This window comes from Anser cygnoides, chromosome 4 (assembly GCF_040182565.1).
Source record: "Anser cygnoides isolate HZ-2024a breed goose chromosome 4, Taihu_goose_T2T_genome, whole genome shotgun sequence".
In the NCBI taxonomy this organism is placed as follows: Eukaryota; Metazoa; Chordata; class Aves; order Anseriformes; family Anatidae; genus Anser; species Anser cygnoides.
Window position 1 is genome coordinate 27,013,061 of NC_089876.1, and position 1,088,731 is coordinate 28,101,791.

The 1,088,731-nt window shown below is 39.5% G+C and overlaps 21 protein-coding genes, 5 long non-coding RNA genes and 1 other non-coding gene across 94 annotated transcripts; 14 read left to right on the forward strand and 13 right to left on the reverse strand.

Moving 5' to 3' along the window:
- The first annotated feature begins 644 nt into the window (after positions 1-644).
- GABRB1 (gamma-aminobutyric acid type A receptor subunit beta1) lies at positions 645-127,204 on the forward strand. Of its 4 annotated transcripts, XR_007166595.2 has the most exons (11): positions 645-1,735; positions 1,809-1,900; positions 2,003-2,070; positions 64,859-65,079; positions 95,463-95,545; positions 116,920-117,057; positions 117,159-117,311; positions 118,309-118,559; positions 118,722-119,772; positions 120,328-120,495; positions 120,608-123,146. XR_007166595.2 is itself a non-coding variant. In XM_048072898.2 (9 exons), the coding sequence occupies exons 1-9, from the start codon at positions 1,500-1,502 to the stop codon at positions 118,890-118,892; spliced, it is 1,413 nt and encodes a 470-aa protein (XP_047928855.1). In that variant the 5' UTR covers positions 645-1,499; the 3' UTR covers positions 118,893-123,146. The 4 variants fall into 4 exon arrangements, 2 of the variants coding, with proteins under 2 accessions (XP_047928855.1, XP_013028150.2); XR_007166594.2 differs by having other exon boundaries at positions 118,722-120,495; XM_048072898.2 differs by having other exon boundaries at positions 118,722-123,146.
- On the reverse strand, positions 82,708-87,265 carry LOC106030763 (uncharacterized). The gene is made up of 4 exons (XR_001203942.3): positions 86,850-87,265; positions 85,909-85,970; positions 84,558-84,715; positions 82,708-84,388 (listed from the first exon to the last, which is right to left on the reverse strand). It is a non-coding gene; the product is annotated as an uncharacterized lncRNA (long non-coding RNA).
- Positions 127,205-132,844: 5,640 nt separating the features above from the next.
- Positions 132,845-137,589, reverse strand: COMMD8 (COMM domain containing 8). The gene is made up of 5 exons (XM_013172697.3): positions 137,443-137,589; positions 136,819-136,974; positions 135,672-135,824; positions 133,942-134,097; positions 132,845-133,360 (listed from the first exon to the last, which is right to left on the reverse strand). The coding sequence occupies exons 1-5, from the start codon at positions 137,485-137,487 to the stop codon at positions 133,340-133,342; spliced, it is 531 nt and encodes a 176-aa protein (XP_013028151.1). The 5' UTR covers positions 137,488-137,589; the 3' UTR covers positions 132,845-133,339.
- A 12,317-nt stretch (positions 137,590-149,906) lies between these two features.
- ATP10D (ATPase phospholipid transporting 10D (putative)) lies at positions 149,907-195,264 on the forward strand. 5 transcript variants are annotated; one of them, XM_048072930.2, is made up of 24 exons: positions 149,907-150,056; positions 161,634-161,743; positions 162,876-163,180; positions 163,918-164,112; positions 167,760-167,964; positions 170,944-171,029; positions 172,132-172,238; positions 172,979-173,110; positions 174,096-174,223; positions 174,370-174,622; positions 177,175-177,410; positions 178,271-178,459; positions 180,471-181,089; positions 181,965-182,074; positions 182,968-183,094; positions 184,977-185,161; positions 186,844-187,153; positions 187,784-187,860; positions 188,388-188,513; positions 188,993-189,193; positions 190,705-190,785; positions 191,032-191,136; positions 191,992-192,179; positions 193,545-195,264. In XM_048072930.2, the coding sequence occupies exons 3-24, from the start codon at positions 162,912-162,914 to the stop codon at positions 194,014-194,016; spliced, it is 4,401 nt and encodes a 1,466-aa protein (XP_047928887.1). In that variant the 5' UTR covers positions 149,907-150,056; positions 161,634-161,743; positions 162,876-162,911; the 3' UTR covers positions 194,017-195,264. The 5 variants fall into 5 exon arrangements, with proteins under 5 accessions (XP_047928887.1, XP_066851936.1, XP_066851935.1 ...); XM_066995835.1 differs by having other exon boundaries at positions 181,968-182,074; XM_066995834.1 differs by lacking the exon at positions 161,634-161,743 and having other exon boundaries at positions 149,944-150,056.
- A 3,642-nt stretch (positions 195,265-198,906) lies between these two features.
- CORIN (corin, serine peptidase) lies at positions 198,907-332,976 on the reverse strand. 3 transcript variants are annotated; one of them, XM_048072932.2, is made up of 22 exons: positions 332,281-332,960; positions 315,795-315,939; positions 309,870-310,322; positions 292,677-292,887; positions 274,828-275,009; positions 262,832-262,945; positions 255,307-255,414; positions 250,382-250,492; positions 249,419-249,535; positions 246,123-246,221; positions 241,310-241,541; positions 235,874-236,019; positions 233,523-233,630; positions 229,390-229,503; positions 227,106-227,216; positions 225,567-225,696; positions 214,454-214,576; positions 209,866-209,915; positions 208,546-208,720; positions 204,252-204,523; positions 202,458-202,591; positions 198,907-201,907 (listed from the first exon to the last, which is right to left on the reverse strand). In XM_048072932.2, the coding sequence occupies exons 1-22, from the start codon at positions 332,560-332,562 to the stop codon at positions 201,725-201,727; spliced, it is 3,600 nt and encodes a 1,199-aa protein (XP_047928889.1). In that variant the 5' UTR covers positions 332,563-332,960; the 3' UTR covers positions 198,907-201,724. The 3 variants fall into 3 exon arrangements, 2 of the variants coding, with proteins under 2 accessions (XP_047928889.1, XP_047928890.1); XM_048072933.2 differs by lacking the exon at positions 246,123-246,221 and having other exon boundaries at positions 332,281-332,963; XR_007166609.2 differs by lacking the exons at positions 198,907-201,907; positions 202,458-202,591; positions 209,866-209,915 and having other exon boundaries at positions 204,334-204,523; positions 332,281-332,976.
- A 1,620-nt stretch (positions 332,977-334,596) lies between these two features.
- On the reverse strand, positions 334,597-378,029 carry NFXL1 (nuclear transcription factor, X-box binding like 1). The gene is made up of 22 exons (XM_048072935.2): positions 377,784-378,029; positions 377,050-377,220; positions 376,589-376,698; positions 375,708-375,841; positions 374,389-374,567; positions 374,067-374,228; positions 373,832-373,932; positions 372,563-372,677; positions 372,106-372,230; positions 371,072-371,194; positions 368,471-368,561; positions 365,266-365,386; positions 364,509-364,665; positions 363,679-363,770; positions 363,385-363,406; positions 358,235-358,375; positions 355,764-355,930; positions 354,843-354,912; positions 347,245-347,349; positions 345,088-345,174; positions 342,183-342,236; positions 334,597-337,776 (listed from the first exon to the last, which is right to left on the reverse strand). The coding sequence occupies exons 1-22, from the start codon at positions 377,941-377,943 to the stop codon at positions 337,603-337,605; spliced, it is 2,661 nt and encodes an 886-aa protein (XP_047928892.1). The 5' UTR covers positions 377,944-378,029; the 3' UTR covers positions 334,597-337,602.
- Positions 378,030-378,125: 96 nt separating this feature from the next.
- CNGA1 (cyclic nucleotide gated channel subunit alpha 1) lies at positions 378,126-386,150 on the reverse strand. The gene is made up of 7 exons (XM_048072940.2): positions 385,433-386,150; positions 385,046-385,117; positions 384,644-384,673; positions 384,434-384,535; positions 383,414-383,521; positions 383,173-383,279; positions 378,126-382,249 (listed from the first exon to the last, which is right to left on the reverse strand). The coding sequence occupies exons 1-7, from the start codon at positions 385,537-385,539 to the stop codon at positions 380,832-380,834; spliced, it is 1,944 nt and encodes a 647-aa protein (XP_047928897.1). The 5' UTR covers positions 385,540-386,150; the 3' UTR covers positions 378,126-380,831.
- An 8,653-nt stretch (positions 386,151-394,803) lies between these two features.
- Positions 394,804-403,649, forward strand: NIPAL1 (NIPA like domain containing 1). Its single transcript, XM_048072937.2, has 6 exons — positions 394,804-394,817; positions 398,212-398,479; positions 399,815-399,871; positions 400,440-400,530; positions 401,358-401,518; positions 402,522-403,649. The coding sequence occupies exons 2-6, from the start codon at positions 398,254-398,256 to the stop codon at positions 403,124-403,126; spliced, it is 1,140 nt and encodes a 379-aa protein (XP_047928894.1). The 5' UTR covers positions 394,804-394,817; positions 398,212-398,253; the 3' UTR covers positions 403,127-403,649.
- A 900-nt stretch (positions 403,650-404,549) lies between these two features.
- On the reverse strand, positions 404,550-430,136 carry TXK (TXK tyrosine kinase). 2 transcript variants are annotated; one of them, XR_001203946.3, is made up of 16 exons: positions 429,963-430,136; positions 423,826-423,880; positions 423,512-423,614; positions 422,481-422,686; positions 421,354-421,419; positions 420,540-420,594; positions 419,670-419,749; positions 418,239-418,366; positions 416,583-416,657; positions 415,487-415,658; positions 414,554-414,770; positions 413,938-414,002; positions 411,779-411,897; positions 411,159-411,316; positions 409,040-409,786; positions 404,550-406,374 (listed from the first exon to the last, which is right to left on the reverse strand). XR_001203946.3 is itself a non-coding variant. In XM_013172702.3 (15 exons), exons 1-15 carry the CDS (start codon positions 429,976-429,978, stop codon positions 409,718-409,720), a joined length of 1,584 nt encoding a protein of 527 aa, XP_013028156.2. In that variant the 5' UTR covers positions 429,979-430,136; the 3' UTR covers positions 406,616-409,717. The 2 variants fall into 2 exon arrangements, 1 of the variants encoding a protein (XP_013028156.2); XM_013172702.3 differs by lacking the exon at positions 404,550-406,374 and having other exon boundaries at positions 406,616-409,786.
- A 1,422-nt stretch (positions 430,137-431,558) lies between these two features.
- On the reverse strand, positions 431,559-481,505 carry TEC (tec protein tyrosine kinase). 6 transcript variants are annotated; one of them, XM_013172709.3, is made up of 19 exons: positions 480,980-481,505; positions 463,443-463,490; positions 463,174-463,357; positions 447,598-447,699; positions 446,476-446,557; positions 444,766-444,894; positions 443,223-443,263; positions 442,814-442,995; positions 441,826-441,891; positions 440,650-440,704; positions 440,404-440,483; positions 439,492-439,625; positions 437,855-437,929; positions 436,900-437,071; positions 436,514-436,730; positions 435,898-435,962; positions 435,034-435,152; positions 434,532-434,689; positions 431,559-432,796 (listed from the first exon to the last, which is right to left on the reverse strand). In XM_013172709.3, the coding sequence occupies exons 3-19, from the start codon at positions 463,309-463,311 to the stop codon at positions 432,719-432,721; spliced, it is 1,893 nt and encodes a 630-aa protein (XP_013028163.1). In that variant the 5' UTR covers positions 463,312-463,357; positions 463,443-463,490; positions 480,980-481,505; the 3' UTR covers positions 431,559-432,718. The 6 variants fall into 6 exon arrangements, with proteins under 6 accessions (XP_013028163.1, XP_013028164.1, XP_013028162.1 ...); XM_013172710.3 differs by lacking the exon at positions 480,980-481,505 and adding an exon at positions 474,153-475,104; XM_013172708.3 differs by lacking the exon at positions 463,443-463,490.
- Positions 481,506-499,954: 18,449 nt separating this feature from the next.
- On the forward strand, positions 499,955-535,940 carry SLAIN2 (SLAIN motif family member 2). Of its 3 annotated transcripts, XM_013172814.3 has the most exons (9): positions 499,957-500,514; positions 509,607-509,755; positions 516,517-516,681; positions 518,068-518,229; positions 519,460-519,819; positions 522,070-522,207; positions 526,976-527,053; positions 531,414-531,732; positions 533,237-535,940. In XM_013172814.3, the coding sequence occupies exons 1-9, from the start codon at positions 500,138-500,140 to the stop codon at positions 533,301-533,303; spliced, it is 1,815 nt and encodes a 604-aa protein (XP_013028268.3). In that variant the 5' UTR covers positions 499,957-500,137; the 3' UTR covers positions 533,304-535,940. The 3 variants fall into 3 exon arrangements, with proteins under 3 accessions (XP_047928848.2, XP_013028268.3, XP_047928847.2); XM_048072890.2 differs by lacking the exon at positions 526,976-527,053 and having other exon boundaries at positions 499,958-500,514; XM_048072891.2 differs by lacking the exons at positions 526,976-527,053; positions 531,414-531,732; positions 533,237-535,940 and adding an exon at positions 523,747-526,969 and having other exon boundaries at positions 499,955-500,514.
- Positions 535,941-546,247: 10,307 nt separating this feature from the next.
- Positions 546,248-548,525, forward strand: SLC10A4 (solute carrier family 10 member 4). The gene is made up of 3 exons (XM_048072892.2): positions 546,248-546,751; positions 546,911-547,121; positions 547,627-548,525. Exons 1-3 carry the CDS (start codon positions 546,399-546,401, stop codon positions 548,140-548,142), a joined length of 1,080 nt encoding a protein of 359 aa, XP_047928849.1. The 5' UTR covers positions 546,248-546,398; the 3' UTR covers positions 548,143-548,525.
- Positions 548,526-548,690: 165 nt separating this feature from the next.
- ZAR1 (zygote arrest 1) lies at positions 548,691-553,820 on the forward strand. The gene is made up of 4 exons (XM_048072845.2): positions 548,691-549,527; positions 549,605-549,697; positions 549,768-549,842; positions 549,915-553,820. The coding sequence occupies exons 1-4, from the start codon at positions 548,718-548,720 to the stop codon at positions 550,056-550,058; spliced, it is 1,122 nt and encodes a 373-aa protein (XP_047928802.1). The 5' UTR covers positions 548,691-548,717; the 3' UTR covers positions 550,059-553,820.
- Positions 553,821-554,047: 227 nt separating this feature from the next.
- Positions 554,048-730,890, reverse strand: FRYL (FRY like transcription coactivator). Of its 11 annotated transcripts, none has more exons than XM_066995839.1 (65): positions 730,757-730,890; positions 713,739-713,946; positions 694,655-695,048; positions 654,501-654,700; positions 647,585-647,638; positions 641,826-641,965; positions 641,261-641,357; positions 637,173-637,252; positions 636,635-636,715; positions 636,038-636,206; positions 635,285-635,377; positions 632,701-632,799; positions 631,353-631,454; positions 628,283-628,327; positions 625,265-625,368; positions 624,541-624,649; positions 622,066-622,152; positions 621,266-621,437; positions 620,468-620,600; positions 620,117-620,224; positions 618,057-618,294; positions 617,233-617,418; positions 617,057-617,143; positions 615,953-616,221; positions 615,365-615,560; positions 613,783-613,907; positions 612,324-612,381; positions 611,184-611,275; positions 610,724-610,896; positions 610,119-610,279; positions 609,464-609,574; positions 608,400-608,554; positions 608,056-608,155; positions 606,797-606,965; positions 605,301-605,560; positions 604,317-604,457; positions 602,631-602,799; positions 601,524-601,608; positions 599,697-599,809; positions 596,856-597,006; positions 596,383-596,486; positions 595,474-595,659; positions 593,647-593,851; positions 592,601-592,722; positions 591,928-592,118; positions 591,144-591,238; positions 589,871-590,478; positions 589,132-589,229; positions 587,925-588,095; positions 586,759-586,899; positions 584,428-584,625; positions 583,349-583,510; positions 582,960-583,034; positions 582,688-582,864; positions 579,892-580,095; positions 578,853-579,020; positions 574,113-574,366; positions 572,974-573,181; positions 570,856-571,005; positions 567,054-567,152; positions 562,566-562,634; positions 559,107-559,124; positions 558,087-558,197; positions 556,513-556,709; positions 554,048-556,139 (listed from the first exon to the last, which is right to left on the reverse strand). In XM_066995839.1, exons 3-65 carry the CDS (start codon positions 694,830-694,832, stop codon positions 555,881-555,883), a joined length of 9,360 nt encoding a protein of 3,119 aa, XP_066851940.1. In that variant the 5' UTR covers positions 694,833-695,048; positions 713,739-713,946; positions 730,757-730,890; the 3' UTR covers positions 554,048-555,880. The 11 variants fall into 11 exon arrangements, with proteins under 11 accessions (XP_066851940.1, XP_066851942.1, XP_047928953.2 ...); XM_066995841.1 differs by lacking the exon at positions 730,757-730,890 and adding an exon at positions 726,679-726,852 and having other exon boundaries at positions 591,928-592,115; XM_048072996.2 differs by lacking the exon at positions 730,757-730,890 and adding an exon at positions 726,679-726,852.
- A 9-nt stretch (positions 730,891-730,899) lies between these two features.
- OCIAD1 (OCIA domain containing 1) lies at positions 730,900-746,188 on the forward strand. The gene is made up of 8 exons (XM_066995861.1): positions 730,900-731,056; positions 731,574-731,658; positions 735,387-735,440; positions 735,920-735,967; positions 739,680-739,809; positions 741,412-741,620; positions 742,978-743,127; positions 745,739-746,188. Exons 1-8 carry the CDS (start codon positions 731,006-731,008, stop codon positions 745,774-745,776), a joined length of 765 nt encoding a protein of 254 aa, XP_066851962.1. The 5' UTR covers positions 730,900-731,005; the 3' UTR covers positions 745,777-746,188.
- On the reverse strand, positions 739,921-766,602 carry OCIAD2 (OCIA domain containing 2). 8 transcript variants are annotated; one of them, XM_066995862.1, is made up of 8 exons: positions 766,387-766,602; positions 765,278-765,415; positions 762,961-763,054; positions 762,056-762,109; positions 759,962-760,009; positions 759,151-759,247; positions 757,697-757,784; positions 739,921-739,939 (listed from the first exon to the last, which is right to left on the reverse strand). In XM_066995862.1, exons 2-7 carry the CDS (start codon positions 765,335-765,337, stop codon positions 757,703-757,705), a joined length of 435 nt encoding a protein of 144 aa, XP_066851963.1. In that variant the 5' UTR covers positions 765,338-765,415; positions 766,387-766,602; the 3' UTR covers positions 739,921-739,939; positions 757,697-757,702. The 8 variants fall into 8 exon arrangements, with proteins under 8 accessions (XP_066851963.1, XP_066851964.1, XP_013028189.1 ...); XM_066995863.1 differs by lacking the exon at positions 739,921-739,939 and adding an exon at positions 748,211-749,132; XM_013172735.3 differs by lacking the exon at positions 739,921-739,939 and adding an exon at positions 753,485-754,114.
- Positions 766,603-768,299: 1,697 nt separating this feature from the next.
- Positions 768,300-799,258, forward strand: CWH43 (cell wall biogenesis 43 C-terminal homolog). 4 transcript variants are annotated; one of them, XM_048049960.2, is made up of 17 exons: positions 768,300-768,447; positions 768,579-768,722; positions 774,287-774,478; positions 777,784-777,904; positions 778,034-778,188; positions 779,526-779,727; positions 780,924-781,012; positions 782,416-782,670; positions 785,848-785,973; positions 787,977-788,056; positions 789,309-789,414; positions 790,519-790,654; positions 791,627-791,776; positions 793,988-794,132; positions 794,776-794,837; positions 795,854-796,009; positions 797,484-799,258. In XM_048049960.2, exons 2-17 carry the CDS (start codon positions 768,716-768,718, stop codon positions 797,569-797,571), a joined length of 2,070 nt encoding a protein of 689 aa, XP_047905917.2. In that variant the 5' UTR covers positions 768,300-768,447; positions 768,579-768,715; the 3' UTR covers positions 797,572-799,258. The 4 variants fall into 4 exon arrangements, with proteins under 4 accessions (XP_047905917.2, XP_047905919.2, XP_047905918.2 ...); XM_048049962.2 differs by having other exon boundaries at positions 768,331-768,497; XM_048049961.2 differs by having other exon boundaries at positions 768,331-768,722.
- A 3,763-nt stretch (positions 799,259-803,021) lies between these two features.
- On the forward strand, positions 803,022-855,971 carry DCUN1D4 (defective in cullin neddylation 1 domain containing 4). 22 transcript variants are annotated; one of them, XM_048049981.2, is made up of 14 exons: positions 803,052-803,176; positions 809,691-809,803; positions 811,577-811,647; positions 811,968-812,152; positions 812,588-812,627; positions 818,662-818,691; positions 820,028-820,142; positions 829,161-829,252; positions 831,642-831,712; positions 832,681-832,772; positions 833,623-833,731; positions 837,726-837,830; positions 838,285-838,387; positions 838,498-855,971. In XM_048049981.2, exons 7-14 carry the CDS (start codon positions 820,072-820,074, stop codon positions 838,551-838,553), a joined length of 699 nt encoding a protein of 232 aa, XP_047905938.1. In that variant the 5' UTR covers positions 803,052-803,176; positions 809,691-809,803; positions 811,577-811,647; positions 811,968-812,152; positions 812,588-812,627; positions 818,662-818,691; positions 820,028-820,071; the 3' UTR covers positions 838,554-855,971. The 22 variants fall into 22 exon arrangements, with proteins under 22 accessions (XP_047905928.1, XP_047905926.1, XP_047905927.1 ...); XM_048049983.2 differs by lacking the exon at positions 818,662-818,691; XM_048049973.2 differs by lacking the exon at positions 811,968-812,152.
- LRRC66 (leucine rich repeat containing 66) lies at positions 845,749-853,929 on the reverse strand. The gene is made up of 4 exons (XM_013172747.3): positions 853,437-853,929; positions 850,950-851,119; positions 849,805-850,135; positions 845,749-849,023 (listed from the first exon to the last, which is right to left on the reverse strand). Exons 1-4 carry the CDS (start codon positions 853,927-853,929, stop codon positions 846,289-846,291), a joined length of 3,729 nt encoding a protein of 1,242 aa, XP_013028201.2. The 3' UTR covers positions 845,749-846,288.
- On the reverse strand, positions 854,356-863,629 carry SGCB (sarcoglycan beta). The gene is made up of 6 exons (XM_048049968.2): positions 863,473-863,629; positions 861,246-861,455; positions 860,129-860,314; positions 859,824-860,015; positions 858,514-858,645; positions 854,356-857,449 (listed from the first exon to the last, which is right to left on the reverse strand). Exons 1-6 carry the CDS (start codon positions 863,494-863,496, stop codon positions 857,246-857,248), a joined length of 948 nt encoding a protein of 315 aa, XP_047905925.1. The 5' UTR covers positions 863,497-863,629; the 3' UTR covers positions 854,356-857,245.
- Positions 863,630-863,858: 229 nt separating this feature from the next.
- On the forward strand, positions 863,859-883,598 carry SPATA18 (spermatogenesis associated 18). 6 transcript variants are annotated; one of them, XM_048049965.2, is made up of 12 exons: positions 865,081-865,500; positions 866,811-866,916; positions 867,024-867,139; positions 868,674-868,792; positions 872,484-872,618; positions 873,262-873,493; positions 874,439-874,597; positions 875,140-875,315; positions 877,243-877,366; positions 877,732-877,776; positions 878,009-878,054; positions 878,535-883,598. In XM_048049965.2, the coding sequence occupies exons 1-12, from the start codon at positions 865,345-865,347 to the stop codon at positions 878,540-878,542; spliced, it is 1,422 nt and encodes a 473-aa protein (XP_047905922.2). In that variant the 5' UTR covers positions 865,081-865,344; the 3' UTR covers positions 878,543-883,598. The 6 variants fall into 6 exon arrangements, with proteins under 6 accessions (XP_047905923.2, XP_047905924.2, XP_047905922.2 ...); XM_066995849.1 differs by having other exon boundaries at positions 865,091-865,500; positions 877,732-877,797; XM_048049966.2 differs by lacking the exons at positions 865,081-865,500; positions 878,535-883,598 and adding an exon at positions 863,859-864,476 and having other exon boundaries at positions 877,732-877,797; positions 878,009-878,071.
- A 4,877-nt stretch (positions 883,599-888,475) lies between these two features.
- LOC125180346 (uncharacterized) lies at positions 888,476-895,811 on the reverse strand. Its single transcript, XR_007158819.2, has 3 exons — positions 895,400-895,811; positions 890,879-890,989; positions 888,476-888,607 (listed from the first exon to the last, which is right to left on the reverse strand). It is a non-coding gene; the product is annotated as an uncharacterized lncRNA (long non-coding RNA).
- An 11,684-nt stretch (positions 895,812-907,495) lies between these two features.
- LOC106030783 (uncharacterized) lies at positions 907,496-918,975 on the forward strand. The gene is made up of 3 exons (XR_001203951.3): positions 907,496-907,593; positions 912,063-912,226; positions 915,927-918,975. It is a non-coding gene; the product is annotated as an uncharacterized lncRNA (long non-coding RNA).
- A 75,418-nt stretch (positions 918,976-994,393) lies between these two features.
- LOC136790671 (uncharacterized) lies at positions 994,394-1,002,504 on the forward strand. The gene is made up of 3 exons (XR_010831051.1): positions 994,394-994,725; positions 995,280-995,319; positions 1,000,732-1,002,504. It is a non-coding gene; the product is annotated as an uncharacterized lncRNA (long non-coding RNA).
- A 19,443-nt stretch (positions 1,002,505-1,021,947) lies between these two features.
- On the reverse strand, positions 1,021,948-1,057,617 carry USP46 (ubiquitin specific peptidase 46). Of its 3 annotated transcripts, none has more exons than XM_013172761.3 (10): positions 1,057,365-1,057,617; positions 1,057,121-1,057,278; positions 1,041,210-1,041,290; positions 1,040,131-1,040,344; positions 1,038,227-1,038,456; positions 1,034,539-1,034,615; positions 1,030,496-1,030,579; positions 1,030,013-1,030,210; positions 1,029,446-1,029,524; positions 1,021,948-1,028,461 (listed from the first exon to the last, which is right to left on the reverse strand). In XM_013172761.3, the coding sequence occupies exons 2-10, from the start codon at positions 1,057,265-1,057,267 to the stop codon at positions 1,028,360-1,028,362; spliced, it is 1,212 nt and encodes a 403-aa protein (XP_013028215.1). In that variant the 5' UTR covers positions 1,057,268-1,057,278; positions 1,057,365-1,057,617; the 3' UTR covers positions 1,021,948-1,028,359. The 3 variants fall into 3 exon arrangements, with proteins under 3 accessions (XP_013028215.1, XP_047905910.1, XP_047905911.1); XM_048049953.2 differs by lacking the exons at positions 1,057,121-1,057,278; positions 1,057,365-1,057,617 and adding exons at positions 1,050,875-1,050,996; positions 1,051,900-1,052,800; XM_048049954.2 differs by lacking the exons at positions 1,057,121-1,057,278; positions 1,057,365-1,057,617 and adding an exon at positions 1,051,900-1,052,796.
- A 109-nt stretch (positions 1,057,618-1,057,726) lies between these two features.
- Positions 1,057,727-1,064,906, forward strand: LOC106030785 (uncharacterized). Of its 3 annotated transcripts, none has more exons than XR_001203952.3 (5): positions 1,057,727-1,057,819; positions 1,058,120-1,058,278; positions 1,059,008-1,059,118; positions 1,059,526-1,059,631; positions 1,060,072-1,060,352. It is a non-coding gene; the product is annotated as an uncharacterized lncRNA (long non-coding RNA). The 3 variants fall into 3 exon arrangements; XR_001203953.3 differs by having other exon boundaries at positions 1,057,739-1,057,824; XR_010831052.1 differs by lacking the exon at positions 1,057,727-1,057,819 and adding an exon at positions 1,064,582-1,064,906 and having other exon boundaries at positions 1,057,831-1,058,278; positions 1,060,072-1,062,859.
- On the forward strand, positions 1,059,284-1,059,401 carry LOC125180347 (small nucleolar RNA SNORA26). The gene has a single exon (XR_007158820.1). It is a non-coding gene; the product is annotated as a small nucleolar RNA SNORA26 (small nucleolar RNA).
- Positions 1,064,907-1,088,731: the final 23,825 nt, after the last annotated feature.

Genomic DNA, 1,088,731 nt, shown 5'->3' on the forward strand with positions numbered 1-1,088,731 from the left:
ATAGAATAAACTCCTGTGCTCATGCCTTATGACAGATTTTGGAAAACCAAACAGAGCAGCAGTCTCCCTTTTATACAGGCATTTCTGACTTTCGCATGGCTTATGACAAAGTTAAAATTATTTTCAACAGATAGTGCAGCAAACCATCAAGAAGTAAAAAAGGATTCTCAAGTCCCATGGAAAATCCTCATTTAGTGCTTCAAAGGAGCCAGGTAACTTTGTTACGACTATGTTTGATGTAACTCTGCATAAAAAAGATACCTTTTTGTATGTGTCTTTGGGCAGATGTTTTTATTTATTTATTTATTTATTTATTGAAGTGCTATCTATTCCAGCAGCTCCAATTATTCTTGAACACTACTAAAATATGTTAATCCTGATTAGAAAATTTTAAACTCTTTCAAAACAGCAATGCCAAAGTACAAGTTGAGCTGGGAGATCATATTTTTCAGAAACTAAGGACTAAAAAAAGGAGGAAAAGAATGATATGTTCAGTGTAGAAGACCTGAAAGCCAACTGAAAATACTCATTACACCTGCAATAAGCCAAGAGTAAAATATGTATTTTCACAAACTTGTACTGTCATGGTTTTGAGAAGCAGCTGTGAGGGTAAAATGCTCCTGTGGCAGTCTTACAGGAAGCATGTTGTGCTCCTTCCCAAGTAACAAATTTTTATAGAACACTAGATTTTATTTCACAAACTCTGTATTTCAATATGCCTGCATTTTCCTAATATCGTTGCGCATTTCAACCACAAGAGCATCACCAATATCTGTCTTTCTGCAGAAGTAAGTCTGTGTGACAACGTAGGAGCCTCACAAACGTGGAATACATATTCCCAGGTCACTGAGCACAGGGCTGCCTAGTGCACAGATGAAAGGCGTAGAATTGGAAAGGGATAAATGTTATCTCTGCTGAGCTGCTGTGCAGGGAAATGGAACAGCACCAGCAAGGGCACTGAGTGCCCACTGGACGCCAGTTACCCTGTGTGTCATATCACTTGCCAGAAGCAAGGGTACACAAGGCCGTAGGTTCACAGCACCTTTTAAAAAACACAAGATCAATGACTTTGGCTGAAAAAGATCGCCGACACGTTGCAACCGACTTTATATGCCACCCTTAGTACTTCGGGGGGACCACTCCAATGACAGGTATCACGAAGCAAAGGGAGACAGATGTGTAACTACGACTCCAGCCCTCACAAATAGGTGAAGTACGCGCATCACCCTGCCATGTAATTCCCTTCGGATGCACTGACAGCCTTTCGTGTCACCTTTCGTGTCACCTTTCGTGTCACCTTAGCATCACAGTGAGCTCTCCACAGAACTGCCCCCCCCGCTCCCTCTCGCTGCGGCTGCCCACGCAGACCCCCGAGCCCACCTCCCCTTCCCCCGGGGGTGGGCGACCACGCGTGGCGGCCGCTCTGGGACCCCCGCCGGGCTCGCTCCTTCTCAGCGTGCATCCAGCCCCGCTCCGGCCCCGCCGTGCCGGCGGCCCCCATGACGGGCAGCGGGGCGGCCGGGGGCTCCGCGCATGCGTTGGGCCGGCGGGACGTGGTGCTCGGCTCCGCTCCGCTCCGCTCCGCTCCAACTTGCAGCCCGCGGCTCGGCCCCCGGCAAGGCGGCGGTGGCAGGGGAGCTGCTGGGGCCGGGATGAGGGCGGTGAGGCGAGGCGGCCCGCGGGCCCTGTGGCAGCCGCTGGTGCTGGTGCTGGCCGTGACGTGCGCGGCGCGCAGGTGAGCGGCGGAGGGGAGCGGGCGCAGGGGCCGCCGGCCGCCTCCCTTAACGCGGCTGTGCTCCTTCCCGCAGCGCCGACGAGCCCAGCAACATGTCCTACGTGAAGGAGACGGTGGACGGGCTGCTGCACGGCTACGACATCCGCCTCAGGCCCGACTTCGGAGGTGAGCCGCCCGCGCTCCCCGCGCCCCGGCCCCGCTGCCCGGGCTCCCCCCGCCTAACCCCGGCTCCCGCATCCCCTTCCCTCCCTTCTCCCTTCCCCGCAGGGCCGCCCGTCGGTGTGGGCATGCGGATAGAGATCGCCAGCATCGACGTCGTGTCCGAAGTCAACATGGTGAGTGAGCCAAGGGCGACCACTCGCCCCCCGGTCGGCACCTGCACCCACAGGGGGCTGTGCCCGAGGGAGAGGGAGAGCAAATCCTGCAAAGCAGCCGGGCACGTCGGGGGTACAAGGAAAAGTTATCTGTGCTCTTGGCACAGCGTTCGCATGTAGCGCTCCAGAAGCGCTCGCTGCCTTGCTCAGCATGCCTGCTACAGGTTTGAGGTTCTGGGTTTTGCTTGCGCTGTTTTGCTCTTTACAGTGTCAGCAGCTGTCATCGGAAACGTTGGGTTTGCCTTAGCTGTAGAGGCACATGACAGATTTGTGTGATTTTTTTTTTTTTAATGTCAAATGATTTAAAGTTAGACAACTCATATTGCAAGCTAAAGGCATTGAATAAAAGCGTCAAAAAGTAAAGAATGTGCAGCTTCTACAAAGCACTCATTCCTGTAGAAGAAAAAAGTATTGTAGATTAAATACTTGACGATGTACCCTATCCAACTATCAAAATTAGAAAAGTCCCCTAGCTACAGGTGGGAAACGTATGGCGTTTGATTTCAGTTCTGCTGCTGAAAGGAGCGCTGCTAGACATGCAGGCTCGAAGAAAAAAAAAATGTCTGTACACTGCTTGCCTCGTTTGACAGTCTTTTCCCAGAAGAAACTGAAAAATCAGGTACAACTTTGAACATTTTACAGAATCATGCTGGATTAGCATGCACCCCAGGCATTTTGCTCTCACTGTCTTTTCTTGTACTGGGTCTCATGAAACTCTAAGATGCGTTGTTTACATAGGGGAGTGCTTATTTGGCTAAAAGAAGCTTAAAACCTTGCATTTCCATGCTGATCAGTTTATTTCACTAAAAAAAAAAAAAAAAGATATTTGTCCATTCAAAGTAATTTACTTGTGTTTTTTTTCCCTTGTATATTACAGTTAATAGTTGTCACTCAAAACTGATGAAGAGAGTTTGTTTCCCTCTTCATATTTACTTTTTTCTGTTGTTTGCTGTACAAGCACAGTTCCTATTTGCATGTAACTGCTATATTTGTTAGGATTGCGCCTAGGAGAGTTGGGAGGAGAAGATATTTGTCACTTTGCATGTAGCATACCAGTCTTAAGTTTCAGCTCCTGGAGTTCCTGTTGCTGCTTTGTACTTTCAGGGAGGACACAATAGGGACTGTGCAGATGAGGCAGAGAAAGCAGAACATAGATCTTCTCTATATCAAAACAGTTAAAGAATAGATTATCTCCAAACTGTTTCTACCACCCTGTAGCAGGATCACTGCTTCTACAAAGCAATGTGCCCTGGAAAAGCCAAATACCACAAACATCATCACCAAAATACCTTCTCTGAAAGGTCCAGAATATATCTCACGAAGTTTCAACACCTGAAATCCTGTTAATTCAAAGGGGAGTGGATGTGACAGTTTCCAGTGGAAGTGCATTAATTGCATTGGATTAATTGCACTGGTATTAATTGCATTGGATTGCATTGTGGTTTGCATTGCATTGCATTGCATTGCATTGGCTTGCAGCACTTCTGCCTAGCTCTGACGGATCCAACATGCAACTTCCTGCACCCTTCCAGTTCTTGCACAGCCCGTGGTAAAGTGTAATTTGAACCTTCTAGTTTCTAATCAAGTGAATTTGCATGCTAGATGGATTTGGCAACTCACCACGTGCTGGGGGGGGGGGGGGGGCACTTGACTTAAGACTGGTCAAAAAAGTGACAAGGTGTTTTAATTTCCTAAAACGACGCATCTGCACAGTGGAATGAAGCAACCATTCCCAGGTATAGCCAAAAACTGGTACCTTAAGGTAAAATATGGGAGAAAAACAGTCCCCATTTGGAATCAGTCTAAAAGGGGTCACCCATATCACCTGTACTACATTCATACCATGTCTGCAGTGTTATTTGTCACAAGGTCTTTATTGTCTTGTCAGAGACCATTGTATAGTCTTTTTTTGGGCAATGTTCAGTAACCTCATCCATCATTGCAGAAATTAGGGGATTGCCATGTCAGCTTAAGAGTAACATTCCTGCCTAGTGACATAATGCCTTATTCTAGTATTTTTTTTTTCTGAGAAAAAGAGCTTTGAAGGGTTGCAGCAACCTGTGAATCTTTTAGCTTTTCATCTTTCCTTTTAAACTCGTGTCTTGTAGATTTTTTTTTCTCTCCTTAGTAAGAGGAGTAAGAGGTACCATTCTATTCAGTCAGTCTCACCTAGGAGGAGTGGAGGCAGTTCTCTCATCCCTTGGCTCTCCTCAGGAATGTGAAACCTTATTTCCAGAATGGCAGAAGCAGCTATTCCAAATCTTGGTACCCACTGGTGAGGTTAAACTTTCTATTTCAGTTTCAGTGCTGAAATAAGAGTAAAGTTCTTTTTGGTTGGTTGGTTGGTTGGTTGGTTGGTTTTGTTTTTTTATATCTCTGTACTCCTTCAGTGTGTTAGATGAGAATTTGTCCCGGCTGTAGGCTGTCCACCAAGTTAACAGGCAGATTTGTATGTCTGAGTAAATTCAGTCATCAGGGAAAAAAGTTGAAATATAAACAACGGAACAATTGTGAATTCTGTGAAAACCATCCGTAATAACTGTCTGCTCAAGCAGCTTGTTTAGTTGTCATGGCTTCTTCAAATATGCTAGGTTATTATGAATATGCTCAATTAATTAGTAAAAACTCACAAAGCCTTGAAGTCAACCATTCTTGCAATTTCCCCTAAGTACTCAGGCTTCATCTGTTCAGCTCTTTAAACTGCATTGTTTTATAACTGTTTGGTAGTTCAACAATACTGTATTGAGCTGCCATAGCAACTTCTACAGAAAGATTAATTGAAGCAGTCATTCTCATGACACCTATGTTTGGCATCGGATACGTTGTCGTATATTGATTTTTGCAGGTAATAAGCTGAAGAGCTTGTCATACATTGAACAAGCAGAAGAAGTAGAATGTAAACGTTGTAATGACTGTTGCCCTGTTCTAATCATACCTTCTTCCTAATACACCATAAGTTTTAATCTGTTTCCATCAGATTTTCACATCCTTGCTACAGTAATTGGAATTTACAAAGCATTCACTTCCAAAGGTACAAGGTGACTCTTCTGCTTTGTCTCAATTAATGACTGTTCAGCTAATTTTCATCCATGACAGAGTTTCTTTAGAAGTATATGAGGCATTTACATGAATATAAAGAGTTCATTAAGAACCATGCTATGACTAAATCTATTAAGTTTCTGTGACGTGAATTGTCTGCTTTACCATGATACCTTTACCTGATTAACAGAAGGTGCTGATTGTACATCAAGAATGAACATGGGTAGTATGATTCATGGTAGTTCCGTCAAGCTTCAGCAAGCAAGCATATGACATATTGCTATATCTACAAGGAAACAGTTGCAAAGTAACTGGGCTCCTAAAAAAAAAAGTGCACATGCAATACATGACAATCTTCTCTCTAATATGTTTTTCCTACTGAGCAGGTAGTCAAACCTTTATAATAGAGAAAAAGTAGCTGTTACGTGCTGTAAAGCTTTGAAAGCCAGTGCACACATTAAAGACCCTTTTATAGAGCAGTTGAGAGACACAAAAAATAAGCCCATTGGTTCATTTTGGGGAACTCTGTTCCTGAAGTGCCATACTGATTTTACACTGATGATGCAGATTTCGTTTATGTGATACCAGATTGCAGGTTTTATGTCCCAGCAAGAAAGAAGGAAAGAAAGTTTCATTGTTCTTTGGCAGGAGAGGTATAATCCTTTAGTTTCTCCACAACCAAAGTCTGTTTTACTGTTTTTCTCCCAAACAAGTCACAGATCTTGCAGAGAAGTAGGATCTCGTCTTTGCTCACGGTTCAGAAATCACTATCTTCTTCCCAGGGTTTCTCCTTAAGTCTACCTCTTATGCTGTCAACATACCAACCTGTTGGAAAACATTCTTGGCCCAGAAAGAATTTAGTTAGCTTAAACCACTCATATTTGCACCCTTTGGGAAAATAATAAATAAATAAGCCAACTATGTAGATTTTTTTTAATCCATTTCATGCTATACCTCCCTTTTGTATTCTGTCCCTTTATCTTTTCACTGTTATGATTATACATAAAAAACTAGACCTAGAAATAGACATTATCTTCTGGTGCATTTTTGACACCTTGGCTTATGCTCAATGATAAAGTCACGCAGTTGTGGCACAGAGTAGACCCCTGTGTCATGTATGATCCCTCACGTTGTCGTGACTGCATGACTGTGGTGGGTTTGGAGGACGAAGCATCTCCCACAGCACTAACACTCCGCAGCCCATATAATCAGACATTATTTTCTACCACACTTACTTCACTTTTCCTGGAAGCAATGTAATGCTTTTCTTTTTTCCTGCAGCCTTTATCATTGCTCCCAGGCCTACTACTGAAACACTAGCTTACATTAGAAATGAAATCCAAGAGAAGTTCACCCTCCAACATACCAGGAGGTTATAGATACGGTACCTTGGAGGCTTATAAACAGTTCACTGTCTGAAGGACTTTTTTCGTAGTTGTTTTGCATCACACGTTGCCACCATAGCAGCAAATGCATTATGGCACATTTACAACAAAATGCACAACAGCTCCCAGAAAGATATTCATTAATGTCCAGCACAACCATTTATACAGTGGACAATTTTCAAGGTAATTCCATCTTTTCATTTTTCACTGTATATTCTCAGACACAATTATGTATATCACCATGTTACCATATTGTAGTAAATCCTCAGTATTATTTTGTTGAGGATAAATTAATGTTTTGTATTAGTAAAGAGAGAAATCAAGGCATTCGAGTGAAATACACAGTAGCTTTGTGCCCCAGTTTCAGCCCTCCCAGGGCTGTTGGTCCCAGGCAGTGCTGGGGTTTAAAGCCTCAAGCTGGGTAAGGTTTAGAACCACTAGAAGTTTACCCATTACTCCTGGCCAGCCAGCACTCATGCATTAGATCCCAGCTTTAGTAACAATAGAGAGACTTACGTGTATGGGTGCAGGCTATCTTAAGGCACTTTTTGCAGGTTAAGCTGTGTTTATAGACTTTGCCAGAGTTTCACACATCATCTTGTCCGTCAGTTGATTGGCTGGGTTAAGTGTCTGAGAAAGCAGCGTGTTGGCTATTGTGAATGTCAGTATGGGAATTCAGCTCTCTTGTGGAGAGTTTAGGACCCAAATTAGCATCAAGAACCCCGTTTCCATAGCTCTTTGCATCACAGCAGCCAAGTCTCCTTTATTTGAATCTTAAGTCTGGTACCTGGAGAACTAGAAAGTCAAATTCCTTCAGCTCAGCCCATAAGGCAACAGAAGTGATCAGGGTAGTCACAATGACAGTAAATACAGTTCCTCAGTCTAAATACGTTTGCCTGAAGATTCATATAGAGATTAAACTGATTTTGAAAAATGGCATAGAACTCAACAATTCTTAATGAAAATTAGCCTAGCTGTAGTGCAGAAGAAGGGAGAAGTACTTTTCTGTTATATAGCAACCCTCTTGAAAAGCATGAAGGACATGCAGAGGACTTGAAATGAATATTAATAGAAACATTCAGCAACTGATTTTATTTTTTCCTGCAAATGAAGAAAAACTAATCAAGTAATAATACATAAAGGTCAGATCATTTCATCACTGTCTGTTCTGAGCAGGAGTAATTATATTAACAGTGAAACATGGAATGAATGTAGAAATAGGCAGCTTGAGGTTAAGTGGCTGGGTCATGTTATTGGATGTTTTGCTGGGTTATTTTTCATTTGAATGCAGGAATAAGTGGTCCTTCAACAAAATTAACAAGTAGACAGAACGGGTAAAGTGATAACTTAAATGTTGTTTCATATGACCCAGAAAAGATAAATCTTCATTTTTTTTGAAAATCAAACTCAACTGAGACCAGCTTCAAGCAAGTATTCCAAGTTCTCTTTTTAGCCTGATGGTCATAATACTTCACAAGTTCCCTTATTTCAAGGTTTAAACAAACAAGCTATTAATGCCCTTCATAGAAAAGAAGTGATTCTTTTATTATTAGATGGGCAACTCTCCCATCTCCCTCAATTGTTTCTCTCTCTGGCCACCGTAGGTGGCTTACCCTTACTTCCTAGCATTTCTCAAGGGCTGATAAACTCAGTTCTGACCCATGTACATCATCTTTTAGCCCTGATTTTACACTTTATGCCACAAGGCATCCTGACACACCTGTAGTCCAGCCAGATGATATAACTCATGTGGAGCCTGCATTTGTGAAGACAAAAGATAAGATGGTCACACTTCCCATTTGTTTAAAACATATTTCAAGAATACAGCCATACAACACAATTTTTTAACATTTTTTGGTAAGCAGCTTCTTTCCTTCTTGTTTCTCCTGAGCCTGGAGTAAAAAATAAGATAAAATAAAATAAATAAAATAAAATAAAATAAAATAAAATAAAATAAAATAAAATAAAATAAAATAAAATAAAATAAAATAAAATAAACAATAAGTCTGAAATACAGTGCTATTACTGTGATGAACTGTCAGAAATACCTGGAAAGGAAAGGACCACATGATTTCTTAATCATTCCCCCAAACACTTCTGCCAGGTTTGTTTCCTGAAATCTACAGTTAATCCTATCACAATGGGACCTGCAATGAGACGTGACTTCCAGTTATGTGGATGAAAAAATCCAGGGTTTTGCCAAGCATGCCCTGTTTTGTGCATCTGCATCAATGTGCCTGTGCTGTGACCACTGAAAACTTCCAGACTGGGGGTCTGTTAGCCTGTACAAACCCCACAGTTCAGTAGCACAAACATTTTGAGAACGTTCAGGGTCCCAAATGATTCTTTAGTAACAGAATGGTCAACAATTCACACAAAGGACCCATTCCCCAAAATTATCCTTTTCCCAAAAAGAGAAAAATACCTCCATAAAATTCAGAGTTTTTCCAGGAATGTGAAAAATGTTTTTTTTTGTGTGGGTGGGTGTGGTTGTGTAGGCAGGTAGGTAGGACGGGGCAGGGGGCTTAATTAAAACTTTGTATTTGTATTTTCCCCATTTTCATTGCCTTTTTATTTCTGAATCTGGAAAGGTGAGAATATCAGAAACTCCCACAGTGAACATTTGTCTTCATAAGGAGATTTAAGGGACGCTTTTCAAATGGCTGCAAAACTTAGTGATTTTTTTTTTATTGGCTTTACTTCGTACTTTATGCCTGAAGAGTTTTTTGTAATTCTTCTAGGCTGTTTTCATAAATTCTCTTCCAACTGCAGTTCAGGAAAGACCTGGAGTTAAAGCCGTGCACCCAGAAGAAGGAACAGTCACACCACCAATTCTCCCTGAGCTGTGAAAAGATCTTCACCCTCAGGTAGCACCGAAAAGACTTGCTCCTTTTCTCAGGATGCCAAGTAGTCTGAGACAACAGCTGAAACTGTTAAATCAAACCCAGGGATTTCCATCATTCAGCAGCATCCCCAGCTGCTGTGTTTTATGGGGTGCTGTATTCCAAACAGCAGCAGCTGCTGAGAAGAGTTCTCTGCGATGTCTTATTCCCCATATCTGCATAACCTGTATTTTAAAACATCAATGAAGCCTGAGAAACTGACTATAAGGGCTTCTCTCAGGTGGTGAAAGAGTCCAAGATGACTTCCAGAAAGATTTTATACTTTAATGCTCTTTAAGACTCCTTGTTTTCTTCAAGAAAAAGAATTCTGAATCTGAAGGTATGCACCTTTGTGCTTGTAGAATTCCTCTTCCCTCACATGAAATACTGCCTGTAACACTGGCAGTGCTCCAGAAAGTGTATTAAAATGAAATTACTTCTACCCCAAAGGCAAGACTGCTGCAAATATGTTCAGAAGGAAATCTGTAGTAGTAGTCTGAATAATCTAGCGGAATAACACCAGATAATGCAGTTTGTTTCAACCTTTCGCTAAGCACTAGCTCTGTATTAAGATTTACATGGGCTGGAGAAGGTAGATTTGATTTTTTTGTGTATCAAGCTTGACAATGTCCTTTCAAGAGTAAAAGGCTGGTTTTGGCCAAAGCAGTGTTACACTGATTTGCTCCATCCTCTGCTGGGGCGAATCCTTGATTGCTTGTGTTATGTCGTGAACAGGGAAAAGGTAGTCTAAAAGACACAAAGGCAGCTTCTAGAAAGTTGTATTATCACACAGACATCCACCTCATAGCAAGAGTGAGTTGTAAGGTTTTAAATACTGTAGATTGCATAGTTTCAAAGCAAAGATTAATGGTTTCAGACTGCCAAACTTAATTAAAGGTTGGAATAAATGTTCTCCATTAAGATTCATCAATCCATTTGGCTGAGATTGAAGAATTTCACTCGTGTCTTTTTAAATTGTCTATAGAAAAAAATGAAGAGATAGCAAAGTTAAAACTGCTGAAACAGATACATGGTGTCTAAATATTGTTCAGGATCTTAATCATATTAAAAGAGGAGTGCAGTTAATTCCCCATCATAATTTTATGCTGAAGAACCTCTTAATTGCAGCTGAAGTAAAATGAGTACCAGTCAGCTGCAGGTAGATGCATTCATGCTTGTGTGTCTCAGGAGCTTTTGGGCAGCACCAGTCCCCACAAGCACTGAGGACTCTAGTCCCATCCAAGGGGACCAGATGCTGGTAGCCCCACTGGTTTTAAGGAGTATGCTCATGGATGAAATGTCTCACACCAGTAAAATTAAGCGCACGTTAGTTTTACGAGCTCAACAGTTTGTTCAGCAGTTTGTAGGAGCAATCCAGCTCTCCAGTTTACAGCATTTTTAAACCTTTGTTTCACTGCAATTTTCTGTGTAATTACTCTTCAGCATGAGCAAATAACCAAGCCTGGAATGATACCCCTTCCCCTGTGTTCTTCCATGCTGATTTATCCTTTCTTTGACCAATTTGTTTGTAAACGATTCACTCTGAATACCAATGCACTGGTCAAGGAGAGGACATAGGTGAGCTTCAAAGACTTCATAAATGTATTGCACTTCACAGGCAGTGTGCAGCTTTGTCACCGGCTTCCTGTGAAGGCAACAAAACATGGGATTAGCAGCCACCTGTAAATTACAGATATATTTTATCCACTGTGCCAGGTCTGACTAGAAAAAAAATGAGTAAGCTGCAAAACATCAATAAAATGCTGGGAATCAAATCTGCAATGACAGACTTCACAGGTTGTTAAATGCTGTGTGGATTCCTGCACTAATAGGAAGCAAATATAGTGTCATTGTGGTATCAATTGAAAATGAATCCTGCATAGAAATCTTTTTAGTTCTCGCTGTCAAGAGAAATGGCTTTGTTTTCCAGAAGCTCCTGAGTAGCATGTGTTACTGAGATCTCAAGGAATAACACATTCTTTCCTTTTAGTTATTCCTAGCAGAAATTCAGAGTAAGCACAAAGCAGATGGTTACAATGACCAGCATAATTCAGAAAACACAATGTAAATGCAAACAGCAAAATAGAAACCATTTCGCTCAAAGCAATTTTCCCAGCTCTTCTCACCAATACAACAATGGTCTGTGAGAGAGAGAGTTGCTCTCAGAGGAAATTTTTGCACTAGATCAAATTATCAGTTCATTGAGCCAATTTCAAATATGAAACTAAAATTTTTGCTTCATGCTGGAGTGTATCATCCTGATGGGATGTCTGTGTATTTTATCATGCCAATTCTGAAAACATATCATAACACAAATCTTCCACTATTTCCCTCCCAGAACCCAGTAATCCTCATAAAAATTATAAATTTTACACTGTTCTACCCTTTAGATAGCACCAGGGAAATACCACTGCCAGAGACATAATAGGGTAATGTGGTCCATGTCCAACCACTGCCCTTCTGTGAGTTTGATCTATCATATAATCAGAGATTCATTAAGGTTGGAAAAGACCTCCAAGATCATCTAGTCCAGCCATCCCCCTGACTGCTCAATCTCTCGCTGGAACAGGGATCCTTTGTAAGTGATACTGTTGTAGCTCCTAGGAGAGGGACTGCTAGGAGGAGACAGCAGTTCTGGGATGCACAGTATGAGTCGAGATTTCTCAAGAATAACATGATCCTGCACCACCATGGGCAGTGTTGGTCTTTGGACATTTTGCAGTGTGACATGGGTACAGCATTGTTACACTTCCCACTATGAAACACTGCTTATGTTTTTTTGTCTTTTTTTTTGTTTGTTTGTTTGTTTTGTACCTTCACAGTTACAGTAAGCATTCCAGGTTGTCAAATAATAGATGCTAAATAGGTTGTAAGTTATTTGTAAAGTGATTAATATTAATTCTTCTACTCATCAGCTACCTGAGAGCAGTAACAGGAATTGCAGCACTAGCAAAGAGCAGTAGAGCAGCCAGTAATGTCCTTGGTGTTAGGTGCTCATTTTTCACATCTGCAGAAGCCAAGAAGCCATAAGCAATTAAATGACAGGACAGCTCCAGAACTACCTCCTCTCAGAAGGTAACATGGGACAAGGGGCCACCTAGGAATGACCTAGGAATGCTTCTCATTGAGTTGTCCAATATAAAAATTCTTTTTTTTTTCCTCAAAACAGTGAGAGAAGGAAAGAGAAAATAGATACGTATTTTTTATCTGTTCACGAGTCACTTTTTCTGTTTAGGTAATCTTTCTGCTTATAGCTATGCTCCTTCCAGAGCAGGACAGCTATCAAGCTACTATCTTATTGGAAACAAATATATTTTTGAAGATTAGATATTAATCTGCAGATGATTCAGACATGTATTGTTCAGGCAAGCCTATTACATGTGTTTAGTACAGGACCTGGTGGCTTCAATGCCTTTTACGCAGCTTGTGTTCTGAAATCCAGGCAACCCTGGCACTCCAGATCACATAGAACCATTGCAAGACTTGCTGCTGACAACCTGTTGGTCCAGGGAACAATGTCAGCACCTGATCTGCAGGAGATGACTGCTGGCTCAGCAGGGACCCCACTGATCTCATGGCAGCTCAGCTGTTATGACAGATGGACAGTTCTTTTCATGGTTATTTAAAACAGGAATATCATGGTTTAGGTTAGTTTGTATAGGACTATATAGAGCCTCTTTCCTAAACGAATACAATGCACTCAGACATTTTATATAAATTTGTCGTTTGCTGTGTTCCCAAGGATGTTTGTGGGACTAAAAGGGAGTTTGGACTAAAGCAGGCAGCTCTGCCTTCCTCAGTTGTTGTTTGGTTGTTATGTTTTTGTTTTTTTTCTCATCCAAATGATTACAGAGATGGAGAGTTCATCACAATATTGTGGATAGGGATTAAAAAAATACAGAGCTATGTACATAACTGAAAGCATTATGAATCCACAAAACTTAGAAGGATGCATAATTTTGCCCTTATGTCCAAGCAAATGGCAAGTCAGTATTTCATATGCATTCCAGTTACAGAAGTGATCACCGTAACACTTCGCAACATTCAAGAACTCTGAAAAAGAACAAGACAAACTATTGGCAATAGCAAATCAATGTCAATTTGGAATTAATACATTTTGATTGAAATATTTTAATTCTAGTATTTAGCTATATCCATGTGCTCTTGGATCATCTTTTATAGACAGTCCGTAGAAGAAAAAATGATATATTTGAAACCTAGGTAGGGAAAAAGGGATTCTCGTTTATTAGCCATTCTTCCATTGAATATCAATTCTGAAGGACTATTCTGGAGTACATACAGTATAAAAGTACCCAGGCTACATGGTCCTTGGGTTAGTTTCCACTGAAATCCATGAGGATACATCAGTGATCAATCAAGCCAGTCTTACTCAGGCTGGTGATACTTTCCTGCAGTAATTGCATTTTCTTGCAAAACACCTAGCATTCATAAACTCAGAGCAAACTGAACTGTCCTGAACATAGGCATCAAGGAAAACTTTTCAAAATGCTGAACATCTATGCTAAAGCTGCTGAGAAGATCTAAATAGCAAACTGCAAACAAATGAAAATGAGGAAGTGAGAAAAAGCAAGAACCCTTTATAATCCTATGAATATATTCTCTGTCATTTCAGAGTCTTGTCTTGCAGAGAGCTTGGTTTTCCGTGCAGCTTTTTTACAACTTCCCCGCTGCTACATCCATCCATCCTAACCTAACATTTGAATGTTGGTGTAAGAAGTTATTCTGACAGTAATCTAAGATCTCAGTCTCCCTGGTCTGCATTGAGCCAGCTCCAGTGAAAATAAAATGAATGTGAACAGCTCACCATGCATCTTGGACCTTGTTGGAGCAAGTCCAGAGAAGGCCCATGAGGATGATCACATCGAGGCTAGAACACATCTTCTGTGAAGAGAGGCTGAGAGACCTGGGGTTGTTCAGCCTGAAGAAGAGAAGGCTGCAGGGAGGCCTTATAATGGCCTCCTGGTGCCTAAAGGGAGCCTACAGGAAAGCTGGGGAGGGCCTCGTGGTCAGGAGTGTACTGATAGAACAAGGGGTAATGGTTTTAAACTAAAAGAGGGCAGATTTAGATTATATATAAGGAAGAAATTCTTTACCCAGAGGGTGGTGAGGCACTGGCACAGGTTGCCCAGAGAAGCTGTGGATGCCCCATCCCTGGAGGTGTTCAAGGTCAGGTTGGATGGCACTTTGGGAAACCTGATCATTATTTGCAAGGGGGGTTGGAACTAGATGATCTTTAAGGCCCCTTCCAACACAAACCATCCTATGATTCTATGATTCTTTTATTATTCACACCCACAACTACATTATCAGCATGATGTAAGCTTTAAAAGTCACAAGTGAGAATCTCTTCCATTCTCTGTATAGATGTGTGATTTTTTATTTTATTTATATATTCGTCTTTAAATAAATAAATTAGGATAAGTCTACCATTTGGGGAATTATGTGGATGTTAATTCTTCTGTGTCCCAGCAAATGTGACTGTCATTGTAACAGCGGAGCAAAGCTGTCAGGGGAGGTCACAGTTCCGTAAGAAAAGGCAGTCAGTAATTCAGCTAGCTTGGGACAGGCACAGAGAGCATTTTGGATGGCAGTGCAGAAACCTTACATTTTGGTCTGTGTTCAGCAGGAGACCGGTGCCTACAGTGGTCAAATCTTGCATTATAGAAAAAAAGACAACTGGCTGAGGGGCGAGGTCCATGGTGGAACTATAGGGTCAATTTCTGTTCCTTACACAGATTTCAGACTGTGGACATAGCAATTCCTCTGGCCCTCAGTCCCTTCTCTGTTGTCATTCCTGCCTCACAGGGATATTATGAGAATTAAATCCATTGTATGAGCATTTATTTGGACAGTGGGCAAGCTTCTGCATACTCAGATGAAAAGAAAAGGCATACAGCCTGTAGCTAAAAAAGAACATATCCCCTGTGACCAGTGATTTCAACAGAGCATCATGGCTTATGACCCAGCTGGTCTGTTCCTGCATCTCTAGAACAGTATTCTTGCGGTACTGACAGGAATTTATTTCTTACTTACCTAGTGAGAAATCCCAAGACAGCACAAGATGTTGCATGGTAATTACATTTTCCTCAGTGGGATTACTGAATGACATATTGTGATATATCAAGAGGCAACTGTGAATTTAACTTGAGTCAGCACAGTAGACTCTACCCGGTACAGTATGTTTCCAGATGAACATAGTGTGAGTGCAAGAATAAAGGGAAGTTACTGAATACCTCACAGCACCGTGCATCCTCTGTCAGCATTAGCTTTCAAAACATGCCTGGGTCTGGGCTGCCTTGGGAACACTTTGTGTATTCATTATTTGTTTAGCTTACATATTCACTTTAAGTACATATTGTTTGCAGAATGGATTCACAGGAGAAGGTAATAACAATACTAATTTGTAAGAAGAATCAGGCATATCAAAGCACAAAACTTACTGTTTCTTTTTATTTACTCTTTGATGCCACTAACTGCTTGTTTCTTAAGTAAGTAACGGGCATGGCTATTCTGTAAGTAGGCTATTTAATTTCATTAAATTTCAGTTTGCCCAGTTTTTGGGTTGTGACAACAATATGTAACAGCAGAGAATATATAACAGCAGAGGGCTCTGCTGATCATTAAAGAGGCTGGCAAATTTTCATATGTATCCCTGAAGGTCTTAATGCCTTTTGCAAGAAATTGCAAGGGTGGCATTTGGGGAGGAAGATGCAATACTGCAAAAAGGTGGATACTGAGCATTAGTTCCTGGATAGATAAACAGTTCACGTACTTTGGTCCCAAAATATTGCTATTGATGTGCTGTAATGAGATCTGAGCATGGCAGTGCTGAATATCTTCAGTTGGTATCAGTCTTCTTACCAGGGAGGTAATGCAGGTTGCTTAAAGTGCCAGGGAGGAAAGTTTTCCTCCCTCCTCCTCTAAATAACTTGGTTGAAAGATCTTCTGTCTCTCCATTAATGCTATAATACAGTCTATGCAGATATTTCCCCTGTCTCAGGAAGATAAGGTTAGTCAGTTTGAAGACCTAGAGAAAGAGCTTTTTTCTTGCTTTATAATCTGTTACTCCTTTAATTGAAAAGAAGGAACGCTTTTTCCCCCAATAGTCCTTAACCTCATGATTCAAGCATTACCAGAGCAGTTGCACAAAGTAATTTAGAGTTCCCTGAAAGCTGTATGGATTTTAAATGTGGTTTGGCAGATAAAAGAGCTCCTCAGACTCATTCTCTTGACCATGTCTACTATACAGAGCAGTCAAAGGCAAGAGAAGGTAATACGGCTGGTGCTATGACTGGTGTGTGCCAACTGAAAATTTTCAGGTACTTGGCAAGAAATCCAAGAAACTGAGTAAACTGGCATTGTAGCTGCTAAGTATAGTGAAGTAACGAGTATAGTGAGTAATGAGACTTAAGCAAGGACAATGTGCTCAGATCCATGACAAAAACTGCTACATTTGTTAAGAGGAAAGGGTAGAAATCATAGTAAAATAAAAAAGTTTTCTTACCTAGTCCATCCACTGTGTGAGTATGATACTGCCCTACACTGGGTATTTTCTGTGCTTATTTAGTGTGAAAGACTCCAGGAAGTAAAATGGGATCATTGCTGTGCAGTCCTTCCATATCTCAGTCAGGGGATTCCTCTTGTCTCTGGGACATTGTTTCTTTCACTTCATGGCTTTATATCACATTTCCCAGTACCTGCTCCTTTCAGATAAGGGTAAGTCATTTTGTGTCCTTTGTTTTGCATCCTGTAATTCTTCTAAAATAAGTCACTTCTCACAAATTTTTCTCATGTGATATGCTTGAGCTCAGTGGCCATTTTAGTTAATTTTAAAGTTAATGAAACAGCTTGTCACGTTGCGTACACAGCCTGTGTAAGGATCTGCTGTGTGCAGACTGGAAATGCATGGTTGGCTTCTTTGCTGCTCCCTAGGTTTATTTTCACACAGGTCATAGAGAAGAGTTAACAACTCGTGAGTAATGTCATTCTTTATGTGAGTAGTCCAATTTGGAGTTACGGTTTTCACTACACATTGATGTTGGATCAGAAGCCCTTCTCACCAACACCGGTATAAACCCTGCTGGTTTTTAATACCATGAATTATATTTTATTAATTCTGTTATCTTTCCTATTTTTTTAAGTCTAAGCAATCTTAGCTAAATATACCAGCATCCTTAGCTACAATGTCTAGTTTAATACATGACATCCTGCATTCACTCAGCCTTCTGGTTGTGCCATCCCAGTTTGGTCCATGTCAAGTTAGCTTTCTCATAGAGGTCATTTGCAGAAATATTGGTACATCCCATCCATCCCAGGGATACACAGCACCTTGGAAGGTTGTGTCATGAATAGCAGTTGAACAACACTGAGCTAAGTGATTTACACTAAAATCTTCTGTGCAAAGAGCTAAGAACAGGGTCAAGATGCTTTATCACACAAGATGCTTCCCGGGCATAAATTACTTATGTTTCCAGGTACTGTGGCTGAGGCGAGATACGAAACAATGTCTGTGAGATAAGGCTGGAGATAAAATGCTTTGACCGCTCAGTCTGGGTTTTATTACAGACATGAAACAAATGAATTCATGGAGAGGCAGTATATTTTGTATAGCATGGCTGCTAGTAGATAGGCAACTTCTGTATTGCTTTCCACATCAGTGCCACAAATGAATTTGTATGTAAGCCTGAGTGAAAATATGTTACAAGAAGATAAGTAAACACACATTTTCAAATGTCAGCAATCCAGTTCATTTTCTCATGGTTGGGTTTTCTGTTGAGTAGGCAGCAGTAGGCAGCCACAAAGTGATATATGTATTTTTCATAGTCAATATCTTTTGTTCTGATGCATGAGGTATGCAGGCTGAGGGCTCACCAGGTGTCCAATTCATTTCCATGGAGGTAAGCAAACCGAACACCTGCATGGCAGATGAGAAGGGGGACTTCTGGCAGAGAGCAGGAAGATATCCAGCTGGATTTTAGTTATGGGCTTGCTAAAATTGGCCTGTGCTTTGAGAGACACTTTGGATGAAATTTGATAGTTTTTATCTAGTTCCAGGGAGAAAATTATGACATTTTGAAATGGCACCGAAAGCAGAGAAAGCAAATGGTGAATGAATCTTCAGCCCAGACAGCAAGGCATAGCATAGACCCAGATTGACAACAGTGCTTTAGAAAGAAGAAAAAGAAAAAAGAAAAAAAAAAGCAATCTTCTCTCCAGAATGTCTGGGTTTTATGAGGGTGGAAGGTATGTTTTTCCAAAGTGCATTATAAGCATCAAACAAGAGTATTTTTCTCACTTTAACATGGGATGATCTGATACCTTGATAGCAGATATGGGCAATTTCTCAGTTTCTTTGTAGTCTTGATATACCCAGACAGTCTTATTGACAATTGTATTCAGAGTCAACAATAAAAAAGAAACACAATCAATGAAATATATTTCAGAAATGATCTACAGAAAACATATGTAGATAATATGCTAGTAAGTACTTAGAGCTTTCCAGAGTTGAAGGCAAATACCAGACAGCATATTGTATACAGTCTATCATAGTACAATCAAATTTTTAAAAATGAACTACATTTTTCATTAAAGTGAAAGATGGTTCCTGAGAAAATAAATCTCAGAAGATGTAACATTAAAAAATAAAATTAAAAAAAATTGCTTTTTCGTCGGTTTCTGTTAGCAGATGAAATCTCTACTATTTGCACATCTCTAAGCACAGTACAATCAAAACAGGAATATAAAATCACAGAGTCATAGCATCATTAATGTTGGAAAAGACCTCCAAGATCATTTGGTCCAACCATTCTCCTACCACCGATATTACCCACTAGACCATATCCCTAAGTACCAGGTCAAACCTTTCCTTAAACACCCCCAGGGGCAGTGACGCCACCACCTCCCTGGGCAACCCGTCTCAATGCCTGACTGCTCGTTCTGAGGAGAAATGTCTCCTCATTTCCTCATTTCTTGTACTGAGGGACCCAAAACTGAACATGGTACTCGATGTGCAGCCTCACCAGAGCAGAGTACAGGAGGACAATCACCTCCCTGGTCCTGCTGGCTACAAATAGAGAATCAACTTCTGTTAAGTTAGTTTCCTTTCACCAATTTAAGTTGTTTTTACTTTATGAAAAGCTTTATTGTCTTACGTTTAACCAAACGGGAAAGGATTGCTAAGAAAATTTCCCTTCAAAAGAGAACTCTCCCGACTGCTGTCCCATGGCTCCTATATCTTACCCCCATCCCTTGCTGCATCAGCAAATCACACAGGGAAAAAAAAAAAAAGAAAACCTGGTGTTTCAAAGTGCTGAGGTGTTCAGCTCAAGAACTGCATAAGTAGGAGTTTGGGAAGGAGGATTTGGACAGAGTTATGATGGAGAAAACACTACCCTGAAAAATGCTTCATAAATTGCTTAATTTGTTTAGTGATCAGGATTAACCTTAACATAAAGGCCAGCAAAATGGTTAGGGACTTGTTGTCATTGGAGAATGGAATGGAATAAGCTAAAGCATGACTTTACTCTCTTTTGCTGTATAGGTTCAGCAAAAGGGAAATGCACAGACATCTTCCCAAAGTTGAAAATGAGCCTTGTAGTGCTCCACCATGATTATGAACAGAAGGTTCTAGCTCTGGAACAGAAACATATTCATATTTCTTCTTGGTCTTGAAAGTGTTTTGTGGATAGACAGTGTCAACTTGTTTTTAAAACCAGGCAGTACCAACAACTGAGCAAGATATTAAGCAGAGTGGTATGAAATTCACTGTTTGCATAGGGTTCCATGGTAAAAAACAATGAATTAACAACTGCAGGCTAAATCATAAAAAAAACATAAGGCAGTGCAGAAATCCTGCATGTTTTGTAAGCCACTCCTTCTGTGTTGGTGGCAACCATTGTTTCTTTAGCATGGCACTGTGTGTTTGAAATGGGTGTTACTTGTTCCCCATCATACGGGATCCTCTGGTTAATTCTCCAGTTAGCATTTCCTACTGACAAATTGCCCCAAACACACAAATCTATCCCCTGCCTCCCACAATAGCTACTTGCAGCTGTTAGAATACAAGAGTTGATCAACAGCAGGAGAACTGTGAGTGTATTGCACAAAGCTCCCCAAGCAACACAACCTTTGGAAAAAAAGGTCTTTGGAAAAAAAAAAAATCACTCCCAGAAGAGATAAGAATGACTGGCTTGACTGGCTACAGTTACTTAAACATTTGGAAAAAGCTTAGACAATGTGATGAGTCAGGCAGAGAAATGATAGGCAATAATAAGGAACTGCACAGGATAGCGATCAAGGACATCGTATGTAATGTTGCTGGAGATTTTATAAAAGTGAGTATTAGTCTTTCTGAACAAGGATTAGAAAGGAAAGCTGTTTTTTAGCTGAGATTCTTGCTAGCCTTATTCAATTGGTAAATCAGCTGTAGAGTTGCAATTATGTTTTATCCAGCTATAGTATTTTCCTTTGCAGAAGATTTGACCTTTCCAACATTACCAGTTATGACAACATGAAACAGATTTATTATTATCAATTCACTATGAGATTTTATGGTATCTCTGATTTGATTTTAAAAGCAGAGTTATCTAAGTGAACCTCACCACATAAGAGGTAGACTCACACAATAGTTTATTGCTCTATATGATGTATTTCGGCCCCTGTGTTCTTCTCTTTTTTTCAGGTGTATATGATTTGCTTCCAATGTTTCCAGGTCATAGCAGAGTCTCTTAATACTCACAATCCAAGTTACTAATCACCTGAAAATTAGTTTTTCTTCAAATAGTTGGGGAAAAAAACACAATTGGTTAAGAGGATTATTTTATGAAGAAAAATGCTTACACGGATGCATTTTTCCATGCAAATTTTCTTCTGTCCTGTTGATTATAATGCTAAGAGAATCAAATTAACAACATTTACTGAACTTACACACATTAGTAAAAATATATATAATTGTTGTGGAGCCTCCACATCTCTAAACGTTGTCTTTCCTGTAAGTTTTGGGTATCTGTAAACCAATTACAGAACAGCAAATAGAAAACAGGCTTTTTGTTTTACTGAGTCTGTCTGGTATGTTCATCAAATCAGTGCCATCATTTGCTTATCTATGGCAGACTGCAGAAAGAAGCTTTTTTGATTTTCTTTTCTATTCACTATTAATTCTGGAACGAGAACAACTGGAAGCCATAATAAAGTCAATATTCTTCCTGCATTAAACAAAGGGAAGGCTGGCCAATGTAGACAGAGAATGGCAAAATCTGTCGGTACAGCACTTAGTCACAGTTTTGTCTTACATTTATGTTTTGTTGGTCATTTTCCCTAGCACGTGCTCTGTGTGTATGTAGACTATTATTTGGTTGGTTCAGAATAACAGAAAATACAGAAGGCAGCATAGTGATGAAGACTAGAGGGAAGGGCATAAAAAAGATTTAGAATTGCTTATCATTTGTGTAATCTTGGATCATTCTGGAAGCACCGAGCTTCTCTCTGTACTTTGCTGTACATTTTTTCCCCTCCCCTTTACCTTGTTCTTGATCAAAAAGTGGAGAAAGGTATAAACTCCTTTTTGATCAGCTTACCGAAAGCTGTTTCTCCATTACAGCAGTTTTGGAAGGTTAGTTGTAAGGAAACCAAAGGAACATTTAACTCTTCGGTTGTCCTCTAAACAAATAAATTCTGCTCTAACTTCAATCCTTCAGGGGTGTTCCTTTAGTGGTGGCTGTCAATGTGAAGTATTAGACAAGCAAACAGAGCTCAGCAAGGAAAATGAGATAAATAAGTAAACAACTGGTAACCAGCCTATGGGATGCATATTTTTAATATGGCAAGATTCTATTCTCCATAAAATAAAGCTTGTTTTCCACCAGCCTGTTAAAAGAGCCAACTGCCAGGTTCTCCACATGCATTGTGGACTCTGGATGGTTCACCTGTGACTGAAAGGTTCTCCTTTACAGTCTAGGATATTGTCTGTCAGTATTCATTCCAAAGTGCAGCCATCATGTTGAACATTCACTTTGTGTTTAAATCTGAGGAAATTGCTAGGTGTACACAAACCTGGGCAAAGAGCATGCAGCGTATTTTTAAATATCTGTGCATATCTTCTGATAACCTGTAATTCATGTACATCAAAGGTTCTGTTCTACATTGGAGCCATCAGCATCTTTGTTACCTTTAATAACCCAAGTTGTCGTTATTAAAAGATGGAGAAGGTCTTCTTCAGCAGTTAAACTTCATTTGTTAAAAAGTGTCAGGGAATGAAAAACATTGTCCTGCCTGCTCTTTTCAGTATGGCTATTTCAAGATCATTTAAAATTTAGGACAAACGGGTGAAGAATTAAAGCCACTGTGTTTCCTTAAGCAGTTCAGAGTCACAAGGTTTTAGCTTTTGTCACTCATAGTGTTTGGACTCTGACCCAGACAGAGGGCAGGAACAGCAAAGACCGGTTCCAAAACAGAAGGAACTGTAATCCCATTCCCGGTCCCATTCCAGTGGGAACAACCTCAGCAGCACTTAATTCTTCCACATACGTTAACAATACCTCCATTTATACCAGTGGGTTATACCAACAACAGGGTAATTGGTATCAGGCTTAAGAACTATTGTGACAAAATGCTAGCTTCTGTAGCATTTTGAAGGCTCGCATAGTGCTCAAGCTAAAAGATTGTGATGATGCTATTTTTATCAATAAAGCTAATAAATCCTGGGAAATGCTGAATAAACTGTGCACTTGATAAGCTTGAGACGTGGTTTTTCTTTTATTGAAAAGAAATTTCTAAAGAAGCTATAGAACAGGATTGGTACTTTAATATTCATAGCCCACTTAAGCTGGCATAAATTAATATATTTGTATAATTACAATTTATAATCTGTTTGCCCAATAAAATGTGATTTCAGGCAAACATAAAGCTTGGAAGTGTCTTGTGTTGAGAAGGATTTTTAAAATCACATTAACCAATCAGCTGCTTCTTTGAAAACCAATAAAAACGTCAAACAAACGTTAAGACTTTCTGACAAAGAAAAAAAAAAAAACAACACTGCCTTGAATAATGAGAAAAGCAGGAAAAAAAAAGAAATGATTACAGGCTGAGAATTTATGTTCCAAATTTTATTTGGATGGTTGTTGTATTGTAAACTCCTTGAATTCATTATGTTCACACTGCCAAGAATTACTCTCATGTAGTAGATGGGAATTGCTCTAATCTATTACTGTTGGCTGCCAACAGTAATTCTATTAATTCAAAGAGCTAATGACATTTACTAGTATTGCCATGCTGTTTATTACATCTTTGAAAATAGATGGGATACTCAGTGGTGTGTCATTCTAAACAGACTAAATTTAGAGCCTAATCCTCCACTCTTTACACTCTATTTAGTGAGACTGACTCTGAATTAACAGTGCTTTGTGTCTGATTTGCAACGGTGCAGTTGAGTAGGTGAATGGCACCCACACTCCTGAATTACGTGCTCTGCACCATACACAGAGAGCATGAAGTGTGCAAGACTATGGCTCATCCAGTGATGGAGTCTGAGCTAATTATCAAGACTCACCCATCTAGGCTTATGTTTTCACATCATGCAGGATAATAAAAAGATAGGGGTTTGACTTTGGAAGCCAAACAGCCACATAATGCATCGCTATCTCCAAAATAAGTCCGGTCTCAGCACAGCCGATAACTTGGGTTTAGCATCCCGATATATAGCTGCACCATTTCTGTTTCAGAACAGACGCAGGTCAGAAGCAGTTCAGGTTGTCTGTACCAAGACCTGTGGCAAAACACACACATGCACCAGATGAAACCATGAGGTCAGCTCAGTAAGGAGAGATCAGCCCAACATGGCCAAATAGAAGTTGCCTTCAGAATTCTGAATGCTCAGGGTGTAGGCATCCAAGCCAGACATTTTTCACAGAAAATGAAGGTGCAGTAGTTTTTCTTCTGCTCAGCTGGCTGCAGGCTTGAGCAGTCATGCAAAATGTGATGGATGCTCATTTGGCTGCTGTAGAGTAACAGATTTCACTCCTCCCTGAGGAATGCTGTAACAAAATTATCCTGGTGCAGGGCTAAGTTGCTCCGATAGGAGCTGTTGCATATTTTTGAGTAAAAAAAAAACACAAGGGGAAAAGTATCTGAGGTCCAGCCCTACCCCAGTAGATATCTAATGTTAAATGAATACTAATTGCAGACAGAAATGCTTGACTGTGAAACTCTAGGGGGAATTACTCTTTCCCCAGGAGTTCAGCAAAAATCCAGCAAAGTTACAAAATAAGAATGTATGAAAACTCACAAGTAGAAAGTTATTTCTTCCCCTTAGTGAAGCACAAAGACTGAGCTGAGGCTTCTTCCCTCACCCAGAAATCTGTGCAAGAACCTATATTACTGATTTTTCAGCACATAGTATTTACATAGCCACATTTTCAGCAGAGGTAAGAATAACGAAGCTAAATAATAAAGATTGTTTTTAAAGATAATAATATGTTGTGCCTCAGGGATCTCTACAGTGAATTTGTAAAAACTCCTTGGGAAAATATAAGAAGCCTTCTTAGAAGATTGTCTGGACAGATGAAATCGCTCTGTACCAAACATGCACAGACTTTTTTTTTTCAGATGTCAAATGTCATAACATGAAGTCCCTTCTCAAACAAGGGTGCTAAAATCTTAACAGCAAAGCAGCAATAGCCTCAAGACTTGTAAACAGGAATGTGTCTGGAAATAACTAATTTTGTTGCCTTCCTCCAGTCTTGTAGTAGATTCATCAAAATACAAAGCATTTGTAACGTTAACCAAAGTAAGTCTCCATGGGCTGGCTGTAATGGGAATTACAGGCTGGAGCACATGCAGTATCTTGGTCCTTCATGGCTGCTTGTGCTATAAAAGGGTGGAAATAATAGCAATGATCAGATCAGGGTTCATTAATGACTGCGTCACCATGTGATCCCCATCTGCTGGTGTAATATATGAGAGGGTAGTGATTATCCCCTCCTCACTTACAGCTCCCAAACAGTACAGGTTAAAACAGAGTTTTGAAGGCTTCATTGATGGTGAAGCTAGTTCTAGGCACAACCGAAATAAGCAGTTATCTAAGCTATCAGTGTTAAATACAACAAACTCATAGATACAGATGAGCACCAGAGGGAAATGTGGTAGGTCTCATGGCATTGCCCCCAGCTCTCTTACAAGTTCAGGCTGTCTCTGCAGAGCAGCTCGTTCAAGTGTCCTCACCTCGCACATCTCTGAACACAAGTGCTTCTTGCAACAGTCACACACCTGCCCCCATACTTTGCTTGCCTGCACTGATGGCACTGAAGGAAAAGGCAGCACTGGCAAGACCAGCCTTTGTGGGCAGAATGGTGGGACAGAAAGGCAGTTGGCCATGGTCTCACCTTCCTCCAGACAACAGGACACAGGAGCACATGAGCTCAGTATTGGTAGGAGAAGCAGCAGCTGTAGGTACAACTGAGGTCACAAGCAGAGACAAGCATCAGGACAGGGGGTTATTCAGCCTTTACTCCCAGTCCACAAGTATAGATGGTACCTGCCAGAGCCGCTCTCCTGAGGCTATGAAACTGAATTTTACCAAAATAAGTATATTCATCCTCAAGGCAGTAATTTTTAATTCTGTTTGCACTCACCTGAAGCCTGCAGCCAACTCAATATCTGGGGACAGATACAAAAGTGCAGTGCATCTCCCCTACACTTTTCACAGATCTTGACACGTTGTGCTTCACTAAAAGGAGAATCTCTTTGCTACTGTTGAACATGTCCTCCAGATGTGACTTCACTATGCTGAATCTGTAAGGACCAAGGAGCTGTTCCATATCAAACACACTTAAATTTCCTATGCTTAAATTCCCTTCTATGCTTAAATCTCCCTAAAACCACCCTCTGACTCCAAAGATCTTCTCACTTACTGTTTTTCACTGATGAAAGTGTCGGCCCTGCAGGAACAAGCAGCACGTACAAATACTTTCAAACCCAGCCTGGAAGAATCACTTCAGTCTCCCAAAGGGAAAGCTGGAAGAGGACTGAGAGCCACAGCTGATCCTGCCATCTGCAGTCCCAGGAAAGCAGCATCTCCCTGCAGGGGTAGGCTCAGTTTCAGAAAGAAAATTTGCTGCAACTCTTACCAGTTTAAAAATTAGTTTTATATAATCTTTTTTTCATTTTTCTCCTACCTGAAAAAAATCCTTTCAGATATTGAAATGAAATGATGAAGGCCCAGGATGTATAAACTGAACTACTACGCAGGCAGAGATGTCTGCTGTGAGCCTTGCTTAAGTTCTTCCAAGATGGAAATTCCCAGGCCAAAGCACAGCCATCGATGTGTTAGGAATCTGGTCCATATCAGTCATCTAAGCTCATTTATAGAAGAAGATCTATTAATTCATCCACATTCTGAGGTGCCAAGAAAGTTGTGATGAAAGGTTCTTCTGCTGTACATGCACAAATGAAATAAGGGTTCACATAAAGTGTGATTCGGTGAGATAATGAGCAAGGGGAAGAAAATAAAAATCAAGGAAAAATAAAAAGTTTCACTAAGCCAGGGCAATTGAATCAGCCTCAAGTGTTGCATGACATTTTTACCCTCTCCGATTTAAAGCCATATCACTGGCTGTAGCAAAGACTGTATTTGGAGATCCTCTCCAGTTCCATTTTAATCATCTGGAAATGGCAGTACAGAAACACTGATGTGCATTTAAACACCTACCCACACATAGAGTGGCTCCAGTTACATAAGAGTGTAAAGCAATTAATGCCTCTTGGAAAAAAAATAGCACTACGTGTTGTAGCTATTTCATACCCTCCTTGTGCACATCAGTAAAGCACCTCTAAATCCATCTTTCTTGTAGAGTTTAAAACATGTTCATTCAAATATAATTAAAATAGCATGAACTTTAACTAGTTACTTTTAGAACATAGGTGGTAAAAAGAGGATGAATCTGTGAATGACCTTCAAGGGGTTTTTCCTCATCTGTGCTAATGCTAATGATGTGAAGTGCTTGTGCTATGCACATAAAAGCCCATGCAACACTTATTAGTGTTACTAAAATGAGCACCAAACGAATTGCTACCAGTGTGATCATTTTCAATAGGCAAAGTCCATTACAGCATTATGGAGCCTACTTCAGATTTCGGTGAACTGTGTTTACCAAAACATGCATGTAGGGAAAAGTAGGAGAGCAGAACAATTCATAAACACTGCCTCCAAACTCCCCTGCCCTAATCCCATTTTAAATGTCATCATTCATTATTAGCATGTTTATTACCTGTCTCCTGTTTACATGCATCCTTCTTACATCCCCATACCAGCATGCCCAGCCAGACCCATCGATTCCTGTGGATGGGAAAAGTTTCATGCCATGGCCTCAAGTCCCCTTGGCCCCATCACTGCCTCCAGGTGATGAACGAGGCCACTGCACGGATGCTCCCTGTCCGCACACTTGATTTCTCAAGCATGGAAACACAGAGTCAAGGAGAGATAGAAAGAATCCAACTCACTTCAGATGTTGTCATGCTTAATTTGTATACTTCATTTGTGCAATTAAATCATATAAGTGTTAGGTCTTAGGGGCACCTGATGCTGTCAGACTTGCAATGCTGAGCTAAAAGGAGGTTATACTGTTCTGTGTGCACTTTGAATTAAAATTACCTTCAGCTAAAGAAAACTTCATCATTCAAAACTTTGTGGATGTTTTCCACGGTTAGAAGAAGGAATTTGAGAAAATAAAGGTGTTTATGTTGGTGGTGGGGAACCTCAAAAACTCAGCTCTGATAATAGAGGCTGAACTGTATTATGGAGATCACAGTGTGTGCATTCTGGAGACTACTTTAGATGTTATTGTAACCACTTAATACTGGGATGCTAAGGATGAATAGATATTTGGGTAATTATAAAATAATTTTCCTGCCTCTCAATAAGTGCTATCCTAATGAGATAATCCAATGATACATATTGGCATAATCTCAGAGAATACACCTAGATGGACCTTAAGAAGATCCCACAGTCCATTCCTTAGGCATGGTGTGTTGCAGCATAGTACCTGTACCACTCCTGAAATACATTTTTCTAATATGTACCTAGAAACTGCCAGTGACTGGTTTCCCTGTAACATCCTGAAGCAACTGATGCAAAATTTGTCAGATAAGAAAGTTTTCCCCTTATTAACTGAAGTCTGGTTTGTTGCATTTTAAGCCCATCATGTCTTGACTCAGCCACTGAAGTCGGCAGCAGCTTTTCATGTATTTGAAGACTGATACCATGTCCCCTCTATGTCTATTCTTCACTATGTTAAACACGAGATGTTACAGTTTCTCTTTCTGTTTACACATCCCACTACAGCATATGCCTTTTTTCTTTCTTCAACAGCTTGACATTGGCCCATTATTCATCTTGTGAGCCACTGTAAATGCCCCAGATCTTTTTCTTTAGAACCGTTAGCTATTTCCTGTTCTGTATTTGCACATTCAATATTCCTCCCCCAGCATTGTCCCTCCCTCTCCTATTCTGCATAGGAAGACCTTGCTGCAAATAGGTGCAAAGTAGCAGCATTGCCTTGCCTTAGTTCTGATGTCTGCAAAATCCCAACAGTTACTAGGCAAGGAGGATGATGCAATGATAGTTAATCATCCTGCTCATAATTGCCTCATCATTCTATAAAGCTTTCACCTTGTTTTTGCTGCTTTCATCTACTGTCTCATCTTACGGACATGAGTCAGCTGTCTAAACATAGGCATCTACCACCTTTTACACTCCCTGAAGTACCCAAGGCAGCTGCCTAGGACTGGCAGATGTGAAGCAGCACCTACATGGTTCAGGAGCAACACCTGGAGACCAGGCAGGACACACAGCAGTGCCCAAACTGTCCATAACACCCATGTTCAGGCTTCTAAATCCCATCCCTTTGTATGCTACTGCAGCGTGCACATCAAAATGTGCAAAAAGGAAAATATACAAAGATTGGAATTTCCAAATTCCATTGGAATCAATAGGGAACTTGTGTTATCTCAAAAGAAATGCGATTAGTGGGCAAAAAATTAGAAAGAAGGGAAAAGCTGAAGCTTTAAATCTTGCTGAATATCTGTAGTGCAGTAACATTCAAAATCTCTGTCCAGGATCAAATCCTGTGTCCAAGAACTGCATAGGGATATAGTTTGCACTTGGTCAGAGTTGAGAGTATCTCTATTTATGCATTTCAGATTTTAATACCGAGCCAGACTAAGTGTTATTGATCTCAAGGAGACAAAACTATAGCTCATAATCACTTTTTACAACAAAAGGTGAAGAGCAACTCATAGAAACTGGGATCAATCTGTACAAGAAAAAAGGGGGAAAGTTGAGTATCAGTTCTCATGGAAGCTTCTCCATCTCCAAACCTAGCCAGGTTGGTAACTTGGGAAAAGAGCTAATCCACAGCCCTTGCATTGCTGTGCAGCAGGTAGGGCAAGAACAACAGGGGCTGTTGTGATTTGATACCTGTCAGGCATGCTACTGCTTGGGAAATATATTTTGCAATACTATCTGATGCAAGATTTTAAGAGCAGCTTTGGCATATATGTGACCGCAGTGACAGGATGAATTTATAAAAGTCAGCCATGAAGTTGCTAGGTAACAGTGTCCTGTCCTCACATCCACTGATCACTGATGACTTGTTCTCTTAATATCCTTGCTCAAAATTTTTGTGTGAACAGATTTTTAAATAAAAACAAATCTGAATTTATCTATTTTACAGAATTTGTTCTTTGCCAACTTTCTAATAGTCTGTCTAATCCTTCACTCTCACACCAAATGCAGCTCTTTGTATTTCTGGGAAATCACAGCCTCTTCCTCAATCCCCACTCTGAAAGAGCAATATGGAAATTTTACAGCAGAGAGCTCATCCCTCTCCGTGACTTCATTAACACAAATGACACACAGTATTGCATTCAATGTATAAATTCAGTCTGGAGTCAGCTTCTAATCAAAATAAGCAGTAAGGCAGCAGATACAAGAGAACGACTGTGAAGTTTATGGACCACCTGAGGAAAGACTCACCCTGCAACAGGACTCTCAGAAGACCTGAAACAGCCTAGGGCAAAAAGATGGTAGCACCAAAACAAATCCAACTAGAAGCAAGTTTTCCACAGCCCATCATAAATAATAAAAATACCTGCTGCAAACATAACATCACTGGGATTTTTATGATTGACTGTGACAGCCAAGGAGCTCTGACACCAACAATGGCTTATCTTGGGCTTTGTCTTTTCCAAGTGTGTTAACATGGCTTACCCATTCCCTTGCTTTCACTATACATTTCACTATGTCATTTTGCACTTTCTGTTGTTTTTGAGGATACAGTAAGTGGTACGTTATAGATCGCTGTCATCCCAAGTTAGAATTTCAAGGCTAAAATGTCATCCTCTGAGGAGAGAGCTGGTACAGCAGCTCCCAGGGTCCTTGTGTCCAAAATGAACACGAAGTCTCAGAAGGAAAGGCTCAGCTGTCCCATCTGCTCAGTGATGCTTTATTCCCCAGCAGGGTAGGCAAAAGCCATGGAAACCTGGCCACAGAAGCCAAAGAAAAAGAAGTAGTCTCACCTTACTATGTAGAGGCAGTGATGCAGAGAGCTGCTACAGGTTATGCGTCTTCAGTAAGGCCCATTACAAAGGGAAACCAAACTGTAACTCAGAAATATTTAGTCATCCCAGGTGTCAGTGTCCTGCTTCTGGCAGTTTTGATCAGTTCCAGCAAGGAGAAAAATTATTAGCTTAACAAATTCTGTGCATCCAGAATTCAAGTATTCCTGAAATATATCTTTCTCTAAGTAATCATCATCATCATTTTCTTCCGTTTTTGTTTTTTTTTTATTATTATTATTTTTCAGCATATTGCCTTAAGCATTCTTTGTAGTTTCTAGGTAATGGCTCCATGTTAAAGGCTCATTAAAAGCAAATGAGATTCCAAGGTCACCTTATACCCTTTGCAAGAAGTGCCACAATTCAAGTGCATCTGAAATGTCCCGCACTGATGTTAGAGAGGCTCTTACCAGGTATCCCAGAGACTTGCTTTTCATCAAGGTGAAAGCTTCTCTGTTAGCTGCCATGACTTTTGGTTCAGTTTGTACAGTAAGCCCTTTGCCAAAGCACTCGTCCCCACAAGACCCACTGCCGCTGCGCCTCTTAAGGCAGAACATCACAGCTTTGCCAGAATCATCCTGCTCTGGTAATTCATCACATCCCACTGCAGATGATGTTTTCTCTATGGGAGTCTGGCTTATTAAAGTTTTTTACAGAGGTACCTAAGTAGTGAAGTAAAAGGCAGTGGCATGTCTGACCACAGCTAAACCAAGATATTTCCTTGATTTGTCTTTTTAATTTTAACTTATCTCAGGCATGCCTTGCTCTGGATTCAGGGACTGACTGCCCCCTTTTCCCCCTGGCATTTTCCCTTTTCAGTGTATTTCCTTCCAGCATATTTCCCAACACACACAGACCTTCAGAAACACACACCTTGCCACTGGGTCTTTGTATTTCTTCAAAATACACCTGAGCTTTCAGCTTACCACAACAGCAGGTGTACCTAGCTTCGATGTCACGTTGTTTTAGCCAGTAGCACCCAGTCATAGTCTTTCAGGACGTAATGTGCTGTTCCTTTATTGCATTATTGTTCACCTAGCGACATCTATGAACCTGCATAGGCACATTTCCCCTTTCCAGTGCCGAACGCTTTGAGTGCCTAAGTCAGCTATCAGCTAGGCATTTGCAGACCAACCATACCTTTTCCTCCTGGAGCAAATGCAGTAGTTCTTAAAAGCTGTTGTACAGCTTAGAATTTTCTTGTCCTCTGGGTGTGTGGGTATCTGTTCCTTCTAAGCTACAAAGACTATGGTTGTAGCTGAAAAAATACTCTTCACAGATTTTTACCTGAAGCTTTTTTCAGAGGTGACATTAGAGACAAAGGGAAGAGTTCAAAGAAAGCAGGCGCTCTCTTACATCCTATTATCCATCACAGCTCTGGTTCTCACTGCTGACACTGTGCTTTTTTTCATTTTTATATTACACGGTCTCTCATCTGCTGCCACTCTTGGGTCAGGTTTGACAGTGCACTATTTGAGATGCCAGCCTTGAAATAACCTGTGCGTAACCAGATTTCATTTAACACTGTTGCAGGCCATACTCTGCAACTCCCCATTTCTCTTTTGAGAAAGATTTTACAGACACTTCAAATCCGAAAATAAAAACCCTAAATTTCCCACTATTGACTAAATGTTGTATATTAAAGTCTTCTTCAGTGACCACTACTGGCTTCTCTAGACTTTCCTCATGATAACACAACAGGTGATTCAGGACCATCCTTTTGATATATGTTACCTGATTCAGCACTGGATTTATTCTTCCTTGTACTAATTTCAATGTCAGACTACTCAGTAGTGTTCTTCATTACCACAGATCATTACCCATTAACCTTGCTAGAAAGCACCACAAAACCAACAGTGAAGAATATAAATCATCGACCTTGCGTATTACCATAATCCACGCAATTCAAGTTTTACTGAAAAAAGTTCCATTCATCTGATTATTTCTGAACTGGTTTGAAATACGTGTAATGTATATAATCTCAGAGTAAATAGAAATTCTAATTAAGCTGCCTTCAGTGAGGACCGTATTTAGTTCGTATTGTGTGTGGAGCTGTTTGACTCTACATCAAATCCACTTCAGAATGAATCATTTAAAGGCTTCCTAGACACATACGTGGAGGCTCATTTTTAACAGCCCGGGTTATACGGCATAAAAACACAGCTAGCATCATTTTCAGTAGACATCAATACCAGAAAGAAAAGGACTGCAGATCACCAGCCAGTGTATCTGAAACACAGAAATGATACATACAGGTCAAAGCAAAGATTCTGGATCTCCAGGAGCTCTTTCGGCTTCTTAAGCTTACCACATGGCCAGTGTACCCCTCCGGCAAATGTTTCTGCCACTACACTTTTGAGCTAGAGTCTTCATAAAGTACAAAATCTCAAAGGGCAGGGGACACAACTAATGTCAATGTCATATCCCAATAAATTTCACAGAGACGTTAAAAACCAAACCAAAACAAAACAAAAACTTGTAAATACAGTTTCAAAATTTTTCAGTTCTTTCCGAAGAATACATGCTTGGAAACTTCCGTTGCTTATGACAGACACCTCTTAATGCTGTATTGTTGGCTCAAAGTCCCCAGAGCAGGTCATGTTCTTGTCATCTCACTCACCAGCATTTCTCACTTCCCAGCTCACTGTGATATGAAGGAAAAAGGTATATGTACTGTTGCAGTTCGTGAGATGTTTCTTCTTTACTCCGTCTCTTTTTAAAGCTGGTTGTTAGTTCACACGTTAACACTAATTGCAGCAGCAGAGGCATCAGATGTGGAAAGCCAGTTCTCTGCAATAACAAAGTCCCAAAACATTTAGAGCTATATAAGGTAATAAGGCAGAAAGCAGCTAATGCAGCATGCAGTGTGGTAGCAGAATGTGTGAAGCATTACAGCTTAGATAAACCCATTCAAACCTAATTCACCTGTCGCATGATCTCAATAAACAGTTCCATCAGTGCATGAACAGGTATTGATGAAGGTGATTACGCAAGTAGAAAGGCCAAATCCTCCTCAGCAGACGCAGTGTCTGCACAAACGTCCAGACTTTAACACACTTAAGAACTGCAGACTTTTAATAGATGATACACTGATAAAATCACAGAATGGTTGAGGGTGTGGTCCAACACTCCTTCTCAGGCAGGGCCACCCAGAACATACCCAGGACCATGCCCAGACAGCTGTTGAAGATCTCCAAGGAGATATCCAAGGAGACCCCACCACCTTTCTGGGTAACCTGTTCTCCATCTTCATCACATGCACAGCATTTCCAGATGTTCAGAAGGAACCTCCTGTGTTCCGGTTTGTGTCCAGTGCCTCTTGTCCTGTCACTGGGCACCACTGAAAAGAACCTGGCTCTGTCCTCTTTGCAATAGGAGAGGTGCTCCAGTCCCTTTGTCATTTTCACGGCCCTTCACTGGACTCTCTCCAGTATGTCCCTGTCTCTCTGGTACGGAGAAGCTCAGAACTGGACACAGTGCTCCAGGTGTGACTTCATCAGGGCTGTGCAGAAAGGAAGGATCACTTCCCTCAACCTGCTGGCAACACGCCTCCTCATGCAGCCTAGGATATTATCTGACCATCTTTGCAGCAAGGGCACATTTCAGGCCTATGTTCAACTTGGTGTCCACCAGGCTCTCAGGTTTTTTTATGCAAATCTGCTTTCCAGCCAGGAAGCTCCCAGCATGTACTGGTGCCTGGGGTTGTTCCTCTTCAAGTGCAATTCCCTTCATTCAACTTCAGAAGGTTCCTGTCAGCCCATTTCTCCAGTCTTCACAGGTCCCTCTTCATGTCAGCACGACCCTCTGGCATATCAGCCACTCGTTCCAGTTTTGTGTCATCAGCAAACTTGCTGAGGGTACACTGTGCCCCATCATCCAGATCATTAATGGAGATGCTGAAGGGGATTGGACCCCATTATTGACCTGGGGTACCTTGCTAGTTACTGGCCTCCAACTAGATCTCGTGCATCTGATCTCTGGGCCAGCTATTCAGCCAGTTTTGAGTGCACCACACCGTTCACCCAGCCCATACATCAACAGCTTCTCTATAAGGATCTTTTGGAAGACTGTCAAAGGCCTTACTGAAGTCAAGGTAGACAATATCCTCTGCTTTCACCTCACATTTATTTCCTGTGTTTCTGGTTCCTCCTATGCCAGTTTGAGAGCAAAACACAGCGTATCCCCCTCAGCTATAGTGCAGCTGCAACAGAGCCCACATAAATGATGTAGTAGTCACTTGGGGGGCCTACCTGACTATAATTTTCCAACATCCTTGTCTAAATTTTCCACTAGTTGTAGCCCAATGTGGTACCTATGCATTAGCAGAATTCCCTCCACCTTGTTCTTGTTGGCTTGTAAAACCATGAGCATCCTGGCTTTTTCAGACCTTTTCCAGCACTTCCTCATTCTATAGGGGAATTCATCAATTTAAACCAAAGGGCGTCACTACGAGGTTTCAAAACCTTCTGTTTTTTATATATATATATTATACATATACACACTATATACATATACACACTATATATATGTGTGTGTGCGTGTATGTATGTATAAATATATATATATAATTGCTTCTCAAGGTCTCTCTTGACGTATAACACTCCCTGGAGCTACCCTACAGTGGAGAGCTAGCATTTGGTTAAGAAATTTGCAATTCTTTGATGCAAATCAGAAGGAAGTTATATATGTATGCACATACACACACACACTAATTTTCTACTGTAGGGTAGCCGCAGGGAGTGTTTTAAGTAATAGATGATAATTGAGTTGAGATTAGCTGCTATATCAAAACTACTTTAAAGGATGAGAAGGCAGTTTCCTTACTAAGCAATTCAAAAATCACTTGGGATTGCAAGTCTACCAAAAATTCAAGCAAAAGATATGCAAAACCCCTATGTGCTTCAGAGAAGCCACATGCCAACTCTTCTCCAGGCAATTACAAGCAAGACTTTGTCTTGGTTTTGAAGCAAAAAAAAGTCTCAGAGAAGATACTGACAACAAAGATGTTGTTTCTAGTACCACGAGCTGTAGCTTTCATAAGGATTCAGATGGTATGCCTTGGCAGATGGTAGAGTAATAGGATGCTTTCAGTATTTGGGTTCTAGTCCCTCATTTCCAGGCTGAGGACATTGTACTGTTTGCAGTCTTACTTTGTCTCCAATTTCCAGAAGTTTACACATTCTGGAAAATTAACAACAAAGGAAATATTCTACACATTTAATTTTTCATTTCCATTCCTTTCTGCTTCTCAAATTGCTGCTGCAAAGAAAACTAAAAGCACCTTCAAGAGACATACCCCTTCTCCTCATCTATAGCTATTTGGACATTTCATTTCTTACACCAATTACTGAGTGACATTTTATATATTGCAGTATAATAACTATAGTTCTTTAAAGAGCACAATTAATTAAGCCTCAGAACAGCTCTTTGAAATAGTCAAGATTTATTATATTACAGGTGAGTGAACTGAGACATAGAGAAGTTAGGATCAAGAAGAAACATGAGCAATACTTAGTATGAGGTCACCACAATCATTCTTGCACTGATACTGTCATTTTCAACTCTTTGCTTCTAATGGCTTATTAATTTGCAAGAAGACATTCAAGGTTTTCTGTTAATTTAGCAAGGGGACATGTTTTAAGTTGTTAGTTAAAATGCCTATTTTTTTTTCCATTCAGAGTTTAGCATATAGCTTGAAGGTCTGCATCTTCAGCAACTGAAGACGTCAGGCACAGATGACTTAGGAAGGTCATTCAGGAACCAAAAAATAATGAATTTTGGAATTCATATGCATCGGAAATGCATGTGATGGAGGATAATAAATCTATCAGATTTATCAGCCTTACCTGTCACCTGTACAGTTAATCTGATTATTCTCATGACATATTTTAGCAGCAATAAATCTATAATAGGTCTAGCCAGACTATGTCTTGCAAAACAAGCCACTGAAAGCATGAAAAGAATCATTATATTATAAATAAGTAAAGTAGGAGGGGGAAAAAGTCTAGTATGTCTTAACAGGACATATAAACTAGGGCATTAAAGCACGGCATGGTGGATGAAGATGCCAATGCACCTTTAAAAATAAAAATAAATAAAAAAATAACATTTTAGGGCTAGAATGATTTTTATTTCACAAGAAATGGGATTTTTATTTGCAACAACAGTACGATGTTGGAAGCATGAAAACAAGCATAGATTTTAATGAAGGTTAACCTCTGGATTTTTAACCTCCTTTAACCATAGAGCCTTTAAAAAAAAAAAAAAATACATTCTGCAGCTCATCTCGTGAGACCAGGACCACTCTCCCCATCTGACTCATCAACTGGTTGCTCTGGTGTTGCTTTGCTACTGTCTGTCAAACTGTCTCCAGATGAACCATTTGACAGCTCATTTTATAAGGGTTAAAAGGCACACTGAGGTTTTGTTTTTGACAGCATATAGCCTGGAAACAAATACTTGCTTATGCCAGTGCCTCCAGTTTGTCTTAAACAGTCAACTCAGGCAAAAAGTAGGAAAGCCTCAACAGCAGAAAAATATCAAAAAGGATTTTGGTAGAAGTGCTCGCTATTTTGCACTAAAAATATATGAACTAACCAATAAAGGAAGAGATTAAGAAGTACAGTAAGAATTAAGCCATTACACTCAAAACAAGGAATAAATATTTTCAACATGTCACATTGACAGTAGGTACAACACATTACTGTCCAAGAAATGACTTGGCCCCATGAGCAACAGCAGCAAACAGTGGTCACCTAGTTTGACCTCTCTCTGAACTAGTCCTCTCAGGTACAATATACTTCAGGGCACTCTATCTGAACCTGATAGGAAGACTCAGAGTTTTTCATGTTCTTAAATATAAGAGAAAGTAATAAAAACTTTCAGAATATTGTAGGATCAGTGTAAAGACACTCAAGTAGATTACCAAAACAAAGACATTTCATGTAAATATAACCAATAGCCTGCCATCCACTGAGTAATTCAAGAATTTCCCTTCAGCTGCTTAAGCAATTGAGAGCCAAAAGGTACCAACATTTTCATTAGCGAGTGTCCAGAATTCTAGCAATGCATGTGGGTGAACTGCCTCACTGGTTGTTTCATGCCTGTGTCCTTTAGAGGTCTCATACACAAGCCCCCATCATTTGAAATCTCATGTGGTGTCTGTCACACTGAACCTCTCTGACAGCTTGAAAGCAGGAAATTGAATCAAGCCTTTTATATATGAAACTGCCATCAGCAGGTGTGCATATGCTTGCATACAAGCCAAAGTTCTGTATACATCCTCAAAAATAGTAAGCAGGTTTCTCCAGAAACAGGCTCTAACATCTGGCCAACAGGTAAGGTAGAACAATTAGACAATTTGACTTCAAGACTACCTCAATACAGCAGTGGGGAGGCAGCTACTAGATCCATGGTTCCTCTTGTTTTTAAGAGGTTAATATAACTCCAAGTCATTCTAACAGGTTCAGAAAGAGTGCCCTGAAGTTCAGAGGGAGGTCCAGCAGCAGAGTCCCACCTACAAACAGGACTCCAGGACTCCAACATCATTACCCACCCAGCTAGGCTCGCAAATGTTGGAGAAGCCATCACCAACAGCTTGACTCAAATGACATTTGACACAAGTCCCTGCTGTGTGTGTGCAGCTCAGTGTTGCCAGCTGCCTACTGGCAGCTCTCTGAGCACCTGGACAAGCACATTGGGGATGGACAGTGTGATTACATCTGAGACTTCCAACAAATCTGAATGCATAGAAAAGTGTAGAAATAAAAAGGCGTCTCTACAATGCTGCACAAGGTTTCTATCCTTGTTTCCATATTCTTTTTAGTCAAGTCTTGAAATAGGTGTCCTGATTGTTTTATTTAGCAGTGCTAGAACCCACAAATGATCTCCTTGGGACTGTCTCAGCATCTGCCATAAATCCAGATCTTGTGTCCAAGTGCAAGTCCTGGGTGTAATTGTAGAATACATGTAAATGGTCCAGTGAGTTCAAGCAAAAATAGTTGGTACCATGGCAAAAATCTAAAAATCTACATGAAGATCCACAGTGTGCTGAAGAAGAGAGACTTAAAAAAAACAAATTTATATCAGGTCATTTTTCAGGGATTGTTTTTCTACTTTCCCTTTCCAAACCATGGAAGCCTTAGAGAGTTTATCCCAGAAGAGGCTGTTGGTCATATACCAGATTCCTGATGTAATTGCCCATAGAGTTTTGTTCAGAAAACTATCCTTTGGAGAAAGCAAGAGTAATCCGAGTACAACCAGGCCAACAATCTGAAATAAAATGCCCCAGTCATATGCTAAATAAAGGATTAGTGACATTATATTACTTGGCTATTCTGCAGAGTGTTAATTCATTTGTGTGCCAGTTTTTTTCATTTCCATTTTTTTTTCCCATGTGCTTGCCACAATGTTTATGAGTCCATTCCAGAGATGTTTATCACAGGGATTTGACTGAAATCTCCATAGACAGCTTTTTCACAGAGCAGAGTTCAGTTACAAAGCAGTTGTTTTAACATCTGCCATCACTCAGCAGGGCAGATGACCTATTTACACAAGGCTTTTGTAAAAGTCTTACAATGCCACACCATCCTTTAGACTTTGTCATCTGGTTCAATAGATGTCCTTTTCTAAACTCCTACTTTTTCTGTGCTTGTTCCTTCAAGGGATGAGGTTCAGCCTTTCACTGAAGCTAAGAGGAGTTTGGGCAGCACAGGGAGTACTTCACTTGGGAGAAATCTGCACTAAACCAGTTAACACCCATTGGGACCTCACTAGGGGATACTTGACAAGTCTAGCTTTCCTTCTGACAAACATGTTGGTAAAGAATAATTTACTAGTAGGTGAAGTGCAGTTGTGCTAAAACAAATTTCTGATGCATTTATACTTAGTTTCTCACGAACGACCAGATTGTGCCTGTCACTACTACAGACCTGTGGAAGGTGAGAAGGCACAAAATGTCTTTCCAGTTCTCCCAAGTGATGGGACCACCTGCACATTAACAGCTATTCCTGTCAGTTCTCCTGGAGTTGTCTCTCTCCACAGAGAGACAATAAGCTTTCTCCTTCCATAGTAAACCTTAGACCAGAACCAACATGTAGAGCTCATTTGCTAAGTCTCATATAGATGCAATAGAAGTGATGTTCTCACAGTAACAGCCAGGGCTTTTACTTACTTGTCTGAGATGTGGCAGTTACTTATGGACATGCTTCATCTCTTCATCTCTTTTCTGCTTCAGGCCTACTTCCTCCATATACACAGATAGAGGATTTTAGTCAGTCTTTTTATGGTCTGCCTATGGTGGACAAGTGATCAAGGAAAATTGGTCTTTTTTTTGGTGGGTTGGTGAAAATATACAAAGACAAGAACAAAAGAAAACACAGAATTCATGCAGGGTAGCCAAAGAAGCAGTTTGTCTTACAAATATCAGAGGCTGATATTAATTAAATGCAAACTAATGATAGTAAAGAAAGCTGATATATATTGAACTCAAAAGAACAGTTCACCATGGTAAGCTGTGTTACACTATTAGACTTCAAGATATTTTTTTTAGAATGTGGTAATCAGTAATAACACAAGATGTTTTTAATGCATTAAACTACTAGAAAAAATGTGTATTCCTGTCCAAGCCTGAGAGAGCATTTCTAGTCCTGCACCACCCCAGCACTTGTTAGGATCAAACAAAGTGAAGGAGCAATTCCCATGGCACTTCTGCGGCTACCAGACAGCCAACCAGCAAGTCCCTGAGGGAGCACACCAAGAACTTGTTACAAACCCAGCAAGACCAGCAGGGAGAAACACTGGACAGAACTAGATATCTGAGGCATGTATTTATTAATTGCATCCAGGTGGAAGTGACAGAAGAGGAAGAATAAACGTGGCAGATGCAGAAGTAGCAGAAGCACAGGGGTGTTTTGTTTTATTTTAATAATAACAGTAATAATAGTACATTGTTAGTTAAGAAAAAGTCCAGCCAGAAGGCAAAAGACAATTTTACCTTCAAAGGCATTTGTGGGTTGTCAAAAAGTGAAACCCAAACAAAAAGCACTGAAACATTACAAAGCAAACATGTGATTGGAACTCCCCAAATGTCATATGAGGGCCTAAAAAACATGAAAGCAATGACTCACTCACACCAGGAGACCACAAAGCCACTCAGTTCAAATAATCTGCTTCCATTATTTATGGCATTCGTCACATATAGATATGTTTGCCTATTCTCTCCTGGTCAAAACATACAAAAATACTCAAGACATCACATACACGCACACACACACACCCCTCCAAGCGTGAAGTCACTGTTTTCAACACATCTAAGAAGGGACACTTTGTAGCGTGCTAGAAGACTAGCAAAGTAAGCTCGGGTCATGTCCCTGACCTTTCACAATGCAACCCTTCCTATCGGGTGCTCTCCAACACATTGCAGATGTGCCAGTGTACTCACTGTCATCAGCAGAGCAGCACAGACCTGCCTGATGGACGTGGCCACCCTGTTGCCCACCCCACTTTCTAGTCCATGAATGGTCTTTGCCACATGCTCTTGCTGCAAGGAGATCATCCCGGCTCAGCAGCTCAGCATTTCTCCAGCTCATCTGGGCTTGCTCCAAAGTGAAACTAATGGATGCAGTAAAGGAAGGCCACTGTCCATTCCATTAGATCTTCCAGTGGGGATGACTGGTAGACCAGGAGCAGGGAGAGTACAGCAAGGCAGGCCTGCTCCAATGTGCTGATTGAGCCAGTAACAATCGATCACAAGGCAGCAACATTTCAGTTCCTTGCCCATTAGACCTCCAGACATCTGTACACATTCCTTCCCTTTCACCTAGAGGTCCACTGTGAGCCAGGGCTCTGGCTGTGGACTCCTTTATATGTATCCACAGTGCTGTTTCCCATTAAGAAGGTGCTGGAATTAAATTAGGAGGACAGAAGAAACAGGAAGAAGAGCTAACTGTTTGAGCATCACATAAATTTGGCTTAAAGAAAAACTGATGGAAATATAAATATTTTCTCCTTTCATACTCAAGAGAAGTTACAGTAATTCACTAAAGCTAACACTGCCTGGAGAACATGTTGGATCCAGTGAAGGAAAGCCTGTTAGGAATATATAATTGGAACCTCATTCTCTTAATTTTTGTAGGCTGTTGCAGTCCCTTTTGCAAGGGGAAAAGGACTGCTAAGGGCACCCTTTCCCTGCAGCATCTTTCAACTTATGTGAAAAGAAGCTCTTACAATGAAACTACGTTTTAAAGCATACATCTTTAGGCTGAGGGCTTTAGACTTTTCTTAAGGCTGTTGGGGTGGGAGGAAGGAAAGTGCTAGCTAGAATGAAATGAAAAACTTAGACTTCTGAATGAGTATTTGTCAATGAAAATTCACTCATAGGGTAGAAATAAACCCAAGTTTTAAAAATCTCACCCTATTTAGTTGACTGCAAATCTAATCTAATAAATATCTATTTTCATAGTTTTAACTCCTGAAATTTAACATGAGGAACATATCATAATGTTTATTAAAAATAAACAAAACGATATGTTCAAGTAAACAACACACTTTAAAGGTCCGGCCATATGTCAACGATGGGACAGAGCAATCCCTTGGCAACATACTCCAGAAATTTTCAAGATCAGTGAAGCTTTTTTTCAGGGAAATATTAGCCCACTAAAGGCAATGAATTGGCCTTTATGCTCTGTGAAAAGAAATAAAATGAATCCATAAGGAACATTAAACAAAAAAACTTGACCCATGACTTTTCTGTAGTGTTACTTCTTCCTTCATCTTTGAAGACAACAACTTTTTGAGTCTGTTATAAAACTAATAGTATAAATGAACTTGTCATTCATACTGGTCATTTCTATAGTCAGTAGACAGAGTCTATAATGAAAACATTTTTATATTAACATGGCCAAAGGCTGAAAATGAAAGAATAAGACCATATTCCTATAAGAGAGAGACTATTCCTATAAAGGAGGATTTTTTTAATTTTAAAAATTTGAAGAGAAAAAGGAATTCAGAAGAAATATAGTTCTTAGGATTTAAAGTAAAAATAAATTAGCTTAGTAATAATACTACTACTCATTGCAGAAATATCTGTGGCAAGTAGTTTTTTAATCCATTGAGAAAATGTTGAGAATTCTCTTTTTCTTCATGTGTGATGCACTTTTAAACAGGAGCATTTTAAATATTTAAGGCATGCTTTAGGATGAAATACCGCACCTTTGGAGAACTGATTGTGGTCTCGGGGAGTAAAACACTTCTTCTACCCAAAGCAATGTCTCTCTGAACACTGTCTTTGGAAACACATTCCCATGATGGAAGGTAATTTGAAATTTTCCTTGCAGGATAATGTCAGATACTTCTAGTCTGTTCAGAACTGAACTTCATTACATAAAAGTTATTATGAAGAAAACAAAAACCACTTACATGGTACACAGTAAGTAAATAACAAAAAATGAAATAATACCAGAAATTCAGGCAAACTGCTTCAAAATGTATGTTATCAGAATAGTCAAAACAGTATGTACTCATCTCTAATTTACCAGAAATACAGAAAAACAGACATCAAGAGCATACCTCTGAATTTAATATTGCTTTCCTATTCCCTTTAAAGGTCCTTGTCAAGCATAAGTCTGTGCTTACATAACATGCAATTTCTTATGAACAGAATATTCAGCCTCTTTAACTTTGCATAATTTATACATACAAATTATAACTTTCCTTGGTGTGATCATTATCCAGTAATGCTTGTTAACTAGTGAAATGGACTACTTATATTAATGAGAGTATCTGAACTTTACGGTAGGCCATTTAATTCTGCTTCAGTTACAAAGCAGAGTTGTGAAAATTCTCAGAACTAAGTGTATATAAACAGGGAAAAAAAAAAAAAGAGAAATAGAAGGGCAGAAAGAAGACTCACAACAATGATCAAATGGTTAGCATACATAATCACAGGATTTACATTCAGATTCTCCAACAATATCCCGAAAGCCTACCTACTCATCTTTCCCAGTAAACGTTTTGGAAATTACCTCCTCTCTGTAGGACAAAAAGTACATGCTGCCACATGCAGTGGAAAGTAACAGCTAAAGGAAGGATTATAGGTTGCCTTAACTAAAGCATTGATCCAGTCTGGCATCAAAAGCCAAATTTAGATTTCAGCATCTGTGAAATGTAAGAGTTGTCTTTATTAGATCAGGGAGGTTGCCTGCACATGACACTACCAGCCATTGTAAATTAATGCGTTTGTCAGAAATGGACATCGATTTCCAAAGGCAGTCACCACCTGTCCTTACTAATTTCTCTTTGGAAAACTGGTTTGCTGCTTTTTTTTTTTCTTATGAAACTCTGTAAATCCCATGTTAAGTTTCTTACAATAATAATTTTATGGTTTTGCTGTTGGCTCCATGACATGTCTTTTCACTATATTTCAAGTATTTACAAGCTTTCAGAGTAGATAAGCTACAACCCTCTAGCCCAGTTTGGTTGGGCATGTCAAGTTTGCAAATATAAGCAGTTACTCTCTCACCAGAAATCATAGTTCCTTTTAGGAAAGGGATCCATATCCCATTGACTCTAAATTTGGTTAAGGAAGGAAGAAAAAGTTTGCTCAGTGCTTATATTTGAGTGGCAGCAGACACAAATTTTATTTTAAATAAAGGCTGAATACTCTTCCTGACGAGAGTGTAATTGAAAAGTTATTAAAGGTACCTGAGACAAATAATGTCAAAGTTTAGTAGATCAAATTATGAGTTCACATGAACATCCCTGAAGTGTATATTAGGACTTGTGAAGTTCTAAAAGAGCAATCAAAATTTTAAACTAACAATCTGTAAAAATCAGGAGTCTCAGAAATAGTTCCTGCAGGACACTAACACTTTTCTAAATTTACAATAAACCGTATGGTGTTTCTCCTTTATTTTATTCTCTCAGATTTTCCCAAGACTGAAATTAAATCTTCCCTTTTCTCCGCAATTGCATCTTCCTTTTTTCCCCCCAACATCTCCAATGATAATTTTATTTCTGATTCCATTTGATTTTTTCTCTCTTTTTCCCCTTTCAGATGTTTTATCACCTTAACCAGCAATCTCTTCTGTAGCATTTGTTTTCAATCTAGTTGTAGCAGCTCTGTAAGGCTATGCAAAAGCCAGGCTGCCTATTTACCTAACAAAAGCATTTTTTTTTCAGGCAAAATGAAGATGCAGAATGCACTGCATCCAGAATTTGTACAGACTCCACATTGATTCCTTCTGTGACTTTACAGGAGGACAGACAAAGAGAACCAGGAACACCCTGGCTTGGATAGGAAGTATCTAATTGGTCATAGCCACACAAAACAGCCACATTTTAACAGTAAAAGCTGATAATAAAAGAATATTTCCAAATAGATGAGAGAGCAATGCAAATACTATCTTAGTCCCTACAGCTTGTTATGTTCCAGCATCATAACAGGGTGCTTTCTATTATTGAAGCATGTCTTCTTTATTAAAGAAATATATTATACCTTGGACAATGAAAAGAAAGGGAAATGAGCTGGTATTCTGAAATCAAATGTCAGATCTTCCCCTCCTCTAAGTTTGCGGGTTATAAAAAGCTTAGCTGGAAGCCAATTCTTATATCAGGATATACACCAAAACATTCTTATAGACTTAATACTTGAACTACACACATTTCTATGGTAGATACCTTAACATCAAATACAGTGGCCAGAAAGAAATATTAGTGGAAATAACAGCTAATGATACTTCTGAATATACTCTAGATTACATCTGCATTGCTAAGCAAGCAGCTACAGAACTTGATTCCCAAAATGTTTTTGCTTAAAGGATTATAGTAAAGGACACTTTTCCTTGGTTTTCTTCACACTTGAAAATAGAAGAAAACCTAAAACAAATACAATACACCTGACTTAACTGTTACCTAAAGTGACTCAAAGCTTTCACTGTTATTTCTTTATCTTTACTAATGTGAATTTAATCACAGTAAAGTGTTCTGGATTAATTCTTCATGAGCTCTATTTCTGTCATTCTTCTGCTGAGACATGACAGCATTTCATGGTTAAAAAAAAATTAATCCTCATTATTATCTGCTGACACACTTTAATTAAAGAAAAAATAGAAGTACACACATGCTATAACTAGAACATTACAGGGTAAAATAACGTAGGAGATTCTCTCAGAAAAATACCTTATGTGAATTAAATTATTTTCTGGGTTACCTTCACATATGTGACAGAGAAACGGTTCCCACCTCATGGTGGTTTAAAACCACTGACCCAACACATGTCAGTGAGAAATTTCCCTTCACTGTAGGTGAAGAAATTACAAAATGTCCTTTGATCTACTTGAATTTTCTGGTCTACATATTCAAAATTAAGCATTACAACCCAAATTTCAAATAAAAAATCAGTGGAACAAAAGACAGTTTAGAGATAATTACAAGACACTTGAGACTTTTAACCATAGTTGTCTTACATAGTCACATATAATTCTACTTTAACATCAATTAAATGCTAAGAAATTTCCTGTTCAAAAAGGAATGGTAAAAAAAAAAATGTGTGAATATATAAGAAGAAATTCAAAAATTCAATATCACGTGCTACTTTTAATAAGGAGCTTCTAACAAAATTTTCAGTTCAGTACATAAGTATTACCTTTTTGTATTTAAAACTTATGCATATCACAGGAACAGGATTAAAGACAAAGGACATAAGTTACAATACGTGAGAAATTCTGACTGAACATAAGGATGAAGGGCAGCGAAACACCAAGACAGGTAGCCCAGAGAGGTTCTGGAGCTTCCATCCTTGGAAATACTCAAAACTCAACTTGTCAAGGCCCTAGGAAACCTGATGTAATTTGACATGCTGTCAGCTGGAGGTGGTTCTGCGGAGGTTTCCTCCAACCTGTGTCATTCTGTGATTTACATATGAACTTGTAGGTATAGTTTATAAAGAAACTGAACACCCACATGCTTTGAAATGTTCAGATGGAACTTTGGGAAGGTCTTTCAGAACAGAAGATTTTAAAAAAGAAAAGTTCATGAATTCTCATATTTTCTGCCATCTTTCAACCACTGTAGCATAAAAATTACTCCACATCAACAGTCTGATGTATTGATTTTTTAAATGATATTTTCCATTACATATTCATCTATACTTAATTAATGATAAATTGTTAGGTGGGGAGTTTCTTTTAAAAAAGAAAAGTGAGGTGCCATTTGCTCAAAAATATTTAAGGGGGATTTTCATTTTAGCAAGAAAACTGAAGTTTTTAGTTTTGGGTGATTTAAAACTAATAGAAGTGAAAGGTTTGTAAAAAGGGACTCCACACTTGAAATATTATTCAAGGAAGTGATTTCCTGAGCTGTCTTCTGATCCCTTCTGATCAGTTTTCTGATCTCTGAGGAGCCAGCCTTCACCTGATCCTTCACCCTCATGCCCCAGTACTTCAGATTCCACATCCTCTCCATGTTGAGCCATATCGTTCCCCAGAAAAAAACATCATGAAGGTTTGGATGGTTGATGATGACAATTCCAACAAAACATCTACAGACTACCCTACTGTTCACCCCCTATCAAAGGGGGATATTTTCATCAGGCAATTTAAACCAAAATTGTCTCTTCCTGTCTGCAGGGAGCAGCACAGCCTAACCTCACAGCTTGTAGGCATTGCTGGAGTTGCCACGAATATCTTTGAAGCTGGAGGAGGGATGAGTTACTGTCCTACCTGAAGAACACGTCAGGAAACAGCCCACAGCTTTAGGAGCGGCAGATCCAGCATTCCCAGCTACTGTTTCAATGCTGACAGTAAAACAGAGTATTTGTCAGAAGTTAATATTTAACAGTTAGTTCTCATCAGCGTGTAAAGCAAAGGCATAGCACTGAAAGTCAGAGCAGGTAGCCCAGTCAGTGTTGACCTGTGAAAGAGCTCTATCCACTGCACACAACTCTCTTCTCCTGGCTTCCTAAACTCACGTCAACCTGAGCAGCCAGAGCTGGAACTGGCATTCAGAACCCTACTTCTTTACTCACCTGACCTTCTCTGCAACTGCCCCAGCTTGAATTAATTTCCTTGATGATATATTGGGTGACACCCAGTATTCCCAGCCCTGCTTGCTCATGGACAGCAGGGTTAGCACCTCCCTGACTCATCTGCAATACATCACAGCAGGATCATATTTCACCTATTACATCTGCAAAAGGGTGGCGTATTAGACTGATAAATATCCAGCTCCTTTCTTCTTTTCTTTGTCCCATTCCCCAGTGAAGTCTCAGCTGGTAAAATAAATCCTTGTCGTTACTCTCCTAGTCCATGACCTTGTCCTTTTGAGTATTGAATATAATCCTGCTTCTATTACCCCAACATTCAGGATAATCATTGTGATATTCTTATACTCCATGATATTGACAGTGGCTCTCAGGTAAATACCAATTGAAAATCTGATTGACACATTTTGATTTTTTTGTTCCAAGTCATTAAAGACAAAATAAAAATTGGTCTCAAATCTGATCCTTGAAGATTTCCAGATGTATTCTCCCTTGGCATGTTTCTTCGATGTTCAGCACACACTACTGGGCCATCCCCTTTTTCCAATATCCTAACCATTCCACAGTTCTTGTAGAAGAACTTTAGTACAAGAACTTTGTTCTTGTGACTCCCATCTTCCCCAATTTAGCTTGCACAATCTCAAGTGATTCACTGACCACCACATAGTTGATATCCACCACATTTCTTTTATCTAGACAATCAGTTATCAGAGAAAAATATGAAGTGACATGATCTACGCTCCCTGTCCAGATTCCCTTGTATGCCTGAGCCACAACTAGGAGCCATCTGCCAAGCGCAAAAGCATTATTTGTTCATATACTCACATTAGTCTTGGCCTTGAGCAGAGCCCCCCATACTGCTGTGGCAGAGCTCAGGCATCTACTTCCCCCCAGGCAGATCCTCTTTCAGTGAGGACACTGGGTGGTTGAAATGAGGCACAAGATTAAGTGAATTACTGACCATGGCAGAACCAGTGCAAATCAACATACATCTCCTGCAGTGATTCAGCAGGTTAAAACAACTGAAGATCAAGCAGAGATCTGCATGTTGATTTCAGTTCTGTGACAAACTTAATCTCACATCTAACTTTGCACACAGAAGTTGTCCTGTTGAAGTCAGCTTGCACACTTGCTGTCACACAGCGGCTGGGCAACTCAACACATCTCTGTGATTCTGATCCTTGGCCTCTCTGCTATGGTTTTTAGTTGTGCTTGGCTTACAGGTGGATACCCCCCTACTGCAGAGAACTGTAGTAGGTCGGCAATATCCCCCCCACCCCCCAGAAGCAATTGGATTGAAATTAGGTACTAGTCAGGATGAGAGACCTTGATATAGCAAATGCCAGCCAACTTGGCCATGAAAGTCATCTGCTGTAGCTTGCAGAAACTTCCATGCTTCATAATGTTCATAGTTCTCATAATGCCTAAAAGTGCCTCCCAGTGATGTCTTGGCAATATTTGCAGCTGGAAAGGAATTGGCTTTCAATCATTTTTTGGCAGACAGCGTTGACACAGACTGCTAACCAGAGTGGTGACTAAGTCTGACTGAAAGATGTCTGACTGAAAAAAGAAACCAACGTGCTTTGAACTGTGTTTTAAACTTGTGTGTATTCTTTCACTTCTTATGTAAGCAATCCATCTATAATAGCAAATCACTGTCTTGCAAGGAAAAGGTTGCAATGGAATTGTCTAAAACCAACAGTGTCTGTTTTAACACTTGCAAACACAATCCCAAATGCCTGGGAGTGTCTCAAATACATATTTTGTTAAAAGCAGTCAGGCTTAAATCTTGGGCTCATCACTAGAACTGGGTGGTGTAACCATAGTGATTTTCCTTCAGTTGCTAGACTTTGGCTTGCCCTGAAACAGGGAAGGAAAAGGTCTGGGGAGAGATTTAGACAATTCAAGCAATATTGAACTGACACAGACTGCTGAACCTACATTGATATTGCAGAGGAACAAGGATATTTATGACAAAAAATCTTTGCATACAGAACTTGAGGCAGTAAGGAATACAGTTAAAAACTGACCAAGATTAAATAATTGGAATGGTTCCTGGAAATACAAAAAAAAAAAGAGAGAGAGAGAGAAATAGAAGGCATTGTTCCCACACAGAACACTAGGAACACTAATCGTAGTGACCTTTCCCACTATGGGAAAGCTTTTCCAAAATACCAGGATGGTGATATAGGACAGAATATCAAAAACAAAAAACAAACAAACAAAAAAAAAGTGCTGGGTGGGAATTAAGCTTACTGAGCTGCTCCCTGAGACAAGACATAAGTCAGAAGTGTTATCTATGTCTCAAAACTGCAGCAGCTGTCATTGAAGCTGGCAATTTCCAACATTTCTCTAAGCCTATAGAATTTCATTTTACTACAGCCAAAGCCAACTTATTCTCCCATCCAGCCCCCTACACATTCTAAGTAAGATTATATATGTTAAATTAACTGTCACAGTTCTTGCAGAAGCTACAGAGCTCTTCCTCATCTGATGCTATTTCACTGCTTGATGCACAGACATTTGTTTGCCTGTTTTAACATGTCTGCAATCCAGGAGAGATCCATGAGTTAACATTCATACAGCTGTCTTAGAACAACAGGGCTGTTGTGCTACCCAAGACAGGAGGTCCTCTATAGTCCTGTCTCCAGTAATGACCAGCATCAGATACTATGTGAAAAGATACAAGAACCCTCCCCATAGCTTTATGGGTCAGAATGAAAATAACAGGGAAGTTATTGTACCCTAAACCATGCTAATTTATATTCCTCTCAAGACTTTTTCATGACACATTTTCCTCAGCCTGTTTTTAAGACTGCAAATTAGGTGTCAGATTCACTTCTATCATTAAAAATAGCAAACTGAAAAGCATACCAGGAAAGTCATTGATTTCACCCATCTTAAATTATGAGGAAGTAGGGGGGAAGATTTCTCCCTGAAAGCAGTAGTGAGTGCTTGAATGAGACCTGCTGCTGGCTTTGTGCTCTAGAGCTCAGAGTGGTGGGGTTGGAGGCAGGACTGTCCTTTTCTAGTGGTAATTCAGATTGTTAGAGCAAGCTCATCCAAGTCCCAGAGTCACTACCTGATTTTCTATCCTGCCCCAAAGAAATTGCATGCGGCAAGTTTACTGTAGGACATTTTGGAAAGCCAATCTAGTAAAAGGAATGAAATACTAGGATGAGAGTTAGCAAAGAGAGGCAGAATTGTCCCTAGCTGTTTCCTAAACACCATTGTCCACTCCATTTATTAGCTCTACAGTTACTGTTTGTAAAGAGTCAATCTCCAGGAAACAGATGTTCATATTAACCTGAGATACCTAGAGATATTGTAATCAGCTGAAAGCAAGCAAGAAAACATACTATTTAGTAGTTTGGTAAATTTATTACTGTACTCTAACAGGTACCAAAGCCATTTGTGCTATAAATAAATGACAAACTAACCATCTACCCAGAACAAAAAAAAAAAAAATCCATCTGGAAAGTCCTGCAACTACTGTGTTTATCTCTAAGCCTTTCAGCAAACACTGATGTAAATCCATTAATTCTCTAATCAAGCTTTATGTGATCTTGTAAGGCAAATAACAGGTGATATATATGGAAAAGGTTCACTCCACTAAGGCTATATCTGACGGCACCAGTAGCCTTAACAGAAGCCATTTGCCATGTTCCTTCATAGCTTTTGTTACTGCATGGCATGGTGCTGTGTCCTACTTTGTGATGGAGCATTAGTCACCTAGCCACCTGTAAGTGCCTTATCTCCATCTAGAAGTCACCAGGCAGAGCCATTTTATTCCAGAGAAGAATTAGAAATTGGAGACTTGCCTCCAGAACCACAAAGAAGAATCTCCCCATCGTCTCCATCACTGCTCATGTCATGAACAGCATCATGATTTGGTCACCAACTCAGCCATGCAGCAAAATTGACAAAGAGCTGGTTTCCTGTCCTAGCTTCAGTTTCTTACTACCATCTCCTCCTTGCCACAAGTCAGCTTTACAGGCGCAAAAGAAGAGCTACAGCTCTCCCATATTTTGCTTCTCTGCCAGTACGCTTTGCTGCCATTGCTTTTCCATTTATGTCCACAAATACCTCATTTATCTTCAGAAAAGTCAAGCCTTCTGAACCTCCACTTTTCATATGCCTCTGACTCCAATGCCTTTGATCAGCTCTGTAATAACTTAAGCAAGTCCTACCAAAAGCAGCTGTTGGGAGAACATTACATTTTAGCTTTAAACAACAGTGGCACAGACCTACTCTTCACATAGCTTGGCCAGCTGCATGAAGAACATTTCTGGCTGAATACAAGTGGGTTTTAACAGAAAACATGTCTTTCTACTCAGTGGAGGCATTAAGGAAAAGAAACAGAAAAATAGTCATATTTGTAGAAGAAGGAATAAAAACATAGGCACAATTTGAAGTGCTTGTTTCACTCCTGAAAGCACACTGAATTTCCATTCCTCTATGGGATGGAAATTGTCTAATTTGCAAAGCAGTGAAAACTTACCAGGAGCAAGCAGCTGTTTGCTTGTTTTTAAATGAAAGAAATTCATGAGGGCTTTTAGCTGACATGGTTAAGGCACTGCAATGACTCCAGAATTAAAAACCCCAGAAGTAAACATTGCCTGGCCAACAAACTATGGATTTAGGAACCCTCAGTACTCATCAGACTCTCTGGCATGTATCATGTCAATCACAATAAATTAAGGACACACCAAATCTGCATCTTGTGTGTCAGTGATCAACACATATGAGTCACCATGAGATGTTTTAACTTAACCATTCATACCGTGACACAGCTGTCCATAAAAAACACTAAACGAAGTAAAGCTGAGTGCAAAAACACTGCTATATGTACTGCTGCTGCCATGTCAGGATGGACCAAGAAAACTAACATTTCAGTAGAATAATAATAATTATTATTATTATAGCAATAATAATATCTCTCAGAAAAGTTTCCAGTCTGCCCTTTTCAAAAATCACCATGCAGGACAAGCTTCAGAGCAGAGCCTCAACATTCAGCAACCATCTCTAGCAAGTAAGGAAAAGCTGAAGGGCCTGCCTGCCTTTCCTTTGGCAAACAGTTCAGATATTAATTTTTCTTTAACTTAATTTATCTTTTTAAGTACACACAAGACTTTTTTCTGCTGATAACGAAGAAACAAATGCCAGATAATACTGACCAGTTTAATAAACAAACGTAACCAATGCAAGTTAGCAGATAGGTCACCAGATGCCAAGTCGCAGACTTTGGGTGCCACAGTCATTCAGCAAGTGTCAGCACAGCCCTGGCAGCAGATCTGAGCTTCTTCCATCACTCTGGCCTGGACACTGTAGAAGGGCATTACAGAGCTAACACAACTAGCCTCTTCCGTAGCTCCAAGCATGGCCCCAAACTGCTGACTTGTCCTGGTTACTCCTGGTCTCCTATGACTAACAATCAAAAACTTCAGTGACATTTGCCTTCAGCTGAGAACAATAAGCGTGCTCTACAAACTTTCACAAGTCCCTATATTTTCCTTGCCTCTTTTTTGAGGCTTTAAAACTGCTCTAGGCTGTAGCTTCACAGCCACTCTGAGCTGCTTTGCCTTCTCCCTTCACTGCAAGCTGTCTTTTCCTGCATTATCATTAGTATTTGGGTAGCCCTCATGGTGGTAGGATCAAGGAACTTATTTACATTTAAAAAAAAATAGTATTGACAACGTTCATTTTTAAACTGGAACAATTTTCCCTGCTTCCTAACTAGCTATTACAATGTGTGCTGACCCACAAGAAAGGATGAGAATAGTGGTCATCTCGGACTTCAGTGAAGTGAAACCCTTCTGAGGCTTCATTCTCAGAGAGAGATTTTTCACCTTAAGCTGATTAAGGTGGTTCTTTAATTAAAGAAAATTGATTTTTGGTTTTGCTTTATCTTTAATCTTGTTTGCAAGACAACACTTTCCTAGGGTTTTGGTATATTGGTGCCAACTTTCTGCATGAAGCTACTCAGTTTTCCAAATAATTACCTTTCCTATGTTTTCCCTAGTTACTTATTTTTCAGAAAAGAGACACTGTGCTTCCGTATCCTAGTCAGTACTCAGGGGTACTCACATGCCTTCAAACTGACTGATGAGTTATTATTGGTCTTGCTTGTTTTTCTCTCTCCTGAAATGCCTACACATACTATAAAATGTTTTGAAAAGTGGATTCCTATGAAGCTGGCAATGACACTGGATTTGTAGGGTTTTAATCAGATTAATCACATTAAATTGGCCAACTCAATTAGTTATCCAATTGGTTATGCTATTAGTAAGATAAAAATAAAACAAGGTCCTTTATTAACACTCTAAAAATATCCTGGATTCTGTTCTGAGGATTTAGTGTCAATGATGCATGCATCTAAAGGCAAACTGAGTCCCTGCAAAAGCCAAAAGCAAGTTTTCCACAAAAAATTTGCATCAGTATTATAAACTCATCAACTACGATGTTAGATCATCATGTAAGCAGCTTAATATTTAAATTATGCAGCTCATGAGAAATCACAGGGGGAAGAATTTTTCTCAAGCTGCCTTTTGTAGAAACATCCTGGATGCGAGCCTTCGCAGCACGCTTGGTTTGCAGTGACCACAAGATGACAGATTCAGGATTTGGTGGACAGCTGGAAAAGTGAGCAACAGAGTTAAAACCCTGGACTTCAGGACAGTAAAATTTGGCTTGTATGGGTAATCACTAGGTAAAATTCCCCAGCAAGCTGTCATAAAGTGGAAAGGATTTTTAAAGAGAAAAAAATTCTGAAATCCAGAAACAATCCATCCTGTCATGCATGAAGACCAGGAATTTCAGCAGAAGGCCTATTTGTCTAAGACAGATGCTTCTTGATGTACTGTAACACAGAAGGGAGCATACAAGAGATGAAAGCAAGGCAACAAAACTGGCAAGAAAAGCAACAATAAAGTTTTTGTGGATGAACAGCAAGGAGGGGCAGTTTTGCTTTATGTGAGAGAGCAGCTGGAATGCATGTAGTTTTGCCTTGGGATGGATCAGACATCAGTCAAGAGTTTGTGAAACAAGATTAATGGGCAGACACACATGGGTGGTGTTGTAGTTAGTATCTGCTATAGACCTCCTGATCAGAAGGATGATGATAAGGTCTTCTTCCAAGAGCTGGAAGAAGCTTTGTGTTCACAGGCCCTGGTCCTCATGAAGGACTTTAACCACCCTGATACCTGCTAAAATGATAATACTGCAGGGCTTAGGTGCTCCACGAAATTTCTTAAATTCATTGACAACAGCTTTCTGGCACTAGTAATTAAGAAGCCAACAAGGGAAGGTGCTCTGCTGGACCTGATAGTTACAAACAAGGGAGAACTGGTCCAAGACATGGAAGTCAGAGGCAGTCTTAGCTTTAGGGACCATGAGATGGTGGAGTTCAGGATCCCAAGATGAGGTAACAGGACAAAAACCAGGACCCAGACCTGGATTTCAGGCGACAGACTTCAACCTCTTTAAAGATCTGCTTGGAAGAATCCCATAGGATATGGCTCTGGAGTAAAGAGTGGTCTGGGAGAGCTGGCTGATATCCAAGGATCAGCTTCTCCAAGTTCAAGAAAGATCCATCCTGACGAGCAGAAACTAAAGAAAAAGCAGCAGGAGATCAGCATGGATGATCATTTCTAATGAATTCAGACATAAAAGGAAAAGTACTAGAGGTAGAAGCAAGGGCAGGTGACCCAAGAGAAGCACAGAGTTGCTGTTCTGTCTTGCAGGCATAGGGTTGGAAAAGTCAAGGCTGACCTGGAGTTGAATCTAGCAAGGGATGTGAATGGTAACAAAAGACAGTTCTGCAAGTACATAAATAGAAAAAGAAAGATCAGGGAAAATGTGGGCACACTGTTCTCTTGTGGGGTCATGTTCTCTTCAACTTTCTGTCCAGTGCTAATAAAATTAGCAGGCAATGTGTTATGGCTTACACAGTAGTGTATAAGATAAAATTCAGCAAACAACTTCCATCTGCTCCCAGGCTAACAATCAGCTCAGCTTTGCCTGCAGCACTGTTCACTGACACCATGAGGAATTCTGAGCTCTTATTGCTGTGCCATCCTCCATAGACCTGCAGTACACTTCCTAATGGGCTCATAGTTCACGCCTGCTGAGCTAACTGGAAATTACAAGAAAAACATCAAGTGCTTCGGAAACAACTGTTGTCATCAAAAAGGGCTCCTTTCCAATTCTCTTTCTTATTGGTACCAAGGGAAGTGGTGTTTGTTTAATTCTCCACTTTTCTGCAATGTTTTCACTTTACTGAAACTTTAACATGCTGCATCTTTCCAGCAACATTTTCTTAGTTTTATTCCTCATATCACACATCAAGTGGTAGACCCTAAGAGCTGATCTGTGCCCACCTCCTTAAGAGTCATCCTTCCAGTCACCTTCCAGTCACAGTCTAAGGAGCCACCTTCAAGTAGTTCAATGCTAGAACCTCAGGTACTGTTTCCTACCAAATGCCCATCTTCACTCCTGTGTATTCATGCTTTCAGCCCAAGCTGGCTGAAATATGAAATACGTTGCAACATAAATTAAAGCTTGAAATTCCTTTACCTTGGAGTGCTTGCTCTGCAGAGAGGATGAAGACAGCACTACTTGGGCAAAATGTCACAGTCCTCAAATATCACTCCACTGTTCCCTTTCATACCTGCATATGAACACACACAAGGTTCTTCACCCAGAGGGTGGTCAGGCACTGGGACAGGCTCCCCAGGGAAGTGGTCATGACACAGAACCTGATGGAGTTCAAGAAGCATTTGGACAATCCTCTCAGACATATGGTATGATTTTGGGGTGCTCCTGTGTGGAGCCAGGAGTTGGACTTGCTGATCCTTGTGAGACCCTTCCAGCTCGGGATATTCTATGATTCTGTGATCTCTTTTCTTCCCATACAACAAGCAGCATGTTCAGGCCTCCCAGGCTAGCAAAGCTCAAATAAGAGAGCAAAAGCAGAGGGCAATTAAATGGGAAACCAATCCCAAGTACAGAAGTACTAACTTCTTCTCCACATAACACAGAGTAGAAAAGAGAAGATTTTAAGAGGGGGATTTTAGCCTCCTCTAAGTTAAATAATGGCAGATCAATGAAGCACAACTATCATAACAGCCCATTTAAATCTCAGAAGCAGTAATAAATACATTCATCAAAACACTGAAAAAAAATGCAACAAAATAGATGGTCTTCTTTCAAGAACTGAGAGATATTTTGCCTTTTGCTTTCCTTTTTTCAGTAATGATCGAAGACATTGGACATGATTCTAATCCCATTGTACTTAAGGGGACTTCTGCCATTGACTGAAAAGAGTAATATTGGATCCCAATACAGTAATGATAAGTACATTCATTTACAACATGCTACACTTATAATGAGTCTAATCTTGTTCCTGGCTGTGCTTTGAACAATAAAGGAAATCATCATTACAGCTATGCGGACTCCTGCCAGATCTCTGCTGCTTTCTGTAAGAAACAACTGTGATGCTACATACTTAATTTAATTGTGAGGTTATAGATGCCAACAAGGTTTATGAGACACTTCTCTGGAGAATTACCAGTACTTCTGAAAAAGTGCAGGGCACTTCACTATCAACTAGAACTACCAAATAGATCAAACAAAATAACAATATCTTACACAACTTTTTATCCTACAGAAATCTTGCATCTTCAAGCGATTTGCAATTTTCTGACAGAAAATGTGATTTCTGCAAAAGTGAAGCTTGCTTTGAGAAAACTCTAATCCTGTTAAAAAATATATAAAATAGTTTATCTCAACAAAAGGTTTTTTTTTCCTATCATCCTGTAGACAGCGGAGCTTCCTGGCTTGTTTCCCTGACAGAAGTCTAGTTCACAAGAACCGTGTCCTGTGAAACAAGATAGCACATTGAATAATTTGAGTACATACTTCCAACCTCCTTCCCCCTCCTCCCACTACCTTAGGCTGAAGAGGGGAACGAGACAACATATGCTGCTTCAGTCTTCACTTACAAACAAAGCCAGAAGGAGCACTAACTTATGCCCTTAGAAAAAAAAAGGCAAATACAATCAATCACTACAACTCACCGACCTCCTTGCTCGGCTGGACTGCAGGCTTAATAGAAACATGTAGCTTCCCTGACATTTTTAGAGAACAGAATGAATAGAACATGAATTTTCTTCCTCCATAATTTGGGCAAAAATTTTTTGTACCCTGTATGCAATTAAACACAAAGTATGTATTGGTATTTACACACAATTTACATTCCTTTGCCTTAAAATAGCTCTTTTGAAGGTTAAGGGCATGAATCTTCCCTAGGTTTCCAAGATTCCAAGATGGACCAGAGGACAGTTGTTACTGAACAAACACTAACACCTTCGTCCGATGCCCTAGCATGCTTACAACATATGAATGAACATGCCTTTTCCAATTTGCAAGTACAGCAATTACCTTGTCTTAAACTCTACCTTTCCCTTCTCTGTATCCAGCAAACATGGAAGGTAATCTTCCCTAATTAATCACAGCTTGCAATCAGTGCAGGATTTACATACATTGGTATTCTATATTTATGGCCTTTTTTCAGTCAGTATTAGTGTCCTGATCATAACTCCACATTTAATTTTAAATTGTGATTTCAGTTATATTTGTCTTGATTAAGTTATACTGTATTTGGATTGCATTGCATCTCATTTTCTGTAGTGCTGCCAGATACTTGATTATTGGATGCTTCTCAAGGATATGATTTAAATTTAAGTTTGTTTGGGTGTACAGTATGTATTCCACCACTATCAATATACACTGTTATCCATTAAAAGTATGTAACATTGATGTGTTTCTCATATTTATTTTGCTGCACAGTGCCCTCATGCACAAACTCATCTAGAGTTCTAATCTTTGACATTGAATTGAGCTAGAACAGCTATGGATTCATAGAATATCCTTCCATTTACTATTTTCTGCTAAGAATTACATTCATAGTGTTAATTTTTTGCTGTTAAGACTTTTGGGATGTGTTTTGATATTCACTACTTAAACATATAAAACAGTAACAGAACTTAGACTGAGACAATCTTGGGAAGAGGGAAAACATTTTAGATCATACTGCTGAACACTGCAAGTTAAAAGATTCCTACTATTTTCCTCTTAAAACATGCATGCCTGCAGTCTGTTAAACACCAAAGTGTGTGCCAGTATAGCAGACATTTATACTGGTCTTTTATTCTACTGGAGTCTGTAAATTAGCAAATAAGCAGGGTGAGACCAGCGTGTCCCTCAGGAAGTTAGATTATAGCAAAGCAACATATTTCACATGTTCTGCTGTGCTGAACTAGTAAACCACACAGTGAAAATTACCAACAAGTGGAAATTACCTAGCCATTTTAATGCATCTCTACTGGTTTCAGAGAGATGCAGAGGTTTATCAGGAAAGAAAATATCCATTATTGCCCTTACATCATCTATACACATTACACAATGAAACTATTCAAATATATAGTGAACAAAATAATAGAAATAAAAAGGGAATTAGCATTGTATGACAGATCTCCACTATATTATTTACTGAAACTACAAATTGCTTTTTTTAACTTCAAGTACAAGAGGAATGAGTAGTCCATTCATTTTCTCTCATACAAGAAATTTATATTACCTAGGTGAAGAGTGAAGCTTGGTGCCAATGTTTATTTATGAGCCTGATTAAATTCAGATTAAGAAATAAATTTGTCAGTTAGAGGAAAATATGTTAGTTTCTCTTATTCACGTTTTCACAGAATCTTTCTCTTACCTGAGACTAACATGTAAGCATGTGTCTTAACCTATTACACCTCATTAAAATGCCTCACACAAGCCAAGCTAATGAGAAATGTCTCCTGTTTCTATCAGTATTATGTTATGGAAATTAGCTCAGCAACCCATCCACTTGAAGTCTACCAATTTTTAACTTTAAAATGAATTCAACAGTGAAAACAAGAAAAAACTTGTTTATTGAGATATTTCTAAATATGCTGAGCATCTTTAGAAAGAGGGGAGACAAAGTTTTGTTTTTTCCGACTGTTTTATTTCACTTTGGAGCTACAGGAAGGCTTCTTAACTTCCACTGCCCTACATGGAGCCATTTCAACCCCCCAAATTAACTCCTAGTTTAGTCCATACTTGACAGTCAGTTTTGGTGCAAAATTGACCTGAGCTCATAATCCTGTAGGTTTTGAATGAAGCTCAGCTGAAGTTTGGGAAGCTTTTCTTAATCTTCCAAAGCTGACAAAGGGTAATGTAAGATAGTGTTTCCAACTGGGTTACAGGGTAGCATATGGAAGTTACTCCATGTAATCCAACCAGAAAAGTAATTACACACTCCAAAGGACCCCATCTAGGTGATGCCTCCTGTCACTCATCACATCCTACATCTGAAAACAATTTAGCTAAAATCAAAATGTGTTTATCGATAATGCGTATGTGTACCCATATGACAGCTTGTGTTCTTGCTCTAAGTTTTAAACCCAAAAATGGAGATGCCAGAGGCATCCTGAAGTCCAGCAGGCATTCTCCTCTCACAGTTCATGTTACTGATACACAGATTGACTTACATACTACAGTATACATCCATACACACTTGCTCACACCTTTTCAGTTTCATTAAAAAAAAAAAAAAAAGAAATCTGCACAATTACTAAGTAAACAAAAAAATCATCTAATTTTAACACATCAGGCTTCATCGCATACAAAAAAAAATCACTATACATCAAAACAATGTTATCACTAGTGCTTAGACATTTACCACTAGGAAGAAGACTATACCATAGATAAATAGAGCAGCATTTCACAGAATCACAGAATGGTTTGGCTTGGAAGGGACTTTAAAGACCACCTCGTTCCGCCCTCCCTGCCATGGGCAAGGACACCTCCTACTAGGTCAGGTTGTCCTAGATCAGCTCCATCCAACCCGGACTTTTTGAGGAAATCATGGACAGCTCAATTATAGATACTGAAATATCATACATTTTCAGGAAAATTCTAGCTTTTTTTTCTTTTGTTATAATAAGTACAGTTATGCAGAAACATTCAATGTGTTTCTAAAAACTGATTTTTTAAAGCTAAATTATTCAAATGAACAGTTATCTGCAGAAGCAGATTCATTTCTTTCTTTCTTTTTATTTTTGCATTGGGCTCTTCTTTTTAAATTCAGGATTAGAAATCCCTAAATGCAAACATTAAACATAGTCTGATTTATTTTCACATCTAGACAGATGCTTGAGATCTTAGGAAGTTGTCATATAAACTTAAAAAATTCTGCAGCCAACCACCACTATAGATATGGAAGATTCAGATATTATTCATATACCCTAGAGCTTGAAACTACAGAATCCTGAACAAATTGTACAGGCTAGAAAGTGGTTAGTCATTAAATTCTCACCTCACATACACTACTGTAAAATATAACAAATTGTGGTAATAGAAAAAATCCCAAGGTGAAGCTAGCCATATGTTTTGCTGGTATTTCATTCCTCACTGATCAAATAGGAGAAAGGTAAGACTACATTCCATACAAATATATATATATTGCACTATTATAGTTCAGATATATTTTTTTCATCGAAATAACCATTACATAAAATTACGTTACCACTAACTTTAAACTTTTCTTTTTAAAATAAAAACTCACAATGAATAAGATTCTCACAAACACAATATACAACTTATTTTCTTCATTAAAATATTGAAGAGTAACTCTCTTGGGTTCTAGAGAATGGAAAGAAAATACAACTCTTTCTGAGTTAAGAAACATTGAAATTCCTTTAAGATAAAGCTCAGGTTTGCTCTTCCCACTAGCACTTGTTGGTATGCCACATATTTCTATAGTACAACACAGCTGTGGGTCACAGGCTTATTGTCTCTCCTGCAGTGTCACCAACAGTAGTATTCTGTGTAAAGCACAGCTGGATGAAATAAAATTTCTGAGACAGACTGTGATGCTAAAAATAGCAATTTATTTTCTACCACTAGCCATAGCCAAGAGACTTTTTTTTTTTTCCTGATCACATCCTTAAGATATCTTGTAGCCTATCTTGGCTATTTTTCTCTCTGATTGATTTTTGAGACCCATCACACACAGAAAATCCTCAATTTTTAGCCTTTTTCTCCAGGGTGACATGACAGTTTTACAAAAGCAGCTTTTAGACATGGTGAAAATATAAAGGAAAGCAGGAAGGGAAAAAAAGATAATTATGTGTAATTGGAATTTGTATTCCATCTGCACTGCAGACTGCATTGTCTCTGCTGAATTAGACAGAAGACGGAGGGTACCAAGCAAAGGGCTGAGCATTGAAAATTTAACTTGTATCAGACATTTATGAAAACTTTTCTATGTAAAATTGGTTGAAATAGGGCAGGATAGAAAAAAGATATAACATATGAAAACTGCACGAGAATATTAATTTTTTTTTTCTCATTCAGCTCACATCTGGTCTCTGTGTATCTCTAAAATGAAGGAAAGGCAAGGATTTAACTTCTCTTTAAGTGCTTGCTTCTAACCCAAAGCTATCCAAATTGTACATCACATTCTCAAAAATTTGCTTCCTCTGGGTTCATGTTTCTCCATGCTTTTTCCACCATTTAAATTACAAATCACATATTCAGCAGAGTGCAGTGCACAACTCAGCACATTACTCCTGTCACATAAACCTGTCAGTGCAACAGCCCCTTCAGCAACAGCTGGCAGGGCAGCATCAGCACATGCACTGTGCCTTCCTTCCTTACACTTAAATTTCAGGAAGAAACACAAAAGGCGACAAAAGGGTTTATGTTGTTCTTTTTTATTATCATTATTGCTGCTGTTATTGTTTTTAAACCATGCTGTTGTAGAAGTGGCAATGGATACAGTTATCCTTTCCCTCAGCAACCTTTGAAATAAAAAGTGAAATTGGGTGGTGACTTAAATTCGTACCACACTTGGCTAATGATTGGTAACTCATCAGCAGCTGAGAAGCCAAATAGTCCGCCCATCCAGATATTTCTGAAGCAGTGACAGTTACCCATGACAAAGGTTTTGACCTCTTTGATTCTCCAGCTGGAAGGTGGCTGTAGAGGCAAGGGTAGGTTGAAGCCTTTCCGCCTCAAGTTTCTACACATTGATCCAAGCATACATGGTCAGAGTCCAGCCAGAGACTCCTTCACAGATTAAATTAATCTGAGGCAAAGTTAGAAATAAACAGTTGCTCTGTCCCCAGGGAACTTTGTAGTTCTGTGCTTAATCAGTGTGCTGTGAAAAGGAAAAGTAGCTGTCCTGACCTCCTCCTACCTGCTCCTAGTTATGTGGTCAAGACTTACACCTTCTGCATACCACCTCTTGGCTCTGCCATGGGTAACTATCCACCTTGCAGGCCTGAAAAGGGCACATCTAGGAGATGCTTGAAAATTGATGCTCAGAACTGATGTAAATTACATAATGTATAAGTCTGCTGATCACCAAGTCATGGAATGTCCTCTACACAAGGAAACTACTGCAGGCCCAGGGCAAGCACTATTTTTATTAATATTAACTTATTTTATTAGTGATCAGCCTGTAGTTTATAGCTCTGCTAGATGCAACATTCCAGGCAGAAAGTCTTTTTGAAAGGTAACAACAGTGCTTTGATTTTCATGGTAGCAGCACATTCTTAAGAAGCCAGTGAAGATGAAGAGAAGAAATCACAGACAGCTTTTATGCTATTTCTTCCAAAATTACAGTACAGGCTAGGGTTTGTAAGGATGACAGAGGTGAGGCCTTCTCTCACATAAAAGAAAATCTTACCCAACATCTATAAAGTTACTGCTCTTTTATTGCTAAATGCGTGACAAAGTGACCTGCCACTTGAAAAAGGGGGTGGGAGAGAAGATAAGGAAGATAAAACCAGCAGTCCACATAGTGCTGTTCCAGACATTGTTTAAGAACTCCATCAGACATAAAGTATGTGGGCTTTTCCACATCAAAAAATTGAGTACCTTTAAAATGACTAAATGCACAAAGTGAAAGACTTGAGGGAGTAAGTCAGACCAGAAGTCTTTTACAACAGTTTCTTTCCTGACCATGTGCAAAGCTGAAGGACTTCATAAATGGTACTTCCCCTAAGCTACAGTGTAATAGTCAGGCAATGTTCATTTTCTATGCAGTAATGTTTGATTGCCAAGGCCAGAAAGCATCACATTCTCTGGGCTCAGGTGAGATGTGCCCAGCTACCAAAGGTCATTACACCTGGAAACTGCAGCACTCTCAGCGTGAGAAATTGTTCATTATACTTTCTACAGTCATTTTGGCTCTTTCTCAGACGCACTAGGGACTGCTGGCTTTCTGGATTGTGGGGGGAATCTTTCAGGATGAAGACAGCAAATATCAAAAGGTGTTTTCAATTGTGTTCAAGGCTATTTGACTGAGGTCAACAAAACCCTGTTTTTTTCATGTTAAAGAAAACCTATCAAAAGATGGCAAGCATGGTCTGTAGACCGGAGACCCTGTAGCCTATAGACTGAAGACCCAAACATACCATGCATTCCCTCTGGCACAAGAGGTTTTTTAAGCCCGTGGCCAGGAGTGTTGGGGTGGGTGTTCACTGCCACTGGGGAGTAGTGTGAAGTTCAACATCAACACAAAGAAGCCAAGACTTGTGGTCATGGTTATTGACGACATTGCAATGAACCTTAAACTTCCTAGTGCTTTTCTGGTATTCAGCTACTGAGCAGAAAGTTATTTAAAACTAAATTTATGTTAAGTTATTCAGTATGCAAAATACAAAAAGCCTTTCTCATTTATTCTGTAGGATTACACCCTTACCATGTACTTCCAGCAGTCCTGGAGGGATAAAAGGCTTTCTTATTCTGGAATACCTCTGAACCTAACACTGGACAACAGAGTGGCTGACCAGCTCTGGGTGCCTGACACATATTTCTTAAATGACAAGAAGTCATTTGTCCATGGGGTGACAGTGAAAAACCGAATGATTCGGCTCCATCCAGATGGGACAGTCCTTTACGGTCTACGGTATGTTGTGATTTTTTGGTTTTGGTTTTGCTTGTTGTTTGTTTGCTTGTTTTAGATCAGACATATGGCTAGTGGTTGGTAAGTGCAGGTGTTACCAATGCTCTCCTTTTTCTTGGTTTCTCACTGCGGCTTTAAAAGTCAGCAAATATACTATATACAGCATAAAAATACATCCAACTATTTTCCACAAGGCATCAAAATTACTTTTATTAGCTATAACTAAGGAAAGTAGTGTCTCTTTCAGCTCTTCTGAGCATGTTAGTACTGTTCTTACCTGATAATCAGCCATAACTTAGACAAACCCTTCCTTCTGAAATCTTTCAGGCAGTTCTTTAGAATGATATAAAATATAAAATTTGAGAGTCATCTGAAGAAATGCATCCAACATTTGGTAGGGAATAAAAAGAGTGAATTTTTAAATTTACATGAACTATTTAAGGATTACTGATGCTTGTGAATATAGATTTTCTTTAATCTGCCTTGGTTTATCATTGTCTCTTCACACCACCACTGCTACTTTATACAGTACCACCTATATTCACCCCTGTAGATAAAATATATACTAAGATCTGAACAGACATGATCTAATGATAATGTTCAAAATGTATAATTAAAACCAAACCAAGCTGTATCTTATGCTGCAGAGCTTGAGTAGGCTTTGCATAATTTTTAAAGTTAAGGTAGCTTTGCTGAGGGGTGGGTGGAAGGGGAAAACACATTGCTTGCTTGAAAAAACCTTTGATCACTGTTATCATTCAACACTGAAAATGCCTGGAGAGCATAAAGCCAAAACCATACTTCAGTTAATAAGGAAAAAAAATCACATAAAGCGTAAAACCTAGATGAAAATACCTTAAAATAATTCATAAAATAGGAGGCAAAAACGGGAGGGGGGCGGAGCAGGGGAGGAACTGCTGTTGCAATTCAAAATGAAAGTAATATTTTGGGAAAGATAACTTAGAGTTTACTGAAAATAAAAGTTTAAAGGGACGTGCTACCCTATAAAAGCACGACCTTCTATAAATATATCATTACCCATGCACTCAGAGAGAACTTTCCAACCCATCAACTCAAGCGTCACAAGAAACAAACAAAATATCATTTAAAAATTATTACTTTGGTTTATCATAATTTTTCTTTTGAACTCATTAGATTCAAAGGTCATGCATCACTTGCCACCAAGGCACTTTGATACAGCCAGATCTGTTCTGTTACAGAAAAATTGCTGCTTCGATTGTGAAAAGGAAAACAAGGAACCCATGAGGAAATATCTGATAGACTACAGACTGTCATAATGACCTGCTAAACAGAGCATGTAAAAAACACATCTTTCCCATTGCCTTCAGACTTCCTACCGTTCTTTTCAATCAAACTGAAAATCTATTTAGCAAAACCGTTATCATTAAAGGACTTCTTGGCCTGAGAATTTTTCAAAATACTTTTTGTTTGTTTGTTTGTTTAAGGCCAGGAAATAGGTTTCTTTCATTCCAGGGTGTGCATAGTGGCAAAAGTGTGTATTAGAGCTAAGTAGTCCCTCACAAGCAGTTGTGTACAATGTAAACTACACCTAGCAGTATGTGTTGTGCACATATTTCCATATATATGCTGCACATCTGATATCAATAACTGTCTTCTGCAGAAGACAGCAAAAGAAGCTGTAGCATCTGGTGAATCTGCTGCAAGTCCTCTTACAGGCCTCATCCACAAAGCATGAGCCTGGACAAGAAGCTGTGACACTGCTGAGCATAACAGTTCGTGCTCTTAGTCTCAGAGGTGCTCAGGCAAACCTCCAGTGCAACAGAAAAGATGGTATCCTTCACATAATGAGGCTCCTGGTTGGTGTGATTAAACAACCATTCGTATTGGGATGGTTAAGCATGAGCTCTGCAACTGATGCAGCTCTGCAGCTTAATACCCCATTCAATACCTCACTTATCTCAGTAGGGATAAAAAAAAAAAAAAAAAAAAAAAAAAACACCTCACTGACATCAAGGGCAATCTATATTCCACATACATTCCAGCACTGGGCAATTCTCTTCTACTCCCTCATCCCTGCCTTGTGCCATTAACATAAATGGCACAAGGGCAACCTAGGCCTCTCCTGGGCTTCTGCTTTTTCTCTCCTCACCTCAGAGAAGACAGCAAGGGCTCAGGAGAGCCAGGCATTGCCAGACGTGTCCCTGTCTCCACCAGCAGCCTCTTCACCTCTTTCTGCACACAGTTGGTGATGTTCAGCTGTTGGGTCTTATTTGCAGCTCAAGCTGCTGTGCCATAATTTCTCCAAGAACAAAACAGCTGTTTAGATGCATCTGGTGAGCAGTATTTGATCTGCAGTCTGCCAGTGAAAACACATGTAATGTCCCAATCCCACACGAACGATCTAATCGAAGACAAAGAGCAGAAGGAAGAATTAAGTTAAGAGACATTGAAGTGGGTTTCATACCACAGATGGCAATTACTGCGCTGAACATTTTGTGTCTATTAGAGGTCACTTTCCTTATGGTAATAAACATGCCTCTGTCAGCCTACAGATTACCCTTAGTTCATACAAGCAACAATTTCTTCATATACAAGATGACACACATGCCTCATAAGAGAGAAGACGTTGCAGAAAGTGTTCTGAGGTGAAATTAAACATCGCCTGTTCGAAAATTCAGCACAGCTCCAGTCTTAGCCTCGTGGGCAGAGAAGAAACTTTGCAGAGTCTTAGTTTGCACAGAGCTTCTACACAGTAGAGAGTGCAAAGAGCGTATCACCAAACCTCGTATCACCAAAGCCACGACCTGTGAGTTTCACTTCAGTTACTGACAATGGAGCATGGGCCTGGCATGGCTGGAACAAGGCAGACAGCACCACTTACGCTGCAGACTGGGATCTGAGCTCCCAGCAAATCACCAGTCCTCTCAGACAGGGCCTAAAACCATCCCTCATGGATGATTTAAATGCTTGCTCTCCCCCATGGCTCCTATTCCCCATGTACATGTTCTGTTTTTCAGTCCAGAGTTAAATGCTTCTTTTCAGGTTCAGATATGAAATTTTACTGGCTTCCTTAAACAGGAACTGGAACAATCACAACAGCTCTAAACAACCTGCTCTGCTTGCATCCACGTGCCCAGCAGTTTGGCAGTGATGCAATGTTCAGTCCCAACACAGCTGAGGAAAAATAAAGCAAGGTTAATCGTTTGGCTTTACAGATGAATAAACAAAGGAAATACATACTGAATACACTGGGCTGGTTTTATCTCATATAGCAAAATATTATCACTTTCATATGTCTCCATTATAGTACAAATTCTATGAGGAAACAAACAGCCCCTTTAGCTATTTTTTTCCAGTAACTTTCAGCTGCTATATCACAACAGATTGAAGAATGGTGCATGCATATCAACTTGCACAGACACTGAATACTCCTAAGCCTTCTGCCCCCTAAAACTGTGAATTACTGTTATGTGTCCTATTGCAAATTCTACTTGTGTTTATTATTCATGGTAGTGAATAATGTGCAGCATTACTTACCAAATAACTTTTTCATCCTATTGCCCAAGCAAGTAAACACACATAAACATATCTAACTCTATGTTAATATTTCCACTGAATTCCATTTCAAATATGCCAGGGAAGTTGAGTGCAGCTGTTAAGCATTATGTAGCTGATGTGTGTGACTTCAGGTTCTATCAAATACTCCTTCCAGCAGCTATTATTATTTCCTATGATGTATTGGCATAGAGAAGCTACCTGCTTCCTAAGGCAAATTCCCTTTGAGCCAACATGCAAATCTGCAGCATGGGGAGGGTTCTGTCTGAGACAGCTCTAGGCTGGTCCAGCACAGCCTGTAAAATAGGGGATTCTTCTCCCACTTCCTCCACTCCCCCACCCCTCCATTTTTAATAAGCTATCAGACCACATTAGCTGAAGCCTTTTTGGTGCTAGCAGTCCCTCTCACTACTTTTACTGCCCTTTCAGCTAAGATTACCTAGAAATCTCTCCCAAAGCTTTAGCTTCTCAAACAAGCATGTGATGCGGGTTTTTCTTTTGCTTGCCCTTTCTCTCCTTCTTTTGAGTATGATGCTAGAGATATAGCCTATCTTTAAAAGGAATTATTATTAATTTGTTGTACTGAACTCCAAACTCAAATTCTTATGTCATGATGTTATGAATGGAAGCTCTGATTTAAATCATCCTTTCCTAGTATTATTCGGCTATCTCTTAATTCTTCTCCACATTTCACTAGAAGAACAATGACATCTTATTTCTTCTGAGACATCTGTTCTGTTATCATGACATTGCCTCAAAATAAATGACAGCAGAATTTCATCTGGTGTGTTGAAAGCAACAATGGGCTGCATACCCTTCAAAAAATATTAGCTAAGAGGAGCAACATGCCTTCAATGATACCTTTACACAGATCTCCCTCCCTTCTGATGTTCAAACACAAACCCATCTGTCATCATTAAGAGTAGATCTTCATTCATTTCAAGGCAGAGGTACTGAGCATGCTTTGACAAGTAAAAGAAAGACTGGCTTACAGCACTGACAAATTTTGGTTTAGTGAGACCATGTTTTCATACTGCTGCAGCAACACTAGGCACCAGTTCCTGCAAAGGGGAAGGTGGATCTTTGCCTTCAAGGTAAGGACTTATTTCACCCTTTCTTACATGCAGAAGTTCTGCTATAACATAAATACTGTGGGACAGTCATTCATCTCCAACCAATTCACAAATGTGAATCAACACATGAAACATGGGATTTACTAGCCATTTACCCATGCAATATCCATGGAAGTCAATCTAACGAATCCTAAGGGTGGAATACAAGAAAAGCTGTATTTAAATGCAGAACACTGTTTTAAATTACAATCTTAGATTGTAAATTTGATTATAAACTTTCCTTCAGGACACTCTATTATGGCAATACATCTGAGAGTGTTACTAAAGAAATTTGCTAGCCAAATCTTTTAGTACAGTGAAATTTCACTGTTTTGTGTATTGTTTTTATGTTGTCATGATCTGGGGCTATGCAGTTCTGGTTTTCCTCCAAACACTCTCCTGGATTTGATTAAAGAGTCAGTTATCAGGTCCTTTTCAGGACTTGCCAACTTGCCATCATGGCAATAGACAGCCTGCTCATGCTGGTAATCAATCTATTGTCATCACCTGTGTTTCTGAACAGCTCCAGCCAAAAAAAAAAAAAAATGCACTCATTCAGAATGATACAAAGCAACGTAATCTAAAAAGCTACTTTTCATCTCACTCTACAGAAAACACAGAACAACTTACAAAGCATCTTTTTATCAAGAGATAGAATGGCTTTGGAAAAAATATGAGGTGCCTTTTGTTTCCATGTATCAATACCACAAGATTTAGCAGTAGGTATATTTAAAAAAAAAAAATACTGGAGTAAAGAATTTGGGACTTTCTTTATATTTTTGAAACCACAAGATTTTCAAAATTTTTACAAAAATAAATCAGCCAAACATTTGTCATTTCTTCTACCTCCAAAAATCATTGCTGGTTTCCCTTTCAAATTCTGAGTGTCAGCTTTCAGGATTCACAGGTAAATGACTATACTCCTACATTTACAGCTATTAGGAGAAGGTAAGTGTGCATTGCAGATGCCAGTTCAGGCTGCTGCAGGTCACACTAGACTCCCTTTACAGGAGTAAAGACGCCTGATGGGCAACCAGCACAGCTCATAATCACAGGAGATGCTAGCACAAGTGCACTGCTACGAGCATTTGTTGGCCTCAGAAGGAAAAAGGAGCCAAGGCTCGACACCACAACCACACTCCGCTGTCCTGGGGAAACCATACTCATGTCTGTATTCACAGAGGAAGCAGTCCTAAAGCAGAGAAAGATGCCTGACTAGTGGTAGAAAAATGCTATTTTTTCAGTTTGGGGCCTTTCACTCTTTTCTTCTAGCCCTTTCAAAAGGGTTGAGTCATGTGTTTGAAGGAACAAAGAGAATCTTCCCACACCAGTCATGGAGCTGTGCAGCTAAGGAAGGGAATTGCTGCATAGATCTAATATAGATTTAGTGTAATTAATTATATTCAGACACACACGCAAAAAAAAGAAATAGCAAGGATCTGCAACCTGGCTACTCCTAAGCTCACGACAAACAACCACTGCATTACTCTAGTCCAAATAAAAAGTACTTTTTGATTTTTTAATGGTTGTCTCTTCCCCAGACAGAGCATCCCCTGCATTGTTTAACCTGTCGGCCACGGGCAATGCTGCAGTAGCAGCACAAATCTCTAAGTCTCCACTGTGTGTATTGCATTTCAGAAACATTATTCAGATCCAGACAGACTTTCCTCCAGCTTAGATGTTGAAACCTGCATTTACGCTGCCCGTCAGCTCAGCTGCACCCTCCTGTCCTGGCACGAGTGCTTGTCCCCAAACCTGGCTCCTCCTGCTCTTGCAGGACTCTTCCCTGACCAAATCATTGCTTCTTACTACTCTACTTACTGTAAAAAGATTGGAAACAACATAGTGCTACTGGATGATAGGGATGATAAATCTGTGGGTGAGCAGCACATTTAGTCCATTCGTCACATGAAGCTCAATTCAGCCCGGCTTTATTTCTCTGGTATTTAGCTGGGCACAGGAGGGAAAATCTCCATAACACATTGCTCCATACCTGTCCCAGAAGGCCCTTCCCCACCCTGCAGCTGTTGGATTTGTAACCTTTATGCTATGTCTATAGATGGACTAACACCTATGAAATGCTATATGTACAAGGAAATGCAATCTCACTCCTGCTTTATTCACACATTTGTTATACATACTGTGGCTTGTCAATCAACACAGGTTTTTATAATTTAATATCATTTGATGAAGAATACCCATGACTGAGATCTCAGTAGTAATTTATAGCACATGGCCATAACTGAAGAAATTTAAGACAAAAGCAAGTGCACTCTTAAAACCACAATGGTGTTTTGAAAACGGTATTTTTGGTTTATACCTAGAAGCAGTTACAGGTTTTCTGTTTTACCTGCAGTAGTAAAGGTCTATATAAATCACACCCCATAAGTTTTATTTAGTGTCAAGCACAAAATGGAGCCTGATAAAATGAAGTAGTAAATTGCTAGTTAATACATAGGACAAATGGAAATGGAAGACTGAAACCTATAAGCTATTTTAAAAACCTACAAGAAATGGGAAAAAACCCTAGCGCCTTCTCAGGTGTAATTCAGAGAAAGCCTTGCTGTCTTCCATTAGCACAAATGTCCTCACAAACAACACAGGACAAGCCACCTCCACCCCAAAAAGAAGTGCTCCCCTTGCCACTGAGGGCACACGCATTGAATTCCCCCAGCTGGGTCTCCCCCCCATAGCCTTTATATACATACAGAGAAAGCGCAGCTCTGTGTGGAGCAGCTCTTAATGAACTCGGACTAAATTAGGAAGTAATACCCAATAATTGATTTCATAGAATCATAGAGCTTTTGGAGAATTTAACCTCCCATTTCAGCCAACTAATTCTTATTCTATTTATACTTTTTTTTGTTTGCTTGTTTGTTTTTTAATGTAAAAATAAATGAGGAAAATTGGTGAAACACTTCAGGTGGAATGAGTCCTATAGAGAGTATTTAAAGAAAAAAAAAAGTATTAGATATGGACTCAGCTGTAAATATGCAACCAGTAATTAAGTACATAAGCATTCTGGTGGACCCACAACAGGCTTCATGGGCTTGAATTTAAATACAAGCTTTAGATGCTGTAGTTGATCACAGCTTTCAAGCACAGCACTCCGCAGAACTGAATCACAGGAATTTTGTAGAGCAAAGCCCAGTAGGCCTTATTCAAAGACCTCTTAATTCAAGCATATTCTGGATCAAACTCAGATTATTGAAAATATTTGTCACCTATTTAATTATCTTAATATTGTTAAGATAATATTTAACTACATTAATACCATCCAAAGAATTAAAAAATAATAATAATCGGACAATACAAGAAGAGTAACAAATGTTTAATTTTAAAGCTGAAGGACAATGTAAAGTATATATTACATATTTTCAATGCAATATATCATCTCTTGCTTTCTTGGTATGAATTGGGTTTGGATTATTTTCTTCTCTCCTCTCTAATGAACTGTGTTCTGTTTATTAATTTGAACAAGACCTCCCTTCTCTCCTGTCAGAAGGGGAAACATCTTCTAATGCTTTGGAGTTATTACTCTGCCACTGTCAACACAATCTCCATCAAAATTCCATTTCTTAATATAATGGCCTTTAATATATAAATATATATTTAAAAAAAAGAAAAACTCCATTCAAATCATAGCTCACCCCTGCTGTGTAAAAATAATGCCTCAAACATGCTGAGATACAGAAATTATGTAAAAATAAATGTTGTGGCAGAGATTAAGACCAAAGTACCTTTGATGAAGAAGAATTTCAAATAAATTTATAAACACTCTAAGAATCCCTTCTATAGCACAAGCATAGGCAGTTTTTAAGGAGTATTTCATTCTTTACTTGTTTTTGCAGGGTGAGAGGCAGGGGAGATCATGAAAAATAATATCCACAAGGAACCTTCATATATTTACCATCACAGCTTTCTCCTTTCACAAACCATAAAAGTTCTTGCCTGATAACCTGTTAGTTGTACAGATAACACAAAACTGGCCAACCGAGAAGAAAACCTTTCGTCATGAGAAAGACATTTACTAAAAGCAAATCCATTTCCCTCTAACAATAATGAAATAAATTATAAATAAATAAATAAATAAAGTTGTACTTTGCTGCAGATTTCCAGTTTGCATACTATTAATTTCTAGCACATTGAGAAGAACAATTATCACTGAGGGAGAAAATTACAAGTTCTTAGCTGCTTAAAACCCAGCCTCACTCTCATTGGATTTATATTGATGTTGATCAGTGACATCAGTAATGAAACAGTGCAACCAAAATCAGAGAGGCTGGAAGACAGGAGGGAAATCCCTACCTTTTATATACAATAGAAGTACTAGGTGGGTAAATAAAAGCCATAGGGAGGCAGTGAATATTTACCAGAGAGACTTACCCTACACTGATGAACACACCTAGATGCACAAAAGGGAGAATTAAGGCACTCTAAGAGTAAAGAAATGTCCTGACATAAACCATCCAAAAGCTGCTGAAATGCTGCTTGGGTGCTGGGACAACTTTGGTAAAGGCACACAAGGTAAAAATGGAGAATGAATAAAACCTGCCAGTTTGTGGGGGCTGCTGTTTGTCAGAGACATCTCCTTTGCTAACAAGGCTCAGAGCAGCTCCATGCTGCACAAGACAGAAGATTGGCTTGGACCCTCTCAGGTGTTCAGGGATATCAGCATCAACAGCAACCCTGCCTTGAGTAATTCACTAAGGCAATCACAAACAGTGTTTTCAGTAATCTCAGCACAGATTAAGTGTTTTCTGAGAATAATGCTAAGATGTAAGCAACCGTGTGTATTAAAAGAAATGCTTTAAAGGTATTTTCTTCTTAACCCTCACTCCTCTACAAATCCCACTTAAAAGAAAAATTTAATTCTTCTCAAATATTGTTGACCTAATTTAGAAGTAGTGGCAAGAACAATTTACAGTCTAGAAAACAACTTTGTTTTCTACTGTTTTATATATATACACTTACATATATAAAGCACCTATCACCATGTTGATAAACACTCTTTGGAACCTCTCTGATGGCAGGGGCAAGAACTGGAGCTGGTCTGTTAGTACCTCATCACTTCTATTTCCAACCAATTAAAAACAAAAAAACAAGTAATAATAATAATAATAAAAAGCCACAGAATTTTGTTGCCAGCCTGGCTGGTGTTTAATATTGCTACTCCATCAGGGTAGGAGGGAGACTTATTGTGAATGGCAACAGTTTGCACTGTGAGTCCTTGAGGATAATAAAATATAAAACGGCAGATGAATTACTCTATAAAATACAAGAGTGCATTTCTCTATTTAGCACATTTGCTTTAGTAGCAACATTTGTGATCTCATAACTGCCAGGCCAAAACACCCTCATGTAATTTTCTAATAAAAAAAATAAAAAGAAGAGAGACAAAATGTGTGGAAACTAGAGGGTATAATTTATAAAGCCATTAACAAGGTGACATTACTAAGTAATGTAATGGCATTGATAATACAATCCCACCTTAAAACACAGGTCTGATGAGTTTTTCTTAGACTGAGAAACCAAGCCCTACAGACACGAGAATGTAGATACTACACATACATACTTAGGATGACATATTTTTTGGGATTATGAATGCAACCAAACATCATCTTTCAGGGAAGAATCTAGAAACATCAGAATCATTGGAGCTACCAGGAGCCTAAATCAAGAGTCAAAAGCACAGACAAATATAAAACAACTTAAAACTCACTCAGCAGTTGAACCTATGGTAAAGAGGTTTACTTAGGAGCAATCTACACAGCAATAACCACTTGGGACTCCAAGCTAACTGCAAACTATTTCTTGACCTCTGGGTAAATCATCATGGGGGAGTGGCTTTGTGGTACCAAGTATATTAAAAGCCTTTAGTATACATTACTACATTCAAATATATTTAATCAGGGGACCAGATCCTCTGCAAAACACAAGTCCATTCAAGATTTTGGGTGTGAGGAGGTTTTTTTTGCTTGTTTAGTTTTGTTTTTATAGAGAGCCCTAATTATTTGTATTTAGTTTTGCAAAATTGTGTATTTTGCACAGATGAGGTGTCCAATTTTTCATGTTCATGAAAAAATACCAAGGACCAGTTTTCCAAAAACGCATGAGCAGAAATAGGCTTAGCCCAACCAGATAGTGATACAGAGTATTTGTATCTTCCAAAAAGATACATATACTCTTTTACATGACCATCATTTTCATAAATCACACAGAAAAGTTTACAGTCTCTGAAGATAAGTTACTTGCAAAGGGTAAGCTGACATCTCCCATGCATCATGGCACAGACAGAAGAAATTGGTGAGTTTCAGAGCCCTTGGCACTTCTCAGGCCTGCCACTTTACCTATCTGATGATCTGATGCATGCTGTTGATGTCCCTTTCAGCACAGCCTCTCTAAAACAACCTCTGAGGGTATGGCAGGAGTTGGCAAATGAGGCATTTTTCGTAATCGTTAGGTAGACAGATTTGTAAACTATGTAAGACAGGGTGATCAAGTGGTTTTATTGGGAGCATAAATCATGAGATCCATGTTCTGCTTCCAGCCCCATTAGTAACATATTTGTGTAAATGAAAAGCAAGTCTCCTGTGGAAATCTGTAATTTTGGGATTTTATTAGGTGGTGTGGGGTGTTTTAAATTTGTCCTCAGGTTTTGATGATAAATTTTTCTACAGAAGAAAGACCATCCCTCTGTTTGTTTGTTGTTGTTGTTTTGTTGTTGTTGTTGTTGTTGTTGTTGTTTTTAGTAGAATGGGAGCTAATCTTTGTGAGTTTTTTAAAGGCCTAATAGTTCTTCAAGCAAATGCATCTATATGTCCCCCATGCTGTGATAATTAGCTTTAGTATGTTCTCACTGGTGATCAAGGGACAGAAAGAAACTCTTTACATGGATCTATTTTATTGGTAAGAATTTAATTAAAATAATATCTTCACCTATTTTCCATAATTTTCTTTCATCAGAAAACATCTTTGGAACATACCTTCAGAGTCCAACTAAAAATAAATAAATAAATATCTCAATTGCTATTCTGTAGCTAACAAACTACCTACAAGAGATATTTCAGTACCTTAAAAAATATTTCTGAATAAATACTTTTGAAAATTTTCTAGTCGGACTTTTGGCAAATGGGGCGAGAAATAAATTGTCAGACTATTTCCTAAGAATTATTTCATTGACCTCAGTTAGTACCATTTGAAATACTGTTAACTACTGGCCAACTTACACTACAAACTCTCCAAATATTGAGTCTCTCACTGAAAGAAATAAATGAAACAGTTATAAAATAGTTACAAAAAATAGCTGTAAAAAAAAAAAAAAAAAAGCTCTAAAATTAGCCTTTTTTAATAGGAGGGAGTGGGATTCAAGGATGGTGGATCATAGTTTTTTTATTTTTTAAATTATTTCTTCACTTGAGAGTGCTAACTCTATTCTTAGTACAATTAATCCTGCTTCTTCTTTATACAGAGTACACGTTTAATCCATTTGCAGAAAATTACTAAAATACAATCAAATTCCAAGATCTCTCGGAGATGTTAGGTGGTGTTAAACCTAAATTGGCACAAGACATCCATCAACCAGATTTTCAAAAGGGCTGAGGAAAAATTGTAGTTTTTCACTGTCTGCCTTTGAATCCAAGGAACAGCAAGTTCCACTGAAACACTGCATGATGAGCCAAAGGATTTTAGCAACCAAAACATTTCCTAAGTAAAATGCTTTTAAAAATATTAATGCTAAGTGATAATTTAACTCAGATTCTAGGAAGTTTAAAAATACACAGCTATCATCCAAATGTGGGCAACTTGTATGCATTAATGCCTCCTAAAGATTTCTCAGTGTTACCTGGGAGCCCCCTGCTGGGACTCTGCAGTTAGAAAACGAGCAAAGTTTTGTTTTGAAGGTGTGTCACAGATGTTTTGGTAATATTTAATTACTCTACATATGGTATATTATCATCCTTGGAGTCACTGAATGCTTAATTTCTCACAAGCAAATCACTAAATAGGAGAAAAATAAATAATTTTGTCCTGCATAGAAAATGTATTTTCTCAGTATTAGTTAAATAATTCAAATGTTTAAAAATAGTCCTAATTCTAGGAAAGGCGTGAAGATTCAGATGGATGGCCTGTGTGCTGAATATAAAGGATACAAACCTGCAGATGGTCTGTGGCTGTCACTATAGATGCCATAAACAGAACCATGTTTATTCAGTTTCATTAACAAAAATAAAAAATAAAAATTAGAAAAAAAATCTCTAAATAAAAACCTGAACCCAAAAAAAAAAAAAAAAAAGGAAAAACACTACAAGAACATTTTTAGGACTGCATAAGAAGAAAATGCCATAATATATCTTCATCTGTTTTGGAGGAGTAGTCTTTTTATCACACCATCTGATTTAACTACAAACACAAAACAGCTAAGTTTTCAGGGAAGTTTTCAGGTATGCAAACTCCTTTTTATGGACAAACAGAAGCAACAGGGCTAAGTACAGAAAATTGCTCTGAACTGACAGATTCACCAGTATTTTCTTTCCAAGCAAAACTCGTATAAAAGATTTCAACCCATAGTGCAGCCACTATCTCCTTGGTTCCAACAAGTACTGCTGGGCAGAGCACAGTGAATTTAAACTATGTGGGATTATAAACACCAGATTTTCCAGAAGTGTTTTACACTACAGCATTTCACTCTTCTCCTTATGAGCCGTACAGTCTCAAAGCTTAGTTTCTGGACTCATCTTTGAGGATCTTTTGTAGGTCTCCCTGTAAGCTGAAGATTGAGATCTCAGTTGTGGAGTGGTTGTTTCATTAGAAGTGTTTTTTTAACGGCAATGGGAATTTCTGTCTTTTATGAGCAATGAGCTGATGGCTGTTTGATATGTATATGAGCTTTCATTCACCAGTGATCTTTTATCCCATTTCTAATTCCTTTTTCCATTATTTTTCAATGACGAAATGTCAGGTTTATTTTTAAGATGTCATGAAAATATCAAAGCACATTCTTGAAATAATTCAAAGGCCTGCATGCACACAAGATTATAAGTAAAGCTGCCTGAACACAGCATAACACTGTCCATGAATTTCCACTTACATGGGGAATAACTCTATCTTCTGCCATATTCAGTCACCTGTATAAATCTTTTTTATCAGTATAAGTATTATTTGCCAAATTGAACAGCTACTAGCATGCTTAAAGAGACAGCTCTGGCCATGGCAAAAGGAGTTAAATGACAATAGAAAAAAACTTACCATAGTTATTCCCACCATTGCCGAGCAAACACTCGTTTTAATGCAATAAGTAAAAAATTAGATGTAAGTATTCCTCCCTCCAAAGGAGTCTTAAATTATACCCAGGAAGAATGTGTTAAACTAGTAGAATATTCAATATATAAAGTTTCAAATACAACATTTCCAAACCAGTTTTCAGATCCTCTTCTGGAAGGGTTCCCAGCTTCTTCCTTCAATACAAAAATAAGGTGTCCATTCAACCATTCTGTGAAACCACTGGGTAATGGGTTTAGAATTTGAGCACAGTGTAATAACTCCTTATAATGAACCATTTGCAGCCCATAAGAGAAGGCAAGAAGCAGCAAGAAACATTGAGCCTGTTCAACCAGAGAACTCATGATCTCTCAGATGATTCTGAAACAGGCGAAAAAAGAAGGGTGAGCTAAAGTGGGAGGAAAATTGTTCTCTATCAGTTACATATTCCATTTGCATCTTAGTCTTCTGGATGTATGAGAGGAATTTGTTTGCTTATTTCTGGCTTATACAAGGCATACAGCTCTTTGAGAAAACACAGTTCATGATACCACTGAGCAGCCATCAGAACTGTAGATTATTAGAGCACCTTTTCTTTAAGCTTAACTGAACACTGACTCTTAGCAATAACAGGTGATTCAGCTACTAAACAGAATGAGAATAATAGCAAAAGAATTATACAGGATGGAAAGCGGAAGGCTGAGAGTTTCAAAGCAATACGGCTTGGCATAATGTCTTTCATATTTTCCTACATTTTTATTAGTTATCTTTATGAAAGAAGGCCCATGTGATTTATTATGTCTTCCCTCATTAAAACATTTCGGAGAAGAACTGCTGAACCATGAAATTCAGAAGAAAATACAATACAGTAGGTGAGCAGCAGTGTCTCACTTTGTATTTCTCTCTTGTCCCAGAAGAACAAACAAGTGAAATCATCCAAATGCCTCTTGGGGCTTCAAGCAGCCAGGCAACACAGCCAGGTTATGACAAAACAACACAAATGGAGAGTTAAACATCACAAACCACCTGATTTTATCTGAAAATTCTGTTTAATGAGACAGATAACTTGAGTGGAAAATAATAATCTATTTGTACAAGCTTCAACCTTAAGTCGGTATTTTTACATTATGATAAAGAGCATCTTCATCATCTAAGCATTATCATCTGTCACAAACACAGAAGAAACAATCATGCATGCTATTTCCATCACATTTAGTTGGGTAGTTTTTGAAAGAGAAGTTTTACTGTACTTATTTGTTATATCATCGTCTTTATTGTTGGAATAACAAATAACCTATTGGAGGTAGAGGTCAATTTGGGCAAAGAAAAGGATCATAAAAGCCACAGCTGAATACTTGGGGGGGGGGGGGGGAGGGCGGCGGGGGGAAGAGAGATTTTTGCTTATTCTGTCTTCATGAGCAGCGTTATATGACTGTAGGTACAATATCTTTTCATAGAGTCTATCATAGTGTGCTCTTAAAGCTAAATATGAAAGAAACAAGCACAACAATAGATTTTGGCTGTGAAGAACTATATGTCAACTATTTGTAGAAAAAAAAATTCAGATGTGTAGCAAGGAAAGAATGAAAACCTAAGGAGTCTAAGCCTGCAGTATATTAAACTTAAGTTGAAGCAGGAGAAAAAAAGTTACAGGAAGGCCTGATACAGGTCAACAGCAGAGCCTGAGCCAGGAAACTCTCATGAACATCATCTGTCTTGATGTAAACAATTGTACTCATTCAGCTCCTGGCTTCATTTCGTGAAATGTGCTCATTTTGTTTCTTTCATCAAGGCTGTGACTCTCTGCCAGAAGAGCCAATAGCTAATACATACTCATATTCCTATAACATCCAGCTGGCACTATTGAAGTGCCAGTCTTTTAAAATGTTGTGTTTAAAAGTGTCTATACTGCATAGTGAAGCATGGAGTGGACAACCTGAACTTTAAGTACTCAGTGGAACCTCTTACTCTCCTACTTTAGCAAGTCCCATATTGCCATCTGTTAGGAAAAGGTTCTCTTTCAAAACAAGGAGAAATCACAATAGATAACTTGGATGACCAGGCAGTCTCAATATGAAACTACTAAAAGCAATGCGCATAGTTTGGAATAGGAAAAAAACAATACATTCACATAAAATAAGATTGTCCTAGATACCTTGGGGGGAACATTTATATGAGTATATTATCTATAAGACATAACACATTTGTTTATGTTATGAGTTATGTTTTTAGCTCCTGAAACAAAAGCGTTTATAATATGCCTGTGTTCTCTGTTTATGAGGGATATTTGGTTTCCAGAGCAGCAGTGATAGATTACGTGCTTTCAAGATGCTGCACAACTATTTGTCACTCTTCCGGATCCCTGTTGCAAGCAGCATTCAGTGAATATAAGAAACAGATTTTTTTTTATTATTATTATAACTGAAGTCTAAAAACAAATAAAACAGGACAAAGCTTCAACATTGAAGCAAGTCACTCTTCTACCCCAGTTCTGCAATAAAATATAAAGTTAAAAAATATATATATTTGTAAAATTGTAAAATAACTACCACTACTAAAGGACAAAAACAATAAAAACACCCCCACACACACACACAACACATTCAAATACATAATATCCACCCCTACCAATTAAAAGTTATCAGTATATTTACCCTGAAAAACCTCCTAACTGAAAACAATATCTCACTGGCACAAATCTGATTTTTTCAGCAATGTGAAAACTCAAGGGAAATTTGCGTATGACTCATCGGTGTTGGCAGTCAGGAGAAGCTAATGCTATAAGGAGGAGCTACACACTGTCTGGGGCTTGTTAACCTGCTCCATTTTACGGAAGTCCATCCAAAGAACTGGGTGAAAAGGACTAGCTCAAATAAAGCATGCACACAGAGGAGCTGCTCACATAAGTACACATATATTCTTCTAATCTACATTGGGCTTATTAAGATGGGCTCTCCTAGTCCACTCCAAGTTACCCATCACTATCTCTCTGCTAGAGATTACAGCTCTCTCATAGATGCTAACTGAGGTTGCTTTGGTGAACACTTCTTAACCTATTTCAGACACCATGAGCTAGTTACTGTCTTACCCAATTTAACTACAAGTCAGCAAAAAGAGATTCACAGAGGCTATTCAAGGTGTTTTCAATTTAGTAGCTCTGCTAGTAGATCAGAATGGATTTTAATTTCCGGGGAAGGGAGCTAAAAGTAATTAGAAAATATTAATCTCTTCATCTAATACTGCTGCAGCCAGGAAAGGACACATCTGCTTAAGAATGATAGAGAAGTTTTTTTCACCTAGCAAAAGAGATACCAATAGGAGGTATGCTTATTGTCCAGAAAGGGGGGAAACACACCGTAGGGAGAAGTGCTGTGTAAGCCAAAGGACAATACTATCCCAAAGACAAATGTGTAGAGAGCAGCCATAAATAAATTCAGGCTGGAAATTAGAAAGCTAGCCATCACAAAAACATGTTTCCTAAAAACCTCACTATGTGATAGTTTACCCTACTACTCCCAAGTATTTTGAGACACGTATTGGTCAGTTTATGAAAGAAATAGCATGAGGTGGTACTTGCAGTAGTAAGAACAGTGACCCAGACACCCTTTCCTTCCCCCTGTGTGACAAATCTTGTTTTTTAATTAAAATGGATGTCAGGGTACAATTCTTGTTCCTATGTTTGTTATACCTGACCTGACATAATTCATAAAGACAAATAAGGTGCAAGAAATACAAAAGAGCCATACCAAAATAACAGAAACACCCCACTGTCCTAAATTTATTTGAAAGTTATTGTTAATTTATGCTCATTCAAAGGGGTTATGAATTAATAAGCTGCTGTAGCTAGAAATTTATTTGATATAACACATGCCTTGCACTGATTCATTATCACAGAATAAGTCTTGGACCAAATACAATGAAAACATTCATTTCTTCTCTGCTTTGTTTTCCAATTAAGATCCATTGACAGGCCATAGTCATCGATCAGTTTTCCATATAAAAGTCACATCAGCTTTCCTCCCAGGTCAGGGGCCTGAAAGGAGACAATCTAATTTCTCTGTTCATGCTTTACACTGCCAGAAGGGTCAACATTTTTGTGAAAGCAAAGATCTCCTCATTAAGCTCCTAGTGAAAGATTTTCATTTTACTCTCAGTTCTCCGATGAAATTAGTCACTGCACACGGTAGATTAACTGCAGCTCATTTTCTTCAGATGCGCTTGAGTTTTCCTCTCAACATATGAATCAAGACATAATTATTCTGCCAGCTTTGCTGGCTGGAGTTATTAGTTTTCACATTCAACTACCTATCTGGTACAAATGGCGTGTGCTTACTATCTGTTCAGGATCACGGAGAGTAAGGATGGGAGAACTAGGGAAATCAGCGAATACTAGAGACCTGAGAAGAACTTTAGAAATTGATTACACTTAATATTAAAAATTATTTAAGTGGTTTGTAAAGGCTTGATAATTTAAGCACTGCTCTATAAATGGTAAAAGCATACCTTGATTAGGTCTTGCAGTCACTTACAAGCATAAAACAGCACAATGTCATATTGTAAAGAGCCATTTATTGCTGCTATTACAATCTCTCCTAGTTGATAAATGTTGGTAATAGGTAAGTTCTTTATAAAGTGTGGCCATAAAAGCTGATCACAGAGTCTAGTGGAAATGCTCTGCCTTTGCATCAGGGTTTCTCCTACTCTTTACCTTTCATCTTTTTTCTCCACGGGACCCCAATAAAAAATGCCACCCCCACTTTCTGTTGCACTCTCTTGGGTACAGGGACAAGTTTCAAACCATGTTGGACCACGATGTCCTAAAATCCTCACATCAAATTTCTTTGCACTTGAGTAGTTACTGTCTTCCTCTTCCTTCTGGGTTAAAAAGAAGCAGGGCTCATCAGTGTCAGGACAACCCATGTGCAATTTGCAAGTCATACATAATGGAGAGTCAGAGGACACCCTGCATTCAAAACCCTTCTGTGTCCTACTGGTGTTTGGCAAAATCAAGAATGGATTAAGCTTTTCTGCTATCAAAGAGGTTCTGTCCCACCCAAGAAAGCTTGTTATACCTCATTTCTCTTCGTTTAAAAAGACCAGTTGCCTCTGTCTCACTGTTGGAGTAATTTTAGTACTGAAGCTACTGTTCTGGCTAATTTTTCCAGTGTATAGGTAAAACTACAGCCACAGAAAAAGAAGCAGACTCCTCCATCCTTGAAAATCCAACAGGCCAGGCATCAGAAGAAAGCAAGAAATAATTTCGGTCCTTGTCTCTGCGCATTTCCTCGGCGCTTCTGCTTCAGAGTACAGGTTTCAGTTTGAGACGTGCTGCAGTGGTTGAAGTTGATCTGGAGTAGCTATGTGAGAAGTCATAGAGGTGTTCCTGAAGAGTTACAGGGTACCTATGGGGAAATAGCAACAGTCTCTTTTAGCCCCATTCATTCTTTCAAAACCCAGGAAGACCTCGCATGGTTACAAGGAGGCAAGATAGGAGTGGGTCAATTTGAAGCATGTCTGCTGCCAGAAACAATCCATTTTTTTTTTTACCAATCCAAACAATCCAATTTTTACCAGTCGTTTTGAGCAAGCAAGCTCTTAAGCCTTCCATTTGCAAACTAGTCTGGGTGTGAAAGATGTTGCCTGGATTCCTCTTCTATCAACACAAGGGGAAAACCTGAAAATGTCTTTCTTTCACACATATATATCTCGGTGTCTGGTTTGGTTTCATTCTGGAATAAACAGCAACAACAAAATTTAAAAACAACAAACAAACAAAAAATATCAAGATATCAATCAGCCATGACACCACTACTACCATCTAGCAGATCTCTGTTCTCTCCTGAACAGGCAGTTCAATCTGTGGACAATTCCTATGACCAGGAATTTCAGTAGTAACGCGACTCTTCTTGCATTTAGTCAAGTTTAGAAGGGTTATAGAGAGATACTGAAAAAGAGATTTAGAACCATTCTTTTTATTAAAACCATATTGAAAACCAGTTATCTAACTTTACTTTCCTCTTGGACCTTCCCTCATGCTAAGCACTTCCCATCTGTCTCTCTCTCTCCCTCTCTCTCCCTCTCTCCCTTTCTTTTTGGCTTGCAACATACTTGTGCTGTCAAACTGAACTACTTTTTGCAGTAAATTTCAGCTCCAATACTCAAGCACTTTTTATTGAAGTATCTTGTTTGCCCTGGTATAGTTATAGCTCTCTTGGGATTTATATTATGAAATATATTTTCATGGGTTTATAGCTGTGCAGTAAAAATTCTCACTGCACTGAAATTTGGCTTACAAGCATCAAAAAGACATTTTTGCTAATATTTAAAAAGTTACATTGTAACATTTTAATGACTTTTTATATTTCTAGATCTTTACAAGCAAGTAATTCATCTTCACTCTAAGCTATTTTCTATACACTCTGTGGAAGAGAAAAAGATCTTATATTACTTATTCAAAATGTATTTTGCTTAAGGTTTTTATTTTAGAAGCTTCTAACTCCACTCAGAGCAAAACGCTTTCTTACAGACCATTTCTTCCACCACTTTTATTCCCCTATTTCCTGCACTTTAGAGCTCTCCCTTCCTCACTGCCTCCTACTCTGGTCACTGCCCTGCAGCTCCAGGCTGTCCTCTTGGGGAAGGCAGGAGTCAGAAAGCTTATTTGTCCCCATTTTGGGTAATCTCATCTCATCCTTGCTTTGTGTTAGTACCGTACAACTGTTCCCTGAAGCATAGTTCTGGCAGAGAGAGAGAGAGGCTATTCAGCAAGGATTTATTTCTTTAAACAAAATAACCATGATTAATTTACTGACAATTGCTTTGAGTACTAAGGTAAATAAATCTCCAAAGCCAACTAAAGCCTGATATCCCATTTCCCAAAATATCTTGCTGTTTATAGCACCCAAGTCGAAGATTATCTAACCTCCGAGACGCTTCTACTTAGCACAGAAGAAGTCTTATTGAAGGACCTTGACAGTAGAAGTCCTATTGGAAAAAAAAAAAAAAACAGTTTGTAAAAGGCCAGAATGCATAAATAGTATAGCATAAGAAATCCTGAGTTTGTCCCAGGAATCAGATGCCTTGAAAAAGTAGAACCACCTCCTCATGTGGGTTATTGTATTATGTTAACCTTGTCATGTAGCAGGTCTAGTTCAGGGGCAAGTATGAGTTGAACTAGTGTTTATAATATACTTGGTTTCCTTCTACTGAATCTAAGACTTACAATCAAATCAACCTAACCAGAAAAAATAGTCTGCATGCATCAACTGTCCACGTGTTTAAAACAAAACAATTCTAAGTTTTTAAATCTATTTCAACACATCTGTATACAAAACAGAATTATGGACATCTGAGAAAAATTGGTGCCACTTAAAGACACCTGAGTACTTGATTACCTTTAGGATCCAAAATGTTAAAGACCCCCCCAAGTAAATTTATCTGACACATATGTTCAAATTAACAACATTCATTACTGTTACTTTCATTTAACAATAAAATACTGAAAGGTATGCCAGAAATTATTAACACATTTGAAATCACTACCTTGGACAATTTGGACAAGTGGTTCTTGAATCAGCAAAAAGAGAGAAATTCAGTGGTAACAGTCAGTGTAAGCTCAGGCTCATATCTGAGATGAACCATATTACCTCTCCACTTTCCTCTCCCACCTACAAACATTGCATTTCCAATGGTTAAAGATCAAGCTGCTTGCATGAGGCCAACCAGCTGTTAGCTAAAAACAAATTTTAAAGCATAACATAATCACAAAGTGCTGGATTTCAGTGGGAACCACAAGATAAATCTGAAGAGAACACAAGGCAGCCTGTGAAGGAGAGTAATGAATCCTTCCCATTTTGTTTTCACCTTGATGTCTGGCAAGCCATAGTCTCAGCCACCCACACACTTGTTACTAATGAGCAGCTCTTACTCTGTATTTACAGAGTTTGAATGACAAGCTGCCTTTAATAAGACCTATTTTTAAAGGAGAACAGTGCCTGAGACTGTAGGTTCATGAGCTTGGGAGGAGGAGGTCAGCAACAGGGCCAGAAAAAGAGGTGCTATTCTCCAGGACGTGTCCACTGTCTAGCCCCCACTCCCTGCAGCACACCTAGTCACTGAGACAAGCTGTGAACAGGACCAGGATATTCCTGTGGATTAAAAATGCAAATTTCCTGTGTAAAAGTGGATATTTGGCCCTGAATATCTCAGCTGTTCAGGTAACACTGCTGGCCCACAGACACCTCTGCCAGCAGAGTGGAGGAGCCAGCATGCAGCCCAGTGCTCAGGGCAGCAAAGGAGTTGGAATATCCAGGTCATCTGCTCATCACAGGCACTTCTTAGGCAGCACACAGCACTTTCCTATAGATTGCAGCACCATGACTGCAAGTCAATACAGCTGCAGGCCATTACAAAAAAAGCCATAAGCGTCAAAGTGCTTCAAGTCATTTCTGAACCTGGGATCCTTAAAGGAAGACCAGAAGTGAGCTTCTCCAGCAAACAGACCTTCACTATTAAATGAAAAGAAAATTAAAAAGAGGTCACAGAAAGGAAAGAAAATAGGAAAGAAAGTAGATACAATAGGTAAGAGGGAAAAAAATAAATAGTAGATGGATAACAGGTTTCAAATTCAGTCACCTCTGTCTAACAAAAGAGTATTTACACTTGAGTAGATGGTAACACAAAGTTAATGATTCTCATACTGTAGTCTTTAATAGTTTGCTCACCCTGAAATGGCTGGGATTGCCAGAGATAAAGACACAGCTTTGCTGCTCCTTTTCTTTGTAGCGTGCTTTGGTTATTTACACTTGCTCCGGCTTGGCACAAAATGCCTGAGACTCAGGATGACAGCATCACAGACTTGCTTACAAAGGCATAAATCAATCTACAATATGCAAGTCCAAGAGTGCTCCTTCTCAATTTTGTATGTCTTGCCACTTTGTGTAATACCTAAAGAATGAGTTATGAATTTTTTAAGATATTTTGTGATAGCATCCACATCTCATCTCTCAGTATACATGCTCTTGTCATTAAGGCTTTTTAAAGTATATGTTACTGTATACACTAAAGACGTTCAACACACTGCACCCACTTCTGCTTGCCTTACTCCACACAACCCACAATCTCCCCTGACAAAAGTTTAGGTCCCTTGAGTGACCACTCATATAATTAGGACTCTAAACATACATATATATATAAATACATACCTTTTCCAGAAAGCTGCATCACAGGATTTCCAAGTTTAAAAACCATTTTTACTTCTATGTGAGTTTTATTCCATTTTTTACATTTTATTTTTCAAAAAACAAAAATGATGGAGGAGAGGCAAAGCAAGCAAACTACTTACTGCTCAGGCATTCAGTAAAACCCAGCAGAAAACTCATACTCTGACACATTTTTCCTGGTCTCAACTTTGTAAAACTGTACCCAGTACAATAAAGATTGTTGAACCCTTCTCACACAGGACCCTGTTCTCAGCTTCTTACAGCTTTGAGATGAATATTCTCTGTATGCGTCTTCCTCAAGATGTTTCTTTTTATTATTTTTTTCATGTTTAAGCAACTTTGCTCTTTTCTGTGAACAAAGATTAAAAGGAGATGTATTCATAGAATCATAGAAAAATTAAGGTTGGAAAAGACTTTCAAGATCATTGGGTCCAACGATCTCCTTACCACCAATGTCACCCACTAAACCATGTCCCTACACACTGCGTCCAACCTTTCCTTGAACACCCTCAGGGATGGTGACTCGACCACCTCCCTGGGCAACCCGTCCCAATGCCTGACCACTCTTTCTGAGAAGAAATGTCTCCCAATTGTTTTAATTATTGAAGGGTAGTACTCTTTGTTCAATTCTTTAATTGTTGAAGAGTAGGGGCATGACATTTCCATTTTTCCACTCACCAGGGACGTCGCCCGAATGCCAAGACTTTTCAACTATGATGGAGAGAGGCTTGGCAACTACATCAGCCAGTTCCCTCAGGACCCTGGGATTCATGTCATCAGATCCCATAGACTTATACCTGTTTAGATTCATCAGGTGGTCTTGAACCTGCTCTTCACTTACAGTGGCTGGGACTTTGAACCCCCAGCCTCCATCTACAGGTTCAGGGAAATGAAGGACTTGGGAAGCCCGTCTACCAGTGTAGATGGAGGCAAAGAAGTTGCTGAGTACTTCAGCCTTCTCCATGTCTGTCGTCACCAATTACTCAGATTTAGAAACTCACTCCTAATAGAAGAAATTAGCCCCTATAATCGCTTACACACTACTATTTTCACTCCTCAGTCTATTTTCACAAATGTTAAAGGTGCACGGTGGCCCTCAGGGACTCCTCCTGTCACCCCAGAGCAGCAGCCCGAAGGAAGCTGGGTCCTCTCTTGTGTTCTTCCTCAAGGCTCTGTGCAGAAGGGATGGCACCTCTCGCACAAGGGCTGGGGGATGGGAAAGAAGTACTCACACAACCCCTGGGAATCAGCAACAGAGTTCTTTATTGCTGGGGCACCTCGCAGGTAAGCCTGCGGGATGTCCGTGGTGTTTGTTGGCTCCAAGCTTATGCTTGGGATGGAGCCTGAGCGTTGAGTAGGGAGCTCGCCGGGCACTCCTGAGATGCTGTTTGTGCTCTCTGATGGCAGAGAGTAAAGACATGCCTGGGTAGTCCCAGGTCTGATCTGGCCTAGGTGAATCCACTTCCATTGGTTCCTCTGCCTCTTCTGGTGGACCCAGCTCCATGGGCTCTACAGTGTTTGACAGAAGGACAAGCCAGTCCTTGCCTGGGACTGCCCAAATAGGATGCCTTCCATCAGGTATGTTTTTAGGCCAGGGTGCCGAACCAGGGAGTTGTCCATTTCCATACCTACGTCCCATGCCACTGTCCAGTTCACTTCCATGCATGGTTTCGACACTGCCATCTGTTTTACGGCCATGGCTGGGTCCCATGCTGTATTCTGGATGACAGGCACATGTCTGCTCCACACAGCTGTCCAACTGACGCTCCTGCTTTCACTCCATGCCACCATTGTACCACTGGGAAGGCCCAGGCCCCCTGTTGCTGTATGGCTGAGGGGGCGGCCTGTTCCCCACATCATTGCGGCACCAGTGGCACCGCTTATACGTGTCTGTGGGCTGGGCGCCAGAGGTCCCTCGGACACTGGTGTCTGTTGTGCCGCAGGCGCTACCCCTCTGCCCATGACACTTCTCCTTATCATTAGCTGCCTTCCTTCTTGGTGCTTCCTCGGACTGCATTGCTGTCCTCTCACACCAAGGAGGGCTGCCTCTCACTTCCCTGCCTCTGATCTTCCTCCTGCCGCACAAGCTGGCTGTCAGAGCACCTAGAAGCTCAGTGAGTGGTGGGGAGTTGCAGGGGTCCTGTTTTATAGGGCCCGGAGCAAAGGCGGGGCAGTGGTGGCCTCTGTGACCTCAGCAAGCCTCTGTGATGGAGTGGCCCACGCATGGTCAAAGGTGGCTGTGCTGGGAGTGGCCTGGAAGATGCCCTCATGTGGAGGAAGGAGGAGGGTTGGGGGTGCTGACGGTCCCTTTTCTGGGGCTGGCTTCCCCGGGCCATTTGGCTTGCCAGAGAGAAAGGCTTCCCCTCAGCCACAGGGACTGCCCTCCACCTCCCATCCTGTGCCCTGGGTTTATTTTTAACACTGGTTAAAAATAATAAATAAATAAATAAAAATAAAAAGCCAGATTATAATCATTCTGTAATCTAGAAAAATTGTTTTCTATATGGTCATGAACTCATCTCTAAAACTAAGTACATAAATCTTTTACTGTATCTGGCTCAAGAACCAAGAATCCAATTTTCTCTCAACTCCTAATGAGATCATTAAAGGCACTGGCCTGTCCTAATCTTACTAACACGTACAACTTCTTTTTTAATAGAATTTGATCAGACAGGCAATACACCGACCAACGAACATAGCTTTTGCAAGTGCATACTATATTATATAAAAGACATGAAACCAACCCATGGCTAATGTTCAAATGTACCTCCTGTAAGTGGGCTTCTCCCAGCACTAGAAGCTGGGCACGTTTGCGGGTTCAGAGCTGATATTTTCTCCCAGGGCCAAGCACTCAGCCACTGATCACTCAGGCTTTGCTTGGAAATTTACAGTGTTGGTAGGCATAACAACCTTGTACACAGCATGAACAGAGAAGAAAAAAATTGTATATCAAATGTATAGTTTTTCTTCCTTCGTCTACCCGTACAATATTTCTGCCTACAAGAAATGTTAAGCATAAACTTTCTTTGACATTCCTGAAAAATTAGGGCAATTACACCAGGGACATGTGACTGGATTCTGATGTCAAAAAGTTACTATGGGATTAAGTTCCCTGATATTACTGAAGGGAAATTAACACAGGTTTAATAGAAGCAATGTGTTACCTGGGACCTGAAAGTCTATTTCCAGCGTGTACTACAAGCCTCAGCTCTTCAATGGTTAAGAGAAGCATGGCTACTTTTTATTTGTTTTGACGATTTCAGTCTGCCTTTAAAGAAAAAAAATGAGTTCTTCCCAGTTCATATCCTCATGTACATTCATAATTTATACTCTGTTGACTGAGAGAAAAGGAACATTAAAGTTTGATACATTTTCTCCAACTGGGAAAAAACATTTCACAACATAATTCTCATTGTTTAGCACAGATCATCTCCACATTTACTTGCCCTTGCTGTATTAAATATTGCTTCTCTTCTTCAAGAACTGAGGAATACCTTTTTTGACAGCATTTTGATGAAATGTTCTAAGTACTGAAGCATAACTCCATTTTCTGCACTCATTCTGAACTTACTTTAACTGCTCACTGGTGTTTTAACCAAAAATGTTAAGCTTTAGCTTTTGTTCCTACAAGACCTACTGCCCTGCAGGGAAACCTCTGACAGTATTACACAAAGAAGTCTGTTTTGCAAATATTGGATAGCAATGCTTTTCTTTCACATAGTTTTATTTTGGGCCAAAATAACTTTATTATATAGTAAGAATATGGTATTCAGAGAATCACACAGAAATAAAAGCAAAGCAATGGATTAGATAATTTCAAAGGCCAAAAGTTTTTAAAAAAACGTTGTTTTCTTCTTCACAAATATGATGTACCTTGCCTGTTAGTGATTCAGACTTCATGTTTTCCCAGGATGTCTGAGTTTCACATGAGTGAAACTAAGTAACATGATATATGTCTACCTAACCATATCTTCTTTATTTAATCCCAGTTTATAATTTGTCTTCAAAAGAATCAAAAGAATGTAAGGAAAGTATGGTAAAAAACACTGTACAAACAGAATATGTTAGCCCCAACACTGAAAAAATACAGAACTTAAAACACAGTCAATAAACAGAAATACTGGAAAAATTGTATCCTGCTCTGAGATATAAATAACTGTTTCAAGTACTGGATTAGTCCTCCCCTTCCACTTTTACAGTGCCTCATCATATTCCACCATTTTCATAAAACACTTGTGCCCAGGGATTTTCAGGATTAAGCCCCCAGAATACAGATTTATTGTAGTTTTGTCCTATCTTCAAACTATTGCATTCCCCTTCCTGCCATTACACTTTTGTATTTTGCATTTGAATATCTTTATTTTTAAGTGCCTGGTGCATGTGCAAGCCATCAACTGCTGTCTCCACTGAGAGAGTACAAACAGTAACAGGTCTGCATTTTTTACTCTGCTTACAACAAAAGATCTGATTTTATTTTTTATCAACACAGCAATTACTGTGATTGCATATGGGTTTAATTTATCTCCTTAAACAAGTTTTACAGTTACCCAGAGCATAATATAATTAAAAATTTTATGCAGCTGAGATCTATCATGAGGGAGTAAGAAATGCTTGAAAGCTAGATTTATGAACTACAGGTAACGAATGTTGCTGGATCCTGGAGCACTCCTACTGCAATCACAAGTAGCTCTTGTCAAGGAAGCCAGAGATTCCCAATAAGGGTTAAGCAACTTCAGCTTTAGGAGACATCACATTGGGTTGGCAGGTTTCCCACTTTGGGGGGAGCTTCCAAAAACTACAACCTGCCTTTTCCAATCTACATAGGCACTAGGTTCAGGTTCTGATGAATCCCTGGACAGATGCCGTTCATCATCCCCTGTACCATGTCCAAAGCTGCAGGTCTACAAGTCAAGAGGGAAATCATGAGCTTTCAGCCTTCCCCAGCTTAACAAGGATCTCCAATTTTCCTTCCCACCTTGCATTGTGTGGCTTTCATCTCTGCAAACTTCAGCTAAAACCCTGTCACTCCCCTCTTCATTTAGAAACAACTGCTTGCTATGACATCAGAAAGCTAAGAGGTAGAAGAGCCATGAGATGGAAAGCTGCTCCCCACCACCACCTTTAGGGACCCTTTCCCCAGACAGACTGACCCATACACAGTGCACTGCCTTACAGGTGTTACAGGGAATGTGAAACAGACCTGAGGGAAACGGAGAGCATAGAGTGCTTCTGTTTAACCTTTTCATAGAGCATAAAGACAAGGAGTGATTTAACAAGAATGAAGGATGAGAAATTACTGAGACAGATTGGGCAAGTTTGGATTACTTTCTGCTGCAAGAAACCAGTACTAATAGTATATTATCTCTCTTCTGCATAATCCAAGTATTCACTTCCAGACTGCGCCTTCAATTAACAGTGAAGTGTCTTAGGGATACAGACATTTACTTTTGTTCTTGAATTATAGTAATCAGACAGACCAAGCCAACTCAAGAACTATGCACAGTGAGGAGACAATGCATTTGAACAAAGACTTACCAGAATTACATCGGAAAAAAAAATGTGGAGCATTTAAATATCAGTTATACTACAAATGTCTTATTTATTAGTGAACCATGTGTCAACAAAAAATCCTTGATGTTATTAAGAATAACAGATTGCTACTGCTTAAATAGCATATGTAGAATATTCAAAGCTGCAGAAGTCAGCAGTACAGACAGACTGGCCATTAAGAAATAGTTGGCCACTCTAACCCTGTGGTCTAGGAAGCACTATCTCAACTTCTACTTCTGTAAACACTTAAATAAATCTGGTTGAGGATAAATGAATCTGGAGAACTAAATTATCTTAAAGGCTGATTTATTTATCGGGAACAAAACATTGCCCTGCGAAACCTTCATTAAAAATCATTTAACTGTGACTAATGTTAGCATATAGATATGTATGATCTTAAGCCTTACTAAGTAGGAGTCTGACAAATCATTACTGCATGTCTTCTCAGTGTCTCTCAGTAAGACATATTTAGCACAACACTAAACTAAATGAGGTCCTACCTCTCTTGAAGTCTTCAACATTTTCTATGAAAAATGCAAAACCCATTAAGAAACATGCAAAGCAATTCAACGTGCAACACAAGACAAAAATCAACCTCACAGGAAAAGCAGAAATATGGTATTTTACACAGTATTAGGCAGTAGTTTCATGGACTGGTTTCTCTGTCACATCATTTCATAGACAGTGCAGGTAGATAGATGGATTTTGTGGATTTAGGAAATTTGAAATGTGTCAGAGTAAAGAAGCACGTGGCTTTTCTTTTTTGCTTTTATTTTTATCAGTTGTGTGACAGCACAAATTATCATTCCCATACAGCATGTAAACGTGCTTGACTTCCAGCACATCAAAAATAAAACCTCCAGATATGATCCTGTGGTATCAATTACCATGAAACAGGACCATATCTAAATCAAGAAAAAAGGCATTTCTTAGGTAGGAATTTTTAGAGAGAAGGAGAGAGAGGCCAATAAAATTCCAAACCAAGTTTGCCCATTTACAACTTCAGAAGTTTTATAAGAATGTAAGAACCCTTCTATCACACAAACACAAAAAAGACAACTGCAGATGCCAACTCACTTCTGTGAGTTTGAAAGCACTACTGCAAGTAACTTTCTTAATTAACCACAAGACAATGTTACATTTCATAAGTTTTTGATGTCATTCTGCCATTTTTATGAGGTGATGTTCAATTATTATAATGATAAACTGATTATGAAACCATAAAAATGATTCAGATATTACTAGTACTTCCACAGCATGAATGAAAACATGCATTAATATTAGACAAATTTTAAAACGCAGTAGATGACAAAAAATGAAAAAAGAGAGGTATGTAAATACTAGTTATATAAAAACATATGCAAACCAATTTGAAGATATTGAATTGAGAACATTAAAAATGAGATGTCCAAAGAGAAATCTCAAAAAATATTCAAGACACTACACTTTTGCCTGTAAATTTTTCAGTCAAAATCCTGCTCTATGATATTCAGCATATCCTTCTATGCTTCATACTGTAACCAGTATGTTGTGCTGTAGAACTTATTTATTCATGAGTTACAAGCCATTTTGTATGCCAACAATCCTTGTGCACCACCATTCAGTATTTAAACAAATAAGAAAAGCTGCTACAGAAAAATTTACCTTCTCAAACAAGTCAAATGTGGTTTCAAGTTTCCTGATTTTTTTCACCCTCCTCTTGCAGGATCACAACAACAGCTGCTTGCATGATGGATCTACGCAGATATCCTCTGGATGAACAAAATTGCACACTAGAAATTGAAAGTTGTAAGTTATTGGAGGGAGAGGGTTCGCTAAATAACATCAGTGGATTGAAAGGCAATCATGGGTTAAACAAAGCAGGTGTAAGTTGTTCAACTATTTTACATCCAGTGAGCCTGCACATTGAACACATCTTTCTATAGTGTACAAGCTAAAATATGCTTATTTCACAATATTTTGTTGATCCAAACTCGTACGATGTCTTTCAAAACCTCTTGCTGAGTTAAGGGGGAGAGTACTTCTTGATGAGCGGATCAGAGGACAGCAGCAGAGCACTGCCCATCTTCAATGCCTACTCACTCAGTGCTTCACCTCAGTGCAATCATCTCTAACATCAAGATTAACAACTGCCCCACATGGTGTTGGGAGGATCGATCAATTGCTCTAATCAAAATGCTTGGAGGTGATAAAAGGAAACAACTTAATCCTTCTGCACTGAGGTTAACAAGAGCCTTGCCATTGTCTTCCATGAGTGTAAGATCAAGCCATGCAGTTTCAAATTTTTATTAATATAGTCTTCAGATCTTTTATGAGGCCAGCCTCTAGAGAAAAGCTTATTCAGGTTTTTGAAAAGAATCTTTATTCTGTCTTAGGTCAAGCCAACTACTGACACCGAGGACAGAGCGGTCTGCCTAAGCAAAGTTATTAAGACTACATAAAGTAGGGTGCAATGCAAAACAATGCAACAGTTTTCTAAGAATTTTAGTTTGCCACATTACAACTGTTGCAAAATTACAGTTATAATTAACCAATCTTTTATTATAATAATACTTTTTTCTAAGGTATCAGATTTTAGAATATATTAACCGATTTCCTCACATTCAGTGTTTTGTTTTAGCTCACTAGAAGAGAAATAACAGTTTTAGCATTTAAATCTGTTTGATGGATATTTTGAACAACTAAATAAATAGAAACATGCTGATCTAGGATTAAGGATTCTTCCTTGCCTAACAAAATTATTTCCTGACATTTATATCATCAATAACAGCAATGTTTTTATTGTTCATAACACATCCCATTCAAAGATCTTAAAGTCTGGGAAGTACAGTATCCATTTGCAGAAATTCATGATATAAGCTTCTGTGTAACTGAAAAGAGGTTATATTCCCAAAAACTTCACAGTATGAATTTTCAGAGAGATTCCATTAGTCTTCAATCATTTAGATTTTGACAAATAAAAAGATTTCCATAGTGCCAAAACACTGGAATATTCAAGTATAAAATGCTTAATAGTATTGTAATACAACTATAAAATAAATTAGTCTAAGCCAAAGAAGAAAAAACCACTTTGAGACACAGAAAATATTGCTGGGAAATAATTTATTTGGAAGTGCAGCCCCCAAAATAAAACTACAGAATTTTTTTATCAGTTGAATATACATACATGTTATGTATCTCAACATATCTGTGAAGTGGCTATTGTCAGGCACTGAGAAAAGCATATACCTGGTCTAGAGCACTGATTAGGCAAGATGGGCTGTCAGCCTATTGTTTACACTTGTTAACAATTTTTAGTTGATAGCACCAGTAAGGTGTCTTATTTAAAGCATTTAAATGGGCATGTATCTGCAAAATTATTCTCCATACTCAAGTAATTTTTTTCTTTGTAAGTGGATAATCAATATCAGCCTTAATATAATCAGTAGAGCAGCAGCTTTTGATTTAGATTTTAAATTGTTTGGTAAGAAACTTGAAATGTTTCCCCAAGTGTTATTTCCTTTTGCTGTTTTTCCCAGCATATCATTTTATAGTGATTTTAGAAATTCTGTGCCAGGTTGAGAACAAATTTTTTATTCCACCAGCAAAAGATTACAATCAAGTAAACATTTCAAGTATGTTTAATGAAAATTATTTTTTTTCCAGAGAGAGCACTGTCTGAACAGAATCAGTTAACTTATTTCCATAGAAATTCAAAAAGAGCATCTATTATTTTTAAGACACTAGTGTTTTGGCTCTGCAGGCAGACATACCAGAAAGAGAAGCAGGGAGGCAATGTTGTCAAGGTTCCCATGAAGCACATCAGTAGCTGCAGTCACAAGTCACCACAGTTACATCTTCTCTGTTCTCCATTCAATATGAGCATGGAAATCTCTGGAAGAACATAGTGGTTGTGCACCGTAGTTAACCCCCCACAAGAGACAGTAGCAGAGCAAGCCGGGCAAGTTGATGAGCCTGTAGTGAATAAGACAAACATACATGAACCTTCCCTGTACTTCTGCTTTCAGTTAGCACTGTCCATATCCACATCGCTCTGAGTTTACTGAGGCACCGCAAACCCACAGACCTGTATATGACCATGTATACAGATATTTTCTCCTCTTCTCTGGGAAGCAGTCAGTAGTCAGACATTAACTTCCCTGTCCAGTGCTGCCCATCATCCTACTGTTCTCCCCACTTACTTTCTGCTGGAGCAAAACTCTGGCTGAACTTCATAATCCACCACATACAGAGCCGCTCATTAAGCTGCATGGTTGTCATGCTTGTCCTTGGGCTTGGCAGTTCACTACTGCCTTTTTTGGCACAGAACAATTTTGTCGATGTTGCTTGCTGCTGCTTGGCTCATCTTCCAGCTTAAATTTAACAGGACATGCAACGAATGCATTTGGAAAATGTCATTTCTTGATTTTCAAAATAAAGCGCATAACACTTCTCTTCAGTAGAGTTTCTAGCTGATCAGCAGAGGAAATTGATATATACGGTACCACAGACATCAAATTGGTGACTTTGTACTGAAGTCTCTTTCATATTGAATTCATACCGAATTCATACCTGAATTTATTTGCTGGAAGATAGTTGATTGGAAGTTTCCAGTCCAGTTGTGACTAAAGCTGATCAAAGTACATGATCATGTATCAGCCAACAGCCTAAATAACTGGAAAAGGCTGGCTCATACCTCTCCATTCACAAACTTTCACATAAATGAACTTCTGTAGGGACTCAGTGAGAATGGGCTTGATACTATCATTGAGACTTCATCAAAAATCAGCATTAGATCAAATAAACAATTAAAATGCTAGCACAGTCAGGGATGAGAAAATACCACGTCACTCATGTGGCCAGTCACACATCTCCAAAAGAAAATTGCTTTTCACACCTTTTGAACACTAGCTACAAATAATTCAAGCCTCCAAAAGTATATATGTTGATATGTTAATACTTGTTGAGCCAATTCAAAGAAATCAACAAAATCTTTATTCATAATTTGTCAGCAGGTCAAAATTAGTATAATGCATTACTTCTAATGAATATCTAGACCAGTTCTACTAACAAAAGAATGATTGCACAAAAGCAGAAGCATGCATAACTACTACTGAAATTTTCAGGTATTGTATATACCAGGAACCCTGGAATCTATGACAATTCACCATCAAAAATATGTCTTTCTAATGCACCCCCAACTTTTCTCCTATGCATCTCTAAAACACTTGAAAATTATTGATGATGTACTTGGAAGAAGAACATTCTGGACACATTTCTGAAGACCAGGCTGCCTCATTCTCAGGCTTTTAAGCAGTAGAAAAACAGTCATCCTGAGTACTCAGCACTTAGTAGTCCCCATTAATCTCCTTGAAAGTTACCAAGGGGCAGGATGGATGTGAATTAACAGGTAATAGCCATGACCACTGCCTCCCTGTTAGTGCCACACACACCAGAAATGTGACATTTTCTTCCATGACAGAACCAATTTGTGAGATTCCCATCTTCAGCCTCTCACTCCGGTTCCTGCATTCCACTTCAGCTATCCAGCTTTCTACTGTGCCACTATATAAATCTTTGCAGAGCTAGGATGAAAATAAAATTGTTAACATATTCTTGGTTAAATATATATATATATCTTTTTGAAGGAAAGTCTTATACATCTCAGGTTGGAGAGAGACAAGAATTAAAATAAGCTGTCCTTAAATAAAAGGACCAGGGAAGGCAGTGCTGTAATCACTAAGCTATCGTGGATCTGCCTGTGTAGGATTAAGGAGCATCTCTTACCAACAGACAGATACTGTGCACCATGTGCACTGTTGAACCATCTCCAAAGCACTGGAAAGTGGTTGTGGTCATCTTTATATTGTGTTTACACTGTTGATATGCTTAACCCACAAGGCACCATGTTCCAGAGCAGTGAGGAGGTGTCATCTATGTTGCAATTGCCACCAACTTTCTTCTGCTGCTACCTACAGTCTTTTTGGTTTCAGCAGGAATTTAATAAGAGTAACACTGACCTTTTTTAAATCCCAACTTTATTTCTTAACAACATTTTTTTCCTGAGTGCTGTCAGTAATCTTGCAAGCTTTGTGCATGCAGAAGGAAAACAATATATGAAACTAAACACATAGACTGCAAAAAGACCTGTATAGATGTGTAAATCTATGCAATACTGATAGCCCTAAACCTAGTAGCTGGCAACAGCATGTAATCTGATATGGAAGAAATAGGTCTGATCTTCAGCTGGTGAAAACTGGCATGGCTCCATTTTTGGCAATTAAAGCACTGTAAGTTGCACTAAATAAGAATCTTCTCTTTCTTATTAGTTGTCTGAAATTCTTGTTCCAATTGAATGATCCTTCCTCATCTCCACCCTTTAAATTATATCTGGTCAGGAGAGACTCTGTAAGTGAGCTCAGAAATGAAGAGAAATGTTTATAAGGAGAGTTCAGTGCCTGTAGAATATGCACACGACAATTAGGAAGTTAAGCAAAAAGTCAAAGGCAGAATATAAACTAAGTCAAAGATCTGTATGAGCTGGTAAATTATCTCTCCTACATTTAAAGAGAAGTAGTTGTTTAGCTGACCTCCACTGACCTGCAGGTGTAAATGTACAGCTTGCATGAAGGTGCATGCCTGCAGATGCAATCACAAGCAACACAACTCTGCAATAGAAACAGCAAGCAAAAGCCTGATAGATAAATAAACGCCAAGACACTTGACCATGCCCAAGATGGATTATGTGTTCCTCACATTATTGTTAAATATCCCTAAAAAATCCCTGAGCTTTATGAGCAGATCAGGACTGTTTCCTGTTCTTCTAGTCCCACACACTAGGAAAGTAGGGCTGCTACACTGTCCCCACTCCTTCCCACAGCTCTCCATCAAAATGAGAGCAGCAGGATTTCGTTCGTCCCAATAAGGTGGCAGGAAGTTGGCACCTGTGAGAGTCCTCTCCCTGTCCCAGTGTGCTTCCCCTCATCTAAACCAAGCAATCTGGAAATATATTTGGCCCTCCAAAAGTTCAGTGCTTCCCAGTGTGTTTATAGCACCTGTACAGCTCCAGCAATGACAGGGCACGCTAATATTGTTGCACACACCAACCGGCCCTCTTTTAAGTTTCCCTGTGTTTTCAGTGAGACTTACTCCTACTGTAGAAGCATGCTCCAGAGGAATCAGGCAGTCTCATAGATGAATTGCTCTTAAGTTACTCAAAGAATAGAACATATCTCGGTCAACGCACTGGAAGAGGCTTCCTAGAGAGGTGGTTGATGCCCCATGCCTGTCAGTGTTCAAGAGCATTTGGATAATGCCTTCATTTATATGCTTTAACTTTTGGTCAGCCCTTAAGAAGTCAGGTAGTTGGACTACATGAACTTTGAGGATCCCTTCCTACAGAACTATTCTATTCTATTCTATTCTATTCTATTCTATTCTATTCTATTCTATTCTATTCTGTTCTGTTCTGTTCTGTTCTATTCGTGAACTGAAAAGCAGAGTCATTGCATCTTTTAGGGATTTTGTGGGAGTCAGCCATAAACAATCCCTTGAAAATCTAAAGTGCTAAGAATTGGCCTTAATAATACTTACCAGTGAGTAGCATAAGGCACTGCCAAGAGCAGCAAAACAATGGTGCTACACAGGAATGGGAGAAGAGCGCCAAGAACCAGAACACTGCCCTGTATCTAACCTCTCCAGAAGATCAGCCAGAGCAGTGATAAGACATGCTTATATTGAGCCAGCAGATTATTTTCACTTAAAAAAAAATACATTTCCAGCCTTCCTGAAGCTATCTTACAGGATGGCAGAAGCTATTTCTGCACAGCTGACAACCAGATAGATGTATACATTTAGGAGGAGGAGAGCATTTTGGCTGCACATGATCCTTCACACAAATTTTCACTGCTTTGCTCAAGCACTTCGCCTTACTCCAAATTTTGTGGAGGCAGATGGGAAACCATATCAGAGGCTTTAAACCTGTTTCAGTGTGTAATATGGTGACGGCCACTGGAAATTAGTCTGTGCAAAAGCAAGAGATTTTATAACTGGAATTGCTTTGTCAGCAGAGCTGGGCTCTGTCACAATGCAGTTCTCATGGATTAACAGACCCTGGACAGAGGAGGCTTAATACTTGGTTGGAGGTTACCCAAGCTGCTTGGCACTCTCACAAGAGCTTTGACGGATGTCATCTTGACAGTTTAGGATGTTAAATCCCCCCACTGTTAGTTCTGCTTTACCAGGCAGCCTGTGGCAAGGGCCACTCCTGCACGTATCAAGCTGCTGCAGCTGTATCAGTCAGAGCTGGTCTGGCAGAGACTTTTGACTGTACACAGCCACCCCACTCTAGCATCCTTCATTACAATACAAGTGCTGACCTCACTGCACCACCTAGGATGGGATACTGTTATTACTCTAATACTCTGTCTCTTTGAAGTTGCAAGTATCACAGTCACGGCATGACCTTGTGGTCTAAGCCTGCATCTGGCTTTCACTCAGCAGGAAAAACGATATGCAGACAGCACCACTCTAACAATAAATCATATCCCATTTGGACCTGCCTTCCAGCATCTCCCAATCTCAAGTGAAGCTTGTTTCACTGTCACAGGAGAGAGAAAGCCAGGCTGTGCTCCAGCTTGGCAAAATTATTTACTTGCTGGCAATCTGCTATGTGTTTTACAAGAGGTCTGAGCAGATTAGCAAAACTCTCCCTTTGGCCTTAAAAATCTGTGTCTCTATGACAACAGTAATGCTGCAGCATGATTCAGGAATCTACATTGCAACACTGAACCATGCCTTGTCAGTAGCACTCTCCTAGTAACCACATCACTTGTGTGGGAGAAGTGAACAAGCCCAGAGAAGCCTGAAAAGACCAATTTGGGGGAAAGTGGGAGATTTATTTAGTCAGTTACAGAATAGAAAATGACAATTTCTTTTTGACTCCATTGTCTTTATGGCTGTCTTTGCTTCATATAAAAACAGACATAATACTAAATATACGTAATGCTTACATGAAAGAGCAACAAGCTCACAGTGGTATTGCAGTCAATCAATAAAATATTTCACTTGAACCTCTAGATGGTTTGTTGCAAGAAGAAACAACAACTGTGTTCATACCTAAACATTCATTATCACCTCTGTTGGCACAGAGAGGTCTGACAGGATGAGATTTGAACAGATTTATCACAGCTCCCTGCTTGAGACAAGACTGCATTGATCCAGATTATGATTGCATTTGAACTACCATGGATGTAAGAACCTACACCTCAAACAAAAAGGGCTATTTTTATTAGAGATGAAAAGCCTGTCTTAAATCCAAGCTTTCCCAGAGAGCTTTTCCTTTACCTGCCTGCAGGCAACATATATCTAGTAATATTTTCATGCCTGACAATAAAAATTCACTGATGAATATGAGTGTGCTGGTACCTGAAGCAGCAGGAGCTTTGAGATGGATCCACTGGTGCCTTCTCCCTAAAGTATCAGGGGAAAAAAAAAAAAAAAAAAGATCTGGTCTCACCCTGCTTCTTCTCACCAAGCATATCATATCACTTCCAGAGAAAGCATGATTTCCCCTTCCCAAGGGGCTCTGCTTGATCCAGGGGGCAGCAGCCAGGACAGAGCGGGTGCTCTCCTCCAGCCTGCCCAGCCTCATCTTTGTGCTGGTGAAAGTCAGTGGAAAACTATTTTTTTCCATGGATTCCTGGGATCTAACAGGTGCATTTAGGTTGCCATCATTTACTCTGCACCTTGCTCTCAGCCCTCATTCCTCAGGCACCCATGGGTGCTATGGAGGATTTGGTTGCTCAGAGTATGCTAAAAACAAGTCGCAAGTCTCCTTCTCAATTAACAACAAAGCTGGAAGGAAACTCATCTCTATGCCTTTTCCAAAATATTCAATCTTTCTGACATTTGTAATGAGGGCAACTCCCATTCCCCACAGAAACTTGGGTTCTGTCACATCCATAAATGAAGAGCTTCTCTCATTCACTCACTTGTCAGACTCCCCCTGCTCCTTCGTTAAGACGTGTCAGCCACAACCCTGTATCCCAGAATGTGCCACTTCCCATGGGCCCTGCCAGCCCTACAGAAAAAAAAAAAAAAAAAGGAAAAGAAAAGGAAAGGAAAAAAAATCTCATTTTCTCCTCTTTGACTGGTCTCTTTTTATTACAGCATAGAGCTGAGAATGAGAGCGGTCATCTGCTTCTGGCCAATTCCTTTAGCTGTTCTAAAATACCAAGCCATCCTAAAATTAAGTTCTAACAGAGTAATATGAGAGAGTGTACTATGGTGTACAAAGAGTGAGACATCTTTCCAGAAACTCAGGCCAATCAAACAGTGGCATCTTTTTGAGATTAAGTTTCTGAAGGCAAAAACCAGAAAAGTTCCTACCCACTTATCTTTCTGAGAACTGTCTCTAAAGTCACTTAGCCCATCAATATCACTGCAAATCTGACATCTTTAGAAACTGGAGCAAAGGCTATCATTGAGTTTTGTGTGCTAAAACTTAGTGAAAATTTGGTTTGTTTGGGTTTGTTAGTTTGGGGTTTTTGTTTGTTTGTTTTGCTTGTTTTATTACTTTTGGAAGAAATGTAATCTAAGTACAGAGGACTCATGGGACCACTTACCAAAAGAAAATAAACCATGTATGCAAGAGCAAGAGGAAATCTAAATTCAAAGATGCCATGCTGGAAGGTGGGAGCCAAGTCCCTCTGTCTGCCGTATATATTCAAAGCTCTGGGACCCTGCTCCTTCATCCAAGCACAAGCCCCTCTTCCCAAATGCTGCAGGAGAAACAGGAATGCCAAATTACACGTGAAGCACGATACTCTGAGATATGAGTGTCCACTAAAGAATAAAGCTTGATATATACTCAGGGTACAACACTGTTCCAGAGTAAGAAGAAAACAAAAAATCAATTGGATGAATCAAACCATTCACATCTTTCAGATTTTCTCAAATTATAATTAAATCTAGTGTGCATTTGAATTTAGATGCAAGTGCCACACAGAAGGATATGCCATTTCACAACCATTAGAAAATCATTGCCAGTAAGCACTGATATTTCCAAGTGTTCAGACTTCTATATTTACTTAGTCAGACCTGAAGTACAGTTTTAACAGACTTACCACCTCAGCTACATGCATGAACATGCTCTTCTTTCTGGTCGGTGCAGAGTACAATTATACAGAAACTTCACTTTTATGTCAAAGCTGGCTTAAGGAGCTGCCATTACTTTTTATCTCTTCATTTATTTGATACAAATGTTTGTGAAGCTCAACTAGATGCCTGAGTCAGTGACAACAATACAGATGAAAAATACTATCCACCCCCAATGGCAAAGTATTTATATGTACCTTGCACACACAAGCACATTATTGACTTTTCCTGTCAGTGAATTATCTGGGAACAAGTGCACTTACTAGCTGTCCCCCTACATCTTCTACCTTTGTCTAGCAGCAGCTCCCCAGCCCCTCTGAGTGGAAGTAGGTGCCAGCAACACCTTTCCCAAAGCCCACACAGATTGAGATACCTTTATTCTCTTCTGTCCCACCTCCTTTTACACCAAGAAAGGTGAGGAACTCATCTTAAAGACCTCATCTTAAAACCTCATCTTAAAAACAGCTCCCAAGAAAAGGAGCTCGAAGTCCTGGTGGCTGTTGCAGGACCATTCATAGCTGAAGTAGATATTCTTGTTACACCAGATCACCCTCTGCCTCATCAGACTGGAACTATTAGAGCTACTAATAAACTGAATTATTTATAGTGATGACAGGTATTGACATGTCAATTGCATGAATGGCTTTTCTGCACATGCTCAAGAGCAGCTCCCCATGTTTTGCTGAGACCTAAGGCCATAGGGAAAAATAGAAAAAAAGCAACAAGAAAGTGGAACAGTTAATAATTGATACAGAATTCAAATTGTCTCAATATAATCAGGATAACAGAAAACAGACCTAAGAGAGAGCTAAAAATGGTCAGCTGGTGCTTAGAAGTGGGTTTACAGCAGTTTCACAATGCATACAGCCTCAAGAAAGGCAGCACAAAGGTGTTAAATATGAAATATAAGAAAGGTGAAACAAAAGAAGGGAGTTACAATTGAACAAAATCTGGCCATTCATTAAATCTTTCAAACATTAATCTCCCCAGTTTTGATATGCGCATTTTAAAATTAAAATTGACATACTTAATTTTGAGACAACCTTCTGCAAGCAAAAATAGCGGGAGGATAGGTTCTGACTTGTTAATTTGGCACATGCTGCAGAAATCACTCTTGCAGATATTTGTAGGAGCAATCTTACCAAGTGGGCAATTCTGCCAGCCTCTCTCTGACTTAATCTGCCTGCTATAAGGGATACAAGGATTTTAGCATTTCATCCCATTCACAGCAGTAACCAGCATGCATGTGTGCCTCCATCAGTTAACATATAATCCATGGCTGCTTTTGTACTCCCATTGCTTTCTGCTCCATGACATGCACAAAATGCCACATTTCACAAGGGTTTTGTCATGGTTCAAATGGCATATTCAAGCAACTAGCTCCCACAAACCCTCGCAAAAGAACAGTTAAACATATTTTATCGCAGCATGCTCATAAAACAAGGAAGATAGTTTACAGGAAACATCTCTGCAAGAGTTTCAAGGAAGTCAGCATGCTCGTGCTGCTGGTATTGCCCACTGGGACAACAAATTGACCACTCCCTGGGGAAGAGCACATTTAGCAATTCAAAACACACCATAATCATCTCTAAAGACATTTAGATAACATGTCCTGAGTCCCTCTGTATATCCTTTGCAGGATACACATGCTGAGCTTGTATCACTGTCTGTTCACTGCTGAACAATCGTCCAGAGAGGCTCTGCACATACACAGCAATGTGTAGAAATACATTATCTCCTAACCTAGCTGAAATGCTGTCCTTCAAAGTTGCAGAGAATGCACTGGCAACAAAAAACGAGTGGCTTTAAAGATACAGCATGAGCACCCACAGCAACAAACACCAGTAGGGACAGAAAGCCCAGCAAGGGGAAGAGCTTGTAGAGCTGACCAAGTTGTTCCTGTTTTTATTTTTTATTTTTTCCAGACATTCTGAGAGGCAGATTCACAAATACCTTGTTGATATTGATACTGAACACAAATGGGATTTTGTATTGTTTATTCATGACATTTTAATTTTTTGTTGTTGTTTTTGTTGTTTTTGTTGGTTTTGTTTTTTTGTTTGTTTTGGCTCAGTTTCAGTCATTGCTTACCCTTCATAACTCAAGTCAGTCGCTAAGTCAAAATAATCCATTCTTCACAGTACACTAGTATTAAGCAATGGAGACTGCTCTGTTCACACACTTTGGAAAGATTTCTTTCCCTAGAGGGTTAGAAACTAGTCATTTCACTTTTACCATGCATCTGTACACTGCACGCAAATTTAGAAGTTACTCAGGTGCTGACAGTGTAGTTTAGATATCTTTCCCTTTTTATTTTCAAAAGGATGGATAGCTATACAGATCCATAGATTTTGGTAGCAAACACTTGGCACTCAGTACTTGCATGAGCGCATGAAATTAGCCAAGCTAGTCACCTAGCCAGAGTATCTGAAGCCCTCTTCGGTTGCACACAGCAGAAGGCAGAGTAAATTACAGCGAGTGTTCTGCACATTTCTGCCCCTTCTTAGCAGCCTCAGAGCCACTGATAGGACCAGGCTGTCCCCCAGTGACCAGAAAGAGCCAAGCTGGGCTCACTTTTCAAAAATAGGGGCTCATTTAGAGGAGGGGTGGATTTCTCAGGAAACAGCTGTGCTTGTACATGAGCCTATATTTCTGTAGTCAGAGAAGCAGCAAAAATAGTTTCCAAACCCGGTCATATCACATCTTTTGCAGAGCTGGCATATTGTGCTTTGAGATAACGCAGTTGTGCTAGGATATTACAGCCCTAAGTACGGTTCATGAATTTACTTGTCCTCTGCCAAGGTGTGAATTGCTGCATAAAATAAAACCCAGCACAAATTGGGAGATTCTGGTACTCATGGATTCACTTCATTTCGTGAGAATGAATTCTTGCCTCAAATGCATCTGAGTTTACAGATGTAATAAATCTTGAGAAATTCTCTGTTCAGTGCCAGTACAGTCTGTCTTGAGCTTCACCTATGGTTCCTTGACACTGCAATAACACAAATAAGCAAAACACAGTGCTTCAAGTCACTATGCTGAAAGACTGCTTACCCAACCTGGCAGAGCATGAGCACAAAGTAGTTAATTACTAATTGGGCTGTACATTCATGTACCAGACCTCCACTCGTCAGGAACCAAGTTGCAAAACTGAAAGCACAACTGAGTCCATCAGATAAAATTCTTAAAGATTCCTCTATTAGCTTTCTGCTACCACTTCTAACAGCTTTTGCTGATGCAGATTCATCTTCTGCATAAATGTCAAGTAACAAACATGGCATACAGAAGTAGACTGCACAAAGAAACATTGCTCATTATGAGCAAACCACTGTGTGGGGGAAGTTTCAAGAAGAAAACATTGTGCATTTCAGTTTTGTTTGAAGATTTCATTCATGGTTATATTAGTTTTCATTGAATTCATGTTTTCTGGTGACTGGCAGCCTTCGATTCATCCTTACAAATAGCAGCACTATGTTTTCCCAATCACAAATCCAATCTCCCTGGCCACACAGGGAGCATGTTTCTGTAACTCAGTCTTAAGAATATCTGTTAACACCGAAGTGCAAGGCTGTTTTGTACAATGAAAATCTGCCCATTAGCTTGTAGGTGGAAATGGAGCTAAGCAAAGATTCATTTCATATGAGGCACTGGATGCCAGGATCAGGTCTTCATAGCCATAGTGCTGATGGCCGGGGAAAACACAAAGGCTGCACAATTACTCTAAGTATAGATATGGGCTAATGAAGCAGCACCTAAAGGCTGTTGAATTGTTACCCAGCATCTCTATTCCCACTGGTGGGATGCAATTTTAGCTAATACCATCAATGACTGAGTTTTAACTCAGAATATTTGGCTGATCTCTTCAGCAATCTCTCTCTATTCTCATTCATTTGTATTCTGTAAGTGCCTCTGAACAGTAAATTACCTATGGAGAGCTCTTCCTGAGAAAACACACGGTTATTTAACATATTACCATTTCTAATCCAAACCACACAGAGCATGACAGCCTTATTTGAATTCACATTCAGGGTCAAAGCAACAAAACCTTTAATTCAATATTTCACACACTGTGGGCTGGAATTTGTATCAACAAGATTGAGCACACAAAAAATTACCCAGTGTCCTTTGATTACAAGACCTGGGATCATCCCTCTCTATGGAGAGCTTGCCCCTCCATCATCACCCCCTATTAGTCCACTAACGAGTATGTGCTGCACATCTGCCTCCACAAAAAAAGGCAGATACCAAGCAGATTTTGTACATAACCCACCTAAAAGAGTCTGCTTCTCTACTTAAAATAGTCAGGTGAAGCCACTCACCTCCTGTACTCTCCTCCTGAATCCAGCCTGCTTTTTGTCCCAGGGAACATACAGCTTGTTAGTTCTGATTATTGATCCAGGCTGTCCAGACATATCGGGCTAGTAAGACCTAACATTTCTCTATATAACCCTGTATTCTTTGGCTTACCTTTCTTTTTTATTTTTTTTATTTTTTTGAGGTGAAATGAATATAACATGTTGGTAAAGTATGCTATGTTTGTTCTGCATTTTGAGTCTCCCTACAAAATGAAGACGGATTGGTTTTGTATCATATTTAATCTATGGATGAAAAGTAGTATATGTTTTCTGTGTATTTTCTTAGCAGTAGCAGAATTTTGTTATTTTGTACTGTAATTTGCTATTTTTCTACCAATCATTGCTAGCACAAGTTCAATCTCTGCAACACAGACAGTCACAAAAATGCTGGTAACCTGCACTTTTTAGCCCTGCTGTGACCTGCAGTATGTGTTAAGGTGTTTGAAATGATGCAGATGTATTTCCGTGCTTTCATGGAGGTACATTTCCTCAGGAGAGGACGTCGTATGTGCTTCATAAGCAATGAGAGTAATTTTTGTAGAACAAAGACCAGAAATCAGTCTGAAGTTTCATTTTCTTTTTTCTTTTCTTTTTTTTTTTTTTTGTTACAGTTATAAATCTATTTAGCAAGAACACATCTAGATGTACTTTTCCTTAACTTTTGATTCTTTGTAGGATTTTCTTACTCCATACCTGACAATACAGATTTAGTATTTACCTATGGCTACAATGGTAAAGTAGATGCATGAAAAGTTTTAGAACAACTGTCAAATCAATCTACATTTCTTTTCATGGCCTTGAAACAACATCACAAAGAACAGCAGAGTGTTTTTCAGGCCAGGCTTTTTCCCCATTGAAGTATCAATTCAGTAATGTGCAACAGTTTTCCCAAGATATGCATGCAGAAAAAGTGTAATACATGCATAACACGTGTGCATTATATATTTTTTTCTTTAAAAAAATATTTAATTTTCAAAAGTCAAAATAGGTGGAATTTTTATTTGAAATGAATTTTATTTAGAAAAGTTCTTTTTTCATTCATCCTTAATTTTGGCTGAATGAAAATTTTCATGTAGCTCAATGTTACTTTAATTTTTTTCTACAGTTGTTCATGAAATGAAAATTCAGCATCTTACATAGTCAGAACACTGAACAAGACCACCAGGAAAACTTCATTCTCATAGTTTATCTAAAAAGCCCAAGCTCATTGGCCTAGTACTTGCCTCAGTATTTACCTCTCTGAAAAAATTAAGAAACTGAATTAAGTAGTTAAAATTTTAAAAAGGTTTTCACTACCACATCCAGGGGGGAAAAAATATTGCACAGAAATATAAGGTGTACTTGCATGAACCATGCTGGCAAAAGTAAAAAACATGCAGTGTCTTGATTCATATACAGTCAGAGGCTCTGCTGCCTTCAGCAAGCACAGGTTTTGGCCTGACACAATGGAGAACAAAACAGATGGACCTGGACTTCAAATGGTTTCTTCACAGAGCACAACAGCTGTACCCAAATTTGGGAGAATCTGCCTGGCAACAAAACGGGAGCACTTAGAAGTAGATCTTAATTAGTCAAATGAAATAAGTGCTCAAGGGCAAGATGTGTTTACAATACGAGCAGACAAAACTATGTACCATGCAATATTGACTGAACTAAATTAATTGAATGCTAAGCAGCTGGACCTCTGTTGCTAATGTTTACATAATATGCTTATATATATTGTTGTTCTCTTTTTAACTTTGTCAAGCAACTTGTCAGAAAAAAACTTCCAGGATTATAGCTCAGACTGACATAGCTATGCATTGCATAGCAGCTCCAGACGAGAAAGAAAGGGCGGCAAAGTAAGGGATGAAAAGAGTGGTTTACATCAGACGAAATCTCCACACAAAATGAGCTCCTGACAACACTGAAAGCAGGTTACCTTCATCTGGTTAGCATGATGGAGTAGAAGCCTCTTGAGATAGCACAAAAGGGGAAGGACTGCAACACTTGGCTTCTTAGGGGAGGTCACATTGATGTCTCCTGTCCAGAGTCAGGAGCTCCCAGCTGGCACTGCCAGGATTGGAGTAGAACCAGTTTGTGGTGGCATTTTGCTGCTCCCAAATATGTCTTTTTTTCCTTCTCATCAAACCAGGGAGGGTTAAAGGGTAGAAGATAAAACAGACAGCAGTAAGGGAAAAAAAAAAAAAAAAAGATTAACCTCACCAAAAGCAGCCAGGAGCTTTGTTTCAACTTTTTGCAGATTGAGATGTAGCTGGTATCTTTTTTAAGTGTCCATTTCAGAGGAGAATAAGAAAGGAAGAAAGTGAAAGCTCAAAACAGATTCAGGAAAAAGGCATCTCAGAAAGAAAGCAAGGGAACAAGGCTGGGATTTCTGACATCTAACACTGTAAAGAAATATACTCTTTTTTCTGAGTACCACACTCACAGGGCTATTCTGGTACCAGCAGAAGTCCATCTGGATGGAGGGCAAGAGGAGTTCATCTCTGCATGCATAGCTTCCGCTCTTATTGATTGCTGTCTAGCCTTCAGACAAGAACATTAAGAATTAAGAAGTTTGCTGGTTTCAACCTCACAGCAGAATAGGACTCAGTCCAGGAAATGAGAAACATGGAAGCAGATAAACAAACAGATCATCAGCAGTTGTAACTGCCAGAGTCACTAAAGCTCCATTTCAAAAGACCGCATTTAAGAGCCACTAAAGCTAGATTATAAACTGAGAAACTGTCTAAAAGTGTGTAGAAACTAATGTATGAAGGCTATTCTTACCAGGGCTGATCTGTAAATAGCAGTTGGGCATCTGTGCAATTACACAAATACCCTGTCTGCACAAGTAGACACTGCTCAGTTGTTAACTAGTCTGGAGCACATATTGAATGCTAGCTTCATTTAAGAAGTTTGAAAAGCAATATCATTGCTGCTAGTTTTGAGACAAGTCATCAAAATGTCTCACATCCAAAGTCATATCTCTGGCACTGAAGTCAGAAATAATATCATTATATTTAATAACCTGACAGATTTTTATTTTGTGAATATATGATAGCTTCTAAACAAGCATAAACTTTTGACATCACATCACCTTCTGCAAAGAGTTCTGCAGTTTATCTGCATATTTCTCTTTAGTTCTTTCAAGCCAACCACTAGGCAATGCCATTTATTGCCTTCTTGATCTGGAAGTGTAAGAGATTGTGAATAATCACTTCCTATTCAAGTTCATCATGCTAATTTGTGATCTCATAGACTGTTGTCATAACAATCCTTCAGTCCCTTCATACATCAGGCTGACGAACCACGCCTGAGCCAGTTCTGCCTTCAATGGAAGCAAGTCTGTCCTTAATCATCCCAGTTGCCCTTCTTTGCAACCAATTTAGTACACCTATTATGGAGAAAGAAAACTGCATGTAATAGTCAAGATATAGCACAACATGGGTTGGAAAGCATATGAAAGTTTAAAGGATTTTGCTTATTTTTTCCTAATAATTCCTTGATTTGCTTGTTTATAGCCAATAAGAATTAAATTCTTACTAGTGAAAGGAAAAAAAAATAAAATAAAAATACCAGTATGCCTTATAAGAGGTACTTTTGCACACAAAAGCCATACTAGATAAAGCATGTTATTGTGTTTTTCTGATTGTGAACAGTATTATCTATATTTTAGACTCAGTAGGTCCTCTGACATCACTGGCATTATCCAGGAGACAAATAAACTGGTAAGGCATTTTTAGTACAAGTCTCACTACTCATATGACTCTTTCACAAACCTTCAAGAGGCTCTGAAATGTTTCCATTTATTGAGACTACAGTAATACCAAGAAGTCCTGCTGTGTTAGCCATTAAAGAGATATTAAGCAAAAACAAACACTTCCTCTCCCAAAGGACTTCCAACCTCGTATCAAGTCTCGATGGCAAATGAGATGTAAAAAGTTAAAGGGGCAAAACAAGATAACAAGGAAAAATAAACTGATACTAAAGGTGTTTGCAAAGTAAGGCAAGGTTATAATTCACTCCCTGAACTAGATTAGAATGCTGCAAGAGTGACTTTGTGCAGTAATAACATTTATTTTTTGCTTCTAATGGATAGGAAATGATGTCTCCAACTGGGATAGAACAGATTCCCCCATATGTTAGATTTATTTTTATTTGAGAAACCTTCTTAAATAACTGACAATTTGTTATACTGCAGCAATCGAACCAAGTATTCATTTGGGTCACTATTGCTTAGGCTAAATTCTGACTCATATCCCACATTACAATCTGCCATCTGCCTATAGAAAGTAAAAGGCTGCTTTCCTTCGGGTCAGCCTGTATTCCTCACTGAAAATAAAGAAAGAAATAAAGAAATAAGTCACTTATAGATGTAAACACCCACTCTAACACAGTGACAGGGAGCCATTTCAAGCAATTCTACCACTTTAATGTTAACTAGTGACATTGTATTCCAATCAGACGTTTGGCTCTATGGTGCCCCAGTCCCACATTGGGCTTCAGCTGAAACCATCAATTTACCACTGTACGGATCACCTCTGTGGTGTGCAGAAAAAATGTTTTATCATCATAAATACTGTCAGAGGAATGGTAACTATATGAAACAAGAAGAATGATGCTGTAAAACTACATTTAGCAATCACATCAAACTTCATGTCGTTAGGAAAGGGATGAGCCAATAGAAAAAGAGCTCCAGCTCCATGTCCTTAGACGAGGCTGAATGGTTTAGGGCACACAGACTGGAAATACTCTTTTAAAATGCCCTATTTAGACTCAGATCCCTAAGGAAGAGATCCTTTTGCTTGGTGTTCGGAGCTGCCTACCATGAAGAAGCAGATGGAAAAAAGGGGGCTCCATTTGTACATCTCTGTGGAGTGGGTCCTAGGAATAGAACCATGACTTTGTTTGTGAAGTTAATGTAATATGAATCTTTATTTATCCCAGAGGTATTTGAGGTGGCAAGAAAAAACGCAGTGGAAAATAAAGCAGTCTGGTGGTATTAACGTCTAATACACTGTTCATCTCTGCTATATAACATTTCTAAAGCATTTTTTTCTGTGAACAGCAAGATTTACACATAACTAGTTCTTGCCATGTTCGAATCCAATTAGACCTGTGGCGCTTCTGCCTAAGTATTTTCCCTTAAGCTTTCAGCTGCGGGTCCAGAAGCAAACAAAATGAAGTGTTGCCACACCAGGGACTGTATTACCATTCCTAGACATTATTTTCTTGGAAGCAGAAGCTTAATGTCTGGAGCTGAGCAATAAAATGCATTTTAATGGTTTTGAAGATGGGAAAGAATCTAGGGAGCAAACAAAGGCTTACACATATCAAATAAGCTTTATTAATAATAATAATAATAAATTCAAAAAAATCTTGGCAATCACGTAGTAATTGTGCGAGGGAGGGCGCGGGATCGAGGCAGCGCTGCGCGGTGCGTGGGCGCCCCCGCGTGGGAATCCGGCCCCCAAATCTTTGCAAGGACTGCCAAGGAAAACCTGAGTGTGCTGCCTGTTCAAAACCACAGGCAGTGTTCCTGCTCGATTACTCGTCTAAAAGCAGAGTTAAGAAACGTGAACGATCCTGGATAAAAACCATCATCAGCTCTTTCTCATTATCAGTATATCTCTGCACTGGCTGAGGGAGAGGCAGAATTGGGGCAAAATTGGAGGGAAGGGTGTGGAACAGGGAACAGCTGATGGCACAGGGCAGAAGAAGCAGGTTCATCACTTTCTTCCACACCCTGAAGCAGAAGCCCTGATTCTCACATCTAAGCCTTCCCCTGGTTCACTTCGCATCAAGCGCTTGTGAAACTTTTGGGTAGTGCTCACACCGGTCTTCTTTCTAGTACCAGCCCCTAAAGACAAAGTGATAACTGTGACTGCTACCTCACGTAGCAGATGTCCGTGTGGTACCAAGCCGACAGATAATCAATACACTTTCAGTATGAGATAATAGCTTACCTTTTCCTCTATTGTGCTGCATCTTTCTAAAAAGAGGGAAATATTCAATATACTTTTATAATACAGACTTGCAAGAAAAGGGAGTTAAAATTTCCCTGACTTTTTAAAAAGATTCATCAGTTTTCATTTCCTGCTTCTGCCCTTCAGTATTGCACCACACATGTGGCTCACGTTGGCCCTATGTCTGTGTGCCGTGCCTTTAAAGCAGTTACTGAAGCCCCACCACCAAGCAGCTGCCTCGACTTTTTTCAATGAGAAGCTCCTGGGCTTCTACCTGAAAGCAATGAAAACCAGCCACGCAGAGCACCCGGCGTGACACCCCTGAGATGGGTTATTTCAAATCAATTGGTATAAGTAATGGGAAGCACCGAAGTTTAAGCAAACAGCAATGATCCATATTACACAGGTTAGTACAGTTTCAGCAGCAATTCAGACAGTTAGCAAACCATGGCACAGTTCACAAATAAGATGTGAACACTTAACCTTGTTCAATCCGTCACTGTATGTTTGCATCAAAAGATATCCGTTCAATAACTGCAGAATTTCTAAGTGGTCTCTCAAGCCCAGTGGCATGCTTTGAGAGCTCCTCCAACTGCCCCCAGGGGACCTGCAGATCCATTTTGCATGTGGTCAGCCTTCCTGAGATGAGCCTATTACCAAGCACTATCATAGGAACAGACATCTCAAGTCTAATATCTCTAGCTAGAAAATTCATCAGCAGTGCATATAGATTTTAAAGTTCCTAGCTCTGCAGAGGCTTCTGATGCTGTGATTTGTTCAGTGGCAAAACCACTGTCCAGTTTTGAGTTCAAATGCATGTTTCTATTTGATCTGTGTTACATGATTTAAACCTGTGGTTTAACTCTCACGCCTGAAGGAAAAGTTTAAAATTGGATGAGCTCTTCTTTCTTTCAGTGGGCATCTGGAGAAAGTAGCAAAATGCAATAAACTGGAAGCAGCTTAAGCATTAGTTCAAAAATGACATCAATTGTGGGATTTTGAAATTCAACCACTTTTGAGCTTAATTAAAATGTATTTGAAAATGCTAACAATAATGTTTACATTCCCAATGGTAAAATGGCAGATTAATTTTTAATTACGTGAAAAATAATCAACGTCACTGTTAAAAGAAGGGAGAAGAAACACGCTGGTTTTAAAGTAGATAGGAAATTATTCTATGATAACAGATCAATAATGGTGTGGTCTAATTAAAATATAAAACACTATGAATAACAAAGGGGTAACTACAGCTCAGCCAGACGGTGTCAGATGGTAGTACAGGCTCCTGAATTATTCTGGAATCATCTTTGCCTCTGCTGGATCCAAACTCTGTGTTTTGTCACAGGCTGCACAGGAAATCAAAAGCAAAGCTGGACATGGAACCTGATTTTACTGTCAGAGCTCCTCCTAACCAGTTTAAAAGTTTCCCTAATGTTATCAGTCTATTAGTAAACTGAGCAACTCAAGCCTGAACTAAAAGCAGTATTATTAGAGCTAGCTAAAAATTGACCTTTAATCTTAAATTCTGTCCTTATTTTCTCTTTTCTCACTTTCTGCACTAAGAAGCTTCCTCTAGGCACAGAGAAGTGGAAGTGGCTTCTGTATAGCAGGAATTTCACACAACAGCATTCAAGAGCAGCTCCTTCCACTTTAACAGCAACTATTTAAGCTAATTTATGAAACAAAAAGAAAAATCAATAGCCAAACTGTGCCTCTGTTTCAGATGGATACACAACCGATGATATTGAATTTTATTGGAATGGAGGGGAGTCTGCGGTAACCGGAGTTAGTAACATTGAGCTCCCACAATTTTCTATTGTTGATTACAAGACGGTATCAAAGAGAGTGGAGTTTACAACAGGTAAGCACCAGCTAGTTAAAAAAGCTCCCCCCCCCAACCCCAGAGATATCAATGTCTAACTTATTTTAGGCATTAGTCATTGTATGGCTTCTTTCTTTCAGGAGCATATCCTCGGTTATCACTTAGCTTCCGGCTCAAGAGAAATATTGGCTACTTCATTTTGCAGACCTATATGCCTTCCACATTGATCACTATTCTGTCGTGGGTATCTTTTTGGATCAATTATGATGCCTCTGCAGCCAGAGTTGCTCTAGGTAACTTATTTTCAAAATCACCGCGATACATGGATGCTTCTTGCCTTTGAACAGAGTAGTGCCAATTCTGTGCAGCTGATTTCAGAAACATTAACTGTGGTCTGACGCCGTTCAGCGTAGGGTCTTCACTGTTGGGAAGGCAGGCAGATGTCACCTTGCCTATGTCTGATGTTTGGCTCTGCGGTTAGTTTGGGATCCTGACTGACTTTTTTCATTTTTATTTCTTTTTTTTTTTTTTCATTTCATTGATGTTAAAAAGAGTTGCCTTCAGCTGGATGTGTAGCTTGAATGAATACACAAGGTCCTATGGACAACAGTGGAAACCAGTTTACACCAAATAAGCCTATTTTACCCCCATGGTTGCTTATTTCCCATACCATGTTCTTTCCTACAATTTACCATAAGAACCAAGATCTTCTGCCACTGTTTGTGCTTTAAGGCAGATACCCTCTTCAAATTAGAATGTCAGACAGCCATTTTCTCCCACCTCTATTTTGACTCACCTCTCTGTAAATTCAACTCATTGTGCCTGTGCATAGTGTTATTATCTAGATACATTAATGGCCCGTGATTAGACCAGACTAAAAATAATTTCATCCAGCTAAAAACAAAAAGAAAAGAAGAAAAACAAACAAAAAACAGAAGTGAGATAGAAATGTTTTAATTCAGAGCACCCCTTTAACAGGAAAAGGTCTTTGGCACAAGAATATCACCTTCTTTTCACCAAAGACCATCATTTTATCACAAAACTTCCCTTTCAGGAGGGAAAGGGAAGGTTTTCAGTCAAAAGTTGGATACTTATTCTGGTTCCCCAGGACAATACAAGATACTCTATGGGTCAAGCAGGGCTACTGCTGTAAATAAATTGTTCCAGAAGTATTTAGGACCTGATCACATTATTAAGCTATCAGCATCAGAATTGCACAGTAGGTGAACAACGCCTTTACACTCATCTCTTCTTCACTATCTTTTTAGTCAATGTCCACCTCTCTTGCAGGAATCACAACCGTGCTGACGATGACCACCATCAGCACCCACCTCAGGGAGACCTTGCCAAAGATTCCCTATGTCAAAGCAATAGATATTTACCTGATGGGATGCTTTGTGTTTGTGTTTCTGGCCTTGCTGGAGTATGCCTTTGTAAACTATATATTCTTTGGGAAAGGACCCCAACGTCAAAAAAAGACAGCAGACAGGACAGGACATGCTGCAGGCGAGAGGAACAGACAGGAAACAACTAGAGTCCAGGTAAAATGTTCAAACTAACTTTTCAAACATTATTTCTGCTGTGACAATGTTGATGAATATGATGATCAAGAGAAATACTGTTCGAACACATGCATAAATCACTTAAGATTGTCTATAGAAAAAATATATTCTAAGGAGATTACAGTAACGTATTTTTTTCAGTCTTCAACTCAAAACAGAGTAGGAAACTACAGAACATGCAAACGGCTATTGAGAAGAAGCATTTATTTGCAGCACAGAAGAAAGAAAAGGGATACAAGGAAGTTAAACATTTACCATTTCAACTGTAAAGATGGACTTTTCTACAGAAGTTGGTACAGAATAAATATTTAATATAGAGTTTCCTTTTATACACAGAAACCTCACCAAAAATAGAAAGCAAAGACAGATTCTGTTGCTACAGTGAGTCTTGAATGAAACCCACACCACTGAATTCTCAGAAATTCTCAGTGGAAAATACATAGTAATGAGCCCAAAGAATTTTTGCTGCTCTCTTATTTTCTTACAATATATTCCATCCGAGTATCTGGATGGATCTTATCCAGGCTACCTCTTAAAATTCTGTTCTGCTGTGGCCTGAGGTGGTAACTTTTGGACAAAAATCTATTTCAGCTCTCCGTTCAGCTTGAAGAAAAAGACTAACATATAAAACTCTTAAAAGGTAAGCCATTAGCTTGATGGATGGTTGCAGTTTCACATACATGTCAGGAAGTGCATTTCCAAAACTGTGGTGTTTTATTAGTGCTAGAGTTGTGTGTCCAACTAGATGTCTTGTGTTCCAGCAGCCACACCCCTGCTGTTAGGCATCATGCTCTCAGTCCCAGTGAACTCATGAGCCCGTTAAAAGTCCTTACCTACATTTGCCTCCTGTGCCAATATGTAGGAGATGCTTTATTACAGTGAATGCACAATTTCAGCTCAGATTTGCAGCGATCTCTGAGGTCCCACAAAGTATTGTCCTCCACAAAGCAGAGGAGATATGGATTGTTGTCGCCATTTTGGATTGCTGTGTGTAGATACTGTCTGTCTGATTCTGCGGAAAATAAGGAAGGAAAAAAAAAATCCACACACTGGGACCAGCTACTTCCACAGCTTCTGGGCTAATCCAGCCTAAGTGAAAAAGCACAACAGGGGTTCATGATGAAGAGGAAAGCCTTGGCTACATAGGCCCCAGTGCACTCACCGAAGTCAGGATAAGAGAGTCAGAGTGCAGGTAAGCTCTTTTTCCTACACTTTTGGCTAGTTTGATTAAATATCAAAAAGACCTAGCTCATATAAAAGAGCTTTGTCTAAATGTTACGTTGGTGAAGATTACCCAAAGAACAATAAGCAGAATGGGATGGAATAGATTTATGAACACACTTGAGCTTTTCAGCTCACGACATATATACACGACATATATACACGTGAGCTTTTCAGCTCACGACATGAGCACGACATACATACACCAGCATTTTTCTGACAGCAAATGTAAAGAACACCTATTTTAAATGAGGATTTGTAAGTGTTCACACTTTAGGTTGAAATTACATTTTGATACTGAGAACTCTTAAATTCAGTAGAATGCTTTCTGTCTGTACAGTGCAGGTTTGTGATTTTAGATATATGTATACACAACATAGACACGCATATACATATAGATACAGCTGAACAGATATCAATGAAGTTAAGTTATCGCACTGGAGACACATCAATGTGTGACGTTGTGAGCACTCATTTTAGTCAGCGTGGAAATGATGATGTCCAACAGCAGTATTTCTGTCTTCAGCAGGCAGAATGCACATGATCAGAGCAGAGCAATGCAATAAGCTTGTGTGACCTCTAGTGAAGACAGCTCCCAGCCCTTCTTCATCATCTTTTCAGATATTTCATTGATATTATGATGGTTTATACTGGAGCAGGGAAAAGCTTTTTTGGAACTCAAAGAAGTACAGCTGTAAGTATGTGCAGCTACAGGAGATTTATTCCCTTTACAGGGAATCATGTAACCATACAGAGACCTATAACTAACAGGATGTATGTAACAGTGCTTCCTCTTTTTGTGCTAGGTGAAGATATTGCTTATTTCCATCTGACATACAGCCCTCCCAACTAAAAGAGTTTGACTTCCTTCACCAGCAAAGTGACCATGATATTAAAACAGAGAAGACCAGACTGAAACTGATACCATCCTACTGTTTCATCTGTAGCTGTTTTTTGCTCTACAGACTGAAGAAAGTGAAAATAACGCCTCTTCAGTTTCACAATTTATGCCTTTCTGTTTTTTTAATACACAAAAACAAAACAATGTAACAAAAAAGATTTCTATTTCTCTGAATAAAATGTAAAAAAATGCTTATATGTCCTTGTCCATTTGTCAAAGCAAGATGTCACTGAGGAAATCACCATAGTTATGTATTAATAGAACAAACAGTCCTTTAAGAAAATATTCAGGTGGTCCACATGTACAGCAGCTTCTGTTTCCCTAGACAATTCTAATGTGAATAATCATTACACTGACGTCTCTTAAGCATGAAAACAGATAGGATGCAATCATAATGCAAGTGGAGAAGAGGATGAACCATCAAGGAGCCAATAAATTACATCACAAGGCAGGTGACAAGTGGTCTCTTGCCCTCTAATTCTGCACAACTTCATACCTTCCTTCCAAATCTTCTGTGAACCTCAAAACATCCGTGATGGAGAGCCAGAGACCAGCCAGAGGATCCAAGGAAGGCATAATTTTCTGGCACTGTGGTAGTGGAAGGATAAAAAAGAAGGGAGCACACCACCACACAACTAGCTCAGCCTTCATGTAAATCCACACCTGAATAAGTTTATCCCTGTTGAGTATAACCTGTTTCTTTGAAGAGGAGATTGTGATACTTTTACTGCAGGTAAAAGAATATCTGTTAATCAAGAAATCCTGTTTTCATCGCAGAAATGGCCAGTTTACATAATAAAATTTAGGGCAGGATTCATCTCTTTCCTGGTCAGTAACTTTATCCTTGAGTCTCCAGCACAGCCTTTCTCCACCAGCTTTTTGCCAACAAATGCCACCATTGTGTTTCTAAACAATAGTCTGAGCATACTCAGCCACGCAGACCTAAGTCTGTGCTAAATCATCACAGACTGAGCATCACAGATACTTCATTTTCAAAAGGCAAAAATTACATGTTTTTTGATGCCCTTATGTTTTACAGGGAGAGAACTTGAGACTCCTTAATGCAGCACAGTCTAGAGGAAACAAGCAATGCCTTGCAAAATTTAAGTGTAAGATAAAAGATATGATCCATCTAAACTGAAAATGTTCCAGGATAGCAATATAACAAAGAACATTTCCATTAAGGAACATAAAGGCAGTATTTGAAAGAATAAATGGGTTATATCCAAGCAAGGAAAAACTACTCAGGGTTTGTTATGGCTCATCTCTCCTACCTAAGAGGAAGGCTGAAACGCTCCACTCCAAAGCCAGCAGCCAGCCAGTGGGCCAGAAAACTAGTAGACAGAGCCTGGGTTCAGCCCACCCCTGATCTTCTTCAGCTGCACAAGTTTTAAGAACATTTTGGAGTGAACTTCAATAAATTCTGAAAGGGATTTTTAAGACACAGAAACTATGAGTCCAACTATTATTTGACTATTAGCCCAACTTCTTGTTGCATAAGCAGAGAATTTGACCCAGGTACATCAGAAGGACTTTTATACTTCCCTGAGCTAATTTATTAGAGGTCAGTGTAAGGCCCTTTGCTCTTCAAAGCCTGCAATTCAAAGACTGAATTGTTTCATGATGTATATAAATCATCTCTCCTAAAATAATCTAAATAAAACTCATTTAAAAAAAAATAATAGGATAATTCATAATACTTAACTTAGGAACTCATATGCTGTTTGGCTTCTAACAAACTGCCAGGACGTATTAATTTGAGAAACATCCCTATGAATCAATTTAGATTGTAAGCACTTATGTAGTTGTCTTCACAAAAGAGAAGCCATAATAACTGCTTAATGATGCTTGCACTACTGTTATTACTATTACAACATTAAAGTAAATTAGTTTAAATATTAGATTATACAATCAAAGACAGCTCAAGGAGCTATTCAGTAAAACTGAAAAGAAAATGTTGACCCATCAAAACTTCTGGTATTCTTTTTTTTTTTTTTTTTTTTTAAATCTCATTTTACTTGGAGAGAAATCAAAGAATCATAGAATGGTTTGGGTTAGAATCTCCCACTAGATCAGGTTGTTCAAAGTCCCATCCAGCATGGCCTTGAACACCTCCAGGGATGGGGCATCCACAGCTTCTCTGGGCAACCTGTTCCAGTACCTCACCACCCTTATAATAAATTTCTTCCTTATATCTAAACTAAATCTACCCTCTTTAAGTTTAAAACCACTACTCCTTGTCCTGTGAACTACACTCCCTGACAAAGAGTCCCTCTCCAGCTTTCTTGTAGGCCTCTTTATGTACTGGAAGGCCACTATAAGACCCTTAATAAGGACACTATAAGGCCACTATTAATATGAGACCTTTACTTTTTCCACAGAAAACTTCATAATTTTCAGGCAATGATTAGTCCCATAGCTACAGCAGTCCTCTGTAGAGTAAGAAACCCTAGCTTAGATCTTCCTTCTGCACATATTAGAAGACTTGACCTAAAAAGTAGAACCTCAGTAGCCCATACCTCAAGTAACCATTGCAAACACCATGCTGGTCTGTGACCAGCTAGCCTCTCTAACCCAGAATATTTAAGCTTTTCCCACTAAAACAGAGGTGGAAACTGCGACATTCCCACCAAATGATCATTTCAGTATGTAAAGAATCAGTTGCTAAACCTCACTAAGTGAATTCTATGTCTGTGGTGACTCTATTACTCCTTGTAGAAGGCTTTTTTTTCCCACTGCTCTCCTGAGAGACTCCTATACAAACAGCCCCTTCACGTCTTTGTTTTCAGTTAGCAAATACTTAGTCTGGCAGAGTGTAAATGTGCCAGTCGTCATCACACATCCTTTTATCTCAGCAGCAATGGGAACAAACATCTTGCACGCTGCCAGGTGGAATGGAGGCTTTCACCGGCTTCCTGCTTTCCTCCACTGCAGGCCCTGGAGACTGGATTTTCCCTGTGTGCTCTACTTGGAAGTTTTCCTTGAATTTGCTTCAAACCTGATGTAGATTATTATACCAATTCCTCACTCTGCTATACATTTCTGAAGAGGTAAAGCCCAAAGTGTGAATAATGCATGGCATATCACTGCTGCTTCAATAGACAAGATATTGTCAATGGGTGATTTTTTTTTATCTTTTCCATGAAGGCTTACACAGATAGCCTTTGTACCAATTGTGGTATATTTGGGGCAGGCATAAGGCCACAGTATATGAAAAACAATTTTAATAGTAAGCCTCAAGGCAAAGTCTTAAAAGTTTCATATAAGAGGTCTGTTTCCTGGTGTGTATTTCCCTCATTTAAGATACAGTGGAAGTTTAAATATCTGGGAATTTGAAATATCTAGGAAATCTTTATGGGAAAGTCAGAAGTCATATTGGAAATACCAGAAACATCTTCTGAAAGAGGTTCTACTACAAACTGGTGGAAACCTAAAGGTAAGTGAAAAAGTAAACCCTCTGTAGTAATGCAGCCATTTGTGTGTGATCACACTCATACATGAAAAAAGACAATGATACCAAAATGTTTATGTTTGTGTATATATATATATATGTATATACCGGTTGCCTTTTCCAGTTCTTTACTCAAGTATTTTAAAACAGTGCCCTAACAGCACAAATAAGCATGTTTGAAATAACTGCTTCTGGTAACAATTTAAAAAAATGCAACTGCATTTAAAGTTTCCTTAAGTAAAACGGAATCACCTATTTGCAGATGAACAAGTTAATGGTATGCTGTGGGAAGCAGGGATTTCCATCTCTACAAGAGATTAATTCTCCAAAATTAATTATCACCACAAGATTTTTACAATAACTGATGAAATTTATTTGTACCTACACATTCTTCATATGATGAATGTCATCACAAAACTTTTTGAAACTAACCCACAGCACTAAAACTGTACAAAACTGTATAAAAATGACAGAGACAGGAATGTTTTATTTTCACCTTGAGTACAAGATTAGGGTGCCAGGTCACCAGGCATTAAACCTCAGGATTTCATAAAGATCATGATCTAAATGAAAGATAAAAGTAGAAGTGTTCCGTTATGGAGGATGTGATAACTGAGTTAAAAGGTCCCAGACCAAGAAGCTGGGTCAGGATGGAAGATATTTAGATGCTTAACAGCTGATTTCATACTAATGAGGAAAGCATATTCAGCATCTTTTCACTTCTGTCAATAAGATGCAACCATCCCTGCGGTACCAGGAGCAGCTCAACAGTAGAGCCAGAAGGTACCTGCCCATCTGGGATGCAGCTTGTGCTGGCTGAGGAACTTAGCTAATTCACATTCCTTCCTTGTCACAGGTTGATCCCCATGGAAACATGCTGCTTAGCCCACTCGACATAAGAAATGACTTCAGCAGCTCAGGCGTGTTCACGAGCCTCCGTGACACCCAAGCCACCACGTATACATACGACAGCACCAGCCTGCAGTACAGAAGAGCCACTTCCAGCAGAGACCTCTACAGCAGGAGTGCTCTGGACAGGCACAGGCTTCATAAGAAAGGACGCTTACGAAGAAGGGCATCCCAAATCAAAGTCAAGATCCCTGACTTGACTGATGTTAACTCCATAGATAAGTGGTCCAGGATGGTCTTTCCTATCACATTTATTCTTTTCAATGTTGTTTACTGGCTGTATTATGTACACTAGTTTATACAATACACTACCATTACCATACACTAACACATCTGGACTTGTTTGTTTTCCTTCTCAATGTTGTTAACTACAAAGGACTGCAGTAACTACGTTACATTTTCAAGGTAAAATACCCAGCCATTGACTACTTCTAGATTTAAACTTTCAAATCAAACAAACAACAACAACAAACAGACACCACATTCAGATCAGAATAATACAAAACTGCTCTTAGAGAGTGAGCCTGGACACATGGCTCCTGAGGTGTTGCTTCTGCCACTGTCAGAGCTCAGATTAGGCTAATAGCCACTGCATATTGCCAGACATAACCCCAGCCAAGGAGCTGCAGGCAAGATGTCAGCAAGGTGCATGCAGCTGAGGAGCAATCGGTCGGTCATCTCCTATCTGTATCAAGTCCCTTCCCCTTCCTTATTGTCAGCTTTTTCCTAATAGTGTTTATATTAATTTGCCTAACATAGCATTTTATTGAAACATAACTACTATAAGTTAAATTTTATTTTGTGTTGAAAGCGTTTCATACTTTTAGGAGAGTCAAGGTATACAAGTCAATATGGCCTATGTAAGTACCAAGACTATCAATCATCTACAGAAAGAAACACTGATCAGGACAGTAGGCAGCAGTACACACATGTAGGCATTAGTAGGGAATACAAATGTGCAGTCTGGAAAGCTTCTTAATCAGTTCCTCATTGACTGGTGTAAGGTCTACTGATGACCTTATCACCAGTTGACATTACAACTTTGCACTCAGAATGTAATAATAAAAGAAACATTATTGAATGTTAACATTTGTCACATCTCGCCAGAACTGAACCTTTTAACAGATCAGGACACACTGCCTCTTCCCTTTGCTTGTGCAGCAGGCCTCTACAGAAAGAGTCTAGAATGATAAATCACTAACCAAGAAAGGCAATATCTTTAATGCACTCATTACAAAATATGTGAGGCTGCAAAACGGGTATTTGGCATTGCTTATCTAGGGGGATCCTTGAGTCTATCAGTTTTGTTGTGAGCTCCAAAGTCCCAGCCTCATCCCAGGATCATTGGACATCAGATCCAATGTGAGATGATTCAGGATAATATTAATACAGTTAAATGAGGGTACAAGTCATATGACTGTGCCCTCTCTAAAATAATTCCAAATATTTTTTCAACATTTGCATTGCATCAGCAACCCTAAGTACTGCCCCACATCATCTGACTCAAACTGGGACAGTGTAATTAATTTTTTAGTTAAATTTTTAAAATGCTTAGACTGAGAATACTTTAATGACAACTAATAATAATACATTGATATCTTGAAAAAAATAATACATAAAATATAGGGAAGTGTCGCATGCTAAACAAGCTGAATGCTTCATAACTGCAAGAAATAGCCCCAGGAGAGCAACGGTAGTAAGACCATATTTGCTGTCCATTCAAAACACACACCCCAATACATGGTTTTGAATTTAACAAACTGGCATTAGAGTTTATAAGCACATTAGAGTTTATAAGACTAAGTCAATGAGCCAGTGAACTCGCGGGCCTCTAAACCCCTCAGGCTACCATCTCTCCTCAGATGCATTTTTGGAGAGGTTTTCTTTGTTTTCTGATGTTTGTTTGTGGTGGGTTTTTTTGTTTTCGTTTTTTTGTTTTTAATAGATTGGTACTCATTACACATCATGTTGCCATATTTTGGCTCAGCACTAACTATCTCAGTATTTAGGAGAATAATGGCTGTGACACCTTAGAGATCACTGCATACTTCTCTTTTACAACAGTAGTTTCTGTATGTGCTACAGAACACCAGAAAAGTCTCCTCTGATGGTCTAAAAAACCTTCACTGTAAGGTTGAACCTGGTTTCCTCTCAGCATTAAACAAAGCACCTAGTACAACCGCTACATAAAATCCACCAACAACTATAACTTCGCATACACATATACACGTACCCACCTGCTGCTGTCAGTTATAAAGGTACCCAACCTCAAAGGCAGTCTGCAACCCACTCTTAAAAAATAGCACCCGATTGTTACACTCAAGATCATCTAAATCTAAAGAGAAAATGGAAAACAAAAATAGCTTTCAGATGTTACCCCACTGCTGTTAACCTCTCTCCAGCTCAAGAATACAAGTTCAGTGGATTGGACACCCTCACCAGAGGAGAAAAAAAAAGACCACAAAGATAGAAGTAATAACTAAAATATAAAAGTATAACAGACTCAAGGCCAGTTTTGTGGTTATACCCAGAAATAAACTCAAAGAACGCAATACATTCTGCACACTTGTAATGTAAGGTGTGGAAGACAGCTGATAGTGACCCATGTTTTTGTACTAACTGATTTCCCAGAGATATTCTGAGAATAATTTAAATTACTGGGTCAGTAATTTAACCCAGCTATTCCAGCGGTGTGGAAACAGAGACATTACAATCCCTCCTTACTGCTACAGCCATGTGGATATTTAGGAAGAGCCAACATCCAACGCAATACTGAAACAAGAATTTAAGTAATAAAAAAGGATACTTTGCCTTCTGTTTTAAGATCGAAGGTCTGCTCTAATGGTCTTCAGCATATTTTCTTGTAGACTCCTAGCATCTAGATACACATAATTTCTAGCTTATATACCATCCAGCTAGTTCACACACAGGTGCTAGCACGTGGGCTAAAAGCAGTTACACATACAGTGCCAAGAAAAAAAAAAAAAAAGAAAAAAAAAAAGGATATGGAGCTGAGGAAAGGTCACTAACAAACCAGGAGCTGTGCAAATGCAATAATCCTTCAAAGTGGCATGTTCCAGAATAGCAGGGTCCAACCTAATGTATCGGGAATCCCTCAGTGCACAGCACAGACAGGAACCCCAGCCCCGATGCAGGTTTTGTACAGCATGCACCAAGTCCTGGCTGTGCTGAGGGCTGGAAGCCACCATCCTGAGTGAGGAAACAGCTGCCGGCTCTCAGCAGTAAGATTTGCAGCAGGGGCTAATAGCCACATCACACACATGGGCAAGCAATATCTTACCCCAGAGCCAGCATCTCCTGCCTCCTACTGAGCTCCTCTCAGCATATTTAACCACTAATTCTGGTAGGGAAAACAGAATTTGGTGTACAAGCTTGCGAGGCACATCTGATTTAAATAAAAACCTCTTTCTAGCCTTAAAAGAGAATTAAACCAAAACCGGGGAATAGGGTGCATAACCATAACTAGCACATTTTCTTTTTTCCAACTGCTTTTAGAAAAAAGAAAAAAAAAAAAAGCAGAACACTTCTCACTTGAGAGGAATAGCTTGGCAGCAAGGAAAAGGCAGTGGTTATTAGAGGCACAGGATGGAAAAGAGGAGCTATATATAGGGTACCCGTGTACTTTGCCATCTGGTGTTAGAAGTTAGTGAGTACAAAAGAAACACAGCCTCTTCCCATGAATAGGCTGGAGTCATCTGAGTGGCTTTAAGCAATAAAAGTGAATAACAGACACTTTAGTGCTAAGCTCCGTCACCGCTATATTTTGGGAGTTAGTTTGCATGCCCTCAGGAGCAGACTTCAAGCTCAGTGTAGATAAGTAGATTTCAGCTAAGTAGATTTCAGCTAGGCCCCCCTTACAATTTGTGCTGCTGTTTCATGCAATTCATGAATTTGAATAGATTTAAATAAACTTGTACTGGAAGTCCTTTTTAGATAGCTTTCCAAAGGATATGATCTTCTGTCCCTGCGTGTGTGCATGAGTGTGTGTCTACCTGGGAGTATGCCAATAATATTTGACTCCACTAGCAGTTTCAACCAAAAGGTAACAGAAGAGTAAGGATCTGTGAGGTATTATATTCTTACAAGTTTCACCTAAACAGGTAGCTGAGGAGAGGGCAAAGCTCCTGTTAAACCATCCCTCTTTTCTGGGAGAAAGGGAACTGTAGCCTTATTAGCCATCAGAGAATCCACTTGGCGCTGCAGTTCACTACCCAGATCCACAGAAAAAATGGGGTTAATTGGTTCTCGTAGTGTTAAAACTATTTTTTTCAGAGTTATAACAATCTGTTAATCTCACTCTAATCTTACTTCTCTTCAGCACTATCCCACTTGATTATGAATGAAATGGCCAAGGGCTAACCCAGTAGGTAGCCTCTCTGAAGCACATAGCTCTCTGAGAGCAGAGCTGATTAATCTGATGGCTCACATCTCTGAAACATCATTGGCTCTGTTTTGACCTCGTTAACAACACATCACCTGATGCTAGGAATCTTTCCGCCCAAATAGTCCTCCACCAAAGCAGTCCCTGTGAACCTGGAGTAGTTTCTAGTTAGAAAAGGCTCCAGCCCTTCCAGTGCCTTTTATTGCTGTTAAATGATTAATCTAAAGGTAAAAAACAGCCAGAGCTTCTCTATGTTATGACTCCCACTGGTGCTAGCACATATGGTGAGTACCTTTGAGTAAAATTCCCAGCTATAGACAGCATGAAGGGTTTAACACCCAGTATATTATCCTCCAGAAACCAGCCTAAAATACAATCTTCTGCTCTTGCAATGACCTCTCCACAGGCCGGCCTGGTCAGCCCTGGGCTGAGCTGTTTTGAAACCCACAGGCTTGTAAAAGTCCACAGGATGACTCTTTGTGAGATCTGTCAGCTTCTCCACATTTTGGCAGTGGTCTTTTTTTTTTGTCTGGAGAGGTCTTGAAGTAGGTATAAAGCACAAACTTGCAGAGGGAATGAAGTATACTGCCAAACGTAATTGAAGTAGATTCAAAGTAATAAAAAACGATAGACTAACGGTGCACTTATGGAAGCATGCTCTAGTAGCAGAAAAGGAAAAAGAATCACTTTTTTTTTCTAATACTTTATTATGTATATTAATTCACAATTCAAAGTGTTAGTAAAGTGTGTATACTTCAGAACAAGCTGTTACTGTTCCTTTCAAATAAAAGCATAATTTTGTCAGCATGTTTCTTATCAGAAAGGCTTCCTCCAGATCTCAGATACTTTTTATAGGCTAATTGAGGTCTGGATCTTCTAAAAATACATCATTTTGACATGCACAATTGCTTTGTTGCAAAAGCAGTTTTATTGTAGTAGTCACTTCCATGTTCACAGCTTGCTGGTCTGATCCATTTCTGATTTACTTCAGCGTGCCTGAAATGATTGATCAAGAAAACCATAATTTTTTTCTGAAATCAAAGAAAGGTTTCTGTCAAGTGGAGAGACGTGCAGTGAATGCCACTGGGGGGCAAGTAACGTTCTTTTTATAATTCACTTTTATACTTCGTATCAAGATATGCTGCATTTTCTGATTCAAACTACAGGTCTGTGTATGCAATGTGAATTTCCGTGGGTGCTTTTTACATGCTGAAATTAAAACTACATACACTGTGTGCATTAATTATAAGTACCTTTTTGTTAGGGCCTTTGGTTCAAAGAGCCTACTGTACAAAGTTTTGTTTCTAGTCTTAATTGCATGTTTAATAGGTCTGCATATGGTACCTGAAAAAACACAGAGGTTTTACCAAAAGATATTTATGACACATTTTTCTTTTTTTCCCCTTGAATGTAGTCTACATTTTTGAAGTGCCATTCTTCCATAAAGTCCTTAACACTGTGACTCTTACATGTGATGATCAACTAAGCTGGAATGGACCAAATTGTGACTTCACTCAGAATCCCACTGACTTCGAAGCAAATAGAGTAAGCTCTGAGAATCAAATCACACACCTGTCTAAGCAGTTACCAAATTAATGTGGACAGAATTAGGAATGAGTGAAGAGGAACGAGCTCAGTAAAGAGGAGTTACGCTTTTGTCACGCGAGAATAGAGCTGCACACTTTGCAGTAACCATGATTCTTTGTTGCCACAGGCAACTGCGGCACCCCAAAATGAGCTGCTCCCCAATGGGTACACACTGCACTAGAAGAGGTTTTGTCTTGAAGGAAGAATTTTTTTTACAGAGAGAACAATCAATCAGTGGAACAACCTCCCCAGGGATGTGGTAGAACCCCCATCACTGGAGGTTTTCAAGATGCAGCTAGATTGCGTGCTGGATAATCTCATCTAGGCTTCTTTTCCACATGAAAGGCTGGACCTGATGATCCGTTGAGCTCCCTTCCAACCTGGGCTGTTCTGTGATTCTAGGAGACAATGTGAATGTATGTCCATGAAACAGGGTTAAAAGGTGAGTACCCTCTGGGAACAACAGTTGCAAATTAGCGTGGTGGGATATGCAAACACTAAAGCCATTCAACTGACCATAACCACCTAACTAGAGCACAGGCCTGGAAACACACAGAAAAACAGCTAGGCAAAGACAAAATTAAGTTATTTCATGTTCATGGAGTCTCTTCAAACTCCTGCACCCCTGGTCTAATTCCTATACCTTCAAAAAGAATAGGATTGCTTTCCTGATTGCCCCTTAGTCACAGACTCACACGACTCCTCACAATCACAGCTCCTCTACTGCTTTTCGCTTCCAGTGTGGTGCCTGTGTTTTACTCTGCTCACAGCATACAATTTCTCCAGGGTCTAGGACGTGCACTGCAGTGCTTTGCATTACATGAAAACCTGAAGCATGGGAATGTAATGCCAACTTCTTCAACTAACCACCTGCTCCTTAGCCCAGAAGGGAGCATTGTTGGGCATACTTCATGTATAAACTCTCTTCTTTCTGCCTTGACCCCATAAACTCGTCTTAGATGTTTCCATTACACGTACATTCTTACTATTGTCTGCCTTTGCATTCCTACCTGCATTCATCAAAGTATATGTTGAAGCTGACAACAGCATAAGGGGTTTTGTGAAATCTCTAGCTTTTTGCATCAATTTGGCCTGGTGCAGTTTCCACAAAAGCTTTACTGTCACAACTGAAGACCTTTCTTGCTCCAAAAGTACCTACTTCTGAGAGCAGAGAGAACAAAACCATCTTCTGATAGATGGTGTGAAGCATCTTTTCTGTTTTGCCCATTTAATTTCAACCCACAGGAGGTCATTATGTTCTTTACACAGGTTAATTTGTTTCCCTGTAGAGACACAAGGTCAGGGTACACGTTATCTTCAAATGCTCTTCCGTCACCATATTGTAGCTCCTAGCTCTTGACTGTTCCACTGGTGTTCCTCTCTATCTTTAGCTATTCACACGTTAGTGCTGTTTGCTCACTGTCAAAAACATCATTTGTATGATTATATAAACAATACTCTTTCAATAAAACCCACCATTTATAAAAAAATAGCTCTTGCGCACTTATTGCTGTTATGTCATAACACAAACTATTTTGTCATTTAAAATAATTGTGAAACAATTCTGCACCCTTTCCTGTTCAGCGCCTCAGTAAAGGGCAGGACAAGTGTAAGATGATAGTAAAGATGAAACACCACCCTGTATCCTTAGTCCTGGCTGATCAGGAGGGTTGGACCAGACAACCTCCAGAGGTCCCTTCCAACCTCAACCATTCCCTGACTCCATACTGCTTTTTGTTGTAGTGCTGATTTTCTCTGAGCATGTAAAAATATGTCTGAGTTTAGCGACTAAATACATCAAGAAACAATTTATTGCAACAATACACACACAATCAACTATTTATTTACTATTTACAAGTATAAATACATCACTGATACAAATATGCTGTTGTGTTCTTCATTATCATGGCACTTAAGAAATGAACAACATACTATGCAATTAAGACTCCTTAGTTTTACTAGGCACCTGCAGAGTCACCCCCCAGAATTTAACTGAAACAAATATAGCACATTATAGCACAAAAGTTATACTTTTTCATATTTCTGTAAACCTTTAGTACTAAAAGCAACTGTACACTGAATTTTGTATTTTTGGTTTAACAGAAAAAGATTTTGTTAGTTTCATAAAAGACTTAATAGTGTATTTGGTCACATGTCATAACTGCCTTCTCAGTTCAGTATTTGACAGCATGAACAGCTTCTGACTGCAGAGAATGTTTCTTTTTTTTGCTTCCCCAAGTCAATTGGGAAGCCATTGCCAGCAGACGTTATCGATGATCTGAATTCTGTCATTTCATTTGCAAGACAACCTTCAAAAACAAGAAAAGGGATGAGATCAAAGTTGGATGAGACAAAAACTTAATCAGTCCAGGAAGTACACCTTTATGCTTTCTGTTACAGTCTATGTAACTGTAAAAATGTATCTTTTCCCTGGAAGATGTGCCATCCCTCTGCCAGCTCTCTTGTACAACCTCACAGTTACTACTTCCAGCCACTTTCTTTACCGCTTACCGCACACTAACCACTTCACAGTTCCCCAAAACCAAAAAAAGCAAAACGATGATTTTCAGGTCCACTGGGATTTCCTTTACATAAAGAAGAACAGGGGGCACCATTACTAGAATGAATTCCTCCTTGTCCTCACCTAGAAGTATGGACATGAGACATGACAACAAACCATAGCTCCCATACAGACTTTCAAACAGACATAGGGAACATGGAGACTACTGAAGTCTGTTCCGGAAGAACATTTGAGGGCTTTCATTTCAAGAGACCAGCACTTGTATCTGGACTAACACATTTATCCCACTGGGAACTTCGAAGTTATTCAGAGGTCTCACACCAGCAAATTCACAAGGACTCAGGAAGACAAGACATCAGTAAAAGCTACCTTATTAGCGGCTTCCAGTGCATTTATTAGGTTCTGCAGCTCTTCCTTATTCATTTCTATAGAAACTGGTTTAATTTCACCGTTTTCTCTCACATCCAAATCAAGATTGAGAAGTGGCATTTGCAGCATGGAGATCTTATCACTGGAAAGAGCAAGCTAGGAAGATTGATGAAAAAACAACAAAACGTAAGGTGGAGCCATTAAGTTTTTAGTCTTTCACAGCATCAGATCTTTACTTTATATTGAATGGGTGCTACCAGAACAAACATCCACATGACAAAACTAACTGCTCGCAATCCCTGCAGGCTTTTTTTTTTTGTCAAAATAATTTGTTAGAATTACTGGTTTGCTACATTTTTGTATTCTAGATGAAAATGAAAGATATATTTGATCATGGCTCTTTAAAAGTGAATTATGTAAATTCTGAAGTCACTTTATAATGTTGACTAGCATAATTATTTTTGAAGGGGGCAGTAGGGAGAAAGAGGGCAACCCTGTGCAGTTTTCAACTCTCTACAGCTGATCAAATATTGTTTATCAGATACCCTACTTGACTGATACTGATGAAGAAGATTATATACCAGTTGTGCTGGTGTCTTTTTTTGTTTACTATTATACCCACTCTGGTATAAGTAGGCCTTTTATAAGGTATTAAGTAGAGGATCAGTTAATAATACTGTTCATCAGCACTGTACAGAGCTGTTTTATTACTCAGCGCACAGAAGGTGTTACAACAAAGGACAGACAATCTCCTTGGTAGGATTCAATTAGAGCAAGTGGAAAAAAAAAAAACAAGTTCAAGGAAGGAAAAAAAGTTGTTTAAAGTAAAATTAATACAATAGTTTAGACATGTACCAGAAATGTATGTCATACAACAGGAAGAAAGTAAAAAAAAAACTTCCATGAGCAACAGTTAAAAGAAACCACAAGTGACTAAGAAGTTCACACGAGTCTGGTTTATATTTTTATATAAAATAAGTTAGCAAGGCAGATCAATGATTAATAACAGCTCATCTGAAGCACAATACGATGCACATTTGCTCTCACAAAATCTTGTCTTTGGTGGGCAATGTTCTTTAATTTCAAAAGCTGTTTGCTACACAAATTATTTAATGCTTGTCGAAATGGAAAACTATTTAACTACTCCCATGGACTAAGTAAACAACATTACTTATGTGGTTTACATTCTATGTCTTTGTCATAGTTGAATGTAAAGCAGCAGTGGCTTTGTAACCCCAAAGCACCATTCAATTTTACGTAGGGCAGTCGTCTTACTTACTATCACAACAAATCTAAAGATAAATGATTCCAAACTAAATACAGGAATCTAGAAGTTTGAAAAAAAATCAGGGAACCACATCCTACATCAGTGTACTACTCTTTATTTTAAATAAATATTTCTTCTTCCTTTGAGTAAAAATACTCTCTATTCAAGTCTCTAAATCATGACAGCACACAAAACTCTGAACACTTCCTAATAACACTTTAAACTCCTTTTAGGAGACAGAAAGAGAGAGAAACTTCAACATTAAAACACAGAATTTTACTTTCAGTTTATACAAGTGTCTGGTAAGTCTTTGGCTTGTTACCATGAATGTGGTTTTCTGTTACCTTTAAAAAAATGAGCCATGCCCCAGAATCAGCTGGCCCTACTAAGGAGATATAAAGTTACTTCTACATTGCAGGATGCTTCTTTTTATATTCAAGCAGCGTTAAAGAAAAACTCACACCTTTAATTGCCAGTCAAAATCCTGCAGCTGGGCACACGATATTGCATTTACTCTTTCTACCAGTGCATTCCTGATTTCTTCCTTTCTGCCTTTTAGACACTTTGTGATCGCTTCTTGATAGTTTTCATTTAACTCCTGTATCTGCTGAGCAGCCTACAAAAATCAAAACAAAAGTTATGACGGTTTAAATTACTAACTAAAGAAATAAGATGTTCCACCTGCAATAGTTGCATTTTTTTTTTTTTTTAGGTACCCAAGCTTTTATCTAGATGTTATACTATGCTCCACAGCCTCAGCCTTCTCCATGTCTGATAGACAATCAGTATTTATTACAGCAATGCAAAAAAAAAAAAACATATCAACAATAAAAACATCAACAATGTTCTTGTTTGGCAGTAATTCGCAGTTAATGCAAATGGTCATTTATAGTAAAAGAGACCAGAGAATGAAGCCCTTTAAATGCCATGCTAAACTCAAAACAAGAATCACATACACAATCAGCCAGGTTTAGCTCTGAGTTTCTGAACATCAGAGGGGAAACAAAATACATTAGCTCAGTAGGAACATACTGATGTACAGACTTCACAAGCTTCACAAGCATCCTTGTTAGATATAACTACTAGCAGGTAGTGAAAAGACTAGGAATGGGCAAAAACAATCAAGATTCCTGGTAACAGAAAAAGCTTTTGTAAAAGTTATACACATTGGAACACCCTTGAATGATAGTCCCCGTGCTGCATGGTCCATCCAGCCTAAGTATTTTCAGGATTTACATACCATTGCTATTTTACAACAAACAAGTGCATGAATTGTTTTATTCCCAATTAACAGTAATGACAGGTTGCATATTTTAAGGAAAACATAGATTTAATTTATAGTACTTATCAATTTAAGTAACTAAAACAGTATTTTATCAAGTATTATTCAGCACTGTTTAATAAAAATGCCATCCATTTTTTTCTTGTAAAAGACATCTCATTTTACCTCCAAACATTGCTTGCTTTCTACCTGTTTGAGGGTACTAAGATTTTGTCGGCTACTATTCAAATGCTACACTATAGATATATTTTAGGCCTAAAAAAACTAGAAGGCTAATCACTGCAGAACGATTTCTCAAAGTCAAATCCAGTCAGTGATGAGCCCTTACCTCTTCATCAGACATGTTCTTGCCAACCGCAGTTTTGAAATACCTCCTTGTTTCTCCCAAAACCTCCATCCACTCCGCCAAACTCCAAACGCCGCCATAGTCCTGGTACCGAGGGTATGCCCGGCCACATATGCCATCGACTATCTTATGAAGGAACTGGAACAAGGTGATACATAAAGACACGGAATTTTTAAAAATACGTTAAAAACACGTCGCTATCACTGTTAACCTACACCAAATTCATCAGGCAATGCAGTTATCCCCCCTCAGCCCCTGGGTAGAGTCTCGGGCTCCCCCAGAACCACAGTATCCCTCTGGCAGCCCCTCTCCGAGCACCAGGAGGAAGCAATGGCGCCGAGGCCGATGCCTCCCCAGCAGCCTCGGTTTCAGGCAGACCTCGGGCAGAAATGAGCAGGAGAAATCCCCGCTGCTCCGGGCTGAGGGAAGGGGAAAGAGCAAAGCACGCCCCAGCCTGGGCGCCCTCAGCGCCTCCCCATATTTTCGCTTTCGCTTTGGAGAGGCCCGCAGGGGTCAGAGCAGGAAGGCAACCCCACGGAGAGGCCCCCTAAGGGGACAGGGCCCCGCTGCCGGCCCCAAGCCCCCCAGAAAGCAGGCGCCCCCCACCTCCAGGGCCCGCCCCGGCGGCAGCTTCTCCAGCAGGCGCAGCATTTCCCGGCCCTTCCCTCGGCGGCCCGCAGCCCTCCCTCGCCCCGGCGGCGCGCATGAGCGCGGGGCAAAGGCCCCGCCTTTCTCCTCGAGAGGCCGCGGGTTCGAGTCCCGGCCCCGCTGCCAGGCCGAGCGCTTTCGATTGGCTGCCTCATGGGATCATTGAATCGTTAATGTTGGAAAAGACCTCCAAGTTTATCTGGTCCAGCCGTCCCTCAACCACCAGTATCAGCCATCAAACCACGTCCCTAAGCACCATGCCCAACCTTTCCTTAAACACCCCCAGGAAGGGCAGTGTGCGAGCAGGTACCGCACGAATACCCACCCTACTACCGCCCAGCCTAACCTGCACGGCCTTGAGGCAGCCTGCAAATACAGCCAGAACCTTCAAAATTTCACAGATTTTTATCTGCATCAACATTTCAGCTATTTTGAAGTTCTCCCTGTTTTGTAGCTTTGCTTTTCACCTTTTATCAGCCTAGCTTTTTAGCCAATCTCAGAGGAGTGAGGTCAAGGCTTCCAGCAGCGAACAAAAGGCTCAGACATTAAATGAAACTGAAGAAGTTAGGGGAAATACTAAGCACTAAAGCTCATGCTGCAAGTACAGTGTTTGCCAGGAACAGCTCGTTTCATGTCTCTGCTTTGCCAAACCAGGAGGAGAAAGCCAGCCAGACTGGGACGGGGCATATGGAAGAGGTTTTAACATTAGCAACAAGCTTTCCGCACCTTAAGTTGATTTGAACATGAACATGAATAAGCAGGAACCCCCCGATCACTTGTACAAGAAAAACAGTTCAAATTCAAGCTCCAGCAAAACACTGGGCACAGAAGCTGATGTACCTTTAGGCAGATCTTATGTCACTGAAATCACTTGGCTGATTCACAGGAATAAGATTATACAAGCGTAAGCATAAAACCAGGCCCTAAGAATGCAAAAAGAGCTACAAGTCTGTACTGGTGGATGCAAGGTCTGTGAAAAAAAAAAAAAAAAAAAAAAAAAAAAACAGGCTGGTTAAATCACTTTGCAGCACGTCTTCTGTGACCGCCAGTATGAGAGGAACAGAGTGGTGTGTGGGAGTTTGGGGGAAGAAACAGATGGGGAGGAAGCAATTGCATGTTTTGCTGACTGCAGACTTTCAGATGCACCCAATTCCTCTCAGAGATTGCAAATGCTAATAGATTTTTAATAAAGGCTTCTGGAAAATGTATTTAAATTTATTATGGAGAAATTACTTCATGCTGCTACCGAATTCAGGAAAAGTTGAAATTGCAAAGGAAAATTAATTTTATTTTAGATCATTTTGAATAATAACTTCCTTTTTTTCTCCCAGAATGTGCTTTGTTAGATGACTAGAAAGCTATCCAGTTTCTAACTGTACGATGTTGCACACTACGAACGAGAGCAGCAGGGGGAGCTTCTGCTTCAAAGAAGACAGAGCCAGAGACGACACAAGAGTAATGCAAAGGAAATCCAGATTTAGGGAGAAATAAGGGGGATAAGGAGAAAGGTAGTGAGCGTCCCACTCAATTGAATAGGACCAAACAAGAGATAAATGCAACAGATTTACATAACACTTGAAAGACAGGAATGTGTAAAAGAGGACAGGGAACCACACATCCTGACAAAATCTCAGTGAACACCTTTCAAAACAGGTTTTCATTTGTTTGTTTGATGGTTTTTCCAGGTCTTAGGAATAAAGAGTTTCACTTTTCATAGATGTATAGCTTTATTATTATTATTATTATTTTATTTGTTTTGTTTTTTTTTTTTTTTTTTTTGGATCCACTGGCATAGGAGGAGCAGAGTAGGACTGGGCAAGGAAATCAGAGCTGGGTTAGCTGAATGCATGTTTCTGAGCCCGTGTAAAATTACAAAGTAGTGCAGCAAACAAGACTGGCCTTGTCAGTTTGGAGTTTGTTTGGATTTGCATTATTTGGATCCACCATCAGGTCTTAGGCCTTGAAAATACCAACTTGTCATGGTTCTGTACCACAGCAGCAATAACCCACCCCACCCCTCTGAATCCAAGTTGTTGAGTAACCACAAAATCAGAGACAGGGAGGGAAACTTGTGGAAAGATAAGTAGGTAGACAAGAGACTCCAGGATGACTAGGAGCAGCTTCACAAGTGAGAAATGTGGAGAGAACTTTGAATTATAGTATCCACATTGCTACTGGCTCCTTGATGGTTTTGTTTGATTTTACAGATAACCCACAAGCTAAACTGCAGTAATTAAACCTATTTTTAAAATGAATTCTTTTGTTGCCCTTGTTTTTAAAACATTTGGAAATTATCTAATAATCAGAATCTCTTAATATTATAGAGTTAGATATTATAGCATAGAAGTAGTCTATATTGCTCTAAGCATATCCAGTTGGAGGGAGCATCTGAAGACCAGTATAACTCTGTCCCACAAGGAACTATTAAATTGGTATATTAGTAGAAATAGATGATTATGTATTTTACCAACACACAGGTACCCGTAATGCTTTTTTAGTGCAGAAGAAACATGAGGCTGCAGTTCAGCTGAGTTAAATTCATGTTGGCCTGGAAAAGGGAGGTCCTGCTATTCCCTTTACTCCAGCTCTGCTTCCTTTTCCTTTAGGGTGCTTGTGGCTGCAGGATGAAACTGCAACTGCAGAATATAGCTGATACAGCTGAAAATGAATTGTTATTTTTTTACTTCTGTATTTTTGTCACAAAGTTAGATTTCAGCCGGGTTGCAACAGAGCACTACTTCTAGCAGAAGAGAACTTTGTGGTTAGGACTGAGGGGGAAGACTAAACTAACCCTTCTGGCAGCCCACGATGAAATTGGTCCTGAAATGAATATCAATCAGTGAACCACCTTAACTATTAAACCAGAAATATAAAAAGCTTTTGTAGAAGCTTACTTATAAACATACACATTGTAATATGCTACAGCTAAATGGAATCAAAAATAATGTATCTTCATTTAATTTTTACACTCTGACCACCCATTCAAGCTTATAATAAGTGAGGCTGGATAAACAATTTGACACTGATGTGCAGAACATTCTTTATTAGCTATTGCTCTTCATAATCTATCATCTGCATCATTATCCTTATTCTTCAACAGCTGAAATGTCTGCAGGTTCACTGAATTTAGCATTCAGTCTTATTTAAGTTTACCCTGGAGGTGACTTAACACTCTTGAGATTATAGTCAAATCAGAGTTTCCTCTCTTGAATGAGAAATCAGTTTCTCAAATAATTTGACTTGTAAAATTTAAGCACACAAAGCCATGGCGAGTTTTGGTCCCCCAACTTCTGAAGCATAAGCTGTGGCACTATGGCACATTCATTGAGTATAGTACACCATACATAGTGGATATTGACTATGTCCATATTTCTATACTTGTCTCCATCTTCTCCAGATTTTTCCAACAAAGAAATATAATGAGTGACTTTCTTAATTATTGCTTTCACTTCTCACTCTCTGCAGCAGTTCTGTCCTTCTAACAGACAGCACTAAAGATCTAGCAATAGCTGTGAGGGATGTTCTTGTTGCTCAGAATCACCTTAGAGACACATAATTAATACACTGAACTCTGTACCACCTTTCAAGAAAAGAACATGCTAAGCACTTGCTACACTGCAAGATATTCAGAGAAGAACTGGTATTGCCAGAGACTCTCCAAGCATAGACTGGACTGAAGTACCAGTGGATAAAATCTTGCGGATATTATTCAAAATCACATCAGTTGTGTCATGAGATTTTCAAGTATCTGTACAGAATACATCTTGACAACTGCCTGGCTGAGTTAGTAGAAGGGTCAGGAGCAGGTTTCACACCCTGTACAAAGGGGAATAACTTTGACCAGAAGAGCAACCTGCTGTAGGCCAAGGAGCCTGTAGTTGGCTTGAGCCATATACCCACTGGAGTAACAGCTCTTAAGACAAACCAGAGTCAGTAACTGGGGCTTTATGCTTGCAAGTCCCACTTGTCAACATCAGTCCACAGATGGGCAGGCACAGACTTATTTTGGGACCTGGATATCTTGCCTTTCCTCCCCCATAACCACGATACTCTATTTTGCACAAGCTTCTTTGACAGTAGAAGGAGGAGTCTTTGCCCTACTCAGTTGCTATGAATATTCTAACTCTCTTCTGCAATTCAGGCCCCTTATTTCCTGTCTTGGGTTCAGGGAACATGCAGAAGAGTTTATTTTCATCTGATCTATTGCTACCATTTTATAAGGAAAAATCTATTGTTTCCATTTCTATTCTTCTACATTCCTGTTTTCATTTTTAAGAGTCCCAGGTGAACTGAAAACCAGGTACATGTCGGGACTGGAATTTTACTTGCCATGGTGCAGATTTAATGATTGCAATGGTTGGAATGCAAAAAGACAACAAAAAATTAATAGTCACTTTTAGGTCAGATGCATTAAAAACATAAGCCAAATCTTCGTCTCCTCCTTTAATCCTAACCCTAAAACTGGAATATTAATAATGAATGGTAATAAAGTGTTGGTGCTTTTCAAAATTATTTGGACATCAGAAAAGATAAAAGAAAATGCCCTAAAGGTAGATTATGATGACTCTTCGCCCTATATGTAAACAACAATTAGTAGACACTGGAATATGCTGCATAGCAAGTTGCACCAACATGTCATAATAGCAGTGGGGAGAAAGTACTCCTAAAATAATAAACGCACTACTAGGTACATCTCCCCTCATCCACACAGGAATTCATGGACAGTATTTATTATATGACTCTGATTTGAATGCCACTTTATATTTTATTTTTATCACATAATATTTTATGGTAGTGGAAACAGCAGGTGGTCAAATACTTATGCTGGCAAAGCTCTGTTTTTGCTGATGGAGGTTGTTTCAGCAAGGGCATAAAAAGAGAAGATAATTTTACCAGACTAAGTAGAAGCACAGTTTGCTGATATAACTACATCCATAGTGAGGGTGTTTTTGCCAGTACAGCACAACAGCGCTTTGTTGCCACTAACTCCCTTCCAGTGTAAATACAATCAACTTACTCCCAGGGCAAATGGCCTTGGGATTTACAAGACTTTCTCAGTCTTGTCAGTCTGTGTCCAGTTTGGCAGGACATCATGCTGGCCAGAAAGCCTGGACTTTCTTGGGGTCTATAGTTAGTATAAGGGGCAGCTTTCCACACGTACATACTACTTCTGTCCTTTCCTCTTCCATGGGAAATAAGAGTTATATAGACTTCACTAAAGACATTCCTAGGCTTCTATTAAAGAGTAAATCCTGTCTACCCATGCCTGTATCCAAGCTCAGGAAAACGGAGTCTGTTGGCGTACTCTAGATATATAAGTTTCTTTGAAGGATGTTTAACATCTGTTCCCATTGTTTATTTTTTTGTTTGTTTGTTTGACTCTTTGACTCTTTGGCTAATGCACTTAGCACAGAACTAGGATAAGGAAAAAATCCCAACTCTGTCGTATACTATTTCCTAGACACAGACAACCCACTTCATCTTCTTACATCTAAGTTTCCCCACCTGCAAAATTAAAACAGTAATGTCTGACTGTTCCTACAGGTGGTATAGGAATCCATTAAGTCTGTGGTTTTACATCATCGTGTTTATGAACTTTAATTAACATCTGATAAAAAACATCAGTTCCTCTGTATTTTGGAAAAGTATGACCATGGCAGCAAGCCAGGTCAATGTGTCCAAAATGGTGGAAATTCTTTTTTCTTGGGAAACGTGGTAATACAATATCAAACAGGGCAAATATAGTGCTCTTGAGGAATACAAGGAAATACATCACAGAGGAAAAGGAGGGCAGAAGAAATACATTGAAAGCGAAGCTACCTCTTGTCTAAATATGCATATATTAATAAGAAAAGTAGATTTGAGGAAGCAGCTCTAAGAGTCCTGGACAACTTCCTTACAGTTACCAGCTTTTCAAATCTTGCTAACTATTGCACTGTTGCTGCAGTTTTATGACCTGCATGACCTAGCATACCATGACAAATTCTGCTTTGAATTATATTACTGCAGTTCCCCTTTCTCTTCAGCATGAGAGTGAAAAGCCCAGCTGTTAGCTTCTGCTATCTCAGATCAGATACAAAAACAAGAGAGGCACTTTGCATACTACTTTGCAATGGCAAATGATTTTCTCATGGCTTAGTCATTGATAACTGCAAAAGTGTGAAGTATCTATGGCTCATGAACAAATTCAAGATAGTAGTATCTGATATAATATCTGTTACACCGGTTCCTGCAGGTGGTGTAGGAATCCATTAAGTTTATGGCTTTACTCCGCCATGCTTACTAACTTCAACTAACATGATAAAAACCATCAGTTCTTCTGTACTTTGTGAAAAATATAATCGTGGTAGGAATATGCATATAATTATAAATATATAAATATATTTATGGTGAGGTAATGAATCTCATTATGCAGGTGACAATAGCTTTGACTAGAATTTTATTCAAACCAGATTTGCAATGGTTTAATACTATTGCATTAGTAGAGATATTATTGATTTTCAGTGAGGCAGCTGAGAGTAGATTTGCTGTTATTTAGAATTACTCTGGAGCAAATTCTGGACTAGAGCTAACCACATAATTTCTCCTGCTGGACTATGCCCTGTGAAGATATGATCTACTCTTTCTTCTACAAGCCACTGTAAGGAATGAAGTAAGAAATTTTCCTCTCGTAGTTCAGAGAATATTCCTGAAACATTCTGATATATTCCTGAAATCCCAAGTGACTCAAAAGAGAAAATTTAGAATTACCTTAATTTTCCTCAAATAATTCCTCTATTTGTAGAAGGAAAATAAAGAGAAAATATAAATTGTTCACCAGAAGATGGTATGTTTTTTTTCCATATGTTAATTACAATGACTTATATGGGGCATAAAATCCTAGCAAAGAGCAGTTATTCAGATATTGTCACATATAGTACTAGTCAAAAGTAAACACTAGGCTTACTTCCAAGCTTGAACTTGACCTACAGATACTTGTGAAAGTATGTCTCTCTTCTCTTCACCAAGGCCATGACTTTTCATTAATTAATCTCAGATCTGCAATGCTCTGGTCTAGCTGGGCGGACCAGAAACAAGCATGTGATAACTTTTCGTCCAAGTTAGTTAAAGCCACACTTGTGCTTTATGTTGTTGTACTTGCTCTAGAAGATGAGGTAATCAGATAAAGAGTCTTGCTGGGTCAAAGTTCCCCTTTCAAAATTGTTTAACTACTTAAATCCCATAAAAATGAATTTGTATCAGTGTGGTGTCTTTTTTCAATGGCACTTTTGATTTGATGCTAGACTTCCTAAAATTAGATTAACCATCTCATGAAAAGCTAGCCTTGGGTTTTCCCTTGTGGAAAATACCCGAGAGAATCAAAGTCCAAAGTGGCACTTTCCTATATATCTGCTGGATTACAAATAATTTCAATTTGTCCAACAAATGGGTATAGTAGTTATGACATAAGTTACCATGTGAAAATAGTCAGTGAAGACCAAATTTTGTTTAGCAAGCCTGACCTGTCTGTTCAGCAGAAATGATGACTGAGAAAAACTGTTAAATGAGCAGAAGAAAATCTTGAGAAAAAATGTAACCTAGACAACTTTCCACAAGCACAGAAAAATAACATTTAGTAAGTAGCTCGTTTGATATCACTGACTCAGCTCGTTTTATGGTTTGATATACAGAAGATAGAGAATTAAGTTTATTTTGTGGACCAGATAAAATCAGCAAGTTAAATAACTTGCAGGAATATATATACAATGCAGCTTATATATACAATGAAAAGGAAGGCACCTAAGTACATTCAGATTGTGTATCAAAGGAGTTCTGATGCACAATAAACTTGTAGCAGTGTAAACAAGCTAATAACAAGTTTACAGCTGTAGATAAGATAAGGCTGAAGATTAGCCATGGGAAATTGCCACACCACAGTAAACAGAAAAAGAAGGGATAAAGGAATTTATCCAAGTGCATCAAAGCCATCTGTGTATAATTCCACTTAGCTGGTACTACTTTCCAACCATACACACCTTCCTATTATCCCAGAAGTAGTAACATTAGACGATGTGTTTCTCTTCTTAAGAGATATAGTTTTGTGTCTCTTTATTCATTCAATAGGCAGTATTAATTCCTTAACACTGGAATTCAGCAGGGTAGTGAACACATGCTCGTAGAATCCAATGAACTAGAGTTTCTTTATAGGTTACCAATTCATCTGTATTGTAGAAAGTAGCAATGCCAAGATAAGAAGCTGTAGGAAGATGATGAGATCTCATTTAAGATTTTTTTTCTGTTTGTCATGGTAATTCAGAGCGGCTTGAAAGTAAAAAAAATTTCCAGATTCCTTGCTAAATTCCAGTTGATAGTTAGTGATTTCCTGCAGAACAGGCAACAGAATGAAAATCTCTGAAACAATACTCTCAACATCTTAATCACTTTCAGATGGAAGTACATAACAAACCTATCAAGCCACAAGTAAGTGTTATATCAGCAATACTGCATCAATAATAACCGCTACTGGCTGCTAGTAACTGCCCCCCAAATGCCAGATTCTCGGCATTCTGCAATTGGCTGCAAACACTGGTATAAACCACAGGCAAAATGTGAGCACTGTACAAGTGAATAGTACAGTCATTTATTCCTTTAAAAGTTGTCTACACAAGCTACGTCATGGCACTTTATTTAATATTAATTAAGGTCTGCATAGAATTGTTAAACTGCATTACACCTTTGGGTGGACACTTTTATACAGAATTTAGTTAGCCTTCATTCAGTTTGATATAATTCATTCTTATCATGTTAACTTTAGCAAAACAAATGTAGATGGATAAACACCAGGAAGAAAAAGAAAAATTTAAACCATTAAAACAATGGTCACTGCTGCTATAAGACCAAATGGGTATGGGGTTTAGTTTAGAAGCTTGAAGATAATTCTTAACCCTCACAACAACCATATTCTGGACCAGTTTTCTCATACAGTAATAAGAACAAAACACCTAATTGTTTTTAAGATAAAGCTCAGCCAGCTTATGAACCAGATTACATGGTATGCCTGCAATGACAAGGGTATAGATTCAATGACCCAGAAGGTGACTTTCAGGGAAGTTCCCATGATAATATTTACATGCCTCCTCTACCTCACTAAAGATTTGCAAGGTGTACATATTATGCACAGAATATATCTTGCACTGTAAATATATATTCACAAAGGCAAATTTTACATCTTTAAAGCTGAGCATGCATGTTCTGAATCACTAGCAAATACTTTCACAATATGGTGTTTATTCTCCCTTGTTTCAATTCTTCATTTTTAAAATGAAAGTAGCAATACCTTCTTGTCTCGCAGGAAGCTATGAAAGAAAATTCATGAATATTTATAAAATGCTTACTCAAGTGATGAGCACAATCTCTCCATGAGGAGATCAATAAACCCATTCCGCTTTAGACACTGTACAGTAAATAAAGGTTATAGCCACACACAGACTAGAACAAAGACCAATACAGAACAGCTGTCTCATTCACTGTGCATCCATCATCCTGAGAACTGAATCAGGCTGAGCTCCCGTCAGGAAATGGATCTGAAGATCTTGTGTTAAGAGACTAACTACCCCAACACATCTGCATAAGAGGCAGCTGTACTTTGCACTGGCAAAACACAGGGTTTTAACACCATATCATTGATTAGGACTCTAAATGCATTATTTAGCCAATGATCTTGTAAACAATAATTCAATACAATTTACAATTTAAGTTTTCCGGTGAAATCTCTGCTACAGTTAAATTATTTGGGTTTACTGTAGAGCTAAGGAGAAGAAAGGTGATCAAATTATTGGGTGATAGTCAAGCCATTTTCTGGCTACAATTTATGAGTATGCTACCGTGTCTTCAAAGATATTTAAAGCAGATACGTCATAGTATGTCACCATTTATACTGTAAATACACACCAGATCTCTCAGGTACATCCATGGTCCTGACACTGACGCACCTTGTACTTGCTAAGCCAGTCCAGGAGCATCAACACTGCAGTAATAATAACCATCTATGTCTATAAAGCCAAATCCCCACTGGCACTGCTATTTACGTGGATTTGGCACTAGAATGTCTGGGGAATCATATCCAGGTTCTTAGTATTTCATTAACTGGAGGTGCTCCAGGAAATGCTTGATGGCATGCTGTGACAAATCTCCATCCTCCTTCCAGGTGTTCATGGGAAAGTTTTCAATCTGCCAACACATTTAGTTAGCACGGTTCCCATGACGCACATTCCTCTCTTTCATGTGTCCCTATCAGTGCCAATATGAGCACAGCTGGATGAGCTGTTCATGCTGATGCTTCCAGAGTTACTGCAGCCACAAACTGATAGAGGGTTTGAAGAATACAGAAGACCAAAGAGCTCTCCAGCTATGCTGGAGTCATCAATCACTCTCTTGTGCCCATAGTTTTTCCTTCCCATGTTCAGGAATTAATACGGAACACACCTGCATCCTGCACAGGAAAAATAGAGATATATCCATGTGGGAGACATTCAATGTCATTATCTCCACACACACAAAAGTTATCAGGGAGATTTCTGAATCAAGTATTATCTCTGGTGTTTGTCTTCTTTGTATATACTCTTCCATAGGCTATTTGGGAGAAGACAGTTTAATTACACCTTAGAGACGCTGGATGGTCACTTTGCATGCTTGGGTCCAATACCATTTGTACTACTGGACAGTAACACAAAAGGATAAAAGTGAAACCATGTACTTGTAACTCTAATAAACCCACACAGTCAGACCTACCTCTTGGAGCAGCTCATATACCCTACCTCTACAAGTCTAATTAAACTGCAAAGAGTGCAGCACTAAGGCAGCTGTGTTTCTTCTAGCAGTCAAGCTAGCTCATTCAAGGTTTGGCCAGGTATTCTTGCAGTACACTGATGTGCAGGCCTAGCTCGGGCAATTGTTATTGCCAGGCAAACAAGGGAAATAAACAGATGCTTTTTGTAGTCATAAGCTTACAGAATGGAATGACATGCATGAAAAAATATGAATGGGGAAATGTGGGACTCTGCGTATCAATTATTTACAACTCCAATGCGATTACAAGAGAGGTAGCTATTTTGTTAAAAGCTTTGTGATGTTCTCTTCTTTCTCAAACAACCGGAATGTTCCAATAAATCAGTACTTTAACCAATAAAACAACATTAAAACACTTGCTTTCTGGCAGGCCTACTATCATCTTGTAGCAGCTCCCTCTGCCTTCCTGTGTTGCATCCTCTTTCCTACAGCACCTAAGCCAACAAAGGTGGTGTATCCTGCCAGGGAAACAGAACATCTTATTTTTTCCTACCCAGAATAAAACTGCGTAATTTCAAGGCAGCAGTTATGGACTTAACTTCATGTAGATGTATTTTTATTCCTTCCCATATGCCAATATGTTTTGAAGTTCTTGCTTGCCATACAGGCAGTTCAAAGAACAGACTGCCAGGTGCCATTCACTGAAATATAATGTGAGGGTTTTTAGTGTGGGCTCAAAGGGACAGGAGATGCTAAAATGCAGATGAACACAGGAAAACCCTACCACAGACACAGAAAGGAGAGCCCAACCAGCAGCCACTGCTCAGCACAGCCCCTCTCCATTTTCTGGTTAGGACTTCATTGTTGATACTGGGCAAGCACTTGTAACTCCATTTCAGTAGGAACAAAAGAGTCTGCAAATAACTTTTTTTTTTTCTTCCATTTTCAGCAGAGGATGACCTTAGAATAGAAAACCTCTGACTTTTGTGTGATTTCTTGTGAGTTCTTTGTAAACAGCAGCCTTCAAGAGTACTCTCACAGGCCTTAAGTGCATAAGGGCTGGGTTGGGCTTCAGAAAGGTTATTGATGAAAAAGCTCGCTGAGGTTCCTGATACCAGTGATTTGTTTAAGATAATTAGGGCAGTTTCTCAATAGCCAGAGGCTTACTTCTTAGAAAATGAGGGAGAGTGTTTGCTAACCTCGATTAACCCAGTGGCTAGAAATCTCCACGTTTAGACCGGCCGAGCTGCCTTCAGTGCCAGGCTGTGCTGGCAAAAGATCAACAACATCAATTTCCAGGGCAAGCTTGTCCAAGCCCTGTCACAGCAGGGCTCCTGCCGTGGCCTCCACCGGCTGAGGCATCAGGTCAAGAAAAAGAAACAGTCCTTAAACCATAACAACCTTTTGGTTGCCAGCACTGAAGCCGAGTTGTTGAGGGCAGCTTGCTTATTTATTTATTTATTTATTTATTTATTTATTTCCACTTAGAGAACTCTGAGCACGGCCTGCTTGGAGCAGATAGGAGGAAAGCGAGCGAATTTAGTTCCAATTCGCAATTGCATTTTTAGAAGACGGAGGCGGTGAGGGGCGAATGGCGCTGAGGGGAGCCGGGCTCCCGGCGGAACCAGGCGGCGGAGGGGCGCGGCGCTAGGCGGGCTCGCCGGGGGAGGCTGCCGGGGGCCGGGCAGCACCGGCGGGGCGGGGCGGAGCGGAGCCGAGCGAGGCGGTGGAGCCCGAGCCGGAGGGAGAGTGGCAGGCGGCAAGGGGGTCGCGGCCATTACGCTGGGATGTGCGCGGGGACACGGGTAAGGCCGCCGGTGGGGCGGGGAGCCTGTGGCGGAGGAGGAGGAGGAGAAAGAGGAGGGCGCCAGTGCCGGGAGCTGGCGGGGGGGAAAGGCGTCGAGGCGTGCAGCAGGGGCTGCGTGTGGCCGAGGGAGAGCCGCAGCCTTGCCGAGGTGCCCGCCGCCCTGCCGGGGGGCAGCGTCCTCCCAGCCCCGCCGTGAGGCGCCGCGGCCCCCGGCGCAGCCTGCGCGGTGCCTTCCGAAGTTTTAGCGGGGAGGGGAAGATAAAGACCTGTCGGTTCTCGCCTCGGAATCGGATATGGGTCTGGTTTTTGTAACCCTGCCCTTCCGCAGTGAAGGTGATGTGCCGGTTTAAAGCAGGAGATCTGGGGAACGCCGAAATGCCCCACGCCAAACCTGATAGGGGCGACCGTCCCTTTAGTTACTGCCACTGAGCGTTAGGGCAGCTGCAGTGAGCAGTGGGGAAGGGTGTTCTTGTGTCTTGTGTGCTCTTATGTGTTCTTCTGTGTGTTTCCAGGGCCATAAGGCCACCCCTGTTCATGTTAATATCATCGACTGAACTTCACAGGAAGCAGATTAGGAAAAGACTAAACAAAACAACACAACCAAAGCATAGTTAAGACCTTGACTCCAGAACAATAGTTTGTTGGGGGGATATTTTAATAGTTCATGACAGCAACTGAAAGAAAGGGTGGAAGCTTTTACATAGTTTATGGGTTTATAGCAAGGTCTGGATAAGTCACACTGAAATCTCTGAAGCTTCAGGAAAGTACAGAGGGGTGCACGTGTGCACACAGTAAGCTACGCGCTTAGGCCACAGCAATAATTACTTGGCTTAGTAATGAGAAATTGTTCACGAGAATGTGAAAGAGAAATCAGAGTTCCTGGAAGGAAATTGTTTTTCTGCCAAAAGTATGGCTACTGAAGAAGAAAAATGTACTTTTAATATTCAAATTGCCATTATTTTCATACTGAAATAATACTTACATTCATGTCTCAGCAATGACCATACGATTGAGAAATCTCTTATTTAAAAGCATGTATCCTCACATCATCACTGTAAGATACCAGAGGTGTCATTATCCCTATTTTCATAAGTGATGGATTGCAGCAGAGAGGCACTAAATGATTTCTCCAAGATCAGAGTGGAATTTTATTCTCACAATACCTTTGCACATCCCCAAATCTGGTGCAACACCATTTTATATTATATTAAGCTGGATCTTTACAGTTTGTGGACAGATATTATTTACAGTAGCAAAAGCTGGCGCAGACTAGGATCACGTTCTTTTGTTAATTGCCACTGTTGTGGATGATTTGGATTTCAAAGGCAATATCCACAGCTGATATGTCTTTCTAATGAAAACTAGACCAAAATCAGAACTGAATGCCCTACATAAGTACTCAAAGACACTCTTAATCTGACATTTCTGTCCCGCCTCCCTGTGCCAACAGGAGTACTTTCACAGCTGTAGGCTGGATCAGGAAATACATCTAATTGTTTTGTTGTCTTTGGCTTAGCGAAAGGTCTTATGGATCAGTGTACTGAACCAGGTTCAGTAAGTACCAGATGCATTATGACAAAGCCAGGAGCAGGAGGTAGGAGAAGCAAGACCCACTACTTTCAGTGTCAGCTTTTAGATAGTTCAGCTAGTCACAGCATTGTATCTTCAGTGTCTTATGCCTTAGTCTCTTAAAAAATGTTGAAGTTACTAGGGCTATTCTTTGAGCATTCTTAACTTCCTACATTCATTTCCAGGCTACTATATCTTTTGTCTTCATTTTTAATATTAAAACCTTTAAAGATGCACAGTTGTAGTTGTATCATCCTGAATTGCTGGATAATACCTTTCCCTTTCAGGCCTGAAACATCCTGTCAAGAGGCACATTTTTTAGGGTTGCAGAAGATCTGTAGTGGTTCAAGTAGATTCACAGGTTATTCCTGTCAAAATATTCCCGAGCAGTAGACAGGTTTCATTGTTCTATGACAAATAACTGGTTGTATTCCTGATGTTGTAAAAGACTCAGCATTATCAAAAATTCACTTGAGTGTTGGAAAACTACGATCACAACTGTCTTGAATTCTGTTGAACAGTGTTGTGGCTGATGACCACCTGTATCACACCTAATTGCGGTTTCTATAATGGCTTTTATTATTCATGGAAACCCAGGAACTATCAATATATTCTGAAATCCTGTTTTAAATGTACATAAATACTGTCTTAATTTCTTTTGTCACATTAATGAAACAAAAATACATCTATATGTTCCAAGTACAGGGTTGATACGCAATTACTGCCTTGGACAACTAGCAATTGAATAGTGGCATGTAATATTAAGTAAAGTCTGCAAGATCTGAGCCTAATTTTAGATTTAAATAAAATAAACAGTACTGAGAGAGAGAAAAAAAAAAAGATGCACAAGTGGAGACCAGTAAAAAAGGCAATGATGGAATCCACAATACTCAATTAAGTAGAAGTGATGCAAAGGATTTCATGAAGCTGAAAAGAGGAACCAGACATCTGCTTAGTTCAATTCTGACCCTCAGTACTGCCTGTCTGAAGGGATCTGTCAGCAGTAGAATTGCCATCCTTTGGAAATATGCAGGTACATCACATCCATTGCAGCTGTTGTTTCAGCTTAAAAATTAGAAGGCTATATGTAAATTGTTTGTACGTAAGATATACTTTTGGTAGGTATGACTGCAGTATACTTAAAGTAGGTTTATTCTGGCTGGCTAAAAACCAACCAAGTTGTACTGGTACAGGCCTTGACATGAACTGTGCAAGTCTCCACAGTGCTTGAAGGTCTTCATGGAAATTTGTGCTTGTGTGGCTTTACTACTGTTAATATCTAGATAAAGTAGCTCAGGTTATGCTCACACCTATAGCATCCACACTTCTGTCTTCTGGTATTGTCTGAGAAGTCTGTTTAAAAACAGAAGATCTTTAAGATAAAAATAAAATCTAGTATCCACTGAAAGTGAGCTGTGGAGGATTTTTCAGATTTGAGTTGTCCTCTTTTTGTACCTGTATGTACAAAATTTTTGTACCTCCTTCCCCAGATCCTTCAAAAATCCCTAGAGGATTAAACTCTCTGGATGCCTTGTGAGAGATTGGAACTCTTAAGAAGCTGCTAACATAGATGTGTTAGAAAACCAGAAGAAAAGAACAAGTCACTAGCCGGAGATTTAACCTGCAATTTTGGGAACTCAAGTAAAAGTTTGTGCCGTAACAGGCACTTTGAGTATCAATTTAGAAAAGTAACTTCGGTCTTCTCTGCACAACAGTTTTCAGTTTTGGCTCTTTAAAGAAATTGACGTGGTTAAAAAACAGTGGTACTGCCCATATGGATCAATTCCCTTCAGAACCAGTTACTGTAATTTAGGGAGCCTACACTAAATATAAAAATCACATCCTTTTGCATCATATGAACACCAGTATAACTTTTGTAACGTGGCTCATACCTTAGTCTTACTGTGAAAGTAAGGGGAATTTCACACATATCAAAGCTGCTGCTGTGATTAAATGCTGCATGACCACAAGTTTAAGATTGCTTGTCAGAAAAGACAGTCACAAAGGAGTAAGACTTAACCTGGAAAGTTTTGCTTTGCAGTTCTGAGATACTTATATGACAGGTGAGAACAGGGCATAAAGCAGAACTTTGCTGATGAATGGAGAAGAGGGTGGAAAAGGTTTGCGCAAACCACAGCTCTCTGGCGGTCATTCAGGTTTATTGTGAAACTGATTGCCTGTAACAGAAGTACAGAATTTCATCTGAGTTTTAAACCTAAAATTGGGTAGTGTATGATTTATTTATGCCTGTAGGTGCAGAATCTAATTGGCATCCTAAGTAAGTTTACCCAGAGTGGAAGAGATTCCTGCTATATGTACTGCTCCCACACTGCAGCACATTAATCAGCAGTACTGCATGTATGCTTTGCTATTAAATTACCTTGCAATTGACTTTGTGTCAAGGCCTAGGCACTTCCTGGGATTCAGTGCATCCTGCTGATTGTTTTTTGGTTGTGAAGAGCTGCCGATGGCTAGCTTAACTTCTTCCCAAGCAAGAAATTTCCAAGGTAAGGCATTTCAAGGCTTGCAGGTTTTCTGTGTTCCTCCTGCAAGTCAGACTTTGTAGGTAAGATTGTATGGCAAAATACTGCCACGCTGTATCACTTCTCATAGAAACATCTGCCTTCCACTCTTAATCCAAGAACACTTTCTACTTTAAGAATATAACTGAGAATATGTGGCTGCAAATAGTCACGTATTTCTCTCAGAATTGAAGTCTTGATTCCTGCTGTTTTTTGGCACTTTGTCTCATAAATTGACAGTACAGATCTCTTACCAGATCTGTTTAGCATTCTAGGGTGTCTCTGCAGTTTATGAGCATGCAAAGACGTGTTAAAAACTTTTAAAATTGCATGTTACAGAGAAGGTAACAAACCGTAGGGGAAAAATATATATATATATATATTTTTTTTTTCAGATTAATCTTTAGGCCTTGGATCCTTTAAATTTCTCTGTGGTCTAGTAGCTTCTGAATTGTTGACGATTCAGATACTGTTCTGATTTTTAACAACAGTGTAGTTCTGGCAGTGTACTCTGGTCATAATGTAGTGAAACAAGTGCTACCGAACATGTGCAGTAACATTTTAAACGGGACTTGGTGTGGATCAGGGGTTGTCCACTCTTCCATAGCTTTGTGTAGTGGGAGCTCTGACTGGGTTATATTTATTCTTCTTCCCTGCTTCTTTAATCTCCTCTCATCACCCAGAACCTCAGACCTACAGAACATCCTGAAGTATTCAGGTAGGGAGCTAAGAAAAGTGTTGCTACAGAGATGTGTTGTCTGAATCCCTTTCTTTTTTGGTTCTGTACAAGTTTTTCTGGTCAGAAAATGCAATTTTATTGATTGCATTTCTGTTTGCCAAGGATTGATTGACTGGGAGCAGGCCCAGAGGACACAGAAGGCCTCGTGCATACTATGGCCAAAGGCTGTGCCTGAGCAGGAATAGGATGGAAACAAGCACAATATGCATGCATGTGCCAAAGGTCTGAGGAATATTCTCATGAAATATGTCATTTGCTGGGAGTATTTAACAAAGAATTTTCAGAAAGAAGAATGAGGGATAACTATTTGGAAAGCATAGCAAAAGAAGGATGTTGTCAGAAGGGAGGAAGTGGTCAAAAGAAGCTGGGGTAAATGGTAGGTTACTTTATGTGACATGGAAGCAAACAACCACAGCATAATAGTAAGGTGCAGTACCAGAGCACTCTGTCTATTGACTAAATTATCCATGCATGTTTGACTAATAGTCTCCAGAAAAGATTCTGCTATAGGAAAGGTCAGCGATTGCCAAAAGCTACACTGTAATGTAACTGGAACTGAGGGATTTTTAGTCTCAATTCCATCTCCCCACAGGAAAGCTAGGAGTGAAGGTTTGCAACCAGTTACAAATGTGATACTTTACAAAAGTGGAAGCTGAAAGAGTTTACAAGAGACAAAGAAAGGCAAGTGATGGGAAACGAAAGCAATTTCTTGGCACAGGATGTACATGCAAGAGAATGCTTATACTGAGCTTCGTGGTGAAAGGTCCTTCTTTCTTTTTATGGACCACTTAAGGTAGGGATTTTCACAGTGCTGCCACTAGCAGAGAGTTACTAAAGGTTTTTTTATTGTGATATGGGATGGCCAAGCATGAATAGTATATAGTGTTTATCTGCTTTGCGATGAAAATGACACTGCTGTGCCTTGCTTTTACAGAGATTTGACAACCAGCTCTTGCATGTTAACCATATATAGTCCTTCCAGCTTTTCACTAGGATATCTCAAAAGTGCTTTGTAATAAGAGGAAAGAGTCAGAGTACATGAGGGAAGAGAAGCAGAGAGAAAGCAAAGAACGTGTCCAGTGTCAGACAGTTCCCTTCCACGTTTCATCATTATCATGTGACATTAATGAGCTTGCTACAAAAGCTTGCCTTTCTGCACGTGAGATATACCTGGATTAACTCTACAACAGTGTTCCCATTTAGCAAGATCAAGTAATGTTCTCTTGAGTATACAGCATGAAGTTGAGAACAGAATCTACCTAGCATGACACTGTCCTCAAACTAAGAATTAGATCATTTGGGCTTCTTGTTTTTGAACACACAAAAATTGTTCTAGACTCCTTAAAAATAAACCTTTTATTTGTTTAAATAATTATAATACTGCTTCAGAGTTAAGTTCTGTCTCACATCAATCTACAAGTAACTTTTGTGGGTCTTTTGCAAGTGTTTAAATAAACATAAAGTTCTGTTTTGCTGCCTTAAATTTGGGTCAGGCTGGAGAACTCAAGAAGATGCTATGAAAAATTACAGGATGTGAGGGTCAAATAATGGTTTAAGAGAAGGGGGTTCTTAGTAAAATTGTTTAAAACAGCTTTTATTTGATGTTCAGCAACTTCATGAGTTTCAATATCTAACATGAAGCTGATGAAACTTTTTTTGACCTTATAGCTAACCATATAAAAGGTGCTCATTATTTTATGATTACAATTTAAAGAGGAAGAAGAAAAACATTCAAAATAGGAAAAAATGCAAAAGAGATTTCTGAAGTTTTAAATAAATCCTATTTTAAAATGGAAATGCGAATGATTTTTTTCAAAAATCATTTGCAAATACTAGCTTAGTTAAATCCCAGATGAATCAGAGGGTGTTGTGACAGGGTATGAGATCCCGATGCGTTTTTCCCAAGATGCTGCTTGGGAAAGGTCTGATTCACCTTTTTGACCACTGGAAATTTCTCATTGCCTTCTATACTGTTTCCAGTGTGGTGTTGTGGTGGTTTTGTTTGATTTATTGTCCATACAATCTCCTTCGAAGTTCTCTTTAAAAAGTTACAGTAAAATGCTGGAGGTACTGGCAGGAATATGCAGAATGTGCAGTGCATGCAGCTGAACCTCAGGTTTCTTGTTTCCTTTAAGCTCTGCCTTTCTGGAGGAGGGTGAGGAAGGGTGGGGCAGAGGTTTTGGAGCTGTGTCAGGAGTCAGGGATGCGTGTGCAGTGAGAGGTGACTGCTCTTCAGCGGCACTACGGGTGCAGCTTAAACCTTTGGCTCCAGATCCAGCGGTGAGGAATTCTGACCTAACTTGTTGTCATTTTAAAATGTCTTTCTTTTTTTTTTTGTCCCCTTCTTTTTTTTTTCTTTCTTTTTTTTTTTTTTTTTTTAAGCAAAGGTCACCAAGTATCGCATGCTACAAAAGGTAATAAATTATGAAAACCAAAAAGAGTTAGCTGCCTGTGCTTAAGAGGTTTTGAAATTTGTCAGGTTTCCTCTCTTTGTTTTCCTAACTCCAAACTCTCTTCCCATCTTTATTTAAGTGTGACTGATAACTTAATTCTTCAGCTTTTCAAGGTGCTTTTTGCCTATGTAATTTGCACCGAGTAAAAATGATCTGCAATGTAAAGACTTTGCCTTTCTATTAGTCCTGGGAATTTACTTTGACAAAGTGTCTATTTCTTGCTTCTAGTCACTGAAGTCACCAGTATGAGATGCTTGTTTTCATAAGAGCAAGTGTAAACATGATTTTTCTCTGCAAACATAACCTACTTCCAAACACCTGGCTCATATGGCATCCTGAAAAATTCTGTGTTGTTGTTTCCTTAGGTTTTCCGGGATATTTTACATTATAACAGTATGTAGAGATATGGCAGTTTACTGCTTTTGGGCAAATAATTACCATTTCAAGCAAAAGTATGTTTAATTGACACACCTTGCATGATTCATGCTAAAGATGGATGCTTGGGAGAGATTGGTAAACTTAACAAGACAAAGAAGAAATCATGTTGACACTCTCCCTGATAATCCAGCACATTGTTAATTCAATCAAACATTTCTTTAAAAAGGTCCCATATTGGTTACAGGGACCACAGGATTTAGCACTGAGGAAGAGGGAAAGTCTCTTTTCCCTTCTGTGGCCTGGGAGTATACACTGCAGAAGGGCCTTGGGTTATGGTAATTCATGTGGAAGCTGCTGGGGGATGCCGAGAGGAGATGCTGTGTAAACGTTTGTTTTTCTCTCATGGTTTCTCTTCTCCCTTCATATGCAGATCGTGGTTTCTAAAGGGAACCATGAGCTTCATGTATGTAGTAATAGTCCTCCAAGACATCACGATCGTGACCGTTGATAACTGTGCACATCTAATTACGAAAGGACAAAAATGTACCACCTTAATTTGATGAGAGGAATACCCGTTAGGAGAAAGCTTTCTAGTCCAAGGGTAGCAAAGCAGTGAAACAGGCTTTTTAGGAAGTTTGGAGAATCTTTTGGAGTGTGACTTTAGAGCAGGATTTGTTTTGTACAACCCTCCCCATCTAAATATTACGTGTCCAAACTAATCATGCAGATTCTGCAATAAATGAGAGAGAGGCACATGCCAGAAGGTACCACATATGCTCAAGCATCCCTTTTAGAGCTAGATGGAGATGTCTCCACCCTCTGGAGATTTGCTGTCCTCCCAGACTAATTACAGAGGGACTTGTCTTGTTAGCATTATACATGGCTAATGTTAAATGAGTTAAATCTTAGCCTATCCAGATATTTTGCTGCTTAAAATGTGCTAATAATAAATAAATAAATAAATAAATAAAACAGTCTTTGTATTCAAAGTAGTAGAAGAGAGTTCCAAGTCAGGCTAACAGTGACTGTTGTGAAAACAGAAGTCTTTTTTCAGGCAGCCGAGTGTCAACAGTGGTCTTCATCTTTTGTATCAGCTGGGGCACTGTTTCTGCCGAGTGATGAAAGCCCTGTGTTCCTGCTCCTGGCACTGCATTTCAAAACTGTACGCAGCTCTGTAATGCACAGCCAGTGCATTTCACTGTGACTTCCACAACTAGTTAGCACATTGTCCTCTGATTTGGCTTGCCAAGGGATTGGCTAAAACCAGGAAATATTACTTTGTTACCTTCATTTTTTTGTGATGAAATATTTGCTCCCTGTCCCCCATTCACTGTTTAGTGAGCCTTACTGAAGCAAAGAAAGGAAGGAGTCCCTCTTCTGGCAAACAGCAAAGGGAATCTGAGTTGTGAATCACTGCTTCTGTCACAGACTTTTTTTTTTTTTTTTTAGTTTCAGCTAAAGGCTAAAAAAATTTACATCTTTCTGCAATGGCATAAAAATTTCTTCAGTTACCAAGAATAAAACTGGCTAAGATGCTGGGATCATTAATCTTAGAAATAGTCAAAGATAATTTTGGTAACTAGCATTACACTGTACTATTTGGTCTTTGTGAAATGGTGGTGGTTTGATACATCAGTGGATAAGAATGTGTTACTGTTACATTGCAAGCAAATTTGGGTTATTTACATTTTTTCATCTATGGTAATCAGGAAGTTTTACACCTTCTCTGTCATCCATAAGCCTGCAACATATTTCAGTTAGTTTGTTACCTGCAAGTTACGGTTGGGCTTGAAATATTTGTCAGTCACACAGAAAGATTTATTATAGTGAAAAAGCTTATGGACAACTGCTCTCTTGAGGAGTAATTACTAGGAGTAATTACAATTTTGAAAGAACAAAGTCCCTCTTACAGGAAGGAGATAGGAATATTTTTTTCTCAGTAGTTGTACAATTGTTTGATTTCATAATTGTTGTGTTATTAACCCCTCCACATCTTCCCTTCCTTGTACATCTGAAAGAGTTAACTGGAAAAGAGAGTGAAGGGAATGAAAAAATGATGAACAGCGAAGCAAATGGCTTTTGTGGGTTTTGTCTTGCATAAAAAAATAAAACATTTTGAAAGACAATGGATCATGAAGCAAGGCAGTTAAGAAAAAGATACTTCAAAAGTCATATTTTCATAAACACCAAGTGTCTTGGTATTGCCCATTCAAGTAGCTTACTAAGATTATAAATGGCTTATATAAATGGTTGAAATAAGGAAACTTTAAATAACTGTTTTTTCCACACTAGATTGACTATAAAAATATCGCACCATATTTTTTCTAGCATGATAAGATTTTATACTTTTAGTAACAGTCAACAGTAAAAAATGGTATTTTCTCTATACTTTTAATTCTGAGAAATAGCTCAACAATCTTCTTCTCAATGAACACCTGTAAATCTGCTATTTTAAAAAGAATGGCTCATAAACTTTAGGTTGATTTCGTTAAAAGACAGTGGAGAGAGGAGAGTATGAGATGAAATATTTGGCAGAGTACACAAATCGAGAAATGGGACACACAACAGTAGTGTACCTTGACTACTACATATAATCTAATCTTGCTACCAGGTGAAAAATTTACTATGGCGATTTTTTGCTGTAATGCGTGCAGACAGTAGGATGCCAGATGGAAGGAAAGTAATCTTGCACCCTGACAATAGCCTGCACTGATATTCTGAGTTATAGTTTTAAACAAATTAAATGCAAGATGAGTTGTCCTACAGGAGAAACAGTGCAAGAAACATAGCAACTATTCACTGTAAACGTTTGTTAGAGATTGTAAAATGTTTTGAGCTTCTGTTAAAGTATACCTTGTGTTTCTAAAACCTTCTTTCTGAGTATCATGGGGTTTTATAAAATGAGTATTGCCTATACCTATGAACTTGGGCTTTCTTTAGGAAAGTAAAAACCCCTGGGTAGATTGCTAGAGCTTAGCTAAGGTGAATGGAGAAGCATTGGCCAAGAAGGCCAACGGCATCCTGGCCTGTATAAGAAGCAGTGTGGCCAGCAGGTCGAGGGAAGTGATTGTGCCCCTGTACTCGGCTCTGGTGAGGCCGCACCTCGAGTACTGTGTTCAGTTTTGGGCCCCTCGCTTCAGGAAGGACATGGACGTGCTCGAGCGAGTCCAGAGAAGGGCGACCAAGCTGGTGAGGGGTCTGGAGAACAAGTCTTACGAGGAGCGGCTGAGGGAGCTGGGCTTGTTCAGCCTGGAGAAGAGGAGCTCAGGGGCGACCTCATCGCTCTCTACAGTTACCTGAAAGGAGGCTGTAGAGAGGTGGGGGTTGGTCTATTCTCCCACGTGCCTAGTGACAGGACGAGGGGGAATGGGCTAAAGTTGCGACAGGGGAGTTTTAGGTTGGATGTTAGGAAGTACTTCTTTACCGAAAGGGTTATTAAGCATTGGAACAGGCTGCCCAGGGAGGTGGTGGAGTCACCATCCCTGGAGGTCTTTAAAAGACGTTTAGATGTAGAGCTTAGGCATACGGTTTAGTGGAGTACTTAGTGTTAGGTCGGAGGTTGGACTCGATGATCTTGAGGTCTCTTCCAACCTAGAGAAATCTGTGAATCTGTGAATCTGTGAATTGGCATGAAGTTTATTCATCCTCAGTCAGCTAGTAAGAATTGCCATAGCCTTTTCTAGTGCAATAGGAAGAGGGATTTTTGATCACAGAAGCTGCTTATGCCATTCACAGGCAATGCCTCACCTCGGGTTTGAGGTTGTTCCAGGTGCTTGTTGCTACAGTGCTGACTCAAGGGTTTAATAAATGCCATTAACTATCAGCAAGGACTGCAATTCCTGAGATAAGGATTCCTTTCAAATTGCTGTTCTGTGCAGAATTAGTAGCTTGTCTGCTTTTTCACTGTGTTACAGCACAAGAAACCGGTGGGCAGCCTGCTTCCATGAGGTGCCATTCTATGGCTGGCGCAGATGCAGAGCAACTGTGGTAGGAAATGAACCGAAAAAAAACAGGTATAAATCAGGTAAGTTAGGATAGATGGCATCTGAATGCTGTATAATATTTCACTGTTTTGGAAATGCAACCTGTGGTGGTCATGTTGCTTTAGGGAAATTTTATTGCTGTTAGGTAGTGCAGGCTTTAGCTGCAGAAAAATAATACAATAAAGCGCAAAATAGTTGTGTGTAAAGTACCATCCTTAAAATATAAGAGCCATATCCTTGAGACATCTAAGGGTAGATGGAAATTCCCTACTGTTGTACACTCATGAAAACATCTGCTGAAATGGAGAACTTAATAGAAACCTATAACTAGAGACTAGTTGTGGCAGATACTCTTTTAGCAAAGGGGATTTTTGAAGTTCATTTCTGTGAACAAATCTTACGTTAGGTACAGGAAGCAATACTACAGTCCCAGAACAGCTCTTATGTTGTATTGTCATTTTTGCTGTGGACTTTAGAGAACCAACAGGCTTTTAGATCTGTATAAGGCATTACGATGATACAGCATGCTGGCTACTGAGATTTGTAAAAAGAATTGTGTCGTTTGTTGCCTAAGTAGGGACTTCAGGAACATTGAAGAATGCATCGTATCATGCATAAAATCATCTTCTCTTGCAGTAAATGAGACATTTTATCCAGATCTAATTTTGTAGGCAAAATTACAAAGTATCACTTATTTTGTAATAGTCATTATACCGTCCTGCATAACATTCTAATTTGGATTTCTTAAGCTTCGGGTGACAGTTTGGTGTGTGCTTTACCACATACAAGTTCAGAAATTACTGTGAATCTAAACTGTTGCTATGTTCCTTTGGTATTGTAACATCACAAAATAATAGTGGTCTGCTGGAAAAAATAGGTCTGTAGATCAGTGGCAGAAAATTATTAGAGTCAGATTTGTTTTCTTTTATAAAACAATTACAGAAATATTATGTGTTGTAAATGGAAAAATCAAACTCTAGGATCCTGAAAGGGAGGATGAAATTTGGATAAATGCAGCCTTTGAAGCAGAGGGACCTGACATCATATAACCTCTTAATTCTTTTCCAAATCAGAATGTGGAAATGGTCCTTTTCTTAGGTTTAAACCATTAGTTAAAAAAGCCTTTACAGAATTATTACTTAACCTGCTGTATTTTAACTTGTTTCTAAATAGAGGACACTCCTTGGATTATAAAGCATTTCAGGAACAATGGCAGATCCCATCCGCTGGGCCAGATACCGTTGGCAGCGACTGATATCTACAGAAGGCAGAGAAGTTAGCAGCAGCAGCAACTCAAGTAGCAAGCGCTATCAATCATCAAAAACTGCCAGCAAACACAGGATAGTGATACCCTGTTTGGGACATTTTAAGGAAGAGTATGAAAAGGTATCAAAACTGTACATGAACAACAAAATACGGACTACTAAATATACTTTACTGAATTTTATACCACGGAATTTATTTGAACAATTTCACAGGTAAAGAACTGCTTTTATTTTGATTGTGGAAATTCTGCAGAAATTGAATCCTCTTATATAAATGTGTGTATTAATATATAGATGGGTATTTTAAAAGTTATTATTCTTTCCCAACCTGTCTATCACTTCTGAAAAGATCTGTGTTACTTGACCAAACATTCTTGAGTATCATCAGTCTTGGGCTAATTCTTTTCTGCATACCTTTTGCCATTTACACTCATTCTATTCTTTGGATTATTGAAATATTCTTTACTGTTGGAGCACTGACACCCAGTAATCTGAAGTAGGATTTTCAGCTTGTTTCCTGCAAATATATTTTATCTTCTTCCCTCTCATGCCTTTCTCTGTTGACATTGGTTTTTTTCTCCTCCTTGGAGGACGGCAAATTTGTAAAGTTATGCAGGGAGGTTGCAGGACAGCTTACTTCTAAAAATGTGTTGTATATGTGTTCACTAAAGCCTCACTAGAAGACACATACATGGAGGGCAGGGCTGGAAATACAGGAATAATATTGCTTTCTACACCTTCTTATCACATATATTAAGCAGCTGTCCAGCCAAATAATCTTTCGACTGGAAAGTGAAAACAGAGTTGTGGATACTTAGTTCTTAAATAGTACTTGGAGCAAAGAAATGATTAATTACTGCGAAGTTAAGTCTCTATACAGCACGGAGTGGGGGAGTAAGGATGACTGACTGCGAACACAGCTAACTCTTGTGTTTGCTCTTTGTTTTCAGAGTTGCCAATTTGTATTTCCTGTTTCTAGTTGTTCTAAACTGGGTTCCTCTGGTGGAAGCTTTCCAAAAAGAAATTACAATGCTACCTCTAGTAGTGGTTCTGACAATTATTGCAGTGAAGGATGGTCTGGAAGATTACTCAAAATACAAATTGGATAAACAGATAAACAACTTACTAACCAAAGTGTATAGCAGGTAAGAGACAACAGCCTTTCTGGTTTATTGTTACTAAACTGCTTATGAGTACATGTAAGAAAAAAAAAATTGATAGCTCTTCTGGTTTACTTTCTGGATGCTTAGAGAATCACGGAGTAACTTGGGTTGAAAGGGGTGTCTGGAGGTCATTTGTCAAGTCATATCCCCTCCTCAAAGCAGGTCTAATTAGGTGAAGTTGCTCAGGGAGTTGTCTAGTTGATTCTTGATCACCTGTTTTGGTAAATAGATATCAAATTAGTGTAAAATTTGCTGGAAAAAATACTCTGGATGTGGCCAGAGTGTTCATGCTTGACTTTGTATTGTTTTAACCAAGGTAGTTTGACTACTATTTTTAGTATCTTAAAAATTGCTGTAGGGATCACAGAAATTCAAGGGTTGCTAATTTGTCAATATATTGGTGAAGCTCACTAATGCTATCAGCATTATAATATTTTATTCAAATGCAATAACATTTCCTTAAAAAGAATAAGATCATTTTCAATTTGTGTGGATCACATAGTTTGATACAGATATTAGCAGCTCTTCCACAGTGCAGGACTTAAATATTACAGACTGTAGGTGCAGGTTAGGAGTGGAGTGTGCTCATGGTGAGAGGTCTGCTGTCAGGCATTTATAATGTGTGGACGATTAAAAAAAAAAAAAAAAAGAAGGAGGTGTCGGGAAAGTAGACAGGTCGTATTATAAATTAGCACTGGCAAAAAATTGATTTTAGTGCATATCAGTGGGGCCTACATTCCTCATGTTTCTTCTACACCTGTCATAAAAGGATATTGCAAGACTCACTCAAAGCCTGTAAAGTACAAAGATAAAGGAAGTGTAGTGGACTCTTCTTGCTCTGTGGTCATGGAGGGGAACCGAGTGCATGTGGAAACTCACTTGTTATCTGCTGTAGTAGCTGTCACAACCAACAGCATTGCAGAAGAAAACGGATTTGCAATTAGACATTTTAATGAGAAGGAGCTTGAAATCAAGTTTGGCACTACAGCACCTCTATGTTTGTGCTCTGACGTTAATGAATTTGTAAAAGACACGCCTTTTCCTAGTGAAGTCAAAGCACAAACGGAAAATAAACTTTTTAAAAATCTTAATCTGTTAGCTGGGTTTGCCAAGCCCTAGACTTTCTTTGCTGTAGGCATGACCTTAATTGGCCTATGGAGAAGGATTGCAGTCTAGTAATACATAACTATTAAATATATTGTTATATTACTGAGAAGATGGAATCTTTAGCTTTCTGGCATTTGCTATGTATTTTAAGAGCAAGCTCATAACCACAGAAAGCATCACAGAATGGTTTGGGTTGGAAGAGACCTCAAGGACCATGCATGGGCCCTCTTCTCAAGCCTGTGCACGTCCACCTCGATGGCATCCCTTCCCTCTGAAGTATCAGCTGCACCACTCAGCTTGGTGTCATCTGCAAACTTGCTGAGGGTGCACTCAGTCCCATGTCAATGTCACTAATGAAAATATTAAACAGTACTTGTCCTGATACACACCCCGGAGGTCTTCACACTGGTCTCCACGTGGACATTGAGTCATTGAAGAAACAACTTCATGTTCTGCAAACACAAATATTAACCTAAACCTCCTTGCTGCCTTTATGAGTTCTCAAATCCTTTCCATTGCATTTGGAGGGAGAGGTAAAAGAGTTCTGTTGCAGAGTGACCAGGGAATTCTGTGCCAGTTGGCGTTGTCCACTCTTTGGACTCACTTTGCCTTCTTAGCTGGGAAAAATGGCCTACACAAAAAATCGTGTTGATATAGTTTTCAATACAAGAGGGGTGCTTCCAAGCAGAAAAGGTTATTAGTTTTCAGTTCACTCAATCTACTGAATTGAAAGGTGTGTCAGCACCTTTGCAGATATAAGAAAGCAATAGCAGAGGGAACGTAAGACCAGACTCAGTTTGATCAAAGCTTAAGTCATAGCTTCAGTAACTATGAATCACATCCCATTCTACAAGTCTTCCTTCCTTTTTCCTCTTTACGTTTATTCTTAGATTGTTGGGGTTTTGTTTGTTTGTTTGTTTGTTGGGGTTTTGTTAATTTACTTTAGAAATCTTTCCTTTTTTTTTTTTTAATCTTTGTTTTCAAGGCGATGTATTGGTATGAAAAGTTAATTCCTGGAGTGTTTTTGAATCCGTCTGTCTTCTGATAGTCATGGCTGTAGCTTTAATTAAGTTTTACATGCTTTCCATTGTGCCAGTTTTCAATATGTGTAGAAAATTAGTGATGAGCATCTTGAGGAGAAGCAGATACTTGGCTTATGTTGGTTTAATTTTACATCGGCTTTTGTTGCTTCCTGGTTTTGCTTTGCTTGCACTTGGAAAACAATATGCCAACCTCCACCTTATCTTCACTAGAGATATTGTAATCAATACACTGGTTAATTGTGTGGACTTTGTGTCATCTCTTTGTAGATGAGCATTTTGAAAGGATACTGTCAGATAGTGCAGGTCTGAAAGGTATGGATGCAAAGCTTGACATAGGGAATATTTTCCTGATACTTTGTTGTTAGAAGTGTCAGAAGCATTTTGCATAGCTAGCACTTTGATTAAAGCTGGTAGATCAGTGCCAGCCTATACAAAATTGCCATATCACGCAGTTTGTTAGCTTATGTCTGCACATGGAAGCTAGGTGCACTTCCCAGCTCTCTGGTGTGACTCTGCTTCTCAGCTAGGTAGGTCAGAATGAGATTCAGGAAAGGAAGCACAACCTGAAAGACAGCCCTGGCACAGCCTGGACTATCCTCCAGTCTGGTTGACTGATAAACTGTGGAGAATACATGCTCCTCCGTTTAAACATAGCTCTAGGATAGTCTGTGCAAGGCAGAAAAGCCAGGCAACTACCAAGGGTAGTAGTACTTGGTACCAAAAATGTACTGCAGCTAGACATGTATGTACTGTGTTTGTAGTAGCAGCTGTATGTGTTTCATCCCCCTATTGCACTATCCTACTACTGTGTGCCTCCAGCTAGCTCCTTGTTGCTTGTTACCTCACATTCTATTCACCACTCTAAACCTGATTGCGTTTGCAATAAGCTGCTGTGATTACATAAAAGGAAAATTGTTCATTTCCTCTGAGGACAGAATAACAGATATAAATGGAAAGTTGAAGACAGCACAAACTTCTGTATGTCATGCCTGGATATTTCATAGTAATAAAGAATTTTGACTATGAATTCTGAGGGGCCTGAAGTCTTTCTGACTTCTCTGAGTGTGATAGGGTCTTCGTACCTTATGTTCAAAAATAATAGAAAATATCTTAAAAGCCTATAAATACAAATATTTATGTTCAGAATGTTAGTGAAGTGGTTGCTGAATATCCTTTGTTTACTGGTAGATGTTGGAGTAATGAAAATATAGGAAGCAAGTGGGCTTGAATTTTGAATAGAGCTAAAGTAATTCTGGGAGGGGGACTGGAATTAATTCCCAGCAAAACAGGGCTGGGACCTCAGAGCTGATTCTTTGTAATTATATTCACCTTGACCTGATAGACTATCTCGTTAGAGTTTTTAATGACTTGGAAGCATAATTTAATAATGAGAGTCATTTTCTAGTTACAATTTGTTTCTCTGAGCTTTCAGTTTGAGTTTATAAAAACAATTAATTAATATTTTTATATGCATTTCAGGAAAGAGAAGAAATACATAGATGAATGCTGGAAAAATGTCAGTGTTGGGGACTTCATCCGGCTTTCACGTAATGAAATAATTCCTGCTGACATGGTGCTGTTATATTCCAGTGACCTGGATGGGATCTGTTACATTGAAACTGCAAGCCTTGATGGAGAAACCAATCTAAAGCAGAGGCAGGTGGTGAGAGGATATTCAGAGCAGGTGATAATTGTGCATTTCTAGTGGCTTAAGCAAGTTGACGTGACAGACAGCCAACTAAAAAAAACCAGCCCTCTAGATTGTATAGTGCTCATCAATCCCCATCTGAAAACAAAATAAGCAGGTAACATAGTTTTAATTTGTTGGTTGAGTTATTTTGGAGCAAATATTTGTCTGCTCACTTATTCCAGAGAAAGAGGGCCCAATTTCAAGTGATGCAAGACAGTAAAAATAACTATTCAGGTAAATGTCAAGTAGTCATTTATGGTGTATATCATTTAATGGATGTGAAAATGGAACTTTTTGGAAGGGAGTTCTGTGCTACATAAAGACCTACAGAGAGGGACGGGTATATTCTTTTTTCACTGTATTTCCAAATGTATTTTTAGCTTCAATTCTAGTCTTTCAAGGATTTATAAAACCTTTGGAACTCTTCTAATTTTTCTGCTATAAGCCTACTGTGAACAGCATTGACTAGCTCATCTCTCCCTTTCAAGACTGAACATCACCAGCTCTTAGAGTTTCCACAGACCATGTAGTGATGAGAAATTAGTGGATATGTGTTTTTTTGCCTTTTTTTAAGTTTTGGCAATTTAGAATAGCATTATTTATTTATTTATTTTTCTGGAAATGCTTCAGTGACAACAGAAGGAAAGAAATTAGGAAGATAACTCAAGGGGCTTTGTAGGTAACAAGGCACAGAACAGTGTCTCCAACCATCTTGGCTTTCCTAGAGAAATACACAAAACAATTGAGGACCTGTTCCCTAAGGATAATGAGTTATTTAGTGAACAAACTGACATCGCTCTGCTGCATTCAATGCACTCAAATGTTGCTTCTTAATGCTTTAAGAAGGGATTAATCTCCTTTTTCCTCCACACCTTGTATGGTTAGGTGAACCATGCGCAGATTCACTAGGGTGAGGAAGCTAATCTGCTAAATCACTGTGAGCAGTGAGTGTTTCCTCTTATGTTGTAAGAGAGGTCACAAGACTTCACTGTTCAGTTCCTTCTTACATGTTCAATGACTGAATCCAGTCCTAGCTGTAGCATCTTCATAGCTAACGGAGAGGAAAGTGCTGTCCTTTTCTTCTAGGCAGCCTAAGAAGCCAAGTTGATAAAAGGACTTGCAAGTTCTCCTTTTCTACCTTAGTTATACACCACATTCCTATGCTGTATTGTAAAGCCATACAGTTTGTCAGGAGTACTTCACAGCCAAAGCAGCAAACCTGGCCTTGGGAAGCTGCCTCTCTCCTTTTTCCAGTGAGACAGTCTATTGCAGGGACATTCATTTAAAGCTACCTTACTCAGTTCTTGTCTTTATTGTCCCCTTTCTTTTTGATGCTGCTTTAGGGACCTTTATGCAAAATCCAAATAACATTTCTTCTGCCATAAAAAGGCTTCTCTTTTGTGCCAGGAAGCATAAGAAAGTATCTCATGAAATAAGGCACAACATTTTGTACTTGCACTGTGTGATGAAAAGAAGATTATAATGAAAAAATATAGACCATACTTTTCTTATAGTCTGGGAAGATTTGAGTGCCCATACCAATATGTCTCCTTTTGGGTGTAGTTTTAGTCACCTGTGTTTTATAGTGGCAGAGTGTAGGCATAAATCCAGTGCCATCTATAAGTTACACCCTGAGGTTCTAGGGTTGCTGTTTCATGGTATATTGCAAGAAGCTGCTACCAGCAGCTTCACTGGTTTTAAGAATTGTTTGACCAGATCAAATGGTTTAGTTACTGCCCCCCCCCCAAAAAAAAAAAAAAGTACTGTTGTAACATATTACAGAAATGTCATATTTCCTGTACAGATAAACATAAGAAAGATCAGTGAAGACAGAGAGATCTTTCATAGATAATAAAATTTACAGTGTCTCTAGGTATCTGTCTAAGGCTACGTTCATACTGATTTTCCTGACAGTGCAGGAAATCAATACAGCAAAATATAGCAAAATTTTTGAATCAAGACAACAAAGTATATGCTAACAATAATATGTCTTCTGAGTTTCAAATTCAACTTAAGAAGTCGGGTCTTTTTCTCACAGTTGTTATTGTCCCAATGTGAAATCACCCAGCTGTGGAAGTGGAGTCATCTCAGAGACCTGTAACAATGTAGAAGATGTTTTCAATTAAACCTGTGAATTATAGACTTTTCCTTGGAGTTTGGCACCTCAAAATTGGTCATTCTTTTTTTCTAAAGAGCAGAACCAATGAATTCCCAAAGAGTCAGTGGAAGGTACTCAGCTTGGAAACAACTCTGTTACACCAGAGGCTAGATTTCCATGTGTCCTGACTGTACTCATAGGCCATTAATTACAAGTGCAATTGCAGGTAATTTTGAAGACCTGGTCTTTTGGTTTTTCACTCATTTCTAGTCAGGTTTCATTCTTTATTAATAAGAAAATGTGTGTCACTTGGCCTTTCTCTTCATGGAAAAGCTTACCTGCTTTTCATTCACGACATAAGCTTCTACTGTTCCATAAAAGCCCTTTCTTCGGTAGTGGTAAGGTTTAATCATTGTTAAGAAGTTCTACCTGCTTTTTTTGTGTTAGTACAGGTAGCATCCTAGCCATGTTATCAGAATCAGCAGCTCTTTGGAAGCAATTCTTAGAAGGCAGTGCTTCTTTTTTCCTCATCATGAAAAAAAATGTGGAAATCTCTGCTTTTCAGATGTTCTTACTGCATTTTTTTGCTGCTTCCTCACTCTTCCACCCATTTCCTCCTCTCTGGTGTTCCTAAGATACCAGCCTCTCAGCTGATACTTGCCAGGGTTTGACATTTGCTAGAAAATCTTTCTGTGCTGCTTAAGTCTGATATACCTGGGTTGCAGATCATTCACATCATCAGCCACTTAAAATATAGAAACTAAATTGTTAGATGGTGATATCTGAACCTGTGAATTTTAAGTTACATCATATGTGATCTGAGTTCTCTTGTTTGTTTTTTTTTTTATTTTTTATTTTTTCTCCAATAACTATAGGTCTCTGAAATTGATCCAGAAAAATTTTCCAGTAGAATAGAATGTGAAAGTCCTAACAATGACCTCAGTCGCTTCCGAGGCTTTGTGTAAGTAGGCTTGGTGGCTCTTCAAACAAATTCATTTGCTTTGGTGCTCTCACTAATTTTCAGAAAACTTGGAATGTTTACTTTAAAAAAAAATGACAATATGCATAGAAGTCAGTTTGCACGACTACATTTCTGAGTGCAGCCCAGCAGGCACTGCTCCAGTAGGGCTTCCTGAAGAGCTGATTGTAAACTGGAAAGCACGACTAGTGCTTTCTATTTCATATTAAATATTGTCAACATCTTAGTTCAGGCTGTTTTGCAATTCTGTATTCCATATTTGAATTGTCTGTCCTAAGTTTGCTTTTAATGACATGTCATATCTGTACAGTATTCAGTCTAGACTGTGGCCTGACTGGCCAAGCTGCTTTGCTCAGGGTTGGAGATGAGAAGAACTGGCTTCCTCTCCTACTGTGATGTGTTTTGTGTAATCCCCAGTGATTTGATCAAATTCCTTTTGAGCAGTATTGCTATATGTCTCTTCTCAGATGTCTGTGATTTTGTGTAGACAGTAGGAAAACAATTCTATTTCATGGAATGGCTGATTTTCAGTTTTTGAGAGGTATAATGTCTACATTCTTCCCCACGGCAATGAAATGTTAGAAATATGAAAAGAAAAAGAGCTATATAAAAATCTTAGTCTGTGAGGAAAAACCTTGACAAAAAGTGGGCATGCCTGCATTGGAAATCTGCCACAGGGGTAAAAATGCTCACAGCACTTTTAAAATGGGATTTCAAATTTTGTTTGATTTTTTTTCTCATGTTGGTAATTCAAATAGAAGTCATTTGCTTTCAAACTTAAGTGTTTGTCCCAAGGTCATTTCAACAGTGTTGCCTACTTCCCATATGCTATCTGGCAAATGCCAGGCTTGTAAAAACATGGAAATTTTAATACAGTGCTTACATACCGAGATTTTCAAAGGTGTTCTGGATGCATGTTACCCACTTCTTTTGAAAGGTTCAATCAGAAGCGTCAGAATGGTAGTCAGTGAGTAGTCGATTCTCCAGGTGATCTGCTCCCTAATGCATTTTCAAAACCTGACTGATATTTACTGGAGTCCTACAGAGTAATGTGTTTTTTCTGTTTTGGTTTGTTTTTTTTCAGTGAACATTCAAACAAGGACAGAGTGGGCCTCAGCAAGGAGAACTTACTGCTCCGAGGATGCACAGTAAGAAACACAGAAGCTGTTGTAGGCATTGTGGTGTATGCAGGTTAGTGACCACCTTGGCTTTCACAGGTTGCATTGTAAACAAGATGGAATTGTGTACCTTAAGAAATAGTATCACACAAAGGCAAGGTAGCAGATTGAAAGCTTGAATCCAGCAGAAGGCAACTGTAGCTAGAAGCGTTTAAGACTTCATGTCTGAATTAAGTTTGTTTCTATTTTAAAAATGTGAAGGCTGATACATCTGATTATTCATGGGAGCATGTCCTCTGCAGCATGTCCTTGTCCTCAACTGTTAAGTGCAATGGCAAATCTGGGTTTTGAAATGAACATAGAGATACTTGCCTTTCTTAGAATTATTTTCTGGTCCAAAATTGAAGTTAATGCTGTTCTTTAATACTCCGTATCAAAGGGGAGATGTTTCATGACTAGACCCTGTGATTTACTCAGCTAGATAATTGCAATGCAGGTGCAGAATTTAGTAGAAAATGTTAGAAATAGTATAGAAAAATTCAAGAATAGGTTTGTTTCTCTAGGAAGAAAAATTATTGACAATATAAAAGGTAGCATAAGTGAGAAATTTTGGTTTAGCTTGTTCGGTTTTCTTTAGGACATAATTACTGTAGGATGGAATTACTGTAGGAGCAGTTAGTTGACTCATATTTATAACCTCTTTTCACGTATTAGTTAACAGAAACGTCCGGTTTCCCAGAGCTTTAGAAATATAAAGGGATTTTGGTTCTAATATCTGCTAATAGAGAATGTCAATGTTTGTTGTGGTTACAGGTCATGAAACCAAAGCCATGCTGAATAACAGTGGACCTCATTACAAGCGCAGTAAATTGGAAAGAAAAGTGAATTCTGATATTCTTTGGTGTGTTCTGCTTCTAATTTTAATGTGTTTAACTGGTGCAGTAGGTAAGTGAGAATCTGCAGAGTCCTGCTATTTACCACTCTCAGCCTACATTGCTAAGTGTTTTATTTTGGGGCTGCTTCATTTTAATGGCCCATTTCAGAAACTGCCTTCACCTATATCTAATTCTGTATCAGCTGGGGACGCTGCCAAGCTTTAGTTCATGTTGACATGTTTAATCTGGAATATGGTCAAGTGGTATGTTCCTTGTGCTAGGTCTGGAACCCATTTCTCCAATTTGTTTTCTTTTTTTGCTCATTAATTGCTCTGTAAAACTCATACTTTTTGTTAGGATTGCTCAGGTAAAATGAGATGCATGTACAATATTGCAGGGAGAGGCTGAGTTTGAGTAGTTACAAGGATTCATATTTTAGGTATTCATTAAACAGTGAGCTTGAGTGCTGACATTTGAACAGACTAAATTTTACGATAAATCAAAAAGGTGTTTAACAGATGTTTAAAAAAAATGCAGGCTACACTTAATAAACATGTCTGGCATCTCAAAATGTGTTAGCTGAAGCTGCTTTTACAGCTGAGGTTTGAGTTTCTTATCAAAAACTAAGCTCTCAATATATACTGGATCTCTTCTGGGTCAGTTTTTATCTCACAAAGCTATAATCTGGCCAGAGTGGCTTGATGACATGCTTTTCAGAGGTTAATTGAAACCTGAACAAGCGAAGATGAGACATTTAATAGTTAGAGGTTTTGTGTGTTTTTTTTTTTTTAAAAAAAAGAAAAAGTTTGTGACCTGTAGTTAGTATTCTCTTAGTTCTGAGATGTACTGTGTAGATGTGCTGTTGACACCAATGAAGTAAAGCTTTTTGTGTATTGACACTTAATTCATTTTAATGGGGTTCCTGTTGAGAAAAAAAATGAGGAGAGAAAATAGTAGTTTAGAAAGAACTGCAGAGTATAACAGCTAACACCATGACCCTGAACTGTGGTACAGTCTGCATAACTGATTCACTTTATCTTATTCTTGTTTTCAAGGCCATGGAATTTGGTTAAGTAGGTACTCGGAAATACCTTTTTTTAACATCCCTGGTCCAGATGGGAAATTGATTCCTCCAGCGTTAGCAGGGTTCAACATGTTCTGGACAATGATCATTTTATTACAGGTAACTTTGGTTGGCTTTGAGCCTGGGCCATAACCTGATCTCATTTATGTCCTTGAAGTAACTCCCTGGCTTTAGTAAAATTACGTCATGTTTTTAACTAGCCAAAGAAGTTGGTTTCATTTAATCCCCTTGTTTTGTTTTGGTAGGTCTTGATCCCAATTTCTCTCTATGTTTCAATTGAGATTGTCAAGTTGGGACAAATTTATTTAATACAGAACGACATTGATTTTTACCATGAGAAAACAGACTCTACAATTCAGTGTCGATCACTGAATATTGCTGAAGACCTTGGCCAGATTCAGTATATCTTCTCTGATAAGACTGGAACACTCACTGAAAATAAGATGGTTTTTCGGCGATGCAGCATTGCAGGACAGGAGTATTGCCATGAAGAAAATGGTAAGATATTAAACCCATGCTCATGACATGTCCTTTTTCTGTTCTCAGAGAAGCTAAAAGTTTTGACAAGGTCAGGTTTTTGTGAAATTTGTGTGGCGATATGCACTCACGAAGGTGTGAATTTAGACTGGTCCTACTTGCATCTTTCCCCATGGTTTGGATCATTTCTAAGAGGCTTGAAGGCATATATAAGGTGCTGCTTTGCATATAGTTAGATTTGAGCATATTTGATACCACAAAAACAAATACTCCTTACTTGATCTGGAGAAAATCATTCCTATGGCATTTTGGTTCTCTTCTTGCAGTATTCGGAAACAGACCACTAGAAAAGCGCCCGTCTAGACTTTTCTCTTTCTTTTAAACAAGAGTGCCAATGCTTGCCCAACATCCTCTTCAGTGCTATAGCAGTATACCACCTTTGTGTATTATATTTTAAAGCTCCAGTTTAACATGCTGTTTACTTTGAGGATACAGTAACCCAAGTCCATACATGCTGAAGTCGAAGCTTTAACAATAATATTAAGGTACAAGTCAAGCAGATGTGTGTGCATGTGCATGTTAAGGCTACAAAGGTAAGTACCTCTATCAAAAACAATGAATGTTGTATTCTCACTTAGATTTTTACAAACCTGTTTTAACCCAAAAGTCAAAAAGCAGTGTTACTGGATAGTTGCTGCCTCATTGTCTAATTAATATCCCTCAATATATGATTCATGGAAGCCTACTTTTGAAGCCTTCTGGGAGCCAGGAGAATATTCAAGTCCAGACACAGGAGAAAGTTATGGAGAGTTACATAAAGTATTTTATCCAATTACATGTTTTATTAACTAGGCAAAAACAGATTTTATTACCATTACTGTATGTAAGTACTAGTGACTGCAGACATTTGCTCTTTCACGGGTGGGTAATGCAAGTATTCTTTATGAGATCAAAGATGAAGTGCTGACAGGTGGGCACATGAATCGCAACTGTGTATTAACCTTTCCCCTGTGGTTTTGGTGGTTTTGCTGCCAGATGGAACTGCTCACTTTCTGCGAGCAAAAGGCACACCCTGCTGGCCACCGCAGTGAATCACTTCAGTCCTTCTTTTGTACATTGTCACAGGAACAGATGGTTACAAACCTTTTTAATAATTTCCTCATGGATTTTGAAAATTATGTGGTATGGTTGTCCTGATGCTTCTTCGGCTTTGCGTAATTATACTGGGAGGGATGACAAGAGCAAAGTGAGAAGAACTGTCCTTAAGTTTCAAATTGGTGAATGAATAACTTATATAAAAAGTATAATTTCAGAGTATTTCCTAAAGGAACAAAAAGCGCTTCAGAAAAGATAAATCAAAGACTAGTGAGAATGATTTAGCTGTGGCTGCTCTAGGTCTCGTTGTGCCATGGGAAATATGTCTACCAAAAACTTCCCAGAGAGTTCACTTCAGTTATCTTCCAAAAATACCAGCGTGTTTATAATTATGTTTGTAATTATTTCCTGATGTACCTTGGCTTTTACCTGGAAATGAAACATGTGCTTCCTCCTAACCAATCTAGAAATTATGTGCCCTGAAAATCATTTTAAAAAATGTTGGAGGTCCTGCATTTAGCTCTGATTTTACACTTGTTCGGTTGCACAAAGCTGCCATTTGTAAGGCTCCTTCTACATGCGATAAGAGTTGCACTACAAGACAGTGCAGTCTTTTGCATACAAATCACTTAGTCTGTAGAAATATTTCTGTATTTATATCTGTGTTGACCAGGATAAAGGGATGCACATGAGGGAAGCACGCAACAGCAATGATTACGATGTGGTATAATGCTCTGTATAAGTGCTCATATGCAGTGTTCTGTCCAAAGTAACACGTGCCTTTAGACCTTGGCAGCAGAATAGTGTGATAAGTGCCGCATTTGATACTTCAGACAGAAGTGCATAACTGGATGTGTGTTGTCCAAACCTGTCTGCACAGACATGTTGTTATCATTCTTTTTGAACTTTTTTTAACGTGTCTTCAGGACTCACAGTCATGGCCAATTCATTACTTTCTCAGGCATTCTATTCTAGCGTTTCACATCTCTAGCAGAGTTTTACTGCTATCTAATGTGACTTTGTCTTGCCACAATTTAGGCCCATTGTGTCTTTTATTGCTCACAGTATGCACAGAAAATAAGCTATTTCCTTTCTCTGTGCAATTGCACATTATGTACTTGAAAACTACTGTTTGGTTCCCATCAATGTTTCCTTCTGGAGGCTATGTAACTCCAGAGTACTCTGGTGTTTCCATGTAGCACATTTTATCTAAAACCATGACCACTCATGACTACACATGACCACTTCCTCTTCTGGATTCTCTCCCATAGACTGTCCCTCTTGATGTGCAGTGTCCCAAACAGCAAGTCAGTGTGATAGCTTATTATGGTTTGATTTTTAATAAATGGTGGATTATTCTTAGCTATGTACTAAAAGCCATATTTTAAAATCAAGTTTTATTCAAGGAGCCTCCAGACAGTGTTTTAGACAAATTTCTTTTTGCTCATGGAACAATAATTTTCTTTCTATTTCTGTAGCAAAGAGGTTGGAGTCCTATCAAGAGATGGATTCGGAAGATGAGGATTCAGCTGATGCACAATATGCTTCCTTGAACCATATGTCAAAAAGGAGGGGTCACAACTGCAGAGCTGTGAATGAATCTTTGAAGAAAAAGTCTTTGGATCAGTTATCTGGTAGTTACCCTGTGGCAGGAAGGGAAAATTCAGCAAGTGATGTTCCCCATGCAGGACATGTTGCTTTCAGCAGCCGCATTGTAAGTAAAAGTTGTTGGTTTTGATACTAAATTTCTGAAGAAAATCATGAAGGAACATCTTTTTACCTCCATTTGAACAGAGTGCTTGTCATGTAGGGGATCCTTTATCTTCCATCAAAATGAGAGCTCCAGTGATTGCTTGGCTGCAATCCCCTGTTTGCAGCTGACATTGCAGATGTTCACTGGGTTACAAAGACGTATGCTTTGATTCTTGCTGGTGTGATTCCATGATCACTCCAGCTAAAATGGCCAGTTTCATCTTCAGTAGCAGTTTGTTCTTTTGCCTTAAGAAATTTCAGGATTTTGTTTTGATTTTAATAAGAAAAATCCAGATCACCAATATTTATCGTATTGCACTTAGTGGAGATTACCAGGAGTAAAAACTCTGCTTCTTTGCCTGAAGGTGTTTGTTAAATAGCATTGGTCTTACTTAATCTCTGTTGAAGTGCCTGTGAAGCAGGTCTCTACTGATTATTGTCCAGGCCTGTCGTTACTATTTGAAACAAACTAGCACAAGGCAGTGAAGAGGTCAGAGTATTGCTTTATTTCTTAGCATAACTAACTCAGCGTCTGACAGGAATGGCTCTTTACTTAGGAAGTTGTATGAACATCTAAACTTTGTTTGTCTTTAACTGATTTTATCTCCAGAGACTGAGATTAATTTGAAAGCTTCTGCCATTGGTTTCTTGAATCAGCTGTCATTAGTGTCTGGGGAATGGGGAATGATTATTTTCTCCTGGTATAGCACTTTTTAAATAAGTCTAGAAAAAATTTACAACACTGAAGTTGTATGTGCAAGAATCAGTTGGGACTTCCAGGGTTTATATCCTGATTGACAGTTCTCTTTGTTTAATCAATAGGAAACGGATGTTGTACCAGACACACAACTGCTGGAGAAGTTCAGTCAGATTTCTTCTCATTCCTATCAACAATCAGAAGATGCCGTCAGCAAGTTATCTTTGGAGACAACGTACATCATTGACTTCTTTCTTGCTCTGGCAATCTGTAATACTGTTGTAGTTTCAGTCCCCAATCAGCCACGTCAGAAGGTAAGAAAGTACATTTGTCTATATGGGCATATTTATAAGTAAATGAGTTCCCTTTTGGTTGATTACAAAAGGAAAAAAACAATTAACTGGCATTTAAATGCTGGCAAGTTTCTTCCAATGCAGAAGAACTTTGGGTATTTTTTCTTCTGCATATAAATTGTAGAATCCTAGAATGGTTTGGGTTGGAAGAGACCTTAAAGACCATCCAGTTACAACCCCTGCCACAGGCAGGGACACCACCCACTAGATCAGGTTGTTCAAAGTCCCATCCAGCATGGCCGTGAACGCTTCCAGGGATGGGGCATCCACAGCTTCTCTGGGCAACCTGTTCCAGTGCCTCACCACCCTCTGAGTGAGTTACTTATATCCAATCTGAATCTACCCTCTTAATTCAAAACCACTACCCCTTGTCCTATGACTGCACTTCCTAATAAAGGGTTACTCCCCATCTTTCCTATAGGCCCCCGTTAGGTACTGGAAGGCTGGAATAAGGTCTCCTTAGAGCTGGGATTGTTCAGCCCAGGGAAAACTCCCTCAGCCCCTCTTCATATGAGAGGTGCTCCATCCCTCGCATCATCCTCGTGGCCCTCCTTTGGACTTGCTAAACTTGTTAAATGATACCAGTGTGGCTAGAGCACTTGCAGTGAAGGCTGAGGCAAAAAAAGTTGTTGAGTACCTCAGTCTTCTGATATATATAAATCATATAATGATATATATCTGTTGACTTTGTCTTTTGAAAAAAAAAAAATCTGTGGCATGTGCAGAACTAGATTTTGGTGTCCATTTAGGTAGTGAACCTACACTCATGGCTGGAGACTTTTCCAAAATGTACCCTGTGTAGAAAAAAGTACCACGTATGTATAAAGAAGCCTGGTATTCCCAGACAAGTCAGTATAGTAGGCAACCTACAGGTACATGTGTGGATGGGGCAGCTATTTGAAAAATACAGTACCCGATCTGCATTTAAGAGTGGTGTAGGAAGCTTTACAGGTGAGATTTTCATGTTTGTTTTTTTTTAAATACAATTTCTGGATGACTTGTTTGCAGGGGAAAAGATCTCCAAGTCAGTGGTAGCTGGACTGGGAGAAGCAATATGGCATAAGGTTTATGAGTTCGCAGTTACGGGATGAAGAAAACAAAGCTCAAGGGAACAGAAGTTTTCAGTGTTCCCTGGGGGAGAGGCGATGAAAGGATGTTCCTAGCCTCTGTCCCCATGATGCTGAATAGAGACACGCTACAACTTGCATGCAGCTGGGAGAGAATTGAAGCCAGAGTCTAAGTCTTTCATTTCTTGATTCATTTCAGTGGCAAAGGATAATGTGCTTCTCGGTGATAACTCATTCTTAACCCTTCAACAGTAATGAGAAATGAATGTCAGCCACGCACACTTTGTTCCTCATTTGTAAGCTATTAGCTGCCAAAGTGCTTTGCGTAACAGTAAACCCATTATTTTGTAACACTGATCGAGGGCAACTGACTTTTGTTTTAAATTCAGACACAGACACACACAAAAAGTATTGGTAAGGTACTGTATTTCAACATTATTTGCAGCTAACTACTGTGAGGAGTATGGAGTTGGTTTATTCTTCACAACTATCTTTCCAGTTCAGAACAAGAATTAAAGTGTTTAGTTCCATTTGCCATAACTTTAAAAAGTAATAATGTCATACTGACTGTTCCCTTACTTAAGCATTTCTAAAGAGAAGTATTACATGGAATCACACCTGGAATACATGCAGGTGTCAGATCTGAAGTATTTCTACGGTTCATGTGGTTTCAATAGGTGAAGCTCATACAGAACCTGTTTTCTGTACTTATATGGTAATATGTGTAATTGAGCTAGCCGTTTTTAATATAAGCAATCAAAATCATCCTAAATTTTAAATCACTATATTTGTTAAGAAACATACATACTTTGCTTACAAACTATGTATGTTTGTAAGAACTGTTCTTCTTTAATGAAATAACATATGAAGAGTTTAAGATCTATACTTTCTCTTTTCTGTTCCAGATGAGACACTCTTCACTGGGTAGGATGCCTATTAAATCCCTTGAGGAAATCAGGCAGATGTTCCAGCGGTTGTCAGTCCGGAGACTAAGTTCCTCCCCACTTCCAAGCATAAAAGAGTCATCATCTGAAAGCCCAAATAGCTTTGTGAGCAAACTGTCTATTTTCAAAATGAAACTGGCTTCACCTGCTTTGGATGGGGCTGCTCAAAGGGCTGCTGAGCCTCACAACCCTGACAGCCCAGAAAATCCCCAACTATCCGAAGAACTAGATATGGTGAATGTAGCTGCGGGCAGTGAACACCACAGTGCTGGGTCGTCTGTTAAAGGGTCATCTCCCTTATCCAAACTGTGTTATGAAGCTGAGAGTCCAGATGAAGCTGCCTTGGTTCATGCTGCTAGGGCTTATAAATGTGTTTTACAGTCTAGGACTCCTGATCAAGTAACTGTGGACTTCACAGGTCTGGGATCTTTAACATTTCAGCTTTTGCATATCCTGCCTTTTGACTCGGTGCGAAAAAGGATGTCAGTGGTGGTTCGGCACCCAGTCTCCAACAAAGTGGTGGTGTACACAAAAGGTGCAGACTCAGTCATGATGGATTTGTTGGGAACTGCATCTGAAGGTATTTGCAGAACTTTTAATACTTTGCTCACCTTTGTCATTCTTCAGAACAGTTGAACGGTCTTTAATTTCTAACTGAAGGTACTAAAGCAAAAGTATTATGTGTGTATGTAAGAAACATGTACCTACATATATTTAAGCTCATGAGCTGTTCCAAGGGATTTTTTAATGTTTGGAAAATAATAGAATTGAATCTTTAAATGTTCACAGTCTGCAGGAGGGAGTTTGGTTTCTATGTTCCATGGCTTATCTCAGTGAGGAAGAGGAATGTTCCCATTCCAAGAGCACATTTTAACTAACCCAATATTAGACATATAAGGTCTAGACAAAAAGCCTCTGCAGGCCATGGGGTGGAAAAAGAACCTCTAAAGTCTGTGTCATCTTATTAGGGGCATAATGTCATATCTGGAGCTATCCCTCCTTACTTTGACTTTCAAGGTAAACTTGGAATCTCACTTCTGCATGTCCAAAGTTAAATGAGTCAAATGCTTCTCTGAATAGTCCACTTGTTAATCATATTTTTTTTAAAAAAAAGCTTTTCCCTGGCTACCCTTTTATCTCCCTCCCACTACACCACTGAATACAAAGCTGCTTTGATGTCTGTGGCCCAGTTCATTTTAGAAAATCATTTTATTTTAGAAAAACATTTTGATATGCTAGTGTGTACAAAGACATATCAGTACCAGACTGGTTCCCCCCACTGCTTGTGCAAATAGGCACGCTGCCTGCTTACTAAAGATACAGTCACAGTACATCATAACAGTACATCATAACATTTTGATATTTTTAAAGCACATTTAGACCTTCAAAATTTTCTAGTAAATTTAGTTTAAGAATGTAAATTTAATTTGCTTTCTTTGCTTTTTTTTATAACAGTAGGCACTAAGAATTCAGAAATGGAACAAAAGAAGATTAAAGAGAGAACTCAGAAGCATTTGGATGACTATGCCAGAAGGGGACTGCGCACTCTTTGTATTGCTAAAAAGGTATTGACTTTTTTTATATGTGTTTGTAAGAATGTTTATTTACAGTCCATGGCCAACAGGAGCGGTGTCACCAATGGAGCAGATCTTACAACTTCTGAACAGATGCTCCCATTGCCACATTTCATTTTTCCTGAAATTCTTTCAGCAGGAATTTTTAAGTTGGCACAAATCAATTAGTTCAGTTAGGTTGGCTTAGCTGTTGTCAGTGTAAGATGTCAGATAGCTTAATATTCTAAAACTGGGGGTGTAAGGAGACCTGATTTTTTACAGGAGTCCTGAGTGGGTCTCCTCATATGAAACTTGCCCTGGTTGGAATTTTTTTTTCCAGACACAGAAAACAAATTAAGTCAAGCCTGTTTGGGTTTCACACAGTTTGTAGTGTTAAAAGATCTGGATGCAAAACCAAGCGATGTTTTGAGATTCCATTTTAAATTAAAGCTGCTCAGAAGTAAAAATCCATAGGAATTGAAAGAGCCAGGAAAACTCTTTACAAACGCTCATGCAAAGTGGAAGCACAGGCTGTGTAGCTGTACAGGCTGTGTATAGCTGTGCAGTGATTCTGTGGCTGTGTCAGTGAGGCAATTAAAGAACAGTGGAGAGTATACTGTGATCCTTGGCCTCCCTGCCTTCCATCTAAATGGAAATATATCAGGCAGCTCCAGGTGCCTGCAAGCTTCTGGTATGCAACCTGACCTGTGAAGCCTGGCAAAGTAATCTAACACTATGAACATCATCCTAAGTCTGTGGGCACCCTGGGGCACACACATACTGCACTGTCGGGCTGCCTAGCTAGGTTTAGTATGTGGACAGCAGAGATGGCTCTGAGGATATTTTGCAGGCACATTTGAAAATGAAATGTAGGTACATCCTGTGTGTTTTCTTTCCCTCTGTAGGTGATGAGCAATGAGGAATATACAGAGTGGTTAAATCATCATTTTCTAGCAGAAACCAGCATTGACAATAGGGAGGAGCTGCTGCTTGAATCCGCCATCAGGCTTGAGACCAAACTAACTTTGCTTGGTAGGTAGGAAATGCTGTAACTCACGGGAAACCCCTTATGATGGTTATAATCTGAACTTACCTGCAGAGAGCTATATGAACCTCAACTTGTGTAATACATAGCTTTCTACAGATTCTGAATTTATGGGCACTCCTGAATTTTCATAAATCTGGTAAGTTCGTTTGAGTTGCAAAACCCACTGAAGGCAGCTGGTGGTCTTCTGTTGTTTATAAAGGATAATGTTTTGCTGATTTTTTTTATTATTCTTTTTTTCTCTTGTGCTTACTAGACTCTCATCTAGGCACTCATAGAGTGTCATCATAACAAGCATGTGAAATGGTAGTAAAAAATCCCAGGCCTGCCAGGGTAAACACAGGGATCCCACTTCTGGGCATGTTTTCTATCATTGCATATCTATCATGCCCTAAATTTAAGATAGTGAAACTGTCTTCTGTTGGATTAAGAGATGGAATACCTCAGAATGGGAGTGTTAAGTGGATAGAGTGCCCAAGTTGAAACAACTACTTTTTTCTCTCTTCCCTTGACATTGACGTTGTCTGTCAGAGGAGCTTGCATCAAGTGAATTCCAGCATCTTCCTTCCTACCTCTTGTTTTGACTTCTGACTTGCATCAAAATAAAAGCAGAGTGCAGAGCAAGGAGCTGGAGATTTTCATTTCCCAGGTGGCCTGTGGGCATGAGCTCTATGCCCTTGTTGGCAGCTACCTATTGAAGAAATTGCTATAGCATCAGAAGTCTGCCTGACCTTTTGGCCCTTAGCCATCCAATATGACAGTCAGCACTTGATACACTAGTTGCTCACCAGAATCCTTCACTAGAAACACAGTTACAGGAGAAGCTTTGCTGAGAGTTTTTTTATTGTTTCTTTTCAGAATGAACCTAGCTGTAAGTGGCTGGAGTTTCTTTCTGAGAAACTCTCTTATCTTGAGTATGCCTCAAGCCAAACCATGTCTCCTGGTTATGATTTAGTACTGTTTGTACTGAAAACAATATCACTGTACTATACAATCAATATCACCTGTACCATGTCATAGGTATCGCTGAGATGGTTTTGCTTTATGCTTATGTCATGTTACATTATTGGTAACAGAACAGATTTTTTAAGCTCATTTTAGGGACACGGGTCTGCATGCCGTGCACAACAGAGAAGAGGATATCACTATTAAACATATTTTTGTCAGCAGTCTTTCTGTGACTGCTAAGACACAACACAGTACAGTTTTACGTATTATCAACTGCAAAACTGATCCAAGATTCCATTCTCCAGTTGTTTTTTTGTCTTCCTCTGCATCGTTTTTGGAGGGATGAGTTTGTCAGTTTGTTTTTGCCCTTAGACACACATCCATTTCCTGTACTAGGAGACATGTCTGGGAGAATATTTTGCAAAGAACAGCTATTCACCAAGCTTATAAAATCCCTGCCAGAGCCAGGAACCTGGGAGGAGAACCAAGGGACAGGCTATTTGTCCTCTTCGAAGTGGGGCTTAACATAGGAGGAATCAAGATCGTACGTGAAACAAAGTTTCATGTAGTCTGAAGCTGGAGGGAGTGGGAATAATGGTGTATATCTGTCAGGAGAAGCCTGGGAGTCTGCATCCCACAGCCACTGTGGGTTGAAACAACCATGAGAATGAGAAAGGTTGTATTAAGAGGGTCTTGTGAGGAGCTGGAGGCCACTGAGTATGCACAGAGGATATGTGTCAACAAGCTCGCATGTGATGGGCTTTGGGACAGAAAGGTGAGGAAGGGGAAGATTCCTAAGCATATCCCATTAGAGTCTGTCTGGGGTTATGGATACTCAAAGGGTCCATCTTGTTCTGTCCCTCTTGCAGTCTTGGTTCTGGAAATACATCAGCACTAATCCTTCTGTTTGTCTAAATTAAGGTGCCACTGGCATTGAAGATCGGCTGCAGGACGGTGTTCCAGACACAATACAGGCATTACGGAAAGCAGGAATAAAAATATGGATGCTGACGGGTGACAAGAGAGAAACAGCTGTCAACATTGCCTATGCTTGTAAACTGCTGGAGCCAGATGACAAAATCTTCACTCTCAAGTCACAAAGTAGAGTGTGTAGAAAATTGTACTTTTCTTCAATTTGCGGGGAGGGTGTTTGATTTTCTCTGCCAAAAAAAATGCAGTCAGATAATATTGCAGGACAAACAGAAAAATAATGTGTTCTCTGCTTTTCCATCTCACAAAAGATAGCATGATTTCTTGGAAGATGAAAATATTAGAAAATTGACAGTTTGTTTCCTTGTGGGTAAAAGATAAAATAATTTACATGATATCTGTATCCTTACATAGTCCATAAATGGCCATTAATTATTTTAATTGACTGCTTAATTTCTGTTTGTGTTAGGTGAGAGAGTGACGTGCTTCAAATTTTATTAGACATTTCAGGTGGATGTAAGGTTGCAGCATATTAGCAATATAAGAGTTACTGTAATGCATATTGTATTAAATTAGGTTTTGTGCTGCTTTGTCATACACTCCCTCAACCCTACTTAACTTGCATAAATGTACTAGGAATTGTCTCATTAAAATGCATTGCACACAGTTTTCAAAAAAAATAATATGCCAACAATTTTATTAGAGAAAAAGTCACCTTCTTTCCACAACCCAGTAGTTGAGCCATGTGATAAAGAGTGGTTAAAAATGCTGTTGTTTTGGGAGGCAAGTTTAATCCTACTTGCACCCTCTTTTGGATGGTTATAACTACCTGGTTTTCAAATCTTGATTTTTATCAATTTTGGATTTCTTAAGAGAGAAGTTACTAACCGTAACTGGTAAAGTGGACATGTGCTCACTGGTATGCCAACGGCTCAGAGCAGAGACATTAAATCTGAGAAAGCTCTAAGGAACTGGAAGATTTTTAAGACCTTCTGCTTTTCTTTTTTTCTTTACTTACATGTTTCTTTAGAAATTGAATTGGTATCTGTCATGGGGGATGGTGTGGCACATGGTTAACTGTGGGAAAATAAGTTGAAAAAGAAAGGAATTTAGTCCAATTATGTTTGATGAAAGCTCGTTTTCTTATTTCTGTTAATATTTTCTCCCTTCCATTTTTCCTATTGGGCAAAGAGGATCTTACTTAACAGTGCGAATTAGCTCCTCTTGCAGAAGTGCTCATCTTCCCTCTAACTGAGCTTTGAAATAAAAGACAGACAGGATTTGACACTGTTGCATTTCAAAGTAGGATAACCAGCAGACTTATGAATGTATTTTTGTATATAGTACATGCATTACATATATTTATATAAAAAATCTTTTGAGCATCTTATACTGACAAGGTAAAAAAAAAGTTTCACAAGGCCAGTTCAATAATTCATTGCAGCTCACGTATAATCTGATTTGAAATGCGCTTTTGGCTTTACGTGCCAGACAAAAGAAATGAAGAGAGCAAAAGTCTTACCCAAAGCTGTATTTATATAACAGAATCCTTAATGTTTGTTTGTTTGTTTGTTTCTGGTAGTCCTGGAACATTTTCTGATGTGTCTGGGTGTTTTCGCTTCTCCTAATACAATAACCAAACCCAAGCAAAGTTAAATCATGGTCTGTTTTATTAACAACAGACTGCATCCTTTGTGATTTTAAAGAGTTGTTCAGCTTCATGTCTGAATCCTTCTGTATTCAAATGAAATGCTACACAAGGACAGCAACTGACCTTTTCTCCATATGTGTTTTATAAATTGGAAAGGGAGACAGAATACAAACAGTGCTTAGTAAGTTGTCTTTCTCTTGTCTTTAGGATGTTTGTGCTTTGGTGATGAACAAAATTTTAGAAGGCATCCAGAAGAATACTTCTGCCAAAAAAACAAAAAGTCAGAAACTTGGGAATGTCTCTGCAAGTCCCACTACTCAAGCTCCGGCGTTCAGTGCAGGTCTGGTTATTGACGGAAAGACTTTAGAGCATGTCCTTCATGACAGCCTGCAGAATATTTTCTTGGATCTTACAGAAAAATGTCGAGCTGTAGTCTGCTGCCAAGCCACACCACTGCAGAAGAGTGTCCTGGTCAGACTGGTACGAAATAAGCTAAAGGCAATGACATTAGCTATAGGTGAGTCCCATGGTTTCTTTCTTTTCTCTGAAAAAAAGTAGAAGCCAGTTTCTTCTTTCCTTTATTTTCTTTAATATCTGTCACAAAATGTACTTACAAGGAAGATAATCCTTTGAATACTAGTTGTCTCTCACATAAGATGATGTTAGTCTTCTAAGCTAGAAAATTTAGTCCATAAACACACTCATGGTAATCCAAAGCAACAAGGACAGCAGCAGTCATGTACAGTGACATGTCGGAAGGGGAAAGTGAGACGATTTTCTCTGTTGTTCTTCATCACAACCCGCAAAATAATGAGGGAAAGAGATGACTGGGTGTGATTTAAAACACACATACTTTCTGTTCAAGCATACTGACTAAATTCTGACAAAAGGAGCACCTAATATACCTTTGGAGAATATCGCTCAGTTCAGTCAGGCCTCCCACATACTAATCCTGCTTTCCATAGGGTTTTTCGTAGGCTGCATTATTGGCTACAAAATTGTTTTTCTCTGAACTCTGTGGTGTTCTGATATATTTGCCTTTTCCTGCCACCTCCATGGCAATGTGGTAGCCAGCAAAGCTGCCTCTAGGTCGCATTCCAAGTGAGAGAGCTTAGTTTTGATTTCTCCCCTTTTCTTTTCTCTGTAGGTGATGGTGCCAATGATGTCAGTATGATCCAGGTGGCTGACACTGGCGTGGGAATCTTGGGCCAAGAAGGCATGCAGGTAGTGTATACAAAGACAGCTGCAAGTGACATCTGAATCCATTTTAAACCTGTTCAGCTTACTCTGGAGACCCAGCGGCTTCACAGCCCATTACTGTATCCAGGGGGGGCACAGTTTGCATCCTGAGCTCACAGCCATGCCTCTGCGCTCATCAGGAGCACACAGAAGCTGAGGCTGCAGGGGTTCAAACTCCAAACAGCAGAGCTTGCTATTTGAACTCCCCAGCATTCATTTCATGCCGTGAAACAAGCAGCCCAAGCATCAGTGATTTCTGTGAAGTTGTGTGGTAATAATAAAGACAGGCAGCCTCACACCTGCATATGTTGTGTTGGGCTGAGCTGTGTGTGTTAGTGTAAAACGTGGTACAGAGGGGTCAGATCTGAATGAGGCTAGGGCCATATGTATTATGTGTAACAAATCACAAAATAAGAGTTTCCAGTAGTACATCAATTGCTTGTTTGGCAGTACTTGAAGTTCATCTTTAACAGTTTGGATGTAACATATCTTTTTCTTCATTTGTATTGCAGGCTGTGATGGCAAGTGACTTTGCAATCTCTCAGTTTAGACACCTCAGGAAGCTGCTGCTTGTCCATGGTCACTGGTGTTATACCAGACTTACCAACATGGTGCTCTACTTCTTCTACAAGAATGTGGTATGTAGCTGTCCCAACCTAGGCAAATCAGTTTTCTTATTTGAAAGTGCTGCAGGGTCTAATGTAGCTTCATATTATTTTTAAGTTTCTATTGTGAATGAGTTCAAAGAGACACAAAGAGCATACGTCCAACAGTTCAGTTTCCCATTTACATCTGCAGAGACTAGACACTCCTATTCCTTGGACTGAGTTTTCCACTCAAAGCCACCGTCTAATTTGATTAAAATCTGGGTAGCAGGCATTACTTAATGTAGTGGCAGCATGAATATTTAAACAAGCCATGTATACAGTTTTTAAATGCAAAGATGTGTTTTAGCCAAATGTAATTTCAAGTGTGGGATTGGCAGGGGATCTATAGCAATTATACATAATTTTCCACAGATTACTGTGACCAGACCTATGATCTGCCTATTTTCCTCTTGTTTTTAAAACACTTGTCTCTATGGGTAACATTTGTCATCTCATCATTAACTTTTCAGGCCTACGTGAACCTCTTGTTCTGGTACCAGTTCTTCTGTGGGTTTTCAGGCACATCAATGACTGACTATTGGATCTTGATTCTTTTCAATCTCCTTTTTACATCGGTGCCACCCATCGTTTATGGTGTCTTGGACAAAGATGTGTCTGCAGAGATTCTCATGCAGATCCCGCAGCTGTATGTGATGAGCCAGAAATCTGTGGTAGGTTAAAGAATGTTTGGCCTGAAGCAATTTGAAATGATCAGCATTTGAGCCATTTCTTTCTTTCCTTCATGGTTTATGTCATGCAAACACGAAGTTTAAAACCACTTTCTTTTTTAGATCCAGACCTGTACAATGCATGCACAAACAAAAGCTGTTTTTTCTGCTCTGTGCTTTCTCAGTCACAGACTTTTGACTAAGTAAATGTTACAAGGCCTCAGGATTTAGCCCTTTATTTTGGTCTTCGGGATATATACAATGAGCTGAGCGGATGCTTTTGAGGCAACATAACCAAAATTGCTTCATTACACAGTTGTTTTCCTCTCTGTGCCTTTTTTCTTTTTTGTTTTTTCTTTTCTAAGGTTTTATCAGAGCTTTCTCTCTTTTGTCCAGCTCAGCATTGTCTTGCCCTGTGGTTGGAGTTGTTAAGCAGTATATCATTTCTTTTCTTGAATGAAAATAACAGTGAAATAGCTGCTTTGAATTAAGTGCAGTGCGAAAGAAAGAGAAATGCTTAAAAGATATTTGTCATAATATTGCACCATCATATCATAAGTGCACAGCTCTGTACAAGCTATAAAATGGACAGTAACTTGGATTCATCTTCAGTGATTTAAAGCACTTCCCTGACATGGGCAAATGAGAAGACTAGTTTTGCATGCCAAAGAGAAGGGCTGTGTGGCTTTTAATCTCTCTTTACTAACTGGAGAGGAAATCCTGTGTGACTAGACGGCTCCCATGTGTGCTTCAATGTAGTGCCTGAAGGAATGGTATATATCTGAGCCAGGACAAATAAAGCTATAGTTTCATAAGCAGTTGAGCTGTCACAACAGTTTGCGGCCACTGAGTGTGTGGGGTAGGCTCGTTCCTCCTCGTTTTCTCCCTTCTCTTCTTCCCTCTAACCATTTTCACCCATGTGGTTAAACTGCCCCCCTTGTGCCAGCTTTGTTGTTCATCAGATCCTTTGAGGAGTCAATTAAACTCGCTAAACGAACAAAGTTTTAGTGAGTTTACCAGCAGAAAAGCAAATTGCTTTCTCACCTTCTAGTAAGATTAGTTAGCTCACATTACAGTCTGGTAAGGACAGAGGAGTCAACCAGCAGAAACTAAGAGGCAGAAGCATATGTGCAAAAAAGAAGGAAGTGGATTTGGAAGGAAAGTGAGACTTGGCATCCAGTGATGGTAAGTTGCAAGGGTGTCCCCCTTGCAACACTGTCCGCTAGCTCTCTCCCTTCCTTATTACTCACTTAGGTTTGACTCTGGTAGGTCTGTTCTTGGAGAAACAGCTGTAAGATCAGAGTTCACAGATCTAGCTGCTGATTTAAATCCTAGCGGTTAGCTACATATGCCGAGTGAGCTCTTTATTCTTATTATGGAATAAAAGATGCTTCTTTGTTGGGAAACTGGAGTTATTCTGCAGATAATCTTTCTCCAAATCCAAATGAATTCTAAATAAAGCTGCAGCAATTTGTTCAGTTTGTTTCAGTGACATTCTGTTTTTTTTCTTACAGGCCTACTTGCCTTCAACTTTCTGGATAACCTTGCTGGACGCTTTTTACCAAAGTCTTGTTTGCTTTTTTGTGCCTTACTTTGTAAGTGCTGAATATGAAATACTCCTATATACTTTGACATATTAAAAACTCAGGCAAATTAGAGAAAACAATACCGTTTTTCATTGTACTTCATCATATATAAATTTGTACTAGCAGGATTGTCGTAGGAACTGAATTGAACTGTGTGCATGCAGATGTGTCCGGTATTTAAACTAATAATGCTGCTTTGCATATTAAGACTAGAGGTAAAGAATGTATTTAACTGACTGTCATCTTCCCTTACAGACTTACTATGGCTCAGACATAGACATTTTTTCTTTTGGAAATCCTATAAACACAGCAGCTCTCTTCATAATATTGTTGCACCTTCTCATAGAGTGCAAGTCTGTGGTGAGTGCTTGGAGCCAACAGAATTATTTGTATGACTAAAATTAACAAAATTTGGTCTCGGAATTATTTGTAGCTAGTAAAGGATCCTGCCTTACCAAGATTCAGTGGGTTTGGGATGTCAGTTTGGTTTTGCAAGTGGTAAAACCAACCAGTGATCTGCTTGAGCTTTCATAAGTTCCCAAAGCTTGCTTCAAGAATGCAATATCATCTGTTGATTTTGAATGCTTTAAACTGGTGGTCTGCTCTAGAGAAACATTATGTTATGAAAACAACACCTTTATTCATTTATTCAGAATATATGCATAGCATGAGTGTATCCGTGCTCTGAATAGGAAAAGATTACATAAATGGGTTTTATTTGGCATTGTGTGTCGGCAAGCTGACAGACCATTGACAGTGTTGTTTCCATAGTAACTATTATAGCCATCACTCCAATGAAGAACACTTAGTCAATGTCTCGAGCCAAATATATTAGGGGTAGTGGCATGGAAAGATCTGCCTCCATTGCTTGAGAAATCTTTCTGTGCTGCCAGTGAATAAGGTGGTCATATAAGGCAAACAGCATTATAAAGGCTTCCACAAATGCATCAAAAACTATGCTTTTAGTAGAATTAAAAAATCAAAATTAAACAGCTGGTTATCTATGAACTGTAGGAATAAGGTTCATTCCTTCCTGGTAGTGTTTTGTATGGAATTAGGAATACTGTCTGAACAGGTCTACCCTTTCTTACATTAATAACCTGTCCTTGGAGGAAGAGTGCATGTGTGCATGTTCACACATGCATGTGCGTACAGGAGTTATGGTTCTTTCTGTTGACAGCTTAAATCTGACTTCTTTTCTTTTCTGAATTGCAGACTTGGATACATGCAGTAGTTATAGTTGGCAGCATCCTATTTTACTTTGTCTTCACTCTGGCTTTTGGGGCAACCTGCAAAACCCATAACCCACCATCAAATCCATATTGGATCATGGAAAGGCACATGACAGACCCAGTATTTTACCTCGTCTGCCTCCTGACTACTTGTGTTGCTCTGCTGCCAAGGTATTTTTCTGTTTTATAATCACAGGTTCCTGTTGGTAACAAATTAATTTTCATTGAGTCTTTGGTACTATAAATCTCTGCTTAGAAGTCGTCTGTTCCCCCCAAAAAGCAAATAAAATTTTGTAATTCTACAAGAGAAATCATGCGAGGACAGCTTCTTAATGACAGGTAATCAAAGTAAACTTCATTAAATATAAACTATATAATGCTAGTAGCAAATGCTGTTCTAGGACCTTTTATAGAGCTGTAAACAGCCTAGGTAGGAGAAAGGTTTTGGGTTGCTGACTGCTTCCAATTTACAAGTATTCCATTTTGAACAGTGGCAATGTTTTTCATGATGAGTTAAATGCAAAGCATTCTCTGAATCACTTTCGCTCTCCCCATGCCAATACCCCAGAACATTTATAGCTGTTCTAGCTGATTCAAGCTCTTCCCAACTGATGGTTTGATAGACTTGTAACACAGAATGGCTGCTGTCACACATACATTTTTTTCTTGCTTATTTCCGCTGTAATCTTTTGTAAGATGCTGAAAAGCCTTCACTTGGAACTATGAAGCTAGAGGGTGTTCTACACCTTCTCACCTAAGACTAGGACTTTCACTGGAGTTTTTAAGGAGTAGGTTTCCTACAGAGAGATAGATGTTAAAGGCCTTGTTGAATCTGAAAACTCACTGCAAAAGTCTATGATTAAAACCTTAGCCCAACCTAAGCCACCAGGGAAGTTAGTTCCAATATTAATTAATCCTAGATTTTCTTTACAGAACATCACTTGTACTATACTGCTGGTACTGCATGTGATGCTTTATTTCTTTGGTCTTTGCCTTCTTGTTCTTTCTTGCTTCTGTTCAATTCTCTGGCTCCTGGAAAATTTTAGAAAGGTTTTAGAAAGGTGTTCTGACTACTGCCCCCAGCTTTCTAGGGCTGTATGAGTGCCATATTATTAATGTGAACCAGCAGTGATAAACGTCATCTCAGTTTGAAGCATGATTTTTTTCTAATGCCCCATCCCCAAAAGTGTTCGAGGCCAGGTTGGATGGGGCTTTGGGAAACCTGATGATTAGTTGCAGAGGGGTTGGAACTAGATGACCTTTAAGGTACCATCCAATCCAAACCATTCTATGGTTCTGTAAGTCTTTGCGCAGGACAAAAAAATGGAAGCATCAGCCTTTGAAAATGCTAGTTTTTCTGGTGCAGTTTCTGACCTGATAATTTATGTTCGCAAAATGGCACCAGCAAAAGCATGTTTTAGAGGCTGCAGCCGCCTCTAGGTTTACATGAATGGTGTTTGGTTTTCTTTAGTGATCCTGGAAACAGTTTTGAGTCTGCTTCTAAACAGCTTATTTGAAACTGTGTTTATTTTGTAGATATTTGCTGAGAGTTCTCCAAGGAACGTTGTTTCCGTCTCCGGTGATGAGAGCCAAGCACCTTGACAAACTGATCCCTGAGGAGCAGAGGGAAGCAATTAAGAGATGGAAAGATGATTGCGTTGTAAACTGTAGAATGGAGTTCCAGGTTACTTCTGGGTCTTCCAGCTCAGCCACAGGTGCTGTATCAGAGGAAGAAAGCATTGCCAGTGTTTTGCCAACTTCTAAAACACCTTTACAGTTCTGTTCAAGAGGGGGGTTAGTGGAGGAAGTCTCCTTATCAGACATTCAGGATGAGTCTGGGAACACAAACAGCCTGAGCTCTGAAAGGACTGTATTTCTGAATTTATCAAAGGAAACTAATTCAGACTCCTACGGAAGTAGTAACTGCTGTGCCAAAGTCTCTCAGCGTACTTCTGAAGAGGGCAAAAGTGCCATTTCTCTAGCAGGTTTGAACACAGAGCAGGTTTGAATTCTTTTGTGCGCACAAGCTGGTTTAATGTGATTTACAAAGTTGGAATGTGAACTATTGAAAATCCAAGAATAATAACTGCTGATGTATGCTACATTGCGGTTTTGTTTTCTTCAGCCAGGGAAGATGATGCACCCATTTGCTTAAAAGCTTTTGTGTTTATAAAGCTTTTCAGTAATTTATTAAGACATTAAGGCCTAAATGGCTGAATTTTGTTATTTTTTTATGTAGTAGACCGCATACTGTTTCTGTCTTTCATGCAACGTTGCATAATGCCTCTTGGTGTTATAGACAGGACTTTGTATGAATTACAGATCTGTGGGATCTAGTTCAGGTAAGATTCACTCTGTAATAAGCCACGCTGCTCCCTTGCATTGCTGTCTTAAAATTGTCATATTGCCTGGGATTCATGGCATGCTGAAGTATGCAGTAAGCAGAAAGCCTGGGATGCAGTGTTTTTAGTTGGTTTGTTGCAAGACTTCTCAGTGTTTGTACATAACAATTGTTTTAACCATTGTTGTCCTGCTCCTCCACCATCTATTGCTAAAACTGTCTCACTGCTGTCCAAACTCAACTTAAACCGTTAGGAAGGTATCCTGGATGAGACATATAGCTCCCATGTCTCCCTCACCTTCCTCTCCCACGGGAGGAGAAAATTCTTGTGCAGCTTTTTATTCTCCATGGTAGTTCATCCTCCTGCTACATCCTTTCTCTTTGTCTCCATGTTCCCTTTCATGTCATTCACACTGACTGGACTTTTTTTCCTCCTCACCCAACTTGTATGTTGGCTGCCTGAATTTTCTCTAGATTCTACCTCGTGCCTGCACTGGAAAATCGTCTGCAAGTGGCAATGGGTAGCTCCCATGTGTCTACAGGCACAGCAACTTGTAGCTGATGACATTTCTCTTCTTGACTCTCAGGTGTTTTTACATTCTTCCAGACTTTTATAATAAACAACAGTAAGTATCTACAAAGGCTGCTCAAAAGTATAGCCATTTGTGAGCCCCACATTTGAGCTCTGTTGCATAAATATCTTGGAGATGTCCTGTATCTGCCATTTCCCCACTGCTCTGCAAGCTGCACAAAAGCTAGCTGAGATGTGTGTGGCCTATTTCTGGAGTTCTGGCTGTCAAAAATATTGCCTCCTTTTTACTTCTCTGCCCAAAAATTTATATGGCCAATTTATGGAGGAATTTAGGAAATTGTTTGTATCCACTAGCACCTGTTGAAATAAACTATTTCCTCAAACTTTAGCAGTTAATGAATTATTATTACTGAGCCCATTTTTTGTTATGTTTCGTTCTAAAACTTTCAGCTTTCAAATTGCCAAGATTTGTCTGTTTATTTTTAGACACCATGTTTGGGGCAAGGGCTCTGCTTTTTAATTGAACCATGAGTTTTCCATGCCAATGATCAACATTACATATTCCACATCTTCTAAGATCTCTGAAAGAATTTAAACAAACGCTGTGAGGTCTAGGACAGCTGCTGCTATGTAGGGCAGATATTGAGGGCGTGCTAAGTTCATTCAAACACAGGTCACCACATGTTGCCAAAAGTTTGAAACGGTTCTGTTTTCAAAAGGTAGAATGTAATTCGTGCTGACTCCATCCTTACTGCTAGTGAGGAGAAAAATATCTTTTTGTTTAGCCTGTAGAGGAAGACCAGTGGAAGGAGCCAGTGAGACGGACGTTTTTGCAAATATTTTTTAAATTTGATTCAACATATGACAAAATAATTTTTGATAAATTCTAACATATGTTTAATGTGCACATTTGAAGTGAAAGCAAACGTTCAAATTCTGAGACAACATGTCCAGGCTAAGTTGTTTCGCAGTTATGATTTCTAGGTGTTTGCCTGTAGTATACTTGCTTGTTACCCTTGTGTTTTTTGCAGTTGGGGAACATCATTTACAGGACCAGATTTGGAAAGACTTGAGGAGAAGAGAGAGGGACATAGCAGCTGGGGTTGACTTGCCGGGGTGGACTCCAGGTGTCCTGACTGAAACATCTCAGCTTTCTCTGCAAACCATGGGAACCGTGAGGTATCCTAGAAGATGCAAAGCAGCCAGCAGGTAGTGCAGGGAGATGAGCTGGTATGAGGGCAGAATCACGCAGGGGCGGACTTGCTGGGACGTAATGAATGCCAGAGTGACCTGCTGTGCTCCAGCAGAGCTCCAGGGCAGGCTCAGCTCTACCCCTGTCATTCCTAGCACAGGTTCTCCTGTTGTAAACAGCTCCAGTGCTTTCCTGCCGTGGAAGTCAAATACTGGTGTTTCCAGTATCTCACCTGAATGTTTCTTCTGCACCTTAGATCTATTTCCTCTCTTCACTTGTGTGACAGAAAAGAGGTGGTTATCGTCTCATGACAATAACCAGTGATGCAAGACTGTTTCCACCATTTCATTCAGTCATTCTTTTCATCACTTTGGATTCTCTTGTTCTTTCTGTTGTAGTGCTAGCTGAGAGGATCTAGCGGAGAGCACGTTCTCTGAGCTATGATATCCTGACTTGCTCACTGTCAGCAAACTGACACTGAGTCCAAAAGGCAGATTTTGGCAGCTAAGTTTCAAGCGAGTTAGATATTTGAGAAGCAAAGAGTTAGATTTTAGCACCCAAAAGAATGGTGAAGTGTGGATTAGTGATGGAGAGGTTGTGCGGTTGTGTGCTTTTGAAGAATCACTAAAGGGACTAAGGTACGTTGCGCTCTCGTGGGTGAGCTCGGGGACTCTCTGTGGTGACTTACAGGCATTCTGGGCTCAGCTCTCTCCCCTTCCTGTCACTGTAGAAGGGAGCTGGGTGACAGCATTGGACTGAGCTGCACTCCTTGAGCTTAAAGCACAGCGATCCTTCTGTTGCCTCTGCTGCAGGAGCAGTGCCTATGAGGAAATTCAATAGGTGGGTGATCTTTAAGTCTCAGGAGTTCACGTGTATCATATAAAAGCTGTAAGTACTCAAGATCTTTCCAATTCTGACTGTAAGCTGTGGCAGCTAAATAAGTGCACCAAGAAGCACAAGTGGCCCTCTGCTGTTAGAACTAGGGCCGGCTTCGTGCCCTCCAGCTGCCTTCCTGTGCCTCTGGGACATTGAGTTGCTGTTGGTTGCCTTTTTACAAGCCCAGTCACCCCACTACTCAGTGCTTAGTTCTGGTGGGGCTTTCAAGATGTATTCACAAATTGGGTGGAGGATTATTTCATCAGTGTCTCAGAAGTTCTAGACCCTGTGGATCGCCTTGGAATTTCAGGTACTCTTAAAAATTTCCTCTCTACCGATGATACCACTGATGGTGAGTACTTTTATACCAGTCAAAGTGGTACAAAATAACACACACAGCATTTCATTTTTTTTATTGGTGTGTTGTTTCACTGATGGTGCACCTAGCTTAAAATTCTTCACTATAACCTAGGTTATATGCTTTCAGAGGACTTTGACAAGCCATACGAATGCTAAAAATACATTGTGTAAAATCTGATCTTTTGTTTTTTTCTTTCATTTGGTGGATACAAACAGCAGAAAAATGTAATGGCTGTCTGCTGTGATCACTTGCTATTTTTACTGAATGGGAGATGAGGGTAGTGAGTCTTTAATAAAAACTTTAAAATTTTAATTGGCCATATCTAAAGTGGTGCCAAATGAAGGGTGCAAGTGAAATGTTCTCGCCTTGCTTCTCAACAGTTGAATGTTTTTTTGTTGTTTTTTTTTTTGCACTGGAGACTTCACAATCCCCTGCTTGCTTCTGCAATCCTGCACTTAGGCACAACATGACCTGACTTTTCCATTTGGAAAACAAGCTTTTTAAGATCCTCTCACAGGTGTCTTGCAGATGTCATAAAGGAAAACACAGTGTCTAAAGTGTTGGTTGTCAGATTAAAAAAAAAAAAAAAAAGAAAACAACCTTCGGGCTCCCATCCCAACTTTGTAGCTACACTTAGAGCAGCTTTAACTCACAGGTTGGTGTGCAATATTTGATCCACAGAAAAACACTTTTTTCTTTTTTTTTTTTTTTTTTTTTAATTTCCCCAGCAGCAGCATGTGCACTAAGCATTTGCAGGTGGCAGTCAGCCCCAGCCTTTATTTAGCGAGTGTTTTTGCAGCCCAGCGAGCTCTGGCCTGTACATGGGGCACAGTTTGAGCTGAGAGGCTGACCCAGGTTTTTCCCTTAGCACCGCTGGCTGCAGCATGGGGCCACGGAGGAGCTAACACAGAGCACCCCTTGCTCCCGCCAGCCCTGGGTCTGCTGCTGGTCTGAGCAGTCCATGCTCTCTGCAGGAGTTAATGATCAAGTTCTGGAGGTGACTGTATTAAGAACGTTCCTGTAGCTGAATTTCAGTGTGGTTTTTGTATTACTAGTTTTTGTTTTATCCTGGTTATTTTACTCCCATCCTCATGGTTCTGCGTATCTTACTGCTGACTGCACTTAAAAGCCAAATTTTAACACTTTCATGTTTATGCATGCGAATATTTTTATTTCAGCATGTGCACATGTTGAAGTACAGCGTACTGGTTATAAGGAGATGATAGATATTTATTTAAACTAACTGTATTCCTAAGGAATGCCATAGAGCAAAATGTGTTCAGAGAAATCTGATTTTAGTGTTTTTCAGATTTTTCAGTCTTGAATAGTTGTTGGCAGTGGTGTTCTTAGTAATGTTCTATATACTGGAAGCACACATGAAGAAGAAGCCAGAAGTTGTACAGTGGTTGTAGTGCCAAAACCTCCCCAAATGCTATAATGCTTAAAAAACTAGATAAGGGTATGCAAACACCATTTCAAAGCTATATTTCGGCCTTATTGCTAAAGCTATAACTTTATCCTGAATCTCTTCACACCTCTGAATTGTCATTGAGTTGTTGGAAAAATTAAGACACATTTTGAACAGAGAAGTTACTTGGAAAATGATTGTAAATTTTTATTAGTACAGCTAGAGAGAAACACATCTGTTTGACAGTACAGTTTGATGTACAGCTGTGGTAGAAGTAAAACCAACAAATGTGTTACCTTGCAGTGCAGCTACACTTGTAAGAGACACAGCATAGTTGTGATCATAACCATTATGTCAGCACACGAGGAAAGGCTTGATACAGTGGAAGGAGGAATATAGTTGCCTATTTCATGTGCACACATAGAAAAAAGCAGTATAAAAATACATTTATAAAATTACAAATTTCCTCTTTACATGGAATGTTGTGGCAGATAGAGTTGTGGGGAAGGAAAAGACCCTGCTAAGACCCTGCTGCTCCCTCCTAAAGCCATTGGGCTGGGGTAATATTTTCTGAGTGATCCAGAACAGGACAGGGCTGGAGTGTGAGTTTAAGGAGGACTCTCTCTTGTTTCCTGGGAGGAGGGACTGCTTGGAAACTGGTGACCAAACCCAGTTAATTAAAATGCACTATTACTTTACGTGTTATCATTTGGCAGTGCCTGTCCTTGGCAGAATTCCAAGCAGCTAACCGCTTCACCTGGTGAAGGGCTGTCAGGCTGGGCTGCTCATTTCACAGAGCACATCCTGGCTTTTACCCATAGAAGGCAGACCTGGCTGAAATCTGTTGCAACAGATCCTGGCCCCAGAGAAAAGCTAAAGCAGGGGACCAAGAGCTGCCATTTACGTACCCTTGAAACAAGGGCATCAGTAACCTGCTCCATATGCAGCCAACCTGCACTGGAAAAACATGGCCGCAGCTGCTTTCTGTCTGGGGAAAGCATTTATATGTTACAGTAAAAGCAAAATCCTTAATAGAGAAAGAAAAGAAAAGTAATAACTAGGAAAGTTTTCTTTCTGAGCATGAAACAGTGATACCATAGTCATTTAAATTATTTCAGAACCCATAACATAAATACTGATTATTTTTTAATAATGCTCTACAGGGTGCTGTCTAGTATGTCTAACATTAGGCATGTTAAAGGAAAAGATATGGAAAAAAGAGGTAAAACTTTCACCAAAGCAATAGTCAGGTCTATGTAGGTTAGTTGTAATGTGATTAATAGTACCTGAAGGGTCCATTAGTTGGCTCTTCTGGTACGTGTTTCCACACACGGCAGTCCTGGTATTTATTGACAAGGCCCTGCCGTGCTGTCATGGGGACGTGCCAGAGGTAGCAGCGAGGGTAATTACGTGCCTCAGGCTGAGTTCACAGGGGACTAGGCACAGCACTGAAAACGCCCAGCTTTTAGACGCGTTGCTCCCCAGTGAAATTCATCCTGTAAGCCTCAGCTTCCTGACTCCTCCTACTCTGGCCTCCCAGAAAAAACATGAGATGTGCAGAGCATCACCTACAGCAGCCGTAAGAAACAGCTCCCCTCTAGCACCAGAAAGAGGTGCCAAGCTCCACTGTAGGTTTTTTTCCAGACTCCTGGAGTCGAGGCTTAGCCTCTTGCCTACTAGGCAGAGCCCTCTGCCATCAAGCACCCGAGTAGGGCTCTCTGAGCCTTTGCTGATGAAGCTATTGTACTTTGCTTACCATATTTCTAATTCTCGTTTGAGCAGAAGCTGGGATCCAAGTCTTTTTTCATTCAGATTTCTTCTTGCCTTTTTCTCTCTCCGGATTGTTTAATCTTGCTCAGCAAAATGAAACTTTCAGTGGAAGATACTAAGATACTAGAAGAGACCTATCCAAAAATACTCAGTTTCCCAATATTATTTCCCAGTATTTGCTCACACTGTATCTTTTTTACTTTAAAATCTACATTTTCTGCATCTCACCAGATGCTCAAACTAGCTTACTCTTGGGACAAAAACTGTTGCAGTGACATTGCTAACAGTATTGTTTTAGAGGGTTAGAGTGTCAATGCATGCTTTATAGACTGAACACACTATACCAAAAGGGGAAGAAAAGCCAAAGGGGCATAGGTTTGATAAATATGCTACTCCATGTAGTGCAGTCAAGACCCGGGTATTTCTGGGCACACTGAGACACGGAAGCTTCAGAAAATTAAGCAATAGAAACTTAAGTAGAATCCATCCAAAGAGGCTGAACAACAAAATTTTGGTCTCAGGTGCCTCAAGTAGTAGTTACAGGCCTTTTCGCCTACTGGTGCCACCCAACACCCTGCAGAGGTGCCCAAGCTGGCAGCGGGAACAGGAGCTGTGGAGTCAGGACAGTAAGTGCCGTGCCCGTGTCAGCCCCCCTGAGACAGGCGGTGTTGGCTCCGGCACACCAACAGCACAGGGCTGTGCCCCTTCAGAGACCTGCACTTGTACTGATGTGCCCTGGGCGAGGTGGACACACAAGCTCGGCAGTCTCTTCCACACCCTCCAGCCCGTGGTGTGGCCCTTGTGAATACGTATCCTGTCGGCAGCATCTGGCCGCACTGAGTTCATACCTCATGACAATGAGTGTGAACGCATGTGCTACTGAGTGAGTAGTATTAAAATAGGCTATTTAAAAAGTTTTGCTAGTCTGTGCTACTGCTAAGTTTGAATATCTGAAAGGCAGAAAGTGGCTCTTTCTTTTCTTTTAAGCCTTTTGCTGTGCTCAGAGTAGCACCACAAAAGTTAAAAGAAAAGTCAAAAAGGATTATTAATTCTACCCCAAAGTATATTCACCAGCAGAGGGTTGACCATTAACATACACTGCATATTCCATAGCTCCACAACAATAGAAGAGCCTGAAACTCCTTTTCACGGAGCTTCTGGACTGCAAAATCTTCAGTATTGAAGTGCTGTTTCCATTTTCCTTATGTCTGTCAGCACAATTCTTACCATCTGGAGTTAGTTTAGCAGAAAGGTGTGGATGTATATTTGTCTTTCAATCCACTCAATAAAATGTGACACGTTGCTGTAAACTCCTGGTCCCAAAACCTTGGAAAAGCAGACAGAGCCCCAAGATGTTAAACCAAACAAAGTCCAGCGCCCTGCAGGTTGCTCACATACAAGTGGTCCTCCGCTGTCACCCTGCAATATGAAAGAGAAAAAAAAAAGTCTATAGGGGCTACACATAGCCAGCAGTCATATGTTAAAGCTATGCCAGTTTCTAGGGTGATTTGCCTTTACTAACTTTAATCAGCTGTTAAGACTGGCTGCTCTGCTGAACTATGTATCAGCATTCAGTGTTACTGGTATTTATTCCCCATTATAACCATACAAAAATGTATCTGCGAATGGCTCATACTAATTTTAAGATGTTAGCCTAATAGTTAGCTAATACAGATAAACCTTAGACTGTTCAAGCAGTATTTCATTCCCACAAACTGAAGTTGATTTCAGATTCACAGAATCAGAGGCATTGAGGCTGGGACTCCTGGAAGTCATCTGGTCCAGCCTCCCTGCTCAAGCAGGGCCACCTACTGGTTACACTAGTAATAATGAAAGTTGGGTTAAAATGTGTAAATAGACTGTTGTCATTTTTGTAGTAGATGAAGTATGCTGTACCTAGTAAATGTCACAGAGCTTTGATTTCTAAAAGCCTTTCTAGCTGTGAGTTTCTCCTTAGAGAGAGGCTTACCATGCAGGAGTCCACAGTGCCAGACTCAAAGCCGGCACACAGCATCCTACTGGTGATGGTTTTCATGTCAAAGTAGGACTGGCATTGTTCTAAGGAAATGATGCGAACTTCTCCCTCCTGAAGCTTAAAAGGCACTGAAAAACAGAATTAAGCATTAAACTATATACCCATGGACACACAAATATTTATCTATGATGGATCTTTGAGATATGATAAATATTTCCATTAAGATAGATATTAAGTATTACTTTATATATATATATATATATATTAAATGTACGGAGAGAAGGTCTCCCCTCTAGCACAAAGCCCCGATGAAGGGAGGTGCTTTTTTGCACTGCTGCATTGCAGGACTCATGACTACTGCTCCTGAGCCAGGAGTATACATGCTGCTTTCTGGAGAAGGACCAAGCACATGGGAACTGGTGTCACGCTTCCACTTTATTGTGCATTTTCAGTGAGACTGAGGAGGCAGAGCACCTTTGTGTGGGGTGTAACAGGACTTTTAAGATGGGGGTGGTATTGGCTGGAAAACAGTAATGAGAGGTGGAGGAGAGAGTCAACTCATCACTCCATGGCAGGATCCTGGTGTCTCTCATGGTCAAGCCTGGTATACACACAAGCATTTTGAGTTACATTTGGTAAATTTGACCTAGTGTATCAGGGAATCAGATATCAAAGGTTACTGGAATTATTTTAGCATATCCAGGACTTCTTCCTACTGTGAACAGCTGACAGAGCTCAGATTCAAAGGAAACCTGTTAAACCTAGGGTATGAAGTACTAAATCCTGTGTAGCCAAGATGGTTTTTGCAGCTTCGTAACATAAAATCTTTAAAAGCAAAGTTGAAACCATATTAGAGAGCAAATAAACTTTTCCCACTTACCAGAGGTACAAAAGCATTGTGTTATTTTTTTTCCTGCATTTACCTAAAAGATAGTTTCAGATGGGTAGAGCTGATTGTAAATAACATATTCCTCACCAGTGTAATACTGTTTTTGCCAAATGTAAGACCAGGCCACTAGGGGTAGAGCAATACTTAAAGGAAAAATTCCTTCTCCAGTGTACAGAAAAACACCTTTCCCTAATAATTGCTATAAGAGAGAAGGGAGAAACACAATGGACAGAGCGTAACAGCGTTGGGGCCAGGATACTTTGCATATGATGCATGCAGGATCATTTTGGCAAAACAAACATTTTCATAATGTAAATGTTCTTGTAATGGGACCCAAGGATTTCAGTGGCAACAGAGCATGAAAAACAGAGCAACATTTCTGTTCAGAGAAACAAAAACAATTCTGATTATGCCCACATGGAACAAATCATGCCACAAGCCTAAAATGTGACACAGAGCATTGACTCAAGAAAATGTTCATTTGACCTTTATGCAATTGCTTTCTGTGCCTTCAGCTTTCAATGAACAGTGTTACTCCCTGGTAATGAGCCGATACAGTTCTTATCTAAGTACAGTCCTAAATACAACCTAAGTGACTACAATTATAACCAATTCAGGTCGTTTTCTTGATAGGAGTTTCTAGATGCTCTGCATTTTTTGAAAAAAAATCAAGCCACTTGTCTAAATATGGATTGAGGAACATAAATTTAGACTACTGATTTGAAAAACCTAGTCTAGTAACAGCTGGCTTTCCTCCATGAGTAGTTACAGTTCCTTAACATTTAATAAAGTCCAGCATTAGCATAAATGGATAAAGCATTGCAATGGGGTCACTTATTGGGTTAACCCAGTAGGTAGTTAATGTGGTTTTCCACGATTGCCAAAAGTATTCATCTTACTTTTGTTGCCCATGTGTCCCCAGCCTGTGATGTAGCAGTAGGTATCTGGCTGCACCAACTGTTCCTTGCTGGGCAGACAGACAGGTCTTACATAGCTTGTTTCATTGATATCTTCATCTAGTTCTACAATGCTGATATCATAGTCCACGACTGCTCTGTTGTAGCGCGGATGCAGGATAATCGTCTTCACTAGTCGGGTCTGCATGAAGCTTGAGGGATGATCAAGATTGCTTATCCCAAACACTACTTTCCAAACAGCTGCGTTTTCTCTCCTTTGTTAAAAAAATAAAAATAAAAAAAAAAATAAAAAAAAAGGAAAATGGGAAATTTCAATTGAGTTCTTTTTAGTTTAAATACCTGGGATTTTTTTCTCTGACTTTTTTGATATTCTATTTTACAAAATTTTTCATATACAAGTGCTATAAGAACACAAATACTTAGGCATCATTACTGGCAAAAAAAAAAAAGTCAATGCTTTCCATTCCCTTCCTGCTTGCTACTGAAATAATGCAAGCTCACAGCCTAAGATATGAAACTACCTGTTATTTGCCACATTAAATGCCAAAGGTTCTCAAAATCATCCCTTGGATCCTGCCCAAGTTCTTAGGTGCTCACTGGTGGGCATGTACCAGTTTGGGGTGACAGTATTGTTCAGTAGTATGCTGCTCACAGCAGTAATTCAAGCTGAAGTCCCAAAGGAGTCTTAAAGATACAATTCAATTATGAAAAATAAATCTATTTTATGATGGCACGTGAGAAGTCCCTTATTTATTAGGCATCCAGTCTGTGCTAAGCATACTCCCTATGCCTAAGATCAAAGGTTACTCTGACTGTTACACACAATTGTTTAAGACTCTGTTTGCAAATATCCGTGATCCAAAAAATAAAATAAAAGATGGATAGGCTATTAGTAGGAAAAATGAGGTCCATTAAGACACATTAGAAAACATTAGAGGTTTAGAGAATCTGGATTATAACTACTGGTAAGTCACGGGTTCCTAACTGGTCTGTGATTCCAAAAAAAAAAAAAAAAGTCTCTTTTTTTGGAATTGATGTAACTAAGTTCCCTCAAAGAGGCTGAGGCTTAGTCAGAGCAATCTGAATGAAAACATGCAGAATTTCAGCTTTCTCACAGCATTCAACAGAATTGTCATTCCTATAATTTGGAAAGAGATTCAGTTGCTAAATAAAGACTTTTTATCTAAGAGTTCCATGAGAATTCTGGTATTTCACACTACAATGGTCTTTCTACCATCATGACCGATTTGTGAGTTATTCTATGATGTTTCATGTCAAAGTGCTAGGAACACAACATCCTATTGTGTTTATGAGCATTGAAAAAGAGCATTGCTCAGAGCAATGAGAAGTCAGACAGAATGTGTTATCTTACTACAGTCAAGAAAAAAACTTTAATGTCTTGGATACTTTGGTGTAAAGCATTTCAAATTGATCTGGACAAAACTATACTAACAAAACCAGCAAAGGACTCTATGTTTAATGCAGCTCCTTTCCATTTGTAGCCTCTACAGATATTCATAGCTATTTGCATTAATATTGTCTGCTGCGTTACTGATGCATAGTCCTCATGTTTTCAATCCCAGACTTCACAAAATATTTTTTGTCTAATGCACCAGAGCACTTCAAAAGTTGTTTTAATTGCCATCTTATCTTTTTGGTTTGCTAAATTTTTAAATACTCTGTATTTAGAAAACTTTTCAGCATCAGGAATGATTTTGCTGTGTCTGTAGGAAACTATACTAAGAAAGAATTTAAAGATTTCAGGCCCCTGGGAACATACCCTCAATCTCATCAGAGAGGCAGAAGAGAAGAAATATTCTTCATATAACTCCTCAAGGAATTATTAAAGCAAATTATCGTAATACTTGAAAAACTTATTGCCTCAATTTTTTCTACTTTAGGGTATTTAGAATACAAATGCGAAAGAGACGTTTACACAGAATCAGAGAATCATCTAGGTTGGAAAAGGCCTTCAAGATCACCAAGTCCAACCATAAACTTGGCCTACAGAGTCCCATCAGTAAACCATGTCCCTTAGCACTGTGCCCACACCTCTCTTAAATACCTCCAGGGACGGGCACTCCACCACTGCCCTGGGCAGCCCGCTCCAATGCTTGACTGCCCTCTCCATGAAGAAATTCTTCCTGATATCCAATCTAAACCTCCCCTGGCACAACTTGAAGCCATTTCCCTGCATCCTATCACTTGTCACCAGATAAAAGAGACCAACTCCTTGTTGCAAGCTCCTCACTGCTCTCTACAGCTACCTGAAAGGTCTCCCCTCAGCCTCCTCTTTTCCAGTTCCCTCAGTCGCTCCTCATAACTCTTGTTTTCTAGTCCCTTCACCAGCTTTGTTGCTCTTCTCTGAACATGCTTGAGCAAGTCAATATCCTCGCAGTGATGGGCCCAAAACTGAGCACAACATTCAAGAGGAAGTCTCACCAGTGCATGTACAAGGGGACAATCCTTTCCCCAGTCCTGCTGGCCACACTATTGCTGATGCAGGCCAGGATGCCACAGGCCTTGCTGACCCCCTGGGCCCACTGCTGGCTCATCTCTGGCTGGCTGCTGACCAGTGCCCCCAGGTCCCTTTCGGCCTGCCAGCTTCCCAGCCACTCTTCCCCAAGCCCGTACCGCTGCATGGGATTGCTGTGACCCAAGTGCAGCACCTGGCACTGAGCCTCATTGAATGCCATGCAACTGGACGTGGCTCATCGATCCAGCCTATCCAGAGCCCTCTGCTTTCCTATCCTCAAGCAGATAATGCTCCCACCCAACACTGTGTCATCTGCAAACCTACTGATGGATGCACTTGATCCCCTCATCCAGATCATTGATAAAAATGCTAAACAAAACTGGCCCTAAAACTGAGCCCTGGGGAGCACCACTGATAATACTCCGAGATCACACAGCCCACCTTTTAATTGAGATCACCAGAAAAAGTTCTTCCAAAGGCAGAGGAATATGCCAGACCCTGTTTAGCTGCATATAAAAACAGACTGGAAAGAAGAGAAATTCCTTGCACTGGACCCAACATCTGATGAATGCAATATTCTTGTTTTATTATACAGGTTTAGCATTCTTAGTTTAGAAGGAAAGTTACCTAACTTACTCTTTTAACCTTCTGGTTATTACATTTATTCTTAGTTCTTGAACATCCTTAGGGCATGATAAAATTAGCAGTTCATGATACTGATTTTGATAGCCAAAACTGCGATTTCTCCTGTGTTATTGCCTCTGGCATTTCCATAAATAACCTCACAGATTGAGATACTCACACTATTGCCTATCTGACTTGTCTTCTGGCTTCAGACACAAAAGCCACAAACCACAACTTGCCCTTACCACAATTTATATCAAGAGCCGGGGAAATAAAAGAAAATAAATATCAGTCAAGAGAAACCAAGGTACATCATCTTTTCCCATCCTTACCACAGAATTTCTGCTGGCTTATTAAACAGAAGGAAAGGTGTTTAGCATAGTCCAAAAATTTCCAGTGAGCAAGTATCAGTTTTAAGCAGGATTAAGTACTGGTGACAACCGCCTAGCACAAAAGTACTTGCTAACTAGAGCAGAAAACACACATTTCAATTGCCTTTAGAAACATGATTAAACAACTCCCATACCAGAGAAAACAAATAAGGTAATGCACTTTCCTCTAAAGCCTGTGGTTCTTTAAAAAGAAATATTGGTTACCAAAAAGCTAACAATGACTAAGATAATTCCTATGCCACAAAAACCTCCTCTGCACTCCAGAGCATCCACCATGGGACCTCCTATACCATGAAACAGTCAGTAGTGGTTAATACTGACTGATTAATACTACTGATGGATTATTATAATTAAGCCATGGGGAGTTTATAAATCAGAAAAGAGAGTGAAATTCAGTATATCAATTGCAGTATCATTAAATATTCATGTTTTAATGGCCACAGCATTTTTCCAGACATTTCTGTGCTGGTGCCCAAAATTGTATATTGTACAAGAGCTATGGAATTCAGGTTTTGATCGTTTTTTTTGGTTTCCTGATGAATGTCGGAATACCTTTGTTTACCTTTCATCAGTAAAGACAGCAACAATAAAGCATGTCAGAACCTAACCTGATGCTGGTTTACACCATTTACTCTCTCTTATAGTCTCTAAAAGCTGCCCTCTGTAACTGATTTTTTCTGCAAAGGTCATCACCTGCTGCCAGTGTGTTTGGTAGTGGAGCTGGTAAACCTCAAGTTACATCTAATTTGTATACGAATAACAAAACTGTATGAGCTCCTCTCACCCTTCGAAGCAGTGCGCTACCGTCAAGACCCATCTCTTTGCAATCAGAACACAGCCACAGATGTGTCCACTCGGCTCACTCTGCAGAGAGCACTGCCATGGCCACCGGCCTGGGCGACTGGTCCTGCCGCCAAGGATCCTTTTGTTCATGCGCGCAGCTGGGCGACGGCCACAGTCTGGTGAGAAATAGATGCAGAAGGGAGTTACTCCTTACCACAGACACACAGCATGCAAGACCTGGAAGAAAACTGGGCACAGAAGACTATTAACAGAATCATGAAATTACACTGAACAATACAATAACTAAAGTCATCAATAACCACACATTAATATCAAACACATTGAGCCATTCTCGTTCTTCCTTTCCATCAAAGGATTTGCTCTCCTGAGATTAATTTTGACCTGCTTAGACTAAAACATCAACCAAGCTAAGCTTGGGAAGTTGACTTTCTTGAAGTAACAGTTACCTGGCTGCCCTTGGGAAGGCTTCCTGGTTTTATGTCATTGTCTTTCTGTCAGCTGCCAATGCATTTGGGCTATTTTGTACTATCCATAATGAAAGCGTCTGGAAAATCAGTCCAGCAATAATGAGCACTTGCTTAAGCAAGTAATTCTTACTGTGTTCACCCCAAAAACTTCAGAGGGCAAGGGGTTTTACGTGTTCTTAAAGCAACATATGTCAGAAGCAAACACCTTTAACAGACTCCTGTGAGGTGTTATTCTCTGGTAAGAGTAGTAAATATTTTGATTACTTTCCCAAATTTTCATGCTTTGTGATTAATTCTCCCCATGTCAAGCAAATTCATAAGGTATATGTTCTTCAGCAAAACTCTCCTTGTTTGTAGAACATGATTTTATTCAAGATGAAGAATTTCTGCTGTTTTTCAAATTACTTAAATCTGCACAATCTGCTGTGCCTGCAGATTTTTCTGTAGCTTTCTACTTTAGGTTCCCTTGAGATTCACAGCTAAACAGATCAAAGCTTCAACTTCCAGGTATGCAGCCTACTGACCCCTCTGGTGGAAAAGGATATTTTCAGCAGGAAGTTTTTTCAAATTAATTTTTGGAACCTGACTGATGACAAAATTCATTTTGTGAAAGCTGGACTGGGCTACTGCAATAGACAACCTCAGTGTCAAAAATAAGAAAAGCTGTTGAAATTGAACAGAGAAGGAAAAAAAAAATACAAAACTGGAGGTTGCAGAGGTCCAGTCAAATGTCAGAATGAATCCACACAAAGCATCTGCATTTTTTAAAGTATATTTAACATATCTTTATAAACAGCTTTGTCTATTTTTTCAGAAGTATGCACTTCCCTTACCTTCTTTAGTACAAAGGAGAGCCACTTTGCTTCTGCTTCGACATATCTGCCTAAATATTGAAACAAGAACATCATAAAAATCTCAACTAATTGATACAATTTTGGGTGATTTGGATATCAGCACAGGTATTGTATCCACTGTTTTGAATGAGCTGTTAAAAATTCCCCAAACTGTAAAAAGAAACACAAAGAGCTTCTCATGCCAGATGACTTCCAGCGTCTTTCTGGCAACAATTCAAAATATTAGTTCAGCTTTACAATGTGTTTCATGAGCAGGTGCTACATATTTTGCAGACGACCTTGCTCTCTGGGCACTGATCCAGCCCTGAGCTTGGCTGGGATGTACAGTCTGTCAAGTCTTAATTTATGGCACCTGAAAGCACAGAGATTGCTCTTCTCTGCATCCTTACTGCCGAAGGATGGGGTTTTCTTTGAAATATATTTGATGAAAATTTTTGCCCAAAAAGTTTTGGTATTTTGATGAAATCCCGGGAAGCAAGTATTAAGACAAAAAAAAAAAAAAAATCCTGTTGAAAATTTTCAGATGAGAGAGCAAGGAAGTGACTCTTTGTCAAAGGAGTGGAGATCCTTGCTAAAACTGAGAGCACTGTTGCTCAGCTCTCTGACTGCTTATTTCCATGACTTTTTAATTCATACCATATATGCATATGTGCTTTTTAGAGGTAGATCCAGAGCTGAATTAGACTGTATACATGGATTACGTATTCCCCAGGTTATTCTTTGAAGTAATTTCGGTAGGTGGGCTGTTGCTATAAAGTTGCAACTATTTAAAAAGAGACTAAATTTAATTTTAGGTCATATATAAATGTGGGCACAACATCTGAGTGCCAACCACCACATTATCACCAAAGTCTCAGGCCTTGATCAGTGATTTGACCAGGCCTCTGCTCCATTCACATGCTGTGCAGAACAGCCTACTTTCTGTTCTTCAGCCTGAAAACACAGAACATAAATTTCTGTGCCTGGAGATATATGACTAATTTCAGGAATGGTGCTGGGCTTTGCAAAATTTTTAGGGGTATTTACACTGCATAAAAATATACAGAATATAATTTAGACCAGCCACACTCATGAGAAGGAGGACTAAGGAGAATCTCCATCCTTTACTGGATGCGGGGGGAAACTTAGTTACAAAAGATGAGGAAAAGGCTGAGGTGCTTAATGCCGTCTTTGCCTCAGTCTTTACCGGAAGACTAGTTGTTATCTGGATACCCAGTTCCCTGAGCTGGTGGAAGGGGGTGGGGAACAGGATGTGGCCCTCACAATCCACGAGGAAATGGTTGGTGACCTGCTACAGCACTTACATTTACACAAGTTGATGGGGCCGGATGGGATCCACCCAAGGGTACTGTGAGAACCGGCGGAAGAGCTGACCAAGCTGCTTTCCATCATTTATCAGCAGTCCTGGCTATCAGGGGAGGTCCCAGTCAACTGGCGGCTAGCAAGTGACACCCATCTACAAGAAGGGCCGGAAGGTTGACCCAGGAAACTATAGGCCTGTTAGTTTGACCTCAGTGCCAGGGAAGCTCATGGAGCATGTTATCTTGAGTGTCATCACGCAACACTTGCAGGGCCACCAGGTGATCAGGCCCAGTCAGCATGGGTTTATGAAAGGCAGGTCCTGCTTGACTAACATGATCTCCTTCTATGACAAAGTGACACGCTGGGTGGATGAGGGAAAGGCTGTGGATGTGGTCTACCTTGACTTCGGTAAGGCTTTTGACACTGTTTCCCACTGCATTCTCCTCAAGAAACTGGCTGTTCTTGGCTTGGACTGGCGTACACTTCGTTGGGTTAGAAACTGGCTGGGTAGCCAGGCCCAAAGAGTTGTGGTGAACGGAGTCAAATCCAGTTGGAGGCCGGTCACTAGTGGCGTCCCCCAGGGCTCAGTACTGGGGCCAGTTCTCTTTAATATCTTTATTGATGATCTGGATGAGGGGGTCGAGTGCACACTCAGTTAAGTTTGCAGAAGACACCAAGTTAGGTGCGTGTGTCGATCTGCTCAAGGGCAGGAAGGCTCTGCAGGAGGATCTGGATAGGCTGGACTGATGGGCTGAGGCCAACTGTATGAGGTTCAACAAGGCCAAGTGCCGGGTCCTGCACCTGGGGCACAACAACCGCAAGCAGCGCTACAAGCTAGGAGATGAGTGGTTGGAAAGCTGCCTGGCAGAGAAGGACCTGGGAGTATTGGTTGATAGTTGGCTGAATATGAGCCAGCAGTGTGCTCGGGTGGCCAAGAAGGCCAACAGCATTCTGGCTCGCATAAGAAACAGTGTGGCCAGCAGGTCTAGGGAGGTGATTGTCCCCCTGTACTCGGCTCTGGTGAGGCCGCACCTCGAGTACTGTGTTCAGTTTTGGGCCCCTCGCTACAAGAAGGACATGGACGTGCTCGAGCGAGTCCAGAGAAGGGCAACAAGACTGGTGAGGGGTCTGGAGAATAAGTCTTACGAGGAGCGGCTGAGGGAGCTGGGATTGTTCAGACTGGAAAAGAGAAGGCTCAGGGCGACCTTATCACACTCCACAGGTACCTTAAAAGAGGCTGTAGCGAGGTGGTGGTTGGTCTATTCTCCCATGTGCCTGGTGACAGGACGAGGGGGAATGGGCTAAAGTTACGCCAGGGGAGGTTTAGGTTGGATATTAGGAAGAACTTCTTTACTGAAAGGGTTGTTAGGCATTGGAATAGGCTGCCCAGGGAAGTGGTTGAGTCACCATCCCTGGAGGTCTTTAAAAGACGTTTAGATGTAGAGCTTAGTGATATGGTTTAGTGGAGGACTTTTTAGTGTTAGGTCAGAGGCTGGACTAGGCGATCTTGGAGGTCTCTTCCAACCTAGGTGATTCTGTGATTCTGAGAATAAATTACTACCCCCCCCCCACACACTGAGTTTATCTGACGTGACCTCACTATGGGTGAGACTACATCTTTTGCTACTCTGTCTTGTAGCTCAGAGGCTCCAATACATCTCTTCTCACATATTTCCTAGCAGATCACTTTCAAATATGGCAAAGCATCTTGAAAGTCCTTTGTACCTTAGTGACCAAACAGAACATGGTTTTGGACCTGCCTCTGCATCTTTTCACAACCCAAGATGTTTATTCTTGATTTAATCTGGAGAAAAGCATTTAGATAGAATCACAGAATCATTAAGGTTCAAAAAGACCTCCAAGATTATCTGGTCCAACCATCCCCCTACCACCAAGGTCACCCACTAAACCATGTCCCTAAGCACCACGTCCAACCTTTCCTTGAACACCCCCAGGGATGGTGACTCCACCACCTCCCTGGGCAACCCATCCCTATGCCTGACTGCTCTTTCTGAGGAGAAATTTCTCCTAATTTCCAACCTGAACCTCCTCTGACACAACTTGAGGCAGTTCCCTCTTATCCTCACAGATAACCAGTGACAGATGAGGCCAACCCCCCAGCTCCCCACACCTTTCTTTCAGGTAGTTGTATAGAGCAATAAGGTCTCCCCTGAGCCTCCTCCAGACTGAACAACCCCAGTTCCCTCAGCCGCTCCTCACAGGACTTGTGTTCCAGGCCCTTCACCAGCTTCGTAGCCCTGCTCCAGGGCCTTGATGTCCTTCTTGTAGTGAGGGGCCCAAAACTGAACACAGTACTAGAGGTGCGGCCTCACCAGAGCAGAGTACAGGGGGATGATCACCTCCTTGCTCCTGCTGGCTACACTAGTCCTGATAAAGGCCAGGATGCTGTTGGCCTTCTTGGCTACCTGGGCACACTGCCGGCTCATGTCCAGCCGAGCATCAATCAACACCTCCAGATCCTTTTTCTCTGCACAGCTTTCCAGAACCTGGATACTGGATACTCTTAGGCTAGTGGAAAAATACAGTGAGAAAGGAAAATAAGTAAAAACAAAAGTATCAGGCTCCATCTTGTAATGTCCCTTTTTCTAGATGAAGAGATAAAAATGGATTTAAATGAATGGGGAACATACTACTGTGGAACAGAACCAGCACAGAACGGAACTGTTGGAAAGCAAGAGTATGCACTTGTAGACACAATCCTTTTAGTATTCTTCTGCTGAAGGAATCAGCCATTACGGAAAAGCTTTCCTGCAGACAACAATGGAAAAGAAGAAATCTAGGTGTATTCCTCAGATTTGCTTCTTCACACATATATTGTACCTCTGCCCTCTGCATTTAGCCAAGTCAGTCTTCTCTTGTGAAACATAAGAATGTTCCGTTGAAGAACAGTGTTATGAAATCTCCTTCTGGCCATTTGAAAGAGGAGTAGGGAAACAATGAATCTGTTTTTTGAAGATGGATTAGACGGCTCTCCTGTATTTTGTCATGAATGTTTACATTAATTGACTCTTTAGCCTTAAAAGTCACACTTCGAATGTTTCAACCACAACTGAGGCCTGGCTTCTTGTTACCAACTACATGTTTAGTAGAGCTAATTAAAAGAAATATACCACTGTATAAGGTCAGAGGAGCTGCTAAGTAAGCTTACTCTAAGAGGATATTTTTCTGCTGAAAAACCTGTGATCTCTCCAAACGTAGTGACTAGCCACAACAGCGAAATAAATCTAATTTACCTATCACTTACCCATTCACTAGAAGTGCGTGTAAAGTTGATGCATTCTTATTCTTCCAGTCTGGGTGCAGATTCAGCCACTTTTGGTGCTGTATTTCCTCATCTTCTAGTACAATTTCTGTTGTAGGTGGTCCTCTGAAACAAATAAAAGACTTTCATAGACTTTCCATTAAGTTCCTATGTTACAATTATGAAAGGAAGAGGCCCTAATACCTCCTGTTCACTACAAAAATAGAGAGTAGAATGTTATGTCAAAGCCACGTGTAACAGAATCATAGGGGAATGATATCACCCCAAGAAGCCAGGCCAGCTAATGTACTACTGTCATTCACATTGTATTTTCTGATAAAAACCAGAATCAGGAACAACAAGAGCTTTCTGGTGGAATTGACTGTAGAGCATACATTGAAATGTTTCTACATTTTTCTGACTCCATAAGTACAGCAAATAGATCTTCATTTGTGGAAGAGGAAAAAGTAAAAAATATTTCCTTGCATTCCTGTCTTTGGAAATCCATTCAGATATAACAGTAAAGAACAATCTGAGTCTTGTTAATAATACTTTGAACTATCTCTAAGTCCAAGGTGTTTGACTTTGTAAGCAGAACAAATTACAGGTGATGATGTCAAACCTCGCCTTCTGCAGCAAATTAACAAGAATATGAAAGCAAGTTAGAATGATTCCACCAGGAGATGTTTTCACACCTCCACTTTCTCAGTTTAGGTGTTGCCTGATAAACCACTGAAGAAACTGTTTTAGTAAATCTCAGCTGCAAAATGAAGAAAAAAAATTTTTCTTTTGAAATGGCTGTACAAGTCACACAGCTTTCTAGCACAGAAACAGCCACGATTAGCTATCAATCCTCGTCAATGAGAAGGGCTTCCAAGGGCTGCTCCCCTGAACACTGGTTATGGGCCAAATTCTAAGCACTGGTTTGTGGAAAAGAGAATGAGAGATGTTCAGAAAAACTGAAATGTCCTAAAAATCACCTCTGAACTCAAGTCTCTCATGACAGTACCTAGCAATGCCAGCCAGATAATTACTTTGTCTTAGAGTCTATCTTTTCTAGTATTACCTGTATTTGTTTTAAAATATTTACCAAAGAATGTTATCCTTTACCAGCTGATTACATAAATTAACAAATATTAAAGAATTAAGATTTATGATAAAGTTGTCAGTGCAACCACATGGAAATGTTTTCAACAGGACTGAAATAATTAACCAGGCTCTGAGATCCCACCCATGGGTCTTGCGTGTTACATGACTTATTTTTCAGAGCCTTCTCTGGGCATTATTAAGCAATCTCATTCCATGAGCTACTACCCAGAATGTGCAGCCAGATAGTAACAAGTATTTTTAAAGTCTGTACTTTTTCTCACTGAGAGAAAGCTATTTTTGCAGCAAACATCTTTTTCCATCATTGCCTGCTTATGGAAAACACATAAAGATCCCCCCCCCCTTCATTTCCAGCAGTTGCTTAATTCCCACTCTTTCTCCTGCCAGACATACACAAGCTTACTTTTCTCTTAAGATGACACGTACAGAGATATATTATATAGCTGTAAACAAGTGTCTGACCTATAAAATATGTAACTCAAAAGGTTCAAAAAAGTACAAATATCATTACCATCTGATGGATCCAAATCTATACCATCCCAACAACCACATTATTTTGTTGAAACCTACAGCTCATGATGCTGTAATCATTATTAAACAAACTCATTTCTAAACTAGGACAACAACCTACAAGATACTTAAGCCTGTATGAAATTTTATAATTATGAACATAACATGTTTTATTTCATAAAATTATGGCTATGCTTGTTTTTCCCTTGGTGGTCAGAGCCTTATGTAATACCCTCAAAACCAATATGCCCTAATTTATGTTTTCAGAATTCCTTCTAAAGTTTCTACCCTACCCCTCCTAGGGCTGTACCACAGAATTTCTTCTGTGGACATGCTCTAAAGAAAAGGGAAGATTCATTTTTCAGTGAACACTGCCACTTCATCTCATCGTGTATATTTTCTTCATAGGAATATTTTCTTTTACTGAGTTTCTTAGAGACTCCAACAATGTTTTTTAAGTTATTAATGAATGATTTAGAACAAAATAAGGATATAGCTGCTAATTACTCTAATACATCAAACTAAATTAGCTTTCTTTCCAAATTGAGGTTGAAATCAGCTGTCTTTCCAAATTTTTATTTTAATGGCTTTCTGAATTTGACCTAAATTGATTCAGTCTGCACAAAAATCATGTGTGTGGCCATATTTAATATCTCTCAAGTTTTCAGACAAGCCAAATAAGGAACCTTTTTCATAACATATTTTCAGAAAGCTCTTTCAATTCTTTGCAAAGTTTTCTCTTTTTTCCCCCTTTTGTTTACACATAACAGAATAGTTTGTTTTGTTTGTGGTTTTTTTTTCAGAAACTTGGTGTTGATTTTTCACTAATGCGTTTAATTATTACCTACATTGCAACAATAAGCAAAATTGAAACCATATTTTTGTGACTGAAAGCATATTTATGTAGAATTCAGTGTGAGGTTTGGGGGCCCCTCAGTTCAAGAGGGGTATTCAGAAACTGGAGAGGGCCCTGCGATGGCTTCCGAAGTGTCTAGGGGCCTGATGCACAAGGAGGTACTGAGGAAACTGGTCTTGCTTATTCTTGTGAGGATAAAGCTAAGAGCCCTTGGCACCTTACAACTACATGAAGAGGAGTTAAAGTGTGATGGGATCAAACTTTTCTCAGTAGTGCCACATAGTAAAACATGGGTAACAGCCTAGAGTGGCAGCTTTGGAGATTGATAGCAGATGAAAGGAAATACCTTTCCACCAGGAAGGCAGAGCAGCCCTGGAAAACACAGGCTGTGTCAGTCTCTCAAGGTTTTCAAGACTTGGCTAAACAGAGCAGTGACTAATCTGATCCAGTGTTGGTAATAGTCCTGCTTCGAGTGGTAGATGGACTAGGTGATCTCCAGATGTCTGTTACAATCGGGATTGTACAAACACAATGTAGTAGACAGTACCTATGCCGAACAGCTTGATCTCAAAAGAAGGTGAGAATTACTCACAAAGGTTTTTCCACACATTGGAGTACAACATTACAGCACGGTCACTGATATATCACTTAAATTAGGCTTTAGTGATATATGCAAACACAAGACATTCATATCATGGTAACAATAATGCAGACCTTTTAAGAAGTGATCTTTGGACCAGATCCTCCACCAAACTTTAAAAGACAAATTACAAATCCTACCTGAATCCGTGTAACTTTCTAAAATCTCATGGTGATATTGTGATGGAACCATTTGGGTACTGAAACACTTCACTAGGTTTTTGTTGTTGTTGTTTTTTGTTTGTTTGTTTTTGGTGGTGGTGGTGGTGTTTTGTTGTTGTTGTTGTTAAGACTGATGGTGTTCTAAGAATCCATTACTTTACAGACAACAAAATTTAACTGGCTGTCTCATACAGGTATTGAATATCTGTAGTAAATCTTTATATTCTAAAGAACTATAATAAGACTTCTAAACTTTCAACCACTCAGACCTAGCACTCAGTGAACACACTTTCGGTTGCCTGTAGTCTTAGTCTACAGACTTCTCCAAGGCCATATCAAAAACATTATAGTAAAATAAATTTACAGTAGACTCATTACAAACAGCAATATCTATGTGTGTTGGTTTTTTTTTCCCCTATAGATATGAACTGACTGATACACCAAGCTCTGTGGTAAAAGCTAGCACATTCACTCAGATTTTTGAGATCCTCTGCATTGTTTTCAACAACAAAATGGTATTAGGACCTCTGGAAAAAAAAATCCATAAGGCTTTCTTTCACTAAACAGTTAACCAAAGCAAAACTATCACAGAAAATTCAGCTGAAAGGAACCTTATGAGGCCATGTGATCCATTCCCCTACCCCAAAATAATATCAACTATATCTAAATTATCTCTGACAGATATTTGTTTACTATGCTTATAAAAATGTCTAATGATGGAGATTCCTCAACATTTCTAGGCAATGCATTCCAGGATTTACAGTTAGCAATTTTGTTCTAAATATTCCTACCTTTCATTTAAGCTTGTTACTTGTATCTTATTCCCCCCGGAATAGAGAACAGTTTATTCCTTGCTTTTTTGCAACAGCCTTGTACATATTTGAAGGCTCCCATGCCTCCTTCACCCTGATTGACCACAGAGTTTTCAGCCTTTCTTCACAGAGCATGATCTCTAGGTTTCTGGTCATTCCTGGTGACCTCATCTGGACTTTTCCCATCTAGTCCAAATCTCACACAAGCTGAACAGAACAGAGGGATTACACTGAGTGTTGTGCATAAACATTCCTGACTATATACATAAATACCATGTTTGCTTTTCCTATAGCAGTAAGGTATTGTTTCCTTACGCTCATCTTCTGAGCCACAATATTTCCTAGTCCCTTCTTTACAGTACTCTTGTCTTGCCAACCATTCTCCATCCTGTACTTATTCAATGTGTTCCTACACATACCGTCTTGATCTTACCATTAGCATGATTTCAGGCTATTTCTCCAGTCTGTCAACAAATTCTAATTTCAAATTCTAGTCCTGTCCTCCAAAATGCTTTCAGATCCCCCCAGCTTGATACCGAATGAGAAGTTAGTAAGCATCCTCTTACTCCATCATCTGACTGACCCATGACAACACTAACATCACAGACACACAGGGATGTGTCTAGCACAACACCATACGTCTTTAAAGTTTGACAATGAATTATCAATGGTCTCTTATTTCATCTTTGTCCATATCCCGTTACTTATTTCAAAAGTCATTTCACATAGCATGAAAGTTAAAAATACATCACTAAGTGAAATGATGTTATTGATAAATACAGGTTGTCTGTCATTAAGACCTTATATTATACTTCTGTAATCATTTGTTGATAATTGAAGCAAGCCAACTAGTTTCTAAATCTCCTCTTTTTTCATTTTTAATGAAAGATGGCACATTAAACAGTTTTCAGCCTTATAAAGCCATTCTTTACAACTTCTCAAAGCTACTGGCTACCATTTGACAACCCTAATGTAGATCTGCCATAATCACGTGTCTTAAATTCTCTTGAACATATTCCAGCAGACCCAGCTACTTTGACGAGCACTGTATATATAGCCTGTTCTTTTCTTACTTTAGCCCCAATTCTCAATGCTTTGCTATCATAGAAACATTTTAATATATTATATTGAGGTTATTTGTTTTATTTTGCCCTTTTAAATATATGTACATATATATTCCTGGGTTTTATGATTCCTTTTCTACATACTTACACTGTTCTTCTATACTGATATCTCGTAAGTCTGAACTACACCTCCACCATCTAGAATTCCTCTTTCAGGTCACTGTACAGCTTGTATCAGATAACTAAGTCTTGTTGCTTCAGAGAAGTTGTCTGCTAGATTAATAAAAGAGCAAATAATACTCCAAAATATACAATTACTTTAATCTAAGACAATGTCCATAAATGTTATTTGAATATGCAACTACAAAATTAGTCACTTATAAAATCAGAAAGTCGAGGCATTATAATTTGCAGCAAAACATCTACCCACGTGGGAAATTCTAACTTATATTTTACTAATTTTTCAAATTTCATTTTTAAAAGCCTAATTAAAGTTCCTTTAATACATTTAATGTCAAGCTATGGATTCCCTTACATGTATTTAAGAGAGGGATTTTTTTTTTTTAAAACTTAATTAGAAAACTAAGAGCCAGTTTGTCTTGTACATTATAAAGTTGCTTGCAGTGGGGAGAAGTAATGTTTAGGGTCATTTCATTACAAAAGTTATACAATAGAAATATTAAAGAAATAATAGGTTTCAAGGTATTCTAGCCTGCTAACTGCTGATCACTGTGGTCAACAGACAAAGGATATAGTATAGTTTATAGTGAAACACAAGGAATGTTGTGATTTGCATACTAAATTACAATTAAAAATAATTAAAAAAAAAGAAAAACAGAAAGCAGGGACTAATTTTAGGTTATGAAATTAATATTCTGTTCATAATTAAAAGCAACATAAATCAAGATACTTCTGCACAACAATAGTTTTAATACCTCATTTTCCCTACTTCATTATGCAAATTTATCTCATATACTAAAGTTTAGAATTAAGTATAATCCATAACTGGACTCCTTCTCTCTTCAAAGTAACAGTAACATTCTTCTGTTCAGCTTCTATTGTTTTTAGATGCATGTGACAACAGGCTTGAAAAAAGAAGCCTTGTGTTGTGCCAGAAGGTAATGAATAACATGTGTATAGGCACTAATATAAAACAAATTAGGCCTATTTCAGAGCTAGAACAGCATCTCTTTCCTGTCTGTACAGATTTAATATCTGTGTAGTTTTATACTCAGCAAATTTGACTTGAAAGCCCCAGGGAAAAAAAAAATGTTTATTATAATGCTATTTGCACAAGCTGGGACATAACATAGTTTGGAAAAAGTATTTGTGATTAACCATTAAAATAACAGCCTTTCTATGGTTGATAGTATCCACATATCTTTTTAATTTTTTTAGTCAGCACTAATAACAATTACCTTTTTACTTAAAGAAAAGTATCCAATCATGCAGACAACAAGTGTTATAAGAGGCAATTGACCATACGATTAATGGCTACTTGAAGCAATCATCACAATTTGCAAAGAATTATTAGTTTGAAATTTCTTCAAAAAAAAAGCCTTCGCCAAATAACTTTATATATTGTAAAATACATATGTATGCGACAGATGAGACATAAACTATCAGATATAAACTAATACATCTCTAATATGCTGCTTAAAGTCTATGTGTAACTGCATTTTAACTTTGTTCATCACTGCTCAAAATTATTAAAACAAAGTCTTCCATGTCAATTACACCTTGTAATGTTATTTTCAGTAAATCTTATTTGATAATTATTTGCTGCTGCTCTTAATAAAATAAATGTAATCTAAATAAATCTCTATATTTTTAAACCTCTAAAAATTTAAGAGAACACATTGCAGACAGGGACAATGTAAATATATTCAAGGTAGGTCAAGCACATTATATATTCTGTTGAGAGAACATTAATTTCAGATCAATTAGCATGTTCCAATACTTCACTCTCTGCATTTTATTTCCTAAATGTCATGTTTATTCTTGGAGAAAATAAAGTAGGTTAAATTCAGAAATTTGAATTTCTACTGTGGATAGGACATAAGCATACAGTTTTTGGTTTCTGTGATGGTTTTAAGCATATAAGACATTACATACACTCCACTTCCTTAATTTCTGATACAGAAATAATTAGCAAGTAATTAGAGAACACAGTAATTCATGTGAGGGAAAAAAAAAAAAAAAAAGCGTTATTGTTCCGGCAACTTTACTGCATATATATGAGCATATATTATTAGAGAATGTTGTACCAAAGAGAGAAAGTGAGAAAGCATTCAGAGGGAAAAAAGCCAGGCAGGAGCAAGAGATCATCATTCCCCTTCCATAAATACAAACAGTAGATGCTACAGCAGAGGAAAGAAGAAAAGGGAGCTACCTGTTTCAGTTGATCATCAGTGGTGCAGCCTCCAGGAAAAGGAGCAGTAGCAAGAGTAGGAGGTAGCAGAGCTTACTGCAGATTTGTATGAATGACTCACTTGGTAAACAGCTATGATTTTATGCTGATACAGCTATACTAGACCAGGCAGATCAGTTAAAATTCCCCTGTACTCTGCTGGGTACAGGCTGCTGAAGTTTATCATTATGACATTTGCTGTCATAATCATCCTAGTGCAAGAAAGAAAGAGACACTATTCCACTCAAATGCCATAAAGTAACCAAACAATTCCACTAACTTCTCATTTTGTCAATTTTTAGATCTGAACAGGCCATGTTGTTTATCATCACCATTTCATTAACAACAAAGCAGATTTCAGAATATGTGAAAATGGCTTTCTTCAACTAAACATCAAGACAAGTCTCTGAACACAACAATATTCTGAACAAGCACAGTATGCACATCTTCAGCAACACAGTCTCTGTAGCACACACCATGATATAGCTAATGTTGACCTGAGAAACTGATGGCAATTGTTGTTTTGTTCGCTGTGTTACCAGGAAAACCAATTGTCAGAGACATGCTCTACTGTACATAAATGTGGGACTCAGTCTCTGAACAAAATCATCTGTCCTGAGATGAACAGATTGTCTTATCAGGTGACCTAATAGTCCTCCTAGGCTGTAAGCTTTACAAAACCTAAGATTTGAACTCTACAAATACTTCCCCTTAGGCCATCAGCATTATAAACAAAAGTTCACTTTGCACATAACACTCATTTTGCACTAGAGGAAAACAAAAGAACTGTTAAGAATGTGCGTTGCATAACTTGAACAACAGTCACCATCAGTCCAAAGCCTTTCACGCAATGCTTGGAACTTGCACAGGTTTTTTTTGTGATGTTGCATCACTCATCACACAACACACTGCATGTGCTGTTCCGTGAAAAACTGGAAAAAACACAGCATCTGTTGAAATAGAATTGGCCAACAGCCAGGAAAATAGCTTGAGTTTTGTATGAGTCAGAACAGAATTACCTTTAATGTTGCTTCAGACTCAATGCTAATACCTCCCAAATAAACAAACATCTTGTTACTCTGTAAAATATGTTACAACTATCAGCTAAATTAATCTAACTTTAATTGCTGTCATTGAATTATCTTTATTTTTTTTCAGATTAATAATGGCTGAAGAATTTAAAATATCTACAAGCTGTTAGAAAGACATTACTTTCATATTTTAAACATTACAGCATTATATAGCAATCGAGATTTGTCATTTGGGAAAACACCAGACACAGCTATGAATAATATGTTGCAGAGTTACACAGAAAATAAAAATACCATATGATACCATTCATTGCAATTCCAGGTCTGAGTTATTAAGAAGACTCAACTTTGCACTGTTTTTCTCTAAGAATAAAAAGAGAACTATTAAATCAAAATCAAGTACAATCTTAAGTCATTATTAAAGAAATTTGCATAGCCACACAACTGGTGGCATAATATGGACAGATTTTTTATATTCATGTCTATAATTTGCTGAAATGAAATATTTCCTATTGGGAATAACTGAAGTAAAGCACTGCTTAAAATATGTTATCTTCATTTAAAAAAAAAATGGATAAAAAAGGAATTTTTTGATCTTTATTTGTACTCCATGGAACATGCACTCCAATTTACCTGTAACCTTAGTAGTGACTGGAAATAACTTATTAAATACACCAGTGGTATGAACATCACATTCAGCCTTTCTTGCCATCGCAAATCAAATAAATAATGCAGGAGATAATGGCAAACAGATGAAATCTATGGCATTAGGTCAGAATTTACAATGACATGAATTATTATTATTATTGTTAATGTAGTATTCAATCTTCTCCCTTCCCCACATAGAAAACGTTACCTTCTGGGACACATTCACTGAACCCCCATGCAATGTTAAAAGAAGAGTTAACTAACTATATTAACTCACTCCTTTATGAAATTAGTTTTGGCGTATGCATTACAACCCACAACTTGGAGAACAGCTAAGAAAATCAAGCTTTAGATGACTGACAAAATCAGGCCCTAAGAAAGGGAAAGACAAACACTAGTTTGGTTTTCTGAACTACTGGAAGGAAGAATTAAATATTGAATATTAAAGTCAGACTGAAGATGTAGACTTCAGATCTGAATTGAAAATTCCCACTGCACTTCACATAATCACCTATCACCAAATAGAATTTGCAGAAAAATTATTAGTCTTCCCCTTTTAGAAAATGGATCTGTAAGATTTAAGAAATATTTGTCCCTCATACATTTGTTAGAAGAGATAGGATTGACAATTACTTCTGTTAGCAAGCCTCACTGAAGAAGCAGAAAAATATGTTTCTACTAATGCTAATTTCAGCCTAGACAAACCCTGGAAAAAAGGAAGGGATCAGAGGTCTTGTGATAATTTAATGCCTTTTTCATTTTCCTAACAGCAAGCATTATAAGAAAATTAAGAATATTTTATATTAATGTTTGAGTCCAAGATATTAAGAAATAAAAAAAAATAAGTGATGTAAAGATCATCAGCTTATTTTTAGGTAACAAAGTAGTTTCAAAAGCAATTAACTATTTTTGAACGTAAAAAAGGAGCTTAAGCTTATTAGGAAGTTATATGAAGTTAAAGCATAAAGGTAACATCAGTATTATTTAGATATACTAAATCAGTTAGGGCAATACAGAATTACTGTGTGTTAGAATGGCAGACACCCTGTTCAGTGCAGGTGGTCTTGAATTCAGGGGCATCTGTTAGAAAAGGTGTTAGGCATCCATGCAGTGCAAGGTAATACAGAGTAGATTAAGTGCAGACACTGTAAAGGGTCTTTATCCTCCTTTCTTTTCTGAGAAACGTACAAACAACAAGATTGAATATCAATGTACATAGTGGTAAAAGGCAGATAGAAAAGAGATTTCTTATTCCAATTTGGTGATTAGACACTGGCAAAAATATCCTTCTATACCATCAGGCTTGTCTTTTCTTAGTAGAAGAGAGCTTTGGATGTCAAGCAGATGATAGTGTGCATGCAATAAGAAATATGCACATATTTTTTCCCCCAAGATCCACACAGAAAACACTAGCATTTCCAAATCTCTGTTCAGAGACACCTAAATTAAATATATCTGGTTGCCTATCTCACTGTATCTATTACAGAACCCAGAGAAATTTTCCTGTGTTTCATAAGACAAGTCTGCATTAATTCTTTAGGGAGATACAGAATAACACACTTCCAAACAATTCTGAGCCTCAGAAATAACTGCAAGTTCAAACATTGAGGGTTGGCAAGACATTATCTTTTCAACAAACTCTTTTAACAATCATGCAGCGCTTACGAAATGGTGAAAATGCCTAGTTTTCACCCAGCTTTTACTTCTGTAATATTTCATGACATGACAAAATTTCACTACTTCTTTTCCTTATATTAAGTATTTCCACACTAGGTCTACCATTGCGTGGGTCACAGGGATCAATGATCATTCACGTTTAACTCCATCACTCCCATTGTACTAAGAAATTCACCAGTGCTACAAACTACTGACCTTACCCTAAACCCATTTGATTGCAGGCCAGTTGACTCAAATTTTCTTGCCACTCATCAGCACAAACATGGTTATCAGCAGCTGACCTGTGAATGGTCAGAAACATCAAGGAATTCATGTTTTTAGACAGGGTAACTGTGAAGAAAAAGAAAAATAACTTTACTGTTATGTCACATTATTATTTTTATATATGAAACGCTGAAAATCCACAGCTACATTCTCCCAAGATGCTGGCACTTTTGCTGACTTTATATGCTCAATAGCTATGTGATTTAAAATCAAGGCAACATCACTTGACCTCAGTAATATGCATTGTTCATGATTAACAATATGGGGCTCTAATTCGAGAACTGAAAAACAGCTACTTTTTACAAAAAAAAAGATTATGACCATTGCTTCTCTCAATCTATGTTTAAAAGTGTGTGAACTGCTCTTATCACACATAAAAAGTGTCTCAAAATGGCCCAAAATGCACAAGTGGGAATTTACATCTCTTCCCTTTCTAGGATTCCTCAAAAGATTGAGGGGTTGTATGCCTTTTTCCCTCAATGCATGTGGTTTTAGACAAACTGTTCTACTGACTTTTGCCTGGAGAGTAATCTTAATACAGCCATTAAGCATTTCTGCTACATGCTGAAGATGTTTTTGCTTCCCTCCCCTTTTTCCCAAGAAATGTATTCATCTTAGATTAGGACTTTTCAAATATGCAACTCTAGAACATTTCTTCTTTCTTGCATAGGTTTTATTAAATTTTGTTGTATATTAATGCTAACGATAAATATTTTAAAATGCTTATACAATTTAGTTCAATATGAATACAAAATATATGTGCTTCTATAAGCCATGGCATACCTTCTCTCTATATTTAAAGTAACATATAAAGCATCTCAAAACTTAGTAATATAAACTACTGTCATGTACAGAAATAATTGTTAACTAAGTGAAATTTCAGAGTTACTAGTTTCCAATATACCTCTTTTCAGTTTTGTTGTTGTTGTTTTGTTTTGTTGAAATCCACCTTAATTTTTATGTCAAGAATAAGGCTTGGAGCGATCTACGCGTTAAAACATGAGGCCTACTCTCTACATGGTCAGCATAGGCAGGTTACATTATTCTACAGATCTCTAAACAAGGCAAAGGGACCTACAAGGACTACCTTCTCATAAGCTCTGAATCTGCACCACTGCATTCAGTGGAAATTTCACACTGAATTTTGTGAGTACAAAATCAGGGCTTAGAAGTTTTGTCCAAATTCTTATCTGTCCACAGCACTTTCCAGATTTTATAGGTCATTTAGAAGTTCTCTGCCTTGTCACTTCTCTTATATCTTTGCACTGCGACACCTAACACTGAGCCTTTCCTTTCTTTTTTGCCCACTTTCTTGCATGCTTCACCAACCTCAACCCAGTCTGTCTTGGTAACAGAGGAGAATTTCTCCACCACTGCAATTATATTCTAAATCAAATCACCATTGATTATTACCATTAATAATGCCGTCACCCAAACATCACTTCCAGTCAGAGTGCACCACAACAGAAACTTACCACAGTCCCATTCATCGGAGCTGTCACTGCAGTCTGCTTGTCCATCACACCAGAGCTCACGTGGCACACATTCATGGTTGGCACACTCAAGCTCATGCTCCCCACAGAACGCTGCAAAGAGGAAAAACACAGTTCACTCAGAAGGCGATGATCAGCATGAAATGCACATTGAGACCGGGAAAAAAAAAAAAAAAAAAAAAAAAAGTGAAGGAGGGAGAAGGTAGACACAGATCAGATTTACAGAGCAAGCGAGACAGATTTGTGACAAAACTCAGGATGGACCCCACTGATGCAGAAGGTGGTTGCCACCACACAGTTGCAGAGGGCATCACAACCCAAAGGGAAGGAAATGGCAAGATCTGTGCTGTATGTTCCAAATGATTTTTATTTACTTAATATCTTTTGTGGTCTTGTCTTATGAAAGTAGTCTAAGCCTCTCACAAGCTTTAAGTAAAAATGTGGTGTTCCTTGCTTCTTAGTGCCCCACATTTGTTTATTTCTTCATATTCTTTGAAAAAGTTACTTTACTGTAACACAAATATATTTCCTCTAATCCACAGCAACTCTGCATTTACTTTCAGATCCTACTTGCCATCTAAAATTGTGGGATTATTTTTAACCCCACCTGGGACATGAGATGTACATTCAGACATCCTCCAGTCCATGGCAGGTTTCCATCTGGCAGCATTGGACAGGGACTTCCTTTCTCCATCCAGTGCAGGAACCACAAGTACTTAGATCTTGAAGTGACTTTAAGCTTTCCTTCAAACACAGCAAATCCTCTCCCAAAAGACAGGTATTTAGCATTACAGCACCTTCCTCACTAACACACTTCTCTCCAACTTCTATGTAAACCTCATCACCAGGGAATTTTGAGCTGGAGGGAGGAGAGGAAGAAAGATGCATTCACCTGTGCCTACATCTGGCTTTTTGTATATTGCCACACAAATCAGGCATTTCTTTGCAACACTACTTCAAAAAATGTAATCCACAGTGAAAACCATATAGGTATAGTAGCCAACGTTGCTTACTGTGACATAAGTGATATTTTTGGCTCCAGCACAAAGCATGGAAAACCAGAAAGAGTTCTCTAACACTGCCTTCCAGAGACAGCATATTTCAAAACCTGGAAGCCCTCAGCTGAGGAAACCCTGCTACCATTTTGGGCTATTCAAGCCCTGACATGATAGCAGAGAAGAAATATAGCCTGATGATTATAGATTAGTTTAACTTTAGCTCTTGGAGAATCTTTTTCTCTGCCATGACCATAATGAGTGATAGCGAGCAAATCACTTGCTTTCTTTGTTTCCCAGATTGTGAGAACAGTATGTTAAAGACTGTGATGCACTATTTAACTAAGAAAATATATATGTGCTGTGCAGCTAAAGTCTCCCAGCTTTTCTGAGACAGCATGGCTTGTTCCTTTGGTCTACAGGGTTTCTCACTGTCTGGGTCTAAAAGCACCCAGAACTACAGAACTTACATCAACTTCCACATAAAAGCCAGGAAAAAAAAAAAAGTGGTGATGTGCTTTCTATAAGAGACAATTAGTTGTATATATCCTGGCTGGAAATGGTAGAGGTCTTTAAAACCTCCTTCCATTTTTTAGATGGCAGCACATAGACTGCTTAGAAGACAACTGGCATAATATTCACAGTGAACAGCAAATTAAGAAAAGTTCTGTGAGCTGCCTTTTCTCAAAGAAAAGCAGCCTCATATCCAGTGATGTATGCAGGCTGTCAATCATTTTGGCAAATATATTCATCTGCTCCACATAGCACATAAAATATGCTCACCATCCTATCTCTGCCAACAGAATTCCAGAGGCTCAGGAACAATTTTTTGTTTGCTTGTTTTTGTTTTCTGTAAAATTATATCTTACAATCCCAGCAACAGTGCTAAAATACTAGGATCACCAAGAGAAGTAAAATTTTGACTTTCAACCAACTTTACCAAGCATCTCTTCTTTCTTGTGTAGGCTGAATCTCAACTCAGTATGTTTTTCCCAGTTTCTGTCTTTGAGAAAACACTATCTGTTTTTCTCAAAAGAAGACAATTCAGCGTACCACTAATACAGTTATGAAAGTGAAGCTAACATTTCACAGCATGCACTCCTGGTTTCATGTGCTGAGTGGGAGCCTGCAAAGCAGCTGCTGTTCACAGGTATTCCAGCTCTTCTCACCCCAGTAGTCAGCTGTGTTTTGGAAACAGACAGGGCAGCTCCAGCAGATCCCAAAAATGTGATCAGCACTTTACAGGATTAACAAACCACATAAACCCTTACAGCAGTTCTTTTCATCCATCATGTCAGGGCAGTCTGGGAAACCATCACAGATCATCGTGTGTTTGATGCACAGCTTCTTCAAAGGACACTCCCAAAGACCCCTTTCTCCACAGCCTGGTGGCAGAGAATCACAGTTTTGAAATATTTGCATGCAACATAAAATCAACTGGTTTGTTCCTCCTTAATAATCTTGAAACATCCAAAATAGTTGCGCTATTAACTTTAAATTTACCATAAATAGTTAGTAATGAAGAAACGAAAGTAAGATTATCATTATCATGATAATTATCATTATCAGCATACTTGTTAAATGGGTATAAAATACATCACATTTCAATGCTTTTCAGAGAGTAATCCATATTGTGCTACACATGCTATAAATAATGATTTAGGCATTAGCTCAGTTTTCTCAAACCCCATAAACCACCACTCTTCAAATGCATTTACTATATATGTAATAAATGTAAATGCAAACATATACAAATTAAGTGGAAATGGAAAGGCATTTTTATTTGATACATAAACTTTTATAATCCTGAAGTCTGTGGCATGTCCTTTAAAAACATACTACATGAAATGGTGTAGAAATATGTACTTTTGGTAGTGCTGATACAGAAACTAATGCAGATCATAATGAAAGGTCGAGAGACGCTCTAAGTTTTGAGCATGAACACTTTTCTTGGTTCCATAATCTGTGACTAAACCAGTTTGAAAATGATAGAAAGCCCCTATAGATGTATAAATCTTCCAGAGTCGTTGTTATGCAGGGAACAAACAACATTATTGCCTCTTCAAAGTCCTGCAAACCAGCCTCACCAATTTCAAGAGGAATATTCATAAAACTGTGTGTCAAAGCGCTTTGACACTAAAATTCCTGTTTGTTAACTAGATGAAATTAAGAATGGCCTAACGTACCTTTTAGAAAAAAAAATGTTATCTCTTATTTCTTTACTTGCTTTTATCAACTAATAGAGCACGCTGCTGTGATACCAGTTTAAGAACAGAATACTCTGAGGTACTAATGTCAATGTCCTGCACATCTGACATTCAGATTTTAGAGGAAGCCATAAAAACTCCTAAATAAAACAGGTGGTTTGATTGCCTTGTTTGGCCTGTTCTGCAGCTTACAATACTAGCTTTCATTTTAATCCAAGCTCAAATTCAGGTGACAGCCCTGATGCCCACACACAAATAGTTTGGATCTCTGCTCACACAGCAGCACCTCTATTTTCTTGGATCTGGAACAGCAGCAGCACATATCAGCAGTTAGTAAGTGATAAATTGTTTCAAAGTGTTGTTTCAGAAGTGATTAGTTTACAAACATGAACCAGAGAATCACTACTAGCTCATATGATTACTGGAAAAATCTAATCAGGTTTAACTGTAACTGGATGTACGGAGTGCTTAATTTGTTTAGATTGAATAAACCATGTGAAAAAAACATTAAACCCACAGAGAAATAAACAGCCTTGAACCCACGAAACTAACTCCACATGATCAAAGAACTTTCTTGGGTATGGCCATTTTCCTGGTCTCCTTCTGGACAGTATTTTTGATAGCCATTAATGAAAAATTAATTGAAACCAAACAAAACCTTTACTCTAATAAAGAACAAAGAATGTCAGTGATGTTAGGAACTCGATATGAAAATAAAATAAAAAAGCTTTTAAAAAATCTCATTTATGAACCTTGCAATTTTTTAGCTGAAGTGTTTACAATTAATTAAATTCGTATTTGCTTTTTCCTTCATCACACATTACAGTGTTATATTGTGAAATGTTCCATTACTCTCCAAAATTCATCTTTGAGGGAAACATAGGCAAACACAGAGACAACTCCCTGGGAAAAATTAATTACGTAGTGAATTCAGTGTTCAAATATACTGTTTTGTTGGAAGAAGGCCATCTACCATTTAGAGTATACTTATTGCTCCTCCATATATTTGGATAACATGTATTTTTAATTTAATGATAATGAAATGGAAATGAAAATGGAGGTCAGAAAACTCATCCATATTTACCGCACTCTCATCTCAAAAGTATGTTTTGACATGACTTTTGACATAGGGATTCACATTATTAAGGCCACCACATTTTTCTCTCACAGAGACAGGGGTTGCTAAACACAGCTCTACTCTGCATGGCCAAAATATACCTTACTCCCTTTGTATGGTTCTGTCCCACATTTTTGGAAACAATGGCTTGGTTATCCAAACACTGTAGCTGGTCTCTGCCAGCCTCCTCCTCTCTGCACTGTGAAACCTAACAGAGCTTTGACTGTCATTTAAGATACTTCAATATTTTTAATTTGAATGTTTGCTGACTGTTATTTAATGGTATTTCAAAGGATAAAGCTAATAAAATGCAAGCTCGTCATTTACACATAGGAAGTTCAACAGGTTTTGATTTTGTCCTGCACACATGGAATACAAATGAGTCAGAAACTGTTACTTCTGGAGCTCTACAAGGACTGCCTGTTCTTCAGCAGCAGCATTACCCCTGGTCAATGTAATGTCACTCACAGCTGTAATTACCTAGCAGATACAGCTTTCCATATTTATAGAAGCTGATAAGAATTCTGCTGATTGCTCCTGACATTCTGTCTAGACTATAGGGACAGACAGAGATCTACTGGAAAAAATAATGTTATATTTTAGAGCAGTATTTCACATGTTAATGTCTAGGAGAATAAAATTATCCTAAAAGACACGTGGTAATTAGTGTTTTAAGGAGTTAAAACAGGTGGCAACAAAGAATGTTTGGTTGGGAGAATATTCAAGACAATTGATTCAAAGGTAAAAAGGTTATCAACTCTGAAAGAGTCACCTCGATCATCAGCTCTGCCCTTGTAATCCAAAATGACCTAGAATTAAACCCTATTTTTACAATTTTTTTTTTTTACCCTTCCTTTAGCAGGGGTGAGAGGGTGGAGGGTGAATGGAACAGAAGAGCAGACAGAATGCAATCTTGATTTGAAAACTCCCAGAGAATGAGAATACATCACTCCTTACTGATAAATAATGCCTTGATTACTCCAATCATTAAAACAACCTGTTCCTAAAGAAAAAGTAGAACTTTATAGAGATGACAAACTTGAATTTTAATCTAGCTTCAGCTTTCAGGTGTTAGATCTTATTGACAAGCTTGAATTTTAATCTAGCTTCACCTTTCAGCTGTTGGATCTTACTTTAATGTTTGTGCAGCAGAGTGGAAAATCTTTCATTGCTGCAGTTTTGTTGCCCCCTTAATTGCTTCCATCACCTTTTAACCTGCTCTCTGTTAAACAAAAGAGGTTGTACACTTTAGCCCTACGCTTCTAGAACATTCCAATCCTTTATTTGTATTCATGCATCGTCTCTAAATCCTTTATAATGATTTATAATTATTCCTTTTGCCTCTCGTGATAGTAGGACAACATGCAGAATTCCATGGAGCCCACACCCTAGTCACATAAGGAAACAGTACAAACTCCCTTCTCTTTCTCAGAATATTCCTGCCAGCACATACAAGGACATATACTGACCGAGAGATTTGTTGGTTATTCTCAAGCTCAAGACATCCCCTTAAGTTGAGAGTCAAGAGCTCCTCTACCATAAATTAGCTCTGAAATGTACTGGAGAATAAATTTTGTGGTTACCACTTTACACTTGTACCGATTGCTAGCGGTTGACCAGAATTCACTTCAGTAAGCACAAATCTTCTGTCAATATATCATAATAAGAATGTTACTGTGTATACATTTAAAACTACATCAACAAATTCAAGATTTAAACTGCCAGGCAGCCACATTCTAGCTCATTAGAACCTCCATCAATACCAAAAGAATTAAATCTGCAGCATTTCTAATCTTGATTACTAAATGAATACTCAAACATCCTGGAACACAGTTAGCAGAATCTCAATTATCAAATATCATAAATTGTATTGACATTAATCAAGAAGAATTCTTGCTAAAGTATTTTAACCGCCACTAGTCTTAAAAAAAAAAAAATCACTTCAATTACATTTTTCTGGCACAAAATGGAGCTTATTCCACAGGCTGTCATGCTATGGTTGAATTAACTGAAGAAAACCAACATATTTTTCTAATGCTTCAGCTACTCTTTGTTTGGAGAGTACCCTCCCTTTATTTACCACAGCTGTCTTCATCACTATCATCCTCACAGTCAGCCTGACCATCACATCTTCTGGATGCAAGGACACACCTCCCAGAACGGCATTTGAAGTGACTGGGTGAGCACTCTGCCGATGACAAGGAAAGAGAGAAACAAGACTCCATAAACTGAAAGGTTAATCGTCACATGAGCACTTACTTATTTATCACTGAGACAGGAATAGAAGCCTTTTGAAACACTAAATTGGAACTGTGTAGCAGATAGGACTGTTCTTAACAATTGCACTGTGAATGGGGTGGAACATTTTCCAGAGCTCTGCCTCACATGCTACCCTCTGTCATATTTTAAAACTATGACAGATTACCAACATACAACATTTAGACTGTGGATGTGCATTTTCTAGCAACCTTTTTCACTCCTGTGATGTTGCATGAAGCAGAAATAAATCATCATTTAAAAATAACATTATGAAAACAACAAAATTTACACTGTATACTGTCTTGGCCAGCAGTATTCAGCACTGATTGGAAGAGAAGTTAAACAATTCAGCACATAGATTAATTTGGAAAATCATTGATAGTTTGTAATCATTAATATTTTTGTTCTTAAGATTCTTAATATCTTTTGTTATACATGCTTATTCAGAAATATTTCTATAAGATTTTAAGTTTCCCAAGAGACTGATTCTAACCAGCAGTGTTAATTAGTAGAAATCTGCCATTGAATCAACATAACTTTTTAGTAGTAAGTGTGTCAAACCCAAAGACAATTCTGATTAGACCCCTTTATTAGTTACACTGTTTCTAAAAGAACACTAAAAACATCTCCTTTTTCATTCATTTTCCAGGATTATCTAGTTCAATGCTAAGATGAACAAAAAGCAATGAGTCAACCTAGTAGGCAGATTCTCTCTAGTTAAAGTGAAAATTTTTGAAATTCTATTTTTTTAATAAGTCAACAAAAATTAACTCTAGATAGCAATGGAATATACTAGTCCCGTATACTGTAGTATATTTAAAATATAAGCATTATATGTTAGGTTTCAAAGCCGAATGATCTAACAACACAGGGAGGAAGACTAAAAGACATTTTATACCACAGAAAATTAAATCACATTATCTTTCTTTATCTCACCTTGTTGTGTCAAGAATTTGCTTTTATGTTCCTACATACTCCTTTATAATAATGGTAATTCCTTTCCATTAGCCCTTCCCTGTAGAAGGAAATTATCTCATTGTCTCTCAGAGTCTCATGACAGAGGATCTCATTACTATGGTATTATACACCTTATTAAACTCTCAAAATTATATAAGTGCAAATGCACTTTGCTTGAAGAAATGGTACTTATTGCTACATATGCTTCAGCGCCTTCTCAGAATGCTTCACTACTCATTAGCAATTTATCTTCACTCAATGAACTACAGACCAATTAGCTTTCATCCATTGCTTTCTCTAAGAAAGATTAAAAGAAAGATTGTGGAAAGATTATCATCACCACACAGGTGACTGGGAGGAGAAGAATAAGAACTAAACATGATCAGTATATTGTGGGCAGTCTAGCACACACCATTTTAATATTTTCCCAGAAACTTTACTGGCATTTTTGGCAAGGGAAAAAAAAAAAAAAAAAGAAAAGACAGCAGAATCCTCAGACCTCACATTAGACGACCACTGGCAGAAGAAAAAGCTGCACAGCCACCTTCTTTATATATAACCAAAGAACACGTGAATCATTTAAGGCAATTCCATTCTTTTGTTCCACGTTGACACCCACAATGAGTAGGAGTATGGTTGAACTCAAGAAAATTAAATTTGTCAGTTGCTGCTGAAGCTGATTTGCACAGCTCTCTTAAAATACATAAATCGCCAAAAAAACAACAAAAAAGAACAAAAAATAGCTGGCAAAGACACTAACATTAAAATATTTTTCTCAGAGATGTTGTAGGGCTCAGCTTTTCTTCTTTTTTTAGTTTTTAAGATTGTCAGAAGTTTACCTCCTGTTAGAAAAGCATTATTATATAATCTAGATAGGTTTAAAAAAGTGGAGTAAAGGCACTAAACACAAGCAAGCAAGTTGTAGGTGTAATAATAGCAACAAATCTCAAACACTGACTTTCAAAGATTGAGGGTAATTGATCCTTTCTTCAAATAGATTTCTTTTTCTAGAAAAAAAAAATCCTCTTATCTGCAAATTGTGTCAAAATACTCTGCACTCTGATTTGGAATCATTCTCACAGTTACTTGACCAAAAAAGTCACCCTACGTGGCATATTACAATTTAAAACAAAACAAACAAACAAAACACAAACCAGTGTCTTTGGGAAAACAATTAATCTTTAATTTCCTGTTATGTGTATTTGCAGGAGTTACCTTCTACACCTTCATCTGGTGTTAGACAAGTTTGGTTGTCTGAGTTCTCATCTGGAAACTGAGTGCAGTCAGTGTCCTCCGGCCACTGCAGACCTACAATCCCAAGCACAGACTCACAGCGTTCCTTAGACTGTACACATAACGTCCTGAGGAGACAAAGTGGAGTTAAACAAAATATCTGAGTACAAGTCTTAGAAATTCCCAGGTTTTGAGAGCTAATAATCCTAGCCAAAGTTATAGATGGAAATCAAGGAAAAATCAGTTAATTGGATTATATAAAGATATATTGTTACAGTTGAAACATGAGTTTAAATTACAGTATACAAACTATAATCTGAATTATAATAGCCAAATATAACTACTTACACCTATCCTCTCCTCCATAAGGAGAGAAACACTAAGGAACACTAACTGTCCTCCCTCAGGAAGAAACAACAACAAAGCCAAATATATTTTGTACCAATAAAATTCTACCTCTTCTGATAATGCTACCTCAGAAACCACTGCACTACACACATCATTTGAAGAGCGGTGTAGTGCTGAAGAAAGCTTTGTCTCTGACATTTTAAGATCTATAAGAACAGGCAGTTTCTGACTATTTTGGCTGTATTTTAGACATTCACAGCGAATACAGTATAGAAACACTATAGGGCTGAGATACTCCTGGTCAGCCATTTCTGGAGATGTGGTTCCAGAAAGACAAAATATTTAAACCCACAAGCAAAAAAGTGAAGAACTCCCCTGTGATTTAAATAAAATTTAAAGTCTGGGGGAAATCAAAGCACAGATAAACTTAGTCTTGAAGTTACTGTCAGAGCAACAGAAGCTTCTATCACACCTAGAAAAAGGCATGAATATAGTCTTTCTTTTGAATACTTATTTTCTTACCACCAAAACACAGGACCTGCCACAAAAAAGTAGTTGAGCCCATCTATATTTGCTCAAGCCAAGTCTTATATTTGTGATATTTTGAACTCCCGTTTGTTTCCACTGCCTCTTTTTTTGAGAGTTTGATAGTATCACCATTAATGGTATCAGCTTAACCAGCTATGGTATCAGTTTCAAATGTCGCTTTTCATTTTTGTGGAATATTAACTATGCAATATAGGAATAAGATCCTCAACATCCTTTTTGTCTCTCCCCCCAAGCGGAAACATACAACATACTTGACATATTATTTGCATAAAATGTTCTTAAAAACTCTTAAGTTAGTAAGATTTCATATAGTTCCTTATCAGTCATTCTAATACATGTATATGTATTATTTTTGTTATATTTGGCCTGTAGTTCTCTCGACGTACTTTAAATCTATTGCTTCCTTGTTCAGCCACCATGAACACGATGAGCAATTTCTGTATTTCCTAAGGTAGCTCGCTTTTACCTATTTGAAGGTTATGGTGCCTCTCCATAGCCCTGTCTTATCTCTGTACTCAGAAAGTCATTCAGTTGTACCTTTTAGATCATATCTTCTAAAACTATAATCACTCACACTTTCTCCTACTGTTTCAAAGAAAGTTCTCCTTTGTTCTTTCATGTTAAAAATTATTCAACTGCTGGATCCTATCTATTTCTATTTTATTTTCAGTTTCCCTTGTGTTAATTTTAACTTGCCTTTTATCTAAATTGATTAAGTATTCCAGATCTTTCTTCTAGGAACAGAATATCCCTTCATGAAAGGAATTTTATTCCACTCATCATTTTCCTTAGATCTTTTGACCAATGCTGCACTACATTGTGATTGTTGTGTGTTTTATTTACCACATACTCTGCAGAGCAGAAAACATCAGTTTACTCGCAACTGAAGTGCAACTAAAGCACAATGTTCTTAGTCTGTTGATACTTTCTAAACACAGAGTACAGGATAAATTCTATTAGGATTTCCACCTGAAATGAGACACAGTGTACTAAAGGAAAGAGGTTGATATGAATGAATTGATATTGATCAACTATGTTACAGTTACATAACTGTGTGTCTTTCCTTTTAGATCCTCCTCAATATCAAAAATGTCGACTCACACTATTTTATAACTTAAAGTTTCTGAATGGCAGCATTTTTTATTTGTTGATTACAAAAACCAAAACCGACATTAATACGATTAATACATTTAAAAAAAAAATCAATTTTATTAGCTGAAACATCCAAGCCAATTCTGTCTTTCATGTGTTCTCTTTACATTCAAATCTCTGGTCAAAGATGACCCTTTCCAAAAGCTATTGCAAGCCATCCAGTTGTCAATCTGTGGTGAAAGAGTAATGCCTATCCAAGGGCACATAGAAGCCTATTGCAATACTATTAGGAAAAAATGACAATTGGAAGAGCAACTGGTAACTTTTTTGTCTTAAAATCTTTCTCACATTCCCATACTGAGTCTCACAGTTGAGATATTAGAATACTGAGGACATGGATAACAAGTTTGTATTTACTTCTTGGTCAAAACTCATCTCAGACAAACTGTGATGGCTGAGTTACTGTCTATGAATAAAACTAATTGTTTTAATTCTTGCTATCAATTAACAAGAGCACATACCACAAAGCAGAGAAATCACATGCTTCTCCGTAGGAGTAAAGAATAGAAGATTAAAAAAGAAACGTAGCATAGAATTGTGCAATTTTCTGCAAGTTAACTAAAAATATCTCTTTGTCCTCCATTCCATAATGTCCATAATGTGATGCCTAAATTGATGCTTAAGCATAAGGGGCATGAAATTTGACCAGGATAATTCTTCATGTATATCTGTCACTGTTTTGTAACAACAAAGTCAGCTGGAGACTTCTCAAATACACAGGTAGTGTAATTTCCATGTTATTAGAGGCTACCATGACAAGGAAAGCATTTACTGAAACATCTGATCCTCCCAAAATAAGGGAGGCTGATAGACCTATTAGAACGTCATGAGCCACAGTATTTCCAGATTCCGCAAGATGCTGAGCAGTTTCAAGTCATAGCAAAGATAGCTTGTCATTACAAGGATACAAGAATTTATGAGCTTATTCCACATGTTCTTCATCTGTGAAACTCCATAGTTTCAAAGGGAACCTAGGAAGCTTAGCTTCAAAGATTACTTCACCAGACCTGGACTAATACTACCAGTGCCTTCTAAGAGATGAAGAACACTGCTCAGAATTTGAAAACATGCTTGATAGATCAATTTAATAACAGCAAGTTCAGTTCTTTCGAAAAATCTCTTCATCTGTGCTCCTTACTTAGAATAAACTTGGAAGACCTTCATAGCTAATGAAAAGAAAGCACGACGGTCAAACTAATAACACAAAGACAATGAGAAGCTTTACAAAACAGGGACAGATGTTTTATACAGGGGAAGTAGAATTAAAATCATTGAATAACACCTCCTAGAATGAAAAGGACAGTGTGCCAGTATTGAAAAAATAATAGTAATCTAATACATCTCTGTAAGGAATATTTTTATAATGGATGTAGAATTATAACACAAATTTTCAATTCCTGGTTGGAAAGTGCATTTTCACTTCAAAAGCTTAGTGCAGAAAAACTGCATTAGCTGAGCTCCATTTCATATTTACAGAAAATACAAGTACATCCAGTTCAACTCAATTAACTACGGCTATCCTTGAACAAGAGGGCAGTTGTTTTGCAAAGGCAGCAGCAGAATCTCAGAATACAGTTTCTGTACTCAGAATATAACATTCTGCCTTCTAGGATCTTCAACCTCTAGTTAAGTAGATGTATATTTATATTGATATATTGAATATTTTTTTCTGCCCTACATTTACCAGTTACCTCAGAGTCTATTAGTATTATGAGTCTATTTGTTTTCATTTCTAAAATATTTTTATACTTTTACATTATTTGTGTCTGAAAGTATTCCTAAAACATAACTGTAAATCAAAATAATTATACTTCCTTATATTATTTTATTACTTCTTTTATACCACTGAGGAGCATGTAAAGTGCTACAGAACTCAGTAGGGCCTCTACAAGGTATCCTTTCCTCATAAAGTCACTCTCAACTCGTGACCTAACATAGGAGCAAAACATATAAACAGTTATAAAAGTAAAGCTTTGAATCCTAGAATTTAAAAATTTATGTTGTATATTCAATATGATCTAAACGTGATATTAGTCCTGAGTTGAACAGGAAGTGGGGACTTCCAGAGAGGGACTTCAGACTAAATTTTCTGTGGTTTCTATGTGTTCCTCTTCATGTTTCTGTTCAATTCCTTAAAGTTGAAGACTGTTCTTGTAGTTTAGCTGTATTGTGATACTTCCTAAAATTTGTTAGCTAGATATGTAACTAGCTGCTGAAGCCTACAAGTTATTTTTTGTCCCTTTACGTTAAAGAAAGACCATTTTTTTATATGTTATACTGCTTTCTTAAAAAGAATAATAATAAAAATATAGACTTGGTTTTCAAACAAGCAAACCCAAAACAGAGCTTGCACTCTAACTTCCCACTATCTTATATGTGATATTCTAACTTCCCTAGTACGTCCCTACGGGAGAATTAAGCAATATATTAATAAATTTCCTTGTGACTCAACTTCAGTTTGCACTAATAAGTATATCAGTGGACTAGGAAAAGTTATCTGTCAACCAATGCTACACGGTAGGTAACCTTAGAACATGTATTGCAATTTTCAATGCAGTTTTCTTTTAATGCAGTTTTCTTTCAGTGAAGTAGGGGTTAATTGCACAATACTTTCAGGGCAGGGCAGACCCAAGAAAAGAGAGAGGAACACAGCATGAGAAGGGTCTAGCTGGCAATAGCTCAAAGAGCTCTGCCTGCTAATCAGGTTTATTAGCTCTCCTAATGTTCCACGACAGCTGCTGCCAAAGCCACAATATTTACAGAATAGATCTCTTTTGAACAAACATGGGCATAACCATGGGCATAGAGGTATACGGTGATGTTAATTGATGAAGATGGTAGAAAAATTAAACTATTTTATGCTTTCTGCTTGTCAGATTACAATAAAGAATGATCTGGCAAAACTGCAACACATACTTTATGACACTCCTCTAATTTAGAAAGGTAATTATGCATCAAAACCTTAGATTTTGTTGGTATTATTTGGCTATGGCTTTGCATAGATAAATGATATATAAATGCAAAGAACTATTACAAAGGCTTATGTTCCAATTCAAATTAATTGATCCTATGTTTAAACACCCTTTATAGTGTTGCAATTCTAATCAAGCAAACAATGGAAAATGCTTCATATAAATACCCCATCTATGCATTTTGAAAATTAATAGAACTGTTGTTCCTCTCTTTGTTTTGAGAAACTAGACACACATAATAAATGGCATTTAACACTCTTGTAAAATATGATTCTCTACCTCTTGGTACGAAATTTCAAAACAAAATTTCTGGCATTTTCAGTGAAGGCAGAAAATTGAGAAAGATGAATATGATAGACAAAGTCAGTTAAGAATTAAATTAAGTATCATATAGTACCTGCAAGGTGGGATCCGCTGATTTGTATTGGGGTCACATTTTGGTACTAAGATTGTACAGGCAAAAAACATTAAGTACTTGTAGCAGTTGGTCTGAACCAAGGCTGGGAAGAGAGAAGACTCCCAGCTGACAGAGGCTTCCTTCTGAGTCCTGTGGCCCAGGTAGTTTGGGTAACTAGTGTAGTTGTAAGGCAAGTTCATACAGAGTTCCAGAGTAATTGGTTCACACTGACCTTTCACAAAAATAAATAAATAAATAAAATTTTAAAAATTATATTTTTCCCAAATCTGCAGTCAGAAATATTTTTCCATTTTCTATCACTATAGAAAACAATGTACAGAATTTATCTTCAATTTAGATTGAAATTCAATTTAGTACTGAGACTAATATGACATTTTATTTACTTCACATTTCTAAATGAAATTTAATTTTACTTACTTTTAATTTTGGATTATTTAATTTTACTTACTTTCAAGTATCCTTGAAAAAAAGTATACTATTCAAAAAGACATTTGTTATGAAAAGACTGTATATATTTGCCTACTCTGGAAGCAAATGAATCTTAACATGATTAATATTCTCCACCAGACAGCTGCTAATATCAGTTGCCAGCACAGTGTGTGATCCGATTAGCTGGGTCTTTGAGAGGAAGTTGAAAGAAGATCCAACAGTCAGTCGTTCAGCTGATCAGCAGAATTGGTCAGTATTTCTTGGACTGACATTCACTATTATAATCTCTTTCAGTATTTACCTCTCTAATGTGAGGAACATGATGTTCATTTTGGATACAGCTCTTCCCCTCTGCTGAATTCTTGCATATGTTTCTTTTTTTATGCCTCACATTTATAGTGGTTAAGGTGAATTCTAGAAAAAAAAATCTAGTAGGATAGGTCTTTATATGTTCTCAATATCATTACAATTTTCACACTGTGTTTAGAAAGCTTCTATCACATTATTTGCAAGTGTAATTATAGGTTTGAAAAGTACTACCTTGAATCTTACACCCAATCTCCCACATCACCAACCAGTGTAACAAACAGAACATATACTACAGGTGAACATCTGACTGAATTTAAGTACCCCAAATATTAATCTTTCTTTCTGATATCTATCCTTACGGTTCCAGAGATATTGCTGCTCCATGTATAGTATATATAAGCACAATTTAGTCAGTGGGAAACGAGGGATAGAATCCATTGCATGTTATCCTAACTAACCAAGATATGCCCATTTTTAATATCTCCATATTTTTATTATTGCCCTATCCTGCTCCACCTGCTATACAGGAATTAGTTCCAAACAGTAGCATCATAGATTATACAAGATATGAGGATGTATTGTCTACCCACAGAACTCTGAGACCTCCCAGCTACAGTTTAGACAGAATTTAGTGGGATATTTTGCTGAATCACAGAATGGTTGAGGTTGGAAGGGACCTCTGGAGGCCATCTGGGCCAAAACCCAGCTCAAGCAGGTCCACCTAAAACTGTTTTTGGCATGATCATGTCCAGGTGGCTTTTGAATATCTCCAAGGATGAAGATTGCACAACCTCCCTGCGAAGGGAGGGCAGCCTGTTCCAGTTACCCACACAGCCAGAAAGAGTTTCTTGATGTTCGGACAGAACTTCCTGTGTTTCATTTTGTGCCCATTGCCTCTTGTCCTGTCACTGGATACCACTGGAAAGAGTCTGGATCTGTTGTCTTTACGCACACACACACCTTCAGATATTTGTTCTGTTATCCTAAATATGTTCTAACTGCATTACAAAGCCAGCCTAAACTGATTAGAAATTATCACATATGGACAACATCCATTATATTCAACACGTATAACATGAGAAATGTGTCCTATGCCTAGCCAGGAATTTTCCAGCAAAAGACTTATCTGGGTCAGAAGATGCTGCTTTGTCAAAACTGAGATTTTCCATAGGAATTCTCATCTCTTACTGAAGATGAAGTAACTCTGGTCTTACAGCAAAAGTAACATGAAAAAAGTACTTCCAGATGTTGTACAAGAAAAATCTCTCCCAAATTCTCTTGCTATTCTATTTCGTATAAACAATTACATATTTACTGGACTGAAAAGGGAAAAAAGAGAGATGATCTAGCAGTCTAATTCAGATTACGCATTACTCTTGCTGAGAATTAAAGACTGCTGCTCACAACATGATGAGGACATATTTCCGCTAAATATATTTGATTTCTCCTTAACTAGTGTATGTGTCCCAGGATAAATTGCTTCCTTTTCACCACAAGGGGGACAATTTCTAGTGGGAGATAACATATCCATGAATTGCAAGACACAGAGGAGAAAATGACTGCAATAATTCAATGAAGATATCTGAGATTCCAAGCAAGAAAAATTAAATTATTAACCTTTTATTAAAAGTTTGTTTTAAAAAAAAAATGAAGTGGGTTGTTATTAGGTTTGTAGTATATGGATACCTCCCTTCCCATTTCATAACCCTTTCTAAATATCTGTTGAAGGAAAACAGGCAAGATAAATAAATAAATATATTTATCTCAATCACTTTGGAAGGTTCCATCTCACTTGGATAATTTGGTTAAGGATATGGATCAGAGTACAGACCAACACAAGTGATGTCGATAGTAGGCACTTGCTGCAGACCACCTTAGCAAAAACAAGAGGAGGTAGATGAACCCATCCTTAGGTAGCTGGAAGATGCTTCATGATATTGCAGTCCCTGGTGCTTGTGGGGAGTTTCAGCTATACCGATATCTGCTTGAAGGACAGTGGTTTCATCTTAAAGGAGGGCCTCCTCAGAACACAAGAGCCCATTCCAATGTGAAGCAAGTGGGGCAGAAAAAGCCAGCATAGCTGAACATCGATCTCCTGAAAGATATATATATATAAAAAAAAAAAAAAGCACAAAAAAGGCAATAAAGAATTGAAGAGGAATGGAGAGACATTTCCAAGGCATACAAGGATGGATTTTGGAGCTCAGCCAGAGCAACGAGACTACTGAGCAAGAAGAGCTCTCGTAAGTACACTGACAGCAAAAGGATAGGTAGGAAAAATATTGGTCTGCTGCTCAGTGGGGCAGGGGACCTAGTGACCAGGGCCATGGCTAAGGTACTCAATATCTTTTCTGTCTATGTTTTCACTGTCTGACCTCATTGGAAGGCTGCTTTTTATCATCTTAGAAAGGTCATGGAATCTCATTACTGAAAGAAGGCAAACATAATATCCACCTTTAACAATGGCAAGTAAAGGATCCACGGAACTACAGTCCCCTCAGGCTAACCTCAGTCTCCAGAAAGATTATGGAGCAAAACCCTTCCAGAAGACATCTACACATGAAGAAATAAAGGTGACTTGGAACAACCAGCATGGATTTCTAATGGGAAAATCATGCCTGATAATCCTGATTGCTGTCTACGACAAGATATATGACTGTGATTCCCTTTTATTCAGCACTGGAGAGAGCATACCTGGAGAATTGTGGTTTTTGGCTCCCTGATTCATAAAAAGAGATTGACATACTGGAATAAGGTCAGTGGAGGGCCACTGAGAAGGCTGGGGGACTTGAACATATGATATACAGGCAGAGGCTATGAAAATAGGGTTTGTTCAGCCATAAAAAGAGAAGGCTAAAGGGAGATCTCATTGCTGTTAACAATTACCTAATGGGATGGTGCAAAGAAGATGGAGCCAGACTATTAGAAGTACACAGGTGAGATGAGAGGTGAAAGACACAAGTTGGAACCTATCAAATTCCAGTTTAACGTAAGGAAAAGAGGTTTTTACCATGAGGGAGGCCTAATGCTCTAAAAAGTTGACCAGGAAGACTGTGGAATCTCTGTCTTTGGAGATGCTCAAAATTCAACAGCACATGTCCTGGGCAATATTATCTAGTTGGCACTGCTTTGATCAGGAGTTTTGACAAGTTGACCTCCACATGTCCATTCCAACCTAATCTACTCTAGGATTCTACCTAATGTAATACAGCAACATGGTAATATTATCCAAACAATCCAGTAGTACCAAACAAACCTTCCAGTAGGTATTGCTCAGGTCAACAAAGTAATTATAGGATATGTCTACCCATTCACATATAAGCAAAGGCAAGCTTGCTCTGCCCATGTGGTGAGGTATCTTGAACTGCTGACTCTATTAATATATCACCAAGTTTTAATTCATAAATCATTCTGAATACAGTTCTGCCCAAGTTTCAAAACCAAGTAAAATTGACTTCTCTTGAGTATCTGTTCATAGTGCTGCATTGCACACTCAGAAGTAAGTGCACAGTGGGTACAGTAGGTTTGCATAGAGTGGTATAGCACAGGACGTAGAAAGGAATATGATACACAGAATGGAAGATCCTGATCCCCTACAATACATATTGGTCAGAAGAATAACTAGTTTAGCCAGATTGAATATCAGAATTCTTCCCTGGGAAAAGGGATGAAACTTCTCCAGACCACTAAACACAGTGTCATGCTTTCTTGTATTTTTTAAAATAAATTATTAGCTTACACTTACACTTTGTTGTTTACTTTATGTAAACAGTGAACTTGATTTAATATTAACAAAAAGTGTAAATGTAAACATTCATTAAGAACATATCAAAAATTCACAGAAGGCAAAAATATCTCAATGTCAAATATTATCTCTTAGTACACCTATAATCGAGATTTACACATGATGCCTTGCCCTTTTAAACAGTTAACCATTATACATATGGCATTAAATAGTAAATGAAAGTATTACTTACTGCGTCCTACCCTGCATCTTCATTGCACTCTAAAACACCCTAGAAGAGTGACAGTATGAAGCATGTGACCTACTTACTGCAGTTTATCTGGCTGTTTCTCATTTCACAGAGAGAAGTTCCACAGGTATCAGGACAGGAAGTACATCTCTGGTCTCCCTCCTGACAGAGGGTTTGACCTGAGGAAAATAGAAATTTACTATTCTGATGTACCAGACTAATAAAAATGACTGTGGTGATGAGAAAACACAGAGAGACTCATAACAATTTGTTATTTCCTTTACATAATTGAATAAGTACCCTACAGCATTTCTAGTAAAGTAAAGTGTAAGGAAGAAAAGTGTGCAGAAATGTCCAGATGTCACTTCTTTGCCCCTCTGCTTAATATGAGAATTTATATTCCCAAACCCTGAAGAACTATGGATCTCTGAAAGCCGTCTACCATGATCTTGCCTGTGGCAGAGTATGAAAAGTCATGGAAATTGGATTTCAAAGGGAACAATAGGTCCTAGTTAAAAGAGAATATCCTCTGGGAATTATCCTCCAGTGCCATTCAGCTGATCTGCTTCTCATTTCATGATTGTTTTGGTGGACAATAAAAACTATCCTAAAGAACGTTTGTCAGAGCTGAAGCTTTATTGCCCATCTTTGGTTAGTGAAAAAACAAAAAACAACACACACGCACCTTCCCCAAACTGTATGATCTTGAAGATGGATGTTAGAATAACCAAAAACAGCACTTCATCAAAAAGTTTATGAACAAATTACCTGGATAGCTAGTTTCTTTGACAAACCTCTGGCCTTTTGTCTTTCTCATGGTGGTACTAACTTCCTTCCAAACAATTAAATTCTCTCTTTCACACGACTTTTGCAAAATTAGTAATTTAATTTATTATTCCTCTACACAGAGATAGTTTGTATTTTATCATCTCATCCTGTTTGAAATTATTTATTTTAAATTATTTGTTGAAATTATTTATTTTATTTTTAATATTTTATTTATTTTTATTGCAGTACTGTCCATGAACATTAATCAGTCAGTCATGACATCCTTATATTGGGCATACAAAAGATGCTGAAGAAACCAGGACCTTGTTCCAAAGAACTAATGAAGATGTAGCCATATTTTTCCTAATCATGTGTGTTTACTTCCCTTCATACATGGTATCTATTGAAGCAATGCAGATAATTTCTTTTGTTGCAGTATTTGACCAGCCTATTTTACAGGAGCTTTTGATTGCAAAATCAAACTGGAAAGGTAGGAACAACTTTTTGACTTCTAAAGCTATCACGAGTCTTCACATCAAAATTCTTTTTTCAATTTTGCTCCATCTCTTTCTTATCCTTCAGTGGAAGAGCTTCGCAACTCCTTAAAACTCCCTGTAGATTATTCTGATCCTAACATAGACAATACTGAACTTCTATAACCACACTCTACCCTGTCTCAGATCACTTTAGCCCTAACTTTGCTGCCTCTGCTAAGCATATTCAAATATTTTACCTTGCAGAGCAGAGAAGTCTTTGTACTTAGTGTACGTTCTATGACATTTTCTGTAGTTGTTGAAATCAGCTACACATATATACAAGAAATACAAAAGAAAGTTACAAGCTGGAATTCTGTCTTCCTTTTCAAGAACTATGCAAAGAACTAAAGAGGCATAACCAAAATGAAGTCCAAATTCTGTCTCCATATTCTCAGGTAATTTTGGAACAAACGGGATACAGTTGCTGAAAGGAGGATTTCTGCTTATGGAATATTGCAAAAATTAGAAAGGGGTTTTTGCATTTTGAGGAATGAATAATAGAAGACAAGCCAAATTTTTGTGTTAAAAAGTTTTGCAGTTTAATGCTAAGTGTTTTGCAGTTTAATGCTAACTGGAAAATTCCTTTAGTATATAGTGAGATCATGGTCAACATAATTATCACCCCTTCCTACTCCTCTGCATTTAGTATCCTTCAATTTGCATCTGTTCATTATATCCACCCCCCCCCCCAAAAAAAAAAAAAGTTTTTTAAAACTATTTCTTCAATATTCATAGAGACAAAAAGCAGTGAGAAACGCATTACTGATTTCTACCCCAGCTCATGCATCACAGTGCCAGTGAAATTCTCTTTTAGTAGGGATAAATAAATTTAAGAATCTTACATTGCATGAATTTAAAAAATGAAATGGCTGCTTCTAGAATGCTCTGAATAGTTTTTTACTTTGCAATTTATCTCATTCTCCTGCCTCATTTCTTTCACATTAAAAACGAACATTTCATTATCAGCCAAGAGAAACAGAGGATCATAGAATTCATAGAATAAAACTGTGGATGGGCCTCAGAAAGGAAGAAAAATTATTCCAAGCAGTTTGTGAGATTAGGTGGTCAGAAATAAAGACAAAACTTCGTCCTCAGTTTTTAGATTGTGACAGTCAGATCTGAAAGAAATTCCCTGAAAGACCTTGTTTCCAACAACTTCATTAATTGCAGAGAAGAATGATGGTAATTTATGTGTTTCAACTTCCTTTGGAATGCAGATGTTTAAACTGGAGTAAGAAGATCCAAAGAACTTTCCTAAGGAAAGGAGGCTTATGTAATCACACCATGTATGTATCTTTTGAATACATTGTCCTATAACCACTGTGTCTGACAGCACTAGAGTTTTCTAAATGAACTGATTTCCTTTATGTTTCTTAAAAATAGCAGTCATTATAGAAATACTTGAAAAATTCTCTCACTGAAAGGCTGTGATCTGAACCTGTCCTTCACCAGAAGCAAAAGAATTATATATGAAAAATACCTTTAAGTGTTGAAAACATGACAATCAAGTCTAGTTCAGGACAAACGTATTTGGAAAAACATGGTCTGGGGTTCAGGAAACCTCTTGGTTTCCTTTTTTTTTCCCCCCACACAATCCATCATAAGACAACTAGTAAGTAGCTGTGAAAACTTACGTCCTCACATGCTTTCTTTCAGTCACACTAAATAATCAGTTTACTTACAAAAACCTCTTTTCTGTGACTCACAAGTTCTTATGCAAACAGTATTCTCTTGAGAAAATTCCTCCTCAGATGACACCAATTCCTATAACAGCAGTCTCTAACCACTGTATACAATGTCAGTATGTATTTATTTATTTCAAGTAACAGCTCATCAGTCAGATAACCCAATGCTATGGTAAATATCACCTCCATTTCTCCAACTTTTTTTTAAGGACTAATAAAACTCACCTTACAATTTCCTTTGTGAATGCAAAGACCTGCCAGCCTTAGCAAGTGTTATTTGAAAAGCAAGGCAAGTCTATTTGACAAACAGTTTTAGCTAAAGGCACTTCAGAATAAAGCAGTCAATGGTAGGTTCTGTAAGAAGAGTAAAATGCAAAATTTTCTTACTTTCACTGCAGTTTTCTTCATCACTTCCATCTTTACAGTCATTATCTCCATCACACTGGAATGCACTAGGAATGCATTGTCCATTTTTGCACTCTACCAGACCCTGACTATGACAAGCTGGGGAAAAAATGATATCTTCATCAATGTTGGTTAATAAAGGTCTCAGTTATTTTTGAACATCATAATGAAGTTATTTTAGGAGAAGCTGATAACACTGCTTAGTACTGAAGGTCAGAAGACATTCTTCATTATATGTAAAATATGCATTCAATAGCCTACAGCTGTGCTGATCTTTAACTGCAAGGACTGAAACTATATATGTCAGGTATTAGTAGCAGGCTGAGATGAAGGTTCAGCTGTTTTCAAGGAAAAAAAAATGTTACACTCATATAAAAATTCTGTCACCTTTTCTTTGCCCACGTTTACATTCCCTTGTTTAGATTAGGTTCTTAGATTTCAGGGGGAATTGTAGGATAGCAGTTGCAAGATCAAGCACTAAAAGGCAGCAAGATACTAGAATCAAAGCTGCATGATAGATTTTGCAATTTCAACCATTATTCTAGTGTAGCTCTTGTGCAGGTATACATCATCGCTGTTGAAACAGAAGTCCAAACCCTAACAAGGTGTGATAAGTAGCATACAAACACATCAGAAAGCTGTCACAAACTCCAAATGCCTACAGTTTAAGAGGGTATATACATTCATTCATCACACTTTAACAGAAACACCACAATTAACAGAAAGCTAACAGACCAACGTTGGTACTTCTCAACAATGACAACAAACATTGAATTTGCTACAACCAGAAGGAACATCTGCTAATTGCAAACTTCTGAAATCAAATGAGCTTATGATTTTGCTTTACAAGCACTATGTATGTGTACTTCTTATCTTAAATTTCGGTTTTGATTCTTAAAGAAAGAAAAAAAAAGAAAAAAACATTTAGAGATTAAGAGAACTTACAGCAATTGATTTCATCTGATTTGTCTATACAGTCATGGTCACCATCACATACCCAATCAGCTGTTATACATCTCCCATCTCCACATTGATGGTGTGTCAATGGATTACAATCTAAATAAAATGTAAAAGTAAGTCCAAAAGAAGCACACAAACAAACAACACAGCTGGATAAAAAACTACCAAATGTATATTTTCTATTAATGATCAGTTCTGCTATGCCTATAAACTGATCATTCTTACTACTTAGCCATTATGCATTAGTAACTTACAATAAGCGTTTTTATATACCTACTGATTTTGGGAGCGGATAGTGGTTATACATGTTCTGAATTCTACTTAGTGATTTCTACTTAGATAGTGATGCATTTATTCTATCTCTCAGGTGCACAGTTGTTTCCATTTGCAAGTAAACAAGATTCTAAGATTTATCAAGTGGATTAAAACATCTTCTGGTTTCCCATCTCATGAGAAGATTTTCAGTTATCCAGTGTTTTCAGTTACCACCGAAGAAAATCATTCCTTACATTTATTTTTTTAACAAAAAAGGTAAAAAAAAAAAAAAAAAAAAGTTTTCAACTAACACTTGGCACTTAGTCAAAAACTGCTATGTTTTTGCATACACACAGAATTTTCCATAAGAATGATCTAAAAAGAAAGTATTCCAATCTTCTTGCTCCTTCTACACAAATGCTTCCACAAATAAAGAAAAGCATTCTACTGAGTAGGCTGTGTAAAGGAAATTCACATAGTTGAAAATGTTTGACAGGCTTAAGGGAGTAATAATTATCTAACTATACCTGCACTTTAGCTTTGGCGTAGGGTTTCTTAAAGGATTAGTAGTGGGAGGAGAAGGAGGGTGTGGGTTGATGATTTCTGACATTTCCATTTCTCTCCAATCCAATTCACAGCTATACTAAGTATGAAGCATAAAGCGTGGACCACACAGACAGTTAGGATCTCAAAAATGTTATAAAAATCTATCATAGGTCAAGAAGGAAATGCTCACAACATATATTACAAGCAGAAGTAACCGCCTCCACTCAGAACCTGGTGGAAGCTTAATAAACATGGTTAACATGGCTCTAACTGTACCAGTATATATATTTTACTAATGTCACCATGCTAGCCTTGATCACTAAATTTTTAATAAGCTTGGAGCATGAGCAGAGTAAGTTCGTGCGTGTCTGCAGTTTGCCATGGAGACATACTTAATGAATTGTTCACAAAGTGCCTGAATGGTAATATTTAAGGATAAAGGTAAACCCCATGCCTTGGCCATACACATAAAGTATTGTAAATTACAGTATGTTCATAAATTATACAAGTTCAAAATGTCTTGCAAATACAGATAAATTGGTAGGGAAAAAGATTTGTACCATGGTCCAGCATTAACTCCAGGAACAGCTGCTCTAGTCTGTGATTAATTCACTCCCCCCCACTCAGGGCCAAATCAGCTGGGTTCATTTATAGTCTTCTTCAGCCAGTTAAGCCAATTCTGTCTGACTTTACATCAAAATAGATAGGGAACATAGACCCAGTCCACTCTGCCAAATCTGCTCTGAAACTCTTTTATAGTCTGTACAAAATGTTAGATCTTTAATTTTGTATAGAAAATTTATCTCAACATAAGAATGCTAGGAGTCAGATTAAGCAAAGTCTTTCAGGAAAGCAAGTTTATGAAAGAAAACATAAAACAACTAACACCAACTGAAAGTAATGAAAAACCTTTGAGTATTTTTTATTTGGAGAAGAAACGTAAAAGAAATCTCTGAAAAAAAATATGTTCTGATTTTTAGTCTTGAAATTCTCTGTGTTTTTTCTGTAAAAAGCAAAAGAAAAAATATGAAAAATAATATTTTAACTTTTAAAAAATTATTTTAAAGTTAACAATTATTCTCAGCCACCATGCTAGGAGGAAAAGTTAGAAAAAAAATAAGGCTTTCAGAGTTTCCAAATATTTGCACAAGATGGTAATTCTTTTTTATGGCAAAACTTAATTTTTCTTCTATGAAAACAAATACAGGCAGGACAAAATATAGTAAGGCAGAATTTACAAAGTCAATTGAAAACAGAATTTGAAAGAAACAGAATTGAATCATCAAAACATGCAAGTTTTCAATGAAGCTAACGTAAAAACAATTCAGTTGTGAAACTGTTGGCATCACAAGTGTAATCCCTCTTATGATTTACTTTAGTCTCAGTCAAATTTGGTCAAGCTAGCAAAAAAGTAACCATAACATCTTGAATAAGTTCAAAAGAGATTTCAGGCCCTTCAGGGTCTTGAGTTGATTGGTTAAGGGATCAGGAGCACAGGTAGTATTTTCCTCTGTCCTTCCAGTTGCAGGGAACAATATGGAAGAAAGAGATCCAGCTTATCTATACATGGCTCCAAGGCCAGTGTCACTGGCAGAATTGGGTTGTTTTGTTTTGGTTTTTTTAATCACAGGATGGTATCCACAACACCAGGCCTGACAGTGCCTGCTGTGATACACTTTTCTCAAAGGGGTGCTACCAAGGTCCTTCAGTCTGCTCCACAATGTGCTGAGTACACTGGAGCACATTTGAAATGTTTCTACACTAGTGCGTACAGCATAAGGAATAAGCAAGAAGCTTTGGCTCAGTCCCAGAGCTGCAAAATCATTGGTGTAAGTGAGAACTGGTGGGAAGAGGCCTGTGACTGGTGTTCTGTGATGGACAGTCATGGGCTTTTCAGAAGGGCTAGGCAGGGCAGGCAAGGAATAGGGGTGGCACAGTATGTAATGGAGAGGCTTGATTGCACCAAAACTTTGACATTGGATATGGGAAGAGCAGAATTCAGGCTGCTTAAGGAACTATTTAGTGAGGTCTTCTGGTAATCTGCTTCTGAAGGTATTTCTGAAGGACCTTTTTGAAAAATTCATCAATGCTGATCACTTTTAAAGAGTCATCTCTTAAAAGCACAGAAGATAATTCCAAAGTTTCAGAAGTCAAGCAAGCAGGGCAGAAGGCTGCCTTGGCTGAGCAGGGATCTTCTTTTAGAATTTAGGCAGAAAAGGAAATGTATGCACAGCGGAAACAAGGCCAGGCAACAGGAGGACTACAGAGATGCTGTTCACCATTGTATAGAGATGCTGAACACCATTGGCTGTTTGCCATGATTACCATCTTAGGCAATACTGCTATTGCCATTGAGGGAATGGCTCAACTAGAGCTGAAGCTGGCCAGTAGGGGACAACAAAAAGGGCTTTTCAAGTATGTTAACAGCAAGAAGAGGATCAGAGGTATCATTGGTCTATTACTTGGTGAGGTCAGTCACTTCACAAACAGGGATGTAGACAAAGCAGAGACATTTAATACCTTCTTCACCTCTGTTTTCAACACTGATAATGGGCCCTGAGACTCCTGAGTTGGAGGACTTTGACTGGGGAAATGATAAACTCCCAGATGACTCTGAACTTGTGTGGGATTTGATGCTCCAGCTGAATGCACATAAATTGATGATGCCCACTGGGATTCATTCAAGGGTACTCAAAGAGCTGGCTGATGTTATCTGGAGACCTCTCAACTATTTTTCAATGGTCTTGGGAATCTGGAGAAGTCCTAGTCAACTGGAAGCTGCCAAACGCTATCTCAATTCTCAAGAAGGGTAAGTAAGAAGACACCAGTAATTACAGTAATTATAAAGTAATTATCTCACTTCAGTGCCTGGTAAAATTATGGACAAGATTGTTGTGGGAGTTATTGAAAAACACTTGAAAGACAATGCAGTCATTGGTCATAGCCAACATGGGTTCACGAGGGGAAAGTCCTGCTTAACTAACTTAATTCCCTTTAATGACAATGTTACCCACATAGTTGACCAAGGGAAGCCAGTTGTTGTAATCTTTTTGGATTGCAGCAAAGTTTTAGCGCTGTCTCTCACAGTATCCTTCTGGACAAAATGTCCAGCGTAACAGCTAGGCAAGTACATAATACAATGGATGAACAATTGGCTGACAGATTGGGCTCAAAGGGTTATAGTAAGTGGGGTGCATCTGTCTGGAAGCCAGTCACTAGTGGGGTCCCCCAGGGCTCAATTTTCAGACCAGTTCTTTTCAATGTTTTTATAAATGATCTGGACATAGGAACTGAATGGACACTAAGTAAGTTTGCAGATGGTACTAAATCAGGAGGAGCTGTTGACTCCCTTGAGGGTAGACAGAGAGATCTTGACAAATTATAGTGCTGGGCAATCACCAACTGTATGAAACTTAACAAGAGCAAATGCTGGATTCTGCACCTGGGAGAGGGTAATCCTGGCTATACATATTGGCTGGGGGGATGAGAGCCTGGAGAGCAGCCGGCGGAAAGGGATCTGGGGGTTTTGTTCGCTGGCAAGATGAAAATAAGTCAACAGTGTGCCCTGGCAGACAAAATGGCCAACTGTATATTGTGCATTAAGCACGGTATAGTTTATGGTTAAGGGATGTTCTGTTCTATTTAAGAAACCTGCATCAGGAGTTAACTAACTTGCTCATGATTTAATAATGGCATTGTAAGCAAGAGAGATACATCTAGAAGAAGTTATAATTGCACCTTTATCTTATGAATATTGGTTTAATAGATACAAAACACCATTAAACTTCTTGGTCAGGATGATGGTTGGACTTGGTGATCCTAAAGGTCATTTCCAACCTAAATGAAATTATTCTAAGAATGATTCTAAAGCAAATTACAAACCAGAATATTTCTTCAAAGTACCATTAGTTCCAAGGTTTGGATTAACCCAGAACTCTACATTTAAACCTTTCCAAATTGCATATAAAAAACTGTGAACTGTTTTTACTTTTCCCAAAGAGAGTAACATCAGGGTATACTACTCTTGTAGTAGTTTAAGGAAAATTATAACCGTCTTAGACAATAGTGCTATCTTAAAGACTTTAGAAAAGTGTAAAGCTTTTATTTACCACAGTTCTGTTCATCACTAAGGTCTCCACAGTCATCATATCCATCACATACAAAGGTATAATTGAGGCATTTTCCTGTGTTACAACGAAATACATCATCACTGCAGTCTGCAAAACAAATTTTTGTAAAACGTTAACATGACATTGGGCTGGTTTCTTATAAAATATGAACACTGGAATTTACTGACTTAAAGAACATTAGCTAGAGAAAGAAAAAATTTATAGGTCTGAAATAATATTCAGTGTGTACCAGTTTATTAGAATCTAACACAGAAGAAAAAGAAAAATCAAAAGCAATTTTTAGACATATTTTTTTTTTCTACTAATTGTTTTCTGTCTATATGATCAATACTAAGAGGTGGTTGAAATCTCTGTACCATAAAAAGTATGTTTGATTTCTCTTGCTCTCCTTTTATCTTCCACACACTAATAAATGCAAGTCAGTCATCTGGGAGAAATTTCTTGAGACAGTAAAGACAGCACTCAAAATTTATTCAGGCTGTGGAAGGAAATGAATAATGAAAGATATACTAAGGAATTGGAACATTTCATTCTGGTTACAGATTACTACTTGGTAAATAAGCAAGGAATTAGATGAGTTGTGAGAAAACAGAATGTCGTTTCAATCTTGCTGACCAAGATGTTCATGAGAAGATTTCAAGGCACAGATGATTTGATCCCAGGTTATGTAAATGGTAGAAACACAGAATGCCTTTTCCAGTAATAGACGTGTTGTTTGGAAAGACTAAGAAATTAAGAATGAGAACATGTTGTAAGATGGAAGGAAATCAGCGGCTGCATTGTTTCCAGAATGAAAAATATACCCAAAATCTCACCATGATCACATATTCAAGGCTAAAATACTGTTCAACTGTTTTGGAATTCAAGTTGAACAACCTTATGAAGAAAGACATTAATTCTCATTTATATGTCATCATCATATGGCTTGTGCACAAAAGTGACATGAATTATTTAAGATCTTATTTTTAAGTAAAGCTTTTCCTAGTCAAGTAAGAGACTTTGTTTACTCACGTTATCAGCCACATCCAGACATAGTACTGTGAGTCAAAGACTAGTGAGTCAGCCAGAATAACCCATTTTCATATAAATAATATTAATTTCTCTGATCTCAGTGATTATTTTTTTCCAGCTGCCTTTCATAATTGAAATATATTTTTCCAAACAAGTAAAAAATATGGTAAACAGTTCTAACTTCCTAACACTGGCTGAAGAGAAAGTGCCCTGGTTAACATACAGAACAAAATATTTAATTACTTTATACATACAAAGTTAATAAGGAAGGTTGTGGGTGTCATGGGGTAAATTACTGGGAGAGTCCTGAGCACCTGAGGTGGGTATTAGGTGGAGCTGAATCTTCTAACAGCAAAATCAAGATCCCCTGACCCTGCTTTTGAGCCTGCCTTTGATCTTACAGTGGTTTCAAAGGATTAACTGTTCCTGACACAGTTTTGAGCTTGGAAGATGGCCTGATGCCTTCTTATCAAGGTATTCTTAGCACTGACAACCCTAACCAGGTTTAGCCTTTCTTTCCATGGCTGAGGCCTGCAATAACACTCTGAAAAATATTTTCTGAAAATACCTAAAACGTGTAAATAATATCAGGTTCAGTAAAAAAAACATGGGACCTACTTTATAGTTAGGAAACTGGAGAGAAGAGAAACTAGAATTGGTTGTGCCTGGTCCCATGAGTAAAAACTTTTGATTACAAATACACAGTTGGAAAATGACTGGCCTGGTTTCACTGCCCTCCTATAGGCTTTTCCTTTGCCTCTATCTTTCCAAGGGAGAATCCTAAGCTATATAACAACTGGGTGGACAATCCCTCCTTCCCGTTGAAGCTATGCCACTGCAGCCAAGGAAGTTCTTTGTGTCCGTTTTTACTGGGACACCTAAATATTTTACAAGAGCTCTTTCCTGGACTGCACACGGAAATTGCTCAGAGAACAGGGACTTGAACCCAGGTTTCTCCCCTCAGCTGAGCTGCGCAAACACTAAGGAACAGAATCAAGCTACCACTTGTTTAGCTCTTGGCTTGAGACTCCTGCGTTCATGATTCCACGGTGATCCAGCTTTGAAAGAAATATGTGCTTCTAAGTATATTATACACCAGCAGGTGCAGCATTCTCCCAGAAGGTATGCAGTGGGGTTTCTAACCCTCCACATGAATGTAGGCCAAGTCTTCCATCTCTTAAGTGAGTGCTCTAACTGCTGTGTTTCTCGAGGCTTTTCCAAACTCAGCTCTAGAACATGAACAAAAGCATCACTTCAAGCCTTTCTGCCACAGAAGCATTTATGCTTTCTACTAGTTTCACATCATCTTAGAAAGTCCAAACATAATTTGAAGGACAATGTTTCAGGGGATGAAGCACAATACTATGGCTAGACCACGAGTTTTGTAGTCAATAGTTAGTTTAGCTTTAAAAGAATAAAAGGCATGAAACAGTAAATACCAAAAACCCCAAACTAAATCAAAATATGTATGTTCTAGTTTCACGTGAGAAGAATAATAGCATCTGAGAGTAAAAATCTAAACATTATTTGTTTTGAATATGAAACAGCATGAAGTACTCTGGCAACCTTTATCCTTATTGATCAATTCACAACTCTGACAGTTTCTGTCCTTCTATTCCTCCTCCTGCAAATGAAAAAAAAGCTGTTTTTTACTATGATGTTTCCTCTCATTAAATTCACTGTTTAATTTCCATTCATACCCCCATTCATGTTTACATTCATACCTCTGCAGCTGCAGCAGTGATACTTAAAACACAGAATCACAGAGTCATAGAATGGCTTGGGTTGGAAGGCATCTTAAAGACCATCCAGCTCCAGCCCCTGCCATAGGCATGGACACCTCCCACTAGACCAGGCTGTCCAAAGCCCCATCCAGCCTGGCCTTGAACACTGCCAGGGATGGGGCATCCACAGCTCCTCTGGGCAACCTGTTCCAGCACCTCACCACCCTCATAGTAAGATCATCTAGTCCAATCCCCCTGACGGAGCAGCAATACCTAGATCAGGTCACACAGGAGTGCATAAGAGTTCTCTCACTGTGAGTGAGAACTCTCAATGAGTTCTTCTCCCAGTCGGCCCTCATGTCTGGGATTGCACTAACCCAGGTGCAGCATCTTGCACTTCACCTTGTTGAACTTCATTAGATTCACGTGGACCCAATTTTCAAGCTTGTCCAGGTCCCTTTGGATGGCATCCCTTCCTTCTGTTGTATCAACTGCAACACTCAGCTTGGTGTCATCTGCAAACTTGCTGACTGCAGACTCGATCCTATTGTCTACGTCATTGATAAAGATATTGAATAGTACTGGTTCCAAGACAGACCCCTGAGGGACACCATTCATTAACAGCCTCCGCCTAGACACAGTTCCATTGACCACAACTCTCTGGGTGCAGCCATCCAGCCAATTCCTTATCCACCAAATGGTCCACCCTTTAAATCCATCTCTCGCCAATTTAGAGATCAGGATGTCACGTGGGACCATGTCGAAGACCTTATAGAAGTTCAGATAAGTGTCGTCAGTCGGTATTCCCTTGTCGACTGATGCAGTCACATGATAGAAGGCCATGAGACTGGTCAGGTGTGATTTGCCCTTGGTGAAGCCATACTGGCTATCCCAGATCATTTCCTTGTCTTGCATGTGCCTTAATGGCAACTCTCAGGCCCACACAGGGTGAAGAAAAAGAATACAGATTTCTTTTCAAGGAAATAAGATTCATTTTGAATAAGGGAATATGAATCATAGAACGTGCTAGGTTGGAGGGGGCCTTAAAGATCATCTAGTTTCAGAAAGTCTAACAGTCTTAACATACTTTTCCATTAAGGTATTGGCAATAATATATAGACAGCTACTTACTTCCATCAGAAAAAGAGCACTTTGTATTTGTAACAGGCTCAACTTGAACTTCGTTCATGATGGGACAAGCCATGATAAAACACAAATTTCTATTCCATACTCCACTAAACCCAAGTATATTTTGAAGCCTAGACAATCTTTTGCATTCAACAACCCTTAGATCTCTGTTCACACATACCCAGCTTTCAGCATTTCACTACTACATCATATAACCTCCTGAGGGATGGAGGGATGTAAGAGAGACTGTTGCATTTGCTATATTATGTGTCAGACTTACTCATTAAGATCTTTCTGAGAGTTCCAGGTTTCAGCGCTGATAATTTATGCATTTGTAGATCAGTGTTACAGCTTCTTTCCTATTCACTTTCCTACGTGATAGCTGGCTGACCTGAATTCTGATTCCTCAGCTGGTTCCTTCCATTGCACAAGGTCACAGAATAAATGGCATAAGCAACATGATGAAAGCCTAAGTATCAGATTTGGGATGCAGCTGTGTAAAAAGGTGACATTTCTAAGTCATAGTAAATGAAACTGTACTTTCGAAATGAGGGACTGATTCTGCTATAGCCTAACTATTGCTTGCATAATACTTATGACCCACCACAGAAAGGAAGAGAAAAATGCATATCAAGAGCCAGGAGTAGAAAAGTAATCAATTTATTGATGTGGAATCTTAAAAAGCAGAATCCAGCAAGAACTATTGATGTAATAAAGATGAAAACTAGAGGCTTGTACATTTCATAGTATATATAATTTTCAACATTAAGACTAAGGAGGCACAACTGTTAGATTCACCTCACACAACTTTATAGACATCTACATAATTTAGTTTCTAAAGCATACAGTCCAAAATATCTGCTTCAGATCAGATGAATCATACATTAGAAGTCTCTGTTTCTCCCAGCTGATTCTCCACATATAGTTTAGACATTTAGCTCAAAAGAAGTCTACTGCACAGGGAAGGATGAGTCCCTCACTAAAGCATGTATCTTCATAACTAGAAGCCAGAGACATCTCTTCAGATTGGTGCATCTAAAAAAAGTGTAAGAAGTCCTATATTTTGGGATTGCAGATTAGGGAAGCTTCAACAGGAACCTGCATGTTCCAGGGGGAATGCATCTGGTTACACTTGCATTTGTAACCAGATTTTTACGTGGAGATTATGATTCAAACATGACTGAGCAAAACCTTTAAGACCAAAGGTATTGAGGTGAATGGGCTTCATCTCTTGTCATGTGGTCCCAATAGAATGAACTGATCAGGGCACTAAAACCAAATATCAATGCACTTATCAGGTGCATTGGAGTTAGCCCTAAAGTAGCAAACAAGCAAACTGCTGTGCTGTTACTGCAGTTGTCTTCTCTTTAACAAAATTGTGGGAGGAAATGTAGAGATGGGTAACAGAAATATTAAGATCAGCATGAATTAACTATGAAACAAAATGTGTGTATGTGTGACAACATCAAAAGAAAGAGCAGAACAAGTGTTAAAGGAATGCTATTTGTTAATTGCTACAGAGCAGTGTAAATGTAATCTCATTTAAATGACCTGACAGCAAAAAGATAAAGAACAGCTTGACCTAAAGATAAGGAAACAAGATCAAGACCAACCCTGGAGAAATAAGGAAAGGGGGAAAAAAAAAAAAAAGTGAGTTTCAGGAATATTTTCCAAAAAGTGCTCACTCCCTAGGACTGTAAATGCTTGTCTGAAGGTTAACTTCTCTTTGCCAATCAAGAAGAAACCAAAATGACACTAAGAAGACACAAAAGCAAGTGTTTTTCATCCTCCTTATCAAACACAAGAGACCCTGGCCAGACCACCTGAATACACACGGGAGGTGAGAAAATTAAATCAATGAGAATGACTGCAAATGAATGACATACGTTTTGTTTAGGATAAATACTGCCTTTCTTAACAATAAGATCTCCTCACTAAGTTTTTCCACACTAATTTCCTTCAGAAATAATGATTAATTTGAATGGTTTGATTTTCAAACAAAGCATAAAGGTAAATCATTTATGATAGAAAAAGAAGCTTCCCAAGGGAAAAAGAGGACAGAGCAGAATTGGCTGAGGAAAAGAGTTCCTGAGTTGGCTGGACTCAAACTTGTATAAAGGACCCAACCTGAAGGCCACAGTAGGCAAAGGCAGTTTTGTTTGTAAATCCTTTTCATTTCTATTCTGCTTTATCATGTTTCTTTCAGTTTTCTGTTTTAAATAATTAATTATTATTCTTTACCTTCTAATAAAACTTGACCACTTGATTTTTAAAAGTCTCTTAATCTCATTTGTGAAGTAACTGTGAAAGACTCTCCTTACAGTTCTAATTGACTCAGGATCTCCTAACAATCATGTAAATTGTGAGGAGTCTCATGTGCTCTTCACAAGAGTAGTAGAAATAGTTGTACTTCTGGGTAATTTCTGCTCCTTATCAGTCAGCTGTTGCAAAAGTTTGTTTGCTAGAGCAAAGAGTCCAAATATTCTTCTCCATCTATATTCCCAACCCTTGTTGGTTACCTTCCTTATGCGGACAAAACAGCTCCTCAGCAATTAGTGGAGCAGAAATAAGCCTAGAACTGATCCATGTGCTTATACCCAGTTATCCTCTTCAGTACGTTTACTCTAAACCAAACCTGCTGATAGTTTCATAAGCTCCTTTTGCTCCATCCCCTAGAGTTAACAACAAATTTTTAAATAAATTTTATGTTAGATAAAACTTTCCTATAAAGCAAATAAAGTTTGGACATAATAACCAGGAATAAAACACTGCTGTGCACAAATCATAATTTTAGGGTTAGTATTGGCAATACAAATAACTAATACAAGGTAACAGTAATGTTGTCCTGAATGTCTTAATGGTGTATTTCCATACTTTAGTAAGTTTTGGTGAAAATGTTCCTCTAATTGTAGCGACTTCAGAATTTGAGAGGGGCATGGACTAAAGGAAAGACAATCTTTTACCAGGTAAACTTTCAGGCAAATAAATCCTGCTTCAGTGTTACTGTTTCTGCTGTGTAAATGCTGCTTATCTGACAAAAGTTTTTCTCCACCCCTACTCCCCAACTCTTACCAGGTGATCAAATAAAAGACATCCTCTACCTATAAACCCTGTGTCATTTTAAAGACAGACTTTCTTTTAAAAGTAGTCTTAACTCATGTCATTGATGCTTGTTTTTTCAAGGCATATAATGTTTTTATTCTTACATTACTAATTTCTTACTTTCCCATTTCTAATGGAACTTGGGACTGACAGGCAATTTTGAATTTTTTAGCTTACATTACAAACTACAAAATTAATGCCCAGGACTAGGGGCAACAATTTTCAGTTCATTAACAGAAGTGTTCTTTTTGGCATGTCACTGACCCATTTTTAAAAAGTTGCCCCAAAATATTTCCATGTGGCTCCTTTCAGAAATCTTAGCAGTTCTTAACTGCTAATGAAATCTGCTTCCAAGCATGAACTTTTATAGATTGAAATACAATCTGCAGCAAGAGTGAGCAAAGGTAAACAATGGCAACTGAGAAAGTCCAAATGTCAATATATGCAAATACTGTGCAAAGCTCTTATCCTGAAGCTTTTGGGCTTCCCTGAATGGATTCAGTGTTTTAAGAGAGCACTGCAGGATGTAAGAAACTTACTGCAATGGACCTCATCACTCCAGTCATCACAGTCATTGTAGCCATTACACTGCAGTTTCCCCGGGATGCAGATCCCACTGGCACACAAGAAACTCTCCTCTCCTCCACACAGTGCTGGAAAAGAGGAAAGGAAGAATATATATTAAACTTTAGATATATGTTAAAGAAATAAGCAGAAATGAAAGATATTTAGAAGATTGAGTCTTAATCGGTACACTTAAGCAACAAACCTCAAATTAATCAAATTCAAGCAAGTTCAAGCTGGCATTTTCATCTAACTTTTGTTATTTAAAAAAACAGGTATCTAGACTGAGTTAGTCAGTACGATTCAATCTATTTCTGTCTCTAAAACGCACCTCTTCAGATTAACTCTTTTAATACTGATCTTAGGATAGGATTAAACAAACTCTTTCCATTAAATAGATGCATTGGATGAAATATCCAACTACAGTTACAACAAATAGATCTTCCCAGCCTAGGCATTCAGGCACAAAGTTACTAAGACTTAACAATGTCATAGCACAGATGCTTTCTATAGGGAAGGATTCTTCAAATATCCTTATAATTCCCAGAATGCTAAAAGACCATCATCGGTGTTATTCAATATATGGGGAATTGAGATACTTAAAGAGTAGAAAAAGAACCACCCCAGAGCTTAGCATATCCACCGGGAGATGCCTTTGCAGAGCCGCAATGTTCAGAGACAGAAAACTCATAACACCTTCAGAATCAAGTCCTTCAAGGTTCTTAGAATATATAGACACAGATTACCAATAATTTGTCTATATCCTAGTCCTTGTAACAGAGACCAAAATTCCAAGCCTTTCCTTTAAAAAAACTTTATCTGAGAAAATTCCTATTAAGCACACATGTAGGGAAAGATATTAAGTGAAAATTACGTGATGATGCAAAATAAAGACGTCAAGTAAAAAAAAAAATATTCAGTATGGAATCTGTTTTCAAAAGCAACAGTTAGCAATAAGGCTACTCAACAAAGCTAAGCAAAATAGAAAGTTTTACGTTCAGTAAAAAAATCATCAGGAAAAAAAGAAGACAACTTTAGTTTAAGTATACATATCTGAAATGAGAAATAGCTTATGTATCCATGTGTAAAAACTTCAAGTTTAAACATGCAAATCACAGGAAAGTTCAAAATTCTACTCAGAGAAGTTCCACTGTAATTCATGCTAAGTACAACAAAAATCTGTGACTGTAGCTTTCAAACTTTACCACAAAGCAAATCACAAGTATGACAAACCAGCAGTTTCAGCAGCAGCAATTAGAGAATCTCTTCCTCTGTTAACGTCATTTTGCACCTAATCAAAACATAGCTCCGTATTTCCTATTTAAAAAAAAATATAAATTTGCATTTTTCCCTGGATTGCAGTTCTTATTTCCTCTCATTTTACACTCTGAACCTGAAGCTTGACAGAGTCTGGAAGATATATTTTTAATCTACATCTCAAAAGAAAAAAAAGAAGTCTTATTGAGTGTTTTTAGCATAATTTTTTTTTCCTCAAAAAATGTTTGCCTACAAGCATATTCATTCAGAATACACATTAAAATCAAATTAAGTAAAAATAATTGAATATCCAAGTACTTAATTTTTAGTAGCACAAGCTTTTATGGCCTCAGTTTAACAATGCAGTTAATGATAAAAGATAAAGCACAAAGGTAACACACTGCATATATTACAGAAGGCATTAATAAATCAATGACAATCATGATGTTTGTGTCAACACTTTACTTAGTGCTGCACTCAGTGGAATTCCTAATGTAGGTGTCGTACAGAACGTTTATCGTGAAAAGCAAAGTACTAACCACAATAACGTGCTCATTAAGCACATTCGTAGGCAAACAAAAACTAAGCTCAAGTGAAAGGTCAAGTGAAAGGTCAGTCCCCAAGCTCACACACTGCTAACACCCCATTTTAACTCCTCTTCCTGGAGCCAACATTTCATTTACAAAACGAGAGAAAGTTCTCTCTTCATAACAAGCTGTTATGAAGTAACTTAGAGCATTACTTTAATCTTATTTTATATATCTTCAGAAGATGCAAATATAAAAATGAAACAAAATGAAAAGCAAAATGATGCTGATGAAATCTGGGAATGTTTCACAAAGTATGCAGATACAATTTAAGGATATAAAAGATGAAAGGTAGAAAGAGATGAAAAACACAAAGTAGTAAATATTGACTCTCCATGATGACATCAATTTTTGTCTGCTTTTTTTAGTTTTTAAGCCATACTGTTTCATAGAATTTCAAGAATTCATTCTCTTGTGATGTTCCTTTTGATTTTAGTAAATGTATTTGCCTGAGTAATGGAACAGCTTGCCCAGAGAGGCTGTGGAGTCCCCCTCCTTGAAGATATTCAAAAGCCACCTCGACGTGGACCTGGGCAACCTGCTGTGGGAGGCCATGCTTGAGCATGGGGTTGGACCAGATGGCCTCCAGAGGCCCCTTCCAACCTCAACCATTCTGTGGTTCTGTACCAAAAAAAAAATATTTTTTTTTTCTTAAATTCTCAAGCATATGGCTTTTATTTAAAGATCTTATAGTGCTTTAGATTGGAGGATAGCAGGTGTTACACCATTTTCTTTTTTTTAGATGTGAAAAGCTGTAAGATTAGAGAAAACTCGTTAGCCTTGGTACTATGAAGCTTATGCTGCAGCAGTCTTATGAACTTATTTTTACACAAATGAATTGATATTCAAGATTACCGATAGGGATTGAAATGTATTTCCACTTTGGAAATAAAGCTCTCAGAGGAACACCACTGAATGCAAGAAAGCCACAAGAAAAACCTGAAAGATAAATCTCAATGGAAATAATAAATTTGTTGAGATAGAACAAATCATTTTAAAATTGTCATCAATGAATGACCCATTTTAGAAAACAGGTAGTCATGAAAAGACTATTACACCTGTTAAATCTGCCCTTGAGATTAAAGAAGGAGCCTTTAATGTGCATACAAAAAATAAAATCATTTCTGCTCATGATCAGCCTTTCTGTATAGCAATTTGATATTCTTCACACTTTGCTGAACCACAAGTTGCACAGTGGATGCTGCGATGTACCACTGAGCATTTGACATTCAGAATATGGTTTTCAAAAACGATGAAACAGTTCCAGCTTGCACTGACTGCAAGTGCCATTAATTATCCAGATTTCCAATTTTATTTGTGGATCCAGTATAACTGTCCTTTCTATTGCATTATGGCAATAGATACACATGCACACACACAGCACTTTAATTTTTACTCCTGACTTTTGGCAAAGAGGATTATTTTCTTTCAACATATTTGCATGTTTTTCTAAGCCTGAAATATTATTTAATCATCCCCAAGAAATGGGGCAATCTTCTGTCAACAGACACACACACCCTTGTACAAAAATGTGTTTGTAATAAAAACATATGTGAATACTTTCAAAATCTTTTCTATTACATTCCCAGGTACACTCTCCACCTGGGCAGCATATGATCTTGACTTTGCTATAAAAATATTATTTTCTAGTTGTGTAATGGAGCCATGCAGTGGAAGCTACACATGCAAGTGATTTTACAGAAAGTTTCTAATTTCACAGAAGTGTGTTCAAAGTACATTATAGACTTTAAAACAATTTTTTTCTACTTGTTTGTGCTATTTAACATTTATGTCTCTTAATCAGATGTAAGGTGGGGAAAAACCAACAGCACCATCCTTTTTTTTTTTTCTTTATAATGTGCTTTTCAGTAGGTTCCTCTCACTACTCACTGTGTGATTGGACGTGTTTCCTGACTTATACCTGAAGTGTTACAGGCTCACCTCTTTTCTTCCAGTTTTGGAAGGGTGTTACAAACTGCAAAATACATTAGACTTAACAGCAACATAATATTAGATAGTGTCCACATTTTTATTTTACAGGGGGAAAAAAGAGGCACTGAGAAATTATGGTCAAAATTATAAGAAATAATGAATAATAATTTCCATTTTCCAATCTAAGACATTTTCAGTGCGTTATTTTTTCTGTAAAGACTCATATTACATTCAGTTGTAACTTCAAGACCATACTTCAGTTGCAAATGAACCCCAGACATACACATTGCCTTACACATTGCGCTTTCCAGTCTCTACAACGAGTAAGCTCTATAGTGAGCCAGCATGAACTCTAATTCTCTGTAGACCAGCGTTTATCTCATAGACAATGACATCAGGTAAAAATAGAAGGTCAAATAATCAAAATATTGTAATTCATCATACAAGAAAGTTATTTTAGGTTGGAAAGGAAACTTTAACTGACTTGAAAATCTTATATTCTTCTAAATTGGGTTTTTATGCAATTTCCTGCATGTTCAAAAAAGAATACAGCATAGATAGATCAAAAGGAACTATTAGAGGAACCATCTTGATTTGCTTATTGATCTCTGCCATCAGTACGGGTCTTCATTTGTAGTAAGGTAGCAACAATAACAGGCTTCTATGTTGCATGTGAATGTGCCAGTATGGCTTGGGAGAACAAAGGTAAAAAACAGCAAGGATATTTATCTGACTGTTTTTCTTAGACATCAGAAGAACAAAGTCTGGAATCCACATTCACTTCTAGGTTTTTTTCATGTTCTTATAAACCATTCTGACTCTTTCTTCCTAATACCTCCCTACCCTGTTCTGCTTCTATCCATTCTGATTTCCATCACAATCTACCCCATTTCTTTAGAAGCATCTTAGCATGCTTTTTAATGTGAACATCATCTTTTTCGTATGTGAACATAAGAAAATTCATCTCACATATTGCAGTCTCCTAACTGACCATGACTGGATATGTTTGGTCCAGTCTGGGTAGAGCTCAGGTCAAGGAGAGCACACACACTGTGAACTGTAGCTCCAATGAAATTAATTTATGTTTTCTACTAAGCTTGTCCAAGAAGACATTTCCAGAAGGTTAACAACTTGATCATATCTCCAAATATCAGATTTTAATGGAAATGGTAAAAGCCTTGTCTTGTGTACCAAAACAAACACTTCTCCCGAAGAAGACACAATGTTAGATGAAAGGGACACAAAGAAAATGGAAGCAATCCTTGCTGACAGATAAACAATTTGCAGGTGCTTATTTCAGACCTTTGCCAGGAAGGTTTACAGTCTGGAAAAGTTTCCAAAAATACCTGACTAAACACCACTGGTGGCAAAAAAAAAAAAAAAAAAAATTACCTCCAGCTACTATAGTATCAAAAATGTCTCCAAGGTGCCAAGATCATTTATGTGCTCTACTTCTCAGCCAGATTATTGGAATGCCTTCTAGAAGATTATGCAGGCACATCCCTGGATAACTGCAGATAGCACAAACTGAAAAAAATATATTATCTGGTTGCATTTCAAGGCATAGTAATAGCTAAAGCATTGTATATCTGTGAAAATGTCCATGAAAAGTGCTATTTTTTTTTCAAAGTGAAGAAGAAACACCATTCACTGTTTAATGCTATGAAGAATGCTATCAAATAAAATAGTCTTAAAAATAATCAGTTAGTAGTACTTTTCATATAATGCAGAAATACGTTGTAACACCTTACAACAGGATACTGTGGATACTAAAATGAATGTAGATTCATGAAACAAAGGGACAAAACAATAGAATAAAAAATTATGGTGGGTCAAAAATTACAGAAATGTCCTTGAATTTCAAATAGATGGTAAATGCAGGAGGATTTTGAACAAGTATTGCCGCAGAGTCTTGCCCTGTTCTGTTTCTCTGTTGGCATATAATTTTAAAGCAGCTTTTGGAAACAGTATTACAAGCTAGATGGATTTCTGTTCTGATTCAAATACAGTCATTCACACAGTTACAATAACACAGTAGGACTCAGAGGAATCCATGTATTCTCTTGCCTGCAGATTTTCATCACCTGCTCTCTGTATTCTGTGTACCCTGAGGCACAGTGTCTGCGTCTTGTAGCTGTCAGCTATATAAAGTTTTGATGCTAGGATCACGATCACTGAGTTAGGAAAACTGGCAACTCCTTCCCCTTAAGAAACTGTTCATTTCTTTAATTCCCTATGATGCAAAACCCCATGGTGGAAGAACACAAGACCTTTCTCTTCCAATCAAGTGAAGTGGCCTAAAAAGGCCACATGAGAGACTCCATGCTGAAACTGAAGTAGGCAAAGAGTAGGAAAGTAGGCAGATGGTGCGGGAGGCACAATGGGAGAAAAAAATTAACTTGATGGACATAATAAAATAAAATGTTAAGTCAACAGACTCATTCTTTCTTTCAAAAGAATGAGTGCTTGGGAAAAAAGAGTTCCTTCAACTGTAAATGTTTCCACACATGGAACACCATCACAATTCTGAAAAAAATACTTTGCCTCAAAAAAAGGTCTCTCTATTGCTGGTCTTCCAGCTGGTCAGCGTCAATGTTACAGATACACATATCACCTCTGTCATCTTTTCACTGCATTAAGTGAATGCAAGGGCACAGAAGAAAGATAATGTCTTCCTGATTTTAAAAGTTTTTTCTCAAATCAGTTCTGTATTGGATAATTAGCCTCTCATTGCCTAAAAATAAAATAAAATAAAATAAAATAAAATAAAATAAAAAATAAAAAAAAATAAAAAGTAAAATAAAATAAAATCTGATTGTAACCAGATATTGCCTTGAGTCTCTATTAGCTGAGTCTCTGTCCAAAGCTGTTTCTCAAAGCAATTTCTCTAAATTCATATCAGGGTGAAGAGTCCTGAAAGATAAACAGGGCACAATAGGGAAAGAATAATTAAATAAAAAGTGTCAGAACAATTTTTATTGGCTTTTGATGCTTGGAACAAACAAAGCAAAGCAAGATTTGCATTAGTTCAGCATATTTGGTCAAGAAAATTGGCAGCTTTTTTGCGTACATTATATTCATTCTCTTAAGTATTTTCTGTATTGTTTTCACTGTAGCAGTTTATGCAGGACAAAGTAATGTATGAAGACAGCCACTACAAGAATGTTCGAACTGTTCAGCTAAGTTACTGCAAAACACAAAGGTAAACCTAGGTAAAAGCAGTGTTATAAACAAATTCTGCTGAAGTCTGTAGTTGTGGCATTAATAAATCTATTAACTATTTGTTTTTACAGCACCTTAAAATGGCATGCATAAGCAGTAAATTACTATTACTAATATTCTTAATGTGGTGCTCCAATTAAATGCTTCTTATCCAGATTAAAACAGGCTAAGAACTCCTGGGGTGTCATCTCTGAACAGCTGAAAAAGAGCTCACGCCAATTATTCATGCATTTAGCTCTTTCTTGCCATTGCAGGGCATTTATCAGCGTGTAGAATAATTAATTTCTATGTTTTTCCCAAGAAGGGAGATTATCTGGGATATCAGCAATGGCTTTCCCAATCACCAAATACTGTAACTTTTCTAACCAGAAAAACTTAATTAAAAGACCGCATCCAACTGAACAACTACTGCAATAACCAGTGTGTAAAAGTTCACAAAAATTTGTCTTAAAGAATGTAAAGGTTATATGAGTTATTTATAATTGCATGTGTTACTTATAATTTCATAGCATTCATTTTTTTATCATTTCTTTTCACAACTTTTTTATTATTATTTATCCTTTACTTTTTACAGATTTAAAGTTTAAATCTTAAGAGGAAGGGATATGCCTTTTTAGTATGTAGGGATTATTAGAATACCCAGAAACCATCACAGTATGTAAACTCACTTTCTTACATTGAACAAAAAGTAAAGAAACAAAAACAGCCAATGAAGACAAAAATATATATCTTAAAGAACTAACAAAAAGAAAGTCAATGTCCCCATTAAATCTGAGTCAAGGCTAAGACCAATAGTATTCACTCCAATAAGAATGAAACAGCGATTCAGGAGGATTTGCAATAAGAGGTGCATGAAGAAAATGTGCTTTCATATATTTAACTTTCACTACTTTACAGATTCATAGAATCACTAAGGTTGGAAAAGACCTCCAAGATCACCTGGTCCAACCACCCCCCTACCACCACTGTCACCCACTAAACCATGTCCCTAAGCACCACGCCCAACCTTTCCTTGAACACCCCCAGGGACGGTGACTCCACCACCTCCCTGGGCAACCCGTCCCAGTGCCTGACTGCTCTTTCTGAGAAGAAACGTCTCCTCATTTCCAACCTGAACCTCCCCTGGTGCAACTTGAGGCCATTCCCTCTAGTCCTATCACTAGTTACCTGTGAGAAGATGCCGACCCCCAGCTCCCCACACCTTCCTTTCAGGTAGAGCAATAAGGTCTCCCCTGAGCCTCCTCTTCTCCAGACTAAATAACCCCAGCTCCCTCAGCCAATCCTCACAGGACTTGTGTTCCAGGCCCTTCACCAGCTTCGTAGCCCTTCTCTGGACATGCTCCAGGGCCTCGATGTCCTTTTGGTGAGGGGCCCAAAACTGAACACAGTACTAGAGGTGCAGCCTCACCAGAGCAGAGTACAGGGGGACGATCACCTCCCTGGTCCTGCTGACTACACTACTCCTGACACAAGCCAGGATGCCGTTGGCCTTCTTGGCCACCTGGGCACACTGCTGGCTCGTGTTCAGGAACATTGCAAAATATATCTGTGGAGAGATAAAATCTCATAAGACAAAATTGTAACTTTGTTCTTGAAAAAAAATGCTATGAAAAAATATTTTCATAGTTTGGCACAACCTTTAGATATTTTAAAATATTTTTTAATTAGAAATGAGCTCTTGGCATTTTTTGTTACACACTTTTTTGTACCTTTCAGAACTAACAGTGTAAATAATATGCAACGGAACAATGCAGTGGAATTTATATTCTGTATTTAAATTTTAATGCACTATGTCTTTTATATAGCTTAGATAGTATTACTTATTCCAGTTCTCATAGCTATGGAGAGCAGTTCATGCCTCTTGGGCATCATTTTTTAACAGAATAACCAAAACAGACTTAACGCCTCTTCGATGTAATGCAGAAGTGAACATTGTCTGACAGTTCTGTACTGTTTCTTAGAAAAATTCACTGTATAAAGAGACAGAAACCTCACTGCTGCTTTTGAAAGAATTTTGGCATTTAGATTCATTAAAACATAATGTCAGGGCTTTTCTAGAGCTCCACGTTAGTATAAGTCTGCTCATTGTGTTCTTCTATTTCTCATTCAAGCTACTCTGCTTTTTTCTACACAGTTTTAACAGCACCAGCTGTGTTGGCTGGTCAAAGCACATAAAATAACACAAAAACACTGTAACAGTTAAAAGCAGGAAAAACAGAGCTGGAATATTTCTGTGATTAGTGATATGCATAGCAGCCCCCAGGAATGCTTCCGAGATTTTTTTGCCCCCAAGAACACATTATTGGAATAGTGAAGAATGAATGCCTGATGATGCTTCCCCATCATTGCCCCAGTACACATCAGAACTGTGGAACCAGTTCAACTATCTATCTTAAATCTCAAGAGCTGGATTCCTAGAACTTTAATTCTCATAGTAGCTGATTGTCAGCTACTGGGTATTCTTCTGTCATTTGTGTGAAATGATATCAACGTGACTGATGCAACCCTGTGTAGGTTACTGAACCTTTTTCTCTGCAATTCACTTCAAACACAGATGGTTTTACTATAAAGGTATTCAGTTCAAATTTTCCAATACATTCAGTACTTCTGTGGCCACATCAAGTATGTATTCTATAATAGTTCACTGCCTGGGAGAAACTACTTTTTTTTCAGTCAAATATGAATCACGTTAGAAACATTCTTTTATATGAAAGTTGTCAAAATATTCTCTATAGTTTATCATTCTATACGAAAGATATCATATCCAAGCATCGTGCAAATTAGTTCATGAATAAATTAAATAAAAAAGCCTTTTATTTTATACCACAGGACGTCAGAGCTGCCAATAAGCAGCCTGGGTCTCCAGTATGCCAGATAGGGCATTGAATTTCACAGCTGGCTTTAGATGTTTTCCTCTAGTGAGAAATAGCAAGCATCCACTGTGTACTTTTCTGTAATTTATACAGTTTACTGTCACAGACATATAAATTCTGACATAAAAAATATGGAAGAATAATCAGTCAGGCACTAGTCTAACATATTCTTTTCTAGCATTATGAAATACTAAATATATCACTATAGTCTGAAACTTGAAAGTTTCAGAAGTCAGCAATCTCTTCCAGCTTGATCTAAAAGCTCAATTACCTAGATTTATTGGGGCTTTTGAAAAGTTCAGCCATCTATAATTTGTCCAAATTTAAAAGGCATACTTTTATCATACCTTGTATTCAGTAGGTGTACCACATATGCATGAAACCCAGGTTTCTAACATCCTGCTTTTTCAGAATTATACCTCATTCTATGCTGAGAACTAGTGTAACCAATTACTGATATGCTAGTCATTTATTGAGTATTGCTAGCTACTCCCATTGCTCAGTGTACAACCAATTACCATCCTTATATATTTACTGTACAGCCTCTTCTATTACTTGTTATTGAGGATGACATGAAGACAAAATTATTATATTCCTAGCTTGTAGGATGTTCAACCTCTACAATATCAAAGGTATAACACCTATAGTTACAACATCCCTCTAAGCTAAAAGGACAGTTTTATTCCCAGTTCACAAAAAGGAAGCTGAGGCATGGAAAAAAAATGCTTCCTATTTGTAGAGGCCCATGAGACTTAGTTTTTCAGTATATTTAGCATATATTTATTTCATATCAAAACACTATTCCCAGTGGCTTTCACTACAGTATCTTGCCCAGAAGCCCATAGGAACCTATGGAGCAAGAGACTTGTGGATAGTGTTCAGTTTTTCCAGAAAGCACTCAGCTACCTTCAAGAAAACACTATCCTTCTTTATCTATTTTGTCACTGCAGCCATTACAAATGTTCCCACAGGCAAGGATACATATTGCACAACAGTCTCCTTTACTTCATTAACCCTCAAAACATGCCCTAACAGATGCAGAGAACTTCACTAGAAAAATGACTTGATCTAATTATTAAAGGCTATAGCGCTATGCATATTCAGAAAGTGCAGGGAGATATACGCCAGGCTATACAAATCTCAATTGCAGCATTAACTAACATTTGAAGATACACCATGTAGGTAACAAGTAACCTCACTGATTTTTTAAGCTCGTGTGTATAACCTTGCTTTTTTCAAAACAAAAATGAAAAGTAATTTTCATCACATCATTTCTTCCTGCCTGTTGTCACCCAAAAGTCATTAACAAAATTGAAACCTACTGATGGACAGTACAAGCTTCTGTCATATAGGCTCACATGATTATGAATATCAGCAGTAAAGTCTCAGATGCCAGCAAGAGCTTGAACTCCAGCAATGGGGCCAATAGGAAAAAAGAGTCAGGCTTGCTTCTGGCAGGTCTAATCTCACCTATATTGCATCTAGAGAACAGACCAGCAGCTCTGGGGAGAAGGAAATACCATGTATTTAGGTAGGCTTCCAGAGACTTTTATTCCCAAAAGTCTAAGAAGCCTCTAGTGGATGTATACGAACTCAACCTTTTGAAAAATTTAAATCTTGATCAGCTCTGGACTGAGAAAAACAATTTTACAGCAAGGACAAAGGAGAAACATTTGAAATTTTGCCATGTATTGAGTTCCTGCTCCAAATACCAAACCTATTACTACTAGAGCTCAGTAAAGAGAAAGTCAGAAGAACATTTTTAAAGGGTCTATTATTTTTCTCCTGCCTTCTTTCCCAGAAACAGCTCAGAATTTTTAATGCAAAAGAAAACAAAGAAAAAACCCTCAAATCAATACAAGTCTATAAAATAAAATAAAATAGAATAAAATAAAATAAAATAAAATAAATCAGCCTAAGCAGTTAAAGCATGACAAAACTATAACCTCCTGACAATCAGGCCTTATCACGGTAATGTGAGCTAACATAACAGAACCAGAAACAATAATTTCATCCCAGAGCTTATGCTACAGAGTTAAATAATACGTTATTAAATAGGAACTCTTGAACATGGTATAAAAGTTGAGAATGGAAACATACATTGCTTTCCGTTTTCTTGGTATGGTGAGAAGCATACCCTTGCAGTTGTGTCATTTTCAGTTTGGTTGTGAAATTGAGAGCACTTGAGGAATTCTGGCCAAGAAGCATTTACCATCCCCAGGACGGGTTCACACCCTTCTTTTGCTGCCTCGCAAAATGTCCTGCACGGCAAGAGGCCTCGACTGGAGAAAAGAGACAGAGAACGAAGATAAAAAGGATTATCACTCTTGCAGATAGCGAAAAATTTTATTTTTTTTTTAAGAAAAAAAAAAGTAGTTATTAGTACTTTTGAAAAATTTCACTTTCTACAGAGCTGCACGAAAAGGGTACCTAAAAACTATTCACTGAAGGTAACATCAGCTCTGGCTTTCAGGCTACATTTAAGCCTCTGTCAAGCTCAGAACAGTTTCTAAATCCAAACCTGCACAAGCTGAAGCTGATGTTTCAACAACAGTTTAAGCAATGTAACAGTGCGCTGACACAAGAGAAGAGGGATTGCTTCCTCATCCTCTTCTTCTTTCCCCAAATTGTGCAGACCTACCCACTCAGACTTCTGTCAACCACTTTCATGAGCTGATGAAAAATCACTAACTTGAAAAAAACTGCATATGTTTTTGATTGGGTAAGCTTTCTGGCAACTTAGGTGTGCTGAATCTGCTCACGGAGAGAACCAACAACTGCCAGATGTACTTTGTAGGAATCCTTAATGCAAAGCACCAAGCCACCCCATCTTTTGGCTTTTAGAGCTCTTCCCATCTTTCCCTTCAGCAGTCAAACATAGTGTCAGGAGCAGATAAAATGCAATAAATATTAACATGATTTGAGAATTGTATTTTTTTAAAAGGCAATGTAAAATAGTATTTTTAGAAGTATAACAAGTTTAAATGCAATATACTTGTCTATTCCTTATTCTGATATATATACCTGCTTATATAGTTTTTCTTTAGTCTTCCTCTACACATACAGAGGAAAAGTAATTAAAATAGATAGCTATGAGCTGTCTCCAGATCTACGTAAGTAGAGTCAATGAAGTCAGTAAAAACTGGCTAGGAATCTATTAATATGTTAACTGTACATCTGGACAAGTATAAAAACAGTAAAGTTGCCAGATTACAGCTGATACAATGCTAGCCAAGTTAGTCAATTTTTGAGCAGACAATAAATTACAAAGCAGCCTCAGCCAAGTTAGGTGATACATGGCAGACATAATTTACAATAGACTACTGCAGCATAATGCATACAGGAAGGAATATCTGAATGTCAACACATACAGTTCTCTGCTTTACTGCCAGCTACCACCTGAAAACCATTCTGGTGGAGAAGAAGAAAAGCTCTTGCACAACCAGTGTTAATCTTAGCTATAAAGAACTGTTCAATGCCTTTCGCAGCAGCAGTCAGCTCTATCTGTGCGAGCACATTATTACTGGTGTCAAACAGACTAACCTAAGCTGTTGCTGGAGCACAGTGGAGGCAAACCTCTCAGTAAGCAGGTGCAATTGCATCTGAAAGACCCATAACACAGCCCAAATGAGACACGTTGCCTGCCCATGCAAACACTTAATCTATATGACTGTTACTTATGGAACAACATGTAAGGCAAATACCCACTGGCTAGAAAGCGGAAGCACTAAAGTGGCTAGATGGTGGCACCAATAAATAAACCTGTTCACACTGAATAAATAACTAAACTCCAACTTGACAGTATCCTATAACCTCTAGAGAAAAAAATCATATTATAGACATCAACGAATTAGGAAGAAAAGAGGCCTAGACATATAGCAGGAAAAACAAGACCTCTGAGTGGACTTTGTTAGAAGACTATGTCAGCCTTCTGGCTGAGGTAACAGAAATAAGGTGTGTAAATGTCATAAAAGATCTCTCAATAATACCTAATGCCTTATCACTACGTTTTCTCAATGTGTGGATATCTCCCTAGGATTCACTTTAGTGCTCTTTGCATTTCTCAAAATATTCTAAAAAAAAGTTACCAGCGAAAGACTGGGAAGCTAATATACATTTATAATTTATGAATTAATGGTCAAGAGCAGAAATTGCCTAAAAATCGTAAGCAAAAAAAAAGAAAAAATCTCAGTCACATTTAAAACAGTTCAAATTTTCTCAGGCATAATTAGAGTTGGGACACATATTCCTGAGAATATAATGAAAAATGTAGCTCTGAATCTGAAGTACAAGTAAATTTTTTTTTTTTTTAAGCATTATTAGTCATTGCTGGTTTTATTTTATTAAAAAGCTACTATATAAATTGTAATTTTATATTTAACTTGAAATCAATGTTTTGTCATTCAGAAAACAAGAATAATGACTTCCTAACAAATCTGTTTAAAATGCGATTCACACATTGTTTTTATTCATTTTCTTATCCAATTTAGAAATATGGCTGCAAGAGTCTACTGACTTCACTGTCTGATTTCAGGGTCATCTGCTGATAGTATCAACAGCTCTGTAAATAAAAGATAATTAGACTGTTACTTGTACCTAAACAATTATACTTTTCCATCATAATCATGAGCTGCCACAACTGTTACCACAGCTGATTTTCTTATCACAACAAATTCTGGAGAGATTCCATACAGAAAGTGACGTAATTAAAGTGAATTTCATCTAAAAAAAAAAAAAATATTACGTTGCCCATGAAGGTTATTTGTCACCAAATTTTGAAAGGAAACAACACTGCTTCAAGTGGAAAATGTCAACTCTCGATGGAAGTAGCAACATTTACAGAGACCTACAATACGTTTAATTAAATACGCCTCCCTTACAAAACCAGCTGATACATTCAGAAATGCTTTACTCACACAAGTCCATGGGACCCAAGGGTACTCAGAGAACTGGCCAGTGCTCTTGCAAGGCCAGTCTTTGAAAGGTCATGGAAAACAAGGGAGGTTGCTCATGACTGGAAAACAGCAAGTGTTGCACCCATCTTCAAAAAAAAGGCCAAAAATATCAAGCTGGGTATCTTCAAGATGGTCAGCCTTAATTCAGTCCCTACAAAAATCATGGAACAAGTCCTCCTTGAACACACTTCTGGTCACAGCAAGATGACGATGACTGGGAAAAGTCAGCATAAATTTATCATGGGTAAACCACGGCTGACCAACCTGATTGTCTGTTATGATAAAATAACTAGATGTGTAGTACTGGAAGTGTCCCGTTCAACACATTTATCAAGGGCCTAGAGGTGGTGACCAAGTGCATTCTTGTAAAGTTTGCAGATGACACCAAAATGAGGAAAGTAATCAATATGCTTGATGGCAGAGCTGCCATTCAGAGGTACCTGGGCAGGCTGGAGGAATGGGCCAGCCGGAACATCATGAAATTCAACCAGGATGAGTGCAAATTCCTGCATTTGGGAAGAAAGAATTCACTATAATGATACAGGTTAGATACTGACTGGCTGGGGAGAAGCTCTGCTGGGGCCTTGGTAGAAAGCAAGCTGGGCATAAAGCCAGCAGTGCAGTGTTGCAGCAAAGAGGGCCAACAGGGCCCCAGTAGGTTGAGCAACCTCAAGCCCTGAGGACCTGTGGGGAGGCTGTGGAATCAAGTTCACAGTGGTGGATGATAGGGGCGTGAGAGGCAGGTGGCAAAAGTTGAAAAAAGAGATGTTCAGGAATTAAAACTATCTAGCCAATAACAATTCAGTATTCAGTATTCTTTTTTTTTTTTTTTTTGACATTTCAGAAATAAATACTCAAACACACATCCGCATGCATGCATACAGACACTTCAAATTATCATTTTTTCTTTCTTTAAGTAGATTATAGTAAGTTTAGTCATTAATGAAAGCTGCCATATTTGAAATAGTTTATTGCAAAAATATAAATGCATGAAACTGAATCCTCACCATATTCTTTATTGTAAGGATAAACATTTGCCTCAGAGTTTGAGAAGGAACAAAAGGCTGTTTCCAGAAATAAATCAATCTGCCACAGACTTGCAAACTGCATTTCATTCTGTGCCTTCACATCCAGGCCACATTTAGATTCCACATGCCTCATCTAATGTATCATACAATCATAGAATGGTTTGGGCTGGAAGGGACCTTAAAGATCATCTCATTCTAACCCATTAGATCAGGTTTTCCAGGGCCCCATCCAGTCTGGTCTTGAGCACTGCCAGGGATGGGGCATCCACAGTTTCTCAGGACAACCTGTTCCAGTGCCTCACCACATCCATCGGAAAGAATTTCTTCTTTATATCTAATTCAAATCTACCCTCTTTCAGTGTGAAGTCATTACCCCTTGTCCCATTACTATACTCCCTGATAAAGAGTCCTGTTTTCTCCTGTACACCTACGCTGATTAAATTTTCGACACAACTTGTTGCAGTTTATATCTAAATTACTGCAAAACCTTTTGGGCTTTTGCATGTACAATTTTGCTTCATTCATACCCATTCATAATGAAAAAGATCTTTCTCCAAGTATACCACTTAAATTGTATTCCTCTTTGTATCTGACTCGTGGTTCTACTTCCTCATCCCAAAAACGTTGCTAGAACTCCACATGTAGACATGAATAAGTGGCTTGAATTGAAAAGTCTTCAGTACCCAACAGTTTCCTTACTTACTCCAGTGTTTTATTTTACAGTAATAGAAAAAACACAGTACCATTAGCAACTGTGTGATATCATGGCAGCAAACCCTACAGGCAGGGAATAAAAAGCTGCCAGAGGTGCCTCACTACCCGTGCTAATGTGGAGAAATCAGTGAAAAGCAAAATACTCACTTGCATAAGTATTCTGACATCAGTGTGGTTGCTTTCCTCTGCTTAGTATCTAACAGGAGGAATGTTCTGCCATTGTTGTTGCTGAGTTTATTACATACAGTAGCTGGAACCACTGATTCGAAATAGATACCTTTAGAGATATATTCTCCAAATAACTTTAGATACATTTACACAATACTAGATGCTCTTTATAACTGAAATTATCAGATACAAGACAACAGCCTTTATGTCTAGAACTGTCTCTTTGCATCTCCCTTGTTGGCAGCTTACTTGTTGCCTGGAAAGACGCACATATATTCTAAAATAGTACTTTTCACCACCAGATTATTATGTGTTGAAAGGCACAGAATTCAGCACCAGAAAGCACGTAGTTGGTTGTGTACAAACCCAAGAACAAATGGTCCCTCTTGCTGACAGGAAGAGCTGCTGCTTATTAGTTCTGCACCTTGTACTGTCAAATTAAAGGTTTACTATCTGACCTGAAATGTTTCTTCAGATAAAGACATTCCAAAATACTCTTCTTTTTTTCACAGAATCTATTTCGATAAGGAGAGAAGGAAAGGGCACAGCAAGAGCATCACAGTAGCCATCCCTCTTGACTGGGGCTTGAGAAACTCCCTAAATGAAGGGCATTTGACAAGGCAAGTGACTGGAAACAGTCATTTAGGGCTTTGGACTTTGTTAGCTTTTCATTTTTAATTAATTAACTTCTTCAAAAAGTTTTATTAACAGAGTTACATTTGGGCAAAGGTATTAACTGGTTTAACTGAGGCTCCTTAACACACAAAACACCAGAAACAAACCCACTACTTCCTATGGAGGGTGTTTAAGCTCCAAAAGTATTTCTAAAAATCTGTAAGATGCCACATAACTAAAATGGAGTATCGATTTACCTATTTGCTGATGTTAGCCATTTAATTTATTCAGACTGATGCTTAGAGTTAACTTCTCACTTACTTTCTAAGAAAACACACAATACACTATAAAATTATATTACATTGAAAAGTAACATAAGCAGTGATTCTATCTCATTAGCTTTAAATTATTCCCACTGGTCCAATGGAGCATACATGATTACCTCACATTGTAATTGAAAGCAGTATGTTTTGCTGACTTGTTTTTTCAAGGAAATGATAGGAGGGTCATTAATTGAATTTAACAAGTCTGTGACTGAGATCTACTTGAGCTAACCACGGCTGAACAAATTTATGCTGTTGTTATGATTTGTACAAGTGTGACTGCCATTTAAAAAATAAAAATAAACAGCTCTTGAGGACTTTCAGATGAAGTTTTATACAAATGTGAACCATTCAGTTTGATCTCTGTATTCCCTAACCCACATCTAAATCATTAACTTCCTAAGCACCCCACTGTAGCTATAGCCTGATATATAGCCATCAGGTAATAGTAGTACAAGTATGTTAATTTCTGCAAATGTAACTATAGCAAAGTTCAATATATGGTTCATTGTTTTCGAAGGTGTTTCAACGTACTAATTATTCATTACAATTTAAATTTTACAAGTAATAGTTTAAAAAAATAAAATATAACTGTACATTTATATTTACCCATATAAACAGCAGTTTAAAAGTTTCTAAAAATGTTAGAGATGAGTAATCTGTTCAGTAGATTCATCTGCATATTAAATGATTTACATTTATATGAAAAAACACAAATATAATTTCACCTCACTTGCTTAGTTTAGGTAATCCTCCATCTGAACATTTACAGTGTAAATGTTTGGATATATACACAGAACAGCAATAATTTAGCAATTAATAGCCTTCTAAAAGACAACTGCATACTGATTTTAAGAAGCTAAGGAGAATTTATAGAATTTATAGGATTACCCAGCAATTACTGCAATATTTGGCCCAGTTTCAATATTCAGTCGTGTGTGCTCTATAAATTAAATATTTCTGGATAATGATCAAGTTTAGTATGGACATGTTGCTTAATCTACTGAAGGATGAAAAGATGATTAAAAATCTCCATCTTGATTAGTCTTTATTTACTGCTACTCAGCGACCAATTATGTTAAAAATAAACGGGCAGGTCTATGGCTCTCTTACCATAATTTATCTGGTGCCAGCAGCAGGCATGGAAGGAGGCAATGTATTAAGGCACAGTTCTGCTCTTTAGGATATTTATGGAATAGACTCTTGCTGAAGGTGCAGTTTGATGAAAGAACAGATGTGCGACATATTTTTAACTCTATGGGTATTTCCCCCACACTTAGAAGTTCATACCTCAAAAAAAAGGGCAATGCTGAGTTAGAGAAAAACAAGTAGAGAAATGGGGTAAAACTGATTCTTTCAGCAGCATTGCCAAATTATAGCAACTTGAAATCTAACATGTGGTCCAGAACATGTTCACCAGAGAGGCTGTGGAATCTCTGGAAATGGCCCTGAGCAATCTGATCTATCTTTAAAGTTGGCCCTGATCTAAATAGAGGTTGCAGAAGAGCTCCAGAGGGGCCATCCCACCTGCATGATCCCGTGACTAACTTGCCTGTGCTGTTCAGCCTGCAGGTAGCATGGTGCTTTACCACTGCAGGCTCCAGCAGAAGAACAATTACCTCTCATGGGAGAGGCAAAAATACAAAAAACTTAGTATGTCTCTTTAGCTGAACTCTCATTACTTTTTTTTTTTTTTTACTGCAGATAGTTTAAAAAGTATTTGTTAATAAGCTGAGCATTAAAAGAGATTAAGCATGAGCTGAAAAGCATATGAATTCTCAGAGAATCCTTTAAACACTGTTCAATCAAAAACCTTTTTGTTTATTAACTTCTACACAAATGGTGTACTCATACCTACTAGAGGGGTTATGGTAGAGATAAAATGTTCCCTCAGCTACATTTTTGTGGTTTTGAGTCCACATGCAAAAGTCTCATAGGAAACTACCAGTTTTAATTCTCCCACAATGTTTGTGAAAATGCAAGGTTTTACTGAAAGCTCACGTGTTACAGTTACTCCATTTTATTAAATGAAATAAATCTCGTTTTGTAAAAACAAAGTCTGTTTTTCTATAATAAATTGTCAAATAAATATTAAAAAGGCCATGTCCACTTTATGATTTGTTGTAAATCATAATTTCAATTACTTGAATGATCACCATTTATTTATCTGTAATAATATATTGTAAATAATTTCAATTATTTGAATGATCACCATTTATTTATCCGTAATAATATATTGTATACATAGGAGAAAGTAAGGAAGACCTGTGATCCCTAGTTAACAAACCAGCTTAGAGACCAGACACCACAGCTTATAATAGACAATACACACAGAAAATCGTTAGGCCAACCAGGCTGGAGGCAATCAATCAGTAAAATATGCACTCATAAAATAACCAGTCCCCCTGATTTCCTCTTCTGCCTCCTTCCCTTAACTCCCCTGGGCAGTGTTGTGAAATATGTTTTCAAAGGGACATTCCCATGCGCAGACTGTTCTGAAAAATATTTCTCTGCTTGATAAACTTTTAACTCTGTTCCATCCTTAATTCCTCCCAACACACTTTGACAGAAGATTATTTTGTGATTTGGGAAAGTTTTCATGGTCAGTACATTAGATCCATGGAGAGAGTGAAACACTGCAGACAGATTTGGTGGTGCCTGTTGTGGTAAAAGTTAGCCTCACACCCACTGAACCACCAATGTCATTTTGGTCAATGCAGGATGCCATTGTCTATCTCTAGATTACTTTTCTAGCTTTTAATTTTTAAATTAATTTCTTAAGTAATCACTTTCTGTACATTGAGTTGTCCTCTGCAAACTATACATATCAGTAGTTGTGTACAGCCACTGTGTATGGGCAGGGAAATGACAGTTCTCTGAATGGGTGAAAACATTCTCTCCAGCTTCTAATTTCTGACCAGCTTTCCCTATATTTTGTCCCTGATCTGTCCTTCCCCTACACTGCATCTGCCATCTACTGGCACATTACTGTAAAAGAGTTTGAGATGAGAGACTATTTCAGACCCTTTTTTGCAAGAGCCTGCAACCTGGCACCAGTGCCACCCCCAGCTACCAGGAGGGTCAATGCCACGGAGAGTCTTTCATGGGCCCTCCAACACTAGCTGAGCCATGGCCCTGATGGAAAAGCTTTCAGAGTTCTCTATCACTCTTTTGTCAACACAGAACACGTGAGCTACAATTTTTCAGACTTGTAAGTCCATATTTGGGGGTTAGTTTATATGCATATGTCTATAAACTTTATAACAACAATAAATTGCAGAGGTTACCCTAAAGTAAATAATTTTTCAATTTTACTTCCCTTATCTTCTTAGCCTGCAAGAGCCATGATACAGAGCCTACCACTTATGAGAGCAACCTCCCTGCCAAATTTCAAGTTCCACTACTCAAATACTTGAAGATACTAGAAATTCCTGGTGATTATAGAAATGCTTTAATAAGCAAACCACCTTTTCTTCCTGTTTGTGCCCAGGACAGATATTAGGCATAAAAAATTGTAACTGGTGCACTTTTTTTTTTAATTGTACACATCTGGGGTAATGGTCTTCTATGAAAACATGTCAATGAACTTTAAATATAGGCATTTTGACCAATCCCACATCATTACCTGTACTTTCCCTTGCACCCTTTGCAAGGACGAACTTCGTGTTTCTCACCTCTACACTGTCTCAGCCTTGGACGAAGTAACAATGGGTCCTAAGATGAGTACCACATGTTGACTTCAAGGTCTGAGTTCTGAGGGACGATGCCAATTGTAGTCTTCTCATTAGCATATTTTTTTGTCTGCCTTATATGAAACAATTACACAATACTAATGAAATAACTCATGAGGGACAGAATTATGAGTAATACAAGTTATATATATGCAACACTGATTTCAACTACATTATAACAGTTGTGACATTTCATTTCTTTATTTTAAAGTTTCTTCATGTGTTTCTTGGGAATATGGTCAATGTCAAGACGTGTGAGTATTCCTTTCTTTGAAGTCATGTGTAAACCAGCTGGTTCTCAACTCAATGTCTCATTTGTATCTCATGAAGAACATGTTCTGGTTGTGGGACAGTAAAAATAACATTTTTTTTCTTGATCAATTAGCTTTAATCAGAGCTGGAGTTGGGGCTTGAGGGTGTGTTTTCTTGTAATTCATGTTGTAACTCATTTCCCTGTGCAATGTCACTTTCTGAATCTGCATGTTGTAGATTTTCTTTTTTCATATACATCTGTTTATTACTTACTAAATTTTCTGTTTGAACTAAAAGTTGTTTCATTGTCCTTTTATGTAGAAAAATAATTCAGGTATGTTCAGCACAGTTAGTGCAACATGGTTTCAACCACGACTTTGTATTTGACATCTGTTATTGTACATAAATATTTCCATAAGTACACAGACACTGTTTAGTGCAATTTGACAGATATCTTAAACAGACAGTGTTGCTACTTTGAATCTCTCCCCTGTGCATTACACCTGCCAGCCATTTCACTTTCTTCTTGCTGTAAGTCAGTTCTATTTCACTTAGAATTAGTGCATAATCAGTTTGTGGATGGACTGGAGCTGAAACTGGTTACGTACATTGTGCAGGCAACACATTATTAAATGTTTCTCTTAATACATGGCATGTTGACTATCTGCCATTAGCAGCTCTATCCTCAACAGTTTATTTATGAAAGAATTAGACCATGCCATTACAATTGCTATAACTATTGGTGAAATTACAGCTATCAGAAGGCATATTGACTGCTACAAAGGGCCCAAGGGGAGGAAAAAGAAAAAAGAAAAAAAGTATGCAGTTGTTCTACTTGTCTGAGCTTTCTCAGGTAACACACCCTGTGTGTCCTTCAGATTTTCTGCTAAACAGTACGAGTTACATTAATTTACTTTGTAGAATGCTTTAAATCAGCAATGAAGGACACAAAATTGAATAACAGTGGCAGAGCACATTATCTGTGTGGGCAAGCATTCACAACTTTATAACACTCTTTCTTTCTAATTTTTGTTTTCATTATTTAACAGGATTTGACAATACATGTTCATTAGCTGGATCTCCAAGGTTGTGTGGTCACAATTGTGCTTACTTGAACCACAACTAGATTTTAAAACTGAGGGCTGGATTATAACTTGGTTATCTATTTACAGAAAGATTTTACAACAGTGTGTTTTCTTGTACTTAATCAGCCCATCAGGTTCCTGAGGGCTTAAAAACAAGATATGGCAACATTTAAAACAAAACGTGATTTCAAACATTCTGCTTAGAAAGCACTTCATCCACTGAAAACCACCTCTGATTTATGCATGATATGAAAGTTGAAGTTTATAGTCTTCTGTTTCAAGACTGATGAACAGAGTAGATGGATCTCGACAGAAAACCATTGCCAAAAATCTAGCTGGAATAATCTCTTTGAGTCACGTTAACTGCTTGGTCTAAATAGCCACCATCAAAAAGAAAGCATATAAAAAGGATGAAGCCATCCCCATGGTGTGTAAAGAGGCAGACTGCAAACTCAGGAAACGTCTGGTAGCTACTTTATAAACATCTGAAAACAGCCTCCACCGACATGCTTGGGTCATGGCATGAAAAATGGTGATAGAGCCAGGAGAAGAAAGTAAAAGGACAAAACTGTGGGGAGTAGGAGGAAATCATCCCACCTTCTTCCTGAGAGCACTGTTACTTTATCGTCACTAATGCTGTAGCTGAACTCTTTAAATCAGGTTGCAGCAATTCCAATGAAACCAGTGCAAATTTGATAGGGATTCTGACAGGGGATTCTAAATGTCCTTCCAGGAGGGTTTCTCAATACAGTTACTTCAAAAGTGACTGTGAAACTGCATCATCACAAGCAATGAAATTTAAATATTTCTTACAAGCTGTAGAATTGCAAAATTTTGCAACTATAATTTCACATCTCTGCACAAATACATTACAAAAAGCTAGTGTAGCAGCTATGTCACAGGTTACCTATCAGACTGCTTATCCAGAGCTCCTAACAGCTGCTATTTTGACTTGACATATTTATGTTTTTCTTACTAAAATTAGGTAGAATAAAATAAGACTGAAACGTGCCAGTGTAGGATTACCTATCAAAATGTAAACATATTCATACACAGTTCATACAAAACTGAACACATTATGGACTTTGAAAAACAGGTATTGACTTAAACGTATGCTGATAGTTTCCTACTCAAAATCTTAAAATAAAAATTCTCTTTAGCTACATGAACAAGTTCTACATGCATATGTTAACATTTGCTACTAAATACTCTAAAAGCATCAATCAATTCTAAGAAATGATTTTTATTTTTCTAATTATTTTTAAAATTCTAATTGTGCACTGCAATAAAAGAAAATCAAATAAAAATCAATTTCACTGTAAGCAGGAGGAACAAAGACCATGAATAAGCTTAGAGTGCAGTTCACAAGGGCAAGAGAAGGAAAATAGCCCCATCACTGATCATATTCATGTGTTACACAAAGCATGACAGAGATCCCTTGCTCTGTGAATTTTGATTCTTTTCCATATTCTAAAAGGACTTGAAAGAAATTTTCTTCATTTCGAATTTGTTTTAAACTGTTGTCAGCTTCTAATAAGAGACACCATGCATTTCTGAATTCGCTTTCTGGACCTAATATTGCATCCTAGCTTATGTCCATATTGAAAATGAAACATTCTACTTTGTCCCTTTTTACAAATTACAGAAAAGCAATGAAGACAATGAACACACACACACACACAAAAAAAATTAATAAAAGAAAAAAAAATTCCACTGAGCTATTTCCCACTATCCTTGCCTCTTCAAAGGATATTTTGCTTATTAACCTAATTTTCACTAGTAATTTCTGCACAACCCTAACATATCATGCAGCCCCCTTTGGCTTTCAATGACTCTAGCTGACTATTCTTATTGTACCATGGAGGTTACTGCACACCAAATAAATTTGTAGATACAGATACTGACATGACAAACTTCTTTTCAAGAGAGAGTCAGAAAATCAGAGAGAAACATTTTCTCTTCATTCTAAAGTAGAAAGCTGTATAATGAAGCTGAGAGAAAAAAATAATGCAGGACTACACGAGTGAAGTAGTTTTGCAGATTTTAATCAAGATAACAAGCAATGATCTCAGATGGACTCGTTCACCCCTAACTTAAGACCAGCCATTTCACAACTTTGTTTTCAAAGATGTCTGACATGAAAAAAAGCATCTAGTGTATAAACAGATGCAGGAATGAAAGGTGCACGAGAATTTTCCCTTGAGAGCCTATTACCCTGTTTAATTTGCTTTGCTCAAATACTATTTTCTTGGCAGAGCTTAAATTAAGTTTGACCTCCACAGATTTAACACTCTAGGGATCTGTCAATGGAAGGTATTTCCTCTGCTTTCTGGAAAACACAGAAAAATCCTCTACACAGAAGATTAGTGGAATTACTCCACTTTTTTGTTTCTGCTTTAGAAGACAGCATGACAATGAAGAGGTATTATAAGAATCCATAATCTTCAAATTTATTCCTAGCACTCCAAGTCTGAAATAAGCCGTGTATGTAGGTCTTCAGGATCTTACATAGCTTGCTGATTTTACCAAGCCTTTTTGATGAAGCATATGTATTCACATAATGCAAGCACTATTAGAAAGTATCATTCAAGGAGTGTTTGCATTATGCACTTACAGGCTGACCCACTATGAACTTCTCTATTAATTTTGAAACTTTAAATTTACAGGCATTTTGACTTTACAATTTCTTTCAAAAATCTGAAAACATTGCACTTTTTTTTCAGATTTTCTTTGTCTTCTTGAATGCAATATCTAAATTCTGCAGACCTTGCAGAATCCAACACAAATGAGTTGCTATAAAGAAATAAACAAGCACTGCATTGCAGTTACTGACCTTTTGCCCATTCCTAGTGTCTCCCAATGGTAAACTAAAACTCATTAGCTTAAATCCTTAATGATAACCAACATATCTGAGAAGATTTTTCTTACAACAAATGAAGTACCAGTGTTTGGAGGCAATAGGTTGCAGACTGCTACCCAACAGGACAAAGTTACTACACTGAAGTCATTAAGTAAGCACAGCAACAAATTTAAGATGTCAATTTTCACTATAGTCATCTTCTCTTAGAAATGCTGCTGGACAGTGTTAAGAAAGGTTTTGTACATCTGATTTTGAAGTCATGTTGGAAATATCTCCTCCATTCACCCAAGGAGAAGTTTCATAATCCCTTTAAATAAAGAGCTCTTTACTATCCAAATTATGAGCAAATAAAAGCTTTGTCTTAATTCACTTCAACTTCCCATGTATTTTCACACACAGATTTTAGTTGGACTTTCAAACTTCAACCTGGAAAGTAGCATTTTAAAGGTACTAGTATACGTTTTCTTAGAACAGTAGGGCTAACAATTACATCCAGTTGCTAGAATGAAATATAAGTTTTTATATAATTTCTTGACTGCCACACCTCATTTTTATTATAGTAAGATACAGAAGAATGATTTTTAAGAGCAACAGTATAGTGGCAGTATTCAGAAATTCCAGTACCTAACTACACTGGGTGTTACACAAACACTGAAGCTGCTCCCTGCCCAGAAACTTAATCTCCTTCAAGTGTTAATGAAAACAATGTTTACAAACACATGAAAGATAAATGTGGAACAGACATAAATTAAAACATCGAGCAAAGCTGTGTAATGACAGCACATTGGATGCCAAAGATCAGTGTTTGGAACTTCCCTTCTTGTTGCTTCTTGTAACACATTGTTGTAATTATTGCTCCCATGGCTGAAGCTGCCAACAGATTCTCTCAACAATACCTAAGAATAAACATCTGAGCATCACAGAAGTTTCATTTATTTTCTACTGTGTAGGCAGCATTTGTCACTTATGCTCTACATAAATTTGAAGCAATTGCACTAAGAAACAAGGAAGTATCAATAGATAATGTGATCAGGGACGTGCTGCCAGTGAGAATGAGACAGCAGGAATTCACTGGAGGAATTACAGACAACGTCAGTAACAACTCTTCTGCCTATTAGTGTATGTTTTGTGATACTATGTTAAAAGCAACCATATATCCAAAAAAGGCCTACAGCACAGGGACCTATCCCTATTCACTATCCTTGGGGTCTTTCCACTGTGGCTCTTCTGCTTCTCCAGATTCCTTGAATATTTTCTAATACTTGCCAAATGCCCCTGTTCAACAGGCCTGTCTCCTCTTTTTGTATTTGTGCTCAACACATACAAAGTGATTGTCCCTCATTATTCCAAGAGCCTTTCATACCAACAAAGGCCCTTCTCCAGAGTCACCCCAGAGTTGCTGACAGAATTCCCCAATTTCATCTACTTTTGACTCGTCTCATCAAGGTGAATTATCACTAGGGACTAGGAGAAGGTGTTAACTAACATCTTTATGCAGTTACTATATCTGTTTCACTTAAAGTTGCCTAGACTGAATTCACGTTCTGAAAATGTAATGCACTTATTTTGTCATCTCATCTTTTGGATCATACAGTAATAAATCCTAATGAACTTCAAAGTTTCTGACACGACTTATTTACTTCAAATATTCCCTGTTTATTCTGAGATAATAAAGTCTGTACAGCTTCCCAAATACAAATAGGAAACAAATTGAAATGAAATCAATTGAAATAAAATAAAACATATTCTGATTCCATAAATACTTTGTAAAGGCAAAATCTCTTGCTACAGGTTCATTGTTCACTGAGTATTGACATTAGGATGGCTCCACAAAACATTTAAATATTTATAAAAAGCGAACACAGAAACAAATCATAAGACAGGAACTACAGCCCTCAGGTTTCTGTATAAACAGATAATTCAAAACTGAATAAAAAACAATTGTACTTAAATTCAGTCGTGTTTTAAAAACTAAGATCAGTGGGCAGAAATATAGGAAGTCACATCCCAAATAAAGATATGACAACACTTCTTTAAATCATTATTCTTGGCTTTGAAAGACACTTATTTGCCTGGAATAGTTAGGTTCTACAAGAAAAACAGTAATCACTAAAACCAGCCAGTCAATGTCTAAAGGAAAAAAAAATGCAGAAGGTAAACTACAGCAGCTCAGGTTTAGTAAACTAGATTCTACAAACTAGCACTCTGTAAATCCACCCTTAAAGATCTTCCTGTGATTGCCACTCAGCCTACATTTTCAGTGTCACTTATGACACACTCCAGACAGTTATGATTACTTAAAGTGAAGTCAGATTTTAATGTAATCCTGCATCATTTTCACTCTCACATTGGATTTTCTTTCCTATCAGCCTGAAGCATCCAGAAGTTTCCAGACAAAAAGGTTTTAAAATAAGAATCAAAGGAGACATTGTGACCTCCAGAGTATGGGGGGGTGGAAATCCAGTCCCAGCTTTGACATTAAAAACAAATGGGAGAAAGTTGCTATTGTAGAAAACACATACACAAACACACACATAAAAAGAAAAACCCTGACTCTTGAATTTCAAAATATTTTGGTTGCTACCCAAAACCGGAGTAAAACTCTGAATGTTCCAAACTTCACTGTTAACTTTTTTTTCTTTTTAAATTAGCAAAGCAGTTGTCATAATGTAAGCCCTACAATAAAGGTATCTTCAGCAGAGAAATGGAAAAGGAAAGCTAAAACTTTTAGCCTTTCCCTACTCCATTTATTTGATTGAGTTATAAGCTTTGTACCCTTGACACACACCCTTCACCTTCAAAACGCTTGCGAAAGTCAAATTCCAAACAGGGCTGAATATGTGACAGAGAAATGGCTATTTCTGTTGTTTAACCTGTACATGTATCAATTTAGTACCTGAAGCCATTTTTCTGATTTGGCTTTATGATCTCCTACAATAGCAGTTAGCTTAGGCTGTATGTTAACTGAAACAATTGTATTATTGGATTACTGGGGTAGGAACTATAATTAATCCTGCAATGAGTTACAGAGGGTTAATAGAAAATATTTGTCAGTAGTCTGATATACATGGGCGTATTTGGATTAAACAGCTCAGCCAGTCTACTGGTCATTCTGATTGCACTCTTTCCCATGGTGCCTTACCTTCACCCAATCCTATCCATATAATCACCTATTCACCTTTTTTTTTCCTGGGTTAATCTTCTGTCAGTTTAGGGAGCTTAACTGACTGATCCAGGAATCATTCCATTGTGATGGAAATGGCAGGCGTATGTTGCCTGGACTGGGACTGTACCTATCAGTAGCAACTACATTACAAATCACCTTACCTCTTCTCATAAAACTGCTTTTTCACAAATACCCTATCCCTTCTAAACTGCACAGCGTTCAGCTTCTTGGTTCTTGTTGTGCTAACTGAATCACTTGCTCAAGTGCCATATTCTCTTCCACTGAATTTTACAGGTAATAAAATGAGGAGAAAGAACTTTCCTCTCACTCTTACCCCCTTCAGAAACAACAGAAAGATTGTTTAAATAATAATAATAATAATAATAATAATAATAATCTGTTTGCACTATATGTTGATTTTAGCACTGTTAAACTCATTGATGTTATTTCAAATCAAACTCAATGAAAAAAGTGCATGCACATGATAGTAATGCTGTGTAATTATGTAAATGTAGAAATCAAACTGGGAAGTTTAAAAAACATGTCTCTGAATACATCCTGCTAATCTCATACCATAACATGGATTTAAAAGATAAACTTTTCTTAGGGAAAATATCAAAACAAATTGAAATGACTGACTGTTGCCTTAAAAATCTGCTTTACCTGCTTGTTGAATTTTAATTTAACTGAGATCCACCACACTTTATGTCAATGTTTTAAATATCCAATGCATTTAAATTTTTATAAAGCATTCCATTTTGGACCATTCAGATTGGAGAGATAAGGTACAAGAATTCTGGTCCCCTTACTGAGAAAACAAACCTGACTATCCCAGTATCACAATTTCATTCTGTACACTGGCAATACTTTTTCTAAAAGAACTTTACTGCCATTGGCTTATCCTGGCAGAAGTGTTGTGAATAGCTTTGAGAGACAGCAGTTTTGTAATTAGAAGGACATAGGCTTAGTTGGGATCTGCCCTTGTCTGATTAGACAGAGAGTATTTTACCACAATTGGCTCTAGTCACTGACTGATTTTTGTTTCCAAATACCTGTCATCACCGTCACTGATGCATTCAGGAAGAGCAAGACTACAGCCAAACAGCATGATGTGTTGATAGCAGCTGAGACGACTGAGATAACTGAAGAACTTCAGGAACTTTTCCATTTCAATACTTTTGACAATGGAAAGAACTGAAGTTAGAGTGGTGTAGTTATATGGCAGCATTTGGCACTGGATGTTGGTGATATTTATGCAGGCACCTGTGAAATCAAAACAATATATTTAGAACAGAAGTATCACCATTTAACAGTTGCTTCAAAGTATATATTGAATTGAGTAGTCAGTACATATATAAGCAATGCCTGTACCTCATGGATAAGATGGCATTCCATAATGCTATCATAACACTGTCCAAAAATAATTATCTAAGAACAAAAGGAATCTGAAGAAGCTTGGTAGGTTAGCTTGGAAAAGCAACTAATCTCAGATATTTTTGTAATTCTCTAACCCTTTACAAAACTGTACCAGAAATAATACAAAAACATTTCTTTCTGATATTGGTTGGATAAACACACCATAAGAATAGCCTGAACACGGCCAAATTTGGATGAAACTAATTATGGAAGTTTTACAAAAAATTAAGTCCAGTTGGGTTTTAAAGCTGCTATTTTTGATGTTTCCACTAAGTTTCTCTTTTTGCTCTTCTGGTACCACACTACTTTGCAGCTTTCCTGCCAAAATCATCAACTTGCTTACCTGTTTTCCCATCATGATGCTTTTCCCTTCTCAGTCTTTCTTCTTTACCTTACTAGTGTAGAATTATCTTGTTTTACTGGTTGAACACCTACGCTGTCCTAAACTGTCATTGTCCCATTCTCGATCTACTATAGCAACCTTTCTCTGCTTGTGCCCTGTCATATGCAGTAGGCCACCTCAGCCATGCATGATCACCAGGCTAACTTACTACATGAAGTTCTTTTGAGTGAGTTTCACAAACCTACATCAGTTTCAGAATTTTCATCAAAAACAAACTAACAAACCTAATATTTATGACAGCTCCCTGATTTGATGAAGGCCTTTCTAGGCCATCTGGTCAGACTCTGGCATAATTTTTTTCAAACTCTGAGAGTATTCACCCTGTACAATAAGCAGGCACCTCAACCCATTCTCAAGACCAGACTCTGCCACTAATCCCATTGAAAAACATCGTGTTCATGCTAAATGACCATCCCAACTCTAGTTTTCTGAAGGAGGAAAACTCTTGAGAGCATCAAGCTTTAGTACTCCTGTTCTCTTTATTTGAGCAAACTGGGCACAGGCACCAACCAGGGTAGAATCTTTCCATCATCAGACAAATTGGGACTGACTTCTTCTAAGCATTGTCTGGGACATCTGCACCTCACTTCCGGTGTTGATAAAACTTGGGGATGTAAAGCACACAGGATGAAGCTCTAACAGCTCTGCAAGTCTGCCTCTTCCTCATCTTACAGTCTAGACAAAGTCTTCACTGTCCAAATGAACTTGTGGCAAATTCTGCTATCTACAGACTAATCTCTAGTACATCCTCACACAACAGTAGGGGAAGCAAAGCACAGTGAAGAAAAAAGTATTTAGAGCTTCTTCAAATTGCAATGTTTTTGATGAACAAAAAAGTTAGGTTTCAAATTTTATCAAGACTTGGCAAAAAACAATTGCTATTTTTCTGATGAATATACTCATGAAGTTTCTTCCTATGTCTTCTCCCGCTCTGGAAGTCTCAACAAAAACTGAGGAATTGAATTTTGCTCCACTGCAATAACAGCATGTCTCTCCCCTTATTCTTATCTAACTAAAATTATGTCCACAAATTCCCATTTTAAGATTTTCCCACCCTCAATACTGCCAACATCATCCCTTAGCACCAGTGTACACCCACTTTCTACAACAGTCTCTTCTCACTCCCACAGTCCAGCAAGTAATTGATCTGTTCATCCAGGAATCACATTTTTTCTATATAACTCATAGAATCACAGAACTGTTCATGTTGGAAAAGACCTCTAAGATCATCCAGTTCAACTTTTAACTTATCACTGCCAAGCCCACCATTAAACCATGTCACTAAGCTCTATATCTAGATGTCTTTTGAAAACCTCCAGCAATGGTGACTCAGCTATTTCCCTGGGCAGCCTGTTCCAATACTTCACAACCCTTTCAGTGAAGATTTTTTTCCTAATATTCAACCTAAACCTACCCTGATGCAACTTAAGGCCATTTCCCCTCATCTTATCACTTGGTGCTTGGGAGAAGAGACCAACCCTCACCTCACTATAGCCTCCTTTAAAGTACCTCTTTTAAACTTAGAGCCAGATTCTCCATTGACAATTAACAGTAAAAGCTGGAAGATCAAGAAAAAAGTGATGAGTTTCCAAATTAAGAGAACTTTCAAAACTGCAGAGTGCAGTTTTCAAATGTGACTGTATGAGTTGGTACCACATGACAATGATTTTCAGTGCTACTCCAGCTCTGAAGTTGTACAGGTATTTTGCAAAAATACCACCAGGATAATCATCAAAGCTGCATGTTAGGCTGTCAGATCAAAATCTGGAGATACATAAATAGCTTTCACAGATCTAGAGTAAAAAAGACGGAAAAAAAAAAAAAAGTGGAGGGAAGGGAAGGGAATTCACTTCAGAATCACAAACAGCTTCTTTTAAAAAGACACTAGAGATCCATCATTGCTTCAGGGACGACTCACTTTGTGACTTTTGCAACATATCTTGCTCTGCTATAAAAACTTAAAACCTCTCTCCATTTTTTTGCATTCTATTTAGAACTTTAACAAACTCATTGCCATTTACTAGTATTGTAAAGATTATTTTTCTGATAACATTTTTATTGCTTGGAAAAACTTAACATGAAAACAAAAATGTTCTGATTTAAAGATTAAAAATATTGAAGCGCTTACAGCAAGCATTCTCTAAACCGCTAACATCCTCAGAGTCATCTCTTGCCTACATTCTTTTGCTGAGGCTGGGACTATATTTTCAGTAACTGCTGTGGCAATACGAAAACATACTGATGCAAAATTCTGAGTCTTCTTCACCCACAAAAAATTCACACTAAAGTTATTTAAATAAATTAAATTATCCTAAACTAGGGGTAAGGGGAGCACATAGTGCTTACACAAGTGGAATTTCAACAGAATGATTCACAAAATCACCACCTATCTCCTGAGGTACAATGGCAAAATAGTCCCTGCCATGGTGTGTGTCACGAAGCTGACACTTTGGCTGAGATCATGTACACGGGCTACTGTGGATCTTTTAAAATTCACACAAACCTGACAGAGAAAAGCTAAAGTTCCTTTGAGCTGTCTGACCTTTTACGAGTGCTCTATGGCTGGATAACACAGCACTGAATTCAACATTCAAGAAAATGAAACTTTATAGTAATTATAGAAGACCTTTTAAAAATAAGAGAGATGGAAGAAGGGACTAAACCCAGGACCTGCCCTTGTAACACAATCATTCGTGTTCCATCTTCAGTTCCATGAATCTATCATTCCTGCCAAACATCACTTCAGTATTCGCCCAGGCATGCCTGTATCCTAGGATGCTCTCCTGGAAAGCAGGTGCCTGGCTTAAAACCTGGTCTTTTAAACAATGGTGCTCAGTCTACCTCTTCTACTTCTTACATCTTTCACCCAGTGTATAAACTGTAGTGCAACTGTAACTACATAAAGTCCATACCCTCCACAACTCTGAGTCAAAAAGTGTAATTTCAGGGCAACAGCAATTGTTTTATCACAGTGTCATCATATGCATCCCAGATTCTCACTGTAGTAGGAACAACACGTGCTACACTCTCAAGAACCTTCTCTGGCAAATTCAGGGAAGCCTTCTCAGACATTTAGTTCTGTGTACGACTAATTAGCTCAGGAGCAGCACCCCACTGGCTCACTTACACTGCACAGAGCTGCAGAGAACAGATGCCTCAGCCCTTGCCAAGGCAGCCACAGACCTCTAATCCAACAGCCAGCAGCCGCTGCCTTGCAGCTTTATAGGGGACCTTGCCGAATTTGCTAGTTTTCCCTCACGTACTGCACAGCTGCCTAAGCTGGTCACGCTTTGAGTAACTCACTATTTTACAGCAAGGTTATTTCCCCTAAACAGAGACCAAAAGAGAACTCAGTGATTTTCTATTCTGATCATTTGCATCAAACAAGTCCCTCCATTAACTATTGCATCAAGCCTGATAGCTTATGATAGGTAGAAGACATCTTTCAGACAGGCAAGCCTGCTGAGTGCCAGAATTGCTCAGTACGTTGGCAAACACTGGTGTAGGCACAACACTCTACAAAGCAAGGAATATTTTACATTAAAGGTCATTAAAAGTAGATGAAAGGCCATTTAAAATACAAACAAAAGGACAGCTTATTTAATGAGGAGTAGGTACTTAAATAAAAAGGTTAAACAGATAATGAAAAAATACATATTTTAGTATGAATAGCAGTATTCCTTTTCTAAATAAACTTGAAAATTTGAATAATTAAAAATCTTGCGCTGACAAACGGCCACAGAAATAAGAAAAGAATTTAGTAAACCTCAAAATGCATTAACTATCCTGCCAAATTGCTAAATTCTGCTCCATATGTACAGGCTAAGTGCATTCTATAAACAATACTTCTCTTCAGTGCCAGAATACTAATCACATACATGACTGGATCTGACTGATGGTAAAACATACTAACATGAAACATGTTCCCAACCAAGCAGGTAATTGACCAGAAAAGAAGAGAAATGCCAAAGAGGTGTCAGAAAGCCTCCACCTATTTGCTTACTTTCTCCAGTAAAGATTCGTTAATTACGGGGAATACAAGGTACATGAACCACTTTTGGCATTACCTAGGCAGGAAAAAAAAAAGAGCAGTGAATGGAAATAACAACATGTGAACAAGCTGTTGATCAGAGCAGCGTGGTTCCTAATTACATGGGTCATTTCTGACATTCATCTAAATTAAGAGTTTTCTGCTTATCACCAGCTATTGCCAAATGGACTGAACTGGTAACAAAAGGGCTTCCTTCTACAACAACCGCAATACAAGTCCATGGTTTCACATTCAGGACTGTTTAAACTAATTTAAACAACGTATTTTCTCTTTCCTTCTCCCCTCTTTGGATTGTTCGAGAACTGGACAGGAGAACTGAGCTGCCTGAAAATAACCACCTGCATTCTTTCCCAAAAAGCAATGTTTATGGCAGCCTCAAAGAAATGCCACTGGAACTGCGGCTTATGCCTGATTGATTGTTTTCCTTTTAGAGCACTCAGCCTTCCCTGTAGCAGTCAGGTTGTAGTTCCTCACTCATTTTTTTTGAGGCCATGCAGTGAACCAGCTCTGGGTTTTAGCAAAACTAGAATACAAAATTGTTCCTCTCCCTAGACTTCCTCCACTTTTTTTTTTTTTTTCTGACACGCAATGGAGAAAAATAACTAGCTCATTCAGATTAGATCATTGAGTTGAATAGCTTTTTGGCAGCAAAAACATTTTGTCTAGGACCAGAGAAGGGGTTAGTTACCATTGGGTAAGAGAGCCTGCTCACAGCCTCTGAAGGAGTGCATTTGCAGAATGTGCCATCATTGCCCAGCACCACAAAGCAGCTTGAAAGGGCTAGGAAAATTTGAATTGCACCATAAGAGTCAATTGCTGACTGATAAGAATTAAAGAACATTTTAACTTTAAAAATGGATGTATAAATTTTGTGCAACTCAGCATTCTGCATGCATCTATTTTCTAACTTGCAGTACAAAGGAAAACTGGAATCTCTCCTCCTGGCATCAGCAATTGTAAATGCAGCACAATTACAAATAATGCCTTCAGTTAAAGCTACTTTGAACTGGCCCAGATCTTGGCTATGGCGTTTCTTTAACTAGGATTGCCATAGCAGATCTGCAAAACAAACCTGTCTCAGGTACACAAACCGTAACAAGGTACATGAGAGTGCTTGAAGATGAAAGTAAGCAGCCTGATTCTTGTGTCCCAGGTCAAGCTTGCTGATACTTCCCTTAGAAAATAATCTTTTTAATCAGAGCAACTTTCACAGAACATCTTTAAGAAGCTTATGGAAAATGAGAGAGTGTTCAATGCAGCAGAAATCATCAGCTGCTTTGCTAAAGAACTTAGTTTAGTATACTTAAGTACCAAGTTCCACAGTTGCAGTCCACAAATTCATTGCCTCAGGGAGTGAATTCACCTCTGCTGAAACCAGGAAAAAATGGCAACACTCACCTAGCTCTTTCATACCAAAAGCTCTACTAACATAGAATGAAATCTCATCTTTAAGTGTCCTGAAAATCTCAAAGAATCCCATTAAAAAGAGCAAAACCAAACCAACCTCATCCATTCTAACTTAGAAACCTGTCTAACTTGCCTATAACAGCAATTTGTAGACTTCTTGATATTGGAATGACGCTCACCAAATCTTTTTTTTTTTCTGTCCCAAACTGCCATGTTCTTCCGACATTAAAAGAGTCTTGTGATTCTGCTTGATTTCACAATCTCATATTCGATATATGAAGCTACATAATGCTTTTTTTCCCTCCTCTGTCCTGTTGCTATTGCATATGCAGGCTGTCATGGACTTTTGCTGCAGGTGAAAGGAGCACAGCATCCCACCTAGAATCTGGACTTTTCAGCAGAACTTCTTTCCAAAATTCATTACTGTCTGCAAAAACGTTAATACCTCTTTTAATTCACTATGACATCTTGGTACATTTTTCATTTCAATTAAAACAGAAGACAGATTTTCTTAGCCTCCTTCCAGTTATGAATTTCTCTTGTACACTCCACTTGGGACTGAACATCTGATATTGTATTTCAGATGTTTTTCCCATAACTCAGGAAAAGTGCCCCAACAAGTGACTTTCTTCTGGCCCATTTCAGCAGATGCCAGGAACTATAATCTGTCCTTTGGAATCAGCCCAGCAGGGAAATCTACACATTGTTTTCTCCTTAGTACAAATATCAACAGTTTAAATCAACAATTTCATAACAGAAGCGTAGTCACTGCATTTTTTTCCCATTTTTTTCACATTAACATTGGTTTGAAAACATGATTTCCACAACTCACAGCAGTCTCCATTTCCTGACAGGAGGGAGAGCTTGGCTGCTGAGGGTGTACATCAGGTTTCTGTTGCAGTCTGAACACATTCTCAGACCCTTCCTCACATTTTTTCCACACTCATAGAAAAGTTGCGTATTTGTTCTCCTCCAGCACATGTTGTACATAATGGAAAACGCCAACTGATCCTAACAGAACAGCACATGTCCATATATAACACTAGTGAAGAAAACAAAAAGGATACACACGTTCTGGAGGGAATAACACCAGCATTTTTACTACTAGAAACAGCACTGTTGGCAAGGATGAATATGCCTGTTTTCCCCAGCTTTCTCAACATTAGGCATAGGTGGCAAGGTGTTGGCAATGGGGGGCTGCCAGGGGCTTCTGTGAGGAGTTGCCAGAGCTCCCCACACCAGACACAGTCAGATCCAGCCATCTCCAACAGCCCCACCACAGGGCATAGCTGGGCCCAGCAGCCAAGGTTGTGGCACTTCTGGGTAAACGTGTTTAAGAGAGGGCAAAAAGCTGCGCATGAGAGCAATTAAAAAAAAAAAAAAGTGAGAAATAATTCTGCAAACACCGAGGTCAGAGAAGAATGAGTGAGAGGAGGTGCTCCAGGCAGTGGAGCAGAGATTCCCTTGCAGCCCTTGGCAGAGACAACAGTGAAGCTGGAATTTCCCTGCAGTGCACAGTGGAGCAGATGCCCACACTGCAGCCCATGGGTGACTCCGTGCCAAAGCAGACAGATGAGCCCTGAAGGAATTGCAGCCCACGGAGGAGCTGCACTGGAGCAGGCTTCCCCTAAGGGACTGCAGCCCAGAGAGAACCCACACAGGAGCTGTTCTGGATGGCCAGACCCCCATGGGAGGGACCCCACGCTGGGGCTGGGTAGAGGCCTGAGGAGGAAGGTGCTGGTCAGGACTGACAGTAGCATCCGTTCACCACCCCTTTGTGAGGACAAAGAGGGCTCACATGAGAGTGAGTAAAGTTGAGCCTAGGAAGAAACGTGTTGGGAAGAGGGAAACAGGCTTTTGAACAGCAGATCCTAAATGGAAGTCAAACTCCAAGGCTAGCTGAAAACAATCGCTCTGCGCATAACTTAGCTCAGCTACTGACTTACACAATTTGAGAGGAATGAGTGACTGGACTCTTCAACAAGCCACCTCATTTTTGGAGCACCACTTTTTTCACCTGGATGCTTTCAGACACTGCCTTTCTTGTGCTGAGGCACATACTTGCTTCTTTAATCCTTTAGGCAGAAACAGCTGAGAGCAGGCAAGTTCATCAGCCAAAAGTGATGCTGAATACCTACCCCCATGAGGTCTGAGCTGGCCTATATTCTTGATATGGTATTTTGATTAGCTGTTTCCTAATGAACGCTTCCTAATTACAGGATTCCTTAGTGAAATTGGAGATGTATTTCAAATAACCTACCATTAAATAAGCAAAAGGTACAAAATTAAATTAATTTTAGGATTAGATCAATCATTACAGACTATTTTCCATGGCACATTAGGTTGGACTGCATTTTGCTGTTGTTTGGAGATATGCATTACTTTGCTATTATTAACAGGCTTTATTAAAAGGAATAAAGGGAAGGGGTGGCAAAAAAATGGTAGCTTCCACAGGACCAAGGCATCTAGACAATTCTTTTTTAACAAAGGCGTTTTCAATAAATGAAAACAAATGCTAGCTTGAATGACAACATGTAATTATGTGCCAATGCTGTTATGTTCAAAAAAAATCAGTGCTTTGTAAAAGACGTACAATGGTTGAGATATTCAACAGGCTCTGAATAGGACTGCATAGTAATAAGGTGTACTTGAGCTGTCCCAGTTGTCTCTGGTTAATTACCTCTCAAGAACAGACAGATTGCTCTTCTGATCTCTTTGGTAGGAGATTAGGATCCTTTTTTCCAACTATATCTCACAGTGGTAACTGATGTTCATCTCACTTTCAGACAAAACTAACGCAGCAAACCCTATGTAAGCCTCCTCCCTGTGAAATCTGTCTAGAAACTAGGACAGAACACAGCACCTCACTTGCTAAGCAAAACACTGCAAGTATGTGAAACCTATGCTTTGCAAACTGCAATTTCCTGCTTGGCAGTTTGCAGGTGGAACTTAAGATCCTGGTGTACTAAGGATCTGGCTTAGGAAGGACTAAACTTAACAGGCTAACAAAGGACTGATCAGTCTAACAGATTACTGTTGGTTTTCCCACAGCTGGAAAACAAATTTCTGTACAAAAGTTGTATGGAAAATTCCCACAGCTACACTTTGTAAAAGTATGTCTGCGATTGTTTCATTACAGCATAGGTAGCCGTTGTCTGTAAAAGACAATTTGCTTTAGACAGAAATACCGCAGCCTAGATCTTCTGAATTTGATTGCACATTTGGCAAAGTGAGTGTTGCAGAAAATGGTATATGACTTCCTGGGCCCTTTCTTTATTCTGAGGGGCTGCTACTCACTCTCTTGTCTGTATTGATGGAACTTTCTTTTGAGTATCACTTTTTAAAAATATTTAGTGACGGCCCAGTTCTGTTTCTACTATTAGAGCTCAAATGCTTCTGTTAACAGGTTAGTACAGCTGTCTACATCAATGGAGCTTTCCTTAAGGGTTCCAGTTCTATTTATATGGAAACAGAAGGAGGCTGACAAACCTTCACAGCCTGAAGAATTAGTGATCAAAAACAGCCTGTTTTTTGGTTTGGTTTGTTTTTTTGTGTGTAAAAGAAGGAGATTAATACACAGGTATCTAAGAGCTTAACATAACTATCATGAAGTTTCCCATAACTGCATACAGGTTCAGTTGCATTTAAACCTTATGAACATCATGCTTCCAAGTTGCTTGTGCAAACTGAGATTTTAACATACTTGTATTTCAGCTGCTCTTCCTAGGATGAAAAGACTCTTTCTTTTATATAATTCCACTAATAAATACAGATAGTTTCCCTCAATGCTGTGTCTTATAGCTCTTTGTTTACTTCTCTATGTTAGTTACACAGAGAGCAATGACAAGCTTCCCTATAAAAATTAGGGCAAATTATCTCAAATGTAGTCTGACAGGATGCTATGCTAAACTTCTTTCAGCCATGCAAAATGTGTTCCACTCCCTATGTGCAAATACATTTTTTAAACCTCGTAATCATAGAAATACCAGCTGGAAGAACCCTCTGGAGGTCTCTAGCCAACCTGCTTCTCTAAGTGAGATTGTCATCAGCACACTGGCAGCCACAGCTTTGCCTGGCTATGTCTTGGAACTGGCTTTGCCTGGCTATGTCTGTGGGTAAATGGGTTCCACTGGAACCCATCCAACACCCACCTGGTGAAAAAGTTTTTCCCAGTTTCTAGTCTGAACTTCTACTATTTTATTTCATCGGAGAGTATTAGGATTTTTAAATTGTCAGTTGCAATAAAGGGGAGGCAAACATATTTTGTGTACAGATTAGTAGCCAAATTATTTATTGGGCAATTTATCACTTTTTCAAATTCCCATCTTCATTACCTTTTCAAATCATGTTATTCATTATGTTATTCTTGGATTTCACATGATTGTGAAACATGACAGTGACTGTAAATCTCTTTCTGTTGTATCAGTGCTTTAACCTTCCGTTTGGACAGTAGCTTGGATCTTACCATTTTATATTAATGATTGCTCTATCTCCACATCTGGCTGCACCATAATGCAATCCATAATAGACCATGCAGAAACGTAAAGGAGATCAACTTTAATCAAAAAGAAAAGCACACATGGCTATCAGCTGTTAAGGTGTATCTTTTGAAACTAAGTGATCAACAATCACAATATAGAACCAACCATGCATCAACAACATCTTTTTTGCCAAAATAACCACATAATTGACTTTTAGAAAGGTTTTAGAGAAGCTTATAGGCCTATAAAGGAAGTCAGTGACTGTAATTCTCAGACAATTATCTTAAGATACACCTTGCGTTCATTGTTCCCATCCTTGGAAGTTTCATGCCAGGCTGGCATGAGACTCCTTGTTTAGCCTCTTGCTCAGTTGGACAACAAACTGCTTAAACTACAAGCAGTGATAAAGTATAAAAATCTGCAATGGATGCATAAAAGTGAAAAGTATAAAGCTGAAACTACTTCTGTTCTTTACATGTAAATGTTTTAAACATACACACATTGGACTACATACACACAGGTTGGACTAGATGATCTTGGAGGTCTCGTCCAACCTAGACGATTCTGTGATTCTGTGACATCAACTCTAAAAACACATGCATGTCATTTAAAGACTGGAACAAAGCTGACTTTGTCATTATTTCCAACAAGGGAATTTCCCACTTTAAAGTAAAGCATGTGCATGAGAGGTTGAAGAGTAAAGATACATAAGTAAGTGAAAATGGAATTGTAGGGTGGATGTGATAGTAATTCATAGTACTCATTACAGTGTTAATTCCAAAAGATATTTGAGATCTCTTTGAAACAGTGCTCTGTATAAGGTATCATCAGAGTGTATTTGGACAGACGATCATCTACAAACAAAATACTTGCAATAAGGAGCCATTAATTTATTGAGGGGAATTAAAGTCACAAGCTTAGCTGGAGGTAAATGTATGAAAGTATTAGCAACCTCATTAAAATTCTCACAAATGTATTTAAAGTTTCTGGCAAGCTTCCAGTTACCTGCAAGTGGCAATATACCAGGTGCTAAAAGCTTGTTAGTTTTTTCTTCCTTATGCACATAAATTGCAATGAAAAATCTATAGAAATTCTACATCAACAGTAATCTCATCTAAGAACCTTTTGGATTACACTGCCAGCTAATATATCTTGCAAACCAGAAACTTAATGGTTTGCTTGCCAAGCTATGCCCATACACCCATATGAAATAACAGTGGTGGAATAGGCAAACTGATGAAAACCAGGTTCTTGCTGTCAGATTTAGTGGAAATTCACCATGTGTTTGTCTTTTAAGTCACTAATTTTTCCAAGTTAACTGAAAATTTAGTTCTGAATTTTTGCTAGACAAGAAAACCTGAATGGTTCTAGTGATTATTTTGACAAGGGGAAAAATGTATTTTTTAATGAGGACCACAGTGGAAAAATTCTGAAGCCGCTTTTTTTCCACTTTGTTTCTTTAATTTTGAGAGAAAAACAGGTATAGGGGAGATAAAGAAACAAAAGCCACTGCCAGAAGATAAAACATCCTGAAGCAGGAACTCAAGCACCAACAAAATCAATAACTACCATATTAGTTTACTCATGCTTGAATTTGTATGAAAAAAAAAAAAAAAGAAAAAAGAAAATAAACACAGATGAGTTGACTGGCCTGGGACTTAGAAGACCACATTTTTTGTTCTTCTGTGCCAATTTGAAAGACCAAACCCATTTTTGCTTCAGGAGAAAAACATGTTTTAACAACATTTTGAATTTTTTTGTTGAGAACAATATCTCTAAATATCTACCATGGGTCTACTGCTACACTTTATCTACCATGGGTGTATTTCTGTTATTACATTTAATATAATTTGGTCTGCTCCAACCTACTTGAATAATTAAATATGAATTGAGATAGAAGACTTGGTGATTTATCAGATCACTGTTTGAGATACTAGGGATTGGGAAGATGGAAACCCGTGGTCTGACTTGGAAAGCAGTTACTGGATACCTTAGCTTCAGTAGGGAAAAAAAAAAAGAAAAAAAAAAACATCTTTGGAATGAGCAGCACAAGGCAGGGAGAGGCAGGGAATTGCTTGTTTCTGTGCCATATGTGACATATCCCTTCCAGTTATCCCCAAAGTGGTTCTCATATTGCTCTTTTCTACCAAACAGAAAGCTGGGCCAGCCTTGTTCTCTATAGATTTTAGTAGTGGCAGAACACCAAATACAGCAAAATAGAGCTGGGGAGAGAGAAAAATATTTATTTAGATGTAGTTAAAAGACAATAGAGAGGATTAGGAAGACCTCTAGGCAGAGCAGAGGGTTGCAAATAAATTGCTCAAAGATGTTCATGAAACTATATGAGGACCCTTGGGTCTTTTCATTCTAAGAGTATTTGTTATTTAGAAGAGTAGAAGATGCAAAGAAGAAAACATGAATTACATGCTTTTTCAAATGCTGTCCTCTGATACATCTGATACTGTGCCATGCTTTTGCAAAGGCACTTTCCCACTTTGGTCCTACAAGCAACCATTCAGGGCTTGTGTTTTTTATCATCCTCCTGTACACTTGGGCAAGTGCAGAGAGAAATTGAACAGGAACCAAATCCACATTCATCTGGGACACATGCCTTTTCCTAGCTTTCTCTCAAGTATATTCAGAATAAGCCAGGGCTGGAAAAACACATCCTTTATTTCTACCCACCTTGCTTTTACTCAGTTCTTTCCCTAACGAAAGGTCTAAAAGGCTGGTGCTCGCCCTTGACCCCCCAGTGCAGCCAGGAGTTGTGCAGCCAGTCTGCCCCTTGGGTGAAATGCTTCTGTCGACATCTTCTGCCAACTGCGCCGCCTCCCACCCATATTCTGGGCTACATCCCTCTCCTTCCTGTCCCCTCAGAGCAGAGGAAGCCTGGGGCTATCTTGTATGTCCCCAGGGTCCTGCTCTCCAGCCTCTGAGATGCCCACAGGCCACAGTTCCCACCAGTGGCAGCACCCTTTCACGGCAGCCAGGGGTGGCCAGAAAATAAGGTTGCAGCCAGGCCCTGGTCAGCGCCCTTCGCCCTTTGGGACAGCAGCATTGCACCCTCCACTCCCTCAGTGCCAGGGCCTGCCGGGGTGCCATGCCGGGCACAGGAAGGGGCGGTAGGAGATCACGCTTGGAGCACTTGGTCATATTACTTTGCATCTTAGGAGGTGGATGTTGTCACGGTTTTCCACTAAACGGGGGTGTGGGTGTGTGGCTAAGATTTGGGGAGGCGGGGGGGAAGGATATACATCTTCATAAGTAACAGTGACTGGAAGAAACAAAATTAGATACTAATACCTCTTGTCCCAGTGCATATTCCGTTAGTTATACGGGATGTTTTTCTAGGAAGAATGCCCTCTCTCCTTCTTCCTGTCTCCCCAAATCAGCAGTATTACAAAACAGGGAGTCTGCTTCATTTGAAATGAAAACATCCCTCTCAAGCTGATACACTTGAGATGTCTCCTGGTCAGTCGCCCAATGTACTACATAATTACAGCCTATTTTTGTTTCAAAGAGAAGAAAAGCACTGATAAAATTGTACTGATATTTATCTTGGAAAAACATCCTTTCTTTAAGATAATGACTATCTAGTATATGGTTCTTTTTCTGTTGTTCATTGATTGACAGATGAACAAAATATTATCGCATATACCTCAAATTCCATGAATACACACTGCTGAACCTGGTGGTTCACCTAAAACTCCCTTCCTGATGTTTTTGCTATCAGGAAACTCTCCAATGAACTATCCTAGTGACTTAAGACCATGGGCCATGCCTTCAAAACAACACTTTTAAATCTGAACTTACACAAGCTCAAATCAATCAACAGGAAAAATGTATTCCTTCACTTTCTTTCCAACAGAGAGGTAACACATGGGGGGCCACAAGAAAAACTGGAAGAATTTAGAGAAAATAAGGAACAACTGCAAGTGTAACAACTTCTGGCAACTTAAAGGCTCAGGACTCACTACAGGTCACTGGAATCTGCTACCATATAATGTTGAGGTGTCTCTGTATGTTAGCCTTATTTTGTTTGTCTTTTGGCATATTCTAATGGTCACAATTGGATCAAGACACAAAGCAAGAGAGATTTATTTTGATCTGCTAACGCCATTCCCACATAGTCAGTAAGTTTTACTTATCTCAAAAAATCCTTTGTACTCCAAAAGACTATTCCAGACTCACTATGCAAAAAATTATTTTATATCTGTGGTCCTGTTTTTCCCCATCTCCCTCTACAACAGAATACACAAGAACTCTTTTGGACATCAAATTAAGTTTTCTGTTACCTTAGAATTCTCTCCAGGAAGCAAAGCTTAGTGGGAAAGGAGAGATTAAAGAGACCAAGGAGAAGTGTAAAAAGAGAATTTGCAAAGGACAGTACAAGAGTGAGACAGTGAGAAGCCCTGTGTACTCATCACGATCTCCTGATTTCTAGTCCTCAATGCCTTGGACAAGTATGGGAATACATAGTTATTCTGAGTACAAATTCTTCTGGACCCCCCAAATATATATATATATATATATATACACACACACATATATATACACACAGTATTTTTATATATATATATATATATATACAGACTGAATGTATATATATGCATACTGAATTTATATTTATATATCTACACATGCACACACAGTTTTAAGGCAACTTCCACATAAATATAAATAAATAAAGCACATCTACACTGTAACTACCTAGTTAATAAGACTGCAATACAAAGACATCATCTTCCAGAAAAGAAAAAATTTGACCCCACAGCACATGTCAAAAAAGTTCAAGTGGAGAAAGACAGGCCCCATAGTTCTGCTTAACATTAACCAACAGCCTAATAACTTCAAGGTGTCTTTTACAATCATAATCATTGAAAACACTAAGAGTTGGAAATATCTGTAGCATAGCACGCTGTGCTTCTGAGCTGTTCCTCAGCACAGTGATAACTAGCCAAGTCACCACATAAGGTAAATAAATGAATCACTGAGGGAATGCAAGTGTGCATTTACATGCATTTGTTCTGAGTTTGGGGTGTGAGGAGAAAAAACAAGATATCAGCCAATTTAAGAAAATCATGTAGCAAACTGAACGTACAGAAAGCCTGGACCATTCAAATGGCTACAGAATCACTACAGTGCTGGAGACAGAAAGAATAAAATAAGAAAACATTGATTCACAATAAGTTATTATTTTTGAGGGCTAATTTGTGAATAAGAAAATAAGTTATCACTGAAATGGCCTCACAAGGAATCTCTTCCACGTCACAGGTTAAAAATAGATCAAAAATAAATTAAAAAAAAAAAATCAAAGGTTTTCCTCTTTCACTTCACTCCAGAAAGAACAAGAAAGAGCATAACAGAGTTCTTTCCTAACTTTTACCCGCTTATTTGATGTCAGGGTGGGGTGGAGGGAGGCAGGAATGAAGCAAGGGACAAACTCTTGAAGGCAGAATGCATTAGAAGAAAACAGCAGAGCAAAAAACTTGTGACGTACCATCAATTTGATCACTCACACCTGAATAATAGACTCATTAGGTAGGCAACTAATATCAGGTTTTAGTATTTAACTAAGCATGGAATCCAAGAGAGGAATGATACAGAGATTCTCCACAAAACAATGCATAATTCAATGGCTGAAGTGATAACCTCTCTCAGACACCATCTCTTCATTTCATAGAAATTTCAAATATACAATTAATAGAGTGTGCCACTTTCAGGTCACTGTCTACCTCTTTGCATGTATTTCAGTTCTCCCTATAACTCCAGGAATAAGTTTTGCTCCGTGCTCTCTTGAGATCAACAGCAGAAGAATGATATGTAGTTAAAGAGAAACAAATTCATTTTAATATGTCACCCTAGTGTTCCATGTGTTAGCAAAACAATACAAAGAAACCTTTCAATACCACTGACATGATGAATCAATAAAATTACCATGGCACTAATGAAATGCGCCTCCTTGTATAGTCAGACCAATGAGAACTGATCACAGTTAATCGTTATTGTTCTTTTTGACATTTTGATTACAGTCCTCAGAAATTGAATTTTATTGCTGCATGGAGAAACAACTTCAAATTAGAGAACAATTTATCCATTAACATAGAAAATGTTTTAACTGTAATTATATCCCCAGTTCAGGAAGGTACTTACCACATATATAATTTTAACGGAACATAGAATATTCAATCTACAAATTGAATACAGTCTGCAATAACTAATTTTCAGACTTGGTAAGCATGCATGATTTGAAGAATGTACTGTAAGCATTCATACCTGAAAGAACCTAGTGCATCTTCTTCAGTGGGGTCAATCAAATGTTCTGATAAGATACTGATTGCTTGCAACATGGAATGTGCAAGACAAAATAAATTATCAAAAAACAACTAATTCCTCAGAACTCATGGGAACTCATGAGGAAGCAGCCAGCAGTGTGTGCTGTACTTTTGAGTCATAATTACAAAACTAAAAAAAAATATAAACTTACTTTTTTTCTGATCCACTTTTTGTGGCACAGACGGATAGGTAGGGCTTAATACAGGCAGAGTGGTCATCCTCTCTGTGATGTTGAAGGATGCATCTATGGACCACGAAGTCTCTCCCTCTGCAGTGGCAAACAGCTGGGTGCTATATTCAGAGCCCTCTGCCGAAGCAGCGTCATTTGTAGGATCAGGATTGAGGACTGAGGCTTGAGATGTAGGGACAAACGAGTTTTCCTGGAAAGTCTCTCTAAATATATTTGAGTTTTTGTTCATTTGGCCAGTGTGGGATAAAGGTGTGGTGGTCCAGGCGGGAGTCCATGTGCTGAGATCTACTATGGGATTACTCGTGGAACTGTTTTCAACCATGTTTGGCAAAAGAATGTCAGATGTTTCAATGTCACCATTAACTGTGAGGACCTCACTCCCATTTGAATAAAAGCAAGTTTTTTCTAACACCCCTGGAAGAAAGGGAAAAAAAATATATAAAAAAGAATTATATTAGCTCATTGGTACAGTTGACTCTTGAGTACAAACAACACCCACTACCACCTCTACCAAACTTCATTTTCAGTTTGATTACTGCATTTACCAAAATGCCCAGTCTCATGACCACACTTAGCCAGCACCTTGGCTCTGCCAGCTCCAGGCACCACGCACAGCCTGCACCCACTCAGATATCCTGAGCCCCTACCTCCTGCTCTTACAGAATCCCTCTCCTCACCCCTTCATCCACTTTGCAGCTAGATTGAACCAGCTCACTCAGTGTGAAATTCAAGGACTGGACAGGAAGGAATCTTTATTAATCACAGCTGAAAAACTTACAATGCCAGAAGACCCTAATTCCAGTTACTGTCTGAAAAGATTTGGGGTTGGGAAGTTTAACATGTAAAAAGAAAAGGGAACCAGGAGAGTAGAAAAGGAAGAATTTTCCTTTTTTATTGAGTAACTTCTAACTGTGGCAACTGGAACTAGAAAGTTAAACTTGTAAGGGGTTCAATGAAACAGCTACCCTTTGAGGTTTACCATGTACTTGTTTATCCATACTGGGTTGTTTTGGCTTAATTGCCACTGACTGTGAGTAAAACTTGGTTTCTGACTTTCACTAGCAGAACCCAAGGGAACTTTATATCTATGCATGTGAAAGTTTCTGTTTCTCTACCAGCAAATGTGCATAATTCATTGGGATTTGAAGGAGTATGCTGTGGGTATTTTACAGAAGCATCAGAAAATCTCCCACCCACAAATTATTTCAGCAGCAATATCTCTTTCTTGAGTCCTCTGGTCAGGCCAAATGGGAAGACTGAACGTGCTTTGACTTCACAATGGGGACCAGCAGTAATATGATTTGCTAAAATCTTAGGAATTGTAACTAAGCATGCACAGAAATTGTGCTCACTCATATGTAGCTTTACTTGGATCCTGTGTTTCCAAATAGAGCTTTGAATCTCTGTGAGTGGGAAACCTACTTTGTTTCAAGTTTCAAACTTCAGTCATTTTTGCTGTAGCTTTCAAAAAGTTAAAATTAACTTCTCTTCCTCCCTTGGAAAAGTGTGTATTTTTTCCTTAACTCAAGAATAACCTTAACTCAAGAACTCAAGGGTGTTTTTTTTTTAATCTCATTCTCTGTCCTCCTCCCTCAGCTACTGTCTTCTCCTCCACTCAACATAAAAATAGAAAAAGCCTGAAAAATGTCAGTCCCAAAGAGCTGTGAATAATGATTGAAGTTAAAGTAAAAATGATTAGCTATTTATAAAACATTCAGCAGAATAGTAGGAAATACATTACAAGTCAGGTAAAAGCTTGAAAGAAGCTTAAACATTTTTTTTCTGTTGTTTAACACAGTGGACCAATAAATACTGTTAAGGAAAATATGCATGTTACCCACTGGATTCTATCCTATCCCCACTCAGCCTTATTTCATTCTCTTTCTGGAACTAGAATAATAGCTGTCGCTACCCATAATGTCATTTATTTCTTCCACTGAGATCCCCAGATGCCTGTTTGCTTCTTCAACCCATCTTTCCAACAATAACATTTTTGTTCTATTTTCAGTTCCCTAGTGATAACAACTCCCCTTCTCTTTCTTGACAGGGGGACCACATAATGAACCTCTTCCAGACAACAGACCTTCCCAATTGTATCTCAGCTGACAATGAGTATTATTAAATTTCTTTTAAGACCTTTTGCCTACAAAATAACCTTTACAGACAGCACGGGAAGAGAGGGGAAACAAGAAGTTGATATTACCAGTAGGGAGGCTTATGGAATCTGGGTACATGTAAATTTTGTGTTTCTGTTTTCTCAGATCTTTAAGTTTTACCTTAACTTTACAGGTTTCCAAACAAATATTTTAAGGCTGAAGAAGTTTGAAGAATCCAGCTTTTCCACCTTCTAGATGTGTGCTCCAGCCACTGTTTTACTATGTGTTGGCAGGCACCATTAGTATTAGGAAGCTTTAAAAGACTAAGTGTAGCAGTGTTCTTTTAAATAATGCTCTTAGGTAATATTAGGAGATGGCTCTAGGCTCTGTTCCAACCAGCTAGTTGCAGTTGCTTGGGCTCTGCTGCAGATGCTCTTGAGAGAGGTAGGCATAGCCCTCTGCTTGGTTTTCACTGCTGGCCAGCTCTAGATGACAACTCTGTTTCCAGATAGCATGTGATGTTTTTGGATCACCTTCCTGAGGCACTTTGTTCTCCCCCTTTCCTCCTATCCTCTCATCCTCCTAGTCTACAGAGTAGAGAATTCAGAAAATTAATTCCAGGGTATAGTCTCCACTCTCTTTCTGAGTTAGGCTTGTATTTTCATTGATTATAGTCCTTTTCCCCCTTAAATAATATTGTACATCTTCAATCTTAAATTTAATTTACTGGAGATTTTTTTGCAGCATTAAAAGTCCTGCAGGAACTATATAAATTTCAATACAGAGCTGGAGATATTAAATCATAGCCTAGATAGCTAATTAGTTGAGAAATAGCTGTAACCATTTTGGAATTGTGTTTTCAGCTACAGCTGGACGTGTCCAGATGACGGGAATATACAGCATGATGGCTCTCATTGTGCTTGGTACAAAACCAAGGAACTGGCTTAAGATTCATTTGGTTCAAAGCGATGCCTTGCCAAGAGTCTTACTGACCACTTTCCAGTTGCTCTTCACTATTGAGGAATTAATGTTTTATTTAAAGATCTGAAATGGACAGTTAAAAGATCTAAGGAATAGTCACACTGTTCAGGCTATTAAAGTGAGATTTTGGCAGTTTACACTGTGAGTGATTTCTAGTAGTTCACAGCAGGAAATCCCAAGAAGACCACATTTGTTTAAAAAGCTAACCAAACAGAGCAAAGCAGCCTACCAAAGCATGTGTAGTGGATTAGGCAGTTACACAGAGAATAGAATGATGGATCACTGCTGTAACTAGCCAGCACATACCCACTGAGATTTCTTCTGTAGGGTTTGCCCTATGAGTCTGTGCACTCTGAAGGCATTGGCACATCACTGATAATCAGAGACTCATAGAATCACAGAATGGTTTGGGTTGGTAGGGACCTTAAAGGCCATCTAGTCCAATCCCCTGCCATGGACAGGGACATCTTCCCCTAGACCAGGTTTCCCAAAGCCCCATCCAGCCTGGCCTTGAGCACTGCCAGGGAAGGGGCATCCACAGCTTCTCTGGACAACCTGTTACAGTGCATCACCACCCTCTGAGTGAAGAATTTCTTCCTTATATCTAATCAAAATCTACCCTCTCTTTCAGTTTAGAACTGTTACCCCTTGTCCTACCAGTACCTTGTAAAAGTCTCTCTCCACCTTTCTAAGCCCTCTTTCAGTATTCAAAGGCTGCAATAAGGTCTCCCTGGAGACTCTTTTTCTGGAAGCTGTCTATTTATGTTTTAATACTTGGAGCTCTCTATTTATGACTTAATCAGCAGTGAAACATACTAGAATGACAACCACAGAACTTAGCTCCTCCATTTGGTGATAAGATGATAATTTCCTATAGAGAGGGTAATTTGTGAGTCAGTCAGTACCATCAACTCATTTCTTACACTGTAAATCATCATACCAATATCAGAGTGTTAACAGCATTAATTTATTACTGATCTGAAGTGAATATGAAATACTTTTCTGGATATAATGTGTTCTCAATAAATAGAACAGAATACGTTATTTTACACACATTTTAAAGACGTCCATAGAATTTGTTCATTTAATTACTGACATCAAATGTATTTGTTTCTAGGCTATCAATGCACATAAAGCAGAAGCTGAAAACTGAAAGTGAAGAATAGTAAATTGTAATCATGAAAATTTAAGATATGCTTAAGGGAGCTTTGCCAGTTTTAGACATGAGTAATAACACCAAGTCTTATTCTTCACCCCACAGTAATTACATTGACCTAATAGAAGATAGTCCTGATTTTTGCTGTGTAAGTAGAATCAGAACAAGTCCCATTTCCCCAGAGGATTTCATACATTTTAATGAGTATTATGTCGACACATGCCTCAGAGGAGGAGAACGAGTAGATCTGACAAATACACCTGCTTTTTTATCTGCCTTCTCACCAAAGAATGAAAATCTAGGGCAGAGGATATGAAGGATACAAATGGAATGATAAACATAAGGAAAGTAAATTGAATGGCGTCATATTTCCTAATTGCTAGACTTACTAGTCTTAGTCCACTTCAGCCTGCTCTCAATTTAAAGATACATCCCAAGACTCAGTTGTCAATCATAGCATTCATTAGCTTTGTTATTTTGACTTGCCTAACCTAAGTTAAATGAAAAGAACAGGTCTACAACATATTATTGCAAATATTTTACAGACTGAATTGAGAAAATAGATTTAAGTTGTCTTGGTTTTGACAGAAGTGAAGGTGCTAATGAAACATGTTTGTTTCCTTCCTGTGCTTGCTAACTGTTTGGTTGTATGGTATGTAAGCTGGGGGTTTTAAAGGGAAATATAGATTTATATATATATATATATATCCATATATATATATAAAGATACACACACATTACCACAATTGTTAAAGATGTGCTCCTGAATTACTCAAGGAAGCACAACAAGAAAATATTTTCTTTACCAAAAACTGAAGTAAAAATGCCACATCCTCTCAGCACTGAAAGCAAAACAATTGTTTTTTTTACTTTATTTTTTCAAAAAAAAAAATATGTTTTAACCCAGCGTTACTGTCTTTCTCATGTTGTAGTTGAAGAGATTTAATGACGAGACATGTCAGCTTCTCTGTAGTGGCAACAAAAGGAAGGCTCTTAAAGTTTTGTTGGTAATAAATTACTAGCTCGTTAATTCTGTAACAGACACCGAGTTAACAGACTAAGCCATTGTAAATTCTAATATTTCTGCAACAAGTTTCCACAAAGCATACTTGGGGTTTTGCATTGATATAAATTTCGTACTTAGTAGAAAGAAACGTATTTTCCTTAGTTGAACGGTAATATTTTGTAGACTGTTCAGAAAGATTTGTGGATACTTATAACATTAACCTTCACCTGAAAATAAAAAACAGATTTACACATCAATGTGTGACATAAAGGTACAAATATTCTATTCCACTGACAGTTATCTAAATGTCTAACATAAATACATTTTATAGTTGTAAAATGACTGCCGAAAACCATCTACATGCTATCTATTCAAGGTAGTCAGGTCATCAAAAATCTACCTTCAGAAATTCAGAAAAAGAATTGTTACATAAATTTATTTGTTACATAAATATGTTTTCAATATATAAATCCAAATATCATATTTATTTCTCTGAAACAAACATTATTTCACTAGGCAGTTTAGATTGTTAGGTAGATGTGCTAAGATACATCTTTAATGTCCACATTAGCACTTGAAAAGGAGACTAAAATTGAGATAGAAATGCATTAATTGAAAACAGGCCTATTTACTCTGTTAGCACTCACCTACAAAGGTAAGCAGAATAACCAGCAGAAGGATAAGGGCACAGATGCATGGAATCAGTATTAGGAGCAAAAGTCGAAGGAACTTGGCAGAAGCCAGTTTTTGAGAGCAACCATCCCCCATGTTATCCTCATCTGCTCCTAAGACCTGAAAAACAAAAAAGCACAGTTTTATCATTCCAGTGTAAGTTAGTAACTCCTATGTTTTCAAGGGCAGTCCCACCCATTTCACAAAACAGCTAGATTATTTAAATGTATGCTACAAATTGTTTTAAATTCTTACCAAAAAGTCATATAATCTTCCTTTTTGGTGGACAGCCTAGTGCAATCATACCATTAATTTTAGTTCACCCAACATCCACAAACCTACAATTTCACTGAAATTTCTAAACTTTTTACCTGATGAACTAGAAGTTGGATAGGTATTGCATTTGAAAAAAAAAAAATGTAAAATACATAATACACTTCAGTAGTAAGGCTAAATACATCTTATTTTCTAATTAAAAATAATCATTTACCAATTATATAAAAAGCTCCATGTTCTTTTTTTTTTTTTTAAAGAAGGAGCCAAGGAATTATTATAACCTTTGTTTTAAGTGACAATAACAGTGACAAGGAGCATTCCACTTATTATTTACAATAATGTTCATTTTCGAGTACTTTACAAAGCTATAACTTATCACAGTATTCAGTGGTGTTTACAAGTAGTATTTTCTGTTCTACAAATGGAATACGGAATAATAAAGAAAAATGATTTTCTGACTTCAGTTGAGTTGTACAAACTTCTGCCAAAGGCTAAACAGGTATATATAATAAAATAATCAAAATATATACAGTAGTCTTGGGGAAAAAAAAAATTTAAAAACATAACTCTATTAAGGCTATGATTTCATATATTAGAAACATATCATATTCTTTAAATAAAAACAAAACAAAAACAAAATTCCAAATGTATATTTAATAGCAAAATTGAAACTGTCATTATGAAGTTAATAATGATAATTATTAATTAAATCTTTTTTTAATCAAAATTAACTAAAAATAATTAAGATTTTCCCTATAGTAAGGCAAAATAGAACAATTAACTCCGGACAAAGTCTTCCAAAATGATGACTCATGAGTTAAAGCCTACAAATAACAGTTTAGCCTCTTTGTCAGGAAAATCAATCACATTGAAGTTGATCGGGACAGGACACAAGAGTGTAAATGCATCCATTACGCTGACAGACTCTTTCTGAAGATCATCAAGAGATGGATGTCTATCACATTTATCAGTAGTCTTGTAAATGGCAGTCTCTGCATGTTAACCCTTTGATTGGTTCTGTTCTAAGTGTTTTTCTGTGAGGAACAGGTTACCAGAGTGACTAGCATGAATGAAAACTGGACTACTTCTTAAGGAACTAGACTAGATTTATTCCTGCCTAATCTCACTGCCTATTTTACTCCCTTGACTGTGAAAACTTGCACTGTTTAAAGACCAGGTAGCACTGAAAACAGGTATGGTGCCAGCATGGTGTGAGATATGAACGGTATCTCACTTCATAACCACTGTGCCTTCTATTGTGGTGATTCAGTCTCAACACTGTCCTACTACTGGGCTTGTCTAGTGAGCAGGATGTAAATTGATGGTCAGCTTAAAGATGGTAGCGTTCTCTGAACGTCTGAAACAGCCAGCTCAGGGTCGCTTTGTCTGCTCATAAGGTACAGCCTGGGTGAATTGGCAAGGTTTGTAATCAAATCATCACCATTTTCCACCATAAGCAAAATACAAAGAATGCTGAGAGAGCCAACTGCTTGTCTCAAGTGTTTTTTCTTCACTCCTTATTCAGAAGTGGCAAACGCTGCAATTCAAGATTTTGGGATATATCAGCTAAATTTCCACCTTTACTTGCAACTAACGCTTCAAATACCCAGGCACAAAAAAAAATAAAAAAATAAAAAAAATTGGGTGAGTTTTTGGGTGAGTTTCAGTTTCAGAAACCTAACTCCAAGTAACGGACAACCCTTACTTGACAACATGACATCTTGAAGTCCACACTTGCTTACATTTTAAAATATTAAACTCTTCGAAGTCTGCCTCAAGTTTTGCTTCTGGTCATGTTGGAGCATAGCATCTTAGCAGCCACCTTCACTGAATCCCATAACCTTGTTTTGCTCTGTCTATATTAGATCCCTTTGGGAGGTCTGAGTGCAGGTAGCATAGGAATAACACAGCTCTGTTATGAACACAGCTCTCCCAAAACACAGCTGCTGTAACTTCAACTTTCAACTGCTTTTGAAAGCATGGCCAAAAAAAAAAAAAATAGAAAATGACATTAAATTGCCTTTTCTGACAGTACAGTGGTTACAGTGCTCCCTCAGGAAATGGTGCTGTTGAGTTCAATCCCCTGTTCAGACCAAAAATTAATCTACAACTCAGTAGAGTACCACAAGCATCTGAACGTAGACTCCTCATGAATCAGAGCACACTATCCCTTCAAGTCATGATATTCTGTGAAAAAGAGTATGGTTCTGCTGCACCAGGTAAAGGGGAGCAGGACCATCACTACACAAACCAGTAAGCTTCTGAAATACCTTGCTTTTACATTCCTGTTTCTGTGAGGAATTTATTTTAAGTCTGTTGGCACTGTGAATAGTAGATACTTTAATCAGATGCTTATAATAAGGAAGGACCTCAAATATTTACCTTCTTATCAACACCTAAAAGTAACAAAAAATCCCAATCTTTGCATTGGCAACTTACTACCAAAGATTTAAAAGGAGTCTGTTGTATCCAAATTTGCTTTCAGTGACTGCTCAAGAAAAGAATGTTAGATTGGGAAAGACATCCTTCTCTAAACACCCTGAATTGCTTGTTTTGTATAACAGCAAAGTAAATATTTACAGGCAACTAAACAGCATGTCGTATTTTTCCCTTCTACAGAAAAAGATATCATGAAAAACACTAAACCTGTTTAAAATCATCATCAGTGACTCAGCAAGCATAGCCTTAATAAATGCTAATTTTCCATCACTTGAACATCTATATGAATTTTTTTTCCATCAATTTCTGTGGAGAATGTGAAAAAAAAAAATGTTAATGGCTCCTATGTCATCAATGAGAGTTTAATGAAAAGTCCTAGATATAAATATAAATACATTTTACCAACTTTTACATATTCCCTGATACTGTTTCTTTTCCTCTTGCCACCAAATATTACAATACAAAAAGAACACATGCACCACTTTAAGTGCTACAGTATGCCAATGGTGTCTGCAAAAGCTTCAGACATGCTTTGTCCTCCCAGTTCTTCCAGCCTAGCACTTTGTATCTTCCTGGTAGCACATTTTTAGATCAGTAAGAAGTAAGAAAAGAAGGGCGCACTTCTAATTTCATTAAAAAATTGAACCTTGCGATCCCAAGCAGAGAAAGACTTCAAAAGAGTAATGTCCCTAAGGGGCTATGAATCTAAAACCAGTCATAAATAACAGAACTGTCAGAGAAAAATGGGACTGTAGAAGGAAACATGCTTATTCATTTTGTGCTACATGCTTATTCATTTGGCCCACTTTAGGCCTCCAAGAAAAGAAACATCTCCCTCAACTCTCTCGGTAGTCTATATTCTGAGTCATTCTCTAAGTACACAAAACTGAAGTATTTTCTACATATATATTTTTATCTCTTTCCAAAAGAAGGGCAAGAAGACTTAGAAGCAGAATCCTTGAGGACAGACAATCCTAAATACTAGAGGTTTGGGCATAGAATAGATTTACCTGGACCAAAACATATCCTCAGTTCCTGAAGAATACTGGTACGAGTTCCCTTCCTGCCACTGATGTTAGAAAGCTTGATTCGAAAAAGCCTTTTTTTTCAGTTAAATGCTGTGTACACTGTAGGTAGAAAAGGTCAGTGTCTGGCTTTTGAGGCAACAAGTCATTTGCTTTTAATACAATCAGTTTTTGTATTAAACAGTCAGAATACTGGGTGCTTAAAAAGATAATTTCTTCTGACAGCCAAAACATTCTGTCTCTGGTGAAACACTATTAACTGCTACTTAATACCCAAATGCTGTTCTGGAAGTATTGATTTCAATAAAGGAAATACACCATGACGTAACTCTGAGGTAATTTCAGTTCAGATTTTTGAGAAAATCCTACTCTTATTTAGGACTGCTGTATCAGACTGCTCACACTTGATTTTCTGAATCCACAGAGGTAAAAAATAGATGGGGGAAAAAAAATACAGTCCTGTCTGACTGCAGAAAGACTAACAATTCATTGGACCAAAATTCACAGCTTGTCTTCTGCAAGTTGTGGGGGGAAAAGAAAAAAAAAAAACATCTTATGGGTGTCATTTCAATAACATGCCTGTGATATTAAGGCCCAGAAATAACAAATTACATTAAGATTTATGGATGAAAAGCCCGTGGTAGCATGCAATTTTCCTTTTAGACCCCAAAATTATCTAAGCTATTAGACTATAAAACAACCTTAGTCGTGGTGTAAGCATGTGACATATATATGTCCTGCTGTTCCTATCACAAACCTAACAAATGGTCTCCCTGTAAGGAAATATCACTAGGGCTAACAGGCTATGGTCAGTAAGTCTGATAGAGCATGCTGGGTCTCTACAAAGAAACATGGAAGACAACTGCTGGGTCCCAAACATCAAAATATCTTGAGCAAGCCATGCACCAAAGTACTATGCAGTATTTGTACTGGGAAGCAGTGGAAAGAAGACAAGAAAGGAGTACAACCATGACATGCAGAATGTCACTAGGGGACAGTAAACAGGTGGCCTTGTAAAAGTCACAGTGCCATTGGGGAATCCAGCCAAGCTGGATAGCACATAGTTTTCATAATCTAACATATTTTCCAAACATGATCTATCTGCAGTTCTTTACATGTCCTTGATATTGTTCCTATTCCAGTGCGCTGCTGGCACCTTTTGTGATTTTATCAACTGTCATGATACTTGTCTTAAAGCTCTAGATATGGGACTCACATGACTGTGTCCGCGATGACAGCTTTCCTTTCTATGCAAGGGAATATGGTTCCAATTCTCACTGTCACAGAGCAAAAACTGAACGTGTGAAGTGTCAGTGTTTAAATACATGATATCATATAAAAATAAATTTAAACTTACTCTTTCTTAGATCCTCTTTTGACCTATTCACAATATTCAAAAGCCTGGGAGTGAGTAACAGAAGCTGCAAGTATTCTACATTTCTGTATCAGTGCTGTCCTGTTCACACGAAAACCTGGGAGTCAACAATGCACTTGTGTTTGACAACTATTCCATCCAAAAAATGTAATGCCATGCTTTAATGGTCAATGTAACAACTAGAAAGTGTAAGATAAATCATCCAAAGGAAGAGGAAAAGTCACACACTAAAAACAGGAACGGGCAAAAAGTCACTGAGAACAAAAGTCACTGGTTTTGCATAATCTTCCATTGAAAACGTTAGAGGAATCAGAGTGCCAAGCTGAAATGGCCCAACTAAAGAATGGATCTTAAGGAAGCAACAGAAATTGGCTATTAAGCAACTTTGTCTGCAAACACAATACTCAGACTTGAGAGCACACCACTAATTTAAGAACAAAAGTGTCACAGTTATTCTAAAAGGAAATGGTGTGGTTTAGGGAAGAAAAAAAAAAGGAAACACACAAACAAAAAATCTTTTTCATACAGCAAGGCAGCAAACATCAGAAGCATGTTTTTGTCACATGAATTGTTATCTGCACAATGAATTGCATCAGGTTTTTTGGTAGTTCAAGTTCACTGCAATCCTGTAACTTCTCCCAGGAAATGCCATAGCCTCAGACAAATTACTGACATAATTCATTCAGAGTTCATTGAAATGATCAGGCCTCCTTTCCCATCCATGAAATAAAATACTCTGACTTACCCTTATGCTAACCACTGGAATATAAACATACTGAGTCATCACACCAATCTGAAAGACAGACTATTTAAGTAAAGGAGCTGTCATATAAAGCTGGGAACGTCCTTCCAAAAGAAATGTTTAGTTGATGCTAGATGCTATGTCCAGCTGGATTGTTTTGGCTGAAGCAAAAACCTGAAGCACCTTTAACCTCCCCAACTTACATTTTCACTTAAAGTTAGGAGAGATGATCGTGTGTCAGAGATGGATCTTACAGAAGACACAAGGTGTGAAGTAAGGTGATTGTTTGCACTTCAGACTACCACAGAGACCCACTGGTCACTTGTGCTGTTCAGGAGACCTTTGAAGCTGTTATTAACCCAGTATGAGACAGCACAATAAAAATCCAAACTGGGCATCACCAGACATCACTGATAAACAAAATTGATGTGGTATTTTTCTTTCATTTCTGGAGCACAACTTTGGGATTCTTTATTCCTGACATATACCTTCAGCAGTTTTTCAGCCACTGAGACAACTTTGGAATTAAGAAATCTGTGAGATGTGCATGAGAAGCTCAGAAAAGACAAGGTGACATTCCAGTATGTCTCACCCTGCTTGGTGACAACACAGATCTGGTGCTGCTCCACCTTCAGTTCAAGAAATATCCAGGGGTAAGTTTACAGAGACAAATCCAAACATAACAATGGTGCTCCAGTATCTGTGTGCTTGATACCCTGCACTGGTGTCCGCCAAGCTTCTCCTTTGTAGTATGCCTGCAGTGCAGTGCAAACAACGTGACTGAAGGCTCCTTAGACAAACCTACCCTTGCCTTGAACTGTGCAGTTCAGGCACTAACAGCTAACGGAGACAAAAACACAGAGATCCAGATCTGAGTTTTTATCCAGGCAAACTGATGACCACCATGCTGCCAGTGATGTCCAAGTTACTGTCTTACAGCGCATGCTCATTTTAAAAGAAAGCTAGCTCCTGGTACGCCATCTCTTTCACAACTCATTCTTCCCTTTCTGAAGGCTTTGATGGAGGTGGAAGTAAGCTGGTCACTCAGACATAAGCACTACAGCAGGAGAGCTGTAGCTCGGAGGAGTTTATTCCCATTTCATACATTTTCGGGGTGGGAAGGATCCTGTGTTTTATAGGGTCAGCGTAGTGGACTACAAAGGCACTTTAAAAAGCACCTGTTTGATACTGAAATAAATCTAAATAAATAATATAATAATTGGTCTCCCTGAGAAGATTTGATTTAGAAATCAGAAAAGTATTCACATGCAAAATACTGTCCTTGGTTCTTGATTACACATGATTACACATTCTCGTGGAAAGCAGAGGAGGTGGAAAAGAAAGGATTTTTTTTTGGATTCCATGGATTTTTTTTTTTTTGGATTAGCTTGATACCAATAACTGCCTTCTGCCTCGTTTAAAACAAGAATTAGACACACCATTTAGCCATCATATAAAGTCAGTATCAATCCTGCTTCAAGATATAAATTAGAGGAGAGAAAAAAGGGTATTTATCACTACCAGAGAACAGCAGTATCGCCTCTACAATAGTAATGCCTTTGAATCCCTTCATTTTTCAAAAGAAGTGCTGCTGAATAATGACTCCACTTTGTGGTACATATTTATATATTGCACATACTTACTATTGTTTATAAATTTCACTGATATAAACTTACAACTACAATGGATATTTCCCATGTTTACAATGGAATTGTTGAATTTTCAGGGATATTAAAATTAAGAAATAGCTGAGCTTACGGCAAACTACAGTTCCAAGCTCTCACTTCTTTATTAATAACAGCTGGTGGCAAAGATGTGTGATGTTGCTATGCCACACAACCAAAGCAAGATTCAGTAAACATATGGAGGATATCAAAGATTTCTAAAAACTAAAGCAGAAGACATTCATTTTAAGAACCAGAGTATGGTTAGCGTTATCTGGTATTTCTCAATACCAAAACATGAGTATCCATTCAGCCTACCTCAGCAGGCAGCAGCAAAATTAATCTTTAATTAATGCAGAATTTATGCTTTGGGATTTATTCATTTTCAAGTTCCTAGGGCTTGCAGAGATTACCCATGTGAAGGTTTAAACAATGGCATGTTGTTTTTCTGAACACACACAGAGACCACCTTAATGCCTTCCTGGATACCCACATGTTCACTGCATCATGTCTTGCTAAGCAAGTAGAGCAGCAATGGAAAGCCATAATCTTGCTGAAAATCATGATTCAATGGGCAGTGGAGAAGCTGACAATACTGCTTTCAGGTTCTTGTTTTGCTGAGAATTCAATAAGCAGGTGCACAAGAGCCATTAGCACCAGAAAGCAAAACTGGAAGCCAAGAGAAAAGAAAAGAAAAAAATCTTAATGGCCTAAATTGTGCCAATAAAAAGTTTCTGGGAAAAAAAAAATCAGGGTGTAGAGGGATACTGTTAGAGGAAAACCTTCTCCTGAAAGCAGTTTTCAAGCCTGGAAAACTAGAAAGGGGCAAAAAGAAACCCTGCCTGCCCTGTGGCTCACATTCAGTGATTAATCACTGCCTGCATTGAAAACCTACCAGACACACCATCCCGAAAAAGACAACTAGACCTCATTAGTGGACACGCCTCTTTTTTTTTTTTTTCTATTAATACCTGATCAGTAGGTTCAGACTTCTGAACCTGAAGGAGACCAGTATGTGATATATCTACCATGCCTGCTACTCATTATACAATTACTTAACCTACTTAAATCATAAGCTTTCAGTGATCTGATTTTAATTGGACACTAAGCTGGGACACAAGGTAGAGAGATGGCAGGAATTGTCTTCAAAGCATTTGTCTCCTTATGTTCCATGTATTTCTTATTCATTTTTTCTCTAAAATGTATAAGTTATTCTCACACTTTAAACTTCTGTTTTGAAGAAATTAAAATTTTAGATTTTAATAGGTAAAGTTAACTTTACACTACTGACTTTTTTCCAAATTGTGAATAGAAAGATATTGATTCTTGGACCAAGGATAAGAGCAGCAGCGTTAATCAAAGGAAGGACACAGTTTAGAGTCAAAGCAAAGCATCATCTGTTCATTGTAGCTAGATACTTATTTGTCCTCTTCCCAAAGATGAAAATGGAATCACACAATGTCTCAGAGGTCGATAATCTACTATGTATAAATGTAGAGGTGAGTCAGTCATTTTTCAATGGGATGCCACTTTGTTCAGTAACATGTTCATCTTTGAACATTTTGCTTCGTTGTGGGGAAAATACAGAAAGAGAAGGATGTTTTCTGAAATTACCATGGTATCTTGACAGAAATAACCAAAGAGATGACTAGAGATTAAAACTATTTGTTATTGTCTAAATTACAAAACAATAAACTGAAACTGAAAACTCAAGATTAAGTGGGTTAACAAGGCACTTACGTTGGTGTAAGCTCTGGGCTATGGCTTTCATATAGAATCAAATATAAAGGATTTATGGAACAAAAACTTCCATCTAAGTCACTGAATCAATAAATCTGGTGAATTATTTTGTCAAAAGAGAAACATTCTACTGTATTTATGGCTAGGACTATTCAGTTTAATGTCATCCCTAGAATACATACCATTTTTCCTCCCATTCGCATTTTCTTTGGAAATCTATAGGAGTCACATAATAGTCCTATCTATGATGAGGCAAAAGCAAATCAAAACCATCTGGGTTCCTAGCCTTTCCAGGCCGCTAGCAACACTATTCCATATACTCTTGCTTTGTAAGGAAAAGGAGAATTGTTAATAACTTCTAAGCACATTCAGCCATCATTTGACACTTCTTTTCCAGCCTTGTCTTCATTCAGTATGAATCACTTAAACTTAAACCTTTAAAATGGCTGAGCAGGAACACACCTATGCTTGAAAAAAGGCATTTACTACTGAATTCTTTTGTTACACAGTTGCCACAAAACAACTAGCAAGGAAAAAAAAAAAAAAAAGAAAGATAGCTACACACTCTACTGTTTCCAATACTCTTTCAGATATATTATCCATTCATACAGTATTCATACATGCACAGAACTAACATCTTCCGAACAGTAACCTGTATCTCAGCAGTGTCTGTCTCTTGGCACTGTGTGACACGAAGAATGCACAGGCTACTAAGGCAAGGTGGGCTCAGCTGCCCGTATTTCTTCCTGAAAATGGGAAAATGCTGCGGAAAGTCTGTCAACTGCTAGGATGTTCTGCACCTATAATCTCTACATCCTACTGGTTCTGGTTCTGTGACCACTCTAACAGAGAAGAAATAATCCACCCAGCAAAAAGGGTGGCACTGGAAGCAGGAGCAATGGACAACTGTCCATGTCACGCCATTGGACTAGGGAATTCCAGAGAAGATATCACTGTACTTTACACATACACACTGTGTGTTACATGAATACAGTGCTGCAGGTCTGAGAGACCTGGGATACAAAGCTCCTCAGTGGGCTTATTTCCGAGAGAATGCCCTGACTGTTTTCTGAAGCCTAAGGAGAAGAACAATGCAAGGAGCAAGTGATTCATCTTTTTACTGCTTAATTCAGAGGCAGAAAGGGAAAAAAAAATGAAAGTCTTGCTTCCTAGAAATGCTGCCTGAGTCTGAGATGCTTCCAAGTAACTTTCAGTACTATTGGAGTTACAGTAGGCTGGCTTGAAACTAGGAGCAATCTGAGCTGAAGAGCAATGCCAATCTGGGCAATTGCTACTACTATTAAATGACTGATAAGTTAAATCTCTTTGGTATCAAAAAGATTAGGACATTAGCTTTTAAAACCCTAGGTCCTATATATTGCAGAACCAAGTGTTGCAGCTTTGAGGAACAGAGGAAGGGAAAAACACGTTGACAATGACTGACCAGCCAGTCCCAAAGCACGAGCACCACCCACTGAGAATCAAGCTTGAACTCTCTCTTAGCTATGAAACACGAATTGGAATAAATGCAGTCTGATGCATTCCTGAAGAAAGATACTTGTATCTACCCTCACTTCCTTTCCTCTGAAGATTGGGCGAAGATGACTTAAATGTTCAATATAAAAAATTATTCTTTTCTGAGAAAAGGTGAGCCTTGAAATTCAGAAAGAGCAGTAGCTTGCAGGAGCACCTGCAATGATGCAACCTGACAGTCTTCTTTCCCACAAGTTTATAGGAGCTGTGCACCATTCTATGAGGAAAAGATTTGAAAATTTCCTCAATTTGTGTCTTCTCTTAAAAAAAATAAAAAATAAAAAGGCAATAAGCATATATTTAGAACATAGGCAAAAACTGGGATCCCACAGAATGCTTACTGTTGTGGGAAACATTTTATTTGTGAAGAGGGGCAGGGCTTGAATCATCAAAAGATAAACATCATCGCTCCAGTGTAGCTCTGGCAGTATCTGTTTTTCAGCCTCCTTTCATTACAGGACAACAAGCTGAAAACTACCTTATGCTGGCAACAACACTAACACTAATAAAGAGAAAATTATAAACTGCACGATACACAAAGCAGCAGATGCTGCAATGGTTCCACTGCAATGACACAGATGGTGAAAAGGAACTGATGGACAGCTGGATTCAGTTCATCCCTTCTTAATTTGAGGATCAAGGAAGATGGGCAGGGGAGGAGACATCCATGGAATAATGCTGCCACTGTGGTCAGCTTTGAGTGAACATACTTTCCCAAGCTGATGTTATAGATGAGGTGACCACCACCTCATCAAAAAGAGAGAAACAGCAGTGCGAATACCAAGGTCAGAGGAGGCTGAGGTGCTCCATGGCAGAGCAGATATTCCTGAAGGGCCTGCAGCCTGTGGAAGATGTGCTGGAGCTAAGGGAAAGAGTAGGAAGGAAGGAGCAGAGCAGCAGTGAGAAACCACTATGTTATGACCACAAACCTCCCATGCACTTCTTACAGCCTCACTGAATGGACTGAGTGAAACCTGCAGCAGTAACAAGGTGGGAAAGGAGTCTGGAGGGAAGGTGAGATGGGGAACAGAGGAGGAGAGGTGTTTTCTCTAAGTGTTTTAACGTTTGCATCTTTTTGTTTGTTCATTTCTGTTTCCCGGTATCTGAACCAGTAATTAAGTATTTATATAAACTGATAATAAATTAATTTCCACAAGTCTGTTTTGCCCATGATGGTAATTGGTGAGTGATCTCCCAGTCTTTATCTTGACCATGAGCTTTCTCACTCTTGTTCTTCCTCCTTTCTCCCCCTTCTCACTGGCTGATGGAGGCAGCAGGCAAGTGGCTTTTTGGGTGTCTGGCTGTGAGCCCAGGCCACCCCAGCACAATATCCCAAGGAGGCTGTGCTCCCATGGGCACTATAGGCCAGGAGATTGAAACACGGACACTCCAAAGCAGAAGGCACAGCAATGGTCAAATAACTCATCCTGGTATCTACTGCTGCTTTTATCCACCAAATATTCAGACTTTGCATGTAGAACTACCAGAAATAAAACCATATCAATTATATGCGTAAATAAATAATGACAAGCATCTCTTTAAATTACAGTGGCTTCAAAGCACAACTGAGGAGAATCTGTCCCTTCAGGGAAAGTCTTCTGCTCATGGTAGACATGAGCTGCAACCAAATGCAGTACTTCAGAGGCAGCGAGATTCTCGCCTCTTTCTGAAACAGCGAGTCCTTGCTTGATTGTTGTCTCATTACTATTTTTACATTTAGGATATTAAATCATTATCTCTATTTCTTTCACATTTGCTGATCAGAAAGACAAGCTGAAATTAAAAGCATCGCTGGGAAGGGAACTAGCTGTTCCACAACAGAATAGCAGAAATTAAATATGTTTCTCTCTGACAGTTAAAAAAGAGACAGAAAAAAAATAAAAATAATTAAAAAAATAAAAGAGATGAGGGTATTAAAGCAGGTGGGGAAAGTTCTCCGTGTCCCACAGGGCCGAGGCAGGGTGCCTGAGGGTCAGTGCGGCACTGGGAGTCACTGGGCCCCGGCGCTAGGACCTGCCGGCGGGGCTGTCCAGCTGCACTATTTTTATTTTGGTATTTTTTGCATTCAGACTTTCCACTGCAGGCGGCCCGGGTCAGGGGATCCACTCTGCCAGGGTAATCTGGCAGGTCAGCCCAGCAGGAGTTATTTATAGAGGGGCGGGGGACAGAGGGAAGGGATGCAATCGGAATCATCCCAGGGCTGCGAGCCAGGAGAGGCACGGCCAGGCGAGGGGAAACCCCGAGCACCGTGGTATGGTGTGGTGTGTCACCCAGCACTCTACATGGCCTGGTCCCAGCGCCCTACACAGCCTGGGACAAGGTCGCAGCCCAGGCCGGCCAAAGCACCAAGGGTGCAGAGAACCTAGGTAAGGCCCAGGTGTTCTTCCTTCCCCCTTCTCCCTGCTTTTCCTCAGGCAGCCCATGGGGAGGTGAGGACTCAGCTCACCCTTACTCATTCCCTCAGTTAGAGACACTGGCGAGTGGAGGAGGACTGCTGTGCCCTGGCATTCAGACCTGGACTCTGGGGAGTTCCAGGCAGAACTACATAGCCTCGCGTGACAAAAAAATGACCCTAACTAGGAATTAAAAATACGTAGGGAATGAGTGTAGTCAAGCTGGAGCCTGTCTGGACACAGCCTTTAGAGAAACTCCTGCTCCCCCCCACTTCTGTTCTGTGTGTGAAGACCTTTTTGAGGAAGATTTAAGCTTTCTGTGTCTTATTCTGACAACCAGTCACTTCACAAGGGGATATAATCAGCCTTTTTTCCATGGTGCTGGAGAATTGTACTTACACAGCCTGTCACTTATGAGGTCCATTTCTTTTTGGTAGGGGAAGAAACTGGAACAGAGTAGAAACATGAGTATTGCAAATTGCAATCAGACTGCCCCTGCCTTGTCCTGAAGGCAGTTAAAAATCAGGAGGTGGCCAGCTGTTACACTAGAAGGGCCTAGGCTGTATGCAAGTGCATGAGTAGGACTGCCCTGCTGCAAGGGGCCTGACACCCACCCCTGCCAAACCCCGGCTGACATTCAGAATCAAGGCGTTCCTCTGGCCCTGTAAACGTTTGCCAGCGATACCTGACACGCTGACAGGATTCAACTCTTCCCACACAATGTCACAGTGGTTGCCATCTTTTAGAGCCATTGTGTGTAAGTGCCTCACAGGTCATGTTGTTCAGCCTGAAAGCAGAAGATCTGATGTCTATGGTCTCCTGATTCTGGTCGGGGTCACAGCTCCATCCCTTAAGGAAGTGCCTCGGTGCCTGTATTGTGCCTGCTGTACTGGGATGGCCTGACCCTGCTGCAGCTGGGCCTCAGCGTGGCAACTCAGAGCCCCCCAGGCCACAGCCACACCGATGGCAGCACGGGCTTCTGCTTGGGTACAAAGGGCTTGTTTAGAGCTCAGCATTTGTTGGTTAGCCTGTCTGAGGGGTGGGGGGAGCAGGAGTTGCTGGGACTCCTTAGCAGGTCTAATGCCCCTCACATTACCTTGCCTATCCCTCCTTCTCTGCAAAGGCCCCTTCCCCAGCTGGTAAATGAGTTGTCAGGGTGTTTATCCACCTCAGCTCCTAAAAGCACCCCTCTCTTGGCCACGCAAATGAGAAGAAATTATGTGTCTGGCAATACGTGGACACAGTATAACGGCAGGACACTAATGTTCCTCAAGGGAGCAGGGTGCTAAGACCTAAACATCTATATCAGCTTAGCAAAAAAATAAAAAGCTCCTACATTCAAGTAAGTCTGCATTTTTAAATAATTACTGGCACAGTTTACAGTCCTGGCTTTCATTTGTATCTGCAGAAATCATATATAAGTAACAGCTAAACAATACAGATGTATTAAACTGCCCAGTATGCATTGCATGTTTTATAGAACGCCTCCAATTGTGACGCATTTGAAACTATTTTATGCTTTTGATTCACTACATGCTCAAGTTATCTACCACAGGCACACAGCAGAGTGCCAACAAAGACGTTTGGAGGGGAAGTAAATGCTTTCTTTAACACTTTATAGTTCCAGGCTCCAAAAGACTAAGGAAAACCATGTTTTGCCCTGATGGGCCGATCAGATACCAATAGAGCACAAGAAGATTCCTCTAATCTACAAGACTGAGCTGTGCAGCCTGGCTCACCACCCCATCATCAAGAGCTGGGGTGGTGAAGCCAACCAAGAGTTGGGGTAGTGAAGCCAACCTAGAGTTGGCTTCACTAAAAATGCGTGTGGAGTGAAGATGATGAGTGAGGCTGAAGGGCTCAGCTTCATCACTTCCCTCCAGGCAGGAGAGCCAGGCTGTGGGGGTACCCCCATTAATGGCTGCAGGGGAAGGGGAAAACAATCGCAAGCATTTTCTTTCTAAGTTTTGGACAGTGTTTGGGACTCTCCTGTCCACCAGAGGAGCATACACCTTCCTACAGAACTTACTTGTCTAGACATCCAGGCAATGCCACCAACTTTTCCAGCCACAAATTAAGCACAATGGGTCCATGACTCTTTGTAGCCTAAATAACTTTACAGGTGTTTAGGTGACCTCCCTGATATATTCCTTCAGTGGTGCCTATACCCCAAAAGTCACAGTACCTGAGAGGTGTACAACGGGACCTCGAACTAAGGCAAACGTTACAAAAAACAAACTAAGAATGACAATTGATTGTACATTAATGGTCCATCATTTAGGAACACGGGAAGGATGTAAGCAGCCATATGGAAAAATCCATTCCCATATTTTTACTGCTGAAAGTTAAGCCTTCCCGAGAGACCCCACGAGCGCATTAAAAGCTCTGGATACACGATTTCACGAGTTTCACCACCTCAGCCAGGCTGCTAATATATTTATTAAAAAAAAAAAAAAAAGTTAATTAATTAATCGTCTGCCACGAAATGCATTCAAGGACTCTGAATCAAGCGGAGAAACGCTACCGCTGAGCTCCACTGCCGCATGCAGAAACTTTTAAACACCGCTGCCGCACCGCCTGGGTCGCAGCGCAGCCGGCTCCGGAGCCGGGGGCGGACGGGGAGCGGGACCGAGCCCGTCCCGTCCCGTCCCGTCCCGGGGGGCACCAGCCGCCCCCCCCTTACCTCCGGCAGCACGACCCCCGCCGGGGCAGGCACCTGCTGGGGGGCAGGAGGACGGGAGGGCCGGCCGGTGCCGGCTCTCACGCAGCTCTCCGCGCACCCGTGGGTGGCGGCGGGCGGGTGTGTGTGTGCGTGTCGGGGGGGTGTCCTTACGGATGTGGATCCCAAACTTCGCTGCCGCAGATCCCAAACGGACCTGTTGCCGCCGGGCTGGGCGCTGCTCCTCCCGGCTCCGAGGGGACGAAGGGGAGCATCAGCGCCGCCGGCCTTTGCGAGAGGGCTCCGCTGAGGGGATGGCACGGAGCTGGCGACCCCGCCAGCCCCCAGCTCTCCTCTCGCACGGCCCCTGCACCCCTGCACCGGGGCGGGCAGCAGCAGGCTGTCACCTGTCGCCGGCTGTCCTGCGGGGCGGCACCGCCACCGGCACCGTGCCTGGCTCCCAGCGCTGCCCCTTCCCCTCGCTGCGGCACAGCGCTGCGCTGGCAGCGGGGCTCGCCCCTTCCCCGCTCTCCTCAGCGCCCCGAGCCCCCCGGCTTCCCCTCCTGCCCTCCCCCGGTCCCCGCGGAGGGGAGCGCCCCCGGGGGCTCGCCTTACCCGGCTGCCGGCGAGGACCTGCCGGTAGCGCTCCTCCTCCGCCGGCAGGGCAGGGAACTGTTGCATGGAGAGCATGCCGGGGCTCCTGCTGCTGCTGCTGCTGCTGCTGGGGCTTCTCCACTTTCTCCTGCCCCCTGCGCTTCCCTTCCTCAGCCGCACACAACACACACACACTTGCCGGGCTCGGGGTGGGGGGGCTCCGCATTTTGTCTGCTCGGCCCCCTGCCCCCTCCCGCCTCCTCCGCCCAATAATAACAAACCTCGGCGAGAAAGCCGCCGCATCCCCACCCCTTTCCCACACAAAGGCTCTATCCCTTGGGGACAAGCCGGGGGACAGCCCGCGGGGCACGCATCGCCCCTACGAGCCCTCCCCGGGGGGCTGTGGGCACGGTGTGTGCCCCCCCCGGCCCCACTCGGGACAACCTTCAGGTGGTGAGGGCAGCCCGAGCCGGGCCCTCAATAAACAAAAGGGACAAAATGTCCCTTCCCCAGCCCTCCCGTCCCAAAACGAGGAACCCGCAGCCCGCTCCTTCCCCCCGGGAGCTGCACCTGTACCGCTCATACACACACAGAGACACGCACTTCAAGGCAAACGCTTCCCCCTAGCTCTTCGCCAGCTTCTTTTCCAGCTGCCTACTGCTTTACCTTTGGATTTAGGTCACGTCACTTTGCATTCGTGTGTGAAGTTTAAAGGGGGCATTTCGTGCTTCTGGGGTGCCACCGTGCATAACTGACTGCTGCTCGTGATAATTCGGTCCTGCATTACCCAACCAAAGTCACCTCAGGAGGGAGTACAATGGGGTTTGGTTTGGCTTTGTGCTTCCCCTCCTCTTTTTAAACAATTGCACAAATAAAAGAAGTATGGAAGAAGACATAGAAGCGAGAGTATTTATACATTACGCAGCTTGGACATTGTGCAGAACACTTTGGGCTGTAATTCTGATTAAAAAAAAGGGGGGGAATCGAGCCATAATTCATAATTACAGCATTAGCCCTGTCAAAAATCACAATAAGAACAAATGAAGACTGAGAACTAAAAGGTGCAATCCATGGCCAGCTTGGTTTCGGACTGAGGCTGTGTTCTCCTCAGCAGTAACAACTTGCAAACCCTAACCCGACCTTTCCTCCTCATCCCATCCCCATTCCCTCAAGCTGGGGAGCAAGTCAAACAGCTGGTTTGTAGCCACAACATTCAGCCCATGCACAGCACCCAGAAAAAAGCCTGAACTGAGTTCAGTGGCTGTTGGTGGTTTTATGGAAATCATTGCCCAAAGAACAATTAGTTAGATTAAATAATACTTGGTTGAATTAAGCCACAGCTCCCCCAGCATATGGTCCCTACTGATACATTAGCCCTAGCAGAAATCTGTCTTCTGGTAGAACAGCCTATAAATATTTTAATGCAGAGTATAAATTTAGTTAATTCAGTTAACATGTTACCATTAGTGGAAAGAAGCAAGTATGCCTAACTATCTTATAGCTAATTTGACCTCATCTGTTTTTTCTCTATTTTTAATCTCGCATTTCCCTTCCTAGTAAATACAGACGGCTACAGTATCTTCATTTTACCCTTCTTTACAGTGATTGATTTAATTAGAAGGGCAGACACAAAAATAAACTCACGAAGCAAGAAAAGGGAGCGACTTAAATGTCCATACATGACAGCTGGGATGAAACCAACGCAGAAGAGGGATATCTGAAGCAAATGAAACCACAGCCAGGGCAATGCAGGGGCTGCCCACGCGAGCACACTCTGCCCTAAGCCCTGCACCAGAGCAGCCACCACACACCTCAAGCTTCTGCTGCCCGGCCCCAGCACGTCCTTCTGAGCAAACTGCAGCACAGACACATCCCGCTCAGAGCAGCTAAGATAGACTCTGGAGCCAGAACTACTGAGATGGCAAGTGCTCAGAGTTCAGTGCTTTAAAGGCACGCTCACACATGGAAGCTTTTATGAACAAATTTTGGTGTTATCTGCATAGTAACATTTCTCACTCTAGTAGTTACAGTCAGGACAAGCATCTAATAAATCAGCTGTATGTCCCTTTGTGAGGCCAAAAAATATCATCTGCTACATCCACTCCCATTCGTTTTATCTTAATCAGCTTCACCGACCCATTCTCACAATTATCAGAGTACCACCATGGAGGAACATGATTAAGTAATTTCAGCGTTCATCTGAGTAGTAAAACCTACCCCTGCCAAAGAGGGGAACAGAGAGCATGCCTAAAACTTCCATTTCAGCACATCAGCCATTACTACCCAGGAAAAGTTTGCTGCTTTATGATACTAGGCAGAAAGAAACAAATTTTCAAGTTGTTTTGGATGTGTTTATTGTATGACTTGTTTTTTACATTCAATGAACATACACAAGGGCCATGTTACTCTTACAGGGAACAAACCTGTCCAAGGAGTTTCCAATCCAAAATATTGACAACTTGTAAGCACCTTAATTCAGCAAAAAGATGAATGCTTACTAGAATGCATTCAGAATCAGGAAAAACCCTTGGAAGTTTTGTTATTTTTTCATTTTACATGCAACTAAATATTCTGAATGCACAGTATGCTCATCATCAGACTTGTCTCTATAATTTCCCTTCAACATCAGGTCAGATTATATCATTTATTCTAATGTATATTTATCAATACACTTTTTTGGTAAATTGTTAACATTCAAAATACCTGAAATATTCAAAATATTTCCTGTATCCTGAATAACAGATGATTTCATCCATACCTTTTTCTTCAAAGTTGTCATGCTTGCAACACGTGGAGCTCCAACCAAAAACAAAGGCAAAAAATGAACTGTAGAAATAATTTTTTTAAAAACAACAAATAGAAGCCAGTGATTTATTAAACCGCAGATTGCTTGAACCCCCACACTTTTTTTTTTAATGCCAAGAAACAAATATCTGGTTCAGCAGGCAGACCAACAGAGTGCAAATGACTCAGATGGTTGGATAAGATATCCAGAACTATTTTGAATAACATTTCAAAAATAGGTATGCCTCACATATGTGAGGTTCAGGAGAGATACACATCTTTTAAGAAAGAGAATATCCTTGCACGCACACTCACATGTATGAACGGAATGAATTTTAAGGAGTTGTATGCTTTATTATAATCAAGACAATCAATCAGAAGCAAGTCTTTTCCTTTCCAATATGTCACACAAACATTGCAAAATATTCGGAAAAGAACACAACTACTTGAAACATGCAACTCAAGTGCAGATCATTTTTAAAGCTCTGTAGAGAGATTTCTTCTCTTTGCCAGAGAGGCAGGAAGAAACTTTACATTGTACTTGTTTTAAAGAAATATCTTACAGTAAATAGAAAAATGCGTTATATTCACGTAAGATAAAAGCTGTTTCCACAATGGCCTCATTCACGTTGACCTAAATATTCCAACTACAAAGGTATCTTTTTGTATTTTTGGACAATAGATCACATTTTACTTCACCTGAATAAAAACCTCCTTTCTTTTTCTTTCAGTGGCACGAGAATTACAGGCCTAAGCTGTCCCATAATAGCATCACCTCACTTGGTTAAAGAAACAACACTTACAACGTGGAATTATCTCGCAGGTGTCATTATTTTAGAAGAGAGTTAAAGCAACAATACAGAAAATAGTTTATTCCTTACACAAGGAAACAAGAATTCAGTAGACGCACAACTGTGATTGCCTGCTGTAAATTCAGTTCTACAGCAATTTTAATTCTACAGCTTTACATACTAATAGCCTGACAGAATTAGTATACATTTTTTAAGTCAATAGAAAAAAAAATCTACCAAGTAGCACCAATTCATGCTAAATATTGCCAATTTTTCTTCATGTCTCTTATCCTTCACCAACTTAGGTGAAAAATTCAAAAGAAACCATTTCCCTCATTTTGTCAGTCTATGCAATCTGAAAGCTACTGTCTTTTGCAGCTTTTCTTTTTCTGCTGCTGAACCTTAATTACATTCAGATTTCAGCTCAGACTGGTACTGAGTCCTTTCACATGTGGGCCAAAACTAACTGAAAGAGCTTTCAAACAAACTGCAATCTTCTCTGCTACTTTACACAAATGGTCCCACTGCTTTTGCAATGTTTTTTAATAAGTTAAAAGTGCTGTGGGGGGAACATATCCCACAAACAGAACTCCACAAGCTGCCAGCTTTGTACCTCATCTTTTGAAGGATCTCGTAAACACTTTCCAGTTACCCAGGTTGCTCAAGTATCACTATGAGATTTCCAACACAGATTTAAAAATTCAGTTTTCTCCCCCTACACCTCAGATTTAACTTGCAGCCCCTCTGCTGAGATGATGTAGCTTCTCTTTTAACTTGAAGCCATGTAAACCTTGCAGTTCTACCAACCAATATTCTACAGCAAGGCATTCTATACTGTCAGTAATAAAATATTTAAATATTTTAAAGGTTAGCTAGATGGCTAGCCACCCAGATGGAAAACATAACTGTATTGTTACACTGTTTAACCACTTTACATTTTTGTACATCTATGCAAATGTTCAAATGTGATATTTATCTGTACAAATATTCCAGTGATGCTCTATGTTTAATTTCAATTTGCTTTTCTGCTCTTGGCTACAGAAGCAGGGGTAAGAACATATCTCCGTACCCTGAAAGTACTTCAAACACATGTTCAGGATATGCATCTGTCCACTGAATTAAGTTTTCAGTTGATTTGATTTTGAGGAGAACCAGGTATGGAAAAACAAACAAAGTCACTCAGTCTGCAAGGGGGCCCAATTTATTGTTTGTAATAGTTGACTTGAAAGACCATTCACATTTCCCTTCGCTAAACAAAGTTTTGACACGAGGCCACAAAATACTCAAACAAGTGATCCAAAGCTCCCCATTCGTTGTTACCATTAAAACTGGCATGAAGCACAGAAACTGTGTGATAGAACAGAAGGTCTAGCTTAAGAACGCTGATTTTTAACAAAACACTGAATTGATTTTATGGGAAACAAATATTCAAGAAAGCATTTTATACTAAGCTATTTTTAATATTGTGAAATGGAGACATGGAAAAGTAACTCAATATATTAATAGAACAGATGTTAATGGATCTCAGACAAATTACATCAGCACTTCAGTGTAGACTAAGATTTACTATTTCATTACTTTCAGTGTCTGAATTCAGTTTTGTGCTGCGAATGTAATGACACAAAAGGTGACATTTCTTCCCTCCTCTGCACTTTTCTTGGCAAATAGTATACATACATAATCTACGCATATTAGGTTCTGCTACACACAGACTAACGTTCTAGGAATAATAGCTACCTGACTGAGGTATATTAAATATTGAGTTGTTTCAGTCATTGTAGACCATGAGCCATGCAATCATCACAACAGCAACTCCGAACACTGGCAGCATAATGAGGTTTTTATATTTTTGCCATGATGACTGTTCAATTTCTACTTCATCCTTTCTCCGCTTATTCTTTCTTCGCCCTTTTAATCTGTTTTCAAAAGCTTCCAGTTCAGCCTAGATGAGAAAACCAAAAGTAGTTGGCATTGCGTCAGGATTAAAAACAAGGAAACGTGCAGATTTTAAATAACATTCCCCAAATCCATTTATAAAAATAACTAGCAGCCAATGAAGTTACACATCTCCTACAGACGAGATAGTAGCACCATATCCCATGGTAACAAAGCACTTTGCTTCCAAGTGTTACACCACTGTTTAGTTCCCTATAAAGCGTTGCAAAAATGCAACCAAATGAAGTTTCACATGAGATTTCTGTCTCAAGCTGAATATATTAAGCCAAGATGAGATTGCTATTTCCATAGCATTGGCTAAAAATACATTATTTCCCCATTACTGAAAAGCACTTGTAAGTATTTAAGCTATTAAAGTAACATATGTAAAAGCATAGGCCGAAATCTTAAAAGATCTCCCTCCTGTAATAAGGATCTACTCTGCTAAACCAAAGCATAAAAATATTATAATAGGCCTATAGCACCCTGCAAAATAAGACACATGCCTTTATGCCCAGGAAAGAAGCAAAGCAACTGGAAAAAAGAACAATGCCAAGCTTCTACCCAAAACAGCAGTTCCAGTGTCATTCCTGGAAAGGACCCAGCAGGACCCTCTGGTCCTTCTTCCTCCCCTCTTCAAGCTCTAGGAATACACTTCCTCTTAAAAGGATATCAACTCAAGGCAAAACTTTTTCGAGTATGAAGTTGAAAAACTGGAATTATACAATGCGGAACAAAGTTTAAGACTGGGACTGGACTCCAGTGAGGAGAAACAAGGACCACTGGAGCCATCTGGTTGCTAGGAAGACCACAAAAGAGGCTCTTTGGGAGAGCTGAGACAGACTAGAAACAGAAAAGCTCTGACAATTATCCAGATTTTTAGTAGAGTTGAAGGAGACATGAGGCAGAGATGCTAGATGCACTGAAAGAGAGAAGAGACATCAGAGAAGCAGAACACTGCAAGCCAGGACTGGCTGGGCAAAAGGTGCAAAGTTTAAGCAGAGGAAATGTGGACAGCAAACAGGCAAAGTCTGTCTATGAAACGAAATAAATCTACATGATGGCTACAGCCATGCTGCCAGGAAGAATGGAACCTAGACAATAAGATAGGTGCATTAAAGAAACAAGAATAGGTCTGTTTTGGGAAATGGGCAGAGAAGTACTCGAGTAAATATAATTTCCCTTTGGAGCTCAAGATTGTCTGGTCTTCCTCTACTGACAGCAAACATTTGTCAGAGCTTCACAAAGTGCATCTTACTTCCTTTCTTGTGACAGATACCACTATTAGCAGGAGGAAGGGACCCATTTTAATGCCTATTACTTTGTACCTAATAAAGGCAGAAACTGGCATTTCTCTGATGAGATGGGAGAAAAGTTCAGACAAAGTTCTACGGCCTGTTATTTGAAACGAGATTACTTGCAAGTAGCTAATCCTCCTTCAGAGAAGTGAAGCATTTTAATGAAACAGTTTTTCAAAATCCAAAATCTGGAGGCAAGTGCAGAGTTCTTAAGATTTATATATAATTTGGCAATATTTCATTTTGCACAGATGCTAAATAAAATTTTGGGCTTCTGCAGTTATTATGTATTTCTGATCATGAAGTGCTTCATGAATTACAGTAATCTGAACTAAAATACAGAGCTTGAACAATTATATAACAGGTATTGAATTGCTTTCCTAGTGATCTTTATAAAAACCCAGCTAAAAATAAATACACTATAAAAAACAAAACACAGAACGAACAAAGGTTCGTGGGTACAGAATGAGAAAGATGCAATCACTATCCTTGAAGCTACCTACAGATTTTATATAATTTTCATCGTTCCCAAAGTGTCACCTCAGTGATCTCTGAACAATAAAGTAATACTTGTGCCCAGCCTTCAGACTACCTTATTTTTTTCCAAACTGAACAAGCTCTAGCTTTTTATTTAGTGTGAACTTTTTTTTTGTGTGTACAGATGCATTAAAAGTAAAATGAAATGTATTTATTTGAGCTATATACTCAAACTAATTTGTTGACAGATACCATGCAGTTTAGTGTAGCTCAGGTGCTGCATTTTGCTCCTTCATGCATTAACCTTTACATTCTCCCTGCACTGAAAGGAGCAGCAGCCCCATGGGAAAATGTAGCTAAATGAATGCAAACAACAGGGACTATTGAGACAAAAGGAATATATCGTGAAGTTGCATTATTTTTAATTATTATTTTACATAGTGGGTTGGTTGACTTTTTTAACTTTTAAGGAGATGTTAAAACATTTTTCTTTAAGAAAAGAGGAGAAAAACTTTTATACAATTCATTACATCATAATTCAGGTTTGAGACCCCAACTTTCAGAACTGAAATGCTTGACTATTACAAATTAGCTCAAGAATTTATCCAAATCTTTTACATTGGAGTGGGACAGAGAGCTTGGTCTGAGTAGCTAAATAATCAAAGCACTGAGCTTTTTTCTACCTCTAGCAACTGTGAAAACTGACTTCAAGCAGTGCTTCTGAATTGGAAGCAGAAGGAAAGTTTGGCTGCTAGGGCCATGACGAGAAGACTATCCAAGCCACCTCCCCTTCCAGTAAGAAACAAGTGATTCCATCTGTAAGTGATATAAGCAGAAACTGCCTCCAAATATAGCAAACACCAAAATGGAAGTTTGCAGACTTACCAGAGCACTAATGAGTTTGTAGTATTAATCAAAAGAGGTCTCAAGAAGCTGTGACTAACAGATGAACTGGCTGTACAAAAAGGTGCTAATGAGATCAGGAAGATGATACAAGGTGCACACTTTTTTTCAGAAGGGAGTAAGAGCATTTATTCAGTATAATGTGACCCAGCATCCCATGACAGTGGTGTGCTCCAACATGCATCACCAGATGGTGGATTATGAGATCAAGTTGGAAAGGAATCAATGTTAGATAAAAGGCAGCAGTAGCTGGTATTACTTGTGTGCAGTTCTGAAGCCTATTTATTAGTTACTTTTGTCCTAGAATACTCTTTGCCATTGTGCTATACAGCTGGACATTATTAATTAACCTGTTAATAGGCTTGATTACATATAGGTGAAGTCTTCTATCCCTGAAGTCACAGTCCATCACAAAACACGTATGCAGAAGTGTTTGTCATATATGGTACTGCTGGACTGTAACTATTCAGTGAATGTACAAGACGAAAACAAATGGGGGAGTGACTGCAGGGAAACAATTCCTGCTGAACAATCAAGACAAAAATGATGTTGCACGCACTGCTGGTGGAGTAAGTCTGCTACACTAGAGGGACCTTAAGTTAAGTGTTTTTGACGCAAAAATCATTAGTGAATGGAAAGATGACTTCTGGAATGCATGAAAATGCAATCAGGACAATACAAGAACCAGCAACTTTGAATTTCTCGCCCAACAAATGTTCTCTGTAAAAGTCCATTTGTACATTTCAGTATTCAGCTTGCAGCTCTGTCATTTAAGGATTATCTCCACCTAAACAAAATGCTTCAAACATTTTGTATGCATGCTATAGTTCCAGAACAAAGCTCAGGAAGTAACATTTCCAAACCCAACTTAGAGAACAAAAGAATTAGATGAACTGTCTATGAGTTGTATGAAGGAACACGGGATCAACACTGTAGACAGTTGAGGCATGAATGTAACAATAAACACTACAAGACGATCACAAAGCAATGCCTGGTCCCCTGGACACTAGGCACATAACTGCATGCTTTTCCAGTATGGGAGGCAGAGAAACTCCTGTAAGAAAAACAAAAGTAGGCCTTGCTAGAGCATTGGTAAAGAGCCATAACACTTCAGTAATTCCTCTGGGCAATTAATCAAAGTATGCATCACTGAAGTTGTGACCCACAGAGAACCTCTACCCAGGAATGTCCTAATGAGATTGGGAGAATGGTACAAAATGATCGCTCCTGTGAGTAAGTCTTCCACACCCCCTTCAAGCAGAGGATGAGCTGCTGCTCTGTGATAAGAACGGAATGTGAAATCCAGGTGAAAACACAAGTAACACATAAAACTGTTTTGATAAACGAGTAAAAGGAGAGTCAGACACCACACACTGCTCTTAGAACATGACTTTATGTCAAATGCTCTGGCACAGGCATATACGCCTGTTGGAAGGAGTGCATTAAGGCTGTAGCCTCTAGATGATAAACCTGACCTGTCACCACTAACTGAGTTGAGAGTTAATTTCAGAAATAAGATTAGTATTAGAGTCTCCAGGTAGCTGGCACAGAAGCTTCTTGGATTACAACGATGACAACATACACTGACCAGCGATAGCAGTTGCAGTAAATACACCCTGCATCCTGCCAGACCTTAAAGGACAAAGACCAATTTAGGTTTCTTGATTCTCTCACGATGGGTACAGATGTACTAACAGTGCAAGGTTAGTAAAGGAGGAAGAAAAAAGGCTGATACCTGCTGTCTTCGTTTCTCTTCTTCAACAGCAGCTTTAGCTTCTGCCTCTTTTATCTGTTCAAACATACAAAGTGATAAGCAACTGTTAAAAAAGCAGCTAAACCTATTTTCTCATAATTACACTTTAGAGAACAGCTCTCAGGAAAAAGAAGCAAAACATCAATCAAGTGAGCTCTGAACTTATTCAGATTACAAAATATTCCAAGAAGAAGCTATATCAACTCACGTTTGAAAACCACAACACATATAATGGATGCTAGCAGGCTATAAAGTGAACTTCTAACTAACTCGACAAGCTCAACTGACAAATATAAAACCTGGGAAGAAAAAAAAAAAAGTTTATTCACAAACAGCCAGGAGAAATTCCCTAAGAAAGTCACTGTAAGTTTTCAGGAACTTAATCCTCAATTCAGTACACTGTACACATACAGATAATTCTTATATATAATTTCATTCCAAGTAGTTCAAACACTTCCTGACTAACAGAGCAGAAGGAAGCCTCTACATTTGTACTGAATGACATATATTGAATAATGCATACTCAAACTGCTTTAATGCCCTCGGTGCAACGCAAACTGTGAATGTAATTAAATGTGTTCCACCATCAGAAATTCATATAAAAAGAAATCTTGGACTTAAAATTGATATTTCTATATGAGTGTTTTGAACTGTTCAAGAAAGCAAATTAAACGCCACAAATTATGAGGAAAAAAATGGTACAGAAAACACATTAAAATACGAACACATGATGCACTTGACTCTTAGCTCCTGCATTCAGTTTTGGTCCTGCAATAACAAAAAGATGTGTAGTCTGAACACGTTTAAAGGACAACAGGATGGAGTACCTTCATCTAAAGACAACACACATAACAGATTCATCAGGTGAAAAGTAGGTGATTAACATATGCATACTAACAGTGACAATTGACCCAATGTGATTTGCAGATGGAATTTGTTCCAATCAATTTGCAATTCAAGAACTCCTGAAGGCTAAGCAGAAGGCACAGTAGCTCACGCTTTAGAACACTGTAGCTCAAAGAGTGCGTACTAAGGATAGGGTCAATGAAACAGTCATATTTGCAGGTTTTCAGACAATTTTATAGATTGTTAAACCACATATCAAATATTATTAAGAATTCCATTAAACTAGACTATGACAATCTCTCTACAAAAGCATATAAAAGATCTTTACAGCCATGTGTATCTGAAACAGGAGAGTTTGGTGTGGGGAAAAAATGCACAACTATGCTCCTGGTATTTCACTGCCATCTAATGGCAGAACATCAGCTCCAAAAGAAAAAAGTGACCCACAAAGTAGAATAAAGCAACAAAAGAGCTTCTTTTGTACTGGTGTGGTTATATTTGTGTAAGATACATAGGTAATGGGAAGATTATCCACTATAACCAGTGCAGGAAAAAAAAATCTAGAACTATTTCTTTAAAAAAATGTACAGTAAGAGATGCTTTGAATTCCTCAGAAGTGCGTATACTCAGTGTGTGCCATACATTAAGAGTTAATTTATTAAGAGTTAATACACTTCATTTTTGGAAACTGATGGTCGCTTTGCAATGGTGCAAACTACATTATTTTTGTAAACGTCTGCAATTTTAACAGTCTTGACACATGAAATAGTAATTGACATAATAAACTGATTTTGTCAAGTGCGTATCATAGGAGATCATTCTAGCATGTCATTTGCAAGTCCACTCAGGCTGCAAAAAGGTGCCTAGTAAGGATTTTAATCAAACTTCATATAAAAACCCAAAACAAAGAAATTCATATTCTTCTGTGAAGAAGGTACACCACACAATGCATCTGTGGCATTGCTTATAGTAGAAATTTGTACATTTGAAATTGAATTTGTTGCATTAGAACATTCCTCCTAGTAGGATGCAATAGCATGAGCAAGAAATAGGAAATAATATCCGCTAATGCAAGACAGCAGCTGACAGTGTGCTGCACCACACTGAAATGTGCTCCTGTGTTCTGGTTCATGTAGGGTTTTATAAATTCACCCAGCTTTAGTGCACTCCACGTCTTATGAACTCACTTCCACATTCTTACTGGAATGACTTGTTATTGCTGAGATTTCTAGAGTCTTAGCATTCAAGCTGCTTTCAAAGTTGTAGGATTTGGTCTATATGGTATGTTAGAATTTGCTTGTTAATCCCAAAATTCTGAGCAGAAGCAGACAGAAGTCAGTTTGACTTCTGACTTGCTCAACAGACTGAGTTTTTTTGATTGTATGTTTATCACATCTAATGCTTAGCTGATGAAGTCCAAGCAATTTATGCACCAATTCTTTATGTTTCCATAAAAGGCCAATAAAAGCAATGTCGATATTCTGTCCCTCTAAGTGAGATTATGCAGCAGTTTCTTTACTCCATAAAACAGAAGAACTGGAGAGTAGCCCTGCTTATAACAGGCTGAAAAGCATGCTGCAATTGCTGAAATCTCTCCATACTTCTAGTACAGGATAATAGTGTGTGACAAGATCACATACTTCATGAGTGCTCAATCTGACCAACTTTCAAATGGAAAAAGCAGGTCTAAATGTCCTGTGAAGTGGCTGGCCCTATCCTACAGCTCTGATCAGCAGCAGTGACGACTTGCACTTGATCTCAGCAGAACAGGAAAGCTCCAGTTCTAATAAAGTATGTTAAAAAAAAAAAAGTATTATTTTAACACAGGAGTTCACTGAGTTAATTAGCACTGTCTACAAGTAGTGCAATTCTCTCCACTAAGCCAAATTTAATAGTCTGAAAAGGTAGCTGCTATTAAACCACACATTGAATTACATTGTATCGCTTGCCGGTATTGTCTTGAAAAAATAATTCCGCATTCATTTTTTCCAACTTTCCTCAAAGCAATTAGGATAAATTAGAACTACAACGGATACATTACCTCAGATGCCTTCCGTTTCATTTCCTTGCATAATGCATCACATTCCAGTGAAACTTGGCCTTCTTGTATCTTGCTGCACTGTACTTCCTGTTAAGTATAAATTCAGTAGTTTATAACCCATTTCCCTATATAAAATTGGAATTATAATGTTCATTTTGTTATGAAAATAACTGTAAAACATTCTTATTTGTTAAAACTGTTGTTACACAGAGAATAAAGCTAATGAATAAATATCATTTGAACCTGCAACTTTGTACTGAAGTGTCCTTTTCTGTCTTCCTTAAACAGTTCAGTTTAATTTTTCCTCTCTTCTTTTTTTTTTCCTGCTTGTTTATTTAAGACAAAGTAATATAACCTTGTGAACTCTGGTATAAAGAGTTACCATTCAGAGTCTCAGTAACTTCATATGCATTCTCTTAACTGGCTGAGACTACAGGGCAAGGTCTGGTCATGGGAAGATCTCCCTCACTTCCTCCCCTTCCCCCTTCCTAATAGTGAAGACAAAAAAAAAAAAAAACACAGAAAGAAGACAGAACTGTTATTATCCGTATTACTAGCCTATGAAGGACTTTGCAGGAAAGCATGCTAACATAAAAGAAGCTATACTGGTTTTCATAATTTTGACGATAAGCAGAACAAGTTTTCGATTTTCATAATGCATACAAAAAATCCCCAGAAGTTTACTTATGTGATGTTAAACAAAAAAATAAGAATGCAACTTACGAATAAGACACTTTTTTAAACTTTTTTTAAGGGTATGGATACAGTTTGACAATATTTTTTTGAAACCTAACTATCCTTCAGACCAATTCAAGCATGTAAAAGAAAAAAACACTTGAAGAGATGGTTAAGAATACGGCCTGCTATAAGTTGTCAGGGTTACAAATTCAAGTGGTTTATATGTCCTTGTATTTCCACATGCACAGTGTCATGCCGCCACATTAATTTCAACACCAGAAGAGGAAGAAAAAAATCCTCCTGTTTTACACTCAAACCATGAACTCATACATCAGATATTGGTCATGCTGGTTCAATGACTCCTCTGATAAGAAATCAGCTAAGAAAGGCTGATATTGATCTCCAAAGCTTAGAAAATCCAATACTTAATTCTTGTAGCAAGCTCCAAGGACAGAAAAGTGGGACCAAGCACAAGTACAGGAAAAGGCTAGAACTAGCCCATTCAAAGCAAAGAACAGTTATTTTTAGGAGAGTGTTGGTGACAGGCCTGTCTTAATAGCAACGGGTGTTTTGAAAGGAAATTCAGGTGATGGCAGCAGAACAGAACCACTGAGGTTCCTCTGGTAAACCTGGATCATCTATTCACCATCAAGATAAGGTATATGTGGAGGGCAGCTTGGAATAAGTGTCCTATAAACAATTAACAGTAGCATATGTGGGCAGAAGACCAATATTTCTGTAGAGGAGAATTCAATTGTAATTATTAGATACTAAATTCTGTTTCTCCTCATCTTCAAGGTCACATGGAAGGCTGCAGATACTAAAGACTAAATACACAGGTATACTACTGTGTGTAGAAAAATAATTTAACCATGCTTAATTAAGTCATTTAGTTAAGTCACTAAGTCATTTTAGTTTTCATGAAGTCATTAGTATTTGCCAAGAGTTCACAACAGCCTCTGCTCTTCCCCTCATAACGCCATATAGCTATAATGAACTTGTTACATTGCTTTGCCCCTTACCTCTGTTAAAAGCTAAGGACACCGATGCCTCTATTTGCTTTTAGTGTTGCAGAGAACCATAAGTGATTACATCAGTTAGGGATTCATAACATCTGTGCTTGTTCCAACTTTTGTAATTATAAGCTTTCCTGATACCTTCAGGAAAATGTGCTTTTTCTTCTTAAATCACTCCAGATCATCTGACTGTTCTCTCAGTGGAGCTACAAAAATTCAAGCGTGCTTGAAGACAGAAGTATTATAAGTCTGGCAGCTAACATATTTTAGAGCTAACAGGATTTTATATTTTCCGTAGAATCTTTTGATTGTGCCACCCAGACCTTCAGCTGATGTGAACTGTTATAGCTCTACTTCAGTAACTGATACTATTCCAATCTGCACCAAAGACAATCCATCCACACAAACCTAGGAACATGCAAAGGAAATGCATCACTCTTAAAGCAGTAATGTAAAAATTTACCTTTTTCAGTCTCTTACAAGGACATCGGAGTTTAACCTTCTGGCTGCAGTTCAGAGGACAGCAACCTGAATGGCAAATCTCTTTACACCGGTGACCACAGGGCAACTACAAACAGGGGAAAAAAAATCCCCACACATTAAGTTACCGTAAAATTACAAGGAATCTATGAACTAGTTTTATTTCAGACACAGCTGCTAAACAGAAAACTCATTCAGCTTATCAGTTTTTTCCCCACTTGTGAAATAAGTTGACTTTTTTTCCCTTTGAAATAAGTTTTTTTTCCTGCTTGCTTGTTAATCGCAGTTTTTCAGCTTCTGTAGAATTATTTATCTTTTATTTGCACAGCTTGATCAAAAGACAATTTTTCTTTCAAATGATACACAAACAGTCCTCTCCACAGTAATTTATACAACTACCCTAGCTACCTGTATGTTGGGGAAATACAAGTAGATAAGGTAAGAAGAAACAAGAAAAAAAAACAAGAAACAAGAAAAAAATCAAGAAAATTGAAATTAAACATACTATAGCAAATTTTAGATCAGACAGAACCAACAGAAGAGAAAAATTAGAAGTCAAAATACTACAAGAAATTCTTGCAGATAAAACTTAGTTTTGAACTAAGCAGAAGTCAAATACAGTCATCAACATTCTTATGTCCAAATTAATTTCACAAAATCCTAAATTTCTGCATTTGGTAAATGATCCTGTTTTTGACATCTGATAAAGAAGTTTTTAAACTGCCATGGCAAATTTTAACACTTAGAATGAAAATATTATCACTCAAATATTAACACACAAAATATTATCACAAATTATATATAACATAATTTAAATATGCTACCTTTTAGGAATGTAACTGTTCCCGGCATTATATTAGATAAAAAAAAATGACAAGAGTTCAAATAATTTTTTTCACTTACTGTTAGGAACTTGACTGACCTTGCTCATACACACACCCCAAAAAAATCTTCACAACATTGATTTATCATTTTTAAATACATAACCCAATACTGTTGATAACTGAAGGTGACAGATGAAATATCCGTTTGGTTTATTTGTAAAGGTAGTTTTAAATCACAAAACTATTGAAAATTGTTAAAATTATTTTGGAGGGTGTTTATCAAAAGTGAAATTTCAACTGTTAACTGCCATCAAGGGATTAAGATACCCTTGAGTCACCGTCCCTGGAGGTCTTTAAAAGACGTTTAGATGTAGAGCTTAGAGATATGGTTTAGTGGAGGACTTGTTAGTGTTAGGTCAGAGGTTGGACTCGGTGATCTTGGTGGTCTCTTCCAACCTAGATGATTCTGTGATTCTGGAAACTTTAAAATACGTATTTTTCATTTATTAACAACTGAAAAGGTATACGTACTACCTCACATTATCCACAAGAATGAGAACACTACATAACACAATTACAAAATTACATTAGTAAATTTGGTCCTTAGAAGTACAGTGGGATTTAGTTAACCTCAAAACTAGAATCATGAAATCGCACCTAAAACAGAACATAAAATTTTCCATTTTAAAATTATGCAATAGGTGCACGTGTTTTCATGTCAAGTCACAAACTTGTTACGCTGATAGATATTTGGTGGTTTGGGCATTGTTTTTTCAGTTAGTCCCATCCCATTTCACACAGGACTAGAAGGAACCTCTAAGACATCAAGCCCAGTCCCCTACCACGGGCTGCCATCTCATACGGTCCCTGTGACCACACGATGCCTTACCATGAAAACAGTGGCATGGTGAGGGGAAACAATGGACACATGGCCTCACTTTAAGAGGCAAGAGCTTTTTTTTTTTAGCCAGCCTAAATCCATTAGTTCTCATCCTCATATTGAAACAATTCTCTACTGCCCTTTCATAAAAGGCTCTTTATTCCCTTCTTTGAATTTCAACCAGCTTAAATCAATGTTTCTTGAATACAGTAGGCAGAAGTACATGTAATATTCCAAATGACATCTCGGCAGGAAGGACTTTGTACAATGCCTTAATTGAAACTTATTCTTAATAGAATATCTTCCCCTTAACATCTTCAGCTCTCATTTGCTTTTCTTTCCAGCTAATTGTGCTGTGACAACAAGAATTTCTGCTGTCTCCCAAGAACTTATTATTAGCCTTGACATGCATGGTCTTACTGTGTTGTTTTTTTTTTCCTGTAGCTAACAACATGCTCCACATGCATGTTCTGCACATGTATTTCTTCAGTTGTCATGTACCAACAACACCCCACAAATTTTCATCTGAAAATCCCAACGTGTTTTCAGTTTTACTGAAAACAATGCAAGATCAGTCCTCAAGCCGGTCCTTGGGAAAATTTCCTTACTGCTAACGTCTCTTGCTCCAAATCCCCATTTAGGGATTTTTTGGTGTTGTTTATAGTTGGGGGGGAAGAGAAAGGTTGGTTTTATAAGAAAAAAACCTACAAGTTGTTTCCTTTAGTCCACCTTAATCCTCTTCTTTAAGTGAATCAGATATTCAGTATATGGCAATGCTTCTGTTGGAACATGATGTGGCAGATCTAATAATCTTCCCTTTCTCTGAAGGAAAAAAAATTGATCATCCTATCAAAGAAGGAACTTGATATTCTCTGGCACAATTTATCATCAGCAAATCTATCTTGCATTTTGCCTTATTTTGAAAAGATGAGGGAGAAGCTTGTCTTTAAGCCTTTCGTGCTCAGAGTTCCAGCCAGGAACAGAGTCTGCATAACAGTGACCACAAACCTTGCAAAATCAGGTTGCTACTGCACAATCTGAGCACATTAAGAGAATCAACCTCCTCCTGGCTCCCTACCCAAGAGCATCATGCACAGTAACAGCAACCCAGTCTCACCTGCAAGATGTCCCACACTGGCAAGAAAGATCTGTGGCTAGAACTACTACTTAAAGCTAACTCTTCCATAGGAATTAGGCACATTTGCAGTAATAATGTCAAAGCCCAAACAGTTTTAGAACTGACGTGTCAAAAATATCAAAACTGCAAATTCTGGGCAGCAGCCCTCACGTGAGCCTCCAGGTCCTACTGCAACAGAAATTTTTACGTTACATACCGCCAGAGCACAGCACAGAAGTATATTTAATCCAACCCTGACATCTGTATTTACCCATTTAGTGCATGGAACTACACTGTTCACACCCAGCAGGATACAGGGCAAGAATGAAGCTGGCAGTGTAAGTTGCTTCTTACTCCCTCCACTGCAAAACCAACATATAAAATCAAGAGGGGCAGTTAAAAGAGTGAGAAAACAACATTGTCCCCATGAGCTCAGAAAACAAAAGCAATTCTACCACTTCTGCTGGAAAAACAGTGCAGTGGGAAGGAAGAAAGTTTTTTGCTTGTTTTTGAGTATACATGCTAAGTTTCTAGGTGCTAAAATGTAAAGTGTGCCCCTTCAGATCTTTTTCATGGTAAACGTGTCTTCTTGTCAACAGCTAGTGAGCTAAAAGCTAAAATGAGCAGGCTGTATATTTGTCATGGCAAGCTCTTACAAAGAAAGCCATTTAATCCACAGCTCTGAACACAAACAAACAAAAATCTTATGAGTGTTTGCCACTTTGGCAATGCATTTAAATCACAACATGCCTGATGATGACAAAAACAGTCAACATTTATGGACATTTAACTGATTTCCACCAGCAGGTAATAAACACAACCTGTTAATGCACATACAAGGAAATCATCACTCTTGAGCAGCAAGAGTACAAAAGCTGAATTTATCACTTCCAACCCATGGGGCAAACTCTTCAGTTTAAAGCGTAGCTCTGCTTCCAGAGCTCTATGAAAAACTCCACTGCTTAAACCAGACATGGAGGAAAATCCCCTCATGATGGAAGCAAAGCTGTGCATCTTGCAAAATGAAGTTTTTGCAAGCCACAGATATTTTCAAGCTGTGTTTACAGAATATGATTAGCAATCTAGAAATAACATTTATTTCATTTATAGAAATATAGGATACTCATACTTTCAAAACTTAACACTTTGCCTCTGTAGCACTAACAGGTTAAAATAGATGTGTCACAATGTGGTCCCATGCTTCACATTAAGACAGTATCAGAGTGCACAGTAAAAGTACAAAATACTGTTATTTTATCAAGAAAATAATAATTACATAAAATAGAGGAAAATGCGTTAAACAGATTCACAAATATTAATATGAATATATAAACAATGAAAGCTGATAGACTGTTAAAACTTGAATTTAAGATTTGTCCCAAAACATCTGCTAACATGATCATAAGAACTTAATCACTACTGATTAAAAACAGTTAAATTTCCTTCAACAGGATATTTAGTTATTGCTACCAAACAAGGCAAAGAACTTTTTAATTAAAGCTTCCCATTTAACAGCTGTAGCAATATCAAAGACTTTGCTGCTCCCTAAAGCAGAAAGGAAATATGAGCTGTACTATATAATACTTTAGTCTTTATAGCATTATACTACCACAGCCAAAACAAAAGCATGAAACCTGGTGAGGCTTTTAAGTTCCTGTTGTATTTTTTCAAGGCACCAGACAATAACCGATTTTCATAATCCCTGAAAGTAGCATGCTACCTGTAATTCAAATATGGTAGTATACTGTCTAAAAAAATTTCCATTAACCAAGTAGACAAACATCTCAAAACTAAGACTTCAGCAGAATACTGAATGTTATTGAACCTAAACTGCATTTTGCTAAACTTGGTGGAGTTACAGTACGTGCTGATTTTTAACAAACAGCAGTTTCACCGAGTTCTTCTAGCTCAGTAAACCAAGGTCAGCTTCTGACACTGAAGAAGGAAATTCTCATAAAACCGTATCTACAATTTGAGTCTCTGAGGACAACACAAAAACATTTCCAATTTGGTTTTGAGCAGAAATATTTGATTGTGAACTTTAAAAGTTCTAAATTCTGTACTTTTCTCCACCTTATCTTTTAGCCAAGTTGCTTCTAAGTTCTTGTCATAAGGACTCTTCAACAAGCTTGAACTGTATTTGCAGGAGTAGGAGAAGAGGGATTGTGGCAAAGGGATATCTGTTAAGACTTCTCCTTCAAATGATATTTATAATATCACTGATAGCATTAAGAGAGGCTATTAGTACCATTTGTGTTATAAGACTGCCAGCTTTCCCAAAGTTCCTACCGATACGATATACTCATAACACAGATACAGTATTCCTAGCACTGTTCAATATCCACAAAAAGGGAACAAGTTTTTTAGACAACAGTTCAGGAGAACATGCAGTACTTCTGAAGTTATCAAAACAGGATCAGGAAAAGTAGGACGAAAAAAACAAACGATAAAACAAAGATACAAACTACCTGAAGCAGGACTGCACTAATACTTTTTTGTTTCAAGAAAACTAGAAATAGAGCTAGAGACACAGGAAGAGAAGAGTATGCATTTTTACATCATCAATTACACTAAAAGATTTTGCAGTTAGCAGAAGCTGCATAAATCCTTATTTTTAAGGCATCTATTGGAATAATTTTAAAAGTTAAACAAAAGCTTTATCCAACATCCTATTCTGTTGTTCCGAGCTTTCTGTCCAAATCCCACTGAAAACAGTTTAAAAAAAGGCATCTGTGGAACAGGGTAATTCTTAACTGCAAGATAGAATTCAGTACTGCCACTGGATGGATTTTAAACCACAGACTGTGTTTTGGGAATACATCCAGAAAAATCACAACAGCTACATTAATCAAAGTCAAAGATGAGATACAGAAAAAATCTTTGAAGAGAAGCTGAAGTACAGGAACACACAGTTCATGTTAAGAAATTATAAGTACTCTTGAAAATAAAGAGGAGGAAGTGTTGCAGCAAATAAAACCAAAGAAAGAGCAGGAAATGAAAGGACAAAATTAAGAAGTAAATGGACAATGAAATAATATCCTAAAGCGCTCCCCTGCCAGGAAGAGAACTTTCAGACATCCAGATGAGAAAATGGTGACAGGCACATTCATTTACTTGTGCAAGACAGACAAATAAGGAGGATGAACAGAAGAGAGAAGACATCACAAAGACATCTACAAGGGCAAAAAGCAGAAGATGTCAGTAGGCACAGAGCTCACACAGACTTTCTGTTGGGGTTTCATCGATGAGTTAACAATCTTGTCTGAAAAACAGAGGAACAGAGACTGTTGGGAAACAAGCAGGAATACTGTCAATTTTTGCATTTACTCAAAAACCAGAAGTGTATGGCAAGGATTCAAATTTGACGTCTTCAGCACTAGAAAATAATGCAACAAAAGAAGAGTTTTGAACCTACGTTTATTTGGTTGAGGCAGAATCCAGAAGATTAGGTAAAATGGTAAGTCTGAGACTAGAGGATGTCAAAGACAAACCAGCATAAAGGAGCTGAGTGGAATCAGTGGAGAATGAGCGGCTGAATCAAACTACTTCTGAGTGCCAGCTAAACATTGCTGGAGACAAAGACTTAGCTACACAGTAAAAGGCCAAAACAGAATAACAAAATAATAATAATTATGTGATTAAGTATTTTCAATACTTCAAAATATGTACGAGCATTTTCTTTATTGCAGGGAAGCAGAATTTCTCAGAAATCCTGAAGAGCTTAGCATTGAAGCACTTTCCAAAATATCCATGACTATTCATGTTTTTCCACTTTTTAGTTTTCTAATGGGGAACAGAGCGAAGAAAGGACTGTTACCATCACCACAACGAATGACAACTAAAGAACAAAGATACAACAAGTAATACATGGATTTCTGAAAACACACAAGCAGAACAGAGTCACAGTGCTGGGAGGGTCCAGGAAGAAGTCATTTGGCCTGTGCCTCATGTCTTACAGCAATAATATCCACAACTGGACTAATCCTGATACATGTCTAAGCTGCTACTGACAAAAATTCTGTAGCTTCTCCAACCAATTTTTCCTGTGCTCTACAAGCTTTACTTCTCAAAAAAGCAGTATTTAACAGGAACCTTCCTCACACTTACAGTCACTAACTCATAGCCTGTACATCACATACAAAGGATATTATTCTTCTCTTCTTTACAGCAACCCTTTATATAACCAAATACAGTAAAGAGATTAACTGGCTTGTCTTAAACTTCATACTGCTAAGCATTTCACTATCACAGCCAGGCATTAACAACTTCATCTCACTTGTCAATCCCACCCCTTCCTACCCTTCTTTTAACCCCTTCCCAGAATTGTTGCACAGACAGTGATTAACAGCCCTGCACAAGAAAAATCAAGTGCACAATTTTTTGTATTTGTCTTAACCAAACCACACCCCATTATTTTGGGGATATATATTTTCAATATCAGTTTTCAACCATGTTAAAGAACATACTCTTCCACATTCAACCTCATCTGTATGCTTAACCTTTCAAGCCATGAACAGAAAGTACTCACTAGTACTGCCCTGGAGATAGATCCCAAATCATTCAGTATAACTTTGACAGCAAGACATTAGTAACTGTCCTCCAGATACAGTTCACAAACCACCTGTGCATCTACCGTTTAGTGTATTTCTTTAGACTAAGATTCTTCAATTTGCTTAGCCTATGAAACTGTATCAAAAACCTTAAAAAAGTAAAATTCGCAAGTTCATCAAATCAAGTACTTCTTTGTTAATATGGCTTACCTCTTTTGGACACTGATTTTTGCAGGAAGTTAGAAGATCCTTTTCTTGTAAATCAGCAGACGTTAGTTTTCTATAAAGGAAAAGATGTATTTGGGGTCAATTCCAAAGTTTAAAAAAGAGGAGTCAATACAGTTAGTGACGTATTTTAAGTGTATCTCGTTGTAAAGAAAAGGTAATTTGTCCACATCCTGTGGGACTATATAAACTACACTACATCTCTATCAGACAAGAACACATAAACCAAGAGGATTTACAGTACTTTAAAGGGAACACACACACACAGAAAAAGGATACGAGTAGGATGAGTGTTTTCAGAGCAATATTCATACAGAGGAAAATGCTTAAATCTACAAGTCCACCTTATATTTAGTAAAGCCTATCTTCCCCTCTACCCACACACTTACAAATAATTAAAAAGAAGCACAAATTATTATTAATATGTTTTCCAATAAAAACAGATAGAGTGTGAAGGACTTTTTTTTTTTTTTTTTTTTTTTTTTTTTTTTTTACAAGTCCACATTTTTCTAAGTTTTAGCTGTAAGGATCTTTTATACTAGCTACATTAATTCTAATTCTTTTTACAGAATTCTTTATACGCTGTAAAAGACCCATATATAGATTAAACATTATGTAGATTACTATACATTTGCATAACTCAAAATATTGCTGAATTATAAAAGCATTATAAATCGGTTTTGCTCATGGGACTTTGTAAAAGTACAGTTATTTTTGCTATATTAGTACAGTAACACCAAATAAAAACACTGGCAAATTTTAAATATTAAAACAATGCATTATACAAAAATGAAAACCTTTAAAAGAAGTTTTATAACTTGGCATAGGGGTAGCTCCCATCCCCATACATGTCAAATGGTTTCCAATTAGTAGCATTCAAATGAAAAGCTCGATTCTGACACTTACAAGCATTCGATGTACAGAACTGACAGTTTGCAGTGACACTTTATTTTAAGCATCTGGAGACATGATGGGCAATCCCCAGGATGACAGGGTAAAACACAGCGGTGAGAACAGCCAGGTGGCCGTGGCTTGGTACACTCCTCTTCACACTGCAAACATTCTGGACCTGCCTAACAAAATAAAAACAAAGCACTAAAGAAAACGCCAACCATTTGTTTGTTAGACATCACTAACAAGCCTTTAGATAGAATAAAGTGTTGGGGTATTTTTGCCAAAAGAATTCAGCTATTCAGTTGGATATCCCTCAAGCAAAATATTAAAATGTGTTTTTATTAAAATGTGTTTTAAAAAGAAAAGCAGAAATGCCAGTGTTAGTAGGTCAAAAACAAAGTTCTATTTTGCCTCCTAGACATAAAAGAACCTCTCAGTATTAGTGCTTTGGAAAATTGTTGTTAAGTCTGTTAATACTCTATGGAAAACTCTCAGAAAAATAATTTCATATTCATACATCTCTTCCCACCCAACACAATATTTTAATGCTTTAGTCATGACACATGCAATACAGGGGCGTGGAAGTTTAAAAAGCAAACTAGGTCATTCCATTTCCATACATGTATGATAGCCTGTATAATCTTCTAAAAAGTATGAAATGAACATCAGCAAGGTAAATTAAGTTCCATTTCTATTCATATTCTTAACAACTTATCCACAACCCCAGTCTGCAAATACAGAAAAAAATCGCCATGATCTAACAACTGAACCTATCCAGCACACTCTTTAAGGCACATCACCACATTCAAATGCTCAGTCTCACAAAAGCCAGTCAAAGTAAAGCCAATTTACCCAAGAATGAGGCTACACAATGCTTCTCCAAAAGGACTAATTCCATGCCAGTGTTTCATTTTTTTGCTGTTCAATATAAGGGCATAAGGATTTAAGTTTTAATACAGCTTTCCCCCTATTTTCTTCTGCTTACATTTGAACAACTTTTGCGGAAGAATTTTAAAAACAAACCTTTGTACAAACATCATTTACAAAACACAGCCCCCCCCAGAATTAACACCTAGGAAAGATCACAGCAACTCAAAGCATTTTGAAAACTGTGACAAAATTTAACAAACAGTGAGTAAATGCAAACTGCTGGCCTTTCTACTATATTTTCTAACACAACAGGCAGAACAAATCTTAATTCCAGACAGAAAAATCATTACAGACACAGGCAAGAAATTTAATCAGCCATTTTCTGACTACATCTGCAATTTAGTTTATCACAACAACAGAACAAAAGCTCTAAAATGTCAAAACCAAATGGAGTTTACAAAAATGTAAACAAAATTGAACAATGATATCTACCCATACTTCCCAAGTACAAAGCATCCCTTTTTTTGAGAATGTATTGTTTCCTTCAAAATGGAGCCAGGCATAATCCTGATTAATACGCATTTCAATGGGTTTAACTGAAGGAGTAAGCACTCTCTTACAGTCATAGCTTGAGATATTTAAAGAGTTGTCACTCAGGATTTACTGATGTCACTCTGCTGCTGCAATTTACTGGTCCACAAGTTGCCCTAACAGCTCACACTCTTCATACAGAAGTTCTACAATCATTAATAAATTAATATAGTAACTGCAACATATACAGTTCATAGATGATGACACTTCTTCTAGGATTGGAACTCGCATGTAAATTATCCTATTTAAGTTAAAATATAATGGTAAACTAAAATATAACAGTTATGTTTTATATCCAATTGAATGCTTGCTTAGTGTTCTAAATGGCCAGAGACTATATTGCAATCTTTTTCTAAAGTAATGCTTTAAAATCTTATAAAGCTCTTTTGCTCCAAAGCATGACTCCCTCAAAGCACAAGCTACATGCTCTTGATTGTTCAAACCTAGTCACCTTTGCATTTTTCATTTTGTTTCATATTATTTTCAGCAACTCAGTCTCATGACAGTTTCTAGTAGACACTGATAAACATGAATGTATCACCCCAGTGATTTAAGTCTTTGCCTGTTCTTCAACATTTGCAGTGCTTACACATATATGCTAGCCTCCTCAACCCATCCATATATCACTCGTCTCAGTAGTTTCCCCAGTAGATTGCAAGTGCATTTGTTTAGAGGCATTATCAACGGGTTTCTCAACCCCAACCGTTCTGAAAACTGACTTTCGAAGAGAAACATCCATGTCACAAGAGGTTTTGACGACTACAAAGCAATATATTAGTATGTTAATATAAAACAAAAAGGTACACATTTATAAAACACATAACGCTGTCTCAGTTTTATTGTCTGAGCAGTACAGACTAGCTAAATGTCACAGCATCAGTGGGAACAGATCACATGCAAGCCTCCCAGCAGAATCTCAAATAGATCCTGTGCCTTCCAGCAGCATATTCTTTATTTTCCAATTAAAACTGAAGACAATATATAAAATACAATAAAACAAAAGCGAAAGAAAATCAGCCTACCTTCTTTCCATCTGCATTACCGTTGATTTTAGTAACATGGTGACATTCTTTCATGCAGGTGTGATTCTGACAACCGAGAAGCCGCCCACAAGATCTTTTACATGAGTAGGGACCTGCAGAGTGGCACGGTAAGGGACTCACCTGAAAGTGACAAACAAATAAGAGATATATACATATATAAATATATACAGGCAGACTGTGTGTATATAAATATTGCACGTGTACTGAGAGTTGAGTGTGCACATATATAGATAGATGCACACAAACACAGTATCATTACAGAGAAATTTTTGTTCTAACGTACCTTTTGCTAAAGAACAAAACCAGTGGAAAGTATTTGACTTTTTTTTTTTTTTTAAATACATAGAGACTTCAGGTCCCTATCCCTAAAATCACATTTGTTTTACAGTGATTACACCTGGTAGAAAAGCTTGCTTTATTAATTAAACAAGCTACCTAACTTTGACAACATATCTTCCTTTTTTTTCCTTCTTTTTCTTTAAACACTATTGCAGACTCAAATCATTTGGTGTTATTTAGTCCCCCTTTCTTAATTACACTTGTGCCTTCCATTAAAGGTTCCCAAACTGCTCTACAACTATTACAGAAGTTGGCTACAGCTTGTTTTCACTGGGTTAATTGTGTTATGGTCATCACAAACCCAAAACATTCTTACAATTCTACAAACAGAAAACAACCTGCAAGCCAGACATTTTAAAAAGCACAGTCACCATATCAAATATAACTCACAGAAGTGGAAAGGGGAAGAAGAAGATGCTCTATGACAGGCTCAGGGTTTTAATTTCTTACGAAGGATATATTCTTACATTCTTTTTTGAGGTTGACACTCCAGTTAACAGAGCTTTTTAGTACAATTCAGAGCATCGATTTAGGAGGTTTTAAATTCCAGTGGCACTGAAACGGAATGTAAGCTCCTAACTTTGTTAACTAGGTTACTTTCCTAAAGCTGAAGGGTATAAGTACTCTCCATATCAAAAAACAGTAGAGGAAACTCAGTGCTCCCATTTTCCTAACATTACATAATATTCACGAGAAAAAATAGTTTCTGTCATGCTGTCAAAAAATGATTTTTTTTGTTATGACCATTTCACAGAGGAAAAAGAGAAACTATTTCTGATGTTATTACACAACAGAGTAATCTGACGTAACTCGCTTTGACTCAACTAAGGCTGTGATTTTATGTTATGGCCTTAGCAGACTGAACAGCTTGGCCCTGCACCCCTTCTTTTTCTCTCTTTCAACTCTACAGTCCTACCACTCCTACCACTTACTTTGAACGAGCTCTACTACACATCTGTCTTCAGAGCAAGACAATTCACCTAAGAGAAGAAGAGGAATTCACACAAAAACAAGCTCCTTTTCTCTTGCTAGGCTTGCAAGTTGTTTGACTGCACAACCAGGAGAGCACTGGAACTGAAACAAGGTAGAAGATGGAACCACACAGGTTAGAGTGAGGAACGTCCTCCCTTCAGCAGTGTGTGTGTGTTGATCTCCCTCAATCAGAAAGCAAAAATAAACAAAGCAGGATTAGAGTCCACTTGCCCACAGAAGTGTTTTCTCAATCCCACCCGAAATAAAGTCCGCATTCCACACCCAGTCACTGCAAAACGCAATTCATTCACAAAACTTCTGAACTCTTCTCATCCTGACCCCAGAAACCGGGAACAGGAAGAGTCTGCTTGGCAGGCTGAACTTCAGACAAAAAAGCACGAGGCTATCGTGTCCAGCTTCTCTCACATCCCTGCACCAGAACTGAAGCTCATTATGCTGGCTAAAGCGCTAATACAGCTGTAGTGCATAGTCTGAACACCTGGCTCCTGCTCCCTCTGCAAACATCCCACAGCTCAGTCTCCGATGGCTTTTGCTTACGTTGATCATATGAGCAAAAGGCAGTGATAATCCTAATAAAAGAGCCTGAAGCAGCCAGAATAGTGCTATACCCAACAAACATATGCTGACTAGAAAAGCTTTTATCATTGCTACTATCCTGCCCCTTCCCTTCCTCCTCCCTCTCTCAGAGTCACAACTTCATTTCAGCAGCAATGTAAATAGTCTAAGGATGCTGGAAGGCAAAAGAATGAAAGAAAATGTATACTGGACATTGAGATCTGCCACTGCACACTTCTCTACCTTTTCTTGTGCCTCTATTTCCAGGACATTTTCCAAATGACTAAAAGCAACAGATGCATCAGCTGGAATATGAAAATAAAATCAAGTACAATAGGGCAGGAAGTTTTGAAAGTATCCATAAGCTATTTAGCCATAAAGATTAATCTCAACAAGTTTTACTAGAGGCAGAGTAATAGTCTTCCTCCTATAAATGAACCACAATATTAAAAATAAAAATAATCTTACAGAATAATACAACACAGCATTAGATTTCTACCAAAGAATGCCACCCCACTCTCCCCACACACAAAAACATGAATATAGACTTTTGTCTGCCTGAGAATGAGACTGATTTCACAGGATATTCTAACTACTCCTCACAAACAAAATCAGAACGTTTTCCTTCCTCTATAGCACTTAATGAAATTAAACAACTACAAAATAATTAAATACAGTAGATACGTAAATACCCTCTCCAGTTAAGACTTTTTTGTTCTCATTTACCTTCTACAGGCTTTAATTAATGCTTTTCCATAAAATCAGATTTTGAATATAGCCATTAGATCTCCAAATTTGATTTTAAAAGAGCACATGTATGCTACTGCTATGAACGGCCAAAGCTTACAGTGGTCCAAAAAATGTAAAATATCAAGTTTTCATTTTGGGGTGGCAGCAACTGTGATGACAGGTGATTTTCTGACCTACAATCTGAATCAGAATTGAGTACTGCTCAATTTCCAAATCTAATGAAGATCTACTAACTTTTCTAAATGTATGTAAAAACACTTGGAATTGACACAGTGAAATTATTTAAAGGGAAGCCGCACACCATAGGCACAAGAAATCTAATTTTAGGTTAAACATCATATTCCAGTGAACACAGATTTGATACAATTATATTTTCTGAAAAGTAGTTTTAAGCCTGTTGTCTCAAGCGATAAATCACTTGCTCTAAGGACACAGACTTGTAAGAAGTTGAACTAAATCAATCCCTTCAAATACTTTAAATTAAATGCCACCGAAATAAAACAAAAACGTTCAGCAATATTTAAAATCAAACATTTACACAAATTAAAATTATTGTCCAAGTGAAAATGTAAAGACAGCAAACATGTCTTTAATAGCGTACAGTTCCTAAACCCTTGCGTTCATTCGCTCTTCTAGTTGTTGTCTGCAGGCATCTTGGTAAAGCACAAGTCCTTGTAACTTGTTTCATTCCAGCTTCTTTCTTTTGTACCTCCCGCATTGTATCAGGTATAAAAACAGCCCAACATAAGTAATAATATAGTACAGCAATGAGATCCTCTTCAAAGCAAAACTTTGCTTGAGAAAATTGTTACCTGTGAAACTTAGATTTCCCAGTGAAAATCCCCTCAGGGGCTGGGAACTACTACAAGAGAGCATGTATTCAGAAATATACAAATGTTTTCTCTTGCTAACAAAAGTAAATTAGTTTAAAGGTGAGAGTACCTTAGGTACATAAAAATGTACCTAGACCACATGGTTAAACACCCCCTTCACACGCACATTAACAAACAAGACATTCTTTGCTTCTACCGCTATCAAAGTCTTAAAGATTAGGACACTTAATTCCACTCCAGAAGCTGCTTAAGTGCAGCAGGAAGGAAGCACTGCACCCTGTTGGCTCAGAGAAGGAAAGTTTAAACTAGCATCAGTAAACATAAATCCCTTAAGTACACGTTCCCTGAGATTCCTCCCTATTTTCTGTACTAACCTGTAACAAAAACATGACTCAAAGCCATTGACTGGCTCTCCTAAGACTAATACACAACAGAGAAGGGATTTCTTTAGTTATTCTGAAATAAGCAGTTACAAACGTGGTTACTGGAACCACCTTGTCTAAGAAGAGCTACACTGTCCTCTCTTATGGGGAGTTTACATCCATGCAAATCTGAATAGTGCCAAAACTGCTTACGTTAACTACAGCAAGTTACGTTGGGCCAATTGCACAGAGCTTATATTTTAAGTGTAAATTCATGAAAGATAGGTTTTATCAAACGTCACCGTAACACAAGAGATGTCATTGACCCAAAGTGAAATATTGTTCAAAGTTTTACTGTGGAAAACAAAACCAAAAATCAACTGTTCCAACAACAAACAAAAATGCACAGTTATTCTTTAGTCATTTTAAAACTCTAAAAGCACATTTTGATTTAGCTGCAGTGTTCAATGGAAGCTCAATGGAAGCTGTATTCACAGCCTGCTCAGATCAATAAATGCATTGCATGAATAGACTGCTGATGTATGAAGTTGTTAAACACAGTCGTGGATGTTGCTACCACATATTGGGTTGCCATTACAACAGATAGGAAAAGATTATTAAAGGTCAAAGGAAAAAAAAAAGGAGGTGGTATCTTTAAATATTTTTAAGTTCACTGTTTTCTAGAATTTTTCACTTGCTTAAAGTGAAACTAAATTTGTTATAGTTATGTTAGCTGCACTTTGATTTCTTAACTTTTAGAAGTGACTATAAATACTGATGCCCATTCAAGGTCAGTTAGATTTTCTTATAAACCAGAATAAATAATGACTTCATCTGAGATTGGAGAAGGCTGCACATCAAAAAGATGATCTTTTAGTCCACTAATTTTCCTGTACTACATTATGTTCCCTATCCTTTTAAACAAAGGACAGCAGTTGCTGGAAAACTGAGGAAAGTGTGGAACAGGGAGAGAAGAATAACTATAAAATGAAAGGGGGTGGGGGAATTTAATGAAGACAGACAAAAATCAATTTAAACAGTATCTGATCAGCTACGCAAGAATACACAAATAGCTTCATAAATCATAAGTTTAATTTCTAACCAAGAATTCTAAAAAAACATTTATGCATTCTTTAAAAACAGACTAAAATAACTCTGATATGTAAGCTTTTGTGATATTTCATTGGTTTTAAAATGTAAGAAAGCCAGGTAATATTTGTCTTCAATATTTTTTTTGCAGACTGAAAAAGGGAGATATACTTCATATTTCATTTAAAAAGCCAGTGTCCAGACTCACCTCATGCTGCCCGAGACACTCCCTGTAAAGGAGAAAAAAATGAAAGATTTCGAAAACGTGTATTTCTTTAAGTAAATAAAGGACTTAAAACAGTAATAGCGCTTTTCACAGGAAAATAAGGCAATTTATAAAAATAAGTGCAATTCAGGCTAGTGAAGGCATCACATGCAGCTAAAAAAGCATGTCCAATATGAGAATATTGTTCACAGAAGATTTTCATGTTCATCCCTACAAGAACACTAAAAAAAATAAACACTCTATTCCAAAACTTTGTTCTCTGTTTTTAATACTTACACTGGTACAGGAACCTGACAGGGTGGGCACGGTAATGCAGTTTGAATAAAGGCGGGTTCAGACGGCTGCTCCCAAGGACCTGCAGACTGATGCTGAGAGCAAAGTACACCACCAATTGAATACAAAACACAACTGGAACCATCTGCTTGACTTCAGATAAACATCATCTAAAGAGATCCCACTTGTAACAAATACACTTTCTAGTAATTTTTTTTTTTAAACTAATGGAAATCCTAACACCACCTCCCCAATCAGAATTTCAATTTCATCTTTAGCATGACTATACATAAGAAAAGGAAGGCCTGCAGCCCTACTGGTAAAATCAAACACAAACAAACAACCGAAAAAAACGCAAAATAATTCTAAGTATTTAACAGAGGTAGAAACATAAAAATATTTTTCTTAGTAAAAAAGTGAAATTATCATCATGAAATGCACATATGCATATTTAAAGATGTCAAGCAATTTCTCACTTCTAATTTTTGCACACTTTGATGATTTAGTAAATACCAAACTTCAGTTTTTGCTTCCATGTTAAAAGTAACCGCTTACATTTGAAATTAAACATTTGTAATAAAACTCTAGCCAGCAAAGATAGCTTATTTCTTGAACAACTGTATCTGATAAAAATTGCACAAGTATATATTACAAAATTAGATGGTAACAAAGGAACTAGAACCACTTAATTTCTCAGTTAAGCAGTATGCATACCTCTGTGCTCAATTATTTACTCTGATCTACAAAAACCTTCAACATAAGATTAAAGGTCAAATAACTGTTTGTTATTCTTCAGAACAAAAATAATACACTGTCTTTCAGTAGTTACTTACTAAGCCAGTTTGCTTCACAAGTGCCTCATCATGGCAGGAAACTGGGCACAAATGACCACACGCTAATGTTTTCTGGCAGGGCTGACGACACGGAGGACACCGACCGAAGTGACAGTAGTGTTTCTCCTGGGTAGGGTGGTGACATGTAGGTGGGCGACTAAAGTAAAATCCAAGAAGAAATCAATATGACAGCAAGAAATAATGAAGTTATAGTCACTAGACAATTATGCTTGAAATACACATATTGAGAAAAGCTTGTTTTTAAAAAGAAGTTTAATTACCACCTTCTTCAGTGATTAATATTACAGTGAAATTACATGAGATCTAAGAGAAATTAAAGTAAAAGCTGGGTTTGCATATTACAAACAGGTATTCCAATTCCAACTCTACTATGGGCTAAGCAATCTTGCTCCACCTCAGCAGAAAATACTCTACATTTTCGTTCTTCTAGTCAAGATTTCTAGGTAAGCAGTCTCGTGGAGGTACCAAGAAGGATGTGAAGAAGGGAGCAGGACTAAAGAGTTAGAAGTACTCAGTGGGGCAGAACTTCCCCATGACAGTAGCAAGCTGCTCATGAAACCACAGTAAAGAATTACAGTATGAAGGCTTATTACTAATCTGCACTGCATAGTCAAGCATCCAGAGAAGTGAGAAACAGCATCATTTCTGCTGTTTACACAGTTATATTTTACTACTTTCTTTAAAGACACCTTAAACTCCACTAAAGAACTAGAACACACTCACTGTCTATACTAACCTGCACAGCTGTTTGCATTTGGGAGGCTTGATGGTGCGCTCTCTGCCACAGGGCACTTTAATGACAGTTTTTCCACAATTGCATTTCACATCTACAGTCTCTGGACATGGATTACAACTACCTAAAATAAATACATTAACAACATGATCATCTGAATAAGCTACTGAGTACAAACAACGGTAACAAACGTAACTCTGAATATGCACATGGTATAAACACCCTATTCTGTTTGATCTAAATAACGAATGGTTGTTAATTTACTTCTGCTTAGTTTCAAATCCCTCTTGGGAAAGAGAATTTCAACATTCTAAAAGAACAGTAATAATAATGTTGATTATACTACAGCTGTTACCTGGTATCAAGTGTAAAATAATTCCACCCACCCATTTTAAAAAGAAGCCAGCATCATTATAGCCCAGCCATTTGGACAACACAACACTTAAACATTGCCATTTATGTTTCTCTCTTACATATGTATGAAGACATATCATCTTTCATCACTATATAAAAGATAAAAAGAGACATTGAAAAACTGATAAGATACTGTTTTGGACAATATTAAGAAATGTTCATCCTTTATATATAATTAATGCTTTTATGAAAAGATCCTCCTCCTTTATAAAGTTACTGTTAAACCAATATATTTATAAAAAACTAAAACTTTTTTCTTTTTTTTAATGTATAGCTCTCCCACACTATTTCTTCAAGTGCCAACTGTTAAGTTTTATTACTGAGTAATTACAGTACGGATATGCATCTTAAAAGAGAAGATGTGGGATTTTGGCTTACTAATCATGTTGCATTCTCAAATTTTAATGAAAGCAATTCTTTGAAATTATCATTGACAGCACAACTTTTTAAGCAATTCTGACTTGTTAACAGGATCTGAAAAGCAACACCTCAAAAAGCAGCCAGCGACAAAAAGCTGCTGAAGAGAAAAGGATGGAAGTATACAATATTTACACTGCAAAGTAGATTGATTTTAATATATTATCAGCACATATAAACAGGTACTTTTATAAAAGAAATTGGGAGTCTAAAGCTGTGCCACCTTGAGTGTTAAACATGTCTACAATTTACTTACAATACACTCACAGTGTGCACATTATTCTATTAAAGATGACAACTGCTTACATGTTGAACAAGATGGAAGGGCAGAGATCACGTATAACCTGAAGTTAGGGTCAGAGCACGCTGTTCTCAAATCGAGTGTTATAATGTACTACAGTAGGAAACAAAGCATTTCAATTCCCTGACCACACATTCTAAATTTCAGCAAGCATGATTAAACACTTAAAAGACACATAAAAGCAAATCACAAACAGAATAGATGAGGTTACTTTTAATCAGCAGCAATCTCTAACAATTGTGAGAACAGCTACTTTTTAAAGAATCTAATCTGGCAAGTTACTTCTGGAGGCATGCTATTTCCTTTAAAATCAGCAGTCACTAAGATCTGTCAGCTCACTGCAAAACTAGCCTGACCTGGCCTTAGATGCTGACAATAAAATAAGTAATCATAAGTTTTAGAACAAAGAGAAGTATTGGGGTGTAGGACGAAAAACGTGACTATATTTTTAAAAACAAGATCATCATCTTCATTAGACATATTTTTTAACATCCCGACAATAAGGTATCACAAATTGTAATAGGTTACAATTGTTTGGAGCACACAGAAGTTAGTCTTCTCTACATCTGATACTATAGTTATTTGATTCACTGGATGCAACTTCCAGCAAGATTTAACACTATTTATTAGTGTTAAAATATTTTAAAATATTTATTACTTCTTCATAATTTCTTCTAATAACTAAGTTTGTTATTAACAATCATTAATGTCACTTCTAGCCAAGTTGTAGGATACATCTAGGAACAAATGTAAGCCAACTACTGAATTTAAGTATAGCATATTAAGCAGCATTAGCTCATTTAAGTTTTCCAACCAGGATATTATTCTATGATTTAGTTACAATTTCTTCACCCAGACGGTGCTGAGGCACTGGCACAGGTTGCCCAGAGAAGCTGTGGATGCCCCATCCCTGGAGGTGTTCAGGGCCAGGCTGGATGGGGCTTTGGGCAACCTGGGCTGGTGGGAGGTGTCCCTGCACATAGCAGGGGGATTGGAATTACATGATCTTTAAGGTCCCTTCCAACCCAAACTATTCTATGGTTCTATGATTCTCCAGTTCAAACTAATGCAGAAAAACAGTGTCACCTAGTTTTCTTCTGACAATACAAATGAAAGTATTTCCAGGATTTAGAGGGGAAGGGCAGGGAGAGAAAAGGAAAGGAAGAGAAGGGACATGTAAAACATACCACTAGTTTGTAGTGACAGATTTAATAGAACGTTAACTGGGACAACTGCCATATTTACTTGTCCCTACTCTCTTAAGACTCACTGCCTCAAAAGCAAGATTGGCTGAACAAGCTATGAATTGTTTCCTGAGGTGCTGCAATTTATAGTTCAGAACGCTCGGGTAAATTACATAGACTCCACTCAGCTGCTATTTCAGCAGGGCAACAGGTTCCAGAAGGAAAATTGCTGAGAAAACAGCCCCTTCTCAGTCACTGCAATCTAATCCCCTACAAAATGAATGTCAAAACAATCAGACAGGATAAAAGCTACCAGGTAATTTTGGTCAATTTCAGGTTCTTTTTAACCAAGGTCACTGGATGGAGAGGTAAACCTTTTTTGTTATCTTCCATATCATCAGTAACAAGTTCTTATTTTCACATCTGTAAGATACCAATATATATTCAAGCTCCACCAACTTCTTTTTTAGCCCACTAATACCACACATTACATTCTAGGATTTTTTAAAGCCATCCAGACTCAACCAGCACAGTCATTTCTGTATGTAGTTGGATTTTGTTATGCGTATTCAGTGACCAGAATTATTTAGGGAAATGTCATACAATGCATTTTGAATTAAGCACTTGGAAAGGCCACAGAGTGTTTTCAGAAGATCACTGCTAAGTAAAATTAGCGGGCAAACACTCTGGCTATCATTATGTAAGCCCTCAGGCTCTAACCAGCACCAAATAACTTTCAAACACACTACCCCCACAAAAAGCCCACATGCAACAAAGGGAGAAAATTTGTTGAGCACTACGCAGTTATACAAGCACTATGTTTGGCAAAAATCCACACTATTTTGCTTATTGTTATTGCTTAGTGCTATGGGGATCCTTCACCTGTTCTTACCTCTGTGGCAGCCTGAAGGACATTTGTGGTTTCTGCAGCCTAAGGTCCGCCCGCAGACTTGATCACAAGGTGGACAGTTTCCAGAACAGCACTGTTGGAACAAAATACTCTATGTAACTGCAAACTTTGACATTTCTGGTAGAAATTCACCCTCTTCCACTATCTCCCCCCCTCCCAGTGCTTTGTAGAACTTTATTCATCCAATTTAGTGAAATTTTATCAAAGGCATGCCAGGAATAGAAATGAAGATATGTGTAAAGTTGTTTAAAAAAATCACTGTTTAAATAATTAGAAAACACACAACTGATCATCATTTCAATACATTAAACAGGCAGAGGGCTTCCAAAAAACTGAATATCATCTTAAAAGTTCAAATTCTTACCACATTTTAATCTGAAATCATTTCAGAAGATTACACATAAAATATCCATCCATCTGCCCTGTTACTCTGCATTTTTTTCCACTTTTATACTTACAGGGTCTGTGGCACATAAATGTTGCTAACTTTTTTTTTTTAAACGCTTAACCTGTGTAGCAAATGTCAGATAACTTTAGGATTAGTGATCTGTGCTCAGATCAAATATAAAGCAATAATGTGGAAGAAAACCCATTCCGTTCAGAACACGTCACAACAGACCGGTGGATCCCAGGTCAGAATGGAACCCCACATTTTCTATTAACTGGAGAGGTACCCTCCTTCCAAGCTAATATAAGAAAGCATGGCAATTAGGAAGAGAAACATGGATTTTTTTTAACACAAATTAAAGATGCCAAGTTTGCATTTACTTGTAAATTCACCGTCATAGTGACACTCAAAAATAAGAAAACTGTATTCTTCATGCCTCCATGGGAAAAAGTCCACCTTTCCTAATGGTTTAATTCACACACAGCAGGCAACTTTTGAATATACTTTAGAATTATATGGTGGCTAGAGCTGTGTTTCATATGTGGTTGGTTTCTGTGGTAAAACATGATGCACATATATTCAGATATGAAAATCCAAGGATACTCTGTATTGTAATATTTAGTGACCATCTCCTCAGAAGTACAGGAAAGGCCCAAAGAAAGCCCTAGTAAGTCAACCCAGATGCTGTATTAACTTCATTGAGGGACTTCTATATTAACTCAGTAGTTTGTTCTTGCTTGAAACCAACACAATTTCAAGATTACTCACTAAAATAGTTTCACTATTCCTTTGTCCACTCTATTTTGAAAACTGAATCAAAAAGTCAAAAATACCTAATTTCAAGCAAAAACTCCACTTTCAGCTACTTGGTTTACTAGTAAATTGCTTATTAAACTCTAGACACAACCTTTATGACTATGCTTGTTTTATTTGGTCTTGTGGATCTCAGACAGTGGCATTTATCCCTCTACTCCAGTTTAAGTATTTTATAAAATCAGGTTAAGTAACTCGTAGTTACACATGTAATTAAGTACACATCAAAAACCTACTAAACCTGGATCACAGAGTATAATTCAACATGATTCTCACCTCCTGTAACCAAAGAGAACAACTGTGAGACAGCATAAAAGATTTTTGTTCTTTCATGAAGTGAAATGAGGAAACATCCCAGTGAACTTCAATGTTACAAACTTGCAAGAATGTTGAAACGTGCATTGTGAAAATGATTTAATTAACCTTTCAGTTGGCTATCATACACCAAGCTCATACTGAAAGTAAAAATGTGTCCTGCCTAGAAAGCAGACATTTGAAACTTCAGCAGCCTGCAACACCTGCTAGCACCCTTTCCTTTTAATTTTCCTTGCTGAGGTGGGAGGACAGGGAGGGCAGGCAGGAGGCAGGAATGCTAGAGGCAGGGACATAACAAGACAGTCAAGAGATAAAAAAACACCTCTCCCAAAGCCTTCAATATCAATACCCTTGAAAAGATACTCAAAGTATTTCTAAATGGGAAAATACATGTTAGTAATAGTTGCTTTAGAATAGATATCTAAATCCATTTACACAAAAAAGGCAACATCCATATTTCAGATTTTTTCATTTCCTATATAACATGCAAAAATATTCATTTTTTTAAGTTAGAAAAAAACATAGAAATGTAGGATTAACATGCTTGGCCTTCATGAATCAACAAGCTGAAAAGCGAGGTCTGAGTCATCAGCCTCAAATGAGAACAAAAACTCTTCATTCCCAATTGTCAGACCACTGCTGTTTGCAGTGATGCATATTAGAGACAGGCGTGGACTGCTGCATTGACAAAAACCAGAATATGTCCCTTACAAAGCTATTGGAGAACCCCAGTTCTTCCTGCAAAGGAAAGATATGAATGGATTTAGCCACCCCAGAATGCGTAAGGCATTAGTAAATACGCAAGTAGCTGAAAGCAAAACTGTCTTCTGAAGCTGGGAAGTTGTCAAAATCCACTCCCAGCTTTCAAGGGAACTGTTGTTTTTTTTTGGTGATACGCTGTTCAGAGAACTCCGGTACACTGCAAACCAATTTGAATGACAAGGAAGAGAACTTCTTTCTATAATAACATGAGGTGGAACTACAAATTGGTTTTTTTTTTATTTTATTTGATATATATTTAATTATCTAAGCGAACCATTTGAGAAAGATCATGTCTGGACACTTACCTTTCTCCTACACTGGTGCTTTTGGCAATCACGAATTTTAGTACACTTTGTCTCACACAGATACGGCTTATGGCATGGCATGCGTTTAGTGTGCTTTCCACAGCGACACTGTTTTTCAACTTCCTGGGCAGCAAGGTAGGGGAAAAAAAACCAAGGTATTTTTAATACACACCACGTACACCCCTGCCCCCCCAAGGAAAGCAAAAAAAAATAAAAATAAATAAAAAATAAAGCAATAGAAGTAGTAAATAAAGTGTTCTACTACTAGCTGAAAAGCTAAGCTCATGGCAGAATAACTTCACAATGGCCTATCATAACAGATAGAGTATTACCTGCTCTAACAGCAGGTTACCTATCCATTCTGTAACTACTGGGGGACCTTGTGTCAGTACTGGAAACACTGTGCTTTAGACAGCACCTCGTGGCAAGGCTTTAGCCTTGGACTCACCAAGAGGAAAGACGCTTCAAGAGAATCACTTGAGTGTGTAGTGCAAGACATCAAGTGCAAGTGCAAAATTAATTCATACAAAAAGTACTTCTCCTGCACAGTAAATCCATCCATCACGTACACAGACAATTTAAGAAACAGGTGAGTGGGTTTACCTGACCTACATCCCAGCTATGTGCTCACTGTTTTCACCAAAAACTTTACAGCCAAGGGTGGTCCAGAAGAGACAACAACAACAAACAGAGCAACAGCATTATAGGCCAGACCACAAAAGCTACACAGATATATAGAACTGAGCAAAACATTATTTTCTTATTAACAAGAAAATAACATTATGTAACAGCATATTCTGTTCCACTAATGAAGAAATATAGTAAGACAGAACAACAAGAAAGCTAAAAGAGCTAAGGAAAATTAAGTGGTTTTTAGGGCATATTTAATTTAAAAAAAATTAAGCCTTCATCCCAGAAGAGCCATAGATTTTGTGACAGATAGGATTTCGTTTTCCTCAGAAAACCTGCAGTGTTCCAAACATGCAGTGTTTGAAAATCCTAACATAATGTGAACCTTCTACAGCTGGACTGACCTGTCTGCATATTTCACAGGGACCTCGATGACAGCGCTGCGAACATTTATGGATGCCACATTCTAGGACTTTGTCACAACTATCACCACAAGTGGGCACATCTTCTGTACACGGCAATGTAAACTCTAGATTAAAAGAGAGAGAAGTACAAGCAGACATACCGAAAAAAAATTTAGGAAACAATATATACTGTGATATACCAAATGCTAATTATCTCTCATTTTCTGGAATAATCTTCCCTAGAATTATTCACACAGACGATTAACCCCCTGCTACTAAATAAAGCTTTGAAAGCAAATTAAGCAAAAAAGGTTCGTTTTACCTTTCACAGTTCACTGTTTGTAAGAACTTTTTATGGACCCTGCGCTGCAGTAGTAACCAAAAACTACTGACAGACAAATGCTGGATGACATTTCTTTACTTTATTCGTAAAAAATAAATAAATAAATAAACTTACTTGATTTTCCACATGGACAGGACCTTTTCCCAGAACGAGGACAGTCTCCACAGGGACCAGCATGACAAACTTGTTCACAAGTGTGATTACCGCAAGGCAAAGCTTTCCCACACACCTGGAAAGCTCAGAGAAACCAAGTGAATGTAATGTAACAAAACGGCATGGTAAGACAAAGCAACACAAGACAAAAAAAAAAAATGAGATGGGAGATGTCTGGATGGAATTAAACTTTTTCTGAGCAATGAAGTTAATTGTAACAATATTTTTGTTTGCAAAACGGATGATCCCTGCAGTGATCCTGACTTGAAGACCACTGTACATCAAAGGGTTAGCAATTCACAAAACAGTTAGCCTGAGCAGGGGCCCTTTGCTGTGCTATACTGCACGTACAGCATGGCCTTCAGGCCTGTGTTGTGCTGCACATATCCCTTCGCCACAGGATAAACTTATCCAGCTTGCAGTAACAGAGGAGCCTGCAGACAGCTCCCACTCGGTGCCTGTGATTATGCCAGGTGCGTGTCCTTGCCTTTATCTGGAAACACAGCAAGAATTTCTCACGTGAACATCCTCTCTGGCATTAGAAATGATTAATCGAGTTGTTTTCTTGTAACAAAATCCTGTAACAGCTTGAAAGACCAAAACACAGTAACACTTGCTACAGACAGGGTCTGCACAGCAAGCTGCACATGGACTGGAGGCCCACTCAATGCCCGCAGCTTAGGGTTCCCACCATCTAAAGGTTCACAGTATCATTTACACTATTCTCTCGTTCTCTATAGCGTTAGCTCAAATAAACAGCATTTTAACTGATACTTTACAGAGTCTAGTGCCTTTCTTATTAGGATCACAGTTACCAGCACCTCCTGGTACAACCTCCATGTTACCTGTTAAATTTTGTCTATTATTTTTATTTTTCCCAGTATGTCAAACTATAGCCTCGGTCCCTAAGAATGAGCTGCAAATATATTTCAGAAAACAAATCACACAACTTTCACTCTGTCACCACTGCTAGAAGTAAACAAGCATGAAACTTGTTTATTAAGCTGTGATTTTATGTTTATGAAATTTCAACCTCGAGTACAAAAAACAACAAAAAAAAAGAATATAGAGGTCAAATTCACTGCTAGCTGAGAGCTAGCAAATTCCTGACAGTGTTATTTTAACTACTGTCAGAAATGAACTGGACTACCAAGCAGATTCATCCTCAGACACCACTGCCTACATAGATGCAACACATGCTAAAAAAAAAGGCATGATCATGCAACATACCTGATCACACTGCCACTGAGGACTTGCACAAAGCCTTTCTGCTGTCTGTCTTCCACAGATGCACCGTTGTTTACTGACACGCGGACAGGGCTGACAATTTCCTATATGAAATTGTGAAGTGACACTGAGAGTAGGAATTAGATTTATTTTCTTTTTTATATTCAACTTGGAAAGGAACAGTGTGTCTTAAGAATTAAAGCAACTACTCCTCTGAAGTTTACGAAGGCAGGTCTACCTGCGTGACAGGGATTCTCACAAGTGTGCTGTCCACACAGCAACAATCGTCCGCATGGCAGATGACACGACCATTCCTTTGCACTGCATCTTCGGGGCACTGGCTTAGCCTTCTTACAGTGACAGGTTGTTGTAACCATCTTTGGGCAAGGTGGACAGGGTCCTAAGCACAGAAAAAAGAATCATTAACAGCTCTTCAGCAAACTCAGCCTTAACTAAAATTTTTTATTCTGAGAATTTTAAACATAGCTATCCCATTTTAAGTAAAGTTGTGCAACAGCTACATAAATACAGGACACAATCAAGAGACGCAATGGATTTACCTGGATGACAAAGCAGCAAACATTTATGCCCACAAGGAGGTTTGAATTCCCTCTCACATATTTGACCACAGGAATGAGGTACCAGCCATGGGTCCAATGGTGGATTCTCTACTTTTCCACAGTAACAGTAATACCTACTGGGAGTTTCAGATCGTTTGTATTCAAACCTACATTTTGGACTACAAGAAAGGAAAAAGGGAGGGAAAAAGAAAAGCATTAGTAGCATTAGTTTTTATTATTTCAGTTTCCCAAGATTGTTACCAGGCTACTAATTAAGATTTTTACAACTGATCTATAATAACCAATAAAGGTCTTGCTATATGTCAGATTTTACAACACTAAAAAAAAAAAAATCATGTTACTACAATTCTAATGAATGTCTAAGGAATTGTCCTATTACTGCAGTATCTTTTTCTCTGAGAATATATGCAAAGACATTTGGTATAACAGGCATATATAATAATTTCTATGTTAAGTAATACCAAAGAAAGGTATGCAACAACGGCAGTCTCTTTAAAAAGAACCAATTAAAAGGAGAGAGAGAAAACAGGCTTTCACCAGTAGAGACTTCTAAACTACATAAGACAAGATTCGTCAATGTTATTAAAACAACGCATAACTAAAACTGTAACTAAAAAGTGGAAACTAAAATTGTTTCCAAAGCAAACCAGCTTGTCTGAGATCCCATGTTAATAGAGCTTTTGAATCCACCAGGCAGTTTCAACCAAATTTGACAGAGACTTGTACCTCGAAGACAGTACTACAACTACCCACAGAAAAGCAGGTGGGCAAATATGGTGCAAAAAACCTGCACGGAGAAACCTTGACTGGTCTTTCAGAGACAAACTTACTGAAAAAGCAAGATTCATTATTCACGCAGCGACAATGTCATGTAAAACTACAAGACTGGCTTTAATGTTTGAGTTACACAGAAATTTTGAAAAAATCAAATCTATAAATCATACTACTTTAACTTTTTTTTTAATTTCACATGCCACCAATGCCAATTTTTAAAATGACATAAATATGTAAAACCATTTAAAAATAATGAGAGGCTGACACACAACAGATTTACTTTTTCACAGGTTAAAGCAAATTTGATGCAGCAATATATTTTTAACATCACTGTGAAATATTACCAAATTATGTTAGCAAAAACTTGAAAAGAATTAAGAAAAGCTATGCAAAAGCAAACCTTCTAAACTGTGTGTGTGTGTGTGTGCGCCTGTCATTTACGTGTGCCAATCCTTTCTAAAGTAACTCCAGTTCACCCATTTCACAACAAAAGTATTTTTGTAAGTATACCATGAAGAGCTCACCATGGCCACGGATAATCTTTCTTCCCAAAATCATCATCTGTCAAAGGAGATGACACCAGGAAAAGGCTGTCCTTTGCCCACTTCTGGATACATACCAGGTGAAATATACAAAAGCATCCACAACAGCTCCAGACCTAAAGAGCAGATGTAAGTGCCATTTTTTTTTACATTAGCTTTTTTTTCCTGTTTCAATTGCTGAAAAATCTATACCATCTAGAAAAATACAAGCTTGCTATTTTCCCATTAAAAAAAAAAAAACAGGTTCCCAAAGACAAATTCTACCTATTGTTACTTCAGATTAATACAGACATTTTACTGCTACAGACTCATATCCACATTCCTTTCTTCCTGCTGCTATGGGAAGTTTTCATCAAAGCTTATGGAACCCAAAGTATTCATATAATCATAGAAATGCTGATTTAAACACACCAGTGCAATCTCCTGCCCAAAGTGTGATTACTGCCAACTTAGCAATTGTCTGACTTAGGGACCTGGAGGCCCTTTACAGATGGGGACTCCATAATCACCACAGGCAACCTGTCTGTGTGTCATACCTCGTCTACAATCTGTACCTCTCAAGCCTCAGATTGTGTCATTGCCCCCTTATTATACCTTCTGTCACCACATAAAAGACTGGCTTTAGCCATCTTCACAACTCCCAAGTAGACAGAGGATGCAATCATATCATTCCTTAGCCTCCTCCCTGCCAGACTAAACAACCCGAGCTCTCCCTCTGCCTCTCTCCCTGTCACATGCTCTAGGTCCCTAGACGTCTAGATAGGGAAAGTACTAAACATTTTCCCCTTTCAAGGTTCAGCAGTTACCTAAAAATGTTAATAGTTTGTTTTGTAACCTCTTAAAGACTGCAGTGAAATGCTTACAGCTTGGTTCCTTTTAACGGAAGCAATGCAGATCAGACATGTCATAGCTCCTGACTGAAATGCTTCGTTCACGTACTGTCTTGTACGTTCAAGTTCACTTGCATCTCCATCTTTAACAGAAAAAGATTTTTAAAGCAATCAGTAATCTTTGATCTGCTATTCTTTACATGCTGAGACTGTAAAATTATTTTTCTCTGAACTGAGGCCAGTCACATGTTACTACAAAACCGCATTATTAGAAGCGCTTAAGACAGTTTCACAACTATACCATTGATTCTGCTGACCAAGGCAAGAAGCACAACCAGCGTTTACTGCTCAGAACAAATATTTTCAATACAAGAAGTAAATCAGAACAAAGTACTTTCTCTCATATTATGGAAAAACTCTAGTATGTTACCAATAAAATAACCTTGGTTATGCTTTAGTACCCAAATAAAAGTCATTATATGAAAAAAGTTTACCGGTTTGATTAGTGTATATGGTAAATGTTTTTGCCAAAATCTTTCCTTGTTTTACTTCAGCATCTTCATCGTCATCTTCCGATGAGGAACTAAACTGGTCTTCAACCAGCTTTTTTGCTGCAGCCTGATTAGCTTTCTTAATTTCATCAAACTTCCTCTGCGAAGATAGTTCTATTTAAAAGAATAGATTAATGATGATTAATATTACGGCGGTTAATCACAACACCATGTTTGGTTCTACATGCTTTCAACCATTCTTTTCTTTAAAGAGTTTCCTTATTTTATGTTTTTAAGGGCACTATTTTGATACACTTCCAGTACCACACAAGAACATATCAACTGCATTTTCTTCTTCACTGGGCATGATCCATAAAGCCCACAACAGCTGTTATCATCGGTCAGTTACTTCTGACATCCAACCAAAAGTACTAAGTCCATTTATAAAGCTGCTTTACTAAAAGCATACTTAAAAAACATTAGTAGCACAACAATAACAAAAAAAAAAAGGCAAACACAACTGTTATGGCATAAGGCAAAAATAAACAAATAAAATCAGGCAGTTCTTCACAGTAGTAACTGTTACCATTTGCTACAGCTACCTTTCCCGGCATCTGGTATTTTTTTTAAATTAAGACTTCTGTTGTCCTCCCTCCCAACAAGTCTTTACTGCAGTAGCGGGCTCATCCCGTTTCTTCATCTGCCAACATCAGAAGTTACAGGGGGCACCCACTCACCGCCGGCCCCCTCGCCGCCGCTCGCCGCAGCCGGAGCGCAGGCACCGCCGCGGCCCTTGGGGGCCGGGGGCCTCGCAGCCGCCCCGCTGCGGCCGGAGAGCCCGTCCCCGGGCCTGGCGCGGCCCCGGCCGCGGCCGCCCTGCCGCCAGGCCGCCTCCATCGCTCTCCCCCCGCCGGCCGGGGCAGCGCGGGGCTCCCTCACGGCCGCCTCCCGTCCCGCCGCTGCCTCCTGCCTCGCCGGCCGGAAGCGGCGGTGGAGGCTGAGGCTGGGAGGCCGGGCTGCTCCCGCCTACAACTCCCAGCGCTCCCCGCGCAGCAGCGAGGCGGGGGGAGTCCGGACGGGGCGGAGGACTACAGCACCCAGCGTGCACCGCGGCGCGGCCCCGCTCGGGCAGCTGAGGGGGCGGGCGCCAGGCTGGTGCCTCGTGGCGCTTCCAGGGGGAAGGGGTGTGAAAACCAGGACGTTAGGGCAAACCCTCCTGAGGAGCTGAGGTGTGGAAGGGTGGCCTGCCCTAGCCAAGCCTGCTCCTTGTGAAGGTCCACAGGGAGCCTGTCCGACACTGTTGATAACCAGAAAGCTGCTCCCTAGTGCCCCACTTTCTTAGCTCTTTAGTGGTTGAATTTCTTCTTGGCTGTCACTCCGGCCACAGAAAATGGCTTCGGCTCTTCTGGCAGCCTCCTCTGTAGTGTGAGGCTGTGATACACATTTCATACGCTCTTTTTCAAAATACATGAGCTTCACAAATCAGCTTTTAAGCATATGTTGAAACTTAAGTTAATACCCAGAAGGTTTTACTGCACAGAAATACCTACTGAATAAACTCTATGCATCCAAAAACGTTCTGGCAAATATGTGCAAATTGAAATAAAATTTTAATTTGATTGACAGTTCCCTATAGCACTTATTTTGTCTTACTCTGCCAGGAGGAAACTCTACCTTTATTTATTTATTGTTTCAGCAAATACATATTCTTACAAGTTTAACAATACAGGATTTCACATAATAAAGAGCCTGAAAATACAAAGTAAAGTGCTGCAGGTCAGGTCAATCCTGTTTTTCTGTTTTATTTCAAATTTGTTTTAAATAAAAGAATTTTTATTCTCAAGAAAGTGGCAGTTAGTGACTACAACTCATGTCACAGACTGAAGGATAAATAGAAGAAAAAATGTGAACAGATCTCTGTATTTATTCATTAAAAGTCAGTATATTATAACAGAATTAACTCAGTAACATTTCTCTAATACAAAATCCTAAAAGGTGAAAAGTGCTTCTTAAGTGCCTAGGAAAATATGACACAGCCCTACAGGATGCTGCTGCCATACAGATTGCGAGTTATATTAAAGACCTGAATTGTAAGAATGCTGATTGCAAAGTCCAATGTACAAAATGCAGTAAATGCCAGCATAATTCTTGCTCTTTTACGTACTGATAGTTTTAATTAAATGCATACCCATTCGCTTCACCAGCACATTGTGCCATGTGCCATTCAAAGTGAATGAACAGCCATCCCATATGTACATTTATCCTTGTTGTTCCTTATATTCTATGCATTAATTACTTCATAACATTTAATCTGTGAAATCCGTTATATAACTCTCTCGTTGAGAAACTCATCAACATTATAAAAAAAAATCAGAAATGAATGCACTTTGCAAAAGACAAATTTTCCACACTTTCACAAAAGATCCAGTTCATAGTATCTCCATCTTGCTAGAGACAAAAATGGAAATATAGAGGTATTATCAAGTACCTGTAATTTTTACATACGTATTTTTTAAGACTGGGAATCCAATTGCCATCCAATTGGCCAAGATATCTAAATGCTCTAAATACAGAATTATGTATTCTCTCTGTGCACTCCCTTTCTTCACTCCCTGTCATCAAACTTATTCAGCATTAAATGGCTATGATCAAAATCTACTGAAAACACCTAGCCAAGTCTGAGATGACAACTAATATAACCAATTTTGCAAATGAAAAGAGACATAAATTAGGAAAAGAAAGAAAAAGAAAAAAAAAAAAGAAAATGCCTTTTAAACCAGTTGAAAACTTACCTGACTTGTGAAACAATAGATTTTACTATCTCTAGTAGTGATTAAGAACAGAAGAAAGAAAATCATTGTAAATGAAATACAAACACCCTATTTAGTCCCTGTATTCTTCCCCTAACAGTAGCTACAAAAGACGCTGTAGGGAGAGTTTGACCTCTTTCTGTCATCTCTTCCCTTGCACTCTGCCAGCATCCACAACTGTTATATTAGTCAAAAATTTTTAAGCACAGATCTTAAAGAAATGGTAGTCCATGCTCAGCAGCCATGTGATTACATGGAGCAGAACAGCCTTCAATATTATATATTCGTTATTATTGTGGAAAAGAACCACCAGATATCCTGCCATCCTTTTGTCTCATATTGATACATAAAAATGATCAAATTTCCTTCCCTCCGTGCTCCAGTCTTTACCTGTGATATCCCAAAAAAAGCACCATTATAAAACTGCCCACTAACATCTCAAGAAATCAGCTGACGTGGACCCAGTGAAGTCGTAATATTTTCCAACCTTCAATACTTGCATCTGCCTTGTAGATATACCTATTTTTTTATGTATTCTTCTGTATTTATCTTATGTTAATCAATAAATATTTAAATGTTTGTTTATACACAAATGTATTATCATGATTCATGCCTATATTTACTTCAAATAATTAATACAATTGTTACCAAACTTTTCCCTCCTTCCTTGCATAAATGGACATGAAGAAATTATTTTTAAATGGTCAGCAAAACCTTCCCTATTCATGCACAGATAGAATGCATTTGCTGTACAGTGGTATTGTGTAAAGAGGAAGGTGTTATGTTCCATCCCCATTCTTGTTTCTTCTTTTTCTTTCCTAAACCTGACGCATATGTGTTGCTTGTAGGGAATTAGTGACATTACTTCAACAAATCATTTTTCATAAGCAATAGTCAGGTCCTACAAGATTAGAAATGAATGTATTCAGCCCCATTCAAGATTGACCCTAAGTCTTACAGGCAACCTCTAGATTTTTATTCTGCTTTTGATGCTCCAGGTTTATCTGCAGATGGATCTAGTTCTTCCAAGTCTGCAAATTCTTGCTCTATAACTGGCTTCAATATTTTCTCGATTTGTGTAAGTCTTTTCTTCAGTTTCTGTTGTGCAGCATCGTACTCAGCCAACAACCTGGCAAACTTTGTTTGTAATCTGTCCATTGATCCTTCTATGTAAGCAACCTTCTCTTCCAGATCTTTAGGATCGCTTCCTAAATTTGCAAGTTCAATGTCCAGCAAACCATCTTTCATTAGGATTTGCTTGCCTTTTTCTTCTAGCATTGCCTTTGCATCTGGATACTCTGTTAAAGCCTCCATGAGATCATCTTTCGACAAACAGAACAAATCTGAGTATCCAATACTTCTAATATTGGCTGTTCTTCGATTGCCAGCTTTGCTACCTTTGATATTAAGAATGCTGATTTCTCCAAAATAGCTGCCGTCACTTAGGACCACAAATTGTGTAACTCCATCATCAGCAACTACTGCAAGTTTGCCTTCTTTGATAATGTACATTTCTCGTCCGATATCTCCTTTTCTGCAAATATAATCCCCAGGACTGTAAACTTGTGGCTGGAGTTTCAAAACTAGTTCAACCAGCAGACCAGCTTCACAGTCTGCAAAAATCCGAACCTTTTTTAGTGTTTCAAGGTGAACGTTGATTGCAATCTCTGCTCTTAGTTTGTCTGGCAGGTACTTCAAGACTTCCCTTTCATCCACAGCCTTTTTGTTTGTCCACAGATAGTCAAACCACTTTATAACCCTTTTTTCCATGTCTTTACTTACGTTCCGAAAGTGCATATACTGCTTGATAGCATCAATCTTTGCTTGAAACTCTGCCCTGGCAGCATTCATGTTGGAGATCATAGAACCGACGTTACCAACAATGGTAGCAAAAATCAATACTCCAACCAAGAAGTCAACAACCACAAAGAAATACTCAGAATCCCTTACAGGAGGGGGCGTTTCACCAATAGTAGTCAGGGTCAGTGTTGACCAGTAGAGACTATAGACGTACTTTCTAACCAGACGGGCAAATTCAGGATGGGAAGTGTTGGGGTAGACCCACGTGTCAGCCCCAAATCCAATAGCCTTTGAGATCGAGTAGTACACACAGGCATTCCAGTGAATAATAATCACGATGTACATGACAAGGTTAGAGATCCTGAAGATATTTGGGTAGTTTGTCCTTGTTTCTGTTCTCTGGAAGAATTCAAACATCCGAGCTACTCTGAGTAGTCGATTTATTCTTAGTTCTGGGTAATTCAGTCCTACTTTAAAGTATAACAGGTCAGTTGGTATGATTGACAGAAAATCTAATTTGAATTGTAAGGAACTCTTATATTTCTCTCTAAGCTTTTGTTCTTCTTTCACCAGAAGACCTTGCTCCAGGTAACCTAAAATCAAATTGTAAGTATTAAAAAATGTTTCAATTTCAACCATATTGTGTTTAATGTCAATCCAAATTTACTTTGAACAATATATTTGGTGCAAGTTCCAGATAGTACATAGGTTTTCATATTTTTTCAAGCAATTTCATACATCCAAGTATTCAACTTAGTGCCATGTGGTTCAACTCTAGCTAAACTATACAGCTTTGAAAATTATACATTTCTAACTCTGACTCTTGTCCCTCCACTGTTCCACTATCTGATGAACAACTAGAAATAAAATAAAATAAAATAAAATAAAATAAAATAAAATAAAATAAAATAAAATAAAATAAAATAAAATAAAATAAAATAAAATAAAATAAAATAAAATATGCTACAGAAAGGGTGGTTAATGAAGGGAAAGAGTTTGAGCATGGGACTTTCAATACTATATTGAAGGCATCTAGCTCTAGGTGTAGGATAAGCTTTTAAAAGAAATAGTTGCAGCTGAAGTTACTTGGGTGTCTTACTTGTTCAATGGTCTTGAAAATCAAGCAAACATCTGAGGCTTCTTAGATACAGAATCCAGATTTAGGTACTAATTTTTCCAAACTCCTGATCCTGACCTGGGCTCATTGTGTGTTTATTTTGTCTTGTTCATGCAGTTCCAGGCAGAACAGCTTGTATATAGCTTACCACATGCCTAGCTTACCTTGCAATCTTTATGTAATCCTGGAATAATACACTCAGGATTTTCTCTTGTTTTTACAGGTCACTGTAGTCTTTCTGTGACTATAAACTCAGAGATTTATTTTGATGGTTTTTTTTTTTTTCAAAATTGCACATAATTGAGAGTATCCAGCTAATAAGTATTGTTCTTCTGATTTTTTTTTAACAACCTGATAAAAATATATGAATAGGAATAATTAGTCAATAAGTATACTTACCTGTTCTTGTCCGTACAAACATGTCAGCAATATAGATGATGTCAGAAATATAATCAACAATAAACCATACCACTAAGTAGTCATTCTGAAGCTCATCAAAACAGGCTCTGAATAGGAATGGAAAAAGTAAGGTACCATGAAAAGAAAATGAAATACTTGCATGAAATCATTGGTGAATGAAGTAATTTTTCTATCAGGTATATTACATTTTGTCAGAAGTTTTATTAAAAGAGAACCTCACCTAGCAATAATCATCGTCCAGTTGTACATGACGGGCATTGTGATGCAAAACAACCAGTTGTAATACATATTTCCTGCTGGATCAATAATGAAAATATCTTTCTTCTTCCTGAGTGATAGGCAAGAAGAAAAGAGATTTAAGTAGAGTCTTAAAATACACATAACAAATTTTGAGGAACAAAGCATTCCAGAAATTATTATTGTAAAAAAAAAAAAAAAAGCTTCCTTGCTTGAATGCAAGCTGATTGTTGGATGTGACACGTGACATTGAGTTGCAAAGTGTAGGATCTAGATTTTGCTAAGAAAACTCAACTTAGCAGTCCCACTTTACTTTATAGGGGCACATGTGGTCTCAACCTTCTTTAATTAATTTGTTTTCTACCAAACTGTCTCGTCTGATAACTGATTTGATTGTCTCTCAAAAAATAAAACGGTTATGCAAATATGAATGCTTTAATAAGTGACACAAACCATGCCTTCCTCTATGTGTAATGTCTGTCTGAGCAACACCTAGCATAGTTTATCAGCATAGTTTACATACAGAAACCAAAGAACATGAAATCAAACAACACAAGTTACTACTTCACTATTTTAAGTTTCTCTTCATTGGACAGATAATTATGAATCTTCTAAGCATAACACAAAAGGTAAAGCAAGAGCTTTTAGATCACAGAAGAGTTTATTTGCTTGTAGGTGCCCTTATGTGCAGAAGAGCTTCTGTTAGTGGCTCATTTTTTGCTGCAGAGTACTATCCAAAATATATTGGATAATCAGAATCCACAGGAGATTTTTCTTGATTTATTTTTTTAGATCAATTCCATGCATGCATACATGTTCTTATTCTATTTTCTACATATAAAGATAAATCAGAACAACTCTACTCCAGGGAGAACAGCAGTCAGTAACTGATTCACTAGAGAATAAGCATCTTGTCTACATAATGTCCATGACTGGATTCAGTTTTACATCAAAAGTAATTTTATTACACTAAAGTATCAGGACATAAATGAAAAATACTTACTCTTCATTCTTTTCCTTCTTCTTGGACTTATCTTTATTTTTGTTTTTTTCCTTCTTTTCCTTGTTCTTCTGTGTTTCTCCATCCTTTTTATTTTCTGACTTGCTACGAAATAGATTTACATTTTCAGTTGTTACAGGCTAAGTTACAGCATATTTGGAAAAAAATTAAATGCCTTAGAGGTAGTATTAGTAGTAGTAGTTGTTGTCTTACCTCTTCTTTTCTTTTTTCTTTTTCTTCTCTCTATGGAAAAGGAAAATACAGTAGGCTCATGGGATGCAGTTATTTTTTCCACATTTATTTATTAGAATCATCTGAGTTCAGTAAGGATAACACATTATACTTTGCTGTTTGGCTTGAAAAACTGTTTTGCTTATTCACACAGAACTACTTTTCATTTCAATTAATAGATATACTAGCAACAGCTTTGGTGTTGGGAATGATCATCATATGTGATGTGTGTAAGTACAAATGTACGTGCAATCTCCTTTGGAGTTACTTGCATGACATAACCACTTATAAGGAAATGATTTGATGCAGATCGTTCCTTTACATTGCTGCTTAAGCAACTAGCATTGCAGTACTCTAATTTTATGAAATTGCAAAGGTACTTACTCATCTTTATTACTATTGTTGTTAATGTTGTAGTGTGCAAATGCACCAGGTAGATGTCGCTGCCTAGGGAACAGCAAAACAACACAGTTACACGATACCTGCTGAAATACAAAAAAAAATATTTCTTCTAAATTGTCACAGACTGTTTCTCACCCTTTTAATCAGGGGCTAAGTTATCTACATAAATGGAAAGGATTAAAATACCTTAAATATTTACAATAAACAATATATCACAATCTTATAAAATTAATTTATTAATAGAGGGTGAAGAAAATTAGATGAAGGCAAGTTATCTGTGCTTCCCATGCAAATTATTAAAGAAAATAAAAAAATACAAAGAGATGCATAATGATAAAATAGAATAGAATAAAACAAATCCGACATAACCTGTTTTCGCCTTTGTCCATCAGTCCAGGGTCCTCACTGGTGTCTTGCACTACCACACTGGGAATAATGGTATGGGAGTGATGGGTCTCAATCACTCCTACCTTCATGGTCAAATCTGTCTGAGCTTGGGTAAGAGAGGAAAACTAATTTCAGAAAAAATCATGACATTTCAAAACTAGCAGAACACATCTTTTTCCCACTGAAGTCCTTTACTTCCTTGCTTCCCCCAAAACCAACAACAGTATTCCCATGACATTCCCACCAGACAAGAAAGGGCACTGTGGGTGCTGCAGTGCGCTGAGTGACCAGGTAACTGCTGATGAAGAGAACACTCAACACATCTTCCTCTTAGAGAACGCATTAATTTAGGTCTTTCTCCTGATCACATACACTGGAAAAAAAAATAGGAAATTGTGTTCAAAGCCTCTGTCACTGTTTCCTTTGAACTAAAGGCTCAAAAGTTGCTTCATGGGGATGGACAAATAGATTCATGCACAGGTGACATCCTGAAAACCAGGCATGAGGAACGTTGTTTGGATGTCCAAAGAAATTTCAGTACGTCTGAGGGAGTTATGCTTTGATGAGAGAGAGCAGCAGTAACCACCGTAACCAGGAAGTTAGAGGCTCCTTTCATATAGAGAAGATAGGATACAAACACCTTAAATAGAAATGCTAGGGCCTGTTCATGTCTTTGTTCATCTCAATATTAAAAAAATAAATTGAAGATGTCGTAGTGCACATAACTAAGACAGTACATTCTTCAGTGCACAAACTTTTCAGCATTGGAGTAATTAACTTCTGCTCTGCCTTTCCACCACTATTCTTACAATTTTGTCAGTTATATCTCAATATCGATGAGACTGCCAACTGTTTGGGCATCAGTCGTGGGATAGAAGTGATCTGTTTTTGACAGGGCCTTTTAGCTAGGATTTAAAAATAGATGCTATCCACAATATCCTTGTCTATATGAAATTAGAGTATAGATTATCTGTTCCACTGGTGTATGAAGTCAAGTGCCATAGCATGAACCAGTCTTAAAGAAAGTACTTCTATCTGTAGTCAAGCACAATGCAAAGGAGAAGTAGGATGATGCAGCTGCAACATTACTGACAGATTTACCTGCCTTTCTTTATTAGTCAATGAAACTAAAAAATATTCTTATAAAAGAAATAGGAGAGGAAACCCATGCTTCCAGCAGTCATAAGACATGAATGGTACCTGGTACAAACAACAGTACAGCAACATTCATTATTCTACAAAACAGAAAGACGCACATAGAAGGTTAAGTTGTGTTCTTTCAAGAATAGTCCTAAATGTCATCCAGCATTGTTGTTCAGTCTTTAAATGCTTAATAGCAAGAATCACGTCTAAGATGTCACGTAAAAAGACATAGCAAATGTTAGGTTAGATTCACCATTGCACTAAAAGCTGTAATAGGGTTTTTCTCCAAGGATAAATTGTATTTGAATGTGTGGAGACCGAAAGTACACCGCGTTGAATTAAGCAGCTTTATATCTGCTTACAGGTGCTCTGAAAGCTCTGCTAAAGCTGGCACACAAAGTCCCACCCTGATTTGACCTATATCCTCCACAGGGCCACAGCGGAGACCACAGAGCTCACAAATAACGGTGTAAAATAAAGCTATGCCCAACCACTTCCAGTCACTCAGCACCAAACAAATACAAAAATACTCATCTCAAGACAAATCATGCCTCCATCAGCAAACTCTAAATCAGTCCACATTAGCACTCCTAGTACCAGCTTTTCTACATAGAAACTTGTTTTTCATGTTTATCTTCGCAAAAGAGGGGAAAAAAAAAAAAAAGAAAAGAAAAAAAAGGACTTTATGTTATCTAGACATACGGATTTGTCTACAAGTTAGAGGTTAAAGACAAAAAGAAGTGTGGTAAAATAGGACGTGTGGTAAAATAGGACATGTAGAAAAATCCACCCCCACCCAGAGTACTTAGCCTGGAGTTTGGGCAGAAATCTCTATCCTGTACATTCCCCTGTTCTTCAGATAAATAGTAATTTCTGAACATTTTTGCAAATAAAAAGATTCCTCTGGCTCCATTAGTATCTAATTGAAACAAAAGCACCGTGGGGTGCTTTGTATTCTGCCAAAGCACAGGACTTGCTGGGAAAGTGGAGCTGCCATTTGGGGCAGGACAGATTTCATCTTATCAAGGCACTGGAAGCACTAAGAGGGCATTAAGTATGCTGCCCCAGGTTGTCTCTCTTGTCATTCAGTCAGGATACATAGCACAAAAATATCTTCAAATTCCATTAGCAACAAAGCATGTTGCTTGGTGTTTTGAGATTCTTGAGTCTAAGACACAGAAATGATGATGCAGCATGTGGCCAATGCAAATTGTACGGACACAATAATTACTCCCATCCTGGGGACCGCAGTCACTGCGTTACAGCATTTGTGTGACAAAACCCTGGCACTATGAACAGCAGACATTTTCCTGTTAAACTCACTGGGCCCAGAATTTCCCTTAAAGCATTTCTGATCTGATTGCATTATGAGATTTTTCAAACAAATTATGTCAGACTATTTTCACTAAGTTGTATCACCACCATGTTTCCTCTTCTGTTGAAACACATTTTTTCTTAAACTGATATGTTGTCACAACTGGTCACACCGATTTTATGCCAGTAGTCTAATGCTCAATGTCACATTATGGTATTTAGATATTAAGTTTGAAAGGTAATACAAATAAATGCACGCTTTGCAAGTATTTTAGATTTTTATTGAATTGTGTTTACTGTATCATCACCAATAGTTTTCTTTTCCTATATTGGATTTTGAAATGTGACTACTACAGCAAACAACTAAGTTTTCAAACCTCGTCACCTAAAAATTGACTATATTAATTACCGTGCATCAAAATCTTCAGGGCTGCAAGAAAATGAAGTCAGTATTATCCTTCTACAGGACTGTAGTGAATGGAAGATTAGTTTCCATCTCTTCTGCTTTTTTATTTTGCCAATTTCTTACTTTCTTATTGGCCCACTATATTCACTTCTCTACTGATTATTTTCAGAGGAAAAAAAAATGTTTGTAGTAAGGATAACCCAGAACAGAATTTACCATAATGGAAGATCTACTTTCTTCATTACAAAATACAGCAAAAAATCATCAGTAACTTTGAAATATGCTGTCTATTTTAGCAAAATATCTCTTTTATAACATGCAAAAAGAGTCCTTAGTAGTTCTGCAGTAAGAGGTTTCATCGGTGTGCATGCTTACCTTGCTAATGTAGTCTGCTGCTTCTGATAGCAATTCCAGTCCTTTAAATGAGCCACGTTTCCTTACTACATAAGTGGAGCCACCGTGGAAACCTAAATATCATCAGCATTTCATACATAAATCCCTTATTGATCAATTTCTCAAACAGCCAGTCCCATGTGCAGTTCTCTGAATTATTCCCAGGGAAGGACATGGATATTAGAGGAGGATTTCCTTGACCTAGTGATGGATTTTGAGATTTAGAGAGAGATGAAAGTGACAGTGGCAGTCACTATTATCCCTCACCTGAGCAGAAGCTTACTAGCCGTTTCAACACGCACAAGAGCTCTGTCTTGAAACTAAAAAAAAATACTGCAAATGACTATATATTTAGTATCCCCTGATGTCCCATTTTCTTAATATTGCAGATACTTTATTACTGTAATAACAAGACTTCACTGGAATAGAGAAAGCACCATAAATATAAATTTCCTGTTTATTTTTATGAATTTTCCATACAATAAGATAATAAATATAATAATTATTAGTAATAATAAACAATAAAAGAATATATAAAAATGAAAAAAGAATAATTAAAAATCATTTTTAACTATTGAAAGTTCTTCATTAATCTAACAAAACTTTTATATTCCTATTGAATTCTTAAAAACATAATAACCAAAAGAAAACCACCACTAATTGTGCATATATACTTAGTGGAAAATGCCATGATGAGATCAAAAATGTCCTTGCAGTCCTCCTGTATTAGAAAGGTGCAGGAGTTCAGCTGCTGTGGCTACACAACCATGAAAGCCCACAGTATACTAGGAGCATCCTAGTGTACTTTGAAAGAGAAGATGTTGAGGTACTTGCATACCTCAGCTTTCTTGTTTCACTGCTGATTTCCATAGGAATGAGTAAAATTAAACTGGGAGCAGATGGAAAGCCCTACTCAGCACAAAATCCATGGGAGAAAATCTTTTATGCTGCAAAAGGAGTGAATGTTCAAATTTGAAGTGGGATCTTTATCTCAAGTTGCAACTGAGACATAGAGAGTACATTTTATTTAAGAAATAGAATACATACTTGAAACATAAAGTTTTAAAGGTTGGGTTTTTTTTAAGTTTTAAATAAAACACTACTAAACAACAAGGAAATACATAACATTATACCCGCTAGAACCCAGATATGGAAATCTACACTAAGGTATCCAACTTAGCAAATGGAATAAGGTGCAAATAATCTTATAAGTCCTAGCCACTGTATCACAGTTGTCTTTGAAGGGCTGAAATCCAATTCCTATCCTAAATCATAGACACTAAAGGAATCTCTGGAGGTCTGGTATGAATCAGGATCAGTTCTGCGTGTCATTCTCACAGGCTTCTGCCTGGTGTGCAGTCTGAAAGATCTCAGCATTTGACGCTGAGCAGCTGTTTTGTGAATATGTGGTGGCACCGAGTACCTGGGACATATGCCTTGACTGTGCATCTCACAAGCATCAAATTAATTGTGCCCTCTCTGTAGAAAAGATCAACACAACGCTCAACACAAAGGTCTCAAGTCTGCCCTCCTTTAAAAGTCATCTAGACATTTGTCATTGACTTCAGTGATAGCTAGATGAGTTTAGCGTCAACAGTTCTTCACAGAGATATTTTTCCTATCATTCCATGTTTCGGCAAGTGCCCTTGACTGATGGGAGGATGACCACACTATTGGATTATCGTTTTAGTAGGCCAACTTTAATCTATTTTTGTATCTTGCTTTGTCAGTGTATCTCTAATTCTTCTCAATCCTATTAAAACTATCTCTAGTTTCAAACGCCCATAACAAAAATACTCGATACATCATACATATGTATTTACTTATAAATAAGTAGGTTTTAAGGAACAGCATTGCCTTTCAGCTTACTGTGTTGTAGCTATGTGAACAGACGGGTGGTTGCATTGTGACCACAGTTTTGGCAGGCTTAATTTCTGCAAATACCATTCTGTCTTTTCTAGTGCTGATGCTATTTCAGCACACTTAATGTATGCAATGTCGGGAGTGCTGTAGATGAGAAAGCTCCAAGGCTTCTGGCTTATTTAATGCTGCTTTGCACAGACCTGTGGTATGGGGAATTCAGTGTCATGAAGCACAGCCAGCCCCAACGAGGCTTAGTGACTGAAAAACCACCAGTGCAATCAATTTCTCCACCAGTAGGTGGTACTGTATTTTTACTTTAGCGTTAAATGGGTGCTGGATGGAGGACGAAGAAGTAAGAAGTACTTTAAGACGTGTCGGTGTGTTAGATGCATATGTAGAGATGAGGTTGGAACCTGAAAGCACTGGACAAACTTCCAGCTTTCTGTGAACGTGAGGGCTGAGAGGTACCACACAGCATGCTAAAAGCCTATGTCAAAGCTTTTCACCAGTATCCTCCAGATCCAGATCCTAGTTTTTGCATGACTACTCTGAGGATGGATTAGGGCTTCTGAAATATCCAAGGGCTGAGGCTGGCCATGCCCAGCAGAGCTATTGGTGTGCCCTGAGCAGAATCTGTGATGAGGGTCTCCTTGTGCCACCCCAGCTGGGGTAGCAATAAAATGTCTCTACCCCAAACCTGGAACCTGCAAGGAAGAGAAGGGCTGTCCCTCTGGAAAAACAATCAAGCAAACAACCTAGAACTTCGTTCAACAATATCATCGGAGAATAGGTGACCCTACAGGAGTGCCAGTAGCTCTGAATGGGCAGTCAAGTTTTCTGTTTAGCAGAATTTTATTTCAAGCTAAAGTAACACTGGAAATCTGCGCTGATTACATGCAATAATGATGCTACAACATGGACAATGGTGATTCCATTGAGATTAATTCTCTTTATTTCAAATAAAATCATCAATATATGATATTGTCACTGATAAAAGTGGTAGGAAATGCACAGTAGTTAAAATAGGTTTCATATATATATAGCCTCAATTGTCCTTCATTCATTGTAGTATAATAGATCAGAAGACAATATCTGTGTATTTTTCAGACAACTTGTATAGGAGTGATCATTACACAGCAACTACAGCATTTTAATCGTATCGAACTGCCATCTAGAGACAGCGTTTCTTGTACCAGTTGAAGTTAGGTCCTTTATCTGTTGTTCCTATGGGTCCATACTTAATCACCAGTATTTGGGGCAGGCGGGGTTCCCATGGTCATTCCTCCATGGCCACATGCCAGGACAGGTAACACGGCTCTCTGCAGCTGCCGTATGTAGTGGAGCTCATGTTTGGACCCTGATGGGCGGCAGCAACTGCACACAGAGGACAGAAATGCAGAACAAGGAAGCTGAGCAATAATGACAGGACTTCAAAATGCCATAGGCAGCTTTCCTAATAAATACATACACAAATAAAAAGGAAAAAGGAAAAAAAAAAAAAAAGCACATAGAACTTGCTTCACAACTGCACCTTTACTAGCTACACAAACTTTGTTTAGTTAAACCATTCAGGGTGAGCACAGCAATAAGGTTTTATTATTAAGGCACAAAAATGAGGTTTCCAATGTCAATTTTATTTATAAATGTGAACTTATAAGATTGGTTTAGGGGGTTCCATTTTTATTGAAAACCAACAATTAAGATCAGTGCTTGCTTAACAGCCAGTTTCATTGCATTGTTCACTCATTGCATAAGTTACAGAATTTTAGTACAACTTTACTTTTGCATTTTACATAAATTTCATGGAAAACAGTATAAAACCCCAGCAAGGTATAGCAGGTTTTCATAACATTACCCTTACAGTTCTTTTGGAAAAATGCAATCTGACATAGAATTTGACTGCTTTGACTGTTAATACATACATATCTATTATTTCATACACCAAAAGGACTGATCTTTGCTTAGCAATAGCTGGCAGAGCTCCGCTGACAAAAGAGGAGTGGCACTGATTTATTTGAATTAGTTGAAGAGGCAGGCATTGCTCTAAATCAGTCACATGTGCCATTTCAAAGGCTAAACTAGCATCTTTTTCCTCTTCACGTCACATGTTAAGATTGTATATCAAGACTTTATTTTCTCACCCAGTTGACCTTTACATGTCATCCAAAGCAAAGATTAGTCCTTTTGGTGTATGAAATAATAGATACTCAACTACTTTCAAAGAACCTTGAGACAAGGCCAGGAAGAAAGAAAGTACATAAAATTAATTTATCAACAATGATATATTTGTCTCAAAGTTCTTTGAAAGTAGTTGAGTATGCAAAATACTATAAATCATCAATGAAAAATACACACATGAACCAACTCGCTTCTGTAATTACATCATAGATTGCAAGTCCATTGTCTTTGATTGTTAGCTAATTTTTTTACTTTTTTTTTCTCAGAAAAAGTTTCAGTGTCTTCACTATTTATTGCAGATTTAAAAACATGAAGCATGAGCTATATAAAGAAGTATATATATATATACTTCATATATTTCAAAGTATATATATATTTGTCAAGTAACAAGTGTATCTCAAATATTTTACTCCTTAATTAAAAATACTTTGATGTCCATCATCTGCTGAAATAGTTGGCCAATAGAGAAGCAAATCTGCAGAAGTGTTAACCGCATATTTTCTCAGCATTCATGTTCTGGGTACCACAAGGAACACCCCAGCCAGCAGGTGAGCAAGAGCTGCACCAGGGGAAGGGGTGGTCTGTGGCAGCTCGCCCATCTGCTGCCACACCAGGCCCGTGCAGATGCCACCACCACCCCTCTTCCCTGCAGATCTGCCAGCGGAGTTGCTTGCAAGCTCAACACTTAGCATGTTTCAGTCAAATTGCAGGAAGCTGGGGGAAATGGTATATTTTGACAGAAACAGAGGTGTGAACCCACGGAGTTGACACATCCGAGAGGGCACAGAGCAAAAATAGGAGCTGGGGGCAGAGTAATGGCCATTCACACACGTGGTTTTATCCTCCGGGCGTGCTTATGGTGTATGAGAAGATACAAGCCTGCTCTCAATTTTTCAGATTATGCTTTAAGATTTCAATATAACCGTTTCAACGAATATCTAAAATTATTGTTCCTTTGCAGTAGTAATCTGTGGTTTAGAAACCTTAAAGCTGAGAAGTCGAAATCTCTTGATGAGGCAGCCCACACGCGGTTCAGGCCACCTTCCACAGAGGTTCCTATAGTAGTAGTGACATCGTAAAGCGGATAGGTAATGAAATGCACCTGAAGAAATGCAATGCTCCTTTTCTTCTAACGTATGCAGGGCCGTTTATATTTTAAAAAAAATACAGAAATCAAAAATCGGACTAAGATCTCTCAGCCTAACCCCAGGACCGCACAGCCAAGGCAGGGAAATCTGAGTTGCTTTGCTGACACTGCAGCCGCGTTTCACCAGCCTGCTCCAGAGCCCATAAACTTCGCAGTATCAACAACCGCCGTCGTCGGCGTTGTGCTCCGAAGCCAGGCCGAGGGCAGCATGTCCCCGCACTGCTCTGGATACGTGTGCCTAATTCACAGCTGTTTGGCTCCACTTTGGGGATCTCTCTGCCTCCTGAAGGTCCTCAGACCACCCCAGGTAAGTTTGCTGGGCAACCCCTAGAAGAACTTCAGCCAGAAATCGCCTAAAAGCGTTTCACTGAAGAAAAAAAAAAAAAAAAAAGGGCTTCGACTTCTGCCTCGAAACTATTGATTGGGTAATAAAGATAATTGCTCCCCGGGACACCCCGAAGCCTGTCGGACCGGCGGGAGTCACCTCAGGGGAGGCGTCGCCGGGCTCTGCCCCGCTTCTGCGCACCGGGGGCGAGGGGACCCGAGGGGGGCTGAGGGGACTCGAGAGGGCACGGCCAGCCCCGGGCCGCTCCGCGGGGCCGCGCCTCGGGGTGAACGGGGAGGAACGGCACACACAGAACAACACGGAGCACGCCCAGCCGCTGGGCCGGGCCGGGCCGGGCCGGGCCGGGCCGGGCGGAGCCGCCAGAGGGGCAGCGGGTGGGAGCGCTGCGATGACGGCTGCCTGCGTAAGGGCTTCGCCCCGCCGTGACGTCACGCAGGTGCTCGGTGAGGGGTGTGACGTTGTGGGGGGGGGGGGGGGGGGGGGGGCCTCGTCCCCCTGCTGCGGGCAGCCTGAGCCGCCTGAAATAGCGGTGCGGGGCGCGGGAGGCGCTCCCTGGGGGGTCCCCCCGTGTGTTGCTGTGAGCGGGGTGTCCCTGGGGCTGGCTGGGGAGCTGCGGTTTGGATGGGGGGCGGCACACGGGTGGCCGGTGGTGCTCTCGGGTTCGGCTTCCCGGGGGGAAAATCCCTCGGGAGGGCAACGCGCTAGCTCCCCGCGGGGTGCTGACAGCCCCGGAGGGGCTCTGGGGACGGGTCCGTGGGGAGGGGAAACTGGCTTAGCTGATGACTTCCCTCCGTCGTCATTAGGCCGTTTACAATGGGTTGTAAAGTAGTAGTAATGCCCCGGCAGTCCCCTCCTCCTCAGAGCCATGGGGTGTCAGTAGTCTTTATACGCAAGTGGAGCAAACGGCACGTTTTTCAAAAGTAGAAAATGGTCAGTGAGATAAACAGAGGTCACCGCTGCTCAGAGGGGCTCTTCTCAAGTGGTAGGTGGGACGTAGTAAAGATCCAGTGCCTCTTTGTAAGGGTGAGAGCAAAGGTTGTGTTTCAGGTCGGAGAGGAACATCCCGTGACAGTCACTTACTGGCTTATGGGTGGCATGATTAAATTTTCATCATTGGGTGTCATAAAGTCTGCTGGGGAATGGAAAACTTACATTGAAAAATCAGTAATGTTGTATGGGAGGGACTAAGCCTGCTGTTCTTCTACAGCTGACCCCCAGTTCTCCGTTCACCACAAGAGTGAGGGGAGTGGTTATTTTCTTCACTGTAAAAACCCCGGTACAAACCTGCCTTTACAATCTCAGGTAGCTGAAAGACCATACTTCGATGAGTTTTTGTCTTGGTGCTTTCCTTTAATTAAAGGCAGGAGCTGTTGCTGCTTCACACACGAAGCCTGTAGTAGTAGCCCAGTAGTGTTACAACCTTTGCCGGGCCTGTTTAGCATCATTGTAAGAAGTTAAGCAATGCACTAAATGCTTTGTTCATTCTCTCTCTATTTTTTTATGCCAGTTGGTTTACTTCATAGCTTTTCCTTTGATCAAGCTACCTCTAAGAAACATAACTAAATCCATGTTACTTTGCTAAAATGCTGTCGTATTTGTGAGAGCTCTCTTTTCTTGGAGGATTTCTTGGAAAATCCATAGAGAGTGTATGAGGGCTGCTAGCCGTATATCCAGATTTTCTTGGATGTGCAGTTTTTTTTGCCAGGTGGCAGCTGAGAATTTCAAAACCTTCCTGGGATTTCTGGGCACCCAGCAGAAGAGGTGGCTCTGAGCACATTGCAGGGTGCTTAGGAAATCTTCGGTGACCTGGTTGTGTGCAGTGGACATGTGACATATCCAGGTCACGTTGGGTTTGCTCCGCGGGCAATGCAGACAACACATCTGTGAACATCTGCCTGGAAAATCCTGTCTGGCAAAATAGCAACCCTATTCCATCGTTAGGTGTTTGTTTTCTGATATTGAAGAAATTCAAACTGGAGGTAAAACTTTTGTTTCTATTGCTTAAATAGACCAGCTCACCCAGTCTGATAAAAGTTACGTGGTTTAAAATCATATGCTGCTACCATCCATTGTTCTGTGCCTTATATCAGATTTGCTTCATTCTTTTGTTATATATGTTCAGCTACAAGTGTCTGCCTCTTTTAAAGCACATTCAGTTCACTCTGTGACAAAACAAATTGAATACTTTTGGTCTTGAGGCTTCAAAATCCCACAGAAAATGGGGAAAAATCCATAAAAGGAGTGTTGAGAGCAGCAGTCATGGATGTACCCATCTTGTGGGATTGTCTTTATGAAATCTGGCTTAGCAATACAAAACAACTCCTGTTAGACAGAAACTTTCTTGGCAAACAAGGAAATGGGATTGCAGAGCCTGAAAATCAAACGGTAGCTTACTGCAGTGTGTTTGTGGCACACTGTGGTGCTGGACAACCGAGAGCAGGCATTCTTCCTTCCTTCGTTGTTTCTGGTGGTATCTCCCAGGGTTAGTGTCAGCGTTGTCAGCTGCAAATGAAAAGATGCTGGCAAACTTCATGCCATTTTTAATATTTATACTTTAAATATTCCTTCCTAAACAGTATTAGATGAGTTACCCATGGTTGCTTATTATTGATTGTGCAACGAAGTACTTCTGACACAACATTAATATTTCCATAGCTTAGGTCTGAACAGACACAGCAGTGTATCCTTTTCTACCAACTCTCCAAATGTTTTTTCAATTGGGGGAAAAAAAAGGTGTATTACTGATGGTGCCACTCAGCAGCATGAATCCTTCATGTGTCATTTAATTACAAGGGAGGCACAGAAAGCAAAATTGTTGCCTCCAATGCTTTATATGAATCACAATGGACTAAGCTTTTGTACTTCTGTATCAGCAGTTCTAGAATTTAACACATCTTAGCAATAAGACCTTTTTTTTCCTAAACGGAAAGCTATTTCAGCCTTATTGTATGATCCTCGCTGTTTGCGTGCTTCAGTAGTGAAAAGCTTAAACTTCTGCCTAAACTGCTGTATGCCCTCTTGCAGCATTGCTGTCTGTCCAGCGCTTCCCCATGCAAAATAACTCCTCTTTCTGTTCTTAGAAATGCAGTACCTCGTCTTCGTCTAAAAACAATAAACGTGCCTAGGCTAATTACAACAGCATCATTCCCACAGGCTCACGTTGGAGTGGTGCTGGTCAGGCTTGGCCGACTGAGCTTGCAAAGCTTCAGGCTCAGCCCAGGAGCTGTGTGCTTGGTGGCTGTACCTTGCAGGCTGCGGTCCTCCTCCAACTGCGGGTCAGTAAGGTTAGGTGAGAAGTTCTCCGAGCTGCAGCGAGGCCTCCACCAAAACATTTCACAAGTGGTTAAAGAAGATCTGGTTCACGCAATAGTTGACGAACATTTTTAGTACAACATACTAGTGGCCATATGCCACAAAGGTTTGCTTGCTATGTAGATTTTTTTTTCCTTCTGTTGTTTATTTGTCGTTCACAAATCTTAATTACAAACTTAAAAGCAAAAGCCTGAAATAACAGGAGGCTTATTCTGGTAGACAAAGTCTGAAATCATGGATTTAGCTATAGGTTTGTATTTTGGGGATGCGGTCTCTGTGCAACACAGAACACTTAATTTGTGAGGTTTCAGGTTAGCTTTTAAATATTTCAAGTTGATTTTTCCCTTTCAGATAATACTTAATTGCTGCATTCTTTGGTATTGCCGTAATTGCTTAACAGAGGCAATGTAGTGCAAAAATACATACAAAATAAGGTACGCACTGTGACTTGCAGGGTTGAGTGGTGACAGGGGCACCTGTCGGAACTGGGAACAGAACTGTGAGCATTGTGCAGATTTTGTGTTGGTGCTTCAGGAGTTATCTGCGGGGTCAGAAAAGAGGAGTACTTAGGGAAGATGCAGAAAGGAGCGAGGTGGGGGCTCTCTTGGAGCTGTGCCCGGCTGGTAAATCACTTGTTCTGCTTTCTTTCCCCCTCCCAGGTGCTGTTGTGCTCTCTGCCCTTGCCGTGACTCCTGCCCAGCATGGGGCCAGACCACCAAAGGGCCGAATCCTGCCCTTCTCCCCTCGCCTGTATGGATGGGATTTCCAACAACACAAGCCTGAGCCTTTCCACGCCTGCTGGACTCAAGTACCGGCTCTACCTCGGCCTGGCTTTGGCAGTAGGTTCCAGCATCTTCATTGGCTCCAGTTTCATCCTGAAGAAGAAGGGCCTCTTGAAACTGGCTGCCAAAGGAGTCCCCAGAGCTGGTAAGCAGCACTCCTGTTGGACTTGGTTTAATAGTTTAATTACACCTAATTCTTGCACTGACAATTTTAGGAACCTATCCTTGCAAGAGAGGGGGGTTAGTTGATATGCTGCGTGTGAATTACATCAACCCAGCTAGTTGTCTAAGGAAAGCAGGAATAAGCCAAGTTTCACTTAATTTCTAATCTGTTCAGAGGGTACAAACCAGTAAAGTCGACTTTATGACTTAGGATGCCTTTTTGTCCTTTCCAAAAGGGAAAAGCACAAAAGCCTCTCTTACAGCTCCGCAAAGCTGAGGTTCAATTCACAGCCTGCGCAATTAAAACTGCCAGTGTTTAACACTGCTGAACTTCAGCAGTGGTCACACATCCCCTCTTGGCTGCTGACAGAAATCCAGCATTATTTCTCTGCCTGCGTCTGCAGGGACTGAGTAGTCAGAAATCTTTGGGCTTTGGGGCTGACAGTGGCTATTAAAGCCAGTAATCTGGTAATAATCTCCTCCCTGCCAGCAGTTAGATACCAAATGAAGTTCTCCCTTTGTCTTGTCCTTCATAAAGCCTTCCTCTATTTTTTTTCCTTCATATTTCTTCCTTCTTTGAGCTGGAAAGGCTTGAGATGGTCACTAGATTTAGTTCCTTTTTAAAAACAAAAAGTGCAATGAGCTTTAGAAAAAGTTCTCAACACAAAAGGTTCTGCAGGTAGCTAATCTTCCGTTGATGGCAGCAGATGCAGAGTTTAAAAAAAACTATGGAGAGCTTTTAAGAACCCTCAGACTAATCTGATAGTTCTGTTTGTATGGTATTTAAATGTACAGCATTCACAGTTTTTCTTTTGTTGCATTTATTGCAAAATCTACTATTCCAGAGAACTTGAGTATTTGAAAAAATTGTTACTGAATATACAATTTACTTGTATTTTGTGCAAGAAAAATATCATGCATGCAGTGACATTTTTAATTTCTCTGAATTTAAATTATAAGCGGAGTCAAAAATGCGGTTGTGTATGAATATTTTGGATCTGACCTGGGAAGGCACCTCAAAGTGTTTCTTAAGCTCATCGCTATTCTTCACAGACATTTTATGTTTTCTTGGAACTTTTCCCCCATGTGTATTCAGTCAAATATTTCTCACAAGTACAAGTCGTGAAGAAGTAGAGTGATTGATTAAAAAATATCGGTCAACATCGAGCAAAATATTCTTCACATCACATCCAGATAGCTTGCTGTTTCAGTACTTTATAAGACTTGATCCAAACATGTGGCTGCAGGGTTGTTGTTGTTGTTGTAATAAGCTGATTTCTTTCTTCTAAGATGAGATTTTTTTTTTCCCTGCTTCCAGGACAGGGTGGACATTCTTATTTGAAGGAAGGGCTTTGGTGGGCTGGGCTACTATCAAGTAAGTCACCTCTTCTTTCAACTGCAAATAAATGCTATATAAAGCTGATTGTAAAGACACTTCTTTTAACTGAGGAGAGTGAAAAATTAGGGAATTAATTTCTTAAAAAGAATCTTCTTTATGACAGAAGCCATTCTAAAATCCCATCTCAAATAGTTCTTCTGCTCTTTGGGGCTCTTTGCAGAATTAAAGCCTTTTTTTCTGTAACTGGTCAAAAGCAAGGGGTTTGAACCTATCCAGCTTCGTGGCGTTGTCACTGCTCGTTCCAGGAAGGTGCAGTCAGTGCAGAATTGTTCTGTAAACGCCTGCCTTTGGCTTTGTCATGCTTTTTGGATGGTCATACTGGAGCATACAGTCCTTAGAGGACACATGTAACTTTCTTCAGTCCTCATTTCCATTATGTCCAGAAGAGGTTATACAGATAATTTTGAAATCAGAATTTGCATATTTTGTGTGGAAAAAATATTTTGTTTTATATTAGCTGTCAGATCTATCATAAAAAGTACTTACTGTAGCATTATTTCTGTTCCTTCTCCCCCATCTGATCCAAATGTTCTTTCTTCTACAGTGGGATTAGGAGAAGCTGCAAACTTTGCTGCCTATGCCTTTGCTCCTGCAACCTTAGTTACCCCTTTGGGTGCACTGAGTGTTCTCATAAGGTTAGTACAAATTGGAAGCAAACCAATCATTGACCATCTGATTTAAAAAAAAAAAAAATCTTTGGCTAAAAGCAGAGAACTTTAATAAGAAAACTGAAGGGCAAATACAGACACCCCCCCCCCCCCAAAAAAAGTACTTTTTGTTCCTTAATGGAAAGATCCCTTGCTTACTTAGAACTGAATTTCCTGCGTAGAGGGAATCAAGTGTTGCTTCAAAGACTAATACATGCTTTCCCAACAACCTTCCACATATTCTAGAAGGTATTTCTTAACAGCATATACCTCGCATACTGTTGATGCACAGTGGCTGTAATTTATGTCTTCCTAGAGAAATCAAGCTTTCATAAAAAGTCATATCCTGTTCTTCACATATGACAAAACTTTAAAAGAAAATACAGCATTCCTTAAAATATTTTCAAAAACAACTTTTGTTACAGGAGAAAAACTTCATATTAAGATACACTTAGTTTACATTTTGAGTTTCCTTTTAGTGTTGTTTTGTCTTGCTGAAGGCCTTCTGGAAAGAAAGCCAAGAAAACTTTAGCTTTTTTAATATCCACTGTTAAAATTCATGTTTGTTTTTTTTTAAGTATGAATGCCCTTCAAACGCTCATTATTTCCAATGTATGAAGAAATAAATAATTTCCCAGTACTGAAGCAAATACATGAATACGACTATCACAGAAGCAGAAAATGCATGGATTAAACTTTCAACAAACCTTCTGGGAAACAGCTTATTAGCAAAATTGAATTACAGTATTTTAAATCTAAAGCTCTTATTTTTAAGCTGGTGGAGCTGAACCTTCTATTTCTGTTTTGCCAAACAGTGCTATATTGTCATCCCATTTTTTAAATGAGAGGCTGAATATTCATGGCAAGCTGGGCTGTGTACTGAGCATTTTGGGGTCCACGGTCATGGTTATTCATGCCCCTGAGGAGGAGGAGGTCACCTCACTGGATGAGATGGAAATAAAGCTGCAAGATCCAGGTCTGTAGGCTTAACCTGCCATGTTTCATGGCAGGCATTTACATGGCAAACTGTGTGTTGGTGAGTGAGTGAATTAGGATCTGTGATGGGAAGGTCCTGGCTACAGAGCTGTACTGGGCTGACTGTACTAGGAGCCCAGAATCCCTCAATATCAGTATGTGCGCTGAGGGCTTCTGCACACACCATAACATATTTCCCAAGGATGCAGGTTTAAGAGCAATACATCTTACACAGCTTCTTGCAAACTATTTGGCTAAGAAATGATGTACTGCTTCTTCCTGCCTTCCAGCCCTTTGAGGAGTTCAAAGGCTCTAACTGAAGTTATCTACACTTTAAATAGATCACAGCTTTTGGTTAGTTTCACCTTCAACCAGTTCCTAAGTTATTCCATTTGAATTGCTGTCCAATTCTAAGTCTTAATTACTGCTTGCTTTAAGCAGACACATGTTCATATTAATTCAAATGATGGTAGCCCTAGGGTATGTTTCAAGGAGAATGTGTTTGAGAAATGGAAGAATTTCACATGGAGAAGTGTAGCATAGGACAAAAATAAGCTAAATTCAAGGTAGCTCATACATTCAAAAATTCAGCTAGGGTGATCTCTTGGAACCTTTTGTTAAATATTTTTTTATTATAACCATGTGTGCATGCACCATTTCCTCAAAGACTCTACTTACTGTTTTAAGGAGATGAGAGACAGTCTTTAAGCTGATGGGGGGCGGGGAGGGGAACACTTTCTTTTGTCTGGAGATTGGAGAGAGTGTCACAGAGTATTTTTTTTTTTATGATTTTCTGGTGAATCCATTTAAATAGTCTAGTAAACATAGTTGGCATAAACATTTTAAATACAAAGCATGTATTTTAGATTTATTTCAATGAAATTCTTCAGTGGATGCAATTGCAATGAACTTGTGCTACAGTTCTTAAAGTGTTAGAGAAATTGAATAACTTTTAGCATGTACTTGAATACAGCCTGATATTTCATCTTTCTTCTGTCCTACAGTGTTTGTTGCCTTTGCTGTTCTCCTGACAGCTGTTGCCCTCACACTGATTTTTATTGTGGCTCCAAGGAGAGGTCAGACAAATATACTGATCTATGTTTTAATTTGCTCATTCATTGGTGCCTTCTCTGTCTCATCTGTCAAAGGCCTGGGCATTGCCATTAAGGAAATGCTGGAACGGAAGCCGGTTTATCGACGTCCCTTGGTTTATGTTTTGGTGGGAATCCTTGTGCTCTCAGTCAGCACTCAGATCAACTATCTCAACAAAGCATTGGACGTGTTTAATACGTCTCTAGTGACACCTGTTTATTACGTGTGTTTCACCACGACGGTGGTGGTGTGCTCCATCATCCTGTTCAAGGAGTGGAGCAGTATGGACCTGGATAATATCATCGGGACCCTTAGTGGATTCTGCACTATAATCATCGGCATTTTTCTACTACATGCTTTCAAAAGTACTGATATCACCTGGAGTCAGTTGATGTCCACCATTGCAAAAGAACCATCAGTGCCACGCCACGAATATGAAACCTCTCATACTTTACTGGAGAGCTTGGAAGACCCAGCTGTGGTTTTTGAGGAGGACAACATTTTATTTAGTCAATGAAATCTTAAGTGATGGTTCCTCGTTCCAGTATCACAGATTGCAGACTCAGCCCACCTGTGTCTACCAGAACATTCATCTTTGCTGCAATCCTCTGGAAAAATGTCTGTAAAGGGAGTTAAATGTGGGGACACGATTCTCTGTGTGTGCCAGCTGTTGGTAGTGACGAATGAAAATGTTCAATAATTAACATGACGGTCAGAAACACGGTGGTTATTAGGTGTCAAGCAATGAATACGTTTGTCCATTTTTATGTGGTATCTGCTGTTGGAGAATTTTAGCGAGAAAGAATGATCTTCGTGTTTACAAAATGCAACCTTCCCATCTTGATTAAAGATAATACCCTTGCTAAAGTAACAAGCACTCTTATTATGTTAGTAGCAGCTTTTGACCACCTACCAATGAATCTTGAATAGACAAAAAAAAGAAAAAAGGAAATGTGGTTCTTGGTAACCAGCCTCCCTCAGAGGCCATGTATAAAAAGCAAAGTTTTAGCTTTTCTACCTTAAGACTCCTGAATAGATTCCTAATCGTGAATGTGCATGTACTTCTTATTTCAAAACTATGACCAAGATGCATTTTAAGAAAAATCAAGCTCATGACAGCCATTAAAACAGTTGCTGTTGGCTTAAAAAATTACATAAGATGAAAGAATAAATTATTCAAAGGCAGCAAACCAGAACGGACAGTTAAGAGTTTCCACACTGTTTTATACTATTTTGAGGATTAAGACGGGTATTAACATATTTCCATTTTTTTCCTAATACATAATTTTGCTAATTTCCTATTCATCAGAACCCAGTTAAGCTTTTTAAAAGATTGTCTCATTTTCCAGAAAGGTTTGGTTTCCAGAAAGGTTGGTTTATTAAAGATGTTGTTTAAGAGTAAAATAGTCATGTTATTCTATGTTCAGTTATAAAGGCAAAATCTGTTTTCCAATCAGTGTGGTGTTTCTAAAAATACTAGATAAAGGGAGGTCTGTAAAGAATGCATGAGAAACATCAAAACATTGAAGTGTTGTCTTTTTATTCTTCTCTAAAGATGAGTATTCATCTCTACTGTATGTTTTAGCTATTAATCTTCCGTAGGCCTTAAAGCAGTACAGATACTGATCTTCATCTTCCTCAGTTGTGGTCACTGATCTTTATCATCTCATTAAAAGCAGTTTGTACAGCCCACGTTTTACTCATTACAGTCCCCTTTCTTGGCACTTTGTGAGCAAGAATGCAGCTTCAGCAAGCAGATGTGTGGGACACAAGGAACTCAATGGAAATGTAGTATTTCCATGTCTTGGGTTTTTCAGAACCCTTGCCAGGGGATGCTAGCAGTTGAGCAAGAAAGCTGGATTCATTGAAAATGAATTTTAATCAGCTGAGATTTATATGCCAAGCAGAACCTCTTCATAAGGCAGGCTGTCTATTCTTTAACATTCAAAGAGTGGAGTAAAAGTTGACACTGTGTGTGGAAAATGGATTGTTCTGCAGACAGAAAGCAACCATTTTGTTCTTAGAGGTAAATAGTGAGCTGCTTATATTTCACGTTTGTGTTGTGTAAAGTTCAATCTTGATGTGAAAGTCATGTACTTCCCTTTTGAAAGATGTTCATGAAACATCTGACTTGTTAAAGACTTTTCCTTTATTTTAACGAGGATTTAGAAGCTATCAAAACCTGAAAAGTAGCACCAGGGATATTAGCTTGAAGTTATTTCTAAACTGCAAGCACCTTTTTTTTCACTTGTATAGGTTTGTAGTTGGCGTATGTACAGGAATAAGTAGAAATTGTATCAATCATCTGCACCTTATTTCCAAATCCTTGTTTAGAAGAAGCAAAAACTGTGTATTTCCTTACGGGACCTGCATGTTTACTTTTATGTATAAATAACATCATAACATCTAGAAAAATGTCATTTTTTTACCATGTCAGAAAAATCAAGTTAATGCTTATTGTCACGGTGTACAAGAGCTCTATAATGTTACAGAGTAAAGTATTGATTATCTTTTGTATAAAGACATTTGCCATGAGGTATTATTTTTGAAAATAATCATAGTAAATTTGAGAGGTTTAATTTTTTAATGAAATGACACTAATAATTTTCTTGTACTAAATTGCTTGTCAATTATATACTGAATGATCTGTATTTTGTAAATATGGGAAAAAATAATGAGCACGTTCATATTTCTGATCAGCAATTAAATGCTATCTGGTAGATCCAAAGCAAATAGTCTTGGTTTTAATAGCTGGTCCTACGCACACCTGTGGGTTCTGGATGAAGGAGGTCTGGCTGATAACCTTGCAGTTCATGTGGATCTGGCCTGGTCATGACCTTCTTTTAGTAGCTTTGACTTTTTTTTTCATAGGAAAGAAAATTTTGTACTCCCCTAGAAAAGTCAATTGTGAAACTACCAGATACGCAACGTTAGCTAAAAAGCCTGCAATGTTCTGATGGAGCTGGAGGGAAGAGTATGGGGAGACTAAGAGGTTTTGGCTTCTCTTACAGAATGACCCACTTTGTCTAGATGTATTATTTTTGCCCTGGTATTCTGCAGAAAGCATGAGCAAGGAGCATTTAATCCTGGGGATTAGATTAACAGCCAGGAAGCATGAATTTTGAGGGACAGAATTAGTGGGCAAGTAAAATGCTTTCCCTTCTAAACTAGGGAAGATAAAAACAAAGCTGATTGTTACAGAGCTCTTTGTCATGTTCAAGGGAGAGTATTTCAGTGAATTTTCAGTTTTTCCAGGCAGCAAAATGAAGGATTTTATTTAAATTGCTTTTTATTTAAATTGCTTCAAAGCGTTTTGGAAAGTAGATGGAATGGTTAAGAACTAGAACAAAGAAAACCTCAGAGGCAATACATCACTAACCAAATTATGGCTTTTAAATGCTGATACAAAACAATCTTGGCAGCTACTCGTTACTACCATACATGTCAGGACATACATGTCAGGACAAATGGGCAATTAAATTCATTACATAGCTGTGCTGATTAGGTGTAGGTAAGGCAAGAAGACTTGCATAGGTTAAATAATCTGCAGGGAATTCAGAAGGAAACACGTTGTTAGTTCCTATAGAAACCTGCCTTCCCAGCCACACTTAACACAGCCATGCCACAGAGAGGTTTCTTCCCCAAGGGTGCTCATCCACAACTGAAACCTCTTTTCTCATTGTGGTTGCATCCTGGAGCTATATTGTGAATTCTATTGTGAATTATATACTCGTGGCAAACAACATCCTCTTGCTATTCAAATTCCTGCAAAACAAAACCAGCAAGACTGTTAGGTTTTTAAAGTGGCAATTTTTAAACTGGAGGAGGGGGCCGGGTAGAAGCCAGGCTGGCTGATACATGAGGAGTGATATATCTTTATATATATATATCTTCATATACGTTACCGTTTTGTGAAACATTCATTATTTAAAGTTGGACAGGGGGTGGAGAGGTACAAAACAAATGGCACTGGAGAGAAACTTGCCCAGACTTGTGCACACAAGTGATTGATCTGTATTACTTGCCAGGAGCACTTTTGAAGAAGGAAGTCATTTCATGTTCTGGAAATACATTCCAGTTTGTCAACAAGTCAGCTTTAGATAGAAAGATACACATCAGAGGTGGCTGCTGCACAGAAGGTGGGATTACTGCCTTTCCCCCTCTCCCCCTGCATGTTACCAACTGGCTGCAAATCTGTTTTCTGATGTTTGAAGAGGAAATATCAGCTGAATTTTCACCATTGGTAAGTACTCTTACAGTCTTTAGCCAGAAATCCTCTGTACAGGGGTGTCACTGTGCCTCCTTCCAACCTTTACCGTTCTTTTCACAGAATCACAGAACCATTCAGGTTTTAAAAAGATCTTTAAGATCGTCACATCCGACCATCACCTAACACTACAAGTCCACTACTAAACCATGCCCCTAACCACCACATCCACATGTCTCTTAAATACCTCCAGGGATAGGGACTCCACTGCTTCCCTGGGCAGCCTATTCCAATGCTTGGCCACACTCTCCGTGAAGAAATTCCTCCTGATATCAATGCAAAACCTCTCTGGCACGCCTTGAGGTTGTTTCCCCGAGTCCTATCACTTGTCACCAGATAAAAGAGACCAACACCCTCCTCAATTCAAGCTCCTTTCAGGTAGTTGTAGAGAGCAATGAGGTCTCCCCTCAGCCCCCTTTTCTTCAGGCTGAACCACCCCAACCTACTCCTTAGATGTCTTATTTTCTGTCTCTCTTTTGCAAACACCCAAATGTTTATTCAAAAAAACACAGCCAGCAGACCAATATGCCTCTCTACTATCAGTGACATGGGTGGCACTCACTTTCTGCCCACATAACTTCTTTCCTTTTTGCCTGTTTGAACATGGCTGGAGCTGGAGCTATGCTCAGGGCCACCCCAAGGCCTGAGGTGGCCTGCTTGGTCTTTATTTATGGGTGTAGCTGTTCAAGTAAGCAAACAAGCTGTACACACCTGACCTTCGTCCTGCTAGGCCGTTCTTGCTGCTGATTAAGCACTGATTCCACTGACTGAAGCGTGTTACAGTGCTTTTTAATTTATTTACCGTAAGCTTCATGATATCAGCTGTTACATTTATCCATGTCAGAGTGCTAACAACAGTCTACTGATAATTTGCCCAGCCTCCAGACAGGCTATATTCTGAAGCTGAAGGCCTGGTAGGCAAGCATTTTTTTCCCATTGTGTTAGACCACCATGTTTCAAAGACGGATGCATGCTCACCACGGGACAACCCAGCAAAACAAGCACGAGCAGGGTGCTTTGTGTACATAAACTCTCTTTTTATTGCAGGGTACTGTAGCGTATTACATATTAACTTGCAGTAATAAATGTAGTAAAACCAGTTTTACAAGAGCTTTTATAAAGGATTCCTCATATATTATTCAAAGTCCCCATGCACATTTATATTGCAGATACAGGTTGAATTTTTTGTAGAGCATCATCTGCTGAAAAGCTTTGTACTTTGGCAACACACAGACTAGAGGCGAGCTCAATGCACAGTACTATAGTGTGTAGGTTTGTGTGTATAGCTCTGATATGGAGTTGAACGCCCATAAATAAGCAAATTATAAAAGTAAACAGTGCTATCAGTTGGTGGCAATTCTTTTAGCAATTAAACAAAAGGATATCGTGTCACTTGAAGGAGAAACGCCTTAAGGTACTGTGTGAAGGTACTCCCAGATGTTGACGCAGTAGGGTTAAGAAGTCCTTTTCCCAAGGGATGATAACTATCAAAATACTATTGCAGTAAAGGGGAGTTATTAATGCCAGGACTGAATTTGACCCAGAGATGCCATCATCTTCTCGAAATTCAATACTTGGGATGATCAGTGTACTTCATTTTATTGTTAGTTTTTTGTTTTTTTAATTTGTGAATGAAAAAACTAAGTTGTTCAGATATCAATCGTTCTTCATCTACTGGGTTTTAAGTATTTTATCTATGAAGTGCTATAAAAAGAAATATATTTACCTATAAATAATTCACAATGCAATCACATTTAAAAAAAATTTGTTTTATGTAAAACAATCAGATCACTGCAAATAATCTCCTACTTCACTTGCATTTTCTTTTCTGTAATACATTTGTATTGACCAAAATTAAGAGTTAAAATTAGAATAATAACATTACAAGTAGGGTTACAGACATTGTGCGTGTGAGGTCTCACAGAATTTGTTTGAGCCAGACTAATTCAAAGCACTTCTTTTTACAGCCAGATTCCAGCTTTAACTTGTCTATTAACCATTCTGGACACTTAGAGGGGAGCAGTAAGGAGGTGTGGGCATTCAAGTATGCAGCAGCAAGCCAGGAATGGGAGACAACAATAAAATTCAGGGAGAGGTTTGAATAAAACAGTCCTTACTTGTTCTCCTTGTTTTACACAGAATTAGCAGAGAAGGTGCCTTTACCTGTGAGCAGGATTAGAGTTCTTCAGGGATGCTCAGTCCTTCCAGCTATTCAGATGTCACTTGGAAGGCACTGAAGGATGACTGCTCCCTCTACATGCCTTGATCCCTTGATCCCGTGATCGTGCAGTACCTGAGCAATCACCTGGGTGCTGCTCCAGCAGTTGTGTTTCCTCTGAAACCCTGCTCCATTTCTTCAGTGCTTTGCAGTATAAAAGGTGTTGCCTTTAGATATGACCTCTCTGGCACTTTATCAAAGTCTCTTCCATCATTTTTGGTGCCGCTAATCAGTATTGCCCAGTGCATGAACTATATTAAGTAACAAACCATTTCTTAGTAATATTATTACGGGAATTAGTGTAGCTCTGACAAAAAGAATAAAAAAGGCTTGCATGGCAAGTAAGCTTGGTTACTTCTTTTCAGACAGGAGATTTTTCTCCCTAATCAAGAAAACAAAGGCTTGAGAGCCCCAAACCAGTCTCCTCAGATATCTTTCTCAAATGAGCAGAAGTTACACCAAGCCCAAACAGCTGCTTCACTATGTAAGATGCTGCTACTACAATTTAAGTAGAGACAGCTGTAAAAGGCTGATGTTTTCTGTGTCAAATACATTGACAGGCTTAATGCTGATTTTCCAGTAAATACACCTGTATTTAGGTGTAATTTAGGATAATTTACTGATTATCCCATTTCTGTTATATCTGTGAGTGTCTCTACTAATTCTTCAAAAGAAGGACGTCCTTCAGGTTTCTGAGAAAAAAAAAAAGCAGAGGATAAATCTAAATTAGCAGATTGATCAATTACAGTATCCAGCTTCAGAAGATGGCTATAGGTACATACAGGCTACTCCTTAAATATTAAATTGTATTTTATTAATACAGGATGAAGAAAAGATCAAGTTTATCACTTGAGAAAATAAATAGATAAATAAATAAATTGTGTTCTGCATGTCAGTGTGCCAGAAGTTAATAGAATGCTTCCTAAAACTGCAGCAGCATGTGCACAGACACTTTTTTGTTTTTTCTTTCTTTCTTTTTTGTTTGTTTGTTTGTTTCCTTTTAGCCAGAAGCCGTATGTGGATTTATTCTCTGCAGTGGTTCACCTCTCAGGAAACCCTGATGCTCAGGTTTATTTCCTGGGCTTTAGAAAAAAAGCATGTTCACTGTAGTATCATTTAATAAATTGCATCTCAGTGTGGAACAACAAACTCCTGGCTGACATCAGGAAAAGAGGGGGCTTCTTCCTCATCCTCCCTCTGCTGGCAGGCATCCCAATGGATGTTTGCAGTGAGCAACCATGCTATGTGCAGTTTAGGTTTCAGTCTCTTGAACTTACTTACTTAGGGGCTAAACAAATTATACAGCTTTAAAAGATGGGCAAGAGAGGAGAGGTAGGATAAAGGAGGCAATGGTAGCAACGAGATCCCCCAACTGCTCTTAGTGTATGCCTGCATATTTACTGGAAATCATTACACACAAAGTTCTTCTGAAAGTACTTTTTATGTAAAATTAAAGATTCATTTCCTATAGACACTGCAGGAGGGACCTCAAGGGATTACTCAGGTGGAGAAGTTGATTAAATCCATGTTTTGACACCAATATAGAAATAAATAGTTGCTGGAGAAATGGATAAAGAACATGAATGCAAGCACAGTACCAGAGTGGAGAGGGTGAAAGGGAGGTGCTGGAGCACTGTACAGACATACTGATGTACATCTGGAAAATGGGAAGGAAAATCCGCATGTAGTGGGCATACTCATTTTGTATATGAAAGTGTTAAGGTTATCATTCAGAGGGAAGCTAGAGAGCTGTGCATGACAGAGGTGTGAAAAAGGTATTACACTTGGTGCAGTAGAGAAGTGAGACTATAGTCAAATATTCAAAACTAGGGATGGTGTAGACCTATCATATAGATTATGTGCTTCGTATTTATTGGATGCAACAGTCAAAAGAAACAGAGGCTTGTAAACTTAGGCACGACTTGTGAAAAGCATAGTGATAAATACTGAGCATGCCACAAAGTAAAGGTTTTATTGCCCCAGTGGTTGAGGATTGCCTTCAGATACACATTAGCAATGGAGAATAGAGTAATGTAATATCACAAGAAAGCAAGAGCAACAAACCTCATGCCAGCAGCTGTACATGACTTTGTACACGGTATGCGATGCCAAATGTGGTCGATAAAGTCGGTTTCCCTCAGAAATCTCACAGACAACTTCACAATTTGATTTACTTTCAAAAGGCATTTTGCCCTCTGTGAAGACTTCCCACATCAGCACACCTGGATGTGAACCAAAATATTTAGGACAAAACAAGACCCACAAACCCACAAGCTATTTAACAATGTGAGAAGCCCCAAAATCACTCTTCCTTTTCCATGTATTGATTAATGCATGAAAAACATGGACAGCTTGAGCTGAATGAATAGAGGAAAACAAAAAAAAAATTTCAACTGATGCGATTCTTCTCCCATTTAAGTCAGCTAAGATGGTGGTCCATGAAAATGAGATGAATAAGCATTTGGTTAATGGAGACTTCCCAAGAACACACATATCCGTCAAAATTCAATTTTTAGATTAAAAATCTATTAAAAATCATACTCTTTCAAAAATATAGACAAGATTTGAAAACTAAGATAGACTAAAGACTAAGATAGGCAGCATCAATAAAAAGTTGTAGTTTTCTCAATCACATCAGTAGTTTTAAGGAAACAATACGTTGCACATTAATCTAATCCACTCACCAAATGACCATACATCGGATTTGCTGCTGTACTTTTTGAAATGAAAGACTTCAGGAGATGACCACTTGACTGGAAACTTGGCACCTGAAGAGCTGATATATTCATCATCAATGACATACCTAAAGAATATCAGCAAATGCCATGTATTTTAATGAGACTTAAAGCGCAAGCAGCTCTAGCAGCATTTCCACAGGTGGTTTATAATTCCATAAAAATACGGTCTCAATTTATAAGCAAGGAAATTTTATCACTAATATAATAAAAAATGCAAACAGACACCCACACTATGCAGTTTAAAAGATTTCTATTTAAAAGAGTGACTTGATTGTGAGAAGTATGTCAGAGTAAATTGTTTTAATACCATCTGTGAGACTCACAGGATAGTTGTAGTTAGACCCCAGGTAAGAAAAAGAGCAACAATAAATAACTGTTGTCTCTTTTTAAAAGCAAACTTTTCAAACATTTATCACACCTGAAAGCTACTGGCAAAAAGTTACACTTATTTACACAGCTGGAGCTGCTGGACTCTGCTACCCATCTTCACAGATGAAATTTCTGGCACACTGTTATTACAGAAGAAGCACAGAAAGTTTTCGTCACATACAAAGAAACAACCAGGTGCACTGAAGTATAATTTTGCCCAAGTTTATGGGAGCTGTGTTAAGACCTCTCAGATAAGAGGAGTTTTTGTGCCTAATACAGGCATTTAGAGGGCAACATTTGAAAAGGCTGATCCCAACATCTATACAAACTCTGTGCATGTTCTTCCCATATTTACTTTCATGAGCAGATGACAGAGACACACTACCCAACACTTGTCACAGAAGGTATAATGCATAGGCACTTCTTAAAGCACCTTTCAAAGGAGGTCACATTGAGAGAAATTGCCTGTTTGCCTCACTTTATTATTTTTGGAGCAGGAACAGAAAGATTAGAGGTTATTTGGATAACGAATGCACAAAATAAGAGCACAAAACCAGTCAGTTTGGTGAGCTATGAATAATTAGAGGGTGTTCCCATCATCTCTCCATGGTCTCCCCGGGAAAATGCCTGTCTAAAGCCATGCCATTGGTCTCCTCTTTTTGTTAACGGGAAGCCATTCAGGTCTATTACTCTCATGTTGGACCCTGACAGCCCCATGGTCTCTTACTGCGTTTTACAAGGCACTTGGATGAGTCCAGACCTATGAGCCTAATTTTACCTTTTTGGCAATCAATGAAACTAGCAGGCACTGCCATGGCATAGGACAGCCTTTTAAAAAACAAGTATGTAGTTATGAACTGCTGGGATGTTGTAATCCTTAGGTTAGAAATAGGAGGTAAAATTTAACAGAAAAGTGGGCAGCACAGCTGTGCTGATCTAATGACTTCAGCCATAAGGTGGCCATCACCACCACCTCCTGCTCAGAGCCACACACTGCCTTTCAAGATCCCCACATCCAAGGTAAGCCTATTCAATCCAAAATCAGCCAGTAAGACAAAGAAGTAAAGGACTTTGTGCTGGGCTTGCAAGGGGTGATGGGGCAAGATGGAAGGAGTGAGACCAATTGTTTGGCTAGCCACTGGTCATTCACTCAGCTCAGCTGTAAAATATAGTGCACCCTTCCATGGAAGTCCAGGAGGGCAGAGCTACATTTCTCTGACCTGTGGTAGTCAAAGTGCATTTTGCTCTTTCTTCATGTTTGGCTGGTCCTCTCATTAAGCAGAAAAACCACTTCCCTGCTAGAGAAGCACACATCACGCTTCCTGCCCGTGCATCCTCCCTGCCTCCTGCCTCACCTACTGAAGTCTCTAAAGGTCAGTACCAAGACCTACACCTCTTCCTGCAGGCTTTCTGTCCTCCTGGGCACTCAGAAAATTCGGGGTACTTGCTTCTTTGAGCCTCTGGCAGTCCTGTGCCTGCTGCTGCTCTGTCCATAAGCTACTCCTGACATTTACTAGACACTTGGTTCACCTGTCTTAAAGTCACTGATGAGAAGAGAACAATGTGACATCCCATTTATGGTACAAGAGTTAAACAGCAGTGTTATCACTTCAATCAAAATTCAGAAATTGAGCACAGTGGGATTCCCCAAATCAGCTAAGGAAGCAGTGAAGTTAGCCCAAGTCCTCATTACCATTGACTGAGAACAGGGCACCCACTAAACTTGTACTTCCTACCTTGCCATGCCGAAGTCGGATACTTTAACAATGTGCTCAGCATTGACTAAACAGTTTCTTGCAGCCTGGGGAAAATGAGAGAAACATATCTGAAATCTGGGCTAAAAAAAAACTTTTAAGAAAAATACAACAGATTAATTGTTTTAGCTCGTATGGTTTATATTCTAAAAGGAGATGAGTGTCTTGCTCAAAACATAAGAAAAAGTAAAGTTCTGTCTCCAGGTAGGTGAATGCCTTTCACTGCTGTGTAATTACACATACATAGCATATACTAGCCTGAATGCCTGCAATATTTTCATGTATGGTAAAAGAAATTTTAAGATGCAGAGTCTAGTTATCCAAGCAGATATATTCCTGAATGCTAGGCATTTGGGCACTCACTACCAATTTTTAAAAGTGTTTTTATGACCTCTTTGTTCCCTGTGTATGAGAGGTAGGGCAGACAAGCCACCCATATATCCCAGCATCGAGGTAAGGCAGCAGGGAGCAGAAGAAATGTGGATGGAGAAAGATTCTGTTGAAGTCTTACAGGACACATTAGTGTCCCACAGAATTCAGTGGCATGTTCTATATCGTCAATATTTACCAAGGATCTCAGAAAACCTATTGTACTTACTAAATCACGGTGAATGAACCTATTTCTTTCCAGATACTCCATCCCTTCACACACATCCTGGCATATGCTCAGCAGCAGGTCTCTGCTGAGCTTCCCCCGTCTCTGCCGCAGGTAGTTGAGCAGGCAGCCGTTCTCCATGAACTCAGTCACTACATAGAGAGGCTTGTGGCGTGTGCACACTCCGTAAAGCTGGACCAGCTTCGGGTGGGAGAGTTTCCTGTTCAGGATGGTATTTCAGTCAGGTGATCGTCTGCTCTTGGCAGATGACTAGACTTTTCATTCTCATGATGATACTGAAAAACACTTTCAGTACTTGCTAAACATCCTTCAGTTCAGCTGGCCTTGGAGTTGTCCCACTACCTAACACATTTCTGCATTTTCCTCCAAAAAGTTCTGCAAGATCATCATAGTCCCTCCAATACATAGTGGACAAATGCAACCTTGATATGGATAATATGAAATGGAGAGGTCTAACTATGTTTGGTTTTCAGGCAGGGACACAAGCTGCTGCAAGCGTTCTCCTCAGCTTCCACCTCCTTCTATGGCCATGCCAAGAGCAGGTCTGGATACTTCTGTAATTTGCAAAATTAGCAGAAATGGCAATACAGTTTCTTAGAAGCTTTACTTAGGCATGAACTCTGCCTGTACTCCCAGAAGCACTGAACTATGGATGAAAGAACAGCTGTAGGAGCAACTACCAGCACATTTACCACCTGCTAACCTCCACTGTGCAAAGCAGCACACACTCTAAAGTAAGACTCTGGTGATGGGCGTAGCAAGCACCTGCTTAGGCCATTACATCAACCTTGCTGTCCTGCACATCCACTATTCCCATCACAGTGGCTTTGGTTGCTTGTTGTAAATGGAATTAGGTTATATTTTTTTCTTGGTCGTCTTCATGTCAACTATCAGATAGAATACTTTTGTACTTACATCATCACTTTGGCCTCCTCAATGAAATCGTCCTCAGACATTGCACCTTCATTGATTGTTTTGATGGCAACTTTGATGGTTGCTTTCCATTTACCCAGCTGAACGACTCCAAACTGCCCACGCCCAAGCTCCTTCATAAACGTCAGTTCTGATGGTTTTAATTCCCACTCCTCTATAAAAGCAATCTGATGTTACAGTAGTCTAGGAGACACGCCTTGCTATTTGCAGGTAATGCATGCAGCGAAACTTCACAACCCTTCATCAGCGTTAGCATGGGTTTTAAATATCTGGAATTTTCCACACATATGTGTTTAGACGTGAATGTTATTTTGCAGCTTGTAGGATGCGACTGCTGTGCAAATTGCTTAATGCTGGAATGCGTGAGGCTTAAAGATAAGGCAAGGTTTGGACTACCTCTGAGAACTTTTTTAGTGTTATCATATGTGACGTTTTTAACTCTAAACCAGTTCCGGGGGATAGTATAGCTACAGAAATAGTTACTGGCTGCTTCCATTGCATTAACCAAAATAGTTCTGCCCTCCAGAAATATTAAGCCTTGATATTGATGGAAACATTCACAGTAAATATATATGCTTTTGGACATTCCTTTATATATATACATATATATATGTTTATATGTACATATCTACCAGCTAATATTAGCTTCCTGATCTATGTACACAGCACTGGTATTTACTGCTTGTTTCCTAGCAATGTGTAAGATTTCATTCATTTCATTTCCCTATAAATAATATTAATTTCAATTTCATTGACATTTAAATAAATAAAATACCCTTTGAAAATCTATTAAGTGTATATCTAGGTCTGCTTACAATAGTCCAGATAGCTCTGAAATGCACTAGTGGTTGTAAAAGAAGCCCTACACTGATTAAATTGCAGGAATTGAGTCACGTCTCATTTAGTTCTGATACCTTATGAGGAAATGCGTGTCTGATTCTCGTGATTATGAAGCTGTTTATGTGTTAACTTACGACTGGGAAATTTCACTGACACAATTATTAGCTGCATGAATGTGATCTCAATTCTTGCCTAGACAGAAACCTAAATCTCCACTGAAACAAGATAAAAAATTTACCGTAACTAAATCCAGCTGTTGCTGGTGAAGAACATCCAATTGATCCAACTGGATGTCGGAGACGAGTGATAAGACCTGCAGGAAACAAAGTACCAATATTCTGTTGGCCAATTGCACCATTTTAAAGTATGCTACATCATACCTTTTCTCAAAAAATATAAAAAATAAAAAAATAATTGATATAGATACCTTATTTCTTGAAGTTACTTTTTCTTACAACTTCTCACTATAGTGAAGAAATAGAAGAGGACACTACCTTCTTCCAGCCTGCCTAATAAGCTACTGTTTCAGAAGACAAATACTCTTTTCAAAATTCTAAGTAATTGCTTTTGTTTGTTTGTTTGTTTGTTTGTTTACGTTTTATTACTAGATCTATGACAATACCATCTTGGGATACCAGCTGAGATCTAGCCAGTGCTTGTACAAACATACATAATCAGACAATTTCTACCTTGAAGAAATGATACTCAAAATTATTGTTTAATTAAGTAAATTATGTGCCTATTAATATGTTGCACTCCTGTGCAAATGCACTGTTACTCTACTTCAAACTTCAGACCACTACGAAAGTATCTATATTTTAATACAACCAGAAGTGACACTCTTGCTTGCTTGTACAGTGTTAGTGATCCTAAGTAATACTACATGAGCTCTACAATACTACATCACCAACCTAAACAGTCTCTTAAGTACGGTTTCTCAGGATTCTTTCCCACTGCAAGAAATATTTTTGTGTCTGACATTCCTTTTTCTCTCAATTTATTAGCCAACGGTACCAGTGAGCACATCCCTTTCTACTTTCCTACTTTTCAACCTGAAGAGTGTGTCTTTGCTTTTTTCCTTGGTGAGGGCGTCCTCACTAAGGACGCCCTGAATGCATTCGCTCATTCTTCCCGATGCTACTTTCAGATTCTTTTCTGTTTCATGGATTTTCTACCATCCCTTTCCCTCAGGAGAAAGGCTCTGTCCATTCCCGTCTCTTCCTGCCTCACTAGTGTGAGGGGCTCTTTGCATTTTCCTATCTCCAGCCATTCAGGGTTAAAAATGTTTTATACCATATTAAAATGATAGGCAGAACCAAGATGAAGGGCAATTTTTAATGCTAGAAATTATAAATGGCTGCTATGAACCAACAACTAAAGGTGGCTGACACTGGTAAGATGCAAGCTAGTGTTGGAGAATCCTTGTGCTCCCCATTTCTGCCTTTTCTTTGGAGGGGGTGTGCATATGTGCCAAAATCAATAAAAAGCTGCCTGCTGATGCATAGAATAGCTCCTGTTTTTCTTAAATTCTATACATGCAAGTCACTGGGTTATAGGCAAGGAAAGAATTATGATCACACTTCATGCAAGTCTCATTCAGCCAAATACGAACCAGCAGAATACAGAGTAGGTAAGTACATAATGCTTCTAGCTTTGTAAAATTAATTTCGTTCAAGTATATGAGTTCAGTAGACTCATTCCTCCCCTGACATATGCACATTGCAGCTACAACTTCAGCAGAAAGGATCACGGCATACTTGAATTTGTTAGCAACAGAAAAACTTCTGTCTCTTTTCATAAGGAAATGACTAGTGGAAGAGTCGCTTCCAATCTTTCAAAGTCCTGACGAGCTTCAAAGCATCAGCAGTAATACCTTGACAGTTATATCCATTACCTGCAGCATTGTGTCGATGATATTGGATGAGTTCAGGAACAGATGAGAAGAGATATTTTTCTGCTACATAATATTGTTCCAGGTGGTTTTTCTTAATTTGATAATGCCGAATGTCTCCACTGTGACTTCTGAAATCAACAACAGATTATGATTTTCAGCAAAAATGATTGATACTATAAACCTAATTAAATTTTACTTGAAAAGCATGCACACAAAAAATCTGAAAACTTGGGATACAGTTCCCTAATTAAAATGACTGCACATAGTTGGGATACTGTTTCAGGGAATAAAAAAAAATGGCTTCTTGAGTAGGTCTCTTTCCCAGCTTTGGGAGATAGCATTGTCCTGTTTTTGGCTGGGATAGAGTTAATTTTCTTCCTAGTAGCTGATGTGGTGAAGTGTTTGGACTTAGGATGAGAACAGCTGACCCAAAGGGACCAGAGGTATGTCCCACACCATATGGCCTCATGCTGAACAATAAAACTGGGGGGGTTGGCCGGGGGAGAGGCTGCCAGTGCTCAGGCACAGGCTGGGCATTGGTCCATGGGTGGTGAGCAGCTGCATTGTGCATCTCTTGTTTTGTGTATTCTTTTATCAGCACTATCATTTCTATTATTATTTTCCCTTCATCTTCTGTCCCATTAAACTGTCTTTATCTCAACCCACAATTCTTTTACCCTTCCGTTTTGGTGGGTGGTAGGAGGGAGTGAACGGATGGCTGTGTGGGGCTTAGCTGCCTGTTGTGTTAAACCACAAGGTGTGTTGTGTGTTTTAGTGTACAAGTGTTTATCCCTGTATCATTGCATCCATAAGAAGCAGCTGTAGCATGGAACAGATGTAGGACGGCTGAGGGATAGCCGTAGGGGACTGCTACAGATGTGAGGGGAAAGCGAGCCCAATAACAGTCCTCCAGCTGAAAGAGCAAGACTGTACAGTGAGGAGATTTTAGGAGAAAAATGGGAGATATTTTGGGACCACCGAGGAGCCTTGGAGTAATTTACGCTGAGCAGAGCCTGCTGAGAAGAAAAGCAGTTTGATGCGGTGGCCAAAGGCTGTGGTAGCATGGAGGGGCAGCCACAGCACTTGACATAAAAATTGCCAAGATGGGAATGTGAGGTCTTACTGCCTGTGTTATGTGGGTGGGATGAGCAGCCTTCACAGCAGATTATTTGAACGTTTCTATGAGTGCATATCTTAGCAAGGCATTGGCACCCTGCCCCCCAAGACCTACTGCCCACCACCAGCACTTCGGCATACAGGGGGGTATTACCTCAGAGAGCTGCAATTCGCTGCAGTGCCCTCTGAACAGCCCCCCAGTGTTTCACTGCTGCTGTGCACCACATACCCAGCCTGCCCACCTATCCCGAGTAGCTACAGGGAAGCTCTTCCTTCACACTTTGAGTCAAACCGTAACCATTCGGAGCAACTCACCCTTTAGACCGTGAATACACCGACAGTGTAAGGAGTCCCTGTTGGCTTGAATCTCTGACAACAAATGCACCTTCTTTGGACTGAAAATAAATCCAGGTAGAGTTATTTTCTGCCTTTGAGCTTGAATAAAAGTCCTTTGAAATAGGACTTGCAGCTGATCACCAAATTCTGTGGAATACCTATGACTACCAGGGAGGGTGATAAAGCAGTGGTGAACAGGAATTGACAGCCAGCTACATAGCAGAGCAAAATCAACCGAGCGAAAACACCAAATGTCAGACCATTTCTTGGAGCTAAATATTTTAGGTGGATTATACTCTTCAGTGTAAAGTAGTGAAAATTCTTTTATTTATTAAATATATATATACGCAAATCACCAGAAAAAAAATATGTTGTAAAACAGTTCTGAGATATTCTTCTCTGGTTTGTCTTGCCCAAGCCCTGTGTTAGTCTTTGAGCTTAATGAATTTAACTGAGATAGATATTTTCATAACTGATGGATGGATTGCTGGCTCTGTACATAAGGAAAACACAGGAGTTTTGTTAAGCTCTGCCACCTTACTAACTTACTTACTATGTGGATTTCAGTCATCAGTGTTTCATACCACAGAGAAGTACAGTAAACTCCGTGTAACTCGATTTATCCAGTATGGAAAATCTACACGGAATTTGCTGGGACTACTACTTAAAATTTTGGGAAGTCAGGACAGTCTGCACTGTACATTCTCCCCATAAAGCCATCTCTTTGTTTTAAATCACCTGCTCTTACTGCATGCCGAGCAGATTTGGATTTGACTGTTGAAACGCTCCTGATGCCGCTACTGATAAATCTTTGCAGATATCGTTAATTCTATGTATAAGCGAAGTTACCTTCTGTTGCAAAAGCAGTTCTGCCTGGCTTCTGTTGATGTTTTTGCAGTACCACCTGCAACAACAAGACAAGTTTTCCTTTAACTTCAGCCAGTAAAATATGTTTGCTCTGCTTCACAGAAGGCAAGGTTTAGTCTTAATCGTTGAACGGTTTCCTGTCAAAAAACCTGAACAGAACTATTGTTGTATATCAAGCGTCTCTTAATATGGAATTACTTCATTAGACCACTGTACATACGACAACTACTTTCCCCATTGACTGATTCACTGTGATTAAGCATGAGGTCACACAAAAGAAAAAAACAGGAAGCAGTTACGCCAGACCGTGATGAAATTTACAGTCAGGCTTACTGCTTCAGCCCTCACTTCACTAGAGTTTTGCTGAATTTTACTCTTCTCTCCAGGAAACCAGACTGACTTGATTATAACTAACTTCCAGTCAATTAACTATACATTCACAACAGGAAGAGATCAGAATATAGACATATTATGTAGTGAGCCTACAGAAATAGGAAACATCTGGATTCTGTCTTTATGGTTTATGCTGTTGAAGTCGTTGGTGTCTGTAACTCCCTATTATATACTCCAAGTAGATAAATCAAAATCAAAATGGTTAATTCATTCTAAGAGTAAAGTTCTGTAAAAAAAAAAAAAAAAAAGAAAAGAAAAAGAAAAAGAAAAAAAAGAGAGAGAGAGAGCTTTCAATAAAGAAAACACCTGTTCATGTCTAGTAAAGACTGAAGGGTCAAGCACTGAAATGTATCACACCATTTTTAGAAAAGAAAGCACAATCATCATTTTCAAGGGTACTTACTCGTATGTTTCTAAATTACTTTTCTTGTTCTCGGTAACATAGTTGCTGGGAATTAGGCCTTCATTCCTGAAAAAACACATTGAGGATATTGTTATAGTAAGATGTAAAATATTAACAGCATTAAGGTAAGCATCTTACTTTTATTGAATGACAAAAGTTATTTATATTATTGGCTATATCTTTAGATACTGAATCCCAATGTGGGAATTGAATAAAAGTCTTAAGTCCATTCATCCCAGGCAAAATCTTTCTGCCCCACAACTTTGGAGGGGAACTGAAATGAGAAAGTCAGCTGGGATAGGTACTTACAGAGTGCTAAGAACAGCATATTAAGGAAAATTTTCAGGTTAAATCAAAGCAAAATTTAGAAATTCTTCCAAACCAGAAGCCACTTGCTTTATTTCTAGCCTTCTAACTGTACCTTTAATATGAAGAAATATAAAATGTGTGCTTGCATGTATATACAAAATAATAATCCAGTGGAATCTCACTGGAAATCTGAGTTGAGAAAAAGTATTTAAAGGAGGGTTCTGAATGAAAAAGAGAGAGTTTTATATAACCTGTAACAACTCCTAACATCAGATTACAGGATACACTGAAGAAAATGTGAAGGAGAAAGGGGAACAACATAAAACAAACATAAATGTGGAAACATCACTAAATGAAGTTATCTAGCTCTGTAACATGTCCAAGAAATTTGGATGAGGGGTTTTGTTTCAGGCAAGTGTCTTACCATTACCTGTGGTCTTTATGAGGTGTTAACACACAACATTGTAAAGCACTTAAAACACATAAAGTTGGATTTTCGCATGGCTCAAGACCCCAGTGGTTCATATGGTCCTCAGATGTCCTTATGTTGCTCAGGAACTTACTAAGTCTAGGACTTAATTCTACATTCCCACTAGACAGGAGATGCCATACCAATTCTTGGAGTACCAGACACTGCCCAAACTCTTCCCCATTAATCCATGCCCCTTGTATATATCTGGACACTTTCAAACCTCCCCTAAAGTTCATGTATCTTGTTCTATCTGCCTACAGGGTTGTAGGATAACCCCACAAGGGTTGTTTTAGGTTCTTCTTTCTGTGTAGGAAGAGAGAATGAAATTAGATGCCCACTCTCTTACCCATGCTGGTCTCTTGCCTTCCACCAGTGGGGATCGTACTGTTCAAGGATAATGTATTCTTCTGACTTCTTGAGTGTTAAATCAGATGGTCCTCTAGCAAAAAAGTCATATAGTGCAATAACTTTGACATTTTTTGTGTAGTCTTCCAAGGCCTCAGCAGGTAGAGGAGGTAACGGCTTGTTCTTCACACGCAATTGCCTCTTACGCTAGTGGAAAAAAGGTATCTTTCATAGTTAGTCTTTTTTCCCTACTACTTCTTGTTTAATTCCCCTACTGCTATAGCATCTCAATAACTGAAAGGAACTAATCATGGTCATTACCTCCCATTGTAAAGCACCATCACCATGTCATTTGTAAAACAGTGAGACTCACATCTGAGTAGTTGGTATCAAAGCCAAAATTACACTGGAAAGTAAAGTAAATAGACAAGCCATCTTCCTAGTCTCCCTCCCCACTCTTTGGGTGACTTCTACATGATATGAATGCTGGGACAACTCAGTGCAAATTAGTAGAGCAGCATTGCAAACAGTGGAGTTACTCTGTCTGGCAATTTGGCCATTTATCTGAAGAATTAGTATGGAGAGTGCTGCAGACATTCTCAGCAAGTGAGCAGGAACAGTCTTTTTCTTATGCATCAGGCTAGATTTTAGCTTTGCACTCAGTTATGCTTTGAAAATTCAGATTCATTCAATTTAGATCTAGCAAAACAAAGGTGAACTTTTCACATGCAGCTGAGCAAGGTGAGATTGCATCTGCCCAACAGACCCACCCTTCCCACCTCCATCACCCAAACCCTAAAGTTGGAGAAGAAATCGCCCTTGTCCATGCCAGCGAGCTTGGGAAACCGCAGTGTGACCCTGGATTTCCATCAGCATGAATCTTTGCATACCTTTACTTTATAATTTTAATGCAACAAAGCAACCTACATGCTCAAGAGTTGGTTACACCTCTGCTTGTTTTGGTACTGAGTCACTGGATGGCACGTGTGCCATCCAGTTAATTTGTGTTAAACCTGACAAAATGTTACTTACCCTGCACTTCCAAGTAGATGCATAGGAAACCTCTGGTTGTGAGGCTGAGTACTGGGTCACCAGGCCAGTATCAGGGTCCAGGTTCATTTTTGTTCTCATTGCTCTAATATTGAAGAACATTAAGCATTTTTGTGAATATGTCATATTGAAAATATGGATATATAAGCCCTCATTCGTATTAGGGATGTGTAGGGTAAAGTTTCTGTAAACTTTTGTGTAATTAACAGTTCTACTGAAAATAGACTTTTAAAAGTCTATTATGTATAGACATTTCAATCATCCTAATTGCTGAAAAGCAGAAGAATTTCACATACCTTTTTTGCACTGTGCAGCAGCAGCAGCAGCAGAAAACAGACTGGATGGTGTGATCTGTGAACAAGAACATTTTCCATATTTGTAGTGGTCCTGTTTGCTTGTTTACAGAATTAAGGACTACTTAGCTCTATTATTAGTTCTGTCTTGCTGTGAGGTATATGGCAAACCATTAAGACTAAATTTGCATGAAGCAAATAGAGCAGAGCTTTCTTCCCATCCCAGCTATATGTGTCTACTGTCTCCCTTACAATGTCTCTTAATTATGAGGCCGTATTATGTATTAAATCTGCTCACTAAATCAGAAAAAAAAAAAAAAGGCATCATCAACCAGATCAGTCCTAATCTAACTGATCACATTGCCCCATGCAAGCTCTAACCAGTGCAATGAAAGGGATGGGAACATTGTCAGTAACAAGAGGCAGAGAAATGTCCACTTTCAGCAATGACAGAATTTTTAGATCATTTGAGCCAAATACAAAACCACATCTGCATGACAAGCTTTTTCTTATTCTGAGATTCACTAAAGGAGACAAAATACATTCAGTTCTTTGAATTAATACTGACCTTCTTGGTTCTGTTCCAGCCATTAATATAATTAGCCAAGGTTTAAAATGTTATCAAAATAGGCACTTTAAACTTATGTGCCAAGTAGTTGATAATCCAGAGATAAATACAGTAGACACAACACAACATAATATACATCATATATTTTCAGAAAAGTTAATATAGTGTATCTTGTATGAGCAGCAGGTATATTTTCAGCTGATTTTAAATAGATTAGAAGGCACTAAGAAGATTTTAAACTGGTAAATAAATGGTTAACATCTGCTCTGTTCCACTTCCATGCAGGCTCTGCTATAGAGGCCATACTATAAGAAGAGGCCTTAGAAGTTTTTTGAAGTAAGGTTCCTGAGGTCTCTGTATTTTGTTGCTTTATTTTGTTAGCAGTTGTACTTGATGATCTTGAAGGTCTTTTCCAATCATTCATTCACATGATGATCATTCACATGATGTTCCCTTGTACAGTCCCACCATGTCGTCATGTTTTTCTTTCATAGTATTTTTGGTTTGTTAATCCTAATGACCTAATATAGCTTGGAATAAATAAGATGTTTCTTCTGGTGTTCTATAAGAATTTTTGCCAATGCCTTTTACCAATGCTTCAGCAAAGTGTGCCAAGAGTGTAAATCCTACCACTCAAAGCATTAAGTAACCTTACTGCATGATGAAATGTCATTATTTTCTCTGTAAAGGTACATAATTTAGCACATCTTGCACTAAAAGAAGAAGAGAATATCAGAAGTCAAAAAGATAAGAGGGAAATCAGTTCTTAGTTGGAAGAAGAGACCTATCTCATGTGTTTTGGTTAGCGTATTTATCATGAAAGTCGTGGGGCAATTTCCCTTAGACTGTTGCATCCTGTGAAGAACCCATCGTGTGGGAAGCAGGCAGACTTACATTAATCATAAGACACTATCGACTGTTTGATAAAAGTTTCCACTGACGGCTATGCAAAACAGACCAATTACAAATACCCAAGCCAGCTGACACCAACAATTTTCTTTAAAGAAACCAGGCAAAACATTTGAGCAATGTAATTTATTTGCTGCACGGTTTTACAGTGTATTAAACTGTCCCTCAGCTGCTTAATACTATAGTTGCTTAATTTTGCCTGAATACAGTCTCTAGCATTGTTGTGTAATACTTAATGTCTTAAGTGAGAACAAGCTTGGAATGAGCAATCCCTCTCAAAAAGTCAGCTGGGAAATGTTATTAACATTGTTTTAAAATAATGTTCTCTACTCCTGAAAAAAAAAAAAATCAAAAAAAAATCTGGAGTGTCAGGGTGTTGAGGAGTGTCTGTAAAGCAGTATGAATGAGTGCCTTGGAAGCATATTACATGATAGCGTGGTCTTGCAAGTACTGGGGTCTTTGGAGGGATCTATTACAATTTCATTCAAAAAAGGGGTGTTTAAACTTCACTACAAATAATTACATGCTACTTACCAAACTTTCCCAAATATCTCGAGACAGAATTGTGTTTGTCCCCTGACCTAGGCTGTCTTAGGTTCCCATTTTTTTTTTTATAATCAATTTTATGTTTCACAAAACACTGAACAACACGGGTGAAAAAATTCCTGGATCTCTTTTACTTCAGCCAGTGCCATGAAGTTTAATTAATGCTTGTACAGTATTTCATGACGTACAAAAAGAAATAGGACATTTGAAAGCTTGTCTATTTCTTTTGATTGCTTCTGGTCTAATTAAATATATCATTCCTCATTAGATGACTTGCTGTCCTTATAGAACAATTACCAGAAATATTTAGAAGAAGCACTGCAGAGTTTCAATATAACTTGAGAACAATGTTCTAACAAGATTTAAGGATTTGTCCTTTACGATGAAAGCAAGGAGTTCAGGCTGATGTTATGCACGTGTAAGCCTGTCTCGCTTTTCCCTGAGAGTCTAGAGATTTGAATAAACTTCTGGAGCAAGCTCAGGAATTCTTTTTGCCTTCAGCAAATTTCAGACTTGCTCTGTTGAGGGATGCTTTTCATGTTTGACTCCCCTTTACTATGCTAAAAGCAACTAGCAATACACAAATGTATGTGATGTTTTATAAAAGCACCCCAAGCATATGATATTAAGTATTCAATCTCTTGTCTGGTTCATAAAATCACAGGAAAGGCATAGGTTAAAGCTGTCATTACAATGCTTCCTGGGACACATGCTTTATTTGGTGAGTGATTTTTTATGGCTAGAGTGTCTAACCAGTTAAAGATGACAAAACACGACCAAGGCTATAGGTTAGGGCTCAGGTTAGACCAAGGCTGTGGGCCCAACAAGCCCATTCTGCACTGAGTTTCTGGGTCCTGAGGAGCAGCACGGTTCTACAAAGTTCCTGTCTCCCACCTCTCCCTACTGGGGTATTTTAACGATCAAATCAAGGCCTATCAATCCAGCAGATATTTACTATCTTAAAGGGTGAACATTTCCAGCTCTGAAAACACACCAGCCTTCAAATATCCGTTCCCTGCAAACTCCCTTCTGAAATTCTTCTGCACATACATTACTCCTATAGCACTTGTAAAATGAATTCAGTAGAAATTAATGAAAGCATGAATTAATGCAGCGTAAGCTATTAATTTTTGTTTAGAAATTTCTGAGTTCTGTGAGGAAATATCGTCAGGGATTGCTGACAGACAGCGGCCTGGAGCTCTATGGAACTGAACCACGGGTCTTCAGAGTAGGCCCTGCTTTAGTTAAACTGAAGTCAGACTGGAAATTTTGACCTGGTGGATTGGAATTTCAGCATCTCAAACAAAGATCAGTGCATTAATTTTTGCATTGAATATCCTCTCTGGTCATTGGTAAGCTTCTTGCACTTGCACAACACTTTCTCTCCTCTTGATTAAAATCATATTATTTCAGTTCATAACTCACTGCCATTGAACCTATGATGTTATTTGGTTGTGTTTGGGTTTTTTTTGGTTTGTCTGTGTTGTGTTTTTTGCTTTTTTGTTTTATTGTTTGACAGACTTGGCCAACACTGCAAACGGTGAAAGCTTTGAGACACTGAATAATTTGATTAAACTGGCTTACATCTTGATCTTCTGTGAGCAACACAGGAAGATCTCTACGTGTAGGGCTGCCTCCAGGTGCCGCCGCGATGCTCACTGCAGTGCTACAGGAAGTCTGCATTTCCTGCCTGAAGCTTCTCGGGGTTGCACACACCCTCCTGTAACTGAGGCTCTTCCTTCCTTTATTTCTCTTCTTCTAATCAAAAGCCGTAGGTCAAAATTATAAAAAATACTAAAACACCACCCACCCCTGCATTTTCAGGCAAAAAAATTGCTAACTTTTCCAACACAAATAAGAAATTGAAAGTAGATTCCTAGAAGTTAGAGTTTTCAATGCTGCTTCTTGTTTTCCTTTCTGCTATTCCCTAACTCAAACCACAGGACTCAATGGAATAATTCTGATTTCCTTCAATTTTCAATCAAGGACCTTTTCTTAAGCAAAACACTCTGCATTTGTCAAATATTGTTAGAGTCACATACGTACTAGTAGGCCTTGATCCCCTGGTCACTCTGACGTGTTCATCATTTAAAAATTAAGCGGTGGTGGTATCAGTGAGAGCTGTACTTCAGCAAGAAGAAAATCACATTTTGCATTGCATTTTGGATCCCATTTTTTGAAGAGAACAGCAAGACCAGTAAGATCTATAAGAGATATTGGCTAACGGAAGAAAATATTCAATAATTTTTAACAGCAAATTTTTTAAGTCTGTTAAAATAAATCAGTTATGGACCCACCGCTGTTATCAGGTCCTGCTTCCCTGTTTCCTACATAACCAAACATTTTCCCAAAAATTCCAGAGAAACTGGTCAAATCTTGCTTCTTTTAAATCCACTGAAGGAAGATTTCTCCAGCACCTGCAGCCCCACTAGACCTTTCAGCCCACATTTCCTGAGTTATGTCAAAACATAAGCTACCAGAACATATTTGGCTTTGATCATCAGGAAGCATAACTCATCATGAATCAATTAAAGTGGGTAACTTAAAACCTACGTTTAAATCAAACAAGACGAGAATTTATGCTGTTGAATCTCCTTCTTTAATGAACCTTCTTTAACTGCATGGAGAATTTTCTGTCTCTGATTTATGATGGAAGTTTGCAATCTCAAAGTTCAGCCATTCTGCAAATAATCCAACATGGGAACAAAAACCTATTCCATTTCATTGCTTGTGTCTTTTTCTTTACTGAAATGGCTAGATTAGGAGGAAAACGCTTGTTTTTAAGAGTGTCATATTATCTTTTTGATGACAGAATAACAAGTGTGAATCCCTATGCTAGTACAGAGCTATGACAACCTATAGGATGATGTCCAAAATTAGACATTTTAGCATGCACAGTTTGAAAAGAGAAAAGATACCGTGGCAAGGAAAGCATGTGGAAGAAGTGGAAATCCTAGGAAAGTGGTTTTCAAGCTGGCCTTACAAATATCGAACTTAAAATTTTGCAGCTGATATTTTTATAACCAACTTAGAGGCCTGAAAAAAAATTCTGCCTGTGCACAATTGAGCAGATGGGATGCTAGAGGAAGAAGAAAAAGATTCGGCTGTAGTGAGGTGAAACAGCTGTTTGCTTGAAAAGCTGAAATATAGTCCCAACAAAACCAAAAAGGCACAGTGAAAACATAGAAGTCCTTCGCAATGGCCCGTTGCCGCCAGTAGGTGTTCAACATCCAAAAAAAAACAGAAAGAATGCTTCAGGTTGATAAAATTATCTGTGTGGCCAATTCATATGCAATTTTCCTCCTATCTTCAGTTATGCCTCACTAATTTGTAGTCTTGGGGAAATAGTATTAAAGGACTTGATGAAAGCAACAGGTTAGAGATGAGTTTTTATCTTTTGCATTTTATAATTTTATTATTTCATAAGCTTTTTGGCTTGAGCTTGTTTTTCTGATTCACTGTTTCTCAAAGCACTAGTAATTTTGAAATCGCTGCAGTCCCTTTCTAGCATGTGCATTTTTGTAGCATGTTCTGTACAGAACTCTCATGCTCGCAGCAGGGGTAGCTTAACTCTATACGATACTACACTGAGAAAAAAATCAAATCAGCTTCACCCATCAAAACAAAATTTTTACCGTAACACACATTATGCCTCCTGATCAGGTATGTTTGCACCTTATCTAGTAGAAAGCAACAGTACCGTTTGCTGCTAAAAATACTTCAGAAGACAAGTTTTCAGCTTTTCACTTGTGTAAGTTTAGGCTTTCTGTATTTTCCCAAGTTAATTCTGCACTGGAGGAGAGACAGCTCTAGTCCTACCAAACTTTTTATTCATGTCTATCCTGTAGATAGTTTTAAGGACAGCAAGTGTGAATATCTCCGTACCTGTCTGAAAAAGTAGATGTTTTGCTGAACCCATCATATACTGGATTCATATTTATGTAGTAATTTTGAAAGTAAGTCAAAACAAGGAATTCAAATACAGATCACCTAAGCAGCACAAGAGGAAGCTGTTTGGTATTTTTATGGCAATATTTAAATAGCTTATTTGCTAAGTATACAGCTACTGCACAAAACAATACTTCCAAGATAAAAATATGTGGGCCAATTTACTTACAGGTAGAAAGAATCATATCTGGTTGTCTGCTTATATTCAAATGAAATGCAAACCTTTCTTCATCAGCTGCGCCAGTAAAACACCCCTGTCTGAGTGTCTAGCTCTGCTCTGAAGCCTGGTAAAACACAAATACAGTTTGACCCCGCCTACTTTCCTAAAAAAAAAAAAAAGAGTAGGTACTAATCTGGTAAGTAAAAAAAAAAAAGTGAAAAAAAATCTGTCTGCTTTCTAGAATCAAATACATACTTTACAGAAAAAATATTGAACTATAATCAGTAGGGTTAAGTACTGCTTAAAAACGAAAAAAAATGCAACGTATACCTCAGAATTGGGTTAATTTCAGATAAATTTTTGATCCTGACATTTGAAAAAAATCAGTTTTAGTAAGAGGGTGAAGGTATGTTGTTTTAGGATAGCTGAGCTAATCCAGAAGAAATGATGGCATGATATTTTTCCTAATGTCTTCAAAGACAAGTTAAGTAACCAAGACAGCTGCCTCCAAATCTATTCTGATTCATCCCAAAATTAACCATCTAAGGCTAGATTCAACTGAAAAATTAAGTAATCTAGAAACAAGGTGCCTCATAGTTCCCGATATCCCAAGTAAGCATCAAACCCAATGGGGGATATGCAGAAATTACCCTTGGGTAGCATGAAGAGGCAGGTGAAGGGCAGGATCCAAAGTGGCATCCAAAGCACCCACCCTCATTGAGGAAACTCCTGCCAAAAGTCAGTACATTTAGGGTATGTTTTATCATATATATTAACGTATAATTATTGTAGAATAAAGAAACAGCCCTAAGGTTTACTGGAAACTATTAATCTCCTGATTTTCCCATGCTTCATGTATGTTTTCTGGGAAACATTGCTTATTCCTGTAAAATTCCTCATTACATACTGTTGGAAGCGTTGGCAATGCCATACTTTGCAGTGTCTCCACCAAGGAACTGGGATTCAAAAAAGCAGCTAGAGAAGGAAAGATGAGCTTGGCTTACCTTAGATCTTTCATATTCTTTTTTTCTACTACAGGTAGAAAATGCAAATATTTTTCCCTTCAACAGTACATGCTGTTGGTATTCATTTCGTAGTGGTTTGGACTCAACTCTTTGACAGGTCTGTTTGTATAGCAGAGATAATCTCACGAGACTTCATCATTAAGAAACAGGAAATAACAATTTAAACCTTTTCTGACACCCTGAAACTGTTCTATGGAATACCATAGGAAAAGGAAAGTATTTCTGCAGACAAGAGACTTCCTCCTATTGAACATAAAGGCTTAGACAAAGCAGTGAGGGGAATCTAAGACCCTCCAAAACTGACTACAGAAATGCTAAAATGCAGCAATGGTGGAATCTATTTAGGTAACTATACTTACCTTTAATAACTTTATTTGAAATAAACTTCACTATAGTCCTCTTTGCATGGAAACTTTTTTTTTTTGGGGGGGGGGGGGGGGGGGGCGGGGCAGGACAGACTTTAACAAGGTTGCAGAAACTTCTGCCTCTAGCAGAAGGGAAAGGGCACATAGCTATTAAAGTGAGTTCAGCCTTTTCTGCATTAAACATTTGATCACAGCCAAATTCAATTAAATATATATTGATACTACAATATATAATATTTAATAGAGAGTGTGTACACACAGATACGTATATACATGGGCTATCATAATGGCATATTCACATGGACAATGTGATCACACGAACAATAAGTTTGGCTTACAATGCACTGTCCTGACAGTAAATTAATGGCAACGCATTACACATTGTTCCAAACCACAGTTAACATTCATTTTATTTACATACACATGTAGTATGACATTATCTGTTAAAAACATAAAGGTTAGATCCCTGTACGTATATATGACAGACAAAGACAAGCCCTTCTTTAACACACCTGAGAGTGTATTCTCCCTCATTTACAAACCCATGTACTCAGTTGTATGTAAGACAAGGTAGGACAAATTTGTTTGAAAATTTCAAGAGAAAAACACACAGTTTATATAAATAAACGCATGGAATTTATATATTTACAATACATACAGCAGATAAATTATTTTATAATTAATCCAAAACAAGGTACTATAGTACACTGACAGCCAGTTGTGCTGAATATTGGACTGATTTTTCATGAATAATGACTAACCTTGCAAGATCTCCAGTGGACCAAACAGCCTAGAATGGCTTGGGGCATATCATGGCTCAGTCCTGAAGCAAATCTTCTTCGGAGTGTTACACTGAACTGAAACTGCTGTTAACAACCTACCATGTGCAAATGAAAGAGGCGCATTTTGTGTTGTAGGTGCATCATAAAACACCCATCAACTGAGAAAAAAAATGTTTCTGGAGAATCTCTAGAAACGTTTGAATGTCAGTAAATAGCCATTTAAAGATACCTTCAATTTTTAAGCATGCAAATCACTACTACTACTACTACTGCCTGTGTAAAGAGAAACTCAGAAACATGGACTGTACATACGTGAATCCAACCCAGTAAATGCAAATTAAGCTCCTGGGCTTTGGCCATATCCTCTTTCTTTCTCCATAAACAGCACACTTTTTTGGCTACGCAGTGCTGAGTTTTCAGTGGAAATACTGCCAGTATTGCTGAAGATATGAAGTGAATCAAATGTTATGGGTTCCCCACGCTGTTTAGCAGCATCCAGCAGCCTACAGGACCAAGCCTTTAAAAAGAAATGGCGAAGCCACATCTCTCGAAAGTGATTTCTTCTCTATACTTGTGCTGATGTTGTCTTTTTTTCAGAAAGCATCTTCATTTTCTGCAATGTCAACGATTATGTGGAGCAAGTCTTCAAAAGTTGGGCGTCCCTCTGGTTTCTAAAAACAAAAGTATGCATAGCTGTGATCAGAAAGCAAAAAAGTTGTGCTGATTTTGGTAAATTCTTTGTCTCAACATCATTCCATCTCAATGAATTTACTATTTCATTAAACGTGATGTGAAAAAGATATTTCCCTGTGTAAGTTTTGGATGCATCACAATTTCAGTGTCACCTTTTCTTCCATGTTTTGGAAAACAGTAATATGTGTTGTTGGACTACACCCTTTGTATAATTCATTATTTTGCATAATGCTATATTTTTTTATTTCTGTCTCCCTATCCTCCCAAATAAATGATTCCAATCTTTCTTTAGGCAACTTGTTCATGCTCCTAAGCATTCTGAGTGTGATTCTCTGAAATTTCTTCCACATTTTTTGGACTGAGAAATGAGACTGCATCATAGACTTAAGCAACAGTATCCTTCTTTTACTCTATTTGCCTTCCATACGGTTCCCTGTATGTCATAACATCCTCTTTGTTTCATTCGATTACATCAATACACTGAGGCAGTTTCTTTGCTGACCTTACTGACACAGTTAATTTAACATCTTTTCAATGCCTGGATAACTTGTACCTTTCCTCCATTTATCAGCCTAAATAAATTTGTGCATTTTGAAGACTCAGTATTCACACACTTTTCAAATCATTATTAAATTTATTAAGCAAGGACAAAGGTACCTACAGTTAATCCCATTTTATGACAAAGACATTGCCATTATTCATGTCCTGTTTGTGATTCGTGAAGATTCTCTCTTTCCAACACTATGATTGCTTAGTTTTTGCTGTTAAAAACCCCTCATGAGATCAATACATTTTTAATCAATTCACTGATGGTCATATAAATTCTATAAACACACACTGATTCGCAGAGAGTGTTAACAACTTACTGTTATTTTTCAGGTGATTTCTTAGTCCATTTTAATGATCATTTCAAGCAGGTTACCAAGTACAAGCAAAATTTAATGGTCTACAGTTTCCTAGCTCCTGTGACAAGCCTTTCTGGATTGTAGACACATTTATTATTTCGCAGCCCTCCAGGGCACTGTTGTTTTTAATGTATGTTTTTGCTTCATAAACCAACTGCTTCGTACGTTTTAGATATCCACCAGTCAGTTTCATGACTAATTACTTTTTGTTCCTGCACCTTCTCCTTCAAGACAAGTGTCAGACGGTATGTCATCTTTATTACAGGAAAAGACCAGTCTTTCCCCAGCACCCTCTGTGGCAAAGGCTAAGTAGAAATCAATCATTTAGCTCTTTCCATTCTTCGTTTCCCTGATTGCTCTCTCAAAATTAGAGGCAATTAATTAAACCCATCTAATCTTTCATACACTTTCTACATTAATACTATAAAATCTGCTTTATGTTAAGTTAGTTGGTACTTAAAGTATTTAATTTAGATTTCATCTCAGTTGTATCAAAATTATATTTGACGACTCTTATATACCCCACTTTCCCCTCCCTCCTTCTCACCTAAGGCATGTATTAGTGACTGAACTAAACTCATTCTCCCACTGACCTGAGTACAGGACAATTCTCTCTATGTCACTCAGCTGGCTCTTTTGATACAGCAAATGTACAAGATTTCCATCATCTGTCTACCAACATTCATGTCTGGTCTACATCTCCTCTCAGATGCTGCAATACAGATTAATTGCTGTTGCTGGACTGACCCTTTTTTTTTTTTTTTTAATTCAAAGGGAAAAACATCCCCCCACACCAAAAAATGCATACCTCCTGCCAGCACATCATCATGACTTCATACACCTGCTTACAGGCCAGTTTGGGCCGATATAAACGATGTCCTTGGCTAACCATAGTTACCACTTCATAGTTGGAGCTTTTTTCAAAGGGCATTTTTCCTTCCGTAAACACTTCCCACATTAAAACACCTAAAAAATGAAAATAAACATTAAGAAAATAAGCAAATAAGTTTTTTAAATGAATATTTATTTTAAGCTCTAGGCTCAGTCTTTCTGAAAAAAATAGCTTAAGATCCATATTCTATAAGCAGGGTTCACCTGTGTCATTAGTGAAAAAACTTTATTCTAGTAGCATGGATTTTAATAAATAACAGCACTAATAACCTCTGTGGAACTTTATGCAAACATAAAACCGTGGTAAGCAGTTTCGCTAAACTTCTTCTTAGATGTCTGAATACTTCCAAATAACTGGAGCTTAACTGCTATTGACAAAATGTAAAAATAGTGCTTTGTTTCAATGATGAACGTCTTACCGAATGACCAGACATCTGACTTGCTGCTGAATCGGCTATAATTAAAAACTTCCGGGGGGCACCATTTCACAGGAAATTTAGCCCCCGAGGAGCTTGTGTATTGATCATCAAGGACATACCTAAAAAAGAAAAGCATTAAATCTCTCCGTTGGCCTCCAAGCCTACAAATCATAAATTTAGATTTGGAGTTGAATTTCAGAAGCTCATATTGCCACCTAATGGCCATGACTTAGTAACACATGATAAAACCAGTTTCTTCAGACCAGTACTAAGGTTTCAGTCAAAGCAGTTTGATTTTCTGTTTACCTTGGAGTCTTGTAATTATTAGCTATACAATAAAAGTCTAGGCCACATGCAAGTCAAATTTTTCTGGGTTACCAGAAAAATTATGCAAAATCATCCATTTGTTGCTCTATTTCTCACTGGTCAGTCTGGATTCAGATATCAAGAGACATGCAAGCTGTGTAGCACACAATGGTGGCAACAGCCAAGAAAAGTATGGCCAAACCCTGCCACATATTAGGGTTTTTTGGGTTGGTTGGTTGGTGGGTTTTTTTGTTTGTTTGTTTGTTTTTTCTTTTAAACAGTCAGACCACAGAGTTTGTTCACAGACAGGCCTCGCAGGATAAGGGCACGCTTGATTCTCTAGAGAACACAGTTTTGCTTTTCCACGGTTGAAAAGATAAAGGAAAGAGACACATCACTACAGAATAATAATATTGAAAGGCATTGGAGAAATGAAGCAAAGGATGTTCCTTAGAGAGATCAAAAAAGATCATTTTTTTCCTGTAACTGCTCGATGTGTTTTCTCTTTCAGACAAGAACAAGGGCTAGATGAATTCTCCAAAATCACCACAACTATACCTTGTCATTCCAAAATCAGACACTTTGACCACTCCTGAATCATTCACCAAGCAGTTCCTGGCAGCCTGCAAAGGGAATGGTTAGATTTGGTTTAAAACTTCCAGTCTATCTCAGATGAATTACAACAATATAATGAGGACTTTGCCCTCATTGCTTAGCAAGTTCACTGATTCACCAAGCTCAGTGGTGCATTCTCATTATGGTCCAGAATAAAAGGTACACATGCATTTGCTCCTGATAGTGTTGTTTTGACAGCTAAACCATTTTGTAAAAAAAAATCACCAAGAAAAATTATGATCTCAAGGGATTCATGAGCAGTAAAAATGGCACCAATACAGAATAAAGATACACTTATTTCAGTGGAAACAGCTATCAACCTTTTATAAACATTTCAGAGCAATTTTATTCCCTTTTCTCAGGAGAGAGAAACCTCTCATCTTTTGTGGTACATTGCAGCTTTAGAGATTTGGTTAGAACCTGAAGAGCCAACTTAAACTACTTACAACCTTTTGTGAGAATAAAAGCTGTTATTTACAAGCAGGCTGTTTCAAAAAGGAATAGATAAAGCCAGCAATAAAAAATTTAAGGAAGAGTTTATTGCATAACGGGATGTTACCAGGTCTCTGTGGATAAAGCTGTTTCTCTCCAGGTACTCCATTCCCTCACATACATCTTGGCACATTGTGAGAAGGACGTCTTTACTCAAAACTCCACGTTTTTGTCTCAGGTAATTCAGAAGGCATCCATGCTCCATGAACTCTGTCACGATGTAAATAGGTCTCTGCTGTGTGCACACACCATACAGCTGAACTAATTTAGGATGTGTTAGTTTCCTGAAAAGGTTGAAATCATGTAATTATTACTTCCTCCACCCTGCGCTAGCTCTTTACCCCACAAAACTCCAAAATACCACAATGCCTGAAGTGTTTTATCTATAATAAGTAATGCCATCAGAGGCCCAGAACTGGCAATAATAGTGCCAAGCACTGCACATAAACTCACATCATCACTTTGGCTTCTTCAATGAAGTCTTCTTCATACATCGCACCTTCCCGAATTGCTTTGATGGCCACTTTGTACTGTGCCCTCCATTTCCCAAGGCGCACTACTCCAAATAGACCGCTCCCCAGTTCTCTCATGAAAGTCAGCTCCGAGGGATTAATTTCCCATTTCTCTGCAAAACAACAACAAAAAAGTGAGAGCCCCTAGCCCCTTACTGTTATATTAGCAAACATGTTGAACTGGTAGGTGACAGAGAGGAGGAAGAGAAACCGTAGGTTACTAGCAAATTAGGGAATTTAGGGAGAAAACTTCTTATCTTGAAAATGTAGCAGTTCTGTATGTCACAAGAAAAAAGGAAATTTTTTTATCTAGACACAACTTTTAACCAGCTGCTGACCAACACAGAAGGCAAAAAACAAAATTTCCTGAAGCCAATAAATATATACTGATGTTATCAGACTTGATTCAAGAAACTGTCATCATACAAAGTTCTGTCAATACATAGAGGCTGTTGGGTTCCCTTGTGTGCTTTTCTTAAAAACGGACCACTCAAAATGTTAAATAAAAGAACAAAAGCAACACTTCTGCAGAGATCAAAGGGTCAAGGCTGAGTAAGAAGTCTGAAGGTTTATGAAGTAGGCACAGCTCTTTAATCAGGAAGAGCCCAAAGCGTCCACAAAAAAGTAGAGGAAGATGCTAAATTGCCCTGGAGCATCAGCAGCAGGTTCTGTTTCTACTCATGGCGTTCCTTGGCACCACATGCCTGCCACCAGCTCTGATGTCTTTCTACGGCAATTCTGTCTACAAGGACCTCAAATATACAACTTGGACCTATGTAAGTTAGCATCACAGTACAAAATAAGGTATTTTCAAAATATTTAGAAAATATTGTGGCAGCTTATACATATAAAATCATCAGAAAAGGTATGTATAGATCAATATAACACGCAGTTACCATAGCTGAATCCTGCAGTTGTTGGTGCCGTTGTCTTCTTTGGGGTCACTGGGTAGCGCAGCCTCGTAACAAGACCTGAAATTCAAAGTTAAATGAAGAGATACAGCTTACTTCTGAAACAATGCCAAACAGCAACTCAGCTGCTTGTTCACTGCAGAGTGCAACACTAGCTAACAATAAACTTATATACAGTTTTGACTATATTTGCTGCTCTTGCATTGTTTTGACTATTCAAAGCAGCTTCAAGGTACACAAGAGAACTCACTGCATCTAACTTCTTGCATCATCTTTACTGGTGAGAGACGGATATAGATATATGTATACGTATTTGTGCTTTACTGTTATGCAAGCACCAATGAAGGCTGACCAGAGACCACCCCTTTCATAAAGATCAGAAAGACCGTCTAAAAGGTTTTACAGAAAGTTAATGTGAGTTTCACTTTCACATTTATTTTGTACAGTGTTTTATATGCAAAGAAAAAATGCTGCGTGCTTGCTGAATATTCTGCTAAAATCTTTTCAGAACTTGATGCAACAAAAGGAAAAAAGAATGAAGCAATTAAAAATAGTTAGTAAAATCAATTATAACAAATGAAAAGCAGGGTTGGATTTTGGAGCATATTTTTCAGAAAAGCATTTTCCAGAATATCATCAGGAAATGCTTGGTCATCTGAATTTGACATAAACATCTGGAAAATACAGCTCACTAGAGAAATAAATGAACAGACTGGACTTGCAAAAAACATACTACATTAGCATCTGTGCCTTCAGCCAGATTCCTAAACTCTCCCCATCCTTTCATACAGCAGGTAGACACCAGCACCAGCTGTCAGCTGTAGATCTAAGTGTCCAACCTTTACAAAGATATATTTTCAGGCACTCCCTGAAAAAAATATTGCTGTTCTCTTCATATGTTTTCTGTATGGGGGTTACATCATTTTAAGTCGTGGTGACCCACAGGTAAGCACCTAGAGAGTACTCTGGAGAAGTACCATCCCTGCCCATCTGCTGTGGGTTATAGGCCACTGTTAGAGACATGACATGGAGCTAAATTAATGTTCGTTTCCTGAAAACAATAAAGCCGTTCTTCTATTTCACTGTGGATCAGAGCGCACTGAACTGTCAAAGACTGTCAAAAACTAATTTTGCCACACCTTTACCTCAGCTTGTTCTGTACTTGTGTCTCAGCCAGGAAAAAGGATCTAGCTCACTGTACAGCAAGCAAATAGGAATGGCGAATAAGTAATGTATACAGTGTTAAAGAAAGTACTGATAGAAAGAAAACACCATCTGTCCTCCTAAAGCTAGAGGCTGACCTCTGCTGCTGGCGTCCATCCACTAGACTGGGCTAATAATAGGAATAGCATGTGTGTGTGTATAAATAAATAAATTATATTTAAAATATATGTTATATATGTGTAATATATAAATGTATATACATATATGAATATGTATATATATTTACATAAAACCTTTCAAATGATTGCCTATCTTGAAGAAATGTGAAAATGCAGTCTCACGGTTTCCCGAAGGAAGAAGTATCTATAAAAACCTAAAAGTCTTCATTCGAATGCTAAACACCTCACGCTCCCTTCCAAATCAACCCACAGTGACAGGAAAAAATGTAATCCATCTACCTGCTGCATTATGTTTGTGATACTCAATTATTTCTGGAATGGAGTTAAAGAGATGTTTTTCTGCGAGGTAGTACTGCTTCGGTGATGTCACTGTTTCTTTTATATGGTAGTGTCTTATTCCTGATGAGCCTTCTCTGGAAAAAAAAAAAGAAACAATATAATAATACAGTGTCATTTGTTGTGAACTTTGTAAGAGAAACATATTGACCAGAAAAAGAAGGCTAGTTTTTCCTAAACAGGAGACAACATACAGAACACACTAAGCAACTTTCAGACCTGAAGATCTGCACAAATGCTGAATGGACGTACTTGATCTCTCTGTATCTCCTCACACCATGCCTGGTGGTCCTATGCTACTGATACTATGTCAGGAGAGGAAAGCTGAGACTTTGAGAAAGAGACATGAGAAAACATGAGCAGGGACAATGGTAGGGGGTCCCTTTGCACATCACCACAGCCCCAGGGTGGGCACCAATTCAGCCAGCATGGGTGCCCAACGTTACATGCTTCAGAAACATCTTGAATACCAAAGACTGAGCACTCATTGCTTGGGATGTTCACCTCAGTACTACGACCAAGTTGAAGATTAACGCATATGAGTTAATTTTCAGCCTGGTTTGTTCCCCAACCCAACTCCCCACTTGAACGCATTGTTTGGGATGAAGGAAAAGTCAGAATGGTATGGGACAGTCTCTTTCTTTCAGTGGCAGTTCAGATTTTCACTGGATTAAAGCCAATGTAGCCTAAACGTGGAGTTGAGAAGCTAATTTTGGTCACCTGTGTTTTCTAACATAATGGCCCTTTTTTCTTTGTTGAGGTCTCTCCTGGCCTCCCCTCCAGCCCAGGGGTTTGAATATGCATGCAAATCAATTCAAACAAGGCAGGGTGTGCAGGGTAGCTGCAGAAACTTACCCTCCAAATTTTGTATAAAGGGAAACTGTATACAGGCCAGGCTGACTTGAGTCTCTCACCACAAAACCACCTTCTTTATCCTAAAATGCAAGCACATTGACAGCTTTATACCACAAGCAATTTTAAGCTGAGTGTCCTTCCTACTTGTTCTGTGATTTGCATGTGCCAAAATTAAGCGTTGGCTTAAACAGGAGAGGCTACTTTAAGCGAACACCACGGTTCGTACTGCAAGGCTGCCATACTCACCTCGTTTCTGAGGAGCTGCTCCGCCTTGCTCCGGTTGAGGTTCCTGCTGTACCACCTGCAATGCAACATCAGCACCTATTACATAGTAGTGTTTACCCACAAAAACGCCTTGAAATTTGAATTTGATCCAGTGAGATCTCACAGAAACCAATAAATTTCAGGAAATTGGACTAATTTTTGAGCAAAACCACTTCTAAAACACAGAGGCATGCTGATGGCGGTGATGACTCTGCATGGCAGCCTGAGAGCAGACCAGCAGCCTCAAGGCAGCCTTCAAGCAGCTGTCTACACGCTGTCCCAGTCACCTGCTGAGATGACTGCCAGCTTTCATTGAATTTCATTCAGTAACTTCACAATCACATGGTTATGATTTTCCATGGAGGACTGACGTACCAAAGAACAGGTCAAAAGTGAATTAAATGTGGCTGCTCCATATCCTTGTGCTTGGTGAAGAAGCCAAATAATCACTGGTGTTTCTACCTGTTGCAGTGAATAGTAACAACAACAAAAACCACACAGCTAGCAAATGGTGTGGTGTATTATTTTGAGCCATGCTGCCACAATGGTAGAAGAGCAGGGAAGTGGCACAGAAGCCTCTACTCAATTTCTGCTGTAGTGGTTTTGCACAGATGATCTGGAGCAATCCTCTGTGCAGTGACCCTGAGCCATGTCACCAAGGTGGTAAGGCACAAAGTAGCTGGACCAGATACGGCAGCCCAGTTCCTTCCTTCCCTTTCTGCCCCTTTCATGACACAGCCCAGAGCAGTGCAGGGCTTTAATGAGAGCCTCAAAGGTGAGAAACAACAAAGAACACATTTAAAATGGATAAATTTCCTTTAATATCTCTCTCTGTCTGTCAAAGAATTAAGAGGGTTTTGAAGTTTGTTTATTTTTTTGCTTTTAATAGTAATATCCTAAAAACTGCATGCCTGATGGCCATCTCACTGACTTGACTCTACTTTATACATGACAACAAAAATCGCTGAGGAGACTCAGAACAAATAAATGCATATTTCAAATATTTAAGTTTAATCTCTGAGATCAATGATATATGTGTTTACTTCAATGTTTACAATAATAAACAGTTGTTTTCAAAACTTCAAAAATGCATAGTAAGTCTTAAAGCATAGCTTTTATTTTATGGTCTTCCACATTTTAATTCAAATATTCACTTACTCATATTGATCCAGGTTGTTGGACTTCTTTCCTGTAACATAGTTGCTTGGGATATATCCTTCATGGCTAAAAGAATATATAATAAGTAATCTGAATAAAAAGATGTAGAATTGCATGCCTAGAAGACACTGCTTCATTCTGCTAATTACCAGAGGTCGGTAATGACTAGCAGTCATCTATTTATTACTGAGCCACCCACTTTACTACTCATACAGAAATTAATGTTTCACATCAACATTTCCACATCAGCTTTCACTGCAGCTAAAAAATCTGCACAGTCAGCAGAAGTGTTCAAGAAAAGCAGCAGAAGTGGGGAAAACAAGTGACCCTTTGCTTCTCCATCACTTCTGTGCTCAGAGGTTGCAGTTGGTTGCTATAAATGTACTTGGAGACTGCCACAGCAGCCCTGCTGTACCTAATAGCTGACAATTACCCTTAAGTTTGCAACATTGACCTGGTAAATATTGAAGTTTGGTAACTTCCATCCTGAAAACCATAGGGTAAAATTTTAATCCAAGGAATGTAAAGTTAGGACATCGCAGTCATTAAGGTATCTCACTGCAACTCTCTCTCAGCTCATTCAAAGATTACCCCTAATGATACAGTTGTAAAACAAAACAATGATCATTCAAGCCTGGAAGTCAGAGCCTGCTGATCTGAATGTTAATCACGTTGCTCCCTAATGAGCTATTCCCCAGGAAAACAGGAGGACTGGACCAGTCAAGTTAGGTTTTGCCTGACAGTAAATGTCATCATAAATGCTTTCAGTTCTGCAACAGTCTTTGCACTCAAACTCCACAATCTATTGAGAACCACACTTTTTTGATTGAATTCTATGTGGGAACAAAGATATGGATGAGATTTCAGGATTTAGGTCATAAGTGGGGTCTAATACAGTTATTTGTTAATACATAATCAATATAAACTACTAGAACCTGAAAACAGCCTTATTAACGTTAGATTGAAAAATAATAAACTCAATGCTTACCCATATTTGTCTCTTGCCCTCCACCAGTGAATGTCATTCTTCTCAATTACTGTATATTCTTCACCTTTGTCTAATCTTAAATCATGACGTTCTGTAGGCTGGAAGTCATACATTGCCACCACTATCTCCTCCTCTTCACTGTCATTTTCCTCAGCTGGAGGAACAGGCGGTGGTGGCCTTCGCTGAAAATGATACAAAATGATCATCATTCCACTTTGCTCCATGATTCCACTCCACCCAGTCCCTGCTATTACACCACTGCAAAACAGCCGAGCTTCCCAGAGGCAAAAGCTGAGCTAGTTCTGCGTTGCCCCAGGAAGGAGCTGCAGTGGCTAGGCTGACCGCAGCACTGCAGCCCTAATGATGTTTGCTTTCCAGCACCCTCTTCATCAGCAGCACAGACACCTACCGTATTTTTTTCTGGCATTGGAGAAGGGAGTGTCACTACACCTACAAACAGAGCACAGAAAAAGATTCATGTTTAATTATAAATTTAAAAACTGGATAAAAGTTTTAAACTTCAGATAGGCTTTAACATCTTAATTAGTCTTCAGAATAGCATAGTAAGTCAGGAAGCAAAACCAGCTCCAAGTGAGAAAACATTGGTTAAGTGTTCCGTGACAACACATTAAATTGGCCAGCAGGCAACATTCACAGCAGTATTTGGCGATATCTGTGTCGCACCACAGCATGCCACACAGACAGCTCCAAGCCAGCCCACAGGCAGGGATGCCTCATGGAGTTCCTACAAGAGACTCCAGGAGTTCAAAACCATGTCCTGCTCCTTAATGAGGAAAAAAAAATTAAGTAAAAATGGAATATAGAAAGGAAGCAGTGTTCTTCTCACCATGATAATCTAAAAGTCTGTTCCTACTAATATTGATTCTTATAAAAAAAAATATGTAATGTTTCCCCTGATTCTTGTTTTGCCAAATAAGGCATAAAAGTTGTATTTTTGTATAAAATTGTGTAAAGTTGTATAAAAAAAAGTACTTTTTAAATTACTTCTCAGGTCCAAAATTATTTTTTCTCCTGTGCTGCTTTTTTCCACTTCAAAGGTTGAACTATCATCTTGCAGAATAAGGTCAACCATAAGCCACCGTTTTTCTTCTTTTAATGTAATGAAATACATAATTTCCCACCTTTTAAGGCCCTAATGTAGGAAATTGTCCAGGCACTGTTAATTTCACTAGAAGGTAAGCATTGTTGCAATTACTTTTATTACTAAGGAGTTTCCCTTGAATCAAGGATAGATCATTACTGTATTGTCACACAGGACAATACTGCAGTGAGGGTCACACTTCCCCATCTTTGCATGCTACAGCATACACTGCAGAACAAGTACAGGCTATGGTTTGCATGCTGGAAGAGTCATACGCATACGGAAGTCACGGTTCATCCAGGTTCAGCATATGGACATTTACAAACTTTTAAGAAAATTGAGCCACATGTCTGTAAATGCATTAAGCCTAGCTACATTCTTGTACCTTTTTCACACTGGTGTAATAACACCGATTCCAGCAGGGTTATTATTCCTTTACATGGATACACAGAAGTTATTTATTCAAACTGGAGAGCTGGGAAAGATCAGATGAATCTTCTTCACCACGAGGTTTTAACCTCAGTCTGAGGTAAACAGTTGGTCAAATAGGTTTCAGATGGGAAATACAAGCCAAGTGGAAAATAAATTCAGCAACCTCAATGATTCCTTTCAGCTGTCTCCAAACACTTTTTGGAAGGACAATTCACTGACTTCTACACTTTTTAAAAAATGTTTGGACATGAAAAATATTTTTGTTTTCTCTAGACACAGTATCTACTATTAACTGTGCGCCATATTATTTCCCTGATACCTACAGCATTCAAATGTGAGGAGTGAATCACATAACAATAACAACAACAAAACACAAAAATATGCCAAGATATTTTCATACGAAAAGTTATGTACTTACTGTTTTCAAAAAGATTATATCTTTCACAGCCAGGTGCTAATTTTTCTGTCTGTCTGCAGCACTGATAAATTCCCTCTGTCCAGAATTTAGGATGATATTTTACCATTATATTGCTGTTGTTTTTTATTCCTACAGGAAACAGAGAGCAAAGATTAAAAAAAAAAAAAGCAAGACTTCTGACTTTCTTAATAAATATTACAGTGTCTTTGACATGAATCGTAATCTTTACTTGCTGTCCTTGCTACAACACTGCTTCTCTTAAGGACCTTCTTACAAGTTTACACGGAGGTCATACAGTGAAGGCAGGTGATACTTTTAGGGTAATACATGACTTTATTCCAGAAGGGTGTGCTGTACTCCCCGCCCAAAGCAGCCACCACAGCAGGGCAGTGTTTGGTGCCTCTGTGAAGGCAGACAGACCCAGGCGCCCACCTGCACCCTGCAATGCAGTCGGGCGGCTGTGAAGGCCATGTGGGCTCTGGCCGCCTCTTTTCTTTTTGTTTCCACTGCAAGTGACTCCATTTCCTCTGTGATTAGTGTTCTTGAGGAAAAGTTAGCTGACATTTATCACTATTTCACAGCACAACGCCTGTGTTTGGTTTAGCAGGCTCCCCATCCCCACCCTGTGAGGCTGCTGAGTTTCGGAAGTCATTTCCGACCCAGCCCAGCCCAGGAATTATGTCTGATGACTTTGAAGAGCACCTGCAATTAATGTGAATGTTTGATGACAGCAGAAAGCATTAAGAGGCTCTTGAAAAAATGATCTTCACTCAGTATGATATCAATAATCAGAATTACATTTCAGGGGAGATGCCTCCTGTCATTTTACATCAGTGGAAGACCATCACCAGGCCCATAACACTGGCTAGCTGCATTCAGACAAAACTTCTGAGTGATGCCACTGACTAGTTTGGATACGTTTTTTGATGATTTACATGTTGTACAAAAGCATAGATTCAAACTCTTGTTGCAGTTAGACTAGACAAATTGAATGAAATCAGCCAGGGTGCTTGATATGCCCAGTATCCATTTTCACATGCTGTGTATGCAAATGATGATCTGGCCCAGTAAAAATAAAAGTCAGTTGATACGTGCAATAGAAGTTGCACCATTTTATTTTTCTAGCTTGTGGTGGGTTGACACCTCTCAGTAGCTAAGCACCCAACCCACACAGTGGCATGAGGGAAAATAATAGAAAGAGGAAAAGTGAGAAAACTTGTGGGCTGTGACGGTTTAAAGAGAGGCTAAAGAAAAGAAAAAAGAAAAAAAAAAGTGATGCAAAGGAAATAATACACCATCTCCCACCAGCAGACCAATGCCCAGCCAGCCTGTGAGCAATGACCAGCTTGGAAACCAGCCCCCCCCCCCACTCCCTCCTTCCCCTACTCCAGAGTTTATTGCTGAGCATGGCTGTATATGGCATGGAAGATCCCTTGGGGCAATTCAGGTCCCCTGCCCCAGCTGTGTCCCCACCCAGCCCCTTGCCCACCCCTGCCTTGTCACTGTGGGGGCACCGTGAGCTAAAGGCAAAGCCTCCAGGCTGCACAAGCACCCTCAGCAATCACTAAAACACTGGTGTGTTTTCAGCGCTCTTGTAGCCACAAATCCAAAACACAACACTGAGTTACCTCCATCTCGCTAGACCCAGCACACAGCTCTAGTAAAGTTATCTAAATGTGTCAGATACTAAGTGTAAGTGATTTCCTTTACCTTCTTTCAGATTCCTCACCCACTGATCCCGGCTTTGTGGACTTGGTGCAAAAATATAAAGTGTATTAGCATCATATACAACCTGCAGGGAAAAAAGAAATAAAATATTAAAATAAATAAATAAATAAAGCCATTCACATAGTAATGCTCTTTTATTTATTCCTTAGCAAAAAGAGTAAGCAGAACAAGGGAAAAGACTGTTACATTTGGCAAAATGAGTGTCCTCAGCCACATGAGGAGCATGAGACAAAAAGCAGAAACAAGGGGAAGTTTTTTAGGGTTTGCTATTTATACATGGTGCTGTCAGTAGAACAGGAAGGATTCTGTAATGGTATATTATCCTATTATTCCTTTAGATGTTTGCTTCATGCTTTGCTTTGTCCATTCTTCACTGTGTGTTTTTCTAAAAACAGTATCTCATAACTGTTAAGGCTATTTTATAATCAGGCATCCATTGTTCCCAGCCATTTCATAATGCTTTGTGATTCTGTACTACTCTGGGTCAATTCTTGCCTTTTCTTCACTGCCTGTATGGGCGGAAAACAAGTATTGTCCTGGTAGAAAGGAGACAGATCCCCATTTCCATCAGTGAAATTCACACTCACACCAAAAATTTCTTCCATCATAAGCAGAACCTGACATTTAAACATTTCTTTTTCCTTCTAAGTACTTTGTTTTCTGTGTTTACTTCCATTAAGTTCACAATGGAAGAAAAAGCAACAAGGTTTATCTTGATTTTCTTATTCCTATATGAATTAATGGTAATTGCAAACACACTACTTATATAAAGTGTGTGCAAGAATGAAGACAGGGAAAAATAGGCTGCCAACTAACCTGTTTTGGAGGACAAAGCAGTTTCCAGTCAACACCATGGCAGAGAGGGTGGGGAAAAGAAAAAGACCAATTGTTTTTGGCAAAGCTCCCACGAGCAGGGACTTTAGGTGGAGCAGAGTTTTGGGGGATGGTTTTCCATCCCTGACCCTAAGCCCCCTCCAACACAGCCCCAGAGAACTGAGAATGGGCTCGGTGTTTAAAAGTGTCAGTAATTTCAAGCAAGTTACATCAAATGGCCTGGTGCTATTGAAAGGAGCACTGTATTTTACATAAACCAAAGGAACATACCTGAAATGGGTATTTATTTTGACAGGGAATAATACCATCATTTTTTACAACTTCTACACATTTAATCCTTGAAATATCCACAGATCCTTTTCTGTACTTTTTCTGTAAGATAAAAGCAAAAAACATTAAATAAAATACAACTGATGACTGCATTCATCTACAGGCACTCATCTAATTATCTCTTTTTTTCCTTTCTCAGCAGGGATTTATTGCTTACTTTTCCACTTACAACAGCAGTGTTGCTTTAACTGCAGAATTCAGTTGAATGAGAGGGCATGAAGACCTACACTGGCGAAAAGTGCACAGACTAGAGTGTAATTGCTTAGTAAAAAGCACCACCTTTTTTAATACAGTTTCCAATCAGTTGTAACCATAGTCTACTCTTCATTACAAAAAAAAAAAAAAAAAACCTGACTACAGATAAAGGACAGCTTGCTTATATCAAGTTATGACTAAAAATGGTGAGTGAAATAGGTGCCAATGCATCATCTAGCCTGCTCTTGTGTTCTGTTGCCGGAGTGCTGACCAGCTGCTGCCCCAAGTTAAAATGCACAGAAATACAGTGTGGTTCAGCTGTCCCGAGAGGGAAGCTCTGTGGAAGAGCAGCCTGAAGCTGGAGGTAGCTTGTACTGTGCTTCAGTCTATATGTAAAAGCAATAGGCAGTAACAGTGAAGACCACACACATGCAGACCTTTTTATGGTGCCTGTTTCTGAAGAAGTTGATTTATCCCCCTTTCGTTTAACTGAAGCAGAAAAGGTTAAGAATGAAAGCACAGCATGGAAATTTTCAGCACACTGTGCTGCGTGGCAAAGGGAAACATGTGAATGATGCTGCTTTTAATCAGAGTAAAAAGCCGGTCAATCTATGGACACTGTAAGGGCCACTTCTCACTTTGGGGAAAACCAGGTCTCTTATAAGGGAGGAAGTTTCTACCGGAATCTGGAACAACAACAAAAATGGCAGCAGCTCATGGCAGGTTCAGTATAAACCCACATCAAAATTTGTGAATGGCAAAGCACATCTAACACGTGCAGACCAGCTTGCAGCTTATGAAAGATGAACACTGTTCAGGCAATGTGGAAATAATTAGTAATTAGTGGATTATTGGAGATACTCTGCTCCCTACTCAGCTCTCTTCCTCTCTCCTGAGGACAGAAATTTCAGCCCAAACAGCAGAAGTCTGGCACAATAATAAACAACTGAAAAGAGTCTCATAAACAGAAGAGCAGAGCACCTTCAAGCACAGCCATCACAATTCCACCACCCTAGCAGCACAACAGTTACCACACAGGGAAAACAGAGAAGTCTCACCAAAATTTAGAACATTTAGAATTTTAGTATTTTGTCTCCTATGCATATTGTTATGAAGAAAAGAGGCAGATAAAACGTGCATGAAAAATTCAGGCGCGTCACAGTCAGCGTCAGGAAGAATGACAGGAACCGAGTTCAGATAAAGCTGTAACTGTTATGTAACACCACAAAATTAAAAAGGCAAAAAAGAAGTCCCAACAAGGGGTTTCTAAAATTGCAACAACAACAAAGATGAATTAGACATTCTGATGAGTCAATAATAAAAAAAAAATCAAACACTGCTATCATGCTATCAAAGCTATCATGTTATGCTGACAAATAATTTGCACCGACTATGCAACCTTGGATTTTTGATCAAAAATTTGTTTCAAGCTTTCTGCTTATTTTATGGTATCCCCTTACTTGAACTTTGACTGCCTGAAGCACAGAATTCAATACTCCACATAATGGTACTGAAGATACCTTTCCAGATCTTCTCTCTGCACGACATACAAAGAAGAAGAAAAGCCTGCCACTTCTGTAATGGATCTACCCAGCTTTCTGGGTCCTGTGGGGTACTCATGTATTGCTTGGATTCCACCTAGTAGTTAACTGAGGCTGGGGGACGGAAAGAGATGATTTGCATTTTTGTCCCTATCTGGAATCACAGACATTTCTTTGAGGAACAGGCTTTATGACTTTAAGCCTCTCCTCCATGACTCCCAGATTTTCATGCCAATTCTGGCATTCAGTGAGTGCTCCAAAGGAGCATATGTGTGCTAAGACAACAAAGAACACGAATACAAGAAGATAATCAACCAACATTTTGTAAAAAAAATTAAAAAAAAATAAAATAAAAATAAAATAAAATAAAAATAAAATAAAATAAAAATAAAATAAAATAAAAATAAAATAAAATAAAAATAAAATAAAATAAAATAAAAATAAAAAAATAAAAACAAAAAAAAAATAAAGCTAACCTCCTAATACTCAGCACATCATTCTAGTATTCATGTTTCCTAAGTCGTCCCTTTGTATACTTGCACGATTTAAGGTGGCTCAGTTTACATCACCATGAGACACTAAATTAAACCAATTCAAATTTGACCCACCTTACAACCCAATCCAGCAAATAAAGCCTAATGACATCAGATTCTTTTATTTTTGCATATTTTAAAGATTAAAAACCTTCTATATGTGAAATTAAAGACGAATGTACTGCTCCAGACGTGTTTCAGATTGCAGCAGAAGCAACAGTTATTAATGGCCGCAGCTTTCAAATTGCCAGGTTTGCAGCTGTGTTTTAGCTCAACATTTCTCACTATTAAACCATGGGACACAGGAGCAGGAAGGAACGGCTGAAGAAAAATGATAAATAGAGCACTGCAATTCCTCTGCCTGCCCTACTTAAACAATTTCTTTTTATAATGGGACTTCTTGCACACCATCACTGTGTTGCATTTATTGTGCGTGCCTAATGCCTTGCTCTAGAGTGAGGCGTAGAGCAGACACAAAATGCGGGACCAAGCAGAGCTCACACCCTGACCTAGTGTAGAGCTGCAGGCACGAGCCAGCATTGAGAAAGCCACTCACAATCACTCTTTCCAGTGAGTGACCTCTGTTACAAAGGGACAGGGTCAGTCCAGGGGCTAATTATGCAATGTCAAACCATAGTGGGAAGAGGGGCATTTTTCACAGATGTTTTTGGATGAAGATGGCCAACGTAGTAGAAAGCGGTTGGATTCCCTGTAGAAGAAGTAGCAGTGTTTCACCAGTATGCTCACGCATGCTCTCTGGACACAAGCATTCACGGAGGATTTGGAAACCAAATGGCCAGTGAACCCGTGGCACCTATCAAAGTGGGTCCACCTCAGGAACATCCCTCTAGAGGGAGGCCTGCTGAAGGAAAAACAGTTATAAAGGTATATAATAAACGTATATAATACCTTTATATACCTGTAAGTAATAAAGGTATACATAGTATATCCCAAGAAGGATAAGGAACAGATAAAAACGTGCTTCACAGTCACACTAAAGGGTGTTGGTTTTTTTTTTAACTGTTATCTGCTTGCTGAAAATAACAAAAGGGAAGTGATTGTACAGAAACTACTATACAAAGCTTTCCAAAATGCAAAATGGCATATGTACTTCATACTTGACTGTGCTTCAGAAGCTTGATTTACAGTTTCAGAAGCCCTGTTCCTTGCTCACAAGGAGGATGACCAGTCTAGCCAACGTCTTGTTTCCATGCAAAGCAAAAATATGAGCTATTCCTATTGTTTGATATGTAAGGTAGTAACACCAAGAAGTTACAACAGTAGAACTACATTGTCAGATGTGGAACAAGTATATGGTTACAAAATTCCAACCAACAAGAAATAATCTCAGAATAGAGGAAGACAAGAAATATCCATTAGATAAGTACACAGCCAGCTCATCTTCTACACACTTGGAACTCCTCTGCTGAATATAGTAGCTTTACAACTTCCTGAGAAGCCCGTGTTCCCACTGCCAGAGAAAATGGTTCTTCAGTGCATTTCCTCTTTGTTTATGAAGATATCGTGATGTTTACCTTCAGGAGAGTGGGGTTGGGGGGTTAAACACTACAAAGGATGTTTTGTTTGGAAAAAAATATATATATCAATGAAAACATGCAGAAGTCAGCCCGGCTGCCAAGAGATAGCTGCACTCTGGCTCACCCACGGCGTCACTCTTTCTCTTGTTCTTCACACTATTGCTCTCTCCCATGCTTATTCCCACGCAGGAAACCCCGAGGTCATCAGCACATGACCCAGGGAACTGGTGTTCCCCAAAACATCCAAAGTCTCCACATTACTTACATCTCCTTTTACGGAGCTGCTCAGCCATTTCACAAGACGTCAGCAAAGCCTGCCTATCCCAGCAGCAACCGCAGACAACTTCTCTCACAGAATATGCTCCAAAGTCAAACGTAGGGTGCTTGCATATTTTTTTCTGTTATTAATTATTTTATTTTAAATATCCTTGTCACTTAGCAATAAGCATTGGATATGGCTGCAGTCCCCTCCTAAGAGGCATTTTCAACCAAGTAATGTCACTACTGTTCATGCAAATATAGTTATACTGTAGCTAGCTGTTAGATGGCCACATTTTTATTCCCTTATTTTTCCAGTGTGTCAGATATGTTGAAATACACCCTCATTCCTTTTAAGTCTTTTTTTTTTTCTTTTAAATGATTATTCCAGGAAAAGCAAGTATCAAGTATTTCTGTTCACCTTTCTGTGACGGCTCGAACTGCGACACAAGGTGAGAGGTGCTGATTATTCTGACGTGACCTGACCTGAGCCAAGATCTGATTCTTGGGAAGAATTTCAAGAGAGAAAAAAAATGCAAACTAAGTGAGAAGGAGAAAATCTCAAATCCTGTACTGCAAAATATGAAACTGAGAAACCTTTATCATAGACTGGCTGCGTAATTTACTCTTCTGCGTAGCGGATGCCAGCCACCAGTACTGCAGAAACCAAAAAAAAAAAAAAAAGAAATTCTTTGTAGTAGCACTGATGCAACTTCCTAGCCATTACTACAATGTATTACCTGAAATTTACTCTTTTCCCACAATTGAGCACCAGTCAGCCAAATATACGCAATTACAGTTCTGTTGAATTGCTGCTAATAAGGCAGCGATGTAAATAAGCGTAAAGGAAGCAAATAAACCAGCCAGGTCTCCATCCACATCAGGCCCTAAATTATCTACAGTCTTTTGGTTGTCTAAACAACTAGCACGTAGCTTCAAGGTTCTTTCAGACAAATCTTCCCTTGTTTCCTGTGAAGTCCTCACAGAGCTCTGAGCCTGGCCAGCCCAGCTGTAGCACTTCTGCCCCCTTTTCTCCCCTCTCAGACCACAGGGCCACCTCTCTGCCCATCAGGTGAGTGACACCTTTCCTTCAGCCATCCCTCTAGCAGCCCTAGAGTTGTCTGAACATGAGGCATGGACAACTTGAGCCGAGAAGGGAGGGGAGCCCAAGCCCAGAGGCATCACAGGTGGGTGATCAGAGCCCCAGGACAGGATGTGAGGCTCTGGTCACCTACCTGAGGCTCCAACTGCTTCACCTGGTCTTTCAAGCTTTTCAAAACACCATTTTTGCATTTGTTTTGCATCAAATTTACAAGGGATTTATACAGATTTATCTGATACTGCCACCTGAAAATGTTATATGGCGCTGCCAAAACAAGTACTGAGCAGAATGGAAACACAGGATTATCTGCTGCTTCTCTGCTCTCCATGAGGCTTGTTATCCGCCGGCAGAAAGAAACTTGGATTAGTCTGAGATTTTTTCGGTTCTTGTCAAATCTTTGCTGTCTGGTGTGCCATTTTGTTTTCATCCAGGTATTTTCAGGAAGCCAGTTTGCTGTAGCGCTTCTCTGGTAATTGAAATTATCTTCAGAGCTGGCAGTTTCTCAGCTTCTCTACAGTATTTTAAATCTAAACCTTCCCTAGCCTTCCAGAATCTTATTTATTTTCCAAGTCTTCCTTCACAGCACCTTTAAGATTCACCTGCTAGGTGTAATCATAAGGTAAATGTTCTCATTAACACCTTCTCAGTGATTCAGTAGCCACAACCTACGCTTTTTAACTTCAGCTTCGTCTAATGTGAGTTCCATCTCACAAACTGCCACATTCTTCTAGAAAGATAATTATTTCAGATCCTCATTTTATATCGGTCTTCTGGTTTGGTAGATATTACAGAGAACACGGAATCATTATTACACCATAACTAAATTATTTCACAACTTGAGTTTCTTTATGACTTGCTCTTTTCAAGTATACATTCCCATGCACCTGTTATGCTGCCTTCATTCATGTGAATAGCTTTAAATTATTTATTTGATTTAAACAGCTTTTGGTCACACCTGTTTAAAATTTCCCCATCTGTGCCTACTGCTGTCTTTCATGCTTTTAGCCAGTATGTGACATCTTCTGAATCATCATCAGTACAGCAGTTCTGCTTATTAACATATAGTTATTTAAATACAAAGTTGTGTGTATATATATACTATATATATATATAGTGTGTATATATATATATATATATTTCCCTGAGGGGGGGGATGGGGGGGTGAACAACCAAAAAAGACCAGGAGGGATGGAGCTTCATGGTTCTCAATGCCAACAGCTACTGCCTTCCAGTAGACTTCTATCCAGACCCTCTCTGTGACATTTCTCTTCTCAAACTCTCCTAGGTGCTTTCCCGATGACTCCTTGTTGCTCCTCACACAAGATTTCTCTGGGGCCTCTGCTGCAGAACACAGCCTTCTCTTTTATTCACCTTGAAAGCTCAAAATGCTGACCGGCTTTATGAGCAGCTGTATTTTGAACAATTAATTCCTACTGTTTGATCTACCTCATCTCCTAAAATAAAGCTGATTCCTTACTGCATTTGCTCTGAGCAGTTGGTAGCTACAGTCATAGTTCAACCCTCCTCTTCCCCAGGATACCATACAACAGTGGTAGAGGTAACTAATCAGTGGTAAAGCTGTTTTTGGCTATCATACTGTCTCATCAATGCTTCACACTATGTCTCTACTCACTTCTTAGCACACCTTAAGCTTTGATAAGCAGCTCCTCAGAAGGACTGGGTTTTTGCTAGAAGTGTTCAGTGCTGTTCTGATGGACTAGCAGCTATCACAAAATAATTAAATCAATATAAATATCAATATGTACATGGCTTATATAATTTTTACATCTCTGAATATACTTGAAGCAAGGCTCAGCTCTTTCTCGTCAGACTTAGATATCTATCACACAATCCCAGTACTCTAGCTGAGCAAACAGGAGTAACAACACAGGTACTGCTACATCAGCAAAGCTATCTGTAAGTTTGCTTGTCAAACTCTAACCTCAAGAGTATCCATTCATCTGTCACATTACCACGTTACTTACTGATTTTCTGTCTTGATTTCTGTCAAAGTCAGTGCAAAGAAAAGAAGTTAAAATAAACTACCTTCCTAATGATGCTAATATGTGGAAGCAATGGTTGTAGTCATTACAAAGAAATTAGACAGGGGGTGGCTACTCATATCCTTAGTATATAAATACAGATCCAGCAAAGAAGTTTGAAAAAAAAAAAAACTATATCATTAGATTAGGATCATTAGAGATGCAAACACATTCTCCACACAGATGGATGTAACAGGCATCATTTTAGGTGGGATAACTTGCAAATACATCACTGTACCCGCTCAGCAATATAATTCATGCTGCAAACCACTGCTACAAGCTACCCTACTTCATTAGTTATTATACATTATACATATTTGATATAGATATAAATATGTGTATGTGTGTTTAAACCATCACCTATCCTGACTGCACTTTAAAAAATGATTTATTCTTTTTCTGATAATGCTGGAAAAAAGTGTGTTTAATTGCATTAAAAATGCAATTTTTATTTCAGTAAGAGCTGAACTGATCTAAAGCCACCGCCTCTTTTAGAGAAAGTTGTGAAAGCACGTCCCCAGCAAGTACAGCTAGGGATTTCTATGTGATTCATGCAGAAAGTGTATATCCACCTCTGGTGCTTTCAGGAGAAAACAGCAGCCAACCCACAGTCCTCCTCCAGGTCTAGCGATAGAGTTACTTTGCAAACTTGCATGTATTTTAGGAAACCTCTATCATTATCACCTATGATTAGGAATAAAGAAGCTCTGCCAATCCACTCATTTCAGTAGCTATTTATCATACATTAGCAAATGAGTAATCCGTGAGGTCATTAGAAGCCTTTTAATAATGAACTTTGCTTTCATTTATACAAGGAATTAAATCACCTATGCATTGACTAAAGACACCATAAAAATCAGGGTAATTAAAGAAGTGAAAAAGAACAAAGGACAAGCACCATAGGAATAAGCAACAGTAGAATGGATACCCATTAATCTTCTATTTGAAAACTGTAAGAAAAGTGATTAGTATAGGCTTTTGGAACTCTGTATTGTTGTTATGCTCCAAAGGAAGTATTTGCACAAGATTAGTGTTGCAACGCAGCCCCACAATTTTACCCTGAAACCTGCAGGGTTAGAGTGGCCCCCAGAGCTTTTAAAGTTATTTTTCCTTCCTTAAAATATCACCACGGTCATTTCGGTAGCTTCTGTCTCCACTCTATTCAAATTACAGGAGCTGAATAAAACTTGTGCAGAAGAACTTTTTTTCCCTAGAAGAGACTTTCAAAATTAGGAACCCTCAAGAACATTTAGGTCTTTTACTCGGCTTTGTTCATTTAAATCCCATTTGTTTTCATTTTTTGTAACAGTCCTGCTGTTTATCCAGGACTGTTTTCACACTGGTCTGACCCTGATGGCAAATACCACTGCTGTCCATGAAGATGAGCGCACTCTGCACCTCCCAAGATCAGCTCATCAGAAAGCCATCTTCTACTTGGCTCCATAGAAGCATCCTTCGAAGTAATACTGAGCCTTTTCCCTCTGGGGCTTTTACTTGTCTGCTCTGTGGTAGCAGATTTCTTCAATACCAGCAGACAGGCAAGCACAGTGTCTACCCCCAGTACCCTCTGTACGCAGGTCTGTGCAGCCCCCCAGAGCTAGCACGCACATCTCAGCCCAAACTCTCCCCTTTTGTCCTCCCTTCAGCGCTGCAGCTTTTGAAAACACAGAAGTTGATACAAACCTTCTACGCTGCAAACTCTAATCCAAACAGCAAATGTGAGTAAGCACCAAAGATGTTAAGGTTTAAAGGCATTTCACATGCCTCAGCCCATGCTCACAAAGCTTTGTACTCAAGGTCAGTGCAAGTTGGCGTAGGCTGGAAAGGTTAATGAGAGCACGCCGCGTGGTGTGTGGGAGGAGAGCGACTAAACCCGATCAGCACCCTGCCAAGCTGAGGAGGATCACCACAAAGGAACCCGAGAGGGGAAAAAAAAAACCACCGCAGCGCAAGGGAGCACTCAACTGCTCCCATCGGTACGAAGATCCTGACAGTCAGCACATTGTTACCGACTGATGAAGTTATGACTGGATCCGTGTCAACTTCTTGGAACTTTTTGGAAGCACTGCCCTTGTGAGAAACGTCGGTAGGAAACTTTTCAAACCAGCAAGCTAGCAGGACATCCCCCTTGCGCAAAGCAGCTCCTTTCAACTGCTCTAGTGGCGAGAAGTACTTCAACACCTACGCCTATCTTGTCTTCATCTCAAAGAATTTCCTTTAACTAAAAAAATGCTTTTTATAGCAAAAAATCTCAGTTCCAGTGGCACTTTTAGTTTCAGCGAGCTGCTCCATCAGCATGATCTAACTAAAACTTGTGTGAAATATGTGCTACCTGCTATCAGGACCATTCTGCTACACAGAAAGATGCTGACTCCAGTTAGGGCCCCTGGACTTCCCTAACACCTCCCAGGCACATCTTCTGGCTGTGTACTGAGAAAGAATTCACAGGAGTACAACCTACTGCCAGACAAGCAGAAGCAGGACAAGCCACGAGCACTTGGTGGACCATTCTGGTGGACACAGTCGCTTGGGTGCTATCTCTGTGTCTGTCCTGTTGGCTAATTCAAGAGGAGTAAAAGATGCCGCTCAGGAAGCAGCTAATACACCCTGTGAAGCAGAATAACTGGCACTTTGCACCGTCCGCTGGTGGACGCCAGCCACCAGGGACACTGGCAGAGCTGTAAAGTGAGTATTCTTTTCCATTAATTGCACAGCTCATATTTACAGAAGCATTTCCTATTGCAGTGATAAGGTAGACTCCTAGATAAACACCAAGGCTGCTTTTTCCAGAGTCAGCTGGAAGCGTGAATGTATGGCACCTCTGAAAATAAACTGCAGAGCATTTTAAGTTGAATACACAAAACAGGAGGCCACTTGACAGAAAATGGCCAAATGTACCTACCACATGGGGTTATTTCCAGAAATGTTTCCTTAGATTTCAGATTTGTACTCCCCTGGAGATGAAATGAGAAATTTGGGAAACATCATACTAAAAACTTAAGCTAATTTTTTTTGCTGATGAAAAATACAAAAACCATTCTGGATGAGTTTGCTTTTAACTGTCATTAAATATTTTATTTTCAGACATGCAGGTTTATTTCAAAATTTCTTATACTTTGCTTATTAATTTCATACAAATTAATATTTTATTTCTTCAAAGAAAATAGTTAAGAAAAGTTATTAGAAACATACCTGAAGTAGTATTCTGAGCTTTCACATCATGCAGAATCAGAAAGAGATTATCTAATAAAATATTTTACCCTCAAAGTATCAGGCTTATCCTTGTTTCCTCACCAGCACGCCAGACACCAGATCATCTGGAGAAGTTACACTGCACTCAATGAATCCTGCAGTCATTGGTAAGCACAGCACAGGAATCCTCAAGAAGCACAGACCAGCTTGTGCAAAAAAGCCTCCTACCTCCCACTTCCAAACCAATGTCACTACTACTGTCTGCATAAATCTATTTAAAGCTGTCTTGGAAAGTCTACAACACATAATTGAGAACACTGTACATAGTGTAAATCTTACTGACTATAGGATAAACGGTTTTATAGTACACCTCCATACTCATGAAAGGAAGATATTCCACTTCTTCCCTATTTTACACAGTCATGATCAGCACTCTCTGCTTGGAGGCCAATTCAGTTATTTCTTGTTGTGATGAATTTTTGTCTTCACTACAAATGGAATCCATCACATTCAGATCTCATTAGCCACTTTTGCAACACTAAGGGAAAAAAGACAGAAAATCTCCACTGGCAGCTGATAAACCCTTACAGGCTTCATGAAACTTATTAACACAGCAATTTCTATCCTTGTCATTGCTGTTAGCAAAATTCCATACTGCAGTAGTAGTGTTTCTCCAACATTTACAGTTAACAGCTTCACAGAATTTATGCCAGAAACCCAAAATCAGATGCCATCTCCAGCTTAAACAAAATATTCCTCTTTTCTGACAACATATTAAAAATTCTTCTCTGTGACACTTGGGGCAACTCAGTTCTTCAAGTATCTTTATTTTTAAGCTTTCTAATGTCCATCTTCTTAACCAACCTTAAGGTCATGCATGTATATATATTTTAAAGCAAAAAGCATAATGCCCAGAAGAAGTTAAGTCATAAAAGCCAAGGACCTATTAGCTTCCTATGCAAAATAAGTTTCCCATGGCATTACTCAAAATTATAGAGCATTGCACAGATGACCTAAAACAAGGTTGTCCTTCCTCTGGTTTCTGTGCTTTGAAATCCAGCTGCTTTAATGATTCTGTAGCTACACTTCATTGCTAGCTCACACACTGCCTCCATGACCTACGTTCCAGCACTATTTCTAAGTGCAGAAGCAGCACCTCCTCTTCCCATGACAGTAGTGCAGCTCCAGCTTCAATGTAGGCACGTTGCACCACCGTGCAAACATGACAGGGTGCCTGAGCTGCTTCAAAGCACATGTGTAAAAAAAATAATAATAATAAAAAAAACTAAATAGGTTATGGGCAAGTTTAAACAAGATTTTACCCTGCTAGCAGCCGTGCTTATAAGATAATTGCTTATTGCTCCAAGTAGGCATACGGCACTCTGCCAGACATAAGACAGAAAAAGTAGAGAACAGTGCTTATATAATGGGCAGTTTCTGGTCAAAGAGCAAGTGAACTCCCACCACTGTCTGCAAAGAACGGAATCAATGAGATCTCCCAGAAGTATTTATAAGAACAGTGTTTTCTATGGTTGACTGCTTTTTGTTGTCATAAATGTTTCACTTCTGTCACCAGACATACCAAGTCTCTTCTTCTGTTGCCCTGTTTACAATCCCAACTTGCCCCACACTTTGAGAACTGAATAATCTGGTTAAAAAGATTTGATTTAATCTTGTTCAGAAAAAAGAAAAAGAAAAAGAAAAAGAAAAAGAAAAAGAAAAAGAAAGAAGAAGAAGAAGAAGAAGAAGAAGAAGAAGAAGAAGAAGAAGAAGAAGAAGAAGAAGAAAAAGAAAAAGAAAAAGAAAAAGAAAAAGAAAAAGAAAAAGAAAAAGAAAAAGAAAAAGAAAAAGAAAAAGAAAAAGAAAAAGAAAAAGAAAAAGAAAAAGAAAAAGAAAAAGAAAAAGAAAAAGAAAAAGAAAAAGAAAAAGAAAAAGAAAAAGAAAAAGAAAAAGAAAAAGAAAAAGAAAAAGAAAAAGAAAAAGAAAAAGAAAAAGAAAAAGAAAAAGAAAAAGAAAAAGAAAAAGAAAAAGAAAAAGAAAAAGAAAAAGAAAAAGAAAAAGAAAAAGAAAAAGAAAAAGAAAAAGAAAAAGAAAAAGAAAAAGAAAAAGAAAAAGAAAAAGAAAAAGAAAAAGAAAAAGAAAAAGAAAAAGAAAAAGAAAAAGAAAAAGAAAAAGAAAGATTATTCACATGAACACAAACCTTGGGTTCTTCCTGAACTCTCTCTGCCAAATTCCAGTAGAAGACAAAATTGAAAAAACAAGAAAGACTTCAGCTTGGCCAATGACCACAGTGGGAATCAAATCCTTGCCTAAAGGAGCAAAGCTCAGCCACCCTGAGCTCCTACTAAAGCCGTGGGATCCTTTTGGCTTTGGGTTTCCACGCTTATCTTACCAATCTGAACTTCGAATACTACCAGCCCTGAAATGAAACCAGTCTGTACCTATCGTTTCTCTGTCATATCTTTAAATTCAAGCAGTAAATCACATTTCATTTCAGCAGCAAACATCCAGCTATTCAGAGGAACTGGAATTACTTTCACCTCCAATGTTTTTTTTTTATCTTTTACATGAATAACTTCAGCCAGAATATACATCTGTCTTACTGTTAATACAGATTTACAACTTGGCTTTAAAAAAAATAATAAAACCCCCAACCTTTTTCCATTTAAGTTGCTCAGTGACACAAAGGAATAACTACCACTGTGTGGCAGAGATCTTAGTCACACAAGTTTTTCTCAAATAGAGCCCAAGTACCGCTGACTTTAAACAATGTGTGCCCCTCTAAGAGCTCATTATTTTCAGACAGTACTCTTCGTAAAATAAAACACTGATTATTGTTTAAAAGAATCTAAAATAGGAAGAACAGTGAAAATAAATGGTTTTGAGGCACAGGTTGTAAAGCTGTATGTTACGGCTGAGCCAGTTTAACAACTTGTTGATGTCAACAGTTGGAGCTTTCTGTCCTCCTCCACGACCTGGCACTGCCCCTGGCACTTGTTGGATCCTGCACTGAGCTAATTCAGCTTGTCAACACAGCACAGCTCTCATCCAGCAAAAATAAAAACAGATCAAGTATCTTTCTGCTGATTAGCAAATTTATTCAGAGCAGTGCAGAGCCCAAGAAATGCCCGGACCAATTTAAGCAGGTTGAGAGCTGCTGCAAGGCAAGGACAAGAAGAAGATGGACCTGCCTCTTTCAGCATCTGGGCTGTGTGGGTGTAATGTATAGTTTCACTCCAACAGTCCTGGTCTCGGGCTGGAACCTTTTAAGATACTGCCTCCACAGCTGAGGACACTATGAGCTGTCCCGCTCCAGCTCACTGCCAATAAAACCAGCACTTTAACCCCCTCTCACACAGATCCACCACTGAGTCTCCTGGAAGGGTATCTTAGCTGAAGGGTATTAACCTGCAGGGGAAAGGCGATACAGAGTTGGAAAAGGTAACTTCGTGAAGGATGACAACTAGACCTGCAAAACCTGTTAGTTACATTTCTCTTTGGACTGAAGGTAAGCTGACACACAGAAGCCTGCAGGACATGTTTCAGAGGGCATCTGAGCCCTCATCTCTTTTTTTTTCCTTCTTTTTTTGCCCGTCAAATAAATATATAGAGAAAATTAGTTGCATTGTAAAGTCAGTACATATTTTAATGCAGCAGTCAGTGAAAAATACATAAATTTGTATCTCATTTTTCATCTTTGACTGTGCCCAAACTATATGCAGAAAATGGCAGCTATAATAGTCGTCTGTGGAGCACAGCAACTGAACTCAATTCTGCCGCAAGCAGAATTGAGAAACAGGAAAACAGGGTTAGCAAGGGTTGGCAAAGAAACGGGGTTAGCAAAGGTTGGCAAAGAAACAGGGCTAGCAAGCCTTAGCTCTTCTGTACGCCCTTCTTTCATCGGAAGTAAGATATCTGACACAAGAGGTTGCAGAGCCATCTCCACTACTTTTTTCCATTGAACGGCTTTCTAGTGTGTAGCAAGTGACCTTCTAGCTATCACAGCCATTTTAATTGCCTTCCACATTGTGACAAATCTGGAAGGTAGGCTCTGTTAAGTGGGAAATGCAGCCCCTCACCACTAACGGCACAATGAGGCACTTCAGAAGCAGATGACCTTAATGAATTTGAGTCTGGAGCTCATTTGAAAAATTCTGGTCTGAGAATTTGCCTAATTTACACTCGTGACTTTTATATAACTGAATTTACGTAGAATTTACATAGCGATAGGCTGCTCCTGCTGCCAAAGATAAATCGTTTCCAGCTTCAGTTCATAGGATGCATGGTCTACCTTAATGAAGCCCATCCAGTGAGCTTGGTCTGTAATGCACTGCTCCTACCAAATGCTCTTGCTCCTGTTTGAATTCAGAAGCCAGTTACTCCCCAGAAGTAAGCCCACATTCTCACTGCCATGTGTAATATGGGGCTGGCCAGCCTAAATTGTAAGGGGGAAGGAAAAAAAAAATTAAGCCCCATTCCCTAGCAAAGTCAGCAAGCCTATTTGAAAAATTTTCCCAAAACTCATGTAAAAGACATTTAAATATGGACGGGAGCCACAGAGCAGCAACACCAAAGTTACAATAAACTCTTTAGTGAGGATAGACCCTACCTGAGATACTACGTGAGAACCTACAGAAAGACTAAAAGGCATCCCATTAAAAAGGGGAACATGTAAACTTCTTGCTGAAGCCTTTCTAACATGGTATCCAAGAGGCTGGATTCAGAAAGAACGATGCTAAAAACAGTCAGTAATTAATTGTTAACAGTCAGTAATGCCAGCAGTAAAATTCCAAGGCCCTTCAGTTGGAAATGCCCAGAAATAAAACTAGAGAAGTTGAGACAGAAAGAAATCAGTTCTTGATGATCAGCTGTAAAAACTGCTTTACCTTACTCTTGTCATCCTGGTTAGGAACTAGTTTATGCTAACTACCAGATGTATTATTTACATCTCTATAAACCTTCATTATAAAAAGAGAAAAGAGAAAGTAGTTCACAATTGTTGCCACCCACCCCATCCATCCCTGACAGTATGATATCTTGTAAGAAAAAAAGCTATTAGAATACAAAAGCACAAAGAAACAAAGACAGTCTATTGTATAAATCCGTATCTCCTACCTCCGCTCGACCTTCATAATACGTTAACATAGACTTTGTAAGTACAAAAAGCCTCTCTTTGTAGTTTAAGGGAGAAGTCCTCTTCTTCTGCTGCGACCTTTTAATCAAGATCTCTTGTAGAATAGTAGTCATATTCATTTCAGCCACTTGTCACCTCTTGTTTCTAGCCATTGAATATCAGTTCCTGTGAAGATGAGAGAAACAAATTACTGTATCTTTGAAAGATCACGGATCTGTAGATTTCTGTAGTGAAAAGAGCTTCTACTCACAAATGAAACTAACTGAAAACACAGAAAGCTGGAGCTCATCTGAAGCACCTGGAAGGTCACAAAAGTTAATGATTAGACAAGAAAGTTCAGTCATTGCTCAACTGAGAGCTGCACAGACATATTCCCAGGAGGCAACAAGCCGGTAGGGACGAAATAAAGGGCGCTGCAGCGCCCTTTGTTTGTCACAGAAAATACAGGTGAGAAGTCTAAAGCATGCAACATAGTCTAAAACATATTCTTCACCACAGTGCCAAACAGACTCCTAATATGTATCAAAACCTAAACCATTGAAAGGGAACATCTTGTGAAAAAATCTCCACAAAACTTGGCTCTGAAGGCCCAGGAACTCAGCGCCATCCTTCCCATTCCACCACCAGGTGCTGCCTGTGCCAGCCACCGTCCATATGTGGGACATCTTGGAGCAACAAGATTTTAATTAAGGCCCATGCATATATAAGTACCTTTTGGGAAAAAAAATAAAAAATAAAAAAAGTTTGCTCTATAAAATTAAACATGGATCAGTAAAAGCCATTTTGAAAATTCATACCAGTTACATCAATGAACATTTCAAACAGTGGTTTAGATCTCCATTTGGGAAGGGAGAATTAAGGAAGGCCATTTCTCTGAAATTGCTGAACACATGCCCTCCATCTTCTATTTAGAAAGACTTCAGGTTGACTACCAAAAATCTAAATCATTTATATTCGGCAGTTCTGATCGGTTGGTGAAGTCGAACTGCTTTAACGTTTTACACCGTGACTGATAGCCGCAGGATGGCCTCAGGCATGCAAAGGCACCCACTGCTACTTCCTTTGCAAGCCCCGCTCCAGCACCCTGCCAGATAGAAAGTGGAAGGCAATTTCTCCCTCGTCTGCTCACCCCTGCCCACCATGCCAGCCTGTGAGGTGTTGGCAGGAGTGCTACTGCCATGTGGTGAAGAAGACGAGGGAGCAGGTTCGCCTGATCCACCAGAGCACCAAGGGCAGGGACCTGGCACCCTGGCACCTCTCCACTGCGGCTCAGGCCAAAGCAGCACGGCTGCAGGGCGAAGCCACGGCTTGAGGAAGGAACAGCAGCAAATGCTGAAGCACCAGCGACCACAAATATCTCCCAAGTGTGGGCGAGGAGAGGACGGGGGCTGAACGCAAACCCAAGCCCTAGCTAAATACTGCACATCTCCATGCCAGCAAGAAAATCCCTCTGACCTATAAAAAAGCTTTTCTTAGCTCTCACAAGGATTAGTTTATGCATGTATTTACTACTTACACTACTTCAAAATTCACCACATACACATTTTTCTCTGGGGGTGACACAACTCTGATATGAACGACATAGTACATTTCACAGCATCATACAGAGAAGCTTGAAAAACCACAAGCCTCCTCACAATATCACCTTACAGGAGTAAAGTTTAAATAAAGTTAAATGTAAACACATTCACTTTAGTGCCTCTCCTTTTGCTTTGTTCCCAAACCTTTCATTATTTGTTGTGACAATACACGAAGTGACACCCTTTGCCTTCCAGTCTAACCCTGCCACCACGTTTTACTTGGCCAGTTAATCTCTCATATCCATACTCCCACCATTTCTCACAGTTGGATATATTTGTTCACTGCTTTAAAACATCCCTTCTTTTCAAGACATATCTCTGCATAAGGTGAAGAATTCGTCTGTGGTTTGCATGGAAATGCAAAGTACGAAGAGGTTAGGATGCATAAATAAAAGATTATGATGGAATTATTATGAACAATCTCTTTTTGCTTTTTTTCTTCCTCTGACGCATGTATACACATACATTTTGTTGGTCATCTGTCACTTCGTGTTCTTGTGAGGAAGACTGACTTTTGAATTAGTAATCGTCTTTAATGATTCACACTGCCAAATTCTGTTTTATTGCCCTTTCAAAAATAAATTGACAATCATAAAGGTAATTGCAGAAGGAAGGATACTACCATGAACCAAAAATACAAACACTGTTCAAAGAATTAAAAGTCAGTATTAACTTTCAGACCAGCATAAAGCTTGCCAAACTACAAGGGTTCCCATTATAGGCTCTCCCACTCAAAACCACCGCCGTGTTCTCTATAGTACAACTTATTCTGTTGGCACTTACGAAAAATATAATTGCCTTAGAAATTGTGCTCTCAGAAGTCTGCCCTAGAGACCACAAGAAAGATTCAAAATTAACTATGATTTCAGATCTCAGTACTGATAATGCTAAAATATTTCATTTCCCTGCCAGCCCTCTTTGGTCAAATTAAGAATACAAAGAAACAAAAAAAAATCCTTTTGACAGAATGCTTTAAAAAATAAAAAATAGTCAGTCAATGTCTGCACCTGGTTGCTACAAGTATTTATCTACACTGACTTACCACTGCTATAGAGATCTCTGCAGATTAGGACAAGTTCTCCAGGTCAGAAAATCAGCCTTTGACTCTATATCTGGTCACAGAAATCTGCTTTTTCAAGCTAACGGCTCTAGGCACATTTCTGTTTCCTTAAATAAGGCTCAGGACAACTGAACTCTCACCGATAACTCTGAAAGCTCCTTTCCAAACTCCTTTGAGAAGAACCTTTAACGATCACTACTACCGCTTATAAAACCTATTCATCACTTCCTTTTCTTCAGCACAGTTTTAGAACTTTTCTGCACTTTTCTCCCCAAATATTCCATTGTTCCCAAACCATTCCTCACTCCATGAAACTACGGCACGACACATTCTTATCTTGTTCCAAACAGCTGTGGGAGTTTCATGCTGCCACCCATCTAAAATTTTCACAACGCCTCCTGCCAAGGACTTGCCCAGTTCCCTGCCGACCTTAGGTACACGACAACAAATACAATCGAATTTGCAGAGGTGCTGAGTACCCATAATCGTGACTGAAATCAGGAAGAGTTACAGACGCTTAACCTTTTGTAGGTAAAATGAAACAAACAAAAAACACACTCAGCCTTAGGCATCAAAAGTCTGCATCAGCTTGCGCAGATCGATCTTCACATTATAAAGTATTTGCCTTTAAGGCCAGGAAGTCACCACACACTTTCCTCAGAACAAATAATAATAATAATAAACTGTTAAGATAAATCTGTTAAGTCCATGTTGGTCAAGGTCTACAAAGTAATTTTTTTCCTTGTAGACAGAATTGCTTATGCATGCCACCTTTCCCATGTTTCTCTAGGGAAACTGAAGCATCAAATGATTAGGTAACCTGAGGAGTTGCAACACCGCTCCTGGAGTTGGGAACTGCTGGTTCCCACTCCCACCTCTTGGATTGTATTTGTTTATTGAAGCAATTAGCCACTGCAAGCCCATCAGTAAGCACATGCAACATTCAAACAGTTGTATAAATGGATGAAAGTCCCAGTGGAAGCTCTAGTTAGGAGGGAAGGAGTGCATCCCAATCTAGCTGGAGCTTCTCCAAACCCAAGGTGTTAAGTAATTGCTGCTTTTCATGGCAAGGCATTCTGAAAACATACTTATCACACCAGTCGTAAAACAAACATCTAGAGAAAACATTTGTCTGCATCTGAAAAAAGAAAATAAAACCAAGCTGGAGCTCTGTTTTCTAGGTTTCCACCCCTCCTTAGTGATGGTTGTAGCATTTACCTGCTTGGTAGTTTGGGTTTTCCTGTGGGAAGTCTTAATCCTAAACTGTAACACTAGTCTTATAAGCTGAAATACTAGTCTTAATACTAGCCTTAATACTAAGCTTAATACATCGCTGCCAACCACAACAGCGAACCTCTCTAACAAACGGGCATCCTCCACTTTCTGTCTTGGGTTTCATGCATCCTGCACAAATGTTCTTTTCAGGTTTGGGGTCCATCAGTCCAAACTGGCAGTAATTCGAGGTCTCTGTATTTAACATTGAAAACATATCACCTAGTCTACTACATTAATTAACATAATGCAACATTCATTCATTGAGTTATTAACAAAAAATGTCAAAATATCAAAATTTTAAGTACACAGGTGGCACATTGTAATTCTGACGCAAATCTGTTACTCTTCATGAATAGTTCTGGGGTATTTCTTTTTGTTTTGTTTGTTTATTAATTAACTCAATTCACTGATCAAGTTCATAATGTACCCCTGAAAACAGCTGCAGTGGCATAAGTGGCAAATAAGCAGCACACAGCAGTTCTGGGTAGAGAGCAGAAACAGTGCAGAAGGAAGAAGAAAAGGAGAACTCCTTACCCTGGTTTTTCTGCTGAAGCTGATGTTGCTTTACCATGAAACGACAAACTGAGTTTCATGTGAATAGTTACTTACATGAGTATTCAGCACGGGCTTATTTGAATAATTACTACTGGATGTACGCAAGGATTGCAAGATCTGCCCTTGCGTTTCAAATGGCACGGAAGTCTTTTGCACCATTTACGATGTTGCAGATTCCAGAAAATAAAAGACAACCGAATGAAAGGGAACTGTTATTAACCCCTTTTCAAACTGCAAATTTCACAGAAGTATGAATACAGAAAAAAATATACTTTAGCATAACCTGTTATAGTTTTAAAATTGGAATGGAAGTGAAAAATACTGTAATGATATCTGAAATATATCATATGCCAGAAAAAGGAGAAGTCAAAAATACCTGGATTTGGTTTTTTTCTCTCTTCTTTTGACAGCAGACTCTCAGAAACCACTTCTATTGTATGTAAACTATTTTTTTAACTGACAGAAATGCAATTTTGGGGGGCTGTTTTCAAACAAATTTGAAAAAATTACACCCAAATGTTTGAAAAACCTACCTCTCTGCTTGAAAGACAAAGTACCAACGGGCTAGTTTTTTATATAAACAGACTTTGTGAAAATAAATTTCATATTTGCATGCACTGTGCTTAGTTAAAGAAGTAAGCGGGCTAAGGGGTACCCAACTCATTGACTCAAGATTTTCCAAGATAAGCATGTGATGTTACAAAATACCCTTTGTTCACCTGAAAGCTACTCACGTACACATATAGGAGAATTTCATTGTAACCTATGCAGGTTTTACAAAACTCCTCAGAAACAGGGTCACAACATTTCACAGACTAAAAGCATTTGTTTCCTTTTAGCATTATAACTTGGGTAGCTGGGTATGTAAGTGAAGAAAACAATGCTGAAAAAGTCCCTCTTGGATAGGGAACACTGGCACCGAGGTGGCTTATCACCCCAAACTGGAGAGCCAAATCACTGGTCGCTGCTCAGCTATCACCAAAGAGAACTAATCCAAAGCGCACAGAACAGCCTAGGAAAATCAAAGGTAAGAGGAGCAAAAGAGCTTATTTCTCCTTATAAAGATGAGTTCAGCTTTAGGAGAAGGACATGTACCAAGCCATTTGCAAATTCAGCTGCTGCTCTTGATCGTGGTCCCCTGTAAGCAGTACACTCCAAGCACTAGGTTATCCTCTCACTGCTTTATCATGCACCTTCTTTCTTTAATTCCCTCATTAATAAATAATTTAGGAAAGGAACTTGTGCTTTATGAAACAAAAAATACATTGCCATCCATGATGTAGAAAATGCTTTTTTTTTTTTTTAATTTAAATTACCTGCTACTACCTTTGAGTTAGCAACACTATAGTACACCAGATGAAGAAGGATGGACTGATCAATTTTCACTACACTCATCAACTTCTTGAATTTTTACTCATTCCTCTACAGCTAACTATTTATAGCTTTTCCTGTTTCTTCTACATAAAAGCCCTGCAACACCTATAAATTTGCACTATCATACCTTCAGTTTATTCAGACCAAAACCTCTTCAACATCTATAAAGTTCTTTGCTGGAAGAAAATAAAACTGAAATTTAGTCTGGGATGGAGGAAAATGGGGAAAAAAAATTTTGAAACATCTGTTAAAGCAGCCAGTTATTATGAGTTTGTCTTGTGATTTCAAAGACTAGAAATAGCTTCATTTCTGAAGAAAAGCAAAACCCACTGCCCAAGGCTTTCAAATCTCTTTGAATATGAACTTCCTCCCCCACCTTATTTATTGTGTGCCAAGCGGTGATGGTAAGGCTGCAAGATCTGCAAGCCTGTGTTATTAACACTCTTTCAATGCTTGCAAAAAGGTTTTGCTGCTTTTCACCATCAGCTATATCGATTAAAGTTTAACCTCTACCATCATCCTACCCCTTATCGTCACACAGAGTAACAACAACATGGAGTGAAAATGTGAAGGTTTATGTGACTAGGGGAAAAGGCTCTTTATATGTATACACATTTATAGAGGGTCGTTGTAAATCATCATATTCACGGAAAATTCATTTAAAATGTATGCAAAGCCAATCTGATTTTTTTAGGCTCGAGATCATTCTGTTACCACATATGTAACATGGCTTTGCATCACCTTCTGCTCATTAGCATATATAGCACTTAAAGGTTGCTATTATTTTCATAAATAATGTTGCTATTAGCATTCAGTACTATTGTTAAATTTTATTCCAGCACCTTATCTTTGCTGTAGACTATGACAAGCTTTTGAGGCAAAGCTCCACAACTGAACAGTGCCTCCCACAGAAGAATCCCACTCTCAGGTCTTCTGCAGGCAGAACTGGCCTTTTCTACTGAGAATCTGTGGTTTTGGGCTCACCAGGAGCCATATGCAGCCTGACACAGACTAAAACAACCTGTTTGTCAGCAGGGTTTATTAACTCAGGCTCAGCCATAGCTCCTGCCTTCGCCCAGCTTCCAGGTAAGTGCTATGCGTATTTGGGTGCCTTAGCGCACAGGAGGACCAAACTTTTACAAGACAGACTTAAACCCACTTGGGCCTTCTGACCAAACCTCCTGCAGCAGCCAGAAAAAATCAGATGTGAGAAAATTAGTAATATTTTAATTGTCACATGATTGCCTCGGCCATTTCACTGCATCGCCAGCACTTCACAATGGTGCCGCGAGCAGCGGGACTGCAGCCGGCCAGAGGAGGCAGAGGCTCCAGAGATTTGTGTGGCACAAAGGTCTGCTAAGGAGTATTAGCTCAGCTTCCTTGCACAAATATAACTGGCCCTCAGCTGACAGATGTAAGAGGAAATGGAAAAGCATGAACAGAAGGGGCAGGTCAGGGTCGGAACTGGGAGGAGGTATGTGGTATGCTGGTCCTGCCTGCGTGGGCTTTTTTTGCTTTGCATCCTTCAAAAAGAAGCAGTTCTCTTTGTTCTGGCAAGCATATTTAAAGCAAGGTTAGAGAGGAAGATGGAAGAACTACCCCCAAACCTGCGTGGCACTGACTTGGAGGAGCAGAAGCTGACAGAGAGCAGAGTACTTACTTCACTTGTAACAGACTGGCTACTCCGCCATCCTCCTCTGGCCCTGCTGCCCTGGGCAGACGTTTTGCAAAGCAGAACCGCTGCCTCAGCCTTTCTCCTAAAAGCCCCTTCTGATAAGGAGGGAGGAGGAACAGTAACACCCACTTACTAAAAACACAGGCAAGATGAGATTGGCAAGGCAAATGGGTGATGCTTGTGGAAAAGCTTTTCTTCCTTCTACAGGAAACTGGAGATTATGAGTGATGAAAAAATAAATGTTCTGCTAAATCAGAGGCTGAACCCAATTCTGTGCAGGAATCCTAAGGCTCACCATTAAGTAATAGGTCAATTGCTATTGTACACTAAACTGCAGATTTAAGAAAAGCACACCAAATCCATGGGAGAAGAGGAGAGAAGGAGAGAAGGAGAGAAGGAGAGAAGGAGAGAAGGAGAGAAGGAGAGAAAGTCAGTGCCTGAGGCTGTCCTTTTTAATTGTAGTAAAGGAGTAATTTTAATTCAGCTTCTTCATAATTTGAATTTGATCTTCTTAACGTTACACAATCTCAGGTGATTAAGAGATATATCACAGCACAAATAAACTCAATTTATGTCAGTATTCAAGGCACACATTTGACATTGTCTAACAGATACTGTAACACATACAAATTGTGACTTGTTTCACATACAGGGATTGTCTAATACTTCCTAAGTTTTGCAAACACCATAAGATGAACTTCAACTAAACAACTGCTTGCTCTCTGACTCTGAAGTTAATTCTCTCTGCCCTCCCACCATACACACCAAGTGACTGGTACCAATCTAACTTTCACTATCTTGAATACGATCACAGTCTTGTTTTGCACCCTTTTACTTAAAGTGGAGAAAGGAAGAACTAAGCCACATATTAACCGTCTGGCACCATCTCTTCTCTGGCCCCAAGCCCATTCATTCTGGAGCTAGAAACAATCTCCTACAATAATATGTCAACACACAAAAATCAGCACCCAGCCTTCTAGATCATTACCCACGGCCATCTTAAAAGCTACCAGAAAAACTCAGTCAGTAGCTGAAGGTGAATATTTCTGGCTTGGACATGCTTTTTCAGCAATAAGCCAACCTGAAATACTTCTAAGAGGCTGCCTGCTCTCTGCACCGAAGGACTACCACGGCAAAGTGCCACTGGTACATTTACACGGCACAGCTGAAGCCACAGAAATCTTGGCTTGGCTCTTGGCAGCAGCAAAGCAGTACCAGCACTACCCTGCACTTGTACTGGTTCTCTGGAATTACTCATCCAGGTGCAGATTATGCTGCACCTGCTTCTGATCCTAGCCAGGCTGTTGCCAGCTTCTCTGACCTGTGCTCCTTTGACAAAACACAGGTGAGCCCAAGAATGAACATCTGGAGTCACTCATTCCACGGCTGATGTATAGTTTTCAAAGAATGCCATGAACTAGATTGGTTGGAAATTTGATAAAGGTTTCATGAACTAAAAACATATTTTGCATGTCTCAAGAAGAATACGTAGAAGTGGTCTGCAGGGACATCCCACAAGAAGTGGAAGCTGGCATCGATTATTGCTTCACCTCAACCACTCTTTCCCAGGGTACCCTTAAATGATCTCATACCTTCCCTTACATACGTAGAAGCATGGTACGTCATGAAGCAGCTAGAATTTCTTCAAACGCCAGCAGGAAATCCAGTGACACACAGGTTATGAAATCCATCTTCAAAGGCCAGCTTTAGTTAGTTTGTAGTTAGCTTTACGAAAGCTCCGGCTACCCAGTCCACGGGAGCCACGCTAGACCCAGGCATAATGATCTGACTGAAGTCAAAAAGCTTGCAGCTCATCCTCACAATGTGCCAGCCAGCGGCACAATAACTGAAATAAGTTATTTGGAGATGTTCCTCAAAATTAAGGGTTATCTTTCATCGAATCAACAGCGTTTGGTTTTAATTCGCACCGCAAACATCAACTCGTTCTTGCAGTTTTACTGCTAGGGAAGCAAGCTACCTACCTAGCAACTGGCTCCTTTCTGCACTTGTTTTATTCACAAGAAATGTAAAGGAACTTTCTACTTCCTCAGAGATACCAAAATTGATAGCAGGCCATAACTCCTGTATGTTTGTCTGCTAAGATTATTTCTAGCATTCCAATCACCAGATTTTCTTTAGTCGGATGAAACTGTCCCACCAGAATCCAGATACAAATCCCTTTATAACCTCTGCAAGATATTTTTTCTTTCCCCCATGCAGTTACATGGAAACCACATTCCTTCCCAATGGATGACAACTCTTAGTACGTGCAACATAAAAGCCAGCTGACTGCTTTAGCATCTGCAGTGACAGCTATACAGGCATGCTTGAGCCTTACCTTATGGGAAAAGGAGCCCAGAGCCATCCGTAATACACTGGCTACATCCCAGCTAAGCACCACACGACCACAGAAGCAAGCACATGGCTGGGAAGAGCTGCAAGGAGGTTCTGAGGTCTGGCAAAAACTACAAACAAGTAGTTGGCTTTCAGGGAATTTGGGGGAATTTTAAGCATATGGCTTGCAGAAGAGAAAGCTACCAGGATAAGCACCGGGCTGGAGAGGAATGATGGCAGCTGCGTTGTTCATGTCTCATATCAAAGCAAATTAGCTCAGGACCAGATGAGAAGGCCTTGAACCAGCTCCAGGGGTGCGGTGTTCCTTCCCTCTGGGTTGTGGAAGACCACAATCTACTCTCCATATTGCTAAAATCGTGGTCTTTAAATCATTTATCAAGTAGCCACCCTTCTAAGTCACACGTGTAGACTAAAGGGGAGACAAGTTCAGGTCTTCTCCGTAACAAGAGTTGTGAACAACCGTGCTGTAGGCACAAATTCGACCATTCTCTCTCCAAAATTAAAAGAAGTTTAATAAATTCTTATCTTCTTTTTAGTTGACCCTTCAGTTGCTTTTGCCAAATGCTCTATGAAGAACACCTTCACAGCAAGCCGGAAGGCTGAAATCAGTGCATTTCATGGACCAGTCAGGTTATCAGAGGCAAGAGTCAAAGATGTTTGTGAGCAAGAGATAGCACAGCTCCTGCTTGCACTGTACACCAGGAGCCATTCCGGTGTTCGTACACCAGCATTACACTTTTAGCAAAATTAAGCATGAAAAAGGCACACTTGAGGTACATATATATCCTGCTTTGTGGTAAGACACTAGCTATTAATGACAGAAATTTGCATAACACACCTTTTTCATTATAATGACTGTTGAATTTAAAAAAGTATATACCAGAAACTATGTTTAAACACATTCATTAATGGGGCCATCAATATGAAAAATACACACATATTAATAATCGGTTTTAAATAGAGACAGAAACAAGCACCCACTGGAGCATGCGGAAGCTGCAACGGTGAGAAATAGTTCAATAATAAGCAGGGGAAATTCAGCTGAAGGCAAAACTGTGAAGTTAACTCAGATGATAAACTTCTGACCTTAACTCATGTGTTGCAGTCCAGGTTGACAAACGTGTACATTTCTCCTGACACTCTATTATCTTGAGGCAGTACTGTAACGTCACTTGACAACTGTTGCTTTTTTGCACCTATTTAGTGACTAGCCCCGAACCTTCTCTCATACAGACAGAGCTGATAGATCTACAGTTACCGGTCACAACTGTCTTCAGTGCACCAGGAAAAACCCAAGCCAACAAGCGAGGGGCAGGAAATATTGCAAGTTCCGGTGTCTCAAGTTTCCCCTGCATCTTTTTCATCAGGATACGGCCTCTCTGCTATATGAAACAAACACAAGAGTTTGGATTGGAAATGAGTGACTTGTCTGCAGTTCAGCTGAGATGCTGTACTACCATTCGCACATCTGGCAATTCACAGCTTCTCAAACTGTGCAATTGTTGCTCCACTTATCAAAACAGTGGTGTTGGCAAGGTCCACATTCTTATCTTCTGATTCCAGCCTCTCTCACCCTCTTATGTTGGATGGGTTACAAGGAAAATTTCACATAACTGAAACTCAGATGAAACTCAACACAAAATTCCCTCACCCTCATTTTACTGAAATAGGACAACACAGCTCTTGGTGCTCAAATTACCACTTGATTGCACTCAGAATTGTAGTAATAATGCTGCCAGACAGAACTTCACATTGTCATGCTTTGTGTTCAGCTGGCATGCGACTCGAAGGACTATATTTACAGCAGCTTTCATTTTCTTTAGTAAGTTAGCAAAGTCTTTCAGTTTCTGCTTTGCTCTGTACTTGAACTAGGTGTATGTTAGGATACGGATTAAAAAATAAAAAGCAAATACAAAAAGACCTCTCTAAGTAGAATCCACACTGCCAGGTACTTTCTGAACAGGTAACTGGAAGAGCAAGACCTATTTTCCTGAAGTTTTTGAGGCAGATCCCAAAGAGTTCTACCCTGAACTTATCTGCAGGGTTGTTAAATGGTTTAACTTCTACTTGCATTTCAGCCTTTTACTAACGAAGTCTTCGCATAGAAGACTGAAAATCCAGGATGCAACCTTGAAGAATTCCTTCTTCACATACAACACAAGCAACACCAAAGGACTTCAGTTTTCACAAATATAAGTATTGATTCAGGGAAATAATTTCTCACTGCATCTGAAAATCAACACAACTGAGGCAGTGCTGTCATCTTGTGTTTTCTCCTTCTCCAAAACCCTCACGAGGTGGTGAACATCTCTAGCAAAGAGGCTCCTTAACTCCACTCGCCTTGATATCAGCTCTCGGATGTCGGGGTGTTTCAGACCCTGGGAGCTAAACGGGGGGCAAGAGCACTCATCAGGTGTAACAAGACATTTAACATCTTAAGGAACTGTATTCAGCTTTAATTCTCTTTAAGACATTATGTGATACCATCATTAACGCATGATAGCATCGTACTCCATCTAATCCACCCTGACGACTTACGGCAATGCATGAGAACACTACAGAAAGGGCATCACCAGCAGTAGGGCTGCCACCACCCAGTCCCACTGAGGGCAAGATTACAAGGGGTGAAGGCAAGATGCCGCAAATGTAAGACAACACAGTCCCTTATGGCTAGCTCTCAGTTTTTCAAAGGGAGTGCCTGCTTCGTGCTGACTTTCAGGGTTATTTCCAATTCAAGAGATCCAGAGAAATAACTGAATGAAGCTGAGGCAATTGTGCTGCTTGCCCACTACTTTAGTTTTTAATCATAGCACACGGCCACACAACCGAACGCTACCCCGTGACACATTATGTGTAAGGCAGTTGAACAGAAAGTTGCAGGGGCAGTTTGGAAGCCAGGACTCCAAACACCTGAGTGCTAGACTTCTGCATGCTGAAAAACATTCTTTTTATTATCTTCGCTGGATGCAGTGTAGGCAGCCCTTTTACTTCCAAGAGATCCCAAAGTACATTTAAGATTACCAGTTTTAAAGGACCTGCCATGGGACAGTGAGCAGCCCATTCAGCTCAGCTCCGTTTACACATTCAGAGGCCATCCCCCCGAATCGGGTCCCGCAGCCCAACACAGGACAGATCCTCTCACTCCTTCCCCCACCATGGTACCAGGGATGGCCACGGTTTGGTTTGCAGCTTCAGCTGGAAGAGGTGCTCATAATCATGGGGAGGGGGTGACAAAAGCCAGCCCTCACACAACTCTTCCTTCCCCAAGGATGTGGAGCTTGAGCCTGTGATACAGGACGTCCTGCAATTCACAAGGCAAGCAGTAACCCTAGACATGACGAATTTGAAGCACTGCCGTTATCTCACCTCCACTTTAGCATAGAGAAGCTGACAAAAAGACGTTCACACAGGGCCGTCTAGGAGAGAGAGTCACGGGAGCTGCTTTCAGCTAAAAACAAGGGGCAGTTATCATGTGTATCTGACGGTGGGTTATGTGGCTGTCTTGTGGGGGAAAGAAAAAGTCTTCTTTTGCTCAACAAGCACCCGTGGCCAGGGGCAGGTCCCAGCCTAACAGGGCAGGGGCCAGCAGGCCCTCTGGCGGTGCAGGGCGCCCGTGCCCTGCCCAGACCGTGGTGCAGGATGAGCGCCGCTCGCTGCAGCACGCAGGCAGTTTTTTCTGCCCTATATTCAGGTGCAACCAAGGCGCAGATCTAACGTCTTCTTATGATTTAATCAGATCACAGCTCTTAAAAGGCACGGGGCTGAGCAAAACCCCTCCTGACAGGAAACCCTCCTGTGACCTACTTGAGCACGCAGGCAGTTGTACCTGACGTGTGGCTCAGTGGTACCCAAACACCCACCGATAAGGGAAACTGAACAAGAAGAAGTGGGAGTGCCAAGAAAACGCTCAGCCCAGGCTCCACACACCCCCAGCATGCTGCAATCTCCTCTTTTTCCCTTTTTTTTTTTCCTGTGGTTGTTTAACTTTGCACGGGGTTTTCACCCGAAGAACTGGGACAGCACGCCCCAGCTGGCAGCCTGCTGCTTGCCCTGGGAAGGGGGGCTCTCCCCGGCAGCCACAGCAACTCGTCCCTCTGTGGCACGCTCCCGAAAACCAGCTCACCTGCCCGTGGTACCAAGGCTGGACCATGCTGAGCCAGGCGCAGGCTTTGCCGAGCCTCCCAGAACACAGGCCAGAGGCATCTTCTCAGCATGGTGGTTTTCCTTCTGCTAAATATTCGTGTGTTGTTGAAAGGGAAGACTTCTGTCAGGCAACGTCATTCTTGCTAAGACAGGTGAATGCTGCCTGTGATGGGCTGAGCTATTCCTAGGAGGCTGCTGCTACTCTTTCAGAGATCTCATGATCCCATTTGAACACAGCAGACACTTTACTCTGCTTGCAAGAAACTGACATCTCCATCTTACTTCCAAGTTTAGGAAACGATAAAAACCTGCTTTCCACCCCTCCCAAAGCACCTCTTACGATGAGGCCCTTCTCCCCACACCTGTACGAGAAGCCTATTTGTGTTTCAAAGTTTTATCTCCCATGGATATCTCACATTTTCCTGCCTCTGCATCCTGACTCTGAATCACGGCCCATGCAGCGGAGCGGAGGCAGGGGATGACTGAGAATTGCCAGAGCTGTAATTGCCACGGGGCAGTGCTCAATCACACGCCTCTGCTCCCCAGTTCCTCTTCTGCCCCATCAGACAGAAAGGGCATGTGTGTCCACCCAGATGTCGGCTTCCCTCGCCTACACACCACTTTCTTTGCTAATGCATTTTCCTTTAGAAAATAGCCAGAGAAAATGACCAGAGTGAGGAGAGCTGGGAGTTGCTCTGAGGGCCAGCACAGTAAACCGTGGATTTGCCTTTAGAAACAGCAGCCTCTATCAGCAAAAATACATTTCTTGAGATCTAATCATTTGTTCAAACAAATTTGAGATGGCAATTGCAATCTCACTGTTTTTGGAGAGCTGTGTCCAGTTCTATCAGTGGCATACTTCATGCTGAATTAAATCCTGGCCTTGAGCATTAAGGCAAATTGGGAAGACCCCTCTGCAGTGAGCACACTGCAACCTGTGCAGCAAGGGTCCCTCCCTTGCATTTCACGTGACGGAGGAAGCCACGGGCACCACCAGGCCAGTTAAGAACACTGCTCCCTGACTTCCATGGTGCAACGACTGACTGACTGCTGCTGTCACTTGGTGCACAATTACCACTGCCTTGGCTAAAAATATACACACCTGCCTAATAATGAAAATATCTGTAGCACAAATGAAAAGCGTATGATAGATGTCCTTTAGAAGCACGTATATTCTTTGAAATATACAAAAAAAAAGCCACCTCAGGCCTTCTTCTCCAAGCCAACCATTAGTCCTCTTCATCCAAGTACTGCTTTCCATATCTTTTGATTTTAATACCAATATTTTCTTATCCTGTTTCTGCAGAGGACCCATGTTAGACTGCTACAACTGATTCTTTGGCATACGCAAACTTGTCTTTTTTTAAAGCACAGCTCCAACTTCAGCAGTGAAAAAGTAATAGGTTACTGAAAAAAAGTCAAAACAAACAAAAGTAGCAAAACATCTTAGAGGTCAATGGTTAATAGAGGCTAAAGACATTTTTTCCATGATCTTTGCGCTGACAGTCAGAAGCACAGAATTCCATTGTCTAATAAACAGAAAACATTTTGCAAATTTGGGATATAAACATTTGTATAAAAAGTACACCATTCTGCACCTTATCTTGTGTATTCAGTTTATAAGCTAACACAACACAGAGGGAACTAATCTGCAACAGGTTTCATCTACATTTGGTGGAGGGGGAGACTTCTGGTGCTTCCAAGCAATTCTGTGAAATTAACCACTTCCCCGTTATTTTAACCTTAATTACAGGATACCACACCATCACGGCACTTCTGAATACAATGTTATTTCAGGGCAAGATAAAATAATATACAGCTGACATTGTTTTATCGGCTCTATTTTATTTTTCTCCATTTTCAGCCATTGTAGGCAGTCAGCCAGGTTACTGGATCCATCACAATGCCAAATTCACAGGACTGAGCACACGACTAAGGATTAAAATGTAACATAACTCAGGACATAATTCTAGCTGCTTCACAATCCATGGATTTAGAAGATTAAACTCTACATTAACATCCAAGAGGGAAAAAAAAAAAAAAAGGTATTCCTCTTGTTAGTTTTGAAGGGCTAATAAAATCAGGGGTTTGGCTGATAAAAACTTGAGTTACTTCACAAAGAAGGCCTAAGCAGCAGTGTGTTCTACCTCCGGACTCCAAATCTTTGTCTTTGATTTTCATACCTGTGAGATTACTGAGTTTTTTAAAAGAGAGGGAGAGAGAGAGAGAGAGAGAGAGAAAGGAGGGAGTATCCAGGTGCCAAATATAACCACATTGCTCTGTTTTCCGTGGTTGCAGCCGGCAAACTCCCATGGAGATCAGTTGGTTCAAAACACTCAAAGTATTCATTTAGGAATTTAGCAAAGCATGTAAAGCACCCCTTCATTCAGGAATAAATGCAGAGACAACCATCATTATCTCACCAGGAGCTTTAATGTCTTACAAGATAAATTTTGCAACAAAAACCTGGAGAAATATGAAGACTACGAGAGAAGAGTCCGACAGCAAACAGGCTCTCTCCCCCTGCAAACCACAGTCGTCAGAGGGCTACGAGAAGCAGCGGCAGAGCTCTGAACGAGGGGGACAGCAGGCCACCGAGCGCTCCCTGCCACGCGTCCCAGGAGACCACTCGGCCCGAGAAGGAAGAGCTTTGTGGGAGCTGCCATGAGGACAAACCCTCTGGGGAAGACGAAGCCCAAAGGGGAGCCGCTGTGGGGACGGAGCTGGGAGGACAGCCCAGGGAGGGAAGGCGGCACGGCCCTCAGCTGGCGTGCTGAGGAGAAAGGGGAGCATGTGCCCCCTCGCCTGGGGTACTCGCCAAAGGGTAGCTGGGGGTCTCTTTGCACGAGCCCTGCCCTCAGAGGGCCCAAAATAGCCTCGATACTTACATACCAGCCATAAGCAGCAACTCATTTTTCAGTCAGTGGGGAGTTCGGAGAGAAATTAAACAGCAACGCCTCACCCTGGAGTCACACCGTACCGAGGGTACGGCACATCTGCAGCCTTTAGTCCAGACTGAACACGAATGGCCAAGAAGCAAGCGGTCCCAAGACACGTCTATATCCGCGTTTCTGCTGCGGTCAGTTTTTACATCTTTAAGAAACACTCTTGCTTACTCGCCTGCGCATCGCAGATTAGCGTTAGTTACCACGAGACCTATCCGTCAGTCCAAGCAGCGAGCTGGTGGCCACGGCTGCACGAAAAGCTCAGCTGGCGGCTCCAGCCATTACCAGCTCCGACCTACACCAGCCCGGACGGGACGCCCGGGGAGAAGCACACAAATCCTGTCACCCACCGCACCAGCAGTGCCCGAGCAGCAGCCCAAGACAGCGCATCCACCGCAGGGAGGGAGAAGCAGGCGGCGGGACGGAGGGCACGGCGAACTGCTGGGATGTCTGAACTCACACGCCGAGCTAGCCCTGCCTTCAGCCAAGCCCTCTCAGCGAAGCACAGCAGCTACACGGATGCGTTGAAAAACCCGCAGCAAGGAAACAACGACAAAAAAAAAAAAGTCACGAAACAAGGAAACAGCGAAATCCGAAAGGATTCCGCAGCCCGGACGGCGCTGCCTCGTACCCCACGAACGCCACCCATTAAGAGCAAAGGTGGAAAGCGCAGCTTGTGCCACAGCCTCCCCTTGGCAGCTTCCCCTCGGGAACCGCAGCCCCTGCACGGCGGCAGCTCCGGGGGCACCCCCCGAGCCCCCCCAAAGCCACCACGGCCTCTCGGCTGGGGGGAGAGGGACGGGGGCAGCCCCTGCCCTGCCTTACCTGGGTCTCCCGAGCTCCGCCACCGCGGAAGGGGCCTCGGCGCCGGCGGCGCGGAGGGAGGCGGAAGGAGGCAGGCACGGCACCGCACTGCCCCGCTCCGGCCCGGGCGGCCGCCCCGGCGCCTCCTCCAGGCGGCGGCCGAGGGAGCCGAGGGGAGGCCCCGGCCGCCCCCTCCTCGTCCCGGTGCAGGTGCCGGGAGTCCAGCGGCTCAAGGGGTCTCGTCTGGAGGCCAGGCGGCTTCTCGAGGCCAGCGGGGGTCCCCGCCGAAGCGCAGCCCCCGCCGAAGCGCAGCCCCCGGGGTGTGTGAGGAGGTGGCACCCGGGTGCTGTGCCTCGCCTTCTCTTGCCCCAGCCCTTGCCTGTGGAAGCTGTCAGCCTGCTAAGTCCCACTAACAAAAGAAAAAAAAAAGTGTTAAAGTTCAGTCAGAATGCATCTCTGTTGTTTTCCAGTGGCAGCCCAGAGGAAAGCGAGCAGGGCCTATGCTGCTCAGGAGCAGAGGGCTTTGTTGTGACTAGTGCGTAATGGCTGGATCAACACAGATGTCTTTCTGTTCAGTTCAGAGGAAATGACTTACAGAGCCTTTGTTTTCACTTGGGGGATTTCCTCTAAATTACATGTTTGGCGCTGTGGCCATGCCCGTCACACTGCCTCGGAGCCCAGGGAGTTGTGGGGCTCCATCCCTAGCGCGGGGCGTCCCTGGTATAAAACACCTGCGGCCACCTCACGGGGACCAGTCCCTCCAGCCCGCTCTCACCACCCTCCCTCCACTCCATCCCCACACAATTGTGGTAGCATGCACTCAGGTGCCCATGCAGACCTCCCTACCCGCTGCCACTGATGCCGTCGGTTTTGCAAAATGGGCAACTTCTGCTTCATTTTTCAAGCAACAGCAAAATCAGCTTCTGGCGTTGCCTGCTGCTGTGGCAGGAGGAAAGGGCAAGACCAAACAATTGTTTAAGGAGGAACTTGGAATAGCTTCACCACATAAGGTGCCATTTTTGAGCTCCAGAAGGAAGTATCATCTAGCAGAGAGCGGTTATGATCATGCGACACCAACAGCAGATTTACATCAGCCCTGAGACTCCATCCCAGCAGCAGCAAAGGGACAGGAGAGCACACCTCTGTGGTCCAAAGCATGTGCCTACTGCCATGTGGGAGCTTCTACCACAATGGCAAAGACTTTAGGAGGGCGGTGGGATCAAGGCAACTACAAGGTGACTCTGCTTCTGGGGATGGGCACACATTTCTGCAGGACTGAAGAGGGTTGCTTGTTGTCTGAACACAGGTTAGGCAGAGAGCTCTGTAAAGGCTGGGTGGCAAAGATGAGGATGTGCTGAGCAGCATTCAGGAAACTCTCTGTCGAGTACACACTGAGCACATGCATTGAGGAAAGGCTATGGAGCTTGGGAAAAAGCATTGTCCGCCATTCTGTATGGCTTCTTATGGCTTGGTGAGAAGGGCAGCACCATACACTTGGATTTCTGCTGCACAGTTTTGGTTTCTTGTGGCCTGTATGCCTTTGCTATAGTTAAATAGAGCAACTGGTGTGATTTCATTTTGAGACATATGCCAACCCTTGCGCAGTGCCAGGGCTTGCAGAATTACAGTGGGGAGGCCTTTGCATCTTGCCAGAAGTGTTTTGTTTTCCTTCCATACTTCATAAATATCTAAAAGCGTCCATAGCCAGGGCCACTAATGTGTCCTGATAGGCAGGTGACCTATTCTCCGTTATCTCTGTTATCACCAGTGACAGGACCCGTGGGAATGGTGTTAAGCTGAGGCAGGGGAAGTTTAGGCTGGACATCAGGAAGAGGTTCTTCACTGAAAGGGTGGTCGCACACTGGAACAGGCTCCCCAGGGAAGTAGTCACTGCACCACGCCTGTCTGAATTTAAGAAGAGATTGGACTGTGCACTTAGTCACATGGTCTAAACTTTTGGGCAGACCTGTGCAGTACCAGGAGTTGGACTTGATGATCCGTATGGGTCCCTTCCAACTCAGGATATTCTATGATTCTATGATTCTATATAATATTTAAAGCATAAAGATACTTTTCAAATAACAAGCTTCTTTTACACGTCTATATAAATTTTACAGATGGGAGGGGGCTGAGCTTTCCACCCAGGGGAATGTTTCGGCTTTAGGATTTAAAAAAAAAAAAATGCAGAAAAAGCAGCAAGTTGTAACCAGAAATGATTTCATTTCCCTAAAATTTCACATGCTGAAATGCTATGCAAACAGTGCAGTAGTGGGGGAATGAGAAAAGGAGGGGATATTTCAGGGTTTTAGCTTTGGTTCTACTCCCAGAAGAGCTCAGTGTTGCTTGCTGTTTCCATCTTTTTCTCTTTTGCCTCTTAGAAGTTCAGGAATCCTTTGGGCTGGGATGGTGTAGCATCCATCCCATCTCTGGGCTGCAGGGATCGGAGCACGTGCTGTCTGAGCCTTTTCTTTAGTAAGCCTCTGGGGACTCAGTGAAATTAAATGGCATAGTGATCTTGCTGTGTTTTGGATTAAGGGCACTTGGCATCCAGAGTGGTTGATTTTTGCTCTACTGCAAAGGAGGAACAGTGGTGAAGGGTTAGTCTGGCAAATCGCCCCTCTCTAGGAGAAAGTCTCCCCTTCAGAAAGGATGGAGGCTTATGAAATTTCAGGACAAGAGAAAAATTACAGTCGTCGTTCACTGTCTGATTTCCATATCAGCAAGTGTGCTGGTTTTTTCTGCCTGCTCTTTCTCCAAAGCTTCTTCTCCTTTTTGAGAGATTTTGGAGGTGATATTTCCATTACATCACTGAAAGTAACTCTAAAGAGCAGCGGGAAATACAGACATATCATAAAATATTTTTTCTTGCAGTCAATATTGTTGTCACATGAATTTGTGGCCTGGCATATAAGGATGTCTTAAAGGTCGATGGAGAGATCAGCAAAATAGCTGAAAACCACAGGGAACATGTCTGAATAAGCCTTGGTTAGGAGAAGAGAAACCAGAAGGCAGGATAGCCATGGGCACTCTGGACAACCAGTTTGCAAGGTGGGCTATGGTTTGCTGGCAGACAGTTTGAGCATGTATGGGGAAGATTTTAACTGGGGGCTGGGGAGCAGGACTCGGAAACACAACAAGTTTACACCAGCTAAAGATGTCTTCCTTCAAAATGGCCACTAAAAATATATTCAAGAAGGGAATTCAGCTGGGAAGGGAAGGGGAGAATAAATATGTGAATAGACTTTAACAGAGAAGATAACTTTCACAGCTAGTAATGCTGAAGTTAACTAGCTTGCAGCTAACTCAGGTATGTTGAAAGGAATTTAAATCTTTATTAATCTTACCTACCTTCACACATTTATGTCTTCACATGAAATTATCATCTAGACTCCTCCTAATGAAACAATTCAGGACTTTTAGAGCCCAGATCATCTGACTTGTTTATTCTGGGATGAGGTGAATTGCCCATGGGCAGGTTTCTCCCTCTCTCAGTTGATCACTAAAGGCATGACTAGATATTTAGTGCATTTTCACTGTAAACTTTTGAAGCTAGGGAAGATTAATTTATTGTTAACATGCCTTCCATGTTAAGCCTACCTATAGAGTTCTTTACTGCAACCCACTGTAGTAATATCTTCTACAACTTTCTGCTGGGAAACCAGTAACAAAGTTCCCCAAGAATTTCCACACTGGCTCAGACCAAGAGTCTATAATAGTGACTAGCACTGGACACCTAAAACCAAGATGTAGTTAGGTCCTAGGATAAGGAGTTGTAGCTCTAGGTAAAGTCTCTCATGAGTTCTCTCTAGCTCTGAAACTTTAGTTTTAACTTCCTTGCAAAATATTTTCAGTTTAGTTTTGGCTATTAAAACTCTGGATATTCTTGTTATCCATGTATCAAACTTCCTTTTTAATCTTGCTACTTGCTGATGCCCATGGCAACATACTCTGCGATCTAATTGTGCACTTTACCAATGCTATTTCCCTTCCAGCCTTTTACGTCGTTTTGTTTCTATTCGATCCTCTCTGTGAAACAGAGAAAAATATTTTGTTCTTCTACCTAGCCAAGTTAGGGGAAAAAATATCAAGTATGGTTCAATCCAGGCACAATGTGTATCAAGGGAACAATAAACCAAGGGTTTCTGCTACACCGTGAGACAGAGCCTGTGCTTTGTCCCAGCCCTTGCTAATAGGACACATGTCAGGGCTCCATGGGGGCCAGGGAGCCCTGTTCATCTCCCTGGGAGCCATGGGGGATGCCCAGGGGGACAGCAGGACAGGACCTCACAGCCGGGGCCTGTCCCACCACCCTAGCCAGGGAGCAAGCCAGGTTTGAGGTCAGCCAGGTTCGACCAGATCATCAGATTCTGAAAGAAGAGGAAAATAGACAGTGAGCTCCCAAATTCTTTTTCCCTTTCTCCCTGAATAACCATTTGTGCTAGAGTTTCAAAGTCAAAAATGAAATGAAGACCTCTGTAATTTTACTTCAGTAGCCTTCAAGCATCATGATGCAATATTTCATTACACAATCACAATGTTTACTCCACTTCTCTGCTTCTTTCTCGACTCCTCTGCTTCCTTATTCAGGATGAATAAAGTTTACAAAACAACCAATTCTTCAGTCTTTTCCAGTATCTGTCTCACAGACAGCCCTATGCTTTCATTTTTTGGTGTATTTTCTGAAGCTTACTCTGAGGAAACATTTGATATATTCATGGGATTTTCTGTGGCATCCATCACTACAAATGAGTGGAATGGACTACCTCCAGCCTTCAAGAGAGATGGTACAAATTGGGTATGGTAAGGGTCTGCAAAACCTTGAATGGGATGGAGAAGGTGAATAGGAATCTGCTGTTTACTGTCTCTTCTGATTCGAGAGCTAGAAGTTCTCCAGTGAAGCCAGAGCTGGACTGAAACCAAACAAAAGGAGACGGTTCATCAGGCAGCAATCAGAAGATGTGTGGAGCTCTTTGCTTCACAAAGGATGATATGGACAGAGTAAATCGAATGGGTTTCAAGAGAGACTGGGCAGGCACTTGGAAGAGAAATCTATTGAGAATCCCTAGACAGATGCAATACCTCAGATCCAGGAAACATTCTGAGACTGAACCTTGAGGAATACTTGTATGTGGTACCATATCGGCTTGCCCTGTTCTTGCTTTTCCCTGGTCATCCGTCTGTGGTCAGCACTGGAGGCAGGATGCTGGGCTGGGTGGATCATATGCTTGACAGATACAAATGAATGTATTTTTTTACAACAGTCCTGTAAGTTATTGCAACATTTATTGCCTGTCCTACAAGTCATCATAGTAGCTCACCAAGATCATACTAGCACTTTCCCCACCATCAACTGATCTGCACCTCGCACAGCCCAGGACCTACTTCTCAATCTCCCATAAAGGGCAGTCAATCTTCTTTGTTCCCCTGAAGATTTTATTGCTGTAATAAGTCAAAGTTCATGAGAAGCAGGGATTGAGATAGAGACAGTTGGATCATCCACTGAGGTCCCTACTCAGCTGAGACATTTAAGAGCCCCTGCATGTCTTTGAAGGGACAGATTACCCCAGTATAGGGCTAGGTTATAACTATAATTGTGCAATCCCATCATAGTCTGAGGACTCCAGCAGTCATGATCTGGGCACACCAGCACCAAATATGCCGGACATCTGCATAATGGCTATGTGTTTAGGAAATCTCCTGCCTAGCTCTAAGGACAACCAAACTACTTACTGCTGCTGAGTGTTGTTTTTACCTGCTTTACTTGAAACGCCTAAATAATCCCTATGGCTCTGCTTCTTCTTTGCAAACAGCGTATTTCCTCTACTGCTATAACAACAGGCAGTATTCTGGCCACAGTGGCTAGACCACAAAGACATTCTCTGCCCTCTTTTATTAAGATGCGTTAGGATGATCTGGGGAAAAATATATACATATATATATATCTTCTGGATTCATTACTAACAGGTAGTAGAGAGAAGAGTTGCTTTCAGGCTCAGATCTGGGTATCCTTCCTTTACAGACTCAAAACCCAGGTTCTCCAGCACATCATGGAGTCGACAGCAATGATGGTGGATATACTGGATTCCTCTGCGTGACAGCCCTGTGAGCTTTCTTCTGAGAACAGACCACACATTTAAAATACAGAACTAACTACTTTCTCAAGGCTCTTCTGCACTGTAAAATTCAAGCAAGAACTTTTATAGAAAGATTGCTGGCTGGAGGAAGCCCTAAAAGACAAGTTTCACGTAACTGCTTTCTGGGGACAACATGCTCCGCTGAAAAACTGAAAAAAAAAGTCTGAAGAAGAGAAAATACTAATAAGCCTGACCATCCCTTTTTACTGGGGTAGGCACACGGGGTATCATCGTTCTTTGCAGTGGCCAGATCAGGTTCAACACAGGTCTGCCCCAGGCCATGGAAGAACAGTCTCCTCTCCCACTACTGTTTCTGTCCTCTGGAGTCCCTCTGAATCTTTGTAGATTAGGGTCTCTCTGTTTCATAGCCCATGACAGATAATTCAGAGGAAAAGATGATGTAAACACAGTTCATGTTCTGGGGCAAATGTTAAGGGCTCTGAGAAACAAGGAACATTCCTATAGGACTAAATGGACATCCATAGGACAATAAATGAAAATGTGAGCCCAGTCTATGGGATATTTACTCATTTGCTAGTTAATTGTCCATTTTCACATTCTGTAGCAAAGGATACAGTCCAAAAAAGACAAAAAGAAATAATTAAAAGAAAGGCAGCAATTATCCATATGCACCACTTGTCTTTTCTCTTCCTGACATTCCTTGCTGCTGCCCTTGATCGCTGTCTTCTCCGAGAAGGTCCCTCTAAAAACTTTTCTTTCTGGACTAGGCCGCCAGCTTCTCTGAGTGGGAGGTCCCAGCTGGCACTGCCAGATGCAAGGGTGGCCATGGCCTACCATGACAGCACCTCTCATCAGACCAGCTGGGATTAACCTTCCTGCAGATTCCAGATCTTTGTTACCATGAGGGCTTTTTATCCTATCAGCATTAACCAGTTGATGTCAGATTTTCCTTTGGCATGCTGAGTTATGCCACCTGAGATTCTGTGATGTTTATATCCACAGCTTAGCCAGGAGTGATAAAGTGATGAAGGCTAATCCCATGTAGAAAAAGAAAATGAGGAAATATATGATCAAACACTTAGGTGATAATCATATACTAGAAGAAAAATTGACAAGACTCTGTAAGGAACATTAATACAATTATTGATTTAAGGATCAAATAGTAAAAGAAATATACATCAGGCTGAGTTAGCATTCAAAAACACATGCATACACCTCTCTCTAAACCTACTGTATCGATGCATTTGAGTGTTAAGCCGGATCCATAAATTTGCAGAAGGCTTTGCTAAACTTCTTTAATTTGTGGTAGATCTGCTTGACCACAACAATTTCTTTGATCGTATAACCCTCACACTCTCTTTCCCATTCCTCTCTGTGGCTGTGTAGCACTGCAGTGTTACTTGTCATAACCCAGGTAGTCAATTATTAAAAACAAGTCCCTAACTTCAGTGCAGCACAGCCTGATTGAGGGATGTCTTGATGTGCTAATGTAATAAAATAACAGGAAGCAAAGTGGTGTATATAAAATGGTGAAAAACTTAAAGCGTCTTATTTATTTGCACAATTCACCCTGACACCGGGTCAGCACGACAGCACTGGAGAGCATATGAAAGTTTTTTGCTGGTACTGAAACAAAGAATAACTACCTAAAAAGGTAAGGATGTGGATGAGGGTGTCAGATTGCTCCACTCTGGTGGTTTTCAACTTGTGATCCCTGGGCCTCTAGATACTTGAGCAAGTACTTCTCAGGGGACCACAGGAGCTAACCGAGAAGGGCCACCTCTCTTAGGCCAGTCTGAAGAAACCATGAGGATCCTGAAATCAAAACCACCTGAAAACCACCACCCTGCACCAGCACATCTCTACACATGTCTTGGACCAGTCTGCAGCATGCAGCTACCAGCAGCTGTGGCTAAGTGACACTGCGGGGCAGTCTGAAACATTTTGACAGCACCGTGTGTGGTTTGGAAGCCACATGTGTGGCTGCTAAGGAAACGGCTTGCCGACGGCTCTCTTCAAGGATTCAAAAGCAGGTTTAGACTTCAGATACAGGTGGCAGGGCAAGAATTTAAGCACCAGATGTAGGTGTTACACTGAACAGATGCGGAGCTCAGCAAAACTGGAATTTCATGGCTGACTTCAGTGGAATTACACCAAATTTATAGCAAAAATATTGAGATTTTGTTTCAGGATGTGGTCTGTTTAGCTATACTACTGTAAAGTAGGTGGTCAATGTGTAATTTTAGTTTGTACGTAAAGTTTCATGTGAGACTCTGCATAGGCTTAGAACACAGAGCAAAAATGCTAAAATTAATATAACTTTTCTTCTCTGGGAGACAAGAACATTTCTCCATTTACAAGAGGTTTTACCATTGTGATATACAGCAATGTTACACTGTTTTAATTGGAAGAAGTAGCTGAACCACTTTGATTAAAAGGCTATCAAGCCAAAATCCTAACCCCCAGGATTAGATTCTGATGGTGGCTACATTATTTAGATACATTCCCAGGGAAATTGTTCTGAATTTACACATAGGTCAGACTATGCTTTGTTTATAGAGCTTTAGTGTATTTGGGTTTCCCTGACACAATATCAAACCAGAGAAGAAAATATATCACAGATCTGGTTGACTGTGTAAATCCACTTACAAGAATGCCAGCAGTAGTATGACAGCAGTCTTCACTCCAAGCATTTTGCCACCTGACCTTGATTTATGCCCTCGTCAGGCCAGTTTGTGGCACCCCAGTAATGACAATTCAGAGTAAATCCAGTGTAATAATTACTTATCTCAATTTATGCTACAGTGACCTTGATGGCATCCTGGAATCATCCTAAAAATATTTTTTTCCAATCTTCATTGACAGCAATTAATGGTACATATTTTCAAAAGACTTTAAACAAATGGCTTCAGCTTCATTACTAAGCAATTAGTAACTTCAAGTTGAAGTGTTTTATTAACTGATGTTCACTTTTAAAGTAATATTTACCAACTACATCTGCTACTTAATTGTTCCAAAAATCTCTTAAAATTGAGGTACAGGGGTAGCTAGGGAGATTTGGATGATAAAACGAGGGTATAATTGGTTTTCCACTGCACAATTAAAGCCTGCTATTTTGCAACCTCCTCTAATTCATGTCTAAGTCTGATCTTGTTCTGTATGTGAACTCCAGCTTTCTAACTTTTTTTTTTTTCAGATCCAGCATGGTTGATTACCATGGTGCTTAAGAGATGTGTGTGTACTTGTATATGCATGTACAGATGGAGAGATTCACACACACAAACATACGTACGCGCATACACAATTTGTTACACACCTATTGAAAGCCACATTGAAACAATACAATTTGTCCCATCACTTCTAACTGCAGAAATACGACAACTGAACAATAGACAATGATCCTATTCTTTTCCCAAGTTAGTATGTCGTGTGCTTTATTGGATTCTGTCGTAAACTCTGTATTTTTGGAGAACTGTTTGTCTACCACTGCTTAGATGCTTAACTCTTAGGAAAATCAATTGTGATGAGCATTAAAAGCATTTTGTAAAGCGTAATCAAACTCTCTGGAAAAAAAAAAAACATTTTTCTCAATCATTTCTTGCCAAAATTCTTATGAGAAAGGAAGAAGACTGTAGGTCCCTTGCCTTCACGTGTTTCTTTGTTCTAACACACAGGCATGTCACTGGTGATGGATGCCTGCACCACGACTACGCATGGGCTGACCCATGACTATCTAGCCTCACATTTGGCTTGTAAACAATAGTAGGAACTGAGCCCATAGAAAATATCTCACTCTCGCCGGGCTGCAGCATTGTTTGAGCTGGGAAATCGACACAAACTGCTACATTCTTGGTTAAAAATAAGAGGCCTTTGATTTTCTCTCTACTCTGAACTTTCCACCGAAGGTTGACTTTAGTCGTTTCGGCACATCTTTTGAGGTCTGAATATAGTTCAACTCCTCTGTAGAGCTTTCTGTATTGAAAAAAACGTACAGCACTGGAACAGGCTCAGACCTGTTAATAAAGGAAGTGCAAAATGTGCCTTATCACATCAGATCCTAGCATCCTACTGTGCCCTAACGGAGGGGCTTGGTGTTGGTGGAGGGAAGGCAGAGAGCTACCACTGCTGCCTCAGCCCCAGGCAGCTTTTCCTCCTCCTGGAGGAGGCCTATCCTTGGTTCATATTTAGCTCTGGAGCACCACCGACTACAGTCATAGCCCACACCTGGGCTGAATCTGTCCCATCTATTCTTTTCATTTTGCAGCCTCTACAAATCCCTCACAATGAGTGATTCAGCCTTTCCACCAAGCAATAAAGGCATTTAAAAGTCTGCAGCTCACTGGCACATATAAAAGATTGTTTCAAGCTGCAAATGATAATATCAGTCACATTGCACATGTACAAAATATGATACTGCAAGGTGCTGATCATGTATTGTTTGTACTGCAAATGTTCAGTCTCTGTAGAATTGCAACTTGAATATGGACAAAGCTGGAAAGATGATTCAAATCTGAAATCCTTCCCAGACCTATGAACACCACTCCTGCTATCAGAGCCACCCCACAGGAACAAGCCACTAACAAGGGTGGCAAACTCTGGATGGAAGGCAGCTTTTTGCCTCCACTACCTTCAGTAATGAACAAGTCTAGATTATCCGGCAGTGATGAGTCTGTTATCAGTTTAGATGTAGTGGTAGCTAGTTAAACTCATTTGCTCCTGAGGAAGTATCCTTTGACTTGCACAGTTCTTCCTCCCAGGTGTTTGCCCTCATTTGTAGAGAGCAATCATATATTCTCAGAAACCACATCTAGCTCAGTTGAACAGGACTCTCTCAGCTTATACTTACAGTCTCGGTGTTTTCTTGATCATTTTAAGGTACACTTTTCTGAGCTTCTCCCAGTATGTACTAATCTTTATTCACTGTGACAGCGTTGTTCTGGGTACTCCAAAAAAGGTCTCAGCTTATACAGCTGCATAATATTACCCTTTAACCTACTTGAAACACAGCACCAGTAGATCTTCAGATGTGTTCTCACTTTTCATGATGATGTTGGAGTAGTGGTCTATAGATATCCTGTAATGGACAATTGACTAAAACAGCCAGCTCTTCATCATTTGTCAGCAGCTGAAGGACCTGCATTTACTGAAGAAAATCCTGCTGGTCTCTACTTTAGACTTTTTAGTCTACTTTAGTCCACCTTAGACTTTTTAGTCTACTTTAGTCTACTTTAGACTTTTGTTAACTGAGCCCTTGGTTTATGGATGTTCAGTCCTCCTGTGCATTAAAGACACCTTCTCTGTGTAACCAGCGTATTTCATTAATAGCTTCTATCCTTTTTGACACAATCGTTAACAAAAAAAAATGCAGTCAGTCTCTAATCCACTCCAGAGTCACGCAAGTCATCTTTCTGAATTCTCCTGTAAGTACAATTGCTGTTGTTGTTCTTCAGCTAGTTTCTTCCCTCTGTTTTTCCTGTATCATCACACTGACTTCCCACATGCCACCATGTCAGTCACTTCACTGAAATCCATACAGATTTCCTTTATTGCAGTTCCCTTTTCTGAAAAATCACATAATCTAGCAAAGAAAATACCATGTTGACACAATCTTTGATAACTATTTCTTCCACTTCTGTATGCTTTCATGTCTTTATTTCATTCATGAAATGTCAAATCTAACAGTAATACACTTTTGTAGATTAGTTTTTTCTTAAAAAAATTACTTCATTTTGTAATTTTTAATCCTATAGTATTTCCATCTGTTTTAGTAAATGCACTAAAACTCATACTATGTTTTATTTTATCTCAGTCATGGGCCTCCTCGAGAACTGAGCTCTTTGCTCTTTGCTTTCACCTCACATATGACAATCTGTTTCCACGCCCATTCTCATTAATTGTCTTGGGTTTGCCTCTGTGTACTATGTCGTTACCATTCCTGAAGCTGAGGCAAATACTTAGTTTGGAGCAGTGCCTAGATTGTCTTTAATCACAACCATGTCTACAGTATATAAGACATTCACTTCTTTTTTTCTTTTTTCTTTCTTTTTTTTTTTTTTTTAATTTATATGGCCAGGGTACCTTTTATTATTTGCTTAAATTTCCTTTGCAGCCTCTAACTATGCTTGACTTTTGCTATTTTCACCTTTCCCATAAGCTTCTGCCTGTGAAGACTTTATTTTATTTTATTTTTAAATGCTCGTAAGCTCTCTCTTTGCACATTAAATTAATGGTTTCTCAGTTTGTTGTGAATATAGTTATTCCCTACAGTTTTTCCCTTTGGAATGCATATTTAAGATAATTTCTGCAGCACTGACTTGAGGAACTGCAGCTGCCTTCTACAGTTACCTGACTGAACGATTTTGGCAAAATATATGCTTGTACTTCAGCTGAGTAGCACCAATAGGTTCAAATTAACATTCCAGCTACTTATTATATTCAGCAGAGCTTGGCTTCTCACTGAACAGTACTACTAGGTGTACTAGGAACAAATCAAGACCTTAGGAAACAAAAGTCAATGATTGCCCTGACCAGAGATTTTAAAGTCTAAGTGGAATAATTAAAGAAACAGAGCAAATACAAAGCAGGCAGATGGATAAAGAAACAGATTTTTTTTATTATTTTTATTTTTTATTTTTATGTCTAATAGTTTTTAAAGTGCCTGTGAAGTGGAGACACGGGAAGAGAAGATTATTTGTACTGTGTAATTTGGAGGATCACCTTGCTGTTGCAGCCAATACGTCATTACTGAAAATAAAAGATCCCAGCTATCCAGTCTGCTTGCTTAACATTGTGGCAAGACTGGGAGGGAAGCAAATAACTCTTCACTGTCTCTGCAGGTTTTGAGCAATGTCTTCCCAGTTCGCCTCTCATTCACAAGCCAGATAATCTCCCTAGAATGGGAAATCTAATGGTGGCTCTTGTGGGCTTCTGCAAGAAGGTAGGCGCTTAATTAGACACTGAGACACATGCTCAGGGATACAAGTGGATTTGAAGTTTCTCTGGTTCCCTGCAGGGCTTTTCCTTTTGCTTACACCAGCTGAAAGCAGCTGCAGGGGCTTGCTCGGCTCCTCCTAGGGGCTAGCCAGTTTGGGAGGGTAGTGGGAGGCCACAGAGGGAACGGCATTAGAACAACCAGCAACGTGAGCAGGAATGTTTTGCTCGATCCTATGCATTACATATATATATAGTTTTACCACAGGGGTAAAATCAGCCTTCATTTGACATCATAGAAAAAATATCAATGCCTAAGAATAGAGAAGAAAAGAACCACGGCACTGTGATGAACAATTCTGATGTCAAAGGGAAGATCAGTAAGGGCTGGGAGAAGTTACACTGGCAGATTTACTCTTTTTTTTTTCGGTTTGGTTTGCTTTTTGGTATTTTTTTAGGACATTCTCCAAACACAAGGAATGAGCAGAGGTTCCTTTCCAAGTGCCTCCAAAGCCAACACAGAGGCCAGAGCCGACAGGTCCATGGCACCCAGTGCTCCACAGCCATCCCCCAAACCCCGCAGCCGCCCCCCAAACCCCACAGACATCCCCCAAACCCCACAGCCATCCCCCAAACCCCGCAGCCATCCCCCAAACCCCACAGACATCCCCCAAACCCCACAGACATCCCCCAAACCCCGCAGCCATCCCCCAAACCCCACAGACATCCCCCAAACCCCGCAGCCATCCCCCAAACCCCACAGACATCCCCCAAACCCCGCAGCCGCCCCCCAAACCCCACAGACATCCCCCAAACCCCGCAGCCATCCCCCAAACCCCGCAGCCGCCCCCCAAACCCCACAGACATCCCCCAAACCCCACAGCCATCCCCCAAACCCCGCAGCCATCCCCCAAACCCCACAGCTGCCCCCCAAACTCCGCGGGTGCGACTCGGGCCCAGCGGGCTGACGCTAGGTGGCGACGGCCGCCTGCCGTATGGTGCCAAACGGCCCCGCGGTGCCTCCAAACAGGAGGGAAAAAAAGGGCAAAGGTGGAAGTTTATTTATCTTGTGGGTTTTAATAATGCAGCCGAAGGCCACTTGTCAAGTAACGTATTGTCGTTTTCTCTCCAGGCTCAAGTACAGGAGTATTATCCCCGGCTTTACTGCTAATTCGGTTTGCATATAACTCCCTGAAAGGAAGCTGTGGGGAGCTGGGGGTCGGCCTCTTCTCACAGATAACTAGTGATAGGACTAGAGGGGATGGCCTCAAGTTGCACCAGGGGAGGTTTAGGTTGGAAATGAGGAGACATTTCTTCTCAGAAAGAGCAGTCAGGCACTGGGATGGGTTGCCCAGGGAGGTGGTGGAGTCACCGTCCCCGGGGGTGTTCAAGGAGAGGTTGGACGTGGTGCTTGGGGACATGGTTTGGTGGGTGACATTGGTGGTAGGGGGATGGTTTGACCAGACGGTCTTGGAGGTCTTTTCCAACCTTAATGATTCTATGATTCCCACTATTGCAACTACATTTAAAACTGGTCGTACTTCTTTCTTGGCCGTAAACCTTAACTATTTTTGTCAGTATTAGCACATTGCCTTCAGTCTCATTAAACACAAATCAGAAATGTATCAGTTAAGAATAAATGTAATTTAATTGCCAGGTTAGGTCTACGCTATGCTCTATCTGTATTCCCTCTGTCCCCTCTCAGTCACAAATTTTCATGAAAATGTCAACAAGAAGATATTTAAAGCATACCAGCTTTTTTCAGTATGTGTGTAAATGCAGCATTTCAAACTTCCCACTTGTCTGAAAATTGTTCACTTTTCAATTATTTTGCATTCTGAAGAAGACTTGCCTCTTCTTCATGCTAACAAAAAAGTGCCTAGGGAAAACTGTTTTCAGAATCTCCTGAGCGCAATGAAATATTTTTCCTTACAGAGCTGGCTTGTTAATAAAGGCGTGTCAGGAGAGTTCTCAGTAAATTTTAGAAACTTTTTGGAATGGTTTAACAGACGATTGCTTCATATGGGTGGAGTCATAAAAGGCTTCTCTTGATGATAATCAAGTGCATGAAACTGGTGTCATCTGTAAACGAATATAAATCACGGATCTTCTTGACAACACAAAATCCTTTCCCAGTGTTCTGAGTCACCTCAGTCTCATCACAGCATTTTAAGTACGCTGAGCTCAGCGGGTTTCTGAAGAGCAATTATTTCCAAGTGATGGATAAACATGAAATACTGGTAACTATCTCCACGACAAAAATGAATTTACATTTGTTAATGAACAGTACATGCAGATATGCAAAAAAATCAAGGAGCAGAAGACCTTAAATCTGTGGAAGGTACTCGGATACCGTGATGATGGACCGAGGGTGAACAGTCAGATGTTACTTGGGGTGTCTGCAGTGATATGAAAGATTTATTACAATGCTCAACTGTGATGACAACCTGTGAAAAGGGTCATCAGCCTAAATTAATTATACAAATTATAAGGATTGAACCATGTATTTATTCATACATTTTCTAGCCACATGGCATGCCATGAATTCTAGTCTCATTAGAAATCTGTTTGTGCAGTATCCTAGACTTGCTCTTCTTCCAGATCTGGAGCATAAAAGCATGTTTAAACATGGTTGTGGTCAAACTGCTAACATCTTCTTTCCTGTGCAGATAAAAAAAAAAAAAAAACTGTTAATTAATGCCAAAGAGATATACTTTCTATTTGATGATAACCAAGATAAATGTATTTCAATAGCAGAACTCAAATGGGATTTTACCTGCCCTTCGGACAGGCTTATAACTTAGTAAGAAGACCAGCATATCGAAGGCAGGTCCTTTTTCACACAGGGTAGCATCAGTAGTAAATAGAGCAGGTCATCTGCCTTTAAAAAGATTTGTAAAGGCTTTTAAAATATATTTTGCCCACAGGTGTTGTTGAAATGTTTAGTGCTGTTCACAGATTCTAAAACACAGTTATTGAAGATGTGTTCAAAAGCCCTGACTGTATTTCTGTATTTCCAGCTAACCTAAGTCTAACCCAATGCACTAAATATGTTTTCACACCACTGACAAGGCCAGATACACTCAGAGACATCTTTCATAAATAATTAAAGTTACAATGTAGGTTCTTTCAGTAGAATTTTGAAACTAATTCTGAAAAGGACATACACTTATTCCACTGTGTATGCAATATTTGTGCATACTAGCTATTGTAATGACAAATGATTCTTTCTATTTTGCCAAACTTTAGATAAACACTGCCTAACAAGAACATGTGTGGGCCTGTTGAACACCTCCTATGAAAAGTCTGGCAGGCAACAATCTTCCTCAGGAGACTAAACAAAGCTGCTTGAAAAGCCATCTAGTTTTCCATATAGAAGTTAAATATTTGCTATAAATGTTAACTTCCCGCTGTGCACCTGTCCATCTTCATGTATTCTTCCCTCTGAGGGATCTTTTGTTATTTCAGGTGACAACTGAAATAAAGGTTTCAAAGTCAGAATCTAACAAAGATACAGAAGCAGCAACACAGCAAATTACAGCTGTAAAAAATACAGAGTTGTCCATGCTAGAGAGCTAAAAGGGCATCAAAGCAGGGCTCCTTGATGGCCTTTTTCTCAGGAACCACTTGCCAGCTGCATGCTGAATTATTTGTGTGACGTGGGCACTTTGCCCAGGCATCTTTTCCTTTGGAGGGAGTGCTCCTCAGTTCTTCTCACCGTGTGAGTGAAGAACCTGCCCTGAGACAGAAAAGAGAAGCACGCACACAGATAGAGACCATTGTCCTTACGCTTTGCTGTTATCCATTTCAATATTACAGATCCCTGATAGTGTTATCTGTTCACTGAGGGGCTTTCAGAGTCCCTGAGACTCTGCAGAAATGCTGCTTTCCCCTTCCCTCTCTCTGCACAAAGAAGACAGCATAGACACAAACTGCAGCTGCTCAGAAGAAAAAAAAAAAAAAGAAAAGAAAAGAAAAAAAATGTCTGCAACAGGTCTAATTTCACTTGCAGAGGAATTTCTCTTGCCCTTCTGACAGTGGAAACATTTCATTTTTGTGGCATTCGTATCAATTAAAGCTATTTCTGTATAAATAGACAGGGGTCTCTGCTTGGGTGTGGTCTCACATCTGGCCAGCGCAAGCTTGAAATTCGTAGAGTGAGCTGCTTATGGAAGCCCATTATTGGCCTGATATTTAATGGGAGGCTTCTGGTCCAAGCCTTCTTTCCCCTGAGCTCCCAAAATGTGAGAAGGGCACCCTATGCATGAGAGTGAATGAGAAAACAAGATTATGGTCCTTGCTCTTCAAGTCCAGACTATGGTGCCTATTAACCAGTGACTCCCCTTGTTCATCTCAATTGCCTTTATGCTTTGGAAAAATAGCAGATGATTCAGCAGTATTCAAACTTTTTTTTTCTCACTTTCCTCCCCACTGCCCACACATCTTTGCAGCGTGTATCTTGTCAGGAGAAATAACTGCGAGCGCTGCTGGCAGCAAAGCAACGGTGTCAGCAGGGGACAGAAATTTGGGGTAGGGAACCGCGGGGACAGACAGACCACAAAAGGGACTGGGGAAAGACAGGAGGAAGACTGAAGCAGAGGACAGGCAGGATGTCGGCAGCCCTCAGAGCGCTCCTGGAGCTGTGGCATTACATCGCATTGTGATGACCGATGCCCTGTGATGACAAAATCACAACAAACAGCTGCAGTTTGACTCAGCACCCCCAGGAGCCCAGGGCTCTCTCTGGTCCCAGTTCTTCTCCGCGCTGTATGCCTCATTCCTCCAGCACAGCCCTTCTTCAGGCCTCACTCACTTTGTTCCCCTCCTGTCCCCAGCCATCAGCCCCATCCTGATCCCAGTAGCTGCAGGACAGAGAGGACCAAACTTTCCTACTCTCTTATAAAAGCATGATTTATGCAGGTGGCCAACATCTGGTCTGAGGATAGTTAAAGAATAAGGAAGCTACACTGTATGATCATTGTATAAATACTCTGAGTTAAAATAAACTTCTCAATATAAGTTAAGACTGCTTTTACACCCACCAACCATTGAACTGTCAGCAGTGTCACCAGAAGTGTCACAGAGCCACCAAATGTCCTGATTATTAAAAACTTTATTGCTTTTCTTGCCGTTTGGAGGACTGCAAGTTCTGTTAATAAAATTAACTGTTCTGATGGAACATATCTGGATTTCATTAAGGCACTTGGTACCAAGTGATACAGAGAATGAACTGGATTTACAAACTTGTTTACAGAGCAATCTCCAATTAATTGGAGAGCAATTAATGGTTATTAACATAGCATCGATGAGCAAAGTGATGATACCTAGCAGAGTCCCAAAGGCCTTGGGACTTACTTGTTTTATGGGCCAAAACTGTTTTAATACTTTTATACTTTTGACAATTAGGCAGACCTGTAGTAGTTTTCTTCTGACAAAAAGTTTGCTTTGCCAGCAAATAACGAAAGCTGATTTCCCTGATAGTAACTTTATTAACTGCTTTATTAACTTTAGAAACTGCTTTATTAAAATATCCCAGCCGAGAAGTACTTTGATGCAGTTAAACACCAGGTGATACTCGTTCAGGTGAAACTATTACATAAATAGTATTTATGGATTAAAGGCCTGGATTCTGGAAGAGTCTGACTGTGACGGCAGATAACTACCTCAGCACACCTCTCAAACAAGGGTGTGCAGAAAGAGGTAAGAATTTTTAACTGGGGAGCGCTGCATAAAGCAGCAAAGCGACCCCATCCTGCTCTCCACACGCCAACCTGCTGCACTTATACCTAGCAGCCCACACCCCCAAATCTTCGGGGCGCTAGGGCGAGGCCCTCCCCGCAGCGAGCAGCACGCCCCCATCCCCTCACCCCAACCGCCGCACCCCCAACTGAGGGCGAAGCGAGCTCGGCCGGGCGGGCGGCGGCGCTTTCCGTCTGAGCGCCCTGACGTCACGCGGCGGGGCGGCCCGGAGGGAGGCGACAAGATGGCGGCGGCGGCGGCCGGACGCGAGCCCTCCGCCCTCTCCGCCGCCGCCCGCCGGCGCCGCTGAGGAGGAGGCGGCAGCGCCCGCCCCGCTCCGCCCTCCTCGCCTCCCTCAGCCGCGGGCCGCCCGGCCATGTAGACGGGGCGGAGGAGCCCCCTCCCCTCAGCCGCCATGGAGGACGCGGTCCCGGGCGTGAACGCGGACGCGGAGGTGCGGAAGCTGCAGGAGCTGGTGAAGAAGCTGGAGAAGCAGAACGAGCAGCTCCGCAGCCGCCACGCCGCCCTGCCCGCCGGCCCCGCCAGCCCCAAGCGGCCCCCGGCCGGCAGCGGGGCCTCGCCGGGGTCCCCCCTCCTCGCCTCCACCGCCGCCTCCTCCCCGCCGGCCGACGGCCGCTGCCTCAGCCCCGGCCCCGGCCCCAGGGCCGCGGGGCGGCGGCCGCCCCCCGAGGAGCCCGGCGGGGAAGGCGACGGCCTGCTGGACGACGCGGCGCTGCTGCGGCCCGACGAGCTGGAGCGCCTGGCCGGCTGCGAGGAGGACGAGACCGGCTGGTGAGGAAGGCGGCTCCGGGGGGCCCCGGCTCCAGGCTTTGTGCGGGGAGGCGGCCTCGCCCTGCGGGGCTTGGCGAAGGGCTCGTGGCTCTGAGGGTCCGGGGGCTGCACATGGCGGTACTCCTCCTCGCCGAGGCCCCGCAGCTTTTGTTTGTTGGGCCGCGGGGGGGGTATGCCGAGAGCCGGCTCCGCTCGGGCCGCGGAGGCGGTGGGATGGGGCGGCACAGCTTGGGAAGGCGGGGAGGTGTTGAGGGACCTGTGGAAGGATTTTTGGGGTGGCGCAGGGTGAGCCACGGTGCTGTGCTACTTCCTGAAACGCATCAGGCAGGTTGAAAGCCGGGATTTCTTCTCGCTATAAAGGCAGCAAACGTGACGTGCTCCTTCATCTCAGAAATGTGTTGGCTTGCATGGTTTCACTTATTGCTAGCTTTATAACACCACAGTTTACTTTAGGCAATCCCTCTTTTTTTTTTTTTTTTTAAATGGACTGCTTACCCTGCTGCTCCAGCGGAAACACCAGCGGGTGTTTGCTCACCTTCTCTTTGTGACAGTTTGATGAGCTTCTACTGTGAATCAAGAAGGTTTCCTTTCTCTTAACGTCATGCTGTTCTCCAGCTGTCTTTCTGAAGTTTCCCATGACACTAGTTGAGGAGCAACATAAGAGCTCTGGGAGAAGCAGTGGGGAGGAGCATGGTGTCAACAGGGAAATGCAGGGCAAATGTGTACTGCGAAGAAAAGAGTAACAAAAGCAGTCCGACTTGGCTCAGAGATGGTTATAAAGTTCAGCTGCAAAGGTCTTTTTCTAGAACTAACACCCTTACAAACAGACTTTTGTTAAAAAAAAGAAAATCAGAGTAATTAACGCTATTAAAAACACTTAAATGATTTCATGCGTGGGCAGTGTTTCGTTGCTCAGGGAGAATACAGTGTGTATATTTCCTCAGATAAGTTATTAAGCTATTAGCCTGACATCTAGCCTGATCCACTAGAGAAGTATGAGAGCATAAATTTATTCTGATCCAACACAAGCCTACTAAAATAAAACAAGGCATCATCTTCCAGATGACGAGTCCGTGCAGAACAGCTACTCTTATTTCCCAACTTATGCCTTGTAATCTACTGGTTTATAGCACGTTAGGGAAATAAAATATTCTGAATTTGTACGGTAAGTTTGGAGCAGGATGGAAAAATTTGTGAGTGTCATGTTTTCTAGTGACAATAGCTGTTATTATTTTTATTCTAATCCTAAATCGTGGGAACCATAATACATCTCTTCAGTGAAAGTTAATGTCACAACAGCATACGGTGACAGTGATGACATAAATGCAGTGTGGCTTTGTTTACGCAGCTCTGGGCGCTCGTGGGCAGGCGGCAGAGTTCACTCAGCACCGCGCTTGCTGGTGTCAGGTGTTTGGCACTTACGCTGCCTGTTATTGTGGCTTCAGTTGTGTTTCTATGCAAATTCCAGTCCTCAAAAGACAACAGAACTGAAGTGCAGTTTGCTGCAAGTCTTTGCTCCTTTCCTAATATTATAGTGACTATAACACTAAAGTTCTGTGTTAGATGTAGGACAGTGACTGAGAGATAAAAGAACTTGAAATGAGTAGTTTTAAACATTTACTTGTTGTAGCACATGTCAAGAAATATCAATATGTAATTAAAAAAAAACCTTTGTCCTTTCATGCTGTAATTTACTATGCACTTAATGATAGATGTGGTTTGGTTAGATTGAAAAGTTGGCAAGTGAATTTTTTTTTCCAAATTATTTATTTTAAGTGGAAATCAAACTCCTGCAATTTCTGAAGACCATTTAATTCAACTGTTGAGGCACTAAGTAGTCTTAAGACATTTTTTTCTTATGAAGGTAGGATGACTTTATCTTCACAGAGTCATAGAATGGCTTGGGTTGGAAGGGACCTCAAAAGATCTTCTAGTTCCACCCCCCTCTGCCATAGGCAGGAACGCCAATTTAAAAAAAATCAAACCAGATCTTTGTGCATTTGGTAAACAGAGGTTATTGCTCTAAATGAAGCTGGAAATTTTGAGAGCACTAGTGGATCAGCCAAAAAGAAACAACTCTGAAAATAGGAGGGATGATGTAAGTGGATTTCTCTTAGACTTTTGTAAAGATCCTACTCTTAAGGCCTTGCTTACGCAAGGCCACTCAACAAGCAGTTGAATCAACTGTGAAAAGAGTGAATGTACTCAACTAAAATTAATCCTTGTGTGAACTCTTCGTGATTCAAGTGGATTTGGATCACTCCTGCTTATCCCAAAATCCCATTTGAACTGTAGGATTATACCTCTGTAGAGGTACAATCCACTTACCAATTGAGGAAACCTCAGATGGAAACAAACTAAATTTAAATCACAGCTTGAGCATTAAAAGTTGGTTCAGCTGTTGATTCGTCTGCACAGAGAAGCCTAGATTTGTCTTGGCTGCTGACTTCAGGAGGATGTTGCTGTGGGAGATCATAGATGATGAAGGGTACTGGTTCTCTCAGCTTTGTGTAATGTGGGCATTTTTTCAGTCTGTGTATTCACAGACCTCATTATGAAGCGGTCTGTGGCCTCATTGTGGCAGAAGAAATACCTTTCTTCACTGCTAAAACTGTGTTATTTTACATGTAATGCTCACACTAGATTAGTGCTTCCAAATCCGAGTTAAGGGGCTCAGACTTTATTCCTAATATGGTCCTGACGTTGCAAATAGCCCCATGCACACATGCCCAGTGTACTGAACTTTACCTAGTCCTGCCGAGAGTTTGTTTTAGGCTTACTAATGACTTTATCAAGAAGTTAACACTAACTTTGGCGATGCATTTGTATAAGTGTGCCTGTTTAGCTGTTCTTGAGCCAGTCTGGATTGATTTTTTTTTTTTTTTTCAGATTTCAGTGTGATCAGGTCTTTCTGTAAACCGATTAAAAAGACAGGAGGGCAGGAAGGGGGACCGGAGTGGAGAAGTCTTCAGAGAGGCAGGAGGCAGTACACAGCTGCCTGGCGTGCTGGCGTGACGAGGTTGGGCGTGAGCATGTAGTGCACTGGAGATGACTCGCTAACAGTACGCAGGGTGGCCTGCTGTGCTGCTGCTTAAAAGTGAGCTGTCTCCAGTTTATTGCAGGATAAGTGTGCACACGTGGACAATTACCGTAGCGTAGTTAACGTACCGTGGATCCACGCTGTAACTGGCTTTGGGGTAACTTGTTGCACAGTCACTTTCAGAGAAACTTTCTTTTAAAAGGGAGAGCAAAACCTGTGGTGATTTTTTTTTTTTTCCCAAACTTGTATGCAGCGTGTGCATAGCAGAGTGTAGAGGTTGCTGTGTATCTGCTTTACATGTGCTGCCCAGCAAACTTCGGAGCAGTTGCATCCTCTTTGAATGATGCTGCTATAAAAGCCAGCCTGTGCTGACCGGTGTTTTCATGTCACGTTTCACTTCAGTTTCAAGCCTCCCTGGTAGGGCAGGAGTAGCCCATGGCTGGCCGACTTTATTTCTAGACAGAAGGCATTTGCTGGATGTTTAAAGTTAAATTACTGGAATTTGTTGTTCACGTTAATATTTCAAATTAATATTTTCAGTGTTTCTGAAGGCCTTATATTGGTTGGGTAGCCTGTTTAAAATAGAAAGCAAGTACTCTTACTATTCCATGCGCTGTCATTCAGCAGCTATTTCTGTAAAAGCGATACCTATTTTTAATAGTTTACACTTCTGTTCTTGTCATCCGTTCCAATTAGCTGGCTATGTTGCTGTTTTGAGAGAGGATAAAAATACAATTCTCATCTGTAATGATTCGCAGTGATCGTCTTTCATCTCATTGCTTAATGTTCAGTGAGCACTGGCTTTATGTTTTGGGACTCTAAAGTATGCCATGGTAAACTAGCAAAATGTTGGGTGTTTTAGGCTAGAGCTGCACCTGGGTGACATCCCGCTGCTGGAAATGCATTGCAGAATTTCCTGTTGGGCTGCTAAAACTGCTCTGTGTCAATGTGGCTTGGGCCTCTTGGAAACCGAACGGGTTCGGATCAATTCCAGCCTGGTGATTTAAGTAAAAGAGAAAGCAATGCTTTTCATTTTCTGGCAGACTAAGTATGAATCTGATTTGAAGTCTGTGGTGTTTTTTTTTTTTAACCAAATTCAGATAAAGGCTCCTCAAGCTAGGAACACAACGTGACAAGAAGCATGTGAGATGAGTAAGGATTACAGAAATTATCAGCTAATTAAGTGTAACAACTGGTAACATCAAAGACTAATGTCCTTGAGATATCCATTTTGTTGTGAAATAGATGTTTGAGGACTGCTGAAAGAATCCCAAGGAATAATGTCTTTCCATTTCTGACTTTGTGTGATATTTATGGCTTTTAAATACGGTTGATATTTGTATATCATGAAAGCTTTGGTACAGATTTCCTTTATTGTCTTAAAAATATTGCTAAAATGTGCCTCATAATCATGTCTTGTTTAGGCATGGTCCGCATTTCTGCCTTCTTATAGGTGTTGGTAGAGCTCTTGAGCCTAGTAATTAAACAGGCTTATTTTGGAACATGTTTAACAGGACACGAAACTTCTCAACTTCTTTCCCTGTAAGTAACAACAATACCATATTAGAGTATGCGTGCTCTAACAAATTCCTTGTGAAAACCTTCCCAAAGTCTGTACAGAGTTTGTGTGACAGTTCCAGGAAAGCTGCATCATGGTGTTACAGGAGTCTTCCAAGCTCTTGAAGGCCTCGTCCTTTTTTTACAGTATCTCTCTCAGACAGTAACATATTCCTTTGAGATGAGGAAATGAACAAGGGCTATAATTTCCAGAAACTAACTGGTCTTTAATTGTTGTGGTAGTTTTGCTCCCAGGTGTGCTTTGCAAGCCCTGAAACTTTCCACTTCTACTTGAAAATAACACCATGTAGTTAGAAGTGCAATTATAATAGGAGGATTTAATGAGACCTGTCCGATTAGAAAGTCCAGATTCTTTAACTCTCTACTGGTATAAAGGCTGTCAAAGCATTTTTGTAGTATTCATCTTGTTTTTGAGAGACATCCAGTACTTGACAGGGGTGCAGGAGGAGGCAAAAGGAAGTCTGTGGGCCAAGTATGTTCAGGGATGCTAAATAGTGTTTTTCTTCTTTAAAACCAGAGGGTCTCTTCAGTTTTTTACCTGTAGCTGTTTATTCAAAATTCACCTTAAAATTTATCTCAAAGTGCTCCAAATAGTATCTCCAAGAGTTTTAGTTTCATCTAAAAGTTTAGGTTGATACTGTTGTGTCCAAAACTGGATTTCCAAGTTTCCAAGGCTGTCCTATATTCCTGTCTGTTGCTTTATTTACTTTTAGTAGCTTTACCTTGTGTTTTTTCCCCTCTCTTCTAGGGGAGTGTCTTACTGATCTGTCCTTAGATATCCATTTTTCCTTTGGGTCTTCTCTTCAAGTTGCTTTCTTCATCCCACTTTTGTCTGTGATGTGTTTTGTCCGCTGATGTTTCCTTGTCTCTATCATATGTGACTTTTTGCTTAAAGCTAATGTGACCAAAATAAACAAGCTTTAACTCCAGGTCCTTCAGCTTGCCGTCTTCCATCTAATCTGATCTGCGATTTCACATTCATCTGCGTGTTTTTCTCCTGCACTCGAGCAGCAGAAGGGTTTTGGTTCAGAAAGACTCCTCCTTTCTTCCTGGTTAGAAGCTTGGCTTCTGGCTTCGTGCCTGTGGCAACTAGCTGCTTGTATTGTAACGCAGTACGATGGAAGGTGCTCATCAGGTGAGGTAATGATTATGGAACTAATCCGTTCCTGTCTCAGTGTCCTGTCCTCTTTCTTCAGAGCTTCTTCCAGCTCAGCTGTGTCCCAGTGCAGCATGCTGTGGCTTGCCGTGTTAGGCTGGCATTATCATACGAGCGTGTAGTGACAGTTGTCTTTCTGCAAAAGCTTTTCCATTTTTGTGCTGTGTCTTCCTAAGATTAATCTGTAGAGTCCCTGACTACTTAAAATTTCAGATGGGTGCTGCTGTGACATAGTGACTAGTGTTACTGCTGAAGGAAGGAAATGGTACAGTGTGCAGCACAGTCGTAGTGCCTGGGCTTCTTAATACCTTTTCAAATCAGGTGAAAGCCCCTGAGCTTCTTTCTGTGTACTGTTTTCTTTTACTTGGTCTTGTGGCACTAAACTCTGGTCGTGTCCCTACTCTCTTGTGGATCACAGTGCAATTTTTCTGGTGTACTAACATTTGAAATATGGGTGGTAACCGTAAGCTGTCAGCTTCCTCAATCGCTTTCCATTTCCTGTTTTTAGAAGGTGATTTAGTGGTGTTTAAAGATGTATGAAGCTACTGATGATCTTCAGCCTTAGAGTTGCCGTGCTGCCAATCAGCAGTCATGGTGCTGTTGAACACATGAACAGGTACAAATGGGAACAAGTCTTTTCTGGGAAGCTCTTCAGCTAGAGGGGGCCTGCAGCCTTTGAGTCAAGCGGTAGTTTGACAGAGATGATTGGTTAGCTTTATGAGGGAATTTCTACATGCTTATTTTAATTCTGCAGTATCCTTTCTGTTCTTTTTTCCTTTCTGCTATTGGGAACAGAGAGTAGAAGCGTGACTCCAGTCCTTCTCCTTGCCCTTGATCTTAATTGTCTTGATTAAAATTAGGCAAAGTGAGTAGAACTGTGTCAGTTTCAAAACTTAAGATTGGCTGTTCTTTCTCAGATGCAGAATAACGATTGCTGCTTTGTAATAATGAGAATTGATAATTGCACAATGTAAAAGAAACAGTCTTGAAAGAGTCATTGTGTTACTGCATTGATGCACACGTGCTTATCATGAGGTAGTGGGGTAGCATGAAATATTCTCAAGTTCTGCCTTTCTTGATCTGTAGGGTGAAACAAAAATGTTCAAAGGCAAAAAGCGACTGGCTGGAAAGAGGTGGGAGAGTCTGCAGTATGTGTTTGGTCTGAAGGGGAGTGGGAAAGTAGGAGCTGTGTAAGCCCGAATTGTTTCAGTAGATAAACTATTTGTGAAACAAATGCAACAGCTGCAAATTGCAGAAAATAATGTGGTGGAGTTTAAAATATCAGGTGCCATTTTGATCAGTCTTGTAGGTTCGTTCAGGATAACCGTTGTGTGCATCTTTAAAAAGGGGATGCGTATTTTAATTTCTTGCCCGTTGCACTGGGTATTACTGTAAACACTTCAAATGTGCCTGGAACTTCTCAAACACAGCATGGCATGCCAGCTATCCAGGGAGCCGGGAGTCCTCTCCGCACAGCACACGAGTTGGCTTTGTTGCCTTTGACGCTTCCCTGTACTGTGTAACCCTGTCTTAGGACAGACAAGAGTGCAGGAAAGACAGTAAAAGTACATACAAAGCTTTAGAGAGCTAGTAAGTGTTAAATGTTGTCTTTAACTGCATGTAGATCACTGCATAAAGTACAGCAATTTGTGTAATTGTTGCCATAGGACTGTGAAAATCAAGAAGCTCCTGTCCTTTCCAGGGATATTTGATATAAATATGTGACGGGCTCCTAGCTTTCCTTATGGGCAGTGCTTACAAGGATCTATACAAAATCGGTGGTACCCTCCGCCCAGTGTCATGCAGGGCATTAAGCTGCATGGGCAGCATTTGTTTTGTTTTTTTGTTTGCGTTGTTACAAGCTGCTTTGGTTTCATGTGAAAACCTGATAAGTAGTCATAATCCTCCGTTCTGCATTTGCAGACGTAGCCTTTTAGTTGTGGTGTTTGGGGGAAGAATGTATTAGAGTATGCTCTGGACAAAGTGATCGGTGTTTTGGGTAAGATGTTCCTGGTGATTTTTAAATATGCTTTTTGGGAAGCTCTTGTAAGAAGCAACCTTAATAACAGTAATTAAAAATAAAATCCTTTCAAGCTGTTTATAAAAACAAACCAAGAACTACAGAAGAAGGGTCAGTTAATAATCTCTTAATAGACCAGTGGAGAATAACGTCTGTGTTGCTGCTGTCATTGGCATAAAGGGAACAGGAAGTTTTGTGTAGAAGCATGCTGACTAGGCTGTCAAATGCTCCTAAGCCACAGTGTGAAGCATACAACCATATTCACTTGGGATACGAAGTCTGTCATTGGATACTCCTAGAAGAAACGCTCATTTAACCATTTCTGCACATGCAAAAGCTCTAGGTAGAGCTGCAGATCTTGCAGATCACTGTTGTCTTTTGCTGAAGCAAATGTCCAAGTTTGCTTTTAGTCCAAAGATAAGGCTTAAATATCTGTCTTGTGAGTGTCTGATTGGATTTGACTTTGCCTTTAAATTGTTTGTTGAGGGAGGGTGAGTTTTCAGCTACATGTTTAGAGGCTTTCAAATGGAGTATTTATTTCTTCCATCGTGGAATGCTGAAGTTAAAATAGATGAATGGGGCTGCAGATGGGCAAAGGCCTCAGCATGTCCTCCAGAACAATATGGTCTCATTGTTTCCCTTTACTCTCCTACATGCATTATCTGTTGTTCCTTGTTTTTAATGCTTGACTGTCCACCCCTTAGGACAAAGATAGTCTCTTTGTTCTGTGTTCAAATGAAAATTAAAGAATCAGGTGCTACGGTACAAGTTATAAGTAGAAAGAAAATGCGTATCATTCGAGGATACTGAAATAGGAGATGTCCTGTGTACTTCAGCACTGTTGCTTGGCTGTTAAGGTGCTTGTCACTTGCCAACATCTTTGCATTTAGGAAAACTACGGTTGCATACTGGGTAGTGCTTCATTTCCTTCTTTAAGGTGAATATTACTTAAATCAATAAGATCAATCCTCAGTTGTGTGTTTAAGCGACAGAGTGAAATTGTCCATATATCTGTGTTTGAAAAGGAAAGATGTTTGTTTCTGGCATATCAATCAGTTTTTCACAGAGTAGCAATGTAGGCATCAGCTCTTGACAGAAGTCTTTGGATAGCCATGTGTTATTAGTATTACTGTGTATCCAAAATCGTTAATTTTAAACTAAAGCTTGTGCTTTCATTATATTTTGGGATTGTACTGTAGGTAGAGTACAAGAATGGAAATAGCATACTGTGCAGTATTTTCTTACATGCCCTTTTTAATGCCCATTTGGTCTTCATAATTTTTATTTCTTCTTTTCAGGCTATATACGTCCCCAAAGAAGAGACTGACTCCAGTGCAAAAATCTGTTAGTCCGTTAGTTTGGTGCAGGCAGGTGTTGGATTACCCAAGTCCTGACATTGAAAGTGCTAAAAAGTCACTGATCCACAGGCTGGAACAGACGATGTCAGGTGAGTTCCTTCATACTAACTCCACTGGGCTGTGCATATTTGTTCTGAAGATAGTTTAGAGGGATCAGCATCAGCCAATAATAGCTGTGAGAGGAAAGGATGAGACGCAGCAGTTACTTCTGTCTAAAGTTGTCGTGGTCTGCAAACAGTAATCCATTCTCCTGATTTTCTGCACTGACTAAAATGAAAGGAAGCATTAGCCAGGAGTCAGGATTACAGAGTTACTTCACCTGCGTAGTAAAAATGTGTTTCTTTCTGAAAACTTTTGGCCGATGTCCTTACCTTGGAGATCTTGCTTTAAAGTAGAAGGCTTGTATTAAACTAGCATAATTGTTGTGCGATGTCAGTACGTTACCACAGAGATTAGTTTTTTGCTAGATGAGCTGCTTTATTCCATCTAAGAAAATTGAGGCTGAATTTCTTGAATACTTTGGGGGAGGTAATATTGATTCATTTTCTTCCCATCCCAAGTAATTTAAGATGATGTCACCATTATATGAAGAAATTCAGAGTTTGATTCTTTCTTGACACAGCATAGTTGGTTATATTTGAATCTGGGAAAGGACTGAGTGCCTGGCCCTTGAGGAAGAAAGCCTACTGTCTTCATCCTTTCATTCTCAGCCTTTCTGATGTCAAATTAGCAGCAAAATGCTGAAGGTCTGATTAGGATTTTCTGTTCATCTGATTTCTTTGTTAATTTTCTTGATAACTTACCAGCAATGCTTTTCCCAGTGAATGTTCTACATTTGTTTTAACCTCTCAGTCTTTTCCAAAAATTGCTTTATTTTAGCTTTTGTTTGAGCCTATTTTTACTGGAGAAAAAAAAAAAAACGTTATGCTGAGATATTCCTTTCTGTCTTACTATGAATATCTATTCTTGCCCCATATGTCCATCTTCTTTTTGGTGTTATGCGACAACATTTTTTTTTAATTATCTGCAGGAATTAACAGAATGATTGGACTTGGGCTTAGAATATCTGAAAACTTAGTTCCAGAAGTGTTCCCAACCACCCTTCATATAGTTATACATGAACTTTGCTGAGTTTGACTGGAACTTTTTTCCCCCTCTTTGGATTCTTCTCTGGAGCAATTCAGTCTTTATTCTGATTTGTACAAAGATTGTTCTTAATAAAACTTGAAAACATTGCTGGTAGATAACATGAAAATCCAGTTCTCATTTTTGTAAAACTAGTGAGTAAAATGGTGAAAGCGCCTTCAATATGAGTCACCTTTTTTCTTTCTGTATTTCTTGTGCTTTGTGTAAGCAGCCTTGACAAATGTCTATTAAAAGTTTTCCTGAACAGTTAACAAGCTTCCTACAGGTATAGACTGAAATTCTAAACAATGAAAAGTGCCCAGGGCATGGGGATTTATGAAAAATTATGCAAATTTGGGAGCCTGAAGAATTTATGGTGTGACTTAACTAAGTATTTAGGACCATATAGTAGTTAGGTTAAACATGAATAATTTTGTCCTTTTTTCAGAGGTGAGTATAAATATTCCAGAAGTACCACAAATTCTGTAACCCCTAGAATATCTTTAAAAGTTCACTCACGGTAGAAGCAGAGTGGCAGGACACTACCATATGAAATGGACAGACTTAAAAGTTTGGTCGTTCAAACCGAGTCTAGGCAACTTCGCTTTTTTTCCATATCCTTGAGAATCTGCTTCTGGCAGGGACACTTGCAAGAATACAGCAGATCGCCTATAGTACTAATTAAGGAAAAATATTACTGGTAGAAGAGACGGGCCGTAATACTGCTAGTTGGAGAAGATTGCATGGAAAAGTGAACTTGTTACAGAAAAAATTGTTCTTCAGAACAGCCAGACCACTTGCAGCAGTAGGGTAGCAGGAAGCTCCGCTGGAAAAGACAAGTAGTGCCTCCTTGTGTGATTCTACAGCAGGATTTCCAGAATATGCTGGGCTTTGTATTTCACGTCGCATTTGTCCCTTGTGGACCCGTCACTTAACTGAAACAGTAGCTAGTAATAGGTTAAGAAATTTCAGTTCCAGTTTCCATTGATAATGCTTTTCATACTACTGTTACTTTCTCTCCTGAATCCTTGTAGATGTTTCTTTTGCCTTGATGATTTTAGCTTTGTCAGCTCCTATTATATCTTTGTAATGTAATCTTTTTGCTGTTTCTCAGTCTCAAATGTGCTCTTGTATTCCAACTTTTCTTTGTTCTTACAATCTTTTTCCGTTGTGTGGTGATAAAAGAAGGGAAGAGGGGCTTTCAGCTCCATGATCCTGTGAGCAGTTACTGAGAACTCAGGATGCACAATGCCTTTTTGCTCCTGAGTTCAAGTTTACAGTTGCAGAGAGTCCTGTGACTGGTGTTGGAAGAGTGTCCAGACTAGAGTGAACCTTAAGGCATATTCTGGTGCAAAGACTTCTCGTAGCCATGCCTCAAGTCCCTGGTCAAAAGTGCAGGAGTACATTTCATGTTGGCTGGAAACCAGCATTTCCACCACATGGTGATCTAAAATGGTGTTGGGTTTTACAAGTAAGCACATGAAGAAAGCAACTGTAGGAGCACAGAAATACTACACCCAGGAGGAAGAACTTTTGGAAGAGATGCCACAAGACACAGTTGTATAGAACTAGAAAAGAGTAACTTTGGCCATGTTGCAATTTTTCCCGAGACAACAGTAATTTTTTTATTTAAATACTTGAAATCAAATGCATGATCACTACAGCCTGTAGAACTGTGCGTCTGTGTGTGTAGAAACTTAAATGTTTTCCATGCTGAGTGTTTGATTTTTTTTTTTAGTTAAGCACCGAGCTTGTTCAAAACCAACTATTATTTACCTAACCTTGGTCTCAGTGATGGAATTCCCTAATGATTGTTTTGAATTACCAGAGTGACTACTAGAATAAATTTGTCACTTAATCATAACAAACACGTTTCAGATCTCTGTCATTTGGAAAAGTTGGTCTTGATTCATAAAGTAGGTCTTCTGAACTTACCTAAGCATCAGTTTTCTGCACACAAATTTTTTTGTTCCTCTCTTCCAGAGCGAAAGAGAGATTCAAGATCAATTTAACCAGCTGTTGACTGAAATAAACTAGGTGCTGCATGCTGTTTGTGAATGTTATGAAAGAAAATATGCAATAATGTAAAAACGCTGATCATGTGGTGTTTTGAAGGCTAATGTGTAATCTTTTCTAACATAATGTTTCATTTAATATAAAATCACTTTCATGTTAAAATTGATCTTAGTAATGTTGTCTGACAATCCTAAGCAAGACCATATTTTGAGCTGTAAAACTACTGCCTTCCTAAATTAGAGAAATCCCTGTTGGAATTCTGTACCAGAAAAATGGTTTGGATAGAGCTCTTTTTTTTTTTTCCTGGGGAAAAACATAGTGCTGAGGGAGGTAGAAGTCTGTACTTGCCTAGGATGAAAAATGCTGTACCACAAAAATTTCATGGTGTACCAGGGAGTACTTTTCTATATGTAATGGAAGAATGCTTTCTTTCATCTGAAGAAATCTGCATGTGATAAATATTTTGTCATTGTGGATATGTATAAAGAGCCTGTTTTAAAGGTTAAGCAGTAATTCAATTGTTTCCAAATTTGTTTAACATTTTGAAAGTCTGTTTAGTAAATACAAAATAAAGAACTGTTGTGCATATTTATATTTTAGGGTTTTTTAAACCATCCTTTTCAGCAAGAGATGGGAAATTATTCTTCATGGTGTGAGAACAAAGATTCAATTGGAATAGGTACTTTGGGGTTCCTACATGAATGCTAAAAGCACTTGCTGTCAGAGGAGTTCTCATCAGAGTCAAACAGAATACAGCCTGCTTGTAATTACCTGCCCTTTTAATTGAGCTTTGTAATAAAACCAGGTTTCCTTTCTGATATTCTCAAAATAAACTGGAGGTACCTTAAGAATACTGGCTAAAATTCATTGGATTCCGTAATTCATGAAATTAGCACATTCCCTGTAAGACTTAGAGTGAAAGATCTAAAAAGTAGAATATAAAACTTCCATCTGTTTTTTTGCACTCTAAAAATAATACTAATATTTACTGGTTTAAATACCAGAGAGGCTCTTTACAGAAGGTGCAGTTTAAGGAATCTGCTGTAAAATCAACTTCAATTTCTGCCTTTTCTGCCTCTGCTGCCTTCTGCTATCCACGGCTTATATTGAACAGCTGAGGAGGTGGTGACCATGCACAGAGTGGAGCGGGAGGAGATGCTGAAGCAGACTTTGCCTCTGAAGGCAGCGTTTCATGCAGCTGTAGTCTATTTGGCTTTTTATAATGTCCAAATAAATAAAGATCTTACACCAAATAAAATTTTTTAATAAACAAATAAATGTCAAGATGTCTGACATAGCAGAATGGAATACATTTGTTTTAAATATGCTGCTATCAGTAGCCTAGTTGTTACTGCACTAGTTGAAACCCTTTTTCAGTTACAGAAATGTCACACTTTTCTTTGGAAGGGCTCAATTTCTGATTTATTTTTTTTTCCCCTAGAACCTGCCTGAGTGTATTGCCACACATCTGCGAGGCCTCTTGTCATTTTATAGTATATATGCATAGTTTCAAAATTCTTACGAAGTTTAGGTTCTATGAGCTAGGTGAGCTACAACTTAATCTAATCTAGATTTATACATCGTAAAATTTTGATCTCTAGCTTTCAGTTCAGTATTTTGTGACGTACTTGCTTCTTTGTTCAAGTACAATTCAGTTATCAGCTTGGCATAAAATTCTTACAGCACTGAAGAAACTGACTTTACCAAAACTGACCAAATTTCCTTTGGTTCCCACTTCCCCCACTGAAGTTCCATTTTCTGTCATGTTAAAATAAAAACTAACTTTCTGAGCAAAACACTCATTTAAGTGGCTATACAAATCATACACTGTAACCTGGCGACTATGGAAACAGAGATCATCATGGATTTTTTTTCCAAGTAGTTAAAATTCATCTGAAAACACTTTAGCACTGATATTTAAGATCAGTAGTAGAGGAAAGTATTCCATTTTAGCTCTTACGTTGCATATAGGGTTTATGTTCATGGATAGAAAAATCCCAAAGCATTAGAACTGGATAGAAGGGAATAATGCTACAGTCTGTTTGAAAGAGCCATTAAGTACTCTATTTTGATAAGAGATTTTTGATATTTACCACACCTGATGCAAAACTGTAGAAGCTGTGATTATGACTTCTGCCTCAACGAATGTCATGTCAAGGTAGCCAACTTTTTGGCATACTTTTAAGAACTTCACTTGGCTGAAGTGTTAAATAGTCGATAAAAACAACCAAAATAAAAAGTGGATCTTACAAGAAGCGTTAGTGTGGATTGTTGCGTTTGAAGCAGTGGCTGTTTGGTCTAACCTGGTAAAAGATGTGGCAACACAGAGATGTGTGATCCTCCTGTACTTGAAAAATACTTTGTGAACTGAACAAGTGATACTCTCCTGATTGATTCCTTTAGTTACATTCTTCAATAAACTGAAGAATAGTAGACAAGAATAACCACCGTGTGGCTTGTATTGTCCTGGTGACTTTCAGAGAAACCTTTTGAAGTGGTAGATTCAAACAGCACTTACAGATCTTACTGCAACACTAATTTGACCATGTTTTCTGCTTTAGAGTGCCCAGCAGGTTCCTGGTATCCAGAGATACAAACGCATTCGCTATGCTTAACCTTTTTTTTTTTTTAATCCTTTTGGTACTTGCTTTGGGGAAGTTCATAGGTGGTATTGCTGGTTCTGTGGCACCAGTCTTGGGGTTGCTGTTGAAATACTGTGTGGTCTGGACAGGTCTCTGAATTCTGGAGAACTAGACATGAACTACCAGCATTCCCATATAGTTTATGTACAACTTAATTGTTCTTTCACCCTAAAAGACCACTGCAGGAGATACTCTCTGAATGCTGGCTGGTTTAGTTTTGTCTATATATATTAATACTCTCCCAGAGAGTAGCTACAGTTCTTGTACAAAGGCTGGGATGAAACCTAGGGAGAATGAGAGCAAGATTGTTTGGGTTGACTGATACTTAAAAACAGTAAAAATCAAAGGTAACTGCCTCAGAAGTTTCATTTTATTATTTGGCTTTATATGTGGAAATCATATTTGGATGGCTGCAGTGATGCAGTAGGCTCCTTAGCAGTAGCCAAGAGCAGTCTGTCAGTATTTTTATAAGCTAAGGACTTCTTTTTCTTCAGTGGGCACTTGCTGTTCTTGTAGCATCATTTTTTTCATTTTCCAAGGTAGACTGGTACACAGGGTTGCATCAAATATTTATTCAGACTGTAATCAAGGCAGATGTGTTTTGTATACTCTCACATCCAGGGATGCCTCTTTATCACTAAATACAAAGTGGATGTTTTTTGTAGCCCTTGATACTTGATGGTGTGCGCTGGTTTGCATGTAATTGCATAGGCTGTACACTAAGATAGCTTAGCTTAGTCTTTTGAGTCACTTCCCTCCTCCTTCCCTAGGCTGAGAATGTTGAACGGAAGAGAGCATGTGTAGCAATTCTAGATTTGATTTCTACTAGGAAAGTATTTGAAAAGACAAATAAATAAATTACAATATAAAAAAAAAAGACAAAAAGAAAAGACAATACAGTTGTACTTAGGAGACTCAGAAATCAGTTGGAAAAACTCCCTGATGACAGAAGTGCACTGCTTGGATTGTATAGCAATTAAATCATGCTGAAGATATCACGTAGTATTATACTAATGTTTTGATGGTTCCCTTCTTACAATTTGTCACTTTCTTCCTCTTTTATACAGCTTTGAAGAGACAGAATTTGTACAGTACCCCTTTCAGTGCGGTCAGTTACGCAAGCTCCTATAGCCCAAATACTAGTAGCCCCTACAGCAGTGGTTTCAACTCTCCCTCCTCAACACCAGTGAAATCTGCTTTAGTAAAACAGTTCATACCTCCTGGCACCTCAGGTAAGTGCGTGTGTGTCTGTGCGGAGGGGAGGTCCCTTCCTTTCAAAAATATGCGCTCAAATATATTGCATTTGCACAGAACTTTTGGAAGACACCAAAAACCTGTCAGTTTTCTGTAGGAAGTTTGCATCATGCAGTATTTAAACCTTTTAGGAAAGGCATTTTTGTGGACCTTTTGGTATGAGATATGTTTTAAATGTTTGGATGCGTATTAGCAATAGGCCAAAACTCTTGCTGTTGCTTCTGTGGAGTCCCAGCACACTTTTGAGGAGCTTCTAGAATTGGCCCTGCAGATGAGGGAGATATAAGTTGCATAGTACACGTTTAAATGTCGCATGTTTGTGGTTGTAGTCTCTGCGATTGTGGTATTACTTACTCACTAAAATATTTGGTATGCAATGTATCCATCAGTACCTCTGAGATGTGAACAATGTAATCTAAGAAAGAAGCATATATTTCAGTTAAAGACCTTCCTTGAAGCTTCGCAGGCATCACAATAAACAGTAGCTTCTGGCAATGTTTTCTGCCTTTATTCTGCACTATAGGCTCTTTCTTTGCAGTAGAAAAATCGATGCCTGGAACATATCTCTACAGTAAAGTCAGGATATTGGCTTATATTTACTTTAAGTCACGTTACTTTGCAGGGAAAACAAAAAAACATTACATTAACAGTCCCGCTACTCGTAGCTCACTGTGGACTTAAAAAGAGAAGCCTGCACTACAATATACTCAGCAGCATCATTACCCGAGTTTTATTTTAATCTGTGTAGCTCGGGTCTGCATTTTGTGCTGTGTTTGCCTTCACGACAGAGAGAGAATGTAACCGGAAATGGGTTGTCAATCAGAAGGCAGCAAATGGGAAAGAGTTTTTCCAGTATGTTACAGTTTAGCAAAGGTGTGTGCTTATAACAAGTAGTATTTTTGGATAAACTATATTTTAAGCATTCAAAACAATCAATATTCATTGGGTCAGCAATTCCTCACTGTTCAAGAAAGATATACAAATAGTCAAACTTACGTCTTACGCTGTAGTGTGCAGAGACAAGACTTAGAGCATAAATGAAACATGTATGCAGTTGCTCTTTCTGCAAAAGCTGTACAAAAACTCCACAGCAGTTAAAAAACTTGGTACAGATGGACCAGATTATATGTCATTAATTTCTTCTGTCATCATTACAATGATTTTATATAAAATTACTCATTCTGTCTGTGTAAATTATATTTTCAGCCTAGATTTGCAGTCAAGTATTTCAAACGGTCTGTTAGCCTCAATGTGTTAGTCATAATCTGTTCTCAGGTTGTCGGTTCTTTTAACAGGATATGCAGCTTGCTTTTTTTTTGCCTTTTTTTTTTAAATAAATCTGTTACTCTATTTCCTTTCTATAGGTCACCTTAAAAGCTCAGCAGATAGGAATCCTCCACTAAGTCCACAGTCCTCTTTGGACAGTGAATTAAGTGCATCAGAGATGGATGAGGACTCTATTGGATCTAATTACAAGCTAAATGATGTTACAGATGTGCAAATTTTAGCACGAATGCAGGAAGAAAGTAAGTGTTTTGCATCCTGAAAACCAAGTGGGGCGTTTGATATATTTTTTTTAATTGAATAACTGCAGTAGGACTTACTTAGCAGGAATGAGAAAGAGATTAAGACTCTACTAGGGATGTACAAATGTGGTTCTCCTGAGAAGGCTGGCTAAAGAATTCTGTCTCCAGGTTAAGCAAAGGAAGTTTCTGTGCAGAAATGTTCTTTAGAAACTGCGGACAAAATAAAGACTGGAGAGAGTATGAATTGAATTTGTAGCGTATAGTATAGGGTAAAAGAATGGTTGTTAGACTACTGTCACCATTCTCCTCAGGAGATAAGTCTTCCCGATGTAATCCAATGTTGTTGACATCAGTCCTTACTCTGTGATTTAAATCGCCAAAATGTCAATATGGCTAGACATATACAGAGGCGTTTTTCACAATTCTTTTTTTTTTTTTTAAGGTTCACTTGAGCCTTTGTCTGTTGTCTCGGTTTCTCTGAAACTGTAGAAAGTGATAGTAATTTTGGTTGTCTAACTCAGTGGTCTCCGAACATTTTTATTGCACACCCCTATCAGTAAAATTCTTGAGCACTCCCCATGTATATGTATTAATTTATAAATTATATACACGTACAGTAGTATATTATGTACATTACAAAATGTAGACAAAAATATACATTAAAAAGGATGAGATAAAGATGATGCAAACACTAATTAAAATATTATTTTATTTATTAATGTTACAAAAAATGATTTTTTTCCTTTACTACAGTGGATTGTTTTCTGTACCCCTGAGTTGTGTGCACACAACTTTGGAGGCCACTGGTTAACTGAACTCTGTTTTCTCGAGGGGCAGCTTGTCATGTAGCTGCTTTGTTACATTTCCTAATGCATTGCAAGAAGCCTGTCATTGCAGTTGTTCTAGGACGTTACCTGATACCAAAATTAAGATGTGTCCTGCGTTGTGAGTTTCCAGCCCGGGAGAGGAGATGAACAAGTAGACAGTAAACTATACTGATGGTTGCTGTAGTAGGAAAGGGGATGAGCTCACCTACTTATTTCAAGAGATTATAGGCTATTAGATAACTTTATTCGATGCTAATCTGGAATCAATTTTGTGTCTCAAATAAAAAGAGGGAAGATGGGCTGAATGTAAGTTTGAACTCTGGGCAGATATCTGTATGTGCTGTCTCTAGTCTGAACCATTTGTGGGCAGACAAAAAGTAAACAATGTTCTCATTGTTGCCAGGCCTCCGGCAAGAGTATGCAGCAACTGCTTCTCGGCGTAGTTCTGGTTCTTCTTGCAATTCTACGAGGCGAGGCACACTCAGTGATCAGGAGCTTGATGCACAGAGTTTAGAAGATGAGGAAGATGGCATGCATCACGCAGTGCACCCTGCTGTTAACAGGTTCTCACCATCACCTCGTAGCTCTCCCTGGCCGTCACCAAAACAATCTCCAAGGAATTCACCTCGTTCCCGATCGCCTGCTCGAAGTATAGAGTACAGTAGAGTGTCACCCCAGCCTATGATTAGCCGTTTACAGCAACCTCGTCTTTCACTTCAAGGCCATCCTACAGATTTGCAGACTAGTAATGTCAAAAGTGAAGGTAATAAGTTGTGTCTCAAATTCATTACACAATTAGTTAAAGTACTTGTGTAGTTCCTGTAAAGGATTTTGGTCAGTGTAAAGAGTTAAGACTATATGCCTGCATAATACCCTGGTTTAATCTCAGAGTTGTTTAAGAAAAAGCATAGCAAGCAAAGCTTAAATTTTTGCTGGGTAACTCTTAATAGTCAGATGAGTTGATAGGCTTCTATTTATTTTAGATGTTATCCAGTCACTGAGTGTAATCAAGCTTTGTGGTGACTGAATTCTCTCTGTGGCAGGAAAGTGCACTAAAATAAAGCAGAACACAAGGGAAATGATCATTCACCGGGAGGGTTAGGCCTTGCAGATGACGGAATAAAACGCAGAGAGAATAACTGCAAAGATAAGGGTAATGTTGCAATTTGCACATGCCTTTAGCCTGTGATATAGCTGAATGCTTTCTTCTGACAGTGTAGGACTGTGAGCATTTTGAGCATGAACATGGTCTTAAAAATAGTAGTACTGTCTTTGTTAGATATTTTAAATATTTCAAAGCTGTGCAAACTGCCACATAATAAAAATAAAACTTGCAGGAAACGTGACACAATTAGACTATATCTAACCTTAATCTATCTAATCGTTTTCCTATTTTAAGAGATGTGATTATCTGGCAAATAAAATCTTCAGAAATAATATTAATTGAGGTATTAAGAATACACCTTATTTATTCCTCTTTAAGGTAAGCTGGATATAGAGTGTCTGACGTAGAGATGATGTAGAAATGTATTTTTAAACAGTTTATTTTCTATTTTTTCTCCACTGATACAGCAGAGATCTATGCCACTTACAGAATTCCACTGACAAGAAATTTTAAATTTTTAATTAGGAAATTAAGTGTGCTAGGCTAGAGCTTTTGGGGAAGATGATCCCGCAGATTTAATTAGCTGTTTAAGAATATCTTTGGAAGGGCTAACAGAAATCTCATCTAGTAATAGTAGTTTGAGAAAATTTTAGGTATAAAGGAAATCAATCAACGCAAAAGTTAGTAAACTGTGTTGTAGCTTAGTTGAGAATTCCTTCCCTGTTCTTTTCTAGGGCCTCATGAAAGTCTAAATGCATGCTAGATGAGCTACAACAAAAATATTCCATTAGAGGCAAGGTACCAAAAACTGGCGTCCCACTATCAGAGGGATGAAAATAGAGCGTGATCATGTGTTTCTGAAACACTTCCAAGGAACCCTCGTGGAATGTTTTTGTGCTGTTGGATGTTGCTTGGATATTCAGAGTTGATACACCAGCAACCTAAAAAAAAGTTGAGATTTTTTTTCCTGCTGTAGACTGGTTAGAGGGAGATTTAGATGTTCAAGATGCACCAACTGCAGTGCAAACCAGTGCAAACTTTTAAGTGAAGAAAGTACGCTTGTAAGAATACTCAGCCTATGAAGATGCTTATTTGTGTTTTCATCTTCAGTGCTTGTGCATGGTTAGAGTACTTCTTCCCCACATCCCCCTTCATCATCAGGTTGGCCATCCATCATGCCTTGTCATCTGCACTCCTCTGTCCTGAAGTGTCATCAACCCAGCTCTGCATGGGTTGGACGTACGCAGAATGTCATTAGACTTGGGAGAAATTTAATGGCATCTTTGTGTATTTTGTGACAAATGGTACCAATTGTAGAAGATCCTTAAAGAATCAGTACTAGCTGAACAGATAGTCAAATGAGATGTGAAAGAAGAAGCGTAACGTTTCTTTAATTTTGAATGTTGTGTGTTGACAGTTTCTTTCCAAGTGCGTGTCGGTTATTTGTTGTATAATATGCTATTGTGAGGCTGGGTAGTCCAAAATGTTGACTGAAAAATTACGGTATGTTTTTAATCTTCAGGCAAGCATTGTATATTATAACTTTATTGATGAAGACTTTGGGAACTATGCCAAACTGCAAGTTAGGTTTCTCTGTTGAATTGCTGTAATAGTAGAACAAAACCCAGGGAATTATAATGTAGACATGCTTCAATTTCAGAACATGCCATGACTGACTTTTTTCACCACAAGTGAGAACTGTTCATTCTTCCTTTTTTATATAAATGTTTTGTATATGATGCATCTAAAGAACTATAATGTAACAAAATATGCATTTAAATTGCTGTGTAGTTTATATACGTAACTGTTCGTGTCACTTAGATTTTTGGTTTCAGCTATTGGTTAAGAGCTTGGACTTTGTCCAGCATTTGACTACATATAGTGATATCGTTGTGTTGTTTCATACAGAAAAACTAAGGCGTAGTCTTCCAAACCTGTCCAGGACATCTAATATCCAAGCTGAGTCTGTGAAAAACAGCAGAAGTGACTCAAACTTCCAAGTGCCAAATGGAGGAATACCTCGCATTCAACCTCAAGCCTCAGCCAGTAAGTACTTTTGTGGCATTTCAGCATATATGTTAGAATCGAGTGGTGGTACTGAGATGTTTTCCAGTGTCATGGCACAGAGAAACACTGCTTGCCACACTGGCAATGCTAATTTTGATTTTAATCACATTTGTCTGGAAATTTCTTTTTTTGGTAAAAGAAATCAGGTATTGAATATATTCAAGGGATGTTTGGTCTCTAATTAAAGTATCATTTGTACTGTCCTAAAAGCATATACAAAAGCACTATAAAGAGTGTAAACATAGTAGTGTTAGACATTTCAGAAACCATTTATTTTCTGAGATTAACAGAAGGTATAATGCCTTATACTGTTGAGTTTTATTTTCAGACCACAAAAATGTATCAGGCTACCAAAATACTTATCTCAGTTGGGTTTTGCTATTTTTAACTAGTGAAACCTGATCTGAAATCATTCGTGCAATTTTAACTCTCATTTGCAGTTTTTCTTCTTCTGTTCTGTCACCTGACAATTCTGTGTTCAGATGCAGATTTTATTTTTTTCAAGTGGCAGTGTTTCTCGGTAAAGGTTTGGGTGAACCTGCATCCTGTGAAACAAATTAGCCCAGTGCTGGGTTAGTGCCTGCTAGTTTGTCTAAAAGTGAACTGCTGATATGAGAATGCTGCTAATCTCTCAAGTCTCCTAACAACGATGACCTTAAAGAAGCCAAAGCAAATGAAACTTAAATATTCAGTGCTTCTTTATATGTCAATATTGACAGTTCCTGTTGTTTAAATGTTTCCTGACCATTTTATTTTAAAACAAGTTTCAAAATGAATAAGACTGTGTGACATTTTCAAAGGAAGAACAGGTTATGAATATCATTATTTGTAGAGCTTTGAACTACAGAAGTTCATCAGTAATCTAAATATTTGGAAAGTAATGTAAGATAATATCTGTGAATGAAACTAATTTTATTTTTACCCGTTGAACAGTAAGTGCATACTGGTGTACCAATTGGCCTTTTTAACTAGTCCTTTCAAAACAGTGGGCAAATACAACCAAATACAGTTAAGTACAGAATAAGGAATACAGATCTTGCCAAAGACTACAAAATTTCTATCTTCATAGTGACTCTGACTGGATGTAAGGGTTGTGTGTCCCAAGTGTGTGATACTGTAGGCAAATCTGCACAGGTTGTATTTGGTGTTTTAAAACTGAGCGAACTTGAAAGGGGAAAGCAAAGAGGGCAGCTTAGCTGGTCAGAAAGCTATTTCCGAAATTAAAAGTATATTCACAGTGAAACTTTATGGAAAGATCAGACAGCAAAAGTCTCGATATTCAGTATTAATTGAGTTACTGCATTGCAGGAGTATGACTTATGTTTATACATATATAATTTTTTTTCCAACTGCTGGATGGATTGAGAATCATGGAGACTATTAGGTAAATTTGTTTGCTTTTTATGGGAATCTTTCCCCAGATATGAACCACTCTAGGCCAACTTACATTTCAGTGTAAGTTAAGTATAATTAACAAAGCGCAGATTTCTAGCTTTTACAGTTTCCCTGCTCTTACAGATGTTTGTCAGAGTCTTGCTATTGACAATCGTAAAACGGTTTGTGTATGAAGTCAATGAGTAAGTATCTTTGCTTAGCCTGGATTAAAAAAAAATTCCTCAAAACTGTACATTGTATTAAAAAAATACAGAATTGTGTCTTTTTTCCTGTATACTTTTTGTTTTATTGGTTTTATATTTTGTCACCTTGCACAAAGCACTGTTAAATTGCAGCAAATTTTTGTTTTCCCTTGGCAATGACTTCCGGGTCTTGGGATTCAAAGCTTCTTCATACCTGCTAGTTTTGCATGAGCTTACCTTTGCAAGGATGCTGGCTTGCCACCTGAGGTCACTACTTTTCTCTTTGTCAAAGATCTGCTGTTCATAATTTACTTGCACATTTGCTGTGGCTGCAATACTGAACTTGCTATGGTTGCTGGCATTCAAAAATGAGTTAGGAATCCAGTAAGTTTCTGTACAGACAATTCCTGTTACGGTTACATAGGCAAATTGTACGTGGCTGATTAAAGAGTAGAGGAAAGATACTTATAGTACATACAATTGTAAAAGGTGAAGACATTTGGTATTACAAGTTTTAGCTGTAATTTAGTGAAAAATCCAAATTTTCTTTGAAAAGGGATTGACTGAGTGAATTCCATATTAGTTTATAACTATTAGAATCTTCCTTTACATCTGGTTCACCGTGCTGTTATGCAGAAAGGATTTCTGAATATGAAAGGTGATAAATATTTTTCACCTTAAAACACTGGAAGGTATGGTAATACTTACATTCTCCAAGGAACAGGTATCTTTTAGACTTTAATGTGTTACAGATTGGAGAAGTCTCTACGTTCAGGTACTACACCACATAGATTGTGCAAAGCTATCGAACTTCAAAGGTGGCTTCCACATAGGAGCTACGTGCTTTGTTGTGGATGGTGTGTGGCACGATACTTCTGTATTTAACTAGCATTTATTAACACAGGGATGTGAAATCCTAAAGCAGAATTAAATATAATGCTTTTTCAAAGAGTTAAGCTGTAGATTGTACAAATTATTGGTAAAGTCACTGTAATCTGCTTGCCAAGGTCCAGCTGCTTGGCATATTCAGAATAAAAGAAGAAAGTGATTGTTCTAAGGAAACCAAGTATTCCGGTTCAGTTAATCAGAAAAAAGCATAACTACGTATATTCAGCTTGCACCGTTCGTGACAGGTAATATAATAGCATACAGAGCAGTTCAAGAGCAGCAAATAGTGTGGATGAACATGCACTCCATGCTTACCTCAAACTGCATGTTTCCGCAGCCTTACTCAAATTGCCCTGCCTGAAGTTCTTTTTGGTGGTGTAGTGCTCATAATTGCTTAGCTGTTGAGGGCTTTCTTGGCGTCTCCATTCAGAAGGAAGGAATTTTATATATATATTTTAAATTCTTTCCATATCATCCCGCATCTCTGACTTGCAAGGAGTGTAAATAATGATGGGGGAAGGAACTTAGTGCCATATACTGTAGCATATTTAAATCCAATTGAATGACTTAAGGAGAAACTAAATTCAAGATCATAAATATTGAAGGAAGAAGCTGTTCTTGATTTTGTGTGGTGAACAAAAAAAAATTTTCAGTAAAAAATGGTGTTATGGAGTACTTGTGCACAGAAAGACTCTGGCCAGTGGTAAGCTTCACTAAATTCCTTTAAGAAAACAAGTCTAGGAAGTGTCATTTTTAAACATCTTACTGCCTTTAATTGGCTGCTTATGGGTAAGCCTTAAAAAAAAAAGTTTATGACAAGACCATGTGCCAGAAGTTGAATGAGAACTGGATACTGCTTCTTGCTTTGTTGCATTTAGATTCTAGTTAGTGGAATGATTTTTTTTTCTTAATAGCCACAGGCAGCATTTTATCATGTTTATAGACACGTTTATTCCTTTTTGCTGTTTGTTGAAAACGACAGGTTTTAGTTAGTTATTAAGATCAACATGAATAGACCACTTAGATTTTCAGAATGAAAGTAAAACACACGATGAAATTCTTTTATAGCTCACAAAATATTGCAAATTTGCAATACTGACTGAAGGATAGGAAAGGTGGTGGCAATTATATACTATCAAGTTTAGAAAAGAAGGATTAATTAATATTATTAGGATTCTGTTTGTTCCTTCTGCCTTCTTTATAGCATTCACCAGTTGGTGATGGGAATACTGAGCTTCCTTGCTCAGGGTTAGGCTCTTCGTGCACAGCTGTTCCCCCATCTTTCTTCCCTCCCACTGTGGAAATAAGCCTCATTAGTGTAATCAGCTAAAAACAAAACAAAACAACAAAAAAAAACCACTGTACACTGAGGTGAGCAGAGGTGATTTTTTCATACATTATGATTTTAACAAGCCTTTGTGTAGGCACAGCTTTATTTCATTGACTGCTTTCCTTCTTCCCTCCTTAAATGTGCTGCAGTGAAAATATGCTGAATCGATGCGTTCCTTCTGGCAATAGATAGTTCTCTCTTTGCCAAGATTCTGCGGCTCGTGGAACATTGGCTTCTCTCTTGGTAACTGGTAGGTAGTGAGGATGTTTCAAGGCAGTATTGGACCTTGAGCATTACTAGAAAAAAGACAGGACATAGCAGCAATTAAAACATTTTGGCACACTGTCCACATGTTGGCAGCTGCTGATTCTCAGTTTTATGTCTTTGAGTTCTCTTGTGTAGCATTAGATAAAAAAAATGGCAGACATCTCTCCAAATGGCTTATGTTTGCTATAGCTTTCTGATATGATCATGTTCATAATAAGATGTGTTTTTGTATAGTGTGAGATGTTTTTGGAAAACTACTTTAAAATGAAAAGTTTAATCTTGCTAGATCAAGTATGACACTTTATTTCATCTTTTTTAATCTAATCTTGCACTCATATTGCTGTAGCATGTTTGCTAGGTGGCTTGTCCTCCCTTTGGTGTAATTTTTTTATTTTTTTTAAATTTTTTTTGGCCTTTCTGGGCTTTTTGCCCTGCAAGAAGCTTTACTCTTACAGAATCTGCGCATTTCGCACTGCAAAATTTCTGACACGCTCCTCTGTAACTCTTTGCCATTAAGAGCAAGCACCATTTAAAAACAAAGCATCACTTCCAGTGTCATAACAGCTTTTTGAGTGTTTTACTCACTCTGTTCCTTGATGCTTCACAAGCGGATGCCATTTTGAAATTCCCAGTAAATTTAGTTTTCTTATCTTAGACAAATATAACACTTCTTGTCTTTCAACAGCTCTGCAAAGGCAGAAAAATTTGCCTCGTGCTGCCTTCAAAACCAAACAGTTTCTTCAAACTCCATCTACAAAAGGAGGTAATTAACTTACAGCCTCTTATCAAGCTCCAGCAGATCTCAGATAACTGTTCACCTGCATTGAATCGCACACATTCTAGATTAATAGTTGCTGTTGCATGTTAAGATTAACTAGTGGATCTTGCTGTATCAAAGTATCTAACTTTTTGGTCTAAACATTAAAAATATGTCCCTGGATCATGTAGGGAAAGAAAAAGCTCTGGGGATAAAATCCAAGGATTGGTGACTTCTAGCTTTAATCAGTAAATCTGGATTAGAAAAATAGACTTCTGAGTCCATATTCACAGGGCTACGTTCGGATTTTTTTTTGTTGTTGTTGTTGTAACATAAAGTTGTAAAAAAAAAACTTGTAAAAAATCTGTTTTGATTCTCAAACAATATTCAGGCAAATGAAAATATCCTTCTTTACTTTGCACTGGAAACAAATGCTAGCAACTTCATCCTTGAGCATATAATGTTGAGTTTTGTGCCCCTGTGCACATGTGCTTGTGCTTTCTCTTTTCCTCTCAAAACTGGATGATTATCCCCAACATATAATAATTTAGTATTTTTCTCTCAAGGAATTGGAGTCTATTGTATATAATATCCCAGTTTGCTAATGGCTGAAGTTGACTTATTTTTGAGAAGAGTACACGATCCAGTTAGACAAGTTTTAACTGATTTGTAATTAATGCTGGCAGCATCGTATGTGACAATCCCTCAATTTCACTGCCAAGATAAAAGCAAGTTCATGGGTTTGGTTTCAAGTGTAGTTGGTCCTGTTGCCTATTACAAGCTTAGATGATTTCATTTTAAAAATATTTCATTTGGGACCAATTCATTTTATATATATATATGTTAGAATCTCTTAAAAATAGTGAGAATCCTTCATGCACATACTGAAGGTGGATAATAAAAAACCTTTCAGTGCTTTAACAATGCTAACTTCTTCAAGTCAACTTCATTCCATGCAGAAAGTTTTATTGCCCTGTCTTCCCCTGAAATAACAAAGTATAATGACTTTGAAACAGATTCACCTAGCTAATAGGAGGTCTCTAACGGTCTTCGTGACATTTCTTACCAAACGCAGAAAATTTGTCTCAGTGTTCTGCTTTGGCATATGACCATCATCTCTGTTCCTTTGCAAATCTTTTTGCGCTGTCTTTCCAGTTGGCCATGCCTTTGCCGTCAGCTGGTTATCTTGAGCACTTACAATGTTGATGGCCTAGTCTGGAGCTGTTGAAATGTATATAAATTTACTTGTCTTTGAGTTTATACTGTTTCCAAGAATTTATTATACCTTAAAGAGGGAGGAACAGAACCCATTCCACTGTCAGTTACGTTCCAGTTTGTCATGAGTCACTGAAAATTAGGACTCAACATGGCCTTTTCAGCTATTTGCTATTTTATAGTCCTTGATACGTTGATTTTCGTGTTTCTCATCTAACCAGGAGATTCTTGGGATTGTGGAAGCATTATTCAGAAATGAAACAACTTTCAAAAGACTAGATTACTATGAGCAATAATTTTGTTACCAGTCTGAATCATTTCATAGCAATGGTTACTATTAAACAACTGCACCTGAATTGATTCTGGTTTCAAGTTGTGGTGCAATCCAGATGATTGTAGGCTTACAGAATCCGACTTTGTCAGGTGGGGATCACTTGCTCCCTGCCCGCAGTCAAGGACGGAATCGCAAGAGGGTGGGAAGTCTAACTGTTGTGACTGCACAGTGCCGCTGAGTTTTTATTATTGCCACAGGTTTTATTGTAGCTGGTTCTAGTTAGTTGCTTAGTTTCTAAGGGGATGGAGTTGTATAGTGTTGTTAAACACTACCCTTGCATGTTTTTATTAAACATCTACCAGTTCAATACTGCAGATGGCTATACAACATCAAATGGATTTGACTAAGGCAGTACCTCACTCTTTTTAATCCTCTCTTACAAATAGGCCAAATCATGTTTTATTAAATATCCAAAACTGCTCCAAGAAAAAAAGATTTCACATGCAGAGCAAAATTATTAGGCGGTTTGCCAATGATTGCATCATGTAGACTGCTTTGGAGATCACTGCACATTGGAAGACAATTAATTCCTTTATGTAAAAGGATGAATACAGCTCTCAGCAATGCCTGCAATGCTTGTGCTGACAGGAAGCATCTTATGAGCTGACAGCTCAAGTTGGAAGCATGGTAAAATATGGTCAACACTGGGCAACAACAGAACTAATTTGCTGATACTTGCTTTCACTGGAAAAGTGACAAACTTTCTTCAGTTTCAGGTTTTCATTACTTGTATTTCGTACCTTAAACCTATTCCCCATGGTGAAGGTTAGTGCCTGAACTCTCATTAGCAGGCCCAAAAGCTGAATTCAGTTTTTACAGGCTGGCATTGTTCAGCAGGTCAGTTGCTAGCATGGTGCTGTATTTGTGTTCCAGCAAGTATGGTGAGGAGAAAATTAGTGGTAAAAGCTCCCTATGTTTAGACTGTTGAATCACTTGGAAATTGCAGATTTGATTACACACACCAGCGTTACAGGCAATTTCACATTTACAGCAAAATTTCTAATATGTCATCTGTCCTAGTCCTTGGAGTACTTTGCCACCGTTCTTGTCCGGTCATTCTGATGTTAGCGCTTTCCGTAATCCATCATCTGGCTTTACACCAAGGTTTTTGTTTTAAGGGTTTTCATTTATTCTCCTTGCTACTTACCAATTGTCATGTACTGTTGACATCTCTAGCACCGTTTTTGTCAGCTTTTCCCATGTGCGGCTCCATGCTGTGTTTGATTTTGCTGTCAGTGGAAAGGCCCTCTTGGATAATCCAGTAAGGAATCGAATCCAATTCACATCTATAATGAGGCACATACTAATCTTCCCGGACATCCCCTAACAGGGATAGTGTCAAAATACAACCTGAAAATACTGCTTCCTCTGTACCCCATTTAGGATTTGTGTTCTTGACACTAGTCACTAGTCTCTTTTTCTCTTACTCCTCTTGTTCTTAGATCTGTCTTGTAAAATGATGGTAAATGCTACGTGAACGACCATCTTCTTTATGTACAACATCTGTCAAAGAGGAAATCAGCTTTGTCTCTGTGTAAAGAAGTTTATTTCATAGAAGAAAAAACAGTACATGCGAGGTCACTTAATGTAGATGTGGTTTTGTTTTCTTTTCTTGATTGATTTGATTGTCCAGCTCTTACTGAATCCCACCAAAACCCTAATCAGCTTGAAAAGCTGGTGAAAATCCATTAAGAAGATGCATTAGTATTATAGTAGATTCAAGTATTCTGTTTATTGATAATTTTTGCATATTTTGAAAATATTTTGGATACTCATAAAGAACTGTGCTGAAGATTTGGCGCTACCAAAGGACTTGAATATTCTCTTAGTCAGTATTTTGCTGTGAAGATCAATTGTCATTCATTGCCAGCTGTCTATTAAAATTCATAAGTAATTCCTGTGTATGTAATAAATAAGAACTCTTGCTATTGATGGAGTGAAATAGATATGTTGTACAAAAATAAAATGTCAGTGGCATACGTTTGTGTGTGCACCTTGGATGAAGGGCTTGCACAGACAGTATGCTGTCTAGTAGGTCTAACCCTATAAATGGGTTTTTACTGGCTTATTAACCTTTCCAAGGAAGGACTTGGTAAAGACGTGCGTTTTACATACTAACTCAGACACAAAGTATTTGAATTCAGCTATTAGTTATACTGATAATTCAGATAATGTTTATAAGAAGAGGAAGGCTCTAAGTTGTCACAGTTGTCTGATACAAGTTTCGTAGCTGCATCTTAGTCTCTTTGATTTGGGGAGTTGGCTGACCTTTTTTTTCCACCTTTGGACAGTAAATCTTGAACTTGACCATATCATGAGGTGAATCCCAATGCAGTGGACCTGGTCAAGAAGAAGAGCATAAAAGAAACTTTAAGATGCCCTACTCTCTGAGCTTCATCGTTGCAATTGATGAAGCAGAAATATACATAAAAATGTCACATTAGAATCCTGTATTCTTGAATGTGTTGTTTTAGGGAAGGAAATTAAGTACACGTTTCTGAAGCAGCTAAATTTCTTGTTAACAAATAAGTTCACCTCTGTTTCTTTTGACTCGATGGTTATAATGGTTAGAGCCTTAGCATTACTTACAAATCCAGATAAATATTCATAGGAGGTAAATGGAGCGTTAGAATTATAATATCAAAAACACATGACAAAGAGGACATCTGAATTCCTGTTTCTCATTGCTGCTTGATTGGCTGTACTCCATTACACATTCCATGTTGTTTGAATTTTCACATAAAATCATTTCCTGTTTTTAATTTCAGCTATACGGTAAGTTAAGCTTGAAAGTAACTTCTGTATTTTATTTTCCAGTACCTTCTTCAAGTAAATTCCGCTCCCCTGCAGCACCATCTCCCCTAGCTCTCCGACAACCAGTGAAAGCATTTAGTAACCATGGACCCAGTTCTGTTGCTTCTCCAGAAGCCACACAGCTGACGCACAGCAGTTCTTCACCAGGGCCTCTTGGGGCTCAGAGTTCAGGCTTGCCAAGCCCTGCCAGCAGTATTAACAGCACTACTCTTACCAGACCGGCAGGGACAGCAGGGATGAGGAGTGGTTTACCCAGACCCAGTGCCCCTTCTACGGGGGGCATCCCAGTGCCTCGTAGCAAACTTGCACAGCCTGTTCGCAGGTGAGTATGTGAAAGGCAGTCTTGATGTGAAGTTTTCATATTGTACTTTGTACACTGTGTATGTCTGCTGGTCCTTCCTGCGGTTCTTACTTGGGTGTCAAGGTCTTTAGAAATGATGGAAATGGAGACCTCCATGTGGACCATTTGCATGTGTTTCCAAAATAGAGTTGAAGCAAAACTGAGAGAAAAAGACTCTTGAATTAGAATGTAAAGATGAAGGAGTGAAGCTGAAATGAATAACAAAAGATACCAAACTAAGTAAATAAGTGTCGTAGTCTGGACTGAGAAGGCAATAAGCAATTGTTCTTGCGGTAAAAAAATTAGCAAAATGTAGCTGGCAAGTGAAAATCCATTTGTACCACTGAGTGGCACATCCTGAAGTCAGAATTGTTGAAGTTCTTGTAGTCCATTTGTCAAGCAATGACACCACAGTAGAACAGTTTCTCTCCTTGGGCAGCTAGAAACTTTGGGAAGGAAGACATGTTAAGGACAGAGGGGGCGTTCATAGTATATTCTAAACTTACCGTAAATATCAGTGCAGTTAAGCCACAGGACAAAAGAGAGTTTCCACCTCAAACATAACCTCTGTGCTAGCACCCTGCAGTAGAAGTTGCTTAATGGCAGAGTTCTGGAAAGCAACCACAGGAGAAACTACTTATTAGCTGGAAAGTCTACACGGACAGTTTGTCTTCAGGAGAATAAAAGGTAGTGGTGCACTTAGAATGGCTCTTAATGCCACGCTAGTGTGCATTGTCACTGAAGGTGTCAAGTGGAAGCCATACGATGTAAGGAAGCAGTCATCCATGAGGAATGTTGAGAATCCCCTTAAACAGAAAGGATAAACACTTGGTCTCCAGTATTATAGAAAAGATGAGACATCCATAAATGGCAAAGTGGGGGAATTTTGTTCTGCAGTAAGTGCTGGGCAGGGGAGCAACAAGTGACTCTCACAATATTGACTGTTTTGCACTCTTGTCAGCAGTGTGAAACTTCATGTAATAAACAGCAGTTGTTTTTTGACAGGAAATTTGTAACGTGCAAAGCGTGGTTGTCCAAATCGCAACTGGTCTGAGAAGTGTTTCACTTATTACACAGCTATTGTTTTGGAAAGTTTAGGTATACAGCATACCGTATCTATACACGATACAGTGATGAAGTATCTATGAACTTCAAAATTTTGATGTAAGCAAAATGTAATGCTATGAATTCTGAAAGAGGATTTCCCTGTTTATACATCATGGAAAAAAATGTCTATTTTTAAATGGCAGGAAATCAATCAGTAAAGTTTTCTGTCTTGTTATGCATGTGTTTATCTGATGTGGTAATTGTCAAGACATAATACATAAACTGAAAATGCTTTGGGGTTTATGTTAAGTAAACTATTGCAGAGAAGCAAATGAACAAAGTGTATATTTTATTTACAAAATGTTTAAGATCTTATGTATTATAGATGGAGACTTCAGCAGTTATGTATGAAACTAAAAGATATCTCGTTTTATTTTAGATCATTACCCACTCCTAAAACCTATGGTAACATGAAAGACGAAAGTTGGAAAGATGGCTGCTATTGAACTGCAAAGTGTAATGCAAAGTTCCAGTGCTCATGGATGCTTCCTCACCAGACTAACAGACAGCTCGATTATACAGACTGTTCAGATGTGACTTTTGGGATTTGTAAAAATTCCAGACCTCTCTGTCTCTAATTAGCACAAACTGGCAGAGATTATAAAGCAGCACTTTAATGACATCTAACATCAGATGTTTGGTGATCATACAATCACTTTCACATTAAATTGCTCTCAGTTCTGTTGTTGGTTTTTTTTTTTTTTTTTTTGCTTGCTTGCTAAAAATATATCAATTTGAGCATTTATGACAGTGGGCAATGTCTGGGCAAAAACCTAACGAATGCCAAAGAAATGCCTATCTTGAAAAACAGCAAGTATAACAGTCAACTTAGATTGTCCAAAACTTCATTTTCGACTGTTTTAAATCAGCAAAATGATTGGTAAATATGTACTATTAAAACAAGACCACATTAATCAGAGTGGGTGTTCTGATTGCAGACTGCTACAGTGCTAACAAAACATGCTTTTCACAATTGTTTGAGATTCTCGTTGGGGAAAGTGGTACGTACATCCTTCAGAAAGAATCAGAAGTTACTCTGGAGGCTTAGGTAGAACAGTAAATAGTAGCCATGGCTTTTATTAACATTGAAGGTTTGAATGTAGCAGACGTACACAAACGCAATAGTATAGATTGCATCTTTCCGATGTTGATTTATCAGCTTTACATGCTCTTATATGTTTGATTGCCAAAAGGGCTTCGTATCAGTTGTACAATCTTTCTAACCTTAAAGTTTCTGGCTCAGGAAAGATGGCCTTTGCTATTGTAGCCACATTTTTAACACATGGCACGCTATTTGGGGAAAACTTTTTTTTATAGCAGGTTTCCTTGAAAAGGAAAGAGGAAGTAGTAATGTTAATTTGTTCTAATACCATACCACTATGCTTGCAGCCTGGAACACAACTGTAAATGCTGGTAGTTATGGAGAAGGAAACACAACTATGCACTTGTAACATACAAATTTTAAGGTAATGAGTTGACTCTTGATGCCAAATGATATTCATTTAGGTGATGTTCCATGGTATGAGGGAGTTTTCTGTATCCTATTTTTTTACTTTCATCCATTTCTTAAATTGGTTTATTTTAAATTGTAAATATTTTTACAGAAGATATTGCCCATGTAAGTGTGTTTAAATATGTACTTTGCCTTACATATGTGTATCTTACATTACTGGTAACAGAGTATGAAACCTGCTATGTCTGTTTACAAGCTATTAAATTCCTCCGGTGGCTCTGACTTATTCTAACATTCACGTTTTGCTCAAAGCAACTCATTCATATAATTACCATTTGAACCATTGTTTTCTCTTCCGGAAGACATCATGCAAACATTTGTAACAAAAGTTGTATTGGGTGGGACTAGTTAAATGGAAGGGATTTTGCTTGAAGCTTTTTCAGTATTTTGGATGTACAGTTGATGAAGTAACGGAATGTGAATGGTATCCTTTGTGCAATGACTGACGAACACTAAAAGTTGGATTGGACGGTAGGTAGCCTTCAGCCCCGTTAGTATCTGAGGTTGGAACTGCAGGTGTATTTTGACTCCCACCACTAAGAGGATAACTAACCCTGAAATTCTGGCACTTGAATTTTAGGCTAGCGTTAGCATATTCCTGGATGAAAAGCCATGCAATACTACTTGAGTTGGAAGAAGCCAAATAGGAAGGAGTGAAGACTGATTTGCAGCTCTAATTACTCCAGCAGCTGTAGGCAAGTTTTGGATTGATGAGCGACTTCACACTCCAGACCAAAATCTGTGCTGAGACTTTGAAGTCGGGGTATCAAATATACTGTAATTCAGTAAGATCTCAGCAGAAGTAAAGAAACTACCTTGCACCAGTAGACCACTCCTAGGCACTTATCTAGCCTCGTGTCACTTGGCGGCGCAGGTAATGGACGTTAGTCAGTATCATGTAACTAGTAAGCAGAAGGGATCAAATGCGCCTATTCCCATAAAAGTCTGAATTCTAACATTTCAGCTTTTCATAAAGCAATGCTGCAGTCTTCACTGACAAAAAAAATTAATTTTAATTAGTGGATTTTATTAAACGCTTAATAGACTTTTAAATTTTGAGATTCAGTTCAGATGACAATATTGGGGTTTTACCATGGCTGCATCAAACTGTTGTAATACGTTTCCTTAAGTTAAGTAATTCATCACTTGGGTAAGTTCAGCTTCAGTTCTGTAAGCATTCTTTTCTCTGCCGTTCTACTCCCCCTGGAATACAGCTAACGACTTCCTGAAAACACAGACTGTCTGTTCACTAGAAAGCCTTTGTGCATTACCAGTTTATTGATATCAGGAAATCATGGGGTTCTGTGTTTAGAGATTACTGCAGAAGTGTGGAAATATGGATTTGATAAACTAGTGCCTATGATTTACTTAACTTATGTTTGATATAGTAGTAAGGGTTTTATGAATGTGGATTACTTTGTGTGCCAACAGCTCGGAATTGTTGTATGTATGTAGGCAGAAAGACTTGTTCTGCTTCCAAAGTTATTTAATTTTTTTTTTGTGTTTGAATGTTTTTGTAAGTGTTAAAAAGTGTAAAAATATATATATAAAATATTCTTACCACAAAATACTTCCTGGGTCATTATTTTTTACAACAAACTGTTCATAAAATCTTTTACATATTTAAAGGGTACTGTTTTTACAGATCTGGGCTTTTTTTATTGGTTAGTCTGCTTTTCAAGCACTGTACTCATTTTTTCAATACTTACCAACATTAGCTACTGCCCCCTGCAATTCATGAAGAGAGTATAATGCTGTATTTGCACATCTGTGATTTCATGGGTAGATTGAAGTACTTGCATTGTGCACAGAGGCCTCTGCTCTGGAAGGACACCACATAATTCAAGTAACATGAAAAACTATATTCTGAATTTTCACGCCAGTGATTTATTTGTGTAAATGTCTAAGTATAGAGCAGTGCTGGCCAACAACTCTTCTTAACTTCAAGATGTTTGCTTTGTGTTTGGTGACTTTGTGTAATCTGCATTTTGCCACAAAGCAACGTAAGCAATAGTTTGCATGTTCTGCTGCACATTGAGTCATCAATTACTGCCTTTGTATTGAAGGTAGTTCATTGCTCATCTCTTCTACCACTGCAGTAGGTTAGAAGTCTTTGAACTTCACAGTTCAGAAATACCGTGAGTAAGGTGACTGGAATAACTGATCTACAGGCTTTCCACAGACTTTTAAAATGCAGGTCATTACAGGGGAGATGCTATATAACAAATCTAGCAATAGCACAGCTGTCAGGTTTGGTAAACCTGTTTCCCTAGTATGAATGCCACCTCTTTGTCATGAGGCATCAGTATGGTTAAGCTCGCTTTACTTCTAGGTTGGGTGTGTGTAATGGTAAATCTGTTTAACAGAATTCAGTGAGGGTCACTGTTAATTGTTTATCCCAGTGTAGTCCACTATTTTGTATATTATTATTTGTTACTTATTAATTAGAACAAGTGTGAGATGAGATTTCTTTAAATAAAAAAAAAAAAGCTGTATTTGGCCATTCTCTAGTACGAGACTGACACCTGCAGGTAGCCCGTCTGTAGTCTCATTCCAGGAAGATGAGGCTGGGATGAGCACCCTGGAGCATACGCGTTTTACATAGACCTTCAGCATAGCAAAGATGCTTTCTCCTCAGAGAGTCTTCTGTTAATTCCTGAACTGAAAGGAGCAAAGATTCCTTCGGGCTCACTTTCCCTAGAACTGTTTTACAATGGTATTTTCAGCCCTGGTATGTCATACAATTATGCTGTGCATCACTGTCCTCCACATTAGATGATCAGCTCAGCTGTGACTACGTTAAGCAGTAGCAGGACACAAAACTCAATGGAGTGATTGAACCAAGCTCCAGATCTCAGCAGGGTTAAAGGCACAGGTGGCTCAAATGGTTCCCTAACAGCAAAGTGATTTATCAGCATAGTGCGTCATCCACACCTGCTACAAACAGTGAATTACAGAATACATCCAGGTGTATTTAATGCTTTTCCTCAGGCACTGCACCTTGGCCACGGACAGACAGGCTGCGGGGCTAGACGAGGTGTCCCCTGGTGTAATATCTGCTACATAATCTTTGTTCTGCAAGCAGAGCTCTGTTTGCTTGAATGAAGATTACTGGCAGGACAGGCATAGCTTGTGACAAATCCTCTTCATGTTCCTCCTTCAGAAATGAAACTGAAGCAAGTGCTGCCATTTGGAGTCTCCTCTCTGGGACAAAGTGGGTGAGGACATCAGGCAAGCCCTCTGCTCTTCAGTCCCTGCCTTAGCCTCTAATTTCTCGGCTCTGTGGTTGTCCGTTTATCTTTACTCACCCAACCACAGAGCCTACAGCAAGGTTATGTTGTTTCTGTCCATCCACTCCAGGGCTAATGCAGACATAAAACCACCATTACCACTGCTTCAGCTGACTTGAATAAGGAGAATTTTGTCCTGATTCCCCTCCGTTTCAAGAAGTGCCTGGACGTCAGCGGCAGCAGTGTGGCATCACTGCTGTCACCTGGCCTCAGCATCACAAAAATCATTATGGCACAAGACTAGGATACAGGACACTCCTTCAGTTCCCTGCTCTGCCACAATTTCTGATCCCGCTGCCCTTATGTACCTGGGGTCAGCCCTTCATCAATGCCACTTGTGCCTGTGTGCCCGGAGAGGGGGCAGGTGCTCTGCTATTTGGAGAAAAGGGTCAGCGATTCGTGTCGTACCTTGTCTATGGCAGCGGGGTAAGTAACGAATGGAAATTTGGCCAACCGCAGTTTATAATACCAAATGTCACAGAGCAGATAATGTCTACTGTAAATGTCAGGGTCGGCAGAATTTTTTCTTCCTAGGGGGAGGTGGAAAAAAATCAACAAAGACTTAGTTAATGTATTTATGCTGCCATTCACACAGGCTTAGGTGAACTGAGCTTGGATGGTATTGCCCAGGCTGCGTTCAGGTACACGAGCATCCTGAGGAACATAACGATGTGCATATGGCAGAGCCCCCAAGCCTAGCTCGGTCCTCTCATCCAGGAGCAGAGCAGCTTTGGTACAGCATAGTTCTCTGCTCAGGTCTGGCAAATTCAGCCTACAAATTCTCCTGAACAGAAAGCAGGGGTTTAAGGGTTATCTGGTGGTCTTACCTCTACAGTTTATCTCTACGTGAAACTTTGCACTCCAGGATAAATAGCAAGCATATTGCATGGCGTAAGAGCTTGAACAGATTAGCAAGCAAGAGCCCAAGGCACTGAGATGGAGGCTGATGTGCAAGGGCTTGCAGCTCGCCAGCCATCACGCCTCATGCACCACTGGCAGCAGGAGAAATAGAAGATGCCTCTTCCAAACCACCTTACAACCTGCTGGTCAGGGCTTGCTGCACCACAGCAGCACCTCCCGACTTCTAACCCTCATTTTTCCTTACCTCAACAGAGATGCCACTTCAGATCGGTGCTCCTAAATCTGGGCTGAATACCTCAATGGTATAGTTACAGTATTACAAAGTCGTTCTCATTTTTGGTCTCAGAACCCGTGGCCTGTATGGGCATTGTGCTTGTCTCAGCCCAGTTCTAACACTCCAATCCCATTCTTCTGTGCTGGTGCCCCCACCAAGCTAGGTTTTTTTAATAGCAGGTTGTTTTTATCAGCACGTTCCCACTTCCTGCATCCTCCTAATTACAAAGATAATTAAATAGCATTAATTACCAAAGCGAATTGCTGAAATCTACCAGTAACCTCATCTCAAAAGTCAAAACCCAGATGGATTACATTTATAGACCATTTATGCACTCTGCTTTTAGCCATCCTATTTTTCTGTCTTTCATGCTTTTTAACTCATAAATATTGCTTGATTGGTTTGTTTGGTTTTGCTTTTGTTTTCTCAGTCCTCTCCAAACACTAGAGGGTGTCCTTGCTTTTGCTGCAGCTTTCTCTCCAAAGTTAGGTATGGTTGGGTTTCAACTCACTGCATTACCCTCAACTTAGGCAAAACTCTTCTTGGAGTCCTATGTAAATTTAAGTGCTGCATTTATCCCAGGAGCACTCCAGTCTGAGGGAAGATAAAGCAGCACAGAGCTGGGCAGGAAAACCACCCCACTCATACAGGTGTCTGACTTCATCTGAAATAGGAAAGAGAAATTTCAGAGTCTCTCCTGCACTTCACCCTTTGTTCTTAGAGCTGCCAGATGTTGTGACTGACCACTTCACTGCCATTCCTGGTAGTTCAGTCTTGTAGAGTAGTCTTTATGATTTAGGGCAAGGACTGCTCCTTTGTTTTGTTTTCCATACATGTCACAGAGTCTGAAATAGCCCTGCTAGACTTTACTCAGTGCCAAGGTAGACCTAAACCTCCTCCACGGCCAGCGCCGTGCTCCTGTGCCAAGTTCCACCAACACAGCTTGGCGTTGATGGCTCACAGAGGAGGAGGATGAGGCTCAGGTACCTGGAGACCAGGAGGCCACCACATCCCACCATGCCACCCCAGGGCAAAACCTGCACCTCCTGCCGTGGAGATGTCCCCGGCCTTTTCTGGGAGACCTCTGCAGCCTCCCCAGGCCAGCTGGTCCCAGGCTTCAGTACCTTTGCTTTTTGCTTACCCTGTCCATATCTCACCTGAATCTGCCTTACAGCAGCTTAAACGCATTGCAGCTCTGTGCTCTTGTCAGGTTATTTTCCAAAGCTACTTCAATTTATTCCTGCTCTCTAATCGCTCATACCCCAAAGCAGCTGAACGTAACCCCTAGGCTGGACATTTTTGGCTGATGTTAGAGATGGCAGAAACACTTAAGAATATTACATTTCCTGAGACAAATTAAACTACTCACAAATTCACCGCAGATTTGATTAATTCTTTAGCTGGAAAGATATATATATATATATTCAGCTTTATATATATGTCAAATTAAAAAAAAAGTGCAATTACATCTCATTTAAAAGTTGGCACATCTTAGAAACAGCACAGAAACACAAAGGTTAATGAAAGCTTTCAGTAGATTGAATCTTTGGATAGCTTTGATTTTACTATAAAACTGTTTGGTTTTTAATTTAGCCTGTCCTAGAAATGAATTTTTGCTAATTTTGGCTGCAGACAAAGAATACCCCTTTGTGCAGTAGCTGACAACGGGCAGTGTTGGTGTGTCTGTCTGCACCCCTGGTGAGGCCGTGGGCATGGGCTGGCAGTCAGGGATCTGCAGGGTGGCTGCCCATGAGGGGAGTCGTCCCGGGGGCTGCATGGACTGGAGACCTGCAGTGGCTCCAGGTGACACTTCTGGCATTGCTACATCCAAGCCAGCAGCTAAACACAGCATACCAGTGACAACGCTGCCAACCTGCAGCCGAAACACAGAAGTCAGCCTGCAGCATGGCATGATATCCAACACCCACCCATGCAGTCCTACACCCTCTTCCTCCTCTGGACTCGCCTCGCTTCCATTTGTGAAGCTTGGATTTACTTGTGCTCTTCCCCATGACCATAGAAAAGGCTATTTGCTCTTACTAGCAATCTTCTCCACCTACAAGTAGTTAAAGACCATGGCAAAGTCATCCAGCAGCCCCACCTTGGATACAGAGCGCCAACCTTTTGCTGTAGGGCCCATTTTCCAAATTCAACCAACTTTTTTTTAGCATTTTAAACATTTCAATTTATCCAAATTATTTTTGAAGCTGAGACCCCAGAAGAAAGCCACCACTTCCAGCTAGTCGTAGAGTCAGCACCTCAGGCAGGAAGAAATACCACTCCATGCTTCATACACTGCATTCTGCTCATGCACCCCAAAAAGGAAGTCAAACATTTCATTGACTAAGACAAAAGTCATCTTCCTGGCAAATCAACAGGGCTACAAAGTCCAGAGTACATCTTCCTTACCTGCAGCAACATGGCAGTCCTACTAATACCATAGATTCAACATCAAGAATATTCTTTAGGTTATTAAAACACATTCCTACTTCATCACAGTTTTAAAAAGAGTCCATACACCCAATGTGTCAAGCCTATTTTCACGGGATTCATATACAACATTATCTAGGACAGGTATTACAAGATTACCATCATGTTTGAGATTTATTTCTTCCCATTTATCCGAGATTTCTTTGTAGATAGATTGAGATTTAATTTAGGTAACAGCATACCTGTTCTGAAGTCTGTGTTGGATCAGCCCTGCAGATGTTCATTTTTATTATTCTGTAAAAATTTGCCAGTGGAACAAGCAGCATTTTTAGTCTATGTTTATAAAGCTTGTCACACAACACTGTCTCAGCCCAGATCTAGGAGCCTTACATGCAGCAATACAAGTGAAAACAGAGGGCAAAGATTTCTTTGTGTAACGTGAGATAGGTTATCAATACTGTTAACTCCTATCTTTCCCACGGGGGCTCACCATTGACATCCCTTTTAATATGGAGAAAGCTTTGGCAGGAGAGGGACATAATTTCTCTTTGGGGTGTCTTTCTTCAATTAGATTAATACTCCATAAAGCAAACGATGCTGTAGGTATTATTAAATTTATTTCTGTATTTTTTGACATTTAAACTGTTCTGTAGGACAATACAGACTTGGTGTCATTTACTCTGATCTGGCGTTTTGTTTTTTTTTTCAAAAAAAAAATAGATTTTTCAGGCACAAGACTACATTTGTGTGCTCTACCTCATTTGATTTATGCCCCTAACACTGGTTAGGTTCCTGCATATGAAATTAAGAGGGGGGCTGCAAGCTTCAATGGGTAATGGAAGCCTATAAACCCGCTTGGGCCTGGGCCAGTGACTGTACGCACATCCCCACCCACCACCATTTATCACTTCTTGCACATCCTGCTATCAGTGTGCCGCATCCATCTCATTCTTCTCAACGAGTGCCTGTAGCACGTCGAGTTCGTGTTTCAACCCCCCCCAACTCGACTCCTGCCTGTGGCTGATGTGGGGAGGTGGATGCCCCAAGCCCTCGGACAACAGAGCGTGCCCACGCTCCCCCTTGGTCTGCCTGGGGGAGCCCCACAAAACCAGAGCTGTGGCACGGGGCACCGCTTGGTCTTTAAGGCCGAATCCTGCGTCTTTTGAGGCAGCCTCATCTTGCCTGGCTGGACAGGATGCTAATTCTGGCTCTTCTGGACTGAGCTGTGCATTAGTCATCAGGTCATTTATTTTATTATGCTTTTTCATCATGATCCTGATAATACTCCGACTCAAGAAAAAGATCACAAACAGCAACAGAAGGGAGCAGTGCCTGAGGCAGAATGGTTTCCTATTTGAACTCAGGTAAAGGTATCTCACATGCAACATTTAGTTGCTAACAAAAACTCGCCAAGGCAACATCTGAATGTCCGCTACCAATAACTGCTTTCCAGTTGCAGGCATACAGCTGCCTCAACAAATGTCCATCAACAATCAGTTTACGGGATTAGTCCTCCATGAAAATGGGCCAGAAGCCTGTTTATAATGGGACGGCTGGCAAAAGATCTCTTCATCTCGTTTCTGAGAGGCAGATCACGTAGCTCTAAACACTTAGTCCTGATGTGAATTATTGGAACATCGCAACCTGAGTTCTGATGTACTTCATTTGGTGATTAATGGTCTTGAGGCTCCTTAAAAATAAACATGGGGGAACACCAAGTATAACAGTACGGTTTTATTACAATAATAATTTCTGCCCTGGACTGCTAACACAGAAACAATCTGCGGGTCTGAGCTTTAGTGAAAGGATCCATACCCAGTCAAGCAGACAAGTGAGACACAAAGAAGATGGTGTAGCCAAATATCGAAGCTTGTGCTAATGCGTTCAAGCTGTGCCCAGATTTTTCCCTTCCATGACACCTTGACTTAATAATATCTCAGACGTTAAGAATGTCAGAGTATTCCTCTCATGGGAGGAACAGAGTGGAGACTACCAGTGGGACTGAGACACTGGCACAAGTTGCCCAGAGAAGCTGTGGATGCCCCATCCCTGGAGGTGCTCAAGGCCAGGCTGGATGGGGCTTTGGGCAACCTGGTCTGGTGGGAAGCGTCCCTGCCCATGGCAGGGGGCTGGAACTGGGTGATCTTTAAGGTTGCTTCCAACCCAAACCATTCCGTGATTCTGTGATTCTGTGATTTGAAACAGGAGTCAGAAGGAGAAGGGGACAGGACTACCACAAATAGGGAGGTCATATGAAGAGAAAAATGCTCTGGTGGGCACAAGGAGACAACACGGGTGCTGCCCCCAGGGCCCCAGGAAAGCTGTGAGGCCAGGCAGCGTCACAAAACAGGCATAGGATGAACTGAAGAGGAGAGGCTCTAGAGCAGAAAAGGCACTCGCATGGGCCAGGGCGAGTGCCACTGGTGAGGCCTGCAGCAGCCTGCACGCTGCCGTCCTCCTGCCGCCGCCTCCCCGCCATGGCGACGGCTCCTGTGAAGGAGGGTGGGAAGGGACAGGCACCCAAATTCCTCCACCCCAAAATGCAAGCCCTGCTGTTGGGTTAAGGAAACCAGGTCTGTCATAGCTGTTCCGCCCTAGGGGCAGTGTGTGTCAGAGAGGGCCCTGCTTCATCCCAGCACCAGCCAACGCAGCCTTTACAGCACAAAAATAACCATGGAAGTACCATCAAAATCAGCAGTGTCTCCACATAAACAAACCCTGATTCCTAATTCTCCAAAGCCACAAAAAAATAACCGCAATGGATCTATGTTATAAACATCAATAGGAGCATGTGTTTTGTGGAGCTGGCCTACCTGTAGGCTGTAGGTTTCCCTCCTGGTCAGCACGCCGCACACCGCCAGGCCCTGTCTCTTCCGGCCATGCCAGGGAGAGGATGGGCACTATTTCTATCCACAGCACGACTGAGCAGCACGTAAAGTAGGAACAGCACTGTACGTCCCCTGGGAAGCACCAACGACTCCTGCTAGGCCTTGCCCGAACATCGGGGTCACAACAGGGCCATGTCCCAGCCTCTTCGGTGGCCTCACCGCCGACGGGCATTGCCACCGCAGTGACTGCCTTGCAGGGACCTCACGGCGTGCCCGCGATCACTGCAGCTTCGCAATCACCTGGGGCTAAGCCAGGCACTTTTTGTGGAAGCAAATGATTTGAGTGACATCCACACACGTCATGCTGGAGCACTCGCTGGCTGAATGAACAGCAAGGCAGCTTTGGTCATTCCTTACAGTACAGTCAGCGTTGGGTTAAAGCATGCCTGTTCTCCTTCAGAAATCAAGCCTCTTCTGTGAATAATGTAAGGCAATATTATCCTTAAAAGTTACAAGCTGCAACACACATGTATGTCAGTGACTGCTTTTCTTCCCTCCTCTTGCTCTCACTATCTCTTATCCGCTCACGCAATTTTCAACAGACAGAATAATGAGGAATAATTTGAGAATGATATACGATGGGTTTTATATGCCAGGTCTTTTTATACGCTAATAGTCGATCTGGTACTTCCTGTAACACCAGGGCAGCTAGCGCGTTTTCTCCCGCTCTCCACAAAAGAAAACAGAGAAGTAATTACCCATTGATTTAGGTACGCTGCGGCGTGCACTACGCGCGAGCCGGCTGCCTCGCAGCCAGATGCTGCAGAACGACTTAATACCACTCCAGGCTCCAGACTGTACCGTAACGATGACATATCATGAAAGCCCGCAGCGAATTACAGAGACAATAACCATGCTCAGCGCCAGACATAACATTTCTTCACTCCACGCTCCCAATGTGAAAATACGCGAGGTGCCATCCAGGGTGCCGGGACCCACGGGGCTGACAATCAGTGAGGCACATCAGCTGGGTTCCTGGGGCCTGGTGACCTCCTCCTGCCACCATGACATGTCGCATGTTGTGACATAAAACTATCTTCCTGTGAACAGAGCTGCTCCGGCGGGCAGCCCGGGGAGTGCTGCTGGCAGATAACATGGGAGGGCGGGTTTGGGCCCTTCACACCTGCTGGATCAGCTGCCGCCTTTGTACCCCATGCAGCCAGCACAGCTTCGGGTCGCATGCCGTGATCCTCTGCTCCAGCAGCAGGGAAATGGCGTGGGCACTATGGCACGGGGACGGTGCGATACGCAACTGAACTACATGCGGTGGAGCCAAATGTTGGCTATGTGAAGGACGAGATAAGAACAGTAGTGGTAACACTTCACAAAGCACGCTTCATACACCACAAACACTTTTGGACCTGAAAACTAAGTCCAAAGGCTGCTGTTGGCTCTGAAAGCCGCCCTGACCCTGTGCTCCCCTCAGCTAGCAGCACGGAGCCCGAAATATGAATGAACTGAAGCAGGCTGGATCCTATTTGGCTGTTTGGCTCCAATGACTCATCTTCCTTGTGCTCTCCTTAAGCTAATGACAAGGAAACAAACACGGACGGAACAATATTAAACTGGCATCGTTTTGGCAAATTTGCCATTCCCTGTGGTTTTGTCCTTAGGCACGTCTTGCCAGCCAGTCGCACCCAGGAGTGGTAATGTGGCAGCGTGGCTGTGACCCCTCTACATTGCTGGGGCAAAGAAGAAAAGACGGTGCCAGGGTGCAGTGTAAGAGTCAGGGATGCACAGCCTGTGGGGGGGAGGCTCCTGCACACCGGCCTCCAGCCTCGCTTCCCATGCTGCTGCTGCAATGTTTTTGCTTTTGAAGGACTGAGGAAGGCACAATTATTAAATTAGGGTATGAGGCTGTAGAAACACGTCCACTTTAGGCACGATTTTATACCCGCCTGCACTGTACCCCCTCTCAGATCGCTTTGGGGTGCCAGGGTCCGGCCACTCGCCCCTCCCCAACCCCCCTGGGATCCCGCCTGCGTACAGCAGCCTCTTCTGGGGGGGGTCAGGGGGGTGCTGCGGAGCCCCCCCAGCCGCGGCCCCTCCGCGCTGCGGGGCCGGGGGGCGGTGCTGGCCGCGGGGCGCTGCCGTCGGGGCCGCGCCGAGAGACGCCGCCCCCGCCGGGGGGGGCCCGGCCCGGCCCCCCGTGGGCACGGCGACACCGGCGGCAGGCGGCGGGCAGCAGAGCCGAGCCGAGCCGAGCCGAGGCGGGATGCGGGCTCCGGCCGCCGCCCCGCTCTGAGCGCCCCCTCTGCTCCCCCCCGGGGCTCGTCGGGGCGCCCATGGCCGGCTCGGAGCAGCCCCCGGCGGCGGCCGGGGCCGACGGGGCGCTCGGGGACCGCTCCCTGAGCCAGGGCTTGAGCGTGCTGGTGGGGCTGGCGCTGTGCGTGACCATGCTGGGGCTGGGCTGCGCCGTGGAGCTGGGGCAGCTGGGCCAGCAGCTGCGGCGGCCCGTGGGGGTGCTGCTGGCGCTGCTGGGGCAGTTCGTGGCCATGCCGCTGCTGGCCTTCCTCCTCGCCCTCCTCTTCGCCCTGGACGAGGTGGCGGCCGTGGCCGTGCTGCTGTGCGGCTGCTGCCCCGGGGGAAACCTCTCCAACCTCATGTCGGTGCTCGTCGACGGGGACATGAACCTCAGGTAGGCGTCGGGGCACGGTACAGCACGGCACGGCTCGGCTGGTCTGCCGAGCCCCCTGCCCCGTCTTGAAATACCCCGGGGGGGGGGAGGGGGGAGGGAGGTGATCCGGCGGTGATCCGCGGTGATCCGGCGGTGATCCGGCGTCTCTTTCGCTCGCAGTATTATCATGACCGCCTCGTCCACGCTGCTGGCCCTGTTCCTGATGCCCCTGTGCCTCTGGGTGTACAGCCGCCACTGGATCAACACGACGCTGGTGCAGCTGCTGCCCCTGGGGGCGGTGAGCCTGACGCTGGGCAGCACCCTGCTGCCCATCGGCCTGGGGGTGCTCGTCCGCTACCGGCACCCCCGCGCCGCCGACCTGCTGGTTAAGGTAGGGACGGCTCCGACGGGGTGGCCCGGGGGGGAGGCTGCCCGGGGGGGCACCCCGGGGACGGGGAGGCACCCCGGGGGGGGGCTGTGGTGGAAGGTAGTGGTGGAGGTGAGAGGGAAAGCCAGGGGAAGGGCAGGGGGTGCAGGCTCAGCTCCCGAGGAGAGGCTGCCCCCTGTCCCCGCTGCACCCGGGGCTGGGGAACCCCACCGCAGGCACAGCCACGCTTCCCCAGACCATGAGGGCAAAATGGCCTTGCGGTGAAAGGAACGGGCAGCACAAGCCCACTGCTCTGATTTTGCATCAAATCACCCTGAAGGAAAATGGTCAGGGGCAATTTCAGCCCCTTCCCTTCCTGGGATAAGAGCAAAGACCTCCAAACTCCTGGGCAAGGAGCAAACAGAAACAGCAGCACAGCCACCCTCTGCAATTCACTCTCTGTCAAGCCTCTAGTTGCTTTTAAACTAATAACCCCTGTGTCATTTGTCAATGTCTGTGTCTGTGCCAGATCTCCCTGTGGTCCCTCTTGGTGACTCTGGTGATCCTGTTCATCCTGACGGGGACCATGCTGGGACCAGACCTGATGGCACACATTCCTGCATCCGTCTACGCCATCGCGGTGCTGATGCCTCTGGCGGGGTACGCCTTGGGATACGGCTTAGCCACCATCTTTAAAATGCCCCCGCACTGCAGGAGAACGGTCTCGTTGGAAACAGGGTGCCAAAACGTCCAGCTCTGCACGGCCATCCTAAAACTCACCTTCCCCCCGCAGCTCATAGGGAGCATGTACATGTTTCCCTTGCTGTACGCGCTGTTTCAGTCGGCAGAAGCGGGACTCTTTGTGCTGGCGTACAAGATGTACGGGAGAGACAGCTACAAACAAGAGGCGCTCGGCGAAGAGGAAGACACGGATATTTCCTACAAGAAGCTGAAAGAAGAGGAGGTGGCTGACACCTCGTACGGCACGGTGACCGCGGAGGAGCACGGCTCGGTTCCAGTGGAGACGATGCAGACCGCGCTTTAGGCACGACACCGCGGTGACGCCTGGGGCTGGGCCCACCGCTGTTCCAGCTGCTCCCATCGTATGAGGTGATGTGTGTGTGTGTGTTGCCATTGTGTTTCCTCAAACGTGTATAAAAATTACGAAAAAATGAAGAAAAAAAAAGGAAAAAGTACCATTGCGACGCATCCCGATGACCGTACGTCTTCGTGCAAGGAGGCCCCCGTCCACCCGAGCGCAGCAGGAGCGGTGCGAGGAAGGAGCCCGGCGTTTCGGAGGAGTCGACGCGACGCAGCAGCAGGGCGGGCGGGTGGGCGAAGCACCTTGCACGCGTGTACCCCCGTGCCTCCCCCCGCTGTAACACCGCCGCGCTCCTTGTCCCCCCCGCAAATACACGGCCGAGCTGAGCCAAACGTGGTCCCCGCTGCTTCATCCCGCGGGGGGCTCGGGCAGGGAGGGCTGCACGGCCCCGGGACCCCTCCGGGAGGGCCGGGGCCGGGAGGAGGCGGCGGGGCGGGCGCCGTCGGGGGCGGGGGGGGGGGGCCGTGCCCCGCCCCGGGGGTATTTAAGGCCCCCAGGGCAGCGGTGTGCCCGGCGCGATGTCGGAGGAGGCGATGGAGAGCTACCTGTACGCCGCCTACCCGCCGTACTCGTACCGCTACCCGCAGCCCAAGGGCAAGGCGGGGGCTGCGGGCGGCTGGCGGCCCAGGGGGGGCGGCTACTTCTCGGCCTACGGGGAGGCGGCGGCGGCGGCGGCCGAGTACTTCGACAACTACCAGCGGGCGCAGCTGAAGGCCATCCTGTCGCAGGTGAACCCCAACCTGACGCCGCGGCTCCGCAAGGCCAACACCAAGGAGGTGGGCGTCCAGGTGAACCCGCGGCAGGACGCCTCGGTGCAGTGCTCCCTGGGGCCCCGCACGCTGCTGCGCCGCCGGGCCGGCCCCGCCGCCAGGCTCCGCGAAGCGGACCCGGAGCAGGACCTGGAGCAGGATGCGGAGCGGTACGCGGAGCAGGAGCAGGGCAGCCCCGCCACCACCAGCACCCGCGCCGTGCGCTTCCCCCGCACCATCGCCGTGTACTCGCCCATGGCGTCCCGCAGGCTCACCGCCTTCCTCGAGGAGCCCGAGCAGGAGCCCCCGGCCGTCGGGGAGGAGGCGGCCGAGAAGCAGCAGCGGGAGGCGGAGGCGGCCGCCGTGCGGGCCAGCTGGGAGAAGCCCCCCGAGGGCGAGGCCAAGGCCGAGGCCGAGCCGCTGGGGCAGCGCCCGGCCGCCGCCCCGGGGCCGGAGGGGAGCCGGGAGAAGGAGGAGGAGAAGGAGAAGGAGCAGAAGGAGCAGGAGGCGCGGGCGGAGCCGCCGGCAGCCCCCCAGAAGCGGGAGGCGGCCCCGGGCAAGACCCGGCTGCGCTTCCAGGTGAGGGGCGGCGGGGCGGGGAGCGGGGCGGAGCGGGTCCGGGACGGCCCCCCCCCGATAACTGCTGTCCCCGGCAGTTCCTGGAGCAGAAGTACGGCTACTACCACTGCAAGGACTGCAACATCCGCTGGGAGAGCGCCTACGTCTGGTGCGTGCAGGGCACCAACAAGGTAAGTTCGGCCCAGGGCCCCCCATCGCCCCGCAGCCGCCCCCCACGCTGACCCCGTGCCTGCCCCGCAGGTCTATTTCCGTCAGTTCTGCCGGACCTGCCAGAAGTCCTACAACCCGTACCGCGTGGAGGACATCACCTGCCAGGTAAGGGGCGTCCCCCCGCCTCGCCCCGACGCGCTCGGGGTCACAGCCACCGACCGCTGCCTCGCCCCGCAGAGCTGCAAGCAGACGAGGTGCACCTGCCCCGTGAAGCTGCGCCACGTGGACCCCAAGAGGCCCCACCGCCAGGACCTCTGCGGGAGGTGCAAGGGGAAACGCCTCTCCTGCGACAGCACCTTCAGCTTCAAGTACATTATCTGAGGGGATGGGGGTTTGCGTTGGTTTCGGGACTCTTCTACAAGACTGCAAGTAGAGCAGAGGTTTTTTGTTGTTGCTGTTACTGTTTGAAGGTACTTAGCGAGGTGTAGCTGGGAAAGCATGTGATTAAAAGTATTGCAAAGCACTCTCAGGTGATCGGGTGGGTTTGTGCCCAGCTCAGAGGGTTGCAACTTCCATAACTTGCATCAGGAAAGAGCCTACAACTAATGTTTTGCAAACTAGTGATGGTTTTGGCATCACTGTCTTGATGGTAGCACCTTGTAGAATGTCAGATGGGAAAGGATGTTACTCCTCCTGCACTTGAAGTTCAACCATTTGAACATCAAAACAACACTTACAGTAGGCAGTAGAGCATCACTCATGAACAAAATGCCCAGTTGTATTCACTTACTGGGCACACTGGTACTCCATGTAGTAAGTCTCCTGCACTTGCTGTTCGTCTCCAGATAATGATTGAGAGAAGTGCTCTGTGAGAGCTAGGCTGGTTCTGCTGGCACAGCTAGTTTGTGCCTGGTTCAGCTGGTGGTCTTGTGTTGTAGACTAGCGCCAAAAATGCTTGTGGTGGTCCTGATGCATCTTCAGGGACAGCTTTCACAAAGCCCTGGGGAAGGGAGTCAATGGTGTTACAGACTTCTGGTAAATAGATTACACATCTTTACTTCCACGGGGTTATCAGGAGAAGTGACCCTTCACAGGCTCAAAAGTTTGGCACTGCATCTGCCTGGCTTCCTTCTGTACCTGCAGATGACACACAAAGAAAGAGCTGTGCACTTGGTGGCTTACACTTAGTAGATCTAGAGGTGGTTTTGCTGCCTTCCATCAGGAAAGGACCAAACCCCTGCACCCTGCTGGGACTGGGCTTGGAGCTGGGAGCTCTTGGTATAGTGAAGGCAGAACCAGCAGTGTCCAAAGCCTGTTTTTGCTGTCAAGGGCAGTGGCCTCAGCAGGGAGGCAGCAGCGTTACAAGCTGACTGGCACCAGAGAACTGCCACCTGAACAGACTCATGAATTGGTTAAAAACCTACACCCTCTGCCTCATAGCTAAGGAGCTGGGTAAACTGATGGAACATGTACTTTCCTGAGAATGCTAATAAAGCTGTTAACTTCGAAATTAAGCATTATGCTGGCCTAAGCCTCTTGGAGAACTCTTTAAGGTAACTTCTCTTGGGAAAGACTGAATTCTCCAACAAACAGACCTGTGTCTGCACCTGGCTTGCGTGATCCCCCCCCTAGCTAAAGAGAAAAGTGGGGAAGCAGCCTGTTAACAGCTGCAGTAGCTGCTTCTCTTAAGGAAACTTGTATGGCAGGGTAGGCACATGTTGTCTTGTGCACCCAGGAGTGTCCATTTAGAGGGACAGGGTTAATTCTGTAGCTCATCTGGAACAGAACTCCTCTTGCTGTCAATTCCTGCTTTATTTTAACATGTCCCTTGAACTTACTGCAGTAGTTTCTCATAGTTCTGGCATTCAAATGTTTTGCAGTAAGGTATAATGAATCACCGCTGATTTATTGCATTGTAATCTTATTCTTGCTTCACTACTTGCTACAGCAGCCTAACGCATTCTGGGAATGAGTAGCAGACCCACCAACCCCAGAGCAGGAGCTGTTTCACCTCATGCTTCCCCTTGAAGCACTTTCCCCACTATCGCAAAGGAATTATCCTTGCTTTACCAGCTCACTGGAAGACTTTAGGTTCCGTCCTTGCCATGTTCAGCTTGGAAAGTAGATGGTTGCCTTAATCCTGCCTGCAGCTCCAGTACTGGATGCAGAGGCAGGTCTGCGCTCTGCAGCCACCTACCCACAGGCTACCTCATCTCCCAGTAGTAATGGTGATCTGGGCTGCTTTTCTTTTTTTTGGTCTTTCCCTGAGCATATTTCCCTCAAGGGATGTTCATGTATTTTCCTGTTTGCCTCCACTCTAAGAGCTGCAGTTTTTCCTGATGAAGTGTGTGAGACTGACTGTTACGAGTGTTCACTGTGGTAATGACTTTGAGAAATCGTTTTGTGCCGTGTCAGTACGAAATGTTATGGCAGCTAACAGAAATAGGAGCAGTTGAGCACTTCCTACTCGTACAGATATCCTCACAAGCGTTGCTTTGAGGTTACTTGCTGTGAACAGGCCGACTCCTCTGATTATCAGTAACAGCCCGGAGTGGAGCTGAGCATGCCTCAGAATGGCAGTCTCTAGCAGCAGTTGCTGCTGTTTGAAGGTGTATAGCTGGAGGAGGAGCAGGTGCAGCTGGTCAGAGCTGCAGGTGAGCTTTAGCAGTGTTCAAGCAGCTGGCTGAGGGCTGGCCCGGCCTTCACCTGTTGTGAGGTCTTGGGCCTTGGAGGAGGGGGAGTGCAGTGGGCAGGGATATTAAACAAGCTTTCCTTCATGCCGTGGCATTCCTTAATGCAGCAGTAGCTCTGACTGCCATTCCTCTTACATAAATATATTCAGTGCTTTTACTTGATGCCACAGTAACAATTCCGTACCCTATTCTGCTTTACTGCTCTATCATGTCCTTGACAGCAGATGCTGTGTTATGGGCACTGGTTCCTAGATTCAGCAGAAAGAAGGAAAGCTGATTGTGACCTTCGTGATTATGCAAAGCAGGAAGGAACAGAGTTGTCAGTTCTTCAAAGATATCTTGAACTTGCCCTGTATGGCTTCTTCATGAAGAGTCTTTGCAGACATTAGCTCTATCAGTGCTGTATTCAGCACGTATTACAGATGTCTGACATCTTGCTTGGTTTTAGACAGCCTTTACTATTGAGAGGCCTAGCACATACCTTGCTTGGGGTGGAGTGGCTGGGAAGCTGTGCAGAGGGAAGGATCTGGGGGTGTCGGTTAATGCTTGGCTGAACATGAGCTGGCAGTGTGCCCAGGTGGCCAAGAAGGCCAGTAGCATCCTGGCTTGTCAGGCATAGTGTAGCCAGCAGGACTGGGGGGTGATCATCCCCCTGTACTCTGCTCTGGTGAGGCTGCACCTCGAGTACTGTGTTCAGTTCTGGGCCCCTCACTACAAGAAGGACATCAAGGCCCTGGAGTGTGCCCAGAGAAGGGCTACAATGCTGGTGAAGGGCCTGGAGCACAAGTCCTGTGAGGAGCGGCTGAGGGAGCTGGGGTTGTTTAGTCTGGAGAAGAGGAGGCTCAGGGGAGCCCTTATTGCAAGGAAGATGTGGGGAGCTGGGGTCGGCCTCTTCTCACAGATAACTAGTGATAGGACTAGAGGGAATGGCCTCAAGTTGTGCATGGGGAGGTTTAGGTTGGAAATTAGGAGACATTTCTTCTCAGAAAGAGTAGTCAGGCATTGGGACGGGTTGCCCAGGGAGGTGGTGGTCACCGTCCCTGGGGGTGTTCAAGGAAAGGTTGGGTGTGGTGCTTAGGGATGTGGTTTGGTGGGTGATAGTGGTGGTAGGGGGTGGTTGGACCAGGTGATCTTGGAGGTCTTTTCCACCCTTAGTGATTCTGTGATACCTGGCACCAGGCAATGCAGGGTCACAGCTTATGTCCTAGTCAAGAGTGAGTAATTTTGGAGAAGTGGCAACCAGCAAGAACAGCGCTCAACCTGGCTTAATGCTTTCCTGATGAAGAGGCTTGTGAGCAGCTAATAGCAAAGGACAGGACTCTGTACAGAACAAGCTGTGCAGTGGAAGTTTGGAAATAGTTCTTAAACTTCTGTGAAAGAAGGAATATCCAGATGATAAGGTACCATGATTTCTGTTCCACAGGGCAGGTCCCATTTCTACTAGCCATTATAAACCAAGGAAGATGTATAAGGAATTACATATAGAAATTCAGGCTTAAGTTGCCTTACAAAACCTAATGTCCTCAGAAGATGTCTAGGAAAATGCTATTGCATTGACAGGACATGAGGAAAAAGATGAGTTTGGGGCTCCCAGTCCTCCGTAGTCAGTGTTTAGGTAAGTACTTAAGCACTCCTAAAAGTATGGTATGTACTTCTAGCTTGTAAAAATACACAAGATGATAGATACAATGTCTTTTATTTTTACAAAAAAAAGCTGGTAAAAGATGATGTAAATAAAAGTGTAATGCACCACTAAATAAAACTACTTATCCCCCTGTAAATACTTATTTAATAATTAAGAACACCATCTACAGTACCACAAAACCATCAAAATAATTCAATTTTATCAGGGTCGGGGAAAAAAAATACAGTGATTATGGATGTGCCTTGACCAGTTACAGAGCTTGTTAGGATAACAACTACTGTCAGCAGTCCAACAGCGTGCACAGTGCCTTCAATTAATGTGTTTCAGCATAATTACATTTCTAGTGGGGTCCAATTCCCCCAAAAAGGCAGAGCTAAGAATTTCAATTCTACATTCTAAACTCTGGAATTAGAGCCCATTAAAAAAATCACAGTGGGTAAGAGATGTATATAAAAATACTGGGTGTTCCTTTCAAATCACAGGAATTGTGGGACTACATTCTTTATTTTTTTGTTTTATTTTTATTTTTTTTTACAAAATGCTATTGGTTTCAACAGAATCCAGTTTGTTTTATGCTACAGACTTTGACACTGAACTATGAGTATATTGCCTGTTTGCATGGTTTGGTAGTCAGTCTTTTTTTCTATATAGTCCCAATTCCTTAGGCTTCAGTTGAGTCATGAAGATGCATGTATGTGCATTCAAACTCTTTGAACCCTGCAGACTGCTCAGACTGCAAGTCATGTATGTGACTACCAACAGGGAGAATTTCTTCCCCTTCCCCTCATAGCTTTATACACCTACTGTCTTAACAGTGCATTGCACAAATTTACAAGAAAAATACTGTTTTTGCACTATACAGTTTCTAGAATATGTACAGAATAAAATAAGTTAACTTCTAATGAGAATTGCTGATGGGCAGCATATATCTTTAATATACATTTTAAAGTCTCTGCAGGCAGCTACTTTTTGGTTAGTTGTTATCAATATTTGTAACATAAGCACTGATCAGAGAACTGAGCAGCATTCCAATAAAGTTAACAGATATATTATTTCTTTTAGAAACACTGGGAACTCCCAGTTTAAAATATTATTAAATGTCCTAACATTTACACACTATGAGGATTAGATCTAATAAAATAAAATTTCTTCAAAAATAATCTTGCAGCTCTTTTAAGCATGCTCTGAGACCTTATTTAACAATCATCCATACCTTCAAAAAACAACTGTCACATAGCCATACATTCCAACTCACACACATCATTTCCTTGTTACAGACAACAAATGCAAATAAAACATTGAGAAGTCAACGGTTTTTGCAGTCAGAAGTCATCCTACTCATGTTTGACCGCACATTCTTCATGACATTGCAAAGTGTCTCAATAGGTATTAGTTGATGATTATATTTACTGCTGCTGGAAAGCCAGGAAGCATTGCAGGTCTTCAGCCAAAATAAACCAGCCTTGATTTTAGCCTCATCCCACCTGCGGCATTGGTTCAACCTTTAGAGGCTGTTACTGCAAACACCATTTATAGTTCTGTTACAACAGAAAATAATGCATAGGTATGCATTACATTTAAGCCCTTTTCCTTTCATGTAGTTTTTATACATATATTTAATTAAAAAAAAATACTACTGCCACACAGCTACCGCATAGAAAGAGCAGTCAAGTAAGATGTTAACTTCAATTTTTAGATTTTTACTTCTGATGAAACAATTTCTTCCTGTGATGAAACTGTCATTTTTCAGGATTGCTGGAAGGTAACTTATTTTTTTCATTCTTTCTTCTTTTTTTTTAAATGAAAGGTGCTCGATAATAGTTCGAAGTGTCCTCAATATCAGTTCTTTTCTAAATGACAGCTGTTCAGAATCCAGTGCTCACAAGGTTTACTCCTGGTTTGATTTTCCCTAGAAGCCGATAGGATTGCACCATGCGTAGAGACTCTCGAATTTCTAGATTAAGTTCCATCAGCTTTGAGCTGGCCTCTGACATATCTTGGTTGGAGCCTACTACTGCAAAGCTACCGGTTTGACCAAGTGTCTGATGACGGAAATATATGTGCAACAGTGTTTGGATTGGGTCATCTTCAGAACTGCCAAAGATGTCATGGGGCCAAATGGATCTGTGAACACACAATTTGTATTTAAACATTAAAAAATGAAGTATTTAAATATTTAAGAGTTCTTAAAACAGACATCTGAACAGAAGACATTAAAACACAAGAGGAACGTTTCTTCTGTAGAGTCCTAGTAGTTAACAGTATCGTTTTTCTCAAAGACAAATTCTGAAGAACGAATATTACTAGAATTGCCTTTTTAAAATCTCAAAATGTATATGAAGAAGTAATGAACAGTCATGAATCAACTGTTCTTGTCCTTTCAGTAAGAACATCTAGGAAGAGCTGAAAAAAATTGGAATAGTGCCCATCCCTATCTTTAAATTAAAAAGGTCCATTAGCAAAATCAGGCCAGAAAGCAAAATCCTTACGCATTTACCTGAAAGCCTTGACCTGTGCTACAGCTGACGCAAACTCCTTGCTTCTCAGGGTTTCAATGAGAGAGTGAATTGCTGTTTCTGTGCTAGCTTGGGAAGCCTCTGCAATTTCAATTTCTTCGATGCCACTGTCAGATGCAGACTCAGCCTCTTTCAGACAGGTCTCCAGGACAGCAAGTTCTTCAGACATGTTTATGACCTAAAACAAATGCAAGAGTGAGCTTTTCTAGTTCAATTACATTTTTAGCCAAATTAACTTTCAGCAGATCAGAAACGTATGTTTTTCCTCCGTGTTGCAATCCTAAATGAGATGCAGAAGAAGTAAATCCAAATATTTGCTTCAGTTGTTTAAGAATACAGCTAGTTTAACGACCCACGTATTTATGCCAGGTATTCATGCTTTCCTTGATGAAGTTTCCATCTTTGTCCTTTTAAAATTTGTTTAAAAAAATACATTTTTCTCCTCACATCACTTAATGACGATTAAATTGACATGAAGAATTAAACACTTTGGAAAGTACAACAGAAATTGTGTTATTACAAGGACGACCTAAACATGGAGGAAAAATCTGGAAGACTAGTAGCCCAGCAGAGTAACTGTAATGCAGCCAATGTATATAATAGTATCTTTGGCTTTAGTTCCAATGTATGAGTAAAAGACAAGGGCATACTCAGAATATGATTTACAGCTGACTTGGAAACTCAGGCAAGAAATGGAAGTGAGGTGATGCTGACCTTCCATAACATTCTCCACACAAAATGAACTGACTTATTTGCAGCCTCTACAAGAATCTGGAGATCTAAGTGAAGAACATGCATATTTTTTTTTCCTAATGTACTCCTAAACCAAAGACTTCCAGCCCTATTTTTTGTTTTCCTCCCTACTACATCAAGCAAGACATTTTTTTTTAAAATGCTACCTCTTTATTGCATTACAGTTCCAGGGCAGAATGTGAAAAGACATTAACAGCAGCATAACTCAGTCAGATTAACCTGATTATCGTCACATATGTACCACGTGTGCACAGCTGAATGACGCATTTCACTTCTAAAGTTAGTACACCTAAAAATCAAGCCCAAGACGTCCAGGATGCATTACTAAGTACATGTAGGTTGGGGGACTAAGGTTGCAGTGAAACTGAATGGTGGCTGATGCGATGCACTTATGCAATCAGTTGGTAGTAAGTTACTGTGTTTGTAACAGGAACCACTGGGGTGACGGAAAGGGGCTTCATCACAGATTCAATCTGTTGATTGAATTTGATGTACCTTGATTGCAGCTTGATTAGAATACACCAGGAGTGCTAGTGAAATATTTAAAGTCCTGGACTCCCTGCATTCCCGTCTATTTAAGAGCTTTCAGGTTGTACAAAAATCAACACAGATAATTGAACGTCTCAGAAAATTCTTGCAGGTTCTACTTAAATCTTTTGTTAATGGCTTATAAAACAGCTGGTACCCTCCTTCAGTTCACCCTAAAAAGATGTCCTGCTGATGAACACATTACCAAAGTATTTTAAATGGTTTGGCTTTGAAATGTCAACAATAAGTAGCTAAATGGCGTGATTTGCCTTACCTCTGCTTCTTTTTTGATTGTGTTTACTTGGCTGATAAGTTTGCAGTAGGCTTGGAACAGAAGCAGCAACTGGAAATGCAATTTATATAGCCTCCGACACAACTCCAGCTCCTACAAATGTAAACAACGTTATTATATTCAGGAAGTGCAAAACACCTGCAATCCAATACAAGAAGCAATAAATGACGACTTCAGTATAGAATGTGCAAAATTAAAAGTAGTTATTTGGTTACTGAAGAAAATGCCAAGAAGATTTGCAAGCTAATGTAGCAAGAAGCTAATGAAAAGCAGATGAAAGCTTCATCCAGTTCTAGATTTATAGGTAGCCTCTCTCGCACAGGTTAAAAGTTTACTTTTTAATAAGTAGTCACATTTCCAAAAAGGAACAAAAAAAATGATTCAAGAGGCACTTTAAAATGTCATGTTCCAAGACAGAATATCATACATCCCTTACTTCTATTGTTGAATTTTTACTGCTATAAATTCAAGAATATCCAAAAGAAGTACTTGTCATCTCTAAGTATGCAATCTTTCATAACCACTACTAAGATATGTAAGCATAGTCTATAACCTGGTCTTTAGCTTACACCTGCCTGATGGAATAAGAGGGAAATATTTCCATTCTTGGATGTAAGAATAATGTTTCCTTTGTGAAACATAGCTGTTTCTGTTTTAGAAAATACAATGATATATTTTAAGGAAACAAAACAGCACAGTCTTGCTTCCATTTTTACGCATCTAAAACTAGTGGAGGTTCAGACTGTTAATACTGCTTTACATACAGACATAAAAGCTAATTCTAATGGAATAACCATCTCTAAGGTTCTACTAACTACAGGATCCTATTATCTACAAAGAACCAACAGTTCAATGCGTTAGGTTATGCAAAATTGAAGCACACAGCATTTTTGTAATAGTCTATGACAAGACATCACTATGTCACAAATGGACGAGACAGATGGAGACCAGTTGGTTGACTGGCATGGTTAAGTATTTGATAAATCAAGAACCATCACTTACTGCTAGAATTTCCATTTGCTAAGCAAGAAGATGAGCAGGTCACAAAAACACAAAGGAAGAAAAAAGATCAAGAATTAGTGTAGGAAATCATTTTAATTAGGGTAAAAGATGTCCCAGGCAAAATGGAGGATGAAATACAAGTAACACGCTCCAAATATACCCTTAACAAAAAAAAAATAACAGACTGAAGTGAAATTACTAAGCACTTGCTCCTGTAACTAACAATAGATTAACACTGGCTTTGTTGTCCTACAACAGGAGTAACATACTTCACCTTACAACCCTTCCTGAGTCTTTACATAGTGTATAATCTTAAACGTATAAAAATTAAGAAATCAAAAGCAAGAATATTTAGGTCTGGATATCTGTCTTGTTACTTGTTCTGTAGCACTATAGTTTAAGCTTAGATAACGCTTTTTAAAATTTGAGATGCAATGTTAATTTGAATTCTGAACTTTTTTTTCTTGTTTTTAAGATTTTAGATTAGAAAATTCTTCATTTTGCTAAACTTTATCCTCAACACCTCATTGTGACAGTTTTGTGGCTTAATTGCACTTGGTTTTACAAGCAATTTCAGAAAAATGTTTGGGAAAGAGAGACAGGGAGAGAAAACATCAGAAAACATATTCCTCAGGCTAGGGACAGGAAATTAACTTCTGTGCTTTGTACCGCACTAAGCATATTGATGGCATTTATGCCATGTACAATGGTCACACGTGTATGAAGATTCAACTAATAACTGATTCCAACAGGCAGAAGCAGATAAGCTTTATTAAGCACATAACTATACACTACATGTATAATAATTTATAGTGTACTTAATAAACTATAAACGTGTATTTTTGTTCTGTATTCTGTGCTATCATACACATAGTGCAATTATAAAAGCAAAAACTTCTGAGGCACTGAACACTGCAAAGAGATACGATCTTGAACTGCCGAAGTCGACAAGGATTTTATTATTTATTCCAATGGAGCACAGAGAGTCAGACTTTGAGGAATGACAGGGTCCATTTGTTTAATAATTAGTCATTAAGTCCCAGTGTTCTTCAAGCCAAGTCTCAATACTGCTGTAAGCCATAAATAAGCCTCCCCCAATCACACTGACAATTATTCTAAAAATTCAAGAGAGATTTTTCCTTAGGAATAGCATTATGCTGCTTCAGTGACTTTCACATAATACTTGACCAGTTGTCAAATAATCTGATTTTTCTACCTGCCAGTCCTGTAAGAACAGTGTAGCCTGAGTCCAGATGCATTCTTTCAGGCTTCCATGTACGTACTAATAGCAAAAATTCTATAATTAGGTTTACTTGCAAGACTGCTGGTAATACATGAGCCAGAACAGAGTTCACCTCGCTATTCTTAGCTGTATTTACCACAGTGGTAAAAATTAGGAATAAAACCTTATGTTGTTAGTGAATGAAAAATATGTGTTGAATGAAGCAGCCCTGCAGCCCTTTTTTTTCTGAGCCAGACAACATTTAAATTTTTTTAGCATTAACTGGTTGACTGGATAGACTTAGCAGCCCCACGCTCCATTTACAAACACTTTTGAAACAATGCGCTTACACTTGGTAACTTCTCTATCTCCATGAAGGCACTGTAAAATTGTTGTGTATAAATTTATTACTAAAGGAGTATATGTTTATGAAGCAGAATAACAGGACTCAGCTTCCTCAATGGATACTATAAGTTAAAATGGTTTTAAATGAACCTGCAGTGCAAGGAGCACATAAAGAAAAAATTGCCAGCGTGCCTTGTAGGCTAGGACTGAAACAAAACAAAACAAAACAACCAAAGAACAAATCCAAAACAGAACAAAACAAAACCAAAAAACCAACAAAGCAGGTCCCCACAAATAATCAGTAAGAACTGGTCACACAGCACCTTTTCTGAGGCTGTCTTTAAACACGGCCGAATTGGGGAGGAACGAATAAAACTTCCTCACTGACTGCTGCATTCTTTCTGTACGAGCTAAATGACAGCCTGCGTGTGGCTTTCCCTCCCTTTCTTGTTTTGTCTCACTATATAGTGGGAATAGTAATATTTAACTTCATGGCAATGTTGTAACAGTTTATAACAGAGCCAATATAAGCAATTCTGAACTGAAATACATATAACTGAACACACAGACTGAAACACATAAATGTTGTTTTTTAAATCAAAATATAGAACATGTACTGTTTTGTAATACTGAGCGTTGTTACATATTTCTAAACATGTGCCAGCCAGTATATGAAGACGTAAAACAAGTGTAAAATATACCAAATATGATTTTTGCAAAGCAAAAGCCCTTGCAAGTGGTAGCTAGCTTGGGAGTAATTATTTTGCCTTATTACTCATGCTTAGCTACATAAAACATTTTAAAAACACGTAATTTTGATGTGATATAACAATCATCACTACACTATCACACATTTAATTACTCTAAAAATGCAAATAATTTTGTTTATATAAATATATATGAGACTAAATGAAAACTGTATGAAAGAAGCAGTTCACGTATACAGTGGAAATTTCTGTTGCTGAACACCACATTTTCAGCAGCAGAAATGTAACTGACTGTATCAATGAGTAAGCTTGACTGAACAGAAGGAGTAAAATTTTTCCTTCCTTAGCCTGAAGTTGGGATTTTTGTCAAGGTGTCGTTGTGAAAATGTGAGCTAGCCTGCTATCTGCAATTCTACTTTCTTACATGTTTCACTGTTCTTATTACAGGCCTCTAAATGGCAGATTCCTTGTACATACTAATGGCAGGTTTTGGATCTGCCTTTTTTTTTAATTTACATTGTCAACATTATGCAGCTATTGTTTAAAGAAAAAAGTCCTGGTCCATTTGGGGAAAAGCTGCCACTTACTATAGCAATTAGTAATGTTAAACATAGATGATGTCATGCAAATACATACAAAATACCAAGCTAATAGTAACAGGTCACTTCACCTGCTAGACGACAAAATGTTGTGTTGACAAAAATGTTTCATGAAATTTTTGCGATCCTGCTACTTCATTCCTTGTTCCTTTCCACCCAAACAACAGCTCCAGAAAGGTCATACATATTTATATAGTACTAATTATATTAAATTCAGTAGAGGTTTTTGGCTAGACAATTTATCTGAGCTTGTAAGCAGAAAGCTAATCTTTTTTCTTCTAGAAACAGCTGCATAAAAGTGGACTTGCTGGTACAGAGATGGTATCTAGTCTGCTTATCTACTCAGTGTTATTAAGCCTAGAACTGAAGACTGGTCGCCAGCTTTTATTAAAAAGAGCCCATTTTATTAGACCACTACTTCAGAAGAACCTGAGTTTCCAAAAGATAGTATGATAACTGAAATGAAAAGCTTTTCATACAATTTTAATCTCTCTGAAAATGTTGGGGGTTTTGTGCAACAGATATAAGTATGTTTTAAAATCTCATATCCACAGACTCACAAATGAGATAAATGAGATGCACCTACCTGGGCATCCGTGTTAGTGCCATGAATACCATCATCAGTACCAAATGTTCTTTTGCAGTCATCTAGCCACTGCAAAAAAACAAACAAAAAGATTAAATGTCTTCTGAAATAAAACAAACAGAAGACTGTGGTAAAACTGCTTCAGACACTTCAGTAAGTCTTGGATATTCTCAGACTATGTAAGAAATTGTGATATGAAAACAATTGTTCACCAATGTTGTTTCCACTATTGATTTCCACCCTGATGTATCACGTTGCAGTTTTTGTTGCATCCTTTCTGTTGCAAATTTCATGCACCTTCATTATCCCAGATGGGGATAGCACACTTCAATATAATTTGTGATTAAATTTGAGTATTGTTATACGGAAACATGGAGAAGGGGGGCAGAAAAATGGCATTCATTAAGTGAGTTCCTATTTTCTCTTTACTTGCTGCACAAGGTTTGCACCAACATGACTTCCCGGTGTTTAAAATATACCACTGATTCAAATTACGGAGTAAGAGTAAGCCTGTTGTATTTCTTTGGACTATTTTAGCAACAGCAGGAAATACAGTTCTGTTGTGTAACTAGAAGCAAGTGCAGGTTTACTAGATGGAATGAAAAAAGCAAATCCTTCAGTGGGAGTTTAGCATTGCCTCTGGTTTACACAAGCCAGGGAGATGAAGCATTCTCACATTACACAATGCGAACACACAGATTTCACCCTCTTCCGTAAGTACACGGCTGTATTCACCTCCAATTCCTATAGTGCACAACAAGTATTATTAATTTCAGTGGATAATCTCTTCTTCTAGCTTTGAACAACCACAGAAATTTAAAAGTGTTAATATAAAGCATCTGCGGGATCAGATATGTTCTTCTTGGACAATGTGACCTTGTCATCTCATCTACAGACTGCTCAGCATATTCTTCTGTACAGTGAAAACAGCAGCAAGCATGAGGTAATTTGGGCATTAGTGAAATAGTAACACGTCATGTCGAGATAAAGTGCAGATTATCTTCTGAAATGAAGAACGGGCTCTATACATCCAAGAAAGAATAATTCAGAATACCATGTGCTTTCTATCATAAGTCTCACAGGAAATCTTAGTGACCTTTTTCTAACCTCTGTCTGATGCAAGAAAAAGAAAAATGTGATTTACCATCTGCTCAATTTAATAAAGGTTACTTAGTGAATTAACCAGGCCTGTGTGCTTATCAAGACGAGAAATGGAATTCTCTAAACACTGTGGTGTCAGCTTCAATTAGTGACATGGATACCGACGTACACAGCAGACCTCATTTTTCTTTTTATCTGACAGCATTCATCGGTAATAATGGAATAGGTTTGCACTGGAACAACTGCAACAAAAACAGGGAAGCTAGTAGTTGCTTTCACACCCTGCCCTTTTAAGATTTTTTAAAATCTTAATACCAGACTCAGTAAAGGCTATGCCTAGAATTTTATGATACATAACCTTGTATTTTCTACTTATCTGATTCAGTATCTTGGTCCCTAATATACAAGTCAAAAGCAGCTTCCCTGCCAGGGAACAGAATAGCCACCAGAAAGGTGACAAAATTCATTTGTTATTATTTTTGCAAAGAATGTACGTTCAGCACTGCAGAAAGACCTACGCTTTCTGTTTAGGAGCAAAAATAGATTGTGTGACAAAATAATCTTCTTTATATGCTTGCTTTACACCAATCTGTTTTTCCTCAGGTATCTCCTACAAAGGTGTAGGGTGAAAAATATAAGATAGCGAAGTTTGTGATTCCTCTTGGTCATAGCATAGGTTGGTCTGCCAGATTACCCCTAAGGCAGACATCCCCCCAAATCCTGTATTACAGATATGTTTCTTATCTCAGTGCAGAGATAAGAGTTTCAAGCGACTGCAGCCCAAGCCTCTTACTGTTTTGAATTTGATTCACGTGAATGGGAATGCCAATACTGTACACGGCACTGATAGTGACAAACAGTGTCTATTATGGCAATTTTTAAGTAACAATTTTTCATTAAGGTTAATGTAAAGATTTTTCCAGTGGTCAATTCTAGAGGATACTAGATGTGAATTTTATTTATTTAAATGTTTGTTAATTTGTATTTACCTGATTAGACAATGTCCCAGCCAATTTAGTATGATCATTTTCTGCATGTTTCTAAGAAAAAAATGAGGATCTGCAACAAACTCATTATGTATTTTGCCTTAATACTTTCAGATTGAACAGGATGTGTGTCACAATTGGTTGAAATTACAAGAAAAAAATATGACTTGAGAATGTCTCTTTCTATCATTCCCTATATTCTGTTCAATCGGATAGAGTAAGAAAACAAGGGAAGCATCTGAGAATTAGCTCTGGAGGACACTCAGTCTATAATATTATATAATACACACAAAAATTGAGGATTAAACACTAAAGAAATAAATCCTCCTCCATGGTACTTCTTCTTTCTATTTGTGAATGATTAAAGAAAAATAAAAACTGGCAAAATGCTCTCAGCTATTTCACAACTCCTTTGATCCAGAGAAACCTTTTTCCTGCTCCAGTCATTCACAAATACTGTGGCAGAAGACAAGCTGACTACAGAAACATTACGAGACACCCTTCTGACAGTTTCACTACAGAAAATAAAACATTCTTTCACTATGACATAATGACAGAGGCCACCAAACTGATATCCAAAGTAAAATAAAATGTAAACAAGCTCATAATATCCAGCACGGATTTATATCTGTATGACACACTGCAGAGCAAAACTAGTTAAAAATAAGTTGAGTGAATTCATAGCCATCTAAAAGAGAAACAATTTTAACTCATCACCCTTTGAGACAAATGAACAAAACAAGAATATTTCTTATTGCTAAGACAAACCATAGGCTAAATGAGGAGTATGTACAAGCTGAACTCCTCAATGTCTGGAAGGCCACTGTTGGCACCTGACTTCCTCTCTATTTACTCTGCCTCAACTTTCCTGTCTGACTATGGGGCAAATCAGTTAGCCTCGGTTGGGCTCTCTAAAATGAGCAAAGAAATATATGGCTTTGTTACAGGACTTATGCGCTGGAGGTTGTCGAACATTAAATATTATATGGAATAAGGTAATCTTGGTCATTGGATGAGGGCTTTGTTTCTGATCAAGCCTAAATGGCAAAACATAGCTCATTATATTAGACCTCATGAATTAAGTCTCCAAACAAATTGTTATTGCTACATAGCAGGGCAAAAAATGCAGCATCTCTTTTGCAGAAATACTGGCTTGGGTCCTAAAAGCAGTTCATCTCTATTAACACAATACTGTGTGGCATGCTTTAGCCTTGGTTTTAAGGAAACTACATTTCCACAGAAAAAGTAGATGGCTTTTCTAGTCAACAGATCAGCTGTCAGCAAACTTTACAAGGCACAGGCTGTAGCTTCTTAATAAACTCAGTGCAATCAAGAAACAGGGAACCACCTGCAAAACACAGCTCAGCCAAGATGCCATGGCTTGAATTCTGGTTCTGTTCTGCATCACTCAGACTTGCCTGTGTGGCCACTGTCACTGCCTGATAGGCTGCTGGCATCAGTAATAAATTCCTTCAAATGCATGTTTAACTTTCCTAAGGATCATTTTCTCTCTACAGCAAAAGCCTCATATATTCTCTCTCTGTAACCTGCAAAACAGACTGTAGATCCATGTTTTCTGCTGTTTCTTGAAATATAAATCTTATCTGTTTCAGTTTTCTGAAGTTATTGTTTTCCTTCCTAAACTTCACACAAAGGTTCAGAAAAAGAAATACATATACTGTTGCTACAGAAATTTTAAACTTTTAAAATTTTTGTTTCTTTGCACAAAAAATACTACCACTAACATATACCTTGAAAACTAAACGTGTTTTTCTAATTAATTATATAAATGCCAGTCTAAATTGCATCCAGTTCCAGGATGAGAGACCTGATGTTGCTTGTTAAGCCCCCATTACAGTCAGTGGAGATCCAGTCAATAAAAAGTCGTCTAAAGACCTCAGCTGAGCAGCAAGTTGATATCTACATTAGGATAAAATACATTGTTCTCTTGGTTTCTTTTACTGTATTGACCTGATCCTTGAATACCATGGGTGTTAAGCCACTTAATTCGCATAAAGATAACTTTCTATATATGTCTTAACCTGGAGGTGAATACCACTCTGCCAGACTAATCAAGAAAGCTGGTACTTTCATAAGAAAAAAATATATATATATTCATGTTAAATATTAATCCTTTTTCCCAATTCTAGCATGTTTATACAATGTTATATATTCAAAGTCAATTCCAGAATTACATGCAACAAAACCAAGTCACATGTAACAAGAAAAAAAAAGCAGGTTCAGGTTATACACAGAACAGTAGTGAGAAAAGGAAACAGGATTTTAATTCAGATTTTATACAGTTTACTTGAGGTATCTGTATTGAGGGATAAAGACCTGGAACAATTTCTTGATGAATATGTTCTAGTGTTTTTTGGTTTGAAATACAAAACAGACCCACCTGTTCTGCAGCCTCTCTTTTGACATTATAGGTATCTAAGTGTTCTTGGAGCTCTAGAACGCTGAACTTCAATGTTTCTAGCAGGCCACAAGACATTAGCTGAAAGATAAAATCAGTCAGATAGCATCTGATTATAATCTACATAGTCCAAAATTTAAATAATTGTACAATACGAAATTTCAAGGCCACACTTGGAAAAAGCAATCAAATTAAAATCAGTTAGGTACACACTGATTTAGTGCTGGATCAGCTCAAGCAGTGAACTGTTTTGACCCCAAAATAAGGGCATTACCTAGTCAAAAACTGAATGAGAGATTTCAAAGGGGTTTCTAGGTTTTTCGAAAAGAATAATATCTTTCAGACACACAGATAGTATAAATAAGATAGTCTGCCACAAGAAAAATACATTGCTGGATTTCTCCTGTAGCAACCTAAGGAGCATCCAGTGAGACTTACTTCCCCTTCTCAATATGCCAACTATACCACCAGCACAGCCTTTGGTCTCTACAAGCCAGGAACTGTCAAAGCAAAAACTGTTGGATATTTGAGGAACTTTCTACCACTGATGAATTTTCCCATTTTCAATACGGTTTCAAAATCTATTTTTCCCCTCAGGAGCTGCTATCTCAGCTTTGCTGTACACCATTTCTCCCTGGAGCTGTATTTCCACTTAGTTTAGGTTTTCTTATTAATCCTTCACCTATTGCTTCCTGTAATAATCATGCCATTAATATGATGCTTTCTTGCTCACACCAGTCACCCCTTGCACACATTAAGAGTCCTGTTCTTATCTCTAATCCCTGGTGCCTGGTACCTCTTGGTCAGCTTGCAAGTACACATACAAGTCTGTTATTACAAAACTGGGGCATGGGGAGTGACTATCCCCAGTTACTCAGTAGGGTTGGGAATGATGCTAACATGTATTTCCAAGTGCTTCAAGACTATTATTCTGCCACCACACTAAGACACTCCCAGCCTCAATGTCCGCATCAACTGAAAGGCAAATTATGTCTCTGTGGCACAATTCCAGTCTGTACTCAACATGTACAACAACATGGAAATGCAAGGAAAACACTGGGCAGCCGGTATCAGCAAGAGGACAAAATCACTCCTGAACCAGTGCTTTGAGATTGCATGCATGAGTAGATATCACAAAACCAAAGATTTGTGCATCAACGTTATTTCAGATTAGCCATTCTTTCTTAGTGAGAATTATTCTGATAAACAAGTTGATTACATTATTTGGAAAGGGAAGATTTATCTATACGGTAATATTTGCCAGTGTAACAACACTGTGAATGTTGTGAGTGAACGTGTGTAAATACACGTGTACTCTAAAGTCAACCCACTTTGTATTGGGTTTATGTGGCAAAGGGTTGGGAGCAGGGAGGCAACAGGGGAGCTGCAGCTGCCCCACATCAGATCAAAGCCAGCTCCAGCCAGCTCCAAAAGGAACCCCACTGCTGGCCAGAGACGAGCCAGCAAGTGACAATGAGTGGGCCCCTTGGGGAGCACATTAAGAAAGGAGCCCCCGGTGGAGCAGGTGGATGTGGCCTGGAGGAGGCTGCGGCCCATGGAGAGCCCCCGCAGGAGCAGGCCCCGGGCCGGAGCTGCAGCCCGTGGAGAGGAGCCCACGCAGGAGCAGGGGGCCTGGGGGGAGCTGCCGCCCGTGGGGGACCCGTGCTGGAGCAGTTTGCTCCTGGGGGATGGACCCCGTGGTACGGAGCCGTGTGGGAGCAGTTCTTGAAGAGCTGCTGCCTGTGGGCAGCCCCCGCAGGCTCAGTTCGGGCAGGACGGCATCCCGTGGGAGGGACCCCACGGGGAGCAGGGGCAGGGAGTGACGCTGAAGGAGTGGCGGAGACGAAGCATCAGGGACTGACCGCAGCCCCCATTCCCCATTCCCCTGCACCTCTCAGGGGGGAGGAGGTAGAAGAGGGTGGTTGGGGGTAAGGTGTTTTTAGTTTGCTTTTAATTTCTCACTGTTCTAGCCCACTAGTGATAGGTTAAAAACTATATTAACCTCCTTATGCTGAGTCTGTTTTGCCCATAATGATAATTGGTGAGTGGTCTCCCTGTCCTTACCTCAATGCTTTAGCCCTTACCATCCTATTTTCTCCCCTTTTTCCTTTGGGGAGGGGAAGTGAGAAAGCATTTGTGGTGGAGTTCAGCTGCCCAGCAGAGTAAAACCATCACACACTTGTGTATACTTCTATATATGTATATATTCTTTTATGTGTAGCATTATATATACATATATAAATATATGTATATGTACACACCCATGCTGTTCTAAATATGCACTGGTATAGCTCTTGTTATGTCTTCTTATCCAAAATAAAATTTCTCTTTTGGTTCATTTATACTGCTTTTAAAGTGGCATAAGTTTAAACACATTATGCGTGGTTCCCCTGAAATGCACTGTCCTTATCATGCTCTTTTAGTCCCCATATTCCAAAGCAAGAGCAAAAGAGCAGAGATGCCCCTTAGCAACAAGGAAAAAAGCAGGTCAAGAGAAGAGCCTCACACTGAGTCAGGCCAAAGATCAATCTACCTCAGCCTCCTATCTGACAGCATTTAATAGCAGCTGCTTAAGGAAGGGCGAAACAGGGCAAATATGTAGTGAACAATTTGCTCATGTTCCAGAATGCTTTCTTAGCCTCGAACACCGCGTTGCTCTATGTATTCAAAAACCTACTCAGGGCTATTTCTTTCATGATTTTGTTTAGTTGCTTTTTGAAAGCATGAACACTATGCTATAAAGAAGCATGGGGTTTCGGATGCTGGTTATGAAGAACCACCTCTCTTTGGTTTTCTGTGTTTTCTAAGCCACTGCTAGCTTAATTTGATCCCCTTCAACATCAAATAAGAAAGCTATATAAACATTTATGTACAGCTAACATTATCTCCTAAATGGCTGAAAAATCTTAGCCTGCATACTCATGTCTTCCTTATATGGAAGCCACTCCACACATCTCATAATCCTGATTTTTCTTGAAACCATTTCCAGTTCAACAGTGTATTATTTGGGAGCAGTGGACAAGAACTACCCAAAACATTCAGGATGTAGGGCTATCAGGCATATGTACATTAGCTTAATGATGCATTTTGTTTTGCTGTCTCTTTTCTTAATTACACTAGCAGTTCTGTTGTTTTGTTTTGACTGCCCCAAAACTTTGAGCTGATTTCTCACATCAGTATTTATTATAACCCAAGATTTCAACTTGCATAACAACAAACCATTCAAAGGCTTCATTACTTGTAGTTAGAAAGTCTTTTTCAGGCATCATAGAATATAAGCCCAGACAACACAATTAAAAAAGGCAAAGATGCTACGGGGTAAGTGGTCTTTGAACAACAAGATGAAAAGGATACAGAATAAATATGAACGAGCAAGAAAGTTGAAGAACAGCAAGGGAATTTAAACAATATCTAATCAGTTTACTCGCTGTTAAAGCTGGAGGTTTTTTATGGGTTGGGTTTTTTTTTTTTTGAGAAAATGGATTTCATACTTGTGTTTTCAAGTGTTTATGATTCATAGTGGCTACTAATGTTTTAATTCCTTCCTAATTTCATTTATTAAAAAGCATCCTTTTTTTTTACATCCCATAATTATTCAGATAATGTTTCAACCACCGACATAAGCACAACCTTTCAAAAGGCAAAAATATAATTAACATTTTATTCAAACCTTTGACAATGTTCCCAAGCATTGCTATTTTTATAATGTTAAATCATCATTTTATATTTTACATAAAAATGTGTAAGTAGACTTGTATTTAAGTATTAAATTTGAGATTTTTACCGTTTCTGCATCCACAAAGACTGTTGGGCATTCTGAACATAACATCATCACTTCCAGTGAACTTTTAAATTTCTTTCCAATGCGTTGTAGACTTTCACCAAGAAAGCTGACTGAATCATTTGTTATAGCAACAAACTTCCTTTGAATGCTCTAGAAAGCAAACCAGAAAAAAACATTAACTTTATAGCACTACTCTCCTCATATGGTGGTTTAGATTAAGTATTTCAAGGCAAATTTCCATTACGACGGCATAGTTTTAGACATTAAAGTACAAAGTAATATATAATTTGTGTATTTATGTAAAACTAGCTCTGAAAAAGTAATACATGAATAAGTAAAAGAAAACAGCATGTAACTACAAAGATATTTATTCCTTTCATATCTAGTCCTTTAACATCAGGATATCTGAATGACTATTTGTCTTTGTGCAGTACAAACAGTAGTTCCATTGATTTTCAAGTGCTTGTGCAAGGTTATACACAGGATTTTATGAGTCAGGGTAAGACCTGTGTAGTATCACGTGTGCCCAAAACTGTCACCTGCAAGGTGTTTCACCTTCTTCAAAAATCAGTCCTATGTATATCATGTTCAATTACACAGATGTAGGCATGGCCTAACCTGACACTTTGCTATACATTATTTCATAAACTTAGAAAGTTACATGTAGAATAAAGTTATATGAAGATGATATTTATGGCTGCAAAGTTAAACACAGTAAGTAGGATAGAATAGAAAGATGCAGTCAAACAAGGCCTCCAGGGTCTCATTTTATTATTTTAACCCTTCTTTGTGTTCTGTAACAACTTCTTAGGAATGCATCTTTGCCCAGACTTCAGCCTTGTGTTGCTGTTTCCCATTCTCCCAGAGAACGTGCCTTTCCAGCTGACCGATGGCTACTCTGTCAAGCCAGAAAAGGTTTTGCCTTTCCTTCTAGTGCCCTCTTTAATGAGCATAAGAGAATATGAAGTGCTATCTGTGTAACACTCCATTTTCACCACTTTCAAAAAATGAATGGTTGTATAAAGCAGCTAAACTTAGCTATTATACAGATAAACTAAACCCCGATATCTAGATAAAGCAAGATGTCAGAAGTCTAAAGCTAATAACAGAAATTTCACAGCACTGTGGCAAAACACTTAATTCTACAAAAAAAGAAAGAAAAAGGGTTATTCTGTGAATAAGGCAGAGTATGAACTCCTCACACACAAATTACTTCGTGGTACTGACCCTAAACCTGCTCATGGGATAAAATGGTAGTATGGTAAAACAAAGCAAGCCTTTCACTGAGAAGTTTATTATGGCATACCAAACAGCAGGCAAAATTAGCTCTGGAGAAATAAGAAAGGGTTGGAGACAGAAGGTCTTGGTTTGTAATACTGAATCTGCTATTAGCTCACTTGGCATTTTGCCTGTAAATAAAATGGCATAATTGTACTCCTCCCATCCTCATAAGAAGTTGCCAATGATAATATACATCTAAGTGGTCCCACTTTGAAAGCATAAAAAACACATCTCCTGAACATAAGGAGGAGGGAGCCAGAAAAATTAGGTCATAGACATTTCATGTTGGATGCTCAATCTGCGAGGTAAATGTAACTTCAGAAACTTTTGAAACTTCCAGCTTTAATGGATCTCCTGGTGTTTCAATTCAAGAAAAACTTTTTCTCGCAAGACAGATGAAAGATAAATTCATTAGTATTAGTCATGTTGTGATTCCACAATACTGAGTCCCATAGAAAACACAGGAGGAAATCATTAATCCTGTAATCAGCACAGAGCTTGGGTGATGTTCATAAAATAAAAAAAGGAACACAATACGAACTAAGAGCTTACAAGAAATACTGAACAGCTTTTTTTTTTTTTCCCTGAGTAGGATCTACCTCTCTCAGACAACGAATACAGAAGATATCCCATGGAAAAGTAGCATACACCATCTACTTTTAGTAATGTGGTGTTTTGTTTGTTTGTTTGTTGCTTTGTTTTTTGGTCTGCTTTTGATTTGCTCTCTAAGGCTTCTTGCTACCAGTCTTAACAGCTTCTGCAGTTACAGAGGGAAAGAATAGCTTTGAAAGCAGGAGGAATGGACTTTAACCAACCATGCATTTGCAATTCACTGACCTGAAACAATCTTGAGAAGACATGAAATGTATAGACAGCACAAGAACCATCTGTATCTGATAGCATTTGATTGACGTGGCAACGCCAGGCTTCCTCTTCATCATCATATGCCACTGGTTGGAAAGCTGCCAATATGGCAGAAAGAAATGGTGAAGGAGGTGGGGAAGTTTGTACTTCTGGGAAACCGTCCTGTTCTTCTTCATCTTGGCTATGAATAACAAACAGATGTTAACCCCTCAGTAAATTTTCAAGAGTTCAAGATTGTGTTTTGTAAAATAAATAATCAACTAAGGTAACTATGAACCAAGAAGAGAGTAAAATAAAAAAAATGTAAAACCTTTTCTACTGCAACATAGAAATATAAAAAAGTTATTTATAACCTCAAATATCTCCAACATTTATTAAAACATGCTATTTCTATGCACATACACAGACAAAGGGTTAACCGCAGGTTACAGATAGCTATATACAGCACTACATAGACATGCATACCACTCAGAAATTGACATTTTTTGTGCCCTCGTTAACAGAATTAATATTCATTTCTTTGAATTTTTCATCATTTAAACATACAGTCCACCAGTATCTATAACAAATTCTAGCTTTCCTTAAGATAAAGGCTCATTTGCCAGTTCAATAATATTTTAGAACTGTCTTAAGTAATACCCTTGAGTGAATGGAGGTAGATTGGAACAATTTCATTTTTATAGGCAATCAATTTAACAGGCCTTTGTTTGAAGAGCATTCTGCATTCATACTTTCCATTAGGCACTAAACCTCCAAAAAAACCCACAAAACCTATAAATTAATCAATATTACTAATTACAATCATTCGTTAAAATGTTCTGTATTATAAGGAATGACATTTCTTTTATTCAAGTGTTCTCATCTTTTCCTGCACGTTAGACAACTGCTTCTCTCATCACAGAGAAAAATTTCTCTCATCAGAAGCTGCTGAAAAAAGTACCGAGTTTATTTGCTAAATAGGCAAAACCAACAATTGGATCAGATATGCAAGCACTGTTTTAGATGCCTGTACTGTGGGATTAATGAAAGAAACCGTGCCATAAGAAAAACTACTTTGGTTCATGCATTGATAACATTTAATTTCTATTAGTTAGAACTAATATTAGTCTGACCTTGACAAACCAGAGAAGTCAGCTTCTTCTTCTTCACATCTCTCATCCAGCTCTTTCAAAGCAAGAGTGACATCCTCTTCACAGATAGATTCAGAATAGCTCTCTGGAGCTGCAGGCTCTGCCAGTTCTGGAGCCTCTTCCAACTCAAGAGGTTCATGACAGACCAGACAGTCTTGTTGTTCTTGTAGCAGATATGACCCAGTGTCTTCACTAGCAGTGCTAACCTGTTCATCCCTTACTGCTGAACTGCCTTCCTGTGAATCAAACAGACTTTTATTACTTTTATCATCAGGGCTTACGCCTTCTTAACAGCTTTTACTATAGTAAAGTAACAGACTGATAAAAACAAATGTTTACAAATAGCCATTTATACTTTAAACATTCAGCTCTTTGGATTCTTCAGTTTTACTTGACCAAAACCAAGCAGTCTATTTTTAACAGTTGTTGACAATCCTGGAATATGACTTATTAATAGTAAATACAATGTCTCAAATACATTCCATTAATTCTGCTAGGAGAACACTCCCAGAAGATTATGTGCAAATAGCCTCAAACATATTTAGATCACAACAAATACATTCAAGACTTTCATGTTTTACTTGTCCAAGTAAGGACCAAAATCACTGCCTCAATGTTTGCCTCTGAGGTCTGTCACCACTACAGAAAGTTTCTTTTCCTTTCCACTCTCCTTTTCAAAAAGTTCCTAAACCATAACTGAATAACAGATAACAGTAGAACAATGGAAAGGGACATCCCACTACTTCTATTATTTTGCTATTATTATTAAAATGGGAAGCTTTAAGGGTTTAACTCTGAATCTCTGAACGAAGGCTTTTGATCACTGGCAATAACAAGGAGATGATCTTTAAACTCAGGAAGGCAATATTAGACTAACTCTTTCTCCCTTCTCTTTCCCTCCATTAGCATCATTATATTCATTAAAATTACTTTATTGAACAGATGAACTTAGATTTAGTTAATTTACGATGAATCCATCTGAAACCTTTTACTGGATTTTTCTGTGGAATAAAAATGATACCTTCCTGTAACTGCTGTTTCCTAAAGGCGCAAATTAGCACATTTTCATTCTTAACATGTTGTTCTACCTCTGCTTACATAGCGAGGACTAGTGAACAAACTTTTGGGCAGCCTCTGAGCATACACATCATTTCATGGCTTTCATCAGTCTAAACATATCCTTTGACAAATAACTACATGTATACTATAGGAACAGACAAATCAGCTTTAAACAGAGCTACATAATTTTATTTCATGGTGGTCCTAATATTATCTCACTTTGACTATGATATTTCTACACGTGACACTGCTGTCTTTTGACACAGCTAGTGACCCTACTTCTAATGCTTCTTCTGTACAGCTTGAATCTGGAATTTTACTGCACAAAACAGCCATTTTGTTGCACCAAGCAGCACACGGGCACACCAGGCATTTTTACAACAGCACAGCAAAATAATTTGGATCGAAGCAGTGGTTCATTCCTTTATAGATGTTAACATATTACCAACATTCAGTGAATGATACACTTAAAAGTATCTTGAAAACATGATTTAATATGATCTATATAGCTGATAACTCCACAGAACCTAAGGAAAATTACTTCTAGTAAACCATTCCCTCATAAATCTACAGTACAGGTGAATAAAACAGAGAATCATTTTAGTAAGAAACTTTCATATACTTAGGCTTATAAAGCTTATTGTTCAAAATTGAGATATTCTTGTAAGCTGAACCATAAACTGCTAACTAGAATGTGAAATACTTTGTCTTCTTTGTAGAGACATGCTATTACTAAGAATTATCCACACACATTTAAGTAAAATATTTACTTAACTCTTTAACAACCCTATAAAGAGAAACAAGGAATTCAACTGCATCTAACCAGCACACACATACACTTACACATGCTTGTTTTTAAATAATAGCTTCATTTATTCAACTTTAGGCAAATTTTGATATATATTTTTTTCTATAAAAATATTTTCTGTAACAGACACTTGACATGCAATGAAATGCCTGTATTGAAAGAGCTATATGTCAAGTGTATGAGCACAGGAAAAAACAACGGCACCACACCAAGTTGCACAGTTCAAGAATTCAGAACAAAATTAGTTTTTCCTGGCTTTAAGAATTTTTCAAAGTGAGTTGATAGTATGTATATTTTCAAGCTCATTCTGTCAAAAGACAGAATTTTAGCAATAAGCTAGACAGCTAATTCTTGGGGAGAGGTAAATTTGAGTGTTTGACCAAATCCCATATTCTAAAAAGCACAAAATAAACTTGGAACGCCTCACATTTAGAAATTACATTTATATGCATTTGCAGTCAATATTTTTCCCATATGCATCGCACCAATCTTGCCATCAGTCTGTACGGCTGAGCCCCTTCCCAGAAGGAAGCTCCATACAGCTAGAAGAAGCCAATCTCTTATTACTGTTTGAGCTCCATCAAACTCTATCAACCATACATGGTCCCAAGAACAAACTCAAAATACCATGAGTAATTTTTTTTCTCGTGGAATCTAGCACCTTAAATGCAAGACTTAAAATTTAAAAAGCCATCTAAAAATGAATTTTTTTCATTGAAATTTCAAAGAAGCAGCTGACTTAAGAGTTTGCTGTGAAGCACTACAAATAAGAGCACTGACAAAAAAAGTCCAGATCCACGCATGCTGTATATGAAACACAACACTACTGCTTTCAGTTTTAACATTGTTTTTTTCAGTCCGTAGATAGAGGACTATACTAACTGACTACGCACTCTGCGGTAAATACACAGAGCTACTGTCACACAGCAAAGTGCAATAAAGTCTTAAGTTATAGACCTAGATCTTGATCGATATTGCCAGACTTCTGTACCATTGAGGACATATGTCTATCTCTGTGAATTTATTTATGAAATACACTGACCTTTAACTATACCATCAGTGCAATCTTTTCATTCTACAGATGAAGAAAAAAAATCTCATTCACTTATCAGCTGTTGCTTCTGATATAGCACTTTTTGCTTGATGATGCTTAGTCATGAAACAATTTTATGGCTCAATCTAATGCTATTAATTATTTTTATTGCTTTCAATATTTCTAATAAAATATTGCAACTTTTTTCCATGAGCGTTTCACTTAGATTATCAAAAGTTTAGTGATCTTATAAAGAGAGCTACAGACGAACAATATAAAGGCAGCCTTAGTAAGAAATAAGAAAACAAAAATGAGTTACAGCTGAGAATGTACCACATGGGCAAACAACACAGAAAAGTTCTATTATGGTGAATTTGATTCTATTAAAAAAAACACAAAACAAAACAACAAAAACTTATATCTTGCTTCTCCCTTTACTAAAGGAATGATTTCAAATCTTAAAATAACACATCTATCCTATATTGGAAAAATACTAATCTAGATTATGGGTTCTTCATCACTCAAAACTCCACTAGAACAAAAATGTAGTTGTAGATAAAGAGATGAAACAGTAATAGAACAGCCTGATGGGCAATCTAAGCACAGGTGCTCTAAAAAAACTGAGAATTTATAACAATTTATCAACTGCAATGTAACCATATTCCAACAGCAAAACATGAAAAATGTGTGGAAAAGGTGCTTTATACGAGTCACAGTATTACACTTTCAGAAGGTGAGAATTTTACCACAGGATAGCAATCACTCACACTTCCCCTCTGAAATATGTTTTTTGTTCTTTCAATTATTTTCTTCAAATTAGCTAAGTGGTTCACTTGCTAAAACAGTGTTTTTCTAAGTAGCAAACAGGTATACTATAGCCTTTGTTCAGAAACCCCAGTCAGTCCAACTAGAAATGTTTAAACCAAGTTCACTGAAGACATTCTTAAATGTAAACTGTCTACTGGTTATTCAAATGTATATAGGGATAGGTTAATTTTCTGAAAAACTCAATGAAACTGAATATTCTGTTAAAGTAGGGATTAGCAATGCGTAACCAAACAAAAATAAGATTGCCAGTCCCATCACTATTTTTTAAATTAAGTGATAAAAAGTCCACCTAAAACAAACCACTTCAAATTCATGGAAAAAAAAAAAAAGCCAACATACTGAGTTTTTACCTACAACTGCTAAACATCATAGGAAATGTAGCAGAAGATAGTTATTTCAATTGAGTTTTTCTATTTTAAACTATTCAAAAGATTTTAAAAAACAAAAAAACTGAAGTACTCACAGCTTTGCAGGCGGCCATTAGCTTGAAATCTGTCTCACTCCACACAGGCCTTTTCCAAAAACGTATACCACTAGCATCTGTGGTCCTTTTTAAAGGATTATTTAATTGAACCAACTGCTAACACAGCTGGCCTGAGGTTTTATTCCCACATAGCACCAATCACATTAACCCAAAGAAAGCAAACAAAGGAAATAAAAAGTATTTGAAAGAAAATTTTGCTCAAGAAGGATTTCAACCGTATCAAGGAAAAGCATCATGAATATTAGCCTATTATCATTTGGCACCATGAAATGTTCATTATCAGCCCTTCAGGAATATTTTTAACCTGTGGTAAGCTCCCTGAGTCCATCACCTGTAGTTTTCATTCTGAGGGAACATTTTATAAGAACATTCCAACAGGTTAGAAATATTAAAAGCAAATCAAACAATCAATGTAACAGATGAAATTTCAGTCGAAAAGAAAGCAAAAGTTGCTACTAAACACTAGAAGGAGCCCAAATCAGCCATGCACCAGCCCATATTTCTCCCCACCTCAGGCAGCTGGTTGCTAGAGTTATCTAGAGAAGCCTCCAAACTTGGGGTCTCAGTTCTGATTTGAAGCACCTCTTCTGTTCCCACACTGCTAGTGGAGTCTTGAGACTGAAGTGATAAACCAGCATGATCTGATATTGTTTCATCTATGGCAGAATCACTGTTTAACTAAGAAAAGAAAAAAACATGAAATTCTTCAATTCATCAAACATAAATTACAGAAAAAAACCCACAGTTTTAAAATAGGCTGTTTCAGTATAGTTAGCTATTTGAATTTATTCATAAGCTTAACAGCTTGCTACTAAAAACACTGCAAGCATCACATACATTTCTGCAACATTTAACTTCATAGACAAATTTGAAGTTATCCCTGAGATCCTGAAAATAATTTCCATTCTTCTGAAAGGTCTTTAGCACCGGTAAATTACTAGACAAAACACCGATCAGCAGAGCTCTTTGTTATGGGAAACAACGCAGACTTTGCCTCAAGTCTGAAAAGGGGCATATTATCTCTGCTGCTCCCTTTTCTCCCACCTTTCTTCCTAATTCATTTATGTAATGCAGAGAGACTTCTGAATAGCCTATGTTCTTGATTTTCCTCATTTATACGTAACACACACTTCAAAATGCATAATCAGATTAGCAATTTCAATGGTTAAACACAATTGAGGCTCCCATGGGATCACTTATTGCTCATCTTTATTTAATATTTTGAGGGTTTTTTTGAAGCTAAGAATCTACAAAGACACACACTTCATATGTAACATGCAATTTTACACTTATATTTGAACAATTATTTTAAGTATAAAGGCACTGAAAAGATCATTGATTTACTAAAACTATAAATCTGTTATGTACCACTAGCAGAGTAACTCTTTTCCTTCACCGATGTTAAAGTGAAAAAGTAGCATAGACATATTAGTTTGGTTTTATTCAAGGTCTTTGTTCCTCTGGATGAGAAGTGTGAGCCATACTTAGTCACTAAAAATGCAGGTAAAAACTTAGGTTCTCAGATTCCTTTCACAGTAAAATAACTTACCATTTGTGATCGAGACAGTATCTGACTTGCAGTCAGTGCTGCTTCTTCTTCTGAAGACTCATCAGTATCTTCCTGGTTGGTCAAGTTCAAGCTGGGTGTGCTACCAGAGTACTGACATTCTTGAAGAGACGGTGTGTCTCCTTTGTCAATACTGTCAAGAGAGCGCCTACGAACACCCCAGTTGAAGTTGTCCATGCTTTCACCCTGTAATAAAAAAAGTTCACAGACATATATTATCTTGAAACTTATACATATAAAATTAATATACAAATGCAACGCAGACAACAGAAGTACCAAATGCATTATGAACAGAGTTTCAATCAGCCCTTTAATTTTATTAAAAGTTTAAATGCCTTGCTAAATGATGTTTGTAGAGAAATTAAAATATATGGTAAATGAAGTAGAATTCTTTTGATTATCATCTTGGGAAGTAGCTCAATCTATAACCTATATCAGTATCCATTTTATGTCTCTGACTAGAAAGTACAAACACACCACAGACAACAACACATGAACAAGCCAGGGCACCAGGCTGCAACTTACCTGCAGCTCCTGGTTAGCAAAAAGGAAAACACATATAATTAGAAAGAACGAGGACGAACACTTAAAGATACTCTAGAACCAGGGAAAAATGTTTTATTACATAAGATTTGCAAACAGTAAAAGACTGATTCAAGCTCTGAAAAAAGCTTTAGTCAAAAAGCTAGTATTTAAAATAATTTTTCTTTCTAATGGGAGACTGATTAAAAATAAACTGATGACAAAACACCAAAACCAGCATGCTTATGATACATTTTTCTAGTGTAACATGTAAAGCCACAAACATTAGATGAGATTCTTTTAACTAACACACATGAATCTAAAGTGACCACATTCAACTGACAAAGCATCATCAACATTAATTATATTCAAGCTGCAGAAAAACTGTCTTCATTAATTGTTCTGTCAGTTACTTTGCATCAATTTTATGGAAAGCACCCTAAACATCAACAGCGGGATCCTTTCTAGTTTTCACATTTTAAGGCTGGGATACTTAGGTTGCAAACATCCAACATACTAAGTGACATCCAAATCTTAAAACACACTATTTTTTTAAATTCACAAGTACAACAGTCATATTTGATTTTCTCAAGCATTTTGTCAACCTTCAACAATACAACCAGTTAGATGGAAAACCTACTCAGTTCACTTTGCCAGTCTACAGCCAGTTATTAAAATATCACATCTAGTTCCAAGTGTACAAGTATGGGTTGCAAAACTGCTCTAACAGAATGTCTCTTGTGGTGAACTAAGATAGTATCACTATATTGTAAATATGCAGAGTAAACTAAATGTTCTGTAGTCTCTTTCTCTCTTAGTGATTTGTTTTGCTCCACAAAAGGTAAAAACTTATGCCAAAGCAAAACAATCCCAACAACAAGGTAGTAGTTCTGTAGGCAGAAGCACTTAAGTTTAATTAGCAACAAGGAACGTTCTGCATTTCTGGTGAAAAACTAGGCATCTCTTGTATCAAGTGCACAATTTATATGTAAATTAATATGTAAACCCTAAGTGTGTATATTCTCTGCCTTTTTCTTCCCTTCAAGTAAAGCACTGAATGCTGCATACAGGCATGTAATGAGAAAGTTGAAGAGTAACTTAGTTTTGCAAAGTTTTAAACTTTTGGCATCCTACCTGCAAAGCTTCATCTAGGTGTTAATATAATATTTTATTGTTAAGCCTTGATGGTTCTGAACTATTAGAGTAGCATTCAATATAGGAAATTGTATCTGTATAGGCTGTGGTCACGTATGCAATACTGTAAGGAGCCTCTATTTCTCCTAGAACATGCAAATAACTGGCTTGAAGTGAAGCAAGCAGGAAGCATAAGAAAGTGGGAAAAAACTGAAGTATTATGGGGAACAAAGCAAGGTCTTGTAAAAAGGGATGGATAAACCAGGAGGAGAACAATTTTACGTATATATAGGCTGATATCCTTCTAGGTAGTCTGTTGACCCATGACCTGCAAGGGTCACCATTACTAATTCACTATTTTGTATAGGCTGTAATAAAAACATTGAAAGAAATTACAAAGCATTCCATTTCTCCTCCCACTTCTCCCCAGTCCTTTCAGCCACACTTTTAAACTTAATCCAATTCTGGTCTGAAGCCTCTTATTTATCCCAAATAAGTAACAACTGTTAACGTAATTGTTACTATTTCCTAAAATTCAGATTTGTTTTACCTCCCCTTCTCTTTTTTTGATAGGGGGGAAAGTGGAGGAAACGTAACAACTGCAACAAACCAGATATAATGTTGAAGTCAGAATGCAAGCAATTACTATGACTCAGTCATAATCATATATAATTACTATAGTATACAGTTTACAACTTTGAAAGCTGCTCATCTTTTCAAAATGCAAAAATGCATCAGGAACAAAGATTGTATTTTCTTAGCATACTGCTTCATAGGTTTCTACTGAATACTACTATTATTCCAGAAATTTTCTACTGCTTTATAAACAGGTGTTCATCTTGTCATTGGCTTATACCATCACATCACTTCACTTTCTGATTAAGTCACTTAACATCACCCCTGACAAAGAACCTCCTCCCCCTGAACAATTTGCACCAACTGAACACTACAAAGTTTAAGATACAAGTTTCTTTATCATGCAAGTTCAATTCAATCATGTTATAAATTCTTCCCAATTGGATTAGTTAGAAGAGCTGCCATTTCCTTAGAATTGCACCAACACAGCCTAATTTTAAGAATACTCTCAAAAGGAAATATACAGAAGAATTCCCAAGGTCTCACCTCTGCATCTTCCAATTCAACATCTAAAAAGTCAAAGTCTTTAAAAACTCCAAATTGTTGTTCACTGGTATTGTCCTCTACTGCCACTTCCTCCTCTTGAATAACTTCTTCTGTTGTTGAAATAAGACTGGTTTGTTGATCTCCAACTTCCAAGTCTTCATTAGAGGAAAACACAACCTGAAAATAAGGGTGAAAGTACAAATAAAACCTTCCAACTTCTGAATTCTCATTTTTCAAATTTAAAAAGAAAAAAAAACACTACCACAACTTACTGAAGGATTCTTGGGAAGACCAGATTCTGGACCACACAGAGAAAGCACATTCATCAGCTTCTCCCTGGTTCTTCTCTGGAAAAATGTAACAATAAATGAATAACAAAAAATCATAGTAAAAAATCACATGGCAAGGCATCTACCAGAAGTCCAAGTAAAAATGTAAAACGTCTGCATTTTTAACTAGTCATCTCACATGCCGTCATCCTCTAGAAAGAATTTTATCATTTATCCTCTTCATCTTATTAGCTTTCAGCTTATGGTATATTAATTTACTGTTTTGCTAAGACATCATGTAGATTTCAAATTATGTTTCAACAAATACCTTTATTACACATTCATAAACACTGCCTATTTTATATGTATAACGTGCTTGAGACACAATGTACCTGAGATAGCTGTGGTCTCTTCCAGCTGACAGGAACTAATGCATTTGAATTGGAGCCTGATGAAGTTGAAGAAGTGCTCCGGGTGACAGCAATGACTTTTGGTTTCCCATTTCTACCAGCTGCACTGTGTTGATCACCGTATTTATTCCCAATAATTGGTGTCTAACAAAGACAACAAATGCTTTTGTAAAATTTAAATCTGTATTAATAAAGACTACACATTTGATTTTCGAAATTAGTATTACACTATAGAGGGCTTTTTTCTTTGTGGCTGTCTTTGTTTTGTTTTTAGAATTCTACGAAGTCCATGCCTAATTCACTGAGGACCCATATAACATCAGTATACTGGGAAACACAAAGTTGAATACTTCTACCCTAAGCAGCAGACTGCTATTCTGCTCATTTGTATTTCTTGAAATATACTAGTTTTATGCTAACAATCCAGTTATATTTTTAAATGCACTTTTAAAGTAACTACATACTAAGTTTAAAAGATGATAAATTTCTTTATGGATGCACTCACAGACATTAAACAATTGTTTCTACAGTCCAGCAACTTCATTAGAACAGACAAAACTTCTAAAAACCAGGGATCAAATCAGCCTTTCTGACAGGAAGTACTACTCCAACAAACTTTGTGGGAATTCACCTGGTGTCTTGCTTATTTACATGTACTGAAATTTCCAGTAAGGAATTAAAGAGGGGACTCTACCGATTTAAGTAACGGTCCAAGATATGTACATCTCCAATCACTATTCAGGACCAGTTTCAACCATGAACCCTTATTTTTGACTCCTTCTTAAGTCTCCAGTTTTCAAATCCCTGAATTATACTACAGTCATTTGGTTATGCTCCCATCTTCATACATACAAAGAGTATCACCTGTACTATATTAGTTTGAGCTCTAATGCATCCTTTCAGTATGACTTTAATTATGCCTCACAAGTGCATAACATCTTCAACATCTCCTATTCTTAAAATTATATTTAAGACATATCAATGCAGAAGGCTACCATAAAATATACCCAAGTTTGGAACAGAAAGTCATTATTGCATTGTAGTTTAAACAGAATAATTACCTCTGATATATCAAAATGAAAATCTAAGGTCTTGCCAGGTAGCTCCTTGGAAACATTATTAAAAATTTTTGTGAAAGATATTTCAGGAGAACCTATGTCACCTCCGTAAGACTTTGGAATATCGTTAGGTACAACAAGGCTTGCTGATCGAGACACCACCAGTTTCAAAATATTAAGAGCTTCCTTCCAATATGGACTCTAAAAAGAACATAGGTAAATCACCAAACAATCGCTTCAAATAATACATCAGTTTGTAATGTACAGTAGGATTTTGCATTGATTTATTTCAAGAGTCCCAGAGCCAAAAGCTCTAATCTATATGTGACTGTAAGACATGAACGCAGGCAGAAGATTTGGAACTGGAAGCACCAGGAAGGCATCAGCGAGGCACTGGCTCATCCATCCCACAGCCAGAGGTCAGAAAAAGCAAGGCAGGCTTAGTAGCTCTGGCTCACAGTGCCAGCCACACCAGACTGTTCCATGTCCCTTGTTCCCAGTACTTACATTACAGGTTGTTTGTTTATTTATTTTAACCATGACCTGGAGCACCTGCCCTTGGTGCCACAGAATTAAAACTCAATAGTATTTCAAAGGAAAATAACTTTCACCTCCTGGCATCTCTAATTATTTTACACTTAAGGGCAGAGTAAACTGAATTTGAAACAGAAAAACACGTTTCATGTTTTGTATTTTCTCAAGCATTTGAAAGATCTTCAAAAAAAAGGAAAAAAACGTTTACGAAGTATTCATATTGTATCAAACTGATGGAGTGCTTTAAAAAGCAAGCGCGAAAGTATGAGAACATAAGAGGCAGAGTCTGAGCTAAGTGCACCATCCTTAAAAAGATGATTAAGGTAATGTAAATAATTCAGCAGTTTTAGGTGCAGACATTGTAGAGTGGATAACGAGACATATCAAAAGCAGCACCTGGGGAAGGTTAAGATTTATGCTTCTGAAAATGTTAGGATTTCACCTGAAACTTTAATCTTCCAGTGTTTTTGGAATGAGCAGGATTTTATTTTTTTTAGTATGACGATAAGTTTGTTATTAATTTTTTTCTTTACTGCGTTAAAAAATAAACACCACTTTCAAGGCTCTAAGTAGTGCCTGCTTCTTTCTAGGTAATGATGGCCTTCAACAACAACTTTAATTTCTGTGCATCATAAGCATAAAAGAATTATCTCAAACCTGAACCATCCTGTAGCAACTTAAATTTATTAAGATACATTGTGATTGCAGAAGACTAGAAAAACTAGAAAACTGTGGTTTTGTAGCACCACAATTAAACAAGAAGCCTTATTTTATGAACTTTTCTTTTGTTACCTAAATTAATGTTTCATCCTATGAAAAATGCATGTCCTTCTCTGGAACATTCTTTCACTAGTTCCCGTATATTGATGGCTAACATCTTCTAATTATGACTTCATTCCATGGTGGTGTGGGCTTGTACAGAAAGCTCAGATAAAGGTTAGAGGCGAAGCGAGCAGATGTCAGGCTATGAAAACTGTAGTTATGCTAATCATTCCATTTTGCCTAATGCACTTTGACAGGAGCACAATATCTAAAGTACATATCCATCAATAGCAAAACGTCCAGGGAGCACTACCTTTCCTGGTTAATTATGATTAAACCATTTGACTGAACTACATTTGGCAATAATGGAATTTGGGGAAAAAAGAAAAGGAGAAAAATAACAAGAAGGTTGTGTACTGAAATGGTTTTGTGCTCCAGGCATTTGTATAAAACCTTTCAGCAAGAGGCTAGATATTCTTCCACAAAATAGATTTTCAGTAAATTGTGTTCAAATTACAAAGGATCAAATTACCTAGGGCAAAACACTGTGGCTCATCTTTTGGGGACTTTCTTAAATAAAAAAAATATGCACTTGAATTCCTTAAGGTGCACCGTAATGTTCCTCACTTGAACAGATATATTAGTGAAAGCGATTTAAACATATGTTTACCTGTACAAACTTAGTTTGAAAAAGAATACACTTAAAATACATTTGGACAGTATTTAACAGCAAACATTTCCATATTTAAAGAGTTATGTAGACATAGCAGATGATCCTTCGACTATTAAAAATGTATGTAGAACTACCTACATTTGTAAATAGACACACTAAGGTAACTTGTCCCACAAGATATAGATCAAGTTGGACAAAAGCATAAGCACGTAACAAATTAAGGGAAAAAAATTACCATGGAATTTGACTTTAAACAACCATTTTTACATCTAAAATATATTAATTCTCAAATAAAAATCAAGTGTAATTTCACTTTTATAACAAGCAGAAAAGCTTTTCTTTAAATAGTTTTTCAGAGTACCTACCTGAACATATTTACCAATAACTTTTATGATTTCCAAATTAAACTGCTTCACTGGTGCTGTGGACAGGTCGATGTGACTCAGAAGACTATAAATGATCTGCAGCAAGGATTGTTGCATACTGGATAACCCTTTCTCTAACAGCTTAAAAAAATTAAAAATACAGACTCTAATTAGTGCCTTTAATAGTAACTTGAAGTGAAAATCAACATTAAAATATAAACAGCTTCCACAGATGTTTATTCTTCCCCTCAAGAAACTTCAGCGTACCACTTCACATTTTTCAAAATTTTGTTTTAGCTTAAAAAGAAAATGTAATGCAATTGAATGTTATCTGTTGTAATTAATTCCCCCCCCCCCAATTTCGACATATCCGTTAGCACAGATCTAAAATACATAATTACAATAGAATAATTATCTAATAATAATAGAATAATAAAATATTTCTCACTAAATAAAGTGTTCAAATAAAGTCAAAATCTCAAAGGTGCATGGAAAACAATGACATCCATGACTTACGAATGAAACAGTCTTATAAATGAAATAAGTTCATATAAATTAATTGATAAGAATGTTCTGGTATCTTTTCCATGATCAGTTTGAAGTAATCTTCAAGGAGAAACTCTACAGTTTTTTCACACAACATAATTTTTCAAGGTAACATCAGTTTTTCTGTATGAATGGCTGGCAGAATCATATACTGAATTTTATATTTAAATTATCTTTGATTATATACTATGCATTACTTTCAAATGAACTTTGAAATTAGTTTTTAAGTAGTGATACGGACATCTTTAAATATGTACTTGGCTAAAAAACATGTTTTAGAATTTGCACAGAGCATAATTTTGCTAAAGCCAAGACAGTATACATAGATTATTCACGTAGCATAGAAAATAAGTAGCTATTTCGCAATACTACTACTGTAAAAAGGGATTTTTCATTAGAGGGATTATTATTTCGAGGTACACTCAAGTTGTTGCACTCCAAAATGGCAGCAGTCATCCCTTTTTCGTGTCCTAGATCATTTTATTATTATTCTCCCATTGCAGAAGGTATGTTTTTTTCTCTCAATATTCAGAATTGTATGAAACAAGGAATTGGCAATGAGTAAAATGTAACATTTATCACAGATTGTCAACATGAGATACACCTTCATTAAAAATTACCTCTGCAAGATAAGTTACGAGGTTAAATGTGGCATCTGAGAAGGAGTCATGCAAGTATCTACACACTACATTAATCCAGTTAGAGCAGTCTCTGGAATAACTGTGTGTACTGTATAAACTCATCATATGAGCCAGATTGGCAAGAGTTGGTGATTTCTCCTCTGCGCAAACCTGAAAAGCCAAAAGTATATATAATTATATTACAGATGACAAATTTTTAACTTAAGTACCCACAAGTCATCATGTACTTTTCCCAGATTTCACTCTATTCCCCAGTAACTGGAAATGAAGTAATCATATGAGCAACATCTACAGTTTCTGCTGAATTTTGGAGCCTGGTAATTCGTCAAAGAAGTAGTAGAGAGAATTTGCTGTGGTACTTACACTGCTTTCTCAAATACATAAATAAATAAGTAAGTGTGCCAGGTAGCAAGACTGTTTAAATACTGAAAACAGCTCCATACTCCTGACATGACATGCTGGGACAGCAGTAACTTTTAGACTTGCATCAGGCCATGTATGACTTTGAGGTGGCCTGCACACTACTAAGTGATATACATATCACAATTTGGGAAGCCAGAGGTCTATGATTGCATTTCCCAAGACAGACAGCACTTTCTTATTCCCCTTTCCACGTTATTCCTTAAAATGCTGGCTGTCAGACCAGCACTCCCCCAGCCTCGCTGGACATTGCTGGTGTGCATCTTGAACCGCTGTAACAGACACTGCAGTTCATAAAGCAATGAAAATATTCTGGGGTTAGCTACGGTGTACAAGGGATAGAAAGAGAACCTTTTCTTCCTGCCTGCAAGTCTGAAAGGTAAGGATTTTTTCCTTATCACAAATAAATTAGGAAGTATGCTTAAGAATTGATTTAGTTTACATTTAGCATTACAAGCTGCAAAATCAGACAGGTTAGAAAAAGTACCTGATATCACTGATAACATGTAAATACATTCCTTACCTCTAAAGTTTACAAAAAAAAGCTAAATATGTTTTCTCAGTGGCAAAGAGAAACTCATGGGCCGATATGAAATCCAACTATACAAATGAGGACTGGATCACAGTTTCAAAATAAAATATTTTAGTTATCTCTGTATGTCTCATAGAATTTTATAAATTCTACATAAGGCAGTAGAAAAATACAGAACTAGTGCTGGTAATAAAAGTAAACTCCTGGATACTCCCCAAGAATCATTTTACATACCTTTGCTATCCTGTCAGCTGTTTCTTTACAGAACTGAGTTGGGTTATCAAAATGTTGGATCAGATGAGGAAGTAGGCACAAGATGTTTAGGGGAAATCCTAAACACATACATAAACACAGTTATACGAACCCTAATGACTTTAACATGACTTAATTTAATGTGAAGTATATATATTACAGCTTTCTGATACCTAAGAACCCTTAGAGTACAATACACGTACATTCAAACAAATATATAAATAAATTATATACATACACCTAAGTTTGTATGTATGTATAATATGTGTGTGTGTGTGTCTGTCTATCTATAAGTGTGTATATACACATATGCATAGTGTGAAACCAAAGTCATCAACAGATCAATTAAGCAAAAATATTAAGAAATTTGACAGCTTAAAGCAGTTCAGTAACATTGTTTCTAAAATGTACAAATGTTTCACATAGTACTAATTGAGCTATTTAGTACAAGATCATGAAAAATAATACATATACTCTTTAAACGTACTTGTCAGCAAGTTTGAAGTAAGTTAATAATCAATACTTAAAAGTTTTTGTGCAGTATTTCTTGGCAGATAATCATAGTCTGTAATGTATTCCCACCACCTAACATTGCAATATCAACAACTGCAAAATGCATTTAACTGAAGGGTGCTTTTTAAGGCAAATACATAACCACTACTGATTTTCATCATTTGATGAAAAAATACATTTTCATTACAAATACAGTTACTAAAGATACCTGCTAACTGAGAAGGATCCACCAGAGCATGCCTGGAAATTGTGATGAGTTTACTCAGGAGGTGAACTGTCATTTCTTGTGTGGATGCTGAAGTAAAGCCTTTTAGGAAGAGCTGCTGAAGGCCTGGAAAGTTATTCCATTTCAGTTTACTCTGCACCTTTTCTATCTTTTCTCGACTCTCTGATTTATCCAGAGGCAAGTGAATAAGAAGCTTGTTGAGTAGCTTGAGAGCCAAAAGGTATTCATACTCATAATCTGACTCCAGCAATGAAGTTGCAATCCAGAATATGGTGGCCATTAGATTGACAGGATCAGTAGTGGGCTGCACATCATACATTCCTCCCTCTCTCAGGGAGGAAAGGCTTCTAGTCCTGGCCAAACTTCCACCATGATTTATCCTTCCATCCATTATATCCAGTGTGTTGCTCCGTCGACGGTCACCTCTCCGCTCACTGATTAAATTCAGTCTCAAAGAATTACTCCTTGTATTGCTGTAGTATCCCAAACAACTGCCACTATTAATGGGACTGGTGCTTAGATTTATCTGTCCAGTGCTTTTCCTATTAGCTGCGTACTTGTTTCCCATTACAGAATCATGGTACGAGGTTCTAAAATAAAATATTATAGTTTAGAAAAAGGGAAGAAAAGAAAAAGATTTGACACCAATCACATGCACAGACAACTTAGTGAATACTCTTGCTTCATCACTGGAAAAGTATTACAATATATGAAAATAAAGAGAAAACTTCTCTATATGCTATAATATTTTACAGCATAAGAACCAAACTGTAGCATCCCATTATGTGTGCTACAAAATACATTGATTACAATCGCAAAGTAGTAAAATAATTACAAAGCAATTCAGTAAAGTCAGGAATATTAACCTAAAGCATGTAAAAGATGATTTTTTAATCAAGGTCAGTAAGGCCTGATTAAAAAGAAAAAAAAAAGTTCTAAAACTACTCACAGTGCTCTTATTTTTGAGAAATTTCAGAATTAATGACAACATTTCAAAATAAAAGCCATAAGGTGTTTTTTGAACCAAGAGGGTAATTTGAACAGGCAGCAGAGATCTTTTCAGAATATCTAGATTCTTATGAGTTTTGCTTGTAGCAGAAAGCTAAAAATATCATAAATGAGCAAGTAACTCTGCTATCAGGATACAACTATTCTACAAATATAAGAAATAATTTCATTACATATGTAATACAGATCTTAAAAATTTTAAATATATAGAAATGTATAATGCAGCTTGACTAGTACAAGAACTTACTGAGAAAGGGCAGAAAGCAGATCGTAATGCTTCATGGTTTCAGCCAACGTATCAATTGCAGACTCTAAAGTCAGAAGCAGTTCTATGACAAAACCCTGGGGAAAGCCACAGGTCGTTATAAATTATGCAGTATATACAAGGAAAATCACATAACATCTATTGAGTAGTGATATAAAAATATAAAATCAGCATCAGTAACTAGATTATTATTCTCATGCTTCATTTAGAATGTAACCTTGAAGACAGAGCTCAAATTGGCCATAGCTTCAAGACAGAGGAAAAAAAGTAAAATGATAAGACCTTTCATTTATTCCTAAATACAAAAAAAAAATCCACTCTGACCTGCATTATTTTTAAGGATGGCCTTATCCTTGGTTGAAAGGTTAGATCTAATTCTTTAGATCTAACATGCCACCAAGTTGGATGGTTTCAGCAGTTATCAGGTTAAGTCCTTAATAGAATAACTAAATTATTTTTTATATGGCTAATCTCAGGAATCCCTAACTATGAAAGATATGGTGTTTTCAGGAAACAGACTATCAAACTGTTTGAAATTTCTTATGGCTCTAGAAGAAAATGTGCATGGCTAGTCTCATTTCATTAGGTGAAAATTGAGAAAGTGTCATGACTAAAACTGCTCCGATATATGAAGTATCTTTATTTAAAGATAAAAGCAACTGAGTCCAAAATGATTTTAAATTTTGCCATCATTAAAATAACAGCATAAGTATGTCATTTAGGCATATTCACCTTTCTAATAAAATAAGAGGAAAAATTCAAATACCTGAGCTTCTTCTCCTGCATCTCCAACAGTTTCTACTAATCTGGAAAGAACATCAGAAAGTGTAGATGCAGTAAGAGGCTGCTTCAGAGCCCTGAAGATCTGAAAGGACCTCCCAGCATAATGTCGAGAGGAACACGAAAGCGCAGTTTGCAAAGCAACTTCACTGAGACGATGTTCCAATTGAAATCCTACTATGAAAGCAAATAATACTCAAATAGCACAACGTTTCATGGGGAAAAAAAAAAAGAAAAAAGAACTTGCATTTCATAAACAGTATAATTGTAAATGTCATTCCTAACTTTAAAATATCCTCACCTCTTACTGTTTACTTAAGGAATACTCCTATGAAAAATCTTTCCAGACATGAACTCTATTCCACAATACTTAACACTTGAGAGACTTGCAGAGAGTAAAACATTTATGATTTGAATGTTAAATGTCCACAATAAATTAGTAAGATATTTTATCTCATTTCTAGAAAATTATATTTAAATCTGATGCAACAGAAGCATGAATTGAAATGTGCAACACACAAGAAAAATCTCTATTATTTAGAAGCAGGTAGCTATGAAAGTGATTTTATAGATCATCTGTAAACTTACAGGCATTGAAAAAAATCATGTAGGTCACAGACTCAAACATTCTATCATGCATCAAGCATTTTCAAACATACCTGAGCTAGACTGTTTAAATATAGCTACCACATGCTTTAAAAACACAGTTAACTGTTCAGCACTCTTTATATTAGGGTTCTTGGCCGAAACATCTTCATGATTCCAAAGTGGCCCTCTTTTCCTAAAAATACAAAAACAAAGCAAACATGACAGAATATAAAACATAGCCTTTGTCATTAGTATTATTTAAATGTTATTTTTACCTTAAATAACTGCAAAAGAATCTGCTACCTACCACATAAATGACACCATTTAGAACTACAGACACAAGCTGGAAAGAAGTTTGCCAACTGCTCAATATCATACAACAATACACATGAAGGCAAGAAAAGGTGAAAAGCAAGATATCAAAACTATCTGAAGTAACAGTGTAAATTTAGGAAGAGATGTTCTTTGTTAGATAATATTTAGTTAGCGAACAAAGAATCAGTTACAGATACCACCATTATAAACTTCTTAAATCAGCCTTCTTTCTTATCATTTTCTTCCCATCAGTACACCACACTATTCTAATTTTAGGGCCATGTAAAGCTTTTTTTTGTTGGCATGCTTCTCAAACTCTGATTAAGCAAACTGGATTTCAGATTTACATGATCTTGAAAGCCTTATATAAACTATCACACTAACTGCACAAGTGTTGCTTGTTTTATAAATGTTCTTTGCCACTAATCATTTTTTTTCTTCAAGTAGCGAGCTTTCTTCTATTAGGTAATCCATAACCTCCACAGAAATCTTGCAGTTTCCTAATCATCTTTCTGTATTCCAGTCCTAACACTTTAGTTTGTTTGTTTGTTTGTTTGTTTTTGCCAGGATGGAAAAGGGAATACTACAAACTGTCTGTGAAGCAAAGATAATGGACCTGTGCAGAACATGAAAAAAGACTTTTAAACACTCAGGACAAGAAAAGGAGGCAAGTTCTCCAAAACTGTTGGTAAGCTAGGGTTATTCATAAGCTGTATCACATTAAAAACACTTCAGGGTTAGTCTTGATATTCTTAGTGATGATAAACATTTTTCTTGACAAAAATGAAAATTGAAATCTTACCTTGAGGTAATGAATTCTATGAGAGTTTTCACTTTTTCATCCTGCTCTACTGAAATGTCAACCTCATTGAGGATGGTGGTGTGCAGATGAGACATGGCAGCACTTGTATTTCCTAAACTGATGCTAGAAGAGGTAGAACTTGAACTAAGCCCTGAGTCTGTCATTGGGGAGGGCTGGTAATCTGGTATAAAATCATGAACACCCGCTGAAATAAAAACAAGATTATTATGAGCTCTTAAGTTGACAGTTCAATATTAAATAAATAAAAAGAAAAAATAGCTCTCTAAAAATCAATAATTTAGCAAATGTAGTGAGAATAAATTCATGGATGCAATGATTTCAAATTAAATCAACAACTATGCAAGAATTGGCATGACTGGATCCTTAATAGGGAACAGGCAGATCCCTCTTTAAAAATCACTACATTGTTAGATTTTTTGTATCGGTAATATGGTGAAATGACAGCTCAGTGGTCTGTGAGGCATCTCATCTCAGTAAGTTGAGACAAATGATACAAACTGCTTCTAGATGATGTTTCTGTAAGATTTTCTCTCCATCAAAAGAATCATGTGCCTGTAAAATGCAACTGAAGCAACTCCTATTGTTAAGCCTAAATCTATGAGGTGCTGGGAGAAAGCAAACTGACAAAGAAAAAGATTCATGAATCTTTGACTGTAACTACTGTACATAAACTTCAGACTTGCTGATAGCCACCAAAAAAATTCAATCTATGGAGCTGCATGGTTTGGATTGAGGCATTACCTGGTTCAAAGAATTTTTTTTTTATCAGCTTGCTTTACCTCGTGCTAGGCATGCATCCTTGTAATCACCTCATTTTAATTCCCAGCTGGAAATAATTGATAACGATCTCATTCCAGTTTCTATCAGATATTTTTGTTCTAATAATAATAGCAAAATATCCTGTCATGTTTTGACAGTTTTACTCAAAACTGCGAAGATTAGGAACAGAATGGTTGTACAGGTCACCATACAGGCACATTGATAAAGTTCCGTGAATAGGTTTACATAAAATAATTTATTCGCTATGTCCACTTTTTAAGTCCTCATTACCATTAATACCAAATGCAGAAAAAGATGCACGTTTTTTGATTAGTGACAAAATCACTTCTGATTTGAACAAAATGGAAACAAATAGAACGTACAGTAATATGCTGCCACCTACTGAAATAAGATGAAATACTAGGTTTCAGCAAAATGAACTCTCACTTTCTTATAGAAACTGCAATAGGCTCACACTTATTGCTTTCACAGTTACATATAAAATACATAATTTCCTGTATAATTGCAATAATGTAATATTAAGGTGAACATTAAAATGCAGGACCTCAAAAGAATAATCTTTTGAGTAAGATTTCTTTTGAACAAGAATATTCTTTTGAAAAAAATAAGAAATTAATAGCCTATTAAACAATGACAACAGACTAAAGTCAGAAATTCAAAGTTCCTGTGCACAAGAAATGTAAATTCTTGTGGTTTTTTGTTTTTGTTTTTTAAATTTTCAAGGGCATCATAAAAACTGCTCTATTACAGATCCAAAATGTAGTTTCCTTCGTTTTTTCTATTACTATACAATTGTTCAGCTGAGCTCCCAGCTCTCATGACTAGGCACAAAGTGCTAACATGAAGTGTACTCATTTTGATTTAATTAAAACCTGAAGAAATACATTTTAACCAGTCAGACAGGGTTGAAACAAAATACACTTTCCAAGGGCTCCAGAAAAAAAATATTAGAAATAACAGAGATTCTTAATAATGCCTAGAAGAAAAGATTACTTTCCATGTAATTTTAACAAGCCTAAAGCATACCTGTAAAAGTATAATCTAGATGTGTAGTTTGCTTGACAGTAAGCACCCTGGATTCATTGAACTCTCTGTTTCTGAGCAGGACAGAAGCAACAGACTGGACATTACTACCGGATCCCATCACTATCAGAAGATGCAAAAGCAGTCGTTTACAATGCTCATAGACTTCAGGGTGACAGTGGTCAAAACCTACCAAAAAAGGAAAAGGGAAAAGTTTTATTAAAATCAGAGGGCACATATAATTCAATTATTAAAATATAGCAGTATTCAAACTGGTATGTTATACTTCACCAAACAACAGACACATAATTCAATAAGTGAACGCAGGATTCCTACTAGCTATTCAATTTAGTTCTTCCATCTTCCCTTAGATGTTTTTTCAGTGTTCAAATATATACAAAAAAACAAAACAAAACAATTTAACAAACACGAATATATCCTCTTGTTTCTTACACAGGAGTAAGATTAACCTGTGCTCTGTATTATAACTACTACAAAAGATAAACAGAAAGAAGAAAAAGTTGAATTTCATTTTGTCTTCTACTCAGAAAAAGTGAGAAATGTAGCTCCATTGGAAAGTGCTTTTGAATGACAACAAAAGCTTCTTTAATTATATTCATATTAATCAAGCTGAAAGATATTTAGGTGAATTCTTTTTCAAAACAAAAAGGAATACCATTTTTATTTTTTGAAAGTGAACTTTCAAATATTCAGGTCATAACACCTTTATATAAATCTGCATTATTTAACAACACAGTGGTCCTTTCTGTGTTCTGTCCTAAAGTTGTGTTTGTAAATAGTAACGAGATTTAAATACAACAGGAAACATTAATTCAAGTGTGGAAAAGAACAGCTATGTGAATAGCTACCATTTCTAAGTAACTAGAGATATTTCTATAAGAATTTAGTTACCTATAAAAATTGCATGAAGCAGAAGATGCAAGTATCCTCCCCATTCTACCTTCACACTGTGGTCAACTATCAAGTCAGTCAGAAGGATCACTGCTATATTGCATCTAAAAACAAAAATAAACCTGTTAGAAGAACATAACATATGACCTTTATAAAGAGCTGCAAAGAGCTTAATATGCTACTGAACACTATTCTTTCAAGCCTATAAACATCAACCCACTTGTATTAAGGGAAAATATGTATACTCACAATGAAGACAGAAAAACTCCAGTCTTCCAAATTTAAAGGCTTTAAAATCTTAAACTGTTAAATAAGTAAAACCACAGAAAATAACTGCACTATCTTTATCTATTATCTTTAGATTGACTAACTTTAATCTACTATGTTTAAATTACTACATTTGTACAACACAAATTAAAAAGTAATGAATTGCCATTGTTAAATAGTTGTTTAACAATTGTTGAACCAGTTACCTGTGAAGAGACATGCCCGGAGGAGAAGTTTCGGGCAAGTAATCCACCAGTGGTGACCAGCAACCTCCAGTAGGTGGAAAAGGTAGAGGCTCTCCTTGATTGTGCTCCATCACCTTCAACCGCCAGTTTGAATACAGAGGCATTGAATCACCTAACACAACAGATAATTAAACCAGAAAAATAAAAGTGAATGCAAACAAAACATGTATTTCTGTATTATATAGACAACTAAAGACTGTTATACAATACAGAAATGATCCATTTCTGTATTACATAGTCTTCTAAATAAGTATTTTAAAATTCTTAACAAGCTGAACCCTGGGGAAAAAAAAAAACCAGAAACCTAACCAAACAAACAAAAAACCAAAAACTACAACAAAAAAACAGCTGTAAACAGCAGTTGGACAGTTAAGGATGATTCTACAGAAGAAAAACATATAATTTATATGTGCAGAGTAAGATTTTGTTGAATAAGTTCATAAATGTGATGGATGCACATAAGGAACAAAAGGCGAAGTTATCTAGTAGAATTTCCTTGAAATTGAAACCTGATGTAAGATAGAAAGTTAAGGCTGGGTCCCAGGACAGTACATAACTTGTTTGGAAGAGTTGCATTTTATTATAGGCTAATGATATATATTTCTCAAGAGTGTCTCTTTATAGATCTCACTAGCAAAAATACATCAGTCCTACATTTCCTACAGGCCTGATATATGTGGTAACTCAGAACTTACTACTTTTTCAGCATCTCAGTGCTTGAATAAAAGTCACTGGCTTAGAAATCAGTACATTTTTCAAGAAGACAAAGAAAAGCAATTAGTTTTTGATTAAGCGTGTTTCAAAATCCTTGGAAGAAACACATCAGTTATTTTGTATGAGAGTATACTGTGTTACACATGCAAAATATTCTTCTGTTTTTAAATGAGCCATGTTAGATTTCAGAACAATCTATTAAGGGCAGAAACAGAAAGGAGACTGCCTCAACCTGCCTCAACCGTCCAGTCTGTCAGTGATTCTACCAGTTGCCCTTTCAGAAGGGTGGCTAAAGATGTTTCGGAAGTTCACACACTTATCAGCTCATTATCACCTTCTTGACTCGAGGTGACAAACTTCTCAGTGACAGAACATTTGAATTATCATCTGCTTCAGCATACCCAGTCTTGCTACCATAATTAGCTAGCAAAAAATAAAAATGACCATGACTATGATATTAAACATTGCTCTTCCAAGCAATAATAAATACACTGCCTATCCAGAAGGTCCACCAAACTGTTACTAACCCAAAAGTGACAAAAATCCATAAAACTGTAGCAAATCCACATTGCCATGTCCAGACTTTACAAGCTCTACAGAGGACACTATGTTCCATGTCCTTGAATGTGGCAGTAAGAATGACCATATTCATTCTAAGCTTTGTAGTCTACACAGACTCAGTTATTAAAGAGGACATTTGGATTAATACTGTACATTGTTGCTCCAATACAACATGTGACACACTATACTGACATGCAAAGCTTTTGGGCAATGATAATTTGGATTACTGTGTGTCCTGGTTCCAGTTAGGACAAAGTTAATTTTCCCTCACAGTAGCTGGTAGGGTGCTATGTTTTGGATTAGGATGAGAAGAGCGCTGATAACATGCTGATGTTTTAATTGTTGCAGAGCAGTGCTTACACCAGGCCAAGGACTTTTCGGCTTCTCGCTCTGTCCTGCCAGCGAGCAGGCTGGGGGTGCAGCAGGAGCTGGGAGGGGACAGACCCAGGACAGCTGACCCAAACTGGCCAAAGGGGTATTCCATACCATATGGCGTCATGCTAAGCAATATATAGGGGTGGCTGGCCGGGGTGGGGGGCCGGCTGCTCGGGGATAGGCTGGGCATCGGTCAGCGGGTGGTGAGCAATTGCATTGTGCATCACTTGTTTTCTTACACATTATTATTGTTAATACTATTATCATTATCACTATTATTATTATTATTGTTATTATTGTATTCCTGTCTTAATAAACTGTCTTTATCTCAACTCACCGGCTTCACTTTCCCGTTTCTCTCCCCCATCCCAGAGAGGGAGGGGGGAGGGTGAGCGAACGGCTGTGTGGTGTTTAGCTGCCAGCCGGGTTAAACCACAACACTGTGGTACAATAGCAGCCACAGTTAAGCCTGTGTTTCAAAAAAAAGGCTTCCAAAAATAGGAGGAGTTTCACAAGAGATTTTTACTACTTTCCTTACCCCTGCACCTCAGAAAAAAACAGATCATAGATAACAATAAATAAATTAATAAATTAAAACAAGCTTGAAAATTAATTGCAGGTACAACACAATATTCTTCTTCCCTGCTATATTTTCCTTTGATAAGGATTTTTTGAAAATTTTGTGTGTTTTTTTCAATAGGCCAAATACTGCTATTGTTTAAAAGAACAATTACTAATTTATTTTTTTTCTTTTCTATCATCTTTTTCTCATTCATCTGTTTCCTCCTGCTAATCTCTCTTCTGTTTCTTCATCTTAACTTTCTATCTCTGGTGTTGGTAGTGGCAAAGAAAATGAAGTGAAACTGTTCCACTTGGGATGATGTTCACACCTCATTCTAGAGGACAAGGGAAGGAAAGAAAGCATGGTATCTTCCTTGCACTTGCTATTATAAATCAAATGTACGCTAGATTTCAACAGCAGAAATAAGACTGGGGAATGTAAAAAAATACTATTTTTTTAAAGGATTCATGCAAAAGCCTCATTATTCGTCACTGATATTACCTATTTCCTCATGTTTCACAACCTTCAGCAAAAGTATTAATTTTTAAAAGTTTTATTTTCTACACATAGAAATAATTTTAAATTATTACTTTTTTCCTCTTCATATGATCCTCCAGAGCTGCTGCTGTAGCGAGATTCTAGCCTGTGGTGCTGGCGGTTTAAGTTACTGTTCAACCCACTGTAGATGTCTAGATGTACATAGCTGCAGGAACAAATAAAACAGCACTAGTAACTGACATTTTGCAATAAAAATTAATCAATCAGGGACTCTCAGTAAAACTGTATATTAACAAAACTGTTATGCCAAAATATTTAATCTTACAAGGACAATTACATAATATGATGCCTAAACATCTCAGTTGCATAAGACCTCCTGCAGCAATGCTATAAAGAGGATTCAAGGAGGTAATCCAGTACAAATTGTATTTCTGTTAGATCATCCCATTAACATTTAGATATATTAATATGTTTTACCATTATACATTCTTCTCAGTAATAACCGATCATTGATTCTATAATCTGGCGCAGAAGTAAATATATATACAGTTCAGGATTGTCTTAATTCATTAATCTGACAAACTAGAACAAAGTCAGAGAAACAAGAGAGCTAAAAGCACAATTTCCAAGCTGTTTTGACATAGTTTCTGTAATTCCCTCCTCCTTGCAAGTCCAAGATATACACAGTATATCATATCAAAAAGTATTTACCCAAGGGGGGTCTTTGACAACAATACAACAAATGCCAAAACTTGCACAGACTTTGAAAACTGCGTTCATTACTTTAAAAGCTTCTTCATCTCCAGGCCTCAAAGCAGCCAAATACCTGTCTGTACCTTGCTAGGACAAATTCTGGATGACATCATAGATTTCACAATCTTCTATAATTTATTTCCAACTTCTTAAAAAGTAATTTGTTTTAATTGAAGTATTGGGCATGTTTCTGTCATTGTACTTACTAGTCTAATTATATTGATATAATGGTCCCAGAAAAAAAAAAAAGCATTCAAATGGGAAAGTATATTGGTATAATTACAGAAATACAATTACTTTTGTATTCCCTCTAGAAATATTTACTAAGGTTCTGAAACAAATCATCACAAAATAAGCTGATTGGTAACCTACCACATCATAGCTACCATACAGCAATGGCCTCTGCAGGTTTTCCATTTTAATCATACTAATTATAGAATCTCCTTTTGCTGTAAAGTTGGCTAGCTCACATTGAACACACAATGAGAGCAAGCCCATAGGCGGTTTTGAGTCCACACCCTGACTAATTCCATGTCAGCTGTTTGCTTTCCACCACCCTCACACCAGTACCACTGTTTGGGAAGTTTCTCCAAAAGATCACTCTAAAGAACCTCAAAAATTAGAGAGAGAGGCCTCTGTTTCACAGCTAGCTGCAAGGGATCTTGCTACACATAGCAGACATTCAAATACTGTAAATGGGAGAATAAACTGGCTATCAAAACGTGGGCACTGCTGATTTCTTGTGAGCTCAGAAACCAATCTGTGAATTGGCTATGTAACTAAACTGGTAACTTTTGCCTTCAATGTATCCATACCCACCTACAATATAATCTCTCTTATGTAAACATATACAATCCAGTGTAATAAGCAGCTAAATTAGACATCTTTAACAATATAGCTAAAGCAATACAAAGCCTGACCTGGATTGATCCCTTATTTTATTCACCTTCCTGTAAAGGTTTTTGAGTTCAAATTACAATTGAGGCTGCCCACGTTAATCCCAAATAGATTTCCCATTCTAAAAACAGATTGTACTCACTTATACAATTTACATACATGTATTTTCTGCAGTGTAGACATACCTAAAGACACTGACATGCTATTTATAGTAGCTACCAGGAATTCTTGTAATTCAACTAGTAACTGCTTTTTGAGGAGATACTTACTTCTCTTCAATACTTTCTTTTATACGTTTACTGTCAGGGTTGCCATCTGTGGGAGCTACCATTGTATTGCTACTAGAAGTGGTACCTGTGACAAAGAAAGAGATCGATAACTGAATAAAAAAGAAAAGCAGTCTTATTAATACACAATGACCCTTGTTTATTTACATGTCCATGCTAAGAGCCCCAACCACGCATGCACTGCAGCAACAAATAGAAAATGTGCAGCAGAAACTACTTTCACAGGGGAGGAAAAAAAAATGTTTAGACAAGAAGATTCTGAACTGCTACCATAATTTCACTAACAGGTAAAAAAATCAAAAGAATCCATTCCAGGAATCTCTGAGTCTTCAATGTAAATTAAGTAGAAAGGCTTGTTTTCAAGCAGGATCCAGATGACTCTTTCTTTCTTTCCTTTATGCTATACTCTATTCATCTGTAAAATGCACTTGAACTTTGGTATGCAGTTGATTCAAACCAAAAACAGATTAGGGATTAAAATATAACAGCAGCGTGTAGTGAAACTCGCATCAATCTCTTTTTAAGAGAAACTTGCAAGCATTACACATAATAGACGACCATGATTAGAAGTAATTTTGCAACCTCCCCACATTTTGCTATTCTCAATATATATACTCAATATAAGTATTGTATGTTAATTGTTAATTATTTCCAAATAAATTTTCCTAAACAAATTCACTTAAACGCCCTCAAATACATTTTTATGGATGCAGCTTGTCTATCTAACATAAGTTTATATGGATTTAAAGTGATGTAAATTGTCTCAGTTGTTTAGCTGAATGGACATAAAAGTGGCATGTTGAGGGTAAACAGCGCAAGATCTGAGTGCAGACAGTCTAACATATACACTGATACAAGCCTATTCCTTGTGAGACTATCACATGTTCTTTAATGAGAACTCTGGATACACCAGATCTTGTAAATCTTGTAGATTTGTACCGTAGAACTTGTAAAATAGACTTTGTACTGTAACTTACTTTTAGAAACAGAACATTGTACTTCTACTAAATAGTCACAGATAACTTTAATATTTTAAATGACTGATAATGACATGTTTATCATTGATAGCAGTAATAGTTCAAATCTCACCTGAAGTGACAGAGGGGATTTTATAGCTGGAAGTAATGCGGTAATATGGTGGATTATCCATGTGGGTGACTCCTGAACTGACAGGATCTGTAAGCTGAAGTTCACTCACCAGCTCTTCCAGTAGTTGCATTGTTTTGTCTCTACCCAAATAGACAATAACTTTCTTTACCTGCCATCAAAAACAAAGTATATTTATATAAAATAACATGTAAATAAACAAAATTCTTAATGTAGTCAACTGATTTAAAAAAAAAGAAAAAGATTTGAATACCTCAACTCATTAGAATAAGGATCTACCTGTATTGCTAGTGATGATACCTGTAACTGACTTTAGCTCTAAAAGCAAACAAAATTGTTTCATAGCTGGAAACAGCAGCAAGCATCAGAAAACATCACAAAAATAAATCTTAGTTCAATAACAGTTTGTTAAGAAATGAAAGAAAACGGGTTTTTCTTAAAAAAGTTTCAGCAGCATCTCAGATTAAAATTAGAGAGAACAACACTGCAAAAAGCCAGTCAGATGTGTTGTTCTATCATTTCTTTTTGTACTTCACATACATGTTCTATAGAGTTTTTGATTTGTAATGAAAACAATGAATGTTGATTAAGTTCAATCAACAAACTTAAGATTTCCTTTGTAAGAACAGAATATTATAGGTCCTGATACTTGGCACAGATTCCTCTCTCTTCCTTCATTTACTTGATATCTACCTTTTCGAACTATTAGCAAAACCTATCGTAATTCTCTAATGAAAATGTTTTTTAAGGAACTTAATCTTAATTCTTCCAAATGAACTTAATTTATGTCCATTTTGTATTTGATTTGCATATTATGATGGAAAGGAGTTGCTCAGTAGACTGATGCAGACTTACCAACCTGAGTAAATTGCAACAGTAGTAAGTTTCATGAACAGAAGACTACCCACACTAAGAGAAATTATTTTCTTAAAAATCGTTTGATTCTTATTACAAATATTTCTATCATTTATCTGATCAATGGCAGGCCTCTATAGTTGCAAAGGTTCTACAGGCTGATCTTTAAGAATTTCAGTATACCATGTATTTATTACACTGAGAAGTATTCCTTGCCTCTAGAACTTTTAATTGAAATAGCAAAAGGTTTTCTTGCCAGGGACAAGGAGCGTCCATTTAATCCTATAAGCTTATTTCTAGATTTAGTACACTAATCGCAGAATGGTTGAGGTTGGAAGGGACCTCTGGAGGTCATCTGGTCCAATCCCCTGCTCAAGCCAGGACACCCACAGCATGCTGCCCAGGACCATGTCCAGGCGGCTTTTGTGTATCTCCAAGACTCCACAGCCTCTCCGGCAAGTTGTGCTAGTGCTCAGTCATTTGCACAGTGAAGAATTGCTTCCTGATGTTCAGAGTGAACCTCCTCTGTTTCAGTTTGTGCCCAATGCCTCGTCGTGGCACCGGCCACCACTGAAGAGAGCTTGGCTCCCCACTGTTTGCACCTTTCCTTCACGTATATGTACACGCTGAATTCCATTTGTTCATAGTATTCAGTGGTCATAAAATATGGAATGACAGTATTAAGCTGTTAGAAGTCTGGATATCAGAAATCCTGCCTCTTTTTTTTTTTTTTTTTAGTGATCTTTACTGTTAGAGACTTGAATAATTTTTAAAATACTGGTAACACTAAGGAGACTCATACCATATACTTACATAAGGCAGAAGGCTGGGTTCACTGTCCACTCCACAGATACTGATTAGGAAGTGTAGAATTATTTTCAGATTCTTTGGCCAGCTGTCTGCCAAAGTAGTCCAGACATTTTCAATCTCTGACCAAGCCACTTCATCACCATACTGGAAAACAAAATAAGTATCTCTCCTGAAAACTCCAGCAGAAAACAATTTTTGAAAGTGGTCTATATTGATTTAGTGACACAGTCAGAAAAGGAGACGTTAATCTTGTAAAAAGCTGTTGCCTTTTTAACATTCCAGAACAAAGTTTTCACATGTGTTCACTTTCATAAACAAGTTCTTTCATAAACAAATTCTGGAAAAAGCTATTTATTTATATATGTGAATATATATATTTATCTGGATATTTTAAAAGTAGAAAATTTAGCTAAACATTTTATTATTTATTTTGCACTCAAAAAAATATATAAAATGTATGCTTTATACACTATATAATACATATATATAAATTTGGCAGAGTTCCATGCGTCCCAGTTGCTGACAGTTCTGAATAAAATTCCATGGACCACAGGATGCCTAGAGTCTTTAATTTGTGATTTAAAACATAATCACACATCAGTAGGATTCAAAGACAAAGAATTGGCAGGAACACTGCAAGTGGACAACACTTTTTCTGTGCTGGAAGTTGCTATGGCAGGAAGGGTGAGGATCAATCAGCCTTCAGTAACAAAATCTGTTCCAAAACTCCATTTTGAGAGCATAAGTATAGAGTGAACTGGGCATTATCTATTCAGTCAGATGTCTATATTGAAAAACAACTTATATATTGTTACTACATATAACACTTACTGTAACTCTTATATTACATATTTATCCCAATATCTCAAAACTATCTGGTATAGCTTGGGTAAGTAAGCCAAGAAATATGAACAGTAACTCGTAAAAGTTTCTAACAGTATCTCTGAACACAACAATTCCCTGGAACACCAGGTAATTAGATTTTACCTTTGCAGTCATATACATCAGATTGTTCAGAACCATAGCTGTAGCCTGTGGTGATCCCCAGCCTTCTCCTCGTAGCCAGCGCCTACTGTTCACCATCATTTCTCTGTCTTTCAAAGAATCTTCTTCGTCTTCATCTTGCCGCCGAATGGTTGGCAAAGGTTTCAAGTCTACCAACTCAATATTGTTCATCCATGGCAGCAGATAATGCAGCATCACCTGTCTTCCAGCCGGGTGAGCTGTTTGGATTCTCTGGCTTACTTCTGTCATTCAAAAATTACATATATAGATAAATTGAAAATCAATAATTAGAATTGTTTTGGTAATAACAACCACCACAAACCCAGTAGATCATAAAAAAAAATTTAAAGTAATGCTGGTACTGAAGTGTTTTTTTTCTTTAACTGACAAGTGCAATTTCATAACGATGAAGACAGTCTTCATTAGAGCAAATTCAAGACTGCTGGCTAACACTATGGCTTAAAAAACTAAACTAGTTTACGCTTATACACACACACAACTATACACATACAGAGTTGCACACACAAACACAAAAGTGCATACTGGGTTCTGATAATTCTATAACTGTAAATTGCTGGAAGTTCTGATCAGGTAAGCTTAGTAGGTATCTCTCCACTTCCTGTTTATCTCATTTATCAATTTTTGCAAAATTTAAGCTAGTTTTACTCTATTACAAGTTTTTAAAATTGAAAATGGAAAATAGAATCCAATCACTATTTGCCAGTTTCACTTGTGTAAAGAAAAGGGCACAACCAGTGCTTTCCAGGGAAAAAATGAACCATACAGAAAATGACGTGCAGTACAAGTTACACCCACACAGTGAAAAGTATGGCAGACCAGACTGATGAGTAAGGTTCCAGCACTGCACATGTATTATATAATTAGTAAGGACAAACCAATTTAAGTTACCAAATGGGAACTGTAGAACAGCCTTTTGTGTTTAATAAGTCTTAAGAATTAGTAGCTAGAGCAAAATTCCTCTAATTGAGGAGAGAATTGAAAACCTAGAGCACATAAAAGTGTACCGATTTTGGCAAAAAAAGCATTTAAAATTTTTTCTTACATTAGTCCTAGTTGTTTAATTGATGTGAGAGGTTACTATTTTTCAATTGTTTAAAAATGCTATGGAATATTATTTTTAAGCAATCTGCAGTAAACAAGCAAACCCTAGAAAGAACAGCAGAAGAACTTTGAAAATCAGTTGGAAATGATGTCACTAATACATGAATTTTCCTGGATACTAGAAAGTCAGTAAAATATCTTTGATTCATTGTTTCCTCTTTAATGTATTCCAAATATGAGTAAGCAAAAAATGTTACTCAGTAAATTCCATTTTCTCCATTCATTATGAAGATGTTACCTTGTGGCCCTGATTTTAGTGAATTACATATAAATTAATTATTGAGAAACAAGAACTACGCATTTTGTAAAATATTTCTGACCCGTTGAACTTTTTATTTATTTATTTTAAACCATACCTGAGAAGATAGCAAGTGTTAGTTCAGGATAAGTCCTTGCTAATTCTTCTGACAGTTGATAATATGACACAGAATACAGATGTGGTAAAGGAGAAGGCTGACTCAAAACCCCATCCGTCCTCTGAACTTCCAGTTTGTGAGCATAACGGAACATCTTTGGTTCCAAAATCTGTAATAGTGATGTTCAGACTTTGACGCTACGTATAGAGCTATAATGGAAATCTTTATAAAAACAGACTTTTAAAATTAATGTATCTACTCTCATTTAATGCCTTCTATCTAGATAGATCTCCATATATTTACTGTATTTGCAAACAGTGAGGCAATTCCACAGAACAGCAAATACTTCATTTGATGATCTTCCAGTGATAAATTTCAAAAGTTTGCTTTCTCAAAATAGATCGCTATTAAATACATATTTTACTTTCTTCTATTTTTACTCATTAAATACATATTTTAATATAACAAAATGTAACATACTATTGAATATTTGTATTTCCAAATAATATAGATTTCTGCTCATGAGACAAGGACAGAAACAATGTAATATTTGATGTGCCAAAGATGTAGCAGGAGGCTAAAGCAGTTTAACACTTAAAGTTAATTTTGGCTGATCTTAAGTAGTAGCATTCACTTGAGAAGAAAGATGAGGCTGAAAGGGAGAATGCTGTGAATGCTGACACATTAATAGAGGTATGACTTCAGCAGGGACTTCACTGCTGAATTTAGCTAACAGCAAGAACCCTGGGAAAAACCTTTGGTCTGAGCCACAACTGGTACAGATATATTTTTTTTAAACATCAGTGCTGCCTGTAATATACAGTTTAACCCAAAAGGATCTTGGAAAGCAATAAACATAAGTAAACAACCAACAACATTTCCACTAATATCTCTCCATGTCAGCAGATGAGATGATGTTTGGCATCAATGAAAAATTAGAAAACTGTTGTAGGGCCAAATTAGAAAAATCTTCTTTATGGTTTTGTATGTTGAATAAGCACACGTTATGAAAATATAAGTCTTGAGTGTTTAGTTCTTGAAAACAGACATTTCTACTGACATCTACTTATGCCAAGTAAGGATCTGAGCTAACTATGTACTAAAATAGAGAAGAAAAATATACAACGCATTTTCTTACTGAAAGGACAATTACGCAATACCAGAAATATCTTCGTGTTTGTTTTTGTTTTTTTTAATGCAGAGAGACCATTCTTATTTTAAATCCAAAATAAAGTTTAAATTAAAATTAGCTTACAAACCTGTAATAGTTGCATAGCAACTTCATAGATAGCCCTAGTAGAATCAGCTGCTTTAAACAGTATCAGATTTAGAAGGGTCACTGTATCACACTGGTAATCCCTAGGGAAAAATGCAAGCATGAAATAAACAAAATTACATTTGTCTTTTAAAAATTTGAATTTATTAAATAAAGGCTAATTCACAGGTGATATGATATGGCACAACATAATATTTCAACAAGTTTCTCTAGTGACATACACACAGACAGGGGTGATCTCTATTCTTTAGGCGAGGAAAAAAAACATTCTACATACAATTACACTTTGAAAATGAAAGTTTGATGTTTTGAAAAATGCTGTAATACCTGTTTTGGAACACGCTGGCTATGGCTTTAAAACAGCCAGCTGCTACCCGCTTGGAACCTGTATAACACCGGTCTACAGCCCAGTACATGAGGTTACTCTGGTCAGGGTTGAGTTCCAAGAGCAGCATAACTGCCTCGCAGCCCAGCTGGTGAACCTGTATTCAGAAATGAACCAATTAAAAATAAAAATAAAATAAAAATAAAAAAATAAAAAAGGCCAACTTATAAAAATGGCATAAAAAAGGAAAATAGATATTTAATCCAAAGTATCTGTAATATACAAAATTTGTTCCAGCTAAAAATAATGAGATCACAGTTTAAAATAACAAAAGATAATACTATCAAACTGTTTAACGTTCAACTGGTACACACAGACATAGATTACTGAAGCAAATAACTAGATAGCTCTCTTGATATTTTTTTTCTCAGTTCCAAGTCTATCTTGTGCTATTTACTCTTTCCTGTACACTGATCTGAAAGCATCAGATACAGAAAAGCACTTAAAAATAAATAGGAATTCCACAGTGGGATACAAGTGATTGATCTATGTGGAGACTTACATGTTCCCTTGAGTCTAAGTATCCCACTGGAGCAGTAATTTTATGCAGTCATAGTATCAGTACAACAGAGGCTCAATCTTTTAGATGTAAAGCTTGCCTATTTACATGTAAAGCTTGGTCTTCAGAATTCCATAGGACCCCCGATAGACTTTGACGTCTCACAGACTTCATGGTAAAAATCTTGTCTCCTTTAAATTTATAAAGCTTCTGCTTATTATTACAACTTAACCTAGCTGATGAGTTTATAAATGGTAAATAATATGTTTCACTCCTTGGCCTTTCCTCTTCAGTTCTGTTTTGCCTGTGCTTAGACTGTGATTAGGAACTGCCTTCCTCAACTTTGTGAATGCACATATCAAGGAAAATGCAAAAATACACACTACTAAGACAGCTTTGAGTGTAAGCCACTCTAATGCCTTTGGGCCAAATTGACCACACAACTCATTAACGCATATGTTGAAAGCACTGAGAGTTGCAAACCACTATTTACATTGCCTTTATTACCTTTTTATCCTGTGAATCCAAAATATTATCCAGCCATTTGTATAAATAGCCATCAGATGAGAGCCCAACATTATCTGCCACAGGGCCACAACACAGTACAGCAGACATAGCCTTTAGAAAGTAATTGAAACACATTACATTTTAGTAACTTGGATACAGCAAACGTGCTTTTATCAAGCCCATTAAAATACCAGAAAACTAACTTCTATTCAGACACGGGAAGAAGACTAAGGCTAATAAAAACTATTTAATATCTTGTTCAAGAAATAAAAAAATACAGATCATACCCTTCTGAAATCCCAAACAGAAAGAATTGTCAAAACCAAAAAGCTGACATATGCAAGAGTTGATATGCCAGTTTTATTGCTAATGAACTTTTACATGAAAGCCTTTCTCCTTAGGCAACTGAGGACTAAAGTCATGGGAAGTCAACATTACTAGTAGTTTTAAGAAATTCCTATAGCAAGTGTAATAGTTTACAGTATGGAAAAACCTAAGCAGTCAACAACAGGCAAGTAGGTAGAACAGAGAAAGAATTAAGTCATAAATGACAACAAGGATGTGAAAACCACCCCCAAAAAGCCCAAATGTTAAATTTGCATTAACAAAATCAAAATGGGAATCTATTTCCAAAATTTATGAATTGCTAAATTACCTTTAATGCACAGTATTGGTGTCTTTTTATTTGCATGTTCCTATCACTGTATCTGTCCAGGGGAGTAAACATGATACTAAAAGGACCTGCCCAATGACTGAACAACATAAATAGACTGTGGCGTAGACTTTGCTGTGGAAAGACACTCCTTCTCTGGTGGACTGTAAGAAGAGCACACACAGTTAGACGCACTTTTTTGCTACTGTTTTAGAATAATTGTTTGAGTCTGATTTTACTTTTTGCACTTTAATATAAAAGGAAAAATTAAAGACATACTATTTCAGTAGCATACTAGCTGGATGTAGCTTCATTATAGTCCTGTTGAATGACACTGACGTACAAAAACAAGCTACTTACTAGTCTAAAAAATTTAAATGCACTGTCAACCAACAGGACTTCTGCTAAATGAGAAAATTACTTGTATCCTTCTGTAACAGTACCAAACATCCCTCCTAAAAACTCAGATTGCTAAAGTTGCACTCAAAACTGGTGGTCTAAAATATTTTTACGCAAGTATTCTGAAAATTCAGAAGGGTTTTTTGTTGCTTTTTTAAAAAATAAAATAAAATCACTTTATCAGAATATATTATGATGTTTTTACATACCTGGAACATTTTGAATGATATTTGCCACTAAGGCACTAAAATGGCATCGGATATCTTTCAATGTATCAGAATCCTTTTCATTTTCTGCTTCTAGGAGTTGTCTCGTTAGATCAACGTACTCAAGTAAAGTGTTGTTGAGGGAATGTGTTTCATTATCAAGGCCACCACTTGCACTTAAAAATCAAAAAAAAATAATCAAGCAGTATGCTAAATTTTATATATACGTATATTTTTAAGGAAAACAATCTTTACTTTTATTTATTTAAAAGAAGTAAAACATTATCATTGCAAACACTGAATTAAAAGTAGTTTATTCATCCAGCTTCTGTTATTAGCATAACAGTATATTCTTGTGTATTAAAACTCACTGAAGAATTTTGCATGCTTGTTATATTGGGTCATAAGAATATTAGTAACTTAATTCAGAAGCACAATGTCTTCTCATCAGTGCTGCCCCTACCTGTGACTAATGACACCAGCATCTGCCAACAGTTCAAATATTCGTACTAGTTGTACTCGTAAAATATCTCGACGCCTGCGTCGTTTCATGTTCTATTCAACGAGGAAACACAGAATTAGATAAGTGGAGAAAAAAAATAAAACTGAAAATATAAAACTGCATGGCATATAAAAGCATTATTATATTTCTACTAAACTGGCATCAGTTATCTGGGGTACCAAACTTCTAATATAGGTTACCAAAATTACTAACAATTTTACTGGACCAGACAGTAAACAAAAGCTATCCCTGTTGTAACTGCAAGATATACTTAGTTTACCATCACACATATTATCAAAATAATACACTTTTTATTTTATCACTTTCCCGTCAGAAAGTGAGACATAAAACAATGAACTGAAGTACAAACACCAATCTTCCTACATACTTGCATGCAAGACTAAGAAAACACACTATAGCCCAGTAACATTTTGAAACAAAAATGGTGTTTCTTCCCATTACCTGTACTTAATTACAAATTTATTACTAATAAGAATATTAGCAATAAATACTAAGAATATTTAAGACAAGTAAGAACAGCTACCACAAAAAATATTGAGTAACCATCTCATTGCATATTATTTCTATGGATACATACAGAGGCTTCTAAACCTTACTGTAAAACATGCTCTCCATTAGAAAATTTTTAGTCATACCAGTCAGACAGGTGAGCTTACAGCCATTTTTGTTTTAAAGAACTAAATAAAGCTGGTAGACAGTAGAATTCAATCCTATGTCTTAGGTACCACTAATTGCAGGCATATTACTGATAATATAATGTAAAACATTAAAAACAATATAAAAAAGAAGTAAAACTATGCTGAGGTAACAGGAATTAAAAGAATATGGAAAAGGTTATAGTCATTTTTTACTCATTTGAAACAAAACTGTCCTTATACAGGAATAATACAGAACACACACACACAAAAAAATGAAACACTTCTAATGTAAACACCTCAAAACAATTTTTTAAAGTAATGTTTCACTTTGTTACCTGGTATAGTGACAGTTTTTAGGTGCAGAAGTTAAACAACATAACTAACATTTATTTACTACCATTTGTGAGAAGATAGATAGAACTGCGTGAAAATATTCAATTACCTCTGGCCTTCTTTCAAGTGCTTCCTTAATTATAGGATGTAATTCTTCTATTAGTTCCCTGAATTAAAATAAAAGAATTAAAAGGATAATAACAATCATTAAATTCACATCTCAACTAAAAGATGTTTCACAGCAACTAGTGTTAAAATTTCACTTAAAACACCCTTAGGTTTTCTTTCTTTACCTGTAGCTTTCTGAAATAAATCAGTATTTAAAAAGAGATGTTTCTGAGAAACAGATTTTCCTAATTTAAAGACAGACCAAGGACACCAAATGGATGTCTCAATAATTATCACTAAATTTTCATTTACCAAGTATTATGGCATATTTCTATCAGAGATGACTCATTCATTTGCATATTCAGGGTTTAACAAAGGCTGATGTTGCAAACAGATACTATTAGGAAAAAAAAAGATGTTGGCAGCTTATCATACTATGTTCCTTCAGTTGTCATGATGCATTTAGTTGTTAATAAACATTGCTTCTCTAAGGTCGATTAACAATATGCTGACAGACTAGTCAGATTAGTCTCTATGAAAAATGAAAAGCACCATGTTTTGATGCTGTGGTTACATTCCCAATTTGTTCTGAAGCTCCAGTCTTTATTATTACTCATTTCCTTCTGCCAAACTGCAGCTATCTCATGACTCTAAGAAGGAGGACAAAGGAAGGGGAAAGAGATCAGTAGATACGAGATACATGCAGACAAGGTAAAAGCTTGGATAAAGCTTACTGATTTTACTTTGATAATCGGTACGGTACTAACTACCTCCACCACTTTAGATTTGCTGGAGCATGATCCACATTTTTTCTACTTTCTGTGCTGTTCTAATTTAGACATAACAAAAGCATAATCCTCTTTTCATGGTACATGACTGACTCCTCTGCCACACCATTCAAGGTCCTCCTTCAGGAAATGCATCACAGTCTTGGGAAAGTTGCACAAATTTTTGTGGTCTGCTCAATTATAAGAGACTTAAGTGTGGTTATGGATAGTTTCATACTTTCTTTCAGACTAACAAAAAAAAGAATTTGGAAGATATTTTTTTTTTGGTGGTAAAACATACTAAAGCAGCAACTTTCAGTGGAGAGCACAAGACACCTAGACAAATTTATGTGATTACTAACAGAAAACAAAAGAAAAAGAATATTCTAGCAGGTTTAAGTGGTGTTATCAATAATGATTTTAGTAACTCTCAACATGATTAACATTTCAAATGTTAATAGTCCATAGTCTGTTCTTTCATAAGGAAGCCTTAAACATCAATAAAGGCATAAAATAATAAAGTTAGTTCAACCTCTTGTAATCATTGTCACACAACTAAGTGCTAGAAAAGACAGTGATAATCCATTTTCACAGATTTTTAATACTTAAAAAAGCTGCATTTTTTTTTTCTGTGCTCTATTTCCCTAACTTCGTAATCAATTAGCATAAAAACAGATGAAACACAGCAATTACCTAAAAGCTCCTGGGTTGGTCCTGCCAAGTCCCAGTACAAGGGATTCTGTAATTTCCATGCTCTCAGAGCGCATCATCGGAACTATGTGCTTAAACAAGGAAGAAGGGGATGGAATGCCAATGATCTAAGAAGAAAACCAGAATGAAACAGAATGAAGCAGTTACCTGACACTTAGGTGGTGACATTAAAACATGCTGTAATTACAGATTCTTCTCACAATAAACACTGATTTGAACTACTCATGATAAAAATAAAGTTTTTGATCTTTGACACGCACAACAAATTTCTAAAATAGTACAAAAAGCACATCCTCTCTCTACTGTGATCAAGAGGGCTGAAGATAATTGTGAAGGCCTCAGAAAAATCAGTATTTAACTACCCTAGTCTTTACTGTTTTTTCACTTAATTTACAAACCTCTGGGGGAGATCTCTTCCCATCTGTTTGGTACCCACTGAGGCTCTCTACTGAGTACATAACAGAGTTGAAATAAGATTATTACTAGATCGGTTCTTCTCCAAGAAGTGCTGGGAATGCAGCTAAACAAAATCTTCACAGTCGGCTGAGAAGCACAGTATCAGAGATCTTTGTGATATTCCATGAGTTTGAAAATCAAATGTATAATGTGACCTGTAGGGTTACGTGGCTAGCTTTGGACAACATGTTTCTGAGGCTCTTCCATGCTTATCTTGAAGATGTTCTGACTATAGGCATGTTTCTCTTTTCAGGGAAAATCTTTAATGGGAATTTTGTTACCTCTCCAATTCCCACTTGCATATTAATTTAAGAGGAGAGCCTACAATCATCATGCAAGATCTTTTGGTTCTTTAAAAGAAAAAGTAAACCTGTTGAAATGATGACGATGACTTGTATGTTTAATGTATCTGGCCTCCTTAAGAAAAGGAAGTGGACTGCAGGTGTCCCCCTCCTTCTGCCCTCAAAGAGAATAAAGTTTCGGTCTGCAGTTTCTCAGATTTAAGGGAAGGATCTTGGTAACAAACAACCGGAATAGGCTGCTTCTGCCAAAAACTTGCTGCTCAATCCATGCATTATCTTCACTTCTACTCTATCTTCTACAGGAAGCCAAAATGAGAAAAACAAAAAGCAACAAACAACCAAACTGAATCTGCAGGTGATATGAAGTAATGCAGACAGAAAACTGTCTGTGGTTTGGAAAAATATAACAAGATACATCATGCCTGAACAGATCACTGCCTCAGTTAGTGGTATGAGAGGTTACTTGCTCAGAATTACTGAGGTGTACTGACAGAGAAAAAAAAAAGAACAGAAAACAAAACATTTCCTCATTATCACCAGATAAGACTTTGAGACTGGGTTTGCATTTTCATTACATGATTAGATTTTGCTTGAAAAAACATAGGCAAAAAAGTCTCTACAGCACCAAGCGGGAGAAGTGAACTGAAACACTATCCTAAACAAATGAAAGACAAGTGTATCCCAAAATATGTTTTCAGATTAATTACACAAGCTTTTAAGAATCATGATAATTATACATCTTGCGTATTTCTCCTTCAAATAACATGTAGTTAGAGGTATTTATAGTAAGCATTAGAAGAACCTACTCTTGAATCAATGCTATAACCACTGTCAGGAGTAGACGCCAGCGTCTCAGGAGGGGAACATCTCACAGAGCCAGTGGAAGTGGAAGAGTTTGAAGAAGATGCTGCACTGCAGCAAAGAATCAGGTAGTTTCTCCAGAGCCCAATGTAGGAGTCACTGCTTGTAGTAGTATTCACTTTCTTTGCATTGATAGGGCTGCTATTTAAAAAAACAAAAACAACACCTCAATACGGTAAAAAAAAAAAAAAAAGAAAAAAAAGCTCACCAGGTTTCATTTTGTTTCTGCATTGAATTTATTTTAAAATTACATATATGTCCTTGTTTCCACAACTGTTGACATGGTAAACTCTGAACAAATTATTCAGAATAGACCTGTACATCAATAACATATAATAGTCAAACTTGTTGAACTACAATATTGCCAAACGCATGAATTAATCTTTACAGCAGATAATTTTTCTTCCAAATACAACTGCTTCAACTTTTTGTTACATAAAGCTGAATTAAACCCATAGAAAATACTAGCAGTGCACGTTATCTCATTGAAACATAATAGCATTACAATGATGATAAATCAAAAATGAGCTTACTTTATATCCACTTGTGGAGACAGCAGATGGAGTCTGGTATAAGCAAATGTCCAAGCATAACTTACAGCTGTTGGGCAGTGTTTTGGAAGATTTTCCTGTTTCATAAAACTTGAAAGGCTTATAATCCATGGATCTAGGCCTTGAGTCACATGTGCAAATATCCATATATGCGATGGACTGACCACATCAAACTGGTGGCTGATTGGGGAGGAACTCCAGTCAGCCAAAGTTTGTAAATCTATTGAACTGGGACAGTAGAGTAAAGTAGTCTGTGTGTATTTGGGAAAAAAAAAAAAAGAAAAAAAAAGAGAACAAGAAAAAATTATATCCGTGCATATTAAGTAACATTCTTTCATTGTTAAATACCTAATAAAATCTTAAGTGTCAAAAGCATACTTGTGCATACATAAAGACACATTACTTAATTAAACTTAATTCATATTGTTTTAGAGAAGTTCCTAATATGGCCAATGACAGAAATACACTGCTTGGAAAGGAACTGGATATTAGGTAATCGTAAATTATAAAAAAAGCTTTTTGACTCATAATTATTCCAAAAGATTCTAGACTCTTAAAGGCTTACTACTGAATTCCAATTCATTTCCTAATCCCAAACACAGAAAAGCTTCTCTTTGATACTTAAGATTTAAAGATAAATATATAATAAGGAATTCAGCTGTTATTTATTGGTACTTATGGCTCTCATCATGGATAAAGGACACACTGCTTGTTAGACACTATATAGCTGCAGAAAAAGTCATTGGCCTTTCCTTCCAATAACTTGTGATCTGTGAGTCAAGTGGAAAAAAAAACAGACACAGACAAAGGTATGTGTGTGTGTCTGTGTGGTGGTGGACACATTATTGATGAGAAAATGTACAATGATGTCATCAGCTTCACAACATTTCTCAATTTTTTTGAGACCCTGGGAGGGCTTTTTTTTTTTAATGCATCTTTTTTTTTAAAAAAAAAAGGTAATAAATAGCTGACAAAATTAGTCTGAATGTAATGACACTGATTTAAAATACATACCATTTATCTGGGACAAACAGATTTAGAAAAATACATCACCTTACATCCAAACTAACACGAAACCTCTCCTACCTGATCAGCCCCAGTAAGATGTATGAAACTCTCCAGGATAGAAGCACTTAGTCTGTCCATTACATCTATAGCCAACTCATCATCACTCTACAAAATACAAAGCATAAAGAACTCAAAGTCAAGAAAAACACTACCCTTTCATTAAGGAGTTAAATGAATATGTCATCAGCTCTTACCTTAGAAATTTCTAAAAGTGTAAACAAGGCCCTTATTTCTCTAAGCACACTGACTGCTAATCTTCTGGTTGCAGGCCTTGTGCTGCAAAGAATGACCAAAGCGAAGCCTTCCACCACATGAAATACATTGGAATAAAGGGTCCTCTCCAGAGGAAGGGTATGGGCAGCCCCGTTGGATACACCACGCTAAGAAATAGATCACGGAAGTTAAACAATTTAAGAAAAAAGTAAACACGGCCAAGTTATAGTTCCTTTATTAGCACTTACCGAATTAATTAAAAGGTATTTAGGTCTTGTTTGGATACTAGTCATATTCTACATTATGAGAATGACATTATATCAGCTACTTGGTATTTTTTTTGTCTCTCTCTGAATTGAGTCCAAACAAATACCACGAGAAAGTCTTTCTTATTTCACTTCCTTACATGAATTAGGTGGTGAAGGCAAAATTAAAAATAAGGAAATCACTCTCTCTTAATACCATATAAAATTATTTGAACCCCTTCTATTTCTTACTAAAAAGTGGTGCTTTTTCTCTAGGTCCACTGTTAAACACTGCTGTTTAATGTATTTCCAGTCCCGCGCATTGACTTTTGATGTAAAGAAAAATGTGGCAATGAATTAGTGTTTAGAGACTACATAGTAATATTATACTAAATTTTTCTGCAAAAATGTTTATTTAAAATAATAGGTCTAAAAATGTTCATGCACTGTAAGAAAGTAAACTGATTTTTTATTATTTAACTGAAACAATAAAGCATACTAATAAAATTGTATGGAGATTAAAATATATTTAAATACCAAAGGACCTTATTTAAAAATACCTGAGAATCTTGGGTTTTATTGTGGATTTGGGCTGCTTGTTTCCACTGATTTATGAGCTGCACTAACATTTTTACTGCATTGTCAAGAAGCGTTGGATGGACATCAGTCACTTCACGCACAATAAAATATACAAATCCTGAAAGAACATCTTCCCGCCAATCTGGAAAATCAAGCATTAATGCTTGGAGAGTATTGAAAGCCAAGGCACGAAGTTCTTCATCCATATGAATTGTCAGCCTGTTTAGAAAAAATACCAGTATCATCACCCTAGATTTGCATATTTTTAACAAGCCTTTACAAATTAAAGTTTGGTGTTAACTCTACTTTCTTTACTGTACAATGTAGACTACTTCCACAAAGATGCATCTCTGCGCTGTATACACCAGAAATTGGCTACTAATAGAAGATCCTGCTACCAATACAGTAAAATAACACAAGAGTTCATAAAACTGAATATGAACATGCAATTTTCAAGACTGATCAAATTTTTCAGATGTGCACAGGTCTGGGGCCCCCAGCAAAGGAAGGATGTTGATCTGTTAGAAAAGGTCGAGAGGAGGGCCATGAAATTGATCAGAGGGCTGAAGCACCCCTCCTATGAAGAAAGGCTGAGACACCTGGGGATGTTCAGACTAAAAAGAGAAGGCTCCGGGGAGACCTTATTGCTACTTTTTAGTACTTAAAGGGGGCTTATAAAAAAGATGGAGAGCAACTTCTTGCTCAGTCAGATAATGATTGGACATGGGGTGGGGTGGTTTTAAACTAAAAGAGGGGAGATTTAGATTAGAGATTAGAAGGAAATTCTCAACTCAGAGGGTGGTGAGGCACTGGAAGAGGTTGCCCAGAGAAGCTCTGGATGCCCCATCCCTGGAGGTGTTCCAGACCAGGCAGGATGAGGCCCTGGGCAACCTGGTCTGGTGGGTGGCATCCCTGCCTATGGCAGTGAGGTTGGAACTAGATGGTCCTTAAGGTCCCTTCAGACCTGGGACATTCTATGATATTAGCATGCATCTGAGCAATCACCTTAGCACTCACTGTGCAGGTACCTTGTGATGTATGGTTTGTTTTCTTCAAATTAAAATCCAAAAGAACAGATTATTTTTGGAGATAAAGCAGCTTGAGATTGGATATGAGTAAAAGCTCACAAAAAAAAAAAAAAACACATCACATTTGCATATACAGTTTAGAACTCTACCATAACTCAGCCTGTTATGGTAGAAGAAACTTATCCAGTACTGTGTTATTAATACTTCTTGTCTTCTATGCCACTTTTAATATTGAAGAAAAAAGTGTTATAAAAACCTTCTTCTTGCACATCATTACAAAAGTTCATATACATATAACTCAATATACTATATACAAATGAGTTTGTAATTTCAAAACTAAAAGCTATTCTGTATTCCTACACCAAGACCTTTCCTACATTAAAAATAAAGAAAAAATAAAAGGAAGTTTTATTGCTCTAGTAATAAGCAAAGACTGCCTGTATGTACCACAACTACATATTCTTACTGAATGCTCAGATTACCCACTCGCAAACCCCTGGTCACCAATTTATCTCAACTACTTATCAGTAGTGATAAGGCACATTCAATTTCAAATGAGATAAGAGATGGAAGAACATGCATAGTGTTCTATGCAAAATGCAAAAAGGAAGCAGGTTACGTAGAGAGCATGAAAAAAAGTCTCCCATTAGTGTTTGTCTCATATTTTGGTAATGTCAGATAAGCACGCCTTTACAATAATTTGCAGTTTTATCAATAGGAAAAAAAAATGACAGTAGTAACAAAATGATAAAACAAGTGTAAAAAATAAAACAATAGAAATACCTACTTTCCAGAAGTTTATCTCTAAAAACAAGTGCAAGATCTTCCAAGTTAAATTTACCCTCCTGCTCCTCTAGCCAGTAATACCTGATCAACTGCTGAGGTAGAACAATAGGAGGAATAGATTCTGTATGCAGTGGACTTGCACTTTATATTGCACTGACAAACTCTCTGTTATACAAATAGCTTTTAAAAAGAAGCATTCACTACGAGCAGAATTTCATTTCCCTTACCTTGCAAGCAATTCAATGAGGTCAGTCCTGCTCATGCCATCTGGAATCAGTCTTGGGATAGCAGCAACACAAGTTCTGAACAAATCGATCTTAGGTTTTCTTTCACCCCTACAAAACCAGTTTATAATCAACAAAACAACAGGAAAATCTACGTCAGTATACCACAAACATTTTCAATCTTATGTCAAAACTAAAAAAACAACTGAAAGTTTTTAGCATTAACTAATGAAATTAGCCTTAATTTAATATTCAAGTAAAAAGCCAACATGTGTAATGTATTAATGATGGCCTCTGAAACCACATACATATAATTTAACTATGACAATGAAAATACCGTAATTTTATACATACGTAATCATGTCTTCAGGTTCTTTATTGGACATCTGCACACTAGTCATGCACATGGGTCTTCCAACTTCTTTGTCCAAATGCCTAAGAATGCTGTCCAGCGCTTTTCTGACTTGAGGATAGTATATTGACATTCCTGAAATGGCAAAGAGTTCCGATAACCTCTTTCACTATTTCATGTTCTCATTTAATTTTTACATTTTTATTAAAATATCTGCCACATTCAGCTTGGGACAAATTTCTTATTGTACAGAAGATGACATGAAACACACTTTAAGTATCAAAAGAAAAAAAAAGCATATTAAATGAGCAGTAGGAGGCATTGTATGAATGTAGAAGTTTCTTTCAGGAAGAACATAAACATGGAAATAATCATTAGTTGCTTTTTTCCGTTCTGAGCATTTTAGTTCTATGTTGAAACAGTCCCTTAGAGACAACTACCTCATCTGCAGAAGATCAACAGAGCAAAGGGATCAAAAATGTCTTACTCCACTTCAGCTGTGTTTTGAGACATTCTAGAGTGCCATCAAGGGAACAAAAATTGCCACGCTAATTACCACAGTAATTGCACTCAGTCTTCTATGTGCTAATTTGGCTGTGCAAAACATATTTTAAAAAAGCCAAGGATCCTTTTATATACACCAGAAGTTCAATATTGCGTAGCAGCCCTCTCTAAAGAATCATGTTAAAACATACTACCATTACATTCTCGCTAAGAATTAAAATAAATACAGAAATGAAGTTACGCAGATGTGCTCTTTGAGAATAACTGAGAACTTACCACAAAAGACTATAACATACCTATAACTTTTGCTTCCTCATCTGTCAGAGTTTTATTAAGAAAGATTTTCTTCACACGCAGAGTATTTCCTGAGGGAAGAACAACTCCTGTTGTTGGCATTGGTGGTTCACCATCTTTCTGCTGCAGACTATCTGCTATGACAAGGAAGACTCTGAGGCCTATATTCATTCTCTACAAAAGCAGCCAAGGGAAGAAAAAGGAAGTAAAAAACAGAAGGAATTATAACATTAAAATAACACAGATGAGACAAACGCAATTTGCATTTTCCCTTTTTAAGCAAACAGTATTAGTAGGACAGACATTATTTAAAATGTTACATATTAGGATAACGAAAGTATCAAGAATAAAATTTAAGCCTCAACTGCCTCCCCATAACTCTGATTCCAGTTAACTGAATTGGCATGGACAAATATACTGGATGTTTTACAGTACACAGAACTAAAGGACTCAATATGAATATTGAGAATGATACACTGAAGACAGGCATTGTCTCATCTACTAAACTGGGTCCTGAACTATAAGAAGCCATTAGGACTTCCCTGAAAAAAAGGCTTTTTGGTTATACTGTAAGAAATACTCACAAATACTGAATTTATAGTTGAAATGAGTCTAAACAGCAGTAGTTATTAGCTTACTAACCAGAAATGAAACACCAATTGTATGCAACTGCAATTACTTTAGTTTTATCCCCTTTTGATATTTCAAGCTTTCAAAACAGCTTGAAAATAGCTAACCACACTCCCAAAAATTTGCCCCAACACTCTGTTCTCAGTGCATGCAAAGAATAAGCTTATTTTACCTCTGGATTAATAGTAAAGGTTTTAGGTGATTTTCCAACACTAAGAAGATCAAATATTATTTCTTTCATTGCAAAATCCAAACGTTCCTATAAAGGAAAAAAGACTGATATGATCATCTTGTTTCTGTTAGTATGCATAGTTTAATTTATGCTTCATTGGTACCGGGTATTATGTCTTAAAAGTTTTTTAAAAAATAATAAAAAAATCCCTCCAATTTATTCTTATGAATTAATACTCCTTTTAAAATATAGTACCGTTCAACAGTCTTTAATATAATACATTAAACAAAAACCCAAAATACATCATGGTAACATTATCAGACTGGTAAAAGCCCACGAGTTAGGAAATGGATCAAATAAGGTTGCCTTTGCAACCTCAGATTAGCTCCTTTTTGCATTATGATTCAGGTTTTCTTTGAATGGTTATATACTATGTTTACATGCAGTTTCAATCCATTTCAATTCAAGAGATGCCAACTGAAAAAACTGTATAAAATTGACATATCAATTTTTTGTTGTTATTATTATTTTTTAATGAATTTGGTTCAATCCTTGAAGTTCAGAAATGTACTACATATGCTAGAAAGAAAAATAAAACAACCCAGTCTGATATATAAGACAATTGAACATTCCCTTGAAAAGTACATTTTATTCCTGCTTCTGTTAGGTAGCTCGTACAGCTGATGACAGTTGAGTTAGTTAAATAAAGTTTTCACAGTAGGTTACTAATTACATCTACTTCAGCCTGAGAATGCCTGATTTCAGTCCCTGGGATCTCATTAGTGTAAGTGCCAAGTTGAAAACCCTGGTTGTCTTACAAAATTTTATCTAGTTTGGAAGAAACCTGCACCGAAAAACAGGAACTTCATTATTTATTTTCTGCTGAACTTCAGGTCTCCAGCTGTTTAACACATGAAAAAAAAACATACCAAACACTTAAAAGCATTCAGAAACTAGAATGAGAGGGGCAACAGGAGAATTCACCATGAAATCGTGTACTCAGAACAGAAACTTTTGGTAATAAGGTAAATAAAGTATAGGCTTTTACAGTAAGGCTGAAGCAACGAACATCTACTAATTAAGAGCACTCTATTTCACTTTCTGGATTTTCTCTGAATTTTACAGCAAAACAATGGTGAACAGGACTAATAAGAAGCATCTTGACTTTCCCAATAATCTGTTCCAGTTTCATTTTATACCCAGTTCATTCACTAGCCTCCTGTTGAAATTTGGGTATGTGCCCATTGATTCCAACAATTAGCTTTTCTGTCTAGGCAGTACCCATTATCCCATCCAACAGCTTCCTGTTCCTACTCATTTTTCAAGGTCTTTATCCCAATGTATCTTCCCAATTTCAATTCAGCTTTATTTTTTGTTTCCTTCTTTCTCCATTTAAGTCAGTTTGTTTAATATTCTTTCTGTGGCAAACCATGCAGTAAGGAAACAGAAGACAGATGGTCTTTCTTTGGTCCCAGGTGCCGTGGCGCACATCAGTATGACAGACAGAAATCAGGAACAGAGATTTTAGGGAAGAGTTTTGTTTAGTTTCTGAAGCAAGTAGCCAAAACACAGATCAGATGGAAACTCTAAATTTAAATCACAAAACCCCAGTCTCTACTGAGAGCTTGCAATATTTTTTTTCAGACACTTATGAGTTCTTTAACGTTCTTAAATTTCATGATACTCAAGAAGTCAAACAATTTTTTCAGCTCATCCCCTGACACAGTTGAGCCATCTTATTTTAAAAAATTGCTGCACAACTCTGTTCACGTTGAACATGTTTCTTGAAATAAGCTGAACTGTACTGAAAGGCTTAAAGATTTGATAATTAAGAAGAGGAACCCTAGCAAACAAATACAGATTGTGATGTGTGTTTTTTCTGTGTGAACAGCAGCAGATCATTTTGGAAGCTGACGCACAGACAAGCTATCTATAAGATGGGAAAACTTAATCTATAAGGTTATAGATGAGTAAGTATTGTATCCTGAGAGATCACATCCTGCATACTAGGACAGCAGAAGCACCCAAAATAATACCAATCATAATGCAATACAAACTACAAACTAATGCAAACACTGCATACTTTTCTTGTCTATAAAAACTAAACTCCACGCTAAATAATAGTATCTGGATATTACTGTTCAGATGCTATTCCATTATAATATATTTATAAGAGACAAATAGTACTTATATTATTGTATTATATATATGTACACATGCCCAAGGCACAGCAATACAAATGTAAATACTAATCATAATATTCATAAACAAGTTACTGAAGCTTAGGGAAAATAGTTTTGTGACTAGTAGAAATGAATTAGTCATTCCATTCTGTACATATATTTGGGGAAGTTTTATTCAATATATAAAACCGTTATAATGCAGTACAAATATTTAAAAAAATAACCTTTAATTTATATTTCTTCCAAATAATGTTCATACTATTCTCATACCTCTACCTAGACATATTCTTACCTGAGCAATGAACTGAATAATCTTCACAAATATATTCAGAGGTGTGTCTCGTGGGACCACACTACGTGATCCTTTTGGAAAAAGTGCTGATACAATGCTCATGAGACGACTACAAGAATTGAAAAATAAATATAAGTAGTCAAAACATTGTTTTAAAAGTAACTTTTTCTAATAGCATAGATGTTACAATTCAAACCTAGAAGGAGTGTGAGAGTTACTACTACATAACACAGAAGCATATGACAGGTACAGCCCTCCGTTGTCGCAGGGAACACTATAATGGGTTCATTTATAAAGTGACTAAGATCCTACTTTGTAATTCCTCCTGTAGGAGGAAGAGCAAAATTTGAATGACTATTCCAAATTCTCATTACACTAATTATTAAATCCAAATCTTATAATTTCTGGACTATACTTAGTGATGGTCACTTCACACCCTAGTTGTTCTGGTACCATTATTGCCTTTTAACTAAATTTCCCATTTCTTATCTCTCCATTCAATTCTGTCATCACATATATAAAAAGACAACTGCAGATTGTCTTCCTTCTCCTGTTCAAACTAAACAGGTTTTCTTGGTTTTCTCTGTTAAGATGTAGTCTTTGTTTCCCTATTTACCCAACAAGCCCATCCCCAAGGTGGCTTCAAGATCTTTTTTAATGTCACTAGGAAAACAAAACAAAACAAAACCAGCATAATTTACAATCCCTTGCACAATGAACTTACCTTTGAGTTACAGTGTTGCTTTCACATTTTATTCTAATAACATAAACCCACAATAACCTATACAAAGATTCCAGTGCAACTCGGGACATTTTGGGATCTTTATTCTGTAAAATAAATGAAAAATACAGTTACTGTTATTTGCAAGACATTCAGAAAATTCTACTATTAATTACTCTTCTGACTTTTGAGGATATTTTTTGTAACAATGAAAGCTGCTGTATTTAATACTGACTACATGTTTTAATGTGTATCCATAAAACCAACTTTATATCACATATTTCCAATACTATTTAAATATTTAACCAATAACTTGAGATTATTTTATAAGTCTCTCACTCTGAAAGCAAAGCATTAACTAACAAGCAGCAATTTCTTGAGATGAATAACAAGAGTGTACTGCCTGAAAGAACTTCATTAGAAAGCCATCGGGTAATGGATGCCTACTTTATGGCAAACTTATACTTTGTCTATAACATGGGAATAGCTGCTTTGGATCAGGCACAAAGTCCATTTAAGTCCAGTATTCAGTTCACGACAGCAGACAGTAGCAGGTGCAGAAGAAAAAGAGTGCAGGGCAAGCATTACTGAATTATGTGTTGTATGAAGTTCTTTTTTGTCCAAAAGCTATTTCTAGGAGCTTAGCTTTGCTCCTCCTAGCTCTTATGTTGTACAAAACAGTGAGTGACCGTAATGATTGTCATACCAGCTCCAGCAGTCCCTTTTCCAGCTGAGGATTCTGACTGCATTTATAATCTTGAAGTATTCAATGGGACTCTTGGAATTGGCTTATATTAGCCAATATTGGCTCGTATTAGCTTACGAGCAGAATAAATTACTCCCAGTTGGCACCTTTTAGGCATTGTCTCAGTTAAGAAAAAAAAAACAATTCTTCCCCATATCTAGCTAAGTCTTGTTTCAAGGCACATTTCTGCCTGATGGCTTGAACCAACTAATTTCACGTTTGTGTGGCCTCAACCACAAGCCAATGAATCAGAACAGCACTGCTACACTGTCCTCCTGGGACAAGTAGAGTGCAATCTCACAACGGGTGTAAGTGGATCTAAGACACAGTATCATGGGAAAAGGATGTTCTCGTCTTTGTTTCCTCCTCAGCAGGCCCACTGCCCCCTCTGCATTGACTCAAGCAGTAAGAAAGTCCAGCTCACATCAGTAAGCTAATGCAAGTCATTTCATGGCTCTACCTGTGCAACAGCCTATCCAAAGAGAGTAACTTGGATGGCTTTAACACGGGTGGGTCAGGACTGTTGGTTTTGGCAGTAGCTTACTTCAAGAAAGAAAAAATGCCCATCACAAAATCGCAGAGGCCACAGTGGGCCTTCACAGACAACATATGTGATTGTTTATCAGAATATCAGAATTAGTCTAAGACAGTGATAACGCTGGTCTACCCTTCTTTTCGCATACATCAGTGGGTTCCTACCATCACCCTTGAATTACGGCATGTGCAACTAGGCAGCGGGTAAACACAGGAAGGTGATATAAACAAAATCTAAACAGTGTAAAAGTGCACCTGCTCCTGGTTAATATTCAGACAGGTGAGGTTTTACTACCCAGTTAATGTACCAGCACCGCTATTGCAAGGAAGCAGCAAATGCTCGCTCAAAACTGTAGGAGAGGGAGAGATTGTGATAGTTTTGATTTCAATCAACCTAAACTATCAAAACCCAATGACACTATTACTTATCTAATCTACAGGCCAACAGTTCTTGGTGTTTGAAGTAGTATTATGAATTCATCGGCACATACATTATCAAAGTCCAAAATGCAGTCTCTACAACTTTTATTAATTGTAACCTACTTGAATGATGCTCTGGTTTTCTTATATCTGGTATTCCAAAGGGGAGATTAACTTAGAGGTCCAAAAGAAAACCAAAATTAAAGTGTTTTTTTTTCTTCTTTTTTTTAAGTGGAACAATATTATAAATACAGCAGTACTTTTAATTTCTTAAGCATTGAAAAATTCCATTATGTCTTCCTATAACTAGGAACAAAACAAGCTAGAAGAAAATGACTTTTTTGGTCTAATTATAGCACACTTCTTGTATACCTGCTGTTAGCATGTCAGTATTTCCTTTTCTCTTTGAGACTGCTGCATCTAGAGTTCAGTATATATGCCTATATAATCCCCCAACCTGCCTGTATTTCAGCCCATTTAGCTGATGCATGATAAATTTTCAAGCACTCTGGTTTTTGTTTATTTGTTTTCTTCCCTAAACACAGTTCTGTTTCACATCCTAAAACTCGTAAAATGGATAAATTATATCAGCAGACTATGGAATACACTTTCAAGAACTGTATCTCTGTTACAAAACAAAATCAGAGCAAATCTACAATGGTCTTACATGACACATTAAGACGAGTCAATGAAACATATCTCAGTGAAGGCAAGGAACAAAATAGCATTTTTTCCATGTTAGTCAAATGTAGTCACTTACTGAAGAAAGTACTTTTTAATACTGATGTTAAACTTTTCTTCTGTTCTGAACTAAAACAATTTCTACTTTTTAAAACCTGCAAAACCAACAGTGTAAAAGTCTTTCAAGTTAGTGCACTGCAAGTTGTTATAATAAATCAGTTTCACATTTTTTAATTGTGAAAATGTTTTCAAGTTTGCTCGCATGCAAAACATTTTTTGGAATAAATTAACAGAAAATAATATATGTACATCTGAATAGGTAATTTACTACCAGTGGAAACATGCATTGCTGTTCAAGGAAACCAGCTGTGATATTGATATTCAACCTTACAAAGACACATTTTCACCCTCTAGGACAAACTGATATTAGATTATTTTCTGATCTTTCTCCTTTACTCTCTGCCAAGAAAAAAAAGATCTTTGAAACATCAGTTATTCTTTGTCCTGTGGCTTCTTAACAGTACTTCAAGCATTTTTACAGAGAAAGGAAAGCACAAAATACAGTGATTAACATAAAAAAACACATTATTTACATGAGACAAAGCAATGTTTCACTGAGTTGTAACAACATATTAACTCACCTGCAGTGTTTCTATTTGTTTTCTGATACTGTTGTTAGATGGCATCTAAATAAAGCAACGTGAGACAGCAAAACATAACAAACATGAGAATGGGGGGCACATGCATGTTAGATGAAAAAAGCACAAAAACAACAGATAGCTGTACAGTAAGGACTCTATTCAGTAGAAATACTATAGTGGCAAAAAACTTTCCTCCAGCTTTCAAGGTTTTGTGGTAACAGATGCTAAGTTTAAACTAACGAAAAACTCTTCTACCGAACAGTGGTGCAGAATGATTGACACTTTTCCCTTCCACTTCAGCAGCTTTCCTGTATGTTCCTTCCTCTCCCCATAAGAAGTGGTAAGGATACCATTGCTCATCTCCATTCAAGAATCAGTTTTCACGGATTCACTGAATGGCCGAGGTTGGAAGGGACCTCTAAAGATCATCCAGTCCAACCTCTCACTGAGCAAGATCACCTAGAGCACGTTGCGCAGGATGGCATCCAGGTGGGTTTTGAATATCTCCAGAGAAAGAGACTTCACAACCTCTCTGGGCAACCTGTTCCAGTGCTCCATCACCCTCACAGTAAAGAAGTGCCCTCTCCTATTCGGCCAGAACTTCCTGTGCTTCAGTTTGTGTCCAAAACTGAACTTTCTGGCAAATCTGCTAAGATTACCTTATCTAAATACTGGTTAGAAAAGTAGGCAAAACATTTTTACAATACTGACCAGTGTCACCATCTGTTACACTTCAGTGTGTGAAGAAACACTCTGCTGAGCTCAAAGCTACGATGACAACACAGCTACTACACAGGTCAAGGCCATCTATGCGTACTCCAAGGGTACTCCCTTTGGTAGACTCCAGGTCTAAAACCAGCTCTTACTACTAACTTAACTGCTATTTGCGTTGGTCCACACCCGGACGTAATAATCCTTCCTCATAGCAGTAATACCAAGAATGAAAAAGGGAAACAAAAACAACCAACCATCCTAACAAAAATCATAGCCTGCCTTCTTTAAGAAAAGCTAGGATGTTTTCTCTGCAGACTAAGTCTGCTTTAAGGATAACTAGAAGCAGTACGTGCTGAAACCACGTGCAAATGGCTTATAAGGACAATAAATCTTGCTAGTACTGGATCAGGATTCAGATGACAATGTATCTACAGTTGTCAAATGAAATAACTGCACTGAAATACGGCAGGATAAGGTAGGCTGTGACCACAGCATGCATTGGTTACTACGGAGGAACTGCCAAGGTGCGAGCTTTCACCTCACAGCAAATGGGAGATCAGTGGCAAGCTTAATTCCCTGCCACTGGAGTGTGGCCACACAGCATCCATTGCTAGGCAAAAGTTTGCACTTGGCCGACAGCAGGGAATAAGCTGAGCACCAAGAATCCATGGCCTACGTCACCTCTTGCTACTGGGCCTATGCTCTTCATAAGAGTGTTCCTGTGACAGAGTCTAGGTCCTGGCATTGCTGCAGCCCTCAATTTGTCAGGTATCCCTCCATGTGTTAAGGCTGGATGAAACTTATTAGTAAATTAAAGCATTTCCAATAACTCTCAGTGTTACTTTATTAAATAGCATCAAAGACACTAGAGATGATGGGTTTGGAAACCTTGTGCGTTTTATATATTTAAGTAACTGCAAATAAAATAACTTTGGTCACTAGGAGATCAGGAAATAAAATGGGGAAAGGGAAATCTAAAAGACCAAACTGCTGTGAAATTCAGATTTACAAATTAATGAGATTACTTATTACAGATTGCATGCATTTAATTAGCTTCAGAAACAAAGGAACACATTCATTCACAAGACATAGGAGGACAGTTGGGGTGGATTTTTGAAGATTAACCTCAAGCTAGGCAACCCCCCACCCCACCCCAAAAAAAAGAAAAAAGTATTTGGTGGACCAGATTAAATCAAGCCATTAAAATATCCTATCTCATTGATGGCACAGAATCAAGACACTGAAAATTCTGAGTTGCAGAAATTCACATATAAAATTTCTGCTGAATAGAGCCTTACAGTAAATGTGTTAAGCTGTTAGTGGTTAACAAAACTAAGTAAAATATAAAATGCATGCTCAGGAACTACCAGTTGAACTCACTGGCATTTATACTTTTAATACATCCATTATCAGCAATGGATATTAAGCCAGAAAAATGCAGCTCCTAGACTGTAAGATTTTTTTAAAAGCTTTTAAAAACAAAGGAAGCCTCCACAAGCAAAATAAACAGCAAAATAAATAATAATAATAAAAAAGCAAACAAGGCAAACATTGCAAAAGAACTGCCAATGTTAGATGAAAAATATACAAAAACCCAACAAGCAACAGAAAAGTGTGAAAGATGTCATGAAAACAAAATTACTCTTGAAAAAGCAATCCAAGCAGCTAAGCCTGTTCCCTCAGACTACATGCTGGTTTACATATATTCCTAATAAGCTTCGGAACTGTCACTCATACCTAACCAGAATGAATATTGTGGATCAAAGAAAGTATTAAAATCATCAAAATCAATACATCAGGCAAAATCATGAACTATGTTAATCAAAATTAAGGAGAGAAAGTGTACAATTAATACTATAAGAAATTCACAGAAACAAATCCCTGATTTCTAAGCACCACAATCTCTGCGTTTTGTCATTCATAGTACGTTTACAATGCTATCAAATCAAGCCACAAGTTAAAAGACACTGTAATTTTTATTTGGATACCTATCAGAGGCTGTATGTATTATTTCTTTTCTGGAGTACAGATTTACTTTCTATTCCTTCAGTAAGTGAAGAGGTGAGACAAATTTTTTTCTCACATGTAATCTTCACATGCAGAATTACAGTTTGTACTTCCTCTAGCATAAAATTGCATTTATCAGCAGATATCTCTGCAGATATCTATTTCCAGCATTATATAAAATCATAAGAATTTTAGTACTAATGGAAACAATTAACTGTTTTTAAAAAATTACAGTGTCCTTTTAAAAACAGCCAAATATTTGTTGTTTATTTGGCACTAGAACAGTGACAACATATTGGAATAAATACTACCGATTTGCGACAGTTTCTGATTTGAAAAGAATTCTTACCTTTAGATGTGACAAACAGTTCTGCAGGAAAACGTGCCAGTTATTTAAAAAAAACTGTTTCTGACTGACACACAACAGGCAGGTGATCAATGGATACAAAGCCTACGAGTAGGGGGGAAAAAGAATTGATCAAATTGCTCTTCACATACCTCCCAAGTCTTGTACATCGAGAATGAGACACAGTTCGTTCTTGTCTCAGGTTCTCACAGCAACTAGGACTGGTCTCCAGTTTAGCACTGTGCCATAGCCTTTCTTTCCCCTGCAGTAGGACATGCCTGCCAGCCCGGACTGGCTGGTATAAGCTAAGTGCTGCACAGCTCATGGTATTAGCACAGGGCCAGGGCAATGGGACTACGGCGGAACTCATCTCCTAGCAAGGCCTGATCTCAAACAAAGACTGCTGGCAGACCTCACCCTTCTTACAATATTTGCTCTTTCCCTGTAATCAGATCATTCATTTCACGGGGTCTTAAGTGCTGGGAGATGGAACTACCTTTGGAGGGGGGGGGGGGGGGGGGGGGGGGGAACAAAACAATCAACTCAGTTGATTACGATGCAGACTTAAGGTTGTCAGAAATTTTACTGCTCCTCAAAGTCTATTTTTATTAAGTAACAAAACCTGTCTAATAAAATCTGTGAATATGCAAACTAGGGCGATTTTGATTTGCTTTATTTACATAAGATATGTTTAAATACCAGATTTTTAAGAAATACAAGATGGTGATTAATACCAGATCTGACTGCAGATTACCTTTTTGTGGAATAAAAATTATAGAAAGAAGACAAGTAGGTAACTTGTAATATTGATGTAGAAAAGCTTCTGAATTCATAAATAGAACTGTGAATCCTAACATCAACTATTTTATTCTTATATAATGAGTTTAACCATATACAATAATGTATGCTTTATATGCCGAAAAAACACAAAGTATACCAGGAAGGGAGAAAACAGGCAGAATAGGGCTACTAACAGGCTCTATTTTGCTGGAAAAGTCCTGCATGCTGCTTCTATCTTTTAATTAAACATGATTTAAATATACAGACTCCCTGAACGTAAGTTCTTATTAGAAGAGACATTAGGTTAAATAACTATGCTAAAACCATCTAAAATAAGAACAAATATCTATTTCAAGACAACCTCACAAGTGGGATAACAGAGCACATGGCTTGCACAAAAAATAGATCAAAATTAGAGCAAAAGCAATATACACAGTGTGAATTGAACTGTACTTGAACTGAGGAGTTAAGATTTAAATGAATACAGCTGTTAGGTTTTCTTAAGATAATGCACTAGCTTAAAAGCCTAAGATGAGCAAAATGGAGAAGTTGAAATATTTCTTTAAAATACCAGCGAATGCTTCTTTCTTGAACTCAAGTCAAAGGTAGTCTGATAAAGCATCTCCACAAAATTTTTCAAACATGGCACATTCACTTCATTTTTAACAGCCTATTAAAAAAAATACACACATAAATTGGTTTAAAATTTCATGAAGAAGGCAGTAAAAATACACAGTAAGACATCCATGAATTTAAGAATGTTTAAAAGTTAAATTTCATGTTGGATAAGTATTTGACTGTTATCTGTCTGAAATATAAACAGAAACGTAATGAATCATGTCATATACTACAACCACACAGGTGAAAAAGTAATTAAAAAAAACATAAACCACTATTTTTAAAATATGGTCTGCGTTCCATAAATAAAGAAAAGTAAGTAAAGTATATGTCACCAACTAAGAAATAAGAAGGGCACTGAAACCCTTAAAAAGTGTAATTTCATGTATTTCATAAATAATATCCGTAACTTTTTCACTGATCCCTTTTCCGCTGATACACTTTTCTTTTATATTCCCCAGTTCTGAAAGCTAGAAGCTTAAAGGAAAACAGACGCAGGATTTCCAGCTAATCAATAATATAAGTGGTCTTTCTTCAGCTTTCATAATAAATGGAAGAGATGCATACACTCCTATACCTTTTTAAATCAATCTGTCCTTCCATGCAAAATAGCCTTCCCTTCACAAACCACACAGCTACCTTCTTCATTAAACCCCTCCCTCCAAGTCCATTAGCATTGTCTCTGGATACCCCTGATAATCAATTTAAATGTAATTTTGAATGTAGTGCTTTATACAGTTTTGTTTTCCTAGAAGATATCTTTTTTAAAAGTATGCAAGGTGAAGAACATGCATTACAGCAGAAGCAATCATACTTCCCCTAACTTTTTATTTTTTGAAAAAAGAGCCTGAAAGGTAAAACTGATTTTCCTATTTCCTTACTCTTTCCAATATAATTTAGTTTTTTACTATTGAAACAGGAGTTATTAAAACATATATCATGTCCATCTTTCTTAGAACACTAGAATATTCATGATACACACACATAAAAAATTGCATATAATATCTCTGTTATTTGTGAAAAGCCAAAAAGGAAGAACTGAGAAAGTATTTATATTTGAACCCAATTCCTAAATGTCCCCAAACTATTACTCTTTTGCTATTCTTAAGCTCTATGTTGTTCTGTACCCCCTAGCTCCACATGAGAAATTAGTTGTTGCCACCATCACATTCCTGCTTTTGGATATAACCTTGGGCTTATAGACCAGCCTTATCATCCGCAGTGGAAAATATTCAGTCATCCATTACACCTGCAGGCTTCTAATCAGGTCATATTTTTAAAAATGCCTGAATGACTAAGCAAGAGAATGACAGTAAAGAAGCAATAGTGCTGAAACCCAATAGCTTACTCACTAAAGTGATTTTCTGTACCCAAGATACAGCAAATCCAGATTCAGTTCTTTCATCTTCTTCAAAAAAGATTCAAACTTGCATCCTACGTCTTCCAAGAGAATGACTAAACCTCTCAACTCTATTTCCATCCAGGATGGGGTTCTCAGCTTCTGTTTAAGAAGCTCCATTTGTATGGAGTGATTAAAGATTCAATGAGTCAGAAAGATTAAGAGTCCCTCACCAAATGCTTAAAGCACTGACTCAACCCATATTTGTAGGAAGTGATCCACAGATCGCCACAAACACACAAACATTCTGCACTGCTGATGAGTGTCACAACCAAGCAGTTCCAATTCCCAAATGCTGCTTCTGCCTAATTAATGCATGTGCGTTTTTTACTATTTAAATTACGAATTTTTAAACTAATAATCGTATCTACCTAAATATGCTAACTACTTTTACTATTCACCCCCCACTCCACCTGCAAAGTAACTTTGGAATTCCAAGTGAAAAATACCATTTACTTCTTAACAGGACAGCTGATTTTTCTCTAGGACAGAGCAGAAATATGTCCAGGTGAAATCAAGACTTGATTCAATATACAGCTAATCTACCTCTCTGTGGTAATGCTTTAAAATGAATGACTGTATCCCTTCTAATCTTTTTCAGTAGTTCCAAAGTTAAGAAATCTAGAGAGAGAAATGTATCCCTGCAGCTCAAGACAAGACAGATATATTTGAAAGAGAAAGTAGAGGTCAGAGATATTCTCCTATACTAGTTTTTTTCTTCTTGAATAATAGTTCACACTCTCCCTGACTGTAAAAACATTACATATCTCAGTTTATTCTAGAAGGACCTTACAGGTTTCAGCTAATAAAGAAAGTCAATGGGACTAAAATAAAATAATAACAAAAATTTTAAACACAGGGAACTCCTGTCTTTTAGAACATTTAAAAGATTACATAGTGCTGTGGTGATTTATGGGGTCTAGAAAACAGTGTTAAAAGGTTCTGAAAAAAGTTGGGAAACTAATATGCAAATCATACTTACACATTTCCCTTCAAAAGGTTATGTAAGTGCTTGTAATTTGCTTAATAGCATTTTAAAACACGTAAAATACAATGTAATGGGTAATCATTGGAAGCAATTTTAACAATGAGAGTTTAACTGTAAGTGAGGGAAGTGGAAGGAGAAGAAAATACTTACAGCAGCCACAGGGATGAGAATTTCCACAAACAAACCAGCAAGTGCATGTTTTATATCTTTATCTTTTACTTCCAGGAAGTATTGAGCACATTCCTTTGTGATGAAGCATTAAAAAAAAGATTTAAAAAATAAGAAAGACTTAGAAATGTCACTGTACCATAAATACCCCTAACAGTATCACAGTAATTACTAGGTCAAATTTAAAAAATACAATGTGTTTTAGTTAGACTTATTTTCCTTGACAATAGCAATTTTACAAAACACTAGAAACTTTAAATAATTTTTCCCCAGGAATTAATTAAAAAGGGGGGGGGGGAGGGGGGAGGAACATCTGAAATACCAGATGATAGGTTTTTTCCTACTAAAATTAAAAATATATATAATGCACGTTTTTCCTCAGATTATTCTCGTTTCCAAAAGTAAATGCTTATCTTATAATGAAATTATTAGAATGTAGTATTTTACATTTTTATATACTCATATTAATTTTCAACATGACAATGATACAAAGACACAAAGACAATTTTACAGGGAAATAAATATCCATACAGATGTACGCACACTCCACTATAGGAAACCGACGACTCCGTGCACAAACTAAAGTACCCATGCATGTGTTAGTCTTCTCAGGACTAATATAGATGTAAATATAATTTCATGTATTATGGTTTTGCCAAATTATTGGGACAACTGAGAATGGGTTCTCAACAACCAAAACAATGCTTATTTCAGTTTGCTATGATGTTCACTTACCTGCATGAACTGAAACGATGCTTCAAAATCCTCCACAGGATACATCTTTACCCGAAAAAACTTCATTCCCATAATCAAACTGATGATACTTTGTACTACATGGGGACTCTGTTCTTTTTGCCGCAGTTCTTTTAATTCGGTGACAAACTTTTTCCTAACAGCTTGAAACCTGAACAAGGGATATCAATAGCAATTAGTTGCATTTTTAGTTACTTTTACATTATGTCTTCATTTTTGAACTGATGTCTTTATGCTGTTAATGATAACGGCACCTACAGTAAACAAAACACAAGCAAGATGAACCCTGATATTTAAAAGCTAGGCATTTAAGAGTGTCTATGATGATTAGCACATTAGAATACACTTGTTAACAGAACAACTATTGACTGATAGCAAGCCTCCTTTCCCTGCACCTACAGACTTACAGCAAAGCAGTTCAGTTTTGTACTGAAGATTATTCCTTGATTTGTTCAAATTATTGTGTTGGAAAGTGAGGAGGACATGTCAGAGCACACTAAGTATTAGTTACTGGGGCCATTAATAAATGCTGCTGTATTAAATATTTCTTAAGTCTAGAGTCATTTTTCCTGAACTTACTTTGATTGAGCAAGAACTCCTGTCACTTCTGCATATAAGTCTGCAATAATATGCACATTCCCAGTGTTGGTTCCTGAATACCTGAAAGAAAAGAAAAAAAAAGGCCACAGGTGTCAAATATATCCTTGTTCTTCTAAACCCCAAGAGCGTTCACAAATACAAACAGAAAGGTAACATTCCATATCATGGAGCATAACCACAAAAACAATGAAAGTCAAGCACAAAATGCATGAGTAACATTTAAAAGGGTGCAAATTTGTTGAGCAGACATACACTGCATAGGAAGTTTACTATTGTTATCTAACCTCAGACCTCTTTTCTGTGTCTGGTTGGCTATGCAAACCATTCTACACAAAATAAACTCTATTATATTGAACACAGCTATGCTCTTTCAAGATATGTTTTCAGTTTTAAGACCACTGTTCTTCTACAGTATTATCACCAATGTGTTACATGGGAAGTAATCAAAGGAGAACAATCATCACAGTGAAGCACAGGCTGATAATACATACGTTTAAAGAATACAGATGAAACTTACCCTTCCTTATGTTTAAAGTGCTTAAAAGCCAAGTTTAGAACTTCATGTACTAAAGGATCTGGCACTGGATGAACAGGTATCTGAAATAAAAATATTATTTACAGGTATGTAAATATGCATATGTGTGTGTATGAAGTACATAAACAGTACCGCATGTTGCCCTGTAGAAATATTTCCTACCCTTGCCAAAGGACAAATCCTCTGCTGGCATATAATGTCAATTTAATTCTGCAAGATATGAACATTTACACAACCTGAAGATCTAAAAATTTAAGCAATGCTACATATCGCCAAAAATATTGAATTTACTTATATGTATTAATAGTCTCTTAAATTATTTTGCATGCTGGCTTTTAGTGACTAAATTCATAATGAAATAAACATCTAATAGTAATCTAAACACTATGAGTTTGTTATTAAAATTTATCAGACTATGTTAATATCTTGATCAGCATCTTTCCATACTTTCTACCTTGTGTGGTATTTATTACAGATTTATTACAATTATTACAGATTTAACATCAACATGCAATTAATCACTTATAAAGGAAGACAAAACCAAAAAATAAGAATGCAGAAGAAGTGATCATGTCAATTTAACACTTTCTGCAAATATAAGTAGCACAAACATAAAAATCTTCCTAACACTAAGTAACAATTCGGTGACAAATTAAAAATCATGCATTGTTTAGAAGACCTTTTTAAAATGAGGTTCTTTTTAACACTACCGCTTTCCTCAGTTTCAAAATTAAACATTTGCCTAAAAATCAATTTAACTTTTTTTTTTAAAAGCACTATAAATACATACATACATATAACTCTGAAGTCATAATATATATTTCTATATATAGAAATCTTATATTCTATATATATTTTATATGTTTTATATATTATACATATTTTATTATATATTATCATGTAATATAATATAAATAATATACAATATAATATTATAATATATAATAATTATATAGAATATAATACATATTGTTATTATATATTGTAAAATATTTAATTATTTTACTATTATAAATATATTTATATTTTATATATTTTATATTTTATATAATATTTCTGGATAGGCTGGAGCGATGGGCTGAGGCCAACTGTATGAGGTTCAACAAGGCCAAGTGCCGGGTCCTGCACCTGGGGCGCAACAACCCCAAGCAGAGCTACAGGCTGGGAGATGAGTGGCTGGCTGGAAAGCTGCCTGGTCGAGAAGGACCTGGGAGTACTGGTTGATAGTCGGCTGAATATGAGCCAGCAGTGTGCTCAGGTGGCCAAGAAGGCCAACAGCATCCTGGCCTGTATAAGAAGCAGTGTGGCCAGCAGGTCTAGGGAAGTGATTGTGCCCCTGTACTCGGCTCTGGTGAGGCCGCACCTCGAGTACTGTGTTCAGTTTTGGGCCCCTCGCTACAGGAAGGACATGGACGTGCTCGAGTGAGTCCAGAGAAGGGCGACCAAGCTGGTGAGGGGTCTGGAGAACAAGTCTTACGAGGAGCGGCTGAGGGAGCTGGGCTTGTTCAGCCTGGAGAAGAGGAGGCTCAGGGGTGACCTTATTGCTCTCTACAGTTACCTTAAAGGAGGCTGTAGAGAGGGGGGGTTGGTCTGTTCTCCCACGTATCTGGTGACAGGACGAGGGGGAATGGGCTAAAGTTGTGCCAGGGGAGGTTTAGGTTGGATATTAGGAAGAACTTCTTTACTGAAAGGGTTGTTAGGCACTGGAATAGGCTGCCCAGGGAGGTGGTGGAGTCACCATCCCTGGAGGTCTTTAAGAGACGTTTAGATGTAGAGCTTAGTGATATGGTTTAGTGGAGGACTTGTTAGTGTTAGGTCAGAGGTTGGACTAGGTGATCTTGGAGGTCTCTTCCAACCTAGACAATTCTGTGATTCTGTGATATACTTAAAATTTCAAAGCAATTGAGGTAGGGACTAGGACAATTACTGAATGTTACTGGTAAACAGTGATTAAGACTAACAAAAATATATCAGAAGAAAAAAATTACTGACTTGGCTACAGAAAATGAAGCACTTATTGCTTGGGAATTTCATACTCTCCTGTGTCAAGAAAGCTATTTATCCAAGAATTTCTGGTTACTGAAACAGGCTGTTTACATGCATATATAATACATAATACAATGAGTAATATATAGTCATTTAAATAAAAGATTTCTGTTCCTACACAGGTCATGTGTGTTGCCCTCTCTCCAGCTGTTCTGTGATTCTTACAGAAAAGGCTGGATCGTACGCTTTGCACCCCATAAATCCAGTTTCTGAGAATTAAACAATGATAGGGCTTCCGAGAAGACAGGAAGATGGATGGAATATGAATGTAAATACGTTTATTGACAAAAAGCCATCCTTTCCACATTTCTGACTGCCTAAAAGCAAATACTCATTACAAGCGGAACACACAAACCCTCCTTCAGATAATGCGTAAGACTGAACAGTTCTTCTACTTGGCGTAGCTAGGTTCAGTGGCCCATTGAAAGTCTTTCCCAAAGGAAAATATTCTTACCAGGGTCCTTAGAAAAACAAACTGGGGCAGGGCGGGTGGAAAACATCATATACCTCATCTAGAAGTACAGTCTGATATGATTTGTGAATGCATTTAAATGCAGAGAGAATCTTGTCCCTTAGCTTGCAGAGGGGTGGTCTGTGTTAAAAACTTTTGTGGAATTTAGAGATCAAACAAAATATATGATGACAACCCAGTCCATCAGCCATGAAGATGTCTGTTTGCTGGGTTTCTACAGATGATGAGGAAAGGGATTTAGACAAACAATTTCTCCAGCAGAAGAAACATGGCCAAAATCCAGAGACACTTCCACATTTAGAAGTTCAAGACCAGATACAAAGAATCCCTACTAAATGAAAGTAGACATCAAAACCACACCAGAGTATCTATTCAGTACTTCCTCCACTGTTTCAAAAGGTTGAAGAATGACCACTGAGGCAGTTGACTTCAGAAAAACCCTTGTCTAGAGTACAAGCATCAACAGCTCACCAAGCATTGCAGGAGTCACCACATCAGACCTATCTCAGACTCTCTTTAGGCCAAAATGTTGGCACTTCTCCTGAAATCTGCATCATTGGCAACACATTCTAAACAGAAAAACTGGTACCAGTTCAAAAAAGCAGCAGCTTGCCCATACAGTACTGCAATCCTAAACAACCAATTCCATTTCCCTTCTTATTCAGCAATGGTAGAATATTGAGGCTGGGAGAGAACGTGAACTAATTTATTTATTTTTTTCTGTAAAACATTAACACAATAGTTTGGTGATTTTAACACTGTTTTCTGGTTGCTTTGTTTGCAGTAGAGGAGTATCATGATGACTGGTGGGTTTCTCAGCAAATGATCAGCAGCTCTAGACCGTGCTTTACTATTTTCATTTTCCTTGTACCACAAATAGGCCATACACAACTACACAAACACCCTACAAATGATTTGCAAACTAAACCATATACCTTTCTTTACTAAATACAGAAAACCATTTAATTTTCATATACCTGAAAAAAGTGTCTTTTTCATAAAAGACACAAAATATCTGACCAGACTTCCTGTTTCAAATACTTAAGTCTGCTACATCTTTCAAATATTTTTATATTAATATTTTTCTCCTCTCTATAAGAAAAAAGGCTGTTACTTGAAGCCAAACTCTACCCCTCTTGTGCATATACAAATGCAAATTTTATATTAACAGAACTTGTGCATATGGATACCATCTAGAGCTACATTAGCAAAAGGCAAAACAAAATTGCACACCCTTTCCAATTAAAAAAAAAAAAGCTGACATTTTAGTCTTGCCATTAAATGACTTCACAATGTATTTCAAAAATGTTTAAGTACACAAAAGCTGCCGAACATGAATAAAATGCTATTTTTACAGTTTTGTTTTTGTACTACATTAGCAGCTTTGGCTTAGTGGATCCAAGAACTGAGATAACGCAGTGCATAATTTCAGACTTACATATGCTTATCATATATATGCTCCAATTTTGTATATAACGCTTTAGAGGAGGTGACTAAAATTGACATAAAAAGCAAAAGATTAAAAGAAATATGCCAAAGCAAAAGAGCTTACCTGTTTTAGAACCTCTATTAAAACTAAACAAAAAATGAAATCTACAGCTAAGTCCCTCCTTTCAAGTAGATAGTCTCTTTCGCGTTGTTGGTCATCTCTAAAATAAGAAATCAAGAACACATGTATCATACACATGAATGAACACAAATATTACAGAGGTGACAACATATCTTCCATGCAATCACAGTTGCACATATATAAAAATGCTTAGAAAAACTATCGAGCTTGGTCCAGCACTAATATCTTGACCCCTCCCCTGAAAGGGTCTGCCAACAAACAAGTCAAAATGGAGACAAACTAGCTTGTTACCAGGGTCCAACTTCCTTCTTTATATCAACCAGACAAAACATTTGTATCAATCAAACAAAATCATTAAGTCACTTCATGCGTATCACCCGTGCAAGTTAAATACAGCACTTCAAAGAAACCCATCCTCTTCCTCCACAGATTTAGGTAATGACAGATCAAATGTATAATGCTTGTCAAAAAAGCACAAAGCACTTACATTTTCTTATAAGACACAAAAAAAATATATATATTTTTTTTTTGCTAGGAAAACTCTTACCCCTTTGATTTTGTGCTAGATCGAGGTCTGTACTCGTAAGATTCATCTTCTGTTCCATTTTGACGCCTGTACCAGTCAAACAAGGTGCGTAATAAGGAGGGGAGACAGTGCTCTGCTACTGAGCTCATAGAGCTTATCAACTGAAAAAAAGGAGAAAAGCAGTATAGCATGACAAAGCAATCAGATTTATATATTTAAACATACAATATATTTAAATTTAAAATATAGTTATAATCATACTTTCAGAGCGGTGTTTAACATTGTTTTAAAAATAATATATTGTATAATTTTACAAATTAGCAACTTAATTTATCATTTTGATCTAGGAGAATTATCGTAAATATGACATGAAGTACTATGGCAAATTTAAGTAGACAAGCTCATGGGGATTGCAAAACTCTAAATTTATACAAATATCCCAAATAAAAACCACTGAGGGAAAAAAAATAACTAAAAAAAAGCGCAACAGATATTTTAGGATGTTCCTGAATGCTTCAATCTGTATTTCTGAAGCATGCCTACCTTTACATTATGACAGATAAAAGATAAACCTCCTAAATTGAGCAAGTATGTAACCTTGAAAACACGTTTCTTTGGTAATAATACAAATAAAACCAGCTTTTATTATTATTAGATATTCTAATCCACTGTTACTATACATTTGACTGTCCAGATCTCATTTTCAGCCTAATTCCCCTATCTACTGTCCTCTTTCAGAAAAGGGGGTATGAATTACAGACTTCGTTGAAACGGTGTCAACAGAACTCGTTACAGAAGAAAGACTTTAACATGGTATGAAACTTAAATTCTCTATACTTTCTTTAACTTAAAACTAACCGAACTCATCTATGCTTGGAGGGAAGAAGAATGACTAGAGAAAGACAGCATAAAACAGCATAAAACCCCTGTCAGGAGGCAGCGTGGAGCTAGTCAGTCACCATACCTGTGGCTAGAAAAGAAGAATTACCACATTGCTCATAAATGCCACATATTGATTTCTTGCATCTTTCAAATGAAAGATTTCAATAAAAGCCATCCTCATGCTATAACTTATCTGTTACTCGCTATTCATTACTCCAGAAAAGGTAATGCCAATGTCATCATTTCTTTGTCCTTATTTAAGGGATCCTGCTTTTTTGGGTTTAAGGAAGACATGGGGAGAGGTTAACCATAACAAAACCTTAGAAGAATCTTTCAACTATTGGAAAACTTTATTCAACCTGTTTAACCAACTATTCAGGTCACAACAATTAAGTAGTATTCTTAACTTTTTGAAAAATCCCTGAATAATACAAACAAGGATAGAGACCTTCCTCAAAATAAATAAAATTATATTATTACTCTGAAGTTTATAAAACATTACATCCCAGTACACAGTACAATCTACACATAATGCAAATCTGAAGAGGAACTAGGTTTTATAAAGAATCTGGTTAGATTAATGAAATTATTTTTAAAATTATTATTTTGTCTGTCATTAGGACACTCAATAAAAAAGGATTCAGTGGAAAAACGAAGCATGCAGGAGGGGAACTCTCTTTGAGCTAACTGCACAAAAAAAGATGAAGGCATTTATTGCAGAAAACACAAAACAACACAAAGTCCAGTTAGTACAGAAAAGAAAAAGAAACTAGACAGACTGTGCAGGCTTGCTTGTTGCCTTGCATCTCAGAGCAAGGGCTAAATTTTGAGAATAGCTTCATTCTTACACTAGTCTATGTTGAAATCTTTACAACATGCTTTGGAAACCAAGTATTTGGAAACCAAGCCTGTTCTTTGCACACCGGTATCCATACAAAAGAAACAGCCAGTTAACCAACCAACATACATCAGAGACTTCTAGAAATGGACACTGAAAAAAAAATTTATCTCAATTTTACCACAGTAAAGTTATTGTGGTCTGAAATGCAGTAGTGCGTGATGAAATGGAACGTACAAGTCAAGATGTTGCTCAAGAGAATTTTCTGACAGGGAAGATGTCTGAAAAAAAGTTTCTTGGAAAAATAACAATAGTGCTTTGGCAACAGAAAACTTATGAAGAGGGAGAGAAGAGGAAAGAAAAGCTATGAGCAAATTTGAGACTCTTGTGAGCCACTATTAAAACTATCATCCTTCAGTAATAGTAAGAGGAAGCAGCATCCTTCAGTAGGGATTAGCATCAGAAAAAAAGAACTCAAAAGACTAATTTGTATTGATGATGCTTAGAAAACTCTTCACCAAGGTTACATTAGGAAGAAATACATCTTTGCATCAGCCTGGGATACTTAAAAACCTCTGTTGAGCCTACTAGCACTCTCTAATCATGAGAAGAAATTACAAGTTAAAAGCATTAAGATAGATAGATAGTAAAAAATATTCAGAAAGCAAAAAGAAAGAACCTTTCTCATGAGTTCCTAAACTGAAGGTATTAGTCTCAGCATAAAGCCATCAACATAACTGGTAATCAGAATGAAAGCTAGGGATAAGCTCTTTCTGAGGAAGGGGTTATGCATGTATCATCAACCATGACAATATAAAATGTATTTTTCTTTTGTTTGACGTGGGAATCATAATATTTTTTGCCTTCAGAATGTACCGTCCATTTCCATTCCCCCGAATAATTTTAACACTGGCAAAATACATTAATTACTCTTTCTCTAAATACAGAAAGTTCTTTCTCTCTAAAAATAACAGGAATGTATTAACTAAGTTGCCCTGGGCTATGTTCAGTGCTTAATGCAGCAACCTCACACATAACAGGCCAGGAACAGATTCAGTGAACACCCAAGGTACCCTGTGCTGCCAATGTAAAATTTCCCCACAAAGCACTTCTATTCCCCAGCTCTCCCTCTGAGCTCATGGGCTTGTCAGTATAAGAAAAAGAAGAAAGCTGCATTTGAAACTTTGCCAAACTTATTCCTTAGGTCTTCCTACATGTTTTCACAGTATAATAATGCTAAAACCATTCATAAAAGCTCCAACAGTTGCAGAGTTTACATCATCTATGGAAACAAGCTGTATCATCTGCTTAAAAAATTGCCATTGATAAAATGCTAACCCAAGAAACTGGATGGGACTGGACACCAGTCATCGTGACGTGTGCTTGCATTCCCCAGAATGAAACAACAAAGTGCACTCCAGCCTTAAAGGCCGCAACACATTGCTAAGAGCTGCACTTTACATATCCACCAGCACACTGAGAGGTAAGGAGAAAGAGAGATGCAGTTATAGCAGAGATGGGCCCAAATTCCAGCTATGTACAAAGTCCTTAAAACATTCCACTTGTGCCTGATCACAAACAAGCCTGAACTCAAGAGACATATCTACTTTCAGTAAAGTCACTGAAATGGCCAATATTTGCTTCTGTGTGATCACAAAGTTTCTGGTGTCTTAGGACAAGAGTAGGAAATTGCCAAGTATGATTCCAACAACAAACGAAGAAAAATACAAGCTATTTCAGTTTCAAGCTGTACAAGCAAAAATATTTTAAGAAATGCAATATATGCTCTGTAAAAATTCCTCTCCAGTAGCTTCTTGATGCACCAGGAATAATCAAGCATTAAAGTGCTACGATTTTTAACAGTTCAGAAGCTTACCAAATAAAAATTTTCTTCTTATTTTCCAAAGTTTAATACCTTTAAGCCAAATCTAGATTTTTTTGTTTCAATTAAAACCTTAATGACAAATAAAATAATTGTACTATTTGAAAATGAAAAAATATTGATTTTGCACAGCAGGCTCTAATAGCAGCCCTCTTGTTCTGGTTATACTTCCAATTGAAACAAATTTCAGCTAATTAAACAGCTAATTTACTTTTTCATGATAGGGAGAGGCAACACAACCCACCTTCCTTTTCCATCCCTCTGGTCTTCACCTACTGAGCTTAAAGAATGACTTAACTAGATCTCCTGCTCCCAGAGTCCCTCTCGTGTTTCAGCCGCTCCCTTTTTATTAACACCCTACAACACTTGCTAGCTCAGTACCGTATTGGTAGAGCGAAAGCTGAGACTCCCATTTCCTAAACTCCAAAGATCTCTGGAGGAACAAGGTGGCTCAGCAACAGCTCTGGCTTCTCTGCTTTGTGTCACTGGATACTACGGCCATTCTGGATCCTCCTCTCATGTATTTTGCCACTCCCTCTTCACTTTTCTGTCTTCCATACTGCAAACTACTGATCTGAATACAAGTTTTACATACCCAGCAACAAACAGAGAAAGTCTTAATTTGTCAAACTATGTTCAAAATTATCTATCAAAATTCACCTTCCCTATCATTGCAAGGATGCCATTCCAGTCTGATTCTCTCAAGATGTTTTTCAGTACCATTAAAATTCAGATCTTGATGAACCCAAATTAGATTATAAATATTGAAAGAACAAAATAAGAACTCAGATACATATATAAAAAACAAATTTCATTATTTTTAAAGTACTACATTTTCAGAGAAAATGTTTATTTCTATATTACAAATTTTCAGAAATTACATGCTTTATTATTTTTTAATTCTCTGCATTCAGCTTACTTGTAGAACCTATACATAGTTTAATATATGAATACTAGTGATTAACAAAAAAAAAAAATCCTTAACTGGGAAAGAATTCTAGGGGGAAAGTTAGTAGAAAAAACTAGTAATACTACTGATTTACGGATTTCCTTAGATCATCCCTATCATTCAGATTATTTTGCTCTTGGTTAGCTTCAAAACAAAATACTGAAGCTACCAAAGAACTTATGTCACATCTCCCCTAAGCCATTTTCCTTGCTTGTGAGTTAGCTTTAATTTAAAAGATAATGGCCTTGTAGCACTTTGGATCAGAAAGCATTAAAAGGATAAGCGAGATGGGGCAGGGGGGAGGTGTCTGGAAAATAAAATTATAAATCAAATGTCATGTGCTAATATCTGTTTTCTCTTAAGGTAAGATAAAAAAGAAAGAGGTGCATGGATAGCTCTTAATTGAAAAACAGGGACAGTTCCATACACTGCAATATCTAATAACTGTAACAGAGCAATAATGGAAAGTTTAAAAAAAATTGAGTAGGAGAAGATATGGACAGAATATTAACCTTCATAAAGTAAGAGGCTACTCAGTAACGGCTAAGGATAGGAACAGGCAAATAATGGGGCACCATCTGAGTGCTGCCACTCCTTTGCAAGGAAGTGGTTAAAGGACAAAAAGATGCCTGTATTAAGAAACAATTAGAAATACAGACAATAAACATGAATAAATTGAGCAAAGAGTTATTCCAGGTACAGTTCAGTTACTGTAAGTGAAACATAATAGCCTTAGAGTGAGACTACACTCAAAAAAAGAAGTAACATCCTGAACCTGCCTTAAGCCTTCTGCTATAGAATTAAAAGGCATTCAGTAACTGCCACATTACTGAAATTAACTTTATTTGCTTGTAAAAGCAGAATACCCAAACACCAAAATATTAAGTGATATAGGCTGAGGTTACACAAAGCCTGTAACAGGAATAGAAATAAACATAGTCTTTTCGTTCCTTACCATATTTCAGCAGCATTCCTCCAGCAGCTTTCACTGCCACCTTCAAATAATTTATCTAATCTTCTAGTTTCTTACTATCATATTTTACAGTGGAAAATAGAGTCCCTTTTTTATTATTAAATTTTTAACAACATTCAAAGTCTAAGTCTTCTAAAGCTGATTCAGGCACCCTAATGGTTATATTCTAAGCCACCACAACAGAGGAAGCTCTATGCTACATAAAAAGAGGCCATCTTAATCCAATACAAAATGCCTTCAATTACATGCCTCCTACCTGATCAAACTGAAGATCTTCACCTCTTTGAAGAGATCTGGACAAGAGCTTTTCCTGGAGAAAAGAAGTAAAAAGAAATATGAATCTCATTATGCAATCAATGAGAAAGACTCCTTCTTTCTCAGTTATATTACAGAACAAAGAAATAAAATAATAATATTTAATGTGAATACTTGCATTATTTTTCAGCTAGAACCATTTCTGAAGATATAAAGTATACTCACAAAATAGAAAAACACAGATCTAAAATTAATTTGGTAGCATAATAGTAAAATGACCTAACGACCATCAAACAGAAAATCTTAAACAACTCTCCCAAACAGCTGGGCCTAAAGAATTGTGCTCAATGAAGACAGCTGGCAATGTGTGCCATGCTGGACTTAGAAGGAAAGCCATTTCCTTCTGAATTAGGGAGCAGTGTTGGACTGAACAACTGCTCGGTCCATTTCCAATCTGCTCTTTTCCCTGTACTGTAAATGAAATGAGCTAGAAAACCAAGTCCAGGAAAAGAAGAATATCAGTAATAACTTCCTTTACAATTGAAATACCCTCATACGGTACAGAAATGATACAATATTAATAGAATTTAATTCTTACAATATTTCATTGCTACCAGTACCATAAAACATTCTGTTAAAAACAGAATTCAATTATATTCATGACAAAATAATTTAGTGAGAATTACAGCTTTGAGGAAAACAAAACACGAACTATAATAGGTACAGCTACAAGAAATCCAATTTTTAAAGCTGGGGTATCCTGGAAAGTTAAAACCACAACTAAGTCCTGCATATAGGTTCTGAGGGCCAATGTTTTACAGGTTGACTTGCTAAACCATAAGCCAAGTGCAAAAAAGCAGGTTTTAAAGGCATACTAAAAAGCAGTCGAATACATAAAGATGAGCATTTTCAGCTAATTAAAGACATGTTGAAGCACTTTTCACTTTATTATAAATAAATCAAAAAAATGCTATCTTTGACATGGCGAATAAAAGAAGTGCTCAGGTAAGAAGTTAAGAGCACACATCAGACTGCAGTGAGCAAACCCAGGGATTTCTGCAGGGAGGGAAGCGGAGCAGCAAGCTGGAAGAGCTGCTGAGTGCCTGCTGTGGGATGCACAGGGAGGCGTTACGCTGTCAGCAGACCCAGAGGCTGTGCCCAGCTAAGGCAAAGTAACTGCTCAGCAGCTCAGCGAGGGACAACACCCATGCTGTCACGCTGCTGCCGGGAATGTAAAAAGTCAATATTGGTTGGCCTTTAACTCCTGCTGGACTGAAACAGACAGACAGACTGTATGGTAAACAGATTCAAATGGGGATTGGGCATTTTTTGCAGCAGACAGATACAAGAAGTTTCGAAGAGTAATGGGCAAGTTCACATTTTCTTTGAATTAGAATTCCCCCCCCCCACCCTTTTTTTGGCTGCAATGGAAGTTTCTACTGCAGGTGAATTCATGTTACCCATACCATGCTTTCAGATAAACTGCACAAATAATTGTAATCTTATTGATAAAGGAGGAACATGAGAAGTGTCCCACCCTATATAAACATCATATATTGCTGAACGAGCTGAGGGAAAATAACTGGAAAACTGTTTCCTGAGAAGAGGTGGACTTTCCTATAAAGCGAAGTGACTTTCCCATAAAACACTTGGTAGAAGTGAGGCTCCCTAAGCCTCCTCATGACACAATGTGTGTTTTTACCACAGTGCGACAACACTGTTATACAGGTGAACAAACACTGGGTTTATTATATCCATTGCGTGTGCCTAAAACCAGACATAGCCAAACAAAAAGAACACTACAAAATTGAAGTGAAATGATCCTGAGGTCTTTAGACAAGGAAGTTGATAGCCATGTCAACAGACAGCACACTATTTTTAAGATACTTTTGAAAATTTAGCTTGTTCTGTTTTTTTCCCCATGTGTAGTAATTAAGACTTCTATACATCAAGTGTTGATAAGATTTCTAAGATTTTTGTATCAGAAAGAATGAAGAGATTACAAGTTCAGAATACTGTCTCTGTATTTTTTAACGGCATTAAAATCTAACTGCCAAAAGGTAAATATCACTGTAGTTAATACAATGCCTACCAAACAAACATGACAGGACCAAATAAAGACTCTTTAACTCAGTCACACGTTTATCAAGGCCTTTGAATTATTTGTATGGCTTTAAAGTTCATTTTCTTTCAATGTATTTTTTCCGACACTGCTTTGTCATTGTCCCAGTTGTCTCACGTGACTTACAAAAATCTATCCAACAGCATGAAGTAAAGGTCTGGAAACTTTCACCGAATTAATAATTTAAGATTTATCTCCCTGGCTTCCTGAAGTTCAGAGAGAGATGGAAATAATAGGTCTGCATTTATCTTTTACAAGCGAAATGAAAATAAAACGCTATTGAATTAACCAAAGAGCAGTCTGCATCTGCAGAAAAGCAGAAATGTCAACATATGGCAGGCAGCAGAGACCAGGATGTAGACGTACGTGCACTGCGCAAACAACCGCACCGGTGGAAAAAGGCAGCACCCACTGGCGCCCCTCCAGGGCTCCCCTGTGCCAGCCCCCGGTAGCCTGGACACCTCCGCGGGGCAGCGGAGCTGCTCGGGTAAAGGCAGCAACAGTCGCGTGCTTGTTTCTGTTTTCCTTCACCTGGAAAAGCTACAGGTACCAAAGAGAGGAGTGATGCTGCCTTGCACCTCATCCCTTGCCTGCGTAGCCCAAACACTTGCATTCTGTAACTCGGAGCCCTGGGCAGAAACGCAGTGTGTTGAATTTTACAGTTTTCAGACAAGCTTTTGAAAGTACCTAGAAAAGACTGTTGCAGCACATGGTATCAGGCTTAGCAACATTTAGTTTCTACATGATGGGAAACATTTGTTAGTGCTGTCAACAGGTTTAAATATTGCGTTGGTTTTGGCTTAAACACAAGATTGAACTACAATTTAGTGAGTTAGCAGCTTACCCAGTTAACAGGGTGGTAACTTGGAGCTACCAGGTTAAACGGTCTCTGTTTGCCTGCCTTCTAACCCTCTCTGCTTACACTCAGCCTGACAAAACACCAGGTAACTGAACCTGTCACTGATCTTTTTCGCTACTGTCTCACGCCTGGGAAGGCTGGTATCAGGCCTCTCCCTTATCCTCTCTCAGCTGTGGAGGAGCATCTCAAACTACCAGAACTCAAATCTTGTTTGAGCCCCTCTTCCTTTAAAATGATATACTGCTACAAAAGAGAGGAATTGATTTAAAAAGTAATAAAAGAAGGTGTATTAACTTCAATTACTCACTAAAAAGAAGGCATTCGTTCCCACGGCTACGTTTGGTACTTGAACACCTGTTCAAGTTACTGCGCTCTGAGAAACCCTTCCAGTAACTTTGGAAACTGCGGTATTAACATTTTGCAGGCAGAGAACTCTGAATTAATCACAGGCAGAGAAACCATTCAGTCGTTTTTTAAAATCACAACCCGGTTCCTGAATGAAACCCACACATTTGGCAGCACACCTGCCTTCCCCCTGCCCCCAGCCACTGTCCTGCTCCGAAGTTGCTGTTTTCTATCCGCTTGTGTTCCCCTGCTGGCACGGTCCTCTTCAAGTTTTAAAAATAGTACCTAGCTCCTAACTTTAATTGGTCTGTCTCCAAGCTCGATCCAACAGCCTACCTTTATCGCTTCATCTAACACATTAAACATTTATATAACACTATATATGCACACACACACATATATTCTCTGTATAAACTTAATTATTTGCAGCCATGTCGTCTGACAAAATCAAATCAAACTACAACAACAAGGGGCTTTCTTCCTGTAAGGGGCTTTCTTCCTTTAAAACCTTTTCTCCACTCTCAAGTCAGTACCTTTCCATTGCCCCTTCTGACTCTCATCATTTTATTTAAATGTCAAACACTAGAACAGAATATGCAGTATTTATCTCAAATAATACATACAAAAATAAAACCACTTCAGCACTTCCTTTCATTCAGACACCTTCAAGCATTCCCTTCCACCTCTTTGCATTATACAGGCTCACATTGTTTAACTTTTCCACAGCTTCTAGCACCTCTTTTAAATTGCTGGTTTTCTGCAGTCCTTCCTTCCTACCAATATAAATTCAAGAATGTTGGCTATGTATGGAAATTTACACCTGACTGCATTAAAGCATATTTTAATAAATGTAAAAACTTAGCAAATGAACCCAGGCAGAACCTTTAAAGACTTTCACAAGTGACTATTATATTTATCTTGCCATCAATATTTAAGTTCAGAGATTTAACTCCAAACAACCTGCGTCTACAGGAAAAATGCTCTTCAGCCCAACCGAGTTATAAAGGTGTTACAGTCTACGTCATTTTGACCAAATGGTATACTCCCTGCTATGTTTAATGAAAGAATGAATGGTAAAATGTTGTTCAGGCTCCTTTCAGTGGAGTTAATGGCTTTTCCACTGCCAGCATCGCCCCCCCACATCTCTCCTCTCAGTTCTTCATGGTGAGAGGTCTTCGCCCCTGACCATTTTCATGCCTGTTTTCCTGCAAATACTTCCGTGCTTTCTAATCAGACCCTCCTGAATGCTTATATCATTTTAATGTCTATAAGGAAACAGTAGAGTCATGTTTAAATTGTAGGCTTGCCTGATACACATACACATACATATTTATGCACAATGTATACGTAAGCAGGTGTGTATAAAGAAATGTTTCCTTTTCTTCAGCCTTGAATGTATTACGTTTGTAGTGGAAGATGATTCGATCAGTGACACCACAAAACATGTTTAGACCCCTTTTTCTGTACTTTTGGGCTGCCTCATAACATCTTTCATGAAGTTTCAAAACTGGGGTCCAAGCACTCACACACACCTTTTACTTTAATAGGATCACTCACAATAATAAACACTTCTGCAAGCAACTGTTGCAGAGGCCTTTCAATGTAGTTGATTTTTTAGTTATCATTTCAAATTATTTTTTACCTTTTGCCTTTGACAAATTTTAAGATTTCAACACCCAAAATTCACTGCATGCCAAATCTATTTTGTGTCCTTAACCAGTTTTGTCCATGAGATAATAATGCAGAGATTACAGTTCCCTGCATATGTGCAAGTTACTAATAAAAAAGTAAACTGCCTTCAAATAAAATAACTGAATCTGCATACAAATAAAAATGAAATGCACATTGCAGGAAGTATTCCTGGCTGAACAACATGGATAATGACTTATCCATTCTGATAGCAGAAAGTCTGTCCTACACATGATATTCTACCTTCAGATGATTTGAAGAACTGTGTATAAAGAAGCACCCCTACTCAAAAGCTAGCAGGTATAAATTAGGGACAGAACACCAGTAAGAAGAAGAGATTGTGAGAGGACCAAGCATGCAGGGGATGGAAACAGGAGCTCTCATGAGAAGGAGACCTACGCATTTGAGCATATGCCTTTCCAAACCCAAGAACAGAAACCTGGACACTGCCCCATGGACCAGCAATTGCCAAGAAATCCATCTCACTGCAGTGACCCCCTACACGTGAGCCCTGTCACTGCCACAAGCACTCCACGAGCTGCAGGTTGCTGCCTGCTCAGCATGGTTCTGTGTGGTGAAAACTGCTTGCCTGAAACAACTACAAACAAGCGAAGGAATGAATAAATCCTTTTAGGAATTTGCTAAAGCACAACAGTTGCGAGGAGCAACATCTGAATTTGGACCACCACCAGTACACTTAATTCAACCTGCATACAGCAAGCTGTATTGCTGTACATTTCATTCGTTGTAATCATTTACTGATTTTACATGATTATCTCATCTTCAGAGCACAGGATGGCGAGGTGATTACAGCGAATGGTAACTAAGGTGTGCATCTGTTGCATTAAAAAATTCAAGCAGTATGTAGGAAATAAGGCAGGGGAGCATAGGACAGATACACTTTTATAGCTATTCAAAGCTACTTGTAGGAAATAGGCACCTAGAACAAAGGTTTACTTGACAGTGTGCCTGTAGCATCGTATGATCTAGATACCATGCCTCTGGCATAGCAGGGTCATGAGCACAGCCCACTTACGTTTTGTGAGAGAGGGAAGTCCACAAAAACAATTAAGGAAAACATTCAAAACATGTTTATGCTGTGGAAATGTTTAATAATTGCAGGTACAAAAAGTTAAAAGGTTATTAACATTTTAAATTTAAAATTTTTGCAATTGTATCCAGTAAATTAGTGATTTTGTAAAATAATTACTTTTTAAGACTAATGGGTGCCTTTATGTTTTCCATTTAACTTTAGGACTGCAAACTACTTGTGTATATTAAAAAAAAAAAAACACCTTAAAGGGATACTAATACTGAATCACTGAATCATAGCTCAAGCTCAAACTGAAGATCACATTTGCATGAAGTTTCCAGTTTAAAAATAAATCATTTATTTCAAGAGCATGCTGTCTGCATTATGAACGGAATTTTACCTAATCTGTGATAGCTACTGGCTACTACATTCTTCAAAGTGTTGGTGTCACTGCTAACATGACTTGGCAAAACACACCAAACACATCTTTCCTTGAAATTATACCTTTAAAAAATTATTATTTCAAAGAAATATCAACAGGAAACATGCTTCATAGTATTAACGTAGGAACATTTTTTTTGTTGTCACTATTTCCTTTTGTAACTTTACAGAACTTTGGAATATTAAGAGGCCTTGTTTCCAGTAACCACTTAAAACAGTTTTGAAGGAAGTCAATAAAACGTAATCCAGGCAGCAACCCTGTTTGCAGAGGCCTATTTATTGTTGAAGTAATCCCTTAGAAAAGTCAACAATATCTGCCGATGTTTTTTTCAGTAGCCATATATATATTGGCCATAATATATTAGCTTGTTTCAGAAAAAAGAAAAGCAGGACCATTTCAAGGGATACTACGGAAAAAAAGGACTCACCAAAGGTTCAGCCATTACAACTTCAATTTTCTTTTCAGCTTGAACAGCAAATTCAGCAAAGAGGCTTTTGATGACATACTCGCCAGGTTTGACATCTGGATCAATAGTAATGTTAGACATGATGATGCCTCTCTTTTCCCAGGTGGAAACAACACTTGGAGAAACTCTGCGTTTATTTACTCTGCTGGGTGGCGTGGAGGCTATAGGAAAAAAAGAAGAAAAAAAAAAGCTATAAATCAGAGCTTCTAAACACTGTCACTGTTTTTTTTTCCCATCCACCACATACACATATTCACACAGTAAATACTGTAACCCAGAAGGAGGAAATAACTATTTATAACATCCAACAAGCCTTTTTCAATTTTTACTTTGCTTTAGATAGGGAATTCCACTCCGAAGTTGCATAAGGCAGCACAATGTAAATTCTTTCTGTTACTGATAAAATGCAAAATTGTCTTAAGACGTGTGAACAGCCCCATTCTGAACACAACTGGATGATGGTCATGATAAAGTTTAGAGCCTTTAATGTCTGGACTCTTTAGTTCAAGTATGATTAAAAGTCAAAAAGGTTCGATTTAAAGAGCTATCTCTCTATATTGAGAGACACATCTGCTTGACTTGACTTTTATAAACCATCTGTTAAGTTCAAAGTTCTGCTTGGTCTCCACATATCTTCAAAGGAAGTATCTCTTGGCACTTTTTGTCACTGAGCTGATTTTCTCCTAAAAAGAATATAAGCTCCTTCTAGACATGTCATACTATTTTCTCCACACTCTAGTGACAAACCTGGAAGACTTTCTCCTTATCAGAAACATTAATTAATTGATCAATATACACAGTATACCACTGGATATACTAGTCTCTTTTCAACAGTTAGAGCTTTCACTCCTATACTGAAATTGCCAATATGCTATGTTTGCATAACATTTATCCAGTTTTATTTTTCCTAAGCACTCAAAAGTATTTCTATATTATTACAGCTAACACTCAACGTGAATGCAGTATCAAAAATTAGATATCACAACTCACTTTTGTGTTTAACACATTCATGACAATTAGAGTAAATAATCACAATTTTTGTCTTGCACGCAATAAATCAAAATACTTATTGGTATCTCTAATGATGCCACAGATCTACCCAGAAAGTCTGATGTTTCTCTAGTATGTTCCATGTCTGTAGTTTTGTTTTTTTTTAAATGACATTAGTAATTGATATCAAGAATTCTTTCCTATTGATACTAAGATTTTCTTTTCCTATGATGATTGTATAGAGGGCTTAGTCTATTTTATTGTATCACGTACTGCGATTTGCTCATGTAAGCCTTGCTAGACTTTTTGTGGTTAAAATGTGTCAAGATGCACTTGGCCAATTTTGATTAATATTCAAGATTTTCAATTGTTTCGTTTGTTCATTTGTAAATGTGCAATTCCTATTAGCTAAATATTATCCACAGCTTTCATTCAACATTTTCTCATTCTTCATCTCTTTCATGAGAATACTGGTTACCATAAAAACGAAGCCTTTTGGTCCTTCACTAAGAACCTTCCCAAGTTTGCCTGCAATCCGTTCCAAATTTCTTCTGTCACTCCAGAAGGTTATGTTTTACATAATGCAGATATCCTCAACTTCCATAGAAAGTATCCATTTATCAAATGCAATACAGAAGTTATCAACAATTCAGCACGAGTGAAAACACAGGAATGGTCATAACTACCTCAGTCTGTAATGAAAAAGGAAGATTTCTTTGCTTAAGCTTGTTAGTACATGACCTGTGTTTTTCCCCTAAGTATCTCTTGCACAAACCTGCTGCTTGATCAAATCACCATTGTTAAGAAAAGATAAGCAGTATAGTTTGAGTAAGACGTATTATTTCCTGCATGCAAGTTGCCGTATGCCCTCTTAGAGACAGGAAGGAATTACCAAGGTCACGCAGCCAAGCTGCCAGTAATCAGGGCCACCTTAGGTGACACACCAGAACGACCCAGCTCACGCTCTGCACACATGCATGCATGCCATGTGCCACAAAGTGCTTCTGAACGCCCTGTAATGCTTTAATCAACTCTTTGATCTTGGGAGCAGAGGTCCTAGAAGACACTGAAAAGCAAGTGGCACACAATGCAGGCAATGAGAGTTTGGAGATCCTGCCGTGTTCCAGATCCCCACCGTGGAAATTTCCTACAGCAAGGTACACAAAGGCTTTAGGGAAGAAACCAAAGTGCACAGTACAAAGAAAGACAACAACCCAGAACATCCGACTTCAAAGAAAAAAGTCTTTCTTATCCCAGATCTGATGATTCGCTTATCCCTCAGCACAGGGCATAAACATGTTGGGCACTTGAAGAAAACAAAACAAAACACACACACATTTTGTTTCAATACAATTACTGCATGCATCCTCCAGAACGCATGCTTCTGTCATTCTCAAACCCTGATGCTTCCAAAGGCAACAAAGGAAATGAAAGAGATCCGTTATGGGTCAAGAATGAGAGCACAAAGGTTTGAGGAGAGAAAAGGGGAAAAGAAGGAATACATCCTCCCTGGCCACAGCAGGTAGCAAACACAAACACCAAGTTCCTGAGCTTTACAAAACAGAAAAATGTTGCAACACAGAGATTTTGAACTCGCCTTTCATATGTGTCTAGAGATGAACAAAAACCAACAACAACAAAAAAAAACAACAACAAAAACACCACACACACCAAGTACCTAGTTTGTAAAGACAAACAACTAATGACTTCAGGTACTAAGGTACATAATAAGGCACCTAACAGACACTACACCTTTCTATCCCAATAGAATATTAGGAACTATTAGGAATAGTTCCTTCTATCCTAAATATGAGTGTTTATAGAAATCTGAAGCTTTGTTCTACTCAACAGTGAGGTTTGGGGCTCTCTTGTTTTAAATCACATATTGAAGCTAACAGACTGACAAGGCATGGGAGCAGTTTGACTCCTCCTTCGAGCCCCGCTGGCCCCGTCTGGGCAGAAGGACGTTACCGAAGCAGCTGCCTCGGCTCCTCCTGGCCTTACGGAGCGCAGCGTGCCACAACCACCCGGGGACCAGGACAGAGGGCCAGCGGCACAGGCCATCGCTCCGGCCCTGCCCATGCTCCTCAGCAGCAAGAAGCTGCAACTTCACCGGCTCTCGTGTCTCTACATGGATACTGAGCAGGAGTAAGGTACTCCTTAACCCCTGAATGAAATCTGACTTTGCCTTTAAATAGGCAAGCCGGAACAGTGTGTTGACACAAAACATTTTTGTCTTCAGTTTTTAAAAGATGGCCTTAAAAAGCCCTTGTCATTAAAGAATCAGGAAAACATTGAGAACTGATCATCCTCAAACTGCTCTCTTCACTTGTCACAGAACAACACGGTGAGATCCCCCTGAGCCTCCCCGCCTCCAGCTCGCAGCCTCCCCTCGCAGGAGAGGTGCTGCAGGCCCTCCTGCACCTCGCTGGCACTCTGCTGGACTCCTTCCAGTGTGTCCATGTCTCTAATGTTTTATGCTATTAGCTTTAACACATTAAGTTTCAAAGCTACAATTGGCTTCTCTTGCTAGGGATGAGCTTCTAAGGCTGTTTACGTCGACCTAAAAGCAGGCGGAAGGCAGACAAAGCCCCAGGCCGCCTCTCTCACACCTGCAGCGCTGCTCGTGTGACAGCACAGGAAATCCACTCAAAATGAGAAAACCAGACAGAAACCTAACCCTAGAAAGAAGCAACCAGTCCAGCTTCCAGAACCAGTGCAGAGATTGCAGTTGGCACGGCCATGAAGCCAGGCTGTAGCACAGCACCCTCGGATCCCCACAGACCCTGCTCCTCGGCTATAGCTTCGTGCAGCCCCCTTTGATGGGGCGAGCAGCACGATTGTCAGAGGATGCAAACCCCCTCGGCCAACTATTTCCTGCCCTCTGCCACCCTCCTGTGCAAACAAGCACCATGTGCATCTGTGCAAAGAACAGACATGGGAAAAAAGCAGCATAAATATTATTTTTTTCCCAGGTTAATTTAGACACAATCACTTCTCCAATTTGTTCACCACACGGACACACGTCTGTTTGTGACAGCACCTTGCTTGACATGTCACTGCGGTGTTCACACACACACACCAGTGCTTCAGTTGGTAACGAACCTCCTCACCCCACCCCAGCCCACAAAAAAGAAAAAGAAAAAAAAAAGAAGAAAAAGGAAAAAGAAAAAAAAAAGTCAAACTGCAGCAGCTGTAAACACTGCCATGAGCAGATTACAAATATCTTAGATTTGCTAAAATGCCAGCATATTCAAACAGCTGGACAAAAGGCTAGGATTTACTACTTTCATCTGCAAACTTGCTGAAGACTCTTAATGATTCCTACCCTGCATTTGACAAGGGCTGTGGTTTTAACTGCTATGTAAAACCAGTACATTAGTTTAACACAAACAGGAAAAAAACACATAGGAGGGAAAAGGGGGAGGGAGCTTGTCTGTGTTTAATAAAAGGATATACACACAGTAGTTCTTTAAAGGAAAGCCAAAATCTATTATCAGATTTCTTAACTAGGACAAACAACATTATATCTGGTATAATTATGTTCAGTGGGATTCATTTAGTCACAAACTTGCAATTGATAACATTGTGAAAAGGGGTCTATGTGGATTTTAAACAGCATAATGAATGGAGAAATCTCATTATAGGACAGGATTAAATAAATTCTTTCTGCTATTCTCTGCCACTAAAGCATAATCCATTCCCTACTCTTAGCTGCCTGAGAAAATATAAGTTTCAAACAGTGTTTTGAAGCTTAAAATTATGGAAGCCTCCAGAATTTCAGATGAAATCTGGAACTAAAAACCATACCACTCGCAACAGTCCAAACCCAAAAAACGACTTTCATAAAACACTGGACGCTATTCACTTGAAACAATATCCTGCTTGTTTGTTCCGATGGGAGCTGGTGCTACGTGGGAATCTGGAAGCAAGCGCCCCTGTCGAGCTGTAGGAAATCTCTGTTACGGTATTGTTTGGTTGCTAGGGCCACACCAAATTGTTTGGATAGTTTCAAGGAACAGTAAAACAATACAAAAGATAATTAGGCGGACAACGTACGCCTAGGTCAAAAGGCAACACACGCTGATGGATGTTAAATTAGAAACAAAACCGTTTCATGGTAAACACAAGAGTCCAGACCTCTAAAAGTTTACTTAATACCCAAGTCAATATTAAAGAATGGTATTTTTATCATCCTGCTTCTCTCTCCGTATAGCCCAAACACATTGAACACATCCTCATGGCTGAGGACATAAATAGCATCCCACTGGCACCGAGGAGGTTACTCGGGATTCAAACACACCGAGCAGGTACCAAAGGTGTCAAATGCAAGTCAGCCCACAACAGCCTCTGAGTGCCTCGTACTCTGTGGCTGATAGCAAATGAGGATTTGCAGCTTTTGTATATGTCTTGGTAGTACTTAACACTTAGCCAAGTGTTGGCCCTTCATATCTACTTTCAACAAGTTATTCATGTATTTTAACTGAAATTTGCTCTAATTTAGTTGCTATTGTTTCTCAGGAAGCTGGAATGGTCAAATTGAAGCAGAACTTCCGCAAGATATCTGCCCTCTTCCAGATACCTGAAAGTAAATCTAGAATTATTATTTATTTTAAATAAGGAAACCAACTATAAAACAAGGATACCGAACACACTTTTGAGAAGGACTCCATTATTTTCATCAAGCAGATTACATCCTTAGTTGCTATTTTTAAGCTCATTGCTAAGGTAGTAAATCATTTTATATGGCTTACATTTAACGATTCATCTTCTTTATTATTATTTTTGCGGCACAGATAGTATCACTGCTACTTTGGGCTTCCTGTGATAGTTGCTGCAGAAGATAGTTTGAATATCCAACCGACAATGAGAAAATTCAAAAGACTGAAAATATTATCTGTGTAGTTACTTAATAGAATTTTAATTAAGCTCTTTGTCTCCTGCTCTGATAAACATCCAGACTATTTTATCCTACCTCACGGAAGTGATATTAATATATATGGAAACATACCTGTAATAATTGTTAGTATGCTTTACAGCGAAAAATCTTCACTTGTTTTACTGCAGAAACCATTTTTTTCCTAATAAGGAGACTGATGCTCAGAAGACATGATCTAACATGCCCAGTAATCACCAACATGCTATGAGCAGAGCCAAAAAGTTAAACCTAGGTTTGCTATGTCCCAGCTAGTGGTCTGTTTTCCAGAGCAGACAGCTTATTCAAAAGCCTTAACCTCATCATTGTTTTGCAATTCTCCAATTCCTATATACCATCAGGTTTCTATTGCTTCCAAAGTCTCCTTACTCATAGAAGTGAAAAAAATCTCATTTCCATGAATATTCTTTGTGGTTTGAATGAAATGGTGAACTTTTTAATGAAGACTACAAAGTTTAACATCTACTTCCCTCATAACAGATGCACTTTCCAAATCTTGGCCTCCAGCCTAGGGATCATATACAAAGAAAGAACAATTCTAAAAAGAATCTAACAAAAATTTCAGAACAAAAGAAATGGAGTACATCTCCAATGGAGGTGTTATTTCAGAACAGAGTAAACGAAAGGGAAAAAAAATCTTTTTATTTGTGGGGGGCTATAAAATAGCAGTGATTAAAATATCTGGAGCATACCTTAAGTGATCTGTTTTTCAGTCATGTTCACTTAAATCACTTAAGACTTGCCTTCAGAGCAGTGACGGGAGGATGCAGCTGCTATCCATCCATCCAGTCGGTTTACCTGGGTTGCAGAAGCATGTGAGCTCCAGAACTGCCGGAGGAACTTCCCCGGTTGCTGTCTAAACCACGCACCGGCAGCAGTGCTGCACGGAGCCTGTTTGCAGGTTGGATTTGTTGCCCTATGAGCTCTCGCTGCACTGAGCCCCAGCTGCCCCCAGGCACAGCCAGCGCCACCAAACTCGTTGGCTCCGGGCGGCTCCTTAGCTCGCCAGCATCCCCAAAGTGCTGGAGTCAGCTCAGGTCAGAGACTGCAACAGAAAGCCTCTGCGTCTGTCAAGGGTGGGAAATGCCAGCACGGAGATGCCAGCTGCTGCCCAGCTACAGTGCAAGTGGCACTGGGCTCGCCGTAGTGACCCACGGGGCTCAGGCTGGCTCTTGGCGGAGATGGCAGTCACTTCTGCACTATCCTGCGTTTTTCCAGATGTTCCCATTTATTTCACCAGCACTCATTTACCAGCAAACGTTACTTGTGCCAACAGATTGTAACTGCGCTAACAGACTACGGCAAAAGGAAAGAAAAATTGCAGACTTGTAAAATATACATATATATTTATTTTAATCACTTCCAGTTATAAATGGAACTGGCTTAGTTCAGCTGTATGGTTCGGTGCAATGTTTGTAAAGCCAAGTCAAATCCTTCAGCAAGAGGAAGTTGTATATATATGGATAACTTCCCCTCCGCTTCCAAATCAGAACTTGCATTTTTACTTCTGCAGTAAAAATATTTCCTTATTGACAATTAATCTAAGGATATAAATACATCCTAGACAGGGTAGGGAATAAAGAAACATAAACGAATATTGCATCAATCAATGGAAGATGCATTTATTTCTGTAAGTTGCTAACCAAGCATATGGCTAAAATGCAATGGATGCCCTGGGAAGGAATAGAGAAAGTTCCTGAGCGTATTGTGGAAACTGGTACCATGACAGCTGAACTTTCAAGTGGATTCAAAGAAGACAAAACAAAAACCTCACAGCAATCTTCCGAAGTTTCACTGTACAAATAATTTTTCTACTCCCAACAAATAAGGATGTCCTTGCTTTATGGAAAGTTGACTCAGCTAGAAGAAGAGATGTCAATGTCTAGTTACAGGTACTCACATGAAGCTTGTTTTCTGCTTTCAAAGTCTCTGAAAACAGATGCAAGAAATTTAATCTTAGCTTTCCTAAAATACAGACAATCCCTGCTGGTAAGCTGCAATACAAATATTATCCCAGGCCAACACAGGGACACGGCACAAGTTCTAAGGCACAAAATCTTAGGTTGGCAGTACCTAGCTTTCCAGGTATCTGGGTCAGATTACACTCCCTTTGCAGATACAGTCGTGCTGCTGATCTTCACGTTTCAAGTTCTTACAAAGTAGTTTTGTTCTTCCACAGATTCAGCAGTCTTTTTCTCCACTGTTAAAACCTCTGAGACTTTAATTCAGAATTTGTAACTTTTTGATCTTTCACTTGGCATAATGCTTTCTAGAAATCTAAAAAAACAGTCTCTACTGAGGGAAAAAGGAAAAAAGAAACAGAAATACTACTTCAAAGTTTTTCTTTATAAAAATCAATTTAGGTTTAGAAGAAAAAATCTCCCCTTATTCTTTCCATACCTATGGTAATGGTCTGAGATGCCTTAAGTCGGCCTCCTGTGTGTTGAACATGCACAGGTCATGGAAGGTAAGGTCCCTGTACTCCTTCTACACTCCTCCCCACCAACATCTTCTGGAGAGTTGTTGCTATATTCTCTGCCCCACAGCAGCTTTCTGCCTTTTCTGTACTAATCTGCCGGCGCTCTTTGGGGAAGTGTTCTGAAGAAAACAAGAAATCCTTCTCACCTACTTGCTTTAATGACTGAGCAAATTCTAACCAGCAAATGTTCTGATTCCTGTACTGGACTTTGTATCTTGCAGTCTCACCCCCAACTTATTTTGAGAAGTCTTAAAATGAAATAGCTATTTCTTCCCCCAAACTCCAAAACAAGGGAAGATGAAATAAATTAAAAGATAAAATTCAGAAAAATATTCATAAGTACTTCGTTTGCCTAAATTCAGGTACTTGAGAAGAGAGAAACTGGACCAGGAATTTCTGCAAGTAATTCCTACTGACTTCGCCACTTCTTAACAAGGACTGCACTCGTCATTCCTCCTACCTTTATACGTAGAAGAAAAGCAGCAACCCATCACAACCTTTCTAAACTTCTCTCATATGTGGAGAAAGGAGTACCACTGAATTGCAAAATACAAGATTAAGTGTTTAGCCCAGAGATAAGCTCTTCTTCAGGTCAAAAAAAAAAAGCACCACAACCCTTAAAAACTCATAGCAGAGTAATGCATGTTAACCTTATACTGTAAATAGAGAAGCCGCTTCTCTATGGGATTGTGGTTCAACAGGAAGAAGAGCCGTGCATATCACATAGAAGCATCTGAATCAGAGGTGCAGATATTTTATACCTCTGGAAGGCAGAAAACACAGATTCTTTTCTTACAAAGTATCATGGCTGAAAAGGCGGTCAGATCTGCCATTCCGAAAAGCGTCAGGACCTCTAGGGCAGCCGTCAGGAAAGGACTAGCAGTGGCTGCTGGGCTTTCAAACACTCACTCCATCTGCTGAGAACATCAGACCTGTGAGACTGTTACAAGCTGCAGTCTCAAAGACAGCTGCTGCAGCTCACCCCATCTCCTGTGCTACATAATTCTCACCTAGTCGGTATGAGATAGCAGGGGAGAATGTGCCACCTATGACACATGTAGCTACCTTGGCAAAGAAGAAATTGAGAATCAAACAAAGAAAACCAGAAAATATCACTAGAATGTATGTCAGACCAATTTTACATACTTATATTTTAAAAAAATTTCAACCTCACAAGAACTAGAACCCAGATAAGAAATACTGGCTGAGATTGTTACGAGTACATGCAAGAAGAATTACAACTCACTGTGTCAATCGCTTTACAGAACCTTTTATGGTGGACCATATATGCAGACTACAATTAGGAAAAAAAGACGAAATTCCTGAGTAAGTTGGATAGCATAAGGTGCCAAAAGACCAAACCATACACACGCAATTTGAAAACAACATGACAAAGCACAAAGATTTAGCAGGGGGAAAAGGAAATTGATTTGAACTAAATTGTCTCAAGTCCTAGTCCTGCCCAGTCATTCTTGATTACAGCATGACATCAGGAAATCCTGAGCATTAAGATGTCAGACCATTAAAACTTCAGTTTATATAATTCCTTCTCTAAAACAACTGCCAGAACATAAAGCCTCTTCAGATAAACCATTTTAATTAATGAAAAAACAATTTAGAATTTCAAGAAATCTTCACTTAGGAAAGGCATCAAAATTATTTCACAGCATGCTTCAAAACTGCTAATATATTTAACATGTTTTGCTTCAGTCACAGAAAGCTGTTCTCAGGCAGGATGAGCTTAAAAGAATATAAAGCACAAGTTAGTCTTGTCTCTTTCACCTGCACCTAGTCTGGAACATAATCCGCCTTCCATGGAAGTAGCATAGTGGCAGGAATGTAAAGGATCAGTGCTGTCACGTTAAATTCCCAGTGGTAATTTTCAGAAACACATTCACTGTCCTGAAGTTTTACACAACTGTAGCTTTCAACTAGATCTAAAGCTGCACACGTAATAATGCAAGTTAATTTTAACACGTGAATTCTTGCTGGAGAACGCTTCTGTATCAAGTTACACACTTCTCAGAGACAAGACACCCCACCAAGTGCACATCTGTTACCTAGGGCCTTCTTTCACAGCAGACTTCTTATCTCAACACAACCGACTGTCAAAACCCTGTGCACAGCACCAGCGAAGTACCAGCGCCGCGCTGTCAAGTAACAGAGATACATATCCTGACACCTCAGTTTCCTTCAAAATATCAAACCAACCGTATGTAACTGAGCAAGTTCTGCTTACTTACAAATTCGGTATTCCCTCAGAACAGTAAAAGTGTAAGAACAAAAAACCTTAAGGCTGTTTCTTAACTTGTTCCTGTATCTTAATATTGGACTTTTGCAGTGTAAGTCACACCTTCAGTAAGAATGCAAACAAAGAAGCTATTCTACTCCAGGGTGATTAAATTGCTGAAGTGCTTACCATACTACTAATTGCAAAGAGCAGTATCTGTTGGATATTTCTTATTTAAAATAATTACTGCAATAGGTTTACAGTATTGATTACAGCTTTCTTTTAAACATGGAATGGTGCAACTTTGACTTGTTCCGTTGGTTCTTCTGATCCACCTGCCAGTAGGAAACCACAAACCAAGCCACCACACTAAGTGGGGGCCAGCTGTATTCCCTAGCTTTCAAAGGGAACTATTAGCTCGGGCTCGTGGCCATACCAGTCATGGTTATCATGCTTTTAGACAGCACTGTGCAGTCACTTAATGGCAGAGAGGCTGCAGCCTGCAAAAGCCCTGCAGATGTTTCCTTAATCCCTCTGTTCTAATTTCTGGAGTCAAAAGGACAACTGGAAGGAGCTCAGCTCAGGTATCTAGCTAGCTACAGGGCACCGATTCCAAGGATTCATGCCATCATATTTTTCTCTATAAACACTAGGAGTCAGAACTTTCGCTGATGATGAAGATAAATTTGGTACCATCCCAAGGCTCACTGCCAAAAACAAGACATCCATTTCAACCTAAAATGTATGTGTATAATCCTATACATTATATATATAATCCAGATTCCTACAGAGTGAATTTAAGCTTCCCAGCCGTGGTTTGGTTTCTCCCAGGTTCCTCTCACAAGTTACAGGTTGCACTTTTGAGCACCACAGAAAAAAGCATAAAGGAGGCAAAGGTAACAGGCCGGGACAGTAGAAAGAGAATTATATTTACAAGTGCCTATTCCAGATTTTCATATACACTGTTCTTCAGGTTAAGGAAATGCATATTTCCACAGCAATTATGAGATTAAACTTACTCTAAATAACTACTTTATTTTTATGATATGCTCATTACATTAATATGAAGGGAAGCGTGAACTAAATCCTAAATCTCAAGCTTTAAGCAGTAGTACCTAAAAAATAAAATCAAGGTCTGAACATAGCACTGAAGGAACACACTGATACATGCTTCCACAGACAACTTAATTCTAACATTTATCAATGCATACATATCTTCTCTGATGAGGTTTTGTTTCCTTTTAAAACACTAATAGATACGCATAGAAAAAAATCCTCAAATACCAAGGTCAAAGTGATCCTAGGCATGCTGTGCTAACCAGCAAGCAGAAAAAGAAACTTAAATGCCTTTGTTCACTTACCTAATTCACATTTCTCTGGAAAAACAGAACTCCCCACCCTCCCTTTGAAGGATTGAAGGTATTTAACAACAAAAACACTACCAACACAAGCTGCAAGTGGGTATTAAAAAAAAAAACATTGATCCATTGTACTGAAAGACAAAACAACAAAATGCTCGACAAATTTATGTTTGGTCCTAGTTCAAAACAGAATGTCAGAAGCCAGCAGCTTTTGCAAGGAGTTTTCTGGCCCTGCACAACGCAAGGTTGTTTGTTTAAAATCCCCCTCCCTCCCCCTCCTTGCTCCTTCCTTGTGAGGACAATTTCAGCTCCCTGTAGAAAGAAGAACAAACTTTTTTTCCTCATTATGCTCATTATCCTCAATTATCCTCATTAGTGTCAAACTGATACCTTTCCTGAGTTAATGCAAAAAGTAATGAATATTGGCAGCTTTGCTGTAAAAAGATATTTTAGAAAAAAACACTCTGGAGCATCAGTTGTAAAGCCGTCAATAACTTCAAATTGCGTATCATTAAAAGTTGTTTAAAAATCTATAAGGGAACCAAATGAGTTTCTTCTAATATGCTCCATATAAACATATTAATATTTCAGATGAAAACTACTCCAACAAGTTAAAGCTTGAAATATTACATTAGCCCTAACTGGGCACTCCCCCATCTTTTTAGTAAGTGCCTAGTGAAGCACCCAGAAACATTTTAATAGTATTTCTGATATTGTGATATGGTTTGAAAATTAAAGTGCAAAACATCAGCTACACAAGGTTACAAGCTACACAAGAAAAAGGAAGTTTAAAAAAAATGAACAAACAAATGCATTTGAGCCCTGGAACATGCTCAAGCATACACCAACTGGGGTTAGAGCAGGTCCCATGCATTAAATATCCGTTTCAGGAAAGAACAACAGATTTCTGTTCAGATTCTGTCAGTTTTGCCTTGCAATCCTCCATAGGAACATATGAGCTGATAGGGGAAATAAACCAGTGAAGACTAACTCAACCTGCCAAATTTAACACAAAGATGCCAAGGAGAAAAAAGGATACAACATTTTCAAAAGCATATATTCTTCTAAGTTTGTTGAGAAGGAAAAACAAACACTTTTTCCATACCCCGTCAACTGCCTAACTTTAATTGTAAAAAAAAAAAAAAAAAAAAAGAACACCATATTCTGAACACACTCCCTAAATAAATACATTTTCTGCCCTGCAGCGAGCTGATCAGCTCTTCTGAAAACTCTACACTGGCTGGGTTTCAGTTTCCAGTACAACCAAAGAGTTAGCACATAGGCGAGGGTGGCTATTTTTAAGCTAGAGCTTGCATTTCCTTCTGATGGCACACGAAGATCTCAAGATTGTTGTAATGTCTCTGTTTCTAAATTAGCTGTAGTCTTTTGTGTTTTTCTGTTTACCAAATGTACTCTTCTGAGCCAAGTTCTTTCATTCACTGAACTCTGTAGGACAAGAACAATGTCAACGGCTGAGCCAGTGAAGGTCTGGGATGTCTATTTTCAGTTTTTCTTGGGGAAAAAAAATGATGAATATGAGAACTAGCAAGTATCTAGAAGATTCGGGACTGTTCACTGGGATACTTACACAAATTTGTTTTGTTTCTATGATTAGCAACTGTGTTTTGAGGTTGCTCTGCACTTTAGAAGAGTTTGCATAACAGCATAAGGCAGCACTGAGCTCACACGGAGCCCTAGTTGACAGTATTTTTACAGCAGTAAGCACGAGACACATTTCTTACCAGATCTTCTGAAGAAATTTATCTATGCTAACTGTAAATAAAAATAAACTGAATCAGCAAGAATCTGAAGTTGTGCAACTTGTTAGGAAAACAGACAATGGTCTTCAGCGTTTTGAGTCTTCAGAGAAAGTAACAGTGCAAGGGCACGGCGTACAACGAGCCAAAAATTCTCACGCAGCGTGCAGATGCACCCAGTGCTGGAGCTGGACCTCTGTAAGAAGACAATACCAAGTGCCATGCAGTGCTATTCTTAGCCACTGTACACGCACCAAGCTTGCAAAGCTAACAGCTTCTTTGTCAGGTCGAGGGGAGGAGGCTAGTCGCATCTGAAACAAAAATAGGTGATCATGTGCTTGTCCATGGAACACCAAATTCACAGCCAAACTGGTCGTTCAAAACATCTGAGCTGTACTGCGTTGGAATTACAAGGAAAAAGAGAAAAGCTTTTTTCTCCTAGCTTCTTCAACTTGCACTTACAATGTTTTATCCTATTCTAACTTCCTTCATAAAGTAGTTTGTCTTCTCAAAAATAAGAACTTCCTTCTGGTTTCAATACATGATTATGAACTGTAAAAAAGCATCCAAGTACTTGGTTGCAGAGAACTGCAACCGAGAGGCTCGGTTTGGTATGAACGGATGGCGTGGAAGCACCAGAGGAGCACACAGAAGGGGAAAAAGGGGTTCTCAGAGAAGCCTGTGCTGTCAGCACCCAGGTTAGCAGGTCGCGGAGACCCTGGCACATCTACCTGCAGTTACACAACACACCCAGACCTGGAGACAAAGAACCGCGATGACTCCTAATGAATCATGTAGGAGGGTCGGGACGGAGACACTGATCGCTGTCAGCTCCAAAAACACACGTCCAAAATCTGTACGTGGTTGATAACCTAAGAACCATCCAGGAGATGTGAAGCCAATGTGGCATCTGGCATCCTTACCCGCCACGTCATGGCAATGGATCCTGGACCTAAGAGCAGGACACAAGCATCGTGGTGCCTTAGTGCTGGCCGTGTGCCGTGAACACCCCCGTCCTGGTGCCTGGCTGACAGGTAGGCTTCTTGGACACGCTTTCTGGGGCTTGTGAGACAGGGAGTGAGGGAAAATTCCTTTTTTATTTTAAATATCATCACCTTCCCCTCTCATAAGGTCTCGCATTTACATCTGCTATATGGTTTATATGATGTTATAACAATACTTCCTACACTACTTTCTGGTAAAAGTAGTAGTATTCATATTTTTGTAGGAACACGCAAAAACCATAAAAAACATACACAATCTATCAGCAAAACAGACACAGGTAAACTCAGTTCTGAATCTTTCGTACTGAATACTGTGAGATTTTGAGGCTTGAAGAATAACCAAGCACCTAACCATACGCACCAACACCAACTATGGTTTGGCCATTAATGACAGCAGCAGTAGTTGGGTGATATTTAGAAGACTACACAGTTTACCACAAATATAAAAAGAAAAAAAGAAATATACCACAAGAAAAATACGTAACTATTAAGGCTCTGCTTTACAAATTCTCCAACGTGCAGCCCTCTTCAGGAACAGAAAGCAAAATTTCCCAGCGGAGGACATCACAAATATGGCTGAACAGTCTGTAATTCTCCTTACTACTGCTACAAGAAGGAAAAAATGTCAGGTAGGTTACCATCCAGAATTAGCACAGGTCACCAGCCAATGTCACCATCTCCTGTATTGGAATATATAAATATACTGGCAACATTATTTTGAAGGCGGGGTAATACTTGCTTCATTCTTGCTCAGTTATACACTAGCACCAAAACTGTTTTTGTGTGTTCCCACTCAACCCTGGAAACCTCAGGTTCTCTGGTCAACGTTTTGGACCTCGACCTCTTGTGTATATACAAGTTAAGGAAAATTGGTATGCATTTTAAGAACACACGTCACTTCATTAATCATTCTAAAGTAGTAAGATACAGATTTTATGAACAAATCAAGAACGACTTTGGGGAGGATGGCAAGCAAAAGGAAGAAAAACAAGCCTCACAGCAGCTGCCAGCACTGCTGCCTGCACTGCAGCAGTGACCATGGATCTAGGGCTTAGGATTCGGGCCTCGAGGCCAGCCATGAGCTGCAAACAGAGCGCGCTCTGATGCCCGCACCTGGAATGAGACCAAACACAAGCTGTGGAACGATAACAAGCCTTGGCCTCTCTTGAGTTACACTGCAAGCCAGTGACCTAGAAACTGGAGTTTCACGTCCAGAGCTCATCACTCATCTTTTTCCCCCCTGGCACTGCCTTGAAGTTTTTATGGTCACATATTGATAGCACCATAAAATACCAAGGTGCTTTGATCATGCAATAAAAACTCACTTCACTGATGAGCTGACTGGAAGTTCCCTAGATCCACAACAGACAGAGATTACAGTTTTCTTCCTTCACCAAAGAGAAAAAGGAAGGCATCTGATCAGTAATGTAGCTTACACAGCGCTATGCCACAGCCACAGAAACATTAGGAGGGGAGAATCTCCAGAAATCTGTTATCAATACCCTGCTGAAGCATTTGTGTTTAATAAGAAGCACAGGGCAGAGAAACAGAGGAAACTTAAGAGAAATACTTGTGTTTCTAACTGTGGATGCTTGTGAGAACTTGCAGTGCTTTACTAGGCCCCATTATGCCAACGGGTTCGCAGCACCTTGGAGCTGACAAGGCAGACCAACACATCTAAAGGTTAAAACGATCCCGGCCCACTCCCACCAGACACAAACACCACAAAGCACGCACAACACGGCCCCGTTAACTCGTTGGGTTAACTCGGGCCTGCAGCTCCCCGAGAGCGCTCCCATACAGCGAGGAACCGCGGACTTGGACGCCTGAGGATTACAACAGAGAAAATCCTGAATAGCAGGCAAGAGAGCACACTGGCTCTTCAGCACCTTTGTCGTTCTCTATCTTGCCCCATAAGAGCTTAAACTATTCAATACTGATGGTAATTTATTGGCAGTCAGTCTGAATAACCTTAAAACTGCAAATATAAACCAAAACCAAATTATTCTGAAGGGCTTGATACCATTTTTCTTGGCACCACATATGTGGTCTTAACAGAAGTCAGGAAGTACAGAAGAGATAAGAAACTAAAAAAGTGCAATAATAGATCTAGTAAAATGGTATCTCCATTGAAATCAACTGAGGAAGCATTACTTTCTCACGTCAGATCTTCAGAATAAGCAGTGCATGCTCTTTTGTTCTGAAAACTTGCGTCATCTGTACCAAAGCCCAGTATGTATACTCCAGGAACACACCAGTTTGGTACAGTGAGATTCAATTTCACTGAGATTCAACTTCAGTTTGATACTCTTCAAAACGTTTTTATGCTCATGCTCAGTGGCATATTTCACATCATAAGCTACATTTTAGAAGGTGAAATTCTACAAGCTTGCTACCAAAAATACAGAAGCAATGTCAGCACCCTCCTTCGCTGTCCTCTCCCCTACTGGACTAGACAACTTGTCTTCTTGTTGCCCTTGTCCTCTCTAAGAGGAGCACTCTAGTTTAGTATTCCCCTCAGGTGTAACATCACCATAAAAGATAGGCACAAACATTAAATGTGTCTATATATACATGTTTTAACAATCCTTTTAACAGTACTACATATGCTAGTGAAACTACTAACAGTGAAATCTCTTTCCTTTTGGTCACTCTTCACCATATTTGTGAAACCTGGTTTTGCTCATATTGCCTTGCTTAAAGTATTTTTTTTCAGAATTGGGGATACACTTTGTTTTCTTTCCTGCGAAGGAATACTTTCAGGTTGGAGCACATTTCACGTTGTTTTTTCACTGTTTAATTTACAACTGTTTAAGATGAGGAAAAAAAAGAAAGAGTTTGGAGTCTTTTTTTTTTTTTTGTCTTCCTCACCCATGCACTTCTGCTAGGGAATTTCTAGGTCTTGGACTCCTCCAAACTTTCTTTTCCTATTCTGTTCATTTCTGAAGAGAGAGAGGTTCAAAGATAAGAACACTGCTGCAAAGAGAACAATGCAAGATCCTACCTTAATATCTCCCAATCACAGGTTTTTGTCTTGAACAGCTATCCAAAAAACTTTGAACTTCTCAGACAAATCTCAGTACAACTGGGCTAACTTCCTCCTTTCTTTGCTTTACTGTCATAAAAATGAAGTGTCAGTTGCCAGCCTGTCTTTTTTTCCAGGACAAGACCTCATTTGTAGCTGAAAGAACAGTAAAAATCTGGTGATATCTGGCCCGACTTCTATGTCCTGCTGACAGCTGGCACAAACAAGATGCTAGGGAGAGAAAGGAGACAGGTTTCCACTGAGATGTCGGACACTCAATTTTCTAAACCTAACGGCAGTTCTGCATTAAGACCAGCTGAGCTGATACTGAACAGCAATGCAGAGACACCAGCACCCTCACAAACAAGTCCTTCAGAGCAGGAACTCTGCTAAGTTCTAGCTAAGCAGCACAAACACAGGATGCAAGTAGGGATGATGAATAAGAGAAGTGAAAGGAAGAAAATCACCAATTCATGAGGTTACTTACACTCCTTTGATAGTATGGTGAATGTTACATTTCTCTCCAATATCCATTAATTAGTTAGTATTGATTTGCAGGAGTTTAAGACACTAATACATCTTTCTAGACCAGCACTCTGTTCTGTAGCATTGGGCTACAAAGGATGCTTTAAAAGTATCGTTGAAAATATCCCCAAATCACATGGCAGCTGTGTCAGAGGGGCAGAACCAGGAGTCATTTATACTTCCCGTGCTGTGCTTTCCTAAGATCTCTTTGAGCACTAAACTACTTCTAGAACTCAAACTCATTCTTGAAGCAAGAAACCTATAAATATTGCTGTTCTTAATGAAAAATTTTATTTTAGAAGCTTGAAGTGGTTGCTTTTTCTTTAAAAACCAAACAAAATAAAACAAGAAACATCAAAACAAAGCAAAGCCTCCTAGCAGTCTACTCCTGAATACACTTCAGAAGAGTTCAGTTGGAAGGGACCTACAAAGACCATCCAGTCCAGCTGCCTAACCACTTCAGGGTTAACCAAAAGTTAAACCTTATCACTGAGGGCATCATCCAAATCCCTTTTGAACGATGAATATATCAGAGGCTACATAAATCTGAAAAAAGTACCCCTTCTCCACTTGGGATTTTCAAATCCATCATTCTTAAAAGGATGAGAAAAAGGTAAAGAGTGGGGACTTATCACTATACGCCTGCTGTTTTCTACTACTACTTTAAAGCATTATTTATTCAGTATTCTGAATTGAGTAAAATATTGTTCATACATTGCTCTTCTTGTTTGTTTTTAACTATAGACTTGATGCGCTAAGTGGATAAAGTCTGATGTAAATAATTAAAGGGTCTTAAAGCTCCTAATTGTATAACTGTACTGAAACATTTTCCATTTACAAATATTTTAGCTTTCTGACCATCACCGTATTTAAAATACTTCTTGACTGGTCCATAACTCTTGGATTAATCTAATAAGATTTATCAATACAAAGTCAATGATATAAAATTAATTTATTTCTATACCTTAATATTTCAATAAATTAATATTCTAATATTAATAGTCACTAAAACTATGCAATTCTATACCTTAACATTTTCTTTTAAGTTATTGCAGCCTGCCAGCTTGTTAACCAAAACTGTATTTCGGTAAACTCCCCTGTAATTTCTCCCCCAAAGTAGTTTCTGACAGAACCTGGTGAAGTGAAGCTTTGCTTATGACATTAACACAGGCAACTGGTTACATCGGAGTTCAAACCATTTATAATTACAGCAGCATGGTCCTGTATCCTTTAGGTTATGGGTTGCTGTTTTGATTTAGAATGGCCTGTTCCTCTTTAAGTTTAAATTTGCCCTTTATTTTGCACCGTACCTAACAGAATTTAAAAGCTCCCTTTGACTAGCATCATTATTCTTTCTTGAAAAACAAGGAGGAATATTTTTTCTATACGGGGGAAAACTGCAACTACATAGTAACTGGATATAATATAGTAAACACAACAGTTTTGCTCTATAGAGTCCTGAAGATGTCAACCACTTTTCTAAACAAATACTCTTCTTTTGTCAGTGATCTCTTAAATGCTATTAAACCTCTAGTGTCTGAACCTTCCCCCTTTAAATACAAAAGCACCAGAGCTAGAGTTTAAAAAAAAAAAAAAGTCAGCAGAAATGGGGTATTTGACATGGGTTGCTGCGGCTGGTTTAGCTGGAGCTTTCCTGAAGTCCATGCAGAGCACGCAGTTTATTCTAGCAACAGTAGCTGACAGAGGGGTTTGCATTTGGGGCACTTTTTCCTTTCAATAGCATTCTCTTCGCAATCTGAATCATTACAAAATCTAGTTGAGTTACGGGTTTAGCAAAGGGGATATTGCTTTAATAGAAAGAATGCCCTAAAGGAAAGCTCATTCTAGCATATCTATGCCTGACGGAAATAAATAATGCATGTCCCAACACATATTGTACTTACTACAATGCAGGCATCTTATTTAAAAACCAATATGAAGAACCACACACGACATAATCTTCAAAAAAAAAAAGTCATAATTCCATGTTAATGTGCAGAGAAGTTCAAAGTAAGGCCCAAAACATTTTAAATTTTCATCTCCTTAAAACTTCTGAAGATCTGGTTGCATACACTTCTCTAACAAGTCTCCAGGCCCTTACATCCAATCCACACCAAATTTCCGTGCAAGTATTAGAATATCAACTGCGGGCATCAAACAGATAATGCAAAAAAGGGAAAAAATACACTCATAGGTGTTCAGCAAGAGTGAAAGCTATGCCAACCCAAAAAAAAAAATTCACACAGTCATGAAGAAATAAAATGAGCAAACTGAAGGGAGGCTTCTGTGCAATACACGTGAGAGCAAGGCTCTGCAACGCAGCTGAGCTGAGACACCCGCTGGTCCTGGCCCTTCTTTTACAGCAGCCCTCGTGTCCACCTGCCTTTTCCTGGAGATGGTTTGTTATTTAAACCAAAGAAAAACTCTCCACCTTCCCAAGAAATTTGCTGCTGATGTAATTACTCAAAACCGCTCACCAAAGGGATGAGTACCACAAGTACCACGGGGGACAGATGAGAAAGTGGCAATGCTGCACCGCTGGGAGCAAAGCCCCGTTTGGCAAAAGGGACCAGCTCAGCACAACCTCCTCTATCTTCCCCCACACCAAACGGAGAACTGCAACTGAAGTTCGTCACCTTGAGAACTGTCACCTAATGGGGCATTTTGCAGCTTCAGGTGGTAGGTACACTGCTTGACTGGTTGGGATAACCTTATAGCCTAGCTGTCTCCTTCCAGTCTACCTGTGTTGATTGGCCTCCTGAACAACAACAACAAAAATCCCTTTCAGTAGTTCTCTTTTCTTCACACAGCAGATTTTACTACACACAACTTTCTTGGCATTTCATTCAATTCATTTCAATTCAATATATTCCAACTGTGCAAATGGTCATTGTTAACGACCACCGAAGTTCATAAACGGAGCCAAATATTGAGGTTACACTTCATAATCCTTTTTTACTCAAAATATTACAAAAAGAAATCAAAAAAGAAGAATCAAGAGATTCACATTGTACTGGGTGGTTAACTACTGACAAAAACTTGCCTTACCAGGACAAGTAGCAGCCTATGGAGAAGCCATCATAAGCACCACGTTCCCCCTACAGCAATCAAACTTACTGCTTCAGCAGTACAGGGAACAGATCAGCAACCACATTTACTGTCACAAAGTACAGTTAAATACATTTAAAAATAATAATAAAAAAAGAGATCAAAATCTACAGAACCTAGTAGCTTTACTTGATTTACTTCAACATAAACTTGAATTCATCTTTCATTTTAAAATTTCTCTTTCCAGTATATCAAAACCATTTTGGAAGAAAAATTGGTACATACTGCAAAAATGGTCTATGGAGTTTCAATATATAAGATGACTACCCACTGTCAGGACTTTTTGAAGTCAAGGTTAGAATTATCAAAACGTTTCCTACAGAAGGAATGAACATTATTATTTGGGATGTTTAACATTGGAGAAATAAAGTTAACATTCTATTTAGTATTGTACTTAACATAATTACTGCCATTGTTTAAAAAGATCTCATGAAAATAAGATTTCTCCTGATAAAACAGCACTGGTTTTGCTACTGGAATATCAAACCACCATTAGAAACGTCTGAAGGTTCTCTGCTACTACCTCTCCGGATAACTGCTGCCCCAAAGGATATTTTGGAGCAGAAGCAATCATGTAGCATCTCAGACTTGTTTCTCCTCCTCTGGTTCATTTTTCTTTGCAGTTTAACAGTTGCAGGGAATGCAAGTTGCAACTTATCATACAATGATGACTGCAAAAATGTTAACAAATTGTGGATGCATTGGTTTAAAAAAATAAGTGTAATCCACAAGCAAAGCCCAACAGAAGCAGCACATCTGTCCTCTTGCTAAGCACGCACAGCTCTGCAGGCACGGCACCTCAGCCCACCTCCTCCCCAGGAGCAACAAAAGGCCAACAACAACACGCTTGTTCCACAATTCTTCACACATCCCCTTGTATATATGTTCCTGTCATGGCAATTTAAGGCGATCTCATCTTTCTTAGTGAAAGCCCACTGTATCGTTGCTGTCATGAAATGAAAAGCCATGGGATAAAAATGAGTCCGTTACGTCGAACTCGTTAAATACTATGTTATCGGAGCAGCACCTCTCTTGAGAGCCAAGAGTTCATTTTTTGTTGGTAAAAGAGAAAGTAATCTCCAGTCAGGTAATCCTAGGGGAAGGCAAGCAGTTCTTCAAGTCCGTGTGATTTCGTTTCATTCACAGAGAGAATGATTCAGGATACCTGCCAGGCAGCTCCCTACTTCTCACAGGCTTGTCAGCACCTGGCAGCTGTAGCTCTGATAATTCACTTCCTTTCAGTGTTGTTTCATTTCTCTCTGATTTTATAATATATTTCCAAAAGTTATGGTTGTACAGACAGATGCAGCTTGCTGTACCACCATGACCTGGTTCACTGACTCCCATGTTTAAGCAACTTTGACTTCTGAACCAAGCTGAGCAAACTGATACGAAGAACCCCATGACCTACCTCCAGCACAGATCTACCTGACTTTCGGGTTTAAAGACAGACAACCACACTCAGGACAGATCCTGTGACCTGTTTGCCAAACAGACACACCACAGCCATGGCACAGCAGTAGAAAGCTGTGTGCCAGTTATTAGAAATACACTGGATACATCTTTGTTCTGTTTTTTATTCTCTGGAAGTAATTCTTCATTTCCGAGCTTGACAAGATGATTATTAGGGTAGATATTAGAAACGCAGAAGAGCTTTTAGAAAGCAGTAATGGATCATACCTGTGCTCACTGGAAAGCAGTTGGTTACTATCTACGGACTATAAGCCCCAGAAATATATACACAGTTTTCATTAAAACACACATCTTATCTTCGAGAAGGGTTTCCATTACATAATGCTTTCCTTTGCGAGGAGCATCACATTTGGCTTCTGACCACATATACCACATTACTATAAGTAATTCTCACGGCATCTAGACCATTAAATAAAGGCTTTTGTGGACAAAATATGAGCTTTTTCACACCAACTGACCCAAACAACAGTTAAAATGGGTACTCTTGCTACACAGTCAGCAACCTCAGGAGAATGATTCAGGAGTACATATTTAAACTCCAATGAACTAAACAGAATCCGTAACTTTAGGATCATGCATTTTTTCCACTGTAGAACTGAGAGGCATTATCAGAACTCAAATACTACAAAAGATCCGTGCAACCTAAGGACGAGCCAGCATAAAGTCACTGCTCCGTCCACAACTTCAGTAAGCAAATAATCCTTAGGCAGGAACATCCTCACTACACCACTGGTTTAAGAGGACATGCCTGACTCCCTGTAAAAAGAAGTAATGCCTGAAATTGTTGGCAGAGAGACAGCATCCTGAAACTAGGCCATACGAATGTCACTTCATTGTTGTCAGTGAAAGAAAAAAGATCAACTACAATAAACTTAGCCAACACTGCAACAACATTATGCCAGCTAAGCAAGCCCTTAGCCGGACCCATGGAGCTTTGCTGGGATTCTGCTATATACGTTCTTTACAGATGCTTATTTTTATGTGTATATATAAATGCATGCAAGCATACACACTCCTCTTCTGATGTTTGCAGCATACAACGCTCTCAGGTTATCGCAGAGTGTAAAAAGTAGCATCTGCATTTAAGGAATCTTTTTGAAAGCAGAGGAGAAACCTTCCTTATGTAAGTTCTCAGCAGATGCAAGTTTATTGAATTTCCAAACACGTGCTCAACGTAAACATTATGTAATTCCTTGCTCTGCACACACCGCATCACTTGATTGGAAAATGTTTCGGGGGGGAGAAGCAAGTGGCTTGCCCCCTCGGCTCAGTTCACGGAGCTCCCAGCACACAACACGTGAAGGCACGTGCAGGCTGTGTGTCCAGGTCTGCTCCCAGCTCCTGTGCACAGCTGCCCTGGCACGCGGCTATGCCCTAATCGCGGCCGTCTGCGCAAAACCCAGCGAGGGCTGTGAGAAACGCCAGGTGAAACCCGGCTGCCTGGCGCACAGAGAACGAGGCGGTCAGTACATCGCCCGGTACCTCCTCACGGCAGGAGAGTCGGGAAGATCTCCGCTGTGCTTACATAACGGAGGGCATACAGGAGAAAGCACGGCATCGCCAGCAGCCTCTTCTCGCCACCCCTGTGGTATTACTGCTCCTTGTTTTATCGTAGCTGATGCTGCTGTCTAGTCCAGACCCTGCAGTCCAGCTCCTTATTTATACGGCAATTATTTAACTAGCTGCAGGCTTAATTTATTCTAATTGAATGTATCCCATGCTCTGCTTTAGTTTGGAAACAATATATGTTAATAAAACCAACTTTAAGGATTTTCAGTCCTTTTCATGACACCTTCAACTTCTTCTATAAGACATGTTTTTTTAATTATGATTATTTATGATTCGGCAAGAGCGTAAGTAACTCCCAAGCACACGGCAGAATTTGGAACAGCTACAGTTAAACTCTAAGATGCAAACACAAGAAGTGAAGAGCCAAACCTACCAGGATGCCTGTTCTGAAATATTCGTTGCTCTAAGTTAGAGCTGCGAGCCTAGAAGTTATTAGACCAAAACACGAACTGCTGCAGTTTAGTGCAAAAAAGCAAGTCTCACGCCCGAGCTATTAGGACTAGGACGTGGCTGAACGCCTGCATCCTCTCCTGGCTGATTAATACGCCGGACCATAAATAACTCGTTACTAACTCTTTCAAACAAGACACGCGTGAATCATCGGGCAAGCAGCGCTGTGTTGGGGTACAAATCCCAGCAGCTTTGGTGGAGCCCTTGGCCTGCGAGAGCCGCAGGCTGCAGCGCGCCTGGAGCAATGCCTTGCGAAACGCGGCCTCGGGCTGAGGCACCGGGTGCCTCCCTCAGTTTTTACGAGCACGAGCTGCACGGCATCCCTGCCGATGTCGGATGCGTCGCCTCCGTTGCCTCCTGGCGTCCCGCTGTCAGCCCGAGAGGTGCCACGCAGGGCAGCTCCTGGCCACAGACCCCGCGCTGAAGCGTGCATAACGGGGTGATGCGAGGACGGGGCACCCCCGGCGCTGCTGCTGCAGCCCGGGCAGGGCATCCTCGTGGAAAATCCCGAGCCGTGCTGCTCGGAAGATGACAGCGGGTGCCGTCCGCAGGTCTGCCCGTGGGGCTGAGGCGCGAAAATAACGCCCGCAGCACCGCGCTGCCTCTCAGGGCGACCACCTCGGAGGTACACGGGAGCTGGCAGAACCAAGGCACGGTTGCGGCACGGGTGCGAGGCACTTGAGCAGCCCGGGACAGCTCCGGCCGAGGAGACCCCAGCCCCGAGGCCCCCGGACCTTGGCGTTAAGGCGCAGCCAGCCCCGCCGGGCAGCCCCGGACCGCTCCAAGCGCTCCCGAACGTGCCCCCCCGCCCGGCCCGGAGCCGTACTCACTGCCGCCGCCGCTCCAGGCTTTGAGCAGGGACTTGATGCTGAGCTCGAAGAGCAGCGCGTCCTGCAGGCTCACCATGCTGCCGCCCGCCCGGCCCCGGACCCGCGCCCGGCCCCGGCCGCGCGCCCTCCCGGTGACGCAGGGCCCGGGGGGCGCGCGCTGAGGGCGGAGGCGGGCGGCGGGCCCGGGGGCGGGGCCGAGCGGGCGCACGGCCGGGAGCCTGCGGGGGGGGGGGTGCGCGCTCCCCGCAGGGCCCCGCGGCGCCGGCCCGGGCCGCGCACGCACGGGGGCTCGTCCTGCCTCGGGCCCCCCGGCCCGGCCCGGCCCGGCCCGGCAGCAGGCTCCCTCGGGGGCGGTACCGGGCGGCAGGACCCGAAGTTAAACCCAGAAGGAGCGCTAAGAGCCGCTGGCTGCTTTGCACAAATAAAGTGGCGGGTAAATAAATAAATAAATAAATAAATAGGGCTTCCACCCGCTGTTAAAATCACGGGGCGTTAAATAGAGGGGGTGGGGGCTGTCCCCGCGCCCGGCCTCTGCCCCCTCACAGCCTCAGGTGACGAAGCGCAGGGCGGAAGCCCCGCTCAGGAGGCTGGGGCACAAGCCCAGCAGCAGCACAGAAAGCTCAGCCGGGGGGGCGGGCAGAAAGGCCGGGGGGAGAGGAGGGCTGGGGGTGCAGCCACCCCCGAGCCCCGCACAGAAAAGGGAGGGGACGGGATAAGCTGAGCATGGTTAGGGCTAGCAAGTAGCTTAATTAACTCTGTTTGAACTATAACTGGACCCACGCCAGACAGGCAAACTAAAAGTGCACGATATGGGCCTAAGGTAGACTCATCAAGTGAATCTGCTTTAAAGTAATTAAGAGAGACCTGCACAGGCTCAGAGTTGTCCCTGTAGCAGCAGTAACCCAGCCATGAGGAAACTCACATGTGCCCTCTAAATATACTCCCAGGAGGTGAGGAGATTTAAGAAGGGTGCACATCAAATACTTGCAATATTTTTTATCCTCTCCTCTCCCCACCAGTTAAAAAAAAAAGTAACAAAGGGGTAACATGGACCAGTCACACCTAAGTGAGCAGCTCCAAAAAACACCCTCCAACAGACCAACAGAGGCACCCTGGTAAGAGTGGGGTAGGGGGCTGCTAATCCGGCTGTTTGGCCAGCAGACCTGTGGATTTTCTGTTGTTGTTGCTTTTGTTTTGTTTAAATAAAAATGTTACTCAGTAGGTGGTCACTTAGTTTTCATCACTTAATAATCAAGTCCCCTACATGCAAAAATATGACCATAATACCATATGAAATTGCTATGTACATTGAGATACCTTTTCCTTTTCCTTCCCACACAGGGTACAGGCCATGCATACACCAAGCAATGCTTTGGGGCACTGCACCAAACTTTCTTTCATAAGCCCCATTCAGGTAATGTTATATACATTGTACCTCCCTCTAATTACCTCATACTCATTTTTCATCGCTTCTTTTATGAATACATTCAGAGTTATACTTCAAGCACTTCTTTTCCCTTTCACTAAATAAGAAAGAAGAGGTTGTATTTTGTTATTAGTAGGATATAAAGGTCAGATTTTGGAACTGGCTGATGAATTTCACCACTAATTTGAAAGACTGTATTAATTATGGTTAGTCTCCGACTGCCTTTAACACTGGGCTACAGAGAGTTCTTCAAAGGAAGCCTTGTTAACAGCATGCATTCCAAAATCATGAGCCAACTCTCCCAGCACCTCAAAAATAATGACTTTTTAAAATACACTTTGGGTTCTTTGTAGTTGCACCCCCTCCAGCTTTTATTCTTTAAATTATTAGCACCAGAAACTTATTAAAAAACAATCACCCAGAAACCCCAGGAGCACAGAAACACTAATCTCAATGTTCCACCTCCTGGAGCCCTGGTAAGCAAACAGAAGAGCTGCCAGTGTTTCTATATAGCAGTGTTTTAAAAGTGAATGAATGTTAGGAAATATTTTTTAAGACTTCGCATTTATCTTTGATAACAATGTGTTCAGCCAAGCAAGTTACACAGCTCTCCCCCACAGCATCTGAGGTTTTGTTGCAATAGTATTTATTCATATCAACTATTGATTGATTAATTTTTGTAGGTCTTCCTCAAGGAAACTAGCCGCTCATTTTTAACTGCAGTTAGCTCAGTATTAGTCCATTAACATTTCTAAGATGTTAGAAGTATTTTAAGAACATTTGTACTTGCATGTACAAAAAAGTATAAGCTTTTCCAAAGGTTTCAGTGGCAAGATTGAACACTAGGAATACTTGATATTAGAAACAAAAATATACTGAAAAGAAAAACCCTCTTAATGTCATATGAATACACACATTTGCTTTCATATATATATGCACACAGTTGGATTTATTGGACATTAATTTACAAGATTTAAGAATGGCACACAGCAAGTACTTCTATTCTCTACACACACACCCCAAAGAAGAGAAGAATACCACTACAAGTTCATTTAACAGGAGGGTTAACAGACCTGTCAGCATTTTAGCATTACCACAAGCATCAGTGTCACAGGTATAACTGTGTACAAGCCTTGTTACGTTTCTTCATCTTCACAACCACAACTTAAATGTTTTATAAATCAAAGATTTATAGATGACAGCTACAGCAATTTTGAACTTTGTTTCTGTTTAGCCTGTGAATTGAGTTGATGAGATAACCTATCATATACTAGAATAAGCAGATGATTTCACGATAAACCATAAATATTAAAATATATCTTTTATTTTAAATCAGAAGAGGAACAGAAGAAGCAGGAAAACATATTACAAGCCCCTAAAAGCTTGCCAAGCAGAGACAAGGCTAATTCACTACATAGAGTCCAATAAAACTCATTGTGTAGAGTTACAAGATATCATCGTCATGCATTTCCAAAACTGTAAAAGAACACGTCATTTTCAGCATCAATTCCTTTTAAGTTCCTCATTTTCAGAGAGGAAAATGAAACAGGCTTCTGGCTGGGAAATTACACTGTGTCTAAAATAGAGAGCAGCAAGTATGTCCACTGTGAAAACATCTAAAAATATGTATCACTTTGGAGTACATATATGGGAAGTCTTTAATAAGATACTTGGCCCACTATTTCATTACCTAGAGAAAAAGATGGAAAAAGAAAGCACTTAAATTTAACTACAAGGCAGAAGTTTTGAACTGAAGCTGTTTTATGCAAGAAAAACAAACCAAAAAGAAAACCTCAACAAAATGAGGCTATTACTTAACTGGACTTAGGAGTTCTGCACAAAGTAGCAATTCACACCATTCCAATAAATATGTGGTTAAATACTGATTCTGAAGTTTGCTTACCTTTTGATACTGGACCAATTGTAAAATTAACTACCAAAGAGAACAGACTAATGAAGTCTATGAATTTTTTTGATATTTTCTCAAGTCAAGGAGAAGCATAACTGTGAATGAGCACATTGTTACCAGTAAGCTCTTAGAAGAGAAAATAACTGTGCTAAAGCAGAAGTGCTCTATCAGCAACGCAAGCTGTTTGCACTCTACTGGAATAATTAATGCAAGTGTCCAGTCCACTGCTTACTTTTTGTTCAGATATGAAAACCTTTCAGGGAAGACAATGTCTAGAAGCAAATTGGTTGAGACATTTCAGCACCACAAGTCTGCTGACTTCTGGCTGGAAACAGCCCTACGCATTATAAGATTCTGGGGAATAAGTCCACCTGTCCTAAGAAGTATTAGAGCACCTATTAGAGAGCATCCATTAGTTGCACTGTTCATGCACAGCACACCTGAATCACACAAGCGAAGTCAGTTCCACACTTCAGGAGTGCAAACCTTATACACCTAATATTCAGATCAATAAAACTTGAAGGTCACTCTTACAACATGGAAGAGTCGTTCAGAGTGTTATACGTAGCAATTGGATCCAACCAGTATAAAACAACATGCACTACTGTGCCACAGTTAGATAACAAAAGCTTTTTTTTTTAATAAAAAAATTTCTAAAAGGACCACTATACTTACTAGGATCAATACAGTTGCTACAAATGTGTATGCAAGGGTGTATGCAGCTTTTCTTCAGAGTAGCATTACGCCATTTTCTTGGAGCTACCCAGAAGTATCACCAGCAACTCTTTTGAACAATGCACATAAAATAAGCACTATGTCTAACAGGTGTTGTTTCTGTAACTGCCAGAGCTCTGGCTTTTGGCAAATATTAATATGCAAGGCAAAAAAAAAAGTAGTTTATAGTGTTGCTTCAGCTTCATCCCTATAGACTGAAAAGGTAGTGGGGTTCTCACTTTCCTCACAGGGCTTTTGGTGAGTGAAGATATTCCTGACGAAGTCATCTTTAAAAAGCATTATTTACAAAGTTTGCTTTCCAATGACAGAAAGCAGTAACATTTTATATCATTCGTTTTACAGTGAACATCACAGATTTTAGTCTCATTTCCTATTTTCATTTCAAGTGTTATTCCCAAGTCCATTTTAAAATTTCATTTCTCTAGGAGTCTATCATATCGTACTACCTTTTTCCCCCCTATACTATAGTTCTTGCTGTTTTCTACTGGGATAGAAGAGATGATGATTTCTCTACTTTTCTACAACAAAATAATTTGCATTAATCATCCCAGCAAAAATATTCCATTTAAAAAACCTGCTAAAGTTCTTTTAAGTTATGTAAAAAATTTACGGTCATTGTTGCATTCAAGTTTCTTTGAGGTTTTCAGTGCTACTTCATTCATATTCAGGATGATGCAGACTGACAGAAAACGCATTCAGGCAAAACTACAAATAATATTTACTATTTAAAGTCTGTTAAAACTAAGTTTTCCAACTAGTTCGGGAAGGACACTGAAGATACACAGCTTTCTCGTAGACCAGTCTTTGAGTAAGATCAAAGAGGATACTGTTAATATTTAACTTTGCCAGTAAGCTGCTATCTTTATTAACAGTAATCCTATCTTCCTCCTTTCTCCCCTCTCCCCAAAAAATTAAAAAAATACAAAAAAATAAATCCTGAAAAATAAAATAGCTTTCAAGGTGGTTTAACATAGAACTTACCAACTTTGTAAGAGCTGAACAGATTTCAGTCTGGCCCTTCTTGAAAATCCAGCTTTCCAGATCACCAAACATCGTAAGATTACAAGGAAACGAATCAGCAATAAAAAGCTGAAACACTTCAAACAACCCAGCAGGCAGTTCTGAGATGTTATTTAATCAACCTCTCTCAAAGAGGAAACAAGACAGGCAAAGCAACACACAAAGCCATAGCTGTTACTGCTCATGAGCTTAACGAACCTGAGTTTCTTGATTTTCATGGTCATCCTAATAGTTAAAATTTTACAGAACCCCAGTGGTTTACTCTCTCTCAAATGCTCAATTTTGACCTTCCTTGACTGCAAATAAACTTTAAAGGTATAGTCTGACTAGTATGGCTGTGTCAGACAAGCAGAAATAACTGCCCTAAGATCTGCTGGATCCTGCGTCATGTGCTCCTCATTGTGCTCCAGCATTAATATACCAACATCCTGCCTTCGGAGAGCTGGCATTCCAGTTTTCACCAACCTTCTAAATGGAACCTGGAAACAGTTTTTAGTCTACTTTGAAAATCCCTGCTTAGTTGCTGGGCATTTAAATGGATAGAATAGGGCAAGGCTTAACTCTGTTACCCTACAAGGCCTTAGGACAACTGTTACGAATCAGTTATGTTTCTATTTTTGCTGCTCCTCCCAAGCTGCTAGATGTCTGTGCCACTTCTACAGGAAACATGGTATTTGCATTATGTGAGGATTGGGGACACTACCCCTATAGAAAGCAATGTCGACTTAAAAGAGAAAAAAATAAATACATTTAGGACTCATCCAGAATTAGAATAAATAAAGTGAACTAGCTATTGGGATACAGTCATGCAACAGTCCCAAGTCTGTTAAGGTGCATGAGGGCCATAGCGCTTGGGCTGAAAGTGCCCTGTGATGCAGACTCTCGCCAGGCTTGCCCATCAGCTGAAGGTGCTGCTACCTGCCCTGCGCCTCCCTCCCCATAAACAGAGCTGGACGCTTGCTCCTGAGGCCCTGCAGCTCTCAGCCTGCAGCCGATTCCTGTTTGCCCCTTAGAGCACTTCCCAGCCCAGGGGAAGTATGAGGTGCCTGCAGGGCTTGGGGAACTGCAGGGAGGTACAAGCACGAACAGCTTGGGGCGTCCCCACTAAACCTGCTCACCAGCACAAGCCCACCACAGCCCCTTTCACCGTAGCCCTAGGCTGTACAGCTGGCAGAGCAGTGTTAGTGTCTGCACACGCTCCTGACGTTTTAACTCCCTGAAATCATCATTTCCAATGCTTTAATTACACAAGGCAGGAACACGGAGCTCTGTTGTCCAATATCATAAATGATGACAGTAATATGGCATTCGTCTTAGTTCAGCTAAAATGGCATAATTCTTCACAGGCTGCACTGCTTAATTACAGTGCATTTTTTAATGCAGGCTTTAAATAATTAAGTGCCTTTAATGCTGACTTTTTACAGCTTTCCCATCCCTGTGAAACAACAGATACTCCTGCAGCAACTCGAAGCAGGAGTACAAAATAGAAACACTTAAGATTGAAAAAAGGTAATTAATACATATACACAGATTTGCAAGTCAGAATTAACAGAATTTATATGCGGTGCTATTTCTGAACCTTGCACCTTGGCAAGCGTGTTGTTTCATTGAAGAAAAATGAGAAAGCACAAAATGCGAAAATGCAAAGAAGTAGCAGACCCAAAGGTGCAGCTGAAAGCAACACTTGGATACCAAACACCTAACAAACACTCACGCTTTACAACAAGGGCACGGTTGTCTGGAAGTTCTGCAAATAGGCCACAGCACAAAGTCCTCTGAAGGGCCCCAGCTGGTAGACTACAGCCTAGCCTCTACAAGCAGATGCATCTGGCACCTGTGCCCGATGCTGGGAGTGCTTCGATGCGGCAGAGTCGATGTTTATCACTTGACCTGGGACCCTGCACGCAGCTCTGCATTCACTCACTGCCTCAGGCACAGCAGACCAAATGGGAAGGAGCAGTGTCACCCCACTGCAACCTCTACTAGTTAAAGAAAAACACAGAAATGGAATTAGGTAATTGAAACATTCAGGTGAAGTGGAGAATATGCTTATTCATTTGAACTGGCTGCTCTTTGTCAATCGTGTTATTTTTTGATAGAGCTCTAGCATACTAATCATTCTCTCAGTAATTACCATTAGTGTGTTAGCTTTCCAAAAGCACAATCTGCCTATAAATGCATATGGTACAATTTCATCATCTACTGGGCAAATTTAACTATTCAGTTCTATACTACTCCTTATGTAACAGCAGTTTGTGGAAATTTCAACTGAAGAATAAAGAAAAAATCTCTTTAAATTATCTCTACCCAACAGAAAACAACACACTGGAGAAATACATAGGTTTTAATAGAAGTTATGAGCTATTTCTTTTTTCCTTTATTCACCACTTTCCTGTTTCTCCAGCTTTCAAGTTACAAAACAGTTTAAAATTAAAGACATTCTTCTTCACCCAGTCATCTCCTCAAAGTAACTGAGAAGAGGCTCACCCCAGTGCATCTTCAAGGTGCCAAAAGACACGAGACAGGGGTTTGGGTCAGTGCCTAATACACCCTTGCAACAGCGACCTGATGTTAGAAAACAAACACAAAGGTTTCTAAAGCTCGGACTGCCATACTGGCCTTGTCAATAAGCAGTAGTCATCTCCCAAGCTGCCACAGTCCAACATAGATGCATGTCACTACAGACCTACCTGGTACTAACGGGCTAAAGAATTACGATTATTTATGTGGTACCTGTATATAAGGGGTATCCCACAGCTTGTGAAGTGAGGTTATTTCAAGTCCTGAACAGCTGGAGCATCTTACAGAAAGCCTGCTGCAGACAGGAACTTTAGAACACCTTTCGAAAGTACCAATGCTAAAACAATCGGGCTTTCTGAAAGCTTTCCCCATTTCTCTTCAAATCAGTAGTGCCTCTGGATTTCTCTTAATAGACTGCTTCCTTCATAAGTAAATGCAAACATGAAAAACCTTAGAGCAAGAGCATGCCAGCTCAGAAGCCTCTGTCTGTGAGGGGGTTCTGCTTAAGGAAACCTTCTGTAACTTCACTGAAGAGCAAGATGACGCCTTTTGGGTAAACAGCTGAGACCACAAACACCACTTCCCAAATCACAGGTACTCTTCAGTAACACTTAAGAACTGAGAAAACTTATTCCCATGGAAAAAGGCAGTTGTGACATTTCCTTGCCTGAAGGGCAACTAAAGGGTTGTCACACAAAGAATGCCATTTCCTGAAAAAGGAAAGCCTTTCTAAAGTACTCCTTTACTAAGATGAAATAGTTCAAATTATTTCCTCTCAGTCTGGATCCACATAATACTTTTCAGAAGGAACATATATAAACTTAGCACTCAGAGTAAGAAGCATTCTGTTATTTAAGAGCTCAAAAGAGAAGAAACGAGAAGTGTGGAAGTCCACAAATCAAGGCATAGAACTGCTAACAGAAGTACAGCCAACAGAAACTGCCAACAGCCACCGAAAGCATCATGATTTATTGAAGGATGTCATGTCATACCAACATCTTCCATTTATGATTCACATTTTCATTAGGAACAAGTAGAAAAGCCACCTTAGAAGGGATAAGAAACATGTTAGATCATCTAGTAACTAAAACTTTTGCATTTGAATCACTTTTTCCCCTTTTCAACTCAAAAGTAAAGAATTGTTTAATAAAACCTTCAAACTATTATGTCTGTAACTTAAATCTGAATTGCTGATGTCACTAGCACGGAATCTCTACATGCAACTGCTGACTTTATCCTGCTGGTAGATACTTTATTGACCTTAAATATACTTCTTAAGAGTTTGGGGGGGGGGGGGGGGGGGAGGTCTGGATTTTTTAGCACAGTGATTGATTTTAATGTGTTTTAAGGGATAATAGTTTTATACTTAAACAAAAATGGTTCTTAAGATATGATGGGGACTTTATACGCCGTCCAGACTTTTACAGACTCTACTTTGGGCTGCAGGTAGATATTACATATAAATAGACAGTGATTTCACGGGTATTAGAATGTTTTCAAATCTGATGTACATGTAAGAAATTTGCAGCTTGATTCAAAAAGGAACATGGTAAACCCTTTTCACACATTGCTTGCAAAACTTGTGGACTGTTTAGACAGATTTTTTTTTTTTAAATACTTATTTCCTCTTATTACCACCAAATCAGAGAACTGTTCTACAATAGCATATATATAATTTTCACAAGGAGTTTCTCCAAGTCTTGTTGAATTCAGCACTTTACAGCTTCCTTTAATAAGTTATTGCAGGATCTTATGAAGACTTGCTTGTTTTTCTTGCTGTATTAAGTTTTCCCTCATTCTCCCCATACAATCACCCTTCTCTTCATCTCCCTCAAGTTAAGAACTTGACTTTGTCCCTATTCCAACTATCTGAGTGAAAAGTAACTTTAGGCTGGTGAGGGAAAGAGATATTTGCTACATTTACACAACTCCCGTTTTAACTCCATTATCTTTAGAATAATTCTTCACAATAACGTTTCAAAGACACTATATCGAGCTGTAAATATATTTAAAGTAAAAAGAGAAACCCCTTCAATTCAATTACTTCTGCCTTGCCAGTTTGAATATTTGTGATCTGCAGAACAGAAAGACAAAAAAAAGAACAAGAAAAAACCCCAAACACCACGATTGCTAACATTCACTTCCTAAATTGCTGCTGGTTCATTCTCATAGTATTTTGGCTTGCTGCCTATCAACCGGTATTGGGAGGGAAGGGTGGTTCCCTCTTGGTTTGACAAGCTGAACTGTCTCACCAAGGACGGACTTGCACCAGGACCACCACCAGTGAATACACAGTACGGCTATACAGGTGCAGGGATACAGTCTCCTTTCCACAGCAGTGAGACATTACATTGATTCAGGTGCCATATAAAACCCTCTATTAACATACTTAAGCCTCAGAAAACCTTTTGAGTGCTTCAAGTCTAGAAAACAACATATTATAAAATCAGAGCAAAGTATTACTGGCTATACCTTTGCACTGAAAATGATGCAGAGATAATCTATGATGGCATACAAAAATTGTAAACACTGCTCACCGTACCTCAGAGGAAAACAAATACATTGCTGTTTCTTGAAAGCTACATGAGTACCTGTTAGGTATGAAGAAACAGCCCTTGGAGGCATACTTTGGAGTTGTTCTGACACCCACTTTGAAAGAAGCAGTAAGTTACAATTACTACATTGCCCTTTGGAAGGATGTAAAGTGTCTGGTAAGGAACACACAAGCATACACTGGAGGAAGCGAGGAATGTATCCACTGTGAATTCATCTGTGCTTATTATGCAGATGAAACAGACAACTAGGCTGGAAGTATATTAGATGTACAGCCAAGTATACAATAAAAATCAGGTCTTTTAAAAAAGATTTGCTGTATAATTCTGGACTTCATTTCAGCTCGTTGTTGACTTTGTCTTAAGCAAGCATTACTTAAACATTTACTGAGTGGTCAGAATTATGGAGCAGTTTGTATTGGCTTATAAGCAGCAATAAGAAAAAATTTATGTTAAGTGCAGTGATGATGCCTCTGGAGAGTTACTTTGTTTCCATTTATCTAAAATATTAAACAGCTCATTTCCCACATATCAATACATTTTAAACAGAAGGGGTATCCAGAAGATGACTGTCACTTGTGGCAATGGCAAGACATCCAGTGCTGCCCCCACTACTCACCAAAGAAGCCCTTGATGAGCTGATTCACCTCAACAATTCATCTCAATACCATCACACCCCCCAAATGCCAGGCTGTTTTCTTTGTCAAATCAATCAGCTTAGCAAAAGGCCATGCTGGAGAGGAGATAGGAAAGGGCTGCACAGCTGGGAGTGAGACAGCCCCTCTCACTGGCAGCAAGCTATTATGTCAGCCTGATCTGCTTGTAAAGCTACGCTCATAATAAACAAAATCCCCTTCCCCTACCTTCTGCTGCAAAGGGCAGCAAGAGCAGGCTCCAGAGGCACCTGAGAAAGGTTTCTTATTACTTATGGAAAATATACATAGAAGAATTTCCTGGGGCATTACTCAAGGAAAACAATACTATCTAGTGTGATAAGAGAACAGGAGAGAGGATTAGAGATTTTTATGTAAATAGCATTCTAGATCCCGAACAGCATTATGGAACAGGCTCTGAATGTAAACAAGGAGCAAGCAGAGCTTGAAGGGAGGAGAAGAAAAAAAGCAGCACTCGTGTTTAGTTGCCTACTAACCACTTCAGCCTTCTCTAACTGAAATTCAGAACCTGGATCCCCAAACTGACTTTTATTGCAGATAGATGCTGGGCCTCCCGGTCATCCTCTGCTGTACAAGGCTGATCAGAGCAGCACCGTGGAGCTGGCAATGCCCTGCAGAGCTGCTGGTGTTCCAGGGATGCAGTGCTCAGAGGCAGGCCGTGTCTACCCAGCCCCTGCTGCCAGCCCCCTGAAGCAGCTACAGCTCTATTACTCATTTCTTGCCCACCAAACACATTGTTGTCAGCTTACGTTTGACTCCCTAGCAGAGACATTTGAAGGGAAACGGAATTAATACTTGCAGTAGGAGATAGGTGTTACATACACGGAAATAATGTGGACACCGTGAGCAGCGAGAACACTTGCTCACTGATAAATTTTAAAAGCTCTTAGGTGGTTATTGCAGGTCTGACTTGTAGGGCTCCCCATCACACCTGTTCCACAGCGTTAGCTGCCCTGCCCTACAACACAGCCGGAGCACAGCTCTGCCAGAAGTACACGTTTCACAAGCTTAGGTACAGCTGCCGTTTGCCCATTTACACAGAACAGTCATGGTATTCACCTCCTTTAACACTGCAAACAACAAGGAGAATATGAAATCATTTACAGATATATGTCTGTATGCATACACACCTGTACATATTTTTTTTTGTAATCATCAGTATGAAAATACTTTCTCTGGATCTTCCAGCTCATCTTTTTGTTTCCTTTTGATTGCAGCTTTTTTGTAGAGACTATTGTGACAGAAAGCTTTAAAATGGAGAACACGTCAACTCTTAAGAGTTGCAGCAAATTTAAAATTACTACCTATTCTTTTATACACATTTACTACACGTTGTGATGTGTAAAATCACATGCAAGTACTTTAGCAAGTGAGATGTTTTTTCTAGTGTTCTAATAATCCCATAAATCTAAACAGACAGCTGTGAAAGATTTCTAAAAAGCACTTGAAAGTATTCTGATGGATACTATGTATTTTAAAAGACACATATCCCAGAGCACACATTTCTAAGGCCTTGTTTTCTGCTATAAAACAATGTACAAAGCAATTCAGTGCACATTTTGGAAGGCAATACTGATAAATATGCCTTAATCCTAAAAAGAAAACTTCATCTCTTGAATTCCATACAAAATGTTTAGATCTGACACAAACAACACCAACTGAGTGATATTATCAAAAATAGTGCTTTTATGCTTCAGATGCTGGCAACAGTAGTTTGTTGGCTTTAAGGACCTTCTATAATACTTTTTAAATGGTTGTCAGACTCAAAATTTCACCTAAATTCTTATTAATACAAGAACTTTCCTAAATGCCAGTAATAATGAACAGGATAAAAAGTAAAAAAAAAAACCCTTCCAAATTCAAACATATCTACAGTACAAACAAGCTTAGCTTTAAAAACCTGTCAAGCTTCTGAACAGCTTCATTATACTAAGTTCTGTGGTACACTAACACCACATCTGCTGACAGTAAGCAAATAAATATTTACAATTTTTTTTCTTAAATCATTCTATTGTTTTATTACCTGTTTTGTTCACACCTGCCTCCTGCAGTATACCCAACTGGTAAACACAGTGGTTCTTTTGCTCTATTCCAGAAGAGCAGTTCATTCCATTACCAAGATACAAAAATAGAAATAAGCAGATAATTTAAAGAGGATTCAGCTACTATCTGCTATTGTAAAAGCATGATCCCAGACTGCATGATGCAGACTAAGTCTGCATTTCGTGCATGTTGACATCACGCTATTAAGTGATATCCGTCGGGCACTACTGACTTGTGGAAATTCTTCCTAGTAATCGCCATTTGACAAATATTTAATGAGCGAGAAAAGAATTCATCTTTAACAGTAGGATAAGCGCATTCTCCGTCTATTACCATCATTTGCTCAACTATCGATAAAATGTTGAGCAAGGTTAGATGAAGGTATCTGTTTTGACTACAAGCTTCAGCCTATAGCATTTTCTTTTAGCTTGCACAGAGACAATTCTGTTTGTCTTAAATTATAACAGAAATTGTAACATTTGAAATAAAGCATTACTTTAAACTATGAGTTATAAAGAATATATATAGTATAATATAAAAGCAAATTTGGTAAGATATGCCTATGGAGATATTTGAGCTGTGCACCTCAGTGATATCCAACTATAAACTTCATGGCTGTATAATGTTCAAAGTTAAACAAAGACACAAACCAGGCTAAAAGAGCGTAAGTTTTTGATCAGCTTTCAAACAAAGGCTGCACAGTCTTCGATAGTGTGCGCCATTACGACTTGTTCCAGTTTGTCAGAAAACTGTTCCTCTCTAACATAGAATTGTCCCTGCTCTCTCCAAGTGGCACAGATGAATAAAAAAAATGAAAAAATTACAATTGGAAAGGCTAAGAAGAGTCTCTGTAAGGAAGCCTTTTTCTCACTCCTCACCAAATTAGTTCCATAGTTAAGGCTACAAATTCACCACTCAATGAGATGGCTGTCATCACCTCTCATCTTCGCAGTTAGATGCATAAAGGTAAGTTTCAGACCATGCTAACTCATGAAAAGAGCCATCCCATAGCAAAGGGTAAAAACTGCATCTGATTGCCAACACTATCCAAGACCATAAAGGCTCGAGACCCTACCATCTTATCCAAAGGCCAAAACCAAGAAAAACAGGTTTTCCATTGCCACCTGTCTGAACTGTCTGAAAAAGTAACATTAACTCATTCTACTTCTTTTTATTAGCACATTACACTGTAATATTTAGACAAAGATTTTTTTTTCCCCTGCCTTTTAATACAAGCAAAACGGCCCTTGCTCTTCCACCCCCAATCACAGGCATGCACAAATAAGGAGCACATTAGGAATCTGGTAAAATTGCTTTAAAATAAGTCATTAACATGATAGTGGGTCATTTATAAGGGAGCTCTAAACCTAAAAAACACCATTATCATAGTGACTTTGATAAAAGGTCTTATTAAGAAATTCATCAGTTTAGCAAAGCAATCATGACCCAAAGACAGTTTAGTAATCAGTTTTTATCAGGTTAATGACATGGATACATACTGTAATGAGGATGTAAATCATGCATCTCCTCGTCTTCATCGATTGTTTGTCCCAGTGAAAGCAGACTGACACGTCTCATCTTCAGCAGCCTTGGCGAGCTTTCACGGACAGTACTTCCAACATCCAGCACAACATCTCCAGAAACAACAGTGGGAACAATTTTTTTCAGAAATTCCATTTTTCCCTGCCTTCTGCACGCTCAGCATTGACTAAGTGTGGCAGTTGAGCTGTGCATTACAGAACGGTGCTCCCACAGTAACTTCCTTGATCGCAGAGGTGGACTCCGCGCACTACTTCTCCCAGTGATGTCATGTTGAACCTGGGTGGTGCCAGCACCAGCACGTCAGCTGCCAGCTGCTCGGAGGCAGATTTTAAAGACGTCTAACTGTACAGACTGATAAGAAAACCAAACAACAACAAGCCAGTGTATTAACTGACGTACATTAAATTCTTCGCTTGTATTAAACACCCTTTTAGTGCTGCAACAATTTTAAGCACTAATAAAATGCACAGTGTATTTTCAAATTTGTATCTGACGGAGTTCAATAGCTCTTAATTTTCATGAAGTGCACAGAGAGTGTTCATCTGCATTTGAAAGATAACACTTATCATTACAAAAAGTCTACGCACCAGCTTTATAAACAATGTCTAGCAGCACCACAATTTAAACCATTTGCATTCTCGCATGGTGTCAACTACTAGCTACTAAGTTACCAACACTTATTAAGCTTATTAAATTATCAATTTTCCAGGGCCTCTTACACTATATTTACTACTTAAAATACTCAAACTGCCTTCCAGAAAACACCAAGTACAAAAACAAGCTGTCTTATTTTATCCAAACTTTCACTTTAAACCATATGGATAAGTAGCCCTAGGGATAACTGAGCTTTTTGTTTTCATTTGGGAGAAAGTTTAAACATTGTTCTATATTTAGTTTAGAGAAGCCATTATGAAAGATGCCTTGCATTTAGAGCAGAAAACTCAGGGGAATGAAGTATAGAAAAGTGTACCGAAAAGCATACCGTAACGCTTTCTACATTTGGGAATATGTATGATTGGACGTATTATTTTATTTACCAGACTTAGAGATCCAAACACACTACTAAATAATATTCCCACCTCGTTTTCACTGAAGATTGTAGCCATCACTCAGACAAAATCTGCAGATACTCATTCTGAGTGAGTATCGGTGGTAGCCTGAACACTTCTCGTAGTTTTGTGAAAGCAGCTCAGTGTCCAAAGATGTTTTTGAATGCATTCAACACAGTTACCCAACTTAAGCGTAAAGTACACCACACTACTATATATTCCTTAAAAGAAACTATTTAATCTCAAATTCACCACTGTATCTAGCTCTTTTTAAAAGGAAACAAAAATATTTTGAAATTTATTAAATGTAGATAGAGTAATCTGTTTCAGGTCAGAGTTCCAGTAGTTTGATGCTCACGAGGGACTACTCAACTGGATTAAGCTGTCAATCCTTTACTGACCAACTATACTATCACACTACGTGTTAAACCTAGTTAATATCACAACTTGAGAAATCTGGTACAAGTTCATTGAAATTGCCACCTAAGACACTTACCAAATTCAGTTGCAGAATTAAAATGGGTGCTATCTTTAGCATTCAAATCTGCATTAAAATCCCCAAATATTCAAGTTAGTCTAAATTTCCCTTGTAACTGAATATAGAAATCTACAAGGCCTGACCTTATCATAAAAGATACATTGCTAGAATATAATTTCCTGCAGTGAAAGATCTGTAGATTAAGCAAAGAATTGTCCTTATAATAATTTCATTCATGGTAGTAGAAAAAATAACACAAAGTGTTACAAAGAATATATTTTCAGAAGTGTTTTATGTTTTCAGAAAAAGTAATAAGATATCACAAAGATAATTCCTGATTACAAAAGACTGAGTCATTAAAAACTTAAGCAATCATTTTATTCATAATAGCATTGTTTCCTGTAGATTTTTTATTTTTTTTTAAACTCTTGAAGTCTTGCCACAAACCTAATTTGCAGTTTCTGGCATTTACAAAAAAGACAAATTCAGATGCTTTCATCAGACTGAGAATGCTTCCTCCAGCCATTCACCTGCCAAATTACAGCTTAGAAAGGAAAGGGCAGTACCTAACCTAAACGCCCTCGGAAAAGTTCAAACTAGAAACCAAAGTGCTCCCAGCTACACTTTGCAGGGTTTATCACACATGTGGACACGGTGTGGGACAGAAAGAGCTTAGTGCATCACTTCTGTTAAATGCACAGTTTTACATGTTTCTACATGCAGTGTGACATTCATGAATTGGCCATAAGTAAAACTAAAGGTCGAAATTACATTTCACCTCCAGCAAACAGAACAGCCTTCTAAGTAACAGGATTTAAACACAAACAAATAAGAATCACCAGCCACACATACTATCTCATATTTCAAGATTTAACTTGATAAACTAATAAGATTATGTAACACGTATCCAAAAGCTTGAGGCTTTTTCTTCAGGATAGTTTTTGTGTAACTTTTAAGAATCGCAGAATCATTTAGGTTGGAAGAGACATCTAAGGTAAAGTCCAACCATTAACCTAGCACTGCTAAGTCTACCACTAAACCACATCCCTACACACCACATCTACACGTCTTTTGAATAGCAGGGACAGTGACTCAGCCACTTCCCCGGGGCAGCCTGTTCCAGTGCCTCACAACCCTTTCAGTGAAGAAATTTTTCCTTACACCCACCCTAAACCTCCCCTGGCACAACCTAATGCCATTTCCTCTTGTTCTATCAGTTGGTGCTTGGGAGAAGAGAGCAACCCTCACCCTGCTACAACCTCCTTTGAGGTAGTTGTAGAGAGCGATAAGGCCGCCCCTGAGCCTCCTTTTCTCTAGACTAAAGAACCCCAGTGCCCTCAGCCTCAAGACTTGTTCTCCAGAACCTTCACCAGCTTCATTGTCTTTCTTTGAACACACTCCAGCACCTCAATGTCCTTCTTGTAGTGAGGGGCCCAGAAATGAGGGTAGTATTCGAGGTGAGGCCTCACCAGAGCCAAGTACAAAGGAACGATCACCTTTCGGGTCCTGCTATCTCCGACACAAACCAGGATGCCGTTGGCCTTCTTGGCCACCTGAGCACACTGCTGGCTCCTATTCAGCCAGCTATCAACCAATACCCCCCCCAGGTCCCTTTCCGCTGGGCAGCTTTCCAGCCACCCTTCCCCCAGCCTGTAGCATTGCATAGGGTTGTTGTGCCCCAAGTGCAGGACCCGGGGCCTGGCCTTGTTGAACCTCATACAGTTGGCCTTGGCCCAGGGGTCCAGCCTACCCAGATCCCTCTGCAGAGCCTTCCTACCCTCAAGCAGATCACACTCAGAACCAACCTGGTGTCATCTGCAAACATACTGAGGGTGCACTTGATCCCCTCATTCAGATCATCAATGAAGATATTGAAGAGAACTGATCACAGTACTGAGCCCTGGGGGACGCCACTTGTGACCAACCTCCAACAGGATTTAACTCCATTCACCACAACTCTTCGGGCCTGGCCACCCAGACAGTTTTTTTACCCAGCAAAGCATGCACCCATCCAAGCCATGAGCAGCCAGTTGAGATTTCTATGGAAAACAGTTAGAGCAATGCATACATGGCTACATGTGGACAGTGGTTAACTCCAGGACCTTGGTATTTCATTACGTTCTATGAAAGTAGCCTTTTATAAATAACAAAACAAAGAGAAACGTTAAGTTTCTGGCTATGTTAGTCCACATGCACTCCTCTCTCCCATTCTCACGTGCTCTTGTCAACTTCCTTAAACACTGCTCTATACAACTGTGTTTTTTATACAATCCAAGCTACAAACTTTGCAGACAACTCACTGAACTGTCAGGGAAGACATATGATAATTCTTATAATTGTCATAACCAAATTTATCTTTAAACAGAAAAGGGCAAAAAAGCCTTACTTGGTAATTTTAAAATCTTATTCTGGAACCTCTAATTCCATAAAAACAACAGGATACTCACGCTTCTATAGAATTATTATTTGCAGTACTGCAAGTCCTTTGATGTCTGTCTGCATGTATTGCATTCAAAAAGACTGTGGTCTTGCATCAATAGGTCTGGTGAGGTCATTCAAGCTTGACCTCTGGCAATTTCGTAACTCGTGGTATAACAAGGGAGAAGGTAACATCTGAGCTTCACAGCCCTTACTAACAGGAATTCATATCAGCACAATTTTGCATTAGAAAGGAATAAGAACAGATCATGAAACATGCAAAAATACTGGACTTAAAGAAGTAATGAGTGATTACAGCAAAACCAACACTGCTCAGAGCACTGTCCATTTGGATTAGACCTTTCACAAGACAAGTGGTAAAAATGTCTGACAGGGTGTGTGGGATGCAGCAGGGCGACATATCAGGGATCCAGGGCTTCTGTTGAAGCAGGTTAACCTGCTGATGTGGGAATGTCCTAATAAGAAACACTGAAAAAACAGAACACAATCAATGAAAGAAAGATCGATATAGCAGTAGACTACTAGTAAGTGTCTTGAGTGCACATGTTGAGAAAATTTCTAGAATTAGCAATAACTATAGTAAAAAATAACTTAAACTTGAGACAGCTATGAAGTAGAAAACATACTAGAAAGTACAATTTTAGAAGACAGCCTAGATGTCTTAGAGCCTACCATAAACACACTGCTGTTCATTTGATGAGCATCTTCACTAGCAAATATGCTCTACAGACCTTTCATTTTGCAATGTAGTGCTTCTAAAGTTTTCCTACCCAGCTACAGCAAACCCATCCCAGCCCCACCTGCTGTCACAGGGAAGACAAAAGATTTCCATTATATCTGACACACAAACTGACAGGAAAGGTCCTTAGCTTTTGGCAGGAAGGAAAAAAAGAGGTGATGCCCTTCTGCCTCAACAGGATTACTGCACAGACAGGGCATAACAAGACTCTGGCCTTTGCTGCAGAATGAAGTGCAACACAAATTACCAAATCTGGAGGTAGATCAGTGTTGTTAGTACATTAGATGAAGACTATTTAGGTTCAGGGAGCAGCACTATTTTCTTATGTAGTCATAAGCAGCAGTAGGGGACTTATATTAGGGGGGAAGAAAAAAAAAGTTTCTTGATGGGAATGAGACTAAACTTGGAATCAGCTCACATTGGCATGACACAACACAGCAGCTCCTGCTGATTTTCCTGATGGGAAAATAGGCCTGCTTCTCTGAAAAAGCCTTGCCTGAAAAAGCAGGACAGCACTGCTCCGTCCTACCCCTGCCAGCCTCAGCAGCAGACTAGCTTTAGGTCCACAGGTGTGTGAGGTTTGTGGGGGACCAGCTGCTGGCCTCCTTCCACTGCTTGCTGGCTTCACAGCATGCTCAGCTTTCAGCAGAAATCAAGCCTGGGTGGGCTTGGTGGCATGGCAGTAACATGGCTGCCAAAACTCTTAGCCATAACTATAGTGCAAAATGGTTGAACAGTACAACCGGCATAGCAGGGGAGATAACTGGAGGGGTTTCTGTGCCAGCAAGCTGACATCGTGCACGGCAAACATTCTGGCATTGAAATAGAATCTCCCCTTAAGAGACTTTGCTCTAGTAGCACAGAGATGGGGTTGGAGCATCTCCTGGTGGCAAAGAGCCCTTATGCTATCCCAGCTCCTCAGCAACCTAAGTATCTTGGTAGAACACAACCCCCGCCCCCCCAAAAAAAAAGTAGAACAACACCTCCTGCTGGAGCAGTAATACCAGAGGTTGTGTCAAAACAGTTTTGGAACAGCAAAGACCCTGTAGCACAGAGATGGTCCAAGTTCCGCCTTTTCAAGAAGTGAATTGTCCTAGTGTATGCAGTGTCCCACCTCAGCCTGCAGGTCTCCAAGAAATATTATCATCCCTTATTCAGCTGAATGGTTTCAGCTACACACCCTTGGTCCCATATTGGGCATGTTATTAGTAACGATCCTTATGTGGTTTATGTGGTGCACGTTGTTTTCTTCAACTTGCCAATTCAAACTGAACATCACTGCTTCAAGTGGGAGTGAATCTTCTACAGAAATAGAGCAGCTACTACAGCACTTCAGTACAGAAAAGTACAGGAAGTTTTTCCTCCTTCAATCTCAGAATAGAAGCTTGATTTGCAACAATTTGTCTCCTCTCAAGGAAAACAATCTGCTCTTGTCCCCTCTCTCCCCCTGCAATGAAGATCAAAGATATATAACTGAAAGCAGAATAAAACAGTAGGGCTTGAAATCAAACCTGCAGTCCAGCCTGTAAATTAAACTTTAAACTAACTGAACTAAATTCACGAGAGTTACCAGATACCTAATTTATGCTTGTCAGCCAATTGACAGGACGTTGTCATAATTTTGCACAGAAGACCACAGGAGCAGGGAGGACAAACCCTATTTCTTTCTCTATATATGATGTATATTATTCTTTTAAAATGAGAAGTCATCTTTTTGTTTTAGAACTATAACTTAACAGCCCCTTTTTTTGCCTATAGGTACAGAAAACAGATAGACAACCTAGAACATAACCTAGAAAAATGTATGCATAAAGGAAAACATAAGGGAAAAATGGTTTATTTGTGATACTGTGGAGTCATCTCACTTTCTGGCAGTTTGGACTAACTACTTGCAAAACCTGACACATGCAATGTTAATTCCTTTAAAAATCAAAATTTAAAAAAGATGTTGTCCTTCATAAAATTTGAAGCATCATTTTAAAGTTAGTTCCCAAGCTTCTTAGCATTAATGATTTCCTCAGTCCAGTTCAATTAATGGAACTCGGCAGCAAAAATGCTAAGGACCAGAATAAGCAGGGACAAATCAATGTATAAGTTTTGCAGTAAGCAATCTGTTATCAGAGTAAATTTATTGCAGCTATATTTTTACATAAAAATAGTTTAAATCTAAGCCATTTCATTTTTCAACAATTTGATTGTTTAAGTGTGGACATGCAAACAGTTTCAGTTGTCCCCATTCTTTTCTGAAAGAACATCTAGCTTTCAGGTTTCTGAGAGACTGAAGAAAGAAACATGTCACCTTTCAATATTTTTTTTTTCATTGACTTTCATTTCTTCTCATTGACTTAAGCAGTACTTGCTCTGTATGGGAGGTTGGGCTTTGAGCGACTTGTGGCTTTTTCTTTTGAAGGTTGGGGATTTCTGGGGGTTGTGTTTTGCTGTTGTTTTTTGTTTTAAGAGCTTGGCTTTAATTTAGCATTAGAAGAACACAACCACAAGTGGAAATAAAATATTTGACAAAGTAAATCAATCAGAAGCTGAACATAAAGCACAACGTTTATGTTCACTGACTGAATGCAACATTATCCTGTTCAATAAAAAAGCCCCGAAATTTTTAACATCTGTGTATTAGGTAATAGCTGTTCTTATCTTGAAATTGCATGCAAGAATACAATGCTTTCCTGAACACATTAGGAGTTCCTGAGAAGTTGAAGGTATTTGTTTATTCCACTGCTTTTATAATCCTCAGTCAGAAAATGATCTGGCTTTCCTGTCACTAACCACTTGCTTGTTCTGACTTCTGACATATCACACAAGATCTTCCAAACCTATGAATTTCTTCCACTGGCAGATTTTCTTCACGTAAGAACTTACATTTTCAAAGCAAATCACAGAGCAGTACCTACAATGAATCATACCCATTCAGACGCAAGTAGGAACACCATTTCAGTCGGCAACAGAAGACGTCAAACCATTACATGACAATGGACATGACAATGGAAGTGGCCAGATCTTTTCCCACATAAAACAAACAAAATGAACGATGACAAGCAGAATGTTGATATTTCTAAGCAAAGGTCATTAAAAAAACAGCATTTAATAACAAAGGCTTTGAGAAGGAACAATCTTACTCAGAATAGTGGCAAAACTACTATGAAATTGGTGTGCTACAAAACACCTGAAAACCTTTACCCAAAGCTTTTTACATGCTTAATAAAAATATACATGGAAGAGAGTTACCAGTCTTTCATATTGGTTTGTCTACAGAGAAGCCAGAACACAGACAATAAGAGAGCAGAGAACGAGCATACAAATACGTTTTTAGCCTTATATAAGGCTAAAAAATGGTGCAACATACATTTCTCAGACAAATACTGCTATATTCACAGCTGTCATTGCTGCTTCCATTAGGATTTTCTCTAGCATTGCATTAAAACACATGCTTAAAGAATGGCCAACCTTTACAATTATGCCCAAAGGATAGAAGTCTAACAACTAAGAAAATAATCTGTGGTTTACTGTTCAAAAATAATCTTCACTGTAATTCCAGAAGTTAATTCCAGAAGTGCATACAGCACCACTTGCTTTCCTTACCAAGTCTGACCTAATCTTAGTTTACTTCTTAATATTTTATACAAGGAAGTTACGTTTAAAATGTTGCTAACCTGTGGAAATTATCCTTTTCCATTGTGACTCTACACCATAGCTTGCATTAATTAAATGAGCATGCTGAGTTCACATTAGACAGGGCAATCTGTTCCTAATACCAATGGAAATCCTCTGGACATCTAGATTAAATACTTAGTTCTGTACTGGTATACATACATAGTGCTCACCTACTCCAACTTATTTTAGTGCTTCCCTTGCAAAATGGGAAACATGGCCACAGAAAGTTTATCTGCACTTCAAAATACCCATTCACACAGACTGACTGGATGAAGGCTTTACTGGTTTTAGTGTATGTCTTCTGTGCTCTGCTATACAGACCAGGCTAGTAACATTCAAATGGGGTAAAAAACAAACAAGGTAATTGCATGATATAAGTATTTATATCATTCCATTTACTTCCTTACAGTCAAATATTTGTGTTATTTTAAAGTTAAGCTTGCTTAATGGATCCTATATGAACAAGTAACGCCAGAGACAGAAGTAGATCCAGATTTCTTCCGCAGTTTGTTCCACGTTTTGACAGCGAGCTTGTTCCATAGACCTTTCTCCACCGCTGTCTCACAAACTGTGGCAGCTATGTTCACTAGAAACATCTTGCCTGTAGACAGTTTTTTTGAGAAGGCAGATATATTGTACTTGGAAACCAGAAACACACATATACAGAAGAGAGAAAACCTCCTTGAAATAGGTTTGCCTTGCAAAGTCTACAAGTTGTCTTGATACATAGGTCTACAGCGTTAGATTTAAGTAAGGCCCGGTTCCTTCTGCCTTCATTTTTACTCTTGGCCATTCCAGCACCCACCATCCATTATTTGTTAACACGCTTTTCAGAATTGGTGCCATGTTGAGGACTTGCATATTGATTAGGTACCAAACAGGTAAAAGTGCAACACTTCAGCCAGTAATTTGCAAATGAGAGCTGAATGGAAGTGCAACAGAGAAGGATATGCCTAATTTTGATGATGCAAAATTCTCTAGTTTAAAGAACGACCATGTTTGCTGCAGTTGAATACTTCAGACAATCTCAACAGGGGCAGTCTTAGAAAAGGTCTTGTTCGAAGAACATAAGGCAACTGCTACTGGTAATTAAAGGTTGTCCCCATACACTGCTCAGAAACACAAATACTTGTGTGCCAGTAGTCTAATGAACAACAGACCCTTCACCTAATGATACATACAGCATGTGCATATACATGTTTAACTTTCCAAGAACAGGCAAGCCTGTAACATACAGAATAAAAAAGCCACTTTTAATACTGGGTGTAATGAATTAGAGGTAAATCAGAAAGCTCAATAGCTGCACTTCTGTGGTTTTCCCTCCCATATAAAACTGCTTCTTGTGTAACTTTAGATCTTTGAAAAAGTAATTTTATATGCATTTATATGAAATACATAAACTACGTTGATCAGAAGCCCTCTGATCCACGAAGTGTTGACCTGGAGCACCTCTCCTGGGTAGAAGTGTTGAGAGCTGGGGCTGTTCTGCCTGAAGCAGAGAAGGCTCCAGGGAGACCTTACTGCAGCCTTTCAATACTTCTAGGAGGCTTTATAAAAAAGATGGAGAGCAACTTTTTGCTTGAGCAATGACAGGACAAGGTGGGGTACTTTAAACTAAAAGAGAATCAACATAGATCAGAGATTAGGAGGAAATTCTTCACTCAGAGTGTGGTGAGGCACCGGCACAGGTTGCCCAGAGAAGCTGTGGATGCCCCTTCCCTGGCACGGGTCAAGGCCAGGCTGGATGGGGCCTTGGCCAACCAGATATAGCGGGAAGGTGTGCCTGCCCATGGCAGTGGGGTTGGAACTGGATGTTCTTTAGTGTCCCTTCCAACCCCAGAAGTTCTATGATTCTGTGAACTAGGAATATATATAGTTACAGTCTGCTTTATGTCATTCATACCATACGCTTACTGTAACTTACTACAGAGGTGTAAAAAAAAGCTTATTTTTGATACAAATCAGCTTGAAAAATGAAATCACTTCCTATACAAGAAGCCTAAATATAGGCTAGAGCAGAATCTGCAGATAGTGGTACTACAAATTATTTTTGTAACTCTTCATGATATGCTGCATATGATCTGTTCTTCTAAAATAAATCATGCAATACTTTTAAGATTATATTAACCTCTCCAAAGTAAGCTACTGATAACACTTTCAGATCACAAATAATTTACAGTCCAACTTTCAAAACTCTACAGATGTGCCTACATACAGCCAAAAATTAGAACTGAAGAGAGACAAGACATGTTGTGATATCACCCCACTAAATTTTAGCAGCTTAGTGGAGAAGGCAGTAATTACATCATGGCAACCCAGAAGAATTCGTAAAAGAGAACCAGCCTGATTCTTCTCTTTCACAAAAGAAATCTGTGAGTACTTCTACTGTAAGTAGGAGGAGATTGCATGTCAGCACAAGCACCCACGTAATAGTCTCCCCAGAGACACACAGATCCGCCAGTATCATTTAGAACAGGACACTAATTGCGGGGGGAAGTTGAAAATCTCATGAAAAAATTACAATTAACAGAAGGCTGGAAACTACATTGATATTCAGGACACAACTGTTTGAAGGCTTTATAAAATTCGAAATAATTGACATTCAGTCATTACAATCACATGACACATTATCTATATTGCTATTCACTTGTGCTAAACAATCAGAGTAAGTACCAGCAGGAAAGGACATCTAGTTACAGAATATGAATTAAAAAGATTTCAAGATGCTCCTCAATTCATCATTCTATACACCCAGCCCCAACTCATACTCTGTGACTCACACCTATAGGTTTCACAGATTTTTGCCAGCAGCATGGAAGGGTCTGCAATTTTTCCAGCCTATCGATTTTATGTTTCATTACTGTAAGCGTATCCAATATATGTCCTTAACTTCAGTTTTAGCTCATACTTCACTGCCCTATTGAGCATTGCCATCAATAACCAGTGACACTTCAATTCAGCAGTCTTCCATTTGTTTGAAAATGGACTTCATATCTGTTTTCTCTTAGATTTTTTTAATCTTTTATATTTTCTAGACCTCTGATAATTCTCACCAATCTCCTCTGAACTATTCAATATCAGTTCTTCACATAAAAAGACGCTTTAGATTTGTACATCGGTAATTCTTAAAGAACCATCTCGCTCAAGCAATGTAATTTCTGTGAAGCACAGAACTTAATTGAAAGTTCGTATTATCTCCAAATACTTTTATAACTAAGCCAACATTACTTGCATAGCAGTCCAAGTACTTTCAATCAGAAACCTGCCATTCTAAGTAATTAAATGTATGAAGACTGTTCCCAGTGAAGGAGCTTACTTTTATTATTTGGTTTATGAAGATTTGTTTTCAGTTAAATATTTATTTTGTTTCTTAGATACCTAATGTAAGACGGTTTCAGTATTACATTTGACAGCCAAAACTGTAATCTTTGACTCTCTCCATTTGTAAGCCATTAATTCTTTTCAGGTTTGTCCCCAGTTTCATATTTATAGAGCTAGATTTGTTATGCTGATAATTGTAGTTACAGATTACAGTATACCATCTGTTAAGAAATGCTTTATTAACAGTATTAAGGTGTATAAGGTATATACACACACTTTAATATATATATATTAAGGTATTATATCAGGTATAATGCTCTCAGTCAAGTCTCACCTGTAGAAATCAATCTCATGCTGATAAAGCAATGTTCTCTGTGCAGAGAATTGTCAACACTGTGCTGACAAAATATTTCCAGCAAATGCTAGAGCTGTATTCAGGATGCTAGATACACCGAAAGCCACCTGCAAGTTTGCCATTCATATCTTTTGGGGGCAATATATAGCCTCATTTATTCTCATTTTACTCAGGGAAACTAAAAATCTTAAACACAGAAAGGTGTTTTGTCCACTGAAAGTACTGTTACCATACAAGCAGAATTAAAGCCCAAGGTTATTCAAGAATCTCTAAATTGTTAACAGCACACAGCCTCCAACTGCCCCACTTCCTTCCACAAGTAGTGAGCAGCATCTTAGTATGATAATGAAAAAGCAAAATCTACCTGAAAGCATTCCCTCCCATTGCAACTCTTACACACAATATATAAGAGTGTGACTATCATATTTCCACACTTCAAAAAGGTAATTAAGTTATTATTCGGAGAAGTAAAGTAATTCAGGTTGGTATTTACATCGTTCTTTTCATGAAATGGTTACATAGACATTCATCTCTAATTTTTTTCCCTAGCTTGTGTTTTATCCGTCTTTAATGAATTGACTGATGGTTGCATTACTTTGCCCATGAAAAAACATTGTTCTAAGACAAAAACAATACACAGGACAGCCACCAACAGCAAACAAATATTTACTCAGAATATTTATTAGCTATTAAAATAAGCAAGCCAAACTCTCCATCCCAGACAAGAATGACAAGTCACACTTTGGAAGTTCATCTACTAGAGAAATCTAAACACCTATTTTTTTTCCACAAATTAAACTCCTGTGTAAGATACTGTCTGTGAATCACCTGGTTCAGATGCAACAGAAGCAGGCCACTTATTGTTCTTTGGTTCAAAAGTAATCTCTGAAACAGATTGTCGGTAAAGGAAGAAGGAATTACAATCAAATGGGAAAAAAAGATGTATTAGATTAATTCTAAACAAATGAATTGAAATTAGAAAAATTACTTTTAGGAAGATTCAGAAAAGGGAATTGCATGAGAAATACCAGACCAGAAAATAAGGCGTAATTCAATGAAACAAAGTCCTCAAAAGCCCAGTTTGTTTTTAAAGTTTGTGTAATTAGTGAAGAGCCAAGAAAAATGTACTTTTTTCTTGTATCACATTTACTCTAGCTAAGACCAGTGTTTTTTAAAACCTCATATAATATATAGTCCTCGTACATAAAATTTCCTAGCATAATCTTTCTAATAAGTAGACAACAATACCAGACATATGTAGAACTATAGATCAAGATGCATTGGTTAACATTAAAACTAGAAATAGAAAAAAAACAATGTTCTTAAGTTACCTTTGTTCAGCAATAAGTAGCTAAATTAAATCACTGATCATTATTTCTTACACAAAGACATGCCATCTGTGTGACTGTAACCTTTTCAAGTTAGATGTGTGCAATTAAAACTAATGTACTATTTTCTTAGAATCTCAAAAGTATTAGATATTTAATGTTTGCTCACAAGTATGTAGGGACAGTCACTTTTAAACTTCTCCCTTTTTATCTCTTCCATCTGAAAGCCAGAAATAATAATCTCTAAACTGTTAGATTTTTCCAGTGCAAATTCATCATAAGCTTGGATTTTGGAATAGCAGTTTTCCTCTTTAAATTCAAAATAAAACACTTCCTCCAGTGTAAAGCAACAGCACTCCAAGTTCTTATATAAAATATAGATGTCATTGCCCTTCTTTCCACTCGACAACTTGAGTGCATTTCCACTTAGTAATCTGACGCTAACCAGAAAGAACAAATGCTGCTGCCAGAACTATGTAATTTGGTTTAAATAGTAAACAGCCTAGTCTATCAGTTCTTACAGTAAATAGAGTTGTAATAGGTACTCTGGACTGAAGTCTCCAACATTTTATGGCTTATAGAAAGATTGCCACCTGTCTTAAAGGAAGAAACTCACTCCTTATCTGTTACAGGCATAATGATTGTATTAAATTCAAGACAGTGGTAGAGTAAAATAATTAAGGTACTTATCAGTTAGTACATATGAGCATGATTTACTATCGTAATACATGAAAGGAACACCAGCTATTAATTCAGAGCAAATATTTTATACAAATTGTATAATAATAAAAGTAACAATTTTTCAGATCTGTAATGTTTGTAATAAATATGTTCTGTAATTAAATGCTTGTAGATTTTTTCCATTGAAAAAGTTGTTTGTCCAACTGTTTTTTTTAAAAAGTATTCCATTGTCTCCTGTCTTAAGAAAAAGAACAATAAAATCAGACCACCAGATGCAGCATCAAAAGCTCCCAGTGGAGCTCTATATGGGTCTGTAAGAAACCCAATATTGCAGTTTAGTATATAAATATCTGTACATATAAGTAGTAGTTATTAACTACAATAGTTATGTACTCACCTAATAACTAATCATAATTATCTGTAAAGTGTCATTCATATTTAACATAAAACATCTATTTCTGAATGCTGTATTTATTCTGATTTGGTAGAACTAAAGTAATTTGAGGGACTATTCATTTCTAAAGGGAAAAAAACAATAAGTTTACATTTATTCTCTTTCACTTCTAGAATCTATAAAAATGTAAATATAAAAATGTAAAGTTAGATTTGTTTGATAAAGTTTTTGGTTTCAGAGTTTGAGCACAGGTGAGGAAATACAAACTTCCAGTATAAGATACTGGCTGAAATCTCATTTTTTCAGGCTATTTGGAATGTCAGAATATCCTTGAAATGAAACAGAGACCCAGCTACGAGTTGGGTACTAAGTTAAGGCCCAAAAACATTTCTAGTAAGCAAAGAGAAAAATAAAATATTTCAAAAACAGCAATTTTGGTTTACTAGCAAATAAGACAGCATACTTGCTAAATGCACTGCTAGAATAAATAATTCTCAGTATATCAAAGTCACTAGAAAAAGCGCGTGGGAAGATGAAGGAAGCTAAAAACAAAAACAAATTGCTGAGCCACCCAAGAGAAAGAAAATCCATTTTTATCCTATATGGAACATTTATCCATTTATACACACCCAGGCAGGTTTGCTTGAGACAAAAAAATGAATAAATAAAAACCAGTCCTACAGTTGCAGTGAACTTTAGAAAACTGCACAACAGCAAGCAAGGTCGTAAAAAAACACAGTATGGCGCACCAATTGTGCTGCTTCAGAAGCTGGGTGGACAGACCTTCCTTAAATGACAGCAACGAAGGCAAGTGCCTTCATTGCTTCTTCACTCAGGCTCAGCTGCTCAGACATTTTGACAGGGCCCTGGTGGCAACAGAAAAGCCTGAAGAACACCTTGAAATGTTAGTTCTTTACATAGACCACAAATTAAGACATGTATAGAAACAGCTGGGCACACCATGAAAGAAAACTCTGAAAAATAGAGATTTAAACAAAATAGTGTTAGTACACATTTAACTAACACACATCAGATTCAACAGGATTATTCTGATTTCTAATACCAGAGGAATCATATGAGAGACTAACAGGTATTGTGAAAGAATTTAGGGGGAAAATTAATAAATATTTAGATTTGAAAGAGAATTACTCTATTATACCAATCTGAAGGAGAGATTAGGAGTGTTCCTATAAGAAGCAATATGGGAAAAATCTTTTGAAGAGTAGAAAGAAATATTGAAATTTAAAAACATAGCTGAGCGTGATCACCTGGGAATGGTAGTTTCCTCTAGTTAAAGAAAAACTGATGTTCCATTCATTTGGAGAGACTGAAGAGTGTCTGCTTCCTTTTCACACCTGTGGCTTTCTAAATAATAATTCAAGTGTCATAGTGAAAGACAGGAGGATTCTTTTTCAAAGAAGTTTGAGGCTGGAATTACTTCTTCCTTAAGGAAGATACTGCTAAACAAACTTTGCTGCTTTCCGTTTTTTAAAATAATGAACATTCAAAAATATCTATTATTTTCAAATTAATCTGCTGTAAGAAACAGGAAGAAAAAAATCTCTAAAGACCGGTCAACATGTAATATACATTAGCATGCACCGGTAAGCTTATATAGTAAGATTCTTTCAAGCCAGCCGACTATGTACAAATGGAAACAGAAAGGGGTGTCAAGATTGTAATTTTGTCCAAACCAGCAGTATCTTTCATGAATTCATGCAGAAGAGCCAGACAAAGGTGGTTAAAATTAAGCATATTCTCTCACAAAGCTGTGATGCCTTTAGATCTGCTGTGCATTTTAGCCTGAATCCTTAAGGTGTGTCTCAAGTTAACGGATCAGGCACTGGTTTTGGGGAGGTTTGGGAATTTTTGTTTGTTTTTGAAGCACTTACTAAGGAAGAGTTAAGGAGAGCAGAGACAAGACTTCCTGAAGACTTCCTGAAGCAGTGCCCATTGCCTCTGGGCGAAGAAAGGCAGGATGTTTTAAACCCTGCTGCGCAGCAGCACAACCAAGAACTAACGTTTCCACAGGAAAGCTCTGTAACTGCATATGAGAGATGAGAATAGCTGCACAGCTTGTGCTTTGCCCAAAACTCTGAAAAACGCCTATCACCATCTCCCCGACTTTGAAGTGAACTACTTGGTTCATATAAAGACATATAGTATGTTTTCATTACCTACTAGTCAAGGGACAGGCATTTTCCAGTTCCCTAAAGACCTCTGTCCTTTCCTTTCTACAGATGTACATTACCATAGATTTGAAGTGTAACATGGTTCTTATTACCGCACAAGTTGCTTCTGCATCATGCTGTTTCTCTTTAAAGATCTGGCCAAGACAATTCTTTTCAAGGAAACAGTTGCTGGCTGTTCATGGAGAAGAGCAGCATCTCTATAACCAATAAAATAGTTGTCTGACCAAAACATACTAAAAATAAGATTAAGATGCCTGTGCACAGATAGCTGTAAATAATTTCAGAGCTGTAGGAGTGCCGAGTTAACCAAGATCAAAGTCAGCTGACACAAAAGTTTTTCTCCACTACTTTTCAGCAATGCAGTCTTCTGAAAGAAATCTCCAGTAATTCAAGCCCTTTTGCAAGCCAAATGTATTTCATTTCATGTGTTAAGCAACACCACTGATAGTGTCCTATATTATGTTCAATACACAAGTAGATTACATAAGATTTTATTATAACCATATATTTGTTCTTGATTTAATTTAGAAAAAATCATAATAAACACAAAACTGTTCTCCATGATGGAATTTGGTTCAAAAAGAAAAATCTTTACAGAAGGTTGAAAAAGGAATTTTATGTATTTTGGGTGCTGTCAAAAAAAGTACAACTCAGACTTTTTGAATTTTGGAGAAGATAAATCCTACAACACAATTTCAACCACTAACCTCTCCCCACCCCCCAGTCCTCTGCACAGCTTTCCCATTCTACAGGCTAAGTAGCTCTTCTGTGTCCTTGTTAGCATTCTCATCTTTTCTTGCAGATGTGTCTCGTATGTTCCACATTATTTGAACAACATACAGTGTCGAGTGTTAAGCATTCTATGACTCATTTGTCATTGTAAGCAAGCATGTGCTACAACACTGTTCAGCAGAAATGCACCTGTAACAGGGCAGAGCGAGAACAGATGTTCAAATGACACTGGAGCATATTTTTTAAGTAAACATACAGACACCTATACATAATATACACATTAAAATCTTTAAAAGTAAGGTAAAATTGGAGTTGCCCAAAGCATGATAAACACCCTTCAGAGAATTACTTAGAGTGAAATTAATACTGATGTCCTCAAGCCTTCTACATCACTTTTTCTGTTTCATTTAAAAAAACTACTCTGGATTTCCCATTCTAAAGCTAAAAAAACATACTTGTCTCCCCGAGCAACAGAAAGGTAAGGATGTTCAAAGAAGACTTCTGTAGCAACATATTTGCTATCTCTCTAGAGGAAAGAGCACATATCAGAAAAGAATCATTACAGTATAAAATTCTAACAAAAGAAAGTCAAGCATGTCAGTATGTTGCACATCCAGGTATGAAAGGCAGTAACAAAGGCAAACAGCAATATGATACACTGGAGATGTTCCAATGTAGAACTTAAAATATACTCAAATTCTATTTTATTGTTTACTTCTCCTGCAAATAATACATTGGACAATACACCAAAGGCAAGTGAGAGCCACATTAAAAACATTGTAGAATATTTAGTGTACTAAATACATAAGTCCACAGAGCAAATACTGCAGAAATAATTGCATTTCAGTATTTTCCTTCTGTCATGCCAATATGCCTTCTGTTCTCAAAAGACCAGAAGGAAGTATAGTCTACCAGTTTTATCAGTCAAATATAGAAAATCATGTGAGGTACTGCTTGCTGCTTCCCTAAGGACGATTCAGGTGTTAGATTAGTTAGATCTATCTGCATCCACTTCAACACAGAAGTGCTTTATCCACAGCAGTTGCCCTGTGCTTGACATCATTACAGATCAACTTACAACATATAAAATACTTATATAAAGAGCAGTAAAGAAAAGAGCATCCATACAAGAAATTGTGATTGCCTTTGCTAATTTGCTGCACTACCTGGCTTTATCCACAAGAGGACAGAGCTCAGACACCTGCCCACACATCCTAAGGGAAGATTCTATTAGCATCAAGAAGTCAGATTTCCACTGATCACACAAATACATGAAAGACAACTTGAGAGAGAATTACTGAACATACAGAAATACCCGAGGGAATTACTAAATGTACAATTAGAGGATTACTAGAAGTACAGGAATTACATCTGGCTTAGGAAATCCCTGAACTGCAGAATGGAAGTTGGAAGGCTGTTTGCCCTGTTCTTATCTTCTTCCCTAGACATTCGCTTTTGTCCATGATCAGATGCAATACCATACCACATCAGAGCAAGTATTCTTATGTAACACAGCACAAACACATTGCCATCCAGTTAACTAACATCTGAAGCAGCAGTTCAAAGTTGGATGTGTGTACAATATAGACAAAGACCTAAGCAAAAAGGAAAGAAAAACCATGGACATAAAAACATGTTTCATGGCAGAATTCTGTAAAAGGTCTTACCACTTAAAAGCCATTGCTAACCAACGATGTGAACCGCTAGCATATCACACTCAGGATGGATCCATCAAGACATTTTCCCCTTGATTCCAATGTGTGCGTAGAGATGTCAGAGTAGACAAAGATGTAAACAGCTACGAGTCAGCTGGTGTGCAGCCAAATACCGGAAAAAAATCTCCAAACACAGCACAGACAAATGAAGTATAAAACACTGAAAAGGAAAAAAACACAAATATTAGACACTTAATGGAGATGTCAACAATTTCCAAAAATGCTATATTTTTTTTATTAAGTCAAACAAAAATCTAGATATTTCTTCAGAATTGCTATTCAGCTCAAAGGTTAATGATTTTTAATTATTTTTCCCCCTTTTCCATGGGGGGGAATTGACACAAAATTCAACTTGCCGCACTGTTTATGTATACTTCCATAGATAAAATGTACTTTTTATCTACAAGCTTTAGCTACAGTAATAAGGTATGTCCCTAATTTAAATCATATATATACACCCTCTCCCAAACAGAAATCAATGTTTTCATACACAACCTTTTGTTTCTTTCCCAATTCTTTCTTCTTCTTGGTTAGCACAGGGATGTGGTCAGAAAAAGAAACAAAACAGTACTTCAACTGTGCCTCCTCAACAAAGCCTTGAGAACTTCTGGAGATTCTTTTACAACAGAAGTTTGTATGCAACGTGCACACTTGTCGCAGCTTGCCTAAGCTGCCGAGTTTGCATTTGCTGTAGTTTGGTGGTATACGAGAACAAAAGCATTTTACCATGGAGGCAGATCAAGCACCTTAACTGCTTTTAACAACTCAAGTCTCAACGTGCAGCAGCAATCCACAACTCCTGATCATCTAGTTCATATGAAAAAAATTTTTAAAGATTTAAAGTTATAGCCTTAAAATTTGCAGGTAGATTCAAAGACCTGTACACCCAACACAACTTTATCTGTGCTCTGATGCAACAAGAATGTACTAGTTTCCTTTAGAAATGTATTAGCCATTCAATCATCATTATTTTTATATACAGTTTGTTCTACCTCTTAATTAGTGCTTCCAAAAAGATGAGAGACTCACATAAACGCAACCTAAAGGTAAAAAGCCACATACTTGCAGAGTTTAAGTTGTAAAAGAAAGTTTAAAAGTGAGACTTAGAGACAAGCTGGAAAACTAGGTAAGCTTTTGCAAACTGAAAGTAAACTAACTGATGCGCACTTGAAATTGGGAACATTCTATGCAATTCTTTGCAAAATCCAGTCAAGTTTTTAGCCAGTGCTTACAGACAAATAAAATTCTTTACCTGCTAAATTGCAGCTCTTTACGAGCGTCAACTGTTTGTGCATTTGATAGTACAGTGCATAAAATCAGCATCACTTTTCCCTCTTTAAACTATTAGGACAAGAGAACATTGTTCTCCATACAGCAGAAGTGTATGGCCTTTCATTCTCTCTCCACTAATTACACAGTTCACTCTTCCTCTCTTCTTTCTCCTCCTCCTCCCTGGTTTAGAAAAAAGTAGTTGAAATCAACTCATGCAAAGCCTTGCATCCACTCATTTGGAAATGAGTGGTCAGCTGTCCTTTAACTCCTCCTTATTTACACCAACTGTGCAAAGTGCTTGAAGAAAGTGGAAACACAACATATTACTCCTGATAAAATTTAAAGCATATCCAAGCAGAAATCCACCACAGCTTATGCTAGCATTTTAACTCATTTTTCAAATAAAATGTACATTCACAGGTACATAATCCATTCTTTGTTTCTTCTCACTGTGTCTGGAGAAAACACAAGTAGTCTGTAATTCTCAATCATCTTCATTAATCCCCACTCCAGATTCAGTACCTACACACACACTTTAGACTAGCCAACAGCCCAGCTGCTTAATGGAAGAAATGAAATTAAACTGAAGACTAACTTGACAGTCAGAGCATTAGGACAAGATTATGAAATTTGATTCATTGGCAGAATATTTGGAAAAAGCTTAGAGGGTGAGAGGCACATGAAAAGCACTCAAAGTTGTCTCAAGTTGTTCAGTTGGACACACTGAGCAATAATAAACTTCAAATTGCAGCTGCCATCCAGATCTTCAAATACAACTATGGTGTATCCATACAACCTAAGGTTTCCTACAGGAGCAACTTAATCAGATTAAGTCTGACTAAGGAAAAAAGGTATCAGAAAGGCAGCAGTGAGGCTGAAAGTCTCCAACGGGCGTGAGCGAAGCTTACAGTAACTACAGCAATTCACTGGAAGGAAGAAGTTCACTGGACTTCATTTCATAACTGCAGCTTACAACTTAAAGTTACATTTTAACTATACTTTATCAGATTTGGAAGTCAAAGGTACCACACACGGGAAGGTTTCACTATTTGAGGTTCACTGCCTAAGAGAGACATTTATAAAAAGTTAAGAAGCAGAGCAACACAAAACTCCATGAAGTTCAGATTATATTAAGTTAGCTACCATAAGGTTTTAAACAAAGTTCAAAGGATGCTTAAATTCTCATACCAAAAAAATCACAACTCTTAACATCCTGAATTGGAAAACAGATAAAAAGCTAAAAATCCAACCAACCTCACACTTGTCCAAGTAACACCATATGTAAGAGAAGTTCTCTTTACATATATACGTACATGTATGCACACATACATAAGTTTTTCATCTCAATTATTGATGTATTCTATTCACAGAATAGCTGCTGCTACAGTGCTGGCTACTATGCAAGAAAAACTCAGCTTTGTCTTTTGAGCAGCAATTAGATTCTCCTCTATAGTACACTTTTTGCCATTAAGTTTAGGGAGGTAATCCAGAAGACTACTTCCAATAACTTCACAGAACAGAGATGGGGATTAATAATATTGCAGAGTGCCAACATCTGTATCTAAGAAGCTATGCGTAACACACCAATGTACAGCTTTTTTATAGCTACTTGCCCAAAAGATCTGATGGAATAATGCTCCAGAAGAAAGATGCTAAGGGTTTTAATCAACTGCTAGAAGTAGCATTTTCCATGCTATAGACCCTGTGCATGCTTCCATACACTATGTGCTAGGTTTTGGAAAGTTAGGAAAAGGTAAAGATTAATTATATTAGCTTTTAAGGCATCATTTAAGCAATGCTGACAAATAAGTTGTTAATAAACCAGTTTGTGGGCAAACACAGAATGGCCTACGGTTGCTTAAGCACGTGGCTGGCCTGTATATTTGGTGTTTCACGGCACTTGATATATCCCAAGCACTAACACATCACCACACCACCTCTGGATGTCCGGTCCTCTGGCTCTGTCCAAAGCCCCTAAAGTCATGGCAGATGCACTAACAGTCCATGCAATGGAGAAACACATCAGATTTATTAGAGAGACCAGATTCATTACACAACGTATCCACCATATACAAGACTTGCCTGCTACAGACCAGCTACGCAACTCTTCCACTACATGCTACCAGCATGCTGGGAAGACTTTTAAGGGCTGCCCAGTTCCTCCATTCCACCAACCTCATCTTTAGCAATAGCACATCCAGCTCCACTGTGGCTCATGTACTTTCCCTTCCCAATCAGTGCTGCTTGTGGCTGTCCCAGAAGTATTGCAAGAGCCTGAGTGCATCCCCAGGAACAACAGTTTCTGGATTTCTAAGCTAATCACCCCCATGAGACTGGACTTTAAAAGAACAAGACAGAGGAACGAAGCTTCCTAGATTGCTGATATCCTAATCTGCCCTTCGTTACTGAAGCATGGCATGCTTTGTCTTAACCAAAGATTTTTAGTAACTGTTTGGTTCTTTTGCTTGTTGTAAAGGTTTTAGGTACATTAACCGTTTATCAAGTACGTAATATTCAATGACAAACCAGAAAATGGTCACATGAACTGAGAGTCAGTAAACCCCGTTAGGAACACGGTGGCATCTCAGCTTACAGTCACCCGTCACACACATTTAAGATCAGGTCAGGCACTATGCTTTCCTGACAGCAACAAGCTCCTCCCTGAAACACAGCCCTTTTTCCACTCCGTGATCCACACAATCACCGAGGCTGGGTGACTGCTGTTCAACTAACCATGTGGGCATGTGGATGGCATAAAGAGGAGAGAAACCTCTTTTTAAAGTTTCATTAAACACAGGTACTGCAACTGGAAAATGCACAGATGAGAGGCAAGATGTTGAGGTAGGTTCAGCTTCTATACAGGTGATTTGGAAATGAGATGTTAAGTCATGAGGTAGTAGGCTCTGGACTCAAAAGTTTTAAGGGTAATCATGGGGAAAGAGGGAAAAACCAAAGGATGCAAGTCAGTCATACAAACTCTGGAATGTGGCCAACCATCTGCACCTGAGAATTACATTTGTTATACTGGTTCAACAATTTGTCTCCGTGAGTGTTATAAAGAGCTCTCCATTTATAAACTGACAAACTTTAATTGAAAAAACTCCCATATAATCACAATCTGAAGTTGAGAAGGATTTACAAGATAAACTTCAGAGGAAGGCTTGGTGCCAAATGTGTAATAACTTGACCATGATAACTCCAACTTAAAAATGTATTTTTGCATTCTCCTTTCTATAGTTAGCAGGAACAGAGACTAAGAAGTATGTGAATTGTGAATCATGAATCATCTCCACTGGGCCAGTGCCAGGAAACCTCTGCTCTTTAAATTTTGATGATAACTTTTTATCTTTTGGAATCTCATTTCGGAATATTAGAAATATGCTAAAATTAAAACTGCACCTTCAACCAGATCACAGTGGATATTTCCATCTAGGATGAAGGGCTTTCAAGTCTCTCAGATTAGCCTCTTCATAAAACTTACATTTACCAGTGCCACAGCCCAAGGAAACCAGAGCAATGCAAGTCTCGCTCAGCTACACCTCCCCTCAGTGCTCACGTCCTCTGACTCCACCTTTACTCCTTCTATTTTCTGATGATGGTTGCTTTTAGAGGAGTGCTTCCACTGCCATGGTCAAGAACCAATGATCTTACTTTGGACTCCAAAAAAGTGAGCTTAACTTTCAATTATACCAATTACAGGTTGAGACTAACTGTCAGAAGAGAAGGCATTTCTCTGCTGCTTTCCAAGACACTACAGAGTAAGTGTCCAATCTACAAACTATATATAATAGGACTACAGACTAAGAAATTACGGTTTTCTTATGTTAGTGTCAGAGGTTATAAGCAATCCATACATTAACACGACCTCAAACGGATGTTGCTTCCACCACACCAACAACTAGAGCAAGGTCTGTGCCAGCACAATGTAAGCACTTCACACACCAATATTTCAGAGGGAAGTAAGACTCCAGCTTGCCTGATCTTGAGTCACCTAGTGATTTGATTTATCATCGTCTGTTCTTTCATGTCCCACATGAACTGAGGAAGAAAAATGGCAGACCATACCCAACGGCAGCAGTCACCCTCCTGAGATGTATTGCTGTCTGCAACAATAAAGCTGAGCAGATTCTTATGCTGCAGTCGCTCCTACTAAAGGTCTCGCAGCATCGATCTGACCACCATCAATCACTCTATCTGCACTAACAAAGTTTTGGCACTAGGAAGAGCAACAACTCCCAGAAGTGTGCAGTGTAAGCAGAAGAGCCTGAAGTTCTGACCTCTGGTCCACCATCACAACAGCAGAGAAAATGCATAAAGCGACAAACAGACCTTATTTTTACAAAATAAACTGCAAGCACAGACTAAAGTCAGCCTATAAATATGAAACTGAAGTAATTAGATCTGAAAAACAGGAGCTTTTATCACACCTTCACACTGCTTTTGGCAGTGTCCTACTTTTGACAGCAATTCAAACAAACAAGCAAACAATCCTTCTCAATTCAATATGCTTTTAGAAATCAACATTAACTAAGGTTCAAGCACTTGGAATTACTGAATGAAAAATCAACAGCGTATGTACTACTTTTCATCCCTTAACAGACTGTTAATGCTAAAAATACATCCTCTTTTTGAAAAGTGCCAAAAACGATTAAATCGCTTACCAGTCATATCACTGTGCTTGTGCAATGAGAAAGAAGAACACACAGCAATAAAGTTTTTCTTTAGCTATCAACATGAACTGTCTGCACATTCGGAACCTAAGTACATACGGATTTAAAAATGACAAACTACTCACTCGAAGCAAGTAGGAAGCTATTCTCCACCCCCGCTTACAGCAACTTCACCAGAAGCTGAACTCGGGTCCTATATATAAAATAGTGGCAGTTCTTCAAATAGGCCAGCGCTGACGTATAGCAGTCAGATTTCTTAGAGTAAGCAGTTGCAGAAAAATGTGCTTAAACTGATATACCCCCATCTAGCACAGTACTCGCTGGACTCTGGTAATCTGGTACATATCCTATAAAAACACAACTTCAGTGCATGTTGCTTTTGAAGCAGAATGACTGGAATGAGGACTTTGCTATACTTCCACATAGACCTTCCCTAACCCTCCTTTTTTCTCAAACAGCACCCACCCTGAAGAGTTTACAGTCTGTACTCACATGGGCTGAAACACCAACTTGCTGTTTCACTTTAACAGAAATCCAAGTGAGGACATTCTACATTCTCCACCAAGACAAAAATAAGACAAAAAAGTAGTCAAAATATTCTTTTTATTTCCATGTACAAAACAATATGAAAGCCCCACTGATATGTTTTTTTCTCCAATTCATCCTACTCTTCTCATAAGAAATGCTTTCAAAAATCCATCTGCTAAATTCAAAATATCTTTTAGGGACTGCGTCCCTAACATATTCCAATTCTTAAACAGTGCCTGCACCACTAACTAGAACTGGGTAAAGATTCCACGCCTTTCAGCTACACAGTTATTTTGGTTTTGAGGGAGCAGGCAATAGAAGGTACTATAAAATTACAGGGTCTGGGAAACTCTTGAAAACAAAAATATTTACTCAATTTAAAAATGCAAATCAAAAGAACAACTTGCACTCCAGCATAATATGGAATGAGCTATGCAGTACCTTCTTTAGACACGTTCCCAGGTGATAAAAGTTTGGGCTTCAAATTGGATCAAATCAGTTGCACATCATTAACCTCCACCACCACAAAAACCCAAGTGCAGTCAGTGCCTACCTGATGGCTTGGTTGTGCATTTTGAGTTATACACTATAATAACAAAGGTTGGTTGTGACATACAGTAAGAAAATGTTCTTCAATGTTTTAAGATCTGGTTCTGTTTTCCCCCTTAGTACAACAGAGGTCCAAAAGTATTAAAGCATTAATTGTGTATAATGGTAAGTAAGGACTATCAAATTCCTCCTCCAAAAGCTTGTTCTATTCTTTTTGTACTTGTGCCTACCTATCTTTCTATTCCCGTGCTTGCTTTCCAAGGCTTCGCACCTATTCCAGCTACTCTGTAGCTATTTACCTATTCATTCTGCAGGTAGGTACATGGAAATAAATATATACACACACATACCCTAACGTGTATCAGCTCCATCTGAAGAAACACCACTTACCTCCAGTTCTATTTGGAACACCTCCCAGCAAAGGTGGAAATGGAAAAATCCCCACTTACTGGGGAGGCAGAGATGAGGACCACGCACAGCAGAGAGGAGAGCAAGGGCAGAGCGCGTGATCTGACATGTACACACAAACTGAAGGGCAGCAGGATCTTCATGTGGATACAAAAGGAGGTGGGGTATGCATGAGCTCCCCAAGTCCCTGCAGCAGCACTGGCCTTCATGGGACCAGCTACTCCTCACCACCCTATCCTAGGGAATAAATAAGCACCTGCTCAGTCACACTGCACCAATTCTGCAATTGTTCAGCTTTTCAGGTGACATCTTTCCGGGGAGTGATGTCTACAGAGGAAGAAATAAGTTCTTTTTTAAAAGCTTTTTTTTTTTTTTACATGACCTGCAGTACCAGATTAATTTGACAGATTTTGCAGGATATTAAATCAATCTCAAAAGCATTCACCTGCCACAGACTCCTCACAGTTCTTCCTGCCCTAGTGAAGGAACAGAAGTGTTGCTGATACAGACTATTCTCATGCTATATAGGCTGAAGCTTTCCCAGACATTTTTAACGCATCTTTCATCTTCGTTTCTCTACAAAGAGAGTCAGTCTTTCTCTGTCCAGGCCTACTGTTAACCACAAGTCCCCTTTAGGGCATGCTGTTTACAAAGATGCTTCTTCATGTTGTAGAACTGGGCAGCAACCCTAGAGGAATGAAGTCATCCTTTACAATTATCAGCTGAAGATACGAATTCCAGAGCTCTGCTTTCATCATAACATTCTCAAGGGTCAGAGTATAAATATTCCCTTGCCATTTATTGTTATTTTGCAAAGGAATATTCATTCTTTTTATTGTTTTTAGTCTCCCGCCTTGAATTGCCAAAGCCCTACCTTTTGGATCGAATACAACAAGCTATCTGTATTTGTAGCTTTCACCACTCTCCCTCAGCCCTTATTTTATAAACATACCCAACATTATATTCAGTCACTGCAAACAAACAAACTTAACTGGATAAGACTGGCAAAAACCACACAACTGTTGCCTTTTGAGACTACTACAAAAACAAACAAGCAGTGATAAGAAAATCAGCAGTCTTCTCTGAAAGGCTATACAAGTGTGATTGAATACTGCAGAGCAGGTATTGTCCCATAATTCTCATAGGAATCTTTTCACACATTCTTGCCTCCGTAAATAGTATTTTTTTCTCCCCTAGTTATTCACATTTTAGTGGCATCTTTGAGCTCTTTGAATACTTTCTGCATGAATATAACCAACCCCACTGCCACCATCACCTGATCTTAGGTAGGCTTAAGGACACTTGTCAACAGTGATATTTATCAATGCTGCATTTAACCTAGAGCTTCTCTTTCATTTTAACTTAATGAAGCACATTTAAGTAGTAATATTTTTTGCTATAAATTACAGTTTATGAAGACAAACCTGAGAAACTTTCTCAGAAACCTTCACTGAAATCTCTAGAATACTTTATACAGGTTGGGTCAATACATGCTAAAAAGATTAATTCATGTACAAAGAAAGGGACCTGGGATTTTAGGATCATCAGATGAACAGCAAAAATCTCATCCAAACAATAAAGAGTATGGTTTATCAAAATTATACTGTTATTCTCCAGAAATATGCTGAGAATAAGGCACTAAGCATCAAAAGAAAGAACTGCTTTTAAAGTGAATAACAACATTGGCAAGAGCTACTGAAACTAGTGTTAACATACAACTTGAAAATTAAAAATCCTCGTATGAGAGTAGTTTTATTCTGAAGCAGCCTTCCAATAGTAAGATGACAAGACAGAAAGCTTGTTTTATCACCTCATGCAACTTTAAACAACAATAAAAATAAAAACAGAGAAAGACCCAAGGCAGGAATCTTTTCCCTTTCTCTGGGAAACAGAGTAAGAAGGAAACAGGTCACCAGACTAACGTGACAGTGACCAGCAGTACCGCTGAAGTGTACGTGTCGAGTGTCCCAGGTCTCCTGCTATAAGCTCCAGCTCAAAGCCAGCAGAGCTTTAGCCCGATGCAGCCCAGCTCTGAAAAAGCACGCTTCGTTCACACTCCTACAGATCACCTGCCACAGCACTGGCTGGAATGCCGGGAGAAAGGCACTGCTGTGGGGAGTCCACGCGAATTCCACACAGATTAACTTTGTTCGTTAGCACTAACTATTAAACAGCATTTATGCTGCTCACATTGACACAGACAAGGATATCCATGCAAAGAACAAACCGCTGCAACCCAAGGCTTCTAATTCTAACAGCAGCTTCTGGGCGCTAGGCCACTGTATCAAATATGCAGGCATTTAAAGAGAACTTCAAACTTAATTTTAGAAGTACTTTTAAAATATACATATATATTTGTTCCTCTTCCATTTTTGCATGCAAAAATAAGTCATTAGCAAAAACAAGGGGTAAATACAGAGATCCCTCAAAAATGAAGCCGTTAAGAGCAGATACTCTCATTCAACTAGCTCGAGTGGATGTATTCCTTTCTGATGTTTTCCTGTGACAGCATTGGACACTTGCTGTCTGACATCATGTTCTGTCATTCTTCCTGGGAGGTGCTCATGTCACAGGGAATTAGAGACTGCAAGAGATTTGGGGGAGGGGAAGGAAGGACAACACAACAGTCTTGGAGGAGACAGAGCTGTACAGTGCTACAAGGATATTTAGAGAACTAACTGCCAAACAATTTGGGTAAGCAAGCTAAATACTACAAAGGAGAACTGCTATAAAGAAAATAAAAGAAAAAAGGCAGAAGCAACCCTAGCTGAAACAGTCTAGCTAGCATCTATTACTGAGTTCACTGGGATTTGGAAACAGACCATGCAAGAATCATCACAGAATGGCTCAGGTCAAGAGGGACCTCAAAGCCCACCCAGTTCCAACCCCCCGCCATGGGCAGGGACACCTCCCACCAGCCCAGGCTGCCCTAAGCCCCATCCAGCCTGGGATGGGGCATCCACAGCTCCTCTGGGCAGCCTGTGCCAATAATGTTGAACCCCAATACCTTCAAATGTTGCCAGCCCATTATCATTCCCGGGAAGTTTATTACAGATATAGAAGTTGTAAAGGCTCAATGTTATTTGGGTGCAAGTGTGCAGAAGCATTAGACAGTGGTAAACCACAGCTAGACTATGCACGAGGCCAGCTGCTCTACCACTGATGGATAAGGTACCTTACACTTCCTACCGGTAAGACAAAGCAGGCCAAAAGTTACACGGTCATGAACCCTGAACCGTTATCCTTGTTTTTCTCACATTATCTCAGACAACCCATGTGTAACTTGAGGTTCTTTCGCCTTACATTGGTTTTTTTTGCCTTTTGTATTTTTCTTTTGCATTACTTTATCGTTTGAGCACGATGCCTACGTGTCATGCTTTCTGTTGAGCTATGGCTCAAATATATAGGAAAACTGCTAAAAGCTCGTGGCTCTCTGTGCCACAGGGAGTATATTATATACCCATGATCTGGATTATACGAGTCCACTGAGGTGTAAAGTTTGCCTGCATGCCTCTCATGGAGCTCAGACCAAGAAAAAAAACATCATTTAGTCCTTTGAAGTAGCTGTCACTAGACAAAATGACCAGGATAAAACTCCCTAAAATACAAAGCTAGACATAGAATTGGCAACACCTGATGCAGAACACCATGTTTTCCAAGTTTGTTTCCCTGATGCATAGCCAATGAGAAAGGGTTTAATTATAATCTTCTTAAGTTCTTAGAAAAAAATAAATACAGACAGCCTGTTCTCAATTGTATTACCCAAAACTTTCAGCAGACCAATTAATTTTAACCCCAAAAATCAGAGAGACAAACATTCACAAAAAAAAACACACATTTGTGAACCACTCTTGATCTGTTGATGCCTAGCAGGATGACACTGGAGACTGTTAATGTGAAAAACTAAAAGTTTTAATTGTTGCCTTGTAGTCCTACAACACTCCAACTTCCCTCCTGAAAGGTATCACATTATTACACGAGAATCAGCTATGACTACACTTTGGCTCACCTAGGCCAGCCAGTCCAACAAACAGCCAAGTCAGCTCAACATTTCAACTTAATCTTAAATAAATCCTGCAGAAGAATTAAACAACTTTTCTTTTGAAACAAAGTTCAACAACAGTTTTCTCTAACAACATCCCGGAGCAACATACCACGGCTCTGCTTCCTGAGAGAAGCCAGAGACTTGAACCACATCCATTCTGGAATACAAATGAGGAAGCCTTTCACAGCAGCAGTTTGCCAAGGGAAGGCAGTTGTCTACTGACAGCTGCCACCAAGTCCCCCTGAGCAGTGGCCTCCGCAAACTACAGAAAACAGCAGCTTCTGGCAGAGAAAGAAAGGTGCTCTCATCTTTACATATCCAACTTACTAAACCTGCAATGCAATTTTTACCAAGGGGTTTGTTTCCTTCCTCTGTGATAGTGTCACAAGATAAGAATCGGTGTGTGGTTTCCCAGTGCTTGCTCAACAATCTTCCCCGGAGATTCTGAAGCATCTGGGGCACATCCTCAGCACCACAGTAGCAGCACAGAAGGAAAGCTACTGAAAGAGCACACTGCAGAAACCTCTTAAACAACACGAGTTAATTTCACTCTTAACTCAGAATCAGGAAGTCATCCCATTTATCGCAGTACTCTGCCTGCTCCATGTTGCTTGTTCCTGCAAATGTTAGTGGCTCTTTGCTACCTCAGTAACTTACAGGCAGCTTTCCTTTTCTGGTCTGTGTTTACAGGGAAGCATCTCACTGCCTGATGCACCTTTCTCATTACATGAAGTCTGAGCTGCGGAGATGTCCAGCACGCACACCAGAGCAACAAAGAAGTTGCTTTCTGTGTTGTTGTTTCCTTTCCCAAAAGCACAGCTCAGATTTCTAGTCGTGATGAGATAAAACAACCGGGTTATGCTCCTTCCACCTCGCTACCTCACCTCACTATGCCTTAAAAGTGTATCAGAGAGCTGCTTGCGCAGCTCACCCTCAGCCTGCGTGCCCACCCAAACACCTGGCGCTTGTTGTTTTCCGTTCCTCCCGCTGCCTTAAGACGCACGGCCGGAGCCCACCTCCTTGCGGGCTCAGCGACTCCTACCTGAGCACCGAACCGAGCCGCTCCAACCGCCCCGCAGCCAAACCCCGGGGAGCACGGCGAGGAGACACGGGGGGGGGCACGGAGCCGGCAGCGGCCCGGCGAGGGGCAGCGCCCAGCCCAAAGCGCCCTGGGGGAGCGGGGCAGGCCGGGCCCGGAGGGGCGGGGAACAAAGCCCGGCTCCGTGCCGGGAAGCACCGCCTGGGCCCCCTCAGACGGGCACGGACCGGGCACGGACTCCGAGCACCCCCCCCTCAAAGCGGGCCCGTGCCCAACGGCCGCTCCCCCCCCGCCCCGCCCTCGCTCCTCCGTTTCCGTTGCAGCGCGCGCGCGGCACCCCCCGCCCAACGGTCCCCGCCAACGGTCGGTTCCCCGCCTCACCCCGCCGCCGCCGCCTCGAGGAGCCCGTCCCGTCCCGTCCCGCTGCAGGCCGCCGCTGGGTAAGCGGGAGCCGCCCGGCGCCGCCGGCTTTATCCCGCCGCCGCCTCTCCCCTCCGGTAACTCCGCGGCCCGGCCCGGCCCCGCCCCGCCCGGCCATTGGCGCGCGGCGCCCCACCGGCAGCCGACGCTGAGTGGGGAGCGCGCGCGGCACTCACGCGATACCACCCCCCCGCTGTCATCCCATTGGCTGGTGGAGGGGAGAGCCCGCCCCCCCAGGCCACGCCCTCCGCGCGCGAGGCCAATCGGATGGGGAGGCGGAGGCGGGGCCGCGGCTGGAGGCGCTCGGCGGTGATAGGCTGCGGCGGCGGGCAGGCGGGCAGGCAGGCAGTCCCGCCTGGCTCAGCGTGACGTCACCGGCAGCGCCCGGGGCGGGCGGGCGCCGTGAGGCACCGGAGCCCCAAGATGGCTGCTGGCCGGAGCGGGGCGGTTCCTGTCCTCTGAAACCCGCGAATAAAGCCCCCACGAATAAAGAACCCGCTAATAAAAAACCCACGAACAAAGCCGACCCGGCTGAGGGAGAGGAACAAACAATAATAAATAACACACTCGTAGCTGAGAGAATACCTCAGCTTAACTCTTTCCTGTAGGCTCAGAAATGTCGTGGAGCGTTTCTCCCTCTGTCTGAGCAGCTGTGCTGCAGCCTAAACGTAGGGCAACGCGACGCCTAACGAGAAAAACAGGATTAATTGCTGCTGTTATGTATAATTTTAGACGATTGGCTGAAGCAAAGTGTTATCGTGAGTTGCTTCTGCTTTTGAAGCCCAGCTTGGTTTCCTCAGTAAATGCACGCACATAAATGTGACTGAAATGAGACCAGCCAAACCCCAAGGCCAACAAAACCAGACCTTCAATGTTAAACCTCGAGAATGCCTGTGCACACTGTCAGAATCGAGATTTTCCCACCTTGTTACCTGCCTGCTTTACAAAACACCCCTAAGGATTAGTTAACACACAAAGCGATTTACAAAGTACGTTATAGTACCAGTTATTAGTAATAGTAATTATTGTCAATGTGGGTAAAGTCCTTGCTAATTGAGGTTTTCAGTGTCAGCTCTACAAAGACACCCACTCCGGTTCTTGCTGAAGTGCCGTAATGCTCTGGGCGAATAACTGGTTCTTTGTTCGCCACGAGTTGTAGTGGTTACAACAATGCTCTTTTTTGGTACAAAGCACTGTTGTTTCCTCCTTAGGGAGAGAGTGAATTTTCCAAATACAGTCCTGTTAAGTCTTGGCAACAACTGAAGAATCAGAAGCTCTCAGCTGTTGCGTTTTACTCTTTTGTCCTGACCTGAGCAAGAGCAACGAACAGCAAAAAAAAAAAAAAAAAAAAAAAAAAACCACCATTCCAGCTATGTACTCGAGCACATGAAGTTCCAGTACTTGTTCTGGCGACTTGCCTTACCAGATCCGCATATACTCCAACTCTTTCACACATCCACGGGGTTTCAGTGTCCTATGTCTTGTGTAACATCTCAAAACTAAGTTACTTGTTAAGCCAACTTTTTGTTTTGCAATGAATCTGTATAAAGCCTGTCACTAGCTGCTAAACAAGGGGATAGAGAAGAATTTACCAGACAGATAAGCTTTTAAACCACTTGACCATCCCTACAAAACTCACCATATGAATGCTCGAGCCTGAGCTGACTTTGTTTTACAAAGCGCTGTGGTTAGAAATCCATTTGATTTTCACACCTACTAACTTCTTGTTAGATAAATAATCCATTTTAAAAGAATCTTATTTTTCTAAAGTTTTCCTTTTCCTCCTTGAGACATCTCCTTCAAAAGAAATTGTTTCAAATTTCTGTCATGTATTACAGTATTTTGAATCTGGAGTATATTCACTCTTGGATGATACTAAGTTACAAAAGATAAAAAAATTAGAGTCATGGGTGAGTTGTAATATATCTAATTTGAATGACCGCCTGAAGTAACACAAAAATACATCTCTGCTACTTCTCTTTACAAATAATCCATCTGTTTTGTAGATTGTGCATGTTTAAAAACACACACTCAACAGCAAAACAGTTGTTAAAACGTCAGGCTGTCATTTTGCATGTCATTAAAACAAACAGTTCCAAACTCCCTGAAAAATAACGTTACATCGTCATCTCTGAAGGTCTACTCTAGCGCATAGATTTTTAAACAAAAATAACGTATTGGATAACAGTACCTGGAATTGCTGTCAAAGCAAAAGGTGGGAAAACAGTATTCAAGAAATTAGATTTACAGAAAGGGGTTATACAGCTAGCCTTAAGCTTTGCCCATGGACAAGATTTTATGTAATGCATCAGAAGGACTTGGCAGTACCATGACTGATTTTAAACTGACTTCACAATTAGCTGCCAGAAAGATGACATGAGTGTTAGCGAAATGGTAGAAGTAAACCAGGTGACTAAAAGGGGGTCCTTGCAGAGATTTCTTTCTGTGGGTGAACTTCAGAACAAGACTTGTAGAATGAGAATGAAGTGCCAAAGATGCAGATATGCTGTACCATCGATGCTGAACGTGGCCCTACACCTGCAGTTCTAAGCCAAAAAATGGACATGTAACCAGATGAAACCTTGAAGTACCAGTAAGCATCTCGCAGGCAGACTGTACTAGGAAAAATTTTTGAAAGGAAGGTAAAACTCACCGGTTTGGTGCATGACATTCTTTTTTTCCTATTGGAAGTCTAAGGAATTTGGGGATATTGAGGTGGGAAAACTGAATGGATAACTATTAATTTTATAATAGGCAAAACAACCGATCATTATTTTCTTTAACAAAGGAGACCTATATTCATTTCCTCCCATTGAAGCTCCATGTTTAGAGAAGGTGCAGTCCATAAACACGTCCTCCCCTATAAAATGCAAGCTTTAAGAAAACCATTGTACTCTTTGCCTAGAATGTACTGAAAGACAAATGGGAAGAAGAACAAAATAAATCGCCTTTAGAATTGTGCTAGAGGCCATAAATAAAACCACTGTGAGTTGATGAGGCCAAAATATTTTGCATTGGGATTAATAATGTGCCTAACTGATGCTCAGTTATTGGCATGTGCTTCGTTAGCGTGGGCTCAGATGATAAGCAGAGATGAAGGCTGGAAGAAATCTGTGTTAAGAGGCAGAACAATCTCATGCAGATTGGAAGTTTATTTATTGTCTGATAAAAACTATGAATTAAGAAATTTAAATACACAGTTCCTTGGTTCTATTCCCCCAGCTTACTTCAAGAATCCAGCACTCATAAGCCCATCTCCTCTACAGCTGTCTCGCTGGTGCACCCAGCCACCATAAGCAGCCAAACCTATTACTTCACACACTCCTAACTCCGTTTATCCCGGGTCCCTCACATGCTCACAGCATTCCTTTCATAGTCGCTTTCTCTACTAATTTCAGATATTTTGCATGCGCGTTCCCCACTGATTTCTGACACCTTCGGCCTCTAAGCCTTGCATTTCCTATCTCCAGGCATAGGCTTTTTTTTGTCCCGCCATCAGTCAGCAGCAATTTAAGCCTCTTCTCTTGAATCCTAGGGCTGAGAGACACCGGCTTGCTCCAGGGGTGGCTGGCAGGGAGCGGTGCATTCCAGGCAAGCAGAGGCAGAACAGGACACGGCGAAATCAAGCAGCAGTACCGAGTGGTTACAGGAAAACTTTACAGCATGCACCACGCTCCCAGAAACATCATTTTTCCTCGGCTTTTCCTTGTTTCTGATAAACAGCGCTCACCCTCTAAAGCTGCTATTTCGACAGCATTAGCTAGAGGCGAACACGCGGATTCTTTCCAAAAACAGCAGGTTCTTTCCAAGACGCACCCCAACACGATGCTGAGCACCAAATCCCGACCACTTACAGGTTCAGACAGCAGCTGCCTGCCAGCTTCTTGCTTGGTTCTAATTCAAATAAACTCTAATTAAAATTTCTCAAAGCCAGGAAGGTGTCAGGGCCCCCCTACAGGCGGGTGAGACGCCCGTTAATACCGAGATATATATTAACGGTTTTAAAACGGCTACAAAAACCCATCCCCACGCGAGTTACCTGTCAAGGCTCCCCCACCGCCGCAGCCGTGCCTGCTCCCTACGCTACAGGCGGGCGGCATGCCCCGGGCAGGCGGTGCGGCGGGGGAAGGAACCGTTCCCTGCGGGACCCGCCCGGGGCCCGCCGCCCAGCGGGGCCGGCCCACGACGGGCCCCGTCCCCGCCCCGTCCCCGTCCCCGCCTCCGTTGAGGTCGGGGCCCGGCGGAGGGGCGGCCCCGAGCTTCCGCTTCCCGCTGCCGCCGCCCCGCCATGGAGGCCGGGCAGGGCCCCGGCGGCGGGGAGGTGGGCGAGCCCCACGAGGTACGGGCGGCCGCTCGGCACCCGGCAGGCGGGCGGGGGCCCGGCGGGGCCGGGGCCGTGCTGCGGGGGGGAGGCGGCAGCCCCGGGCCCCCCGTACATATACACGGACAGACGGGGAGCCGCGGCCCGGCGCTGTCCGGTGCCGCCCCGCCGTGCCCTTGAGGCCGGCCCCGGCCCGGCCGTGCCCTCGCTGCCGCCTCGGGCAGGGCCCCGCAGGGTGCTGGGGGGGTCACGGCCACGCAGAGCTGGCCTTGGGGGCCCCAGCGGGCCTTCCTGGGGAAAAGGAGCCGGCTGAGTTCGAGCACACACTGAATATATCCCTCTCTCTCCTCTCGTTTGTTCTGTAATTTTTTTGTAATGGTATATTTCATGTAAACAAAAAGGTGTTGGTTCCTTAAGTACAACCGCGTCAAAATACAGGCACTGTGAGGCCTGAAAGCTATAGTAAGCTTTTCACCGACAAATTCTAAACCTTCCTTTTTCTCGTTCTTTTTTTAATCGGTCTCCCCAATAAAAGAATGTGGCACCTAAGCCTTATGTGCCAACCGAGGAGGAACGAAGGCTCCTCAAGGAGTGCGCTGATGAGAGCGCCCGGTATAGAGGTAAGTTGGGTTTGCTGCCGGCTTGGTTTGCCTTCGTCCTGCTCAGAGCGTGTGTTGGCATCTGAGGCCTTAAGGAAGGAAGGCCCACGTGCAGCTCTCATGGCAGTTCATTAAGAAGCTGCCCATGGCCTAAAACTGCATCCCAGTGAGTGTTGATCTATGTAGGATTCACGTCTGTTTATTACAAGTTTGCTGGACAGGAGTTGTGTAAAAGGCACAACATGATTTGTAAGGTTTATCCTTTATAACAAGATCCCTTCATGTTTTCAATTAACATGTTTATTAAAAATTGGAAAATAGTTATAATTAACCTAGTCCCACATTTATTTATGTATCTGGATATACTTTTTTGTTTGTCATTTGTATGCTTTCAATTTTTGTTATCTATAGAATGCAAAAATAAAATACTTTAGCTTAGAGCTATTGCTTTCTGTCTTTCTGGAGGCTGGCGAAAAGAGCATTGTATTAATCGCTTAGCTCAACTTTTTAAGAAAATTGCTGTCTGTGAACACCAGATGTTTGGGCTTTTTTGGTAAATAAAAGCTAAGATTCGCAAATGTGATTCTGCAGTCAGTAATTTTTGCACTACAGCTAAGTAGACAATAATAAATTTGCATTATTTTCACAGAATATTGTCAAAATTTGATTGAAATACCAAGATTAAATTCTCTGTTTTTCTTAAAATGTTGATCAACTGAGAATTGATTTGCATTACTTTTTAACTTTGTGTTTGTAGTCCAAACGTTCAGGACATACCTGTATTATATACACCTGATTAAGAGCTTTGAACAAGCCTTCTGAAGTGATTGCTCTCCACTATTTTATCAGGCTCTAGTAGATTAGTCCTAATGCTGGTAGGTGGTTTAGTAGAGACTGGGACAGAAGAAGAATTTAGCAGCTGGTTTGCTAAACTTAGCACATTGGCACTCTGCTTTCTCCTGGCAGCCAGTAGTTTCAGTGGCAACTTACAAGCCATTATAATTTTGAATTAACAATTCAAGGTCCTACTTCAACTGAGACATTCTTTATTACTTTGGCATTCTCTTCTTCCACTTTTATTCAAATGGTTGGAAGCCTTCTGCTTGTTTGGTAAAATCCAGCCGTTTTTGGAAGTGAAGAGAGTCAGGTTCGTTAGCAGTAAGATGGTTGTTGTGGCTAATTGATAACCTTTCTCATGGAGGACACAAGGGGAGGGAGTTGTTTGTCTTTCTTCGGGTGTTTTGCTCTGAGTTCTTGACTAGCAGGGAAGCTTACTGCCCTGTTCATCTTTTTGCAGAGACTGAAGAAGCAACATGTAGGTACTGTTTAGAAGCCCCAAATTAGTTTCTTGAGTAGTCTCACTTCAGGGAAACACGTTAGTAATTGGATTTTTCTTCAGGAGTTGCATACTGTACTGTTATCTCTCTAGGAGAACCTAAAGCCCTTTGCTGTTTTCTGGATCTCCTGTCTTTTTTTCACTGTTCTGCATCGCATGTGCCTATACATTTGTATTAGCTGTGATCAATATGTGGTTTTTGAACACTCCTTTGCATAGGCTGCCTGTGTGACTGCCTTGACATCATTGCTTCTTACTGTACCAATTCTTGTTATTCACGGGTATTATTATAATTTTATGTATTTCCAAGTTGGAGTCTAATTTTTACCAGTTCTTACAAACCCTCTGTGTTGCAACAGTTCATTGATAACGTCTCTTTCAGAAAACTTGCTAGTCATCTCTTATTTCAGTTTAATAAACATTAGTAATACCAGTAAAACATGTAATCATGTTATCATATAGTATAAATTCTAATACAGAAAAAAAAAATCACTTTGCAATCTACCATGTTATCCTTTGCACTTTTAATCCCATCAACAGAATCACGCACTTGATGTGACTTTTTCCCCCAGAAAACCATTTTGACTGGAATACATGACATTCCCACCCTTAATGACTTGCTGCTGATGTATCAGCCTTCCAATATTTTTCCTACGATTTCTTTTGTTCCTCAAGCCGAGTACTTGTTGCCCATAGTAGTGGAAAGCAGTGATGTTCTCTGATCTTTTTAATCTGCTTTTATTTATTTTCTACGCTTGCATATGCATAGTGATTTTTGTGTTGGACTCCAATTTTCATTTACCTATTGCTGTTCTGATTTCTAGTTACCATATTATGTCATTTATATGTGCACTTAGTAGCATTTGTTGCCATTATGGTGTGTAACCTATCTTTGATGTCCAGAACATTTGTGCTAGGTGTATAAGTCATTTCTGTCCTCTGTAGTAAGTTCTGATGGATTTTTTTATATAACTTTTTTTTTCCAGATTTTTTTTCTTACCATTCAGATTGAAATCTGCACTGCCATTCTGTATCTCAAAAAATCTAGAACTCTTAACTTTCAGAAAATCTAGGTCTAGATCTTCTAAAAACATTAGGGCTTTAATTTTCAATACATTTGGAGGTTATGTTCTCTGTTGAAATGTTAACGTAATCTTGCTTGTAAACCATGGAACCAATACTTTTTATTAAAAGTGACATCCAGTCATATTTACCCTAAAATGCTAGTTGGACTCCTAATCTAGTTTAGATCTGTCTGAATTTGTAAAAGAAAAAGCAACAGATAGTATTTTTAAGAATTTTTACAACACTATTAAATTATAGTTTTGCAAACTATTTATCTTGAAATAGGAACTTAACTAGCAGATTGTGCGCTTCAAAATACTATAAACAGGTAGTGCTGTTTACAAAAAAGTTCCCCTAGGTAAAGTTACTGCAAGCCACCGAGCCTTTTTGTAACATCTGTATTTGCAGAGCTGCTTAAAGTGTAGTAATATTGTGACAAGTGTGAGGCCTTAATGTCATCGACTTTAGCATTACCATGGGTGTTATTTCGGTATCACTGTATCTTGTGTTATCTTGGTGGTCTTACAGATAGTTACAAAGAAGTTTCATCTTCCCGATATTGTAATTATCACTGCTTGAAAAAGTATTCCTTTTGTTTCCTGCCATCTCCAAATGCTTTCTGCTGTCCGAAGTAATTCAACACGATAAAAATTGATGTCAACTGTTAAGCAGACTGTGATAGGTAATACTGCTGTAATAGGTAATACTGTGATAGGTAATACTGCTCTGTGTTCATCGTCTTCTCTGCATTCCTGAACCTATCCCCAGTTGTGTAGCTTGATCTGTAAGCTAAAGAAAAACTTGCTTCATTCTTTCATTTGTTGATGAGTAAAACTGATTGGATTACCTAGTTTTATATCAGTTCGTTTTGTTTCTCTTTAAGAGTTGGAGTTATTTAAAAGTTTTCGTATTAAAACAAAATCAAGATTTTTTTGGTTATCAAAAAATTTTAGAGGCACAGGCCTCTATGTGGCCTTTTCTCCTAAAAATCTGCGTTTGCTTCTCAGGTTTAAAGCGCTGCATCTTGATGCCGTAGCAGTTGTAGATGGATGTCAGCACCTGGAATCTTGTACCTTGATCCCATCTGCCACTGGCTTTTGTATTTTAGGAAGCATGAAGTCCAGTGAGGACAGGATAACACATTAACCAGTGCTTCATTATTTATAGGAGATCTCAAAGCTAGATTTGAGAATGTTTCATACTTGATATAATTTTTTAATTGTATATGCTTAGATTCTCATACAAATGAACCTAGCAAGACCTAACAACTCTAGTTTTGTTGTATATTTTGTTAAATATTATTGAAAATGTTGAAAATTATATTTTAAATAACTTTTCTTCCCTACAGCTTTTCCTTTGGCTGCAGCGAGCATGCTTGCTACTACTTTCTTAATCAAAAAAGGTAAGGTGTTAAAAATACTTAGTTTAATTTGAATTTGCTCAGATAAACTAATTTCTGTTTTTACTAAAGTTACTATACTTAACACCTAATCTGCTGGTAATTAAGACAGGTTCTGACTCTTAAGCTATATGACTTGCAGTTCCTGAAACTAAAAGAACAGAACTTTTAATTAAAATCACATTCTTACCTTTTGCTTGCCATATGCAATATCTCAGTGATTATGAAACAATGTATTCTACAGTGTGTAGTGATACTGTGTGTGATATGATTAAAGAGGTACTTGTTAGATTTTTGTAATATTATGGGGAATTCCAATGTTAGGTTTTCTTGAATTTTCTTTAATTTAAATTTTAAAGGGTAACCTGCTACCCCTGATATTATGCAAGAGAACTGTCACTTTGGATTCATAGAACAGTTAGTGTTTCTTCAACTTAATTCTTAATAACTTATGAATAATTACTTTCATTCCTCATTTTCAGGTATTCTGAGAGAGACCTCAAGATTTGGCTCTTTTACTAAAGTTGCATGTAAGTAAAAACTATACATAAATTCAGCTTGCATTTATGACTTAGGTCCTGGAGTCTGTTGCTCAGATGTAATCCCCATGAGACTAGCTGGCTGATTCACTGTGACTTCACTTCATGCTTATATTGGTAAAACTGTGCCTGAGGTTGTAGCTATGTGATCTGATTTATCCAGTGAATAAATTTCACCTTTCTGCAGTTGATTCTATCAGTCAGCAACTTTTTCGAAATGCTTAACTACAACATCTGATACCAGAAGAATGTATTCAATATCAAAAGGTAGAGTGATTAATTTATTCGTCTTTGAATTTGTGCGACTGAATTTGGATAAGTTTTGTTTGTAGACTTTCTACAGAATTCTAAGATTCAAAATATTCTTGGCAAGTGTAATGTGAGCCTGTAAGATGAAAATATTGCTAACAGACTTTGTACAAGCCTTATTTTTTTTTCCCCTTTTGTGATGGTCCATTGCGGATGAATATTTTTCTATGGTAGAATTTAAAGATGAAACAGCATCATCAGAAATAAATTCATGCTTCAGTAAAAGTGTCTGTAGGAATGTAACCTGTTGCTATTAAAGCATCTCCTGAGATTATTATAGTTGAAAAGAAGTAAATGAAAAATGCTTCTTTTGACTTAGCTTCTATATTTTCCTTGGCTGTATAAACTTGACAGGAGGGAAGAAACAATGGCATTTTCTTTTAGTGCCTGAACTACAAATACTAGCAATTCATGATGCTTCTATCAGAAATTGATTTTTGACAATGATTGTATTTATTGTTCATAGTATCTGTTTAATATTTTTTCTTGTTCTGGCAAGCAAAACTTTTTGACATTGTTTAAAACTTTGTGAGTCTAAATAACATCTTGTAAAATATTAGAACAGCATACTGCTGCAGTGAAGTCTGCCTGAAGGACTTTGCCAGAGTACACCCACCCCTCCCTTCCTAATTTGAAGGTCATTATTCATGTGTCTCGCTTGTCCCATTCAGGCTATTTTAGTGCCTTTTTTTCCTGGACGTTATGTGTGTACAATTATAGGAAAACAGCAATTTCTTGTGAATGATTTTGGATTAAGTATAATCAAAAATAAATTAATAAATTAACCTTTTCAATTTAATACATGACAGTCAAACAGGAAGTTGCCATCTTGCCAATCTGCCCAGATGCAGTCAGTTACAGCCAGTTACTATTACAGTTTACTTCAGTGGGAAGAGGGTAAAACCCATGATTTGTGGTGAAGGAAATGTTGTTTAAGCAGATAAATGAATGAGAGAGACTAGGGCTGCCATTTGTTTATGGTAAGTTCTGCTTGCTTTTTTGAACGCCAAACAATATTATAACAAACCTTTCTAATAAATAATAGAGTTGCTATTTCCCTGATACTTATGCATTTGTAAGTAAGGGCCATGTTCCTCCTATTTAGAACTAAATTTTGAAATCAAAGGAGAAAATAAGGAGCAGCTGGACTGGACCAGCTCTTCTCAAAGTTAAGGTTATTAGTCAAAATTCTTCTGGCTTCTGTTCAGTGTACACTGGTGGGCATACAGACTTTCATTTTATGTTTAAAGAACTTTACATGTAAAGTATGTTTTGATTGTTTTTCAGTAGGTAACTATATGTGATTTATGTACTTCTTAAATACATCTTAGGTGCATTTGGGGGGAAGGGAGGAGGCATAGTTGCAGTTTAAAAGGCCTGAGTTAAGCAGTTTTCATTTCATTCTCATATTGTTTAGGTCAGATGCAGCTACTGTCTACAGGATCTTCCTGCTAAGTATTGCCAGAGACATGGTTTACAGGTCCAAATCATGTCTCATAATTTAACTGTACATTCCTCCTGCAGTGACATCTGGTCAAAGGAAGCAGTTGTGTTGTTTTTTTTCCCTTGATGAGTTCTGAAAGAAGAGCACATCAAATTCCAGACGCTGCTACTTCATAGTTAGCTGATGATAAACAATGATAAAACAGCTTAAGAACATTCCTGCATTCCTGGTGTCACTGATCTGCGCATAGCAAAGCTGTGTCTGTTGATCACGGTCTGCTAATGGTCCGTGTCTCTTCTGGTTGGTAGACTCTGAAGTGTATCCATGCTTGACTGCAGTAATGGTCTTTTATATCTAGTTAACGTAGTTGGGTCAGGTGGGGACTGAAGACATCAAGACGTATGAGGAGCAGCTGAGGTCCCTTGGTTTGTCCAGCCCAGAGCAGAGCAGGCTGAGGGGAGGCCTCATGGCGGCCTGCAGCTCCCTCACGAGGGGAGCGGAGGGGCAGGTGCTGAGCTCTCTGAGAATAACCAATGCTCTCTGCAAGGTTTCAAAAGAGTAGTTACATTGATAAGCAAAGACACGGTATATCTGTCAAGGAAGGACAATATTTCAATCCAGTATTAAAGTTTAAAATATAATTTCAGAGCAGAGCAGGCTGAGGGGAGGCCTCATGGCGGCCTCACGAGGGGAGCGGAGGGGCAGGCGCTGAGCTCTGCTCTCTGGGGACAGCGACAGGACCCGAGGGAACGGCATGGAGCTGGGACAGGGGAGGGTCAGGCTGAGCGTTACGGAAAGGTTCTGCACCCAGAGGTGGGTGGGCACTGGGACAGGGTCCCCAGGGCAGTGGTTATGGCGCTGAGCCTGCCGGAATTCAAGAAGCGTTTGGACAACGCTCTCAGACACAGGGTCTGATTTTTGGGTGGTCCTGTGTGGAGCCAGGAGTTGGACTCTGATCCTTATGGGTCTCTTCCCACTCAGGATATTCTATGATTCTGTTTGGTATTAGCCTATAGTGGGACCTGGCCTCCTTTATCTCTCTGATTAGCTTCTCTAAAGTCTTGTTACAGTGAACACAGAAGAAGCAGAGAACGATACCTGATTTACTGTACTAATTTGGAAAATGTAGATTATCTGGCTGTCAGTTATGTAATAACAGAAAACAAATATTTTAGCCACTAATTACTTCGGGTAAAACATTTTCTCAAGAGATGTTTCCATGTGTCCCGACTAGAAGACCTCAAGAAAAGGGAGCTTTAACCTTTTGCATAAATTACAAAGAGAATCACCTATGCTGCTTAACTTTATTTTGCTAAATATCTAGTTTGAATTCTCATTTGGTCAAAAAAACTACTGTGATCATTTAGTGTTATGTCCTGCCTGGCAGATCAAAATGTCTTATGCACCACTCGGAAAGCGTTTGCCTACAGATTGCAAGGGTTCAAATAATTCAGTTGTTTGTCCTCAGGCAACCTCTTCAGAAGATGACGAGCCTAGTATTGAAATTTCGTAGACTTCTCTTCATACTGGTGAAAGCCTTTTCAGGATCTGTCTGTTCTGATGGATTGAATTCTCAGAATTTTCTGCCTTTGTTTATTCCTTACCATTTTGTCATCTTTGATAGTTGCTGTTTCTGGATCTTGGGAAAAGCTGACGGGAATTCTCTTCTTTGTTACCTTTCACTCATTAATTACTAGCTGAAGTCATCAGATACTCATGTCATGTCTAAGTCTCTCTAAGTATGTCTCTGTTCAGCTCTTGCATTTGTTTTTAGTACCCTTTGTCCACAAAACTAGCAAAGAGATGACTACTGCATTTTTTTATTTCAGATCTAATCTTTTTTTTTTCTTTAATTCAAGGTGCTGTGTAATTCATTGGAAATGATTACTTTAAAACTATGTTGAATGTTATGATACAGCATATAAAATCATCTTTTCTCTTTTAATAAAGTTGCTGGAACGTGTGGATACCTGGCTGGAAAGATATCCTACTTGCCAATCTGTAGCGAGAAATTTAAGAAACTGAAGGACTCCCCAATAGGAGATGTTCTACGACAAGCTCAGAGACATAGTTCGCATTCGTAAGAATTTAATTCTTTTAAATTTAAACCTTCAGATAATCTACACCTTCAGATCTGCACCTTTCCTCCTCTCTCTTCTGCCTCTTTCTGCCACTTTCAGGAAGCTGTATCATCTGTATGAACTGGCCAGCTGTAAAACACACATTTTGAATTTGTTACATACAACTGATTACTTTGAGGAATAGAAAAAGAAGCATTTTAATTTAGAAGGAATATATTTTGATAAGAGAGACTTGTTTTCCTGTGGAATTTACTTACAGTAGTGTGACATCAGAACTTGCCCTTCTCAGCTGAGAAGTAAACTAAGTTAACTGAAATAAAATAGTGTTACTTTCTGGAAGCTTTTCCCATAGTTTAGTTTGATTGAAGTAGGAAGAGGGTGGAAATGATTTCAGTGTTTATCAAAGGAAAGAGCTCAGTAAACAATATCAGTGCAGGAAGAAGCATGGTGGTCAGACTTAATGCTGTTTGTTTAAATCCTTTACATCTGTAACAGCATTATGCTGTACATATGAGAAACTCATCAGGTTCTTAAAACTATTTCCTGTTTTGTTCCAGAATGTTTTCTACTTCAAGTGGTGTTTAATTACAAATCACTTTTGGAATATCTCACTTAAACCCTTGATTCAAAACCGGGACAGCAATAGCAATCTTTGGATAGTGAGTAGATAGTGAGTCCTGCTATTACTGTGTGCTAAGATTTGTTAGATTTTCATGTAGGACTTTATTAAATTTCTATTACTTTTTTGGTTTAGATTTATGACAGTTTTGTCTGCAAGGTTTTTGTAGGCAAATTAACTGCAGATGTTCTTCATATGAAATTAAAAGTACAGCTGAACAGAAATTTCAAGTACAAGGTGAATGCATACTCTAGTGGCACCAAGAGGACGGCATTTTTGATAGAGACAGACAAATTACTATGTAGTGGTTTGTAGGGCCAGTTTGAGTTGGTAGTGAATACTTGAGAGTATCAAGCATCGGTTTCCATAGTATTTTTTGTGTGGTCTTATTTTTTTTTTCTCTGAGAAAACTCATTAATGCTTCTGCTGAAAAATTAAGTGAGCAACTCAGTAAACTGTTACAGTTTTGTTTCCCCAACACAGTTCTTCATTCTCCTTTTCTTCTGTTGTGTATTATTGGTCAGTTATAGTAGCTTGTAATAACGCAGGGTTTTAAGTTGCAAATTCTTCCTAAAAGATCTTTAGAACTAACTGTAGTTCACATGCTGCCACTAGTTACAAGGACACACCCTGTACTATTTGTGTCTGATGCGTTTTTGCTCTCTGAAGAGTCCCTGGGGGGAGGGATTGTCATTTTTATGTTGTAAAGTGCAAAACACTTTCTCTTTTGTCTTCTGTTTTAGAGATTTTCGGGTATGATTTGATTTTCTGGGAGGAAGGAAAGGGTGTTGAGAAAGGGACTATATAGATCTTTGCAATGTTAAAGAAATCTTTTTTTTTAAGACAGTAATTCATGTTGTTGGAAAATAAATTAAACCATTTACCAGAGTATGTTCTGCAGCTGCACACAACTCTACTCTTATAGTTTAATTTTAACTTGTTAACAGTTCTGTATTTAATATTTAATTTTATTATTTTTCAGCCGTTCCAGCCGGAAATCTGAATTTTCAGATACGCCTTCTCAGTCATTTACTGAACCTTCTTCTCCAAGAGCTGGATTCCCACTTTCTTCTACATATTCAGATGATTATAGTTCAACAGACAGAGGCCTCTCTAGCTACGAACCTGTTCCATTCAGTGCTTCCCTGAATGAATCTTCGCCTACAGGAATCACTGATTATGCTGTGCAAGGTGTGATACGTCTTAGTATTTAGCAATTGGTAGTTCAGTAACTCTTAGCTGTCTCTTAGATAGTTCTCTCATTAAACTTAATTCCATCCCATGCAAACGTGTGGGATAATGCAGCTTTTTGAATTAAACACCCTGAAGTTCCCAGAATTGTTTCAGAGGGAGAAGGTAAATATGTGTGTTATTTTCTAACTTTAATCTAAATATAGGTGGTTTTTTTCTTTTTTTTTTGTCGTTCTAATTGCAAGTAAATTAATTTACAAGGTTTAATCTGTTAGGAAACTAAACCTGCAGACAACTCACCCTGGCTTGAAGTTCTTTTTGATTTAAATTAAAGTGAATATGCCAACCATTTCACTGCACCTGATAAGAAAGGCTAGCAGACAAATGGTAGAGACTATGGTTTAAGTTGTTTCATTTTCACCAGTGGTGGTGCTTTAACTGTATACTACTACAATTCAGTGATATTAAAATGTTTTTTATAATGTGACAAACGTTTAAATCTTCTGAGAACTGAATGCATATTGTGTTCTCTCATGCAACAGCTGATTTTTCCATGAAGTAAAATGGTTTTAAAGTACTGGTTTGTGCAGCTGTTGCCCTCCTTCCAATATGAACTCTATCCTCAGCTATTGCAGGGGGCAGGGGAAACACTACTCTGAATCTCTGTGGTACACAAAGGAGGAAGCTACTGTCCATTGCAGTTACATGTTTTGAATCGGTTTGTGTTTTTAATTCCTCGAATGAAAATGTCTTATTTCACGCACAAAAAAAGCCCTTTCATGCAACTCACTTTTAGTTATATAAAAGTTTTGGATGTAGATGTGTCAAGGGACTTGTAATAACACTTCATTACAAATATTGACAGTTTATAAAGCCTGAAGTATAGAACCAAGATTCTGCATTGTAAATGTAGATAAAGTGTTTATTAAGTGACCTATGATGGATGTAGTCCCAATGCTTTGATAGCAGAATGTAAAGCCTGAATGCAGACATTCGAGATTCACTCAGGTTTCTCTACAGAAATTATAAATATATCAAATGTATGACTAGCATTAATTTTACATAAAGTGACCAGAACTGTTTTATCCATCGGGGACCACACGACTGTTAGGCTTTCCACTAGATAAAATGACAAAAATAAGTTAACTGCTGATCTTTTAAAACAGACAAAATGAAAAGGATAAAAGGAAATGAATGAATTAAGGACCACGTACATTCTCAGTTGCATTTTGAATTGCAGCTGTCACGCTCCTTTTCATTTGGGGTTGAGCTGTAATTAACTGACATTCTAGACTAGGTTGTAGCCAAGTTTAGTTGATTGTCATTTCTAGTATTTTGGTGTTTGTTTTGTTTTCAGAACCTGCTCCAATTCCAGAAGAAAGTCGTAAAAAAAAAACTGTCACATATGAAGAATTAAGAAATAAACACAGAGAAACGTACGAAGTAATGGTACCACCAAAGGCAGAAACTCCAATCAAGTTGCCACAGGAAAAACCAGCTAAGGAAGGTAATGTGCTGATTCACAACAATACATGGTAAACTCAAACAGTAGCAATATTTTTAAAAATAGTTACACACCCAAGGCTTAATTCTGCCTACCCTTTAAGCAACATTGTTACAGTATCTGCAAGTATCTGATATGTGATGTAATCTATTGTTTCATATTTCAAATTAATTCTATTTTCAAAAAGATTGATCTTCCAACAGCAGATTGTAAATCCTCTTCTCTGTCCATATTGCTTTGGGACAGACTCGGAAAATCTCATAGCTTCTTTTTTAAAAAATACATTGTGCAACATATTTCAACAAAGAATTCTCTGAGCTCAGAGAGAGTGAAGAGTTTTAGCCATGGAGGGGGGTGCATGTTTTAGATAGCATTGTTCTATCAAAATAGAGCACATAGTTGATGGTTTTGAAGTGGGGGGCATTTATGAATTGTTTCATGTGGAATTAGCGCATTTCTATAGCAGCATTGTTTGTAGAGGTTCATTACCCTACATTAAAACTCAAAGGAAGGAAACGGTATTTGGCAGCAATATTGAGATTTGTTTTCACAGTGAGAAACAAAACTTTACACAGCAAAATAAGAATGCAGTGCCCTGAAGGATAAGGCTTCATTCAGTCAACTCTGACTTGATCAGTTTTTTTGAAAAGGAGACACCAGTAGCAATTTATGTTTACTCGCTCTAGAACGGTGTTATTTAGTGTGACATCTGTGAAAACGATGTCAGCAGGAGGAATGTCAGTTGTAATTGTTTCATTTTGTATGCAGTGTCCAGCCTTCTCAATCACAACGCAATGAGACATGTAGGAATAGATGATATTTCCTATTAGGCATACACAGTTGTAATAAATATACACATATATATATAAATGCAGAAAGGTCTAAAATAGTAATAGTAAGCTTTGGAACAGTGTTGCTTAGGAAGGTAAATCTATTACATCCTTGTGTAATACTCTTTCCAGATCATTAGTCTTTAGACAAATCTACATGGTCTTGAAATAAAAATTACAAACAATGATCGGGTAGTGATTTCAATGTTGTTAAGAGAATAAGTCTTTTTCTGTTATTACATGACTTTGTCAAAGGAAACATTAAGAAATTATTGAGCTGTTCTTTCAGGTTCTAAGTTCAGTCAGCTGCTTTACACAATCATTGATTTACGCTATTTCTTTTTCAATATAATTCTCCACAAATAGAAAGCCAGTAGAAACATCACTTGAAAGCCATAAGGAGAAAACTTAGGCAGCATTCTGCAAACCTTGCCATCCTCCATGGCAAATCTTATGGCTAAGAAATGAGAATGCATTCATTATTTTCAGTTATTTGAGTTATTATAAAATGTTAATCCACAATATTGCCTTCTCTGTTGTATTTCTGTGTTTTGTTTGATGGGTGTAGTCAGGCTTTGAGACTAGAACTACACTGAGCAGCGCATGAGATTTGTAAATAAACTTTCAAGAGTACCTGTTTGTTAGAGAAAGGAGTAAGAAGGGAGTACAAAAATTCAGAATTGTTTTATAAGTGGAGGTATGTTTAAATCTACTGATGTCATGGGCTAAAATCTGATTCAGCTTCTTGTGTCATATGGGACACGTTACTTGTTTGTACATCCTGAACCATTACTCCTTTGTTCATCATCTTATCTCCTTGTTGTAGGAACCAGACTAGCAAATAGGAGACGGGTTTCTGTCCTCTGATGCAAGGACAGAAGGGAAAACTAACCATGTAGGAAGCAGTCCCTAGCTTCCATCTGCTGGTGCCTTTTCCCTTTGTTGTAACAGTATGAATTTGAGTAGCTGCATAGTGAACTGGACTGGACTGTTTTTTCAGGGAATGAGCATGACTTGTTAAGCTGCCATGATTAATAAAAATGGCAATCAAATCATAGGTTGAGACAGCTTCTCATTGTGCCTCACCTGCAATATCAATCTGCTCCTCTTGCCCAGAGAAGCTGTGGATGCCCCATCCCAGGCTGGATGGGGCTTAGGGCAGCCTGGGCTGGTGGGAGGTGTCCCTGCCCATGGTGGGGGGTTGGAACTGGGTGGGCTTTGAGGTCCCTTCCAACCCAAACCATTTTTCAACTATGCAAGACAGATCTGAAAAAAATCCTTTAAGACCAGTACCCTGTTTTTTCTTCTCTGACTCACTTCTGTACTAAAGGAAGCTGCCAAATAATAATGGCTGAGTAGTTTCCTAGTAGGGATTACTGATTTTTGTTTGTCTTTGTGTTTTTAACTATCCTGAATCCATCCAATTGTGCGCGTAACTACATTATGTAGCCACATATTTATTGTAACATTCCTTGCCCGTTTCCACCAATTGTCTTTGTTTCACCCACATGTTGTGTTTGTTTCAAAGTAATTACAAATTCTGCAGGGCAGAAATCAGCACAGTAGGCCTCTGGGCTGAGTATTAATTCATTAAAGAATAATGAATTACAGACTTTCTTCTCCCCATTTATTAAAAATTAGTTTAAATTAGATGTGTATTGTACTGTGACTGATGCTGTCCCCACTTACTACTTCAAATTGCAATGTACCCTAGTTTTTGGCACTGGATAGCTTTGGGAGTTAAATTTAATAACATGACTACTGTTTCTTTCTTTTTTTTTCAGTTAAAGTAAATAAGTATGGAGATACCTGGGATGAGTAAGAACCGAATGAAGAACTGAAGAAAATTATCTCCTGTCAGCCAACTTGAACTTCATCTTTATCAGTCACGAATACTGGCAGCTTTGATGTGTTCTGCCAGGCACAGTTACTAATAAATGAGAAAATCTTGACTTGCTGGAATATTTAAAAAAAAAAAAAAAAGTATTTAGGCTGAAGATTCTTTTTTATTTTGCATAAATGACAAGCCAGGGTATTGTGAGGTGTCATGATTGTAAACCATTAGTGCTATTGTTTAAGAATGAAAAAGCTAACTAGCAATAACTAATATAAATGTACAAGAAGGGGTGAAATGTGTGTAAATAAAAGCAATTATATGTATTGGGAAGGAAAAAAATAACGATCTTCTGAAACTTTGAAGATTTGCATTAAAAGTTACCTGTAGAAATAACCTCTCACTGTGTTTTATCTGAAAGTATGCTTGAAACCTTAAAATGTTACCATACTTAGTAATGTTTGGAATAATACTGAATTATTAGGAGAAAAAGGGTAGAGGAAACTAGCCAAATACAGGAGTAACTGTACTGAATAGGACTTGCCTTTTCAAAGCTTTCTCTGGGTGACAGTTGTGTTTTTATACTGGTCTTCTGATTTGCCCACACTGGGTCTCTTAGGACAGTCAATGCAGAATAAAATGATTGAATGAAACTGCAGGTATTTAAAATAGCTATATTTAAGTGCAAAAGGCTAAACTGGACAAACTGTTAGAAGTTTGATATCTTGACTTAATTTTTGTGCATTGTCTTTTTTCTCCGTTTGTGCTTGTCATGGCCAAAAAAAAAATAAACAACAACATTTGAGACTGTTCATGGAGAAAAGATCCTGATCAGTGGAGTATTGCATTGTTATTACCTGTAAGAACTGAGCTACGTTGGCAAAACTACTGAAAAGTATTTCCTAACGTTTGCATCACCTGCTCTGTCTCAAAACACTTGTTTTTTTCTGTCCATTAGATCCTCTCATTTTCAGTTGTGCTGTGTAATCTCACAGCATTGTTTTTGTTTTGATTCTTAGGCTATAGGTGAGCAAAAACCATGATGAAGTTAACAGCATAAAAAGCATTGCTGGCTTCTTTGTTGGAGATGAAAAATAGCCTACCAAGAAGAAAGTTCTTGACTCTGATTTAGTGGACTAGCAGCAGAGCAACATGAGTAAGAAGGTAATTTTAGGTAGGTAAAGAACAATCAGCTGAAATGGGAGGGAGAAAATGACTAAAAGATGAGGGAATGCTTTAAGAGACAAGTACTATTTATAACCATCAAAACAGGAAGATTGCTATCAGATAAGCTGAGAGAGAGGATTGTGCTAATCGGATGAGCCTGAAGTTGTATCAGAAATTTAACTTAGAGAGAATGCTTCTTGTGCCCATGATGAGAACTGTGAAAATACAGGAAGCTTGCTAGAGTTACATTACTATATATTTTTTAGTGCACCATTCCAAAGCTGACTGGCTTTATCATGAAAACAAAGTTTCCTAGTTGTGAGTTACCCAAGTAACAGGATGCAGAAGATTTAGGTGATTAAAATAGAGCAGATTAGAAGAAATGATTTTTCTGTTGGAAGAATGAAAATTTGGGGCAAATAAAAGGTCTCCAAGCTGTTGATATAAAAATGGGATCTCAAAGACTCTTGCCTCAAATTAATATTTCAAGCGGACAAATAGAGCATTTTACATAAACTGTATTAGTTTTTATTTTTCCTCAGTGAAGAAAACAAAAGGCATATGTAGTATATAATTAATGTTTTAAAGGCCTACGCTGCCTAATGTAACGTGTATTTCTAAATTGAGCGTAATGTTCTCGTTCTGCCGCATATGGCTAGGATCTCTCAGAGGACATACTTTTTTTCCTTAGGAAAATGTTGGGTTTACCATCAAACAATTTAAAATTCTGTTCTTGCCTGAGCATTTGGCTTTCTAAGCATTAAATGCAAGAGTTGTCACAATCATACCTGTTAATAGGCTGTAGAAAAGTAGCTTTTTGCCAAGGTGGGGTCACTTTCATCTTGCTGTGGCAAAGCGCGTGTTGAATCGCTGCTTCGCTCAGTAGCTGTGGGAGTTCAGCCTTATTCCTCCCCTTTTTCTGCACACCTTCCGTTCAGTACCACCTTGGTTCAGAGTGTTCTCTTCCAGCCTTAGGATTTCATATAGGGTACCCAGTTACTTATGAGGAGCTTCTGCGTTTCTGCCGCACTTGCATAATTTATTTTTCTGCTGAATCCTAAGAGCCGATGGCATGGTTATCACTGAAAATGTGTCTGTGTGTAAAGAACTAGGAAGAATGGTGAATGTGTGAAGAAAGCAGGACTGATCCTCCCCGTTCTATGTTTAAATGTATTTCCAGCTCATACACAGCATATTTTTCTTAATTCATTAACCATGCTGACTGTTTTACTTGCATTTAGGTCCCTCAGTGCTCCAGACAGCACAGTAAGAATTTTGCTTTGCATTACCACTTACATTTCCAATTGGCTGCTTCTACAGCCTGACCTAACAACAAAGAGAGTGGCATTAAAAAAGAGCTGAAGTTGTCCTATGGGCCATCATACCTGTGTGTTCGTAATAAATGTGAATTAACTCAATTCACCTTTATTGTAAAGCTAAATAAATTTTCTTTTATTCCTCAGAATAAACTTTAATTATGTAAAAAATTAACTGCTATACCCTAAAGCAAACACCAGCAAATTAGTCTTTTTTTTTTTCCCTGTGAACAATTCTAAAAAGGCTGTAAAGTAACTGCTCTCACTGTTTCTTAAAACTCTTAACAATAAGCAGCTGCATGGCCAATTTAAAGGATTTGGTAGCATTGTCCTAAAATCTGTTGTTACTAATGTGCATGAGCATAGAGAGGGAGAGAATTGTGTAAAGTGCCTCAGCTCTTTGGCAGCTGGTAAAGCTCTAACAAAATGCTGGTCCTAAATGCTTTTGTCTTTGCCCAAATTGAGGGACGTGTTCAAAGTAAGAACACAGTGGGACCTTTTGAGGAGTTTGTTCCTGCCGAAGTTGTTTGGTACACATCTAAATTGAAGAGAAATGTGTATATGAAAAATAATTCGATTTACCTAATGAAAGCTAAAGCAGGTTTGTGGAAGGGGGAAATAGTGTGCACTATTCCAAACCAAGCCCACAGATTTCCTGACTTGTCTGCTATTTGTTGGAAGAATTGTTTGTCTTCCCCATGGTTGTTCGTAGTGAGGAACCCGGTCCGTCCTTGCGCGCGGCACAGCTGTGCATCCAGCTACGGCCCTCGGCTGCCACACGTGCATCAGACCTTCGGTAGCGAGGCTTTGCTTGCAACACATTCTTTCTGGTTTGCAGCCAGACTGGCTTATCTCCATAATCTGTTAAAGGACACAATGGCACTATAAATAGCCCTTTACGTTTTGTAGCTTGGTGGCCTGTTAAATGGCTTAGGGAAATTAACAGATCGTGTTTGGATTTCAATCTCGAGGCAGTAAATGGGAAAATTTGCTTCTCTTTGCTGTGTCAGCCTCTTGCCTTAGGGCTATTTGTAGGGGTTTGCACTACTTCAGCTAAGCCAAAGTAAGTTTGCACACAGGTATGCCTGGAGTCCATAGATTAGATATTTTCTTTGCTAATGTAAGAACTGGATGTAAGCCAGCAGCACCTGACAGAAGTTCTGAGGGATTCCTGAGTAGCTGCATTAGAAAGAGCCCTGAACCAAGGACAGGACCAGAGCATCTCATACATGTACAGCCTGGGCCGGGGCAAGGTCCCAGGTCATAAGAGCAACAAGGGAATTGTTCTTTCCACATAACAAGGGGAAAAAAAGAAAAAAAATAGTATTTTTTATTTAAGTAAAGCAATAAAGCAAAACTAGAAACACATAGCCACTCAGGTTGTAAAATGTGACCAAAGTAAACAGCTATTGAGAGAGCTGCTGGCTAGTAGATGACAATCTCTTGCAGATTCATTTATATGCGTTCAGATAAATTAAAACTATAATTCTGAAAGAATCACACAGTAATAGCCATCATCTAAAGCATTTGTTTCTGTTTACTCTCTTTAACGCTAACAATGCTGATACTGTGCTACTTATATGTTAGTGTTTTAATACTTAGCACTTGTTTACTCATTTTTACTCAGTTACTGTTATTTTTTTCAATTAAGAGATTCAAAATTTCCTGAGGTTTTACCATCTATAGCAGAATGGTAATACAGAGTTGGATACAAAGGATATTCAATCAAATATAGCTTTCACTTATCGTTAACCTGAGAAAAAAACTTGTAAGATGAAGGAGAAATGAAGGGTTTGATAAATTGCCTTTGCCAAAACTGCAAGTAAATTAGGATAAAAAATCCCTAGTGTGTAACCTTTTTGTAGTTCTTCCTGCTGCTCAGTGATGATGTGTAGAATTGGGATACGCAATCTTAGCATGAACTGCTTCCAACGCCCAAAATGGCAAATTCATTCCTTACCAGGAATAATATGCATGATTTATTCTTTCTAATCCACACTGGAAGCACATTTCTAGTACATTTTTTAATTAAGTTTTAATTAAGCTAAAATTTAAGTTCTATATAAATTTAATGACACAAATAATTTTTGTAGAATCATTTTTGTTTGGTTTAATTCTGTATGTTAAATGTCATTGCTATCGTAAGTGTCTTAGGATAACTAACATTTTATAATAGCATAGCTGATACAGAAAAGGGTGACTGGCTGCAGTAGCTGATGTCTAAACAGTATTGGTGGGTTATTAACAATGTCTACATCATAGAAATACACAGTGCTACATAGAAAACATTTCTGCTGGTATATAGTGTCCTGCAGTCAGTGCATATGGCTACACTGAAGAGCTAAGTCCATTTTTTCGTCCCCTTACATTCTATGAAGTTCTCACATTCGTATTTGCTTCCTTAGCCTCTACCTGCTAGGTGATGCACGGCTGTGAAGGCTGCGGGAGCAACAAGTGCGCGAGGAGGAGCCCCGCAGCCCCCCGTGAGTTCTGTGCAGCGACAGGCCGGGGATAATGAACAAGGGGAACTGGCAGGGCTGGCGGGGCAGCTGCCCGACCCACCAGCAGCCACCTGCCGGGCAGCCTGGTAGGAAACCCCGGGGCAGACAAGGGCAGGCTTTGTGCCTGACAGCCGCCGAGGGCAGCTTCTGAGGGTAGGACGATCTGCTTGATTCACGGAGCTAAGCAGTAGACTGGGGGAGATTAAGTGGCAAGCATTTGCTGCTGGCTAAGGTTTCGGATTTTTATTTTAAGTATTACACATGCAGGAGATAAGCTTGGGCATGTCCATTGCAGTCATCAGAGATCTCAGCCTACAGCTGGAGTGAGGGAAGGGTAGGCTTTAAGTATGCCCCTAGGAGGAGGTATTAAAGCTGCTTCTTGCTCTGAAATACCTGAGCTTGCCCATGTGACTTACCAGCACAGCGCTGCTGCTGAATGATCAAAAGACACTCACGTGAGAAGTAACACTTAAAACTTCAGGTAAGTGGTTTTTGTTTCTGGCACTTGCTTTGGACATGCCACTGCTCTCAGGCAATCTGTATGTCAAAAATGACAGGAAAAACCTCTGCTCCCATGCTAATGCTGCTTTACCCTTAGTAAGCAGAGAAAACAACCACATATAAATCCCTTTCATTACAATATGTCTTTCCTCAGGAGTCTTTGATCTTGTGTTCTCTGTACATAAAGATGCTTCAATCTTCACTTTAAGCATTAACTGCATGTTTTGTTTCATTTGGCAACACTCTCAGCTTGTGTTGTGGTTTTTTTTTCGTTTCTTTTTTTAAAGAGCTATAAGAACATTAGAATCGCTGTAATGGTGGTCCTGTCTCCCGCCTCAGCTAAAAAGAGATCCTGCACTAGTACACCATCCTGTCCTCCAGTGATCAGAGCGTAAGAGCTTCCTGAGACAACGGCTGCAGCTGGAGCGTGCAAATCCAGATGTTTCACAGCCACCAGTTCTCTGGGGCGATGGTGCCTTTTGGAGCCTTTTTGTTTGTTTTTGCCACATCCTGTGGCAGTAACAGAATTGTGCTGTGTAAAGAAGTGCTTCTTTCAATTTAAATTGGATTTTACTGAGTGCTGACTGGTTGTCGTTTTATGAAAAACAGCAATTACTCATTCCCTATTCGTCTTTGATGATGGAGACACTATATTCCTCATCTTGGCTTGTTTAACTGGAGAGTTACTTAATTCATTTCTTGAGAAGAAACCATTTTCTACCTCTGATCGTTCTTTCCCCCTCCCCTTTTGTGTATCTCAGCTCTGTTGTGCACCGTTTGAGTGGAAGCACCACAATGTTCGTGATAAGGGCACACTATGTATTACACGTCTATATTTTCCTAGGAATGTTTTATGTTCTACTTGCCTTTTGGCTGTCGTAGACCACAGATCTGCTGTCTCAGAAAACCATGCAACATGACTCCCCAGTCTCCGTACTGAGAATGTCAGAGTAATTTAAAACCAGACATACGATGCAATTAACATTTTTTCTCATGTGCTACTGATGACAATGAGGCTTATTACTCAGTCTCTCAGCACTGAGGTTTTGGGTTTTTTTTTAGCTCTTCTGTCATTTTGTCATCAATAAATGTGGTCATGTTTCCTTTGGCAGATTCTCTGTCAATGTGTTGACCAGAAGCCTTCTCAAGCCTTCTAGATTTTGAACTGCCCTTGAGAACTGTCCCATTTATTTCTTCAGAGCCTAATTAATTGGAAGCCTTCTCAAAACAAAACAAACGACTCAGCAGATGCACAGGAAGGAGTAGATCCCTTTGTCCACATGGCCACTCTTTCAAAAACACATTAATAGCTTTGTAAGGTGTTAACGTCCTGCTGTGAAAACTTGTTCTCCCAAATTAGCATCGCTCGTGGAGGTACCAGAGTGGCACCCGAGCTAGCTGCATCTTCACACGTCCCCTTGGCCTGGTCCAGCAGGCTGCTGTCCTATCTCCTGCCCCAGAGCTGGTGCTCTGCTTACTGGCCTCTCCCAGAGCCCTGCCCTCCCATTAGCTGTGGGTGCTCAGCATGCCCATCATCCCAGTCTCTTTCAAAATGTAACAGAATATGCCCCAAATCTTACTTTTGGTACAGATTTATAAAAACTTGATCAGTAAGCTTTCATCTCCTCTTCATTCCCAGTTTTAAATGAGAATGACAGACCAGCTGGCTTGCCCGAAGTCAGGATTTTAACAGCAACGTGCCTTGTTTCCAACCTGCAATTGTTTTCCCTTCTAAAACACAACTACATTTCTAAAATAGGATTGAATACAGTATTAGTGAAATTATTTTCAATGGCTGATAGGAAAGTTCCCAGAGAAAAGCAATATATTGCAGGCGTTGGAGGTTAATGTCACCATAGGTTTCCTCTTACACTCTTTCCTTTTTCTATTCATAATTTAATGGAGTGGATTGAGGCTTACATAAAGTTATTCACTTTGCATGCATTACAGCTGAATTCTGTAAATTTATTGATTTTAGCAATCAGATATGTAACATTTTCTATTTCTCTCCGGGCTGTGGACTACAACGAAGCTGTGGTATCCCTAAGCACACAGCTACACTCCCTAATTTCTGGGTGAGGTAAGCCCTACTTTCCAGGTACACATGACTAGTAGGAAGCTGTGTATGTTCATTGGATTTTTTAGCCTTTTTGTAACATCTTTCTGCCAAATGGGAATGTATATCATTTACTAGGACAAGAAAATACTACAAAAAGTTTTAGCACTCTACAAACAATGCTTAATACTTTATAAAATCAACTATTTTTCCTCCTGGAGATTTCTTCCTCTTGTATTCCAGACAAAGATAATGGAAGCAACTGATTACCTCAAATCTTTCCCTATTTTTTTTAATAGGTGACTTTTTTAATAATAATAGGTGATTTTTTTTAATAGTTCAATGCATTCATCTTTCTCATCAAGAAAAACAAGTTCTTTAACCAGCTTGCATGGAATGTGTCATAGGAACAGTCGATATAGTTTAACTTATTAAATTGTACGCAATTACTACAAAATTAGCTTATCATCCCAAGCAGAAAGATCCTGAGAGTCTGGCCATAAAAGCACAGAAGGTTTTGTCCAGCTCGTCCTGTCTTCCTTTTGCATAAAACAAAATAATCAGAATGCATTTAAGTGGTCCTTTCTGCATCATGTGGTATAACTACTAACACTCTAAGCATCTGCTTTCCTGCAAAACTTCATCTGGGAACTGCCAAGCCACTTTTTTGTATCTCCTTGTCAATCCTTACGGAGCTGAAAAGTTTAGCTAGGTCTTCTAAACCACCCAATCTAAAATATTCCAGCATCTGTTTGATTTCACCCCACGAATGCACGTCCAGCCACCTGGAAGATTCAAACACACATGTAAGTCACAGCACAATGAAAGCCAGTTGGCCCCAGTTTTATCTAATTAACAGGGTACAGAATGTGTTGTGGGTCTTCCCTGTCCTTTTATAGCTGGTGCTGTTGGGGGGGTCAGTTACCTTACATTTTATGCTATTTTAAAATTTTGAAGTCATGCTTAAGAAATATTGCAACATCACTACGATCTCGTTACAAAGGCTTGTTGCCCGGCTTCACCCTTGACTAGATTTGTTGGTCAAGCAACACAGGAGAAATTGTATTTTAACAAAATTAAATAATAGCCTTACCAAAACATACAGCCCTGTTAATTCCCAAACCAAGGAGCATTATGGGGAGCTTGACACTTGACAGGCTTAAAGAATTATTTGACCGTAAATCCCCCGAAGTACAGAAAAATGCTTTTAAACACCTTCTAAAGAACAGTTTGCCCATAAGCTGTGCTCATTTTTCCTTTGATATGCACCAATTTAGTGCTAATGCAGCTTAGATTCACAAAGGGCCCTTTTTCGTAACCGTACCACAGTAAGTCATGAACTTAGATTAACACAATTAGCTCATCAGAGTAGTGACTCTTGCAAAGTATGGAAATAAATTTAGGAAACCAAAAAAAAAAACCACACCTCAATTTTTCTATAACAGTAAATTTATTACAGCAAAGTAATAGGGAACCTGAACAAAGTTACATGTAAAGCAACGATTAAGTAGCAAAGCTGTCTTCACCCACCCAGTAGCCCCCAGGAGGTAACAGTGACCACAGGAACGACCTCTGAGAGTTTGCCTTTATCAAGGTGGCGAGCATTCAGTCTAACAGCTTGTTAAATCTGGAATATCTTTTGTTCGTTGTAACCAATTAATAGTTACTTTCTACTTCTACATTCTGTACTTCCTGCCTGCAGTCTTTTTGTGTTCAGGTAGTTCAAGAGGGAACACAAACTGTAGGCACAGCGTAGAACAAAAACCCACCAACCAAAACCACAGCAGACAGTTTTTACCGACTGACCGTGAAGCCAGCCTTTCAGAAGCTGTGCTTTTGGTTTTCAAGTCAACACTGTCACCGTGTTTGAGGAAGCGTCTGCTCTTGATTTGCTGAGATACAACATGAAATTTTGTATGTACTGCTGTTTGTATACAGAACGTACCCTCAGGTTTCTTTCTCAACTCTACTATTTCAGCACTAAGGCTAAACTGCATTGAAGGGAGGAAAAAAAAAAAAAGCACATGCTGAGAACAGAGAGGAGAAACTAAAAAGTACATTACGAGATTACGAGAAACTGTTTTTTACTATGGACAGAACCATGCTAAGATTATGGAGCTACTTCAGGTAAGGTGATTTACACTAAACTAAAGGCATTATGTCTTTTCTGCAAAATAAAGACTTGAAAGAAGAGGCTGATCTGTAGAGTTTTTGTTATCTTCACCAGATCTGTAAATTGGACAAAAGACACATCATTTAAATCATTAAGCTGAGCAGCCTCTTATTTTCAACGAGAAATGTGCAGCTTCTTGGTGATTGCTCTGAGAATTCTGCAGAGTCCCTGAGGGTAATAGAAATTGCCCTTGGACTCAGCAGCATGAGCACAATTTTAACTGGGCGATCCTCTTAGGCAATGCCAAAGCTTGGGATGTGTGCTTAGCACGGTCACACAACAGAAATCCCAGGACCCATTTTCGTTGGGAAGAACACGGAGGCACCTGTGGCATCCTGCATTCTTCCCTTCATATAGCTGCAAGACTCTTTTGTATTTGAGACAATTCGGAATTTGTTTAAAAGCTAATCGGTACTTACACACCAGAAGGTGTATAACACTTTCAGGAAGTCTGAAAAAGGGAAAAGGCTGAGAAAGTAAAGGTCTCTTGTATTTGGACTTTAGGTTCAGCAAGATCCAGCCCTGACAAACAATGGAGGCAAATCCCACCATAGCCATCAACGCTTAATTCTAGTACTCAGGTAGTAATTGTTCATCCTCAATTAAATATGCTTTGGGGTCTTTATTTTAAATGGGTGAGAATATTGGCCTACAAATTAAAACATTAACAAACAAAAATTAGCAAACATTAATTTGAGAGAAAATCTGCAAAGGCACTTAACCAGCACAGTAGTGCAAGGACATAACAAAGCTCATGACTGCTAGTGGATTTCGGGTGTCATTCCATCACAGTTAGCTATGTCTGGCTCTCTCCCTTCTTTGTGCTGGTACTAGCAAGTTACCCCTCAGAAAGGTTTTCTGGCTTTGTTTTTTGTTTTTTTTTTTTCCTTCCCTATCCTCCAGGGCTTGATTTTTAGCTAAAGCAGGAAGCCGATCTGGCTGGCCACACTGCTCCATGATCTCCACAAGAGATCTCCACAAGAGATGCACTGCCCGTTTTGGCAGCAATCCTATGAGGTGAGCCTGAGCCAAGGTGTCTTTTCTGACAGGTGCTGAGCCCTTGCAGCTCTTGACATAAAACACTCAAGCAGCGGCAAGGTTGATGAAAATAGGGAATTTATTCTAATGGCTTCCTTTGTAACAATCCTTTCTGTTGAAACATCCATTAAAATCTCTGCTCCTGGGCAGGTAGGCAGGTTCTGCAAGGATACTCCTCCTTAAGGACTGTCTGCAGCAACGCACTTTAGAGCAAGAAAGGGACCATTATTGACATCCTTGTCCAAATTCCTATGTAATACAGGCCAAAGAGACTTAATCCAATCATTTCCACATCAGACTTCTGTTCTGAGCTACAGTTAGAGCCGTAAGAAACTCACATGGCAGGATTTCAAACAGGCCCTCTGCTCCCTCTCTTCCCTGCAGCCAAGCTATTTGCAAACACTTTCACACGTTCTCCTGCCTGTGAGAAATGTAGGCCAGATTACCACAAGCAGAACGTGTGAAAATGCTTTTAGAAAGCCCAGCTGCACGCCTGTTTTTCCATGGACAAAGAGTGAAAGTGAATTTAAACACTCTCCTGCTTTCCAGCCTGTAATCCCTCCTTTTTCTCAAAGGGGCCTTTCCCCTTTCTGGGGAGAAAACATCACATGGGTCAACTCCCCCACCATGCTGTGTGGTTGTTCTTTCATTCCTCACCCCCCTATCTTCCCAGGATAGCACTGCTTTTGTAGTGCCCTCACCAAGGCTCTGGCAAAACCATAGTACTGGATGTGGGGGAAAAAATAAAAAAATAATAAAAAATAAACAAATCCACCCACAAACGTCTGCTTTTAGAATCTCAGTATCTCAATGTATTTTAAAATATTAACGTTAGCCATAATTATTTGATTCTTTAGTTAAAAGTTAGAAATAGAAAGGAGTTGCATTTGTTTTCATATAAGTAGTCAATCCATATTATTTCCAGTTAGGTAAATATGCAGCACTCTTATTAAGACAGTTACAGAAAAATGAGAAATTCTTCAGAAATGAGGTGTTTAAAATTAAAGTGAAAGGTATGTAAAGCAAAAAAATATCTATAATTAGAAAAAAACTAACCACGGATAGATAATATTTCCTTGAACAATGCACAGCATGAAAAACAAACTCAGCATGGAAAATAAAATGAAAACTTATTTTAAATGTCAAGGATGCCTACCTGGGATTAAGGTGCTGAAGGAATTGAGCCTTCTTTCTCCTTTGATTTCAGTTTCGCTTCACATTCTTTGCAAGGGTGATGGCAATGCCTACAATATTGAAAGCAAATAAAGCATTCGAGAATTTGGCTGGATTTCTTCTAATACAACCATATAGCATACTGATAAATGTTCTTGAAGAAGTAATCTTGCCTGTGTTCTCCAATTGCTGTAATTGCTTTAATTCACATAAACTGAAGAAGATTACATCTACATGTCTCAACCAATACCCTTAATTATTATTCTTAATAATCTCAACCAAATAATTCTCAACCAAATAATAATTAATTAATAATAATAATAATAATAATAATAATAATAAATTAATAATTCTCAACCAAAACCCTTAATTATTATTCTTAACTACTATTTCCAGCAATCACCAAAATTTAACAGGAATGTCTAAGCAGGAAAAGATGGCCCTTGCCCTTGCACCTAGCAATAGTGACCAACCAGAGTTAGGAGCAAAAGTTTTGTTATAGAAGAGTGACAAAGAGCCAGCTGTGTATCACCATGTGAGAAAAGGAATAGCTTTGTTATGTGAGGGGAAAACGGCAGTAGAGACCCAGAGACATACTAACGATGAAGCTTCCCATTATCAGCAAGGCGTTTTCACAGGCATAAAGCTCGCATTGGGGTCTGTGGGAAAGATGTGAAAGGACAGATGAGAGCGATTTTGTGGACAGGATTTTTGGAAGTGCGTTTTATGTGTGAAAGATGCATACGAGAAACCATATTGGGAATGAAAAGTAGTACTGGCAGCTGAAGGAGGAGGTTAGAAGGAAAGTCAAAGTGCGATTTGACAGGGAAGAGTACTTTACATCAAGTTCAGAAAACAATGCCTAGAGCATGGCGCTGACAGGTGGCAAGCATTGACATCCATGACACAGGGTTGCAAGGAGGAAAAAATGCCTCTGCAGTCGGTGCTCTTCGTGATTTGACATGACAGTGTACGTTCAGACAAAGCCAAGGAAGTCGAAATGTGTGTTAAGGTTGAAATTGTTGTTAAGGTATGAGCACAGTGTAAAAAGAAATAACCTGCAGTACAGTTGGCCTCATATATGATACCAAGGAGGACTCAAAGGCCCAAGTGATATCAGAGAAGATTGTCTGACACTTTGTGAGGATCAACGTTAAGTGAAAAGAGAACTGGTAACTGTTGTACCATCACATTTCAAAAGTACAATAATTTGATCTAAATTAAGGATTTCCCAGTAACAGATAATACATTGAGTGTAATTTTCATTTTCTGAAGAATATTTAGTAGCTCCTAATACTGTCACATGTAGTCTAAGAACATAAGAGAAGTAGTACCTCATGACCTGACTACAGAATTTACATTCATAGTTTTGCTGCATCATCTTTACTATTTTTAGACTATTTTGATCTAGGAATAATGATTTAAATAAACACAAACCTTTTCTTTTTTGGACCATAACCAATTTTCTGGAACTTTTTTTGGCATTCTCCTATGTATGACATCTTTCCTATGCCAAAGCCCAAGACACCAGCAACTATAGAAACAGATAACAAAACATTAATGCAAGAGTTTACATCAAGAGTCTGCAAGTGGCTACAGTTTAATCCTATGATGAAGTGTATGTAGCATGTTTTCTCCAGGAATGTTACAAGCGTATATAAAGTTATACAGGGATTATTTCAAAATAATAGAATATTATTTTTAGAATAAAAATATTACTTCAACATTCTCAATTTTCCATTGAGCTTCTGCTGAAAAAGGAATCAACTTCATGTATTGCCATTTAAAAGTCACATTACTGTACAGTCTCTGAACTTTTTTTATTTTGTCAACACAGTTATAAACTAGACAGTTAGGATATATCAAATGAACATATGAAAAGGAGATATTATTTTCTATAGCAGAGTACAGTGTTTCCTTGATATTGTAAACTATGTGATCTGCTAAGCACGGGTGATCAAGAAGGCTAACATTATATATTTATAAAACAAAGGTGATGTGAGTTTTTACCAAATTGAGAGGATAGATTAAGTAAATATAAGCTACCACTGAATATGTCTACATTACAAAAATCTTATTTCATATATATTTATTTTTAAACTCAACAGAATTATGATTTCCCAAATCACTCTGGTAACATCTCACGATTTCCAAAAAGGAAGAGTTAGAAAAGAGATTCGGAGAGATGCATCTGGGGTCTGCACATCGCCTGTAAATAATCTTTATTTTAGAATTAGGTCCAACTCACTTGCCATCTTAGGTAATGCTCCAAGTTTTGGGTTTGCTGACAAAATGCCTACAATAAAAGAAAATAGAATACGTATTCAGTTGAGAAACTCACCAGCATTCAAAATCAAAGATGGTATTTTTCATACAAGCTTTTTCAGTTCTGAAGGTGAAGAATGTACAAAAAAAAAATTAAAATCCACTTAGATTTAGGAACACCAGGACATTTTCCATTCCACTAGTTCTTAGTGCACCTGTTTTGGTGCAGTCCTAAATCATAGGAGGAAAAAAGTTATCTGGAATTTGCAGGACTCATTTCAGGCAGTGGTTTGGAGCATAAATCGATATGAAAGCAGCATGGCTCCCAATGGCGACACCTGCAGCACCGCAGGAGGAGATGATGGCTTGTGTTTCAGCACAAACCAACCTTATATTTAATAGTGATCTCAGATCTCTTACTTAGGGTCCTGCTCCTTGTGCTGAGAGAAGCAGTCCCAAACTCTTCTGCAATAGTCTCCTGACGGTATTGATCAGACTAGGGTAAACTGTACCACAGATATCTAGCTGTCTTCTCTGGAGGGGGGAGATCCTACTGACAAACTGGCTTTTAAGAGAATACAGCGTGATGAACAAGTAATAAGACTAAATGATTGTTTTTAGGTTTTCCTACCAAAATCCAGCTCTCCCCAGTTAGCACCAGGAACTGGAACCAGTATGCCTCTGACCTCGTGTGTCTGGCACGGGAGCGCCATGCTGTGGAGGGGAGCTCCACGCAGCAAGATTGCCATGGCAAAGAGAAGGGAAGCAAACACGGGTTTCGCTGTTACGTGCCTTCAGACAGTACTAATGAGGCTCTGAAGGAAGCTCTAGCTTCTTCTAGAGCCAATGTGCTGCAGTCGCCTGAGAGCAGCAATTAGGCAGAGGAGCATTCAGGCTGGAATGAGCCTTGAAATGTCCAGGTACAATGGAGAAAAACTGCGAAGACGACCCAGTGCCAGAGCATGGTAGCTACTGTGACAACCCCGCGCCCTTCCCACCGCTGCTCACCCTTTTCAGCAACATGTATGCAGTCCCTTGCCTTCCCTCACACACTTATCCTTGCCCTTTCCCTCCCTATCTGCCTACAACCTCATAGGTCAAGGATGCATCAGGCAATCCGTATTAGCCCCTTGTGGTCTAGCACAACTTCCAGGTTCCCCACTCTTGTCCTCCTGACCATCTCAGAATAGAATGAGTTGAGGCAGGAAGCATGGTCCTAGTGGCTGGATAAAAGCAAGGGACTTGCAGCCACAGACAGTGAGAAAAGGCTGAGCCATTTCCACCTCCTCCATTTGCTCCTTCACCTGTCCCTTGGAGCCCCTGGATTCTTGTCTCCTTCTTCCTTCAGGCCCTGTGATTTCTCTCTCCTCCCATCTGCTGTTGCTGTAACCAGCTGCTGACGCAGGCTGAAGGACTATATTATTTTCTCCTGTGGGATACCCCTGTCACAGCAATCTTCAGGGTGGATGCCCTTTGCCCGAAACACTATCCTCGATCTTGTTATTAGTCCTGATCCCCAGAAGGGGAACTCAAGGTGCAATGTGTAGAAGCAGGCTCACTCACCACATAAACAGAATACAATTTTCTTTTGTGTTGGCCTGCAGATTGCAAGCCACCCCTATAAAGAACCCTCTGTCTCCTCACTTTGGCAGCATTCCTTGTCCCTTTGCACCAAAGCTGTATTCATATTGGTATGTGGTCACTGTAAAATGACTGCCAGCGTTATTCAAATAAACAGAGTTACAGCACCAGCTTCTGATGCCCCTGCTCAGGTTGTACAATATTCTGCCCCACAAGCAGCCCCAGAGAAGTCTCTACCCGAGTACACGTGATCATGGTGACAGAATCTAGCCACCACCAGTCTTTTAAGTCATGAATTCTCTTTTCAGTTCATCTTCTTTCAAAAGAATGAATGCGGCAATGCATACACAATGAACAAATCGTTATAACGACGGTGATGAGTGAGAAGAATATTGATCTTGAAAAGCAGCAGGCTTTGGGGAAATTTGTATTTCAGTTGGAATTCCAGAGTCTCAACTTCGTAACTTAGGCCCATCGTGTATTTTTTTCTACTTACCTTTCGAGACTAGTCCCTGGGTGACAAGCATGCTCCCAAGAGACAAAGGAAGAGCTGTAAAAATAAAAAGAAGGAACGTATCTGGGATCAGCCAAAAATTGTTACTTATTTGTTAAATATATAACTTTAACATGTTAAATCCATGTTTTATATTATTATAATTTTGAATATATTACTTATCTTCTAAAAATTAACACAGTGTGCTATCTTAATTCCCTATAACACCTGCTTGTTCAGATTACTGTCTCTTCAAAGCAAGGATGTGCTCACGCATTGCCAGACCTTAGGCATGCTGTGACATCCGGAGCTAACACATTACATGTATGTACTAAATATTAGCTTCTGTAATCTCAGTAACTCCCCTCAATACTGCAACACAAGTAATGGCAGCAGCTCCAGTTAAATGCTGAAATACTTTTCAATGTTCTTACAGAAAATGTATAATCTAGTTACAAACTGACGTGGTGAGCTCAAAAGGCACTAAAACACCAAATATTTAATCTTTTAGATGTCCTAGCACCTAAAGAATTTCACAGACCCAAGCCACGTAGCCATGTCTCCCTTTCACTCAAATGCACACATAAGTACGCAAAAAAAGTTAAAAAAGCCTAATGTTGTTTTAATTACTGACTTCATGAGTAATGCCAGCTCTGTGATTGTTAAAGTTCATATTAGAAAAGAGTTTAATTCAGCCACCTTTACCTACAATTATTACACAAATAATCTAATAATTTTATACTGAAGTATTCCTCAGCTTAGACTACGGTGGCAGAGTTAACCCCCAATAATATTCAATTTTAAAAACAATGCACTGCAATAAATGGCACAGCATTTTGCAGCCAATTCTGCACAGCTAAATCAAGAAATCATTATCGGTGTGTTAAGAAAAAGTTTGGATCACTCACCTCTGTACCAGAAACTTTCCTTTCTGCATTCTTTACGGATCTTTGCAATCTCTCCATCACTGTGAACTTGTGAGATGGGACAATAGAACATGGGCTGAAAGGATAAACCTGAGTTAGCTTACTGAATTTAACCTCACAGGAAGAAAAAAATAAATCCATTAAAGAAGACAAATAATTTAATGCATGAATAAAATACCATGCAAAACCCATCCAAACAAGCCAAACGCCTTGTTTTCTTGATAGCAGTGAGATTTAATACTTTACAACCTGATACAGTCACGGAAAGAACTACACAGGTTAAAACCGCTCATCCTGTTGACCTATACTTTCCTAAAATAGCTCAGTGCTACTTACCCCAGAAGTATGTTGCTTTATTTCTGTTGGCCATTCTATTCTCATGAGCTAAAACAGCTTTCCGAGAAAGAACTTACAGGAAGTAAAGTCAGCGTGGCAGTTTCTAAAAACGAAGTTCTGCCCAGTTCTGAAGTCAGTTCAAGTTCAGCAAGAGCAGATTTTGCAGGTATTCTGAACAGGACCAAAACGAGCTCTGTCAGATTCCCCTGACTAGCCTGACTTTCTCTCTGAGCAGATTAAACATATTCTTGACATTAACTGAAGTCAACTACACTGGCTTCACCTTCATAATAATTAGCTTGGCAACAGGTTTGGTTTTAGTTTAATGGATAGCTCTTTTTCCCCCTTCTAGTGTAACTGAAGAAAAAGTGACAGTATTCTCTCTTTCATTCTACTGTCCTGAGTACTGAGATGTGATTATCAGTAGATTATTTTTCTTTCTTTAAGAGATGACTTGGTTATCACTGTTAGCACTTACGGTATCGTTACTGGACATCTGAAACATACAGGACAGTCCTTACTCCAAAATTCTTGCTCCAGGATCTCTGTAGCCATTACCATGAGCTAAAATTAGCTGAAATGTTAGCATTTTTCTGTAAGACCACACCACCTACAAATGTACTTATTACTGAAAGCAAAAGAACTTATGTTTCATAGAACAAGTGGTAGCTTGGGAAAAAGAATACACTGGGCTACTACAGGATACTAACTCATTTTATGCCCAACTAGCTCATAATTTTGTACACATAACAACAAAATGCATTTACGAGCTGCAGCCACCCATTTCACATGTTAGCTAATTAATAATCTTGGTCCTTTTTCAAGCACTGCTCCCACCAAAGTTAACAGCAGTGCTGCTTGCATAAACCCCAGAGAACTGACTTCAAATTGATTTCACAGCAAGGTCACAGCAAATACAATAAAATCCAAACAGGCTAAGTGAAAGATAAGGTAATGAGTGCCAGAGCCTTGAGATCAGCAACAAGCTTTGCAACCTTTCTGCCCCAATACACACCCTGCCAGGGTGTTAGGGCTCAAAGTCAGCTCTCATATGGCAGGGTTGTACAGCACTGAATTAGATTTCTGTGAAAACAGGTAAGCTGGGAGAAAGAGCTTCTAGAAGCTGTGCCCCAGGTCTCCGCCTCTTGCCTCAGGAACTGCATTTAAGGTCAGGCCCTCGCCTTAACTGCATTTTAGGTATGCCTGTACCTGGCTGTTTGCCATGAGGATTTTACCTTGCCCTGCTAACTGGACTTCCTGCTTTACCCTCAGACCTGCCTTATTCCTATGGACGTGCCCAGCAATCATCCAGCAATCAATTAGGGTTGTCTGGTTAATATCACTGGATCTACTGTGCTCCTCTTCTTTGGATACTGTGGGATTGTACTCCTTGCACACAAGGTCACAACCCCTGCCTGCCTTGCTGTCACTTGTGGCTCCCAGGTCACCTTCCCTCACACAGCAGCCCAGTTCTGTCGCTCTCTGACGGTGACTGATTATCAGCAAGGTCAGACCACATTTAAATTCCTTTTGGGTAACTACATGCTTATGGTAAAATCTGAACCCCCATGGGTAGCTGACTTCTCCAGCTGAGGGGATCTCTCAGCTTCTGTAAAGCAGTAGGGCAAGTTCTTGCTCTGAATATATACACACACACATGCACACACACCTCGACACAGGGACAGATTATACTGAATGAATACTCAGACACCAAGGCTCTAACAGTTTGTAACTAATGTAATTCATGTAGCATAAATCAAAGACCACTACCAGGGGCTTAAGACTCAGAAATGCCTCGCCTTCTGACCAGTGAATGAGGAGGTAGAACACACAGCCCCTTCTTCTCTTCATTGGCTCAAGGTAAAGGATTTCTGTTTCTCTCTTCAGTAAGAATGAACAAAGCAAACTCCCACTTATTCCCTAGCAATAGCATCAAGAAGAAAAGGGAGAAAAGGCAGCTTACCCATCCAACTTGCACAGGTGGAGACGTCTGGTTTTCCTCTTTGGTAGTTTCAGCAGACATTGTCTTTCTCCTTGTCCTTTGCTGCTAACCTTAGTCAGCAGAAATGATGTGTTTTATACCTAGCTCTCTCTCTTTCTCCTAGGTGCAAAGATCAGAAGCCAAAGTATCATATTAACAGCACAAATTCAGTGTTTACCTAGAGACAGTAATGTCCAAGTTAAAAGGAATACAACTCTATTTTCTCACAGCAGATTGCATCCAGTCACCCAATTATATACAGTTTACAGCACAGTAACAGTATATTAGCAATATAAAGTTACAGGCAGCCTAATTCAAACAGGAAAGTCATTAAGTACAATTATATTCTGAAACATCACGTAGCACAGCACTCTCAATCATAAAGAAATGAGAACAAATATGAGTAAGCCACCCAAAACCTTTCTAATGTTGATTGTATTGTAGATCAAAAATTTAGCATCTTTAGTGTGCTGTCAAAAATCCCTGTACAGGTTCTACCCTCATTTTCTGAAATAAAGTTTTGATTCCACACACCTGTGATGCAAGCCTATCACAAACCACACCTGAATTTCCAACAAACACAATCCATTTGCAGATGAAAATTTAAAAAAATAAATAAATAAGAAGAACAAATATAAGCCATCTTCCATGTCTTAAACTTATGCTACTAGGGAAAAGCAAGAAGGAATCCCATTTATTTCTAGAGTAATTCAAACATCAAAACTGTGGTTTTTAACCTAGCGTCTTCCTGCATGGTCTGTCACTTTCTTTGTCATCAGAGATAGCACGGCTGCTTTTCAGAAAGTACCTTGTGGCACTGAGCAAGGCTGAAGTGACCGGGAAGGACAGAGTTAAATAGGAAGCATATGCAACAATTTAATAACCTGAATGGTTTTTGGCATTCAAAATATTACTGTATAAACCATTTCCTGTGCTTATTTTTGGGTCAGTTACACAGCTGTAAAGTTCATGTAGTGTCTGCTTCATGCACATCAGACATTCAGACAGCAATGCTTTTTTAAGTGATGAAGCAGAAGCAACGTGACCTTCTCTCACCTTGGTAAAAAGTCTCATTTAAGCCTTGTACTCACGCAAATCTGCAAAACTGGTGACTTCTTTCACTGCTCAGCTTTGCTTTATTCTCAGCCACTCTCAAAAAATGACAACGACCCTTGTGTCTGAAAAAAATTAAGCTTGAAAATCCACATATTGTTGGGAAAACCACCAGCCCTTCACTGTCTGCCTCACCCTGACTAAAAGCAATTTAATTTTCTGTCAGTCTCTTGTCACTCAATGTAAAAAAGGAGATCAAAGATGCAAAAAATGCATAAAACTTTAAAGTGATTTACTTCAATTAAAGACACGACATGTTCATATTCTTATCTGCTCAAGAAGCCTTTCTGTGCAGACGGTTGCGTAAAAAGCTTGACTGGAAAATATTAACGACTGATGAGGTTTCTAACTGCTGCAACAGATGTAAGTGCAACATCTTCATAAAGACAAAATTGCTGAGAATAAATAATATATAGTAAGAAATAATGCAAAAAAATATATATATTAGAAAAGTTCAGTTGGAAGAGACCTACAAAGATCATCAAGTCCAACTGCCTGTCCACTTCAGGGCTAACCAAAAGTTAAAGCATATCACTGAGAGCATTATTCAAATCCCTTTTGAACACCAAATGGCTTGCAGCCTGCCATTAACCTCATATGTTTTCTTCAGAATACATTTCTTCAGAATTATAAGTTATTAGACAACACTTCCTCTTCAACATAATGACGAATCCCCCCCAATAGGTAGCCCTTTGAGCAGCTTCCTGGTTACCTCTCCCACTTGGAATGAAAGCTGAAAGCTGTAATGGCAAGAATGTGGCAAAAGGAGAGAGTCCAGGTCATCAAAGTATTATTAAACTGAACTACTAATACCAGTACTCAGCGCACATGCTGCCTCCTACCGGAGGAACTTAGAAATGTTCCAGTATTTGAGGGCATTGTGTCTCGGAAAGACAACCTCCATTCTCCAAAATAAATTTATTTGCACTGAACTGTTGAACAAACACAAGTTTTTTGCACATTTTTACCGTAACACTATTGCCGTTTTCTCAACCTAACTATGCAATTGTTAAGGTATGAATGAACTGTATATACTCTTAACTGCCTTGTGAAGAAATCCCCAACTATGCATTTTTTATTTAACTGAAATGCCTATATAACACATGAATCAATCAATGTGGTTTGTAAGGATCCAGTATTCAAAAAACTTTTTCCTGTTTTATGAGAAATGTTCTGAATTGTTTATTAATTTACAGATGAAAAGGGTACTAAAAGACTCCTGAAAGATCCCTCAATTTTGATTCTTTTAACTGATTGATAAAGAAGGAGCATGCAGGAAGATAGCCGAGTTCTTCTGGTTTGGGTTGTGGGAGTTGCCATCTTCATCTCCTTTGTTTTCAGTAAGTCGCCTTCCAGACAGGAATTGTGGCTGCGCAATTTCTAAGATTACCCAAGGAAGAAGGTGGGAAGCAAAAATTGCACGTGTTAACTGCTCCATGAGGTTGACTGTGATCTATAGTAGAGACACAAAGCGTTCACCTGGGGCAGGTGCCACTGAAGTAAAGCAATCTCTGTGACACCTAGCTACCACCTCAGAGACCCCTTTTAGGACTGAGCATCCACTGAGGAAAAAGGGGAAAGGAGGAAAAGGGGTGTGATGTCTCAAACCTATCCTCTCAACAGTACTTTATTTTAAACCCAGGCCTCCATGTCGAAGGAGAGCCAGCAGAGCAGCTGTTGAGAAACTGTTAAGAAGGAGAAGCACTGGCAAAACGAGGCCCTGGCTGGCGGCAGCCTCTCCCTCCAGCCTGGGCCCTGGGGGGCTTTCCCTGGCTCCCTTCCCTTCCCTTCCCTTCCCTTCCCTTCCCTTCCCTTCCCTTCCCTTCCCTTCCCTTCCCTTCCCTTCCCTTCCCTTCCCTTCCCTTCCCTTCCCTTCCCTTCCCTTCCCTTCCCTTCCCTTCCCTTCCCTTCCCTTCCCTTCCCTTCCCTTCCCTTCCCTTCCCTTCCTTTCCCGAGGGCAGGCCGCGGCCCGCTGCCCGGCCTCCACCGCCATCTTCCGGCCGCGGCCGCCGGGGCCCTCGTTGCAGAGGATGCGACAGGTTCCCCCCTTCGGCCATTTCAGAGCGACCAGCGTTGCTTATCCGCTTTGGTTTGAACGCTATGATTAGGCAAGTCGATAGATTTTTATTTTGCACTGTAATAAAATCTGTCCTGTTTCTTTATTTTACAGTGAGACAGTCGTTTTCAGTAGAGTAGCCTAAATGACGACACAACGCTTTAGTGCTTATCGTGAAATTAATAGCTTGTGAGATCAACATTACACTGCCCTCTCTTGCATGACCTCAGTGTCTATATTTCATAATAAACATGACAGGTAAGTCACAGTTTACTTTCTTAGGTCCAAAAAGGCTTTCAGCTTCCAGAAATCCTGGCTATTTGAAGCCCCTTTCCCCGGAGTATTAGCTCACTCTTACCAGCCAAGCCAGATCATTGCTGCTGCAAAATGTCCTCTTTGTGTGGGGCTTTGGCAGGAGTTAGGTACTAAAACAGCTCTTATAAATCCTATTCTTATATGTTAAAACCTACATCTCCTATGATCTAAGAGGTATCCTTTAAATCACACATAAAAAATAAAAAAGATACTGCCTATATCCTATTGTGAAAAACAATATTATAAAAGCAAATCCCATGTGGCTTGAGTTCCTAAAAAACAATTATTTCTTAGCTGGTTCAGCTTAAGCTGGTCATAAAATGAAAGAACAGTGGAATAATTTCCTTGTGGGACATATATGTTCCTGGGAATAGCATTTGCTTGGATTCTTGTACCTTCTTGTGCAAAAGTGCCCATTAAAAATCAGGTTAGAATTCTTGTTAGTTTGAACTTGGAAGACAAGAGTTGGTTGTCATGATTGAATATGTCTCTCAAACACTATTTCTCCTTAAGATTTACCAGAATGTACCTCAGAGCTATGAAAATGGACAGAACTTGATAGATAGAAACCAATAAATGCAGGTGCTTCAGATTAATAAACACAAACCAAAAGAGAGATCCTTGACTCTCCCAGGAAAACAAAACAAAACACCTTTATTTATAAAGCTTTTTAAAAAGGCATCAGAAATAACCAATAATGAGTTCAGTGCTTGGCTGCGGAATTTTCTATTGTCAGACTACAAGGATGTCAAGGAGCTGAGGCTTCACAAGGTAGGATAAGATGTACAGGACTTGTGGCTGCTTCTCCGAAGAACCTTTTAGAAAACACTGCAGGTTTGCCAGGATCGTGAAGTTCATCACATACACCAATGGCAAAGCTTTCCCAGTGTGCGTATTTAACATTAACACTCCACATATGCATACAGCAGATGAAAGAAGAGGAACTATTACAAAGCGTGATAAAAACGGTTTGTTTGTCTATTAGAGAAACACAAAGACTGTTAATTGCTTGAAAAAAATCCCCAAGAAACAAAGACCTGAAGTAATGCAAGTACAGTGTGGTTAAAAAAAGTATATCAGTAATAAAAGCATTTAGAGCATGGAAAACCACATAAGAATTACACTGTAGGGCATTGTTCTCATGCTAATGGAAATAGGAGTTCAGGGTGAATGAAGAGACTTCAAAAGTCACAGCAGGGAACAGTCAACATACTTCTGAGTAAAACATTAAACTGTGTCCTCACTATGCACAAGAAATCTTGTAATATTATTTTTAAGCCCTGGCTTATCTGATTCTTGGATATACTTGTTTCTATTTTACATGCAGTCTGGCTTATCTTTTAATAGAGAGGAATGGCTGACAATTATCAGATGTTCAAGGTTTAGGATTTTCACTTTTCAGAGTGAAGAAGGCAGTGAAATGACCACAGGGTTTTGTCTTCTCTAAAGCTGTATAGCTGTATGCATACTTCCTCTTCTACAGCAAAGTCCTGCAACGCTGGCAGATTCAATGAGGTTATAGGTGCTCAAATCCTGTAATCGGACTTGATTGTACCTGACATTTCTAATACATACTACAGTGAACGAAGACCCATTCTACTGAGTACAGTACTGGAATGACTCTGGGGCAATGTTAGCGTATGTCCCATTTTACTGAAAAAGGTCTCTAGTGAGTCTCAGTATTTATTAGTCCTGTTTTTACGGCTAATTTACAAGAGGTGAGGTTATGCTTCAGCACAGGTGTAATAAATGAACAGTATTTTGTTGGGGCCAACTTACTGTAACCTTGAGAAAATGACAACCAAGTCTATTTAATGTTTATAAGTATAAATATACATATGGAGATTTGCATAACAGCGGCAAAGGTAATGATTAAGAAGCTTACACTGTTGTGTAAACAGGCACCAAATGACCTGCAAGTCTTTGTGCTTCCACTACAGCTGTGGCAGGTGCCTAACTGTAAACTCAACCACACCATTTTTTTTCTGATATAGTGTTCTTAATCCTCAACTTGTACTTTTATGGTGTTTTCCTCTATTTCTCTGGCACTTTCTTCCGCTTCTTAATCGTGCCTCATCAGACACATCTCTACTGGGCAATATGCAAAGCCAATTTCTCCCAGGTGTCTGACAGTTCTATAAAATTCTGCGTTTACTTTGGGTTTTAAAACATTCTTGCTCTACAGTTTGAGCCCATTAATTCTGTTAAATTCAGATATGATTTTGTCTGCCTTATGTTCAGAGTATATTAAACAATATTATAAAATACAGATGCTCCTTCTTCTGTGAGTAGAAACTCTCACTGTAGTATGCTATCAGCTATATTTGCTGATTTGCCATAATTGTATTCCTGTGTAGACTCAATGCTTTATTATTATTTATTTATAATTTATTTATTGCTTTATTATTATTATTATCAGCTACACATTCAGCACTCCAAGAATAAAAAACTGTAGTGAAAAAACACTCTTATGCATATATGCATAACAAAACACCCTGTAAGTGTTGAGATTTTATATTTAAGACATCTGTTTTCATTTCAAAATACATTACACTTAAAAAATCCCTCTTCCCTCCCAAGTGCAGGTGCCTATTTGTTTGTCAGCTCTACAAAAAGAACTGGAATTGTAACTTTGTTATGTTATGTCTGAAGCCAAACTTAGTAGCTACTAAGAATCTCAGAGAGAGAGTACTCAGGATACAATGGCTAAAATTGCCAGGAATTGCATTATTTTCATTGCATTGTGAGTTTAATGGAAGCCACACAAGCATGTCAGGTTCATGATTCCAAACGTGTCTAGTTTTACTGGAACTCCACTCCTAAACCATGAAGCAAGATACTATAATTACAAAAAGTATTGCAAAATTGTTTCAAATATTTATTGGCTGAATATGTCCTGTGAGCATCACACTCGTGCTGTGCAGCTAGAAAAGCAGCCATGTTCTGTGTTTACTCTGATCTCACCTTATGTGTTCCCTTGGCGTCATGCCACAGCCAGATGAAATGGTGTCATCACTTGCATAATCTTAAACCAGCCGTAAGTGAAGTTTTCTCAAATAAATAAAATGGAAGAAGCATTTAGTGACATGGATCTTGAAGAAGAGAAAAGAGAAGGAGGGCCATTAAACCCGAGTCTCACTCTTCCTGCCCTAGAGAAGTTGACTTTTCCACCAAAATACCGCTGTTGTTTTTTTTTAGTTTACTCCTATGGATTTAGAATTTCACAGGTAAAGCAAATAAAATGCTTATCCTAAGGTTTATTTAGAGTGGTACAGCAGTTTAACAGAAATTATAAGATACAGCTGGCAGCTTCCTAGGGTAATGTACGAAGATTAATAGAATTTAAGAAGGCAATGTATTCCAACAGCAAATGCACTTCTTAATTCATAGTTACCAATGTATGTTTTATGCCAAAAATGAAATTACAAAAATTAGCTTTTGTTTATGTAATCCTTTTGCTGTAAGTTGGCTGTAGTGATCATGGCTAGGCTTGTATAACGGAGGGTTTCTTCTAAAATTGACAACTACAGTGGCTTAAGCCTCAACCCAGAAATCTCAGCAAACTAAATGCTTCTTTTGGTGATTTCTGCAGACAGTATTTCTTATCAGGAGTCCTTAGTCTGGGGACATGTCATTCAGGTGGGCACAGCGCTAATCTGGAGACACCACTGACACCCCCCATGTACTAAGGGGTAATCAACCATGTATTTATGCAAGCAGCAAGTGAGTCACCTCCTGCTTTGCCATCCTGTGGGATGGCAATCCTTTGCTTGTCTTCGTGCTTGCCCGTGGGCGAATGTTCCTTCAGTAGCGGTGAGGCAACATCTATTCACGCTCTCTTGTCACCGAGCAGTGAAGAATAAATTTGGGCCGCCCATTTCTAACTCGCAAAGCGTGACTTCCACGAAGAAACACCTGGTTTAACCGAACATCTCTTCACATCATGCTGACCGTGCCATCCCCTCGCCACGGTGCCACCTCGGCACACGCCTGGCCACCACGAGCATCTCCAGCTGCACCTCTTCTGAGGCTTGCCCATCTTCGCAGCCACCCCGGGGGCTGAGGTGTGGGTCAGTGCTCGCCCTCACCAGCACTAAAGAGAAAGGGGAAGGGAAAAGAGAATGGAAGGGAACCCCTGACCTCAGCCCCCAGCAACCGGAGGCGTGAGGGAGCCGCCATTTGCGCCAGCGACGGCTGCTCGGGCTGAGGCGGGGGAGCGGCGGCAGCTCCGGGGGGAGAGGCTCCCTCAGCCCCCTTCGGAGGCCGAGCCGTGCCGTGCCGGGCTATGCCGTGCCGAGCCGTGCCGGGCACTCCGGCAGGCGTCGCTGCGGCTCCCGGTCCCCATCGGCCGCGTGCCGGGTGAGGCGGCCGGGGTGAGGCGATCCGGGCGGCGCCTGGCACTCGGCTCCCCGGCGCTCGGCTCCCGGGCGAAGAGGCGCCGAAGCCCCCGGCGAGGCGTGGCGGGGGGATGGCCGCCCTGTGGAGGGCCGCTCTCTCCGAGAGCCTCCTCGGTAGGTGGCGGCGGGGCCGGGGCGAGCCTCCTCCCTCACGGCCGCGGAGGGCAGCGCCGGGGTCTGCCCGGGACCAGGCGGCGTGCCCTGAGGGGGACGCGGCGGGGAAGGGGCGAGGGAGCGGCAGGGCTTCGGCTGAGGGGAGCCGGGGGGCTCCGGGGCGCTCCTGAGGGGCCGCGGGGAGATGCCGCTGATGAAAGGTGCTTTAAAGTAAGATCACCCCTTGGAATGTGAATAAACGGCCGCTGGTTAGCGTTCTTCGGGTTTAGACCATTACACTTCCCCTTTTTTCTAGTGCCTGTTGACCCTTGGGTCAGTCGAGGAACCCTTGCGTGCTGGCGGCTGATGTTTGCACAGGTGTTTGTAGGAGCAGCGCTGCCCCGACCAAGCTGCAGCCCTGAGGGTGGTCGCCCTCAGGTCACGCCTGGGGTCTGTCAGCCTCAGGTGCTCGGTGAGCCTCCTGCAGACCCCACGGGAGATCCCACCGTGTGCACGAGCGAGGTGCCTTCAGGGGAGCGGAGCAGAACACACCGTGCTTACAGCCACACCGGGGCTTCTCTGGCGTGCAGAGCCGAGCAGCCTTTCAGCATCAACGCCCAGCCCCTGTGCTAAGCGAGATGTAGTAGAACGATCCATCTAGCCACCCTCTGAGGAGCCCTGGGTCTGTGGGTGGGTTACTTATTTAGGCAGCGCTGTTCCCACTGAGTGCTAGCGCTACCCTGGACTGAACAGTCCTTCTCTGAAGATCGAAGTAGGGACCACTGTGGTCTGAGCTGGAGAAGAGCTGTCTTCTTCTCGCCATTCTATTTCCTGGCAAAAATGTTTGACTTGAAACAGCAAATATTTCCTCACAGAAAGTGGCTGCTGTTACTTGAACTACTTTCTAATATATTTAGTATTCTGTATTTAGAGGTATAAAATGGTATATTTTTAGTAATCTCCAGGAAGCCTTGCTACAGAAAATGTACGATGTATTTATTTTTTCTTTTTTTTTAGGCTACATTTCTTGGTCTCTTTACCATGGTCTGCCACCGATGATCTATTACTTCCCCCTTCAGACGCTGGCACTCACGGGTTTAGAAGTTTTTGCAGTTGCCTTCTTTTCTCCATTACTGTTGATAATCGGTCCTTTTTGGAGGTTGGCTAACAATAAGTACATCCTAGCCCTTCTGAGACTGACTATGGTTGGTGAGTATGCACTGTAGTGACTTATAGATTCCATCTTGTTATCAAGGCATAACAATAAACGTTGCAAATTGTCTCAAGACTCAGAGGATTCTAGAAAGACACAGAAATAAGAAGTTCTTGCTCTCACGAACTTGGGCTTTTTTTTTCTCTTGAGCCTGTGGATACGGTCAGAGGAATTTTGTTTGCATCCGTTATGTTGGCTTTTAGACCTGTTCTGAATAATTCAAGGCAAATCTCATTTCACTTTTATTTCTAGAGGCTTTTAAATTAGTACAAGTCATGCCCAACAGGAAAAAGTTGTCAATATTGCATGGAGAAGAATAGAGCAGGTGTTTTTTGTATAGCAGTTCTGTGTCTCTGACAATGGCTAGAGATGAGGTGTTACAGAACAGCTTGGGGCTATGTAATATAAATGTAGTGTGCTGCAAGTGAAATGTTCTTTAATATATTTACTTTTGAAGCTCTGGAATATATGTTTTTTTTCTTCATTTAATGCATCTATATGCCTGTAGCGTATTGCTGGGGTTATAGACTCATTCTGAGTGTGAAATGACTCTCATGTTCCATCAGTTGCACAGGCAGAACATTTGATATTAAATTTAAGATACAACTTCCTCACAACCCATTGCACATGCCCCTTCCTAAGCCAAGACTTGCTGGAATTCCCTCTTTCCCTCTTTTGTCTTCAGCAAACTAGCACAAGTCTTATCTCTTGTTGATATTCTGGAAGTTTGTTGGGAGAAGATTTGGCAGCTACCTCCAAGTTCAGAAGCAGGTTATTGCTAATGAGTTTGCAACACCTGGATGAACTCAGAGGAGATGAGGGTATCCATCCTGCGTAGAGGGAAAATGCTGCTGCTAAGTGATGTCTTGCCTCTTCCTGAAGCAGCAGTTCCTGACTTCTCATTTATCAATGTAAGATGATAATCAGAGAATCACTTTCCGTATGATTTTCTTCTTTTATTGGTAGAAGACAGAACAGGATGATCTCTCTGCACGACTTTCTTTCTTTTCTAAGAATTCCCGTTTCTTATCTCTAGAAATTTGCTAGAATAGAACACAGCTTATTGGTGTCATCAGTTCAGATGAAGAGTAATTTCACCATGTTATTTTCATTTTCTGCTCTTTCCATCTTATCCATCCTAATACTTTTTTAGTTATGTTTTTAATAAGCTTTTCAGTGAGCAGTCTTCCACTTCACCTTTCCGCAGCAGTGCTCAGTGCATTGCTTTCTACAAAATCTGCTTTTAGAGCCTAGTAGCAACGTGTAAGCATTTCAAATTGCACCCTGCATTCCTTCAGATATCACAGTACTGCAAAATCTGCCGTGTTTATTTAAGATTAGTCCTTCAGATCATCTTGCTGCTCTTACTAGCTCACTTTGCCAAAAGAGATGGAAATTGCTTAAATGAGTGTAATTCTCATTCTGCTAAATAAAGAGCAGTGGTGCGTAAAGTCTGCTGGTTTATATGTTTGCTTACCTGCATCACGGGCTCCTGATGACACGAACTGTGAACGAGAAGCTAGCGCCTTTGGTAGTCATCTGGGGAAAGGATGTATTAGTGGAGATTGTCATGAGAGGACTCCAGAGCATGGGGAGGCTCGAGCTGTAAGCATCCTCAGTCAGGGCTAACTTGAGCATTGCTATACGCAGATGAGATCTCCCCTTCCTTCCTGCCTAGGGTATCTGAAGCCCACAGTGACCATGTCCTCCTGCTGTTTCCATCTCCCAAACACTCCTAATATTGCCATTGGCAACTCTACACCATATTCTCTACCAGCTCTGCTGTACTGTATTCACCTTTCCAGTTGCTCTACAGTGAGAGTCAGTATTTGGGGTATTTGGGGAAGATGTCAAAGCATGTTCTTCACCCTCTTTGTCCCTAGCAAGGAGTTCAGCAGCTAGTGGTAATTCTCACTCTTTACCAGAATATTTAGGACTTTTTTTTCAAAAAATGATTAAGACTTCCCTTTATCCATCATTATAGTTCACTTTCTTTTTATCTTTTCAGGAAGATTTATTTTCTCTGAAGCTTTTCTTTTGATTTCTGTATCCTTTCACACCACTTGACTTCATGTTCTATTTAAAAAACACAGCACAACAATAAACAAACTTTCTGGTAGCGTCCATTTGAATCTATGCCTCCAGATAACACATGGGGTAGATTTACATGTTTGGATAGATGTATGTACATTTTGGGTGTACTTGCTGAGCAGCCAAAGGTGTGTGCAATATAAGCAAGCAGACCCATGCTAGCGTTAATCCAGCTAGCGCAAATGACAAAAGATTTGAAGAGGCAGTTGTGGATTTCAGCACAAGGTAGCAAAAGAAATCTGTGTGCATTGTACATGCAAGCTGTGCTGAGGTCCATGCAAGCACGTCATTCACTACTCTTGGCTATTTCATTTTGACATCTTTGCTCTTAGCTTTGCATCTTTTGCTGTAAGCAGAATGAGGAAACAGACAGTTGGAGGATTCCTAGCACGCATTGCCAGGATCAGCAGCTCCATTTCTACCCTTCCTTGCTTAATGCCTCATGATGTTTGACTCATACTTTCTTAGCAAATGGCTGCTAGCAAATTACGTTGCTTCTCCTGCTGTTTGCTGCTAGTCAAATTTTGTCACCAGGCCAGAATTTGACACACCGACTGAGAAGTTACGAGAACGTGCATGACCCATAGTCACTTGGATTTTAAACCTGCTAGCTGAGTTTGAAACTGCCGATAAAGGTGAGGTCATTGTGCCTCGGGAAATGGGGGAGATACACACGCAGCATCTCCTTCAGGGGCTGGAGGAGTCACAGTTCTCAGTAACAAGATGGAACAGGCTCTGAAGCAAGATTCTGGGCCAGAGAAAGTCTTTTTCACACCAGTAAGACCAATGCTCTAGTAATCCCTATGCAATGTACGGTGGCTGCGCCTTTCTAAAAAGGATAAACCTCAAGTTTTATGGCTTTTGATTTATGTGCATGGTTCTTGTGCAAGTGCGTGGTTCTGGAATGTCTGTCTGCTTAGATACTTGACCATAAGTATGTAAATTAAGACATCACTGGAGTCTTGGATGATCTTTTTTTTTTTTTTTTCCTTCCTTTTTTTTTGTGGTAACTGCTATAATGTCACAGATACCCAGTTTCTGTCCAAACCTTTCTTTGGTTTGTTTAAAAGTACGTAGTGGCACGTGTTCTCACATGAATGGCGTAGCCATTCAAATTACAAACAAGATTGAACTAATGCACAAGAAATCCTTATTACCTGATCCCTACTGCCCATTAAAAGAACCACTGTGTGTGTGTGTTTGTTTGTAGGCAGCTTAGCATCGTACCAGGCACCAAATGCTCCGATTAGACTCCTCATCTTGTCTGCAGGTGTTTCTTCCTCGTTGCTGGTTCAAACAGTAACATGGTGGTCAGGAAACAGTTTACAAAGGTATTTCTTTTTATACTGATGGCGTGATAAATGACATCTCTCTGTCTTAAAAGGCGTGTTTTTTTCCCTCAAAAAGTAAGATCTTTTTTACCCTCAAATGCATCAGTATTCTACAACTGATTCTTATAGGTTCATCAGGATATGGGGCTTCATACTGGGCAAGATAATGCTGCTTGTTCTTCGCATCTGGTATACATCACTGAACCCAGTCTGGAGCTCGCAAGCTGCCAACACAGTCATACTCACACTTGGTTTTATAGCAGCGGTGGAGCGAATCTATTCAGGTAAGTGCATTGCAGCTAAGAAAGCAGTTATGAAAACATCCTAAAAGAAACCTACCCGTGTGTCCCTTTTTTCCTTCATTTTTTCCTCAGCAGTCTGTTTTTAGATGAGATGCACAAGCAGTATAGACTTTACAAACAACAGTGCTATCATCTTCCTGTAACATGGCAGAATCAGTGTCACAATTCCAACAAGCTGTAGTAAGTTGGAAATACCAACTAATTGCAGTATCAATAATGCAGTAGTAAAACAAACAGAGAAATAAGAGACCTATAAGAGAAATATTAGACCTATAAACCCAGGATGGATTATCCTTTCTCCAACAGAAAACATCTGTCGTGTCACTGTTATTTTCTTAATTCAGTCTGCTGTTTCAGTTTCTCTGCCAATGCATATTCTTCAACGGAGACAAGACAAAGAGGAAGAACAGCTAAAGTGGCAAAATAATCATAAAAAAAATGGAAGAGTGTGCTAGTTGTCCTGGTCAAAATTTGCCCAAGTTCTTGGAGTGTCTGGACAGTTACACAGCACTTGGGGCTGGCATAGGCTAGTTGTTTTCTTTAAAACTGTGAAGGTGGCGTTGCCAAGGAAGACAGCGAGGCTGGGTTGGTTAGTTAGGGCAGCTCATGTTAAATCCTCAGAAGTGCTTTCCTTCTCAGTATAACCTGAATGAATTAACTGAAAGGTAAAACCTTGTCTATGTGTAAGTGGGTATAAATTGTCATCGTGTGTATTGTTTGTAGACTTGTATTGCATGACACAAACTAAGCCTCCGCTTTCATAATAATTTAGAAAGGGAACCTACTGCAGGAAATTAGGAAGGGAATCTCTTATTCCTAGGTGACAAAAGAATGTCTGTGCAACTAAAGGCACTGCTTTCTCCTTAGATGAGTCTCAAGTGATCATCTCCTTAGATGATCTCAAGTGCATGGAAAAAGGAGAAGAGAAGGAAGGGAGTTTTCTGGCTTCTTTGGAAGTGTCGGGTTTTGTTCTTACCGGAGTTTAGAGTTTCAGAGAACAGAATCCTCTGAACGAATTCTAATAACTTTTCTGCTGATTTCCAAAGCCAATTTAACAATTTAAATTCCAGTAGTATGAAGGATAATCATGTGAATCATATGAGCAGGTTGCCATTTTTGTACACTTAAGGTCAGTAGCTTTTCCTGACAGACCTAGGGAGATATTTTTCTCTTACCGATTTTCATGAATGATCAGATAAGTTAGCTTTTGTGTCTGAGCCAGTAATTTTTTCTGGTAGTCTTGGCTATTTCTTTTTCTCAATAACCCTTTTTGTTCTGATTTGACACTTTGCTGAGCTATATTCCTATTCTTAATCTAGGTGGAGACAAGAGGAAACAAGAAGCAAACAATACTGGTAATGGAGTTAGAGAGATTGCTTCCCAGCCTAATTGGCTTTTGTCAGGAATCGCTTTTGGCAGCCTCATGTTTCTCACGGTGTGGATATTTGGCGAGGTCTCGCTAATTTCTAGATGGGCAGTAAGTGGGCATCCACATAGAGGTCCGGACCCTAATCCATATGGGTGAGTGCCTGGTTTTTGTTTGTTTGTTGGTTTATTTTTAATGATTTGAACAAAACAGTAATCAAAACCCAATGCCATAGTGGGTGACAAATTAAAACTCAGCCAGATCAATTAACTTTGCTTATTTTTGCCTAAAGGAAGAGGACAGACGTTAAATTACTTATGCATTAAATTACCATGCATTATTGGAAGGAGCTTTCTTACTAGGGAGAGAACGATGGTATAAAAATCTGTATAGAATAGAAGGTACTTCATGCAGAAGACTTGTGGATAGAGGACAAGGAGTATTCACTCAGTCCTTCCTTTTCCTTCATATTCCTTCTCGGTTTCAGATATTTCTAAGCATTGCATCTATACAAAAAAAAGAAAAATCTTAAAAGTTTTATGTTCCAGAATGATTTTTATTTCAACAATAATAAAACCTGATCTGCCACCCTGCAAAATGATTTTTAAATTAGGACTGAAGTTGAAGGGCTTATGAACGAGGTGTATATCCAACAGGCAGTAAATGAATCTAGCGGTTGTCTTCATTGGGAAGGCTGTACAAAATAATATACCTTGGAGATGCATGCAGATAAAAACCCAAAAACAACAAAACAAAAAGTGTGCAATATTAAAAGATATGCTTCTGTAGAAGTTTTAGGCATTAAGAATATAGTTTTAATGCTGTGAATTGCTCACTCACATTCCAAAATCTAGAAAGAGAGTAGATCAGTTATTCTGATATTCAAGTATGTGTAGCTGCAGGTGAGATAGTTCATAGTTTGGAATCAGCACTCACAAGAGCTGCTCAAGATTGCGAGCAATCTTACATGCTGCAGGGTTCGTATTTGAAGTGAAGAAAATGCTTCTGTTCAGAGGGGATTACCCCCTCTCACTTGATCTGAGGTTTTTTTTTTTCCTTTTGAACCCAGTACTTCAGTGATAAGCTTCTGCTGCTGAACACAGCTTGCTTATACACTGTGATAAACTGCCATTATTTTCTGGATGATTTTTACAGCCAGTTAAGGGGAACTAACGTGGGAGGGTGTGAGATGAAGGTATTTTGTGCTCAAATTGAGAACTATTTTAAATAAAAGGAGTATAGAATAATACCAACCATCCTCGCTTGTATGTCTGAAAGTTTCTTTTTGAATGTCAGGTGTTTATGAAATTATAGTAATGTGCAATTTCTTTTCCTTTTTTTTTTGTATCAGAGGTACAGTTCTGTTGGGCCTGGCTCATGGACTGATGCTTTCGTTTTGGAGTTGGTCTTCTGTTGCCAATTTTGCCTGGTTTCTTATAGGTAAGAGCAAATACAGAACAGAATTTTTGTTTCTATTACATTATTCATTTTAGTCATGCCCTCACACCCTACGCTGCTTGTCAGAAAAGTCCATCATTAATCAGAGCTTCCTTTTCTCTGTCACTGCCTGTAGCATCCCCATGTCCGCCCAGTTGACTAAAGGTTGCAGTCTAAATTTCCAGGCAATTGCAGAGCAGCATTGTTCTCTTCAGAATCCCCTGCTGAGGTTCTGTTCCCAGGAGCAGCATCTCAGTTCTCATCATCTGCATTGTGTAAGGCTACATCTAGGTTTCTAGGGTTGAGGGGACACAAACCTTTGATTCCACAGGAGGCACAGTAGCTTGTAGCATAAAGAGCAGTCCACATGAAGGCAGGCTTACAACCTGCTTCCTTAGTTGCCAAGACCTCCAGGCAGTAAAATAATATGAATATCGAAGCAGTTCTGCTGAAGTAATGTATTTGTGAATCAGTCTGCATACAGCGGGTCTTGGGTGATGGGAAAAGGGATCTGAGTGCTGGATCTAGACATTTGTTTTCAGTTGGAATGAATATATATGTCGTGGAGCAAGTCAGAGATGGAAATTGTTCTGCTCTTGACTGGTGGAGAAGTGTTTTTTTCCATACTTTCTCTGCATGGATAGATGTATGCAATTTGGTGTAATTTGTAGGCCCCTCTAAGAGAAGTTTACTGGTATAAATGCTGGTGTGGTTTTTTTTAAGTCTGATTTCTTTTTTTTTTGTCTTAGCTATTTTAGCTAATTGCTTTTGGATTTTTTTAACCAGAAGACAAGGCAGTACTTTCTACAAAGGTTTGGTAGTAATTGGGACCTCAAAATATGGAGTCCAAAGGACGTGATGCATTATGATTTGCTTTTTTCTCATTCACCTTCTCTTTTGGAGCATTCACTAGCTAACACTTTCAAATTATTCTCTGCAGCCTTGAAAACAAGGAATTTAATGCAAACTGCATTTCTCCTGGGACTACTTCTCTGTGGGAGCCAAAATCAAATATCAAATATTGGGAAAGTCTCAGTAAAGACACAAGAGTTTGGCAATGCTTAAACCATTGTTTGCCCTGATAATTTACCTTTAGGTGTAGGTGCTAGTCTTCAGAGATCTGTATTCAAATTGTAATATGGCTCTTGCTGATGTTCCTTTGCAGTCTTTTTGCTGCACTGTTGTCAGCTCAGGAAGCAAACTTGAAAAGAATGCAGCTCTGAGAAAAGTGAGAGGCTGTTTTTGGCTTTTGGGAGTAACTGTCCTTCTAGTGGTACAGCTCTCGTGTCTGCAAAGCACAGTTATATTTCACATACTTTTTTTTTTAAATCTTTCCTAGAGAGAATATTTAAAAGAAGAGCGCAGATAATATAGCTGACTCACTGTTCTTTTCTATCCCTTCACAGGTATAGCGTCTTCAGCTGGTCTCCTGTATTTGCAGACCTGGAGTGCTGCTGTTGCAGGCAACATTCTTGCTGTCTTTACGATGTGTGTGTGGCCTCAGCTGGCTGGACACTTTGTTAGCTGTCTGCATCCTGCAAAAGCCATGAGTACAGCCATGTTTGCCTATGTTCTTGAATTATTCTTCTGTGTATGGTGTACAGCTTATAAATTTGTTCCTGGAGGAATTTATGCCAGAGAAAGCTCCCATCTTCTTTTAGGTACATTCATGACTATGAACTACTAGTAATATGCTTGCTTTAGCCTCAGATGTTTAAAATGTGTCTAGTGTATAGTCTTTCTAAATGCTCAGCTCCTGTTTGATTTACTGAAGTAAGAGTTTCTATGAGAAAATTAATGAGACATGAAAAACAATCAAAACACACACACAAAAAACAAAAACCCAAACCAAAAACAGAAAGAAACAAAAACCCACTGCTTGTTTCTTTACTGTTAGAAATAGTTTAAAATGTGGGCAGAAAATGGAATTTAGTTGAGGGAAAATGAAAAAGTGAAAAGAAAGTCTGATAACTAAGTACACATCTGAGGAAGAAATGTGTTAATCAGTCACCCTAAAAATACGGCTGCCCTGCAATTCAGGGTGTGACTGCACCTGTGTGCTTGCTGCCTTTGATAGCAGCTTGGTACCTCAGGTAACAATGGGGTTGCTGGAAACTCAGGGGTTCAGGAGGGCTGTGAAACATTGCTGGGGCAGTAACATAATTCAGTGCATTTTTCAGCCCTGCTCTGAGGACCGAAGTGCAGCATCCTGCTGATCTAGCTAGGCTGCATCTGAGAGCTGGGCTTCATTTCCCTGTAACAGTGCCTTATGCTGTGTGGACATACCAGCAAGTTTGGAGGAACGTTGGTAGTCTTGCAGTGTCAGAAACATAGAATCATAGAATATCCCGAGTTGGAAGGGACCCATAAGGATCATCAAGTCCTTGCAGACAAAGAGGAGGGGGATGGGAGAAGAAAAGAAATTGTCAGGTATTTGCCAATGAGGAAGAACTGAGGTGAGCAAATATAAAGGTTTTAGCAAAATGTTCCCTTGATGAAGGTGGGGAGGCGGAAGTGAAACCAACCCTTTCTGGTTTTGTCTCCAAAATAACTTTCTTTAAAAGTATGAATGTGTTTCATTAGCATATTTCACCAATCATACTAAGACAATGCTAAACACTGTCTTGGGCAAACTGTGTGGCACATTTGAAAATGTGACACATCATCCTTTATTTTGTTCCGAACGGATTAAGGAATGCCGAGTTAGACTTGTTGCTTCAGTGGTTTCAGATTTCAGAAATGCCTTGGCAACCACTTTCCGTCAGTCCAGGTTCTTAGTTCGCGTGTAGTCCTTCACGTGTTACAGCAGTCACTCTGATTTCAGTTGGTTGTGTTGTGAGGAGTGCTCCATTACATGTATTGCAGTTTTCTGTGTTCTGAAAGCAATCTGGGTAGTCTGTAGAAAAGGCTGTCTCAGTTCATTTCATTTTATTTTTTGGAGTTATAGGAAGAAAACATGTGGTAGAGAAATGTCAGATGCTTTCTTGAATAATGCTTTTACAAAAGAAAAGCTATTACACAAAATCTCTCTCTGTCACTTCCTTTGAAATACACTGATGATTAAGTCACCTGGCTGGATCATGGGATAGTAACACAGAGATGGCCTTCTTTAACTTTCTCTTTGGCTAAAAGAAACTTGTGAGCTGACCCTATCTCGGCTGATGGCACTACATGAGCTTATTCAATCTGAGAATCCAATTTCTGGCTTTTGATGGCATCTCATTGCTATCAAAGATACACAAATTATACGATGAGGCTATGTATTTATTGCTGTGCTTCTTCCCTTACAGCCTGGCTTTCTGGCAAACTGCTTGTTTTCTTCTGCTTTCTTTCAGGTGCAAGTGTTATTTCTTGCTTTCTCCTCCTGTCCAATATCCTGCCTTTCTCTTGCCGCAGTCTGGGTAGGGAACTGCACTGGGAGAAGTGACAATGAAAGTAAGATCGTTCTGTTCAAAACTTCTGTGCTACTTCACTGTGATGTAACATAATGCTCGGGGTTGGATCCCTGGTTGTCTGTTGACTTGTGGCTTTGAAGTAGATTCCCTCTGAGAAAGGTTTGTTTGTGCCCACTTTTTTATTAGACTAGACCCAGCTTCCTGGTTTGCCCCTAACAGAGCAAGTAAGGGCCGTAAGAAAATAACGAGTAACAAATATTTTATCTTCAGCTATAACTCTGAAATAAAACATGACTTGTATCATGACACAAAGGTATAGAGGATGTAGACCGTTTCCAGAAGAGCTCTTAGCCAGTTTGTTAGGCTCCCACATTTTCTTTGCAGGTGATGGAATGCTTTAGCTCATAAGGATAAGAGGTCGTAATATTAGTCTGCACTACTCATGGAAAGGAAACTGTACCATCATGGTGCATTACTGGTGCATGAAGCCTTACTTGCTTTTAAAATATACCTATAGGTGGGCTTAGTCGTCTGTTCTTAAAAAGCACAGCTTCTTCTCTTGACTGTGGAGGAAACGAATACAAGATGCCGCCTCCTGTCCTGCTGTAGTCTGCTTACACTGTGTCAGAACAAACTGTTGAGCAATTGCTCTTGGAGTACCTGTATTAAAAACAGTTACTTTTATCTTGGTGACAAAGCAGTTAACTTGCAGAGTTAAGAGGCATCTAGAATCAACAATAAATATATATATATTTCATCAAGCTGTTGCTGTAAGAATTGTAATATATGTGTTATTTAAATGCTCTTGTCTGGATTAATTCTGGAAAACTTTGAAAGCACTGGGCTGATCTGAGAGCTGGAGCTGGCAGTGGGAGCCTGGAAGTACTTAGCATGTTCTGCCCGCTTTGCGCTAGCCTTTTTGGCCTAGAACCACAAAACTGTACTGCAGTGCTATTAAGATCAGCCTTTGTGTTAGCTGGCTAAATGTTCTGTGGAATAATGTGTAGAATAGGTGCTCAGTGGAGTTTAAATCCTCTCTTAGCTTTGAATTCTTCCTGCAGTGTTACTGTTTTGAAGTAATGTTTTTGAAATATTTGTCATTAGTGCCATGCTTAATGTCACAAGCCGATTTTGTTGGAAGCAGTGCTTGTGTCAGCAAGTGCTACAATGTAAATTAGAACTATTAATGTTCAAGTGCTGCAGGCATAGGTGAGGTGAATACTGACAATGATAAGTTAGATTGTCAATTAATCTCGTGTTGCCTGCATCACTACATTTAGTCTGGCATTTATCTGTTTGGGCTCTGACTGAATTGTCTTTGTTGGTGAAGCTGTAAGGTTGAATGTAACACAGCAGCTGGGAGTTTATAAATGATGTATATATAAGCAGTGTTTAATATGCTAAAACTCTATGAAAAAAACAACTAATGACATATTTTTACAGGTTTTATTATGTTATGCATTGGGCTAGACTTTCTAACAGGATCCAAGAAAAACCTTAGCTCCATTTTTGAAGTGAAAAGCAACCAAAAGCCACTGTTTAAAAGGAGTAAAAAATATATCAAACTACGTAAGTGTAATTTTTCTCCCTCTCATCCATGACTCTACGAATACTGCCTGAGGAAAAAGAGTACAGCAGTGCAGTGCTTTGCTCAGGTGTTTTAGAAAGGTGGGATTTGGTGCTAGTTCCAGAGGCAGACCTGAGGTCGGTATTGCCCAGGTTCTAGTCTCTCTGTATCTTGAGGTCTACTGCATGTGTACACAGAAGAAAGACTTGTCGGCCCATTCAGTATGTTGATTTGAGCTAGTCAGCCCTTTACAGAGCTGTGTTAGCTGGCTGGCAAGGGCCAGATATGGGTCCTGGATGGCCCAGGAGCTGCCCTTCTGTGGGAGGAGGCAGTCCTGCAAAGCTGATGGTGAATGACATCCCTACACCACCCTGATTCCCTGCTGGGCGTTCAGACCAGGCCCATCGTGAAACTTTTCTCATCTGCCCATGAAGTTTCCAGATAGTATGTTTCAGGTCTGATTTTGTTTTTCTTAGGTTTTGAAAAGAAACTAAAATATTTTGATTTCATTTTGGGTTTTAAACCTCTGGAATTCATCCAAGTGATGCTTTCAAGTATTTGGCTATGATTATTTGAACCTCAGATTTGTTTCCATTGTTAACTTTTTTTAAAGAAATCATGCAGCATTTTTCTGATCTGTTGATATTGTAAAGTTTGGTAAAAGAAAAAATGGCTTGTGGCTAGGGCATGATAACCCCACAGAGATCAGGATGCTGAAGGTTCAAGTTCCTGTATCTTTTTTTTTTCTTCTGTGATTTTGGATCAAATTGCCCATCATCATCTGTGTGCCTCATTTTACCTTGTTTGGAAAGTGGAGGCAGTCGTGCTCCCACTTTACAGGGCTGTTTCTGAAAGCTTTGTGAAGCTCTTTACCCTAAATACTCAAGGGCCAGAAGAATATCAAAGCACATGTTTGTGTATTACAGAAAATGTGAGCACCAGTGCTAGCGGTTTAAACGTTACTACACATAAAAAACATTACACAAAAGTGAGTAAATGCTTGAAAATATTGTCTGTGACAAAGCAGAGCCTTTGCTAAGCTAATTTTATGACATTACAACAGTAAGTCTTGTATTTCCCCATCATGCTCAGACTTGTATTTTTTTTCTCAGCTTCCCCTTTAAGCACCTTTTCATCTTACAGACTATGAAGTTGCTTAACATTTACTAATACAAAGGGCATGTCCTTTCTTCTGACATCATCCACAGTAAAATTTATTTAAATCTGACATAAAGTTGTTCCAGAAAACTTGCATAAAAATAATTACGTGTCTGTGTAAAGATTTGATGAAAGAACAAACTGGGGTTACTGAAGTCATTGTAGATTCTGTATGCCACCGTATAAATGAAATAACTGCAGAGGAATTTGATCATCAAATTACAGTGTGCCAAACGCTGACGGCTCGTAAGTGTCCACTGTGGTTATTTGGAAGGCTACAGGAGCAATGGGAAAGCTCTGAATTTGCATTCTGTGAAGCCACAGTGCCTTTCCAAGAACCCTCCAATGAGGGTACTTAAACAAGAACTGCCCTGGAGGTCTGGCAGGGATCATATCTTTCTGACATCTAGAGGCTTGTGAAGTACACTAAATTTTATTCCACACATTATGTTAATACAAAATAAAAGATGCATGCTACAGATGCATATCTTGAACACAGAGAGGGAAACACTGGAAAGTTTACATGATGAGCTTATCTCCTATGATGTCTTCTTCAATAGGTATGTTTTTTACACAAATATTCCAGGCAGTGTTGGTGTATTGTGTCTGCTCAGCCCCTTCTGTTCTGGAGAATGGAAGTGTGTATCTGCACATATACCGATATTCTTAAGTACACAACTTTGGAATGGTGTTATCGCTGCCATGTGTGGAAATTTAAATATATACTTTCCCCATTCTATGAGTAGCACACCTTAGAATGACCGTATATCCAGATCTGTTTAACTGCAATAACAACTTTGTTTCCTCTTACTTTAAAATAAACTTTTCCATGTTTCTCTCTTTCAAGTGTTGTGGCTGTTTGTTGGTGTTGGTTTGCTAGGATTGGGTCTACGTTATAAAACTTACGAGAAGAAGTTGGGCCAAGGGGTGAGTAGCATGTTTGTGAAAATGGTAACTTTCAAACGTACAGTGAAATGTGCTTTTGATATCTTAGGTTTGTTGGTTGTCTTTATACCAGTATCCAAATATTCAGCAGCAGTAATTCAGAAATGAATATGCAAAAAGTTCACTTTGTGAATTCATGCTGAATATAGGAAATGTTTGGGTCTTTGGAGGTTTGTTGTGCTGCTATGAAGGAAATAAAATCATTCTAGAACGCTGAGAGATTCTTGCCTCATACATTTGATTTGAATACTACTTTTATAAATTAGTTTATTTTAATTATATTCAAAACTGGACTGGTCAATGCCATTAGCAGCTTGATCTTGCATCAGAGAGGTATGCCCGGATAACTTCCTGAGGCCCTTTCCAGCTGAAAGTATTCTTTGTTTCCGTATTTATATGCGTAAGTCTGAACTGAACCTCTCTGACAAGTTGGTTGACCTAGATTAGACTAATTAAGGAAGTTGGATAAAAATCAGAAGATTCCAGTTTCCTATCTAGTAAAAAATCGAGTATCACAGAGATATTAACAATTAAGACGCTTCATGTTCACAAAGTTTAGCAATTAAGTTACTTATAAGTTGTCTGAGAGTGTTGTTTACATAGTTTGTAATTTTAACTCAAAATTAGAGCTGTTTTTATCAGACATAAATTAACCTTTCCATTCCATGACTTCGCTGTTGTAAAATTAAACTTTTGATGCAAGTGATTCAAATTATGAATTAAACTTGTTTTCTTTCGGTGATAGTCCAGAAATGGTCATTTGAAGCTTGCTCTTGACATGTTTTCCTGTTGGTAATCTCTTTCTTAGAGAAGTCTCTGATGACAAATGCAGGAAAAGATAAAGAAAAGATGATGAGAGCTGAGTAGAAAGTGTGTGTGTAAACAGTTGGCTTTCTTTTTAAAACTCATCGAGGATTGTAGTATAGAAAATGGGTAGTCACTCTTAGAAAGATGACAATATTCTTGGTCTTTTTTGTGTCCATATATTTACTGTTACTTGTACAAATTCATTTTAACTACAGTGACTTTTCTCCTCTTGATAACAGCACAGATTTTTCTCAGAAATGCCTAAAGACTTTTGTAATCTTGACAGCTTTATTTGGAAAATATGTTGGTTAAAATATCTCCTCTTGGGTGTCTTTTATGGCACCATGTATCTGACATTGTTGACTGCAAATATACAGTACATGGAAATCAAGTCATAATTAACTTTTTTTGCTCTTTCTTTTTTGAGGTTCCGAAAAGAGACTTCTCTGCTATGATCTGGCCTTTTCGATTTGCATATGACAATGAAGGATGGTCTAATCTGGAAGGATCAGCTAATTTGCTCAATCAGACAGGTAACTTTTTTCCCACTTAATTTATATATCAGAGGCTACATATGAAGAAACAGAGAGAAGCAAGAACACCTAGCTGGCTGAGTCTGTTCTTACATTAACACAAGATCTAGTGGTTTTCTCCTGAATTTATGAGCTATTCCAGTACAATCACTTCAGTTTAAAAGCTATTTACAGAGGCAGTCATTTTTTCTTAGATATTAAAGACGTTTTTGGTTGGTGGAAACACTTTACTGTATGTTTTTTGTTTGTTTGTTTTTTTGCTTGATTTTCATTGTGTTGTTTTCTCTTATATTGCTAATGAGTCACTTGTCTATACAGAAATACTTTGCATAAGTGAAATAATGATAGATAACCTTCCTTCAGGCATGGGCAGGCCTTTTCTAGCCGCTGGGTTCCTTCAGGGACTAGATGTCTTCCTGCACTTGGCAGCTAAATCTGTAGGAGAACCTGTCAGGTGGCAAAACAATACCTCAGTATGTAAACATGGAGGGACAGCAGTGCCCTGAGAAAGTGAGATGGCTGTGGGTAGTCTGCAATTCACTGGAGCTGGGAACCCTTCTGTTGCCATGCCTGTGTGCCGGTGCCAAGGTGCTGCAGGCTAACCAATTGCTGGGACAGCAGCAGCCTGCTTCCTCTTGCACATGAGCCTTTGGAGTGGAATAAGATTTGGCAGATGAAGGTAAATGCAGACGTACTGCGCAGTGCTTGTTCATTAAGTTGAAAGCAGTAGACACCCTACTGTGCTGTTGGGTGTACATACAGAATACCTAAATACCTAAATGCTTTTGAAATGCACCGAGCTATGTATGTGTAGGCCAGCTGTACAGTGCAGTCTCATGTGTGTCTGGTTATGTGGCAGGGAGGAGCTTTGGCATCCAAGCGTGAGGATGTCTCCATCAGGGGCTGCGTAGCCTGTGACAACTGGAAGTCTGGGCATCGGTTTGTTGCTGGTGTAAGACTGGTCCCAATTGACTCCTGAAGGACTTGTGGCCATCCCTGTGTAATCAAAAGGGAAATAGTGCATTCTCTAGTCATTTATGATTTGTGTTTATAGCTCATAGTTATAAATTTGTAAGGATTTCTTTTTTTTCCCCCTCATTTTAGGTGCAGATTTCATCACTATTCTGGAGAGCGATGCCTCTAAACCATTTATTGGGAACAACGATCCAACAATGTGGCTCGGAGAAAGACTAGGGTTTTACACAGATTTTGGTCCAAGCACAAGAGATCATACTTGGGGGTGAGTCACCTTTACGTGCACACTGACAGTAAATAAAAATAAATACTCCATTAAAACACGGACAAAGAATAATCGGAATAATAATCACCTTAATCACTTGCTGGGGCTTGTCTTTAAGAACTTGTTCTGACTCCCTAGCCTTACAACGCAATGCAGATGAGGGTTTCTCTTTGTTAAATGTGATCAATTCTTGATGCCTGTGCCTGCAAGCTACCTCGGTATTGGTGATGCAGAGTATGGCATCCTGGCCCTTAATGGAAGGTTGGAAGTTGGATTTGGAAGTGTGACATTCCAAATTATGTTTCTGATTCGCTTTTTTCGTCAGCTCTGAGAACTTTAGATTTCAGCCTTCAACGTGTGATAGCAGTTGGAAAATGTAACTGCACTCGGAGTAATTACAAATTTTGAATTCATTAAATTCAGCTTGGGAAGTGTAGTGGGAAACGGACATAGAAAGGCACATGTCTGTCTGACCAGAACTTTTGTGTCTGCTTTTACTTTAATGCTTGACCAACCACCAGTTGGATATCTTTGAATATTTTTGCAGTCTGGAAAATAGTGGCTTATGATGTGGTGGTTTTTAAGGGGGATTTGCAGATCTCTGTGGGAGGTGGAATTTCTAGTGAAGTTGCAATGGCTATTTTATTCTTCCTGTATGTGAGGAGAATTCAGTAACTTTCCTCTTCAAGAGCCTGTATCTTTAAGTGGTACTAAATGAGATTTTTTTTTCTGTACTATTTATGACCTATTCATATCACCTTTGTTACCAATTTCTTTTGGGGTGAGAATGAATTTGATAATGCTTTTTTAGATGTGTGATTAAGTAATGTTTTAGTCAAAAAAAATAAAATCTTAAGTTCAGAAAAATCCTCTAGAGATGGTTTGAATTCTTTTGGTCACATTTATCTGCTTAGTTCAGATTAGCTATGTTTATGAACTACAAAAAGTAACTTTTTCCTTCTTTTCATGTAGTATTATGGCACTGTCAAGGTATCCAATTGTAAAATCTACCCACCACCTTCTTCCATCTCCAGAGGGAGAGATTGCACCTGCCATCTCCATGACTGTCAACTTCACAGGGAAACTGGTTGATTTTGTTGTTGCTCACTTTGGAAATGAAGAGTGGGTATTCTATTTATTTATCTCCCGTTATGTATGTCGTGCAAAGTTAAACATAATTGTCATCAACTTCTGGGGTTTCTTTTGTATTCTTTAAAATCTGCTATAATACTGGTTATAGCAATACACATCGGAAAAAATACTGTGATCTAACTAGCGGTTAGAAATTTTAAAGCCTTTTTTTAAGGGATGAATGTGTCTTGCAAAACTTGGCTGAGCTCTATATCCAAGTTAGTAGAGATATGAAGAAAATACTGTTCTGCAAAAACAGGAGCAGGGCTACTGATACATCTCAGGCACGAGAGCATCCTTCTGACTTTCTGCATCCGTTATATTCCACAATGAGTGCAGATAGTTATGGATAGCTAGCAGTAATGGACAACTGATATTTATTGAAATAAAAAGTAACAATTCTGAAGCCTCCAAGAAAGGACAGTGTCTAAACAACAACAAAAATATACATTCAGTGTCTTTCTGACTATATGAAACTGGAAATATAAAATCTGATCTCTGGATTTGGAAATAAAGAATTATTTTATCAGTAACTCAAATATGTGATGAAAAGGACTAAGGTGTATCTTTCAGTTCTTTACTTTAAAGCAATGTCTGAGTTATTGTGTAATGAATATTAATAAGGGATAGTTTTGCGATGCTCCATGTAGTTGTATTTTCTATTTGCTGCAATATCTGAAATTATGTTTCTGTCATTTGTTTTAAATTTGTTTTAATTTACGGAGAGACAAATTTATGGATTGGGTGCAGAGTATAATACACAAAGAAGCTGCTCAGAAAGCAGTAGGAATTCTCATTATCCCATACCAAGCTTCCTCCTTCCTTTTTCTTTTGTGGAAGCTGTGCTGCAAGCATGCAAATTGTTTATAGATCTCCCTTTTACTAAGCATATGTAATTGTCAGGAACCACTCCCAATCTGAACTCTACAAAGAAATTCCATTCTGTGTTTCACGCAGATGATTGGACTTGCCTCTCTGAAAAACTGTTTGTCAAAGCATAAGAAAATAGCTCTGTATTCCCCTCTCATGGAGAGCTAAGATAAAGATGAAGGAGAAAATAGGAGGAGACACTTGGGAAACAAGCACAAATTAGATTGTGTTTTGAGATTAATGGATTTTATAATTAAATGCCATATACAACTGCTTGTTTTTCATCTGTCATTGCTGCTTAGAATGACGTAAACTAAGATACTAGATAACTGGGGATTTTTTTAAGACTGTTTCTAAAACGTGGGAATATGTCAATGGTGTCCTTTAAAAGAACCCATCTTCTCGAGAGGCATGTCTAGAAGGAGCAGCTAGCTGAGCAGGCAACTTTACACATACCTAAGTCAGGCTTCTGTTGAAATGGTCTTTATCTCCTCTCCACCAGCTCCTTCTCTCTTATTCGTTTGGCCCACTCAGAAGTACTGCTATTTAAAAGCACAGTATTTCAGCCCGTCTTCTCAACTTGCTGTCTCAATGCTCTGTAGCCCAATCTACCAAAATATAGAAGAGAACATGCTTTGTGCAACTGTTTAAAGTTATTAACATGCAGAATCATGGAAAGAGAAGCATCTTTGCATTATATTATGACAAATCCAAGGACAGGAACTGGATTTCGGTGCAGTATTCATCCTACCAGGCTCCTCTTATGCTGTCACTTTTGGTCATGTTGGAACTGTTGTGTAAATCTTGTTAAAAAGATGGAGAATACCTGGCAAATATTCTAAGCGTTAATGGGATGACATAGCTCTTAAGTTATATCTCATAAATCACGTGACTCAGACTGTAAGACTACTTTTTACCATGATCTGTCCATCATAAAAGTAAAAGGTTTTGTTGGCATATGAACTCTTTATTATGCAGCAGACAGTCTGTACTAGCACAATTACATTTCAAGTGCAGGCAGTGACAAAGCCTCAGATAACCAAAAGAACTCACATTTCCTAGTAATGAGATAGGTATTAAAAAACAAAACAGTAATAGAAAAAGTTGATAGTATAATGGTTAGGAAGAGAACCGTGATTACATCCACCGCTACCATGTGGCTTTTATTCAACATGGTGATCATCTGGAATCGGCAAGCTTTCTGTTAACTTTCATATTCTCTAATACTGGGGAATAAAAACGGTGTCAGACTCATTTCTGGTGTGCTATGATATAGCAGACAGAATCTGGGCTTAAATACATGTGTATTAAAGTCTTTCCCAATTCTTTCAGAGAGGACTTGGACAGAAAACTTCAGGCCATAGCTGTTTCAAAGTTGTTGAAGACTAGTGCTAAGCAAATTGTATTTCTAGGATACATCACTTCAGCTCCTGGATCCAGAGATTATACGGAATTAATAGAAAATGGAAATGTCCAGGTAATATAAAAATAGTGCTTCTTTCAACAGTGAGAGATAATGTATATTTAAACATTCAATTTAATGTTGCAGTGTGGTAGCTTAGACACACAAGAAGATGCACGCAGATTTTCAGATACAGTCTTCAGCTACCTCATGAAGTGCTGTAGAGAAGATGGAGTTATGCGGTGAAAAGACAAGAGGCAATGGACTTCAGCTGCCATGAGGGAAATATCAATTAGATGGTAGAAGAACAAATCACAATGAGGATTGTCAAGCATGAGAAGAGGGGCCCAGGGAATTTGTTAAATCTCTGTCCTTGGACATCTTAAAAGCTTGGCTGCATAAGGCCCTGAGTAACCTGCTCAAAGTTACTTTGAGCGTACGGTTGTGAGGGGGTGACCTCAAAAGGTCTCTTCCAACCTGTAATTCTGTGATTGTTTTGTTTTAAAGCAGTTCTGCAATTTGGCTGTCTGTCAGAAGGTCTAAAAAGTCTAATCTGTCTGTGTCTAGCATAGTGGTTTTTTTCCTTTCTACCTTGCTATCACATTTTAGGCAAAACATTTTTCTACACCAGGTTTGTACACTGGTTCTGTAACTGATTTAAAGCCTAACCATAGGGAGAGCTTGTCTTGTTTGACTTTTTTTTTTCTTTCACTCATAGGATATTGACAATACAGATCGTGACAGGTGGTGTAGCTATATTATGTATCGTGGAGTAATAAGGTATGTTAAAGAGGAGCATTTAGAAATTTAAGTATCTTTATGACAATAAATTTTACACCTTGCTGTAGGTAATTGTGTAAGAGTCTTACATCCCTTAACAAATGTGTATGGAGAGTTAGGTATCTTACGAAATAATGTGAAACACTGATCTCAAAAATAATTGGTGTACTTCCAAATATAATTAGCAAAGGCAGTGTTAGAGTTTCACCCTTCTGTGTCAAAAGCCTTCAGACCTAAACTGCTTTGGTAATATAAAAATACTTTTTCTCCAAGATCCAAGCTCTGGCTTTGCAGCATCACTCTAAAATGTGAAGGCTAAGCCCTAATTTGTATGTGACACAGAAGATACAAATTATAAACTATGATTGTAGGGTTCGTTCAAGCAAAATGCTGATCTAATCGAACCAAGATTTATGCTGGATTTAGTGGAAATTTTAACCTTGTAAACCCATATCGGAGCACTTTCCTCTGCTGGGACCTATGCACTCCACGTCTTGTAAATACCAAGCTCCTTGTAAATCATTCTCTTGGTGATGTATGTACCAGAATGTAATTAAGCTCATTCCAAATTAACTATGTAAATTCTGCAGTGTTAACAGGAGTAAACCTGGTAAACTAGATAGCTGCCTTAAGTAACTGTATTGAGTAGAAATACCCCACCATTCGCAATCTCATTTTATTAGTTGTTCATGTTGCTCATGCTTGAATTCCTATCTGGAATTTCAGAATCTCTTCAGTGAAGTTGGTGAGCTTACAGGAGTATGCATATTCTAAAACTGTGATTTTAAAACTGAAAAGTTTTAAAACTGAAAAACTGATTAAGGTCCTATACTTAGAATTTGTTGTCAAGAACTAAAACTTTCCCAGTTTTTCTGTTTGTGACATTGTGTTATGATGCACATGTTTATGGAGCACGATAAATTAAATAATAAGATTGGGAAAAAGTGACATGAATTAAGAATGTGTCGAGACTGCCATGAATTATTCTTCAAGCTAACTCATCTTGAATCTGACAGGTTGGGCTATGCCCGCATATCTCACGCTGGTTTAAGTGATTCAGAAGTCCAGATGGCCAAATTTAGGATCCCAGATGATTTAGATAACTATGTTGATAATGACAGAATTGTTACTGATCCCAGCCAAGTTCCCGAGGACACCCATTTCAATCCCAGGTCAGTACATCTCATAAGAAGTTAAGGAGATGATGCACATGACATCTAGGAACAAAGTAGTTCTCAAAGTGGGAGGTACTGGTCCGTACCAAATTAGGAGGCAATGACTTCTGATTTGTAATTCGATTTTTACCATTAACCTGGCATGTGCCTTGGGAAAATCCGTCTGCTGCGTTGCACCGTAAATTGAAGGTAATGTTTATTTCACCCAGATAATTAATTTCTGAGATTGTTTGATAGGGACATTTGCCAAGTGGTGTGGTAACTCTTTTTATAGATGATGAGAGATCTCCCACGTTTCTCAGCACTTTGAGGATCAGGAGCATAAAATACTACTATTTAGAACACAAAATACAATATATGTGTTAAAATACTTATGCAAAGAGTAGTTAAAATATACTGTATAACTAGAGCAAATGTCAAACCGAATGCCTGATGCAGTTTGTTACTTTTGTCCAGAAGAGAAAAGGACGAGGTTTTAAGCTGATGTTATTTTTCTACTGGCATTGCATAACTAAGAAACATGGAGAAAGATGTTTATTTTGGATCAAATATCAGCGGAGAGCCATGGGGTTTGAGATGGATGTTGCCACAGAATGACAATTTCCAACAATGCTGAACTTACTAAGTTAACTTGTTTCTACTTTACACAGTACAGAATATATATAATATATATGTTTTATATGCACTAACAGTTGAACTTACTTTTTGTTAACCACTCAGTCACTGGCTTCCTGCCTAAGCAGGGATTTGCCTAGTCTTTTCCACATGATGAAACTTGCCCAAAGTTAGAATTACACTTTCGAATTTTTCAAAGTTGATTTCAGCACAGACTATTTTTTTTTGGTCCTGATTTCTTTATGGCTGCCTGTAAGCAGAAAAAAATGGTAGTCTTTAGGAATAAGTTTAACTTTTTCCCATTGTAGTTCATTTGAAGCACAATGGTACTATTTCTACACGTTACTTAGCACTGATATTTTGTGTAAGTACTACATTTTACTTTTATAAATCCATCTACTGTAATAGGCAGTGGTCAAAATCTTCAGGTTTAAATACAGCATGAAAAAATACAATTTTCACCATAATTTTCAAAGAAAAATCTGTGATATTAACAGTAGAGCTGAGTATTTGGATACTGTGGAGAGCAAAACACTATCTCAGTGGAAAAAAAATATAGAGCATAGGATTTTACTGGATAAAAGCCCCCCTTACCTTTGTCAGCTGGAGTTCCATTTATAGAGCACCCATAGCATTAATCCAATCAGTGTAATTAAATGTCTCCATCCTCGGAGACCTCAAGCTAGTTATCTGACATAGATTATGATTTATATGTAAGTAGGATTATGGTCTATTTCTGAAACAAGCTATCTAGAACATTAAGAAGAAGTATTAATTATACTACAGAAGTGCGTGACTTGACTGTGTGGGTTAAATCATATTGTAATGATTTTGCTTTCTTGAATATTTTTCTTAGGTTTGGATCTTACAAAGATGGACATAATTATGAGCTTATTCATCACTTTCATATGAGCACTCCTAAATATTTTAAACGAACGAATTAGAATGAGAAAATAACATATCACTGGGACCAGCAAAGGTTTGTTGTTTGAAACTGAACTAGCAGCCAAAAAGACTACATTGTTTAAGAAGGAGGAACTCCCATGCTGTATAACACTGAACTTCTGTGTCATAGCTGGTGACTCTTCTTTAATGAGTTGTCATCACTGTAAGAGAGGGAAGTTGCAAACATTTTGATAAACTGGTATCCACCTGGGCCAGACATCTGTTTTGTATGCATCCAAGCAGGGGTGGGAGGTTGATTTGGAATAACTTCCTCAATTTTACTGAACGTATCCTATACTGTACTTTTTCAGAGTTAAACGGACCTATCCATTTCAGATATGACCCCTTTCCTCTCCTGGTAGCTCCTTGGAAAAAATACATGCAAAAACTATGTTTGAACAAGAGTGTGCACTTTTGACTTGAATCTGCTGCTGAACCATATTTTATTCTTAAAGAAATTTGGTTTTATAGAACAATTTGCAGACGATTGATATTTATAGTATTGGTGAAAAGGCTGTGACTCTTACAAACTAACAAAATATTAGACTCTGCAATGTTTTTACAAAGAGCATAAAGTATTTCTGCATAACTATTGTTTATGACCCATGGGCACACTGCAGAAGAATTTATTTAAAAACTCCTGCTTACAATGACAAGGTTTCTGTGAAGAGACAAAAGCTGATTGTAATTTTTATTTCTTGCACTTCCAGCAGTTTTCTTTTGCAAATGCCAGTAGCCCTGGTCTCTCCCTTCTCACAGCCTGCATCAGCCGCTGGTGCTGGCACCAGCATTGCACAGTGGTGCTGAGTAACCCCACTTCTTTACTGTATGCACCGATGCTAGCTCTGACTTACGTCCAGCCACAGGTTTGCCTTTCCACAGCATGTACAAAACATAACATTAACTTGCCACATTACTTAATATTTTCCACAGGCTGACTCTACAAATAGCTTGTAACATGAACAGTTTATTCATGTGAGATGCAGGAAATAGTATTCATAAACATAAAAGCTTGAAACCTTTTATTTTATTTTATTTTTAAATGATTAAAAAAATAGAATCAGGGCATTTTTCAAGAAGTCAGACACCAAAGCACAAGTTGTGGTAATGGATCAGGCTATACATCATCTCTGTGTGTAATCTTCAAAGTCAGTGTGCATACTTGAATGGATTTTCAACTTTCACAGGATTTAGAAATGTTCTCCTCTTCCTGAAAGCTGAAGTTAAAATATTCTGTTCCTTTGAGTAACGTAATGTTGGTGGATCTGTACCTCATAATGTCCACATATCCCACTGTATGCAAATGTAATAAGTATCAATTATATGTCGGCATTTGGATTACTTTCTCAGAATGACTAAGAGAAACTATGACCATGAGCTGTATGTATACTGCTAAAGCTAAACCTACTCTTGATTTGTCCTTGAATCTGCATTGTCCTAACCCCCTGTCTCTGCCTGGTTTAGAAAACAGTGCAGTCCACCTCTTAGTCGCAATCGCTATGTCTCAAACTATGAAAGAAATGTGCTAGAACAGGTCTTGCTGCAGGGGCATGTGACTAGTCCTGTTGTTGTCTAATCCCACTCTTCATTTCAACTTTCAAAAGGTACTGTGTTATGAAATAAAAACCTCTGTGGATATCTTACACTGTACGTTCAGAGACATGAAAAAATAAAATGTATAAAATAGTCATGTTTTATTTTCTGAATGTTTGAACTTTTCCTGGCCGTAAAAGGTCTAGTTTATGAGTCTGACTTCTGAATAATTTGTATTCCGTTGTACTTCTAGTTCCATCCTCCCTGGCATTCTGTGCACATTAGTTAAAGTTTCCGGGAACATAAAGGAAGAGACATCATTTCATCAGGAGCCTAACAATGAGTACCTCCGAATAACAAGGACTCTATGTAACTTGTAAGAGAGCAACTTTTGAGAGTAATTGTACTGGATTCTTCAGCAGGGTGGAGACTCAAGAATCCTCTTACAAATGTTCCCACTTTGAGCCCTCGAGGGGGAATGGGCTAAAGTTGCACCAGGGGAGGTTTAGGTTGGATATTAGGAAGAACTTCTTTACTGAAAGGGTTGTTAGGCATTGGAATAGGCTGCCCAGGGAAGTGGTTGAGTCACCATCCCTGGAGGTCTTTAAGAGACGTTTAGATGTAGAGCTTAGTGATACGGTTTAGTGAAGGACTTGTTAGTGTTAGGTCAGAGGTTGGACTAGGGGATCTTGGAGGTCTCTTCCAACCTGGATGATTCTGTGACCCAGACATTTCTGTGTCTGGTAAGCTCAGCTTCAGAAGCAGTGGCCCAAGTGTTGTCACAGAGCACTCTGAGACCTGGGAGCTGCAGCTCAAAACTCTTGATCTAAAAAGTACCTGATTTTTTTTATTTCCCATTTTCAAAAGGGGTGTTGCAGCTACAAGCTTATTCAACAGAAGTTGGGCACACCCTTCAGTTGAACAGCAGTTGACGTTACTGAAACAAGCTGGGTGCAGCTTAAGTGTGCAGGTGAGAGCAGCTCCCACATATCTATCTCATGGAAACAGAATACGGAAAACATTCAGGGTCCTCTGCTTACAGGGAGGGAGGGACCTTTGTGGCCCCAAACAAAAGTGCTGCTTGATTTGATGTACCTCCAAGGTGCAGGCAGAAATTCAGAGCTGCTCTCTGAATCTTGGCTGCGTAAAGCATTCCTAATTATGGGTTAAGCAGGCTTTTTTAAGGATCTCAGACTAAAGTTGAAAAAAAAAAAACAACCTTGAAATCTAATTCAAGGATTTAAATAGGAGTGACCAAAAGCCCTGATTTTTTTTTTCTTATGTATGTAAAATATTACATTTGTTTGCACGGTGTTACAGAAGGGCCCTCAGGGTCAAACTCACCTATCTGTTAAGTAAGGGTAACAAAACAAGCCTTTTTACTTAAGCAATGAGCATAGTATGAGTCCATGGGACATGACAATGAACATCGGCTGAATTACTTATGAGGAGGGATTTGAAAGCTGCAGTTACATAATCTGCAGCTGCTGCTTTCTGCCACCTGAGGTCCTCTTTTATCCCCTCTCAGTAGTGTACTGCTCATAGAGAACATTACAGTATGTACAAGAATAAACCACTGTTGAGGTGTTTCACTGCAATTCTGAAAGTGAAAAATCTTCTCAGAAAGATTACATAAAGCTGTTTGTATTCACTTGGGTATCAGTTACTAGATTTAGAACCATGATTGCTGGGTTTCTGGTAGACAATTTGTCTCTTTTCTTACAATGCCCCGTACTGTATTTTGTAGATGCTTTATCTGCTTTGTTAATGTTCAGCAAATTCTGCTTTATTAACGTTTTTATTTTCAATACAGTTTTTTTCCCCCCTCTGACTTGAAAAACATAGTGATTTGTGAGTGTGGTGCCTAAAATGAACTTTCAAGTTCATTTCTAAGCAAAGCAAGACGAACACAGGCATTTGGGAGGTGCAGTGACTTCAGCAATTTGGAGTTTAATAACTTTTGGAATCAAAGGGTTCTCTCCAAGACCTTTCTGTGCTATGTTTCTGATAGTGAAAAAGGCTAAATTAAGTGTATGGTGCCTTTCTGTCTATATGTTATGCAGTATTTTTCACAGTCGATGGTGTTTTTTATGTGGTTGCCATTTTAAACTATCAAAAAAAGGCAAGCAAACTGAAAAAGTAAACAATTACCTTCTCCTTTAAAGAAAAAAAAAAAGAAAAAAAGTGCCCTTTCCCTTCCTTGAGAAGGCCTTTGCAAATGAGTGCAGCTTTAAGTTAGTCCCAGCAGCATGTAAATCAGCTAATGCATTTCTTGCCCCTCCAGGTCTCGGTTAATTATTCCTCTTCTGTGTGTTGTTGGGAGCATTTGCATGTGTGTTTGGTGAGTCATGAAAGGATATTGATCTGGCTGAAAAACACAAAGCAAAACAAAAACACACAACTTTTTTTTCCTCCTATTTTTTTTTTTTTGGTAGGGCAGGGGCAGGGTTGCTCTGTGATCTACCCACTATCTAACTGTCCAAGTGGCTGTACTGGCGCAAAAGAAAGGATGCCAGGAGGGCTAGGATTAAGAGGCTAATGCCAGAACTGCTTCAACTGCCTTTGCCCTTGAGAGAACGCTTGGTAAACCATGACCTAATCGGTGTGCTTTATTCAAAGTGAAGTGTTTCTGTGTTTTGTAAACTCAGGCTTGAAGAGAAGCTCAGAAATAAAACACAGGCCTGATGACATAACATCTCCCTGCCTGGAAGCTTGTGTAGTAGTTTACAATAAGTGGCAACAAGGGGGCTATTTACCCCTTTTTGGGTTTGGAACCGAGGTGCAAAGGTGTGAGCTACAGTGGGCCTTGCTCTCGTGGGATGGGCCTTGCCTGGCTGGAGCATACAGCCATCGTTTGGCAGGCAGAAGCAGAAAACAAAGTCTATTTTGTCTTTTCCTATGGATTTCTTTGCAGATCTGCTTTTATGGTGCAGAGATTATGCTTGTGCATTCACCTATTCAAAAATATTTTGAACTTTTAATGTGTCACATTGACAGTGTGATGTGCTTTACAGCTGTGGAGAGCAGCAGTTAGAGAAGCTATAGTCTGAGGAAGGGTTTGTAGAGCAAAGCAGTATCTGTCATTTCAGACTTAAGAAAGAAAAAAAAAACAACATAAAAAGCTTTATTTACAAACAAATGGCTTCAGATATAACCAAATAGGTGTGTGGTTTTTTTTTTTTTCATTATTTTTAGTGACACCTTCCTTTAGGTTTGTATCAGTTACATACAGCTTGGGTGAAGATTGTGTGCGTGTGAGAATGTATTTTTATTCTGAACCGAACTGACTGCGTTCTGAGAATGAATTTTTATTCTGTGTACTTTTTCTGGTCAGCGTGCCGGCAGCCAGGCGCCCTGAAGGACTGATCCTCTCAGCCCCGAATTACCCCATGGGTTGTAACTCAGTCGTGCCCTGCGGAGTATGAGCTTGGGCTGACACGCGCAGATCTGAATGTCTGGCATGCGGGACGTTGGAAGTATCTGAGAAGCTAACCCCAGCTTCTGCTGCTTTAATTTTTATTTATTTTCCCTTTAACCTCTATATCCGCTTTTTTCCCGTGGAGCCGGGCCTCCTCCCCGCCCCTCTCCCTCAGCCCCCCCCCATCCCCTCAGTTTCCCTCCCCGCTGCCACAGCAGAGCCCCGCCCCCCGTCCCGCTCATCCAATCGCAGCGCCCGGTGGGCGCGGCCCTCGGCCTCCGCAGCCAATGGGAGGCGCGGCTGACACAAAGTGGCGTTCTCTGCACGCGCTTTCAAGGCCGGCCAGGAGTGGCAGCGGTGAGGCCCAATCAGAGCGGAGGGAGGCGGGGTTAGACCACGCTCGAGTCCAATAGGACTGCGGGAGCGGGCCGGGGGAGGTGGGAGGAGACTGACAGCAGCTCGGCCCAATCGCACGGCACAACCTGCGGCCTCCACGGGCGGCGCCAGCCAATAGACGCCGCCGGCGGGCGGGGCCGGGAGGCGTCCGCGCTTGTGCCGTGCGATTGGGAGAGAGGGGCCGAGGGAGCCGGGCCGGGCCGGGCCGGCCGTGCGTGCGCGCTGCACGAAAATGCACTCGGATGGCGCCGCTGTCAGTGAGTAGCGGCCGGGCCGCCCCTCCTCCTCCTGCCGCCCTCACGGCCGCGGGGGGGCTGCCAGGGGCTGGGGGGGGCCGTGAGGGGAGCGGGGCCGTGACGCAGCTCCCCCAGCCTGGGGGGGCCGTGAGGGAGGGGAGAGCCTCGGGGGGGGGGGGAGAACGCGCTGAATTGTGGGAGGTGGAGTCCCGCCCGCCGCCGCCCCCCTGCGCGGGGAGGGGCCGCGGGACTACAACTCCCAGCAGGCGCAGCGGCGGCGCTCCCCGCCCCCGTCCCTGAGGTGCGCGCCCCGCGGGGGGGGCCTTGGGGGCGGCGGGCGCTGGGGCGCGATCGCGGCTCACAGCGGGGGGCCCGGCCTGGCTCGGTGCGGGGGGGCCGCTCGGGGCGTCGTGGGGACGCGTCTGCGGGCGGCCCGGCTCCTCCGGGCTCTGTGTGTGTGTGGGGGGGGGGGAGCGCGGCGTGCCGGCGGCTACGGCTGCCGTTAGAGCCCCCATAACCGCCTCGCGCCCGGCCGGCCTTCTAGAAAATGCTTTCTGGGGGGCCTCGGCGGGGTGCCGTGCCCCAGGAAACACCCGGAGGGCTCCGTTACACGCGTGTGAGCTGCTCCTACGGCCCTCCAACGCTTCCTAAAGTAGGGTGGTGAAGGCTACACACTGATTTTTTTAAATTTCTCTGCAAAAAAAAGAAACAACAAAATACTGCCTCATCCTGCAGCTGGTACTGCTTTCCCTTTCAAAATGTCCCTTGGGGTATATGGATCTTCCACCTCCATGTATATATATATATTCTACGCAGTTCGTGGCCTGCTGTACGTGGTATTTTAAAAAGGAATGTTTTCCTAAACTAACTTGCTTTGTTATCGGTAGATTCATAGCAGTAATTTTTTTTTCCACATTGATTAAATGCTTGCAACGGTAAGTGGCAGAACATTCCTTGTGGTCCGTCTCTGCCCTTATAATGTAAGCTGTTGTTACGTTTTTTGCTCATTTGTTTTTTCTTTCTGAGACTGAACATAATGCTTTTTCACATTGGATAAGAAGCACAGCTTTCCTTTTCTCTATTGCAAACGTTTGCTTAGAAGTTTCTTGCAACTCCAATAAGAATAAACAGAAATGCCTTCTGTTTGCGAGGAATGCAGTACGCTGAGTTAGGCAAGTAAGCAGTCTTCCTTTCACTGCTTCTCTTTATTCTTTTGTACCAGGATGAGTTTTTATTTGTGCAGTTTCAGCACTTTATTTAAATTTGATTTTGTCTGAGTAACTTGTATTAACTTTAGGTGAGTCACTAATTCTGTATCTTTACTTTTTTTTCCCCCCATCGATTTGGAGATAAGAAAACAAAGACTTTTCTTTTCCCCTCCAAAGCATTTTGTCCTGGTTTTGTTTGCATCTTGAAGCAGAAGAGGAAATCATGCTTGATTTCTGCAAAATGCTTTGTGGGAAGTGAAGTGCTAGGAAATAACATACATCCCATAAATACGTGCAACTCTTGTATCCAATTTAAATATTAGAGCACTTAATGGTGATGGTGTATTTCTGTCTACAGTGAGTAATGCTACTAACAAGGGCTTCATGCAGAAGCCTTATTTTAAATGTACCTGCTTGCAAATCCCAGAGAAGTGCTTTTTCATGTTGTCCAACTAAAACATTTTATTTAAAATTATAAGTTTGAGATTAAATACAATATCTCATTTTGTCTCGTAAAGCGGTTTAAAAAAACAACCAACAAGCCACATCCCAGTTTGCACAGTGATGTGTATTTTATTTTTAAATACATATTGTTGTTACGGCCACAAGGCTTTAATTTGCCATCGGGAACGAGCTGGCGTGGCACGTTTCTGTGCCACTTGTTGCAGATGCGTGGCTGCACAGACCCTGGGACTCTGCCTACTGCAGGGGCTCGCTCCTGCCGATGAGATTCCTGCTTCCAGTGCTCCTCTGGTCAGGGGCCTTGTGGGAGCACCCTCTAATCCAGTCAGTCAAATTTATCTGGGTTAGCTCTTGCCCTCTACTTACGGTGACTAAAGTGACGCGGTAGATTTTTGCCTGCAGTGGATTAGGGAATGTGCCCGTGGCCCCTGCTGTGGGCAGAGCTGTGGGATCTGTAATTTTGGCAGCCAGGGGAAGCAAACAGCTGGGGCCTGGCGTGGCTGTTTGTAGGCTGTTGCAGCTCCATCGCGATGCGTAGCGGGGCCGTGTGGTGCTGGATGCCCTGGCAGTGCGCACTGGATCTGGACAGGGTTGCATTTCTGCTGAACCAGCTGGAATACAGGATACAAAGTTTTTATTAGCTTTGTGCCCTTTGTAGGATGACAAACACCACCTAATCTGGCATGAAGTTGAGAGTGCTGCGGGCAAACTACTCTGGGGCCATCGCTCTCAGTGATGCAAAATTAACTCACTGATGCTCCTCAAAATGAATTTGGTGGTAGAGTGAGTTAGGCTGGATGAGCACTTCCCATCAAATGGGTGTAAAACTGGTTGTGTATGAAACGCCTTGTAACTCAGCTGTCCACGATCTTGGCTGAAAGAATGTCTGTTCGCAACCTCAGCAGCACAAAATCACTGAAGGGCTGTTTGATTTGTTAATACATGCTTTAGAAGGAGGCTTAAATTGGTTCTAATTTTCCACTGCTTTTACTCATTCTTTTCCAGCTGTGGCGGGTCATTCCGGCGTTGTTATGTTCTCGCAGGAATCTCCCTTAGGAATGCTTATCAAATACATTCAGTGGGTACACAAATGGTGGTATTTGCAGCATCAGCAACAGACAGATTGCACCATAAATGCACTCAGTGCTAGGTCTCTTTTCTTACAAAAAAAAAAAAAAGGCCACAAAACATGAGGCAGTGTGCAGGGTTTTTGAGGAGTATCTGTTGGTATAGGCCTGACTTGGTCCAAGTCAATCAAGGATAAATGGAAATACATTCAAACTAAATAGTAGCTGTGCAACTTCTGTACTGCTTAAATTGCTCCAAAATTCTCAGTGAACTTTAATCTGCAGTAGCTCTTTTTGTAAACAAGCCTTCGGGTCAGGGTACACATTCAAACACCTAGGTAAAATAAGGATTTCTTCCTGTGGAAAAAACATTAATGCTGTTCCGTATCTGCGTAGCACGCAGTCGTTTTGAAATATTTTGTTACAGGTAACGTGGCTGACAGGTGACGTGGTAATACCGAATGCGGTAGGGAAGGTTTACATTGAAGTGATACATTTTAATTCAGGTGTGGTTTAGTACCTTGTCGTTTCAGCCACATTTTGTTGCTGGGCCTTTATTCCAGTTACTTACAGCGCTCTGTTTTGCTTCAGAATGTTTTAGGGTGTAGCATTTGGAAAACATACTCAAGTTTGCAAGTGCAGGTTTGGATACAGCTGGTGTCAGCAGTACCTGTGAGCTCGGTGCTGGTCTGTAGGCAGGTGTGCACACAGGAGAAAAACCCGGAGGCACCACGTCTCTAGCTCTAATGGCTGGCGCCTGTTGGGCTCGAGTAGGACGGGCACCCCACTTCTCCATAGGGTTCGTTGGAGGCCCTCATGGTCCAGCCGCGGCTGGAGTTCAGCTCTACTTTCTTACTGAACCAGGCCCTGTGTTCAACCCCATCAAAGCAAGGATGTTCCTCTGCTTCCTAAGCCTTTTTCTCTGCCTCTCCTTGCCTGCTTGCTCTGGCATGGTGGACGGGGAGAGATGCATCTTCTGCGGGCTGCCCGTGGTACAGGGTGTCGCTGCCTGGGGGGATTCAGCTGGGGATGGTGGAAATGAGTTCTTAATCCTGGCTTTGACAGGAGCGCGGGGTCAGCTCCGAGCTGCTGCCTGCGCTGCACTGCACTTGGGGCATCTCTGCCTTTAGAGGTGTTGTGGTGCTTCTGTGTAAATGAAAGCAAAACTGAGGCACACATTCCTTTTAAAACAAAATACGCTCAGTAATGAGTGTAGTGATTCTGCTTCCTGAATGTAAGTACTGAAGGCTTTCACCAAACATAGGCTTAGATCTGAACTCCAGAATTCATTAGTCAATTACTGTTAGGATAATTCTGTAAGCAGAGTGCAGAGCGTGACATTGTGGAGTTGAGAGATGCCAAAGTGATTCTTTTTTTGGAAAAGTAAGGCTTATTTAAAACTGGTGAGGAAGACAGTGCTTTGAAGTATTATTTCCCCCACTACTGCAAATTTCCTTCAGTTCTGTTATTTGAAGCCGAGGATTGTTTATATTAAATAAAACTAAAAGCAGAAACATTCCACTTTAATTTTCAGGAGTGAATCTGCCTAGCATGTGTTTCTATCTAATTGTTTTCTGAGAAGCTTACAGAAACACTACAGTATTTGTGCTGAGTCAGACAAATCCTTGCAGTCATGAGAATTACTCCTACGACGACTTCCACAGTAAATTTTTAATGCGCAGTTGTATCTATAGCATTTAAGTGTTGCGTCTGTCTAGGATAATATTTTTAGACTAACTGTTTAGACGTGCAGCTACTAGAGGTTTTCTATGTGCCGAAATAATCTAGAAGCTTTTAAAGGAAACTCGAGAGGCTGCTGCTGGCCTGCATTAGTGCTACTGCAAATTTTGTAGGAGATGATAATCGCGTGCCCAGGGGCTGGGGGTTGTCAGAGCTTGGAAGTGATAATTCTGACAGCAGGAACTGAGTTAGAGATGTCAGGCAAGTACGTGTCAAGGTGTGGGTAGGCTTGTAGCTGGAAATACTCTTTTTCTAGATATTCATTTGTGGTGTCGTGTGAATAATTTGCCAACACAAAAATTAGAGCATGGTCATCTTTTTTCCTAAAAATGTGACTTGACAGGTTTGAATTTGTCATTTCAGATAGGAAACTAGGGCATTCAGCTTCGTTCACCTCTGCCATTTGCTTATACTTCAGGTACATATTGAGGTTTTTATATCAGATATTTTGAGGTTTTTGTTCATTGCATTTCTAGGTGTGTCTGGCTGAGGGGAGCAGAACGATGTTTAGCTTAGTTTGCCGAGGAAACGAGCCCAGCCAGCTGCTGCTGCTTTTGCCCCTCTGTACCCATCAGGTCCGTGGTGTAAATTTCAATACTAAAGTATTTTAAAGGTTATTTTAAAACTTGCTGACGTTTACATTTAATTAGTATCTTATTAGGGCTAATTGACTAGCCTGGAGTTCAGTACTTGTTCGTAGCGCTAACCTGCGGACCAGGTTTAAGTCCCGTGGTGTTAGGTTGGTTCTGGCATTTCTTTCCTTTCTGGTTTTCTGTGGAACTGGAATTGTTTTACTCAGATGTATATATTTTTCCTTAGGTGTTACATTGTGGATTATTTCAAACTATGTAATAGAATTTGGAATTTCCATTGCTTCAGCCTTTGCTAAAGATAGGCTAAGACCTGCAAGAAAAATAAGCACATACATTTTTGTTGACGGATCTGTTTGACGTGCGCCTCTTGAAGTTTGTACCTCGGGAAACATCGCAACATATCTTCTACTCAGAGTTTGTGCAGCAGGCAGGTTTCCTTCTTTTGGTCCCAGGTCAAGATTTTTCCTTCTCTGCAGGAATAAAACCAGAGCCAGCAGCACCGTGCGCTGTTTGGGGTTTGAGCAGAGAGTTTTCCTGAGGGGATAGCAGGCTCTGGCTGGTGCGTTGACTGCGCCGTTGCCCCATGGCTCATTCTCAAGATGGTGTTCGATGAGTATGGGAGGAAGGATTTTTCACCCCTTGTTCCTTGAAAAACTCTACTCTAAGTATGCCTTTTCAGTGGTATAGGATGCTTTGTGTGCCGTTGCTTGCAATACACATACAACAAAGGCTGAGAGCGGCTCAGAAGGGGACTTGAGCTGTAATTTAACTGGGTAATTCATTGGCAGCTGCTCACCTTTGCTTTTGTAGCAGGAACTGGAAAAGAAGCTTGTTTTCTGTTTCGGATAACATCCTGACTTTGCCAGCTTCCCGTGCGGAAGAGACAAAACATGAGACTCTGGTTTCATTCTAGAAGCCTCAATGCTCATGTGGGTAACCGGGCAGTGCAGAACTGAGGTGTGATGCTTGTTGTGTAAGAGCTGTAAAATATATCTGTGTAACTCCTCTAAGCTCATCACAACTGTGTGACGTTTTTTGAAGTAACAGATTAAAATTGTAAGGATATTTCCAGTGGAGGCGAGAAATACACTGGTATTGGCGATGTGTTTGGAAGCGTCTAGGAATGTTTTATTTCGAAGGCAATAACTAGTCTATATAATTCTAGTTTAAAAATGATAGAAAAAATATTTTAAAAAGTACTATCTGAAATTATTTAGTATTAATTTAGAAGAAAATATTTGCTCAGTGTTTTCAACTTGTTAGCTCCAGGTGTAACTGCTTTCTCTAAAGACCTGTGTTCTTTGTAGGTCTTAGGCTGGACAAGGGAAACTTTAAAATTACATTTTAATCTTTAATGGTCATCTTCCCCCAATCCTCCCATTCCCCCCCCCCTTTAAAAAAAAAAATCCTTTGTTGGATTGAAGGCTGGCTAAGAAACTGGGGGTTGTTTTTTTTCTTTTTGCAGAACGGTTCTGCTTAGTATTGTTTGACTAGCAAAAATGGAACTTAATTGAGCACTTAATGCAGAAAAAAATGTAGCGCCCTGTTCAAGATGCAAGATCTTCCTACCATGGCGTGGTAAGAAGATATGGCTTGTTTTTGTCTTGATATAGATTATAAGTACATCTAAAGTGTGAAATTCCATCTTTGGCACATCTGACTTAGAGAAATTGTCTTGCTGTGATGGTGAATTGGGGAAAATAAGCTAAGAAGTAGGCAGCTATTACCGAAATGAGACTTTCCAGATAAGACAGTAAATGCAACATGTGATTCATGTGATGCCTAAAGGTATCTTTAGAAATTTTTTAATTCACCCTGACGAGAGAATTCCATGCTGATGTGTGCTACAAGAATGGTTACAGCAGGCAGTTCCTTCAAATGCACTTCTTAAATTTATAATGGTGTTTTTTTGCTTTTCGGGGGATTTGATATTTCATGAAGTTACAGAATATTCTCAGCTGGGACCCAGCTCCACACAGGACCACCCAAAAATCAGCCCATGTGTCTGGGAGCATTGCCCAAACGCTTTGTGAACTCCGGCAGGCTCGGTGCCATGACGACCTCCCCAGGAAGCCTGTCCCTGTGCCCAACCACCTCTGGGTGCAGCACCTTCTCCTGACACCCAGCCTGACCCTCCCTTGTCCCAGCTCCATGCTGTCCCCTCGGGTCCAGTGCAGATTGTTTATCCATAGATTCTGGGTCATCTCCAGTGTATTTTGAGAGCTTCTTTTAAAATGCTCTGGATGGAAATGTGGGAATTACAGTTTTGTCCTTACTTGCATCTTAAATTGGAAAGCCAATCTCAATGTTTCCCAGTAAAGATGCTTCAGTGCATCAGCTGGTAGCAGTGACGCTGGGCACACACGGGAATTTTGCTCGGGAGGCTGTGCTTGTCACACAGAACATGTCTCTGGCTGTGTAATCAGCGTGCTTTTCAACACAAGTTCTAGTGGGGTTGCTAGTTTGCTTTCAGTTTAAAGGGAAGTATCTTCTAGTAGTTTGCAGTTTGTATCTCTCTCAGCTGGTCTGTGCCCAGCTTCTGAGATTCCTGCTGGTTTGCATCCTCTCTGAGTGGATCCAAGTTGATCTTTTTTGTGAATTACTACTTTTCTAGTTTTGTTCTTGGCACATTTCTAGCAAAAATAGGTGATTTAAAAGAATAGAAGAGAATTAGTTTGTTGCTTTTTTTTTCATCCAAAGCAAGCTCAAGTGTTTTATTTGTGGAGTATGGAAGCAAAGTCAGTGCCTAAGTTAAGGCTTCTTTCATGAAGCGTCAGGATTCTTTTTTTTTTTTTGGTCTTCGGTCTTAGCTGCTGTGTTGTGACTTTTGATTCGTTATACAAAAGTCATGTTTCAACTGTGTAAGTGTATTCCAGTAATTTAGTTTTGCAAAGAAATGAGCATGGAGGCAAGTACTTGTTTGTTATCTTTAAAAAAACAAGTATTTTTACTAGTGATTTTAGAATGTTGCGTGAGAATTAAACTGTTTTTGGAATAGATGGAAGAAGAGGATCGAAAAGCATGGAAACTCTGTGTAATGATACCTGATTTTAAAGACAAAAGTTGTAAATATTTAAATTTTTCAACTTTAATATAATTTTGTACTTAAGTATAGTTCTGTTTTGCTGGGAATCATCCATGCCATAAGAACAATGTGCACGTAGGATCTCCTGCAGATTTAACTTGCTCATTTCCATTTGATGTTGAAAATGTTGATGCTGAAAGAGAATTGAGTTGGCTTTGTTTTATAGTGTTGTGATGATTTTATTAAATTACCAGAATATGCGAAGACCTTGGTTGCTACAGCTGGAAAGCAGGCAATTTAAAACTTTTTTTTTCCTTCCCCTCTAGATTTTCAACTGAATTCTCACCTATCAACACTGGCAAATATTCACAAGATTTACCACACCCTCAATAGGCTGGTAATGACTTGCCATTTTTTCTCTGTGGAGTAGCTAGGGTTATGGTCCAGAATGTTTCTGTGGTTGAAATCATTGCATGATTACACTTCTTATAAAACTATGACTGCCTTTCTGTCTGAGAGGCTGTGGGTTTCAAATAGAAGAATTAGGAGATTAGCAGCATTAGTAAAAGTTGAAAAATTATTCACCAGGGGTCAGAGTGGAGTTTGAGGAGCGTTCACTGCAACAGAGAGTTGTTTATTTCAGAAGGTTTTTTCAATCCGAGTTTTCCTAGATCTATCAGATACTGATGATAATCATCATTATCCAATTTCTTACAGTTCTTGTGGAAAATATTGAATGAGTGAGCTGTCTTCTTGCAACCATGCAAAGAGTGAAACACAATTTTTGAAGAGTATCCCTGCTGCTTTTACACTTCTTATACTGCAACCGTATCTGGAAGTGCCTATATTGCTTCTGTTCATACATTGCAAATTTGGTGGAAAAGATACTGCCTAAAAAGGGGGTAATTTGTTTCCAAGATTTCAGTTGTTTTTAACCAGTATTCTTGGGAACAGGTATGGGCGTTTATCCTTAAGCAAAGCCACTTCTGTGGTAAATGCTAAATTTGACTTAAATGGAATTGTTTAGAACAGCACTGTAAAGTTCCCCATTCAGTGGATAGTTACTTCCACTCTTCAAGCATAGTTTGTTTTTGATTTAAAAAATATTTCAAGATACTTTTCAAATGACTTACAGACTATCCTTGAATTTCTTAGATAAATTTGAAGGGGTAATTTTTTTAGATAAATGCAAATCCAAAACACAAAGCCTCTGCAGTTTTAGCTAGATGTTCCTTAAATAATGAAGTTGAATATCAAAATCAAGTAAAGGTTAAAAGCATTACTGATCGATGAAGGTCGCTATCTTGTTTAACTGTATCATTCCTCTTCTCTTACAGAATCTGACAGAGGACGTTGGTCAAGACGATCACCAGACAGGTATTTAATAGGGACGTAGTAGAAATAGACCAGAACAATGTAATCGTGCTTTGTGAAATAAGTTTCTCTAACATTGAAACTGAAATTTTAGGAAGCTAAGGGAGTTCTAGAAAGCAACTGCCTTTTTAAAAATTTTTCTTCAAAATAAATGTACATGCTTTCAATTTCTTCACTTGTGAAGAGCTCATGTAGGTTTCAGCAGTGTGTCATTTTACTATTTCTGTGTGAGTTCTTTAGAAGACTTTATGAAAAATTTCTCTCACTCCTTGGACTCAACCCATTAGACTAGCAGAATATCCGTGTTCTTACAGTGTTTTGACTCTTGAAAGAGCATCAGTGAGAACAGAGCAGAAGCAAGAACTCTTGCGGTTATTGTGTTGCCTGTGACCGAGTTTAAATGCTGTGCTCCAAACAGCCCAATCTTTTTTTTCGAGTCATTTTGCTGGAGGGAACATTTTCCTGGTTCTTGTGCAGATTTTTCAATATATGTCTAAGGGCTATTTCTTAGTTCCAAATTTATTTTCGGTTCTATAAAATGTCATCATTTTTGAGGCCTTCATTTCAGGTGCGTGGTACTCGCTTGCAGCCAAGTCTTCTTCACCAGCATTTGAGCTTTGCGGCTTGATAACTTGCAGCATTTGTTGCCTTCTTTTGTGCTTGTTCCTTATGAGCTAGCATCTGCCTTGATTTCTTTTTCTTCATTCCTTTCTGTGTTTCAGGCTTGATACCTAAGGAGGAAGGAAAATAACTTGTTGGCTTCAAGCCCTGATCATTCAGCACAACAGTTCTTTAAAAGTGGCCATGTCTGTCCTACCATCTGCCTCCAAGTTGTTCTCTATCCTGAGGTGCTGGCTATGTGTGCTGATGTTACCCTGAGCACTTAGGAGAGTGGAGAGAGCTGTCAGCTCCTCCTGGAGATTTCTGGGACGACATCATAAATTTAGCACACTCATAGCCTAGAGCAATGAGAAGAGTTGCATAGGACTGAGTTGTTTGGGATCTTAAAGAGCTCACTTGGGGCTTGTATACCGTCCTCCATACTGCAACAGGTGACTTTATTTCATAGTTGCACTGTCTTACCCTGTCTGTAAAAGGCTTCTATCAAATATTTTCTGTCAGTGTCCTTAGTGGTTTCATATTTGAAATTAGTTCCTCACGTAAAACCTCATCAGAAGAGGCTGAGGCAGCTAGTTCCAGACAGCCCTTTTACTGTCTGTTTGTTAGAACTGATGTCCTCTCCCATCTCCTGATGGAGACGTGCAGTTTTCCCCATGGTGACCTAGGTGCTTGAACTAAACACAGATACATCCTGATTTTGTGTTTAAAAATACATTCTATAATCTTTGTTTACTTTTGATCACAAATAGCTGTTGTGAAGCGTGAGGTATTGGTCTCAAGGCAGTCACATTCTGTCACTAATCAATAAGAGTAGGTGTGCTTAATGTATTTGGAATTTGTCCTCTCTCTTGCTTGGCGCTTCTATTGCAAAAGGTTAGTGTAAGAAATCAGCCTCAGAGCTCTCACCATCTCTCTTGGAAGGTGTTTGAGCATGTTGTTGATTTTGATGAAATGCTTTATTCTGACATTTGTGGTTATCCTATTACTTGCGTTTGTTTGAATTAAGCTGTTTCAAAAGCTTGAGCGTGTTCATTGAATGAGTTTGGGCAAAAAACCCTAGGAAAGAACTTATTTTTTTACAGTAGCTATGAAAAAACCTTTAAAACCAGGAAGGAAGTATGAAATGAGAGTTGAAAATAGAGGTTGCTCTACAAATGAGAACATCTTTAGATTTCATTCCAGTGTTTTTTATGCTTCTGCCCTGTTTTATATCTCCTTTTAGAAAAAGATGAAGCCCCAGCGTATGCATAACTTCTAGCCCTGAGTTAGTTGAAATCCGCATTTGGTTTCCCTTGTACGAGGACAAATAGACATGCAGGGGGAGGTCATGGCCATTGTGAATATAGTGCAGTGACATCTCATGTCCATTTCACATGGGACTTGACAATTCTGAAACATCTTACCCAGGAGTCTTATGTAAATCTTAAAAAAAAAAGAAAAAAGAAAAAAGAAAAAAAGAAAAAAGGTTACCTTCACAAATTCTTTGATTTTGATGTACTTAAATTTTAATAATTTCTGTTCTCCAATAAGAACTGTCAAGACCTATTTGTTTTGTTACAGACTTTACAGTAGTGAATAGATGCTGTGTATTTATTTGAGGTTTTCCATCCAGAACTCATTTGGCAGTCACGTTAGGTCTGCAAAACATTCCTTGGGTGTTATCAAACTGATCTAGAGGTGATTTTTGTTTTTTGAGATTTTTTTTTCACGCTTTGAGTCTTTTGGAGCAAGCCTTATCCTTAGAGATTACTATGCTTTTCCTGACATGTATCCTGGTTAACATTATTACAGTGGGGGCCCTGTTTTGGGAATGACTTAATACACATCTAAATTGGGTTCAGGCTTCTAAAAGCTATTTAGAAAAACTGAGTATTTCAATTTTAGGTTAACATTTATAATGAACTTTAAATGCTTATTACATTTATTGTAAAGCAGTTGTTTCTGAACTAACAATAAATGTACCAGACATCTAAATTACTTTGGACAATTACTGCTCTTCTAAGTATTAGTATTTCTTTTCCTGGAACGAGAACTTAGATATCTAAGAGCTAGATGATGGAATTTTCAAAATTCCTTCGGTAATTTGGGAACTAACATGGACCTCACTTCAAAATACGTGTCACCTGCTCTAATTACACTCCAATGTGTTAGCATTCAGTGTGTTTGTATACATCTGAAAAAATAAGACTGTAAATGTGTCGTGGGACTTTATCAGCTGTTAGTAAGGGTAAGAATTACAAGCATTCATTAAACAGTTTTTTCCTACTTTATATATATATTGACTTGGAAAACTCATTCTTGAATTTGAAATAAGTCATTTTTGTCATGACTACAAAATTAGCAGCTTTTCAATAGCTTACATTAATAATGATTTGATTATTAAATTGTAACTTGCTTGCCTATCCAGACTACAATGTCTTGAAAAGTAAAGGTACGTATCCTGTTGTCACCTGGCTGGTTTAACATAAGGAGGTAATGTCTTCAACAAAAACAAGGTTTCATTGGTTTTCTTGAAGCTTGGGACAGAGTGGCAGGGAGATTATTTTGCCACTACTCTTTTTAGTTGGTTTAAATAAAATTCTCGAGTCCAAAACAATTCTGTAGTCTGGAATTCAAGACGGAGAAGAGCATTTTTCCTGTATACCTGCTTTTACAAGAAGATTGCAAATTGTTTGATGCTTTGATGAGTATCTTAGTTTTTTTTCTCATCTTGTATCTGAAAAAATAATGACTGTTAACTGTGTTTGTGGCGGTCTTTTTGCATCATTAAATGAGCAGCTGTATTTCTCCAATTGCTTCAGCATTCACAGTTTATTATTTTTCTTTTGAAACATCCATCTACTTAAACATCAGAAGAGCAGGAGGATTCACAGGCGTTACCTAGAAAGAAGGTGAAAATTATGGCAGTAAATCACTGCGATAGGGACATAGCTTGTAGAATTCGTTTTTATTGACCACTGTTTTTTCTTTTTTGCTTATTTTGGTTTTGTTGCTGTTCTAAGAGTGTCCCTCCCTGCGGTGCTTATCCTGCGCATTGTTTTAAATTTCTTGGGGTGGATTTTGGCTCTTGAGTTGATATTTCCCTTTGTTTCCTGTAAATCGTCTCCTGCAAATTTGGAAGTACTGAATAGAACGTTTGGCAAACAACATTTATACTCGGCAGGCTTTTGGCTGATGGTGGCTTATTCAGCAGCCATTTGGAGGCTCTACCTTGCAAATGCTAGCTTCAAGTGTCAAAAAAACAGTGAGAACTAGGAGGGTTCTGCCAATCTTGAGTTGAGACCCAGGAGTAAGAAACTTTGAAGATAATCACATCAGAGAAGCTGCGCTCGGTAAGTAAAGTTCCTGTCAAACTTTGCATGAAGTCAGAGGGAGCTGCATGTGCATTTGCAGATGATTAGGCCTGTGAGAAGTGAAATTAGCTGCAAAAAGCTAGACCTTGAATTTATGTTTAGAATTAGACAGGTCTGTGTGGAAAAGGTTAATATTAACGTTACTTAGTGAGTTATGCTGTAAAATAAGAAATTGCAGGAATTGAAACAAACCCAAACTCAGATAGTTTTTAGCATTAGATGGGGGTAACAGAAATATCCTGCTCTGTTCACCTTCCAGAAATTATTACAAGGAAACTATAACTACCCTTCAAATTCAATATACTGATTCTGGTAACAGAAGTATATATTGCTCAAGTAATGTTCTTGTACTGGTGTTCTTAGTAGTTAATAGATCATTGAACAGCTAAAACGTAGTGAAGATTTGGTCCAAAACTCAGTTAATAAGTTGTTAAACCTCTGAAAGCAAGTGCAGTCAATATGTTTGTCCACCTGGTGTCTGTGTGTGTACACATACGTTTTTAATAGCCGCTTACCAATTTCTGAGCTCTCTCTTTTCTTCCCTTTTCTGTCAGTTTGAGAACTGCAACTAGATACATTCAAACCAAGAAAGGCTATAAGTTTTTTTGTATGAGTCATTGGAGAAATTGGGGTATGATGAATTCTATTCTCACTTTAAGCTTTTATATCAAGTTTGGCAATCTTCCTAAAACTGTCCTATTATTTAATGAGAAAGGGACTTCAAACAGGAATTCTTGGATTATTTTTTTGGTTTGTTTGGGGTTGCAGAGCTGACAAAATGATCGTCCCATTCTGTAACGTTTATTTATTTTCATCTTTTGCTTTGCATCTCTTTTCACAGAAGCCTTGCATATTTCTTTTCCCAATCAAATAACAAGCATTAGTGGGAGTAAACAGGAAAACCCTAGAGGGTTTGGTTTGGTGTTTTTTGTTATGTTTTACCAGCATCCAATGCCTGTGGCCATCATAATAGTTTTTTTAATAGAAAGGCATTTAAAAATCAAATTGTTGTCAAAGGAGTGAGATGGTTACAGGTTGTCTTCCAAGTACTCACGTACATACATATTTTTCAAAATAATGTGTTCGTTAGCACATATTATCATTTATTAAGTTTAGTTTGTGTCTGGGTTTTGTTCATAGATCTGAATCTGTTGGCTGTCTTTAGCCATCTGTTAAGTTCTGTTGTTGTCTTAAGTGTTTTTAGTTTGTATAGGTTTTCAAATAAATACTTACTGCAAGATTGAAAATGTGATTTAAAAAGCCATAAAGCATCATGCTTAGAGTGATTTATGGGAATACAGTTTTGTGGTATCATTAATTTGCAGGCATAATGAGATGGAACAGGTAACATTCAGCAGATCAGGTTCCTTAGTTTCTTTAATCTGGGTAGTCAAATGTTTGGGGCATCCTATGAATGTTTGATAATCTCGTTTACCTATTTCAACTACGTCTGGTTTTTTGAGAAGATGAATATTATTGTTAATATCCTTTTGTTAGATATTCTGGACAGTGCTTCTAGAAGTGTATTCTTCTGACACAGCCATTGTTATGTTTTCATATGGTAGGAGTTTATGGGTATAATGCTGGGAAGCTTTTTTATAACTAGTTAAATGATATTATCAATGCATAGTACTCTTAAAGCTTTCTTTTGAAAAGATAGTGTAGTTATGGACGTACTTTCCTGGGAGGGTGCTATTATGGGGGGAGCTTTAGTAAAAAAGAGGGGAAGAAAATAATTAAAAAAAAATGTATAGGAAGAATTTTTGAACTGGAAAGAGTGTTTTTTGAACTGGAGAGATTAACTGTTCTTAATAAAAAAGATTATAAAGGTAAGATCAAAGAAGGCATACTAAGTGCAAAACCTTATTAGCTGAAACCAAGTTAGTTAATGTTAATAATTGGTTTGAACATCTTGCCTAACACTAGAAAAATCCTTACTTTTATATGCATAATAGTTTCAGTGCATGTTTAGAATAAAGTACATGTAGAGTACTTTAGTACATTAGAGTATTTTAAGGCCTGTGGGGCTGTAAGGTTCCTTACATGTGTTTCTCCTATAACAGGAGAGAGACTTTCAAAGATACGAAGAATAGGTAAGCATAAGATTGCTGTTAGTATTTGTTGGGAATTGGGCCTCTGGTTTCAGTCTGTTTCCTTGGTGTCAAAAAGCAGTAAAAATGTTTTTGCTTGCTTCTGTGCTGTGATTCAAAATAAAAGATTTTTGTGAACATCTTAATAAAGCATAGCTAAACTTTGGATGCTGTTGAAGCTAAGAGAAGGCAGCCTAGGCATGCTGTATTTCTTCATATTTTCTTGCAAGTTTCTTTGGCATTGCTTTGTGTCTGGATTTTTATACCTTACCTCTCCCTTCCTTTCCTTTTAAAATTCTCTGCATAACACTTAGAGCTTTGATAGCTCGTTGAGCTGCTCTTACGCATACCTTTCTCGGGTGTCCATATGGTCTTCAGTATATGAAAGCAGGACAAAATTCTGCCTGGAGTGTTAGCCTGTTGCTTTCATGATGCAGCAGAGACAGTTAGGCACCTTGCTGTGGTCAAAAGGGCTGATCCTGTGCTCTTCGTTGTGCTAATGCACAGAAGGGATTATACTTTTCTTTTTTTGCTTGTTTTATTTTGTTTTTGCTTGGGTTAATTATTTACAGGTTTGGTGAGCTGGATTAGCGCACTGATGCTGACAAAAGGAAGAAATAGGAATATGCAGCTGGGAGAACGGGAGTGAAGGACTGCCACTTGACTGTCACCAGTGTTTTAAAATGGCAGTTTCCTACTTTTGGAACTCCTCGCTGTTTGAGAACTATCTGATCCAACCAAATCCAAATGATACAGCTACTTTTTTTTCCACTTGTGGTTGTCATGTGTCTCTTTTCAAAACTAACAAAACAAAAAACAAATCACGCAACAAAAACCAGCCTCCCTCACCAAAAACAAATCAATCAAACAAATGAAGAAATGAACAAACCTTCCTTTCCCCTTGCTCTCTGTATAACAAAGAAAACTTGGGGCTTAAAATTAAAAGGTTATGTTTTCTAGAGGTACGCTGCTCTAGTTTTTGGGTCATGTCTGTATTTAAGAAAATAATGAACAACTCTCAGAAGTTCTGATTTGAATTAATTTCAAAAAATTGGACTGAAGACTGAAGTAGTTCTTCAGGGTAGTCTTAGTTCTTGCTTTTTGTTATAGCATTAGCATAAATATATATTTTGGCATAGTACTGACTTTAACTGAAATCTGATCATAGAACACCATGTAAAACAGATTTTGCTCTGGAAAGGGGACCATGTATTTTGTATTTTAAATCCACTAATTTCCTCCCTTTCCTTTCCTTTGTAATATGCCTATTAGTGGACGCAGTTTATCTGGTCTGCAACAGTTTCATTTCTTGTACTGGTGTTTTTAATTCCCTCTGTAGGAAGTCTCCGGTCTTGCAGTTCATCAGACTGCTTTAGTAAAGTGATGCCTCCAAGGAAAAAGAGGAGACCTGCAGCAGGAGATGATTTATCTGCTAAGAAAAGTAGACATGATGGGTATGTCATCTTATCATGGGCTAAGACTGGTGGAATATCTAAAAATGAATAGCTGATATGATCATGTTTTGAAATACTAATGGAAATGGTATTCAAATTTAATTGGTTTCTTGATATGGAACCACGGCCTGTGATTAAACTATGGGATATTAATAAGTACATCTAGGTTCAGTTTGCTCCTTAGCTTTTTCTAGTCATACAAAAAGCTTGTAGAGAACTTCTGCTCTTGTTTGCCAGCCATCAAAATAGATGTGCTTGCTTTTCAAAGACTTCCAAGGGATGCAGTAATATCTTCCTCTATATGTGCCATAAGATCTAGATGGGGCATTCTCAATCTATAGCCTGTCAGAAAAGCGAATGTAACTCTAGCCCCTTTGCAGCCACAGTTCTAACCTGAAGTTCTGCTAGTCTGTCCCTCTCATGTTGGTTTTATGCTGATCATGCAAGGGAGAGGTGAAGACTGCCGTGCAGGGTGATAGCTGATGGCCGAGTGGGGATTGAGGTGGTGCTGCTCAGCTTCCTTCTGAGCAGTGCAAGTGGGTTCTGTGTGCACGACCAGTGTGCTCTGTGGCATAGGTGCTGCGCTTCTGGAAATGGTGTATTTTCTGTGTATGTTCAGTCAGCCTCAATTATGCAGCGCCCATTGAGTGTGCTCCTTGTGAGCAAGATGCAGCCGTTACTTACGTGCACTAAATTCAGAACTTGTGGGAGTACAGGACGGTGCGCTCCTTCATGACAGGTGCCATCACGTGCTGGCAGGGGGGCTCTAGTATGTACAAGTGTCCTGATGTTGAAAAGTGATGTATGCAACCAGAAGGTTTGGTTGCCACTGCATAAGCCAGCGAGCAATGAGCTCTATTACGTTCAGTATTGCAGGTGCCTCGGAAAACACAAGCTTCCATAACAAGTAGATAGGCAGAAAGACGCATTTCTCTCCTGTCAGCCAGAAGTGAGGCTGTGTACTTTCCTTTTCATTCACTAGCATGAGTAATTACAATGCTGGTAGACAAATTAAGCCTCTGGTTATGCCTCTATAATTCCATTGTGTTTAATAAGGTTGCACAACTGTAGCTGCACTGGTATTTATTAATTGATCTGTTGGAGCAGAAGAAAGATTTCAACTTTCCCTTTCGTTACTTTGCATATGTAAAACTAGCAAGAGCGAAAAAGCAGTACATGTTCTTAATATTTTTTTCTGCTTTTGAGAAATGTTAAAAGTGAAAATAATGTTTCTAGAATCTATGTAGAGAGGTTTACAAAAATTAAATCTATGTCCCTTTGCTAAGACCTTGATAATAAAACAAGACAAGCCAAAGCCCCTAGAAGGTAAGGTTGTCTGTAGTAAGAGATACTGATCTGTAAGAAAACAATGAGAAGCTGATTTTGTACTCTGTCAATACTACATAAAATCATTAAGAGCTTTTTGAAAGCATAATTTGAAGTATTTTTTGTAACTAATGCATCTGGTCTTCATTCTACTGCCATCTGAAGTTTTCTTAAGGGAAAAACCTTAATCTGCTTTTAGAAGTGGAGGTGAAACCAGATTTAACAACCATGGGCCACAGGGGAACATCTCTCCCAGATGTGGTTCCAATTCTTGTATTCCTTCGTAACTTCTAAGGTTTTAGGGCTTCCTCAGCATCCCTCTGTTTAAGCTTCCTTTCGTTTTGGTTTTCAAGAAAATAGTTTGAATTTCATCATGACTGGCAATATGAACTCATTTCCTGCATATTCAGCTTAGTCTTAGAACTATATTTTTCTTTCAAGGAAGGATTTCTTCAAATTTGCTTTATGCCCCTGTAACCTGTGAACAGGTTAGACAACGAGCAAGCCATCCTTTGCTTCCATGCCTTTTAGACAGAGCTCATGCCTGTTCTGTTCAATCTTTCAAGGTTGGACATCCCAAGTGTGTTAAGCAGAAATCTGTTTGGAATCAGGAACCTGTACAGCAGTATGCTCTTGTAGACCTAACTATTTGCAAAGCCGTTTCCTCTGACATGATGCACAGAGAATGCTGTATGTAATATAACCAGTATGGGGTAGTGCAGTGCCAGTGTATGGAATAAAGGGCTTCTGGGCTCATTTCTTTACCACTGCTGCCATTTTAGAGGCAGACTTCCCAGAAGCTGCATACAGGTAACTCATGTCTCTCTCCAAGGGACATTAGCCTGTGTAGAATCTGTATTGTGAAGCAAAAAAAAGGTAGTCGGAGTCTGTTCTTGAATGTCTGCTTTCAATGAAAAACAAAAAGTGTGCTCTGAAGGAGAGACAGCACTTCCAAACAGAGGGGTGACTTCAAATGTTTGTGGAATGATCCATGTTTTGTATGTTTCTGAGTTGTGGCCAGCTCAGAGAGGAGGAATGTTAACAAATACAGTAATTGTTCATCAGTTTGCTTTCAGTGTGGAAATGTTGGGTAGTACTCTGCAGGTTATCAAAGGAGTGTCATCATTAAGGGTGTCATCACAGAGGAGACCAAATGTTGATGATTTCTCCTGGTTTGTCTGTACAAAAAAAAAAAAATTAATCCTTACATGGATGGTTTTGTTGGATGATATTTTCAGTTTTCACTGTTTGTGTTCCTATCATCACTTCAATTATGGAATACTGATAGTAATATTTTCGAGTTATTTATTCTTTCCAGAAAGCTTATTTCAGCAGAGCTCTGTGCTGAAGGAGAAGAAGATTTCTAAAGCCTCTTTAAACTTACAAACCCTAAATACATATGGTAACGGAGAGCTTGTAATAGTCTTCACTCTCAATTCCAGGCTGTTACAGCCTCATCTTGAAATGATTAGTGGAATAATGATGCTGGCTATTGAGGAAAGTATTTATAGGAACAAATCTAGATGTTAGTGAAGTTATTTTGGAGTGCTGATTTCGTGCATAGACTACTTACGAAAAAACAAAGATCCTGTTGTTCTTTAGCATCCTACCCGTACACAATAAGAGCCTGGATTCTATTATTATTTTCACCTTGAACCATGAATGTAGTATTTGAGTGGGAGGGATTTTTTTGCCAGATGATGTATAGTGAAAATAACTCGGTGTGTTTACCTCTGGATCACAGTGAGATTCATCTTGTTGTAGAGAACGATATTAGAAGTAGACAGTTCAGCACACACCAGAAAATAATGACTTGATTTGTATTTCCCTCTTGGTTTGACAGTCTTGACCTTATTGTTCTTACAGCTCTCACAATCTGGGGTATTCTCAAATTGGACTTACGAATCTATATTCTGTATGTCATTCTTCCATCATTGTGTTAAAGGTCATAGAAAAGGTAAAAACAAGTTTCATCTGAAGATAGTTGCTAGGTAGGAGTATATTTCTGTGTATCTGTTATGCCAAAGATTAGGTTTTGGGAAAAATGAGCCTTGGAACATAATGTCTTCTTTCCAATAGTCTAATCTAAAAAGAAAATAATTCTACTCTTTACTCCAGAGTCATGCTGAGGGGAAAAATCTGACAGTCATGGGTATTTGGACTGTACAGTGATGAAAAACAGGGAAGTATATCTGCTTCCTTGAAAGCTATGTCTTCAAGCAATTAGGTCTACAGGTCTAATACGTCCTGGATGTGTGTGTGGATCACATAAAGACATAGTAATATGAAAAACAAATTTGAGTTATCAGCCCCATACTCTATAGTGAAAAACTGAAGCTTTGAAAACACAGTCAACGCAATATTATTAATATGGGAAACTAAAATAGGAGCATACTAACCTTGGAAGTTTTCAAAACCTTTGGTATTGAGAGGCTTCTTTGTTCCTCTGTCATTTACCTACTGGCTTGCCATGCAGGCAGCCAGTGTTACCTACTGTCACGGATGTCTAGACCTTATTCCGTGAAGCAGATGTTTTCAAGTAGGCACAGATGTAATTTGTTTTTCTATACCTTTTCAGTGAAGTTGACTTAATAGTTATGAAGAAACTTAACTGGAAGTTTGTCAGTACATATGCTGTTATACTGTTTTTTAAGTGAGCCTCATTAAGTTCAAAACATTAGTTAAAATGTTCAGAGATGATTGTGAGCCTTTATGTAGGGAGGGATAAGACATTGCATGAAATTTACCAGTCAAGTGTATTTGTCCTGCAAGTTGCTTTAGACAGTCTTTGTTGTACCTTGCAAGTAGTTAGAATCTCTTCTTTTACTTGATTCTACTATGGTATTTATGAAACTATTGCTAAAATTGTTATTGTGAATAAATTAAGCTTAAAAAAAATCCTTTCATTTTCTTGCATGGATGAAAATTCTCAACCAAAACTTTAAAATAGCTTAATTACAATTAATGAAAGTAATAGGGGGCATCTTCTTCAATCAAAAGTTTACATCTTTCAAAAAATAACTAATCTGAAAGCAACTAGTTAGGCAGCGCAAAGCTTAAAAGGAGGTTAAGTTCTGGTTGCATAGAAACAAAGCAGTCCAGCAAAGCTGCTGTTGGTAAACTTGTTAGTATTTTCGTTCAGGAAACCGGACATCTGAAATGAGCAGGGTGTAAGTCTTCATGAGGGGATACCATTATTTATTTTTCCTCTTTTTAAAATAAGCTAATGACCAGATTCCACAATCAAGAGAATGTTTTGTATGACCTAAGCTTCATGCTTTCACTGATCTCATTTTGAATATTTTGGAGCCACACAGCCCAGGACTGCTGCTGTGGTAGGTGGAGCTCTAACAAATTCCAGTACAGTTGAAGCTTGCTCAGAGCAGGAGTGGATTCAACTGTAATAGACTGAAGAGAATTACCGCTTGTTCTTTTTGCTGGAAGTATCCATGAACTCTTAAGATGGGGTCTAGTCACCCCATAATAGCTAGGTGGAATCTTCATGCTTTTGCTTTCCCACCAAATCTGGTAAATAAAGAGGAAAATAATCTTGAAAAGACGTGAATGATCATCTGTTGAAAGAAATGTGACAGACCTAGATACTCAGGTTTTGTATTATTTTGTTTCAGCATAAACATCGCACTTTGACTTATAAAATGAACGCCTCATCTTTATTGCAGGGACATTGCAATTCCATAGCTGATAAGAATAGTTCAAAAATAAGTTAAGAAATGAGTGTTAGGAGTCAGCTATGAGGTTGGTGTCTGATTTTAAAAAGTTTGGATTCCTTGCCCGGTGTGCAGTAAGGCAATCCACACATTATATTGAGATATTGTTTATATCAGAACTGCACAAGTCTGAGTAACCAGGTGGTTTCCTGCAAAGCTGGCACCCTAAGGATTACCTGTGCTACTACTTATACAATCCCTTATCACTACATTTATGTGTTTGTGCAACCCCCTAGCCTCCAGTTGGCTACCTAATTAGCTGACGTGACAGAATCATTCTGCCTATTCTCAGAGAGGAAGGGTCCCTTGTTGGTCTGAGTTCTCCCATCCCAGGGATGTGATTTTTACTATTATAATGTGGATACTGCATGGATACTTCACATTAGAATACTCCTAATCTTTGTTTTTTAGCCACCTACTCAGGTTAGGTTGATTGGTGACACGTTAAGTCAGGATGTTTCCCTCAAAAATGTCAATATAATGGTCTTCCTGATGAGCAGTTCCTCAGTTAATCATCCTTTAGATGTCTCCAAGTCCTGGGTCATCTTGACCTTTTCTCTAAGTACGTATTTTCTCTCTTTCACACAAAACAGTCAAGTATACACTGATATCAGTGTATACTTGAGCAGTTAGTTCGTTCACTTCTGGTTTGTGACTGAAATTCTCCAGGTTTCTCTTATGGACCATCAGTGCATAAGCAAGTTACCAAACTGTAGTGTCGTCAATGTAACCGTCATGCCTCTTTGAAGGTACTGGTGCTGGGCATCTGGAGACAGCTGTGAGCCACTGAGGACTTGCTGTTTAAACCCTCAGATCTGTTCAGTAGATGTTTGGTGCTCACAAAGTATTCAGACATCTACCCTGTGCACTCTGGCAGTTTGTATACATCTGTGCACCAAGAGACACTATCCTTAGCATGAAGACAAGGCACATCGTCTTACAGTACATACAGAGACATTCCAAAGACAGGAGAAATATTCTAAGGTACAAAATGGATGCCAGACTTCTCTGTCAGTTTGTGGTTTTCACCTCTGCACATTCGTTTCTCGAGGCAATCAAATCTGGACTGATGGTAGTTCAGAGGACACAGTCTTTGGTACCACCTCTACCCAGGGCTGCCAGGTTGGGCTGGCTGTGACAGTTGAACTGGGCTTTCTTTGGCTGTGATCTCAGATGCTTGTCTGGTTACTTGTTTGTAACTCCCTCTCATCTCACTTGCTGAAGCAATTCGGGGATTAGGAGTCTCTTGCTAGTGAAAATAGCTGGTTTGTCTAGACTGGGAGGGGAAACTCATTTGGTATTTAGAGTAAGCAGGGTGATAATGGCCCTCATCTATATGTGAGAGCTAACTAACACCAGGTTTCCTTTGGTGTTACCTGCTTCTGTCGTTTTCCTTTTCAAGTGATCTCAAGTGATCCCTTTTCAAGTGATCTCAAGTGATTGTCTCACAGAATACTTGCTCTGCTGTTAGTTCCTTTACGTGGAGAAAACAACATCTATGATTTCATCCAGCCATCTTTGTTGCGTGGTTTTGTTCACGGTCTGCTTTCATTACAAACCTGATACGGTGTCACATCCACTTGTAATCGATGTCTGGTAATTAGCTTGTAGCAGGTTAGGATGGCCCAAGATGATACCCTTTCTCCCTGTCTGTTTTCTGAGTTTCGTGAAGTAGTTTCTTACCATCATAGCTTGGAAAATCTATAATCAATTCTGGTTTCTGAGAAACAAGATTCCAGCAGCCAGGTACTGCGTTTCTTGAACAATAAGTTAGAGGAAAGAGCGTTTTGCTTTGAGTTACTTGGCTGTGTGTTGGGCACACATGGACTTACTAATGAATATTGTTGTTTCTTCCAATTCCTAACTGTCTTTAGCCTTTAGTACAGCAAATGAGCTGCAATCGCTTATCAGTCCTATAAAAACTTGCTCTGCTTAGACGCAGTGAAGGTATAAAAAGGGGTGCTTTTTTGATCTAATTTTTCACTCCTCTTACACATACGGTTTCTCTTACACCAACTATTATTGTTGGTGTCTTGGTTCAGGTTACAGTATTGACTCTGCCACTTGAAGATGCAGGAATCCTTTTTCTGAAATACTTGGATGATCCAGAGCTCTGTCAATAAACGGTTCTTGAGGGTTCCTTTCCAGACCTGCTGTTCACATACTGACAGCTAGCATGTTGATGAGTTCAGTGAACAAGTAGGGGAAGCACTTTCTTATCAACCCTTCATAAGAAAAATACGTTTATTCTTGTGGTGAGCGTCTGTCTTAGGGAACCACACTAGCTTTCCATGTTCTAGGTCATTAGACTAGGTACTTAAGACTCCTCGAATAAAAATGTTGAAGAGCTCCTGCTGCAATCAGTTTTCAAGTTTGTATTCCAGTTGGTGTTACGAGTCTTGGGTATATAAATATTTGTTTCTGAAACATGGATGGATGGCATTTGGCTGTAGGGTTTCAGTTTGTTGCAAGGTCAGCATGTTTCAGTACAGTGGTAATTTTCCTTTGTCTTGAAATTTCTTCAGATTTTCATTTGTATGTGTCTTCCAATTAGCAGTTTATCAGTTTGCCGTGACCAGTATTACTTTTCTAAGAGTTAATTGTTTTTAAAGAACTATGACTGTAAATATGAAGTAGTTCGTGTGCTCCTGTCAGCATGATGTCACCGTTAACTAGATATGGTTCCTTGTAGCTGGTAACTACAAGCAGCTAGGCAGAAGATAGTAGCATAGTGTACTCTAAGCTTGTAAGTATAGACATCTTTTACATGCCTTTCAAGAAGGGCAAAGTAGTGATGAAATCAACTCCAAATTAATTTTATCAAGTTATTTCAGATTGGCTAATTGGTTCAAGGAACACTTTGTTGTCCTCCCCCAGCAGGGTTTGACACTGTAAGAGGAAGGGGCAGCATGCTTGGAACATGTACAGAGCTGTTCTTGGCTTCCTCCTCTAGTCCAAGCCATTTGTTATTTGGCTCTTTTCAGCTTCTGAGCCCGAGCTACCGCAGAGTGGTGAAAATGGTTCAGAGAGTGTATATGGAGCAGTGAGCAGCTACTTGGACTGCTGAGTCTCTTCCCTTTAACAGGCTGTCACAAGTGGTATTGTCGCTCTTTCAGAAAAGTCTAAACAGGATGGAGTAACTCATCAACTTCCATTGTATGTTCTGTGTTTGTGGTGTTTCAGATCCTAAATTCAGGAGACTGATACTTCAGTGGCATTTCTTGAATGCAGACAAAATTCCTTAAGCTTCTCATCTGAGGAGAGCACTACCCCAGGAGTCATCTCTGCGGGGAAGGCAGTGCTGCTGGTCTAGCTTTTCACTTAACTGTTTACCCCGTGGTGAAGTTACTGTCAGTGGGGACCTGTAACCTGGGGGTTGTTTTTTGTTGATGTTTTTTTTCTTTTATTTCTTGTGTTACCAGCTTACTGGCTTTATAATAATGTTAGTGTGTGGGTCATGCCTATTTCGGTCCTTATCCTTCTTACAGAATTTTTGAGGAGGCAAAAAGAGTATGTTAGGTTCTCCTCAGTTAATAAACATTCAAAAGTGCTTGAAGTCTGTGTATACCTACATGTGGGACCTGTATTGACTGTGACATAGAATCACTGTGGGTTTACACCCACAGCCAAGTTGCAGCCCATCAGTTGGTTATGGTGATTGCTAGTGTGCACAAGTCTTACTTGGACTTGCATAAAGCACTTTGGGGTTGAATTTGAACCAAACTATCTGTTGTAAGGAAAGTTCATGCACATGGATAACTTATGGACCAGTTGAATTGTGACAGACTGAGCAAATACAGAAGGTTCAATAATTCTTATTCTGCTAAGCAGTTCCCAAAATGACTGATTATGAGGTCAGAATGTTGAGTAAACTAGTTAATGAAAGAAAATGTGTTGCTGCTTATAGTGGCTGTTGACTAAAAGGTTGCTTTAAAAAAACTGATGAATTCTTTTTTTTTTGAAGTATGTATAGAAAATATGATTCGACTAGAATAAAAGCAGAAGAAGAAGTCTTTTCAAGTAAGAGATGCTTAGAATGGTTCTATGAATATGCAGGTAAGGGTGAAATGCAAATTTCCCAATAACAGTTTAATATACATTGGAATATGAAAATTGCATTAACTGATCTTTTCCAAGACTAAATACGGAGACTTTTTTGTAAAAGATTTAAAGAAGCTTTTCTTATGTTTTGCATAGCATGAAGTTGAAGAGTTCAAGGGGTAATTTTGTCTTTGTCTCTGTTCTATAAAAAGAATGGAGGAGGTGTGTATCTTGAAATACTTTAGAATATGAATACTATTCCAATTTGTCCAAAATGTTGTTACCTCTCTGGCTTTAGAGGTCATACCAGCTACCATGATAGCACTGAGAGTGCAGAAATAAGCTTTAGGGGAAGGTATGTCTGAAAATTCAAAAATAACTAACTAAATAAAAGGTAGGGAAAAAGGTAAAATTAGTTATGTTGCTGCCAAATGTGGTTCTAGTTTCCAGCATAGAAACAAATAAATTCAAGTATTCCGTAAGAGTCTTGTCTTTGAGTATTTTTCCATTACAGAGTATATGGGAGGTTGACTAAATCATTGCCCTTGTGTATGAGAACTTCCTTTACATGTTGCTTTAGGATTATTAATTATCATCTATGGTCACGAGATAATCCTTTGACAGTAAAATCATGGGGCATCGTTCGTTTTCATTTTTTCTACACGTGCTTTTGTGAAGGGGAGGACTTGACGTATGGGGAAAAATAATCTCATGACTCTAAAGAAGACCCAAAAGAAATGAAATAGGTGGTTGACAAAGGAAACGAGGTCATCTTGCAGTTTTCTGATGTTGTTTTGGATAACGTTGCTCACTGTTTGTTCTGTTTTGTCTCCTGCTTACATGTAATGAAGATTGACTTAATTTGATGTAATAAAATCATTTTTCTCTTCTAATAAAATTATATACACTAAATTAATTAGTTTGAGATCTCACTTGTCTGTTGCAGTCTGTGAGAGGGGATTCAGACAAATTCAAGCCAAATTTAACCTGTTAGATTCTGCGCCTTTCTGACCAGCTTGATTTATTTTTTTTACTCTAGCAACAGGGATAACTCATTTTTGTCAAGACTTTGGTGGAGAGAAGGGATGAAAGGAAGGCTGTGTATGAAAGAACTTTTGGTTTTCCATTGGCTGCATACACCAAGATAAAACAGAGACAAGTGGAGAGTATGATCTTGTTTACTGTATTGAATAACATTGTAAAAAATGAAACTTCAAATAATAATCTCTTTTGTGCTCTTGCTTTAAAGTCTTTTCCTTTATGTATGCAGACAGTTGACACTGCATTTGTTTTTTCTTTTTCCCTGGTGTGTCTTTACATTACAGAATGAGTGTTTTTTTAAAGGTTCTTGTGTGCACTCAAGTGTGAGTGGGAGGATGTCATAGGAAGATGGGAAGAGATTTTTAAACCTTGTTATTTCTAGAATAATGGGTCACCTAATAATAAAGCATAGACTGATATTTCCTCTATTAAACCTCTTGCTTGCGTATTTGGTCTTTACATTGGATGAAAGTAAGGATTTCTGCCTCTGTTTTTTTCAAAATGACCCCTTTTTAATGGGAATAAAATAATTTAACAAAATAGTTCAAATACTCATCATGCTTCAAAAAAACACAACTGCACAATGCAATTAAGGCCTGTACATTTCTGTCAACAGGATAGGGGAGAAGCTATGAATATCTTGACTTTATAGCATCTGTTCTAATGGTAGTACATTTTAATAAAATTTGGTTTTGAACTGTTTTTCATTTAAAGTCAGCTAAGAAATAGCTGCGTGTAATTCATATCTTCCTTTCCCATGCAGTTATTAAAATTCATATAATGTGCAGCCATGTTGTTATTGTCATACGAATAAACAGGAGCATGAAATTTTTATTTCAGGGTCTTTTTTGTAAATGGCATTTTATAAAGATAGAGTATAAATGAGATAATAAGGAATAAGGTTCTGGGAATGTCAGTCTCATGTATCATATATCTAAACATTCTGATGTGATATGATTTTATGGTATCAGTAAAGATTCAAGCTGAGAAATGAGTTTCAATAATCATTGTTTGCTCATTTAACCATGCTAATATTACTTGGATGTTCTGCTAGTCTTAAGTGCATTCTTAAAGATCTTACTCGTTGACTCTTTCAAGATTGTCTCAATAACTGGATAGAATAAAGGATGCTTGCAAGAGTGAAAAGTTGTTCTCTATTTTTTTCTGTATTTGTTTGCAAAGGTGAGGTAAAGATATAAGTGTATCCAAGTCTGATAGTAAGTGAGGAAATACTGCATGTCAAAACAAAACAAACTAAAGTGTATGGAAGTTCATGTTGTACTGTGTGATTACATTTCTCTTGTGCTCTACAGATCAGTCCATTTTAATTTTCAGAGATATGTAAAATGTATTTTGTTTGCAGGCACTGATGACATTGTAGGGCCTGAAGGTATGGAGAAATTTTGTGAAGACATTGGAGTAGAACCAGAAAATGTAAGTTAAGGCATCTTTTGAATGGAGCTTGGTGTGTTACAATATAGATGAACCCGTCTATAGTTACGTTAATTTTCCATCAAAAATTACAAATGGGAATTTTGGAGGAAAAAAAAAAACCACAGAGGTTTAAATACACTTTTGGAACCTTTATTCTAAACCCAAAGCGCTTAACTTGGCTAAAAACCCATTTTGGCTTTGCTGTAACCCCTTCTCTTTCTTTTCCCCGCTTCCCTCCCATCACAAGAAAGAAATGAAAAAATACAAAACTAAAGAAAAGGTGATGGTGTCTTTTCTAAGACAACACTGGAATTTTAATGTAACAGCTACAAACTAGTTTTTTTCTAGGAGAGAAGGGGATTTCAAATATTGTAAGCAATGTTAGCACTCCCATTATGCCATATCAAAACCCAAATAAAGAGAATATCACAATCGTCTAGGTTGGAAGAGACCTCCAAGATCACCCAGTCTCACCTCTGACCTAACACTAACAAGTATACGTTTCCCAATTTATGTATACAATATATTTCTCTTAGTTTTTCTTATGTGTATATATATTCCTCTTATTTTTTTTAATGTCAAATGTAACTTGTCTCAAATCAGTGCTTAGATTTTGTAGAAGTTTTGTAGCTTCTACACCATCTCATATTCTTCATGGCTGCAATGAACAGTATATTACTACAGTGGCATTTTATGAATGCTGCCTTGAAGAAGTAAGGTGGCTACTGGTAACCTGATTGATATTGCCTATCTTTGTGCTGCTGTCATTTTGTTTGAATTATGTCTAAGTTTGTGGTATTTAAATTATTTAACTTATTTAACTTTAAAGCAGTTGCTCATTAGCAAAGTCCTGAAAATATTGGTTATATTAATAAATATTTGTAGCCTACTAAACAGTAACTGTTTGAAAAATGTCTGGATGTTTCTGTTAATATTCTTCATTCTTCTTTTTTTTTCCTCTTAAACAGGTTGTTATGCTTGTATTAGCATGGAAGTTGGATGCACAAAACATGGGCTACTTTACATTACAAGAATGGTTAAAAGGAATGACATCGCTACAGTAAGTGCTTTGAAAAACCTCTGAGTTTTTTTAATAGTAAATGTAAATAGTAAATTTTTTTATAAAAAATACGCCTTGATGTTTTTAATCATAAAACTTAGAGCAGATCAGAAGGAATATGTATTTCCTACTGCTTGTGGTTATTCAGAGACAGCTTGAAACCTGACAGCTGCATGTTAAATAGGTTTAAAACATGTACAGTCTCAAGAAAACAAATGTCATGAGGTACATTGTTTTTATCTCCAACTGCATCTGTCTTTGTCACTGGATTTATGTATTTCACTTTCTAACCTTTACTGTCATCGCATATGAATTAGATATTGATATGTTGTTAGATTATGTGCAGTTTAAAATGTTAAATAGTGCAAACCCTTTTTGTGAATGGATTTTCGTTTTCTTTTCTACAGTTGAGAGAGCTTTATGGTGTACTTAACATAAAAGTAGTTGAATAACCATGTTTCATAGAGTGTGGGGAAACGACTTACCTTACAAAGCAGAATCACTAAAACTGTGTATAAGTTCTGTAGTTTTGCTGAAGCTATAGAAGTATAGTTTCCCTTCTGTGGTTTGCTGGTGGATTGCTTTGTGTAGACAAGATCTGGGTTTAATCTATTGGAGAGTGTATTTTCTGCAAACCCAAACAACTTTTTATCAGAGTAGCAGCATAAGACTGATCCTTTATCTAAATCCATTTCATGTTGTGGGTTAAATCAAGGCATCTTATGCATATAAACTTGTGCCTTCGTGTTTTGTAGAGTTACGGGGACACATTTTACAGATTCTCTTTTAAAAACACCAGGCATTTGTATAAGAATGTACACTGTAAATTCACTCTTTTTTTTTTTTGTAGATGTGATACTACAGAAAAACTGAGAAATTCTCTGGATTACTTGAGATCTTTATTAAATGAGCCTACCAATTTTAAACTTATTTATAGATACGCATTTGACTTTGCACGGGTGAGTACTGCAGAAGGCCATCATCTTAACTGAAACTTTGGTTTCATGGGTAATGTTTAAGAGACCATAGACCTCTAAGTATGTTTCTCTTAACATTAAATTTGTTCTCTTTTAACAAATGGAAATGTTCATGTTCTTTAAAAAAAAAAAAAGTATATGCAAATTGACAGAATTGGAAAGGAAAAGTATAGGATGTTTGTTTTAGTGTTTAGGCATATTTTGTTATCTTTCTGCTTCAAATGAGAAAAAATAATTTAAGCCTTATTCTGTTGAACTTACTTCCACTGGCTTACCCTATTTTTTTAATTGTTTGATATTTGTGAGCATAGATGTATTTAAAATGACGAAGCACTTAAGGCATTTCTGCAAGTGGTAAAAATAATATAAGGTTATAATATAAATACTGGTTTAGAAAATTGTTTGAAGGCCATTAATGATGTTCTCAGCATTTATGGAACAATATCCTAATACCAGCCTCTCTGCTGAGGTAACATAAGAAAAAGTAGTAAGAAAAATTTGAAATGCTAGCAATTCTGATAGTTAAGTCTCTCATAAATAACTCACACTGGTATATCATTGCTTCCTGCATGTCAACATGGAGAATTTTGTGGTAGTTCGCTTTTAACTAAGCTGGATATGAGAATGTATGGAGTTCGTATGTGAGAAGCAAAAGACATATCAACATCTTAATACCTCCTTTGCTGTGTACTTAACCCCAGCAGGCAGCTAAACACCACACAGCTGCTTACTTCCTTCTCACCCTCTTATAGTGGGACAGGGGAAAGAAAGAGTAAAAGAAAAAAAAAAAGTATCTGCGGGCTGAGATAAATGTTCATTAAGCAAGGGAGAAGTGAAAGAAGAGAAAGAAAAAACAAGTGATGCAAAGGCAATTGCTTACCGCCTCCCACAGGTAAAACAATGTCTAGCCAGTTCTGGAGCAAAAGATGGCTAACTTCCCTAAACTTGTTCCTCTCTCTTTTATTCCTGAGTACGTTGTTATAGGGCATGGAATATCTTTGCTTGGTTTGGGTCATCTACCTGGTTGCATCCCCTCCTAACATCCAGGACAGCTACAGTCTGTTTACTGGGAGGGCAGAGAGAAGCAGAGAAGGCCTTGATGTTGTGCAAACACAATTTAGCACTAACTAAAACATTGCTGTGTTATCAGCTTTGTTTTGGTCACAGATGTGGAACAGCACCAGAGAAGCTGCTGTGAAGAAAACTAATTCCATCCTAGCTAGACCCAGTACACCGTGTGAAGGTTTCTACTGATTCTGCTGAAAGTAAAAATGCAAAGGCTAGAAATACCTAACATTGATAAAGAAGTTCAAGATATTGATGAAATATTTTGAACTGATTAAAAAAAAAAATCTTACTAATAGCAAATCTGAATCAGCTGGTGGTCCATCAAAAATAAATGAAGAAACTTTAAAGGACAGTGGGTAGGGAATTTTCAAGAGGTTCCAAATTGATTTGACAAACATAGGTCTTAAGAAGGAATTTTAAACAGAGACAGATGCTGTGATACCATTTGAAAGAAAAACAAAACAAAACGAAAAAAACCACAATTGCAGAACTGCAAGTTGAAGTTGTATCAACAGTGGAGTTGTTGAACCTATCTAAGACTAATAGAATTATCAAACTTCTAATGGTACGGAGGCAAGGGAAGTCTATATAGGTAGTGGCTTCCTGTGTAAACAGAAATGAATACTAACACAGATTATATTTATCTGGATGCAGCAGATGAATTTGAACATGATTTTTTTATCAGAATAATGGAATGGTTGAAAGAAAAAGCTGATGGGAGCAACTTTGGTTTTGACTGAGATTTGTATAGTTTCCATCAGAGAGGTAGTCATTGCAGGGAGGTGCGAAGTGGCAAAAAAGTTTTCAAAACTTCCCAAATTTTAAGAGTTTTTGAGTGTCTGTTACGATTTGGTATTTTAGAGTTGATCAATTAAAAATAAGCATCATCTAGGTTTGATCTGGCATGCACAGTTTTAAGTCAACATTAATTGGACTTGAATTAATTTGAGATACCATGTGTAGGTATTAAGCACAAACACATTCCTTGCTTTGTTTACCACAGTTACTGTTAAGTTTGAGAACATACAGAGGCAGGTGTTTCATGGCTTGGTGTTTTATCCAAAATATTTGGGGGGAAAAAAGATCTTGAAAAGACTAGCAGTACTGTAAAACAAGTACTGAAATTTATCAGAGTTTATCAGTATTTTCTCTACTGTATCCAAGAAAGATTACAAGTATCTGGAATGTATGTTAATAATGAAAAATATCATGGCCAAAGTAAAGGCAATGGGGGCTGATTTCATTAATACTTGTGTGTGTGGGAAGAATTAAAGTATATAAGTAGTACTGAAAATAAGATGCAGGCTCACAGCAGTGTGATTTCTACTTAAAGATGTTGGTGACAGAGGTAAGGTGTAAACTGACTTTGGAAAGAGGATTAGTTTTTAGAACTATTTGACATTGGAAATAAGTGAAAGGCTTGTATCATGCTAACACAAAGATGCCTCTGCAGGTTTGTCTTTCAGCATTATTACTAATCAAAAAGCTTTGTTCATCCTAGAATTTACTTTATTCCTCTAGGTCAGATTGAGTGAAGTCTCTCTTATATTTAATGATGAGAATGTAAAACAGTTTGTGGTTTTGCCGGCCTCCCCACTTCCCTTCCAGAATGAATCTGCATTAAATTCTGTCTATACAATTTTAGAAGTGAGGTGTGTTTTGAATGGTTTCAAGAAAATAGAATAATCTTGCTGTTAAGACAACAAGTTGTCAGAGAACTGGGATCTTGCTTTACCACATCCTTCGTGTGTGATGAAGACAATTATGTTTTGAGATATTTTTAAAAATAAAAACACAAAAAACCCTGTGTATTTTGTTAAATGTAGACACGTTACTGCACTTCCAGAGGTGAAGCATAGGGCTGAATTCTCTTTGTCATATGTAGCTGTCTTGCGCTGTTTTATTAGGCACTCCTTATATCCCTGCTTTTTCTGAAGATAGACATTCCTGTTTGCAATCATGAGTGCAAAAGATATCAAGGTCAACAGTAGCCCAAACAGATTTTTTTTCCTTTGTGACTTCCTTTCTGAATGTGTAGCTTAATGCTATAAACAAGATATAAAAGGGTGGTTTGTTATGTCCAATCTGTCATAAAAATTTAATTTCAAGGCAACAAATGTAGATGGTTAAACTACTTGAAGTAATGAAATAGACTCTTAGGTTTATGTACGTGTTGCTTTTGAGATGTGCAAAAGTCATGTTATCAAATAAACTAACTATCCCAGTGATCAGATGTAATGAATCTGCTAGGTACAGATTATTCTTCTTCTTTAGAAGACAAACTAACCAAACAAACCAAAACCCCACAAAAGCAGCAACAATCAACAAAAATCTCCTGTCTCCACAAGCCATAACATACCACTGTGATGCTGACATAAAACTGGGTTAGTTCTGAGATGAGTCTGCATGTGCTAGGTGTTAAGATACTGTGTTCCTTCCACTTGTGATCGGTAGAAGAGCAGAACAAAGAACCTCCTCTGGTCACTCTCATGTAGTGTTATCTGATAGCTGGTTAGCTATCTTTTGGTTCATGTAGCTTTAAGAAAACCTCAGGAAATGTGTAGTGGTACTATTTTTTAAGACACTTATGGTTATGCAGATGCATTCACGCAAATGTCGGTATGGGTGTAATGGCCATTGTTTTCTGAAGGGTCTTCAGTTGTGATCAAGAGTATATTCCTTCTCACAATACTTTCTCAAAAAATTGTCATTGTTATAGAAAGCATCCTCTCTTTATAGCAGGCCATTAGCTGTGAGGAAGGAAGTCTTACTAGGGGGTTGCATTTTAATAAAAAACAGGGTTAGATTTACGAATGTATGAACTGTAGTCTAGGCAGCGGGGATAATTGAAAAATCCCAAGATTATGCTTTTTTGTTCCTTGACTTTGTCTTTTTCTGTTTGACACAGGAAAAGGACCAGCGCAGCCTAGACATAAACACTGCCAAGTGTATGTTGGGCCTTCTTTTAGGAAAAACATGGTCTCTTTTTCCAGTATTTCACCAGTTTCTAGAGGTAAGACGGTTGAAACAGAATTACTTTTTGTCTGCCTTCTCTGACGCTATTTTAATTAGATACTGAATAAACAGCTATGATTTTTTTCTGATTTTTAAAATATACTAAATCCTCCAGTACTGCATTTGTAACTGGTTATCTTTACTTTCTTCCTGTTCCTCAAATCCCTATGCTGTTAAGGTTTATTTAATGTGGCACAAAGTATAGAATGTCTTTCATTTGCTTCTGGAGTTGCGTTCTGTTGATGCGTGGTTGTTCACTGGAAGATGTCTTAGTGGGAAACATGACGTATTCAGCACTGAGTAGACTATTCGGTGTCTTTCTTAATCTTGCTTAGTTTTAGTTGATATAAATAAAAACATAATTCATCACAAGGGTTAAATTTTCTGTAAGAAAATCTGAATTTGAGGGAGATAAATATATTTCAGTAATTCACGTTTCTTGCCTTAAGCAGCAATCAAAATACAAAGTTATCAATAAGGACCAATGGTGTAATGTTCTTGAATTCAGCAGAACAATTAACCTTGACCTCAGTAATTACGATGAAGATGGAGCCTGTAAGTACTGCCATATGTTGGTGTTCAAAAATAATTTATTTCTCTGAGATAAATCATTTGGTGTCCTCTTACAAAATTTTGTAAAATGCAGTTATTTGATCTCTCTACAGGGCCAGTATTGTTGGATGAGTTTGTGGAATGGTATAAAGGAAAACAGATGACGTAGGAGTTTAACTATGCACAGCCACTCAAGAGTCACTGTTACCACAGTTATGTCAACCATTAGCCATAAACTGCTATTTGTATCAAAGTGCATGCTGCTTTTCTTGCACTGCGTTCCTTTTGCAGGGAACTTTTGATGTTTGCTATTTAACAAGCTAGCTATGCTTGCTGTGTAGCATTGTTCTCTTTGAAGGCTGCTTTGCATTTTGTATTTACACTACAGATTGGTGAACTTGCCAGCGTCTTCACTGTGATTATGTGTATATTGCTGTCTAAATTTTGTATATGTGTATAAAAAAAGCTTCAACTAGGGATTATTTCTGCAGAAATGTATTGTAAAAATAATTTTGTGGCATATTTCTAGTCATCACTTACATGTTGAAACTTTAGTTCTTTTGCTTTTCTTTTGGTCTCAAATGTAGCATTTCAGAAAATGAAATGAACAGACTGCTTGGACATAGTTACGCTGAAGAACTATTGTCAATTTTAATGTTACTGTTTGAGATGCCATTTTCTGAGGGGAGAAGACATGCTGTGACTTTCTTCACGGGAATTCGCCAAACATAACCTATTGCTTAATAGGAGTGAAACGTTGGTGTCTTAAAAAAAATCGTATATATATATATATAAATATTAAAACACTGTAATAGTTGTATATGCCACAGATGATTTCCATTTGAAGAAAAAAGTGACTTTTTAATGTTAAAACTGCAGTAGTCATTACAGGTACAAATGAACAAATTAAAGTACCTTTTAAAAATGGGTTTTAGACTTTTGTAAATTGCCTTTGGCATACTCCTTTTAATTTTTGGTGTACCAAGAGTGTTTGGACTGTGTTGCAATATAGTGAAATTTTAAAGTTCTAGGTAAAATTAGTGGTCTGGGGAATAGTCTGCTCACCCCTAGCACATAGGTAGTGCAGATTTTTTTTTATTTGTAATATTAGTCTTTCCTACGGTCTCTAACTTTGTGTTTGAGTAATTAAACCTATTAGATTGAATAGTTAAAACATTACTTTTTCTTTCACGCTGGGGATTGAAATTTCCTAGCAGAATGTCCATTGCAGGCAATGGGCACGTTAAACACCAGCATTGCATGACAGTACTTTTTTCTTAGGGACCACATACATCCTATTTTACTAATTTCCTTATTTGTATAGGAGAGTTCTAGTGGTAACTCTGGAGAAGATGAGCGAGTGGAATGATGTTTAATTTCTGTACTTTTCTCCCATTGTCTTTGCCTTACCATTCTTTATTAAAAAATGTTAGTGTTGATTTTTATAAATAGGTTCTTGAAGTATCCGGTGCTACTAAACTTTGAGTCCTGAGGATTTAGTGAAATGTTCCCTATTCATTCATGGAACATTTAACAAAAAAGGGCCAGTGGATGTTTTGGAACAAAGAATAACATTACTTTTCTGTAGAAATACTTGACAAGGTATTGGCTGTTTTGACAGTTCTTCAGAATGCAATCTGGGGCATTGGGGGAGAGGATGTGTCTTAGGTTGAATGTGAAATTTTCAGCTGTACTGAAGGTCCTGTTCTATTATAACTGAGTTTGGGAACAACTGTCATTAACTTGACTACTTTCAGGACAAGGTCTAGTTTAGCAAATGCTCATTCGTCTGCTGTCCTGGACTGGGAGGTTGTACCTGTGCTATGGGTGGTCAAATTCTGTTCAAATCTGTGTTTTGTTGTTGACGGTTTTTGTTTGTCAGACTAAGCTGCCAAAGACAAAAATTGTTTGTGTGTATTTGTGTATATTTGTATATACATGAATATACAATCTGTATACATATAGAAATCCCAGAATTTCAAGATGCTGATGAGAAAATACTACTTTTCCTCATGAAATATTCATGTCTGGATTTCCATGACACTAAATAAATAGCATTCTTTAAAGTTGGTAGTGGTAAAACATACATAATCATTGCTTTTTCTTGTCCTAATAAACATAACCTTAATTCCATGTTGGATGCCAGTTTGCACAGGAATTTAATTCATTGGAGTGCAGCATTTAATGTTTACAATAAGCCTCTTACTAAAACACACGTTTTATTGAGACTTCTGATGTAAATGTGTATATTACCATGGTATAACCATAGTAAATATCAGTGGAGCTGCTGGTTTAGTTTTTAAAATAATTAACTTAGAAGCAATATAACTCATAACATTAGGCTAAATTGTGTTTGCTAAAATTTTAAGTGAAATACTGGAGTTGTTCTTAAAAGTTAGGCTAGTTACTGACTCTAGAACACTGTTTAGCACAGATTGGCTTGAATACTGCTAAAATACAAGGTTTGCCTAAAAAGGTTTGGATGGCACAAATAATTTGACTTCCAGTAAAGGAAGCAAGAGCCAAAGACACTTTTAATCTATTATTTTTATAGGTGTAATTTTCACATAACAGGGTCAACAGAAATCTCTTCAGTTAAGCAGATGTTCTTTTTCCAAGTTTGCTAATGTTTAGTGGAATACAAAATTTGACAGTGAAGTAAATAGAGGAAAACAAAGCTCAGAAAGTATTCATGCTGTATAAACAAACTCTTCTTTTTTTTTTTCCTTTGGGTAAAAGTAATTTGGAGTGATGGAAAGGAAGAATGTGTTCAGAAATGGATTAGATACTGCAGATATTATCTTCTGCTTGCAACCAAGATGAATCTGTAGTCTTCAGGTGGTTTATAACAAGTAACTTCATAAATCACAAATCCAAGCTGACAACTTACAGAGACCGAAATGGACTGAAACAGACATGTATGGCTTGATAACTGTCCCTGTGTTACTCATCCTTCTGTTTTTGCTGTTTGCTGACCGGCAAAGGAGCCTAACATTGCTAGGCTTGTATTTTGCTGAAATTCCCTCTAGTTTTTAAATAATTGTGGAAATTTAACTAAGCCACTCAGTTTACCTTGTATTTAATACAAGTTTGGTGTTTGCTTTTTTGTCTGTTACACTGTAATATAATTGGTGTCTCCCCCACCCATTTGAATAATAATATCCAAAACATCCTGATGCCTTTAACAAGATACCAAGAGGTCATTCTGGCAGAAATGCCACAAGTCTTGTGCTAATCCTTCTGGGGTAATATAACTGCACTTATAGCAGAAACTTGATGGTCTATGCACAATCCATGCTTGGTATTGGGAAGAAATAAAGTAGAAAGCCAGTTATTCAGAGGAAAACAGCATCCAGAGACACTTTAGGTTGATAGATGACAAACATTTGGAGCTCTTTACTATTCAAATAACTGTAGAGAATATTAGTAACAGAAACATTTCACAAATTAAATTTGTGTATATTTCATTTTACAGCACGATAATATAATTTTAAATATTAATTTTAATTCTTAAGAAATGTGAGGAGGATGGAATTTTTTGGAATTCTTTATGTATGTGAGCTTTCATCTGAAACCTGTTTAAGGTTGCCTTTAAGCCACAATAAATATTTGTCACCTTTGTGTGGCCTTTTCTGACATGTAGAGGACTGGAGACTTGCCCCATTTTATCACAAATACATTTCATTTCATCACAAATACACTTGCACAATCAAAAGTAGTTTTAGCTCATTGTTACTGGGTTAATGTTCCTAAGTTACCTTTTTTGGAGGGCAAAAAACATGGATTTCAGTTGTGTTAGGGTTTTCCCAGATTTCTGTTGACTCCTGATCACAAGTCTAACATTGAATACTCTTGAAGTTCATGTAGACAGCTTTAAAGGTTAGCTTGTGCCCTGCTTTTAATTATAACTGCTAAAATACCTCTTTATAAGCCTTATATTTTATCCTTTCATATTGCTATAAAAGAGTGTAGAATCCAGCCACCAACTAAACAGTTGTCTGTAACTGAGACTGAAACGTGGGGTTGTTTTTTAGTATTTTTCCCCTATGTGTGTGTATGTGTGTTGTCACCAAATAGTTCTCACTGACACTGCTGTTGTAGGAACAGCAGTTAACCTGTAATTGTGAATGCTTTATGTCTTAGTTACTTGGATATTACATAAGGTGTGCTAAACTCCTGTGACTCTCAGCCTAGTGAAAATACTGTTACGCCATCCAGCATGAGTTCACCTGGTTGATTTTTAGGTCTTTGCTGGTGTTGATGTAAAATGGCATCTCACAAATAAACAGTATTTGTGCTGGTTTCAGAAACTGACTTCAGGTTTTTCTGTGCTCCATACTTCAGAAATTCTTTTATGTGAATGTGCCTGACCTCAGCTGGCGACCTTTATAATTTAGCAGCAGAAAACTTCTCTGGGCTGAAAAATTCCGTTAAAAGAGAATATATGCAATCACATGATCTTTATTCTCAATATTACAGCAAATCAAATATTTAAAACACTTTGGAAATGGGCATGTTTCATATGGGATGTGTGGGTATAAAAAATATTGTAATACAAAAGTTTTCAACAAGAGGCATTCGTGCTGAAAATGACTGTTTATAAGACAAATTTTTTAAAAGCATCTTTGTTACTTGCTTATCTTGACATAGGGTTTTGACACTCTTCCTGTGACATCCTGTTAGAGAAGCCAATGAAATATGATCTGGATGAGCAGACGGTGTGGTGGGTTGAAAACTGACTGAACAGCTGGGCTGAGAGCGTAGTGATCAGTGGTACAAAGTCTAGCTGGAGGCCAATAACTAGTGGGGTGTTCCAGGTCAATACTGAGGTCCACTCCTGTTCAGCATCTTCATTAATGATCTGGATGATGGGGCACAATGCTACCCTCAGCAGGTCGGCTGATATACTAGATGGTCATGCTGATTTCTACAGGGACCTGGACAAGCTGGAGAAATGGGCTGATGGGAAGTTCCTGAAGTTCAAAGAAGGGCTTTGCAAAGTCCTGCACATGGGAGGAGTAATCCCAGGAGCCATCATACTGGGAGCAGACTGGCCAGGAAGCAGCTTTGTGGAAAAGAATCTGGGGGTCCTGGTGAACGTCAAGTTGAACGTGAGCAATGCTTTTGTGGTAGAGAAGGTATCTTAGGCTGCATCAGAACTGTTGCCAGCAGGTTGAGGGAGGTGATCCTTCTACTTCATTCAGCACTGGTGAAGCCACACCTGGAGTGCTGTGTCCCGTTCTGGGCTGGACACCCCAGAGAGACAGAGGATGAAGAGAGTTCGCTGAAAGGCCACTACGATGATGAAGGGACTGGAACACTGCTCCTATGAAGAAAAGTTGTTAGAGCTGAGGCTGCTCAGCCTGGAGAAGAAGGCTCAGCAGATGGGGAATTTCATCAGTATGTTCAAATACACGAAGGAAGGGTGCAAAGAGGAGGGAGCCAGGCTCCTTTCAGTGGTGCCCAGGGATGGGACGAGAGGCAGTGGGCACAAAGCGGAACACAGGAGGTTCCCTCTGAACATCAGGAAGCACTTTGTTTACTGTACAGGTGACTGAGCACTGGCACAGGTTGCACAGAGCTTGTGGAGACTCCCTTCTTGGATATCTTCAAAAGCCCCCTGGACGTGGTTCTGGGCAACCTGCTGTGGGTGTCTCTGCTTGAGCAGGGCTTGGACCAGGCAGCCTCCAGAGGGCCCTGCCAACCTTATCTCTTCTGTGATCTTGAAGATCTGAAGCGTAAATTCCATCTTGGAAGAGAACACCAGTCTAATAGTATTTGAATGTGGTAGTATTTATATCTGAGGCTCTGTTCGTGACCTCAAATACTCATGTTTTCCTTAGCATTTAGCAGAGTTTGTCAATTATTTGACTTGTAATGGGCTGTTGAGTTGACCTTTTCAAAGCAAAAGTGGTAATATCTGAGCAGAACAATAGAAAAGCTGCTAGCAATAAGACATGAAAATTGCAGCCCAAATGTCTCTAGTACATTCACGACTTTAGTTTTTAAAACAGCCATTAGTTAATCTTCCTACTTAATATGGAATATTGGCTGCAGAATTCCAAATCTGGTGGTGAATAGGAAGCATACTTGTAAAGCCTGACAAAGAGAATAAAGGAAGAGGCTTACACCCTGTAAGAAGGGTGTGCCCAAACTATTACCAAAACAGTCAGCTCTTTGTTCTTCATTTGAGAATTCATCCAGCATAATGCTGACTGCTTTTTTATGGGGCCTGTTCTGTGACTTCATTTACTTGCTATCAGTTGTGGTAGTAACTTAAAACTTAACATGAACGTGATTCTTTTGGCACCTGAAGTTACTGATGAAGCTAAAGAAGTTCCAGCATCCCTAGAGCAGTTGCAGTTACGCCTCTTTGCAAGCATAATTTCTGTGCAGGAGGAAAAAAAAAAACAAACACAAAAAAAAACACAAAACAAACTTGTGCCTGTATAATGTACATTTATACTGCTATAACTGCAACTGTTTTTGTACTACAATAAGTATTATAGAAAATGTTGAGTGACCAAATGAGCTAAATGAGGAATGTTTTTAGTGCCAACAAGATATGGCTGATTGACAACAGCTGAAAGGTAAAGAAAAGTGAATGATGGTAGAATCTCAAAGGGATTCAGTGGGGGGGATTGTGTACCTTTTGGGTACTGAAGGGCCTGGAGAAATAGGGTGAAGGGGAAAAAAGAAGAATGTTGAAGGCACACAGTATAAAGAGTATTGGCTGGAAGCCACAGGAAATATATAAGGTTTTGTATTATTTCTGAGAGCAGTTGCTAATGATGTGAGGAACTAATAGGAGGAGAAGGAGGTGAATATTTGAGTTTGAATGAATAGGTGATGATAACAAGTGTCTGCAGTGCTCAGCAGCAAAGCAAAGGTGCAAGATTTAGACAGAAATGTGAAGGCAAGTTTCAGACAACATCAACAATATTCTGACAGTAGAATGAAATACTTAGTCACGTTAAAAATTCCTTCATGAAGGAGTAAATTTATTTTCTTTGTGGATGTGATGAGGACAGCAGATAATCTTTTTTTTTTTTTCATGTAGCTTTATGGCACAAAGGAAGGCTTAGAAAACCTGCCGCTCCTCATAAGTAGTATACTGTATGTATTGCTACTGCAGCTTTCTGGTCAGAAAAAAAAAACAACACATTTTTTTCCAATATATATTTTGAAAGCTGGCTGAACTGTAGTAGAAGCACCTGACAAAATACTCCTGCATTTGCAAAGGTGGTGGAGTTTAGAGACTTCTAATCCAGAAATTTGGTTCAAAAAAGCAGAAGACGGTAAAATATCCTCTTTCATGTATAGCGGGATTCCAATAGGAAAACACAATAATAGCAATAATGTAATAATTTCAATGTTACATTTATTTTAGACAGAGAAATAAAACAGTGCATATCAGTGAGAATTTCCGAAGGAAAGCAGTATCTTCATAACTAGAATAAATAAGAAAGTGATTATATACTATTACTATAACTCAGCAAAACTTTATTAACACTTAGAACTACTGAGTAGTTTACTCATTTGAGTATCCTAGAGTTGTTTTTCATACCCCCTACCCGTTTTTATTTTTTTTACACACAAATACCCTTGTAAGCACAAGCCCATAGTATCTGGTTTATTTGTACACAGATGTCTGTGTTAGCCTGAATTACCCTTTGGAGTCAGGGCTTTTCTAAAACAGATGAGTCCAGGCTTTATACATCTCAGGGTTAGGTCTAGTTCCATACCTTGTTTTTCTGAAGTTAGAGGCGGATAGTTGTACTGACAAACGACAAACAGAGAGAAAAACCCGTGGTATTCAAGTTATTAAAAGCCAGAGAACTTCATTCTAAGACACAGACATTTTTGCACCTGTTGTATGACGAAAAACCTGCAAGAGCTTGTTGTTACACTTCTGTGTCTGAACTACTGCACTCTGTTCTGCTTTGCAACATGACTGCAAATCCATCAAATGCTCTTTTCTTCTTAGCAAAAAACTGGCCCTGTCTGGTCTGAGATTTTGGAATGAGTTTTTCACTTGAATGTGGGAGGCTGACAGCTGTTGTATAATTGTTCTTCAGTCCTGTCAAAGTAGTGCCATCCTCCTTCTCATTGGAATCAGTGTTTCTGGAGTTTCTGTCTCCTGGACTCTTCTGTGGGAATGAGCTGTGCTGTAGGCTTCCATTAAAGAAACTGGATGGGACTGATAAGGAATACGGATTCTCTTCACTCGGATCCAACTGGAAATACTTTCCTGTGTTGAAGACTGGCTCTGTTTTCCCAGAAGATTCAATATGCACCAAACCTGCCATAACACTGCGAGGCTGCATTTCTTCAGGAGAGCTACAGTTGGTGCTGTCCTGTAATTCTATGTGTTCGTCATATTCTTCTTCATTAAAACGTCTTTGCATTTTGTCTTCCCAAGTCTTAGTTGTGTTCACATGCTCACCCTGTGGTAATGAGTCTTCTTTCTCAGTGATAAACTTAAAAGGTTCTTCGGTTTTGTCTTCCATCGGGGATTGAAGAGGTGATTCATTGCTGCTTATGCTGGCATGCAGGACTGCTGCTTTTTTAACAGTTTCATTCAAACCAATATCAATGGGAGTAGAAGTAAAATAATTGTTCTCAGATGTACTGCTGTTTTGTCTTAATGTAACGTCCCCTTCATCACGATCACTTTCGGAGGAACTCCCATCCGTGAGCTCTTCTGTGCTTACCTCTGGAGCATGCTCTCTCCGTTCAGTGGGACTGGATCTGAGGAAATACTTTGCTCTAATGGGAAACTGCAGCTGCAAGTCAGCATCCCCAGGAGTATTTTCTGTATCTCTTGCATACAAGGGAAAAGGTTTTAATGAAAGTAACGTGTTACTAAAGTCTGTGTCATGTTTGCGGGGAGAATCTAAAATAGAGTTTTGTACTGTTGACTCTTCATTGGTAAAATAGTCACATGTTTCAGAAACTTTTTGACTTGAACCAACTGAGTCTGAATCTGACATGTTTACACGATCACTATGTTTATCAGTGTCAGGTGATGCTGCTTCAGGCTTGGTAGTATCTGACCCATAGTAGTGATGTAGTAGTTGATAGTATCTGACCCCATCAGTAGCGTTTTCAAGATTTACATTGTGCTTGTCTTCATTTTTTCCAGCATGCTGAAGTTCAGCAGCAATGTTTGGATGCTCTGGCAGTGCTGAGCAATAAATGCTTCCCTTGTCTGTAGCAGCTTTTTCTACTGACGGCTGAGGGGCTGGCAGGCTGCTGCTAGCACCAGGTTGTTCCAGGTCAAAATCTTCTAAGGAGCTCCCATCACTCATTGTGAACGCAGTCCCTTCATCTGAGGAACTGTCACCGAAGAAATCTGCTAAATGACCTCGTTCGTTAGTACCTTCTATCGTACGGTTGTACTGTGCATGAGGAGAGTTTTCTGTTTTTTGGTAGTCACTTAAATTCTCAGTCTTTGTATCTTTCATACAGTTCCTAGATAAAATAAAGTCTCCTACATCACTGGTTATATTTATATTGCTATTTAGACCAAGTTCTTCATCACATCTTTGCTTTCTGGGCATAAATTTTGCTGTGCCTAGGGGTTCATTATGTGAAGTGATACCTTTTCTTTCAGGAGAGTTTGGTGCGGGCTCTGTAATTTCAGAGTGCAGCTGCTCAGCGTTGTTTCTCACCTTGCTGTTCCTAGAATCCTGTGCACTTGTGTGGGATTGTCCTCTGGGAAGTGGAACGCCAGTTTCTCTTGCGCAGGATAAATCTGAATCTGAAGATTCGATGTGAATCGAGTAAATGTCAGCATTCGTTCTGCTGGGTATGGGAGGGAGCCTGCTCTTCTCTAAATCTTCATAATTTGCATGTTGTGAGTGTTCCCATAATGAAGTGTCATTGCTTATTAAGTTCCTTGGTGTTCTTTCCTTGTCGTTTTTGTTATCTGTCCTTGCAGAAGGTTGTCCAAAGTTTATGTATTCGGAATTGCTGGAATTAGCTTTGATGTCTGAAAACACTGGGTCTTTCTTCACGTTAATCTTCTTATTGTTTTGGTTGGGGTACTCTTCAGCATTCGGTGCGTGCAGCATGCTGTCAATGATACACGCATACAAATGATCAGTGTCTGTAGGAACAGTGCGTGCGCGTTTTGAAGAATTCTCATAAATAGCAGACGGGTTTTGCTGCCTGTTTGGGGGTTTGCGTACATAGCGCTCTCTGCTCAGGGTTTCATCTGAAAAAGCTTCATTGGAATAAGTATGTTCTGAACCTGTACTTTTGTTTCTGCGCATGCACATCCACAGGCGCACAAGGTAGGGTCTAGCAAAAACACCCAGGCAAAAAGCACAAAAAAACGTAATGAACACGGAGAGGCAGATGGCCAGGGTAAAGTCTTGCTTTGTTCTTTCTTGTCTAAAAACAGGGTTAGTGTCCCGGGTTTTTCTAACCAAAGACGTTGAAACCCGTTCTTTCACCTGTACGCTGTAGATGAGATATTTCTTCTTTGTTGTATTAAAAATACACATATATAATCCTTCAGCAGTTTTTTCGGCATTGTGTATTACTAAACTGCTCCTTTTATCCAGTGTCATGTGAGGAAGACTACTTTCCTCTGAAATCCTGCCTTTAGGTGTCCACCAAGAGACTCCATTGCCTGAAATAAAAGAAAACACAAATGAAAACGTTTTTAAAAGTAGAGGATACTTGGCCTGCAGGGGCAGGTTATTTGTATAAAGTGGTACTCTGACCTATCTGTGATAATTTTAATGTTATTTTTATAAAAATCAATTTTCTTTTTATCCATAGTTACTTGACATTGTGCCAAGTATCTGTCAAACCATCTGCGTTTTTTCTTTACATTTATAATACAGCACACGTGGTGTCTTAATAGCAGACTTCCCAAGAAAACTGGTGTGGGTGAGGGAGGAAGTCACTGAAACGATGTACGGTCTTGGTCCCGCTAGAAACTGCTGCTGGCTCTACCCTCTCACGTGCAAATACACTTTCATTCCATTCTGCAGTGACTGAATACTAGAAACAATATTGTATCCGTCTCATTTTTCTACATTGACCCAGAATGACTGCCCCACAGCTATTAAATCACAGTAAGAGGAAAGCCTGTTCTGTCCTTTGTTGCATTCAGTAAGCAATGTAGAAGTTTATATACTACATACTGAAATTTGTGTATGATCGGACGTTAGTGTCACTTACTAGTTTAACGTTACAAAGGAGATGAAGGCTGCTTTGGGAACTAGAACTTATACATATTCTGCTGTAATACTTTCTACTTAATTAACTGGCACGTTAAATTCTTGTTCAATTAGTTTTAAAATAGCATCCTTAGAAATCCACTTTTCAAACCAGATTTCTTTGATCATTTTGCATGCATTTGGACATCAGCAGCAGATAACGGACAGAGTCCCTGTTTCACGTACCCCCTGTGTTGTCCGTGTCACAGCGTAGCACTGATGTCTGCCCTGCTGGGATTGCAGCCGTCTTGAACAAAATGCCCTCACTGCAGTTCAAATGGAAACTGGAAAGGTACAGTACAGGTTTCTGGGAGTTGTTGGCAGATTTACTGTGTGAAGTACTCATTTTTTTCCTCATGGAGTCAGAAAGAAAAGGAATTAAATGTTTGAAAGCATTCAATCTGCAGTTAAACATCCAGGAATTACTTGACAAATCCACTTCAAGTTGAAAGATGTTCAAGTGGATTATTATCTGCGGTAGGATGGTTTTCAGAGCATTTTCACGGAGATCCACGACCTGTGTGGAAATAATTCATTCAAAGTTAATTTGATAAGCCTTAGAATGGAGTCTGAATTGCAATAGCAACAATAACATTTATTTTAATAAACAAGCATTTGAAAGAAATAGGAACAATACATCTGATTAACATTTCAATAATATTGCACTAAGCTTTTTGATTTAAACAAAAAGAAAGGACTGGGGTACGTTTAGTAGTCCCTTCATTGCGCACTACGTTTCTGTGACTGGGAATCTGCAGGGCTTGCACCATGGGGTGCCTCCTGCGTGATGTCCCTGGGTGCAGGAGAGCAGCCTCCTCACGGGATTTTTCAGTTGTGAAGATGTCCTGTGTTTTCCATGACTCTCTAGCCTCCTTGGAAATAGCCTCTTCAGCCTTATTTCCTCTGAAACTCACGTGTAATTCTTTCTCGACTTGGCTGCGCCAAAGTTGATAAGGGCCCGTGACAGCATTTTAGGGCTTTGTGTTTCTTTGAGAGTGGAAAGGGTGTGTGTGGGTGTGTGTGGATGGGTGCGCGCGCACACGGAAGGAATGAGGGAAGAAAAGGAGGTGTATGTTTATGCCAGTTATAGATGGGTTTGTGGCATAGTTAAGTGGGTAATTTTGTGGTTATATTTTGCATGTTTACAAGTGTGTGTTCCTGAATATACAAACAACTATTTACATGCAAATGTTATTTAAACTATTTGCGTTCATTCATAATTTTATACTCTTATCATAATCAGACCAATATAATTGTCACTGAATAGTTGATTATTAACAATCTTTAATGGTGATTAGCAGAAAACATAGAAACAGTTGTAATGTTGCAACCTGTAAGTTGTTGAGACCCTGGAAGGCATCTGGATGAATTGTAGTTATCTTGTTGTTTCGTAGGTAGATGGTTTTCAGCTGTGAGCAGTTCTGAAAGTCATTCAGGTCAATCCGTAGTATGCCGTTGAATGACAGACGGACAGACTGTAAGGATTGCAGCAGTCCTAGCCCTAGGAAGAGCAAAATCATTTTACATTTTATATTCTTGTGTTCCTGGGTGTGCCAAGTAGCTTTTAAAAACTTTTTGCAAGGAAATTCACTCTGTTACTGTCTACTGCAAGTAGTGGCTGCAGGCTTTGATTTATCATGCCTTTTCTGTTGAACAGGTATCCCATCCTAAAAGTTGTATAGCATCAACAGCAGGCATTTTAATGTATACACAGTCAGAGCTTTTTTAATTCACGTGTCCATAAAAGCAGTAACATTCCTTCATGCTGTGAAAATCATTTTGACTGGTCTCTGTACTCTGAGCACGCTACTCTGGAGACTTAGAGGTGTGGAAGGAGAGGTGCGTGAAAAGGTGGAATATGCACAGTTTATAAAATACAAGTATGTTAACTGCAAATAAAAGATGGAAATACAGAAGGTGATATGATTTCTCCTATTCGCTGCCGGCTGCACATTCATGCACGTTTCTCATATGGGGGACTACTTGAACCATATTCATGGGACATATGTCTGACTGAAAACAAAAGCACGTTGTTGCTTGTGCCTGTCTGCCTGTGAATTCAACGTGTCAGTATGTTTTACAGCATATCCTAGTTACGACAGCATCTGTCTTGCATAACTAGTTCTGAATGCTAGAGATCCCTTGTTTTTCTTACACGCTGCAGGGAGCCCCTAAAGCTCTAGCCTGCAAGTTCCAATGGGAAGGCAGGCACCTGAATGCTCAGCGTCACCGGAGCTTTGTAACACCTACACGTCGCTCTCAAGTGGTTTCTGGTCATAGAGCATTGCTGAGAAGCTGCTACTTCTTAAAAATGTTGCCCTTGGTGCCATGCGGTTTATAGGAAATCTGTAATTCCTGTTTGCTGTTCTGTTTGCTGAGTAATTGATCTCCGGGTTTGTTGTGGAAAGCAGAGAGAGTGATTCATTCCTGCTGTAAAGCTGGAGGTAGCTGATAGGAAAGGCGTTCAGACGTGCTGGCAGTTCCATCAATTACTCCTTGTACCTGGATGAAGAATGGTAGTTCAGATGCAGCCCTGAAGCTAAAGTTATGCCAGAAGTACGCAGTGATATGGCACCGGCAGGTAGCAGCCTGATATCTGGAGCGTCAGCTGTGAGAAGGGTTGCTTTATGGCCCAAACCCTCTGCTTTAGGTTTGTGTTTTCTTGAAGAGCCTCCAGTATGAGAGCTTTGAAACCAGAATACTGGTGAAGTATTTTGGAGAAGGAAGATGAAGTTCTGAACATGCATTTAACTGAGTGTGGGATTTAAGCACTACTTGAAGTGTAGTGGTACGATGCACAGCAATTTGACTTTTAAGATCTAAAAAATAAATTTTGACTCTCAGAGAAAAAGGTTGATCTATGAAAAGGAGTTATATTTAGCTGTCAGAACAATCAAATCTGCATCAGTGTATTTTACAATACAAAGTTTTTATATTTTCTACATGGGAGCCTTACAGATGCTGCAGAAAAATGAACTGAAAGTTTCCTGCATGGCAGAGAATTACTTAGTGTCAAAAAAGACGAGGAATGACAGAACTTGCAGGACCCTGTGTAATTACTCCCTTCCAGTTTGTTTGATAGGTGTGGTTGTTTTGTTTTCTCCTGGTGTTTTCAAAGTCTAAAGCTAATTAATCTGATAGTATCAGGGACTGACTAAATACAGCAAACAGTGTGTAGGATAGCCTTGCTTGTACTGCAGCTTTCACTTCATTTAAACACTTTTTGGACAATGTGGATCTTCTGTTTATGAAGATACAGACCATCATAAAGGCTGTGATGCCTAGCATGCTTCAGTTACTAAGAAACACTTCCTAAAAGGTTAGCAAAGCCGCAAAGCCTTAAATCCTTCTCTTATTAATAGAAGGTGTCACTTTGGCTGGGTAGTAGCAAAATTGCTTTGACTGAACAAAGCATTTTCCTGTATTTATGAAATACCGAAATTGGAGCAAGTTTCATTTTAAAGACTATCGACTTTCTTCTGAAGAGTAGTGTGAAATTCCTTATCTGAAAAGGATAGATGTTAAGGTTCATGACTGACTTATGAAGACGGGTGTTTTTCCAAAGATCCTTATTTCCTGTTCTATACAAACAAGGAAGATTATTCCTGTGCCTCTCGGAGGAGAGATTTTGCTTATACCTGACTGACATTAAGTGTTATGATTGCTAAGACTGTATTTGCATGCAGGTGAAATTTGGCCTCACCTTAAACGTAACTAAATGAGACAGTCATATTCTAAATTCAGTAACACGTACCATATCATATCCACAACCAACTTACTCCTTGGAGTGAGATCCGTAAAGATTTTGAGATGCTTACCTCTTGGAACTGCATTGAGATGATTTCTTTCAGCCGACAATACTTTCAAAGCAGGCAGGAAGTGATGGACCTTTCCATATGTTTCAGATGCACACGCAGCTGTAGGTATGTCTAGCGTGAGGGTGTTGATGGAATTACCGTTGAGGTTTAGAGTTTCTAGAACGGGTAAATTTCTAAAAGCAGTTACGGAGAGTTCAGAAATCAGGTTGTTACTGAGATTCAGATGTTTTAGCATCCAGTCTTCATTTCTCCCGTTGGCACACAGTAAAGTTGTAATGTTGTTGTAACTTAAATCAGCTGTTATTGCTGTTTGTGATATATCTTCTGGAATAGCAGATAGTCCAGTAAAAGAGCAATTCACTGAGAACTTCCCATCCCACCGGCAGTCTGAATGGTGATGTGCATTAAGAAGCTGCTGTGACTTGGTTCCCACTGATCCAGGAATGTTAAAGTAAAGGACCACAGCTACGACACTCAAATGAAGGTTATCCATAGTATCTATATATAAGATGTGAAATTATGGTAAGTTCAGCATAACAAGAGTCCAAATAGGGAGGCGGAAATACTTGGACGTTAAAAAAGTCAACGCTGAAGAGACACCCAGACCATTACCAGTGTTCTGTCCCAAACATACAGTTTTGGCGTGTTAGATATTTTTCAAAAAGCAAGTTCAGAAATTGGTAAGCTTCCCCCTCCCTCCACCTCTCCCAAAAAACAATCCAAACCTTCTCTTTCTTTTCCAGCCCTTCAGGCAAGAAACGCAGCTTCTCAGGTACTCCCAACCTAAACACAGTAGAGACTTTTGAACTGTAACTTCAGGTATCATATGCAATTACCGCTGAGCAAAGTCCACTAGCTATATAATCCATGACGAACAGATGTGGAATGATATTCATACTTACAGTTAATAAAACACTAGTTTCACTGTCAATAAAACAACGTCTTTTAATCAGAGACTGTATTATTACAATAACACTTCTAAACCACAGCTGTGTCTTAGAATTCATTGTTTCATTTCAAAACAAAGATCAGAAATCCAATTGTCTTCCACCTATTGAAACAACAACCACCTTTACAAATGCTGAGAATTCATCACATGGAATTTCAGCATAACCAGTATGGTATTTTGACACAGAGCATGTAGAATGTACTTTTAAAAACAGAATCTCAAGTGCATCTGTGGGATTTAAATAAACAGTGTGCCACACAGTGTTTTAAATAAGCATTAAAAAATGTACTTTAGGCAGAAGATAAAGAACAAATTACTGCACAACACAGGGCATATATGATGTCAACATTTCTCAAACCGTATAATGAAGGCAACAAAATACATTAACACCACATGAACAGTGGCCAGCAGGTCAATAATTTATATCGTTTGGTATTTGTATGACTGGTTTTGCTACATTTGACTAAAAATCCACACCTCGAAATCAATTCTTCGGACCATGATTTGAAAGTACCTTTGTGACGCATCGTTCAACTGTTGCATATAGCATTTGAATAAGAATTCTTGATAACTACAGGTCAAGAATCCCACCCTAGCATGTAGGCATGTCAGTATTAACCAAAGAAGAGCTATAATGTGCTCTTTGTGAGTACTCGACTGAGGCAGTGTCTGTTATTGTCCAAATTCTATTTCAGCTTTGGAGGATGCTGCTGCTTATATTTATGTATACATGAATATGTACATGTCAGATATGTATGTTAGTGTTTACGTGTATATGCATAATATATGAATATAAGCAGCATTATATGCTGTACATATATATAATTTGCATATATATGTAAGTAAAGTTACAAACTGCCATTGTCAACTGAGTGAAAGTTCTGAAAATGTAACCATTTTATTTCTTTCTCCTAATTTAAACATGCTAATTGGGGTACTACTTAGAGCACCAAAGGTTTTTAAAAATCTTTATTGAAGTGATTGATAAAATATTAACTGCACTAAAACCATGAAGTTCATGAAGGCAGTATGCAAAACGTACCTTACTACTTTCTCGTAATCTTTCATGTGAGTAATTCAATGGCTTTTGCTGCATTTTACCCCATTTTTGTTAGACAGCTCCACTGCTGTCCACCCCCCAAAGCCCCAGCTACATAGCATCAAAATCTGTCTTTGCCTTTAACCAGTGAGGGAAACGTGACTCCTCTGACCTCCTGAGCAGCCTAACGCCTGACCTAAAGGTTCTCCGCCAAAAATCACGGCCACCCGTACACACCCTGCACCAGGACTTACTGACTTGTAGTAAATGCAGGAATTGGGACCTTAGACAGGAACTTCTTTGCAGCAGGAGCTGCTGACTTGTCCTTTTGTGAAATTCTGCGTACTCTAGGAGCTATAAAGCAAGGGTAGGTAATTTATATTCCTATAACAAATGACCAATTCTGAAGTTAATGTGTAACATTTGCACAGCTTTTAGGAAGAGAAGTGCGTGCTTAGCACTTAGTGTCAAAAACGTACTTGCAAAGTCACCTTTGTGGCCTTCATTATTAAGGTTGTTTGATTATATTGAAAAAAAAACACCACCCCCCCCCCCCCCCAAAAAAAAAATCAAACTGAAAAAGATACATGGGGGAAGGAGGAATCTTACAACGAGCTAGTCTATTTTTAATACAGACCACAACTTTTGCCTCTACAAAAGCAGTTCTAAGGCAGTAAGAGTTTTTATAAGGCCCCAGCTCACCCTAGACAGTTTCACTGTTGACAAATCCAGATACAAGTGCATTTCCTCTGCTGTAGCGGCATCCAGTACCATCACGTTTAGAATTGCAGACCCGCAGTTTAGCTTCAGAATTGAATTATCAGGTGCTCAGTAATGCATCAGTACTGACGTTCACAGGAAAAAGAGACCTTCGATGCTGCAGCATCTTAGATGCTGCTGCTGACGGTCATGCTTCAGATTATTAGCTGTTGAGTAATAGATTCGTACGCTGTTCCCATTAAAGCACCCAGGAAGACACTTTTTTGGGCACCAAGCAAATTATCAGTACATCTTTGAGAACGTACTTTATAATAAACACATTTTATAAATACTTCTCATAAATTAAGCAAGTGTAGAATCCCTAAATTCCACAGAGAGGATGGGAGCTCAAGCAACACTTTGGTAATTGCAACTTTCACTTTTACAGGCTAGACTATTTCAAAACTGAAGTTACATTCCCATGTTACTTTGCAAATATTATTTGTGCTAGCTTATTATTTTTTTTTAACTATGTGAACATAGATGACAGACTTAATGCAATATTATAATGTGCCATTAGCCAATCTGCCACCAGCTTTCTTTTAGTACACGTACAGTAATCCACATAATTTTGGGGGGAAGATCATTACAGCAACCTTTGGCAGTAAATGATGGGAAAACAAAAATTTGCCACTTCAGCCATCCTGTGGAAAAATCCACATCCAACAGTAAATAGACACTCCTGTTGAAGTACTTTAGATTGCAGTTGTGTTCTCAGCAATCCTCAAGGTTTTGGGATATAGGGCAAAAAATCTCTTTTAGGGGCAACTGAATCCGGACAAGATTGTTGCTAAAATCATGTTCTTTAAATGTATTCTACAGATCCCAATTCAAGAAGGTATTTCAGTGTGCATGTAAACTGAAAGCTTACTAAAACAGTGCCACTATTATGGCTAACAGGATGATGACATAATACTGTTGAACGTGAGTCTGTGCTTAAAAATAGTATGTAATAAACATTAGTATAAACTCCTGTAGAAACAGAAATCCTTGAAGGCATGCAGTTACTTCATACAAATATATGTAAACACAGAGAGAGCTCTCCTGGTAGTGCTTTCTGTTTTAGTGCGTGGCTCCACACGGATTGACAGACGTCTGACAACCCATGTTATGACCTGTCACTTGAACCTTGAACAGCGTTCCATCTGCACACATACAGAGCTTGAAGCGCAGCCAGTTACCATTGTTAAACTGTTCCCCGTAAGAAGAACTTGGCAGTCTCGATGGGCTGACCATCACAGTTCCATTCAGGATAATGCTGTTTTCCTATTAAGAGGGAGGAAAAAAAAGTATAACTTCTTAGTTAAACAAGGCAGACTGTTTTTAAAAAGGACAAGCTAGTTTAACCAATAAATGACATTTTTAAGATGGCTGTAGAAATCTACAGAATAAATAACATAGAATCATAGAATGTCTTGGGGTTGGAAGGGACCTTAAAGATCATCTAGTTTCACCCCTCCCTGCCATGTGCAGGGATGTCACCCACTAGATAGGTTGGGCATGGCCCCATCCAGCCTGGCCCTGAACACCACCAGGGATGGGGCATCCACAGCTTCTCTGGGCAACCTGTGCCAGCGCCTCACCACCCTCTGAGTGAAGAATTTCTTCCATATACGAAGGTTTCACTGTTTATACTTGTGAATAACACCCACCAGCTTCTCTATTATAGCCAATGTACTTTGCCATTCCAGTGGTAGATTGATACTGAGAGAGACAGTAGTAGTGCAGTAGACAGTTTTTCACTTTACAAACCTATAAGCAAATGCAGTGAATTTAAAAATATATATATGAAATGGGAATCAGTGTTTGAATTCATACGTGAAATTCATTCACATGTGAAATCTAAGTGCATTTTTCCCCTCCTTGAAACTTTTCCATCATTCTATACACTCTGTGTCGTTAATAATCTCCAGAAAGCTTAAGTGAATGCTGTGAGCCTTGCTGTGACAGTGCAGGAAGGCAGTGCTCCTAATTTTAGTCTCTGCTGCTCTGTCAAAGGTTGCTATCCACAATAAAGCCTCCAGAGGAGAATATGTATTCCCTTTGGTATTCATTTCAGTGCAAAGACCAATAGACCAATAGCTTACCTTAATTGCTTTGTGGGTTTTTAGCGTCTTACAGAATTAAATCATTGTTACCTAAAAACTACTGAACCACTAATTAAACGCTAAGTAATAATCTACCTTTTTAAAATTCTACTAACGCTGACTGCAAGTAAACTTTTATGCCTATTTTATATAAAATTTGAATCCATACAAAGCTACAAGAGTTTACTATCAGGTTGAATTTGAAACTAAGACATTCAAAAAAGGCTGTTTTGAAATACTTACTGCTTTAAGTTCCATGTTACCCCCCATTCGAAACTCAATGGTTTTGCCTGTGATGAAAACGCCTTCATTTCCACGGACAATAGCACGTCCATCAACCTTTATGTTTAGATCACTGGTTGCATTACTAGTAATCTAAGAATGTAAACAAATGAAAGTATTAGAGATCAATGAAAATGTACCACTTGGGTTTATCTAGGTAATTTTAATTACCTTAAGAATGTTACTCAAAAATTTAATAAAAAAACTTCAATGTATTTTATGCCCCTCTCACGTTATGCCTATGAAGCTTCTGCCCATTTGTTATTTTTTACATTTATGTCTATAAACATGGCTTACTTAATTTTGGAAGGTAAGTAAAATTGTTTGTTTGCATATTGTTTGATTGTGATTAAAATGATTTGTATGACAATTTCATGGGATGCGCAATTAACACTGCTAGCAAATGCAGGCTTCCTTGTAATAAGTGATTATGTAAACGTATTCTTCTCTTTTTATTTATCTATTCCTCTTACATATATAAGGATATAGTTGTTGTTTTTCTCTCCAGTGTTTACTGTTTGTTAGGCTGCAGAGATAACATGAAGAAGATCAAACTGAATTTTCTTTTTTGTTCCTGGAACACACAACCCTCTATAAAACCACCGATACTACTTTGCTAGTGTTACAAAACAGAATTGTGGGCACTGCTGTCTAAAAAGCCTTTATTATGAGTGATGTTATGAGTGCAAGAAATTTCAGTCTGACATTAACTGACACTTGACATATATGCCTGCCTACCAGTACGTAGGTTTTTTAGTTCTCTGATAAATCAAGCATACTTAATGTAGCAACCAAACTAAGAACACATTTAACCTGGAAGCCATGAACTAACACAACTCTTGTAATGCTGTGATTGTTCTCTACACTTCCACTCAGGCTTTTGAAATTCTGAGTGGACTAACGTTTATCTCCAATAGACGCATGAAGTTCTGGAAGCTACTTGTAGAAGTTCTTACCAGAAACAAGCTTTCCATATAAATTTTATTTCTCAAACAGTTATCCATGTACAAACAAGTGCATAAACGCTTGATAAAAAGTCACACGGGTTTTCTAATCCTGATAATGGAGCTAGCATAGTATTCCAAATGTCATACTCATGTAATAATGTCAGTTTCCATTCCTAATTTTTAGCATCAGTTACGTTTTCACAGCTGCATTTTTAGTCAAATTTCCAAATATGCTTAGAATTAGTATTTTTTTCCTTATTCTACAGCTAGGGCAATTCAGTAATTAGCTTTTAGAAAGAGTTTTGAAAGTTCAAAACGACATACCCTCTCCGTAGAGGCCTTTTGCACATTCAAGATTTTAACTCCATTTGGCAGATGAAACTCATGAGTTTCATAGTCTGTGCTGAACAGGGTGTTTTGTGTCCGGGGGTCAACAAATTCCATGCCAATATCACTGGTAATGGAAGTTTTGTCTTTTTCCACACTAAGCTTGGTTGTTCCTTGCTGAAATACAATCTGCAGAAACAGAGTATTTTAAGTTAATGATGTTTCAAATGTAATGTTTATTAATAATGCAAGTGCAATTCCATAGTGTTGCTCTCACACTTTCAATTCGCGATATAACTTACAGGCTGATTATTTCCAGTGATCACCAAATCTTCATTACGTCTGCCTCCTACGGTGCTTTTATATAACGGATGTATAACACCCATGTCAGAAACTTGCTTAAACCGCAGTAAGCCACTCTCATGGAACTCCATACTGTCACAGCCATTGGGACCGATTCGAATCACAGCCCAGATAACAAGTGTAATCTGAAAGAGAAACACACATTTTCAAAGATTACTTTGATTGCTTGAACAGTCTCACAATAAGTATTCTATGAATTAGATGTTTTATTTGAAGTAATTATTAATGCTAGCATTTAGGTGAGCTTTTGGTATGAATTTACTTTAGTGTGTGCAATTCCTACTGGAAACATCAGAATACCCGTAATTATTAAAAGCATTTTCCGTGATTTCTACACTCATCTGAAAAGGTAACTAAAATATTCATATACATAAATAAATAAATAAATAAATAAATAAATAAATATATATATATATAATTGAAATTAAATCATGTCCTTAATTAATCTTTGTCCCATTTAAGGGTAGCCATGGTATCATAAGCCAAACAAATTTCCTTAACAAAATATCTCAGCTTAGAATATACTTACTTTTGAACTACAAAAAAGCACCTTCTGATGTTCATGTCTCATTGCAAAAAAAAAATCCATTGCTTTTCTCTGATTAAGCAATAAAAATGTGGTATTAACAACAATGGAGGTTTCAAGTGCAGTGGCTGATTAATTCTGAATGCTCATGCGCTGCTCAGTTATAACACATACAATATTTCTGGCTTACCAGATTATCCCAAATATATTTGTACTGCACTAATAACGTTGCGCATTTGGTGTTGTTGAGTTCAGAGAAGGAAGAGTTTCAAGGTTCCTTCTCCTCTGTTTGATAAATTGTAGGTTCCTCATGGGACCATAATACTGAAATAATGATGACTAAAATGGTAAGATTCTTCTGTCTAATCCTGCTCAGAGTACAAAGGAGCAAAAAGGAGAGGAGTAAGATGAGAAATCTCCTTTACTGTGTTTTAAGTCCTTCTCAGCCATAGTGGAATAAGTTTTCTTTCTCTGATAAAAAGACAAAATAGACATCTTAACATTGCTTACAGCCTAAGTATTATACTCACAATCAAATTGATGACAGCCAAAATAAAAAGAAGAACAATCACACAGATAGCCAAGTTGCCTTTCCTGCCACGTAAGCCTGTCTTATGGAGACGGTCTTCATCAATTGGAATGTATCCAGCTTTAAAGTTACTGTTGTGCTCCTTATTAACGTTCCTTCGTTCTACAGCCTTCTCACGCATAGATTTCTTCACCGGCCCATTAGAACTTTGCTGTAGTACAAAGCATAGGTTAGCTGCTGTAAGGCATGTAAATCCACCAAAACGATCCACATGTATGTAAAAAAATACAAAATGGATTAGTGGATCTTATTAGATATCATATTTAGAATTATGTTATTGCAGTCTGCCACTATGTACTTATAATATACCACCGCTGCAATCTCCTCTAATGCAATGGCTAAAATTAAAATCCATGTATTTTCAGACAATTTGTAAATTGTTTTTATATCTCATTTTTATCATGACAGGAATTACAACTCTGCTGCAATACAAAAAAAATTAGCTGTAATGAACTTCATCAGGCTTTTACCTGTTGGGGATGATACGGAATACAATCCTGCAGGTCATGTACCAATTAAATAGGATTTTAGTTCCCTCCACACTAATGCAGGAGAGTCTTGGGGAGTCTATCAGAACATGCAGGAAGAAGTGTGGTGGACACAGCTTTTAAGTTGTTTTGATAGCACAAGGATTGCATTCAACTTCTATTATTTGCATGCAGTGTTACAAAAAATACTGTAAAGCTTCAAAGCTGACATGGGGAACTTGACCATCCTAGCTTTAACTTACTCGTTTGAAGTAATTAGATTGCAAAGTGTGCCCCTACGATTTGACAAGTTAGCACATAAAGGAAACTCTTTTAGGTATTCATTGGGAACAAAAGCCTGATGTATTTCCATAACTTTGTACAGTATTTTGTTCCACCTTTCCTGAATAGAGCAGGTTGCAATGTAAGGGTCCAGTTCTTTGAAGAAGGGGCTTGATCTTTTTGATGACAGTAGGTTTGTTCACCTGAAATTAATTCTGAAGCTGCACCTTATTGTAACTGCATGTGTACATACTGATGTAATGGGTAAAAATGTCTTCTAATTTGTTCTGTGGCTGAACAAGGAAATCGTATTGAGAAAGATGCTTGATCTAACAGATTTATGAAGGGCTTCCTCAGTGACATGCTTGAAGATGCTGTAACCCTACACAACTCACAATTGGTTCAGCAGGGAAATGGAGAGATGTCTGTACTCTGGGGAATAGGAACTTTTATACAACAGGATCGTAAGTATCATGTCCTGAGATTCCTGGAAAGCATCTGATGACCAGATAAAAATCAGATGTAGTATTTCACCCGGTAAGGCAGTACAACGGAAGACTGCAGCAGGACTGGGAGAATACTGCTGAAATGTTACTGCTGGATTGAGTGCTGGAACATCCACGCTGAGTGAACATCCAGTGCTTCCCGAGGCACCTGGGCCTAGGTGAGTCCCCACGGGAACCTGGGCCATCCTACCCGCTGACACCACAGGATTGCAGGTCCATGTACAGCCTCGCTCTTGCAAGAAGTCCTGTGGAGATCCGGGAGCTCTCAGAAGATGAGCCCCTGCACGGCTCTGATTTTTTTCTGGCTGCAGCTCACGTTGCGTTGACGGCATCCCTGTCCCAGCCTTGCAGCCGAGGGACGATGACAGCCAGCCCTTCTGACAAATTTAGCTTTCACTGAAGCACGCAAACTCAGATGCTGAGGCCGAGACTGAATTAGAGCTTATGTCTTATTTATACATCGCCACCGCGCTACCGTACTTGCACACGCTAGTTCGATGACTCACGCACCCGGTCTATTTATACTGACCAAGCAACTCACGGCTTTGAGTCACAAACTAGCGGCTGACACCTCCTCGCACAGAGCCGCTACGCTTCTGTGCAGAAATGTCACAACACCTCGCTTCGAAAAGGGAAAACATTTTTCCCTTTGGGCGGAACGGGACACGGCTGGGACGCGCCACCCGCTCCTTTTCAGGCGCTGCCCAAGCCTCGCTCCTCCTTTCCCCCGGCACCATCTCTCGTCACGTCCACGACAAAAAGTCAAGATATTTTTTTTTGGGGGGGGGGAAGACGTTTATTTGACACCGTGAGCCGCGCCCAGCCCAGCCCCTAGCAGCGAAAATGGCGGCCCCGCCCGAGGCCCCCCTCCCCCGGCGCGGCTCGCCCCGGCCCCCTGCCCGCGGGGACAGACCTGCTCCGAGGCGGCCGCCGCCATCTTCCTCCGCTGCCGCTGCGGCTGCCCTGGGCTCCCCCTGCCGGAGGGAGGGAAGGAGGGAGGGAGGCGGCGGCCAGCCCCGCTCGGAGACCCCCCTTCGCTCCGTGAGGTGAAGGTTTACGGCGAGCTCCCTACCGCCCCGCGCTGGCCGGCAGCGCCATGGCCCCGGGGAGGCTGCCTGCGGCGCCTCGCTGCTGTGTGCCCCGGCTCCGCGGAGAAGCACTCGGCAGGCTGGGGATTTTGGTCACTGGAATAAAAAGATGGCAAAAGGCGACTTGGAAAGTGTCCACGCACAGTGAACGGTCCCTGCAGAAACGCCCACACCTCTCCGCACTCCCCGCAACAGGTCCCTTCGCAAGCAAGTCACCGTGTTTCTGTGCATTTAGCCCAAATAACTATATTTTTTCCACATTGGGAAATGCCATTTTAGAGTGCAGTCTGGGGAAACGCCACGAAACGCTGCCTCCTACGCCGTCGCCTCCTCCTCAGTCCCACACCCGCGGGGTGCCGCGGTGCTCCTCGCCTCGTCCCTGCAAGCAGAAGCCGCAGGGCAGCGCTGCCCCAAGCCCTGGGTCGTGCCGGGCCGTGCCATGCCGGGCCGGGCCGTGCCGGGCCGTGTCCCCGGGCTGCCGTGGCTGCCGCCCCGTTACCACAACGGAGGCGCGCCCTGCCCTCGTCGCCGTGGCAGCCGGGCCGGGCCCACGTTACAATCGCGGCTATAAACGCGGCGGGGCCGCGACCCCGCCCGGAGCGGCGAGCCCGGGGCCGGGCCGGCAGAACCAGCGGCCCCCGTGCCGCCCGCCGAGGGCTCCCGGGGGGGTGGACGGGACGGGAAAAACCGAGCAGCCCGTCCCAAGCCCGGCCCCAGCCTTCGAGCGAGCAGCCGGCCAGCCATGGCCGACAGCCTGAGGAGGCTGGTCAGCGCCGAGAGCTGCCGGCTGCTGCAGGAGAAGCTGGAGGACTGGTACCGGGACTACGAGGTGGGGACAGCCGCGGTCCCCCCCCCCCCCCCCCGGCCTCGGCCGCCTCTCTGCGGGGCCCCGCGGGGCAGCAGCGCCGGTTCCCCGGCCGGGAGCTGCGGTGGTTGCCGCGGTGACAGCCGGCCTCGGGGCCCCGAGGACACGCACACGGACACCCCGCGGGCTGCTGGCGCCCGCTGCTGCGGCTCCCTTGGGTTTATTCTGCCCGTGGCAGTGTTCACTGAAAGCAAAGATAGGGAATTAAAAGTGATGTGCGGGCTGCAACAGCCAGGACGGAGTCAAAAAGGAAAAGAGTTCTGTTGTACACGGGGAGGCACTAGGCGAAGTAACGGGGGTGCTCAGAGGGACAGTGGGGAAAAAGGTGGTCAGAAGTGGGAAGCGTGTGAGAGCAGGGTCAGCTGCTCCCTGAGACTCCTCTGGGAGAAATCTGCTGCAGGAGGGCTTGAGGAGGAGGGAAGCACAAGAGGGAATGGCCTCCAGTTGCACCGGGGGAGGTTTAGGTTGGAAATGAGGAGACATTTCTTCTCAGAAAGAGCAGTCAGGCACTGGGACGGGCTGCCCAGGGAGGTGGTGGAGTCACCGTCCCTGGGGGTGTTCAAGGAGAGGTTGGGCGTGGTGCTTGGGGACATGGCTTAGTGGGTGACATTGGTGGTACTGGGGGTGGTTGGACCAGATAATCTTGGAGGTCTTTTCCAACCTTAACAATTCCCCGACTCTGTGATTTCAGGGACAGGGGAGAAGACGGCTGGAGGCAGATGTGACAGGGTGAACAGAGGTTTAGGGGTGAGAGAACAGGAGATGGACATAACAGGAGACCAAGGAGGTGGCACAGTGGAAGCAGGAGAGAAGAGTTTAAATTTAGGGGAAGATGAGGCAAGGAAGGGAACCGAGATTTGAAAATCCTAAATTCTCTCAGCAAAAACAGTCTGGACAGGATCCTCACCCCTATATCCCCATGTCTGTGATGCCTCAGAGCACTGGCCATTGTCATGAGCCTGTAGCCATCCACCGTGTGCTGCAGTCGGTGAGTGAGGGCGCTGAGCAGAGGTGCAGCCTTCTCAAGGCAGTTCCTCATATGTAGGCGTTACAGTGCCTGGCAGCCTCTCTGCAGGGTGCATGGCAAAGGACAGGTCTAAGGAGGAGTTTGAAGGTAGCTGGTAAAGACACCGCAGAGTGCAGGGCACTGGAGGAGGGAGAACAGAAGCACTCGTGTTAAAGTCTTGCAAATGGACGGTGGAGGTGGGCTTTGGGGGCGGCTGATGGTAGCGGGAGCTGAACTCTCCATGGTAAAGGAAGGTAGGTGAGGGTAGTCCCCGAGGTCGTGGGAAACGAAGACGAGCAGCTTGAGTCTGCTGTGGTGAGAGGAGCTGGCAGACGGGAGCACCATGGGTGTCATGTCAGTGTAATGAGCTGGAAAAAGGCAATTTGCGGTAGTGTTCTGGTGGATGTTAGCAGGGCGAGACTGCTCCTTGAGGACGGAGGAAAGCATGCTGCAGCCATCACGGTGTGAGGTGACTGGGGCATGGGTGAGAACTGTGCCTGTTTTCAAAGCTCCTAAAAACCATATGGAGCCATTAAAGCCTAACCACGTGGTGAGCAATCCGAGTTGAAGGTGATACCCAGGTTACGGATAAAGGTTAAGGTTGTGGGTACAAAGTGTGTGTGTGAGTGTGTGTTTTTTTTCCTGGCAGGTGCAGTAGCATCCTGGACTCCATCATTTTTTTTGAATTGTGTTTGCTGAAAGTGGTGCAACTTTACTGTTCTGTTGTTTCCTTGGCTTAATGCTGGGGTTTTCCCATTCTTGATTATTTTTTATTTCACTTGATAACTCTTAAAAATCAAGTAAAATTGCATGGAGGCCTTGTGGCTGTTGATAAAGCAAGATAACGGCCTTATCTATGTTCTTTCAGCTAATATACAAAATCGTAGTTTGGACTGATGTTTTATCCATCTAATAATCTCACATCTTGTTATGCTAAATTCTGTGTTGAAAGATTTTAACACATCTTTATGATCTTTCTTTTAGATTTATTTGTGGTTGCATCTTCTTTATTGCTGGGGAAAGGAATGTGTTTTCCCCAGTGGTGAATTAACGGGGTGTTAGGAGTTCTGATGCCTTGTCTGTGTGCCTATTAACAACGTGAGACTTTTGAAGATGAGTTTTCTAGAGGATGCAGTAAGAAAAGGATGAGAAGATGTAATTATAGAAAACAAAACCAAAAAGCAACAAACAAACAAAACCCCCCAAAACAGCCCTTTAATGTTGTGATTGTAACAGGAATCGTTCTATGCAAGAAATCCCAGGCAGATATATTAATACACATTAATTTACAGATTAATACCTGTGATCAGAATCTGAACCGATGCTGTGAAATAATAGAAATGAACTCTGTGATTCAAGGGCAGCTCTTCACAATCCTCAATGAAACGTCTCGAGAAGGTAAATCAGTGCCTTGTCTGTACTAACACATTTCACGTGTCATCTTTTTCAGTTCTGTCTTCCTCTGTAGGTGTTCTCACAATTTCTTAATGCTTGTATTTTCTTAGGTGGGCATTATGCAGGCGTAGAAACAATAAAAACTCGTCTTCTGCCATGGCTAGGAACTTGTTTTTCCTGTGCTACTTCAGGAGGGCTCTTTGAAAGTGGCCTCTCTTTCATTCAGGTATGCAGGAAATTTATTTTAAAGGAATAGAACGGTGTAAATTTATGCCTGCAGAAGAGCATTAATCACTTTCTGTTAATAATAGCATCTCTCCTTGATTTTGCTTAATGAAATATGTTATTGGTTGCTCATGGTGACAGCTATGTTGTTGCTATGTCTCATCTTACATTTCCTTTGAATGGGAAATCAAAGAGGTCATTACAGTTACTTCTGGCCCTCCAGAGCTTGTGCTGTTTCATAACAATGAATGGCAACATGGATGAATCTTCTTGGTAAGAGAAACAATGTTTTTGTACAGCTTTCCTTTTCTAGGCAAAGAATTTGGCTACATTTACACTTGCAAAGATGTTATAGTAGCATTTACACCATATAACTGTTGGTAAAAACTTATCAGTATATGAAAATCCAGATGTAAGCTGAAGGTGTGTATAAGACCCCATGCTTTCATCTGTGAGCTCCTTTTATTACTATTATATTTTTTTTGAAGAAAAATATTTTCTTTGTATCCAAGCATTATAATAATCTCTGGAAGGGAAAAAGAAAGTGCTCATAGCCATCATGATACCACCACATGCCTGACTTGAGATCTGGAGTTAGTAAGTACTTAGTATTTACTGAAAGGGTCATATTACTAAAACACTTTAGAGGGGAAGACAGATCTGCTGTTGCTCTATGCTTGTGTGCTTTGAAAGAAAATAAGAGTGTAGGTTGATGCAGATGAGGGGAAAACATTGAAGATCTTGGGATCTGGCAGTGATGTTACCATGCTCTCCAACTTCTCATTTTTAGACCTCTTCTATCAAAATCTTTCACAATTAAGATAAGGACAAATGAAAAGTAATATCCCTTAGTGGATCCCTCAGATTCTAGGGTGCTGCAGGAGTAGGGTTCTGACAAAAAGTAAAATGTAAAATTATGGTGTTACTAAATGACTACGTACCTGTTACAGATTTGTCCTTGCACATGACATTCAAAATATAAAGAAAAGCCTGCTGCACAGCTGCCTATTTAAATCTGGTAGCATGAGTCAAATCTGTAGGTTGCTAAAGGCATGGCTACATGTATAGCAGTGTGCTTCTTGAATCCCAGTAGTTGCCTGATCTGTTCTAGTAACGTTTTCTGTTATCCTGTGTACATGAATGCCTAAAAACTTTACTTGAGTTGATGGTATAGTCGGTCAGAACACTTTATCAAGAAAAAAACTGTTACCACATGTGCAAGAACACTATGCCCAGATAACGTATATGCAGGTAGTAAATATGCATATGCAGACATTTTGTGCACCTTTTGTGTTCTCTATTATGAGGTGCAAGTGAAGTGAATATTTTTCTTAATACAATTAAGTCTTTGTTTTGTGTGCCTTGAAGTTATTGCTTATGTTTCTAGAAGGTATGCAATCGCTTTTGTTTTTAATTACCTTGGAAATGATCTTTACAGAAATGTTTAGAAAGGTGTATGCTAATAATGCTATACTACGTTAAAGGATCCTGTAAGGTAGAATGGTCAAGCAGTGCCATTTTGTGTTTCATTTTAGGATTCAGTTGAGAAAGAGAGGCAGCTGAGGCAACTGGCCACCAGTCAGACTTTTCAGCTGCAAGAGCTTCAGGAAGAACTCACTTCAACGCGTCTAGAGCTCAACCATGTGCAACAAGAGTAGGGAAATTAAATGAGATTCTTTTTTTCTTTTCAATAAGATATTTTTCTCTTGACATCTAAATACTGATAGAGATTTTTACAGTATTTCATTTCTGGCTTAAAATCAGTGCTTCAAAATATGTCTAGGCTCTGGATTGTCCGTGTGTGCCCAAAGTAGGGTACAGATGATATAATCATACTTGCTTTCATCAATTGACTTGGTAGGTTTTGCTTCTGGCAGAAGAGCTGGAAAACAGGACAGTGGTCCAGACAAAAGGACCGATTGTCCCAGTTGGATTATAGTTGACAGACTGTTGTATGCTGAGCAAACATTGATAAAACTCAATTGAGTAACTATAGTGCAACCATTATTGAAGGACCTGGAGCATGTCATAATTAGTTATGGAATGTAATTGCATGTAAATATTTAAGAAGATCAAAACTAAGATGGAGGAAGAAAGACAGATTTTTCACATAAGTCACTAGGACTGAACAGTTGTCAACCACAAAATGCTTTGTGGAGCACTGTAGTCTCAAAATGACATATCTGCTTCAGAAACAAACTGGTCCAGTTAGTGCCACTTCCAAGGACATTTCAGAGGTGGCTCCAAGTGACAGGCATGTTCTCATGCATTCTGCTAGCATGAGAACAGTGAATGTTCACAGGCCTTTGTGATACAAAAAGTGATATAAATTGATGCATTTATTAAAGGAGTCCGAGAATATCAGGTTCTCAAGACTGCAAGCTGCACAAGCTAGATTTGAGGAAAGAGATTCAATAGAAAGAATATTTCATCCCATGTCCTAATCTTGCAGATATCTCCTGCTTTCATGTTAGTATCTGTTATGCCTCATCTTGTATAAATGCAGACATTTTGATTCTTGACTATGAAAGAAGTCTCTCAGTACCCCATTTATGGACAGTGAAGTCATTCTGAGTGCTATAAATTGTTGAAATAGATGGAGAAACTGGAATTGAGCCTTAATGAAAAATAAACAGTTGTAGCAGAATAATTCTGTTATGGCTTAGTCAGATATGACTCTTATACACTGCTTGTGTGCTGACAGCCTGCACAAAGCTCACTGTGATGGTTTTCATGTGTTACATTGATACAGGCTTGGTCTGCTGAAACAGTCAATTTGTCACATTAAATTCTGTGGTGGAATCTCTGCCCTTACCGTGAAGGTTATTAATGTTTCTTGCAGCCCGTCACAAACCCAGTTGGCTCTTGAAGACAAAGACCAAATCAGCCACTACTCTTATGGCAGCAGCAGATCGAAATTATTCAGCTAAGAGCAGCATAAGAAAAATCTTACAGTATTTGTGGCAGAACGTCAACATGCAGAGGCAGTCTGTCATCTACCTGAGTGGATTCTGTTTATTTTACACCGTCCTAAGCTACAGAGGAAAAACAGGTCTAGCTTCTGGACATCATGGAGGTTTTTTTTCTTTTTTTTTTTCTTTGTGTTATAGGAAGAATTAACATAAATTAATCCATGTGAGAAGAACCCTTATTCTTGCTGAACTTGTACCCTTTTCTCTTTAGGCTAGAGGAAAGGTTACTTTGAAATGAGCAGCTATCAAGCTATCAAGTATTTGAGTCTTGTAGATGAAGGTAATAGGAGAGATCCACATCCTGAATGCAGCGAGTTGCAAACAAAGGTTTCTGTCTATGATGCTCTTGGAAGCAGCATATATGTTAGAGAGAATGAAATGTCTTTTGTCCATCTCAAGATAAGGTTCTTTAAAAGGCTTTTTCTTTCAGACTGTGATTTCCAAATCCTTTTGCCTGTCTGCACAGAAATAGACATGGATATTAGTACTGTTGCTGTCTCTGTTTTAAAAATGTTTTTTGAGTTTCTAAGTGTTTTGGTCACATCTGGGAAGTTAATCTGGATCAGTAATAGTGCCGCTGAGGGACCTACCTTTTCACTTCAATACAGTAATCTTTAATTTTCTTTTGTGGCTTGATCTACAGGAACTTCTGGAAGCAATAATAATTCTTCACGGTTAGGAAATGTAGCCTGGATTTTTTTATTTTTGGTTATAGTATCAGAAAAGAACATGAAGTTAGTAGAAATTCTTCCAGCAGCATGTGAATTCTTGTGATGATTGACATTTCAAGAAAAGAAATACTTGTTTATAAAAAATGCTTGCAGTCTTGTAGTTAAATAATGTTAATACACTTCAAAATGAAGGAGACCTGGCTTGGATCTTTCCCTATAGGAAGGTATAACTGTCAATGATATTCCTTCATTTTAGGGCAATTAAGGGGATGAGCTAATCCCAATAAAGATGAACAAAGAAAAATCCTTCAGGTCATTATAGTCTCAACTTATGTATGAAGTTGAATATCACTTGTTCATTTCTGGATATCTGTCATTGCTTCTAGAATAATACTAATTGTCAGATTTCATCTGTGGAACCTCTGCCAGGAAAGCCATTGCTTCAGACTTCATTTTTTTGAATGATTGCAAGGGGCATAAACTCGTATTCCCATAAAATGGCCTCTTTTGATTTGTTGGTTGGAAAGTAACTCACATAACTCCTTGATTCTTAGATGTAACCTGACTACTGTCTTCCAGATTAAAGCAATTAGCTGAGAACAAAGCCTCTCACAATTTCCATGCGTAGGTCTTAATGCAGACTGCATGGAATCATGGAATCCTAGAATGGCTCGGGGTGGAAGGGACCTTAAAGATCCTCTAGTTCCAACCCCCTGCCATGGGCAGGGATGCCACCCACTAGATCAGGTTGCCCAGGGCTTTGTCCAGCCTGGCCTTGAGCACTGCCAGGGATGGGGCATCCACAGCTCCTCTGGGCAACCTGTGCCAGGGCCTCACCACCCTCTGAGTGAAGAATTTCCTCCTAACCTCTGATCTTAATCTTCTAGTTTAAACTAAACTCTTAAATCTAATCTAAACTCTTTCAGTTTAAAACCATTTCCTGTTATTCTGTCATTATCTGGTTGAGGAAAATGTTGCTCTCCATCTTTTTATAAGTCCCATTTTAAGTACTGAAAAGCGGCAATGAGGTCTCCCTGGAATCTTCTTTTCTTCAGGCTGAACAGCCCCAGTTCTCTCAGCCTTTCTTTGTAGGAGAGGTGCTCCACCCTGATCATCTTGTGGCCTTGCTCTGGACCCGTTCCTAACATTAAGTAAGAGTAAATGATAGAAGATAAACTTGCTTAGCTGGGTGTCTGCAAATGTTTGAGAAACATTTTTTATATGGGGAGGAGCAAGAGAGGAATCATTAGCTTCTGATATTATTTGAAGAACTTCATTACTGATGTCCTCTGACCAAATATTCCATCAAGGAAAAGAACCTGAGGACCTGAGGTAAAACCAAGTCAGCTCAGTTTTCTGTCCTACACTTCTGACTCTCAATGATGTTAAATATGAGAAGGAAATGAGTCTTTCTTAGGCCTCATCATATGAGCTAGTGCATGGACACCAGAAGTTACTGATCTTTCCTGTAACACAATTTGGCGTATCCGGCCTCTTGCTACAGTACACCTTTACACTTTAAAGTGTAGTTATGAGTATGCTTTGGAGTTTTTTAACACTTAATTTTGCAGTATTTCAGCATAAGGAGTCTGGCTTGCTCAATACTCCTGTTTTTCTGTTCTTGTTTGTTAAGGATTAATTGATAGCTGGTTTGCATTGGTAGAAGGGCATCTTGTGACTAACTTTATTCCATGTGGTTAAGTCTGAAGGATTCCCGTGCCCGAGAGGAGGACTCTCTGAGAAAGTTAGATCGTTGGAATGATTATGAGCAGCAGATTCAAATGCTGCGGGATGAGATTTCTATCCTGGATGCCCAAAAGTCTGTTCTCCAGAGCAGGTAGGGCCTTATTCAGAGAAGTAACTGGATTGGAGAAATTGTTCAGGTTAGGTAGCATGAATTCTCTCCTCATTTTAAACTGAAGCATGAAGAAAAGTTAAACTTCTGTACTTTGTTGTAAAGCATTTGTAAACACTTCAACTGATTTATCCTAGTGCCCAGTGTTTTAATTTTGAGCAGTAATGTTGAGCTTACAGCAAAGAAAGCAGCTTTACAAAATAGACTGAGAGCAACTGTACAGGAACAGGTGGTTAGTTTTTGTTTATAAGTCCTCTGTGCATACTGTACCCTTAAAGGGCAGAAATTATTATTATATTCTCATTTCTTGGACTTCACAGCTCTTCAGTGGTACTGGAAGACAAACAGATCTCTCAATTTTTAGTAGTTAAAAGCGTGTTTCTGCAGAACATAGTGCATGGCTGCATAAGTTTTGGAGTTAGTTTAATTTTATCATTCCAGATGTATCCTATAAGTTATACTGACACAAGTTCCTTCATGCTAAGCTAATAATCTGCAGCTTTACTTCGCTAACTATGTTGGCTCAAAATCTTGTCTTACCCTGATGGTAATTAAATTGGCACAAAAGTCAAGGCATCTTAGGATGCTGAAGTGACCTCATGTTTTTTTTACACACCTCTCCTAGACTTGCGCGGAGCCGCTCTCCTTCCCCAAGACGCAGCAGGTCGCCCAGTCCGCTTCCCCTGAGGAGCTGCTCACCTGGCCGAGCCAGGCGGACAAACGCTTCCCGTCACGCCTGCCTGGTAGCTCGCTTCGGTGACATCTATGCTCACGAACGCTTGGATGCAGAGACCCTTTTGAGGACATACATCACTGACAAAGAGATGGTGCAGAGGATAATATACACTGCAGCTGTGGTAAGGACAAAATTGTTTCTCGTTTCACAGAAGTGTTTTGTAAAATACTGTGACTAGATTGGATTAAGTTCTGTGTGTGAAGTGCAGAAAAGAAAACTTATGTTTTCTCTTTTGCTTTTCCTTGTCTTCCCTCACGCTTTTACATTAAACTCTCCATGTAGTGTTCTTTTATGACTGTCTTGTCCCAGCATTAGAACAAGCACAGTAGTATGCAGTACAGATACTGTGAGGGGCACATAGGAAGACTCTGAATGGCTTTGAAAGGTAGATGATTCCTGTGCTGAAAAGCACTGCTGCGTTTAAATGAATACTTCTGGAAATATTTCCATATCATGCTTTCGTCTTGCCTGCAGCTATGTGTTTTTCTGTTTTGCTGGGTTTCTTGAAATTACCTACATCCCTCACACTTACTATGAACTCAGCCAGAATAAATTTGTTTGCAAATTTTCTTGTCTATAAAATCAGCGTATCAGAGAGGCAGTGACTCTCTTAATGTATATGATCCCAAGCAAGTCTAACTTACTGCATTTTTTTTCCACGTTCATCAGTCACTTTACACCCTCTGAGCCAATGTTTCTTCCAACAGATGAGAGGTACTGTCTGACATGTTAGGCTGTGGCACATAAAATGCAAATACTAAATTCTGTTCTTGATTTCTTCTCCAAATGTAATTCCCTTGATTCTGTGCGTGTATGTGAGGGAATCCTTCATAGAAATAGGTTGGGTGGGAAGCTTCTTAATCCTGTCTTCAGAAAAATAAATCACACTTGGTTTAATCAGAAGTCCTCCCAAATGGAGGACTATTTTTTAACCTTCACTTCTACAGCAGTGTTTTATCTTCCTCCTTAAAACTATGATATTGGTTAAGTTCATTGTTTCAGATTGTTGCTGAAAATCTAACCTCACAATCTCCTGGATTAAACTAGATGTTTTGTACATTTCCAGGAGTCTTTCCAAGCAGCGAAGATGGCCTACAGGCAATTCAAAATGCGTGTAAGAAAGACTCTGTCTTTAGGTCACACAGGGCTTGAGTCACTTGAAGACACTGTCCTGGATTATATGGTTCGCCATGAGGATCTGTATGATGTTCAAGCCAGTGTCAATGTAAGTTAGGGTGGTGGGGAAGGGATGTGTTATTCTATTTCAGGAGCTAACTTCACAGTGCATAAACTAGAAATGATCTGTAATCTGGGGAAGGAAGAGAAGTGTATTGCATGGATTTTGTCTTGTAGCAACTTATTTTTCAAAATAATATTGTAGTACAGCCCAATTATCACTTGTTTTATATGCCTGTGACTGTAATGTCTGTTTCTGTCAGAATAATTTTGTTGACAAGATACAGTGTAACTGTATTAATCAAGTAAATATAAGCTAAAATTTAGTATTTTTCTTAAACTTTATATTGTGCTGAAAAACTGTATCTCCCTCTTAAGACTGATGTCAATGATGTAGCTCACACTACTTCTAAAACATTCTTTCTGAAGCTAATGTTTTCTCGAATAGTCTAAGATAACATTTCTGGGAGTCTTTTATACTGATTTTTAAGTGTGGCAAAGCTGAGAGGCACATTTAGGAGGGATTTCCATACTTCCTCATGAACAAAAGTGTTAGTGAGCTCAGATTATTTCAATTGTGTTTATTTTCAGGAAGTAATTCGCTCCATGAACATGAACCCAAAGATTTCATTCCCACCAGAAGTCGATTTCATTGTGATCAGCAGTTTGATTCGAGAGCTCTGCCGTGTGGCTTTTTCAATGCAGACCCTCATCCCTCCTCTTGATATTGCCTTTGGTATGGACGGCGAACTCTTCAGTGAAACCAAGTAAGAATTCTTTATTTTCTTTAAAAGACAAAGATGGAAAAAATCCACCAGGTTGTATAGTCTGCTTCTTTCCTAATTAATGTGAAGGTTTAAGATTGATGAACATTAATTTGGGACAAATATTTCTGGTCTATTGTCAATTTGGTATGTCTTTAAGGTTTATAATGGTATATAAATGCTAGGATGTAGACCAGTGTTAATAGCTTTTTTAATGAACAGCAGAACAATTTTCTGGATAAACTTCAGTCTCATGAGTTTATTTAATTTATCCTTTAAGAGGAAAATTATCATTTTTCCTTTCCTGCTTAGTCTCTGTCTGCCTTCCCTGTTTATAAAAATGCTTGCATCTTTTGTCTGTCTTTTTGGCCCATTTGGTAAAAGTCTTTTCTACTGAGGTCTGGCTGTAAGTGCCTGATACGAGGTTCATCAACGTGTGCTGTGGCTGCTGTGTGACATACAGATCTTAATACACTCCTGTCTCTTCTGTTTTAAAGTTGAGCAAAAAGGAAAATGTCTTTAGAAACATGATTCTTGTTTAAAGAAACCATAACATAGTTTTTGTTTTTTACCATGGGTTTAGGACTGGCTGCCTTGTTAGCTGACAGAACTGTAGGGTACTCCCAGGCCTTCAAGAAAACTAATGAGATTGGTAGCTCCAAAAAACACTGCTCCTGAAAGCAAGAGATGCCCCAGAAATGAGGAGGTTTCTAATAATAATTTAAAATAGAATGGAGCCCATATAGGAAAGAGCTTGAGATACCAAGGAGAGAAATAGGGAAGGTAAAAGTAACCCTTCAACAGAGTACAAAATTGTTAACTAGTTAATGGTCCTGTCCAAATATTGGACAGTAAGCTATGTGATACCCAAAGCAACTCGCTGAATTAAGACGGTATCAATGCTAGAGTATTGTCTTAGGATACTTTTGCCACCTACTTGATGTATATGGCCTTCAAAAAAATGGGTGTACGTGTTTATACGTGCTGCTGTGGGAGGTGTGTGTACATACACACATACGTATATCTAACCATCTGTATATATCCATCTGTATGGATATATATGTTGCATAGATATATTTACATGTATATCATATGTGTCCTACACTTACATGGAGCAAAACTCGTGGAAATTGAAATAGCCTGTTAGTTAGGTGCAATGCCATTCTATAAAAGGGCTGGCCAACCCTCATTTTACCTTATATCTTCCTCCAGCAGAGTTTCATGCCTGTTTATGACATTGTTCTTACAAATTACTATTCTATATACATTACTAATGTATGTATGCATTGCTGCTTTCAGTTATCTGGTAATTGTTTTGAGTTTGAATTCACCAAACCATATATGTATTATTCAGCCAATTTTGTAGACTTTGGGAGGTAATGGGGGTAATATATCTGCTGCATTACTGCAGGCTTTCCAAATAATTTTTGGAAAAGTCAATATTTTGTTATCAGTATCTGAAGATCTCCCTAATAAAATTGCCTCTCATGTCACGTAATCTTGGCCATAAAGTTACATCTTAGTGTCTTGGGTATTTCTGTAATGTCCTTTATATGGATCTTGTTTTGACAAGAAATTTCAGGGAGATAGGATGAATGACTGCCAAAACGCTGCTCAGGAGATTTAGTCAGTGGTCCTAAGACCTTGACTTTTGTGGGGGATATGCAAGAATATCATAGCCTATCAGCCGTCTGAAGTGGGAGAAGGTTTTATTGAGGTGACTGTATAAATAAAAAATATGTTCTGTTAAGTTGCTCTTACAAATGCATTACTTCCATAAGTTCACTTAAAGAAAACTTATTTTTTGTGATATGCAAATACTGTCAAGAAAGATTATGAGCTGTACTAATATTCTTCCTTGGTAACTCGGAGACTCATATTTATCTTTTGGCACTTACATGCAGACATGTCTTATACTCTGTTTCTACAGGTACCATCGTAGTTTGGACTCTGATTTCACAGCTGCTTTGGTGGCCTATCATGTATGGCCTGCTTTGATGGAAAATGATGTTGTAATTGTGAAGGGAGAGGCAGTCACCAAAAGAGGAGCTCTGGTATGTACTTTTCCTTAGGAAACGTGTTAAGGGTATTCATTGGATTTTAACTCTGTTTTCAAATTTAAAAAGATGAATTCTTGATATTTTTTTTTTCCCTATATGGCTGGAGTGGTATATATTATATATTGGTTAGGTTTAAATCCTCATCCTGTATTTAGGGTGAATAGTTCTATTTACCTTATTGTGTATTCATCATGCAGTAAAAGTTGTATGATTGTTGGCAGAGCCTTTTTTTAGGAAGAAAATTCACTGTGTTTACTCTGTCCTCACGCCTTGTCTCCAGCATGACAAATCTACTTGCAGAGTCTGCCTTTAATAAATACACTCTCTCAAAAGAGGTTTGCCAATCTCATCTCTTGTAGTGGTCTCGCAGGAGCAGAAGTAGAAGCAGAAACCGGAGCCGTAGCGTGAGTCCTCTTCTATCTCATGTAAGCCCCAGCTGAATGCTGTTAGTGTAAACAGCATCAGATATTTTAAACTCAGAGAAACTAGGAACTTGCTGAATTTTATGTTGTACCAGTGGAGTTGCACTGGTGTAGTAAAGTGTGCAAATCTTCTGAATGTTGATGGGTTCCCAGATGCCTTTCTTGTGTACAGTATTTTGGCACATCTGAATTCCCTTCTCCTTTTGTCTTGCAGTTATCTCGAAGCCGCAGTCCTTCACCACTGAGGAGCGGAAGCCCAAGTATGTGGGCATATTAGTTCAATTAGTTCAAATTGTTCAAACTCACAATTTTCAAATTAAGCCCTTGAAAGACTGAGCAAAGATAAGAAATAATATGCTGAAGGTCTTTGACTCTATGATGCTTGTCCAAACCTTCTTTTTAAAATGTGTAGTCCTCTTTTTCTGTGTGTGGGAGAGGGCTGAAATTTCTGCATGGGAAGATGGTTTGCTTTTCACTCTACTCAGGTCATGGTCACACTCTGTCTTTGCTGGTTGCCTTTACCATGGCCGGATCTATAGTAATAAGACTTCTCTTCCCCACGAGAGATACGGCTAGCTGCATGCCTGCTGGCTTCATGCCTTTTAAAATCCAAAGAGAGCTAAGTGGTGAGGGTGAAGTGGGGGGATTTCAAACAGTATGAATGTGTGCACACTGAAGCCAAGGCAGTTTAGAGACTTAGGAAAAACAGTTGTACTGAAATGTGCGTTTTCCTCCAACAGGACATTAAGATAACTGGATAAGTTTCTGTGATTCTGTACACCTGGATCCATCGACTTTGCTGGTGCCTCCTCTTCTTCAAGGAATACCTCAAATGTAACAATGTGAATGGCAATTGTCCCTCCAAAAGGAGTGTTATATGTTGTGTGTTTTTTGTGTGTTTTTGTTATTATAGAAGGCTTATTTAGGACTTTAGAAATTAATTCAACCCTTCTGATTTAAACAAAACAACAAAAAAAAAAGTGCATGCAATACAGGATTGTACTAATTATCAAAGTTTACAGAGCACTGAGGTACCCATGCTGTAATCTTACGGACGGAGATAGAATTATTGCATCTAGAATGGCTTCCCTAGATACCAAATGATACAGTTTGACAGGATGTTTAATGTAACCTAAATGGCGAATGTTACAGAATGTTGAGGTTAGCTGTTAACTTGAAAACAATTTAATTATCTGGTGCTTATTTACAGTTTTAGAAAGCAGCAATAATCTTGTGATGTGCAAGTCTCAGCATCCTTTGAGATCTCTAATCTCTAATCTCTATCAATAATCTGAATTTTCTAGCTACAATGCAAAACTCACAAAGAATAGTGATAAATTACCAATACTCTATCAGTCCCCAGGACTTTATTGACTTTTACTTTTGAAAGCATAGATATGTGGTTTTAGCAAAGCAGTAATAGTCCTTGTTAAATTCATTGCTTCTTACATTTTTTTATATTCATTTCTAATTTGGACCTTAAAGTATTCTAAAAGTGTGCCAATGACTACATGTAGGCCTGAAATATTTTCTTGTGGTAGTCTATTCAGTATTGCTTTTGATGGACTTCATACTAGCCTGATAAATTAGTAGTTCCTATAAACACAGTCAAAAAACTTGCCCGGTTATCACTTATTGTGTGCATTTATCACATCTTAAATGTAAAAATTGAAGACCTGAAAAGCTTTCATTTTTCCACTTTAAGTACTGGTTGTTCCACTTGTAAAAGTTTATTTTAATACCAGCATTTTTGTTTTCCAGAGAACTGGTAGTCTTTCTCTGAACCTCATCTATAAGGCCAGCCTTAAGTGTAAGCCACACAAATGGCCATTTGGGGTCGTCTTGTGTTTTTACATAGAAACATAGGATTTGTCATAATGGATCTGATATGTAATTCATCAAATCCACTGTCTCATTCCAGTTAATACTTGATGTTTCAAAGGAATGTGGAACTTTTCCCAGAATTCATCTGCAATTTTTGATGTATAAATAATCAGAATCAAGAAGAAATCCTTTCTGCCTCCTGTTGCAGTAGCCTATGCAGTGGAACATGACAGTTCATTAGTATTCCTATAATAGCATGAACAAAAATATTCTTATTAGTTCTGAAATTATTTAGTCCTTAAAATTATGTTACAGGAACAAATTATATGATCCCTGGAAAGGTCCCTTGTACAGATTTACACGTCCATGCTCTTTCTCTCTACTTCTTGTGTGGTTTAAGACTTTGGCAGAAGGCTCTTTGGCACAGGGACAAACTTCAGGCAGACTTTAGCATTGGCCCCCATGCACCATGGATCAGCTGTGACTCTTGTTCTACAGATGTGTTTTCATTGGAATTAGGCCTGTTAGGAACCAGTGAGAGCAAAATGCAGTCCCAAACACAGAAGGCCGTTCACAGAGCTTCTCTGAATAAATGAAGGCTTCTCTGAATAAATGAAGAAGACACAAATGAAAAATGAAAGGTGTATGTACATATGTACTTTCTTGTTATCTGAGAAAGTCACAAGAGAAAATGCAAAGTGATATGTTTCATATTCTAAGAGCCTACTTGTTAGTCTCAGCCATGGATCTGGGCTTGCAGTAAACCTGCATATTTCTGCACTGATCTCATGACTCAAAACATCAGTTGTGGAAAAACTGAGCACCTGCAACTTGTGTGGCAACAGAAGATAATTAGTTATCCCAAGTACGGTTTTGAGCAACAAAAAGGAGAAATTCGCAAAATCTTTTAATTAGGAAGGGCTAAAGAGATGTAGGTCTTTTGAAACTAGAAAGTATTTTTGTCTTCTGCATGTAATTACCAAGGTATGTCTGTGTTATTATTGACTTGAAATAAGTTTCCATACCAACTCAGAAAACTTAAGACCACACCAAGGAAGTATGTTTTTTCTTGACAAACATGGGAGGCAGGGTAGTTCCAGACTTGCACACACGTATGATGACAGTAGGAACTAGTGTTCCCAAACACTTAAAAATGCTATAAAATAGAGATTCATAGTGTTTGGTAAAATAGAAAACCGATGAAATGACAGACAATTTGTTTTTGTAGTGACAAAGCTCTAGGAATTTTTTGCATAATGTTTCAGAGCAGAGCAAACAATTTTCAGCTAAATAGGAAGTCAATCTGCAGTATGGTAGCACTTAATTAAACAATTTTTACTCTACTCCATTGTATTTTTCAGCCAGTCATCTTTTCATAGGAATATAGAGTTTTGTACTTACTGCCTGCACAGCTGATTTATAGCCAATTAAATCTGTAGGTCAGACAGAGGATTGCTTTTGGTGTCACATTAGACATTAAGAGCTCCTGTGCTTCTTTCTGTCCGCATGAAAACTGCAGAGAATGCATACCAATAAAGATTATATGTAATTAACCATCAAGTGCAAAAGAGCTTTTAAGAGACTTTTGCAAGGATTTTTTTTGGACTTCTGTAATTGATTGCAAGACACTATGAAAGAATGGAGAATGGGTACAAAATTAATGACTTGATATTTTAATAAGAGTTTTTAAAATCTTAATATTTTTTTTCTTTTTAATTATTTTCTCTAAATCACAGGAATGGGTAATGCCACACTTGTAAATGCAGCAAAGTAGAAACAGTACTATAAGGATGGATGCTAACAGGTGACCAATAAAAAATCAGTAAGGCTTATATTCCAAGATAGTTTTAGAATAGTATGACCTATGATCAAAGTGATAATCTGGAGAAAGAAGGTTAGATTTTGAGCTAATTTAAACTTTTTGGAGATGGACTGATGGAAGTGAGACTGTACAAGGTGTAAAAAAGCACCACCTTTGGGCCAAGATATTCATGTAGGACACCATGCATGTTTGTAAGGGATTTTGGGGTTGCTGGAGAATTTCTACCACACATCAGCTTTGTGAAGGCTGATGTTGTCTGGCTTAATTCAAAGCCTGACTCCCAAGTAGTCTAAACATGTGGGTGTTTTATTACACATTGCTGGGAAAATACAATGTCATCAAAATATCTTCAGTCTTCCTTCTTCAATATTTGCAGCTGAATGACATGGAGTACAAACTCATGCCTAGCTAGCAGATGCTGAGGACAAATGGCTCAGCTAAATTTGCTACTGCGTGATGAAGTTTCAAACTCAGAAATTATCTTAGATCAATTCTGCCAACAACCTGATAGGAGAAAGAAAGCTGGGAGCTGATGGAGCCCTGCCTCTTAATCTGGGTGGCTGTGAGTTGTGCTGCTGGTTCAGCCTTGTGGGAGGTGCCAGACATGAGTGGTAAGTTGAAGCAAACATACCCTACAGCTCCAAGAAAGTAAATGTGAAGGCAACAATTATCCAATGCTCCCTGGAAAAATGTGCCTGTACATCATCCAGGACTTCAGCCTGTTAACTTCATTTTTATACTGCATGTATGTAATGCAGAAGTTTGTCCTCCAGTAACAGTGCCATCAGAATTAAATACTGTCCTTCGGCTTTATGTAACCTTCACCAGCCAGTTTTGATTGGCGCTAACTGCACAATGATTTTCTTATTGTAGCATTAAGTAGTCTAGCATTGTATTAAAGAAATGAAAATCGGCTTGTTATGGCTTGCAGCTATATGAGCATGTGTTCAGATTGTTTTAAGTTTCAGGACTGTACTTTATTTCTTTCAGTCATACAGCGTGCTAATCAATTTTACTAAAAATGTACATTTCATTTTATGGTTGAAAAATTGGAAGCAGTTTTCTGACAGCTTAAAACAGCACGTGTAAGCAAAGCTGGCAGGCTCTCACTGATCTACAGGTGTGTTGTCTACGTAGAAGCTGTACCTTTCACTCAAGAGGCAGAGCACAAACCTAGACCTCACCATGTCATACAACTTCTAGGAGAGGAAAGCATGACACAAATGAAGTGGGTAGTGTATTCACATTTTCTTCTGGCTTTGAGAATACAGTCTTTCCGCCTTGCAGAAATATAGTTCTCAAGGAAATGTTAACTGTTTTAAAACAAAGTGTCAGCGTAAAGATACCATTTAGCACTGCTAGTATTGCTTCCCGTGAATCTGTTTTTTCTTAATATGCTTTGGTCTGCATTCAAATGAATTGCTTTAACAGAAACAGTTTATAGAGAGGGATCATTTTAAGCTATTGTCTTCTCTTTGTGGTCACTGGCGTTCGTTCAGCCTTTCTGAGTACAGGAATATGGTCTGTCACATAAAGCGGGTATAACACCTTTGTAAACTGTTTTCAGGACCTTCAGTGAAAATCTGCCTGTGTGATACATGCACACACACACCAGCAAGACAAGACAAACATTTATTATTTGGAAGCGTCATCCTGTATTAACAGAAAACATTTTGCCCTATGACCTTTCATACAGTTTGTATCTTTCATGGCTGACTCAGTTAATAAAAGGTAAACTTGATCATTTCTACATGCAGCTGTAATTTGGGCAGGAACCTACCTAACCAAAACCAGGCACAGATGAGCTGTGCCAGTCTGTTATGTATAAATACAATTAGTGTTTTCATTTCCAATCAGTGTATGGTGTATTGCTTGACCTAAAGAGCTTGTGGTTTAAATGAAGTACTGTCTTCAGGTTCTTCAGCCATGAAATCAATGAAATGCATATGAAATTCAGAATTTCACCAGTTTCAGTTGATTAATACCAGTCAGTACCATATGTTTTTCTCACCCAGTCATCTTCTGGGATGACTAACTGCAATGTGAATAATGTTTCCATTTCAATTCGCCTGAATAAATGTCATGTTTTAAACTAGTAGCTCAAAACTGGATTGTGAATTGGTTAGTTTGTTAGAGAGCTAATAAATTACCCAGCCTATGCTGTCTTTGTGTCTTACTCTAACAGCACCTGGCCAGCTCTGCATGTAGCTTAAAATAAACCAGATCTCAATTGCTGTGACTGCAAATGGGCAGCGGGTGCTAGACCTCAGGGTGACATCTGCTCTGTGTGAGCTTGTGGTGTTTTTTTCTGGGTACCTCTGTAGCTAGGCTGGCACAGCATCCCAGCTCTGTTGACCTCTCCCCTGGCGCCGCTCAGGAAGCAGAGCGCTTCCCACGAGGTGGCACTGTTGCCTTATGCACCGAAAAAAGCACTTTTTTAACTTCAATTGCGGTTTTAAAAGGAGGCTGCCGAAAGGGGTTTGCAAATACGTGTATAAATGTTACAGATCTGAGCAGCTGATCTACAGATGTCAAACAGAGAGGTAGCTTGCTGAGTGATTTGGTGAGGGTTGCTGCCTGGTAAGAATGGGAAAAACCCTGACGTATGACCAATAAGCATCACTATCTATCCATTATTCAGAGAAGCTGGTTTTTGCTTAGAAAGTTTTGGGTCATTAAAAAAAAGGGGGGGGGGGGCCTTTCCAAATGATATGGTATTTACCTGGTAATAGTCTGATCTTTTCAAATAATTTTTACTTAATACGTTCCCCCTCTGTCCCTGAACTGAAAATCACATGGAAAATGTGATTGAACTACTTGCAGCATTTGTCCGTTTTTGATTGTTTTTGATTCTTATCTAGTTCAAGAAAAATGTCAGGTGACAAAACAGCTCTGTTTTGAGAGATTGTTCACTTGCAATAGTTGGCTGGAAAGGTTTACTGTTTTTCTCCACGATTGAAAGAGGTGTTTACCTAATATTTTTGCAAAGTTTTTAAATCAGAAGCACTCTCCCTGCCTTTAGCTGCACCTTCTGTTGATTTTCTGATCGAAGACAGGCTCAGTCACAACTCCTGAGCCACCAGCATGGTGCTGGAAGGAGCAACACTGAGTCTGACTGTCACAGTAACTGCTTTAGCTATTTGTGCTCTTAATCTTATTAATTGCTGTTTTAAAAACAACTTGTTTTGCACCATGCAGAATCTCATCACAGTGTTGTTCCAAAATTTCACTTCTCTGATGCTTGGAAGTTTTCTTCTGATTCCCAGCCCAAATTTGTTCACTTCCAGGCCGTAGCTCTTTGTTCTTCTGCCAGTATCACTCTCTGTCTACAGGAGTGCTTGTTCCCTCCTTTGGCATTTGCCCTACTGATGTGTTCCTAGAGACCAATCATCTCTCCTCTAGTTTTTGTTTCTTTAGTCCTAAAAAGCCAAATCTTTCCATCTCCTTTGGAGGTAGAGGCTCTTCATTTCCTTGATTACCCTGCTTGAATGGCCCTGAGTGTATTTCTCTTTCAATCCATTTTCCTTGAGCCCAGATGGCTGGGAATGATGCTCAGCACTCAGGATAAGGTCCAACAAGAGCTTTGGATCATGGCATTTATCAGTTTCATTGTACCATTGCAGTGTCCCTTCAGGAAATGCCATATAGAATCATATTGATCAAGGACACTATTAATCTTTTCCACCACACATCGATGTCTCAGTATGTGTGACCAATTAATAAGTTTTATTGTTGTCAGTTGTTTCAGATTGATGAGTCGTTTTTTCCTCCTAGAACATCAATCCATCACCACACTCTTTTGTGGACTCTTGATCTTCCATCTCTAAATGGCTTCCACAGTTATTTCAGAAAATTAGAGCTTAGGCCATCCATTTGCACACATAACATGACAGCGGTGTCTGTGGGTGCTATAATGCATCGTGGTGTGTGCCTCTGTTAATGAAAATGACCATGGGGTGGAGCAGAGTTTGACAACAAACCTTGCAGTCTTGGCAGCAATACAAGAAGCTGCCTGGTGCTTGAAGTTACAAGGGGAAGTATCTTATTTATCACTATTTACATCCACTTTACCAAGAGAAGAAATAAATGCTAAAAATGTCACTACAAACTTGTTGAAATACAGAGCACCGCTCAATGGGGAGAAAGTATCTGTTTGTTAGCATTCACAGAATGAAATACGAGAAATTCCACGTGCAAAGTATGCAATCTGTGGGCTGGATGGCTTTGCAACAACAGCTAAAATTCAAACCGAAGTATTTTGTAAGAAATCTAACTCCTTACCTCTTCACTGACTCATGACATGGCTCTGATTTCTTGAGAAACATTTTTTTTTCTCATTCACATCTATCCATGTTTTAAATTCTCCAGGGGACATCGTGGCCATCTCTGCAACACGTGTATGTTATTTGTCATAGACAAAATACCTCTGTGAAACTGTTCTCTGCAGCGTTCCTGGGTTTGTGCTGTTTTCCTGCAAGTCCCAGGCCACCCAGAGCTTAGAAGACTGCGTTCCCTTGGTGAGATGGCACTTTCCTCATGCTGGGGATGGTTTGGCCCATCACGTATGAACTATGCAACCGTTAGGAGCCAAGCAGGCAACCTGTGTGGGGCTGCCATTGTCACTGGAACATCCTGTTAATGCATCTGTGTCTGGGCATCCAGCATGCTTTCTTTGTCCCCATTGTTCTCCCTCCACATTTTCTCTGCCCGTTTGCTTTTACAGGAGGCTCCTTGCCTCTCGTGGACTAAAATCAGGCAGGGAGGGAGGAGTAGAGGGAATATGATCAAAAGGCAGATTGCTTCTCTGTAGAAAGCTTCCCTAAACCACCCAAGAAACACAACTGTGCCTTTAAGCAGTCCTGCAGATAGCCATCCCCTTGACCTGTGTTTGTGTTTTTGAACAGGCTTAAAGGTAGCCTGTTCTCACCCTGACACACATCATAGTGCCTCTAGGGAGCAAAGCTGCTTGGGAGATGTGGCTGAGCCAAGGGCAGGAGACAAGCTTTCCCCCCAGCTGCTGTCCAAGAGACTTCTCAGAACCTGAAAAGATGGGCTCTTCTAATGTTTGTTGTTTCATTATTTTTTTTAAACCCAGCCTTGTAATAGTATCAGATAAATGAAGACTTCAACGCACGCTGAAAGATGCCTGAGAGAAATTGCTTTTGGCAGCTGCTCCTTCTAATTAAAACGAAAGTCTGAAAAGCCTCAGTCTTTGGGAACAATTAATAGAAAGCCGGCACTGGATAAGATACAGATAATTCCTTGTGCCTGTTAACTGCTTCCTATAATTAGCACACGTGCTCAGCCGAACGCAGCCTGACCCTGCCATGGCATGGAGGAAGGTCTGACTGAAACAAGGGCAGTGCCTGTTGCTTGCCCTTTGCCGCCTTCCTGCCAGCAACAATAACTAAACTAGCATGTTTCAATGCCCAGAGAACCCTAAAACTGTGAAATGAGATCCCAACATGGGAGAACGAGCTCCTTGGAGGAGGCAGAGCAGCAAAGAGGTAGGATGGATGCAGGGCATCGCCTGCAGGCGGTGTTTTGTGCACTCACACGCAAGGAACAGCTCCTTTTGGGGCTGTTGTCACTCCCAGGCTGTTGCATTTTTTGGTGAGCCAACATTAAAGTTGCATCTGAGAATGTGTAGTCAATGCATGGTGTTCGGACCTTGTCAGACACGGCGAGCTCAGGAGTGCTGCCTGCTGTTTTCAACCTTTTTTTCTTTTGCCATCTGGGCTGCAGCCCAGGCAAATGTGCTCAGAGGAGGTGCATTGAGAAATTGCAATTAAGCAAGCCACGGATGTGAAATCTATGTTGAGAAGTTGTTTTTGCCACTGCCACATCTCTCATGGTTTCAAAATCGACTTCCAGGTAGCTGTGCTGCTCCGCCACTGCTGGGCTTTGGTTCAGAGGTGGGATTTACCCTGGCTACGCTGCAGCTCAGGGTGCCTGCCCTTGCCTGCTTGTCCCTCGCTTTGTGTGCAGGAACGAGGACCTGGGCCTACGGCCGCTCTGACGAGGCTCATTCCCCAAATAACTCCTCTCCCAGCCTCCTCTGCCCCCAAAGAAAAAACACCCTTAATCAAATATATAAACACTGGCAGCTTTCAGGTTCGTGTTTCTTTCTGAACCTAATTTAAATGAACAGCAGACATTTTATGGGCTTTTCCAAGTGAACCTACAGGGGCTTATTTGCTAGAGTCTGACTTTCTGACAGCTCTCTGCGAGCCTAATCAGAACCAGACTTACTCTCATATGAAGCAGACGAATATGTATTCACCCAGCTACAAAGAACCAGTCTAAATGGAGTAAGTCATAAACCACTACCACGGCAGCAATCATTCAATTGTGCGCATTTACCGCACGAGGGTTTTGGAACAAGGGCTGCGTTTGTTTTGTTCCCATTGTAAATGGAAAGTTGTGGTGGCGAGGAGCCAAGTAAATGTGCCTTGTGTCTGGAAAATGCCCCATGTGTGCAATATGGAGCTTGCAGCTACAACCTGGAGGACACCTCTCTGCTCCACCGCCCACCGGTGGGAAGGCTGAGCTGATGTCTCTCGAGGTGGAGAAGCTCCCAGGTCCCTTAGGAGAAGCTGCACAGCCTGGGACAGGACAGACTGGACAGGACAGACCCCAGAACCAGTCCGGATTTACGGCTGATTTGTCTTTGCAGTTTGTCATTCTTCAATACATAGAACATATTTCTGAAATGTTCCCAGGCCTTTATTTAGACAAATTCTGGATGAGATAGTGCTGGGAGTAGTGCGGAGACATTAAATACTTAAAACGTCCTCAAGGAGATTCAAACCTTGACCTCTAAAAGAAGACTTTTTTTCTCTTTCTAATTATCCCAGAGTGTTCCCGTCACATAATATCACCTCTGTCTGTTCAAGGATTTGTTAATTTTCAGTTCCTGACATCTGGAAGAAATTTCTCCTTATCTCGCATGTGCATTTTCAACTGAAACGTGAAAAGAGGTGCTGAACTGATAAAGCAGGGACGTACCTTTGGGCTGGACCAGATGGTGAGGTGCTGCAAAGGAGGAGGCATTCGGCCTAAAGCAAGGAGGACCAGCAGGGCAATCTGCAGGGCTGGGCCGACTGGGAGGAAGGGTAAAATCCTGTGCACATCAGGGAGACGTCGCGCTGCTGAGCCGTCCTTCACCTTATAAGAAAGGAGTTAAGTTTGTTTGAAGCTAGGGAGGCCTCAAGTGGCTCTGGAGCGGGTGTTTTTCTGTCTAGATGAGATGTCAGTGCTTCCAGCTTCTTGGTTAAACTGCTGAGTGACTGAAGCTCTTAGCAGTTAGAAGGCAGCCAGCACTAGTACGGTCCACCTGCTTTCCTTAAACATTTGGCCTTTCAGTAAAGGTCAGCTATTCCGTGCTGAAGTCACAGTTTAACACTTCTTATATTGCCTTAGTGATTTTAGGGTTGATGATGATTGCTTTTGCCTAAAAAAAACACACATTATTTGCAATGACCCGTGGCAATGTCTCTAGAGGGGAGATTTCAGCAACATCTTCTTTCCCAGGAACGGTGCAATGCTGTGTCTGCCTGGGCTGAGGCTCCTCCAAACACTGCTTGTCCAAAGGGTGGCTGTTGACCTGGGGCTTTGAGACCTCCTCTCTGTCGTGTCCCTGTGATTTGGAAGGAAATGTCTGATCCTAGAGAAAAGTTGTCTTGTCTGACCCTTTCAAAATCAGCAGACCAATCTTTTTTTTTAATTATTTAACCAATCTTTTTTTTTAATTATTTTTTATTTCCTTGTCTAATAAACATGTGCCTGTTCACTGCTGTTGCACAGAACCCATCCAGTTGTGCTGTTGGGATTTGGTGGTATTTGAGGTCCAGCTGGCACAAGACGCAGGAGAACGTGTCCTGAGCAGAGCTGTAGCAGGACCAAGAGGTGAAGTTGCACCAACTTCTGCACGGCCACATTTCATCACCATAGGGTGCTTTGGGTGGATGTAAAATTGATAACAAACTGATATCGGTCTGTTTGTTCTTTATACTGACTTGCCTGAGTGGAAAGTGAGTATCGACTTCATCTGTGTAGATTAGGTTGGGAGTTTTTTTCTTGGACACTCTTTGAGAGCTCTGAAGTTTTGACTCGGGGTTTGTTTAATTGAAAATTTTAGGGGATTTGGTTTTTGCTTTTATTCTTCTGTTGTTGTTGCTTTTCACTTTATACAAAGCTAGCACACAGACAAATGTCATCAACTGCATGGAACCGGAATTTTATTTGAAGTCATTTTTTTTCACTGCTCTCTGCAAAGCATTATCACTGAAATTGTTTTTTTTAACATGTTGTAGCCATTTGATGTGTTTTCCAGGTTTGGTGTCTCTTAGCACAATGCATTACAGTATAATAACTTGCTTCTAGAAGGGTGGATGACTATAGATAAAGCATTATCTTGCTTTAAGAGTACAGAAGTGTCTTTTATTCTCATTTTTACGACTAATATCCACTTTTGGCATAAGAACACCCGTGCGGTATAAATCAAATGCTTTTAGATACTTAGGCTTTTCATCATTTTTAAAAATGTGGAAGTGTTGACATTTTCTGAAACCACCTTTAAAGTCTTTTTGGATAGCCCATTTATACTGCATCGTTTTTTAGGCTTTCATTTTAATCTTTCAGTCTGTCTGGTTTTATTGGTGTCATGGAGATCCTCGAAAACAGGAATTTCTGTTTCCTTTTGTCGCTGTTACAAACAGGCAAAGTGATAGCAATACCTGACTGAAAAACATCAGACTTCAGTAGGATTTTTTACCTTTCCGTGTAGAAGATGAAATAATTGGAACCCTCTGGTCAGCTTTTTATCAAGGCTATTTTCACTCTGGACAGAGTCAGACAAAGGCAATCCTACTACTCCATTGCGTGAGCTTTAAAGCATTTTAATGGTGTTGTTGCACTAAATTGGCATTAAATGCAAACTCTTCTCTAAGAAATTATTATTAAAATTTTAGTGCCTGGTTATGCCTGTGTTTGGTCAACATTTGAAGGTTCTCAATGGGGACTGATTGGCAGCCTGACATCTGGTGCCTTCCTGCCACTGAAGATGCAAGGGCAGTGCGGAGAGCAGGAGGCAGACATTTTTACAGCTGTACACCCAGCTTTGTATCCCGCAGGCTCACGGACCATAAAAATCCTTGTTTAATAAGAGAAAAGCCATTTTCCAGGAATGTTTAAAGAGTGGCACTCAGTATATCAGGGGTTTCATTTTCAGAAAGTTGGCTGGGTAGGACATCCATAGAAATGGGTGCCCAGAGAATATTCCCCTTGCGTGTGCACCTGGCTACATAGAGGACCCCACTGATTTTTGCTCTTTCTTTTTTATGAGAGAGAAAAAAAGGTCAGACTAGGTATTTTCATACAGAAACTTATCAAGGAAATCTTCAAATACCTTTCCCAATTAAAAACAAATGATTTTACCTGTGTACTTGTATCAATGATGAGTATTCATGATGAGGTAGTGGCTCTTTTGGAAGATGAATTCCTGACAAAAGATGGCATGGCAGAACATACTTATCAAAACCAAGCACACTGAAAGAAAAAAGCAGTTTTGTGTCACTTGGAGGGGGCAGGTTCATTAGTAAAGGAGGAAGGTGTCATAATTCACAAGATCAAGCTGATAAAACCAGTGGTCTCATCGTCTGGATTTAGCTATTCCCTGACCCAGTTAATTTCCATGGGAAACCCTGATCCTGCAAGAAGAGAGTGCAGCCACATGAATCGTGTGACTTTCCCCCTTTTTAGCAATTACAATCATTTCTTTGTCTCACTTGAAAGAAAATTTGTGATTTGGGGTAAGCTTTCTCCTTATTGTGTAAATAGCATTCCTCTCCCATCACGCCAAACCTGAATCCGAACATCAAAATCCAAACTCACTTTTCTTGCAGGTGATGCTGACAGTCATTATCAGTGCCTTTGAGTACTTGCAACGATGTAAATACTGCTTGGGAGCTCTTTGCAACTGCCAACCACAGTCCTGTGAAGACCTAATAGCTGAATTTCTAACTGCACCTTTCATAAAGGGGTGGTTATTCATCAGTAACAATAAGTAGGTCTTCTTCTGGACATAGACCATGAAGGCACATGTTTTTTGGACTCTGTCTCTACCTAGACATATCCCAGATGTGTTCCGTTTTGCTTGGCAGTCACCGCATCCCTCAGATAACTCTGTGATAATATTAGCAAAATTCTAGTTACTGACGGTGCACAACCACTTTCCAATACACAACAATTTTATGCTTTAAAAGAAGGGGACCCAGGTATGCTTTTTTGTTTGCTGTCTCACTAGGAGGATTGTCTTACCTACACCTCTTTAAAAGGAGGAAAACAGAAAGCAATACATACACAGACTATATTTTTGCTTCTGATTGCCAGCAGATAACAGCAAGATGCTGGTTTCATTTCTACTACACTTTTAAAATTTATTATTTAAACCTGGATAGTATGCCAAAATTCTCTCTCTCCCTCTCAAGTAAAGTATATGTAGGGGAAAATTGAAGTTTTCTGCTGAGTTATTTCTTGCCAAGCATTTTCAGCTGCAGGATATAGTGAAGGCCAAATTGTCTGAAACATATTAGGACTGTCAGTATAATCAAGGGGAACTGTAGTGTGATAAAGTTATGAATCTATGCTGTAGCACCCCTATGTAATGGATATCTACATACATATATGTGTTTATTATGCCAGGGTACTGTGGCATAGCTCCATATTTTCTTTCAAATGCAATTGGTCTTGATTGCTATATATGTGTGTATGTACACACACGGGAGGGAGAGAAAGAGAAATCTCCTCCCCCTACTTAGTTTTATTCTTTGAAGGCAGCATCTGCTCATGATGATATGGCAATAGGCAGATGTTCTAAAGCTGGGTTTAACTGTAACATAAATTGAGATTTCAACAATTCCTTGATATTTGGATATGGCACTTTCAAAACACTGTGTATTTTGAATTTAAGAAAGAATAACTGCTTTTATTTCAACTCAGGTTTTAGCCCTAGTAGTGTTCTTTCTTTTTTTTTTATTTAAATGATGAAACCCTTTGTTAGGAGCCACGTTTTTTGCTATAGCCACACTTGTCATTGGAAATGAGAGCTGTGATTAGGGTCATTTGTTCAGGGCTGTGGTTGTACAGGCTCTCTCTGCTTTGGCTGGTATGTGCAATGCCCCAGCATCCTTACAGTAATTCCCATCAGGATTTATAAGGAGGTTTTTTTTTTACCAGAGGTTATTGTGAGGAAGATATGGCTTCATTCAAATAAAACATGCAACAAAGCTCACAGCCAAATCAGCTTTTATGGCAACAATTTTAAATGTTCCTTTTTACAGTAAAACATGCCAGGAAATGCTTGCTTGAGTTGAAAAGTCCAACCTACATTGCTTGGTCTTGCACCACAGGCAGGGGAGACGGGGACAAGACTAAACACAAAGGGGTCACAAGAGGACGTTGCCTGCATTACATCACCTTCCCTTAGCCAGTGGGAATCTTCCTGCTGGGACGGTACAAGCAGCAAGTTTCAGGCTGTGAAAGGGGCAGTTTCCCACCAGGTGGGGCTCAGTGCTTTGCCAAGCATTGGCCAGGTAAATCCTAGCTGCATGCCCTCCTTGGCTTGCCAGCCACCTGCTTTGAGAGAAGCACATCCTGGGCCTTGATAGGATGCAGATGGGGAGCAGCTCCTTCTGGAGGACAGTCTGCTGGTGAAGGCTGTGCTCTGGCCCAAGGATAACATGCACTCCCCTCTGCAGTGAAGCGGGGTTGAAAGACTCCCCTCTTTTTATCTTGAGGTTTGTGACACTCTTGGGTTATGAGGTTTAGCTCAAAAAGCAAGCCAGATGCTTTAATTGTAAAGCTGAAGGTCTTTTCCAGGATTGCAAAGCTATATAGGTCTGTGCAATTTGGTACTGTATATCTACGTGGTACACGTGGTGGGATTCAGCTGGGCGTGGGCTCCAAAGCAATATCTCATCTCTTATTGATAATTATTTGTCATAGACAGATGAAGGAAACAACTCCCCTCCCAAAAAAAACCTTGTTGGCTTTTCAAGCCAGGAGATAATTTGTCCATAGTTAAACAGAAGATATTTATAGAGACATTAACCGGGTGTACAAAATATTTCAGAAGTTTGTTTAAAAGTGATTGAAATCAGCTGTTACTGAACCAAAAAAACAACCACACAAGCTAAGTCTACAGCCCTTGGTCTATCTGTTGTGTGTTAATGTAGTGCTTTCTTCCAGCAACATTACCAACGAGGGCAGTAATACCAATCTCCTGCCTTTCATTGGCGGGTATTAATAATTCAAAGATGAAACTCATCATCAAAAAAGGGTGATTTCAGTGGGTTTTAATGAAAAACTGCTCTAGCAGTTATATTAAAATATATTACAATATTGCTGTGTTTGAAAAATCGAGCACTGAAGCAGCAGGAGAACCAAAGTGTCCCCCAGGCAGAGCCCTCTTTTCTGGCAGCTTGAAAACCCAGCCAAAAGTGCGTGGTATGGGAGGTAACGGAGAGCTCTGCCTGGCAGAGTCGCTGAAGGTCAAATTCTGGGTCTGAAGCTGCTGGGCTCTGCAGCCCCTCAGCAAAGCCATCAAAGAATTATTCATTATAGGGAAACGAATATTTCTTCCACATCTATTCAGAGTGCAGAGAGGGCAGTCAGAGTAAACTATTCTTAGCTAAAGAAAATACTCAGCTTAAATAATTTCAGCTCAGATGCTTAAATTTTGCCAATATTTTCAAAAGCTGAACAGGGAACTGTATCTTGGAGAGTGGCAGCCTCAAATTCTAGCTACTGACCCTATTGCAGTAAGCTCAAATTAGGAAAATGATGGTGTCAGTGTGAACCAGACTGCTCTGTCCTATCTAGCCGTGGTGGCTGCTCCACACAAGCCACAATTGCTTTTGTTCTTGCACCCCCTTCTTTTACCCCTCAGCAAATTGTGGGCCCAAGTACAAAGGCATGTTTTGTACAGGCTGAGGGAGTGGAGCAAAAATGTCATTAGGGTAATGAATGGAACCTGCCTCATGTAAAAAAGAGCTTTCCAGATGATGCGCTGCTCACCGAAGGCAGCTACGCTCCACTGGTGCCCTTCCTCCAGGCCACTTCTAGAGTATACACTTAAACAGAAGCATTGCTTTGGCTCCTATAAAGTATTAAAACAGATGACTGATTTCAGGAAGCTAATCACTTGGCATCAAGTTGGTGATATTTTCTTTTTTCTTTTTTTTTTCTTCCTTCTATTATTTTTCATCCTTTTTTTTTCCTTTTTCTTCCCTTTTTCTCTTTTCTTTCTTTTTTTTCTTTTCCTTTTTTTTCTTACATTTAAGTAGTTGTCATTACTTAAACAACATACTTAACTCGAGAATATTTAAACACCCTAAGACACCCCTCTTACAGCATCCTCATTTAAGAGATACCAGTGACACTGCCACAGCAGAGCCAGCCATCTGCAGCCCTGCTTAGTACCTGAGCAGCTCAGAGCTGTGCTCTTCCTTGGCATATTCCTGGTGGGAACGTCACAGCCTTGACCTCTGTTGAGGGTGTCTGTATAGTTTGATGTCTCTGATGGTGGCTAGATTCCTGGGGACATACTTCCTTGATGAATAGCGTGCAAAATGCATTCATAACAAAAAATGCCAAAGATGCCTTTAAAACATTTTGATGCAAGACGTCTGAGTATGGGGTAAGAAGAAAAACTTCCCCATTTTTAATCTCAGAGTCAGAAGTTTATTGCTGATGTTTACACAGATGCCATAGAGCTGGAGCCACTGCACATCTGGGGAGTAGGCGGCTAAATCTCCCTTTCAGTTTTGTACTGGAAACATGGTCAGAGGAGGTTGCCTGACAGCATGAATAAATCAACATGTTGTCCACAGGAAACAAGGAGATAGCTGCAATGAAGCATAAATAATGTAAGACTAACATGGAGAGATTATTTCATACCTTTTTCAGAGGGCTGTGGTGAATGGTTTGCTGGAAAAATTCTTAGAGAGCTGCTCTAAGTGCACTGTTAAGAATGATCTCTTCATCTTCATGCAGAGGGGTGGATTAGCAGGATTCCTTGTGGCCACAGAGAGAGAGGGAAAGGAAGAAGCAGGAGACACGAGACCATGCAGAGAGATCTTGTGATATGTTTTGTCCTATCTTTGGTTAGGGGGGTGAAAGAACAAAGACTTCTTGGCTTCGGAAACATGAATAAAAAAAGATTTTATCTTTTCCGTAAAACCTCCCAGATTATAAGAATGAATAAGTACACTATTTTTTATCCATAAGGTCATCTGTTTATTTGTAAAATAGTTCCCATGCCGTACCTTTGACAAGGGCAGAGTTGCTAAAACTTGCTGAGTCAGAACACTTGAAAACCTATTCCAGCATTCGTCTTCTCTGAGTGGAGCCATGTCCCTCCTCTGCTTGCTTACACTCGGACCTTGAAGGCAAGGCACCAGCCCGAGGGCAGCGAAAGGCCTGTCAGCAATGCAAAACTCAGCTATTGTCAACACAACAGATGGTTTGGTGCTGCCAGAGGTGCTGCTGAGGTGGTGTCTCGGCTCACAGCCTTGCAGGCCGCAGAGCACCTCCAGCAGCTTGCTGGGAGTGTCAGGAGGCCTCCCAGGAGCCCAGGAAAATGGTGACTGGGGAGCTCAAGGCCCTGTTGTTTCCTAGGGAGTGGCAGCAGGTCCCAGGAAATCAAACTATTCGAGCGATCAGATCTTGGAGCTTGCCGAGCCAGACGAGGTCCTGGCGTTACCACTCTGTGAACACACTGCAAGGCAGCTGCACAGAGGTGCTAAAGGGAGAGCTAGAGCTCCAAGAAGTGCCACTGCAGGAACTAACAACTCAGATCTGAATTCCAATGACTTCCCTTTGGATTAGGGGCATTTAGTTAGGTCCTGGGTGAAATGATTAGAGCAGAAATAAGTTGAGTTTTCTGAATCACTAGAATTTTAGAAGCCTGTTAAAATGAAAAGCATTAGACATAGACAAAGGGAGAATGCATGTAAGATCCTGGTACAAGGACTTGATGAGGACTTCTGCTGCTGTCAGTCTCCGCTTCTCAGTTTGTGTGTTTGAGGCGATTTTCAGACATAGCCCATGCCTGCCAGAAAACACCAGAGGAGCCAGGAGCAACTTCTTATTCTACAAATATTGTCAAGGGAAGGAGGAAGCATTTCTTCTCAAGCTCACATGCTCCTTTGAGAAACCCATTGAGTCCTTTCCTCCTCTAAAAGCACCTTCAGTTCTTACCTAGGCTGCCTGGCTGCTCTTGCTCACGCCAAAGCCATTGTGTGGCTCTAAAACCATAGCACTCCAGTTTTCCCAGACAGGTAGCAAATTGTCCCTTTGTGCTCCTGAAGACCGAGAGACCTGGCTGGGAAAGAGGCTTTGTCCTGAACGTGACTGTCCCAGGAAAGCTGTTCCAAGGGCATTCTATACTCAGATGCTTCTCATGGGTAGCATAATTATTTAACTGCAGGGTCTTAGGTTACTGTACCAGTCCACCATTCTCTCAAGGTGTTTTTTTTTGTTTTTCTTGTGTCTTAATACTGCCCCTAAGCCATATGTGGTAGCATCTGGGTCCAATATTAGAAGCTTTGAGGCACAACAAGTCAAGACAGGAGCAGTCATAAGAGATTTTTCAAATTCCAGAAATGTTTTGGTGCATTCTGGTGACCAGAGAAATGCTCTCCTATTTTCACTAAGTGCGTGCAGCTTTTTCAGGATCCTGTAAAATCCCCAGATGAACTTTCTGTCATGGCATAACACTACAAAACTCTGCACAAACATATGGCTGGAAATTTGGCCAGTTCTGCACAGTCTCATTTTGCTTTTGATGCTGGAAATTCCCTCCTTGCTGATTACAATTCCCTGAATTTTATTTTATTTTTCAAAGACATCATCAAGTAATAATTTAAATGCAATAAAAGATGGTTAGAGAGGCCTGTCATGTAGTAAGTGGTAGATATTCCAAAGTGAACTCTGTGTCCTACAACCTGCTGTGACCACAGCCTTTTCTATTGACTCAGTCCCTGTGCTATAGGCTTTCTTGTATCTTCTGAACTTGCTTTAAAAGCAAGTTCATTACTTGCTTTTAAATCCCATAATGGAAAACAACTGCATGAACTACATCACCCAGGGTAACACCCTCGTGTTGTACAGGCTACGATTTTTTCAATGGCTTTGTTTACTCCTCTTTGTCCAACCCTAGGTGGTCTCCAATGTCTTTGTTCTTGGCCAAATGATGGCCCGGGGAACTTTGTTCTTTTTAATGGCCTGTAAGACAACTTTCCCCTTTGCAATTACTGAATGATGAGGTGGTTGTTTAATGAGCCTCTTCTTTCCGCATCAGTCTTTGCTGCAGTGATCCCATACAGTTGATAATATCTGAGATAAGGACAATTCCTAAACAAAAAAAATATTTTCAAATAATAAAAATAAATAAATTTTCAAATAATTTTCAAATTATGTTGAAGGCATTTGTTTGATATCCACCCCATCCTATACTGAGCCAAACTGAATCTAAACTGTGGGAGCTAAAGATTCTGTCCTGGAATATTCTGTCTTCTTTTTGTCTTTTTCTTTTTAAGTGTTTTTTAGAGTTGACATCTTCAAGATGGAATCTCTTTTCTGTTCATCTCCCCAGAAATTTACGTGGGCTGGATAACAAACTAAGAGAAATAAGCCTCTTTTAGCAAACAGTGTCCTTAAACTAGCAGATGTTTTCCTTATTTGAGATGAGACAACTGCATCTCTTCTTCCTGGATCTCTGTAGGTTACAAGAAGATTGTGAAATTCATGTCCTAACAAAGTTCACTGGTGTGTCCAGTTCATTGGTGGGGACTTTTGACTAGGGTCTTTAGTTTCTCTGTGTATCTAATGCCTCATAGCTCTTCCAGTACTTGCTGCAGCTCATCTCATCCACAGGGCTAGTGTATGTGCGGAGAAGCCCAGCAGACAGGCAGGCTGGGGTTGACTTTATGGAGAAGACAGATGGAAAGAGACCAGGAGAGGCGTGAGCTCAAGGGCAGAACAAGGACGTGGTGAGCATTGAACCTGAAGCTCGGGGTGTTAGCCCACATGTTGTGGTCATGGTGTGACAAACAGTGGGGGTCAGGCAAGCACAGAGGCATTTGAGCTGAAGCGCAGAGGGAAAATCACAACAAAGAGACAGGGTTTGGGCAGACAAAAAGCTCAGGAAGGCTCATTTGCTCACTGCTGGCTGTGCTGGCTGTGAGACGTCGTTTCGCACAGGATAGCTCCTTGTGGTGAAGGTAGAGGAATGGCTGCCTGAGGAATCAGTCACTCCAACAAGACTCGTGTTAGCAACTTCCATACTGGCATGAAAGCTGGCCTCTTCCATTTCTTGGAAAAATCTGTTCCTCAGTAGTTAGGTTGCTGGTCATGTCACTGATTTGCTTTGCTCCTTGAGTTTGGAAAGCTCAGCTACAACATGCCTCCCTGCCTTAATATTGTTCTACTATGTATATATAGAGGTTTCTAGATACAGATTTAGTTCCCTTTTGCAGTGTCCCCAACCTCTGTTTTGAGTCTTATTTTACTTTCTTTGGGTACCCTTTCTTGCTAAATGCTTCTGCTGTTTGGTTTGTCTTCATTCCATTACAGCCACAGTTTCTCTTCTTGAAAATTAGTTCTTGCACTTTTATTATTTTGTTCCACAGAACAGCCAACATTTGTTTGAATGTAGATTAATTGCCAACAAAAATAGATGATGGAATCAGGTATTTCTTTGGTGAAATCTCCTTATTTTTAATGAGCCTGCAAAGCACACTGGTTTAAACAGAAGTGAAGTCCAACAATAGACACTTGTTTCTTTTCTTACAGTCCCAACCCATGTTTTCTAGCACCTATCCCAGAAAATGCCGTGGTAGCTTAGTCCCAGTGTCAAGCACCAGTGACTCTGTGCCTGTGTGCTGGATGATCCCTTTCTCTCTCATGGTGCTTCTCTTGGTGATGTGCCACCCTGTTAATGCCCAGCCCATCCATTTGCTTCAAATCTGGGAGCAGCTTCTCCTGTGTCTGTATATTGCCTTGAGGACACTTGCTCAAGTACTTGGTCAGCTACAGCTGACCTCTATTGTCAATATGTTTCCAGAAAATTAAACAATGCTTTCTGACTTGGTGCTAGGAGGCTAGAGCTGTCTTCAACTTCATGATGCCTAAATAAACAGAACATGAAAAAGGACTGATTCTTCTCCTGTACATGCTCACAGCTTCTGGGATCTGCAAACCAAACTGTCCCAGGTGAGACAAGGCTTTGGGGAGTCGGACCCTCCACACACATGGAAGGTAAAACTCAGTAAGAGTCCTGCCTGACTCAGAATTTCTGGAGCACCAATTTTTCAACTGTGCTACAAGCTGATGTACCTACCCACAGGCAGGTGGGGACCTGAATTCATGTTGTTACTGAGGTAAAGTCAGACTCTCAGTTGTGTTCTGGGTTAAAAACAGTATTTGTGGTTTGATACAGTTCATATGAGATAATGACCATAATCCTGATGATGAATTTGCTTCTGGTGTTTTCTATGCTGGTGTTGACAGTACTGCTCTTTCCTGAGAAAAGAACAATAACCATACTTTGTATTAATTTGCTTTGAGATATTAGGCCACAGCTAATAATTCTGCTCTCCCTAGGCTTTGTTTTCTTTAGAAAACGGTTTAAAGATTGCTTGGTACTCTTGTTCGTTTTTTGGCCAGACTCCAGCAAAACAAAGTCTAGAAGCTACAGTAATTAAAACAGTCTTACTGAAAGCTATCAGGCTATGAGGCATATCTGTGTTTTCAACTCTGAACTTCCTTCCTGAGGACATTATATGTTTTAATGAAAAAGAACATGATTTCTTCAGCAGGTTTTTTTTCTCTTCATGAGCCACTAAGATAAGGTCTTTCGCATATGTTGTATATCAGAGAAGCACTCAAATGGTTAAGAGTAAACCAGAACATTTCAGTCAGCCTGTTTCATTTTGACAATTTCTTTCTTTCTTCAGCAAAGGGGGGTGGGGAAGGGGGAGGAGGGGGAATAACTGACATTGGCTGCAGGCCCTGCCAAAACAGACATTTGTTTTCCATTAGCTGCACATATCCTTTCTTAAGGGCTTACTATGAATTGAGACACAGCTCTGGGCATAGATCTGGTTTATGTAAGGAATTTTTGATAAGGATATGTAAATTTCACACTCAGAAGTTTACTGTCTCTTCTTCTAATTCAACATGGATTATCTCTGCTTAACACCCAAGGGCTCTGAGTCTGTCCCTCCCAGGATGAAGTGTCCCAGAACAGGAGACAGGGATGGAGTTAGGTGGCACTATGCCTTTGGAAGTCCTACATCACTCATATTTAAGAATAATGGGTTATTTAAGCCTTTGGTGTCATTCTCTAGGCTTAAAGATGTAGTCCATCTGGGCTAGAGTGGGTGCTGTAGAGAAAAAGATAATTCCTCAGCTGATCTGCTTAGTAATCAAGAGCAAGTGGAAAGGAAAAATGTTCCAGACATTCTTTATTTTTAGCTGAAGTGTGAACTAAAAGCAGTCCTTTGGCCAGTCCGTTCCCAGCAACCCAGTGCATGTACAAGTAGTAACTTCTTTTGGAATGAGGTTTTCGCAAGTTCCACGTGGAAGAAGCGGCTCGTGGCCATATGGATGCCAGAGAGCTTGAGAAAGAGCTATTATTTGTACTTTTAGATTGAAAAAAGCTTTGTAAATAAAACTCGCCGCAGACTTCAGCAGCTACATTTTCTGTGTTGCTGAGCAGCACAAGTGCCGTGGAGAGGTCACTGCACCTGAAAAATAAGGTCATCAATTCTTTGGATAGCACAAAACCTAGTATAGTGAGCAACAAGAGAGAGCAAAATGCAGCAGTTCATCACAACCAGAACCCCTGAATGACAGCAAATCACCAGAAAGCTGAAGCTCAAAAATATCTCATCGGCCCACAGGCTCCTGGGCTGTATCCTGTTCCCCGTCACGAAGAGCTGGGGGAAACAGATGGTGTTTCCAGCCTCTTCTGGAGCTCGGTGGGCTTGGACGCCCTTCAGCTGAAGAAGGAGCCAGCAGATCCCTTTTGAGAAAGCCCACAGAAGGAGACTGTTTGTGTCTGGAGGAAAGTGGATGGTCGGGCAGAGCTTCCCCAGCCACATCCTGCTGGTGGTGGTGGACCTAGCCAAGGAGAAGATGGGGAGAAGTGCCAGGAAGGAGCTGAGTGCACCTGACATAGTGACAGGCCAGGAGCCTGGTATTTCAAAGGTCAGAAGAGACGTGATCAAAAATGGACAGAGATGGGTAATGAAGGAAGTGTGTCAGACTCCTAAGGCATGAGCACAGGATAAATTCACGCAGGAGTGGAGCAGTTTGAGGTAGCCAACATGCTAGGCAGGACCAGGCACGACCTTCAGAGTAAAAGGAGGGATGTGTGTTGTTTCTGTCCATGGGGTCTCTAGAGATTTTAGTTTTGTATTGGGAGGGTGTACACTTGAAAACAAGACATGAGCCTACAGCTGAAGGGAGGTGGGGGATCATCATAGAAAAATGCCATACAAAAAGGGTTGGAGGGGATGTGAACACAGTCAGAAATGCCCTGCTGCCTTCAGGAGAGGCTCTGCTGTGAGCAGTGTCTTGTGGGCAGCCCTGAAGAGTCTCCTTTTGTGGAGGAAAAGGAAACTCATGAAGGAAACTCTTTGATTGGAATAGGTGTTAATTATTTTCCAGTCTTGCACAACTGACGGCAGTAAGACATAAATGACCTCTGTGATGAGAGAAGAGCTGAAATGGGGAAATCTTTACCTATAAAAGTGAAAACTTCAGCAAGCTGTAGCTCATGTTTCATTTTGGCTGGCATGGTTTGATACAGGAAATGCTGCCCAGATGAGGTTCTTTACTGTGCAAAATTTTGATGAAGCTAATATTTGACATACTCATGCCGTATGTGGTATAAAACATGGGGTAAGTTAATGCAATCACCGGGATATCGTAGCGGCTCCCAAAGCAAGGGAGATTCCACCCCAGATGATATTTTGATGACCCCTCATTGTTCATTTGTTTTTAATTTATTTTTTTTAAATAGTCACCACAGTGTGCAAACAAAGGAGATGTTCCCTCACATATCTTACAACCCAGAATTAAATGAGAAATTTAATCAGAAAATGAGAAATTTAACTCATCAGAAAAGATTCAGGTTTAAAAACTAATCAAGAGTCATGTTTGATGCATGTAACTAAAATACAACAAGTGAAATACGACCTTTTCATGTGTTGGAACAGTCTGCAGTGTCTCAGTAAAAAAGAATGGATTCTGGGAGCATAAAACCAATCTATCCTCTATAGGGAATTTAGTCCCATGGAACAACATAGTGGATATCTCAGCATATTGTGTCTCTCTTGACTAGACATATGGAGAGGGAAGATATTTCAGAGACAAGATCTGACAAGAATAATTTGACATAAAAGCCTTGAATATGCCTAGTTGTTCAAAAGCAGTTAAAAAGATGTTTGCTAAACAATAGCAAATGCTTCTTTGGGGATCTAAACAGGAACAAATCCTCCTCATTTTATTGAGAGAGAGTATTTTAAGGAATATTCTGTTTTCTGTTGTCAGCTATAAAATTATTGCCAAAATAGGCAATGTATAAAAATTCTCTAGTATTTGAGTACTTTTAGCTTAAGGAATTTTATTTTGTCTTTCAATTTTTTATTTTTTTATTTTTGACAAATTGTGTTTGAATGTATAGACATTTTTTTTTCTCCCTCCTGCATTCAGTAGCAAAGACTCTCTACTGCTTTCCAGGCCAGTAACTGAGATAAAATGATCCAAATGAGATCATGAAGTTTTTAACCTATGCTTTTTTCCTTTTTTTCTTTTCTAGGCACATATGTTTCCTTTCCTAAAACATGTTCTTTTTGAATAACTGATGCCAACTCAACTTCTGGCCAAAAGGTAGATAGCAAAGCTTATTTCAAGAGCTTTCCTGTGTTTTTAATTTTTTTTTCAGACTTAAGTCTTGCATTGAGACCACAGAAAAATGTATACTGTATTCTGTTAGTGCCTGTGACAACCTCATTTCTGCAAACATGGGTTTAGCTCAAGTGTTAGTTTCACTCAGCCCTCAGCTGTGCCCATATGCCCACAAGGTGCAGTTTCACCAGTGCCCTGTCTGCTTCATCCTGGTCCCTCTTTGTCCCCACTGCTCTGCCAAGCAGCCACCTGGGCATCTTGCTGTTGGGTTTCCCTGACTCCTAGGGAGTCCAGACAGATGGATTTAACTTTAGTAGATGGGTGAAGGAACATCTATGATTTCCTCAGCCTCTGTGGAGGGCTATCTCCCACCTGAGGGAGATATTCATTTCCCTTGGCAAATCCCTTGGCAGTGGTGGGTCTAGGTAATGAATAACATGCTAGACCTGGAGGCTGGGACGGGATCCTGACAGAGAGATTTGTTTTTCCTCTGCTTTTGCCTTTGTGGGGCTGGCTGGCTGGCTGAGCCACAATTTTGCATGTTGTGGCGATGGAGATTTTTGAAGAGGCAAGCCACAAGGGGCTGGTGCTCGTTTCTGCGAGCTGTAAATTCTGCAGAGCATCTCAGTGCAATGGAGTCATATTTTGGTCCTCACTGCCTTTAAGGGTCACATCACAACATAGCCTGCCCTCCTCCGTGTTATCTGTCTCAGATTCTTCTCGTCTGGAAGTCCTCGATACCTGATAGAGTCAGAGGGAGTCCAGGTGGCCCCACCAAGGTCTGTCTGTGTGAGGGCACCCCTGGGAAGGGGCCTTAGATCCTCACGTGCTGCAGTTTCCCTTGGCCAGCAGAGAAGGTGCAGCTCCCTGTGAGCTTATCTGCCCAACCGTGTAGACATAACCTCAGTGTTTAAATTTGCGTCTAATCTGAGCTGGCTCCGGTGAACAACTGTGTCCTGTGCAAACATATTTCCTAGCTCAGGGCTCTGAGCATTGTGTCCCGGCTCCAGCATGAGGGGCCAACCATTTGCTACAAGGCCTGGCCCTGTCGCGGGGCCGTCCTGTGTTTCCCAGTCCCCGTGGTGCTGTGAAGAGTGGGCTGAAGGTCTGGGCTCACACCTTGCCAGCAGTCTCTGTGTGAGGCCCCCGTAGCTGCTTTAAAAAGGGTTTTACAGCAGCCAGCAGTTAGGTATTTCTGGATTTTAAGACACAGATCTGATCTCCAGGGCGAGTGCCCTGTGCTTGGATGTGCTGTACCCTCACCGCCTACAAACCGCAGGTGTTCGACTCAGCTGCGCTCAGCCGCTGTGTGGGCAGTGGATCCACATGTCCAAGGGCCACCGGGTAGCTGGTGTAGGAAGCAGGGAGCCTCTGAGAGACTGGAGAAAGGTCCGGAAGGAGACAGTGGGATCTGGTTTGGGATTCAGAAGAGCTGGGAGCAGGCACCTAACCCATTGGCTTCCTTCCTCACCTGGTGACACCTGCAGTGATGCTGGGCAGATGGTACAGCCATGTGCATGTCCTTCCTGGCAGTTTCTTGCTGGGAAGCCTGATTCCAAGAGCTGTCTGTCTCCATGGAAAGTGTGATCAAGCTCATACTTTCTGATACAGATGGCGAAAGGGCGGACAGGCCCTAGCAGGATGGGACTTCTCCCCTCTTGGTCACCAAGAGGTGGGAAGTGCAGGAGGGAGGGAGTGCCGTGTCTGAGGGTGGTTTTGGTAAGCAGCAGCCCAGAACACCTGCAAAACAGGAGAATGATCAAGAGAATAGGGAGAAGGAGGCAGCTAAGGGGAACTGGTGGAGAGAAAGGAGACATTCAGAAAGGCTGGAGAGAAACAGAATTCAAGAATTTCAAGGCCATAGGCAGATGGACTGATGCAAAAATTTCTGGAGGCCAGAGCACTAATTTACCTGCAGCTGCTGCTTTCTTCAGAGCAGCATCATCTCCTTGGACTGTGTCCATAGCCAGTATCAAGCATGGGGTAGACCAACCAAACCACACTTTTTGTAGCTCCCTGCTTTTCTTGCACAGTGAAGCATGCAGTGATATTTTGTCATCCTCCATGTAACTCTTCAAACAAACTCTGTGGCATTGCCAGCTGGCTGAAGGTGCACTTGGTGGACACCCAGCAGGAACCTGGGCTGCAGCCTTCTTGAGGTCTGTGACTGTTGGAAAGTGACCACCAAGAAATTGCCATCAGAAAGTGAGCACTGTCCCCTGTTGCACAGATAGGCTCCCTCCTCCCATGGATGCCTATGAAGAGAAAGAAGGAGGTGCCTGCTTGTCCCACTCACCCGTCACCCATACATACGGTCTTTGTGTGTAAAACGCTGTGTGTGGATCACCTGCAGTGTCTGATGAAGGTACAGAGTACAAGGAGATGCTATTCCTAAAGCAAGTGCAGGCCCTCACTGGGAACTGTGGTAGGAGTTTGTATTACTGCCAAATGAAGTCCCATCTGCAAGGAAGGAAACTGGGATATTCCTGGGATACTCCTATTGAGATGAGGTGGGACAAGGAATGACAGTGCTTTCAGGAATCAATGGAGATCCAAGGGAAGGAAAGGGCACATGAAACATCTGAAGTTTTGCAAAAGTAGTTTAGCCTAGTGCTGAAGCTGAGACCTTCACAGGTTGGATTGAAGGAGCTTTGGGTTTTAGAGGTTCCCCAGAAAGATCTGATAAAATACTTCCAGGCATAGCTGGGTAAATGGAAAGTGAATTTGTGACACCTCTGGCCTAGAATAGCAGGATGGACTGATGAGGTGATCAGCAGCCTGACTGCCATGGACAGGATGCTTTTTTCCAAAATAAGATGAAGTTGGCTCTGGCCAACTTGAAGCTTGTCAGCCGATGGGAGCAAAAACTGAAAGAATTGAAATGTCAGCTCCACACCTAGAGAGTAAAAGACCAAAGTAGAAATCCTTTGTGTGGACATGGAATCCAGCCAGTCAGAGGACTTGGGTAAGACATAAAACTTCCTACACTATTTATAACTCTCCACTCTGCAGAGGGAAGAATTCAGATGGTTACAGCCCATAACTCCTTAACAGGTTAATTTAACTTCAGTGCTGGAGCTCAGATGAATGTGTAGGAGGATGCTGATTTTCAAGCAACCAGCGTGATTCACAGAAGGCGCCTACAGGAGATTAGGGCTCTGCAGATGTGACCTCAGCTCTCCAAAGAGAAGCAAAGTTTGCCAGAACCAAGACAGGCTTTTGAGCTCGTTGCTCTGGGGGAGGCCCCCGGGAGTGAACGGCAGGGAGAAGTCTCAGGGGCTCGAGGTGACTGCTTGCTCAGTTTGATTCCAGAAAAGCCAGCATGAACTTTCTTGTACTTTCTGAAACGACACCTGCTTTCTGCAGGAAATGACCATACTCTGAGTCTTCATTCCAGTTCGGAAGGAAGACTTAAAAGATTTCTGGAATTTCTGAGAAAATAGAAATATCATTCCTCCTGCTACAAGACTGCCCTTACAGCACTTCACCAAACTCTTGGTTTGCTCTTTGAAATTAATGGCTGGAGCAGAACTGGGATTTTTCCTATTCGGCATTCCAGACATGGACCATTTTACAAGGTGTGCTGTGGTTACTACAGCAGTCATTTGCCTACAGCAAAGAGCCATCACGGTTGTCTGTTATAAACCTGTCTCCACTGAGGCAATCCTGTGAACTGTCATTCCTCTACAGGTGTATTCATACTTGCATCTTAGGAATTGTTTTCTTGTTGATGATTTTTATTTATTTATTTATTTATTTTCCTGAAATGATGGAAAAATAATATAATCATGAGTGACAGCTGTAGCCATTAAGTTCCTACAGCCAGTTTTTCTCACTTGAGAGAATTGATGACTGCAGGGGACATCCCACCTCCAAATGCTGCCTATCATCAACTAGCCCCTTTTACTTGGATTTCTCTAATGCTAAGCAGCATTGAAAGGATAGGGGGGAGCTTCATCCAGCAAGCAGCTGAACACCTTTGGAAATCACTCAGCCCACAGCCATGTACCAGAGGGATTTAATTAACAATGATGGGGTCTATAAAAGGCAGCTGCCAGATAGGGCTATAAAGAGAGGGTAATTTGAAGGATGGGGTTGTGTGTTTGTCTTATTAATTTATTTATTTTTCAGAAGATGCTGTTCTGGATTGAGGAGCTATGAGATAGAGTGTGCAGGTGAGTGTTTATAACATGAGAATAAGGCTGCCTTGTCAGGAATGAATATGCTGCCTAAATGTATTTTGAAGAGGGAATAGGAGCAATGAGTCTGAGGTGGAGGCTAGAGGTGGAAAGCAGCTAAGTGCCCAGGGAAATGACTTGATGGTACCCTGCTCTAGGGAGGCCAGTCCCAGATCTGGGTGTGGATGTAAGTATGTGAGAAGTTCTGTATGATGTGATTCTCCTGTGCTGAGGGAAGTGCTTGGAGAAAGGCAATACTAAGGACGTTGGTGTTCCTTAAAGTGTTAATTGTTAACAAAGGTTTGGAAAACTGGGTATGAGCAGGTTTTGCCTTGTAGACTCAGCATAAGGCTAAACCAAAACACTGTCTATCCAAGAGCTGTGCTTGTCTTGGCTTTTGGTAGTTCTCATGCTGGCAGCTGAATTCACTGTTGAAATGTGAGACCAAAAGGAGAGCAGCTATGCTTGGGAACAAAGAGAAACCCTGAAATACTATGTAGTACAGAGGATTGCTTGCATCCAGGAGCTGTAGCTGATCACAAAGCCAAGAACAGCAACACAAAACAAGAACATCTGCTGATGGGTATGAGTGCACCAGGCATGTGAGCTTTCAATAGCACCTGTGCAGCAAGAAGTCAGAAGTTGCTGATTTGTGACTGGAGGACTGCATGCACTTTTGTTATGTCCAGCTAACAAAGGCAATGAGACCCCTTGCTAAGCTGTGGCTGCATTCTCAGGGCAACAGTCTAGATGGGGACTGATTTTATAATTCTTTTAAAAATCTGCTGAGATTTTTGTTGTCAGATTCTGCGACTTATTTGCTTCCTGTTGCATCCTTGAACTACTACCATCCCAGTTTCTTGCATCATCTTATTTCTTTTTTCATACTGTGTTTCTGTTTAAATATTTGCATAAGTGACCTTAAAATTAACAGTATGGTAACTTCTCTTGTTTTCAGTCTTCGATGAAAGAAGTGAATCCTTAATACAAGAAACTGTTATTGCAAATCAGCGTCCTTTGTTCTTGAAGTGAAGAACACTTCTTCACTTCAGGTTTGTGTGCTGTGGCCTCTTAGTGTAAGGGTCAAAATCCCACATAGGAATGGCTGAGGACATCGAGGTCTGTAGCAGGGTGTTGTGATCAGCTGGATCACAGGAACAGTTTGAGGGTGCTTAGCATCTCTGATGTTTTACAGACATTAGATATTACAGGCTGCCAGTGTTGGTACTGGAGGAAGAAGGAAATTGTCCTGTTGATGAGGCTTGCTTTTTTTTTTTTAAGTAAAACTATGTAAACTAGTTTTTCATACGGAACTGTGAACTGTTTCTGCCTAGATTACTGACCAAGATCTGAATTTGTCCATGTTAAATTCCCAATCTATAGGAACCTTGGTGAGAGTAATTACTTCAGACTGCATTTGAATGCATCTTGCACCTCCCACTAGTATCAAAGGCTTGTAGTTGTCCAGAATATGATGTAGAAACCCACTTTCCAGAAAAGCTGCCTGTTCTCATACCGATGAAGAACCCACCCCATTGTCAACCTGTATGTTCAACCCTCCTCTCAGACCATTGCAGTTCCTCTCCCTTGTACCAGCTGGGAGATGATCCCTTGGCACTACCTGAGCATGGGGCACAACAAACAAACACAGGGTAAGCACAAAACACCCGAACTGCTAACAAAATCCAGTTGCTAGCACCAGTTCTGTGTGTGGTTATTTGAACTATTTGCTCAACAGGTAACAAGGCATGAGGATAGTGGTGGTGTTCGTTTTTTGGTTACGTGGATTGGAGTAGGCTCATGCAGCTTAGACCAAAGTAGGCTGTGAGGTAGTTATAGGGTTTAATGGGCATTTGAGGCTGACTTGCATCTTCTCAGTCTGGAAGCTCTCCCTAGGTGCCTGCAAGCTTTTGGTGTGCTGTTGAACCAAGCAAGAATGACCCACGCCTCAGACACTTAGCTCTTTTTGGTGCAAGGCTCAACAGCTTGTGCTACCCAGCTGTGCTGCGGTGGAGGGTCTATTGCTCTAGTCTTCCTGGCTGACTGCTCATCCAGGCTGATACTCTTCTCTGAAAAGGAAAAGCATGTGAAGTACTGAAGAAAAACAGAAGTGTGGTCTGTCTCTTATTCTGTTCTTCCAGTACACAGGAAGTGTAGCCTGGTTTTAGACTACTAGCCCATCCAGGCTGTCCATGTCTGTCTCCCACACTTGCCTTGTAGCATGGGAACGTCACGTCTTCAAATTCCTTTCCCTTTGACCAGCTAAGCTCCAGTCTATCCCTGGCTGCTCTGGAAAGCCCCTGGGCATGGAAAGGGAATGCTGTGCCTTGAGAAGTTTTGGGTAGGCACCGTCTGTTAAAGTTAAATTGGGAATAGGTCCTGCAGCAAATGTCTTCTTGACTGGCAGGGAAGCTGCCAGGAATATCGGCTACGGAAACTGCTGCATGACACAGCAACTCCTTTGCTCATCCTGCTGTCACTGGAGAACACAGGAAGGGTCCTAAGTACTAGGAAGTAGATTCTGAGATGTGTTCAAGTAATTGTCATATGGTGTTAGTGGTTGCAGATGCAGACAGGGAACAGATTCTTGTTGTAGGCTTTAGCTGCCTGATACCCTGACAAACGTAGAGCTACCCACACCTGGAGAATCACTGCCCTGGGTGTTTGACTTTTTTTAATGCTTTCCTATTCTGGGACTTCTGTGCAGCTGGTACCCATTTCATAACTAACATGTGAGGTGGAGGGAAGAAGTTTCCTGCTCTGTCAAACTCCCACAGCCTAGGATAAGAACAGGTTGAAAGGATATGTATGCAAGTTAAGTAGTGCTGGAAACTGCAGGAAGTGTTGTTAGTGCCTACACAGATCCCTGCTTGGAAGAACCCTCTGTCACCAGATGGATATCTTCTGGTGCTAGAGAGCAACACCTCCCCTCTGCTGTCATTAGCTTTTGTGGTTGGAGGCTGAGCTCTGGAAATGGAGGGGAAGATGAATTCACAGCACTGCAGTCCAGGACCTTACACAAGTGATCTCTGCTGAAATAATCCAAGTGTATCCTTCCCAACTGACCAGAGGTGAACTGGAATATGTGAGTTTGGATCAGATTTGGGTGGCAACCATAATTAATATGAATTAGATGTCTGTATGCTAAAAGCCATTTGGAGTTGCTTAAGGAAAGTTGACAAATACGTGTCTTGGTGAGATGTCTTTCCTAGCTCACTTCAGTGCGAGAGCTGTTAGCCTCTCATTCATGGGGCATAATTATGCAGAAGCTTTCCTTCAGGGTAGCAGTGCATTATATCCCTATGGCTCTTAGTACTGTGAACTTCCCCAGGCAGGGGGAATACATAATACTTTAATGATCAGCAATTTCTCTTGGCACTGAGAGCATGTAGCTCAACACAGGTGTTCTGTATGTGCGGACTATACTGTTTCCTCTTAACCTATTTAAAAACTTGTGTGCGCATAGCTTTTTGGCTTAGAAACAGAGAAAAATAATACCAAGGACAATTTCAGCATAGGCTATAACATTCTGCTTTCCTATAGTATGCATTTTGGGCAACATACTTCAATGCTCTGAACCAAATGAACACATTCACATTAAATACTCTGAAGAGCTTCTCTGTAATAAGAGGAAGATAAAGACTCAGTCTCAGCCATGATTTTCTTTTTCCCAAATTACTTTTTCCAGTCCATATAGATACTTTCTAGGTAATAGAATTGCAAGTTGTTTAGCTAGTCCTTATTAGTTTTTTTGTTTGTTTGTTTTGGACAATAAAGTATGTCAAGGCCAGGAGAGGAGTGATTTCAGGACCTCATTGTGCGCTTATAGACATCCAAGCAGGATAAGAAATTATGCATGTAGATGTCCTGGGACAGATTTGTCCTCTGGCTATTAGTGCTAGATTATTGTGTAGATGTCTTTCTGTGGAGGGATGAGACTTCAATGGCTACGCTCTCAAACGAGGCAAATAGTAATGCCCTGCTCACTTAGCATCTGTGAACCCTGATATCATGGACAGGATGACTTCCTTGTATGATATAGGGGAGCCTCTGTGCTATGGTCAGTGTCTGACAAGTTAGACTGGAAATATGGAGCCAGCTGAGAGAATCTGATACAGGACCTTTCATCTTCAGGAGAGTGTCCTGAAAGCTCATGTGAGCTGTACACAGCTGTTTGGCTCTGCTCTTGGTTATATGATAAGGGACATACAGGCCTCTGGTAAAATGGCCCTTAAAGAAAACCTCTGATCAGTGAAAAGTAACTGTTTTAGTTGTTTGTACAAAACTGAGCATACCTAATTTATTTGAAATCACAAAAGCAGGTAATTCCAGGATCCCAATCTTCTATTGTAGTAACTATTATTCTTCTGTTTTCTTTCCTATTTTTGGCATGGTATAGATTTCCATAGCATCTGGCATGCAGTTTCCAATGAAATAAGAACTATAAAATGCCTTATTTCCCTCAGGAACTTGCATGCTAATTAAACCTGTACTACTACAGCTGATCTGAGCCAGATGAAATCAAAGCCTCGAGTCTATACACCTCAAATTTGAATGGCTTCAATTCTCATGGACTGGATCAATTTGAAGGCTTCAGAAACCAGCTGCAGCTCCTTGGAAGCTATAAAAGGTGAGGAAAAATGATTTACACCTGCTGAACAAGCCACAAACTGAATTGTAGTTGGCCAGCTGTCATCCATTTTTGAACCTGGCTTCAAAGCACAGTACTGTATTTTACCCCTCTCCTTGCTCATTTTTAAGAGCTGTGTATTATGAGATTATCCTCCTTACTATCACAGTAGTAATGCTATGTTCTGATCATCGTGATCTTTAGGATGCATTTCTACTTAGAGTTTCCTCTTAGAGTTGCATACAATTGGCAGCAGAGACTTCTGGATGTTACCAGGCAAGATCACATGCTTTAAGTGCAGTTAGCATCCTTCTTTAACTGTGTTCATAATTCCTCACAAGCTTATGATTTTTGAATTTTGATCTGTAACTCTAGTGGATAAAATCTGCATGAATTTTGGAGAAATAAAGCCTCTGTAAGTGAAGCTTGATTAGCAACTGCTCCACAAGCACCTCTAAACACATCTGGACACCATTTGGTCCTGAAAAGCACATGTGCTTGTTGCTTCTTGTCACAGCTGTAAAGTAGTGATGGTGCAGAGTGACCAGCAGAACTGAGATCAGAGTTCATATCATCAGCATGACAAGAATCAAAATACTTTGGGTGAGGTGGTTAGGATAGAGTTGTCCAAGCAAACCATATTAAGTTGCCAAGCTGAAAATGCTTAAATTGTCTATTGGGATACCATGATGTTTTGCTGCTGCTATTCCCATGTGTAAGAAAAAAATCACATAATGTTCTCTAAATTTGCAGTAACTTTTTGAAAGCCTTGAGAGGATTGACTTTTGGGACTCATGCGCAGTGTATTTTCTGAATATTGCCTCCTTTTGAAAGGACACGCAGAAGTGTTAACTGTTATAACATGGGATAGTAAATAATGGATCTGCATTTTAATTTAGTATTAGAGGAAAGAAACAAGAAGAAAAAATAAGCAAAGGGCTCAGGGAATAAGAAATATAAGTTATTCTAGCAATGCGCACTGAAACATGGCCCCATCTAGGGAGATCTGCAGAAACTTGACTTCTGCACAAGCTATTTTCTGTATGAAAGGGCATCATGGCACTGTGCCTTTAACTTGTTTTCAAGAAATGCCAAAAGCAGAGGTTTGAAGGTGAGCTCCTCAGTCTTGTGTCCTTTTCCTTGTTTGCATAAAACGTTTTCACTTTTGTGCCTTTTCTTATTTGTAAAATCATATCCATGAGTACTTCTACCTTCTGCAGTGTAAAGATGTTCTGATGTATTGAAAACCATAGTATTCTTGAGGCCTGAGTTGACAATGCCAAAAGTCCCTATTATTCAATGCCTCATCCCTGGATGTAGCTTATTACTGACTTGTAGCTATTATGCTGTTTCTGCTTCCAGAAGGTCACTCATGGTTTGAGAGGACAGGAAATGTCTCATGGGGGCTTTTCAGGCAAGCAAAGCTTTGTCTTGTATATTGTCTCTATTAATCTCTGCCAGACAATGGCAAAGAAGGAAATCATTGTAACCTTTCAGGGCATTGACAAGGCTGTCTCTGTACAACCGATGACATTCAGATGGGATGTCAAACATCATGGAGGTTCTGCAATGACAGGCATTAATAAGCATCCCCTGCAAATTTTGTCTGGAACAGCATTCTCAGCTACTCATAACTGCTTAATAGTACTGAATTGACTAAATAGGTGATCTTCTGACAGTATGAACTTTGTTGCATTTTCCCACACTACATTCTGAGATTATGCTTGGCTTTGCAAAAGATAAGGTAATATTTTTAAGTTGCAAGCATCTGTAAGTGAGATCTATTTCCCTAAGGACTGGTTCTTCTCAAGCTGTCTGCTTGGGTTTCCCTCCCTTGGAAAAGGGGGATGTGCCACTGAGACCCTTTCCATTCCTGCCTTCCTCATGGCTTGTGGCTAGGACATGGTGTGATGTCTGCTAAGGGCTCCTAGAGGAGAAGGCCACTTTCATTTTTGAAGTGAATATTTAGAAGGGCTGGTTGCAATGTGACTAATAAAAAATGCTAATTATGATACAGTTCTCTCTGAGACTCCTCCAAACATCTTGTACAAATCTCATTGAAAGCTAGAATTATGAAGCTGCAGTTCACTTTCCTGGGGGCGAAGCAGAATCATAGTATTCATTTGCTTAGTCACAAGAGTCAAAGCAAAGTACTCAAAACAGGATATGGTAAGTAGTAAAAAACAAAATAGCAAACAAAAAAACCCCAAGTTATTAACTTAATTGCTGTGAATTGTAGAAACGAAACTGATGAACCACACAGATAAGTCGTGCAATGTTATGAAACATGTCAAGGAACTGATTAAATGCATATATCTTTTGTACTTAAGAATGATTTCTGGAAGTTCCTGACCCTAGTCGTGGCATGTGGCAGCTTAAGCATCGTGTGTCTGAGATCTAAATATAGTGAGCCTGAATCTCTCCTGGATCAGTATCTAGAGATCAGAAACGACAAAGGACCTGCTGTGCATTGGGACACTCCTGCTTCTTCCTTCTGTCCAGTGCATTGTGAATTACTTATTCAGTGCCACTTAATCATTAATTACTTGGTTGTTTTGAAAGCCTGTTTATATTGATGGTTATAGCTGTATTCATATCTAGCCAACCCATGAACTTATCTGTTCTCAGATGCAGCTTGTTAAGTTTTAACATGTGGTTGCCCTGCATGGGGAGACACTAACATTCTTTTCTGTGCAATTGCACCATCAGTCAAGGACTGTACACTTCCTCACTCCTTGAGGAAATGTCTCATGGAGTGAGCTGACTGTTTTTTCAACAGGCTCCCCACTGCCATTATGATGCAGAAGCGGAGTTTCTGCTGGGGCCTCCTCCAGCTGAGGCATACTTTCACAGTAGACCTCTGCACCCGAAATATGAGGCACTCCAGGAGCAGCAGGCTAAGTCAGACTACAAAACTGATTTAGCTTTGTATGGTTTTCTAAGACATAGCTGTTGTCCCTGAGTAAAGGATGGTGGGGGAGAAACCTTTCAATTGTGAGTTAGGTGGCTGTACACCAGCACTGAGTGGCAATACCTAAATCAAGTCATGAAATCCTCCTCGTGAGGAAGATGACAAATGCAGTACCTTAGTACCCCATTTAACACTGTAGAGAAAATGTAATATCTTTTTTTTTCCCTGGAGGAACCTATTAATGACTAAATCAAAATCAAGTGATTTTGCACAGTAATTAGTGTGTAGGGGACTGATTGGCCTGGCTCCTCCATGGCCTTAGATGGCTATGGAGTAACTGCACACAGCTGAAGCACTCCAGGCCAGCTGGTAGTGTTCTCAGGCAAGAGGTACTCATGACTGGATACAGGATGCTATAGTTAGTATTAAATGGAAGCAACAAAAAAATCCTTGGCCTCTCTGAATGTGTGGTCTCTTGGGGTATATAACTAATAGATACTGGACTCTTGCTTATCACTTCTGAATGTAATGAGTATTTTAACAGCTTTGGAATCTGCTTCTGCCAAAGTAGTGGAAGCACTCCCTACAAAAGCAGCTCTAAAACTAACTGTATGCCTGCCTGAAGTAGGGGAATTCCCAAAGAAGTGCATTCTCTGTGTTGAGTCCAGAGTTTCTGGAATTCTTGTATAAATGAGGTTTATTTTTCAGCAGGAAGACTCATAAAACTTACTCTTATGCAAGCACCGCTACTGAGTGCTCTAACTGGATAACTATTTTATTTTTTTTAAGCCAGGTGAAAGTTGAGCCTTATGAAGATCAAGAAAGACAAAAACAATAAATAGCCTTCAGAAAGAAGAAACCGTTGTAATGATATGAGCCAGGTACTGGCTGCCTGGAGAGCAAGCTGGGCATGAGCTGTAGTGTTTATTGCAGCAAAGAAGTACAACAGCATCCTGGGCTGCGTTAACAGCAGCGTAGCCTGATCTCACTTGTTCAGTCAAATCTGGATATTTCATCTAGTTTTGCTTCACGTTCTACCTCCCCAAGCAATACAAGGAAGACTTCAATAAGCAGGAACAAGTCTGGGGTAAGCCACCAAGCTGACTGAGCAAGAGCGCTTCTCCTGTGAGGAGAGACTGATGGATGAGGGCAATGCTTCTGTGTCAGTTTCATTTGGCTATTTTGCCACATCTTTGAATGATGGACCTAAGGCCTTCTGATGTGCTATACACCTGTGCTTGTATTGGTGGCAGGTTGCTGCCTCAGATGACAGATAAACTGACAACCTAGCTAGCCCATCCCAAAGAATAAATATGTACTCTTGCAGTTCAACAGCTGGGAGAATCTTCTTTCAGAATATATGTATATATACACACACTGCAGACTATATATATGTGTGTGTGTATATATATATATGCACACACCTCTTGGAGGCAAGTAAATTACAGTTAATAGGAAGCAGCTAAGGTGTAGTTTTGGCAGAACCAACCATATTTTCTCCCTCTGATGTGAAAAGATCAATGTGATCAAAGAAAGTCCTACTGCTTAAATGGTTTAAATGTGCAATAAAAAAAGTTAACTCAGAGAAGCAAAAAGTTTGTTTTTTGAAAGGCAAAAACTGCTGTTAAATTAGCTTCAATAACAGCAATTGTCATTTGTCATGACTTTTAATACAGTCAAGAAGAGAAATCTCAGTTTAGTGTCAAATTTATTAATATGGCTTAACATGGTTTTCACATCTGACATATGACTGTTCTATTCAACTAACCTGTGGCAAGGTTTTCTGGAAGAAAAGAGGGCCAAGACTTAGGTCTGGCTGTTCAGACTGTAATGTTTACAGTCCTGACAAGAACAGATGCTGGTACTTTCATGGGATGTTTAACTAGTGTTTAATAGCGTGAACTCCATAGATGCATCATGCATTTAGTTGCCCTTACTTCAGAAAATGTAAATAAGAAACCATCATAAAGCAATGTGATTCTGGCAATGAATGTATTCTTAATTTTAAGATATGTGGAGATTGCAAACAATGTCTACATGAAATGGTCATGTAGCAAAATGTTGAGAAATAAAACCTATAAAAGCAACTGATGTCCTGTAGGCAACTCACTTCTTAGCTTCTTAATTTACATGGCTTTGTCTTAGAAAACAACTTGGCATAGCAAGGCTTCACCCACTTTCAAGAGTGGGTGTATTTTTAATTTATTTTTTTCATATCTGCTCTGTGGATTGGTTTGATCTCAGTTCAATGTCATTAAGTTGAATTCATGTGTTTCAGCTGAAAGTGTTAATTTCTGTGCGGTCTGTGCTGAACTGAATTTTACTCTGTATATTTTTCTCTTTCTTCCTGGTAACATAAGCTAAAGTAGTTTTTGTAACTTAGTACGTCCACCAGATCTCTATTGCTAGCTTGGCATTTGCAAGGGCTTTTAGGCTGTCATCAAATATACAGTAGATGCTTTCCTAAGTTTTATGAACGCCTTTTGTTTCTTGATTGTACTAACATCAGTATTATGGCCATATAAAATCTCATTCACTGTCTCTCCTTGCCCTTGCCAGAGGCAAGAAAACGTTCTTTGTTGAACAACTTCCTGTGTCTCATTTATGAAGTATTCTTCATCTGGTCTTCTGTGTATCCCAAGTTTGTTGAAACAAAACACAATCTCCAGCCAATTCACACACATGCTTTCCTTAAGTTACCTGATGCATCATCTGTATCTGGGGTATGGCTGCGAACAAATTCCTGACTTTTACCAGCCTATTACTCTTGTTCCAGGAAGGGTAGGTTCCCTTATGTTTTCATTCATCTCCTGCATATCTTCTCTCAAACGCTTCTCTACCACTGACTAGTTTGCCTTCAGAAATAACTATTGCATGTGTAGCAACTTTGTGCAGTTTGGAGAAATAGCAGGACCTGTCAACATGACCTTGTTTACAGTTACTAATGCTGTCAGGGGGATGAGACTGTTTATGGAGCAATCACAAATGTTTCTGGCCCCCTGTTCACAAACAGGCTGCTATGGTCATTGTTGTCCATGGCAGCTGATACTGTGTTCTTTTCACCTGATGCTAATGCAATTTGGTAGTTTCCACATCATCTAAAACACAGGTAGTTGTTAAATAAATCTTCTTTCCTCTCCATCTATGTGGGGTTAGGAATCTACTTTTTCTATTCCTCTTTGATTTATTTCTCCACTACGCCCAGTTTCTCACTTATCTGTAGGAAGCTGTTCTCTTTGGCCATCCTATTCAAGATTCAAGGATTAAAAAGACAGCAGGAACATGAGGCATGCACATTTCATTCCTTCTCTGTTCTTTCTCAAGGTCTTTCTATGCGTGTTCATACATAGTTCCTGTTTGCTAGGGGGACACTTGAAAAACTGGCAGGGGAGACAAAGGTACCAGCAACCTTGCCTGCTTTGACATCGTTAATTGCCATGGGATTGTTAATTCAAGTTTCAGGCATTGTCTGCCCCTACTTTACAGTGCTACTCATGGGCACTTGGAGCTGGCTAAGGGTAGTGAAGGCAGTGTAATGTTTGGCAGGGTAATACCTGAGTATAGCTGGCTTTCTGCTCCTCCTACAAACACCTGCAGATGCATAGGTAAACACTCTTCCAGAAGGCTGGTCATCTCTCCTGTGTAGGTAGAAGAACAGATCCCGAGGGGGTGATCCAGGTCAAGAACAGGAGACAAATAATACCTTTGTATGTTGAAAATATTCCTTCCACGAGGAATAAGAAATGACCATTGGCCTTAATGAATTTGCGGTTTCTACTGTAAACCAGTTATTTCAAACAGTGGTGGAAAACCCTGGGAGACTGTGGAAAATTACAGGTCAATAACCAGAACCAAATAATAACATAACATTGAAAGGAAAGGACCAGTGCATTACAACTATGCACTTTATTTTACCCCTCTCTGCGCTCTTCCCTCCTTTTGCCTGCAGACTACTCAGTGCCAGTGAGGCTGAAATAACAATAAAAAGGATACTGTTTATTTCAAACCTTGCTTAGAGCAATAAACTAGGAAATGGAGGGAATTTGATCTGCTTGGCTTTGGTCCTTAACATTTGCACTGACTCAGCTTTGGCTGTTAGGGCTGAAGAGGGGGGCACAGGAACCAAACAACCCCCCTCCTTTCTGTACGGAATACCTCAGAGAAAGACATTGCATCTCCTGCTGCTGATCTACAGAGGTACCTCCCTCTGTATTTTTAACCAAAAGTAACTGAAGTCCATCCCATCACAACCAACATTGAGGTGTTCTAAATCCTTCCCTGTAAGCTTAAAATGGAAGCTATTGCTGTTGTCTTTGGCAGCAATTCATCTAGCATTTAACTTTGTTAGCTATATTTTGAGTCTGATATAGCTGTTAGGATGCTACAGCTTCCTCTGGATTGGTGAATTTAGTTTATAGGCAGCCTTGACAGCTTACCTGTGAAGACAAAGGATGAATCTTGTGCTTAAACAAAGAGCAAACAATAACCAGTATCAGATTCCATTCAGTCTTGAAGTATTAGCTAAATGTGATGCATAATAACTAAGCTGTACCCTATATAAAAAATTAATTCAAAACTTCATCAGCTTCGGTATTATCAGGGGAAGTTAAATGCAAGTCTCTAAAGCTGTTCTTGTTAGTGAATACTCTGGTCGTCCTGCCGTAGAGAGCAGTATCATATGATAAACTGCATAACTCTCCTTCATCCCATGTCCCTGCTGTGACCAGACCATTAATGATAACTGCCTAATTCTCCAAAGGGGATTTAGTTGTCAGCAAACAAGACTGTGTATATGGTCAAGGCCAGAAATTTAAAATACAAATGTATGTCTAATTTATCTAGTTCTCTTTCTGTCTGTTCCACAAAACTCTGGCAGCGAAAATTTGCTTGAATAGAAGCCAAACAAGAACCTCAGCATTTGTCCTACAGCAATAACAGCCTAGAGACCAACCCTTTGACACTTGCTCTGCTCTACCACAATTGTTTTTCCTGTCCATTCTGGCGTGGCAAGGGAGAACTACAAATGCTTAAGAACTGAAGCCTGTTTTAATAAATCTGCAGGTAATAGTGCATCGTTCCTGTAAGTCCTCAAGCAGTTTTACATTATGGAGCTGGCTGGATTGTGGCTACCTGGTCCTCTTCCATCTCCCTGCTCAGCACAGCTGAGTGTCTGGTCCTGTTTATTCTATTTCTCCTTGATTCCATGTTGTTCTAAGTATGATGAGGAACAATTCAATATGTTTTCTTCCCTATTTACAGTTGAATTTCTGTTAGAGCTGCAGTTGCTCATGATGCATTCAGAGCACTTACATCACCCTACATCTTCCAGTGAGAGCCACTACCTCTTGCCCTGTGTTATAACCATTTGCAGAGTTCCTTCAGTAAACATAATAAAGGGCACCATTCACTCCCACAGTTTGCTAGGATCCTTCATACAGGAGCTTTAGCAGTGGCGCAGAAGGCAGTGAACTAGTAGGTTTAGGGCTTACATTGCTAAAGAAACTCTAGGTGTGACCTTTTCTTCTTGTTCTTGCTTATAGAGAATCACACAGTTGTGTTAACAGATGATATGGAATCTTATTAGCTCCTATCATGCTGATAATGCTTTGTTCTCTTCCAGTAATGAGTGGTTAAATGTAGTAGCAAAATGTCCATATGCATTTCTGTTCAAATCATGGACCTAAAACTGGCTTTGGCTCACACATTGTTGTTTTGGGCTTGTACTTGCCTGGGATTTTGTACAGCCCTAGGGCTTTTCTCAATAGCGGGTATTCAGGCACATACTTGATCACAAAATTCTCTGCCAATATTAAAAATCTTAACGGCGACTTACTGGTTTCACTGACAAATAAGCCAGAAACATTTCCAATGATAACATCTCCATGCCATTAGAAAACCTAAATGGCTGAGCTGTTTTTTTCATGGTTAAAAACACTTGTACGAGTTCTCTCAGCTACACTTACTGGTTGAATTGCAAAGACAGATGCCTGCTTGGCCATTTGCTAAATAAGATACAACCTGCATGTAGCATGTGAATTTTTCATTTTGTTAGATTTCTAATCACTTCCACATCTTCCTCTGAACTTTCTGCACAAATTTGCTCTGTGCCTATTATGAAATCTTGGCTGAGTTGCTGCAGGAGCCTGTGATAGTCTGCAGAACCGAAATATTAAGGCATTGCTTCCAATATGAGTCGTAATTTGTGGTAACTTATTTCTGGCGTAACTTGCAGGATCTGTGGTGCCAAACTTCCTTTTTAATGATGTGAACAATCCAGACCTTGAGCTGAGATTGAGATAATTTGAAGTAAATTAATTGATTATTAAAATAAACCTCTTCAAATAGAAGAAGCCCGTGGAACAAAAAACAGATTAGAGTCTGTCTGTGCTCTCTTCAAATTGCCACCAGATGACAGTGTTCCATCAGATTTTAGAACTATGACTTCAGTTTTTGTTGCCGCTGAGAGGCTGTGCAGCTGCATTTTGTTCCTAGTTATGGTGTCAATCATTTGGCAGCAGACATCTTAAATTAAGTCTTTATTCAAATTTTCACTACAAATCCCTTCTATCACACCTCAGTTTATTTTAAAAATGTATCAATTTAAAATATTTTAAAAGCAAACTTGAACAAAACAGATTGCTTTGAAGCTCTGCATATGTGAAGACTAACAGGTTTTACAGGCTGGGAATCCATGGTAATTTCAATGTGTTCTGTATAAAATGTTTCTCAAATCTAGAATCTTAATGCTGTATTTCTGAACCTGAGATTTATAATCTAGATTACTTCGTTAAATGTGCATGATTTCATGTTGCTGTTCTATCCAGAAATTCAACGTAATAGCTGTCCAAGTAATTACAGTGCTACAGATACTATTGGTATCAACCTTGACAGCAGATGACTGGTGCAGGAATAAAAAACGATGCCTGCAGATGCTTCTTGAACTTGCTGAGAAATCCAGCAGGATTTCCCAAATGCCTTGTGCCATACTCTGCTGGTCCTGCCCTATAAAGGAGAGATCCCAGTCTTCTGAAATGGTGTTAGCATAAATATTTATACCCCTATTGTTACTTGGAATGATCAGTCAACAAATAGGATTGTTTGTACCAATTTGGGAAACAAGGCAGATACTGTTGGTTTCATCTTGGAGCAGGAGTATGGACTAGAACAGAATTATTGTCTGTCACTCTTGAACTTGTGATCAGTGGAGTACCAAAGGTAGTCCATGAAAGCATCGCTGTGAATTGAATTCTTCAGTCATAGTCAGCCATTACAGACAGGCAGATTTGAGAGCTGTGTCAGAATATTTGTTAACTGCATTAGTAATCTTATTTACAGAAATGCAAGATTATATAATAAAAGATTATATCAGTAAAATAGTTCATAAGCATTAATTACATATTTATCTCTCCTGACATATAATAAGCAATAATACATTCCAATCACTTTATCAATTAAGTCAACTAATCAGATTAATTTATATATATATTTGCCCTAGAAAGGTCAGGTAGATGATCTCTAGAGGTTTCTTCCAACTTTATTTTTGTATGCCAGTATGATGATTGATTGAGTAGCAAACAAGTGTGAAGTTAAAAAGTTAACAGCAGGAATTAGTGGAAAGCCAGATGTTAGAAATTCAGATTAACCCTACATATGTGAATATTTCTATTAACCTGATGGTGAAATTTAGTTGCTATGATTTTTGCTCTATATAGAGTGCACATAATCTTATTTTTCTGACAACCAGTCTAAAATAACATATTCAAAACCTATAGTAAGCCCATATAGAAGTGGTTAAAAATTCTGAGTCATAAGTCATATAGTGATTCTTTAGCATTGTAAATGTTACTTCTTTTTCCTTCTAACGGGGTAGATAACAGGCTTTATTTTTTTATATACTTTTGGTACTGACCCATCAGCTGATGTCTACTGAAATTTACAGACAGGCTTGATGAGTCTAGGTAACTATAGAATGAAATATTCAATTCCCTTGGCATCTTCCTTCCTTCCCAGAGACCTAATTTATTGAAGGTTCCTGTTTCAGCTGAAAAGGCAGTGGATATTTTTGAATGTTTTTCAGAGAATCAAGTAGCTTAAAGTCAATCATTTGTGAGCCAAAAAAGTCTATCAGGAAGGCCGTGTATAAAGCATATGTTTATTAACAGTGCTCTCTACCCATTAGAGTACAAACCGTCTAATGAAGCCTGCAATATCAATTCAGAGTGTCAAGGAAAAGTGGTTGGAATAGCACTCAGGCATACATTTACCTCCTATAATCCCATCTTTAACAACCACCTAAACTAAAAATAATTCAGTCTCGTAAATGAGTCATGAACATTGGAGGAAATGGATGACTTTTCCACAGTGAAAGTAAACTCTCCAGTGAGGGCATCTCTATTTTTCTTCAAGCATCTTACCCTCTTTATTTTACCTACAGCAAATTCTCCAATGACAAACTTAGTTACAGACAGTTGAAGCTCTCCAGGGGTAAACCAGCCTGAAGCACTGAAGACATACTCTCTGGGAATAGGTAGCTAAAAAATATGAGGATGTCTGGGGTGAACACTTTGTCTCGGCTGGCCAGAGCTGTCTAGCTAGGGTTCAGCTCTTAGGGCTGTGCATGTGGTAGCAGTGGACACAGTCTCTTGTTTCCCTTTGCGTTGGTTTTAATCCAAGAAAAATTGTTTTAAAATGCTGCAAAAATGTCTTAGCAGCAATATCAGTAGCCCTCTGCACCCTTCCTTTCTAGCCTTTTCCCCTCATATGCTCTCATACTCTGTTTTAAGTAGCTGTAGAAATTAATTGTTTGGCTCTTTGAATTCCGTACAGCTGTTCTGGATGTTGCTCGTGCATCCTATGTTTTTATCTAACCTATTCATGCTGTCCTCTTTACCCTCTCTAAGCCCTTTTTGCCCTCCAAAATATGACATCAAATAGGTTCTCTCTGCCACAAAGAGCTTTACTTTGATACAAGAAAAAGACTGATCTGATTGTATCTGTACTCACCTCCAGAAACTTCGCTAACAAAACGTGGAATGCAAGTTGAGACCTAAGTGATCTCATTTTGAACTACAGCAATGAAAAAGTCCTTACTCTTGGGTGAAGTAGGCAAACACAACACAATTTTCTGTTGTCGTAATGGATCAGTTGTTCCTACCTGACTTTCTGCCTCACCCTGCTTTGAGCTGCCACCACCTTTTGCTGAGATGGAAATGGTGGGCAGCTTCTCCAGCCCTCCCAGGGAGCTGCATTTCAGCCCCACTGAAGGATTACTGAGGCCACTTGCTGCCTGTGGGACCCCTTGATATCTCTGGACCAACATCTTTCCCTGTCCTTCATCTTGAGCAGCCCCTGCTTGGACAAACCACAAAGGCCCTCTGCCTTGGCCTTGTGGCCTTAGGATCCTACTAGATTTTAGATTTGAAAGGGAAAGTCCAGTGGTCACTTCCAATAGAAAGAAAAGAGTGTGAGGAAACTCACCAGCTTGATGAGAGCTGACCTCAGGCAGGAGGAGAGCTTACAGTTAAAGGGCTGCATTAATTTGTATTGAGGCTTCCAAAATGAACTCGCCAAGCAGACAAAAGACAGTCAAAGGCATTAATTCATGTCTGATTGGGAATAATTAAAACATCTTCCTGACTTTCCAGTCTGTTTTTCTTCATGGCCAGTGTTTATGCCATACCTTGGCTGAAGGATCTTAAATGTCCTTTGCCATGCATGAATTAATTCTGGTAGGTGTGTGTCCCTCCAGACATAAAAAAAAAACCCAACTCTTCAGTTTCCTGTTTATCTATAGTTCTCACCATTTAAAAATCAGATTGGAATTAAAACCTTTATAGGACAACTGGTGACTGCTATCCTGCTGCCGCATGAAATCAGCCCCCTGGAATACAGCCAGCCGATATTTTTGGCAGCGTTCCTGGAGCAGCAGGAGGACTTGCTGACCCTGACATCTGGTGCACCTTATGAAATCCAAGCAATTAATCGTGATCCAAGGTAGATTCTCTCTAGACTGGCTAAGGACGTCTGTTTAGCAGAAACCGTGTGGTATTCATTAAGACCCTTCCAGATAATTTCCAGCAGGTAATTCTCCTAGCCTTGAACAGCATTAGGTAATATGTTATCCAGAGCTCGCTCTAACATTCATCTGTGTTTTTTGGAAGGTAAAACGGGGATTACTTACCAGGGGATACAGCAGACTGAAAACAAGGCTGAGGATAGAAAACAATCTTTGTGCTATTGTCTGAGATGCCTGCAGGATTAAAAGTGTCAAAGAACAGCGTGGGTCGTGGTAGGGTTGCCCTGATGAAAAAAGGGTCTTGCCCCTATTGTTAACCAGCCACACTGGGTACACTGCCACTGCTACGCTGTCACCAGTCTGCTGGGAATGGACCACAAACATCTATTTAGCAAAGTATTTCCTTAACTCTGGTGGCAGCAGGGTTTTATTCTTGCTACGGATGAGCAAAGATCAAGTGCAGATTTTGTATGCTTGAGTGTGAATGTCCATCCTCTAATCGGGGAAGAGCAATGAGCCATTCAGGCGAATGTACTGAGCTCCAACAAGCCTCAAGTTTTGAATGGATATAGCATGTTTTGGGGCACTCTGCTCCTGTTTTCACTGACAGGGTTACATAGAAGGGGTCAGAGAAAAATGTTTGAAATGCTAAGAGATTCCTATTGCTATTCAGTGAGAACCGTGACCCAATTTCACTGCCATGATCTGGGTAATACCCACAGTGAAGCTTCCTATGATATCTTCCAAAGCAGGTATCTTCCTCTTCCACACACCTCTGTCAACATTTAGTAATATGTGATTTTCCATATCCTGATAAATATGTTAGTTAAATTGCAGCTGCAGTGTTGATACACATCTTCTTCACCCTTGCATACCGTGTTGCCTATAAATGAAGAACAATCCACAGAGGAAATTTTGCCCCAGTGTAAGAATACACAACCCAGGTGAAGTTAAGGGTCTTTTTCTTATTAACATCACAACTCAATTATACTACACTGGGGCAGACCCATTGCAAGCAGTGTCACATTACAAGATGAGGTCCAAAATGATAGATGTGTAATATCATTTCAATTAGAGGGACTAGGGTTAATTTGTTGTTGTTTGACCAGTGTTTACAGGAATTTGCTAAAAAGCATAACTGTTTGACTTAATATCTGTTCATATAAGATGGCAGCTCACTCTAGAATCATGTTATCGAATATAAACCTTAAAATAGTACGCAGGTCCTTAAAGTTGGGATCTGAGTGGGATTGATTGTTCCACAGTTTGTGCTTCAGCTGTCAATACCTAACTAATAAGCATAATTTGCTCTGGTCAGATTTGGAGATCTTGCTGTGCAGGTGCTTGCTTAGCCCAATTGCTACACTGGGAATCATGAAATCTCAGTTAATGTGTGCAAAAGCAACTCATCATGCAAAGAAAATTCCCAGTTTGTAATAAAGCATGGATTTTCCAGCATCTGAGGCTAAATTGTTCTCAGTAGGATACTAAAGAAAAAAAAAAGTGTTTGGAAAAAGTGTTTAAATTTCCTGTCCATTTCAAATAGGTGTCATTTCAAGAGTCCCAAAGTTAATGGGAGGCATATTTCTTGGCACCATGGTTTAGCAGTCAGGCGGGCTCTTAACTTTCATTCTCTTGCAGAGATTTATCTGACAGAGAATTTGATGTTTTAAGGAAGGGCCATGAATAAAAACACAAACCCATTCAGATCCTGTTCAGCCAAACCAGAGCTAAGAGTACCCAACACCTGGATGAACCTCGCCCCATATTTTGGGATACATAGTTTAGAAGAAATGGTGTCCTTTTTCGTCAATGCCTTGTTTTATGTTTCTCTCCTACATTTCTCTCACTTCCAGGTAGTGGTGCTCATTTGCTAATCCTTTTACAAGTGATTTGGTTGGATGTAGTATTAGTACGCTCACAGAAGACTACAGAAATAGTCAATGCTGCTTTTACAATGGGGAGAAGATAGTTCTCATTTTCCCATTTGCGTATAAGATACTTTGGTCACAGTGTCAGGCATAAATTAGTTGCTTGCTGTTGAGAATTGGGATAGCAGCGCTGGCTGGGGAAGAGTTTTATAATTGTCCATGAGGATGTTGGAGCCCAAGTGATAACTGCAATTCTCATTGAAAGAACGTTGAACTGGAGGGGCTGCAAGCTTGGCAGTTAGCAGTTTTTTGTTTAGAAGGAAAGTGTTGTGGCTCAGATTTTGAAAATGTCTCTTTAACACCGCATGTTTCAGGGGAATGGCTTCTGCCTTGCAGTGATACAAGGCAGAGCAGGATCGGGCCCTGTAAGAAAAGTAAGACAGAGCATTCTCTCCAGAACTACCGCAGGGGTCATTGAATCTCCTGTTTTTAAGTGGTGTTGCAGACATTTGTGCAATACAGACCATACATCTTTGTCAGGGTGACAGGTCTCTTTCAGAAGGAAGATTTCTCCTCATGCACTCCATGAAGTACTGTATGTTCTCTATTTCATGTGCGCAACACTGTCTGAATTCCTCAACTTTGTAATTCCCTCTGCACCATCTGTACATCTTGTTGGAGGCTGGAATACTGATGAGAAATCTCCTGCGCTTTGAGTATGCCAAAATGGAGCCTTTAAATCATCACCTCTTCACAAAGGAGGTGATTCTTGGTGCTCTATCCTGTTGCAAGCTCACATCAGCATTGTTCCTCTGAAAAATCTTCCTAAATACTGTTGGGAGTCTGTCAGGCACTCCATGCTTGCATATGGGTTACAGATTAAAAAAAAGTAATAACGCAAGCAGAATATTGTCTTAGGGGAAAAAAACACACTGTAATATTCATTTGTCATGTATTTGTGTGTTAAAGCAAAGAAAAAGTAAAACAACATTAGTTATGAATGAAACTATAAACCAGCATCAGGAGAAATTAAGGAGCTTGTTTAAAGGCTAAGCCTTTATTTCTAGCTCTATATCTTGGAAATATTTTGCATTAACAATTCTGTTGACTATAGAGGGACTGCTTATGGCTAGGAAAAGCAGAATCTATCTTTAGTTCTGCCTGAAAATACTTAGTAATGGGCAGTGACTGAGGAGTAATAGAGGAGGGAATTGCTTCTCCATTTGGTTTTGTAAAGGAAGGAAAGAGCTCAACAGCGCAATGCTGGTAGAAAAGAACAGGGAGAAAGAAAGAAACGAGGGCTAGAAAGGCAGAGAGCCGTCTCTGCCACGGTCTTGCAGGAGTACATGGAGACACAAGCTTCATGTAAAGCCAGACCGTGGTTTTCCTCTGGTTAGACAGGGGAATTCGAAGCCACCATTTATCTTACTGATTGGCAGTAATGTACGTAGTGAGGGCCATCTTTCTGGGAACTTTCACACACTCTTTTGTCTTTCAGTCTTTCCTTATCCTCAGTGCTTTTTCTAACGGAAGGGATAATTTTTGGCTATGTATATTTAAGCTGGAGAACTACAGCTCCAGCCTGACATTTTTTAATTTTTTTAAATCTGTAAAATTGAAAGCATTTTATAGAGCAGGTCAATCCCATGGCAGAAGCGTGAGCACGTGGGTGAGATGAGCTGGCTGTGCAGCTGCTGGTACCTGGTGCGAGCAGGGGCAGGCGTGCAGCGCACTGCAGCGCGGCCGGCTCAGCCTCCTGGCATGCTGCGAGCAGATGACTGATGCTCAGGGAAGGAGAGTGCTCATGCATGGAGAAACTAAACTGAGATACATCTGCGTTAGCGTTTTAGCCTCAGAGCATGTGAAGTGTGTTCCTTTGGGACAAGGATAAACTGGAAGGTGTGCAGCAGGGGAGCTCTGCTTGTGCTGCAGCCACTCGCGGCTGTCCTGTCCATGCAGCTGAACTGAGCTTCTCCATGGTGACCCCCCTCGAGCCAGGAGCTGTGTGGACATCATGTCCTCACCACCAGCTGTTTTTCTTTACAGACCTGCTTGCGTAGTGCAGCATTACTTAGTCATGTATGTGTAGTCCTGGTGAAGTGACTGGGTCCAAACAATGAGAAACACGTGGAATACAGGATGCTAAATGTTAAAGAAGAAGAATTTCTTTGCGGTCATTTACACATTCCCCATGCAACTTTTGTTGATACAGTGCATTAATCCCAGAACTTCAAGTGGGCTGCATTTCAATAGTTCATTTTTTAAAAAGTCCGGGCATTTACTGAGCTTTGAGTACCCAAGGAATAATTAACTATACTATTGCAAAGTGGCCAGATGCTGCCTTAAGATGTGCTTCCAGGAGAAAGGAAAAATCCACTTGAATTCTTTGCAGCACTCGCTCTGTATCTGGAATGCCCAGAACTCACACGGAGCCAGTTCTGGGAAGGATCTGCATCTTCCACTCACCCATCCAGCAGCGGCTGAGGAAAAGATCTCCAGAGAAATAGTACAGCTTTTCAAGTGGGGTGCTTGGAGTGACCAGCTGCAGCTGCGCTTAAAGGTGGGGGGGAAGCCTGCAAGCCACCTCAGAGCTTGCATTTGGAAGCAAAACATTCATAAAAACCCCAGAAGGACCTCTTGCATTGTCTGGATTTGATGCTGTGCCCCATGAGTCCTCAGTACCTGTTGCAGCAGATGCTGTCTTCAGGGGTGAATTTGGGGCTGATAAAGCTTGTCCTATACAGTTTGCTCTTCTGAAGGCCTCATCCTGCCAAAAATTCTGTAGCTCGGTTCTAAACACATAGTGCTGGAGAAAAAGACCCACTACTACACGCCACTAGATGTCAGAAAAACTACATGGTTCAGCTGGAGAGGAAGATACAGTTGAGGGGGTTTGTTCACTGTTTGTGCACTTGCATAACCCTTTGGACAGGGCCCAAGGAAGACAATTAGACATTTGAGTTTATTTTTGCTTGCATGAAATAGTAAACATGCTGTTGGGTCAGACTCCCCTCTCACTTCCCTCTGAGGAAAATGGAAATAGGCTTTTTGTCAGGAGTTCTGCCACCCTGGAAAACGGCAATTGCTTTTAGTCTCATCAGCAAATCCTTCGCTTCTGTGCCTTTGTATTCTTTGGATGGAGCCGGGCTCTGAGTTTTAGGGAAACCTAGCAGAAATTTTGTGGAAGGTGAGTGGGTTGGTTCTGCTTCAGCAGAAATGAAAGCTGCTGTGGTTGGTAAGCTCCTACATATGAACTAAACATCAGATACGATGTTTCTGTAAACAGGAACATCCTTAATTCTTAGGATGAATCCTAAGGTTCAATAGGGTAAAGTTGGTGCAAATTGAAGGCTTTTATCACGAGCAATACAGGCTGTCATAGTAATGCCTAAAGCTTTCTTCAGAACTACCGTGAAGTATGTGCAGGTTCACCTAAAACTGTGCCCCAGTCTCCACAACACAATTTAGTCTTAGGAAGAGAATTTGTCCTTCATGGCTACTGTTCTGCTGCTTCGCTGATGCAGCTGCACAGTTCAGTTCGAATACCTGGCTGCAATTCAATGCATCAGTGAGTTGTCAAAATTCTGTTTACGTACTGTATATAATGCAAATCGGCAGGTCACTGCTTTGTGCATAAGTGTGTATGTATCTGAATACTTTACAGGCATTAAAATCCCCTTTGGAAACATCACAAAAGTTCACACTCAATGTACTGATTTTATATGCTAATGCCTGCACTTACCCTGGGGAGAAAAACACATTCCAAAGGAAAAAAAATGCATGTCTTGTCAAACATGAAGACTTCTGAAGCAGTTCCATATTTCTAAACACTTGATTCTTGCTAGGGACCTGTGCAACATTCAGTCCTTAAGAATCAGATTGCGACCTTTGGCAGGAATATTGCCAGGAAAATTAGAGCAGTATTAAGTCAGAAAGAGCCTGAGGAACATGGGTATAGATACATCTCATTTACTCAGTGTCTGAAATTCCTGTCTACATGATTATGCTTCCTTGTTGTCTATGAATTGCTGTATACATGTCCCAGCAGTAACATTAAAAAGGTGGAACAGGAGTCGAATACAGGCTATTTTAAAAAAGCGAGTATGCATTTCCACTCCACTGGAAGAAATATGTTTCACAGATAAAAGTCGCATGGAAACATTCTTCAAAGAATCATAATATTTTAATTTCAGATTCTATATTATCAGCATCAGTATTTATAATTGATTCAAAATTACTTTTAAAATGTTGTTATAATTTGCTTTCTGTTTCTGAACTTTTGAAAAGAGGACTCTTCATCATGAGGATTAGAGATTTATATTTCCTAATGAAAACTTAGATCCTTAGATGTTGTTCCAGGGCTAGACATTTAAGATAAAAACCTCAAATCTGGTAGAATTGTGACATATTTACAAGTCAGCAACAACACATATTAAGGGCCTTTCAGCTAAAGAGTGTAATTTTTGTGGTGGTCTTATAAAATACCTGATTTAGCATCATAAATTGCCACACCATTTAGGAGATCTGGTGCTGGGGAGAAGTGTGAAAGCTGAGAAAACAAGAGGTGTGGGCAGCTCTGCAGGGACCATCCTCTCCATCTTCTCCCCCACGGGCCTGGAGACAGCCATTGACTGGCTGTAACTGAGCTCAGGAGAATAAATAGCTCCTCAAAACCACATCCTGGAATTGCTAATTCTCCCTAGATCTGATTTTCAGGTTACCGCAGACTAAATTGGAACTGCTCTGAAGCCTCCTTTGAGTTAATTCCCTGGTTTGTCCTCCCTGGGCTTCCTTTTCACTAGTGAAGATCTTTGGTAAGGGTGTAGCTGCAGTCTCACCTTTAATCCCACCCTGAAAGTCTGTGTGTGAGTCACCACCTGGTATTTACGCTGAAATATCGACTCATGCACTGACATTTGTAGTTGGGTTTTAAGACAGGAGAGCTGCCTTGAAGCTCCCCTCCCTTGTTTTGATTTTTTGGGTCACGTATTCTGCTAGCCGGTGCCTCTTGCACAGAAAGAGCAGGGAAGCACAGCCTTTTCCTATGCCATGTGAATTTGTAGTGCACAGCTTTCGAGTAGCTAGAAGCAGCAACCAAATAGTTCTTCTGCTGTGTGGGGATGAAAGACATTGACCTGTGCATCAGTCAAGTGAAAAGGGGCTCACCTGTTGTCAGTGTAACCTCTTAAAGATAAAACCTGTTTCTGGTCAGCTGAAGAAAATGAATTTCTTTAGGTGTAGCTGGATGCATTGCTAAGCCTCAGAACTGTTAGAGAAAGCTCTCAAGGCGTGAGCAAGTTTTGGCTGGAGATTTTCTGTACAGAGTATGTTTGCTGTTGGATTAGCGATTGCGAGCAATAATAATGCAGCACAGAAACCGCAGACTTCTAACTCCTGCGATCTCCAGATAATCCTGGTCTTTCCTGCCTGAGACTGCTGTGTAAAAAGAAACCTCGGTGGTGATTTACAGTTATTGCTTGATCCATTTATGGCTTCGGTTTTGTGTCTTGCCTACGTTATTACTTTTAAAATGTAGTGTTAATAAAAATGCCATTGTGGCCCCTCTTATAACATTTTGTTGGAAGATTTCTTCTCGCTGTTGTATGGTTTATTTATTTATATGTTTTTTAATGAGAAACCCTGCACTGGCTTTACAGCAATATATTTAGAAATGCAGTTATACACAGGGGCTTTTGGGTAGAGAATTTGCAATCAAATTTTAGGCATCTAATAGGGCTGCTCAGAAATGCCCCTGGCAACACCTCTCACTTTCCATTGGCGTATTCAGACCTTATGCATTTTGAATTTTGCTCAGTTTAAATACCTAAAACCTGCAAAGTGAACGCCTCCTTTTCAGAACCGCAAATACAATATGTGTCACGTATAAAGAGAGATGTTCTATATGATTCAAATGAGAAAGCTTCAAAACCTGATGTTTTTCTTGCTCTATATGGGTTTTAGAGCAATTTCTTTGGATACACAGGTACAGAAGGAGTAGCTGGGCTCAGGTGCAGGCCGAGTGGTGGGAGAGGGACTCACTTGACCTTTTCCACCAGTCACTGTATGTAACATGGGTAAGTGATTTTAATTTAGCACCAGTGTGACTTAGTTCAAGCAGGATGGGAAACAGCTGAAGCAAAGTGCAATGGGAAAGGCTGGCCTTTGTTGGCTTTTGATATGGATTCATAAAAAATGGGTCCTGGGTCCTGCAGGGAAAGACTGTGGCTCTGTGGCTCTGCGTATGCACGGGGCAGTGTCCTACCCTCTGCTTGGGTTTATCCAAAGGATCAGAGATGATGGGTGTATAACAACAGCATTGGAAGTGCCACTTATATATTTATATGTATAAACATGCACTGCTTCAACTAAAAGCGGGCAGAAGTTGTGGTGCAAGGCTAATCAAAAAGAGAGAGGGGAAAAAGTTGAAGTTTCTCATCTCAGGTAATAGCAGTGAACACAATCTGACTCAGGATGTAATCACATGGGATGACATCTAAAGATTTTGGTGAGAATCTGACTTTTAGATTAAGAACACCACTAAATTAATAGCTGTGGAGTTTACACCTTAGAGTTTATATACCTCCATAATCTTCAGTGCATCCTTTGTCAACACATTTCTAACCCCTCTGACCATTTTTCTCTAACAAAGGCACGAACGAAAAGATTCATCTTATTAAGCAGGAAAGATTTAGTTTTTTCCTTTTTATCCCTCCAGAATAATTTTATCAGTATCCTCAGTCACATGGAGTGTAAAAAAAGGTATTGTACTTCTGAGGGACTGTAATTTGGTGGCTCATCCTTTTCCAGATGGGGATACTGGAGATCAAAACCAGAATGTGACTATTTGTGTGATGGGCTAAAATGCTTCAAAAGCTTTGAAAAGTCAATAGGTGCTGTAATTATGGATTTTTCTTTACTGTTAGTCTAAATAAGATGGTTTTATCTGAACTACCATGAGTTTTAGTTTTGTAAATTTGACTTTCATCCTTTCCATCTTATTAATGGGCTGTTTTTCTTTCCATTACTCATGAAAAATGATCCAATTCAAGCTTAACTTGCGTAACTGTAGCTTCAATGACAAGATGGAATTGTTTCTATTTCTACAAGCCCTGATTTGCCTCTGAAGATTTTTACTATTTCATGATTTTGTGGGAAGTGAAGAAGATTTTCTTCTTTTGTGCCACAATACCCATTAAATCCTAACCAGCAGCAGTATTCTGGGTAGGGGATAAATTGTTGCACTTGGACTTCCTTTGCACTAAACCAGATGTTTCTTCTTAGGAGTTTTTAGTTTGTGAGGACAATGCCCTGAACCCTTTTTAGGATCTAGACCCTATTGGCATCCTATGATTATGTGAGGTCTCACTGTGAAAACCACCTTCTAGAAGTTAAATTTCATGTTTTTATGGTGCATGCATACATGTGGACACATACTCATACATAAACATTTTTAAAGTTTGTATATAAAATCTCTTTTTTCTCTTAGCTAGCTCCTAATTGTTCCAAACTGACCATACTAAAATAGAGATGAATTCCTTCATGTGTTACTATCCAAAATAAAGCTTTGGGAGTTAGAGGAAGATTTAGTTGATATTTTTACCTGATAAGAAGGTCTACTGAGGATATCTAGGAAGAATATATTCCAGCTCTTGAACTACAAATTGGATTCTTGCCATGATTTGTTTTCTTAAGAATAGCATGGATGAAAAGCAGTAGGAATATATTTGGAGTCCTTAAGTTTCCAGAATGGAATTTGTATGTATTGAGTAAACGAAACTAGTTAAAAGATGTCAGTAAGAGGGTGATCTCTTTCAATATGAGAGGCACTTTTCACATATTGAACATCATTTTCCAAACTAAGATGAAGAGCCCAAATATCTGTCCTGTAGATGGAAGATAACCATAACAATTTGTAATTTGCAGGAAAGGAATTCTGGAATATAAGGCATAGCAGAATCTAAAACCAGAAGTGGCTGACCATCCCCTCCATCATGTTTAGTAAGAGCCTAAACTTGGTAGTTTCGAGATTACTCCTGAATCCTATGACGATATTTTCTGTGAGCTGGCTTCCCGAGGATTGTCCCCATAAAATTTGCTGCTCCTGAGTATGTACTCATGGTAGAGGGGCTTTGGTGGGAGCAAACAATGTTGTAGATGTACAACAGCCAGTGACTGAAAACAGAATCCTTATTGCTTTGCTGTTAGTCCTGCTAAGAGTAAATAAGAAAAATGGAGAAATAGTGCAAAGCCCCGAGTTCCATTTCCCAACTGCCTCTGAAGATGCTAATTAAAGGGATGTTAGATTTAAAAAAAGCATGCAAAATGAGTCCAGGAAAATAATGCTGCCAGTAGCTGTTCCTGTGTTGAAATTCTAGACAGTCCCTGGAGATAATGGAGAAAAAAATTCTGCTGCGATTGCAAAAAGGACAGTAACCGACTAAAACCCAAAGTCTGCCTTGAATATGAATGTCACTGTCTTCCTCCAGTTTATTTTGTAACTAAGTCAAAAATCAAAATTGCACCTTTATATCTCTTTGTAAAGAAGAGGACCTCTCATTAAGGAGCTCTCATTAAGCTATCTTGGCAGGTATATAAAATATATCTACTTGATATTGCTCAACATATAGCATTTAATTATATTTTCTAATATTTGTACTTGTTCTGAATTGCAGGATATGCACTCGACAGTGTACCTATAGGGTTTAATTATGTCAGCTATTAACAAACCAGGTTGGAAAAGGCATGCATAAAGGTCTCTTGCATGCCATAAAGGAGATCAGCGATGACAATGCTGCAAATTTCTCTCCTCCAATGTCTTTGCACTGTGTTGACATCTAATGGGGTGAATAATTTCTGATAATGTTCTAAATATTCTTTCCTCAGACCTTGTGTTACCATACTGCAGTGTTACAGCTGTGGGGAGGAGCAGGCAAACCTTTTGTGAATGAAAGAAACCTGAGAGAGGTGAAGGCATTAAGTACACCCATGCGTTCTGCATGTGCTCAGAGGACTTTGTGTAACCATTCCACATGTGGCCTGAACCCCTATACGGACAGTAAATCAACTGCTACTTTTTGGGAAAAAGGATATGTTCATATGTATAAAATTGTGGCTGAAGATCAACACAGAAAAGACGAAGATGCGGGCTGGGGAAGAGGAACGCATTGAAAACCAGACCGTGACTATCACATTCCCTGAAGAGGCTGCATTATATATTTTCTTGGATACCTCAATGCGAATGTGACTTCATGGCTGCTCTCAGACACCACAGCTGGGAAAAAGCTCTCTTAGGCAACTCTTCTAGCCTAGCCTGCCAAGAGAATGAATGAAAAGCTTTCTTACCACCATAGGTAGGCAAGGTTTTTTGCCTTCCTGCCATACTTTTATAGATAGCATGCATGTGTGTTTGTCAACCTGGAAGCATGTCTCTTCTTGGCAGCTGCTTCTTTTCATTGTCAGGTATGTTCAGATATAGCTTATGTGACTATTGCAATGCACTAAGACTAGGAATTGAATGGCTTGTCTAAAAAGAAAGGTAAGTGCAGTTCCTTTAGCTGAAAAAATAATAATAATAATAAAAAAAAGTGGGGATCTACCTTAAAAAAAAAAAGGAAAAATATTTATAATGCATGTACAAGAGCACAAGGAAGAAACTCAGATGACAAGGAAGCTACAAAGGCAGATAGATGCAAGTAGGAACGCAGCAGATAGCTAACATATAAAAAGCACAATAATCATCTGGGATGCAGTGCAAGTGGTAAATAATGGTATAATAAAGAACAAATGATTATAAATGCTTTGCTTCTTCCCCTCATTGCCAGGATAAGTAAATATGCACAGATATGCCAACTTTTTCTGTCCATATGTTTTTACAAGTGTTTTTTTTCTTGTTGGTTTTTTATATGGAAGAGATGTTTTTCCATGATGTGATCTGATTTTTATATTACTGTATGTGACTTTAATCTAAGATCTGATTATTTCTGGGAAAAGAGAAACAATTCGACTGATCTGTGCACTTTGTGGAAACACAGAAGACAGTGTTGCTGGATTCTTCTATTACTCCTGTAAAGGGTTTTGCTAAAAGACTCTTAACTCTTTGAGATTCACACCTTCCCTCTGCCACCCCTTGGAACTGATCTGATCTTTGTTCATCCTTTTAAATGGTGGAAGTGGTCTTTTGGCTCACATGAAAGCTTGCTCCGTGTAGATCACATGTTTCTGCCAGGCCTGTTTAGCCCATTGTAATAATAAACCACAAACGTGTTCCAAAAAAAAAGAAGGGCCTCTGCATTTCAATTTGTTTTCTTTTAGCATAACTGCAGAGATCAGAATGTAAGATGAAACACAAATCTGCTTTTGTTGGCCTGTGTCCTTGGTGTATTATGACAAGTGAGTTATTGCAGGCTTTGTGGGAATACATTATGGGGCATATTAAGGCCCTGAGAGTCTGTGGAGATGTGGAGGAAGAAAGAAATTTACCTATTTAGCCGATGAGCTGTGCTGGGACGCGCCACTTGTGGCGTAGGGTGTCTTTTATAGGGAAAACACCATGCTCTGCTGTGGGTGACAGTTACCACCCAAACCAGTGTCTGCTAAATGCTCCTGTCCCGGTCACTGCAGCTGATGGGGTGGCCTGGGAGGGGGGACAGGGAACTCACCTGCATGTGTCCCTGCAGGGGAGCCTGAGGCTTTGGGTGCAGAGGTATTGGGAGCCAGCCCATGGCAGGGCTCCCAGTTATCCCATCACTGTCAAGCAAGCTCTTTAGTTATGACTGTAGAGGCACTAGGTAGGCTGGCAGCCCTGTTACTGAGGCTGCTTACTGTTTCTCACAGTGAAACTCTGGTTTTCGTTTTCCACATCTTTTCCAAAACTTCATTTCGGCAAATTTTCCATGCCTTGGGCAGGTTTTTTCTTTCTCAAAATATCAGTCAAAGGAGTTCTGCTGTTTATGAGAACAAGGCTAAGGGTAAACAATCCATTGGTTTCCAAGGCTAAAAAAGGTTAGGTGACCTTTTCTTTGGGAAGTTCAAGCGCCTTGAAGCTTTGCAGTAGAGGCTCTTGGTTTGGCATGGGAGCTGCCTTTATGTCAGGGATGTGCTTTTTGGTCCTACAAGGAAAATCCACTCATGCTTTGCCAAGTTATAAACAGTTGGAAATATTGGAAATTATTCATGCTCAGAAGAAGTTTGTTAGAATTTAGCAACTAAAATCTCTGTGGTGTGCTGGAGCCTTTCACAGCTTCCTGTGCTGGACAGACCTCGCGTCGCATGCTCTGGGCCCAGGCTACAGGGATGGTGCCAGAAATTTGTAATGGCCATTTCACACTGTTTGCTCTGTAGCATGGTCAGATATGACTGGTGATGTATACTTATCTTCCTCATGTCTCCTCTCTCATGTGTAGGCAGACAGATTGGAAAAAGAAGCGCTGTGTAGGCAGAGACAGAGAGCAGGTGGGGAGCCTGTCCCTCCAGGGCGTAGGGTGAGAAATGGACCAGCTGGACGTGGAGGGTAGGGTGCAGTGCTGGGGAAGTGAGGATGCTGAGGAGGAGCTAGGTCCTGAAGTCAGGTGTTGGGGTGTGTGTCTTCTGGGAGATGTCTAGTTTTACTATTACACAGATATATTACTTCAGCAGAGCAAGGTGTACTCATTTATTCTCCTTCCAGAAGCACCTTCATGTTGCTCTTTTAATGCCAGGTTAAAAAGCAATGTCTATATATTATTTTTTGTTTTATTCTAATACTACTGGTGTTCTGTATGTTTTCAGAAAGATACAGGATCCAGGTTAAGTTTATTGCTGTTTCTACCACTGACTTACATATATGAATTACATGACAGACTTGTAACAGTCTGTCTCTTGTTTTGGCCCATTTTGCAGAGTGAAAGACTACATAAATACGTGGTTTATTTGGATTATAATTAACCAGTGATAACTGTTATATTCAGTGTTGCAATAGCATTACCAAAGAGCGTGACTAATAAGCAGGGTGTATAGGATCTGGATGTGTACAGTTTTCATAGACACACATTGGAAAAATTTGTAGGAAAACAGGCTTGGGAGAATGGACAAGCCATTGCACATGCTTTTGTAAATTCTTTTGTAAATTGATTGAGACATGAATTGTCCCCCTCAAAATTTGCTCAGACACCTGCACACTGCTGTGCTTATTTTGTGTAGGTGCCACCAGCTCAGACTCTGCTCAGTGCCAAGTGTCACAGGGCTATGCTAACAACCTGCCGGACCTCAGCCTTTGGAAGGACACCTCCTCTCCAGTCTCTTCTCTTCTCTTTTGCCCTTGTGAACATTTTATAGATCTCAATGCCTGTTTCTCAGCCTTCTCTTGGCTACCAGCTGCCCACAGCCCCAGGTTCTCAAGTGTGAAGTGCTGACACCAGCAGCATTGAGGGAAGCTGTGGGCAAGCAGAGCCTGCACGTTGCTTAAAACTCCACGGGGCCTTGTTCAGTCAAAACAGAGCTGCTGCCAGACTGCTAATTGTGGTTCTGTTCCCCCCCTCTTGCACTCACATGTTAATGCCGAAAATCCAGCCCTTTGCAGGGCTCCCTGCCTCTCCACTGCTCTGAGGGAGCTCTCATTTGCTACCACCTCCCTCAGTGCACGGCTAGCTGTCTGACAGTTTTCAGCATCACTTTTTAAGATATTTTTCTTTTTTTTCAAATGCTCCCCTTACCTTGGCCTGACATATGGTTTTGTTTTAGGAGCAAAATGCTTTTCCATAGGCAGCTGGTGAGGTCCCCGAGCACATGTTCCTCCAAAATGCAAAACCCTAGAAGACATCAATTCCCGGTAGAAAGGTTACTTACATACAGCTGCGGAGCACTGCATAAAAGTTTGGGGAAAAAAAAAATATTGTAGTTAGCTGACATCATTTAGCCACTTTGATTAGTTTCTTGTGCCTGATTGCTGAATGTCCTGAATAATGACAAATGAGGCTCTTCGAACAGCACATCTATATGCATTTAAGTAACAACCAGAAAATAAATCATCATTTGTTTCAGAGCTATAACCAGGGAAAATGGCCCCAGGATATAACCAGATTAGCTGGACAGCATTTGAAACAAATGTAATTACAAAATACGTGCATTGTAGCCAAAAGCATTGTTTGAAAAGAGGGTTTTCCTATGCTTCTTAGTCTTAAATAAGGTGGGGGAAATGTTCTTTCTGAAAAGGAAGCAAGGGAATTAAGGAGACAAAGACCAGCTTAAGAAACAAAACCACATCCATTCACCCACAACTCTTCCCTCTCATGAATGCATGTGGAAGAATGGGCAGGTTGTAAAGTCAGAAGAAAAGAATGCGTTTCTTCCTGAGAATGGGAGCTGGATTCAGGTCAGTCGATCCAATTTCTGTGTCTGTAGACAGAAACCTGCTCTTTCCCCAAGTAGCTCCATCACTGCCCCTTGCTCCCTGCCCTGCTGTGGTGTCCATCAGCCCCGGCAGCAAGTGCTGCTCCTTGCCAGACAGGGAGCCAAGCCCATGTCATCTTGTGGGTCATCTTGGGAGCATGCTGTGGGATGTCTTCTGCCAGGGAATGTCTGACCTGGTTATTTTAGAAATCTCTATTTTCGGTTCTTCCCTTGCATTAAATAGAGCCATTCATGACAGGCTGCTCCCACGCTGTGTCTTTCCTGTCCCAATTGTATTTTTAAGTGGTTGCTTAGGACACTCAGTACTGTTCCTTTTCAAGTGTAGGGCTCTTGGTTTTCCTGTAAAGTTTCTTGTAGTCTTTCATATTGGCACCCACAATGTATAGCTGAGTCCCCAACTGAAGGCACAAGAAAAAAAAAAGTGTCATCCAAGCTGGATGTATCTTGTCAAATAACCTAAGTTTCCACACTGGTCAAGCAGCTCAGGCCACTGGATGACAGCCACAGTGTCTGCGAGGAGGCTTCATGACAGCATGATGTGCTCCTTTTCCTTCCTCCTGCTCTCTTGGGAGCAGCAGAGTGCGGGAGGTACACGGCTGGGATCTCGCTGCAGCTTGAGGCTAGTACTGCAGCAGCTGTGCTGGACCATCATGGGAAATCTCAGGAGAGCCACTCATGGTTTCCTCACTTCTTTTCCTCTTTCCTGGGCTACCCTGGATGGAGAGCAGAAGTCATTCATCAGTTCACGTGTTTGAACTTCTGTCCCGCTTTCTCTAGGGTCTTCTAACCTTGGCAAGTTACTATTGAAGCAATTACAAAGCTATCTGTCTAAAGTCTATTTTTTTCATCATGTTGTGGGCTGCTGCTGGTGAGAAGGCTGAAAGCAGCCCTGGCTCAGGTTGGAAAAGCAGTGGGAAGATGCTTTCAGACTAAGCTGCAACTCGGAGACCAATGCACATGGCAGCAGGAGCTCATAAATTGTGGCCATTGGGATACTACCTTCTGCTTGGAGCTGGAGGCTTTGCTCAAGAGACTGATAGAAACAAGTGGTTGGGAGTCTCTGCAAAGGTGTCATTGCAATTTTTTTTTGGTTGTGGAAAGGATGATTTTAATTTAAGAAGCTACGAGAAAGCAGGTTCATATTTTTCTTCTCTCTCCACCTCTGAGCTTCATTTCCTTTAAAGCACTCCTTTGATAATCTGAAAGCTGTTCATTTTCAGTTGAAGGCAGTTTACAAGTATTAGTAAAGGCTTTCTTGGTATTTTGGTATTAGTAATTTGGTATTAAACTATATGGGGCCTTTTCCTTCTACTGCCAAAGGTTCATGTATTTTATCTTTATCATGTCTGCATGTTGGATAGGGATCCTTGCCATCAGCACATGGAACGTGTCAGCAGCCCAATGATACGTTTCAGAGAAATAGATCTTCTGCCTTTATTTTTAACAAGAATCTGGATCTGCTCAGCTCCTTCTATTAAATACAAGTCTTCATTTCACTGAAATGTCTAAAACTAATCATTGAAAATTGTGGAGGAAATAGCTAGCACTTTAGCATATTCACATATTAGATTATGCTAATACAATGTCAGTTTATCTTAAAATAGGAACAAATCACAACAGTTTTTTTTTATAAAATGGCAGGTTTAATTCTGGAGCAGTATTTCTGTTCAATGGTATCAGCTTTTGGTCACTTAAGTGTCGTCTTTTCAAAAGCATTGAGTTATGTAACGAAAAATAGCAGGAAAAAAAAAACGCAGGATTTCGCATAGTGAATATCACTAAAAAATGTCTCTTTTCAAAACTCTAATAAAAAATGAACCAGCCACAGTGGACCGAATGCAGACTTACATTTTAAACATGTAAGAGGGATTGCAAGCTGATAAAATCTGCAGGATGATTTTTAGACAGGAAGCTGAAACTGCTTGCATATGAAGTGCTAAAATGTGACAAGCGTTGCATGTATTTTTAAAATGGGCGTGAAAAATCACAGCTATCTGCTTTCAATAAAGAAAGAGCAGGAAATTTACAATAAAACAATAAAACCGTAAACCTTAAAATATGCACATACAACAGGTGCTGATATGTACAGCAATGTTAGAATGCAATAAAATATCTTGCTATTGTCCAAAAAGAACTGCAGCCAGGATACGGCATTTGGCCATGTTTTGGCCTTGACATGAATTAGCTCAGATATCCAAAGCTAACATGTGCTAGATAAAGAGAGAGAACAACTTCTTCAGGAAAGAGAATGAAGAGTGTCCTGGTTTAAATCACTAGCTTTACGCTATCAGGAGTTCTCTATTATTTTGGATTTCTTATCTTTTTTTTTTTTTTCCTTTAGTAAAGAATGATCCATCTGGAATGCTGATTTATCACCCTTTCATTCCCAAATTTCTGTGGCTCTGATTAGCTTCCAGAGCTGTGAGTGAGGTGAGGACTGTTTGCATCTTGCCCACTGCATGAAGTAGTGGAGGCAAGCGGGCTTTGAATAACACAATATTTCGGTTTCCCTACTGGCGTATGCTCTTTCCTTCTGCCCTGCTCCTCTTGGAGCTCTTCTGCCTTCCTGGCATCAATAGAAACTGAGAGAAAAGCTTGGCACATCTTGTGGCCTCCGTTCCTGGACAAAGCATGAGCAGTGGGGCAGTGGTGAGGAGGAGGAGCACCAGGTCAGTGACTGTCCAGCTGCTGAGAGCTGGGCCAGGAGGGGTGAAGATACGAATCTCTGCTTGGACCTCCCTCTGAATTTCACTTTGTGTTTTATGTTGCTGAAGGGGATATATTAAGTATGGACACTGAGCAATACCTAAAGGAAGACTACAAAAGGAAAACAGTACTTCAGTCTCTTTCTTTCCAGGCTTATTAGCAGAAGCAGTGTGAGAAGTGTGACTGCAGCCTCCAAACTATCCCTGACACCATCTTCATGTCATACTCAATGAACAGGCTGTCTGCCCAAACCCTTTTCCAGGCTGATTGTAAATGTCTATGAAAATGTCCTTGATTTTAGAAATAGCGCTGGTCTCATAAAATATTCTCTCCCAGGTCTCCAATCTGGCCTGCTCCATTTCTCAGATTTACCAGCTGGTGCAATATTGTGTTTTAGGAAAATAGCAACCTAGAATCAGATCCATTTTTGGTGCGATGTGCAGGTGTACATATCAGGGGGCCATTGGAAAGCGTTTGTTTGTAGCTTTACATAATTACTATATATTTTTTTAGGTTGTGGGATCACCTAGATCCCCCAGGCATAGAGTGAAAGCTATGAATCTGGTCCTTTTTTTCCTTTTTTTTTTTTTTTTTTTTTAATTATTTGGGATTTGTAGGCTAGCCTTTGGGGCTATACCAGGAGAAGATACCCTCATCTTAGATGTAGTCAGATACTGCTTAATATTCAGCTTTTTATAGCCCTTTGGTCTTGGGTGAAACAACAACCTCTTTCTGAACATCGTTTTTTTCACTTCTAATCATGGCCAAGCAGTTATGAGGGGAAGTTAACTGAATGTACTAAAATAGATCCAATATGGTAGCAAATGGAAACTGAGGGAAGGAAACTGTTTCTAAAATCATCTAAGCAAGTCTTCACAACTGTACACGTATTTCTAGAAGTTTTGGAAAGCTCTATAGCGAGGTGATGGGAATTGGATGCAGCAGGAATCAAGCAGCTGGGTCCACTTCCCTGAAAGATGCTGCAGTCCAAAGAAACCTTCCACAGTTTCAGGTACTGCCCATGAGAACTAGGCTTCATATCAAAGACTTGTTTTTTGTCATAGCTGAAATAGTGATAACCATGACATATAAGTTTTTCAGTTTTAAGTTGAAGTTGTTTTTGAAAATATTTATAAATTATACTGTGCAAGTTCACCTGAAATGAGGAGTAGGGGTATACAAAGAGGTTAATGATGAAGGAGACTGCTAATAGTCTTAAATTAAATTCACACGGCATCTAGTCCACTGTCCTCTCCCATTTCAGTGGATCCTAACTCTGTAGCTGTGAGGTTCAAAGTGATTACAGAGAAAGAGAGACTTTAACGTTATAATAAACATTTGCAAGGAAAAAAAATGTAAGTTCAGAAGATGAGGGGTGAGAGTTTTTATCTTTTTCCAGATCCTTTTTTAACTGTCTGCTTCAGTCCTTGGATCACTATCAGAAACTACTGAAAAAAGGCTGGTCAAGAATACTGGGTTTACATTAACAATTTTTTTTCCTTCCTTTATCTGAATAAAGATACTCATTTACCTACTCATCAACACCTGTATCATTTCAAGACAGAGGCAGTGCAAATATTGTACACAAGTACTCCAACACATGTCCCACATGCACATGAATCTCTTCCATCCCATTTGTCTCCCTGTACCCACATCCTTGGTTCTCCTTGACTGCGAGTGAAATAAGGCTTTCAGACCACTTTACACAGTATTGTCTCCATGGCATGTGGATGAAGCAGCTTATACAGATGTGGCTATGAACACTCTTATGCCTCCTCACACTTTTTGGTGGGATGCCATGCTCGTCTGAATGCTAGGACTGTGATAAATCGATGTCTATGCTGGAAACTTTTGCCAGCGTAATTATGCAAGCCAACAAAACCTCTCTGGTGCACACAAGGCCTCGTACTGTAAATAAGACCCAACAAGAATTCTATATTATAAACAGATTGAGGACCACCACAGACTTTCCCCCCGTGGGTTTGTTCATTGTTTCTCTGTTACAATTGCCAAACCACTGGCTATAAAACTTCCTTCAGTCCTTGCTTCATCTACACCGCGGGTTCCACAGCCTTATCAATGTGCATCATGTGCAGTGGCAGTCACTGCTCTCTGCTGGCCTTGCCCAACTCTTCTGCAAGGGTCCGAGCAAGGCAGACTTGTGCACAGCTGCTACTGGAAACCCAGCAGTGTCACACCCTGTGCAGGAGCAGACCCGAGCGTTTTATTCCAGTCAGCCTAAAGCAAGGATTTTCATGAGAAAAATCTGCAGAAGTGAGAAGTAAGGGAAGGGATATGGCACCTTATTAAGGAAAGAGCTTGAGCTGAAGAAAAGGATCTCAGATTTCTGTTATTCTTTAAATACTTCCAAAACTGTCTGTGCTAGGCTATGTTGGCAATGTGAAACATAATATCACTCCTTGCCTTGGACTCCCTTCCAAAGGCTGCAACAAATTTGTTTGCCTTTTCCCTGAAAATTTTAATGTAGCTATTACTTTATTTTACAAGAGCTAAAGTGGCATTGCAGAGCTTCTCTCTTTTGGAGCAACAAGCTGGGAAGCGCACCAGTGGGAAGCAACAGTGAATGCCTCTGCTGTGGAGTGGGTTTTGGCGAGAGGGTGTGATGTACATCTGGGCTGGGGCTCCTTTCCCTGGAACTGCTCTAGTCACACTTCTTACACTTGGCCTCTCTTGACTTAGAAGCTCATTTGACGTGCTATCTGAAGGGCAAAGCTGATGAAAAAGGCAGAGCATACTTAAAAAAAATATATAAGAAGAAAGCTTTTTTTTTTTTTTTCCCAATACATTGGGAAAGAACCTTTATGCTGGCTGACCAGTTTGAAATCCATACATTAGGAAAGCTGATGCATTACAAATCAAAAGACGTAGTAACAGAAGATAGCACTCATGGCTTTCCACAACGGGCAGGGGGAGGTGGTACTTTATTAGAAAGCTGGTATGTTATGTTCACATCTCATATTCCTTCATTTGTTTTCCTATCATTCTTGGGATGCTGGTTTGACACCTGTTTAACTTCTTTCCACAAACAGCTGCTGCTTGCTATGCTGTTTTTGGTGCAAATTTCTTCCAAGTGCAGCCCTCCCAGTGTGAAGGATAGCTCCTGGGCATAGGGGAACGGGCTTCCGTCACTCAGCATGACAAAGCAGAATGTCCTCACTTCGACAGATATGCCAAAGTGTTCAGAGCTCCTGGTCTCTAATGTTAGAGCTTGGGAAAAACATGTGCAGACAGATAGCACCAGTGAGGGTGCAAGGGTGCAAAACTGCAATTTTATACATAAGTTTTATGTTATTCTCTCTCCTTTTTTTTTTTTTTTTTTTTTTTTTGTGACAGAGAAAGGGGAATTCCATTTTTAACTAAATTGCAGATTTGGGCGTCAGCTTGGGAAACTTCGATTGCATGAATTCTTACTGTACTCTTATCTGAAATAAGAGGAAAAGCATCAAGAATCTTACAAGAAATGTCACGTTATCTTTTAATCTGGATACTCAGCCAAACAAAAACCAAGATGTTCCCGTATATATAATTATTGAGAAGTTGAGTCAACTTGTCAGCCTTTGCACCACATCAATTCCTAAGCCCTATTCACCAATTTCTCCTTCTGACCTTGCTGAATGCCCACTGTAAGCAGAGGGTGTTTTCTGCTGAGCTGCTGAATTACTAACATTTGTTTTACAAAGTATACAAGAGCTGCTGAGCCACGCACGGTGTTATTTTAGGTGATACCATCTTTTTATCAAGTAAATTTTGCCCATCAGTGTGGCGTGGAATTGCACGAGTGACAACACAAAGGAAATATGAAGACAGTTTCTGACTTCTGACATTTAGAGAATCTGGCACTTTAGAGCTTCTTGGTTTTGCCTGAGAAATAACTTGCCATGGTGGACTGTATTAGGGAAAAAAAAAAAAAAAGACAAAGGAATTTTCCTGACAAATTTCTGCTTTTCTGCTCACTGTCCTATTGTTAGCTCTTGCATTTGTGGTGGTGAGGGGGTTACGCTGAGGGTTGTCCTTGGGGCATTCTTCTGTCTGCGTGAGGTCAGAGAGGGACTCTGTCCTCTGGGTGGTTGTCTCCTTTCACCAGCTACCAGCAACTTCATTCTGGTATTGGCTAACTGGTCAAAGCTGTTGGGATGAGGTGAGGTGAAAGGGTCACCTATTATAAACAGACTCGTAAGCAAATAGAAGAGGATTCCTCCGGAAACCAGGCTGAAAAAATGAGAATGACCTAGAATAGCAATGAAGAGGCCTAGCTCCAGCACTTCTGCTTGTATACAACATTTTCTGTGCTGCTTTCTTACACTGTAAACTTCTTGGAGCAGAAATGGCCACTTATAATTCCACAGAGCATAGCATTTGCATTTGTCAAACAAACAGAGATACAGCAAAATTAATTACCGGTCATTTTCAAGCATGAGGATTTCAAGTTTAAGTGAGAGAGACTTCAAACATTTTAAGGCCTAAATATGAAACCATTTTACTGTAATATTTAAAACTGTCCCCTTAAAACCATTATTCATAGTTTAGAATTACATTGGAGTTGGATGCTGGCTTCTGATTTGGTGGATGTTTTCTGTGCTGCTGGTCTTGGACTTTTGGGCAACTTACTTTGAGTAATCACCAATGTTATCTTGAAATATACTTTGCCTGCTTTCATCTTCTGTCATTTTTATCAGACCTTTACAGCTTATAAAAGCTGCGTTTGATATCTTCAAATTGAAAATATTTAAATTGCCTGGTATAGCAATACTGAAACTCAGAAAATGTACCTTCCAGAGCCTTTAATGATCTAAAAATATCTGCTTGATTGAAATGATTGATGGTGCTTGTCTTAGAAAGTGTATCATGTCTCACTCCCACTGACTTCAAAACTTTGCAGCCAGCTACCTCCCAGCTGGAAGAAGCCTTGAACAATAGCGGAATAAATCATGGGAAAAGCACAGCTTCTCTAGAGGATTTTTGTTTTGTTTTATTTAGTTTTTTTTTTTTTCTTGTGGTGCAGAATTAAGAAGCAGTTACAGGTCCAGGACATACTTGACTGTGTGGCAGGATTGCATCCTGCAGTATTTCTCATTGAAAAGGTTGATTCTCCTTGTTCTAACTTGGTTATCTGCGGGTTTAAAACACGCAATACAGCTGTGACGGCATTCCTTCTGTAAGATATTTCTTACTAAGTAACATTGGGAAAGAGGGAAAACAGTTTCCTAAAGCCTGTTTTAAGCCAAATAAATCCTGTGAACAGCATGGCTCCTGCTGGAATGAAAGTACAAATTAATTAGTCATCAAAACTAATGGTCTTTTTAGGAATCTACTGAAAAGACTAAAAAAGATCTGTCATAATGTATACAAATATTCTAGAGGTTATTTTATACGATTGGCAGAAAACCAGCAAAATCCTATTTGCTTTGCAAACATTTTATATCACTGGGCTAGAATCTGATAGTAGAATGGAGAGAAATTGTGATGTACCATAACTCATGTTTCAAAATTATATTTCGGGAGGGTTGCCTTTGAGAAAAAAAAATGACAAAATTGTTTCCTTTCACCTAAGAAAGTGAAAGAGTTTTTTACTTCCAGTAAATCAGAAAGACAATAAAAAAAAATTCAGCATTTTTCTGCCTCCTAACTCTGATAGAAATCTGGAATCGTTGCACTTATCTCAGGCTTGCACCAAGGTGAATGAGAACAGCATCATATCCCCCATCTGTTTGGTTGTTATTAGACATAAACAGATCTTTTTGTATCAATTTTGTAATACGTCCTCATATGCAACACCAATACTTTGAATCTCAGGGTTTGGATCCTTCTTTTGGGCTTAAAATACCATCATGCTAATTATAGTTTACTACATTTATTCATCTGGGTTTTAAGCTTTAGGTTACTTCAACTAGTTTTGAGAAAATCCATTGACAAAACAATTGCTGATTACACCATTACAAATTAATATGATGCCATGAAAAGTAATGATTTCAGATCAAATTCTGTAACATTAAGACATGCAAATACTCCCATGTGTTGCATACTTTACCTTACCAAAACTATAAATGTAAACAAAGGACATCAGGTATGAGTTTCGAATTAGAAAACTGTGGACCTTCTACAGCTGAGTCAATTTGGTATTATCACAATGCATCAAACTATCTAACTAAAACTTCCAATTAAGAACTATACCACATATAAATTATACCACTATAAACTACCACTATAGACACATGCAAGTCTTCTGTTCCCAACAATCCAAGGGACAGGGTGTGTGGCTGGTCAGAGAGGTATGTGAATGAAGTCATTACTGATTTAAGTGATTAGTATTTTTATCGTTACCTTTGCCTGCCCATTGTAACTCTGCCTATCAAATCTAGTCTTTGAATTTTAATCTGCAGGCATGAAATTGATACTTCCTCTCCCAGATATTTCCCAGCAAATCCTTTTGAACTCCAACAAAACAGAGCCTGAATGGGGAAACACCATCAGGGTTCTCTCAAGAACAAAACTGTTAGCCCTGCCACATTTCTGCTGGCTCAACAGACAGCTGAGTGGGATTTGTTTGCTGGCAGATGGAGGTGACTAATGATGTAAGCAGAACCTTTTTTTTTTTTTTGCATGGGCGACCTCCAAATGTTTAGCTAAATGGTGCCTAGCGGGAAAGGCAACAAACGTCAGATCTCTTTTTAAAAACAAGTGTCCTTTCACAATCAGTACATCGCTATACATTTTTTTAACATTTGTTTTAGTCCCCTCTCCCCTCCCCTCCCCTCCCCTCCCCTCCCCTCCCCTCCCCTCCCCTCCCCTCCTCTTTCATGGGACTTAGACATCTCCCTTTAGGCAGTCTGCTTAACACAATTTTAGTGGCAGATATAGCTGCATGCAGCTGTTCCATTTGAGGGCAAAAGAGAAAGTTTTCTTCTGAAATAGCTCTGATTTGGCTGAAAGATCCAGAATACATTACAGAGACCACCAGGTTTTATTGACTGTAGTAATCCTTGTTAATTGTGTAAGACTGGTATTTCCAAATTTGCAAATATGTCAATCAAAACAAAACCAAAATGAGGTTTCCTGTGGTGATCAGACATCTCCACCCACGATTTAAACCCACTAATGTGAGCCAAGCTTCACAAATTGTGCCGTTTGAACCTGTTTTGAGGCCTCAGCAGCCTTCTTATCCTGTATCTGATTTTGAGGTTTGAGCTGGCTCTGTTTTATAATTATTTTTGGAGCCCCTAGAAGCTTTTATCTAGAAACTTTATCCTTTCTGTCAGCTGAAGCCAAATGCTTTCCTTGTGCATGTCCTATTTTCTCCCATGAAACCACCTTTTGGAGGTTCTGACAAACCTCATTCTCCTGAAACACTGGCCAGATCCTCTGGAAGAGCACATGCTGTGCTTCAAGCCACTTGTTGGCTTGTTGCAGTCCAAAGACCACCTCACTGAAATCAGCCCCAGAGTGTGCTGGAGTCCCTTCAGGGACTGCAAGGCCACCCCAGCCCTGCCTGGGTGCCTCACCGGGACAGTGGGACCGAGAGCACCCATACCCCAGGCCCTCAGCAGGACTGTGGCTCGTGATTTTCTGGCTGTGAGCCTTGTCTCTTGTAATAAGCCAGAAAAGGTTAAGGATTCCTGGAGATGGAAAACAGAGAGAATTTCAAACGTGAGATATGAGAGTGTGTTTTGGACGTGCTAACCATGGTTATTATCAGAACTGCAGTTAACTTCAGTGGGACTGAGATCAGTGGTTCACATGTACTCTGTTTCCATCCTGACTCCTTCAAGGTGAGCACAACATCCTTTATTCAGTTTCCACAGCTTTAAAGCCTTTGCTTTCCCCAGTTGTCTTTTGTTAATTTCATTTTTTAGCCCTTGTTTCTTGCAGCTCAAGCCAACCCTCATCAGTATGATGAACATGCTGAAAGCAACCATGCTGCGGTGAGTTTTGGCATGTGGGTCAACTCTTCTGTGTCCTGAACTCACTTTTGTGCATTACTGAGGAGTTACTCAGTAAGAGCTGCTCTGTGTGACTATCTCTATTTGCTGTCTGTGCAGCACCTATGTGTGCAGTTGAAGCCAGCTATATTTATGCTTTGATATACTTGATTATCAAGTACTCAGTGTTTTCTTGATTAGGAGATTAGGGAACATAAACATAACAGCATATTAGTATTTTTGTCACATCTTTATGGGGAAATAATCCTCCCTGCACAACCTGGCACTAGCTTTTTAAATATCCCCCTGTTCTTTATCCTCCCACTATTTATCAGGATGCTTGTCATCCCAAAGTCTCTGTCATCATCAGACATTTCATTCTCTGAATGTTAACTTATTATTCTGAAGTTATTTGAAGGATAGTCCTGCAGACAATTTTAACTGTTTCCGTTCACATTGCATTATAACCTGGCATTCACGTCAATATAATTTTCTGTGCCCAAATCCCTCCTGAAGTTTCTCACTGAAAATGAGAATATATTGATCTCTCCTCAAGCTGTATCTCCTCAAGTTCAGCAGTAAGCCCTGTCCTGAAATGATGGAAAAAAAATGTTCAATTATACAGGTTTACATCCATATCTAGAAAAAATATACAGACTTATATCAAAGCCTATTAAATTTGATGAGTGTACTTTCATTGAGCTCACTGAATTTTCAATCAGGCTGTAATGGGAATCTGTCAGTTTATTTCCCCATGTATTTGCATTTTCTCTTTAGGCTTATAAGCCTATACCTTTCCTTAGGGAAATATGTTCCTGTCTGGTGTAATTTTTGTTTGCAGAAAATAATTGAAAACCTTTGACTTGTTTATAGCTCTCCCTCAAGGACTGACTCCCTTGTGTGTCTTCTGAAAGGGAACTTCCTCCAAAACAAATGCACTTAGGGATGACTTCGGAGAAATAAACATATGGCAACACAATGAGATTTCCTCGAATTTGATTTACCAAAGAATGCAAGTTTCGAATGAGTCAGAAACCACCTTCCCAGTTTATTTTTTGAACATCTATGCTATTCCAAGACTGGAACTGGATGAGAAATGGTTTAAATTCCCTGCTCAAAGACAGGTGAACAGACAAATTAGAGCAACATCCAGCCTACTTGTAAGCGATCAGAGTCCAGTCAGTAGACAAATCAAACATCAACCTTTCAGCTTAGCCCCAGGCTGCTACCTCATTAGCTCTTGTGATTAAAGATGAGCCTGTCAGTCCCATAGAAGCACAGACACAGGAGGGATTTCGTATTGACAAGATGGAGAGCAACACTGGTGCACTTTCTGAGGACCATCACAAATACTGCTGTGCTCAGCATAACTGGTTAGGCAGTCAGGGAAACAATATTTCTGAGCCGCACAAGGAAATAAAATACCCTGCTGCTGTTGGAAGCAACCTTTTGCTTTGCACTGCTAAAAATAGTGACTGTCTTCCATATCTGATGTGAGAGTGGTGTTTTCTTCTTTCGTTTCAAGGAAAGTGGAAAAACGCCACTGAGCAAGTGTGCCTAGTCTGTGTAGTACTCTAATAATATTCTAATTTACTTTTTATGTGAAATGTTGAGCTGCCTCCAATGTTATGATTGGCTCCAGACCAAAATTTCACATAAAAATTAAATGCAGGAGAACAATGCAAGTCTCTGCTCTACCATTGCACGGCTTAAAGCACCCTGAAGGTCCCAAGAGCGGCAGGAATAATTCAGTGAGGCTCATAAAGGCTGGGAGCACCCTCGGTGCACCGGGAGCCCTGATGTGGCTGGGGAAGAGCTGCATGGTCCCTGCCACATGATGAAATGTGAGTGTGCATCTTGCTCTGGCTAGCGTACTGGGGTAGAGAGAGATGAGCCTAAACTTCTGCTGTGACGCCATGCTCTGGTTATTCTATGTTGACTCGTGCTTGTGTGAAATAAGTGAGCCTGAATGTAGAGGAATACTTTGGGGAGTTTATAATCTGTGTCTGCTGCTTGTTTGCAAGTGCACATAGGGCCAGCGCAGCAGCCGTCTGTTCATGCTGGCTGCTTATCTGGTGGGAGATCCCTCACCGGGGCAGGGGCAGCAGGGGTCCTTTGCAGCCCTGAAACCCAAAGTTGTAAACCAAAACGCTTGTTTTTTCCTTAGAGAGAAGAACAACTCAGAGCCAGGTCCTCAGCAGGGGAAAGATGATAAGGTCCGTGAGCTTGCAGGGAAGTGGAGTGCTGGTTGCCATCAAGGGGGGCTTCCAGGCCCAAACAGAGCATGTCCAGCTCTGCCAGTGTCCCAGCCACCGGCAGAAGTTTGGCAAGGGCCGTGGGCCCCAAAGGAATTGGCTTCAGTCCCAAAGCTCTTTGAGTCAGCGATATCTCACACCCACTGATCCTACAACAAGAAGATGGCAAAGAGCAGCTCCTGCCATCTGCTGCAGATCCAAAAGGGATTTTAAATACATGAAGGTGAGAGACACTGTTTTGCCATTTCCTTCACTCCTCCCAGTGCATGTAATAACAATGTGAATGAGAAGTTTATTCTTAAAATACTCTTTCATATGAAAAATGAAATTGGCACATAATTGTCAATATCTGGCAGGTGATCAGCAAAAATGTCCAGCCAGCTCCAGAGCTGAGGCCAGCTGAGCTCTGTAAGCAAGGGGAAAAAATAGTGAGCCAGAATATATAATTGAATGAAATAAGGATGAAATTTGCCTGGCTGTGGGCTGTAAGTAAAACATTTTAAGACCCAAGGGTCCAAATAACAATTGCAGACTTTTAGATATAGACATGCATGGGGATTCAATCTTCAGAGTTAAACTAGAAGACATCCTTGGCAACAGAACAGAAAAGCAATGCTTGTTTGGTGGATCATGGAAAAACATAAGGAATAGTTCCTCAGCTTGTATTGATTTTATCTCTTCCCCACTGCAGATTGTGGCTACAGGTGATGACCTTGCTCTCTCATATATACTCAGCATTCAAATGTGTTTTGTCTTTGCGGTTGCTATCTCAGTCACTGACTTCCTGGGAATTTCTACATCTCTTTTGGATGTTTTGCAGTTTGAAGAACTTATATACATATGTGGGGTTTAAAAGAGAACTTTATTTAAAATTTTAAATATAATTTAAACCATAGTCTTGTACCCTAAAAATTTAAACAGCACTTTTTATTTTTATTTATTTATTTATTTAGCTTCAGGTGCTTCCTGGGAGAGATAACAAAGAGAAGAACCTGTAAAAGTGAGATTGCCTACAACTACTATGAAATATTGTATCTGGACACACAATCTCTATATGATGGTAACTGTATTTTTATTCTATTTTAAAATCAACCTTCATAGCTGCTGCTTACCTTGAATATCTGCCTGGCCTTACTAATGAAACATAGTGGGATGACATAATTTACATGCTAATTGTCAAAGTGAGAATTCAGTAACAGGGTTACTGAACTAGAGGTAGAGTTGATGTAGATATTAAGAGGAAATCCCAATAAAAATCTTCTTGTCACAGAATATGTTAGACATCTTGAAACATTGTCATTTGGGGCATTCACGGTGGCATTAGAAATTAATGAAAATAAACTGTCATAAGCTAAGTGGCTAAACGAAGTGCCTAAGCCATATAAACCATAATAATGTATTTTGGGTGTGTTATCTGAGACACTTCAATATTTTTTTTATCTTCCTAAGCTTTGAAATGTCTCAGGTTGTGCACCCAAAGGGATAACTAAAAAGACATAGGGAAATGATGCAGAATGAAGTCCTATCACCTGGGGTATGAGCTTTCAGAAGCCAAATTTCATGAGTGTTTTCACGTCAATAAAATGTAGAACTGGTGAGTGGTGCAACAGGAGCTAATTGCAAAATGGTCCTGTAAAAAAGTAAGAAAACTTTGTTGTGGCAGGGAGCTAAAAACAACTCTATCAGCCTTAATGATTGAGGTTTACTAATATCATTTTTTTTTTTTTTTGCAAATCAGAGTTTGGTAGTGGAATCTGATAAGTTTACTTATATGTGGCAAGCTGCAGCTGAGCTGAAGATCCCACAGCTCTGTGCAAAAGCACAGTTGATATTTTTGCTTGAAAAAAAAAAAAAAAAGTCCAAACCTGAACCTTTTGGGAATCCACCATCTGTTTTGAAAAGAGTCTGAAGAGGTTACCCCCCACCCCTGTCCCCTGCAGGTTGGGGTAGGAGAGGAAAAACAGGAAGTTTGATTCATCTTACTTTCTCCATTTTCGAAGTTGCAGTCTCCAGCTGTTTCCATCAACTTTGGTTTCTGGGAAGAAAAAAAAAAAAAAAAAGGAAAGAAAGAAAAAAAAGAAGCAAAGAAAAAAAAAAGACCTCTTTAGCTTTCTTTTAAGCGGCTCTTTGTTGAAACCTGTGTAGTTATTTTTTAACAACTCCAGAGCAGTCTTCTTTCTTCCCAAAACAAACACCTCTTACAGAGCTCCTCCTCAGCCTGAAAGAAAAGAAAGGAAAGTAAAAGGAAAACACGGGGCTGGGGTTGAAGGTGGGGGAATGGTGCCTATGGAAAGACGTGGGGCCATGCAGTGTGCGACCCCAAGTGTCCATCACAGGTGACAAACGAAAGCCTACCAGCAGGCAAACAGCCAGGCTGCCTTACACTTTGTCTAAAACCAACGACATTTTACAGAACGCTCCCAGACAAAGACTGACTGTGGCACTCAGCATTTAGGGACTGCTGGGCCTGTATTTTATGGGGCATTCATCACGTACACTGTGTCCCACTTGCAGGGTGTCCTCCCAAGCGCCTCCCTTCTCAGAAGTGCATTAACCCACGTGGACTGCAACCTGTAGAAACTGGCTGCTTTCCTTCCTCACCTCCTTTCTCGGAGGACCAGGGCCAGAAACCTCTGCAAATGCTGGGGATCGATTAGCAGTCTTTGATGAGGTGGTTGAAATGGCTGTCACTGCAGTTCCTTCCTCTCCCTCTCTGCAGCTCAAGGAAGTGAGATTATTGGGTGTTTTTCGGTCTGGAAGCAACTGTCTGAAGTAGAGAGCGTTACTCTGTAGAGGTGCCTTTTTTCTTTTGCAAGTTACAGCTCATGTTTCAGGACTGTGGGGCAGGAGGTAAAGAAGCACATGATATTTATAGGCAACAAATACTCCAGTGTTAAGGCCAAATTGTGAATTCCCTTGGGTGAGCATTTTAATACAGTCTTTAATACTTTATCTTGTGTCTGTGTGTGTTTTTTTTTTTTAATGCCTCATATTAGCATAGCTATCATCCATACTGAATGTTTAAGCAGTTGGAGACACAATGCAAGGTTTTATACAGCCAGCTTTTACTCATAGTGCAGATAGACCTATTCTTGTCTCCTGACATATTGCCTGTTTTTCAGTCACTTATAATTTTGTGGAACATTTACCATTTCAATTTTAAGGGTCTGCTTTGGACTGATTTCTTTTCCTCCTGGAAATTTTCTGTAAAGTGGCTACATAGTGCTAAGAATGAAGCAAGGAAGAAAATATTCTTTTGTTGACTAAAGACTTTCTAAAGACTTTTAAAAGCAGTCCTAGTGCCCCCCTGTTTTGAAATGGGACCTTGAAAATAAGGAAATAAGGGTGTCTTTTCTACCAAAAGGCACTTTTTGCTTTTGCTATGAAAATGACAGAGCCAAATTGCAATCTGAATGGCTGGATAGTGGGGCTTTGACTTCCTAGGGGAATGCTTGAGCTCCTCTCGATTCCTCTTGCTGTGCAGGCTGCGTGTATGCTGGATAAGTCTGGTCCTGAAATGAGGAAGAGGAAAAAGCAGAGGGCTGGAGCATGTGAAGTCAGACTGAGTGACTGTGATGGTTTGGTTAGAGAAGAGAAGGATGAGAGAGGGAGATGTGGTGCCATCTTCAAATACACAAAAGGTTGTAGCGCTGAGAATGGAGATCAGGCCACAGAAATGGGTACAGGGAGATTCTCAATCTTGGTCCCTTTGCTGCCTCCTAAATGACATGGAAATTGAATCCAATCCTGTGATTGCAAGGGGAAAGAGCCACTGTCCAGAGGGAAGTGAGGAGTTTCAAATCAAAGCCCACACTTGAGGAGAGAAGCTATGACTGGGTGAGTAGTGGTAGATCTGCCAAGGGTGCTGCATCTGTAGGAGGATAAAAGGGGTTGTCTCAGTGCAAAGATGAGGATAAGGACCCAACAAGGCTGGGAGATTTGAGAGCCGACTGGTGGAGAAGTGAGACAGGAGGTCAAGGTGCTTGTCCCAGATTCTGGTGGTGGTCTCTGATACCCATAATTATTTTCTGTCATGCTATTAGTCAAATAGAGAAGATCTGTGAAGGGGATTTAAAGACCCCTTTTACCTCCTGGTGGCCATTGTGAATAGTAGCACAATGCCACACAAGGGAATTTGTTAAATCTTTCTGAAAAACAAGCAAAATACTTGCCAACTGCAGAAAATATTATTAAAAATTTAAAGCCTGGTACTTCTTGTGTATTTGCAGATTGTCTTTCATGACAAGGTTGTGGGGTTTATTCTGTGAGCGGTATGGAAAGTTCTGGGAACTGATCGTGGCTGTACAGTTATAGACATTATAGGACCCCTTCCTACTTCCTTGGCCCCAGAAATGTGAGGCAGTGTAGAGGATAAGGCAGAATTTGGGAAAAGAGCATATGGCAAGGGAGCGATGTTCTACCCTGGAGAATTGGATACTGTCCCTTTTTCTGTCACATAGCTCCCATGTGATGATAGCTGAGTCACTCGAGCCAATCTTTTCAGAAGCTGTCAATAGTTTTACATTAGTTTTATTCTTGGTGCAGGACTTGTAGGCGTGCTGAACTTTCACAGCTGCATCTTGAAGTCAGTGGGAGCGGTGCTCGGAACACAAAACAGTATTCCAAAAATCTGATTTGGGGGATTTAAAATTGTGTCCAACATGGTTGTGTTTGGCCTTAATCTTCCTGGGATGCAGCAGCTTCCTGTCTGAAGGGATACTGCCAAGCCCCATCACTTCGGAGTGATGCTGTGCAGGAAGGTAACTGTGAGGGTCTCAGCTGTGAGGGAGTTGTGCGCTCACTGAAAGCCCCATATGGATATGAAGGATACTGTCTTCAGAGCAGGGTCTGAACAGCTTGCAGGAAATAAGGCAAAAGTAAGTCCTGTGGAAAGTCCAGAGCAACCTGCTCATCTCATTAGAGCAGCACCCTTTCTGTGCAGAGTGTGCATGCTGAAGCCTTGTATGTGTATGTCTTGCCAGCTACAAATTCCTCCGAATTCTCATCTCAATAGTCTGGTGCATGGACATTCAGCAGAGGAGAAGGTGTGTAAAGGGGGAAATAGACAATGTCCCCAGTTTATTCAATGTCCCAGATAGGAAGAGAGCACTTTTTTCACTTTTAGTGCAAAACAGTACTTTTTTTTGCACTTTTTCAGTGCAAAAAGTAAGACGGTCAGTATAAGAGGGCTTATACACGAAAGAGGGCTTGGCACTTTTGCATGTCTGAAGGTGCCAGCATTTCCTCAGGACTACCTCTGACAAAAACAAAACAAGAACAATATGGGAAAGAAGTATTCAACACCATACCCACCAGCAGCACTCTACCTTGTGTTGCTGGTTCATGCACCATTACTTGGCGGTATCACTAGCTTGTCTAAAACCTTCCCGAACTGCACATCTTCCAGTATCACACCAGTAGGCATGTTAGAAACACAGCTCACTGACTGCTGAGTGCTGCATGCACTGTTTTAGGGTTAAACAGAACAATGCTATCTCTTTCCTAGAAGACTGGTTATAAATTTATATAAGATGGATGAATATCTAAATAAAAATCGTGGGTCATAAAGATTGTTTCAGCTAGGAAGAAAAATCTATGTTTTCTGAAATTAGGTTTCTCTGATGCAATCCTATTTAATTGATTTAATAGCAAAGACAGCACAAAGCCCTCCTCCTCTTAACACAGCAAGAATCACAGAAGAGGCATGGCCTCTGTTTACAGCTTAAGTCTATTTTCCATTAAACAGCATAAAAGTTCTTTTTCCCTTTTCTCTCAGCTTTTCTCAGAGGCACATTCCTGGCCTTGTGTCTGTGCTGTTGGCTTTTTCCCTGCCACCATCTGTCTCTTCCTTTGATCTTTTTGTGTCTCTCTTAGACACCCAACTGGTCACAAAACAATGGCCAGTGACACCCTTCCACCCATGTGTCTTGCAGGTGCCTTTCTTTTGGACAGTGGTGTGTGCTGGTGGTTGGAAGAAAAACTATGTTTGTATCAGCTACCTGGCTGAATAATGAATGTAACTGGTTCTTGCAACCAAGAGCTATAAGGGCCGTGTTCACCCTCATTTAGAGAAAGTTTACCCCAAGTGCTAATAAAACTGTTGATGAGAAATTGGACTGTTTCTCCACAGCATTGAGAAACACTGAAAGCAGAGCACTTGTGGCTGTACCAGAGAACAAAAGTCCTTTCATCTTCTGGTTGCAGTCTCTGCGCTTCATCTAGCCATCAACTTGATGTTCTTCCTCAGAGTTGTTGTGACTTACAAAGTTTGAAGAAATGTGCTTCATGCATTTGAGCATTACTGTACTTCCTTTTCATTCATTGCAAAGTTGTATCTAATTTCCTAAGTATGAACTGTCAGCCTTCTGCTGTTTCCTCTCTCTTTTTCGCTTGTCTCTTTTGAACTAGGAGTACCCAGACTGGATACAGTAGACCAAGTGCAGCCTGACCAGTGCTGAGTAGAGGGAGAAATAAAAATTTACCTCCATCTTTTTGCTGTATTCTTCCTCATGCGGCTCAGTAAGAGGTCTGCTTTACACTGTTGGTGCATATGGCTGCAGTGATGTCCACTGCAACGCCCAGGTTGTTTTCAGAAAGGCTGCTCCTCAACCCCATAGTTCACAGACTGTGCTGGGGTGAAGGGCTACCTTGACTGAGTGCAGATATTTCTGTTAAGCTTTGTGGCATTTCCTATTCCCCAAGTTTCTCAATATCCTTCTGGATTGAAACTGTGATGTTCATAATGTTAAATTTAGTATTGTCTAGAAGTTTGCTGCGGGTGGATTCAGTCTTATCCAGGTTCATGAAGAAGCTTCTGAACAACCTCAGTCCCAGTGTTGACCTTGGGAAGACTCTGCTTATTCTGGATACCAACCAGACATCATGCCATTGATCACTACTCCTCAAGCATGCCATTCCAGCCAATTTTGAGCCCAAATGACAGTCCTAGTCAACATCTAAAACATATTCATAGTTGATTACTCTATTACTTGTTTATTTAAGTAACATTTCAGTTGCTACACTATCTGTATTCATTCCAGTTTTTAATTAAGTTGTGTGACTGTTGTGTATAGGTAATTTTTGCTCAGTTCATAGAATTTGGAATTATGGAATTAGTTCCTTGCTGCGGTGAGTATGGAGTAGCCTGGCACTGTTTTGTTATCTTTTAAAATACAGATATCAACATATGTTCATGAGGGGAATAAAAGCTGAAGGAGAGTGACTCTTCTGAAATAGGGCTGGTCTCTGAGAAATCCCCTCTTCCCAGCTAGCCCTTCAGAAAGCGCTGTCTTCTCTACAAAGTCACTTAGTATGTTTCGGTTATCCCTGAAGAACAGGCTGGTTTATCAGAGTCTTCCTGTGGGAACTACTGGGTATGACATTTCCACTGCTTCATGCACCCAGGGATTATACTGGTAGCATCGTGTTCCCAGACGGTTGAAGCTGAGGCGAGGGGACAGGGTGCTTGGTAGACTTAAGGCAGTTTCTCCAGCACTGGTGGGCAATGACATTGGTGAATATAAAAAATTCAGGCTTTTGGCCATCATAGTGTTCTGAGTCTCTAAGCAAACGGAGAGGTCCTGCAGTGGGGAAGATTAGCCTTTGGAGAGTAGGAGCACTTCTAACACAAGTTACACGTGTGCACCTTCAGACAGTGGAGGCTGTTTTGCTTTGGCTTGCTTTCAAAGCTGTTTCCTCCCGGCACCGCAGCTTCAGCTGTCCTTCAGCCCTGCATTCAGGTCCCAGCCAAGCATTGCGTCACCCTCGCAGAGATGTTACAGATGTCTGAGGGTGAAGGGGTCGTACACCTCTCGCTGGGCTTAGGCCTTCTGAGCAGTTGCTCAGGGGTTTCTCGCAGATGTCAGAAGATATCGGGCTGCTTTGGGAAGGCGGGGTACCGAGCTCATTGCTGTGGTGCCAGTTTTGTCTCTTGTGGGCTTCTAGGAAATGGTCAGCTCGCTGTATCAATGGTGTGAAAACAAGTAAAGAGCAAAGGGGAGATTTGTCTAAAGGTCACCGCAGTCTTTTGCTGAAACATCCTGAAGTTGTTAAAGTTTTCTATAATAAAAAATTAGAAAAATATGAGATTCTTTCAAAGACGAGATATACAAAAATTATTCTGTTGCAGGACTACAATAAATCAATAAAAGTGAAAAGAAAGTCTATATTCCATGCACAAATAGTATATGGCAATCACCAAAATTAAGGCTTCTTCAGCTCCTTAAAATAGGAAAGTCAGTCTGTTAATAATCATCTTTTTCTTTGGACTAGCCTAGCATCCAAGACTTCTATCCGAGAAGATTTAGCTGATTCTTTCTTTCCATTTAAGTTTAAATAGATATTCTGCCAAAGAGTAAAGTTTCAGCAGGATTAGGTCTCTCCTTTGAGACCAAAGCAATCTTGGCATTCATTTGCTTGTATAAGAATCTCATCTTCAATTGGAAAGAACAAAACAAAACATAGTTACGATGAAGATTTCAAAATATCTCTTTTGAATAAGGTCTTCAGTCCCACCAAGAGACAATTTCTGATGTATAAATATAGTGAGAGTCAGAAGTAGGTCTTTACCCCAGTATCTTCCACAATTTGTGCACCTAGGACTTTGCTGGGTATTGGGCTTTTAGACCAAAATCAGGATTTTCAGTACACAATTGGTTTTATTCTTTTTCTGGTTTAGCAAATTTGACTTCTTCTGGAATCTCTGCTTTTTGAAAAGAATATTGGCAAATTGGAAGAGTTTTGGAAGAAAACTGCAGGAATGATTCAATCTGGAATTATTTCTTACAGTGAGAGACTGAAGAAAAAGTTAACAGATTTCTATCTTGGTCTCAAAATACTTATGTAAGGAAATTATTTTTTTCTGAGAATAGATGACTCAAGATTTATAACAGCACAAGTAAACTTCAGCTCTGGAATCCAAACCCAGACAAAATTATGCTGGAAACATGGTGCATCCTTTTCAAAGTGAAATTTATACAATGAATCCTTATTACCGGGTATCTAGAAGTCAAGAACGAATGTTTTTTGAGACAGTGGAAATGAGCAGCAGTGAGTTGAGATAGGTACAGGAATGATAGGCAGAGATGTTGGCCTGCAGATTTTCTGGCCATGCAGAAGATCAGACTAATGAGGTAGTTCCCAACAGCTTTTGCAGCCTGACTTCCATGTTATTGCTTTTGTTTGTATTTCCTCTTGCTTCCCCCACCTTGGCAGTATTGCTACGCCCTCCTTCCCTGCCTGCTGTAGATGCTTCTTGTCCTCCTTGCATTGCTTCCTCTCCAACACCAACCCTTGCTTATGCTCTGGCTTTCTCTTTTTATCTCCCACACCTCCAGCAGCCCCACGACTGACCTGAGCAATGCTGGCAGCATTTACTGGTTTGGGTGCTGCTCAGTAACACCTTCTTGAGCTGTGGTGCAAGGTGCCCCACCAGGAACAGGGCGCTCGGAGAATCACAGGCTCTTCCCTCTCTGTCTGAAGATCCAGAACAGCCTGAATGGCAGAATTTGAGCAGCATCAGCACTTTCTGTAGCTCTCTTCTACCAATAGTTTCAGGCTACGTCCAAGCAACGTACAGAAAATAGATTCCTGTTTGGTTCTGAGTTAGATATAAATGGAAACATTATGGGCATGTGTAGATTTGATAGATAGCAATGGTATTTGTGGCTGAAGATCAAGTGAGAAGGTTTAGGGTTATTACTACTATTTCCAGCTGTCCATGGCTATTTAGAAAACTCTACAGAAACACCTTTCAGAAAACTGTTTGCAGAAAAGAGGAGTGGTATCCAGGCACAGAAACACAATGTGTTCTGACATATCCAGTGCAATTTTTTTCTCCTCTTTTATTTTAAACAATGACATTGAAAACAAATGGATGCATGAAAAGAAAGAGCACCCTCCATGAGGTCGCTGCTTTGATAAAATGCTTTACAGGATCCAGGTCTTTCACCATATGGTGAGACCTGACACATCCTCAGCATTTCCACTGTCTTTTTTGGACAAAAATTGAGAGTTAAGGACCTGGCAAAACAAATACATGACTGAAAATGTGTGTGTTATTAGTGTGAGAGTGCTTTTGGCAAGCATGTTATTGGTATGTCTGCTGTAGTGTTTTACTAGCTCTCAGATGCTGTAAACAAATCTGAAAGGGGAGGAAGATTTAGAATCTAACTAATGAGCACGAAAGTCACAGAAAGGAAATGAAGACAAATGGCTATTGATACTGCTTCTCTCTTATTAGGCAGTGATTAATTTTTCAGTTGATAAAACTGCTTCATCCTACCAGGTCCCCGTGGTGGAATTAGACAGTCAGTATATGGGGGCTTGCGTTTCCCAATAACACCAAAAAGCCGAGGTTTTTGCAGCAGGAGTCTCACCTGGCTCTCTCCATCCCGGCCTGCCTGCCCGGTGGCTCTAGGATCAGCTTTTCCCTTAACCCCCTGTCTGGGTGACGCTGAAGGACGTTGGCACTTTTGTTGGCCCTGCTTGGCTTTGAAACAGAGAAAGTGGAAGGCTGGGCCTCGGAGCCAAAACTCCGTGAAAATTGGATTTTCACCTCCAGAGCAGCATTACAGCTGATTTCCACTGTATAACGGAGAGCAATTATAACATCATGTATGCTTTGTCTGGAGTTTGTTCTCCAGCTGTTGAAACACTATCTTTTTACTTTAAATTAACCCGAACTGCAGCCAGCATCAACATCAAGCTCCAGCAATGTAATGGCTTAAATCTCCAAGGCCAGATGCAGATCTCAGAAACGCGGGTGTGAATCTAGAGGAATTCTAGCTTAAGCTGGTGTGTGCAAGATCAAGGAGCTGATTTTGGACCGGTGATCTGCTTTCACGGGAGTGCCAGGGATTTATTTTATGGATTTTAAATCAAAATAGCTTCTCCCTATCACTCTAAAGCCACTGAAGATTAAAGCTAAATATTACTGGTAAACAAACAAACAAAAGCTTGGGGAAAAAGGTATACCTTCCATTTCCTTCACAGTTAAATTATAGTTAAGGAATATAATAATAATAATAATAATAATAATAAAAAAACATTTCTGGACCATCTTCTTTTTATCCATCACAGCAAAAGTCAAAGTGAGCTGGGAGAGTACAATTAACAAATGCTGTTTCTTTAATGGAAAAAGATTCTCGCAGGCTTTATGGTGGAAACCTAAAGACTTGTGTTTCGTTCACTGTCATTTTTTGCCATCATGTGTAAATCTTCAGTTTTGATTAAAGACAAGTGATATAAAGTCTGTTTCATAGCACTTCATATTTTCTTAGCCTGACTTTGTTATGAGAAATCCTTGGGGAACTCGGTTAGAAACTGTTGGTTTAGTGTTTTATTATTATTTTTTTTTATATGTCAGACACTCTGAGTGATTGAGGGGAGGGGAGTGGAATTAAAGTAAAATTCCTTAAGCTGAAAAAGTGTATATTTGGGTGGGAGGACTGGGGGGTTCTGTTTCACACTCCTGTACCTCAAAAATAGCTGAAGGGAATTTTCCAAAGATTTCCACATATCGTACATAGTTCATCCCTGGACTGGGACCAAACGTGGAAAGGATCATTCCCCAAAGGAGAACTTGGGTGGGTTGTAAATAATACGTGAAAACAGAGAATGATACTGGAAATCTGCCTGCAAAGAGAACTCTTGCAGCCTATGATGAATGAAATATCGCCTTAAGGAAGTATTTTCACCCCCTTTTTTTTTTTTGGGGGGGGGATGCTCGATAGCATTCAAAGGGATGTACCCAGGTAACATCGCACCTCCCCATCCTCCTGTGTGTCTGGGGCCCCTGCAACCATGAGCATGGTACGTTTGCAGGCAGAGCTACGCCAGCCCTGTTGCAATTCCCAGGCATGTGCTGGCTGCCTGAGCAGTCCTGGGAAGACGTGCCTGAAGCAAGATACAGCACCAAGAGGCAAAATGTGCTATGGCCTTGGCTTGCGTTCATCACCCAAACTGTATTTCACTGGCCAAGAGCCTAGGTCCATTCTCACTGTCCCATATCATGCTCAGGCACTGCACACAGGCAGGGCGATGCTCCTAGTGATCATCACGTTTTGCAGCAGACGATTGGAGCTTCACTGCCAGTTTACCCAGGCGTGGTGAAAGGTGCATAAATCCCATGCACAAAACAGTGCTGGGACAAGAAAACTAGAAGTGCATCCATCTGTCCCCGGCTTAGAATAAATCCATTCCCCTCAATTGTGGGAGGAAAAAAGGAAAAAAACTTTTATTTTGTTGCTATGTTCCTCACAGAAGAAATTCTCCTATTTTCCTACTAGGATGAGGTTTTCATCAGTACCATCTATGTGATACAATTATGTGCTTATGCATCAGCTTTTCCATTTTCTGTCATTTCAATAAAAACAAGCAAACAATGGGACCATTTAAGTGTTCAGTATTTGTATTTTAACAACTCTTCCAAACAAGCTCCAGCGTGTTGCAAGACAGCTTGATGTTTTGCCTCAATGATTTGCCTTATTTCTTGAATGGTGAGATTCTTATCTGTTTCATAACGTGAAAAAAAAGGAACTCACCATCCCTCCTCATTCCTCTTCACTCCAGAATATTTTCTTATCTTTTTCTTTAGCAACATGATATGAAAGACCTGAGACTTGAATCCACAAGCATGCATGGTCTCATTGATTTCAGCATGAATTATGCTTTGCAGGTTTGTATGTATAAATAGTAACAATAAAACCAAAGTGATCTCTGGGCCAAACCCCCTGAAGCGACAGAGTGGATATGGTAGTCATAAAGCAGCCCAGATGAGCATGGTATTAGAAATGCAAGCCGAAGTGCCATTCCATTTGCATTAAAAAAATGTACATGTTAAAATAAATGGCCCACTAAATCATCTATATTACGTTTTATTGCTCTTTTAGCAGTGCCATGCATAGATACCTTGGCTAACCTCATTCTTATTTTGTCAAGGTACATATGCCAAGAAGAGCTGGCCAAGAATAAATTCTGCAGAGCAACTTATGCTCATTCAGGGAATACTGGGCCAGCTAGTGATCTGAATGATTCATGTGCGAATGTGAATGACTTTGCCCTGGACTATTGCTCTATTTGCAATATTCTTTTGCAAATGCTCAGCTGTTGCGTATTTTCATATAGGGTCCCTCTTGTCTGGGATAAACAAACACAACAGCAAGCTCCACAGCAAATAGGAAACCCAGAGCAAAGAACGAGACCACACATAAAATAAACTCTGACAGTAAGTAACGAGTCAAGGTAGTATTTATTCTTCAAATGTTTATTATTTATTTGTGTTGTAGCAGTACTTAAAGGCCTAGGCTACTTTGTGCTAACCACTATGAAGACAAAATAAAAAGCCTAAGCTCCAAGGGCAAGCCTGCTTGCCTCTACATCTACATATGCTGTTTTTATATCACTTGTTTGGCTCTGCAGTACCAAAGCTTTGGGAGAAATCTCATCTACCTCCCTTCCTTTCAGACCTGAAATCTCAGGAGCTCCAATTCAAATCTTCTCCCGTATATTTATTGCTTATTAAATGAGATACAGGAAAGGATTATAATTCAGGCTGCAAAATTCTACCTTCAAAAGCTAGGAAATGCCAGATTAAATATGTAATAGCAATTCAGTCCTCTTAGGTATTATATACGTTATGATACAAGACATAATTTTTCCTTTCTCCTGGCAGCCTTGCCTCATTCAGTGCTGGCAGACAAATCAATGAGCTGTGCTTCAATATTTGCTTTTATTCAGGTGGCTGCATGTATGATATATGTCTACTAGACTAGCACTGCCTGCTGGTCAAAGTCCAGGGTGAAAAGAGAACATTTAGTTTCTTAGTTTTTTTTGTGTGCTGTCCTTTGGTGTGTTTGAGGGCTTCAGGTACATTTATATGTTTTTCTTTAGAAAATCCTGGGGGATAGTTTTACTTTTACATTACAGTTGAAAAGCTAGGGACTCTGAAGGCAAGTGTGCCCTCAGAGCACAGTCTTCCTACTCTCTTTGGCTTCTTCAATCTCAACTCTTGCCCACCAAGTTCCTCCCTTTACTTCCCCAGTCCTCCTTCCCCAGGCACTTTGTCACAGCCCAATCTGCTTCACAGGTTTTAAGCTTTCCCCTCTGAGTTCACAGCCCAAGTGACAAAACCTCCTCATCTAACAATCTCTCGCTTTCTCCCATTGTCAGGGATGCACTTGACATCCACAGGAGGAAACGTGACAGATTTTGACAGTAAGGCTCCTACACCTCAAGGACTAAACCAGATTTCCTGTAGTTCTTTTAAAACGAAGGTCCAGGACTGAAAGTCCTTTTCACTAGCACCCAGGACAACAATGGCTTTCTTGCAGATATTCTTTCCTCCTTGTAAAATTCCCACATTTCTGCAGGATATCTGAGAACAAACTGCCAAGAGGTATTTTTACTCTTTACTGTTGTAAATAATAATAAAAAATATCCTTGCCCTGAACTGCTCCACACAATTTGCAGTGTCTAATCCAACTTCTGGGGGAAAAAGACACATGGGAAAAAATGACTGCTTCCTAGATTATTGAATAAGAACTGGTGATTCATCATTTGTGCTTGAGAGTGTTTTAGGTATTTGGTGGTCTGTGGGTGCTGTTGTAGGAGTCGCTTATTTCCCAATGCCATCCCACTAGTAAGAATGCTGCTGGGAGGAAGGATATGTGGTTGTGAGGAACTACAGTGGGCAGTCTTTTGGGGAGAGTCTTAAATGCCTCCTGGGTATATTGTAGCTTGGGTTACAGTCCCAATCTAACATGGTTTGTTTGTTTGTTTTTAATTTAGAAAAATCTTGGCACAGTCAATGCACAGGTGAAGATAACCTTTCATTAGAGCTGTATTTACACCAAGACCTCCAATATTACTTGCATGTTCCCCAAAATGTGTTGGCTCAATGGTGCTTTGTAACACAACTAACAGAGCATGCACTAAAATGAGCCTTCAAAGAAAGCCACATTTTGTTACAGAGTACTCCAGCTCTTTGTGCAAGCCATAAAATTCCTCATAACGGAGCATGGAGGACAAGCGTCACCTGAAATAAAGGGGAGGGGAGGACTCCCCCGTGAACTCTGAGTCTACAAATGCGTTTGGAAAGTGTTTTAGAAATAGCCCTAAAAGACTCAGCTCTGGTCTGGATAGAAGTTTAATTGCTGTATAAAGAGTGCATTTTTGGAAAGAGGTGGCTGACCCGAGAAATTCAGCACGCTGAAAGAATGCGGTTGTCAGATTGCCTTTGATTGCAATTGCTAAGGGTGAAAGTAATACGGCTGAGTTTGTTGGATTCACTTATATTTCTTGGATGCATCTATATTTGCTGTGTTAAAAAAACCTTTGAAACGGTTACAATTGCGATGTAGGATTTTATACAAACTGCCAAGAGACTGCAGGCCCCTTGGCTCCTGTGTGGTCTTCCTTCCCAGACCCCTGCACAGCATCAAGCCTATGCACAGCGTGGCTCACACATCACACCCAGCATCAGACGTCCCGCACCAACAAAGTGTGAATAAATTCCCACACGGGAGAAACATTGGAGTTTTTCAGGGCGGTCAGGTTTTCAGATCCCGTGTCTGGTTTCTCCTGTCTGCGTGGCTGAATTTCAGACGTAGATTTTTTTTTTTGTTGTTGTTTTACTTTTCCCCAGGGGCTCACAGCCCTCTATGCACTGCCCAGGTTTGAGACAGCAGAGGGCAGCAAGAGACAGAGAAGATGGTTTCATAAAGTGGGTCATGTCCCACTTTTTGATATTTGCTCCCTCAATGCAGTGCTTGCATTGGCCCAGGCAGGGTGAGCTGCCCAGTGCCAGGCTAAGTGGCAACCTGGCCTTGCCAGCCAGGCCTCTCCAAGCATGTCTGAAAGGAAATCATGCTGATTTAGGACACTTTGCCTGGTTAACAAGAGCGCCATATGGCATTTTATCATGCTCATGTTGAAGAGCTATAAAAATCTGAAATTAGCTATGGTTAGCATTCACCAGGCAGCAAAATGTGCCACTTGCTTAACTTTGAATAAGTGATTTCTTACACAACCAGGAGAGCTGCTGAGTTGCAATCCTTCTCTCCTGTACTACACAAATCTCTGAAAGGAAATGTATGTTTGGTGCTGAAGGACAAAGAGAAAGGGTCACGGCTACTATGTGACTTCTAACACGGTGATTGTTCATATCGTTAGGCTTGTTTGGTCAGAGGAATTATTTCTGCACTAAACAAACATTTGCAAAATTTGGAATAATCTTCATGCTACAGAGACTTCTTACGCCAGCAGGACAATTTGGGAGGCTCACTTCTATATAATGGGGAGAGCAGTTGAGCTGGGGGCCTTCTAGCAGCCTCTGTTCCTCCACTGTGGGGGCAGAGGAACATGGCAAGTAGTTCAGATGGACTTGAGAAATGTGTGGGGGGTGATGGAGGAGGAGATAGATAGAATATGAAAAACAGTATGAAAGGACCTTAACTTTCAGCAAAAACATGTTTCAGAAGAAGAGAGCACTTTTTATTGGTTTGTGGTTTTAATTTCTTTTTTAATTTTGTAAACCGAGACAGCGCAGTGTCGTACAAACATGTAGCAGAGCGAAGCTGGCTCGTCTAGTTTCACCGAAACCCAAGAAGATCATCCTAGCTCGGGTTCTCATAAATCAACTACTTCTAAACATTGCTCCTTCTACGTAATGACAAGTGTGCTGTACTGCATGCTTTATTTTTTACAGCTGCTGTCAGGCAGCCTGCCCCACTGCTGAACATGGGGCCAAACCCTGGCATGGGCCGGCAGCAGGCAGGGGCAGCGAAAGGAGCTCAGCCCCATCCCGGGGTCCCAGGGTCCTGGGGTCCATCCCCAAATCTTTGCGTGAGCTGTGCAATGTCTCAGCTCACCCACTGGGCACCGCTCTTTGCAAGGTCAGGAGTTCTCAGATTGGGCTTTGTGTTTGAGGTCCCCGAAAATGAAAAAAAGAAATTACTTCACTCCTCTTAAACATGGTTGCCTAATTAAGTTTGTGGCTTTTTATAAAGACTTGTTTCCATCTTTTTCATATAATATGATAGTAGTCAGCATGATAGAGCATGTTTTGAGGGCATGCAGCAGGTGAGATAGACCTCCAGTTCGATCCCGTGAAACTATTTTACATTCTTACTTAATGTTCTTTATTTTTTGCTTAAGCACCTTCAGTCTGGACCATCTTCCACATTAATTCCATATTTCTCTGTCAAATGAAATTCTTTGTTTAAATTGATTGTACTCAGTCCTACTACAGCCCGAGAACTGTAAAATGTAGAGCAGGGCCAATTTCTGTCTAAAAAGTCTTCTGACTGAAAGAGATGTTTTTGCTTAGTTCCATAGGAGTGGGATTTGGGCCTAAAATCCAGGACAGACTTCATGCTGAAGTCAAAGCAACCACAACCATTTTATAAATAGGCTCCTAACAGAGACTGTTGTTGCTTATACTCCATGGTGATGAGCTCTGTACAAAAACCATGGGCAGATCTTCACTTCAAGAGACAAAGGCAATAAAATGCTAGGTGACAAACATCTCTGTGTAGTTTAGCCCTACTTCCAGTACCGTTGGACACCGTGGAGCAGACAAGAGCCTTCCCAAGCTAAGGGAGCTGCTGCTGGCTCTGGGGAGGTGGCCCAGCACAGTGGCCCTGCAAAGCCATGTTATCCATCTCTTAGATCTCTGCTTGGAAATCTTTACATAATGGTCTAAGTGGATTTTCGAAGCACTGTGTCTTCTAAGGAGAAATAATCTATCTATCTAAATAAATAAATAAATAAAATAAACTGCAGGGTTTATTGACCAAGGCCCCACATTACGGAGGCATGCTCCACTTCACGTTATTCACTGTAGCTGTGATTTTCAAAAGACTTCTGGGATCTAGAGTAAGTAGTGGAAATTAAATGTAATTTTAAATTAGAAAAGAATTTCTACCATTAAAGGGTTCTAACATAAAGCAGGTAACAGACTGAAAGTTTTATTCCTTCATCTCAGACAGTAGTGAATGCTTCTCATAAATCTGGGAGTAAATGTGCAGGTTAAATTACACATCTGGTGAGCAAAACACATGAGTAGAGTCTATGGATGGAAATTTCATTCCATGTCCTGCTACTGAGCAGAGAAACTGGCCCTAGATGAATTTTCACTGAATTCAATCTGTTGTAATATTGTGTATAAATCCCTGAAATACACTGCAGGATGTGTTTTGCCAAACTAGCTTCTTTCACTGTTGAAGATATTTTCCTTACTTTTTTTCCCTCCTTATTCCCTCCCTGGAGTATCGCTGCACAGTGAAAACCCCCGTGTGCTTGTTAGTGAGCTGGATGAAAATGTATCATACCCTTGCCTTTAGGCATAACACTGTAACATCATCCCGTGCAATTAACAGCTTACAAAATGTTTCTTTCTCTCACTGTTCACAGCACATATTATAGATTACTTGCCGAAATTTGTCTTCTCACTTAGGGCAGGGATCTGCCGCTTGGTAAATTTCCAGAATATGTCACCCAGACATCAAAATACCCCTTAGCACAAAAAAAAAAAAAAAATAAAATAAAATCCTTTTCCCCACCTGGGATTTCACAGTGATTGATTTCCTACCATAGTGCTTCACTCCAAAGCGAATTAAGGCTTGGATTCCCCTCATCCACACCTCAGGAACCAGAGACATGTAAATACCCAGACCTTTGTGTCTCCTCCCAAACCTCGGTTGTCTTCCTTGCGGTGGATGCTGTCACCAGACGTACTGGACCAGTTACTAAGAGCAGCACTGTGGTAGCAGGAAGGGTCAGGCTGCACCGCAGGCACGGCTCTGCGGAGCTGTGTTGGAGCTTTCCCTCCTACTGACCCTGCCTGCAGCTGACATTTACTTAGCAACTCCTTTCCTCCCACCACTTTCTGCGGGTCTGTTTCCAGAAGTGGCCAGTGTATCTTGTAGGTGTCCATCAGCATCTCAGAAAGCCAGGTCAAAATTCACTGTGAATCCCTCCCTTCTCAGCAAGCTTGAAACCCTCTTTCGTTCTGCTGACTTCACTGGCCCAGTCAGTGTGTTTTTTCCAAAGCTATAATCTGTCTCCTAGTGAGTTAAGTTGATTTCTGCAATAAGACTACCTCAGTGCTTCTTTTTCCTGCAGTATGTTAACATCAGGAGAGCAGAAATTTCCAAATATTTGTCAGAGAAACTCATTCTCCTTGTAACCACTTACCTAAGAAAAATGAATTAACGCTCCTAGACTTATTTTTCTTAGTGGTGCCTAGATACAACACTGCTGAGTACTTTGGGAATTGTATAAATAGAACTGTCCTGGAGAATTTGTTTGGAAAATAACTGAATCCTGCTAAAAACTTTGGGGATGAAGATGCAACTTTATCATCACAAACACATCTTAATGGCTATATTTCAAGTATAAAGCATTTTGCACGTGGGCTAACACCTTTATGCTATATTTCAGTCTGATTTTGTTTAAAATCAAGCAGAAATTACTTGAATAATGCTTTACAAAGGGAACATTTCAATTACTTAATGGCTTATTGTTATCAAGCAAAGGGAATAACACATGAACACACATGCAGACAGCAAGGGAGGGACAATCGGTGTGACAGGCTGGCATGTGGGACAGACATGCAATTCCTGAAAAGCGTTCCCAGAACCTCAATAATGTAAAATTTGACATTCTTTTCTTTTGACCCAGTTAGGGTCTTTTGACCTAACTGATAACAGAGTCCCATAAGATGTTCCTTTTGGGTTGAGAGGACAATGTGGAATCTGGACACCTTCCCTGATGCAGAACCCATCAATTGAGTATGGGTTGGATCAAATAGGGGAATAGTTCTCTACCCAGAAAAGTTCCTGGTCTGTTCAGCCAGTGATGGAAACTCACCTGGGCTATTGTATTTGGGCCCATGCTGTGAATCTGTCCTTTGTTATGTTATCTCTCCTGGACCCAGCAGACACCAATATGATCTTTTTTCTTCAACCTTTCCAGTGTTCTTCCTAGTCATTCCTATGTGCTAACTTTCAAGTACACATTTGATCATGGTTTACAGTTTTTGTGACACAGGGGTTTTCTAAGACGAGTTTTTATTTAGACAGATTGGGATCAGTAATGATCTAAACAAAATAACAAATTATCTGCATGTCCTGCCCCATTTTTCCTAAAACGTGATGTAGCTCTTTGTATTAAAACCGTCCATTTTAGCCAGTGAAATCAGCTTCAGCAAAGGCCCTGCCTGGGTGATCTGGTAGCTAGTCTCCATCTTACCAGGGCATGTTTTTTTTCTTTTCTATCTTCCTTCTTTGTCTCTTCCATGGGAAAAGGAAATCATCTGAGTTTCTGCAAGTCTCCATTACTGACTTAGTACTGGGTTGTGTAATTTTTCTTGGCATTTCTTGGGTGTTATAGAACAGCCTGGAGCTATTTCACAGTCAGCACCACCTAAAAAAAACACCTGACTGTAGAAATACATTGACATTCACAAATCAATCATAGCTAGCCCTTAATCCTAAAGCTTTCTCTGATTTTGCAGGATGACACGCTGCATCTGTCTGGGGCTGGTGTGTCTTTGTTGCCTTCATTCTCTGGTATTTCTGCCTCTTTTCATGGACACCTGAAACTTCTCAAAAGAAGAGCCATGAGAGTTCCTCAAGTGACCCAACACCAATGTTCATCTTTTTGGGGAACGATGGCACATGCCTGGCTTTGAAAAACCCCTATTGTTTCAGATATCTGGTTTTGAAGTGGAGGTTCATGACTCCTAGAAGTTCTTGCTGTTATTATAATCAAAACAGCAGTCCCTTCTTCTTCCCTGATTTTCAAATGACATCTTTTTCCCTATATTCATCTCATCTTCCCTGAGCAGATCTGAATGAAGGGGCTGAGCGCTGAGCGTGACAGTGCATGGGTCAGAATTGAGGAAGTCATTTCTGTATATATCCCCAGCTGGGTTCTTTAATCTCCACAGTGTGCCCTAAATGCCATGGATGCAAAAGAGGACTGCAAGGTTTGCCTTTTGCTGGTCTGTCAATATCTCAGGGATGCCAGAAAGAGGAAAGAGAAAACTATTAAGAAAATGTACTTTTTCTACATTAAAATGTAAGACATTCACATTACAGGTTGAAATAAAATTTTTTTTTGATGAACATTTTGAAAAATCTGAAGATTAAATGTTGAAATTCCTGATTCTTCCTTTCAGAATAGTTGTTGCTGTCTACTTTGTTCTACCAAAACAAGCCACAGTGCTAAGGCTAGTGAGAGTTTTCTCTTTGGGATATAAGACCATAATTTTGGGAAATAAAGCCCCAGGGCAATTAATGGGGCATTTAAATGAAGCTCTTTGGGTCCTGAGGGCATTCCAGCATGGGCAGGGAGCTATGGAAAGCGTTCCAGGGAATTCATACCTGAAAGAATTCAAAGGAGAGACAGAAAAACTTATTTTTTCTGAAGAGCAGAAGTCCTAATCCTAAAAGAAGGAAACTATGCAAACAGGATTTGGCTGTAAAAACATCATGTGCCTTGGGTGTGATGTGGGGTTTGTCCCATGGCCCATCTGAGCTACAAGGCAGTGTAATGCCCAGATTATGGCACGCATTCATAGGCCTTTTCAGCTACTCAAATGTCCTCAGTGCTGTAACATTAAGACAAATTCATAGACATCTCTCTCACACTGTTCCATGTCGTTTAGGTGAAGCTAATCCTTTTAGAGCCAAGACTGCAAATAGCTTCCAACCAAAAGCCTAATTTAGATGTCAAAATTTCATTCCATTTTTATACAGAGCCTGGTGCAATGAGATCCTAATCCATGACTGGGCTTCTTTAGCGCGATGATGAAGGACCTTTAGCAATATGATGAACAGATCTTCCGTTTTGTGCCAAGAGTGGTGTGGGGCCTAAAGAAAATGGCAGAACACAAGAAATAAAATGTCTATGGAGAAAGAGGAGGAATCCAGGGAGTGCCTAGTCTTTGCATTGTGGTGATTAAATTTCTACTGATGTCAGTGGTTTTGAATGAAACAGTTGGTGGTCGATATAAAAACGAAAGATGGAAATGATTATTTTTAAATGCTAGACGGCTATGCTGCAAGATGATTTCTCTTACAAACCTCTGTGTTTATGCATTTCTGAAACCATGAAGGAAAGTTTGCCTGTCAAATATGAACTTTACAAGCTTGGCGCTAGTGCTTATGAAATCTTGACTCCACATCAGCAGGTAGTCTCACTACTTGAGTGGACTCCCTTCTGGGAGTGGAGATGCATTGCATTGGACCATGTGAAAATAAGTATATTTAGTGGAGAGTGCCCAAGATATACTGAGCTATCTTAAACTCTCCATTCCACACCCAGCATCCTCTCTGCTGAAAATTCAGGACTATACATTTATTTGCTTTGTATCTTGGGTGTGCACATGGCTGACATTATTCTCTTTATAATTTTAAAATCTGAATCATATATTTTGCCTCTCCTATTTTTCTCCTATCTCAGCTCACCTACACTCCAGGAACTTACTGATCCCACAGAGATTAAGGTCAAGGAGAAAAACTAGCTCAGCAGTTTATGACTGTCTTTATATAAGGGATTTCAACATTTTCGCCTAGCAGTTTTCATGTTAGCCCAAAGACATTAGGTCGAAGCTTTTCAGACCTTAAAGATTAAATTGCGTGCCCTGGGGAGAAAGCAGATGAGATGTCTGATCCTTGTCAGTGTAAGCTGAAGAAAATTCCTTTCTGATCCCAAATCTAACACAATTCCAGCCTGAGCAGATAAGTAAGACAAGCTGTAGGTTTTATCTGTTAGTCTTCTTTTATCATATCCCTTTTTCCATGTGCAGCTATGATTCAAGGTTTTGGAGCGAGGGGAAAAAGACCAACACTCCCAGCTATACAGAGATCAGCACAGCAGGACCCAGGTCCACATCTGGGCCACCTTAACAAGTGGTCCAGTCATTGTATACCAGAAAAATGCCTTCCTGAGCCACACAGGAGGCCAGCAGAAGCCCTGAACCTTAAGATCTATTTTGGCCACTGTTCTAGTGTAGCCCTGGGAATGCCAGGACCAGGCTGAGGATGCCCAAACTGGGCACAGGGAAGGGTTCTGTAACAGAGAGAGCCCGGGCCGTGTGTAGGAGAAGCTATGGGTGGGCGTGCTGGCCCTCCAGCCCTCATCTCTTCCCACTGGGGTTTCTCAGAGCAGATTAGCTACCTCCTCTGGAGCAGTGTCTGATCTAATGTCAAAACCTGCTAGGGTGAGATGCCACCAGAGGTGTCCTTGGGCACCTGGATCAGGCACAGGGCTGTCTGATCTCTGTTCACCGGGGCTGCAGGACTACAGAGTCCTTTGGACCTGCAGCTGGGGACAAGGCTGAGTGCCCTAGGGTATCTCTAAATGCCACTTTCTTCATCTGTTTGGGGAGCTGGTTTGTGCACTTGGTAATGAGTTCGCCGCGCCCTTTCCAGGCAGTTCCAAAATATAAATAGCCTCATGTACATAAGCTCAGCTCTCAGACTGTAAGTCTTTTCCCGCATGAGTAAACCTGTACTGTCTTTCTCCCCAGACTATCATAAATCTTTTATATGGTATGTCATATCTCTTTGAGGAGCTGGATATGTTCAAAACATTGCTGTGACCTTCTTGTGCTCCTACTTGTATTCCCACATCCTTCTCAGTGCATAAGCACAGGGAGAGAACGAATTTCTCTGCAGCAGTTTTACTGATGCTGTGTACTGGAGCAGATTCCCTTTGCTACCTCTCTTTCTTATTTCCCTTCATATTTATCCAAGGGTTATGGTAGCCTTTAGTTGTAACATTGCAATGGGACAATTACCTTCAGCAATGTGCCTGTCGAGGCTGTTATCACAACTCTGTCTCCCAGTCTGTGGCTATTATCTGTGTCCCCAGGTCCTAGGTTCAGGCTGGATGGTGACTGTCTCACCTTGAAACTCAGATTGCTGTCTCCACTGTCCGCTATCCTACCATTTTTATGTTAATCTACCGGGAACACCATGAGCAAATATTTTATATTTCTAAATGATTGATAAACTATTAGTGTTGCCTCAGGGACTGGTCCCTGTGGACCAGGCTGGAATGGGCTCAGTGACAAATACATCTCTGTCAAGACACTACAAGATTTACCAATCAGGCTGTTTTTAGCTATTTTAATGTGTCCTCTGTTATTTCTGTGTAAAATAATTTTAAACAGCATGTCATCCGCTCCTAAATCAAATGCCTTGTAGAAATTCAAACAGACTATATCAATACACATGACCTTGTCAAATGTGGCAAGATTCTCTCAAAGAAAGGTAATATTTAAAGCCTTGATTTTCTGGTATATGGGACAACATGAGTGCCATTTGATCAAGCATCTGATGTACAGCCTGAGGCACTTGTAGCTAATGGTGTGTGAAGCTAATGCTTTGCTCTTAAAACTTTGGTCTAGCCCTGATTAAAGAGCAATATTAGTGCTTTGATGAATGACTGGAAGTAACTGAGTTTCTGAGTCGGCTGAAATCATCTTTGCATGCCACGATTTGTATTTTGGAAGGGCAATAGATGAAACTAGACCACTCATTTACAAATTAATTTGGGTTTTAAATCAAAGAAGGCTGAGCTGTAAACAAGACTGCTACATGTCTAGCCAGCTTTTCTCAGGCATTGTTGATCATTTGTATTTAGGACTAGCTGGCATTTTTTCCACTTTACCCCTAATGACCCCATAGCCAGAGAAAAATTTAGATGATTATTTAAAACCAGTCATTGCTCATTGTACCCAGTTTCTTATGATTTCTGTCTTTATTGCTAGCTTGTTCCCTAACAAGGTGCCAGCTTGGAGGCAACTGTGCTTATGCTGCAGTTCTTCAGGCGTAAATGCCAACACACTTTCATAAAATGTACAGTGGGTTTCGGTATAGATGAGTGAGCTGAATTCCACTCCTATCATGCTGCCTCCCGGATACCTGCAGTCTGGACCATTACCCAATTGTCAATTAAAATTCCAGTGAGACTGTGGACTCTTATTCTTAGGGCTGTGACTGTAATAAATTACTGTGTGTCTTTTGAAGGGGAGCTTTGGAATTAGAATAAGCTTTATCCTAAGTAGATCAGAAGATTTTAGCCCAGAAGATATAAAACAGATGATGATGTGTCTTTATTTATTTATTATTATTACTATTCCATTATCATCTATATTTATCCCAGCCAGAATTTGCACAGAGACAATGTAAGTGAACTAAAACGAGACAAAGAACAGTCAGATGGAAGGTAATAGAATTGGTGAGACCTTGACCCTATTTATCAATGGCTTGCATGTCTCTATCATGGTTTTGATTTCTTTCTTACAACTGTTTCTGTAGGGCAGTATTTAATCAAGCACAGCAAAACCTCGGGGTAGGCTTGACCCCATTTCTCTTCATCTCAGAGCTGGAGAAGCTCAGCTAAAAGAGCTATTGCTACAAATTGATTCATGCCTCTCTTTTCAGAGCAACTGCAATTTCTGCTTCATAGGTTACCCTCCTTCCTGCCCATATTCCAGGGTCACAAAAACACAGAGCTGCTCTAAGAGGAACGCTGGGGGACGTTTGCTGCTGCTCCCTTGGCGGCAGGATCCTGCTGTGGGCATGCAGACCAGGGGACACGGTGGCAGTGAGCTGCTGGAGGAGATACGGGCACAGCTGCCATGTGGTGCCCTCCGCACAGGCAGGGACAGCTCAGCCTGCTCAGTAGCCTGTAGCCATCAAGAGACTGAGAAACTACTGTGCAGTTACAAGAGACTGCTATGGGAAGAAGAAAGCCAGTGAAAGTTGGGGGATGAAATATAAGACTGAGGTGTTTTTTTGTTTGTTTGTTTTTGTTTTTCAGGTTTTTTTTCCTTTGTTTATTCTTTCAAAGGCACTTTTGAATAGTTAACAAAGGCTCCAGACTCTGCAGAAAGCATTTATCAACACCTTTACTAAGTGATTGTTTGCCCAATCTGCTGCTGGATTTCGTTGCTGCATTCCTTGCAATCCCTCAGTACTTTCAGAGCAAGGAGGTTTTCCAAGAAGCCACCGAATTGCTGCAGGTGAAAACCGAGACATCGCAAGGGATTTGTTTGGCTGTGCCCCTGTGCCTACAGGCCGTGCAGGGAATTTGGTCACCTAATGCTCCTGTGAGGTCTTTGGAAGACCCTGTGTTCAAGAGGAAGGCTCTGCAGTTTTTCAACCTTTTCCCTTGAAGTGAGGATGAAACTCACCCACAGCAGAGCCCATCCCTTATCATCCCAGAGCTATTGGTGTGTCTAACTGGTATTGAAATCATCAGAAACCAGAGAGGACTACCTGAAGGCACCACACTGGTTCCCCAGATGGAACAAAAGGGATTAACTAGAGGAAGGCTAATGCAGCAGACAGCATATTTAGCAGTGTGAGCAAGGTCACCAAGCACCCCGCTGGCAGCCTGGCTTGCCCAGCTCTGGTGCTGGCTGATGGAAGCAGTGTGTCAGATGACGAATGTGGCAAAACATAGTGCTGTTTGCTCTGGGCTGTGTGTTTCCTGAATGTGATTATATGTCTGTGGGAAACAGGTTCCTTCAGCCTCGCTGGCCAGCTATAGGAGAAGATGAATGGGATGTTGGATGCTATTTGTACTACGAGGTTTCTGGTTCAAATGTCATCCCAGGTGGCTTGTAACTAAATATTGTTACCATTTGATTAGAGCTCGGTCTTTAATATCAATTAGCCAGTGAAAAAGGAGCTTGTGGTTTTCCCTCCATCCTTAGAAGGCAAATATCCACAACATGGAAACAAATCAGTCCCACAAAGCTCGCCTGTTGTGGGAAGCCCCAGATGAGGTACCCAGGCTGGAATGGGCTTTTGGGAAAGGGGCTAACTGTAATACCCGAATTGTTGAGTATTGCTGTACTCTTTGTGGCAGAGGACTTGACTTCCCATTTCTTACTGCTCTTGTGTAGGATTGGCTCTCGTTAACTACTTGCTTCTACTGAAGAAACGAAAAGAAACCCATAGTTGTAGTGAAAGACTGATTCATCATACAGTGAAAGACAAATCCCCCACCAGTACAAATTGTCACTGCTTCAGGCTTAAGGAGAGCTTCAGTCATCTGAAAGGCTTTCCCATGACTTTGGACAAGTGAAACCCACAAGCTTCTTGCAGCCCACAGTAACGATTAGAAAACAAGAACACTGGCTGTGGCCTCTTGGCAAAAACACCTGATTAAATCATTTGAAACCGAAGTTCAAAGAATGGAGGTCAGTCGTAGATGAGAACATGTGCAATTCCTCATCTCTGGGTGCTTTCTCAGAGTTGTAACAAGGCCTCCTACTCAGAAAAAGACATCCTAGCTTAATGTGGGTGATGAGATAATGCTGTGAAGAATAATTCTGAAAGACTTAGAATCATAGAATCATAGAATATCCCGAGTTGGAAGGGACCCATAAGGGTCATCAAGTCCAACTCCTGGCACCGCACAGGTCTGCCCAAAAGTTCAGACCATGTGATTAAGTGCACAGTCCAATCTCTTCTTAAATTCAGACAGGCTTGGTGCAGTGAGGTGCGCCTCTCTCAGAGAGGGGTGAGGGTTTTTGCTCAGGAATTGGCAGGGCTGATGGATAGGGCTTTAAACTAGAGTCGAAGGGAGTAAGGAGACTTACTCTTCTTTGCCTTGCCCTCTATAATTCTCATCTCCATAGCAGGAATGCTGTGATAAGAGATCTACTGCCTTGAATCAAATGCTGTAAAAATATCGTTTAAAAGAAATACAAGTACAATAAGGAGCCTTCCCTCATAATGCTAATCCATCATTTTACCTAGTAAGTAGGGGATGTTTCCTACATTCGCCTTGGGTAAGAGACCACCTTCATGACTCTGAGCTGAAAAGCTGAATACACTCCTGAGATGCAAGCATCAAAGACCACAGTGGACGTTTTTGAGTATTTACTCAAATGTTTCAGATTCATGCTGCAAACTGGAAGCTGGCAGGAGGGAAAAAAAAAAAAAAAAACAAGTAACACAAACCTCTTAGTAGCTGGTTGCAGCAAAACCCATCAAGGTTTATTTTTATTCCGTCCCAAACTTTCATTAGTCAGAGTCCCTAAAATCATTTTATATACTGAAGAGAAATATGATTGTATAAACACAGGAAGAAACCTTTCCATTTATAACTGGGAAAATATGGCCTTTACTAAATGTTGACTTTTCTTTAGGTAGTCTATAATAAATTAGAGTTGATAACAAAAGTAACTGAAATCCAGTACAAAAGAGCAAGTGGGTGGTCTGGAAATAAAAGAAAAGCAATATGGATTGACTTAAAATTTTCAGAGTCTCTGACAGAGCAGAAGATTTAGCTATATGACAATTTGACTTTTTTACCTCTCTGATTATTCAACATAGGATAGTAATAATGATCATGATATATCTGAAAGCTTTGATGCAGAGGAAGATCTGAGACATCCCAATGAACTCAGTGTCCCAGTGTTTATTAGGAAAGCAAACAGACCAGTTACAACACAGAAAAAAAAATAAAAATAGGAGGTTTCTGAAGACATGCTAAAGATTTTACAGGTCAAGAAATATCTGGCTATTGATTTCCATTTTACATATTTAGTGGTTGATGCAAAATCACATAGCCTACAATACTAAAAGAAGCAGTGAAATATGAATCACACAAAATATGAATAAAAACTGGTTGTTTTGAAGTGTTAGTCTTGCCTGAGCAAAATTTTTGGGAGAGATGTAAGGGAAAAATAACTCTTTATCCATGAGAGCTGAAACAGGGAGCTGATGCCAAGTATTTCCAAGGGGTTGGTCTTGCCAGAGATGGCAATCCTGCTGCTGCTGGGGGCAGTACACCGGGAAGACCCCAGGGCCATCAGAAGGGGCTTGAGCAGTTGCAGTATGGGTGCATACATAGTCCTTTGTTTCAATTTCATGTTGGTTATCAAAGAAAAAAACAGGAGTGCTTTTTGCCCCTCCCCAAAGATATGCTCAGGGAAATGTAATTTATTGATAAGGGAACTGCAAAGGTAGCTTTCCCCTCGCCTGGGGAAAATCGGAAGAAGAGTGATCACATCATCTATGTATTCTTGCTTATATCTCATTGAGGAGTCATCTGAACTATTGGCAGTTGAACTTTGCAGGGTAGGGAGCAATGAGAAACAAAAACCACTGGTATCTAGTTACTGCCTGTCCTAAAAAGGCATGTGCAAAGAAAGCTTTTCTGGTAAACAATACTGTTGTTTTAGTATTAACAGTTAGATTGTTTGATATATAATTCAGTGAGAGCTGTGGAAAATTGAATGTCTCTTTCCATATTCATTATTTATGCTACTCATAGCCCATTATTAGTGTTATTCAAAGAAGATAAAGTGATCTGGTGAGTGATGGGTTTAGTGTAGATATTTCTCTGGTGGAGCTGGATCTATAAAGATAAACAGAACCAAGCATTAGTCTGAGTCCGCAGACACTAACAAACAGGAATGATCTATACATGAATAAACTCATGGACACCCATCTGATTATTAATGAGAGAGATTTGCAACATCAGTCTGTATTTTGTAAGAAACTTCAAATTAGATGATATATGTTCTTTTTGATCTACTGCATATCATGGACATGGACCGAACCCTACGAGATCTGAAGACTCCTGGGGGAAAGTTTCACTATTTGAACACAGGCTTCATGTAAATATTACAGCTGACCATGACACCTTGCTTACAACAGGGATGAAAACCTTAAGCTATTGGACTTCCCCAGAGGTGAAGAGGAAATTGAAATCCAGCTCAGACTGTAAAGGTCATGGTCATCTCTAAAAATAAACAGCATGTTTAACTTTCAAATGACAGCACTTCACAAAAATTGCCAAGCGATCAAGCAAGGTGGTATGTCTAGTGTTTAAAACCCATCATTTATTGACAAGTGTTGAAGGGCCAGAGCAAAGCTGGGGGTATACCTGCAGAGAGGTATCTGACAATACCATGTGCATCTTGCCTCTACATCTGAATATCAAAAGACAACACATTCTGCAGACATAGGAACAGCTGGAGTTGACTTCATCTCTGATAAGGTTTTCTCTGGCCTGACTGCTCACTAAAAACCTCACATTTCCATATATTTGCACAGCATGTGGTCTGAACACTCCTGATGGTGTGGCTGCCCCTGCTGAAATCTCCCGCTACTAGAAGGTCTTTCCATGAAGGCATGAGGACAAGTGCCTCCCTCCAGGTGGATGGGGAAGGATGGCTGACATGGTGAGCAAGGGATGGCACCAGGTCCCCAGCTGACGTGGGCACAGCATGCCCCATGGGCAGTTTTGTTGGCAAGGCAAGATGTAAGCTTGCCCCTGCCTCCTGCAGCTTGGTCATCCAGGCTGGTGCAGTTAACATCCCTTGCATCACTCTTTTTTTTTGTTTGTTTGTTTTGCAAAAGGAAACCAACTTTTCTGTATTTACTGTGCATTAATGCTGCCATATGCAGAGAACAAGAGACCCATCTATTCCATCCAAAGTCATCAGGAGTTAGCCCAGGAATAAAATACTGCGGGGATGTGTGATGAAAAACACAAGTGACACCACTGGCATCAGAATGCAGAGGTTATTTTCACCTCATTGTGCAGGGATACTGGGAACTGAGTTAGCTGGGCAAAAGTAGAGGCCTTGGAAAAAAAAGCTAGACTGTTAAATAAATCCTAGTAATTTCAGTAATAAAATCAAGCTAGAGTGTTAGGCAGATACTATCAGCTCCATATTAAAGAAGCTTAACAGACCAGATAGGTTTTTTTAATCCCTTTATGTTTTATTTGAATGCTAAGTAAACATCTGAGCTCTACAACGTATATAAGCTGTGTGAAAGATTAATGTGGAAAAAAACAGTCACATTTACATACATCTGGAAATAATTATTGTGCATTTAGTGCTGGGTATAGATATTGTCATAATTCCAACCTCAGTGACACAGGAGGCATGGGAGCTCATTAGCTTTTCCCCTTTAGAGAGACAAGCTCAAAGCTTGCTTTCCAGCAGGAATGCAAATGGGTTTGTTCGTTTCTGCTCATTTATAACATGCTTGAGGACTCCTAGAAACATTGTCAGTCTCTACCGTTACAATCAGACTTCTGTGACCGTGGCCCCTGAAAACATCTTATTTTTTATTTTGGGAAGTACATCCTGTTTTCTCTCTTGTGGCTTTCCTGTTCAGCCTTGCAGCCACTCCATTAGTCACCCCACCGTGCTGGCACCCTGCTGTCTGCCCTGCTGCCCTGGCTTGAAGCCTTTGCAGAAAGCTTCCTTTTGGACTGGGGCAATTTTCATAGTGACTGGCTTAGTGACCTCAGTGATGTAATTTGGACTTTCCTAGCAAAGCTGTCCTGCTGCTGTTTGCCCCTGGGGTGCTGATGGGGTAATGGTAGGAGCACCCCTGGAGAGTGTGGGTGTGTGACACTGGCCTCGGGACTTAGGTGGGAGCACCCAGAGCACAACAGGCTTAGAGGAGGTAGAGTGCAAGCATCAGGGGAAAAAAGATTGGTTGCATTTGGGCTGGAACAGGTTGGCTTGGTACCACTCAACTGCAGGCTATTTTTGCATCAAACTAGTGGTGAAGTATGAGGGCATGGGGCAGCTGTAACTGTCCAAATAGTCTAATACAGTGTAAGATTATGCTGAAGCAGATTTCAAAAATCAATAAGAAAACCACTGCTGACATAGTGGGAGCAGCATATGGTCTCCGTGTTATCCAGTTATTCAAGCCTAAGTATACACTTGTGCACAAATAGCAGGATAAATGAACACTTTATATTGATTATGCAGTTTGTGGTTTAGAACAAGATGCTTCAAAGGCTATGTTCTGTATTCATCTGCACTTGACATGACAAATCTCCCTCTTGTTTTCAAATACAGCACTGGCAAGGACATGCTTTGAGCTCATTTACTCTCCTCAAGAACCAAAAGTAACTCTGGTGGAAGTTTCTTGATCCTACATCAATATATCAAAAAGAACAGATGTGCCCATGCTCTTTCAGGAAGACACATGAAAGTTTTCCCCTCAAGGCATCTGAAACCTCCGTTCAGATTTAAAACGAGCAGAATGATAGCTAGTGAAATAAAATAAAACACCAGGAAAGACATATGAAGAGGTTAAGTGGCAGGGTCAGAAGTAAGATGAGAGCCAATGTATTGATTTCATGATAAGAAAATGATGGGTTTCACAGAAAGGATTAATTACCCTGAACTTCACAATCTTGAAAAATAAAGGCTTGACTTTTATCTCAGCTGCAAAATTCAGATATAAATTCATGCTCTCCCCTGCCTGTACCCCCAAAATTGTTGTTTCTAGTCTGGATTTTTATTTATTTTGTAATAGGAATGGAATCTAGCATTGATATTTGGATCTTGATCCATATACGGTACAGAACAGGGCCATATTGGATAAGATGAGATTGTGATATTCCGGCCTTATATTTTGTGGTCAGGTTTTCTATTACAACCAAAAAATAGGAACGGATCCTGGTGTATGCTAGTTGCTGATACCCCACAAGGGAAAAGGGTGGTCATTTGATCGTGTATGGGCAATCTCAAACATCTGCGCTGCAAATGGTACAGATGTTTGAGATTGCCCATACATGATTAAATGACCATCCCCACGCTGGCCTCACACTACATCAAATTTCACCTGGCCATACATACTGAAAATTTCATGTACCAATAAATCAAGCTTTTCATTTGGGAATGCTCATTATGCATATCTTACATGCTGTCATTTCCCCATTTTCTTCTTTCAGTTGTTCAAAACCGGGGAAAAGAAATGCCCTGGATCAAAGAGAGTTTTTATTGCATCATGGACTAATTTGACACTTATATGAGCCTAAACCGTGTGACTCGTTCCTTCCCGTTCCATGATGTGTCCCAAACCTACTCCATTGCACTGTGTGAAGTCCAACATGTGCTGCTACAGGCTGTGGAACAGCTTTGGTGCATGTAAAACAGACTTCTTTCAGAGGAAAGTGGACTGGAGGCTCTGCTCCAGATGTGCAACTCATGTCCATTAGAGTCTCAACCAAATTTTGGTCAACCAGACACATACTGGGAATATTTGGCCCAGGTGAACAGTCTACATTAAAACCCGTGAACTTCATACATCACAGCTCCAGCTGCTGCCCTCTGCTGATCCATTGCTACTGGGCAAAATTGCTTGCTAAAACAGATTTACCACTGAACACTTAAAAATGCAATCTCTCCTGATTTTAGTGAATGTCCAGGCAAGCAATCTGATGCCAAATATCATAGAAGTGGACAGGCTGATTACCCTTGTCAAATGATAGCACATTCCAAAATTTATTTATTTATTTTTCATGTGGCTGTGCTTCTGTGGCCAAACTCTTGCATACTGGGAGGCCATGGTGGAGATCAACAAAGGAGAAAACAACAGTTCCACACAGAAAGTGATCTGCATCTAAATGCAGGGCAAAGAAGAGATTAAATGTTATGCAGGGGATAGAGTTGTGCAAAGGGAGATGGAATACAGAATGAAATTGTAGGACTTTTGGCTATGGTATTCCTGAAAGTGGGCTCTTTAGCTTAGGTTATACTTCACAGAGGTTATAAATGGGTGATAAGGAAGGTATTCTCATTTCCTTGAAGTCAGCTAAGCTTATGATCTCTCTCTGCAACTGCCTCAGGATGCAGCTGCATGCATTTTCATCTGTGGACAAAAACATGACATGATTGTGTACCTTTCAGGTATTTACATAGGCAAAATTTAGGAAAACTTGTCCTTCTGAGGACTATTCTAGGTGCTGTAATTACATACATGCAACAAACAGCAGCAAATCAAATGAAATTCGGTTTCAAGCTGTAACTGTCTGTAGGGTCCAGGTTTCCTACTTCTGGTATAAACATGCCTTTGGACAACTTGTGGATGAGACCATAAATGGTAGCTATAAGGATAATTTCAAGCTTGTTAAACATGACAACTTCCTTTTTCTCATGAACAAAGAATACATTTACCAGGACAATAGATGGCCCTTACAAGGACATCCCAGTTGGTCATTTAACTGCAGCATTCGAGTCAATTGTGTGCTTATTTCTCTAGTAGGGGAAGGTTTTGCATTAAATAATCCTTCATAAAATAACTGCTCTTTTATAAAATATCTGTGTGTATGCATATAGATGGTGATCATTCATCTCCTTCAACAGGTGCATATGGTGAAGAAATAGCTGTTGAAGCTTTCTTTCCTAAGTCTCAATGTTTCCATTTTAATTTTTAGGTTGAGAAAGGCTGGTAACTGCACCCTCTTCAACAAAAATAGCTCCTGGTAACAACATGCATCAGATGAATTATTTGTTAATCTCCTGAAAGAGCAGGGAGAACAAGGGGAACATGACGGAGCGACAAAGAAGTGACACGAGGGCTAGGATTTCACCACTAGAGAGTGTAATTCTACTGTGCAACTTGACCTTTTCTGCTCCCAGAGAAACGGATTCAAGGTGGGGAACTTAGAAATATGCAGCAGTTTGAACAGCATTGCCTGGGTCTTTTACCAAAAGGCACATCAAGGAAGTACTGTGTCCTTGAAAGATTAACGCATTGCTTCCTCTGTGCGTTGCTTAGCATGAGTTTCAGGAAGCATTTGCAAAGTAAGATGTATGTAAATTGGAATAAAAGCTTATATTGAGCTTATCCTTGAGACAGATGGTTACACATTCAAATTTAAATTTCAAGCATTTTAATAAAAGAAGCCAGCTGAAAAGAATTTATACGTATTTTTAAATTTTGTTTTCAACTGTGCGTGTTCTATCACTGTGCATTTTCCTTGGGCCGATGCTGCAATTTTTAATTTAAAGATAGTTCTTTGAAAATTCTGCCTTGGTTTCTGCTGGCCTGTCTCCAAATCTGCTCTACCAAAGCCACTGCTCTGCCATGGTGTACCTATAAGCAAAATAGACATCTAATTGTTAGAGAAATAGGGAAAATGAATCTCTCACATGCATGAGATGCCACTTTTGTTTAAGGAGATGAGGTTTTTATAGGGATTCTTCACTTGACCTCTGCTGTCCGCCCATGGTGGCATCCACACACAGCTTTATGCCTCCTTCATTGGTCGCACACTCAGACCTGTCATAACTCACTTGTTATGCTTGAGACTTCTCTGTCTTGCTGCAGCCCACTTCTTCACCACACCAGTCTTCGTCAAATTGTGAATGTGGTCATGCTTCTAGCAACAGCCTGGAAATTTACGTCTTAGTCTTGAAGTTAATGAAACAAATTCATTTCTTATGTAACTGTGTTGACGTTAATTGTGTTTACTATAGGGGTGAGTCTGACCAAGCCTTCCTCTGTTGAAATTTTAGTATTTTGCAGTGAATTGAGGTATATGTAACCCAGAACATACATTGATATTTTAAAAGTTTTGCTCCCTTCTTCTTTCATAATGAAGCTGCCATAAACTTACATACAGTAAATGCAGCAATTATCTCAGTTATAGCATGTTCCAAAGGACATGCTGTTCCATGACTGACCATTAAAATACCAACCCAATTACACACAAATTCATGTATCATTTAGGCAACACAAAGCATTTAAGAAAGAATGGATATTAGAAGTGAATTTCATATAGTTTCCATGGTGATTGTACTAAAAGCAATAACAATAGGCTTAAATATGTTTTCATTTAGAATATCTTTAAAAGCACTTGTTTGGTTTAGACTTGCAATGTTTACTCTATAATTTGTCCCAAACTACTGATTATTATAAAATGTAGCTAAATTGACATGGCTGTATTGTTCAAACACTTCATCGGAGCACCAAAATAGTTCAAAGCTTGTTGTTTAATATTTTTATCACAGCTGACATGCACATTAGAACGGGAAAATGTTCCAAAAAGGCAGTGACATTGTGATTTAAAATCGGTGCCATAGCTTTATATTAGGCCACCTTCCAGAGTACATTTTGCTCTTGCTGTTTTATTATAGAATTCAGGACCTTATCAGGAGAGAGCTAAACTTTGTACAAACAAAGGGCAGCTCATTGGCAGCCTCTCAGGAAGCTCAGAGCAGATTAGAGTTATGAGTATTCACATAGTGATAATGGGTCAGGGGAATAATCGATGCATGCGACTGTACCGTTAGCTCTTACTTCAGCATCTCTTTAAAAGTAATACAGAAATTGCTTCATCTTAGAGTCTGCCTGCAACAAGCAGCATCAAGGAACAGGGCAGTAATATGCTGAGTGTAAAGTACAAGTATTTGAGGTGTTGTGCAACATGAGATTTGCAGGGTGAACATCACAGCCATCAGACTTAATGCAGCTATTTCTGTCACTTCCAGATAATTGTAGGATGAAGGCTTCTTGAAAAGCGTTACTGCCTCTCAGAAATAGGTACCTGAGATAGTTTTTGGTACGCCAGCTCTGCATGGCCAACATTTTTGTGCTTAAAGCTATGCTTTCATTGAAGTGTAATGATATTTTGCATTAGTACTAACAGTTATGGAGGTATTTGTTTTCTGAATTAGGACCCACATACTGGTGAAACTTTACAGTAACATCTTTCTCTCTCTTTCTGGTGAACAAAGCTAACACAGTATCTCTAACAGGATCTGCTGTCTCCACTGAGCTGTGGAGCAGGACTGTGAGTGAGTTGGATAAAAGAGGTAAGTCTCTAAAGCTACAAATTGTCCTCTATTTCTGAGTTGCTCTCTGGCAGGCCTAATCCCTTCCATGGAAGTGGAGAGTGTGATCTCAGGAAGCACCACTTTATGATCTCCCCCTTCAGTGAACGGGTAGAAGCAAGCTCATCCAGAAGAAGTCCAGGAGCACCTAAGGCCTGGTTTCTGCTCTGCATGGTCCTGCAGGGGAGCCCGTCACCACTCCTGCGGCCAGGAGAGGTGCTGCAGAGATCAGCCTTACTGAGCCAGAAATAACTTTTATGACTACAACCCCACCCAACCATCCAATCCATATCCAGAACTAATCCATATCCAGAACTAAATCTCTAGACGTAGCTGAATATGGGAACAAGGTGCCTCTGAGAAGCAGTTTAGGGTGGGCATTGAACAATACAGTCTTGGCCTCTCAATCAAGGAATGAGGTAGATTAAGGCCTTCTGAAGCTTTGGCTATGAGTAACTACTGTAAGTTTTCAGCATGCACGTAAAACTCTTGTATATTTTTTAAAAAGCCAGACTAAATTACGGTGTTCTTCTGTGAATTATAAATGTTGCAGCCACAGTTAGGTTCCAAGGCATGGATCGAGCTGGATGACATCTGGACTCTGAGGTAACCTTAGATGAATATGCTGCTTCTGTGATAGACCCAGTCTTCTTGGAAGCTGCTCCTCCGTAAATGTTTTAATAAAGTGCAGTAAGTGCAGATACCTGCCAGCTGGGTCTGGGTGCTTTTGTTCATCTGCAACTACTTACTTTGAGTGGTTGAGACAATGTTAGGAAGACAATGGTACTTGAACTGAGAAATATCCGTGTATGTTTCTCTGTGACTCCTACTTTTGTGCTTGACTTTTGGCTGTCTTTCCTCAAGGCTGCACAAACAGCTAAACTTTCCAACAGAGCTGTGTACAGTCATGTGCAATTGCACAAGGACGGTGCTTCAGGAACAAGTGTGCCTGTGTTCTGAGACATCACAAGGGGCAAACAGGAGAAATATTTATTTAGCACTTGCTACTGCAGTCCCAGCCTCCTTGCCAGAAGGAAGTTTTTTGTTTAGCTCTTAGGTAGGAGTTCAATTCTCCTGTTCCAAGGCTGTCTCTTGTTTTAAGTACATTTACTCAGGTTTTCTAGGGGGGAATTTGGCTTTGCTTTTACATGGGATATTGGATTTTGGCTGATGGGCTTCCACTGACTATAATGGGCTTTTGTGTGCAGAAACATATTACAGCTCATAGGCTTGCAACTTACTTGAAAGAGTGAGCGCCCATTACTGGGTCAAGTTCTCCATTCCTACCCTGTACAGGTCAAACAGCCAGATCAGATGATTTTTGCCAAAATTTCCATTCTTTATTTTTATTTTTAGTTTTGAGCTTGGAAAAAGGAAGCGATGATCACTCAGTGATTTCAGGCCCTTTTTAGTTTTCATTTAGCTCCCTGGCATTGGCCACAGGATCTACATGAAACACTGAAATTTTGGCTCAGGTTTTCCAGGCAGTATGTTCTTCCTTTTGACAAACTAGGAGTCTAGGTTTGTCCCACGCCATGCTTGCCACACAGATGGCAGGTATCATTTGGCGTATTTCCCCTGGTTGGTGCTCACCCAACCTTTGGCTCATACAGGGACAAGAATTAGTAAGATTAGCAAAATTCCTAGAGGGAACTGTTGTGTAGAAAAAAGGCTGTTATTTGGTTCTTCTAGAAGCACATGATGTTTTCCTTTCTCAGCCCATGTATCAGGGCAAATGGCCTCACTGTAGGACAGACTTGACCCAGATCAACACTTACCTGCAGCTCTAGCTGCTTACCTGCTGTGAGAAAAATCTTTTTCTGCAGAAAATGCTGATATATTTTAATAATTGATGGTGATTTGCAACTCATTTTGAAGTGCAAAGCAACTGCACTAATTAAAATAGAGGGAAAAAAGGCTTTTAGATTTTCATATAGAGCAGTATGTATCCTGAAGCTCTTGAATTAGATATTCCTAGAAAATGACTTGCTGTCCAATTATAAGCATCAGAACATGTTATAATGATATACCCTTGTTTTCTTACTACCTCCATAACTACATGGTTAATAGGGCCTTCTGCTTTCTTTTGCTCTGACAGCTCCAAGTAAAGGAAACACAGAGGCCTCCCAGCTTTATTTTCTGTTAATTTTATGCAGATTTTTATTACGAGATAACATCAGTGTTGTTCATTGTTTGGGAATGCTGAAAGTGAACAGCAAGCAAATGATAGTAATAAACCAAAAGCTAAAAGTGCATTTTTGTTGCTTTCAACATCTTCTAAAAATAATTTTATTTCTACACTTAAAAATGTCACCACTCTTCCTTTTTGTTTTGCTCACTCTTGTGTTGGAGGGGAAGGCAGATCAGTCTCTATATTAGATTTAGGAAATTCCTGACTTGACCAAGAAGTCCCTGCTATGATTCTTAAACACTAATGGGAGAACCACTGACCTGATATGGTGCCATTGATGTCAGGGAGGCTGGTAATGCACCCACCACCGTGCAAATGTGCTTTGTGTAGTGGAGATACTTTGTCTACCTTGCCATATGCTATGAAAATCCTGCCATCACATACATACAGTAGTTGTTGAGTGCCAGCATGACCCACTGGAAGTCCAGCAAAGTTCTTGCAAGATAAATAAGCAAATGTGCTGGTACAGAAATGGGTAAAATGGTCTCTTGAAGTCCAAAGCTACCTGCAATTTTATTTTGTCACTTACCTTGATTTTCATTTCAGGTGCCACTATAGAAGAAGCAATAATGTGATGTGCAGAAAATAAGTTTACCTTTCGTAAGGTAGACTGGTTCAATAAGACCATATCAGTTTAGAACAGCAGACAACTTTACATATTTTTTCTCACTTAAGAGAATTATCAGTTCTCTTGAGGACTGAGTTATTACTTTTTTTCAATAGAGGACACTGATTTTTTTTGAAATGCTACTGCAGATTGTCAAAACAATGAGGTTCATTCTCATTTATGAAAAGACTTCTTTCTACAACTAGACTAGTGTAGAAGAAACTTTCAGAAAGCAATACCTGAAGCTCAATGCCTTTAATGGGACTGTAATTTTAAAGATGAGTATATGTTACTGTCAGCAACTTTTATAGCCAAACCACCAGAAAAAATGTTGCGTGTAAACACTCTAAAGCCTTTAAGGAGAAAGGAATAAATGGAAACTATGAGTGATACAGGCTTTTTGATGGTTTATCTTAAAGAAAATTCCCCTTTGTGACAACTGTATCCCTAGCGATACTATCTACCAGGTAGACTACTTCTGCCTATTAATCAGACACGTATGTGCTAAAAATATCAACTCATCTGATTACAAAGCACAGATCAATGAAGCTGAGATGAGGGATAGTTTAATTTCTATTAGAGTCTCAGCATGATGTAACATGAGTTTTCTTACACTCATTAGCACATCTGAGTCTGAAATATCAGTGTTTTTTTTGTGAGGGGAGGATTTATTGTTTTGATAATAGTACTAGGTATTTAGTCTTCCTATGTCTCCAGGCAAATTTCAGGAAAAACAATTGTGAAATAGAAGAGAGGTGGCTGCCTAATGCTGCAGGCAGTTGTGATTAGTTCCATACTTATTTTTCAAGTGATGTATCCTGGTATTAATCTTGCTAAGCACCCTGGAGTACAGTAGATGGGGGGAAAAGCCTCATAAAAACATTCACACATTGAAAGTGACGTTGTCAAAATTTCCATTCACTAAACTCCCTAAAAATGATGACATTGTATTGGAAAATTCTCTTTGCTGTTCCACAGACCTTCAGATGATATAAAGTACAATCTTCCTATATGGTAGGAGCTTATATCACTTGAGAATACATCTCCTATGTTGTAAACCAAACAACCAGATTTCTACAGCAGTTCAAGCAACACGCTGGTTAGAGGCAGAACCTAAAGTTGCGGTCACACCACCAATAGTCCTCTCTAAATTCAAGCTCTGTGTGCATGTTCAATTACCAGAAAGTCTGGAATCACTTAGCATCTCTTATCTGGGTCCTTTCGTTTGTTTTAAAGCATTGATGCGACCAACTAATTATTTCTGAATAGAGATCCCCCAAGAGAAGGCTGACATCTGTGTCATATGCTGACAGCTCTATTAGGGGTGTAACGTTATATGCATCAGAGTCTGATGGGATTTCATGTGCCTCAAAAGCCAGACAACCTGCAACAGGATACTCTTGAACAGTTAAATCACATTAAATATTTAAGCATAGAATTTGACATTGTTCATTAGGCCTGTTAAAGAATCTCACTTCTCACTGCCAGAACTAACCACACACCTTACAAATTACATTTCAATTTCAAAAATGACTAACTCTTTCTGCTTCTTATGCCCTCCATGAATATGTTTCCATGGTAGTTTCCAATGTTTCCACAATACTGCCCGCAGTTTCCATGAAGGCCTTAGTCCCATTTCCTCTGAAGACAATGGCACTTAAATTAGTTTTGTACTCTGTTGGAGAAGGGGAGCATTAATTTGTAGTAGAGAAAATAGTGAATGAAGCTGAATGAAGGAAATCAAAACTTATCTTAATTTGTCGCTAAAATTTGAGTTCATCAACCAAAATGTTTTATAATAAGACATTTTTGTTCCTGTACCAAACCACTGAGAATCCCAGAATGAAGGCAAGCAGTGCATCACCAGTTCTCGTAATGAGCTCCAGCACAACGACATGAAATGACCTCTTCATGGCCACACACAGATTGCAAAGGCAAAACTGAGGATTACAGCCAGGTTTTGTGACTGTCAATACTGTCTTTAGATTGGTAAGGATGTCTTCTATCTGTGGAAAATCTCACGGAGTTTTTTCTCAAAGTGTTCATCATTGTTCTAGTTCTTCTCCATCTGAAAAAAGGTTTATATTAAGCCCATAGTCTCTATATAAAGTAATGATACCATATTGAAATTACATTTTACTTTCCTACAAAGATTGGCACTACTGTAATAATAATGAAAGCCATCTGCATTGTGGATTTCTTTTGCCCTTATAATAATTATGGTTTATATCTAGATAAATGCCCTTGATGCTTCTTGGATCACTAATTTTTTTTTCTGTGTCTTTCATCAGAAAGAAAGCTTTGTTCTTGTTTTGTCTGAGTTCATAATCCTGTAGCAATCTTTATTCATTTAAGAATAAGGATTACTTTATGTTCATTCTATTGCCTGTTTTTAAAGGTTGTTCTCTTCTTTTTGCAAGGCTTTGGAAAAGAAACTTTCATACTGTTTATCTACTCATTGTTCTTAAATTTTGTATGTCCTCTAACCTCATGTCCTGAGAAATATGTAATTATTCAACTTTTGTTATTCTGTTGTTTCTTAGGCCATTTTCACTGTGCGATTTCAATTGGAGGATGTTTTAGGTAAGAAAGCAGAACAAAGTAATGCAACATTATCGTTTTTGCTGTATCTACAGTAGTTGACTGATGTGACATTGAGATAACTTTGGAATAACACTGATGTTAAAGTTACAGAATGCTGCTTTCAGGGGATGTTGACATAGAACATCTGTGTACAAAGCGATGTGATATCAGAAAGCATGGTATTGTACAATGATGGCAAAAAGAGGAAAAATTGTATTTAGAAAAATGGAAACAATGAGATTTATTTATTTTTTAAAGGGGAGAGTTTAAACTCTTTTAAACAGAGTTTTATAATTTATTTCAAAGAGATGGACAGAATTGCTCATGTATTAATCACTGTCATGGTTCTAACACTTAAAGTTAACATCACCTGGCAATGTAACTTCTAAGAGCAAGTGTAGGAGGAGAGAGGAGTGACAGGAGAGTATGAAAGTGATGACAAAGGACATAATCTCTGGCCAATAAAAATAACCTATGGCTTCAGCTATGTGGTCTGACTGTAGGAACTACTTTGAGATGAGCTTTGAGGTGGCTGATGGTATATCTGGCAGGAGGCAGTGTGTAACTAGCATTTAGCATAGTCTTCAAAGGACATATATCTGCTGTGTAGAGGGACCTTGCTAACTTCTCTTGACCATAACTTGAAAGGGCTGTAACATCCGTCCTAGGAGAACTTTGACTCTAGATGTCTGTGGCTGAATAGCCTTAAAGCAAAAAGAGCTCAGGCTGCCCGCAGGAGACAAGGATGGTGGTTACCAGCCCTTGCGAGCAACCCGGAGCTCAGTGTGCTATTGGGATTGCTCTAGCAGGTGCCATGGGAGATGGTCTGCAAGTCATCATGCTAAGCTGTGCCCCCTGTTCTCTATGGAGACTTATGTGAAAGCAGCAGTCTTGTGCAAATCAGTTTGGAGGTTTGCTTCTATGTTTCCAGTTGAAAGCAGCTCAAGCCTTTGCCTCAACAGTTGGTGTACTTCTATGTTTTTCAGCTAATACAGACTTGAGTGATTTTTCCTCCCAAAGGGAAGATGTCTGTGGTTTCTCACATGTGCAAGGCTGCAGGCAATAAACAGAAATATAGCACTGATGCATTTATTCAGGGAAAAAAGGAAAAGAAAAAAAAAGATCCACGGTTATATAAAACCTACTATTGGAATCAGATACTTAAAAAAAGTAGATCAAGCTCAAGGCCTTCTGAAGCTGTTTTTTTTTTTGAAAGGTAAGAAGAACCTTCTGGACACAGGCTAGGGATAAGGTAGTAAGGTCAAGAGGGGACAGAGAAATCTGTTTGCTCACTATAGTCAGAACAAGGAAGTAAACAGTCAAATCATGCTTGTATATATTGTGGTTTTCACTGTCACTGGCCCTTTTCCACTCCTCAGGCCAACAGGTGTATTACTCAGGCAATGACTTTCCCATGCAAAACACCCAACATGGGGTATTTTTTCACCTTCTCTCAACATTCACAGCTTCCTTGCTTCTTCAGAAGTTCCCTCTTTACCTTGACCCTTTGCAGCTTCCTAACCTCTCCCTCGTACCTCCAGCTCCAATCCCCTATCTGCAGATCTCCCACCTTCCCCACCTGGGCTCCCACTTTCTCTTCAGCCTGCCTCAGTGCTTGCCACACACCTAAGGGATCAGTGCAAATGCATTATCTTTCCTCCCTCTGTAACACTGGTTAGGAGTTGTTGTCTCTTTTACACATTCTTGATTGGTCTAACACACCCCTAGAAAACAAATCTCCTCCTAACACTGGAACTGGAATGTCGCTCTCTTGGTAAAATATTAAGTCTTATCATAAACTTCTGATATGATTCAAAGCTGCATGAAATATAACAAATATCAAGATAGCTGGTTCCACTTTTTCCACTCCAGTAATGTACTGTGCAGTATATTTTGTATTATTCTGACTTCGCCCAACTACTAATAATTCTAAATCATCATTCACAGGCATAATTTAGTCTTAGTTCCATTACTGTGCATCATAATACAGTTTTTTTTTCTCTTGTTTTGTTTCTATTTGCTTTTGCCTAAATTTTTCCTGACTTCAACTTTTGTTCTGCTTTTAGTTATGTAAAGCTTCTCTTAGCTTCTCTTTGCTCTTGAAGCTCTTCTGCAAGTGCCCCACTTCATGATCTGAAGAAAAGTGACCTTTGAGGACGCAAACAATTTTGCAGTCTTACTTTGGTAAGGAACTGATTGAGAAGCAGTATCCCATTTCCTCTGAAAATGTCCATTTTATTCTTTTTTTTTTTTTTTTTTACCTTTCAGCTTTGGCTGAAAAAAAGGGGGAGCACTTGTTACATTTCTAGGACTCTTTAGTTTCTCAGTGTGTCTGCAGCATTTGTTGCTGCTGCATCCAATCTGGAGTACCCTCTGTTTCTGAGGGATTTCATACTATACACTAAAGAGCAAAGCAGCAAATACAGTAACAGCTTCAAATACACTGAAACAGTGAAAAAAAAAAAAAAAACACAGAAGGAAATAGTTATTGCTTTATTCGTGTTATTAGGCTAGACTGACATGGCCCCTTTCAGCATGCCATCTGTCTTCAATTAAAATGGAAAGGTTTCTATGAAATGATGCATTAGCAAGGGGTTCACAGCTGCAGAACCAACCAAATCTTCTAACATCTGTTCAGACCAAAGAGATCTGGACCTAAGGTACCTTTGAATGAATAGTCATGAAACGGTGCTATACTTCAAGTATTCCACTTCTGTGGTCACAACTGTTAGTAACAGTATCACCGGTGAGCAGCATTCTTTGTCACTTGGAAAGGCCAGGAAGGAGGCTAATGATGTGAATCTGGCCCACTGCCTGGAAAAATGGCCTTTTAAAGCGAGGCCAGAATGCTTTGTGCTTTACTTTTTGTGCTTTTGTTGTTCTAAATTTACTAATGGGGCTATCAAACTGGACTGTGGGAGGAATACCCAGTGGAGAAAGTGGGTCTGAATGACATGATATGGTTTGCTGTCCAAATACCTCCTGGATTTTTACCTTCACAAGTCCATTCCAGCTTTTCAAATCTATACAACATGAAAGCCTGCAACTTTTATGGTGGTAAGAAGGCTATGAATATGCACAGGGAAGGGCATTACGAGTTCAGTGACAGGAAGTAATTGCTTAGACATGGGTCTTGCTTTGCCAGAGGGCAATGATAAATGGCAATAGCGATCTTAACCTATGTTCAGTCAGTAGTGAACATTTCAGACTACAGTGGTTTTGTTCTTGTCAGGTTTCTACTCTGTTTGTTTGCTGAAGAGAACGATGAGTTTACTCTTACTTGAACATTCATCTCAAATGTATTTGCGGTTAGTAATCTCTTTGTTTGAAGCACAGGAAATGAGTGGATGCCAAAAGAAAAGACTAAATATTTATATAGCAGTCCAGAAAGGTCATGGCATTGTGCACAGGGATAAAGATAATCCATCTGTTATCAACTGTCTTATTTAAAAGGCAAACAAAATGGCTACCTCCAGATATGATTAATATGTCTGTGCAACTTGATTGTGTGTATGGTAGCAAAACTAAATTTGTAGTATGATGCTAAGAAGCTGTAAGATGCCTGGTACACCATGCTTTTTTTACCGTAAAGGTCTGGTCTTTGGGCTCATGCAGACAGGCGGGGAAAGGGCTCATTCTTGCAGGGCATAAGAAACTTGATGTATGTTAGCAGTCCTGTTAAAACCATGAGACCTACTTTGATAGCAAAAATAAGCACATGCAGTAGGATTTACAGAAACTGAAGTGGCCTTTGAAACAGATATTTAATGTAAGGATTGGATACCCACCTTCTGTCAGAAGGCTTCCCCTGGTATCCTGGGCAGAGAGGTGGAAGGTCCTGTTAGCTCTTGTTCTGCAGCTGTATGTCTTGAATAAATTTGAGTCCAAGTCCTTCTGCAAGAACAGTCCCAGGTGTGAAGATCTCAGGACTGCCATGAGCTTGGGTGACCTGGGGCTCTTGCTCCCACAGCTTCAGGTGCTCTTGCTGAAAGCCTGAAAGCTCTGATGCTCCTGGCCTTGTAGCAGTCTGTCTGATAGGGTCATTCGGTAGATATGGGCTCATAAATAGGTTGCCTGAGCACACTGCAGCAGGCAGACTAGAGTTCTGACAGTAATATGAAGAAAATTTGGTGTAATGGGCATATTCCCATCAAATGCTTTGGCTCCCACATGCCTCATAGTCCACAGATGGTGAGTTCTCTCAGGATTACCACATTCCTAGCAGGCTCTGCTTCCCTCTGGCCCTGAGTTACGATTGAAGACAAGAGATGACATTTTATGTAGAAGTATGATCAGCTTGAAAATAAGAGAATGAATGATATCTAAATAAATAAAACACTAAAACTCCTGTTCTTGGAAAGTGAAAATGCAGAGATAAATGATACTTCGGCATTGGCTATAGCTCATTCTGACAAGAGTCAGTGGACCATGTTACTTTATTTGAATGGCCATCGAGAGGGGCCATTAAAATTTAACTGTCCATAATTGCATCATCCTACCATATATAAACCAACCTTCCTGCAAATTAATCTTACTGTGTTTTTCTGGTGTGTGCTTCCTTTTTCTTCTTCCTTGTCAATTGACAAGAAAATTAGAATAAATGGATTATCCAAAAAGATTCTGCCAGCTTCCCCAATGTAATGAGTTCACTGTCATGCTGTCAATTAGTGGTCATATAAACACAGACAGCTAAAATGCAGCCTTTGTCAGTGCTTGCTGTTACAGACCTGAGCTGATCTTGAAATTTGGCATGCTGCACAGCAGAACTAGTTTGAAAGTCATCTTTCATCTTTTATTTCCACTTTCTGGTACTACTTATTTCCTAAAGAAAAACATGTACAAAATATTAGCCAACCTTTTCCATTCAGATCAGGAAATTTCTTCTTCCCAGTGTTCTGAAAACAAGGTCAGACAATGCCTAGTCCTGAAAATGGTTATTCCAAGTAGTGTGAAGAAGGATAAGAAATAGTTAACAGTGGATTTTGAAGGGAAAACCTAACCATGACACCTGACTTTCATGTTTCAACCTCTGTTTTATGACTTTCCATAAGTGAGGTATAAAAGAAACTGTGTAAAACTGGATAAACAGAGGGCTTCTCACTGCAGCACATAACAGATATGACAGAGGCAATAGCCTGACAGAGTAGGTGTTTTAGACCAGAATCGAACACACAGTACAATAAGAACAAACATCAGTTTGTGACTTTGAGATGTAATGTAGAAGATGCAGTAGAAAATGTTTTCTACAGAGAGACATGTGAATGTTTAAATATGGGTCTAATATTTGGCAGCTTTGGATGGAAGAAAGTAATGAGGCAAGAAGATGTAGCTTGTATGATATATTGTGCCTTTTTACAGTGCACCTTGTGACCCTACTGTTTGGGTCTGCTGATTACTGAACTCTTCACACAGCCTTGGTCAGACATCTGGAAGCCATTGATGAAGAGCTAAGCAGCATGACATGGACTGCAGCTCATGGTGTACAAATGAGGATGGTTTCAAGACTCTGCAAGGGAGACAAAGTTAAAAGGAAGAACAAGTTCATATTTAAGCTGTATTAAGTGTGGTATGTTTGCTTTTGTCCACCAAAGCCTGGATTTGGTTTTTATGCACTCATGCAATAGGACTAGGAAGGTTGTCCTTGGTTTCTCAGGAAACAGATCAGCCCAGTCTGAATCCCCTGCCTAGTGGGGATGTGAGATCCCTTTGCATGGAAGTACTGGGAAGCTGGAGAGGAGCTGGCTTCTGTGAGCAGCAGAGAAAGTGAAGGAGAGGACAGTGATTCTTCCAGCCTGCCATGTCCGGAGCTGGGTGGAGATTGCTACATGGCACCATGGCACTGTGGGTCAAGTGTGCGAGTCTGGAGAGCCCTGAATGTGGAATCCAAAAGGATGAGCTGAGTAAAGCTTTTCTCCCTGTTTTTTTGTTTGTTTGTTTGTTTGTTTTTTCCTTCTCTTTTTTTCTTTTCTTTTATGAAGGATGGGACTCTTAACGACAGAACACTGGGACAAAATGAATAACCATGATGACACTGAAAGTTGTTAAACATCTCCACTGTCTCAGGGAGCCAAAGGTGCACTACATGACATTGATAAAAGAGGTAGTTCTTGATAAGACTGAGAGTGATGCTTGAGGCCACTTGCAACAAAAAAGGCATTCTTCCAAATAAAAGAGCTCGATACACTCTGTCTGAACTCATCCAAACATCAGTCATAGGCACGTTTGCAATAAAACAAACACACGCCTGGTGACAGCTTGAAAAATTAAAGAATGATTGAAGATCCCAAAATAGTCACCTGGAAATACGTATGTCATGGCACATGGACTGGAGCCTAGTGAAATCACTCCAGGTGGGCCATATTGTACAGTATATGGCATGCACTAATCTAAACTGTTAATTAACTATTCCTTGCTTGTCCTTGTGGCACAGAAAATTTTATGAAATCCTAGAGTTTAGTTTGGGATCTTCTCAATTAACACCTACCACCTCAGCTGCTTTGTCATTTCAGATGTCCCCTGGAAAATTACAGTTTCTTGGTCAACACAAAAGAAGTAGCCGCTGCCAAATTGCTAGCAGCCCCCACTGCTCTCTGCTTGCTTCCTGAATTGCACTGCACACTCATTAGCTCCAGTTAAAATTTACATTATTCATTATGTTTTTATTTATTTTTTTGTAATTTTTTTATTTCCTTTCATAATCACAGTAATCCAGTGAGAGCTTTTCTTTCCCTGCCTGACATCTCCCCAGTGTAACCTATGGTAGGAAGGAAGGAAACAAATGACTGAAGTGAAAAACAAAACACAAATGCTTGGCAGGTAAAGGTGATGTCTCAGTGAAGACTGCACAGCCCAGCTACCTGTGATGGTAAAATGCAGCAGACTTTGCCTCAGAGAAGCTTCCTCCGTGTAGAGCATTGCTTACAGCAGGAGCACAGAAGACAGTCATATCCTAGCACTGGGGATCCTCTGCTGTGGATAGAAAGTGCTGCATTTTACCCAGGTTTTGCTGAAAAGGAGAGGAGGTATTGTATTACATTTTGTAAACACAGAGCCACTGCTTAGACTTAAGCTGAATTTAAGTCTTAAAGTGCATAGCTGTCAAAACTGAAGTAACTGAGTAAAACTGTCATTGGCTTTAATTACTCAGGTATTTGAAATCTGGTCTGCATCTAAGGCCAGAGGATGACTAATATAGGCTGGTTTATTTAAATTTTTTCATTCTACAGTTTATAATACTATCAGATGATAACAATCATGAAAATCTTTACTGGATAACTTTTGAATAAAATCATACCGATACACTCATAGGAAAGTAGGTCTTTAAACAACACTTTTTTTTTTTTTTTTTTTTTTTAGGTACAGTGTGTGACAAAGCTCCTTTTAAAACCCACAATATTTTGTATCTAAAATAGCCATCTGGAAATTCCATCATAGAGTGACACTGACAGGGAGCAAGAGCTAAAGTGGAAAGTCTTTTATTCTAAAAATTTGCAGACACAAACCACAATTATCAGGTTTTGTGAAGAGATTAATCCTCATGCAGCATGAATTAAAGCTATTAGTTGGTGGTGCATGGTATACAAAAAGCTTCGTTTATAAAAATGTGATGACTGATGTTATATCTTACTTTTCCCGAGAAGAAAGGAAGTGGGGGTCTTGCTCTACTTGCTGTACACAATCTTCTTTCAGAAAAGTGAAAAGGACTTGACTGTGAATAAACACAGACAAGAGCTGCCTGCCAAACAAGAAAAAAACAGTTGAAAAAGATGAGTCAAGAACTGGAGCAGCAAACTCAGAATCTTGAGATCCTCTGATGATCAACGCTCTTTCCATAAATACCTTCTCTGTCAAGGTCTCTGGCTCCAAATTATTTTTTGTGGGAACCTACTCATCAGAGCTAATCATCAAATATCACTTTGAAGCTGAACAGAAAATTTTGACCACTGCATTCATTGATCGGAAAATGCTGCTTGGTAACAGTATTTTTTTCTGATGTGTATTTGTTTATGTGAAACATTGTTCTAAGAAGAGTCAATGAAGTATTCCACTAATGGTGAAACAGTTTTTTTTCCATTTCCCAAGTAACTCTTCTGTTTACCATTTAGAAGTTACTTCGTGTCTAATAGCTTTAATTTTGTAAACGTTCAAAAATTTTAATCTTTTAAAGTCAAAGTAAAAAGCTTTCATTCAGATAAATATTAAACATTTAACATCGGGAACAGACATTCCCAAATACAGAGAACCAAAATCCACAATGATGTGGGGCACCTGGTGGCTGTGTGGGGTCCCACTTGCAGGCACACCCTTCACCTGAGAGCAAAGAGAGAACAGCCTTGGTGGGGAAATGGGCTCTCATTCGCCATTAGGGCTGCCAGATACTTCTGTTGGTTGGCAGGTGGGGAAGCTGCTCACTACACACATTTTAAAAAAGAAAAATGCAGAATATTTATAGACCTGTAAAGAAGGGAATTGGTAATAGGAGTGAGATCTGGGAAGATGGCTAATCCTTTGTTTGCCCAGGAGCCCTTGCTATCTGAAGAACCTGTAAGGGGGTTTCCAGGACAAACCTTAATAGTTAGAAATACCTGTGTTGGCCTGGGTAGTGACTCCGTAGGTGTTACAGTGGTTTTGAATCCTGAAAGCCAGAAGCAGCTGTTTTTGTGCCACATCTCACCGTGACACTGAGCTTGATTAAACTGTGAACATTGTCATGGTCTCTGCTTCCAATCCGAGCGTATCTTTAAGCTCTGGCTTTGAAGTGGCACTGCAGCAGAAGGAAAGAACAAACACCAGAAAATATCTCAAGAAGCTTTTAATTGCTTTTCATTCCTCAATTTGCCTTCTCTTCCCTTCCCACTCAAAAACTATAATTGCACTAACTGCTATGTTTTTTTCTTTCTGACCAAAAGCAAACTATGAGAAAGGCAGGTATTACCCTACTCCAGCAGCTGTGTGCTATTTACAGCGCACTTTGTGTATGCTGTTTTCATTTTCATCATTGGTTTCACAGCAAGCTTGGCTGTCTGCAGGTGTGATCCTAAGAAACTGCACACCACAAAAGCACTGGCAACCTTACACGTTCAATTCAAGTCAGGCTAGGAGCTTGCTCTGTTATCGCTGATTGTGTGTGTTATTTGAGACAAAGTTAGCTCCTTGGAGGGTGGATAATAGCGGAGCTCAGCTAATTGCTGGAGGCATACCTCCTGCTTAAGGAAACAGCCACTATTTGTCTTCCTTTAATCTGATCAGATCCTCGGTGGCTGCTAATCAGTGCATTTCCAGTACAAACAAAATCTGAATGATTAACATCTCCCCTCGCTTTACACTGAATTATTGCTGGGATTTGCCAGTCCCAGCTCCTCCAGCCACGCAGATCTGCATCAGGATTTTGTGACCTGCCCAGCGCCCTGTGCCCCTGCACAGCACCATGAGGTGCCCCTGGGAGCCTTTCCCCATTTCATTCCTGGCTCTACCTTCTCATGGTGTTTACGTAAGAGGGTTGACCAGCAGTTATCCCAGTTGCAGTTGGAAGGTATCGGTGTGTCAGTGTCTAATCAGGCAGCTATTCCCAGTAACGGGATACCTATTTGGGACTTAGAAACAGAAGTTTGTCTTTTTCTTAGTCTAGGTCTCCAAAAGCATCAGTACTGCAGTGCTTTCTTTTATGAGGCTAATAAATTAAAATTTTCTTGCCGTGTTCTGTGGAAAGACAAAAAGTTGTTATTATTCTTGCAAAACCACATTAAACAGAAAGAACAGCAACCAGAGTATTGCTGACATCGCTTAATGAAAACCAGAGCATTCCACTGGAAAACACACAGGGAAGGACAGCTTCAATTAGAGGAAAGGAGAGATTAAAGACCTCTCTTTTATACAACCTAGGGAAGGAATGTGCGAGAATGGGTTTGAAGAAGGGTCTAATTGAAGGATAAAATAGAAACAGTAAAAGGCTTATGATAAGATCAGTAAGCAGAGACAGTGCAGCCAGTATTGCTAGGAATATGTGTAGAATTTCATACCCCCACCTCCCCCCAGTGCCAATTCAGTCTGAAATAGACTGATACAGAGGAAATATCCCAAGAATTGTGAGCATGTAGAAATCCTATTGGACAAGGACAACAGATTTGAAAAGGAAGAATGTAAATAGTTTGAAAAACAACTGGGTATTTCTTGCATTAAAAAAGTATTCACTTAAATGGGAGGGGAGTCAGGAAGATCAAAGTCTTTTCCTGAAAGCAGGAATGAAGTTTAGTGACAATTATGCTCTGAAGATACTCTTGTAATGACATAAAATTGGCATTCTCAATAGGGAAAATCTGCAGAGCTTGGAAAGGTAAAATCCTTTAAACTTGAAACTACTACAACCATGTGGCATATTTCTTCTTAACACATTGTATAAAAGAGCTTTGACTTAGACAAGTCTGTTTTTAATTAATTTAAATTGTTAATTCAATCAGGCTAAGAACAAGGGCAGGGGGGAGAAAAAGAGGATGAAGGAAATTATTTCAGCTTCAAAGAATGTTCAACTGCATTAGCGACAGCAAAAGAAAGGGGATACCAAAGAGAGGAGTTTTTTTTTTTTTTGCAAAGAAGTCCTCGTTCTCCCCATGTTTTCCATAGCAGCCCGGGCTTTTTTCTTTTTTTTTTTTTTTTTGCTGCTTCTCTGGTTGTGACACAGGGCTTGCTGCTGGATCTTGCTTTCTTTTGCCTACAAAAGCCCTGCCTCTTCCTACCTCCCGGCTGTCCTTGCTGGGTGCTGTGGTCATTCCTGGGGCTGCCAGGTGCTCTTTGGAGAGTGGCTCCACTTGAGCATCTGCCACATCTTCCAGTGCAATCTTTTTTCACCACTCACTGGTTGACAGCACAGGATAAGTGCTGTCATCTCTTGTGGCTCGTGTTGCCGTCTGCTACCTCTGACTGTTTTATTTATCCCGGGTTGTCTCTGAATGTACCTGCCATTCACAGGCCATACGTGGCCCATTTCTTTCTGTTCTTCACAGCTCTCTTCCCTGTCTTTGTACCATGCACTTGTTCACGTCATTTGCTCCTTTCCACCAACTTTGTTTCTCTCCCAGCTAATAAAATCCCCGAGGTTATTATGGTATGTGTGCGTAAGTATGCACTCATATGCACGTACATGGGTAGGTCTCTAATCTATTCAGGCCATGCCCCTCTTTGACAGCAGACATTTTGGGGCTGGTGGCCTGGCCATACACAGGCACACACACAGGGGTGACACGAGGGGATCCTGCCCCTGGAAGGAAGGGAATTGCAGGCCAGGCCCAGAGACGTGAGGAGAAGTATGTGAGGCAGCTCGGCCGGCGCCTGCCTGTACCACGTCTAGCTCCTTCCAGTGCCCAGGGTCCATTTATTTCCTTCGTACTTAGAGCCTCTTTGGAGTATTTATAATTTTTTATTGGGTGTTTCTAAGAGACACACATAATATAATTGGTCCAACAATAAATCTGCTATGATGTGTTTATAGATGTAGGCTTTTACTTCTCTGGAAAGTTTAGAATTTCGTTTTGAACAATGCAAGTTTATACAGAGGTAGATACAGGAACAAGAAGCGTTAGGTCACTATGAGAGAGATTCTGTTTTAACCTGAAGTAGGTGAACATTGACTGACATCCTTGTGAAAGGATCCCACTGTGTTTTCCTATTGACTTATTGGCACTGTGTTTTCTCCTCGGTTTAAACTCTGCCCTGGTGGGCCACTAGGGAACGTTTCTGTCACAGCACTGGAGCTGTGTATAGCTACCCGAATTGATTAGTCTTTTTAACCAACAGGGTATATTCACCCAGGCTCATTGGTACACTGTTGGGATTTTTAACCTGGCTGCTTAGCTTGCTGGGCGCAGCTGTGTGTCATGTAGACGTGCTCGGACTGACCTGCACGATAAGCACGGTAACTGGCCCCATTCTGCCCCCGTATGATAAGCCAATGCCAGAGATTCACAGCTGGAACATGAAGCAGAGCAGGACCCAGAGCAGCTTTCTGTCAACAGCTGGCTCTGTGAGCTCTGGAAACCTAACAGGGCACGCTGTCCTTTACACACACTGAAGGCAGGTGATCTCTACCTCCTTTCTTCTTCAGCAAAGGCTGGTTACTGTTCTGTAAGGAGAATGAGTGCAGTGGATGAAGATGGTCTGAAATTAAACATGCTACAGCAGCTGCAATACCTCTGATCAGGTACCACTGGGAAAGCAAAGTGGGCAAAGGTCTGACTCCTTTTGCTCACTGCTGAATTTGAGCAAGCACAGGGAGATGAGTGATATTTTATTGTGGGATGGAGGGTAGCACGGGTCATGAGTCTTCCCAGAAGAACCTTTTGTACTTCCTTTACTGCCTAACGAACTAGAAAAGCTTCAAAAGTTGTTTGACTAGGAACAGAAAATCTCTGAGATCTTAGGCTTTCATGGGCTGGAGAAAGCCACTTCCCAGGCAGCTCTGGTTGGCTTGATGTTGTTGTGCCCTTTCCATCACTTCCATCCTGCCATGCCACAGGCAAGATCCTACTTGGGCAAGTGCTGCTGTTCACGTAACCTGTTTTACTCAGGACTGGGTCTAAGGTTACAAAACACTTACTTTTCAAGTTGTTATGATACCAGCTGTCTAGCATACCTGAACATCTGTGCAGGCAATATGGAAGATCACTGCCCTGTGCCCATGCTCCTTTGGAAGCTTTCTCCTCCTTGATATCTTTCAATTGCATCCTGTACATCTCTTGAATGTTGTATACTAAATTTAAGACTTATTCAACTACAAGACAAAAGTTAAATATGGCTAACAGAGAGTTTTGTTTATGCTTCTCTGTTCCTCCATACCGCTGAAGATGCAAATCCTGCAGAAGAGAGGCAGTTGCTATTTTATATAAAACGTGTACAAATGTGTGTTATATAAAATGTGTACAAAATGTGTATCTGTGCTTATTCACTTAAAACAATTGTTCTGTCTACTGTGAGAAGAGGCTTTGTTGTGATATCTGTTACATAAATATGCCCTTTAGAGATCACATTTTGAACACCTGACTTTGAACCAGAACCTGTTTCTGAGTTTGAACCAGATTCTGCTGCATGAAAAGATCCTTCAGCTTTTGCTTTGTTTAGACAAGGCACTGCCAAAGGTGTCTTTTAACAAAAGCAAAGACAGTGGAAATGGTTTGCCACTTCAAATGGATCAGCATGGCTCAGCTTCCCAAAGATATCTGGGTGCCTGATTGCCACTGACATTGCTTCTGATATTCGTTACATCGGTCATTTCATAGAAATGAGACTGAGCATTTTTTTTCTAAAACTTTTAGGAATTAAAGGGTTTGGGGAAAGCATTTATCAAAGTGAGGGAAAGACTGATCTGGACAGAGACAGGTGTGCTTGTTCATGTGGACAGCATAAGATCTGAGGCAATCAGAATCACAATTGTTTTGCTGTTTCCTATTTTTAGGTATTTTTGAAGGCATAACCAAAATGTTAAAAACTCAGTGTATTGTGCATGATGTTAGAAAATGTCATCTGAAATTTTTAGTAGAGAATAATCTGTGCTTCAGGTGGAAACTAAGTAGAAACCAGCGAGAACTTCAACAGGTATGTGATAAGGTCCTATGGAAGTGGGGAGGGTGGCTTGAGGCATCCATTTTGAGCGGGGCGGATGGAATACGGTAAAGATGACAGTGACACGTCTGAGCGGTTTATTCCCCAGTGGGGGCAGAATAGCAAAGCCAATAAAATCTGAGACTAGTGCAGTCCTGGGCCTCCCACAGAGATCCAAAGTCCTGCTTTTGAGGAATGAGCAAAAATAAAATCCTGCGAAGCACTATGGCAACCATCTCCAGGGATACCATCACAGACCTGAAACATGTTTATCCGCAAGAATTACAAGGCGCGGAGTGGGATGATAAACTTGGAAACGGTATTTTAAAAGTAAAAACAATGTCAGCTGATAATTGCACTGGTATAGAAATGTGACACTTGGACATCTTAATAAAACAAAACTGTTTTTAAAGAGATACTACAGAGAGTATCGCCTACAAATAGCTACAGAGAGTTGTATTTGCAAACAGTCTGTATATCTGAGAACTGGGCATTGTGCAAGAAAGAAAACCAGAGCGACAAAGTCACTGGAGTAGATCTAGGTAGATTATACAAAAGGAAAGATCAAAACAATTGAAACAAATAATGGCAAATACATTTTATGGCCCTATGTAAGATAAATTCATGTTGACGTCCTCAGTTAATTGTGTTTGTGGGTGAAACAAATTTCATCGCATGTAGTGTGCTTCTCATGGATAGGATTCAGCTGAGTTTTAACTGTATTTGGTGAAGGTGGAAACCACAACTGATTCTTGGCTCTTTTTTTTTTCTTTTTTTTCTTTTTTTCTTAAAGAGGAGCTTTTGAATGCTTTTCTCTTCCACTTATGCTGCCCACGAGTTGCCTTGTTTCTCCGTGACTTCTCCAGTTTCTGTCTGGTACTGTGTGCTCACATGTTCTGTGGAGATACAGAAAAAGACATTATTATCCTTTCCTCATACTAAATTCATGAGTGATCCTGTATGAACAATCTCTAATAATAGCACTCGGTGTAAATAAACGTTCCTGAATCTCGCTGCCAGGCCTGGTGGAAATGTGGAGTTGGGCTATTTTTGCTGATAGTTGTGTGGTTCCAGTCCCCCGCCCCATCTCTGCAGGTGTATAAATATCCACCAACATTTACAGATGCTTCAGTTAAAAATAAATAAATAAATAAATAAAACCCAGTATCTGACAGGTCCCTCAGGACCTGTCAGTGTCTCCTGTTGGTGCTGCCTGGCTCTCCCACGGAGCAGAAGCTTCTCATCTGAGGGAGGCTGGTGTCCAGGAGCAGGGCTCTTGTGTCACCCTAACTCTGCATCTGTGAGTCTCCTTGTACCCTGCACCACCTGACAGAGAAAAAGGAGTGAGTTTACAGTCTATATCACTGCTGATCAAGGAAGTACAAAACACCCTAAATCAGAAAAATATTTCTAATGTTTAGTATTTAAGAGAAACTATTAATGCTTTTGTAGTAGCAGCCTGGTCTTGATTTCAAATTAAAAAAATAAATAAATAAAATGATTTTGAGTGACACAAAAGACAACAGAAAAAGACAAAGAAAAATTATCAGAAAGAGAGATTTCTTCCCAGTCTCTAAAATAGTGGTATCCTTGTAATTTCTTATCAGCTTTTTTTGACTCTGATATTGACAGTTAAATGTTAGCATCCAAACATGACATCAAAACTTTTTTAGTGCTTTAGGCTTATTACCTCAGTGAGTAGCACTTTGTTCTGCTCTGTTGTTTAACGTTACTCCACTCTTATTAGCAGAAATATGTTACTGACACTTGCACAATGACAAATATTCAGTTGTCCTTCCAGTAGAGGAATGCCTTACCCAGATTAAATTAACCAATATGCATTGTAAAAAAGCATTTTAAGTTAAAATGCTTCAAATCAGTCCAGTGACAAAGATGCCCAGTGATCTATCACAGCTGATATCCTTAGTTAGATTGGTATTGCGTCCTTATCTTTTTTTTAGGTGATTAATTTTCTGCAGCCAAGATTTTTTCAGTGCTGAACACATCAGGCTTTTATGATTGAATTTGCTTGGGGAGGGGAGCCGTATCGTTTGTTTTCCCTCTAACATCTTGTCCCAGATTTCAAGGGGGGGTGGAACAGTTGCTTAGTCTGATGTGGGCAGCAGCTGCAGCTGCTTCATGGGTGCTGCACAGGGCAGGGAAGCCCCCTGCATGGCACCCGCCCTCTGCTTCTCACTAGGGCTTCTGTCTCCCTGTCTCACAGCCGGGCTGTTCAGTGTTCGGCCCACACCTTACAAACCAAACGCCCTCAGCCCTGTGGGAAGTTTACTCTGAAAGATGAAAAATTCAGATATTTTTTTTTCCTAGCTTATGAAGATTAGAAAAGATAGCAAGGAATCTCTTAATGATTCGGTGTAATAGTCATAAAAGCCAGGGATTATTTCTAGATGGATGTGGTCAGAGTTTTCCCTGTATGTGCACCTACCAAATACAACTCAGTTTATTGCCACATGAAACAGGAGTGGCGATATAAAAAGCCTGTTGATGTGGGAGTTTCAAGCCTGCATTAATGAAGAGAAGCTGTGACTCTACCTTAAGTGCTTTTTGAAACCCCATCTCATGCTTTATTACAAACAGAAGAAAGAACTATCATACATTAGGTATGCAGTACAGATAATCTTCACATCATCTACATGCAATCAAGCAGACAGGAATAAGTAGGACTCTTATTTTACTTTGTACAAGTGCCTGTGAGAAAAACACAGAGCTACATCTTTCTATGTGGTTATGAATGTGTAATTTAGAAACTCGAATCTCTCTCTTCTTGGTAATTCTATAATAATTTTTTACAGAAAAAGAAAAAAAGGAAAAAAAAAAAAAAGAAGGGGATATTTTTTTTCCCCATAATATTATGTACTCAAACAGTCTATGCATAGCTTACTGAGCGTTTCATATAGCTGCTCCTCCCCACCCCCAGGCCAGGTATAACTTACATGTCTGAAATCAGAACTACATAGGTTCAGACAAAACTGGGACAACTAAGGTTGTAGAGTGGTTTCAGTTCGGTGAAGGCCAGTGAGTTTTCATGGCCCAGTAGATCTACCCAGTCTATATCAGCAGAAATTTTGATTCCTTAGGTACCTACAGAGCTTTTTGTCACAATTTACTGTTGTTGGGAATGTGTGCCAGAACTAGCAAGCTGCTGTGCAGGCCCAGAGCAAAAGAGACAAGGCTAAAAGCTCTGAACTCAACACATGCTGATGCCAGGAAAAACCTTTTCCTTGCTGTAAGAACTAGATAACTCTAATGAAAGACCTTGATTGCAACTTTACATAGCAAATTTCAAATAGAAGAGGTAGGAATTTGTGGATATATACGAGAGAGACTTCTGAATGCAGGGCATTGTAATGGAGTGTAAGGGCATACACTGGCCTGACTTTTAAACAGGCATCAAACAGGAACAATCTGTATGCAATATTTTAGCTGATTATTTTGTCCCATTAGCTGGTCTGATTTATTTCCTTTATGAATACTCTATCAGCTGAGATACAACGGGACTGCAAAAGAACTCTTAATTTAATAGCTTTCATTAATAGAACTCTTAATTTAATAGCTTTCATTATTCGATGAGTTTCTCACTTGAATAAGTAAGGAATTACCAGCAATTTAACTCTGGAAGGGCTCTAATGATCACAGGCTGAATTTGAATTTATGGAGTGGGACTGGAGGAAGGACAGTTGTTATTATGAATTTTAAAGCAGGGAAAGTTGCTGTTAAAAGCCACATGGGATCTGTGGATATTAAAAATATAGTCTGAATACACTGACATTTTTAACTATAAATTTACCATATTTACCAATTAAAAATATTTAACTATATTTAACTATAAATACATATTTACCAATTAATCATATTTACCAGTTAACCAATTTTCTGTTATTTAGACAAACATCTACAAAAAGGTGTAACATCTGAGTAAAGCAACTTATGTCCCAGCCCTTTCCAGAGCCAGGTAATCAGACCTTTATTGTAATGATGCTTTATGGCTACAGTGACAAGGGGTGCAACAAGCAACCTGGGTAATTACCTCAGGGTCCCAAGTGCCAGAGGGCATGGGATGAAGGGCGAACCACCCAGGGTGTGGATGAGAGACAGGGACCACGCTGGGCTCTGGGTTTCACTGCCCATGGGTCATAGGGGTGTTGTGTTACTGCATCAAGGACTCCACCTTTGTAAAGTTGAAAACCAGGCTAATGTATTTCCAGAGGTAACCTCAATGGTCCTGGCAAGGGAATGTAAGACTCACATTTCCTCAAACTGCTTATTGAAGAGCTTCCAGCTATTTTCATGGGGATACTAAGACTTACCCCTTTTATTGCTCTGAAGAGTGTAACAGCCTTTTCAAAATGACTAATTAAGGAAATAGTGGCTAGATATTATGCCAGCGTCTATAAAATATGGGTTTATATTTTATGTACACAGTCAAAACAAAAACTTTTGCTCCTTTGTGTGTTGCTATAGAGAAGCACGTAAATGATCTTAGGATGAGACATGTTAGGCAGTATAAATGCAAGTGATCTATACGATTCATGTGAAAGGAGCCATAAAGTAATTAAAAAATAGGCATGTTTTTTAGTTTAACTGTTACCTTCTGCTTTCTGTGTTACTGGAGACTGGAAATTGACAGCTGCAGAGACAAAAGACACACTGATGAGAGACACGTGCAGGAAAGAGTTGGAGTCTTTTTATCAGAAGAAAGGCAGCATGAAAATGTTTTTGAGTATTTTCTTTAAGGTTTAGCACATGTTTTTCTAAATTCCATTTGCTTCCAGTGCCAAACAGAGCCCTCCATCAAATAGACCCTTGACCAAAAAGCATTGAGGTTGTTCCTCTTCAAGCTCTTTGTATACAAGTTGTTCTTGTACAAGTCTTTAGATGATGGCCAGGTACTCTAAATAAGGGGGAAAAAATTACTGACCTTCAAGCCCAGCTGTTTCATGATGAGCCACACGCCTTCTGGAGCTGATAATTCCTCCAGAAACCTGGCACTTTTTTGTCTTTTCAGCCACATGTTTTCTGGAAACTATCGTGGAAAGCACAGGCAAAACTGCCAGAATACTTATAATTTCAGGAAATTCATCATGAATTGGTCCAACTTTTCTACACTGTATTTTCTGTATAGTAACACGCACCTGGCTACAAGTGTTATATGTACACCTAAAACTAATGGATACGTAGTTAGCAGCAGTCCCAGCCAGTTTCCCAGTGCAGCAGGACAAGGACTGCTCACGTTGACTTCAGTGAATGCCACAGAGCACACTGAGTCGTAGCGTGTAAAAGCTGGGATTTCGTTCCCATCTGTTCATGTGTATCAAATATTGCATGAATTTAGATGATGGTAATTAATGCCAGTTGGGGGTTACTTGGATGTGGTGTTCTGTTTTGAGCTCATCTTTCATTAAATTATGCTCATCAGTGCCTGTTTTTGTTTCATCCACTGGCAATTAGGATTTTTGGAGGCACGGGGGGTCGCTCTGTTTGGCTTTTCATTACATTCCCGGTATGGAAGGATGGCAGGTCGGATTTCTGACAAAGAAAAGCAGTGCTAACAGCAGCTCACAGAGTTAGGAAAGTACAGATCCAATGTGAATGAGAGCAGTGTCAAAAGATATCTGCTGCCAAGGAAATACACTGCATTAGAGAAATAAGATCACAGTTTTCTGCTACTGCAGCTTCTCTATTCTGGTTGATATCTGTGTTATAGTCCAGAGGAAATAGACACAGGAGGAGAAGCTGCTGTTGTGAAACAACTGAGTACACTTTGTACGAAGAATATATATATATATATATATATATATGTTAAGTGACCGTAGAATGAGGCTTGGTGCTCTCCTTGGCATTGTGGGATGCTGTGGAGCACAAGGATGCATACCCTGAGGCTCATGTCTGGGGCAGTCACCCATCACTTGCTGAAACATGCTTGTGTGCCTGTTGGGTGTGGGGAGGAAACAAAATCAGAAGATTCCACTGTAGCTGGAAAGCACCAAAAATTAATGTTCACACAAACTCACATTTGCTTCCACAAATTTTCTTTTTGAAAGACAGTAGATGCCTTTTCTTTGCCTGGTGCCCAGTAGGATAACAATGAACACTGAAAACAAACGGCAGCTCTTTAAACCATCAGTCCATCACAGCAACTGTTGAGGATATCTGCATGCTTGCTGGGATTTGTTTCAACCTCAGCATGTGAGTTTTCTGGAAACCCGATCCAAAGGTGTATTGGTGCTTCTCTGCACCACCTTGATTAAGGGATAACACACTGATGTTCTACCTGTTTGTTTGTTTTTTTTTGTTTTTTTTTTTTGTTGTTGTTTTTTTTTTCTACATTGAATTCTATTTTTCCTGCTAATAGTCCATATAGCTTCTTCCCACTGTACTTCACACACCTGCAGAGCTATTGCACCCTCCAGACTCATTTTACCTGTGGCTCCAGACTCTGGCCTCTGGTCCAGGGACTTGCTTCTCTATGGAGTGAGGTTGTTCTTGACTTGGGGAAACACTTTAAACAATAAAAGCATGAAATAGGCCACTAGAGAGAAGAAAACAACAACAACAAAAACCCAAAACAAACAAACAAACCAAAAAAATTATGTACTTAAGTTCTCCAGCTCTGTTTTTGTCTTCTCCTTAAGCCATCCTTGAGTGATCCCTTCTGCTGTGTGGATCCCATGCCCTTGTCAGGTCCTTCACATCAGTGATTTTCCTTCCCCTGTATCTGACCCGAAATACAGCTTTGTGTTACACTTTTTTTACCCCTAGCTAATATTTCTATTATCATTGCTTTTACTATTCAAAATTAACCAGTTTGGGGTGAAAAGCCTGAAGTGATGAAACCCATCTTTCCTCACCTAGTGTGCAATTTGACTGTCATCAGATTTATTGCCCCATCAGAAAATATTTCAGTGGGTAAAATTAGACAGAGAGTAGCGGTTTGGCTCAAATACCTTCCTCTCTGTCAGGACACTGCTAAGGCTTAACCAGCTTACAATGCTATCAAGCTATTTCATCAGCTTGGTGTACGACCCATTTCTGTCCTTTCTAGCTAAGGGAAGAAAGCTTGAAATTTTTCTACTTGTCACAGGAAACGTGCCTTCCTGCAAATGGAATAACTTGGTTTCTTCTTATCTGTTCAAGAAAAGAGCAGAATAAATAGGGAAGACTGGGAATATTCAAGTAACATAACACATTTATTGAGACTACAGAAAATAAATTGCGGAGCTAATAATAATATAAATATTTCCCTATAATAGACTATACCATAATAATAATATATACACTTCCTGATACTACAAATATAAACACTGTTTTGTTTTTTTTTTTTTTTCATTATGATTTCAACTCATTCTATTTTCATTCCATGCTGCTGAATATTTCTTGTTGCCAAGATGTTATCCATCATCTTCTGCCAAAGAAATGGAGCAGCAGTTTGGCTGGATCCTGAAAGTAGAGGAGAAAAAGCACTGACATCTGTAATAAGCAACACTATAAATAACACGATAGCATCTTATTATCTAAGGCATAAATGGAAAACCATTATGGGAGACAAAACTTTACAAATATCTTTCAGAGGGGAAATGAGCTAAGCAAATATGTAAAGAACCAGGCAGTTCTCAGTGCATAACCCATTACCCTAATTCCTATCTGTAAAAAACGCAACAATTAGTTGAGTATGTTTGGAGAGGAGGTTTCTTTTGCTTGGACACTTTCTATTCTTTGGAGGGAAATGACATTCTTTAATTTCATAGCTGTCTGCAGTAGAGTTTACCCCCTTTCCTTTGAAATCTCCAGATACAGTCATTGTGAAAGACAGCACATCGGAAGAAACACACAGCACTTTCCTTGCTAGGTCACCTATTACGCAGTCCAAGCCTGAGCTTTGCCCACTGACTTAGACTGGGTTTATGATGAAATATGTTGCTTGGAAACAAAATTCAGTAATGCTGCCTTTCAGGACAAACTTGGAATATATTTGTATCACTGAATTAATTCCTGCCACCTCTGGATAGCTGGTTGATGCTGTCATAAATTTCTTCTCCTGTTAAATAATGGTTAGCCAATCTTGCTGTCTGAAGCTCTCTGCTCTTGAAGAGAGTGCTGCGTTTATTAACAGAATTAACTTATTAACAGATGATTTCCTGAAAAGGAAAAAAAAAATATAGTTACAATCTAACTACTGTACATATGGGAGTGATTGAGGTTGCAGTCTCTACCCCTCTGACCTAAGCTCCATACGTCTCTGAGATAGACGAATATTGGCATTCCTATTTTGTAGATGAGAGGGTGTATTATTTGTGTGTAATACAATGAGTTCTTGATAGTGATGTGATTAGAAATCACAAACACATGTTCAGTCTATAGACCTTACTGCTTGCCTGAACATCCTTTGCAGAAGGCTGCGTGAGTCCTGTGAATACATCCAATATCACAGGATATTGAATGGCTGGTGGTCTGGTATTGCAGTCACTCAGGAAATGGGAAGCTAGGCACTCGTCCGTTCAGTGACAGCTAGAATAGCAGAAGACACTGTCCAAAAGTACAGGAGTAACAGGAAAAATAAAGTAACATCATGGTTTATGGGATAAAACAAACAAGCAAACAGATGAAGCAAAACAAAAAATCAAACAAGCAAGCAATAAAACGGGGGTGGAACATCACTTCAGATTGTGCCAGGGAACCTGCACCTTATTTTTTTTTCTTGTTGTTGTTGTTAAGAAATGGTTGCATGAATTCAGGTTGGCAGAGTTTCGTGATAAAAAAATATGTTGCCTGGGGAATATGGTTTATTTTCATTTTACAACAATGTTAAATAAAATGCCTTTGGATAAACAAATTCCAACTGTAGATGGAGCATGGTGAATGAAACGTTTCTTTTTTCGGTTCGTTGTCTGGAGGCTGGGAGTGATTGCACAAGAGTGAGAGAGAGAGGAGCTGTGTATGAAGGGAACACATCCTTTAGGTACATTTCCTCTACAACTGGCACGACAGCTAAAGGTACCAGCTACACAGGGGGTGTTTATGCCTGTGCACAGTCTGTATGCCGCAGTGCTCTTTGCTTTATGATAAACTGATGTTCTTTCCTCATCCTTTGTAACTGCATTTGGGAACATTAGATTAGTATGAATGTGGAACATTGCTATTCGATAGAGCTTTTGGATTTCGTGCACCACTTTCTCTGAGCTGTGGCAAAAATACAGTTTAATACAATGTTGAACAGATCTTCCTGTGGTTTAGAGCATATAAAACCAATCCTATTGGCAGATGATTTTCATAATATAAATTAGAAGATGGAGGGAAAGATCAGGGAGTCATACCAGAAACTGGAGGGAATGTGAAGGGTCTTGAAAATGATGATGAAGACCACGGCCGTCAGGTAGAGAAGAACACTCATAACCTCTAGTCTGGTGACAATGTACGTTTTCCTCTTCAGACTCGAAAAGGAGCTTTTGCCTTCTGAAGAGGGAAGCCCTGGAGAGTTTGAAGGCCCTATGTCTGGAAACTATTTAGGATCGGTTAATGTCCTCTAAGGGTAAAAACATTACAAGAGGTTTTAGCAGTTGGATGGCCATGGAAAAAAAAAAAGGTAACTTTTACACTACTTTAAGTATGTTATTGCAAAAGTGTGGTTAATTCAATGTTGAAACTATGTTGCAGCATAGCGATGTAGTATGGCCAAAACCAACCCCATATATGCTATCCCATGTATGTTAACAGTAGAATTAGCAGCCTGTGCTTGGACATTTAAAGATCCCATCTTTCTAAAGGTCAGGGAAAAATTCTGCTTAACCTTAGGGGGAGTTGTTCTCAAATGCAGCTTCTGAGGAGCCACTGAATGCAGTTCTGGTGTCTTAGCCAACACTAGGCTCTGCCTGAACTACTCACCTTGCAGGAATTAAAACAGTCAAAACTTCAGTGACCTTACCTCAGAATACGTCTGTTGATCTGAAAATGTAAGTAAAATATCCAGGATAAAGAGAAATAAATCAAATAAATGGCCTCATCCTTGCTTTCCCTAACGTTTCCTGATAGCGTGTAATAATTGACAATTACTGGGGCAGTAATCCGTTCCTTGGAAAGCAAAGTGCTGTCACGACAAACTTCCTGAGTAACTTTAGCTGTCCCAGTGCATTCCAGGCAAGCCAGGCTGTTTCAGAGATAGCAGCAGATCAGGTTATACTGGAGCCACGTACTGCAAGTCCTTCACTTTGAACTGCATCCAGGAGTGAATAGGTCAGTAAGGCACCTGCTGAGGAGCCGGTGAACATGTTCCTACTATTTAAAGTTATCTAGCTGACGGGTGGCCAGATTCAGTGCAAGGTGTAGGTATCTCAAGTAGATACGGATTTTGGTACACATCCCCCAGTGTATACAATATTCAAAAAATTAAGGGTTGAAAAGTTGGCTGGTAGATTATATTGAAGACCAAAAAAACCAAACCAAACCAAAAAAAAAAAAAAAAAAAAACGCTTCATAAATGACAGTGAGAATTATATGTTTAGCAACTAAATGAAGTGTAAGATTCTGTTTGTGTTCCTGAATCATGCTTTCAGAAAGCAGAGACAATGCCACTTGTAGTTCTCCAGAGCTTAGTATTCCACACATCTCCCTCCCTTACTGCTGTATAGGAAGCACAGCTCTGCACACCAACAACATTGTGAGGAAGTTGGAAGAAACTTTATTCTAGTTCCTATTTTACTAATGCTGCTATAAAACTGTAGACCTGTCTGGAGTTTCTTCAAAGATACACTCATGAGACTGATGGTAGAATTTGGTCTCTATCACATTGTTGGGTGAAAACTGTACGTTTTTCAACACCTTTGCTGTTCTGGAGCATGATCTGAATATTTTTCCTCATATGTGTGTGAAATGCAATCTAGAGGATAATCATAGATTATATATAATCATAACAATATATAGATATTATAATAATATATAATGATTATACATAATCATTCTGTAATCATAGATAATAGAATCATCTTGATTGGAGAATACCTTCAAGATCATCAAGTCCACCTGACCTACCAAGTCCCATCATTACAACATGTCCCTTAGTGCCACATCCACATGCCTCTTAAATACCTTCCTTTAAATACCTTAAATACTTTAATAGCTTTGATCTTGAATTGATTCATCAAAGGATTCCTTCCCAGGTTCAGATGACATACCACCATATGAACAACCTCAAGCAGGGGAGTACTGTTGTTTATCTTTTTCTCTAGATCTGCTGATGCATTTTCCTATCTAAAGAAAAGTAATTCTGTACTGGAAATAATAATAAAAAAAAACTTGTGCACCATGTGTAGCTGGAAAGTCAAACTTGAGTAAAACGTGTATGGAAGATGCTCAGGTGGAACAAAGAAAGCCATCACTGGTCTGGTGTGCCCCAGGAGGAAGGCTCCAGGAAGACCCAGTTCACAGGGATTCTGGCCCCACAGCCCCCACCACACAAGTTCCCCAGAGACATTAAGAAGGTTATATGGCTACAGCCTCTTTAGACTGAGGAAAGGTTGAAGCTCTTTGGTCACAGCAGTGGCCAAATGAGTCATGCTGTGAGGAGGAGTGAACTTCAACAAGGCTATGGAGTAATCCTTTGCTGTTTGATATAAGATTAATAAGTGAAGAGGGACATTTTTCAGAACTGAGGATTGAAATGTTTCTGTTACCATATATATATTTATATCTTGAAAATGATTGTTTCATTTTTCTTCCTTATTTATTTATTTATTTTAATTGCACACAGATATTCAAGGAAATCATCATCTTCAGAAACATGGTCTTCCATGTAGTATATTTGGTCATGCCCAGTTACTTGCTTTGTTTGATTCTGGTGAGTGTATTGAAATGAGGAAACTTATCATTTTCTCCTACCATAACTGAGTTTTCAATCAAGATGGAATTATATCTTTAGCATTTCTCTATTTATCTGGTACACAGGACACAACCCAATCTAATCTAAAAATGATTAACTCACGCTGAAAATGATGGGACAGAGACATAGGTAAGCATCATACAGCTCCTGGGAAAGTGCATTTCTGAAATGACAGCAATTCTTCTGGAGCCCACATAGAGTGATTTTGAACATAGTTCTTGGATTTTTTTTTTATTGGCTTATTTATATGTACATTATAAAATGTTTTTAAATTGTAGATTTGAGATTTATTTCTGTCATCTCCTGCATTTTAAATTTGTCTCCCCATCCTTTTGTTTAACGCTTATGTTCTAATAACCCAAGAATAAATGTGAAGGTGCTTCAAGGATTTTATCTGGGAGGAAATCTATGTTGTAAGATGTGAAGTGTTTTTGAACCTAGTCCTTTGATAGTCTGATGTGCCATAAATCTTATGGCATGTTACCTATAAATTCAGCATACAGCCTGACAGCTATGTTTGATTTTGGTTCTCTAAAGGATTCTGAAGAAATAGCAGGAATCCGTTTAGACAAGGGCAAGAAACTCCGGCCTTTTATTTTCCTCGCTTTTGAGAAAGTAGATTGTGTTTGCTAATGAGTAACTTCAGAAAAATGAGCAGACTGCAGGAATCTTTCAGTCCTCTGACAGAACTTTAGACCTCTTTAGCAAGACCCTTTCCTGCTCCAGTAGCCACAGCAAAACCCCAGACTAAAGGCCTTGGGGTTCTCGCTGTTCCCTGACGCAATACGTAGCTCAACTCCTGCTGCTTTTTATTCTGTTCAGTTTTACTTGTTCTCAGTAACATTGGCAAGGTCAGCGGTGTTTTTAACTAGGTGCAGCTCGGTCACGCAGCTGTGTGTATAGTCCACCAAGACAATTCACGGCCTGCATGCAAAACGCGTTCCCTTGACACACTTCAGAGGCAGTTAGCCCCAGCGGCAAAATGGAGGCACTCCACCGCATGAAATAACAAGCAAGCATCAACAGTCTCCCCATCAGTAAGTTTACAGACACCTTGCACTCAGAAGCATTTTGTTCAACACCTAACATCAATGTTCAGCCTTAGTCTGGCTCCAGCTGAATTCAAGGCAAGCTGAATGGAAACAAGATCAGTTTAGGGAGTTTATTTTATGTAAAATATAAACATGTTAACAGGAGAAAATACTGTTTTCTTATGTTACAACCTTAATATCCAACATGAGGTTTATCTTACAGTTCTGCAGATAGCGCAGGGTTTAATTACATGTACATGATTAAAAAGAGCAGATACTCAACTGTACACACACACGGCATATTGTACCCTTTACAAGAAATTCAGTATTTTATGTGTCCCCAGATGTATGCCTAATAGTTTTACTACCTCTTACTCCATTCAAAAAACTAGCACAAAATACTTACTTAGTTTTTCTATGATTGCACCTTTTTGACCAGGTAGGTAGGGACTGCATATTTACAAACCCATATACATATCCAAAGCCTCAGACTAAACAGCCCTTTCCATACTTCCTCCTCCATTTTTTTTTTTTTCTTCTTCGCCACTACTCTACACTCATATTCGTACAATAATGCTGACTTTACTCCTGAAGAGTCACGGGTAAGTTACAGAGCTCCTGTTAGTGCTCTTTAATGAAAGTCACTGAAGCTGGAATTTTTTTCCAGGATAAACGCTTGAATCTGTAACACAGCTGCCCTCAAGTTGCTCTTAGGGTTAGAATGAGAGTTGAGAAAACGACTAGAAAATAATACAGTATCTGAACACAGTGTCATGGGATGCTTGCAGATATGAACACCATGGATAATAGAAAGCTGATGTTTGAGCACAGCTTCTTTGAGGAGCGTATTCCTATTAATGAGAGTTTGAGGTTGTGGGGAGAAGGGCTGCAAATATTTCTTAATTATCTACTGTGGCAGGCTGTGGTGAACTACAGGGTGTCTTCACAGAGGGTTTGTTTCTGCCACTTTGGAACCCGTAGGAGAAGGGTTAGGATTATCTAGGGGATGGAGCGCTGACTTCATCTGGGTAAGCTGAGGGTCAAATGCTGTGTGCCGTCCAGCTCCTCCTACAAACTACTATGCTAACACAAAAAAATCACTCTTTAAGAGTCTTTCATACAACAAAGTTGCCACCTGTAACAGCCTTCATCGGAAGCATTAAGCTGTTAAATTGCCCATTGTAATGGCACACACAAGTTAATTTATTTTACATTGTGCAATGGTCCCAGCCCTGATAACCCAGTGAAGCAGAATTATTAAAGAATTATAGCAACTCTGAGACCGTGAATAAAGGGAGCTATGTGCAGCCTCATATTAAATCCTCCAGGCAAAGCCAGCAAGCAAACCTCCTAGGGGGTAAAGAATCATTAGTGTGTAAAAAGGTGTGGGCTTAGCCCAGCTGGTCCCATCAGGTGGGCACATACCTGGTAGGTGTTGTTTGACCTTGTATGCAAAAATGCTAATCTAAATCATTCTTGTGGACGGGTTCAAGCAATCTCCCCAAAGTAATGCACATTAGCTGGAAAGAAATTAAAAGGGTGTCTTTGAGGCTTGCCAAGGGCTGTTTAAATATTCAGTGCCATGTTAAATGGATAAGAAACACCTCACCAACAGAACTGCAGCAACAGGAAAAAGTCCTGGTCTTTTCATTGATCGAAGAGAGTACAATGTCTAAAATAAATTAACAACAACCTTTTTGCAATTAGTTTTGCACTAACAAAGCAAAGTCAGTGATTTTCTGATATAGTTACCATCAGCACTGCTCTGCAAGAAATATTCAGCATCTTTGATAGATGGAGTGTTATTATTTTACTTTTTACTAGCATGTATCCTACTTCTTTCCTTTATATGAGCCCAAGTGGAGAGAAGGAAGATACAAAAAGATTGCTCTCATTGCTTGTACTCACACGAAAGCCAAGAATAAATGCAGCTCTTAAGATTACTCATGTTTGAGATTGCACAGAGCACAGGTAAAATGGCAAATAGAGCACTATGTGCGTTACCAGTTGATTGACAGGTAAGTGTTTGGTAAAAGAGAATATTCTTGGGAGAAGTGGAGCTTTTCTAAATTATGGTCATTAATAACTGTCCAACAGAAGGAAGTATTGCAGCCATTCCATTCTTTATCTGTAGTCTTGCAGATAGAGTGCAAAAAATGCCGTGAAATCTGAGGTGTAAGTGCAATTCATCACGTACATATTGCTACAGAAGGTGAGAGGACACACTATAAATACTGCATCCTTGTCATCCTTGCGGTGTTTACAGTGTGTTTGTCCTCTCACCTTCCACAGCAATATGAACAAATACATATGAACAAATTTGTGCTTCCCAAATTTACAGCCCAACTAGGACTACAAACATAGAAATGGAAATTGGGTTGTAACTAGAGATGCTGCATCACAAGCAGAAGGTTGCAAAAGCAAAAAGACAACAGCAAAGTGTTAAGCTGATTGGAATTTCACAAGATTGACACTGATGCTTAAAGTGCTTAGGTTGGTTACATTTAAAAACTTAAAGTACGTAAAAATTAAAACAGAAAATTAATAATATTAACTATGTAAGTTATTATACAAATACATTAACAGAGAAACAAAAGAGAAATAAATTAAAACAGACTTTGATAAAAGTTCTAACATGGAACAGGTATAAATCCAAAACTTCTTAATATTACTAGCACACATTTAGCTATAAGATACTGCTCAAACTCGCCAGCCACACGCAGCGAAAATGTGATAAATCAAGAAGGGGCTGCTGCTGAGAGACATCAAATCACTGGCAGCTGCAAGTTGTCAGCTCCGGTCCCAAGTAGGTGATGTTGTTACAGATGGGAGAATTAAATGTAATGTCTGAAGATAAAAGACAGGTGTGGTAGCACGTTAGGACCCACCACATAACATGAATTTTAATTTCAGCTTAGGTCTTTAATACCTTTATTCAATCTAACGTGAAGGAAACACCTACTGCTTTGTTTCCTTTACTACAACTGCTAAAGGAACAAGATCTTTAAGATGTTATCTGCTGCTCTGTGGTAACTGTAAATTATTAAAATTGAATTGACAGAAGCAATTTGGGGACTTAATTGCAACAAGGTGTTCTGCTTCACTGATATGGTTCCTCCATCACTCCCTCTTCTGCCTCCCTCTGCTGTGTCCCAGAAATAGAAATTACATAAAATCCTGACAGCCTGTTCTGCGGAACACTGAAGTTGAGGTCTAAGCTCATCGTCTAAGATAACTGATTCATCAGCACTGCAGTGCTTCATCGGGTTTAGCTGAAAAACAGCACAGGACAAAAGTGTTCTTTTTCAAAGTAAGAACATGGTAGTAAGTTTTATAAACTTCTCGGTAACAGCACATGAAACAAGTAGAGAACTTCAGATGTCATTAGGCCTAATACACTCAGAACCATAAAAACAGTCATTTTAGGGAAGTACAGGACACTCATAGACATCTGTGCTATATTTTTATGTTCTAAAGGCTGACTGAAAAACTTTGATTGTCCTAAATATTTTACCATTTTTTCTCATAAGAGACTGGAAATCTATATATAAGCTTAAGAAAGAAAGGATTACATTTTTTTTAATCAACTAAACTATTTTACATCTTAATATTGTTCCTGTGACAATCCTAATCCTGCAAAATGTGCTTAATTTGACATAGATCAGAACTTCTCCTGACTGAAGAACATTGATTTATTTATTTATTTAGAATCAAAAGAAAATGCTCCTTACTTTAGCTGGCATTAGCATAAAGTGAACGTTCCACGATTTTCAGAGTTGATGTCAAACCACTGACTGGTGAGATACCAGTGATGTGATCTCGAACTCCTGCTATAAGTACCTGTACAATATTTTCTCATAAATCTTACGCATCTCTTCTCATTTGTAACAGAAAAGTTGGGCAATTCATTTTTAACACAGTTTTCACACTTTATGAAAAGCAGTAATGTACAACAGTTATCTGTACGTTTTACAACCTAGAGCTGTCTTGCAGCTGGAGAAAAGCAAAGATTAGTATCCTATACTTGATCATTTATATATTACTTCATTTTTATTAACATTAAAAAATCATTTTTCAGATAAGTTAATTCAAATATGAAAAACTTTTCCTAAAATTGAACTGATCTTAAAGTTATTTTTACGCAAAAATACTTTACATACAAACACGAGCATCAAACATTCAATTGATACATTAAGAGTGTATTTTTTGTTGCTTGCTTTAAAACTGAAGAATGCCCTGTGAATGTTCAGTAGTAAACTGTAAAGTACAGACTCTCGGACCAATACTGGTGACTGCTGAACTGGAGTGTCTTCATTCACAATCAGGAAACACTCCTGTTTTAAAAGGCAAGTGATTATTATACCTTTAATGTGGCAATTCTGAATGCTCATAAATACATCCATTAAAGAAGGATATGCAGGTTTAGCTTTTCAGTGGAAAAATCTCCTGGGCCTCAGTGAGAGCCAGTCTCCTGTATGATGTCTGTCTTTTGTGTTACAGACAGAACATTTCATTCCATCATCAATAAAAGGACAACAACTGCATCCCAATTATGCTTGTCTTTAGCCTGCATAACAACCTTCATTCATGTGAATGATCTCTGCAGACCTCTACTGTTACTCACCTACCTCAGTACTCTAAGGTTACATTCTACGTGTTTTCTTGTATTGGTATAACACGATAAACCACATATAATGTTATATGAAAAGTCCACTTTTGTTTCTCCTTCAGTGTAAAGTGCTATGTTTCTTTTGTTTACAAAATGGGCATTGATAAATCCAGCTGTTCAGCTGATGTTACAGTAGAAGCTAGTATTTCATTTTCACTGTTATTCAACAAAAAGATATTCCACATTCACAGTAGATTACAATGAAAAATGTTTTTCTCTTTCCTACAGAAAACTAAAATATAACATTTAGCTGTGCTTCTAAAGCCATTTTCTGAAACAGTGTCTGCCATAAAGTGGTAGGCAGGCTTCTAAAAGAAAAGTACCAAAGTCAACATTGTCTAATAAATACCAAACGAGTGAATAAAATATAACAAGCAGAAATACATTTTGTGAGATGAGAAAATTTCCTTGTAAATACTGGAACCAATTTTCAGTCCCCTTGAAGACAGCAGGAGTTTCTTTGCTGTTGACTTCATTGGAATAGGTATTTGGCTACTGGGGTTTAAGCATTGCATAAAGGAGTGTCAAACCAAGCAAGCTAACCTGGTGTTACCACTGCCTCATCCTGCTTTCCATCTCTCCTCATACCCTGTTGATACTTTCTTCTTCTACATCCTTTTTTTGCCAAATTCTAGTATGTGTGTTCAGCAGTTTTATTAACCAGTGCATGACTACTGCCAGCCAAATTCACCCAGAAAAATCAGAAACAGTTGCACTAAGCCTTTTGATATTTTTTAAATCAGACCCTCAAGAGCCCTATCTGGCTTTGTGGTGATCCAAATGCTATCAAATATGGCTAAAAACACTAGCAATGGCATATACATGGCAGCTTGTGTAAATTAATGGTTGTTGTATGCTGTTATGTTGCTAAGAAATGGACTCCTTCTTGAGAAGTGTACATGGGACCTACAGATATTCAGAAATGACAGGATCAAGCCCTGTCTCATGTACTGTACCAACAACATGCATGTAGCAGGACTGTGTAATTTCAGTCCTGGTGGATATGTTGTACATGAGCAGTGTTGGTATCTCTGCAAACTAAATTAAGTACGGACTTTATTATACTGTTTCAACAGAAAGATAAGCCCAGTCTCTATAAATGTTACTTATCTCTGTGTCATATGTGTCATCCAGTGCTCTCTAAGTTCTGAAATCTCACCTAGCTGTACTATCGCATGGTTAGCACAGTGACTGGACATACAGCATTACTTTGTTCCATTGCAATTTAACTCCCTCTATGTGAATGTTAGGCCTGAAGTTATAAACTGAAAGTTTTTAAAAACCCAAAGCTTAAGTGATTTTGGAAGAATATCTTTGCAGGGGAGAGTAACATGTTAAAAAATAAATTAAAAAAATCCCCTATGCAACCACAATTCCAGTCATTATGAAGCAGGTTTTTTTTTCATACACTTAAATTGGGTAAGTATATGTCAGAGTGTATTTAAAGGAATGTTTTGTAAATCAACACACCCTAAAGTCATTTAGAAAGCTTTAAACAATTTTGCCCTAAATGCAATGAACACTTCCATATAAAATACTACTCTAGCTGGATTGGGTTTAACAGTTGACATCCAGATCTTATTATCTGTAAATGTTAGTCCATATAAATTCCACTAAAATCTGACTGCAATTAAATTTTCAATCAGACTTAAAAACAACAAACTAACCCCCCTCACCAAAATAAAGTTCTGTATGTCAAAAGTGAACAGCTATAGTCAATACCACGTGGACCGTTTAATAGGAGACAGACTTATCATTGTTCAACCATACAAGATGTGGTCATTGTAAAGGTTGGTTCAGGGGGGCCATCACCTTCTTTGCGTGCAGCATTGTGGTGTGCAACTGTCACAGTTTGCCAAGTCACTCTCTTGATTGATAGAATAAAATATAACCAGACTCTGAATTTTTTGATATGTCAGAGGTCAGTCCATAGAATTCTTCAATAGCTTGAGCATCTATTTTCTGCAAGATAAATAGAATTGTTTATGTACAGTTAGGTTAAAGAAATACCAAGCATGGATTAAATGGCTTTGTAAAAACAAAAGACAAATTCAGTTATATGTTTCAGGGGAGCAATTAACAAATTCTGTTTGCAGTTCAGGCTCTGAAAGGGTAATGTTTAGGGGCTAAATCCTACTGATTGCACTCATGAAGTCAATAGAAATGTTTGTCTCAGAGAACCTAACTGAATTAAGGCTTTTTCTAGTAACAGAGACTCTTTTGAATGCAGTAGTGAACACTGGCAAAAAGCATGAATGTGACCACGTGACCTCATCTTTCTGAGAGGTGACAGAAACCCTCTTCAAGACATGCACCATTCCCAGTGGTCCCAAAGTGCTTACTCTACTCCAGTGGATTTAAACCTGGGAAACAAGACTCAAGACCTCAGTTTTGTCAGGTGCCAGAGTGACATAAAGGGTTTGCTTGGGAATTAATTGTTCTGTGCTTAGAATCTGTGATAGTTGTGGACCAGACCTTGCTCTAATTTACATTCGGACAATCCCAGATGGATTACAGAGTTCAGACTTTCTTATAACTTCCCAGTTGTTCAGGAATTAAAATCCTACAGCAAACCTAACTTTAACCAGTCCAGTTTTGCCTAGTGATATTGCCAAAGATTGCAAAATAGTTCCTGCAACGAATTAAATTGATTTTATTACATAGAGAGAACATTCCAAATTAAACTCTCAAAATCTGATATTAAAAATGTTTGATGTTGCTCTGAAATAAAACAACCCTCTTTGACATTGACAGGGTACAAACTGCACAATTAATCATTCTGTTTGCAATCCTACTTCCTAGCTGAGCTGAACTAAATATCACATTACAACCAAGCTGTGACTTCGCAGAGTAGTAATCTATACCCAGATCTGGATCAGAATTTTAATTCCAAATTGAGAAGAGAACATAAACAAATGTTATGCTTGTGGCCTTCAGCATACTGACCTCTACAATGTCATCATCAAACAAGAGCCAAAATCCATGACTTTTCACAATAGTAATATAATGCCCACGATTTGGTCCACTAAAAAGCAAAACAAGAAATAAAAATAAAAATCATAAAACCTGTAATAACTTTAGAAGGTACTATTGGTTCCATTTTGATAAATCACATGTCTATATTAAAGCAGACTGAATTATAAATACATGTTAAGAAGAACATAGTAAACCCACCTGTGGTGGTACAGTGGAAATGTTCTCTTTTCCCTTTTTGCCTTGTTGCAGTGACTTAATCAGCTAAAAGCTAAATGTGTTGTTCTCATCTGTTCTATGACCATTTGCAAATTAACCTACAGAGTACTTAACAATTTGCTCATAGCAGACATCAGCTAAGGCAAATATTTTAAGAGATTCAGGCCAAGATACATGCAAGCTGGTGCAGCAGCATGGTGTATGTCCCCCCTCCCACTCTCCCTCCATTTTGTCAGGCATGCCTCTGCCCTTGACAAACGCCTGGAACTGGCAATAGCTTGAAAAAAGCAATAGCTTGAGATAGACATGAAAGTGTCTTACCTTCCACAGTGAACAACAACAGCTACCAAGTCATACATCCGATCTAAGTTGACAGCATCACCAGACGTGTTGAAGAGACGTAACTCCAGAGGAAATACTACACGATATGACAGCTTAGTATACCTGTGCAATTGTTCCATATACTTGAATCTCTTGAGGTGTAAGGCAAGAATCATTGGCAGCTTTTTTACTCGCATCCTGTGAAACCATTAGAGTGCACATGATAAAGACCTGCCCAGTTCAAAGCCACTCTTTCCTTGATGAGTAAATGTTTGCATTAAAAAAGCACCTTGTAAGTAACACTAGTCTACTAGCAGTAGCATCTACAGTAAAACTTGTGCTAGTTTTGAATCTGTCTGTAGGTCCTCTGGCCCCCAGAGAGTGTGCCTTTGGGGTGCAAGCAATCTAAACACAACGAATTTCAAGGAGGAGGCTTGTCAAAGCCCAGGAGGGACATAGTGAAATACCCTACTCTTTGCTTACCTTTTCTGTGCCTCTTGTTTACTGCAGCAAGTTTCACAGTAGTATTTCTGTTCACTACATAATGTCTCTGTGTTGCTGAAGTCTCTGTAAATAAATACAGTCATCAGTTCTTAAAGGTTCTTAATACTTTTGCCCCAGTACCACACTTGGTCTGTGGAACTGGAACCCTAAAAAGACACACATGAAGAAATCTAGTTTCCTCTGACATCCGCTTTTCTATAGCACCTAAATCAACAATACTGGGATTTGCAAAGGGACTAGGGGTATCTGCCTGCTGTGACAGCCCTGTGTTTTGTGCTGAGGCCCTACATACTATACAGGGGAAAGGTCAGGTGTCTCTAACTGAGATCTACATCCTCATCTCTTACATGTCAAGGGGCTGCCTAGAGTGCAATGTAGTTGCTCAATCCATCCAGTGCCTTTTAAAATTATTTGCAGAATGGACTATCTTCAAATGCACTTCAGTCATTCACAAATAGATCACATTTTATGGTGTTCTTCTCTAAGATAGGCTTGAATCCTCTTATGCAGAAGAAATAAACTGAATTCAGTCTTCTGTATCCTCTAACCTCTGAACCATTATCCAGAAGTTATGTGATTATACTTTCTTGTTGTCTAAAAAGGAAAGTGACAGCTACTATAGCAGTTTTCCTAAATACCTATTAAGTAAATATGCTTAGAAATGTTTCTGGACTGAGCTTCTGAACTGAGAGAAGCAGAGGAAGACCTGGCTTGATAATGCTGCTCTGTTCACAGGAAAGATTTGCTATAGTCACAATGCTAATATTCTTGGGAACACAATTTTAGGTATCTAAAATACTTAACTGGAAAAAAGTGGCAGTGATTTTTTTGTCACCTCAAGTGTTACATTGCAGCTGAGCAGGTGTTTTGAGAACTGTAAATACAGACATAAACACCTATCTTCCACTTCAGACACACAGGTTTTCTTGTGACTCTGAGCTTTAAATAGATGTATCTGAATCACAAGATGGTTTGGGTTGGAAGGCACCTTTAAAGTTCATCTAGTCCAACTTCCCTACCATGCCAGGGACACCTCTGACTAGATCAGGTTGCCCAAGGACCTGTCCAACCAGGCCTTAAAGATTCAGATGTTTCTGAAGAACAGAACTGTCCTGTTGATTGCACCTGCATTGTTGTACCTGACAGAGTTCTGAATTCCAGACAAATTCAGTCCCAGCAATAAGCTTCGTTCTGCCATCGCAGCCCATGTGCACAGAGGCTGAAGCCACGCTGCCTGCAAGGTTAGCCTCCCCTCACAGCAGGCAGCTCCAGACTCCTCTTAGAAAGGCAAGGGGAGGATTCCTCACGATTATTTTTACCTGGCATCATCACCACAGGGGCAGATGGGAGAGAGAGATGGGAGAGAAAACTGTATGGATTGCCAGGGCATGGGTATTAGGTTACTTCCACAACTTGTGGGAATTTTCCATTTTCAAGTTTAAGTTCTTTATGATTGATAGTTATAGTAAGATCTCTCATGCTCTGTTTCCTTTGGGGGAAGGGAGGTATGCAGGTGAAAATTAGATGTTTTTGTTGCCCTTTACAACTGCAGCTTTGGTAGTTGTTTCATCGATCAGGAATTTTCGGCATTAGATATTTCACAGTTAAAAACAGCTGATCATTGGAGTTCAGGCAGTCTGCATGTACAAGAACTACAGGCTTGAGGAACCTTTCTCTACAACTGCAGAACTAGTTTCAAGACATTTCCAGCTATCTCCTGTTCCAGGAATGGGCCAATCTTCATTCTGTTTATATGGTACTTTAACAGGAAAAGGGAATTTTTAACTATACCTGCTCAAGACATACTAATTCAACATTGACCCTATATGCTCCCACACTTCTAGTCATTCTACAAGCTCAGTGTTACAGTGCAGAAGATGCTTTCAGTTGTTTATATGCATAAATAGTATAAATTTTCTATTTTAAGAGATGACAGAATTCTTAGTGGAATAAAAAAAAGCACAGGCAGACTAGTTAACATTCAGGATCAAATGGACTGGTAAATTTTGCAACTCCTAGTGGAAATAAAAATAATGGAAATGTACTATGTATGTTATTAAACATTTGTTGCTTCAGGCCCAGTTGTCTACCCTGTGGAGTTAGACTATGCCAGAGGCTAGTATTCTTTGGACCTTTTCGATCTGAATAGCTACGGAAGTAACTGAAAAGAACCTTCATCCATAGTGGCAAAGAAATTCGTTTTACTGAAATGTTATATTGCACAGATTTTCTTTAATTTTCCTTTTCAGTGCAGTAATATTTAAAGCTTTAAAGTCACAGCAGAGCAGTTATCTTAAAAAAGATATACTGAATTTTACAACAATAATGGTAACTTGGTCATGCCTATTAACAGTAACCACAAAAGCACTTACACCCTGTTTAATAATGAATAATGCAGTAGAGCAGTGAGAGGAAATCCATAGTCTCACTGAATATATCTTTTCTAAACAGAGGTAGACCTGCTTCTAGTGTGAAAGACAATCAGAAGAGATGACAGGTGATAATTCATTTATTTCTAGAAGAAACTATTTATTCCATTTATTTCTAGAAGAAACAATGGATAGATTTCAAATAGCATGGCATGTTGCTGGAGTAAGGCAGATGCTGTACTGCTGTGTATAAACAACTTTTGGGTATCCATACATTTCAGGACTGTGTAGATCTCTGCTGGAATATTGTGCATAGTTTTAGGCAACTGCACTTCAGGAAGGGGAATTCAAGAGAGAGGTTCAACTGGAGAGAATGCAGAAGAGTAACGAACATGAGCAGAGACCTAGAGAAGATGATCTGTGAAAGAATGCTTGAACGACCTTAGGTTGTTTAACTTGAAGAAAAAAAATAAAATAAAAAATAAAAAATAAAAAATAAACCCACAATTCTAGGAAGAGTGATGACATTCTGTATATAAACCACTGCTGCTAAGAGGAAGAGGAGCAACCCTTTTTTAATGCCCAGAGTATACAGGAGGTATGCAATGGAGATACTACTGATAAAAGATCTTTTGGAACAGAAGGGACAAGCATCCCTACTTGAGGGCTAAGGACTTCTACAGTATCCTACAGGAGACTGAACTGAAACTGAGAAGGAATGAACTTACTGCATCTAGCACTTTAAAATGTAACAATTGTTTCTTAGTACAGTTTTATCTACAGAGAAATCAGTGCTTTCTAACTCAGGAAGTGGTTAGTACCTCATATGCTTTCTCTCTCTGTAAATCTCAGTTTGGTGTGAGATGTCAGGCAACATCTCCTAGGTGTTCCAGAACAACTGCTAAAACTAAATGCAAGTTCAAAATTGTTAGCCAATGAAAGAGCTTGAAAGAGTAATTTGGCCAATTGATAATCATTACCTCTGATCAGCAATACATTGTCTTAAACCTAGATATCGTTTTTTTGTATCAATGTCAGAACTCCATATATTTTAAATCTCTCAGGATAATCATCCATGTAAACCTGAAATTTATTTTGATCTCGGAAGTATTTAACAGTTAAGCATGTACTAAGAGCAGAACTGAGACTTAGAATAAAAGACTTCTCATTGTATTTTTAGGTTGAGACACAAAATCAAGAAACTTACATGGCAGAAAAGTAGGCTTTTGGAATCTTTTGCCCTCTAGGGACTCTAGCACTCATTCTATAAAGCATACACTTGACTTTTAATATGCACATAAGTCCTAATCAACAAAGCACTTGACTAAAAGCTTAAAGATAAGCACACACAAATCTCTTTGAAGCCATTATTATTCTGCAGCAATTCTTCCAGATGACAAGGCAATAAATTATTTTCCCCGAGAGAGGAATCTTTTTTCTCTTCCAAACACAGGCACTGAAAGTGAGAGTAAAACAAAATCCATTAATGTGTATTTTGTCATTAGAGGAAACATCCAGTTTGCAGTAGTTTTCTTCTGCTTAGGAAAATCTCAAAAACCAATGTTATTCTACTTTTCTATTCTGTATTTACTAGACTTGGAAAATTTAACAAAGTCAGATAGACGTATCTTTCAAAGAGATGCATTCATTTACCTTAGACAGTGTGTAATTGATGTGTTCTGCTCCACATCAACAGAAAGGTCAAGAAAATCTTCATCTTTGCTACTAACCTGTGGCAAAGAATATACATGTAAAACAGATTTAGTAAAAATCATACATCCAAATGCTGTTTATGCCTATGTGCAAGTGCTGAAGATGGACCGAATTCTCAAAATAAATTACACAATTTATTTCAATAACTTAATTTTTTCTCTAGTTCAGCATGACTGTATTCATTCTGTCAGGTTAGCAACCTGACCAATCCAGCTTTCATATCATTTAACTTCCATCTGTTCCACTTAGCCAAACCCACTGACCGTGGATCAGTGGCTGCAGTTTTATGTCTATTAAAGGGAGAGCACCATCCCTTATGGTAGCTGTAACTGCGCTGTTACATATGTTCTCTGGTTATGCAACGCAGCCCAGCTCCTTACTACACTGGAGTTTTATTTATCTGTGTATAACATACTACATTACATAATCTCACTTTATGCCCTACATAAGTATATCCGCTATTATGGACGTAGTGAAGATACTTTCCATGTTGGCATTCATTGAGAAGTGTCATTCAACCACTTTATGTTTTCTCTACAGTCAGTAGTTAAAAGCCTGTTACTGTGTTTCTTGTTGACAGACCCGCATTTCCCCATTGAATGTTGCTCCTGATCAATAATTTTGACCAGGTTGAATAAGAGGTTACAGGTAAAAGCAGCAAAGTGTTAATATTTTGCAAAGTAATTATGATTTTGACAATGTTTTTTTTACATGGAACAAAAGGAGAAAAAAATCTGATAAAGGGTGTTTTCAAAAACATTAACTAGGAATATTTCGGGAATGGCAGATATAAACAGATCTGGAAACATGCTGCAAGTAAAAGATCCCATTTTGGGTCATCTCAAATCTTAGAGAATACTAAAACTTCGTCATTATCTAAACAAATATTTTTGCAGATTAAAGAATGAAGTAGAACAGGTTATCAATTGAAATTCAAGAGGCAGAGATTTTCTCTTCATCCATTACAAGGGTTTTAAGGCCTTGAAAATCCAGAAAAGCCATCGTGTCTTTTTCAGATCACAGAAACTAAGACTGTAGCAAAATTACTTACTTCGCATGAATTTAGTCTTATTTGTAACAACCAATTTTGTTTATGAAATGTTGCATGAACACTCCATAGTTCTGTTCCTGTATCTGCATTTCCTTAGAATAACCAAACCACGCAGGATAGCGAAGTTCAAATCAAGAACTTCAGTGAGGGGTTGAATCTGTTGTTCTGACCCAGGTCACTCATGCTCAGATCAATGCAAGCCTATGTATGTGGAAGTTATACACTGCTCTGAGCTCATCTTTGCATTATATCAGGGATCCTATAAACATAGTGAATGCGGCCTGTATCAGTCCTGAATCCAGAGGAACACCTTTAGCAGGATTAATTTTGATATTACTATGGATGTACAGAGGCATAAAGTGCATCCAAATAAAACGAACAGCAGTTCTTCAAACAAAAATCCTCTCTGAGACATGATTCTACCCAGACAGCACAGGAAACCACAAAACTGGCAGCAATCAACTGCAGTATAAACACATAGCTAGAACTCAAAAGATAGAGCAACAAAACTTCAGAGAACATTGTGTCTCTGCTGCTGGAACTGAAGTTCTGACAGCCACGCCGCACATCAAGGAGGTTAAATACTTGGAAAAGGCTTTGGCAAATACAGTGTTTCATCTGAACACCACAAGGAAGTTAGGAATTTTGTTGCTGATTTCAGCACATAAAATGTTTACAGACTAATTACAGAATAATACAGACCATAACTAAAGGTATCTAGAAAATCGGATTCAAACTGCACTCTTTGTGAGAATAAGAACTGTTGGAATCTGAATGATTCTTCATGCACAATATATTTGTATTTTAGCAAAGGGGTATCTCTTAACTCATTTTACTGTTTTCCAAAGATTTCAAGATACAGTAATAAAATATATATATATATATAAAATGAACTAGAAAAGTATACTGAGTAGTAAACAGTATTTCTGCAATCACAGGAAGCTGCGGACAAGCCTTCCTACAGCAGCAGTACTTAGCGCTATTTTTTCTGTAAAGCTTGGTCACTTGGAATTACAGATAGGGTATTGTGCAGTTTTGCTGTTACCCAAGGACACATCCTGACTTAGCACAATTTGTCTCGTGTAAACACTGGATATTAATTTAGAATTAGGCCACAACTGTTTAGAGAAGCTTGTCAGTTAAAAAAAATAGTTCTACCCTTCCACTTAACTTGCTATTATTACTTGAGTTTTCATAATTGAAACAGATTAAATAATTGATTTTTGATCTCTCTCTCTCATGTATTCACTTAAACAATCTTTTTCCAGACTTGGTCCAACAACCACTTTTCTCATGTTGACTACCACTTTATCACTCTTCCTTGTCACTGAACCAAATCTCATGAGAAGTTGTATTTTCTTGGAGAACAGTGCTATTCTTTATGATTAAAGAATATCAGAATATGTTCTCTTAGATATCTGTTATGACCTGGGTAGGATTTACGTCACCTAACTTGGGCTGTCTGAAGTTAGACACTTAACCTCAGCCTGCTGTTGGAAGATGCCTTCTCGGGGCACCTCTTTCTATCTTCAGGCAGGTAATCACAACAAAAAAGCTGTGTTTTCTTTAGACAAAGTCCACGGTAGCAATATTGGCCTGAGTTAAAAACACATCATTCTTAGGCAAGATCAATTTGTTGATCAATTTAAAGCATTGCTGCAGAAACAATTGCAACAGCTCAGCACCATGGAATGAGAACAAGCAAGCTGCACAACAGCTCTACAACAAGCAAGAGTAGATAGAATACCTGATACTGCTCAAACCTTTATCTCATGAAACAGCCTAGAGACAGATGGAGAGAACTTCCTGAAGGAGTTCTTTTGTAATCTCTATCATCACAGAAGGAGCTGAGAAAAACAGTTCATCCTCGACAGCTACCTTTTAAATAGCAAAGGTTAGATAAGGCTAATTCCATCCTTTTGGAAAGCCAGTTTCACTACTCAACCCCCAAATCAGGTTGCTACTGTCTATGTTGGTCTGTCACATAGCAGCCCCACTGAGAATTTTTTCTTTCCTTTTTTTCTTTTTTCCCCCTTGTTTAAGTAGGAATGCCTGATTGGAAACCACAGAAATTTACAGGGGACTTGCGATCAGATTTACTAACAAAAACTACTTTTTACTGGTACTTCAAACATAAGAAACTTCAAGCTGACAGCATCCTTTTAAAAATATTAGGAAGATACAAGAAAACATACGGTTTGTTAATAACAAACCCTCTGTATGTCAGTCACATTCTTAGGAACGAATTAACACAAATCCATTTAACTTTTCACTGGTTCTTGGAATAATGATGCAAATATCTTCTCCTGAAATTACAGTAATAAAGAAGTATACCGATTACCTAGCAAGGATTTTAGCTGTAGAGATAGGTATTATGACAGCAACACTTGGCATAGGTCAGCCAAGTAACGCCTAGAAAAAAAATTTTTAGAAAAGAATATACTCACTTCAAGAAGTAAAGTCTACAGGAAAATCCACAATTCTCAGATGTCTGAAAAGATTCACATATTTATATATATAAATTGTATCTATCTATTAATGGGCAACAACCAAAAAAAAATCTATCCCAATGCTTACGGTTTCACAGTTCAAACATCTAGTTTCGTTAGTCAGTGTTCCCTGAAAAATCTCATGCACCCAGGTGAGTTCTTGTTTATTATTCTCTTCAGCTTCATTCATGTTGCCATTTTTCAGTTTCCCATTTTGCTTTTCCTGTTTCTTCTCCTCCTGCAAAATGTCGGCGATGGTATTCAGCAAGTAATTTAAAAACTCATGTGCATCCTGCTGCATGTAGTTGTCAAAGAGATCTGCAGAACAGAGTCAAGATTTCCAAAGCTGAATATGTCTGTTCCTTCAAAAAAGCAAACTAAATTCATTACTTCTTTCCAAATACATGCATTGGTCCTTGCTAAGCAAATTACTCAGAATCATGACAAAGAAAAAGCAATTTTGCAGTCACGTTGCCTTCAGTGAGGCTACTTTGAGGGAAGGCTTCATTTCTAACCTAACTTCAGCTGTCTATAAGGTTAGGCTCATCTTTGTTAGTTAGTTGTGTAGGCTCTCACTACAGTCAATGAAGAAAGCAAGATGATGACTCAACTCAACTAACTCTCAGTGCCTCAGAAGGGTGTGAGAAATTGGATGACTACAGAGGGGACCGACAATAATTCCTTAGACTAGATGCTTAGTATTAGGCAGCACTGACTCCCACCCATATATTCCACATCACTCAGACACTAAGGAACATCACTGAGTTTGGACAGTAAGACACTTGGCTGGGGAAAACAAAGACATTTGATGCTGACACAGAACAGTAATAATAACACCATCTAACAAAGCTTATTTTTCACACACAAGTCTGATGAGCATGGACTTATCATATTCCATACAAAATGCTTGTAGGAGGAGGAGAGAATATCTCCGTGGTGATGTAGAACAGACTTCTCTAGTGAAGGCTTAATTTAATTTGCCCACCAAGTTGAAGAAAAAATAATTTCTGTTCCCAAGAAATGTGTGTTTTTATCCCCCTGCTCCTGAAAAAGCCCACGTGGATTTCCTCAAAAAATATTGCACAGAGCCTTTGACTTTGCAGTGTCTAGCCTGGACACATGAGCAGGTTAATGTACACCGAGGCTGGCCCTGATTCAGAAAAGCTGAAAACACAAGATCCAGTCCCCAGAAGTGACCCCCAGCAGTGTGGAGGCACTGATCACTAGCTGACTCAGAGCTAACTTTGTCACACTTCCAAATGCCTGCTTTGCAATGGACAGTCGGCCCATTTATAACCTGTCACCGGTGAGCAATTTCTTCCAGGTGTTCGACTCGTATTTTATCTGAGATTCAAAGCTCCCTTGTTTCTAAGTATGCCACCCACACTGATATGAATCCAGGCCAAAATGGAACTGTGTGGCAGGCTTCCTTATTCCAAGCTATTCCCCACATCCCTTAAGGAAGTAACACTACAAAATTAGGCATATGCTGCTGCCAACTTCATGCTCAGAAAGGGCCCGATGCATCACAAAGTGATGTGCCCACTGCTTTTAAGAACAAGAGCAGTGGCTGACATGCAACCCCCATACACATCTGTCACCTGTCCTCCACTGTGTTTTGGACTTGGTATGCCTGTAGCCCTCCCAGGTCACAATGCCAACTGCCCACAATATTTCTCATTAAAATTAATAAAAAGACCTGCAGCAGAATGCCACCCTATTGCCAGCCCTAGCTCACTGTCCAGTGTGGTCTGTCCCACCACCATGTTGTGAAAGCAGCATTAAACCTCTGGGAACTCAGGAAAGCTGGTATGGCTATTTCAAGCATATTATTATATACAGAGATACTAAAATATTAATATCAAAAACAAAGCACTAAAAGCAATTTACAAATTTAACCTGAACATCTGACTAATATGACCACATAGCCCATTAATTAAATTTTCCCGATCAACCTACAAATGTCTAAGAGTATTCCAGTTTCACACTTACCATTCTCTTTTCGTAACCTCGATATGAACTTCTTTGGTGGAATAACTCCAACTTTCTTCTTCTGAGTAGCAATACTGTGGAAAAGGTCTGCCAGGCAAGTCAAGAGATTTTCCTTCTTTTTCTGTTGGGCCTTGTATGATAACACATTTTCCCGAAACGGCCGGCAAAAGTACAATGCCTGCAGCACGGAGTTACAGTAGCAGGTGTTCCCGAACTGCCATGTAAAAGTAAAAACAATCTTGATCTCTGCACATCAAAAAAAACTAATTACTACATTCAACTTCAACTAGTTGCTACTTCAACTTCTGGCTTCTGTGTCCCTGCCACATACCAGCCATTTTGCCATGCAGCTGCTGTAGGAATGTATTTCCACACCCTCATCTGACACTGGACAGAGAAAACCAAACAACCAACCAACCAAAAACCACTATGGTGTTCTAAATTAACTAGGATATAAAATTTCTTCCACTTGCAAGAAATACATTTTATTGTAGTAGATTCCCTTAAACTTGTTTCCATATATTAATACATTCTGGCTGGGCTACATCATGCTGCTTAGTAGCAAAATGACTAATATTTTCACTTGAAAGAATTACTATGTCTGTTTGATTTATATGGGAATAAACAAGTGATTAAACGGCTTTCTCACACACTCTCTCTTTAGTCAGATAAAAAAAGCTCCTCCTAAGAGAGTTCTTGATGCAGATCATGGTATCTAAGCCTGTACATACTTCCATCACTTCCTAGCAAAAATGAAAGAGACTGTCCCACGTGTTTTATAACTGAAATAGACTTTCAGCTTTATTAAGTGTAAGCGCTAACCACTGAAAACACTCATAGAACACCAAACTAGCTTCATACTCCCCCAGAGAAAATATCTTCAAAACATCTGAAACAATTTTGCAAACCCACTTTGCCTAAAATTGGAACATGAACAGCACTCTTTCAAAAGAAGGCAGTCCTGCCTTAGAGCAGGATTGGGGAAGGGAAAAAAAATAACAAATAAAAAGAAAGCAAAGTTCAAACAACATCAAAACCATCGTTCTCTATATGGTTAGTCTATTGAGAATAGTACTTACATTGACCAGTCCAAAGTAGTGTTCATTGATGGGAAACTGCTCTGGGCCAATGTCTTTTTCCAGAGCAGAGGCATTGGTGCCCTAAAGAAACAGGGAAGAATTAATGTAGAATATTAAGATTCTAAAATAAAGTCATGGACAGCATCAAGAAATGCATTTTTTCCTTCCACTTACAATTAGCCAAGCTGACCCTATCTTACTAATGGCCAAGCACGACAGTCACCAAAGCCAACAAAAATATTTGCTGTTCTAGGTAGTGGAGCTGGCCTGACCCGGACACTCTAGTGATGGCTGATTTGAAGTGAACAGGTCACCATACCAGCGGTTTCCCCCTCCCCCCTTATTTTTACTTTGTCCTCGAGCAGCTGGATCCCATTACCCTCTTGTCTCATAAAGATACTTGTTGATCTTAAGCAAATCCCTTAAAGTTATCTTGGATAAACCAGTTTTTAGATGTAAAGCAGGTTTTCTAAGCATTACTGAGACTCCTCTGAATCCCTTCTAATTTGTCAGCAACCTTTAACAAAACTTGCGCTCCAGGACAGCACCCAGTTCTGGTAACAGCACCACAAATATTAAAAATAAGCATCATTTATGTGCCATTTTGTTCCAGCTAACACTGAAGGGTGCATAAGCGTCGTTACACCTCCTGGTCACTGTCTCGGTGTACCAAATTACCTTCGGCTGTATTGCCATTCCAACAGCAAAGCTGCTTTCACAGCTACGGGTCTGTAAGTACCATCACTAATTTTGTGTCTGTTACCTGGAGCTTTGCTGTATTAAAATGCCCATTTTTAACAAGTTTAGGTTACCAAGCAGGCCAGATTGCTGCCAATGCCAGTGTCATCACCCCTTTCCTTCTATAAACATACAGATCCCTGTAGGACCTCAGTAAAAATGCTGTATTTGGAGAAGCATTCCCTATGTACAATTATTCAAGTTCTATCAGTTAGCCAATTTTCAATCTGTCTGATAATTTCTTTACTGACATCATACAATTATTTCCGTACTGAACACGCTCTGCAGTGTGAAGCATTAATATATCATGCCTTTGTAATTTCTATCGCACAAGAACAGCACAGCTGGTTGACTTTCATAAAACCAAGTAAAGTGCCACTGCAAAGATGCCAACGTGTAAAACATCATTATCATTTTGCTCTTTACCAGCTGCCTCCCATACCAGCTTTTTGATGGTTTTCTCTGGGGCTGAGATCAAATTATACTTACATAGGTCCCTTCTGACTCTTTTATGCACAAAAAATGCATACACAGCATTTTTTTCCTAGTGCTCTGAAATTTCCTGTGTTCCTAAGGTTTGTTCAATATAACATTGGATCAGAGAGCTAGCTCATAAATTAAAATTTTCAAAGTTACTGGTAAACAAATTCAGTAATTGAGGTGTTTCTTCCCCATCTTCTTCCCTATGTCTAATTTGTATTTCCTTACCATACCTACCATCAACACTGCTTAGCACTGCTCGCTATATTAGATTATTATTTCATGTCAACCCATCAAAAGAAGGCAAAGCTTGAGGAATATGCTGTATGTCCTTACTGGGCTCCACTAAGCCTCAGTGAGAAACTCAGAAAAAGGAAGAATCCACACAAAGCAACTGTTGGCTACTTTCAACTGTGATGACAGTGTGATAATTATGTAAGGTCTGCATGAAGATAATTTTTTTTGCTTGGAGAGACAGCCTTGCCAAAGATGCACAGATTCAGCAAGGCATCTGACTTCCTGAGAGGGAGGAAACTGATAGACATTTGCCTATCTGATACTAACAGTGAAGCAAACAGATGCTGATACCCTCAAAATCTTGCCTGATACAAGAAAAATCTGAATACAGAATATTAATGCAACTTCTGAAGAAAACCATTGTCATATTAATACTCATTTTGGAAAATTCAAGTCAAAGCAAAGGCTTTCTTCAATTACATGTTTAGCATTCAAATTAACTGTCCTAAAATAAGAATAAAATGGATGTTTTTTTTCAGTTTTGCAGGAAGATTTTTCCACGCTGAAAAAAAAAATAAATCTTCCTCTAGAAATTGTGGGGAATAATGCCTCTAAAAAGTAACTGCCTACTCTTTTATAAATTGCAGGTTAGTGTATGCTGTTAGACAAGCAGAATGCAACTGCTCTGCTAACCAGTTGCTCTTACTTTACCCATTTACTTTTCTTCAGAGCCAGGTTTCTTACTTCAGAGAATGCCAGATGGTTTGAACCAATCTTTTCTAGCATTCAATTCATCTTTTCCAACTGAAGTATACCAGAAACTATGCACCCAAGCCAGGTTTAAACTGCAAAAAATGTTATTAGAGACGTGTTAAATGTGATACAGAACTCAGTCTAAACTGACCACATCAAATGTAAAAAACATGTTAGCCTGTAGTGGTCAGTCTATAGCAATAATCAATCATAACTATTTAACGTGGCTTTTGAGCATGACTGTCTTTGTTCCCAGTCCCAGCAAGTCATCCTGGTCAATTCAGTTAGTGAATACCTGCTCAAATATTTTTAATGCAATCCATTCTCTATGGTTTTATAAAAAGTTGTGTACTTCAGGTAGGAGAAATATCCTCCCACTGCTGAATCTACAGTAATTTCATAAAAAATAGCAAGAGTGGCAGTGCAGCCACAGAGAGAGAGCCCGCATAAATATGCCAATGAACCAAGACCTGGGACTGTTAAATAAATTCATATCTTGGTATAGAGATAACAGAGAGGTATAACTGCTTCTTAAATAATACATGAATGAAGGGAATGCAAGAAAGTGACTGTGGTAGCCAGATCTTATGAGAATGAGAACTAGGTCAACATAGAAACTCCTACTACATGTTCTGTGGTGTTAGTGATCCTTGATTTCTCTGCAGCTTTGTCACGTAATTCAACAACCACCATTTAGACCTTATACAATGGTGAAGACGTACAGCTGGAGACATAGCCAAGCACGGGTCAGTCTGGGCTAAACCAAGATTTCTACCATAGCATCATTCCAAAAACATTCTGGCCATATGACCTATTTATTCTCCTCTTCTTATTTTGCTGTAGGCTTTCCTAGGGATAAGTCTGCCAGTTTTCATTTCAGCTGAAATTTCTGATAAGGATGCTAAGAGTTTAACTTGTGCTTTGCATCACGTGAAGCAGATTAAGTAAAAAAACTCTCCCATTCCTTTGCACGTCAGCATGTATACAAAATAATAGTGCAGGAGGCAAAAACAAACAAACAAAAAACCACATCAGGTTAGATCATTAATCACATGTAGCAAAATAAGCTAAATACAATTATTCTATGGAGGATGAGAAATGGAATAGGGCCAAAATGAAAGCTACTGCTTACCAGAAGACAGCAAATCAGACTTCGTATTGTGATAGAGCTATAAATACAGCACTAACTTTCTAGAAATGCTGTATGTGCTTAATTAAAAGTAAAAGAATGCTGTAAAAAAATTAGGAGGTTTCCTTCATCACCTGTAGAAAAGCTATTAAATATGTATTCACCCAATAAACAGAAACATACGTGACCATCAAACAAGAACATTCAAATAAGAAATAACAGGAAATATCTAGTTCACAAGAAAATCTAAAAAATGTAAGAAAAGACACATAAACGTTGAATGGTGAAAACAGATATTTAACAAATACATAAAGAACAAGAGGTCAATGAAAGAAGATGGCAAAAAGGGGCTTCAGATCATACACAGCTGTGAAGCAGATATTCTTTTCCTTGGTATTTGAGCAAAGTGCTAGAAACAGAGTTGTTTCCTAAAGGGAGAAGCTGAAGTCTCAAAACAAACTAAGGGTGATGTTGGGACTGGTAGAAAAGAAAATAGAATAAAAATAGAAATGGCTTCAGGTCCAGGCAGCCCGAGTTTCAGAATTTTGGAAGGCACAGCATATGGAAGGAAGGGAAAAGGAAGGGAAAGAAAGATGTGGAAGGCCTCCTGACCAACAAATAGCAAGGATGGGTAACTGGAAAGAAGAAGCAACAGTAAAGAAAATCCAAACTTGGCTCCCAGAAGCAACACAAAAAGAGTAAAAGAAGAGTGAGAGAGATCACACCAGGCAGTATATATGTGAATAACTGGAAAAACCCACCTCCTTCCATATTCATAGATATTAAATGCCAAACCTGAAACATTTTTAATTATTATTTTTTTTTAAGTTTAAGTAGCACAAAATAGTTTAATTGAACCAGATTGGCTGTTGTTTTTTTTTTCCCCTGAAGAAATGTTTAATTGTTCCTCCAGCACAGCTATTTTGAGTTTTTGTTGCCAAGAGATAAAAGAGGAAAGAGAGGGTTCTATGAAAAAGAGAGGGGATCATAGTAAATAGTAAAAGGATATTGACTGACTTAAAAAACACTGTATGATCATATTTTTGAAAGAAACGTGTTTTAAAACAATGTACCTAAATAAATTGCCTTTGTGCATTTTTCCTTACAGTTTTCAGTTCATTAAGACAAATAATAAGAGCATGAAAGGAGGCATCAAATTCATTTTTTGCTGAATAAATTGAACCATCTCTAATCACAGATGCTTATATTGCATCTACCATAAATAACTTCAGCTCTTTCACTGTGTTGTTACCAAGAAACAGAAAAAAATTGAGACCCAAAATCCTAAATCACTTAAACATTTTGTGATTTAACATTTAAGTGATTTTAAGGCACTCAGTCTTATATACCTTAAAGAACAAGTATCGGATATGAGCTTCCAGTGAAGTGCTGTAAGTTCAATATTTAAATCCGTGATTTTTTTTAAATATTGACCTTTAAAGTTTCCATAATTAGGCAACATTTACCAAACTGCAACTCAGTATTCTCTCATGAGTCTGTCTCCATATCCAGATTATTTGTTCTTGGATTAGTGGCACTTGGGCTTTTCCTGGAATGAGTAGCAAAAACTTTTTTTTTTTTTTTGGGCCATTTTCCTTCTTCAGAACACAAAACCTCAACATGGCCTCACAAGTGAAAAAGAGGCTGAGGTTTTCATACAGCCTATAATTTCTTCAACAGCACTTTTGTCTGGGCCACCCAGATGACATATGTGGTGCCTCAGAGCATTTTAAAGGCAAGGCACCTTCTAGACTTCATCACAGCTGCACCAGCCTGTTTGATAACCTGGAGGACAAAAGACAGAGTATCTTCATTAAATCTCAATATAACATGAATTTTGAGGGTTGCAGGTATGTTGGATGGCAGGCTTAGAATTCAAAATGATTTTTCACACATTAAAGAAATGCTCTGAAAATGGTTGAAATTCAGCTAAGACAAGTACCAGATTCTGCACATAAGAGATGAATCACCTGAACAGAATGGGAAACAGCTAAACTAGTAGTTTTTGAAAACAAGCAAATAAACAAACAGCAGTGTCTGGAGACTGTAGTGTACCATGTAAATGAAAAGCATCAACCACGTTGTGCTATTTAAAAATAAAAAAAAATATGTAGACATAACTATGAAATTCTTACAGACAGGAGCCTTCAAAGTACTTGAATTAACTTTCCTGTTTAACTTGTCACTGGTAAGACTTCAGACATCACCTTGTGTCCAGATTTGGGTGCCAGGCTTCAACAAAGATAATTGGAGAGAGTCCGAAAAAAAAGGCAGTAAAAATGGAGAACTTAACCCTAGAGAAAACTGAACCTGTATAAAAGTGTTGAACAGGGTTGTGTTGCACAAGACAAAAAAGACTGAGGCAGGGCATAAGAACATTTTCAAGTACATAAAGTTTGTTAGAGAAATGAATTAGTCTGTTCTTGACCTCAAGGGGGGACAATATGAGAAGTAGGAAGCTCATATTATGGTATTGTAAATTCAAGTAAGACGTTAAGAAATACTTTAGCCATAAGGGCATTGAAGCATTGCGATAGACTGCCCATAGAGGTGATGCAGTCACCATCGCTGGAAGTCTTCAGATGAGACAGACAAAGGCCAGAAATAACTCAGGTATATCAGGTGGAATTTCAAAGGACAGTCAGGAACTTTATTGTCCCAGGACAGTTTGGGTGAGTTTATTATTAGGTCATTAATAGTGAAATAACCCCAGCATACAATATCCAGCAATGGCTGCCTTGAAACTATCAACAGCAGCCTTCTCTGCAAAGTCTGAGCATACTCAGTAACTTGAAGCCAAAGACTATATGCACAGAAAAACAAACAAGCAAAACAAAAAATAACACTGTAAAACACACATTGTATTCACTAATTGCCCCAGAGAGCTCATCATCTTCTAAATAACTGGTATGAACAACACAAAGACCATTTTTGCCATGAAAGAAGTATGCATGCATGTAAGCCTCTGTCATTAGTCCAGGTTATACATTGCAAACAGTATATTAGGATATTTCCCACTTCACATATGCTCCTCTGTCTAATACAAAAAGTATCTTTCATGGACTTTTGTTTGCCCTTTGATGGAATGCACGCTTTCTGCTTGTCAGCCCAGTACCCATTTGTCAGCCATATTCTCAAGTTTTTCATTACTTCATGAAGATACTACAATAATTAGACTTCACGTTCCCTATATTTTTCATACTTTCATTTCTATGCTTTCTGTATGTCATACTGAAATTGTGCTCTCTTGAGATTATTTCTAAAATGGCATTGCTCGAACTGCCTGTAACTAATATTTTCAGATGTAAAAAACATTTTCCTTTATCAATCTTAATACATCTTCAGATAGCTGTTTTACCGTCTTGACAGTTATTATTCTGCCTTAATCTCAGTGAGAAGCAGCTTTAAAAGTCATGAAGAAATATACGCCATGAGTTGTCCAAATGAATAAATCCAGTTAAAAGCCACAGTGATCAATTCTGTAATCCAAGAACACTATTATTGTATGAAGCAGAATCTATTTTAAAGTATTGTCTTATTTTTTTGGTATTAAGCATTTTCCAGATCTTTGTCAGCAGTTTGATACCTCATTCTGCCAGTGCCCCATATTCAAACATATCCTGCAATGAATTTCTAAAGGCATGACATTAAAACAAACAAACAAACAACAACAACAAGAGGAGTTATTTCTATTTGTTTCCTGAATGTAAAGACTCTGGGGTTTTTATGTTTTTCTCTACAGCTCATTTCTAGGATAGTTAGAAACTTTTTTTATTTTTAAAAACGGAAGCTGAGAATTGCAGGTATTCACATAATCCTGGTGCTAGAACCTATAGAAAAGCACCAACTGTTATGAAACTCATAAAGACTATGAGAAGAACTGGTGACATGAAAGCCCAATTAATAAAGAAGAAAACTGATGTGAGAAACTACAGCATTTTCTTTCAAAGGACGTCTATAAAACAGGAGCAACTGTATCTCAAATGATATTTTGAAGCAGCAGAGATCTGAGTGGGTTTAAAACGTACCATTCATCAAATTGACAGAGCACTCTGAAATGCAGATAAGATTATTTGAAATACTATTACAAAATTACAAAAGGGAAAATTAATATCTATTTTCAGCAGAACACTAACAGGCATTTAGGAGAAACATGGTCCATGGGGCTTGTTAGCCATCTCTGTAAAAATATGTCAGTACCTTATGAAATGGTTAGATGCTGTTCACTGCCTGTAACAGTAATGTTCCCCAGGCCACAGCTGCCACACGAGCTTAACTCAGAACTCCAGGCTGTATCAGAAGCTCATAAACAGAGAAGCATACTGCAGGGGATTTCGGTAAGCAGCAATCTTAAAATGACAGCATGCCTCTCTAGTTCTGAACCAGCATTCTGTACTTGAGTTTTCTGGGTTATCTCACAAAAACAATACCAAAGAGGATTACAACGTAATAGGGACTAAAACCACATCCCTAGTTTATGCCTGGAGCCTACAAGGGCTACATGGCACTGGGTATTGATATTCCTTCTAACAGGGTTTCTTCAATGTATCTTATGCTTCTTCACATCTGCTGCGCCTGTCCTACCTAAAAGCCGCTGGTTGCCTGCTGCAAGCCTCGTGCTGCGGCCAGCCTAGTGGGCAGTCCCAGTGGATGGACACTCCAAGTGTCTGCAAGGCAAGGGGAGCATCTCGGGAACTAGATCCCCATTTTCAGTGAGGGTGGCCACTGAGCCCACATGTGAGTGCCTCCAATTCCTTCAGGCAGGGAGCCTTCCACCCCAGCAGAGCAAATTTTAGCTCTTTGGTCTTGTTAACCAAGTCAGTAACTCTATTGTAATTATAACTGGGGGGACAAAACTGGGGAAAGACAACAAAGTAATCTTGTTTAAGTCTGGAAGTTGTATGTTTGAATATACACTACAAATACCTGTGCCAAGTGGAAAGTATAAACCTGTTTTTCTTACTGGTTAGCTCCTACTGTGTCTGCCTCAACATATGGGAGCTGAGTATATTCCAGTGAATATATAGTACTACATCTCCTTTGCAAGCAAGTTAAAAACTGTCCTTGGAAGTTAAAAACTTCCTTTTACTACACTTGTTTTGACCCTTCTTGCAAGACTGAATCTCTGCCATCTTCAGGAGACCAAAATTACGATCTGAGATACTAGACTTCAGGCAGTCAGTTAAATGGTAAATGCAACCTAATATGCTGCCTATTTCTTAGGCCACAGATTGTAAGTAGCTCAGTTCTTCAAGCACCATGCTATACTACAGGAACAAGATCTGGAAATTAACATCTTTGTCTGGTAGACTTCAGCAGATGCCTTAAATCAAACTAACACTGCAAAAATATGGTTTTATACAAACAAAAGGTTTGCTTACATAACCCTGACCTTCCAAAATCTCATTCTTATGGGGGGTTGTTACACCTCCTCCTATAGTCCTTTGGATTGAAATCCACCACTTCATCTAAGTGGGCTCATCTTCAGAGGAGCCATAGTGCAATGTTGCCAATACTTCCAACAGTTTATGTTTACCTTCAAGCCCCAAATTCCTGTAACTTCCTGAAAATCTCAGCTTTTCTATCCTAAAAGAACTTTATAACCCCATGGATTATGCAGAAAAGACTAAATGTGACCAGCATAACACAACATCTCTAAAAGCTAAGTGCGCAGAACCCAAGGAACACGCAACTTCAGAGCATCATTGCTGTTAAACCAACTTCACCCTCTGTCACAGTACCAGTGCCACGAGCCAGAATGGTCTTAACTATGAGCTCTTGTGTGCATTTTTTGCCTGAGACTCTAATTCTTCCTTTTGGTCTCCCCATTTCTCAGATGTCACTGTTGCGGGATATGGTGGCAGTGACAGCTGAGCAGCACACCATTAGAACAACCCCATCAGTTTCGCTCTGTCTGTTCAGGCTCTGCGAGAAGCTAAGTGTATCCAGGGGCACGCCTGAAGCCCGAGAGGGAAATCATGGAGTTCCTAGTACTTTATGCCAATGCTAAAGGCTTATGACCATCTAACGGTCTCCAGCTGCCCTTCATGCGGTGCTCTCTTACATGGTCTGCAGGGCGTCCCAGCCACCGTTCATCAGCAATAGAACTGGAGCCTGCCCCGGAAGGAAGGCGAGCGAGCTCAGGTTGTCTCCTCGGTACTGCGGTTTCCTAAACCTTTCTTTGCAGTATCGCTGGCCCACAGGACTGGAGGTTGTTAAGAACAATGAAAAATTGACATCGATACGGAAAGGGAGCGGGCTGACGATCTGCACTCCCTCCCCCAGACCACTGCTGCTGACCCCTCTGGGGCTGTGCCCGTCGCCTTACCCTAGAGGTAGGCTCCGTTCTCCAGGGCAGGCGAATGCTACGTGTGGCATCGCCAGCACAGGGCATGCTGGGGCACCACATGGAGGGAAGCTGGCAACTGCGTGGAGCTGCTCTTGAAGAACCTGGAAATAAGGGGGAAAAATACAGACTAAAACAACAAAACGTGCAGAAATTGGCCTATGTTCTGCTCGCATTGGTGAGCTTAGCGCTCACCCACGTCTTTGGAAAGTTTACTACAGTCTCACAGTGCTGGTAAACATTTGACTGACAAACTTTACGCTGTCCCGCCGCCAAAAAGTTTTGAAAATCTAAAACCAATCAGATGCTCCAAGGCTGTAGAGCCGGGACTGAAATCGGACAGAGGCACTGCGAGGGAGTTGTCCTGTCAGCTCTTCCTGGGGGTGAAAGTGACAAAGTCTGAACAAAACAAACCAGACTATGAATGTTTCCATATTCCCTCCTGATTACCTGGGCCGATTTGGAGAAAGATAAGTGCCTCTTGCAGCACGAGAAAAGCCCTGATGTCAGCTCAAAAGCCAAGGCTTCCTAACCGGGCTTGATGCATCCGGACCCACAGCCTGCTATGGGGCACCTAACCATCCCCATTTTCTGCGTCCTCCTGGCCGCAGGAGACCACGGGGCGCCTGCCCGAGAGAATTAAAAGGGGTGACAGAGCTGTGGGGGGCTGGGAGCCGGACGGGGGGCTCCCCAGCAGCGTTATTAGGGCCGGAAGGGGAAGGGCAGGCTGCGGCTCCCTCTCCAACGCGTGTCGGGGGGGGCAGCCCCGCAGCGGCTCGGCACCTCCGGCCCTCCCGGGGCACGGTGCCCGGGACACGGCCGCGCTCGGGCCCCCCTCACCCCGGGCAGGTCCCGGGGCAGCCTGCCCGGCCCCCCCGCCACCGGGGGCAGGGATGCGATCGCCTCCCTCCTTCGGCCGGCGCCCCCTCTGGTTTGGGGGGGGGGGGGGACACACACCCCCCCTCGTCCGGCCGCAGCGGGGCCTGCCCCCCGCCCGCCGCACTCACCATATTACAGATGGAGGCGATGTTTCTGACAGTCATCGGGCTAAAGGTCGCAGCGATCCCGCACCGCCATCTTTACGAGGTGAAAACGGCCCCGCTCATGGTGGCGAGAGCGCGCGGAGGCAGAGGGGGCGGCGGCGGCGGCGGCTCCGGGAGAAAGGCGAGAGGAGGGGACGGACGGCCCGGGCACCCCGTGTGCCCCCGGGGGGGGAAGGACCTGCCTGCCCCCTGCCTGCCTGCCCCCTGCCTGCCTCCCCGGGCCGGCGGCTTCAGCAGCGCGGCGCCGGCAGCCGCATCCCCGCTCCTCCCGCCTCTGCCGCGCCTCTGCGCCGAGCTCGCCCTTCCTCCTCCTCCTCCTCCTCCTCCTCCTCCTCCTCCTCCTCGCCCGGCGCTCCATCGCCCGCTGGGAGGGAGGGGAAGGGAAGGCTCAGTGGCAGGCAGCGGTGCGAGGGAGCGAAGGCAGAGTCGGGGCGGGACGGCACGGCCGTGGCAGTGACAGCACCGCGAGGCTCCGGGACCTGCTGTCCGCGCCCAGCCGGAGGGACGGGGGAGCCCAGGAGCCTGCAGACTCCGCAGCGGCACAGCTTGGTGCCTTCCTGCAGCCGGCAGGCCCCGGCACAGAAGCTGTGCAGGGACCGTGTCCGTACCGGGATGCGTGTCGCTGCTGAAGTGCTCAATGAGAGTTTACAGCTCACGGCATTTACACAACGCTGTTCATGTCTCGGTTCATCTCCACTCCAATAAGTAAAGGCCCATGCTGTTCTCCAAGCTTTGTGTGTATTAAAAAGCATGAGCGTATTAAACCTACACTTGCGATAATAGGTGAGAGGATGTTAGTTATCTAACTTGTGGCCACATGGCCAATTTGGAGAGGTGAGTATGGAGCTCACCTAAGACACTGCCTCCTTTTAGAATTCCTCTTTTCCCTGGAAATATTGATGTTTTTGGCAGAAACTTAAAGCCTGTACATTGTTCCTGCCCTGTGCTGAGGAAATCATTCAGAGCGCGAGCTGCTAACTTCTGTATAAGCACCTCTGCTCCTAACAGCCCCTGGCAGCATGGCACACTTGTGCTTGGCTGCACTTTCCAATTCATCACTCCAGAACATCATAACATCATCCAGTTTTAGAGGATTCATAATAAAAGTAGGAAATGTGCCAGTTTAATGATTGTTTAGCACCATTTTTTTGCTCTTCAGCCACAGATCCAACCAGGAAAGAAGAAACTTTCTCACTTGCAATGGGGGTGAGTGCTTTGGTATTCTGCTGGTGTTGTCACTTTCAGGACTAGAAAGTTTATTTCTGTAGTTTTTTGAAGATAAAAAAGTGCTAAGTAAAGCAACAAATGCTAGTTGCAAACACTATAGGAACTGTATAAATAAAGAACAGTGAACAATTGTTTCCACTCTACAGCATTGCCCTCTCTCTTCATAACAAACAACCAACCCCCTGTTTCTTCGTAGTGTTAAACAAAGAGAGGGAAAACAAAGGGCTATTTATAACCTGGGAGCGCTTATATAATTTGTTGAAAGGTCAAAAAATGCCTTCTGCATTTACTTTTAGATCAGTCTTTGTCTCAACTGGTTATACACTTCAACTTTTTATTTTACTATATAAAATAAGTACCTACTGTAAATATCCTCTTTTGGCTAGCTGAGGCTTGGACTTTCCTAACACTTTCCATCTGAAGGTCTCAGACTACTCTGCAAACATTCACTCAGACTTGTCAAATTACTGGGTGGCAAGTTAATATTAGCTTAATTTACAAAGAAAATAGGCAGCAAAAATTCAGTGATTTATCCAAATGTGGACAAATGAGGACAGATATTACAAACCCTTCAGAATACAGAGACCACAATTTTTAAGTTGATTTCAGCTGAGAAAAAGAAACTTCAGTGCCACTTGTTCTTATAGTATAGAATTTTTATTCTTTGAAAACACAAAAACATCTGGCATTCTCCTATTTTTCTGCAAGGTAAGACAGTCAATTATACATTGTATAAATATTAGGTCAGATCATTTTGACCTTATTTGGGCTACATAAGGCCATCAGCTTTTAGTATAGTTCAGCATTAACTTCAGTGGGAAAGAGCAGCTCTTGGGACTCTGTCAAAGTAACAGGAATTCATACAAGTAGGAACCACTTAAAAGTTAAACAATTGTGCTTTCCTATAGAAAAAGCAAAAAAAGAGAGAAGACAGCAGTAAATCTCATGACAATCCCTTCCTAATGTTACAAACGGAAATTTTCCATGAAGCTTGGCCCCCGTTGCAGAACAGATTGGGAACTTCAGTACAGTGCCAAATGCCAGCTTGCAGCCCATGGACTGAGGCTATGGTGCATGCTTCACAGCAGGTCAACAGAAGCCACTCTATTTACTTCTGAAGTTCTAATGATAAGAGCAGGTTGTAGTCCCACAAAAAAAAACAGGGCTGTCCAAGGAAAATGTGTGTGTGTGTGTGAGGGCAAGGGGGTCTGGAGTGGCCCTTAGCCCAATAAAGCCCCAACTTTCTTCTTAAAGACTTTTAAGAAGCAGCTTTACAGCTGCTTCTATCAATTTCTTCAAATTATCTGAGTTTGTTTTTTTTTTTTTTTAATTTAAAACATGGTAATCATTATCTATAGAATCTTAGCAAGTCATATTGTTACCTACCAAATATAAAGCATAGAAGATAGAAGTTTACATTAAATTCACCTGTGAATCTAGCCTACCTTTGCTAATATAAACATTATACCAGCTGGCAGAGAGGGAGTACTATCCCTTCCTTTTTCTCAAAAAGTCCTGTTTTACGGAAGAAAAAACGCATTTACAGCATCTGACTCCATTTCTTTTTTTTTGCCATTAAATATCAGATTCAAAGGTCCAAAGACAGCAAAAGATAGATGCAAATACACCAGAAGCCTACTGAGTAGACAAAAGGAGCTAATAGTTCACAGTTCTACGGTCATAACCATTAAACAATTTAATTTACAAGCAGGCAGTTGAGGCCTTTACAGTCAGTTTGTTGCTCGATAATGGCCTAGAGGTGTGATTATCTCATAATATCTTACTCTTGCTTTTTTCTTCTGCTAAATTACATTTCAAAAAAATGGATTAGGAGCTTTGAACAGCAACAATAAGAGAACTTCTATATACTAGGCTACTGGTTTACTGATTTACCAAATGTTAATCTTCCCTTACACATTACTCAATTTAAAATATTCCCCATGTATTTCCATATGGTAGGTGCCTGTAGAATGGCCTCTTTATAAGGTACTTCAGCAAGTTCACCAGTGAAATTTACTGGCATTTTTCTTACCTACACAAAATGTGCTTTCAAGTTGGAAAAACACTGTTTGAGTCTTAATCATTAAGTGCTGCCTAGAAAAAGATGACCAAATCTTCTAGCCATGGAGGTAATTTACCAAACAAGAAAAGACTCACTGAGGAAAAATAACAGAAAACATTTCTAACAGAAATGCATTGTTATTTCTGCTTCTGGAAAGGAAATAACAAGTCTGGCTTGCCCTCCTCTTCTCCAAAGACTTTATTTATTATTTTTGTTCTATTCTACAGGCTCTAATTTTAACTAACATACACACTGAGAACAAACCACAAAGGATATTTTGACAGTAGACAGGCTGAAAGTGGCACTTAGTCTATTTTGAGCATGAATTTAAAATAGCCCTTTCATTTTATGTAAATTGTGGCATAAATTAATCAAATTACACTTCTATTAAATTGCATCCCACAGATTTTGTTTTTGTTTTTCAGGCACAGTCTTATTGCATTGGATACATAGGTTAAAAAATTAAGAAATAAAAAATAAAGAAATAAAAAAAGCTGCTTGGTCAGGTCCCAAATCTACCATGTGGATAGCTACTGACATCCATCAGCAAAGACCGATGATCACATCCAAGATTTTCCTTGGTTTTCCTTCATATCAGTGTGAACAGAAACAGTGAAATTGAAATGAAACATTTGTAATAATTGTGCCTTTTAAGGAGCTTGGTGTGATGTTTTTGAACAAATGAAATTCTGACAGCTTAGAAAAGTATCAAATATCAAAGTATCAATGACCTTGAGATTAAATTCATGCATCTCATAAAGAGACTGATGATTAGAGCAGCAATCTTCAAGGTCTGAGCAGCTGGATTTAGATCACCGGAGAAACTTTAAAAAAAAATCAGCTTTAAATCCACTAAATAACACAGGCCCATAGCTGTCACTTAAAGTTCAAAATGCAACACTCCAAATACTCTTCTCAATGACTGCCTACATCAGAGGTGCCTAGGTCCTGTAATCAGACCTAACAGTCTGCTGACATGGTTGACCAGGTGCTTGATAGTTTTTCCTGGGCACATGCAGAACCTGCTAACCCCTCACACTAGCAAAAAGCAATGGCTCAACTTCATCAAGAGGTGACCTGAGGGGGACAAAGGTAGCACATAGGTACCTGAATCTTAAGTACTGTTCTTGTAACAAATGTTCATGACTATCCTTGTCCCCAAAAATACTTCTGTGTTTGCTGGTCAGTCTCCCATGATAACTGGCATGGATGGTAAAAACGTAAAGGCTGGATGCCACTCCATCCTGTTGACTACATTACAAGGGAAGACTGATCTGATTTATCTCTTTGTAGAAAAAGTCATCACAGAGAACTCCACATAAAACAACCTGAAGCTAGGCGACTCCAAATACTCATACCCAGGGAATGAATGTCTTACCTACAGTCATGAAGACTTCTTTTGAATCCTGAGGTACTGACAATATAGGTATTCACAGAAGGTTTATATTTGCAACAGTGTCTTGAAGCAACTATCAAGATATAGACAGAAAAGGTAACTAAAAGTGACAAGAAAATATCTAGAACTATCCCTCAGTTGCAACTATGTGACTGCTTGTGGTCAGTTTCAGGCTGAATCAAACCAACTAACTCAGATTTGCTGATTATAATTTAAATTCTGGGATCAGAAAACTCTCAGAGATGGTGGGCCAAACTGTAATTTTCCTTCCACACACTGACAGGTAGGTGCTGTTCAGGTGGCAACTCAGCATGAGACAAGAGGTGCCATTTGTCATTGAGACAGGAAGCTATGAAATATCAGCAGCGTACCCACTGTGTGCAAAGCAGGAATTCCTGATGAATTCAGAACTCTGTGGGAACCAAGATGCCATGGTTCCCATCTCCTACCTCTGCTACCAATTACTAACACATGGTTCGTGCTAACCTGCTTGTACTCACCATAAAACCTCTTAGCAGTGCCAGTCTGGCCGTACACCTTGGCTGAGGCGGCACAGCTGCAGTCTGCATCCAGCCAGGACATGGCGTGTGCTGGCTCGCAGGGCAGCAGGCCTGGTGCCCCCACACCGCTCGGTGAACTCCAGCCATGCTCTGGGGACCTGCACGTGCCAGAGAGGATACCAGTGAGGGCATTAGTGGTGTGCTGGAACACCAGCGTGGGTATTAGCGTGGGCTTGAGGCTTACCTCACTATCCTTGCAGACAAATCCTAAGCCTCCTAAGGCAGGGTTTATGGGGGTTATACACAGATCAGCCGCATTTAGCCTCTGAAAACCGCTGTGCAGCTGCTATCTCACACCAAAGACGCCTTTATTTGGGCATATTAGAGACCCGCAGATCTTTAATTTGTGCAGAGCTGACCATTAGCGTCCCAGGCAGCGGCGAGGCAAGGGAAGCAGCCCACCGCCAATTATCCCAGTGGGAGGCGAGGAGACCCGGCAACACCCTCCCCCTCTAACGGCCGCCCCGAGGGGCCAGCCAACAGCCACCGCTCCCCCGCCGCCTTTTCGAGGGGCGGTGCGAGTCACGTGTGCCGGATCGACCAATAGGCAGCAGCACAGGGGTCTCGCGGGAGAGGCGGGCGGTATTTAAGGGCCGGGGAAGGGCCGCTCGCCCTCTTTGCCTGCCAGACGCAGAGGCGGTAATGTGGGTGCCCGCCCGCCGCCATCTTGGGAGGGGGAGGCTGGGGCGGGCGGGGTGGGGCCGCCTCGCGTCTTCCATTCGTATATATCTTCCCTTCACATATGCCCTCTCGGAGCGTGGTCGTGCTCCGGGGAGTCAACGCAGGGGGATAGAGCGCCTTTCCCTCACAGAAACCCAGTGCGGAGCCGCCCTCTCCGCCCTGCATCCTGTCGTGAGGCACAAGCCACCCCTCCCTCCGCCTCACCGGCTCCTCTCACCCCCCGCGCTCACCCCTTTCTCTCTCTTTCTCCCTCTGTAGTGCTGGGCCGTGGGGAGGATGGCGACAGAAAGCGTCCCGAGGTGTCGCTGGGGCTTTGGGGAGCCCCTGGAGGCTGCTCTCTGCTCTGTGTGGGCAGGAGGCCGAGCGCCATGGGCCTCGAGTGCTGGGGTCTGGAGTCTCCCCTTTGAACACCCATAGGTAAGGAGGATGCACTGGTGAAGGGGCATCTGATGGCCCACCTTGGAAAGGACCCACAAGGTCAAATCCAGCTCCTGGGTCTGCACAAGACCGCCCCAGAATCAAAGAATGTTAGCGTATGTTTGTCCCCTTCTGTTCCTTACTAAGTAGAGCTCCACAGACTTTTAATCTGATTCAATATAGTGTGTTTTATAAGCTTCATCAAGAAAATGACATTTTTTTCTGATATCCTGCAGTGTTTGGTTGATGCAGTAGGTATTATAAATGACTTGACTCAATAAAATGGCTTTTCAAATGAGCAGAACTCAGAACTTGCTTAGGTTTTTGGTTCCAGCTTCTACAGTGTTGTAACAGTAGCTTTTGACATCCCTGGTGAGCTCTGCCTATGACTTGTTATAAGGTATATGCAAGTATGTACAAAGTAGCAACAAGTTAGCAGGTAGTGATCTCTCTAAAATGTAGAAATACTGCAGAGAAGTGTCAACACTAAAAGCAATTTAGGCTTTAAAAACTCTTTCTGTAAAGAGCAGCATGTTTAAAAATAGTTATGTTAGTTTAAATGATCTGAAAAGAAAAACATCTCAGATTAAACCATTTGTTTTGCTCTCAGTATTATTTGATGACTTCAAATAAGTGACTCTGAGATCTGGAATATGGCTTTAAGAAGGTCTAGTTAGGCATGTTGTATAAATTATACTAGAATAATTTTTGTCTTTTTGTGCTATTTAGGAGATACTTAGAAATTTCATGTTTGAAATGGTCTAGATATGGATGATCACACCTAAATTGGAGGCAGTGCTCAGGACTACTTAGGAACGAATAATACCTTCTGCTAAGAAGGTAAGTGCACTCTAATGTAAAGATAGTTACTGACCATTTTAAATCATACTTTTTGATGATTGACAAGCTTAAAGTAAGTTATAATCTCTTTTGAGTAAATGGTAAATTCAGGTCATCTTAGTTATTAAGAAAAAATGGTATTGTAATTTACGCCCCTTTTTAGCTTTGCCCTCTTAAGTCTGGCAGTGTCTTAAGTGGCCAACACAGAGGGGTATAAAAGTTCTCTCTCAAACCCGGAGGTGAGGTTGAAACTCTTCTTTGGATCATGTTGAGAGGAACACGTGAAACCACTGAACTTAGGAAAGTTACTGAATCAACTCTAGTGCATTCAAAGTGGCTTGTAGGACTTGAACTGTCATCTGATGATAATGTTATCTAACAGTTACATGTTAATCACATATTTCCAGAGTTTTCAAGTGTGATGGTACTGCTTGACTGCCTAGAATGCACTTCATGAGCTTGTGTGATAAACAACTTGAGTCAAGAGTTCCTTCTAAATTGATTGGTCTCCAGGTATGTAGTGTAAAAAAAAAGCTTACCATAATTCCATACCTACAAAAGCTTACATTATTCCCTGCCTGAAAGTGTTTAAAAAAAACAAAACAAAAAAACCACAAAAAACTTGGACTACTAGAAAGCTGTGTGGAAATCCAGAATTTTTAAAACTGACTTTAGACTAGCCAATCTAAATTGGAAAGCATCTGAGGAAATTGGATCCATTTTTTCATATCAAGCTGGCCCTATGGACTGGGATGTGTACTAATTGTATGGGCATGGAAAATCCTGTCCTGTACAAATGACATGATTTGCATTGAGAAATGCCTTTGACTTAAAGGTTAAAAAGTTAGTTTCACATAGCATGGTTGTACAGTTGAATCCTAAAATGTAATACTATATACATATGTCCTTTTGTGTGTATGATGGTGATTACAAATTAAACTTTTCTTTCATAGAGAGAAAGCCAGCATGTGCAAGGGATTAGAATTGATAGTAAACATCAGCTTATGATTTGTTGAGTGGATGACTGCTGACTTCACCCAAGATTACTCCAGTTGTCTTCTGTAATGTGTTGTCTTGAAGGTGGAATTGAGATAAGCAATGGCTACAGCTACACATCCTCAATGACTGTTTAAACAGGAATCTAGCTATTGGTTGAAACTGAAGTTTCTTAAAGTTCTGTAACTTATTTCTGTCTGTGTGGATTAATTGAAATAAAACAAAGATGCTACCAGAAGCTTGTGTTCTGAAGTTTTCTCATCTAGGTGCTTCCTGTTTAAAGGCTTAACTTGCAAATTCATTGAAAAAGGCTTACTTCTGAATGTCTGATCATGGTTTTCTAAAATTGAAAATGCACAATCTAGATGAATTGGCCAACTTCTGAATTATTTCCTTAGGCTGTATGTAATTTGCCTGTTGTTCAACTAGTCAATAGACTGTATCAAACTTGCTGAAGATGTGTTCTCTTCAGGAACCCCATTACCTGCCTATTTTAAATTCACAAAAGAAAACGTCTGCTGCAATGTTCCTTGTAAAGAACAACTAGTCTGAAGATCTGTGAAGAGCAGGATCAATATTGTTGAGTAATTGGAAGCTTGTATTGCCTGGGCCAAAAATTATGACTTCAACATGACATTTGAAGTAGTAATTTCTATGCATTCTACTACTAGCCAATGCTTCTGTAGAATGTACAAGAAAGAATTTAAGACAGAAATAATTTCTTTTGACATGCAGGTCAGTGAATTAGTGCAGGTTAAGGGCCAAACTTTCTTAAATATGCTTGGATAGATTAGAACTCTGTCTAGCAGGAAGTATATTTCTAGTTATTCTTAAAAATTTCTAGTGATTCTTTGCTTAAATATCTTAATTGGGGTGATTATTTAGTGATCCATTTTTCACAGCTTGTCAGGCTTACCTGAAATGTTTTAATTTCATCCGGACTACTGTACTAATGAAAGAAAACTAAATTTCAAGTACATCAAAAGTATTTTTTAAATATTTTAAGCTGACAATTGTCTTAATTCCTGTTCTGAGGAAAGGCTATTTTCCTACAAGCTGTCAAACATCTTATAGACCTCTGTCTTCTCCAGTCATGATCAAGAACTAAATCTTAGTCTAGTCAGTCTTTTTGTGAATGTGCTTTCATGCTCTGGATCCATTCTGCCTCGTACAGATTTTCTAGCTCTCGATTCTCTTCTGTACTTGAACACTGTAAATAGGTTACTAAATGTGTTCTGTTTTCCTTAATAATTAATCTTGTTTGTTTGATAGCTTGGGTTGGTGACTTCAGTGAGTTGTCTACACTTCCAGATCTTTCTGAAGAAAGTAGAAGTACCCCATTGTGCTTAGGGTTGGAGTTTTCCTTCACAGATTAACCAGTCATGTGAACACTGGCATTAAATTCCATCTGTTGTTCTGTCCGCAAGGTTCTCAACAGAATCAAGATCTTCTAGAGTATCTGCAGTTTGTTAGTGTTGACTTGATTTTTAACATCAATGCTGAAACAGCTCTGAAATGTTTTCACTTCTGAAAACTAGCCATTTCTCTCCTTTCGGTATTAAGGACTTGTGCACTCTAAAGGTCCTTTCGTAGTAGTTGTAGGGCCCTTGGAGGACCTATTTGAAGGCTTAAAGCAGTGTCTTTGGAGTTAGGCTTTGTGCTTACTAACTCCTTCAGAGACTTGTTTTTGAGACATTTTTCAATTTCAGTGTGCATTTGGTGATAATTTGCATGTCTTATTCTTGGTGAGTACCATTGAATCCTAATGACTTGGTCCTTATTCACAAATTTGTTCTAATAAATTTCAGGAAAGTTCTTGTTGGTATCTTACATGTTAAAGCAGTGAAGCAACCAAAGGGTTTAGGATTACTGTACAAATAAAGTTTAAAAATCGATAATGATTAAATCAGCTCATTTGTCCTGTCCACCACTCTGTGGGGCTGTATGCCTGAGGCTATGCAGTTCACTGAAGAGAGCTGATCTGTGTGAATGCTATCCTTTAAGCAAGGTTGTAATACTAGAATTTTTCTTTAGTCATTGGAAAAGTGAAGACTAATGGGGGGAAAAAAAGCCAGGTTTGTTGGAGAATAGTCAACAGCTTGGTTTATACCATCACAGATCAGTATTAGCTAGCCTTGTTTCTGGCTAATTGGCATCAAGACAGATTCTGTCATTATATAAACTTCTGTATGTATGGTTTGCACATTAGGGATTGTAAGAGAAGCTGGGGAGGGAATAAGGATGGATGAGAGCTACTACATAGCTTTTAATCTGTACATTTCTGCTTACTCTGACTATTGTTTGCAAATTTAAGAATGCTGCTTTGGCTTTTTGTTGACTAAATCTGCAGGAATGTTAAGTTTGTTCAGCAAGACTGAAGATAGCCTGGTCAGGCAGGAGAAGGGAGGTTTTTGCCTGTATTTAGTGTTTTAGCAGACAGCTGAAAGCATATTTCCTATGTCAGTTCCTTTTAGTAAGTTGTTACAACCGCTTTTGAGACTCGGTGATCAAAGGAAGTGCAGATAAAGATGAAGTATGCAATGTGCTTAGGGTGTAGCCTCATGCATAGCAGCACAACAGTCATACATAACTTTTAAAGGGAGTCTGAAAGGATCTTGGCTGGGGAGGTTCTTTTTATTAAATAGGAGGAAGAAGAGGGGACAAGAACAAGACTACAGAGGAAACAGTGGAGAACCTCATTCAGAAGAGATGAGGAAAGATTCTGGTCTTATACGAGAATGGAAGGTAAGTCTTTTCCTGGAAATACACATCTGTACTCATTTAGTAATAGGGTTGTTTTTGGTTAATGGTGGGTTTTTTCATCTTTTTTTAAGCATTTAGAGGATTTGCTTGGAATGTGAGCAGCTAGTTCAAAAGTTTGTTAGGCCTGATTTGGAAAGAGATTTTAATAAGGATTTTCATTCTTTCTGGGGGAGCTTTAACTTCATATTTTAGCTCATTAGTATCTCTTGGTAAAGCTATTTAACCTTTATTTTAAATTTAGGAAGATATATTTGTTAGACCAGTGAGAGTAAGTTTGTGATTCTGCAGCTGGAAAACCTAGATTCTGGTTAATCCTGACACTTCTTTTAAGTGAAAAACAGCAAAATAGCCGTAGGGTGAGGATCTAAGCTGAATGCACTTGTGCCTAAGAAACAATGAGTGTGTATCCCATGCATTCTGGTTTGGATCCATGCAAGCGGGCATTTCCTACAAAACTAGAGTTTCTTTTTGTATTCATGAGATATCAGATACGTACAGAACACATTTTCTTAAAACTTTCAACATCTGGCTTCAGAAGCAACTGGCATTGGGTTCTTCAACACATCAATACTTTTGTTTATCTATGTAAAGGTGAAAGCTGCACGACCTTCACTGACATTCGCTGCTGCAAAGAGGGTCTCTTCTGTTCAGTGGACTTTGATGTAAAGATCAGAGATTTCTTCACATGCTTTGATACTTAAGTTCTATGGACTCAATGCATGAATACTGAACACTATAATACTGAAAATTCATACTCTTTCAGAGTAAAGTGTAGAAGCTGAGAACAATGACTTATCTTCAGATTTTATTGGATGTATGTACTCTAAGGCAATAAGTTAACTTAACCCACAACATACATTTTAAATTAAACTCCTGAGAAGGAGTAATTGGAAATAAGCAGAGTCCTAGGAAGAGCAGTGTGCACAAGACCAGAGGATGAAAAAATGTTGGGAGTTCTAGCACTTCTAGGGTTTGGAGGCAACAGGAGATGCAGGTCCCTAGTTTGTCTCATGTGGTAGCAGGTGAGGTCACTTGTTATTTGCTTGTTATTTCCTTCTCAGCGATGTATTGCACACCAAAGCAGAGGTGGTATGTGGCCTATGAGTCAGTGTTTTTCTGTCCTCCTTCTGAGAAGTGAAGGTGAACTTGAAGTTGTATAAAGGAATTTGGTTTAGATTTTATTAGTGCTTCTGCCATTGAGCCTTATTACAGCTGATGTAGGAGGATGAATCCCAGCTTCTGTTTGGTTATATCATGATCTGTCCCTTAAAAATAGAAAATTATCTCATGCAGTTCAGAAAGTGGAAGAAAATAGTTCTATAAAAAAAATTATCTGCAATCTATCTGCACACTACTTGAAAAGTTTGCTAACAGTAATGTCCCCAGGATTTTAGTACTGAATCCTATTAGATTAATTGCTTCATTCTTTTTTCCAAAGTGTAAACTTAAAATGCATAAACATACTTTGTTAGGAAAGTAAGCAGAAGGGAACAAAGCCAGGTAAACTATACAGAAGGATGAAGTTTGTTTCCAGAAATAATGTGCTATCTCCTACGTACCCAGACTCAAGATGCTGATTTCAGGTCCAGTATGGCACAAGCTTTCTAGGGTTGCTTTTATGCTGCGGTATATTATGTTTTTTTTCCCAGTTACCCATGGTTTTCCTCAAAACTGCTGTTTTAGACTGTACTGTCACCATTTCAGTTTACAGGTTGGTTATGGCCTCTGCCCTTTCTTGTGTGGTATAAAAGAAAAAAAGATAAGAAGAAACAGAAAATAAAATTAAAAAGAAACAAACCAGGATCTGTGCTGCTGCACTACAAGAAATCTGGTCTTCAATCTAGATGCACACCTGCTATCAAGAAAAGCTAGAAAGGGGGGGCAAAAAGTACAATGACAGATCTCATATATGTAATAGAAATGTTTTAACTATCATGTGTCTCTACAATAATAGTAATGTGAAAATGATTAAAAGGCAACCTTAAGAACTATAAGAAGAGATTAAATGTGTCCTGGATTCAAGTCATTGCTGCTTCTCATACTGCATAATGAATATATTTATTAGAGCTGAGTATCAGCCAGTTAGAAAAAGGCTTTATGGAATCCTTTTACTTGACTCTACAGCACTCCTTGTTTGTCCGTAATTGATGGCAAGGCATAAATCGCACTTGGCTGTATGCAAAAAGATGCTGCTACGTCACTACTTGCTGTAGGGAGAGCACCCCTGTTTCAGGTACCTTAACTGTAGGTGCTGTCTTCTTAGTGGTGCAGATGTGGTCTGGTTCCCCCCTGCATCTCGTTGAGGCTGAGAAGTCTCCCTGATGGAGGAAGGTCCAGTCTGTGCTCTTGGTCTGACTGGAAGAATGATGTTCCATTTACTACATCTTGTGGTTAAAGGAAACTGCTCTCCTAATCATACATATAAGCAACAGGGTGATGTATTTTATGGTTACCTATGCTTTTTCTTCCAAATTAATGTTTTACTGATGTATCTGTTTTGACTCACGGTAAGTATTTCATGCCTTCTCACCTGACTTGAGCCAAGACTCTGCAGTATGTCGAGGTACTGTGAGTCAAAGCAGGAGGCAGAACTATAGGTACTCCTACAGATTGGTCCTATTAAGCTCTACACCGAGTCTCTCGTTCTTCCCAGGCTCCTCAGGCTGCAATTTTCCTCTGCAGGAGCCACAATTTTTGCTCACCATGGAGCTTCCTTCCTTCAACCAATTTAGGAACACTCAATAGACTTACCATAGTATCAGAGGTTTGTTGTTACCATTTCTCAGAAGTGGCAAACAAAAAACTACCTTGAATTGACTGAGAATATGGCGAAGCAACAGATTTTAATAAATGCTAAAGATACAAAATTAGAAGGGCTAAACAAAACAGATCTAAGTTCAAGATAGGGGAAAATATCAGCTCTGCCTTGTAGCTATCCAGGCAACTCTGATTACACTTACAATTTCCAACAGCATTAAACTGATTTTTCAAATCACCGAAAGCATCATTTTTTCTTCTCGTGCCTGAGAGGATGCATGTTTTTGAGGTGAGCAGGAAGAGAAAACATGATTGCTGCTGTTGTAATTCTGTAATGAATTCAGCACCACCTGGCTTACGCACTATATAATCTGTAGTCCAATATTCTTATAAACTCTTTCCTTGAACTATTTTCTCACTTTCTTTTGAAATTGCTAAAAAAGAAAGCATACCAAGAATCCATCACAAAACACTGAGAACTCAAGTGTTTTTATTTATAGCATTTAGAGAGGGGCTGATGGTTTTGCTTCTTGACTTGAATTATGACTACTAATTGTTTGCAGCTTCAGTTATCAGACCAGTGCTCTCTGGGTGTTATTGGTATATTCTAGATATGAAATAAAAGGGTGAAGAAAAACAGGGAAGATATACCCTCCTAAATATCCCACACATCTCACACTGCTTCACAATGCTATGAATTACAGTGCTGCTCTCAACAAACTGTAAGCAGATACCGCATTTGTTATTAGTGAATAACAGTTGCCATGTAACCCTATTTTATGTGGAAAGAGGGTACTACCATTGTTGAATTTTTAATGAAAACTTACAATTGTTTCATTTTTCTTAGAAGATGTCATCCAGGTAAACCACAGTGTGATGGAGGAGCTGCTCTCAGCATTCTCTGACTAGAGACCTATCAATGAGGGCTTCAGACAGATCTAAGTGGCTTCGAGACTGATGTCTAACATGATCTGAGGTCCTGTCCTCAGCTGTGCTTCTGTGTTGTCTCAGCACCTCACCAGCCCTGCTTTGTGCTGGGCTACCAGCTGTCCTGGCATGGCCTTGAAGGGTGTGGGTTACATAAAGTCAGGTTATTTATACCGTTTCTCACTTCATCCTCATGCTGCTAACCTGAACTCATTTCTGATCTTGTTCAGCAGGGTGTCATAAGCTTCCAGCTTGACTCATACAGTTTACCTTTGGTTTTCTCTTTAAGAATCATGATTATTCTTCCATAAAAGTGATCTGTTCTTCCACCATGGTTTCTGCAGTTGAATTCTGAATATCAGTGAATTATTGCCATTTCATCACTTCTTGGTTTTACTTAAGGTAATTGTGCTGTTACTGAGTCTGCCTTAAGAAAGTCATTTTACATCTTCCCAATATTTTGGGAACAGAGAGAAAAAGTCCCTTGTAATCAGCATCTTTAAAGTAGTTACCTGTGTTTTAAACACCTTTGTTCTGTTTTTTATTCTGTTGGACTTCTGTAGTTTGTTTTTACTGCCTTGACATCTGAGTACAAGCTGGACTGCTTGAGAAGATTTTGCACAGAATTCAACCTGCAAAATGCTGTTGCCATTTTCTCAAGGAAAAATAAATTAGAGGTGAATATTTCATGTATTGACAAGGGGATGGAGAGGATTTTTTTTCCTTCCAAGTAAATTCTTTTTAGTTGCCAGCTTTCAAAGATCCAAGTAAGAATATGAAATGGATCATCTGTTTGCTTGTATCCTCAGCTGCATTTCAGATCCACTCTGGCAGAATTTCTCATGGTAGATTCTATAAATTGCATGTTTTGAAGTGATTTAAAGTAAGGATTTTTAGGGTAGGGTGTTTCAGAAGTATCCAGAATCGGATTCTTTCCAGTCGTTTTGAAATTAGAGTTTCATTGTTGGCATTGATAGAGCAAAGTTTGTCCAGTGCTTAATACTATTGAAAAGCTAGTTACTAAAGTCAAAATAACTGGTGTTCCTTAATAGCTTCAGGTGGCAGGGCAATTTTAGTTCAGCAAAATAATTTTGATTTGCCACAGTGAAAATGTTGATAGTGTGATACCATACTAATATCATGAAGCCAAGAGGAAAAAAGCTTATTTTCCTGTAGGCATTGAAAGAAATACAAAATACACAAATGTAGTTGTAGACTGTTGAGAAGGCTTGGTTTGTGCCCTTTGTGTCATGAAATAGAGGCATCACAAGATGCAAGCACTCATGCAAATATGAACTATTTTAATAGACAGGAGCTAGATTTGAGGGGAAAAAACATACGGGGTGTTGTAATTCGAACGTTATTTTGCAACTGGAAAGCCACTGCAAATTTAAGTTTTTTTTTTTGGAGTGGATTGACGACAGGCATCGGTATGGTTATATGAATGTTTCTGAAGAATGAAAGCAGAAAGTGAAGTTAGTGCTTTGTGTTTTACATCTTGTTCAGGAGCCTGGAGAGCTAGGTTTGGTTTCTCTGGTTTGAAATGGTTCAATAAAACTACCACAAAATGAATGCTACCTGCTGTTGAAAACTTCATTTCTTCAGTCCCATAAATGCATTAAAAAGGAAAAAAAAAGTTCAAAGCCCCATGGTTGAGAAATGTTAAATATTGTTCGTGGCATCATAATCTCAGCAGCCTCTTCCACCAAGAAAGCACTGACATATGAGAAGTCACAAAATCAAAGTCAATGTGAGAATTAGTTGTGATCAAAATTTATCCAGAGCAGATATGAAATTGTCAAAGACAGAACAAAGTGCAGGCATTTTGTAAATCTCAGTATGCCTCATCAGCATTGAAGCTAAGCTAGTCTTTCTTCTTGTTTGATAGTATATATATATCAAAATCATAAGCATTTCACACACTTCACATTTCTGATCTATAACATAGCAAGAGGTGGGATGTTCAATACCAGTCATTGGTTATCAGTGTCTGTAGATGGATAGCCTAGGAGGCTGACATACTTTGTTCATAATCAACCTGCTAAAAATGTGTGCGAAACACAAGGCATATGATTAAGTATGTTACATAGCAACTCAGTAATGTTGCTTTAAAAGCTCATCTGATTTTTTAACCTTGGGTAATCTTTCCTCTCTAAATTTGTTTGCAGGCAGCTTGTCCAGAAAAGGAGTTGTTCATTTAGGTACTTGCTGTTAATTTAGCTGAAAGCAAAACAAAAAACAAGGGTAATATGGACCTCTCTTGGAGGTCCCAGCCAGCTCAGCTTCTGTGGGGCATTATGGCTTCAGGAAAGAGCTGGGGGTGAAGAGGGAGGTAATGGAAATGGATGGGGCTTCCCTGCACTTCACATACTAGTGGAGGTTTGCACACAGCCAGCTGCATGGCAAAATAGGGCACAGTGCCCTCATTCAGGAGTTTGCTTTCTGTTCTCTTCTGGAGCTACAAATGAGCCTAAAGGGATGTGATTATTAATGTAAAAAAAAAAAAAGTCGACTGTAATTTGTATAGAATCAGCCCTTGTTGGTGTAGCACAGAGAAACATAGAAAATAAGCCCACAGGGAACATGGTAAAATTGCATTTACACTTCTTGCAGTAAGCAAGCCAATCTGGTTAGACCTAATTTTGTGGGGGGTATTATGCTATAGGAGCCTGGGTATGTCCTATGGGACTTGATTTTCCATAGTACTGGGCATCCAGCAGCAGTGCGGGATTTCTGGCATTAATGACTTTATTACAGCGATAATTACAATCTTCTGTGACTGTTTTAAGTAGCTGGAATTAGAATCAAATACATCTCCTTATTATCATACTTCTATAAATAATGGATTTTACTGCATTGAGAAAATGAATTATTCCCTGTGTTATCCATTGCCTCATGGTACCCACTGTACAACAGCCAAACACCTTAGACACCCAAAGACAAAAGTGCCATTTTGTTTCCAGATGTACTCGTGTCCCATTTATGAAGAGCATTTTCTTAGATTCTCTGCATAGAGTAACAGAGCTGCTTTTTACCAAGTGAGAGCTTATCGTAGGTTTAGCCTGATTCAAAGCAACATGAAAAGGAACTTCCTTTAGTCCCAGGAATGATAAGATTCAAGCAAAATGTCTTATATAAGTTTCTGAAACCTAATTAATCACAACAAAAAGGCTTTTCGTCTTGTGAAGGAAACATTATTAGCATATCAAAACCAGGATACAGGGTATAATCCAATCACTTGCCTTGTTCACGTGAAATCATGGACTGGCTTGAAAGGAGAAAAAAAAAGCAGGTGAAAAGCAGGTGACAAGGGGTGAAATGCTGAAAAGCATATGCTACTGAAAAACAAAACACTGCATTGTACCATCAACTAAGGGAAAAATACACTAAGTTATTATAAAAGTTCTTTTTGAAAACTAAGCTTCATGTATTTCAGTTTTGAAAACCTCAACCTTACACAAAGCAAAAGGACAATGGAAGAAAATTATCCAAAGGGTTGCAGCAAGGTCTCCGTGAGCCCTTGTAGGATCTGAACCCACCACTAAAGCCAGAAAAGGGTTAACAGCCAGCACTGAAGGAATGTGAAGTTGTTCAGGTGGGATTGGAGAGAGGAGCAGTGGCTTTTTCCTCTTTGCCTTTATTTTGTAACTCAAAAACAAAAGGAAAAACCCACCCTGATAGCTGAGACGTTTGCTAAATGGTTGTTAATAATAACCATATCAATCTCGTTTTAGAATTACTGCAGATCTATGCCAGAGCCTGGTGACTCTTTTATTATGGAGACAGGCAGCCTAGGCACTGTTTTGTACTCATTTAATCTCTCAGCATACTGAGGAAAGCAAGTACGTTTTGTTCTCAGAACGATTTTTAAAGGGGTTTTGAAACCATTAGGCTTTAATCTTTCACCACCTGTATTCAAGACTGTACTGGCCTACCCTCTTACTTCTTTTTTTTCTACATATTCAACTTTTAGCAAGTAAATGGGAAGAACATCATCAAGCTTTCCTTCTTGTTCCAGCCTGAGAGCAAGGTACTTACCACCACCACACTGTAACTAACACTTGAGATGATTTTCAGCTGATAGCAAAACACTGAGAGATGAAAATAAATGAATGCAAAATGCCAAAAAGTCATACCTCTCAGGCTTTTTGTTACTAGAAAATGGGTCAATTTGCACTATTCTTGAGGATGCTTGTGACCTTTCTGGTAACCATCTAATTGGCTTGGCAATGTTCGAATTACACTTGTATTTAAAAATAATACCTAGGTACGCTTGTTGCTGTAACGCCTAGGCGGAAGGCAAAAGTCTTGCTTGCTTAATTGAATGAAGGATGCCTGCTCTGCCTTTGTGTCCCTGGTGATCTGCTGTCTTGGCTGGCTGCGTGCAAACTCAGGGTACCAGAGGCCCTTTTCAGTAGGCTTATCAACTCAGTCAAACTGCCTACACTTCTTTGTACCTTTTTCATGTTCCTGATTGAAATTGGCAGTACTTGTGAATGGTATTAGGTCGTCAGCACTAGAGACAAGAACTGTTCCTTTTGTTCCCAGCACTAGTACAGCGTGAGCTTCCTCCTCCTGCCACAGAGGCTGATTGGGATGAAGAGGGGGGGAAAAGTTCCCATCCTTCATCCAAAGCAAGAGTCACAGAGGATGACTTTTTTCTTCTCATGACTGCAGTAATAGCCTTCCTCTTTGAAAATTCAGGAAAAATATATAGCCAGCCTTTCAAAAGTCTTTTTTTTCCTGTCACTTTCTTCTGGGCATGGGTTGTAATTACTCATCATATATTAACACTTAAGCTATCAGCTAAGGTCCGAGCCACATTCCCTGTGTTCTGTACGTGCTTGCTGTGGCCAGGCAGTCTGCCTTTTGGTGAGATATTTAAAGAAAACACACTGAGAGAAGTGCCTTTCCTACCCCAGCACCACGCCGACCAGCAGTTTGGCCTGAGCACGGCGGTGGGAGTGAAGCGCTACCAGCACTAACTGCTGCTCCTCACTCTCCTGATTACGCCGCGCTTCCTCATCAGATGCCCCTGGCGACAGACCAACACACCTGAAAGGGAAGCTGATATCCGTGGCTGCCTCCGCTCAGATGGCTGACTGATGCAGACAGATCTTCTTAGGAAGACTAGATCATTCCTTGAGGTGATTTTTCTCAGACGTCCCGTATAGCTCGAGCTGAACGGTTATCAGGAAATCAGTAAGGAGCCAGAACTGGCCTGGCTGCCAGATTTCACATCTAGCGATGTGAAATGGCTCTGTTAGCAAGTTGTGTGTAACTCTCCTCCCTTGTATGCCCTGCAGCACTCGACTATGCAGAGCAGACTGAAGTGCTGTCTTGGCACAGAAAAAACCTATACATAAGACCTTTTTTAAAAAAAACAGAGCCTATACATTGCTTTCTTCCCCTTCCAATAATTTAAAAGCAGATAAACTGCTACTGAATAGCTTTCACACAACCTTCTGCCTCTGCCCTCTGGAGAGACAAACAGCAGAGCACGGGGGAAGTGTCACCGTGAGTGGACCGTATCTCCTGGTGACCTGAAGTGCTTTCCTGACTGAAGAGGTTTTCCTGACTCGAGTCCAGACCTGTGATAACGCAGCCCTCTTTGCAGCCACTTTTGCCGTGATATCTGAATAGTTTTGGAGTCTTGAATGTATTAGTCTCTCCTGAGATACAGGCAGGCTGCGCACAACTTGCCCAGTTACAGAGAAGACCTGTGGCACAGAGGGAACCTCGGAAATCACAGCCTAGCTACTCCTAGAAAACATTCTTCACCTTGTTAATGTTTTACTAATGGGGTAGTTGCATTTTTGTTCCTTTTTTTTTTTTTTCTTAACATTCCCAGGTGTCTTTCGTTTATCACTCTTTCTTTTAGAATGTATTGATTTAAAATCACAGCTTGAGTTAAATCCCTGGCGCCACTCTTTGCTTGCTTGCTGCTAGCACCAAAGTATCATTTCATACGTTGTGCAGTGATTTAACTGCTACCCTTTTACAGGAGGCAAAGGAAGACAACAGAACATGACGTTCTCGGAATGTTATTCCCAAGATTTCTCAAGAGCCAGCCTCTGACCCATGCTGCACCTTCACCTTGGCAGGACGCGCTCTCGTGTGGGGGAGCCTTTAAAGGAGCCCCACTGTGAGATGATCTCAAGGTCACCGCTGTGGCGGTCCCAGAACATCGAGCTCTGGATGAGTTATGGTCTCACAAACCTTTCGTCTGGCGTATACATCACTGCCACAACAATGGGTTCACGGTGATGCTCGTAGCAGAGGAGCTGGCCGTAAAAGTGACATAGCGGGTGTGCTGCATGTCCTCAGTGGTGGCACCAGTTCCCACCAGGGGCACTGAGAAGAGTCTCGGGGTTATTTCAAAAAGGTTAACGAGGGAGGGGAGACTCCAGCATCGCCTCTCGCCTTCAGAGTGACCCCTATCAGATTACTCAGAGCTCTCCTCTTACTGGGGTGTGGGGTGTGACTGAAGTGTTTCTCCAAGACCAGCTCTGTCCTACCGCATTATTCATGGCAGCAAACTGGGTGACTTTAGCCTGAAAGACGTGTAGGAGGAAAACTTGCTCCAGTCAGTACATGGCACGAGATGACCTCAATTTTCAACACAGCTCGAGTTTCTGCTGAGTTACTGGTGACACACAGTGAGCCCCTGCCAAGTCACTTACACGGGTGGCAGCAGGGCAATGCCTGGGTGCTCCTGGTTTGTGGAAGAGATGAAACTGGAGGGAAAAAAAGCCTTCCAGTAAGGGCCTGTCTTTAAGAACACAGTGGGATGGGAAGAGTTATGTACATATAATTTTATTTTTTGATCTCTGCTCTGTGGGCAGTTTGAGTTTTCTCTGTTTAAGAAGTGTTTCCACTTCACCTTTTAGTGCACGTTCACCGCCAGGTGGGTGTTTGCCCGGTGGCTTGCTGCTGCCCGTGGGCTGCCTGTCTACCGCAGCTTTAGGTTGGCTTTTGTCCCTGGTCACTTCAGCATAAATGCTCTTTCTGCAGAGGACAGGGTCACAACCAAGAGGTGACCGGGTACAAGTACTGATGATCACAGTCTGAGGGCGAGGCTGCGCTGATTCACACTGGGAGCTGAGCTGGAAAAGCAAAAACTCTGGAAAGGTGCCTCTGCAGATTGCCTTCCCTAAGCCAGCTGCAGCTTGGCCGGAGGACTCCAGCAGGGAAGGGGGGGCACATTCAGCACGCATGTTCTCTGTCTGTGTTACTAGAAACATCTTTGAAGAAGAAAAAAAAAAAAGGAAAAAGAAATCTGCCTTTTATTTACTATTTATGCCTTATTTGCTCTGTTTACTTATTTGCACTACTCATTCTGGACAAAGGAAGAAGTTTCTCCTTTTTCATTCACGCTATTATTGGCAGGGTGCTCTGAGTTCCGTCTTCAAAGTGCAATATTAATTCATCTAAAATAAATGCTTTTAAGATGAAATTGAAATCATTAATGCATATTTTCATTTTGCACGGGGTTTAGATATTAGCCAAAGTTGAACTAAGCAATAACCCTTTGGAAGATGAAGCTCCTGCACACATCTCTCCGTGTTATGTGCTGTTACCCAACGACTCAGCGATGTGGCACTCAGCATACATACATATCTAGATCCACTTTCCCTGTAGTTAAATAAACTTTTAAAGCAAATGCTCCATTAGCTCCTGATCATCAATCTTAATGTAATAATGGGGCTGTTTAAAGCCTGATAGGCTTTCCCCCCCATTCTATTAAAATATTTACATTGTAATAACTCAGTAGGTTTTTTTCCTAAATGGAAGGCCTGTAAGTGGGTGAAAGTATTTTAGAGCAGGGTGAGACTGAAGGGACGTGACATGTTATTGAATTAAGGGCCTTAGAAGGTGAGGGCTGTGCAGTCATAAATTCCAGGAATGCGGATGTGACTCTCTGAATGTGTATATGAAGCTGACAGGGTTTGACAGCTACCATCTGTGAACAATAACGTATAGAGAAGCACAGCTACACCATGCAGGCTGGAATGCACCTATCAGGCTCGGAGGACTCCAACAACTTACTACTCATTATCAGCGACCGTGGTCATGATTAGCTGCAGGGGTTGGAATGAAACTTGGAAAATATGAGAACAAAGTTCCCCTTGTTAAGGCAGAGTAATTAGTTTTATACATACGAGGAGAAAACGGGCAGGAGACTTCCTCTCCCCCCCTCCCCTTTATTAAGTGTTTACCATCCGAGCACTGCTCAGAAACACTAAAAAACTGCACAGTGGAAATGGATAGGCTGTTACTTCTTTCTGCATCATTTGAAATATAAGAAAATGGCTATTTTGTGTTCATGCTCTCATTCTTCAAGGGTTTTCCAGGACTTTGCAGCACAGAATGACAGGGATGTAATTACGTGATAACTGTGTTTATGTTCCATTTGCTCATCAAAGCTGATTTCTTGTGGTCTGTACTTTTCTGTGTTCCATCAGAGCGTAGCACTTTGGCCAAAATATGCCTTTGAGTCAGAGCATCTTGTATGTAAAATCTCTCTTTCATCAATGGCAAGGGGATCTTTGCTGTTTTCTCAGCCTTGCATATTAAAAACAAACCTGTGTATTCCCACAGGTTTATATCGCCTCTTGGTGAACACCGTGGTGTACAGAGCAGCTGAAGCCAGAGAGAAATACTGTGAATTCTCACTTAAGGTTGCTCAAGCATGCTATCAGTCAACGCTGAGAGCCATCTTATTGCTTAGGGTAAGCCAGCATGGGCCACTTGTATGTGAAACTGTTTACACAAGCTGAGAATCTGTCCCAGAAAATGAAGGAAATTATTAAATAAGAAAACGTACCATCTACATAATGCCTGTCTCAAAGCCCACTGTAATACATATATTCCCCATAACTTCCTGCAAGCGTATGCTTTTCTTGTAAAAACGACATTAATCCCAGTCTCCACCCGTTAGTCAGCAGCGATCTCCAACAGCATTCACAGCTCCAAAAACAAGGTGCCCGGACTTCTAGTGAGGGCATTTGACTTTGAAAAATATCCGGCCAAAAACAGTGCATAAAAAGAGAGAAACAGCAGGAAGTCTATTGAGAAAAAAAGTTATCATCCATCCTCTTTTAATTGAAAGAGAAAGGTTACGGTTGGCTTAAAAAGAATGTGTGAGCAGACAAGAGAAGTATAGTAAGCAGTTCCTGTGATAGATGGTTTAAATTTAGTTGTTCCTGCCGGGGGTGCGAGGTGCAGGGTGGGCTGTGTGACCTGTCTGGGTCCCTTTTACTGCTATTGTTCTGTAATAGGAAAAGATGAGGGTATTTCTCAGCTGTGAAGGCTGCGTGTTTTTTCATTACCTGCTTTAGGAAAATGTCCACCAGTGAGGTTATTGATGGAAAGCCATTCATGTGTACGTGTTGCATCCATGTAACGGGACTGACTTACACAGACGTGACTTAAAGGTGTGTCCGTCATGGTCATGAACACGCACCTTATCTCCTGGCGAAACTAACCCTCCCAGAGCTTTGGGGTAGGGATACACATCTCTACTATCCACGTTAACCTGGTATGATTTCTCTTCATTGAAATGGCCACAGGCTGAACATGCCATCGCAATGGCAAACAGCTGGTAAAGTGGAACCAGGTAAGCCTCTTCTCTCCCGTGTTCCTGAGCTCCACTGGAAATTTGCACATTGAGCTAGTAACACTAATCAATGCATCCATGGTCTTACTAGCAGGTCAGAGAAGGAAGATCAAGACCAATCAAGATCAGATTAGCAGTCTTTTTTCCTGGTCAGATCATTTTCAGCTAAACAAAGTGGAAAGAAATCAGTGTCTTCAATGTTTGCCTCAAGGTTTTTTGATTTTTCTTTGGACAAGTTGTATGTCAGAAATGGAAGAAAGGTGTGTAGGTTTGATTTCTGACAGAAGCAGTTTACTTTTCAGTGGAGAAAAAAAAAATCCAATCCAATCCAATCCAATTAATATGGTAGCCACTGGGCTGGCAAAGCATGGACACAGCAAGCTGCCACTTCTGGTTTTACTGATGTGCCGTTTTATGCTCTGCTTTCTTGTTCAGAGTCCTTACGGGTGACCAGTAACCCAAATTAGTGGCATCCACCTCAATCCTTCCCACACACAAGGGAACTGCTCCCCTATTGCTTTGCCTTATTTGTGCAGCACCTGCCATGGTGCAAGTAATAGTGCTAATAATGTCGATGGGAAGGTTTAGAAATAAATTAGGCAATAGGCTGAACCATTCTGAAAGTTTCTTCCCCGCAGATATTTCTTAGCAGGTCCCGTTTTCTGGGTAGCAGTTGAAATGAACCTGCTATGCAAAGCCAAGTCTCTGCCGACTGTCTGTGACGCCGTTGGCTGTTGCATGAAGATGGTTTTGACCCCAGCCTGTTCAGTTTTCATTTGGGTGAGGGGGAGCTCCACGAATTAGGCATTGTTACCATTGGTGTCTACACGTGTGTTCTGCCTGTAAGACAGAAAACATGCCTACACAACACGGGATGGACTGACACAGACTGGAGCGCAAACTAGCAACCCAAACACAACCCCCCTGGGGCTCTGCACAGATGTTACAGACGCATGCTGGTGTGGAAAGCCCTTCCTACCTGCTATGCTTTTGCTGCTTTTGTTATCTGTAATAGCAAGATAAAAGCTTGTTGAGGTTTGCCATTCTATCTCATGTCCTTTATTTTGCTGTGTAGACATTTCCAAAGGCTTTAAAGTCTTTGAGACTACAGCAGCCTGTAAAAGAGAACCATTTTCTAAGCCTGCCTGTCTAATGCAGGTAATCTACTGCATTCCTTTAAAGCAGTAAAGAAAATAGCAACGGGACTGAAATTGCCTGTAATTTTCCTCCTAGCATTTTGTAACTGGAGCATTACTATGTTATTTTACCTCTCTCTTTTATGTGGGAGCAGTTTCAGAGGCTTTGGGATCACATTTCTCTAAAAAGTCCTTCTTTATATGCTTTAAAACTTCGGTATGACATCAAAGTTGGTAGAACAGCTACCAAACACTTTAATAGCAAGTTACGAGTATTTCTTATCTTTACCAGCCCCAGTATCCTATGTGCTGCATGTTTGTTCCTCTCCCCGTCCCAGCAAGTCAGTAGGGTAGTTGGACCGGGCAGCCTGACCTCGTTCCCTACTTTTGCTGCTTGTTCATTTTGAAATCTGTTAACTGTCAGCCAGGAATTTGTCCTACAAGTTCCCCCAGCTCCCAGTTCTCCGTTGCATTCAAGCTGTCTTGTAGTGATTAACCAAATTCTGTCTTGTAGTGATTAACCAACTTGTAAACACAGTAGGAATTATTACCAATAATGGGCCTAACCTACAAAGATGGTGAACTGAAAGGATTGCGTGGCTACTTCATGCCCTGCAAGTTCAACCTCAACAGGCTTCCAAGGTTAACGCATTAGTTCCTGTAACATGGTTTAGAGACTTTGCGGGGATTTTTAACCTACCTTATTGTTTTTGATTAAGCAATCTTTTTGAAGAAACTTTCAAAATGTGCAACTCAGCAACTGCTCAGTGATAAAATTTTCATTTATTCTATGCCTTTCATTGCCTCTGTATTCCCATGACACCACACTGTATATCTTCGAGGACAAAAGGTTAGTTCTAAAAGATCACCCACCTTATTGTTGCCTGTCCTTGTAAAGCTAGATAGAAAGGAAAATGTTTACTTTTAGTTTTACTGGAGAGCAATATTTCTTTCTGCTGAATACAGATTTTAAAAACATTTTTATTTCCATTTAAGATCTGACATAAACCTTATTCTGTATGCTGGGTTCTAAGGTGCTGAGTAGGCACTGATGTTTGGAAAGACATGCAAACACTTTTTATTCTGTATAACTTTAATTTGTTTAACCGAGTGATCTTTCAGATGTAACTTCTCAGGTTTTAGGTACAAGGAAAACTAGGGTTTGAGTGTCTTGGTTAATGTCTAAAGACAACCCCAGATACCCAGAAAAAATGGATTAAAGAGAAAAATCTGATGGAGAAACATGAGAATGAAGGACAAAGCATCAGCCTACAGCATTAGACATGTCTAGCAGGCAGGCCAGCATTAGCAGCAAGCCTGGGGTGAAGGACACACACAGGCATGTTGCCCTGTCTTCATATCCTAGCTGTTGGCTCCACGCTTATCAATTAAGGGGTCATTGAACTTGACCTTCACTCCCCTCTCAGAGGTCTGGACCACTGTGACTCTCTATCCCCTGCTGCTCTCAGAAGCAGAGCCAGCAGGGGGTAGAAAATGAATGCCACGAAATGCATGCACTTGGCCATGACCTTAGTAAATTCACCCCCAAGCTGGTTATTTTTAGGCTGCTGAGCTGGCAGTTTTAGAGCCCCAGCTTAGAGCACTGCTGGGCTAACCTGTGACTGTAAGAGTCAGAGAACAGGATTGACCTGGGAAGCTCCCTGGTTTTCTGACTGTCCCTTTTTTCACCCAGCACAAGAGGGCTCGAGACGTGACTGGGAGGTCTGAAGAGTGAGTTGCCACAGTGTGCATGACTCATTATAACAATAAAAGTTGACTCGGGCTTACTTCTAGTTTGTGCTACAGTGAGAGAGGGGAGGTTGCTTTCATCAACAGGAAAACAGCTTGTACCTTTCCAACTACAAGTATTAGTGAGTCATTAGTTTGTCTCTGCTCAGGTGGGATATGGCATTCCAGCAAGAGCCATTGGACCAGTTTACTTGAGGAACCTTTTATTTTTCAAGAGGGGGTCTGTTCGTGGTATTTATTCTCGCAGCTGTGGTGGGAGTATACATCGCTTAAACTCCTCTTACAGTGAAGAGGTAGCAAATGCCAATAGTTGTCGGGTAAATTTAGACCAAAGACCTCTTTATTTTATAAAAAACAAGTACAGATTGCTACTCCCCCACCCAAATATTTAGCGCTGTGGATTACTTACAGAGGTGTCTTCTTGCTTGTTCTCTCTCTCTCTGGCCCTCTGAAGCTTGTTTCTCTTCTTCTCCAAGACTCTGCTCTGCGGGAAGAGGCAGGGAGTGCCATGTCTCCATGGAAGTATGCAGTCCAGTGGCTGGAGGAGATTCCTAGAGGGGTCAAGATAGGGATTTGAATCAGCTCAGCACTGAAGGTAGGTCTGCTGCTTTCTGGATGAGCACTGAAACACCTAGGTAGTCATGGGCAGCACTTCCACCACTGCCCTCTACAGAGAAAATTACAGCAAGCATTACAGCAAGCGACTATGCGAATGCTTCACTATTTGTGGTCCATTATAAAGGGCTAATTACATACTTTATAACTAGGTGAGCAGCAGAGCATATTTTGGAAATGCACACTGTCCACAATTCATACACACCTCAGTGCCTAGCAGCAGATTTGGTGGACGGGAAAGGAGAGGAGAGGGGAAGGGAAAAGGGAAATAAGCTTCTGGGACTGTGCATATAGTGGTTTCTTGATTTTTCTGCAATTAGGAAATCAGCTATACTTTTTTTTTTTACATATATTATTTTTGTTTCCTCTTGGTAAAGCTGGCTGAATACAGGAATATGTAGAAAGTGTGCAGAAAGACGTCAGCAGCAGGCCTAAGGAACCTCCCAGAGCAGTGGGCCTGGCCCAAGCGTTCATATGGCTCTTGCATCAGAGGTCTCGTTTGGCCTTTCTTGGCATTGCCCCACTAATCTTACTCTGGATCTCTTAAGAACCAGTGTGAAACGTAGCCCACTAGTACTTAATGACAGGGCACATATCATTTCCACTTGTCTCCTTGAAAGATATCGCATAGCTTTACCTGCAGCGTATCCTCTCCGTTGGGCTGAAGTACGCGTGAGCTGACAGGAGCTTGCCTGAGCTGTGACTCTGCCAGCTAGGCCTGCTCTGTCTTCCCAAAGGGCTGCAAGGCAGGACAAGTCAGCTGAATTTGGCAGGCGAACAAAAGCCATGTGGAGACTCTAAGAAAAACAACTGCTACCCAGTTGAGAAGCACTTGCTGGATCGCAGTGACTCAGAGCGTGTCCCTCGCTGCTTCACAGCAACTCGGCTCCTGAGAGAACAGCCTTGCATCGCGGCCAAAACCAAGCCTGGCAGCGTATGGGTTTTCATCTTGTAATAACAGCTTCATTTTCTAGAGATGAAGTACATGACCTCCAGTAATAGGTGATGAAATGCAAATTGGACGTATTCTGTATCCAGCCTCGTCGCCCCCCCGGCAGCCTCCCCTTGGGAGTTTCAACAGCCCCGTGCACCCGCAATGCTTCCGTTTTCTTACACAGCCCCCAGCAAGGCCACGCTTGAAGACCCAGGTTTCACCTACGAGCCACCAGCAAGATGCCAGGCTTGCAAGATGACAGACTCACAGGTAATTAGCCAGGGGAAAATCCATGAAAAGACATTTAGAGGGGAAAAAATGACAACCCTGGTAAGAGCGGACATTCCACAAACAGGCCCCGAAGCCTGAGGGATGCTGCCGACGTGGGAGCTGCACTTTGGGCACTCAAACGAGCTAACTTTGGGCACCCCAGATCTAGGGGGACACTTGCCTCCTGGAAGTCCTGAGCCAAAGCCACTGAGCCCTGGTGATTTCGGTAAGCTGTGGATGTGGACATGCACTGAGACTGGGCTGAAGTGAGCAAAAGGGAAAGGTTTATCACCTCTTTTGGTCTCCTGTTCCACCTCCAGCTGCCCATACACTTTCTGGAGTCCTTCCATGAGGTTTTTAACCTGCCTCCTCACGGTGTCTTTCTGTCTTCCCATCCCAAGTGCCAGCTGCGATTTGTTTCCTTTACAGAACTGGTTTTCCATTTTCTACTCGTTGCAGTCATCTTTTCGTATTTTTGAAGTTTTTGCCCCCAAAATATTGGGCATTTCTCAAGTGCAAGTGAAACTACAAGCCTGAAACACAAAGCAAGACTCACATAGTTTGCCTCTGTATTTTATTTAAAAGAATAAGAAATGATAAATAAAATATCCTTGCTTTTTGTTTTGTTTCTTTGCCAGCTAAAGGACAGTCTGTCCTAGTGTTAGGAAAAAATCCTAAGCTCAATTGTCATAGATACAGCTTCCAGAGAGTCTTGAAAAAAAATGTTAACTTTCTGTAAATGCACTTGATTATTATAACTCTGAACAAAGGCTTCTACTGCGGCAGTCAAATGATTTGCTAGTCAAAGAAAGTGGGACATTCGTTAATAAATGTACATGTTGGTTTAGAAAATACTGCATGAGTAGAGTTTGAGAAAATTATGCTCTATTGTAGTCTCAGTCAGTTGCTTTTTTTCTTTTTTTCCAGAAAATTTTTACTGAGCACCGATTTATATATTTTTTTCCATGAGTTTTTATCTCAAGGTTAATTATAACATTATCATCTGTCCCAGATCACTACTAATGTAATTCTGCTGCTTGCTGAGCAGACAGGAGAATGAATTGCAACTTCAGTTCTTTCATGGCTGATTCATACACCAAAAGAGAACGAATCTTTTATGTACGACTGACTGCCTTCTGGTATTTTGAAGGAATACATATTTTGAAACAGCTGAGATTGCAGTTACTGCTCAAATACAAGTGGAAAACATTCGGGTTACGTGTTAATGTTTTATTCATGACTGCATGTAATATTAATGCAAAATTCTTCTACTTCTCATTTAGAATTCCTGTTATCAGTTTGCGACGTTTCAGCTGTTTTAGAGGCCAAGAAGTGAGAGAATGTGTGAATCTAAGCAGGGTCAGCTGGTGTCCACATCTATAGCTAGGTGGCATGCAGGTACATCTCATTTGACTGGATCTCCTACTCATTGTTGCGCAAAAGCTTCACCTTGATGACCATGGTAATTCAGGAGAGATGCTGACAATAACTACTGGGGAGAATTACTACTCCTTGTACTTAGACTTTCAGATACAGCTATTCTTTTCCTGGTACTCAGTAAAAAAAAGCACAATATGTATTAAATTGCAACACTGACATTTTTTTTCAGCGGTTGATTGTAGTTGGAATTGCTCTTGAACCTGACTTAGTACACAGAGTCTTCGACATGCTCTCAGCAAGCTTTTCTTTTATGCCAAGAACAATGCTGCTGATTCTTAGTATTCATTTCAGCAATCTGAAATATCTTGAGTTACAAGTCAGTCTTGATCAGAATTCTTTCTCAAATAAACAAAATCTTTTTGTCTGTTCTCCAAAATCAACTGTAAAGAAGCATACCTTTCCCCCAGATTTCTGGCTGCTGTTTTGGGTTGGTTGGTTAGTTAGCAGTTCTGTAGCAGTGTGACTCTCAGAACTAGATCGGAAGTTTCTCTGCCATCATCCAGCTGACTCGATCCATCACATGTGGGGTCTCTTTTGTACGGTGTAGTTTCAATCTGGCTTGATTTACAAGTGATTCTAGGCAGCTGGATAAAACTCCTACAGTGTGTCAGTGCACTGGGCTTTCTGGCACAGCCCATCCTGGACGCCTACATTTACAGCTCCCAGCTCACCTCTTCCTCATTCTTGTGCTCTATTGGTTTTTAAATATGCTAGAAGCTGAAAAATAAGTGGTTCTCTGTTAGGTTTTTTCTTTTTCATTCGGTGGAGATTTCTCTAATTTGTTCACTGTAAAAACCAAAACCATGACTAATGGATTGGCGTACTGTGGGAAAGGTAAGTTGCAGTTCAGGCACAGAAACCCATCTCCAGGATATTTCAGGCAAACGAATGCACTTCATTTCAAAGTCCCTGGATATTTTGGGGAGCAAAGAAAAGCTGGGAAACAAAGTGATCTGGCATAGCATAAGAAACAAGTGAAACTGCTTTCCTTCTGCCTGGAATCTGTGCTTTTCTTCCTATTAAAAAGGTGGCGTTAAGCCCTAAAATGTTCAGTTGAATCCACTGCAGTGGCCGTGTCACCTTCGGGTCTGCAAGCAGAGCAATTACCCCAAAGCCCGCTGGCCAGAGAGGCCCTACCAGGGGTAAGGAGAGGAGGAGAGCTGGCCGGTGTGTGGGACAAGAGCCCCATTTCCTTCCTAGCCTCAGGACCCATTCCAGCCATACCACGCCGTAGCGCTGCAGGTAGCGCAGGGCAAATAACCCTGGGCTCTGAGCAGGAAAGCAAATATAAAAATGACCATGAAAATTGCACAACCGGTTAAAACTGGCTCCGGCCAGGAGCTGAAGTCCTACCTTGAAATACTTAAATCCCATTTGGACGGCCCAGATTTACATTCCAGATGAAGCACTAATGGCTTTCACACAATATCCTCAGCAGAGATGCCCCAGCATACCAACCTCTGTGCTTTTGGTGGTTGGAATTTGTAATTCCTCCAGGAGCTGCATTCTTCTGAGTGTTACTTCTATTTTTGGACTGACTGCTTTATTTAGAAAAAAAAGCCCTGCTCTTGTCAAGCCGTAGAGACTACATGAGTCATCTATACAATAACACTAAATTACCCTTCGCTGTTATGGTGCAGTTCATCATAATCACAAAGGGATTTATAGAAAACAAACAGAGCTGACAGAGTCTGCTCTTAAGCTTCCTGTGTTTAATCCTCATGCATGTTTAGCCATCCTGGCAGTGCATTGTTGAAAAATGGATTGTTACTAAAATGCCGGGTGTTGCAGTAGCTCCAAAGTCTCTCTCTTTTTTTTTTTTTTTCGCTAATAAAAATGAATGCCATTTCTTTGACAACGTTTGGCTGCCTATCTGCAGTCAACTGCCTGCGTGATAACTGTCTGGATGCTAATGACTCTTCTGAAACTTTGATGGATAAAAACGATTTAAGGCCGCCTCATAGGCAGCAGCGCTTGCTCATTCAATTACCTTAAAACACATCCCTCACAAAGCATCACCCGTGGGCTCTGGCCTCCGGCGAAACAGAATATGGAAATTTAGGCCATAGAGCATTTAGGTATCTCAAGAGGAGGCAGCAACTGTCAGGGTTCTAACTGGCATATATGACTTACGCAGCCTAGTCCCCTTAAAGCTTGAGCTTCTCTCTCCGAACTTTGCTATACACCACGACAAGCCTAGGAAGGAGTTTGTAATTCCTGTATTAAGGGAATACTTCACACGTTGCGCCACAGGCTGATGAACCTAGGATTTAAAAGAGATGCTGAATAACAACCAGATTTCAAGTATATTTAGGTGCTCCGTTCCCATGGGCAAACAGGAGGCAGGCCGCCAGTATGACAGGAGACTGTGCAACGGTCCGACGTTGTGCAATTAAGGCTGTAACAAAATGCATATGCATGTGGGAGGATGAGTTAAGGTTGCCCGGGCAATCTTATTTCCGGCGTCTCCTATATTTTCTGCCTTTGACTTTGCAACCTACACATTCGCTCATCTTAACTCTGCTGTAGACCGTAGGCATGACTTGAACATGCCTTCTTGCTAAAGACATTGTATTACAAATGTAAAGCTTTCGGTATCTTTCCAGATGATTTCCTATCTTCTTCTGCAGAAGGAGGCCAGCCCAGTCCATGTCTGATGCTCAGGGCCAGTTGCTCCCAGCCTGAAGGTGACAACCGAGATCTGGAGAGGTGGCTCCTGGAGCGCTGCCTTCCCTCTCCACAGCTTTAGGGATGCGACTTCTGCTGGATGAGTCCACGAAGCTAAAGGATGGGCTTGCAGATGGTGTCACAGGTTTCTAGGCTGTCACAGGTTTTTAGATGGCTTAATATAGACCCCAAGGCATTCCTAAAATGGCCAACAATAATTCTGCTAAGCGTTCTCATACATATTTTTGAATGAAGCATTAGGGCTTGGATTAATTCAAGAGATTCCGTCAGCGGGGCTTTTTCGCTCCCTTTTCAGATCAAACCAGCACTCTGTGTGCAGATCGGCTGCTCGTACTGTGGGGGCACAAACCAGCACACGCAAAAAAATAATACTGGCAGCAGATGGGCAGCCCCAAATGGAGAAGAAAACCCTTAGCTTTTCAGCTCTTGGATGAGAGTTTGGGAACGTTACATAAGGAGGAAATGAGGAAAAAAGAAATGCAAGCTCAAGAGAAGATAAAATCTGATTAAAATGCAGACTAATATAATTGCAGAACATTAGTCAGGCTTTCTTGTGGAAAGAGAAAAATGTCTGCTCTTGTGCTGCTATAGAGACGGCGTGGGGTATGTGGGTAGGTGAGCGTGCACGGCGGGTGTCCCTCCCTTCCCCCACTTTCTCTGCCCTGGAATGAAGATCCTATCTCCCTCTCGGCCAGATGATCTTTCCCAGTGCAGCGAGAAGTCGTTTTCCTGTTTATGCAGTTTCTTTTAATATCTCTGCTCCCTCCCTCTTTTGTTCTGCTCGTGGAAGGTGATGTGATAGAGTGCTGTGCCTGTGCAGTGGGTAAGCCCTGCTCTTCTGGGCTTTCCACAGGGCTTGGTCGACTTCACTCTGCGTTTTGTGAGCCTGGCACACACGCACTGTGCCGTGCACGGGGATATTTCTTGTATTCACTCCTGTAAAACCAAAGAATCCACGGCGCTTTGGAAAGTAAATACTTATCTGGAACGAGCAGCCATGTGTTTCGGAACATTTTGTCCAGGCCACTTGTTTCTTTAAAGACGTGTTAGAATTTAATTACCAATTAGATAATGAAATAAGTTTCTTCATGTCTTTCTGAAACATGTGAGCTGCACGTAAACTTACTCACTGAACAATGGCACAAAACAATTTACAGAAATGCATCCCTAACTTGTGGAAGTGTGCCGTCACTCCAGCTCTGACCTGTCACCACCCAGGCTACAAGACCTTGCCTCTGACAGCAGTCACTTTGCATAGCTTCGAGGAAGACGTAAGAATTAAACTGCATTAAAGAATCAAATTGTAGTAATTAATTGAATTTAATAAGAATTGAATTGAATTTAAAAAACTGATGGATGAGGAAGTGTGTCCGTGCTGTGCTAGAGCTCCATCAGGTCCCCAGTACTAAAGAAACTGGTTCAAAACTTGAGGAAAGTAATTTACTGCTGCTTACGGATTTTATGCTAGCATAAAAAATTGTAAAACTGCATTTTCTCATAATCTATAAATATACTTCTTGGTATATTGCTAATCTTATTTTTATCCCAGTACCTTCCCATAACAATTAATTCAGAGTTCAATTACATATTTTACAAAAATATGTTTTGTATCCCAGCTTTTCCAGAAGTTTTGCCTCTCAGTCTCACTGACTTGTTTTGCTTTTTGTTGTTCTGAGACAGAGGGGGAAGATCCCATTCTCTGCTTACTTTGGCACTTTCAGCTTGTCTCTAATTAATCATCTCATTCATAAAATGGAGCATAGTGTTGACATGCTCACAGTTTATCAAGGCGTCGTCTCATTTTCATCACCCTTTCTGATTTCCCCTTCTACCATACCTCTTTATGCATTTGAGACACCACTGCTGCACACATGGTTATGTGTAGGCCCAAATATTTATTTATGGAGTGGCATTAGGGTATTCTCTGTAGGCCCCAGGAAGGGACCTCTTGACCACCCAATCTCATTGCCACCGCAGTCAACCACGTTTTATAATCCCTTACATAAACTCTGTCCCCATTTAAAAGAGATTAGGTTTGATTTTGCTCTTGCCACTCTTGCTAGAGGGCTGGTGCAGTGTTTTGCTACTCTGACTGCCGAAATGAGTTTCTACTCACTTGTTCTCATGGTGACGTTGGCCCTTGGTCTTAAGTAGGCTTTCCTGAGTCCTCTTTTTCCAAGCCCCACTTTCCTTGTCTTGCAAAACTGAATACACTTGAGACTGGGTGACAAAACCACACCTCGGATTTCAGATATTTTCTGAAAGAACTTATTTGACATAACTGGGTTTATATTTGCCTGTTTACATGGCTCCTACTCATCTTGTGATTAACTAGTTTTTCTTTTCCAAGCGCTGATCTCATAGTTGATGGAAGAAATTTTTGTGATTAATCTCTGCAAGCTATGAATGTTATCAAATTTAATTATATTTTCATTAATCTAGTTCTAAGAGGCATCCAATTTCTCCAATGTATTATTCCCACCCTTGTTTGAACTGATGATGACCCCCAGCTCTGCCCACTGTAGGCTTCATTAGCGCATTCATGTTCTGGAGGACACCATTATAATGAAAATATGGAGGAAGACAGAGGTCTTGATGAATCCCACAGAGCAGCTTTCCTCCAGTCTGCCACTTCCCATACAAAACACCCCTCTGTCATTGTCTCCTGATCCCACATTCTTCTGTTTAAACAACCGTTTCCTGTCTGGACACCATCAGGTACTATTGAACCCAAATGGAATAGTTCTAACACATTTCCTTTCTTTAAAGAAAAGGGAAGCAAAGTTGTATCATGGGAAGATATTGTTCTGAAGCAACATTTCATGTAATCCCATGTTTCATTTTATCCCATTTATTCCCATATCTTTCAGTATTCTTTCCTTCTCACTGCGTGGCAACCGTGTTTCTTTTTCCTGTGTTGAAATAACTGCTTTGATCTGTCATTGCTTACCTTCTGTATTTCCCCATCTTGAAGACAAAACTTTCTTAGGTGAGCGATCTTCCTCACAACTACCTGTAGGCCTTCCAGTGACCTTAGTTATCAAGCTGTCAAGAGATCTTCTGTGAAACCCTTCCCCTTTGCATAAGGTACAACGTCCACATCATTTCTGCTGCTCTGGTGTGAAGAAGTCCAGTGCTTCCTTTATATTCAGGTCTTTGAGTCCATCAGCCCTTTTAATTTTTTTTTTCTAATGACTTCTTCTCTGACTCTTTTCCCGTTTGATTTAGAATGCCTTTTTTTAGACCTATTTTTTACCCATCCATTTATTTTAAACTGCATCTCTTTGAAATCTATCAAGCATTTTTATTTTTTCTGTGACCTTAGTGGCCTTGCTGCTGGTTACAAACCTAAAACACCATCATCTCTTCTTGTTCTGGTGGCTGGCAAGGAGATCCATCCCTCTACTGCGTCCAGCCCCGCATCCAGCCAAGCTGTTATTCATAGTGTCTGCTCGAACATTTATATCTGTGAAAGCAGCTACCAAGGGAGCAGCAATTTGCTTCATTATGTTTGAGATATCTTTTCCCATATGCAAATGTAACTTTGCAGCTCATTGAAAGCTCTGCATCAATGCCGGTTTGCTGTGAAGTTGACTGGCTTTGGCCAATGCCACCAGCAGAGTCCCAGTTACACCCCGACTCTCTTTTAACACTTTCCCTGCTGTGGTTTTGACCCAAGCATGTTGGGTCTCTTCCTTCTTTTTGCAAAATTAGTGCTG

Coding starts and splice junctions, on each gene's coding strand:
- GABRB1 (XM_013172696.3), top strand. CDS start 1,500: ATGACGGGCAGCGGGGCGGCCGGGGGCTCCGCGCATGCGTTGGGCCGG. Junction 95,546..116,919: donor CACACTAGAAATTGAAAGTT/GTAAGTTATTGG, acceptor CCTCTGTTTCAG/ATGGATACACAACCGATGAT. Junction 117,312..118,308: donor TGCAGCCAGAGTTGCTCTAG/GTAACTTATTTT, acceptor CCTCTCTTGCAG/GAATCACAACCGTGCTGACG.
- COMMD8 (XM_013172697.3), bottom strand. CDS start 137,487: ATGCTGCGCCTGCTGGAGAAGCTGCCGCCGGGGCGGGCCCTGGAG. Junction 136,975..137,442: donor CGCCGGGGCGGGCCCTGGAG/GTGGGGGGCGCC, acceptor ACCTTGTTCCAG/TTCCTTCATAAGATAGTCGA. Junction 134,098..135,671: donor ATTTTGACTGGCAATTAAAG/GTGTGAGTTTTT, acceptor CAATCTTCCTAG/CTTGCTCTTTCCAGTGATAA.
- ATP10D (XM_048072930.2), top strand. CDS start 162,912: ATGGCAGATCCCATCCGCTGGGCCAGATACCGTTGGCAGCGACTGATA. Junction 174,224..174,369: donor CAATGATCATTTTATTACAG/GTAACTTTGGTT, acceptor TTGTTTTGGTAG/GTCTTGATCCCAATTTCTCT. Junction 187,154..187,783: donor GGCAATGACATTAGCTATAG/GTGAGTCCCATG, acceptor TTTTCTCTGTAG/GTGATGGTGCCAATGATGTC.
- CORIN (XM_048072932.2), bottom strand. CDS start 332,562: ATGCGGCGGCTTTCTCGCCGAGGTTTGTTATTATTGGGCGGAGGAGGC. Junction 236,020..241,309: donor CAGCGGATCCCACCTTGCAG/GTACTATATGAT, acceptor TTGTCTCCTCAG/GACGTTATGTGTACAGTCTA. Junction 201,908..202,457: donor GCACTGTGGACTCCTGCATG/GTAAGCCTCTCT, acceptor TTCATATTGCAG/GGTGACAGCGGAGGACCACT.
- NFXL1 (XM_048072935.2), bottom strand. CDS start 377,943: ATGGAGGCGGCCTGGCGGCAGGGCGGCCGCGGCCGGGGCCGCGCCAGG. Junction 363,407..363,678: donor TGTCAGGTTCCTGTACCAGT/GTAAGTATTAAA, acceptor TCTCCTTTACAG/GGAGTGTCTCGGGCAGCATG. Junction 355,931..358,234: donor GTAATGCAGATGGAAAGAAG/GTAGGCTGATTT, acceptor TTATTTTGTTAG/GCAGGTCCAGAATGTTTGCA.
- CNGA1 (XM_048072940.2), bottom strand. CDS start 385,539: ATGAAGGTAGGAGTGATTGAGACCCATCACTCCCATACCATTATTCCC. Junction 384,674..385,045: donor AACAATAGTAATAAAGATGA/GTAAGTACCTTT, acceptor CCTTTTCCATAG/AGAGAAGAAAAAGAAAAAAG. Junction 382,250..383,172: donor GTTTGTACGGACAAGAACAG/GTAAGTATACTT, acceptor ATTTGATTTTAG/GTTACCTGGAGCAAGGTCTT.
- NIPAL1 (XM_048072937.2), top strand. CDS start 398,254: ATGGGGCCAGACCACCAAAGGGCCGAATCCTGCCCTTCTCCCCTCGCC. Junction 398,480..399,814: donor CAAAGGAGTCCCCAGAGCTG/GTAAGCAGCACT, acceptor CCCTGCTTCCAG/GACAGGGTGGACATTCTTAT. Junction 399,872..400,439: donor GTGGGCTGGGCTACTATCAA/GTAAGTCACCTC, acceptor TTTCTTCTACAG/TGGGATTAGGAGAAGCTGCA.
- TXK (XM_013172702.3), bottom strand. Junction 419,750..420,539: donor AACTGCTTTTGCAACAGAAG/GTAACTTCGCTT, acceptor ATTTATTTTCAG/TCCAAAGAAGGTGCATTTGT. Junction 415,659..416,582: donor AACAGCTGGATTTAGTTACG/GTAAATTTTTTA, acceptor TTGCTTTTATAG/AGGAGTGGGAATTAAAACCA.
- TEC (XM_013172707.3), bottom strand. CDS start 453,251: ATGAAAACAAAATGGCACACCAGACAGCAAAGATTTGACAAGAACCGA. Junction 437,072..437,854: donor AACTGCAGGATTCAGCTATG/GTAACTGCGTGT, acceptor GTTGTTTTGCAG/AGAAATGGGAAATTAATCCC. Junction 432,797..434,531: donor TGATGATGTGCTGGCAGGAG/GTATGCATTTTT, acceptor TTTTGTTTTTAG/AAACCAGAGGGACGCCCAAC.
- SLAIN2 (XM_013172814.3), top strand. CDS start 500,138: ATGGAGGACGCGGTCCCGGGCGTGAACGCGGACGCGGAGGTGCGGAAG. Junction 527,054..531,413: donor AACTCCATCTACAAAAGGAG/GTAATTAACTTA, acceptor TTTATTTTCCAG/TACCTTCTTCAAGTAAATTC. Junction 531,733..533,236: donor CTTGCACAGCCTGTTCGCAG/GTGAGTATGTGA, acceptor GTTTTATTTTAG/ATCATTACCCACTCCTAAAA.
- SLC10A4 (XM_048072892.2), top strand. CDS start 546,399: ATGGCCGGCTCGGAGCAGCCCCCGGCGGCGGCCGGGGCCGACGGGGCG. Junction 546,752..546,910: donor GACGGGGACATGAACCTCAG/GTAGGCGTCGGG, acceptor TTTCGCTCGCAG/TATTATCATGACCGCCTCGT. Junction 547,122..547,626: donor CCGCCGACCTGCTGGTTAAG/GTAGGGACGGCT, acceptor TGTCTGTGCCAG/ATCTCCCTGTGGTCCCTCTT.
- ZAR1 (XM_048072845.2), top strand. CDS start 548,718: ATGTCGGAGGAGGCGATGGAGAGCTACCTGTACGCCGCCTACCCGCCG. Junction 549,528..549,604: donor AGACCCGGCTGCGCTTCCAG/GTGAGGGGCGGC, acceptor TGTCCCCGGCAG/TTCCTGGAGCAGAAGTACGG. Junction 549,698..549,767: donor GCGTGCAGGGCACCAACAAG/GTAAGTTCGGCC, acceptor CCTGCCCCGCAG/GTCTATTTCCGTCAGTTCTG.
- FRYL (XM_066995839.1), bottom strand. CDS start 694,832: ATGGAATTTCTGAAAAAAATTGTTCCCACTGTTGTTTCTGGAGATGTT. Junction 608,555..609,463: donor TGGATTCACAGGATAAAAAG/GTAATAAAGGCA, acceptor TTCTGAATACAG/GTTCACCAGCTGGGCTGCGA. Junction 586,900..587,924: donor TCGTAACTTATCTTGCAGAG/GTAATTTTTAAT, acceptor AATTTTTTTAAG/CTGTTAGAGAAAGGGTTATC.
- OCIAD1 (XM_066995861.1), top strand. CDS start 731,006: ATGGAGGCCGGGCAGGGCCCCGGCGGCGGGGAGGTGGGCGAGCCCCAC. Junction 735,441..735,919: donor TACTTTCTTAATCAAAAAAG/GTAAGGTGTTAA, acceptor CCTCATTTTCAG/GTATTCTGAGAGAGACCTCA. Junction 743,128..745,738: donor GGAAAAACCAGCTAAGGAAG/GTAATGTGCTGA, acceptor TTTTTTTTTCAG/TTAAAGTAAATAAGTATGGA.
- OCIAD2 (XM_066995862.1), bottom strand. CDS start 765,337: ATGTCTGCTGAAACTACCAAAGAGGAAAACCAGACGTCTCCACCTGTG. Junction 763,055..765,277: donor CACCTGTGCAAGTTGGATGG/GTAAGCTGCCTT, acceptor TTATCCTTTCAG/CCCATGTTCTATTGTCCCAT. Junction 762,110..762,960: donor GGAAAGTTTCTGGTACAGAG/GTGAGTGATCCA, acceptor TTATTTTTACAG/CTCTTCCTTTGTCTCTTGGG.
- CWH43 (XM_048049959.2), top strand. CDS start 773,248: ATGGCCGCCCTGTGGAGGGCCGCTCTCTCCGAGAGCCTCCTCG. Junction 773,291..774,286: donor TCTCTCCGAGAGCCTCCTCG/GTAGGTGGCGGC, acceptor CTTTTTTTTTAG/GCTACATTTCTTGGTCTCTT. Junction 782,671..785,847: donor AAGCTCCCATCTTCTTTTAG/GTACATTCATGA, acceptor ATATTTTTACAG/GTTTTATTATGTTATGCATT.
- DCUN1D4 (XM_048049969.2), top strand. CDS start 803,152: ATGCACTCGGATGGCGCCGCTGTCA. Junction 803,177..811,576: donor CTCGGATGGCGCCGCTGTCA/GTGAGTAGCGGC, acceptor CTTCCCCTCTAG/ATTTTCAACTGAATTCTCAC. Junction 831,713..832,680: donor TTGGAGTAGAACCAGAAAAT/GTAAGTTAAGGC, acceptor CCTCTTAAACAG/GTTGTTATGCTTGTATTAGC.
- LRRC66 (XM_013172747.3), bottom strand. CDS start 853,929: ATGGATAACCTTCATTTGAGTGTCGTAGCTGTGGTCCTTTACTTTAAC. Junction 851,120..853,436: donor TCTCAATGCAGTTCCAAGAG/GTAAGCATCTCA, acceptor TGCTCTTCCTAG/GGCTAGGACTGCTGCAATCC. Junction 849,024..849,804: donor TGACACGGACAACACAGGGG/GTACGTGAAACA, acceptor CTTTTATTTCAG/GCAATGGAGTCTCTTGGTGG.
- SGCB (XM_048049968.2), bottom strand. CDS start 863,496: ATGGCGGCGGCCGCCTCGGAGCAG. Junction 860,315..861,245: donor TGGCTGTCATCAATTTGATT/GTGAGTATAATA, acceptor TTTCTCTTTCAG/ATTACACTTGTTATCTGGGC. Junction 858,646..859,823: donor AAAAGGCCTCTACGGAGAGG/GTATGTCGTTTT, acceptor TTACATTCTTAG/ATTACTAGTAATGCAACCAG.
- SPATA18 (XM_013172751.3), top strand. CDS start 865,345: ATGAGGCAAGGAAGGGAACCGAGATTTGAAAATCCTAAATTCTCTCAG. Junction 866,917..867,023: donor CAATGAAACGTCTCGAGAAG/GTAAATCAGTGC, acceptor GTATTTTCTTAG/GTGGGCATTATGCAGGCGTA. Junction 877,367..877,731: donor TCACCAAAAGAGGAGCTCTG/GTATGTACTTTT, acceptor CATCTCTTGTAG/TGGTCTCGCAGGAGCAGAAG.
- USP46 (XM_013172761.3), bottom strand. CDS start 1,057,267: ATGGCTGGAGTTCACCGAGCGGTGTGGGGGCACCAGGCCTGCTGCCCT. Junction 1,041,291..1,057,120: donor CACTGCTAAGAGGTTTTATG/GTGAGTACAAGC, acceptor CTGTTTCTTTAG/GGCACCAATGCCTCTGCTCT. Junction 1,028,462..1,029,445: donor TTGATGATGACATTGTAGAG/GTCAGTATGCTG, acceptor TTTATCTTGCAG/AAAATAGATGCTCAAGCTAT.